Raw genomic sequence first — 1,153,433 nt, forward strand, 5'->3', positions numbered from 1 at the left:
AATCTTATCTTTGACATCCCTCTATAACTTCCTCCAATCACCTTAAAATCATCTAAACATTAAAATTGAAAGTATTGGCTATTTCTGCCCTGGAAAAAAGTCTCTGACAGTATATTGGAACTATGCCTTTTATCACCTTGTACACTCTCACGTCTCAACCTCCTTAGCTCCAAAGAGAAAAGCTCCAGCTTCCTCAATCTTTCCTCATAATTTAAGCTCTCCAATCCAAGTAATATCCTGTTAAATCTCCTCCACCCCCTCTCTAAAGGTTTCACATCCTTCCTATAATGAGGCGACCAGAACAAAACACAATATTCTAAGTGTGGATCTAACAGTGGTATTATAGAGCTGCAACATTACCTCGCATCATGGGTGCATCGTACCTTTGAAGTGGAGCCGAGAGTAAAAATTCACAGAATGAGAGCAAGTGTAGGTAAAAGGGATGATATGGACCGGTATTTGTTGGTAGTGATGAAAATCATGGTCCAAAGGAGCCTGCTTCTGTGCTGCATGATGAAATGATGTCATTGTTAGGGTGGGTTGGGGAAGCGCATGATAAATAGCAACGAATGTAAGGTGCAGATGTAAGTATAAGGAGAAGAGAATAGTTCCTGTAACGTTTGGTGCAGAGGTAAAGGAAAGCCTTGGAACTATTGAAGGGAAACTCATCTACAAAGTCATTCTAATCACAGAAATTTTGCATCAGACACAACAATAGCTGTTTTATATTGCAGAAGCTCTTCCATTCATACTTCAAGTGCATTGGGATTGTAATAACACCTTTGAGGGAGGGATAAGACCAAGCATCCTCAGAATGATATTACGTACAAATTTAGAAACCTAACTTGCCCAAGAAAATAGACAAAGGCGCTGCAAGATTCAGTATGTTCCTGAAATAAATCTAACAACTATTTAAGAACAACCAGTAGTAATATTTCTAATCGAGGTCAATATGAAATGTCTGAGATGGATGGTTCTATGACAGCGTCAATTGAATTTGCAAGTTCAATGTTTTATTACGTTAGAACCTCTATAAATATCACAGAGAATATGAAGATCTATTACTCAGTTTTGTAATACGTTAATTCAGTTTTAAAGTTTTTTTTAGCTTTATCTTCAAAAACAGGGAGAAGCAATGTAGTATGTAGGGTTGACATTTGCTATATTAAGGCTGTCACACCATTAAGAATTACTTCAGGTCGCAGGCTAAAACAGTGTGCACAGAAAGCTCAACTTGCAGTCCAGGAAGTTCCTTCAATAAAATACTTATACCTTCGCCTGATATTTATCAAGCTGTAGGCTGTGCAAAGGATTTTGTTAGCGGTTAACATACCACTGAACACACACATATTACACACACACTAAAACATCTGACTGGTGAGTGCAATCATGCAGACTGCTCTGTTCTCAGTTTAGGTGGCCCTTTGGGATGTGGGTGGGTTTCTCGGTTGTAACTAACCAGGGAAGGCAATCAGGAGACACAGACAAAAAAAAATCTTCTGAAAGAACTCCCTATGTCTGGAGGAAATGGACAGTCGAAGTTTCAGGCTGAGACCCTTCATCGGGACTGGAAAGGAAGGGGGAAGAAGCCAGAATAAAAAAGGTATGAAGAGAGGAAAGAGCCCAAGCTGACTGGAAATGAGTCTTGGTGAGGGGCACGATAGGTGAGTTGACGGGGAGTGGGTTTATGGGGTTGATGAAAGGGAATGATGTGAACATCTAGGTGTGATACGTGGAAGAGATAAGAGGCTGGAGAAGGAATCTGTTAAAGAGAGGACAGTAGACCAAGGAATAAAGGAAGGAAATGGTGAACCTAAGGCAGGGGATGTGCAGGGGAGGAGAAGAAAAGGAGTGAGAGGGCCATCGGAATGAAGGGAATCAAAGGTGTGGAGAGAAACAAGGATAACAGCGGGATGTGGTTACCGGAGTCAGAGAAATCAATGTTGATGCTGTCAAGACAGAATATGAAGTGCTGCTTCTCCAACCTACATATAGCCTTATCGTGGAGGTAGAGGAGGCCATAGACAGACATGTTAATGCGGGAATGTGAAGTAGAATTGAAACGGGTGGCCGTCAGGAAATCTTGATTGTTGCAGTGGAGGGCAAAGGTGCTCAATGATGCGGACCCCTAATCTGCAGCAGATCTCACTTATGTAAAGGAGACTGCTCTGCAGGCACCAGATGCAAGAAATGATACAGACAGACTCACACGTCAAGCACCACCTCACCTGGAGGGACTGTTGATGGTCCTCAATGGTGGTGATAGGGGAGGTTTTGGAGCAGGTGTCACCTCCCACTTCTTTCAGTTGGTTTGCCGTGGTCATGTGGTCAAATGAAAATAAGCAGTTTTCCACTGTGTCTTGGTATATGTGACAACAATAAACCCATTTACCAATTTTTGTTTGCCAAAAGAAATAGAGAAAGAGATCCAGTCTTGCTGGAACAACACTTCAACCACAAGTTCAAAACAGCAGGACAATAACTGGAAAAAAAATGTGCAAAAACAAGTTGGAAAACTCAAAAAGGCACACGGATTCACGGATTCGGAAAGTCATGGGATAGAATTATGTACGCAGTCATATTTGATGCTTTCCCGCCAAAAGCGAAAGTTGTAGATTATTAATGGAAATGTTTTATCCTTTTATTTATTCCTTTTTGGGAAGTGGCCATTGCTGGCATTTGTCATTAATTATCCTTAAGATAAATCTTTCAGAAGAGTTACCAGATTAGAACGAAAATGGAAGCAAATGGACTATCTAAACTGTCCCACATGCCTATATACAGTGATACCTTCTTCACCACAATGTATAGTCTCTAACATTGCCAAAAAATGTGTAATTTGTGGAAGAATATTGGAAAATTCTTTTTCAATTTCTTCCATTATTATCTTCCTTTATTACATAGAGTAGATTGATGTAGTACAAATTTTCCATGACAATAGCATTCACTCACTAGAAGCAACAGAACAAAATTCTACTTGTTTGAAAATGAAGTGTCTCTGCACATGTCCATGTTACTTTCTAACCTCACCCTCCCAAGTAGACACACTCATGATCGGTCTATTTTCTGATCTAGAACAACGCATGCCAATGCTAGGTACATTAAAATGGGCTCTCCCTACAATTAGGTACAAGTCTGACGTGCTGTTGAATTGATTGTAATTAGTATGCATGGAATAACTAAAGCCCCAGGACAGACTAATAAATCAAACCAATAGTTTCTTGTTATTCTTCACTAACAGGAGACCCAGCATTTTACATGTCACTTGTAACATTCCGAAGTTTAACGCGTGCTTTATCACTGGTTACACTGCCATTATGTAGAGTAATGTTTCCAAGCATTGAGAACAACATTTTGCTGCATAAATTTGTAACAACCAAAATTAAGCTTTCAAAGACCATTTTATAAAACTCCCTTCTGGGGAAAAAGTAACAGAATTTCTTAAAAAAATATCTAGTAAGCTATTGAAATCAATAGATTTCAGGAGCAATTAATTCTAATGACATTTGACCTGTGTTTAATGCACTAATGGGCAGTTTCTTTCTACTAACAGACCCAGAACTCTAAATTATATGAGGAAGCAGTGCTGCAGTCTCTTTTCTTCATATTATGGTCAGCATTAAAAAACATAAATCAAATTAGTGCTTAATCATGGGGAAACAGCTCATCAGTCTGACTACAGTCACTGGGTTAATTGGAATTCAACTCCCCTTGTAGCAGAATGGAAGCAGAGAAAAAGAACTCGGCCTGAAACGTCGACTGCACCTCTTCCTATAGATGCTGCTTGGTCTGCTGCGTTCACCGGCAACTTTGATGTGTGTTGCAAGAAACTATTATTGCAAGGTATCATAGCGGTAAAGATGTTTTGCTTTTCAAGGGTTTGTCTTAAAAATGAGCTGCTCGGTTTTTTTCACAGATTCCTCCAGCCAGACTGGATAAGGGCTTAATGGATACCAGGGGTAGGTCATTTCTGCATAGGTATGGCTGATAGTAAGACATTTTTCAATATGGCACAGGTGTTAACAACTTGAGACATAGGCTTATGATCAGAGGAAGGAGGTTATAAAGGGGGTCTATGGAAAGTTGGTTTCATCCAGAAAATGTATGGAAGTTGGGGTTGGTGGAGGGAGAATTTCCCGTGATACTTAAGTGTCTAGGTAAGCACTTGAATTGCCAAGGCATAGAAAGCTAATGCTGGCCAAGTCAGTTAAGAACTGGTAAATGGGATTAATATCAATGAGTACTTTATTGTCAGCATAAATATGGTGAGCTGAAGGACTGTCTGTGCAATAACACTCAATGAAATTACACACTTTTCATTTTTCTAAGGCCAAGTTAGTGTACTGATAAGTGATGTACACTACAGAGAAATGGGAAGGTAGAGTTTAGTTTAGATCAGACATAAATGGCACAGCAGTTCCAAAGCAACAATTGTATTACTCCTGACCCTAATTTGTATATTTGTGCAATCGGCAGAATTTATCACCCTACATTAAACTCCATAAAACTAAAAGACCATAAGATATAGGAGCAGAATTAGGCTATTTGGCCCTTTGAGTCCTCTTCACCATTCACTCATGGCCGATTTATTTTCCCTCTCAACCCCATTCTCCTGCTTTCTCCCTGTAATCTTCAGTTAAACAAGACCCTATTAATTTCAACTTTAAGTATATGATTTCCACAGATTCTCCACCCTCTGACGAAGGAGATTCTTCCCCCAGCTCTGGCTATTCCTACATTAATTATTCCCACAATATGCTCAACTCCACCCTAGATGCTACCACTCATCTGACCCTTAGGAACAATTTCCAGCACACACTTAACTTATCGATCCACACGCATTTGACATATGGAGTGAGATAGGAGCACGCAAAGCAAATACACGAGATCATAGTTGGAACATGTAATATTCACACAGATGGCACTCAAGGTCAGAGTTGAACCTGGGTCACTAGAGCTATCAATATTGAGCTACAAGGACATATTCTTTTTGTGGACTCATTTTAAATTTGCAAATTTTGGACAAGCAATTCATGAATGCTAGAATGTCAAATCATTAATATGCATCTCCCGGTTGATTATCCTTTATGGAAAGCAACTGTAGAATTTAGACTTCCTGGGGATGGTGAATAAAGATGTCAATTCAGAGATGAACTTGCCTTCATAAACACAGATTCTGCAGAGGCTGGAAATCCAGAGTAATACTCACAAAATGCTGGAAGAACTCAGCAGGTCAGGCAGCATCTATGGAAATGAATAAAGAGTCAATGTTTCGGGCCAAGGACAGTCTTCAGGTCTAGGAAGAAAGGTGGAAAATGCCAGAATAAAAAGGTGTGGGGAGGGCAAAGAGGACTAGCTAGAAGGTGATAGGTGTAGCCAGGGACTGGAGAAGAAGGAAGGTGTTAGAAGAGGAGAGTGGATTATGGAAGAAAATGAAGAAGGAAGGGCACTGGGAGATGATAGGCAGCTGAGCAGAAGAAGTAAAAGGTCATAGTGAGGAACAGAAGAAGAGGGAAGGGGGAAGGAAAAAAAAATTACTGGGAGGAGAAATCGATGTTCATGCCATCAGGTTGGAGGCTACCTGGACAGAATATGAGATGTTGCTCCTCCACCCTTAGTGCAGCCTCATTGTGGCAAAAGAGGAAGCTATGGACTGACATGTCAGAACAGGAATGGAGATGGGAATTAAAATAGTTGGTCACCGGGAGTTTCTGCTTTTGTTGGATGGAGTGGATGAGCTCGACAAGATGGTCTCCCAATTTACGCCGGGTCTCACCAGTGTAGAGGAGGTCACTTCAGGAGCATCAGATACAATAGACAACCCCAAAAGGTTCATAGGTGAAGTGTTGCCTCACCTGGAAAGACTGTTTCGGACCCAGAACGGAGGTTAGGGAGGAGATGAATGGGCAGATAAGGCACCTCTGTCACTTGTAAGGATGTTTGCCAGGAGGGAAGTTAGTGGGAAGGACAAATGGACAAAGGAATCTCAGAGGGAGCGATCCCTGCCCAGAGTGCGGGAGGGGCGTAAAGATGTGTTTGGTTGCGGGATCCCATTAAAAATGGAGGAAGTTGTGGAGAATGAAGTGTTATATGCGAAGGCTCATGGGGCTGGTAGGTGAGGACAAGAGTAACTCTATCCCTGGTAAGGCAGTGGGAGGGTGGGGTGAGTGTGGATACCCGGGAAATGGAGGAGATGCAGGTGAGGTCAGCTAACTTCACTTCATCCGTTTTGCACCATTAACGTTCAATCGTCTCTCCAATTCCTTTTCTGCCACCTGCTCACCTCCAGTTCAATGTGTTATATTTGAAAGTTATCCCATGCTGCAAGAGTAGTGACACAATCTAGTACTTACGTTCTGGTCCCGTTTGATTTTGAGCATTCATTGGTCTACTGGGGACTTGCTATATGAAAGTAGCAACTAGATAATCAAATTGAACACCACCTGAAATTTCCAATTCAAGCTTTCCAATAGTAATGAGAAGTCAGAAGGCTAAATCTTATCTGTTTTAATGAAGTCCTAAATTTAGTATTGATGAAACAGCTTCCTGATTTGCATAGCACTATTTACAACAGGGGTCCAGTCAACCATTTACATTACAATAATAGCATTCAGGAAAAACAAGAGCTGATTCTGCCTGTTTTCTTTCAGTTGAAAAGCTAGTAGAGAGCTCAACCATGTTTGAAACAAAATAAAAGCCAGTGCTGTACACCGAAGAATAAATCCCAGGTAGACTTTTCAGAATGACCTGTCATGCTGAATGCATTAATATGTTTCTGCATCTAGTCAATAAGCATTTGGGATTAACCAAGCAAATGTCAAAGTTAATGTAATGTTATGGGATTGGTACTAATTGCTTTCCCTGGAAATGGCAGTTCATATTTGAAGTCCCTTGCACTGAAGTTTGTGCAGACTTGCTGGTGCCCTTTTCTGCAGCTGGTTCATGTGAACTGAGGAGAAGCATTGCACCAATGTGTCAAAAGGAGGGGGTTTGAAGAAATGCACAAACCCAAAAGGTATGCCGATCTTTCTGTGCACTTGATGGCATAACATGAAATGATAGTTTTCCCACCCCTGTGAGCTGGTGAGAGAGTGCACAGACTCCAGGGAGTGAGAAACACTGCTGAGTCAATCACTGGTTCATCACTTCCTTCTTTCCAATCCATCTTCTCAGTGCATTATATCAAGAAGGCTGATAGAATTGTCAAGCATGTCTGCTATTCTGGCCATTCCTTTTTCTCTCTTCTACCTTCTAGCAGAAGATACAGGAACAGAGAGCACAGATGACCAAACTCAAGAAGACTGAACCATTACTTAGACTATAAGACCATAAGACATAGGAACTGAATTAGGCCATTCACCCCATCGAGTCTGCTCCGCCATTCCATCATGGCTGATCCCAGATCCCACTCGATCCCATACGCCTGCCTTCTCACCATATCCATTGATCCCCTGACCGATCAAGTATCAACTTCCACCTTAAATATACTCACAGACATGGCCCCCACTGCAGTCTATGGCAGAGTATTCCACAAATTCACTACTCACTGGCTAAAAAAAATTCCTCCTTAGCTCTGTTCTAAAAGGTCACCTTTCAATTTTGAGGCTGTGCCCTCTAGTTCTGGATACCCCCAACAGAGAAAACATCCTCTCGCATCCACCCTATCTAGACCTTTCAACAGTCAGTAGGTTTCAATGAGATTCCCCACACACCCATCCCCAGCATTCTTCTAAATTCTTCTTTCACTTGTCTCTCCTGGTGGTACTGCCCTGTCCTGTGAACTCTTATTCAATCCACTATTCCATTATTATCACTTCAATATTTCTTCTAGCGCAGGGGTTCCAAACATTTTCTATGCAATGGACCCCGAGGAGTCCGTCAACCCCAGGCTGGGAACCCCTGTTGTAGCACTACTATACCTGTCACCATTCTGTTATTGTGTTTATTGTTGTTTTTTTTTTATCACCATGTACACCGTTCAGCATGAGAGCTCCAGGCAAGCAAGTTATTTCATTGCACATTGATGTATACAAAAATAAGCTCGTTTGAATCTGAATCTGAGTGAGAAAGGTTCTGAGGTTAAAGGTACTGAAAGTGACAAGCATCAGCAAGTGATTTGTCACCCCAATGACACATAAGAACATACATAAGCACTGCTCTTGGGCTTTGGAGAGGAAAATAGCATTGTTTTAGGAGCTCAGTTGGATTAATTTAACAGGAGCTGGCCAAGTTGCACCAAACTCACTGGTGAAAATGGTAGCGAGGAGGTTTAAAAAGAGAGTAGGCAAAACAGTCAATAAGATACAGAGCACTGAGAGAGAAATCTCAGGAATGCTCATGGTATCTCCTTGATGATACTGTTTTTATAATGTCTTGATGTCATGAAAGCCATGATTTAAGTATTTTTCTTACTTATTTGTAACTGTACAGGCATACCTGGAAATGATAGATTAACACAGCAGGTTGCGCAGACAGCTACCAACAACCATGTGACAGGTCCTAGCTAAAGTCCAAGTTTAATTGTCTCTCAACTATACGTGAATATATAGGCATCCGTTAGTCTTGTGAGACCATGGATTTGCGCCTTGGAAGGTTTCCAGGGTGCAGGCCTGGGCAAGATTGTAAGGAAGACCGGCTGCGAGTCTCCCCTCTCCACGCCACCGATGTTGTCCAAGGGAAGGGCATTAGGACCCATACAGCTTGGAACCGGTATCATCGCAGAGCAATGTATGGTTAAGTGCCTTGCTCAAGGACACAACACGCTGCCTCAGCCAAGGCTCGATCTAGCGACCTTCAGGTCACTAGACGAATACCTTAACCACTTGGCCACGCATTTGTTTGAATACAGCCAAATGAAATGGTTCCTCTGGGGCCAAGGTTCAAAACATATTGCCAACATTGCACCCAGCGTGTAAAACATATAACACATTTTGTTACGACAGCAGAAAAACATAGGTACAAAAAAAGTAATATCCCAAGTCCCCGGATGGCAAGGCCTCCGGATTGATGGTGCAAGGGATGTTGTGCTGGTCCAGCATAGCCTCCACTTAGCAAACACTGAAGGGCAGCAGCAACAGGACGGCTGCCACCAACCCAGTATGCATTCCAGCTTGTCCACAGAAGCCGCTGCTCTCTCCCACTCCCACGACACCTCGGCATCTCCTCTCCAGGGCTGCTGCACCAGGTGGCATCTCGGCATGAGGGCCTGGTCCGTGCAATAACTGAGGCAATGTGGCTCCCCTGCCATCGGTGAACCAGACTTGCAGTATTCTACGTTACCAGTGTCCAGCTGAGTCTCGCAATCACGATAAAAACGTCCAAGACAATCGCGCGCACTGCTGGTTGGTCTGCACACCACCTCCGCACAACAACGGGACGCAACATATCCAGGCAAACAAGGTACGCAGTTTCACCGATAACGAGCAACTCACAGATGTTCTTGATACCCAGCAGAGCCTTGTAGTCAAAAAAAGGACATGAATGATGAACAATTACATCTTTGGTTAGATCCGGAGAGCCCACCACGTGTGCTGCCAGCTTACCAGAAGATCTTGCCATACATTGCCTCCTCCCATACTCCTGTCCTCTCCGTACCCGGTTCTTTGTACGTCACGATAGCATAGTGGTTAGTGTATTACTATTAAAATGCCAGTGACCAAGGTTCAATCCTGCTGTGTTCTGTAAGGAGTTTGAACGTACTACCCGTAACCTTGTGGGTTTACGCTGGTTTCTTTTCATGTTCCAAAGGTGTACGGGTTAGTGGGTTAATTGGATACACGGGTGTGACTGGGCCGCACAAGCATATTGGACAAGAGGACCCATTACTGTGCTGTAACTCTAAATAAAACAAAAATAAAACATATCATTCAGCCTTTGATTTCTAATTCCGCACAACACAAACATCCTGAAGCATTTCCTTGACAATCTGGTTACTGGAAGAAGTCCATTAGTTTAGAAGGCAGGTTTTCTTTCCAAGTGATGATTTGAGTTCATGGATTTGAATAATGTAATCATACGAACCTACAGCACTGAAAACCATTTATCTTTGAAAGAGCAGTTACAGTACGTCTAAACTCATCGATCCTCTCTCTAGTCTGTAAGTTTATATTTCTTGCCTGTACCTTTAAACTAGGAAGGTGACAAAGTCTCATGAAATGGACAGTACTCCTGGAACACAAGGTTCCTTTAGCTCTGGTCTTGAGTATTTAAGAATTATAATCAAAACACAACTCAATTTCATAGCATAAGAGATTAATCTGTGGCTTTGTCCACATTTTTAGCTGTAAGATAAAGAACCTACTGCTGTTTTTTTAAAGATCCAGGTTCTGGCAAACATTTCACATTTATCCATCATCCTTCAGAAGTGCTGTATTTCAGAACGCCGATTAGAATTTTTATTCAAAATGTTGCTTCCTTTCTTTGCTCACTCCTTCTCTCCCCTCACATTGTGAGTAAGAAACTGTTTATCTCACAGATCTAAAAAGGTCTGATACACATGTCAAGACTGCAGATCTGGTGTGTTCTGCCAGCATTGCTGATGGATCTGAATTGAAGCATTTGTATATCCAATTGGCAGAATGCATCCACTTGATCAGTTGAGTTTTCCAGTACATTCAGTACCTCAAGGATGTGGACTTAGCCCACTGCTCAATTCTCTCTACACCCAGGACTGTGTGACTAGTCACAGCTCAAATGCCATCTATAAATTTGCTGAGGACACAACTATTGCTGGCAGAATTTCAGATGGTGACAAGAAGGTGTACAGGAGCGAGATAGATCAGCTGGTTGAGTGGTCTTGCAGCAACAATCTTGCACTCAGTGTCGGTAAGACCAAGGAATTGATTGTGGACTTTAGAAAGGGTGAGATGAGGGCGCACACGCCAGACCTCTCAAAGGGATCAGAAGTGGAGAGAGCGAGCAGTTTCAAGTTCCCGAGTGTCAATATCTCTGAGGATCTAACCTGGGCCAAGCATATTAATGCTGTTACAAAGAAAGCACAACAGCAGGTATATTTCTTTTGGAGTTTGAGGATATTTGGCATGTCACCAAAAACACTCACAAATTTCTACTTATGGTCCATGGAGAGCATTCCAACTGGTCATATCACTGTCTTGTATAAGGGTGGGGGTGGGGGCTCTGCGCAGCATCAAAATAAGCTGCACAAGGTTATAAACTCAGCCAGCTCTATCATGGGCACTGGCCTCCTCAGCATCCAGGACATTTTCAAGGAGCGATGCCTCAAAAACATGACATCAATCATTTAGGATCCCATCGCCTAGAACAGGGGTCGGCAACCTTTTTGCCTCTGTGGGCCGGATTGCGTATTAATGAGCGGACGGTGGGCCAGATAAATGCCATAAAAAACTTGAAATACGGGAATTATCCATTTAAATACATCTAGTTATATTTTGCCTCAAATTAATGAGTAACGCAAGCTAGAAAATCACTTGTGCTTAACCAAGGATGCCAATTAGTAATCAAAGAACTCAGTTTTGTTGCAATTTATTTCAATCAAGGCATCTTTTTAATCTATTAAAAGGACACAAAGAATCTTTAAACATAAAATGTATGAACATGATGCATTGAATGGTGGTAAATTAACTATAATAAAAAAGAAAATTTTAATGCAAACAGTCGATAAATCAATGTGAATTTTTTTCTTCGATATTATTTCGAAACGCGAGTTATTCAATAAGTATCGTAGCACTTGTAAATATCTGGATATTTAACGTGACTTTCTTGTTAAAACACGGTGACGCTGTTTCTGTTTACAAATTTGAACGATCCCATCTGCAAACCTGCGCGTGCACGGAGAGTATCCAATACATATTAATAAGGCAGTCTGCCGTCCCATCAGTCGTATATACCGGTGTCTGGTTTGGAACAAAACGGAACCGGGGGCCAGTGTAACAAGACGACATGCATGTCCATCAGTGTGGTCGCCTGAAACACTCAGAAGAAGGAGAAATCGCTGACAGGTCGGATAAGCATAGTATCCCAATATTTGCTCGCGGGTTGGTCAAAAAAACTTCGCGGGCTGGATCTGGCCCGCGGGCCATAGATTGCCTACCCCTGCTTTAAACATGCCCTCTTTTCATTGCTACAATTAGGAAGGAGATTCAAAAGCTGAAGGCACACACTCAGCGATTCAGGAACAGCTGTATATATTTCTTACTGTAATACACAGTTTTATTATTATGTATTGCCAAATACTGCTGCCCGATAACAACAAATTTCACATGTCAGTGATATTAAACCTGATTCTGATTCTGACAATTCCATGTTCTCGCGGAGAAGGGAATTTCAGCCCAAGTCTATGCCAGTTCACAAGTCTATTCCATACGCCACAACTAACCCTGTAACCCTTTCTCCCCATATTCTTATGATCTCCCTCAGCTTCTACAATTCACTTAAACATTAGGAGCAATTTGAACTGGCCAATTAACCAACCAGCCTGACTGTCCTTTGGATACAGGAGGAAAATCAAAACATGCTGAAGAAACCCACGTGCAATCCCCTCAAAAAGAGCACCAGAGGTCAGGACTGAACCCTAGGCTCTGAAGTGTCAGGCAGCAGCTTTACTAGATACAGCACAGCGCCACTTCTGCAGAAGTGTCAGTGACCCAGGGTTCACTACCCGCTGCTGTCTGTAACGAGCTTGTATATTCTCCCCTGACCGTATGAGTTTCCTCTGGGTGCTCCAGAATCCTCCCCCATTCCAAAGACGTGTGGTTAATTGGTTACATGGGTGTAACTGGGTGGTAAGTGCTCATTAGACTAAAAGGGCCTTTTGCTGTACTGTATCTCTAATTAAAGATTAATAAAAATAAAATTTATAAGCATTTAACATAAATTCCAGCAAATTTTAAAATAAGCTCCTGCTATAGCACAATGTTAAAATAAGTAAGAAATAATAATCAAGTCAGGTAACACATAGATCAACTAAGTTTCTCTCTCCACAGATACAACCTGTCCTGCTGGCTATCTGCAGCGCTACCTGTTTTTATTTCAGACTTCCAGAAATTTGCATTTTATTACTCTCTCAGCAAATTAAAGTCAGTTCAAACCAATGCAGATTGATGTAGGTGATTTGAAGACAAAAGTTTGCCACGGAGTTTCCTGTTCTTGTGAGTCAGGAGGAAGGCCACGGATGAGGAGTGAGAGTGAATATCCATTGAGATGAGCCCTCATGATGGATCATTAATTTGAAGCTTTAACCTTCCTGTTCTCACTGCAAATACCGTCTGACTTAAGAACGATGTTAGCAAATTTTGATTTTATTTTAGATTTCCAGTATCTGCTGTTATTCTGCATTAGTATTTGTTTGAAAGCTTATTGACTTGAAATTCTCATTGTGTCCTTCTCCAGAGATATTGCTTGAATTGTTGTCATAAGCATTTAATACTTTTTCTTTATGATACTTTAGTTTTAAGTTTCAATTAATTGTTTCTGCCATAATACATTTATATATCTGCCCTGTGTTTAAAAGTTTGTGTAGCATTGTTTTACCTAATTTACTTCAAAGTTGCTGGTGAACGCAGCAGGCCAAGCAGCATATCTAGGAAGGGGTACAGTCGATGTTTCGGGCCGAAACCCTTCGTCAGGACTAACTGAAGGAAGAGTTAGTAAGAGATTTGAAAGTGGGAGGGGGAAGGGGAGATCCAAAATGATAGGAGAAGACAGGAGGGGGAGGGATGGAGCCGAGAGCTGGACAGGTGATTGGCAAAAGGGATATGAGAGGATCATGGGACTGGAGGTCCGGGGAGAAGGAAAAGGGGGGAGGAACCCAGAGGATGGGCAAGGGGTATAGTCAGAGGGACAGAGGGAGAAAAAGGAGAGTGAGAGAAAGAATGTGTGTAAATAAATAAATAACGGATGGGGTACGAGGGGGAGGTGGGGCATTAGCGGAAGTTAGAGAAGTCGATGTTCATGCCATCAGGTGGGGCGCCAATGCCCCACCTCCCCCTCGTACCCCATCTGTTATTTATTTATATACACACATTCTTTCTCTCACTCTCCTTTTTCTCCCTCTGTCCCTCTGACTATACCCCTTGCCCATCCTCTGGGTTCCTCCCCCCCCTTTGTCTTTCTCTCCGGACCCCCTGTCCCATGATCTTCTCATATCCCCTTTGCCAATCACCTGTCCAGCTCTTGGCTCCATCCCTCCCCCTCCTGTCTTCTCCTATCATTTTGGATCTCCCCCTCCCCCTCCCACTTTCAAATCTCTTACTCACTCTTCCTTCAGTTCGTCCTGACGAAGGGTCTCGGCCTGAAACGTCGACTGTACCTCTTCCTAGAGATGCTGCCTGGCCTGCTGCGTTCACCAGCAACTTTGATGTGTGTTCCTTGAATTTCCAGCATCTGCAGAATTCCTGTTGTTTACCTAATTTACTCGTTATTTATCATCCTATGACTTGTAGGAAAAGCCTTAGGTCTGGTCTACAGCAGGCTGGTGATTAAATTACTCTTCATTTTCTATCACATGGAACTAATGAATGACAAAAGACCAGTTTATCTTTTTCTATAATAACCTCCTTTCAGCTGAATTTCAGAGATCACAAAAATCTAAATGTAATGGTGAAGTTCTACACTCAAATTTCATTGGATGCTATTGCCAGTGGGCAGAATATAAGTAAGAAATAGTAGGCCAAAGAAAACGTGAGGTATTTAGGGAAATTAGGACATGATTAGGCCATTGACATGAAAATAGTTGGAAGGTCATCCAGTGGATGAATTAATTCTGTTTCTTTCTCCAATTTTGTTCCAATTATTGTTCTTTTTACATTTTCTGACTAGTAGCATGAGAAAAACTGAAGTAATGGATTTATTCATCCTTACCCTTCTAAAAACAGAAGTGTAAGTGTAACATTTGAAATCTCTTAATTTGTGGCATCATCCCCAAAACCAAGATACATGATGATTAGATTCTTGACAATTTCTGTACCGACCTTCTCCTGTCTGGATAGTAAAGGTATAGCATAGGCATTTTCACCTTCCCAGCAGATTGTTAAACATAACATAATATATACCCTTCCATTTCTCAAACTCTATATATATACATATATATACGCACACACACAGTGGCATGCAGAAGTTAGCGAGTAAAAGATGACCTGATTTCCAAAAGGCATAACGTTAAAGATGGCACATGTCTTTAATACTTTAAGCAAGATCATTTTTTTATTTCCATCTTTTACAGTTTCAAAATAACAAAAAAGGACAAGGGCCTGAAGCAAAAATTTGGACATCCTGCATGTTCAGTACTTAGTAACACCCCCTTTGGCAAGTATCATGGCTTGTAAATGCTTTCTGTAGCCAGCTAAGAGTCTTTCAATTCTCGTTTGGGGGATTTTCGCCCATTCTTCCTTGCAAAAGTCTTCTAGTTCTGTGAGATTCTTGGGCCATCTTGCATGCACTGCTCTTTTAAGGTCTATCCACAGATTTTCAATGATGTTTAGGTCAGGGGACTGTGAGGACCATGGCAAAACCTTCAGCTTGAGCCTCTTGAGGTAGTCCATTGTGGATTTTGAGATGTGTTTCGGATCATTATCCTGTTGTAGAAGCCGTCCTCTTTTCATCCTCAGCTCTTTTACAGATGGTGTGATGTTTGCTTCCAGAATTTGCTGGTATTTAATTGAATTCACTCTTCCCTCTACCAGTGAAATGTTCCCTGTGCCACTGGCTGCAACAAAAGCCCAAAGCATGATCGACCCACCCCCGTGCTTAACAGTTGGAGGGGTGTTCTTTTCATGAAATTCTGCACCCTTTTTTCTCCAAACATACCTTCGCTCATTGTGGCCAAAGCGTTCTAACTTAACTTCATCAGACCACAGGGCTTGTTTCCAAAATGCATCAGGCTTGTTTAGATGTTCCTTTGTAAACTTCTGACGCTGACATTTGTGGTGAGGACGCAGGAAAGGTTTTCTTTTGATGACTCTTCCATGAAGGTCGTATTTGTGCAGGTGTCACTGCACAGTAGAGCAGTGCACCACCACTAAATCTTCTTGAAAGTCTTTTGCAGTCAAGCGGGGGTTCTGATTTGCCTTTCTGGCAATCCTACGAGCACTTCTCTCAAAATGTTTTCTTGGTCTTCCAGACCTCAACTTGACCTCCACCATTCCTGTTAACTGCCATTTCCTAATTACATTACGAACTGAGGAAACAGCTATCTGAAAACACTTTGCTATCTTCTTATAGCCTTCTCCTGCTTTGTGGGCATCATTTATTTTAATTTTCAGAGTGCTAGGCAGCTACTTAGAGGAACCCATGGCTGCTGATTGCTGAGACAAGGTTCGAGGAGTCAGGGTATTTATAAAGCTTTGAAATTTGCATCACCTGGCCTTTCCTAACAATGACTGTGACCAAGCCATAGCCCTAACAGGCTAATTAAGGTCTGAGATCTTGGTAAAAGTTATCTGAGAGCTGAAATCTCTTGGGATTCCCAAACTTTTGCATGGTGCTCCTTTCCTTTTTTTCACTCTAAAATTGTACAAGACAAAAATAGTACATTAATCTTGCTTAAAATGTTGAAAAGAATGTCTCATCTCTAACTTTATGACTTTTGGAGATCAGTTCATCTTCTGCTCACTTAACTATTCACAATAACAGAAATTTTGACCAGGGGTGCCCAAACGTTTGCATGCCACTGTATATGTGTGTGTGTGTACATAAAACGAATATACACCATACATGGCATTATTTATGGAATTTGTTGCCACAGGTGGCAATGGAGGCCAAGTCACTGGGTTGAGAAGTTCTTGATTTGTCAGGGAATGAAGGTTTATAGGGAGAAGGCAGGAGAGAGGGCTGAGAGGAAAATTCAATCAACCATGATGAAATGGGCCAAATAGCCTAGCTCTCCTTCCTATACCTTAGGGTGCTATAACATATAACATATATACAGTACACTATATAACATATATGTATAAACTGTGTGTGTGTGTGTGTGTGTGTGTGTGTGTGTGTGTGTGTGTGTGTGTATTTCTATGTATTTCAATAGGAACATGCCTCAGTGAAATACTGCATTCTGAAATTCATTTTTAGCACAGCTAAATGCTATACTTGCTGAGATGATGGATCCAAGTACTGAAGAACAAGGGGTTTCATTTGTCTCAGAAATTGTTGAAATTACTATAAATTCCTAAACCGGATACATTTTCAAACCAGCACTCAATAAATCTACATCAAGTGTTCCTCAACCAAACCACCAAGTGGGAGTTGAGATTGGGTCAAGTCATGTTCTAGTTCAGAAGAGCATTTTTCCTCACAATTCATGAATGTGGTAATTTAATTACCTCCACCCCCCACCAGACGCCTCCAACTGAGATAATCCGGTGTGCCCATATGCTCACTTTAGAGGAGGCAGGATTGTAGTGGAAATTTTAGGAGCATTCACAGCCAGCAGTAAAATAGTTCTAAATCATTAAACTCATGTTTCATTTCTTTTGAAGATTACAATAAGAGAAAATTTGATTTTGATGCTTTTGTGAATGAATACTGGATTGTGGGATTATATTTCTAATGAAAGTAAATATAAATACAATTGCCTTTAATTAGTGGATTGGATTTGACTGCAGGATTGATTAATTCCATTTCCATTCTGTCATTTATAGCTTCCTTCCCATCATAAGTAAAGACGGCCTGAATCTGTCAGAAAGTCCAAATTGTGAAGGCACCAGAATTACATAGATTATGTTAATGTGAAAATGATTATGTTAATGTGAAAATGACTTATTTTTTAAGCCTCCAGCTGTATTTTGTATCTACCATGCAGGATTGTTTCAAAGGCTCATGTATCTATTAAATTGCTTTTGAGTGTAGATTATGGGGCTATAGGACATACTAGAAGCAGAAATAGGCCATTTGGCTCAACAAGTCTGATGCACCATTCCAGCATGTCTGATTTATTAGCCCTCCCCTTCTTCCTGTAACCTTTTACGAACTGACTAACAAAAAACCTATCAAACCCTGCTTTAGATATACTGTCGCACTCGAGGGGTGGGAGGGGGGGCATGTTCGACAGCTCTCCCCAGCACTCATAGTGGCCAGCATTATTCATTGTTCTTACTTTAAAATGTATCATGGGATTATGGTGAAATGTTCAAGTTCATTTATTATTACTGCTTAGCTTGGGTTATACAGTTGTGTATGTGTGTTTGAGGGTCATCCAGACTGTAACCGGGGTGTGTAATAATCACCCCCTCCCCCATCTGTATGTGACTGTGTGGGTTCTCTCCCAGGCTCATAGTGCCTGGTCTGTCTTTGTGTTTGTCACAATAAAGACATCAGTTGAGATAACAAGCTTTTCTTGTCTGTCATCATGGATCGAATGGTCACCACAATATCGAATGATTTGGCCTTCACAGCCATCTGTAACAATGAATCCCACAGGTGTTCTATAGGTGACAACTCTTATCGAGTGCCAGTATATATTTGTTATTCAAAATAAAAGTGTAGGCCTCTGAGCTCGTGTGGTGTCCCTCTCTTTCAACGATGAAGGAGGAAGTTACTGAAGTTCTGTGTTATAAATTGAACTATTGCTTCTCTGGACTGTGAATTTTTTTCAGACTTAGGGTTTTTATATTCTGAGCTTTTCACCCATTCCTTTCTATTTTGTTGAGGGGGGGAGGGGGTTTCATTGTTTTCATTGTTCTTGTTGCGTTCTTTTAGTTTTTTTGTGCAGGGGAGGGGCATTTGGGGATTGATGAACAGGATGATGCTCTTTGTTGTGCAGGGGAGGGGTTTGATCTTTCTCTCTGAATGATTTTCATATTCTTTCTTTGTTTTGTGACTATCTGGAGAAGACAAATCTCATAGTTGTATATGGATACATACTTTGATAATAAATACACCTTTGAACTTTGAACTTTGAAAAGACAGATACCCGAGGGAATTTTCAAAGTAAACAACTGGTTTAGTGAGTAAGTATTGATGAGGATATAACATCTTCTGTTATTGGACAATGTTGTGGAGAATTGATATCAGAATCCAACTAATCTGATTCTATTACATTCGCTTAACACATAACACATTTTTGTTTGTAAACTTTCAAGTTACTAAGATTCAACAACACTTGAGGGGAAGGGATTTGGAGATCACCCAGTGTTGTGGACATGCTATGCTGGCACTGGAAGTTTGGTGACACTTGCCCAGCCCAATTGTTACTGATTTGATTTGACACAAACCGGGCATTTCACTTTATGTTTTGAAGTTTTGATGTACATGTAACAAATGAAAGTAATCTTTAGTTTTTAATTTGAAACACACATCTCTGTTTTCTGGATTCCAACCACAGAAGAAATAATTTCTATTTACCTACCATGTAAATTCTTTACACAATTAAAAGGCAATTATGATTACTCAACTGAACACCAAGTTATATATCTAACTCATTGTAATAATCAATAAGCTCAGAACTATCTTGCTACAAGTTTTTCATTGCACATCATACTAGTACAAATAGCTCAACTTGATTTGATCCTGATGAATCTATGCTGCAGAAACTCAAAACCCTTTATATCCTTTCTGATACAAGATGCCCATAGCAAAGATATTCTAACCCAGATTTCAATACATTATGTGCCAATAACTATTATAAAGATTGTAGGGGTAATATCTAAGCAATGATCAGCTCAAGAAAGAAAATGAAGTAATGAATTGGATATTCTACAGACACCATTGATTGTAAAATGGAACCTGAGATAGAGAAATAAACTTAGTAATTACAGGTGTGACTGTTTACCTGAGAGTGCAGACTAGGAAACAAAAATATCAAGATTCAAGATTATTTGTCATATATATTACTGTGCAGAAGTCTCTGCCATATGGTTTCAGATGTAATAGCAAGCTGAGAGCCCTGACCTCAACATTATTGAGGCTGTCTGGGGTTACCCGGAGAGACAAAAGCAAGCAAGACAGCCAAAATCTGCAGAAAAACTGTGGCAAGTTCTCCAAGACGCTTGGAAGAACATACAAGCCGATTTTCTTACTAAACTGCAGGACAGTGTACGTAAAAGAATTGATGCAGGTTTAAAAGCAAAGGGTGGTCACACCAAATACTGATCTAATGTAGTTTTTTTTACTGTTTACTGTCTTTATAGTATGTTTTTTTGGATCATTAGGAACTCTTCATTTGATTATTTTTGATAGCATCTTCACTTTATAGAATCTTTTTACATGTGCCTAAGTTTATCCACAGTACTGTCCATCAAAACATACAGTTAAATGTCAAACAAGAGAAAATCTGCAGATGCTGGAAGTCCAACCAGCACACACAAAATGCTGGAGGAACTCAGCAGGCCAGGCAGCATCTATGGAAAAGAGTACAGTCGACGTTTCCGGGCCACGGCCCTTCATTAGAATTGTGTCAGCTGAGTTCCTCCAGCATTTTGCGTGTGTGCACAGTTTGTGTCAGCAACCCAGCACATCCGAGGGCGTGCTGGGGGCAGCCCACAAGCGTTGCCACACATTCCAGCTTGCCCGCAACAAACAACAAATAACAACAGCAAAAACAAGTTTCATTATTCACTCACATACTTTCCTTTAACCCTGGGGCAGGCCTCCGGCTCCAGCCTCCAGTGAACAGAGAATCTGGGTTTCAACCTCCTCCGTGGACTCACAGTGATTTATTGACTCAGCTTTCCTCAACAGGCCTCGACTTACGACTTTCTCGGGCTTCAATCGTTGGCACACTGATCACCAAACACCATTGTATGCTGACGTGGATTGTAGCATCCCTGGGTAATGACAGTGAAAAAGAAGAAGCGATGCATAAAGTACTGGAGGAATTCACAAACACAAGCAAGTTTTGGAGGACGAGGAGAAGATGGCGGCGCGACGCAGCGCGCACGCCCTCTCCGGTGAATGATATCTGTAATCTGTCAAGTAGGGTACCGTGCACAATTCTGATTTGATGGAGACAGATGTGAGAGTACAGAGGAACATCTGGAGAAACTTCTGAAATGCCAACTTCACTGCCGCTGCTACTGTGTGGTAACCGGAATCTCCGGAGCAGAAGGCCCCGAATCCTCCGCTTTGCTTGTTTTGGCGGCCGGGGCGAGGTTGAAGGCGCTCGGCAGAGGATGGCGTTCGGGAGGCTGTATTGGAGGGGCTGGTCGGAGGCTCAAAGTTTTCGGATGGACGGACTCAGTGTCGGCTGTGGTCGGTGCTTCCAATGCATCGGCAGTTGTCAGTGCCTGGAGGTTTATGGCAGAGAGTTTCTCCCTTTAGCAGCCTGCTATCGGGGACTTAGGAGTCGATCGGGACTTGAGACTATTTTTTACCATGCCCATGGTCTGTTCTTTATCAAATTATGGTATTGCTTTGCACTGCTGTAACTATATGTTATAATTATGTGGTTCTGTCAGTGTTAGTGTTTGGTTTGTCCTGTTTTTCTGTGATATCACTCCGGAGAAACATTGTATCATTTCTTAATGCATGTATGCATTTCTAAATGACAATAGACAAGGACTGAGTGTTCTCATAATCTAAAACAAAAGTTTGCAGATGCTGGAAATCCAAAGTAAGACACACAACTTGCTGGAAGAACTCAGCGGGCCAGGAAATGAATAAACACATGATGTTCCTAATTCTCAGCATCCGCAGTCTCTTTTGTCTACAAAATGGAAGAAACATTGTCACCATTTTCTGATGAGCTGGAGCCAGTAGATTTCATCATTAGTCCACAGTCAAAGAGTCATTTACCTGACTCACATCTTGCAACTGCATCTTGATTGATGAAAGTGCCAAGTTTCTTAGAGAAAAAAAACTGTCTGATGCAAGGCCTAAATATGTAAACAGGGTATCACATGACAAATCTTGGACCAAACCCACTCATGAAGCTATTGCAAAAAATACTTTGTCACTCAGTATTCCATAGGCCTGGTACAGTGGGTTGTTAAACCTGTCTAAAAGCTGTGGCTATTTTGGAATGTGTTTGACATTAAGAGACATTGAAAAACCTTCAAAAAATTCAAAGTAAGTTAAAATATTGTTCATTATTTATTTTTAAAAGAAGAATTATCAAAAGTTTAGAGACAAAATTACTTAAGATTATAGAAACGATTAAAGTGATTGAACTAAAATCAAACAAAAAATGTAATCCCCATAATGACAAAATTTAACTTTTTTTGTTATCCTCTTCTCTCAATGGAGTCGTCCCTGCTCCTGCTCCAATCTGGACCAGGTCTCTCAGACTAATGCCCTAACTTCACATTCAATGCAGAGTGCTAGCTGATTCCAGGTCATTAACAGGTTCCATTTTTATAGAACAAGTTCAGAAGTCTATTTTGTCCTTAAGTTGGAAAATACACAATAATCACTCAATATGGTATCTGTATCTCCACAGTATTGCAATGCATGGCATGAAAGAAAAATTACCGAATGTTGAAAGAGAGAGAAGAAACTACTTTCTATTGTTTGTTGGAATTAATATATGTAGGTATGATTGAATTTTGAATTTAATAAAATACAAGCTGGTTGCTTAGGCTGTTTGTTCATGAGTTGGAAATTCTGAAACCTAGGGGTGGCCTGTAAAAATCAAATCTAATTAAATCAAGTTTAATTATTGTTCAACCATACATGGATACAGCCGAGTGAGACTGGTTCCTCTGAGGCCATGATGTAAAGCAAACACGGCACATACAAAATAATGAGGCAAAAAAAAATCAGAGTCATGCAAGAAAATCCATATATAGTCCAGGACCCTGAATGACATGTCCCGCAAATTGACGGTACAGTTCCCAGCAATCCAGCCTGTCATTCCACCAATGAAACACTGGAGGGCAGCACCGATGGGAGAGGCCAGTCACCAGCTGAACATGGATGCCACGCTACACCACCTCCAGCATCTCCTCACCTGGGATGCAGCTGCACGCAAGCCCCCAACTTGAGGCCTAGTACTCACTACAACCGAGGCCACGCTGCTGCCTCGCTGTCTGTCGCATCACCAAACAAGGGAAACAGACCTGCGGCATCTTACGTTATCACTGCCCAACAGGGTCTTGCGACCGCAAGAGAACTGTCCAAGCAAATCATCCACGGTTACAATGCACGCCACCTTCGCAGACCAACCCCGATGCCTTCGAGTAGCAGGCAGCAACACATTCTGCACCCAGGTCAGCTCCTCCAAACTGCCACCCAGCTCCTCCTTCTCTGACCCACAGGCCAGCTCCTCCTTCTCCGACCTGCCAGCTGGCTCCTACAAAACCCTGGCTGGCTACCCAAACAAAGAACAGCTCACTGATGTCATAGAACTGGTGTACCCATAGTTTCTGTAGTCCAGTATGGTCTTACAATCACATAAGACACACTTAACAAAGAACACACTGGGTTCACCTCCTAGAGGCCGCTGCATCTGAACTTACCGCCACCTTATTGGAAGTAGTCAACCACTCCCCAAATGAAGTCGGTACCAATAGTTTAATAGTCCTGTTTAGTATCAGAGAATGTATACAATATACAACCTGAAATTCTTACTCTCCACAGACATCCTCAAAACAGAAAAGCCCCAAAGTAGGAATGACAGAAAAAACGTAAGAACCTCAAAGCCCTTTACCCCCCTTCCACATACAAGCAGTAGCAAAAGCATCAACCAGCGTTAATTCACTCCCCTTCCCCTCCCCTCCCCACTTATTCAAGCATTAAGTAACTGCATTCCTACCATCCACCATGCAAGCATCAGCAAAGCCCCCAAAGAGAGACCAGGGTCTAAAGTACATCAAAAGTTAACTGTTCACTCCAACATTTCGATATCCTACAGGATCTCTCTTTCACTAACAAGGGAGAGACAGATATTGCTCCTTCCGCAGTGATAGGGGAGACAAACCATCACTATTTCAATGTTACAGTCAGTCTGAAGCATTGCTTTTTATTTTACATTCCCCGACTCGAGAATTGGCAGCAAACTCTCTCTCACTGTCAGGAGATAGAGAGGAAGAGCCATCGATCCTGAGTGCAGAGCCCTCCGACAGCCACTCCCGCTGTCTTCAATGTTCCAGCTCTTGCTGGGCTTCAGTTCACTACGCCGGCGAGAATTTGTGTCCACACGATCGTGTAAGGTCCCAAAGGTGCCCGACTTCAGGCCACACCCAGACATATTGAATCCGATCGATCGGCGATCTCCAAAAATGGGAACGCGTCTCCATGTAGAACCAAAGTTTTTGAGTGCAGCTGTAGATCTAAGATCCTGATAGGACCCCAGCCACCCTGAAATGAAAATAGAGACATTAAAATAAGAAGAATTTAACCGCTTCACTGATGCGCTGTGAGAAGTTGCTTTCTGGCACCATATTTAGCTCCTCCCACATGAGCCAAATTCAGCATTTCAACAGTAGTGCATCCTTATGAGGTTTACTGAAACATATAGGCCCAAATGGAAGGATTATTATCGGTAAAACGTAACTCCTTATTAAATGATTACATTGTCTAGGCATAGAAAAATAATTTAGCATCCTTCCGTATCTGAAAAAACATTATAGGCTAAATGTGATAATTCCAGAATATGGGCACATTTAATCTGTGATTAATTCATAAATGTTACTTCAAATGCAGGCATGCACCAAGTTTATTCAAACTATTCACTGACATAATTACTGTTTACAGCCTACGTCACTTTTTTGTCCATTGGCCTGTCCCTCAGCCAGAGGTCCAACTCGTGTACCAATTCAAGTTAGTCGGCATCTCTTTTGTGTGTTGTGGCAGGTATTCTAGAACTCACTCCCACTTTAACAGCATTCTGGAATTCGCAGGCTCTGTATTTTTATACTGTAATGTTGCAAGCTTTTTCTTTGGTGCTGGAAAGTAAACTGAAAAGTTAAGGCCTGTTTAAGAGCTTCTGAAGCTCTTCAGGTTTTGCGTCATTCGAGGGGACCAGAAGGGTGACAATGGTACTCTGGACACAGAATGTACAAATCGCCATAAGACCAATCAAGATCCCATCAACCTCTGCTTGAAATATCCCCAATGGCTGGCCTCCACAGCTGTCTGTGGCAATTAATTCCACAAATTTATCACATTCTGGCTGAAGAAATCCCTCCTCATCATCTCTGTTCTAAATGGGTGTCCTTCTGTTCTGAGTCTGTGCCCTCTGGTCCCAGATTCCCCCACTATAGAAAAATTCCTCTCCAAATCCACTCTGTCTAGACCTTTCAATATGTGATAGGTTTCAATGAAATCCCTCCTCATTCTTCTGAACTCTGGTGAACACAGACCCAGAGCCATCAAATGCACCCCACCCCATACATTAACAGTTTCATTTCCAGAATTATTCTCATGTGGCTTCTCTGGACCTATTCCAATGACAGCATATGTTAATTTAGATAAGGGGCCCAAAGCTGCTCCCAATACCCCAAGTGCGATCTGACCCATGCCTTATAAACCCTCAACACTACATCCTTCGTTTTGTATTCTAGTCCTCTCGTATTGAATGTTAACATAACATTTGTCTTCCTTACCACCAACACAATCAGAAACTTAATGTTTAGGAAATCCTGCATGAGGCTCCCAAGTTTCTTTGCACCTCTAAGTTTTGAATTTTCTCTCCATTTAGATAATTTATTCTTTCTTCCAAAGTAATACACACAAAATGCTGAAAAACTCAGCAGGTTAGGCAGCATCTATGGAGAGGAATGAACAGTTGATATTTCAGGCTGACAACCTTCATCAGAGTTGTTTCCTTTACAACCACGTACTGTTAATAGCCATTCTTTATACATATATACATAAACAGATGGATAGATATACAGATAGATAGATATATTTTATATATATGCAGTCTGTGGCCACTTTATTAGACACACCTGTTCATTATTGCAAATATTTAATCAGCCAATTATGTCACCACAGCTAAATACATGAAAGCATGAAGCATGCAGACATGATCAAGAGGTTCAGTTGTTGTTCAAGCTAAGCATCAGAAAGGGGAAGAAATGTGATCTACGTGACTTTAGCTGTGGAAAGATCGTTGGTGCCAGATGGGGTGGCTTGATAATCTCAGTATCCACTGGTCTCCTGGTATTTTCACACACAACAGTTTACAGAGAAAGGTACAAAAAAATGAAAAAAAAACATGCAGTGAGTGACGGTCCTGTGGGTGAAAATGCCTTGTTAATGAAAGAAGTTGGAGTTAGAATATTCAAATTGGTTCAAGCTGACAGGAAGGTGATATTATCTCAAGTAACCATGCATTATAACAGTGGTGTGCAGATGACTGTCACTGAAGGAGGACATAAATAATCTTCCAGAAATAGTAAGGGACAGAGGGTCCAGTGAAATGGAGGAACTGAGGGAAATACATGTTAGTAGGGAAGTGGTGTTAGGTAAATTGAAGGGATTGAAGGCAGATAAATCCCCAGGGCCAGATGGTCTGCATCCCAGAGTGCTTAAGGAAGTGGCCCAAGAAATAGTGGATGCATTAGTGATAATTTTTCAAAACTCGTTAGATTCTGGACTAGTTCCTGAGGATTGGAGGGTGGCTAATGTAACCCCACTTTTTAAAAAAGGAGGGAGAGAGAAACCGGGGAATTATAGGCCGGTTAGCCTAACGTCGGTGGTGGGGAAACTGCTGGAGTCAGTTATCAAGGATGTGATAACAGCACATTTGGAAAGCGGTGAAATGATCGGACAAAGTCAGCATGGATTTGTGAAAGGAAAATCATGTCTGACGAATCTCATAGAATTTTTTGAGGATGTAACTAGTAGAGTGGATAGGGGAGAACCAGTGGATGTGGTATATTTGGATTTTCAAAAGGCTTTTTGACGAGGTCCCACATAGGAGATTAGTGTGCAAACTTAAAGCACACGGTATTGGGGGTAAGGTATTGGTGTGGGTGGAGAATTGGTTAGCAGACAGGAAGCAAAGAGTGGGAATAAACGGGACCTTTTCAGAATGGCAGGCGGTGACTAGTGGGGTACCGCAAGGCTCAGTGCTGGGACCCCAGTTGTTTACAATATATATTAATGACTTGGATGAGGGAATTAAATGCGGCATCTCCAAGTTTGCGGATGACACGAAGCTGGGTGGCAGTGTTAGCAGTGAGGAGGATGCTAAGAGGATGCAGGGTGACTTGGATAGGTTGGGTGAGTGGGCAAACTCATGGCAGATGCAATTTAATGTGGATAAATGTGAAGTTATCCACTTTGGTGGCAAAAATAGGAAAACAGATTATTATCTGAATGGTGGCCGATTAGGAAAAGGGGAGGTGCAACGAGACCTGGGTGTCATTATACACCAGTCATTGAAAGTGGGCATGCAGGTACAGCAGGCGGTGAAAAAGGCGAATGGTATGCTGGCATTTATAGCGAGAGGATTCGAGTACAGGAGCAGGGAGGTACTACTGCAGTTGTACAAGGCCTTGGTGAGACCACACCTGGAGTATTGTGTGCAGTTTTGGTCCCCTAATCTGAGGAAAGACATCTTTGCCATAGAGGGAGTACAAAGAAGGTTCACCAGATTGATTCCTGGGATGGCAGGTCTTTCATATGAAGAAAGACTGGATGAACTGGGCTTGTACTCGTTGGAATTTAGAAGATTGAGGGGGGATCTGATTGAAACGTATAAGATCCTAAAGGGATTGGACAGGCTAGATGCAGGAAGATTGTTCCCGATGTTGGGGAGGTCTAGAACGAGGGGTCACAGTTTGAGGATAGAGGGGAAGCCTTTTAGGACTGAGGTTAGGAAAAACTTCTTCACACAGAGAGTGGTGAATCTGTGGAATTCTCTGCCACAGCAAACTGTTGAGGCCAGTTCATTAGCTATGTTTAAAAGGAAGTTAGATATGGCCCTTGTGGCTACAGGGGTCAGGGGGTATGGAGGGAAGGCTGGGTTCTGAGTTGGATGATCAGCCATGATCATAATAAATGGCGGTGCAGGCTCGAAGGGCCGAATGGCCTACTCCTGCACCTATTTTCTATGTTTCTATGTTTCTATGAACGTATATGTCCAACCTTGAAGTGAATGGGTGATCTCGAGCAATGGAAGGCCACAAATATACACTCAGTGGCCACTTTATTGTGTACAGGATGTAACTATTAAGGCTGACTACTGAGTGCATGTTAATTACTCCCCTTGTTTCCTTGAATTTGGTCCTGTTAAAGATAATATTTTTTTTATGCCTCAACCTTTCCTGCCTCCCAGATCATGTTGTGTTCGTGAACTGCTTCTTCAAGCTGGCAGTGGTAAGACTGTAAGATCACCCGTGTATGGTGGAAGAAGCTGGGAGAGCACAGCATGGAGCTGATCCTGGGAAATGAAGGCGGTGGTGCCTGCGGAATCCCTGCCATCTCTAAATCATCACTTCAATGTTGTAAGCCTTTCATTTGCATGCCGTCTTTCACTGATGCCTTGTATCTCCAAGCTCTTTACCACTAATACTGTGCTGTTCAAGTGTAATCACTTCGGTAGTTGCAAGAAATGGAGTAGAGCCTGATGAGGCAAGCAGCTGGGCAGGAAAGTACTTCTTACAGCAAAAATCAGGGACAGTGCCCATCCTGCTCTTCTTGGAATAATACCCAAGGATCTTCTCCGGAAAGAAAAAAAGAAACAAGAGAGCTTAGGTTTGAGGTGAGAGGAAGGAGTTTAAAAGGGGATCTGAGGGTTAATGCTTTCACACAGAGAGTGGTTGATATCTGAAATGTGCTGCCAGAGGAGGTGATGGAATCAGATACAATCTCTGTATTTAGGAGATACATAGACAGATGCTTAAATGGGCAAGGAGTGGAAGTGCACAGTCCTAATACAAGTAAGTGGGATTAGTATCGGTGGGGAAAAAAGAGTCAGCATGGACATGCTGGGCAGAAGGGCCCTTTTCTCTGCTGTAAAACTCCATGGCTCTTTGACTGTCTGTCTTTCCCTGCGTGCCAACAGGCAGGCATCAGTTTAAGGACACTGTGTATTGCCCCAGAGTTATTCTGGATTATGTGTTTGTTTTTCATGGATTGGAGTAAAATTTTCAGCCCCACATTACGTGGGTACCTTCTGCTGAATCACAGTTCATATCTCCGTGTATCGCCCCAGAGTTATGCTGGATTATGTGTTTGTTCTTCATGGATTGGAGTAAAATTTTCAGCCCCACATTACGCGGGTACCTTCTGCTGAATCACAGTTCATATCTACTTCCATTCAGTACATAGCTAAGCCGACTAATTCGACTCTCAGTTCCACACTTCTATGCAGAAATCTACCAAACAGATAGCCTGACCGCTCCCAGAATGCACAGCTGTGAGTGACTATCAGTGTAAAGCCTTGAGACGACAGTATGCACCTCAGCTGACCCATTTATCCTGGGTCTTGGGCAAGGACTAATTGAGATGGCTTGTGGATTGGACTCTGTAGCTCATACTATGATGTTTTCCCGGTTTCTTGTCGCTCCTTTTTTTTGCTGCTATTTTGGGCGATTTTGAATCGGGGCGGTCTGCGGGTAACAAACACTGAGCTTTACTGAATCCACCTGGACTCCTCTAATTTTTGCGTGTTAAATTCTGTGTTTCTCGCTCTTGTTTTTTGTTCTCATTGCAGGGTTTTTCTTTGCATGTAGAGGTAGGGGTTTGGGATTGATGCTTTTTTTTTCTCTGAACAGGTTCCATGTTTTTCTTTCTTTTTGTTTCATGCCTGACTGTGGAGAAGACAAATCTCAGGGTTGTATACTGTACATACTTCAATAATAAAAGTACTTTGAATCTTTGAATCTTGAATCTTTGCTGCACTTGCCAGCTGGATTGATTGATGGCCCTTAGAGGACAAAGGATTGATCCCCCTTTCCTTGGCCCTGACTCCAGCCAGGGTTTCAGGTGGTACTGGTTTGAGGAAGTAGAACAAAAGCCATTAGGGACCCAAGGAGCTGGGAAGAATTTATCAATTGGCATCCTATGAAATTCTGTTTCCTCGGATGCTCAGAGTTTGCCTTGCAGTATTCCTCAGAGGTAGTTTCATGCTTCATCAGGCTTTCTGCAATTATTGCACACATTTAATGTCATGGTATGTTAACATGGAGAAATGTGCCTATTTATCTCGTACAACTGTTACTTATTAGTGTGCTAATTTAAGTTAAGCGTAGAGGAAGACTTGCTCTCAAATTGTGATTACTGGGTAGAGTTGGGAACTTTAACCTGCCCATTTCTATCGGTGTTCACCAACAGAACAAGGCATCAAGTAAGAATTCCAACCCCAAAAGGGCACAAGATTCAGCCAGAAACTGCTTATTCGTCACATTCAGAGATAGCAAACATAATATGCAAATGTAAGTGCTGTTCACTGCGAAAGGCTTGGATGGAGACAGTTTTGTTAAAGCCAAGCTTCGCCCAAGATGATAGATGCCAGAATGCTGAATCCACTTGACCTTTCTTGGGACTTCAATGGTGTCACTATTATAAACCATCATAACAGAACTGTTTACAACAGGCATTAAAGAAGGCAATAATTCAACATTGATTTTGTGCCTCCTCACAAGTATACAGTGCATTTGATAACTTGGAGATTATTGATCTTTAAAACAAATAAAAACAGTCGATAGAGAGTGGATAAAGAATATGTGACAGTGATGACTGAATTTGTCAGCTTAGAGGGCCAGGGGACTCAGCACTGGTTGAAATGAACTGATTTTTTCAGATGATGTTAGTTAATACATTGAAGCAATCAGCGGTTATCCATACAATTTACAGACATCAGTGGTAAAGATTGTTTAAAACTTGTGCTAACATTTTAGATTGAATGCTAAGCTGCGATCACACTGAAGCCCAAATCAGTCACCAATTGTCTCATTAATAAGGAATTGAGTAAGTCTCAACACTAAATGCTGCTGATATTTTTATATTCCTTCAGGGATCGGCTTTGTGTCCATGTTTTGACTTATATCCCAGAAGAGGGGAAAATGTTCCTCTGAAAACAGTGGACGCTGCCCAGTTCATCACCGGCAAAGCCCTCCAAATCACTAAGCACATTTACAGGGAATGCAGCCACAAGAAGGCAGCTTCCATCACCAAGGACCCCCATCATCCAGGCCATACCCTCTTTTGGCAACTACCACTGGGCAGGAGATACAGGAGTCTGAGGTCCCACACTATCAGGTTCAGGAGCAATCATTGCCTTACGACCAGCAAGCCCCTGAACCAGCATCGATAACCTTACTCACTTCAAGAATGAACAAATTCCACAGCCTGCTGACCAACTTTCAAGACTCTTCAACTTTCTGAGCGTTATTTATTTATTTATTTATTTATTTATTTATTATTTGCTTCATTCATCTTCTTTTGCATATTGGCTGTTCGTCTGCCTTTGTTTATGTATAGTTCTTCATGAGTTCTATCGCATTTCTTTATTTTCCTGTAAATGCCTGCAAGCAAATGAATCTAAAGATGACATACGAACTCTAATATTAACTTTATTTTGAGTTTGAATGTTTTACTTTTAACTTGATGGCCCAAGTATCTCATTAATGGAGTTTATCAACAATAATTTGTGGCATCAAATCATCTGTTTGGATCCTTGCTACTTGAACCCAGCCCGAGGAAAGCTGAATATAGTGGTAGTCTTCCATAGGTCAGTTTTGCCTATGGATGTGGCATTCTAGCTGTCTAGATACACAAGCCTGGGAAGTACAATATGGAGAGCAAGCTGTTGCCCTTATAGCAAGCTCCCCCTCTCCATGCCTCTGATGAACCCAAAGGAACAGCAGAGGCCAATATAGTTGACACCAGCAGCGTCACAGGAGTTACCAGTTAGTGTTGAACTCCACATAGGACTGCCTTAGGGATGCTAACTCTGGATTTTTCACTCCAGATTTACTCTTAAGACCTTCCCCATGAGTGGGTATACCCCATGAGTGGGAAGGCTCACCTCTGTCCCAGGATACTGACGGACTTTTACCGTTGTACCATTGAGAGCATACTCACCAACTGCATCTCAGTGTGGTATGGCAATTGTCCAGTATCGGACCGCAAATCACTCCACCATGTTGTGAAAACTGCCCAGCGGATTATCAGCAGCCAATTGCCCACCATTGAGAACATCTACCATAGACGCTGCCTGGGCAGGGCGAAAAGCATTATCAGGGATGCACCTCACCCTAACCATGGATTTTTTACTCTCCTCCCATCCGGTAGGCGCTACAGGAGCCTCCACTCCCACACCAGCAGGCACAGGAAGAGTTTCTTCCCTGAGGCTGTGACACTGCTGAACCTCTCATCACAGCGCTAAGCAGTATTGCATCTGTATTGTACTGTCTCAGTATTTATATATTTGTGTGCTGTAGCACTTTTTTTATTCGCAGTTATTTTGTAAATAACACCACTCTTTGCATTTCTGGTCAGATGCTAAATGCATTTCATTGGCTTTGTATCTGTACTCAGCACAATGACAAAAAGTTGAATCTAATCTAATAGTCATAGTCATAGTCATACTTTATTGATCCTGGGAGAAATTGGTTTTCGTTATAGTTGCACCATCAATAATTAAATAGTAATAAAACCATAAACAATTAAATAGTAATATGTAATAGTAAATATGAAGGGCCGAATGGCCTACTCCTGCACCTATTTTCTATGTTTCTATGTTTCTATGTAAATTATGCCAGGAAATAAGTCCAGGACCAGCCTATTGGCTCAGGGTGTCTGACCCTTCAAGGGAGGAGTTGTAAAGTTTGATGGCCACAAGCAGGAATGAGTTCCTATGATGCTCTGTGTTGCATCTTGGTGGAATGAGTCTCTGGCTGAATGTACTCCTGTGCCCAACCAGTACATTATGTAGTGGATGGGAGACATTGTCCAAGATGGCATGCAACTTGGACAGCATCCTCTTTTCAGACACCACCGTCAGAGAGTCCAGTTCCATCCCCACAGCATCACTGGCCTTACGAATGAGTTTGTTGATTCTGTTGGTGTCTGCTGCCCCAGCACACAACAGCAAACATGATCGCACTGGCCACCACAGACACATAGAACATCCTCAGCTTTGTCCAGCAGATGTTAAAGGACCTCAGTCTCCTCAGGAAATAGAGACGGCTCTGACCCTTCTTGTAGACAGCCTCAATGTTCTTTGACCAGTCCAGTTTATTGTCAATTCGTATCCCCAGGTATTTGTAATCCTCCACCATGTCCACTCTGACCGCCTGGATGGGAACATCTAATCAAATCTAATCTAGCCGCAAGGTAGCAGAGATTTGAGATCAGAGTTTTCCTTTTTCTAGAGGAGCTTCTGCCATGGCTGACAAGCACCATCTGCCCAAAATGATTGGTTTTAAGGCGCCAGTAACCCGCCTTTGCCCTGTTTTCTGTCAGTACATACGATTCTGTCAGGTTTAGATGCTAAGTCACGTGTGAAGGCCAAAAGCTGGGCTTGGTTGCCGGAAGCTATTTGAGGTGCATGCTATTGGGAACATTTATTAGGTAGTGGGAGTTTGTCCCCATTACCACCCCCAGCTATCTCAACCTTAAGGAGCCAAAGCTGAATACACGTGTCAGGTTTGAGTTGGTTTTCTAAAATGTTTTTAAGTTCTTATGCTTGGGTGTGGTTTGAATAGATGGTGTTTTTTTTCTCATATTTACCAAGGTACAGTGAGATATTTCTCTTGCATCCCTTCCATACAAATCACACCATTGCAACAGTGCTCTGAGGTAGTTCAAGGGATAACAGGGTGCAGAATATAGTGTTGTAGTAAGAGAAAGTGCAGTGTAAATCGACAATAAGTTGCAAGGTCACAAGAAGGTAAATTGTGAGGTCAAGAGTCCATCTTATTGTACTAGGGAACCATTTCATTGTCTTATAACAGGAGGATAGAAGCTGCCCATGAGCCTGTTGGTATGTGCTTTCAGGCCTTTGTATTCTCTGCCTGATGGGAGGGGGAAGAAGACAGATTTTCCTGAGTGAGTGGGTGCTTTACCAAAGCAATGAGAAGTGTAGGGAAGAGGCTTGTTTCCATGATGTGCTGAGCTGTGTCCACAACTCTCCACAGTTTGGTGTCACAGACAGGGCAGTCGCAATACCAAGCCGCGGTGCGTCCGATGATGCTTTCTATGGAGCATTGTTAAAAATTAGAGAGTGTCAAAAGAGACGTGCCAAATTTCTTTAACCTTCTGATGAAATAGAGACGTTGTTGTACTTCCTTGGCCATTGCACCCAGGGGATGGGACACAGACAGGCTATTGGAATTTAAAACTCAAATCCATTACAAATCATAACTTTATGATGTTATTTTCATGACACCATATCAGTCGAGTCTCTATCTCCTTCCTGTTCTCCAACTTATCATTATCTGAGATGAAAATAATAGTGACGAACCAAAGGTTATGGTCAAGTTGAATTTGGGTTGGACTTTAATTTTATGCACATGCGCATTTCTATATCAGATAGTTTAATAAAGTGATGGATAGAAAACTATCTCAAAAGACAGATACCACCACTGGCTATGAAAATAGCATGATTAAGTGGACTAGTTTTTTCTTATAATAAGAATACATTACATAAGAAAATAGTTTCCCAACTGCCTTTAACAGGCCTGGAAAGAAATTTGAGAAATCTAAATGGTGACCAGACACTCAGTAAAGAGGAGCAAAGTAACTACAGATGTTAGAAATCTGAAATAAATGTAATACTCTGGGAAAGGTTTCACCACTAATGTAATGGGTTTTCTGAAGCAGCAGTGTTTGGGTTATGACTAGAGATAACAGGGACTTTGGAATGTGCACCGTCCAATGAAGGGAGTTTTTTTTTCTTATTGTGTGCCTGAGAATGAGATGATCGGGGTCTTTTGTTCAGCAGAAGATGAAAAGAGTATATGCCTGAAAGGAATGGACTTGGATTGGGGCTGGGATTCGACAAAGCCCGGGGGAGTTTGATGGAGGACCACCAGAAGGGAAACCATGAGCTCCAACGTGCACATTAGACTGTTTCATAAAAATGAGCCATTTTCTTTTTGCTTTTCTTTACTAACCCTCTAGTTATATTAAGAATTATAAAGCTGCATCGCTTAATTGCATATGGTGTACTGTCCATTATTTCCTGGTATTGCTTTGTAATAGGGTAACACATAACACAGCATCCACACAAACACAAGGTTTTGCACCTCAGATTTCACACATGTGGTGGGGCCAGAGACTGTCTTCCCTAGACCAGTGGTCCCCAACCACCGCGCCGCGGTCCGGTACCGGGCCGCATAGTATGCGCTACCGGGCCGTGAGGAAACGATATGAGTCAGCAGCACCTTTCCTCAATCCCTGTCGCACACTGTTGAACTTGAACATATGGTTGCCAACTGTCCCGTATTAGCCAGGACATCCAGTATATTGGGCTAAATTGGTTTGTCCCGTACGGGACCACCCTTGTCCCATATTTCCCCTGCTAAGGTAGAGCGTTCCTATGAAACCTTTCGTGCCGAAATGGCGTGAAGCAAAGAAGCAACTACAATTAATTTATATGGGAAAAATTTTTGAGCGTTCCCAGACCCAAAAAATAACCTACCAAATCATACCAAAGAACAAATAAAACCGAAAATAACACTAACGAATAGTAAAAGCAGGAGTGATATGATAAATACACAGCCTATATAAAGTAGAAATGATGTATGTACAGTATAGTCAGGAAGATGAAGGCAAAACCAATTTGTAGGGGGGGGGATATCGGCACGTACACACATGCGCACATCACATGCGCACGTCACGCACACGCACACAGGTGCCCGCGCAAGGCTTCATGGTCATGGTAGTCTTTCCTGGGTTAAAGTGTCCCAGGATTTGACTGCTACTTTTGTCCCTTATTTGGGAGTGAGAAAGTTGGCAACCCTAACTGTAAAAGACATATTGAGGTGAGTTTAATCCTACTTGAACACCACCCCACCCCCTGGTTGACCGGTCCGCAAGAATATTGTCAATATTAAACCGGTCCACGGTGCAAAAAAGGTTGGGGACCTCTGCCCTAGACTAACGTCGAGGGCCAAACCCAAGGGTTACATAAAAATGTTCGAAGTAGTCAGCAGGTGCAAAATGAAGCAGTTAATATTTCAGGTTGAAGGTAGTTCATCAAATCTGCAAAAGGGACAAACAAATCGTGTTAAGCTGCAGAGAGTATGGGGAGAGGATGTAAAGGTGGTAGTGCAGAACTAAGGTGATAATAGGGATAAGGAATTTGGACTCCTTATATCAATAGGATTTTGAGGAGAATTTGTGAGTCACCAAAGACACCTGCAAATTTCGACATGTACCATGGAGAGCATTCTTACTGGTTGTATCACTCTCTGGTCTGCAGGAGCCACTACACAGGGTCAGAAAAAGCTGCAGAAAGTTGTAAACTCTGTCAACTCTGTCACAGGCACGAGCCTCCCCAGCATCCAAGACATCCTGAAAAAGGCAGCATCCATCATTAAAGACCATATTATCCAGAGCATGTTCTCTTCATATTGCTACCATTAAGGAGGAGGTACAGGAACCTGAAGACACACACTCAATGTTTCAAGATCAAACTTTTCTCCTCCATCTTCAGATTTCCAAATGAACAATGAAGCCATGAATACAACCTCAGTATTTTTTCCTCTGATTTAATTTAATTTAATTATTTATATGTACTTCTGATTGTAAAGTATACAGTACTATAGCTAGGATGACTAAGACTTTTCTACAATACTGTAGTAGTTTTATGCTGTACTGCTGCAAAAAAAAAACAAGATATATGTAAGGGATTATAAACCTGATTCTAATATGAGTCTCCATTGTGGACTGAGCATGGGAAGGGAGAGAAGAATCATGATTGGAAAAAGGGAGATGGGAGAGGGGAAGGAATGTGAAGCACCAGAGAAGCATAGCGTAATGATCAAAGAACCAATTGTTTGGATTCAAATGACATTGTCTGATGTCTCGGGGCTGGGTATGTCTGCACCTGTGCCAGCCCGCTGCCCGGCACTCCCTTTCTGCCACCTATCCCACAAACCTCTCTCAACGTGGCACTCCACCCTTGCCATTCCTAACATCCTTTACTCCTGCCAGATTTACAAACTCGCTCTTCATTCCACGTTGAGAAATAATGTACTATGCAAATGTTTCAGTCAACCCAGCTATATTCCTGTGCCTAAGATTTTTGCGCAGTACTATATTTTTTATTATTATGTATCGCAATATATTGCTGCAGCAAAACAACAAATTTCATGATGTATGGCAGTGATGTGTACCTGATTCTGACATGCTGTAAACAAGTTTATTTGATTAACAGGTGAATGGGAGCCGCACCCTCCTAAAACCGGTGGAGGATCTTTATTCTGAAACATTGTTTCTCTCCCTTCAGAGGCTGCCTGACCCATTGAATATTTCCAACAACTGCTGCTTTTATTCTAGATTTCCAACACTTGCTTTCTTTTTTGCTTTCTTGTTGAATTCACTGCTACTTCTCTTCTAGGCATGCCAAAACTGAAGTTCTACCCTGCTGTTCACTGAGCAGATAACTTTGTTTACAGTTTATTACACGGTCATCCTTGTTTTAACCCACCAGAGACATTATGACCAACAGCACTCCTTGCAGCTTAGCAGGCTTCTTCTGTCTCCTTTTCAGTTCTCATTAAGGGTCTTTGACCTGGAGTAGTAACTGTTTCTCTTCCCACCAATATAAACTGACCTACCGACTAACACAATTGAAGTATCCTTGCATGGGGAATAGAGACAAAAAATATCCCTTAGAACATTGAATGGTGGTGAGTGTCTATTGCTTAGAGTACTGCTATTAGCACATAAGGATTGGTAACATGATCAGTATCAGAAAGATTAGGCTAATGTTTTAGTGGCACCTTCATTTATATAATCAAATCAGATATCCATTCAAACTAAACGATACATTCTTAAACAGTTTCCCATGACATTAATACTTTAGTGAATGCTCCTCTAAATCCAATTTCTGCTTGAACTTTCTCTATGGATTTATGCTTACCTCTGAGTTTCTGTCACAAAGTCTTTTGAAGTTCTTTTATTTTCCTCTTCAAATTTTCCACATGTATCAGCAAAACTCTCAGCAGTTTGAGATAATTGGGGTATAATTGCATTTCACATGTAAAATATATAAGGGAGGACAAAGGAAGCACTTCATTCCTATGCAAGTACAGATTATACCAAATGCTAGCATTCCTAATTTTTATTTAATATGAGAATGTGTTTTGTTTGTTCAGTAACATTACTGTGAAGCACTTGAATCCATCTGCCTGGACTTGTAACATACATCAAAGTTGCTGGTGACCGCAGCAGGCCAGGCAGCATCTATAGGAAGAGGTGCAGTCGACGTTTCAGGCCGAGACCCTTCGCGGCCTGAAACGTCGACTGCACCTCTTCCTATAGATGCTGCCTGGCCTGCTGCGTTCACCAGCAACTTTGATGTATGTTGCTTGAATTTCCAGCATCTGCAGAATTCCTGTTGTTTGCCTGGACTTGTGCCCGATTTCTTTGCAAGATACTGCTTTTGCATATGATATTTGTGTCAAAAAATGGTTCACCTCACAATCTATGATCTTACACATCATTGTTTACCGGAAATATTCTTTGTCTGCAGCTACTATGCTTTATTCTGCATTCAGTTATTGTTCTTCCTCGATGTACTGTATAATGACTTGATCTGCATGAACAATATGAAAAACAGGTTTTCACCGTATTTTGGTACATGTGACAATAGTAAGCCCATTCCCACTCCAATTTCAAGTTGATTCACTTGAGGTACTTAAGCTCTAACCAATCAAAGAGAGTTAGTAGAAGAACGCAAGTACAGGAAATAGTAGTACAGGAGCAGATTGTTATGCACCAATGTGCTAACGCACATCCTTTTTCACCATCTCATTTGCATTCATTGAGTGCTTTCCGCATCTCCTCATTCACATCATAGCTCCACTAATTTCAGAGAGCACCTTCCAGCAGGTTTGGGTGTGCTCTTATGAATGGTGCTAAACTCGCTGATTTCAGCGTTGACAATGGTAGCTGTCTTCAGAAGGATATTACAGATTTGATAGATTCTGGAATAGCATTTAAGTGTCTTAATTTCATCAACAAGCACTTTTCATGTAATATTTCAATACCATCTTTATTGACGCTAATAGGCACAGGAACATTCTTATAAACTTAAACTAACAACAATGGTAATTTATTAAGCAAAAAGGTACCAGTGTCAGCTAACATTGCCGACTATCACTTCCTATAGGTGCGCAGTGCAGAGTATCCTGACTGGTTGCATCATGGCCTGGTATGGAAACACCAATGCCCAGGAACTGAAAAGTCTGCAAAAAAATGGTGGATACACCCCACGTCATCACAGACAAAGACCTTCCCACCACTGAGCACACCTACATGGACCGCTGCCTCAAGACTGCAGTATCCCATCAGGAAGGAGATGCAGGAGACTTAGGTCACACATCACCAGGTTCAGGAGCAGATGTTACCCTTCTTCGGACATCAGGCTCCGGGACCAGTGGGGATAACTTCACTCACTTCAACACTGAACTGATTTCACAACCTATGGACTCACTTTCAAGGACTTTACAACTCATATTCTCAGTATGATTTATCTATTTTTGGTTTGCACATTGGTTGTTTGTTAGTCTTTGTGTTTTTCAGATTTATAAAAAGTAAAAGTGAGGCAAGAGTGGACTCTAATTGAATATTGGTATTCAATTCTAGAGGAATAGTATATGAAAGAAAAGATATAATGCTGAAGCTCTTTAAGGCTTTGATCAGACCACATTTGGCCTGTTGTGAGTAGTTTGGGTCCAATATCTAAGAAAGGGTGTGTTAGCATTGGAGAGGATTGAGAGGAGTTTTACAAGAATGATCTCACAAGTGAAAAGGTTAACATATGAGGAGAGTTTAATGGCTCCTGTTATGTTTTGTAACTTCAAAATATTAAACTAATTCAGAAGAAGACGCAGGAGTCGGAAATGCAGGACTGTTTTTGAGTTTACTATAAGCGGACACTCACAGATCACGTGGTAGCGTGATGATGTGTGCAATTCACATATTTATACATATGTCCCACAATGAATTATTTCAATAAATAACATTGCTTAAGCAACCTACAAGATTACTCAAAATGTTAAATACACAACACTCCTCCCTGCTTAGCTATAAATTCCAACTCAACAGCAAATACATCTCCACTATATATACAGTATACTTCCCGATACAACTACTATATACAGACATCCACGGCATAGTTAACTCTAAATTATCCCTTCCAGGTCTAAGGATTTAATTGCTGTGGAGGCTTTCTTACTCTCATGGTAGAACAGCTTTCCTGACAAGGAGAATCACTCTGCCTGGCAGGAGAGACTTGTGGTTGTGAAACAATCTGCGGTTCTGGGGCCTCCTCCATGGTGATTGTAGGAGTTGACTTGGAGGCATCAGGAAGTGGTTCTGACAGCAGTAGCCATGTTTCGTCTTCCTTTTTCTTCCTCTAATTTGTGCATCTTGATCTTGAGAAGGTACATTTAGTTCACTACCATATTCTCTAATTAAACCTTCTGTTGCTCCCTTTATGATCCAATCTGTCTTCTTGGTTTCCTCATCATGTGACGAATCCTTGGTTTTCATATCTACATTGATGCCTGTATTTTTGGCCTTCCATTCATCCAGCTGGGCTTTGGTTTTTGCATCTACTGTTACAAGCAGCTTTTTGTCTCCCACTTGAAGTTCATGCAACAAACTCAATGCATGCAAAGTAAATTCTGCTTCTTTATTCTCACAAAAGCTGAATGCATGCAACTTTCTTGAAGCTCATTGAACTCTCTTCCATCTTAACACCAAGCCACATTTCACAAGAAACTGCTTGATTAACATAACAGAAGGTTTCTCGGATATGTTGCCTAAAAGAAGGGAGGAGAAGATGGCGGCGCAACGCAGCGCACGCGGCTGCTCCGAATTGATATCGTATTTGTTAAATAGGGGCTGTGCACAATCCTGATTTGATGGAGACAGCCGTGAGAAGCACAGAGGAACAGCTGGAGAAACTTCTGAAATGCCTGCTTTGCTGCCGCTGCTACTGTGCAATTGAGAATCTATGGAGGGGAAGGCCCCAAATCCTCGGCTTTGCCTATTGCCTGTTGCCGGGGCCAGGGTCGAAGCTCTCAGCAGAGATGGTGCTCGGTGCTCGATGTCGGAGGGCTGGTCAGAGTCTCGAAGTTTGCGGACGGACTCAAGAGTCGGCTGTCGTCGGGTGCTTCCAGGATGCTGCATCGACAACTTTGCGGCGCTGGAAGCTCAACGGCAGGGAGAATTTCTCCCTTCTACCTGGCCGCGTGAGATGACGGGACTTTCGAGAGACTTTGAGACTTTTTTTTACCATGCCCATGGTCTGTTCTTTATCAAATTACGGTATTGCTTTGCACCGTTGTAACTATATGTTATAATTATGTGGCTTTTGTCAGTTTTTTAAGTTTTGGTTTGTCTTGTGTTTTTGTGATATCATTCTGGAGGAACATTGTATCATTTCTTAATGCATGCATTACTAAATGACAATAAAAGAGGACTGCAAGTCCTCATAATCTAATCTAAAATCTAAAAGAAGAAAAGAACAGTTGTAGTAGGAACACTGGTTTCTTCACTTTCACAATTCCCCTGGGCAGCATGGTCCTTCCTTGGCCCAATGTGCTTTTCAAACAGAGGCACAGAGGTGAGCACCAGCAGCTGTTTGTCCTCTCTTGATTGATGCTTCATGATGTTCGGCATGGAGAGAGCTGTGGCATCATCCAGTACTTTTCTTGATTCACTTTCATTTGATTTTATTGGAGGTGGCGTGGCATACAAATGATGGATGGATCTCTGATCTAGTTGTAGTTGTCTCAGCCAATCACACCCCACAATGCTGGTCCTTCTGTTTTAACAATACACAAGCTCAATGTGGCTTGCTGGTTGTTGTATTTCACTGTTACAAAACTCTTTCCCACAGGAGTTACCTTTTCTCCAGTATAAGCTTTTAGTTGGATATCTGCAGGCTTCAGTTCAGTATCTTTGAAATGTTGATAACTTTGTGGAATGACTGAAAAGGCCGAACCAGTCCAATTCTATTTTAACTCATTTGCCGTTCACTTCTAATGCAAGCCCCTTTGCTTGTCTATTGCTAGTTTTCACATTGTAAATCTCAAGGGCAGCCAACCCTCTTTCATTCTCATCATTATCAGATATTTCATCAACGGTATGCAGATTAGTGCTCTTTTTTGAAACTCAGTTTGACTTTTTAGCTGTATCTTTTCTCTGTACAGTCCATTTATTTTTGTCTGTCTGACATGCTCTTTGAATGTGACCTTACTTTGTTGCATTTTCTGCAAGTTTTGCCCTTAAACCTGTATTGATCTAGTGTATGTGAGCACCTGCCCCAACAATAACACAATTTGTTTGGCAAGGCAGTCCTCCATCTAGATGGTGCAATTTTGTTCCCAAGTGCAACTCAGTTATGTCTCCGTCTGTATTTTCCATTGAAGTCTGTGTTGTCCATTGAAACAGCAATTTCAACTGCTCTTTTAAATATAAATTATGATTCAGTTGGGAACCGTTTTTGAATGCCTTTTTGTAAAATTCCACAAACTAAACAATCTCTCAGTGTATCATTAAGCCCTTTACTGAACTGACAATGCTCAGAAAAACTCTTCAATTCAGTCATGTACTTTGAAATGAACTCCCCTTCTTTTTGATTTGCTTATGAAACATAAAGCATTCTGCAGTCAACAATAGCTTCTGTTCAAAATGTTCCTGCATTACTTTGACAATATCAGCAAAGCTCATTTCTGCTGGTTTGGTTGGAGCAGTTTGAATTCAAAGCAAACTGTGTGCCTTTAAACCCTTTTTTATTTCAAAATGTTGTTCAATTAGTTCAGTATACATATTCCAGTTACCTCTTGTGGAATCAAATGCACCAAACTTTTCAATGTAGCCAGTTATTTCTGCTCTTTTTCTTAATGATAATTATCACCTGATTCTCAATCTTTATGAATCTATGAATTCCACTGTTTTCTAACTTCTTGTCAGGCTGTGATAGGCTGTGTTATTTACTCGACATTCTTTGCTGCTTTTTTTTTAGTTCTAATGTCTTGCTGTGCTTCTACAGGTTGATAGCCAACTTGGGGTCATTTTAAAAATACCTTGTTGCCAATGTTATGTTTTATAACTTCAAAACATTAAACTAATTCAAAGGAAGACACGTGAGTTCAAAATGCGGGTCTAACGTTGTGTTTATTTTAAGTGAGGTGTGCACATATCACCTGGTAGTGTGATGATGCATGCAATTCATGTATTTATATGTGACCTACAATGAATTATTTAAATGAACAAGAATGCTTAATCAACCTATATAACAGCCATGCTAAAATCTATGTAGACAACATCCACAACTCTGCCTTCACCAATCACCCTTGTCACCTCGTCAAAAAACTCAATCAAGTTGGTAAAACATGACTTGCTCCGAACTAAGCCATGTTGATTCTCCTTAATTAGGCCAAATGTTCATAAATCCTATCCCTAAAAATTCTCCGCAGTACCCTCCTTGTTACTAATAAGGAACTCACCAGTGTATATACTTTCCAAGATTTTCCCTGGCTTCTTTCTTGACCAATGGAACAATATTAACTATTCGCCAGTCCTCTGGGACCTTACCTGTGGCTAGAGAGGATATGAAGGTATTGGACAAAGCCCCATCAATAGCATCTGTTGCCTCTCTCAATAACCTGAGATATACCCCATCAGGGTCTGACTTATCCACCTTTGACAATGCTCAGTTTCTTCACTCCTGAACTGTAGTGTCTGCATGGATTTTCATCCTGACACATCTGGAGTGTGCCTTGATATCACAGCCTTCTTCTGCAGTCCAGACTGCTACCAATAAGGTCCCAGCTGAATGCACATTTCCCAGAAGCAGAAGTTTGCTCAAAATTAATCATAGTATTTAACTCTAGTTGGTTTGCTTTGACAACACACATTGAATTTTTATCTCCCGAGTTGTCTTGCAGAACCTCAGTTACTATGAAGCCAGAAAAGAGAGAATTACAATAACCTTGGAAATATTTTTCCTTTACTAACAGCATTTCAGACATGCCCTCTGTTCTACTCAGCTGTCATTACCCAACACTATGCTTTTGGTTATGTCTGTTATATCTCCTACAATTTTATTTATTTTATTTTTTATTTTATTTATTGACATACAGTGCAGGTAAGACCCTTACTGCCTTTTGAGCTGTGTTGCCCGGTAATCCCCCTATTTAATCCTACTCTAATCATGGGACAACTTACAATGACGATTTGGAATCTGGGAGGAAACCAGAGCACCTGGGGGGAAATCCATGCCATCATAGAGAGAACATACAAACTCCTCACAGGTAATGATGGGGATTGCACCCGCGTCTGTCATGGTCCGGATCAGAGTCCCTTTAAATTTAGCTTGTTTATGTTACGATCCGGACCTTTGATTCCTTGTTTTCCCGTGTCCCTCGACTTTGGTGATTAGAGGCAATTAACACTCGGCTGAACCGGTAGTTTATAGTCTCCGGCTTTCAGCCTTTCGGTGCGGGAGTGTTTGCAAAGTCACCAAGGTACGGCGTGCCAATGTCATCTGGCCGGAGGAATCCTAGTCTCCGCCCGAAGCGAGTGCCGGTAATTCGCCTTTCCTCACCGGAGCACTCCTGTCAAGTTAGCTCGCCAAAGCGAGCCTGCAAAGTTTCCTTATCGAGCTGGGTCCGTCAGGTAACCCGCCGGAGGGAATCAAGAACCGCTATCTACTGTTCCCGGGCTGAGTCGAGAGCTCGCCACTACCCAGAGGCTCCAAGTCAAGTCCTGGCCCTGGCAGTGTTCAAGTACCATGTCAAGTCCTGGCCCTGGCAGCGTTCAAGTACCATGTCAAGTCCTGGCCCTGGCGGCTTCCCAGTTCTGAGTCAAGTCCTGTCCCTGGCGGTCTGTGATTCCTGTCCTACCTCCTTGTCTGAATCCCTTCTCTGCCCCTCTCGCCTCTAGCCCTCATCTACAGCCCCCGCCTGCACTTCGGTCTAGTTCCATCACTGGAGCTAGATAGGTACTGTCTGGTGTTCATTTGTGTTGGTCTTGTCTTGTCTTGTCCTCGCCTCCGTGGGGTAAGTCAGGCCGTCTTGCCGTTGCCCCACGGGGGTCATGTCTTGTCTTGTCTTGTCCTCGCCTCCATGGGGTAAGTTAGGCCATCTTGCCGTTGTCCCGCGGAGGGTCATGAGTCCCGGCCCTATGTCCTGTACCCAAGGAAGGGTCCTGACTCTGTGTTCTGTGTATGTGTCCATGGTTCCATGTACCTGCTCCCCGAGACCGAGGCTTTGTGTTCCCATGTTCCTCCTCTCCCTAGCCCATGTCATGTCCATGCCTGGTTCTGGGGCCCGAGCCCAAGGCAAGACCCAGGTACTGGGTCCTTGCCCAGTCTCTGGCTCGGAGTCCATACCCTAGCCTCTTCATGTCTCCTGTAGTTCTGGGAGCCGATTCCGAGTCCAAGCCCAGACCCTTGGTCCCAGCCTAGTCGTAGTCCTCAGTCGTAGTCCTCAGTCCTTGTCCAGTTCGCTATTTCCTGCTCCTGCCCAGCTCTCCTGGTTTCGAACAATAAACTAAATGTAAGTAACTTCACAGATGTGTCTTGCATTTGGGTCCACCCTTGCTCTCTATGCCCCCGCCAATGTGACAGCATCGCAGGTACTGTAAAGCATCGTGTTAACCACTCTGCTACCATGCCACCCCACTTACTGTCCACCAGTTCAAACCATGATAGATTGTCTTTTGGACTTGACTTCCACACTTGCCAACCTCCAGTGAATTGTCCCTTGCAACTTCCAGCATTCATCTCAAACTTAATGCCACTATCAAATATTTCCTCCACTCTCTTTTGAGCATTCTAATAAGAACAAACCACAAGTTTACCATGAAATCATTTCCTTGGTCCACTCACTTTGCCAAGTCAGTTAACTATGTGACAACACACTAACCCTTCCCAAACGTCAAGTGCAAAATCATATAGCTATGTGTTGGCAACATATATTATTTTGAAGATATTTAATGTTTGATACAGCCGTCCTGAATATTGTACGTGCTTGAGACTGTTAGTTGCACAATACTCTTGATCTGTGGTATATTAGTATAGGTCCTGTGAGTACAGATTACTTTTGCTGATCTACCTTGGCATTCAGTTGTGGTAGCTGACATTTCAGGAATTACTTCATTACATGAAGCATAAGAAATATTCCAAAATAAAGAGTACAATGCATGCATTAAATGTTGTAACTTTACTGCTCAGAGCTCTTGGCTTATTGTTTGTGTAGATATATTGAAGTATTTGTTTTCTATTACATTGCATTCTCTTGCTTTATGTTTTTGTAAGTGTTGCAGCTTAGTGATACAGCTATTATAACCATTGCCTCACAGTCGTGCAACCAAGTTAAGTACTGACCTCAGGTGCCATCTGTATGAGGTCTGCACATTCACCAAGTTCACCATTTAGCGTTCTCCTGGGTGCCCTTGTTTCATCAGATCCCAAAGGTGAGCAGATGATAAGTTAATTAGTTAATGTAAATCACCTTTTATGTAGGTGAGTAATGAAATCTGTGTGCAGTGGAGATAATAGAATGGGATTAGTGTAGGATTTGTATAAAATGCTGTTCAGTGATTGCCACAAACTTGATGGATTAAATTCATCTATCTGTAACTACCCTTTTCTCATTGACTTTTTTGACTTCTCTGTTTTTTTTTCTTTTTCAAGGTCTCTCTCTCTGCTCCTCTCTCTCTCACTCTCTCTCTCTCTATCTATCCATCTATCTCTATCCCTCTCGTGAGTGAGAGGCTGCTGGCCCTTGACTTGGGGGAATTCAGATGACTGACATGGCAGACTGTAACATCAAAAAAGCGAGCTGTTGATTTCCTTTCTTACTGTGACAGGAGCAACATATCTCTCTCCCTTATTAGTGAGAGAGAGAGAGAGAGAGAGAGACTGTCTGAGATCTCGAGGTGTTGAGATGGCCAATAGTTTCTGATGGACTCTAGGGGGAGCTTTGCTATTGCTTGCATGAAGGATGGTGGGGGTTGATGTTTTTGTTGGAAAAGGTGGGGGAAGGGGGAGCTTTAGGGTTCTAACATTTTCTGTCATTCATTCTTTGGAGTGCTTTTTCTCTGTTTCGTGGACGTCTGCAAATAGTAAGAATTTCAGATTGTATTCTGTGTACATTCTCTGATATAAAGCTGAACCATTTAAAACAGCTTTGCTGCAGAAAAGGCATTTTACTTTGAGTCATGCTTCCCATTCCAACACCAATTCATTACAAGAGTTTTGTCATTAAGAACTCTTTCTTCTTTTATTCTAAACTCCAACATTCACAGTGTTTCACTATTGTAGATATCCTTCTCTAAATTGTCAGTACTTTATCATTTACCAGTATAATTATAAAGTCATTAAGGTATTCAATAAAAGCGGAAAACAGTTAAACAATAGGAGAATAATTAAAATTAGAGATAATGTGGTGCCCCAACAGTCAGTTCTGCTGCTGATTTCTTGAAGTAATGCATGTGACTGTGGCTGAGTTAACTATAGGTTTGAAATAATGCAAACTTTGCATTTGACTGTGGCTGAGTTGACTACATATTACAATTACAATATAAAATTATGGTTGAAGCTGAAATTTTGATTGATTTTTGAAAGGTAGAACTGGTCTATTGCTTTGTTCAGTATTGCAAATTACAATATTAATTTAAAACTTCAGGGTCCAGCAATATGTCTTTCACATTTGTACTATATTTTAAATCAATTTAACTGTAAGAATGTCCCAATCATTGCCAACAGAAATGTTCAAAGATGTATCCATAATTTTATGAGCACCTTTTTGTTGCTAGTTTTGCTACTGCATCAGGAAATACATTTGAAAATGCTCATCAGTGCATTCAAATATTTAGTCGACAAGTTATAGTGGTTTGGCGGTGGGAGGAGGGATGGTGATGGAGTGGTAGTGATCTACACGAAAAATTCAAACTGCCTACTTATTCGTCGTGGCTATCCCTCGAGGTTAAGGATGATGGTCTTCATTCTGAAGAAGTGGCCCACAGAGCGAAGACACCTGTGCGTGTATTTGTTTAACGTGTACTTGATGTTGCACTCCAAGAAGCACACGATACTTCACAAATCAACCAACTGATTCCAATGGCATGGAAACCACGACGATTGGAGCCGATGGATTTGTTGAAGCCTTCATCCACCTTCACAGCCGTTGAGTTCGAAGTAACTTCGTCCGCCTGTTCCACCATTGAGGACTTGGTTGGACTGTTCTTTGTCAGGGACCTCACCCTCGACCTTACCGCCATGGGTGACCCTACCAGGAGCATAGCTCCAGACTGCATCGCTCTCGGGATCACAAGACCACACAAGCTTCTCCACCGCGACAAGGTGACAATCCATGGAGAAGAACTTATTATCCTGTTACTCCATCTGTAGATTAGATCCATGGACAATGATTATCGACACAACTGACCTTCCTTATTAACGCTGACAAAATTAGCAGATGCACTTTGAGAACATCCACTTGGTTAGAAACCAGGGGCTAACAGGTACCTGATAGCCACAGCCCAGTAAAAGTCAGCAAGATCATAAAGATATTACCACTGGCAGAAAATTACATCTGTTTACCCCATGTCTGTCATTCCATCTGATTCCAGAGACATGGCTGAAGGAAAATGAACCTATCTCATTTAATCTTTGATGACCATATTAAGAAAGATGTATAATTGAAAAATTTGTGTGCCTAATAACAATTAAGATGGGAATACCATTGCTAGTTTAGTTATCAAAATGAATTTAATTTGTTTCACATTTTTTGACAACTACCACATAGCCCGATCAGAGGAAATAAGGTGATAATGTAGTGAGTGCAGAATTTTGTGATTAAACTGTAACACCCTGGGAAAGGTTTCACTGCTAATATAATGGTCTTTCTGTAGAAGCACTGCTAGTGTAATGATTTTTCTGTAGCAGCAGTGTTTGGGTTATGGCTTGAGAAAATGGGGGCTTTGGAATGTGCACTGTCCAATGAAGGGAGTGTTTTTTTCTTGTTGTGTGCCTGAGAACAAGGTGATCTGGGTCTTTTGCTCGGCGAAAGAGGGAGAGTGAAGATGCCAGAATGGAGAAGTCGTAGACAGCGGGACGGAGTGGACTTAGAGTGGGGCCGGGAGTTGACCAAGCCTGGGGAAATCGATGGAGGACCAACGGAAGGGAAACCTTCAGCTCCAACTTGTGCACATTAGACTATTTCATTAAATGGGCCCTTTCCTTTTTGTTTTTTTTTCCTTTACTAATCCTTGAGTCAGATTAAGAATTATGAAGCTAAATTGTTTCGGAGCATATGGTGTACTGTCTGTTATTTTGTGGTACTGATTTGTAACGGGGGAACAGATCACACAGCATCCACACAAACAAGCGGTTTTGCACCTCAGATTTCACACGTTCGGCAGGGCCAGAGACTGACTTCCCGAGACTAATGCCGCTGGCGTAAACTGAGGGTTACAAAACAATCAGACTAAGTCTCAGCTTATTCCTAAGTATCAGCTTATCCACAATTTAATTATAACACCATAAGATATAGGAGCAGAATTAGGCCAGTGTGGCCCATCGAGTCTACTCTGCCATTTCAACATGGCTGTTCTATTTCTCTCTCAGCCCTAATCTTCTCCCTTCTCCCCGTATCCCTTCATGCCATGACTAATCAAGAATCTACCAACCACTGCCTTAAATATACCCAATGACTTGGCTTCCATAGCCACCTGTGGCAATGAATTCCACAGCTTCACCACCTTTTCTGTAATGCAACATACCTGGGAAAGATTAATGGCCCAGAAATAACAGTCAGTGCAAATGCGGAGAAACTTTAGTAGAATATTTGGAGAGGAAGCAATGAGAATTATGCTGTTTAATAATCCACTGATATAAGCTCCACAAACTAATTCATCTACCTCTACATCTACCTCTCCAATGTAAAATTTTTTAAAAATCTGTTATTTAAATGTCATTAGCAAAGATTTTGTGAGGACATAAAATAAGATCTCTTCATTAAAAGTTTGTTAGTAATTGTTCACTCCTTACTTAATCAATCCTCATTTACAGCATTAAAGAAATAATCCACGTAATCTCTCAACTCATCCTATGAATTTTTGCATGAAAATATCAATAAAAATCACTGCAGATGTGTACACAGTACTCTACTAAAAACTGAGATTCATGAGTAAAAGAACTGCGTTCCACTGTGTTGTTTAAGTCCTCATATTCTTATTCAGAATGTTGACTTGGAATTGAAATGAGCCAAGTTGCTTAAGTCAATGCCTATTCCAGAGGAATCTCAGAGGAAAAGATATCTGGTTATACATTTTTAATGAGTTTGTGAGTAAATTGATTTGATGTTTCCTGAACAACAGCATTTGATTTTGCAATTGACCTTTAATATAGTAAAAATATCTGGGGGCAATCATCAGTGATGAAGGATCAAGACCAGAAGTCCTGGCAAGAACCACACAGACAATGACTGCACTATCCAAACTCAAGACAATATGGAGGGACTGCAACATCACCGTGGATCAGACTCCTGCGTGCACTGGTATTCTCCATCTTCCTGTACGCATGTGAGGCATGGACCCTCACAGCAGAACGACAGAGGAAGATACAGGCATTGGAAATGAGATGCTTTTGCAACATCTTGGGCATCTCATACTTGGACCACATCACAAACGAGCAGGTCCGCAAGACCATCCAGCACCACATTGGCCCCCATGAAGACCTTCTCATAACAATGAAGTAAAGAAAGCTGAGATGGTATGGCCACGTAACAAGATCCAATGGCCTTGCAAAAACCGTTCTACAGGGAACTGTGGAGGGGAAAAGAAGGAGAGGCAGACAGAGGAAAAGATGGATGGACAACATTAAAGAACGGACAGGGAAAACATTTGTGGTGACCCAGGCTCTGGCACACGACTGCGACAGATGGAGCAGACTGGTGCAAAGCTTGTTATGACAGCACCCCCACGACTTCACCAGGAGTTAAGGGTGCAAGGAAGGAAGGAAGGAAGGGTAGTAAAATACATTTGACAGATATGGCCAGGTAAGAGCTTAAAAAAAACTAAAGAAGAAGATGTGAAATCAGGTGGACCAAAACATGCTTTAAATCAGGGTTTCTCAACCTGGGGTTCATGGACCCCTCATTTAAAAGTAGGGGCCCACTACATAAAAAAAAGTTTGAAAGCTCTGCTTCAAATGGACAGATGAGGAGAGAATTAGAAAAGAAATTCCAGATCCTGAGGCAAAAGCAACTGAACAAACACTTTCCACGGTGGCCCAAAGGCACTAGAAGTGCAATACAGTGCACTAGAAGCCAAAATTTTTAATGCTTACAAAAATCTCATGCAGTTATAGGTCTGGCAGAAATTCCAGGAAAGGGGAGGGTCTAGACAGCAAAAGGACCTGGACACAGCAATGATTTGTAATCTGAGGTATTAGTGAATCAGGCATTAATATTCAGCAAAAACTCTCAGGGGGTTATAATGCTCCAGGATTGACCATAATGTACTTCATCTTTCTGGAATATGGAAAGCTGTGTACATACATCTACTGATGCCTCTGGACGCATCTTCAGTAATGTTCCTGGAATCATCGAGTGTTTCGGTCTTTCAACATTATACAACCTCCTCCAGGTGACCCAGCCGGGGCTGATCAGACCCCAGCTTGTGTCCAGATGGCTACCTACTTATGACTCCATGGCTCCCCTCTTTTGAGCCACAGCCATCTTGAGGCCCTCTCTGCCGCATCCGTGGTACTGCGGATGGCTCTCCTCTTCCTCTCTCCCTCAATGCCCAAATTGCTGAAGGCCTGTTTAGATGTAGACATCACTTGCATCAGCAAAGCTGCAGAGAGAAATTGCTCACAAGCATTTCATTGAATTCTTAAGCACATTTCTAAACAACAGTCTAGAATTTTGAATAACTAGTATCCAAATCTTTGCATTGCTGCTGCCCTCAATTATTTTAATACCGTGTTTCTATACATGCAATTAAAATGGTTTACTCCAGCTAGGAAGTAGATCTCAGTCCTCTCATTATTGTGGCATTGAACACCCTCTCACCATCCCACGTGTCTAAAGTGTGATCCTTTTGAGCCTTGGCCTATTCAAAATGGGCATTATTAGGTGCTTAACTCACAGGTAAATGTTAAGCTGTGTGCTATATTGTTCATCACCAGAAAGAAAGAAGAGCCTCCTGACATCTTGCAATACTGTTAGGAGACTTAAGAAAATGGCTTTTAGTAAACAGATTGTACAATTTGCTGACAGTATAAGAGAAATTATATGAATGTTATCAAAACACGAGTCTCTAAAGCCTGTTGATCCCCATGATAAAAGTTGTTTCCATGACTGATGTGCATATATCACCCTTTAAACAAAAGCTATTTTAAGTTTCTCTAATGACATGCTGAATTTTAATACATATGCAAAGTACAACAAATGCTCAAAATCTGAACAGTATGTCATGTTAATGTAAGAAAGCCTTTAAAGATTTCTAAACCACATTGCATTATAGCCAGATGATCAGGAAGATCATTATCTCTCAGTGGGATACATTTGGTAACCAATGCCAAATACTGTGGGTAGTTTTAAGGTAAGCCACCGATTGGCATTGATACATAATGTGTATTTTGAAAGAATTCCAATAAAGTTTGAACCAACCCTGTGCAACATTGACCATGATTCTAGCTGAAGGAACCAGCAATTTCTACGTGCCTGTCAGAATCACAAAAGAAGTATGGACAAAACAATAAACATCTCTATGCGTTTTCATTTGAATGGAACGTTCAGAGCAGAAACCTAAGCAAAGAAGAATTCCTTAGGTTCCTTAAATCAAGTTTGCAGATTTGGAGACAATAGACAATAGACAGTAGACAATAGGTGCAGGAGTAGGCCATTCGGCCCTTTGAGCCAGCACCGCCATTCACTGTGATCATGGCTGATCATCCACAATCAGTATCCAGTTCCTGCCTTATCCCCATAACCTTTGATTCCACTATCTTTAAGAGCTCTATCCATCTCTTTCTTGAAAGCATCCAGAGACTTGGCCTCCACAGCCTTCTGGGGCAGAGCATTCTATATATCCATCATTCTCTGGGTGAAAAAGTTTTTCCTCAACTCCGTTCTAAATGGCCTACCCCTTATTCTTAAACTGTGGCCTCTGGTTCTGGACTCGCCCATCAGCGGGAACATGCTTTCTGCCTCCAGCGTGTCCAATCCCTGAATAATCTTATATGTTTCAATAAGATCCCCTCTCGGCCTTCTAAATTTCAGAGTATAAAAGCCCAGTCGCTCCAATCTTTCGACATATGACAGTCCCGCCATCCCAGGAATTAACCTTGTGAACCTACGCTGCACTCCCTCAATAGCAAGAATGTCCTTCCTCAAATATGGAGACCAAAACTGCACACAGTACTCCAGGTGTGGTCTCACCAGGGCCCTGTACAGCTGCAGAAGGACTGCTTTGCTCTTATACTCAATTCCCCTTGTTATGAAGGCCAGCATGCCATTAGCTTTCTTCACTGCCTGCTGTACTTGCATGCTTGCTTTCAGTGACTGATGTACAAGAACACCTGGATCTCGTTGTGCTTCCCCTTTTCCTAACTTGACTCCACTTAGATAATAATCTGCCTTCCTGTTCTTACCACCAAAGTGGATAACCTCACATTTATCTACATTAAACTGCATCTGCCATGCATTTTCCCACTCACCCAGCCTGTCCAAGTCACCCTGCATTCTCATAACATCCTCCTCAAATTTCACACTGTCACTCAGCTTAGTGTCATGGGCAAATTTGCTATTGTTACTTTTAATTTCCTCATCCAAATCATTAATATATATTGTAAACAGCTGTGGTCCCAGCACTGAACCCTGTGGTACCCCACTGGTCACCGCCTGCCATTCCAAAAGGGACCTGTTAATCGCTACTCTTTGTTTTCTGTCAGCCAGCCAATTTTCAATCCATATCAGTACTCTGCCCCCAATACCATGTGCCCTAATTTTGCCCACTGATCTCCTATGTGGAACTTCATCAAAGGCTTTCTGAAAGTCCAGGTACACTACATCCACTGGCTCTCCCTTGTCCATTTTCATAGTTACATCCTCAAAAAATTCCAGAAAAATAGTCAAGCACAATTTCCCCTTCGTAAATCCATGCTGACTCGGACCAATCCTGATGTGTAGTAATTTCATCTTTCATAATTGACTCCAGCATCTTTCCCACCACCGACGTCAGAGCTAACTGACCATCTAGTAAATATTTGACAAAACATTCATGTTCCCCCAAGTTACACAAACTACAAATCTGAATATTCACCAAACAGGTTCATTGTCAAAAGTACACGTGGAGCATACCTTCCCGATGGCTTTGAGCAGCGTGATATAGCCAGAGTGCTATTTTATACCCAGGATATTTGAAACTGGACACAAGGCAGCCAACCAATCGGAAAAGCAGCTGCAGTTTCTAAACTAACCAATCATGACAGAAGCAAGATTGTCAAGCAGAATAAGCTATGCCCCCCATCATGGGACACCCCACCCCTGGAAAGTTCCGACACCATAACGATCCAACCCTCAAAGTAGTATGACCCTTGTGAAATCCCAACTAAGCTACATATAAAGCACAAAAACAACACCCAGTGCTGTAAACCCTGTAGTCACCCACCAGTGTACTACAGTAGTCCACCCGCCTCCCTGCACCCCAAAAGGCCACCAACCGCTCCACAGAGTGTAATAACCAATGAGCTGGTCCCACACTTAATCTTATGCACTAACTCTCAGATGTGATCGACCAGATGAATGATGTTTCCCAACCCACCAGGAGTGTCGGTGCAGCAGTCTTGACTAATAACAGTACAACTGCCACCTTCCTTTGTGAGCAGGTAATCTTAGGCCATCGAAATCACTTCCTGGGACAGTCTGGCTGTACCATGATGGGAAAAGGCTATCTTTCAGAACCTTTCTTCCTTAGTAATAACCCTTCATATACTGACTAGCATGGGCAAGGGGCTCAACCAGGGCACTGAGGTGGTATATGTATGGCACCATGTATCAACTGCACCACCCTGTGGTACCCACAGTTAGGCCTAGCGACGGCATCTCCAGTAAGTGCCGTTCAGCCTCCAACTAGTGTCCACCTTCGCAACACCACCGACACAGCCATCCCAGGATACTGTTGCTCCTTGCACTCACCTTCCACCTTGAACCTATGCTTATCATTCCAGCTACACCAACACTCTATGGCGCCCTGGGAAAGGTTTCACTGCTAACATCATGGTTCCTCAGTAGCTGCAGAGTCTAGAGATTTACGGGGGCTCTGGAATGTGCGCTGTCCGATGGGGGGGGGGTGCTTTTCTTTCTTGTGTGCCCAAGAGCGAGGGTGTTGCAGGCTTTTTGTCGGCGGAAGAAGGAGAGAGGAGATGCCAGAATGGAGAGGTCATAGACTGCAGGATGGAATGGACGTGGAATGGGATCAAGAGTTGACGACGCCTGGGGGAAATCGAGGGAGAACTAATGGATGGCAAAACCTTGAGCTCCAATGTGCACATTAGACTGTTTCATTAAAAAGGGCCCTTTTCTTTTTATTTTTCTTTACTAACTCACTAGTCAAATTGAGAATTATAAAGCTAAATCACTTAATTGCATATGGTGTACTGTTTGCTATTTCATGGTACTGATTTGTAACAGGGTAACACATCATACAGCATCTACACAAACCAGATTTCACAACTTTGACAGGGCCGGAGACTGTCTTCCCCTAGACTAATGCCACAAACTGATCCTGAGTTTTAACTCTGTCAGGTGGGTAAATCACTTCAAAAGTCAGGGCCTTCCAATTAAACAAAAGGTCCGCAGGGAAATAGCAGCCCTTAAAGCACTCACTCCACCAGGGCTATTAAGGCTCAGGCCCCTTAAAGCTGGATACACAACCTCTCCTAACTTCCCCAAAAACAGAATGCCAAAACTTGAGCAGCAAGATAATTTTCCCCAACAGACTTTTCCCTCCTCATCAAAAGGAATCTATATTGGTGATGTGGTAAGGAGTCCTCATACAAATTCAGCAATCTGACCTGTTGATCCGGTGTGCGAATTCAAACACAATCCCCAGGAATGTATCATAGGACCTCCCAGAACACGTCGACATCTACCACTTTATCATTCTGTAATGCAGGGAGTTACAAACACACTCACTCCGGATTAGTCGCTGGCCATTTCGAAAATAGCAAAAGATATGTCTAGACTTGCTGCCAAATGCTTATCTGAAATAAAGTAACCCAAATTTCTGCCCCATCAACTCAAATTTCACATAACCAGAGTGAAATGTGAGCTATCCCTGAAACCAATTGCATGGGAAACAAGTAGCAAAACACAAGAAACAAAGTAATAAATTAAGACACAATAAACACATAACACATTTATATAAAAAACAAGAAACAAAGTAACACACTGAAAAAAGCACAAGAAACAATGTCCAGGCTGTACTCCTCTTCTTTAAAAACTTTGTGTGGAACTACAAAACTTAAAACAGACAATTAATTTTCCACAGGGGTGTAATACATTTATCAGAGAATAGCTGAGAAGGAAAATGTAACTGAAGGGGCCCAACACATTCACAGTCTCTTAAAGAAAAAATCTTCACATGCACTCAAAAGCAAGGCTACGTCCACACTACGCCAGATAATTTTGAAAACGCCAGTTTTGAGTAAAAATGACAGGCGTACAGACTGAGCATTTTTCAAAATATCTCTGTCCACACTAACATGGATATTTGGGAGAATATCCTCTACTGGACATGCGCAGGACCCACAGAAGACAAGTGAAGAGGATACGGTATACTTAGTGCGCGTTTGTCCAGTTACAGAGTAGAAGAACTTAAAAGGAATTGCTCTTGGCTCTCACGCAGGAGGACTTAAAACTAAAAAAAAACAAATGCTGGAGTGTATGGAGGCAACCGACAGGGAGTTCACGGACAGTATGACCCGGCTGACGGCCAACATTGAAAAACTGACTAACTCTGTTGCATTAATAAAGCACCTTGTTAAATGTATAAAACATGTCTGCATCAGTGTTATCTTGTATTTCCATACAATGTTACATTAGGCTGTTACACATCTATTGTCAGAGAAGTACTTGCATAAATAGGTAAACCACCTTCATACAAGCAAGGACAGAAAACAAGGCAAAGTGAGTATACTAATTTATTCAGTAAGCTATGGGTCAAAGTATTTGGTGAGTACATTTCTAAGTCTTCTGGCTTCAGTCTCATTGCCGTCTGTTCTGAAATTGTTAGGTTGTTGTGGGGGGTTGCATTCAAGAAAACAACGAAATGCCGTGCTACGGCCATCTGTTCCGGCACGTCATGACAGCATTTTTAAATAGTCAAAAAAGCTCACTTTACAATTTAACTCTCACGCCGTTCACACCGGCTGCACGTTATAACAACCGTACAGCAGTGCTTGCGCAGTACCAAGCAGAGGCAGAAAGCAATTTTGTTTGTGGTTTTGTCATGACAGTGTTTTTAAATCTCTCTGTTTACCCCATACACACTACAACGGATATTAGGCATTTTCAGATTTATTCACTCTGGAGACTGTTTCTGAAAATCTCCATTTTCAGGGGATGAAAATGCCGCTTTAGTGTGGATGGAGGATCAAAACGAAGAGAAAAAGCTTCGTTTTCAAAATTATCCAGCGTCGTGTGGACGTAGCCCAAACTGATCAGTGTGGCCACACCTCATATGTTTCTCCACATTCAAATCAATCATACTTTATTTAAAGGGAAGGATGCAGGTTAAATTACCCCCTACAAGGATGAGGCATGAAGTTGCAAATCACCCCCTAATTCCTACTGCTGCTCATGCCTCTTTGCAATGCCTCCAGCGCGGGATGTAGAGAATCCTTTGTGGAATGCAAGGAATACAGTGGAGGACAAAAGGAACCTTTATCAGGAGAGGACTTGGAGAATGACCCTTCCCCCTTAACGGCCTCCATTTCTCACTCTCCTGGGCGGTACTCCCTTCATCTTGCATAGAGAGTGGGGGGTGGAAACCTCATTTATCTTCAGGACCCCAGCTTTGAGCAACACTAAAAACACTTCTTTATAATATATGCAGGATCCCCTACTCCTTTTCTGCTAATCCAACTTCCACACCTGGCTATGTACACCCTCTTCTAAATACTCCAAACCTTTTAATAATTGAACTGTTGCATTTACGAGATGACCAACAGCTGGTTATATTAAAGACAGCTCTACCCCTTTATTTTGTGAAGCCACAGCCATAACCACATGCCCCATCATTCCATAAGTTAATTCAACATTGTCTGTCGAGTTATCACTATTGTTGTGTAATTCTGTAATAACCGCCCACTGCTGTCAGATTTTAAAACCTTCCTCAACTGTGTGCTATTCCACTTTGGGTTTTAAATTCCATTCAGAGGGAAAAGGGTACCTGAATCGAACTAGTGCTACTATTTGATCATGTGTTGGGGCAATAGTCTCCCTAAAACACCCACCTCTCTGTTAGATAAGGTCACTCCGATAGCTACCTCATTCCATATCCGCAATAACAATGTGGCCAGAGACTTTCCAGGCTTCGGACTGTACCTATCCTCTAAGCTCATTAATTCCTTAGCGGAAAACTCTCTTATTTCTGTTGTCTTGCAAGGACCCATTGTACCATCCCCCTCATTTTCCAGATCTCCTCCCTCTCCTGAGATGAAGAAGCTGCAGGTCAGTGCACGCTATGGCAGGTGTGAGAGCGTGTGATCACTGGCCTGGCCTGTACTGTTTCAACTACACAGGGGAGAGGGCGATTATTTTGAAGGATAAACCAAGGAATCCATACCGGATGTTAAAAGGCCTGAACAGATTAGATATGGCGAAATTATTTCCCATGACAGGTGATTCTAGGACAAGAGGGCACAACTTCAGGATTGAAGGGCAGCCTCTTAGAACTGAGATGTGGAGAAATTACTTTGTTCAGAGGGTGGTAAATCTGTGGAATTTGTTGCCACGAGTGGCTGTGGAGGCTAAGTCATTGGTTGTATTTAAGGCAGAGATAGACGGGTTCTTGATCAGCCAGGGCATCAAAGGGTATGGGGTGAAAGCAGGGGAGTGGGGATGACTGGAAGAATTGGATCAACCCATGATTGAATGGCAGAGCAGACCCGATGGGCCGAATGGCCTATTTCTGCTCCTATATCTTATGGTCTTATGGTCCATGCTAACCTCTCACACTCATTTTCATCACCTAGCCAGATATCCCCTTCTCCCAGCCCCGAAGTAGGATCATCGTCCCACTGCACTAAAGCTTGAAACTTAATAAGGTTGAACTACCAACTAGCTCGGTGGGGTAGCTTCTAATTGCTGTACCTTCACTAGCTGACAAGCTCTCTCTATATTCTGATCTTCTAACTTTGCCACCCATTTCTGGGCGATCAGCAGCATTTCTGTCATAATGGAACAGCTCTGATTTAGTTCCTTCAACTCATTCTTAAGACCTGCAATCATTTCATGCAGATGTCATACAATAGGCGCAAACAGCCAGAAAGCATCCCGTCAGCTATCATTTCTTCTGGGAAAACCCAACATTTTAAGTATGGACACAATGTGGTGTCCCATTTCAATAGACAATAGACAATAGGTGCAGGAGTAGGCCATTCGGCCCTTCGAGCCAGCACTGCCATTCACTGTGATCATGGTTGATCATCCACAATCAGTACTCCGTTCCTGCCTTCTCCCCATATCCCTTGACTCCGCTATCTTTAAGAGCCCTATCTAACTCTCTCTTGAAAGTGTCCAGAGGATCGGCCTCCACTGCTTTCTGAGGCAGAGCATTCCACAGATCCACAACTCTCTGGGTGAAAAAGTTTTTCCTCAACTCCGTTCTAAAAGGCCTCCTCCTTATTCTTAAACTGTAGTCTCTGGTTCTGGACTCCCCCAACATCGGGAACGTGTTTCCTGCCTCTAGCGTGTCCAATCCCTTAATAATCTTTTATATTTCAATCAGATCCTCTCTCATCCTTCTAAATTCCAGTGTATACAAGCCCAGTCACTCCAATCTTTCAACATATGACAGCCCTGCCATCCCGGGAATTAACATTGTGAAGCTACGCTGTACTCCCTCAATAGCAAGAATGTCCTTCCTCAAATTTGGAGACCAAAACTGCACACAGTACTCCAGGTGAAATCCAACTGGTCTAACCAATCTATTGGCATTCTGTAAACAATCAGTAAGTTAGTGAGACTTCCAAAGCCCTCACTATTATTAGCCCTCTCTAGGACTTGGCAGCTCTCATACTGGGTCCTTTCTTTTAAATAAATGGATTTTCTGCTCAGACAACAAACCCAAAGCGCCAAAATGTAATATTGAATCAGTTTTGTGGGTTTGTTGAGTGAGACAGAAAGCACTGACTGCGAATAAGTATATTATTCATTTATTTACTAATAGTAAAACTTTGACCAAACATTCATGTTTCTCCAAGTTACACAAACTACAAAGCTGAATTGTCAACAAACAGGTGCTCAGTTAAAAGTGTGTGCAGAGCACACTTTCCCAATCATTTTGTGCAGCGTGCAAATTCCAGGATATTTGAAATTGGACACCAATGGGAAAAGTAGCTGCAGTTTCTAAACTAACCAATCACGACGGAAACAGCTTTCGACAAGTAGAATAAGCTATGCCCCCCACAGGACATTAAGTGATTATCATTTTCACTAACTGAGCACTTGAGGATTAAGTATACTCAAGTGTTGTGTATATTTGTTATTTAATTAAAGTATTGGTGTCAAAATGGTTGCTGTGGTGAATCTAATGTGATAGTGTAGTTGGTAGTGCTTGTCATTCTCACTTTTAGTTTCCACTGCTGCCAAGCATTCTTGCAAAAAGGAGAGCTGAGTGTGTATTTTTTTCACTGCCTGTACATAGCTTCTACAACATCAAGCCTCATGTTGTGCTTCCTCGCTGGAGACACACGAAAACTGAACTCCTTTCGGACCCAGGCTGAACTGCCGGGTACAGGGAGGATGTCTGGCACTGCACGTATAGCACGCAGGCCCAGAGTATGTGGACATGCCCTGGCGCTCGTGAACCAGATCCCCAGCCATTGGTAAATAGCCCCACTGCCTTATGGGCAGCCCTGGGAGAGACGAAAGTTGCAAGAGTAAATCCGAGTGGAGCCCCTAAGGCGGCTGGACATCATTGATCATCCTTCCAGCAGCTTCCACAACCAAGCTGGTGCCAGATGTATTGCTTTATGAGCTTTTCTTTGGACTACAATGGTGAGACCAAGAGGGGGATCTTGACAACTGGGCATCTCAGGGTCTACATACCTTCCACCCAGGCTTGTGATGATGATAATCATCACTCATTGTCTTTCGAGACGGAGGAATGCCAACCAGTTGAAGTATTAGTGGTTAGACATACTCTAGGTTTGTCCTGAAAAATATCTATGAATGGTGATGTTAAGAATATGATACAGAAAAATCAGTGAATTGTACTCTGCCTCAGAAATTCAATTCCAAAGGCAGAGTACAAGATGTTGAAATTACTATATATTGTATTTAGTGCATATTTAGTGCAATCAACAAGAGAGAAGTTCCTACACATTAAATATTGATGAAATATAACCTGCGTCTTTCTGACAAGGTGGATGCAACCTACCAATATTACTCTAATCCCAATATGTGAGGATGTGAGTGTCACTGATTTGTATGTATGGTGTGCAGGAAGATTCACTTCTTTCTATGATGATCTTCACAAAACTGAAAAACAGACTATGCTGAAGTAGGAGCAAACGCTTTTTCTTATCTCTTCTCTTTAAGCCCCATACATCTTATCTCAAGCTGACTTCCTCACACTGTCTCAAAAGACCTTAATATTTTAACGTTGGGAATCGAGAGAAAAACAACTTCATTCCTGATATTGCGCAGGTGGAAACATTTTCTAAAACAGAACAACTAAACTTCAAATTGTGATATCAAGTGCAACACATGAAATTAAATTACTTCATTAAAAATCATTCACATATGAATTTGCATTAATCAGTAGTTTCTCGCCATGGTTATTGTATTTATAAATTGATAGTTTTATCTTTATTACAAATATTCCCATGTTGGGTATGAATATTGTAGCATTTCAACACTTCAATATGAACTATGGCAGCAAGAGTACACCTATCAGGAAAGGTATCAACTATGATTCTGTGAGTACCGGCCATGGATCTGTGGTAGCACTTTTGCCTTACAGGGAGGACTTGGTTTCCAAAAACATAACCCTTATTGATGACTGAAGTTGAGTTTCTTCGAATAGCTCTTTTTTTTTTGCAAACATGTGGTTCACTTCAACAGTTCAAGAGAACTGAGAAATCAGCAACTGCTTCAATAAAACTGTCATCTTAATGAAAGACAAACAAGAGAAAATCTGCAGATGCTGGCGATCCAAGCAACACAAAGAAAATGCTGGAGGAACTCAGCAGGCCAGGTAGCATCTGTGGAAAAAAGTACGGTCGACGTTTCGGGCTGAGACCCTTTGAAGGGTCGACTGTACTTTCTTCTATAGATACAAAATAATCTGCAGATGCTGTTGATCAAAGCAACACTTTCAGTACACTGGATGAACTCAGCAGGTCGGGCAGCATCAGTTAGAAACGATGAGTCGACGTTTCGGGCCAGAACCCTTCGTCAGGACTGAAGAAGGAAAGATGGGGAAGGATTTGAAGAATGCTTGTAGCTTCAGTTGAAAGACCAGTAATTTGAAAGACAAAGGGGTGGGGGAGGGGAAGCATTGACGTCATAGCCCTGAAAACAATGGGTAGTAGAAGAAGGAGGTGGAACCATGAGGGAGCCGGGGCGGGGGTACAGTGAAATACGGATAGAGGAAGGGAGGGGGAGGGAATTACCAGAAGTTGGAGAATTCTATGTTCATACCAAGGGGCTGGAGACTACCTGGATGGTATATGAGGTGTTGTTCCTCCAACCTGAGTTTAGCCTCATCATGGCAGTAGAGGAGGCCATGTATGGACATATCTGAATGGGAATGGAAGCAGAGTTGAAGTGGGTGGCTACCGGGAGATCCTGTCTGTTGTGGGGGATGGAGTGGAGGTGCTCGACGAACCGGTCCCCCAATCTGCATCGGATTTTACCGATGTAGAGGATGCCGCACCAGGAGCACCGGATGCAATAGATGACCCCAACAGACTCACAAGTGAAGTGTTGTGTTGTCTCACCTGTTGTCTCACCAAACAGTCCTTCCAGGTGAGACAACACTTCATTGAAACTCATCGAATTTTGAAAGGCCAAGACAGAGTAGATGTGGAGAAGATGTTTCCTATGGTGGAAGAGTCTAGGACCAGAATGCACAGACTCAGTACAGAGGGACATCCCTTGAGAAGAGATGAGGAGGAATTTCTTTAGCCAGTGTGCAGTGGATCTATGAAATATATTACCACAGATGTCTGTGAAGGCCAAGTCTTTGGAGATATTTAAAGTGAAAGTTGATATATATCCTTGATTAGTCAGGCATCAAATGTTATGGGGAGGAGACAGGAGAATGCAGTTGAGAGGGATTACAATTCTACCATGATGGAATGGCTGGATGAGACTAGATGGACCAAATAGCCTTATTCTGCTCATGTTATAAGGTCTTAAGGTCTAGCTGAGGTAGGGTCTCTGAACTCTGTTTCATTCAACTTTCACTGCCCGACCTGCAGTACCTCCTGCATTTTCTGCATTAATTTTACGTTGAGAATCAATTCCTAATGCAGCAGTAAGTAAGCAGCACACATTTAGCAAATCCAGAGAGTTCCGACATTTCTTGAGAGAAGGAGAGATTTCCACTGAATTCCTGGGCCTTACTTTTAATATCAAAATAATATGTTTCACTCAGTTCAGCAAATAATCCGTTATTTCTCAGGTACCTCTCCACTGAACCAAAGAGCAAAACTATCACTTCACTGCAATGATCTGTCATTAGAGGAAGCAGCGAATGGATTATTTTATGCGAGTATATTTCCATTCCCATCCCTCTAGCATAGCTAAGTATGCACTTTTGATTTTCTTTAAGGTATAGTGCATTGCTTATGCTGAGTTACCAACCTATTTAGAAACTGAGAAAAGCTGTTCAGATGCTAAAATTTAGAAAACACAGGCATAGAAAAGCATAAAGTAAGAGAAAATAATTTTGAGTGGAACAGGTCCCAAATATTGTGAGGGTAATGATATATTGCAAAGGGAGGTTTATAATTAGACAGTAGAATACACTTTAATTTGTTTTCTGATACACCAGGGTGTTTGGTTCACAAATTAACAGATACTTTGCATGACATTTGATTAGGATTTTTTTACTAATTTGAACTGCCACATATAAATCTTAATTAAACAGCTCCATAGTTACAATCAGATTGATACCTATTTTCCAATACAGTTTTAGACTGAACAATTAATCCATAAATTTGTAACAGCTGTTTAAAGAACGATTATTTCTTACTTGTTGAGAACATATCAGTATTGAGGTTGCCACTTGGCCTTTGACAATTTTCGAACTTCAGATGTGAAATTATAGGTAATAAGTTCATTGGAAGTGATTCTGAAGACAACTAATGTTTCCACATTACAGAATGAAGATTATCTTTATATGTCACATATACATCGAAACATCAAAACATACAGTGAAATGCATCATTTGCTTTGTCACTTTGAAATGTGCTGGGGAAAGCCCACAGTTGCTGCCAAGCAACACACACAGAACACTGGAGAAACTCAGCAAGCCAGGCAGCATCTGTGGAAAAGAGTAAGTCAACGTTTCGGGCTGAGACCCTTCAACAGGACTGGAGAAAAAAGATGCAAATTCAGAGTAAGAAGGCGGGGGAGGGGCTGAAGAAATACAAAGGGGGTGACAGGTGAAACTGGGAACTGAATTGAATTAACTTTATTAATACATCCCTCATATACATGAGGTAAAAATCTTTATGTTATGTCTCCGTTCAAATGTGCAAAGTGCAATTATAGTAATTTATAATAAATATTATGTACAACAGGATGGTCAATACAACATAGAAATACAGTTGTGTCAGCATGAATTACACAGCCTAATGGGCTGGTGGAAGAAGCTGTCCCGGAACCTGTTGATCCTGGCTTTTATGCTGCGGTATTGTTTCCTGGATGGTAACACCTGGAATTGTTTGTGGTTGAGGTGACTCGGGTCTCCAATGATCCTTCGGGCCCTCTTTACACGTAAATGTCCTGAATAGTGGGAAGTTCTCACCTACCAATGAGCTGGGCTGCCCGCGCCACTCTCTGCAGAACCTTGCGATTGAGGGAAGTGCATTTCCCATACCAGGCAGTGATGAGAGGGGGAGAGGTGAAGTGAAAAGCTGGGAAATCGATTGGTGGAAGGGATAAAGGACTGGAGAAGGGGGAATCTGATAGGAGAGAAGAGAAGACCATGGAAGGAAGGGAAGGGGGAGGAGACCAGAGGGAGGTGAACACCTGCAAGAAAATCAATCTCGGGGATTTATATAGTGACATATATGTACTTTGATAATAATTTTATATTGAACTTTGAACTTTATTGCTGCTGCTTTAATTACGTATATGACTGCTTGCTTTGTAATAACAGTGCCAATATCATTTTACTGTCTTACAAAAACATGTACCTCACATTTAACCAGTTAATCTTCAGATCATGCCACTCTGGAAATTGTGCTAATTGATGTGACGGTGCTTTGCACCTTGGCTCCAGAAGAAGGTTATTTCATTTAGCTGTATACATGTGTATGGTTAAAGAGAATAAACTCAAACTTGAACTTGAAATGCTTTCTGTGGGTTCCGAAGGGTGCTCTCATGTCAGCCTCAGAAACCGAAATTTTTTCCCAGTAGAGGAATTAAGGGCGATGGGGAAAAGGCAGGTAGGTGGAGATGAGTCCATAGTCAGATCAGCCATGATCGTATTGAATGGCGGAGCAGGCTCAACAGGCCAGATGGCCTACTCCTGCTCCTACTTATGTTATTATGTTCTTAAATCACAGAGTCATTGGGAGCTGTGAGAGGTTCCTCCATATTTTGATGGTCAAAGTGAGCATAAAATTCAGTCCTCCTGGTGTATCGAGAAGTCCTCGGATCTTACCAATACATCCAGTGTGTCCAGAATGAGCCACGTTTCTGTGAAACACAGAGCAAAGCAATTCCTCATTTCCCTCCAATACAGAAATCTTGCCCTTAGGGCCACAATCTTGTTCTTCAGTGACTGTACATTTACTAACCAAGTGCCTGGTACAAGAAGTTTCATTCCTTGACATTTCAGTCTGGCTTGGAGTACTTCCCTCGTCCTCACTTTCAGTCATGATGACGTACCTTCATCTGCTTAGAGGTACCTTCCCTAAAGGTCCAGCATGCTTGTTCATTCACTAGTTCATTAAGATGGTTCAAAAGTACAAATACATAGGGGAATTACGGGCTGCAGATTACAGAGAGAGTAGTTCAGAAGAAGCATATTTAGAAGTATTGTAAGCTGCCTGCAACACATCGCCTTGGCTTACTAGCACCTTCTTGGCCAAGCAAAGAAAAGTGGTCAGTGAAGGAGGAGAGTGTGTCCATGAGTTGGGGATTAGGGGCTGGGGGTATGCTGTAGCAGGCCATAAAGACAAGGTGTGCTTGTGTATTGGGTGGCTGTAGGGTTTTAGGGAACCTAACAGCCTGGCGGGAAAAAAGTGTTACCCTGGCCTGACAGTTCTGGTTCTTATGCTGTGGTTCCTTCTGCCAGATGGCAGGAGGTCATGAAGATTGTGGGAAGGACAGGAGGGATCTTTGATAATGCTGGAAGCTCTGCGTATGCAGCCCCTCTGAAATATTGTCCGAATGGGGGGGCTGGGAGAAAGACCTTGATGATGTTTTCAGCTGTCCTCACTATGCTTTGCTGCGATCTGATGCATTGCAATTCCCATACCAGATGGTGATGCAGCTGGTCAGGACAATCTCGATGATGCTCTGGTGGAATGTGGTGAGAATGGAGGGGGTGGGGGTGTGAGTTCCACTTACCACAGTCTCCTCAGAATGTGGGAGCACTGCTGCACTTTCTCGGTTAGAGGTGGCCTTGTGGGATCAGGTGAGATCGTCAGTAATTTGCACACCAAGAAACTTGGTGCTTCTGACTCTCCCCACTGAGGTGCTTTTGAAGTGCAGAAGGGAGTGATCAGCCTGCATCTTCCTGAAGTCCACAATCATCTCTTTAGTCATAACAACATAGTTGTGTTTACTCTGCAGGTTTCTGCAAATAAAACAAAGTGAGTCGTTTCATGTTAAATGAACACACCTTACTGAACTCCCAGACCTCTACAACAAAAGAGCACTAAAAACCTTTTACGCAATAGTGTCATTATGCCAGACCAGCCTCCTAAAGCAAAACCCCAACTTGATGACAGAGGGCTTGGACGGATCAGGTCCTGTGTTCCATGGGTGAGGAACAGCAGGAGCCTTTGACTTCTCTAGAGGTGTGTTGACACACTCGTTCTCATACTGTGACACCAGTGACAGGACAGCGGAATACTTCAAACCTTGGTGGGCCTATTTAAGGCAATTCACCGAAATACGTGCAGGTTTACCCCTCTTATCTATGATAAAAGTCGTTTCTCTCCATTCCAAAATGCGGAACGGGCGATAGTAAGAGGGCACAAATGGATGTTGGTGTGCATCATGGTGGATGCAAACAAGTGAGACAGAATGTAGGTCAACAGGTACCCAAGAGTGCCTGGTCGGCTGCGATAATCAACCTCTATGTGTACGGCCTCACAGCTAGCTGTGAGAAGCAATCAGCCACCGCATTATTTTTCCCCTTGATATGTTGCATATCCGTTATGAACTCAGATATGTAGGTCAGGTGGCGTTGCTGCTGTGCAGACCAGGGTTCTGTTATTTTGGCCATTGCATACACAAGGGGCTTGAGGTCAACAAATGCTGTGACATGGCGACCCTCTAGAAGAAAATGAAAATGGCAGACAGCCAGATAGAAACAGAAAAGCTCACGGTTAAACGTGCTGTACCTCCTTTCAGTGGACAGAACTGCAGTGATAGAAATTCACCATGCCTTAAAACTCCCTTCATCTTTTGGTATTGCAGGGTGGTGGGAAATCCATAATAGTGGCTACCTTTGATGCGAGGGGTTTCACACCTTCTGCGGAGATGTGATGTCTGAAAAAGTCAATGCTTGAGAGCCCAAACGGGCATTTAGCAGGGTTAATAATCAAGTCACGTTGGCTTAAGCCCTCGAAATGTGTGCGGAGAGGGGATACATCGGATGACTGGTGACAAGTATGTCATCCAGGTAATCAAAAAGAAAATCTATGTCTTTTAATACTGAGTCCGTCAGCCGTTGGAAAGTCTGTGCTACATTTTTCAGTCCAAGCAGCATGTACAGAAACTCAAAAAGGCCAAACAAGGATATCACAGCTGTTTTGGGAATGTCCTCTGAGCACACAGGCACCTGGTGGTAACCCCCGACTAGATCGACTTTGGATAAAATTGACTTTCCGGCTAAACGTGCTAAGAGGTCTTGAATGTGTGGGACCAGGTAATGTTCAAGTTTAGTAACCTAGTTAAAACGTCGGTAATCTCCACATGGGTGGCAACCACTTAGGGACCATATGTAGGAGTGACGTCCGGGTCTATTTGACCAGCGTACAATTCCAAATCTTTCCATGTTGGCAAACTCAGCCTTCATGGTTGCCGGCTTTTCTGGATCCCATCTATGCACACGGCGTGGTCTGATGGGCCAGTTGTGGGATGTGGTGCTCGACACCAAGTTTTGTGACTGCAGTGGAGAACGTGGGCTTGTGGAGGTCTGGGACTTCGCCCAGTAGTCAAGTAAACTCACATGAGGTGGTGCATGTGCTGCACAGAGTCCTTGTGAGGAACTTACTGGGGGAGCAGGGTAACGACCCAAAGACCTTGACATCCACAAACCGGCAGTTCTTAAGGTCAACTAACGGCCCTTGAGCACACAGGAAATCTGCACCAAGCAGAGGCCTAGTCACTTTAGCCAGGCGAAGTCCCATGTAATGTTGCCCACTAAAGCGGAGCATAACCCATCATATCCCGTAAATCTGGATCCTGCTGCTGTTGGTGACCTCCAGCAAGGTTTCGTAGCTCTTTGTCTTCTCATCAGTAGGCACCTGTGTCACGCAGGAAACATCGCCCTGAAAGAGTGTCCATAATGAACAGTAGACAACATTGGCAGCTGGAACCCATGCTGTTTACAGACCTCTGATGTTTCGATGCGCTGGCGCTGTCGAAGCTGAAAGGCAGTCGGCGCTTTCTAGCGTACCTAGAAAGCAAGCATGTTAAAACACAGGCCCGGCGTCACCCTTGTTGGGGACCTTGCTGACAGGCTTATTGAAGTAGAGAAAGGTGGATGAATGATGCACCACTGACTAACTGAGTGTATAGACTATCAGCCATTTTAGCAAGCTCCCTATATCCCATCACGGGTGCATTAGCAAGGGCTAATCCCCAGTGAAGGGTGGCTTGGTAGCAGGTAGCACATCACTTTACAGAGCCAGATGCTCACCAACTAGGGTTCAACCCCCATACTCGCCGGTAAGGAGTTTGTAGATTTCCCCAACGATCACATGGGTTTCCTTTGGGTGCTCCACTTTCATCCCATATTCCAAGACATACGGTTAGGGTCAGTAAGTAGTGGGTTTGCTATATTGGCACTAGAGACGTGGTGACACCTACGATCTGCCCAGCACAATCCTCACTGATTTGATTTGAGGCAAAATGACACATTTCGCTGTATGGTTCAATAACATGCGACAAATAATGATAATACTTATCTCTTTAATTAAGGCAAACTCTAAAACATATTTGCACAGTTAATTAGGGTGAATTTTATATGGTTTGCTTTGAGTTAAAATACGTGTGACTAGAACTATTTTACAAAGTCAGTTTAATGTCCACCTTCAGTTTCAATATATTTCATGCCTTGAACAAAGCCATCAGTTGTGAGTGACATTTAAGACTACCAGTATTGCATAGTGACATTAATCTGCACATTACTCATCTTCCATAGTACACGACAAGCAGGAGTTCTTAAGAAGCCATTCCCAGTCTCAAAGTTTAACAAATATGCAGTAGGTCTCATGTGGCTCAATAGATTCATTCTTACATTAATATTTATACAATAAATATAGTTACCTCAACATCAAAAAGATCTTTTTACTTTCTGTTCATTTTTTCTAGTTCTTTTAACTGTGATCCTATTATCCTTACGTCACTTACGTACATCATATCATAGATTCCTTAGGAAGTCCTACGTGGCTGGAGGAGCATGTTTCAAATAAGATGTTAACCAGTGCTCAGTCCTTTAATAAATGCAACATTATAACAAAGGAGAATGGTAGAGACTTAAAGGAAAATGCAGGAGGACCTGTTGAGTTTTGTGTGTGTTGCAGAGAATAATCAGAGAGTTTATCCTTGTGCTTTGACGAATATTTTTCATTCAATTAATGTGTTAAAAATGAAGATCATGTTGGGCTTCCTGTTCTCAGGATGTGCTTGTCCTCCCCATACTGCAAGAAGGAATACGCTTCATGGAATAATTTATTGGCTGAACCCCCTGAAAGAGATGAGCAAGGTAGTTACACTATGTATAATATACTTTAATATTTTCTTCATTGTGCTGTTTATCCTCCTTAGCTGTTCTCAGGAAAGATTCAAGTGTTTCAAATACTCAGCAGGGTATAAATTAGCAGTGAGTCATTTCCAATATCAAACTCAAAAGCAGTAAGGAGGAAGGAAACAATTTAAAAATGTGCCATTAAGCTAGCCAAAGCTTTCGTAAGACTGCGTCCTTTAGGTAAAACAACGGCTGGATTAGCGGAGAATTATGGACTAATGACAGGGAGATATGTGTCGCTTCATTTCAATCTGTATGGGATATTAACTCAGTAGATTGCAACTCTGCCAAGTAGAACAAGCCGTTTCAGAGAATGTTTCTTCCATAAGTGCACATCCTGCTCTATGCAATTTATTATGCAAGGTCCTACAAAATGAATCTCTCTCCATTTACTATTTTCTAATAGAAATCAATGTCCCGGCAACAATCATATATTCCTGGATTCTGTGTGCCCATTTTACTAATGCCCTGAACAGTGGATATGAAACAGCCATTGAGATACAATGTTCCAATTGGGACTGGCCGAGAAAGGCATCATCAACCTGAATGCTTCTCTCTCACACATGGATCTTTTAGGTCTTATCTGTAGAATGCAGACTGAGTCTGCAAGAATAAAGGTTTCATGCAAGCAGGGAGGGAAATGCATTTTTTTTATTTATCTCTAATGGTATGTTTGTGATAATATAATCAAAAGCAAAGTAATACAAGTCTCTCCTGACAGTTTTGCATTTTCATTTTGCTGGAGCATTGAACATTTTACATTTAATTAGTCACATAATGAACACAGTTTGGTATTGAAATGTAGGCAGTGACCTAATTACATCAGCCTTTTAAAAACACATTTAATTAATGTACTCCCATTAGTTATGCATTGCCAAACTAATTGCAAATACTGTAGCATTGGGCTGTTGGTGACAAGAACAGCTGCTGATACAGTTGTAAGAAGCAGACAACCCAACAGGCAGGCTTTGCTGTCTTGAGAGTAGATAGCCAAGACTCCACTTGACATTTCATGAACAATATTGCATCTGACAGATGTGTTGCCCTGGCCTCACCTACCAATGGGAACATACCTTTTTTATGCAGATTTTTTTCTGCTTCTTTTTTATGCAGTAGACATATGGGTTGATTGGGATCTCCTGTCTTCTCTTGACTAAGCTGCAGATGCGGATAAGCATGATTCTCTGAAAAGGTACATCATTGTCATCAGATAGACCTTGCAGCATCAGAAAATTCCAACAAACTGTAGAGTCCAGATTTGACATAGGGGGTTTCTACACCTCTGCCAAAAGCAAGCTTCTTAAATATTTAAGGCCACTGTAAAGCCATATTTTGAAGTCTACTTATCCATGACAGCTTTCTATGCTTCAACTTTGGGCTAAGAATTTCAAAAGTTCAAAGATGTCACCACATATAGGCCTGAGATTCATTTTCCTGTGCGCACGCTCAGCAAATCTATAGAACAGTAACTATAACAGGATCAATGAAATAGAGTTTAAAGACAATAAACTGTGTAAATGCAAATATAAATAAATAGCAATAAATAACAAGAACATGAAATAACAAGATAAAGAGTCCTTAAAGTGATATCATTGATTGTGGGAATTTCTCAATGGTTGAGAAAATGAGTGTGGTTATCCTCTGTTGTTCAAAAGCCTGATGGTTGAGGGGTACAAACTATTCTTGAATCCTGAGCATCTTGTACCTTCTACCTATTGGCAGCAGCGAGAAAACAACATGGACTGGATGTTGAGGATCTCTGACGATACCCTATTTCCAACATTCAAACCATGCACATCAATCATTAAATTTAGGGATACAAAGGAGACTGAAGATGCTGGAATCTGCAATGTGGATCTTGGAGCATTTCTCCATAATTTACAATTCATTATTATTTTGCACCCACTAATGAATATTGCACTTTTCTCAAACTCTCCTGATGTTAACTCTTCACCTTGATCTTGATTCCACCTGCAATATTTACAGCTGGTTGATACACATTAGAAGGTACATTTCTCATATCATCTCACACACTCCTGCTTAAGGTGCAAAGCATAAACCACACTTTCACCCACGCAGAACTATTTCTCTCTGTGTGTTAAACAGGAAACAGATAAATTTGTCAGCAACATTGTGTATCAAAATGGGTGGCCAGTTGTTCCTCGAGCAATATTAACAGCATAACTGAAGGTCAGTTTTCGTTGAAGGATTTGACCTCTGAATTCAGAAGTGGTAGTCCAGAGGTCAGGGTTACTAGTCCAATAATTTAATAGATGTGCCATTAAAACTCTCTTAATTTTCATTCAATTGTGTAGTAAAGTCTTAGAGGATTTAAACAACGGCATTACTTTTTTCTCTTGTGTAAATCTTTGCAATCCACCCTTCATTCCTTCACTTGAATTTTTTTGTGTAGTACATTTACTTGGAATTCGTCCTTCACAATAAATGCTTTTTCTTTCTCAAACCCTTTCTTCCTCATTGGTTTGAGATAAAGTAAGATTCCAAAAGCCTATGGTTCACACTTACAGCAAAGCAAGCAAGAAGTTTAAACAGCATTCTCAGTCATCTGCTCAAAAATTTCCTTAAGTACATCTCTGTAATTTGCTTAGTAAACTTTGAGTGAAATGATACAGAGCTTTCTGTGGCATGAAAGTCAATACTCAAAATCGACAGATCCCAGACTTTGGACTCAGGTTGTGAAAGCAGTTCCCCTTTAAGAACAGGGAAACACAGAAGCCAAGCCGGTCTTCAAGTATGAAAGAAACACAGAGAGTTCAGACCCACACTCTTAACTATCCTGCTAGCAAATGTACTGCTTCTGGAAAATAAATTGAAGACCTCAGAGTCCTGGTGAATGGTTCCATTCCAAAGTATCACTTGTTTATTCTTTTCCATAGATGATGCCTGGCCTGCTGAGGTCTTCCAGCATTTTGAGAGTGTTACCACAGAACACAATTGCTGGACCAGCACAACATTAGAGACTGCTGTGTACTTTGCTTTACAGAAACATGGCTATTCCACGCCCACCCCACACTATTTCAGACACAGTGCTGAGCTTGATTATCTCTCCACTATCTGCAAAGGCAAAACCGCTCAGTATTTTAAAGGAAATGGAGATGGGTATGCATAATGATTAACTCATTCTAGTGCACAGATCTGGTGGTTCTGTCTTGGCATTGTTCACCAGAGCTGGAACATCTAGCGGTCAAATCTAATTGTTTTTATCTGCCGAAGGAGTTTTCTGCCATCATCCTGGTAGCAGTGTACATTCCACCTCAGGCCAATGTCAGGCAGGCACTGGAGGAGCTAAACTCTGCAATCAGCAGACACAAAAGAGCGTATCCTGATGTCCTCACTATCTCTTCTCATTTACCCATTACGCCACTGGTGTTCAGGGCAGCAATGTAGGTCTTCCATCTCTGGTGATGTTCTTTGTTTCATTCATTGTGTCAGTAGTTTCCTTTCCTTATGATTTTGGGGTATTTCAACCAGGCCACTTGAGTTTAGAGACAGAATTGTATATATGTTAGCTCTGGCAGGGCTTCCAGTCCACTTATTCCTTCAAAATAAATCCTAAAATCAAGAATATCTTTGATGCTTCACTCCCAGATGAGCTCAATACCATTTCTGCATGCTTTCAAAGAGAGAATAAATCTATACCTGTGCAAATCCATGTAGCACCTGGTGATCCTGTGATCTCTGTCCCAGAAGCCAACGTCACAAAATCTTTCAAGAAGGTGACCCATCACGAGGCATCGGGCCCTGATGGTGTACTTGGTCAGGATCTGAAAACCTGTGCCAAACAACTGGCAGGAGTGTTCAAGGACCTCTTCAGTCCGTCACTACTGTAGTTAGAGATTCCACCTGCATCAAATGGGCAACAGTCATTCTAGTACCTAAATAGAGCAGGGTGAGCTGCCTCAAAGACCATCACCTAGTGGCACTCACATCTACTGTGATGAAGTGCTTTGAGAGATTGGGTATGGATAGAATCAACTCCTGCCTCAGTAGGGACCTGGACCCTCTGCAGTTTGTCTATCGCCACAATAGGTCTGCAGTGGATGCAATGTTGCAGGCTCTCTACTCAGCCTTGGATCACCTGCACCTTCATCAGTTTGCTGTTAATTGATTACAGTTCAACATTCAACACAATCATACCTCTGCTCTGATTAACAAGCTCAAAAACCTGGGCCTCTGTATCTCCCTCCGCAAATGGATCCTTGACTTCCTCACTGGGAGACCACATCTACATGGAGCAGAAATAACATCTCCTCCTTGCTGACAATCAACACCCAAGACTGTATGGCTAGGCAAAGGACAAATATCATCGATGTATTTGCTGATGACACAACTACTGTTGGCAATTTCAGATGGTGACAAGCAGGTGGACAGGGTCAAGGTAGGTCAGCTGGTTGAGTGCTGTTGCAAAATCCCAACTATCTCACTCTCAACTTCAGTAAGACCAAGGAACTGATTGTGAACTTCAGGAAAGAGAAGTCAAGGAGACACATACCAGTCCTCATGGAGGGATCAGTATTGGAAAGGGTGAGTATTTCAAGTTCCTGTGCGTGAACATCTCCGAAGATCTATCCTAGGCCCAACAACTTGATGCAATTGCAAAGACACAACAATGACCATATTTCAAAAGGAGTTTGAGGAAACTTGGTATGTCACCAATAACACTCACAAATTTCTACAGATGTACAGTGGTGAGTATTCTATCTGGTTGCAGCACTGTCTAGTATTGAGGAGCCACTCCACAATATCTGGAAAAGCTGCAAAAAGTTGTACACTCAGCCAGCTCCATCATGGGTACTAGCCTCCCCAGTATTGAGGATATCTTCAAAAATCAATGCCCCAGAAAGGCAGCATACATCATTAAAGAGGGATATCATTAAGGACATGCCCTCTTCTCATTGCCACCATCAAGGAGGAGATGCAGGATTCTGTAGATACACATTCAATGTTCCCCTCCACCATCAGTTTGAATGGACAGTGAATACAAGAACACTACCTCACTATTTGCTGTCCTCTCCTTTTTTGCACTCAGATTTACAGTTAATATATTCTTGTTGTGTTGCAATTTACTGTTACAAAAAAAAAACAATTTTCACGGCATGTGCTGGTGACATTGAACCTGATTTTGAAGGAACAATTAGAACCAAAGCTGTTATTGAGTGCAGAATTCTTCAGGTTTCATAAGCAGAATCAAAAAACAGGGGAGTCCATTTCAACGTACGTCTGAACCGAAGAGCTTGTTTGAGCATTGTCAGTTTAGCAATGGTCTTAATGATACCCTAAGAAATTGCTTAGGTTGGAAATCTTAAAAGAAACATAATTCAAAAATGGATACAAACTAAAGCACAGCTTACATTCAAAAGAGCAGTGGAAATTGCTGTTTCCATGGAAACCACAGACATTGTCACAATTGAGATGCAGTCAGGAATGAAAATTGGTGTGAATAAAATTGCAGTGTCTAAACAGACATCAGCCTGGCCAAACAAATTGTGTTGCCTTTGCAACAGGCACCAAACAAATACAGATTTTAAGGCAAAACTTGTGGAAAATGAAACAAAGTAGGACACATACAAAGAGTATGTCAGACAGACAAAAGTAAATGGACTGCACAAGGAAGAGAAAAAGCTAAGAAGTCAAATTGCAGTTTCAAAAAGCACTATCTAGCAGACGGACCTCTACCTCACTGAGGCCAAACGGCGGATCTCTGATACCTCCTCTTACTTACTCCTGGAACAAGACCCCACCAGAAAACACCAAACCATTGTCTCCCACACCATCACTGCCCTTATCAAGTCCGGAGACCTTCCATCCTCAGCCATCAAACTCATTATTCCCACACCCCCTACCGCTCGGTTTTATCTCCTCCCAAAGATACACAAGCCTGACTGTTCCAGTAGACCCATAGTTTCTGCCTGCTCCTACCCCACCGAACTTGTATCTGCCTACCTGGACTCCATTTTGTCACCCATAGTTCAGTCCCTCCCCAACTACATCAGGGATACATCCCCTGCCCTCCACCACTTCAATACCTTCCAGTTCCCCGGTCCCGACTGCTTCATTTTCACTATGGATGTCCAATCCTTATAGGCTGGCCTCAAAGCCCTCCGCTACTTTTTGGACAATAGACCTCACCAGTTCCCCACCACCACTACCCTCCTCCGGTTGGTGGAACTGGTACTCGCACTTAATAACTTACCTTTTGGCTCTTCCCACTTTCTTCAGACCAAGTGTGTAGCTATGGGAACTCGCATGGGCCTCAGCTATGCCTGCCTCTTCGTTGGTTATGTGGAACAGACTATGCTCCAAACCTATAATGGTACTGCTCCCCAATGTTTCCTTTGCTACATTGACAACTACATTGGTGCTGCTTCCTGCACCCATGCTGAGCTCGTCAATTTCATCGACTTTACTTCAAACTTCTACCCAGCCCTCAAATTCACTTGGTCCATCTCGGACACTTCTCTCCCCTTTCTCGATCTCTCAGTCTCCATCTCTGGAGACAGACTGTCCACTGACATCTTTTATAAGCCCACTGACTCTGATAACTACCTCAACTATACCTCTTCCCACCCTGCAACATGCAAAAATGCCATTCCCTATTCCCAGTTCCTCTGTCTCCGCTGCATCTGCTCCCAGGGTGAGGCTTTCCATTCCAGGACATCTCAAATGTCCTCTTTCTTTAAGGATCCTAGTTTCCCTTCTGCCATCATCAATGATGCCCTCACCCGCATCTCCCCCACCCCATCCTCCCATCACCACAACAGGGACAGAGTTCCCCTTGTCCTCACCTACCACCCCACCAGCCTCCGGATCCAGCACATTATCCTCCACAACTTCTGCCACCTTCAACAGGACCCCACCACTAAGCACATCTTTCCCTCTCCACCCCTCTCCGCTTTTTGCAGGGATCGTTCCCTCCGCGACCCCCTGGTCCACACGTCCCTCTCCATGGATCTCCCACCCGGCACTTATCTCTGTAAGCGTAAGTCTGCACCTCCTCTCTTGCCACCATTCAGGGCCCCAAACAGTCCTTCCAGGTGAGACAACACTTCACTTCTGAGTCTGTTGGGGTCATCTATTGCATCCGGTGCTCCTGGTGTGGCCTCTTCTACATTGGTGAGACCTGACGCAGATTGGGGGACCACTTCGTCGAGCACCTCCGCTCCATCTGCCACAACAGACGGGATCTCCCGGTTGCCATCCACTTTAACTCTGCTTCACATTCCCATTCGGATATGTCCATCCACGGCCTCCTCTACTGCCATGATGAGGCTAAACTCAGGTTGGAGGAGCAACACCTCATATACCACCTGGGTAGTCTCCAGCCCCTTGGTATGAACACTGAATTCTCCAACTTCTGGTAATTCCTTCCCCCTCCCTTCCCCTATCCCTATTTCACTCTGCCCCCTCCCCCAGCTGCCTATCACCTCCCTTATGGTTCTGCTTCCTTCTACTACCCGTTGTGTTTTCCCCTATTCCTTCTTCACTTTTCCTGCCTATCCCCTCCCCCACCCCTTTATCTTTCCCCTTACTGGTTTTTCACCTGGCAACTACCAGTCTTCTCCTTCCCACCCTCGCCCCACCTTCTTTATAGGGCCTCTGCCCCTTCCCTCTTCAGTCCTGAACAAGGGTTCCGGCCTGAAACATTGACTGATCGTTTCCACGGGTGCTGCCTGACCTGCTGAGTTCCTCCAGCGTGTTGTGAGTGTTGCTGAAAAAGCACTAATCTGCACACTACTGATGAAAAGTATGATAAGCATGAAAGTGACACAAGACAGTGCAGCCTTGAGATTTACTATGTGAAAATTAGCAATGGACATGCAATATGGCTTATGCCAGGAGAGAACGCCAAATTAATGAAGATGGAGTTAAGCACTGGTTAAGATGTTTCTGTAATTCCACAATGTTTGAATGGTATTTCAAAGATACCTAATTGAAGCTTACAGATATTAAAACTTTCCTAGAGAAAAATAATCCCTCCAAGAATGATATCCATAACTATGTAATATAACAACCAACACCCTATTTACCCCCTTGGAAGTCTTCATGTGTTATTGTTTTACAACACAGAAGCACTGTGGATTTAATTTGACTTTTTTTAACATTCATCAACAGAAAAAGACTTTCATGTCAAAGTGAAAACAGATTTTTACAAAGTAATTGTGATTAATTACAAATATAAACACAAAATATTTAGTAGGTTCATCTTTGGCAGCAATCAGAGCCTTGAGTCTGTGTGGATAGGTCTTTATCAGCTTTGCACATCTGGACACCTCAATTTTTCCCCATCCTTCTTTTCAAAACTGCTCAAACTCTATCAGATTGCATGTGGATCATGAGTCAACAGCCCTTTACAAGTCCAGTCACAAATTCCCAATTGCATTGAGGGCTGGGCTCTGACTTGGCCACTCCAGGACATTAACAGTAGTGTTTTTAAGCCTTTCCTGTATAGCTTTGGCTTTATGCTTGGCATCTTTGTCTTGCTGGAAAACAAATCTTCTCCCAAGTTCCAGTTCTCTTGTATTAAGTTTCCCTCCAGGATTTCTCTGTAAGTTGCTGCATTCATTTCATTCTTTACCTTCATAAGCCTTCCGGGGCCTGCTGCAGTCAGGCATCTCCACAGCACGATGCAGCCACCACCATGCCTCATGTTAGGAATGGTGTGCTTTTGATGATGTGTGGGTTTGGCTTACACCAATCATAGCATTTAGTCTGATGGCCAAAAAGCTTAATTTTGGTTTCACCAGATCATAGAACATTCTTTCAGCTGACTTCAGTATCACACATGTCTTCTAGCAAACTCTAGCCATCTAGTCTCTCCCACCTCAGCCTCTGAAGCTGGTAACTCCTCCAGAGTTGTCATAGGTCTCTTGGTGGCCTCACTTACTAGTCCCTTTCTTGCACGGTCACTCAGTTTTTGAGAACACCCTTCTCTAGGTGGATTTGCACCTGTTCCACATTCTCCATTTCTTGAATATTGACCTAACTGTACTCCAAGGGATATTCAGTAACCTGGAAATTTTCTTGTATCCATCTCTTGACTTGTGTTTTTCAAAAACTTTTTTTGTGGAGTTGCTCAGAGTGTTCTTTTGTCTTCATGGTGTAGTTTTTGCCAGGATACTGATTCACCAGCAATTGGACTATCCTGATACTGTCATGGTCCGGTCCGTGAAGTCCGTATTCCGGTTCACGGTCCAGTCCATCGACCCTTGCTCCAGGTTTTCCTGTCTACCCTGTTTCTGTTCTTGTTGAGCTCTAATTGAGGCAGCTGATGCTCGTTGGGGCTAGCTACATAAATACCTTCAGAGACCAGGACGTGGCTGGTGGATTGTTCTTGTCCTTACTCCTTGTATCCCTTCCTCTGCCTTCTGTTCCCTCGCCTGAAGCTCTGCCTTGTCTTGCTGGTAACTCTTGCCTCGCCTGAAGTTCTCGTCTCACCTTGCTTTGCCAGAAGCCTTGCCTTGTCTTGCCGGTAACTCACGCCTCACCTGAAGTTCTCATCTCGCCTTGCATTGCCTGAAGCCTTGCCTTGTCTTGCTGGTAACTCTCGCCTCGCCTGAAGTTCTCGTCTCACCTTGCTTTGCCAGAAGCCTTGCCTTGTCCTGCCGGTAACTCTCGCCTCACCTGAAGTTCTCATCTCGCCTTGCATTGCCTGAAGCCTTGCCTTGTCTTGCTGGTAACTCTCGCCTCGTCTCACCTGCAATCTTGTCCTGGAGCCACCCTGTACCTAGCTCCCTTCTTGTCCCTTGCCTCCGCCCAGGTAAGCCAGGCTGTCTTGCCATTACCTGTGGTTGGTTCTGTCCATTCCTGTCCCTTGCCTCCGTCGGGTGGTGATCCGTGCCCTGCCCAGGAGTACCGCGCCCTGCTCAGGAGTAGCATCCAGTCTCTAACCAAGTCTCCAGCCTCCTGCCTAGTCTCTAACCAAGTCTCCAGCCTCCTGCCTAGTCTCGCCTGCAGTCTCCAGCCTCCTGCCTAGCCTCGAGCCTGAAGAACCCAGCCTCCTGCTTAGCCTCGAGCCTGAAGAACTCAGCCTCCTGCCTAGCCTCGAACCTGAAGACTCCATCCTCCTGCCTAGCCTCGAGCCTGAAGAGTCCATCCTCCTGCCTAGCCTCGAGCCTGAAGACTCCAGCCTCCTGCCTCCTGCCGAGCCTCACCTCGAGTCTCCAGCCTCCTGCCTCCTGCCAAGCCTCGCCTCGAGTCTCCAGCCTCCTACCTCCTGCCAGGCTATGCCTCGAGTCTCCAGCCTCCTGCTAAGCCTCGCCTCGCGTCTCCAGCCTCCTGCCAAGCCTTGCCTTGCATCTCCTGCCTCCTGCCAAGCCTTGCCTCGCATCTCCTGCCTCCTGCCAAGCCTTGCCTCGAGTCTCCTGCCTCCTGCCAAGCCTCGCCTCAAGTCTCCTGCCTCCTGCCAAGCCTCACCCTGCCTGCCAGCCAACACTCATCCTTGCTTAGAGTTCTGGGGTCTGAGTCAGAGGCAAGACCCGGGTATTGGGTCCTTGTCCAGTCTCTGGCTCGGAGTCCAAGCCCGGGCTCCTAGCTCTCTTGTCCAGTCCTGTTCTGGGTTCCCAGTTTTCGTGTCCATGTCCTTGCTGTCACCCTGTATCCTAGTCCTGTCCCTAGTACTTCAGTGTCTGTGTCTTGCACTTGGGTCCGTTCCCAGCCACCGCCTTATGACAGATACAGGTGTATTTTTACCACAATCAATTAAAACATCTTGATTGTACACAGTAATTTCCATTTAACTAATTATGTGATTTCTAAAACTAATTAGCTGCACCAGTGATGATTGGGTGTGTCATATTAAAGGTGGTAAATATTTATGCAGTCAATTATTTTGTGTTTTATATTTGTAACTAACTTAGATCACTTTGTAGAGATCTGTTTTCATTTTGACACGAAAGAGTCTTTTTCTGTTGATCAGTGTCAAAAAAGTCAAATTAAGTCCATTGTGATTCAATGTTGTAAAACAATAAAGCATGAAAACTTCTGGGGGGTTTGAATACTTTTTATAGGCACCGTAAGTGCAATTGCAAAGAAAACACAGCAAGGCCTCTTCTTCTTTAGGAGTCTACAGAGATTTGGCATGGCATCTAAAAGATTGACGTACTTCTACAGTGGAGAGTATATTGACTGGCTGCCTCACCCCTGATATGGAAGCACCATTGCCTTGGAATGGAAAATCCGACAAAAAGCTAATGGATTTGGTCCGGTATATCAGGGGTAAAGCCTTCCCAACTATTGAGCACGTCTATATGAAATGCTGTCGTAGGAAAGCAGTGTCCATCATATGAGATCCCCACCACCCAGGACAAGTTTTCTCCTCGTTGCTGCCATCAGATAGAAAGTACAGAGCCTCAGGACTCACACCACCAGATTCAAGAACAATTACTATCCCTCAACCATCAGTCTCTAGAATAGAAGGAGATAACTGCTTTCATTTGTCCCATCATTGAAATGTTCAATGATCTCACTTTAAGAACTCTTTATTTCATTATTTCATGTCTTATTATTTATTGCTGTTTATTTATATTTGCATTTGCACTGTTTGCTGTCTTCTGCACTCTGGTTGATCTTTCACTAATCCTGTTACAGTTACTATTCCATAGATTTGCTGAGTCTGCCCACAGGAAAATGTATTTCAGGGTTGTATATGGTGACATATATGTACTTTGATAATAAAATTTACTTTGAATTTACCGTGAACTTTGAAATCACCATCCCATCCAAAATGTGCTGATCATGTTTCTCTCATGTGCAAGTCTAGAGATTTGGTACATTCTCTTTAGCAAGCATTATTGACCTTCTTGTTGCGGTATATCAACTCATAGCAAATTAAAAAGTACAGTGTATAATGTTTAGTTCAACTCGGTCTTTATTAATACTAAAATCACTTAAAATTTTCAGTATCTCAATTATTTCTCATAACACTTATTGGCTATGTTCCACTCATTGTTCCGGCTTGTCACTTAATGTCATGCCTGCTCTGAATTCTGAACTTAGGGTCCTCTTTCTACAAATGTGGTTCAAGAGTTATTGCTTCTCACATACTCAATATTCCTTGGTTTGCAAGTTATTCCTGAGTTCATGGAATGTCTAAGACTCTCAAATCACAGTTAAGCCAATCAAGAGGTGAAGGCAAAGTAATTTCAATTTATGGAATTGTTTCGCCAGTTTACAGGGCTGGTTTCTCACCTTCCTCTTCATCTCAGAGTGGTTCATAGGGTCATTCTCATACAAACTCTTTTCATTCAAGAAGCAGACATGTCTTGTCTTTTTCATCCACATCCAGTGACCCAATTCCCTCACGCCAGGCCACCGAGCCCCCTAACTCCAAGAGCATTTCAAAAGGCTGGGTAAATGGAACAAATCTGCTCCAGCCTTCTCTTATACATCCTTAATGGAGCCATCTTTGTGACCACACAAACGCCAGGTGTCTGGTTCACTTTGTTCTCAATGGGTGCTTGGGTGAGGCTAGTTTATTTTCCCATCATGCTTTGTGGAGATATAACTGCTGACCACTTGGCTTCCGACATGTCCAGCCTTTCCTGATTCCATGCAGGAAAGCAGGTACACGCTAACAATTCTGACAAGTCACTCGGTAATACTACCAGCAGGTAAATGAGCCTGCAGGTATGTGGAAACTAGATTCAAAACTTGGATTACATTCACCTTCCTCCAGCTTCACAAAATAAGGTTCCAGTGAACTGTGAAAGGCAGGAACATAGGACTCCTGTGGCATCTGTCATGTTTTCTAAAGGTTCCTCATGAAGATGTCATAGAAATACAATTTTAAGGCAAATGTAGCGTAGAGGATGTAATAGTGGAGGATATAGCAAAGCAAACACTGAGGATCATGGGATAGATTCGCAGAGAAATAGCACCGAAACAGGCCCTCCAGCCAATTAGTCCATGGCAACCAAGCTTGTCCCATTTGAACATAACATTAGCCTTTCCCATCCACGTACCTGTCTAACTGTCTTTTAAAAGTTGTTCTCACACCAGCCTCAACCACTTCCTCTTGTAGTTCATACTGCATTTATTCCACTCAAGTTCGTATTAAATCTTTCCCCTTTCACCTTAAACCTTTGCCCCCTAGTTCTTGATTCCCGAGCTCTGGGAAAGAGACTGAGTTTATTCATGCAATCTATGCTCCTCAAGGTTTTATGCACCTCTAGAATATCACATCTCTGTCTCCTACACTTCGAGGAAAGAAACACTAGCCTGTCCTGCCTCCATCTGTACCTCAGTCCCTCAAACCCTGACAACATCTTTCTAAATCTTTTCTGTATTCTTTCCAGTTTATTAACACCTTTCCTGTTGGATGGTGACCAGAATTGAACACAGTACTCCCAGTGTAGCTTCACCAGTGTCCATTTCAACTGCACCCTGACCTCCCGACTTTTATTCTTAATCCCCTGACTGGTGAGGGCCAGGATGCCAAAACCTGTGATTCCACTTTCAGGAAATGATGTACTTGAACTCCAGAATCCCTCGATTCCACAACATTCCCCAGAGCCCTAATGTCCACTATGAAATCCCACGTTGCTTGGACCGTCTAAAATGTAGCACCTTGCACTCATCTGAACTAAGACTGGCCCACTTACTTAGCAGATCCAGTGTTTTTTTTTTAACAACCTTCTTTACTGTCAACGATACCACCACTGTTCCCTCTGGGCTGTGTGGGTGCATGGCCACGCAGTATCTAAGCTGCTCCCGTGCACATAGCCTTCGTTGCCACACGGCTGGAATTGGACACAGCTAAAGCGGCAGGGTAGCGTAGTTGTTAGCACAACACTTTATAGTACCAGTGAGCCAGGTTCTGTTCCTGCTACTGCCTGTAAGGACTTTGCACATTCTCCCTGTGACTGCATGGGTTCCCTTTGGGTACTCTGTGTTTCCTCCACAATCCAAAGTCATAACGATTGGAAGGTGAATTGATCATTGTAAATTGTCCCGTAATTAGTCTAGGGTTAAATCCGGGGTTGCTGGGCATTGTAGCTCGAAGGCCGTAAAACCCTATTCTTGGCTGTATCTCAATAAGTAAATAAGTAGAGTTTATGAATTGTACTGTATTTCATTATATCCTTCAAATAATAAATAAAATCAAATATATGTGATTTTTCTGTTTTTATACTAAACATTACCAAAAAAACTTTTAAAGTGTTGTGTAGTTTTTAGGTAATGTAAAAATATCTTGCTCAGAGCAATGGTTGGTCTGCACATCTGTAAAAAAATTAGAGGTAACCTTGTATACAGCTACTTTATTGTCATTTGCAAACCTACTAACCATGCCTTGTGCATTCTTATCCAAATTGTTGGTATGGTTGACAAAAGAACAATGGGCCTCACACCAACCCCTGAGATATTTCACAAGTTACTGGCTTCTAAGCTTAGAAACGATGTTCCACTATCAGTCCAGGACAACACAGCATCAGGCCCTTCAGCTCATCGTGTCTGTGTTCACCACAATACAAACCTAACTGATCCCATCTGCTTGCACATGGTCCATATCTCTCTGAACCCTGCCTACTCATATACCTGTCCAAATGCCTCTCAAATTAGATTAGATTAGATTCAACTTTATTGTCATTGTACTGATATAAAGCCAATGAAATGCAGTTAGCATCTGACCAGAAATGCAAAGAAAAGTGTTATTTACAAAATAACTGCGAATAAAAAATAAGTGCTACAGCACACAAATATCAAAGTACTGAGACAGTACAATACGGATGCAATACTGCTTAGCGCTGTGATGTGAGGTTCAGCAGGGTCATGGTCTCAGGGAAGAAGCTCTTCCTGTGCTTGCTGGTGCGGGAGCGGAGGTTCCTGTAGCACCTAACGGATGGGAGGAGAGTAAAGAGTCCATGGTTAGGGTGCGATGCATCCTTGATAATGCTTTTCACCCTGTCCAGGTAGCGTTTATGGTAGATGTTCTCAATGGTGGGCAATTGGGTGCTGATAATCTGCTGGGCAGTTTTCACCACACACTGGAGTGCTTTGCGGTCTGATACGGGACAAATGCCATACCACACTGAGATGCAGTTGGTAAGTATGCTCTCAAAGGTACAGCGGTAAAAGTCTGTCAGTATCCTGGGACAGAGGTGAGCTTTCTTGATGCTCCGCTGGAAATAAAGGTGCTGTTGCACCTTTTTGAAGTTCAGGAGTTCAGGGACTAGGTGACATCGTCAGAAATGTGGACATCAAGGAATTTGAAGCTTGATACATGCTCCACTACAACTCCATTGATGTAGATGGGAACGTGAATGTGGCTCCTAGCATGCCTGGAGTCCACAATGATCTCCTTGGTCTTCTGGCTGTTAAGGGCCAGATTGTTGTCGGCACACCATGCAACCAGGTGCTGGACCTCATCCCTGTAGGCCATCTCGTCATCCCCTCTGATCAGGCCAACCATCATGGTGTCATTTGTGAACTTGATTATGGAGTTACAGATGTTCCCCGCTTTTCGAACATTCGCTTTACAAAACCTCACTGTTATGAAAGACCTACATTAGTACCCTGTTTTCGCTTTCAGAAGGTGTTTTCACTCTTACGAAAAAAAAGCCCCGAGCAGCCGCTGTTCCCCAGATTTGGAACTGCATTCTAGCTGGCATTGCTTAAACACGTGCCTGTGAACACCCGTTTGCAAGATGGGTTCTATGGTATCGGAAAAGCCTAAAAGAGCTCGTAAGGGTGTTACACTTAGCGTAAAACGAAACATAATTAAGTGTTTCGATCGTGGTGAACGAAGTAAGGACAACGTGAGTTTGGCTTGTGGAAGCTGACGAAGATGGTGTTGAAGAGGTTTTGGCATCCCGTGACCAAGAACTGACAGATAAAGAGCTGATGCAATTGGAAGAAAAAAGGATAACAATCGAAACCGAATGAGTAATGATAAAGTACGACTTTAATTTTAAAAGGGTACGTCGGTTTAGCGGATATTTGCAGAATGGCTTGAGTCCTTACAAAGAACTGTGTGGTAGAAAAATGCACGAGGCTCAGCAGTCAAGCAAGACTTTCACATCAGCCACAGCAGACGACGAACCTCGCCCTTCGACATTGAGGCGGGCAGAGATAGAAGGTGACCTGCCTGCCCTAATGGAAACAGACGATGACGAGATGACACTTCAGTGGCCTACCACCCCAACCCCCAGGCCACGGACAGATACCGATTCACGGAGAATGCGGCAGTAGCCGGGAGGCACACAGCACATCTTTAAGAAAAAAACCAAAATAAACATGCTAATTAATTAGGTGCCGCCGACACGTAATTGTCGGCCTAGATCAGAGACGACGCAATCGGAAATCGGCACTGATCTGGGCCGACAATTACATGTCGGGCGGCACCTAATTAATTAGCATGTTTATTTCAGCTTCTTTCTTGAAGATGTGCTGTGTGCCTCCTGGCTACTGCTGCACCCCTGCATGCTTCGCGGCAATGTATTGCTCGGCGGCCTGGAGGGTGGGGGCCACTGCACCACCCAAACTCCGACTCAGCGTAACACATCACCATCAGTATGCTCGATGTCTTCCCAACTCCGGTAAGTGATACTACACTGTACATACATTATTTCTACTTTATATAGGCAGTGTATTTTTACATGTTATTTGGTATGATCTGGCAACTTCATAGCTTAAAGGTTACTGAAGAGCGCTTGCGCCGTGTTTTTGCCAAAAGCGCTTGCGTGAGATTTTCTGCCGACGGCGTTTGCGTGAGATTTTCGCTACGGAGATCTGTGCAGGCAATCGTTGTAGAGAAGTATTTCTACTTTATATAGGCTGTGTATTTATCATATCATTCCTGCTTTTACTATATGTTACTGTTACTTTAGGTTTTATGTGTTATTTGGCATGATTTGGTAGGTTATTTTTTGGGTCTGCGAACGCTCACAAAATTTTCCCATATAAATACATGGTAATTGCTTCTTCACTTTATGGCATTTGGGCTTACGAACCGTTTCATAGGAACGCTCTACCTTCGGATGGCGGGGGAAACCTGTGGAACCATGGACAGGAACACAGTCATAGGTGAAAAGGGAGTACAGAAGAGGGCTCAGCACACAGTCTTGAGGCACGCCGGTGTTCAGGGTGAGAGTGGAGGAGGAGGGGTTGCCTAACTTAACTGATTGGGGTCTGTTAGTCAGAAAGTACAAGGTCCAATTGCAGAGGAATGAGCTGATACCAAGCTGGCGAAGTTTGGCGATCAGCTTGGAGGGGATCACAGTATTGAATGCCGAACTAAAGTCAATGAACAGCATTCTGAAGTAAGAGTTGGGGCTGTCCAGGTGGGTCAGGGCAGAATGAAGTGCCATGGAGATGGCGTCCTCTGTTGACCTGTTGTTGCCGTATCTGAGTTGGGAAGCATCCAGTCCCAATTCCTTTGAGTCTGACTCCACGAGAATTGAACAAACCTGAAATCATGAATAAAATATTTTTGAAAGCAACTTACACATTTGCTTTGTTGCCCCTAATCCAATTTCTAACTTCAGTGTGTAAAGCATAAACCGTCTCGCATGTTAAAATAATGAACAAGTTACCATTATATTTGTAGCATAAGCTAACTTGCCAACATGTTCTCAATTTTTAAGGAAATCTCACCACCAGCCTCTGTTTCCAAATGAAGTATTATCACCCATGTACTCTGCTGCAGCAAAAAAACAACAAATTTCACATCATATAAGACAATGATAATAAACCTGATTCTGATTCTAATAATAACATCTGCTTGATCAATTTGATTCTGCATCCAAATGATAAGCAGTGATAGTGTTTTTGTGAAAAGCCATCATGAAGAAATTACTTTCAGAGAAGCATTAAAATTAAATGTTGCTTTGAAATAATGGACACACTTGGCCAAAGAATCGTGGGTCAAAAGGACACGATTTAGTATTCGAGAAGACTTCAGGGTATATTGCCTTCCTGTCAGGAAATAGAACTGTAAACTCAATGCATGGATAATCAGTTTAGCTGCTGGGAATGTCTATGTTGCAGAATTGCAACTTTACAATGAGAGATGGAAAATTGTTGATGGGAAAATAGTCAGCTCTCTGAGAGGTCATTAATGCACATGGGTCAGAAAAGAAGTATTTGTCACATAATCAAGAGAAGTCCACTGAAAGATTGCAACCAATGGCTGAAATAAGATTTAATGCTCACCTAATTAGACACTTTAATACTTTCTGGCATACCAATTGACTGCTGACACAGCAGATGGTTCAACTTAGCACTGCTCTTCCTCTCCAGAAACATCTGATAATTATTGCCAACATGATATTGTAAGCTTTCGGGGCTGATTTTGGCATGTTCAGTTAAAATCATTTTAAACTAAGCTGATGATCGAATCTATAGTTCTGCAGGTCATGCGGAAATATCATCTGTGTATATCTGGAGGGCGGTTCTTGTGAGTTACTTTGCGTTTTGCAAGAATTTGCAGTCTGCTTAGGGATCCATTTATTATATTGCCTCCATCTATCACATTAAAGGTGCCTGCTCTTGGGACGCTAAATATATATATTTTTTAAAAAAGCTAAATGTCATTGTACTCTTGAGATCTATCAATATACCAGGCTTCCACAATTAAACCTCATGTTGACAGCTGAATCTTGTGCAACGATCAGATGCACCTTCTTCTGATTAGCCATCAGATATACTGATGACCACTATTTCTTTTTTTGAACTTTTTCTTTATTTATAGGGTTTCTTTGTCTTTGCATTGTTCCTCTGTAAAGCAAACAAGTGTCATGTCGTACTTCATTGATAATAAATCTTATCCTGCATTATTTCAGCACTGATTTTGACAGCACTCTCCCTTCTATAACGATTGTTGCTTTTGATAACTCGTGAAATCAAGTGAACATAACATTTACTGAAGGAACAATGCATTCGTGTTCCATCATGGCAGTTGAGGAATTAATTTTTTTTGAAATTTTGATTTTTAATTTTTATGTAATGTGAGGGGATAGAACACAGAACATAGAACATTGAATAGTACAGCACAGTGCAGGCCCTTTGGCCCACAATGTTGTGCCGACCCTCAAACCCTGCCTCCCATATAACCCCCCGCCTTAAATTCCTCCATATACCTGTCCAGTAGACCCTTAAATTTCACTAGTGTATCTGCCTCCACCACTGACTCAGGCAGTGCATTCCACGCACCAACCACTCTCTGAGTAAAAAACCTTCCTCTAATATCCCCCTTGAACTTCCCACCCCTTATCTTAAAGCCATGTCCTCTTGTATTGAGCAGTGGTGCCCTGGGGAAGAGGCGCTGGCTATCCACTCTATCTATTCCTCTTATTATCTTGTATACCTCTATAATGTCTCCTCTCATCCTCCTTCTCTCCAAAGAGTAAAGCCCTAGCTCCTTTAATCTCTGATCATAATGCATATCTCTAAACCAGGCAGCATCTTGGTAAATCTCCTCTGTACCCTTTCCAATGCTTCCACATCCTTCCTATAGTGAGGTGACCGGAACTGGACACAGTACTCCAAGTGTGGCCTAACCAGAGTTTTATGGAGCTGCATTATTATATCACGACTCTTAAACTCTATCCCTCGACTTATGAAAGCTAACACCCCATAAGCTTTCTTAACTACCCTATCCAACTGTGAGGCAACTATCAGGGATCCATAGACATGTACCCTAGATCCCTCTGCTCCTCCACACTACCAAGTATCCTGCCATTTACTTGTCAGAGGTTGATTTTTTACACAGTGGTGAGTGCCTGGTACTCCCTGCAAGGGTGGTGGTAGCGTACATTAGGGAAATTTAAGAAATTCCTAGATAGGCACATGGATGATAGGAAAATAGAGGTCCATGAAAGGCTTCAATATCCAACAGGTTTCAATATCCAATGCCTCTGCAATCTGTGCCAAATCCAGAAGTAAAATAATAATATGCTGTCCATGCCAAGTGATCTCAGGCAAACACATAAAAATCATTTGCAATTTTCACTGAGCACTGCATCACAGAAACAGGCCCTATAGCACATTTAGCCAGCCAGCCTTGTCTTCTGTCTAATCCTATCTACCTGCTCTCAGGCTTTAGCCCTTCAATCCCCTCCTATCCAAACTTCTCTTAAATGTTACAATTGAACCTGCCTCTACCACTTCCACAGGCAGTTTGTTCCATACTCCTATCATCTTCTGAACTAAGAAATTCCCCCATCAGATTCTTCTTAAATATTTCACATTTCACTCTTAACCTATGACCTCTAGTTAAAGTTGCCCAACCAAGCAGATAAGGCCTGCATGCCTTCAACCTTTCCACAACCCTCTTAATTTTGCCGTACAAAAATAAATTCCCTCCTTATTTACCTGCACTCCAGCAACTAAGGTCCTAACCTATTCAATCTTTCCCTACAACTCAGATCTTCAATTTCCAGCAAGTGTCCAAAGGCCCCTGTGGGTTTCAAAACAGCCCCACAAACTAGGATTGTTGAGATTGGCACTAATCTGCTGCCTCTCTCAAGATGGCGACATTCTTGAAAGCAATATCCATCGTCAAGGACCAGCAAATTCCCGGCCATGCTCTCTTCTTGTTTCTACCATTGACCAGGATGTACAGGAGCCTTAGGTCCCACACCAACAACCATCTGGTTCCTGAACCAGTGTAGACAACTTCACTCAACTCAATGCTGAACTGATTCCACAACCTATTGGCAGTGATTTCCAAGGACTCTACAACTCATGTTCTCAGTATTATTTATTTACATTGTTATTATTTGCACAATCTGTCTTCTATTGATGCAGTTACAAAGAAGGCACAACAGCATTCATTAGGAGTTTGAGGAGATTTGGTATGTCACGAAAGATGCTCACAAGTTTCTATGGATGCTCCATAGAGAGCATTCTAACTGGCTGTATCACTGTCCGGTAAGAGGGTTGGGGGGTGGGGGAGGTGGGGCACTGCACAGGATCAAAGTAAGCTGCAGAAAGTTGTGAACTCAGTCAGCTCAGTCATGGGCATTAACCTCCGCAGCATGCCGGGCATATTCAAGGAGCGATGCATCCATCATTAAGGACCTCCATTACCCAGGACATACCATCTTCTCAGGAAGGAGGTACAGGAGCCTGAAGACACACACTCAGGGATTCAGAAACAGCTTCTTCTCCTCTGCTATCAGATTTCTGAAAGGCCATTGAACCCATGAACACTACCTTACTATATTGTTTTCTTTTTTTGCACTATTTATTTCAGTTAACTTTAAATATATATATATATATATATATACTGTAATTTACTGTTTATCATTATGTATTTCAATGTATTGCTGCCACATAACAACAAATTTCACGATATGTGCCAGTGATGATATTAAACCTGATTCTGATTCTTTTACACATTGGTTCTTTGTCAGTCTTTGTTATTTATAGTTTTTCATAAATTCTACTGTATTTCTATAGATTCCTGTAAATGCCTGCAAATCTGATCACCTGGCTGTACTTCTACCCCCTGAGTATAGGCAGAGACTGAAGACTGCAGCACCAGTAGTGAGGACCAAGAAGGTATGGACAAGGGAAGCACAGGAGCACCTACAGGACTGCTTTGAATCGGTGGAGTAGACAGTATTCAGGGATTCATCTTTGAATCTGGATGAGTATGCTGCAGTTGTTACCGACTTCATTAAAACCTGTGCGGATGAGTTTGTGCCTACAAAGACTTACTGTACATTCCCAAACCAAAAGCCGTGGATGAACAAGGAGGTATGTCGTCTGCTGAAGGCGAGATCTGTGGCATTCAAGTCTGGCGATCCAGGCCTGTACCGTAAAGCCAGGTATGATTTGTGGAGGGCTATTTCAAGGGTGAAGAGACAATTTTGAATGAGTTTGGAGATGACAACAGATGCACGGCAACTCTGGCAGGGTTTGCAAGACATTACTTCCTACAAATGAAAACCCAATAGCATAAATGGCAGTGATGCTTCACTACCAGATGAACTCAATGCCTTCTATGCCCGCTTTGGAAAAGAAATTACAACTACAGCTGTGAAGATCCCTGCTGCACCTGATGACCTGGTGATCTCTGTCTCAGAGGCCAATATTAGTCTTTAAAGAGAGTGAACCCTTGCAAGGCAGAAGGTCCCAATGGAGTACTTTGTAAGGTTCTGAAAACCTGTACCAACGAACTAGCAGGAGTATTCAAGGACATTTTCAACCTCTCATTGCTATGGGTAGAAGTTCCCACTTGCTTCAAAAAAGCAACAATTATACCAGTGACTAAGAAGAATACTGTGAGCTGCCTTAATGACTATCGCCTGGTAGCACTCACATCGACAGTAATGAAATGCTTTGAGAGGTTGGTCATGACTAGACTGAACTCCTGCCTCAGCAAGGACCTGCACCCATTGCAATTTGTCTATCGCCACAATAGGTCAATGGCAGACGTAACCTCAATGTTTCTGCACACGGCTTTAGACCACCTGGACAATACAAATACCTATGTCAGGATGCTGTTCATCGACTATAGCTCGGCATTTAATACCATCATTCCCACAACCCTGATTGAGAAGTTGCAGAACCTGGGCCTCTGTACCTCCCTCTGCAAATGGATCCTCAAACTTCCTAACTGGAAGACCACAATGTGTGTGGATTATTGATAACATATCCTCCTTGCTGACAATCAACACTGGCGCACCTCAGGGGTGTGTACGTAGTCTACTGCTCTACTCTCTATATACACATGACTGTGTAGCTAGACACAGCTCAAATACCATCTATAAATTTGCTGATATAACCATTGTTGGTAGAATCTCAAGTGGTGATGAGAGGGCACACAGGAGTGAGATATGTCAACTTGTGGAGTGGTGCCAGAGCAACAACCTGGCACTCAACGTCAGTAAGATGAAAGAGCTGATTGTGGACTTGCGGAAGGGTAAGACGAAGGAACACATACCAATCCTCATAGAGGGGTCAGAAGAGGAGAGAGTGAGCAAGTTCAAGTTCCTGGGTGTCAAGATCTCTGAGGATCTAACCTGGTCCCAACATATCGATGTAGTTCTAAAGAAGGCAAGTCAGGGTATACTTCATTAGGAGTTTGAAGAGATTTGGCATGTCAAGAAATACACTCAAAAACTTCTATAGATGTACCGTGGAGAGCATTCTGACAGGCTGCATCACTGTCTGGTATGGGGGGGGGGGGGGGTGGTGGCTACTGCACAGGACTGAAAGAAGCTCCAGAGGATTGTAAATCTGGTCAGCTCCATCTTGGGTACTAGCCTACAAAGTACCCAGGACATCCTCAGGGAGCGGTGTCTCAGAAAGGCAGCGTCCATTATTAAGGACCTCTAACACCCAGGGCATGCCCTTTCCTCACTGTTTCCATCAGGTAGGAGGTACAGAAGCCTGAAGGCACATACTCAGTGATTCAGGAACAGCTTCATTCCCTCTGCCATCCAATTCCTAAATGGACATTGAGTCTTAGGACACTACCTCACTTATTTTAATATAAAGTATTTCTGTTTTTTACACTTTTTAAAATCTAGTCAATATACGTATACTGTAATTCATTTACTTATTTATTATTATTTCTATTTTATATATTATTAATAATTCTTCTATATTATGTATGCATTGAACTGCTGATGCTAAGTTAAAAAATTTCATGTAACATGCTGGTGATAAAAAACTTGATTCTGAAAATAAATCTCACGGTAGTACAGAGTGACACATACAGTTGAAGTCAGAAGTTTACATACACCTTAGCCAAATACATTTAAACTCAGTTTTTCACAATTCCTGACATTTAATCCTAGAAAACTTCCCTGTCTTAGGTCAGTTAGGATCACTACTTCATTTTAAGAATGTGAAATGTCAGAATGATAGTGGAGGGAATGATTTATTTCAGCTTTTATTTCTTTCATCACTTTCCCAGTGGGTCAGAAGTTTACATACACTTTGTTAGTATTTGGTAGCATTGCCTTTAAATTGTTTAACTTGGGTCAAAATGTTTTGTGTAGCCTTCCACAAGCTTCTCACAGTAAGTCGTTGGAATTTTGTTCCATTCCTCCAGACAGAACTGGTGTAACTGAGTCAAGTTTGTAGGCCTCCTTGCTCGCACACGCTTTTTCAGTTCTGCCCACAAATTGTCTATCGGATTGAGGTCAGAAAATGATGTCAAGTCTGGTTCATCCTTGGGAGTAATTTCCAAACAACTGAAGGTACCACGTTCATCTGTACAAACAATAGTACACAAGTATAAACACCATGGGACCACGCAGCCATCATACCGTTCAGGAAGGAGACGCATTCTGTCTCCTAGAGATGAACTTACTTTGATGTGAAAAGTGCAAATCAATCCCAGAACAACAGCAAAGGACCTTGTGAAGATGCTGGAGGAAACAGGTAGACAAGTATCTATATCCACAGTAAAACGAGTCCTGTATTGACATAACCTGAAAGGCTGCTAGCAGGGAAGAAGCCACTGCTCCAAAACCACCATAAAAAAGCCAGACTACAGTTAGCAAGTGCACATGGGGACAAAGATCTTACTTTTTGGAGAAATGTCCTCTGGTCTGATGAAACAAAAATTGAACTGCTTGGCCATAATGACCGTCGTTATGTTTGGAGGAAAAAGGGTGAGGCTTGCAAGCCGAAGAACACCATCCCAACCGTGAAACATGGGGGTGGCAGCATCATGTTGTGGGGGTGCTTTGCTGCAGGAGGGACTGGTGCACTTCACAAAATAGATGGCATCATGAGGAAGGAAAATTATGTGGATATATTGAAGCAACATGGGTCTTCCAAATGGACAGTGACCCGAAGCATACCTCCAAAGTTGTGGCAAAATTGCTTAAGGACAACAAAATCACAAAGCAGTGGCCATCACAAAGCCCTGACCTCAATCCAGCTACCTCATGGTCCCAACATTTGCTTCCCAGTGCAACTTTCCTTCTAGGTTTTGGACCACCAGTGTCCAGGAAATTAATTTTTTACCCAAGGAAATTCCAGGGTAGTCCCACAAGATCCAGAAACTTAATGCAGATTGATAGCCTGTGAAGGGTGGGGTAGAGGGTGCCGGTTGAAGTTATTATATGAACTGTGAATTCATCATCAAATTTATTAATCAAAACCAACAGCCTTTCGTGGAAGTGATTGCTATTGAAGAGCCTCTTGCAGATATTGTGCAGTTCCTGCAAACCAGAGCGTTGTACAGGTTGTGGGCCAGATTTTACTTTGAGTTCTCAGCTTGACAATTTATCGAAAAATCTGTTACCAGCTTTAAGCTTTCGCAAACTGAAAAGAAATGCCTGTCTAGACTCCCAGACAAACACGTACAGTACATTTCCAACCTGGCCAGCCCTGTAATCTGCATTGTGGTATAAATGAACTATGAAGAACCAGTGAGACTAGTCTATGGTGTTTTCCAAAGAAGCACTTTGTTAAGTTCCTTTCCGCAGCACCCGTTGAGAAATTTCAGTAAAGACATTTGTAATTAGGATCCTTGCTTTCACAAACAGAAAGCAATTAACAAGAATGCTCCTGGTATACTAAAAATGGTTTGTTAATGAGAAAAATAGGCATTTGACAGGAGTGAAGGAAGGATTAAATAGACTTCAGTGAGTAAGTAAGATCTAATCAGCTTGATTAATTTTAAATCTATTGAAGGAATGATTAGATTGCTATTCAACAAACTCTAGTTAATCTCAGGAGATGACAAAAGAAGGCAACAGATTGATAAACCCCTCATTACAAATGAAGAAGCTCAGTTGAGTTTCTATCAGCTTTGGATAAATTAAATGGTCGTTCACTGAAAAAAATATTTTATCAAAATTTTGCTAGAAAAGTCTACAAGACAGAGTGCAGAGCGTAAAAGCAAAAAAAAAGTAGATGCTAAACCTTTAGAAATCACAGGTTAGGATTCAACTGGCATATGTTGCGTAGTTCTGTGAACACCATTGGAGAAGGTACAGAGACCTACAGAAGTACACTGAGGCTGCTTTTTTTCACAGCTCCACGGATCAAATTGAAAAGTTGGTATTGGTTATGTTTGAAAGGATTAAGAGCAGTTCTGAATTGTGAGTGGTTTTGATGCAGTATCTAGAGAGAAGCTCTTTCTGCTAACAAGAAAGTCAATAGAAAAGAGATAATTTTAACATAATTAACAATGTAATTAAAGGGGAAATGAAGGGCATGTTATTATCACAAAGGTTTGTTATGATTTAGAAACATAGAAACATAGAAAATAAGTGCAGGAGTAGGCCATTCGGCCCTTCGAGCCTGCACTGCTATTCTATATGATCATGGCTGATCATCCAACTCAGAGCCCTGTACCAGCCTTCCCTCCATACCCTCTGATCCCTATAGCCACAAGGGCCATATCTAACTCCCTCTTAAATATAGCCAATGATCTGGCCTCAACTGTTTCCTGTGGCAGAGAATTCCACAGGTTCACCACTCTCTGTGTGAAGAAGTTTTTCCTAATCTCGGTCCTAAAAGGCTTCCCCTTTAACCTCAAACTGTGACCCCTCGTTCTGGACTTCCCCAACATCGGGAACAATCTTCCTGCATCTAGCCTGTCCAATCCCTTTAGGATTTTATACGTTTCAATAAGATCCCCACTCAATCTTCTAAATTCCAACGAGCATAAGCCTAGTTCATCCAGCCTTTCATCATATGAAAGTCCTGCCATCCTAGGAATCAATCTGGTGAACCTTCTTTGTACTCCCTCTATGGCAAGGATGTCTTTCCTCAGATTAGGGGACCAAAACTGCACACAATACTCCAGGTGTGGTCTCACCAAGGCCTTGTACAACTGCAGTAGTACCTCCCTGCTCCTGTAATCGAATCCTCTTGCTATGAATGCCAGCATACCATTTGCCTTTTTCACTGCCTGCTGTACCTGCATGCCCACTTTCAATGACTGGTGCATAACGACACCCAGGTCTCATTACACCTCCCCTTTTCCTAATCGGCCACCATTCAGATAATAATCTGTTTTCCTGTTTTTGCCACCAAAGTAGATAACCTCACATTTATCCACATTAAATTGCATCTGTCATGAATTTGCCCACTCACCCAACCTATCCAAGTCACCCTGCATCCTCTTAGCATCCTCCTCACAGCTAACACTGCCGCCCAGCTTCGTGTCATCCGCAAACTTGGAGATGCTGCATTTAATTCCCTCATCTAAGTCATTCATATATATTGTAAACAACTGGGGTCCCATCACTGAGCCTTGCAGTACCCCACTAGTCACTGCCTGCCATTCTGAAAAGGTCTCGTTTATTCCCACTCTTTGTTTCCTGTCTGCCAACCAATTCTCTATCCACATCAATACCTTACCCCAATACCGTGTGCTTTAAATTTGCACACTAATCTCCTGTGTGGGACTGTTCAAAAGGATGATTCAAGTAGATTCAGTAATACCTTTAAAAAGAGAATTGAGTAAAATCATTTGCAGAGCTGCAACTAAAAGGGAATGAAAGACCAAATGAACTGCTCTTTCAACAAGCAGCTTATGCATGCAGGAACTGTCTCCTTCTACGCTCGAGCATTCTATTATGGAATGAAATAATTGATAATTCTGCATTCCAAAGAATCAGGACTCAACTATATAGGGGATTTAAATCGTGAAGTGAGGAAATGTAGAGTGACACTCAAAAACATTATCATTCAGCTTAATGATGATTAGTGAAGTTAAATGAAATCTCCATTGATAAACTACTTAATATTCAATTGTATGAAATAAATGCTCTTGTGATTTGCATGAACATGAAGTACAGGAAACAGAAGACCTAATGGAAGGTTTACCTTCAATATTGTTCAAGAGCAGAATGGAATGAAGATATCAGTATACACTTTCTCTCTGTATTGTATCATGTTCAAGCACCATTTAGGAGAACAGAGGAGAAAATCTGCCACAACCTATTATTCAGCCATACTCAAAACAATTAGACTCAAAAGAGTCTAAGTTCTCTTACATCTCTTTGGCATGGCCTCTGGAATGATTTTATATTCGGAACATAAAAGAACTTGTCAATGTTAAATATGATGACAATCGGTAACAAAGTTTGCAGAGTTGTGGTTGAAATAGTCACCTCCCAGGTATGAAAAAGAATGCTAAAGAATGCTCTCAGCTTCAGGTGACTTAATTCTGACCCAGTCATAAATATGATTTCATCCCAGTAATTTTGGGTGCCATGTCTATGGACAGTAATTTCTAGGTCATTTCTAAATTTGTTTGCTTCTGGAAGGAATATTTTTCAAGTAACTATCTCTTTAGTCTATGCATTCAGATGGTATGAATATACAAACGTTTGTATATATCTGTATGTGAGTAATGATAACTGAACTGAAAGTATGAAGTTCAAGGCTAAAAGGAGAACAGTTGGCTTCGCTGGTTTTATTTGGTAAACCACTCAGATCTCTTATGGGCTTCTTAAACAAGAAGCCAGACCATGGGACTGCCAATTCATTCTGATTTCTATCTATGTTCTTGAGTCCTATCCTTGACATTACTGAGTGGTTTGGTAACTATAGTGTCTCACAAGGTTCACTCATTTTCAGTATGACACAGTGGCTGCACTGAAAACTAATGTCAGGGTAGTGTTACGTACCCCGTAACTGGGTTGCCAAACCAGCAGAAATGGACCACTTAGTTGGAGTCTGGATTACTGGAACTAAGAAAGTTTTATTAAAGAAATAAGTAACACAGTACTCTAATCATAAGGATATAAATGCAACAGGTTAGCAATGATAAAACACACATGTACACAGGACAAGGATACTAGGAATCAATCAAGCTCTATCGCAGTCTAGGGGTAAAATGATCAGTCTCAAGTGACGCAGAGTTCAGTTCAGCTTAGTGCAGTTCACAGCAGTCGCTGTTGTGCCGTTGGAGAGAGAATATGCAGATCGGATTCAGACAGACCTTTGTTCTTCGCAGTTAGCTTTCGGCGCGAGCCCTTTTAATATCTTCTGAGGTCACCGACTGTGACCCCTCCGTTCCGGATACGATCGTTCTTCTGCGGTGAACCCAGCACCCAGGCAAGGGTGGACACACACACCATGTTCCCGCCGATCGTACCTCTTCACCCTGTGCGTCTATGGTTGGTCCCGCAATCAGACCTCCAAAACTCCCACCAGCTTGTGGGGGGCACACCGCACTTCTAGGGTCTTGTTATCTCGTGGTGTGTCTCTTGCCTTAGCGAACCTATTCCTTTTATCCCCCTGCTGAGGTATCGCCTGTCTATCAAACTTCAAACAGTTCAGGTTCAGAGCAACCGGTCTGACAATACTCGGAACTGTGTCTCTTTTTGTTAATCTCTCTCCTCTCTCTCATATTAGCATTTTGAATGTTTCCCCATCGTGTCTCTTATCTCTCTTATCGGCATCAATCTTCTGATAACTTGGTCTTTTGTCACAGTAGTTACACTGCTGTTTCATAGTTCCAATCCCGACCTCTTTGGCTTTTTGTGTAGATTTTGCATGTTCTGTCTGCGAACACGTGGATTTCCCCTAGGTTTTCTGATTTGTCCCATAAGCCAAACACGTTGGTAGTTGCAAGGTTAATTGGCTACTGTAAAGTATCCTTATGCTGCTGGGGTCTCGGAGGTCGAGGGGAATGTGGGAGGTTAAAGGAGAGTAGTACAGATGGATACATGATAGGTGATACAGATATGATGAGCCAGAGGACCAGTTTCCATTCTGTGTGGCTTTACAAACTCAAGGTGTGTACATGCAAAGTTTTAATAACGTGCACTCAGTACCTCCTGTACCTAATAGTGTATGTCCTGGCCTGGTGCTGTAGCCCATCCACTTCAAGGTTTGATATATTGCGTCTTCAGGGATGTTTTTCTCCACACCACTGTTGTAGTGCGTGGTTATATATAAGCCGCTATCACCTTCCTGTCAGCTTGAATGAGTCTGGCCATTCTCCTCTGACCTCTCTCATTGACAAAGCATTTTCACCCGCAGAGCTGCCACTCACTGGATACATTTTTTTTTGTCTATCATGCCATTCTCTGTAAACTCCAGGTAATGTTGTGCGTGAAAATCCCAGGAGATCAGCAGTTTCTGAGATTTTGCCAGGCCACCATGTCTGGCAACAAGAATCATTCCACGATCAAAGTCACTTTGATCACTGTTCTTCCCCATTCTGATGTTTGATCCAAACAACAATGGAACTTCTTGTCAATGTCTGCATTGAGTTGCTGCCACATGATTGGCTGATTAGATATTTGCATTAATGAGCAGGTGTACAGGTGTACCTAATAAAGTGACCACTGAGTCTATGCTTTCTAAGTACACGTAACTTCCTTTGCTTAATCTCTGCATGATTATAATTAATATACTGGATTCTATTATATCAAAATGTTCATTTATAGTGGAATAACATGTCACGTGGAAGATTTAAATATTACACTTTCATAAGCATAGAAGTTCTTGGAATTTGGAATTCCTCTCTCTCCATCTCTTCCACCCACCACTATTTGCCAATGATCATAACGCACAGCTCAATGAGCTACTAAGCGGAACAGAAGTATATGTTCAAGGTTTCATCTTTGGTTTCCGATCAATAAACTGCCTTACTGGAGGCAAACTGGACAGAATTCTCAGACTAATGAGAGAGTTGAGGAAAAAAAGAGCAAGAAGGCTGAGGCTGTATTCTTGGCCAAGAACTTAGACTGAGCACTGATTCTTATTAACATTTTCAAGCAGGCAGGAGCTTATGTTATAAGAATCTTAGAAAGATAGAAGTACTTCGACAGACTTCAAACCTTCCTCCTCTAGGTCCATTGCTTTTACAGAAGGATTATCTTTGGAGTAAAGAGAGGGTGGATCTAAGGAGAAAGTATCTTGGTTCCCTCTGCCTATGTCCATCAACTGACCACCACAAGTGTGAATGAAATTTAATCAAAGTTATGTTTATTATTGTGTGCAAAAGTACATGTATCCATGAATGCAAGGAAAATCTCACTGGGGGCAACATCACAAGCACAACCTATCTCGTTATGATCTTGAAACTTATTTTTACCTGCATTGTACTTTCTCTGAAGCTGTTACACTTTGTTCTATGTTCGGTTATTGGTTTACCTTGTTGTATCTCAGGGCACTATGGAATGATTTGACCTGGCTGAACAGTATGCAAGCCAAGCTTTGCACTGTATCTCGATGCATGAGAAAATAATAAACCAATTCCAATTCAATAAGCTGTGGGGTACTGTGCAGTGGTGTAACTCTTAAATACAGGTTGACCTTCACTAGTGGGACCTGAGGAGTGCCGGATTAGTGAAAATGCTGAATTACAGAAGGATCACATTAAGCATAATCAGTGCCGGATTTTTGAAGGAACCGGATTACAGGTAGTCGGATTAGTGAAGGTCAACCTGTAGCTGGTTCAGTGCCCTGTAGCCTGCAGTTTTAATCTGGAGTCATAAATCGTGCATTTGAAACCTACCATGGCATCAGAAGAATGTAAATACAACTAATTTAATGAATCAGGAATTAAAGAACCAGTAACAGTAACAGTGAGCACAAAGCTCATGTGATTCTCTAATCTCTTTCGGGTTATCTTTCCTAATCCCTTCTGCATATATGTGGCTCCAGATTTATCAATATAGTTGAACTCAGTTGCCCTCTAAAATGGATGAGCTCGCTATTCAGTTTAAAAGTAATTAGGAAGGGATAATAATTTTTAGCTATCCCAGTGACCTGCAAATCCTATGAATAATATATTTATAAATGAGATGCTATTCAAAAATACAAGTGATTCTACAAATGCTGATATCTTGAGCAACAGACAAGTGCTGAAGGAACTCAACTAGCCAGGCAGCGTCTATGGAGAGAAAGAACGGTTGATGTTTCAGGCCAAGACCCTTCATCAGAACTGGAAAGGACGCGGGGGAAGGCAGAATAACAAGTTTGGGAGAAAGAAAGGATTACAAGCTGGCAGGTGATAGGTGAGACCGGGTGAGAAAGAAGGTGGGGGGAGGGGGAGAATGAAGCATGAAGCTAGGAGGTGATAGGTGGAAGAGGTAAGGAGCTGAAGAAGAGGGAATTTGAAAGGTGCAGACAGTGGACCACGGAAGAAAAGGAAGGAGGAGTGAGGTGATGGGCAGGTGAGGAGAAGAGAAGGGGGGACAAAAATAAGGAATGGAAAAAGATGGGGGAGGTAGAAGAAATAACTGGACGTTAGATAAATTGATGTTAATGCCATTAACTTAGAGGCTACCCAGATGGAGTATGAGATGTTGCTCCTCCAACCTGAATGTGGCTTTGACGTTGCAGAAGAGGAGGCCATGGACCAACAGGTCAGAATGGGAATAGGAAGTCACCCTTTACCTCTTCCACCTATCACCCCCCAGCTTTTTGCTTTTTCACCCTTTGCACGGCCACCCACCTTCACCCTCACCTGGTTTCACTTCCCATCTGCCAGCTTGTGCTCTTTCCCCCTTCTAACACCATCTTACTCTGGCTTCTTCCCCCCGCCCCATGTTCAGTCCTGATAGAGAGTCTCACCTCAAAATGTTGACGAATTATTCCTCTCCGTCGCTGCTGTCTGACCTGCTGAGTTGCTCCAGCATTTTGTGTGTGTTGCAATATTATTCAGATTTGAATAACCAGGCAAAGGCCACTTGGGGTGATGCCTATTTTAATATCAAAAGAATATTCTGGGGATGAAAGGAGAAGAGACTTTCATCTGTGCATTTAATTCTTTATGGAATTAATTAGCATTATAGTATTTAAATTAAATGTTCCTGAATCAATATCTGCAAATGCTTGTCTGGCAGTTTACGGAGAGCTACACAAGAAATGTCTTAGCATTATTCTGCACGTAAACTTTACCACCATACCACAATCTATTTTTATTTTTAAGGGAATGATCTAGACTTGTGCGCAGTGACTTGTATTACCTGCTTAAGATATTTGTCTCTTTTATTTTATGCTCTCACACCCAGTGGCTACTTTATTAGGTACACCTGTACCCCTGCTTGTTAATGCAGATATCTAATCAGCCAATGGTGGGGCAGCAACTCAATGCCGAAAAGCACGTAGACGTGATCAAGAGGTTCGATAGTTGTCCAGACCAAGCATCAGTTGAGGAAAAAGTGTGATCTAAGTGTCTTTGACTGTGGAATGATTGTTGATGCCCAACTGGGTGGTCTGAGTATCTGTAGAGTTGCTGATGTTCTGGGAGTTTCATGCACAACGGTCTCGAGAAAAAAACGAGCAGCCATTCTGTGGGTGAAAGCACCTTGTTAATGAGAGAGGTCAGAAGAGAATGGCCAGACCGGTTCAAGCTGACAGGAAGATGGGAGGGAGACCATGAGAGGCCTGTGTCGGGCATTTTCATGCCTTAAAAGGCACAGATTGGAAGTTTGTGTGGGGCGCCACTCCTCAAACAGACACTAGAGCAATGTGTGATTAAGTGCCTTGCTCAAGGGCACAAACATGCTGTCACAGCTGAGGCTCGAACTAGTGACCTTGAGGTAACTAGACCAACGCCTTAACCACTTGGCCACATGCCCAACAGAAAGGTGACAGCAACTCAAATAACCACACTTAACAACAGTGGTGTGCAGAGGGGTGTCTCTGGATGCACAATAGGTCAAAGCTTGAAGTGGATGGGCTCAGCAGCAGACCATGAGCACACACTGAGTGGCCACTTTACTACATGTAGGAGGTATCTAATAAAGCGGGTGCTGAGTGCATTTCTTACGATCTTAATGAGGACATTTGGCCCATCCAATGTATGCCAGCTCTCAGAACAAATTAGTCCTATTCTCTTACAACACACACAGAATACTGGAGGAACTCAGCAGGTCAGGCAGCATCTATGGAAAAGAGTAAACGTTCGAAGTTTTAGGCCAAGTCTCGAAACGTCAACTGTTTATTCATTTTCATAGATGCTGCCTGACCTGCTAAGTTCCTCAGCATTCTGTGGGTGTTGATTTGGATCTGCAGACTCTCTCATGTTTGTGAGACTTATTCCCTTTCTCTCACACAAGCACATTCGCACCCACAATTATCCCACTATCCAATTACACAAGGGATAGTTACAGGACCCATTAATCTAACAACCTGAAAATATTTGAAGTGTGGAAGGAAACCCCCACAGTCATAGGACAGATATGCAAACTCCACACAGATAGTACTCATGGTCTGATTGAACATAGGCTGCTGAAGTACTTTGCAGTGGCTTAAATTCTCCCACATCATCATATTTCCAGTTCCTGGTTGCCAATATCTCTGAGGATCTAACCTGGTCCCAACATTTTGATGCAGCTGCAAAAAAGGCACGACAGTGGCTATATTTCATTAGGAGTTTGAGGAGATTTAGCATGTCACCAAAGACACTTACGAACTTCTACAAATATACCATGGAAAGCATTCTCACTGGCTGCATCACCGTCTGATATGGTGGGGGAGGGCACTGCACAGGATTGAAAGAAGCTGCAGAAAGTTGTGAACTCAGTCAGCTCCATCATGGGCACTGACTTCCCCAGCATCTAGGACATCTTCAAGGAGCGATGCTTCAGAAAGCAACATCCATGATTAAGGACCCCATCACCCACAGCATGTCCTCTTCTCATTACTACCATCAGGAAGGAGGTACAGAAGCCTGAAGGCACACACTCAGTGATTCAGGAACAGCTTCTTCCCCTCTGCCATCCGATTTCTGAATGGACATTGAACCCATGAACACTACCTCACTACTTTTTAAAAAATTTCTACCTAAAAAATACTTATTTATCTCTTTAATATCTATATACTTACAATAATTCACAGTTTTTTCTATTATTATGTATTGCATTGTACTGCTGCTACAAAGTTAATAAAATTCACTATATATGCTGATGATATTAAACCTGACTCTGATTATACCGTGGTATTACTGCACCTTAGCTCCTCTTATTAGTATCCACAATTTAGAACTCTCCGTCAATATTTTCGTTAAGCAACATGCTTATGTAAAGTCGCGATACGTGATGGTTCCAGGTCAAACCTGTTTTATTTTAGGAAGAAATTAGTTATTTCTGAAGAACACATTATTATTTGATTCATCACTACCAGCAATTTTCGGTACTTCTAAGCTAATTCTACCTATCAATGAGCTCATTTAATTTAGTTTCCTTTATTCTGAATGAACATTTGCTTTTTCCAACATTTACAAATTGCTACCTGCAATCCATTGCTTTGGCTATGTTCCTTTTTGGTAGCATTTGCTGCAGAATATGAATCAGACTCCCAAATTGAATTTTGATGAGGGAGATTCCAAATGAAGCCTTGGTTATTATCATGTCCATTGACCTAGCAATGTTAATTTCAAAAAGTCTCATCTCTGAGGGTCCTGCTTGTCACATAATTTCCCAGACCTGAGCTTCCCAAGCCCTCAATTAATGGTAGGGGTCCGTGACATACAAAAAGCTGAGAACCCTTGTCCTAGACCAATATACTCCGATACACAGAATAGTATGGTCAAGATCTGTATCACCTTGCAGAGTCATTTTTTTTTTTGAAATTTAGTTCTTTGTCTTGTTCCAATGTTGATGTGATGTTGTGCCGCTAGGTAGTTCCCAAATGTAAAGGTATAAATTTTATTTAGACAGTGCAAATTGGCACCCACTGTGATGCAATCTCTAGGTCTATGCACCATGGCACAAAATATGATTCTATTTGGTGTCCTGCAGTGCCTGCTCATTCGGAATTCAGATTTGTCTTTGCTGACTGAGGTAATGTTGTGGTCTAAAGGATAAAAAAGGCACTTTCGCCTCGGAATCTTCTATTGCGAGCCAGTAGAAGAATTATTTTTATTTTTAACAATGATGTTGTAGCATAATGTAAATCATTGCCGTTGATAATGCCCAGCAATAATACTCACAGCAGCTAGTGCACAGTTTGAGGAAAGAACAAAAGGAAGAATTCTGTCTGATGTGTTTTTTTTTATGTGCTCACTAAAAGTAGCTGGGCAAAGCATCGTCCCACGCGAGTAATCCCACCGGCACCTAGATGGGGAAGAGAACTTACTGGTTTTGAAAGGCAAGCTTTCTATGTGACTTCTACTTTAAATCTGATTCCTTATATTAGAATGGTTGAAAGACAGTGTAGGCTTCAGCTGTTTAAAGGACACAGCAGTAGAATTAGCAACAAGAATAGTAGACTGCCTAAAAGAATAAGCTGGCGAGAGAGAGTGAAAAATAAAAAGACCATTACCTTTATATCATAGCACACGCAGATTTATGCAAGGACAATGAACGATGGGTATGACTTTAAACTGGTCGCATGCTACTTGATAATTATATAAACCAGGACTGTAAAGTGTACAAGACCAGATACACCTCAAGGGGTTACTGCTTACTGGAACTGCCATCACTGGAAAGGGTTATTTAATTTGTTGGACAGAAATATATTCACTTTAGGACAAATATTCTGTACAGGACCACTAGCCATCTCCTCCTTGAAGGCAGTTCACCTTTGTTTTCCAGGCCTGTGTGTTAGGAACATGTGGAGTGAATATGTGGTACCAGGCATTTTTAAGAAGTAACTGACCTTCCTGAGAAAGGCAAGTACAGCTGAGTACAGGTTTATTAATTTTTCTTTATTTTATATTTCTAATTTATTTCTCATAATCAGACTATCTTAGCTGCATTTAATCTTTCACCATTTTTAATTACAAATCAATAGGAATTGTTTTTAATGTACGTTTGACTGTCAGAATGTTTCAAAATTTGTTAGACTGGGGAAACACAATGGCAGTGCCATGCTGGCATAACATTTGAGTATGGGGCTTAGGCCTTGTCCTCATCCATGGTCTACTCAACCTTTCAGGATCTCTGCAAAAGCCAGACTTCCTAGTCAATCAGGTCCAAGGAACTGTAAGTACTTTTATGGACGAGCATAATTCTCAGGGTTTTGACAACTTGGAAGCTTCAGCAGCGTTGAAGAGTCAAATATGTCCTATAAATTTTCTTCTTTCACGGTTGTTAAAGAAAAAAAAAACTGCACTTATAAGATGCCTGCACAAACAAGAGAAAATCTGCAGATGCTGGAAATCTGAGCCACACACACAAAATGCAGGGGTGGAATCCAGCATTTTGAGTATGGTGTTTATATGATGCCTATCCTAACTTCCTGATTTTATGAACCGCTTTACACAATAGCTGCTTTACAGCACCAGTCAGTGATCAACAATTGGGCTTCAATTCCTGCCTCTGCCTATAAGGAGTTCGTCTGTTCTCCCCACAACCATATGAGCTTCCCCTGTGTGCTCCAGCTTCTTCCCACTTTCCAAAGACACACAGTTAGTGTCGTAATATTGTAAATATATTGTTTGATCAAGCGTTCTTTATTGTTTATATAATTCATATGGGTACATGTAAAAATAAGATGCAAGTGTATTTATTATGAAGGAAATTATACAACCTTGTGATTTGCTTACTCACAGGTAGTCACAAAGCAAGAAACCTGAAAGAACCCATTTAAAGAGAATTAAAATAAAAATAAAAGACCAACACTCGATGCGCGAGAAAAAGAAAAAAAAAACATGCAAACAATTGAAGCGAACAACAGAATTCCGAACCAAAGTTGAGTCCTGAGATCCAAACCCCAGAGTAGCCTGGAGTAGGCCCAAAGCCTCACCTATCATTGTATCAGCAGGCACAGAGCACTGCAGCTGGGCAGTCTTTATAGTATCAGCACCATGGAGACGACCATCATGGAGAATGAGTGAAATCAGCTCTCATCCTGTCCCTGTATTTTCAGTCTATCTGGACAAGCATTTAAATTGACCAAAACAACGGAACAGTGAAAGGCACCGGTGCCCTGGAGAGAGGAGTGAAGTTCGTGGAGAGCGAGTGAAATTGGCTATCACCTCCAATCTGGGCTGGAATTTAAATTGTCTAAACAGCATGTTGTACCTTGCATTAGGACCCAGCTACTGCCAAAGGGTCCGGGCCTAGAAAAAGCCACCCAGCGACCTGCTCCAGGTCCAGATTCCATCGCCAACCCTAAAGCCACACTCAAGCTCTTCAAATCAGCTGGGCACCCAGAGCGATCCAATCTTCCACCCAGGGTATTTTTACAGGCACCAAATCTCCCCTGTCCAGGCCCTGGTTTCTCCTTTCAGTGCCCATAGCAATCCAACCTTGTACCCAGGACAGCTGTGCAGGCATCAGATCTCCATCTGCCATGATTCTGCAGCACACCATCTTGGCTCATCCCCCAAACTCGCCTCACCATTGTTCACCGCTTCACTATTTGTGGTGATAATTTAACACAATTTACCTCAGAAAAGGTATTTTTATTCGGACTTCTTTGCTTTTTGACTACCAGAAAGCTGTCGCACACTTCCGGTATCACCATCTTAACAAGAAGTGAGCTGCATACATCATCACGCTGCCATGTGATACGTGCATGCCTTGCTTAAGTTAAGAATGAAACTACATGACTTACCTCCTGATTCTGTTGTTTTCCTTTCAATTTGTTTTATGCCAAAAGCATGGTAACACTTGCAGTCTGTCCAGCACAATCCTCACTGATTTAACTTGATGCAAGCAACACATTTCTTTGCATGTTTTGACATACACACGGCAAATAAAGGTAATCTAATCTAATCAAATGAAGTGATATGCCTATTACAATGCAGCAAACATGGCAGAATGCTCTGACAGAACTTCTGCAGGAACTTCTTCAGCCATGTTGGGTGCAGTGTCCAAAAGCCTGGATTAGTGATCTGGCTGATGAAAGTGTATTATCCGAGGCACCAAAGACAATTAACTTTTTAAAATAGTCTGATGAGATCACGTTGTTTGTCATTGTTCGGTATTGTTCTAGGATACCATCTAGGTTACTTAATGCATCTCTCAAATACATGAAATAAATTTTGATTGGACATGAGGGAGAGTTGCTACAATTTAGTGAAGGGTTGCCATGAAAAGGGTTTGATTTTGGCCATAGAATATCAAAATTTGGAGCATTAGAGAAAATCTATGTAGGGCTGGAGAAAGTTGCAGATGTAATGCAAATATTTTATTTGACTTAAGTCAGCGGAGTAGAGGAACTCTGGAACTGTGTCTTCATTGTAGTAAACAATCACAGTTTTTGAGGGCAGAACATAATCTTCCAGTCGGCTGCTTTTGATACAGAGTATAATCAGGTACTGGTCAATTACATGGTGTTACGTACCCCGTAACTGGGTTGCCAAACCAGCAGAAATGGATCACTCAGTTGGAGTCTGGAGTACTAGAACTAAGAAAGTTTTATTACAGAAACAAGCAACACAGTAATCGAAAGGATAATAAATGCAACAGTTCAGTGATGATAAACACACATGTGCACAGAATTAAGATAACAGCATCAATCAAGCTCTATCGTTGTCTAGGGGTAAATGACCAATTTCAAAATGACTCAAAGTTCAGTCCAGTTTAGTAGTTCAGTTCGCAGTAATCGTTGCCATGGCGATGGACAACGTGGGGGAAGAGAGAGATAGAATAGGAACAACTCATCATTCAGAACGGCTTCACTCACAGACCAGCAAGATGGCTCACAAACAGCATTTGGGCGGGTCCTTGGTGATGTCACCTGAGGTCACCGACTGTGACCCCTCCTCCAGATGCGGTCGATCCTCTGCAGTGAACCCGGCACCCAGGCAAGGGCGGACACACACCGGGTTCCCGCTGATCGTACCTTTCCACCCTGTGCGTTGTCCGGTTCTTCTCACCACTCGTGAGAGGCGCACCGCTTCCAGGGTCTCGTTACCTCGGGTGGCGTGTGTCGTCTTAGCGAACCTGTCCCTTTTTATCCCCCTGCTGGGGTATCGCCTGTCCATCACTTCAAACAGTTCAAAGGGGGGAGCCGCTCCAGACAGCTCTTCCTCCCACATCCCCTCATTACACATCCCCAGACGCTGCTCCATTGTTCCTTATCTCTCCTTCCCCTGAGGGCAGGTGGCAGACCAACTGCTGATGCCACTGATGCTAGCCCAGGCCAGCAAACATCTTAATTTTATGTGTATTCTCGTAACAATGGTTTTAATGAAGGAAAAACAGTGTAATTACAATAAGAAATTGTTTGACGCAATCAAGATTAATTACATTTAAACTAAATAAGATTAATCATTTCTTTTCTAAACATGATTTGTTGAAATCTTCTGATTTAACTTAATATAAAACAGTCAATCAGATGACCTGATGACCCTAAATACTTCCACAAAACCAATCACAACTGTCTCTGCAATGTTTCAAGTAACAGTGCAAGGAACAGTTCCTTGCCTTCTAGCACCCTTATCAGCCGCCAAACAGCAGTGAACCCTTGGGAAGATAAGCCCCACAGCCTGCACCATGACGCATCAAGCTCCAACCAGCATTATAATAGCCTGCTTTATAACAGCAGAGCTCTGCAAATATTGTGTGATTATTCATGCTTGTTTGTTATAAGAGGAGAACATCCCAGAGTTCATCTATGATCAAATCCTCCCGCAGAGGAGCAGTATTTATGGGTGGGAGGGCAGTCTATTGTGATCATAACGTCCCTAATATTCAGGTTCAGAATCAGAATTATGTTTGTTATTACTGATATTTGATGTGAAATTTGTTTCGTGGCAGCAGTATAATGCAAATCATAAAGGATTACTAAAAATTACAATAAATTAATAAATAGATAAATAAATGAATAATAATGTGAAAGAGGGAAAACAAGATGGGTTTCATGAGCCATTCTAGTCATGTTTAGCAAATGGAGAAAATCACAGGTTATATATTCACTTGGAGGTCCCCTTCTTGTGTGTGTCTTTCCTGCAGATGCAACACACTCAAAATGCTGGAGGAACTCAGCAGGCCAGGCAGCATCTATGGAAAATGGTTGATGTTTCAGGCCAAGATTCTTCATCAGGACTGGAGAAAAAGAAGATGAGGGGCCAGAGTAAGAATGTGGGGGGGGGGGGAAGGGAGGAAGAAGCACAAGGTGGTAGGTGAAACCGAGAGTGGGGGCGAAGTAAAAAGCTGGGAAATTGACTGGTGAACGAGATACAGGGCTGGAGAAGTGGGAATCTAATAGGAGAGGACAGAAGGCCATGGAAGAAAGAAAAGGAGGAGGAGCACCAGAGGGAGTTGGTAGGCAGAGAAGGAGTTGAGCTGAGAGAGGCAAAAGAGAATGTGGAATGGTGAAGGAGGGTGAGGAAGTCCTGTAAGTTTGAGAAATCGATGTTCATGGCGTCAGGTTGGAGGCTACCTAGACGGAATATAAGGTTTTGCTTCTCCAACCTGAGTGTGGCCTCATTGTGACAGTACAGGAGGCCACGGACTGTCTTAAACATGTTTAGCCAGATACACGCTTCATAATACAGCAACTTTTATGATTTGCATTAATTATTAAATTTGTTTTGAAGCAATACAAGATTTTTAATTAAACAATCAGTAGTACAATTCACACTGCTCATATCCATCATGAGGTCAACCCCCTCCTTCACTACCTTCTGTATTTGGGTTCTTTTCAACTATTGTAAACCATGTGCTACCATTGAATGAAGCAAATCAAAGTAAAAAGTAAAGTAAAAAAAAAGTAAGAATAAATTTTATTATCAAAGTAATACATGTCATCATATACAACCCTGAGATTTATTTTCCTGTGGGCATACTTTACAAATCTACAGAACAATAGCTATAACAGAAATTATACATTCTTTGGTAATAAATGCACTTTGAATCTTTGAATCAATGATAGGTCAACCAGAGTGCAGAAGCCATCAAACTGTGCAAATACAAATATAAATAGTTAGTAATAAATAACGAGAACATGAGATAATGAGATAAAGAGTCCCTGAAGTGAGATGTAAACACGAGGAATTCTGCAGATACTGGAAATTCAAGCAACATACATCGAAGTTGCTGGTGAACGCAGCAGGCCAGGCAGCATCTCTAGGAAGAGGGACTGTACCTCTTCCTAGAGATGCTGCCTGGCCTTCTGCGTTCACCAGCAACTTTGATGCGTGTTGCCTGAAGTGAGATCATTGGTTGTGGGACATATCAATGATGGACAAGTGAATGTAGTTATCCCTTTTTATTCAAGATCCTGATGGTTGAGGTGTAGTAACTATTCTTGAACCTGGGTGCAAGTCCTGAAGCTCTTGTACCTTCTACCTGATGGCAACAATGAGAAGAGAGCATAACCTTGGTGGTGGGGATTTCTAATGATGGATGTTGCTTTCCAATAACAATTTTTAAAGTGGATCAGGTCAATTCCTTTGCTCTAACTATAGATAACTATGAAAGGGATGAAATCCTGAGATTACTGCTCATACAGTTGTTAACTCTTTTCTTTAGATGGATTAAAGAAATATTTTGAGCAGAGCATATTTAGATCTTTGCCCTTCACGAAAGCACTACACATCAGTTGTGTCTTCCGGAAAGAAGATGAGAAGAGAAGAAAACAACAGCTTGACTAACCACTTCCTGTTAATTAGCAACAAAATACAATGGATTCTGATTAATTGGGCCCTCGGTTAATTGGCACAGCCACTTTTAGAACAACTCTGAAAGAACAAATACAAATCGAGAAAGTAGTTGGGATTCCCTTTGTTTACTTGGACAGTGTGCCACTTAATTGGGGCAGCCCCATTGCAAGCATTTAGTGTCAGTCACGTGCACTACACTAGACCGTGCTTTGAGCAAACAGTTTGTAAGGAACATCATTTTGGTGTGTTTGTGTTTAAAGAACAATTATTTTTGTCACTGATAGTGGGCAAGAAATTCGGAAGTGACTTGCTCATTGAGGTTTCAAGCCTTCAGACTTGGAAATGTCAGAAAAGACCGGGACTGAAAATGAAACAATTTTATCATTTACCACTTCAACGAGTTAGGCACTACGAAGAACTTGAAGGTATCAGTCATCGTCTGGAATTTTACCTTTGGTGCCCACCAGAGTCTCAGCTCTCACCTGTGGCTCCAAGTAGCTGCTTGCATGCAACAGCAGCCACAGCCTGGTACTGGGCTTTGACAGGCGGTGCTAAACCATGTGAGGGTGGTCGGTGTGTCTCACAGCCTTGTAGGATAGGCGCATGCCTGTATCAGCATGCGATTTCAGCTCCTGCCGTATGGGCACGTGGCCAAGTGGTTAAGGCGTTCGTCTAGTGATATGGAGGTCGACAGTTCGAGCCTTAGCTGAGGCAGCGTGTTGAGTCCTCGAGCAAGGCACTTAACCGCACATTGCTCTATGTCTGTGTGAGGAGTGGCGCACCACACAGTCTTTCGTTCCGTGCCTTGTAAGGCATGAAAATGCCCACTGCTAGCCTCTTAGGCCTGAGTCCACAATCCCTCCCTCCTTCAGCTCCTGCAGTCTAGGCGGATGGTATTTACAGTGAGATCCAATGGCCATGAAGGCAGTTCTGCAAAGCTACATGGAGAGCAAAATGAGGCATAATGATGAGGCACAGGAGACGTCACGGTCATCCACGGCAGCCAGGGAAAACTCCAGTTGTGACATCTACTCGTCCCACTGGACCCAGACATAAGAGTTTGAGAGAGTGGAATTGCCCCAGTGCACTTTAATGACTCTCCTGCAGAGGCTTCCTGTCATTGATGGAGACAATGGACAACCACCACTAGTATTGGTAGTGTTCTAATTTAATCGGGTTTAATCGGGTCCTGGTGTGTCCCAATTAACCAGAATCCATTGTACTATTTATATTCACCACATATTGGTAAAAGTGACCAGTACTGAGCATCCGCCAGAACGAAGACAAATCAAGCAGCATTTTTTTCAGTCCTATTGGTACAGCACTAAACAAATTGCTCAAAGTGTTTTGTCTGAATGGTTTCAAAAATTAGAACAAATTAAAGTTACTGCAATGGTGCCCCATACCGATGAGGAAAGCAATCAGATTTTTGATATATTAAGAAGTTTAGCTAAAATAGCATTAATTACTTGAGGCTTCATAATTTTGGTCTCCATATGTTTTGTGGTTATTGCAGGGATACGAAAGAGAGAGAGCAGAATGATTAACAAGATGAAGCAATTATAAAGCAGCGATTATAGAAATTAAAGCCCGTCTCCCTTGTTTAAAAAAAGGAGGCTGGGTAAGTGTTATGTAAATACTGGCTGTAGCATCTTAATCAGAATACAATAAGGTGTTTAAGGCCATGCAAGTTTAAAACTTCTCTACGGAGAAAAAAATTAAATATTGTTAATTAAATTTAATTGAATGGTCAGTCCTTTAATGTATCAGTTTTCACAGAAAAACGGTGGAAGTGGTTTGTATAATTTCACTGATGTGAGAATTAGGTTGATATCTTCCTAAGAATAAGTTTCTGGGATGCCAAGTGTAGGTAATGTAAAACACAAAATGCAACAAATATACTATGCTTGGATAGAAAATTTGGATGTACTCTAGATAACTTGACCATGGAAATTATGCTTTGTCATACCTATCTCATTGTTGTATGATGTTCAATAAATCACTTAAAAGAAGTTTGAGCTATGGTTCCTAGAGTACTGGGTGGGTGTGTGTGTGTGTGTGTGTGTGTGTGTGTGTGCATCTGTGTGTTGTTTGTCTGGACTAACTGAGTGGATTGACCACTATGCTCAGTCTAAGATGCACCTAATGCATCCTGTGCCTACACAGACAGTCCCAGAACTGGCTGCATTATGGTCTTTCTTTGATTCTATATTTAAAGGTTACATTGCCTTTGAAGATGACAGATACACCTCTGTAGATCTTTGAAAGTAAAAAAACGTGTGCTTCAAAATTCATCTTCTGCATTTCCAATGAAACAATTTTAACAGACAATCAATAACTCCTAAAAAAAATCTGCTTATACCACTTTAATGGTCTCAGTTTTAAAGGGAATCAAATATGAAACAGTGAATTAATATTTAAATATAAAGAAACTGTTAAAGAGAATTGACCTATAAAGTGGTTTCCAGATGATTATGTAATATTTGAGAAAACTGTCACACTTTACCTATTTTATATTACAATATGTAGGGGCTCCCCGGGTTATAGAAGACCTGACTTACAGAAATTTGACAGGGATATTAGTTACAGAAATGAAAACATCTTCAGGAACAGGAGTAGCTGCTAGTTAGTTCAAAAGACAGGTAGTTTTCAAAATAAACCATTTACTCCATGCAGCAATCAAACATATACATTGTTTTTACAAATGCAGCTACCAGTTCACAGCAGCAGACGACTTAAGAGATGTACTTTGGAAACTGTCAAGGCAATGTGTTCCATTCACACTTGGAAATACCTCATATCAAACAATGGAATAATCATTGTTACTTTAAAGCTATCAAAGCTAGCTATTGGATGAGGGGCATTCTGATTTTGTACCACTATAATTATACAAGGGAAAACATTAAATAAATGCCCATGTCAATCAACCATCATACATTTCTGAGTTACAGAGAAAATAGTGTACAGACAGCCCTCAGAAACAGAACCATCTTGTTACCCAGGAACTACCTGTACCTGGTATTCTGGGAGTCACAAGAAAATACTTACTCACTAAATCTGGTGGCACATCAGTCTAGAATTGGACTTTGGCCTTTTGATGGGCTTATCATATTTTTTGCACATTTTTGGTTGGAAACTATCTAGGTTTGTAGATTTCACTGACACCAGCCCACATCCTGTAACCACAGCCTGCCATCAACCAAGTCCACAATCAGCTGATCTGGAGGTTGAGGACTGAAGCATTACTGACACAAATGATAATAGGACCTCCTGTATCACAAAGAATCTCTGCCCCTAAAATATCTCCAAAAGCTTCAACAGCTGCCAAAGTCACACCCTACTGTGCCATCAAGACATTCCTTTCAAAGCTATTAAGAACTGAAGTAAATGAGGGAAATGTTAAACAAAATCAACTTAAAACAGCTGAAACAAAGAAATAAGTCTAATACCATTTAAAAAAAGAAGTTCACCTTTGCTTTCTCCTCTGCTGCCCTACAATCTGTTCAAATCAGTGAGGCATAGCTCTTGCAGGATCCAAAAGAACCTGGGACCTCTGCTTAGCCACAGGGGAACGTCAGTAAGATGCGAAGACCAGCAGCCAAATGAACTCACAGATTTGGCATTTACAGTCTGTCAGTAAATTTGCAAGTTCCAAGTTTTACAATGCACTTGTAAATCCTGGCAACCGTTCCCTCTAAGTTGCACTGGTGCACAGCCACGCAGTAACTGAAATGTTCCTGTGCACATTGTCTTTGTTGCCACTAAGTTGGAATAAGGACTGATGAAAAAAAGATTATGAAATGTGAAAGATTTGCTTTGTTGTACTGTTTTTCATTATATCCTTCAAGTCATAAATAAAATCAAAAGTAAATGATTTTTTTCAATTTTCATTCTAAACTTTCATAGCATGCATATTACAAAAAAAATTAAAACAGCTGCCATATAAAAATTTCCAGCTCAAAGCAATGGTTGGTCCATGCAACTGTAAAAAAAGGAGGGAACATTGGTCCTGGCTGTTCCATTTAGGACCTTTGAAGTTCATCTCCTATTATTTTAGTCACGTTCAGCCAATTACTATAGTTGGGTTGGAAGAAGAAAGAGAAGGATGGAAATAGAGAGGACACAGGAAAAAAAACGAGTGGTGGAAGAGAAGTTAAAGAAAGAAGGCCTGAGAGAATAAAACACGAGGAGAAAGAGGGCAAAAAATTAAGAAAGATATAAGAACTTATAGCCCAGAGAAGATAATCAGTTTAACAGATAAATATGTCAGTGCTCAAAACACAAAAAATAGCTGTCAGACACAATACAGAATAAATTTAAGCTCCACATATGTTCAGTCTCAATGCCAAGAAAAAACTGTTTCATCTGCAAGTGACTTTACAAGTACATGATATAATATTCAGTTTCTTTCTCACAGATTTGTCCTGAATGCTCTGATTTATTCCTATCTTCTGATATTTTACACTTCACTGAGTCAATGAACCCTCACCTAAAAATAAATTTCTAACTGAGTCAATCACAGAGCAAGAGGTTAATATTCTTCCTTGTCATCAACTCAAAATATTCGTGTGCAGGTGAAAATGTGTTTTTCCGGTCAAAGGATTTCACAGTCCATGAACAATTGTAATGAGTCTGGCACTGTGCATAATTTGTCATTCTCACCATAAGAAAAGATAATGATTGCATCATGTAGGACCAAACCTGGAAGTTTAGTGTGTCAGCCATTTTGTTATACTGACTGGGAAAATCCCTTCTCTTCACTTAGAGAAAAAAAACTCTCCGATGAGACAAATGAGTTATGGTGAGAGGATCATTTTCACATCTGGAAGATGTTAAAAACGGGGTTCTACAGGGATCAGTTTTGGGGCCACTGCTGTTTTTAATTTACATTAATGATCTAAATAAGCACATAACAAATAAACTAGTAAAGTTTGCAGATGACACAAAATTAGAGGGATAGGCTGCTAACATTAAGGCAGCAGAATCAATGCAGCTAGATCCAAACAAAATCCAGATGTGGTCAGATAAATGACAGATGAAATTTAATGTAAGTAAATGTAAAATATTACATATAGGAGGTAGAAATATTAGATATAAGTATAGAGAGAGAGGTCTTGAGTTAGAAAGTGCACTGTATGAGAAGAATTTGGGCATCCAAGAAGACTCACGACTACCAACACCTAGACAATGCACACAACTGATCAGGAAGACTAATAGAATGTTGGGCTATATAATGCGCTCAGTGGAGTTCAAGTCTGGAGCTGTTCTCCTTAATCTGTATAAAGTGCTTGTGAGGCCACATCTTGAGTACTGTGTACAATTTTGGTCTCCATATTTAGTGAGGGATGTGAAAGGCATTGGAGAGAGTCTAGAGGAGGGTGACGAGACTCATTCCAGGTCTGCAGGGTATGAGCTATGAAGGAAGATTGAAAGAATTAAATCTTTTTAGCCCAAGTAGACATAGAATGAGAGGATACATGATAGAAGTGTTTAAAATCTTTAAGGGTATAAGTAAGGTGGATGCCAGCTTTAAAATTAATCCATCAATGGGCGCGCAGAACCATAGGAGGAGACTGGTTAAAGGGAGATTTCAGACTAACATCAGGAAGTATTTCCTTACACAGCAAGTTGTGGAAACATGGAAAAAACTACCTAGTTCTGTAGTTGAGGGTAGTACCTTAGAGACATTCAAATCTAAACTCCGTAGTTATTTTAATGGACTATGTGAATAGGAATTTGACAAGCTATGTTGGGCCAAATGGCCTGTTCTTGACAAAAACTTACTAATATTTTAATGTTCTAAATATTATGCATTATAAGTTGAATGATAAAACTGCAACATTTTCTTTTTTGCACAATTGTACTGTGTATGTCATAAAATTCACTACTTTGGGGTCAAACTCTACCTTCCTTACCCACTGCAGCACATCAAAAGCTAATCAATAGGTTGGGAATAAAAGGAATATTCAAGGATTAATCAGTATTAAACAACAGAGAATTAACGGTATGGCATTTTTCATCCTTTAATCTTTGTTGCAGCTTCCAGTGCCAATGTAAAATACTTAAAAATTAAATGCGCATTATATATTGCACTATGAATATATTAAGTGAATTATTTCACGCTGCTATCAATTTAATTTTCATAGAATTTTCATGGAATATATTCAATATCATTATTACATTAATTAAAAAGAAGACAACAAACTTACTCTTCCCTACACAGTTAAGGGGAAACCTGGCAGATGGAGGAGAGTAATATTTAGACGTTTGACTTTGATCCAACGTTTAATAAGAATATGAGCGATCTTTGAGTTACCCAACTCATTGCTTTTTGCATTTTCCTTAATTCCTTTTATTAACTGGAACTTATATACCTTGGATTAAAAATTACATTGCTCTATTTTTCATTGCCTGTGTGGAGTCATAAGCCACTTTACAGCCCATAAGTAGATCAACAGAACGAAGACCATCATCCTCGACCTCGAGGGATAGTCACGACGACGACGACGACGACGACGACGACAACAGAGTTCCAAGTTGCTACTCGCTGCTGCATATCGAAATATTTCCTGGCTTCACTCAAGATATTCGCTCCTTTAACTCCCAAATTGAAGAGAAATGAGGAGAGAAAGATTAGTCATGCTGGGGCTGTGAGATTCAAAACAGTGCAATAACTACTATAAAAAAAGAATGCTGGAAATATTCAGGATGCCAAGCAGTGTCTGTGGAGAGAAGAAAATTGAATCAATCTTATGTGCTAAGATCTTTCATTAGAACTAGCCAGTTCTGTAGAAAAAGGGAAAACAACTGCTTGAAATTCTTGAATTCAGTTTTCAGAACATAGAAAGAATAAAGTGGCCACTTTATTCGGAACAGTAGTGGAACTCAGTGTGGCCTTCTGTCTCTGTAGCCCATCGACTTCAAGTTTTGACATCTAGTGCATTCGAAGATCCTCTTCTGCACACCACAGTTGAATCAGTCTGACAACTCTCCTCTGACTTCTATCATTAACAATGTGTTTTTGCCCACAGAACTGCTGCTCAATGGATTTTGTTTTCTTTTTGTTTTTCACACCATTCTCTGTTAACTTTAGAAATTGCTTGCACAGAAATCCCAAGAGATCAGCAGATTTTCAGATACTCAAACCATCCTGTCTGGCACCAACAATCATTCCACAGTCAAAGTCACTTATATCACATTTCAAGATCATTTAATTCAAGACTCAACATTGTTTAATGTCATTTCCAGGACACAAGTGTACAGGAGATTGAAATAATGAAAACTCCAGCTCCAATACAGCACAAGAAAAAAACATAATAAGATAAAGAACACCATAATAATATTTAAAAAGCACGATAAATAGAAAAAATAAAATAGCTTATATACATAGATTAATAATATGTCAATAAAGTGACAACCCTTACAGAAAATGATAAAGTATTGGTGGCTGGGTGTGTGGAAGGGTGGGTTAGTGGGTGGAGATGTTGATCTGCCTCATTGCTTGGGGAAAACAACTGTTTTTGAGTCTGGTGGTCCTGGCATGGATGCTATGTAGCCTCTGCCCTGATGGGAGTTTGTGGGATCCCTCATCATGTTACTGTCCCTTTTCTGATGCTTTTCTGTGTATATGTACCTCCTTGATGGAGGGTAGGCTGGTGCCGTGGTTTATTGGGCAGTTTTGACAACTTGTTTTGGAATCTTCCTGTCTGCCACTGTGCAGTTGCTGTACCATGCAGAGATGCAGCTTGTAAGGATGCTCTCTACTGCTCATCTGTAGAGCGATGTGAGCACAGATGTGCTAAATCCAGCTCTCTTCAGCCTCTTCAGAAAGTAGAGGCATTGGTGATCTTTCCTGATTGCGTAGAATATTTTCTTGGACCATGAACGCCTCACCTTCAAACATAGCCCCTCTAACTTTACAAACATATCCTCTAGTATTTGACAGTCCTACCCTGGGATTATCTACCCTTAACACCCATTCAGTTTTGAGGGCTATGTTGTGCCTTGTCGGCATTCCTTTATTTTTCTTTGGAACAATGTAAGAAGCTTTGTTTTATTTTCAATGAAACTGAACCTCCATTAGTAAAATGTGCACAGGTAAACTTTACGATTCTAGTAAGAACTATGGATTCTGGCAAATTGTCATATACCACAATGCCAATGTGATCCTGGTCCTCGAGAATGGACACAATACTTCAGGTTTGTTGCATAACTTCTGCACACTTTTCTGCCTTGTACTCTTGCCTTTCTGATACAAAGCCTTGTATCTTTCTCATTTTCTGTACCTGTCCATATCATTGGTACTTGGGCAGCTCCATGCCATTCCAACCCAACCACTCACATTACCAAGTATATTAACTCTCCACTATTGCCTGCTTTTTTAGCATTTAAAAGGTTTGTTTTCTATCCTTTTTTTAAAGTCTAAAGTGGTTTATATCACAGTACTCACACTGAAACCCATTTTACTTTATACTTTATTGTTGCCGAACAATTGATACTAGAACGTGCAATCATCACAGCGATATTTGATTCTGCGCTTCCCGCTCCCTGGATTACAAATCGATAGTAAATATTAAACACCTAAATTATAAATCATAATTAGAAAATAGAAAAATGGAAAATAAGGTAGTGCAAAAAAAAAACCCAGAGGCAGGTCTGGATATTTGGAGGGTACGGCCCAGATCCGGGTCAGGATCCATTCAGCAGTCTTGTCACAGTTGGAAGGAAGCTGTTCCCAAATCTGGCCATATGAGTCTTCAAGCTCCTGAGCCTTCTCCTGGAGGGAAGAGGAACGAAAAGTGTGTTGGCTGGGTGGGTCGTGTCCTTGATTATCCTGGCAGCACCGCTCCGACAGCGTGCGGTGTAAAGTGAGTCCAAGGACGGAAGATTGGTTTGTGTGATGTGCTGCGCCGTGTTCACGATCTTCTGCAGCTTCTTTCGGTCTTGGACAGGACAACTTCCATACCAGGTTGTGATGCACCCAAGAAGAACGCTTTCTACTGTACATCTATAAAAATTAGTTAGGGTTTTAGGGGACAAGCCAAATTTCTTTAGTTTTCTCAGGAAGTAAAGGCGCTGGTGGGCCTTCTTGGCAGTGAACTCTGCTTGGTTGGACCAAGTCAGATCATTTGTGATATTGAACCCGAGGAACCTAAAGCTTTTGACCTGTTCCACTTGCGCACCCCCAATGTAAATTGGGTCGTGCGGTCCGCTACTCCTTCTGAAGTCAACAACCAATTCCTTCATCTTGCTAACGTTGAAGGATAGGCTATTGTATTCGCACCATGCCTCCAGGTTCTTAATTTGCCTATTTAATCTATACACCTTGTCTCGTGGAATCTCTTTGCAGACTCTATTATCTGCAAAAAGATTCGACAAGGGGCAGGAAATAATTCTATTCTGTTTAGGAGTACAAACCCCAGTTATGAATGCTTCCCTTTCCATTTTCTTCTCAAGTCCTATGACAATGATAGCACAGTTGGTAGAGCTACTGTCTCACAGTCAGGCGACCTGTCTTCAAAGCTGTCTGTGTTGAAACTGCACATACTCCTGTGACCACTTCCTGATGCCCTAATTTCCACCCACACCCCAAAGATGTGCAGGCTGGAAAATACATTGGTTTCTGTAAATCACCCCCACCCCCCAGATGAGTGGTTTAATCAGAGGAGAATTGATGGGAATGTGGGGGGAATAAAATGGGATGAGTGTAGGAACAGTGTAAGAGAGTGCTTGCAAGTTGTTGTGGTACATTTATCAGCTACTATAAATTGCCCCTCATGTTTGTCAATTGCAGAAATTCAAGGGGAGTTGATTACTATGCGTGAGAAAGTATGTTACAGAAAATAGGTTGGGAAATAGTAACAATGGGTGTTTTCTGAGACCAGCGCATGGACTTGGCGAGATTAATGGCCTCCTACTCCAACATAAGCAAATATGAGAATATAGAATACATGTTTTCCTATCTCATCAGCTACAGTACTGTGCAAATGTCTGAGGCACATATACCATACATTGCTGGGTGCCTAAGACTTTTGCACAGTACTCTAGTAATTTTATGTACTGCACTGTACTGCTGTGGCAAATAAAACAAATTTCATGACGTGTGAGTGATAATGAACCTGCTTCTGATATGGGTCTCTATTGTGGACTGAGGGCAGGAAGGGAGCAGGGAGAGGGGAGGAAGTGAAAAGCACCAAAGACATGATAATCAATGAACCAATTATTTGGAATCAAATGACCTTGCCTGGTGACTCAGGGCTGGGTGTGTCTACACCCAAGCCACACCCTACCCCTGTGGTGATATCACGTGCAATGATATTCCAGTACATGTTTGGACAAGCACTGAGCATGCGCAGGATTGCCAGAATGTTCCAGCACGTGGCTGGGTTAAGACGTGTTTGTTTATTACTGTAAATAAAAGGTCTCTAATTCTTCCAGAATATGATTCTTTACTGTTAACCCAAGGTACATTTAAACAGAAGTAACATAACACACCCCCCCCCCGTACTCATTCCCTGCCACCTGTCCCGCACTCTTCCCCCGGCTCTGCCCTCTTGCCATTCCCAACATTCTTTGCTCCCGTCAGATTTACAAACTCGCCCTCTGCTCCACGCTGACGAATACAGTACAGTGCAAAATTCTTAGGCACCCCAGATATATGTACTTCATGTGCCTAAGACCTTTGCACAGTACTGTAAGGTGTTTATAAATAGATATATCATTGAAACAACAACACCACTGGTCACATCTAGCCAACTTAAACACTTGCTGTTACTCCCATCTTCTGTTCCCTGAATGCAACCACCTTCATAACCAGGTCAATAACTTGAACATCAGCAGTTCTGAAAATACCTGGAAATAACATCAGCAGGTATTCTATCTGCATGGAGATGGTGCCGAAAAATACCTTGAAGCAGGAAGTATGACACTATTTGCTGGCATTTAAGAGCAAAATAGTGCCATACTTGCTGCTGCAAGGAAGACTTCCAAGTCTTACATACATGCACTTGTACATATGATAATATCTCAACTTGGATTTTAAATCCTCGTACTCCTCTACTACTGTTCATCTGATAACATATGGTAGTCCCCTACTGTTCAATATTGTCCCATCATAGATACTCTCTGCTGTGCAGTAATATTATAAGATAAAATTCCGCTCTAATAAATAAACAGTAGCGCCATCCCAATGTATGTATATTTCTATTCTGCTATTAAATATAATTTTGTTCTGATATATAATACTGCACAAAGCAATACTATATTATAGACTATTGAATATCAAATTACGGCAGAGATTTCATTAAATCTTCCTTCCAAGTTGATGGAACACAATACTACAACTATAAATAGATCTTACACTGATTTCAAAGTGGAAATCAGACAGCCACAAATTTACAATAGATAAAGTTAAAAGTGTGCAGTGCTCCGAAAATTCTAAATTATAAACATATGTGCTGAATACAAAGGAAGCAGATTGCAATTCTCTCTGTTGAAGGCTTCAATGAGAAGTACATGAAACTTGGCCACCAAAGGGTATCATTGGCTTGTCTGAGTTAATAAGGGAATTCTCCTGCTGTTAGCTTTGAAATGAAAACACTGTTGTTTAATCAACTACAGCAATTAAGATGACCTACGGGCACTGAGCTATGAAGGACAGCTGCTTGATATTATATTTTATGTGGCATAAGCTTGTAGTGTGACTTTTCTGTTAATGAAAAGGGGGATGAATAATCCATTCTTGGGAATAACTGTGAAGAAGCCAACACTGCTATCTACCATTTAATAAAGCAACAATTGAACACTGCATAAGAAGAGTGATAAATCAGTCACCACTTTATACTGGTTCTTCTATTGAATTTAATTAGCAGTCTCTATCTTAACAATTTTTACAGGATTCCTTAACTATTAATATCCTCATCTAAATAATTCTATCTTGTTTTGAGGTTTTCCTGGCCCACACAGTCTAGTTGGAGAAGTTCTCCCAACCTTCACGTGAAGAAGAGCTTCTTGACATTAATATTGAGTGGACTACCTCTAAGTTTAAGGTTATGTCCTCTTGAGTCTTATACCTCTCTCAAGGGAAACAAGCTATCTTTTCCCTGTACTTCCAACTCCTCTGGCCTTGTGCCTTTCAAGGAAGAGCTTTGATATATTTTCTAGAGCTGTGTGCATAATTACAAACTACACCATCACTCATTTCCAGCACTGTTTGAGTAGATAATAAAAAATTGTTGGAACCAAGTCAAATCCACCAGCAGCATAATATAAGACAAATAATAATGTTTTATAGAGATTTGAGAAAAATATAACAGGTTCTCAAAGATGGTTCGGTGCAAATCCATTTAATGCTTCATTGCTAGGAAGGGTCTATGCATATTGCGGAAGACAATCTTATTCACTCAACTAGTTCTGATGAATTAAATGAACATGAAATCAAGCAGAAATCAGTGATACTTTGCCCAAATTTGAAAATAGACTTCTGTTGGCTAGTTACCAGCTCTCGGATGATTATAAAGTGACATATTGTGAGCCCAACCTTGATTAAGCAAATACTATACCTTTGTAAAGTCACATCCAAGCTTTTCTGATTTGATTCATAAGTCCTGTCTGATCCCTTTCTGCTCACCCCTCTCAACCTTTATTGTATGCATGATTTTACAATAGTGTTGCTGGCCTTTTGGCTGCTTTGAATCCCACTCAAATGAAACAAGACAGAAAATGTCAGCAATTCTTCTTCTTCTCAGTGCTCGGTGGAATGTCTAAGAAATTAGCCTTTATTTACCCAAGCCACTGAGAGCCACGGTAGTGTAGCGATTAGCATGACACAATGACAGCTCAGGGCATTGGAGTGTGATGTTCAATTCCACCGTTGTCTTTAAAAAGTTTGTACATTCTTCCTATGAGTGCATTGGTTTTCTATGAGTGCTCTGGTTTCCTCCCACATTCCACATTGTCAGTTTGTAAATTAATTGGTCATTGAAGATCGTCCTGTGGTTAGGCTAGGGTTAAATAGGTGGGTTGCTGGGCAGTATGGCTCATGGGACCAGAAGGGTCACCAAATAAAATAAAAATAAAATAATATTTAAGACAGCGGTTGATAGGTTCTTGTTTTGTAAGGGTGTCAAAGATTATGGAGAGAAAGCAGGAGAGTGGAGTTGAGAGGGATAACAACTCAGCCATGAATGGCAGAGCAAACTCGATTGGCTGAATGACCTATTTCTGCTGCTATGTCTTATGGTCTTATGGTCTAATTCAGGAAAGCCACAAGACATTTGGTAAGGCTAGTAATCCTAAAAGCTACCAACCCATCTGTTGTAGCTTTTACAGTACATTGTCCATTCAGTGCCAAATTGATTTTAGGAGAATGTTCAAGAACCATGGCAGATTTGGCCAAATTGCTCCTGAAATAAGAAGCTGCTATTGGTGCTAAAGGATTGTTGCCTCCTTCTTATACTTGTTGCAACTTCTTATACATCAGCTTTGTCTTGACCTAGCAAGACATTTTACAGGAGAATATCAGGGTCGTTGTCCATCACCTGAAGCTTAATAGAGGCTGGATCATGCAACAAGACAATGATCCGATTGACAAGAGTAAGTCCACAACAGAATGGTTTAAAAAGCAGAAAATTCGTCTTTTGGAATGGCCAAGTCAAAGTCCTACAGAAATGCTGTGGACAGACCTGAAGCAAGCAGTTCATGTACGGAAGCACACCAACACCCTAGACTTGAAACAGTTTTGTAAGGAGGAATGGCCTGAAATTCCTCCAAGCCAATGTGCCGGACTGATCAACAGTTACTGGAATCGTTAGGTTAGAGTTATTGGTGTACAAGGGGGTCACACCAGTTACTGAAAGTAAAAGTTCACATATTTTTTCCAACAAATACATGTAATATTGGATCAATTTTCTCAATAAATAAATGAACAAGTATAATGTTTCTTTGTGTTATTTATTTAATTGAGTTCTCTTTATCTGGTTTTAGGATGCATGAAGATCTGATCACACTTTAGGGCATATTAATGCAGAAATAGAAATATTATACAGGGTTCACAACCTTCTAGCACCACTGTACGTTATGATGCAAAAGCTTCTGCAGGGCTGAACTGTCTTACAGAGTTCTAATTGTCGAAAGTATTTCATTACATCCACCTGATATTGTGGGCTCTGCTCATCCAATGGCATTACCTATGTGAATAGGGAAGTTCATCAGCATAGAAGATTCAACCTGTTTTCAGTCGTCAGCATTCAGGTCACTGTTCACCTTACAACCAAGTGTCATGATGTCTTCACTTGAAGAAACCTTTCTTCCCATTCCAATTATAATTTAGGAAGAAATGATACTGTTTGTCACTGGGCCACCTGTAATAGGTGCAACCAGCACTCATTGTGGGTATCTCAAGACTTGAGCTAAATAAAGATATAATGGCACATGTACAGCCAACTAAACCAAACATTCTACACTTGGCTGAAATGCTTGAAGAACTTGGAGAAATATAGGTTTGTTCCACATTTAAACTATAGTTGCACAGGCAGAAAATACCTGAAAATCTCAGCAGGTCAGTCTGCATCTGTGAAAAGAGGGACAGAGTTAATTTTTTCAAAGTAATACTTTACTACTAGAACTGATGCAAGGGTTTCTGACCTGAAACTTTGATTTTATTTCTCTCTCCACAAATGCTGCCTAACCTGCTGATCGTTTCCAGCATTTTCTCATAAATAGATATTAGTAATCTGTTTATAATGCATAAAACCACTTTGCAAAGAAGTATCATGACGAACCAAAAACATTCGGTTATGCTTGACTGTCATGCATGAAAATGCAAAACAAACAAGAATTATAGCTTTCATCTCAAATTGGTACATGGCCAATTTCCTTCTGACCATCTTTTGGAAGACTAAACAGACTTGATATTCTTGCTCCATGCTTTGTTAATGTTGTGGTAGTTGATCTTCCTTTGAGCCATCACCTCCAGCCAGATGTGAGGGTAACTAATCAGAGGACCACTCTTTCTCTTTCTTTATTATTTTCGAGATCCGTCAGACCCAGTTGAACCTGTTTACTTCAGGTTCAATGCAACCTATAATGGAGCTTTAACAGAGTGAAGTTTAACACTTTCAGGTTGTTTTGAGCAATGTTTGGAAATTTTCCTGGATGTTTCCAGATTTATGCTTGTGCATCTGATGTGATTTCAGCATCAGGCATACAATAAAAGTATGTACAATAAAAGTTACTTTTGTTCTAATGTAACATTTACAATAAGCTTCCCTGCTTCACCATGCTGTTAATGAGACACTAGAGCCTTTTGCAACTGGAAGTCAATTAGACAGGCTTTCTCCCAAAATAGTTATTTTAACAGAAAGCTTTAAATTTCACGTCCATTGGGAAGAATAGATTAGCTCCAGATAGATAATAAATAACTTCTTGTGAGGCTTCAAGGCCATCATCCAGAGGCTTCTGGTTTGCAAACAACAGGAGTGCAGGCAGAGTGGAGTTAACCAGTGAAGCTGATAGTTATATTAGGAAGCCAGCTTCAGCCCATGAGTTTCCCCCATGTTGGGCTGTGTCTGATATCTGCATGAATCAAACACTGACATGATATCCAGCTACAAGTTAGCAGCTGTGGGCAGAACACTCCCTGTATGTGTCCGGACTTTGGCGTAATACGTGAAAGTCGCTTGCAAAGCCCTTATACCAAGATGGAATTCCACAAACCTTTATCGAGAATGTGTCCACCCATCTCAGATTCACAACTCAAGAGTTTGTTGGCCATGCAGCATTAAATAAGAGGTGTTTGGTAACTCAGTTAAGTACCCCCACTCCTTGCATAAATTTCATTAATCCATATTTTTCTGGGCATTGGGATGATTAATCTTGAATTCCTTTACATTCTCTAGCTTGGGAGTTGTTCCATGCTGATTTTCATTAACTTGTATTCTACCTTGCAGTTAAACCATTCAGTAGCAATAATGGAGCACAGTTGGGGGCTAATTTACTGTGGTAGTTGAGTCAGCTTGCAATAGTTCAAATGAATTCAGAACATTTTGCATGTTAGATTGTGTGCAGTTTCCCCTTCATAGTAACTCAATTTAAATTAATATGGCTGGACTTTTCCTTATCCATGATTTCCCATTCTTTCACGTTGAGGAGTGCCAAAAGTTAAGTTGATGGGAAAGTTTATAAATTCAATCTTATGAAAGAAGATGGGCATAGGCATAGAAATAAAACTTACCAAGGAAACCAAAATGTTGAAGAGCCCTGTAGTCACATAGAAATGGTCAGTGCTTTTTTTAATCAAAAATATCTCTTTCCTCTTTATTCATTCCCTTCCTTCTCTTTATATTCTCAACATGTTGAGCCTGAAGGCCACAGACCCAGTAACCGAATTACTGTCAGCTGTCCTGGCAAGGGAGTTTTAGTAAATGGCAGAAAAATAAGGAATCCTTATTCTGCAGTGGATTATCGTTAATTGAGGTTGAGAGATTACAAAAACCTTAATGTAACAATTGAAACCAGGGGACCCTTCCCTTTCTCACTTTATTTAAAATTCTGATATTCCAGCACCCTCAGGATTGTACTGTTGCTGGACTTGCAGTTAAAATATTGCTCCTATCCTTCGTTACCAATGAGCTTGTCCTTCACATTTTGCTTTGTTACTTGTTGGAGCAAATTTTCCAGTGGACCAGGGAGCTTAAATGGAACAAAACCCATAGAGTTTGAAAGAAAGATGAGAAATGGAGCCCAATGGGATTGAAAATGTATGGAACCAAGGCTTATAAATAGACAATGTGGGACACTGTGGTTCATGGAGAATGAGAACCATTGAGAAAAGAAAACTATGAAATAATCGGTTTTGCATTAGTGGAATAAAGGATTACTCAAATTTAACTGTTTGGTACAATACAAGCCCCTCTTACACTCATTGTTGCATAAGGTGTAAATCTGCAGACAAGCCAATGAGACATTACTGCAGGTACCAAGCCTTCTCAAGCAGGAAATTGTTTGCTGAACAGCAATTGGATTTCAAAGCCGGAAATTCACCCACTTGGCATTACCATGATGTGTACGCCCACAGAACGTACACCCACATATATTCAGTGGGTGTGTAAACCATGGTAATTGGCAGGAATTTTTAGTATGCTTCAACATGAATCTGTATAAGTGCTGAATTTTCATTATCCCTGTGACATTTAATTCTTAAGGATGTTTTTAAATATTCTGGTCCCTTTGAAGCCAGGCTTCTGGTTCTTTGGAAGGAACAAATTGGATGTTTGATCTCTTACCATTTCATGAATTTTACGAAGAGAATAGATTAAAAGTAGGAGACCAGGTCAAATACAAGCTCACCAGATAAACAGTCTACATACAAATTCACCTCTACTCACCTGTGATATACATCATGTTGGATTGTGAACCTATGTGTTTCAATTCAATGCACTATGTGTCAATATCAATCAGTAATGGGGAAGTGCATTTTTAGGAATTTTTGATATCTTGCAGAAAAGCTTCAATGCATTCAGTGCTGACAAGGTACTGAGAATGGACATTAGTCAGTTTACGTGCAAAACACCAAAATAATCGCACTTTTATTCACTGTGTGCAGAGTTGCACAAAATTGGGCTTAAGGCCTATTCTTCTGGGAGAAGAGGTTTTGGCTGAACTTCATACTGAACTCATGGGGATAGTGAGTGTAAAATTAATTGCAAGAAGCTTTCTGTGTCAGCACTGTTTGAATTATGAGCTTGAATCTTGGGAAAACAAGTGAAGCATCTGTGAAACTTGTTGGAATCACCCACAGGAAATGTCAGTGTAGACAGAGTCAAATAACTCCTTAAGGAATGCTCACAGACCTTTTGGAAAATAGAATGATATTTTCCTGCTTCTAATTGACACAAAGTGAATTGACACCAATGCACAATAAATGATCTGAAATCAATCTGGACATGTTGTGGTTTCCCTCATCAGATCTTTCGTATCTTGCTCCTTCGGTCATTTGATTTCAGAAGGACTGACTGGCAAGTCACTCAGAAAAATTAAAGAAAAATTTGAGAATTGATTGTTGTCAGAATAATGAAAACTCAGCATGAAACATCACTCCAACAACTTCATGCTACACCATAGAACAACTTCTGCCCATTATAACTGCTGCACACTACACTTGAAAAACATATGACAAAGAAGATTAAGAATGTGCTTGACCCTATTTAACCAATTCCAATGTCAAACGGAAGCAGTTGAATCAAAAATATCACTTTGACATTATTCAGATAGAAGCAGATTAGAGAATAGCTGAGCTTTTGATCTTAGCTACCAAGCAAGTCAAGCTCACACAAGTATGAGTTTGGAACTGTAGGTTGAAATCACTAAATGCAGCTATGCTTTCAATAACTGACCTTAAAAACTTTTCAATGGAGTACTTCCTGGTTTGCAAGTTGAGCAGTAATTACTGGAAAATGTAAATTGATCATGTTAATTGTTCAAATTTCAATTTCACTTCATTGGATTTCTCATGCATGAACCAGACTACTGCAGCTATAAGACATTTCACTCAGAGTTTGTTTCACAATAGTAGGATTGGCCATCTATGTGTCTTTGATGCTGCTTTGGTAAGTACTGCTGAATTGGGTCCTAATGTTACAGGTAGTGGCTTATAATCTCTTAATACAAGGAATTGTAGAATTCTAGGCAGTGTACCTTGAAAAACTGTTGGATTTTCTTAATTTCAGACATTGTTTTGAGTGATTCCTTTTTGATTTGTGCTCATTCCTTATGAGCTTGTGATGAGAAAATAAATGTTTTCCCTTGTCCATCATCTAACCTAATACTTTAGCTACACCGAACTTGACATACCAGGTGCCAACTTAAAATTTCACACTTTATTGTAATGGACAATTAAAGCTTTGTGTGCATTCATTTTGTGCACTCTTATTGTGATATGCTGTACTTCTATTTCACATCCCTTTCAATGAGAGATGCAATAGTGTGAATAATGTTACTGGATCTGGGAGATCAAAACTGCACACAAAACTGCAATAGCAGTGAAGGCTGCATATTCTTGATATTCTTCTCTCATATAAATTTGCCCTAAGTAATCCTGTTCCTTCTTAACTGGGACTGATGTAGGCAGGCAAATTGCTCTGATGTGAATGTGAGCATTCCATCCTGTTATACCATTGTAGCTGCCTTTGAACATATCATCCAACCATTCTGACAATATGTCAAAGACCACCTTTGAAGCATCAATGCAAAAAGCCTTTGCATTTGCTGCACTTCGCATTTGCTTTAGTGCATCCCTCAGCACGTATTCCAGAATGCACCAGGTAACAGCATTTACTTAGAGACACCTTATTCATTTGGAAGATCAATGAGTTTTGGGCTGACCAAAATGTAGCTTTCACCTAGTTGATGATCTTCCAGCAGAACTTGATATTTGTCTTGAATGTGTGTCTCCGGGAGCAATGCGTGGACCAGAGGATCCACAGTCTACAACTGGCTGAACTTATCTCCCTATCAGCCTCTGAATCGATTTTGTAGCCTTGAATTTCTCTGGCGGGGAGGAGAAGATGGCGGCTCAACGCAGCTCATGCGGCCGCTCAGAATTGATATTGTATTTGTTAAATAGGATGCCGTGCACAATCCTGATTTGATGGAGACGGACGTGAGAAGCACAGAGGAACACCTGGAGAAACTGCTGAAATGCCTGCTTCGTTGCTGCTGCTACCATGCGATCGAGAATCTCCGAAGGGGAAGGCCCCAAATCCTCGGCTTTGCCTATTGCCTGTTGCTGGGGCCAGGGTCGAAGAGCTCAGCAGAGATGGTGCTCATTGCTCAGTGTCGGAGGGCTGGTCGGAGGCTCGAAGTTTTCGGATGGACTCAGAGTCGGACTGTGGTCGGGTGCTTCCAGGATGCTGCATCGGCAAGTTTGCGGTGCTGGAAGCTCATGGCAGGGAGAGTTTCTCCCTTCAACCATCTGCTTGAGATGATGGGACTTTCAAGAGACTTTGAGACTTTTTTTTACCATGCCCATGGTCTGTTCTTCATCAAATTACAGTATTGCTTTGCACTGTTGTAACTATATGTTATAATTATGTGTTTTTTCAATTTTTTTTAGTCTCAGTTTGTCTTGTGTTTCTGTGATATCATTCTGGAGGAAAAAATTGTATCATTTCTTAATGCATGTATTACGAAATGACAATAAAAGAGGACTGTGTGTCCTCATAATCTAATCTAATCTAAACTTTACTCCAGCTCTTTTACTGTAGAGTGCTATATCAGTAGGATTACATTTACTCAAGTTCTCAGATGCCATTATTATTAACCAAACAATTCAAATGCACATCTACAGGTCACATTTTACATACTCAACTTCGACCAAATCATTCCTTTATCAGACCATGCACAATTGCATTGAGCAAAACATGATCTGAAAAGTTACCAGCATTGTAATTCAAGAAAAAAATTACTTAATGAAACAATATGCTGACTAATCGTCTTTTCCTTCTGTTGGCTCCTTGTCCCAAATTTATAGCTGTTAGCTATTTCTACTGGCACAAGATTAAAGTAATCATCCAATTTCTGTACAACATTCTTAACATTATTTTTTACTCTGTTTGTGTAGAAAGAGATTTGCCAGTATGCCAAATGTTTCTGAATCTCTACTAGTAATATTAGTATCTCATGATCACATAAAACATTATTATGGGCAGTCACAGTGCTGTACTCTCCTTCAACTTTCACAATAATGTTAGCTTTGAAGAAGATGATACCAGCAAACATTGCGACCAGTGATGACATCCTCCAAACAGTTCAGGAATCTACTTCTTCCACTTCCTTTTCTTTTCCTTCATCTGGGAGACAGTGACCATCACTTCCTGGCCTTTAGTATTATCATGGAAAAGGATAGAATCAGAGACGACAGGAAAATTTTTAATTGGGAAAGGGCAAATTATGAGGCTACTAGGCTAGAACTTGCAGGTGAGAATTGGGATGATGTTTTTGCAGGAAAATGTACTATGGACATGTGGTCGATGTTTAGAGATCTCTTGCAGGATATTAGGGATAAATTTGTCCCGGTGAGGAAGATAAAGAACGTAAGGGTGAAGGAACCATGGGTGACAAGGGAAGTGGAGAATCTAGTCAGGTGGAAGAAGGCAGCATACATGAGGTTTAGGAAGCAAGGATCAGATAGGTCTATTGAGAGATATAGGGAAGCAAGAAGTGAGCTTAAGAAGGAGCTGAGAAGAGCAAGAAGGGGGCATGAGAAGGCCTTGGCGAGTAGGGTTAAGGAAAATCCCAAAACATTCTTCAATTATGTGAAGAACAAAAGGATGACAGGAGTGAAGTTAGGACCGATTAGAGATAAAGGTGGGAAGATATGCCTGGAGGCTGTGGAAGTGAGCGAGGTCCTCAAAGAATACTTCTCTTCAGTATTCACTAATGAGAGGGAACTTGATGATGGTGAGGACAATATGAGTGAGGTTGATGTTCTGGAGCATGTTGATATTAAGGGAGAGGAGGTGCTGGACTTGTTAAAATACATTAGGACGGTTATGTCCCCGGGGCCTGACAGAATATTCCCCAGGCTGCTCCACGAGGCGAGGGAAGAGGTTGCTGAGTCTCTGGCTAGGATCTTTATGTCCTTGTTGTCCACGGGAATGGTACCAGAGGATTGGAGGGAGGCGAATGTTGTCCCCTTGTTCAAAAAAGGTAGTAGGGATAGTCTGGGTAATTATAGACCAGTGAGCCTTACATCTGTGGTGGGAAAGCTGTTGGAAAAGATTCTTAGAGATAGGTTCCACATGGTAGGCTTATTCAGAAAGTCAGAAGGCATGGGATCCAGGGAAGTTTGGCCATGTGGATTCAGAATTGGCTTGCCTGCAGAAGGCAGAGGGTGGTGGTGGAGGCAGTACAGTCAGATTGGAGGATTGTGACTAGTGGTGTCCCACAAGGATCTGTTCTGGGACCTCTACTTTTCGTGATTTTTATTAACAACCTGGATGTGGGGGGTAGAAGGGTGCGATGGCAAGTTTGCAGACGACACAAAGGTTGGTGGTGTTGTAGATAGTGTAGAGGATTGTCAAAGATTGCAGAGAGACATTGATAGGATGCAGAAGTGGGCTGAGAAGTGGCAGATGGAGTTCAACCCGGAGAAGTGTGAGGTGGTACACTTTGGAAGGACAAACTCCAAGGCAGAGTACAAAGTAAATGGCAGGATATTTGGTAGTGTGGAGGAGCAGAGGGATCTGGGGGTACATGTCCACAGATCCCTGAAAGTTGCTTCAAAAGTGGATAGGGTAGTTAAGAAAGCTTATGGGGTGTTAGCTTTTATAAGTCAAGGGATAGAGTTTAAGAATCGCGATGTAATGATGCAGCTCTGTAAAACTCTGGTTAGGCCACATTTGGAGTACTGTGTCCAGTTCTGATCACCTCACTATAGGAAGGATGTGGAAGCATTGGAAAGAGTACAGAGGAGATTTACCAGGATGCTGCCTGGTTTAGAGAGTATGCATTATGATCAGAGATTAAGGGAGCTAGGACTTTACTCTTTGGAGAGAAGGAGGATGGGAGGAGACATGATAGAGGTGTACAAGATAATAAGAGGAATAGATAGAGTGGATAGCCAGCGCCTCTTCTCCAGGGCACCACTACTCAATACAAGAGGACATGGCTTTAAGGGAAGGGGTGAGAAGTTCAAGGGGGATATTAGAGGAAGGTTTTTTACTCAGGGAGTGGTTGGTGTGTGGAATGCACTGCCTGAGTCAGTGGTGGAGGCAGATACATTAGTGAAGTTTAAGAGACTACTAGACAGGTATATGGAGGAATTTAAAGTGGGTGCTTATATGGGAGGCAGTGTTTGAAGGTCGGCACAACATTGTGGGCTGAAGGGCCTGTAATGTGCTGTACTGTTCTATGTTCTAAATGTGGTTCTGCTGTTACTGGAGCCTGTGATCTACACTTGGGTGGTGTGTTTTCGCACCAATTCAGCAATCTGGAGCTTTTCTGTCTCTGAGGGTGATTCGTGAGGCATGTAGCCTCGAGGCCAAGAAGCCTGGATATAGGGCATTATCAACTGCATTTCTCGCCGATCTCGCCAATTAAAGCACCAAAGAAGAATGAAATCATCGAGGCGTGAGCAGAAGGCGAGCGAGTGTTTAACACTGTCTGCCAGCCTCTCTCTTGCTGCTGCTGAAGGAAGTTGTCTGTTTGTGATGATCTCTCAAACATGTTTCCAAAGGAAGGTCCCTGAATTCAGACGGTCTCTCTCTCCCACTTGGTGCTGTCAGAGGATTTGGGTCTTGTGCAAGGTTTAATTGGCAGTTCATGGATTGGACTATGTAGTTCACATTAATGGTGTGTTTCTGGTTTCTGGTCACTCCTTCTGTGGTGCCTGTTTTGGGCGATTTTGAATCAGGGTGGACTGCAGATAACAAACACTGAGCCAAAATGAATATGCCTGGAATCTTTTTATTTTGTGTTTTATATTCTGTTGTCAACTTCTTGTTACCATTGGTATGATATGTTTCCTTTTTGTGTGTGAGGGCGGTTTGATATTTTTCTTTGAATGAGTTCCATGGTTTCCTTTCGTTGTTGCTTGGCTGTCTGTGGGAAAGATGAATCTCAGGGTTGTATATCGCAGACATATTTTGAATACAAATTGAATCTTTAGGATATATGTTAACTTATAATATATGCATGGCTCTTTTCCCTGGTTAAATATGCCAGGGTTCCTGACATAGCCAGGATGGAAAGTTATGAGTACTTTTACTATTCAGTAATGACAGGGGAAAAGCGAGGTCTCATGATAATCTAGTAACATCTTCCTTACTGACCATGTTTTCCTGTTTATGTATTCTAATTGGTATGGAGGCAGTAAAGCAGGATATTGCAGGTGGTTATAGAAAAGTGTCACAAAAAGAAATATCAATTTTAATGTTGCAATCTCATTGAAACTTGCTAGTGAGGTCAAAAGAATATCTTCAACCACAGGAAAGAAAAAACAATTGGTAGCTTTATTCCCTCTGAAATGCTATCATTTATTATGTGTTTACAAGTGCATTCACCAGCTACTTACCTTAAAAGAGACAACTTCAAAGTCAAACACCATTGAGTTTATTGCCATATACACAACACACTGAAACACTTACTTGCGGCACCATCAGATAACATCATTTACAAGAGAAAAATAAATTAAGCATAAATTAGACACAATTTTTTTACAATAGAAACACATTGAGAAAAAAATAAACAAATTATTTCTTTGTGCAAGTGACCTCTAACTCAATGATAGCTGCGAGAAGATGGCGTGGCCTGGATGGTGGGGATCTTTGATGATGGATGTAAGCAGAAAACTTTGCCTTATTTATATACAGTATAAAAAACAAGATGGATGATCCTTCTGCAACACACATCAAAGTTGCTGGTGAACGCAGCAGGCCAGGCAGCATCTCTAGGAGGAGGTACAGTCGATGTTTCGGGCCGAGACCCTTCCTGACTTCCTAACGAAGGGTCTCGGCCCGAAACGTCGACTGTACCTCTTCCTAGAGATGCTGCCTGGCCTGCTGCGTTCACCAGCAACTTTGATGTGTGTTGCTTGAATTTCCAGCATCTGCAGAATTCCTCGTGTTTATGGATGATCTTTCTGCACTGTTACACTTTGCCAGGGATAATGTGACTGAATCATGGCTGAAGGATGGTTGTAGTTGGGAACTGAATGTCCAAGGTTACACGTTGTACTGGAGGGATAAGAGGGTAGGCAGGGGGGAGGCATGTCTCTGCTGGTAAAGAATGGTATCAAATCAGTAGAAAGATGTGACATTGTATCGGAAGATGTTGAATCCTTGTAGGTTGAGTAGAGAAACTGCAAGGGTTAAAGCACCCTAAAGGAAGTTATATACAGGCCTCCCAAAAGTAGCTGGGATGTAGACCACAGATTACAATGGGAAATAGAAAAGGCATATCAAAAGGGCAATGTTATGATAGTCATAGAGATTTTAACTTGCAGGTCGACTGGGAAAATCAGGTTGGTCATGGATCTCAAGAGAATGAGTTTGTTGAATGTCAACAAGATGTGTTTTAGAGCAGTTTGTCGTTGAGCCTACTGGATCAGCTATATTGGATTTGGTGTTACGTAATGAACCTGAGGTGATTCGGGATCTTAAGGTGAAAGAGGCCTTAGGAGGCAGTGATTCTAATATGATTGAATTCAACTTGAAATTTGATAGAGAGAAAGTAAAGTCTGATGTAGCAGTATTTCAGTAGAGTAAAGGAAATTACAGTGGCATGAGAGAGTAGTTGGCCAAAGTAAATTGGAAGGAGATGCTGACAGGGATGAGAGCAGAGCAGCAATGACGCGAGTTTCTGAGAAAAATGAGAAAGGTGCAGGATAGGTGTATCCCAAAAAACAAAGAAATACTCAAATAGCAAAATAGTACAACTGTGGCTGACAAGGGAAGTCAAAGCTAATGTAAAAGCAAAAGAAAGGGCATACAACAAAGTAAAAATTAGCAGGAAGATAGAGGATTGAGAAACCTACAGAGAGCAACTAAAAGAATCATTAGCAGGGAAAAATTAAATATGAAGTCAAGCAAGCAAACAATATCAAAGTGGATAGCAAAAGCTTTAAGTATATAAAATATAAAAGAGAGATGAGAGTGGATAAAGGAACGCTAGAAAATGAGACCAGAGAAATAATAACGGGGACAAGGAAATAGCTGATGAACTAAATGAGTATTTTGCATCTACCTTCACTGTGAAAGACACTAGCAGTGTGTTAGATGTTGAAGGGTGTGAGGGAAGAGAAGTGAGTGCAGTTGCCATTACAAGGGAGCTGGTGCTCAAAAAGATGAACCTGAAGGTATATAAGTCACCCAGACTAGATGAGCTGCACCATAGGGTTTTGAAAGTGGTAGTGGCAGAGATTATGGAGGCATTAGTAATGATCTTTCAAAAGTCCTTGGACTTGGACATGGTGCCAGAGGACTGGAACATTGCAAATGTTTCTCCACTCTTTAAACAAGGAGGAAGGCAGCAGAAAATAAATTATAGACCAGTTAGCCTGACCTCAGTGGTTAGGAAGATATTGGAGTCAATTGATAAGAATGAGGCTATGGAGTACTTGGTGACACAGGACAAGATAGGATAAAGTCAGTATGGTTTACTTAAGAGAAAATCTTGTCTGACAAACCTGTTTGAAATATACGAGATTTCAAGTAGGATATATAAAGGAGATGCAATGGATGTTGTATATTTGGACCTACAGCAGGCCTTTGACAAGGTGCCACACACGGGGCTGCTTACCAAGCTAAGAGCCTATGGTATTAAAGGAAAGTAAGTGGCTTGGTTAGAGCATTGGTTGATTGGTAGGAGGCAGCGAGTCAGAATAAAAGGGTCCTTTTCTGGTTGGCTGCCAGTGACTAGTGGTGTTCCGCAGGGGCTGGTGTTGGGACCGTTTCTTTTTATGCCATATACCAATGATTTAGATGATGGAATAGATAGCTCTAAGTTTGCAGATGTTATGGAGATTGGTGGAGGGGCAGGCAGTGTTGAGGAAACAGGTAGGCTGCAGAAAGACTTAGATTTAGAGAATAGGCAAGAGAGTGGCAAATGAAGTACAATGTTGGAAAATGCATGGCCATGTACTTTGGTAGTAGAAAGAAATGTGCAAACTATTTTCTAAACAGGGAGAATATCCAAAAATCTGAGATACAAAGGGACTTGGGAATCTTTGTGCAGAGCACCTGAAGGTTAACTTGCAGGTTGAGTCAGTGGTGAGGAAGGCAAATGCAATGCTAGCATTCATTTCAAGAGGTCGGGAATACAAGAGCAGGGATGTGACGCTGATGCTTTATAAGGCATTGGTGAGACCTCACCTTGAGTATAGTGAACAATTTTGGACTTCGCATCTAAGAAAAAATGTACTGACCTTAGAGAGGGTTCAGAGGAATTTCACAAGGAAGATTCCGCGATGGCTCTAAGTCTATACTGGTTGGAATTTACAAGGATAAGAGGGGATCTCATTGAAACCTTTCGAATGTTGAAATACCTAGACAGAGTAGATGTGGAAAGGATGTTTCCCATGGTGGGGGAGTCTAGGACAAGTGGGCACAGACTCTGGATCGAGGGACATCTATTTAAAACAGAGATGCGGAGAAATTTCTTTAGCCAGACAGTGGTGAATTTGTGGAATTTGTTGCTGCAGGTGGCTGTGGAGGCTAGGTTGTTGGACATATTTAAGGCAGAGCTTAATAGGTTCTTGACTGGACACGGCATCAAAGATTACAGGGAGAAGGCTGGGGAGTGGGGCGGAGGAGAGGGAAAAAGGATCAGCCATGATTGAAAGGCGGAGCACACTCGATGGGCCAAATGGACTAACTCTGCTTATGGAGTATTTCAAGGCTCCGTTATAAATTCCTGAGTTTCATTCAGTGCCATGGTTACAAACCAGGTGCATCATGTGACTCTTCTCTCCAATGGAAGTGAAGTATGCAAGCACATGTAATACGCAAGGAACACTATGTCCACGAATGTAGGATATATGTATATTTATATATTCTAAATTTATATATATGCATGCAAGTTTTTAGCCAATCGGATTCAGTTTATGCAGATCACGTTGACAGTGAACATGCACATACCATATTTAATATAGTCACTGCATCAAACAAAAATTAACATTGAACCAAGGTCATTAAAAATTTTGCCAGTGAGTTGGCTTAGAAGAAGAGAGTGAGTGGGTCTTGAACAAAGACCATAAGATATCGGAGAAGATTTAGGCCATTTGGCCCATCGAGTCAGCTCCGCCATTTCATCATGGCTGATCCAATTTTCCTCTTAGCCCCAGTCTCCTGCCTTAATACCCAGACCAATCTAGAATCTATCTACCTCTCTCTTAAATGTACATAAAGATTTTGTCTCCACAGCTGCCTGTGGCAAAGAATTCCACATATGCACCACTCTATGGCTAAAGAAATTCCTCCTAAAGGATGCCCCTGAGGCTATGTCCTCTGATTTTGGACTCTCCCACCATGGACCTCTCCACGTCCACTCTATCAAGGCCTTTCAGCATCCGATAGGTTTCAATGAGGTCACCTTCCCATTCTTCTGAATCCAGTGAATACAGGACCAGAGCCATCAATGTTCTTCATATGAAAAGCCATTCAATACTGGAATCATTTTCGTGAGCCTCCTGTGAACCCTGTCCAGTGTCAGCTCATTCTTTCTAAGATAGGGGGCCTAAACCTGCTTACAATACTCCAAGTGAGGACTCCCCAGTACTTTATAAAGTTTCAACATTACATCCTTGCAAAGAGAGGCTTAGGTAGAAATTCTGGAGTTTAAGTGGATGATTGGATGGATGAATGAGCCAATTACAGGACAAAGAGGAAAGTTCCCAGAGGGTTGTAGAAATGTTGGAGATTACAGAGAATGGGAGCGTAAAAACATATGGAAATAAGAGGAAGTGCAGGCAACGTGGCTCAATATCATTTCTTCTCCTCTGACAGACCCTCTTCGCCCTCAGTTCCCTGATGCTTCAGAAATTACCTACTTCCCCAATGTTCGAGCCTCATAGCCCTCGGCATTAGAATTCCAAAGATTCACCGCCATTTATGAGAAGTTCCTTTGCACCTTGATTCTAACTGACCATCCCCTAAATCATGAAGCTCATGACTCATGTCCCCTCTTATGAAACTTTCCCACTTGTGTGAACATCTGGATATGTACCTTATCATGCCTCTAGGGGGTTTGCTTCAAAAAGACCTTTCTCCATTCACCTTAGCTTCAAAAAAAAAATCAAACTTCCTCTACCCTGTTCCATCTGCCCATCTCTCATACCTTCCTTTTGTCTTTCTCCTCCTACACCATTCCCTTCTGCTCTCCCCATACCTCATATTCAAATCCAAGTTCCACCTTCCTCTCCTATCAGATTTCATCACCCACCATCCAATGTCACTCCCATCTTTAATCTCCCCAACTAATGTCACTATTTCCACTTTTTATCCCACTCCACCATCTGCCTATCACCACCCCTCCTCTGGATCCACCTATTATGTGCTATCTCTTGCTTCACCCCTTCTATTCATCTATTTATACTGGTTATGACCCCTCTGTCTTTCAGTCCTGATGAACAGTCATAACTGACTATTTCCATCCATTGACATTGTCTGGCCTGTTGAGTTTTTCCAGCATCCTGTCACTACTCCAGATTCTGCTTATCTCTCACATAACCAATGTAGATTTACTGAGATTAGATCAGGGAAAAAGCCAGAGTAAAACAACATGCAAAGAGCTCCCTCAACCCGACAAGGACCATGCAGACCACAGCATCCTACCTACAAGACCCAGTGGACTGCATACAGCCCATACCCTCCAAGCTCACCCCCCTCCCCACTTGATGTACCTCTTCAAATGCCTGTTAGATGTTGCAATTATGACTGAAAATTTTGAGTAGCAGGATGTGTTCTTAAAAAAAAACTGCTTGGGAGGAGCCAGAACACAGATAAATGTGTGAACATGAATCGGTGCCCAAAGGCACTGTGCAAAGAGTTAAATAACTGCAGGCAGGTTAAATAGATCTAAAGTGATGGAAGGATTAAAGGTATTTGCACAAGTAATACCACCCATAGTGTTCCGACACAGAGAATGTTTTGAGGTTTACCCCACCGGTAGTTTGATTCTCAGATTCTAGCATCCAATTCCATTTCAAAAGCTTGTAATGCCTCTGTCATTACATAATCTGGTAAACTACTTTAAGCTTTCATTACACTTGAAGCAAAGAAATTGTTATTAAATCGATTTAAAATCAATTAACCTATTCCTGCTCCTGATTTGTATATTTGCATAGTTTCTGAAATAAATCAGGATAATAGAACTAAAATTATTTCTATTTTGCTTTATTTCAGAATACATTCAAATCAGGAGCAGGGATAAACCTGCTAAACTAATGTGTCAGCTTTTATATTCAATAAGATAATTGACAATCATCTACTCTGCCTAAACAATAAATACACTATGCAGCTACTTTTTATGTACAAATATTTGTTCATGCAAGTATCTAATAAGCCAATCATGTGACAGCAACTTAATTCATAAAAGCATGAAGACATGGTGAAGAGACTCGATTGTTATTCAGACCAAACATCAGTATGGGGAAGAAATGTGATCTAAGTGACTGACTATGCAGTAGTTGTTGGTGTTGGATGGGGTGGACTGAGTATCTTAGAAACTGCTGATCTCCTGGGATTTTCACACTCAACAGTCTGCAACGTTCACAAATAATAGTGCGAAAAGCAAAAAAAAAAATCTAGTAAGAGGCAGTCCTGTGGACAAAAAACGCCTTATTAATGAAAGAGATCAGAGGGGAACAGCCAGGTTGGTTCAAGCTGACAGGAAGAGAACAGTAACGCAAGCTAACCAGACATTACAACAGTGCTGTACAGAAGAGCATCTCAGAAAGCACAACGTATTGAAGCTTGAAGTGGATGGGCTACAGCAGCATAAAGCCACTTTATTAGGTGCAAACGGTACTTAATAAAGTAGCCACTAAGTGTATTTGTCATACCTTAACAAAGCCCCCTCCTTCTCCAAACATTATATTTTATACTTCATACTTTATTGTCACCAAACAATTGATACTAGAATGTACAATCATCACAGCAATATTTGATTCTGCTCTTCCCGCTCCCTGAAGTACAAATATTAAACATTAAAAATATTAAAAACAGTAAAAATTAGTAAATATTAAAAATTTAAATTAATTTAAATTAAATTATAAATCATAAATAGAAAATAGAAAATATAAAGTAAGGTAGTGCAAAAAAAACGAGAGGCAGGTCTGGATATTTGGAGGGTACGGCCCAGATCTGGGTCAGGGTTCAGCAGTCTTTTCACAGTTGGAAAGAAGCTGTCACCAAATCTGGCCGTATGAGCCTTCCAGCTCCTGAGCCTTCTCCCGGAGGGAAGATGGATGAAAAGTGTCATGGCTGGGTGGGTCGTGTCCTTGATTATCCTGGTAGCACTGCTCCAACAGTGTGCGGTGTAAAGTGAGTCCAAGGATGGAAGATTGGTTTGTGTGATGTGCTGCGCCGTGTTCACGATCTTCTGCAGATTCTTCTGGTCTTGGACAGGACAACTTCCATACCAGGTTGTGATGTGCCCTAGAAGAATGCTTTCTACAGTGCATCTATAAAAATTAGTGAGGGTTTTTGGGGACAGGCTAAATTTCTTTAGTTTTTTCAGGAAGTAAAGGCGCTGGTGGGCCTTCTTGGCAGTGGATTCTGCTTGGTTGGTCTAAGTCAGGTCATTTGTGATATTGACCCCAAGGAACTTAAAGCTTTTGACCTGTTCCACTTGTGCACCACCGATGTAAATTGGGTCGTGCGGTCCACTACTCCTTCTGAAGTCAACAACCAATTCCTTCACCTTGCTGACATTGAGGAATAGGTTATTGTCTTTGCACAATGCCACCGAGTTCTTAATTTCCTCTCTGTACTCAAACTCATCATTACCCGAGATACGGCCTACAATAAGCAAACTTATACAGTGAGTTCGATGGAAACTTGGCTACGCAATCATGGGTGTACAGTGAGTAACTTCCCTTCATGAGGTGGGAGCACTTTTGTTGAATGTCTCTGCATTATATTTAACACAATCAACTCTTCTAAAGAATGTCTAGAAGGTCAATATTTGGAGTATTCATTAGATTCTGAAACTGTGATGTTGAGCCCTTCAAACTATTTCATCTGACTTTCTCTTATACTGGTGCTAAAAGTTTGATTCTCATATTTTCAGTGTACTGAGAACTATGGCACAAAATGGAAATCTCGTCAAGCTACCTTCCCTGTTAGAAATATCAGACAATGCAGTCACCCTTTCTTTCCAATTCACTACATAATCTAGACAGTGAATTTCAGATCTACTCTTCTTGAACGTGCTTAGGTTTCCCGATCTTAATTCTCCCTCATTTACATTGCACAGTTTTCCCAACAAGCTACATCTCACATTTTTCAGCATTAAAAATCACTTTCATTTATCTCTCCGATTGCACAGCTAACCTAAACCTTGCTGTAATTTATCTGTGTCAGCCATGGTCCACTTTTGTCTCTAAATCAAAAGACTGTGAGATCAAGTTCCTCTCCAGAGACATCGGTGTATGACTCAGGCTCAAATATGCATGGCGGACTGTGTGTCTCGCAAGATGATCCTGGTATTTCCTAACTGGAAACCTTGGATGAACTATGAGGTCAAGTCCCTTTTAAAGGCTGGAGCTGCGGCTTTTAGGTCTGGAGATACCAGTCGCTACACGGAATCCAGGCGTAAACTCCGGAAAGCCATTAAGGGCACCAAGAGGCAATATCAAGCCAAGTTGGAAGCCCAGGCTAACCAAAGGGATGCCAGTAGACTATGGCAGGGTCTAAATGAGATCACTGGACGCAAAGAAAAGGCTGGGAATATCAATAACTGTGGTGCTTCTCTTCTTGACGAACGTAACGTATTCTACGCAAGATTCGAACAGAAGAGGAACGCCCCACCCCCTCCAGATGAACCGGACCTGGTGGCATCGAGATTCATTGTCACATTAGAAGGGCTTTCCTGAAGATAAATCCAAGGAAGGCGACAGGCCCAGATGGCGTCCCAGGACGGGTTCTCTGGGCCTGTGCAAGCGAGCTAGCTGGAGTGTTTGCTGACATCTTCAACTGCTCCTTGCTTCAGTCTAAGATCCCCTCGTGTTTTAAGAAGGCAACGATAATCCCAGTGCCGAAGAAGAGAAAGGTGGCATACCTGAATGACTATTGACCTGTAGCTCTGATATCAATTGCTATGAAGTGCTTCGAGCGATTGGTTATAGCACACATCAACCACAGCCTACCGGTTAACCTCAACACTTTGCAATTCGCCTACCGGAGCAACATGTCAACGGCAGATGCCATCGCTCTGGCCCTACATTCCACCTTAGAACACCTGGAGAATAAAGACGCATGCATAAGGCTCCTTTTCATTGACTACAGCTCTGCCTTTAATACCATCATTCCAAATAAACTGATTCCTAAGCTCCGGAACCTGGGCCTTAGCACTCAGATCTGCAGCTGGATCTTCAACTTCCTCACAGACAGGACCCAGGCTGTAAAAATAGGGGACAAGCTCTCCTCTACAATCACTCTGAGCACCGGTGCCCCACAAGGCTGTGTACTCAGCCCCCTACTGTACTCACTGTGCACCCAAGATTGTGTAGCCAAGTTTCCATCAAACTCAATAGGTATAAGTTTGCTGATGACACAACAATTGTAGGCCGTATCTAGGGAAATGATGAGTTTGAGTACGGAGAGGAAATTAAGAAGCTGGTGGCATGATGCGAAGACAATAACCTATCCCTTAACGTCAGCAAGATGAAGGAATTAGTTGTTGACTTCAGAAGGAGTAGCGGACCGCACGACCCAATTTACATTGGGGGTGCACAAGTGGAACAGGTCAAAAGCTTTAAGTTCCTTGGGTTCAATATCACAAGTGACCCTGACTTGGTCCAACCAAGCAGAGTTCACTGCCAAGAAGGCCCACCAGCGCCTTTACTTCCTGAAAAAACTAAAGAAATTTGGCCTGTCCCCAAAAACCCTCACTAATTTTTATAGATGCACCGTAGAAAGCATTCTTCTAGGGCACATCACATCCTGGTATGGAAGTTGTCCTGTCCGAGACCGGAAGAATCTGCAGAAGATCGTGAACACGGCGCAGCACATCACACAAACCAATCTTCCATCCTTGGACTCACTTTACACCGCACGCTGTCGGAGCAGTGCTACCAGGATAATCAAGGACACGACCCACCCAGCCAACACACTTTTCATCCGTCTTCCCTCCGGAAGAAGGCTCAGGAGCTGGAGGGCTCATACGGCCAGATTTGGTGACAGCTTCTTTCCAACTGTGATAAGACTGCTGAACGGATCCTGACCCAGATCTGGGCGGTACCCTCCAAATATCAGGATCTGCCTTTCGTTTTTTTTGCACTACCTTACTTTATATTTTCTATTTTCTATTTATGATTTATAATTTAAATTTTTAATATTTACTAATTTTTACTGTTTTTAATATTTTTAATGTTTAATATTTGTACTCCAGGGAGCGGGAAGCGCAGAATCAAATATTGCTGCGATGATTGTACGGTCTAGTATCAATTGTTTGGTGACAATAAAATATAAAGTATATCAGCAGAATACTGAGAAAGGATTCCTATGGCAGAAGTATCGGCTTTCAGAAGAGGCATTAACCAAGGCCTCATTTAATCTCTCATGCAGTTTTAAGTGATTCACTTTTTGAAAATATTTCTCCACAGTGCCCTGAATATTTATTCCTCAAATGAAATCACATGTAATTGCCTTATTTTAATTAATATATATGGGACCACACTGTGCGCAAATTGATCCTTGTGTGAGGAAGAGTGATTTTAAGTTTTGCAGACAGCAGTAAGCCACCTGCTCTTGCCACTTTCTATGAGGAAACTTCACTTATCTTGTAGATAACCCCTGCCATCAACTTGCGCTCCCAAAGCTGTTTTCTCCTTATATAGGCTCTGATATGATCTTAATGTTGACCTGAAACTTAAATTGTGCTTTCCTCTCTCCATAGGCTGATCTGCTCCTTCCACTATATTTGTTTTTAGTTCAGTTTTCCAGTATCCGTGGTTCTTTTATTTAATGAGAGGAGCATTGTGGTTGTAAGACAGTACTGAATATCTGTAACAAGAGAAAATCTGCAAATGCTGGAAATCCAAGCAACTCGAAGGCCAGGGAGCACCTGTGGAAAAAAGTACCGTCGATGTTTTGAGCTAAGACCCTTCAGCAGGACTGTGTTAAGCACAGCATGAAAACCACCTTATGGTAGTCTTCTTCAACACTGACTTCTAATCTAAAAATCAGGATGCTTAATGCACTGATGAACAAGGAGGAGGAATTGGAGAGGTACGTAAATATATCTATAAACACAATAAAGTCTGCAGATGCTGGAAATCCAAAGCAACACACACAAAATGTTGGAGGAACTCAGCAGGTCAGACAGCAACTATGGAAACGAATAAAACAGTTGGCTTTTTGGGCCGAAATACTTCTTCAGGACTGGAAAGGAAGGGGAAGACACCAGAATAAAAAGATGAGGGAAGGGAAAGGAGGATAGCTGGAAGGTGATAGGTGAAGCCAGGTGGGTAGGAAAGGTAAAGTGCTGGAAAGGAAGGAATCTGATAGGAGAGGAGAGTGGACCATGGGAGAAAAGGAAGGAGGAGGGGACCCAGGAGGAGGTTATAGGCAGGCATTAAGAGTGGGGAATACAAGAAGAGGGGAGGGGGAGGGATTTTTTTCACTGGAAGGAGAAATCAGTATTCAAGCCATCAGGCTGAAGGCTACCCAACAGAATATAAAGTGTTGCTCCTCCACCCTGAGGTTGGCCTCAACTTGGCAAAAGAGGAGGCCATGGACCGACATGTTGGAACGGGAATGGGAATCGGAATTAAAAGGTTTAGCCACTGGGAAGTTCCGCTTTTACCAAATGGAGAGAAGGTGCTTAATGAAACAGTCCCCCAATTTACAATGGGTCTCACCAACTTAGAGGAGTCCAGATCAGGAGCACCGGACACAACAGACGACCCCAGCAGGTCCGCAAGTGAAGTGGTGCCTCACCTGGAAGGACTGTTTGAGGCCGTGAATGGAACTGAGGGAGGAAGTGAATGGGCAGGTTGGCTGTTTGCAGGGATAAGTGCCGGGAGGGAGATTAGTGGGGAGCGACAAATGGACAAAGGAATCACAGAAGGAGTGATCCCTCCGGAAACTGGAGGGCGGAGGGGTAGGTTAAAATATGTTTAGTGGTCGGACCACTTGGAGGTGGTAGAATTTGCAGGGTATGACGTCTTGTACCAGAAGGAGAAATCAGGATGGAAATATATCTAAAGTGGTTTCACATATTTAAAGTTTTTAAGTTAATGATCAACAGCAAAATGGTTAAAGACCATGTGCATAGTTCACTACTTAAAGTGAATCAATGGCCCATAGAACATTTTTGATATAAGTGGTTAACTAAGTCAACAACTTAATAATTGACCATAAACAGCTGGACAATGAGTAGTACAGAGTTTGTTTCTATGAAGCAATTATAGAACCATTAGCTTCCTTGGAACTGTTAAAGCAAAATCGCACTCTGCTATGTTAATATAAAACTTATCACAGTGGCTGGCCAAGGAAGTTGCTGTGAGTCTGGGAGATTGTCGCTTGCTCTCTTTATTCTCACAGAAGTGGCCCAGAATCACAGAGCAGATGGTTTACAAGATGCAAGGGAATTTTTTTTTTAAAAAGAAATCAAACACTTTGTTTACCGAGTCAAATACAAAATTGTTGTTTTTAAATTTTATCTCTGAGTTTGAGCGAAATCAGTTTATGGCACAATAAGGATCATATTATGAGAGCTATTCCAAACTGATCATTGTTCTTCTGTTTAATTTAAAGCCAAACATTTTAAATTTACCTCCTTTTTCATCTTAATGGGTTTCGAGCAGAAATGTCCCCATTTTATAGTACCTGATGCCAATTTAAAAAAACTGCAGTTTCCATTTACACTGAAGTTACTGTACATACAACAGGCTTAAAAAATCACAACAGTAAAATACATGGGATATTTAGTATAATGATAGTTTGGTTCTGTGCTCTTAAATCTTGGGGTCTTACAAGTTGAGTAGACTTCTTCCCAATTAAGCATGCCTTTGATCAACACAAATACATAGGGGTACACATGTAGTGAAGGGGGCATAGAGAATGAAATTGGTGTCTAGAAATTCATAGACATTCTTTTTCCAAAACCTAAAATCCCTAAGCTCTTTCCTTGAGCCGTAAGCTAATGGGGAAACAAAAACTTTCCTTAAGCTTCCTTTTCTAAATCTTCCATCAGTTTGTGCACTCCTGTTAAATCTCCTCTCAATTTATCTTGCTCTAAAGATAATAACCTCAGCTTCTCTGACTAATCTTGTATCTAAAGTTACTTATTCTTGGAACCATGGTGGTAATCTTCTCTGCCCTCTCTCCAGGACCTTTCTAAAATCTAATGACCAGATCTGGATGCGACTCCGTGAACAATCATAGATTTCATGAGTTTATGAGCTTCATAATTTGCTGGCTTTTGTGCTCAGTTTCACTTTCACTATGTAATATAAAAGCGGATTGAGTGACTTTTCATTGCTTTGACAAACATAGCAATGAAATGGAATGGGATCATTCATGGTTAAGAATAAATGAAAGTGACTATTTCTTTAACATCCCCCTGTAAATTCTATTTTCACTTTTTCATTGCTATTGTACTCTGTAGTTCATAATGTAAAAGAAAAGATGTTACTCACAATGGACAAGCTCAAACTAGGCTCAAAGCTAAATTTTAAATACACATACGTCTGAGATTCTCAGCAATGGGTAAAGGTACATGTCATAAATTAAGATGACTTCATTTCAACTGCTAAAGAAGAACAGCATTCTCAACGGAAAAGAATATTTACAGTGCATGGGTAACTCCTCTGACCTGTAACCAAATCCATATGCCAGAGATTCAAATCATAAACACAGGCAACTCTGCAGTTACTAGAACTCCAGAGCAACACACACAAAATCCTGGAAGAACTCAGCAAATCAGGCAGTATTTATGGAAATAAATAGTCGACGTATCAAGTCAAAGCTCTTCATCAGGACTGGAAATGAAGGGGAAAGGAACGAGTGTTGCCAGGGATGCAAGTCAATTCTTCAATATCTTACTGCGCCTCTAATATCAGAACAGCTGAGCAGACTTTCATTTTCAGGAAAGTAGTTACAAATCCCTTGCCATGTAGAGCCACAGAGAATGATAGGAGGCAAAACTTCTCACAGAAACTGTCCTGTGGGCTGAGCAGTATGGATCTTACCCAAAAACAAACAAAGAGAAAATCTGCAGATGCTGGAACTCCATGCAACATGCACAAAATGCAGGAAGAACTCAGCAGGCCAGGCAGTGCCTAGGGAACAAAAAGCACCAGTTGACATTTTGGGCTGACAACCTTCAGCAGGACTGGAGAAACAAAGGCTGAATAGATTTAAAATGTGGGAGGTAGGGGAGAGAGAAGGGGAAGGGTTGAAGTAAAGAGCTGAAAAATTGATTGGGGAAAGAGATACAGGGCTGGAGAAAGGGGAATTTAATAGTAGAGGACAGAAGACCATGGAAGAAAGATAAGTGGGGAGGAGCACCAGAGAGAGGCGATGGGCAGGCAAGAAGAAAAGGTGAGAGGGGGAAAAGGAATGCGGAATAGTGAATGGGAGAGGAGGGCATTACCAGAAGTTTGAGAAGTTAATGTTCACGCCATCAGGTTGGGGGCTACCCAGACGGAATATAAGGTGTTGTTCCTCCAACCTGAGTGTGGCTTCATCTTTACAGTAGAGGAGGCCGTCAATAGACATATCAGAATGGGAATGGGACGTGGAATTAAAATGTGTGACATATCAGAATGGGAATGGATTTTAATTCACACATTACGACAACTCAAGCACGGTTAAATGCTTTTATTAGTAAGAATATAATTTCCTTTTTAAAAGTATTTACAAATGGTTACTATGAATGTTGCTATAAACAATGCCAAGTCATTGAAAGGCACTTGATAAATTCTTCATTTCTTCAGTGAAGTTGCTCACAGTGTGTCCTTTCAGTCTTTAAATTTTGTTCTTCACAGAGGCATCTGGTAAAGCCTCTTCACCACTCTCGTCACCTTGACTCGATGCACATAACGTCGGAGAAGCTCACCAGCTGCTTCTTTTCAAAGTAAACACTCTCCAATGAATTGGGTAGTGGATTTTGATTGGAGTGGTACTGTTCAGTACCTGTACGATCATATCTCAGAACCTGCGATCCATCCTCAACACAGGTGTATGGGCTGCCATTCTCTATTCCAAAAATTTGATGAAGGTCTGGGAGAACACAGATTATCTTCTGCACCATCATGAACACCAACCAACCTGGAACTCTCATGGTGTTGATTTCCAGCACTCAGGAGTGATATTTCTGAGTCTGATTGCAGAAACTGGAGTTGTTGCTGCTATTTATAGGCGGAAGATAAATTGTGTGACATAGTTACACATCAACAATGGTTGACAACTAGATGAACCAAATGACTAAATATGGACAGATATAATGTGCATGTCCTAATATGTTGAAGCCATCATTACAGCGACCATATTTGAGCACGGTGTTTAATGGGGTCATTTTGTGTGTGTTTAGCTAATGCAAAGCAGCAATCCCTGAATTGGAAAGCAAAGAACAATATTTCAAACAACACACAAAAAAGTTGCTGGTGAACGCAGTAGGCCAGGTAGCATCTCTAGGAAGAGATACCGTCATCGTTTCAGGCTGAGACCCTTCATCAGGACTAACTGAAAGAAGACCTAGTAAAAGATTTGGAAGTGGGAGGGGGAGGGGGAGATATGAAATGATAGGAGAAGACAGGAGGGGGAGGGATGCAGCCAAGAGCTGGACAGTTGATTGGCAGAAGGGATATGAGAGGATCATGGGACAGGAGGCCGAGGGAGAAAGAAAAGGAGGAGGGGGGGAAAAAGCCCAGAGAATGGGCAAGGGGTATAGTGAGAGGGACAGAGGGGGAAAAATAAGAGAGAGAAAAAGAATGTGTGTATATAAATAAATTATGGATGGGGTACGAGGGGGTGGTGGGGCATTAGCGGAAGCTTGAGAAATCAATGTTCATGCCATCAGGTTGGAGGCTACCCCGACGGAATATAAGGTGTTGTTCCTCCTACCTGAATGCGGCCTCATCATGACAGCAGAGGATCCTGAGTATCAGTGAGACCTGATGTAGATTGGGAGACTGCTTCGCCAAACACCTATGCTCCATTCATCAGAAGAAGCAGGATCTCCCAGTGGCCACCCATATTATTTCCACTTCCCATTCCCATTCCAGTATGTCAATCCATGGCCATCTCTACTGTCACAGCTCTTTACATCACCCCTCCCGCTCTCCTAGTTTCACCTATCACCTCGAGTTTTTCTCTCCCGTCACCCAACCTTTTAAATCTACTCCTCATCTTTGTTACTTCAGTCCTGCTGAAGGGTTTCGGCTCAAAAGACTGTACTCTTTTCCATGGATGCTGCCTGGGCTGCTCAGTTCCCCTAGCATTTTGTGTGTGTTGCAAGGATCTTACCCACACTGCCTATGGGTTGTTGGTCCCACTCCCATCAGGAAAGAGGCTACACAGCATCCATACTTGTGCCACGAGACTCAAAAACAGTTACTTCTCCCAAACCATCAGGTTGGTCAACACCTCCACCCATTAAACTACCCAGCACCTCCACAACCAGTACATACACATCAGCCACACCTTTCCAAGGCACCTCAGCAGTCCACACCTCATGCCTACACTGACACAGTCACTGTCCAACTGTGTTTCCATATGCCCTGCAGCTACCTAGAAAAGTTACGCAACAGCGCCTTTATTTCCTGCGGAGCATGAAGGAAGCTCAACTCTGTCCCAGGATACTGACGAACTTTTACCGCTGTACCATTGACAGCATACTTACCAACTGCTTCTCAGTGTGGTATTGCAATTGTCCCATATCAGACTGTATAGCTTCCAGTGTGTGGTGAAAACTGCCCAGCAGATTATCGGCACCCAGTTGCCCACCATTGAGAACATCTACCATAAACGCTGCCTGGGCAGGGAGAAAAGCATTATCAGGGATGCATCTCACCCTAGTCATGGACTTTTTACTCTCCTCCCATCCGGTAGGCGCTACAGGAGCCTCCGCTCCCGCACCAGCAGGCACAGGAAGAGCTTCTTCCCTGAGGCTGTGACCCTGCTGAACCTCTCATCACAGCGCTAAGCAGTATTGCACCCATATTGTACTGTCTCAGTACATTTATATTTGTGTGCTGTAGCACTTTTTTTATTCGCAGTTATTTTGTAAATAGCACTATTCTTTGCATTTCTGGTCAGATGCTAAATGCATTTCATTGGCTTTGTATCTGTACTCGGCACAATGACAATAAAGTTGAATCTAATTTAATCTAATCTATTTAATGTCACTTTAAATACATACAACCAGTCTATGTATCTAAGCTAATCCAGTAAGATGGCGACGCATTCGATCACAGAGGCTTCTTCAGGGTCAACTAAGGGTGCTACCGCCCTTTTTAAACTTATTTCTTATGATTGCAAGATCCTGCTAGACATTACAAACTTAAAGTAGTGCAGGTCTACCTCATCAGCGAGTTGCTTGTTGGCAGAGAAACTGAAGGAGCTGGACTTGGTGTAGATGGTGTTGCTACCTGCATCAGAGAGGCTTCAGAGGATGCATGCAGTCTAATAGTAAGCAACCGTCTTAGTCGATTTTATTGTGATTGCAAGACCTTTTTGGATGTTATTAACGTGGAATGCTGTATGTCTGATTCACTGATTTATTGGGGGACAGCAGGGGAGCTGCGTGGCCTCAGTTGGTCAGCATTCATGGTCTCAGGGCCTCAAGCCACAGTGTTACCTGTTTACAGCCACTAGGAAAGATGTCAGAGCCAGTGCACTCCACTGGGACACTCATGGACTCACAGTCTGGACTTTTGTTTTTTGTGTGGCTGTATTTTACTGAAAACTTACACGTGCTTGCTATCTTGTATGTGCTATGTGTGCTTTGTGCTGTGTATGACTGTTGGTATTGTGTTTTGCAACCTGGCCCCAGAGTAAACATATCTCGTTTGGCTCTAATGGTGGGTATTCATGTATGGCTGAACGACAATTAAACTTGAATTGCACTGAATTATGTATATACAGTCACATTCAGTTTCTTGTACATTATGCTTTACAGGATTGTTTACATATTTATATTGTTTTGTCTTTTTATTGTGTTCTTTATGATAATACTGTATTGGATCCAGAGTAACAATCACTTCCAGAGCAAAAATCAATCTGGGGATATCCCGGATTGCACTACCCAGTGTGAGACGTGGGGACGATGTGTGAGACTCTCAGGGACGTTAGACCTGCGGTGAGAGATTTATTGGAAGAAATAAGGCTGGGTGGGACTACAACCAGAGGTCATGGCTTAAGGGTGAAAGGTGAGAAGTTAAAGGGCAACATGAGAGGAAATTTCTTCACTCAGAAGGTCATGAGAGTATGGAATGAGCTGCCAGTAAAAGGGGCCAATGTGAGCTTGATTTCAATGCCTAAGAGAAGTTTTGGATAGATACATAGGTAGTAGGGATATGGAGAGCTACGGTCCTACTGCAGGTTGATGGGAGTAGGCAGTTTAAATGCTTTCAGCATGGACTAGATGTGACAAAGGATCTGTTTCTGTGTTGTATTTCTCTATGACTCCATGGTGGAGGATTACAAATACCTGGGGATACGAATTGACAATAAACTGGACTGGTCAAAGAACACTGAGGCTGTCTACAAGAAGGGTCAGAGCCGTCTCTATTTCCTGAGGAGGCTGAGGTCCTTTAGCATCTGCCGGACGATGCTGAGGATGTTCTACGAGTCTGTGGTGGCCAGTGCTATCATGTTTGCTGTTGTGTGCTGGGGAAGCAGGCTGAGGGTAGCAGACACCAACAGAATCAACAAACTCATTCATAAGGCCAGTGATGTTGTGGGGATGGAACTGGACTCTCTCACGGTGGTGTCTGAAAAGAGGATGCTGTCTAAGTTGCATGCCATCTTGGTCAATGTCTCCCATCCACTACATAATGTACTGGTTGGGCACAGGAGTACATTCAGCCAGAGACTCATTCCACCGAGATACAACACAGAGCGTCATAGGAAGTCATTCCTGCCTGTGGCCATCAAACTTTACAACTCCTCCCTTGGAGGGTCAGACACCCTGAGCCAATAGGCTGGTCCTTGACTTATTTCATAGTTTACTGGCATAACTTACATATTACTATTTAACTATTTATGGTTCTATTACTATTTATTATTTATGGTACAACTGTAATGAAAACCAGTTTCCCCCGGGATTAATAAAGTATGACTATGACTATGACTATGACTAGTTTGTTCTCCATTACACTTGTGTCCTGAAGAAAACGAATAAACAATTTTCAATCTTGAGTTTTTAATTTGTGAAACATTTGAGAACGGTGAAGTTGTCAAAACCAAGTGCCAATTCAACTGGGAGAAATAATTTGTAATTACGTATTACATTTTCACATTTTAAGTTCCAAAGCTCTTTAATTGTTCATAGACGTTGTTGTTTTTGTAACTCACTGTGATTCTCAGATTGTCGTTTTCCCGTAAAACAGCAGTGCCTACACTCTGGTACCATAGGGCAGATCAGCATCCAATGTCTGTACAATGGCAACAATGGCAAACACAGACAACAATGTTCATGATGTAAGTTGATAAATTAACACTGCTCAAATCACAAAGATAAAATTTCTCTTTTCCTGGCATCATCTTTGGCTACTTGCACTCTCCTGAAGGACAGTACCTTGTAAAATACATCATCTGTGTTAGAATGTCAGTCATAATTATATGATGAAGTCATTGTGGTGAGAATTGAACACCCAGCCTTTTATTTCAGAGGTATCAGTGCTTCCAACTAAGATGCAGTGGACAAATATGGGCCTTGGGTTTCATAATAGATCATAGAATAGTAGAGCACAGTACAGGCCCTTTGACCCACAATGTTGTGCCTACCCTCAAACCCTGCCTCCCATATAACCCCCCACCTTAAATTCCTCCATATACCTGTCTAGTAGTCTCTTAAATTTCACTAGTGTATCTGCCTCCACCACTGACTCAGGTAGTGCATTCCACGCACCAACCACTCTCTGAGTAAAAAACCTTCCTCTAATATCCCCCTTGAACTTCCCACCCCTTTCTTAAAACCATGTCCTCTTGTATTGAGCAGTGGTGACCTGGGAAGAGGCGCTGGCTATCCACTCTATCTATTCCTCTTAATATCTTGTATACCTCTATCATGTCTCCTCTCATCCCCCTTCTCTCCAAGTAGTAAAGCCCGAGCTTCCTTAATCTCTGATCATAATCCATACTCTCTAAACCAGGCAGCATCCTGGTAAATCTCCTCTGTACCATTTCAAATGCTTCTACATCCTTCCTATAGTGAGTGGACCAGAAATGGACATAGTACTCCAAGTGTGGCCTAACCAGAGTCTTACAGAGCTGCATCATTATCTCACAACTTTTAAACTCTATCCCTCGACTTATGAAAGCTAACACCCTATAAGCATTCTTAACTACTCTATCTACCTGTGAGGGAACTTTCAGGGATCTGTGGACATGTACCCCCAGATCCCTCTGCTCCTCCACACTACCAAGTATCCTGCCATTTACTTTGCACTCTGCCTTGGAGTTTGTCCTTCCAAAGTGTACCACCTCACAGTTCTCCAGGTTGAACTCCATCTGCCACTTCTCAGCCCACTTCTGCATCCTATCAATGTCTCTCTTCAACCTTCAGCAATCATCTACACTATCCACAACACCACCAACCTCTGTGTCATGTGCAAACTTCGCAACCCACCCTTCTACTCCAACATCCAGGTCATTAATAAAAACCACGAAAAGTAGAAGTCCCAGAACCGATCCTTGTGGGACACCACTAGTCATATTCCTCCAATCTGAATGTACTCCCTCCACCACAACCCTCTGCTTTCTGCAGGCAAGCCAATTCTGAATCCACCTGGCTAAACTTCCCTGGATCCCATGCCTTCTGACTTTCTGAATAAACCTACCGTGTGGAACCTTGTCAAATGCCTTACTAAAATCCATATAGATCACATCCACTGCACTACCCTCATCTATATACCTGGTCACCTCCTCAAAGAACTCTATCAGGCTTGTTAGACACGATCTGCCCTTCACAAAGCCATGCTAGCTGTCCCTGATCAGACCATGATTCTCTAAATGCCTATAGATCCTATCTCTAAGAATCTTTTCCAACAGCTTTCCCACCACAGATGTAAGGCTCACTGGTCTATAATTACCCAGACTATCCCTACTACCTTTTTTGAACAAGGGGACAACATTCGCTTCCTTCTAATCCTCCAGTACTATTCCCGTGGACAATGTGGACATAAAAATCCTAGCCAGAGGCTCAGCAATCTCTTCCCTCGCCTCATGGAGCAGCCTGGGGAATATCCCGTCAGGCCCCGGGGACCTATCCATCCTAATGTATTCCAACACCTCCTCTCCCTTAATGTCAACATGCTCCAGAACATCAGCCTCACTCATATTGACCTCACCCTCATCAAGTTCCCTCTCATTGGTGAATACCAAAGAGAAGTATTCATTGAAGACCTTGCTCATTTCCACAGCCTCCAGGCACATCTTCCTACCTTTAATTCTAATCAATCCTACGTTCACTCCTGTCACCCTTTTGTTCTTCACATAATTGAAGAATGCCTTGGGGTTTTCCTTACCGTACTCGCCAAGGCCTTCTCATGCCCCCTTCTTGCTCTTCTCAGCCCCTGCTTAAGCTCCTTTCTTGTTACCCTATATTCTTCAATAGACCCATCTGATCCTTGCCTCCTAAACCTCATGTATGCTGCCTTCTTCCACCTGACTAGATTTTCCATCTCACTTTGTCACCCTTGGTTCCTTCACCCTACCATTCTTTATCTTCCTCACCAGGAAAAATTTATCCCTAACATCCTGCAAGAGATCCCTAAACATCGACCACATGTCCATAGTACATTTCCCTGCAAAAACATCATCCCAAATTACACCTGCAAGTCCTAGCCTTATAGCCTCATAATTTGCCCTTCCCCAATTAGAAATTTTCCTGTCCTCTCTGATTCTATCCTTTTCCATGATAGTGCTAAAGGCCAGGGAGCGGTGGTCACTGTCTCCCTGATGCTCACCCACTGAGAGATCTGTGACCTGACCTGGTTTGTTATCTAATACTAGACCTAGTATGGCATTCCCTCTAGTCGGCCTGTCCACATACTGTGACAGGAATCTGTCTTGGACACACTTAACAAACTCTGCCCTGTCTAAACCATTGGAACGAATCAGGTGCCAATCAATATTAGGGAAGTTAAAGTCACCCATGATAACAACCCTGTTATTTTTGCACCTTTCCAAAATCTGCCTCCCAATCTGCTCCTCGGTATCTCTACTGCTATCAGGGGCCTATAGAATACCCCCAGTAGAGTAACTGCTCCCTTCCTGTTCCTGACTTTTACCCATACTGATTCAAAAGAAGATCCTGTTACATTACCCACCCTTTCTGTATCCTGTAATAGTATCCCTGACCAGTAATGCCACCCCTCCTCCCCCGCCTTTCTATCCTTTTTAAAGCATTGAAATCCAGGAATATTGAGAATCTATTCCTGCCCTGGTGCCAGCCAAGTCTCTGTAATGGCCACTACATCATAATTCCATGTATGTATCCATGCTTTCAGTTCATCACCTTTGTTCCTGATGCTTAATGCAGTGAAGAACATAGCTTAAGGGAATTCTTCACATCAGAAATAAGATCAGGCTTAATTGAGCTTGACCTCCAAGAGGACCACAACCTTGTTGCTGTTTGGAGGCTTGCATGCCTCAGTGACCCAGAGAGAGATGTTGGCTGAGTCCGAGCTTTATGCATTGGCTCTTGGTAGAGTCAGACATGCCAAAACAGGTCAAAGGGTAGAGAACAGACTAAGAATGGTCCACCAGTCCTTCAGAGTTGCGGATTTAGCTCAAGGCTAAAAATTTTGACTGGTAAAGCAAAATTGTTACAAAGCATTAATGAATGCTATGGTATTCCTGAGTCTCCACCGGGACTGGCATGAATGACAGTAGTGAAGACCGAAAAGAAGTTACAGACAGGAGAAGGAAGTTCTGAACACAGCTAGAGATGGAGAATCATCATTGCTGCCCTAAATGCCAGTGGTTTAATGGGCAGGAAATCAGTAACTGAGCTTGTCATAACCTACATCTTGTTGCAGTATCTGAAAGGTACAAAGAGCACATGTGGAAAGAGACAATGTACATTTCTTCATGAGGGCTTAAGGGTTGCAGTTGACATTTACTTATATATAGTATATCATTGGCTGAGAGCCTTTGTAACACAGGATGTCAATATATATTAAAATCCGGTCCCACAAAAGCCTACAGAATATCATGCTTATAAACTAATATAAAATATTGAGTCTGCTGAAAATGAATCCTGATGTCCCTAATGTGGAGAGGACTGGGTCTTTGTTTATGCTTTAAGCTAGATGTCTCCTTGCATAGATTCTTTGATTCAAAATGGATCTTTCAACTTGGGAAAGTTGACTGCTTTCCGTAAACAATAATGTTTAAAAATTCCACAAGAAATACTTGATCTTGAAAATAAATATTGCATTTGCTGCATTTTATGCGAGGCTTTCTGCATACGACAATAAAAATTTACCGACGTTATTTACTCAAAAACGTGGGTCAAGTGTTTAAAAATAATCCGGAAGGGTGGAGTGTGTTCTGATAAGGGACCCCACCTGAAATGGAGTCCTTTCCCTTTCAGAGAATAAAAGACCAGTTCTGCATCTCTATGATGTGAAGCTTCTTTCTTCATTTCACCGCCCACCCATTTCTCAGTTCACTTTACTTACATGAATTTGGCCTTGTATCTTTCACTGACTTAATTAAATAGCGGGGTATCAATGTGAGCAATATGTACTCACAACAAGAATTTCCAGATAAAACAACAATACGCCAACCTGCAAAATGACACTCCATACATTCCTAAACCAATTCACAAAACCATACAGAAAAATTACTTGAATAGTCTTCACTGTACAATTCTATTACTATAATGACCAACTTTGTTTTAGGTGGGTAATGTCAGCTTTGTGATGTGGGAAACACATCAGTGCTGAACAAAATCAGTAGTGCCAACTGCAATCTCTTCTTAAAGTGCTTTGTGCAAGAACGTCTTTGAAACATTAACTGTCAAAGTATTTACCATTTATCTCTCCTAAATGTTTTTTTAATCAAGATTGTTCCACTGTTCATATTCAATTTATGGTGGTGGTGGTGGTGGTGATTGGCATCTGTGTATCTCGGAGGACAATGGGTGATGATCACCATCACAAGCCTGGGTGGAAGGTATGGAGATCCTGAGATGCTCAGTCGTCAAGATCCCCCTCTCGGCCTCACCAGTGTAGTCTAAGCTAAAGCTCAAGAAGCAATATGTTTGGCACCAGCTTGGCTGCTGGAGCTGCTGGAATGATGTTCAATGACCTCCAGCCACCTTAGGGACTCCAATCCAGATTTGCTGCCTGGGTTTACTCCCGTAGTCTTCGTCTCTCCTGAGGCTGCTCACAAGGCAGTGGGGCTATTTACATATAGCTGTGGATCTGGTTCAGAAGCATCAGGGCGTGTCTATACACCAGTGGGCCTGCATGCTGTGTGTGCAGGGACCAGACCTCCTCCCCATCCTCTGTAGTTCAGCCTGAGTCCAAAAGGAGTTCAGTTTCCATGTGTCACCAGCGAGGAGGCCCAACACGAGGCTTGCTGTTGGAGAGGCAGGGAGAGACTTACACATTCAGCTCTCCTTTTCGCAAAACTGCTAGCCAGCGCTGGAAGCTGAAAGTGAGAGTGACAAGCACTACCCACTACGCTACCACATTAGATGCATCACAAAACCATTTTGATACCTTTATGTTAGTTAATTAATAGGGCAATTCTCCTTCCCAGGCTCTCTTTAATCCGGGGGTTCCCAAACTGTGGTCCACTGGTCCCTTAGTTAATGGTGGGGGTCCATAGCATAGAAAGGTTGGGAACCCCTGCTCTAATCCTTCACATAAATATAAAACATAGCCATTTTAGGATTTGTAGCAAAGAAAAATTAAAAGGTTCAGCATCTAGATTGTACATTTGGAAATACTCTGTCAGTAGCTTAAGCAAAACCTACAGTTAATTTCTCACGTCAGTACCAGCACACAGCGTAGGAGGGACTGAAAGATTCGATGGAACATGGCAGGTCTCCTTTGAGATATGGTTTGGGTTCATCCCTGTGTAATCAGATCATAGACCCCTAGATAGACTTTCCAGATAACTTTAAGGGGCTTAAAATCAATTGCTGATGGGCTTTGGACTGCAAAGTAAGTGTGCCTGTTATTCAATAGAATGAATGTGCAATGGACTGCATCTTAAACATGATTTGATGTGGGAAATTGAGTGCTGTTCAGTCAACTGCCCTTACATTTCCAGTTACTCTTCAGAAATACTGTAAGGGTCAGCACACATGAGGGCAAAGCCTCAAAAAAGTGGCGTCTGTTATTAGGAAACCCCCAGGACCAAGTTCATACCTTGTTCTCATTGCTACCGTCAAAAAGGAGGTACAGAAGCCTGAAGGCACACACTCAATGATTCATGAACAACTTCTGCCCTTCTGCCATTCGATTTCTGCATGGACACTGAGCTCATGAACACTATCTCACTACTGTTTTAATTCTATTTTTGCATTACTATTTAATTTAACTATTATATATGTATTTTTACCGTAATTCAGAGTTTTTTCTCTTTATTATTATGAACTGCATTGTACTGTTGCCACAGAGTTAACGAATTTCACGACTTATGCCTACGATATTAAACTTGATTCTGATCCTGAATATTGCTGATGTAAAGACAATATGGTCTTGTCGATAGTGAATTTGATGCTAATCTGACATACCAAAAGATTTAAAGCATCTGGGAATCTTGAGTCCATGAGACAAGATTTTTCTTTGGGAAGGAAGCTGTCAATGCTGAAACTCAGATACTTAATATGAATCAGGTAATACAGGTCACCAAGCATTCGGACCATGATGTCAGACAGGAAGAGCTCATTTATCTCAACTGCCGGTTTTATTGTGATAAGCACGGTAACAGACTGAGCATCATCGCTTGGTGAGAACCGCTAAAGCCTGATTTATACCTCTGCGTTAACACGATGCCTTAAGTACTGTGTCGCCGCAAACACTACGCAGAGCTGACGCGGATCCCTACGCCAGAGCCAGACACGCACCTCTCCCAAAATGTAACTACGTGTCGCGGCAACGCAGAACGCAACAGCTGTGATTGGTCCGCTTGGTAGCATCGCATTTCCTCCTACGCTGCAATAGCTTCCCATTGGCCGACTGAAGGGCAGGGAAGGAACTCTGGCTGCAATGCTTTCCATAAAACTTTACAGACCTCCAAAATTATGGAGGACACACTTTGCTTTTACGAAAAAGACACTCGCTTTAAACTTGTTTACCCCGAGAAAGACTACCATGACCATGAAGCCTTGCACAAGTATAAATGCTCACAACTCGCGTAGGCCACTGGCGTAGGTTACGGTGTTGAGTTGACGCAGAAGTATAAATCAGCCTTAAGTCTCATCCAGGCTGGGGAGGTGATTATCACCACCCCGATTACAGTCAGGGAGAGTAACTGTAAAACCCAAGCTAAAATGTAACAATAAATGAACTTGAAGATTCACCCCCCCCCCCATAATCCCACATAAGCATTTTAAAACAAGAACAATAAGTAGCGCTGGACTGAACTCATGAACTGCTGTCCCGTAAGCCACAGTGCTAGGTGCCAGCCAATCGCGCTGGTGCCAGCTAACAAGGATGGCAAGTTGTGCAGCCAGAGTGTGGTTAAACCACTCCGCCAGCCCATCACTTTGTGGGTGAAGGGGATGGTCTGCGTTTCAGTGATTCTCAGCCGCCTGCAGACCTCACCGAACACCTGCAGCTCAGAGTTGTGCGCCTGGTCACTGTGGGAGTTGCTCAGGGGCAACAAAATGGCAGAAGAACTCCTCTATGAGTCTCTCAGCGGTGGTGGTGGTGCTCCGGTCCACTGGCTACTTTGTGAAGTCATCCATGGCCATGAGAATGTAACAGTTCCCAGCGTCATTTGGGGGGGAGGTGAGAATGGGCGCAGGACGTCCACCCCAATGCACTCCACTGGGGACCCCACCAGGTGCAGCTGCATTGTCACCCTACACTGGCGGCCCGACCCCCTTCTAGGACGTGCAAACTTCGCAGCAGTGCACGGACAGCTCCACATCCGGCCAATAGAAACGCTCACACAGCTGGAACAACGTCTTTGCATCCCCCAAGATGGCCAGCCCCCACCAGCCCATGCACCAACCGCAGAACCGTGGTGTAGAGTCTCCTGGGGTCCACCAGCTGCAGGAAACGTCTGTCGCCATCGGGAAGCTGCCACCACCGGAATGCCAACCCTTCGCGCACCTCCAGTATTCCCCACTGCGAGTATACGGCTTTGGTCTCCAGATCCAGGGTGGAGACCTCTGCCCACCATGCTCAGCCATCCCCTCAGCTGTGTCAGAGCGGGGTCACTCTCCGGCTCATTGCATGGCAGCTGGTCTATGGTGGGGAGGTCTACCAGCTGCCGCCTAAAATGCTGCCACCGTCGCTTGCCCCTGGTTTCGCTGTACAGGTTTCCCCCACCATCCGAATGGAGAGCGTTTCTATGAAAGCATTCGTAAGCCGAAATGGCATAAAGCGAAGAAGCAATTACCATTAATTTATGTGGGGAAAATTAACCTACCAAATCATACCCAATAGCACATAAAACCTAAAATAACGCTAACATATAGTAAAAGCAGGAATGATATGATAAATGCACAGCCTATATAAAATAGAAATAATGTATGTACAGTGTAGTTTCACTTAACAGAATCAGGAAGTTTGAGCCAAAATTGATTTGTCGAAAAAAATCGGCACGTACACGCATGTGCACATCACACATTCGCACATCACGCATGCGCACACACCTGCCCGCGCAAGGTTTCATGGTCATGGTAGTCTTTCTCGGGGTAAACACAAGAGTTCGAGTGTCTTTTTTCATAAGAGCGGAAATCCTCCTTCGGTTAACGAAAACAGGTACTAATGTAAAAGCGAAACATCGTAAAGAGAATGCTCGGAAAGCGGGAGACACCGGTATTGCATTGGACCACTGCAGGATGTGTTACACTGTAGCAGGCTGCTGTGAGATTAGTGGGCCAGTTCCTGGAGCTGCCCTGCTGGAGAGCCATGGCTTCAGCACCCAGATAGGGTGTTGCCCCAGCACATCCACACGGGCTCCACAGCGGGACAGTAGGTCCTGGTCAATGATGCAGGAATCCTGGATGTCGGCCGGCCACACCTGGTGCTCCACTTGGTTTTCCCCATTGCAACGTGCAACCATGTCTTCCCTTGCGTCACCACACAGTCACCGGTGACCGGAGGCAGCTGGACTGCCGTTGTTGTCCACCCAGGCGGGGATGGCTGGTCCGTGTTGGGGAGGACACCCAGACAGCTAATGTTGATGGCTGACCCCGTGTCCAGCAACGCAAGGCATCCGATGCCCTCCACCACGCAGTTCACATATAAGCCTTGCTCTTCACCCAAACGAGCCACTCAGAGGTGACAATGTAGGGATTCTGCTGGAGCGGTAGCTGTGGCTCTGCTCGTGGCATTGCCCATTCTCCCATGGCTGTGGAGTCTTGGGTTCCCCTGTGAGGGAGGTTCTCCACCAAGTGCTCGAGTTTGGGGAGGTTGGGAAGGCTTACCTCGTAAGGGTTCCCTGGGAAGACACGATGCTCAGTTCCCAGTTCTCCCTCTGGGTCAGCGTCCCATCTTCAGGAGCCAAGCCCGGGGACGGGAGAGGCGTACCGCTCGGTCCCTCGACTTATTCCGCCGATTCTAAGGTGCTCTATCCAACGTCGTAGGTCCTCAATCTCATTTATCTCAGCTGCCGGTTTTATTGTGACAAGCAGACAGAGCGCCATTGCTCGGTGAAGAATACTCAGTCTCATACAGATGAGGGAGGTGACTATCACACAGACCGGTTAGAGCCAGCGGGACCCACGAACGCACGGGCGAATAACTGCAGAGCCCAAGCTAAAATATAACAATAAATGAACTTGAACATCCCACCATGATCCTACAAGCGCATTTTAAAAAAGAACAATGAATAACGCTGGCCGCCAGAAGTGCTAGGGTGAGCTGTCGAACACTACCCACCACCCCTCCCTTCCCCCCCCGAGGGCCAGAATTTATTGTGGAACAGTCAGCAATAGCAAAGCTGAAAAGCACTTTGCGTGGTGCATGTACCTTCATTGCTCTCAACAGATCCGGCTTGATGCCTGGTGACGTGATTCTGTTGGACCTCCGGTAATCACAGTGCACCCCAGAACCCTGCCGTACACATTAATACATGGCTGCACTGCAGTGTTAAATTACTCAGATACAAGGAAATCTGCAGATGCTGGAAATTCAAGCAACACACATAAGAGTTGCTGGTGAACACAGCAGGCCAGGCAGCATCTATAGGAAGAGGTACAGTCGACGTTTCAGGCCGAGACCCTTCGTCAGGAAGTCAGGAAGGGTCTCAGCCCAAAACGTCGACTGTACCTCTTCCTATAGATGCTGCCTGGCCTGCTGCGTTCACCAGCACTTTTTGTGTGTGTCGCAAGTATTAAATTAGACTGATTGCATGTAATCTTAAAAGCCTAAAGCATAGCATTTTATTAATATTGTAATTTAATAGCTGTTACAGAGTTCAAGAAGATATAAAATTTAGCAGGAAATGGCAGGTTTCCTAACAGTTGAAATGAAGTTATTTATTCATAGTCCTTGAACCTGAAACATTTTAACCAATTCGCTGGTCCCTTATGTTTCATTTTAAGTGCAAGGAAAAAATATGCTGCAGATGCTAGAAATCCAAAGAAACACACTCAAAATGCTGGAGGAACTCAACCGGTCAGGCAGCATCAATAGAAATGAATAGAGCAGTTGATGTTTCAGGCCGAAACCCTTCTTCAACACTGGGAAGGAAGCAGGGAAGACTGGAATAAAAAGGTGGGGTGAGGGGGAAAGTGGTTAGTTAGAAGGTGGTAGATAATGCCAGCTGGGTAGGAAAGCTAAAAGGCCGGAGAGGAAGGAATCTGATAGGAGAGGAGAGCGAACCATAGGAGAAAGGAAAGGAGAACGGGACCCAGTTTGATAGGGAGGCGAGAAGAGGTAAGAGGCCAGAGTGGGAGGTGGGAGGTAAAGATATGTTTGGTGGTGGGATGGTGGAATTGCAGAGAATGACTTGATGGATGCAAAGTCTCATGGGGTGGTAAGTAAGTCAACAGGAATATCGCTATTAAGGTGGAAGGAAGACTGGGTGAGCACAGATGTTCTGGAAACGGAGGAGATGTGGGTGAGGTCAGCATCAGTGGGGGAGGAATGGAAACCCTATTCTTTGAAGAAAGAAAATATTATGGTTTATGGAGATAAGCAAAATAAAAAATAACAAAAACAGGAGAATGGAGACAAGACCCTGCAGATTGTAGAATTTGGAGCATAATAAAAAAACTGGAGGAACTCAACAGGTCAGATGACACCTATGGAGGGAAATGGACAGTCACTGCTTCAGGTTAGAACCCTTATCTAGACTGGAAAGAGAGGAAGTCTGTATAAAGATATGGAGGAAATGGATGCAACAAGAGGTAGCAGGTGGTAGGTAGATTCAGGTGAGGGGTTGATAGGCAAATGAGGGGGAGCAAAGAGTGAAAATAATGTCAGAAACCAGGTGGTGAGAGGTGGAAGTGACAAAGGGCCAATAATAATGAAAACTGATTGGTGATTTATTAGCTGTGTCGCCTTTCATTATTCTGTTATGGTCATTATTCTATAGATTTATTGAGTATTGGCGAGTGGCCAACAGGTTAAGGCATTCGTTTAGTGATCTGAAGGTCGCTAATTCGAGCCTTGGCTGAGGCAGTGTGTTGTGTCCTTGAGCAAGGCACTTAACCACACATTGCTCTGTGATGACACCGGTGCCAAGCTGTATGGGTCCTAATGCCCTTCACTTGAACAACATCAGTGGCGTGGAGAGGGGAGACTTGCAGCATGGGCAACTGCCAGTCTTCCATACAACCTTGCCCAGGCCTGCGCCCTGGAAACCTTCCAATGCGCAAATCCATGGCCTCACGAGACTAACAGATGCCTGTTGAGTATACCCACAAGAAAATGAATCCAGGGTTGTATATGGTGACATACATGTTCTTTGTTAAATTTCAAAGTTAAATTTACTTTGAACTTTGAGAACTTTGAGAAGAAGATGGAGAATAGAATAAAGTGAGAGAGGTGGGGAGGAAAAGTAGGTGGGCGGGAGCGTGTGGGTGATGGGAAGATGGAGAGGCAGAGGGTGATAAGGGTCAGTTGAATCAGGAGGAGAGAGAAAGAAAAATGCATGGGAAAGGGTTAGAGGGAAATGGGGCAGTGGTTACTAGAGGTTTGAGAATTTGATGTTCATGCCACCCGGGTGGAATATAAGGTGCTGTTCCCCTAATTTGCATTCAGTCTCAACCTGGTGAAGGAGGAGTAATGTATGTTAATGTAGAAATGGGAAATGGAATTGAAATATTTAGCCACTGACATGAGGATGGAACAAGGATGCTTGCCAAACTTAGGGAGGATTTATACAAAAGAGAATAGCCATGATCTTGAAGGTCGTGTCTTATCCTTATCCTGCAACAATCCAAAAATTGTAGTTTCCTTGGCACGAACCCCTAAACACCAGCATAGAGCAGAGGGCCAGCAGTGCATGTCTACAATCTCTTCACAGCAGGCTTGAGAACATAGGTTCCTTTTGGGAGCGGAGGGCGTGCGGTTCCAGTAGGAAATTCAGTGAAGCAAACCATAATAGCACTGCAGACATGGCAACCATCAGCAAAAAAAACTGAACTAATAAATAATGACTTAGTAAACATTGGGATAGTGATTTCATTGCCATTAGAATAAGTTTTATTGTCATTTTCTGCTACTTTACACATCAGTATAAATCAATACTCTGAAGCAATAGAAGAGATGGACCAATTCACAGGGGAACCATTAAGTAAACAATTGTGAAATTATTAGGTAAGTAGTAATCTTGTTACAAGAGAGAAATGCCACTTCTATCAACAGATGCCGGTACGAAGTTCTCATATTTTTCCAGACACATTTGCAAAAGCAGACACCCAAAGAAAGGCTCTCTGCGATGTGGTCATTTGGAAAACCTGATTGTTCCGCATTTGGCTTCCCAAGTGATTGATGAACTTCACACTCAGCTGGACTGCAGTTCTCCCGTTCCCTTGCATTTACCATGTCCCAGGTACACATACCCCCTTTCTACTCACTGAGACGTCAAGTTTCAGTGCTCCTCGATCACCCATTAGGGACCCCATTCCTAAGCTCCCCAACTATTTGCCTAGGACCCAATAATCACGCTAATTTTCAATTTACCTGTTACATTGCATCTCACCCTCATCCCTGTTTCACTGAGATATTATCATGAAAAATCACTCAAAACAGTGAATTAGCAAGGAACTGAAATATTAATGTAAAATAACACCCAGTAATCTAGAAATTATACTGGTCTGGCACAAAAATCCCAAATATGCCACATGGACAGCGTTTTACCGCAGTTATTTATAACTCTGCAGTTAAAAATAACAGTAAATGCTGGAGATCCTCATCAGGTTGGGTAACATCTGTTGAGAGAGTTACAGGTTCAACATTTCAAGTTAGTGATGCTTCATTGTCTGAAACATCAAGTTATTGTCACTACCGCATGAAAGCCTCACAGGCAATGAAGTCCTTTTGAAATATAACTTGTGTGTTACCTGCCAAGTGGTGTGACGTGGGTGATCGTGGTCTTTCCATTACCATGATTGTTCTTGGAAAATTTCTCTGCAGAAGTGGTTTTGCATTTCCTTCTTCTGGGCAACGTCTTTGTAAGACAGTGACCCCAGCCATGATCAATACTCTTCAGAGATTGTCCGCCTGGTGTCAGTGGTCGCATAACCAGGACTCGTGGTATGTACCAGTTGCTCGTATGACCATCCACCACCTGCTCTCATGGCTTCATGTGACTTTGGTCAGGAGACAAAGCAAGTGCTACTCCTTGCCCAAGGGTGACCTGCAGGCAGTGGAGGGAAGGAAAATAGAACATAGAATAGTACAGCACAGTACAGGCTTTTCGGCCCACAATGTTGTGCCGACCCTCAAACCCTGCCTCCCATATAACCCCCTCCTTAAATTCCTCCATATACTTGTCTAGTAGTCTCTTAAATTTCACTAGTGTATCTGCCTCCACCACCAACACCTTACACTTCTTCTGGTAAAGGCATAACTCCACCCCACCACCTAGTTTGAAATATAGACACTGCTTTAATGAAGGTAAATGTAGTCTGTTTATGTTCACCAAGGCAGAATAAATATCAATTATATACAGTGGCATGCAGAAGTTTGGGCACCACTGGTCAAAATTTATGTTACTGTGAATAGCTAAACGAGTAAAAGATTAAATGATTTACATAAGGCATAAAGTTAAAGATGACACATTTCTTTAATATGTTAAGCAAGAAAACTTTTTTTTATTTCCATCTTTTACAGTTTCAAAATAACAAAAAAGGATAAGGGCCCGAAGCAAAAGTTTGGGCACCCTGCATGGCAGTACCTAGTAACACCCCCTTTGGCAAGTATCACAGCTTGTAAATGCTTTCCGTAGCCAGCTAAGAGTCTTTCAATTCTTGTTTGGGGGAGTTTTGCCCATTCTTCCTTGCAAAAGGCTTCTAGTTCTGTGAGATTCTTGGGCCATCTTGCATGCACTGCTCTTTTGAGGTCTATCCACAGATTCTCGATGATGTTTGGATCAGGGGACTGTGAGGGCCATGGCAAAACCTTCAGCTTGCGCCTCTTGAGGTAGTCCATTGTGGATTCTGAGGTGTGTTTATGTTCATTATCCTGTTGTAGAAGCCTTCTTCTTTTTGCCTTCGGCTTTTTTACAGACGGTGTGATGTTTCCTTCCAAAATTTGCTGATATTTAATTGAAATCATTCTTCCCTCTATCAATAAATGTTTCCCTGTGCCACTGGCTGCAACACAAGCCCAAAGCATGATCGATCCACCCCTGTGCTCAACAGTTGGAGAGGTGTTCTTTTCATGAAATTCTGCACCCTTTTTTCTCCAAACATACCTTTGCTCATTGCGGCCAAAAAGTTCTATTTTAACTTCATCAGTCCACAGGACTTGTTTCCAAAATGCATCCGGCTTGTTTAGATGTTCCTTTGAACCTTTTGAATAGTCTCCATGCTACAGGAGTGTTTTGATGACATCAACTGAAATGTTTTTCATGATCTGGATGTCTTCGCATTCACGGAAGGGGTCACAAGCTTTATCAGGAAGTGGATCGAGGACGTTGTCCCCCAAAAATTGGTCAGGGTCTATCCAAACCAGAAACCTTGGATCAACAGCTCCGTGTGCACTGCACTTAACGCGTGATGCAGAGCTTTCACCACAGGAACTCAAGAAATGCAGCTACGATCTACGCAAAGTCATCAAGGCAGCAAAACGACAATACAGGGACAAGATCCAGATGCAGCTCTCCACCAACAACACAGGCAGCTTATGGCAAGGTCTGCACACTATCGCAGACTTCAAAGCTAAACGCAGTAGTGCTGCCAACATCACTGCCTCTCTCCCAGATGAGCTAAATCTTTTTAACACACAGTTTGATGACGCCAACACTGAGGCCCTGAGGAGAGCTGCCAATGCGACCTGCACCTTGGTCATCTCTGAGGCTGAAGTACACAGATGTTTCCAATGAGTGGCCAGCCGCAAGGCTGCAAGACCGAATGGCTTTCCATGGTGGGTACTAAGAGTGTGTGCAACACAGCTGGCTGGTGTGTTTGCAGACAATTTTAATCTCTCCCTTTCCCAGTGTAGAGTGCTCTCCTGCTTCAAAATATCCACTATTGTCCCTGTAACTAAAAAGACCAAGATAACATGTCTGAATGACTGGCGTCCTGTCGCACTCACCTCAATAATAAGCAAATGCTTTGAGAGGCGGGTCAAGGATTACATCCGCAGCTTGCTACCACCCAGACTGGACCCCCTACAACTTGTCTATCGACACAAAGATCAACAGATGATGTAATAGCCACAGCTCTACACATTGTCCTTATACATCTGGAGAAGAGGGATGCTTATGTGAGAATGTTGTTCATAGATTACAGTTCAGCAATCAACAGCATAATTCCTTCCAGGCTTGACAAGAAGCTCAGAGACCTCGGCCCTCACCCTGCCTTGTGCAGCTGACTTGCTGTCAGATCGCCGGCAGGTGGTAACAATGGGCTCCCTCATCTCGGCCTCTCTTACCCTCAACACAGGAGCTGGTTGTGGACTACAGGAGGAACAGAGACAGGCTCACCCCTATTGACATCAATGGATCTGTGGCTGAGAGGGTGAACAACTTCAAGTTCTTCGGTATACACATCACCGTGGACCCTAAGGACTTTTTACAGGGGCACCTTGAGAGCATCCTGACTGGCTGCATCACTACCTGGTATGGGAACTGTACTCTCCTCAATCACAGGACTCTGCGGAGAGTGATGCAGACAACCAAGCTGTAGATGTGAACTCCCCACTATTCAGAATATTTACAGCAATAGATGCGTTAAAAGGGCCCAAAGGATCATTGGGGACCCGAGTCACACCAACCACAAACTGTTCCAGCTGCAACCATTTGAGAAACCTAACCACAGCATTAAAGCCAGGATCAACAGGCTCCAAGACAGCTTCTCTCACCGGGCCTCCAGACTGATTAATTCACACTGACACAATTGTATATCTAAGCTATATTGACTGTTCTTTCATTTATCCTACTGTACATACTATTTGTTGCAAATCATAGTAATTTGCACATTGCACATTCAGACAGAGAACATAATGTAAATATTTTTACTCCTCAATTATGTGAAGGATGTAAGAAATAAAGTCAATTCCATTCAGTTTAGAATCAGAAGGAAAATCTTTAAATCAGGGCTGACTCCAACAAGAATGCATTACATTGACGCAGTGTGAAAGTGGGCTTTTTGGATTGATATTAGATGCACCTTCTAACTTACACAATCAGGAAATTACAAAGTTTCCCAAGTGACATCGCCACACAGTTTCACCTCCAATGGAGGTGCTGGGCGTTTGCTTTCATCTCTCCCCTACATAAGACATTTACTGTGATGATCTTTTTAAAGTGCCACCTACAACTCTAACGCACAGTGACCTGAAATCAGCTGTGCAATTCAACAATGCACCAGCAGCCACCAACACTAGCTGATGTGTCAGATGTGGTGAAAAGCTTTTCTTTGCATGCCATACGGAAGTGCATTAAGGAAGTGTATAGAGAAAAGAAAAACAGAATGCAGAATATAGTGTTACAGTTACAAAATAGACAAATGTGGGCCCCAGTGAGATAGAAAAGAATGTAAAGAAAGCTTTTGACACATTGGCCTTCATAATTCAAAGTACTGAGTACAGGAGATGGGATGTTGTGTTAAAGTTGGATAAGACATTGGTGAGGCATAATTTGGAGCATTTTGTGCAGTTTTGGTCACCTACCTACAGGAAACGTGTAATTAAGTTTGAAAAAATACAATGAAAATTTACAAGGCTCTGTTGCCGGGTCTGGAGGATTTGAGCTATAAGGAAAGATTGAATAGGTTAGAACCTTAATCCAAAAGATTGGAGAGACATTTTTAATATTATCTCAAAGGTATTGAATATAGATATTTCTCCTCATCCTATTACTGCTATCTTTGGATTACCTAAAATTTCCAGTAATCTTTCCCCTTCAGCCCATAGAATGATTGCATTTCTTACTTTAATGGCGAAAAGATGTATCTTACAACATTGGAAAGAGCCTAACGCTCCAACTACCTTTTTTTGGTTTTCCCAGACGATATTATGCTTAAATTTGGAGAAAATTAGAAGTAGTCTTTATGATTCCTCACTTAAGTTTGAACAGACCTGGAGATCTTTTATTCAATATTTTCATTTAATGTAATTTTTTTTCTCTTTTGTTCCATATTTATATTCCCTTTTTTTAACTGTTTTTAATGGAGGTTGGGTTTGAGTACGTGATTTTAAGTTCTTTAACTCCACCTGTTTCCAAGTTAGCCCATTGCTTTGCTTTGCTTTTAGTTTAGTTGCACGGTGCGTTTTTTTGGGGGGTCTTTTTTTGGGTTTTTTTTTCCTTTTCTCTATTGATATATATATATATAAATTAGTATACTATTACTTTACCATATTATTATTATTTTATGTTTAAATTGCACTGTTTGTATCAATTTTTTCTTCTGTATTAATATCTCCTGTAATTTCTAACAGTGTATTAGTGCCTCTATGGTTTACCCTTTGTATACTTATTCAATAAAAAGATTTAAAAAGAAAAGAAAGAACCTTAATCCAAAAACCATAGAAGATTGAGAGGAGGTTTGATAGAGATCTCGAACATTATGTGAGGTATAGACAGGGTAAATGCAAGCAGGCTTTTTTCCCATGGATGTTGGGTGGTACTACAACTAGTGGTCATGGGTTAAGGGTGAAAGGTGAAAAGTTTAAGCGGAACTTAACGGGAAACTTCTTCACTCAGAGGGCTGAGAGAGTGTGGAACAAAATGCCAGCGGAAGTGGTGCATACAAGCTTGATTTCCACATTTAAGAGAAGTTTGGGTATGTACATGGATGGTAGGGGTACAGAGGCTACGGTCTCGGTGCTGGTTGATGGGAGTAAGCAATTTAAATCATTTCAGCATGGACTAGATGGGCCAAAAGACCAGTTTAAGACCATATGACCATAAGATACAGGAGCAGAAATAGGCCATTCAGCCCATCGAGTCTGCTCTGCCATTCAATCATGGGCTGATCCAATTCTTCCAGTCGTTCCCACTCTCCTGCCTTCTCCCCATAACCTTTGATGCCCTGGCTGATCAAGAACCTATCTATCTCTGCCTTAAATGCACCCAATGACTTGGCCTCCACAGCTGCTCGTGGCAACAAATTCCACAGATTTACCACCCTCTGACTAAAGTAATTTCACCGCATCTCAGTTCTAAAAGGATGTCCTTCAATCCTGAAGCCATGCCCTCTTGTCCTAGACTCCCCTACCACGGGAATTAATTTTGCCATATCTAACCTATTCAAGCCTTTTAACATCCGGAATGTTTCTTTGAGATCCTCCCTCAATCTTCTTATTGTAGCCCAAGAGCTGCCAGATGTTCCTCATGCAACAACCCTTTCATTCCTGGAATCATTCTCGTGAATCTCTCTGAACCCGCTCCAATGTCAGTATATCCTTTCTGAAATAAGGAGTTCAAAACTACACACAATACTCCAAGTCTGGTCTCACGAGTGCCTTATGAAGCCTCAACATTCCTGATTCTATACATCTAGAAATGAATGCCAACATAACATTTGCCTTCTGCACCACCAACTCAACCTGGAAACTAACCTTTAGGGTATCCTGTGCAAGGACTCCCAAATCCCTTTGCATCTCTGCATTTTGAATTCTCTCTCCATTTACATAATAGTCTGCCTGTTTATTTCAGCCACCAAAGTGCATAACCATACACTTTCCAACATTGTATTTAATTTGCCACTTCTCTGCCCATTCCCCTAAGCTATCTAAGTCTCTCTGCAGGCTCCCTGTTTCCTCAACACTACCCACTTCTCCACCTATCATTCTATCATCAGCAAATTGAACCACAAATCCGTTAATCCCATTATCCAAATCATTGAGATACCTCGTAAAAAGCAGCGGTCCCAACACCGACCCCTGTGGAAATCCACTGGTAACCAGCAGCCATCAAGAATAGGATCCCTTTATTCCTACTCTCTGTTTTCTGCCCATCAGCCAGTGTTTCACCCATGCTAGTAACTTGCCTGTAATTCCATGGGCTCTTATCTTGCTAAGCAGCCTCATGTGCGGCACCTTGTCAAAGGCCTTCTGAAAATCCAAGTACACCACATCTACTGCATCTCCTTGGTCTACCCTACTTGTAATTTCCTCAAAAAATTGCAGTAGGTTAGTCAGGCAGGATTTTCCTTTCAGGAAACCATGCTGGCTTTGGCCTATCTTGTCATGTTGCCTCCAGGTGCTCCGTAATCTCATCCCTGACAATTGATTCCAACAACTTCCTAACTGCTGATGTCAGGTTAGCAGGTCTATAGTTTCCTTTCTGCTGCCTCCCACCCTTCTTAAATAGTGGAGTAACATTTGCAATTTTCCAATCATCCAGTACAATGCCAGAATCTATCAATTCTTGAAAGATCATTGTTAATGCCTCCGCAATCTCTCCAGCTACTTCCTACAGAACCCAAGGGTGCATTCCATCAGGTCTAGGAGATTTATCCACCCTCAGACCATTAAGCTTCCTGAGCACCTTCTCAGTCGTAATTTTCACTGCACATACTTCACTTCCCTGAGACTCTTGAATTTCCAGTATACTGCAGATGTCTTCCACTGTGAAGACTGATACAAAATACACATTCAGTTCCTCTGCCATCTCATTGCAATATCTCCAGCGTCATTTTCTATTGGTTTCTCTGCTGTTCTTTTCTATGACCCTGTGATTGAGAGATCAAAAATTAATCTTTGGCATATAGAAAGTCCATTAATGTGCCTTATAGAGGCAGTGTTTGAGCCTGGTAGTATGTGTTCTGAAACATTAGTGTATTCTGCCCAAAGGAAGAGGGAAGAAGGGGAGGCAACCTGAGGGCCAATTCTTCAGTCGGAGCATGGTGCAAGTTTAGAATAGATGTGGGTTTGATTTCACCATTTGAGAGAAGTTTGGCTAAGTACATGGATAACAGGAGTATGAAGAGCCATGTTCCAGGTTTAGATGGGCTGAAGGGCCTGTTTCTGTGTTGTAATGTTCTATAACTCTGAGAAAGTATGACCAAGGTGAAAGGGATCCTTGTGTTTGTATAGATGGTTGCACCATTGTTCCATGAAATGCCTACGGGACAATTGGGAGAGTACAGGAATAAATGAGAGCCCGTCGGTGCATATGTGGACTGCTTGGACTTTTCTTTTCTAACTGCATGAAATTTCTTGAAGATTTCCTGTGATTCAGACCAAAATGAGGTAATTAATGGGTGGAGAAAAGGCAATTGTTTTGCCTGAAAAATGCATGCATTTGTCATAAATTGTTGATAATCCCCCATTTGACAAATTAATATAATATGTATGGGCAACAAGTTTGTCAACCTTGTAGCATTTGTTGAATGAGCCAGTCATGATAAATATGCTATGAAACTGGGGAAAATTGTTATAACAAGTCATTTAAACCGTGTTAAGTATTAGCTTGTGAGGAACTCAATGCTGTGAACCATGAAACATCAAAAGAGATCAAACAGAAGGGATATAAAGCATACTGAAACTGCACTGGAGAAGTAACTTCTTTTCTGATAGATGTTGGGAAAGAGAGAATTGCTGCACCTGCATCACTCCATCCCTTAGTGTTTATAAGTGGAACTTCACTTAAGTAGTGAAAGAAGCACTGCCTGACCTTTGGGATCAGAAAGTTGCATAACCTTCTGGATCACAGTTTTCCAACCATAACTGAGCATACGCCTCTGACAGTTTATCCAATTCTCACATTAGATGGATGATGAAGGCAGAGATGAGTTTCAATTCTGTCAAAATACGGTGCCAAAGTTCAACAGATCTCTGCAGTACAGAGGCTATGTCAAGTTGACCAGCCCCAGTCTAAATTACTCCTGAGAAAGAGATATTTTACTGCTCATATTTGGGTGAGTTATCTGTCACTGCAGTTAAATTGGCAGGGCAAACAAATAAGATTCTGATGATCCAACAAAACAAAGCAATCCACTACTTTTGAGAGCCAAATATAATAAATTATCTACTGATAAAGTTGCAAAAAGTTTAATGAGGCTGAGGCAATCTTATTACGATCAAGGAGAAAAGGCTGGGAAACTTTTGGCATGGAGAATTAAAAAAAAATACAGTCTGATAGAGCAATTAACAGTATAACAACCTCTTCAGGAAGCCAAGAGTAGACCCATTGGAAATTAATAACAGTTTTAGAGTATTTTATGAACATTTATATAGATCAGAATGCCCCCAAGCCTCAGAAGAACGGGACGCATTTCTTGATCAGTTTCAATTCCAGACACTGACAGAAGATGCAAAAATGGAGTTAGATAGAAGTATAACGATTGAAGAGATATCACAGGTTATCCAAAATATTAACCATGGTAAAGCACCAGGGCCTGATGGCCTACCAATTGAATTCTACAAAACATTTCAAGAAAAATTACTAGTCTTAAATATGCATGGCGAATCTTATCGGATTGGAATTCTTCCACCCTCTTTAAGGCTGGCAATGATAACGCTGATCTTGAAACCAGTCAAAAGGCCTACAGAATGTTCCTCATAAGTCTAACTGGATCGGACACAAAAATACTTCATAAAGCCTTAGCAAGAAGATTAGATCCTTATATCCCACATCTAGTTCATAATGATCAGAATGGTTTTGTGCAAAAATGCCAAGGATTCCATAATATTAGAAGAGTTCTTAACATAATTCATGAAAAATTTGATGCTAAAGATACAGCAGTATTATCACCGGATGCTCGGCAGGCCTTTGATAGAATAGAAAGGCCATATTTATTTAATGTATTACCTAGATTTGGATTTGGAAAGAACTTTCTTAAATGGGTTCAGATTTTATATACAAATCCAATAGCCAGTGTCTTAACAAATGATATAGTTTCTAAACCAGTCATCTTGGAGTGATCTACTCGCCAGGGATGTCCTTTGTCACTGATGTTGTTTATACTGCCCATAGAACCCCTGGCTATGGCGATAAGAACGCAGACAGGCCTGTCGGGCATCCAGCTAGGAGAACAGGAACATAGAATATCCTTATATGCTGATGACGTGATTCTTTTTTTAACACATTTATCCATCAGTATTCCAAACTTAATGCAACAGATTGAATTGTTTGGGCAGTTCTCTGGTTATAATATTAACAACTCAAAATCATCAATACTGTTTTTGAACAAAGAAGAATGATTGAAACCAGTCATAAAAACTCCATTTATAAATGCAAAGGAAGGATTTACCTGCCTCGGTGTCAAAATTACCACTGAAATTAAAACGATTGTCCCAACAAACTATAAGCCACTCGTGGGCGAAGTGAAGGAGACGTTGGATCGATGGATAACAATGCCCATATTAATGACTGGCCGTATAAACATGATCAAAATGAATATATTACCAAAATTTCTGTACCATTTTCAATCACTTCCTTTCTCACTACCAAAATCATTTTTTGATAAGCTTAATAGAATTTTTAGTAAATCCATTTGGAATAATAAAAAATCTAGGCTGAGACTTAGGCTGCTATACCTGCCTTATGAAAGGAGAGGGCTACGGCTCCGGAACCTGAAATGGTAGTATTGGTCTGCTCAGTTAGGTTCTGCAATGTTTTATTTCTCAATGGAGGCCCTTCCAGCCTGGGTGAATATCGAACAGGCATCAGTACCAAACCTCCCATTAAAGTTCTATCTATACTCTACAGATCCAAGAAATTTGAAAAGAACAACCAAGAACGCTTTCCTCAAAAATACTATTAACATCTGGTATAAAGAACATCAGCATATTAAAGATAGTCCTCCCATTTCTCGCTTCTCCCCAATATGGGGCAATACATACTTCAGGGCAGGAAGAGTAGATGGTGGTTTCAGAATCTGGGTAGACAAAGGTGTGCAGAAAATAGAGGACCTTTATATAAATGGTAATCTTATTACATTTGATCAATTGTGTCTGACATACCATATTCCTAAAAAACATTTTTTTAAATATTTGCAACTCAAACATTTAATACTATCAAAATATAAGCATTTAATATCTGAAAAACCACTATCACATCTTGAAAATCTCATACTTCTAAACCTAAAGGGGAGGAGTCAGATTTCTTTATTCTATACAGCTTCGATGTCATATGATAAGGAGTCCATCATTGACAGGCTAGAGACATGGAGACTGGATGGTCAAGAGGACATACAAGAAACTGAGTGGGAAATGGCATACTTAAAAACCCAAAAACAATCAATTAACACGAGAATGAAGCTATTACAATGCAAATGGTTAATGAGAACTTACATTACCCTAGTCAAACTGAACTGTTGGTCCCCTGACATCCCGGACACTTGTGTTAAGTGGTTAGAAGAAAGGGGTACTCTGCTTCACTGTGTATGGGACTGTCCAAAATTTTTAAAAAATATTGGAAAACAATTGTTCAGACTATATCTGAGATTGTTGGAGCCAACCAAAAATTTGTGTACTAGGTATATATCCAAACAACTTTACTGTTAGTTCAAAATGGTCAATTTTAATTGACTTTGAACTCCAGCAGGCCAGGAAGATGATAGTTTTATCTTGGAGAAAATGGATATAACTTCGATATATGTATAGGTGAAGGAGATGACATCTTGCATTGTATTGCAGAGTCTGACTTACATAACCAGAGGAAGGACAGGAGAATTTGAAAATGCGCGGAAACCTTTACTGGAGTTTCTTGGACGTCAAGCTGCACAGTCATTTTGAAGTAGCTGTGTGTTGTTGAGTGCTTTGTCGGTTTTTTTCTGATGTGTTTTTATTTTATTTCTTTGTTAAATATCTGAAGTATGTGAAATGTTATATTTATTTTCCTTTGATGATTGTGAAAAACATGAGGACGTTTCACTATTTAGTTTAATTATCATTATTGTTTATTTGTATATGTGAAATATATGTAAAATACAATAATTTTTTTTAAAAGAATAAAAAAGAAGTAACTTATTTTCTGATAGATGTTGGGAAAGAGAGAATTGTTACACTTTATCACTCCATCCCTTAGTATTTATGAGTGGTACTTCACTGAAGTAGTGACAGAAGCACTGCCTGACCTTTGGGATCAGAAAGCTGCATAACCTTCTGGATCACGGTTTTCCAACCAAAACTGAGCATAAGCCTCTGAGAGTTTATCCAGAAATACTAATTCTCATAGTAGATGGCTGATGAAGGCAGAGATGAGTTTCAATTCTGTCAGAATACAGTGCCAAAGTTCAACAGATCTCTGCAGTACAGAGGCTATGTCAAGTTGACCAGCCCCAGTCTAAGTTACTCCTGAGAAAGAGATATTTTACTGCTCATATTTGGGTGAGTTATCGGTCACTACAGTTAAATTGGCAGGCAAACAAATAGAATTCTGTTTTAGCCCAGGAGTGTCAGAACACCTGCCATGGCTGGTCACCTCTCCAGTGTGATTCAGATGAAGATATTTTTTGATATTTTGTTCTCAAGTATGGAGCTGTGGGTTAACAAATAATGTATCATATAGTGAGCCAAAGAAGTAATTCTCAAGAAGCACAGGGATTAAAGATCAACACATTAGGATGTGTTTGACAAATGCTTTGCACAGAGCTATCTATATTATCTATATTATCATATTATCTATGGACATAGATTGATAGCAAGATGTGCACTAAGTTCAATAAACAAAAAACATCATTTCTCTTGCAGTCAGGAAAATGATCTAGTAGTGTGTAGTAAAGGCTACAAATAGGCATTACAGAGTTAGAAAGACAATTGTTCATTATGATGGGTAGCTATTCAAATTGCTTCCAAAGGATCAATAAATTATGAGAAAAAGTTTCACACATAAAATGCTGGAGGAACTCAGCAGACCAGGCAACATCTATGGAAAAGAGCACAGTTAACGTTTCCGGCTGAATCCTGACGAAGGGTCTTAGCCCAAAATGTCAACTGTTTACTCTTTTCCATAGATGCTGACTGACCTGCTGAGTTCCTCCAGCTTTTTGTGTGTGTTTCTTGGACTTCCAGCATCCGGAGATTTTCTCTTGTTTGTGATGAGCAAAAGTTTTTACATCTTGCAGAGTTTTTTTGCATCACCTGGGTTTCCAAATGAGATATGGGACCTCAGTTATGCTCGGTAGAATATGCACAACCCAGAAGGAGAATGGTATCAAATCACTCTGAAATTCCTTTCTATCATGCTGCCTCTAACAGGCCAGCTCAACATGTAGTGTTAACTATTAAGCACAGCCTTTTATAGAAAATACTAGCTCCAATTCAAAAAAATGTCATTTGTCATTGAATTACAAACTGCCAGCCTTATTGATAACTTGTCAAAATACTCAGTGGTAGACCAAGTGTGGTAGGTTCTGTGGAAAATGAGCAGTTCTCAAGCATGAGGAGGTTTTATTATTGAAGCCAAGAAAAAAGGAAACACAATGCCGAAGAGTAGAAGAGTTACAGTAAAGAATCTAAAATTGAAACCAGGTATTAGAATGAACTCCAGCTTAACAGTATAAACCAAAAGAGCCATGAAAGTACATGGTCTTCGTGCATATACTGTATGGTTAAAGGTGATTGTAAGTGGTATTGCTAGGGATTTGTGCATTGATCACACCATATATTCAGATTGAAGGACATGAATTCTGATATGAATCAAACTATTCTGGTGAGCTAGATAATCTGGTTACCGACAGAATATTGGTTGTTAACTCAAAACAGAGTGAAAACAGAGGTCAAACTATATATCTGAGTCAGGGTCAGATCAATGTGGCTAAAATTAACATACAGGGAAAAGTGAACCCTTGGTAGAGAAAATGTCTCAACACAGAATGAGTTAAACTTCTACCATTAATGCTCTGGGCAGAACGGTACTGCCTTAGAAAATAGTAGCAATTATTAATTTGTAATTATTCACAAGTTTTGTGAATTGTGCAGTTTTTCATTGATTGTATTACATTTTTTTTGTAGTTACTGTGAATGCCCACACAAAAAAGAATCTCATGGTAGTAAAGTATATGGTGACATATACAGCATATACTTCAATAATAAATTTACCTTGAACTTTGAAATCATGTAGTTTGTTGTGTTTAGTTGAGATGTTTTGCTGTCAAACACTGTATTAAAAAACCAAATGCTATTCCTGAAATGTAATGATGATTTAATTATATAAAGTAATTTGTAACATTTCATTAAAGAAACTGAAGTGTAAAGTTTCAGCTGTGTAAATAAACTACTATACCTATTGTCTTGTGCCTCGTAGGATTTTGTTCTGCTTGTGACATACAGCCTTGGAAAATATCGCATATGCAACTAAAGAACAAGCAGTTTTCTTATGCACAAATTACACCTCAGCTCAGAATGTATACTCTCAGTCAGTAAAAAATGGCCATCTTAAATATTAATCTTTGAAAAATTCCTTCAGGCTGTAGTGAACTGTATCCTTATTGAAACTGCTGTTAGATAGATTATATAAAAGATTTTCCCTTCAGTGATTTTGGAAATAAAGCCTGATTTTCTATATAAAATATTCTATTAAAATCATAACAATGAGGTTAGGCCTTTAGAAATTAAAATAAAGATTATTATATGATGTATATACTTGAATGTAGAATACACTGTAGCGACCATTTAAGCAGTTGAGGATAGTGAAATTTATGGATGTACAGGGTTTTAGTCCATAAGTGAAACTCCATTCAATGCAGTTATAAAGAAGGTAAGACAGCAGCTATACCTCATTAAGAGTTTGAAGAAGTTTGGTATGTCAACAAATACACGCAAAAACTTCTGTAGATGTACCGTGGGGAGCATTCTGACAGGCTGCGTCACTGTCTGGTATGGAGGGCTACTACACAGGACCAAAAGAAGCTGCAGAAGGTTGTAAATCTGGTCAGCTCCATCTTGGGTACTAGCCTACAATGTACCTAGGACATCTTCAGGGAGCGGTGTCTCAGAAAGGCAGCATCTATTATTAAGGACCTCCAGTACCCAGGCCATGCCCTTTTCTCACTGTTATTGCATTGAACTGCTGCTGCTAAGTTAACAGATCTCATGTCACATGTCGCTGATAATAAACCTGATTCAGATTCTGATTCCATTAAATGTAAGTGGGTAGTTAACTTTGATAGCAATAGGGAGGACTACAAATAATAAATGGATACTAATAAAAGTGAATAGCATACGGGAAATACACTGAATAAACTTCATTCATAAGCAGCATTGTAAAATATTACCAGTTTAAATGAATAGAAAGTACTCATGGTCTACCAGTAATGGGGATGGAGATGATAAACATTAGGGTCAAGTGATCTTGAAAATATTTAGTAAGGAATTGGAAGTGATTGGATTTGGACTTGCGCATTGACAAGCATCATGGCTGCTGGAATAATCTCACTTACCAGGATAATATTCCCAGTCTGACAGATGGAGTGAAGGAGATAGATAGATGGAAATTTGCTGAGGAAATAATAGGAACATAAATAAATAATAGGAAATAAAGAAGAATATAAATATGACATATTTAAAGTCCTTGGAAGGAGGAATAAAGAGGATGTGCACTATCTGACTATGCATTATGTTTCTATACCTCTGATCAGATGTACAGGTGCAAAATATGTGGAGAGGGCCCAGGGAATGGATGCACTCAATGTTCTCCATATTGTTCTACATGTACCTCTCTACTTACAATAATTGTATGACTGAGATTTCTACAAGTCACACCTTGAATCTTTGCCTCTGTCTACCCGCTCACTTTGTCTAGTGACGGAAATCAGAATAATGTGCCTGTTTCGTGAATTGCCCTTGAAAAGAAATAACACATGCTGTCGAATGGAACTGACTGTGAGTGTAACTAGGATTTCAATGCTCAAAGCATTCATTCATAAATATTTACTTCATATGGTTCATAATTATTTTTATAAAATGTATTACATGCCTGTACTGAATGCATGAGGAAGAACAAAATCTGATAGAGTGAATCAAAAGGTCAAGGGAGTGGAGAGCAGATGTGAAGATGGAAATGACATGTTTTCCAGAGTTTTGGAAGAGTTTCATTCTCACTCTACACCCACACCCATCTGCACACTTCACCATCTGCTACCCTCATCTCGGTGCCCCCTTAGAGTTCTTCAATTGCTCCGGTAATGAGCAAGACACAAGTTCACGGAAAACCCTGTGGCATCTCTCAGCTGTTGCATGCAATGGTGTCCATGTGTTGGGGTTTTGCTATGAATCACAAAAATGAGCCAAATCACTTTCATTCTGACCTGTTGCCCATGACAGTCCCAGCCTATGCTAGCCAAACAAACACGCTACTCACGGTCAGCTTGAATCCCAGGTTCTGCAACTATCTCATAAGTGGAATTGGCAGGGACTGGTCAGCAGGCTTGATGATGTGGCATCCTGAGCACCTATCCTGGCAGATGAAACAATTTCAAAAAATTTAACAGCTAGAAATTATTTTAAACAAAAATAAAAAAAACATTTTAAAATAATTTATTCTCAAATATGTTAAAGTACTGTTACATTTAAAACCATAAATAAAATCATCTTCTCCTTACAGGCCAGTGACTTTGCTGCAGCCAAGTAAAGGCTGAGGGGCCTGATAGAAAGTGTATCCAGCTCCTCAGTTCTGGAAATGGCATTGATGACTGAGACTGGCCTTTAGTACTGTCTGTATTTTCATCTTTGTAGTGCCCACAAACATAAATCTAGGAAATGCTGATGTACATACTATTCTTTTAAATTTATTGAGATACAGCACGAAGTAGGCCCTTCTGGGCCTTCAAGCTGCGCCACCCAGCAATCCCCTGATTTAATCCTAATCGCAGGACAATTTACAATGACCAATTAACCTACCAATTTGTACATCTTTGGACTGTGGGAGGAAACAAGAGCACCTGGAGGAAACTCACACAGTCATGGAGAGAACGTGCAAACTCCTTACTGACAGTGGTGGGAATTGAACTCATGTCACTGGTACTGTCAAGGTTGTGCTAAGCACTATGCTACCGTGGAGCCCCTCCAGGGAAGCCGGTGTATCTCCAGGGAACCACCAGGTGGCAATCAGTGCAAACCAGCACAATGTTTTATCATACTTGGTTAAGAGACACAGACTAAAGGAAGTTATTTTGAACCTTCACAAAATGTTGGCTTCAGCGCAGCAGGGGTATGTATTACATCCAGATCTGGTCACCACGTGAAGAACCTGGAGAGGATGCGGAAGTAATTTTTTTATAATTGCTTTAGAAAGAACAGGGAAAGAACAAAAATTTTGACGTTGTCCTCCTTGCAGCAGAAAAAGTTGAGGGTATGAGAAGGAATGTAATGAGGGGTCAAGATAGATGGGGTAAAGAAAAATGTGAAAAAGGGTATGGAGAAGAATACTCAGATCCAAGCCAATTGGCAAGGGAACTGAAGGAACGTAATTTTTTTTTAAGATATTTCAAAAAGGATTTGGTATCTGGAATGCACTGTCTGACAGGAAAGTAGAGGTAGCTTCAACCATGACATTAAAGTGATAATGGAATCAGTACCTGAAAATGAAAGGAAGGCAGGACCTTGCAGGAAGGATTGGGCTGTGAAATTCATTGCAAACTTCTTGCAGGGAACCAGCATGGATTTAAAAGATCAGTGGTCTCTCCTTGTAACAATCCCTTTGATTTATTCTAAAGACTAAAAGGAGAAGAATAATATTGCTAATGCCTCCTAATCTGCTTTTTAAGATGCAGAGGTAATTTACAAGCATGTTGCCAGGACTCGTGAAGAAGTTAGGAAGATTCAGACTTTATTCACTGGAGAGTGGGAGAATAGGGGGTGACATTTACAATCATGATAGGCATGGATAGGGGGAATGTACATTGTCTTTTTATTTCCAGTATTGGGGTATCAAGATGTAAAAGAACATAGGTTTAGGGTGGCGGGGAAAGATTTATTTGCAGCTCAAGGAATAAGAACAATTTAGAGGGATATGCGCCAAGTGCGGCAAATGGGGAATCTTGATCGGCAGGTATTTGTTGGGCAGAAGGGGCTAGCTCCATGCTGAATGACTCTATAAATAGTTTTCTTTTCTCCAATCCTTAGGACAGGGAACCAAATGTGATTAAGAGGGCAGTAAACAAGACCATCAGTATATTGAAACTTTTGGAGGTATGTAAAAGCTAAACAGCCTCCACTTCCTTCATTATGGTGTGGAGGCTCTGAGTTGTTCTTGTCACTGTCCTAAAGGTGAATCTTTAATTCACAGGCTTAATGGCACTGGAGATTATGTGAACATAACCATACAATTTTCCGTGCTTCTCTTTGCGCTCCCTCTTAATCATTGAATTCTGCTCATTCAATAAACTTGTTAAGTTGCCATGAAGTTGAAGAGTTACTGAGAGCATTAATATTCATTCATTAAATGCAGTCTTTTAACCTAATGAAGGTCCTTACTGGAAATCCAGCCTTCCTTTTGCTTTCTGAGAGATAAATTATTTTCTGAGCATTACCAGCATTTTGTTTCATTTTGTATCTTTAGCATTCAGAATCTATCCTTTAATTTTCACTTCTGCATTATTTTAAGAACATGTTAACATCCAATGGGCAGGCTTTAGTGAGAGGCAATTAATGCAGGTAACAGTCTTAGACTGAGGTAATAATAAGGGCAATGATTAACTTAGCTTCAATCTCTCTCTCTCTCTCTCTCTCTCTCTCTCTCTTTCACTAAGCTTACATTTGATCCCAAGGGTGCGCTATGTTAATACAGAGAAGGGAATAAGTCAGATACAACACGCCTCTTTAAAAAGAAATCTCTCAGGATATCATGCTAAGCACGTGTGAAAAATCATAACGAGAAGGAGCTGTCATGCTGATAATTCCCAGTGAATGACTTGACGAGGGTGGAGCAGGAAGAAAAATTACTGTATGTCTAAAATTTCACACCTTGAGACATTAAGTAGACTGGACAGTTAATATAAGTGATTTGATGTCTATAAATAAATCGTTATTGGTAATTATCTTGCCCTTGGAGTGATGAAGTACAGTATTCAGAAGAGGAAGCCTAAAAGTTAACTCACATATAATGTAGTTTGTGTTCAAACAGAGGTACTAGTGAGGACACTAATTAATTCAGCTTCATTCTGTGTTTCAGTAGCAGATGAACTGAAGAAATGATGACATCAAGTGATATCTCAGAGGTAGAAATAGATGGAATTGATAAAGAACAAATATACGCTCACTGCAGGGGTGCATTCCTCTGTATTTGTGGTCTTCTGCTGCTGTAGCCCATCCAATTCGTTTGGCGTTTTGTGCATTCAGAGATGCTCTCCTGCACACCATCGTTATAACAAATGGTAATTTGACTTACTATCATCTTCCTGTCAGCTTGAACCAGTCTGGCTATTCTCTTTGACCTCTCTCATTAACAAGGCATTTTCGTCCACAGAACTGCCACTCACTGGATGGCTTGTTGTTGGTTGTGCCATTGTCTGTAAACTCTAGAGACTGTTGTGCATAAAAATCCCAAGGATCAGCTTTTTTTGAAATACTAGAACTATTCCCTCTGCCACCAATAATAATTCCAGGGTCAAAATTATTTGGATCACATTTCTTCCCCATTCTGATGCTTAGTCTGAAGAACAAATGAACCTTTTGACCATGTCTGTATGATTTCATGCATTAAGTTGCTGCCACATGATTGGCTGATTTGATATTTGCATTAACGAGCAGGTGTACAGGTGTACAGGTGTACCTAAAAAGGTGGCCTGTGAGTGTATATACGGGTAATGTGCATTGTCTTTTCCTAGTTCGGGGAAATCAAGAACCGGAGGACATACTATAGGTTTCATGTGAGAGGAGAGATGTTTAGTAGGACCCTGAGAGTGTTTAGTATATGGAATAAGCTGCCAGAGAAAGTGGTTGAGTCTAGTACAATAACATAATTTAAAAGATACTTGGCACATGGATAGGAAAGGTTTAGAGCAGTGGTTCCCAAACCTTTTTGGCTTACTGTCATCTTTATTCCCAGACCACATCCCCAGTGCCTCCTCCCCCTTTCCTTTATGGCTATTGCATAAAATTTTTTTTAAAAATTTAACTTACAATGCACAGTGTAAGAAAACAGGAACTGCAGTTTCAAAGCAGTGACTCAAATCTCTTTAAAGCCACAGGTAAAATTATTTCTTTATTTAAATTCCAATAAAACAATTTTTGTGCATATGCTAGTAGTCCAGCTATTCACTACTTCATTGCTTATTCAACTTCCAGTGAGATGGACAGGCTTAGTACAGGGATATCAGGTTTTCAACATCAGGCTGAATGCCATTCAGAAGGTGCTTCAGATCCCCATGGTCAGTAATTTGCAGTCTGCTTTGAAAGAAATTGGGTGACTTCACTGAAACTGTGCTCTACTAGATATGATGTTGGAAAAATTCTAAGGAAAGCTGAGTTTATGGACAGATCATCCATGATCTTATTGAATGGTGGGGCAGGCTCGATGGGCCGGATGGCCTGCTCCTGCTCCTATTTCTTATATTCTTATGTTCTTGACCTTTTTCCATAGTGCAGGATAGTGTTTAGAAATTTCTTTCTGCAACACAGTCTTGATATCATGTTTCTTGAACCTTGGCTTCAGCTCAAAATCATTTTATAGGGAAATTAGTTCTTCCTCCTTCCTTCCCGATAATTCCTCATTAAAATTGTTCAGGCAAGGACTTGTTACCCAATATAGAATTTGGATTAAAAGGAGATCCTGAAATCTCTCTGACATGTCACCCAGGTGGGCACACTATACTTGAAGATCATCATCTGGTATTCTTTCTTTCTCTTCCAACTAAGAGAGGCTTGTACATTGGAAAATGTGATGGCCAATGTTGCAAATAAATTGGGTAAACTTGTACAGAAATGTTGGAGATGACTGATTTAACTTTGAACTCTAATTTCATTAATTTTTTAAATTAATTTTACATATAAAAATACAGAGTACAAGAAAAAAATATATATCAATACATTATACTAAGTCACATATAAAGACTCTTTACCCTATATTCATACAGATTAATTAATTCGTAACATTGAAAAAATCTAACCCACTACCAAGACCGAAGCTGATTAGTAAAGAAAAAAAAAATTTAGTCATCATCTGTGCTTTAACAGCAAATCAAAGGTTTTGAAAATAATTCAAAAAAGGGTCCCCACAATGTTTGAAAGTCTTGGCTAGGTTCAGAGATTTAACATCGAACCTTCTCTAAATTTAAACATGACATCACATCACGTAACCATTGAGTGTGAATAGGAAGGGTCGAATCTTTCCATTTAGGCAAGAGCGTCTTTCTGGCCATAAGAGACATAAAAGCCAAGATGTGCAAGTCAGATGACTTCAAAATAATATCCTTTCCTCCAACAATACCAAATAAAGCGAACAAAGGAATAGGCTTAAAGTTTACTTTGAAAAGTATCAAGAAAGTTTGAAATACTTTTTTCCAATATTTTCCAAGATTCGGACATGTTCAAAACATATGAATGAGTGAAGCTTCTCCATTACTACAATTACAACAATACAGAGATATATCTGTAAAATAGTCCCTAAAATAGAACCCAGTGAATACCCTTGTACAGATTTACATTCAAGTTTAACCCAATGTGGACTTGAAATTATGTCCAAGTCCCATGTCCAAAATTTAAAATATCTAACATTAATCTATTCTTTCAGAATATATATCCAATGGATATTTTGGAAAATATTTTAGATTTAAATCCTTTTCAGAAAGGTGCAATAGCAACCATTTATAATATAATTATGAAAATACATCCAGACTTATCTAATAAAATTAAGAATGATTGAGGTAGAGAACTAAAGCTTACTTTATTGAAAAATGGGACCAAATTTTTCAATTAGTCAATTCATCCTCTATATGTGCTAAACATGCGGTGATACAGTTTAAAGTAGTACATAGGGCTCATATGTCTAAGGATAATTTAGCTCGTTATTATTCTCATATAAATCCTGTATATGATAGACGTCACTCTGAGATAGCTTCTTTAACTCATATGTTTTGGTCATGTCCTTTTTTGAAAAAATATTGGAAAGATATCCTGGATATTCTATCAACTGTTTTGAGTATCGATTTACAATCTCACCCTGTTACGGCAATTTTTAGTTTACCAATGATAGAACTAATTCAACTAACCTCTTCAGCTCATTGAATGATTGCATTTGTTATATTAATGGCTAGAAGATCCATTTTGCTGAATTAGAAAGAGATTAATCCTCCCACTACATCTCATTGGTTCTCTTAAACTATGTTGAGTTTAAAATTAGAAAAAATTAGAAGTGTCATTTATGATCCTTCCATTAAATTCAAAAAGACTTGGAGGTCATTTATTCAACACTTCCATGTGATGTTATTTGACCTTTTCCAAACCTATTCTATTAATTTCAAATATATAGAGAGAGGAGGGGAGTTAATGGCACTAATAGTCCTATTTGACATAACATAACAGCCCGTGTCTTTTTTTTTATTAGTTTAGTTGTTTAGTATTGTTTAGTTTAGTTTTTCTGCGGGGGAGGGGATTTTGTTTTTTTCCTTTACTTTTTCTATGCTATTTTTACATTTTTTTAGTTATGCTATATCTGTATTCGTATTTTGCAAGACTTTGGGAGGTCTAACATCTGTGTGTTAACTGAGTTTATATTTTTATATGCTAATTATTAATAATGTAATCCCAATAGCTTTGTATTAATCTTATGTCATGTTTAACATTTTGATATCAATAAAAAGATTGGAAAAGAAAGAAATTGAAATCTGTAAATCTTGTTCCCAAAGATTTTTAATTTTATCTAAAGGAACACTTCTCTTTCCCAACAGCATATTATAAATATTAGATATAGATCCATTATAAAAAGGTTTCAAATTAAAAATTACATCTAGTAGATTCTTATCAGGACTTTTAGGAAATGTACTTATTTGAGACCATTAAAAAATCTCTTATTTGTAGGTATTGAAAAAATGAGATTTGGGTAAACTATATTTAGTTGACCGTTGTTCAAACGAAAAGAGACTTTCCTCTACAAACAAGTCCTGAAAGCATTTAATGCCTAATCTATCCCATTCTTTAAAAGCCACATCAGTCATAGAGGGTTTACAAAAAAATTAGAAAAAATGGGACTCGAAAGAGAAAATCTCAATAAGCCGAAGTATTTTCGGAATTGTATCCAAATTCTCATAGTGTGTTTAACTACCAGATTGTCAGTTAACTTTCTCAGAAACAAAGGAAGTGAGGATCCAAGAAGAGAAATAATAGAAAATTGGTCGCCGCTTTTGTTATCGCTGATTGGCTGAATTAATTCTATTAAAATGAATATATTGCTGAACTTTATATATCTTTTCCAGGCATTGCCTGTTTTTATTCATAAATCTTTCTTTGACTCTTGACTCTATTATATATTCTGATATATGGAAGAATAAGCATTCTAGATTAAATAAAATTCATCTTTAGAAAGATTAAAAAGAATAGAGGATTAGCCTTACCAAACTCTAGATTTTATTATTGGGCAGTTAATATAAGAAACCTTACATTTTGGTTATATTACATTAATCGTGAGGATTGCCCGATGTGGGTTTTTTCAGAAGCTAACGCTATTAAAAAAATTTCTATTATTTCTCTTCTTGTGAATAATTCTGACAAATAAGCAATGGCATGCCATATATTCTTTAGTGGATTACTGAAGGAAGCATTCTAATCTTAAAGAATCCAATCACACTTTCGAAAAGTGCATGAAAGCATCTCAATTTCCTTCTGAGAGTGATCTAACTTCTGTGTGCAACAGCAAATGTCCAAACTGTTCATCATTCTCAATACAAAGCACTTGAAGTAATTGAAAATTGATAGCAGGGGCATGGTTTAATTTAACAATGTGATAACAGTACTTAATGATTTGTGCAGCCTATCACTTAGGTTTTTTGTGACAAGATGTTATCTGTGAATTACACAGTGAATAGTAAATATGTTAAGTAGGTACAGCTTTTTTCAAGAAAGTGATAACCCTAAGGTGGCATCCTGTTATTGATGCTTGCCTATCTGTTGCACAAGAAAGAATGGTAATGAGTGAAATATCCTTCTCTTTGAAAAATTGCTCAACAACCCGAAATATTGACTACCCATTCATATCTATTTCTAGTCCCCTTGCAAATAACTACTCTTAAGCCATGTTTTCATCTTTTATGAAGCAAACACAACAAAGAAGCAAAGATTCATTGCCTGGCAAAGTTGAATCATCAAATATGGAGAAAAGTCTAAGCAACACACACAAAATGCTGGAGGAACTCAGCAAGTCAGTCAGCATTTATCAAAATGAATAAACAATCAACATTTCAGCCCAAGACCCTTCTTCAGGACTGGAAAGGTGCCAGAACAAAAATGTGGTGGAAGGGAAGGAAGATAACCAGAAGGTGATAGGTGAAGCCATGTGGCTAGGAAATTCTGTTGTCCTAAGTATATTGCATAATGTGCCTTCCAAATTCTCAGACATTTCATCTATTCATCTTTGAACAGAGTTCTCATTGAACAGAATTGCTTTAATTATTTGGTCTGGTAACTTAAGCAAAACTGTACTCAGAACCTCCTTTACTCCTGGCAGAATCAGTTCTTCTCCAATTGTATTGGGCTTTCCAGATTTGACAATGAGCAATGAAATGCTGTATAAAGCAGTCAAACCATCACTGTTTTGTTGTAAAGTACGAGCAAACCTGTTTTGAAGTGTTTTTCATTTCTGAACATTTTCATTAAGTGACTGAAAATACGCCAAATTCTTCCTTGCTTTATCAGAGTGTATCTTCTTCGAATGACCGAACAGCCTTCAAATGCAGACAAGTCAATCAAAAGGGTAGATTCTGTATTTTACCCCATTGAACGCCGTACCCTAATTCACAGGAATTTTTTCACTGTGTGATAAGAGTATGGGAATTGTATGAGCTCACACTATACTACAGTAGTGAATGGCAATAATGCATGGACCATGTCCGGAAATAACATAACTTCTTCCAACCAGATTTCTCATGATACGCCAAATACAGAAGTGTCACATTTCTTTTCAATGATTATAATGCACTTTAAGCAATGTGTAAGAGAATGATGGGTTAACAAGAGATGAGATGATTACGTGATTATTGTAATCAATTATGGGACACTGAGAGCCAAATGATTATAATAAGTAATTTATTTCTTAAATTAAGCCTGTAATCCCCCAGCTTCCCCCTTGCTGCTGTGCAACCCAACACCCTTCTTATCTCTATTGCACCTTCAGGAACTCCCACCGCCCTCGGGGAGGGGTGGGGGTGGGGGAAATATTTCCCAGTTTGGGAACAACTAGGGAGATATGGACCAAACGTGGGCAAATGAGACTAGTTTAGATGGGAATATTACTCAGGATGAACCAGTTAAGCTGAAGCAACATGCTGTATGGTTCTATGACTCTATGGTATGTTCAAGGGACAGCTCCTTATCGTCCATTGGGGCATGTTACATCATTTCAGATGCAACAGTTTCAAATTGCAAATAGTTACAACCATTCTTCTTTTTAATTTCAAGCTTCCTGCATTCTTTCCTCATTGATAATTACAGATAATTACTCAGTGTCTACAACTCACCTACACTTTTGTCTTCTTGGACTAACATCGTGCTTGCCACGTCATTGACATCTCCTTCCCTGTTTCTTAGGGAAAGAGATGAAGATGCCTCTTTTAAGTATATCGTTACAAAATGTTTCCAGTCTAACAATCAGACATTTTAACTCTGCTTCTCTCTCCTCAATTGCTAAATGACCTGTTGAATAATTCAGTTTTTCTTTTGCTGGTAAATCCGTGAAAATAATTGGAGCAGAACAGGGAGAAAATGAAAGCAGCAAATAATCTGCTGAAGGAACTCAGCAGCATCTGTGGGGGAGGTGTAGTTGGAGGGGAAAGGATTTGTTATCATTTTGAGCCGAATGCCTGCATCAGGAGTACAGGAATGCTGACATAAACTAAAAGATTCACAAAGGATCAGAGAAATTTTGAAAACTTTATCTCTTGTCTTCCCAAGTTGCTTAATCTTTTTATTCCACTCCTACGTCCTACAAATTCAGAAATCATGGGGTTTAAGTCAAGATCTCAAGACTTCATCAATGAACAGACAGCTGACTATTGGGTCTGCCCACAAGAAAATACCTAAAGCTAGACAAGCACATTTTTTTGAATTTTCCAAACTGGCCCAGAGTATCTGTCAAACTTGCACACAGATATGACAGACCATAAACTCACTGGGCATCCATTTCTCACGGCTCTCTGGCAAACATAGCATGTTGAGGCAATATAGGGATCACACTCTGTCTGGACTGTGACTGGTACTGCAATCCCTGATGAAGGCGTTAATGAAGATCATTAGTAATGGCATAGATAGTGTCTGACTCCTCTGTAAATAATGTAGTGCCTTGATTTTTTTTTTCATCTGGTGGCATCACTGAAGTGGGCATAAGCATATTTGTTAAATTGCTGAACTGGGTTTAGACCATGGACCATAAGACATAGAAGCAGAATTAGGCTATTTGGCCCATTGAGGCTGCTCCTCCATTTCATCATGGCTTATCTATTTTCCCTCTCAGCCCCAATCTCCTGCCTTCTCCCTATATCTCTTCATGCCCTGACCAATCAAAAATCTATCAACCTCTGCCTTAAATGTACACAAATATACCCTAAATATACACAATGGCTTGGACTCCACAGTTACCTGTGGCAAAGAATTCTACAGATTCACCACTCTCTGGCTAAAGAAATTCTTTCTCATCTCCATTCTAAAAGGATACCCCTCTATTCTGAGGCTGTGCCCTCTGGTCTTAGACTCTCTCACTATAGCATACAACATCTTCATATCCACTCTATCAAGGCCTTTCAATTTTTGATAGGCTTCAATGAAGTTACCCCTCACTCTTCTGAATTCCAATGAATACAGACCCAGAGCCGTCAAGCGCTTTTCATACGGTATGTCAAGCTATTCAAACCTGGAATCACTTTCATGAACCTCCTTTGAAGCCTCTCCAGTTTCAGCACATACTTTCTAAGATAGGGGGCCTAAAACTGTTCATAATACTCCAAAAAACAGGAATTCTGCAGATGCTGGAAATTCAAGCAACACACATAAAAGTTGCTGGTGAAGACAGCAGGCCAGGCAGCATCTCTAGGAAGAGGTGCAGTCGACGTTTCAGGCCGAGACCCTTCGTCAGGACTAACTGAAGGAAGAGTGAGTAAGGGATTTGAAAGTTGGAGGGGGAGGGGGAGATCCAAAATGATAGGAGAAGACAGGAGGGGGAGGGATGGAGCCAAGAGCTGGACAGGTGATAGGCAAAAGGGGATACGAGAGGATCATGGGACAGCAGGTCCGGGAAGAAAGACAAGGAGGGGGAGGGGGACCCAGAGGATGGGCAAGAGGTATATTCAGAGGGACAGAGGGACAAAAAGGAGAGTGAGAGAAAAAATGTGTGTATAAAAATAAGTAACAGATGGGGTACGAGGGGGAGGTGGGGCATTAGTGGAAGTTAGAGAAGTTGATGTTCATGCCATCAGGTTGGAGGCTACTCAGACGGAATATAAGGTGTTGTTCCTCCAACCTGAGTGTGGCTTCATCTTTATAGTAGAGGAGGCCGTGGATAGACATGTCAGAATGGGAATGGGATGTGGAATTAAAATGTGTGGCCACTGGGAGATCCTGCTTTCTCTGGCGGACAGAGCGTAGGTGTTCAGCAAAGCGGTCTCCCAGTCTGCGTCGGGTCTCGCCAATATATAAAAGGCCACATTGGGAGCACCGGACGCAGTATATCACCCCAGCCGACTCACAGGTGAAGTGTTGCCTCACCTGGAAGGACTGTTTGGGGCCCTGAATGGTGGTAAGGGAGGAAGTGTAAGGGCATGTGTAGCACTTGTTCCGCTTACACGGATAAGTGCCAGGAGGGAGATCAGTGGGAAGGGATGGGGGGGACGAATGGACAAGGGAGTTGCGTTGGGAGTGATCCCTGCGGAATGCAGAGAGAGGGGGGGAGGGAAAGATGTGCTTAGTGGTGGGATCCCGTTGGAGGTGGCGGAAGTTACGGAGAATAATATGTTGGGCCCGGAGGCTGGTGGGGTGGTAGGTGAGGACCAGGAAAACCCTATTCCTAGTGGGGTGGCGGGAGGATGGAGTGAGCTTTGATAAACATGATTTGTGGTTTTCTAATGTTGGCATTAGCCGATTGAAATAAAACTAATTGATTTCCTTTCCTATCATCTTGCATCCTCCTCATCTAAAAAAGCAAGATTTTTTTGTGTGAAGGAGTTTATTACTCTTAAAATTATTGAAGAATACTTTTGGTTGAGGGGGTATTGATTAAAAGGGGGTATTGGTTTAATGAATTCTGTTCCACATAAAGCATGTAAGAAGCATCATTCCTCGAAGAACCCTGGTGATAACTCTGAATTATGAATATTTTTAAGTTATTCCCCATCAAAAGGAGAAGACATTCACTGGCATAATCTGCAAAAGCATATTGGAATAAACAATTCTAGAACTGTAAATGAAAATGTCATCAAAAGCTTTGTTTTAACTGAACAAAATAAAGGTCATTATTTTTCACTGTAAGTATTGAAGTGGGCCATTAGATACTTCAATGCTCTGAGGAGACATCACAGATGTCTTGAGAAATGTAACACATTGCTGTAATGATGGATGTGATACATCATGCTGTTTTAGGGCTTGTTTTGGAAAGCCTATGGGGAATTTTGTTTTCATTTCCTCGCTACGTGTCACATTTTACTTGAAATTTCAGCTTTTGAAAGCGGCATGATAGAGCTGGTGAAAATGAACCGGCGTACCAAGTCAGTTAAAGTAAAACATCTTCATATTCATTCCACAAAATAAGTGTAAACCAAAAGTAACTGCAGATACTAAAAGTCAAATTAAAACTGAAAATGCTGGAAATACTCAGCAGGTGATACAAAATCTGCGGAGAGAAAAAAAAGTTACCATTTCAGGTTCAAGACACCTTGCCAACGACTTGTGAAGTTAATAATCTGAAATGTTAACTCTACTCCTCTCCACAGGTTGCCTGACCTGCTGAATACTTCCAGCATTTATTTTTGCTTTTGTTATGTTTTGTAAAATACTGTACTTTGCAACATCCTGACATCATGAAAGATGCTATAAAACTCAATTCTTTCTTTTTACATTCTAGTCCAAATGAGGCCAGGATATCTCAATCAGAATCAGGCTTATTATTACAAAATTAGATTATGTGAAATTTATTGTTTTGCAGCAGCAAAGATACAAGGCACAAGACTAACATAAATTACAAAGACATATAAATAGCGTAAAAATAATTAATGAGGTAATAAGAGAATAGAAAATTTGCTGTTGATTACTTTTTGTAATCCACAAGGCTCTATATTTTTTATTCTACTCTATTTTCTTCTTCTTGATGTACCCTATCTCAAAGAGAAAAATTGGGAAAGACATGTTAAAAAGAACTTCCATCAAGTATTGCTAAAGTTCCACAAAACTTTTCTCCTTCCTCAAGTAAAATTTTGGATTTTCTTGAATGTGCAGCCTTTAAAAACTTAATTTCACCATTTTGAGGAAAACATTGTTAAACGTGCATAGAAGTATTGTCATATTATCATTGGGAACACGCTCCTCAGTTTGGCTATTATTAACAGAAATAATTTCTAACAATCTAACAAGGGAAAATCAAAGGAAGATTCTACCAAGAGTGGAAGGCTGAATGTGCAGAGAAGCAGTTGATTAAAATGTGTTTGTAAAAAGCATTTTCAAATATGGAATTATAAATTATTTTTTTTTTAAATTTTATTTTTATTTGGATAAGGAGTTCACAATTATCATGTACTTTTTTCACACATATAACCTTTTCCATTTTTTTATATGTATAAAACTACAATTATTTATACATTCTTAAGTACACATTGAGATGTTATAAAAGCAAATTATATAGATTTATTGCTCAGCTATTTTCTTTCTTACTCCCTTGAAGCCTTGAATTCTAATGCTTGTTAACTTTCACTAACTTATCAAATCAAATGAACATTATTTGTTTTACCTGGAGTAACAGGCCATTCTGACCCAATGAGTCTGTGCTGCTCAATCACACTCATGTGACCAATTAACTCACCAACCCATACATCTTTAGAATGTGGGAGGAAACGAAAACACCCAGAAGATACCCACACTATAACAGGAAAAACATACAAATTTCCTACATGCAGCTGCAGAATTGAACCTGGGTCATTGGCGGTTTCCTAGTGTTACGCTGACTACTATGCAGCCGTGCCAAGCCAGCCGTCACTCACAGCTAAATCTTGATTATAAATCCTTGTACCTTTCGAAATTTTGAAGTGAGTTTTCACTGCTGGGATGAATAAAATGTCTAATTGGGTGCACGTCTGTTAAAAAAATGGTGAGCATCAGAAATTCGGGTCCTCCCTTAACAATTCTCATGTCCTGGGGACCATTGGGATGTGAGGAGGTTTAAACGAAATATGGATGAGAGGTTTAGGGAACCTAGTGGATGAAATTTAAGAGCAGGATGCAATCATCATTTTTGACCTCCATTTTCAGGCTTCTGAAGTCCACTTTCAAAAGCTGGTTGACTATTAGATACATAGAAATACATGTTAATAAGAGGACAAAACCAAGGTGTAGAAAAATGGACAAAGAGCTTATGGGTCAGGTGAATTATCTCTTATAAAGAATTTGTGGGTGATGGTCATTTTAATCACTTCCCAAAGTGATTGTGTTTGGTGATTGGAAATGCAGCACAACGTTGAAGTAGGCCATTACCTTCAGCATCTCTGCTAACAGCTTTCACCTCAGGACATTGCAATCCTTCTGGCAACGAGGAGTACAGGAGTGAGGTAGGTCAGCAGGTTGTGCAACCCTGTGACAGGAACCTCGCACTCAATGTCAGCAAGGCCAAGGAATTGATTGTGGACACACACCAGCCCTCAGTGAGGGGACAGCAGTGGAACGGGTGAGCAGCTTTAAGTTCCTGGGTGTCAACATATCGAAAGATCTGCCCTGGACGCGACAGACTAATATAAACGCAAAGAAGGCATGCAGGTGGCTCTACTTTATTGAGGAGATTTGGTAGGTCACCAAAGACTCTTGGGAATTCCTATAGAGATATGGTGGAGAGCATTCTGAATGATTGAATCATAGTTTGGTATGGAGGCTCTGGTGCATGGGATTGGAAGAGACTGCAGGGGGTTGTAGACTCTGACAGCTCCATTATAGAAACAACCCTCCCAATCCTCAGTGACATCTTCATGAGCTGATAACTCAAGAAAGTGGCATTAATCACGAAAGACCCTCAGCATTGAGGACATGCCCTCTTCTTGTTACTACCATTGGGGAGGAGGTACCAGAGCCTGAAGATCCACACTGAGTGACTCAGAAATAGCTTTCTCCCCACCGCCATTTTATTTCTGAATACTTCATGAAAACTACTTCATTATTCTCTTTTTTTGTGCTACATTTCTTTTGTAGTTTATAGTAATTTTATATGTTTGCACCGTACTGCTGCTGCAGAACAACAGCTTTCACATCATGTAAAACAACGATAATGAACTTCATCCTGACTCCGATCACTTTCAGCAGCTGAGTATAGCTACTTCAAGAACCTGAGTTGGGTAAGCATTGAATTTGTGGACCAGTCTGTGCAACAGCTCAAAAAATCAGTGAGTCACTCTGTTTATTGAACAACATCCTACATAATATAGATGTGTGAAAACCACTTTCCAAAGACCCCCTGTGAAGCTGTTTCTTATTCCGATGTACATATTTTTTTAAATCTAACGCTGAATTTCCAGCTGAGGACTTCTAAAGCAGCAAAGCTGCAGAAGGTGTGGATTTTCCTAGCTATCACGTTGCAGCACAGAGAATGGAGGTAGGGGCACAAACTTTCTTAGAACAGTTTACTTCTTTTTATTTAACATTTAATCCAGAGTATACTTAAGCATTTCAGCTCAGGGGAAAAAAGGTAAAGTTCCTCCCCACGCCTTGAGTGGCACATCAAGTGACAACCTTGCCATTTCCTTAGCATTTGTCTGTTTTCCGAGGCCGAGCTGCTAGCATGACACTCAACCCAGCATGGATGGAAGGCATGCAACAAACTGGACAGATTCAAACCCAGGACCACCCACCCCAAAGTCCAGTGTGGATGCCACTACACCACTGGAGCAGACACTTCAGCTAAAAGGAGATGGCAATCTGAATTCTCGATTATTGAACATGATATAGGAGTCAACAGAGAAAGGAGGAAGATTGATCAGGGGCATATTGGTGAGAGTCTGCATAACCTTCTGGGTGCATATAAAAAACAAAAAGAACCAGCAACCATCCTCTTAATGGTTCACTTAATGCAAATAAATCAGTGTTTAAGATCATTTTGACTAGGTCAGAGGCTACTTAGCACCTAAAGAAATTAATACAGTTAACTTCACTTGATAGATGGAGAGAAATCATTTTGTTACCCTAATTCAAGAGGTACTAGCAAATAACCATGAGCAACAACATAAATAATTATTTGACAGACAACTTTGTACCTCACTGTCATGTGCTGATCTTACCAATGCTGTGAGGGTCTGCTGTATGACAACATCTGCCGAGAAAGGGAATAAAAATGAACATTATATAGAGGAAGTCAGGCAACCTATGCTCTGGGCATGTCTCTTGGTACAGATGAAATCTCACTGGTATCTCATTTGGCCATGTGTGGTGTGTTAAGTCAAAATAAATTACCTGCAAGCTAGCTGCTTGTGTGCTGATAACGTGAATGAAGTATTCCCTGCTAAATTCAGAACTGCAGAGAACAATGAATGCTGCCTTATGTTTGACATTTACACCTAACATTTGTGCATTAACTCTAATTCTTTATTCTTGAAACCAATTCCTTGTTAACAAAAACATGAGAAATTTAAACTGGGAGAGACCATTCAGCTCCTTAAGTCTTCTCTGCGAGCCAACACACTCCTGGTTGATATTTTGCCTCTTCTTTGCATATTGTCCCTGTTTTCTATAACATCTAAATAAAATCAATGTTTTGAATGTATCCAGTAATTGAACATTCAGCAGGTTTTGAGTGGAGACTTCCAAAGATTCGTCACCCACCTGATGAGCAAACTTCACCTCTATTATGTATAGTCAACCCCGCAACTTAGAAGGCAGCTATAATTATCATTGCTAAAAACCTGGTGCTACCTTATCAATGCAAATATCTTAGCATATAGACAACCTCAATATACACTCGGTGGCCACTTTATTAGGTACCTCCTGTATCCAATAAAGTGTATGTTCGTGGTCTTCTGCTGCTTAGCCCATCCACTTCAAGGTTTGATGTGCTGTGCATTCAAGTTCTTCTGCACAGCATATGGTTATTTGAGTTACTGTCGTCTTCCTGTCAGCTTGAACCAGTCTGGCCATTCTCCTCTGACTGCTCTCATTGACAAGGCATTTTTACCCATAGAACTGCTGCTCACTGGATAATTTTTGTTCTTCACACCCATTTTCTGTAAAGTCAAGAGACTATTGTGCATGGAAATCCAAGATCAGCAGTTTCAGAGATACTCAAACCACCCTGTCTGGCACCAGCAATCATTCCATGCTCAAAGTCACTTAGATCAAATTTCTTGCCCATTCTGATGTTTAATTTGAACATCAACTGAATGTATTGAGCCAGTCTGCATGTTATATGCCTTTAGTGGCTGCCACATGATTGACTAATTAGATATTTGCATTAACAATGTACAGTGGTACCCAATAAATTGACCACTGAATGTAAGATTGGCTGAAACTTCCCACTTTCTTCAACCTAATGTTTAGTGATAACATTTATTAGTTTTTAATTAAAACAGGTCAAACCTGATCCTTAACAATAGTGAATCCATGATGCTCTTTAGATCGGGTATCATACAGGAAGATGTTAGGTAGGATTCACAGACCATGAGGTTAGGACTAATATATTAGAAGATTGAGAATTAGGTAATGGGCAGAAACAGGGTCTAGAAATTCATTTTATTCTGATTCGGGAATTTAGAACTGGTAGAGTGATGCAAATCTCAACTTTTCAAGTGTGGCTACTTACAATTTGAAACAATAGCAGTTGAAGACTAACAGTTTGGCACAAACTGGATGGGCAGAATGGCATGGTTCTGTGCTGCAGGATACTGTGCAAATATCTTAGGCACATATATATAGCTAGGGTAACATGTGAGCGATGATTCTGATATGCATCTCTATGTGGACTGAGAGTGGGAAGGGAGCAGGGAGAGGGGAATCATGGTTGAAAAAAAGGGAAGGAGAGGGGAGGGAGCAGGAAGCACCAGAGAGGCATTCTGTAGTGATCAATAAACCAGTTGGTCGGAATCAAATTATCTTTCCTGGTGTCTCAGGGCTGGGTGTGTCTGCACTGATGCCACCTACCACCCCTGACACTCCTTCTCTGCCACCTGTCCAAACACCACTCGCAATGCTCCACCCCTGAAAATCCCAACAACCTTTGCTCCTGCCAGAATTACAAACTCCCTCTGAGCTCCAAGTTGACAAATAGTCTTTGGTACACTAGCTATATATATATAAATGCTTAAGACTTCAGCACAGTACTTGGAGTACTCAATGACTCCATGATTTTGGGTTTTATCCAAAAGATTGACACAGTCCTGATGTAGGAGTTTGACCTGAAATGTAGACAGTTCCTTTCCTCAGCATCAAGCAGATGCTGCTTGACTCTCAGAATTTTTCCTGCAGATTGGTCGTTGCTGTAGTATTTGGAAGTAGTTGGTTCCACCACGTTGTCCTGAGGAACTTCCGAGTGATATCCGAGCACGGGAATGATTGATTTCCAACATGAAGTATTATCATTTCTGACTGAAATCTGTTTTGAATGTTTCAGCCTTGCTTTTAGCAGTCACATTCTGGGCCCAGTCTTCAGTAATGAAGAGTCGCGGCCCAAAATGTCAGTAGCTGACTTCCCCCAGTGGGTATTGCCTGACCAGCATTCTGTGTGTTTTGCTTAATGGCAGGACCGTAAGCTACTGACTGAATTATTTTATTGTAGTAACGACGGTGGCACGGCAGTTATTGTCACAATTCACAGTGGCTGTGATGAGAAAATTAGTGTTCAATTCCCACTTCACTATCAGTAAGGATTTTTTCACATTCTCCCCAAGACCACGCTGCTTTCATCCAGGTGCTCCAGTTTCCTCCCACATTCCAAAAGTGTACGGATTAAGGTTACTAAACTGTGGGGATGTTATACTGGTGCTACGTCCAACACTTATGGGCTACATCCAGAATGTATTCTGACAGAGTAGGCCATTGACTGAGATGACACAGTTCACTGTATATTTTGATATTTTGAAGAACGTGTAACAAATAAAGGTAATCTTTACCTTCAGAATGCTTGTCTCTGTAAATTCCATGTTATTTATGCTACCTGGAATACATAAGGTCCTGTTCTATAGATTCATTGACTTGGCATCTCACTCTTAGGTGTGCCCACATGTTCTTTAGCCGTTCTGATTAATCCAGTGCGTAGACAGAGTTTTGTTCCCACACGAACTGTGAGATGGCCACTCCTACCAATGTTGTCATGGATCAGCGTGGTTGCCACAGGTAGATCGGTGCGGAAAAGTCTGTTAGCTTTGTGTTAGCTTCATCACTACATGCTCAGAACTTCAGGACTCAGCCACACACTCACTAGTGACACGGCCAAGCTACTCTTGGTGATAAGCTACTAACCTGTCCACCTGAAGTACATATTGCTACTCAGATTGCTTCTTCTAAGAAAAAATCAATGATTGAATGGTTCAGTTTAGTACCAGATAATGCATACAGTATACAGCCTGAAGTCCAATTCTTGAGTCACAGAACTTGGGTAAAAAGTGACGCCACAGACATTTAACACTGTAAATTAACACCGGTCTGTTTTGTCTCCCCTCTTGCGGTGAAAAGGGACACCTCTTTTTCTCCTTATTAGGAAATGAGAGAGAGCCTGTGGCGTGTCGAATTATCGGGAAAATGATTAGTTTCTGTTGCACTGCAGGTCATGGTCTTTACATGGTCTTGTATTTTGGTGGGCGGAGGATGCTGATGCTTCTTTTGTAGAAGTGGGTGTGGGTGGAGAAGGGCCGTCGCTTTGCTGATGCTTGTGCGTGGGAGGGGGGAGTTGGGGGGGCTTTGGAGTTCTATCTTTTTAACTGTCATTCATTCTTTGGGGCACTCTTCGGTTTTTGCGGATGTTTGCGAAGAAAAGTAATTTCAGGATGCATGTCGTATACATTTCTCTGATATTAAGTGGAACTATTGAACTATTGAAATCCTTAACCTTTGCAGACATCCATCAAAAAGGGAGGAAGACAGCCCAAAGAATGAATGACAGGAAACATCAGAACCCCAAAGGCCCCCTCCCCCTGCCATGAACAAGCAGCAGCAAAAGAATCAACCCTCCCCCCTACACATTCCCCCCCACCTGATCCAGCAAAAGCATCAACCCCTCCCCCTACGCCTTCCCCCACCTGATCCAGCAAAAAAAAAGCATCAACCCTCACCCCTCCACCCACCAAGCAAGCAATAGCAAACCCCCCAGAGACTATGATCTAGGGACCATCAAAAAAGAACTACAGTCCATCGCAACACTTTGCCATCTCAGACAGGCTCTCCCTCTTACCAGCAAGGGAGATATCGCTCCAAATCGATTCACTTGTTGAGGGTGGTGATTATGTGGAAGTTTTGTTGGCTGAGTCTGACTGGTCATGACCTTGTTGAATGTCAGACCAGGCCTGAGGGTTAGTATGACCCACTTCTACTCCCACCTCTTATATTCTTCCTTGGCATTCTTTGATTTAAAAACTGTCTCTGTATTCCACGCAGTTATGGTTTCCTCATTAAAGGCAATGCCTTCTGGAGCTAGCGTATTTTTAGTAGGATATAAAAAATGATATGTGAGGTTTATTTTAATGCGTATGTTTTGTATGAAAATATCCCCAGATCACTGCAAAAGATGTTTTTGGGATTGTGGCTAGAATAATGGCAATCTTTTGTTTCTTTGAACATTGTTTGTAAGATTCAGAGCTGTCAATTAGTGCACCTGTGCTCACAAATTTAATTCTTGTTTTACGGTTAAAATACTGAATGAATTGAACACTTAAATAATTCTGACCAGAGTAATATTTTTACTTAAAATTAATTTTTCAGAATGCTGTCATATTTTAAACAATTAACCATCACATTTGGCTTTCAAGTAATATAAATGTATCAAATATTAAAATAAAAAATTTCCATTTAAGTACCAGTTCTATTCTAGTGGAGACAAGAAACTGCAGATGCTGGAATTCTGGAATAAAACACAAAGGAGTTGGAAGAATTCAGTGGCTCAAGGAGCATCAATGGAGAGAAATGGATTGGGATCCTTCATCAGGGTTGAAAGAAAGAGGCGACATGGCCTGTATAAAAATGTGGGAGACAGAGATGAAGCAAAAGCTGTCGGGCGATCAGAGTATCCAGGTGTGAGATAGGCAAGTGCATGAGGGAAGAGAGTGGGAACAAAGTGAAAAGCTGAGAGGTAATAGATTGATTGAAGAACATGGAACCTGATAGGAGAGGACAGTGGACCATGGGATAAAGGGAGGGCGTGGGAAGGGGAACTGGAAGAAGCGACTTGTGGGTGATGGGCAGATTGAGAAGGCAGTAGACTGGGGTAATGGGGTAAGCAAAAATAAAAAAAAGGATAGAGGGGAGTGGTTACTGGAAGTTAGAGAAATTGATATTCATGCCACCAGATTGGAGGTCATCAAAGCAGAGTATGAGATGCTAATCCTCTAATCTGCAGAGCCTCAGATCACTCCCCCACCCCACTTACCGTGTGTGATCTCTTACTCCACCTCTTCCTCACACCTTTTTTATACTAGTTTGTTCTTTCCAGTTCTGATGGTCTCAACTGAAAACTTTAACTGTCCAGTTTCCTTCATGGATGCTGCCTGACCCACTGAGTTGCTCCAGCTAATCTGTGTGCAATTCTTCGCAAAGACTTATTGTTTCATGGTGGAAAACAGGAAGACGTAGACATGTGTAAGTATACTGGAGCAAACTACTGCAGAGTAAGTTTGTCACATCATTGGTTCACCTGGATACTAGATAGGTGACTGCTAGGAAGGGCAGACCTTATTCCTTCATTATCAGGTAGTCCACTCTGGATACTGTTGGGGAGAGGGGTGTTTGCCTTCCAGAGGAAAGCAGCAACAGCCAAAAAGGAGACACCACAACTGGCTCTGTTGTATAGTAGGGAAGGATAAAGACTAGCTCAGCAGAAGGGACTCAGCAGTCAGTGGGAGTGAGGCGTGGATGGGGTTGGTGGGTCGGGTTTTCTGTGGCTGCCAATTAAACTCCAAGACGGTGTGTTGCCTCCTAGGTGCCACGGTCAGGGATGTCTCAATGCAAGTACACGACATTATGAAACAGGAGGGCAGGGTCGGGGTTTGTAGTCCATATTGGAAGATCATAGAACATGAACACTGCAGCACAGTACAGGCCATTCAGCCCATAACATTGTGTTGACCTTTTAATCTACTGTAAGATTAATCTAATAATCCCTTCCCTTCTTCATAGCCCTCTATTTTTCCATCATCTATGTACCCTTCTAAGACCTTGTTAAACATTCCTAATGTACAGGATATGCCTCTACCACCACTGCTGGCCGAGTGTTCCATGCAACGATCACTCTCTGTGTAAAAAAAAACACTTACCTCTGATATCCCCCCCATACATTCCTCCAATCACTTTAAAATTTGCTATCTCTTCCTTAGGGATAAGTCTCTAGCTATCCACTTATCATCTTTTACACCTCATTCAAATTGCCTCTCATCCTCCTTCGGTCCAAAGAGAAAGCCCTAACTCACTAAACCTACCTTTTAACCCAGCTGGCATCATGGTAAATCTCCTCTGCATTCTCTCCAAGGCTTCTATCCAGAGGATGGTATCATCTTGCAAATGGGATCTAGGACATTTGGTCAAAAGTTGCAAAGCTGGACCTCTAGAGTTATTATACTGAGATTACTTGGTGTGCCAAATGTTACTGAGTATAGCAATAGGAAAATAGAGAGACCTGGGGTGCCATTCCATCACTCACTGGAATTGGTGACTCAGATGAACAGGGTAGAGAAGAAGTATTTGATATGCATCATCATCATCAGCTGAGTCATTGAATATAAGAGTTAGGACAACCAGTTGATGCAATACAAAACACTGGTCAGACAGCTTTTGACTTCATTGTGTACTGTTCTCGTTATCACATCATGTGAAAGATGTGATAGCAACAGAGAGATCACAGAAGAGATTCCCAGAATGAAAGGCCGTAGGTATAAGAAGAGATCGGAAGGACTGAGTTTATTCTCATTGAGTGCTGGGGCTAAAGGATGAACTTGTAAGGGTTTGTAAAATTGTGAGTGGTGTTGATAGGATAGATAGAGTCCACAAAAGCAAGGAGATCTAGAACTGAAAGGTATAGGTTTGAGGTGAGAGGGGAGAAATGTAAAGATCTGAGGGGTATGTTTTTCACATATAGGGTGGAGATTATCTGCAAAAAGCTGTCAGAAAAGATAGAGGAAGATCCAAACATGTTTAAAAACATTTTGACAGGGATTTGTCTTGATACAATACAGTTGTCATGATATAATGCTGAATATTAAAGAAATAGCAATTTATCTCTCGCTCTCTCTCTCTCTCTCTTTCTCTCCTTCCTTCTTTCTTTCTCCATTGCGCATCTGTAAGTGACTTTTACAACTTGGTTTACTTTACTTTCTTGTCTTCAGCTGCTGGTTTTTAAGGTAATTATTATCTTGTAAACATTGGTCTGTGTCCTCTCACAGGCACTTCTCTCCAATCTCTCCCTTTTCTGCAGCTTAAAGCACATTTGCCTTCTTACATTTCCAGTCCCAATGAAGGGTCTGTGACCCAAAACGTCAACTTGCTTTCTCTCTCCACTGATTCTCCAGTTTATGTTGTTTTTGACATTTATCTCGGCTTCTGAGTTTCCTTTTGATTTATCTTACAGTGGAACTAATGGGCTGCTCCATCTTTGAACAACCGACTTCCACTTGGAGCAGCTGGTCCCTGTTATTAATGACCTAATTAGGATGTCGCCCCACGGCAGCATGGCAGAAACCGAGAGAACTTCAGCCTGTCTTTCAAACCTTGGTGCTTAGGATAGAGATGCATCCTGAGGCAAACACAATTCTGTGAGCATTTTTTTTTAATTGTCGCTTACCATCAAGCCAGCCAACACGCTCTTGCCTTGTGAGCGCTTATAATTTCGATGTGAGAAAAACACGCCTTTCTTGCTGACTATTCTCCCTTAAAATTGAACTGTGAAATCTAATCAAACGCAGCAAAGGTTCCAGCAATCGCACTTTCCTTTATATTCCATGGTATTGTAAGGATATTGTAATCTGTCACTTACCTGTTCAATTTCACTAAAATGAAGAACCAAGCAATATATGTGAAACACAGGCCTTTAAAATAACATTTCCAGATTTTGTAAGGGCCTGAATATAAATATTCCTCTTTATTCAAATTGTACTCGAAAACTGAGCCACATTCAGTCAATTCATTGGTCACAAAGTGAAATGTGCTTGGACTGGCAAGGCTATAAGTTATTGGTGTCATTCTGTCTGGCGTTTACTGAATTAGTAAATTACAGATTTCAGCAGCTCAAAAGCGTCATTTTAACCTAATTGGACAGATGGCGAACTCGTGAAATTGGGTGATGCATGCACTTTAAATTTTATTATTACTTCTTTTATTTTCTGCTTTCAGTCATGAGTAAAAGGTCACTGGGTGTAAAACCTGGCATTGCACCTAATCACATTTTCTTTCCTCTCAGCCAAGTTAAGTTAAAATTGCCCAGTAATTGAGTGGCATCTCTCCAGTGTTCTGTTGCTCCAAATTTTTGATTTCCACGGCATTGCTGTGGCTTTCCTATTGTCGGCTGCTTGGCAAGACCTGGAATTTATTGCTGCAATGCACAGGATTGCAAGAGGCAACAGAACGTTACTCAGCCAGGCCCATTATGGGCACAACAAAGATATCTTCAAGAGGGTGGCATCCATCACTAAGTACCCTCATTATCTGGGACATGCCCTCTTCTTGGTATTACCATGGAAGAGGAGGTGCAGGGGTCTGAAGACCCACACTCATTGATTCTGGAACAGCTTCTACCCCTCCACCATCAGATTTCTGATGGACCCGAAAACAGAACTTTATTATTCCTTTTTGGGCACTTATTTATTTTTTCTATTTTTTAGTCATTTTATGTCTTTGCTGCTGCATAAATGAAAAGCTGACATCACATTCATTGGTGCAAATATGTCTGATTGCGATTTTGTTTCGGATCTTAATAGCCCTGAAACAGCTGATAATTAAGTGTTAGTTTCAATAACTAATGTAAATACTGTCACAGTGCTTTTGAGAAGGGAGTTCCAGGATTTTAACATGATACAGAACAATAGAGTCACAGAGATGTAGAGTAAAGGACAAGACCTTTCAGCCTATCACGTCCTTGCCACTCATAATACTAATCCCATTACCCACATTAGGTCCATAGCATTGTACATATGCATACGGGAATTTTCTGCTTTGCTGGGGAAGCCGCTGGTGATAGAACAGAGATGAGGAGGAATTTCATTAGCCTGAGAGTGGTGAATCGGTGGAATTCGTTGCCACAGGCAACTGTGAAGGACAAGTCATTGTAGAGGTTGATAGATTCTTGATTAGTCAGGGCAAGAAGGGATATAGGGAGAAGGCAAGAAATTGGGGCAGAGAGAGAAAATGGATCAGCCATGATGAAATGGTGGCGCAGACTCTATGGGCCATATAGCCTAAATCTGCTCCTATATTTTATGATCTTATGGTCTTATAGTATTTTTATTTGCTTGTTGTGCTTATTATTTGAGGCGGTGGAGTTCAACTTGTTATCATTCCGCCTGGCTATTTTGCATTAGCTTCAGTTAGTTAGAGTAGGTGGTATTGACAATTGGTGTCTGCCTTTTCCTTGCATCAAATTAAACATGGAACAGTCCATTTTATGGTGACTGTAATATATAAAGAACATAAAGTAAAGCGTGATTGTGGTTCAGGGAAGGAACACGAGAAAGTGGATCTAATGGACAGATTTTATAACAATAGTAAAATCAGATTTACTTTTATTATTTTATATTACATTAAATCTGTTGTTTTACTGCAGCAGTACAATGCAAAGGCATAGAATATCAATTACAAAACAAATAGTAGTAAAATAAATGGAATATTAAGGAAGAATATTAAGGTTGCAGTCATGGACAGTCCAGAAATCTGGTAATGGAGGGGAAGAAGTTGTTGCTGAATCACTGAGTGTGAGCCCTCAGGTTCCTGTACCCTACCTCCTCTCTGGCAAGAGGACATGTCCTGGATAATGAGGGCCCTCCCTGATGAATGCTGCCTTCTTGAGGCACTACTTCTTGGCGATGTCCTCCATGGTGAGCAGCATAGTGCCCGTGATAGATCTGGCTACAGGCCCTCTGCAGACTCTGGCAACCTTGTGCATTGGAACTTGCAAAGCAGGCCATGATGTAACCAGACAGAAAGTTCTCCACGATTCACCGACAGAAGTTTGCAGCAGACTTAGGTCAGGGGTCCCCAACCTTTTTTGCACCGCGGACCAGTTTAATATTGACAATATTCTTGCGGACCGGTCAACCGGGGGAGGGGGCGTGTTCAAGTAGGGTTGCCAACTTTCTCTCTCCCAAATAAGGGACAAAAGTAGCAGTGAAATATGGGACACTTGTGTTTACCCCAAGAAAGACTACCATGACCATAAAGCCTTGCGCGAGCACCTGTGTGTGCATGCGTGTACGTGCCGATTTTTTTTCTACAAATCGGGTTTGGCTTAATCTTCCCGATTCTGTTAAGTGAAACGACACTGTACATACATTATTTCTACTTTACATATGCTGTGTATTTATCATATCATTCCTGCCTTTACTATATGTTAGTGTTATTTTAGGTTTTATGTGTTATTTATTATGATTTGGTAAGTTATTTCAAGTTCAACAGTACATGACAGGGAATAAGGAAAAGTGCAGCTGACTCATGTTGTTTCATATCGTCACATCATATCGTTTCCTCGCGGCCCGGTAGCACATGCTTTGTGGTCCGGTGGATGGGGACCACTGACTTAGGTGACAGACCAAATCTCCTCAAACTCCTAATGAAGTAGAGCCACTGTTGTGCCTTCTTTACAATTGTATCAATGCATTGGGCACAGGACAAATCCTCTGAGATGCTGACACCCAGGAACCTAAAGCTACTCACACTTTCCAACAGTGACCCCCTCAATGAGGGCTTCCTGAAGTCTACAATCAATTTCTTGGCTTTTCTAACAATGAGTATAAGGGTGATGTGACACCACTTAAGCAGCAAATTTATCTCATTCCTCATCACCATCTGAGATTCTACCAAAGCAATGGTATCATCTGTGAATTTATAGATGGCATTTGAGCTGTGCTTAGCCACACAGTCATCAGTGTAGAGAGAATAGAGCAGTGGGTATGTACTGATCCTTGAGGTGTGCCTAGACTGATTATCAGCGAGTTGGAGATGTTACTACTGATCCTCACTGACTGTGTTCTCCCAGTAGGGAGTAGAAGGTCCAGTAGGGAGTAGAAGGGAGAGAGGTACTGAGAACCAGGTTCAGAAGCTTGGTGATTAAAACTGAGGGGATGTTGGTATTGAACGCTGAGCTGTAACCGATAAACAGCAGCCTGACATATGTTTTGCTTTTGTCTGGGTGCTTCAAAGTTGAATAGAGAGCTAGTGAGATGATATCTGCTATATTCCTGTTGCAGTAGGCAAACTGCAGAAGGTTCAGGACCTTGCTCGGACAGGACTTAGTTCTAGCCATGTCCAACCTCTCATGACCAAACTGTCAGTCCATAGTCACTGAGGCAGCACACCCTGCTCCTCTTGGGCACTGCTGTGATTAATTCCCTTTAGCAGTAAGAGGGAACCTCAGACTGCAGCAGTGAGAGATTGAAGATGTCCCTGGACACTCCACCTAGTTAGTCGGCACAGTTTTCAGTACCCTGCCAGGAGCACAATCGGGAACTAATGTTTTTTGAGGGTTCACCTTCTTGAAGGATGTTCTGATATTGGCCTCCAAGACAAAGATCACAGATTCCCAGATGCTATAGAAATTTGCATGTGTGGTGTTATTCTCCCACTCAAAGTGTGCAGAAAAAGCACTGAGCTCATCAGAGAGTAAAGTATGACAGCCACTTATGCTTTTAGGCTTCACTTTATAGCAAGTGATGGCATGCAAACCCGGCCACAGTTATGGTGCGTCCAATTGTATCTCTGACTTCACACAGAATTGCCCTACTCTCTCTTGACGGTCTTCTGCAGGTCATACCTGGACTAAAAGCCAGAACAAATAGACTGAGGAACAGCTTCTATCCCAGAGCTCTGGCCTCCATCACAGCACTCCCACAGAACAATGACTGAAACTGTGAGCACACACATGCACACACAAGGACACAAATACTTGCACTAACGGCACTTTGTGCATTACTGTGATATTATGGTACTGCTGCAGCTTATTTTCTGCTACTTAGCTATTTAATACTGTTTTTCTATGACTGTCTTGTTTTTATCTACCGCTTTATTTAATTGCCTGAGAGGAAGCCAAACAGAGTTTCATTGTACCTCTGTATAATGACAATAAAGATCATTCATTTGAATTCAATTTTGGCAGGAATCTGGGTCATTGGTCTTGAACTAGATCTAGATCTAGGCCTCAGCGGATTATGAATCTCTTGGTTCATCCAGGGCTTCTGGTTTGGGAAGGCTTGGCATGTTCTAGAAGGCGCACACTCATCCACACACACCTGAGAATAAATCCCTGAATGCGGTCCAGTTCATTAATTCAAAACAGTCCTTTGATTGCTCCTCTACCTCTTTTGATTATATCTTGGCATTCTTCACCACTAGGGTTGCAGTATTTAGTATCTACCCAGACGCAGGGAGTAGAAATGCAGCAGGAGTTTGTACTTAGCTAAGTACAGGCACGGCATAACATGGTAAGCATTCTCTATTTTGTAACTTAGAAACTATTTTACCTCACAGCATTAACATTTTCAGACAGATCTGCCAACACAGCAAAGGCTTTCCTTTGGTTCTGTCAAGGCTCTGTAGTAGCAGAACTCTAGATGGGGGACTTGTAACACGATGAATAAACATATTTTCTTCCCAAGGCCAGAGTGATGAAATGAAATTCCGCTCCCTCTGCTGGCTCTATGAGCATAATTTTTGAAGTACTGTCAAATCAGTTCCTCGTGGGCTCAAATCCACAACAGCATCCTCCACAATTTAACACTAATGAGTATTAAAGTATCTGATTTACCTAGGGAGACAAAAGGAACTGGCGCAGGAAATTCAAATTAATTCTCATATTGCAAGCCAGACCTTGATTAATCTCATCCAAAGACAACAAGGAAGCCTAGGATTTAATATTATGAGCAAATATAGATACCAGTAGGACTTCTACGTGAAAATTGGATTTGTTTGAATGTTTAGAATATGGTAAGGCCATTTTAAACTGTAGGATTACTGTAATATGCTGCTGCCCTGACCTGAAACTCTATGTGAGTGAAGAAGTGATCTCCAGGTGAAAATTCCTCTGATTCCTCCTGGTCTCTTGAAGAAAACAGAAATAAATTTATCCTGAAATAAAACTCAGATATTGATGGAAAGAGTTAAGAGGTCTAACAGAGAAAGAAACAGGATTACAATGTTTGGATCTTTGAGAGAATTGTAGCAGGAAGAATGGAGGGAACAAAGAAAATGTGGGTCAGAGGGTGCAGACAAAGGAAAGATAGCCGATAAGAATTAGCATTAACTTGAAGAGGATGTTCACGACTTTTTAATGGCAGAGGATTGTAAGGTCCTAAGGAGGCTTGAAGGGTTGATGTTGAGATGTTTGAGATGTTTTTATTGGTTGTAAATCACTAACAAAGGGACATAGCTACAAAACAAGGGGCTAGTCATTTAAAACTAAGGTGTGTAGAAATTTCTTCTCTGGAATTCTTTACGGTAGAGGGCTGTGGAAGACAGATCGTTAGAAGTATCTAAAATGAAGCATGTAAATTTTTAGAAGATTGAAGAAATGAGGGCTTTTAGAAAGGGGCCAAAAGAGGATGAATTGAGGCCACTGCTAATCAGTCATGGTCATATTGAGTGGCAAGGGATGTTTGAGGAGACTGGTTGGCCCCCACTTGTTCTTATTTTCTTGTTTTGTTGCGTAAACACCCCATCAAAGACAGTGGGAAGGAAACTAAACTTCAGTAGTTTTCTAACCTTCCTTTCCTTTAGCTTCCTGAGCTAGAAGAGCAACTGAGTTCAGCGTTAAAATTATCCAGTGCTCTAGTCTAGTGGGATTATTGGAATCTGATCTACATTTTTGAATGTCGATGTCTTTACATCAGTGGCTTGTCCCCGTTTAGGAATTCTGTTTAAGTGATGGGATTAGGGAATGCCACCTAGCTGATTTTAATTGGCTGGTTTAATTTTGGCTCCTTTCCTGAATGTCTGACCCTTCTTGCTGCAGTCCTTTCAACTGGAGTGAAGAGGCACGAGTCTTCACAGATACCCTATCAATCATGCATAGGAAATTGCGAACATCATGCCAGCTGATATGATCCATTCTGTCCTTTCATGACAGACAGCAACAAACATGGCTCAGTACATCAGCACTGTTTAGTTTCAGATATCCCTGGGGTGGCTGTGAAGTTATAGATTGACAAGAGAACTGAAGAATGATACAGCATATAAGTTTCAGAGAAGCATGCTTGGGCCATTGAACTTTGTCATTGGGGTTGAAGCCCCATGTCTGTAGGCCTGAGTCCACATCCACGAGAAGCTGGAGCTAGAGACCTTTACTGGGGTTAAATGACCGTATATATGCTTTGGTGGGAGGGAGAAATGGGGCTTGTTTTTACCATTGATATATGTTGTGTTCTGTGTTGTTCTGCTGAGCATCGTGGGCATGCTATGCTGCCGAAGAAACCTGTGACGATTGATTTTTATTGGTCAGATTAAGTTTATATTCTCTCCTGAATACCTGAACATCGGACCCTTCTTGTTGCTCCCCAGCCTTCCCTAAGGAGTGTTGGATGTTAATGCAAATGACGCATTTCACTGTACGTTTTGATGTACCATATATGTAGCAAATAAACTTGAACCTTGAACATTTTTAGTCCTTTAACTTTCCCGATGTATAGCCTCAATGCTGTCTCGTTTTTATTGATTATTTCAAATAACTAATTCTCTTTGAATAGAAAGCTTTTTTCCCAGAATCTGATCTAATCTATATTAATTTATTTGACTTTATGCCTCTTGAATCTAATTCCTCGAGGCTCTTTAACAAACTGGGCTAACATATGTCTGTATAATTCTATATAGTGTCCACATTACCTTTTTGCTTAACTGTTAAGATTAGGCTTCTATAACATTTCCTCATTTCTCATTCACATTACACTTGGGATGAGCTTTGCTTCTGTCTGTATTCTACTGCATTTATATATTTTCTATGATATTAGGAAATAGAACAGAACTTAATGACAAACAAGAGAGAATCTGCAGATGCTGGAAATCCAAGCAACGCACACAAAATGCTGGAGGAACTCTGCAGGCCAAGCATCATCTATGGAAAGAAGTACAGTCAATGATTTAGGCAGACACCCTTCCGCAGGACCAGTAACTTTACCAAGTTTGATCAACCTGTTCACTACTTGACCTCTCTCTCCCTTCCATTATGCAGTTCCTACAATGTTCTGCTCATTACTTTTGGAAGATTATACCCCAAATATTTCCTGTAAGTATAATTTTTATTCATTCTCACTCTCTAAATGTAATCACCGATGATATTACCATGAGTCATACAGGTTCTTTCTGTAAGCTGGCATTCTGTTAATCTTTTCAACCATGTTGACATATTCTCCTTATGACCAGAGCCCCCAGATGCTGTAAGCTGGAAGAAAAAAGAAAAGAAGCTGATGGAGGAACTCAGCTGGTCAGGCAGCATCTGTGGAATTAAGAGATCGTCCACATTTTGAGTTGAGATCCTGCATCAAGTTTTATTATTCTTTTTCTTTGAAATATGTTCAATCGATATGAATGCCACTATCAGTGCTAACATTTATTGTGCACCCTTAAATCTTCCTGAGATGAGTAAGAAAGGAAGTCTCAACAGCACTGGGTCTGTCACTTTTTGGCCCGGATTAAACTAGCTTTATTGGTTATGTGTATATCGAAATAATGGGCGGCAAGATGGAGAACCGGCTCTACCAAAGAAGGTGTCAGGTGCTCCTTCCCTCTGCTAGCCTACAAGTTGCCCCTGGGAAAGGAGTAGCACCTGCTTAAACCCCCCCCCCCCACCCGATCCCGATCAGGATCAGATGAAGCCATGGGAGCAAGTGGTAGATCATCATATAAGCAGCTGGAGCATATCACAAGTCTTGGTTATGCGACCACTAACGCCAGCCAGACAATCTCTGAAGCCTATTGATAATGGCTGGGGTCATCCATCTTGTAGAGATACTGCCCAGAAGAAAGCAATGGCAAACCGCTTCTGTCGAACAATTTGCCAAGAACAATTATGGTCATGGAAAGACCATGATTGCCTGTGTCATGTGACACGGCATATAATGAAGATGATGATATCATGACATAGTGAAATGCATCATTTAAATCAAATCTGTGAGGACTTGATTTGAGTCACTTCAAGTGTTGCCATGGTTCCAGTGCTAGAGTAGCATTTCCATAACCCAAATCGATTCGTTTTTGGAACGCGGAAGGAAACTGGAGCACCCAGACCAGAGCAGTCACAGGGAGAATGTACAAACTCTTAAAGACAGCAGCAGGAATTGAACTCCAATCTTACAGCTGCCACTGTAATATCATTACACTAACTGTTATGCTACCGTGCAATAAGTGAAATAATGGAACATTTCCTCTCCTGAAAAGTGTACGTGACCAAACAAGTTTTTGCAATAATTGAGTAGTTTTGCAGTCACCATAGCTTTTTTTAAATTAAAACTTTCAGATTAGTTTAAATTCCCTGGCTGCCATGGTAGGTTCAAGGTCACATTTGGAATATATATCCATAACGCTAGCTGTTGAGTCCAGCAGCTTCAAATTAAGCTATCATGCTCCTGACAAGTCCAAGCTAATATTTAGCACATACTGCTCATAACTTTGCAATTGTAATGATCAGAGAGTAGATGGAAGGACAAACCAACGTAGAACATACAGGGTTAATGGTAAGGCACTGAGGAGTGCAGTGGAACAGAGGGATCTGGGAATACAGATACAAAATTCCCTAAAAGTGGCGTCACAGGTAGATAGGGTTGTAAAGAGAGCGTTTGGTACATTGGCCTTTATTAATCAAAGTATTGAGTATAAGAGCTGGAATGTTATGATGAGGTTGTATAAGGCATTGGTGAGGCTGAATCTGGAGTATTGTGTTCAGTTTTGGTCTCCAAATTACAGGAAGGATATAAGTAAGGTTGAAAGAGTGCAGAGAAGGTTGCCAGAACTTGAGAAACTCAGTTACAGAGAAAGGTTGAATAGGTTAGGACTTTATTCCCTGGAGCGTAGAAGAATGAGGGGAGATTTGATAGAGGTATATAAAATTATGATGGGTATAGATAGAGTGAATGCAAGCAGGCTTTTTCCACTGAGGCAAGGGGAGAAAAAAACCAGAGGACATGGGTTAAGGGTGAGGGGGGAAAAGTTTAAAGGGAACATTAGGGGGGGCTTCTTCACACAGAGAGTGGTGGGAGTATGGAATGAGCTGCCTGACGAGGTGGTAAATGCGGGTTCTTTTTTAACATTTAAGAATAAATTGGACAGATACATGGATGGGAGGTGTATGGAGGGATATGGTCCGTGTGCAAGTCAGTGGGACTAGGCAGAAAATGGTTCGGCACAGCCAAGAAGGGCCAAAGGGCCTGTTTCTGTGCTGTAGTTTCTATGGTTTCTATGGTTTTTAAGTTGTTGGCAGTCCACACCTGAAGGGAAAGAGGTGTCAAAATAATGCATTGGTTGGTCAAACTTGGCAATCTATTCACCAATCTTTATATACCTGCATGGAACAGTTAAGGTTTACATATTTCCCAGAGACCTATGCCTATATATCCTCGGGAAACACATTTGTCAGGGATGACCTGATAAATAATCGGCTGTTGTATCACACCAGAAGCAATTCAATGAGAAAACCAGGATTCCAATAATGAGGAGGGGCTGCGGAACACTCTTCCTAAACATGGCTCTGCACGGACAAACATCTCCACCTTGCATTTGCTCCATATATGAACCAGTCGACCTACAACAGAGCCAATTTCAGTGGAGCCGAAGTGTTATTGCATCAATAATTTTCTCAGTTTGTTTTTTCTCACCGCAACGTTGCACTTCACCTCCAATAAAGTTCCCATGGGTTCAGAGTAACGGGACTACTCTTCAGTCTGCAGTGGTTATGCAACCTAATCAAGGTCAATCAAACCTCATTAATCAAGGTCCAATGTGCAGACAACATTTACAAATGTGTGTACTCAAAGGCTGAGCTCCAAGCCATCGCTGACTCATTTACTGAAGCATGCAATGGGAAGTGCTTTACACTAAATATACCAGAGGCAAATGTCTTCTACCTATCTGTATATCAAGATGTGTGTGAGGAGGGCTGAGGTGGGGCGTTACAAGATTGTGAGACAAGGAGTGCAAGGTTTTTGCTGTACTTATCTGTCCCAGATTTCTGCCACAAGATTAAGTCCATAAAGATAGTGAAAGGATATCATCATGTGCAATTCTAGGCGGATATAAGTGGAGTCAAGATGTTGAGAGCAAGAAACCGTGGTAACCATAGTTAACCTGGTAACAAAGAGACACGGGGAAAGAAGGGCACATGATCAGAACCTGACCAGGATTAATGGGAGTAAGTTGAGTCATGCTGGCACAGTTCTGGGAGCTGGCTCTGGACAGAGAATAAGCAGACAGGAATGTTTTGGTAGTTGCCACACTGCAAAAGGAGCAACCTGATGAATTGCAAAGCACTAACAGTCACCCTTGCAATTAAAGAACTTTCTGGCCTGATAAGAAGAGACGTGCCTTCTTTACCCAATCCTGGAATGTCAATTGTAAAGGATGTACAAACTTGATGGTCTAAGTTAAAGACGGTAAAAGAGAAAGGAACCCAGATGTATGTTGTCCACACAGTCCTTAAATGAATGAAATCTTGAGTGAGTAGCTTTGACCTTTGAGAGTGCTGGGCAGAGGTGAGAACAATGATGGCCTTAAAAAAGATTGTTAGAGAAACCCTATAGAAGAAGGGTTGTCAAAGACATTGGGAGGGTCAAGACTGGGAACAACCATTGCAAAAGGAAGATACAAATTCAGAACTCAGAGAAAACTACAACCACAATTGGTGAGAGCCCGGCCAGTTCATCTCACACAGGTAGTGTTTGAGTTTGAGCTAATTTATCATAATAAGTGATAAGTTGGAGCAGTAAATCAAATGCGAAGTTATTGAAAGTTAATTGTACACTGATATATCTAAGTAGATTACTACTAATGACTAAGTTATACTAAATTTTTGGAGTTTTTTTTGTTCAACTCGTCAGATACGACCCAACATGGTCTATCTCAGTGGATAGTTTGCAGCAGGAAATGATCAAATTAACTTTCCAGCTGGGGTAGTAGACCAAAAATCAGGAACAAATGCAATTTACTCCAGGTTAAATCAATTTTCCACTGCATAGCATTGATAAGTACCATGTTATGTGATCCGATTTCTCAACATTACAAATAATTTATTGTATTTAAATTAACTCACTTATGTTCTTAATTGTCCCTTCATGTTGACTTAAATTCTATGACTGGTTTCTTAGAGTAAATGCCAGGAAGGGGCAGAGTTAGGCTTCTCCTCAAAACTTATTGTAGAGTTTATTGTGGGAATCTTCACACCTATGATTGTGTGGCTAAGAATTGCTGTATGTAAGCTTGCTGACAACAACACTGTTGTTGGCCGAATTAAAGGTGGTGGCACATAGTCATATAGGAGGGTGATTAAAAATATGGTTGAATGCTGCCACAACAACAACCTCTCACCCGACATCAGCAAAACCAAAGAGCAGATTATCGACCAGCTGAGGAAGAAACCGAATGCCCATGAGGCAGTCATCATTAGGGGACTGCAGATGGAGAAGGTCAGTAATTTAAAGTTCCTTGGTATTACCATTTCTGACTATCTGTCCTGGGACCAACACGCAAGTGCTATCACAAAGAAGGCACAAGTGTGTCTCTACTTTCCTCGAAGATTGCGTAAGTTCGGTATATCATCTAAAACTTTGAGACACTTCTATAGACACATAGTGGAGAATATCCTGACTGGTTGCATTTATGAAAATACCAATTGTCAAGAAGGGAAAAGTCTAAAAAAGTGGGAGATGCAGCCCAATCCATCACTGGAAGAGCCCTCCCCACCACTGACTACCAACAGTGCTGCTGCAAGAAAGCAATATTTATCATCCAGGGCCCCCAACATCCAGGCCATGTTCTCTTCTCACAATAACCACGGGAAAAGAGTTAGAGAAGTCTTAGGCCCCACAGCACCAGGATCAGGGACAGTTATTACCCAACAACCATTAGACTTCTGAATCAGAGTCGATAACTTCACTCACCACCACGCTGAAATGTGAAATGTTTCTACAACCTACAGACTCACTTTCAAGGACTCTTTACAGCTTAAGTTCTCAGTGTTATTTTTTGTATTTGCATAATTTGTCTTCTTTTGCTCATTGGTTGCCAGTCTTAGTTTATTCCGTTTTTCATAGATTTTATTTTATTTCTTCATTTTCGAGTAAAGGACTGCAAGAAATATCAAAACAGTATATGTTAACATAAGCATACCTTGAAAGTAAATTTTGCCTTGACTCTGCCTGGTCCGGTTGTGCTTGCATTTATGCAGACCCACATAGTGATCACGTTGGAGAATTTCAATGATGAAAATGCCATTAAGGAGTTAGCATCAAGAAAAGATTGAGAGATAAGCTCTCTATGACATTGATTTTGCCAATGCATTTTGTACTTGTCAAATTATCTGTCCGATCCTTGATATTGCCTGGTGTTTACTTTAAATTACCAGAGTTTTACTATGAATAGCCATGAGGTGGTTCATTATACATGGAACTAAAAAAAAACTGTTTATTGCAAACTGCAACTGTTCGATTCTAGATTAGATTAGATTAGATTCAACTTTATTGTCATTGTGCCGAGTACAGATACAAAGCCAATGAAATGCAGTTAGCATCTAACCAGAAATGCAAAGAATAGTGTTATTTACAAAATAACTGAGAATAAAAAGTAAGTGCTACATCACACAAATATAAAAGTACTGAGACAGTACAATATGGGTGCAATACTGCTTAGCGCTGTGATGTGAGGTTCAGCAGGGTCACAGCCTCAGGGAAGAAGCTCTTCCTGTGCCTGCTGGTGTGGGAGCGGAGGCTCCTGTAGCGTTTAATGGATGGGAGGAGAGTAAAAGATCCATTGTTAGGGTGAGATGCATCCTTGATAATGCTTTTCGCCCTGCCCAGGCAGCATTTATGGTAGATGTCCTCAATGGTGGGCAATTGGGTGCCGATAATCCGCTGGGCAGTTGTCACCACACGCTGGAGTGCTCTGCGGTCCGATACAGGACAATTGCCATACCACACTGAGATGCAGTTGGTGAATATGCTCTCAATGGTACAGCGGTAAAAGTCCATCAGTATCCTGGGACAGGGGTGAGCTTTCTTGATGCTCCGCAGGAAATAAAGGTGCTGTTGCACCTTTTTGATCAGGATGGAGGAGTTCAGGGACTAGGTGAGATCCTCGGAAATGTGGACACCAAGGAATTTTAAGCTTGATACATACTCCACTACAGCTCCGTTGATGTAGATGGGGACGTGAGTGTGGCTCCTAGCATGCCTGAAGTCCACAATGATCTCCTTGGTCTTCAGGGTGTTAAGGACCAGATTGTTGTCAGCTCACCACGTGGCCAGGTGCTGGACCTTGACCTTGTAGGCCGTCTTGTCATCCCCTCTGACCAGGCCAACTGCCGTGGTGTCATCTGTGAACTTGATTATGAAGTTTGAACCATGTACAGGAATGTAGTCATCGGTGAAAAGGGAGTACAGAAGAGGGCTCAGCACACAGTGTTAAGGCACGCTGGTGTTCAGGGTGAGAGTGGAGGAGGAGAGGTTGTCTAACTTAACTGATTAGGGTCTGTTAGTCAGAAAGTCCAAGGTCCAATTGCAGAGGGATGAGCTGATACCAAGCTGGCGTTTGCCAAACTTAGGTTTGCCATTACTTGGTAATCATTGAAAAACTAATCACAAGCAAATGCTTCTCTTTTCCTCAATTTTATCCATTGTCTATATTCACAGCAAGTACTTATTTCTGGCCTAACTTCAATTCCATAATTGCTAGTTGCCTTCTGACTCCTTGCCACATGCCCTTAATTCATTTGTAAGCCTGATAGTACGTGCCAGAAAATTATCCAGCACCAGGGAGATCAATTCTATACTTTGCCAATATCCATACATTTCTATCAGCACTCATTGTATTCAAGAAGCCTGCAAAATACTTCTCTTTGAGAATAGCATCCACAGCTATCCAGCACAAGTTCAAGTTTATTGTCGTCTGACTGTATGCATATTCAACCAAACAAAACAACGTTCTCCTGATCAAGTTAATGATCAAACTGGGAGCCTTTCTTTGCAGAAATATTCTGTGACTTATACTTCAGGAGCTTACCTTATCCCTAGGTCTGCTACAGTCATTGTGGTAAAAAGCCTAGAATCTGGCCCAAAATGCCCCTGCCATCCAAGGCATCTATCCACATTAGTCCCATCTCATTTCATTTGGTCCATATCTCTCTAAACCTTTTCGACCTCTCTACACCTCTTCTATCCCTGAACCTAAATGTTATTTACCACTATTACTAGTGAACACAGAGCATGTTTTCATTCACCAGTGGCATATTTTTTGACGTGTGTCTGATAGGTGCAGTATATTTTTCACATAGGATAGACAATTTATGTTATTTACCTAATGTTAAGATTAGTGTATTTTTTCTTCTTGCAAAAGACAATTTCAATAAAATAACACTTGAAATCAAAATAAAAAATGATAGAAACATACAGGGGGTTAGACAACTGTACTGAATGAGAAACAGAGTTACCATTTCAGGTTGAAGACATTTCCTGTACTGTTGTAACTTCAGATTTCCAGTGTTTGTAGTTCAATGATTTTCATTCAATGGAGTAGCATTGATTATCTCTGTAATTATACTGACAATGAGCTGGATCTTCCAAAGCAGGCAATAGATGCTAAAAGGAGGTCCTCTACTCTGTGAGTTTATAGACCAAAGTCCTTGCGAACCAATGCTTTTGTGAGGAACTGGACTCTATCCCAGCACCAGTTATGACTGTACAGGCTTAATTGAGGCATCAAGAGGATTTCTGAAGAGTGCTCACATGAATAAAAATCAAAGAGTCATAGAACACTACAGTACAGAAACAGGCCCTTTGGCCCATTTAGTCCATGCTAAAATATAAACCAGCCTTGTCCCATTGCTCTGTACCTGGAACATAACCCTCCATGTACCTATAAAAATCTATCTTAAATGTTGAAGTCAAATCTGCATCTACCACTTTCTCTGGCAGATCATTCCATACTCTCTCCACCTTCTGAGTGAAGAATTTCCCCTCATGTTCCCCTTAATCATTTCACCTTCCACCCTTAACCCATGAGGTCTAGTTCTAGTCTCTCGCAACCTCAGTGGAAAAAGCTTGCTCGCGTTTCACCTATCCCTACCCCTTGCAATTTTCTATACCTCTATCAAATCTCCCCTCATTCTTCTACACTGCCAGAAAAATGTATACAATGACATCCTGAAATCCTTTTACTTCACAAACATCCAAGAAAACAGAGGAGTGCCCCAAAGAATGAATGACAGTTAAAACATTAGAACCTGAAAGCTCCTCTCAGCTCACCACTCCCATGCACAACCAGCAGTCAGGTAATGAACCACTCCCCCAAGCCCACCAGCAAAAAAGCATCATTGCTCTCCACCGAGCATTACAGTGTGCAGCAAGCATCAATAAAGACATAGACTTGCAGTGCCGAAAAAAACTACTCATTCAATAATTGCTTAGGAAACAATGGCCACTCCTTTGCTTGCATCTTCAGAAACAGCTCTATTTCTATCTTTAGTATCTCTATTTTTCCCTTTCAGTGTTCCTTTGAAGACCCTGACCTGGAGTTACACGCCGACTTTGGTTCTTTGCGGGAATGGGACCCGCTCTCGGGGCCTCCTGACTGGCCGCTATTCAATATACCAAGGACGCGGCCTAGAAGATTAGCTCACCTTCGGAGTTTCGGGATTTCATGGCTCTGGAGGTTGGTGACTTTGCAGGAAATCGGTGTGTCGTGGGAGATGGAAGATCTCTGGCTGTGTGCCCAGAGACCCCAGAGTTCTTTAGTAACAGGGCTGGGAAAAAGTGATGCAAGAGACTTTTAACATTGTAAATCAGCATGTTGATTGTTATGTCTCCCCTCTCGCTGTGAAATGGGGACACCTCTTTTTCCCTTACTAGGGAAAGAGAAAGAGCCTGTGGTATGTCAAATTACCGGGTGAACGAGTAGTCTTTAGGTACTGCAAGTCTGTGTTTTTGCTGATGCTTTGCTGCATGCTTAAGTGCTCGGTGGGAGGGGGGGGATCATCGCTTTGCTGCTGCTTACGCATGGGAGTGGGAGCTGGGGGGAGGGGTTTGGGCTTCTAACATTTAACTGTCATTTATTCTTTGGGGCACTCCTCAGCTTTCGTGGAAGGTTGTGAAGAAAAAAGAATTTCAGGATGTATATTTTATACATTTCTCTGACATTAACTGTACCTTTGAAACCTTTGAAATATGCATACATATGTATATAAAGAATGATGTAGTTTCAAAGTCCTACACAAAATTCCCTTTTCATTATTTCCACTTCAACAAGTACCCATTCATTTCCTTAATATCCTCTTTTTTGTCCTGTTATTTTTTAAAAAACAGCCATTATTATAATACCAATAGATATATCATAATGCTGAATAGATTAGATTAGATTAGATTCAACTTTATTGTCATTGTGCCGAGTACAGATACAAAGCCAATGAAATGCATTTAGCATCTGACCAGAAATGCAAAGAATAGTGTTATTTACAAAATAACTGCGAATAAAAGAAGTGCTACAGCACACAAATATAAAAGTACTGAGACAGTACAATACGGATGCAATGTTGCTTAGCGCTGTGATGTGAGGTTCAGCAGGGTCACAGCCTCAGGGAAGAAGCTCTTCCTGTGCCTGTTGGTGTGAGAGCAGAGGCTCCTGTAGCTCCTACTGGATGGGAGGAGAGTAAAAAGTCCATGGTTAGGGTGAGATGCATCCCTGATTATGCTTTTCGCCCTGCCCAGGCTGCGTTTATGGTAGATGTTCTCAATGGTTGGCAATTGGATGTCGATAATCCACTGGGCAGTTTTCACCACACACTGGAGTGCTTTGAGGTCCGATACAGGACAATTGCCATACCACACTGAGATACAGTTTGTGAGTATGCTCTCAACGGTACAGTGGTAAAAGTCCGTCAGTATCCTGGGACAGAGGTGAGCTTTCTTCATGCTCCGCAGGATATAAAGGCACTGTTGCGCCTTGTGGACAACAAGGAATTTGAAGCTTGATACATACTCCACTACAGCTCCATTGACGTAGATGGGGACGTGAGTGTGACTCCTGGCATGCCTGAAGTCCACAATGATCTCCTTGGTCTTCTGAGTGTTAAGGGCCAGGTTGTTGTCGGCACACCACGCGGCCAGGTGCTGGACCTTGTCCCTGTAGGCTGTCTTGTCATCGCCTCTGATCAGACCAATAGTTGTCCATCATTCTGCCAGCACCCCAAATGGCCACCATCCACCTCTCAGTGTATAATAGTTGGGATACTACTCTCCTACTTTCTAAATTTCTTTGGTAGCTTCTCAGATGTGATGTGCAAAGCTTGTTATATTTTCTGACTCATCAGGCAGGTAAGTCGAGCATTCTTGCCCTATCAGCACACAAGTGCCTCCTTTATCTGATAGAATGAAATCCAAAGCCATTCTGTTCTGTAATGCTACCTTACAAACAGACGCCAGTCCTGCCGACAAATCGGTTAGTGCTCGTTGGGTTTGATCAACAGCATTAGCGGTTTCATTCGCAATTTTCTCCAAAGTCAATGCCACATTAACCAGTTCCTGGGATAGTCTAGCAGTTCCGTATCCTGGAAAGGCAATCATCCAGAATCTCTCAGCCTCTGTTACGGACATCTGGTGCCTCTGGACGGTGAGGTAGTGATGCCAAGTGTCACATGTGGGACGCTACCTGGGCCCTTCCAGAGCCATAGCTCTTTCCACTACCCTCATACTTGGGGCACATGCCCAGCAGCCAGGGGTAGGCCTAGTAACCACGTACCAAAGAAGTGCCGTCCAGCGGATGGGGAGGACTGAGGTTTATCAGTTCTGTATATGTACCTTTACTACTTCCCAGATAGGGGCCCTTGCCCTTTATGTGCAATGAGATGTTACCTAATCAACACTCGCTGCCACTGCGCCAGACAGTTTAATGTGGAGAATCTAGTCCCCACATTTCCTGTGGCTGTGCCAATCACGCTTAAAGGGTGAAACATGCCATCCATTAAGGCACTCGCAATGGCAAGCAGAGTCTGACGTGTAACTGTTCAGGGTTTTCGGTTCGACTCCACCCATCCCCAAACTATTCCTGAACCCCTGCGTGCCAAACCCCATTCGCTGGAATTAAAGGGAACCACACATAACGGGATCCCTCCTTCAGTATGGAATGGAATATGGGTACAAATCCAACATTCCAAAACATTCAATCCTTGGGCATATTCATAACTGAGCGAAAGGAAAGGGTCGTGAGTTTATGTACGCCGAGGTATCTGATTGTTCCAGCATTGCCAATACGAGCAGGACAATCGGTGCAGTGCTGAGGGGTCTCATGTTTTTATTGGCTTGGAAATCTTTTTACAGTGCGAGGCGTATACCCACAATGTATGCTGTATTAATCTCCAACAGTACCTGAAATGGTCCTTCAAACCAATTTTGCAAAAATTTTTCCTCTTAAATGTCCAGACAACCACGTAATCTCCAGGCTCTATGTCATGACAATTAGTGTTGCCCATCAGTTGTTGTGTTTCCTTCACGATGCTGATACTTGGTGATATTTTTTGACTATGACACACACACACACAGTAGGCCAATATCCTTTCATTCAAATTATGTATGTCCATTTGCTTAACTCCTAATAAGGTTCGTCCATCATCATCGATGAAGACCTCGACACCATTAGTACTTTTTACGAGGTCGGGTTGCTAGCTCGATGCTCAACCCAGCACGGATGGAAAGCGTGCAAGGGAGCCGGCCGGATTCGAACTCAGGACCTTTTGCCACGAAGTCCAGCGCTGATGCCGCTACGCCACTGGCCGGTTTCTTTTAGTGTCGAGACTAGCGCTTGATTTGGATTTAAGTGAGGGAGAGTTGCGCAGTGTCAGCCTCACTCTCTCTTCCCAATTCCCATCTGGACCCAGCGGCAAGACAAGAGTCGAGACGGCTGGAGATGGGACTAGGAGCAGTGGATGACCAGGACATCTTCTGTGTCTCGTCATGCTCTACGCGTTTCATGATGCTTGCAGAGGTCGCCTTCTTGACCGTTGGACCTTCCATTGGTCTCATCTGCTCAATCTGCCGGAGTCTGTGCTTAACTCCTAGTGATGCACTAAACAGCAGGTGCAATGGCCACCCCATTATGATTTCATTAGGGTCAATCCAGTAGTTCTAGTGGCTGTGGCCCTAATGGTCATAAGCACCTAAGGTAACACCTGATTCTTTCTTAATTTTAGTCCAATTAGCCTTCTTAGAAAAGCCAATATGCAATGCATCATATGTATTTGTATAAAAATCTTCATTTGGCATGGTGGCAGATCCTGGCCTGGCACTGTTGTAGTCTTCTTGAAAGCCCTGAAATGTTATCTCATAAAATTCAAATTTAGGGCTTAACCATGCTTTCATTAAGGTTTCCAAAACCATAACACAAGGTGAATGACACAAGATAATAGTTTTGAGTTTTTGGATAGCTTTTTCCAAGACTTTCTCTGGGTCAGGCAGTTCTACCATGGCCTGCAATTCCCCTGCTATCCAAGGTGGATATAAGAGCCAGTGATAGCTTTGATAATACAAACCACATATCTACTTCTTTATACACAAATGTTGTCTACCCATGCCAGTTCAAGAACAGGGTATATTCTGCTAGTCTGCTCAATTAGTGTACCTGGCATTCTTCCAGTAACTAAATCTGCTTGTCTTTCAGCAGTTTGTCGTATGCTCAAGGTCCATTGGCATAATGTTGCACAAACTGTATTAGCAAAGCTATGCACCTCTTTCTATTTCTTAACCAGGGCTGCAATATCCCTTAAAAACCAAAGTTCCTGAGGTTCTTTTTTATTCTGACAGGAACATAAAAACCCTGTATTCTCCCACCTACCAAGTACACTTTTGCCAGAAAACAACCTGCCCCAATTCAAACTTGCTACATCCTTTCTGATACAATCAAACTTGGCCTTTCTTCAACTACACCTATCCTTCTCCATAATTATCTTGAACCTAATGGCATTATGGCAATAGGAGACTTACTATCACACTGTCTCCAGTTGGGACCTCTCTGTTCTGATTAAGGGAACTTTCCTGAGCACATCTAGTCAAGTTACAGTATGGGAGTCCCAGTCAATGCCTGGAAAGTTAAGATAACCTACTATCACAACCTTTTGATCTCTCTACAAATTTGCTCCTCTAAATTTTGTGGATTTTTGGGTGGTCTATAATATAGAAAACGTAGAAAACCTACAGGACAATACAGGCCCTTTGGCCCACAAAGTTGTGCCTAACATGTCCCAACCTTAGAAATAACTAGGCTTACCCATAGCCCTCTACTTTTCTAAGCTCCATGAACTTATCCAAAAGTCTCTTAAAAGACGTTATTGTATCCACCTCCACCACCGTTGTTGGCAGCCCATTCTACGCACTCACCACTCTCTGCATAAAAAACTTACCCCTGACATCTCCTCTGTACCTACTCCCCAGCACCTAAACCTGTGTCCTCTTGTGGCAATCATTTCAGCCCTGGGACAAAGCCTCTGACTATCCACATGATCAATGCCTCTCATCATCTTATACAGCTCTATCAGGTCACCTCTCATCCTCCGTCACTCCAAGGAGAAAAGGCCGAGTCACTCAACCTGTTTTCATAAGGCATGCTCCCCAATCCAAGGAGCATCCTTGTAAATTTCCTCTGCATCCTTTCTACGGTTTCCACCGCCTTCCTGTAGTGAGGCGACCAGAAGTGAGCACAGTACTCTAAGTGAGGTCTGACCAGGGTCCTATATAGCTGCAACATTACCTCTCGGCTCTTAAACTCAATCCCATGATTGATGAAGGCCAATGCACCGTATGCCTTCTTAACCACAGAGTCAACCTGTGCAGCTGCTTTGAGCGTCCTATGGACTTGGACTCCAAGTTCCCTCTGATCCTCCACACTGCCAGGAGTCTTACTATTAATACTATATTTTGCCATCATATTTAACCTTCCAAAATGAACCACTTCACACTTACCTGGATTGAACTCCATCTGCCACTTCTCAGCCCAGTTTCGCATCCTATCAATGTCCCACTGTAACCTTTGACAGCCCTCCACACTATCCGCAACACCTCCAACCTTTGTGTCATCAGCAAACTTATGAACACATCCCTCCACTTCCTCATCCAGGTCATTTATAAAAATCACTAAGAGAAAGGGTCCCAGAACAGATCCCTGAGGTACACCACTGGTCACCAACCTCCATGCAGAATATGACCCGTCTACATCCACACTTTGCCTGCTGTGGGCAAGCTAGTTCTGGATCCACAAAGCAAAGCCCTCTTGAATCCCATGCCTCCCTACTTTCTCAATAAGCTTTGCATGGGGTACCTTATCAAATGCCTTGCTGAAATCCATATACACTACATCTACTGCTCTTCCTTCATCAATGTGTTTAGTCACATTCTCAAAACATTCAATCAGACTCATAAGGCATGACTTGCCCTTGACAAAGCTATGCTGACTATTCCTAATCATATTGTACCTCTCTAAATGTTCATAAATCTTGCCTCTCAGGATTTTCTCCATCAACTTACCAACCACTGAAGTAAGACTCACTGGTCTATAATTTCCTGGGCTATCTCTACTCCCTTTCTTGAATAAAGGAACAACATCCAAAACCTCTCCCGTCCCCATTGGTGATACAAAGATCATTGCCAAAGGCTCAGCAATCTCTTCCCTCACCTCCTACAGTAGCCTGGGGTACATCTCATCCGGTCCCAGCCACTTATCCAACTTGATGCTTTCCAAAAGCTCCAGCACATCCTCGTTCTTAATATCTACATGCTCAAGCTTTTCAGTCCACTGCAAGTCATCACTACAACCACCAAGATCCTTTTCTACAGTGAATACTGAAGTGAAGTATTCCTTAAGTACCTCTGCTACTTCCTTTGGTTCCATACACACTTTCCCACTGTCACACTTGATAGGTCCTATTTTTTCAAGTCTTATCCTCTTACTCTCACATACTTGTAGAATGCCTTGGGGTTTTCCTTAATCCTGCCTACCAAGGCCTTCTCATGCCCCCTTCTGGCTTTCCTAATTTCCTTCTTAAGTTCCTTCCTGTTAGCCATATAATCTTCTAGATCTCTAACATTATCTAGCTCTCTAAACCTTTTGCAAGCTTTTCTTTTCTTCTTGACTAGATTTATTACAGCCTTTGTACACCATGGTTCCTGTACCCTACTATAACTTCCCTGTCTCATTGGAACGTACTTCTGCAGAACTCCACACAAATATCCCCTGAATATTTGCCACAGTTCTTCTGTACTTTTCCCTGAGAACATCTGTTCCAATATCCTGCCTGATAGCCTCATAATTCCCCTTACTTCAATTAAACGCTTTTGTAACTTATCTGATCCTATCTCTCTCCAATGCTATTGTAAAGGAGATAGAATTATGATCACTATCTCCAAAATGCTTCTCCCACTGAGAGATCTGACACCTGACTAGGTTCATTTCCCAATACCAAATCAAATACAGCCTCTTCTCTTGTAGGCTTATCTACATATTGTGTCAAGAAACCTTCCTGAACACACCTAACAAACTCCGCCTCATCTAACCCCTTGCTCTAGGGAGAAGACAATCGATATTTGGGAAATTTAAATCTCCCATCACGACAACTCTGTTATTATTACACCTTTCCAGGATCTGTTACCTTATCTGCTCCTCGGTATCCCTGTTACTATTGGGCAGCCTATAAAAAACACCCAGTAAAGTTACTGACCCCTTCCTGTTCCTACCTTCCACCCACAGAGACCCTGTAGACAATCCCTCCATGACGTCCACCTTCTCTGCAGCCGTGACACTATCTCTGATCAACAATGCCAGGCCCCCATCTCTTTTGCCTCCCTCCCTGTCCTTTCTGAAACATCCAAAACCCAGCACTTGAAGTAACCATTCCTGTCCCTGAGCCATCTAAGTCTCTGTAACGGCCAGCACATCGTAGCTCCAAGTACTGATCTATACTCTAAGCTCATCCGCTTTGTTCACAATACTCCTTGCGTTAAAATAGACACATCTCAAACCATCGGTCTGAGCACATCCCTTCTCTATCACTTGCTTATTCTCACTCACACACTGTCTCCAAGCTTTCTCTATTTATGAGCCAATTACCTCTTCCCCAGTCTCTTCAATTCAGTTCCCACCCCCCATCAATTCTAGTTTAAACTCTCCCCAGTAGCCTTAGCAAACCTCCCCGCCAGGATATTGGTCCCCCTGGGATCCAAGTGCAACCCATCCTTTTTGTACAAGTCACTTCTGCCCCAAAAGAGGTCCCAATGATCCAGAAATGTGAATCCCTGCCCCCGCTCCAATCCCTCAGCCACGCATTTATCCTCCACCTCATTCTATTCCTATACTCACTGTCACGTGGCACAGGCAGTTATCCCGAGATCACGACCTTTGCAGTCCTGCTTCTCAACTTCCTTCCTAACTCCCTGTAGTCCGTTTTCAGGACCTCTTCCCTTTTCCTACCTAAGTTGTTGCTACCAATATGCACCACGACAGCTGGCTGTTCTCCCTCCCACTGCAGGATATCATGGATGCGATCTGAAACATGCCGGACCCTGGCATCTGGCAGGCAAACTATCATCTGTGTTTCTTTTCTGCGTCCACAGAATTACCTGTCTGATCCCATAACTATAGAGTCCCCTATCACCACTGCCTTTCTCTTCCTTTCCCTACACTTCTGAGCCATACGGCCGGACTCTGTGCCAGAGGCACAGCCACTGTTGCTTCCCCCAGGTAGGCTGACCCCTCAACAGTACTCAAACAGGAGTACTTATTGTCAAGTAGTACAGGCAAAGGGGTACTCTCTAGTACCTGACTCTCGCTCTTCCCTCACCTGACTGTTATCCACTTGTTTGTCTCCCGTGGCCCCGGTGTGACTACCTGCCTGTAACTCCTTTCTATCACCTCCTCGCTCTCCCTGACCAGACAAAGGTCATCGAGTTGCATCTCCGGTTCCCTAATGCGGTCCCTTAGGAGCTGAAGCTCGACACACCGGGTGCAGATATGACTGTCAAGGAGGCCGGGAGACTCCAGGGCTTCCCATATCTGACACCGAGCACAGAAAACCGGCCTCACACATATACTTCCTTTCCGCGATTAACACAGGTAGACCTACCTCGCCTCATTTCCGCCTAAGCCCGTTGAGCCAAAGCCCTATCACTCTGCCACCTCCTGGATATGACGGCCTTCTTTTTAAACTTTTCCCACTCTACTGGCTGATGTCACGTGCCTGCGCAGACTTGCCTCTCTTTACTAGGAGTAGTAAAAATGCCTTTGCTCCGGAAATCCTTAGCCGTTCACTCGCAGCCTTCTGTGATGATGTGGTGATCCCTATTTTATTTCAGAATTCCACTGATATAGCCTCAGTAGACAAGATGTCCAGCCAGTCCTGTCTGAGCACCACTGTGACATTTTCCCTGACTAGTAATAACATCCCTTCCCCTTTAATCCCTCCTGCTCTATCATGTCTAAAACAATGGAACCCTGGAACACTGAGCAACCAACCCTGCCCCTCCTGCAAATAAGTCTCATTAATGGCTACAATGTCATAATTCCACATGCTGATCCATACCCTAAGGTCATCCGCCTTTCCTACAAGACTCTTTGCATTGAAGTATGCACAACCAAGAACATTAGTTCCACTATGATCAAACTTCTGATTCCTGATTCAGTACATAGACCTAAAGGCCTGAACTCCCCACTCTAACAATGGCTCACTCATGCAATGGCCACTCCAGGTAAACCTAACTTCCAAATGCCTAATTATGCACACTCCAACATTTCCTTAGGAACTGTGGTGTGCAGAATAGCCCAACTGTCCTTGCTCACATCTTTTGGACTTCCTCTCACTCCACAATCCTATGTCCCCATCCTCAAGACCAGGGACTGGAAGGTCCATAAGACCATAAGACGTAGGAGTAGAATTAGGTGATTCAGCCCATCAAGTCTTCTCTGCCATTCCATCACGGCTGATCCCGGATCCCATTCAATGCCACAAACCAGCTTTCTCATCATAACCTATGATGCCCTGACCAATCAGGAAACCATCAAATATACACACAGACTTGGCCTCCAACACAGTCTGTGGAAGTTAATTCCAGAGATACACTACTCTGGCTAAAAAAAATTCCTCCTTTCTTCCATTCTAAAAGATCACCCCTCAATTTTGAGGCTGTGCCCTCTAGTTCTGGATCCTCTCCATATCCACCCAATCTAGTCCTTTCAACATTTGGTGGGCTTCAATGAGAATCCCCCCTGCATTATTCTAAATTTCAGTGAGTACAGGCCCAAAGCTGCCAAACACGCCTCATAAGTTAACCTCTTCATTCCCAGAACCCTTGTGAACCTCCTCTGGACTCCCTCCACTGACAGCATATCTTTTCTGAGATATGGGGCCCAAAACTGTTGACAATACTCAGAGTGCAGCCTGACTAGTGTAAAGGCTCACCATTATCTCCTTGCTTTTATACTCTATTCCCCTTGAAATAAGTGCCAGCATTGCATTTGTCTTCTTCACCACAGACTCAACCTGTAAATTAAAATTCTGGGGATCTTGCATGACTCCTAAGTCCTTCTGCACCTCTGATGTTTGAACCTTCTCCCCATTTAGATAATAGTCTGCACTATTGTTCTTTTTGACAAAGTGCATTTCCCAACACTGTATTCTATTTGCTATTTTTTCCCATTCTTCCAATTTGTCTCAGTTCTGTTGCTTCCTCAGCACTGCCTACCCCTCCACCTATCTTTGTATCATCCTCAAACTTTGCCATGGAGCCACGGATTCCATTATCAATATCACTGACGAACAATGTGACAAGTAGTGGTCTCAATATTGCCCCCTGAGGAACACCACTAGTCACTGGCAGCCAACTAGAAAAAGCCTCTTTTATTGTCACTCTCTGCCTCTTGCCTGTCAGCCGTTCCTCTCTCCATGCCAGTATCTTTCCTGTTACACCACAGCATTTTATCTTGTTAAGCAGCCTCGTGTGGGGCGTATTATCAAATGCCTTCTGAAAATCCAAATAAATAGCATTCACTGCCACACACATCAAAGTTGCTGGTGAAGGAACAGCAGGCCAGGCAGCATCTGTAGGAAGAGGTGCAGTCGACGTTTCAGGCCAAGACCCTTCGTAAGGACTAACTGAAGGAACAGTGAGTAAGGGATTTGAAAGTTGGAGCCTTTAAGCTGGAGCTTTAAGTTGGAGCTCCAACTTTCAAACCCCTTACTCACTGTTCCTTCAGTTAGTCCTGACGAAGGGTCTCGGCCTGAAACGTCGACTGCACCTCTTCCTACAGATGCTGCCTGGCCTGCTGCGTTCACCAGCAACTTTGATGTGTGTTGCTTGAATTTCCAGCATCTGCAGAATTCCTGTTGCTAGCATTCACTGCCTCTTCTTTGTCCACCCTGCTTGTTACTTCCTCGAAGAATTCTAACAAATTTGTCAAGCAACATTTTGCTTTACAGAAACCATGCTGACTTTGACTTATTTTATCATTAGTCTCCAAGCACTCAAAACCTCATCCTTAATAACTTCCTAACCAATTCCCAAACTCCCAATAATTTCCCAACCTCTGAAGTTAGGCTAACTGGCCTATAATATCCTTCCTTTTGCCTTTCTCCCTTTTCCAGTCCTCTAGAACCATGCCAGAATGAAGTGATTCTTGAAAGATCATGACCAATTCATCCATTATCTCTTCAGTAGCCTCTCTCAGAACTCTGGGATGTAGTCCATCTGATCCAGGTGACTCACCCACCTTAAGACCTTTGAGTTTGCCTAGAACTTTTACCTTTGTAAAAGCAATGGCACTCACTCCTGCTCCCTGACACTCGTGGACCTCCAGCACGCTGCTGGTGCCTTTCACAGTGAAGACTGAAGCAAAGTACTAATTAAGTTCATCTTCCATTTCTTTGTTCCCTATTACTACCTCACCAGCTTCATTTTCCAGTGATCTAATATCAACTCTCACCTCCCTTTTACTCTTTGTGTGAATGAAAAAAACTTTTGGTATCCTGCTTTATATTATTAGTTAGTTTGCCCTTATGTTAGTTGCCTTTTGTTGGATGTTAAAAGTTTCCTAATCATTTAACTTTTGCTGCATTATCTGCCCTTTCCTTAGCTTTTATGCAGTCCTTAACTTCCCTTGTCAGCCATTGCTGCCTACCGCAGCCATTTGAGAACTTCTTCTTCTGGGGATGTATCTATCCTGCACCTTGTGAACAATTTACAGAAACTTCAGCCATCTCTGCTTGGCCATCATCTCTCTGAGTATCCTTCTCTAATCCAACCGGGCAAGCTCCTCTCTCATGCCTCTGTAATGCCCTTTATTCCATTGTGATACTGATACACGTGACTTATGCTTCTCCCTCTCAAATTGCAGTATGGATTCAATCATATTATGATCATTGCCTCCTAAGAGTTCCTTTATATTAAGCTCTCTAACAAGATCTGGGTTATTGTACAACACTCAGTCTAAGATAGCATTTCCCCAAGTAGGCTCAAGCACAAACAGCTCTAAAAAAGCCGTTTCATAGGCACTCAACAAATTCCCTCTCTTGCAATCCAACACCAGCCTAATTTCTCAGTCCCCTTGCATATTGAAATCCCCCATTGCAACTGTATCATTACCTTTATTACATGCCTTTTCCAGCTGTCTTTGCAATCTCAGCCCCACATCTTTGCTACTATTTGGAGGCCTATATATAATTCCCATAACGGTTTTTTAACCCTTGCAGTTTCTTAACTCCACCCACAAAGATTCAACGTTCTCTGACCCTATGTCACCTCTTTCTAGAGATGTAATTCCATCTCTTACCAACAGAGCCACACCACTGCCTATACCATCCTGCCTGTCCTTTCAATACAAAGTATATCCTTTGATGTTAAGCTCCCAGCTTTGGCCTTCTTTCACCCATGGCTTAGCGATGTCCACAACATCATAATGACCAATCTCTATGCACCACGAGTTCATCCACCTTATTCTAAATGCTACATGCATTTAAATAGAGCACCTTTATTTCTGTATTGTTTGCCCTTTTGAATTTTGTCTCTGTGGTACAATCTAACTCTTTGCTCTGTCTGCTTGTCCTTCCTTACATTCATGTTACATCCATCATCTACTTGTAAACCTGCTGGCTTATCCTCAGCTCTATCATATTGGTTCTCTTCTCCCTGCTATATTAGTTTAAGCCACTCCCAACAGCTCTAATAAACCAGACCGCAGAGATATTGGTCCCCTCGGATTCAAGTATAACCTGTCCCTTTTGTACAGGTCCCATCTACCCCAGAAGAGCTCCCAGTTATCCAAAAATCTGAATTCCTGCCCCGGCCCCAATTCTTCAGCCACGCATTTACCTGCCACCTCATTCTATCCCTGTCCTCGCTATCGTGTGGCACAGCCAGCAATCCCGAGATTACTACGCTTGAGATCCTACTTCTCAGCTTCCTTCCTAACTCGCTGTATCCTGTTGCAGGAGCTCGTTCATCTTTCTACCCATGTTGTTGGTACCAACATGTACCACAACCTCTTCAGAACCATCATGGACTCTAGCACCTGGGAGGTAAACTGCCATCCGTGTTTCCTTTTTGCATCCACAGAATCACCTGTCTGTCCCCTTGACTATAGAGACCCCTATTACTACTGACACCCTGTTCAATTCCTTATCCTTCTGAGCCACAGGGCCAAATTCAGTGCCAGAGGCATGGCTGCTGTTGCTTCCCCCAGGTGGGTCACCCACCCCCCACAACCGTACTCAAAATGGAGTACTTATTGTTGAGGGGGATGACCACAGAGGTCCTCTCCACTATCTGATGTTCTCCCTCCCCTCTCCTGACAGTCACCCATTCATCTGTCTCCTGTAGCCTTGGAATGACTACCTCCCTGTAGCTCCTAATAATCATTGTTTCACATTCCCTAACAAGCCAAAGATCATCAAGCTGCAGCTCCAGTTCCCTAACACAGTCTCTAAGGAGTTGCATCTCAGTAACTGGTACAGATGTGGCCACCAGGGAGGCTGGTAGTCTTCTGGAAATCCCACATCTGGCACCCAAAACAGAACACTGGCTCTGTAGACATATTCTCTCAAGAGTTAGATAAGAAAAATGAAATGAGAAATAAGGATTGAACTCACGTACTTACCATGGCTCCACCCGTTCTCATCATAGCCCTGATGAGCCAAAGCCTTGCTACTCTGACTCAAGACTATTCCGACGATGACCACTCTGCTAGGCGGTACCTCACTTTTACAGCGATTGGGATTTTAAAGCTCTTTGCTAGACCTGCGTGGGAACATTTCTGTTGCACCTGCGCAGAACTCCAATCAGGTCCTGATCAAGTGAGCTTGGGTGGGATGTTTGCCTGACGATTATGGGTGGGGAGGGGTGGGTTGGGTGGAATTCAGTTGCTTGGTGGGTGTAGGTGTCCACTTGAGTGCCAAGTGTGTGGGCACTGAGTAACTATATTCTTGACTGGTAATCATTGGGATGTTTGGGAGATTAATGACAGGTGGAAATGGAGTTGGACCAGATTAAGTTTGTCACTCCTAGAGGAGGGGTGTGGTGCGGTAGAGAAAGCACATAAAGGAGATCTAGTAAATAAATAATTTAAAAGTATAGCTTTAGTTGTTACACCTATATTGAAACTTACAGCAAAATGCATTGTTTGCATCAAATCAAACCAAGAAGGATTGTTCGGGGTAGACTGGAAGTGTTGCCACTCTTCCAGTGCTAACATACCATGCCCACAACTCACTAACATTAAACATATCTCTTTAGAATGTGGTAGGGAACTGGAGCAGCTGGAGAAAACCCATACATGGTCAGGGGAAATCATACAAACTCCTTACTGACAGCGACGGGGATTGAATCCTGATCTTAGTTGGTGCTATAATAGTGTTACACTAACCGCTACACCACCAAGCCACCCAACTACAAAGTCTAAAAGAAGCCTACTTGAGAAATTTTGAGTACCAAATCGATCAAATATTTTTATTACAAATGCATCTTGCGAATCAACTTCCTCCCCTCCATAGAAATCTCTTCCATTTGCTGTTCCACGTCTTCCGCAAAGATATTCACAATGGCAATTTGGGTGTGAATGGGTCCATGAGTTGGTTCCTCACCAATTGTTTCCTAATCTTCTCCAGGCCTTCAAATTCTTAAAGAAGACCTTTCAATAGCCAAACTTAAAATTGAATTGAGGCACTGAAGACTGCAGATGCGGGAATCTGGAGCAACCAACAATCTGCTGGGAAAATTCAGCAGACTGAGCAATATCCATGGGGGGGAGGGAAAAATTGACAATATTTCGGGTCAAATTCTTTCATCAGCACAAGGTTGATGCAGGGTTCTGACCGAAAACATCGACAGATTCCTGAAAATTTAATTAATCTGTTTGAACACTTCAGAGTACACCAATTTAAAATACTTCACTTTGTCAAATATTTTAAAACTAATCTGTACTGAAATACTGTATTCCCTTTTCTAGTTTCAACCGCAGTAGAGTCTGAGTATTATTTTTCCCATCACTCACCTTCAAAATCCCATACAATCTAATAATGCTGTTCCAATGTACATCTAGAGTTACTTACCAAAGTTTCACTATTTCAGATACGCTAGTGCTATTTCACTTAATATCTGGGAGGGAATGTAATAATCTAAACTAGTGACAGGACCAGCTCTGAAAGAGAAAAGAACAGGTGTGATTTATTCAATTGTTATGACAATAAAATCACAAGTGGCATAGGAACAGCACATGTTTGGATTTATATGAGCTATCAGGTAGGTTTTAATGTGTGCTATTTGAATTTCAAACCAGTTATGCTTTCAGAATTTATGAAACACAGAGTTTAGATGTCTACCCTAGCATTGATTCCATTGTCACTCAGATCTGTAGCGAAGATGCTCCGCATGAAATCTTGCCCCGACTTCAAACAGCTGAGATTTTGCTTCCCTTCAGGGACTGTGCCTGGTGTCATGGACCCCAGCTGTCATTTCCTTCTGTGATGGTAATAAATGATTCATATTACAAACTGTATATGTAATACTCGGCCCCATGAAGCTCTACAGAGTTTGACCCAAGCCATTTCTATATACAGTTTATATATCATTAGCAATATTGCTTTTCCCAATGCGAACATACAGTGGGAATGATACCACAAGTATAGACTAAACCCAAACCAGAGTCAAAGTGCACTTTGCCCCTCAACAATCTTCATGGCAAGCACTGATCAGTACATTGTTCTTGATAAGCTGGTGTCTGACATGCTGAAGATGTTTCAGGAACTTTCTGCCACCTCCCTTTCAGCTCCTTACAAAGCTGTCATTGCTTAATTAAACCATGTTTTACTTTGTAACCACATCTGGCTGCTATCTTGCAAACACGCGTAATGGGACCATAAAATGTAAATTCAGGACAAAAACAAAAATGTGCTGGCAATTTTGTCCCGTAGATTTATGACTGCACATTAATAATGTTGTATGTGGTTGTAGCTCTTCTGTTAATAGACGTATTTCACCCAAGTGACAAACAGAGGAGAATAATCCTCGCGGAGCAGCAGGCCAAATCTGCCCATCACTCGCCTCCTACCCCAGCAACCCGACTGTTTCAATCTGGTCCAATGCTTAAATTGTCCAAACCTCGTGTTGTTCCTCACCCACTGGTTTGAGCTCTGCTGCCTTAACATGGCCAGAACCTGACCTTTCTAATTTGGCTCAGACCGTAAAGTCTCGGACCTCTCCACACCTCGCCTCGGCTCCGCTGCATCAAATTGCCTGCAAGTCCACTCCGGTAACTCCAGCCTGGACAGGCTGCGGCTATCATGCCCCAGAAGGACTCCAGCCTCACTGCGAAGATGCCAGATCGTACTGGCAATTCAGCTCAACCCGACCAGGAAGCCACAGGCCTCTGTTTGAAGTGATCATTTAGCGGAAGTGTGAATAACGAAGTATTTACTACTTTCTTTATTTCATTGGCCACCAGCAAGTTATAGCTTAAACCAGTAAGTAGCACTATCGTAAACCAAATATTCTAATTACAGAATATTCAGCAACTCAGGCAAATCCAGGGAGTTCCCAGCAAATATCTAGTGTGAGCAACACATTACAAGTGGCACCATACACAACTGGCTAACTTTGAAATTTTTTTATATTCCCTTAGGGTATGAATTCACTCCGCACAAGCGGAGCCGATCACTGCATTCTCTGATTAATTCTGTGCACTGGGAAATTTACAGTTGAAAGACCACAGAAAGAAATTCAACTTTGGACATTCACATGTGCGGGAGTGTCAGTCATCACGATTGCTCACCTCCATATATTTATATTCATTCATTTTTCACCTTGAGTATTTTCGCACGTTCTTGAAAAGATTTCTTATATTAGAAAGGACAATATCAGTAGAGCTATTAGGACTTGATGTTTCAATCCCTATGGTAAGTTGGCATTCTCGATGTTGGCAGTGGATTTGGAGTGGTGACAAGGAGGGAGAGTAGGTACATCATCAGGGTCACCAGGTGGGCACCCTCCTTCTTTGATGTTTTGTTGATAAGCCCACGATGTCTCCAGAGGGCTCAACGGTGCTACCTGGCGTCCTAGATACACCCCCACCCTCAGTTCCATACCCTCCTGTCTTCATCTTGCAGCCCAGTTGTTGTCTTTCCTTTTAATCCAAATCCGATTGCTGCTTTCTTCTGCTGCGTTTGACAAGGACTTGATTGCTTGTTGTTGTCAGAAACAGAATCAGGTTTAATATCACTGGTATACGTCGTGAAATTTATCAACCTAGCGGCAGCAGTACAATGCAATACATGATATTATAGAGAAAAAGTAAACCAATTACAGTAAGTATATATATGTATACGTGACCCTCAGGTCCAGCTGGCAGCATTAGTCTAGGGAAGACAGTCTCTGGCCCCACCAAACGTGTGAAATCTGAGGTGCTAAACCTCTTGTTTGTGTGGATGCTGTGTGATCTGATCCCCCGTTACAAATCAGGACCATGAAATAACAAACAGTACACCATATGCAATTAAACAATTTAGTTTTCTAATTCTTAATTTGACTCAAGGGTTAGTAAAGAAAAAAACAAAAAGAAAAGGGCCCATTTTAATGAAACAGTCTAATATGCACAAGTTGGAGCTCATGGTTTCCCTCCATCGATTTCCCCGGGCTTCATCGACTCCCGGCCCCACTCCAAGTCCACTGCATCCAGCTGCCTACGACCTCTCCTTTCTGGTGTCTTTTCTCTTCATCTCTCACCGAATAAAAAGACCCAGATCACCTCCTTCTCAGGCACACAACAAGAAGAAAGCACTCCCTTCATTGGACGGCACACATTCCATAGCTCCCATTATCTCCAGTCATAACCCAAACACTGCTGCTACAGAAAACCCATAATAAGAGCAGGAATACCCTTCCCAGTGTGTTACACTCTCCCCCCCACCCCCGCCACCAAATTTAGTCATGTCCTCATGACATTGAGATAATCTGCCAACCCTTCCTGCAAAGCACGAAGTCTAACCCAGGTGTAAAAGGCAGTGACATAGCTCCCCACAGCCGGTAGGGGCCACATTCTATCCCCCCCGGTGCTACATAGGCCAGCCTTTCTGGTGGTCTCTAGATTCTTTGAGACCTCCATACCCCCTTATCTGCCTCCTCATGTTCCGACACTCCTGGAGATACCTCTGGTCTGCCTGGCGAAGCGTCCCCTGGGCTACCACTCATGCCCTCCTGCAACACGGACCCCTCTGTCCTTTGGCTGAGCCCCACTTCATCCCTTGCAGGGTGCCGCTGAAACCCAGACTGTCCACAGATAGAACGCCCCCCCCCACCCCACCCCGATTTCACCTAACTCAGCGTGAGAAGGGTTGGGAATCTTCTCTTCTTAATCAGTCGGGAGTTAGCAAAAAGCAGCGTATACCCCATCCCCATCCCCTCATCCTCCGAATCAGCATCCCACTCATGGGCAGGGGCCAGTCTAATCTCTCCTGTTGTTGATCCTTCCGTCACCCCGCATTGCAGCAGAGTCCTTTTACTAGATGTAGGCTCCAGGACGGGCTCTGGGTCTGCCTGCACCTCTTGCCCCAGAGGCAGAAGGTGATTCCGATGGAGAATCTTGACAGGCCCTTTCCCATCCTCTAGTTTCACCCGGAATACGGATATGTTTGACACCTGACTCTCAACCACATAGGGTGTAGCCATCCAGCGATTAGCCACCTTATGTTTCCCAGGTAGCCCCAAATTCCTTATGAAGACTTGATCTCCTGGCATGTGTTGGGAGAAGCTAACCTTTTGATCATACCTCCTCTTATTTCCTTGATTCTGCTTGGCAGTCACGACCTCAGCTAATTCATAAGCCTTTTTCAGCTCCCTTCTCATATCAGACGTACACTTTTCCTCGCCAGCCCCAAAGCAAAGGTCAATGGACAATCTCACCTCGCGCTGATAATATGGTGAGTACCCGGTAGCTCCATTTCGTGTACAGTTGTAGCAGTGGACCAGATGTCCAATATGTTGACACCACTTGCTCTTCTTTCTGATCTCCAAGGTCCCGAGCATGTCTAGCAAGATCCAATTAAACCTCTCGGTCTGGGAATCACCCTACAGATGATAAGGAATAGTCCTCGACTTCTCAACTCCAAGTATGCTCAGTAACTCACAGATGAGCCTACTCTTGAAATCCTGTCCCTGATCACTATGTATCCGCTTGGGGAGGCCATAATGAATGAAATACTTCTCCCATAACACTTTGGCTATCGTGGACGCCCTCTGATCCTTGGTAGGGAAAGCTTGCACATATCTGGTGTAGTGATCCGTGATGACTAAGACATTCGCCGTGTTGCTGGCATCTGGCTCTATTGACAGGGAATCCATACACACCAAGTCTGGAGGCCCTGCACTCTGCAAGTGGGACAAGGGAGCTGCCCTCATAGGCAGTCTCTTCCTCCGTGTGCATCGAATGCACGACTTGCAGTATTCTTTGACCTCCGGTTTCATTCGGGGCCAGTAAAACTGATCTCTGAGCAATCCATAGGTCTTTTCAACCTCCAAATGTCCAGAATCATCATGAAGTGACTTCAACACAATCTTCCAATACTTCTCAGGCAGAACCAGCTGGCAGGCCTGAGGTCAGTCCGGAGGTGATGCGGCCCAGTATAGGATCTGGTTCCTCAACTCCATTCTAGGCCATTCTCTCAGTAATGGAGACACCGCAGTATGTTTTGTCTTCTCCACTTGGACCATGTCTCCCTTTTCAACCACTAACCAAACAGTACCCATGCCCAGGTCACCTCGCTGGGCAGCTGACACTTCCCCAGGACTCAATTCCAGTAACTGGTTTGTCTTCAGAGCAGTTAGGTGACGGTAAACTTGTGAAATGGCGTCATCAGAAGTTCCCAATTGATCTACCACTCGATCCTGCCTTTGACTTCCACATGTCTTCACTGTGATGGCAAACCAGCACATAGCTTTCACTCCTGGGGAAGGAATGCTCTCCCACTGTTCGCCTCTGTCCAGCCCTTCACACACACGTTAGGACAAAACATCAGCATTAATTTTCCTACTTCCCGGCAGGTACTGCAGGCTGAAATCATAGGCAGACAACACCGCCAACCACCGATGGCCTGTGGCATCCAATTTTGCCGAGGTCAGGATACAAGTTAAGGGATTATTGTCCGTCCTCACCTCAAGCTTGCCACCAAAAAGGGAGTCACTCAACTTATCCACCACAGCCCCTTCAACACCAGAAACTCCAACTTGAGCATGAGATAGTTTTCCCAGAGGGCAACAGACTCCGGCTGACAAATGCAACAGGTCTCAACCCGGCGTCCTGATCCTCATACAAGACACCCCCTGAGGCCTCTCTGCTGACATCCATATGCCGTACGTATGGCAATTGGGGATCTGCAAAAGACAGCATGGGCACCTGGGTCAGCAGCTCCTTCAGCGAATGAAAGGACTCCTCACATTTTACATCCCTCCTCAGTCCAAAAGGCTCCAAAGGGCTAAGATACTCTTTACCCTCCTCCCTTTCTTTCCCAAGGGAGGGTAACAACACGGAAACTGATTTAAAGGGTGACTCACTTTTGTGTAGACCTTCACGAACCTCCGATAGTAACCACAGAACCCAAGGAATAAGCACAAAGCGCTCACAGTCTAGGGCCTTAGCCATATGATCACCGCTTCTATCTTAGACAGATATGTAACTACTCCCCCGGTGAGACTATGTGCCCAACATAGCTAACAGAAGTCTTGCAGAACTGGTACTTGCTCAGGGAAAGTTTTAACCTTCCTCTTTCAGGCGGCCCAGCATCTTCAGTATCCTCGCTTCATGTCCCTCTAAGGTGGACCCAAACATTATGAGGTCATCCAGTTACACCAATACCTCAAGCAAGTTCATCTCCTTCACTGTTTTCTCCAGTGCATGCTGGAAGGTTACTGGGGCTCCCGATATGCCCTAGGGCATCCTTCTGAACTGGAAGAATCTCAGTGGACAAATAAATATCATCTTCTCTTTGTCAGCCTCACTCATGGGAATCTGGTAATATCCACTGCTCAAGTTCAGCACACCGAACCATTTGGCACCATTCAAATAGGCCAGCATGTCTTCGATCCTTGGGATTGTATACTGGTTAGGGACAGTACGCCTGCTTAGAGTCCTGTAGTCCACACACATCCGTACCTTCCCATTCTTCTTCCTAGCCACTTCTATTGGGGATGCATTGGGGCTTCTGGACTCAGTGATGATCCCAGCTTCATTCAACTTACACAAACGCTGCTGAATGTCTTCAACCTCTGCAGGGGTCAGTCGCCACGACCTTTCTCTGAATGGCATGTCCTCAGTCACCCGGATAGTGTAATGAGCGCTCTTGGAACAACCCACATCCAACTTGTCAGTGGAAAAGGCACCTTCCTGTTTATATAACCTGACTAATTTTACAACTTTCTATAGCTTCTTCCAGTCTTGTGCAGTAAGCTCCCCCACCCCCAGCATACCAGAGAATGATGCAGCCTGTCAGAATGATCTCCACAGCACATCTATAGAAGTTTTCAAGTGTTTTAGATGACAGACCAAATCTCCTCAAACTCCTAATTAAATATAGCCTCTGCTTTGCCTTCTTTATAGTTGCATCGATATTTTGGGACCGTGTTAGATCTTCAGAGATCTTGACACCCCAGAACCTGAAATTTGTTGCTCTCTCTTCTGACCTCTCAATGAGGATTGGTTTGTGTTCTCTCATCCAACACTTTCTGGAGTCTACAATCAGCTCTTTGGTCTTATTGACTTTGAGTGCAAGGTTGTTGCTGCGACACCACTCAGCTAGCAGGTATGTCTCACTCATCTATGCCCTCTCGTCCCCATCTGAGATTCTGCCAACAATGGTTGTATTATCAGCAAATTTATAGATGATATTTGAGCTACAACTAGCCGCAGAGTCATGGGTATGGAGAGGGTAGAGCGGTGTGGTAAGCACACTTCGCTGAGGTGCACCAGAGTACTTCAAGTACAGTTATCAACTGTAAAATGGTTTAACTGAGATTGCAACAGAAAATATATTAAATAACAATATTTAAAATCAATGAATTTTCTACATTGGTGTGTGCAAAACTGCCACGTTTTTAGTAAATCCCAATGTGGCTATCCCAAGTGTGTGTGGTATAGATGCCCAGCTAAACCAAAGATATTTGGGTAGATGACAAGTGACAATGAACCTAATTCAGTTGAGAGTAAGTAAGGTGGAGGTTAAACCAACCCATACTCAGGGATACAGAACCTGGATAAACAAGAGTTTTAATCAGACCTCTGTTAGAGGGTAGGCTTATTGTAATGCCTGGAGCAGACAACAGATTCTGTGGATGTGAAGGAGACACCCAGGTGGTATGTTGCCTTGCAGGGTAGGGGATATCTCAGATTGGGTCCTCAGTATTCTAAAAGGGAAGTGTGAACAGGCAGAAGTTGTGGTACATATTGGTACCAACAATGTAGATAGGGGTAGGGTAGGGGTCCTGAAGAGAGAACATAGTGAGTTAGATAAAAAGCTGAAAAGCAGTATGTCCAGGGATTGCTGCCCATGCCACGCGCCAGTGAGTGTAAGAATAGGATGATATGGAAGATGAATGCGTGGCTGGAGAATTAGCGAAGGGGGCAGGGTTTCAGATTTCTGGATCATCAGGATCTCTTCTGGGAGGATATGATCTATACAAAAAGGACAGGGTACTCCTGAATCTGAGAGGGACCAATAACTGCGGAAGGTACAATCAGCATGCCAGACATGTGAGAGTGCTGGGGGGCAGAAGCCAGTGTCGCTGCTACTACGAAGGAGACGGTGCTTGGGAAGCTGAAAAGTCTGAAGATATACAAGTCACCTGGATCAGATGGACCACACCCCAGGCTTCTGAAAGAGGTAACTGAAGAGAATATGGAGGCTTTTGTAATAATCTTTCAAGAATCAGTAGATTCTCAAATGGCTCCAGTGAACTGCGATATTGCACTCCACTCCTTAAGAAAGGGTGGGGGGAGGCAGAAAAATAGGCCAGTTATCCTGACTTCAGTGGTTGGAAAGATGTTGAAATTAAGGGCAAGGTTTCGAGGTACTTGGAGGCACATGATAAAATAGGCCACAGTCAGTATGATTTCCTTAAGGGGAAATCTTGCCTGACAAATCTATCAGAATTCTTTGTGGAAATAACAGGCAGGATAGACAAAGAAGAATCAGTGGATGTTGTTCATTTGGATTTTCAGAAGGCATTTGACAAGATGCAGTACATGAGGCTACTTAAAAATATAAGAGCCCACTTTATTACATGAAAGATACTAGCATGGATAGATAATTGGCTGACTGGCAGGAAACAAAGAGAAGGTATAAACAGGGACTATTCTGGCTGGCTGCTGGTCACTAGTCATGTACTGTATGGGTTGGTGTTGGTACCGTTCCATTTCAAGGTGTATAACAATGATTTGCATGAAAGAATTGATAGCTTTGTGGATGATATGAAGATAGATGGAGGGGCAAGTAAAGCTGAGGAAGCAGGGAGTCTGCAGAAGACTTGGATACATTGGGAGGATGGGCAAAGAAGAGGCAGGTGGAATATAGTGCAGAGAATTGGTAAAGCAGATAAATGCATGGACTATTTTCTAAGTGGGGAGAAAATTCAAAATTCAGAGGTGTAAAGGCACTTGGGACTCTTCATGCAGGATCCTCTAAATGTTAACTTGCGGGTTGTGTTGGTGGTAAGGAAGACAAATGCAATGTTATCATTCATTTCAAGAAGACGAGAATGCAAAGGGAAGGATACGATGATATAATGCAGAGGCTTTACATGGCATTGGTCAGACGGCACTTGGGTTACTGTCAGCAGTTTTAGGCTGCTTATCTCAGAAAAGGTGCTGGCATTGGGAAGGGTCCAGAGGAGGTTCGCAAGAGTAAACCCAGGAATGAAAGGGTAAACGTATGAGGAGCGTTTGATGGCTTTGGGCCTGGGGCCTGTACTTGCTGGAGTTTAGAAGAATAAGGAGGTATCTCTTTGAAGCCTGTTGAATAGTGAAAGGCCTAGATAGAGTGGATATGAAGAGGATGTTTCCTTTAGTAGAGAGACGAAGACCTGAGGGCACCACCTCAGAACAGAGGGACATCTATTTAGAACAGAAATGAGGACAAATTCTTTAGCCAAAGGCAGTGAATCTGTGGAACTCATTGACACAGACAACTCTACAGGCCAATTCATTGAGTATATTTAAGGAAGAGGTTGATAAGTTCTTGATTAATCAGAGCGTTGAAGGTTACAGGAAGGAGGCAGGAGAATGGGTCTCACATTCTCAATATGTATTGCTTATTTAGTTATTTATTATTAATATTTCATTTTTTCCCTTTGTATTTTCACAGTTTGTCTTTTGCACATTGGTTGTCCGCCCAGTTGGGCGCTGTCTTTCATTATTTTTTTTTAATTTACTGAGTTTGTCCACAAGAAAACAAATCTCAGGGTTGTATATGGCGACAAAACGTATATGCTTTGATTATAACATTTATTTTCAGCTTTGACAGGAACAGATAATAAATCAGCCATGATAAAATGACAGAGAAGACTCGATGGGCTGAATTGCCGAATTCTGCTCTAATGTCTTATGGTCTTATAGTCAATGCGTACTGTTTAAAATAAGTTTTGTGAGATCCAGTAAAGATAAAGACTGCAGAGAGATAATTAAGCAATCTTGGTTCAAAATGAGCTGGAATCAGATATGACCAAGATAGCAAAGTTTACCAGACCAATAGAGAAGAACACTAAATTCCCCTATTTCAGGTAACCTGCTCTCTCCTGTCTCTTTATCTCTTCTCCTGTTCTTCTCAGTTCCTCCTACACGTATGCATACACACCTCAGAACTCAACCACCCTATTTCTTTCCCATCCACCACCAACTCCATCAACCCATCACCCTACCTTCCTTATTTGGTTCCAAGCTCCGCCTTCCTTTCTTATCAGATTCCATTGTCTGCTGCTCTTGGTTGCCTCCGCCTATCATCTCCCAGGCTCTGTTGCTCTGTTCCCTCCTCCACCTGCCTATCATTTGGATCCACCTATCATCTGCCAGTACTAGCTCCACCCTTCCCTTACCCTTTTAGCCCAGACATCTCCTCTCAGTCTTCTCAGTCCAACTGATGGGCTTTGACCAAGAAAGGTAACTGTCCATTTCCCTGGATGGGTGCTGCCTGACCTGTTGAGTTCCTTCAGTCTTTTGTTAACAGAGAGTTTCTGTTTCTTTATGGAGAGCTGAAATGTGGATTAATTGAGCTGAATTTTTATTATATGGGTAATTATAGCCTGGTTGTTTGCTGCCCCAAACAGACCTTGTTAGTGGAATATTCGTGTGCTAATGTTTTAATTGTCATTCAGAATGTTAACCTTTCTTTTAAAACTATGATGCTTTATTTTTAACACACATTATCTTGGGATGGGATATCAATCCCTGGCACATTTAAGCAGATGGTACTGATTGTAAGAACACCACAAGCAAAGGGGCACCATCTGCTCAGACAAGTGTAATCATTTTCATGAGAAAGTTGAAAAGCAAGTGGGAATTGCAGTCGAGCTATCGCAGTGAACTGGCAACAGTAATAATATTAGCTTTATTCCTCACATGCACATCGTACGGTGAAATGGTCATTTGCATCAAATCAAATTAGCGAGGAATGTGCTGGGGGCAGCCTGCAAATGTTGCTACGTTTCTGGTGCCAACATAGCATACCCACGGTTCACAAACTTGAACACTGTACGACTTTGGAATGTGGGAGGAAACCAGAGCATGTGGAGGAAACCCACATAGTCAAGGGGAGAATGTACAAACTCCTTACAGGCAGCACTGGGAATTGAACCTTAAACTTACAGCTGGCTGTTGTAAAGCATTGCGCTGACCACTGCACAACCGCGGTGAGGCAGAATGTATCAAGAGATGGGGAGGCACTCGGATTTCTCATGCCCAACATTATCGGCACGGCAGCATAGTAGTTAGCATAATGTGTTACAGTGCCGGCGACTGAGCTTCGAATCGCGCTGCTGTCTGTACGGATTTGGTACGTTCTCCCCGTGACCATGTAAGTTCCTTCTGGGTGCAGAAAAGGTTATCAGGTTAGGGTTAGTGAGAGGTAGGCAGGTTATGTTGGTTGCAGAAGCATGGTGACCCTTGCCCAGCACAATCTTTAAGGTGGCACGGACGTGTAATAATGTAACACTCTTACAGCGCCAGCAACCCTGGTACTGCAATTAGTACCGCTATCTGGAAGAAGTTCGTACATCCTCCTCACATGGGATTTCTCCAAGTGCTCCAGCTTCCTCCCAGATTCTAAAAATGTGTGGGTTAATAGCTTTAATTCATAGCATATCTGTAATTAATTGCACGGGCTTGATGGGGTGCAAGGGCTAGTTACCATGCTGTATCTCTAAACAAACAAACAAATTGCAGAGCAATGAGGGACTATGGAACTACCACTGGCATGCAAGATTGTGCATTTACTTTGTAGAGTGAATTGCACTATGCACCAAATAGAGTATTTTTCAGTGGCGCATTATCAGAACATCAGGCAGTTCTGACACCTTGCATTTTAGCTCTGCAGTTTAATGCTTCCTCTTAACCTTACAGGAGGGAATATAAATTCTGCATCAGGTTGAATACCCCACCAGCTCTCCTTCCAGGTTAACTCTGATCCATGTCTTCTGGTGGTTGTTAACAACCTATGGATCTGTGGAGCTCTGAATGGTTCTGTCAGTTTGCAAATCACCCAGGAATGCAGGAAGAAGTGCTGAAGGACATTTTACTGACTTCAGAGCTCCTTCATAAACCTGTCAATAGCAGGCATGAGTGTACTATCAGGGAATAAGCTTGCAACCTGGACAATATTAAGCAGATAGGGCCTATATTTCATAAACTTTAGAAGAACGAGGGGTAAATTGAAATTCACAAACATCTTACAGGGTTTGACAGAGGACATGTGGGTGTAATGTTTCTCTATATAAGGTGTGTAAGAAAATCTTAAAATGGAGTTGGACATTCAGGTCAGAGATGTACATAAATTTATTCTCTCAATGCGTAACATATCTTAGTAGCTCTCTACACAAAATAACTGCAAAGGTTTCATTGTTGGGCATATTCTAGACAGTCACAAAAATAGGAATTGCTGGAAACATTCATCATTTCCTGCAGCACTGTAAAAATATTTATGTTTTCAGATTAAAGATGGTTCATCAGAAATTCCAACAATGTCTCTTTGACTTGAAACATTAACTCTGTTTCTCCTTCTTTCGATGCTGTCTGATCTGTGCAATGCAGTGTTAGATCTATATTTAATTTCTGATCCTTAGGGTTCTTTTGGGAGTCAGGAATGATAAGTACTCTTAATTCCAAGACTTCAGTTTAGTTTAGAGTACAAACAAACATACAAATATTAAGCAAAGTAAATAAAGAGCTGAAAAATGGTGCTAAGAGGGGAATTAACATTAAGAGGTGTAAAACAAAGGACAAGAAAATGGCCCTTCTCAAAAATCTATCATTTTTATAGATAAGATAAAGAAATTTGCTTAGATAGTGATAAATTAGTTAATAGGCTACTGTACATAATTAAAGCAAGTACATCATATGGGTAATCTGCTAATACTTAGCCAATGAAAAATGAGAAAGCTGATAAACTGCTAGTTTAGCAGCTATATTGCTTTCTGCCAGTGTGGGTAAAAAATACATGAGTTTGTTAACAAGTACAAATCTCATAAAGTATTATTTTTTTAAACTCAGTTGTTTCCATCAGCAGAGTTGTCTGATTTTGTTTCCTATTTCCAACTTCTGCAGGTTTGTTGGATTTTCATGTACAAAACAAATTTATAGACTTTTGGTATGAAGGGATTGTGACAAGAATCCTTGACAAGACTGGCTTGGACCCAAATGCTGGAGTATCTGAGGCTAGCATCGAGACCAGGTTTCACACTGGATCGAGAATCTAAGTACAAAGCAAACACGAGATGAAATCACAAATAGGCTTACAATTGAGTACCGAACCTCAGTTCAGGTGCTCCTTAAATGCTCAATCTTTGGCGCCCAAAACGTGATTCCCAACTCGTGGGACCATCCTGAATATTTAAAAGGGCCACTCCAGCTAGCCATTTTCCGGGATGCTAGAGCGTCTAAACCTCGGAAGCTGGTATGGATGGGTGCGTGTTGTAACAGAGATATGTGGTTAGTGCAAGAGAGTAGCTCTAAGGTAAAAGATTATTAATGATTGATGGTTTTATTGAATTTGGAGGAGGCAGGAAGGGTGCAAGGACCAGTTCTTGCTTCTATTTCTCAAGTTAATTTTGCACATCACAACAGAAGTCAGAGAATCACCACAGGGCATGCGGAACAAGAAATTTGTGCTGTGATAAAAAAAACAATAAAAGGATGATGTTAGCTGGTAAGACGTCCACTGATGTCTTAATCCAAGTGTCCAATGTACAGTTACATACAAGGAAAGCAAACCATGCTAGAAAAGAAACAGGCATTTAAATCAGCAAATGACCGTTCCATTCCATGCAGCACCCCTTGCTGAACTTATAAAGACTTGTCTTTTTTATCCCTTCTGCACAATCTCTGCATCATGAAGTAGGACAGTTAACTAATCACCATTGGGCCTTTGCTTGACTTTGCCTGATGACTGAGTGATGAAAGAATGCCGTCTCTCAGAGGAGGAGCTTATACATGGCTTTGGAAGTTGAACACAAGTAACTCAGAATCTATTATGTGCAGCTGCAGAGCAAAGCATCTGGCTTGGTTTGGTTGGCTGACCAAAAAGGCAGCAGCAAGGACACCAGTGGAATAGCAGGCGACCGGAACAGATGAACTCAATGCCTTCTATGCACGCTTTGAAAGGAAGAACACAACTACAGCTGTGAAGATCCCTGCTGCACCTGATGACCCTGCGATCTCTGTCTTAGAGGCCAATATTAGGCTGTCTTTAAAGGGAGTGAAACCTCTCAAGGTGGAAGGTCCCAATGGAGAACCTGGTAAAGCTCTGAAAACTTGTGCTAACCAACTAGCAGGAGTATTCAAGGAAATTTTCAACCTCTCACTGCTACGGGTAGAAGTTCCCACTTGCTTCAAAAAGGGAACAATTATACCAGTGCCTAAGAAGAATAATGTGGGCTGCCTTAATGACTATCACCCAGTAGCACTCACATCAACGGTGATGAAATGCTTTGAAAGGTTGGACTGGACTGAACTTCTGCCTCAGCAAGGACCTGGATCCATTGCAATTTAACTATCATCACTATAGGTCAATGGCAGATGCAATCTCAATGGCTCTCCTTACTGCTTTAGACCACCAGGACAACACAAACACCTAAGTCAGGATGCTGTTCATCGACTACAGCTCAGCATTTAATACCATCATTCCCACAATCCAGATTGAGAAGTTGCAGAATCTAGGCCTCTGTACCTCCCTCTGCTATTGCGTCCTCGACTTCCTAACCAGAAGACCACAATCTGTGTGGACTAGTGATAACATATCATCCTCGCTGGCGATCAACACTGGTGCACCTCAGGGGTGTGTGCTTAGCCCAATGCTCTACTTTGTATGTATACAAGACTGTGTGGCTAGGCACAGCTCAAATATCATCTATAAATTTGTTGACGATACTACTATTGATGGTAGGATCTCAAGTGATGACAAGAGGGTGTACAGGACAGAGATATGCCAACTAGTGGAGTGGTGTCATAGCAACAACCTGGTACTCAATGTTAGTAAGACGAAAGAGCTGATTGTGGATTTGTGGAAGGGTAAGATGAAGGAACACATATCAATCCTCATAGAGGTATCAGAAGTGGATACAGTGAGCAGTTTCAAGCTCCTGGGTGTCAAGCTCTTGGAGGATATAACCTAGTCCCAACATATTGATGTAGTTATAAAGAAGGAAAGGCAGCAGCTACACTTTATTAGGAGTTTGAAGAGATTTGGTATGTCAACAAATACACTCAAAAACTTCCATAGTTGTACTGTGGAGAGCATTCTGACAGGCTGCATCACTGTCTGGTATGGAGGGGCTACTGTACAGGACTGAAAGAAGCTGCAGAAGGTTGTAAATCTAGTCAGCTCCATTTTGGGTACTAGCCTACAAAGTACCCAGGAGATTTTCACAGAGCAGTATCTCAGAAAGGCAGCACCCATTATTAAGGACCTCCAGCACCCAGGGCATGCCCTTTTTTCACTGTTACCATCAGGTAGGAGATACAGAAGCCTAAAGGCATACACTCAGTGATTCAGAATAGCTTCTTCCCCTCTGCCATCTGATTCCTCAATGGACAATGAACCCTTGGACACTACCTCACTTTTCTTTGATATACAGAATTTCTGTTTTTGCACGTTTTTTTTTAAAATCTATTCAATATACGTAATTGATTTGCTTGTTTATTTTTTTTTCTCTGTTAGATTATGTATTGCATTGAACTGATGCTGCTAAGTTAACAAATTTCACGTCACGTACCGGTGATAATAAACCTGATTCTGATTATTGTCGAAGAGGCATCCTGGGAGAAGACACAATAGTTTTGAATGTGTTTGAGGATAGATTGCTGGACTGCCGACTGCTGGCACGTGCTGTACCCTATAGCCCACAGTCAGCTCAAACTCAAGTGAAAGGTGTGAAGGTGTGATGGGTGTGTGGGTAGCGGCTGTGGAAGCCGATACAATAGGGTCTTTTAAGAGCCTCTTAGATGGACACATGGAGCTTAGAAAAATAGAGGGCTATGTGCTAGGGAAATTCTAGGCAATGTCTAGAGTAGACTACATGGTCGGCACAACATTATGGTTTGAAGGGCCTGTAATATGCTGTAAGTTTCTATGTTCTACATTCTATATTCTATAACCAACAACATGCAAGTGGAATAGCCACAAATTCCATGATGGAAGGAATGGTTCTGAACTCTGCTCAATCCTGCACCTAAACACAGTCATTATACACCAGTCATTGAAAGTGGGCATGCAGGTACAGCAGGCGGTGAAAAAGGCGAATGGTATGCTGGCATTTATAGCGAGAGGATTCGAGTACAGGAGCAGGGAGGTACTACTGCAGTTGTACAAGGCCTTGGTGAGACCACACCTGGAGTATTGTGTGCAGTTTTGGTCCCCTAATCTGAGGAGAGACATCCTTGCCTTAGAGGGAGTACAAAGAAGGTTCACCAGATTGATTCCTGGGATGGCAGGACTTTCATATGAAGAAAGACTGGATGAACTAGGCTTGTACTCGTTGGAATTTAGAAGATTGAGGGGGGATCTGATTGAAACGTATAAGATCCTAAAGGGATTGGACAGGCTAGATGCAGGAAGATTGTTCCCGATGTTGGGGACGTCCAGAACGAGGGGCCACAGTTTGAGGATAGAGGGGAAGCCTTTTAGGACCGAGATTAGGAAAAACTTCTTCACACAGAGAGTGGTGAATCTGTGGAATTCTCTGCCACAGGAAACAGTTGAGGCCAGTTCATTGGTTATATTTAAGAGGGAGTTAGATATGGCCCTTGTGGCTACGGGGGTCAGGGGGTATGGAGGGAAGGCTGGGGCGGGGTTCTGAGTTGGATGATCAGCCATGATCATAATAAATGGCGGTGCAGGCTCGAAGGGCCGAATGGCCTACTCCTGCACCTATTTTCTATGTTTCTATGTTTCTATAACATCACTGAAAAAAAATCATTAAATATTTAACTATTGAGCTTCATCTATAACCTCTCACATCAAATTCCCATTGCAATCCTTCGTGGCGGAACTTTTGTGCAACAGGAAGCAGCACCCTGTCTATCCTTGCCCCAGGCCTCAGCTGTTGCTACTTTCTCATCCTGCCACAATGTTGCTCTTCAAATTCTGTCGTCTCCACGTGAGTGCCACCTACTGCAGTTATGGCAGTGACAGTACACCTTCATCATTGTTGTCTTCCTGCTGTTCTCCAACATCCTATTTTGATGCAAATTGTGAACATCTAAAGAGAGAAAGGCAAATGTTTAGGTATCTGGTACAATGGTGGGCAAATAAGAGTTCACACTTACATCATTTGCAATTTATAAATTAGTGGTTTCTGGAAAAAGAATTAAGAAGGATAGATTAGGAATGAGAAAACTTTTGCTTTTAAGAGCTTCCATGCACCAGTGACTATGACCCCCAAAATATTTCTTCCACAGAAATTAAAAAGTTAACAGAACAGTATTGAAATATCCTTTTTGATATTGTTTTTTATATTCAGTTTTTTAAAATTCTTTTTTGCTGCCACTTGGCACAATTTTTTTCTGTGGGGGAGTTGGGTTTGATGTTTTTCTTTGAATGGGTTGGCCCTGTGGTTTCTTTGTTTCGTGACTGTCTGCGTGGAAGACGGATTTCAGGGTTGTGTGCTACATACATACAGCACATGATAACATGTGCTTTGAACTTTGAACTTTGAGATATACAAGTGTTAGAATCATGGAGTCATACAGCATGGAAACAGCCTCTTAAATACGCTGAGTCCATGACAACCATTCAGAACGACCTGCACAAATCCTATTTTGCTTCCTCTTTATTCCCATCATGTGCACACGAAGGACAATTTACAGTGATCCATCAAACTCCCGACCACATGGCTTTTGGAAACCAGAGCACCCCGGTAAAACCCACATTGTTACAAGGAGAACTTACAAACTCCACAGGAGCAACAGAAGGTGACAGAAATGAACCTGGGTCACCAGAGCAGAGAGGCACAGTTCTGTTAGTTGTGCCATTGTGCCGTTGTCCCATTGTCCTGCTTTACTCCTACACTGCCAGTTGTGTGTCACTTTCTCCTGAAGGACAACATGAAGTATGTGCAAATTTTGGGATAATGTAACTGTTGAATTTGAATAGGTATTGGTATGTGCAGTAAATCAAATGTGGGCAGGATGCTCCCAGCTGTCCTAACTGTGAGGATAGAGTGGAGTTAATGAATGAGAGATGCACTTGCTACTTAACAGGACAGCCAGCAGTCTTTCATTCAGAGATAGTTATGGAGCCTGTGGGGATGAATGATGGGGGTCCAATATTAGATTAGGTGCACTTTAGCCTTTGAAGATACAACTGTAGAATTTGATCACTTTCATGAGATCACAGAATTTCTATCAAGACCACAATCATTCATTTGTGGTTTAACACTGGTTACAGATTGCCACAGTTTACAGTTCTCAATTCTTTCTGACTGGGGATTGGCATTGGATAGAACATAGGACAGAGAACAGTACAGCACAGGACCTTTGAACCTACTCTCAGATCAATCTATCCCTTCCCTCACACATAGCCTTCCATTTTCTATTATCCATGTACCTATCTAAGAATCTCTTAAATATCCTTATTGCTTCTATTTCTACCACCACCCTGGCAGTGCATTCCACACGCTCACCACATTCTGTGTTAAAAACCTACCTCTGACGTTCCCCTCCCATACTTTCCTCCAATCACCTTAACATTATACTCTCAAGAGTCGGCTGTGTTCGGCTGCTTCCAGGGTGCTGCATTGGCAAGTTTGCGGCGCTGGAGGTTCATGGCAGGAAGAGAGTTTCTCTTCCTTCTACTGTCTGCGTGAGATGATGGGACTTTCGAGAGACTTTGAGTCTTTTTTTTACTGTGCCTATGGTCTGTTCTTTATCAAATTACGGTATTACTTTGCACTGTTATAACTATGTGCTATAATTATGTGGTTTTTGTCAATTTTTTGGTCTTGGTTTCTGTGATATCATTCTGGAGGAACATTGTATCATTTCTTAATGCATGCATTACTAAATGACAATAAAAGAGGACTGCGTGTCCTCATAATCTAATCTAATCTAATCATATTAGCCATTTCCACCCCGGGAGCCAAATGCTGGCTGGTCATTCTATGAATGCCTCTTATCATCTTAAAAACCTCCATCAAGTCACCTCTCATCCTCCTTCATTCCAAAGAGAAAAGCCCGAGCTCGCTCAACCTTTCCTCATAAATCACGCTCTATAATCCATGCAGCATCCTGGTAAATCTCCTCTGAATCCTTTCTAAAAATTCAACATCCTTCTTATAATGAGGCGACAGGACGGGACATAATATTCCAACTAGAGTTTTAAGAGCAGCTCTTCAACTCACGCCCCTGATTAATGAAGGCTAACACACCATACACCTTCTTAACCACCCTAGCAGCACTGACAGATCTAGGGATGTGGACCATGAGATTACCGTTCCTCCACACTGCTCAGAATCTTGCCACCTGCCTTTAAGTTCAACCTGTGCATCAGAGCCATCACAAAGAAGACATCACCATGCTTCTGTTGCTTTAGAAGTTTTCTCAGATTCGGCATGTCTTTTAAAACTTTGACGATCTTCTATAGACGCACAGTGGAGAGTGTCCTGAATGGTTACAACGTGGCCTAGTATGGAAACACCGACATCTCTGAATGGAAAAGCCAACAAAAGTGATGAAAGCAGCCCAATTCATCAGAGACATAGCTCTCCCCACCAATAAGCACATCAACAAGGAGTGCTGGCACAAGAAAGCTGCATCCATCATCAAGGTTCCCACCTTCCAGGTTATGCACTCTCCTTGTTCCTGCACTCAGGAAGAAGGTACAGGACCTTCGGTTTAGGTCTGACACCACCAGTTTCAGGAATAGTTATCACCCTTCACCCAACAAGCTCCTAAACTAGCGTGGATAATTTCACCCATCTCAACTCTGAATGGATTCCACAACCTATGGACTTACTTTCAAATACTCCAACAACTCATGTTCTAGGTATTATTTATTTACTTATTTATATTTTTATTTGCACTGTTTGGTTGTTTGTTAATCTTTGTGTGTAGTTTCCACTGATTCTATTGTATTTCTCTGTTCAACTGTAGATGACTGCAAGAAAATAAAGCTCAAAGTAGTATATAGTGACATATCTGTACTTTGATAATAAATTTATTTTTAACATTGACCTTCTAAAATGGAAGACATCTCTCCTATTTTGTAATACCTTTTGGGTTTTAAAAGCGTGGGATCCACTTTTTCCCATATTGTTCAATTCCCTCTAAGTAGCCTAGTGCAGGGGTCCCCAACCTTTTTTGTACCGCGGACCAGTTTATTATTGACAATATTCTTGCGGACCGGCTGACCGGGGGTGGGGGGGGGGGTAGGGTTGCCAATGGACAAAAGTAGTAGTCAAATACGTTGTGTTTACCCCGAGAAAGACTACCATGACCATGAAGCCTTGCGCGGGCACCAGTGTGTGTATGCACGGCATGCGCATGCGTGTAAGTGCCGATTTTTTTCTACAAATTGTTTTTGGAGATTCTGTTCGGTGGGGGGGGGTGTTAATCATGACCAGAATATAGCTGATAAGCGGCTAATACACTCAATCTCGTTTCTAAAAGGGTTTATCTAATGAATTTAATATTAAACACGCAGCGCATATTTTCCTGCATGAATATAGTGATAAGTCAATTATCAAGGGAGGACAGGGGAGCTTGAAATAAATGCTGAATGAACTTCCAGGAGAAGTGGTAGAGGCAGGTTCGATGTTGTCATTTAAAGTTAAGTTGGATAGGTATATGGACAGGAAAGGAATGGAGGGTTATGGGCCGAGTGCAGGTTGGTGGGACTAGGAGAGAGTAGCGTTCCGCACGGACTAGGTGAGAGTAGCGTTCGGCAAGGACTAGAAGGGCAGAAATGGCCTGTTTCGTGCTGTAATTGTTATTTGGTTATATAAGTCACTTGTAAGTCAATAGCATCATAACATTTTAAGTAACGTTTGTTTATTAAACACACAGCACATATTTTCCCTGTATGAACATATAAAATTATTGCAACACACCAATACCGCTGAATCAGTGGGAGCCCTGGGCTTGTTTCCCTGCAACAAGACGGTCCCATCGAGGAGTGATGGGAGACAGTGATACTCGAAGGGGGTTTCTTATGTCCAGTCTATTCTGCAATTTTGTTTTCGTTGCATTCATTGCAGAGATATGTTGGAAATGGAAGCAACGTTTTCAGTGCTTTTGTGGCTATCTCAGGATATTTAGCCTTGACTTTGATCCAGAATGCCGGCAGGGGTGTTATGTCAAACATACTTTTCGGCCCGCCGTCATTTGCAAGCTCGAGGAGTTGTTCTCCTTCCCGAACTGGCATGGATGACGCGCGGGTAATGACCTCGCATGCGTAATGACCTTGCATGCGTTCAAGCTCAACAGTACGCGTGACAGGGAATGAGGAAAGGTGTAGCTGACTCCTATCGCCAAATCATATCATTTCCTCGCGGCCCAGTAGCACATGCTTTGTGGCCCAGTGGTTGGGGACCGCTGGCCTAGTGTACATAAAGCTAGCCTTTATATTATAAATTTGGGATGCCTTGTGGTTAGAATAATTCTTACCACCTCTTTCACAAGTGAAACTCAACTGTGAAAACTCAACTGTGAATCATTAAATAAGGGAACAATATGGAGAAAAGTGGGTCCCAAGCTTTGTAGACACACACACACACACACACACACACACACACACACACACACACACACACACACACACCAAATCACAAGATCACAAGACAAAGGAGCAGAAGTGGGCCATTCGGCCCATCGAGTCTGCTCCACAGCTCCCCCATGAGCTAAACTTATTCACCCATCTAGTTCCAATTTCTGGCTTTTTCCCCATATCCCTTGATACCCTGACTAATTAGATACCTGTCAATCTCCTCCTTAAACACCCTCAAATGGTTTTATTAAATCCTCAGCATGTTAGGCACCAGCTGTAGCTGTAGAGTCATAGAAAAGTGCAGCACAGCAACACAGCAACAGGTCCTTCAGCCGATCTCATTCAAGCCTAGCTATCTAAACTGCCTATTTCCATCAACCTGCACTGGGACCATAGCCCTCCATACCCCTACCATCCAGGTACCTATCTAAACTTCTCTCAAACGTTGAAATCGAGCTTGCATACACCACTTAAGCTGGGAGCTCATTCGACATTCTGACATCCCAGTTATACAATTTAGACATAACATCCTATCTCTTGTACTCAGTACTTTGATTTACAAACTTTTGTACAAAGGCCAATGTGCAAAAACCTTTCTTTACAACCATGTCTACTTGTACTTCTACTTTCAGTAGATTATGGAACTGTATTTTGAGATCCCTTTGTTCTACTGCACTCCTGCATGCCCTTCTGTTCTCTGTGTAAGACCTACCCTGGTTGGCCCCACCAAAATGCAAGATGTTGCACTTGTCTGAATGAAATCCTATCTGCCATTTTTCAGCCCATTTTTCCAGCTGGTCCAGATCCCACTTCAAGCTCTGATAGTCTCCCTCCTTGAACACTACACATACAATCTTGGTGTCATCCACAAATTTGCTGATCCAATTAAACAAATCATCCAGATTGTTGCTATTGACATCAACAACAATGGATCCAGCACTGACCCCTATGGCACCCCTATAGTCACAGGCCTCCAGTCAGAGGGACAAACATCTACTACCACTATCTGGCTTTTCCCACAAAGTCAATGTCTAATCAGATTTACTACCTCATCTTGAATGCCAAAAGACTCAAACTTCTTGATCAAGCTCCAACAAGGGACCTTGTCAAATACCTTGCTAAAGTCCATATAGGCAACATCCACTGCCTTGTTTTCATCTATTTTCTAGGTAACATCCTCAAAGAACTCTATAAGATTGGATAGAGATGACCTACCAAGCATAAGGCTATGCTGACAATCCTTAATCTGTTCATGTCTATCCAAATACTCATATATCCAGTCCCATAGAATAACTTTCCCACTGCTGATGTCAGTTTCACTGGCCTGAAGTTTCCTGGTTTATTTTTAGAGCCTTCCTTTTACAGCAGAACAACATTAGCTATCCTCCAATCCTCACCCGCCTCAGCTGCCTTTAAGGATTGTTTAAATATCTCTGTTAGAGCCCCTGCAATTTTTGCACTTGCCTCCCACAAGGTCTGAGGAACAGCTGTTGGGCACTGTAGATTATTCCACCCTAACTTAGCTCAAGACAGCAAACACCTCCTCCTCTGTAATCTGTGCAGCTCCATGGCCTCATTTGCTGCTTTGCTTCACTTTGATACATTCTCTGCCTATCTCCTGACTAAATACAGAGGCAAAAAAATCCATTTATGATCTCCCAATCTCTTTTGGCTCTACACTTGGATTACTGTTCTGGTCTTCCAGAGGACCAATTTTGTTCCTTGCCAATCCTTTTGCTCTGAACATATCTGTAGAATCCCTTCAACCTGTCTGCTAGGGCAACCTCATGTCTTCTTTCAGCCCTCCTGATTTCTTCCTTAAGTATTCCCTTGCATTTCCAGTATTCCATAAGTGCCTCATTTGTTCCTACCTGCTCATACCTGCTATTCACTTCATTTTTTTATATAACTAGGGCCTCAATATCTCTTTAAAAGTTCCTGTAATGTTTGTTCTTAATACAGACAAACTTGGTGTGAATTTACGTTAGAATATTTTATAACCAAACTGCTGCTCAAGCTTATGCACACAACCAGGTCACCACTGTACCTTCTAGTTCCACATGAACCCTTTGCATTGCCTGCTGGGAATTGAAGTTTTTTATTATGCACATATAATAATATGATAACACTTTTTCCCCCTTGAAAGAAAAGCAGACATGATACTATGTCCTTATAAGCCTGCAAAGAACAATAATCCTTTCTAACAAAGATATTTACATTCTATAGCAGGATACAGATCTGTAGCCTGCGACATGAAATGGCCTATCACTCTACTGTCCCCACAGAGGGCTGAGAGCACAAGCTGCATTGTGCAGAAGACCAGAGGCGGGCACAGGGCCATGAACGACTCGATTTCAAAACATCGAGAAAGATTGAAGCATCGAGGAGATTGCAGAGGAGGTCAGAGGTCACTCTCCATGGAGGTCATGGGTCAGTGGCATTCAGAAGGCCACAGGTCAGCGGCACAGCAGGTGCTCTTCAAGGAAGGACTGAGTTCAAGCAACCGCTCTCCTTGAATCTGATGCATAGATGTTTTCAAAATTCTAAGATTTATGTGATTATTGGAGCAGAATTTATATTGCTTTGTGCTTTCTTTCTTGCTTTCTTTGCTTTCTGTGCTTTCTTTCTTGTTGCTGACTGGCAGGTTGAGGTTCCAGGTGGGTAATATATTAGTTTTTATGCAAGGGAGGGGTTGGGGATTTGGGGTTTGATGTTCTTGTTGTTTTTTCTGTGAACTATTAGTTTTTTTTGTATGAGAGATGGGGTTGCGATTTGGTGCAATTGTTGCTGTTCTTTTTTGCAAGGGAGGGTGTTGGGCATTTGATGGGGGAGAGGTTGGGGGTTTGGGGATTTTGTTGTTCTAGCTGTTGTTTTCAGTATGTGTGAGAGAGAGTTTGGGGGGCTTTGGGATTTGATGTTTCAGTTGCCGTTTCTCTTGGAGGCAATGTTAGGTTTTTAGTGTGCGGGAGGAGTGGGAATTTTGCAGTTTGTGTGATTTGCTTCTTTTCCTTCTCATTCATGCATTTGGGTGGGTTGATGTCTTTTCTTTTAATGACTCCTGTGTTTCTTTTTCTGTATTTCAAGGCTATTTGGAGAAGAAGAATATAAGAGTTGTATTTTAGATGCATATTCTGACAATAAAGTGAACATTTGAACTGTTGAACCATTTCCAAGATTTCAATTTCAACTGTAATGAACAACTACAGCCTTTAATCCACTCATCAACTTGCAATCAGTCTCTGAGGTGGTTTGATGGTCTTTTTAGGTCTGCTATCTGTTTCAACAAGTGTATTGCTTGCATTTGCTATGTTATTATTTATATATTTCTGAGAACACTGATCAATAATGTCACTTTTTACATATGCTGGATGCTTTGATGTACTGACAGGTGATGCATCACAGCAGTGGGTTGGAGCTTGTATCGTAGATCTATGTGGTTCCTTCTCAGCGGTGTCCCTTGCTTAGTCTAGATCTGGTAGAAATATGGAGCTATTTCCTCTTACACATATCCTTGCATGGTCCACGTGCCAGAATCGTGATCTCAGATTCACACTTGATCTCCAGGCTTCAGCACTGTTAGGCATTTTGCAGTCTTGTCATGATACTGTTTCTGTTTTCCTTTTCCTTTCACTTGAGCCAATTTGACCTTATGTGCTCCCTTAGCTATCTGCAGGTTTTCATGCATTCAAAAGTTAATGCATATGTGTCAACCTTTCAGCATTTGGGTTAATGAAAGGCCATTCTGCAGTGGTATACTTTTGCAAATCATCAGACTTTTGTGGAAATCCTCTCATCCATCTTGCACTTTTTCATGAAGCCCTTCACTACCTTGTCTGAAGTCTCTGCTAGGCCAATAGATTTTGGGTGATGTGGGCTTGAAGTTATTTGTCGAAACCCCCAAACTTTGATAAAGGACTCAAATTCCCAGCTCGATAATTGTGGACTATTGTCTGATACCACCACATGGAACTCCATGCCTCACAATTCAGGAAGGTGATGACACTTTGCTGGATTTGATTGCAGTGTTGGTTGTAACTTGCGCAGTGTTGGTAATTGGAAAAGTAGTCTGTGACAACAATGTGACTCTTCCCATTACAATCAAATAAATCCATTCCATCTTTGAAGTATGGTTTGTCTGGTACAGAGTGTGGTATAAGCAGTTCTGTTTGCTGCTTTTGTCTGTAGGTAAGACATATTTCACATGAGGCAGTGGTCTGAATGATGTCTTAGTTCATTCTTGACCATGGCATCACTTCACGAATTCTACGGTTGCATTTTTCCTGGCCAATATGACCTTTGTGCATCTTCTGGAGCATTTCCTTGCATAGTGACGCTGGAATCATGAACCTGTGCCTTTTGAAGACCGTATCTTTCACTACTGACAATTCAGCTCTGCATATCCAATAATCCTTAATATACATTGGACTGTTATTCTTAGCTGCTGGCCATCTTTGCCCATTGTATCTTTGAGTTTTTTCATTGTTTCAGCTGCCCCTGCTGCCTTCCTCAGCTTCTCTGTTCTTTCAGGAGATACCGGAAGGGAGGTGATGATCGTGTCAACATAGGCCTGCATATCTGTGCTAACCTCTTGATTGCTCTTTTCTTTCTTGTTGACTGCTCAAGGGCATTGCATCAGCAGCAAATATACTTTATATTTTTCTGGTGTGTAGATCATCTTCACATCACATTTCTGCAGCCTTAGCAACATGCGCTGAATCCTCATGGGACGGTCATTCAGTGGTTTGGACATAGTTGAGACCAGTGGTTTATGATCTTACTTTACTTTACTTTACTTTATTACTTTATTGTCGCCAAACAATTGGTACTAGAACGTACAATCATCATAGCAATATTTGATTCTGTGCTTCCCCCTCCCTGGATTACAAATATTAAATATTAAAAATATTAAAATTGTAAAAATTAGTAAATATTAAAAATTTAAATTATAAATCATAATAGAAAATAGAAAAGGGAAGTAAGGTAGTGCAAAAAAAAAACCAAGAGGCAGGTCCGGGTATTTGGAGGGTATGACCCAGATCCGGGTCAGGATCCGTTCAGCAGTCTTATCACAGTTGGAAAGAAGCTGTTCACAAATCTGGCTGTACGAGTCTTCAAGCTCCTGCGCCTTCTCCTGGAGGGAAGAGGGACAAAAAATGTGTTGGCTGGGTGGGTCGTGTCCTTGATTATCCTGGCAGCACTGCTCCGACAGCATGCGGTGTTAAGTGAGTCCACGGACGGAAGATTGGTTTGTGTGATGTGCTGCGCCGTGTTCACGATCTTCTGCAGCTTCTTTCGGTCTTGGACAGGACAACTTCCATACCAGGTTGTGATGCACCCTAGAAGAATGCTTTCTATGGTGCATCTATAAAAATTAGTAAGGGTTTTAGGGGGCAGGCCAAATTTCTTTAGTTTTCTCAGGAAGTAAAGGCGCTGGTGGGCCTTCTTGGCAGTGAACTCTGCTTGGTTGGACCAAGTCATGTCATTTGTGATATTGACTCCAAGGAACTTAAAGCTTTTGACCTGTTCCACTTGCGCACCACCGATGTAAATTGGGTCGTGTGGTCTGCTACTCCTTCTGAAGTCAACAACCAATTCCTTCGTCTTGCTGACGTTGAGGGATAGGTTATAGATCTGTCTCCATTTGTCCATAGGTGTACTGATGGAACCTTTCACATGTATATGTGCTGCCAAGAAGCTCTTTCTCTATCTGTGCATAGTTGGCTTCTGTACTTGTTAAATCTCTTGATGCATAGGCCACAAGTTGCCATCTGTCATCATGCTGCTGCAGTAGTACTGCTCCAAGACCATACTGGGATGTATCAGTTGAGATCCTAGTACACCTTCCCTGATAAAACTCCAGTACAGGCTCTTCAGCTCTGATTCTTTTCAGCATCTGGAGACGCTCATGAGACTAATTCCACTCATTTTGCTGCTCAAGGAGTGACCTTAGTGATTCTGAAACAGTTGACCATTGAGGAATGAACTTAGCCAGGTAAGTCACCGTCCCCAAGAAATGTCTCACCTCCTCTTTGTTTTGAGATCTCTTCATGCTTTCAATGGCTGAAATGTTTCTTGGGTCAGGCTTCACTCCTACTTCAGATATGACATCTCTTACAAAGATGAGTGTCTTACAACTAAACTCACATTTCCTTTTATTTAATTTTAAATTGACATTCCGTGTCACATCAAACACTTGTCTCTGTTGTGCATCATGTTCAGCCTCGGTAGACCCCCAGTCGATGACATCATCCGCCATGGTTTTGACAACAGGTATGCTCTCAATGAACATGTGGTTGATTTTGTGGTAGACTTCTGGTGCTGATAAAATCCCATACGGCATCCGAAGAAAGTGATATCTTCCCTGTGGTGTGTTAAAAGTACAGAGTCTCGAACTTGCCTCATCAATCTTCATCTGCTAATACCCAGATGACATGTTGAGCTTGTTAAACCACTTGGCACCTGCAAATCGGAACATGATCTCCTCCCATGTTGGCAATTTAAAATGCTCTCTCTTAGTGGCTTTATTGAGATCTCTTGGGTCTAGTCATATCCGCAATGTTCCATTTTACTTTTGCACAATGACCAATGAGCTCACAATATCTGTAGGTTCTTCACATTTCTATATGCCGTTCATCTGTTCCGAGCATGCTGGTTCTTGTTTCAGCTTGTCTCCAAGTGGAAATTGAACTTCTCTGCATGCATGGACACCAGGAGCCACTGTCTCATCTACTTGAATTTTGTGTACACCAGGTAAGCATCTGAGCCCCCTCAAAGACATCTGCATACTCTTCCATGAGCATTGTGTGGTCACCTTTGGTCTTTGAAACCACTATGAAAACTCTTTTCACCAGGGTGATCTTTGTACATGTACTCAGACCTAATATTTGCTGTACTCTCTTATCTACATCTTGTAATTGTGCCTTTAGGTGTTGCCTCTTGTGCTTGACGGTCACTATACAGCCCCCTTTTTACTGGAACATTCTCTCCAGTGTAGGCTGTCACTTCTAACTTCACTGGGTAAATCTTGCTCTGTATTGTGAGATCCTCATAATCATCCATAGACAACAGATACACATGGGCTCCAAAGTCAAGCTTGAAGGGAGTTACAGTCTCAGTCACAGTCACTGGAATGGCCCATTCTGTTTTACCAGCACCAGCAGTCTGTAGAGAATCCACAAAGAATTCCTTCATTTCTTCATCAAATGAGTGCACTGTTCTCTTGATGGCCCTAGCTTTCCAACACTTTTCAAAATGTTTCTTCTTCCTACAATTATTGCAGGACTTTTCGTAAACAGGACACGTCTTTGGAATATGACTGCGTCTACATCTGTTGCATTTGTTGTTTGAGCCTTTCTCTTTGTTTTGGGAAATGCCTTGTGTGCTGCCCTTCTGTTTTCACAGCATGCACTGTTGTCTCTGCCTTTCTGCAGCTCCTTAGCTTTTGCTTGTGTGGTCTCTGCTGCCCTACACATACTCATAGCCTTTTCCAGCATCAAATCTTTTTCACGCAGCAGTCTTGCTCTGAGCCCATTATCTTGAATTCTGCTGTCACGTGACCGGCATCAATGAATATCAATTGAGTCAGGTTTTATAAAAACAAACATTTATTTAACTCTGCTCAGAAAGGGTGAACAATATTAAAAATGACTAATTTAACCGGAAGTTAACTGCTATACAGCAACTGTGGGACAGTTCTTAAAAGGGTAAATGTTAAAACAATTTTTAAAGTGGTAAATTCAAACACAGTTCTTAGAACGGTAAATTCGTAAGTCCAAGGGATTTATACAGTCAATTCACAGAGACTTCTCTGGAGAAGGATTTCTTCATAAAGCGACATTTCTGCTGGTTCTGTCTAAAGGATTCACGACGAAGGAAATAAACGGCTTAAAAGGAACTGAGCTTTTTATGGCGAGCAAACCCTGCACGAACTTCCTTGCTCTTTTGGCAGGAGTTATCTCCGATGCAGGTCATTACTTCTTGACCGAAGAATCAATAAGGTCGATCCTTTATTAAACTGCTGAACGACACCAACTTCTCAATCCTTCAGGTCCCATGCTTTGATAAAGTCTTCACTCTCCAAAACTACTGAAAAGGTAAGTCAAAGATATACCAACAAAGCTGGCAGCAGTTTGTGAAACTGCCGGCAATGTCTTTGCACCTTAAAATAGAAAGGAAAACTCCATTTTAAAATGAAACTGCATCATAAAACGAATACACAGCAATACGGAGTAACTGACGAACTAAACTTAAAATCCACTGGGAAAACTAACTGCATCACACCAGGGGTCTCTCCTTATATACCTGGTGAGAACAGGTCATCACGTGACCTCACATTTGTGGGAAAATTACATCATGTGACCTCCACAAAACCATTATATCATCCTCATAAGACAGTCACAAGATACCCATGAGGTATGTAAGACCTCCCTCCAAAAAAAATTTGGTCCTTTTAGGAGCAAACTTTTAACAATTAACTACTTACAAAAAAAAATACATATGTATAAAATTTACAACCTACATGATATACATAGTATTATCATACAGCATTTTTACAAACTAATATACAGTAGGAGTGTTACAAATGTTAAAACACCACTCCAAAAATTTTTACATTGTACATTTAACATCTAGATAGACAATCAGCAATCACATTATCTTTACTTTTAATATGAGTTATCAAAATATTATACTTCTGTAACATCAAACTCCAATTTAGTAATCTTCTGTTTTTGTTTTTCGTCTTACCCAAAAACACTAATGGATTATGATCGGTGTAAACTGTGAGTGGCTTCTGAGTATCACCAACATACACTTCAAAATGTTATGAAGCCAAAACAAGAGATAATAATTCATTTTCTAACATTGAATAATTTTTTTGATGGACATTAAATTTCTTAGAAAAGTTAGCTACCGGACAATCAACTTCATCACCCTCATCCCTTTGAGGGAACACTGCTCCTGCAGCTTCATTACTAGCATCTACAGCTAATGAAAATAATTTTTCAAAGTCAGGGGATTTGAGCACAGGTTGACTACATATTGTAGTTTTCAATTTATCAAAGGCCTCTTGACAAGGCTCTGTCCAAACAAACCTTTCATTTTTCTTCAAGAGGTTAGTTAATGGAAGAGCAACGTTCGCAAAATTCTTACAAAATTTTCGACAATATCCTACCATACCCAAGAATCTTCTGAGAGTTTTCTTACCAGTTGGAGTGGGTACTTCTAAAATTGCCTGAACTTTTGCTTGAACAGGAGTTAATTTTCCTTGTCCCACAACATAAGCAAGGTAGGTTACTGTGGCATGACCAAATTCACTTTTAGCTAAGTTAATAGTTAGGTTAGCTTTTGAAAGTCTCTCAAATAGTTTCTCCACCACAGTAATACATGCTTTCCAAGTATTATTTACGGTAACTATATCAGCAATATAGGCATCTGTATCTTTTTTACCCATGAATCACACTATTAATCATCCGCTGGAAAATACCTGGTGCATTCTTCATCCCGAATGGAAGAACATTATATTCATATAACCCAGCTGGGGTTACAAATGCAGAAATTTCTCTACCTCTATCCGTCAATGGAACACACCAATAACCTTTTAACAAATCAATCATTGTAAAGAACTTTGCTTGTCCAACTTTATCCACACACTCATCTACCCTAGGGATTGGATATGCATCAGTTTTTGTCACAGAATTCACCTTCCTGTAATCTGTACAAAACCGAATACTATTGTCTGGCCTAGGCACCATAACACACGGTGAACTCTAATTGGAATTAGAAGGTCTAACAATATTATTCTCTAACATATACTTAATTTCTTGTTCAGCAAGTTCACATTTTTCCCTGTTTAACTGATACAGATTTGTTTTATGGGTTTGGCATTTTCAACATCTACATCATGTGAAGCTACTGTGGTTCTTCTAGGAATGTCTGGAAATACATCCCTATATTTAAAAATTAATTGTTTCATCTGCTGTCTCTGCTCTGGCTGTAAATGAGCTAATTTCTCATCAATATTTTCCAGAATTGTTGAATTTGGTAACCTGGTAGAAATAATGTTTGGTTTAAAATGAGTTTCAGATGAATCACCCATTAAGTTTCTAGAAAGATCAAACTCATTATTGACCACAACAGTCATAGTAGCAGCCTGTTTCTCATATTATGGTTTTATCATATTTATATAACACAACTGTGTAGGCTATCTTCGATCTGGGGTTTTTTTTATCACGTAATCCATATCATTTACTTTAGATTTAATCTCATAAGGACCATAAAATTTTGCTTGTAATAGGTTCGCTTGCACGGGGAAAAGAACCAACTCCTTATCTCCAGGCTTAAATGACCTCCTTCTAGCTTCCTTATCATACCAAGTTTTCATTTTCTCCTGAGCTGATTTCAAAGTTTCCTTGGCTAAACTACGAGCTTTATGTAATCTTTCTTTGAATTTTAAAACATAATCCAACAAATTAGTGTGTACCTCTTTACTAATCCACTGTTCTTTCAACAATGCCAAAGGTCCTCGAACTCTATGCCCAAACACAAGTTCAAAAGGACTAAAACCTAATGATTCCTGTACTGCCTTCCGTACTGCAAAAAGTAGTAAATGTACACCTTCATCCCAGTCCTTTTCATTTTCTATACAATACGTCCTGATCATAGTTTTAGGGGTAGAATGGAATCTCTCCAAGGCTCCTTGCGATTCTGGATGATATGCAGATGAGGTAACCTGTTTTATTCCCAGTTTATAAATTATCTGCTGAAACAATCCAGACATAAAATTACTATCTTGATCTGATTGTATTTCCTTAGGCAACCGAAAATAAGTAAAGAATTTTATAAGAGCCTTGGTCACAGTTTTGGCTGTTATATTTCTAAGAGGTATTGCCTCTGAAAACCTAGATGCTGTGCACATAATGGTCAGCAAATATTGATGCCCAGTTTTAGTTTTTGGCAATGGGCCTACACAATCTATAATAATTTTGGAAAACGGCTCATCAAATGCTGGAATCGGTTGCAGTGGGTCCACTGGAGTTACTTGATTAGGTTTACCCACAATTTGACAAGTATGACACGTCCTGCAAAATGTCGCCAGACCTTTTCTTAAACTGGCCAGTAAAGATGTTTAAAAGCCTTGTTGATAGTTTTCTTTACACGTTGATGTCTACCCAAATGCATACTGTGAGCCAGAGTTAAAATCTCATTTCGATAAACTTTAGGAACTGCTACCTGGTGATTAACTTCCCATTCCTCACTAGCAGGAATTGTAGCTGATCTGCACTTCTTCATTAATACTCCCTTTTCAAAATAATATCCTACAGGCAGCTTCTCAATTTCACTATCTGGAAGAGCTTGTCTCAGGGTCTCATCTCTGCTCTGCTATCATCTCCTTCCGAGATAAAGACAAATTTTCATGGTCAGACTTACTACCAAAATCCTGATCAAATAATGAAGGTAAGAAAGTTCCTGACACATCCTCAAAATTTGAATCCCGAGTTAAACAGTCATGGGTAACAACCTCATCAAGTCATCAAACTTTCCCAAACTTATATAATGTTCTGCTGTTTTTCTCTGAATTACGGGCTCTGTTGTAACCTTCGTAATTCCTTTAAGATCCAATCTCCTAGTAATCTCCGATACAACAGTTTTTCTCGCCTTCGCTAATTCTTCCGGGTCAGGCGAATCCATAAAGTCGTCAATATTCATTGCTGCCGAATACCACCCACACACCAATCAAACAAAAGAATTGGGTATTACCCCTTTTCCAAATCAGGTTGATACTTAAGCAAGCACTTAAGCTCAAAATTAGAACAATCCTACGAACCCCCAAAATTATGTCACGTGACCAGCATCAATGAATATCAATTGAGTCAAGTTTTATAAAAACAAACATTTATTAAACTCTGCTCAAAAATAGCGAACAATATTCAAACGACTAATTTAACCGGAAGTTAACTACTATACGGCAATTCTGGAACCGTTCTTAAAAGGATAAATGCGAAAACAGTTCTTAAAGTGGTAAATTCGAACACATTTCTTAGAATGGTAAATTCAAAAGTCCAAGAGAATTATACAGTCAATTAGCAGAGACTTCTCTGGAGAAGGATTTCTTCATAGAAGTGACTTTTCTGCTGGTTCTGTCCAAAGGATTTACGACGAAGGAAATAAACGGCTTAAAAGGAACTGAGCTTTTTATGGTGAGCAAACCCTGCACGAACTTCCTTGCTCTTTTGGCAGGAGTTATCTCAGATGCAGGTCATTACTTCTTGACCGAAGACTCAATAAGGTCGATCCTTTATTAAACTGCTGAACGACACCAACTTCTCAATCCTTCAGGTCCCGTATTTTGATAAAGTCTTCACTCTCCAAAACTACTGAAAAGGTAAATCAAAGATATACCAACAAAGCTGGCTGCGATTTGTGAAACTGCCAGCAATATCTTTGCACCTTAAAATAGAAAGGAAAACTCCATTTTAAAATGAAACTGCGTCATAAAACAAATATGCAGCAATATGGAGTAACTGACGAACTAAACTTAAAACTCAACTGGGAAAACTAACTGCGTCACACCAGGGGTCTCTCCTTATATACCTGGTGAGAACAGGTCATCACGTGACCTCACATTGGCGGGAAAATTACATCATGTGACCTCCACAAAACCATTACATCATCCTCATAAGACAGTCACAAGATACCCATAAGGTATGTAACACTGCAAACTATTCTGTCTCTAACTAGTGAGTTTCTCAAATCTCGAAATTCACAGGACTTACTTGGGGTGTAAAGCTCAGCTAAGCATTGGCTAACACCTTGTTTTTTGGTCACAGGAGAAATACTTATATCTCTCAAATGTGATGTTTTCACTTGGGACAAAATACTTGTCAAATGTTGTTATCAGTATCCAACGTAAAAGCTGTCCTATCAGTTTGAAAGCTGTTACAGATACCCAAAGCATCTGGCAATCACATGCAGAAAAATAGACTCTTTCAAATTTTCCTCACTCTCTCCTGCTCTGCTAATGGCTAAATATATATTGAATTATTGTTTGAAGCATTTCCAGTGATCAGTTTGATTGCTGGTAAACTGCATAGGCATGGGAGGACCGAGCTTACCCATGATGGGAACTGTCAGTCTCTTACCTGAATCTCTCTTGGTGAATCCCGTGATTGCTGAACTTTGGTAACAAAGTGCTCCCTCGACTTGCTGGTCAGCTTCTCTCCATCGTAACTAGTGGCTGACCTCACTTGCTGCTAGTTCCTTTTGTACTCATGCAGTCTCTTTCTCAGTCACACATGGTATTTACTTACTGCCCATGTTTAGACCTCATGCTGTCTTCTGAAACCATGTTATGTTAGTTCTTAATAAAGACAAACTTGGCATGGGTTTACATTAGAACATTTATTACAGAACTGCTGCTCCACCCTGTGAGCACGCAACCAGGTCACCATTGTAGAGTCCAGTTCTGTGTGAACCCCGCGCGTTTGCCACTGGCAGCTGAATTTCTTTATTATGCGCACATAATAATTGCAGTTCTCTAAACCTGTTATCTGTACCTTTTATTATGACAGGTATATACAAGATTTGTACTCTCAGAACTGTCCCAATCCAATGTCAGATCCCATCAAAATAGGTCTTTCTCCAATTTAGAATTTCAACATAAGGACCACACCTATCCTACTCCACAGTTATTTTGGATCTAATGGCACTATATGTTCACTAGATGCAATGTATTCCCTTACATAATCTTCTGTCACATGCCCCATCTCATTCCCTAATAGGAGATCAAATATTGTGCACTCTGTCATTGGGACTTTGCTGTACTGAAAGAGATTTAATGTTTCGCACTGAAGACCTTGCCCACATTAATCCACCTACCCACCAGACTGTTTTTTAAGTATCTTATCATTATAGCAATCCTAGACCCCTCCCTATCAAACATACACCAATTGATCTATCCTTTCTCCTTCAACCATTCTGCAGTTTGAAGTTAGCACGTATTTCAAACTTCTCCAATTCTGAAGACGGGTTTTTGACCTGAAACGTTAACGTAGATGGTAACATAGAATAGTACAGCACAGTACAGGCCCTTCGGCCCACAATGTTGTGCTGACCCTCAAACTCTGTTCACTTCCTGCAGATGCTGCCTGACCTGCCGAGTGTTTCCTATATTTACTGATTTTTAACCTTCAAAGAAGTGACACAGTTAGTAGCTTACCTAGCTTGGAGTGGAGGAGTGAAAATTTCCTTCATGAAGATCAAGAAGAAAAGCAAAGAGATAGTTTTTCATGGTGCATGGCATGGTAGAGTAGCAGTTAGCATAACACTTCACAACACCGGAATTTGTGGTTCAGTTCTCAAACACCACAAGGAGATTGTGTATGCTCCCTGTCACCATGGGTACTATGCTTTCCTCCCACTTTCCAAAGACTCATGGATTAGTAAGGGTTACTAAATCATGGGCATGCTATATTAGATTATGAGGACACACAGTCCTCTTTTATTGTCATTTAGTAATGCATGCATTAAGAAATGATACAATGTTTTTCCAGAATGATATCACAGAAACACAAGACAAACTGACTGAAAAACGGACAAAAACCACATAATTATAACATATGGTTACAACAGTGCAAAGCAATACCGTGACTTGATGAAGAATAGACGATGGGCACAGTAAAAAAAAGTCTCAAAGTCTCTCGAAAGTCCCATAATCTCACGCAGACGGTAGAAAGAAGAAAAAAAAACTCTCCCTGCCATGAACCTCCAGCGCCGCAAACTTGCCGATGCAGCATCCTGGAAGCACCCAACCACAGCCGACTCTTGAGTCCGTCTGAAAGCTCCGAGCCTCCGACCAGCCCTCCGACACCGAGCACCGAGCACCATCCTCTGTCAAGCGCTTTGGTGGCACTAGAAGCATAGAGACACTTGTTGGCTGCCCCGACATATATTTGGGGCTGCGTTGGTTGCTAACACAAACAATGCATTTTTCTACGCCTGCTTCGATGTTTTGATGCGCATTTGACAAATGAATCTAATCTTTATCTTCATGTAGAATACTTTGCAGCAAGGGCCGTTGCTGCTTTCGAAGAAAAGGTACTGTAGATAAACATTTGAAGCAGATGTATTTACAGAGTTATGAAGATGGATTAGGTCAGTGGGATTGGTTTTAGATGACTGAAGCAAAATATCAGCTGAGAGGTGATTAGTCCAACTGCCCACTTTCCTTTAAATTTGAATGGTTCAATGTTATACATGGTTATAGAAAATAAATGAAAGGTCCAACACAATCCCGTGACACACATTGTTAGTCACTTTTAGTTATTTCAGGAAAAATTCTTCCGCTGCTAGTTTGTAGTTTTAGTGCTTTAACTTTGCCATTAATAGTCACGTAACTTTACCTTTAATAACATGACATTTAATCAGCCAAAGACTGTCTGTGACATTTTAAAACCCCCGATACATCACAATCAGAAAAACTACCATGTCAATACTCCCTGTAGATTTTAATTCTATTCATGAAATATAGCTTGTCCTTTTTGAATAAAGAGAACAGTGACCAGAACTGTGTAATATACTACTGTACTGTGCAACTAAGTGTCCTGGGTTACTTCCCCAGTGGTTAACAAAATACCAACAAGCTAGGGAAAGGAAAGCTGCTGAACTGACTACACATATATGGCCAAACTATATTATTAATCAGATTCCAGCTGAACTCTCTCAAGCAACGTGATATTTTATCTCTGTGTGAAAATGGTTAACTGTGCAGAAACTTCTAATCAAATAAAATCTCCCTGTGCATTGGTGACTTCAACCATTCAGAATATTAATAGGCCTTGCAGATTTAATGTTTAAAAAAAATCCTTATCAATAAGCTGCAAGTGCAGATAAACTGAATAGGCTCCTAGTTATCTATGGCGACAATTATAGCCATTCCTTCGAAGACCCCGATTAAAATCAATGAATGAACCGATCAGCTGACTGCAGTCAAAATGTGCAACCATCCATTCCTTGGATGTTGGTATAACAGCTGAATTTCCTTAAAGAATAATAGATGGTGGCATTGAAGAATATTAGGGTAGAGATTAACCTTAAAAACAATGTGAAAAGGGAATCAGCAAGTCAGCGGTCTTATAATGCTCAAGATTTTTAATATTCTTGTGTGATGAAAAACATCAGCCAGTTCACCGATTCCTATTGTATGCTCTTGCAGAATGTGCCCATCATCTTTCCAAAGATCACCAACCATCTTTCCATTTAAACACTGACACACAAAGCAACTTCCAAGTCTTTGTAAGAGATAAAAGTAAAGCTCTTTTCACAATTTTAACATTTTTTTTTGCTGCAAGCACAAGAGTACATTTAATCAGGCTTGAATGGAACTGTTATCATTGACATACTGTTGTGGCAAGCCCCGCTCAGAAGAATATTATTGTCAGATACCATTCATTGTACAATTAATCAACATAAAGGAAATAACACTGCCTTTGGGGCTTAGCCAACAGTTTCCTGTACTCATGAAGAAAGCATTGAAACACAAGCTGAATGAAACTCTGTTTTGACAATATGCTCATTACATTTCCAGAGATTAGCTTCATAATTAGAATTAAAGACACATGTGCCACACTATTGGAGTACTGTAATCTTTACATTCTTGACGTTTCTATTAAAACTTGCATTTAGTCTAAAGCAGTTTTGTTTGTAAAGGATTGCAATGATAAACAGTGAGTTTTTTTTCAAGTTATCTACCTGTGAATATCATGGCTATCCAAAAATATAAACCAGAAACTAAAAATGCCTGACTTGTTACTTCCCCAACATCTTTACAGTTTAAATATATTAAAAGAGATTCTACAAAATACATATTTGTCTGACACATTTGATTTGGATGGTGAATGAATCCTTCCCTTTTGAAAATGTAAATTTAGAGTTCAGTTTATCCTATTTTCTCTCTCCTCCTCCTCACGTCTCCATTTCCCACTGCGTAATGTATCTTGTTTGTATTCTGCTTCATGATTCAGCACACAAACATTGAGTAACCCAACTGAGGAAAAGGAGTTTGAGTGACAGCTAGTTATGACCTACTCATACAGCGTCTTTAGGTCAACTGAGTTTGATTGATGAGTAACACTGGAATGGATAGCAAGCCCATCTGTATGACCATTTGATATTGACATGTTACGTTCGGTCCCAGTCTCATAACTCAGCCAGGTCAGCAAGCTGATTGACAGCCAGTCCTGGGACGTAATTTCCTAAATTCACTAAGGAAAGCAGATTTCTGTGACAGGCTGTTTTTCTGACAAACCCCTGCAAGGAAATAGAGCAACCAAATAAATTGCTTTCATTTGTATTATTCTAATTAGTATAAAAGGGTGATCTTGCAGAAAGAAATAATCTCCGGTGAAACTGTGATGAGACAAGAGATGTGGAAACCTCCCATAAAAAGAGTTGGCATGACAGGACCCAAGAATAATAGGTCAACGTATCTGATTTCACCATTCATCAGTCCAAGCGTATTCAGCAGGATATGCGCCTCTGACCTGACCAGTCAAGGTACGAAAAAAAGAAAGATAGAGCGACTGGCAGAGATCAATTGACTTACGGCTTTCATTAAAGGGCAGCTCATGAGTTTAATAGCCTGGAATGGAATTAATCTATCAGAACATGGAGTAAAAGGTTGCGAACTATGCAAAGGTCATCTGAAATAGAAGGTAAGTATACATCAGAGTATAAAAGAATGCATTAGCCTTTTACCCACTATGGAAGAAAAGATGAATGAGTGACTGTGTGCAGATAATCAAGCTGCAAAGTAAAATTTTTTATTGTTGAATATATGATTGAAATTTATTTCAGGAATTGAATATTAATCATTGCATTTCTTACATAAATATCATATGTAGAATATTTATTTTTTATGATTGCTACTAGTGTCTGAAAAATATTTCAATAATTGAGCATGGACAGGTGCTTTACATTACAGCTTCTCAAAGTTATAATTTCACATTTATGGGAATGTATAAAAGGTTTTTTAAAAATTCTTGTTTTGTCACCAAATCAATTGCTTTCAAATGATTTTGATTGTCATAGATATGGGGAGGCAAACTTGGACTCAGTCTGGTACTATAGATTTCCAAAATGCCACTAAGCACATCGTGTGTGTGAAATCACACCCACTCACACACACCCACACAACCACACATATACAAATTAATGTACAAGTCAGGCCAGATATTAAATGTATATCATTTTGTATTCAAGATCTCCACGCTGTGAAAAAGCTTCTAGATACCTACTCTATCTATGCCTCTCATAATTGTATGAACTTCTGTCAGGTCTCTTGTAAGCTTTCAAAACTCAAGTAAATAAACCAACTTCTCCTTACGGTTCATGCTCTCTAACCTACACAGTATCTTAGTGAAATTCTTCTGCATTCTTTTCAAAACCTCCAAATCCTTCCTGTACTGAGGTGACCAGAATTGTGTGTGGCCTCACCAAAGTTTTATACAACTGCAAGTATGAGTTCCTGACTCACATATTCTATGGCCCTAGCAATGAAGACAAGCAAGCCATATGCCTTCTGTGTCACTCTATCTGCCTGTGTTGCCACTTTCAGAAAGCTCTGTACTTGGATCCAAGATCCCTCTGAACATCAGTGCTGTCACTGTATGTCTTGTGCCTTTAACTGTACAATTTTCCCTTACTCTTACCTCCCAAATGCAACACCTCATACCTGCAGCCCCACCTACCATTTTTCTGACTATAACTGGAAAAAGATCTATATTGTATGTATCTTTAGACGATCATCTTCACTGTCCACAACTTTGCTAATTTAAGTGTTATCTGAAAACGTTCTAAGTAACTAATCAACATTTCCATCCTAGTCATTTATATACTCAGTGGCCACTTTATTAGGTACCCCTGTACACCTGCTTATGTCATAGTCCGGTCCGTGAAGTCCATGTTCAGGTTCACAGTCCGGTCCATGGTTCCTTATTCCAGGGTTTCTGGTTTTCCCCGGTTTCTGTTTTGGGCACATGTTTCTCGTTTTGGGGCTGAGACATAAATACCTCTGCTAACCAGGGATTCCCTGCTGAACTGTCCTGTTCCCCTCCCTGTCCTTTCCCCCCTTGCCTGACTCTCTGCCTGCTTACCTAGCTTGGATACCTTGCCTGTATCACTGAAGTCTTACCGCTGGAGCAAGACTGGAGCCTTGTTAGGTCAAGATAAGGAACTGTTTTTCATTGTGTGGAACTGTTTCTCTGTGTCCACGCCTTCGCTAGGTATGCCTGGCTGTTTGCTGCTACCTAGTGTTGGGATCTGTCTCTGTGTCCACACCCTCGCTAGGTGAGTCAGGCTGTTTGCCGCCACCTAGTGTTGGGATCCATCTCTTCATGTTCAGTGTTATGTGTGTGAGTCCTGGCCCTACGTCCTGTTCCCAAGGAGGGGTCCCGGCTCGGTGTTTCATGCTCCTGTCTCTTCTAGTCCAAGGCTCTGTGCTCCTGAAGGCCCTCGTCCAGTCCGTGCTTAGTCCTGTCCATGTGCCTTTACATGTCCTTGTGACTTGCCCTACCCAGAAGTTCCACACCCAAGCCATGTCCAGTCCTGTAGCCTCGCCTTGTCCTTGCCTAGTTCTGGAGTCCGAGCCCGAGTCAAGTCCCAGGTTCTGGGTCCTTGCCCAGTCTCTGGCTCAGAGCCCATACCCAAACCTCAAAGTACCCCAGCCTCAAGACCAAGACGCCAGCCGGTAGCCAAGTTCAAGATGCCAGACCCCAACCAGCAGCCAAGCTCAAGATGCCAGACCCCAGCCGGCAGCCAAGCTCAAGATGCCGGACCTAAGCCGGCAGCCAAGCTCAAGATGCCAGACCCCAGCCGGCAGCCAAGCCTCAACCCTCGAGACCCCAGCCGGCAGCCAAGCCTCAACCCTCGAGACCCCAGCCGGCAGCCAAGCCTCAACCCTCAAGACCCCAGCCAGCAGCCAAGCTTCAACCATCAAGACCCCAGCCAGCAGCCAAGCCTCTAGCTTCAAGACCCCAGCCTCCAGTCCTGCAATCATGTCATGTCCATGCCTGGTTCTGGGGCCCGGGTCCGATGCAAGACCCAGGTTTGGGGTCCTTGTCCAGTCTCTGGTTCGGGGTCCAAGTCCTAGTCTATGTTCTTGTCCCTGCTCCTTGTCTGTATCCTGTCACATCCCTGCTCTAGTCAACTCCTATTCCTTGTACTTCAGTGTCTGTGTCTTGCATTTGGGTCTGTTCCCAGTGCCCCACTGTGACAGCTTATTAATGTAAATATCTAATCAGCCAATTATGTGGCAGAAAATCAATGCATAAAAGCATGGTCAAAAGGTTCAGTTGTTGTTCAGACCAATCATAATAATGGGGAAGAAATGCGATCTAAATGAAATGATTGTTGGTGCCAGATAGCGTGGCTTGAGTAACTCAGAAACTGCTGATCTCCTGGGATTTTCATGCACAAGTCTTTAGAGTTTATAGAGAATGGTGCAGAAAAAAGCTAGTCAGCAGTACTTCTGTAGGTGAAAATGATTTGTTAATGAAAGAGGTCAGAAGAGAATGGACAGATGGCGACAGTAACTCAAAGAAACATGCATTACAGCAGTGGTGTGCAGAAGAGCATCTCTGAAAACACAACATGTCGAGCCTTGAAGTAGACAAACTACAGCAACAGAAGACCACAGGCATATACTCAGTGGCCACTTTATTAGGTAAAGGAGTACCTAATAAAATGCCCATTGATAGTATCATCATCATTACATGCCGTGTCGTATGACTTGGGCGATCATGGTCTTATCCATGACCATAATTGTTCTTGCAAATTTTTCAACATAAGTGATTTGCCATTGCCTTCTTCTAGGCAGTGTCTTTACAAGATGGGTGACCCCAGCCATTGTCAATACTCTTCAATGATTGTCTTCCTGTCTTCAGTGGTCACATAACCAGGACTTGTGATGTGTGACCACCCATCACCTGCTCACATGGTTCCATGTGATGCTGATTGGGAGGCTAAGCAGGTGCTACATCTTGTCCAAGGGTAATCTGCAGGCCAGTGAAGGGAAGGAGTGCCTTACACCTCCTTTGAGAGAGACATATCTCTCCCCCTCGCCACCCCCCCCCACTGTGTGTGTGTGTGTGTGTGTGTGTATATATACCACTGGTCACAGACCTCTAGCCAAAATAACACCCTACTACAATAACCCTCTGCCTATGGGCAAGCCAGTTCTGAATCCAAACTATTAATTCATCTAGGTTTCTAAACTTCTTAACCTTTATGATCAACCTATAATGAAAGGCCTTGTTAAGCACCTTATTAACGTCCATGTACACAAAAAGCACTGTCCTATCTTTATTAAGCACCTTGGTTGCCTCCATACAAAAGTCAGTCAAGGTAGATGCTCCATGTACATGTTTGGTCTGTCTGAAGGAAATGCACTTCAAAGTTACTGGCAAACATGATCAACTGATTTTAGAAATCATTGGCAAAAAGCTTTTGTTCTTCTCAAAATAACAAGCTTCTCCATAGATTTGCCACCAAACCAATGGCACACATCTATATAAATTTCATCTTCCATGCCAGGGTGATACAATGCTCATCTGGACAATCCATTCAGATCTCCTACCCCTTATTAGAGGAATCTATTCCTCTATGGACTACGGGGTTTACGGATTATAAATCCTTGCTTAATGGTATTGGTCCATGGCATAAAAATGTTGGGAACCTCTGCTCTAAACTTATTGCTAATAAGCTCAGATATTTCTCTATCAGAATGTTTTTATTGTGCTAATAGTCAGACATTGGACAGAATGATATTTTCTAAATTGAGTCAGTTGATGATTTACCACAAAAGGAATGAAGATGATATAATCAAAGGACTGGCAGGGTTAGAGCATGAATCAAATCGTCACGGATATAATTTGTGCATCTTAAATTGAGGAAATTCAGCAAACTTTGCAATGCTGAAACTTCGACTCACAACTCATTTCTGTGCATATGGGAACACACTTGAAGCAAGTTATATTTGAAATCATAAGACTTAAAGAGAGAATGGTATTTAAACTTAAATGGCAGCCTGCAGGAGAACTCTGGAGTGGTCATTGTACAACAGGGGACAGATAACTTCACAGACTATGCTTAAATGTGTGTATAGTGATCCATGTGCAGAGGGCACAGTATCTTGTAGTATTTCACCTCATACAATATTCGGTAATTATTCAAAACAATTTACGTTATAGTACTGCCTGCTTGTTTTTATATTCCAGTGAAGCATGAAGGCGGAAAGAGGTGAAGGTGGGGGAAATGAGGCATGGCCAGATACAAGATTGAGCTTGCAGTGAAGGGTGAGGGTAAGTGTCACCAACCATACAAACATGGCCAATGTCATAAGCCAAGGTGAAATAACTTTGGCATTGCAAAGCGATTAAGAGCAGAATTTTTAAGAGTGCAGATGAGAAGAACCATTGAAATGCTTCCAGGGTATTAGGTCAGGTGTTGCTTGGCTTCCGTCAACCCTGCTCTACTTGTCTTCCCCACCCCGCATCTAGAATCGCTAGCTGCGGTCACTGCCCAGCCAGAGGTCACCTGGTCCAGATGTGGAAAGCCAAACTCGATGTGCAAAAACACCCAATGCTTGAGTGATATGATCTCAGTAGCAATAAAACCCCTGGCAGTGCCTACATGGGGAACACTCTTAAAAGCTTTGACAGCTGATAAAATCTGACCTCTAGCTTTGCCAGCTGTCAAATGTTTGAGAGATTGTCAAAGCGTTTTGTATCTCCCACACTTGGGACTTTAAAAATGATTAAAATAAATTATAACTACTTAATATTTTAAAAGAAAAGAGGCTAAATAAAACATATTAAAATTATAGAACAGTACTTTTTCCTTTTTCCTTCTAATACAACGTGCAGCAATCCCCTTTTAATTCAGTGGGATCTTGAATCCTACGCCAGGTCAGAATGAGAAGTAATTTCCAGCACAGTGTCAGTAAAGCTCAGGACTTCTGTATTTGACAACGCTGACACATAGGTCTGGTACTTTTTGATATTTATGTAATAAACCCTGACATTAGACAATGAAATTTAGTTAATTAAGTCAGTGCAGATAAAGAAAATATATTGATGCTGAATGAGGCACTTAGGCTATAAATACAGCATTAAATATATAACCATGCCTTTCCTTAGTGAATTTAGACAACACTAGGGCAATGGAAGTTTGGGATTTAAATTCTACAGTTCATGGTTGATTATAGATCGATTGTTAATACTATGCATGAGAAATCAATAAATTTCTGTGAAAGGTTTATGAGGACGTTCTCAGATCTAGAGGTTTGGAGTTATAGAGAGAGGTTAGTCAGGCTGGGTCTTCATTTACTGAAACGTAGAAGACTGAAAAGTTCCGAGAGCTGTGGATAGGATGGATGAGAACAGTTTTGATCCCCAGGGTAGGGGAGAGACCAAAGCTAGGGGGCATAGATTTAGGCTGTAAGGAGGAAGATTTAATTGGGATCTGAGGGGCAACAGAGAACGGTGAGTACACATATGAAATGAGATGCCAGAGGAGGTAGTTGAGACAGGATCAGTAGTATCAATTAAGAAGAGCTTGAATAGATGGCTGCTGTACATGGACGGAGAAACCCATGTGGCAAATTGAGGAAATTGAGACTATCTTGGTGGGCACATGATCAGCATAGGCTCATTGTGCTGAATGGCCTGTATCCACGGTGTGTTGTCCAGACTATGACTCTGATTATAAATGCGCAAGGAGAGACCAACAAAATACTGTAAGGTTTCGACAACACTTAGGACCTCATAGATCTTCAATGATTTACCTCTGCTTAAGCATGTATTCAGTGAAATGACTAAATTAAAATCAGTATCATTGTTGGGCACCAAGCAGGTGTTCCAGCTTCCATCTTAATTGAACATTCTAAGAATCCCACATCTGTGATTTGAAATTTTTACAGCAATATTGACTGGATATAAATATATGTGCTTAATTTGTCACCAATCGTCCAAAATCTTGCTCATTTGCATGTGAAGCAAATTAGTCAGTAAAATAAGATACAATGGCATGCAAAAGTTTGAGCACCCCAGCCAAAATTTCTGTTACTGTGAATAGTTAAGCAAATAAAAGATGAACTGATTTCCAAAAGTCATAAAGTTAAAGATGAAACATTCTTTTCAACGTTTTAAGCAAGATTAGTGTATTAATTTGTTTTGCACAATTTTAGAGTGAAAAAAAATGAGCACCATGCAAAAGTTTGGGCGCCCTAAGAGATCTGAGCTCTCAAATAACTTTTACGAAGGTCTCAGACCTTAATTAGCTTGTTGGGGCTATGGCTTGTTCACAGTCATCGTTAGAAAAGGCCAGGTGATGCAAATTTCAAAGCTTTATAAATACCCTGACTCCTCAAGCCATGACCCAACAATCTGCAGCCATGGACTCCTCTAAGCTGCTGCCTAGCACTCTGAAAATTAAAATAAATGATGCCCACAGAGCAGGAGAAGGCTATAAGAAGATAGCAAAGCGTTTTCAGGTAGCTGTTTTCTCAGTTCGTAATGTAATTAAGAAATGGCAGTTAACAGGAATGGTGGAGGTCAAGTTGAGGTCTGGAAGACCAAGAAGACTTTCCAAGAGAACTGCTCGTGGGATTGCTAGAAAGGCAAATCAAAACCCCCTTTTGACTGCAAAAGACCTTCAGGAAGATTTAACAGACTCTGAAGTGGTGGTGCACTGTTCTACTGTGCAGCGACACCTGCACAAATATGACCTTCATGGAAGAGTCATCAGAGGAAAACCTTTTCTGCGTCCTCACCACAAAATTCAGCGTCAGAAGTTTGCAAAGGAACATCTAAACAAGCCTGATGCATTTTGGAAACAAGTCCTGTGGACTGATGGAGTTAAAATAGAACTTTTTGGCCGCAATGAGCAAAGGTATGATTGGAGAAAAAAGAGTGCAGAATTTCATGAAAAGAACACCCCTCCAACTGTTAAGCACAGGGGTGGATCGATCATGCTTTGGGCTTGTGTTGCAGCCAGTGGCACGGGGAACATTTCACTGGTAGAGGGAAGAATGATTCAATTAAATACCAGCAAATTCTGGAAGCAAACATCAGACTATCTGTAAAAAATTGCTGAAGATGAAAAGAGGATGGCTCCTACAACAGGATAATGATCCTAAACACATTATCCACAATGGACTACCTCAACAGGCACAAGCTGAAGGTTTTGCCATGTCCCTCACTGTCCCCCAACCTAAACATCATCAAAAATCTGTGGATAGGCCTTAAAAGAGCAGTGCATGCAAAATGGCCCAAGTATCTCACAGAACTAGAAGCCTTTTGCGAGGAAGAATGGGTGAAAATCTCCCAGACAAGAATTGGAAGACTCTTAGCTGGCTACAGAAAGCATTTACAAGCTGTGATACTTGCCAAAGAGGGTGTTACTAAGTACTGACCTTGCAGGGTGCCCGAACTTCTGCTTCAAGCCCTTTTCCTTTTTTGTTATTTTGAAACTGTAAAAGATGGAAATACAAAAGTAGTCTTGCTTAAAATATTGAAGGAATGTGTCATCTTTAACTTCATGCCATTTGGAAATCAGGTCATCTTTTACTTGCTTAGCTGTTCACAGTAACAGAAATTTTGACCAGGGGTGCCCAGACTTTTGCATGCCACTGTATAATATGGAATTTATAGATCAAACTAATATTCTCTAATCCTTAGTTGCTTCTCCTTCTCCTTTCCCTTTATGTTGGGAAAATTCCAGAGCCTTTTCCTTTCAAAGCTATCCAAGAATTGAAAACCAATTGATTTGACAGTTTTACAAAATGAAATCCCAATTATTAAAGCAATTTTTCAAGCAATGGAATGTTTTTATCAAATTTGTGGTGTATTTATTTTTCAATCTTTATGCTACATTTATTATTTTGAAGAGAATACTTGTGATGATTGACATTAGGTAACAAATCGGGCCATCAGTTGAGTTAAGAAAATAGTGACAATGAGACTTTACATTTATATATATGTAATCCTGGGTAAATTTGAGGACAGCCTGAGAAAGAACAAAAATTCTACTTTGTGTCATTCACTAAATCCACTTTAATATCATGTTATTTGCATAACATAATTAGGCATAATCTTTGAGTTTTTTTGTAATCACGATATTTGTTTTTTAGAAAATACTTCAGTGTCTTTCAGTAATGTGTACCAGTCAGAATTTTTGAAAATTACAATACTCAGAAAAACAGATGTTGTGCTTTAAGAAAAGAGCTGAAAGGTGCAGTTAGCAGCTGCATGCACTCCAACATAACAAACAGTAAAGGAGATAGCCTGATCTTATTTAGGAAGGGGATTAATATTGTTACGTACCCCGTAACTGGGTTGCCAAACCAGCAGAAATGGATCACTCAGTTGGAGTCTGGAGTACTAGAACTAAGAAAGTTTTATTACAGAAACAAGCAACACAGTAATCGAAAGGATAATAAATGCAACAGTTCAGTGATGATAAACACACATGTGCACAGAATTAAGATAACAGCATCAATCAAGCTCTATCGTTGTCTAGGGGTAAATGACCAATTTCAAAATGACTCAAAGTTCAGTCCAGTTTAGTAGTTCAGTTCGCAGTAATCGTTGCCATGGCGGTGGACAATGTGGGGGAAGAGAGAGATAGAATAGGAACAACTCATCATTCAGAACGGCTTCACTCACAGACCAGCAAGATGGCTCACAGACCAGCGAGATGGCTCACAAACAGCTTTTGGGCGGGTCCTTGGTGATGTCACCTGAGGTCACCGACTGTGACCCCTCCTCCAGATGCGGTCGATCCTCTGCAGTGAACCCGGCACCCAGGCAAGGGCGGACACACACCGGGTTCCCGCTGATCGTACCTTTCCACCCTGTGCGTTGTCCGGTACTTCTCACCACTCGTGAGAGGCGCACCGCTTCCAGGGTCTCGTTACCTCGGGTGGCGTGTGTGTCTGTCTTAGCGAACCTGTCCCTTTTTATCCCCCTGCTGGGGTATCGCCTGTCCATCACTTCAAACAGTTCAGGGTTCAAAGGGGGGGAGCCGCTCCAGACAGCTCTTCCTCCCACATCCCTTCATTACACATCTCCAGACGCTGCTCCATTGTTCCTTATCTCTCCTTCCCCTGAGGGCAGGTGGCAGACCAACTGCTGATGCCACTGATGCTAGCCCAGGCCAGCAAACATCTTAATTTTATGTGTATTCTCGTAACAATATAAAAAACCTGCACGATTGTTTACACAGGGTCTCCTCTACCTGTGATACACCTTCTGTGACAGTATTGATTAACTCACTTCAAGCTCAGCATGAAGTTTATCTTCATCTAACTGGACATATATAGAACCAAACAAAAGTATGTTCCTCCAGAACACAATACACTCACAAAACATATACCACACACAGAACATAAAATAAAATATTACGACAAGTAAGTTAATAGGTGAGCAGTAAACAGGAAACTGTATAGTAGATCATCCATTATGTGCACACCAAGGAACTTTGTGCTGTTCACTCTCTCCATAGCAGAGCGGTTGATGAGCAATGTGGTTGACTTGCGTCTTCCTGAAGTCCACAATCATTAAGGGAACCCAGAGTAATGTAGCATTTAATGTGACGCTATTACAACTGGGGGTGACTGTGTTCGGAGTTCAATTCCAGCGCTATTTATAAGGACTTTGTTCGTCCTCCCTATGACCGTGTGGGTTTCCTCTGGGTGCTCCTGTTTCTTCCTACAGTTCAAACACAAACTGGTTAATAGGTTAATTAGTCATTATACATTGTCCTGTAATTAGGGTTAAATAGGTGGGTTGCTGATTAGTGTGGCCCATTGGGCAAGAAGGGCCTGTTCCACACTGTATCTCGAACAAATCAATAAATAAATAATCCCTTTTGTCTGGTCCACGTTGAGACTCAGGCTGTTGTTCTCACACCATTTGACAAGCCTCTCTACCACCTCTCGGAATGCCACCTCACAGTTTTTGCTGATGAGGCCAATCAGAGTTGCATCATCAGCAAGCTGTCGAGGTATTTTGAGCTGCACCTGGCAGCGCAATCGTGCGTTGGCAGCGTGAACAACAACCAGCTGAGTTGACGGCCCTGGGGCGCACCTGTGCTCAGTGCGATGGAGCTCGAGATGTTTCTGCCAACTCGGACTGACTGGGCTCTTTTTGTCAAAAAGTCCGAGATCCAGTTACAGAGAGGGGCATTGAGCCTCAACGAGCACAGTTTACCCACCAGCTTCTGAGGGATGATTGTGGTAAATGCTGAGCTGAAGTTGATGAACAATGAATTGGCGTATGAGGCACCATTTTCTAAGTGGCCCAGGGTGGAGTAGTGGGCCAAGGCTATGGCATCATCAGTGGGCTAGTTTGAGTGGTAGATGAACTGATAAGGCTCCAATGTTGAAGGAAGGTGGGATTTTATACAATGCGTTACCAGCTGCTCCAGGCACTCCATAAATTGTTGAGGTCAGTACCACTTGACGGTAATCCTTTAGAAACACAGAAAACCTACAGCACAATACAGGCCCACAAAGCTGTGCCGAACATGTCCTTACCTTAGAAATTACCTAGGGTTACCCATAGCCCTCTATTTTTCTAAGCTCCATGTACCTATCTAGGCATCTCTTAAAAGACCCTATTGTATCCACCTCCACCACCGTCACCAGCAGCTCATTCCACACACTCACCTGCATAAAAAAACTTACCCCTGACATCTCCTCTGTACCTTAGGCCAGTTACCGTCATTCTCTTGGGCGCCGGAGGTAACAATGGCTGCCTGAAGCCTGCGGGGACAGTGGACTGTTGCAAAGAAATATTACAGGCGTCCGTTAGGGCAGTGGTCCCCAACCACAGGGCCTCAAAGAATGTGCTACTGGGCCACAAGGAAACGACATGATTCGGCGATAGGAGTCAGCTGCATCTTTCCTCATTCCCTGTCACGCCCACTGTTGAGCTTGAACGCACGCGAGGTTATTACGCGCGTGTCATCCATGTCAGCGCGGGAAGGAGATCAACTCCTCGAGCTTGCAAATGAAGGCGGGCTGAAAAGTATGTTTGACATAACATCTCTGCCGGCATTCTGGATCAAAGTCAAGGCTAGGTATCGTGAGATAGCCACGAAAGCACTGAAAACGTTGCTTCCATTTCCAACATCATATCGCTGCGAAGCGGAGTTTTCTGCGATGAATGCAATGAAAACTAAATTGCGGAATAGACTGGACATAAGGAACCCCCAACGAGTATCGCTGTCTCCCATCACCCCTCGAAGGGACCGTCTTGTTGCAGGGAAACAAGTATTCAGCCCAGGGCTCCCACTGATTCAGCGATATTGGTGCGTTGCAATGATTTTATATGTTCATACGGGGAAAATATGTGCTGTGTGTTTAATATCCAAAAGTTACTTAAAATGTTATGATGCTATTGACTTATAAGTGACTAATATAACCATATAACAATTACAGCACGGAAACAGGCGATCGCGGCCCTCCTAGTCCGTGCCGAACGCTACTCTCACCTAGTCCCGCCGATCTGCATTCAGCCCATAATCCTCCGTTTCTTTGATATACCTATCCAATTTTTCTTTAAATGATAATATCGAACCTGCCTCTACCACTTCTACTGGAAGTTCGTTCAACACTTACTTCAAGCTCCCCTGATAATTGACTTATCACTATATTCATGGGAGGAAAATATGCGCTGTGTTTAATATTAAATTCGTTAGATAAACCCTTTTAGAAACGAAATTGAGTGTATTAGCCACTTATCACCTATATTCCGGTCGTGATTAACACCCACCCCCCCTAAACCGAACTTAATCGACTGCTACTCTTGTCCGTCGGCAACCGTACCTCCGCCCCACGCCCCCCCCCCAACGGGTCGGCCGGTCCGCAAGAAATATTGTCAATAAAAAACCGGTCCACGTTGCGAAAAAGGTTGGGGACCCCTGCGTTAGGGCCTCGGTTTACAGGGCTGGACAATCCCTCTGTACACAACCAGGTGCATTGTCCGGCCACGCAACACTGCGTTAAAACACAATTAATTCCCAAAAACTGAGGAGGTTGATCTTTGTCACACCCACTTACATTTTGTATAATAAGTGACTAATGGACTTCAGTTAATGAAACATTTGTCTCTTTTATAACTATTAAAGTTTTATATAAAAATGTATTTTCTTGATAAATGTACAATTGACTTATTTATAAAGTTATAAATGTTATGTTATTCTGAGCTATGAATACATTGTCCTATCGGATTCATTTACCATCTGTAAATCATGTGGTAGATTAAGACGAGCTGAGAATTAAGGTGTCAATATACAGTTTTGACCTTTTTTTAAGGAGGATGGTTCATTGAAACATGATCCGTGGAGTTTTTCTAGACTAATATTTGGAATGAGCGGGCTAGTTTATCAGAAATGGTTGAATAGGCAACAATTGTCTCTACTGGAGTTCAGAATAGTGAGGAGCAAACTTAGTTATATCAGATCCCAAGAGGCTTGACAAAGTGGTGTGACGAGCACTGAGTGCTCTTAAAGGGTTGCCTAAAACTAAGGGTCACCATCTAAAAATAAGGTGCAATCTACTTAAGAGAGAGTTAAAGTAATTTTATTTTCTCTCAGAAAGTTCGTGGAAATCTTCCTCAAAACACAGTGGGAGTAAATTCTTAGAGTATTTTTAAGGAAGAAGTAGTCAGATCATTGAAAAGCAAATGGAAAGGATGATTAACATGGGTATATAGGAATGTGAATTTGATGTTATTGTCAGATCATTCTTTATATTTCTGAATGGCTTAAGGTGCTGAAAAACCTCCTCTGGCTTATGATTCATATGTGTATATGATCATAATATGAATATTTCCCTCCCAATCCAGCTGACCATACAGTTCTAAGCTATTTGTATAAAATGACCACCACTTAACCTTTGAAACCTGCTGAAAATTTATGTTCTAAGATAATCAATAATTTTAAGCAGCACTTAATCCTGCTAGACATTTAGACAATAAACTAATTAAGACAATTATAATCAGAAGCAGTAATCTGAATATTTATAACTGTGTGGTTTAATACTTATGGCTTCATTGCTGTAGAAAGAAAATAAAGGGTGCATGCACTCAGACTAAATGTCAACTTTTGGTAGACAGGCACAATTGTCCTTCATGAATAGTAAGAGAATAAGGGCAGAATAAATCACTGGAAATTCTGGCTTAAGGTTTAAAAAGTCTAGAAACAGGCTATTCAATGCCATGAACCAGATTTCATACACCAGGCATAGTTAAATAAAAGGTTTATAATTTTGTGGTTCGAAGGTTTTTCTGTCATTCACCCTTTGGGAGTTTTCTTCTGTTTTGTGGCTGTCTGCGAAGAGTAAGAACTTCAAGTTGTATACTGTATACATTCTCTGATATTAAATGAAACCATTGAATCATTGATAAAACTTAGGCTTATTAACAATCACACAGACAAGGAGGATTTCTCCCACAATAGAGAATGATTTCTGAATATTTATGGCCATCCATATGGGCCATTGACAATCTGGTTAGAAATAACTTACCAAAGATTATAGTACATAGAACATACGCTGTCTCCTATGACCGCATGATGCTGTGGCTCCTGATCCTAGACTCGCCCACCAGACAATACATCCTCTCCACATCCACTCTATCAAGACCTTTCACTAGATCCTCTCACATCCCTTTTGCCAATCAACTTTCCAGCTCTTCGCACCATTTCTCCACGTCCTGTCTTCTCCTATCATTTTGGATCTCCCCCTCCCCCTCCCACTTTCGAATCTCTTACTATCTCTTCTTTCAGTTAGTCCTGATGAAGGGTCTCGGCCCGAAATGTCGACTGTACCTCTTCCTAGAGATGCTGCCTGGCCTGCTGCGTTCGCCAGCAATTTTTATGTATGTTAACTAAAAGGATACCCAGTTTCAGTTTAATGCTAACCTGCACTTCTTGAAGGAAAACATTGAAGATGACTCAGATGTTGATCTATTTCCCAACAAACGAGGTGCTAGAGAAACTCAATGGTCGGGCGGCTCCTGTGGAGGGAAACGCGTTTGGTTGAGAAACTTCATTTGCGTCTGCCATTTCGTTTGTTGCTATAGATTCCAACATCTGCAGTCTCTGGAGTGTCTTCTTTGCGAATACATGACTCCTCTGTAGAGAGAGTTAAGTGCACCAAGTTCCTGGGAGTTCACATCACGGATGGCCTCAGTGGTCCCTTAATATCACTTCCCCGAACAAGAAGGCACAGCAGTGTCTCCACTTCCTAAGATGATTGAGGCAAGCGTTACTCTTCACCCACCTCCCCCAACCCACCATCTTAGCTGAGTTTTATAGTAGCACCATTGTGAGCACCCTGACAAGTTGCCTCTCCGCCTGGTATGACAGCAGCCGAGCATCAGACCGGAAGTCCCTACAACGGACTGTGAGAGTGTCTGGGAGGATCATAGGGGTCTCCCTGCCATCTACCGGGGACATTTATCAAGAGTGCTGTGTAAACAGGACCTTTAGTATTATTAAGGATCCCACCCATCCATCCAGCATCCTCTTTGACTGTCTATCATCAGGCAGGAGACTCCAATGCATAAAAAACAAGAACAGTCAGGATGGAAACAATTTCCTCCCTCACACCATTAGGCTTCTGAACTCCTTGCTGCATCGCATTCAAAGTGTCATTGGTTAATCTGGTCTGTACCTTACATATTTAATTTATGCATTTCAGTTTACTTATTTATGCATGATCCATCTGTAGATTTTATTGTTACTTTCATAGGTTATTATGTGTTATGAGTACCACAATGCTTTACATCCTAATTTGGAGAAATGTTGCCTTGTTTGACGGTATATCTATATATAGTTAAATGACAGTAAATGACTTTACTTTGTGCCAACTCCATTCTCAATATTTTCTCAGGTGTTCAAAGTGCACTAAGTGTGGGGGTTCTTTGATAACGATCAGCAACTTACAGTCTACTTATATTAAATCAATAACAGTGACTTATTGCCTCGAGCACAGAAATCTGCTCAAAGAAACTGCTCATTGCAAGAACTTAGAAGTTAGATAGAACAGATGGATTCTTAAAAAAGTCAAAAGCATCAAGAGAATTAATTCCAGCTAGCAGACCAGAATCACAGGTAAATGGCATGGTGGGATATTTACTCATGGAATTGCTTGCAAAGGTGTTGTGGAATAAGAGTACGGATGGTAAATCGGTAGAAACCTGTGAGGCCACGAAAGAAAATTTGGATAATTGACACAAGCAGCCAGGCTACAGAGAAGTAGGCAATTTATGGAGGATAGAAGATGGGAGACTGGCAAAACACATTTAGGAATTATCAAGACTGGAAGTGACGATTGCATTTTGAAGTATTTTACAGGCAGGTGTTCAAGGGCGAGGAATGTTATGTTAAAGAACACTCACATTGCAAGTATATCAGCCAGAACATTAGGGAGCTGTAAACGGAAAGTGTTACCTAAACTTGAGACAATGCAGCTTAATTGAGCTTCTGATTTTATTGAAGTTACATGCAATTGTCGCGACACTTAATACTCCAAACCTGTCAGGAAACGTGATATTCTAAATGCCATAAATATTCACAGTCTATATCCTTTTCTCTTTCAGTGTACTTTTCTATGTCATAAGACCAGATAATGAGTTTGTTTATTTGAAATCGAAAGCCTCACTAATGACTAATTGTTTCTTTGTGTGACAAAGCAGAACAAAATGATGTTACTTAATACTATCTCAGTTAAAAGCACGATCGTCCTCGGCCATGATAAAACTTCAAGCTGTAATAAAGCACCGCTCTTCGTCACGGTGAGGATATGGTAGAAATGGAAAGGAATAAAAATCATAGCAAGTTAAATAAAATGATGCAAAAAATAAAAAAAAACAAGCTAACTGAAAGAGGAAAAGAATGGGAAGAGAGAAGTCAGGAAAGAACCAATGTCGCACATGAATTCCTGACTTGCCATGGTAGTGCAGTAGGCAGTGCTACACTCTCACTGCTCCCAGAACTTGAACCTTGTGTGTGAAGAAACAGAACAGTATATGCATGACTTTATGCATCTGTCCCTGGATGCTCCAGTTTCTTTGCGTACACTGATCGAGTGTTGGAGGGTTAATTAGCAACTCAAAATGACCCTTTACTGTAAGTCAATAGAAAGAAGAATCAAAAACATGGGGAGTTGATGGGCTTGTGTGAAAGAATATAAATTGCATGGATACAGAGAAACAAGAGACAGAGTGACATTAATGGGCCAAATGTCTCCTTCTGTGCTGTTATTAATATAAAAGTTGAAAGTATATTTATTAACAAAGTACATATATGTCACCATATACAAACGTACAACCTGAGATTCATTTTCTTACAGTAAATACAAGGAACACGATAGAAACAATAAAAGCCTGCCCCTAACAGGGCAGACAAACAATCAGTGTGCAAAAGACAACAAACTGTGAAAATACAAATAGAAAAAAAAGAATAAATAAGTAAGCAATAAATATGGAGCAGTAAAGATGAAGAGTCCTTGAAAATGAGTGCATAGTTTGTGGGAACAGTCCAGTGATGGGACAAGTGAAGTTCAGTGAAGTTATCCCCTCTAGTTCGAGAGGCTGATGGTTGAGGGGTAATAACTGTTCCTGACCTTGATGGATCCTGAGGCTCCTGTACCTTCTACCCAATGGCAGCAGCAAAAAGAAACCATGGCCTGGGTGGTGGGGGTCCTTGATGCTGGATGCTACTTTCCTGTAACAATACTCCATGTCGATGTGTTCAGTGGTTGGGAGGGTTTTACCTGTGATGGAATGGACTGCATCCACTATTGTTTGTAGGCTTTTTCATTCAAGGGCTTTGATATTTCCATACCAGGCAGTGATGCAACCAGTCAATTTACTCTGAAACACACATCTATAGAAGTTTGTCAAAGTTTTAGATCAAATACCGAACCTTCACAAAATTCTAAGGAAGTAGAAATGCTGGCGTGCTTCCTTTGTAATGGCATTTACATGCTGAACACAGGACAGAAGTTCTGAAGTGTTAACACAGAGGGAATTTAAAGTTGCTGACCCTCTCCACCTCTGATCCCCGATGGGAGTTGCTTCATGGACCTTCAGCTTCATCTTCTTGAAGTCAATAATCAGCTCCCCCTGCTGACATTGAGTGAGAGGTTGTTGTGGTACCAGATTTTCAATCTCCCTCCTATATGCTGATTCGTCACCACCTTTAATTTGGCTAATAACAGTGGTGTCATCAGCAAACAGACATATTGGAGCTGTGCTTAGTCTCAGAGTAATAATTATAAAGCTAGTAGAGCCTAGAACTAAGTACACACCTTGTGGGTGTACTTGTGCTGAGGGAGATTATGGTGGAGATGTTGATGCCAATCCAAACTGACTGGAGCCTGCAGGTGAGGAAATCGAAGATCCAGTTGCCCAAGGAGGTATTGAGGAACATAACTTGAAGCTTATTGATTAGTTTTGAGGGGATGATAGTATTGAATGCTGAGCTGCAGTCAATGGACAGGATCCTGAAGTATGCATCCTTGCTGTCCAGATGTTCCAGTGTTGAGTGAAGAGCCAATGAAGTGGCATCTGCTGTTGACCTATCGTGACGCAGGCAAATTGGAGCGGATCCAAGTCCCTTCTCTGGCAGAAATTGATATGTTTCATCACCATCCTCTCAAAGCACTTCTTCACAGTGGAGGTAAGTGCTACTGGACGATAGGCATTGAAGCATGTTACTATACTTTCTTAGGCACTGGTATAATAGACGTCGGCTTGAAGCAAATGGGTTCTGCTGAAGCAAAGGGTTGAAGATCTCAGTGTAGACTCTAGTCAGTTGATCAGCTTAGATCTCTAGTACTCATCTAGGTATCCCATCTGGACCAGATGTTTTCTGGGGGTTCACCCCTATGAAGCATGCTCTCAAGTTGGCCTCAAAGATTGAAACCACCAGTTTCATTGGGGGCTGTGGAACTTAGTGAAGGTAAGTGATAATGATGAATAGTAATGATAAATGGTAATGATGCAGATACAGGGACAGATGAGTTACACTTAAAGCAGGAGGTCTTGCTTTAGCAACTTGACTGAATTCCTTCAATCATGAAATTGGTGGACTGGCTGAAAATTTCCATCTTGGTTTCCAGGGAGCTTTTAATCCTAAAAACAACGAGCAAACTCAAAAAATCAGAATCTTGTGGAACTACTAGTACAGTCCAGGAAGTGTTGTGAGCAGTTGGCTTGTTTGTCAGAAGCCAGGAGTAGATGCTAAAGAAGGGAAGTTTTATTCAAGTGTATGAAAGAAGGAACAGATAATAAACCTTAGTGTATTAAAATAATGGGTCTATACTTGATAAATGACAATGTCACACAGTGAAGATAAATTCAATTTATGTTGACAGGGTCAATGTTAAACACATACACGCTTGTACCTTGAAAAAACCTTGGCTAGGTCTGTAAATTATTATCACATCCAGTTTCAGAACCCTGATAAGATCTGTATTTTACTACTGTATCCAGTTTTAACAGGCTGATTAGTCATGTACTTTTATGGTTACATCAGCATTAAAAATATTAAACTCTTGTTGGGTTTATATTTTAATTAGGCATCCAATTTTGGTCCAAATGTGATTGTAAGCCCAGATGAGAGCCTCCAGACTGATTATTGATAAGCTGAAAAAGCCTGGATTGAAAATATTTTTGCGAAGGTTAGAGTCAGTTCCATTACAGTTGTCAGTCCTTAACAAATTGAAAGGACTAGATCATCCAGCAACTGGCAACTCATTTCAATTAGATTAACTTGTTTCAACCCGTATCACCTCAAACAGTGTAGGTTATGTAGTGCTAAGGTGCTGGACTAGGATTCATTATTCAGGGTCACTGATCCAAGAAATTGTACTTAGATCCCAAAATGACCAATGGGAAATTTAAATTTAAGTAAATTTGGATTTTAAATTGTTCCCAATAAAATAACCAGAGAGTCGCTAGAATGCATTCACGTTCTTCAGGGAAGGAAATCTGTTACCCTTGCCTTGTTTGGGCCAGATGTGACTCCAGACCCAATGATTCTGTATGCCTCCTCAGTTCAGGGGCAATTTAAAAGAAAAATACATATCGTCACAGTCAGCAGTCATCCCATCTGGAGAACAATTTAATTTTTATAAAGATAGGTAAGAATTGATTAAGAGAGTCAAATATAAATGGTGACAAATCAATAATAACTTAGATGCTAAATGATTCCTCCTTTGCTCAAGAATAGCACAGACTTGGAACAAATTACTGACGTAGAGGTGAGCGGTAATTTACTGCATGCCTTCAAAGGGGAGATTTAACTCTTTCAGGCTGAAACGCATATTAAGTTATGTTCAGTGAGGTCACATGAATAAATTTCAAGGAGTAAGTAGGAAGTTTACAAATTATTTTATCCCACTTATCCTCATTATGCTCCCAAACAGCTAACGTTTTCATCCACCATCACCACAGATGAGGTAGTGTGCAGCCACTTTTGCACAGCCAAAGTCTGCGTATTAAGCTGCCTCACGTTTCCCAAGAATGTGACTGCATTCAGCTAAGAGATGGAGAGTACCCTCTATCTTTCTCACTTGGATGTTGTGACTGTCTGTGAGTTGTTCAATGAATGTGGAAGCCATCTCTCCTTGTTGAAAGAACATTTATTATCAATGTATACATTATACAGCTTTGAGATTTCACCTCCTTACAGTAGATAAGAAACCCAAAAGAACCCATTTAAAAAAGACCAACAACACTGAATGCTGGGAGGGAGGGAGGGAGGGAGTGGAGGAGGAGGAGGAAGGAGGGGGAGGGAGAGGGAGAGGCAAGCAAATAACTTTCAGAATGAAACTGAGTCCATGGAGGTGAAGCCCAGGGCAGCCAGAGCAGACCCATAGGTTCAGCTTCAGATCATCACACGGCGGAGCAAAACATCGAGGAGCTCACAGACATGAAGCCTGGAGCAGGCCCAGAGCCCCAGCCTCAGTGCAGCAAACAGCTGAGCAGAATAGCCCAACCCTTGCCTCCGGTCCCAATGACCTGCCTTATCAACCCATTTGGCTCAGTGTTTAAATTGTCCAAAGATCCGGTCATTCCTCACACAAAGACCTGGGTCCCACCACATCGACACGCTCCGTGCCTCCAGGGATCAGACTGAGACACGCCTACAATACTGCAAGGCAGACTTTATGACCTGCTCACTGTTTCATGGCATAACCCTACACTAGGACTAACAAACTAGTAAATTAATCCTCAATGAACACAAGGTGCAAGTAGGGATTGCATTGCTGGCAACAAGCTTAGCTCGCAGCAGTACTAATGCAATACCAAATTATGGCGAGTACTGAGCAATAGAATAGTTTAAAATTACTGAAAGCAGTGTGATCCTTTGCTATTTCGTTATCTCCCATCAACGACAAACATTCTACATTCATTTAGTTAATCTCTTACAAACTTACTAATTGCTATTTCATATCATAAAACAATTTAGTGTTGCTTTTCTTTAAAACACCATCGAAAGAAAATTGACTCATTTAAAAACATGCCCTCAGAAGGATTCAATAATTCTTACAAAGCCTTCCAACACAAAAGAGAGGAGCCCACAGGAAAAACCATTTGTAACCGTAGCCTTCAATTACAGCGTAAAATCTCCCTGCGAGATACAAGACATTATAGAAAGGCAATTATTTCCCCACTACATAGTCAAAGTGAGTGAAGGACTGGCATAATGAAGAGTAGCTATATCAAAATAGACAACCACAGTGAGCAAAAGATGTTAAAAAAAACTCACAGTGTATTATTTTCTAAATTGATGTGAACGTACTGTTTTTTTTGCCTTTGAATATATTTGAATTTAAATGAATTTTAATGACATGCATTCAAATATTGATAAATGTCTAAACTAGTTTATGTTGAAAAATGTTCTGTAAATTTATCTGGTACACGATCTCACCGCACTTCATTATTGAAGTATTAATATTGGAAGTCCCTCCTGATTGAAGCTTTTAAACCAGCCACTTTGTACAACTATGGAGTGCTGCACTGTCTTGATGTTATCCTAAACCCGTAACTATGTTAGAATTTTGTAATTTCTTCCCAGTCGCCTGTTACTCTTCAGCACGAGAAAATATTTCCTATATTCAGAAGGGTTTTCTGCTTCTCATGCCCACTCACCTTGTGGCACAACTCAGGCATGAAGAAGCCTGAATCAAATTTAGCTAATCAGCGGGATTGCACCTTGAGGTAGGACTGCCAATGCTGCTTGACCTGTTTCCTGGAGATTTGATCATATGATGCTTACTGCAGTATGAAAATTAAATTGCATTTACCTTACAAAGGTTGGATCCCCTGTGGGATTCTTAACTTCCCTTTACAATCTAGCAAACCAGTTTCAGAAATTGGCAGTTCTATTGATACTGCCCCCGACACATGCTTTTTGAATATTACCATTTTTTAAAAATTCCACAATCCACATTGGAGCACTGGTTTCTCATTTTAACTCATTGCGCAGAGATAAGCTTCCTGGATCTCTTTTCTTCTCTCTGTGGGGAAGACAAATCATAATTTTCATGAAGTAATGATGTATAATCATTATGAGCTGAGTCCTGAATGCAGACACATCAGTGCAGCTAACAGCAAACACCTCTGCAGCAATCTGTGCAGGTACCTAAAGCAGGATTGCATCAAAGCCATCAGAACAACAGAATGCACAATCTGTTCTTTTTTCTCTGCACATTAGGCATTTGACAGCTTTCTTTTTTTATAGGTCCTTTTGGGTTTCTTTGCTTTGTGGCTGCCTGTAAGGAGACAAATCTCAAGGTTGTGTAATGTATATATAATTTGATAATAAATTTACTTTGAACTTTGAATGATAATTTGGTGACTTCCAGCACATCTGGAAAGAGAAAAAAAGCTAATGTTTTTAAATATTCATCTTATTGATAAAAATTACACTGGTTCCCTTTTTAGTTGCTCTTCTTGCAATTCTCATTTATTTTTACACATACTGTATACTCCTTATCAAACCCCTTTTTTCCAGTTGTCTCCAGAGATAGGGCTTGTTGGCCCCTCGCTAACAGTCACTAGACTCCGCGGTGACAGAACCACCTTTCTCAAACTCCGTATGTTCAGGGTTGGTACCACTTGGGTCCTACCAAAACCGGGGAGATGGGATGTCTCACCCACCCAAACCCTGATCTGTGCGAATACGATGTAAGTACTGCCCCCGTCCAATGGGCAGTCGGCAAGAAATAATAGATCGTACAGTGTATATAATTATAAAGAAAGTATATTGACAAATCTGAGCTCTATCGAACAGTTAGTAGGAAAAAGAAAAGAAAAAAAAGTTAAAAGGGTCCATTACAGTTAACCCAGTCCAAATGTGCAAGAAGCTTGGAGATCGCGTGAAGTTGCCTTTAACTCACATGCTGGGCTCATGGCCTGCATGAAAGCACACACCATCTTCCGAATCTCGCTCGAAATCCACCTTGAACAAATGGACTTGCCCACGGGAGTATTGGTCTTTCCTCCTTGAAGCCATTCATCTGCACAAAGCACCTTGGACAACAGGGACGACATCCTCAGCCATCTTCCCTCCTGTGTTCTCCGAGTTCCCGCCAAAAAAAACTCGACCCACACCTGTGACTGTCACAAAAACCTCTCCACCCATTGTTCTCTAGAACCTTCTGCCAATTCCACCATCCTGATTGGCTGACACAACATTCCTAAGTTGGACAACATGGCTCCTTATCTTTAGCTCAACGCAAGTATACTAAAAGCGGAACAGACTGTTCTTACAGAAATGCTAAAATTAAATACCTACAGGACGGCAGTAAAAATCTTAACCAGGGCGTAACACACACATGTTGGGAGGTTAATTGATCCCATGTGTTTATTGGGCAGGGAGTGCTGCTTAGGCTGCAAGGATCCATTACTGTGCTGTCTCTCTAAATAAAAATAAATAATAACATTAGAGTTTAGATTTGCTACAATTGTACGGGGTGCTGGTGAGACTGCATCTGGAGTACTGTGTGCAGTTTTGATCCTCTTATTGAAGAAACAATATACTTGTATTGGAAGCTCTTCCAAAGAGATTCACCAGGCTAATTCCTGGGATAAGATGATAGTTCTTTCCCAAGCAGCTAAGGAAATTTTATCTATGTGCCTTGGAATTTAGAAGAATGAGCAGATAATATTCTGAACAATCATGACAGATGAAATGTCAAGATGTCTCCACTACTGAGAGCATTTGAAAAGGCAAGATATAGTTACATGGGCGAGGCGGTGGGGTACAGTCATTCATAACTGAGGTGTGTTGGAACTTCTGGCAGAGGTGACGAATGTCAGGAATTCTCTCCCCTGAAAGGTTGAGACAATTGTAAAGAGGACTTATGATTAATTTTTGAAAGGTCAGAGAATTGTGGACTATGGGGAACCGGCAATGAAGAAGTAACGAGACTAGGAGCAGATCACGGACGTTCACATTGAACCACAGGCTTAGCTTGAGGGGCCGAGTGGCCTATTCCTTTGTTTCTTTTCTTCAGCTTGATCTGCTAAATGTCTCCCGCATTTTCTGTTTCACCTTGGATGTTGAACAGTTTGCTTATTTTATCATTAAGACTGCAGCTTACATTTATTTCCTCTGTAGTGATTTAGCCTTAAACCTCCAGGTAGCTATGTCTAATATTTCCCCCTGTTTGTATCCAATCCATTGGCAACACAGATCAGTTACTAACCTTACATATCACAGGTTAATCAACGTTGTCAATGCGTCTCAGAGACAATTATTTTGCCATCAACATTGACATTCTTACACAAATCCATGAGAAACTGATCTTATCTACATGTTTATCAAATATTGAATTATAAATTCGATTATGCCCTAATACTGTGAAATACTCAGACATCCAACATCAGAAGTGAAAACGGACAGGTAAGCATTTCATATCATTTGGTTGGCTCCACGTGTTAGCTTTGGCTGAATCTATTGAATTACTCTATCTATCTTAATCAGAAAGTTATGATTCTAAGCCACATTTCAGGGATGTAGGTATAAGTCAGGTTGAGTGACTTATCACAAGCATTTAGATTCAGATAACACATACACATAACATAATTTATACATAGATTATAACAAATTTAGACAAGTTTTAAAAAACATGCAAAATAAGACATTAGTGCAAATAAACACAATCAGTGGCAAGTCTCTTTCACCTCAGATGGTTGAAGAAGTTTGGTATGGGTCCCCAGATCCCTAGGACTTTCTGCAGGGGCACAACTGAGAGCATCCCAACTGGCTGCATCACTGCCTGGTGTGGGAACTGTACGCCCCTGCTTATTTTGCACTGGGTTGTGTCCCCTGCTCTCTGAGGTCTCCTGCATTTGTATGCCATGTAATTGCCATTCCAGGCCATAATGCAGTCATTTAGGATACCTTATACAGAGCATCTGTAAGCTAGTTGTTACGAAGAAGCAGGCTCATAGGTTCGGCCAGTGAGACAGAAGGCACTGATTACGAGCAAGCATATTAATTATTTATTTACAAGCAGTAATACATTCGACCAAACATCTAAGCCACCCTAAGTTACGCAAACTACAAAACTAAGCATTCAACGAACAGATACTTGACTAAGAGTGCGCTTGGACCCTTCTAAGCCTGCAGCATACTTTCCCAATGGTCCTTCTGCACTGGTCACGACCTCAGTGTAAAAATGAGTACCCCAAAGTCAAAGGTGCCATGGCACACAAGGCAAACAATGGGAAGGAGCTGCTGCATCCTTCAAACAGGTCCATCGATGACCGACACAGTAGAAGCAGTTTTCGACCGACAAGTAAACTAATCCCCCACATGACACTAGTTAGAGTATTTGGAGACAATCTCCTTCAGTTTCTAATAAAGAAGAGGGGCTGGTGTTACTTCTTCATGATTATATGATTTATGGTCAGAATCATCATCATCATCATCAGGTGCCATGCCCAGTTTGAGCTTTGACTGCCATGGCCCACATAGTCCTGTTTCAGATCAGGTGGATCAATTCATTGGTATTCATTTCCAGTTCTCTGGCTGCTGTCTCCATCATCATTTGTCTTTGTCTTCCTCTTGCTTTCTTCCCTTCAATCTTTCCCATAATTACTGTGCATTCTAATTCCTCTTTCCTAATCACATGTCCAATGAAGTCACGTTGCCTTTTCATGATCTCATACATTATTTCTCTTTCTGTGTTTGCTCTGTTCATGACATCCTCGTTAGATATTTGCTTCATCCATAATATTCTTTGCACCCTCCTCAAAAAACACATCTCTGCTGCTACAATTTGTTTCCTCATGTTACTAGATATTGTCAAACATTTTGAGCTATATAACATAACTGGATAAACGTAACATTTCAGTACTCTGAGGCGTGTTGTCATGCCTAGTTTAGTATTGGTCAGTATACTCTTCATTCTCGTAAAGTTGTCTTTTGTCATCCCTGTTCTTCTTTTGATGTCCATGTCGTACCTGCCATCTGATGTCACCCAGCTTCCTAAGTAGTAAAAGTTCTGTACTTGTTTTATGTCTTCTCCGTTTATTCTCAGCCTGCAGATGGGATTCTCCTTCTTTTTGGATATCACCATACATTCTGTCTTTTTGCAATTGATAGATAAACCCATTTTTGCACTTTCTTCAACAATTATATCAAATAAGTTTTGTAGTTCTTCCTCCGTACTTGCAATTAACACTGTCGTCTGCATATCTGAAATTATTGATATTTTCACCACCAACTTTGATTCACAAGATGTCTCTTATTTTTTATAATATTGTTTCACTGTACAGATTAAATAAATCAGGGGAGTAAACACACCCTTGTCTAATGCCTCTCTAGATTTTCATAAACTGACTCATTTCTTCATCTATTCTTACAGCAGCAGTTTTTTCCCAGTACAGATTTCTGATTAGGCGGAGGTCTTTCGAATCTAGTAGAGTTTTCTGTAATATTTCAAATAACTTATTGTGTTTCACTTTATCAAACGCTTTTGTGTAGTCAATAAAACAAATAAACAAATCATTTTGCATTTGAATAGCTCATTCTGATAGTATCCTTAACATCAATATTGTGTTTCTTGTATCTTTGTCTTTCACAAAACCACATTGTTCTTTACCTATTTCAGCTTGTATCTTACTTTTGGCTCTTGTCATCAAAATTCTTAGAAATACCTTGGTGATATGACTGCTTAAACTTATGGTCCTATGTAATTCACATTCTATTGCTCCGGGTTTCTTAGGAAGAGTGATAAATACTGATTTTTTCATCTCTTCTGGTATTATTCCAGTCTCATAAATGTCATTGATTAAATCAGTAAGTTTTTCAATTCCATAATCTTCAAGGGTGATAATTTGTTCTAATACTAATTCATCGGGACCTGCTGCCTTTCCTTTCTTCATCTTATTTATTGCATTACGAACTTCAGATTTTAAAATACTTGGACTTTGAATGTTTTTCTTAATTTCTGGTTTTTCGCCTCGATCGTCTTCAAACAATTCCTGAATATACTCAGTGTATCTGTTCATAATTTCATCTTTTTCCATGATAATGGTACCGTCCTTTGCTTTCAAACATCCACCTGAAGAACAGAGGAGCTTTTTACCAGTGATATTCTTGAGTTGTTGATGTAATTGATGGTCACAATTCCCTTCTCAAATGCAGGAGTACTGCGAAGAATGATCAATTACTTATCTACTGATGTCTATACTGTGATAGCAGCTGAGATCCAGTCAAACATAGTTTAATTATTTTAGACAAACAAACTTTGACCTAATATATTAAAATTTGAAATGTTTTACCGCTTAACCACATTGTTTTCTTTTTAAATTAACTCTCTTAACACATTTCTAACTGAGTATCCTCCAAACTGGAATTATTTATGCATGACATATTTACAGCACCTCGTTGCACTGTTTGTTTTAATGGTCTGAACAGTCAGTGCAGATCTTAGGACTCAATTTGAAAAAATAACTTCTAGAATCTATAATAAGTAGAGTCTGTTTGTGGATTAGAGAAAGACAGAGAGACAGGTATACATCAGAATGTGCAGATTGAGAGCGAAATTTGCAAGAGATTTGTATTTTTTTTTATCTGATTTCTATATAAATCAAATAGAATTGGACAGGGAAGATCCAATGTCAGTGAAGAAACTGCATGCAAAATAAACCACGGCTCGTCAATATTTGATACCCAGAATAAATTGCCGCATTACATAAATGAGAACACCCCTGTGGCAAAGTAGATAAAAGTGCTAACACTGGTCTTATTTCTTTTTGACATAATTTGTCTAACAAATTGTCTAGAAGTGGAGGTGATCTCTGGATTAACAACACTCAGAGATAGGAAAGTTGAGGGAAAGAAACCTTTACTGCAAAAATCAATGCAATCGCTCTACTTGCAGTGAATAATGCAGCGCTGTTGAAGTGGAGTCTGTAGAGACTAAATTACCTTGGCTAGTACCAGATAGCTTTAATTGGACCTGCAAATTAAGAGTATAGTAACGATCATGGACAGGTTGTCTCCAATGCTATTTAATCTCCCTGACATACCTTCTTACCTCTTTTAGCATGATAGATACTCTTCTGAAAAAGTCATCTCCATATTTGCATTAGTTACAAGGCTGAAAAACATTGGCCTGAACCTTGCATAAGAAATGAACAAATGGTGCCATTTAGCACATAGCTAACAATTTACTGATATTTGAATGAATCTACCCTACCCTTTTCAGGCATGTTTCTGAACCGAGCACCACACGTTTATATTAGTCTACAATATAGACTGTAGAACAGTGCAAACGAGGAACAGCCCCTTCAGAGCACCATTTTTCCACCGACTATGATGCCAATCACACGAGTCCCTCATGTCTGTGCATGGTCCTTACCTTCTAGATTCTGATTGCTTGTGTATCTGCCTAAATGCCTCTTTCAGTGTTCCTTTTGCATAGTTCCACTCCAGGCACCTACCACACCCTGTGTAAAAGATATGCCTGGCAGATCATTACACTTCCTCCTTTTAACTCCGACATTTGACATATCCGCCCTGTGGATAAAGACACTAGCTACCCCAACCACACCTCTCAATTTTACATGCTACTATCAGGTCACTCTCAGTCTCGAACTCTCCAGAGAAAACAATTAAAATTTGCAAAACCTCCCCTTATAGATAAAACTCAGTTTCCCAGTCATGTACCAGCTTGGTTTGACCGATGAACATGGCAAAGTGTAAGTTTCCATTCCACTGCATGTGTCCACAGCCCTGCACTTGTTTACAGAATGATGGCTGGCAACCCACTGTGATTCTACCACAAAATCTGTGCTATTGCCATCAATGTGCTTTAACTACTTATTGGCAGGCAATTACCTTCTTTGACTTTAAAGCACTCTTAAATGTCTGTATTCTAATTTGTTGGAACACTGAAAACTACTGAAATATTTATTCACCTGGCCGCTCTTAGATGGACCTTTTATGTTAGGCAAAACTCTCTACTGGGAAACACGGTATGGCTAATTGACGATGTTCAAAATTAGCCGGGAGCTATTGATTTATTTTAAACACTGAATACCCAATAGCAAAATTATCTGAAGCTCAGTTCGCACAGCTTTCTGCTTTATGAGTGTCACTTTGGAAGGTCTATTCATGGATTGATCTTTGACTTCAACAGGAAGGATTCTCAGGGACTGAGTGAAATCAGCAGCCAATATCTGATACTTCAACAGAAATGGATCTTTTCCCCATATCCTCCAAAGGGCATTCATTGGAAGCAGCATAGCCATGCATCGATTTTATGCTTCACCCCAATCTGCTTCCACAGTTTCGTTGACCTGGGTTCGATGCTGTCTGCAAGGAATTTTCACCTTCACCTGCAATTACATGAGTTTCTCTTAGGTGTTCTGGTTTCCTCCCATATTCCAAAGAGGTGTCGTCAGGTTAATTGGCCCCTGTAAATAGTAGTAATAAAAGAGAACATATTAACTATAAAAAAATGTAGTGACACCAGAATCAGAAGGGAAGAGATGCACATTACAGAAACTAGGTTGCCGGGTTACAGAGAAATAATGGGACTGATGGGATTGCTCAGCGGGGAACTAAATGGCCACCTTCTGCTTCATAATAAGTAAATTAGTGCTCCAAATAGGATCATCTGTTCAAATGTTTATGTTGGTTTCTTCAGCAGCGATCTGACACTTAAGAACAATTTCTAATTAAAAGAAAAACTACCAAAATATATTTGTTTTATTGGCTGCTACTATTAGGGAGTGGATTGGAATAAAGAAACTAGAAGTTGTTTTCCAAAGTGTTTGGGACACGGCGCAGTGAAACATTCAAGTCCAATATGTTGCAGAGTGCAATGGTTAATGATGATGCAGGAACAAGTCATGGCTAGATTTGAGGAAGATAAGAGGGTTCAAAGGGGAATAGAAACCCCTCCCTTACAAATGTGGGTAGGACTTAAAGGTGAGGAAAAGAAAGCTGAGCCTCACCTCCATATGGTAATACCAGGAATCCGAGCTTCACAGCTGTGGGAGGAGGTAAACTTGCACATTTGTAACTATGTCATACAGATGGAGCAAAAGTGAATATTACAACAAACTTTTAATGTTATCAGATAAAACTATGGGAACACTTGAGGAGACAGCTGGCTGTGCACCTGATGAAAAAGGTGATGTTGCAGCTCTTGAAGTAACTGAAGAAGTAGTAGGAGGAACTCTGGCTTTTGAATTCACCAAATGTGTTGCTAGTTCATTTTCACAATTAAACAGGAGAAGTTTCGGCACATTTAACTTTGGATCTGAGTGTTAAACTTCTGCTTTAGTTCTTTGATTTTCCATACAACTTAGAATCACTTTTAAATTAGATACTTAACTTCTAATACTTTCATCCAGAGACAGTAGAAATATAATGAAGTTCCTGTCATATTCCCTGGCAAATGCCTCTGGCTGCATTTCCCCAATTAGTCAGTCTTCTAATATATAACTCATGTTTCCCATCATTAAACCAATTTACATTGTAAAATTCTACTTTTCAGAAGATGTCACTTTAATCACAATACTTTTGTGAGGGCACTTGCTTAGTTCCTCTAAAAGATAGGGAGGCCATTAACCAAAAATTGAAAAATTAAAAAATACAGTAGATGCTAAACTTATGAAACAAAAACAGAAAATGCTGGAAACGCGCAACAGATCAGGCAGCATCCAAGGTAAGAGAAAGAGAGTTAATGTTTATACTTGGAAACTTTTTATCAAGAGTCTTTTCATTGCATTTGCAGATGCCTCATTCCCTTCACAATGAACTAAAGTGATCCAACCTGCACATACAAGTTAAGCCAACTGTACACAGCTTAATGACTTGAGTTGAGGGATATCTATTAGCTACTGCATCGGGAACATTCTCTTAAATATCTTCCGTTTATGTCACAGGGTCCTTTACATTGCCTGACAAGGTAGAAATGAAACTCAGCACCTGCAACGGTCGAAACTCACCCAGTTCTACGACCCAGTGCCTGCTTAAATATCTGAAGTGGAACATAAACCAACTTTTGTCTCTGAGCATTAAGTATTATCAGCAGGCCAAAGTGGACAGCATCATTAATGAAGGGACAACAGTGGACCTGCTTGACAGATGCCAACTGCATCACTATCATCAAACACATATATACTTGGGAACATTTCTGCATGTTCAATTTTATATGTCTTCAACTGTTAACTAAGTCCTCTCCCAGCTATCCATTTGTCAATAAATATCCAGAAGTTTTGATTTTTGTACCTTCTTAAATATGTATTTTGTATTTGTAATTCTATGCCTGTATCTCTTTATATATATAAAAACATCTTCCATAAAGCTTACAGCAAAAGGGTCAATATGTTCTGAATCAATGCAACTTTTTATTGTAACTGAAAATCATCCACACTACACCCCATCTCAGAATAATGCATTTCAAAACATTCATCTTGAACTCAGATCAATGAAAGAGGACATTCAGACTATTGGTTTCCTGTCAGCTTGAATAGGAAGCGTTCTATTGATATCACAGACAAGAGAGAAGCTGCAGATGCTGGAAATCCAAGCAACACAGACAAAATGCTGGAGCAACTCAGCAGGCCAGGCAGCATCTATGGAAAAAAAATAACATATTCCTTCTCTCCTTATATTCCTGCATCCCTTTTACTTATTCTCCCTCACACATGCACATCAGCTCCCCTTTGATTTATTTTAACTATTAATCATCATCTCGGGGCAATTAACTCACCAATGGTTCTCTGGGGTCTTCAGAAGCAACTGGAATTCCTAGAATAAATCCACACAGTCACCGAGACAATGTGCAGTAACTACTATACCACAAAGCCACCCCATAACTTGATTCAGTCAGTTACACATTTGAGCTTTCTTAAGCAGCACCAACGTCTGTTATACTATACATTAATCTGCATGCATAAAGCAAATGACTTCATCAAATTCAGGACTGAAATTTTGAATAATATCTCTTCTTATTATTCCCTTAAGATAGACTCACTAATGCCCAGCCATTTCATTGGCTCACTTCTTGGTCAAGAGCACCCAGCTCTAGAAATTCTGATGATTATTGGTCACCTTGGGTATTTAACAGTGGCCAATGACAGCAACATCTTCATGTCCCAATGCGAGATTTCCCTGGAGCTGGAGGACGGCGCTGCACAACATCATAATCTCATACTCAGCGGCAAAGCACACGAGACCCAACCCAACAAACAATCCACGCTCATGTCAATCGCAGTCTTCACTGGACAATCAACTACTACATCCATGGGAGACCCATGATCTCACTCAAAGCCTCTGCCTCCACCTCAGGAATGAGGTGATCCAGTTGGATCTGATGCTGATGAGGGCTACACAATCGAGGTTGTCGTTATGGTGAACAGATGACTGCATGTACAGTGTCAGGATGAGGAAGCAGTAAATGGTCTAGGCTTTCATAGGCAGAAATTGTTCCCATGTAAGTAATGGGAAGGCACACTTGATGTCATAAGCTACTAGCTAAGTTAATAGAATATAGTATTTGAATTTTCTGAAGCTATTTTTGATCACAGCTGTGTAATCAATGAATATTTAATGTCACTGTATCAAGGTTCTTGGTGTTAGCTCCAGCCAATCACCTGCTGCGCTATCTCCACTCATGGCCTCCATGTGCATATCTGTAGTCCCCTAGTACCAATCAACAAGCTCCAAAATCTGGGCCTCCCTCTGCAAATGGATCTCCTTCAATCTCTCAAATCATCTTTTAAGGAAACTTACATTCCAAATACACCTCATCTTAAATCAATTTTTGTGGTTTTGACCTGGGAAATTACCACTATCTTCGATGACTTCTGCGGAAATGTCTTCCAGCCTGTTGGTGCTGGAGTAAGAGCCGCAGTTCAGTTTAATGTCACATCTGAAAGGGTAACTCCCCCTTACACCTGCACTGCAATTATCGCCAGGTTTGCATAGCCAAGTCATGGAGTAGATTTTGCAAATGTCTCTCTCACTCTCTTTCACACACACACACACACACACACACACACACACACACACACACACATATATACACAGGCACACATGTCTACTGAAGAGAGTTGTTAATCATTTTCATAAAAACTTTGGGCCCATTGGTACTACAGCAATGCTCTGAACTCAAATCGCAGCTATAAATGTTATGGTCATACAGTTTGATAGAAGGAATGAAGGCACAGACTATTTTTTTTAAATAGTGAGTGCATTCAGAGATCAGAAGTGCGAAGGAACTTGGGATTCCTAGTGCAGGATTCCCTAATGGTTAACTTGCTGATTGAGTTGGTAGTAAGGAAAGCAAATGGGTTGCTAGCATTAATTTCAAGAGGACTAGAATATAAAAGCAACAATGTAATGCTAAGGCTTTATGAGGCATTTGTCAGACTGGATTTGGACTATTGGGAGCAGTTTTGAATCCCTTATTGAAGAAAGAATGACATTGGAGAGGGTCCAGAGGAGATTCACGACAATCATCCCAAGAGTGAAAGTGTTAATGTATAAGGAGCATTTGATGGCTCTTGCCTATACTCACTGAAGTTTAGAAGAATGAGGGGGACATCAGTGAAACCTACTAAATATTGAAAGGCCTAAATAGAATGAGAAATTTCCAATTGAGGGAAATTCTAGGACCAGAGGGCACAGTCTCAGAATAGGTAGTTGGCTCTTTAAAACAGAGATGAGGAGGAATTTCTTTAGCCATAGAGTGGTTAATCTGTGGAATCATTACAACAGACAGTTGTGGAGACAAAATCACTGGGTATGTCTAAAGGGGAGGTTGATAGTTTCTTTAATAATAAGGGCGTCAAAGGTTATGGGGAGAAGGTAGGAGATTGGGCTTGAGAGGGAAAATAAATCAGCCATGATCGAATGGCAGAGTAGGTTCAGTGGGCTGAATACCCTAATTCTGCTATTATGGTCTTAGGATCTAATCAAAGATGCATGTAAAGTAGCTTGCACAGATAATGGAAGTGAGTCCAATCCAATAGGTATGCAAGTCTGAGACGGTCTGTGAGCAAAGCTGGCAAAAAGTGTTGTCTGCATTTAAACTATCTCTTTTGAGTTCTACTCTCCTGCAATCAAGAATCTCAAAGAACCTTCCTACTGTATAGTACTACTTCTTGATGTTGAACATTAATGCTAATATTGTTTGAAATGCAGCCTCTAGATAATTCTAGTCTGCAGATGTGGAATTGAGATTTGTTTTTGATTGTTTGAAATTTAAATTATTTACAAAGATATCAAATAAATCATATGAAGAGCCTTAATAAAAATCTGCTCTTCAAAACTGTCAGCATTTTCCACAAATCTCCTGAGCAAGATGGAGTTTGTAGGAGAGTATTTCAAACTCCTCGTACAAATATTTCCCAACTGCACTTCAAAAACTCTGCCTCTGATTTATAGTCTGCACAGTCTAGTCCCTGACTCTCGAAATTGCAGACATGGCTTTTCTCTATCTGTACACTGTGTCCCTGAAATAGATTGAAAACATTCATCAAATAACCTCAAAGGACCAGGAGATTGGTTGACGTCTTATTTTTAGCATAAAAATGCATTTTCTAGGTCACCCATACAAAAAGCTGGAGGAGCTCAACAGATCAGTCAGCCTCTATGGAGGAAGGTGGACAGTCGACGTTTTGGCTGAGACCCTTCATGGGGATTGGAAAGGAAGAGGGCAGAAGTCAGAATAAAAGGTGGTGGAAGGGGAAGGAGTAGAATGGCATTTATGAAATATGTATAAAGAATGAAAACTTTGAATATGAGGTTTGCAGATCATGGTTGGGTTTCCCTGAGCAACATCACACTGGCACTGAATTACTGATGTCAGTGTGGTGGTCCTTATCAATGTGTTACAAGTTCTTGAAGTTCTCAGCATGTTACACAGCAAGTGCAAATCTTTGCAGACAGCTTTTAAAGCGGCATACTGCAAAGCATCCCCCTTCGCCATTTGCAGGGGACAGTTGTTGATAAATAAATGGATATTACAGTGATGGGTGGGGCTGAGGGTCTCTAAGGGTTCAGAAGTCAATGGTTATAATACCAGTATTATGACTCTGTTGTTAAGGGCCGCATGGAGGATAAAAATGGATGCATGTGTACTGTCAAAGGGGCTGGGTGTGCAACAGAAACACTGCTGACATATGACCAGCCCTTGATGTACAGCATGCCTAGCCTATCAACAGAGCAGTTTTACAGTAGAGCTATAACTGTGATAGAAAGTGCTTTTGTTTTTCATCTAAGGGCCTGAACAGCTTGACAAAAAACAGTGGTTGCGTGTTCTTTGTGCTGGGAGATGGAAGAGGGCAATCAGAGAGGCCACAATCAGGGACTCTGGGATGTGTGGTCTGCCTTTGAAATTCTGCATGCTGGGGAAACCTGAAATGCCCTGATTATTGCCTGTCCAGAGGAAAGATCGTTGAGTGTGGTGTCTGGGTGTTCTCCCTGATGCAGCAGTGAGCAGCAAATCAAACACTACAGTAGGCCGCAACTTGGAATTGTCCTGATGCTCAGGAGCTGAGAGGATCCAAGACCCCAAGGACCAGGGGCAGAGCAGCTAAGGCACAAGCGTGAGGTTGGACCTGAGGTCATAAAAAGTTAGTGAACAAACGCAGCTGTCTCTTTAAACTGATTTCATTGGAAGTAATAAGGTAAGATAAAGGCATCGGTTAGTCTTGCGAGACCATGGATCTGCGCCTGGAAAGTCTTCACTCTCCAGGCCGCAGATCTGGGCAAAGTTGTATGGAAGACCAGCAGTTGCCCATGCGACAAGTCTCTCCTCACCACGACACCAACGTTGTCCAAGGGAAGGGCAAGGGCCGATACAACTTGGCACCAGAGTCATCACAGAACCCTGTGTGGTTAAGTACCTTGCTCAAGGACACAACACGCTGCCTCGGCTGGGGTTCGAACTCACGACCTTCAGATCACTAGTCGAATGCCTTAACCACTTGGCCACGTGCCCACATTGGAAGTAATGCAGGCAAATGAAAATCAGACAAACTACAGAAGCTACAATGTTGGAAGAACTTTCTGATTTTTCCCAGAAATTTCAGCTTTATTTGGTCTTGGTAAAAAGTGATTGTTCTCTGAGTAAAATCTCAATTATCAGGGCAGTGAGTTTGAAAATTTCACTAGAGGCCAACTTTGCATGCTGTACCACTGCTGGCATCATTGAGTCAGGTTAATGCCAGAAATAAAGAGCATTTGAGTAAATCAGCCAGGACAAAATTAAGGAGACAACTACCCAAACGGATAGTTAAACATAAAGAAATTTGCCCAGAATGGCTCCACTTTGATCTATTCCATTTTTATCAGTACCACAAAATTGCTTTTGTGACCAGATTTCTAGCTATCTGCCTAGAATTCGGATTTTACTCATTTTTGTGGCATTTTGTCCTCATGCCCAATCTGGATGTCATAAAAACTGTGAAACTGGTGAAATTTCAGTAGGGAGTCTGAAGCCCTACTTCCATTGCCAAGACACTGCCTTCACTTCACTGACAGCAGCTGTACGTAAAACTTCCAACTGCTAAGTCAGTCCCGTGCTTACTGATGGGAAGAGATTTAGAACCCTGAAGTGCCAGAACAGTGGTTTACTAATGCCAGGTTGCTATGCAAATGAAAAAAAAATGTGGAATGGGAAATTATCATGTGGAGAGGTCATATGAGTGTAGAGTATCCATACATTACTTACAACTTTCAAAGCCCCACCCAGAAGTTAGAATACAATAACAAGCAATAATCTCTGCAGTAAAAAGATTTTGCAAGTCCCCAGATACGCAGTGTTGCCCTGTGAAGCAAATCAGTTATCATTCCCACAAGCAGATAGAGGATTATCATCCATCTGTTCAAGTGGGGACTCCCTAATTCCTTTATGATTGGAGACTTGGTGTATGATTCGTTCTTTGTACAACAATCAAAATTGTAGACATCTGTCCATTTATTGCTAGCCCTCTTCTCGTTGCACTGACCATCTCCTCTCTGTCATTCAGAACAGATGAAGGGTCTGAAAATTCAGCTATCCAGTTTCAATGTTCAAAGTAAAGTTATCGAAGTACGTAGATGTCACCATGCATTAACTATATTGAAACTAATTTTCTTTCAAGTGTTAAATACAATAGAATCAATGAAAAAGTACACACAGAGACTGACAAACAGCCAATATGCAAATACAAATATTAATAATTAATAAATCAATAGATGAACAAATATATAAAAAATAAATAGAAAAATACATACATATTGAGAACTTGAGATGTAGAGTCCTTGAAAGAGACTCCAAAGACTGTGGAATCAGTTCGACAGATAATGCCTGACCCACTGAGTTCCTCCAGCAGTTAATTTTTGAGCAAATGATGTACAAGTTATTGTTGAGGAAATGAACACAGCACAGAATGATGGCATTGCCATGTACATGAACGGTAGCAAGCTATCAACACCTCCGCAACAGTGAATTTCTTCCAGGATTGAGCTTTTCAACTTTCCAGAGATTACCTGGACTGGAAAATATTATCTGTGAGAAAAGAATGGATAAGCTGCAACTGTTTTCTTTGAAACAGAGGAGGATGAAGGAAGACAACTGTGGCGAACAATATTATAAGGGGTATTAATAGAGTGGTTAGGAAGGACCCTTTTAACAGAGGGGTCAACACCAAGAAAATAGGTTTAAACAAAATAAATTCTGCAGATGCAGGAAATCCAGAGCAACACATATCGAATTCTGTAGGAACTGATCAACTCAGGCAGTGGAACGAACAGGTCGTTGAAAGGAATAGTCAATGTTTCAGACTGAGACCTTTCATCAGATTTACAGTTACTGGCAAATGGTTAGAGGAGCAATGAAGAAATAAGAATGGTCACCTAGAGGACAGAGAGGATTGAGAACTCTGTCTGAAGGAGTGCTAGTGGCAGAAAGTCTAATCATACGGGAACTCTTCATGGACATGAATTTAACGAGTATTGAGATACAGAGTTACAAGCTAGGGTGCTCCTCTTTGATTGGCAAGAGAGTGATGATAATTTGCAGTGAATTTATACAATACTGTGCCCTTAAGGGTTTTGGAGGTCAGATCATTAGATACATTGGCAATGGTATTGGCATTGATATTAGCTCAGTTTTATCACATACACTGAGATACAATGAAAAGCTTTTGTTATGCATGTCATCCTAACAGAATATGCCATACATAATTTAATTAAAGGTAATGGAACAGTACACTGTTTATGGCAAGACCCTAAGCACTGTTGGTGTACAGAGGGATCATAGGGACCAAGTCCATTGCTGCCTGAAAGAGGCTGTACAGGTTGATAGGGTGATAAAGGAGAATGACATACTTGCTCAAGAATGAAGAGGTTACGTTATTGCTTCATAAACCTCTAGTTAGGCTCCATCAGGAGTATTAGAGTCAATTCTGGACTTGCCATTTTAGGAAGGATGTGGAGGCTTTGTAGGGGGTGCTGAAGAGGCTTACCAAGCGAAGCAAAGTTAGGATGGCGCTAAACGACGACTCCTTTGCTTGCGGCTTTGGAAACAGCTCTATTTCTATCTTTGATATCTCTTTCTTTTCCTTTTCAAGGTTCTTTTGAGGACCCTGACCTGGAGTTACGCTGACTTTGGTTCTTTGCGGGAATGGGACCCACTCTCAGTGCTTCACAACTGGCCACTTTTTAATATCACAAGAACGCAGCCTGGAAGATTAGCGCGCCTTCAGGTTGCTGAATTTTCGTGGCTCTGGAGACGAGCTGATTCTAGGCCGGTGTCCCTGACTGAGGCAGCGCAGGAGAACACAGAACATCAGGAGGAGCTAGTTAGCTGCCGTGGGCTGTTTGTTCAGAGAGCTGCACCTTTCTGAGGTAGAGATCGGAAAAAGCGACGCAATAGACTTAACATTGTAAATCAGTAAGTTGTTTGTTAAGTCTCCCCTCTCACTGTGAAACGAGGACATCTATTTTTCCCTTAATGGAGAGAGAGAGTCTGTGGTATGTTGAATACAGGGTGAACGAGTAGCTTTTGGGGTACTGCAAGTCTGTGTCTTTGTTGATGCTTTGCTGTATGTTTGAGTGCTCGGTGGAGAGCGCTGATGCTTTTTTTGCTTGTGGGGGAGGGGTCGTAGCCATGCTGCTGCTTATGTGTGGGAGCAGGGAGCTGGGGGAGCTTTGGGGTTCTAATGTTTAACTGGCACTCATTCTTTGAGGCACTCCTCTGTTTTTGTGGATGTTTGCGGAAAAAAAAGAATTTCAGCATGTATATTGTATACATTTGTCTGACATTAAATGTACCTATTGAAACCAAGAGGCTGCCTGGATTAGAAGGCACTTGAGGGCACTGATTCAGAGGGCATGTGCTAAGAGGAGAGTTTGTGAAAACTTGGGTTGTTACTTGTGGAGTAGCAGAATCTGAGGTGAGAGCTGAAGGAAATTTATAAGATTATACAGGTAGAGTACACAGATGGTATCATTTTCCAAAGGTCAAGTGTTTAATACAAGAAGGCAAGGTGAGTGAGGGTCAGTTCAAAGGAGACGTTCCGGGGAAGTTCCTTTGCACAGAGTAGTGAGTGCCTGAAAATCACTGGCAAGGGCAGTAGTGAGTCAAATTAGTTAGACAAATAAATCAAGTCATGTCAAATCATGTCAAATTTATTTATAAAGCACATTAAAAAAAAACCCATGTTGACCAAAATGCTGTACAAACCATAACAGGTAGCTAAAATCACAAATACAGGAAACACAGATAGAAACAACAAGGCACACAGTTAACACACACAAAATACTGGTAGAACACAGCAGGCCAGGCAGCATCTCTAGGAAGAGGCACAGTCGACGTTTCGGGCCGAGACTCTTCATCAGGACTAACTGAAAGAACAGATAGTAAGAGTAAGAGATAGCAAGGCACACAGCTTACAGGCACAAAATAAACAACACATGAGCCAAAAATCAGACACATCAGGAAGATTCAAACTCTAGTGAACAAAAGTAAGCTTTGAGCCTGGACTTAAAAGAGTCGATGGAGGGGGCAGATCTGAGAGGGAGGGGAATGCTGTTCCACACTCTAGGGGCTGCAGCAGCAAAGGCACGGTCACCCCTGAACTTAAGTTTAGATCACGGGACAGCCAGGAGACCCAAGTCAGCCAACCTGAGGGACCTGGAAGTAGAATAAGGGTTTAGAAGGTCTGCGATATAGGAGGAGACCAGCCCATTTAGTGCTTTATAAACAAACAGGAGAACCTTAAAGTCAATCCTAAACCGTACTGGTAGCCAGTGGAGAGAGGCCAGGATAGAAGTAATATGGTCCCTCTTTTGGGCACTTGTCAGGAGTCTGGCTGTGGCATTCTGGGCCAGCTGCAGGCAGGACAGGGATGACTGACTAATCTCAGTATACAGGGAGTTGGAATAGTTCAAGCGGGAGGATATAAGAGCGTAGATGACTTTCTCGAGATCTTTGGAAGAGAGAAAGGACTTGATTTTGGCAATAGTACGAAGTTGGAAAAATCTGGCTTTTGAATGTGCAAAGAATGGAGGGATATAGACAATAAGTAGGAAAAGAGATAAGTTTATATAAACGTAACAAGTCTAATTAATGCAGCAAAGCATCATGGGCCAAATCACCTGTTTCTGTGTTGTACTGTTTTATTTTTTAAATATAGAACAAAGACAGAATGCAGAATATAATGTTGCAATTACAGAGTAAGTGTAATGCAGGCAGCAAAATAAAGTTCAAGGGCCACAAAGAGATAGATTGGAAGATGAAAAGTTCAAGGGTTCATCTTTTCTATGATAGGTCCATTCAGGACTCTGATAACAGCAGGTTAGAAGCTGTCCTTGAGTCTGGTAGTCAATGTTCTTAGACCTTAAGACAGAGGTTGATAAATATTTGAAGGGCTAGGGAATTGAGGGCTATGGGGACATAAGAGGAGTTGAAGACATCATTGATCATCTATGATCATATAGAATGTCAGGGAAAAATTCGAGAGGTCAAGTGGCCCTATTTTCTTGTTTTCTTGCAATGAGTCAGATGGCCTCTTTGTGTGGTAAATTTTCTGTAAGTATGAACCACAGGAGACTCCAGACTGCTTAATGGCCTGTGGAGTAGTTTTAGAAGTGTGGCCACCATTTCAATGTAGGAAACATTATTTGCCATTTTGCACACAAGCTCTCACACGATAAGGTGGAAATAACTGTGTCCACGGTGCTCATAGAGGGATGAATCTTGGCCAACTCATCAAAAATTACTCCTCTGAGCTTCTTCAAAATGATGCAGTAATAGGATCGTGTGAATGGGCAAACAAGGTATTGCTTTCTGTCTCAGTTAGCTTTGCCATCCAGTTCTTCCTTAGTCATGGACTAGGGAGTCACCCGTGGTTTATGTGCCAAGGATATGTGCTTAAACCTGTAACCATCTAATTCAGCTCAGTGAGGTAATGTGCAACTAAATGTGTCATGACTGAAAATTAACATGGTTAACAGCTGGCATTTTGTTTCTGGGATCTTTTGTCAGTTGCAATGAAGGATCTAGTTTGCAAAATTTTATCTGTTAAAATGTTTTGAGCATTTGCCTTTGTGTCACATTTTCAGCGGCTGCATTTGTTTGGTTGCCATTAAGCTGGCTAAGTCTGTGTAATCTCTGTTCACATTCTATCTGTTGGAGCCCGATTATTATTTTGATAAATCTGTGTTGCGTCAGTTTCTCCAAGCTCAATCCAGCCTCTCTGCTTCAGTTCGTCTACCCAGGGCTTTGTGGAGCTTCAGCATAACTCCCACTCCAATGCATTCACTATAATAGTTACATAATGTTAGTTTTCTAGGATAAGATTTGATTATTTCCTATACAATCTGATGATCTATTAATGCTTTTCTACACACGCTCTTAACTCTTGTTGGATCTATCTTCAGCCACCCTTTTACCATTTAGGTAGTACCCCACTCTGCATACGATAGACCTAAAGATATAGGTGCAGAATTAGGCCATTTGGCCCATTGAGAATGCTGTACTATTTCATCATTGCTGATGCTTTTTTCCTCTCAGCCCCAATTTCCTACCTTCTCCCCGTATCCCTTCATGCCCTGATCAATCAGGAATCTATCAAACTCTGCCTTTAATATACATAATGGCTTGGGCTCCACTGCTGGCTGTGGTAACAAATTTCATAGATTCACTATTCTCTGGATAAAGAAATTCCTCCTCATCTTAGTTTTAAAAGGACGCCCCTCTATTCTGAGGCTATGTCCTCTGTTCTTACACCCTCCCACCATCAGAAACATTCTGTCCACATCCACTCTATCAAGGCTTTTCAGAATTCAATAGGTTTCAATTAGGTCACCTCTCATTCTTCTGAAATCTAGCGAATACAGGCCCAGAGCCATCAAACTTTCTTCATATGACAAGCAGTTCAATCCCAGAATTATTTTCATGAACCTCCTTTGAACCCTCTCCAGTTTCAGCACATCCTTTCATAAATAAGGTCCCAAGACTGCTCACAATACTTTGTGAGGCCTCACCAGTGTTTTATAAAGCCTCAACATTACATCCTTGCTTTTATATTCTAGTCCTCTTGGAATGAATGCTAACATCAAATTTGCCTTCCTCACCACAGACTCAACCTGTGAATTAACCTTTAGGGAATCCTGCACATGAACTCCCAAGTCCCTTTTGTGTCTCAGATTTTGAATTTTCTCTCCATTCAGAAAATAATCTACATTTCTATTTCTTCTACCAAAGTGCATGACCATACACTTTCCAACACTGCATTCCATCTGCCCCTTCTCCTAATCTGTCTAAGTTCTTCTGTAACCCCTCTACTTCCTCAAAACTACCTGCCCTCCTCCTATCTTCATATCAGCTGCAAACTTTGCAACAAAGCCACCAATTGTGTCATCCAAATCATTGACATATAATGTAAAAAGAAGACTTAGCTCCAGATATAGCATTTACCTACATTGACAATGTGTGCTTGTTTTGGCCATTTTCTCAATCAACTAGTATCTTTGCCAGCATTGAGGATGAAAGAATATTGTTAACAAAACTATGTAGATTGAGTATTTCTTTTGATTTTCCTTTGTCCTGCACGGAAGTATTTACTCATTAACAATACAATTTGGAACCTATTGCATGAATTGTCAATTAAAAACAAAGTTTGTTATTGAGGTGTCCCACTGGGTTCATATCTTGCAGTTTCTAAGCATGTGGAGAAGAAAGAGAAGAATAAATCACTGATAAAACAAGGCTTAAGAATTTAACACAGGAATCATTCAGTCTTGGTGTTGTGATTTTTCTTTGGACTGAATTAAAATAAATCCCAAAGTTCCAATGCAGTAATCACTGCAGGGGAGGCAGAGAATTGAATGTGCCTTGAGCATTTACTGGAAGACTTCTGTTAATGTCTGCTTCATTTCAGAACACTTCATCGGACTATAAAAACTTTGTTTAACATTTTCCATCTGGTTACCCCATCTGTTATCAAGACCCTCAAGAACTAACATCAATGGAAAAGAAACTAATGCCTAGTGATGCTGCTAGTAAGCTAGAAATGTGAAGGTTAAGGCATGAGTTGCTTGACGATATTATAGATTAGTTTCTTTTTCCACTGGTTGAAAAGCCTGCAGCATATCATGAGAGCTAGCTTTTTCAAGAATGAAATTAGAAAATATTTCTAACTTAAAGGTTGTTAACTTTGGGACTAAAGTTAGTGGATGTTAGTTAATCAGATTTATTAAGTGTATGAAAACAAACACATACAGTTAGGTTACAAATCAGTCGGGATATCTTTGAATGGTGGGAAAGTCTCATGTGATAGGTGGGCTGCTCCTATTCTGGGATCTCTACATGACTAATTAATAGAGCTTTTAATTTGTCCAGATAAGTTGACCTTACCCTTTTCACCATAACCTTAATGAGCCGTTTCAAATTCTGATATTTGCAAGCTTCTCCACTGCTGTCAAGAGAATAATGACAATTCATGTTGAACAATACTGAAACAAAAATATCTGCATGGCAGTGCAATGAGGTAGAAAACTCCTGCTTGGCAAAACGACCAGGCTATAATTAATTGTGAATGCAAATGACATGTTCACTATATGTTTCCATGTACATATGGTAAATAAACCTGAATTTCCAATCTTGAGTCAACAGCACAGCAATGTACACTCTCTGAAGTCTGTCTTAGAAATCTGGTTCCATTGCATACAGCTGACTGAAACTTAGGAAGCAGAGTCTGATATACACCCAGTAACCACTTAACTGACTGTGAAAGCTTTTATAGGTATGTGAAAAGAAAAAATTGGTTAAGACAAACGTAGGTCCCCTACAGACAGAAACAGGTGAATTGATTGTGGGGAGCAAGGACATGGCAGAACAATTGAATAACTACCTTGGTTCTGTCTTCACTAAGGAGGACATAAATAATCTTCCGGAAATAGTAGGGGACAGAGGATCCAGTGAGATGGAGGAACTGAGGGAAATACATGTTAGTAGGGAAGTAGTGTTAGGGATTAAACACAGATAAATCCCCAGGGCCATACGGTCTGCATCCCAGAGTGCTTAAGGAAGTAGCCCAAGAAATAGTGGATGCATTAGTGATAATTTTTCAAAACTCTTTAGATTTTGGACTAGTTCCTGAGGATTGGAGGATGGCTAATGTAGCCCCGCTTTATAAAAAAGGAGGGAGAGAAAAACCGGGGAATTATAGACCGGTTAACCTGACATCAGTGGTGGGGAAACTGCTAGAGTCAGTTATCAAAGATGTGATAACAGCACATTTGGAAAGTGGTGAAATCATCGGACAAAGTCAGCATGGATTTGTGAAAGGAAAATCATGTCTGACGAATCTCATAGAAATTTTTGAGGATGTAACTAGTAGAGTGGATAGGGGAGAACCAGTGGATGTGGTACATTTGGATTTTCAAGAGGCTTTTGACAAGGTCCCACACAGGAGATTAGTGTGCAAACTTAAAGCACACGGTATTGAGGGTAAGGTATTGATGTGGATAGAGAATTGGTTGGCAGACAGGAAGCAAAGAGTGGGAATAAACGAGACTTTTTAGAATGGCAGGCAGTGACTAGTGGGGTACCGCAAGGCTCAGTGCTGGGACCCCAGTTGTATACAATATATATTAATGACTTAGATGAGGGAATTAAATGCAGCATCTCCAAGTTTGCAGATGACACGAAGCTGGGCGGCAGTGTTAGCTGTGAGGAGGATGCTAAGAGGATGCAGTGTGACTTGGATAGGTTGGGTGAGTGGGCAAATTCATGGCAGATGCAAGTTAATGTGGATAAATGTGAGGTTATCCACTTTGGTGGCAAAAACAGGAAAACAGATTATTATCTGAATCGTGGCCGATTAGGAAAAGGGGAGGTGCAACGAGACCTGGGTGTCATTATACACCAGTCATTGAAAGTGGGCATGCAGGTACAGCAGGCGGTGAAAAAGGCGAATGGTATGCTCACATTCATAGCAAGAGGATTCGAGTACAGGAGCAGGGAGGTACTACTGCAGTTGTACAAGGCCTTGGCGAGACCACACCTGGAGTATTATGTGCAGTTTTGGTCCCCTAATCTGAGGAAAGATATCCTTGCCATAGAGGGAGTACAAAGAAGGTTCACCAGATTGATTCCTGAGATGGCAGGACTTTCCTATGATGAAAGACTGGATCAACTAGGCTTATACTCTCTGGAATTTAGAAGATTGAGGGGGAATCTTATTGAAACGTATACAATCCTAAAGGGATTGGACAGGCTAGATGCAGGAAGATTTTTCCTGATGTTGGGTAAGTCCAGAACAAGGGGTCACAGTTTGAGGATATAGGGGAAGCCTTTTAGAACTGAGATTAGGAAAAACTTCTTCACACAGAGAGTGGTGAATCTGTGGAATTCTCTGCCACAGGGAACAGTTGAGGCCAGTTCATTGGCTTTATTTAAGAGGGAGTTAGATATGGCCCTTGTGGCTAAAGGGATCAGGGGGTATGGAGGGAAGGCTGGTACAGGGTTCTGAGTTGGATGATTAGCCATGATCATACTGAATGGTGGTGCAGGCTCGAAGGGCCGAATGGCCTACTCCTGAACCTGTTTTCTATGTTTCTACTTGGTGCCTCCTGTGGTTCGTGGTCTTCTGCTGTTGTAGCCCATCCAATTTAAGGTTCAATGTGCTGTGGATTCAGAGATGTTCTGCACACCACTGTTGTAATGTGTGATTATTTGAGTTACTGTCACCTTTTTGTCAGCTTGATCCAGTCTGGCCATTCTCCTCTGACCTCTCTCATTAACAAAGTGTTTTCATCTGCAGAACTACCAAACACTGAGTGTTCTTATGTTTGTTTTTCTCACCATTCTCTGTAAACTCTAGAGGCTGTTGTGCGTAAAAATCACAGGAGATCAAATAACCCCATCCATCAACGATTACTCTGCAGTCAACGTCACTTAGATCATATTTCTTCCCCAATCTGATGTTTAGTCTGGGCCTCTTGACCATGTCTCTACACCTTGACTCTTTGCTCTCCTGCTTCTTATGCTACTATGGAGAACATGTTCCTGATGGGTTTAAGTCCCATAATGAATAAGAATCATAATGCATCAGTAATTGGCACTAAATTAATAATCTCAATCTGAGGGGAAATAGGTTGACTAATTTGAGAACTGGGAATTAATCCTATGGTAAAAGGGGTTGCTGTTCTAACATTCTGCATTTAACATATTGTTTCAAACTGGATTTAACATTTTTTTCAAACTGCATTTATCGTATTGTTTTCCTTTCCCAAGCAGAATTTAGAATTATAACTTAACAATCATTAAAATATATCAGATACATTGTCTACAAGGATTTCCTCCCCTTGATGGACAGTAAAATAGTAAATAATATTTTTTAAAGATGACTGTCAATTAATCTTCCTTTACTTTTACCATTGATTCTAAACGTGAAATCTTTGAAATACTAATATGTTAAATTCTCATTAATTCTTAAACGGAAGAGGTACCGTCCATATTGGTGCCTGTAAGCCTTTGGTGACAGATGGTAAAGCTAACCAGGAGCTGGTGTCAACTGCTTCTAACAGGCAGGCATTTAAAGAGCATGAACATGTCTCAAGGCTAACAGCCTTCACTACTGCAAGTTTTGTAACATGTTTTGAATTTGTGCAATTCTCCCACAGTGACCAACATGCCATTAAAATACCTCAAGTAAAGGAACCTAGAAATTTTATCACTAAATATAATATCTTGTGTGATATACTGTATTGAAGAATTTCCTGCTTTCTTTCTTGATCTCTCATATGTGAAATGTGATACATATGAAGATGGAAAGGGATTTGCAGTGACCTCCAATTGGGTACAGCATTCACATGTTTCCAACACTTACTCTGTACACACCTGGGGATGGTGTCATCCTTGCTTTGGAGGATCCTAGCCTGCATCACTAAAGAGGGCTGATCTAACCACTGTAAATCACACATGACAAGTGCATAAATAGGATTGGGTGGATAAAGACAATATTGGGGATGGAAATGGAATTTTGATGTGGAGATGGGATGGTGAGGTGGTGATGATATGGCATTAGAGACTGTGTTTGGTGCAGAGTCAGGACAGGAGATTTGGGCGAGAGACCAGATGTATGGGGTAGAGACTGGGTTTGACCATAAGACAGTAAGGAGCATAATTAAGCCATTCAGCCCATCCAGTCTGCTCTGCCATTCAATCATTCATGATTTGTTTTCCCTCTCAAGCCTATTCTCCTGCCTGCTCCCTATAACTTTTGATGCCTTTACTAATCAAGAGCCTATCAACATCCACTTTAAATATACCCAATGATTTGGCCTCCAAAACCATCTGTGGTAATGAATTCCATAGATTCACCACCCACTGGCTAAAGAAATTCTTTTTCATCTCTATTCTGAGCTACACACATCAAAGTTGCTGGTGAACGCAGCAGGCCAGACAGCATCTGTAGGAAGAGGTGCAGTCGACGTTTCAGGCCGTCGACTGCACCTCTTCCTACAGATGCTGCCTGGCCTGCTGTGTTCACCAGCAACTTTGATGTGTGTTGCTTGAATTTCCAGCAACTGCAGAATTCCTGTTGTTTGCGTTCTATTCTGAGCTTGTGCCTTCTGGTCTAAGATTCCTCCGCTATTTGAGATATCCTCTCCACGTCCAGTCTCGCAACGCCTTTCAATATTTGATAGGTTTCAATGAGATTCCCCTTCACTCTTCTAAATTTCAATGTGTACAGGCTCAGAACCATCAAACACTCCTCATACGTTAACCCTTTCATTCCCACATTCCTTACATTCTTGCAAACATACTTTAAGCCAGAGTACTGGTATACTATAGTTCCCTCCAAGTCTAATGTTGATCCCCCACTTCAAATCCCAATACTAGTGCAGATTACCCCACTTTAGCACATCTTTTCCTGTCTGATACAAATTCAGTACAATCGATTAACTCTCACCAGATAATATGGCATTTGATAGGGATTGTCTGTTGATGTAAGACGTTAACAATGAATATTTTCCAAAATTTTATTATGCTTGGATAAAACAAGTACACTAATATTTAGATATTCTTCTGCTGAAATGAAAGACAATAATACAAGAATATGCAACACTACAGAGGAAAGAGAAATTTCACCTGAATTATAAAGTAGAACTCAATTACATTGTAAACACTCTCGGTTTAGTAACCTTTTCATGAACACAATTTAAATAATACTTCCGGGAAGCTGCAAGTCTCCTGCCAAAGCAGTATCTATGTTTCAAATATTCTGCTGGAGAATTTGCAAGGAACAATAACTTTTCTACCAAAGAAAAACAATGCACACCCTGTGCTAGGAATTCATTCTTCGCCAGACTTGTATCTGCACACTGCACAGAGCATTTGAAATCTGCTTCCATTAAAGTTAATGGAATCAAATCTCCAATGTGACATTCAGCACACATTGACTACACTTCGCACACTGAGAGCATGCAAGCTACGCCAGTATCTTATCATTTATATTTTCACTGGGTTATCAGAAAATGGATTGTAATTCCTGCAAAGTAAAAAGAACTCTCAAGTAATTTCTCCACTCATTATTCAGCACTATTCAGCCCAAAGGTTTCTCTTCACAGCACATTAATTAATGAGTGAAAGTTAACTGGGTCAGCTGAACAATTTTAAATGGAGATTGACAGATTTTTATTCAGCAAGGTTATTACAGTAATGAAGCCAAAAGTGGAGTAGTGCCTTTCAAAGACCCAAGACACTTACTATTTCTCTTTCACAGATACTGCCTGACCTGCTGAGCTTTTCCAGCTCTTCCTGAATTTGTTTCAGTTTCCAGTGTTTTTGATATTTTCAGTTTTAGAATCATACAGTTATATTGCCCAGAAACAGGCTCTTTGGCCAAGCTCATCCACGTCAACTAATTTGTCTATTTGAGATAGAATTATTTCTCCAGTTACATCATCAGCAACAATGAATATAGAATTGAGTCAGGTTTTAAAAAACAAACATAAACATTTATTAAACTCTGCTCAACAATACTGAGAAGTATTCAATCGACTAACTTAACCAGAAGTTAACTGCTATACGGCAACTCTGGAACAGTTCTTAAAGTGGTAAATTCGAACACAGTCTTAAAGTGGTAAATTCGAAAGTCCAAGTGATTTACACAGTCAATAAGGAGAGGCTTCTCTGGAAACGGATTTCTTCGAAGAGGTGATGTTACTGCTGATCCCATCCAAAGGATTCACAATGAAGGAAATAAAACGGCTTCAGGGAACTGACCTTTTCCTGGCGAATGAACATGGCAAAAACCTTCCTGATCTTACAGGGGTTAATCTCAGATGCAGGCCACTATTTCTGAATGAAGATTCAATAGGGTCGATCCTGTATTAAACCGCCGAATGACACCAACTTCACTCAATCCTTCAGGTCCCGTACTTCAGTAAGGTCTTCACTCTCCAATACTAGACTTACAATAGAAAGTAAAACTCCATTTTAAAACGAAATTGCGGCATGAGACGAATACGCAGCATAACAGAGTAACTGACGAATTAAACAATGAGTCAACTGTGTAACAACAGGGGTTTCCCATTATATACCTGTGGAGAATGTGTCATCATGTGACCTCACACTCGCGGGAAAATTACATCACCCCATCATCACAAGACCGTTACATCATGCTCACAAGATACTCAATTACATCATGGTCAGAAGACAGTCACAAGATACCCTCGAGGTATGTAAGACTCCATGTTTGGCCCATGTCTCTCCAATTCTCTCCTGTCTAAGTATCTTTTAAACATTGTGACTATAACTGTACCACTTCCTCTGGCAGCGTGTCATGTTTCAAGTATTTCCTAAGTGTTGCCTCTGCTAATAAAGAGGGATGAGTCACCTTTCTTGTCTCTAAGTCAGAGAATTGTCAAGTCAAGTTACATTCCAGAGAGGTGCTGAAGGAACAGTTCAGGATCAGAAGTTTCAGCTGGCTGCACCATATCTGAATATCTCTGACGGAACAGAGAAGGGGTGCTATCCCTGCTACTCAGTAAAATAATTAACCCTCAACCAACATCACCAAAACCATTCACCCAAGCCTCCCATTGTATTCATTTCAGCTACAATACAAATCAGCTGTGATTGAACCACTTGACAGGCATGAATATTTACCCACATGCTCAAGTATTTTACATCGTAATAATACAGTGGGAGTTAATAGGTTTGTGATTAGTAGGGGCATCAAAGAATAAGGGCAGAGGCAAGAGAATGGCATTGAGAGGGATAAAAAATTAGCAATGATGGAGTGGTGGGGCAGACTCGATGGGCCAAATGGCCTAATCCTGCTCTTGTGTATTATGGTCTTATGCCTTTATCCTGGGCAGAATGATACTGAAAAAAAAACAACATTGATATATTTGTTGTGAAATTCTGGTTGTTAATGTTTAGTTTTTAAGACTTGCAACAGCATCAAAGCTGAGAACTGTTTCTACCAACTACGGAGGTTTACAATACCAGAAATGTACGCAATATATCAATGAACCGGGAGGAACACATTATCCATTTGCCAAAATGAGCAGTAACTTATCACAGCAAATTGCGTGTTTCTAACTGAACCCACCTGACAAGTATTCTACTAGAGGGGTTCCCAACCTGGGGTCCAAAGACTCCTTGCTTAATGGTATTGGACCATGGCATAAGAAAAGGTTGGGGACCCTTGTTCTACTAGAATGAAACTGAGTTGAATTTTCTTTTCAGGCAATGCACCTCACCTTCAGATCAACTAAGGACATGGAGCTGATGTTTCCAATAGTTGGAGAGCCTCAGACCCGAGGGCACAAGCTTAGAATAGAAGGGCATCTGTTAGGAACTGTTACAAGAATCATCCCTTGTAATAATGATCAGGGAAACACAGAGAATCTCTAATTACTGACAAGTATCTTTATTGTCTCAACAGAAGAGCATGTGAACTTATACAACCAAGTACCTGTGTAAACACCAACTAAGTTTTCCTGGCCTTCCATGAACAGTCAAAGAATAAAAAGGATAACACCAGTTAAAAATAAGTTTCTGCTGGCCACACATTCCTCTTAGTTATATTCCGAATTTCCACGTCCGTGGGGCATCTCACATCCACGAAGTTGAATCTCCTACAGAGTCTTTGCAGCTAGCACACTCTAAGCATCTGCTTTTGTATTAATTTCTTACCAATTCAAATATTGCATTACAGTGTCATTGGCTGTAGGTCACCTGGTTGACCTTCAACCCCTTTTTCTTGGCTCTGCTCCAAGCCAGCATTTATTTATTGCCCTCTTTCCAGCAAGTGACAACTGGTAATTTATGGCTCTTTGTTCTCAATCAGCAACCAGTTCAAATCTCTCAGGGCAAGCACAGACCCTAACAATCACAAATCTGCATGTTATATAATATCAAAGAACACCTCACAAATAACTTCTCATTTGGAGATGATCAGCAGATTACCTGAAGCAACACTGATCAAGCCAGGCAACTTCATCTCATGAAATGGAGAAGACAGAGTATCTTCATAAATTGGCAGACCCCAGCTCCTTCCTCATGGCAAGAACAATGCCAATGGGTATGTCTGCTTCCACTGCCCTTGATTCCTGCAAATTCACTGATTTGTAGAATGTAGTTCGATCAGGCCAAGAGAACAGAGATGAGGAGGACCTTCGTTAGCCAGAGAGTGGTGAATCAGTGAAATTCATTACCACAGACAGCTGTGGAGGCAAAGTCTTTGCGTATATTAAAACCCGAGGGTAATAGGTTCCTGCTTAGTAAGGGCATCAAAGGTTACAGGGGAAGACAGGAGAATATGCTTGAGAGGGAAAATAGACCAGCCAGGATCAACAGTGAAGACTCAATGGGCCGAATGGCCTAATTTCACTCCTCTGTGTTATGGTCTTATGGTCTTAATCTGAAATCAAAATCCCCAAAAGGTAAAAATATAGCACGATTTGACCAGTTCATCCTTTTGATCTTCTATGTTCATGATTGTTATTTAACATCAGTGCCTTCCCCTTGAAATAACCCGAGCAGCTCCATTTTTCTTGATTCTCACAATATCTAAAAGTTTATTAATTTTGGCTTTGAACATATTCAGCAACTGAGCTTCCACGACCTATTTTGGGTGGAGAATTTCTCTACCCTATGGCTAAATAAATTTACTCTCATTTCATTTCAGACCTGAATGACTAATGCCATCTTTTGAGACAATACCCTGTGGTTCTAGACGCTCTACTATGAGAAGCATCATTCCTGCAATTACCATGTCAAGCCTCAAAAACTGGATTACATCTCAATCTTCCCAACTCAAGATAGTATGAGCCCAGACATCTCGGTATTCCCCTCCACGCTGTGAGGTGTTTCGAGCTGCAACTTTGCCGTTTCTTGAGCATTGAGGTCGATTTGCTACCTCAATGCTCAACTCAACATGGATGGAAAGCATACAAGGAGCTTGCCAGATTCGAACCCAAGACCACTTGCCTCGCAGTCTGGTGCTGATGCTACTACACCATTAGACAAACAGTCCAGTCATATTAATGCCCCCTTCCACAACTCCTTGTGAAATGAAGCCGAACATGCGATTTGCTTGTTCTAATTGTTTATATGAGATTTAGCAGCATTTATTGAAAGTACCATGAAGAATATTTGTCTCTCATTGAAAATAATTTTATTTCTGTTTATAAAATCTCATTGCAAGTATACTCCTGAGGGTCTAGAGAATATCACAGGCACTAGACAATGCCAAGTATAACCAACACACAAGTTTGTACCAAATGAAACAGTCTCATTTTCCAAATTCATTTAATGAGGTGATATTTCAAAAAAATAACACTGAAAGTGAAATATGGCTGTTAATGGATATTTGGAAAATATTCATTAGGTAGGCAGCACAACCAGAGGGAGAAAAACAGAGGTAACATTTCAGGTCAATGATCAGAACTCAGATTGCCTTTGAAGTTCATTTGTTTTGCAGTTTTAAGGTCCCAATTCAGTTTGCAGGAAAATATTTTATTTTGTGTTTACATGTTTACTATTAAAAATATCAATAGTGCCCAATCCTTTTGACCGGTCATTTGGTTGGATCGAGATAGTCAATGCAGGAGAATGCTCAGGAGTTAGGGTTAAAGGTCAAAGAAGTGGGAGAGTTAATGGGCCAGGGAATGGTCATTGATAAGTTGAACAGTGAGGGCCAAGTGTATTTGAAGGAATTTGCCCAGTTTAGTTGAAGAGTCAGGTCAGATAATTGGTAGTGTGAAGCTTTTTACAATGGTGAGGCACCTGGAAATCACAGGAAAGGGACATTTGACAGTTAGCTGTTGGGAAAAGGTAGATACATAGACTGTTATTAGTCTGGGTGGATGGTTAGGTCATCAGCTCAGTGGGTGACAAAGTCATTAAAGGAGAGTGGCAAAATAATGGTCCTTATCAGGTATAGATTGTGGTCAATGGGGGGGGGGGGTGCGGTAAAGAAGAGATGTAGGCCCAGAAGTTTGGAACAGATTGAGTACGGTGCTCTCTCCTAGCACCGCGTTTTGATAAAGGTGTTATTGATGCCCAGATTCTGTTGAGGAAACTTAGGAAAAGATTGTCAGCACTGAAAACTGAAAAATTGTTAAGGTCAGTTTTGGGTTTTGAAAAATGGGGCACAGACTAAAATAATTGGTAGATGCCCTCGGAGGGAGAGCATCGAACAAAACTTTGACCTTCGGGTTAAGAGAGGTCTGAGATTTAAAGAGCGGTCGAGGCAGGAATTTTCAATTCCATTTAAAAAGGACTTGACTGCCACTTGAAGAGCTGTGGCCTGATGGGCTTTGGGCCTACTACTGAGAGATGGGGTTGGAGTGAGTAGCTCTGTTCAGCTATAATTGGCACAACCTGCTAAATGTTATTAAATTTCTATGATGAAAATGCCAACCTCCAAAAAATTGAGATCACTTTAAGTGACCGAGATGTGGAAGGCAGCACATGAGTTTGGATGCATGCTCGGGAAGCTGTGTTTGGGCATAGTTTCCACTATGTTCATTGACACTCCAGATGTCCAGGATCCTCTGCACACTAGTCCACTCAACACTGCAGGACACAAAGAAAAATTACAGATCATTAAACTCCAAGTAAGTACACATTTTTCTTCACAACAGTTTACATAGCTTGCCAAACACGGCTCTGAATCCAGTTTTCCCCACCAGTACTTAAAAATGACATTTGTCATTTTAATTGGAATTAAACTATATTAATCTTCCTGAGAATTCACTGCATCCATGTGCATTCCCAAAACCAGCCTTGACTTAAACGGAGGACGTTCTGAGCCTGAAGGAAAAAAAAATTGTACATTAGTTTTATAGAGTAAGTGATTGCCAGTCAATTGGGAACTCCACTTGAAGCCTGTATTAGAAACTAAAGTAATCAATTGTCTTTGCACAAACATTTTTTTTATCTTTATGATCCCATAACAACCTGTGGTGTTACAACTATACAGTAAGACAGAAAACCATGAGGCAGCCATCAATTGTAACTGAGCAGCTTCAAGCCTCATGTTTGAATTTATCCTATGGGACAATCTCAGTTACATTATCAAAAGCACACAACTGGAAGTAAAATAAGTCCTCTCCCTTTTTGCTCTCCAGTAAATTTTATTTGACAGCCCTGAAGCAATCTTAATGAATTGTATCCTAAATGTTTAGGCAAAGGCAATGATTTTGTTGCCACAAAGTTTACTGGATTTACACATTTATGTTCTGAATTTAATTGAGCAGATTTGATTGAAAATTAGCAAGAGGAACAGAGTAAGTTCAAACCGAAAATCAGCAAGAGAATGAAAGATTATTTGACTGAATATAAAAATTCTTTAATATATTCCACGATTCTTGATTATTAAGGTTTATTTTGAGTGGAGGGTGGCTGGTAAATAAATAGTATCATCATGGAAATAAAGATTTCCTCTATTCTTCAGATTAATCCTACCTCTTCAATCAGCTCTTCACAGAGATAACACAGGAGTGCTTAGAACAAAACATTCTCAGGAAATGTGTGGCATGTACAAACAAAGAGTACTGTGGGTGCTGGAAATCTGAAATCGGAAGATATTAGAAATAGTTTGCAGTATGGGGAGAGGAAAAAAGTTAAGGTTTCAACTTTGTACTCACAGTCTTTGCAATAGTTCCTAGCTGTTGCAGAGAGGTTTTTGCAGTTTAAAAAGATGGAGTTGTCCTAATCTAATACGTAGTTGCTGAATATGTGAGTTGTTGAAAAATTTTGAAGGACACTTTAGTGATAATAGAGTTATACTGAGGTTAGCTCAGACATGGATTAGGAAATATAACATAAGAGCATACAGCACAGTCCAGGTAATTTGTCCCCTGATGTTGTGCCGATCCTTTGACCTACTCCAAGATAAATCTAACCCTTCCCTCCCACATAGCCCTCCATTTTTCATTCATCCATATGCTTATTTAAGAATCTTTTAGATGTCCCTAATGTATGTGTCTCTACTGCCACCCTAATCAGTACATTCCATGTACCTGGGTTCCTGATTTATTTCTCTAAATGGTGTTGCTGAAAGAGCTGGGTTAAAAATGACATGACCACTTACTGTCATCTGCATTGTGATATTCCCAGATGTATATATTTTAACTGAATTCAGATTCATTATTCGCAGCAGAGAAATTTGAACTCATGCTATAAAGTTATCATTGAAGCCATTTGGAATTTGAGCCCAGGAACATAAGCCACAACACTGCCATATGTTCAGTTAATGTCTGAAAGTATCAAGGGCGGAAACACTCAGAGAAGTCCAGCCTTTTTTTAATTGTGCATACACATGGTGTGATTGATAGCAGATGGTTGCATGTTTTGTCACTCGTTAGAATGGGGTATTGGCTGCCCAAAGTTATCATTCTCAGACATTAATCTCCATTTTCTATTGTAATGCATACACATTCTTACTTTTACAAGTCCACAATAATGTGCATTTTAAATATGGGTTCTCAAATGTCTCAAAATTAGTTTCCATGGTGACTTCAGCTCAAGGGCATTGAATGGCATTTTGCCTTGTGAAATAAGGGAAAATGTACAGAACATATCTTCCAAGACAGTACTAATAAGTACTCAATATTCTTAGAAAATCTTTCAAAACTAGTTTTGGTAAGGTAGAAGGCTAGGAATGAGGGTAAATGCACTGAGCATCAACAGAAGAGGAAGTATCTCAGAAACACTTTCAGAAACGAACTGGTGCATTCCCAAGAATGCAAACAGACCCATCCTGCTCATGCCAGATTAGCAAGTCTCCCTTGTTGCTGTATTGTTCTGATATTAGTTATCAATATGTTGAACCTTCTATTTTATGACTTGAGTTCAATGTAATTATACATTCTATCATTTATTATGTGAGTGTTGACCTGATAACAGAATAGATTATGGTATCTTCTGGACTAGCAACAAACAATGTAATCTTGAATTTTTAGTTTGTCTTACTTTTAAGTGAATTTTGATAATGAATCAGGAAACTTCTTTGGGTAAAATTTATTTTGGAGACATGTTTGACACCAGATTTCCATACCAAGATAGTTGAATGCAAATGCATTGGTCTTATTTTATTATGGATTGAGAAGGGTGTTAAGGAAGGAATTCTGCAGCATTAGCTTATACTAAGGTTGTGGAAGGGCAAGGAGGTGGGCTGGCCAATTTCCCTGGTGGGTTGGCTGTGAATTGCATTGGGACTTCATTGATGTCAGGATATATAAACTCAAACTCTATATACCTGTATGTCAACATTAAGAACTCTAAGAGCTCCTGCAATTGAACATTGACAGAAATGTATAGGAAACTCTGCAGTAAACTCATCAAAATCAATTCAGGAATAAAAAAAAAGTCACTTAAACATGCCGTCCCAAACAGCAATCTGAACATTGTAATCTACCAACATGAACATTCTGACTGGAGTTTACATACAGTGCCAATAAACGTATTTAAACTTTTAAAATGGTACAGCAACATCTTTGCACTTAACAGAAGAACATTTCATAATTCAAAGGTCACTTTAAAAAATAGCCACAGTTCAGTCTCAGTTCTTATATTGTACTTGTTGAAAGATGAGTAGCACAACTGAAAGTCCTGGGGTAGAAGGTAAGTTTGGAATATGGGTTTGCATTTGTCATTGAATGCAGCACCACTCAAAACAAAGTTTTGGTGCTATTTACAATCTCGTTGTAAAACAAATGCCTGTACCCATTCTCCGTCAATCATATTTGTACCAAATGGTGGACCATTAAAGATGGTGATTACATCTCAGTTATCAAAGTGAGAGGTCTTGCCGTGTATCTCAGAAGGATGTAAAAGATTCCACAAATATTTCAGAAAAGTGTATCTGCAATGTGCATTGAGTCAGTCTGAGATAATGACTGGTACTATATTATTTCTATTTTGCAGAATTAAGCAAACAATCATATTAATCGTTGACAGTTTTTTTCTCAAAAAACCATAGGTCAAACATACATCACCATCCCAATACCTGCTAGACTTTAAATGAATGAAGTTCAAGGATTCCATTTTATTGGTGGTAGAGTACATGACAGATTTTCTGTTTAGAATTGGAGTCTAGTCAAATCAGAGCCACATTAGTAACTATATTTTAAAAAATACACTAACCTTTACCTCAGAGAGTCTAATGCAATCACAGTTTGTCCTCCACTTGTAGCATAATAAGAATAATCCGGCATTGTAGCCGAGATGTGATTGAGAAATAATATTTTATCCTTGTGTACATGAACACTTGATTATCTTTTTCAATAACATCCGATTTATTCAGTTGCTTTGGTGTCTAAATTAAATCATACATTCCATAGGCACTAAATTATCTCAACCGATTGGATTCAAATCCATTGGAATTTGGGGATTTCATTTGGTGTTGAGTTCCAAAAGCCAATGTTGAAAAATAAGTATCATTCCTTCAAGTTCTTTGAATGGAGGACTACAAAACCAAGTGCCTCAAATAGAGAAAGGATGGAAGTGACAGTGCAAGGAACCAAAGGTGTATTAGGTATTCTGTATGAAGAAAACTCTTGAAAAAGTCAGGAGCTAAATGCATCTTACTACTGAAACAGTAATGACCTATTTGCACATAGTGTTTTTATTACAATAAAGCATAGCATGTTTTATCAAATAACATTGAAAGAATGCGAGAAGGCCATTCAGCCCACCATTGTGCCCACGATGATCATAATGAGCTTCCTACCTAATTCCATTCCATCCATACTTGCTCTGTACCCCAGCAAGTTGTGACGCTTCAAGTAAGCATCCAAGAGCTGTTTCTAAATATGGGGAGAGTTACTTTAGACAATGAATTCCAGGCACCTAATATCTGGGCAAAAACACTTCATCTTTGATCCCATTCATAACACAATATTGTTCTGTGGCCTTTAGATTTTGAACATTCGTCTGAGGGAAAAGGGCCCTTCCAATTTCCTCTTTCCAGGTCCCTCATAATTTTGTTAGCTCAATTAGATCTTCTGTCAACTCATTTATTCCAAAGAAAATGACCCAGCCTATCCAATCTTCCCTCATGGGCTAAGATTTTCCATTCTTGCAAAGCTTGCAAATTTCCCCTGGGTCCTTTCCAATAGAAATATATCATTCATGTGAAGCATTGGCAAAAAGGTGTATAATACTCAAACTGAGACCTAAAAACCACTGGAAACTATTCTACCATAACTTTTCCCACATTGTATTCAAAGCCACAGTTAATGCCTTGGGAAATGCCCTTGCAGCCTCTTTATTGACCAGTTCTGTTACCTTTAAGTATCCATGGATATACACTCCTCTCATCAATATTCTTCAATTTATTTCACATCCTGGTATCTTATTGTACCTCCCTCAATGCATTACCTCACGATTCTCTTTATTGAATTTAATGTATCAGTTTCTGCCCAACTGACTCACAATTAGGCAGAAAATTTGAACACTGAATTCAATTCAGAGAATTCTATAATTTCTTTCGTATCATCCATTGACTTCTCTATCACACTTCCCACTTTGAAATCTAAATCAATAACGTATAAAAGAAAAAACAGGAAGCCAAGCAGTGAACATTTCACTTTAGCCTTCCAATCACTAATTGTGAGTCAGTTGGGCAGAAACTGATACATTAAATTCAATAAAGAGAATTGTGAGATAATGCATTGAGGGAGGTGTCAATCACTACCCTTTGTTTCAAGCAACCTTGGGGCAGCAGGCTGAGGGTAGCAGACACCAACAGAATCAACAAACTCATTCATAAGGCCAGTGATGTTGTGGGGATGGAACTGGACTCTCTCACGGTGGTGTCTGAAAAGAGGATCCAAGTTGCATGCCATCTTGGTCAATGTCTCCCATCCACTACATAATGTACTGGGTGGCCACAGGAGTACATTCAGCCAGAGACTCATTCCATCGAGATGCAACACAGAGCGTCATAGGAAGTCAGTTCTGCCTGTGGCCATCAAACTTTACAACTCCTCCCTTGGAGGGTCAGACACCCTGAGCCAATAGGCTGGTCCTGGACTTATTTCCTGGCATAATTTACATATTACTATTTAATTATTTATGACGCAACTGTAACGAAAACCAATTGCCCTTGGGATCAATAAGTATGACTATGACTATGACTATGATGAAGTCAATTTTGGATCCAGTGTCCCTCTCCACGGGGCCCATGCCCCCTTGATTTTGTGCTTTACAGCATGTCAATGAATGAACATGGTTTACTGAGCCGAGTAGGTTATTTTAAGAAGCACTGCCAAAAACTTGGTTAATTTTGTAAATGAGTTATTAAAGGAGGATTGAGTTGTGGAGAAGTTTGTGTCAAGAATTCCATTACATTGGTCCCTAAATATAGATAAAAAGAGGGAAGGGGAATGAATAAATGAACAGATCAAAGGTACAGAATCTTGCAGTAAATTGTAGGATAAGAAGTATTGCAGATACAGTAAAGTATAGATATTTACCAAATACAGAGGTCTCTCATTGTTAATGAGAGACCTCAAACCACCTATTTCATTGGAATTTCACAATAAAAGTGATGAAGAAGTTACAGGGAAATGTTAACTTTTTTTCTGTTTAATGGAAGATATATTCTTCTAAGTATGAATGCTTAGTACAAATATAACTAGGGGAGCAAAAGTTTGGCATTTCTATTTGGTTCCTGAAACAAAGATAATATGACGCAAATAAAAATGGTTAATAAATGAATTCCATCATCCTGGCCTAAAATAAACAATAATTTGATACAATACGCAATCACTATGTTAGGACAGGCCATGTTTCCAGATGCTGGTTGCATTCATGTTATGATTGGTACTGATTATGATCCCTACAGTTTGAATGTACCTTTGGGAAGAAAACTTAGTCAACCTTTAAAGCAGAGTACGCCTTGACTAAATCTATTCATATGCTGTCTACTTTTGTGATCTGTTATAGCCCTGGAAGTACAGAGGTCTGATAAGCATTTTCAGAAACCTCAGAATTATTAGTGTCTTCTCTTGAATAAATAATAATTGAAATATAAATACACCATAATGACATTTTATTAAGATTATTTCTTTGTATTAAGACCAACTTCTGTGTTCAGACAATTTCCCCTCACCCCCTGCTTTATTTTCTAACTCTTTCTGACACTTAGATTCTAATCTATGTTTCTTGGTGTTAATCAGTTCTGTGAGATTTCAAATGCAGTTGAGAAGCTAAACTGAGTTTTATCATGAGAATGGAAACAGCATCACTGTGTTTGTTCCATTGTCATCTCCAGGAGTACCTGATGCAGTAAAGAGAAGTTGTCAAAGTTATCATCTTTGGGGAATGATTGGGGTGGATAGGATGAAATTATAGTGGTCATAACAAGAAAGCATCAAGACATGGAAATGACAAGAAAATGATAGGTATGAGAGAGTTCACTGAGATAAAACAGGAAAGAGAATATAATATAATATACAATATTCTTTATGCAACAACGTAAAGAAAAACTAATAAATAGTGTTCCTGAGACAAACAAAATGATTTTTTTGATTTATAGAGAGAACCAAATATCTAGTACATAGAAAGACATCACAGCTATTTTCTAAGATGATGCAGAAGGAAGTGAAATCATAGCTGAGATATATAACAAGGTAAGTTTTAGATCTGAGATGATCAGTTTATTCAGGTTTTCATTGAAGTTTCAGTCTGGTTTCTTCAGGTTCTCTGCGTCATTGTTTAAAATCAGAAAATAAGAAAAAAAATGAGGGAATCAAGCTTAGATCAAATACACGATGTTTCTGCTGGTTCTCACATCCCAATAAAAAAAAACTAAGTCGTAAGTCATCAAGCTGCAGATGCTGGAAATCTGCAATTAAAAAAAATGAAAACCCCGGAAATGCTCAGCTTATCAGGCAGTATCCTTGGAGCAAGAAACAGAGTTAATTATTTAGTTCCAAGGCGCTCATCAGGACTGGGCCTTCATCCATGCATTGTTTTTAGGTAATCTGAATACTAAAGATATTTATTTAGTTATTTAACAAATTGCTCTGCCCAGCAAACCCCAATTTAATTCTAGCTTAATCATGGGACAAATTGCAATGACCAATTAGCCTACTAACGATCATGCCATTGGATTGTGGGAGGAAACAGAACGACCCAGATAAAACCTACGCCTTCCATGGGGAGGACATACAAACTCCTTATAGAGGATGCCGGGATTGAACTCCAAACTTTGACGCCTTGAGCAGTAATAGCGTTGTGCTAACCGCTGCCTCCTTAAAGATTAGCATTATTTGTCACATGTACCTTGAAACTAACAGGGAGATGCATTACTTTGTGTCAGAATAGTTCAGTGAGCATTGCATTGCGCAGTCTTCAAATGTCATCACACTTCTTTCGCCAACATTTTTAACCCAAGCCATTTGTCTTTGAAATGCCGGAGGAAAACAGAATACCCGTTGGAAACCCACACAGTCACAGGGAGAACAGGGAGAATCTACAAATTCCTTAGAGATGCTGTCTGAAATTGAACCCTGATCAGTGATCTCTGGCACTGTGATACCATTATGTTCACTGCTACTCTATTGACTACTGGTTATTCTTTAGATACCGGCGTTTTCTCACATTCCTACTTTTACCTCAATAAACTTACCATTCACCATTCCTCTACTTAGTAATTTACTGAGACATATCAGGACTATTCACTATATGTGGGTTTCATTGACAAACCTGCTCCCATTGTTCATTACAAACCAATGGCATTAAGACTGTCAGTAAAAGGGTCTGTGAAATCAGTGAATGGACGCAAGTGAATATAAAGGAATACGATCTGGATTTGATCAGCTATTTAAAAAATATACAGTGCAGACAAAAATAAGATACCTACTTTCCATCTGTGTTTAAATCAGGGATTCCCAGCCATTTTCTGCCGTGGACCAATATCATTAAGCAAGGGATCCGTTGATTCAGATTGGGAAACCCTGGTTTATATATAGCAAGATTTCTGAAAGGAAGAGACCTATTTAAACATGAGCCTTTGAAACCAGAATTCAACAGAAAATCTTGGATTATTTTGTAGCTTTTCAAATTGGAGAGGCTTTTAAAGATCAGTGCAGAGCTGATTATGTATGGGTCATCTGTTAAAACATGGAAGCTACAAATATTTAATGAGACTCCAAAAGATTCTTCAATTGAAAACTGTTGTACATTGGAAAATATTATTGTTCGTACAATAAAAACAAATCATTTTTACTTCACTGAAAATGCAGGTTGGATTAGCTTAGAATCATTCAAAATCCAATTTCTAACACTGATTGTTAACATAAACCTATTTTGAAATTGAATTATTCAGATATTGGAATAAGATGGTGATAATGTGCATAAAATGAGTCAAAACAGCTTCAAAAGAAATTCAAGATGAAATCCCTTAACCAAAAAGAATTAAATTGCATTACGTGAGGTAATAGGTTTTTTGACTCAATGATCTTGCCATTTCCAAAGTGTTTCACTGCACCTACACAGATCAGCACAATGGCAGTCAGTGAATGAATTATTGAAGGAAGGCAGTTTCACTGCCTGTAATATGACTTTGAGCTCAATTTAATTGGATTTTAAGAAATGTCATGTAGAGTTTTACATCAACATCTCATACACATTGTATCCTTCTGAAACAGGAAGTTAGTAACTATGCCTTTTTAATGATTCTGTACAAAAAAAAATAAATGTCACCATGGTGCTCAATGGGATTGCTCTATTGGATCACATATTTTCATTACCCATATTCCAGAAAAAAAAGGCATCATATCTTCCCTTTAAAATTTGCATTTTAATTCAACTGCTTTTTAAATCTGCCATTAGTCTTGAGTATGAAATGCTAACACAGGTTGAATTTAAGAGATTATTCTTCTCTTGAAATACTTATTCATGGCTCCCAAAGCTATGATAAAACTTTAGGAAATAAATGCAAGATTAGGCCATGATCACCATAGAGCCACTTCTGCCATTCAATAATATTTAACCCACCTAATCTTTCTTTCTTGCTTTCTTGTTGTCTTTAATCCCTGCTCTACCATAAAAGTAAAAAGCTGTTTCTACTTTGATTATGTTCAGTGATTAACTTTCCACTGGACTGGGTGGATGAGTTCAACAGTGAGACCTAAAGTCCAGGAAGGCAGTTCTGCAAAGCTTCATGGAGGGTGAAGGGCCTGACAAGGCATAGAAGAAGTCATGGTCATCCTTTGCAATCAAGGAAGACCTCAGTTGTGAAGACTGCCCGTACAACTAGACCTGGACTTCTAAGGTCAAGAGAGTGGAAATTTAGAAACTGCCCTGCTGGAGTTTCAAACTGTGGCTGACGGATACGATGGACAACCAAACTTAATCATAATGAATCAATGTTTTCTGGAACATACAATAACAGCTTGTGCGGATATGGCCCAAGTGCCCAGAGATACTAAGGCAGGTCAACAGTTCACTAACTTTAATGAGAACTGTGCAGAATGAAGAGATAAAAAAAACAATAAATGTTAGGTCAGCAGGTCCATTAATTGAAGCTTGCAGACTGAAAGTTAATGCAAACTGTGAGTGTAAGCAATAACAAAATACTAAATAAATACTACTCCTATACAACGTCAGTCGAAATGGTAGCCCTCTTTCCTAGAAAAGGACAACAGAAAGCAGGAAGCAAAGATATAGTTGTGCTTTTTGTCAAGTCTCAACAAGAGTAAAATAGAACCAGAATGAGACACTATTATAGTTGGAATATGCAAACTCATGAGCATGATTGTTGAACTTGTTCTGTAGGCCATCTTTGAGGGTGCAAAGACCCCCATGAGTGAGTCTGTAGTTATGACGTTGAATTCCAAAGATTCAGAGGTCTCCAAGAGAAGAAATTTCTTCCTGTTGTGTACTTAACATTCCAGTAATATTACAGGTTACATGTAAAAATACATGAATTGCATATGTCATGACACCACCATGTTATATGTGTGCACCATGCTTAAAAACACACATTATGGACTCTCTGTGTTTTCCTTTCAATTAGTTTTATGTCTCGGTGTTACAAAACATAACAGACGTGACAAGGAAGTTTTAAACAACGCAAAATTGACTACTTACTTGTTGAAGCTCAACGAGAAGTTCAAGTTAAAAAAAAAAGCACAGCAAGAAATCATAGTCTAAAAAAATTGCAGCATGTGTTCTTTGGAAGGGAGAATTGTAGAGTTTTTAAAAAAACCAGAAAATGGAAGAACTCACAAGTTCATAACCAGTGAGTATGGGGTGGCCTGGTAACATAATGGTTAGCACAATGCTTTACAGAACCAGTGACCTGGGTTCATTCAGGCTGCTGTCTGTAGGGAGCTGTGCATTCCTCCTGTGATTACATGGATTTTCTCTGGGTGCTCTGGTTTTCTCCCACAGTCCAAACACGTACAGGTTGTTAGGTTAATTGGTTTTGTAAATTGTCCTGTGATTACACTGGGATTAAGTAGGGAGTGACAGGGTGTCGTGGCTCAAAGGGCCTACTCTATGTTGTATCTTAATAAATAAAAATAAGTAAATAATCATAAATAAAGAAAAGCAGAAATGGCTCGCTATAGCAGAAAGATAGACATGTTCAATTGCACAACAGATAACCGGCTCATGTATACTGAGCGAATTGAGCAGTATTTCAAAGCAAATGGAATAGCCAATGAGAAATATGTACCAGTTTTGCGGAGTGTAATAGGTAGGAAAGCATACAGTTTGCTAGGAATTTTGAATGCTCCAACGAAACCAGCCGAAACCAGCTTTGCTGCTATCATGAAATTACTGGAGGAACATTTAGAACCGAAACCATTGTGAATTGCAGAATGCTTTAGGTTTCATAAGTAGAATCAAAAGGAGTACATTTTCGCACATGTGGCTGAATTGAAGTGGTTGTCTGAGCATTGTCAATCCGGTTATGAGCTTAATGATACGCTGAGGAATCGTTTAGTTTATGGAGTCTTACAAGTTAGCATTCAAAAATGGCTCCTAACAGAAGCACAACTTACATTTAAAAAAGCAATTGAAATAGCTGTATCAATGGACACAGCAAAGATGCAACTGAGTTGCAGTCAAGGATGAACGTGAACTTGAACAGAATCGCAATCTCTTAACAGAAATGGGCCTGGCTGAAGCAGTTGTGGTACCGTTGTGGCAGGTGTTCACATACACCAGACAATTCAGTTTTAAAGGAGAAACTTGCAGAAAATGTAACAAAGTGGGGCACATGCAAAGTGTATGTCAGGCAGACAAACATAAATGAACAGAAAATAACAGAAAAAAAACTAAAAAGTCAAGTTGAAGTTAAAAAATCACTAAACTGCACGTTGTTGCTGAAAAATCTGATAATGATGAGAGTGACACAGGACTGAATATCCTTGAGATTTACAGTGTGAGAATTAACAAAAGACTAACAAAATGGCTTACACCAGAAGATAACGGCAAATTAACTTAAATTGAATTAGACGCTGGCTAAGCTGTTTCAGTCATTCCACAAAATGAGGTTGAATGGCATTTCAAAGATACTGAACTGAAGCCTGCAGATATCCAACTAAGAAATTATGCTGGAGAAAAGATAATTCCTGTGGAAATGACATTAGTAACAATGCCATATTGAGCTTGTATGTGGTAAAAACAGGAGGGCCAGTACGATCGGGCCATGATTGGCTGAGACAACTACAACTTGATTACAGATCCATCCATCATTTGCATGCCACATCCCTTGTAATAGAAAGGTGAACTAGGAAAGGTCCTGGATGACAGTTGTGTTCAGGAATGCTACTGGAAAATTCAGACATATTGAGGGTAAAATAATATGAAATGAAAATGTCACACCCAAGTTTTACAAAGCCCATCCGGTTCCTTATACCATTTGTGATAAAGTAACCAGTGAACTAGATTGCCTGGAGGCTGAGGGACTTCTTTTTAAGGTTGAGTGGGCAATGCTCGTGGTTCTAGCAGCCAGGAAGTATGGTCTGCCAGGATCTGTAGTGATGTTAAGATCACCATGAACCCAGTACTGAAAGTAGATCAGTATCCTCTGCTCAGGATAGAGGGTATCTTTGTAAATATTTCTGGAGGAAAACACTTCAGTGGAGGACCTAGCTGAGGCCTACCTACAGATAGAAATGGAAGAAGAGTCCAAAGTGTTCCTCATCATCAACATTCACAAAGGGAGTTATCACTATTACAGGCTTCTTTTTGGAGTATCACCTCCACCTCCAATCTTGTAGAAAGCTACGGAACACTTGCTGCAAGGTGATCTAGGTACTGGAGATTACCTGGATGACATCACTGTTACCAGTTAAGATGACAAAGAACATGTCCAAAATCTCAAGTCAATGTGAACAAGATAAGAAGATTGTGGGCTCAGAGCATGATGCGACAAGTTTGGATTCTTAAAATCAAGAACCACTTACTGTGGTCACACCATTGACGCACAAGAATTATACAAGTGTGCTGAGAAAATTCAAGCAGTGGTGGATTCCCCAAGGACATGTCACAGTTGCAGTCCTTTTTTAGCATTTGTCAATTACTATAACATATTTTTGGCAAACCAATGCTCCACCCCTTGAACTCATTACCGCAGATCAGTAAGGAATGGTAATGGACAAAGCAGTGTGAGATGGCTTTCAAAAAGGTAAAGGAAATGGTGGTGTCGGGCATTGTACTGACACATTGTGATTCACATTGCCCAATGAAGCTTGCTATATACACTGTTCTGGATGCTGACACACCCAGAAGTAAGTGTTCAGAGCAGTCACAACCGCATCAAGCAGTCTTAGGGTAAGCTCCTATAACCATGACAGAGGAGGCATCAGAACCTGAAATTGTTTCATTGCCACAAGTCTCATCTGCCAAGCAGAGTGAAAGCCCCCACCCCTTGTCACGAAAGATGTTATCCTACAAGAGTAAGAGATCTTCCACAGTGATTAAATATGTAGTAGTTGTATTATATAGTATACTGTGTATATGTGTGTGTGTATACACTACCTATAAATATTATTTACCCCCCCGCAGAACTTTTCATGTTTTATTGTTTTCATTGAATCACAGTGGGGTTAATTTGGCTTTTTTGACACTGATCAACAGAAAAAGACATTTTCATGTCAAAGTGAAAACAGGTCTCTACAAAGTGATGTAAGTTAATAACAATATAAAATACAAAATAATTGATTGCATAAGTATTTGTTCCTTTCAAGTCATTATTTGGTAGATGCACCTTTCACAGTAATTACAGCCTTGAGTCTATGTGGCTAGGTCTCCATCAGCTTTGACCATGTGGACACTGCATTTTTTCCCCATTCTTCTTTACAAAACTGCTCAAGTTCCATCAGATTGCATGGGGATCTTGAGCGAATAGCTCTTTTCAAGTCCAGCCACAAATTCTCAATTGGATTGTGGCCTGGGCTCTGACTTGGCCGTGTCAGGACATAAAACTTCATTGTTTTAAGCCATTCCTATGTAGCTTTGGCTTTATGCTTGGGGTCATTGTCTTGCTGGAAAACAAATCTTCCCCCAAGTTGCAGTTCTCTTGCAGACGGCATCAGGTTTTCCTCCAGGATTTCCCTGGATTTTGCTGCATTCACTTTACCATCTACCTTTAAAAGCCTTCCAGGGTCTGCTGCAGTAAAGCATCCTCAGAGCATAAGGCAGCCACCACCCTGCTTCAAGGTAAGGATAATGTGTTTTTATGAGGCATTTAGTCTGATGGCCAAAACGCTCAACTTTGATTTCATCAGATCATGGAACCTTCTTCCCGCTGATTAAAGAGTCTCCCATATGCCTTCTGGCAAAATCTACCTGAGATTTTATATGTGAATTTTTTTTCAACAGTGGCTTTCTCTTTGCCATTCTCCCACAGATCTGTGACTCGTGAAGCACCCGGGCAACAGTTGCTGTATGCGCAGTCTCTCCCATCTCAGTCAATGAAGACTGTAGCTCCTCCTGAGTTGTCATAGGTCTCTTGGTAGTCTCCCTCACTAGTTTCCATCTTGCACAGTCACTCAAATTTTGAGGATGGCCTGCCATAGGCAGATTTACTACTCTGACATATTATTTACATTTCTTGATGATTAACTTAACTGTACTCCAAGGGATATGCAGTGACTTGGAAATTTTCTCGTATCCGTCTCCTGACTTGTGTTTTTCAATAAATTTCTTGCGGAATTACTTGGAGTGTTCTTTTGTCTTCACGATGTAGTTTTTGCCAGGATACTGACCTTCCAGATACAGGTGTATTTTTACTATAATCAGTTGAAACACTTTGACCGCACTTGGTGATCCCCATTTAACTAATTATGTAACTTCTAAAACCATTGGCTGTACCAGTGATGATTTGGTGTGTCATATCAAAGGGGATGAATACTTATGTAATCAATTATTTTGTTTTATATTTGTAATTAATTTAGATCATTTTGTAGAGATCTGTTGTCACTTTGACATGAAAGAGTCTTTTTCTGTTGATCAGTGTCAAAAAAAGCCAAATTAATTCCACAGTGATTCAATGTTGTAAAACAGTACAACATGAATACTTCCAAAGGGGGTAAATACTTCTAGAGGCACTGTATATGTGTGTGTACGTGGGGGGGCGGAATGGTATGGTATGTATATATTTATGTGTACATACATGTAAACATTATATTATTGAGATTAAGTTATCCATTTAGTTGAGATGTATTCTTTATAGAGTTAGAGTTTATAGCTGAAGTAAGTATACAGTGTTGCGTCTTTAATATTCCAGTAATATTTGACTAATATTGTAAATATATTGTTTGAGTAATCATTCTTTTTTTAAAATAATTGATTATGTGTTATATGTAAAAATACATGAATTGCACACATCATGATGCTACCACATCATATGTACGTGCTTCGCTTAAACGAAAATTTAAGTTAGACACGCATTATTGATCCTCGGTGTTTTCCTGTCAATTAGTTTTATGCTTTAGAATTATAAAACATAACACTTCCCTTCTCTCTTTTAAATGGCTGACAGCCAATACTGAAATTCTGCTGTCCTGATGAAGGGTCTCAGCCTGAAATAATGATGTTACCTGGCCTGCTGAGTTCCTCCAGCATTTTGTGTGCATTGCTTTGGATTTACAGCATCTACAGATTTTCTCATGTTACTGAAACTCTGCTGCCTGGTTCTAGAATTACACAAGTTAGGAAACATTTTCTTCAGCACCTCGTTTGAGCTCTCTTAGAACCTTTACTGTACATTTCAATAATAGATAATTATATTCAATAATACATTTCTTACTATTCCAAACTGCAAAGAGTATGGAAAGCAACAAAGGGTCTTCTGGAGAAACTTAGCAGGCTAAGACTATTCTAAGGGAGGAAAGCAATTATCATCTTTTTGGGTCAAGCCCTGCATCGGAATTGGTGTGATTGTGCAAACACCACAGAGACAGCACCCGAGCGCAGGAATGAACTGAGGTCTCTGGTGCTGTAAAGCAGTGGCTCCATGAGGTGCACCACTGCTTGAACAGTAATACGTTTTTTTTAAAAAGAGGTGCCCGCATATATATCAGACCTGCTGTGCTACCTGTAAGACTTCAAATGTGAAAACCACACTGAAACCAACTATGTCAGTTTCACCATCATTTTACATAAGGAAGTTATGTCCTGTGCACATTTCAGAAGGTTGATTCTTTTCATATGACCTTTATAAGCAGCATTAGAGAGACCTAAACAAAAAGGGTGTGAAGAAATTTCTAGAGCACACTGTAGAATACAATAGTTTACTGATATCATCAAAACGCCTCCTTCCCAAATTGTTTGTCTGGGACGTATCATGGTGACAGCTTTATGACAACTGACAAATGGATAGCAACACACATCAAAGTTGCTGGTGAACGCAGCAGGCCAGGCAGCATCCCTAGGAAGAGGTACAGTCGACGTTTCGGGCCGAGACCCTTCGTCAGGACTAACTGAAGGTAGAGCTAGTAAGAGATTTGAAAGTGGGAGGGGGAAGGGGGAGATCCAAAATGATAGAAGACAGGAGGGGGAGGGATGGAGCCAAGGGCTGGACAGGTGATTGGTAAAAGAGATATGAGAGGATCATGGGACAGGAGGCCTAGGGAGAAAGAAAAGGGGGAGGGAGGAAAACCCAGAGGATGGGCAAGGGGTATAGTGAGAGGGACAGAGGGAGAAAAAGGAGAGAGAGCAAAAGAATATGTGTATATAAATAAATAATGGATGGGGTATGAGGGGAGGTGGGGCGTTAACAGAAGTTTGAGAAGACAATGTTCATGCCATTAGGTTGGAGGCTACCCAGACAGAATATAAGATGTTGTTCCTCCAACCTGAGTGTGGCTTCATCTTTACAGTAGAAGAGGCCGTGGATAGACATGTCAGGATGGGAATGGGATGTGGAATTAAAATGTGTGGCCATTGGGAGATCCTGCTTTCTCTGGTGGACAGAGCATAGGTGTTCAGCGAAATGATCTCCCAGTCTGCGTCGGGTCTCGCCAATATGTAAAAGGCCACATCGGGAGCACAGGGCGCAGTATATCACCCCAGCCGACTCACAGGTGAAGTGTCGCCTCACCTGGAGGACTGTCTGGGGCCCTGAATGGTGGTAAGGGAGGAAGTGTAAGGACATGTGTAGCACTTGTTCCGCTTACAAGGATAAGTGCCAGGATGGAGATTGGTGGGGAGGGATGAGGGGGACGAATGGACAAGGGAGTCGCGTAGGGAGCGATCCCTGCGGAAAGCAGAGAGGGGGGGTGAGGGAAAGATGTGCTTAGTGGTGGGATCCCGTTGGAGGTGGTGGAAGTTGCGGAGAATAATATGTTGGACCTGGAGGCTGGTGGGGTGGTAGGTGAGGACAAGGGGAACTCTACTCCTAGTGGGGTGGCGGGAGGATGGAGTGAGTGCAGATGTACGTGAAATGGGGGAGATGCGTTTGAGAGCAGAGTTGATAGTGGAGGAAGGGAAGCCCCTTTCTTTAAAAAAGGAGGACATCGTTCTCGTCCTGGAATGAAAAGCCTCATCCTGAGAGTAGATGCGGCAGAGACGGAGGAATTGCGAGAAGGGGATGGCATTTTTCAAAAGACAGGGTGAGAAGAGGAATAGTCCAGATAGCTGTGAGAGTCAGTAGGCTTATAGGAAGCTTCCACAGTCTGCTTTGATTATGATCAACCACTCTTTGCTGCTCTCTGCGAATGGCGCATGCATAAATATCTGTCCTTGCTAATTGCTGCCAATTGGTGGAGTACATCTTTGGAATCGAGTTAAGCTTTAAACATGAAGCAGTCAGATGTAAAGCACTTTCCCCCTTTCAGAGTTAATTGCAAAATCCATCCAATAAAACTTCAATCACATTAATCCTGAAGTATTTGCTGTAAGTAAAACAAACCCAAGAGCTTTGGGGTATACAGACATGGCCAATTTTCAAATGGACAATTGTTTTGTGACAGAGCAGGTGTGCCACAAGTAATTTCTTCTTCCTCCCCCCACCCCAGTAGCCTGTAATTCTCATTACCATGTCTGCCTGTCTGGCAGTGCTGGTGTTATGCTTATCAGGCACACAAGCTAGGCTAACACATAACATGGACCCTCCGTCTGAATGTGCAATGTGCAATCATAGGAATTTACAATAATTTATAATAAATAGAACATTCAATGTAACATAGAAATACACTCAAATCAGCGTGAGTTAATCAGTCTGATGGTCAGATGGAAGAAGCTTTCCCGGAGCCTGTTGGTCCTGTCTTTTACGCTGCGGTACTGTTTCCTGGATGGTAGCAGCTGGAATAGATTGTGGTTGGGGTGACTCGGGTCCCCAAAGATCTTTCAGGACCTTTTTCCCGCTTGTCCTTTTAAATGTCCTGAACGGTGGGAAGTTCATAACTACAGATGCGCTGGGCTGTCTGCACGACTCTCTGCAGAATCCTGCGATTAAAGGAGATACAGTTCCCATACCAGGCAGTGATGCAGCCAGTCAGGATGCACTCAATTGAACCCCTGTAGAAAGTTCTTAGGATTTGGGGGCCCATACCAAACTTCCTCAACTGTCTGGGGTGAAAGAGGCGCTGTTGTGCCTTTTTCACCACACAGCTGGTGTGTACATACCAGGTGAGATCCTCAGTGATGTGGATGCCGAGGAACTTAAAGCTGTTTACCCTCTCAACCCCAAATCCATTGCTGTCAATAGGGGTTAGCCCATCTCCATTCCTCCTGTAATCCACAACCAGCTCCTTTGTTTTGTGACATAGAGGAAGAGGTCATTTTCTTGACGCCACTGTGTCAGAGAGATGACTTCTTCCCTGTAGGCCATCTCATTATTGTTTGAGATAAGGCCAATCAATGTAGTGTCATCAGCAAATTTAATTAGCAGATTAGAGCTGTGGGTGGCGATATAGTCATGGGTATACAGGGAATAAAGTAGGGGACTTAGTACACAGGCCTGAGGGGTCATGTGTTGAGAGTCAGAGGGGTGAAGATGAGGGAGCCCACATTTACCACTTGCCGGCGATCTGACAGGAAGTCCAGGATCCAGATGCACAAGGCAGGAACAAGGCCAAGGTCTCTGAGCTTCCTGTCGAGCCTGGATGGAATTACAATGTTGAATGCTGAACTGTCGTCCAAGAACAGCGTTCTCACATAAGTATCCTTCTTCTCCAGATGTGTAAGGACGGTGTGTAGAGCAGTGGCTATTGCATCTTCTGTTGATCGGTTGTGTTGGTAGGTGAATTGTAGGAAGTCCATTTTGGGTGGTAGTAAGCTGCAAATGTAATCCTTAACCAGACTCTCAAAGCATTTGCTTATTATTGAGCTGAATGTCACAGCACAATCATTCAGGCATGTTACCTTGGTCTTTTTTGGTACAGGGACAATGGTGGATAATTTGAAGCAGGAGGGCACTCTACACAGGGAGGGGGAGAGATTAAAAATGTTTGTAAACACACCTGCCAGTTGTGCTGTGCACATCCTGAGTACTCGCCCTGGGAGGCTGTCCGGTCCCGCAGCCTTGCGATTGTCCACTCGTTGGAAACATCTGTGTACCTCAGCCTCAGAGATGATCAGGTTGCAGGTTGTAGCGGAGGCTTTCCTCGGAGGCTCAGAGTTAGCGACATTGAACCGAGCGTAAAAGCGATTGCGCTCATCTGGGAGCGAGGCCACGATGTTGGCGGCACCACTATGTTTGGCTTTGAAGCCTATGATAGTATGCAGCCCTTGCCACAAGTGTGCTATTTGTTGTGAATCTTGACTCAATCTTGTCCCTGTATTGTTGTTTCACAGCCTTGATAGCTTTGCGCAGATTGTAGCTGCTTTCCTTGAGCTCCTGCTGATTGCCGACAATGTAAGCTGTATGTCGCAAGGTAAGTGCTGCTCGCGTGGAGCTATTGATCCAGGGTTTGACCGACTTCTGGGGGACAACAGGGAAGGGTCCTGACTGACAGGTGTGGTGTCTCAAAAAGTGCCTGTTTGTGGTGGCTAATGCTCAGTGCTGGTTCAGTGGAAGAGTTCATCTTGAGAGATGGAGAAGAGCGCTGGCTCCTGGACAGATTGTGGAGCAGAAGGGTTGCAAGGCTAGATACAATCTGGTAATGTGAGCATTTTGATCCTTCATGATGTGGATCCAGGTCAAGGTCTGTCTATGCAATTACCTCCTTGGCTGGGAGTTCATTTTGGAGACAGACCACTGTGCCTTGACCTGTATGCACACCATTATGGATCAAAATGTTCGCATTACCAGATGGCATCTAGCCTTGCAACCCCTCCACTTCACAATCTGTGGTACCCCAGATGGGTTTGAAGAACAATTTTTTTTTCTGTGTGTGTGTGTGTGTGTGTGTGTGTGTGTGTGTGTTTTCATTTCTCTGCCTGTCCTTTTACAGTCAGTAAAACATGTGCACTTTATAAACAAATCTGGTTCAGATCATGGTGGAATTCCAGTCCAGATATCTGATGTTGACTTGGTGCAATTTATGACTTAGTTATGGATGGAAATGTTAGGGGACTGTCTACACCAGAATTTGGCCAGTAATTCTGCAGTTGCGACGTGTGCTTCAGTATGTTTCTGGATGGCCAGTCTATGCATTGTAGTGCAGAATTAGAGGCCAAAGGCCTAGGCACTTTATGTCTGTCACTTCAGCTTTTGAAAGCTTTCAGAGTTACTGACCATCATTTACAAGGTGCACGCAGATATAAGCTTTGCATTACATTTTATTTTAAATTAATATTAATGTCCTTAATTCATTTAAGGATAATAAGACCATAAGACTTAAGAGCAGAACAAAGCCCATTGAGTCGGCTTTGCCATTCGAACATGGCTGATATTTTTATCCCTCTCAACACTATTCTCCTGCATTCTCCCTGTAACCTTTGATGCACTTTCTAATCAAGAACATATCAACCTCCACTTTAAATATACCCAATGATTTGTCCTCCACAGCCTTCTGTGGTAATGAATTCCATAGATTCACCATACTCTGGCTAAAGAAATTCCCTCTCATCTCCATTCTAAAGGGACATCCTTCTGTTCTGAGCCAGTGTCCTCTGGTCTGAGGCTCCTCCACTATTTGAAACATCGTCTTCATGTCCAGTCCAGCTAGGCCTTTCAATATTCAGTTCCAATGGGATCCTCCCTTATTCTTCTAAACTCCAGCAAGTGCAGGCCCAAAGCAATCAAACACGTTCCAACATTAACCCTTTCATTCCCAGGATCATTCTTGTATCCCTCCTCTGGACCCCTCATGGAACCACATCCTATAGGAGGAAAATGCTTGGCACCAGGCATGCCAGGAAACTAAGACCCAATAAGTGAAAGAAACAGTAATGAACTCAGTAATGAGAACAGCCATATAATTTAGTGGATGAGCATTTGATTCTTCATGCAATTCGAGTGGATGAGCATTTGAATCTTCATGCAATTCGATTTACAGGCAGAATAGTTAAAACATTGCATTTGGCTGCAAAAATTGCAACTTTAAAGCAGCCATGATATAATTCTTTAATTATATGGAAAGGCTGACAGATACTAAGTAGCACTTTTATAGAAAAGAATTGACTAAGTGATGAAAAAGGATCTAGTGCTTTATAACATGAATAAACTCTTCTCAAACTTCCATGCGGGTGCGGGGGTCAATTTTAACCGACGTTTTGATGACAGACTCTGCCATCTTAATCAGGGATGATGCCTGGGCATGTCTAATCCAGTGAGCTGATGGAAAAACCAGGAAAACTAACAATGAGGAGGAACCTGTTGCTATTGCCTGTCTTCCCTATATTTCCAGAGTTTCTGGACGGATCGGCAAGATCCTGAAGAAATACCAGATCAATACCATCCACAAACCCGTAAGGAAGCTCAAATCAGTTTATGTGGGTCAGATATGACCTGGGACTCAGGACTGCTGGTGTTTACTGGACTCTCTGTGAATGCGGAGCAGCCTATACTAGCCAGATGGGACCTCCAATGGAAACCCGCAGCAAGGCGCACAGGAGGTGCAACCGTTTGGGTTACCCGGATAAATTGCCGGGAGCAGAACGTTGCGCTTTTGGGAACCCATTGATATAAAACTAGAGGAAAAGAATTTTAACAGACACGAAGGTTTCAGTCTAAGGAAGAACTGGAATTCAAATGTAAACAAGGTGGGACAGCAGAAAACGATTGGATGAGGACTGACCAATTAGGAGGGACGGACGATGGGATTATAAATACCACTAGACTAGACATGCCCAGGCATCATCCTTGATGAAGATAACAGAGCCTGTCATCAAAACTTTGGTTAAAATCGGTATTTGTACCTGGCTGGAAGCCCAGGAACAGATTATTGTCTAATTACTGTTATATCCTGAGCAGGACCACATGAATTGTGGAGAAAGTCAATAACATGGAGAGTTTAATTTTGAAGTAAGACCACAGAGTGGTCAGCAACAACATTTTAAGCATGGTAATATGAAAGAAAGTGAACATATGGATTAAAAAACAGAAGTAATACAAGTATAGAACATAGAATAGTACAGCACAGTACAGGCCCTTCAGCCCACAATGTTGTGCCGACCCTCAAAACCTGCCTCCCATATAACCCCCTAACTTAAATTCCTCCATATACCCGTCTAGTAGTCTCTTAAACGTCACTAGTGTATCTGCCTCCACCACTGACTCAGGCAGTGCATTCAACACACCAACCACTCTCTGACTAGAAAACTTTCCTCTAAAATCCTCCTTGAACTTTCCACCCCTTACCTTAAAGCCATGTCCTCTTGTATTGAGCAGTGGTGCCCTGGGGAAGAGGCACTGACTGTCCACTCTATCTATTCCTCTTATTATCTTGTACACCTCTGTCATGTCTCCTCTCACCCTCCTTCTCTCCAAAGAGTAAAGCCCTAGCTCCCTTAATCTCAGATCATAATCCACACACTCTAAACCAGGCAGCATCCTGGTAAATCTCCTCTGTTCTCTTTCCAATGCTTCTACATCCTTCCTCTAGTGAGGCGACCAGAACTGGACACAGTACTCCAAGTGTGGCCTAACCAGAGTTTTATAGAGTTGCATCATTACCTTGCGACTCTTAAACTCTATGCCTCGACTTATGAAAGCCAACACCCTATAAGCTTTCTTAATTACCCTATCTATGAGGCAACTTTCAGGGATCTGTGGACATATACCCCAGATCCCTCTGCTCCTCCACACTACCAAATATCTTGCCATTTACTTTGTACTCTGCCTTGGAGTTTGTTGTCCGAAGTGTACCCCTTCACACTTTTCTGGGTTGAACTCCATCTGCCACTTCTCAGCCCAGTTCTGCATTCTATCAATATCCCTCTGAAATCTTCAACAATCTTCTACACTTTCTACAACACCACCAACCTTTGTGTCATGCGCAAACTTGCCAACCCACCCTTCTACCCCCACAGCCAGGTCGTTAATAAAAATCACGAAAAGTAGAGGTCCCAGAACCGATCCTTGTGGGACAACACTAGTTACAACCTTCCACCACGACCCTCTGCCTTCTTCAGGCATGCCAATACTGAATCCACCTAGCCAAACTTCCCTGGATCCCATGCCTTCTGACTTTCTGAATAAGCCTACCGTGTGGAACCTTGTCAAATGCCTTACTAAAATCCATATAGATCACATCCACTGCACTACCCTCATCTATATGCCTGGTCACCTCCTCAAAGAACTCTATCAGGCTTGTTAGACACGATCTGCCCTTCACAAAGCCATGCTGACTGTCCCTGATCAGACCATGATTCTCTAAATACCCATAGATCCTATCGCTAAGAAACATTTCTAACAGCTTTCCCGCCACAGACATAAGGCTCACTGGTCTATAATTACCCGGACTATCCCTACTACCTTTTTTGAATAAGGGGACAACATTCGCCTCCCTCCAATCCTCCGGTACCATTCCCGTAGACAATGAGGACATAAAGATCCTAGCCAGAGGCTCAGCAATCTCTTCCCTCGCCTCGTGGAGCAGTCTGGGGAATATTCTATCAGGCCCCGGGGACTTAACCGTCCTAATGTATTTTAACAACTCCAACACGTCCTCTCCAGTAATATCAACATGCTCCAGAGCATCACCCTCACTCATATTGTCTTCACCGTCATCAAGTTCCCTCTTATTGGTGAATACTGAAGAGAAGTATTCATTGAGGACCTTGCTACTTCTACAGTCTCCAGGCACATCTTCCCACCTTTATCCCTAATCAGTCCTACCTTCACTCCTGTCATCCTTTTGTTCTTCACATAACTGAAGAATGCCTTGGGGTTTTCCTTTACCCTACCCGCCAAGGCCTTCTCATGCCCCCTTCTTGCTCTTCTCAGCCCCTTCTTAAGCTCCTTTCTTGCTTCCCTATATTCCTCAATAGACCCATCTGATCCTTGCTTCCTAAACCTCAAGTATGCTGCCTTCTTCCACCTGACTAGATTTTCCACCTCACTTGTCACCCATGGTTCCTTCACCCTACCATTCTTTATCTTCCTCGCCGGGACAAATTTATCCCTAACATCCTGCAAGAGATCCCTAAACATCGACCACACGTCCATAGTACATTTCCCTGCAAAAACATCATCCCAATTCACACCCACAAGTTCTAGCCTTATAGCCTCACAATTTGCCCTTCCCCAATTAAAAATTTTCCTTGTCCTCTTCGATTCTATCCTTTTCCATGATAATGCTAAAGGCCAGGGAGTGGTGGTCACTGTCCCCCAGATGCTCACCCACTGAGAGATCTGTGACCTGACCCAGTTCGTTACTAAATACTAGATCTAGTATGGCATTCCCCCTAGTCGGTCTGTCAACATACTGTAACAGGAATCCGTCGTGGACATACTTAGCAAACCCTGCCCCGTCCAAACCCTTTTAACTAATCAGGTCAGGTGTCAATCAATATTAGGGAAATTAAAGTCACCCATGATAACAACCCTGTTATTTTTGCACCTTCCAAAATCTGCCTCCCAATCTGCTCCTCGGTATCTCTGCTACTACCAGGGGGCCTATAGAATACTTCCAATAGAGTAACTGCTCCCTTCCTGCTCCTGACTTCCACTCATACTGACTCAAAAGAGGATCCTGCTACATTACCCACCCTTTCTGTAGCTGTAATAGTACCCCTGACCAGTAATGCCACATCTCCTCCCCTTTTCCCCCTCTCTATCCCTTTTAAAGCACTGAAATCCAGGAATATTGAGAATCCATTCCTGCCCTGGTGCCAGCCAAGTCTCTGTAATGGCCACTACATTATAATTCCATGTATGTATCCAAGCTCTCAGTTCATCACCTTAGTGCCTGATGTTTCTTGCATTGAAGTACGCGCACTTTAGCCCTTCTACCTTACTGTCTTTACACCCTTTATTCTGCTTCTCTTTCCTCAAAGCCTCTCTGTATGTCAGATTTGACTTTACTCCATGCACTTCTTTCACTGCTCTATCGCTCTGTGTCCCATCCCCCTTGCAGATTAGTTTAAACCCTCTCCAATCATGCTAGCAAACCTACCTGCAAGGACATTGCTCCCCCTCGTGTTCAGGTGCAACCCATCCAATCTGTACAGGTCCCACCTTCCCCAGAAGAGATCCCAATGATCTAAAAATCTAAAACCCTGCTCCCTGCACCAACTCCTCAGCCACGCATTCAACTGCCAATTCCTCCAATTCTTACCATCACTATCACGTAGCACTGGCAGCAATCCTAAGAATGCCACCCTTGAGGTCCTGTTCTTCAGCCTTCTGCCTAGTTCCCGAAACTCACACTTCAGGACCTCATCCCTCTTCCTGCCTATGTCGTTGGTGCCAATATGTATCATGACTTCTGGTTGCTTTCCCTCTCGTACCAGGATGTCGTGCACCCGGTCAGAGACATCCCGGATCCTGGCACCCGGGAGGCAATAAACCATGCGGGTGTCCTTCTCACATCCACAAAATCTCCTGTCTGCTCCCCTGACTATAGAGTCTCCAATGACGACAGCTCTCCTCTTCTCCGTCCCACCCTTCTGCACCACAGGGTCAGACTCAGTGCCAGAGGCCCTGCCACCGTGGCTCACACCTGGTCGGTCATCCCCACCAACAGTATCCAGGATGGTAAACTTATTATTCAGGGGAATGGCTGCAGGGTGTTCTGCACTACCTGTCTGCTCACCTTCGCTTTCCCCCCTCTGACTGTCATCCAACGACCTGCTTCCGGCAGCCTAGGTGTGACTACCTCCCTGTAGCTCTCATCTATGACTGTCTCAAAGTAAGTTAAGAGTACAGAAGTATTTGGTGGTCAGAATCAGAATCAGAACCGGAATCCGGTTTATTATCTCCGGCATGAGTCGTGAAATTTGTTAACTTAGCAGCAGCAGCAGTTCAATGCAATACATAATATGGAAGAAGAAGAAAATAATAATAATAAAAATAATAATGAATAAATAAGTGAGTAAATCAATTACAGTATATGTATATTGAATAGATTAAAGATCATTAAAAAACAGAAATAATATATATTTTTATAATGAGGTAGTGTTCGTGGGTTCAATGTCCATTTAGGAATCAGATGGCAGAGTGTGAGTTCAGGCTCCTATACCTCTTACCTGATGTTAACAGTGAGAAAAGGGCATGCCCTGGGCGCTGGAAGTCCCCAATAATGGACGCTGTTTTTCTGACTCACCACTGCTTGAAGATGTCCTGGGTACTTTGTAGGCTACTACCCAAGATTGAGCTGACTAAATTGGGTCCACACAAAGGTAATCTAAAAGCTTTAATAAATCTTTCAAAAATAGCAAAGCTAGAACCATTAAACTTATATTAATTATTAAAAATCTGGTGGAGGTAAGTATTTAACTTCAATATCATTGCGAGTACTGCAGGTGCAGGTGTATGGGGTGTTAGAGAGGGGTAGCACCTCTGGTGGGGGAACATGTCGCCTCCTTTTCAGGGCGGTTAGTCCACCTTTGGTCCCCACCTGGCACTCAGCTCTCACTTGTGGCTCCCCATAGCTGTTTGCATGCGACAGCGGCCACACCCCGGGCAACGGCTTCGACAAGCCGGCTAAACCAGGTGAGGGTAGCTGCTGGGTCTCAAACCCTCGGTGAGATAGGGAGTTGTCTATCCCAGCATGTGAAGACAGACTCCGGTGGATTGAGCAGACGAGATCAATAGAAGATCCAACGGTCAAGAAGGCGGTCTCTGCAAGCGTCGTGGAACGTGTAGAGCAGGACTAGACACAGAAGACATCCTGGTCATCCACTGCGCCTAGTCCCATCTCCAGCCGTCTCGACTCTGTCTTGCCACTGGATCCAGATGGGAATTGGGAAGAGAGAGTGAGGCTGACGCTGCGCAACTCTCCCTCACTTAAATCCAAATCACGCGCTAGTCTCGACACCATCATAATGGTGTCGAGGTCCTCATCGACGTCAACGATGGACGAACAACAACAAGGTGCAGGTAGCAGTGGGGATAATGACTACTACTACAATATAACCAGAATTCTGAATAGGAAACTATTCACAGAAGTTAAAGCTCATCAAGTATCAAGTCTGATGTGGCAACATTTAGGAAATAATAGTAATACCAACATTCCTTCAAATTCTGCACAAATTGACATTCTAGTGAGCACCTGACTTTATGTCTTTCAAGGGGTTTAACTATTTGAAAATCACAGACCATCTATACTTAGAAGTAAGCAAAAAATAAATTGCTGACATTCTGAAATAAAAAACTTAAAATTCTGGGTATATGCAGCTGCTGGGGCTGCTTCTATGAAGAGGCAGATTTAATGTTTCAGTGACATGAAATATTAACTCTGTTCTCTTTCCGCAGGTGTTAGATGAGATGCAGCTTGTTTCCAGTACCTTCTGTTTTATTTCAGATGGTAACTTGTACAGTAAGAAAGAGAGAGAGAGAGAGTATGTGAGAAAGGAGAAAAGATAGTGAGGAGTGCTTTGGCATGTATTATTAACATTGGGGCTTTAACCTCAATTTAAGAGCACTCAACCATGACGATACTATAGTCAAAGAAATGAACGACCTGTTTAGTTACTAGATTTTGTGCCTCAGTGGACACATGCTGGAGCACATGCTCATTAGGTAGACTGGGGGCAGGGGTAGAGATGCAAGTTATACCAGTGCTGTATTGGTTACATCTAATGAAAGACCATTCGCCTGAAATTTCTGCCTCATGTCCTATGACTAAAAGCTGGCTCTCCAATTCTGTTCAGCTCAGCTTGCAGCAGTAAAAGAGATGTCACAGCTACTCCTGGCTCCGTCAGGGAGGATCTGGTCTCCTTCTCGTTGAGCAGAGTGCATCACTGAGAGTCGGCCATGAGGATTTCCCCATTTGCTGGTATCCAGGGAGACGTGGGCTGCATGTCGTGCGTCAGTTTCCATCAAGGAACATCACTGATCATTATCGATTTATGTCCTTCATGTCAAAGCTCAAAGTTCAAAGTAAATTTATTATCAAAGTATGTTACAATCTACTACATTAAGATTCATTTTCTTGCAGGAAAATAATTACAATGGAATTTATAACAAAAAAAAAACAAAGACTGACAAACCACCAACATGCAAAAGAAGACAAACTGTGCAAGTAAAAAAAAGTACGTGAGTTTAGTAATGAGACAAACAAAACTGTATGAATGTATCTCCTCTGGTTCAAGAATTTGATGGTTGAGGGGTAATAATTGTTTCTTAAACTGATGGTGTGAGTTTCGAGGCTCCTGTAACTTCTTCCTGATGGCAGCAGTGAGAGGAGAGCATGACCTAGGTGGTGGAAGTCACTGATGATGCTGCTTTCATGCAACAATGTTCCGTGTAGATATACTTAATGGTGTGGCGGGCTTTACCTGTGATGAACTAGGCCATAGCCACTATTCTTTGTAGGATTTTCAGTTCAAGGGCATTACTGTTTCCATACCAGGCCATGATACAGCCAATCAATACACTTCCCACCACACATCTATAGAAGTTTGTCAAAGTTTTAGATGTTGTGCTGAACCTTCACAAAATTCTAAGGAAGTAGAGGCTGTGCTTTCTTCATAATTGCATTCATGTGCTGGATTAGGAGGGGACCTCCGAAAAGGAATTTAAAGTTGCTGACTATTTTCTCCTCTGGTCCGTTGATGAATACTAGTTCATAGACCTTCAGTTTCCTCACCTGAAGACAAAAATCAGCTGCTTGTCCTTGCTGACATTGAGTAAGAGGTTGGTGTTGTGGCACCAGTCAGCCAGATTTTCAATCTCCCTCTTATATGCTGATTCGTCACCACTTTGATTTGGTCAACAAAGGTGGTGTCATAGCAAGCTTAAATATGGCATTGGAGCTGGGCTTGGCCTCACAGTCATAAGAGTAAAGTGAGTTGAGGAAAGAGCAAAGCACAGAGCTATGTGGTGTACCTGTGCTGATGAAAATTGTGAAGGAGATGTTACTGCCTATGTGAGCTGACTGGAGTCTATAAGTGAGGAAATTGAGGATCTAATTGCACAAGGGGCAGTTAAGGTTACAGTCTTGAAGCTTATTGGTTAGTTTTGAGGAGAATAAGGTTGAAAGAGTACAAAGGAAATTTACAAAGATGTTGCTAGGACTGGAGGACCTGAGTTATAAGGAAAGATTGAATAGGTTAGGACTTTTAAGGTCAGATTTGATAAAGGTATACAAAACTATGAGGGGTATAGATAATGTCAATACAAGCAGGCCTTTTTCCACTGAGGTTGGGTGGGACTACAACTAGAGAGCATGGGTTAAGGATGAAAGGTGAAAAGCTGAATGGGAACACGAGGGCAAACTTCTTCACTGAGAAGGTTGGGAGAGTGTGGAACAAACTGCAAGCACAAGGAGTGCATGCCACATTTAAGAGAAGTTTGGATAGGTAAATGGATGGCAAAGGGATGGAGGACTGTGGTCCTGGTGCAGGTCGATGGGAGTAGGGAGTTTAAATAGTTTGCTACAGATGAGATCCAGCAAAGGGCCTGTTTCTGTCCTGTACTTTTCTTTCTTTGTATGACTGTAAGGGATGATTCCACTGAATGTCAAGCTGTAGTTGATAAAGAGCATCCTGAATTCCTGAGTGTATCTTTGCTATCCAAATGTTCCAGGGTTGAATGAAGAGCCCATGAAATTGGAGCAGATCCAGCTGCTTCTCTATGATATGCTTCACCACCAACTTTTCAAAACACTTCATCACCGTGGATGTAAGTGCTTCTGTACGATAGTCACTTAGGCAGGTTACCACATACTACTTAAGCACCGATATAATTAAAACCTGATTGAACTAAATGAGTGTCTCAGACCATCGAAACAAAAGGTCCACGATTTTAGTGAACACTCCACCTAGATGATTAGCTGTTACCACAACCTGTGGACTCACTTCAAGGATTCTTCATCTCATGTTCTTGATATCCATTGCTTATTTATTTATTATTATTTTTCTTTCTGTATTTGTATGCTTTGTTGTTGTTTGCAGACTGGATGTCCTGTTGGGTGCAGTCTGTCATTGATTCTTTCATGGTTATTGTATTTTCTGAGTATGCCCGCTAGAAAATGAATATCAGAGTTGTATACGGTGACTTTGAACTTCAAACTCTACGGAGTCCGTGATAGTGGGGTTTGTCAGTTGTAGAATCAGTTCAGGGTTGTGATGAGAAAAATTCTTCATGCTGGTTCAGGAGCCTGATGGTTGTGGGATAATACCTGTTTCTGGTGGTGTGGGATTTAAGGCTTCTGTACCTTCTGCCCAATGGTAGTAGCGAGAAGAAAGCATGGATTGGATGGTGAGGTCTTTGTTGATGGATGTTGCTTTCTCGTGGCAATGCCCCACGCAAATATGCTCAGTGGTGGAAAGGGCGCTGCCTGTAATGGACTAGGCTGTAACCCCCTCTTTGTAGTTTTTTCCTTTCCTAAGCATGTGTGATTCCATGGCAAATGGCTAAAATACTCTCCATTGTGCATCTATATAAGTTTGGCAAAGTTTTTGTTGACACGCTGAACCTTAGCAAACTTCTCAGAAAGTAGTGGCACTTTCATTCCTTCTTTGTCGTGGCACCGAACGTGCTGGTCCTGGGATAGACCCTCAAATATGACTACACTAAGGAATTCATATATCAGCCACCACATCAGACTCTCACAACATTTGAGAATTATCTAGACAAGGTATAGAAGACCAGAGACGAAGTGTTGGCCAATTGAATTACTGTAGACTGGTATTTAATGGTCAGCATGAACACTGTGGTCCAAGGAGCTTGTATCACTCTATGACTAAGTTTGTACTGAGCACCTCCATACACCTAGTAATACAACACAGACTTCCAGACAGACTAAACTTCACCCCTGAATCTCTACATGAAAGTCATCAGCCTTTGTACCATTTTACTCTCCATCTGAGACAGTCGGAACAGAACTATAGCATCCTCCATGGATTTGCTACGTGAACTTGCACCTAGTCTTGATGCAGTTTGTCTGTGCTGGATGATTCAGATGATCCTGTTAATGTCTACAATGTACCAGATACTAAACTGGGGGGTTGCACGTGTTGGACGGAATAGCTCGGTGTTACCTTTTACCCTTTCTCCTTTGCTTGTATAGATTCATCAGTCAGACCCACTACTGCTGTTTCCTGTATTTCTGACATGAGAAAGATAAAAAAAAAAATGTTCTGATAGAAGGGGCAAGTGAAAGGGGCACAGTTCACCAACCAAAACCTTTGAAGGCAAAGAAGATAACGGAATCGTTAGCAAAAAGGGATGTGAAAATTATTATAGATGATGGCATGCATTCCAATCTTCCACTGTGCAGTGGCACTCCAAACACTAAGTTCAAGATCCCAAGCACGTAGATCTTCTGATAATTCAGTCTGTTGACTGAACAGCTGCCAACCTGCTGCAATGGGTGACAGTGTATGGAACTTCCTTCGCAAAATAGTGGCGCCATCTGTTAGTGTATATGTCGCAGTGTTAGCCAAGGTTTGCATCTGCAATTTTTGCGTATGTGTGTGTGAGTCAGAGTAACAGCAAATGGATGACTTTTGTGGTTGACTTGTTGGTGCTTTTTCCTGTTGACCTTGACCGGCAAGTAAGCCCATTACTTTTTCCCCTAATAGGATAAAATCACTCAGGTTTCCTCCTCCCGTGAAAGTTTCATTGATGTGCTTCACAGTTTCCTGATCACCTTTGCGTACCAGATGCTTATTTTTTTTTCTCTCTGTTAACCATCACGTTGACGAACATGTCAACGTTAACAAATTGAAAAGGTTGCCTCCTCCTCAGTCACTGCTGCCATCTTTCGTTGTGGTGGGCATAAATGGAGAAAGCACCTCAGCTGGCAAGTTTAAAGCACTAAAACCTTCGCACAAATTGTGCAATGGAAACAGTTGGAAGGTAACAACACTGCATGCCCCTCACGGGTTATTTCAGCAGATGTTTTTATGCACAAATGAATTTCTAGGTCATATTGTTCAAAGTGAAACAGTTGCAAAAGCATTGAACTGTAAGAAAGACAGAAAGGAACTACTTTGCCACTGGTGCCATTGCTGAAACACAATGATGCTAATTTGGCCTTTTGAGTACTAAGTGATTTTAGGAACTTTAAATGTTTTAAGTTACAAAATGATATCATAGATATTTAAATTTAAGATTCGCACATCGAAGTATATTAATGTAATGTAGGAAGTTTACTTCACAATTATTTGAATATAAAATGCTTTACTAGAGTGACAATTACAGGAAACTTGATCAAGCCACTTTGAATGAAAAGTAAGATGAGGCAACAGAATAAAACTATATGATTGTTAGGTCTAATTTTAAAGTAAATGTATTATCAAAGTACGTAGATGTGACCATTTACTACCCTGAGATTTATTTTCTTGCGGGCACTCACAGTACAAATACAATAGAAATAATGAAAAGCTACACACAAAGACTGACAAAACATCGAAGTAGCAAACAAGTGTAACGTCCTGGTTCATATTTTTTTACCATTATGTTGTTCTGTATTTGACTTTTGTGCTGTTCTCTGCAAGCTGCTTGTTTGGGTTGCTATTGAAGATAAGAGATCGGAGAATTGCGTGCCATTCAATTAGGATGGCCAGATTAAGGGGAGGTTTCTCTGGTGAGGGACTCTAAGGTTGGGCTCGGGGCTATTGTTGAGGGGATGAAGAGAGAAGATGCCAGAGAGAAGAGGTCGTAGGATTTGACACGGAGTGGGGCTGTGATTCAACAAAGCTCGGAGTGAGATAGAAGGAGGATTGCCGAAGGGCAAACAGTGAACTCCAACTTGTGCACATTAGACTGTTCCATTAAAATGGGCCCTTTTTTTGTTCTTTCTTTACTAACCCTTTAGTCAAATTAATAACTATAAAGCTAAATCTTTTAATTGTATGTGGTGTACTGCCTTTTATTTTGAGGCACTTATTTGTAACGGGGTAATATGCACACAAACAGAGGTCTCGGGGTGGGCTCACACCTCAATCTCACACGATTGGCGGGGCCAGAGATTGTCTTCCCTAGACTTACGCAGCCGACGGAACTGGAGTGTTTCACAAGTAAGAGAGGACAAACTGTGCAAATAAAGATTATTATTATTATGATTATGATTATAAGGACACACAGTCCCCTTTTATTGTCATTTAGTAATGCATGCATTAAGAAATAATAAAAATGTTTTTCCAGCATGATATCATGAAAACACATGACAAACTGACTTAAAAACTAACAAAAACCACATAATTGTAACATATAGTAACAACAGTGTAAAGCAATACCGCAATTTGATAAGAAAAGACCATGGCAGGGTAAAAGTCTTAGGGCCTCTCGAATGTCCCATCATCTCACGCAGACAGTAAACCTCCAGCGCCGCCAACTTGCCGATGCAACATCCCAGAAGCATCCAACCACAGTCCGACTCCGAGTCTGTCCGAAAAACTCCGAGCCTCCGACCACCTATTCGACACCAAGCACCGAGCACCATCTCTGCCAAGTGTTTCGACCCCGGCCCCGGCAACAGGCAATACGCAAAGCCGAGGATTTGGAGCCTTCATCTCTGGAGATTCTCGATCTCACAGTAGCAGCGGCAGCAAAGCTGACATTTCAGAAGTTTCTCCAGATGTTCCTCTGCGCTTCACGGCTTTCCCCATCAAATCTGGATTGTGCACGGCCCCTAGTTACACATATCGATATTCATTCCGAATGGCCGCGCGTGCTGGGTCGCACCGCCATCTTCTCCGTACAGTGGAAAGTTAGATTGATAGATAAATAATACTGAGAATATAAGTTGTAGAACCATTGATAGTACGTTCATAGGTCGTGGAATCAGTTCAAATTGAGTTATCTACATTGGTTCATGAGCCTGATGGTTGAAGGGTAATAACTGTACCAGCACCTGGCGGTGTGGGGCCAAACTTCCTTCCTGATGACTCTGATTGTAGTGAGCATTAGTGCAATGGTCTAAGATATACCTTGTTACTCTGTATCTCCCAGAATGGACATTCTTCATTTGTAATGTGAAACAGAGATTTCTGATGCTCATTTCAGCACAGGCTGCTCATTCACTTCTGGTACTTGGGCAAGAGTTCACCTGGAAAGTCTAGCACACCCTGGAGATGCATTGGATGTGTATAGCAATGGCCGCAGCTGAAACCTCCTGTTGTGCCTGAAGCATAGAGCCTTGGGTGCAGCTGACTTGGTGGATGAGGTTTCACATTGAAGCTGTACCGCTTGTTACTCCTTTTCAAGAACGGGGTCAGGGGTCTGAGAACGATGAGGAATATGCATGGAACCTGGGCCTCATGGGATTGGATAGTGAGAACAAGGGGGCTGCAAAGCCTGACATTTTGAAGGAAGGTAAGCTGGTATCTCTGCAGTGCTGAGAGGGGAAGGTGACTGGATTTGGATGAGAATGGAGGTTGCATTTGGAGGGGGAGGTTTAGTATGGGGACTGAGAACATGCATGTTGGAGTGGTGGGGGCAGAGATTACAACCAGGGCGGTGACTGGGATGGACAGGATCAATGAGAGGGTGCAATGAGTGGGCAGCAGGTGACGAACAGGGATTGGAGATAGGGGAAAGGTGGTGGTGGGAGGGGTGGGGATTAGGGGAACAGAGCATCACCAAAATGAAGGCAAATAATAAAATTACCTGGCAGTCACCTTATTCTAACCATGTCGCACTGCAACCTAATTTTCACTGGAGTCCTCCAAGTTGGATGCCCCAGACAATATGGTCGAAGTCCCTCTGTACTGTAAAAAAGAGAGCCCAACATGGGAAATGATAGTTCCAGAAGTAGAAACCACCTTGGGGAGAGTGATGATTCCTCATGTCCAGAAGTGTACACTCAAATTTTCCAATGTGAAACAACCCAGAAATAAATGTCATGTAGTTTTATTCCAAAGCTGAGATCAAACTCAGACGAGCATTTTTTTTTTGGCCGCTGCAAGAACTGCTTCCTGGAGAATTTGTTAAAGTATTCCTATCGAAAAACCACAGACCACTAAATACTTAAGCTAACGTAACATTAATTTAAGAGTCAAACGGTTCACTGAAAAAAAAACACCATGGTCATTTCAATGAGTCCAGAGCTCATTTCTCTGGTTCTTTATTTGCTAGAAGCAGAGTTACAGAGGTATATGTAATTATTTGAATACAGAAGTCCTTCGCTTATATCCAGTCATCGGTAGTAGTTCAAATCATGAGGTGCAGAATGCTGTCCTTGGTCACATGATTTGACTGCACAACATAGTTCCATTTGCTGGTGTCTCATCCCATTAGTGCAGGCAACTGAAGAAGCGGTGAAAGAGTAGCAAAATTAATATTTTAAAAGGTCTGAAACATACGAATAAGATTAAAATCTAGGCTTTTACTATCTAAGAAGCACTTTCCAGATTGTAGACTAATCACCTTAGGTTCTTGTCTTCTTGATCCATTGCATGAGACTACATGGGGAGGGCAGAGTGGACAACTTTGTGGATTCTGAGTGAGCCAAGTAGTTCATTGCTCCACTGCTATTTTTCTAGGCTTTTAATTCATGGAACAACCTCAACTGATGTTATAGCCTTAAAATGTTATATCTCAAGAATATGAATATCTTATGGATAGGTACTTTCTCTAAAGTGCATGCTCAGGTCATGTTACGTGTACATCCCTCTAACCAGTGTTTGAGATTTGAAAGTACAGTGGATCTGGTTAACTGGGACAAATCATGTTCAGTACATTTGGGCCCAATTAGCCGAAATTTCATAGAAGTCATTAAAAAGATGTAAAATAGACAAAGTACCATTTAACTGAATTAGAAATTAAGTATTTAAATGAAACACAGAACAAATTAGAACACTACCAATACTATTACAGTACTATAAAACTGAGAGTTAGTTCCTAATTGTTATCGATGGAGGAATTCATCCAGTGTACGCTGCTGTCTTTTGATTGTCTGTAAATGAACAAAATCAGTGCAGATACCAAGTGCAGATAATGGACTGCCTCCAAACAATGCTTTCGATGATTGCATCCACAAAATCTTTATTTTCATTGTAACATTCAATATGATTGGCAATACCTTCAAGTTCTCCATAATTCCTAACTTGTTGAAGTAGTGGAATCGTTTAGTTTTCATTCCCAGCCATTTCTGGCATCTCCAAGCCTGAATGCGTGAAACTGCACTGAGCAGAACAGTTCAGAATTGTCATACTGCTTATTTCTTTCCAACCAACAGTGACACAAATCACTGCTATTTGAAGTCAAATACATGCAACTGACACTATTTAAAAATTGTTTGCTCTAACCACGGTTTAGTATCTGACACACAAGTGCACGTGACTGACGGTAGGTAGAATCTGTTCGGCAATAGTCTCCTGACCCAATTAAGTGGTATTGTGTCCCAAATAAACAAAGTGAGTTTTCTTGATTTTGTTCTTTAAGAGTTGTCCTAAATAAGTGGCTGCCCCTTTTTCACCAATGGGTCAATAAACCGGAATCCACTGCAAATGCTTTATACACAATTTCCTTTCATCCTCATAGCTTTCTCGGCAATCCAAATATTTATTTGCTTTCCTGCAGCCAATCCATGATTCTAAACAACAGATTTGATCGCAATTTTACACTGCCCATTAATGATTCTTCAGTCTGATTGGTTAAGGAGACTCCCTGGCTTGTTCCATTGACATAATGTCACATGCGAGAAGTGTGTAGCCAAGTGTAAGATTAACAGAAAGTTAATGGTGTTCGATTGCTGCTCACAATACTGCAAAATCTCCTGTACGGAAGACTTATGCAATTGATTTAAGAAATAAACATTATGAAACAGATCATAGCATGCTGATAGGGCTTCACATACCTCTCAATTATTCTTTCCTACATAAAAAGGAATTTGTATTAAAATCCCTTGAAGATCAAGCCAATGAACTCATTGAAAATCATTATATTTTATACCAGACTAGGATCATTTAATGACAATAATGGGATTAATTTTAATGCAAAGGGGGTCTAAAGGATGAATGATTTTATCTACCAGATGATCTTCTTGCTGGGAACTATCCTGTATGAAAGTCATGCTTTGTATGCAGCCTCTCCTGAATGTAATCAAGCAGCACTTTGACTGATTAAAATGAAGTAAAAATGGAAGGATTATCTGTATTAAGCAACACCTATGGCATGCAGACTTGTTTAGAAATTAAATTCTTCCTCAAAAAGTGGCAACACTGTACATGGAGTTTCTTTTAATGGCAGAAAAATTTAGAGTGGAGAACTGATTTATGTCTGTTGGTGCTCTGCAAAGACATATTAGTGCATCTTGTTATATATCAAAGACCAGTGCATATAAATTTTAACTGTCATTATTGGTATTCCTTGGAAAACTATGCACAGGTAGAATTATAAAATGATCGAATTATTATTACACAGGGGATGGTCATTTGACCGACCATAATGTCTCCACTTTCAGCAATCTCTTTCTCTTTTTTCATTGCCCTACAGCTTATTTTCTCAATTACCCATCAAATTTATTTTGACTCTCCTTCAACCTCCCCCTTCCCATTACAGGTAATACATTCACAATCATAAACATGCTCAACATAAAAAGGACACAACTTCCTTCACATCTTTCATGTATCTCACCCTTTTGTCCCTGAACCGTCCACTAGCAGGAAAACCTTCTCACTGATTGCTGTACCTGTTAAGATCTTAAAGACCCCCCTCCAACCTGTTCTCAACTATCTATGCTTGTGCAGTCATAGCTGAATTCTCCATTTTCGATTTTAATCTTCCTTGCTCTGAATCCAGGAAGTTCCAAGAAACTGTAGTGGTAGAATTGGACTTAATACTCTAGTTGTGGTTCAAGTACTTAAAAATTCAACGTGACCCTGCATTTGTACTCTTATGGAAAAACAGTTTGGTTACTCTGGTGTAGCATTTAAAAAAATTAACACATTAGGTTTAACTCAGGTTGGAGGAAAACAGCTCATATTTCATCTGGGTAGCCTCCAACCTGATGAATATTGATTTCTCGAACTGCCAGTAATTGCCTCTCCTCACGTCACTCCTTCACCACGCACCATTCCTGTTTCTCTCACTCACTTTATTTCCTTACCTGTCCATCACCTCCTTCTAGTGCTTCTCCCCCCTCCCTTTCTTCCATGGTTTTCTGTCCTCTCCTATCAGACACCTCTTCTCCAGCCTTTTTTCTCTTTCAGCAGTCAACTTCCCGGCTCTTTACTTCACCCTTCCCCCTCTCCCGTTTTCACCTGTCACCTGCCAGCTGGTACTTCTTCTACACATCCCCCCACCTTCTTTCTCTGACTTCTCCCTTGATGAAGGGTCTCGGTCCGAAATGTCAACTGTTTACTATTTTCTGTAGATGCTGCCTGGCCTGCTGAGTTTCTCCAGCATTTTGTGTGTGTAACACATACTGTATGTGACTTGAAGGGAGATAAAATTGTGTCTCACCAGATTTTATATCTGGAATAAATTAAATATTGGTACAAGCTCATCATTTTACAAAATAAAATTTGGGTAATAAAGCAAAATTACCCTCAGCATCCAGTGGAGAGTGAAAAGTTAAGACCATTGGAGTGGGTATCAGGCCCAATCCTAATACTTTATACTTTATTGTCACCAAACAATTGGTACTAGAAAGTACAATCATCACAGCGATATTTGATTCTGCGGTTTCCGCTCCCTGGATTGCAAATATTAAATATTAAAACATTAATAATAGTAAAAATTAGTAAATATTAAATTTTTAAATTATAAATCATAAATAGAAAATAGAAAAATGGAAAGTAAGGTTAGTGCAAAACAAACCGAGAGGCCGGTCCGGATATTTGGAGGGTACGACCCAGATCCTGGTCAGGATCCATTCAGCAGTCTTATCACAGTTGGAAAGAAGCTGTTCCCAAATCTGGCCGTACGAGTCTTCAAGCTCCTGAGCCTTCTCCCAGAGGGAAGAGGGATGAAAAGTGTGTTGGCTGGGTGGGTCGTGTCCTTGATTATCCTGGCTGCACTGCTCCGACAGCGTGCGGTGTAAAGTGAGTCCAAGGACGGAAGATTGGTTTGTGTGATGTGCTGCGCCATGTTCACGATCTTTGTAGGTATTTGTAGTTTCATTCGAAAAATACTTGGATACAAATGATAACTGTATGTGAGCAGATACTTGCGACCTCAAATGCAAGGCTTTATGAGATGTTCACCAGTGGAAATTCTGCAGATGGTGGAAATCCAAATCAACATTCACAAAATGCTGGAGGAACTCAGCAGGTCAGGCAGCATCTATGGAAATGAATAAACAGGTAACGTTTCAAGCCGAGACCCTTTCTCAGGATTGGGAAGGATGGTGGGAGACATGAACAAAATGGTGGAGGAAGGGGTGGGAGGTTAGCTAGAAAGTGATAGGTGAAACTATGTGGACAGGAAAGGTAAAGGGCTGGAGAGAAAGGAAATGGATAGGAATCTGATAGAAGATAGTGGACTATGGGAAAAAGGGAAGAAGGAGGGGCAACAGGGAGGAGGTGAAGGCATGTGAGAAGAGGTAAGAGGCCAGAGTGAAAAATAGAAAAGGAGGGAAGGGGGAGGGATTTTTTTACTAGAAGGAAAAATCAATGTTCATGCCATCTTGTTGGAGGCTAGCCAGATGTAATTTGAGGTGTGCTCCAACCTGATGGCATGAACATTGATTTTTTCCTTCCTGTTAAAAAAAGATTCCTCTTCTTCTATTTATCACTCTGGCAGCTTATTTCTTACTTGCCTTTACCTCCCCCTGCTGTCCCACATTATTCCCTTTCTCCCAAGATCCACCCTTCTCTGCTATCAGATTTCTTCCTCTCCACCCTTGATTTTTTCTCTTGGCTTCACCCATCACCTTCTAGTTATCCTCCTTTCCCTACTCCCATCTTTTTGTTCTGGCATCTTCCCCCATCCCTTTCCAGTCCCGAGGAAGAGTTTTGGCCTGAATCATCGTCTGTTTATTCATTTCCATAGATGCTGCCTGATCTGCTGAGTTCCTCCAACATTTTGTGTGTGTGTGTGTGTGTGTGTGTGTGTGTGTGTGTGTGTGCGTGCGTTGCTTTATGAGATGTTAATGTGAGCTTCTTTTATTGATTTTAGCTTGGCTCTAAGCTTACCAAGCAGCACAAGTCTCCCAGAGCTCAAAGATCTAACAAGGGAAATGGAGATGTGTTTGAGCAGCAGCTTGTCTGGGAACTTTTCCAATCTGAATACAATCACAAATTGCTGCTGGAGCCTTAGTTTCTTTTGGCAAATGTTTGACAGGGTATGTTTTTTTGAACCTCTTGAAGATTTCAAACTGATGTGATCAGGAGGATAGCTGCCTTGGTGTGATGGCCCTTCAAAAGAGGATGACCATGATCCTAGAAATAAAACGGTTAATGTATAAGGAGCATTTGATGTTCTGGGTTGGTACACATTGAGCTTTAGAAGAATAAGGTGGGATTTCACTGAAACTTATCGAATATTGAAAGGCCTAGATATAGTGGATGTGGAGAGGATAGTTCCAATAGTGAGAGTCTGGGACCAATGAGCACAGCCTCTGAGTAGAAGGACATCTCTGTAGAATAGAAAAGAGGATGAATTTCTTTAGTAGCTAGAAAGAGGTGAAGCTTTGGAATTCATTTCCACAGATAGCTGTGGACACACTGAGTAAATTTAAAACAGGGGTTGATAGGATCTTGATTAGTAAAGGCATCAAAGGTTACAGGGAAAAGGCAGGAAAATAGGGTTGAGAGGAAAGCAGAAATTAGGAGATGGGTACCAAGGAATCCTAGCTGTGTCAATATAGAAGCTTGCTCTTTGAAGGTAGAGGGTGGTAGTAGATGTAGAGTATTCTGCCTGGAAGTCAGTGACCAGTGGTGTTCTGCAGGAATCGGTTCTGGGACCGGTGCTATTTGTGATTTTTCTGGGTCCCCTGCTATTTGTGATGTTTCTAAATGACTTGGATGAGGAAGTGAAAGGTGAGTTAGTAAGTTTTTAGATGACACAAAGGTTGGTGGAGTAGTGGATAGTGTAGAGGGATGTTGTAGGTTTTAACGAGACATTCACCAGGTGTAGAACTGGGCCTAGAAGTGTTGGATGGAATTCAACCCAGAAAAGTATGAAGTGATTCATCTTGGAAGGTTGGATTTGAAGGCAAAATACAGGGGTAATGGTAGGATCCTTGGCAATGTGGAGGAGCAGAGGGATCTTGTGGTCCACATCCATAGATTCCTCGAAGTTGCTGCACAAGTTGAGCGGATTGTTAAGAAAGCCTATGGTATGTTGGGCTTTATTAGTTGAGTTCAAGAGCCATAAGGTAATGTTGCAGCTCTACAAAACACTGATTAGACCATGCATGGAATAATGATTTCAGATCTGGTCGCTTCGTTATAAGAAGGATGTGGGGCTTTCGAGAGGTGCAAGAGAAGATTTACCACAAAATTGCCTGGACTAGAGGGCATGACTTATGAAGATAGTTTGAACGAGCCAGGGCTGTTCTCTTTAGAGCAAAGGAAGATGGCAGGTGACCTGATTGAGGTGTACAAATGATAAGAGGCAAAGATAGTGTGGGTAAACAACAGACTTTTACCCAGGGCATAAAGGCTTGATACAAAAGGAGCATCATTTTAAAATTATTGGAGGAAAGCATAGAAGATGTTAAAAGTAAGATCTTTGCACTGAGAGCAGTGGGTACATGGAACACCTGGCCAGGGGTGGTGGGAGAGGCAGATACATTGGGGGCTTTTATTACCTCAGCCTGTGATATACAGTTTGATGGTGTATTTTCAGGATGATTGAGTGATCTGGCGCTTTGCTGTCTCCAAGAAGATTCTGGAAGGCTAGTGGCCTTGAGGCCAAAGATCTTAGAGACGGGCCATGAGCCAATGATGACTCCATTTTTTGCTGATCTTCCTGATTAAAGCATCTAGGGAGACTGAAAACATCAAGGTGAGTGGGTGTTCAGCGCTGTTTACCAGTCTCTCACTCACTTCTGCCAAAGGAAGGTGTCTGTGTGTGATGGTCTCTCTCTCTCTCTCTCTCTCAGTCTTGCTTTCCAGTCCTGAGAGAAGGTCCCTACATTTATATGATCTCTCTCTCCCTTGATGCTGTCAGAGGTTGCTATTGAAGTTCTGGGTCTGCGGATTGGACAGTAGTTCCCGGTCACTCCTTATTCTGTTGCTATTTTCAGTGACTTAGAATCAGGGCAGCCTGCAGATAACTGAACTGAATATGAACTCTTTTAGTTTTGTGTTTTATATTCTGTGTTTTTGCTACTTCTTTCATGTTGCCCTTTGCATGATTTGTTTTCTTGCATATGGGGGGGGGGGGGGTTGATGTTTTTCCTTGATTGGGTTCCATAGTTTTCTTTGTTTCATGGCTGTCTGTGGAGAAGACAAATCTCGGGGTTGTATATTGTATACACACTTTGGATTTTTTGATGATAGAAAATGGAGGGTTTGGAGGGTTATGTAGGAAGGAAGCATTAGATTAATCTTAGAGTAGGTTAAAAGGTCTGCAGAACATCACGGGCTGAAGGCTCTGTACTGTGTGTCTTCAAGCTCCTGTACCTCATTTCTGATGGCAGCACTAAGAAAAGAGTATGTCCTGGGTAACGGGAGTCCTTAATGATGGACGCTGCCTTTTTGAGTTATGGCCTTTTGGAGATGTCCTCGATGCACGTAGATTAGAAAAATCACGGCAGATGTTCAGTCAATCAAATTAATCAGATCTGTATGAGTGCAGAAGCTCATAAAGATCTGCATCTGGAGATCTACATGATCATAGGATGTAGCTGAATGAAATGATGAACTCAATGGTCCTGAGTGTGTCAGGTCACTGACTGGTTTCTCACATTGAATCCAAGTTTTCGCACAGGGGAAAGCTAAGCTACTCTAGGCCCTGATTGCATGCATTGGTAATTTCAGAAAGGTATTGTTAAATCTACCCTAGCTCTTTGTCCTTTATTAATCTTCAACATTGGGATAAGAATCCTATTCTTCCACTGGCTAGGTCCATAAAGTAAGTGCCTTTAGCAACAAAGAGCACCAGGAGCCAAGAACATCAATTTTACCCGCTCTGCAATTGGACTCCTGCAATTAGGGGACTGCTCCATATATCCCCATGATTCTCCATTCCCAACTGCATGACACTCAAGTTTTCCAGTTCAATTTCATTCTCAGTTAAATTATTTCATGGTGTACCTGCTTCTGGTTTGCTTTCCAGCCATTTGACCCTGAAATGATTTCCTTCTGCTGTTGATGCACAATCTTGTCAAACCTTTAGCACAACACTTATTGAAGCTTCCACTATATTTGATTTCGCTTCATTACATTTGTTTGCAAACTAATAGGGCCTATTAGATGTAATTTGAAATGGGAATGGTTGAAAGAGAAACATTCGATGCAGAACCACTAGCAATAATTAACATGTCCATCGACCTGATTGTCACTGGGTATATGGATCACCGGCAGCATAGAGATTTAATTCAAAATTCTGATTTAACATAGAATTGGGCTATGTTAGCGCACATAAATAACAACTGAAAAGAGATAAATGTAATGTGTATCTGAAGAAGGGGTGGATTTGAAGGAAAAACCAGAATTACAATAAAATCACAGTTGAGGACTGGCAGTAGAGAATTAGATACAAAAGTAATTGAAGGGCAGTACAGAGAATATATCTATACATAGATGGTCAAATATTTTGAACAGAGTTTCAGTGGGAGAACACGAGTGGCATGTAAAGCCAATAAAGACTGAGTTACATTTGGGGGAGGGGCTAACGATGGCGCCAGGGGGTGACTTCAAGTTAATCTGCGAAACAGTTAAAATTCTTTCTCTTAATGTCTCTTCTTTCCTTTTCAAGGTGGCTGGGGTCATGTTGGAGTCCGTGATCTACAGCTGCACTCAAACTGCGGTTCTTCACGGTGGTGGGCTTCCACGCTTGGAACTTGGTAGGCAGGCTAGCGTTTTTGCTGTCTCTAGGAGAGGCCTGGAAATCATGCGCCTTCAGGGTGCGGCCCAGCAGCCCTGTGGATGACCTGATTCTACACCGGTGTCGCTGACTGAGGCACCACGGGAGATTGTAACATCAAGGCAGCAGTGTACGTTGCTGTCAACCAAGTGACGCTTCAGATTGTAACACTGAAACAGTGAGGTGTTGTTCTCCCTCTCACTGTGGCAGGAGCAATACCCCTCTCTCCCTTGTTAGTGAGAGAAAGAGCCTGTGGCATGTTAAGGTAATGGAATGAACGATGGTTTTTTTGTGTACTTTAGATCATTTTTTGGGGGGGCTTTGCTTGGCAGGCGGTGGGTGCTGATACTGTTTTCTGAGGCAGGTGGGGGAGAGGGTTGATGCTTGTGCATGGGAGGGGGAGGGGGCTTTGAGGTTCAAATGGTTCTGTTTATTATCAGAGAATGTATACAGCATACAACCTGAAATACTTGTCTTTGCAGACATCCACGAAGAACAGAGAACCCCAAAAGCACAAAGGAAAAATGTTCGAACCCCAAAACACCCTCTCCCCTCCCTAGTGCAAGCACCAGCATCAACCTTTTCCTTTCCCCCTGCCCGTTCCAGCAAAAAGAGTCAGCGCCCACCGACCCACCTAGCGACAGCGAAGAACCCCAAGAGAGACCGTGATCTGCAGTCAACAAAAACTATCGTTTAGCTGACAGTTCGGCTTGCCATAGGCTCTCCCTCTCGCTATCAAGGGACAGAGAGAGATCACCTATTTCACAGTGGAAGGGGAGACTGACAGTTACTCGTATGATATTACGGTCCGCCGCATCGCTTTTTATTCTGAGATTCTCCCCACCAGCGAGAGAAAGAGAGGGAGACAGTGCGATCACTCGACTACAGAGAACTCCATCCGTACATCCGCTGCAGCGAAACCTTATGTTCCTTCTCTCGCGATGCCTCAGTTGGCAAACTAGCTTGGAATCGGCCATCCATGGGACCGTACCCCGGAGGTGCCATCTTCCAAGCTGCTCCTGGAGAAAGTCATAAAACAGTGCTGGAACAGGAATTCATTCACCGTAAAAAAATACACAGTTTGAGTGCCTTGCAGATCAGGACCTTGATAGAACCCCAACCATCCTGAAAATAAAATAAAAGAGACATTAAAGAGAGGAATTTAAGCCGCTTCCACAGATGAGCACGAAGAGGCATCCACTTGGTTACATTTTAACTCCACCCCCATGACATTTTTCGATATTCATTCTTTGGGGCTTTTCTTCTGTTTTGTGGATGTCTGCAAAGAGTAAGAATTTCAGGTTGTACACTGTACACAATCTCTGATATTAAATGGAACCATTTAAACCACTGAACATTGTGTGATAAAATGCATTATTAATACTGCTGTCACAAATCAAAAAAAAAGTTCAGATGTTGGAAAATCATTAGATGCTGCAAACACTCAGCAGACCAGACAGTGCATGTGGAAAGGGGGAATCAGTTAATGTTTCATGTTGCAGGGACTATCTATTCTGAAATTAAGTATTTTTTGTACCTGTTTGCTGTTGCTATTATGAATGTCTCCAGGCTCTTGGAGAAATGCAGTGTTGTTTCCTCTTAAAAGACCTAGCCTCAGTAGTTCACCTTTCTTATTAAGTATCAAAATAATTTGCTTGAAAGAATTCCATCTTTCAAATGCTTATGCTTGGGAAGTAATCATATCGGATTCCTAGCCTGGTTATGGCAATGCCATTCGTGAAGAGTTTTGCAACATAAGAATTATATCATGTCACGTAGTTTAATTTCAGACAGGGCATATTTTGAACTAATTGGATCATACTTTACATTTACCTGCTGCTATCAGTAATCTATGTCATATCACTGCAATGAGCCCACTCTATTTCTGAACTGCCTGCAATCTATAGAGCTGAGACAGTTACATTAGGAATAGGGTTCGACATTCAGCTACATAATGAAAAAAAAAGTTGGAAATGGTAGTTTGCATTATTACTTTGCTGCAAAGCACTTGATCTGCTGCAGTTGTAAGAAGAAAATATTTTTAAAAAGTGATTATTTTTATTGCAAAGGAATGGGAACATATTTTAGCAAATCATATTCTATCATCATGGAAGATGGTATCTGTTTTAATATTTTGTGTGGGATGGGTTCATCATTGCTTTCCATTTCATTTTATTGTTCTGCAATGATTAGCATAGAAAAGTGTCAATTTGCATTTCAGCTTTTGATATGCCACATTGTCATAATTTACACCTAACCTCAATATACAAAACAGCTATATATGACATTTCCATCTCAAAAGAATTAGACGTTACTGCAATTGGGAAGAGAATTCTGAATCCACTTGGTGCAATAAGTGAAAAGTAGCTCAAAGATAATTAAATTCAAACCTGCCTTCAATCCAGAAACAACACGCACAAAATGGTGGAGGAACTCAGCAGGCCAGGCAACATCTATGGAGAAAAGCACAGTCAACATTTCGGGCCGAAACACTTCTGCAGGACCTATGCTTTTTTCCATAGATGCTGCTTGGCCTGCTGAGTTCCTCCAGCATTTTGTGTGTGTTGTTCGGATTTCCAGCATCTGCAGATTTTTCTGTTGTTTGTGAGTCAATCCTGAAATCAATGCTGTGACGCACCATAGTTCAAAGCAATGCCTTGTCACTGAGGTAATTTCTGCTGATTTGAATATTGCAAACTCACAAAAGCAACAACAGTGAACTAATTACCTGTAATTTTTAGTGACATGGAAACATCAAATTGCTCTTGAATGGAAAATCATACAAAAAGTAATGGATACGGCCCAGTCCATCAAGGTAAAGTCCTCCCCACTGTTGAGCACATCTACACGGAACATTGTTGCAGGAAAGTAGCATCCGTCACCAGGGACCCCCACCACCCAGGTCACGCTCTCTTCTCTCTGCTGCCATCAGGAAGAAGGTGCCGGACCCTCAGTACTCACGCTACCAGTTTCAGAAACAGCTATTACCCCTCAGCCATGAGGCTCTTGAAACAAGGGTAACTTCACTTGCCCCCATCACTGAACTGTTCCCACAACCTATCGCTTTCAAGGTCTCTTCATCTCATGTTCTTGATATTTATTGTCGGTTTGTTTGTTTATTTATTTGTCTTCTTTCTTTGTGTACTTGTGTAGTTTGCTGGCTTTTGCATGCTGGTTACATGCCCAGTTGGTGCGGTCTTTCATTGATTCTATTACGGTTATTGGGTTTTATTGTGTATGCTGGCAAGGAAAAGGGCACCATGGTAGCACAGCACTATTACAGCTCATGGCATCCTGGAGTTTGGAATTTGGAATTCCAGCACCATTCTGTAAGGAGTCTCTGTAAGTACTCCCCGTAGAACGCATGGGTTTCCTCCGGGTCATCTGGTTTCCACCCACATTCCAAAGGTGTACTGGGTAAGTTATCTGCTCTCAGTAAATCATCCCGTGAATAGGTAAGGGATAATCGAGTTTGTCGGGAGTTGTTGAGATGGTTTGGCTCGAAGGTCCTACTTTACACTGAATCACTAATAAATAAAACAAAGTTCAGGGTTGTATATTGTGATAAAAATGCAGCTTGATAATGAATTTACTTTGAACTTTGAATGTTAAATTCTTGTCAGGACAATGGGGATAATGTTGCTCCTCTTCAAAACAGTGCAATAATACTCTTTGGAAAGGATAGACATCGCTTGGTTTGATACCTCATTTGATAGTCAACACCTCAAACAAAACATTGGTACTTAAGATTTGGAACAACTGACTTTGAGATTTGAGCTACCAGTCAAACGAGTACTCATAAACATATCTCTGTCCTTAATTGTATACATCACAGTCTCTCAGAATCTTTGGGAACTGCCAGGGGGAGGTACCAGAAGCAGATACAAAAGCTTTCAGATAGGCATATGAAAATGCGGGGAATGGAGGGATTTGGATTATGTTCAAGCAGCAGGGATTAGTTTAATTTGGCATCATGCTTGGCCAAAGGGCCTATTTCTGTGCTGTACTGTTCTATATTCCTGAGCTCAGTGGCGGACTGTTCTACAGCACAACAGTTGCTTCACCTGTATTAATGGAGCATTAATCTCTTATTTTGATCCCAAGGTAACTTGAAGGAAAAAAAAATCAAGGATAGAAATGACAATTCACAGTCAGGAAACCAAGAGGAGAAAAGATGAAACACACAGAGGAACAATGAACACAGCAATATTTAAGAAGCACTGATGACTGAAATCAAGAAATATGAGCAAGAGGAATATTGTTTTTATTTGTTTTTACATTTTCTGCCCAGATCAACCATTGCAAATGGTTCCAGGTCCCGTAGTTGCCTGAAAGTTGTCAGTGCCAAACTGACATTCTTTTCGTTCCCACATTTTTTAGGAGCTATTGAAGATAAGTGGATAACAGGTATTTTCTCATAAACAAAGGAAAGACCTGAAGGAAGATATTCGTACTGGATGCTGCAAACACAACAGATTGTGAACATTTTGGATAGATGCAGACTTACCTGAGACTGACCCAAGCTGCAAACTGGAAGGATTTCATTACCATATAAACAAAGATACAGTCCTTCTACAAAATAGTTCAACAAGCACACAAACTTTGCCAGAAAAATGATTTTTTTTATTTTTAAAAAAGACTTTTAAAATTAGAGATTCAGATGGCAAACTTACTAAAATCGTGAATTTCAACATTGGAACCTACACATCTCCTTTTATAGTGAACAGCAGCTAATACTTTGCACCCAAGTTAACTATGGAGTAAATATTGTACAAAACTTATACAACAACTTGCCTGCATGTCCACAGAAAGAAACCTGACTGGCACATAGACTGTCACAGAGAAATGTGTTCAGCAAATGTGCAAAAGGAAAAGGTATTTTACAAAGAAAAACCTCATGCTGTGATTGTCAGAAAGAACTTTCATTAAACAAAATACTTTTTATAGATCCAGTAAGTGAAACAAGGATCATAAATTTTAACACAAATTCACAGTCCTTCCCTCCATCAGAGTACCATTCTGTCTCTTGAATATATTCATGATATTTTGCCTTCATGTGAAGATGTGAATTCTGACAACTTGCCTTTTATCATCTGGTTCCTAAGTCTCTTTGCCTTCTTGCTCAGCTTTAAATTAAAATAATGCGCAGGATTTTTATTTCATAGGTCTTGTGTACTTTTCTAGGGGTCCCTTTCATTAACTTCAAAAGAATTAACACATCAGAAGTATTTTTTCTTTATTCATTAAATACATTTGCAAACTAATTAATTGTTATATGCTTTGTAGGAGTTCTTACCTCCCTCTGCCCGACTTTACACTATGCATTATTCAAAATGCTGGCTGGAGATTTCTCTCTGACTTCTGCTCTTATAACTGATAATCAGAAAATGTTCAAGAGTGCCATCAATCGGTCATATTTGATTTCTAGATTTTCCTGGTCTCCACTGGAAACCTTTCTGTATGAGTGTAACTCAGCTTTGTGTATGGATGTGAAGAGAGCAATTGATGTAAAACATTTGATCTCTCCAGCAAAGATTTGTGTTCTATTTCAGGTAAGCCTATATTGGACACAGAAAGGAATGTGTCAGTGCAATAAGTTATACCCTCTTCTATTCTTTGTGAATGCAGTGGCATTGACCTGGTTAGTAAACATGTTAAATATCAATGCAGCATCAGTCTCCAACATAACCATTAATCAATACGGTACATCTGATCTCTAGCTGAAATTCAACTGACAATTCTTCAATTAATGATTAATCAACAAGCTCTGGTATTTATTCTGGTGCATTCGCTCCCATCCCTTTTCCCGATCTATAGAGAGACAACCTTTTCATTATAAATGAGTTAAGACTTCATTACATATAAAATTAAATATTAAAATCCTTAGAGAGCATTGCATGGAATTAAAAGGAATTTTCCCCCATCCCTCTCATTACATACTTGAGATTTTGCTTTCCCTTGTAAGATATGTAGCTTTTTTTCTGAAATCTGATTTTCTCTTTTCCAGGGGAAAAATTGTAAAATAGGATTTTCGCGTCTCAGATTAGTTAAAGTAGAAAGTAATGAATAAGTTAGGCAAGAGCCTTGTTCTTACCATTTATTTCCCTCGTAAATGCTACACTCTAAGGTATCCTTGAAGAGCAATGGAGTTATATATCAGTATTGACATACACTGTGTCACAAAATGAAAGAGACTGATCTGATTCAAATGGATGTTGAAAGCCCCATCTGAATATTACTAGTATAGTGAGAAAAATAATATCTTAGTTTTGCTTCAGTAATGTTAACTCATTAAAAGTACTGAAGACTTCTGGGTGTAGTGGGCCCACAGTTTGAGATTCTACACACTTGAATGATAATTGGTTTTATGCATTTTTTATTAATTAAGATACAGCACGGAATAGGCCCTTCTGGCCATGCTGCCCAGCAAACCCCAATTTAACCCGTGCCTGATCACTGGACAATTTACAATGACCAATTAACCTCCCATCTGGTATGTCTTTGGACTGTGGGAGGAAAAGGGAGCACCCGAGGGAAGCCCACATAGTTACGGGAAGGACGTACAAACTCCAAACAGTTTGCGGTAGTGGGAGTTGTACCCCGGTTGCCTGTACTGTAAAGTGTTGTGTTAACCACTAGGTTACTGTACTGCCCCACATGACCTTCAATCGAAAGGCTACAAGGAAAGCTGGCCTGAAAAATGTAAACACTGCACCAATGCAGCAGGAGTTCCTCTGAGTGAGATTCAGCCAAAGGAAAGGAAGATTTATTGTGCACTGCCATATTATCCATGACTTGCGACTGGTGAAATTTAAACTAATATTTGCTGGTGTGGTGGGTACCGAGGGAAAAACTCAATCCTTTATCTGTACCAATACCCTTCATTGTGAAAATCATCGAGGTCACATATACTTCTCTCCTCTGAAAACAAATACTTGTGAGAGACTTCTGGTTGTTGGGGGCACCGGTAGGAAATTAATCTGTTCAAATGAACATTAGTTGAATTTTGGTCTTGAAAAGTGATTGTAAATGAGATTTGATGTCACCATTAATATCTAACTGCTACATTACAGTAAATGGGAATGGCTTTGTGTGGATAATATTCTTAATCTAAATTATAGTGTTGCATGTAATTGTACAATGTGTGGCATTCAGTTTAAGCACTAATTTTAAGGACATGGCTTTTTAATAGCAATTCAGTGTTTTGTTTTACTGCACTCTGAGATTAAGTGCACTTTGGAGCACAGAATAAACAGAAAGAATAAAATGGATGAAAAGGAACCAAAAAGTATTTATGGAGTGTCAGAAAAATGAGTGGTTACATTTGGTTTCTTTTGACTGGAGGGTGCAATTGTTCAAGTGGCTGACAAATAAATATTTCTGTTTTAAAATCAATCATTCTTTTCAAAGCGTTGTAGTTGCTTTATAATTATTCTTGAACAATGCTGACTGTGACATTAAAAGCCAGTCTAGAAGTTGCACCATTATTTTATAATTAAGTTTATCATATTAGGGTTTATGTTTTGTTTGGCACAATCCAATCATTGAGTGACATTCAATAATCAGATTGTGTCAGATGTTAGATCATCCCTGCAGATATGACTCAGGTTGCAGTTGTAATCCAGATACCGATTTGACAACAGTATTAAGTTTCCTTTTTCACACTGCCATAGTCAGGCAAACGAAAGTTTAAAGAATTTGTTTAGTTTAATCTATACAGAAATCTATTCACAAACTTCCCAAGTGCTAGTGGAATCTTCCGAGTCACATCACTATTCTAACCTATTGCTAAAATCTTCCATGTGATGTTTGAGGAGTCTTAACCTAAATTTAATTTTCAAAACTGACAGATCAAACTTTCCCTTAATTTGTTTATTTCAGTCAAAGAGCAACAGATTTGCTAAGGTGAGAATGAGAGAGATTTCACTGGCAGACAATCACAGAAATGTGGCTGGGTTTGGAGCAAAAGGTATTTTGTGTCAGAGAAGAGGGAGGGAAGTCTTTTTTGCATCTAATTATACTGGACGCTGTCGTTACTTGGCAGTTTATTAAGTACTTGAGATGGAAAGTGTTACGCTCCTTAGAAATAATGTTCTGGCAGTGGAGAGGGTTCAGAGCAGGTTCTCAAGGATGACTCCAGGAGCGAAAGGGTTATCATACAATGAACGTTTGATGGCTCTGGGTCTGTACTTGCTGGAATTCAGAAGGATTGGGTGGGATCTCATTGAAACCTTTTGAATGCTGAAAGGCCTAGACAGAGTTGATGTGGAAAGGATGTTTCTCATGGTGGGAGAGCCTAGGACAGGAGGGCACAGCCTCAGGATAGAGGGGCACCCATTCAAAACAGAGATGTGGAGAAATTTCTTTAGCCAAAGGGTGGTGATCTTGTGGAATTTATTGCCACGTGCAGCTGTGGAGGCCAGGTGGTTGGATGCATTTAAGGTGGAAATTGATAGATTCTTGAATGGACATGGTATCAAAGGTTATGGGAAGAAGGCCGGGAACTGGGGTTGAGGAGGAGAAAAAAAAAGGATCAGCCATGATTGAATGGCGGAGCAGACTCGATGGGCCAGATGGCCTAATTCTGCTCCTATGTCTTATGATCTTATGGTTTTAGCACTTACACATCTCACACTGATAAGCATAAATTTTCAGTAAAACAATATTTGGCACTGATGATGGCAAATGCCAGAAGTATAAGCAGTAATGTATGTTCCTTAACTGTGAGCTTAGTAGTCTGCCAAGGCTTGTCTTAGCCACCACGGGCAAAAGTCTCTGCCTCAAAGTTCAAAGTAAATTTTTTATCAAAGTACATAGATCTCACCATATACAACCCTGAGATTCATGTACCTGTGGGCATTCTCAACAAATCCATAATGGAATAATAATAGAATCAATGTAAGATAGAACCAACTTGGGCGTTAAGCATGTGGAACGTGCCGTCTTCTCATTGTTGCTATTTGGGAGGAGGTGGAGCAGCCTGCAGACACACACAAAATCTTATGAAGCTTCTTCCCCTCATGGTTAGATTTGTCTATGGTTCATGAACACTTTTTGCTAATGTTCTTTTGCATTATCTATCTATTGATTGCAACTTATAGTAATTTTATGTCTTACACTAAACAAAAACAAATAATTAGCTATGTTAGTGATAACAAAACTGATTATGATTTTGTCAACACCCAATAATGCATAAAGTTACATTCTCTCGTTTGTGCAGATAAATAGACGTAGTGTATTTACTGGCTGAGCAATGAAGTGTCTGCATGTTAATACTTTTTTTTCTAGATTTCTGGGACCCACACTTATGATAATGTTATTAAATTTAATGTAGACAAGGTACAACTCTGGCCTATACCAATCCCATTGAACAATGACTGCAAACAGACTTTTCATCCAGGCATGTAAAGCCAGTAAGAATTTCCTGCCTGTTACTACAGTGACAAAATCTAATCATTTGACACATCTGCAGTCTTTTGATTGATTTCACTGAAATTCGCATAGCTGTAAATTACATTATAATTCTAAATGGATTTCAAGTTCAGGGAATATTCAAGGTCTTTTTTGGGTGACACAGATAGATTATTTGACACAACTGAAAAAGGAAACTTCTCACTTTCGGATGATTGTGTTCAGTGAATGTATTCTTCAAAATATATACCAACCATATCTCAGAGAAAGATTTATTTTAATAGAAATAGTGGACCCAGACTGACAGCTCATCTTTCAACTCAGACAGCCGGTATCAAAAACTCTTAACACACACAAAATGATGGAGAAACTCAGCAGGTCAGGCAGCATCTATGAAGGGTCTTGATGATGGTTCTCAGCCCAAAATGTCAACTGTTTATTCTTCTCCATAGATGCTGCCTGACCTGTTGAGTTCCTCCAGCATTTCATCTGTGTTGGTTTTGATTTCTATCACCTGCAGAAGCTTCTGCGCTCAAAAAATTCTTAACCTGGTAAGGTTGTGTTTAAAACTTCTGCATCCAAGTTACTTGTGCAAAAAAAAAAGCAGACACTCTCTTTCCTAAAGAATCTTCCTTCCAGATTCTGTGAGAAGAAAGAGGAATTTTGTTATGTTATGGAATTCATGGTGAGATTTTGCTCTGGGCACAATTGCCAGTTGAAAGAAACTAAGCACATTTCACACAACATGCTGTGAATATTGAACCACGTGGTCCCAATGAGCACATTGTCCAGGCTCTAGTGAGGAATGGCCAGGGTAGAAATTGCCAATTTTTGTGTCGTTTAAGCAGTTTTGTGTAGGCTCTCAGATGAGAGCCAGACAAATTATGTTAGAAAATGTGTTATTTGATTGTCTAAATAAAGGCAGAAGGATGCTGAAGGCATGTATATTAATTTATTCTCATATTTTACTTCTCATAATAAAGACTTGTATCATTAATTGTTTCAGTGTTCTAAGTGCTGACTTACTTCCATTTTTTTACGTGAACCACAGGCACATCCATTGCATGACCCATGTAGCCAGCAATGCTGATTAAACCATGACAGCATAAGAGCAGAATCTGGCCCATTGAGTCTGCTCCACCATTCCATCATGGCTGATCTATTATCGCCCTTAACCCTATTCTGCTGCCTTCTTCCTCTGATGTCCTTACTAATCAAGAAACAATCAACCTCTGCTTTAAATATACCCAATGAGTTGACTTCCACAGTTGTTTGTGGAGATACTGCTCCTTATTTCTGTTCTAAAAGGATATCCTCGTATTCTGAGGCTGTGCCGTCTGGTCCAAGTCTCCCGTACTACACGAAACATCCTCTCCACATTGACTCTATCTATTAGCTCAGTGGTGTGTGCATCATTCTCACACACTAGACCATAAGACATAGGAGCAGAATTAGGCCATTTGGCCCATCGAGTCTGCTCTGCCATTCAATCATAGCTGACCTTTCTTTCACTTCCTTAACCCCATTTCCCGGCCTTCTCCCCGTAACCTTTGATGCCATGTCCAATCAAGAATCTATCAATCTCTGCCTTAAATACACCCAACGACCTGGCCTCCACAGCTGCATGTGGCAATAAATTCTACAAATTCACCACCATTCGTCTAAAGAAATTTTTCTGCATCTCTGTTTTGGAAGGGCACCCCTCTATCCTGAGGCTGTGCCCTCTTATCCTAGACTCTCCCACCATGGGAAACATCCTTTTCACATCTACTCTGTCTAGACCTTTCAACATTCAAAAGGTTTCAATGAGATCCACCCTCATCCTTCTGAATTCCAGCGTGTACGGACTCAAAGCCATGAAACGTTCCTCGTATGATAACCCTTTCATTCCTGGAATTATCCTTGTGTACCTCGTCTGGACCGTCTCCAACGCTAGCCCATCTTTTCTAAGATGAAGAGCTTGAAACTGTTCACAATACTCAAGGTGAAGCCTCACCAGTGTCTTGTAAAGCCTCAGCATCACATCCTTGCTCTCGTATTCAGACCTCTTGAAATTAATACTAACATGGCATTTGCCTTCTTCATAACCAACTCAACCTGCAAGTTAACCTTCAAGGTGTTCTGCACCAGGACTCCCAAGTCCATTTGCATCTCAGCTTTTTGGATTTCCCCCCGTTTAGAAAATAATCCGCAGATTTATTTGTACTACCAAAGTGCATGACCATGCATTTTCCAACATTGTATTTCATTTTCCACTTCCTTGCCCATTTTCCTAATCTATCTAAGTCCTTCTGCATCCTACCTGTTTCCTCAACACTATCTGCCCCTCCACTAGGAAAATATGGAGTGAACAGAGTGTGGTAGCAATCTTTTTTTTGTAATTCAAACTTAAGACCAGTGATGATCCAGCTAAAACTCTACATCCTCATGTGGAGAACACAGTGACTATCAGAAGGAAGAAACCTTGCCCTTTCACCAAAGTAATCACTGAAGACTCTGGAAACTGGATGGGAGGAGAGTTGGATGTGCATATTCTTGGTACTTCATTGCTGTGTAGAGTTGAATTTCAGAGGTCATTAGAGAGTGCTGTGATTTTAAGGTAGAATTTTATGCTAATACAATCAAGTTCCAGTCAGGTATGGGGCTTTGGTAACTGTACATCGGAGTCTTCAATATAACACGACAGAGCAGGGAAGCGGTCACAGAGCTTGATGATGGAGAAGTGGACGAACGACTGTGTTTGCAGATTCACTGTCCACACAGATTTACAGGCAGCATTTTCACATTAATTTGACAGTGGAGTAGTTATTTAGGAGATGTTCTCACAGGGATATGCCACATACTTCATATATACAGCAGGGTCCAAATCACCTTGAAATTGAATGTCAGATAGAACTTAAAATCCTTCGCCCCTCTCCCTGCTTTTCCAACCACTCACCTTGTGCTGTGTGCTGTCACCATAGTCACATGGTCACTTCTCAAGCAGACTCCTCCTTTGGGAGACAGCACAAAGCATTTTTAATCTGAGATATACCTTTCATGGGGTTCTCACTGGCGCAGATGTCCACTGTGTTGAGGGCCTCTTTATTGCCCTGAGGATACTGCCCTATAACCTGTGAGGAAAGTATCATACTGAGTGCCCAGCACATCAGTGACAGTGGCTACCAGATAATGATGGTGAACTCCCTACAACTGTGGGGCAGCAATGGCTGCCAAGTCAAACTGAGTATTGCTCCCCTGATGAAAGGGGATCCATTCAACCTCCAACTCCTCATAACTGTCTAAAGACTGCGTGCGAGAGAGTAATGTCCCAAACTATTAAATGCCATAAAGTAATAATCACATTCTTTAAGCAATGCTTCCAATGGCTGAACTGAATGGATCTCCCAGCCACTATGCTGACATTATGGAGGCTCGGCTCATCTGTCGCTGAAGAGAGGGCGAAGTGGGAGCAGTAGAAGATGGAGAAGTAATTTAAGAAGCCTACTTCTTGTAGTAAATTCAGGGAAAGAAATGTAGCGTTGTGTTGTCATCAGAAATAGCCCAAAACGAAACCACTGAAGCAGATCTATTTGTAGCAAAACCATACGGTAGACATCAACAACGTTGAGGCAAATGGCTGGTAGGTGACAACAACAATACCAGAAAAGCATCAAATGAATATGAGGCTTGACCACTTTCAATAAAACAGATTGTAACATTCCCCTTAACATTCTAAAGAACAACTTCTTCTTACCCTCTATCTTTAAGATCATTATCGACATAAAAGTAGCCAGCAGACTTCTATATTCAATGAGAACACTTAGGAGCTGAATTCACTTGTGCCACCACCATTTGGTGTGCTGGCTCCTGTACTACTCGTTACCCACACCTCACCACAAGAGACCCAGCCAGCTTCAACACGGGCATAAGCCCCCCACACCCCCATTGAGGGCATCTTCAAAAGGCAGTTCTTCAAGAAGGCAGCATTCGTCATCAATGGTTATCGGGAAATGACAAAAGAATGGGGAGGAGAGGGAATAATAAATTAGCCATGACTGCAATCTCTATAGATGAATGGCCTCATTCTACTCCAGCTTCTGATGGTCTTCTTAAGGACCCTCTCCATCGAAGACATGACCTCTTCTCATTATTACCATCAGGGAGGTGGTAAAAGAGCTTCAAGGTCCACACTCAACTTTTTAGGAACAGCTTCGTCCACTCTGCTATCAGATTTCTGCAGGGTGTCGAACCGAAGAGCACCAGCTCACTGTTCTTCTTCTGCACTATTTATTACAATTTAAAAACAGGTACAGTTCAGAACTGTACTGCTGCCAGAAAAAAAACAACAAATTTCATGACATATACTGTATCAGAGATAATACTCTGATTCTTAACCTGGTTACATAAGAACATAAGAAATAGGAGCAGGAGTAGGCCATCTGGCCCATCAAGCCTGCCCCGCCATGGACTCATCTCCACCTACCTGCCTTTTCCCCATTACCCTTAATTCCCCTTCTATGCAGAAACCTATCCAACCTTGTCTTCAATATATTCACTGAGTTAGCCTCCGCTGCTTGTGCACCTACAGTACCAGCATCTGAGGTGTTAACCTGGAGTGCTAGCTCGTGTGATATTGACCTTCTTCATTATTGTCTTGATGCTCGATTGCCACCGGATGACCAGAGAGGAGCCTTGGCTCGCTGAAAGAAGAAAGATACAGGGGAAGGGACTTGGCAAGGGGTTGAGGACAAATTAGGCATGTTTGCTTACAATGTTTCCTGTTTGTAAATGACTGTGCAATGATGAGGGAGTGGAAGGTGAGTGTCTTCTATAAGCTACAGTGATCTCCACATCATATTCTTTGTCTCTCTGACAGCTGGCCTTATATCAGCCAAGATTCTGTCTTTAAAGATGGAAGCTGCAGGAGCCATGCACATTACTGAGGCTGGTAATGACTATGCATACTCTTCACTTGCAAGAAAAAATGGAGTGTGTTAATGGGATCTTTGTGGATGATTTTGCTGCTGTGGTTGAACAACCAGCTGTATATACATGCTATGTTTTGTATATGAGAACATTGTGAAAGTTTGCAAGTGTTTGGTTGGGAGGTGGGGTGATGCCATTGTTGGGGTTTGGGCCATGGTGGTTGTGGCTATGACTACAGAGTCAGTTTGGAGTTAGTGCAACATTTTCCTTAGTATGTAACATGCAACAAACTAAGAAGGCACATTCTTGTTAGACTCATTTACTAACATTAAATACTAACTCAAGGTAAAATAATACCACACATCTTTAAATGTAGAGAACAATTTTCATGAATTGGTTTCATGTCTAAAATGCCTCTGCTGTATCTCCCATTCAGATTAGCTTTCCTTTCTATACTGTCTGCAAACATCAAATGGAGAAATGAGTTGAGAGATTTCTGGTTCATTTGCTCCTGGAGCTATCTACTGGACTCTGAATGTTGTCTGGCATTATCTCCAGCAAGGTTTGAACCTTAAAGTACACGAGAGTATTTATGTTTTAAACCTGGATGTTCAGATTGGGGTAACCGAAGAGCCTCTGAAAAGGTACTGGGACTGAGTGGTTTGGCAGGAATAAGGAACTCAGTAATCTTAGATTATGACCAGTATTTTCTTTATATTTTAGTTATCAGTGCAACTTTCTTGATACATTGGTACTTTTTTAAACTCCCTGTAACTACCACTTGAAAATATGACTTATTCTGAGACTGATAGAATTGCTTGCCAAGGGTAACCTACCCGGTGGGAGGAGAAGATGGCAGCGCGCCGCGCGTGCACAGCTCTCCGGTGAAAATTATATTGTATCTGTTAAATAGGGGCCGTAGACAATTCTGATTTGATGGAGAATGGACGTGAAACCACAGAGGAACATCTGGAGAAATTTCTGAATCGCCCGTTTGCTGCTGTCGTTACTGTGTGGTTGGGAACCTTTTGGAGGGTAGGCCTCAAAATCCCCGGCCTTGCCCGCTTTTGGCGACCGAGAAAGAGGTCGAATCGCTCAGACAGAGATGGCGCTCAGTACTCGGTGTTGGAGAGCTGATCAGAGCTCAAAGTTTTCGGATGACTCAGTCGGATTGTGGTCGGCATGGCAGGGAGAGCTTTTCTTCCCTCTCCCGTCTGCGTGAGATGTGGGACATTTGAGAAACTTTGAACTTTCCTGTGCTCACGGACTTTCTTCATCAAGTGATGGTATTGTGCACTGTTGTAACTATATGTATAATTATGCGGTTCTGTCAGTTTTTTTCAGTCTTGGTTTGTCCTGTGTTTTTGTGATATTACACCGGAGGAAATAATGTATCATTTCTTAATGCATTCATTACTAAATGACAATAAAGGGGGACTACGTGTCTTCATAATTTAACCCCTTGTATATTAGGAAGAAGAGACCATAAATGAGAACACAGAACTTGGGATCACTGCAGTGCTTCACAATCAATATGAATAGGATTCAAATATAATTTGCAGAAAATGCAAACAAGGAAATTTGAAAGGGGTAAAAAGGAAGATGTGATTTATTTTGTTTTTGTCATAGCCAAATGATTGATTTGATAGGCTGAAAGATCCACTGATACCATCAATGATTTCTTATTGGAATTAAATGGATGTCCTGAGAGTCTGTGGATATAGACATGCACATGCATGAGAGAGAGAATATGCGCTGAATGGCAGGGGAACTTGTACAAGCTGCACATCAATCAGAGAAGCCATTTAAAATACTTGCAGGAGATGTATTACATTCCAACTTTAACAACCTTCAAGCTGTGAATGAATACTAATAATCAACTCCATGCGCACAGTCCTGCCGTAGTGTATAAGAGATCCTTTAGAAATTAATGGACCCATCCTTTACTCACCAGTCTAATGGGATATGCACACCCATTACAGCCCAATTTGGCCTTCAAATCAAATTACAAAAAAAGTGTTCTGATCAAGAGAATCACAACATCCTCACAGAGCTTCAGAATCAGGATGAGAATCAGGTTCAGTACCATGAACAAATATGTTGAAATTTGTTGTTTTACAGCAGCAATACAGTGCAATACATAAAAACTATAAATCATAATAAGTAATATATATAAAATATTAAATTAATTAAGTAGTGCAAAAGGAGAGCTAAAGAAGTAATGCTCATGTATTTTTTCACTGCCTATTCAGAAATCTGATAGAGGAGGGGAAGAAGCTCCCGTCCAGAATGTGTGTCTTCAAATTCATCGCCGGCCAACGTCAGACAGGCACTGGTATTACTGAGCACCCTGATGGCAGTTAAAGTTAACTGAACCCACTTTCCTCTTTTGATTGAGGGAAAATAACACGGGGATCTGCTTTGGGATGATCCTGCCCAGAATCGTCTGTCAGTTTAGGTTTCAGTCATTATTTTTTTTAAATGTTGCATTTTGAATGAGGCAGTGAACTAAAGATGTTGCTCATTTGCTAACATATCTGAGCTCTCCGTCACTATTTCTGAAAGGCACAGGTTCAACCAACGGCCAGCTAACTACTGCAGTGCACCGAACTGCCTTGACCTTCTGCCCAAACCCATCTAATCTGTGGCAAACCAGTGGTATCTCCAATGTGCCTCAGATAACAAGCATTCAAGAAAGTAAGTCTGGGCTTTGTGGTTTCCTCAAACAATCATGGAATGAGTATATTCATGGCTGAGATCAACAGATATTTAAACATTATGTGAATCAAAGAAACGAGGGTTGTTGTGAAAAAGTGTAGAGAAGAAAGATCAGCCAGCAAACAATCTGCTGGGGAAACTCAATGGGTTGAACAGCATCTGCGAGGGAGTGAGGGATCAGCAATGTTTCAGAATGATCGCAACTGAAAAGTCAAAAATTCCCTTCCCTCTTCAGTTGTTGCTGTGTTTCTCCAGCATTTTGATGTCCCACATTCCAGCATTTGCAGTGTCTGTGTCTCCATAATTTTATTGAATGATGGAGAATGAAGGAGAGACCATTTGGCCTCCTCCTGGCTTTCATTTCTCATCTTTGGGAGAAGTGAATGAAGCCTGATTTCTTAATATTGCATCAGATTTGTTACCATGGCATAGACCATAGGTACACTGTTCAGCTTCCATTAACTTGTCCAGTTCACTTTCTTAATTATTACTACTAAAGCAAGTTCAAAGAAATGCTTCATTATAGGCCTCTTCATGAAATTATCAATATATAACAAGATTCACAGAGTTCTCTACAGTTTTAAAAGTACACTGGGTCAACACTGATACACAGCAGGAAATACCTGGGAGTCTCTTAGTTTTACAGCTTGTGTCAAGGGGAACCAAATGCCAAAGGACTGTCAGCAACTATTAAAATGAAACGTAAAAATAGACTCAATTTGTATAAGTTCATGAGATCTTTAAAGATGAATATTATTAATAATAAATCAGAGCAGGCGTTAAGGGGATTAAGATTTTAATAATATCAACTCTCATGGCAACTAACTCAACTTGTCTCAAACGTAAAGCATTAGAAAGGCTTCTCATCTCAATAGTCTACCTCAGTGCTTGTCTTCCTCTCTTTTACGCCTTTGCTTCAAAGAAGATTGAAAAGATTACGATTGTGTACTCTGTGTTTCTAGTAATGTTGAATTTAAAGTGGTATCATTTACAAATGTCAAAATTTTCAAAATCTGGAATGAGGGGTGTTACAGCATTTTCTATTTAACACTGAGAATAAAAAGATAGGAGGGGCAAAAAGCATCTTTTAAATGAACATTTGCTGACCTGTTGTGGCCCAGTAGAAGGCAAGCCAGAACCTAACTACAGAAGACGTGCTTTCTGTGGCTCCAGTGGTATCACATAGGGGATTGTTTTATTCAGTTACACCTCTGTCCTAAGGGTGCATGCTTTCGATAGGTCAGTCTCCAGCCAGCCATCTACTGGGATGCCCCGAGATATTGACACCTACAAAAAGCCAGAAGCCGCCTGTGGTTTAGTAGTCAGAAACTCCAAAAGTTCAGATTTTATATATATAAAGCCTAAACACTCTTTTAAAAAAAAAGCAACAGATATTCCACAGACTACCTCTAGTAAGCAGATAGTTCTTTGGTAACTTCTACTGAATTGAAATTTTGTTCACACCTCAAATCCCTTCAAAACCTTCATTTGATAAAATGACCGTCATGTGTTCTTTCTGTTAATCAAGCACAAATTAAACAATTGGATAAAAATCTGGACACAAAATATGAAAACAACTACAATTTTTATACGCTGCTTGTCACTGTGATATCTGTTTAGTCCATTCCATTGTGATTTTTTTTTGTTTTCCCCTCCCTCCCCATTTCTCACAGTTTTCTGGAGGCAACATTCACTTCCAGCTCTGTCTGTTAGTCTCATTCAATGGCAAAAAGGAAGCACAGCACTGAGGTAATAGGTAAAGGAGTAACAGCTGCCGAGACACGACAGCAACTTTCCATGCTGTGAGTTAAATGGTTATCTGCACCCTTGAATGAGCATATTATGTGCAGCACATTTGAAATCAATATCCACAGATGCCTCCTGTCCGAGTCAATACCTATACCCAAAAGAATGGATGCTGTTATTGCCGAGCTGAAGGTTTCCATCAAGGTATAATTGCATTGTTGCAATTCTTGGGTCCATTCCTTCCAACAGGTCAGCACTGAATTCCCCACACATTTACCATTTGGACTTTGATGTCCCCTTTCATCCTGGTCCAAGTTTCAGAAACACTACCTGCAGCCTTGTGATGTGTTCTTTTGATTTGTCCATGCATTGCGTATCGCATTGTTCATGCTCTGTGTGATTTTGCCACTTTCGAAACACTTTCAATGTCCGGCAGGCCCTGCCTCTGAAACAAAGCTCCAGCCTCTGTCCTCGTCCAGTGCCAGAGCGCGCCAATTCTGCTCCCAGCACAGGCTTCCACGTCTCCTAGGGGAACACCGGAGTCAGCCCGGTGTTGCAGGTCATGTTGTCTTTGCCGGGCAGTCGTCGGTCATTGAACGTGTGCATGTTGATTACTGCCTCGGTCTTTACCATGACTGGTGCCTGAGGTTTGTGTTTCACCCTCCGCTGGCACGTGAGAGATAACCGTAGCTCCTGGACCATGGCACTGCACAAGGACCTCTGGGGAAATAATAGTCACATATTTGGTAATACCACTTCTACTGTGTACATTATTTTTTCACTAGGATAAAGCCATGAACAGGCCATTTTGAACAAGCAAGTCATGATACAATGTTCATTCTGAAATATGCATGCTTGCCACGAGAGACTTAAATAAAAGAGAAGCAATAAATAATATTCCTACAGCACAGTAACACAACCTGTTTCAATCGCTTTACTCTTTTCTGGGTGAAGTTCCTGCTCTCACTGCATGGGTTTCCTCCAGCTATGCTTGTTTCCTCTCACATCCCAAGACCTGTGTTGGTTGGTTAATTAGGGAAAGTTAATGGCGATGGGGGACGATGCCGATCTGTGAGCTGGCATAGGCTTTATGGGCTGAATGGCTTCATTTATCAAGTAGGAAAATATGTGGTAATGTGGTAATCAATTAGTATCCTTCAACACTGCTGGGTCATGTTACTGTGTCTCATTACATGGCACTGCCTTCTAAATACCTTCACTACATGGACACAATGGTTCAAGATGATGGCCCACATCAAGGACAGAGGGCAATGCTGACTTTACGAGAGGCTTCTTGTGAATGCTGCCTATCTGATGCTAAGTGCCTGTGAAGCTGCTGTAGGTAAGTTTTCCATCACATCTGTGCATAGGGGGACAACTGCTGTCACAATGGGATGCAGATATACTCAAAGTATATCTTGCGGTTCCAAGCAGTGACTGACACTCACCCTCTTTTCACCTTTCCGGGGGTAGGAGGCATGAAAGGTGACGTGGGAGAGAACAGAGGGGCACAGCAGGCATGCTGGAAATACCGTCTGTGCTGGGTTGGTGGCTGGCCCCTCCGTCGGTGCAGCTCTCCAGTGTTGGTTCCCTGGAAAACAAGCTGGATCTCCTGTGGCTGACCAGCACGAGATGAGGAATTGCTGTGTATTGTTCTTGCAGAGACATGGCTCCAGGACAACATACCATGCAATACACTCAGGGACTTGTCCTAATAATCTCTAGGAAGAGGTACAGTCGATGTTTCAGGCCAAGACCCTTCGTCAGTTGCGTTCACTAGCAACTTTGATGTGTGTTGCTTGAATTTCCAGCATCTGCAGAATTCCTGTTGTTTGTCCTAATAATATCTCTTTGTGACTGTATGTACAAACATAATATCGTAAGTATATTTATTTATTTATTGAGATATATTCGGCCCTTCGAGTGGCACCGCCCAGCAACCCCTGATTTAACCCTAGCCTAATCACGGAATAAATTACAATGACCAATTAACCTGCTAACTGGTACGTCTGTGGGATGAAACTGAGGCACTCGGAGAAAACCCACACATTCCACAGGTAGGATGTACAGACTCCTTTCAGAGAACACCAGAATTGACCTCTGAACTCTGATACCGCTGCGCTACCCTGTGTGTGCCGTGCTGGGTATGACTGTATGTCCTATGTTTTGCACCTTGGCCCCGGAGGGACGCTGTATGCGTGTGTACGGCAGAATGACAAGTAAACTTGAACAAGTGAAACATATCGGCCCAGAACTTGTTGGGAAAATAACAGAAAGCTGATGTTTGCTTCAGCTAGTCAGCCCTATTGCTTTTAAACTCTGCACCATATGCTGCAAATTACAGTGAAAATCTATAGTACTGACAAAGGGCATTCAGAGTGTGCTCCACAGCTGCTTCTAAAACTCTCGAAAATTCCCATCTCCTTTCCTGATACCTCTTGTCTCAAAGTCATACAGTACAGCACCTCAAAATCTGCAGCGACCATCAAATACCCATTTAGACTAATTCTGCACCAATTCATTTTGCCATATAGAACCATAGAAACTACAGCACAGAAACAGGCCTTTTGGCCCTTCTTGGCTGTACCGAACCATTTTCTGCCTAGTCCCACTGACCTGCACGTGGACCATATCCCTCCATACACCTCCCATCCATGTATCTGTCCAATTTATTCTTAAATGTTAAAAAAGAACCTGCATTTACCACTTCATCTGGCAGCTCATTCCATACTCCCACCACTCTCTGTGTGAAGAAGCCCCCCCTAATGTCCCCTTTAAACTTTTCCCCCCTCACCCTTAACCCATGTCCTCTGGTTTTTCTCTCCCCTTGCCTCAGTGGAAAACACCTACTTGCATTCACTCTATCTATACCCATCATAATTTTATATACCTCTGTCAAATCTCCCCTCATTCTTCTACGCTCCAGGGAATAAAGTCCTAACCTATTCAACCTTTCTCTGTAACTGAGTTTCTCAAGTCCTGGCAACATCCTTGTAAACCTTCTCTGCACTCTTTCAACCTTATTTATATCCTTCCTGTAATTTGGTGACCAAAACTGAACACAATACTCCAGATTCGGCCTCACCAATGCCTTATACAACCTCATAACATTCCAGCTCTTATACTCAATACTTTGATTAATAAAGGCCAATGTACCAAAAGCTCTCTTTATGACCCTATGTACCAGTGACGCCACTTTTAGGGAATTTTGTATCTGTATTCCCAGATCCCTCTGTTCTACTGCACTCCTCAGTGCCTTACCATTAACCCTGTATGTTCTACCTTGGTTTATCTTTCCAACTTGCAATACCTCACACTTGTCTGTATTAAACTCCATCTGCCATTTTTCAGCCCATTTTTCTAGCTGGTCCAAGTCCCTCTGCAGGCTCTGAAAACCTTCCTCACTGTCTACTACACCTCCAATCTTTGTATCATCAGCAAATTTGCTGATCCAATTTACCACATTATCATCCAGATCATTGATATAGATGACAAATAACAATGGACCCAGCACTGATCCCTGTGGCACACCACTAGTCACAGGCCTCCACTCGGAGAAGCAATTCTCTACTACCACTCTTTGGCTTCTTCCATTGAGCCAATGTCTAATCCAATTTACCACCTCTCCATGTATACCTAGCGACTGAATTTTCCTAACTAACCTCCCATGCGGGACCTTGTCAAAGGCCTTACTGAAATCTATGTAGACAATATCCACTGCCTTCCCTTCATCCACTTTCCTGGTAACCTCCTCGAAAAACTCCAATAGATTGGTCAAACATGACCTACCACGCACAAAGCCATGTTGACTCTCCCTAATAAGTCCCAGTCTATCCAAATGCTTGTAGATTCTGTCTCTTAGTACTCCCTCCAATATCTTACCTACTACCGACATTAAACTTAGCGGCCTATAATTTCCCGGATTACTTTTCGATCCTTTTTTAAACAACGGAACAACATGAGCCACTCTCCAATCCTCCGGCATCTCACCCGTAGACAGCGACATTTTAAATATTACTGCCAGGGCCCCCGCAATTTCAACACTAGTCTCCTTCAAGGGCCGAGGGAACACCCTGTCAGGTCCCGGAGATTTATCCACTTTAATTTTCCTCAAGGCAGCAAGCACCTCCTCCTTTTCAATCTGTACAGTTTCCATGATCTCACTACTTGATTCCCTTAATTCCATAGACTTCATGCCAGTTTCCTTAGTAAATACAGACGCAAAAAACCTATTTAAAATCTGCTCCATTTAGGTTTTCCTAAATGTCATAGAAAGAGGTCAGTTTGACCAATCAAATCAATGTCAGCTCACACAGCAATCAGATTCCCACTAAAGTGTTCCAGCCTCAGTCACTCACCTACAGACGATGGGAAATTCACACTGACAATCGAACTAACAGCCCACGCATTGTGTGGATAATGAGAGTAATTGAGAAAGACTCAGGCAGTCACAGGGAAATGCACACACCCCACACAGACGACACTCATTTTATTCTTTCACATTCCCATCAATTTCATGTACTGGGGGAAAATACAGCAGCAAGAATCTTAAACACATGAGATTCTGCAGATGCTACAAATGCCAACACACAGAATGGTGGAGGAACTCAACCGGTCAGGCAGCATCTATGGAGGTGAATAAATAGTCGACATTTTGGCTGAGACAGAAAAATAGTAGCCAATTGTCTTACTATCCCTGAAGTTACCTTTTCTAGTATTTCTCCAATTCCCTTTTCAAATACATTTTATCTATATTGGAATCTGTGCTGCAAAGGTTTCGTGTCAGATCAACCAGCTTATTCGATTTCTGCTGAAGGATAGATCCAAACTGGCAATTCATTCAAAGCACCAATAATATTGTGGGTAATATTTTAACACCGAGTTAGGGGCAGATGATTTAATGCATTCAAGTTAAATCTGAGCATGGCCTAAACAACTTTCTTTCAGTTTGACAAACCTATCACAGGACAGTGATTAGAAATAGGAGCCACGGCTAAATTATTTTTTTCCTCTTGCTTGTTTTCTCCTCTGCTAGAGGGCATCAATGTTGTCAGGAGCAGTCTCAATATCACTGTAGTCGATAATTAATAACAAAAATACTGGAAACAGTCAGCTAGTCAGGCAGCATTCGAGGAAAGTGAAAAAGTGAAAGACTGTACAGATGAAAGGTCTCCAATCTGAAATCTTCACTCCTTTTCCTTTTCCACAGATACTATACAGCCTGTTGAGTTCGTTCAGTACTATTCGTCTTCATTTCAACTTTCCAATTTCTGTAGTGTTTTGATTTTCATCAATATACACTGAACATGTTGCTCTCCTCGTTCGTTATTACTGCGGATGTACAGCTTCATTCATTATTCAGGTAGGAGTCTCAAACAGAAAACAAAATTAGCACATGGACACGCAGTTAGAAACCTTGTGTCAGCGTGGACAGATCTGAGCTACTTTCAGATCACATGCTCCTCCAAACTTTTGAAACAGGGGTGAAAGCTCCAGATCAGATACCTGCACGTGAACCTAATAAATCAGTCATGTTGCCAAGAGCAAGCAAAAGATAAAGCATAAAGGGAAAGACAACATCAAAAGTGTCCTGTTTCCAGGGACACCTTGAAAACCAATTTTCAGGAATAACAATCTATATATTTCTCCTTGCTGTAAATAGGTGAGAGCATTTGATTTTTATTTCTCTCTTACCTGTTCACGTTCTGCAGTTTTTCGGAGTTTATAAATAAACTCTCCTATTGCCACAAACACGGACAACACCAGCCCGGCTGCCAACACAATGAAGATGCCCCCGATGTTTTGGATCCCAAGAGCGCTGGCCTCCTTGCTCTCTTCCTCAGGACAGCCGTTGCCGCGCCACCATTTCTCTTTGATCATGTGCAGCTTGCCATCCTCCTGAAGCTGTAGGACTGCAATGGTTATCTTTTCTTTATATGGAGAGCCTGCAGCGTGAGGGAAGAGGAAGTACGTAGATCATGACACGTTAAAGAACAATACAGTTAATGCAAACTTCTGTCCATTCATATCTTAGCATTCATTTCGAGAGTACTTGAATATAAATGAGGTGTTATAGGACATTGGTCAGATCACATTTGGAGTACTATGAGCAGCATTGAGCCCCTTATCTGAGAAAGGATGTACTGGCATTGGAGAGGGTCCAGAGGAGGTTCACAAAAATGATCCAGGGAATGAAAAGGCTAACACATGGTAACTCTGGGCCTGTAGTCACCGAGTTTAGAAAATTGAGGAAGGATCTCATTGAAACCTATCAAATACTGAAAGGCCGACTGTTGATAGAGTGGATGTGGAGAGTTATTTTCCAATAATGGGGAGGCCCAGCTCAGAATACAAGAACACCTCTTTAGAACAGAGATGAGGAGGAATTTCTTTAGCCAGAAGGTGGAGAACCTGTGGAATCCATTGCCACATATGGCTGTGGAGGACAAACCATTGGGTATATTTAAAGTAGAGGTGGATCAAACATTACAGGGAGAAGGAGAATGAGGTTGAGAGAGATAAAAATCCAGCCATGTCTGAATGGTAGAGCAGGCTCTATGGGCCAAATGGCCTAATTATTCTCCGCTGTCTAATGGTCTTATGGATTTAATGGTCAATTAAAAGAATATAAATGTAGTCTAGTTATTCTGGGTAAACTGGAGCCACTTCAAAGTGGCAATGTTGGCGTGTACGAGCTCTGTATCATGGTCAGTTATGTACATTAAATATTAAGGGTCATAATAATTCAGTGGGACATTTGGTTGATAGCCAGGACTGAAGTGAAGTGATAGCAAGCAAAGTTTGCAGACTGCCGACATCTAGTCACTCTCAGTTAAGTTGGCTTTGCACTAGCTGTCATTATGCTAACAACCAGCGTAAAGCCACGGCAGTGAAAGATATTTTCATGGCATTTTCCCAAATTCAATTTGGACGTTCAATTTAAACTAGCAGCAGAAAACCCGAATACAGATATATAATGATTCATAACAATCTGCTTGGCAAACCTGTTAAATTGTTCTAAATTGAATTGTATCTGTCATGAAACATTATCTACTTAAATTTTAATTAGAAATACTTGCAATAAATAAATCAAAGGATAAAATGAACTTTTTAACCAGCTGGTAACAGAGTCCACTCCAGTCTGCATTAAAAGCTACTGTGATAACTTTTTTTTTAAGAACTGATTTTCTCATACCTAGGGGAGTTCCGATACCGTAGCCTTTCGAGTCAATGTGACCTCCTATCTGGGTCAGATTGCAGTTCCTCTGGGTGATGTATTCAATGGTAGTAGATTCCATTAGAAAGGCATAATTGGCAGCAAGAACTCGCTGGATTCCTTCTTCATTGGACTTAACGAGGGCCGTTTGCTGTCTGCTGCTCATGAAAGCCCACATCTTTTCAAAAGTGGAAATCTTTGATTTCTGTTACAAAATGAGTAAAGGATTTTGTTAACATTTTGTGCGAAACTATTTAATCCTTTACTGATGTCATTATGTGGGACATAATGACGTAGGTTCTGGCCTAGATGCTTTGGACCTCAAAGTATTTCTATTTTTCCATTTAGTGCTACATATTTTATCACATGCCATGAAGGAATCAAATTTAACTCTTTCCATACACACTACACAAATTAAGCAATTGATGCCACAGAATTTAGTATGAGAATATACTTTATACTTTATTGTCGCCAAACATTTGATACTAGAGCGTACAATCATCACATTTGATTCTGCTCTTCGTGCTCCCTGGAGTACAAATTGATAGTAAATATTAAAAATTCAAATGATAAATCATAAATAGATAATAGAAAAGGGAAAGTAAAGTAGTGCAAAAAAGCCGACAGACAGGTCTGGATATTTGGAGGGTACGGCCCAGATCTGGGTCAGGATCCGTTCAGCAATCTTATCACAGTTGGAAAGAAGCTGTTCCCAAATCTTTGCTCCATTTACAGCAGGTAGCTCCTATTAATGCTCAGGGACAGGAAGTCATTCAGGTCTTAAGTCACCATTACTAAACTACAGAAATATGTCTTCCTTTTTCAGTTTTCTAACGTTTTTTCATAAATTCTTTTGTTACTTTCTTGTACTTTATGTTTTATTTTCCCCTGCTTCTCTTACTGGTATGTCTCGAGCATCAATGCACGGAACACCAGAAACAGAGGAGCACAGCGATCTCCGAGACTTGTGTTACTCCAGGGTGATTGTTGAGAAGGAGAAGTTTAAAGAAATAAGTTAGAACTTGTTAAAACTAGGACAATGCTGGATGCCAGTGTTGAAGTTTTGGATGTATGGGACAGTACAAGCTGAAGTACAGGAAGCAGAGTTTTGGATAAGCAATGTAGAAGCCATGTGTTCGTGTTGACCATTTATTATGTGCATTACGGTAACTAGAGGTGTGGGCACGTGGCCAAGTGGTTAAGGCATTGGACTAATGACCTGAAGGTCGTGAGTTCGAGCCCCAGCTGAGGGAACGTGTTGTGTCCTTGAGCAAGGCACTTAAGCACACATTGCTCTGCGACGACACTGGTGTGTATGGGTCCTAATGCCCTTCCCTTGGACAACATCGGTGTCGTGGAGAGGGGAGACTTGCAGCACGGGCAACTGCTGGTCTTCCATACAACCTTGCCCAGGCCTGCGCCCTGGAGAGTGAAGACCATCCAGGCGCAGATCCATAGTCTCGCAAGACTAACAGATGCCTTTACGGTAACTAGTCACATTAGTGGGGGCGTGGTAAAAGTGAAAGGAATAAGTTATGTCTTCTTGCCTATTCTTGTAGTTTGGTACCAGCGGAGGTCATATCTTCGCTGACCACTTAATATCACTTAATATTGGATCAAGATTGTATGTTTGCTAATTACCAATAAAGGATTTAAACCTTTGGAACAGTCACTTCATTGGAGCTGAGGGTGCGTCATGCAAATGTAACAACTCCATCTGGGGTCACAGGCTGGCGACAATTTTTTTTTTGATTCTGGATCAATTTTTTTGGTCGCTATAAGTACCTTTATACAAAAGGAAGCTCGGATGCATTGGACTCTTTCTACCCTTCTCACACCTCGAAAACCAACCTATTCAAAGACCCCCTCCCATCGCAGACCTTCGCTCCTCTGCTTACTCCCTTTCATCAGGCAGAAGACACAAAAGCTTGAAAGCACACACCACCACTTTCAAGGACAGCTTCTATCCCACTGTTATCAAACTCTTAAATGGACTTTTTGTACATTAAGAATGAACTGTTGACTTCACAACCTGCTTGGTCAAGGCTCGTACACCTTATTGTCTACCTGCATTGCACTTTCTCATTAACTCTAAGCATAAATCTATATCCTGAATTCTGTTATTGCTTTTTCGTTGTACGATTTCAAAGTATTTAGGTTTTGAAATGATCTGTATAGGTAGCTTGAAAAACTAAAGTTTCCCACTGTATCTCGTAACATGCGGCAGAAGCAACCCAATACCGATACCAAGAACAGTTTGAGTGGCATTAAAATAAAGCTCTTGGGACAGATGAAAATTCAGCAGCAGATGCGCTGAGGGAGAGCCACAGTCTTATATGGAGGTGGAAGCAGGTCATCTTTTTGACAGAAAAGAGATGAAATTTGAAAGCTTCTATCAGGGTCAAATGCAGCACCAAGAGTGTAAATGGTCTGCCTCCGCTTCACAGAACTTCGATAAATTACCATACTGAAAGGGAAAATTCTGTCAATCATATCACACATATAAAATGCATTGCTGGTTACTCAATCAGTGAGACTGGAAAATAAAACTCTTTATGTACTTGTAGGCATTGCTTTCTCGGTCACACTGATAATGAGGCCGTGTTGTACATATGAACTGCATTAGGTACAGTGCAGGAGGGCATGCACTTGATTTCTACCCTGAACTGGCAAATGCAGTAACTCACAACACTCGTCTGCCGGTGAGTATACATCCCTCCCAGGCCAGCAAGCATATAGACTTACTGAACACTTTTATGAAAACAAATCATAGATATTTACTGCAAAATTCCTGTTAAGAAATATAGAACTTATTTCCAAATCTTCTTTGAAAACTGTGATATGCATCAGTCCTTAAGTATGGTGTTTACAGAATCACATTTGGAAAGATTGATTACATGCCGACCAATTATTCATCCAGCATTGGGAGGCAACAGTCGCACCCTAAATTCAAATCCATGTAATTAAAATTAGATTATTTAAAAATATATATTGCTGTTAAGAGAAATGTCTTACAAAAAAAAACTTCATTGCGAAGAACACATACATAAAGCTGAAGGAACTCAATAGAGCAAAGAGCGTATATAGATGGATGTACACTGTCAACATTTTGAATGGAAACCCTTCAATAGGATTTAGTGTTTCAAATTTTAGCCCACAGTGACAGAGCCTTTTGGCTCAGTGAGCCTACAGCACCCAATTAGACACATGATTAATTAACCTTCTCGTCTGTATGGCTTTAGAACGTGGGAGCACCCGTAAGAAACTCACATGGTCATGGACAGAAGGTACTGTACATACTCCTTACATTCAGCAGAGCAATTGAACCCAGGTTGCTGGTGAGGTAACAGTGTTATGCTAACCGCTACCCTATAGAGCCACCCCACTACACTGCCATGCCACTCATAGTCTGGAAAGGAAGAAGACAGAAGCCAGAATAAAAAAGTAAGCAGGAAAGAGGGAGCATGTTGGCAGGAAATATCTGAACCAAGTGAGGGAGAAGACAGGAGGGTGGGGGGGAGGGGAAAAAAGGAAATGAAGTGAGAAGCTGGGAGATGATAGGTGGAAGAGGCAAATGGCTGGAGAAGAAGGAATCCAATAGGGGAGGACAGATGACAATGGGTGGGGAAATCAGAGTGAGGAAAGTGAAGATAATGGACAGTGGGGGAGGGGAAAGAGAAGGGGTAAAGGGACCATGGGATGAGCTATAATAAGGATGGGAGGGGGAAGAGAACAGAATGGTCTGGCTTCAAAATGGCGATAGAGGAGGCCATGAACAGATATGTCAGTGTGGGAATGGAAAGTGGAATTAAAACGGCTGGACACCAGGAGATCCTGGCTCTTGCAGTGAACACAGTGAAGATGCTTAGTGAAACAAATCCCCCATTCTGTGTCAGGTCCCACTGATGTAGAGGCGGCCTCACCCGGTGCTCAGAGTGCAATGGGTTCACGTTTGAGGACCCTAACTGGTGGTGAGAAAGGAGGTGTGGGGGCAGGTTTAACAGTTAGCAGAAACAAAAGCCTGGAGGGGCAACAGTGGGGGAAGGATGAGTGGACAAGGGAACTGCAGAAAGAGGAATCCCTGCAGAACGTGGTGAGGGGAAGAGAGAGGAAGTTGTGCTTAGTGCTGGGATCTCACGGAAGATAGCGTAAGTTGCAGTGAATAATGTGTTGGATGCAGAAACTTGTGAGATGGTAACTGTATCTATCCTTCTTATGTCATGGGGGGGTTGTGGGATTGGGTGAGGGCAGACATTCAAGGAAATAGAAGAGATACGGGTGATGACTGAGGACAGGAAAGCTCATTTTCCAAAAAAGAAAGAGAACATCTCAAAAGCCTCATCATTAGAACTGATGCAGTGGGTATGAAGAATGGAAGAGAAGGGAAAAGCACCCTTGCAAGTGACAAGTGGGAAGAGGTGTAGTCAAGTTAACAGAGGGAGTCAGCGGATTTGCAAAAGATGCCAGTTGATAACTATAACTTGTCTCCAGAGATGGAGACAGAGAGATCAAGAAAGGGAAGAGAGATGTTGGAGATTAAGTAATTGAACTTAAGGGTGGGGTGGAAATTGGAAGCAAAGTTTACGAAATTGATGACATTTTCACGTGCAAAAGGAGCAGCAATACAGTCATCAATGTAGGAGAAGAGTTGGGGAGCATTATCGGGGTTGGCTACATGGAACATGAACATATGCTCCACTTCGCCGACAACAAAAGCCAACAGAGCTGGGCCCAGGGCTGCGATTGGTATCTGGAGGAAGTGGGAGGAGCCAAAAGAGAAGTTCTTAAGGATGAGGTCCAGTTCTGCCAGATGGAGGCAGGTGTTGGTGGAGGGGAATTGGCTGAGTCTGTTGTCAAGGAAGAAACGGAGAGCATTGAGGCTTTCCTGAAGGGACATGGAAGTGTGGAGGGACTGGATGTCCACAGCGAAAGGGCAGTCAGGACCAGAGAACCAAAAGTTGTTGAAATGGTGGAGAGCATGTGAAGCTTCACAGATGTTGGTGGGAAGGGACTGAACTAAGGGGGACAAAATGGAGTTGAGATACGAGGACAGGAGTACAGTGAGACAAGAGCAAGTGGAAACAGTAGACCTACTGGGGTAGTTAGGTTTGCAGATTTTGGATAGGAGGTGGAAATGTGCAGTTCGGGGTAGGGAACTATGAGATTGGAGTCTGTAGATGGGAGATTGCCAGAGGTGATGAGGTCAATGATGGTGAGCGAGACAGTAGCTTGATGCTTCTGAGCAGGGTCCTGGTTCAGTAGTTAGAGGAAGTGTCCAAGAGCTGCTGTCTGGTTTCAGCAAGTTAGAGGCCAATCTTCCAGGCGACAACACAGTTTGTCTGTGGGTTTGAAAGTGAGGTTGGGATTAGTGTGGAGAGAGTGGTGAGCAGTGTGATCAGAGGGGATAAGGTTAGAATAGGTGAGAAGAGTGGCAAAGTTGAGTTGGGTAATGTCCCCTCCGGCAGTTAGAGATTAAAAGGTCCAGAGTGGGTAGAAAGACAGAGCAGAACATTCAAGGAGAGAAGAGGGTTGAAGATGGGAGAAGGGATAATTAATGGGTGTTCGGAAATCCTTGCCAAAGAAGTAAGCTCGGAGACAGAGATGATGGAAGAAGAGCTCAATGTCATGGCAGTCACAGAACTCATGGTAAAGCCCTTGCCGAGGAGTGAATATTCTGCCTCAGAGAGGGGAAGGTCGGAGGGGATGGCGAAGATATGGTAGGGGCTAGAGCAGTGTGAGGAAAGGGCAGAGGGCTGGAGAGGTCAGGGAAGATGGGGTGGGAGTAAGGGGAGGTTCAGAGGAGAGAAGGTTTGATGTGGGGCGGAGGAAGCCTGGGCAACCAGAGATGGGTAGGGAGTGGTGCTGGAAGAAGAAGAACAGGAGCACACAGCAGTGACATGAAAAGTCAAGGTGGTTGTGGCTGGGATTGGAACTGGAGGTGGTGGGAACCATGGCCTGGGGAATAAATGCTATAATTATTATGGCTTCTTGAAGAAACTATAGGCACTGAAAAACTGGACATCTATCCCCCAACCTCTCAATTTCTAACCAGTCAACTACCTTTCATTTGCAACAGACTGAATTTATTTTCCAGTTATTTCTCCAACAGTGGCTTATGTCAGAACTTGGAGAAATGTTCTCTTTTTGTCCAACAAAGTATATCTTTTAGTTTCCAGATCAAGCAGATGGATGAAAAAATGAGAGAAATCATTTCAAGGGAAGTGAACATGGTATCTAAATTTGAGGTTTGCAGGTTCCATTGTAAAGTTATTTACTTAACCTTCCTTCCCTTGCAGCACTCTATTCATGTCATTCTGTTGTCCTACAGCCTCACTTCTGTGATTTATTAGGAGGTCGGTAATAGATTTAGAATTAAAATGGTTTGGCTTAGTAATTGGTCCATTTATATCTCAAAGGTGAAATTCCATTTGTCATATTTGGGTCTTGATTTCCAATTGCTGAGATCTGATAAATAAAGACATCACCATTTCAATTCTTCACTCAGATGTAAGCGCAATATCACCTTCACCAATAAGTTTCAAGATTGAATTCTCCAACTTTCAATAACTTCTTTTCTTTGATGATGATAGAACTGGCCATTTTTGCTGCAAGTCAGCCATCTGTGATATTGGTTCAGTATGCTTTCTCTCTTTCTGTCAACAACTTCAACCTGTGACTTGCTATATATCACACAGAAGCTTTCCCTCTCACAGCCTCACTTACAACTGATATCCACTGTAAGCCTGGCCTCACTCTATCACATGTATTCTGTTTATTCTAGCCATCCCGCTCCTCCCTCAAACTTAATGGAAACTTAATATTAATGTTTTTTTCTCTCTCTTTCCCTGGTTTGATGAAGGGTCTTCTGATGCTGCTTGGCCTATACAGCATCTCTAGAATTCTCTGCTTTCAGATTCCCACGACCTGCAGTATATTTTTTGGATGTTCAAGATTCATTGATCACTTTCAGGAAATCTTTATGATATCTTGTTGATAGGAAATTTCCCTGGCTGGTGTTATGTCTCTCAAGCATAAACTAAACCATTTTAATTCAGTTAATTACTTTGTTTCAACAATGGACCACGGACCATCCTAAATAAAGGAAAGGAAATGTATGTCGCATCCGTTGTTTCTCTGGTTAGCGATTTCCCTCCACGCCTCTCTGACGTAGTGGGGAATTGCATACGAGGCAGGTTAAAGCAGTGGTTTGCCATTGCCTTCTGCTGGGAGAGTTTCCAAAGAGATGACCAGCTCGTAACCCAACACGGATGGAAATCGTGCAGGGGAGCTGGCTGGCTGGATTCGAACCTGGGACCTTTTGTCCTGAAGACCGACGCTGATATCACTACGCCACCAGCTGGTTCCTAAATAATATTGGACAATAAAACAACTCATATATATTCATATTGCTTGTCTTTTTGATGAAATAGATAGGGCGATGATGAAAAGCCGTCAGTCTGAAATGCTACCTTTCTCTGTCTGATGCTGCCTCACTGAACGAGTGAAAGCTCTTCTGTCTATTTTTTTTTAGAATTTGAATTCCAAGTAACTGCAGCATTTTGTTCTTCAATGTTTCTGTTTGTTCTCACTTTGAAGGATAGTTGAAAGCACACTTCCATTATCAAATGATAGTTGATAAGCCCAGGCCAAACTTCAATGTGGATTCACAATACAAGCCCAAACACATAAACCAGAATGGCAAGATCAGAATCACAATCAGGTTTAATATGTCATGGGGGCACATGTCATGAAATTCATTAACTTTAAGGCAGCAGCACAATGAAATATATGATAAATAAATATAGAGAAAAATACTGAATTACAGCAAATATATATATATATGAAATAGTTAAGTTCAAGATAAGTAGTGCAAAATAAATCAGAAGTTAAAAAAAGTAGTGTGTAGCGTAGTCATGGGTTCAATGTCCATTTACAAATCGGATGGCAGAGGGGAGGAAGCTGTTCCTGAATCGCTGACTGTGTGCCTTCAGGCTTCTGTACCTCCTTCCCATTGCTAGCAGTAATAAGAGGGCATGTTCTGGGTGGTGGGGTCTTTAATAATGGATACTGCCCTCCTAAGGCACCGCTCCTTGAAGATGTCTTGGATACAATGGAGGCTAGCACCATGATGGAGCTGACTAATTTTACAACTTTCTGCAATGTGGTTCAATCTTGTGCAGTAGACCAGCGCCCTCCCCCCATACCAGACGGTGATGCAGTCAGTTAGAATACTCTCCACAGCACATTTGTAGAAGTTTTCAAGTGTCTTACCCAAATCTCCTCAAACTCCGAATAAAATATAGCAGTTGAAATGCCTTCTTTGTAGCTGCATCAATATGTTGTGTCCAGATTAGCACCTCAGAGAAATTGACGCACAGGAACTTAAAATTGCTCACTTCTGATCCTCTATGAGGATTGGTTTGTGTTCCCTCGTCTTACCCTTTCTGAAGTCCACAATCAGCTCCTTGGTCTTGCTGACATCCAGTGCACATTGCCTGCATTTGATGATGCACCATCCTTTTGGTTCAACCCCTCAAACTGAAGGGTGAAAAATATTTAAGCTGATTTTGCTTTCCATAGTAGCAGATGCCATATAAAAAAAAACTGAATCATGTTCCAGAAATGGTCTGTATACAGTGATTATGGAAGTAGTACCGATACTGAAATGATGAGCAACTGCTGAGAATTTATAATCATCAAATCACAGGGGAATTACAGACATATTGGAGCAGAATAAATTGGTGATAGTATTTTCCACTATGTATATTGCTTATGTCAATCATCATTAACAGATACCAAAAAAATGATTTATCATGTTAATCCAATACCCCCACAGGAAACATTTAATTTTAAAGAGTATTTTAAAAAAACATAGATGATGAATCTGCTCCAGACGCTTATATGAATTTTACTGCTCAGTGGCTATGTTGGAAAAGACTATATAAGACCATAAAGGCATAAAATATTGGAGCAGAATTAGTCTATTTGGTCCATCGAGTCTGCTTCACCATTTCATTGTGGTTGATCCAATTTTCCTCAGAGCCCCAGTCTCCTGCTTTTCACCCTGTATTGCTTTATGGCCTCATCAATCACGGATCTATCAACCTCTGCCTTTAATATACATCAAGATTTGGCCTCCACAACTACCTGTGGCAAAGAATGCCACAGATTCACCACTCTCTGGCTAAAGAAATTCCTCATCTCTGTTCTAAAATGTTGCCCCTCTATTCTGAAGCCGTATCCTCTGTTAAGGCTTTTCACCATTTGATAGGTTTCCATGAGGTCACCGCTCATTCTTCTGAATTCCAGTGAATACAGCCCCGGAGCTATCAAACACTCTTCATATGACAAGCCATTCAATCCTAGAATCATTTTTTTGAACCACCTTTGAACCCTCTCCAATTTCAGCTCATTCCTTCTAAGATAAGGGGCCCAAACCTGTTCACAATATTCCAACTGAGGCCTCACCAGTACTTCATAAAATTTCAGCATTACATGTTTGCTTTTATATTGTAGTCCTCTTGAAATGGATGCGAACATTTAATTTACCTTCCAGCTTTGCAACAAAGCCATCAATTCCATCATCCAAATCATTGACATATAACGTAAAAAGAATCAGCCCCAACACAGACCCCTCTGAAACACCACTAGGAACTGGTAGCCAGCCATAAAAGGCACCCTTTATTCAACTTCTTTGCTTCCTGCCAACCAACCACTGCTTTATTCATGCTGGAATCTTTCCTGTAACACTATGGGCTTGAAGCTTGTTAAGCAACCTCACGTGTGGCACCTTGTGAAACGCCTTCTGAAAATCCAAGTACAGAACATCAACCAATTCTCCTTTGTCTAACCTGCTTCTTACTTCTTCAAAGAATTCCAACAGATTTCTCCAGCAAGATTTTCCCTTGCGGAAACCATGCTGACTACAGCCTATTTTATCATGTGCTTCCAAGCATGCTGAGACCTCATCCTTAATAATTGACTCCAACTTCTTCTCAACCACTAAGGCCAGACTAACTGGCCTATAGTTTCCTTTCTTCTGCCTCTCTCCCTTCTTCAAGAGTGGAGTGAGATTTGCAATTTTCCAGACTTCCAGAACCACTCCAGAATCTAGTGATTCTTTAAAGATCATTACTAATACCTCCACGATCTCTTTAGATCTTTCAGATCTCGATGGTGTACATTGTTGTGTCTGTGGAACTACAAATCAATTAAATAAAAGCACGCGTGCAGGAGATTGCTTTAATTGGTGTATTCATTTTGGGGGGGCAGAGGGAGAGGGAAAGAGAGAGAGAGAGGAAAGAGAGAGGTAGAGAGGTGGGGTTGGAAGGGGTGTAAGGGGGGATAGAGAAAGAGAGACAGGGAAGGAGAGGGAGAGGGAGAGAAATACACATGCATGGACACTGGAGAACAATACACGTGTAGACAACAGTCTAAATGTAGTGCTGGGGAGCTATTGCTCTAAAACAAATAGATCAATATGTTATACTTCCTCCCTCTTTAGATTAATGTAACATAAACCTGTGTATGTACAAAACATTCAATTCTGATCAAAAAGGTGAAACAGCACCTTTATTTCCTGCGGAGCATCAAGAAAGCTTACCTCTGTCCCAGGATACTGATGGACTTTTACCGCTGTACCATTGAGAGCATACTCACCAACTGCATCTCAGTGTGGTATGGCAATTGTCCCGTATTGGACTGCAAAGCACTCCAGTGTGTGGTGAAAACTGCCCAGCAGATTATCGGCACCCAATTGCCCACCATTGAGAACATCTACCATAAACGCTGCCTGGGCAGGGAGAAAAGCATTATCAACGATGCATTTCACCCTAACCATGGACTTTTTACTCTCCTCCCATCCGGCAGGCGCTACAGGAGCCTCCGCTCCCGCACCAGCAGGCATAGGAGGAGCTTCTTTCCTGAGGCTGTAACCCGCCTGAACCTCACATCACAGCGCTAAGCAGCATTGCATCCATATTGTACTGTCTCAGTACTTTTATATTTGTGTGCTGTAGCACTTACTTTTTCTTCACAGTTATTTTGTAAATAACACTATTCTTTGCACTTCTGGTTAGATGCTAACTGCATTTCATTGGCTTTGTATCCGTAGTCGGCACAATGACAATAAAGCTGAATCTAATCTAATCTAATCTAATACTACCCTTTTACAAAAACATATTCAAATAAACATGCTTTCACAACAACAGTTCAAAACTAACTGAATACTAAAGATTCAGCCCTTTGGATGGCACTCTGTTTCTTTCAGGATAGTGCCTCTGACTTGTGGAGGTCAGGTCTGGCAGTGCTGGATCTTGGATGCAGGTGTCACGTTGCTGTCAGTAACATGATCATCACTGAGTGATAAGTCCAGTGACTGTAATGTGTTCATCTTGTTGAATGCATTCGACACAGGTATGTTCTTTGGTTGAGCATCCAGTATCTGGTCCACATGACATCTCCATGTATGATCTCCAAAATCCACTGTGTAAATCAGTAGTCCAGTTCTTGTCGATATCCTACCAGGTGTCCGCTTGTCTTCACAGTAACCATGCGTTACGACTTCCTGTCCGATCTCGAAGACCCTTGCTGATTCACTTGCCAACTGGTCGAACTGTTTATTCTGCACTTCCCTGCCTAAACCTGGTTTCAGGAGGTCTATGCAAGATCTCAGATTCCTGCTCATGAACAGCATTGCAGGTGTTTGATTTGTCATCGTCATCACATGAACAGAGTTCTGATACACAAAAAGAGATTGTCCACCTCATGCTGAAGAGAAATGTCCTCTTTGTCCATAGCTTTAATGGACTTCTTGAAGGTTTGGATAAACCTTTCAGCTAACCCATTCATTGCTGTGTAGTGAGAAGCTGACTTGAAATATCTGATGCCATTTTTCTTCTTAAATAGTCTGAACTCTTCTGATGTGTATAGTGGTCCATTGTCACTCACAATTTGTTCAGTTAAGCCATTTCGGGCCAAGATAGTCCTCAGAATGGAAACAGTCTTTTTTGAGGTGGTTGACTTCATTGTCTGATCTCTGGGCTACTTCAAATTAACATCCACAGCAATCAAAAACATGGAGTCCACAAATGGCCCAGCAAAGTCAATATGAAAACAGTGAAGATAGCTACTCTCATGGGTGTAACAGTGCCTGTGGAGGTGCTGAATGTTTTGGCATCCCAAACAGCTTTTGGCCAAGATCCACATATCAGCCTTCTTTGACATTCCAGAGTCTCACTGAGAACTCTGGAAACATAGGGTTACCATGAGCTGGCCATCCTTGCATGCTGATGTCTTAGACATTCGACAATGCCGGGTCATTCCTTCTTTCTCTTTGTAATTCAGAATTTGTCACCAGAAACTGGTCCCCCAATGCTGTATGGAACACTTCTGCTGGGTCTCAGTATGAAAACTTTTCTTCCTCAGTTGACAACAGTGGAGGCAGTGACAAGCTGCCACTGTTGCTTTGTTGTTTGGTACCCTTGAACTCTATTTCTTAAGAGTGGGCTCCGAGGAACAGTGCCCAATGTTGTAACCAGGTAGCAGACATCACTGGAGATCCCTTTCTGGGATTGAGAATGGACACAAGGGGCTGGTGGTCTGTCACTAGAGTAAACTTTTGTCCAGAGAGGTAGTGGTGGGACTTCTTTATTCCCCATACCAGACTAAGGGCCTCTCGGTCGATCCGTGTGTAGTTGCGTTCTGCGCTCATCAGTGATCTTGAAGCAAATGCAATCAGGCGTTCAGATCCATCTTTCACAACAAATGACAAAATGGCTCCAATGCCATAAGGGGACGTATCACACACCAGTCTGATGGGCAGGGATGGGTAATGCATGGCCTGGATTAATTGTGGAAGCAGATTCAATAATAATTTAACACACTTCCTTGTTACCTTTGGCTGTTCCACCTTCTCCTTCCTTTAAATAGCATTGACATGATGCTCATGTCTGCCGTTCACGTCTGCTTTCTTGTGAATGGACCACAATGTAAGAACCTTGCGTATGGTGAGTCAGTCTCACAGGGGAAGGGCACGTTGGACTTTGAACGAGAGCTGACATTGCACTGTGTGCTTCATGCATGTCTGCAATTTGTACACTGGACCTCGTCATTGAGATCTGGCCAATTACTCCAGCAAAGTGTGGTGTTGTTGATTGAACTACCAAGCAGCATGAACTTACTACTAACCTACTCTCTAAAGTCTAGCTCTGGCATTGCCAGATCAGTTATTCCATTCTTCATCACGATCTTAGATGATATATGGAGCAAAGAACATAATTCTATTTGTGTAACAGCACTTGACTGTGGGCTCAAGGAGACTTGACAAAACTGAAGACAATGGGTATCAGAGGGAAAGTACACCAAAGATACAATGATTGTCGTCAGGTCTCACATGTAACTTATGTGGTTGGACCAGTTGAGTCTCTGTTCACTGGTGATCCCCAAGATATTGATGATGAGGAACTTGACAAAAACAATCAGAACTTGACTCTGCTTGTCCAAAGCGGATGGCTCCATCCCAGGAAAGGGCATTAGTTCCTCAGGGCAGTCTAAGGATTCAATAATATTCAGCTGCTTTGTCAATGCTCCTCCTTCCATGATAAGTTCAGAAGGAGGATATTCACTGGTGTTCCATTCCATTGGAAACTCTTCGGTAAACAAAGCAGTCTAAGTGTGCATGCACAAAGACCTGGACAATTTCTTCGGGATACACTGGTAAGTGGCAAGTAACAACTGCACCATTAAAGTGTCTGGTATTGACCATCTCCAACATGAATACGTATGACAACATGCCCTTTACAGGCAATTTTTGTCCAGTTCCTCATCATCAATATCCTGGGGATCACCAGGGAACAGAAACTCAACTGGACCAACCATGAAAGTTACATTGTTGCAGGAGCAGATTGGAGGCAGGGAACCCCGTGGTGAGGAACATATCTCCTGATACTCCAAGGACTTTCCGCCATCTACAAGGCACATTTCAGCAGGATGATGACCACTTAACTTGCTTGCTTAAATGAGTCTAGATCTATCAGATGTCGACTTTCCAGAAGGGGGCCCATGGAGTGAGCTGTAATTTGGCATTGCTCCATACCCTTTACTTTTTTATACGTAACCACTCTTGTTTAATTTACCTATACCTACACTGAACGAATTATACTACAAATATATCATTGAACTTCGACTTTTACTTACTGAAAATGCACACCAGAGGACGAGAAGTTAAATATGGAAAGGGTCCCGGCGGGAACGGAAAAAAGATGGTGATCCTGGAACAGCGAAGGAAGCTCCGATAAATATGGAACTATTGAAGAAATTTCTAGAAGATACAGTTAATCAATTGAAGGAATGTTGAAGATGATGCAAGATGATTCAAAATCATTCAGACGTGAAATCGATTAACAACAAGCTAGAATCTCGGAACTAGATGAAGATGGCCGCAAAAGGGATCGAAAAATTGAAGCTCTTGAAAAAAGTTTATCGTTGGTAACTCAACAGCTGGAACATTATCAAGCTAAGGCTATTGATCTTGAAAATCGTTCTCGACGAAAGAATTTGCGAATAATCAGTTTTCCTGAAGATGTTGAGACGGGAGATCCTACCAAATATTTTTCCAAATTGTTAAAGATCTATCAGATGTCAAGAATTTCAACGATATCCAAACAAAGCAGCCCACTTGATTTTACACCATACACACTGATTTCTTTTGCTATCAGTGCACAACGTCTGTAGTGTGTACCATCTAAAGCATGCACTACCCTTACGCAGTCAGCTTACCCTGATAGCATCTCACAAACCCACAATTCGTACCCCTAAGTTGGACACAGTTAGCTAGCACATGTGAACACCACAAGATTGCAGGTTTCTGTTCAAATCATACACCACCCTGATTTGTTGATGTATTACCATTCCACTATCAACATTGGACCGCAAACCTGGAACTCCTTCCCCAACAAAAATGTGGGCATACCTTCACCAGAAGAACTAAACGACAGCTTACCACCACCTTCTCACAGGACAATAATGATAAACAATATACCTAGGCATCGTCAATGACACCCTGCTCCCAAAAACTTAGTCTACATAAAAAACGCCATTTTTAAACTAATTGAGCAAAGGATAATATGGCAGCATCAAACTGATTGTGACCAAACAAGTCAGCTCATCCATTTAGAATGAAACATACTTATGATCAGCTACCCATATGTTTCAGTGGATTTGTGATCTGCCTCTTTTTAAAATTATATATCTCACTCCTGATGTTTATTACTTCTGGATGAAGGCCATATAAATTCATCATGTCAATTTTACTGCCGTTTGACAGTTAGTACACTGACAAAAACACTTCACACCTGGAATAATCAAAGCCCCAAAAAGTGCTTTAAATTTTAAAATTTAGTGATATGACTTGCAATGATTTTTCTTGACTTTTTTCAGGTTTTCTTTTTTAACCATCGCTTTCCCAAGCTCTTCAACACAAAAACTGAAAGAAAAAGCTTTCACCTTTTCCAGAATCAAGGGAAGTTTTGTCTGAATTTCTGTTGCTGGGAAGCTCGTGCTTGTGTACGCTGTTAAACAAATCTCGTGAAACAAAAGGAGTAAAATCTCTCACACTGGGACAAATGGAAGAATATGCGAAGAGTCAGAGAGTGCCAAGGAAATTAGGAAATGCAGGAGGAAGGGTTGTGTTTGTGATGGGAAATGAATGGGACTGAAATATGTTGCTTACTAATTAAGTGTGTCAAGACAATCGATTACTCAAGAGGTCGATGAGGATGGATAGGAGACTCGGCTTCTGGGATTCTACAATGATGATTGGCTGTTTGACTTGTATTGATAGAGCCAATTGGCAGAGAAAGCCAATAGCATATTGTATGGGGCGAAGGAAAACTGAGATTGGTAGTAGAAGGATTGGATCAATGAACAGGAGGAAGGGATCTGTAGTCAGGAAATCAGTGATTGGGAGGTATTAGGATCTGATTAGAAGCTGGTAGGAATGAAAGTGGAGTTTACAAATGGGGAAGAGATCGCCACCATAAAGTGAGGGAGACGTGGTGAAGGCAAGGGAGACCTGAGGAAGTGTTGGAAGTAATGGACAATAATATTGCCCATTAATGAGGACAATAATGTCATCATAAATTATTGATGAGGACCTATTGAGAGGGACTGCCATTGCTGAGCTAGGACCTATTCTGGCAATTCCTCTAAGTTAAGGTGAAGCAGAGATCCACAAGCAGTGTGAGGACTTAAGTGCACGTGAGTGGCAAATAGAATGTCATTGGGCCTCTTCATCCTCTAGCATATCAAATGCATGCACGCAGGCTGGAACAGTAGGAGGCACGTTGGTAGGTGCCAACAGCTGGAAAGAAAATTGCAGAGCTTATGCAACTTGCTAAAATTTCAGTTGCTTTGCTGTATTTAGGTTTTAGCTGAAACTGAATAAAATGTGGCACTAAATTGCTCGACATAATTTTTTCTTTGTTGAAATATTGATCCACGACCCGCACCTTCTTCAAATCATGAGTTTCTTTCTTATATAATTGACCATGAGATCTTCACATTCACTGATCATCCTCATGGGACATGAGAAATTAATCAGTTGTCAAGATCAAAGCCAAAAGTTAAAGTCTAGTTTATTGTCATACGCACAAGTATATGTATACACAGGTATAACTTGCAGAAGCATCACAGGCACAAAGCATCATGTACGCAGTATTCATAAAAATATAAATTAGTCTTAAATCACACACGTTTGTTTACAATAAAGAACACAAATGGAACAAAAAGCAAAGCCAATTCTCGTACAAAATGATCAAAGTGATCATTGTGCTGCTAAATTGTAGTGGATTGCACAGGATTATTCGAGAACCATATGGTTTAGCTGTTCTTGAACTTAACGGAGCCGAGGTGGCAGTGGAAAAATTGAGCACCTCAAATGTGAGTTTTGCCCAGTTACTACCTTTCTGATAGACATCCCGGCCTATAACTAGCAGTACACTCTTCTGCCAGGATTTCCTTCCTTAATTTAGAAGGCCAAGAAGAAAATTTTAAATAACCATTGACTAAAATCAAACTTGGGATTCTTTTGTGGTATGACTCATCCATTCAACTAAGCCAGCAGGATAGGCTGAATTAAATTATTTGTTGGATTAAGTTCAGATCACGCACAAATGAATCTACCAATTCAACATCCATTGCTGCTAAAATTTGATACCATAGATTGCCATCCTTTAAGAATTTTGCAAAGATGCTCTATCTTCACTAAGAAATTTTGATGCTGTTATTTTTAAATTTATCTATTGAGTAACAATGTGGAGTAGGCCCCTATTGGCCCCTTACGCCATGCTGCCCATGAATCACCCCCCCCCCAATTTAATCTCAGCATTATCATAGGACAATTTACAATGTTCAATTAATCTACTATCGGTACATCTTTGGACTGTACGACGAATCGAGACCACCTGGAAGAAGCCCATACATTCACGGACAGAACATACAAACTCCTTACAGGCAGTGGTGGGAATTGAACCCCAGTCGCCTGTAATGTAAAACATTTTTTGAATAACATATTTGTTCAGACTGTTTATTTCTTTTAATTCTATTGCTGATGTTAGCCACAAAACTCTTATTATAGAATGAAGAATCACAATCAGAATAGAAACAAAAAAACACCAGTCCTGGCCCTAAATGTTAATTATAATTAAAAAAACTCAAACTCCAAATCCTCACAGAGCAATGTTTGATGATATGAAAGATCATTCTGCCTTAAGATATTTAAGTTGCAAGATTTTTGTTTACTTAATAAATTTCTAATTAACTGAATGTTTTATGGTTCTTTCCAACGTTATCTAATGCAATGGGAGACTATTGGATTTTGTGCAGAGTATGGATATTCTTTGAAATTATTTTCATCAATCACTATCAACTGAAGTCGTAATTTGTAGCCCAATTCCTGATGAATGTCAGTCTTTAAGCGACAGAGGGGATTGAAGGAATTGGCTCTCATGTAAAATTGGCCATAAACATTACTCAAAATTGGCAAAGCTACTCTGCATGAAAAAGATAGCTGGTGTGGACAATGAAAGGTATCCGAGTTAGACGCACTGCATGCTTTTCTGAGATTAGGAAAGAATTTGAATAAAAGGAATCCTTATTCTGCATTTAACTGTGACATATCTTTATGTGAAATGCAAAGCAATCCAACCCTAATGCTCCTTAAATCACTGAGCAAAAATAAGAAAGATTGGTAAATATTTGCTGCAGTCTCAGCTATAACCAGCTGTGGAACCACTCCATGTTCTTTACCCCCCCCCCCCACCCCACCCCCGCATTATCTCTTACTTACACACCGGAGTACTTTGACTGGAAATAGAACTTCCCAGTGACCGAGCATTTTATTTCCAATTCCTATTTCCATTGGTCCATGGTCTCTTCTTGTGCTATGAGGAAGTGACACTCAGGATGGAGAAGCAACACCCTATATTACGTCTGGGTAGCCTCCAATATGATGGCATGAATATCAATTTCTCTTTCTGATAAAAATAAAATTCCATCTTCCTCCCCTATTCTTCTATTCTCCACTCTAGCCTCTTAGCTCTTCTCATCTGCCTATTACCTCCCCTTGGATCCCCTCCTCCTACCCTTTCTCCTATGGCCCACTCCCCGCTCCTATCAGACACTACTCTCTCCAGCCCTTTATCTTTATCTTCAGAAGGCAGTGGAGGCCAATTCTCTGGATGCTTTCAAGAAAGAGTTAGGTAGAGCTCTTAATGATAGCGGAGTCAAGGGCTATGGGGAGAAGGCAGGAACAGGGTACTGATTGTAGATGATCAGCCATGATCACAGTGAATGGTGGTGCTGGCTCGAAGGGCTGAATGGCCTACTCCTGCAGCAATTGTCTATTGTCTATTGTATCCACCTGGCTTCACCTGTCACTTTCTACCTATCTTCTTACCCCTCCCCCCCATCTTTTTCTTCTGGTGTCTTCCTCCTTCATTTCCAGTCCTGAAGAAGGGTCTCAGCCCAAAACGCCAACTGTTAATTAATTTTCAGGGATGCTGCCTGACCTGCTGAGTCCCTCTAGCATTTTGTATGTGTTGCTATGGATTTCCAGCATCTGCAGACTTTCTTGTGTTCATGTTAAACTATACACAGATCCTGCTTCATCAAAACAATGCTTTTCCTTATTGCTGGTATCCTGTGAAATGCTAAAAATCTTGTATTCCTAAGCAGTACCTCAACTAGAGCACCTCATATTTTCTAAACATTGTTGACAGGAGAGAAGGAAAGAAAGGTTGTTGGTGGTTTACGTCCCTTGAAGTTTCTGCAGTTGTTGCAGAAAGATGAGTGGATAAAACAGTCAGGGGGCTAATTCTCTAATACAATAAGCTTATGAAAAGACATGTCTTTTTGCAGATTAGATATCATACACTCAGTGGCCATATTATTATGTAGCTCCTCTACCTAACAAAGTGGCTTCTGCTGCTGTAGCCTATTCACTTCAAGATTGACGTGTTGTACATTTAGAGATACTCTTCTGCACTCCTTCTTGTTGGTCATGTGGCCAAGTGGTTAAGGCATTCGTCTAGTGATCTGAAGATCGCTAGTTTGAGCCTCAGCTGTGGCAGCGTGTTTGTGTCCTTGAGCAAGGCACTTAACCACACATTGCTCTCGTGTCTGTGCGAGGAGTGGCTTCCCACACAGACTTCCAATCTGTGCCTTGTAAGGCATGAAAATGCCCGACGCAGGCCTCTCATGGTCTGAGTCGACGTTCCCCTCCCCTCCCCACCCTTCTGCACACCACTGTTTTTAATGTGTGGTACTGTCACCTCAATGTCTGACCATATTCCTCGACCGCTCCCATTAGCAAGGCACTTTTTCCCACAGAACAGCTGCTCACTGGCTGTTTCTTTTTGTTCTTATCACACCATTCTCTGTAAATTCTAGAGACTGTTGTGCGTGAAAATCCCAAGAGATCAGCTGTTTCTGAGATACTCAAACCACACTACCTGGCACCAACTATCATTCCACAGTTACAGTCACTCGAATCACATTTCTTGGCCATCCTGATGTTTGGTCTGAACAACAACTGAACCTCTTGACCAAGTCTGCATGCTTTATACATTGACTTGCTGCCAAATGGTTGGTTAGTTAGATGTTTGCATTAACGAGGTGCCTAATAAAGTGGCCACTAAGAGCATTCTACAGTAACAGTGAGTCACATTAATAATTCTTTTTTTCCAATAAAGTGCAAGGATTAGTTAGTAATGTAGAATAATTGAGTGTGTTTTTTTAACCAACTACATTACATTTTGAAAATCAAGTAGCCAGGCAACTGTCTCATCTAAGCAGTAAAAGCTAAACAGTAACTATCATTTCCCTCTAAGCTCAGTCATTTCTAAGATGATTTAGACTTGTCTCTCAGCTTCCTTTAGACAGCACTAGATTGGTTCATCTTTAGCAGCTGACGGAGGTGTATTGTTCAACATTCCTTAGTTGGGAACACCACCGGACAAGTTTTGAGAGCCTGAACAATCAATACTCATCCTAAGCAATTCTAACGCTTTCAGTTACAAATGTAGTGTGACACTCTGGCGGGGGGGGGGGCGGGGTGGTGTGTGGTCGACAACCCATCCCTGCATTTCTAAAGAACAGCACTGTTAATTGATCTTGTGTTGAAATGCTTTTGTGGGATGATGGTGGGAAGTTCCAGTTCATTTATTGTTACATTTTAGCTTGGGTTATACAGTTACCGTATTCAGTTGTGTATTTGTGGGTCACCCTGACCGTGGTGTGTGATGGTCACCTCCCTTGTCTGTTTGAGACTGGTTGGGTTCACTCTCTGCGTCATGGAGCCCGGTCTGTTTTGTGTTTATCACAATAAAATGGTTGTTGAGTTAATGAGCTTCCTCATCTATCATTATGGACCAAATGCTTGCTACAATATCTTACCCTTTCGGTTCCTTTATACAACTGGCAACCAAAATGAGAATGCCCTCTCGCCATTATGCTTGTATATAGCTTTATAGCTTTTTAAGTCTCTATCCTCTCTTGTTCTGCTTCTTATAAAGTCTTTGTATTTTTTTTCAATCAATGTAATTACAGCACTTTTTCCAGTGGATCACAAATGTGCTTTTCTTTTTTTTTTCTTATTGTTACATGCATTGAAAAGACCTGCTTTGTTCATACGAACCATTTAACACAACAACTCAATAGTACTTGCACTGCATGTGCCATCTTTTCACTCAATACAGTCAATAAGAAAGTTTATCTCTCAAGAATAAAACCTCAGAGCTTCAAATACTTAGCAATCATTGTCACAGAACCTGTTTTTTGATTCATTGACAACAGTAAGCTAACTAAATTCAGCAGAGTGCATCATAGAATTATCGAAACATGCAGCACAGAAATGGGCCCTTTGGTCAGCTGAGACCATGATATCAAGCTTCTCTTTGAGCTGATCCTATTTTAGCCTCCCACCCTTTCCATCGGCTCCTCCTTCCAAGAGACTTGGGGCAACTTATACTGGCCAATTAACCTACCAACCCTCACATCTATGGGATATGGAACTACAATGGAGCATGCAGAAAAAATGCGTGCAGTCAAATGTACGGTGTCCCTAATGCTGGCAATTAGGATCAAATCTGAGTCACTCCAGCTAAGGGGCAGCTGCAGCACTGTGTCACCAGAAACTACTGCCTTAACACCATGCTTAAACTGGGACAGAGCTGAAATTTACATAGAACTCCCAATTTCCATATTTATACAGAAGTCTCAATTTCCACACAGTTCAACAGGCCTCCCAATTGAAGAGCTGAAGTTTCTTACTGACTTGCATTGGGTTATGCCATTCACAAACACCACAATCCCCATCAGTTTCTGGGAGATAGTGTACTAGAGGTATCAATTATTAAAAATTTTCTATGTCTTAAACTGATTTTTCATGTGTGGTGATAGTACTTATAATGCTTATAATTTAAAATTAATATTTTAAATTTTTTTAACAACTGGGATCTCAGGTGTTACTAAATGTTTGTGAATGCAGGGACTTTAATTCATTGTTGAAGGCAGGCTGTGAGAGCAGCAGACTGCCTGGTCTGAGGCAGGACCTCTATGTGCTGGGAGCAAAGAAAATGATTCTGGAGGAATCCAGCAGGTCAGGCAGCATTCATGATGGAATATTTTACGGTCAACATTGTGGGTCTCGACCTAGAATTTCGATTGTCCATTTGCATCCACAGATGCTGCGGTCTAACTCATTGAGAATCTGAAACATTTCGTTTGTTGATCGAGGTTCCAGCTTCTGCAGGCACTTGTGTCTTTAAAGTGCAAGAAGTGAGAGCCCCAACAGGTGACTGTATCTGGTGTAATGTGGGACAGACAGAAGGCAATTCTGAGAGAGGGAAGATCTGCCCATTGCACCTGAAGTCTCTAAAGCTAACTATAAATGATATGGTACCATGCTAATCATTCAGTCACAACAAGGTACAATGAACTGATGATGTCTCCTATACCCTCAAGTCTGTGTATTTTGATATGTTTACATCTATGCTCCAACCAGTATTTCTTTCTCTTCCCAAGTCAATTGTTAGATTGATTGATTCCTGACTGGAATCATGGTCTTTGGGCCAAATATTGCAGGTATTGGCAAAAGAATAGTGTTCCCCATTGATTGTCTTGCCCACAAGCGGTGGTGGATTTCTGTGCATCAATATATAGCCATTGGAAGCCTAATCCAGCATTTCCTATTTCTATGTTACGTAGGAGGAGTCATTTTCGACCATTAAGTCTATGCCAGCTCACAGACTAATTCTGGTCCCCACTAATTTCCCCTGTAACCCATTTCCCCCACTCTAGAGACTATGACTCATCTGCAATAGGGTGAAATGCTAATGATCCTACCAAGCTGCATGTGTTTGGGATGTGGAAGGAAAATGGAACGCTCAGGAGGAAGCATGTAGTCACATGGAACACGTCAGAATTGAAAGCAGATCAATGGAGCTATGAGACAGCTACCTCTACTAATTGTCCCACAGTGCAACAACTTTCTCAGGGCACTGAGGGTGTGGCTGGATAAGCAAAGCCAGGTCTCCTGCACTGACAGGCTTGAAGAATCCTCTATGAAGTATGCAGGAACTGTAAATTAAAATATTTCATTGACTAAAGGTAGACACTGAAATAAAGGGAAAGAAATGAAGAAAAAAGACAGGAAGAGAAAAGTTTAAGAAGTTATATTTTTGCAGTTTGAAATATTCTTAACAGTAATTGAAATCTGAAGAAATGAGTGCACTTATTAAAGTAGATTTTCAGAATCAGAGAAGTTGTCTGGCATTTTTTACATTTCCATTAAGAATTTGTTCATACTTGAATGAACATAATAAAACCTTAAGATATAGCAGCAAATGTACGTAGCTCATTCTCCACCTCATGTCAACTCAACTTCTCTGCTCTACTTTCCTGCCTATTTTTCGATAACCATAGATCCCCCTATAATCTAAACATCTATGTTTCAGACTTAAATGTACAAAATGAGTAACCATCCACAATTTTCTGGGGCAGAAAACTACAAAACTTCAGAGATCCTGAGAAAAGAAATTCCAATTCATTGTTGTCTCAAGTGGGTGTCCCTTAATCGGATTACACATCATCTAGTTCTAGAATCGCTCACTAGGGGAAGTATTCTTTCAGCAATGACTGTGTAAGAATCTTAAATATCTGAATAAAATTAGCTCTTTTTTTTTTAACTCCAGAGAATACAGACTTAATCTATTTGACCCTTTTTCATTTGGCAGCCCCTTCAGCCTCGAAGTATGTATTTTGTTAAATAGAGACCAAAACTTGTACCCGGTGAACTAGACATAGTTTCACTAAAGCCTTGTGCATTGTAGCAATACTTGTCCACTTTTATAGCCCACCTTCATGGCAAATATTCCATATGGCTTCCAAATTACTTGCTGGATCTGGATGCTAATTGCATTATGAGATAACTCAGATCTTTGTGAAACTACTATTCATTGGTCTTCAACCATTTAAATCTATTCTGATTCTCTATTCATCCTACCAAGTTCAAGATCAAAGTTTATAATCTCACATTTACTCATACTAGAACCCAAGTGTTATCCTTTTGTCCGGTCGATCTTTGAATAGATCTGTCTATAGACAGGCTGAGCAGGTTCTTCTGATCATCTTGCAACTTACTTTATATCAACAAACTTAGATGTAAATGCCTTGAATCAATCATCCAACTAATAATTATAAGCTGTAATGAGTAAAGCAAAGTTCCATTATTGATTTTTGAGATCTTCCATTAAAACTTGCCAAACTTAAAACCATGCACTTACCCCTACTCACTATTTTCAGTTAATTAACCAATCCACAATCCACATTTACCTTATTGCTCTCAATACCACAATCTTATATCTTGGAACTGACCTTTTATGTAATGTGTAATTGAACACTGGTTGAAAATCAAAAAATAAATTGTAATGTACTTTTTAACAATTGGGATTGGAATTAGTTTATTATTTGCGCATGTACCCAGGTACAGTGAAAAGCTTGTCTTGCACACTGCTCATGCAGATCAGGTTATTGAGGTAGAACAAGGTAAAACAATAACAGAATGCAAAATGAAGTATAACAGCTGCAGAGAAAGTGCAGTGCAGCTAAACAATATGGTGCAGACCATAATCTGCAACAAGGTTGATTGTGAGATCAGAAGTCCAATTTATCACATTAGGGAAATATTTAATAGTCTTATAGCAGTGGGATAAAGGCTGCCCTTGAGTCTTGTGCTACGTGCTTTCAGGTTTTTTTTCATCTTCTGCCAAATGGAAGAGAGGAAAAAGAGGGAATATTCAGGGTGGGCAGGGGTTTCTCCAAATGCTGGCTGTTTTATTGATGCCGCAAGAAGTATAGACAGAGTCCATGTAGGGGAGGCTGGTTTCCATGATATGCTGAGTTGTGTCTACAACTCCCTGCAGATTCTTACAGCCCCTTGCAGAACAATTCCCATTCCAAGCCATCTATGCATCCAGATAGAACATATTCAGAGCTCTAATAAAGTTGTTAAAATTGTGTTGTTTTGAATGGAAGTAGCTCCTGCCATTTTCCCAAAAATATATGTAAAGCCAACTGCTCAATTATTGATTTTGTTCCTATATTACAATTGTGGATATTTCAAGACACAGGAAACTTTCCAGAATCTAGCTGTTTAGAAATCTGGAAATAGTGAATCATCTCATTAACCATTTCTTCTTGATACTTATGTCAAAACCATCAGGTCCAGAGAGTTTTAGTTTCATTAGTGTATTTGGCTACTTTTTGTTTGCATTAGTCCCTTTAAATTATGAAGAAAAATGACAAATATTTGTTCAATGCTTCTGCCATTTTCATTGTTGAACAAAAGAGCTGATTATTAACCACAAAGGGAAAGCAGAATGAATGTGCACTGGTCTACATTGGGGGGATCATTGATGGAGAGGGTCAGCAGCTTTAAAATTCTGGACATTAACATATTGGATGACCTGTCCTGGGCCAAATGCATAGATACAGTCACAAGGAAGATGCACCAATATCTTTTTTTTATTAGAAGGTTAAAGTGGTTTGGCATATCACCAAGCACTAACAATTTCCTGCAAAATGTACTGTTGAAAGTATCCTGATTTTGGTTTGGTACAGAAATTTAAATATGCGGTAATGTAAAAAACTAAGGATATCAGTGGAATCTGCCCATAAATCACGGGCATAGCCCTGCCCACCATTGACAGTACCTACATAAGGCTCTATGAAGATCCCCACTATTCAGGCTATGCCACATCTCACATTACGCAGGATGTACCGAACCCTGAAGCCCCACACCATCAGTTTCAGAAACAGCTTCTTCCTTTCAAGCTTTTCCTTTTTGAACCAACCTGCAGAACCCTAATTACTACCTCTGTTTAGCAACACTATGACCACTTCGACCATTCTGCATACAATGAGCCTTGATTTTTTTGTACTGATTGTGTTCTTTCTTCTACAATTTTGTATAATTTATATTTAATTTATGTTTTTTTTGTGAATGCTGCTTGTCTGATGCTACATGCCTGTGATACTACTATAAGTAAGTTTTTTTTTATTGCACCTTTGCACACATGGTAGCAGTTTAAATGGCTCAGCATGGATTAGACAGGCCACTGGGCCTGTTTCAGTGCTGCACTTTTTCGATGACTCTATGTACTTATGTGTTTAACAATGAACTTGACTTTGACTTTGACTCCCCTGCCTCAGCTTCATAGCAAGCAACACTGACTTGTGTTTCACCCTGGCACTGCTCTCATCGTACTGAATTTTCTGCTGACTTGCCTGATTTACAGAAGGCCAGGAGGGGTAGGGTGACAACGTGCTGCTTTCCATGTGTATCTGCAGAGATGCCAATGCAGGAAGTTGCTCTCTGACAGACCTTGTATTAACAGTGAGTGCTAAGTCATTATTCCTACCTCAGAGTCTGGGTTATTGTGTTTAGGCACAGGGTAGGGTTTGAATATGGGGAGGATAACAGCGATATCCTAGAACTTGTACCACATTCCACTGCACAATGGATGTGCTCTTCCTCGCTTTCACAGTTTTTGTTTAGTTTTGGAATGTTTTATGATGATGATTATTATTGATTCTATTATGGTTATTATCCTATTATGGATTTACTGAGTATGCCTGCAAGAAAATGTATCATAGGGTTGACATATATGTACTTTGATGACAAATTTTCTTTGAACCTTTTTTCCAATGCTCTTTCATACATTCATCATTTTTGAGCATTACAGCAACCAAAAATACATACAAAATGCACAGTACAAACAAATTAACTAAAAGAAGATTAAAGTTTTAATGTTAACGCAGCCCATTTCAAGTCCCATTCAGAATGTACTAAATTATTTTACAAGCAATAACTCAAAATCAGTATCAACAAGGCAGTGGACAGATTCACTTCAAATTTTCCCAAACATCAGTGTGATTATGTTCAGATAAAGGGTCATTCATCAAACTCATGACACGTGATTATAGAAGCTGGTACTACTTTGTAAATGCGGAAGATGGTTGGATTAGTGCTGTGTTCTGTGGGTCTCCATACTGCCAGTAGTGCAGTAGACTGTTCACCAGAAACCTATCATGCTGCTAAGAACTGAATATCTAGACCTATCTGTGTGGTTTCTCTTACTCTGGCATGGAGACTTGTGGTTGAGTTTGCAGAGGGCATGTGTGTGTGTGAGGGGTGGAGGAATGTAGTGGTTGTAGAAAGCCTTTAGTAATAAATATTAATAATAACCCAAAGATGTTTCAGTTTGATGATATTTCTCCTGCAGTGTTGTGACATGACAGAATGGGCTTGAAATGTTTTCCGTCTATGGATATTGCCTGCATTTTCTGTTTTCTATTATTTTGACCCTGATTTTTTTTTTAACATTTTCTTAAACTAGTGATGGAAATGCAAAAACAAAATGCAGGCACTGGAAATCTGAAACAACCATTACAGGTCAGTAGGTCAATTGTTGTAAATTGGCTCCGTGCTCCGTATGCGGGCAAAATGGAGATTTTGGAGGGAGTGGATGAGAATGTGGGGAGAATGAAAACAAGTGTTAATGGAGGATTGGAGACTCAATAGGCTTAAGGGTCTTTCCCATGTGGTATTTTCCTATGAAGTATTGCGCAGGTCAGACAGCATCAAGTCAGTGACCTGAAACATTTACACTATTTTGCTTTCCACAGGTGCACCCTGACCTACTAAGTACTTCCTGCAGTTTCTGGTCTTATATCGTAATGCAGTCAGTTTCTGTTCATTGTAGGACTGACTTTGCAACTGTGCGATCAGCCTCAAATAAAAATGATGCAGAGTTTACATTAAAAAAATGTTTGCATAGCCTAGTGGATGTGATGATCCTTAGAAAAGTCAGCATTACATAGAATTCTCACTGCTGTTGGCATCCCAGTTCAAAAAGATTCCTTTCCCAACATGTTGGCAATCCTTAAATTTCTTTGTCACATTAAGCTCCTGAGGATTTATTATATACTCAATATATTGACAAACTTACATTATTGAAAATTACTTCTATTACATCTATCACATTCTGCTCTCTGCAGGCATCGCTCCCTACGTGACTCCCTTGTCCACTTGTCCCTCCCCACTGATCACCCTCCTGGTACTTATCCTAGCATGAAGAACAAGTGCCATATCCACCCCTGCACCTTCTCCCTCACGGCCATTCCATTCAGGGCTCCATACAGCCCTTCCAGATGAGGCGACACTTCACCTGTGAGTCGGTTGGGGTCACCTACTATATCTGGTGCCCCCGGTGTGGTCCGCTTGTATATGGGTGAGATTGGGAGACCTCTTTGCTCAGCACATATGTTCCATCCACCAGAAAAAGTGGGGTTTCCCAGTGGCCACCCATTTCAATCCCTTTTCCTATTTGCATACTGTCATGTCAGTCCATGGCCTCCTCTACTGTCACGATGAGGCTACACTCAGGCTGCTGGAGCAACACCTTATATTCCTAAGACTTCAACCTGATGGCATGAACATTGATTTCTTGAACATCCAGTAATTGTCCCCCTCCTCCTTCACCATTCTCCAATTCTCGTTTCTCTCACCTTATCTCCTTACCTGCCTATCAGCTCCCTCTGGTGCTCTTTCCTTTCCCTTTCTTCCATGGTCTTCTACTTCTCCTGTCAGATTCCCCCTTCTCCAGCCCTTTATCTCTTTCACCAGTCAACTTCCCAGCTCTTTACTTCACTCGCCCCCCTCTCCTGGTTTCACCTATCACCTACCCCTTGTACTTCTTCCTCCTCTCCTCCCACCTTCTTGCTCTGACTTCTCATCTTCTTTTCCAGTCCTGATGAAGGGTCTCGACCCAAAACATTGACTGTTTACTCTTTTCCATAGATGCTACCTGGCCAGCTGAGTTCCTCCAGCATTTTGTGTGTGTTGGTTTCTTACAGAAAATTAACAACTTACGGTTGTGGTGTTTGATCTTTAATGGAATTTTCACATAGGTTGAATATTGCACAAATGTTACCTCTGTAGAATTTGGCATTTTTACAATTTTCACACTTTTTCCCCACAGAGCTCCAGCTATATTTTTAAATATAAATGGCTTCTGATATTGCTATAGGCATACGTTATGACTGGTGAATTTTGATGTCCTTACTGAGATATTCTGTCTGTTCTGTGATGTAGGTCTGCAGACTGGTTGATTTAGTATTGGATATTTTAATTTGCTTGAATCAAATTTTTCCACTGATACAGGACTTCATTTTTTAAAGACTAAATTGAACCAAAATTATCTTTGTATCTTTTAATTATGTTGCTTAATATAAAAAATAGAGTCAAATATTGGACTAGCATCATGTATTGCCTGAATTAATTCTGGTTTTGCGATTATAAACAAATTATGATTAAAGGACCTGGGTTGTGTTTCCACAAGTTGCTCAATTTCATTTCTAATTTGTGTCCCATATGTCAATGACTAAAAGTGTGATGATTTATGCTAAGCTAATTTCCTGCAGGGGAGTCAGCAGCACTTAATTATGCTTCATCCAAGGTATTTCTTTCTACTTTCCATTTCCCTATTGCATTAAGAAAAGTGTGTCAGAATTCAGGTACAGTTTGTTGCTGGAGATGAAATTCAAAAGCCACTTTATTTTTGGGGGGCTGGGGTGGTGTTGTGGTTTTTAGACTGGGAACATCAATACACGCGGGGGTCATTACGCGACTTCCCAATTGAACCGTATCAGATTGATTGTGAGAATGTGGCAGATCTATGTGCAGAATACCCTGTCCTGGACCCAGCATGTAAACGTAATTGCAAGGAAAGCACAACAGCACCTCTACTTTCAGAGGAGTCTGTAGAGATTTGGCATGTCAACAGTAACTCCGACAAACTTCTATAGATGTGTAGTGGAGAGTATACTGACTGGCTGTATGGAAACACCAATGCCTTTGAATGGAAAGCCCTACAAAATATAATGGATTTGGCCCTGTACATCACAGGTAAAGCCCTCCCAACCATTGAGCACATCCAAATGAAACAAGCAGCATCCATCATCAGAGAACCCCAACCCCCAGACCATGTTCTTTTCTCATTTCTCGGAAACAGTTACTACCCCTCAACCATCAGACTCTTGAATAAAAGGGGTTAACTACACCCACTTGCCCATCCACTGAGATGTTCCCACAACCAATGATCTCATTTTAAGGACTCGTTACCTTGTTATTTCATGTTTTTGTTATTCATTGCTATTTATTTACATTTGCATTTGCACAGATGGTTGTCTTCTGGTTGATCTTTCATTGATCCTGTTCTAGTCACTGTTCTATAGATTTGCTGGGTATGCCCGCAGAGAAATGAATCGCAAGGCTGTATATGGTGACATACAGTATATGTACTCTGATAATGAAATTTACTTTGAACGTTAAACTTTTGTGGGCTTTAAAGTGAGCGTGATTTTGTCTCATCAGGCCTGGTTCATCACACCTGCACTGTACATTGGTAGCATGGCTAACATGACTTCATAAAAGCATCTAATCATACCAATCTGTTGTTGCTCTTGCTGACATATACGTAACACCGATATGTTGATGAAACAATGGTGCATAGAGAGACTGCAGCACTGTTTTGCAAGTCCAGGAGGATCGCTCTGGTGACTAGGCAACATTGCTGGATTTGCTCTAAGTTAGTAAGCTGTCTAATGAAGTTCTGGGCCAAAATGTTCTTTATACATGTTTCCTGAGGGCGAAGTATTAGCCAAAGCACCAGGATGATGCCCCCTCCTTGTCTTTGAAATGACAGCACCTCCAGTTGTACAGCCCTCCCTTGGCACTGCATGCAGTGTTAGTCCAGATTCTATTCATCAAAGATTCAAAGATTCAAAAAACTTTATTGTCATTCTAACCATACATCAGCTCTGCAGGGCAGAATGAGACAGCGTTTCTCAGGGGCAGTGCAATTCATAACATAACAAACGCAACACTAAATAATAAACATAACAATAAATAGTAAAACAAGTATAGGAGTGAGCATTCGTCAGACAACCTGATCAGAAACAAGGATTCAACCAAATGAGCCTCACGATAATTGGCCATTATATTGTAGCACTCATGGATTCCTTCATTTGAAAAGTATATTTTTTATTGAAAATTTAGAGAAATTTTACTATGCAACTCTCTGTAGTGCCCTATCCCAATGCTTTATGACATGTTGTTAGGTATCAGCACAGTTATATTGCTATGTTAATATATATCAACAATGTGTCTGCTTAGAAATATTGGTTAGAGGAGCAAATAGTAGATAACATTTTCCATTTTGAGAAAGGGAGATAAGGAGAAGGCCAAACTGAATCTGTTACACACTTGCAAGGAAAGCAAAGTAATTTACCATAGTTATAATGAGGGTAATATTGGCTCACACTGTTAGGTTGATTATGACCCATTGGAGGTAGATTATGACCCATGTTGTTGAGCACCTTCACTCCGTCTGCAACAAGCGGGATTTCCCAGTGGCTACACATTTGAATTGCTATCACCATTCCAGCATGTCGGTCCATGGTGTTCTCTACTGCCAAGATGAGGCCACACTCAGGTCAGAGGAACAGCAGCTCATATTCCATCTGGGTGGCTAGCCTCCAAACTGACGGCATGAGCATTAACTTCTGGTCATTTCTTCCCCCCCCCCCCCACCTTCTCCCTTTTCCATTCCCCATTCTGGTGGCCCGTTACCCTTTTCCCCCTTTCTCTTCTCTTCACCTGCTTATCACCTCCATCTGGTGACCCACCTCCTTCCCTTTCTCCCACTGTCCTCTTCTAACAGGTTCCTTCTCCATCAGACCTTTACCTTTTCCACCCGTCACCTCCCAGCTTCTCCCCCACCCACCTACTTTCCCCCTCACCTGGCTTCACCTATTACTTTCCAACTTGTACTCGTCCCCTCCCACCATCTTCTTATTCTGGCTTCTTTCCCCCTTCCTTTCCAGTCAGATGAGGGTCTCAGCCCAAAATGTCAACTCTATATTCCTCTTCATTTTTGCTGTCTGACCTGCTGAGTTTGTTCAGCGAGTGTTACTCTGGATTTCTAGCATCTCCAGAATCTCTTGGGTTTTTGACAATGACTCAACTGTCACTGCCCCCACTTCTGCCCACCTCCCTTTATCTACCATTTGCAAATTCTTTCACAGATTTGATGGATTTTCAGTAACTCAACCACTATACATTGTTTAATGTGAACTTCAGCATTACATAATAGCAGGGCATTAGATTTTACAGATGTTAGCACCATTTCAACACACACACTCTCCAAGAAGTACAAGGAAACACAACTATGAGTTCTGATTTTATCCATAGTTCCATAATGGACATGCGCCTCGATAATTTTTTGCAATATTTCAATTGGCAAATAGTTTAAAACCAGTTACAAATGAAATAGAGAGGACCGGGGTGAACATTTCTCTACCTTAAAAATAATGCCCAGTTATTACCCTTGTGGATTAATTGCTCATTTAAAATCCAGTGTAGAGCTTTTAGCAAGAGAGATGAGTGAAATTATGGAATATAGTACCAAGAATGAATGTAAAAATAACCTGGTGCAAAATGTTAAAGACTAAAAGTAGATAAATGGGAGAAATTAAATATATTAAATGAGAGTGGCTATGGCAAAAACTTAAACCAAATGTCATTGGCTCAGAATTTCTACACAAGAGGTTGCAGCTGTGTGAAGTCTGGGACTCAACTTCAGGTGTGTATGAACGCAGATGACATTATATTCTACACACCCAGTCTCCACTGTCAAGACTGCTAAGGTCCGATGGTTGATTCCTTGTGGAATCCAGCTGTAGAACACAACCTTTTGTACTTTCCCAGCAGTTGTACAAGGTTATCTGCCCACTGAATCTACTTTGGATTTGATCTGACGCAGCGACACTGACTCCACTCATTTCTATAGTGACAAATGCTGTGCGACACCACAGAAGTTTCAGAATTGAGTTAATTTTAATGGATGCTAATTGGCTTTAAGTCTTTAAATGTTTAAGCAATTTAGTCAGTAGATGACAAGCAAGAACAGACAATGAACTGCTTGGATAAAATTCCAAGACTTATCATCTTCAGCTCTTAGATAAGAAAGAAGGAATGCCCCAAAGATGTCTTTTCCTTTACAACTTTTCGAAGAATTGTTTTAATTTTAAAGTATTTGCCCAATCTCGTGTGAAGTATGTAGTAATGCAGTTTTCTACTACCTGGTGTAAAATTGCTTGATTTTTAAATATCTTTATTTTGAATAACTGTGAATGTTATCCTGTTAACCTTGATATATTGATCTTATTTAATTTGAAAAAGTGGATATAGGTTGCTGCTGTTGCATCTCCAAGCATAGCTTCTTAGATTAAAACTGCATTGATCAACTGATATCATGAAATGGTGTGAAATAAATTTATCCTTGGGCAGGGGTTCCCAATCTGGGGTTCACAGATCCCTTGCTTAATGGTATTGGTCCGTGCCATAAAAAAGGCTGGGCACACCTGGCTTAGGGCAACACAGAGGTTTTCAGGTAAAATGTTTTCTATAAGTGAAGTCCTAACTTTTTACTCTAACATTCACATGAAAGTCTATGCAGAGGAAACTTGAATATCAGCAGTTTTTAAGATTATATGAGATCCCACTTTGTTTACAACGTCTTATCAATGTTGATTTGCACGATGTTGTCATTCAAATGTATTCAGTACTCTTTCCAGTCACTGTCTCTTCTTAAGTAGTGGGGGCTTGTTATTGTATTCTTCTTAAGCTATTTAGTACTTTTCTAATATTGTTGATTAATTTTCTGGATGTTTTATCTCAATATCTGACTGTTCCAAGTTATAGGCTCATAAAGTCAGTCATACAACAAAGGAAAAGGCCCTTTGGCCTATCATGCCAATGCTGACCATCAAGTGCCTACATACTCTGCCTGTAAGGAGTTTATACGTTTTCCCTCATGTTTTCTTCTGGGTGCTCTGGTTTCTTCCCACATCCCAAAGATGTCCAGTTAAAGTTAGTAAGTTGTGGGCATGCCACATTGGTCCCAGAAGCATAGCAACACTTACTGGCAGCTCGGCACAATCCTTGATGATTTGATTTAACACCAAAAACGCATTTCACTGTATGTTTTGATGTACATGTGACATTAAAAGTTAATCTTTATGTACCAGTACTTCATTCATAGCCTTCTCTGCCTTGCAATTCAGTGCACATCCAGATACTCTTAAATGCTGTGATGGTACCTGCCTTTACCTCCCCGTTAAGTGTGTGTTTCTGGTGCATGAAAATTTTCTTCCTCAGATCTCCACAGCCCTAAGACTTCCATCATCAGACATCCCCACCACCCAGGCCATGCTCCCTTCTCGCTGCTACATTCAGGTAGAAGATACAAGAGCCTCAGAACTCACACCAACAGGTTCAAGAACAGTTACTAACCCTCAACCTTGATCAAAAGGGGATAATTTCACTCAACTTCACTTGCCCCCATTATTGAAATGTTCTCACAGCCAATGAACTCACTTTCAAGGACTCTTCATCTCATGTTCTCACTATTTATTGCTATTTATTTATATTTGCATTTGTATAGTTTGTTGTCTTCTGCACCCTGGTTGATCTTTCATTGATCCTGTTATTAGATTAGATTATGAGGACACTCAGTCCTCGTTTATTGTCATTTAGTAATGCATGCATTAAGAAATGATACAATGTTCCTCCAGTATGATATCACAGAGACACAAGACAGACCAAGACTAAAACTGACAAAAAACACATAATTATATCATATAGTTACAACAGTGCAAAGCAATACTGTAATCTGATAAAGAACAGACCATGGGCACGGTAAAAAAAAGTCTCAAAGTCCCGATAGCCCTATCATCTCACGCAGACGGTAGAAGGAAGAAAAACTCTCCCTGCCATGAACCTCCAGCGCCGCAAACTTGCCGATGCAGTGCCCTGGAAGCACCCGACCACAGTCGACTCTGAGTCCATCCAAAAACTTCGAGCCTCCGACCAGCCCTCCGACACTGAGCACTGAGCACCATCTCTGCCGAGCGCTTCGACTCCGTCCCCGCCACCAAGCAACAGGCAAAGCCAAGGATTCGGGGCCTTCCCCTCCGGAGATTCTGGATCTCACAGTAGCAGCGGCAGCGAATCAGGCATTTCAAAAGTTTCTCCAGATGTTCCTCTGTGCTTCTCACGTCCATCTCCATCAAATCAGGATTGTGCACGGCATCTTACTTGACAGATTACAGATATTCCTTCCGGAGCGGCCGCTATACTATAAATTTGTTGAGTATGCCCACAAGAAAATGAATCTCAGGATTGTACATGATGACATATATGTACTTTGATAATGAAATTTACTTTGAACTTTGAGCAATGGCTCCTAGTTATAGATATAGATACTATTGCTGAAGGCAGATGTTTCCAAGAACTTACTCTACCAATGTTCTTCATAATTTTACATACCACTGTCAAAATTTGCCTCAGTTTCCTCTGCTTCAAAACCCAGCCTATGTGTTCTCTCCTCATGTTCATGCATGCAACATCCAGAAAAATGTCCTCTCCAGTGAGATCACACCATTTGCACAAAACTAAAATCAACTGATAGAAGCTCAAAACCTAAAATATAAACAACAAAAGCTGGAAATATTCAGCACATCAGGTTGCATGTCCTATCTATAGTGTCTCCAACTGTGGATGAACCAATGTCTTATAAAGTTATTCGATATTGAGATTCATTTATAGTCAGAAAAATATCAATGACTGGGAAGAGGTTGCATAAGGAATCACAATGTCATCGCAATCAGAGTAGTTGCCATACCAAGCCATTATGCATCCTTACCTACCAACCCATGAGCCTCCGCATCCAACACATCATCCTCCATAACCTCTGTCATCTCCAAAGGGATCCCACCACCAAACATATCTTTACCTCCCTCAGCTCTCCACTCTCTGCAGGGATTGCTCCCTCTGTGATTCCCTTGTCCATTCATCCCTCCCCACTAATCTGCCTCCCCGCACTTTACCCTGCAAGTCGCCAAATGCTACACCTGCCCATTCACATCCTCCCTCACCTCCATTCAGGGCCCCAAGCAATCCATCCAGGTCAGGCAACACTTCACCCCTGCAGAGCTGCTGGGTTCGTCTATTGTGCTCAGTGCTCCCGATGTGGCCTCTTCTGCATTGATGACACCTGTCGTAAATTGGAGGACTGCTTCATTGAGCACCTCCGCTCCAACCGCCAAAAGTTGAACTTCCTGGTAGCCAAACATTTTAATTCCAATTCCCACATCATGTGCCAAGATGAGGTCATCCTCGGGGTGGAGGAGCAACACCTTTTATTCCACTGGGTAGCCTCCAACCTGATGGCATGAATATTGTTTCCTCCTTCCAGAACAAAACTGTTCCCTCCCTCTCTCCTTTTCTATTCCCCACTATGGCCTCCTACCTCTTCTCACCTGTCTATCACCTCCTTCTGGATCCGCTCTTCCTTCCCTTTCTCTTATAGTCACTCTCGTCTCCTATCAGATCCCTTCCTCTCCAGCCCTTTACCATTCCCACCCACCCAGCTTCACCTCTCACCTTCCCCTCCTCGCACCATTTTATTCTAGCATTTTTCCCCTTCCTTTCCAGTTCTGAAAAGAGTGTCTCAGCCCAAAACGTAGGCTGCTTATTCATTTCCATAGATGCTGCCTGACTTGCCGAGTTTCTCCAGTATTTTTTGTGTGTGTGTGTTGCTTTGAACTACCGGCATCTGCAGACTTTCTTGTGTTTACACTATGCATCCAGATAGCAAGTTTTTATGGGCATCAATAAAAATTGCAGGGGGTTAATGGGGACATGCTGAATTTCTTTAGCCTCCTAAGCAAGTAGAGGTGGTGCCAAGCTTTCTTGGCCATGGAAATCTATGTGACTGGATGAGGACAAGCTATTGGTAATGTTAACTCTGAAAGAACTTGAAGCCATCAATCTTCTCAACATCAACACCATTGAAGTAAACAAGAGCATGTGCGCTGCCCCTCTTCCTAAAGTCAGTGACCAGCAATTTTGTTTTGCCGACATTGTTGGAACAGTTGTTTTCATGATATCATGATGTTAAGCTCTCAGTCTCCTTCCTGTACTCTGACTCATTGTTATTTGAGATACAGTGCTCTAGAAACTGCAGAAAGTTGTGGGTATTGCTCAGAACATCATGGACACCAATCTTCCTTTTTTCCCTGCCTCAGTAAAGCAGCCAGCATAATCAAAGACCCAACCCAACCTGAACATTCTCTCTTCTCCCCTCTTCCATTGGACAGAAGGTACAAAAACACTAGGCTCAAGGATGTCTTCTACAACACTGTTACAAGTATTGAATGGTTCCCTGTATGATAAGATAGATGCTTGTCCCCACAATCTACCTCAATATATTCTTGCACTTTATTATTTACATGTACTGCACTTTCTCTGTCGCTGTTACTCTATATTCTGCATTGTTATTGTTTTACCTTGTTCTCCCTCAATCTGATCTGTATGAATAAGTGTGCAAGACAAGCTTTTTACTGCATCTTAGTGTATGTAACAATAACAAACCAATTCCGATTACAAAGGCTGGATAGTGTATCCATAACAATACTCTGCAAAATGTTTATCCTGATTTTCACATCAGGTGAATGTGGAATTAACAATTTTAAGTCTGTAAAACTAAATCATGACTCAATATCGATAACTTTTGTCTGTGGATCCACTCTCAATTCATTCATTTTCCTGCAACTAAAACAAAAAAATATGACATCTTCACTTGCTTCACCCCCATCCTCAATGTCTATGAAAGACTGACATGCACAATGGAACAATTAGCCTGCACAGAGAATAAATATACACCAAGGAACCTGGATACTCCCAACCAGTCCTAAGATATTAAATGTTTCTTGAAATGCAGGTCTGTTGTAATATCATTATGGCACTGTAATTAGCTCATATGAGCTGAATCAACAAAAGTAAACACAATTATATAAATCAAATGGGAGCATTATTTTCTTCACCTATTTGACACTGCATTGTAGCAGTAAAATTGGATAGAATTCAGTAGCTCAAGTGCATCTTGTACACTATTGAGTACATTGAATAATTGGTTTTAACGCATCTTACAGCAGCATTTTTCTTATAGGCCACTCCGGATGATAACTGAATGGAGGTTCTGCCTTGTCCATATTGCAGACTGCTAAATCAAACTACAAGGCCTTTTAGTTGAAGTTACTGCAGATTTTTGGTTGGAGTTTGCTTCTGATGCAAAATCCAAAAACCAAATAGGTAAACCGGGGTGGGAGTCAAAACCTAGGGGATAGACCCATGTCATCTCCTTTGCCTGGTATGGTGGTAGAAGCAAATACATTAGAGGCTTTTATGAGATGTTTCGATAGGCACATGGATGTAAGGAAGATGGAAGGATACTGACATGGAGTAGGCAGTAGGGATTAGTGTTTGGGTGTTTTTTGACTAACTTTATAGCTGGTTTGGCACAACACTGTGAGCCAAATGGCCTCCTCCTGTGCTGTATTGTTCGATGATCTATGTTATATGGGAATTGACATTCTGGTGGCCACAATCCATTGTACGGGGCTATCAACCTGTTTCAGTAATTTTACAGAAGTGATTGCCTCTACTATGAGATAATATGTCCCACTAGACTTTTAGTCATTAAGAAATAATAAATAGTATAATTTTGAAGTGCCATGGAGATTAGATATTGGGGTTTTTGTGCTGATCAGTTGAAAATAAAACTTCAGATGTTTTGAAAAAGGCTGTGTGCTTAGCCCCCTGCTCTACTCACTTTATACTTATGACTGTTAGGCTCATCACAGCTCCAATGCCATATTTAAGTTTGCTGATGACACCACTGCTGTCGGCTGAATCAAAGGTGATGATGAATTAGCATATAGGAGGGAGATTGAAAGTCACTACTTGTACACCAAGTGCCCCATCCTCTGTCCCCTCAATCCAGTTCTCATCCTCAAGCCAAATTAGTTTAAATCCTCCCCAACACTGCTAGCAAACCTGTCCGCAAGTGAATTATTTGACCCCCTTGGGGTTCAGGTGTAACCTGTCCTTTTAGTACAGGTCATACCTTCTCCAGAAGAGATCTTGATCATCCAGAAATCTGAAACCCTGCTCCCTTCACTAGTTCCTCAGCCAGGCATTTCCCTGCCAAATCATCCTATTCTTCACCTCCTGGCACGTGAGATTACTCCCTTCGAGGTCTTGCTTTTCAGCTTTCTACCTAACTCCCAATATTCTCTCTTTCGTAAGTAAAGGCATCCGTTAGTCTTGCGAGACCATGGATCTGCACCTGGAAAGTCTTCACTCTCCAGGGTGCAGGCCTGGGCAAGGTTGTATGGAAGACCAGCAGTTGCCCATGCTGCAAGTGTCCAAGGGAAGGGCATTAGGACCCATACGGTTTGGCACCCGTGTCGTTGCAGAGCAACGTGTGATTAAGTGCCTTGCTCAAGGACACAACACATGTTGCCTCGGCTGGGGCTCGAACTCACGACCTTCAGGTCGCTAGTCCAATGCCACTTGGCCACATGCCCACACTTTAGTACCTCCTTCCTTTTCCTACCTGTAAAGATATGTACCATTACATCTGGCTGCTGCCCCTTCCCCTTTAGAATGATGTGGACCCGATCTGAGTCATCCCTGATGCTGGCATTTAGGTGCAGCATACCATCCGGGAGTCTTTTTCGTGTCCACAGAATTTCCAGTCTGCTCCTTGAACTATGGGATCTTCCTTTCACTTCCACACTCCTCTTCTCCCCTATTCCCTTCACAGCCTCAGGACCAGAGACATGGTTGCAGCTTTCCTCCCCCCAGTAGATCACCCACCCCTCCAACTTGGTTTGAAGTGAAAAATTTTCCCTTAGTAACAATTTTCTAGATTTTTTTTTTCTCTCACACTTTCTTGGCTGAAAGAAGTGCCTGGAGCTGTATGGTAGTGACAATCTTTGAGGACATCTCCCAAAATGACCATTCACTTCAAATAGACCTGAATGGTGAATCTAATCAGGCCATGAGAATGTGATGTGATTTGCAGCATCCATGCGCCGTTTACTTCCAGCAAAGCTTATCAAAAAACCATTCTGAGCAGTAATTGTGACTGATTTCTCTCCTCTTTCCACACAAGCCTCTCTTCAACTCTGGCCCGGTGATGAACTGATGCAACTAGCTCACTGCAAAATGACAATTTGATCTGTCTACATGACTGTCACAGTGGTAGGAATTTTCTATTGTATATAATCCAGGCAAAAAAATGGTGTTTAAGAGTATTTATAATGTTATTAAGGTGTGCACTTCTTATACATAGAAACCTTACTTAATTTATCACAACTTTCCTGTAGGAATTGATTTGTCAAAATTGGTTTGCTATCTCTTCAGTATTAATTTTCTTTGTCGCCTTGTTTGAAGCCATCATCAACTCAGAACTGAGGAGGCTCAAATTAACGTGAACTGGTAACAACCAACAGAAAAACCTACCAATAAAATAGAGTGGAAATCAAAATAAGTAATCTAAGTCAATCTAGTGGGGCATATGAACATCTAAATATCTGCCTGCCACACTAGTTACATCTTTGCCAGAAATTGTCCAGTAATACACAAAACCCCGAGTTAATCATTTTAATTTACATTTAATCATGTAAATACCTTATGTTAATACAAATTTCCACATATTGTTAACTAGATCACTTTCCCAGTGTCGCAGGGCATGGTAATGTTATTAATATCCAGTAGGTTTAATAACGTGCCTTCCGTATGACAAAAGACACTGGGGTATCGACATATCTTCAGGTGACACCAAAGTGAACAATATATTTTGTACATATCATCCAAAGGGCATTGGGCAGGTCGGTATGCTCTTTGAATCAATTTGAAAATTTCAGAGGACAAGAACAAATGAGTAATTCTGAAGTTCACATGAAGCCCAAAAATGAATTTCTCTGTATCAGAAGAGTATTGGGAAAACCAGGTGCAGGGGTCTGCAGAGGAGGACTGGCCAACCAGAGATAGAGCAGGGAGTTAGAAAAGTGCTTCAGTATGAGGTTGGGATGGAGACGGGGGTAGGGAGAGATAAGGAAGATGGTGATTGGGGAGCTGGAAGTCAGCCTACAGTCATGGGGTGCTCTGGAGCTGCAATGAGTAACATGTAACTGGTGAGGAGATTGGAACTAAAAGTAGAGGATGGTGTACAGTTAGGTTGGGAACATGGTGAAAGGGCATGGTTGTCCAAAGGAGAGGAGACAAGTAAAGCAACTTTCCTGATGGGTTCCCAACTCTGAGCTGAGACGTTGGAGTACGGGCTCTGAGCTGATACCTTTCATACAACATTGTGTTTCTGGAGCACACTGTGTAACAAGGTCATCTAATTCCCTTAGGAACACCTACAGCAGCATTGTACGAGGTGAATCTCCTTCCATATGAAGCTGACATGAAATCTCCATCATTGTCTCAGTGTTTTGAGATAGGGTGTCCTGTAGCATTTGCCAGAGTGTTATGAATCATCCCAGAAACTATTATAATGTTTTCCTCTCCAGAAATAGCCAAATTAGTATGGAATAAAACAGGGCTGGGCTTACAAATTATTTTCAGTGTTTTACTTGAATTCCTTACAGGGCGAGTGAGAGATGACAAGGATGAGAGATGAAGTGAGACACTACAACTACCAGGATTAGGCATGGCAGTAGAATTCAATTTACCCATAGAAGTGGGGAAGAGAAGGTAGGACAAACCTGCCGTAAAAGGTTGGAGGGGTAGAATCGATATGTACCTGAAACCCCGCTGGTTTCCTGGACTGCGTAAATCTACGGAAAACACTTTCTGGTCCTGCCAAACTTGTGAGATTGAGATGGCTCTCCCATCCCAAACCCTGGTTTGTGTGGATGCTGTGTAATTTGCTACCCATTCACAACTCAGTGCCAGGTTTTTAACAAACAGCATACTGCATAAGAGTAATGGAATTATATTGATGAATCTTAGCTAAAGGGTTAGTAAAGAAAAGAAAGGAAATAACAAAAGGGGCCCATTATAATTAAACAGTCAAATTGGAGCTCAACTTTTCCCAAAATTCATATTCAGTAAATCCTCAGTCAATCTCGGCACCTGGCTCCATCGATTTACGGTGCCCCACTGGGTCGAACCCTACAATCCGTTCTCTCTAGCATCTTCGCTCTTCATCTCCCGTTGAATAAAGGACCTAGCCCACATTCCAAAGCACCCATTATTTCTAACCATAACTCAAACTCTGGTTCTACAGAAAGGCCATTACGATAGCAGTGAAACCTCTACCAGGGTGTTACATAGATTAGATTAGATTAGATTATGAGGACACGCAGTCCTCTTTTATTGTCATTTAGTAATGCATGCATTAAGAAATGATACAAGGTTCCTCCAGTATGATATCACAGAAACACAAGACAGACCAATACTGAAAAACTGACAAAAACCACATAATTATAACATAGAGTTACAACAGTGCAAGCAATACCGTAATTTGATGAAGAACAGACCATGGGCATGATAAAAAAAAGTCTCAAAGTCTCTCGAAAGTCCCATCACCTCACGCAGCTGGTAGAAGAAAGAAAACTCTCCCTGCCATGAGCTTCCAGTGCCGCAAACTTGCCGATGCAGCATCCTGGAAGCTCCCGACCACAGACCGACTCTGATTCCGTCCAAAAACTTCGAGCCTCCTACCAGCCCTCCGACACCGAGCACTGAGCATCATCTCTGCCGAGCGCTTTGACCCCTGCCCCGGCCGCCAAGCAATAGGCAAAGCCGAGGATTTGGGGCCTTCCCCTCTGGAGATTCTCGATCGCACAGTAGCAACAGCAGCGAACCGGGCATTTGAGACGTTTCTCCAGATGTTCCCCCGTGCTTCTCACATCTGTCTCCATCAAATCAGAATTGTGCACGGCATCCTACTTACATATCTCGATATTATTCACCGGAGAGGCCGCGCGCGGATAATTACTTGAAATGGAAAAAAAAAGATGCAGAGCTATGGGTGAAGTTTTAGGATCTGGGCTCATTTAGACAACATTGTCAAAATGTGGTAGAGTATAGATATAGTTGACACTGCTCTACAATTCTCGCACCTCAGGTGTCTATGGCATTTAGTATTTTTCAGAGAACACTGAGACTTGCTTCAAGATATGAGAATACACATTTACTGTATACTAATCTGGGAATAAGATCACAAGGCAAAATCAACCAAATGCAAAATTAAGGTCTTAAATGAATGATTGCTTGCAATGCATTAAGTGTAATAAGCCGCAAAATGCTAATAAGCTGTCATGAGTCAACGGTAACATTTGTTTACTTAGCTGTAATAGCTGCCCAGGCCTAACATTCCCACATTAAGCAGAAGCTGAGATGGATCAGATTTATAGTAGAAGTAAATCAATAAGTGACTAAATAAGCGTTGACACTACAAGTGATATTAATACCATGGAAGGAAAATATGTGCCAATGTTTCTGGACTGCCACTTACCATGACTTATGGCTGCTATTTCAATCTGTTTCAAAACCTCTCTGATCTCACTGTGTTTGGTACATTAGTGAGGAAGTGCAATATTATCCTTGGATACAAAAATTATGCTTCCTCCTTGACCTAAGACAATAATTCATTGAATTAACTTTGGAGCCAGCATCCACAGCTTTTGTTACAAGCCAAAGCACCCCAATAAATTGATTCATAGGCTGACGGAAGCTGAAATATGTGGCTTTGTGCCAAGCCGTCTATGTCCTCTTCATCACACTGGTTTGTGAGAAACAGTGTGCTTAGTTATAATACTTTCAATGCTGGCTTCAAGAAGTACTGTAAATCTAAATTGATTCCACCATTCAGAATGAACTAGTTTCTTTTCTGGGTCAGTGCATTTTGCACCATGATTGGAAAGCCGTATAATGGTCTAATCTTTAAATGAGCTGTGAATTTATATACACGAATAATATGTTCTGACATTACAGTCCACTATGAAGGCTGAATTACATGAGTATGGTATATGTCATTCCTATAACACTTGCCACAGAATAAAATCAAAAGTATTTAAAATCTCACCACTGTACTGAAATAGAGATGAAAATGCGGGAAAAATGTTCAAAATTATAGTTGTTTTAATTGGCAAATTTTTGACCAAGAAATTAAGAATTGATCAATGGAAGTTACCTTGCAGAAATGCGATGAGAATAGATCATTTCTAAAATGGGAAACTTTATTTATGCAGTTCTTAGAGCTCACCGATCGGCTATGTTTGCGCACGTCCAGGTTTGGCCTGAAGTCGGGCTCCGTCGGAGCTTGTGCGGTCCTGTGGACATGAGTTCTCACCAGTGTCGCGTAGTGAAGCTTAGCGGGAGCCAGAACACCGAAGACAGCGAGAGTGGCTGTCGGAGGGCTCTGCACTCGGTAATCGACTTGCCGATTCTCGAGCGGGGGAACTCGAATTAACAAAAATGTAACATTTCAGACTGACTGTAACATTGAAATAGCGACAGTTGTCTCCCTTGTTGCTGTGGAAGGAGCAGTATCTGTCTCTCCCTTGTTAGTGAGAGAGAGAGCCTGTGGGATATCGAAATGCTGGAGTGAACGATTAGTTTTTGACGGCCAGTAGACCACAATCTCTCTTTGGGGGCTTTGCTTTCGCCTACGTGGTGGGAATACTGATGTTTTATGCGAGAATAAGTAGGGGGAGGATTGATGCTGCTTGCTACAGTTTGTGCATGGGAGAGGGCAGGGGTCTTTGGGGCTCTTATGTTTATTCTGTCATTCATTCTTTGGGTTTTTTTTTCCTTCTGTTTCGAGGATATCTGCAGAGAGTAAGAATTTCAGGGTGTATATTGTAAACATTCTCTGAAATTAAATGGAACTATTGAACTATTGATAAGATCTACCATTGCATTGTGATACTGCTCCTGCCAAAGGACCTTTCAGTCTTGCTGAAGGGTTTCGGCCCAAAAAGTCGGCTGTACTTTTTTTCCATAGATGGTGCCTGGTCTGCTGAGTTCCTCCAGCATTTTGTGTGTATTGCTCAGATTTCCAGCATCTGCAGATTTTCTCTTGCTTGTTACCCTGTGATGCTGCTCAGTTTTGGTTGACATATATGCTTCATAAATTATGAACACTCCTGTTGGTATTGAAGGTTCACCTGTTTAGTCAAGTGAATGACAGGTTAAGCACATCCCGAAAATGAGGTAGGGAAAATTGCCTGACCTGCTTCATTCCGAAAACTCATAGAACTGGTTCAAGAATGACATAAGAGTTTGCAGGGAAAATAACAGTGAATTTAATGTACTCATCAGCTATTTGTATGTAAATAACCTAGCAATTTGAGGTAAAAAGAAGTACAATGTAAGTTGCAAATTGTCATAAATTGCTGTGCGATTTGTATCACTTACCTCATAAAAACAGATACTGAACGACCACCTCCTTGTGAGTTTCAAAAGATTGCTGCATTTGTACTGTTAATGTCAATAAAACTCTCCACAGAAAGCAAAGGCTGGTGTACTGTCATGTTAAAAGACCCTCTTAGTGAGGAGATTTACACTCCTGGACTACTACTGACACTACTATATCTGGAGGAAATGAAAATTTAAAAAAATAATAAAAATCAGAATCTGGAAGTATGAAACAAAAATGTAATAAAAACTCAGCAGGATCTGTGGAAACAAAGTGTCACATCAAACCCTCAGCTCACTTCTCTTTCCACAGATGCTGCCTGATCTGCTGAATATCTGCACTTTATGTAACTTTCTTGTAACTTCCCTATCGTAATAAATTTTTCTATTATCCCTCTTTCATTGTCTTTCTGTGATTAACTTAGCTTCATTCTTTTCCATCATTTGTCTCTTTCTTTTCTATTTGATGTAGACTTCTACGGAACAAGTGCCATACAAAACTTTGTGATACACTATCTAACCAAGCACTTATAATACACGTCACATTCTCCAAAGCAAATTCTCACAACAACGTAACACACACAAAATGTTGGAGGATCTCCACAAGTAAGGCAGCATCTACGAAGAAGAATAAATGTTGTCTATTGCAGCCTTTCCTATGCATTCTATATTAAAGACATCACTGCATAACATTATTCAATTTAAACTCCTCTGAAAAATAGAAGATTCAACACACATTCCCAAGGAACAATTTCCATCAGATCATGCCCGTCCATATTCAATCAGTCCAATGCTTCCATTATGTTTTTTATTGTTGAGTCATCCTCATTTCCACTTGATAAATTCCACATTCATTTTTAGATAACTTTTGTAATTTACTTAGTTTCATTCACTTTTTTTTTACAAATGATAAGTTTAAAAATTTAGCTTTAATTTTGATTTTTCTTAGGCTTCCTTAACTTGAAACATCTCCGCTTCTTTAGATAATACATTGATGCTCTGTGACTTCGATTATAGGTTTTAGGTCCCATTTAACATGTACAAAAAAAACACCAGAATTTTCTTCTTCCCATTAACTGATCCACAAATGCCACATCCTGACATCCTAAATCTCCAATAACCTGTCTTTAACTCTCCCTATTGGTCCTAATACCATTCCACCAACCTCCCCTTCCCTAGGGCCTGGTTGATTCTCTGATTGTCCAAGGTTACAATACATATTTAATAACTATTCTTCCCCCCAAATCAGCTCAGACTTCCAATGCAATCTGATGGAGGCCTTAATACCATCCATCATTAAACTCACTCAACCAGCCTCAGGTTGTCCCTCACGATTTCACACTCTTATTCCCCTAGCATCTTGAACTCACTAATCATTTACTCAGCTATTGATAGAGCTCAATGACCGAATGCCAGGGACTGACCATCAGTCAATGGTCGCCTAACTTTTCTTGCTCCAGAAACCTTAGGCCAGGGTTTCCCAACCTGGAGTCCACAGACCCCTTGCTTAATGGTGTTGGTCCATGGCATAAAAAAGGTTGGGAAACACTGGCTTAGGTCAAGTTTGGTCCTAAGTGGCACATTCTCAATTACATAAGTGGTAATCACTTCAGAAAATTTCAGTGAGAAGAGTGCCTAAAGCCAAATTTATCATTATTTTCTTCCTTCAGTGATGATGTAACAGACCCAAAAAAATCTGTGCAGCTGTTTTTCTTTTGAAAACTCATTGTTTTTCCATTTCTGAAAGAGATGTTTACACACTACAAAATCCACATAGCATACATCAGGTGTGGGCTGCCACTACTTTTGTAATTTTGGGGAACCGTGCATGGCAAAGACTATAAACCCATGACGGGAATGGTTTTCACCATAATTTTGACATCTTGTAGTACTACATTTAGGCTTTACTATTACCGAAAAAAAGTTATTCTACATACTGTAACTGTATTCCACAATTTGGGTCACAAAAAAAGCATTGTTCAAATTCCCAATTATGGAAAGCTGAAGCTTAAATCTAGGGAAGAGAAAAAGTAGATCTCCTTAACCATAAACTGTGGACTAGTCTCTGTTTCCTTCCTTCATTTCACACTGCAACTAAACAGGATAATTTGATTAAAACTATCTTAATAAGGAAGGCAAATCAGTTCATTCTATTGACATTCATACTTCTAGTAACTGTGAATGATTTACAAGTCTGATTTTGCTTTCAACATCCCACAATAGATAAATGAACAGCAGGCCCTGGCAAATCTACAAATGAGGGGAGATAGAACTGAACTATACAAGTTGATGAAAATCTATATGTTAATTTTATGCAAAAATAAATAAAAACTGGAAAAAAATAAATTGCTCTGTCCGCTACTACAACTCACATATATATTATTCTAAATCCAGTGAGATTAATTTATACTTTGTTCATATACAAAACTGAGTCAGTCTGAGCTAATGTCATACTCATATGCTGAGGCAGCAGTAGGCAGTCCTGCTGGGATTCAGGTAACATTTTAGCACTCTAAGCAATATAGTCAAACAATGTTTTCTCTAAGCTACAGAGCAGTGAAGGAAGTGCATGGAGTAAAGCCAGATCCAACAAATAGAGAGGCTTTGAGGAAAGAGAAACAGAATAAAGGATGTAAAGGTAGGAAGGTAGAAGGGCTAAAGTGTGTGTACTTCAATGCAAGATACAACAGAAACAAAGGTGATGAACTGACAGCTTGGATACCTACATGGAATTATGATGTAGTGGCCATTACAGAGACTTGTCTGGCACCAGGGCAGGAATGGATTCTCAATATTCCTGGATTTCAGTGCTTTAAAAGGGATGGGGGGGAAGGGGGAGGGGTGGCATTACTGGTCAGGGATACTATAACAGCTACAGAAAGGGTGGGTAATGTAGCAGGATCTTCTTTTGAGTCAGTATGGGTGGAAGGTAGGAACAGGAAAGGAGCAGTTACTCTATTGGGAGTATTCTATAGACCCCTGGTAGCAGCAGAGCTACCAAGGAGCAGATTGGGAGGCAGATTTTGGAAAGGTGCAAAAATAACAGGGTTGCTACCATGGGTGACTTTAACTTCCCTAATATTGATTGGCACCTGATTAGTTCCAAGGGTTTAGATGGGGCAGGGTTTGTCAAGTGTGTCCAGGATGGATTCCTGTCACAGTATGTTGACAGGCCGACTAGGGGGAATGCCATACTAGATCTAGTATTAGGTAACGAACCAGGTCAGGGCACAGATCTCTCAGTGGGTGAGCATCTGGGGGACAGTGACCACCGCTCCCTGGACTTTAGCATTATCATGGAAAAGGATAGAATCAGAGAGGACAGGAAAATTTTTAATTGGGGAAGGGCAAATTATGAGGCTATAGGGCTAGAACTTGCGGGTGTGAATTGGGATGATGTTTTTGCAGGGAAATGTACTATGGACATGTGGTCAACGTTTAGAGATCTCTTGCAGGATGTTAGGGGTAAATTTGTCTCAGTGAGGAAGATAAAGAATGGGAGGGTGGAAAATCTAGTCAGGTGGAAGAAAGCAGCATACATGAGGCTTAGGGAGCAAGGATCAGATGGGTCTATTGAGGAATATAGGGTAGCAAGAAAGGAGCTTAAGAAGGGGCTGGAAAGAGCAAGAAGGGGGCGTGAGAAGGTCTTGGCGAGTAGGGTAAAGGAAAACCCCAAGGCATTCTTCACTTATGTGAAGAACAAAAGGATGACAGGAGTGAAGGTAGGACCAATTAGAGATAAAGGTGGGAAGATGTGCCTGGAGGCTGTGGAAGTGAGCGAGGTCCTCAATGAATACTTCGCTTCGGTATTCACCAATGAGAGAGAACTTGATGAAGATGAGGACAATATGAGTGAGGTTGATGTTCTGGAGCATGTTGATATTAAGGGAGAGGAGGTGTTGGAATTATTAAAATACATTGGCACGGATAATTCCCCGGAGCCTGACAGAATATTCCCCAGGCTGCTCCATGAGGTGAGGGAAGAGATTGCTGAGCCTCTGGCTAGGATCTTTATGTTCTCGTTGTCTACAGGAATGGTACCGGAGGACTGGAGGGATGCGAATGTTGTCCCCTTGTTCAAAAAAGTTAGTAGGGATAGACCGGGTAATTATAGACCAGTGAGCCTTACGTCTGTGGTGGGAAAGCTGTTGGAAAAGATTCTTAGAGATAGGATCTCTGGGCATTTAGAGAATCACGGTATGATCAGGGACAGTTAGCATGGCTTTGTGAAGGGCAGATCATGTCTAACAAGCCTGATAGAGTTCTCTGAGGAGGTGACCAGGCATTATAGATGAGGGTAGTGCAGCGGATGTGATCTATATGGATTTTAGTAAGGCATTTGACAAGTTTCCACATGGTAGGCTTATTCAGAAAGTCAGAAGGCATGGGATCCAGGGAAGTTTGGCCAGGTGGATTCAGAATTGGCTTGCCTGCAGAAGGCAGAGGGTCGTGGTGGAGGGAGTACATTCAGCATTCAGATTGGAGGATTGTGACTAGTGGTGTCTCACAAGGATTTGTTCCTGGACCTCTACTTTTTGTGATTTTTATTAAAGACCTGGATGTTGAGATAGAAGGGTGGGTTGGTAAGTTTGCAGATGACACAAAGGTTGGTGGTGTTTGAGATAGTGTCGAGGATTGTCAAAGATTGCAGGGAGACATTGATAGGTTGCAGAAGTGGGCTGAGAAGTGGCAGATGGAGTTCAACCAGAGAAGTGTGAGGTGGTACACTTTGGAAGGACAAGACAGAGTACAAAGTAAATGGCAGGATACTTGGTAGTGTGGAGGAGCAGAGGGATCTGGGGGTACATGTCCACAGATCCCTGAAAGTTGCCTCACAGGTAGATAGGGTAGTTAAGAAAGCTTACGGGGTGTTAGCTTTCGTAAGTCGAGGGATAGAGTTTAAGAGTCGAGAGGTAATGATGCAGCTCTATAAAACTCTGGTGTGGCCACACTTGGAGTACTGTGTCCCGTTCTGGTCGCCTCACTATAGGAAGGATGTGGAAGCATTGGAAAGGGTACAGAGGAGATTTACCAGGATGCTGCCTGGTTTAGAAAGTATGCATTATGATCAGAGATTAAGGGAGCTCGGGCTTTACTCTTTGGAGAGAAGGAGGATGAGAGGAGACATGATAGAGGTATACAAGATATTAATAGGAATAGAAAGAGTGGATAGCCAGCGCCTCTTCCCCAGGGCACCACTGCTCAATACAAGGGGACATGGCTTTAAGGTAAGGGGTGGGAAGTTCAAGGGGGATATTAGAGGAAGGTTTTTTACTCAGAGAGTGGTTGGTGTGTGAAATACACTGCCTGAGTCAGTGGTGGAGGCAGATACACTAGTGAAGTTTAAGAGACTACTAGACAGGTATATGGAGGAATTTAAGGTGGGGCGTTATATGGGAGGCAGGGTTTGAGGGTCGGCACAACAAGGGCCTGTACTGTGCTGTGCTATTCTATGTTCTATGTAATAGAGTAACCATATTTTGGGTTTTTATTTTACAGTGAACCATGATGGAGGGCAATACCTGAAAATGGTCTATGGTTTATATTGTCAAACAATACCTACATTGATTTTAAAACTCGATAAAATGGGCAATACTTCAAACAATCTTCATTTGATTTTTTTTATTGAAGTGCACCCCATATCAAAACACAGAATGGCATATCTTATAGCATGAGGGTCACATTGTCCATTTCTTGCACCAAATGTAGGGGAAGCCAATTTGGGTTGTATTTGGGATGGTTTTATTATTTGGGAGGACAATAAAACAATGGATCCCTTCAGTTATGAAAGGGAATTCCATCAGACTATTGTCCTGCACTGGGCCTTTGGTCAACAGCATGCAAAGAGCATGAAATAGCTCTGTACCACTCTAAATTTTCTCATCCCTCATCAAGGATTCAAGATAGTTTAAATTCATTTCAGGTACACAAGTGTGAAGATCGAAATAATTATTACTTTGGAATGCAGCACAAAACAACACACAAAAAGTTTTTAAAAAGCCATAATAAATATAAATACATAAGATAGCATATATACATAGATTGATCGTATGTCCATCAAATAACACAAGGTACAGGAATGTCTGAACGTAAGGTGAATCTGGCAGGAAATGACAAAGTAGTAGTGGTAGGGTAGGTTAGTGGATGGAGACGGTGATCAGTCTCACTGCTTGGGGAAAATAATTGATTTTGGGAATGGGGATCCATGCATGGATGTGATGTAGCCTCCTCCCTGATGGAGTGTGACAAGCAGTCCGTGAGCAGGGTGAGTTGGATCCTTTATGACTTTGCTGGCCTTTTTCCAGCATCTTTCTATAAATATATATCTTTGGATATCAAAACAAATATAAATATATAAGATAGTATTGTTTCCGTACCTCCTGTCCATAATTTATGAACACTGTTTGGGACAGCACTCTGGACTCCGCAATATTGCAAAATTATTTGGTTGTTACTTCACCTGATGGTCACAATGAAGATTCCTGTGACCATCAGCTGAAGTAATAACCAATGTTTTACTTTCTAGTCTGAGCAATTCTGGAGTAGACGCCAGAAAACATTTGTCCAGACATTTTACTTTTACTGTCAACCAAAGGAATCCAAACTCAAACTTAACTCAAATTAAACAGAAGAGTAAATCAGTTGCTAGGATCAATCAAAACTGCTGGATTTTTTTTATGATCGTGGGTCCATCAATTTAGAGTAACTGGCAGAAAGGCTAGAGAAGAGATGAAGAGAAGATTTTTCATCCAGAGGATGACAAGTCACTGTCATAAGAAAAGAGAATGGATTGAATAGATCATATTCTCAAGAGTAGTAAAAATCATAAATGATTTCACTGAAGATTACAAAATTCTGATAGGGCTATAAAAATTGGATGCAGGGAGGGTACTTTTCTGAGTTCAGGGGTGGAAGGAGTCTAGAACGAGGAATCAAAGGTTCAGGATACAGGGTAAAATTCTAGGATTGAGATGTGGAGAAATCTCTTCACTCAGAGGATGGAAAGCAAGTGGAATTCTTTTGTGGCAGAATTTCTACCACAGAAGTAACGGATGGCAAGTCATTAAATATACCAAACAAAAGACCGAGGGACTTTAGGATACAAGAACCATTGAGACAGGAGATCAGCAAGTGAACGAAGAGCAGAAGCAAATGGCTTTATGTATCACTCCTGTTCATGTTTCCTTTTTTATCCCTAGAGTAAAGCAGTATTTCTAATCGTCTTCGCTGGATTAATGCAAATTGTAATCTTGTAACTTTCGCTGATCAGTTTCTGGAGGGCAAGATATTTATATGTGCTGAGTGCACAGCACTGAATGCATTGTTGCTTTTCTGCTCCCTTCTCTGCCTGTGCTGGACTAGCAATTCTAATTTTGATGGTACAAATCCGGCCTTGGCAAGAAATCAGTACAATAAATTTTTGGGCTAGTGCTGTGATAATATGGCTGAAAGTTGTGGGGTTGTCATAAAATTGCTATTGGCTTGATAACACCTTTTCCAGAAAGAAACCTGACAGCTCATTGAAACTTATTGAATCTTGAAAGGCCTCGATAGAGATGACATAGAGAGGATGTTTACTGTAGTGGGGGAGTCTAGAACCAGAGGGTACAGCCTCAGAACAGAAGGATACCTCGGTAAAACAGAGATGAGGAGGAATTTCTTAGCCAGAGTGTGGTGAATCTATGGAAATCTTTGCCGTAGACGACTGCAGAGGCCAAGTAATTTGGTATATTTAAAGTGGAGGTTAATAGGTTCTTGATTAGTAAGGGCATCAAAGGTTATGGGGGAGAGGTTGAGAAGGAATAATAAATCAGCCATGATGGAATGGCAGAATAGACTCAATAGGCAGGATAGCCTAATTCTTCTCCAGTGTCTTATGGTCTAGCTGGCCTGCATGAGAGTCTACCCCACATCTTAATGCATAGTTGTAAAAAGGAAGAAGGTTTAACCACTCTGTGGCTAACCAAGAATGGACAGGACAGCATTCTTTTCAGGTAATAAAGACAAATTGAGCTGTTGGTCACGGACACAGTTCAGACATCTGCATCAAAAGCCATGAATAATGAATGAGATGAAATTCCAGCCTTATTTATTCAAGTAGGAGACATCACAGAGGCATGGAAATCATAGCAAATGGCTGAAAGGCATATACTTGGCAATTGAGAAAGATGATGTGGACTGTGTTAACGGCGAGAGCTTATTTTCCATTTTATTTTTAATGTGATTGCACTCAGCTAGTGGCGCCAGTGTGCAAGTCACCGAATCGTGAGGGCAGGGACGAGGGGTCAGACGACAGAAGTGGTTCAGGGGTTAGGAAGATAGGATGTTGTGAATCACAAAGCAAGGAAGAAAATGAAAGGGGAAACATCACAGACACTGCAGAGCATGGAAATAAGGAACAGAGATCAAACAAAGAATAGAAAGAAAAAGTAAATGCACATCTTACAATGCAGTTCACTTAATTTTAATGTGTTGAGAGACTGAAAGGCTGATGCTGACTTCCTAGCCTACTAGTCTAATCCACTCTAAAATCAAGCAAGCCTCTGTGGCTGAAGCACAACTCCAAAACTGTACCCGGTACTGGAAATATTGTATAAATAGACAAAGAGAGAACGAAAGCAAGCACATGAAATACAGCACACACAGAGAAGATAGAGCAGAAATCATTTATGTGACTCAAAAAGTATGTATTAATGCATTCAGAATCAATGACCAAAATAAATGGAGTTTGGATTTAACGACCATTGTATCTTGGAGCCTGAAAATGCGCTGAGCCCGAGCTCAGTGTTGATAAACCCGGGGTAATAGCAGAGAAGGAAAAGAGGAGAGCTAGGTTCTGTGGACTTTGGAGAGGGGAAGACCGAATGCTTTACTAAGAGGCAATTGAGGTGATGTGGGGAAAGAGTCATACCCTGTGAGGAATGGCAAACAGATCAGCAGACGGAGATGGATGTGGAGGTTATGGACAGGTTTTGGTGAGTAAAGAGTGGCAGAATGCTATAAAAAGGGAGCAGTATCTTTAAGAAAGAGGAGATGCAGTTGCAAAGAGGAGAGGAGAAACAGCCCGTTCTTTTGAGGTGCACAAATAAAAGAGAAAAATATAGACTGAGGCTGGCCTTCACATGAGCTCTCGTGTAAGACTGACTTGTTATCTATTTTGTATGTGTCGACCAAGATAAGACAATCACATATAGTTACATAAATATAATCTGCTCTGCAGAGAACTAACATGCTTACATCTGGTATATATTATATGAACACAACAAAACAATGCATATTTTTCACATTTCATTGATGGCTATCACATATTCCAATTACTATAACTGTTGTTTCCATTGCATAGCAATTAACACTTGCAGAAAGTAAAGTGCAAAGGAAAAAATGAAGAATTATCTCCAGTTATTTTAAAAAAATATTAACTTTAACAGGATTACTTTTTGCATGGCTATTTTCAAAATAGAAACATCAAGTAAAATCAATATGAAGATGTTCAGGTGCTTTCTACATCAAGGGGCATATGTATGATAGTGTGTGTTTATGATCAGTAAATGAGATAAAACACTTAAATAGTATTCCTGAATATTATAGAGTTAAGAACCTCCAGCGTGCATCAGGAATGTTTTAACCTATTTGTCCTGAAAATGGATCATGTATCAGTGTATTTTTGCACCATGTGATTCAGTTGTAAAGAAAAATAAATTGCATATAAAAATGAATATTCTTCCTCGGTTATTATATCTTTTCTGTACTTTACCAGTGGAGGTGGATGATAATCAATTCAGGGAATGGGACAAATGGATTTCCCGCTTCATTTGGCAAGGAAGGAAACCTAGAATTCGATATAACACCTTACAGTTAGGGAAGGAAAGAGGAGGTATGGTTCTTCCTTGCCTGAGAAATTATTTTTATGCCTCACAGATAACCCCTCTGTTATATTGGTGTAATAGGGAATATAAGGCTAGATGGAAGGAAATAGAATTTGGATTGGTTGACAGTTTTCCTCTTCAGGCCTCAATAGCTGACAAAGGATTGATGGCCCAGTTGGAAAAATTTAATAATGCTTGGATAAATCTTACATTAAAAGTATGGCAGAAGGTGGTTAATTCATGTGGAATTAATAACATGCTAAAACTCTTTAGATGGTGTGCATATGATACCGAATTCCTTCCCAACAGAGGAGATAAAAGATTTGAGCTATGGATAAAGAAAGGTCTTACAACCTACCTCTCATTTATAGATAAAAGAGTATTACAAAGTTTCCAAATCCTGCAGGACAAACATGGCCTAGAACATAATGACTTTTTTAGGTACCTTCAAATACGAAACTATGTTAACCAGAGTTGTAGATATACAGACCTATCAACAGTAGAATTAGAATTTTTCAAGATTCTGAATTCGGCTTGCAGTTCAATACCTAGTAAATCAGTTTCTCGCCTATATAATGCACTCTCCCATGCTAAAAATGTAAATACACTGTATACTAAAGAGAAGTGGGAGAAAGAAGCGGGGTTGGTACTTTCAGAGGAGGCTTGGGGGAAAATCTGCAGCTTTCAATGGTCCTCGACTAATTCTTTGACTTGGAGAGAACATTGTTGGAAAAACATTATAAGATACTTCAAGACCCCATATCAGGAAAAATATAAAGATACAAATGTGATGTGTTGGAGAAGGTGCGGCTCCAAGGAGGCAAATCATTTTCATATTTTCTGGGATTGCCCTAAATCAAGTCTATTTTGGGAAGGTATTCATAGAATATTAGTTAAGGTACTTAGGTCCCAGATACCTCTGAACTTTGAGACGCTCTATTTGGGGCATGTATTGTTCCTTGAACAGAAGGAAGATATAAAGTTGCTGCAGGCCCTCTTAGCGGCAAGTAAGAAATCAATCACTAGAAAATGGCTAAATCCAATACCACCTACATTAGAAGATTGGTACGAAATTATCTTGGAAATATTTAAAATGGAAAAGTTGACCTACTCCCTGAGAACTCAAAAAGAAACATTTTATCAAATCTGGAATAAATGGATTGAATATATAACCCCAATGCGAGCAGACTTTAGATGACTCTCCTAATGATTTATATTGCTCTTCTCATCAACACAGTAATATTGCTAACGTAAGCACCCCTAGTCTAAATGTTTGTTGTTTTTTTTTGGAAAATAGAGAATTAACACAAGTAAAGGGAAAGATTTGGGAAAGGGATTAAAAAAATGAAAAAATTAAGTAAATAAGTACATAGGGATTGGATAATTATGTCTGCGGGCAGGAACAAGCACGAACAAATTGGGATAGAAACACCTACAATGGTTGGTATATAGGCTTGTATGCAACATTTTGGACCAGTGGAAATGGTCCAGAAGGGTTGTATGGAAACTATTATTACCATTTTTCTTAACAACTAATTTCATTACTTAGCCTAATAGGTTAGATTTACCACAGTACATAATTATCTATTTAAATGTTTAGTTTGCTTTTATATCATCTCAATGTGTACTTAGGAATGTATAAATAATTGTAGTTTTATACATATAAAAAAATGGAAAAGGTTATATGTGTGAAAAAAGTACATGGTAATTGTGAACTCCTTATCCAAATAAAAATAAAATTAAAAAAAAAGAAAAATAAATTGCAAGGGAAAATTGCAGAATCTTCAGAATATTTAATTTTCCTACCAGTTCCTATGTGATGCTGACTGTTAATGAATGATCAGGGTATGTGGTCTAGTGTTGAATAGCATACAATCCATGCAAGGTACAGCTTTTGGGATTTCTGATTATACATGAGTTCCCAAGGACCAGTGTAGGCTGTATTTGCAAAAGCAATTCTTCAGAACACTGTCAGGCTTGTGTCAGATTTGCTTAAAGGGGATTTTGATATGTGCTGTGTTGCATGACATGGGTGATCATGGTCTTTCCATGACCGTGATTTATCTTGGCCAATTTTTCTAAAGAAGTGGTTTGCCATTGCCTTCTGGGCAGTATCCTTCCGAGATGGGTGACCCCAGACATTATCAATACTCTTCAGAGATTGACCACCTGGCACGAATGATCACATAACCAGGATGTAATATGCAGCAGCTGCTCATACAACCATCCACCTCTTGCTCCCATGGCTTCGTGTGACCCTGATCAGGGGACTAAGCAGGTGCTACACATTGCCCAACGGTGACCTTCAGGCTATTCCTATTTAAACAATAGGAGTAGGATTTGCTACTTGACCCCTCAAACCTGTTCTGTTCTACAATGCAACAAGAATATGGCTTATCTTCTACCTCAAACACCACTTTCCTGCCCTGTACCCACATTCAATCCTTTGCTGAATATCAAGGAAGCTACTGATCACTTTTTTTCCCTAAATGCAATTAATGAGTGATCCTCCGTAGAACTCTAGGATAGAGAATTTCAAAAATTCACCATCATCCAGGTGAATAAGTTTCTTTTCAAATGAGTTTTATATGGGCTACCTTAGTTTGAGATCGTGGCCTCTCTTTCGAGAATCTATAGTCAAGTCAACATTATCCCATATCAATACTTCCAAGCTCTCCAACATGTTAAATGTTTCAATAGGGTTACTTCTCATTCTTCTAAACTTCCAGCAGTGGATGTACCTGGTGCAGTAGTGAATTCCTCTATGGAAAGGACCTTGAACAGACAGTAGTGTAGTGGTTTGCATAACACTGTTACAGCTCATGCAACTCGGGGTCAATTCCTGCTGAAGCTTGTCCATTCTCCCTGTGGGTGCTCTGGTTTCCTCCCAAATTCCAAAGACGTAAAGGTAACTATGTTAATTGATCACATATAGTTGGGTGGTGCAGGCCTATGAGGGTGAAGGCTGTATCTCTATATAAAAGGTAAAAATACTGTTCAATTTCCAGATGTCTGTATCACAATGTGGCGGTCTCTCTATTAACAGGACTTCACATACATTGGATGTGATATCACTGGGAAACCTAGCTTTCAGAGTTGCAACATTCCAACATACAGAGTAATGCAGTGGTGAACGTGCTGATCATTTTGACCACTGCAGCTTGCTGAAATATTCATCCTGGAATAGCACAGATTACACGGGCATTCTACTGATACAGTGCTTCTTCAATCACTTTGCCACTTACCCAATGTGACAGCCCCCACTGCACTTCCCTCTCTCTCACTTAGGACCGCATGTTCAGCCTTTAAATCTGATCTCATATACTCCACCTACTCCAACTGGATTCCGGCTTCCATTTACTCAATTTTCCCCTTTACTTTCCTACTCATTAGAAACAGGAATAATCAGTTTGGAGTGATTACCAGTTTCAGTCACGACGCCGCAGCACCATTCCACTAGTATTAATAAAACCCCAATAATCTGGCAGTCTTTGGACGTTTCCTTTTCCAAAGGTGGTTTACTCAGTGATTCATAGGATGTAATTTATCCAATATTGCAGTACTTCATGATACTTATTATTTATTCAGGTGACGCACACAAAATGCTGGAGGAACTCTGCAAGCCAGGCATCACCTATGGAGAAGAGAACAGTCGAAGTTTTGGGCCGAGCCCTGTTGTCCAGCACACTCAATTCCCCATTGCATCCACCTTTCCCGGAAATCCCTCACTCTGTCCGTGAATACTGTCTGCTTTTTCTCCAGGGACACACAGGCAGGGACATAATCCCAGATGAGGGGCAGGCAATTAGATTGGGCAGAACTTTCAAATGCCTGCCTGGGAAAGTCCACCATGGTAGTTTTGGGACTTTGGCAATGGCAAATTTCACACCAGCAGATTCTCTGGTCTGTTGCATATTGCTGCCGTTAATAACCCCACACATTTTTAATTCAGAGTCAGATTATGATTTGTCACTGATTTATATCACATGAAATTTGTTGTTCTTCAGCAGCAGTACAATGCAAAGACATAAACATAGCTAAAGATTACTAAAATAAATAAATAATGCAAAGGGAATGATGAAGTAGTGCTGCGGACTGTTCAGGAATCTGATAGGAGAGTAGGAGAGAGGAAAAAGTTGCTTCTGGATCATTGTATGCTGGTCTTCCTATCTAGATCCCTCTCTCTGATGGTAGTAACAAGAAGATGTTATGTCCCAAATGGTGAAGGTCCTTAATAATCAAAACCACCTTTATGAGTCATTGCTTCTTGAAGATATTCTTATTTTTTAGTTTTTGTATAATCATACAGTGAATATGGAACATAGAACATAGAATAGTTATAGCATAGTACAGGCCCTTCAGGCCCTAAACCCTGCCTCCCATATATCCCCCTACCTTAAATTCCTCCATGTAAACACTCACAACACGCTGGAGGAACTCAGCAGGTCGGGCAGCATCCGTGGAAAAGATCGGTCGATATTTCAGGCCGGAAAACTTATTCCTCCATATACCTGTCTAGTAGTCTCTTAAATTTCACTAGTGTATTTGCCTCCACCACTGACTCAGGCAGTGCATTCCACGCACCAACCACTCTGAGTAAAAAACCTTCCTCTAACATCCCCCTTGAACTTCCCACCCCTTACCTTAAAGCCATGTCCTCTTGTATTGAGCAGTGGTGCCCTAGGAAAGAGGCGCTGGCTGTCCACTCTATCTATTCCTCTTAATATCTTGTATACCTCTATCATGTCTCCTCTCATCCTCCTTCTTTCCAAAGAGTAAAGCCCTAGCTCCTTTAATCTCTGATCATAATGCATACTCTCTAAACCAGGCAGCATCCTGGTAAATCTCCTAATATACAGTGAGTTTAAAGGGAGCAGGGAAAGTTAGGCTCTGTCAGCTTAGAGGGAAATATTTAAAACTTTAAAATCACATTTTTGTGAACAAAAATCAAGACGGAGCCAGGGTCAGTGAAAAGAAGGTGAGGAAGGGGAGCTGGTGGCTACACGCCTGATCTGAGCTTGGGGTAGAGTCAGCAATCAGGCAAGAAGCCGTAAAGGCAAAGCCTAAATTGATTGGTAGGAGGTTGAGGGGTAGGAAGTTAAGTAGAGCAGTGTCTGGAGAATGAGGATCAGTAAAACATGAAGAATAAAAGAGCAAATCTGGAACTTTTAGTCCTGGATTGGGCTATGAAGATGTTGCTGCCCTTGGAGTGCTGTGATGCTCACTGCTGGGCTAATCCCCTAGAATTCCCCAAAAGGAGAAGTGCATGGAGAAAAATAAATAAATTCATGCAAAGTTGACACAGAATAATCAAAGGACATGGCAAATATTAATGTCAATGTTACTCAGGCCAGGATATAATTAAGCAAGCAGTACTGTGCCATCAGAACTCGAGTGCTGCATTCATCTAAACAATATACGTGAATATGCAGTAGATCCATATAACTGTTCATATAAACAGTTTCATATTGTTATACAAGATGGGAATAGCATTCCACCTCCTCCATGCCAAGCAAGATGTCTAACGATGTCAATGCCATAGGCCCTCTAAGTCTTTCCTATCTACGGAACTGTGCAAGAGTCTCATATATATGTAGATAGCTAGGGTGCCTGAGACTTTTGCACTGTAATATATTGGTCAACGTGAAGTGGAGAGCAAGTTTGTAAATCTGGAGTGAGCAAAGAATGTAGGGAGTGTTGAGGGTGGGGTGCTGTGGGAGGGGCGTGGAGCGGGTGGCAGAGAGGTGTGCTACGGGTGAGGGGTGGTGCGGGTGCAGACACACCCAGGCAATGTTATTTGGTTCCAAACAATTGGATTATAGATCATTACAGAATGTTTCTCTGGTGCTTCCATCTCCCTGCCCATTTTCCCCAACCATGATTCCCCTCTCCCTGCCCCCTTCCCATGCTCAGTCCAAAATAGAGACCCATATCAGAGTCAGGTTTATCACTCACGTATGTCATGAAATATGTTTGTTTTTTGCGGCAGTAGTACAGTGCAATAAATAAAATCATCACAGTACTGTGCAACCTAGCTATATATATGTGCCTATGGGTTTTGCACAGTACTGTATATAGCTGTCCAAACATATTTTAAGTGTTCAGATGATAGGTATATCAACCAACTTCTCAGAGTGAAAAACATGCTTATTAGTTCCCCTCTAAAATACTTGCCTCAAACCTACACCTGCCTAGTTTTAGATTCTCCTATGCTGACAAAAAGACTGATACTAGCTATTGAAGCACCATCATATTTCGCTTTCTAGTGCTCAGTATCAGACACCATGTCTGGATAGCACAATCCAGGCCTCGGGACTGCGAACAGACTTGCTGCGCAGTGGACTGCCTGGAAGTGAATAGGAACACTCTTCAAAGCGATGCATAGAGCTCACTCCCGCAAAGCAATTACATGTCTTACCATTTCTCAGAATGTGAGTACATTAATTGAGACTTGATTTGCACAGAATCAATAGGAATCAACAAGGAACAAAGAAGAGCGGCAGTTTCTTCCGACTCATTTTGTTACCCATTTTTCTCAAATTCTTTCATTTTAAACTCTGCTGAAAGGATTCAGTAACTGGACCACAGGAAACATTGTATGTGTTTGTTTAGCTTCATTATAGGAAGAAACAGCCATGGTCAATGTCAGGATACCCTGTTAGGACAGAACTCAAGAATCAAGTTGTCTGACCTTAACCACGGTTGTCCTACGAACTGTTATAATCTTTGTCACAACCTTTATGGGTTTGAGTTCAGTGATACGAGATGCCTACAGTGCTTGCTTCTTGTCGCAGCAACCACTTCTAACAGATTTAGTTTGTACAAAATGGGGCAGATTAAATATTATCTTTAATAAACAGAGTGAGTGCAATGAATTTTGCCGCTATTACGTTTGTAAGATTGGTATTATTGCATTGTATTCAGCTATGTGCATAGATTCTTCTTCAATCAATAAAGAAATATGGTCCTAATTTATTGCCAATACTGTCCAAAAGGCAGTATTTCCATTCTCCAAACTCTTGAAAGTGACTTCAGTAAGCCATATTTTATTATCATAGATTAGATTAGCTTTTATATGTCACATGTGCATTGGAACATACAGTGAAATGTGCAATTTGCGTCAAATCAAACTAGCGAGGGTTGTACTGAGCACCCAGCAGGTGTCACCACACTTCCGGCACCAACATAGCACACCCACAACTCACCAACCATAAACCCGCGCATCTTTGGAACGTGGGAGGAAATGGAAGCACTCAAAGAGACCCATGCTGTGATCAGAAAAATGGACAGGCTCCTTACAGTCAGTGGCAGGAATTGAACCCGAATCTTACAGCTGGCGCTGTAAAGTCTAATGCTGACTGCTACACTACTGCGCCTTAATGTGTCACAATCATTGTGCTCAGGGAGTTGTTGCACTGAGAATGGAGAATGAGAGAAAGGCATCCAAGGCAGCCAAAATCGGGACTTGCAGGGTGTATTTTTGTAAAAAGCATTGACAATGCTACATCAAAACTTGCCAATTTCTTGAAAATAATATCAGCTGATGATTCCCATACCCTGGTGGTTCAACTGGGCAGCAGGGAGAGATTGGAAAATCTGGGAATGTTTTCCTTACAGCAGAAGAAACTTAGCGAAGATTTAACCAGGGTGTTAAACATAGAAACATAGAAACATAGAAACATAGAAAATAGGTGCAGGAGTAGGCCATTCGGCCCTTCGAGCCTGCACCGCCATTTATTATGATCATGGCTGATCATCCAACTCAGAACCCAGCCTTCCCTCCATACCCCCTGACCCCTGTAGCCACAAGGGCCATATCTAACTCCCTCTTAAACATAGCCAATGAACTGGCCTCAACAGTTTGCTGTGGCAGAGAATTCCACAGATTCACCACCCTCTGTGTGAAGAAGTTTTTCCTAATCTCGGTCCTAAAAGGCTTCCCCTCTATCCTCAAACTGTGACCCCTCGTTCTGGACCTCCCCAACATCGGGAACAATCTTCCCGCATCTAGCCTGTCCAATCCCTTTAGGATCTTATACGTTTCAATCAGATCCCCCCTCAATCTTCTAAATTCCAACGAGTACAAGCCCAGTTCATCCAGTCTTTCTTCATATGAAAGACCTGCCATCCCAGGAATCAATCTGGTGAACCTTCTTTGTACTCCCTCTATGGCAAAGATGTCTTTCCTCAGATTAGGGGACCAAAACTGCACACAATACTCCAAGTGTGGTCTCACCAAGGCCTTGTACAACTGCAGTAGTACCTCCCTGCTCCTGTACTCGAATCCTCTCGCTATAAATGCCAGCATACCGTTCGCCTTTTTCACCGCCTGCTGTACCTGCATGCCCACTTTCAATGACTGGTGTATAATGACACCCAGGTCCCGTTGCACCTCCCCTTTTCCTAATCGGCCACCATTCAGATAATAATCTGTTTTCCTATTTTTGCCACCAAAGTGGATAACTTCACATTTATCCACAGTAAATTGCATCTGCCATGTTCAAAAATATTAAGTGTTTTGTTCCATTATTGAGAGAAAACTTTTTCCTCTTTGCAGGATGTTCTGTGGTTAGATGGCTGAAATTTAAGATAATACTTTAAAACACTACATTAAGATTAAATTTAACCATAAATCCAGAGGAGAATGGAAAGGAAATGTTTGTAATGCAATAAACTGTATTAACTGAAATGAGCTGTCAAAAAGGATGTAGGAAGTAGATTCTATAGCAACTTTCAAATAAAGAATAGGGTTTAAACTTGAAATATGTTCGTAATAGTGAGAGTGAGAGTCAGAATGTGAGTTTCCGGTGAGAGTGCAGGGGGTCACGGTGAGTGTACGCTGCCAGATCCAGCCCAAACCGCAGCATCAAATTCACTGGTGATACCACAGTGGTTGGCCTTATCGGCAACAATAACGACTTGGCATACAGAGAGAAGATAGAGAGGCTTGTCAAATTGTATGAGAATAACAACCTGAATTCAATGTGGACAAGGTAAAAGATAAAAGCTATGGAGTTCAGGAAGGCGCAGGTCAACCACTCTCCGTTGCACATCAATGGCCCTGCCGCGGAGAGAGTGAAGAGCACAAACTTCCTTGCTGTGCACGTGACAGACGATCTAACCCGCACTCACAACACCTCCTCATGAGTAAAGAAGGCCTACAAGGCCTAAAGAAGGCCAGTGGCTACATATTCTGAGGAGTTTGAGGTGCGCAACCCTCCCCAGCCCATTCTAACAACTTTCCACAGGAGCATCATCAAAAGTTTCCTGTCTGGCTACATCATTGTGTGCCATGGAAGCTGCAAGGAATTAGACCACAACAGCCTACAGGGAATATTAAAACTACTGAGAGGAACACCAGGGTCTCCCTCCTCCCTCATTGAGACATTCAGCAGGAACATTGTAATTGAAGGACCCGAAGCATTGTTGAGGATCATTATCACTTATTCCACAAACTCGTTGACCCACTACCATCAAGAAGGAGATACAGGAGCATCAGGACTAGGTCTTCCAGACTAGGTAACAACTTCTTCTCCCAGGCTGCGAGACTAATGAATACCCTGTCACCACTGACATCTTTTAACTATGCCAGTGAGCTGTTTACTGTACTACCTGTGCTGTGCTCTTCACATGCACTTTGAATTATATTTTATTAATTTATTTGTGGTAATATTTTGTTTTATGTGCAATGCATAATATATCTTTTATAGGTGTACCAAGGTCCAAAGGTATGTTGTTTTGTTTGGTTGAATATATGTACAGTTGACATGTATGTTTGACATTGGTGTCAAAATGGTTGTTGTGACGCTTCTAGTGTGGTAGTGTAGTGGGTAGTGCTTGTTGCACTTACTTTTAGCTTCCACCGCTGACTAGCAGTCTTGTGAAAAGGAGAGAAGAATGTGTAAGTCTCTCCCTGCCAGTACATATTCTCTCCAGCAGCAAGCCTCATGTCGTCGCTGGTGACACATGGAAACAACTCCTTTCAGACTCAGGCTGAACTACCAAGCACGGGGAGGAGGTCTGGCCCCTTCACACATAGCACACGAGCCCACCATTGTACGGACACACCCTGGTGCTCGTGAACCAGATCCCCAGCTGTGGATAAACAGCCCCACTGCCTTGTGGGCAACCTCGGGAGAGATGAAGGCTACGGGAGTAAACCTAGACAGCAAATCCGGAGTGGAGCCCCTAAGGCAGCTGGATGTCATTGAACATCCTTCCAGCAGCTCCTGCAGCCAAGCTGGTGCCAAACATATTGCTTCATGAGCTTCCACTTAGACTACACTGGTGAGGCTGAGAGGGAGGATCTTGATGACTGGGCATCTCAGGATCTCCATAACTTCCACTCAGGCTTGTGATGGTGATCATCACCCATTGTCCTTCAAGACAGATGGATGCCAACCACATATATACACAGTCAGATGACAATAAGTTTCAACTTGAACTTGTATGGATATACGGTGAGTGTGCAGGCATATTGTACTAATTGGAGAGTCTACCACATCTCAAGCACTGGGCTGACAGGCCTCTTGTTGTTTCCATGTTTTCAAGGAACTGTAAATTCAGTAATGCTGCTGATGACCTGTGCCAGAATTAAAATTTAAATCCACACATTTGACACTGTTTCCACAAACACACAACTAACCTGATAAGAAATTATGCCATGTGTGCTTTTCAAAGCAATTGCATTATTTTTGCATCAAAAAAAGTAATCCAGGAATTATTTTTTCTCTAATCATTTAATAATCAAATGACCACTTCACTCTTCCTTTGTTATGGAGGATTATAGTCTCTCAGCCATAAAGAGAATTCTTCCAATCTTCTTTCAGTGTGATTTGAAGTTACATGCATTGCACAAACCTCTGAATCATTAGAGCAATAAACTTCTCTAAATTGAAACCGTAAACAAAGTTCTAATAGGTATAACCATGACTTTAACTCTGCAGGGAGATGGGTATTTAAGGGATAAAATGATTTAGAAACTCTAGTTTACAACTCTTGCAGAAACAGACAGCCAATTTAACCCGTCAGTCCTCGTTAACCGAAAAAACAGTGAAGATTTAGAATTTTCTAGTATTAATTGTGCTCGGTATTTATCCACTGCATCCAGACCATGTGTTTGTGTGGCTTCACAATGATGAATGAGATCCTGCTAATGGCCAAGCTGCAGTGCTGTGTGTTACGGTCCCAGTGTTCTATCACTGGTTTGTGCTGAGTCAATTGATCACAGCAGATGGGAACCAGAATGCCAGAACAGATAGTGGAGTGGTTGTGGAGAAAGATGTTGCTGAGCCTACAGACAAGTCAGGAATCAAGTGGTCGAGTATGCTGGGACCAATGTTCTGAGCTGCCTCTATTTCAATGCAAGGGGTACTTTAGGAAAGGTGGATGAACTCAGGGCATGGATAAGCATGTGGAATTATGGGATTGTAGTCATTAGCAAGAGTTGGTCGCAGGAGGGGCAGGACTGGCAGCTCAATGTTCTGGGCTTTCGTTGTTTTAGACATGATAGAGCGGGACGGATAAAAGGTGGAAGAGTGGCATTACTAGTCAGGGACGATGTCAGGGCAGTGCTCAATCAGGGCAGACTGGAGAGCTTGTCTAGTGAGGCTTTATAGGGAGGTCTGAGGAATAAGAAAGGTATGACCATGTTAATGGGACTAAATAATAGACCACCTAACAGTCCGTGGGATTTAGAGAAGCAAATTTGTAATGAGCTTGCAGAATGTTGCAAGAAACATAAGGCTGTAATAGGTGGTGATTTTAACTTTCCACATATTGACTGGGGCTCCCATACTATAAAAGGGCTGGATGGGAAAGAGATTGTCAAATGTGTTCGGGAAAGTTTCCTTAATCGGTACATAGAAGTCCCAGCTGGAGAGAGTACCATACTAGATTTCCTATTCGGGAATGAGACAGAGAGGTGACATAAGTTTCTGTAGGGGAACACTTTGCATCCAGTGATCGTAACGCCATTAGTTTCAAAGTAATAATGGAAAGGGTCAGTTCTAGTCCTTGGGTTGAGATTCTAAATTGAATAAAGGTCAATTTTGATGGTATCAGAAAGGATCTGGCAAGTGTGGATTGGGCCAGGTTGTTTTCTAACAAAGGTATATTTCATAAGTGGGAGGCTTTCAAAAGTGCATAAAAATGCTGCCACATGATTGGCTGATTAGATATTTGCATTGATGAGCAGATGTACAGGTGTACCTAATAAAGCAGGTAGTGAGTGTATGTTTCAAGACTCAAGAGGTACCAATAAAATGAGCAAGTAAGAAATAGGAGCAGGGCTCATTTGTCTGACTCTTCAAACCTGCTATAACATTCATCAAGATCATGGCTGATCTATTCAATGCCATTTTCATGAATTATCCTCATATTCCTTTACTCAAATGTTTAGATATCTGTCAAACTCTGATTGAATGAATTCAGCAACTGAATCCACATAGCTCTCTGGGGAAGAGAATTCCTGGGCTTTAACATACTCTGAATGAAGAAATTTCACCTCATCACAGTTCTGAACATTCCACCTCTTATTCTGAGACTGAGACTCCTCATTTTAGACCCTGCAGTCAGGCAAATCACCCTCTCTGCATCCAGCTTCCTCAAACCTGTAAAAGTTTTATACAGTTTTGTGAAATCACGCCTTATTCCTTTAAACTTGGGAGTAAGTATACCTATCCTAATCAATTTCTCTATTTATATAAATTAACCATTCTTGAAATCATAAAACAGGTAAGCTTCACTATAATTTCACACAAGTCCCTCAAAGTCTGTCCCTGTCAAGTGCTCTGTATTATGGAAACATGGCTGAGACCTGCTTCTCTCGACTGCACCATACAAACTGAAGGCTTCTCAACTTACTGGATGCAACTATGGAATCTGCAGGCAAAGGAACAGGCAGAGGGATTGCTTTCTAATCAGCTTCCTGTGGCATTCACATGACTATCTTTCTAAGTTCCTGTTCCTCAGACTGGGAATATCTAATGGTGAAATTCCATCCATGTTACAGGAATTCACTTTGGCTACTCTTTGATAGTCTATGTCTAACCCCAGGCCTATGTGAAGCTTGCACTTGGGGAACTACATTTCTATCAATAACTTTGAAATTGTGTAATCTCAGGCCTCGTTCATCATTGAATTTATTTATGTCTTACATCCATCCACAACGTGAGGGAGTAAAAATCTTTGTATTACGACTCCATCACAATGGCTGCTGGCGGTGGAGGCAGATATGATAGGGTCTTTTAAGAGATTCCTGGATAGGTACATTGAGCTTAGAAAATAGAGGGCTTTGGTTAACCCTTAAGTAATTTCTAAAGTAAGTACATGTTCAGCACAGCATTGTGGGCCAAAGGGCCTGTATTGTGCTGTAGTTTTTCTATGCTTCTATGTGGATTTATAAGTCTGATGGCTTGTAGAAAGAACCTATCCCGTAGCTTGTTGGTCCTGGCTTTAATGCTGTGGTACCTTTTGCCAGATGGAAGCAGCTGAAACAGTTTATGGTTGTGGTGACTGATGTCCTCGATGATCTTCCAGGCCTTCTTTATGCACCTGCTGCTGTAAATGTCCTCAGTGGGGGGAAGTTCACATCCACAGATGCACTGGGCTGTCTGTCCCACTCTCTGCAGTGCTCAGTGATCAAGGTTGGTGCAGTTCTTGTACCAGGTGGTAATACAGCCAGTCAGCATGCTCTCAATAGTGCCCCTTAGAAAGTCTTGAGGATTTGGGGGCTCATGCTGAACTTCTTCAGTCGCCTGAGGTGGAAGAGATGCCATTGTGCTTCTTCTGCCACACAGCCGGCGTGTACAGTCCAGGTGAGATCTTTGGTGCTGTGTTTATCGAGGAACTTGAAACTATCCACCCTCTCAGCTGCAGTCCAATTGATGTTGAACCTGTTTCCGTTCCTGCTGTAATCCATGATCAGCTCTTTTGTTTTTTTGGATATTGAGGGTGAGGTTGTTGTTTTGGCACCACTGTGTCAGGGTGTTAAACTCCCCTCTGTTGGCTGTCTCATCACCACTAGAAATAAGGTTGTGTCATCTGCAATTCTGATCAGCAGATTGGAGCTGTGTGTGGCAGGACAGTCATGGGTGTAAAGGGAGTAGAGGAGGGGACTCAGGACATGATGCCTGGGGGGGCACCTGCGTTGAGGGTCAGGGGGGTTGAGGTGAAGGAACTCATCCTCACCAATTGTCAGTGATCTGATAGAAAGTCTAGGATCCAGTTGCACAAGGGGCGGGGTGGAGGCCAAGGTCTCTGAGCTTCCTGTCGAATTTGGAGGGAATTATGGTGTTGAATGCTGAACTGTAATCCAGGAACAGCATTCTAACGTTGGCATCCCTCTCCTCCAGGTGAGTGAGAAGCTGAGGACTTCAACCAGACCAATTTCAAGAGTACATTATCAAGATATCACCACATCTCCTGTCACACCGGAGGCTCAAACATCCTCAACAACCACCAAGATGGTTACTGCTCCATCCCATGTTTGCATACTGGAAAATCAGACTACCAGGCTGTGCTCCTTCTTCCTGTATACAAAGTGAAACATGAGAATCTGGTATAGAAAGTCATATAGTAACTGGTCTGAGGAAATAAATGAGCTTTTTCGATTGCTTTGTCTCCAGGTACTTATTTCCAATCACCTATTTTCCCCCTTCAATGTCCCCCCACCTTCTTATCCTGGCTTTTTCCTCCCTTCCTCTCCAATCCTGATGAATGACTGAAACACCGACTCTTCATCCCTTTCCATTGATGCCGCCTGGCCTGCTGAGTTCCTCTAGCATTTTGTGCGTTACTCCATATAAAAGGGCTCAGTGTCCAGCTTAATTGTTGTGACAGACTGCATCAGTAAGCGTACAGTGGACAGCATGCCCAAGAGGTCAATCCAGGTGTGTTCCCCAACCAGAAACCATGGATGAACCGAGAATGCAGTTCAAGTCAGGTACAACCAGGTACAAGCTTCGCAATGCTATCATGGATGTCAATAGATGAGCTCAGGTCCCAGGTCAGCCATTGATTATCGCAAGGGTTTCATGCAATAATGGGCTAAAAGCAAAGTTCAGTAGAATCGCTGGCAAAATGTATTCCTCCTTCTTGATGAGCTCAGGGAGTAATGTTCATTTTGAACACAAGAATTTATGACATCCTCCCTGACACCCTCTGATGTATCTATAATACAGTTATCACAGATCGACCTACTGGAGAGTGAATCCATGAAAAAAAGAGATCGACCCCGATGGCGATACAGGCCATAGCTTCAGATCCTGCGTAGATTGCAGCAAAATTAAGGAGCAGGTTACTCACTTCAGCAAGTGGGGTGGAATACATTCTCCTGTCTGTATCAATGGACAATCTGCCCTGGTCTAGCCAGGTGGACCTGCAACCAAGAAAGCTTAGCTTGTCTCAATTTCTTCAGGAGCCGAAGAAAATTTGGCACATTGCCAATGACTTTCATCAAATTTTTACAGATGCACCACAGAAAGTCAAAGTGTCTAATCCATTCGCATCACAGCTTGGCATGGCGATTGTTTTGCCTAGTTGCACAGAGTTATAAATGCAGTCCAGTCAATCAACAAAACCACTGAAGCTGTCTATACTTCCTGCTGCCTTGGGAAAACAGGCATTTGATCAAGGAATTCTTCCATCCCAGTCATTCTCTCTTATCCCCCATTTGTCCTACCTTTGTCCAAGGCTATGCTAAAGATCAGGGAGTTGTGATAATTGTCTCCAAAATGCTCGCCTACTGAGCAATTTATCAACTGACCAGGTTCATTACCTCATACTAGATTCAGTGTGGCCCCTCCTCTTGTTGGCTTGTCCACATCTTGTGCAGGATTCCATCCTGGACCCACCTAACAGGTTCTGCCCCACCTAAGCCTTTTGCACTAAGGAGGCTAATTAATATCAGGGATATTGAAGTTGTGCTGGGCATGTGGCCAAGCGGTTAAGGCGTTCGTCTAGTGATCTGAAGGTCGCTAGTTCGAGCCTCAGCTGTGGCAGCGTGTTTGTGTCCTTGAGCAAGGCACTTAATCACACATTACTCTAGTGTCTGTGCGAGGAGTGGTACCTCACACAGACTTCCAATCTGCACCTTGTAAGGCATGAAAATGCCCAATGCAGGCCTCTCATGGTCTGAGTCGATGTTCCCCTGAAGTCACCCATGACAACAATACTATTTTTGCACTATTCCAAAATTAGCATACTGATCTGCTCCTCAATGTCTCTGTTACTACACAAGGCCACTAGAATACTCCCAGTAAAGTGATTGTTCCTTCCTACTTCTGACTTTCACCAACACCCTCTCAGTAAACTATCCCTCCACAAAATCCTCCCTGTCGACAGCTGTGATACTATGTCTGATTAGGAATGCCACTCCCCCAACTCTCTTATTTCCCTTTCTGTGCCTTATGAATTATCTAAAACACAGACTATCAAGCAGCCATTCCTGCCCCTGTGGCAGCCGAGTCCCTATAATGGCTGCAACATTATAGTTCCAAGTACCGAACTATGCTTCAGGTTCATCACTCTTGATCCAGATACGTCTTGCATTAAAGTCAATACATTTCAGCCCAACAGCTGACTGTAATTTTGCCCTATCAACTCCCTATCTTCCTCACAGTCTCTCTACATGCTATATCTACCTGTACACAAATTGCCCCATCCTCTGATCATTCACTCTGGTTCTGTTTCCTAGACCCTTCCAACCTAGTTGAAACTCACCCAAACAGCTCTAGCAAGCCTGCCTACAAGGATATTGGTCCATCTCGATTTCAGCCATGACGTGTTTGTTTTGCACAGGTCATGCCTTCCTCAGAAGAGATGCCAATGATCCACAAATATGAAACTCTGCAAATTGCACCCTTCCTCAGTCATGCATTCATCCCATTTGTACCCTCATTAGCATGTGGCACAGACAGCAAAGCTGAGATTACTACTATTGAAGTCCTGCTTTTTAGCTTCCTTCCCTATATTTGCTCCAGGACTTCATCACTTTTCCTAACTAAGCTGTTGGTACCAATATGTACCATGACCTCTGGCTGCTCACCCTCCCCTGTAGAATGCTGTGGATCCTCTCTGAGATGGCTCTGAGCCTGGCAGCTGGGAGGCAACAGACTCTTTCATGTCCACAGAATCTCCTGTCTGTTCCCCTAATTATTTTTCCCCTATCATGATCATTCTCCTCTTCTTCCTGCTTCCCACATGGGCGAGAAAGCCAGACCCAGTGCCAGACTGGAGCTTTATCATGCTAGGTTGCCCCTCACCCTTACAGTATTGAAAGAAGTATATTGGTTATTCAGAAAAACAACAACAGGGGATGCCTATTCCCTTTCTATCTCCTGACAGTCACCCAGGTGCCTGCCTTCCGAAGCATATGTTAGGTATAACTGCCACCCTGTTGCTCTGATCTGTCAATAACCTTGTTCTCCAAATCATCCGTAGGTCATTGAGCTCAAGCTCCAGTTCTCTAATGCGGTCTCCAAGGAGCTACAGGCAGATGCAGTCTCACAGATAGATTCACCAGCGACACTGAAAGTCAACCTGACGGGGAGCACACCCTACCCTGGGCTCCATTCTTGCTACTCTAACTATGAAAAAATAAAGAAAGAGAACTCTACCAGAAACTCCACTTAGCCTCCGCCATTTCTCGCCAAAGCCACTCGAGGCAATGCTTCAGCTCCCCCACTTTAACCCTGTCCATTTCCACAATGGCTGCTCCTCTTAAACTTAACTCTGTTTCATTGGTCCTGGCGAAACTCAAGAGCAACAAGACTTGTTCTTTCCAATGTTTCCCACTCTCGCTCTCAAATCACAAACCTCCAAAGTGAGACTCACATGCAATATGACTTGTGCCTCTCACCACTCCCACTCACTCCTGCAAAGTGAAAGCCATTTGCTTGAATATATGACTATTAACTTGACTTTGACTCTAATTCCTTACTTGGCAACAGCTACCACCATTTGCCTCATCCACATGCCTGAGATGGACTATGCCACATCACAAAGGACTCCAAGTCTGTGTCTTTGACTTTGCCATCTCTTGTGTTACTCTCTTTACCTCGATCATGGACCTTGCCTGATCATTCCCTTGGTTCACTCTCTGTTAACATAATCGGACTCTCACTGCAAACTTTGATGACCAAGTTGTTATTAAAATGGCTGGTCTCTCTCACCCTGCCTATTTTCAGTGGTACAGACAACACTCTCTCGAAGCAACCTTGACTTGAATGGATATAACAGATGACAAGTTTAGTCATTCTGGTCATAACATATAAAGTACTAAGGTCAACCTCTAGGTTGTCAAAACTATTCAGTATTCCAATTCATACTAAAGCGCAATGACCATTCTGGCTTTCTTCCCTTGCGGCAATCTGTCTTGTCAACCTTCATCTCCACAAAAATGTGCAAGGACTTGCTATTAACATTGAGAACATCTTATCAACTTTTGCAGCTGCTTTCCTCTTTATCTTGGCCCAGCAGCTCAAATATTCGCTAACAATACCTGCCACTCCCAATCTCACATTTTCCTTGTCCTGAATTTGTGTCATTCTCTAATTTCTCACCTGACTCCGCTCAAGTCATCCTTAAATTCAGCTGTGTGTGTGACATATACCCTGGGAACTCAAGCCTACTCCTACCTGTAATGACCTCTTTCATTTCCATACTGTTACTTTGGTTCATTCCAAGCCTTCTCCGTTTGATATCTAGGTGCTAGCAATGTTATCTGAAAACATAATACTTGTTTCCACTGAACCAGCAGTTCCGTTTCCTTTTTACTTGCCATTGTTGCTAAAACATTAGGTAACTTGCCGAACAATCAGGGTTAACAAAAATTCCCTTCAACAAGTTCATAAAGTCTTCTTTTCTCAACACATTATCTCAGTGGTCCCTCCAAAATCTGGGCAGTTCTCCCAGGGAATCGTCTTTGGCTAATCTTCTCAAATGATGGTGTCATTTTTTGATCCAGGGATAATCACTGTGGTGGAACTATTCCCCCTTCATAACATTTCCTCAAACTAAACGAATAGGGGCAGCATAGTAACATAGTGCATGACTTTGCAGTGTCAACAGTCACCCATTAGGTTCAATTTTCATCACTGTCTCTAAGGAGTTTGTACATTTTCTCCAAGACCACATGGGTTTCCTCCAGTTTCCTCTGACATTCCAAAGACACACAGGCTAAGGTTACTGAGTTGAGGGCATGCTATGTAGACCCTTGAAGTGCGGTAACACTGGCAGGCTGCCCAGCATAATTCTCGTTGATTTTAATTGATGCAAATGACATATTTCACTATACGTTCTAATATTTTGATATGTGACAAATAAATCTAACCTTTAATCATTAACTGTCTTTCCCATAGCCTAACTGTTGCTGAAACTTTTATCCATGCCTCGTTAATTTGACTCATCTCCAGTGTGCTCTTGAATCGATAATCTCCTTCTTCTGATCATGAACTCAAAGTCTTCTAAACTTCAGCCTCCCATTCTAAGCCGTACCATCGCATTCAGCCGTAACACTGCACTAGTGATTAACTCTGGCAACGTAACATTGATTTTAAAACTCTCATTTCTGTTTTCTCATTCATGTATGTTCTTTCCTCTCAACTACTTGTTACCCTCTACTCCAGTGGTCCCCAACCACCGGGCTGTGGACTGGTACCCGGCCGCAAAGCATGTGCTACCGGGCCGCGAGGAAACGATATGATTTGGCGATATGAAAAGATGTGAGTCAGCTGCACCTTTCCTCATTCCCTGTCACGGCCACTGTTGAACTTGAACACACGTGAGGTCATTACGCATGCGAGGCCACTACCCATGCGAGGTCATCAGTCAGTCATGAATCTACAATTACTCGATGAGTAAAAAAACAAACGTCGCTTGAGAGTTTATTTGGAAGAGGTAGTAGAGGACATAAAAGGCCTAATGATGATGATAACATGGACACAGCTGAGGCCGAGACTGCGAAAAAAAAGAAAGTTTCCTTCGACAGAAAATACGACGAGTCATATGGCTTTATTGCAACGGGAGACTTCCACGCCCCAAGCCTCCTGTGGGTGATATGTGGAGACAAGCTGTCTAATGAGGCAATGAATCCCTCAAAACTGCCTTGGCACCTTGAGTCCAAGCACCCCACACTTAAAAATAAACTCGTTGAGTTTTCTGAGAGGGAAAAACGTGAGCAAGCGGGACAGAAGCAAGTGCTGAGAGCCACCACCTCCACAAATGCTGCTGCTCTGAGAGAGTCGTACTTCATGGCTAGCCGTATTGCCAAAGCGAAGAAGCCTTTCACCGTTGGTGAAGAATTGATTCTGCCTACTCAACAATAGAACCTACTCCACAAGACAGTTTGACTCCTAATCTGGGATGTTTAGCATTTTGGATTTGAATTGTTCCATCCTTGGTTAGCTGTGTATTCAGTTGTCATGGTTCCAATCCTAGACTTGCCCCTTTAAACTCAGTTGACCTACTTCATGCTGCCAACACAATGTTGCTGGCTGGTGGCGTAGTGGCAACAGCATTGGACTTTGAGCCGAATGGTCCCAAGTTCAAATCTGGTTGGCTCCTTCCATCCATGCAGGGTTGAGCATTGAGCTAGCACTCAGCCTTGTAAGAAAACAGTTAAATGCTGACCAATGCGCCACAAGGCATGAAAAGGAACAAATAACAAGATAATATACTTCAGGTACTACCTCGCTACACTATGTTCTCATTCATTCTACTCGCTCTATTAAATGCATTTAACCTCCTTTCAGCAATCACAGGGAGATTAGTGTCATAAAGATTTTTACTCCAAAATTTGCAAAGTGTTCTAAACATCTCTCCAGTATACACATATACTCAAACATACCCTGATAGGTTAACAAATTACAAATACTGCAAAAGGAACAAAAGCTGGAGATACTTGGTCAGCGTTTCAGGTCCATGATCTTTCTTCAGAATTGATGCACTCACAACACTGATTGCTTCTCCATCCACAGGTACTGCCTGATCTGCTGAGAATTTCCAGCATTTTCTGTTTTTATCTCTACTATTATCAATTCATATTCAAACAGTAATATTTCAGGAGCTGATTTTTCACACTTTACATTGCAGAATTACTTTCATGATCCTATAAAATCTAATTAGTATATGTGTATGTATATATATATACTGGAAGCTGGCTCCTTGTTGCTGGGCTCATGGAATTTGACTTTAATGTAGTTCGCATTATACAAAATAGTATATATTATTCATTTCTCAAGCATTTGCATTCCAAAGTTGACACTTCCAAGCCTTAGCATCACAGGATCTAAATAGAATTTGATCATAAATTCACTTCTTTTTCTGCATCCTTCCAACCTATGGCCTTCTTGAACCAGATAGTCATTATTTTAGAGTCATCATTTCAAAGTTAGCATTTCAATCGATCAAACATTTTTTGATGGAAGTCATTTCTACCTATTTACTACTCAGTGGGGTGAAGGGAAGTCTTCTGATCTCTTGCTGAAGAGTTATGTTTTTGTGCTCAAGTCCTGCTGTTCTGCAAGCATAATTTGGAGATAAAATAATATTTCCTGGTGACAAGGCTGTGGGAGGGGGTGATGGAAAATGACTTTCTTTCAGAATGTGGTCCTGAGTAATAGACATTCTGAGATTAAAATTTGAAAACATAACAAATGGATGTGTGACCCCACGGCTATAACAGTGTAACGTACAGAACTTAGAGAACTTAAAAATGTTAATAAATCATCCATATTTACAACATAAATCTCACCAGCTCAAATAAATCTTCCTTTCAAACAAAGATTTAGATAATCTATTATGCATGCTTAAACACTTGTCTACATGGTATTAAAACCTGGCTAAAATGATATTAAAACCAGGCGTAATGGTAAGCAAAGTGTCAAGTAAGTGTGATTTTTTTTACCTTGAAGAAAGTCATGGTGGCTCCATCTTTGACTGCCCCATATTCTATTTTTGTTTGTTTTGCTAGGTCATCGGCTGACTCTATGGGGGATTCCATTCGCTCAACGGTTAAGAATGCAGCCAGGTTTGCGGTGTATGATGAGATGATGATGAGGGTGAAAAACCACCATATTCCACCAATAATCCTGGTAGAAAGGGCTTTTGGCATCAGTTCAGATCCTGGACCAAACAAAGCAAAAACCATAAAATTATCTTCTTTAGTTAGCAACAAATTATACAGTAAAATTATGCATCATTTTCAAAAATAAATGAAAGCTTATTTCTCATTTTATTTCATGAAATTAGTCTGGTTCAATAATGGAAAGTGATATGAATGATCTATTTTAAGATTCATAATCAGGAAGGTGTGAATTGAGAACCAAACACGGCACATATCCTTAATCTATTAGTGTTTTTTACTGATACATTTATAACAACTGTTATTATGTGCAATTCTAATTGCCCATTACAGGAAGGACGAGGAGGCCTTGGAAAGGCCACGGGCGATGTTTAACTGGATGCTGCCTTGGTTACAGGGTAGGGCTATAAATAGAGATTGGACAGTACAAACATGGGTTGTTTTCTCTGGATTATCAGAGGCTAAGGGGAGAACTATTAGAAAATAATAACATTGTGAGAAACATAGATAGGGTACAGTCAAAGTCATTTCCCCAGAGTAAGATATCAAGACATGCATTTAAGGGGAAGGAGGCAAGCTTCTTTTGTTATGCAGAAAATATAAAGGATGGTATCTGCCTTGAACAGGTGGCCAGGGGTAAGGAGGAAGCAGATATGATCAGGGCATACAAGACTCTATTAGACACATGCATTTGCAGGGACTGGGGGGACATGGATCATGTGCAGGCAGAAGAAATTTGGTTTGATTTGACATTATGTTCTGCACAGATATGGTGGGATGAAGGGCCAGTTCCAGTGTTGTACTGTTCTATGCTCTATTCTAATCAGTCTGGATTTTTAGCAACTCAAAGTCAGAGTCAAATGAATCTTTCATTCCACTCCTCGCCTTGCGGCGCATCAGGCAGCAACCTTGCAGTTCTTTTAACATTTGTCTGTTTTTTTTTACAGAGGCCAAGCTGCCAGCTCGATCCTCAAACCAGCATGGATGGAAAGCCGGCTGAATTCGAACCCAGGACCACTTGCCTGTAAGTCCAGTGTGTATGCCACCGGCCGGCTACTCTTTGCAGGCTTGCATGTGCATATTGCATGGAAGAAACTGACGGTCATCCATGTGTTTTTCTGTTCGTAACTTGCATTGTCAAAGAGGAAACAACAGAATATTTTCAGAAGAGTTTCTGAAAAAATGGAATAATTTCCAGACTAGCCCTGACGTTAACGGGAGGGATAAAGGAAGTGGAAAAGAATGGTCTACACTCAGAACATCAGAGGAGATGGCAGCAGAGTGGGCATATCCTGTAGAGCTGCTATATCACAGTGGCATCCACTCATGTTCAGCTCTAACTTCCAGTGAATTTTATATGAAGATTGAAAGTGAATTTGTTCAATCTGGAATGAGGATTGTAAATGTGGATAAATCAAATTGCAAATGCATGAGACATCATTTGGCTAAATTACATGGGGAAGCTATGTTAAAAGACATGACAGTTAAAACAATGTTAAATGTAAAGAATTAATATATGGTTTACGAGCAAATATGTTCTGTTAACTAAAAAAAGTCATGCTTATCAACAACGAATAGCAAGAGAAATTACAAATAGATTTAAGACAAAGGAAAAGCTAATGATGATTCTAACTAAAAGAAAAAGCTGGAGAATTGAGACATTTTAAAATTCTGCAAAGGAAGACCAAGGCATTGATAGCATTGGTAGCGAGAGAAAGGAGTTTATAGGAGCAGTTCAGCAGAAAACATAAGATGAAACTAGTAACATTTATTAATGGGTAAAAAGAAAAAAAATAAAACTGGCTAAAGTTAATGAGGGTCAGTTACTGAATTATCAGGGGAAATGACTTTGGAAATACGGAAATGACCAAGAAACAAATTTCATGTATCTGTCTTCATAAGGCACAGAAAAACTCTCAGAAAAGGTAAAAGCATGAGGAACTGTTAGCAGGGCACTGGGAAGATACCAGCTTTGGACTGTGTGAACATAGAGTTTTGATGGTGAATTCATGTTTGACAAATCTGTTAGTCTCCTTGAATTGCTGCCAGCAAAGTATTTAAGAGTGAACCAATTAAAATGGTGTATCTGAATTTTCAGGTCTTTGATGAAGTTCTAATCAAGACCTTATTAAGCTAGATCAGCATGCATGTTATTATAGTTAATACACTTGTCAGAGCATAAAGATTTATTAACAAGTAGAAAATAGAAAGTGGGACAAAATGGGAAATTATGATTATGGAATGCTGTAGGTATTAGTACTAGGAACTCAACAATTCATCATTCATATCAGACATTCAGATGAGGGCGAAGTTTAAAATGCAAAGATACTTTTGATAAAGCTGCTTTTTTTTAAGAGTAGGCAGGTTGAAGATGTCTGATAAGTATCATCAACTGGTTTATGCATAGTCAAGATACAACCATAGTTACAATCAAACAGTGATCATCTACTGACTGTGACCATCTTGACAACCGCTGGTGAAATCTGTTGTTTATTTCAGAAACCACAAAGGTTCTTTTTTATATTTTTCAGCAGTAAAGCCAGGACCAACAGGCTCCAGGACAGTTTCTTCCACCAGGCCATCAGACTGATTAACTCACGCTGATAAAATTGTATTTCTATGCTACCTTGACTGTCTTGTTGTACAAACTATTTATTACAAATTACTATAAATTGCACATTGCACATTCAGACGGTGAAGTAACATAAAGATTTTCACTCCTCATGTATGTGAAGGATGTAAGAAGTAAAGTCAACTCAGTTCAATTCATTATAACCAAGCTATTTTAAATACAAGAGATTCTGCAGATGCTGGAAATCCAGACACACACAAAATGCTGGAGGATATCAGCAGGTCAGGCAGTATCATGGAAATGAATAAACAGTCAACATTTCCAGCTGAGATCCCGCATTGGGACTAGAAAGAAAGGAGGAAGAAGCCAGAATAAGAAAATAGGGGCATGGGGGGTGGGGAGAAAGCAAAGGAGTACAAGCAGGCTACCCAGTCTACCCAGACGGAACATGAGGTGTTGCGCTTCCAGTCTGAGGTTGGCCTCATCGTAACCGTGGAGGCAACCATGGACCAACATATCAGAATAGGAAGTAGAATTAAAATGAGGGGCTGCTGGTGAACCCTACCTGTTGTAGTGGATGGAGTGATGGAGTGAAATTATTTTAAATATATATTTTTAAAAAGATGCCAAAGGCACACTGGACTATATGTTATCTGATTTGTTCCATTTAATTACATTATTTTGAATTAAAAGCCAATACACTTAGCTCAATCCGAATCTGTCTTTAATCAAAAAAGTGCATATAAAAGCTGATGTACAGTATTTATTTAAACTGGAGAGATTCCCATTCATCTGTGATGTGTTCCATTTTAAATACTCCCGTTTTCTAAAAATCATCAATTTTGGCAAAATAAAGGTTCCACACAAAACATGAATGCATCCACTTTCTCCAGAGAATGTGCCTGAAATATCCAATGCATCCAGGATTTTCTGCTCCTGATTCAGATTTTCCAGCACCTGCAGTTCATTTTCCACCCACTTAAACAAACATACACACACACACACACACACACACACACACACACGAATAAGTAGAATTATCCCAAAAATTCAACACAGAGATCACAACATGCAGTTAAGCTCTAACTGTTGCTTCCAGTACTGGTGGCATTTAAAATAAATGCTTCCTGCTCATTATATGGACTTCAGCAGCATTAACTGAGCTGTGAGTTGGCGTACTGCCTAAGCGGGGCTAGATTCTGTGAAAGAGCAACACAAATGAAAGCAAGCCAACTCTGTGAACTTGCCTGCTCTTCTCAGTGTGTGCACTGTAATGGCAGCAGCCCAATGATCTACAACTGAAGATAAAACGGGAAACTTGCAAGGATGGGATGTGAGAGACAGCGAGCTGGTCTGGTGCAGCGGAAGAGAGAAGCGCCTAGGAGAATCATAAGACCATAAGATATAGGAGCAGATGTAGGTCATTCAGCTCGTCAAGTCTGCTCCTCCATTCAATCATGGCCTGATCCAATTCTTCCAGTCATGCCCACTCCCCTGCCTTCTCCCCATACCCTTTGGTGCTGGGGCTGATCAAGAACCTATCTATCTTTGCCTTAAGTACACCCAGTGACTCGGCCACAGCCGCTCGTGGCAACAAATTCCACAGATTTACCACCCTCTGACTAAAGTGATTTCTCCGCATCTCTTTCTAAATTGGCGTCCTTCAATCCTGAAGTTGTGCCCTCTTGTCTAGGCCCTGCCATGGAGAATAAATTTGCCATATCTCAACTGTTCAGGCCTTTTAACATTCAGATTTATGACACAGGGGTTTATGGCACAGAATTAAAGCGGGACCATTTAGGACCAGAGGCATCAAATAGATGGTTAAGGGCACTGGTGTCTCACTGTACCGATGAATCTAAAAAGGCACTGGAAATGTTTGATCCTTCTGAATCCACACATACTGAGGCATGGATACTGAGGAAAATGTGTAGAGAATCAGTGAATTCCTTTGAAATGCTTTATTTGACCAAGAGCAAGAACCTTACACACCGCACAATGTACAAAGCTTCAGTGCTCTCATCAGTTAGCACCTGGACTTGAAATCCCTATGCTCCTCCGCTATCTAAAACCCTCAAAGCCTATGCACCCTATTAGCACCCATGACAGCAACATCATCCAAATATAACACTAGAAACAGTTGTTGGCTACAGGGTTCAGATGGAACTACGTCACTAAATCGTCTTGGAGAAAACAGAGTCACCATCACTAAAGTACTTACTCCTGAATCCTTTGCCAGCAAAGAGGCAGAAAATATTTAAAGATAATATTATCCCCATATTCACTTGATCCAACAAGCTTTCTCACCAGGACACAATCTCCTCCAACTTACTGAAAACAGAGAAGTTTTCCTATGCTTGTCCCTTTCTCTTCTCAGATCAACAGGATGCATCAACTGGCCAAGAGGTGTAGAAGAGTGAATATCACTCTGGTCGACAACTCAGGGCAAAAGTTATGCGCTAACAGAACCAGGACCTATACGTTTCAGTCATTAGGCATGTTTAGCCTGCAGTCAGATCAGGGGGAGAGGGCGGGCAGCACATGTTCTTTTTTATTTAAGGGTGAGCCCAGAAATGAGTTCTGATGCAGGAGACTCAGCGGGATGCTTCAGCAGGACAACTGCTGGATGTGAATTATGAAATGTTTTATGGGTTTACAGACCTGCCAGAAGCCCTACTGGCAATGTCAAGTGATCCAGCAATAATCGTACATGAGATTTTGTGCAAAGTTTGAAGTCCATGCCTTCCAGCACACAAAAGGTGGGTGACTCCATTCACACACTTGGGGTCCCAGTTGTAATGTGGAGAGAATACGAAGTATAATTTCTCATCTTCCACTGTAGCACAAACAGAACCCATCTATCATCTGGATTCTACAATAAAACTTTATCATTCAAGTTCAACTTACTGTCATTCCCAAAAGATTATAAAGATTTATGTGGTAATATCCCAGAGGAATGGCAGCAATGTGTAGGTACTGAAGAACTGGGTATATGTGTGCAGTAATCCTTATTCAGGCACGATGGGAAAATGGTGAGTACAATGGCCACATCATTCAACTTAGGGTCTGGGATTCATAAACTGGAGAAAAAAATAAAACAAATTTTGTTTCTGAACCTGTACATAATCCTGGTTAGGCCATAAATGTGGAGTCCTGTTTATCGCAGTTTTGAAAAATATTAGCGTCCTAGAGTTGGTACGATTTCTAGAGCTTGAGAGATTTCAGCTACAAGGAAAGAATGGTAAAACTAATTCAGACAAGGTCGAGAGCAGAAGAAAATTAGATCTGAAACTGTGACTGTTCTTCTTTGCATAGATGCTGCCTGACCTTTTGAATGCTTCCACTATGAATGTGGGAACACCTGGTTATAGCAGTAGTGGGAGCAAGTGTGAGAATTGCTTTTCGGAATCAAACCTGACACTTCAATTCCAAACAGAATGGCTGAGCATCTTCTGCCAGTTTCCAGGGGAAAGAAACATAGTGAAGAAATGTAGAATTTGGAAAGAAAGTAAAGACTGTAACTTTGTTTTTCCAAAAGATGAATAACTCAAAATAAGTTGTTTTTGTTAATTGTTTTCTCCAACCTGAATCCTTTGCACTTCTTGCTCTAAAAGATGATTTATTTTCCATCATACTCATATCTGCCATGGCACTTTGCATCAAACAATAAATGTTTTTGCTGGGTGAACTCAATTCCCGGATATGTTTCCTGAATTTAAAATGTTCAAGCAGAGTTAAGGGAAAGTGACAACAAAGATGGATTCTGCATTGATAAAGCTTATAATTAATTAAAACATACAGTTGCCGAGGAACTCATCAACTCATTTTCAAACATGTCAGGCAAGGCTTCTCTCCCTGGAGAACTTTGAAGCTCAGCCTTTTCCTTCAAGACCATTATTTCTTTTACTGTTTTACTTTTTTTACTATGTTTTACTTTATGAAGCATAATCACAAATCTGCACTTATTGTAAATCCTTCTACATTCTCACGAGTACCAGAATGATGACCCTTCAATCAGTTCAGTCCCGACTACGGACGTTGCCTGAGTGGAGTTACTCCACCGACCCCCACCCCCACTGGTTGATACAAAGGCAGTAAGTTAGACTGGGAGTAGGATGGGGAATTCTACATTAATTGTCTATCCCACTCCCACTCTGACCTCTCCGTCTTTTGCCTTCTGTATTGTTACTTCGGAGTCCAGTGCAAGCTTGAGGGAGAACAGCACATCAACTATTCTGGCATGTCACGGCCAACTGGATGCAATGTCACATTCTTTACCTTTAGGTAGCTCTGCCGTTCATTTTGTCAGTGTCAGAACTGACCATTGCAACCCATCATTTGGCTTTGATTTTGGTTCAGTTTTTCTCTGCATTGGTACAGCCTGACCTGGGCATGTCCCATAATGCTGCTATGAGTAACACATAAAACAATGAAGCACAATTTGATTCCAATTGCCAAATTAACTTATTTGATCACACCATACTCAAGATATTCTCCTTGTTTCCTGACACCTGTTCAGTGATTGAAAACTAATCTGTATGTCGCCCTCCTGTCCTACTCTAATGGTGTCAGAAACTGGAAGCATCAGCTCTGATTCTCATTCTTAGTTCCACCCGATTGGCTGAGTGGACTTGCATTATTCAAAGATGTTAGTAAATCTGCTAGTACCTGGGAGGGTGACGTTTCAGGAAAACAGTCAACATCTCGAAGAAGATTTAATTCCACGATGTCGGAAATTTACAAACGAAGCAAGTTAGGGATATGCATTCCAGAGAAAAGAATTAATAAAATAATGATCAAGCTCAAGACATGGGTAAAAAGTTTCACTTTTGAAACCATTTTTCGATTAGAGATTGCAAGATTGCATAGTGTGCAGACCAATGCAGGAAACAACTCAGAAATAAAACAAAACAAAGAAAATGACAAACACAAAGGGACTGCTCTGTGTTGTACTTTTCTATGGCTCAATGAGAAATTCTGCAGATGCTGGAAATACAAAGCAACACAGAAAAAAATGTTGGAAGAACTCCGCAGACAGCATCTATGGAAACGAATAAACTGTCAACGTTTCGGGCTCAGAGCATCCTTCAGGATGGGAAAGGAAAGAGGAAGATGTCAGAATACAAAGGTGGTGAGAGGGGAAGGAGGCTAGCTAGAAGGTCATAGGTGAAGCCAGGTGGATGGGGAAGGTAAAGGGCTGGAGACAGAGGAATCTGATTGGAGATGAAAATGGATCATAGGAGAAGGGGAAGGAGAAGGAGCACCGGGGGAGGTGATTGGCAGGTAAAAAGAGCAAGGAATCAGAGTGGGGAATAGAACATGAGGGGAGGGGGAGAGATTTTTCTTTAACCGGAAGGAGAAATTGATGCTCATGCCATCTGATTGGGATCCACGCAGATGGATTAAAGGATATTGCTCCTTCACCTTGAGGGTAGCCTCTTCATGGCACAAGAAGTTCCACTTTTGGTGGATGGAGCGGAGGTGCTCGACGAAGCGGAACCCAATTTATGAAGGGTTTCATTGTGGGGGAAACTGCATCGGGAGCACTATACACAATAGATGATCCCAGCAGATTCCCAGATGAAAGCAGAGAGAGAAAGGATAAGTAAATGTGTGTTTTGTGGTAGGGTCCCTTTGGAGGTAGCAGATGCTGTGGAGAATGATGTGTTGGATGCAGAGGCTCATGGGGTGGTAGGGAAGGACGAGAGGATCTCTATCACTGTTAAGGTGGCGGGAAGATGGGGTGAGTGTGAATGCTCGGGAAATGCAGGAGATGCAAGTGAGGGCAACGTCAAAGATGGAGGAATGGAAATTCTGCTATTTGAAAGAGGGCATTTCTTATATTACGGAAAGGAAAGCCTCATCCTGGGAACTGAACTGGCAGAGACAAAAGAACCGAGGAAAGTGAACAGCATTTTTACAGGAGACAGGGTGGGAAGAGGTATCGTCAAGATAGCTGTTGGAACCTGTGGGTTTATAAAAAATGTCAGTGACAGTTTGTCTCCAGAGATCAAGACAGAGAGATCGAGAAAGGAGAGGGAGGTATCAGAAATGGACCAAGTAAATTTAAAAGCTGGAAGGCTGGGTGGAAGTTAGAGGCGAAGTTGATAAAAGTGACAAGCTCAACATGGGTGGATGCGGCAGCACCGGTGCTCTCATCAATGTGGCGGAGGAAGAACTGGGGAGCATTACCAGGGAAAGCTTGGAACATGGACTCTTCTACTTAGCCAACAAAAAGGTAGGTATAGCTGTCTACTCCTCGAGTCTGGAAAAAGTGGGAGGAGGTAAAGGAAATATTGTTGAGGGTGAGCACCAGTTCTTCGAGATGGAGGACGGTGGTGGTGGTGGAAGGGAGCTGGCTGGCTCATTTATTGATTTTTTAATCTTATTTAAATACGTAATCATATATACATATATATATATTATATAAAGAAAATGACAACAGGTTAGATTCTTCTCGGTCGAAAAATGTTAATCATTTTTTCTTTCATAGATGGTCCCTGACATGCTGAGTGTTTCTACATTTTTCAGTTTTTAATGCATTGAAGTAGTTCCTATGACTATTCAGCAAAGCTAATAGCTCCTAATTATTCTTCCAACAGAGGCCATGCACAAGAAGCAATATTATAAAGTATGCATTTGACATCACATGCATGCAAATATAATTTGCTGGGTAATTTCCTAATGGGTACAGTTTAACAAAGAAACAATCATTTGATCTGACCCAGTTAAAGGAATTTTTTAATGAGAAACTTGATTATTAAAAAAGCTTGCTAATTTCCAGCCTACTATCTCTTAAAGCAATTTTTCCTTAACCCTTGTTCTGTATCTGATTTAATCCTAATTCATCCTGTTCCTCCTGCATTGCTTCTATCATCCTGTCCGCCACCAAAGTTCCTAGCGGCCTATTAAAACTGCTGTGATTCACATCATGTGCGTCTCTCACCATCTGATCATCAGTGGTACCTCTTGTATCACGCATGGCAATTCTTCTTTCAAGCAGCACATTGATGCAAAGTTTGATGCCATTCAAATTCAGGGCCATGTAGCCTTTACAAATCATTTTTCAGTAATTATTATTATCCCCACATAATATTAAGGAACAACTAAAAGTAAGAAAAGTAGCACTCTTGTACTAAATGCAAATCAACTTGATACTTAAATTTTGGGTTCATTTCAATAATGCTTATGTGCTGCACCTAAAGTGGCAATTTCATAACTTTATTCAGTCATATTAATTGATGTGGGAACGTAGTCATCTAATAGTCATTCTGGGCAAGGATGGAAGGGGTTTAATGAACATCTGGGTTTATCCAACAATCTGGCAGTATCACAGTTACTTTGTTGCTATCAGTTCCCTTTTACTTCCAAAATTTTAAAGCAGAATTTCATCAAACTCTCAGGATGCTGGTCTAATTTGCAAACATTTGTTACTTATCCTTGGTTGGTTTTGAGCTGAGTGTCTTGCTGGACTATTTCACAGTACAGCAAAGAATCAGCAATGTTGCCTTGGGTCTAGATTAAATGGGTAAGGACATTTTTCTCTGTACATTAGTGAACCAAATGAGTTTTTAATGACAATCTAGTAATTCCTTGTGTACCATTATGGGAGCCAACTTTTGTTCCTGTTTTATATAATTATCCCATTTAAAAATACCCAATTGAATTGAATTTGAAACTCTAGTTCATTGGGAAAAGTAGTTGACTGGATTATTGGCCAATTTTGCTGGCAAATTCAACCACGTTCCATAATGTTCCAATCACCATGAAAACCAGTGAAGTGAGAGAAACAAAAATATCCCAATTCACCAGGACATCACTAATTCTCCTCTATCAGAAACTATTCTTTTTTTTAGGATAAATGGTACGGCTTTCACTGTTCACCTTAACTGCCCTTGAACAACTGACAGGAAGCCATCACTTTGAATTGTTGTAATGTTTCTGCTAGAAGTACCTCCATTGAAGGTTCAAGGATTTAGTCTCAGTGTGGGTGCAGTAATGGTGATATATTTCTGAAGTAGGGTAATATGATATTTAAAGAGAAATCTGTACATGGTGATGTTTCCACCAGTTGCTTCCTCATCCTTCCTGGTGGATTTGGGGAGTGCTTTTGCGATAGATATTCATGTTCCAGGGCCCAAGAGGATTGCTGCTGACAGCCGCATGACCAAGGGTCAGAGCTGCTTGTGACAAAGTTAAACTTCTAACAACCACTCTTTGCTCCGCATCTTGTTTTAAACAAGTAAATAATGATGTATTGTAGTTGCAGGTTTAATCAACATAAAACAATGGGATTATATTAATTGGCCTGCATCAAACCAGACAACACTGGCTGAGTTATTTGCACATTGCGATTACGTTCAAGGAAACTTGCAGACCAGACTGGTTTCAGAGTTTGAAGTAAATTTATTATCAAAGTACATATATGTCCTCTTGGTCCCCTAATCCGAGGAAAGACATTCTTGCCATAGAGGGAATACAAAGAAGGTTCACCAGATTGATTCCTGGGATGGCAGGACTTTCATATGATGAGAGACTGGATCGACTAGGCTTATACTCTCTGGATATAGAAGATTGAGGGGGGATCTTATTGAAACATATAAAATTCTAAAGGGATTGGACAGGCTAGATGTAGGAAGAATGTTCCAGATGTTGGAGAAGTCCAGGAGGAGGGGTCACAGTTTGAGGATAAAGGGGAAGCCTTTTAGGACCGAGATGAGGAAAAACTTCTTCACTCAGAGAGTGGTGAATCTGTGGAATTCTCTGCCACAGGAAACAGTTGGGGCCAGTTCATTGGCTATATTTAAGAGGGCATTAGATATGGTCCTTGTGGCTAAAGGGATCAGGGGTATGGAGAGAAGGCAGGTACAGGGTTCTGAGTTGGATGATCAGCCATGATCATACTGAATGGCGGTGCAGGCTCAAAGGGCCGAATGGCCTACTCCTGCACCTATTTTCTATGTTTCTATGTCACCATAAACTACACCCCTGAGATTCATTTAATATTGTCACTTAGCACATCAAACATGGCCACAGAAAAGATTGATCAATCAATAGTTGGGATATTTTTGCGCTCAGAGAGTCAGCCCTCACAGTTTTAAATTTGGGTGTTTGGCTGGGGTGTTTGTCCCCAGATATTTTTAGACCATCTGTGTGAATTTATTTGCCCCAGCAATGTATCTGAAAAGCATTACATGCAGATAGTTTCAACTCTGAGCAAACAGTATAAATGTTTGAAAGCATTTGGAATTGTTAGGAATGACAGAGAGAATGACAGAAAGATGGGATGACAAAACATAGAATTTATTCCTCGACCTTCAGTTTCTGCAACAGACAAAGCATTCATCTGCCACTCATTGGTATGCTCTTTCAGTTCCCAAGAATTCTATCAACATTTTGAAATCCTTTGTGGTTTATAAATTTTGTAATTCAGAAGTATGTTATAAATCAGAAATCTCCTGAGTGTTAAATGTGTGTTAAAAACTACTTGTCTAAATTTAAACGTGCATCATTACAAATAAAATAAACTTTGTTTAAACTATTGTGTTAGCTGGAAGTACCTCATCCTTGGTAGGGAAGGGAGAATATTGGCAGCTAGTCCTCAGAAAGAGATGCAGAAACTAGACAGGAAAGTAAGCTAGTCACTTGAGGGTAGGTTGATGCAGTATAATCTCACTATAGTGAGAATACCTGTAGATACCCATATCGGATAGGGCTTAAAATCTCCCTTTGAGCTTATGGCTTTATGGACAGAGAACCAAAACCATCACACCTTCAGGGCCTGAGTCAGTAACTTTCAAGATAGAACATACTGCAGCAACTGTTCAACACCTGTATATGAAAAGATTATTCAGCTTGATGTACAGAGTAACTAATCAAGTAGGCTGCTCTATATTAAGGCATCTTCAGTGTTCTTGGAGTTCCACTCATATGGGCAAGTGAAACGTAAACCCAACTTCTAATGGCGAATAGAAGGTAAATTTCTCCCCCTGTGGAGAATATTTAGCATCTAACATACCCTTGAAGTCACAGAATTTATGTAGCTGCCACAGAGTTTTTGGTCAATGGGATCTAGATAGCAGAGAACAAGGAGATGACAGTGGGACTGAATGTCAAGGTTGGGTGTTTAGACTCTCTTGTTGGAGGTGGTCATCTTAGTTTCGTGAAGATTACTTGATATTTATCACCTAATGACTGGATGTTGGTTATGTTCTGCTGATGGAGGGAAGGAGTGCTTATTTCCTTAACATTTAGGAATTACGAATAGAATTGAACATCATGTATTCATTGGCTAACATCCTCACTTGTGACCTTGGGAAGTCTTTCGTAGTCTTCTGTATGTTCTAAAACTCAGATCAGGCTATATCAGCGCCGATGAAGCTTGCAGAGCTGAATAGAACTCACAGGGGTCAGCAAAAATGTACCTCATGAAAGATCCAACACATGGAGGACTGGCTTTCTTCTGCAAGGTAGGTTGTGGCCATCTTTAAACTACATTCCCACAACCTTGGGCGCATATGACAATTGATTAGACTATCAAGGTTAAGAAATACCTTCTAACTGTGTCGACCAGAAACACAAGAAAACAATGTGCAACCCAGAAAATGAAGCAGATATCACAATAATCATCAGATTCATTAGCTCAGTGTAAAGTAATACTTACTGTTCTACAGTTATACCAAATAGTAATACAGAAGAGGCAATCTGGTTTACTAGTTTAGGGACATAATCATTACTTTATACTACCTTAATATTCTAGCATACACTACTATATGTCTAATTTACAATATAAATGACTTGGGTGGACTTGATATTCTCAAAGGACAGCATTCCTCACCTCAAAGAATGCAGGAATTCAGTAGCATCGTCAAAGGGGACAAAGCTGTGTCCTTCATTGTTCTACTTCAAGTTGCTGTTTTGTGTACCTCTTTGGATTTACCTTCTCCATTAGGGAGGACTTCTATTTTGTCAGCATTGTTAGTCTTTCATAATTAATGACCATCTCCAGAATTATTCCCAGCGGTCCTATATCAATGTCATTGCAACTGTCAGAACAAGGTTCCTTATTATCAGTTCCAGACACACGCTGTTACAGATTTCCATTTAAAAAGACACCGACATGTTCCTTTTTAAGGCAGTTCTGTCCATTAATATGGCTCCCTAGTGACACTGAATCCTTAGAGAACATGGGGGCCTGATGGTTGATAAGGACCCATTGAGCTGAAGCGCCTATTTCCATTCTGCATATTCCTCTGCTTCTTTGACTTTAAAATTTATACTATGAAAATCATGATGTAGAGGAAGAGGAGTAGACCACTCAGCCCCTCTATTCTGTTCTGCCATTCTAGAAAATCATGAAGAGTGGGGTCTACTTTCTCAATCCCACTCTGCTGTCATTTCTCCATAACTCTCAATTTCCCTATTGATTACAAGTCAATGCATGGCTATGGAGACACAAGATACTGGGGGAACTCAGAGGGTTGAGCAACATCTGTGGGGTGGGAAGAAATGATGCAGAGTTTCGACATGACACATCAACTATTTCTTTACCCGCTTCCCCCCCAAAAATACCCATCTTAGACCTAAAAGTACACAAGGATGCTGGCTCCACAGTTTTCTGTAGCATGGAATTGAGAGAAGAAAATCTTCCTCTTCTCAATCTTTTTTGAACATTCTGCCATTGGCAGTAATGTCCTCAGCTCCGCATGAGGAAAAAGTATCATCTTAGATTCATCCTCTCTAGCCTCTATGAATCTTAGATGTTTCACCGAGGTCACATCTCAATGTACTGACATCCAGTGGGTAGATTCCCAACCTTGGGGTCAAACAGCACAGACAAAGTTCCTTCCACCCACCATGTCTGACCTATACTGATCCTATTTTCCATGACTTGGTCCATTGCCTAACATCCCTTGGCTATCCAGATAATTCTTAAAACTTGTTCACTATTTCCTTGCAGTACTATTCTTCCATACTGAAGAAGCTAATGAACTATCTCTGAACTGCATCCAGTGAAATAATAGATTTCTTTAAATAGGAGGACCTTTACTTCCATATTCTGAAAAAATAAGGTGTATCATTGGATAATAAGAACATAAGAAATAGGAGCAGGAGCAGGCCATCTGGCCCATCGAGTCTGCTCTGCCATTCAATAAGATCATGGCTGATCTGGCCACGGACTCATTTCCATCTACCTGCCTTTTCCACATAACCTTTAATTCGCTTGCTATGCAAAAATCTATCCAACCTTGTCTTATATATATATTTACTCAAGTAGCCTCCACTGCTTCATTGGGCAGAGAATTCCACAGATTCACCACTCTCTGGAAAAAGGAGTTCCTTCTCATCTCCGTCCTAAATCTACTCCCCCGAATCTTAGTTTATGTCTCCTAGTTCTAGTGTTTATTAGTTCCAGTTCTAAAAAATAAACCAATATGATTACAGCTGCCTTCAGAGTCATGGAGTTATAGAAAAGTACAACACAGAAAATGCCATTTGGCTCATCTCATCCATGCCAAGACAATTGAACTGCCTACTCCTATCAGCTTGCACCAGGCCGATACCCCTACCATCTACATACTCATCCAAGTGTATTTTAAATGTTAAAATTGAACTTCTGTGGAAAAATAATGTAAGTGTCATCATTATATTCCTCATGTGTTTCTTATGTATGAAATAGAGTTTTATAATATTGCACTAGCCTCTATTTACCTCCATGATTTCTCCACTCCTGTTTTCAAAGAAGTGAGATCCAGTTTTCCTGACATTATCTCACCCAAATGAAACATCAGAGCTCAAAGAATAAGTACACCAAGCTATTTTATACAAAAAGGTTTCAAGAGTAAATGAGAATGATTAAGTCTCTGACAAGTAACCCCAAAGTAACATATTTTTGAGTAAAGAGTCAATTATCAAAAGTTCAAAGTAAATTTATTATCAAACTACTGTATATCACCATATGCACATCTGAGATTAATTTTCTTGTTGGTATTCACAGTAAATATAAGAAACACAATAGAATCAATAGAAGACCACACCTAGAAACTGTGCAAATACAAAAATAAAAGAAAAATAATAAATAAATAAACAATTAATATTGACAGAATGAGATGAGGAGTTCTTAAATATGAGTCCACAGATTGTGGGAACAGTACAGTACTTGGCTGGCTCCCTGACCGGACTTAGTCTGGTGAGGAGGGTGTGAGGACACCCAGCAGGACTAAAAAGAAACAAAACCTGACAAAGGGCGGATGAGCTCCTTGTGAGCCAACGGCCATCTTCCGTGGAAGAGATTAAAGCCTCACTGCGTATCTATGAATCGTATGCTATGCACCTAGTTAGAAGAGACATGATGAACTTGGGCGTTGCACCATGTGCCTGGACCCGCCCAAGGCCTCCGCCTAAGGAAAGGCTGAGCTCGAAGAAGCGGCCGCGGCTGGAGGCCGACACGGCCTCGGGCTCGAGTTCGGCGGGTGCAGTGGCAGGCGGCCAGCGAGAACAAACTGGAGGAGAGGCTGTACTCAGTGCTGTCGCAAGATGGAAGAAGACGGAGGTGCATAGTCACCAACCCTGGATTTGGGACGGCACCAACTGACTGACTGACTGACAGTGAGGGGGGGGGAGGCAAGTGAAGTTGAGTGAAGTTATCGCCTCTGGAGCAAGAGCCTGATGGTTGAAAGTAATAACTGTTCCTGAATCTGGTCTGTGGTTCCTGATGGCAGTAGTGAGAAGAGAGCATGGTTTGGATCGTCAAGTCCTCGTTAATGGATGCTGCTTTCCTGTGACAGCGTTCTTTTTAAGTGTGCTCAATGGTGAGGAGGACATAAGGCATCGGTGTTTCCATACCAATTCGTGATGCAAACAGTTAGTATACAATTGAGAAGTTTGTCATAGTTTTCTATGACGTGCTGAATCTTCGCAAACTTCTAAAAAAGCTGAGGCACTGGTGTGCTTTCTTCATAGTGGCACTTTACATGCTGGATTCAGGACAGATCCTCTGAAATGATAACAATTATGAATTTAAAGTTGCTGACCCTCTCCACCTTTGATCCCCCAATGAGGAATGGCTCAGGGACCTCTGGTTTCCTCTTCCTGAATTCAATAATCTGCTCCTTGGTGTTGCTGACGTTGAGTTAGAGACACAATTCAGCCAGATTTTTAATCTCCCTCCTACTGTATATTATGATCAGTCACCACCTTTGATTTGGCCAGTGGCAGCAAACTTAAGAAGGGCACTGGAACTGTGTTTAGCCTCACTGTCATAAGAATAAAGCGAGGAGAGCTGTGGGCAAAGCGTACAGCCGTGTGGTGCAGCTATGCTGATGGAGATCGCTTAGGAGATTAACAGTAATGACCAGGAATTCCACTGCAATTTTACTTTATTCTGGTCAGATATATGAAGGGAGGAGGTATTTATTTCACAGCCACAACTGAGGCAGTTTAATCCACCTCCTTGGTTGAGGTGATTAACACAGAAAAGCACAGCGAATGAATATGGCACAGAAGACAGAATGGTCCAACAGAAAAACATGTTTTTAGTGTCGCTACGTCTGTGCCAACCACACTGAATTGAATTAAATCGAATTGAATTTAATTGACTTTATTACTTACATCCTTCATATACATGAGGAGTAAAAATCTTTACATTACGTCTCCGTTCAAATGTGAAATGTGCAATTAGAGTAATTTATAATAAATATTATGTACAACAGGATAGCCAATATAACATAGAAAGAAGGTTGCATCAGTATGAATTAAGCAGTCTGATGGCCTGGTGGAAGAAGCTGTCCTGGACCCTGTTGGTCATGGCTTTTATGCTGTGGTATTGTTTCCCGGATCATAACAGCTAGAACAATTTGTGGTTGGGGTGACTCGGGTCCCCAATGATCCTTTGGGCCCCTTTACACACCTGTTTTTGTAAATGTCCTGAATAGTGGGAAGCTCACATCTACAGATGCGCTGGCTTGTCCGCACCACTCTCTGCAGAGTCCTGTGATTGAGGGAAGTACCAGGCAGTGACCCCAGTACAAAGTAATCTCTTCTGCATGCATATGGTCTATATACCTCCATTCCCTGCCTGCTCATGTGCCTGTCTAAATGGCTGTCAATTGTTGCTATTGCATCTGCCTCCAACACTACACCTGGCAGCATATTCCAGCCACCCACCGCTTTCTGTATGTAAATACAAATCTTGCCTCGTAAGCCTCTTTTCAATTCTTCCCCACTCGGTGTAAAGCCGTGCCCGTTGATATTTGTTATTTCCACTCTGAAAAAAGATTCTAACTATCTACAGTATGTCTTTCATAAATTTATCTCCTTCTATCAGGCTGTCCTTCACCCTCTGACACACTCTTGTTCTTCCACTGACCAGGTCAGTAAGTGATGCAGTAGGGAGCCATGGGGTAGAGCTGCTAGGACTTGATGTTTCAATCCCTATGGTAAGTCGGCACTCTCGATGTTGGCACTGGGCTTGGAGTGGTGACAAGGAGGGAGGGTAGGTACATCATTGGGGTCATCAGGTGGGCACCCTCCTTCTTTGACGTTTCGTTGATAAATCCACGACGTCTCCAGGGGGCTCAATGGTGCTACCTGGTGACCACATACACCCCCTTCCTGTCTTCATCTTGCAGCCCAGTTGTTGTCTTTCCTTTTAATCCAGATCCCATTGCTGCTTTCTTCTGCTGCATTTGACAAGGACTTGATTGCTTGTTGGAGGGAGTGACCCCTCACCCCCATCTTCTTCAATAGACTGATCGTAGATGTAGCAACGAATCCCCTGCATCCCACTTCTACAGGGAAAATCTTGGTCTTCCAGCCATTCTGGGTAGCTTCAGTTGGCAACATTATCTCTTCAATTACATTGATCTACTTACTTTGGTTGAGTTTTGCAGTTCTCCTTTATCTGTACTTGATCTCATCACCTTCACTAATTTACGAAGTATTTTTAATAGTTCCCTCAGCAGCATATCCCTTTTTATACGTGACCTACCAGCCTTTCATTTTTAAGTATTGACCAGTAATAGCATTTCAAGAATAGAACTCTGTTGAGAATTAACAAAAGTTTTACAGCTACAAATTTTTAGAGATGTACTGTGGTAAGCATTCTAACTGCTTGCATCGCCGTCTGATGTGGAGGAATCATTGCACAGGATTGGAAAGTGAAGCAGAGGCTTGCAAACACCCAGCTGCATTACGGGCACTAGCCTCCCCAGAACTGAGGACATCCTCAAAAGGCAATGCCTCAGAAAGGTGGTATCCATCATTAAGGACTCCCACCACCGAGGATGTGCCCTCTTCTCATCACTACCATCAAGGAGGTTGTACAGGATGTTTAAGGAACAGCTTCTTCCCCATCCGCCATCAGATTTTGAATGGATAAAGAACCCATGAACATTAACTAACTATTTTTGCTCTCTTTTTGTACTCCTTTATTTAACTTAATTTTAAATACTGTATATGCTATGTATTTCTTATTGTAATTTATACTTTCTGTATGCTTTGCACTATACAGCTGCTGCACAAAAACAAATTTTACGGCATATGTCAGTGATATTCAGTTACAAAATCCTGGGATTACTAGCTGAGCTCCCCCACTGATTTCCCAGTTGTAGTCAGCACTAACCTGGGGTTTCCTAGAGTGTTTCTCCTGGGTTATTCCCAGTGCAGGATCTGGGAGCCCATTTATGGAACTTTAATGGCCGTAAGGAAGAAGTGCAAGAAAAACATTTATTTTAAAATAATCTTACCAGGCACAGATACTTAATGATTTGAAAGCATTTTAAGTGTTTGTGTGCTTTCAGTTATTTATGAGCTTTGTATGATTCCAAAAGTCAGGGACATTTAGAAGCCTTGAGAAAGTGTCAAGATTGAGGGCTAGCAAACCCATCTGGGAAAGCTATTTTAAGCTGTTTCTTTAGGCAAGGGTTACTTTGCGTAAAGCCTGCTTTGCTCCAGGGCCTGGTCAAACAAGATGGGAATGTTCTTGACTAATAAGCTCACTGCCAAGGACATGGGGAAGGTGAGTGTGGGATGACTGCATGTCTTCACAGTCAATGCTGGAGGTGAGGCAGACACTGCGGGCTAATAAAACCATGCAAGGCCAGGACAAAACTGGCTATCTGCATGCTTAATCAATGCCAAATGACAGATACCTGTGTCGTCTGAGTACCTGACTTCTGAGTCTTCAACTGATTGGGAAGCAGCAAGAAGATGACGTTTGGCTTCCAGCCAATGAAAAGTAAATATAGCTTTATGTTAGCGGAGATAGGATCAATCAGGCATAACACTACCCTGGTAGTAATATAAAACACCCACTGTTGTGTCCTCTAAGTCTATTCCTCACATCTGATTGTCTTTATTCATAAGATAGTGATACTGCTGTCAATGAGGATATTACTCACCACTGGAATGAGTGTTTTAGAACTGAGACCCTTTGAAAGGGTTTGATGAAGAGTCTCAGGCCCAAGACACTGGCTGTTTCTCTTTCCACATGTGCTGCCCTACCAGTTGAGGTTTCCATTGTTATTGGTTTTTGTTTCATATTTCACATTCTGCTGTTTAAAATTAAAAAACACAGATTGCTCACATTAAAGCCTTTGAGAAGGCGGCAAGGTGGCTTTGTGAATCACTGCAGTGCTAAAGAGAAAGGAGTCACATGATTTTGAATCAGTGACACTGAAGGATGCCAGTATACTTCCGTGTCTGGGGGGAATTACAACACGGAAGAGAACTTGTTTCCCCGTGTCTGCAGTCCTGTACCTGGTGCCTATCCGAATTCCCAGGACTGGGAGATGCTATTCAACAGTCTATGGTTATTTGTTGAGCGTAACCTGAAAACAAGGAGAGAGGGTCAATTGCTTTGCCCAGCTTGTACCTGAAGCTTTGGATCCATCTCATAAAATATCTGGGGTGAAGACCATTGCATGTATTAAGACGAAAATCGAAGGTATTTGAAAATAAGATGATGCTAGGGCTTTTCAGAAGGTCAGTAGACATGAGGACAGCATTTTAATTACTGCAGCAAGTATTTAATGCAGATGTTTTTCCTCAGTCTTCATTGTGCTGGCTTTCGGAGCAAGATAGAGCTAGAGTTGCAAAATTTCATTTCCCTGCTGATTATTTGATGAGGTTCCCTGCCTACTTATTAGCCTGATTCACAAGTTGTCAAGTTCGGCTCCTGTTAGAGGAAGATAATTTAGGCGATAACATGGCAAAGAGTGTGTGTGTGTGTGTGTGTGTGTGTTAGAGAAGCAGAAATTGAGAGACACAGAGAGAGGCAGGCTGAGCAAGGGATAATTAGAGAGAGAGAGAAGGAGAGGGAGAGAGAGAGGACGGGAGAAAGGGGAAGGAACAGAGTGGGAGAGAGAGAGAGGGGAGAGGGAGAGGAAGGGGGAGGGGAGGTGGTAGGAGAGAGAGACTTGCAGAGACAGAAAGTGAGGGAGGGAGGCAGAGTTTGAGAGAGAACAGGGAGAGGGAGAAGGGGCAAAGAAAGGGAGAGAGCCAGGAGAGGGGGACAGAGAGAGGCAGAATGAGAGAAAGGCAGAAGGAGAGAGGGGCAGAGACAGAGTAAGAAAGGGAGGCAGAGAAAAAGAGAGGGAGAGGAAGGAAGAAATGTGTTTCATGGTAGGGGTTTGAATCATTGTGAGGAGGAGCGAAGGATGGAGAACTTTTCAGCAATCTCACTCTCATTGCAAGGGAGGACACACCAATGCTTGAGTGAGATTTGTGGTGGAATCTCCAACTCTTATCACAGATTTGGAATAAATCTGGAGGCATGTCTGGTCCGGTCATCTTGGGACTATTTGGTATGGTGTTTGGGTGCATTTGAAGAGAAGGAGTCAGGTTAGCTTTGTGTATTTGGGAGAGGGTTAGGGATAGATAATGTAGTGACATTTCTTGCTCACAGGCAATGTTGAAAAATTACTTCTTCCCTTCAGCAAGTGGGATTCCAGAAATCCTGCAGTCAGTATCAAAGCTAAACAGGTAATGAAGTCCCAAGTGCATGCCTCATTACAATGTTGAAACAGTAGCCCTCCCACCTGGATTCTCTGGAATGATGACTGGACTCCCCACTCCTCATCCCCATCCCACATCCATTGAAATGTGGGACGAACACAGTAAAGGTAGGCTTAGGTACAGCTTGAGATGTATCTGTATCTTAAATCAGTGCTGGTGGGATGGATTCTGGAAATCCAGCAGTTGAAACATAAAAATTAGATTATAGCTGTGCTAGGCTTTTACGATATCTAAATAAGTCCGGAAGGAAATGGAGAAATTGCGTCAAAATAATGACTGCCCAGTAACTGCATTTGAACTTGTATGTCTGTTTCATTTCTCTCAGACAAAATACATTTGATCCGAAAATGCAAGTGTACACGAGGCAGAGCTAGGAGAGCTGCAATTAATCTGCAAGGAGAACCTGCATCAGTAGCTCTTTCTGATACGTGATTAGTATGGCTGGTTGTGTTTCATTATTCACTTATGCATGATCCATTTTCATTGCCATGATTACACTTTTCAGATTAGCATGTAAATCTGATCTTTTCAATTCAAAATGCCTCCTTGAACTACTTTTGCTTTCTGTTTGATAATTAAAATTGGGCAACTCCATAGAGTGCAAATACCACTGGAATATAGAAATCTCTGGATCAAAAATTTTTAAAAAGAGAAATACAAATCTAGATTTTTGTCTAAGTGATAACATGATAATTCTGTTGTTGACTAATGAATCTATTAAACTCTATCAATCAATCGAAAACATGGTATTCCCTAAAACATTATGAATGTAAGGAAGCTAATGTCATGCCAATTTTTCTAAATTGCACTACAGGTCACAGTGAATACTTTTACTGGGTCTGTAGAATAAGTAAATGAGAAAAGTGCAAATATGGATCTGCACTTAAAAAGGAAGGAATTCAGCCCAATTGATTCCTTCTACTTGAAATGAAATGGCTGAAGTCACGGGATACAACAGCCTTATTACTGACACATGTAGCTGAAAGATCTCTGAAGAAGCTTGACACCAACTAGAACTAACAGTCCACTTGATTAGTATCCTATCCATCATTCCATCAAAAGGTTCATTCCCTGAATCATTGACACAGATGGAGCAGTCTGTATCATTACAGAATAAGTACCTTGTTGATTGCTTGGGCTTCTAAACCAGTGACTGTGGGTGTAGAGGAACAAAGGCAGGTAGATTGGAGGGCGATACTGGCAGTGATGATGGCAGAACAGAGCTGGCTGAAGTTTCTGGGGATAGTTCACAAGGCACAGGATAGATATGTCCCACAGAGAAGTTGTGCTCAAATGGCAGGGCTAAGCAACCGTCGCTAACAAGGGAAGTAAAGACTGCATAACAACCAAGAAAAGGCCATATAACGTGACAAAATTGAGTGGAAAGCTGGATGATTGGGAGCTTTTAAAATCCAACAAAAGGCAACTAAAAAAGCTATAAGAAGGGAAAAGATTAAATATGAGGGCAAACTAGCCAATAATATAAAGCAGGATACTACGTTTTTACAGCTATATAAAGAATAAAAGGGAGATCAGAGTTGATTTTGGACCACTGGAAAATTATGCTGGTGAGGTAGTAATGGGGGAACAAAGAAATAGCAGATGAACATAATAAGTACTCTGCTTCAGTCTTTACGGTGGAAGACACTAGTTGTATGCGGGAGGTCCGTGAGTGTCAGGAGGCAGGAGTGAGTACCATTGCTTTTACAAAGTGTTAAGGCAAAAGTGCTAAGTCTTGAGCTGGATAAGTCACCTAGACCAGATGGACTGCATCCCAGAGTCCTGAAAAAGGTTGCTGAAGATATAACAGATGCATTGGTCATGATCTTTCAAGAATCACTTGACTCTGTCATGGTCCCAGAGCACTGGAAAATTGCAAGTGTCTCTCTATTCCTTAAGAAGGGAGGAAGACAAAAGAGAGGAAATTATAGGCCAGTTAGCCTGACCTCAGTGGTTGGGAAAGTGTTGGAGTCCATTATTAAGGATGAGGTTTCGGGATACTTGGGAGACCAATGATAAAATAAGCCAAAGTCAGCATGGTTTCTGTAAAGGGAACTCTTGCCTGACAAATAAGTTAGAATTCTTTGAGGAAGTAACAAGCAGGATGGAGAAAGGAGAGGCAATGATAGGTAAGAAAGTATCTCACATGAGACTGCTTAACAAGATAAAATCCTATTGAGTGACAGGAATTATACTGGCATGGATAGAGGAATAGCTGACAGGCAGGAGGCAGTGAGTGGGAATAAAGGGGGCCTTTTCTGTTTGGCTGCCAGTGACTAGTAGTGTTCCTCAGGGGTCAGTATTGGGACCACTACTTTCACATTGTTTTGTCAGTAATTTAGATAGTGGAATTGGTGGCTTTGTGGGAACATTTGCCGATGATATGGAGATAGGTGGAAGGGTAGGTAGCACTGAGGAAGCAATGTGATTGCAGCAGGACTTAGACAAATTGGAAGAATGGGCAAAAAAGTGGCAGATGGAACACGGTGTTGGGTAATGTGTGATAATGCATTTTGGTAAAAGGAACAAAAATGCAGACTATTATGGAGAGAAAATTCAAACATCAGAGTTGCAAAGGACTGAGGAACCCTCCTGCAAGACTCCCAGAAGCTTAATTCACAGGTTGAGCCTGTGGTAAAGAAGGCAAATGCAATGTTGGCATTTATTTCAAGGGGAACAGAATATAAAAGCTTTATAAGTCACTAGTCAGGCCACACTTGTAGTGTTGCCCCATATCTCAGAAAGGATGCTTTGTCACTGGAGAAAGTCCAGAGGACATTCACGTGGATGATTCCAGGAATGAAAAGGTTAACATATAAGGAGCATTTGGCAGCTTTGAGCTTGTACTCACTGGAATTTAGAAGAATATGTTGTGATCTCATTGAAACCTATCGAATGCTGCAAGGACCAGATAAGGTAGATGTGGAGAGGATATTTCCTCTGGTGGGGGTATCCAGAACTAGAAGGCACAGCCTCAAAATGAAGGGGCAACCTTTTAGAACAGAAGTAGGGAAGAAGCATTTTTAGCCAAAGAGTGGTGAATCTGTGGAATGCTCTGCCACAGACTAAGGTGGATGCAAAGTCCATGGGTATATTTAAAGCGGAAGTTGATAGATTCCTGAATGGTCAGAGCATCAAGGATATGATGAGAGGACAGGTGTGTGGGGTTGAATGGGATCTGGGATCAGCCATGATGAAATGGCGGAGCAGACTCAATTGGCTGAAATGGCCTATTTCTGCACCTATGTCTTATGGTCTAAGGGTAGAAAGTGCACAGAAATACCATCATCTAGGAGGAAAACCATCTATAGTTCTCCTCCAAGTCACACACCAGCCTGACTTGGAAATATACTACCATTCCTTCACTTGTTGCTGAATTATGAATTCTGGAATAGACTATTAACAGTACTATAGGAATACATTCACCAGTTCAAGAAAGCAGCTCCTCAAGGGCAAGTGGGTCTGGGTTATAAATACTGGGCTTGCCAGAAATGGACAGATTCTGAATAAATGAATAAATATACTGTATACATTTTTAGAAACTCCCAACAGAACTCAGTTTCCTTACAGTTCCAAAATGAATAATTTCACTAGGATAGAGCTGCTCAAAAGAAAGTAACTGGTTGAACAACCTGTCGAGCAGCAGAAAAATCAAGAGCTAGTAATAAATGTAAAGGACAATGGGATGCATGAGAAAGTGTTTGACAAATTCAACAATTCTGCATGACATCAAATTATTGTTTATACATAGCATTTACATTGCCTTAAGTTGCAGCTCATTATTCAACCTCACCCCAATGATAGGTAAGAAAGGACATGGAGCAGGGTGGTGAAGAGAGTCAGCCGTTCTCAATAAAGCATTTCAACAGTTCATTGCCAAATTAGGTACTGCACATGTGATTTGAACCAATACACTCTCTGCACCCTTCTCAGCTCTTGATCAAGTTCACTGTGACAGACATTTACATCTCTCCCATCAATCAGAATTGTCAGCTGTTTGAGCTATTAGTTAATCCCAATTTTGATAATTTTGTTCTTCAAAGTTAAGAAAATGGAGTCAGGATACCACTAACTCACTTCACTCAACGCTGTCAAATTCTTTGATTAAGGAGAATTTTCAGACGATGGCTCGTCAAAGCCTTTAATTAAGGAGGACTTTTGGAGTATTACTCTGACACGGATGTGAGACCCTGGAGATGAATGGGTAATGCTCATCACATATTTAGTTGTACATAGTTTCTTGTTATACATCAAATCACTCTGGTTTAGATATGTAAAGTACATTGTTATGAGTGGAAGAGATTATGTGCTTCCTCTAACAAGCCAGTAATTGGTACACAATGAACAATTCGATTATACAGTATTTGTCAGTAGCCTCTATTGAGTATATTGTGGTGTGCTGACTGAGCTAATTGACAGTGGGCCGCCAGTTCATGGTTAAGAGTGAAAGACGTCCACAGCATCAACGAGCATCACAAGTACAACAGCATGTCAATGTTCTCTTGATAACTTTATTGGCCTGTGCCACCACTTTTAAGCAATTATAGATGTATTCCTTCTATATTCCTAGAATCACTGTCATAGCCAAGGTAGGTAGTGGGGATAAGCACCCACTACCTATTAAATGCTTCAAAGGCAAGCATCTCAAACAGCCTCTTAGAAACCAGTTGCTTTGGGCAGATGGGGGTTGTCAGCTGTACTTGGCAGTTCATCTAGGAGAAGGGAAGCTCTGATCTCAAACCCCCACTGCATTGCTGCTGTACCCACTCATAGGGAAGGCTATGAGAATGAACTCTGAGGGGAAAGTCCGGAGCTGGAGTCCATAAGGCAGTCCTACATTGAGTTCAAAGCTGACTGGCATAGTCTTTTTCAACCAGAAGCCCTGGGTGAACCATGAGTTCTGCAATCTACTGAGGACCAGGACAGTGGTGTGGAGGTCTAGTGACCAAATAAAATACAAGAGATACAGGTCCAACCCCCAGAAAGCCATCTCACATACAAAGTGACAATATCAGACCAAACTCGAATCACTGAAGAAAGCTCAACACCTGTGGCAGAGCTTGAATGCTAACACCTTCCACAAAGTGAAACCAAGTAAGACAGATGACAATAAGGTTTCACTCCCAGGTAAGTTCAATGCCTGCCTTTTATGTTCACTTTGACCATCAAAATGGGGAGGCACTTTACAAACTCCCAAGGCCCCCAGTGACCCTGTGATTTCAGTCTCTGAGGCCAACAAGAGAGCATCCTTCGGGAGGGTGAACCCACGGAAAGCATCTGACCCGGATGGGGTAGCTGGCTGAGTTTTAAAGGCCTGTGCTGATCAGCTGGCCGGAGTGTTCACCGATTACTTTAACCTCTCACTTCGGCAGTCTGAGGTACCCACCAGCTTCAAGCAGGCTTCAGTTATACCGCTATCTAAAAAGGACATGGTAACCTGCATCAATGAGTATTGTCCAGTAGCACTTACACCTACTATGATGAAGTGCTCTGAGAGGTCGGTGATGAAACATTTCTCCTTCTGCCTGAGAAGTGACTTGGGTCCGCTCCAATTTGCCTACCACAACAGATCAATACTAGATACCATTTCATTGACTCTTCACTCAGCCCTGGAACACCCTGACAGTCAGATACATACATTAAGATGCACTTCATTGACTACAGTTTGCCATTCAACACTATCACCCCCTCAAAACTGATCAATAAGCTCTAAAATTTGGCTTCAATACCTCCTTTGTGCAATTGATTTCCTCACTTGAAAATCCCAGACAGTTTGGATTGGCAGCAACATTTCCACAATCACCATCAGCAAGCGTACCTCAAAGCTATGTGCTTAGCCTCCAGCTCTCCTTGTTTCATACTTAAGACTTTGTGGTTAAGCAATGCCATATTTAAGTTTGCTGATGACACCACTGTTGTTAGCCTAATCAAAGGTGGTGATGAATCAGCTTATAGGAGGGAGAATAAAAATCTGGCTGAGTGGTGACACAACAACAACCTCTCACTCAATGTCAGCAAAATGAAAGGTCTGATTATTGACTTTAGAAGGAAATCAGAAGCCCATGAGCCTCATCAGAGGATCAGCAACTTGAAATTCAACAGATTTATCATTTCAGAGGACCTTTCCATTACATTACAAAGAAAACACAGCAGTGCCTCTATTTCCTTAGGAGCTTGCGAATATTCCGTATGTCATCTAAAACTTTGACCAGCTTCCACAGATGTGCAATGTAGAGCATATTGACCGGCTGATCACAGCCGGAATGGAAATAACAACGTCCTTGTATGGAAAAGCCTAAAAAAAGTAGTGGATTCAACCAACCCAACAAGGGTAAGGCCCTCCCCACCATTTAACAGATCTCCATAGAGCGCGGTTGCACGAAGCAGCATCCATCATCAAGGCCATGCTCACTTCTCACTGCTGCTATTAGGAAAAAGGTACAGGAGCCTCTGGATCCACACCACCGCATTCAGGAACATTTATTACCCATCAACCATCAGGTTCTTGAACAAGAGGGGTTAACTTCACTAAACTTCACTCACCCCATTACTGAAGTGTTCCCACAACTGATGGACTCACTTTTAAGGAGTTTTCATCTCATGCTTTCAATATTTATTGCCTATTACTATCATTATTATTTTTTTTTTCTTTTTGGTTTTGCACTGTTTGTTGTTTTTTGCACATTGTTTGCATGTCCGTCCTGTTGGGTACAGTCTTTCATTGATTCTGTTGTGTTTTTTGTACTTACTATGAATGTCTACAAGAAAATGAATCTTAAAGTTGTATTTGGTGACATACATGTACTTTGACAATAAATTTACTTTGACTTTGAACTTGAATTAATGCCATTAAAATTGGTCTTTCTCCAATTTAGAATCTTAGTCCAAGGATCCATCCTATCCTTCTCCATAATTATCATTAAGTAAATACAATTATTTGCACTATAACTAGTGCGTTCCTCTACACACACTTAAGTCACATGTCCTGACTCAGTCCCGCTCTCTCTGGCTGTTTACATACTGATGAAGGAAACATTCTGGAACATATTTAAGAAATTCTATTCCACACAGTCCTTTTACAATATGGGAGTCAAAATGAATATGCAAGACATTAAAAACACCTACTATCACAAACTTATATTTCCTGCAATTCTCTACTCTATCTCTCCAAACTTTCTAGATCCCACTGACTACACTGGACAATATTTTTTTTTGAAATTGTTGCTTCCTCAGAGGTTGTTTGTGGCTATGATAGACAGCTTGAAGCTGAACACAAACATACTTTCAGAAATATAATTGGAGAAACAAGAAATTATCTTTTATTGAATATAATGTGTTTAATTGCATAACGGTGCTGATGCTTTGCAAAAGTTCAACTAAGCTAAAAATGATTTGTTGATAATTTTCATTTGTACTCAGTGTCTCTGCAGCTTCTTGCTTAAGTGCCCAACAATAATAAACCAGCATTGATGGATTCCAAATGCTCTGACACCATTTGCCCATGACCGCATTGTCCTGGTGAAACCTTTCACCTTGCTCATCGCTAACAGTGCCAAGACCTGCAGGGAAGTTGAACTGGGAATGCAGAAAATGAATCGGTGACATATTACACTTCATGGTTTTGGATGCTTGAAGCATGGTACCAACCAGCTGCACGTAGTTTAGTGCTCTGTAGTTGCCAAAAAAATTTCAATAACATCCTTGAATGTCTTCCACATGATTTCCTCCAGTCCCACTATAAATTCTTCAGATTGTCTGTCAATGATGACCTGTTTGATTTGTGGACCGGCAAAAATACCTTCCTTAATCTTGGCATCAGTTATTCTGCGAAACATCTTTCTTAAATATCGAAATCCTTCAAAGAAATTCTTGTGCCTAGAAAAGCATCCTTGCAGTCTTGAACCCAGCAATTCAGCTTTTGCCTTTAACAAACCCAAGTCTCTGACCAGGTCATTTAACTTAGATTGAGTTATCAGGTGAAGCTCACTCGATATAAAGTGTTCAAAAATCTGTTAAGAGTGTCAGTGTCATTTTTGATTCTGGGCTCGTGCATTTCAGCATCTTTATCAGCCTCTTCTAGACTTCATGTGGCTTCTGTACTGGAAGACTATCGCTATGTAGCACATGGCTGAATGCAGATCGGGGTACTCATTGGATTTCTTGTTTCTAGTGGAGAAACCATGCACACTGGTCAGACAGAAGTAGCAGTCTGTCACATGATCCCTCGGGACAGCGAATGGCATTGACTTCCGAGTACTTCTGAATCAAGCTCTAAGATTGAGAGCGCATGTTCCACAACAAATGTGAGGAGCCCATGCTTTGGCTTGTTCATCAATTTTACTCCCAAAGTAGAGCGCATAGACTTTCTTACTAAGAGGAGTCATGCCCCATCTTCAAGATTTAAGCTTATAGTCGCCACAAATATAACAGGAAGTATTGCAGCTCTTGCAACATTGGCAAGACACTTTGCAATCGCAATTACTTTATTATAATGAGTACTCACAAAATACTATGCGTGTAGAGCATGTGCATCAACATGACTGCAAACCAATATACATGTAAAAGTATGTAGGTAAACAACAGGAATTCTGCAGATGCTGGAAATTCAAGCAACACACATCAAAGTTGCTGGTGAACGCAGCAGGCCAAGCAGCATCTGTAGGAAGAGGTGTAGGTGATGCCTTTAAAGCTTTTGTAAAACCTGTCCTGCCATGCAGCATCTACCCTGCCTAAGCATGCCCAGGTATGCCAGGGCAAGATAGAAAAAATTTTAGCTTACATTATGGGCAACATTTTAATTGACTTGAATTATGAATTGAAACAACAAATACAGGCGATTTCAATAAAAAATGGTGTGTGATAGAAAAATTGCATGGTAACTTTCATGATCAGCAGCCCAAAATGCATTGGGTACACCCAAAAGTATTCAGAAAGCTAAATCTTTGTTGTCCCGTGCTATTATAGTATAATATATACTATACCATAATGTGGTCATCCTTTTTTATTCCTCAGTTCCATCAAATTTCCCTTAGTAGACAAGCCCCCCAGTTTGCCCCTTCGGAACACTGTGCTGATATTTTCACTGACGAGTAATGACATCCCTCCCCCTTTAGTACCTCCCGCTCTATTATGTCGAAAATAATGAAATCCCAGAACACAGAGCTACATGTGTTACCCCTCCTGCAACCAGGAATATGAAAGGCACTGTGTAAATGTATGTCTTTTCTATAACCTGAGAAAAAATAAGGTAGAGCCTCTACGATCAGTAAGGCCATTTCACTCACAGTCACTGTTCCCAGTTTTTGAACGTAATATAATAAATTGTGATGTTAATCACTTGCTATCAATATATTCTGACTGGATTTGCATGCACAGTTGTTTTACCCCTGATATGATGCTCAGGATTCAGCCAACTTTCTAAAAATTTCAGATTTCCCAATACCAGTTGAGAGTGCTAGACTATCTGCGAACAGTCAGATGTCACACTATATTACTGCACTTAATGTGACACCTCCACTTGTTCTTACCTTGGAATAACAGTCCATTATCACATTCAGGTAGGTACTTATTACATGACTGAAAATCATTAATGGATGATTACTCACTGGGACTGCATTGCACAAGGTCACATGATAACCCCAAGTCTCCAAAGGTTAATAAGTGAATAAGTGATGCTGGTTCTCAGCAAGAATTCTCAATCAACAAAGTGGAGAAAAGGGAAACAGACATTTCAAAACAACATACTTATACTGGGAAATGTCTTACCCATATTGTTGACAATAAGTAGACTCATGCTTATGAATAAAAACTGAAAATATTGGAAATACTCAGCAGGTCAGGTATCTACTATCGAAGTAAAATTAGATATACCTGTTCCAGAGAATGCTAACAAGATTGCTTCCTTGTCTTAAAAGTAAATATTAAGCTTTCATAAATTTAGAGTATGTAATTTTATTGAAACATTCAAGATCCTGATGGAACACAGGAATCACTCAGCAGGTCAGGCATTATCTGTAGAAACAGAATCCTTCTATGATCCAAGATCCACTCTGCTTTAGTGAATGGTCACACACCTGAAACATTCGACTATTCCTCTTTCCACAGATGCTGCCCGACTTGCTGTGTTTTCCCAGCATTTTCTGGTTTTAATTCAGGTTTCCGGCATCTGCAATTTGAAAATAAAACATACAGGATCCCAGGAGAGCTTGGCAATATGGATACTAAAGGAATGATTCTCCTGTGGTCAACCTAGAGCCAAAACCCAAATAATGGGTTAGGAATCACCCTTGAAAAAGTTTATTTTATTCCATTGTTGGAACATTTATCTCTGGAACTCTGTGCCACAGAGAGGTGTCGTGACTCAGTTAATTGTGTACATTAAAAAACTGAGATAAGTAATTCTTTAGACGTCTGAGATTGATGTCAAGATCAGAAGAGCCACAATCTTTTGAACTGTGGAGCAGGCTTAAGGGAAAGAGTGGCCTAATCCGTCTTCTAATTCTTTTGATGTTTTTTTCCTGTTAGCTATTGCACAATAAGTGTGTTTGTTTTGTTAGTCTCAATCATATAATTTCCACATTCCGTTTTTTTTGGCGTGTGTGTGCATCTGTGTGTGCGTCCGTGCGTGCGTGCGTGTGCGATGTTGGCGGGGCGATGTCTTTTTCATGCCTTTACAAGGCGCAGAGCGAGAGAGAGACTGTGTGGCACGCCACTCCTCACAGAGACTTTTCGCAGTATTTTTCCCTTTATTTTACGAGGTCGAGTTGCAATCTCGACACTCAACCTGGCACGGATGGAAAGCGTACTCGGGAGCAGCCCCGACTGGGTTTGAACCCGGAAGCCTTCGTTCCGGAGTCCGGCGCTGATGTCATTGCGCCACCAGCCAGCCCATAATAATAATTTCCACATTTCAATATTTAATTATGGAAGGAGGTCATTCCGGGCCATTGACTTTATGCTGGAGCACAGAACAATTCTATTATCCCACTAAATTTCCCTTTAACTTGCTTTGTTCAGGTTCTCAGCTTTGAGTAAAATTGTGTGGGTTCCATCCACACTGTAGAGAAAGGGGATTAACGTTTCTCCTCACTGCCTAAGTCCACATCAAGTAGGACAACCCAATTTAAAACTGGGGAGGTGATTTGTGTCATGTGTCATTAAGAACTTCTTTTATTCAGGAACATTTTTCATTTTAAAGGGAAAAAAATGCAGATGTTGGAAATCTGAAATAAAAGCAAAACGTGTAGAAAGCACCATCTGGTTAGATATGAGTTTAGTGAGGGGAAGTAGTTCTGAGATAAGGGATCACCAATGATCTTATTCAATATTCTAGCAGCCACTAGGGACTGAATGGCCTCTTCCTGCATCTACATCTCACACTATTCTGGCTGATACTGTGCCTCATCTACCTATCAGGTTTTTTTGCATAGTAGGGGAATTAAGGGAAAAAGGTGGGTAGGTGGAAATGAGTCCATGGCCAAATCTTATTGAATGATGGATCAGGCTCAACAGGCCAGTTGGTCTACTCCTGCTCCTATTTCTTATGTTATGTTCTTATGTTGTGCATAGGTACTGTTCTCCAACATCCAAAAACCTGCTCGTCTTTGCTTTGAACATACTCAGTGACTAGGCATCAAAAACATCCAGAGGTAGAGACTTCTGGAGATTTACGACCATCAGAAAGGAATTGCTCCTCAGCTTAGCCTTAAGTTGTTAACCCCTTACATTGAGCCTGTTTCCCTGGTTTTAAACACCATAGATGACAGAAGTAGCCTTTGGCACTAAGTTGTGAAAGCCATTTTCAATTTTGCATGCTTCAATGAAAGCATCTCTTCTCCTTCTGAATTCCAATGAATGAAGGCCAATCTTAACATAGAACATCGAACATTACAGCATAGTAGAGGCCATGTTGTGCCAAACTTTTAACCTACTCTAAGTTCAATTTGACCCTTCCTTCCCATATAGCCCCTCTTTTTCTTTCACTTATCTAAGTGTCCCTTAAATATCTCTAATAAATCTGCCTCTACCAGCACCCCTCCCTAGTAGTAAACTACACAGCATCTTACTCAATATCTGTTCATAAGGCTGCCCCTCATTCCAGGCATCAATCAAATGAATCTGTAGTGTGCTGAATTTCGCTGAATCACTCTTGGAAGAAGTGCTCAGGGGTTTTCTGGTCAAGACATCTCCCAGCCAATATTACTAAAGCAGGCCATATGATAATTTTTCTTGTAGACAAAATAATTTGCAGATGCTGGTAATATGGAGTAACACATAAAGGTGCTTTAGTAACTCAGTGGATCAGGCAGCATCCGTGGAGGTAAATGGACAGTCAATGTTTCAGGTAGAGACCCTTCATATTCGTCCACTGTCATTGCGTTGGGGAGTTATTGTGCTGCTGTCAAGAGACTGCCTGGAGTGTTTCCCTACATTGAAATAATAAACTGCAACACACTGATGACTAAAGGATGAGTCTGTGGAGAACTGCAGGCAAATTGGATGCTCATAACTTCCTGCTCTGCCCCTGAACTCATCAATGGGTCTGGAGACATGGTACAGGTGACTGAACCAAATGGCTGGACATACCTCACACCCGACCCCTCAATTTTACTCCATCCTCAGCCAGCATTTTCAGTATGGCTGTTCATTTACACGGGACTGGTTAACAGTTAACAGGCATATTTAGGTATTTGTTTTTGTGTTTGTTCATTTCAACATTCGTTCACATTTTTAATTAATTAATCATAGACCAGTGATCACCATCAACACTGATTAGGTGGTGGTGTTGGGTTGAGAAGTAAACAGACAAATAATTAATGTCTCATATTCCACTTCCTGATGTTATGAGGCTATAAAAAGGAAAATGCTAGTTCAAGGAGAGGAGCGAGAAAAGATGGCACCAGGGTTTTTTGTAGACCCAGGCAACTTCTTCCAGTTTGTCCACGAAACAGCTTATTCCTCTTTTCTCATGCCTTTCTTTTCTTTTCAAGGTGGCAGGGGTCCCGTCAGAGTTGGTGATATACAGCTACAACTCAAACTATGGTTCTCCACGGCTGGTGAGTTCTCATTCTCAGACTCACCGTGTGGACTGGCGTTTCGATATCTCCGAGAACGGCCTGAAAGAAGTGCGCCTTCGGCGTGTGGCCCTGTAGATGCCCACATTGACGTTGCTGACTGAAGCATTGTGGGAGACTGAAACATCAAGACAGCAGGCAGCTTGTACTGCTGTCGGAAGAACTCCCCTGGACTCGAGCAATACTCTCACTTTTTGATGAGTGAGAGCCTGTCGGTCCTCGAGTCAGGGGACTAAGCGAAGCTACGCAGAAGATTGTAACATTGGAGCAGCCAGCTGCTGGTCCCCCACTCTTGTTACAGGAGCGATCTCTCTCTCCCTCGCTAATGACAGATAGTCTGAGATACTAAAGTATTGGGCTTTTTGATGAACTGTACTTTTTGATAGACTTTAGATCAAGGTTCCTTTGGGGGCTTTTGCTATTACTTGCATAGTGGTGGGGTGATTCGGTGATTTTGCTGGTGCAAGTGGGGAGAGGGTCAGTGCTTTTGCTTTTGCTTGTGCTTGGGGGGATTTTTTGGGTTCTGATGTTTCTGTCATTCATTCTTTGGGTTTTTTTTTGTTTCGTGGATGTCAGCAAGGAGTAAGAATTTCAGGTGGTATACTATACATTCTCTGATATTAAATATAACCATTTGAACAATCTTATTTTCCTAGGTTAAACACACTGTTTCATCATTTGCGGAGACGTACTGTATTTACCTTCTCAGTCTACTGACTATGACACACCATCTATTTCCGCACTAAATAAACATTTACCTGTGCTCTGATAAGACAACTAATGCCTTTCAATAACCTTCTAATTAGAATTTGAGGGAAGTCACGTCTTTGACACAGCGCTGTATTCTTGTGTGTGAAGAGTACACAGTTGCAAAGGTTAACCTCTGTATATCATAAAAGCACATTCAGCTTCCATCCAGTACCATGAATTCAGGCTTGATGATACTGAGTAATCCCATACTTATTCTCATAGATTTAATAGGGAACAGCATTAGACAGGCTCACTGACCACAAAGCTAATGTATGTGTCTGAAAATATTTTAATTCTCTCGCTGAGAAAAATCAATCAGAATTGACAGCTACGTTGAAATGTTATGCTTATTACCACATGAAGGCAGATCATATTAAGTGACTATTCTGAAAGGAGTCTAAAGCTCCCTTCCAATTTACCTGAACAGTACTATGACATTTTAAGTGTGAGTTTTCCATTGCAGCTTACATCAGTGAACTATCTTTCAATAACTTTGCAAAACAGGTTACCAAATTGAAATACTAAATATCAACAGAGAAATTACTGTTTGATGTGCAATACACGATAATTGTTTTTGTTTCACTGGGTTAAGTTTTTTACCCCCGCCTCTTCAAAAATAACTCGATACTTTTTAAACTTTTTGGGGTCATACACTTCACACAAAACCCTTGCTCTTTAGGTATCATAAGAGCAGTAAAAATTTGCTGTAGGTAGGGGGACAAAGTGGTTCCCTACGCTGACAGTTCCATATTAGACTTCTGCCATCGCTTCACCAATAGTCAACTGATATTAAAAAAAATACTGCTGATGCCAGAAACCTGAAGTAAGCACTGAAATGCTTAGCTTCTGGGGAAAGGGAAACAAGTTAGCATTTCAGGTTGGAGAACCCTTCGCCACGACTGGGAGACCGAGATAAATATGTGGTGTCAGGGCAAGGAGTGCTATACTGTTGGAAAAACTATCAGCTCCAACAGCTTGGTGTACTCTGGAATTTCAGCAGGACAATTTTTTTTTATTGCTGCGTTAACCTTGACGCTTCTTACTTAGGAAGCGAGGTCATTCAGAGCAGATAAACAATTCTGATTTGAAGACCAAGAAAATTTGAATTTTACGCTTAAAAAGAGAATGCTATCATTCTAATCCCAACTCCACCGGAGCAAACCAGCTACAACATCACTATGACTTCACAACATGTTCCACGCATTAACTGATTTAACTTCCCTGGATAATATGAAGGGACATGAACAATGGTTTCTGGATCAATGGTTTAAATCTTGGAATACAAGTCAAGCGATATATTTTGCTCCCAAACTCATGAATCTTCCAGTGAAACAGACCAAAATAAAACCAGCAATAGTAAACAAAAAATGCTTTAGGGATTTGCACAGTAGTTCTTATTGCAGCAAATGACACTCACTTCTGTTTTTCTCATTGTTAATTCAACACAGGTAAACTCATCCTAAATATTCATTTATTCATATTCCCTTTCACACACACACACACACACACACACACACACACACACACACATACACACACTCGTCCTTTTATTAGGTACACCTGTACTGCCACGTGTTAATGCAAATATCTAATCAGCCAATCACGTGGCAACAACTCAATGCAAAAATGCACAAGGACAAGGTCAGGAGGTTCAGTTGTTGCTCAGACCAAACCTCAGAATGGGAAAGAAATGTGATCTAAGTGACTTTGATCACGGAATGATTATTGGTGCCAGATGGGGTGATCTGATTTTCATAGAAACTGCTTAACTCCTGGGACTTTCGTGCACAATAGTCTCCAGAGTTTACAGAGAATGGGATGTGAAAAACAAAAACAAAATCCAGTAAGCGGCAGTTCTGTTGGCAATCACTCCTTGTTAATGGGAGAGGTCATAGAGGAATTGCCAGTCTGGTTCAAGCTGACAGGAAGGCAACAGCAACTCAAATAACCACACGTTACAACAGTGGTGTGCAGAAGAGCATTTCTGAGCACAGAAAACATTGAACCTCGAAGTTGATGGGTTGCAGCAGCAGAAAACCACAAATATACACTCAGTGGCCACTTAATATTAAGTTTGGGAGGTACCTAATGAAGTGGCCACTGAGTGTATTTGTATTAAGGGGCAGGGCTCTGCCCTCAACTTGCACGCTGATTGCACTTTCTTATTTAATTTTAAAATGGTTCAATAATCATCTTCCAACCCATGTTGAACTGATGTGTGAAATCATCCAGTGTTACGCTGCTGTCAGATATTGCCTTTTCTTTTGAAATGAGGCTAACAGCAAATTTCTGGCACAAAAATGTGAAAGCTGCAGATCTGAATATTATTTTGGAAATCCGGCGATAACTTTTCAAAAATAGTAGATATTTAATCTCATCAGAAACCTTTAATCTCATCAAAAAGTGCCAAGATAATTCATAGACATGCAAGTAAACAAAATTTCAATAATGGAGCAAAAAATGTTCTACTTCTATGGATAATGGAGTATTTCATAGACTTGATTCTTAGAAAAAGACATTCTTCAGTCTATCTCAGTTACAGCTTTTTTATTAATTTATATAGCACGGTGACAAGTCCTTCTGGCCTAATGAGCCCATGCTGTCCAATTATTCATGTGATGAAGTAACCTACAGAATGTGGGTGAAAACTAGTGCACCCAGAGGAAATCCATGCAGCCACAGGCAGAACTCCTTACAGACAGCGACAGAATTGAACCCAGGCCACTGGTGCTGTAATAGCCTTATGGTAGTCGCTAAGCTACTGCCCTCCCCCCACCCCAGCTCTCAGAAGTTATTTTCTCAGGTTTTCCTCTTTGAAGCGGAAGGAGGTAGGAGAGATGAGAGAGGTCTAAGGCAGGTGGAGTGGGTCAAGTCCTACGAGGATTGGGGTTAGTACCGACTAGTAAGGAGAAGGATTGCTGGAGAGTCTGTAGAACGTTTGGAACTAGAGACAACTATTAGATTCAGTTTGGAGAAGGCAGATCATTGGTCAGAAAGAGTTGGGGATTGAGTTGGAAGGGGGATCTGTACTCAAATCAGAGGATGGTAAAATGGTCTGCAAAGGATGTCAGGCAAAATTTGCAAAACCATGGGAGCAATTTAGTCTTAGGAAGGTGGGACTGGGAAGAGAAAAGTGTAGCTGTGTCCTCAAGGAGAGCCAAGTAAAAACATTTTCAAAATTGCATCCAAAAGATACTTCTGTATGGACTCTACCAGCTGGGGTCACTCTCCACAAGACACTCACGTTTGCACAGCTCGGAAATGTCCCTGGAGCTTTGAAGCCTGTACCAACATGAGTGCTCCATAAATGAAAATGAAAATAGGCATGCCACTGGAAACTACTGTACATCTTCAGGCATCTACAAGTAAAATGCATGGAAGGAAAACCACTCAACTGAGACAAATAAGAACCTCATTTTAATTGCATATTTTTTCCATTAAAATTGTACTGTGTTGTGTATAAAAATGATGCGATCCAGTTTCCTGGTACATATTTTCTCATAGTCATCTACTTCCTTCCCTGATGTAGAGATTTACTTGAGTTGGTCCATGTGCACTGACACGGGAGCTGTTGGTGGGAGTATTCAGGACCACTGATTTGTACAATGTCATGGAACCTGGTTTACTACAGCAGCTGTTAGGATCTTCATGTGCTTGAGTCATCAGTTGAAAAAAATCAGATATTGATTACTTAAAAGTTTTGGAGCAGTCTCTACTTATCTTTGAGTAGCTCTGCTTGAAACTCTGGCTCTGAAGGAGCACAATACAGTTAATGAGCCAATGGGAATGCCTCGCCTTTCAGAGGACAGGGAGGAGGGAGAGAAGGGCAACCAATGAAACACATCTCACCTTGTTGCATGAGAGCTCCGACACCAAACCAGAAGCTGTTCAACAGGGTGAAGTTGTTTTCCACAATATCAGATCCAGGGTTGCATGGATGGGCGTCATACCACTCATAGGGGCTGAACCTGTAACAGGAAGGAGAACGAGAAAATCAGTGGACAGAAAGCTCAAAGTATTAAAGCCTGAGAAGAATCAGACAAAGTTAACTATTCTGACGAAACCCGATTATTACTTGAAAGAAAAAAATAGATTAATATTCTGTATAGAAAAATGCTTATCAGCAATTGTGCCCGTGAGAAGAAACTGGCAAAATTCAAATCAAAGTTTCAGTCTACGCTGATGTTTATTCTCCACATTTATTTCCTAGCTAGTGTGTATGGTTCTCTTACTACTCTCTCTCACAGACTTATTTGGCACATAGACCTTTCTAGGCGATTCATTATGGTTATTTCCAGTGGTAATTCTGTACATTCTAATTTGTCTCCAGTGTGACAGAAAGTGCAGTGAAGGATAAGACATAGAAAACAGAAATATAGAAAGCCTACAGCACAATGCAGGCACCTCAGCCCACAAAGCTGTGCCAAACATGTCCTTACCTGAGAAATTATTTTTCTAAGCCCCATGTACCTATCCAGGAATCTCTTTAAAGACCCTATCGTTTCCGACTCTACCACCATTGCCGGCAGCTCATTCCACGCACTCACCACTCTCTGTGTAAAAAACTTACCCCTGACATCTCCTCTGTACCTACTTCCAAGCACCTTAAAACTGTGCCCTCTTGTGCTAGCCATTTCAGCCCTGGAAAAAAAGCCTCTGGCCATCCACACGATCGATGCCCCTCATCATTTTTAACAAGTCAGGCAACATATTGTTAAAAGTTTCTGTTGAGCTTTGCCTTCACTGAGTGGGAGGTACATTGCTTTATTAAAAAGAATTACTTCATGTAATGCAGAATGAAATATCAAAACCTCTGCCTTGCACCGAGCAAGTAAACGAAATTGCATTTGAACAACCTGTCATTCCTTTGTGTTTTCAAAAACAAAGTTCATGCCACTGTGAACATTTTAATTTCTTTCAACAAGTAATTATGATTAGCTTTTTTTGCCTCAGAATTCAATTCAGGATACTGAAGAACATTGTTTAAGTTTGAGTACACTGTGGGGGAGATTCAGCAGCGTGGTAAAAATGAAGAGATTTCTTTTAGTTGTAATTTATGGCACATGGGCATTTCTGACAAGGTCAGCATTTATCACCCAGATTTAATGTCCCATCTATAGAATAGCTTGTCAGGTCATTCCACAGGCTGTCTGAGAGTGAACTACATCACTAAGAGTCGGGGGACACATGCAGTCCTGACGAAGTAATGACTACACGTTTCAAGATGAGAGATAAGAGAAGCAGAGAGGAGGAACAGATAGCCCAGGCATTATTCAATGATTTCAGAAGCAGGAATTAAATGCAAGAAAGAGTTCCCAAAACAATAAAAGACAGTAGTATATTCTGACAGATTTAGAATAACTTGGGTACAGTAGGCTCAGGGAGGAGACACTCTACGTTCTACAAACTGTGGTGATATGAAGTCAGATTCGTTCCCAGTGTGGTCACAAAGTGTGTAACTTATTTTAAAGAACTAATTACAAAATTGTTTTGTGATGATACTTGTAACAAGTGAAACATATTTTGCATTCCGTGGTCAAAATGCAGTGCTTGTGATATTCCTCACTGTTTCTTTCTGAAAACCCTGCTTTGAAATGATGCCAAGGTGTGTACCAAATTATATTCAATGGGTCAGCAAGATTACTTTAAAATATGATTAGCGACATGGGCAACAATTTCTCAGCGTTGCAGTAAGTGTTTTAACTTACCTGCTCATCGAAAGCGATGCCTCCATGGGAGGCGGGGACCGGCCCATGTAAGGAGCGAGCATTGCAGCCCCTCCCACTAGCTTCCGTATAGCGGATGATGTCACGGCGCTGGTAGGGTTTAAATCTTGTGCGCGGTAACCATGCGGTTTCTTTTCCCCTCTGGTCACCGTAGGCTGGGTAGACAAGGTTACCGCAGATACGGTAGATGGGAGGTTACCACGGATACGGTAGATGGGAGGTTACCACGGATACGGTAGATGGAGGGGGGGGTGGTGCTGCATTGCAGATGACCCAGCGCACACTTTAGATAAGTATTTGCCACTTCAGTGTCCGCTTTGTCCTGCCACTTCGGGTGCAGCACCCATAGGGGTCACCAGAGCATAGGGAGATTGTGGCGTGAGTTCAGAGTGCAATGCGATGGGGTGGCGTTACCGGGGGAACGGGGGAAAGCCTGTCTAAATACCCAATGACTAACCAGGAGGGAGTGAGTCTGTGTCTCTCTACATTGCAGAATGACAAAGTGGTGGATGCAATGGCGATGACGGTGATTGGTGTGAGATCCTCTAACACATTGTTACGGATGGCGTATGAGTAGGTGAACCGCACCAATGCTCTGGACTGTTGGATTTGTACGGGGGCCCCATTACACGCTGCAAAAGGGGCGCTGCTGATACAGATCCCCTTTAATAATGAAGAACAGGACCGTTGGAGGAACTTGTCCAGCTTCTCAGGTCCTGGAATTCTGTTTTGGAAGAAACCGAAAGGGATTGGTCCATTCCAGCCAACCTCACCCCATAGTATGGGAATAGCCTTAAAGAACTTGTGCCTCAGGTAACCCCCATCAGAGTAAGTGTTTTTAAAGGCTGGTACTTCCCTATGTACGATTTGCCTAATCCCAAGGTCCCGACTCAGAGGGTACGCACTCTGCCAACAGGGTAGGGGAAGGGGTGTTGATACAGGCAGTACAATGAGCACACGTCTAACCAGTCAGTGGGCAGAGCGAGCACGAAAGGGAGCATTATCCTGAGATGCCATGAAAGTGGGCACGCCCTGGATGCTAAGCGGTACATACTGGATATCCAGCGCCTGGGCCTATCCGTAGCTTCTGAATGGAAGGTCCGGATGCTGCTATTCAGGGTATGTGGTAACGTACATACCAATAGCATGAATGAGCACCTGCCCATGAGGGTGGGCCCAGTATGAGGGCTATCATGGAGGCAGAAATGCTCTGGATGATAGCCGTTCCCCTGTATGGTACGGCCAGGCTGCTCCAGGAACTGATACCATGTGCTCGCAGAGGAAGATGGCACCTGTGCTGTTAATGGTCAGGAGTGCTGCACCTGCATCTCCAACAAGTCTGGGAAATCTATTCACCCAGCAGTCAATAAATGAGATCAGGAAAGCAGGGGGCCAGCTACATAACTACTACACCCTGAGGGGAATCTGGTGGTCTTTTGGGACATTAGGAGTCTGGTGGACTGTGTGGTAACTGGTGGGATGATAATTCTGGGTATTATTGCATTCTGTTTATGTGTAGTGTAGTGGGGCATCCGCGGGGGTTATACTAGCCAGCGGGGCTGAGTATCACAGTATTGTGGCTTCTGAGGGATGAAATGATGCAGCAAGTGTCTTAACTTATTTGCTTATGGAAATCCTGCCCCCCACCCCCATGGGAGACAAGAACTGGCCCATGTAAGGAGCAACACAGCCCCTCTCACTAGCTTCTGTTTAGCTGTTGACGTCACAGCACCGGAAGTTTAAGTCTAACATGCGGTAATCTCTTCTCCTCTCTCCCGGTCGCCACGGATAGACGGTATCATGGAAACAGTGCCGCAGCAAAGGTGGCCAGGGTGTGCACTTTAGATAAGCATTTCCCACTGTACGCATCTTTAGTGTCTGCTTTGTACTGCTACTTTGGGTATTTGTAACTGAGTTTAACTTGAAGGGTATAATGAAAGTTCAGTGTCTGTCTTGTCTTGTAAATAGTTGCTCTACCTATGACCCCTCTCACAGAACCTGATTTCCCACAATACTCAGAAAATGGAAAATATGTCAATTTTGAACCATGTTTTCTTTATAAATACAGGATTAGAAATTAAATCTTTACAAATACCAAATTGATCAAAAAACAATGTAGAGATCTGAATTCGGTGGCTAACTGCATGGTGGTTATGAAGAACTGTGTGAGGTGTTTCATGAAAGTGGGAGAGTGGGAGCACGTGGGAAGAGCAGCAAGAATGGGCGACCCCAAAGATGCAACAAAAGAAAAATGCTATTTTGTCCTGATCAGACTCTTCATCATACACATTTTACAACTGAGAAACAAGCCACTCGTCCATTGCTGATGCTTTGCCTGTATAAGCCCACTATACCAAAGTTACTTTATCATTCTGAACCTTCCTCACTCCTCTGCATATGCTTCTGTCTGAATGCATCAATACTACTTAACTTCAAACTCTCAAAAGTGATTCTGAGTTTCACATTCCAGTTCACTTCAAATGTAGCCACTCTTAACTTTTCTGCAAAAGCACTTTCACGTTTCCTGTGCAACGCTCGTAGTTTGTGACTGCACAGCAATAATGTCCCTTTTATGTAGATCATGTAACTTTAAACTGAAACATTAAAGGCAAATAAAGGGGAGATGATTCAAAGAACCCCGTGTCTCGATTACTTTCACCACAGAACATGAATGCAGTCACAAGTTGGAATCTTACCAAATTTTTGAATTATTTATCTATTTCTGATTTGGAACATTAAAACATGCTCTCTGGGCTAACATATGTTGCAAGATTGCTGTGGGAGACATAGAAGGCCTACCAATCCATTCAGTGCTCACATTTAGACTGACAGGACTGAATGGGAGTGTTGTTAATGCATAGTAACAATGGTGCAATAGAGATGGCAATTTGTAATCCCCTCCTTTCTGTTTCAATCTAGGCTGGTGCAACAGAAGTCTATTAGAGCTCCTCGATTTCAGTGATCTCGAACAGAAGAAAGGAGTAAAGCTTTACAGTTTTTTAATTTTGTTTTCTTCTCTGCTTCTGCAACGTTGTCTAGATATTGGATTGGTTGGAACTCATGTTTTATGCACGAATCAAGAATGAAAAACAATTTAACCCAGATGAGGTTTTACTGGTGATAATTTCTCAATGAAGCTGTGCCCACCAGGAAACTAGGACCACATAGTGCACATGTGCCGGTCGTGCATGCAGCCTGTTACAGTCATTCCGATCGGATTCTTACCTTTTTCTTCTTACTTTTAACTTACGTTATTTTTTGTATTTTTTTTCACGGTAACATGTCGAAGCTGCACCCTCTCTAACATGCTGGTAGAGAGAGTTTTATTTGGGTCTTTAGCATTGGAAATAGTTACATCCCGACACGCGCGGGGCAGAAGCATGGTCTCATTGTTTATTCCAGGGACCAGCTGTTTGCGCTAATGCCGGCCGGTTTAGCGAGCAGAGCGGCGGACACCCCTGCTGAAATCCGGAGGAAAACACACAGAGGATGCAGAGGGGGATCACAAAGTCGAGGAAAGAGGACCGGGTCGAGACAATAGAGACTTATGGAGAAGAGGAGTTTGGTGGGTAATAAAATGGACGAGTTCACGGCGCTAGCCAGGAGTCAGAGAACATTTCGGGAGTGCAGTGTGATGTGTTTCACTGGAACGGGGCTGCGATCAAAACTTCTCCATGGACAGCTTCCAGACCGTTCCGGCTGACCGTGCACTGAGAGCGGTAAGCGTAAAGGAGTTGGGTGCTTACTGTTCTGGTTAACAACAGATGGTGCAACCCGGGTCATATTACGATCGAGGAACGTGTTTGTAGACCGGATATTGAACTTTTTACTGTGGGACTTCGGCCACATTCCACCGAGATTCAACACTGGGCGGCACGGGAGGTCATTCCTGCCTGTGGCCATCAAACTTGCAGCTCCTCCCGTGCAGGGTCAGACACCCTGAGCCAATAGACTGGTCCTGGACTTTTTTCCATCTGGCATAGTTTGCATTTTGTTGTTTGATTGTTTGTGGTTTTTGTATTGCTATATTTATGCTCTATTCTTGGTTGGTGCGGCTGTAAGGAAACCTAATTTCCCTCGGGATCAATAAAGTATATCTATCTATCTATCTATAGCCCTGAGTGATATTTTTGTTGGCCAGTTTGCTATTTTTAGGCATCAGATGAACACCTACTGTCATTATTTCATCAGGATAAATCAGAACTTTTTGCAAGATGTTCCAAGATACTGGCATGTCATATCTTGCATAGCTTGCAAATATGTTGGACTATTCTCAGCACAGTTAAGAATATGCAGTGATACTTTCTTGCATTTATTATTGTAAGGCAGTGGCTCCCAAATAATGGTCCATGGATCTCTTGGATAATGGTAAGACTCCATGGCACAAAAAAGGGTTGGTGACCCCCGTTATAAGGGAATGCTGTCACTTGAAATACTGTACATCACAAAGTTCACACAATATGCTTAAAGAAGCAGGGTACTGTCTCCAGGATCAAGCTCCTGATATGTTTTTTCAATGACTGCTTTGGCAGAGTCACCGTCACAGTTGACAGCAATCTCTTACCTAAGGTGTCACTGTAACATGAGGGGTGGACCAGCAATCTCAGGAGGCAGGAGGTAAAGACATGCCCATTTGTAAAAAAAGAACATTGTTGCAGCATTTTCAGAGATGCTGCATTCAACATGGATCTCTTTGAGAAGCAACATATTTGAAAGAAACTCAGTGGGTCAGTCAGTATCTACGGATTGAAACGGACAGTAATGCTTTGGGTTGAGTCCATCCAATTAATACAGATAAAAGGTTTACACCTGAGATGTTGCCTGTCAGTTCTTGTCTAAAGATACTGTCTGACTCACTGAGTTCCTACAGCATGTTTTGTGTTACCCCAGAATCCAGCATCTACATAGTCAGAAGATCACATTGTCCAGGGCAGAAATCACAGAGATATGTGAAATACTGCAAGGAGATCACTTTGCAGATAAACAGGTCTCTTCACGGTGATTAAAGTTAGAGTGCTTCCCAACTTCCTCGCTACAGGAACATTTCCAACTAACCACAGCAGATTTCAGCCACATGCCATAATTTACTGCTCATTACAGCATCAGAGGGGCATTTGTGAAGGCTCCAATAGGGGACCCAGACCTCTTCCACAGTAGGAAAGACCCTCACTCATTCACTGTTATGAATTATGGAAAGAAATTCTTAATTTCAAGCAGGAAAAATATTGCCAGATATGTTTTCTGAACTATCTGCTAGGAGGGTAGGACCCTGTGCAACAAGAACAACTTCTTTTTAATTCTATATACAGAATATATACATATATTGCAATCACTCTCACAATGAGATTTCTGAGCCTACATTAGTCCAGGATTCCCTGCAGTGAAATTGGAGGAACTCAATGGGTGAGACAGCATTCATGTAGGCAAAGGAATAGTTGCCATTTTGGGTCAATACCCTGCATCATGACAGGCAGCACCAAATGAAAAAGAAAATATGAATAAAAAGACTCCAACAATAAAAATTGCTATCAAAGATGGCAAATATTTAACGTGCATTTTATTGAGAAATCCAAATGTTAAAAAGGGAGAGGAGGTTCAGAGAGGATTTAGAAAATAATTTCTCCCCCACCAAGAATGGTTCAAATCTGAATGCTTGCCTGTGAGGGTGGTGGTGACAGAGCTTCTCACAGTTAAGAACTGCCTGCATAACCATTAAAGCTTCCAAGATAAACAACTGGGCTAATTTCTGGAAAATTGGATTAATACAGATGAGTACCTGGTGATAGATATGGCAGCTGAAGAGTGTGTTTCAGTGCTGTCCAGTTCTACAACTGCATTCAAGGAACAAAAAATTCACTCATTAGCATGTGTTCTTTTCACACACTTTATTTAGCTCTTCTGAACCTATTGATTGGGTTAACACCTAGTTCTTCACTAACCAACGTCAGTTCATCACTGTATAACACATCAACTCTGTGAGCTAAAAGCAGGCATGCCAAGGTACTAGGGTCACCTTATCGACTCCGTCACTGCAAAATGCTCAAGATCCATCAGAAGGATAAGCAGATCAATGCCAGTGTCCTCTCCCAAAACAACATCCTGATCACTGAAGCCCAATTTACACTCAGTCACTATGCCTGGTAGTCTTATGCCATTCCCATGTCCATAACCAGACTCGCAAAACTACTGAGTCCATTCTGAGTTCTGTTATTGGATGATCATACCAGGTAGAAAAGCAAAAAAAAAAATGTCCAACGATGCGCTCCCTTGAAGAAATGCAACACCTCCACTCACTCCTGGGAACCACTGACACAGAACCACTCCATATGGAAAGACAGCATTCATGAAAGCCTGTCATTAAAAACACAGAGAAGTCCTGATTAAGCAGCAGGAGCCCTCAGTCATCCCCTGCACCATCTGCAGAAGTGTTTACACTTTCAACATCAGCCTCAACAGTCATGTCAGACCTCGGAAGCAAGGTATCCTCAATCCTAAGGGACTGACAAAGGGGGAGGGGAAAAGAGAGGAGGGAGAAGAAGGTGGAAGGGGGAAAGGGGAAGGGGAAGGGGAGGGGAAGTGGGGAGGAGGAGGGAGGGGAAGGGGAGGGGAAGACAAGGATGGAGGACAGGACTAGGGTGGAAGGGAGTGGGATGGGTGGGAGGGAGAGGGGAAGTGGGGAGGAGGAAAGAGGGTGTGGGGGGAAGGGGAGGGGAGGGAGAAGAGTGTGAAACAGATTCAGTTTTCAGAATGAAGATTCTTTATCAACAGGATTTGAAACCTGAAGAATTAATTCTGTTTCTCTTTCTACATTTAGAATGAGTCCTGGAATATGCCTAGTATTCCACCCTACTGTCGGGGCGACAGACATACTCAGCAATGCTGCTGCTTGGGCCATCGTGTGAACTGTCCGGCAAAGGCATCTTTTTGTTTCAACTGATCCTCTGCAATGCCGATTAAAGTTGCGCCCTGCAATAGATGACCAAACTTTTCTGACACCTAATTTAAGACTGCACTGTAAAGGAAATCACCCTGCATCATGCACACTATCAGTTCCCCTCAGCATCTTCTATCACCTCTTGTCAGAAGCGTACAGAAAGGAGAGTGGAATTTGGAAAGTGAGACCAGTATGTCTGTACACATAGCTTGACTGGCATTTCAAGATGGTTGTACTGGTTACTTAGGAGAGGTATTGTGAACTATGATCAAGTAAAAGCATTATCAATAATCTTTGGGATTAGAAATTTGTGTAAGTAGCTATCATAATTGAAAATGGGGTCCTGACAGCTATTCTAGATTTAAAATTGCCAGTTCTCAAAATAGATGCAGCATGAATGGAGAGGTGAGCATTGATTTGGTTTGTTTACAGTGCAGAAGATCAGCAGATGCTATGTCAAGGTGACTGTCCCCATCACGGGTTACTCCAAACAAAGAAGATGTATTTTGCTCCCCATATAAGGAGGAGTTACCTGCCATTGCAAATGATATTGGCATGGTAACCAAATATGATTCTGTTTCAGTCAAGAAGAAATTGACATTGCCAATGGTTAGTCACAAAAATAATAAGAGTAGGCCACCAGGCCTCTGTAGTGTTCCTTATTATTTGTATATAGGTACAAATATATAAATATAGTTGATTCCAGTTAATTGAGACACATTGGGACCAGTATATTTCAGCCCAATTAAGCAGCTGCCCCAATAAGCCAAAGTTGTATAGAAATAATTAAAAGGTGAAAAAGGATCTAGTGCTTTCCCGGCATATAGGATGAATAAGCTCTTCTTGGGCTTCCAGCCGGGTACAGTAATCACTTATAACCAATGTTTCAATGACAACTCTGCCATCGTCATTAAGGATCATCCTCACTGATGAAGGTGGCAGAGTTTGTCATTGAAACGTCGAATATAATTGATACCTGTACCCGGTTGGAAGCCCGAGAAGAATTTATTCATTAGCTAAAAGGTATAAAAAAGACAAACTACCATTTAATTGAATAACAAATCTTGTATTTATATGAAATACAAATCAAATTAGAACACTATCAATACTACTACAGTACTATAAAACTGTATATTTGTCTCTAATAGCTATTGATGGATATGCTGCCATGTTCTTTTGATTGACTGTAAATGAACAAAATTAGCGCAGATACCTAGTGCAAGTAATGGACTCACAACACGCTAGAGGAACTCAGCAGGTCAGGCAGCATCCGTGGAAAGATCAGTCGACGTTTCGGGCTGGAACTCTTCGTCAGGACTGTAGAGGGAAGAGTATTGCTTTGCAAGTAATGGACTGCCTTCATATAATGCTTTTGATGACTGCATTCTCCAAATCTTCATTTTCATTGTAATATTAAAGATGATTGCTGATGCCTTCAAATTCTTTGCAGTTACTAACTCATTAGTGTGGGCACGTGGCCAAGTGGTTAAGGCATTGGACTAACGACCTGAAGGTCGTGAGTTCAAGCCCCAGCCGAGGCAACATGTGTTATGTCTTTGAGCAAGGCACTTAATCACACAGTGCTCTGCGACGACACTGGTGCCAAGCTGTATGGGTCCTAGTGCCCTTCCCTTGGACAACATTGGTGTCGTGGAGAGGGGAGACTTGCAGCATGGGCAACTGCTGGTCTTCCATACAACCTTGACCAGGCCTGCGCCCTGGAGAGTGAAGACTTTCCAGGCGCAGCTCCATGGTCCCGCAAGATTAACGGATGCCTTTACTTTATTTACTAACTCATTGAAGTAGTGAAACCATTTCATTTTCCCTCCCGGCCATTTGTCACATTTCCACATCAGAATGCTTGAAGCTACAGTGAATTGCCTTACTGCTGTTTCTCACTAACTATCAGTGACAAAACACTCTGCTTTTGGAGCACAAACACACACGACTAATGCTATTTAAAAACTGTTCTCTCTAAGCACATGTGGTGTCTAACGGCTTCACAAATGCACAGAACTGATTCTAGTTGGAAACTGTTAGGCAACAGTGTCCTGCCCCAAATAAGAGGCAAAGTGTCCCAAATAAAGAAAGGGATTCCCAACTATTTTCTTGATTAGTTTTTGTTCTTTAAGAGTTGCCCCAAATAAGCAGTTTCCCCGGTTAACCACTGGCCCAATGAACCAGAATCCACTGAAATTGAAAGATAAATATTTGAATCTCAAAAGTTGCCAGGGGTAGAGAACCCATGAAATTCACTCTCCTCTGAGAGATTTGGCTGAAAAGTTATTGATACTTTGTCCACAAGAAAAGGCTGTTAGTTGATCTATGATGTGTCAGAGTATTGATTCCAAAGGAATATAATTCTTAGTTATTTTTATGATTTTCATTCTTTTATATAGAAATACAGCACAGTGATGGGTCCTCCTGGTCCAATAAGCATGTGCCATCCAATTAAGCACCTGTGACCAATTAACCTACTAATCCATACATTTTTTCAATGTGGGAGGAAACCAGAGCACCTGGAGGAAACCCACATGGTCGCGGAGAGAAGATGCAAACTTCAGCCAGTGACTGGAATTGAACCCAGCTCACTAGAGCTATATAACAACATTACATTAACCACTATGCTGCCATGCCACCCAAAGTTGTTGAAAGATTTTCAAGCCAAACACTTTAAGATGTGTCTGACAAAGAGTTTGGCATAGTAGCCCAAGTTAATACATTGATATACTTATACTTCATTGTCGCCAAACAATTGTTACTAGTACGTACAATCATCACAGCGATATTTGATTCTGCGCTTCCCGCTCCCTGGATTACAAATCGGTAGTAAATATGAAAAATTTAAATTATAAATCATAAATAGAAAATAGAAAAATGGAAAATAAGGAAGTGCAAAAAAACCGAGAGGCAGGTCCGGATATTTGGAGGGTACGGCCCAGATCCGGGTCAGGATCCATTCAGCAGTCTTATCACAGTTGGAAAGAAGCTGTTCCCAAACAAATAGCGAATATATTCACCATAAGACAGCGAAGAAAAAGCTGAGTCAGTTCCTTTGTACCCATGGAAGTGGCCTAATACTGCTTGGTAATGACTCTGTAGATCTTGTAGTTAGAAGTGCAATAATTGTTCATTGGACTAGGTCATTACTAGAGTGAACAAATATAATGGTGATTAACAACAATGCACATTAGATCTTTTGTGGTTTGTTTATATCACGCGGGTTTCCAGAAAACAAAATCTCCCTTGATGAGGCAGATTTTTGTTCAGAAGAATCCGCACAATCTGTAAAACACACAAGAGTTCCACTGCTTCATACTGCCTTAAAGGGGCAGCTGGACACAGAATGAAACATACCCTAGGTCCAAAATAAATCAAATATCATTTACTATTGGATTACAAATTGGTAAACATGATGTTACCTTACTAAAATACTCCTTCAACATGAGCTAAACTGATTCTCAAAAGGGATACGTAAGCAAAGCTCTCACTACTAAGCTAAATTCAAACAATCAATAGAAAAAAGACTAAATGTAAATGTAATAGGAGAGGCAGAGTGACAGAAATGTCTGAAATTGAACCAGAAGGTTGGAGTGACACAACTAACACAATTGCTCAATGATCACTTGGAAAAATAACTGAGAATGTGTGGTACTTCATATACTTAATCAAAGGATTTAGTAGTGGCAAGGTTAAATTTCTATATTTTGAATCAATATTATCTATTGAGATTGAAAGAGACTGTAGGTGGGAAGAAGACTTAGGTACTCTGGTTGTAGGTTTAACCAAACACAAGTTGCCCCTGAAATCAATCCAAGAGATGGTTAAAATGTTCATACCTTAATGCAGATCACTTCCAAGATGACCACAATCTTGTCGTAGGGCTTGGAGGCCTGCATGCCTCAACTACGTGGAGAGCTATGTTGGCTGGAGTCAGAGCTTTGGCTCGTGGTAGGTTCGCCCATGCCAAACAGATCAAAGGATAGAGGACAGACTGAGAGTGGTCCACCTGTCCTCCTGGTTCGAGGGTTCAGCCTCACCATCAGGCTCTTGATTGAGAGGGGAGAACTTCACTCTACTTCTCTTGCCCCATCACTGAACTGTTTCCACAACTTATGGATTCACTTTCAAGGACACCTTATCTCATGTTCTCAATATTTATTGCTTGCTTGTTTGTTTGTTTGTTTATTTATTTATCTATTTATTATTTTCTTCTTGTATTTGCACAGTTTGTTGCCCCTTACACACTGATTGTCCAACACATTGCTGCGGTCTTTCACTGATTCTGTTATGGATATTGGATTTATTCAGCATGTCATCAAAAAATGAATCTTGGGGTTGTATATGTTGACATATGTGTACTTTGAACCTTTCACCCATTGATTCCCAAATTAATGATCATGATTTCTCCAATAACCCAGCACTCCCATTACCCATTGATCAGCAGTCAGAACACACACACACACGAAAGCCTTTGCCACTATCTCTCAAAATCACCATGGAAGTACAGCTGACCCTTACCCATTCCCTTCTTCTGATCAAAGAACCTCCATGCTTTGAAGAAATACCAAGCACGATACACAAAGGAGAGGGTTCAATGGAAGTTCGCAAGACTGATTCCAGGTTTAAATGGCTTGTCATATGATGGCTATGGGCCTGTATTCATCAGAATTTAGAAGAATGAGGGATGACCTCATTGAAACCTCTCAAAAGTGAAAGGCCTTGATAGAATTGATGTGGAGAGGATGTTTCCTATGGTGGGAAAGTCTAAGACCAGAGGACACAGCCTCAGAATAGAGGGACGTCCTTTTAGAATGGAGATGAGGAGGAATATCTTTAGCCAGAGAGTGGTGAATCTGTAGAATTCATTGCTGCAGGCAGCTGTGGAGGCCAAGTCCACATGAACATTTAAGGCAGAGGTTGATAGATTCTTGGTTGATCAGGAATGAAGGGATGTGGGGAGAAGGTAGGAGATTGGGGCTGAGAGGAACATTGGATCAGCCATGATGAAATAGCAGAGCAAACTTGATGGACCAAATAGCCTAATTCTGCTCCTATATCTTACGGTCTTATGCTCCACTATGTCTTCCAAAGCCACTTCCATTCCCAATTTCACATACAAACAAGATCACTTCACATGCCTCTGTGATCCTCAAAGAATTTCTAGGCCCACAAAGGTCTTATGGTTATGCATACAGTCACATAACGTTCCTCATTATTAGTCAACCTTTTTGATGGAGCTAAAAACTGAATCATGAGTTGTACAAAATGGAAGGCTACACATTTAGGCAACTCGTAAGATGGAGCCTTCCAAGATATCACTCTGAGTACAAGAAGCAGATTTAAGTCTACCAACAGTAGAAAAACAAGCTCATATTTTTACCTTGTTTAAACTGTAAATCTGGATTAAGTAAAAATAAATGGAAAACTTTAGCACTCCTAATTAACAAGATGTCCATTATTTTTATTCTGTTCACACATTCTATGCTTTGTCGGCTGTGTGAGCTTAAACAGATATAAGCTGACTAGCAATCAACAGGATAATGACTTTCAGTCAATTGGTGCTTCTTGCAAAATCAATCCTTTCCTGTAAAGAATGGACATTTGACCAGCTACTGGAGATAGTGGCAAGAAAAGGAGCATTCAATACAGCTGTTCATTAGAAGTCATTCACTGCTTGCAAGGTACATACGATGGGCGGCCCAAGAAATTAAAAACTACTGCGGATGTCTAAATTTTCTTTCGTTATCAAAGAAGTGGTTGACATTTTTATTGTTTTGAGTAACTGTTCTGATTTCATAAATCAAAGCATTAAAATAACATTTAGAAAAGTTGTTGAGAAACCATTTATAATCAGTCTGCTGGTATCTAACTGCTGGTGGCAACACTGAAGTATAGTTAAAATTTCATGATTGCAAATTAAGTAGTCATGATTATTAGGATTGATAGATGAAAAAGACACGGGTTCATCATCTTCACCTAAAATCATATTGCAACAGTGATGGTGTTACCAACTAATTACAGCAATCAACGTCTATCAATTAGTCTAAAGTGGCCTTGGAAAGAAAAGAAAGAAATCTCTACCAGTGGTGAGAGCTGCAAACCACTGTCACAAAATCTTCTGATTCTCTAAAGATGTTACCCTTGTTAAAAGTAATTTTATTCCTTATTTTTCATGGCTCTAAGTTTAAGACACTTTAAGGTCCCTTAAAAGATGAAAGTCAAAGTTGATTAACCTTTTTTTACTTCTTCTCACCAGGCTATTATTTCCCCTTGGGATCCCCTCCGCCTTCCCTATTTCCTATTGCCCATTCTCCCCTCCTATCATATTCTTTCTTCTCTAGCCTTGACTTTTCCCACCCACCTGGCTTCATCTATCACATTCCAGCTAGCCTCTTTTCCCTGCTCCCCACCATTTCGTTCAGACATCTTGCTCCTTCCCTCTCAGTCTTGAAGAAGGATCTCGGCCTGAATGAAAGGGCTTAGCCGAAAATGTTTACTCTTTTTCCAGAGATGCTCCCTGAACTGCTGAGTTCCTCCAGCATTCAGTGTCTGTTCCTTCGATTTTGAGCATCTGCAGATTTTACAAACGATTTATAATGGTTGTGAAAAATTGCTATCTGTTTTCTGAGTAGAAAAGTTAAAACTGAATGGCATCAGAAACAGAAGAGAACATTTTTGATTCCTTTTTCGCAAACAATTTCATCATTTCCTAGCTCTTGTCACAATTTAGATCTGATTTTTCCCTTTGTCTCAAACAAGAGAGAATGTGCAGATGCTGGAAATCCAAGCCACACACACAAAATGCTGGAGGAACTCAGCAGGCCAGGCAGTATCAATAGTAAAAAAGCACAGTCGATGTTTCAGGCCAAGACCCTTCGGCAGGACCTTTGTCATCCCATTTCTCCATCTGATTTTGGACTTGGTAGCTAGCGGCTGACAAACATAAAAGTAGAGTTGAAAGTGCTCTGACTTATCCAGGCAAAAGGCTCTGGTATTTGTGCTGCTGGAACGAGAGTAAAGCAGGTGAAAGTCCAGATGAAAGGTCTCACTGCATTTCTCCAGAACTTTGATTTTCTGCTCCAGAGTCTAGAACCTACAGTTTCTTGTGCCGCCCACCAGATGGGCTAGACTATGCTTGCAGCTCCATCTCCATTAATACTATAGATGGCTGACCTTTTAAAATCATGCTTAGTAGAAACATTAGCAAATCTGAAGATATTTTTAAACGAGGGCATCTGAAAAATTGAGAGCTGAGTAAAGGATTTTACCTTTTCCAGTTACCTAATATCAGCAAAAAATATTCAGTCCATACTCTGAGGTTTACACAGGATTCATCAGCTTCACTCACATTACTCCTGAATCTAGAATATCAAACTCATCTTGATATTTGGAACCAAGCAGAATGAATAACCAAGAGGTATTCTGCTGGTTTTTAGCCAGGAAATTTCCCATTTAGAGATTTTCACAAATATATATAAGTAAAGCAGGGAATATGTAAGCAAAGTGAGGTAATGATGAAAGATAACATCCTATGTCCAATTTATATCACTACTATGTAGAAATGGTAGATATAAGAGATTTTTTTTGGATTGTAGTTGTAACCTAATATTGAGGAAGAATATTAGAACTGAGATTTTCATCAAAATTATTAAATGTACTTGACAACCAATGATTTATCAAGGTCAATGATTGTTTGGACAGGTCGAAAATCCAAGTATACATGTCTAATTTTGGTTATTAACAGCGAGCATGATTAGATTCCAAAGCATATATATTAATCCATTTACATTCATAGGGAACAGAGAACTGCTTTTTTTCTAAATATAAATTATAGTAATAATAGAAATCAATCTAAAAGTAAATGTCAAAATCAGACATCGTATCTGCATAGAAGCAATAAAAGTTACTGAACTTTTTAATTTCCTCTGACACAACTGCGATCTTATTAATTCACCATTTGTACTGAGTACTGATGTGAAATGTCTGATGTATTCTTGCTGAACTGAGTTTAAGTTTCACAATACAAGCAAACACAATGAAAGAGCCTAATCAATCTTTTAAATGGTTTTCCTTTGATTTCTGTGATGCTGCTGAAGAATAGGAATGGCTCTTTTGAAAAGTTCTATCAAGACATATCCATTATTTTTTCAGAAGCATTACAAGGATGCTGCTGCAGAAGAAATTTTAAAAAAATATTTGTTATGGTTTCTTCAAGTAATTACTCCCTTTAACCTTTGTTTTTATCTTTGGCTTGAAAACACCAACCCTTATACGTGAAAACTTGACATTACTCTATTTTATGTGGTTATTGGCTGATCGACTTCAGCTGTATCTCAATAAATTGCACTCCCACTTCAAGTCAGAACTTTGTGGGTCCAATCACACTTCAAAGATTTGCACTAACACTCTGGTACTGATGAAGTGTTGTAAGTAAAGTAAAGGCATCCTTTAGTCTTGCGAGACCATGGATCTGCGCCTGGAAAGTCTTCACTCTCCAGGGCGCAGGCCTGGGCAAGGTTGTATGGAAGACCAGCAGTTGCCCATGCTGCAAGTCTCCCCTCTCCACGACACCAATGTTATCCAAGAGAAGGGCATTAGGACCCATACAGCTTGGCACCAGTGTCGTCGCAGAGCAATGTGTGATTAAGTGCCTTGCTCAAGGACACAACACGTTCCCTCAGCTGGGGCTCGAACTCACGACCTTCAGGTCGCTAGTCCAATGCCTTAACCACTTGGCCACGTGCCCACATGAAGTGTTGTACACTCAAAGATACCACCTTTCAATTGACAGATTAAGTTGAGGCACCTTGGTAGATGAGCCGTTAGCATGACGCTATTTCATCTTGGGGCATCGGAGTTCAGAGCTCAATCGCACTGTCCTCCGTAAGGAGTTTGTATGTCCTCCCTGTGCAATATGTGGGCTTTCTCCAGGTGCATTGTTGCCTCCCACAGTCCAAAGATGTATTGGTTACTAGGTTAATTAGTCATTGTAAATTGTCTTGTGATTCATCATCATCATCAGGTGTCATGCCCAGTTTGAGCTTTGACTGCCATGGCCCACATACTCCTGTTTCGGGTCAAGTGTATCAATTCATTGGTGTTCATTTGCAGTTCTCTGGCTTCTGTCTCCATCATCATTTGTCTTTGTCTTCCTCTTGCTTTCTTCCCTTCAATCTTTCCCATAGTTACCGTGCATTCTAACTCCTCTTTCCTAATCACATGTCCAATGAAGTTACACACACAAACAACACGAATTCTGCAGATGCTGGAAATTCAAGCAACACACATCAAAGTTGCTCTAATGAAGTTACGTTGCCTTTTCATGATCTCATACATTATTTCTCTTTTTGTGTTTAAGCTAGTGTTAAACCAGAGATTGCTGGGCAGCACAGCTCGAAGGGCTGTAAGGGCCAATTCTGTACTGTATCTCTAAATAAAAAGTGATAAATAAAATAATCTATCCTCCATTGCCATGACAGCAATAGTTGTCACCTCATCACACATTTCCTATTTAATTACATCTGCCTAGAATGGAAGTGGGGTATTCTAGAAGTAACAAGGGTTGTTGAAGAACATAGAACATAAAACAGTACAGCGCAGGAACAGGCCACTTGACCTACAATGTTGTGCCCACCCAGCTAAAAAGCAAATGAAAAACACTCAAACACTAATCCCTCCTACCTACACCATGTCCTTATCCCTCCATCTCTTAAAAGCCTCTAATGTATTTGTCTCTATCACCATACCAGGCAGCACATTCGAAACACCCACCACACTCTGAGTAAAAAACTTAACCCTCATGTCCCCGCCCCCCCCCGTGGTAAACCATGTATATATGTTGTAACTCGGTTACCTGTCTGGACACACCCCTCTGCTGACTGCCCCTGTGGCTCCTCCCACAGAGTCCTGTATAAAGGTGTTCGCCTTGCCCCTCCCCCTCATTCCGGGGGCAGACACTCACTGTGGAGGTCGTATTGTACAGCGAATAAAAGCCTTTCAGTATTTTACCAAACCTCAGTCTTTTGGAGTAATTGAAGGTGCTTCAATTTTATTCGCTGTACAATACGACCTCCACAGTGAGTGTCTGCCCCCGGACTGAGGGGGAGGGGCAAGGCAAACACCTTTATACAGGACTCTGTGGGAGGAGCCACAGGGGCAGTCAGCAAAGGGGTGTGTCCAAACAGGTAACCGAGTTACAACATATATACATGGTTTACCACACCCCCCTGAACCTACCCCCTCTAATCTTCAATGCAGGCACTATGGTATTAGACATTTCAACCCTGGAAAACAGATATTCCCTGTCTACTCTACCTATGTTATCAGATTCAAGAGAATCCCTGACTATTATTGAAAATCTTTGGCTGAGGGTAACATTATCAACCAAGGTAGAGGGAAAATACATGCATTTATAAGGATACTAAATGGAACTAGGAATATCTCCACTCAAAGAATAAACCAAATTACATGGTTACTTAGAAAGTGGCTAAGTCCAATGACTTTGTTCCTTTGAGAAGTTCAAACTATTTTTTCAACTCCATCCTCATTACCAGTACGGTACATCTGATTTCTTGTGCAGTGTTCAGCCTATTACACTGGAAAAGCAGAGTACAGGAGAGGAGTCCAGTTTATAGACACAAAATTAAACTTTAAATAAAAATACCACAATCCTCTGGCCCGATTTTTGTGACTAGTGTAGACGGTTACAACAGGACAGTGATATGATGCAGAGCTGAGCTGAGAGGTGGCAGATGGAAGTTAATCCAAAAGGGTGCGAAGTCATTCACTTTGGAAGGTCACACTTGAAGACAGAAGTTCAGGGCTAATAGCAGGATTCATAGCAGTGTGGAAGAACAGAGGGATCTTTTCTCTTTGGAGAAAAGGAGGATGAGAAATTAATTAACAGAGGTTTACAAGATGATTACAGGTGTAGAAAAAAGGGACAGCCAGGGGCTTTTTCCCAGTGCAGAAATAACTAATACAATAAGTCATAATTCTAAGGCCACTGAAGGAAAGTAAGGGGGGATTTCACAAAAGTAGGGTTGTGTAGAGTACAGAGTTAGCAGTGAAGATAGAGACAGGTAGATGAGGGACTCTTAGATAGGCGCGTGGCTGAAAGAAAACACGGAGATCTATGTGGGAGAGAAGGTTTAGATTGATCTTGGAAAACGTTAAGAGGTTGGCACAACACTGTGAGCTGGAAGGCCTGTACTGAGCTGTACTGTTCTATGTTTATTCATCCTCATTATGAGTCAATCCTCTTGAGAGGCTGTAGGGGCACTTGTTCTTCATTCTCGGATAATTTGCAAAAAAGGAAGGGGAATCAAACAAGATACAAAAAAGGGGAAATAAGAGGAAATAAGACCAAGAAATCGAAGCAACACACACAAAATGCTGAAGGAACTCAGCAGGCCAGGCAGCTTCTATGGAAAAGAGTAAATTGTCGACATTTCGGGCCGAGAATCTTCATCAGGACTGGAAATCTATATTTCATGTTCTGAGCTGCATTCATGTAGGATATTCAGGCTTTTCTCCTGGAAATACAGGCTGTCAGAAAATTCAGAGAGAAAATGCTAAAAGTGGTCAGATAAAAGTTGCCTAAATTTGGAAAGGTGCAACAATTCCATTCAATTGTAAAACTGCTAACATTGAATTATTTACTAGGTACTAGTCAATTTGTCATTAGCTATCATGAGGAGATGCCACCAACAATCTAGCAACATAACTAATAAGAAATCTAATTAAAACATGATTTTAAAAAGCATTAAATTAGTTAATGGACATTTTGAACACTGAAGCTAATTAAGGTGCTTTGTTTTAATGTTATTTTGACATTCCAAAAGCACTGAAGAGAGAACAGTCTTGATATTATTAAACATTTATATCTCCCCAGTGTGGGGTACCCTGGGCTGTTTGTTCCAATCACTGGTCCAGCAAATAAGAAAGATGAGATATGAAATGACATGTTTGCTACAGCTTGCAGAATTTGCGGATAAAGGAGAGGAAAACCCTTATGCCTCAAAGTATTTTAAGTAATAAAAGCAGAAACTGTTGGAAATACACAACAGATTGGGCAACAACTGTTGAGAGTGTTAACATCAGCAGTCGCTGATCTTTCTTAGAAACCAAAAATAGATCAATTATCTGAAATGATGGTTTAGTGTTTCTTCAGAGGCTTTCCACAGATGCTGCCTGACATGTTGGGTATTTCCAATATCTCCCGCATTTAATTTCGATTTCCAGCATCTGAATGGTTCTAAGTAATCTGATGTAGGATTTATATAATGAATGGTCAGGCGCTGGGAAGTGAAATGGAACAGAGGGACATAGGAGTGAAGTACAGGTCCACCTTCACTAATCCGGCACCATTGGGACCTGAGGAGTGCCGGATTAGTGAAAATGCCGAATTACAGAAGGATCACAGTAAGCATAATCAGTGCCGGATTATCGAAGGAACCGGATTACAGGTAGTCGGATTAGTGAAGGTTGACTTGTATAGCATTTGTTAAAAGTGGCATTAGAGATAGACAGGGTGATGTAAAAGGTGGCTTTCATTAGTCAGGGCACTGAGTATAGTAATTGGGACATTATGATGTAGTTCTGTAAGTGGTTGGTGAAGCTGCACCAGCAGCACTTGTACAGTTTTGGTCACCCTGTTATATGAAAGCTGTGGTTAAAGTGGAAAGAGTGCAGAAAAGATTTGCAAGGATGTTGCCAGGCCAAGTACTTATTCCTTGGGATGTAGGAGAATGAAAGGCGAACTTAATGAAATGTTTAAAAATATGAGAAGCTTGGATAAGGTTCATGCTAAGTCTTTTCCCAAGAGTAGGGGAGTCCAAACTTTACAGTAAGAAGGGAAAGGCTTACAAGTGACCTGAAGGGCAACGTTTTCATACAGAGCATTGTGAGTATATGGAAATAGCTGCCAGAGGAAGTGAGTAACATACACAAAATGCTGGAGGAATTGACAGCATCTATAGAGGGGATTAATCAATTATCATTTTGGGCCAGGAAGTTGCTGTCTGACCTGCTGAGTTCCTCCTGCATTTGGTGTGTGTTGCTCAAGATTTCCAGCATATGCAGTATCTCTTGCATGCCAGACGAATTGATTGAGACAGGTACAGTCATATCATTCAAGACGCAATTGGATAGGTACAAGGAAGCGAGGGGGCTGGAGGGATATGGGCAGGATACAGGAAATAGGGACTGGTTACATGGACAATGCCGCCAGTTTGGACTAATTGGGCCAAAGGACATGTAAGGGCTGTAATTTTCTATGACTCTTTGTTATTGTTTGTCTATTAAAATATTTAATGGTTATTTTATTGACTCAAGAGTTCAGCAGTACTTAGAAATATGGGAGAATACTTCTACTTTGGCTGTTATCAGAGACACATGCGTATTCCACCCAAAACTGCCCTCATTTTACTAGTGGAGAGAATAGCTGGGATTAGTGCAAATGGGTGTTTAATGTCATGAACTCAGAGGGACAAATGGCCCATTTCAACACTATAGGTTTCACTGACTGTGATTTTGCCATAAAATACAGGACTTCCAATTCAGAACAGCCCTATGGCAGCCACACTGATGATCACCTGAAGGATTCTCAATGCATATTGGTTGTTACTAATAATCTTGACTAAATGCAGATCTCTTAAGACTTTATAATATTATTGCAGTTGCCTTATCTTTCACTGGTACTAAATTCTTAAAACATTTAAAAAAATTGGATACCAATTTCCAATCTACCAAAATGTAGCTATGAACTCAACCTTGTGTTTTGTTGCCTTGAGGTAACTTGTATAGTAACATAACCACACTTCCCTTCGTACTGCTCAGCCACCTTTCTCACCCCATGCCCACCAAATGCTGATGGTCCATTTGAGGCAAGTTCTCAATAATCTTGTTAGTATTCCATTTCCATCCACATTGAAGCCACCGCCAACCCTATCTCCATTCTTGTGCCCCCTCTTGTTTTTTTCTCGTATCAGCTATTGGCATTGAGTGTTGGTGCGTGGCCAAGTGGTTAAGGCATCGGTCTAGTGATCTGAAGGTTGCTAGTTTGAGCCTCAGCTGAGGCAGCGTGTTGTGTCCGTAAGCAAGGCACTTAACCACACATTGCTCTGCGACGACAATGGTGCCAAGCTGTATCGGCCCTAGTGCCTTTCCCTTGGACAACATCGGTGGTGTGGAGAAGGGAGACTTGCAGCATGGGAAACCGCTGGTCTTCCATACAACCTTGCCGAGGCCTACACCCTGGAAACCTTCCAAGGTGCAAATCCATGGTCTCACGAGACTAATGGATACCTATTTATTATTGGCATTGAATGGATGCTAATTATTGACTAAATGTCAACAGTTTTAATTTTGACAGGACAATTCAGGATGGATCATGCTTTACCGGGCCTATAACTTGTCCTTGCCTCACATGGCATCCCTGTAGCCAAATGAATGCAGCCATCTGAAAAACTCTTAGAAAGCAGATTTAAAAAAATCCAGAGGTCTGTAGATGATCTGACGAAGAGCATTTCCACCCAGAGGGTGGTTGGATTCTGGAACACAATGTGGGGATGTTGGTGGCAGAGACTCTCACGGCATTCAAGAAATGTCTAGATAAGCAGTATCCTAAACCTGTGCGAACCCATGATCAACTCCATTGCTCGACCATTAAAATGTCGAGGAGGATTGAAACCATCGAGGCAAGAGCAGGTGTCCAGCGCCATCTACCAGCCACTTACTCGCTGTTGCCAGAGGAAGATGTCTGCGTGTGATGGTCTCTCTCTCTCTCCCGCTGTGGTGGTGGTGCAGGAGTCCTGTGTCCTGGGCAGGGTTAAATCAACACGGTTTGTGGATTGGATTCTGTAGTTCACGTTATCATGTGTTTCCCATCGCTCCTTCTTTGTTGCTATCTTGTGCGAAATTGATTAGGGTGGACTGGCTTTGTGGCATGAAGTTAATGAACGACACAGAGCTAGAATGAAATGAACTGAGTTGAACTGAATATGCCCAGATTGATTTAATGATTTGTGCTTTGATTTTTTATATTCTGTGTTTTTCCACTCATTTTTTTTTGTCTTCTGCCCGATTTATTCCTTTTTTGTGCACTGGGGTTTGATGTTCTTCTTTGAACGGGTTCCATGGTTAACTTCCTTTATTTCCTGGCTGTCTGTGGGAGATGAATCTCAGGGATGTATACTGCATACATATTTTGATAACAAGTGCACTTTGATATCTCTTGAACCTTCGACAAAAAGCAAACACGCCAGATTCGAAGGGCAGGAATCACTGCTGCCTGATCTGAAGTGTGATCTTCAAATACAACTTCTGTCAAGCAATGAAGAGCTGAGATTGATGGCGGGACTCAACATTGACGTTTGTCTTCGCAAAAGCTGGCTACTGGAATATGGGTCATCATGCTGCTTCCAAGAATGACAAAGGAAATTCTTTCCCAGTGAGGCAGAATGACCAGAACGAGCCACTCCCACAACGCATCCCTTTGTTTTCTGAGGTGCAATGTTAGAAACCATAATGCGCAAATAAGCAAAATTAACAGAAGCATGGTTCCCTACATTGAAATGTAATGTCTCTGAGTGTAGGAGTCAGATATCTAGACATGGCACCTATTCCACTATACATGTATGTTAATTCTGATTTAATATTTCTCAATATCTTCCCCTGGAGATAATAAAAGGGATTCCCCCTCACATAGAAAGAGTTGGATTTTAAATAACTGGACAGTTTTTGCTTATTACAGCCACAGATTGTCTGGATTCTCCCGGCCGTGGACAAAGATTCTTACTTTGATAATGGTAGTAAATGTGGGGTTGGAAAGTTAAGTGGGCAATTCGAGCAAGGCAAAAGTGCACATCTTGCTCACTCCTTGGATCACTGGAGGCTGAAGGGGAGAGCTGGCAGTGGTGCACACAATAATGCAAGGATATAGAAAGGATAGATGTTAGATCTTTCTTTTCTGTAGCAGAGCTATTTCCAACTTGAGGGCACAGGTTTAGGGCAAGGCCTAAGAAGCTTGCAGAGGATCAGAGGTAGGTTGTTTTCATCTAGAGGAGTGATGGAATCTGGAATACTCTGCCTAAGGCAATGTTAGAGACCAACGCTCACAATATTTAAACTGTAAATAGATGGTCACTTGAAATGCCAAGGAACATGAGGCAACAAGACAAATGCTAGTAAATAGGGTTAATATAGATAGGTACCTATTGGCCATCGTGGACCTGGAAAGCCAATGAGTCAATTTCTGTAATGTAAACCTCTATTGCTCTATGGCAAAAGAAGGTTAAACAAACTGTCCTGAAAACTCTATGAACAACAGCCAGAACAAGTTAAACAGCCTGGTGGCCAAACATTTTCATTCCGATTCCCATTCCTGGTCCAACATGTCATTCCATGTCCTCCTCTTACACCAAGATGAGGCCACCCTCAGGATGGAGCAGCAATTCCTTATACTCCGTCTGGGTAGCCTCCAACCTGATGGCATGACTATCTATTTCTCCTTCGGGTAAACAATTTTATCCCCTCTTCCTCTTCCTCTGTTCCCAACTCTGACCTTTTACCTCTTCTCACCTATCTATTACGTCCTCCAGGTCCTCTCTTCCTTCCCTTTCTCCTATGGCCCACTCCCCTCTCTTATCAGATTGCTTCTTTTCCAGTCCTTGACTTTTTCCACCCACCTGGCTTCTTCACCTATCACCTTTCAGCGAAGAGCTTGGGCTTGAAATGTCAACTATTTATTCATTTCCTTAGATGCTGCCTGACCTGCTGAGTTCCTTCAGCACTTTGTGTGTGTTGCAGTTAATTAGCCTGAAGCTTAATAAACAAAGGGGATCTGAGTGTGGGTTCAAAGAAACATGCACGTTTACAAACACAGAAAACAGAAACAATCAAAAGAATGTAACAATGCATATTTAAGTAGGTGAGGTCATGTGACTGAAGGGACCTCCTTAAGGAGTCTCAATATATGATCTGTCATTATGTCTGACTGAGTTACAGAATCCAATATAAAACCTGCCTGATCCCTTGATTAGAGTACAAGGTACAGCGACTCTTGAGTATTAATAATTTGACACAAGAAGAATTTCACCTTGATTAGATCATAATCATTCCTGGATCTCAATTACCCTGTAAACAAACAGTTAGAGCTTCAGCTCGATAATACCCTATAATTAATCCCAGAGGTATATATTTTTCACTAATGAATAACCATTGATTGTGGTCTGATACATTCTCAATTACTAAACACTCAATCATGACCTTTATCAGTTGTATGTTACAAAGTATGTGACATTAGTTATGATTCCTTTGCCAATTTTGTATGACTCACGTACAAGCCATTTCATTCCACTAACATGCCAATTTAAATATTACAATTATCAGGCTACCAAGTCCTGATTTATAATGTTTTATGCAAGATTGAAATTTCACAGATCATTTCACTGGAAATGCCAGGGCATGCAAAGTGCAGACTTTGGTGTCCAAGGTCAGTGTACTGACAGAATTTCCCAACAAACACCACTGAGTCTCTGGCTCGTGATTAGTGTCCATGGCCCTTTAATGATATAATGTAACTGTTTTGAGAAGTGTATTATTTATTTATACAAGTAGTAGCTGTGGATGGATATTCAAATTCTTTAGTCAGAAAAATGACCAATTTAAAACATACTTTCTGTCATTCGGTTTTATTTCAACCTCCAGTTCGAGCCTATTAAACATTAATGAGGTTTTTTTTAGAATCAACTCAGAGCAAATAATTATCATTCAATAATAATACCCTTTCATTTCTCGGAATTGCTATAAATCTTTACTACAAACCTCCTAGTATAATGTGTTGTTTAATTCGGAATATTTATATTCAATTTTTAGAAGGACTTTTGGATAATGTGGTATCTGTATGAAATTGCCTATCACTAATATGAATGGGGAAAAGTTGAGGTAAAAAGGATGTTATTTTCAAAGATTTACAGTACATCTCTTAAATGTGATGTAACGTAATCAGGAGAGAAGACCAGGAGAACATAATAAGCAGGCAGTGTGAAGCAGCTAAATGAGCATTGGTAGACAGTGATTACCCTTAGGGTAATTCAGTAACTGTGGCATTTCAACATTTACTAAATTCAGAACCATCTCATTATTGGGCTTTATTTTCTCCAGCTCAATTTCTTGGCTAACCTAATCGCTATCCACTGCTTAAAGAAAAAGTAGATGGGTGTGAAAGTCATCACAATAAATCAACGTTTTAAAAAATGCATTGAAACACTCTACTTAACATTAAGTATATTCTTTTCTGTACTAAAGGTCACTCCCGCTAAAGCACTACCCAATTAATACATTGTTCAACGAAAGAAATGGCAAGAATCATGAAGCTAATCATGTGATCTTTGGCTCCCTCCTCCCTTCCCCAATAATTTAGCCAATAGTTGCAAGACAGATCCATCATCAAGTCTATCACCCCATTGTGCTTCTTGTATTTACTGTGATTATCCATGAGAAACGTATTCTCACAGTTGTCTATGATGACATATATCTACTTCGATAATAAATTTACTTTCTACTTTGTTATGATAAGCATGCCAATTGGAAAGTCAACAGACCTTTCACTTCCTACTTGAATGAATCTTGACTGTCATGCAGTCAATAATACTTCATAATTAACATGATTAATCAAAAAGAAACATACTTTTAAAACTGATCTAATATTGTTTATTGTACAATGCTTCCTAAAGTGTCCAATAGAGTAAGACTTAATTTCTGATGACTAAAGCATAGGTGGAGTTCTGACAGCACCGGACTACAGGTTGTCAATGTCCTCAAGATATTTGGTCTTAAAGGGGTATCACAACTGAAACCAAACAGTCCTTATTTGACTGTTAAATGTAACTATTAACACTAACTGTTTCTCCTTCCACATATGATGTCTAACCTTCAGGTGTCTCCAGTATTTTTTCAGATTTTAAGCATCTGGAGGTATTTTAAATTTTCATTTGATAGTCATATCTAATATAACCTTGTGAATGTCTCACATGAATTACTAACTGACAATTAAGAGTGGAAAGCTTGATTAAAACTGAGATATGTAGCAAAACAGCACAGAATGGCAAAGGAAAAATATACGGCATTCTTGCCTCTGGATTTAGCCATTCCAACATATACCTGAACAATCTTCCATTTTCCACCTTCTATAATGAAGGACATCCAAACCTCTGTTGCTCTTACTGAAAATGGAGGCCATGAGTTTATGAGAGAGTGAATAGACTGAGACTGCAGCAAGGAAGACTTTACGTTGAACTAACAGAGATACAATGCAGTGGATTCTGGTTAATTGGGCCATTGGTTAATCAGGGCTGTTGCTTATTTGGGACAATTCTTAAAAAAACAGAAACTAAATGAGAATGTAGCCAAGATTTATTCATTTATTTGGGACACTATGCCGGTTAATTGGGACAGGAGACTGAAGCTGAAAAGTTTTTAACTAGCTTCAGTCGTGTGCACTTGTGTGACTGTTAGACATGACACCATGTTTAGAGCGAACAGTTTTTAAGTAGTGTCAGTTGCATGTGTTTGTGTTCAAAGAGCAGTGATTTTTGTCACTGATTGGTGACAAATTAGCAGTAAAACAATTTGGAAAAGTTTTGCTCACTATTGTTTCAAGCATTCAGGCTTGGAGATGCGAGAAATGGCCAGGAGTGAAAATGAAATGATTTCACTCCTTCAACAAAATAGAAGCTATGAAGAATTGGAACATATCGGCAATCATCTTGAATGCTTCAAAGAACATGAAGATTTGGAGGATGAAATCCTCAAAAACATTATACGAAGGCAGTCCATGATCTGCATTAGGTATCTGCTCTGATTTTGTTCATTTACAGTCAATCAGAACATAGAACAACATAGAATAGTACAGCACAGTACAAGCCCTTCGGCCCACAATGTTGTGCCGACCCTCAAACCCTGCCTCCCACATAACTCCCCACCTTAAATTCCTCCATATACCTGTCTAGTAATCTCTCAAACTTCACTAGTGTATCTGCCTCCACCACTGACTCAGGCAGTGCATTCCACACACCAACCACTCTCTGAGTAAAAAACCTTCCTCTAATATGCCCCTTGAACTTCCTACCCCTTACCTTAAAGCCATATCCTCTTGTATTGAGCGGTGGTGCCCTGGGGAAGAGGCGCTGGCTGTCCACTCTATCTATTCCTCTTATTATCTTGTACACCTCTATCATGTCCCCTCTCATCCTCCTTCTCTCCAAAGAGTAAAGCCCTAGCTCCCTTAATCTCTGATCATAATGCATACTCTCTAAACCAGGCAGCATCCTGGTAAATCTACTCTGTACCCTTTCCAATGCTTCCACATCCTTCCTATAGTGAGGCGACCAGAACTGGACACAGTACTCCAAGTGTGGCCTAACCAGAGTTTTATAGAGCTGCATCATTACATCGCGACTCTTAAACTCTATCCCTCGACTTATGAAAGCTAACACCCCATAAGCTTTCTTAACAACACTATCCACCTGTGAGGCAACTTTCAGGGATCTGTGGACATGTAACCCCAGATCCCTCTGCTCCTCCACACTACCAAGTATCCTGCCATTTACTTTGTACTCTGCCTTGGAGTTTGTCCTTCCAAAGTGTACCACCTCACACTTCTCCGGGTTGAACTCCATCTGCCACTTCTCAGCCCACTTCTGCATCCTATCAATGTCTCTCTGCAATCTTTGACAATCCTCTACACTATCTACAACACCACCAACCTTTGTGTTGTCTGCAAACTTGCCAACCCACCTTTCTACCCCACATCCAGGTCGTTAATAAAAATCATGAAAAGTAGAGGTCCTAGAACACGGTAGCATACACTGGATGAATTCCTCTGAAGAAAACTGTAAAAAACTAATACACAGTTTTTAAGGTACTGTAGTGGTATTGGTAGTTTCCTAATTTGTTCTGTATTTCACTTAAATACATAATTCGCTACTCAGTTAAACAGTAGTTTATCTTTTTAAATTAATTCCAGGCAACTTTGGTTAATTGAGGCAGCTATTTAGTTAGACAAAAATATATTGGTCCCAATGTGTACCAATTAACTGGAATCTATTGTGTATGAAATACAAGGGTTATTGATACGATGAATGATCACAGTCCTTTTCTCAGTGTAGGGGAGTAGAAGACATGGGTTTTAGGTAAGGGGGGGGTGAATTAAATGGGAGCGAGGGGACAAATATTTCAGCCAGGTATATGGAACAAGCTGTTTGAGAAAATGGTACATGCAAGTACAATTGCATTTTAAAGACACATACACGAACAGGAAAGCCTTAGGGAAATGTAGGCCAAAGGCAGGCAAATGAGATTGACCCAGGTGGGCACTTTAGTGAGCATAGGCCTGTGGGGCCCAAGGACTTGTTTGTGCATTGTATGACTTGCTTTGTCGACTCTCCTTGAATCCTGGTGAAGAAATACCTTGATTCCACAGTTCTCATCACTTTTTCCAATCTCCCCATGTTTCCATTTGTCATAGAATGAAGATATCCACCCACTGGGTGCATGACAACTCACAGGGCAAGCCCAGTTCTCCACCAACCTTCTGATTCTCCCACATCCTTAACAATCCTACAACCCATCCACATTAGGGGTAACTTACACTGATTAATTAACCTATGAACTTGCATATCTTTGGGGTGTAGAAGAAAACCAGAGCACCTGGATGAAACACGTACAGGGAGAATGTGCAAATTCCGCAAAGGTTGCACTTGATGCTGGAACAAACCCGATTCGCTGGAGCTATAAGATAGTAGCTCTACCAGCTGCATCACCCATTGGCTTCTACCACTCATGGCTTCATCCTTTTTTCTCTCCCCAGTCCAAACTCTAGCTGCTTAATCACTCTCTAATCTCTCTCTCATTACAGGTTGTGCTGAAGACCCCAAGTCATGATCTAGAACTCACTCTTAAAACCTTCTGCCTCTCTAGCTCCTTTACAATACTCTTCAAAATCTATTTCTATGGCCAAGCTTTTGATCATCTGCTGCAGTATTTACCTAAATCAGAAGGAAAATCTTTGAATTGTATCAATAATGTTTTTCTTTCCACAGAGGCTACCTGACCTGCTGGGTAATTCCAACATTTTTTGCTTTATTTAAGATTACAAGCATCTACATTTTTTTTCTTTTGTCTTTGTTTTGCTTTCTAAACCCTGGCACAATGGTGCTAAGGCAAATGCGAAGTATCTTTGGGCATTTCATCACGTTTAGGATGCTCTGCAGATGCAAGATGTTGTTAATGTTGTCATTGCAGTAGCTTTCAACAAGTCCCTGGTAGTTTCTATTTTGAAGGCTGACATTTCCAGTCAGGCTCTAATGAGTTACCTAATTGTAGCATTAAATCCGTAATTACAGGTGGCGAGGGAATGCTCATACGCAAACCATTTCATCCTTACATTGACTAAGTATTATTGGCATCCAGGGAAAGCCTCTTAATTATGAAATCACTGGCCTTTTCTCCCTGGAGCCTGTTTGCTTCCAGCCACGTGACTGGTGCACCAAAGTAAAGTACTGTGGATATTCAAAATCTGAAATGAAAGCATAAAACGCCGGAAATAGTCAGAAGATGAGGTTGAGTGCGTGGAGAAAGAAACTAAACTGTTCAGGTTGATGAACTTTCACCATAACAGTCAAATGGTTATAATTCCATTTTTTCTGATTTGACTGAGAAAAGAACTCTGATCTAAATTAAATCAATGTTTATTGATCCTGTATATAAACTGGATATAATATTGTTTGAAAAAATGTTCGAGAAGGCTGTGTGATATTTTAATGAAATGAGGAATATTAATCTGAAATTGAGCTAAAATTAGATTATTGGGTCAGACTAAAGCAGTGAGTCAAAGAGATTAAATATAAAGATTAGCTTTACTTGTCACATGTACGCCAAAATATCAAAACATGCAGTGAAATGCATCATCAGCATCAAATCAAATCAGCAAGAATTGTGCTGGCCAGCCTGCAAGCATTGCCAGCATAGCATGTCCAATGCCCACGGCTCATTATCCCTAATATTTGGAATGTAGGAGGAAACCAAATCACCTAGTGGAAAGCTACACAGTCATGGGGAGAATGTACAAACTCCCCACAGGCAGTGGCTGGAATTGAACTTCAATCAGTTATCACTGGTGCTGTAAAGCGATGCTCCTAACACTACACTACTGTGTCCTCCCAATGCTTTCTGTACAAAAGGAGACACAGGAGAGTGCAGATACTGGAACCTGGAGCACAACAGAATCTGCTGGAAGGATTCAGTGGGTCAGGCAGCATCTGTGGAGGAAAATGTAGAACTGATGTTTTGAATTGAGACCCTTTATTGTGCCTGAAGGATAGAGGGGACGGCCAGTATAGAAATATGAGGTGAAGGTTGGCGTAATAGTTGGCAGGCAGTAGGTGGATCCCAGTAAGGAGAGGTAATTGACTGATAGAGGAGAGAAGAGCAGAAATCATGGACAGAGTGGACAGGTGCTGGGAAGGGTAGGTTAGGTGGAGGCAATGAAAGACTGCAGGGGATTGCAATTGAAAGGAAAGGAAGGTGGAACATAGAGCCAAATGAGGGAAGTGGGCAGATAGGAACAGTAGGGGCAAGAGGACTCAGTGGAAGAAATGTGCAGGTCGTGGGCAGCCAGAGAAGGCCAAGTGGGGGCCTGAAGTGTGTGCAGGAAGAACTGGATAGATAAGGGGGAGTGAGAAAAGGGACTGAGGCGGAGCAGGCTACCTAGAATTAGAGAATTCAATGTTCATGCTATTGGAAAATGGTGCAGATTCTGTCGAACAAAGAGGAATGTCTTCAATAGAATGGGTCAAAATGGTGGTAGGAAGAGTCATTGATTCCATGAATAGGATGCATTCCCTTGTCACCAATATACAGTACTTGGTCAATACAAGGATGAAATGGTTTGCCTATGAATGAATGTCACACTTGTAAAACACCATGAATAAACAACATCATTCACTGTCCATTTCTAAAGGAAAAGACCCAGAAATTTCAGCTGAGGTAGCTTGCACACTAAGTAATTTTTAAGTCTATTTTTACATTGTTCTGCACTCTCTAACTACATTGTCCTAATATTATTGAAACCTCATGGACTCTCTGTAAACAGGAGTGGAGGTTCACATAGCCCAGGCTAGAATCACTTGGTTTTTGAAAACTTAATATTGAAATTACTTGACTGAGCAATATATCAATATATGGAATGCTCCACATCGCTTTTCTATTAATGATCTTGAAAGTGATCAGTAGCATTAGAGGTGCTAATGGTTGAAGTGTGACTGATCAACAACTGTCTTGGATAGGTCCTCTGCTAAATATTCACGTTTGCCTGACACCCAAATGTTACAATACTACAGTAAAAGCTCATTGTGGCCATTGCTTTAAACTGTGCTCAATGCACAAAGGAAAATAGTGAGACTGGGATTGGATCCCTATTCCTAAAATGGGACCTGAGAGAGGAGGGATATATCTGGATTTCAGAGAGGTGGCGTGGGACTCTCAAGGCTTTTCCTAAAATTGAGGTTTGATATTCTGGTGATGCTGCTGTAAGTAAATTTTTCACTGTGCCTGTGCATTCCTATACTTGCTCATATGACACAAAGCTCAACTTTGACTTTGAGGTGCAGTGTGGCTGATGGGATCAGGACCATGGAGGGATTTTGGAGTGGCAAGAGATAGAAATTCAGTCATGTATTAGAGGTTTAAGGTGGTTGGAGGTTTTCACAATGGAGAGGGGTAAAAGGAAAGGTCTGGGGAGAGCTGTTCAGTTAGAAAAATCTATAGGTGTCTTCCTGAGCCGAGGTCTGCCCTGCTCAGTGAGGTCTTAGGAACCAACAACAATATGATAACACACACAAAATGCTGGAGGAACTCAGCAAGCCGGGCAGCATCTGATGACGGGTTGCCATTTCAGACTGAGATCCTTCATCGGGAATATGGTCCCATCACCTTACCAATGACAACCTATTACACAGATCAAAGAGCCTAATGTGCTGGTAACTGCAATCATTAAGCCACTTTATAATGTAACACTATTTCATCTGGCTGCATTCATGGGTATTCATGCATGGTTGAATGACAATTGAACTTGAACTATGAAGGGTCTTGGCCTGAAACGTTGACCGTTTACTCTTTTCTGTAGATGCCTCCTGGCCTGCTGAGTTCCTCCAGCATTTTGTGTTTGTTGCTTGGATTTCCAGCATCTGCAGATTTTCTCTTGTTTGTGATTTGAACTATGAACTATTTTGATTCATTCTATCACATCTGCTCCCTTTGTTCTACATATCCCTCCCCACCTTCTCCCCTAATGAAACCAACTTGCCCCTCTCTCTTTCCCAGTTTTCCCCACACTCCTATAATTTTGACTATCCATGCATAGATGCTTCACAGTACAGTTATAACTAAAGGCTCCATCACTGCCTTAGCCTTCTGGCATTTGATAGCTGGAAGGTGTTTGCTGAACTCAGGTCACAGTTTCATATTCTTTGAGATATAGCAGCATTCGGGGTTATGGACAAATTTGGGTCATTAATTAGTGCTACTTTGTAATTTCACCTGATGTAATTTGTAAATGTTCATTCTTGCCCCATTCCACAAGTGAATACTATGCAACTGTATAAAACTTCTAAGAAGCACATACCTGTATTTATTTATAGTCAATGTCATACAGTACAGAAACAGACTGCACTAGGCAGCAAGCACCCATTCTCATTCATTCTACACTGAGCCTTGTTTTATTATGCCCACCTTCATATCAGCTCTCTGTAGATTTACCACTCACCCACAGTGGCAAAGTAATTTACCAACCTGCAGATCATTGGGTGATGGGAGAAACAGCAGCACCCCGGGGAAACTCACATGATCACGGTGAGACAATGCACATTCCACCCTGATAACCTCACTTTTGATTCTCAGTTTCCTCAACTACAGACCTCAGTCTGTTCAGATCGGGAAAAACACCTTCACAATTACCATCTGGACAGGTGCACCACAAGGCAGTGCGTGTAGCCCCACTTTACACCTGTGACTGTGAGGCTAACTACAGCTCCAATGCCAGTAGAGCTACTAGGACCTGATGTTTCAATCCCTATGGTAAGTCGGCATTCTCGACGTTGGCAGTGGGTTTGCAGTGGTGACAAGGAGGGAGGGTAGGTACGTCTTCGGGGTCATCAGGTGGGCACCCTCCTTCTTTGACGTTTCGTTGATAAGCCCACAACATCTCCAGAGGGCTCAACGGTGCTACCTGGCATCCCAGATACACCCCCACCCTCAGTTCCATACCCTCCTGTCTTCATCTTGTAGCCCAGTTGTTGTCTTTCCTTTTAATCCAAATCCAATTGCTGCTTTCTTCTGCTGCGTTTGACAAGGACTTGACTGCTTGTTGGAGGGAGTGACCCCTCACCCCCATCTTCTTCAATAGACTGGTCGTAGATGTAGCAACGAATCCCCTGCATCCCACTTCTACAGGGAAAATCTTGGTCTTCCAGCCATTCTGGGCAGCTTCAGTTGCCAGTTCAGAGTACTTGGTCTTTTTCCTCTCATAAGCTTCTTCGACACCATCTCCCCATGGTACTGTCAATTCCACAACATATGCCAGCTTGGCTGTTCATATCTAAGTTTGCTGATGACACCTCTGTTAATTTTTTAAAAATATTTTCATATTCATTGTTTGTCAGTCTTTGTTGTTTTTCATTGATTCTATTGTATTTGTACTGCGAATGCCCACAGCAAATCTTAGGATAGCATATGTACTTTGATAATAAATATATTTTGAACTTAGAGGTCAATATAAAATCCAGTTCACTGAAGCTGTGGAACAGCATTCTAATAGCTGCTCCACTGCACTGTCTCTAATTAAGGGAATGGTAAATATTAGACCATATGACCACAAAATATAAGAGCAGAAGTAGGCCATTCGGCCCATCGAGTCTGCTCCGCCATTCAATCATGGCTGATCCAATTCTTCCAGTCATACCCACTCCCCTGCCTTCTCTCCATACCCTTAGATGCCCTGGCTCATCAAGAACCTATCTATCTCTGTCCTAAATGCACCCAGAGACTTGGCCTCCACAGCCGCTCGTAGCAACAAATTCCACAGATTTACCACCCTCTGACTAAAGTAATTTCTCTATATCTCTGTTCTAGATGGACATCCTTCAATTCTGAAGTTCTGACCTTTGCCATACCTAATCTGTTCAGGCCTTTTACCATTCAGAATGTTTCTATGAGATCTCCTCTCATTCTCCTGAACTCCAGGGAATACAGACCAAGAGCTGCCAGATGTTCCTCATATGGTAACCCTTTCATTCCTGGAATCATTCTTGTGAATCTACTCTGAACCTTCTCCAATGTCAGTATATCCTTTCTAAGATAAGGAGCCCAAAATTGCACACAATACCCCAAGTGTGGTCTCACGATTGCCTTATAGAGCCTCAACATCACATCCCTACTCTTATATTCTATACCTCTAGAAATGAGTGCCAACATTGCATTCACCTTCTTCACCACCGACTCAACCTGGAGGTTAACCTTTAGGGTATCCTACACAAGGACTCCCAAGTCCCTTTGCATCTCTGCATTTTGAATTCTCTCCCTATCTAAATAATAGTCTGCCTGTTTATTTCTTCTACCAAAGTGCATGACCACACACTTTTCAACATTGCATTTCATTTGCCACCTCTTTGCCCATTCCCCTAAGCTATCTAAGTCTCTCTGCAGGCTCTCTGTTTCCTCAACATTACCTACTCCTCCACCTATCATTGTATCATCGGCAAATTTAGCCACAAATCCATTTATAATCCAAATTATTGACATACATCGTAAAAAGCAGCATCCCAACACCGACCCCTGTGGAACTCCACTGGTAACCGGCAGTCAGCCAGAATAGGATCCCTTTATTCCCACTCTGTTTTCTGCCATTCAACCAATGCTTCACCCATGCTAGTAACTGTAATTCCATGGGTTCTCATCTTGCTAAGCAGCCTCATGTGTGACACTTTGTCAAGGGCCTCCTGATTACCCAAGTACACCACATCCACTGCATTTCCTTTGTCTACCCTGCTTGTAATTTCCTCAAAAAATAGCAGCAGGTTAGTCAGGCAAGATTTTCTTTTCAGGGAATCATGCTGGCTGTGGCCTATCTTGTCATGTGCCTCCAGATACTCCGTAATCACATCCCTAACAATCGATTCCAACAACTGCCCAACCACTGATGTCAGGTTAACAGGTCTATAGTTTCCTTTCTGCTGCCTCCCACCCTTCTTAAATAGCGGAGTAACATTTGCAATTTTCCAGTCATCCGGTACAATGCCAGAATCTATTGATTCTTGAAAGATCATTGTTAATGCCTCCACAATTTCTCCAGCTACTTCCTTCAGAACCTGCGGGTGCATTCCATCAGGTCCAGGAGATTTATCAAACCTCAAAACATTAAGCTTTCCGAGCATCTTCTCAGTCGTAATTTTCACCCTTATTAGTTATACAGTATTCACAACTATTACTGGAAGAGTTACATGCTTCATGGTGCAGATTTCAGATAGGTTTCTCCTACAGAAATTCATACTGAAAAGCTTTTACTGGAGATCTGCTGATACTTTATATTACTGAAGTTTTCCGGTATCATAGAAAGAGAACTAAGGAGATACTGAGGCACTTCCTGCTCTGGAGCTGGAATTTCCAATTGCATTTAATTTATTATTGTCACATATACCAAGATACAGAGAAAAGCTTGCCTTGCACACTGTTCAAACAGATCAGATCGTTACACATTGTATTGAAGTAGAACAAGGTAAAACAATTATAGAGTGCAGAATAAACTGTAGAAGCTCCGGAGAAAGTGCAGTACATGTAAACAGTAATGTGCCAGTTCATAAGATAGATTGTGAGGTCAAGATTCCATCTTATAGTATCAGGGAACTATTTAGTCATAGTCATAGTCATACTTTATTGATCCCGGGGGAAACTGGTTTTCGTTACAGTTAACACCATAAATAGTTAAATAGTAATATGTTAATTATGCCAGGAAATAAGTCAAGGACCAGCCTATTGGCTCAGGGTGTCTGACCCTCCAAGGGAGGAGTTGTAAAGTTTGATGGCCACAGGCAGGAATGACTTCCTATGACGCTCTGTGTTGCAACTCGGTGGAATGAGTCTCTGGCTGAATGTACTCCTGTGCCCACCCAGTACATTATGTAGTGGATGGGAGACATTGTCCCAGATGGCATGCAACTTGGACAGCATCCTCTTTTCAGACACCACCGTCAGAGAGTCCAGTTCTATCCCCACAACATCATTGGCCTTACGAATGAGTTTGTTGATTCTGTTGGTGTCTGCTACCCTCAGCCTGCTGCCCCAGCACACAACAGCAAACATGATAGCACTGGCCACCACAGACTCATAGAACATCCTCAGCATCGTCCGGCAGATGCTAAAGGACCTCAGTCTCCTCAGGAAATAGAGCCGGCTCTGACCCTTCTTGTAGACAGCCTCAGTGTTCTTTGACCAGTCCAGTTTATTGTCAATTCGTATCCCCAGGTATTTGTAATCCTCCACCATATCCACCCTGACCCCCTGGATGGAAACAGGGGTCACCAGTACCTTAGCTCTCCTCAGGTCTACCACCGGCTCCTTAGTCTTTTTCACATTAAGCTGCAGATAATTCTGCTCACACCATGTGACAAAGTTTCCTACCGTAGCCCTGTACTCAGCCTTATCTCCCTTGCTGAGGCATCCAACTATGGCAGAGTCATCAGAAAACTTCTGAAGATGACAAGACTCTGTGCAGTAGTTGAAGTCTGAGGTGTAAATGGTGAAGAGAAAGGGAGACAAGACAGTCCCTTAATAGTCTTATGACAGGAGGGTAGAAGCTGTCCTAAAGACTGGTGGTATGTGCTTTCAGGTTTTTATATCTTCTGCCCGATGGAAGAGAGGAAAAGAGAGAATGTCCAGGATCAGGTCCTTGATCATGCTGGCTGCTTTACTAAGGCAAGGGTATGAGTGGTGTTTGTGCTGTGCTAAGCTGTGTCCCTAGGCCTCTGCAGTTTCTTGTGGTCACATGCAGAGCAGATGCCATACCAAGCTGTTATGCATCTAGAAATGATGTGCTGTAAAGCATCAGTAAAAATTGGTAAGGGTCGATGGAGCGTGACAAATTTCTTTCACGTGCTGAGGGATAGAGGACCTGATGAGCCCTCTTGTACGTGGTCGGACGAAGTCAGCCTATTGGTGATTTTCCTTTGATTCTTTCTCAATCCTTCAATCCAATTGATTGGGAAGATGGTGTGCAATTGCCATTCTACACTGTGGTCCAGATATGGGCTCCTTACTAAGTTTTAATCAACTTGCACATCAAATTGTGGTGCAAAATAAATACATATATTCATATTTAGTCCACATGATGCATTAGACCTAGAGCTTTCTACAATGGACTCCCAGTTATTTTGCACGATTTACTAAAACTTATTTATCTGCTTGTTTTATTACACCAAAAGGAACGACTGTGCCTTAACTAATTATAAGATTCCAAGTTTGATATCAGTTTTTACTGACTTCAGAGAAAAAAAAATCACTTTTAGATATTAATATTCTGAAGTATATATAAAGAAAAAGTTTGCTAATAACTGCTGCAGGGATTGATTAGCTGTTTCCTGATAACTTCTTGTGCCACATATGTCGTATGTATTCTATTCAAACATAATCACTTTACTAATCCCATCTGCTTTAGTTATTTTTAGTATAATTAAAACACCAGGAACAGAGGATGTTCGAAATGCAAACTCCTAAAATAACACTTATCATTTAAAGGACTATTGTTTTGCAAATCACGTGTACTTTTGCATATTAAAAACTTACCCTGGCCATTTTATGACTATCATTTTAATTATGTTCGCCCTTAAAAATCACATCCATAAGGAACAAGCCAACAGCCAAAAGACAATGAAGATTCACGGCAGAATTACTGGTAATGGCATGGTACTTTGAATACAGTTTCTCAGCTCGATCTCATTCATAGCTGATTTACATTCAAAGACGAGAAAATGAAGTTCTTAATTCTACAGGAAAAATTCAGTGACCTTGAAGACATGCTGAATGCTGAACTGCAGAAGGAAAATGTGATTAATTATGTCTGCTAGAAAATGATAATTAAATCATTTTCCTAATGATGAAAATGGAACACTGGCTGGCATGCAGCAACCATATCAGTCTATCAGAGACTACTTTATACCTCATGGGTACCACAAGGGTGCCTTGTCAGCATCAACCCCATCATTCAACATGTCATGAATACCTTCAATTGCCAAACAGAAAATAATATATTAAGTGGTCTATCAATACGTATTTGTGCAAAGAATGTGTATAAGCCACACTCTGGTACGATTCTTTAATCGAGTCATTGAAAAAATAGAGTTTTTCTAAGCAACATTATTTATCATAGCATTTCAGCATAGTACTGTCTCCGTCTGAGAGTGAAAAAACATAAATTATATTCAAGGCTCTGGTCACATCTCCACATGCTTGCACAATGCACGTTCAGAAGCTGAACTCTAAATCATCATTGACTGGGTCACTGTGTTTGAGTGGAACTTGCACAAAATATCCATCAAGAAATTTCCTATACCAATCAACCCTTGCTTTAGAACACCAACACCAAAGGCCTACTTCATAGACTGGTGATTGTTGCTTAATCTCCATGCACCTCGTAATGATGGCAGAAATTGATGACGATATTCATTATCGCTTCCAGTGCACAGAATCTAACTGTCAGAACAAAAACAGCCCAAGCACCTCAGCACCTCTTCAAGTACATTCTGCCCCACATGTGGAAGAGGTTGCAGCTCCCATTGTAGCCTCATTAGCCACATTAGCAATGAGAGAATCGCAGTGGCAGCAAGTCAGTTTGGACTCCAAGGGGCAGCTTCAGTAGAAAAAGATATCCAACTCTACTCTCTGCGAAACAGCTTGAAGATGGATCGGTCAGGCTGCTGAACTTCGGTCAGGTTGAGTCCCTGAGACCATAAGATATAGGAGTAGAATTAGGCCATTTGGCCCATTGATACTGCTCCACCATTTCCTTATGACTGATCCAATTTTCACCTAAGCCCCAGTCTTCTGCCTTCTCCTCATATCCCTTGATGCCCTGACCAGTCAAGAATCTATCAACCTCTTCCTTAAATAAACATAAAGACTTGGCCTCCACATCTGCTTGTAGCAAAGAACTCCACAGATTCACCACTCTCTGGCGAAACAAATTCCTCCTCATCTCTTTTATAAAAGGATGCCCATCTATTCTGAGGCTCTGTCCTCTGGTCTTAGACTTTCCCACCATAGGAAACATCTTCGCCACATCCACTCTATCAAGGCCTTTTACCGTTCGATAAGTTACCCCTCATTCTTCTGAATTCCAGTGAATACAAGCCTAGAGCCATGAAACACTCTTCATATGACAAGACATTCAATCCTGGGAAAAAAAATTGTGAATGTCCTTTGAACCCTCTCCAGTTGCAGCACATCCTTTCTGAGATAAGGCGCCCAAAACTGCTCACAATACCCCAAGTGAGGCCTCACCAGTGCTTTATAAAGTCTCAACATTAAATCCTTGCTTTTATATTCTAGTCCTCTTGAAATTAATGCTAACATTGCATTTGCTTTCTTCATCACAGACTCAACCTGCAAATTAATCTTTATGGAATCCTGCAAGACAACTCCCAAGTTCCTTTGCACCTCAGTTGTTTGTATTTTCTCTCCATTTAGAAAATAGTCATTTCTGCTACCAAAGTAAATGACCATACACTTCCCGACAACACACATCAAAGTTGCTGGTGAACGCAGCAGGCCAGGCAGCATCTCTAGGAAGAGGTACAGTCGACGTTTCAGGCCGAGACGTTGACTGTATCTCTTCCTAGAGATGCTGCCTGGCCTGTTGCGTTCACCAGCAACTTTGATGTGTGTTGCTTGAATTTCCAGCATCTGCAGAATTCCTCGTGTATACACTTCCTGACACCGTATTCCATCTGCCACTTCTTTGCCCAATCTCCTAATCTGTGTAAGTCATTCTGTAGCCTCTCCAGTTTCTCAAAACTATCCGCCCCCCCCCCACCTACCTTCATATCATCTGCAAACTTTGCAACAAAGCCATCAATTCCACCATCCAAATCATTAATATATAACATAAAAAGAATCGGTCCCAACACAGACTCCTGTGGAACGCCACTAGTTGCCAGCAGCCAGCCAGAAAAGGCTCCCTTTATTCCCACACTTTGCCTCCCGCCAATCAGGTACTGTTTTATCCACGCTAGATTTTTCCTGTAATACCATGGACTCGTTGCTTGTTAGGCAGTCTCATGTGTGGCACCCTGTCAAAGGCTTTCTGAAAATCCAAGTAGAAAACTTCAACTGATTCTCCATTGCTTATTATTGCTTCAAAGAATTCCAACAGATTTGTCGGGCAACATTTTCCCGTGAGGAAACCATGCTGACTACGGCCTATTTTATTATGTGCCTCCAAGTATCCTGAGACCTCATCCTTAATAATCTACTCTTCCCAACCACTGAGGTCAGACTAACTGGCCTATAGTTTCCTTTCTTCTACCTCTCTCCCTTTTTGAAGAATAAAATGACATTTGCAGTTTTCCAGTCTTCTGGAACTATTCCAGGATCTAGTGATTCTTGAAAGATCATTACTAATGCCTCCATGATCTCTTCAGCCAACTCTTTCAGAACTCTGGGATGTACACAATCTGGTACAAGTGGCTTATTTGCCTTCAGACATTTCAGTTTCCCAAGAATCTTCTCTTTAGTTATGGTAACTTCACACACTTCATGACCCCTGACACCTGGAACTTCACCCTACTGCTAACATCTTCCACCATGAAGAGTGATGCAAAACAATTACTAAGTTCGTCTACCATTTCACTGCCCCATTACTACCTTGCTAACATTATTTTCTAAAAGTCCGATATCCACTCTCACCTCTCTTTTGCACTTTATATATCTGAAGAAACTTTTGGTATCCTCTAATACTATTGTCTATTTTCGTATCTTCTTTCATTACCTTCTTAATGACTTTTTTTAGTTGCCTTCTGTTGGTTTTCAAAAGCTTCCCAATCCTCTAACTTCCCACTATTTTTTGCTTTATTATATACCCTCTGTTTAGTTTTTATGTTGGCTTTGTCTTCTCTTGTTAGCCATGAATCATACCTTATGTCTGAGATATAAAGTGGGCTGAGTAAACTCTTTATTTTTGATTCATAAAACTGATAAAACTCTAGTTCTTTATTATTAAGAGTATCGAGCCATTTGGACATTACTCATTTCAGGTCTTTCAAACAATACTGTACAAAAAGTCAACCTGGAGCAGAGAGCAAGTTTGTAAATCTGGCAGCAGCAAGCTTGCTGAGTTGAAGTTCTGCTCTGCCTATTGATGTTTACTGATGAATATGAATCAAACAACAGACCGTGTTAACATTATTTTCGATCATGGATTCCCAAGCTGGGGTCCACAGACTCCACGGCTAATGGTAGGGGTCCATGGCATAAAAAAGGTTGGAAACCTTTGCTTTAAAAGGAATTTTCGGCTTATTATCTCAAATCCAGCAGATAAAAAAAAATCACTCTTCTTTTCAGATGCCAGAGGTGAAGGGCTCTAATGCACAGCATCACCCAATCAAAGATCTCAACTTGAAAGCCACTGAACAAATTCTACAAAAGTAGACTACTGGAAACCAGATTATTGAAATTAATTCATACTTCTAATTAATTTTGAGCTGGATATTTTTTCTTATCTATTAGTTTTTTTGTACTCTTATCTTTGATTGTAGGAGAGGCACTGCCACAATCCAATTACATTGGATGTCATACATCAGTTTTGTCATCTGCCTTATTACACCTATCGATGTGTAGGTATTAAATTACATTCAGATAAACCTCTGTCATATCCCAACAGAGAGAGTCAAGGATGAGAGTGGGAGGAGGAAATCGATGTGAGCTCGTGACTATTTCTTTGTCTAATATTTTGATTTTCGCAAAACTGAAATAATATACTTATGATAAACTGTTTAAAAGCAATGAATCACAGCCTGCACAGACTCTTCTCCATTACATTTGGGTTAATGTTGATAATACTCAGTTAGAATCAAGCATCAGTCAATGCAGCCAAAATTTTGCCAACTATAGATCATGAGAAGAACGAGAGGCAGCAGTAGATTGCACAAAGTGAAGTGCCAAACACAAGAGATTCTGCAGAAGTTGGAAATCTTGACGAACACACACAAAATTCTGGAGGAACTCAGCAAGTCCGGAGAGGAATAACAGTTGACTTTTAGCAACTCAGCAACTCAGCCATGGAGAGTAATAAACAGTTGACGTTTCGAGCTCAGACCCTTCATTGGAGCAAGATAAATTATTTTCAGCACCATGTTTAAAATTAAATCACGAGATAATTGGTTCTAGTTCAGCCATGTGGCAAGTAAATTCACTGTCCAATGCAGACCTGGAAAGTTATGCAAGTCCCATGGCCTGTGCTGTATCTGTTGCCTTATATCAGCTTCAGGATATATAAGTAAATTGATGAAGAGGATAAATAGAGAAATTGGTGACTTTCTGTGTCCTGAGGTTAAGCATATTTGTCACCCTCAATTTTAGCCCTGCTAGAAAAAAAAATGTTTGTTTTGATTTTTTTTTGCAGGATAGAAAAAGAGAAGCAGGACTATCTTATTCTGCCCTTCAAACCTGTTCCATCATTCAAACGGATCCTGGTTGATCATTAATCTCAGTGTTAAGAGTATTTTGGGGTTTAGCACATTTTGCAAATAACTTCAATCTGAATGTAGATTGTAGAATTAATTTAAAAGGCAGCTTTGAACAATAGGTTCCTAAAAGTCTTGAATCACCGACTAGACAATGCTAATTAAAATTCATTTAGATGTCTCAGGAGGTATGAAATTTGTGTGTAGTTTCAAAGAAAGCATCTCGGATGCATTGCAAATATAGAATTGTCTTTTGAAGTTCAGCACATAAAACAAATGGTTGCATTGGGCCAGCCAGACCTTTTTTCAACCGAGTAGTTCTCCATATGGCATCTTTTGTATCTTGTTTAGTCGAATAAAGAAGTTGCTTCACAGCTAGCAGTACTTTTCCTCAGTGACTTCATTCACGCATCAACATTTGGTGTTTGGAGTGGGATACCTTCATGTAATCCATAGTGTGGCCAGCAATCTTAGCAGTCTAATTGGCTGAGTATATTTAAAAATAGCTCTCACACTTGGATCTGCTCAAGTCAGTGGTACATGGGAATGCGAGTTATCACAAACATCAGTTGTGAAGGGTAGTTATTGAAGGATTGTAACGGCAGTGTATACTCACTCTGGGAGCTACAATTTAGCATAAATGTTTTGTGAGTGTGATGCAAAGAAACACAGCAAGCATCATGAGATCAGGTGAACAAAAGTGACAGATTGTGGCTTTAAGTATGAGCTGTTTAACTGGTACTTGTCATTTATATTTTGTGTATTGTGGGAATTAGTGTGGAGATATTTCATGGAGTGTGTTACCCAGATATATCTGTCAGGATGGCACCTATTGAGGTCAGGCAAAATCAGGTTGAGAACTCTGACGATCTGAGCCAGCCTTTGACCCTGATTACAACAATTCATAAGCCCTTCACCTCCAGGTAGAAATAAAGCATTTTGTCTGAGTTGCTCTTTCTTAAAGTTGCATGTGGGAGCTCAAAATTCCAGCGCAAGCTCAAGGAAATGGCTAAAAGATATACATGTGTTGGTAAAAACTAAGTGCCCAGAGAGTATGTGGAGCAGTATGACCCAGGAGGCTCGGGATGGTATATTGGCAACTACCAGCAACGCCAGCAATGAAGCAAGATTTCACTCTTTGAAAAGGGGAAGGGAGGCAGCGACTGAGGGGAGGTGAGAGTAACCGGTGAATGACAGTGGGGATGATTTAAAGAGCTGATGAGACAGCTATGGATTATGCAGAACATAAATATCGGGCATATGATGATTCTTCAGGGTTAGATAATCCAGGGAGGGACACCCCACTCTTCCTGAAAATGATGAAGGAAGGCCTGAGCTCAGCCTACCACCAAGTTTTATATTTAGAGATAGTGGTGGGGTCGACCTACTCTGTGATAGTTTCATGGGCCAGTGAGATAGACCAAAGGAAGTGCAAGAGAAATCGTAAAGTGGCTACAGTGGATGCAGCTGCTGTGACATCACAGAGGGTTTGCTTTGTGTGCTGGCAGCTGGGGCACGTAGCAAGGAACTGCTAGAGGATAAGTGGATACAGGGGCACTGGTATTGATAACTGACCTTTCCTTGCCAACAACCAGACAGGCTATTCATATTACGGGTGTAGGAGGAAAAACAGTAAAAGCAGAAAGAAGTGAGTTGCAAATGCCCAAAATCAACGGAGTGCAGCTTCCAATATATTTCTGGCCCTGTCCAAATAATGAGGGTATTATTCTTGGACTAGACATCCTAAAGGAAGCAGGGCCCATTACAGATTCAGGAAAGGTACAATTAATATGGACAAGCCAGGGGCAGTGAACACATACAACCAACAGAGAACACACCATAGCCAGCGTACGCACTGACAGCTGTTTGCAAGTCAGTGAACAATAGTTATGGACACTGGAATGAATTGCACGGGCACCATCCTAACAGACGGGGAGGCAAGTGAGTACCAAAAGGAAACAGAGTGGGGAGAAGATAGCAGAGTGAAGGAAACACCTCTGGAAAGGGAAGAAGAGGAAATATTTATACATGAGTCTTGGAGGTACATAAACAGGAAACCACAGACTGGGTGGGCCGTTTTGAAGGAAACAGGTGAAAATTTAGCTTCAGCACTACGGGGGGTTGCTCAAGGCAGGTGGTGGAACTGGTGGCCCTGATGGAAGCACTGTGCTACCTTAAAGGCAGACAAGCAAATATATATATATATATACAGGCAGCAGGTACGCCTTTGGGGTGGTAAATGATTATCTGATGGCATGGGCACGATGAGGATTTGTAACCTCAGGAGGGGCAGGTATTCAGCTCGGGTTCCTAATACAAGAACTGCTGGAAGCAGTGAGTCTGCCAGCAGAGGTGGCAGTGATTAAAGTAAGGGCTATCAGGGAGAGTCAGGAGCAGAAAGGAAATAAGTGGGCAGACATCACTGCAAAGAAGGCAGCAGAGGAACAAGGGGCAATTGAAATTGCAAGTGCGGTGAAGAAATAACTGAAGCCAGTTGAGTAAAATTAGAGGTGAGACAGAAGAGGGAGAAACAAAGGAGAAAGTGAGCAAAGGCGGGACCAGATGGGAGCTGGACGTATGGGGAAGATGGATACACAATAGCCCCACCATGCTTTAGGTCAGGGGTCCCCAACCTTTTTTGCACTGTGGACACGTTTAATATTTAATACACTCAATTTTGTTTCTAAAGGGGTTTATCTAACGAATTTAATATTAAACACACAGTGCACATTTTCCTTGCATGAATATAGTGATAAGTCAATTAGTCACTTAGAAGTCAATAGCATCATAACATTTTAAGTAATGTCTGGATATTAAACACACAGCGCATATTTTGCTCGTATGAACATATAAAATCATTGCAACACACCAATATCGCTGAATCAGTGGGAGCCCTGGGCCTGTTTTCCTGCAACAAGACGGTCCTATCGAGGGGTGATGGGAGACAGCGATACTTGAAGGGGGTTCTTTATGTCCAGTCTATTGCGCAGTTTAGTTTTCATTGCATTCATTGCAGTAAACTCCGCTTCGCAGCGATATGATGTTGGAAATGGAAGCAACGTTTTCAGTGCTTTCGTGGCTATCTCAGGATATTCAGCCTTGACTCTGATCCAGGATGCCGGCAGAGATGTTATGTCAAACATACTTTTCAACCCAGTCATTTGCAAACTCGAGGAGTTGATCTTTTTCCCGTGCTGACATGGATGATTCACCGGGGACATTCACAAATGGGTCACGGACCCATTCCTTTGCACGTCTTGGGTCACTGATGACCTCGTGTGTGTTAAAGTTCAACAGTGGGCGTGACACGGAATGAGGAAAGGTGCACTTGACTCATATCCTTTCATATCGCCAAATCATATCATTTCCTCGCGGCCCGGTGGTTGGGGACCACTGCATTAGGTAGATACTGCTGAAGTTATATATGGGTTAATGCATCAGGGGAGATAGAGCATGATCACAACACTCTGGCAGGACTGTTGGTGGCCATGGATGGGCCGAGATTTTGAGACATTTTGCCACCATTGTATCATTTGTGCCCAGTATAACTCCAGTAAGGGCACAAAGCTACAGCTGGCAAACCAGCCATGGCCCAGGGGACCCTGGGAAAATATCAAGATGGACTTCAAGGGACCCCTGCCAAAAAAGCAGGAGGTAAAGCGACTGTCTAGTAATTATGGTTCATTTCACCCGATAGGTAGAGGCTTTCCCAACAAGAGACTGCACCGCCAGCATAGCTGCACAGATTCTAATTCAGGAAATCCTCCGAAGTTGGGGAACCCCGGTCCAGGTGGACTTGAATCAGGGAGCACATTTTACTGGGAAAGTGATGAAGGAAATTTTGCTTCACGACTTTTTCACAATTCACAATCCCATCAAGTTTTACATTTTGTTTCCTCATCCAGATCCTTACTATGAGGTGCGGAGCTCCACCCCTTACCCCCACAGCACCCCATGCAATCCTGCTCTTTATTTCCAGTGCTTAGATTGTACTACAATAATTCGGCTCACAAACAAACACAGACATTCGACTGATATTCAATAATGTCAGGCCAGCACAGGCAACAACACCCAGCCCCGTCTCCACCCAGCTAACAGGAGTTTCCTGCTACTCGCTTTTAACTCAGCACCTGTAGCTTATTTCAATCCAGCTCTCAGTCACAATTCTTGTTCAGTCATTTGAACCAGCCAGACTCAATCAGTTGTTCTTAGCCTTCAGCTACCTTGCTGCCTATTGTTCTCTCTTGTTTTGAGGCCCCTCACAGCTTGTTATTTTGCATTCTGTTATTGAAGCTATCGGTCATCGCTGAATTGTCTCTGCTGCTCTGCTTTCGGGTCAAGCCTCCTCTGCAATTCCCGACAGGACGAGTGAACCATCGACTGACCCAGCAGAGCTTGCTCGCCTAAAGAAATTTGTCTGCCAACATGAGCACACAATCCTGAAGCAGCAGGAAACCATTAACCATCCGCTCGCTACTCTCTCCCAAATCCTCCATCTTGATACAGCAACCCTATGCTCATCATCCTCTTCTCTGCAAGTCTGGATTCTGGTGCCCGAACACCTTGACGGATCCCCAACCCAATGATAGAACTTCCCGTCTCAGTGTACCTTAGACTTCGAGCTCCAACTTTCTTTGTATTGCTTTTGTCACGTATCGCTTTACTGGATGAACTCAAGCCTGGGCCACTGCTGACTGGGACAATAAAACCACTATTTATAATCAAAAATAATAACTTCACTGCTGAGATGTGCAGGTTTTTGACCATCCAGGAAGTGGAATGGAGGCAATGAATTGGATACTTTTCCAGTGTCTAGGCTCACGCCGAGATTATGCTGCGGAATTCAGGACTCTCACGGCAGAGTGCTGGTCCATTACCATCACAGGCTGTCGGAGTGCTTCAAAGATGAGATGTCTACCTGAGAGATGCCCGTCAACCTTGAAAATCTCATCACTCTGGCCCTCTGTATTGACAAGCATCTTATGGAATGAGCCTCCAGATTATCAGCTCCATTCCCAGATCATCAGTTCTAGCACCAAAGCCCAACTCACTCTGTGTCTTTCTTCACACCCCGATGCTCTACACACGCAGGAGGCATGGAGGATTCCGGCGCAGCAGGCAACTTTCTGGACTGGACTCTATGTATGCAGCTTGGATTCCTTACTGATTCCTATCTGTCACCCTTCTACCTCATTGCCATTCATTAATGTCCCTTGGGGTCTGGGATGGTCAAAGCACGCACACAGCCTGTGCACATGAACGTCAGAGAGGCTCCCACAGGAATACCATGACTTAGCCATCACCTTCAGTAAAAGGGAGGGCGGCACCTTGCCGCCACAGAGATGACACAACTGCATGATCAATCTCCTCCTGGGCAGCACACCTCCCGAGTCTGCCTGTTCACCCTCTCACCTGAGAGCAAGGGTATGAATTACTACATCACCAAAGCACTATAGCATAGCTTCATTCAACTATCTCAGTCCCCAGACAGTGAAGGATTCTTCTTTGTCAAAAAGGAAGATGGGGGTCTTTGTCCCTGCTTCGACAACTGTAAACTCAACAAAATCACCATTAAGAACCGCTACCCACTCCCCTTGACGGATGGCACATTCAAAGCACTCCCTGCGACCCAGACCATCAGAAAACTGGATCTACGGAGCGCATGCAATATGATCTACATCCCAAGGGGAAGAGTGGAAGATGGCTTTCAGAACACCCACTGGCTACCATGACTACTTAGTGATGCCTTTTGGACTTTCCAACAGCCCAACTGTTTTCCAAGCCTTCATTAGCAAGATCCTGTGAGACGTACTACACGGATATGTGCCTGTCTACCGCAACAACAATCTCATCTTCTCCAAGGTCCCCCAACACCACGTCTGTCACATCCACTCAGACCATCAACATCTTCTCAAAAACCAACTGTACTGCAAGTTAGAAAAATGACGGTTTCATGGCCCCGTTATTTCCTTCCTGGGTTATGTCCTTGCACCCCAAGACATAATGATAATCCCAGAGAGAGTGTGCACCGTTGAATCGCCCCAACCATGTACCCTCAAACAGCTACAGTGCTTCTCGAGCTACTCCAACTTCCACCACTGTTTCATCAGAAGCTACAGCCAAATTGCTGTCATTCTCACCTCCCTCACCAAATCAATTACCTCACGGATAATCTAGTCTGCTGTTGCGGACTATGCTTTCGAGGAGCTCAAGAGATGTTTACCACAGCGCCCATTCTCTGACATCCGAACCTCTTCTGATCTTTTATGGTAGAGATGGATGTATCTGACATGGATGCCAGGCCATCCTCTCCCACCAAGGACTGGACAGGAAGACACACCCTTGTGCCTTCCTCTCACACAAGTTCAACTCTGCTCAACACTGTCATGGAGATGGAGTTACCAGCCGACAAAGGGTCTTGTAGGAACGGAAGTCTTGGTTGATCAGAAGGACTAAGACCTTCCTGATATGGACTGACTACCAGAACCTCATATCCATACAGCAGACCCACCAACTCAGCTAATGGCAGGCTCTCTAGACCTTCTTCTTTGAACAATTCAACGCCACCACTTCCTCTATGCTGGTTCCAAGAACACTAAGACAGATTCCCTGTCATAACAGTTTGACCCAGCTGAAATGGAGATCGACCTTCGTCAATCATCCCATCCTCACAGAGGCTTGCCTTGATTGACTGGGGCATTGAGTACCAGATCTGGCAGGACGAGCCTGTTCTGGCTGACACACCTGACAATTGCATATACATGCTGGCAGCCATGTGCTCTGAAGACCTTTAGTGTGCCCACTCTTCACCCCCCTCTAGCCATCCAAGTGCACAACAGACTCTGTTTTCTTGCAAAACCTGCTTTGGTAGCCCACTTTGATTGCAGATGTACATCAGTTCGTCGCCGACTGCCCTCAATGTGCCAGGTCCAATTCCTCCAACCGGCAGCTGTCTGAGCTCCTGTGGTCTGCACCAGTCACTTGGCGCCTGTGGTCCCACATCACCATTGATTATATCACTGACTTTCCATTTTCTGATGGGGCCACCATGACCATGACTGTGGTGGATGGGTTCACCACTCTGTTGCCCTCCCCAAATTTTTGTCAGCTGCTAAGACTTCGGACTTCGTTCTCCAATATGTAGTTTTCCTCCATGGCTTCCCTCAGGACACTGTGTTGGACTGGGGCCCACAATTCAGCTCCTGCTACTGGCGAGCCTTCTTCTCCCTTCTATGACCCTCAGTGAGTCTGTCCTCTGGCCATCATCTGCAGACCAACAGTCAGTCAAAAAGAGCCAATCAGCAAAGTGGAGAAGTTTTGTTGCCTCTAACCCTTCACATGGAAGAAGTAGCAGCTCTGCGCCGAGCTGTTCCACAATCTACACACCTCCTCTGCCACAAGTGTTGTATGTCACACATTGAGGTGCTTCCTGGCTACCATCACCGTTGTTTCCCATGGAGGAGCGAATGGTGGAGATCCTGTTCGCCTGGGTCTGGGTTCACTCGTGCCAGAGTGCTTAGAAGCTGGCATGGCGGGCTATCCCAGTTACTAACTATGCCTACTACTGCCAAGTCAACCACGGGTGACACTCAGCCTGAGAACTCCACCCTTCATTAACAAGATCCTCTGAGACATGCTACACAGGTATGTGTTTGCCTACCTTGACAACATCCTCATCTTCTCCAAGGACCCCCAAGCCCACACCGATCACATCGACTCAGTCCTCCAGTGTCTCCTTGAGAATTAACTGCACTGCAAGTTAGAAAAATGCCAGTTCCACCACCCAGCCATTTCCTGATATCCACCTGAGACCTATCCCTACATACCGGCTCTCACAAGCTCTCGCCTGATTTATTGATCTCTTCAAGATCACACATCGCATCAATCCTGTCACTTACCATCTCCAGCTGCGACCGTCCCTCAGGACCACACCTACCTTCCCCGTGCCCTGCCTCAACCCTGCTACCCATGGACCACTCAACCCAACTGAGGCTGCATTTCTGGAACCAAGGATGGTGGAGAACGGTCCCGTGTGTACGGTTCACCAGCTGATTGATTCACTTTGTCATGGACAGAGCGTGCAGTACCTGGTCGATCAAGGGTACAGCCCAGAGCAGAGGTCTTGAGTGCCATCCAGTTTCAACTTGCATCCATGGCTCATCGAGAAGTTCTACCAAACCCATCCAGATTGCCCTGGGCCATCGGGGGCCATCATTCCTGTTAGTCCTGCACAGGCAGGCACCCCTCAGTCTCAACCCAGCTGAAAGGAGTCATCTGCCACTCATATCTAGCTCATCACCTGCCGCCTATTTAAACCCAGCTCTTAATCACAATCCGTGTTTGCTGATTGGACCAACCGGACTCGACCAGTTGCTCCTAACCTCTAGTTATCCTGTTGCCTGTTGTGTTTAGTATCTGTTCTCTCATTTTGCAGACCCTCGTAGCTTTGTATTTTGCAGTCTGTTAATAAAGTTAACACTGACCTCTAACTTGTCTCTGCTGCTCTGTTTTTGGATCAAGCCTCCTCTAGAATTCCTGATAAATAGGGCACCTGATACACCTGCGAAATACAGAAGTGTAATTCAGCCTCACAAATTGTGAGGGGGAAATCTAATTTAAACCCCACTCTTCTGTGTAAACCATGCAATTGCGTTTCGGATGTCTACAATGGTGTCATTTTGAGGCCTGAGGCAAACATGCATCTAGTACAACGTATATCTCTTAAAGTATGTTTAATAAAATAGGTCAGTACCTAACTATTGTCATTGCCAGTTCCCCAGTGACTCAATTCTCCCACACACCATGTTAATCACTATGATATTTCTTCTGACGGTATCCACTGAATATATCTCAAAGAAAATGTGTACACTCTTTGCAAACAGAACTCTTTATTGTAGTAAAGATCTCTGCTTTGAAAAAAAATTCTGAGATTATTTGAAGGAATATTTAGAAACAAGGTGAACAATGATCAGTCATTGTGTATAAAACAAATCAATTCCCATGATACAGGTGGCCTATAGCAAGAGGACAAAACAACAGACATTAATGAATTGGAATAGAGGTCTTTATTTCACACAGCTAATTGTGTGGGTGTGTGTTGTTTAACAGGTTAATATTTGATCAGAAACAACTTCTAGTTATAATAAGCCAAATAGATAGAATATATAAAACAAATCTAAGAACAGCCAGGGCAAAATACACATTAACTGCTGCTTGAGTGGGTAGTAACTACCAACATGTGTTAGCTGGATGAAGCCCTGGAATTCACTGATTAAAATAACATTGTTATCAATGGTGCAATTAATATTTAAAGTAGCATACAAAATTTGGAGAACCAACTAGTCAATTGTATCTCCTTTGAAATGAATTCAGTGGCCCCTACACATTTTTACATACCTCTCAGTTTACCTGCAATATGAGTCAGTTAAAAATATCTAACTAATGTTTTTAAAAAGGGTGGCACGGTAGCGTAATGGTTAGCAGCGCGCTTTACGGTACCAGTGACCCAGGTTCAATTCCCACTACTGCCTGTAATAAGTTTGTACATTCTCTCCGTGACTGCATGGGTTTCCTCCCACAAACCAAAGATGTGCCAGTTGTTAAGTTAATTTGTCTTTGTAAATTGTCCTGTTATTAGGCTAGGATTAAATCAGGGGAATGCTGGGCAGTGAAACTTGAAGAAGCCAGAAGGGCCTATTCTGCACTGTATCTCAATAAATAAATAAATCTAAAACTCATCACTGATTTATTTCCTTAGTAGATTCTAGTGAGAAGAATATAGTTCTTGTGAAGAAAGGTCATGAATCTGAAGCATTAATATTTCCAGCATTTGCTATTTTATTCCAAATTTCCAGCATCTGCAGTATTTTCTCTTATACAGAAAAAATGTCAACACTCGATGAGAAGAAATTTTCAATTCATTGCATTCCCTCAGCCTGACACATAGCTATCACGTCAAGCTTTCTTGAACAATAGTCAATGAGTTCATTTTGTTACAAGTATGAAATGCTTGGAATCAAAGAATTGAGATTTTTTTTAGAAATAGCTTTACAAGGCATGCCAGATGTTCACTTAGCTGAGGGCCTATTGTTACTATGAGAAGAGGTGACTGATTATTCTTACTCCATTCAGACCACAGAGCCATTTGTTTGATAAACAAATATTGAAAACAATGCTTTTTTTATGAAGAAAGATTGAGTGGAACCTTGTAGGGAAATAAAAGACATATAAGATCAAACGACCTGTCACTGTACTGTAAATTGACGTAACTAATCAAATGCTTCAACAGCTCTCTGAAATGAAGAAGTCTCCAAGGAAAACCTAAGGAGTGTCCTTTGACACTGTAACATCCTTCTATATCCATCCCCCTACTTCATGAATTGTTTCTTTTATCCAGGCTGCCTCAGGGAATGAATGGGTTTTGTTTTACAGACAATCCTTCAATAAGTCAATGCTGTCCAAAAGTCAGACAGTACACAAATATCACTCATTTTGTTAACCACAACTTGTAATGGATGACATCAAAAATCCACAACACTGATAAGAGAAAAAAATATTAAAAGTGGAGGGAGAAAGCAAACTACTTCTATGTTTTCAAGAAAAAGCATATGTAGGTAGATAGTACTTCTGAATTTAGTAGTATTATGGGAGCTCAGTCCTATATAGGAAGTGTCCACAATCTGGGGGCTCTTAACTCAGGTATGGATTGTAGTGAAATTGAGGAATAAAATTTATATAGAGTAAATATTTTGGAAAAGTCAATAGAAGATATAGACAGATGACTGAACAGCCACAAAGTCATGAGATTAACATCAACCATATCTTACCTGGCTATGACAAACAGCACACAACTGACACCAAGGTATGCCAGTAAGATGTACATCCAAATATCAGGCGAGAGGGGATTGAGGAAGGAGAAGACACCCGCGTTTGTTCCATTTGATTTTCGGTACAAAATACTGATCCCCAGCGTCATGAAAGGCTTAGAAAAATCGATGACCTTCTCCCGGGCATAGGTGATGGTGAGTGGAGCAACAGCAAGGTCAGCTTTCTGTTGAGAGAAGTATGCTCTTTAAATAGAAGTTTTATCAATCATATTTTTAAATTCTTGTGCATTTCCATTGAGAGTAAGTGGATGAATTGAAATGCTAAGTACCATCATTAAATAACCACAAATCACACATTTGCATTTGTCAGAATACCACTCTGTTCCCTGAAATGAAAAGTTTATATTGTCTGTCAGCTTGATTGGCAGTAATATATGTACGTTGTGGAACTACACCAACAACAATATAACAGAAGGATGAACGTGAAAATAAATCAGTGGTCCAGCACAATGTGCTGACATGATGCCACTAATCCGTAGCTCGGAGGTGATCCTACTAGATGCTGCAGACTGACAGAACAGGAGCAATTTCTACCCTTCTGAGAGAGAGATCCCAAGACACCAAAAATTTTTATTCTCCAGTTTAAAGTAAAAGCAGAGTGTGGGTCATATTTAACAATATCCACCACTATTGATACAACTTCTTGTCCAGGTTCAGAACCATTGGACCATCAGTGATTACGAAATTTCTGGCCTAACCCCCCCACTCCTCCCCTTCTCAGTCCTGGTCTCAGCCTGAAACATTGACAATCTATTGACTTCCATACATGCTGCCTGACCTGCTGATGTTCCTTCAGCATTTTTGTGTGTGTTGCTTTGTATATCTAGCATCTGTAGACTTTCTCGTGTTTATGAAATAACTAGTTGATTTCTTATGGCAGTGTTCGACAGGTATGCAAGACTCTTCCTAAGTATTATGCCTAACGTCTCACAGAAACAGTTGGTGCAATAGAATTTATAATTCCATTACTTTTCTATATAATTATCTTTTATCGTCCTTCTCACTCCAGCTACTTCTGTTACTCGCTCTGTATTTATTTATCAAGATTTCCCTTTTTGCTAATTTTAATGCAAACTTATTTTTCTCCCTGATACAACCAGCTACTCAGTAGTTCAGTTATCTAGTCAGCCTTCTCATTGTTTCAATGGAATCTATTCATATTCCTCCATAACACCAATATTTTATTTTCAATATTAATCATCAGTCATCATTGCATTTTAATCCTGGAAAAACAAATTAACACATTTAAACCAGACTGGCAAAACTCAAAGGAGATCTCTGAGATGTCTGATTGCTTTTGGGGATTCTTCATAGCTTAAGAATCACTTTGAATTATTTTGATACTAATATTGTTCATAATGAAATTGCAAAACAACAATTGGTTTAAGCAACATTATTATTAAATGTCATTCATTATTCAGGAAATCTGCTTCCTAGCTTAAGCCAAACTATTTACATGAAACTGATGCCACACTAAAATAATTCTTTATACTTTCCTGTTCTTTCAACTTGTAGTCTTCAATTACTTTTCTGTCAGTTGTTTTGTTCTGCCTGGTGTGCTTTACATTTTTTTTCATTTTATTCATCTTTATTACACAAAAGGAATACACTTGAGAAATCTTGGATGGGTATTTTATGAAGGTTACTTTTGGGAATGTATTTTGTACTTAATCAATTTATTCCCAGTTTTATTTTCAACATGATTTGCTACATGCAATTTATTTCCTGCTATTGTTTCTGTTGCACAGAAATCAGCTGCATTCTCTCTTTTTTTTTCTGTACCCTATAGATTTTTTGTTGTGATGTTGCTATTAATTAGCTTTGTCACTTTTATTGGTTGCCAGCTGTGCGACTTTGTATAAGTGCCATGAAAGACACTATCACCTTACTCTCAATAGATCAGCTCCCTGGGACTCAAAATGTTATGCTCCCTTCTCTCAGCAAATCATTCAGGATAGTAAGTTATTTGTTCTCTTTCTTTTTGCAGTTTCCGTATTACGTCTCTCTTCATTAATGTTCTCCTCTTCCTCTCTTTTCAAACTCTTTCTTTTCTCTTTGACTTTGGTTCTCACATCTCTTCTTCTCTGTTCCTTATGTTCCTGTCTTCTTTTCCCTCTTTTGTTTTCATATCTTCTCTTCCCTTATTTCCTCCTCTGCCTTCCTTACACTTACTTTCAGCTTTTCCAGTCCCTCCTCATAACTGAAATGCTCCATCCCAGGCAACATCATAATGAATCTTCTCTGCACCCTCTCCAGCATCAGCACATCCTTCTCATAGTGTGGTGAATACAACTGCATTCAATACTCCAGCTGAAGTCTACTCAACATTTTATAAAGTTGGAGCATAATCTTTGTGCTCTTATATTCGATGTCCCAACTGATGAATACCAATATCCATGTTATCAACCTGCACTGCTGGCTTTGAGGATCTTTGAACTTGTATGCCAAGATCCCTTTGTTCTTCAATACAACACATCAGTATCACCACATAGCCCAAGGCTACCTTCCATACTGTCAACAGCTCCACCAACCTTCATCTCTGTGGAGAGCTTACTAATCATGTCTTCTACATTCACATCCAAATCATTCATGTATACTATAAACAGAAAGATCCCCAGCACAGATCGCTGTGGAGCACTACTAGCCACAGGCATCAATCACAAAAACAGCCCTCTGTCATTACCCTCTTTCTCCTATTGCCAAGCAAATTTTGAATCCATTTTGGTAACTTGCCCTATTGGATCACATGGGTCCTAACTTTTTGAACATGCCTTCCACAGAGATTTTGCTGAACATAGAACTGCACAGGAAATCAGTCCTCTTGCTCACAATGTTTCAGCTAAATGTAAATCAAATAAAACTAATCCATATACCTGAACATGGTCTACATAGTTCCAGTCCCTGCCTCTCCATGTATCTGCCTAAATATCTCCTAAATGTTGCTATATTTGCTTCCAACACATCTCTAAAAGCATGTTCCAAAAAGCCATCATTCTCTTCATTAAAAAAACATTGCCTCATATCTCCTTTAGACTTTCCCGTCTCACTTTAAAGCTCAGATCTCTTGTATGACATTTCCGACTCGGGAAAAAGACTCTGTCTATCTACCCTTCCTATTCTTTTCATAATTTTATACACTTTATCATGTCGCCTGTCAGTCTCCAATGTTACAGAGAAAATAATTCAAGTTTTGTCTAAATCCATGTAATTGAGTCTAAATCCCAATGAAACTCTTCTGTGCTCTTTCTAAAGCCTCAACACATTCCTCCTGTAATGTGGCAACTTGTAATGCACACAGTACTCCAAATGTGGCTCAACCAAAATTTTATACAGCTGTAACATACTTCCATACTTTTATATTTTCATTGCCCCAACCAATGATGGTAAGCATGTCATACACCCCCTTTACCACCCTGTTTAGCTGCGTTGCACACTTTTAAACAGCTGAGGTTTTGCAACCAAATACCCTCTGCAAATCGATGCTTCTGCTATGTACTGTACACTTTCCTCTTTCATTTGACTCCCTTCCCAAAGTAAATCACCCAATACTTGTCTGGATTAAACTTCAGCTGCTATTTCTCCATCTATATTTCTGAATGAACTATATTCTACTGATTTGTTTGGCAATCTTCCTCACTATTCACAATGGCACCGATTTTCGTGTTGTCTCCTTACCTGCAAACTGACTGATCAACATATATCCCATATCACAAATAACACATGATCCCAGCAGAACACCAGTGGCCAGAAACCTCCATTTAGAATTTCACCTTTCTACTGCAACCCCCTGCCTCCTATGTCCAAGACAATTTTGTATCCAGTCTACCAGTCTTCATGGATTCCGTTGCCTTAATGTACCATGAAGGATATTGTCAAATGCTTTATCATAGTCCATGTCAACAACTTCCACTGCCTTAAACTTCATCAATCACCTTTGTCACCTCCTCAAAAAACTCAATCCAGTTCTTAAGCCATGACTACCTTCATACAGACATGCTGACTATCTGTATTAAGTCCATGGTTTTCCAAACGCGAGTAAATCCTACTCCCAAGATTCTTCTCCAGTCGCTGACCTACAATTTATTGGGTTATTTCTTTTTGTTCTTCTTACACAAAGAAAAACATAGGCTTCTCTCCAGTGGTCCGTGGCCTCACTTGTGACTAAAAAGGATATGAAGATCTCTGCCAAAGCCCCAACAATCTCTTCTCTGACCTCTCCCAATAATGTAGCATAGAACTCTTCAGGTCCTGGGAACTTAGCCACCTTAATAGTCCTCAAGAGACCTAACACCTCCACCCGCTTCATACCACACATGCTGTATAATATCAATATATCACTCCCTGATCTCACTGTACCCCTTGCCCTTCTCTTTGGTGAATACCAATACGGAGAATACCAATACGAGGTACTCACTTAGTAACTTGCCTAACTCCCCTGGCTTCAGGCACAAATTCCCACTTTTGTCTTTGAGCGGATGTACCCTTTCTATTGCTACCTACTTGTTTCTAATTTATGTCTAAAATACCTTGGGATTTTCCTTAGTCCCATTTCATCCCCCCAATTCCCTATTTAAATTCTCTCCTGCTTCCTTTATATTCCTCAAGGTCCCTGGCTGGCTTCAATCTTCCATATGCTTCATATGCTTCCTGTTTTATCTTTACCCAGTGCTCCGGTCATCCAAATTACCTGTACTTTGCCATCCTTATCTGTATTCCTTGCAGCAACATGATGATCTTGAATTCTGACTAGCTGTCAATTAAAAGACTTCTATATGTCAGATGCAGACTTACCCAATAACAGCCATTTCTAATCTACCTTCCTGGTTCCTGCCTAATACCGTTAGCAGAGAATAATAGTCATGGAGTACTGTGGCACAGAAAAGAGCCTTTCGACCCATCTAGTCTATGTTGAAATGTTATTCTGCCTAGTACCTTTGACCCATACCTGCAGCATAGGCCTACATACTCCTCCCAGCTACACTCAGTGGCCACTTTATTAGGTACACCTGTACACCTGCTCCTTAATGCAAATATCTAATCAGCAAATCATGTGGCAGCAACTCAATGCCAACATAGTCAAGAGGTTCACTTGTTGTTCAAACCAAACATCAAAATGTGATCCAAGTGACTTTGACAGTGGAATGATTGTTGGGGCTGGATGGGGGATCTCAGAAACTGCTAACCTCTTGGGATCTTCATGCATAAAAATCTCTAGTGTTAACAGAGAGTAGTGCAAAAAACAAAAACAAAATGTGAACAGCGGTTCTGTGGGCGAAAATGCCTTCTTAACGAGAAAGGTCAGAAGAGAACGCCAGACTGGTTCAAGCGTAACTCAAATAACTACATGTTACAATAGACAAACAAGAGAAAATCCACAGATGCTACAAATCCAAGCAACACACACAAAATGCTGGAGGAACTCAGCAGGCCAGGCAGCATCTATGGGAAAAAAACACAGTTGATGTTTCGGGCAGAAACCCTTCGGCAGGACTGGAGAACTTTGCACATGTTACAATAGTGATGTAGAGAAGAGCTTCTCTGAATGCACAACATGTTGAACTTTGAAGTGGATGGGGTACAGCAGCAGAAAATCATGAACATACACTCATTTTGACAGTTTATAAGGTACAGAGGTATCTAATAAAGTGGCCACCTAGTGTATGTATCTATCCAAACCTCTTAAGAAGTCATGAGTCCTCTTTTGAATTAGCACTTTTCCCTGAGGTCCAAACTAATCATTATCCATAACTAGTGAAGAAGTTATGGAGTTAGCATCACTGTGCACAAAATACTCTCCCACTAAAGCACCAATCACCTGACCAGGATCATTTCCAAATTTAAGATCTAGCATAACCCCTTCACTGATTGGACTACCTACATACTAAAACCCTCCTGGATAAATTGTGCCTCATCTGAGCTTCTGGCATGAAGGAAATCCCAGACAATATTGGGGAAGTTAAACTCACCCACTACAACAACCCTCTTGTTTTTACATTGTTTCATGATCTGTCTATATATCTGTTCCTCTATCTTCCACTGGTTATTCAGAAGCCTGTATTATAAGCCCATCACAGTGATTGCATTTTTCTTATCTTTCAGCTCCAACTACATTGTTGAATTCAATGAACCTCCAAGCTGTCCTCCCTAAGTGTAGCTGTGACATTTTCCCTGATTGACAATACAAATCCCCTATCTCCTTTACATCCTACTCTATTGCCTCTAAGACACGAAAGCGCTAGAAGCCCATACAAACAATATCTAATGCACTGGCCTTATCAATACTCTCTGTTATCTCCTCAAAAAATTAATTTAGGTTTGTCATGCCAGGTCTGTGCTAATAAAGCCAAACTAGCCATCTCTGATTAGTCCCTGCCTTTCCAAGTGATCATTCATCCTTTCCCTCAGAATCTTTTTCTCATAATTTCCCTACCTCTAACTTTCGGCTCACTGGTACATAATTGCCAGGATTTTCCTTGCTGCACTTCTGGAAAAGGAGGACCACATCTAACATCCTCTAATCATCTGGTATCTCACTTGTGGCTAGGGAAGATTCCAAAATATCTGTAAGAGCCACAATAATCTCTTTCCTTGCCTTCCATTATAGTCTGGGATAAATCCCATCTTGTCCTGGGAACATATTCACTTTTAAGTCCACTAGGGCATCAGGTGCCTCCTCATATGGTGTATTGTCCTTCTCTGAATTCTCCAAATGTAAAGTTTGTTTCCTTTGTGAATCCTGATCGAGAAATTCATTTAGATCTTCACCTATATCTTATGTCTCTACACACAGATTGACTCAACTGTCCCCAGTAAGGTATTCACTGATGGGAGCAACACACACAAAATACTGGAGGAATTCAGCAGGCCAGGCAGCATCTATGGAAAAGAGTAAACAGTCGATATTTGGGCCAAGACCCTTCATCAGGAATGGGGAAAGAAAAGACCAGAGGTTTAGAGCTAGAAGGTGGGGTGGGGTGGGGGTTGGCAGGGGAGAAAGAAATACAGGGTGGTAGGTGATAGGTGAAACCAGGAGAGGGGAGGGGGTGAAAGGAAGAGCTGGGAAGCTGACTGGTGAAAGAGATAACAGGCTGGAGAAGGGGGAATCTGATAGGAGAGGGTACAAGACCATGGAAGAAAGGGAATGATGAGGAGCACCAGAGGAAGGTGATGAGCAGCTGAGGAGATAAAGTGAGAGGAGGAAAACAGAAATGGGAATGGGTAAGGAGGGGCTATTTGCCACTTTTGTCCCATTGGAAAATTTCACTGGATATTCTTTTGTCTTTAATATACTTACAAAACACCTTCAGATTTACATCAATCCTGGTAACAGTGATACTTTGTGACTGTACTTTGACCACTCAAAGTGGAGAAGAAGCATGAACAATGGCACTGAGAACCTTTATGCATCAAAAGCACATAAAATCCCAGCAAAACAACAGAATGAGAACAACACTATCTCAACTTCCCACCCATCTGCTCCACCAAGAACTTCCAACCCTAATCATGATAGGAGCTGCAGGTCCCACATTGGCTTCATCAGCCATCTAAGAACCTAGAGAACCTGAGTGAAAGCAAGTCATCTCTACTCCTAACGGACGGCCAAAGAAGAGAGACTAAATCAGCAGCATTATGTATGTATTCTTTCGAGATTCAGATTTGTGTAGGAATCTGAGCCACAGCTCACGTTCCAACAGCTGCAAAGCATAAACTATCATTTTGGAATTTAATTTTGAATTTTGCAGAATGGTCTAAAATGATGATTATTTTGCAATGCTCAGAACTGAAGTTGATCAATAGCATACTTTAAGCATTTTGCACACTGAGGTTTTTCTTTGGGACATACAGTTATCTTGAGAAGACACTGCGCATATATCAAATGTTCCATTTTGTAGAAATCTAGATGACCAGACTGGTAGGAGACCAATTTGTTCATGAGCAGACAAGATATAATTTCTCTCATGTCTTCTTTGATGATTAATGAATTTGACCAATATATGTATGAAGTATATTTCTCTTCAGAGACATTTAGATAATTACAGCATCGATCCCACTGCATGTTTTTGTTTCACAATTAATTGAGGTCAATGCGAACTAACTTGGCCTTCTCAACTGATGACAGCTTTACTTTTCTGGAATACTGGGAGTTTTGATGATTCTTTAAAATCCCAACATGCTTATCACAAGAAGTAGAGTGCCACAGGTATCAGTCTTTGAATTAACCTGCATACAAATTTCAACGTTTTGTTCTTGGTTAGCAAATGGAATCATGTGTGGTGCCCTGGTATGTCATGAGCTCTTAGCCACGTTTCACTGAGAGGTTAGTTGGATATTTATTTATCCGGGTATCGACTTTTTTATTCAGAACTACAGAGTGGAACAGACATTTTTGGCCCAGAGAGCGGCACCACCCAACAACTCGCCTGTTTTAACACTAGCTTAATCAGCGGATAATTTACAATGACCAATTAATCTACTAACTGGCATGTCTTTGGACTGTAGGAGCAAACCAGAGCATCTGGAGGAAAACCATAAGATTCATGGAGAAAATGTACAAACTCCTTACAGATGGCACTGCAACTGAATGCTGAAGTCCTATGTCCCTGTAGCAGCATCGTGCTGACTGCTATTCTACTGTTGTACTCCAATAAGGTAAAATGCACTGGCATCCTCCAAAGTCCTTCCCACTTTCACTTGAATTGCTATTGCTTTAGGCAGCGAAGTGTGCCTGGCAAGTGTTTTTACTCTGTCATGTGCCAGGAAGAAATATGTACTCGCAGGGATCTCAAGTTACTGAATTCTCGAACAGCAGAGCTTTCACCCTTTGTCAGCTGCTCTTTTAACTATTCGTTAGCCTCCCGGGTGAAAGCCACAAATTTAAGAAGAATCATTTGATTGTACACAGCGCGGTTTGGACTAGCTATGACATGGCCAGCAGGCCTTATTGTTATGGCCTGCTTCCCAATGATGTCGGCACAACAATTAGGCAGTGAAATTATGTCTGTGACTTAATGCAAGGGGCCAGTTGTGACATTGCTTCACTTCGACTCAAAATATAATAACTCCCCATTCCCTCTTTTCACAATATATTCAGCATAACAATACATTAAGAAAATGCTTTGACATTCAATATTTCTGAAAGAAATAATTGGTTATTTTTTGTTATATCAGTTGCTGATTTAGTGAAAAGCTATTTACCACCACTTAGTAGCTTTCTGATTTATTTCCAATTTTCCCAGTCACTTCCATAAAGTGCTTTTCCAAATATGGAATGGTGTTCACACAATTGATGCCTGCAGAGTAGACTATGTACTCGACAGCAATAAATGGACTGGGCTCTCTTGTTATCTTGAATCTGTTTCTTTCATTCTGTGTCTGCAGCAGTTAAAGCCAAGGCAGAAATGGAAATTGATTTTATTTGGCTGGACTTATAACTGCTGCACACATAGAAATGAGGGCTGATTCAGAAAAAAATATGTTGCTGCAAATTCCTGATATGGTCTGTACACTGATCCCTGCTCATCGATTTATCTAAATAAGATTTAATGAGGCTTTATACCATGGAATTGTTTAAAAAGCATTTCTGTCCTCCATTTGTTCCAATTCAAGTGTTTTCATAGAATGGTCACTCTTACCATGCTGAGAAAAAATGGTCAAACAAAGTGAGGTGGCATTTGTTGAAGTCCAATACATTCACAAATTCTTGCAGGCAATAGTACTGGTTTGGTTATAACCTGGTATTGTGGATGCTTCCATGATGCAGGTACAGCTAGCAATTAGAAACACAAACAGTGATTTGGCCTTCATTAAAAAGGTTTGGAGAGCAGTATCCGGGAAGAATGATCACAATTATGCCAAACCTCAGGAAGGCCGTTCCTGAACTAGTACGTTTAAATCTGGTCTTCTGATGAAGGGAAATAATTGAATTTGCAACAGATTAATGCCCAAGACAATATGGTACAGAAATTGAACTAACTGGGTCTTCAAGACTGCATCTCTACAATCTCAATTACTGATATAACTGAAGACTGAAACTGATAGTTTTGAAAACTAAAGCAATCATGTAACAGGGGATGAACAGGAGATGAAGCATAAGTATAACATCAGCTCTAATGTTATTGACTTTGGAGCAGTTTTGTGGGCCCAAATAGTCTAAAACTACTCCTATATCTTTATGATTCAAATTTCTTAGAGTTAAAATATGTATAAAAACTTCATTCAAAACAGATATTTATTTCTCTAAAAAAATCCCATGGTTATGTAAACTCCTTTACTTAAGAGGAAGTTGCATGTATATATGTGATAGAGAGGAGACCTTCACCTTTATAGTAGGAGCTATATTATGTTGATATAAACCTGTACTGATTAAAGCACCAATATTGGACGCGATGGCTAATATTACATGTGGGTATCCAAAACATAAAAAATGAAAATATTTTCACACAGAGCAATATTTTTATGTGCAAAGGACTTAAATCAAAATCTCCATTGCTAATTCTGATTCTTAGCTGCTATCTTGTTCCATCTCTTCTGAATGTACAACACGCTAGATACCCAAGGAGTTAAGGACAGGGAAAATCAACAAAACAGTGTAGGCCATTTGGTCTCTTGCCCATGATCTACTATTTGGTAAGATATTGGATGATCTTTTAGCTTAGCTCCATCTTCCTGCATTGATTCCTTGCCCTGTCCCCATGGCAAATTCACTCCTTTCAGATAATTATGCAGTTCATTTTCAAGATACACTTGACTTTGTCTCCACCACTGACCCTTGAAGTACATCCAGTACTAACCTGTCACTGCACAAACAATTCATTGTTGGTTCATTTGCTAGTCACCTTTATTTAACATCCATGAGTTCCTGACCAATGGGACCAGATTCCACACAATCTACTGCCATCATGATTTTAAGCACTTTGCATTTTCCTTCGGTACAACATTGGCAGATGGTCCTTCATACAGCTCAGATGTATGAGGATGAGAGAGACAGCTCTTACTGCTACGGGCAGAAGTTCCCACTTGCTTCAAAAAGGCAACAATTATACCAGTGCCTAAGAAGAATAATGTTAGCTGCCTTAATGACTGTTGCCCGGTAGCACTCACATCGACAGTGAAGAAACGCTTTGAGAGGTTGGCCATCACTAGACTGTACTCCTGCCTCAGCAAGGACCTGGACCCATTGCAATCTGCCTACCGCCACAATAGGTCAATGGCAGATACAATCTCAATGGCTCTTCACGTGGCTTTAAACCACCTCGACAACACAAACACCTACGTCAGGATGCTGGTCATCAACTATAGCTCCGCCTTTAATACCATCATTCCCACAATCCTGATTGAGAAGTTGCAGAACCTGGGCCTCTATACCTCCCTCTGCAATTGGATCCTCGACTTCCTAACCAGAAGACCTCAGTCTGTACAGATTGGTGATAACATATCCTCCTTGCTGACGATTTACACTGGCACGACTCGGGGGGTGTGTACTTAGCCCACTGCTCTACTTTCTGTATACCCATGACTGTGTGGCTAGGCATAGCTCAAATACTATCTATAAATTTGCTGACGATACAACCATTGTTGGTAGAATCTCAGGTGCCTACGAGAGGGTGTACAAGAGTGAGATATGCCAACTAGTGGAGTGGTGCTGCAGCAACAACCTGGCACTCAACGTCAGTAAGATGAAAGAGCTGATTGTGGACTTCAGGACGGGTAAGTCGAAGGAGCACATCCCAATCCTCACAGAGGGATCAGAAGTGGAGAGAGTGAGCAGCTTCAAGTTCCTGGGTGTGAAGATCTCTGAGGATCTAACCTGGTCCCAATATATCTATGTAGTTATAAAGAAGGCAAGATAGCAGTTATACTTTATTAGGAGTTTGAAAAGATTTGGCATGTCAACAAATACACTCAAAAACTTGTATATTTGTATTGTGGAGAGCATTCTGACAGGCTGCATCACTGTCTGGTATAGAGGGGCTACTGCACAGGACCGAAAAAAGCTGCAGCCGGTTATAAATCTAGTCAGTTCCATCCTGGGGAGTAACCTACAAAGTACCCAGGACACCTTTAGAGAGCAGTGTCTCAGAAAGGCAGCGTCCATTATTAAGGACCTCCAGCACTCAGGGCATGCCCTTTTCTCACTGTTACCATCAGGTAGGAGGTACAGAAGCCTGAAGGCACACACTCAGAGATTCAGGAACAGCTTCTTCCCCTCTGCCACCTGATTCCTAAATGGACATTGAAGCTTTGGACACTACCTCATTATTTTTAAAATACAGTATTCCTGTTTTTGCACATTTTTAAAAATCTATTTAATATGCATAATTGATTTACTTGTTTATTTACTATTATGTTTTATTTTATTTGTTATTATGTTTTCTCTCTCTCTCTCCGCTAGATTATGAACTGCATTGAACTGCTGTTGCTAAGTTAAGAAATTTCACATCAATTACCGGTGATAATAAACCTGATTCTGATTCCGAGTGTTTGAAAGTGGTGCAAAAGTCAATGATCAACCAGGATCTTATTGAATAGTGGGACAGGATCAAGAAGGCATGGGGCCACAAGAGATGGCTGATTCAGGAATCTAGAGCAACAAATAAAGCCGCAGGGTTTTGACCTGAAACATTGACAATTCTTTTTCTCCCTCAGAAGCTGCTCGACCCACTGAGTCCCCCAGCGGATTGTTTGTTGAGAAGCTATGGCTGAGGTTGCTTCTATTTCTTTTGTTTTCAGCCACTCCTAAAATCTAGCTGCTTTAGAAAAAAATAGTGAAATAAATTCCTAAAAATCAATTTTTTTAAATCACTACATTTCGAAGAGCTACATGTTAATGTTTGGGTCGTGTTAATACTAATGAAGGAGTCATTAGCACAGTTAATTTAATAGCCTATGGTTGATCTGAAAACAATGTGACGGGGGGAGTTTACGGCATGTAGTTTAAATTACAGTGCAACTTTTTTGTTCCCACTCCTTTAGTGAGACAGAAAGAGATGTTTTGCAACACATTGATACTAACATGGGAAGGAGATTCATTGAGGAAGGACTACAGTCTAATGCAATACATGCAAAATGCTGGAGGAATTCAGCAGGTCAGGCAGCATCTTGTCACTGGATACTGTGAGGCTGAGTCCTGTGTAACAGCCTCTCAAGCACTTGATGGGTGTATTGTTCAAAGAAGCCACAACAGTGGCAGTGGTGATTCGTAAATAAAATCCATCAACTTGATGACAGCTTTTGAATGTACTGACTTGATGACACTGCAAACGTAAGGAACAACATGTACTGCTTGAGATCTATTTCCTGCATAGATTTATTTTAAGTTTATTTTTGAAATAACATTTATGAAGACCACTCATCACAGGATTCAAAATGAGCCCTGGTTTAGTCAGCTGCAGCTGAAATATGCAGTGTCTTTGCATTAAGCAACAAATCGTTTCCCGAGGAAAAGCAAATAACACGTAAACAAATGACAAAAAAAAGCTGCTGAGCCCGTCCTATATTCCAATCCAATCCTCTGCCTACAGGAAAGATGTAATCATAGTTGAAGGAGTACAGAGAAAAATTTTCAAGGATGTTGCTGGGACTGAAGGACGAGACACAAGGAAAAATTGAATAGGTTAGGACTTTTTTCACTGAAACGTAGAAGATTGAGAGGAAATTTGATAGGGGTATACAATACTGTGAGGGCTATAGATAGGGTAAATGCTTCTTCCACTGAGGTTTGGTGGAACTACAACTTGAGTTTATAGGTTAAGGGTAAAAGGTGAACATGAGGGGAAACTTCTTCATTCTGAGGGTCGTGATAGCATAGAACAAGCTGCTAGCACAAGTGGTGCATGCAAGTTCAATTGTAAGGTTTAAGAGAAGGTTGGATAAGTACATGGATGGTAGGGGTATGGAGGGCAATGGTCCTCATGCAGGCTGATTGGAGTAGGCATTTTAAATAGTTTTCGGCATGAGCTCGATGGGCTTGTTTCTCTGCTGTACTTTTCTATGACTCTAAGACATTTCGACTGTCAGTTGTACTTTTTCTGCCTTTTGGGGAAATAAAACAATCTCTCACTGTTACAAATATCTGACTCCCTGAATTCAGAACTGAGTATGAGACCATCATTCTGACAGGGTGCTGTTCTACAGTCTAAGCATGTGACCAAATCTCCTGCTATTTCATTTCAGTAGCAATATGTAAAAAGATGCAGAGTCAAAGCAAATTCTTTTGTTTGCCCCCTTTTTAAATTCCTTTTCCTCTTTTGCTTTTTTTCCCCTTTGCATGGAACACATTGAGGCAGATTCAGAGCTTTATTCCATAATGAACTGGAAGGCTTGTCCCTGAGGTGACAAACGCTAGATGCTCAGGCTGGGTACTTCTGATGAATTATGTTCTATAACACTGTTTCTCCTCACTCAGAGATCTAAAGGCAAGACAAGTGATCACAACTACAGAACAGTCTGTTACAGGATCAAACGCCCAGGCAGTCTGTGTTATGATTCCTTTGAAATGAATAAATGGGGAGAAAACCTACTTTAAATGTTTCATGTGACAGGGACTACTATCAGTCAGATGGCAAAAAGTTCAAAATTCATTCTGACAGAATAGACACATGTAACTATGACTCTATACTTGTGCCTGATTAACTCAAGCTAACCACAGCCTGAATTCAAACTGGTTCTCTGCAGTCTTTTCTCTGTCCTTTTGAAGTCCAGTGAAGATGTTCATACTAGTGAAAATGTCAGCAGCTGTGAGTACAGCAACAATAGCAGGCTCCTTTCATTGACTACAGCTCTGCCTTTAATACCATCATTCCAAATAAACTGATTCCTAAGCTCTGGAACCTGGGCCTTAGCACTCAGATCTGCAGCTGGATCTTCAACTTCCTCACAGACAGGATCCAGGCTGTAAAAATAGGGGACAAGCTCTCCTCTACAATCACTCTGAGCACTGGTGCCCCACAAGGCTATGTACTCAGCCCCCTGCTATACTCACTGTACACACATGATTGTGTAGCCAAGTTTCCATCAAACTCAATATATAAGTTTGCTGATGACACAACAATTGCAGGCCGTATCTCGGGTAATGATGAGTTTGAGTACAGAGAGGAAATTAAGAACCTGGTGGCATGGTGCGAAGGCAATAACCTATCCCTCAATGTCAGCAAGACGAAGGAATTGGTTGTTGACTTCAGAAGGAGTAGCGAATCACACGACCCAATTTACATCGGTGGTACGCAAGTGGAACAGGTCAAAAGCTTTAAGTTCCTCGGGGTCAATATCACAAATGACCTGACTTGGTCCAACCAAGCAGAGTTCACTGCCAAGAAGGCCCACCAGTGCCTTTACTTCCTGAAAAAACTAAAGAAATTTGGCCTGTCCCCTAAAACCCTCACTAATTTTTATAGAGGCACTGTAGAAAGCATTCTTCTAGGGTGCATCACAACCTGGTATGGAAGTTGTCCTTTCCAAGACCGAAAGAAGCTGCAGAAGATTGTGAACACTGTGCAGCACATCAAACAAACCAATCTTCCATCCTTGGACTCACCTTATAGAGCACGCTGTCGGAGCAGTGCTGCCAGGATAATCAAGGACACGACCCACACAGCCAACACACTTTTTGTCCCTCTTCCCTCTGGGAGAAGGCTCAGGAGCTTCAAGACTCGTACGGCCAGATTTGGGAACAGCTTCTTTCCAACTGTGATAAGACTGCTGAACGGATCCTGACCCGGATCTGGGCCGTACCCTCCAAATATCCTGACTTGCCTCTCGGTTTTTTTGCACTACCTTACTTTCCATTTTTCTATTTTCTATTTATGATTTATAATTTAAATTTTTATAATTTTTACTATTTTTAATATTTTTAATATTTAATATTTGTAATCTAGGGAGCGGGAAGCGCAGAATCAAGTATCGCTGTGATGATTGTACATTCTAGTATCAATTGTTTGGCGCCAATAAAGTATAAAGTAATAGGTGGACCCTGTTTTATTGTTGGCAGTACAGCTGGATTACAGATTGGCAATGTAGTTCAAACACTTCAAGTCTTATAGTTACTGCATGGAAAAAGCCCAAATCTGCAAAAAACGTCAACCACCCATTTGCGCAAATCTTTCATCAACATTCCTATTAGCTTCCACAACAGATTGTAACTCTCGCTTATGTTCTACACCTTCAAGAGAACCACAACCTTGTTAGAGGGTTTGGAGGCTCATGTGCTTCAATGACTCAGAGAGCTATGTTGGCTGGAGTCAGAACCAGAATCAGGTTTATTATCATCGGCATGTGACGTGAAATTTGTTAACTTAGCAGCAGCAGTTCAATGAAATACATAATCTAGCAGAAAAGAATAAACAGAATGAAACATAACAATAAATAAACAAGTAAATCAATTGTTTATTTATTACTTAATAGATTTTTTAAAAATGTGCAAAAACACAAATACTGTATATTTTTTAAAAAATGAGGTAGTGTCCAAAGCTTCACTGTCCATTTAGGAATCGATGGCAGAGGGGAAGAAGCTGTTCCTGAATCGCTGAGTGTGTGCCTTCAAGCTTCTGTATCTCCTACCTGATGGCAACAGTGAAAAAAGGGCATGCCCTGGGTGCTGGAGGTCCTTAATAATGGACGCTGCCTTTCTGAGACACCACTCTCTAAAGATGTCCTGGGTACTTTGGAGGCTAGTGCCCAAGATGGAGCTGACTAGATTTACAACCTTCTGCAGCTTCTTTCAGTCCTCTGCGGTAGCCCCTCCATACCAGACAGTGATGCAGCCTGATAGAATGCTCTCCAAGGTACAACTATAGATGTTTTTGAGTGTATTTGTTGACATGCCATATCTCTTCAAACTCCTAATAAAGCTTAGCTGCTGTCTTGCCTTCTTTATGACTACATCGATGTGTTGGGACCAGGTTAGATCCTCAGAGATCTTGCCACTGAGGAACTTGAAGCTGCTCACTCTCTCTACTTCTGATCCGTCTATGAGGATTGTGTTATGCTCCTTCATCTCACCCTTCCTGAAGTCCACAATCAGCTCTTTTGTCTTACTGACGTTGAGTGCTAGGCTTTGTGCTTTGGCTCTTGGTAGGGTCACCCATGTCAAACAGGTCAAAGGGTAGAGGCCAGACTAAGAGAGGTCCACCAGACCTCCAGGTTTGAGGGTTCAGCTCAGGACTCTGCTCAGTCTTGGCTGGTAAAATAAATTTGTTACAGAAACAGCAATGAAGGATCCTTCCATATCTGAGTGTGATGGTATTCTTGAGTCTCCACCCAGAACTTTCACTTCTGACAGTAGTGAAAACCGAGCTACTGACATGATGAAGGAAGCCCTGAACATCGCCAGAGATGGAGGACCTTCATTGTTGCCCTAAACAGCAGTAGCGTTAAGGGGTCAAGTAAGTAAATATATACTACAGGCTACTTACTGTACCTGAGTAATGCATTGACCCTTATGATGTGAGAAAAAGCTGTAGTAACATGAGAAAACACATTCTATTAAAGATAGAGCATGAAAACTCCAGACAGACTGCACCAGGGGCCAAAACTTATCCTGGGTTATAGAGAGCTGAGAGAACACTAGGACTTAATGTCTAATGGTTAATCTTCCACTTGGATTTCCAACCCAAGAAAATACATGGAACAGGATAGGAGAGGTTGGCATGGTAATGTAGTGGCTAGCACAGCACTTTACAGTGACAGTAATCGCCAATTAGGCTTCAATTCACACTGTTGTCTATAAGGAGTTTGTATGTTTTGCCCATGACCACATAGGTGTCCTCTGGGTGTTCCTGTTTCCTCCCACATTCCAGAGATGTATGGCTAGTGTTAGTGAATTGTGGGCCAGTCGGAAGTGTGGTGGCCCGCGGCACATCCTCACTGATTTGATTTGACGCAAACAAATAATTTCACTCTATGTTTCGATGTTTTCATGTACATTTGACAAATAATTTTAAATCTTTAATCTTTGAATTATCATGAGTTCCAGCGTTCAAGCGGACACTCCCAAAATTACAAAAACAATGGTGACGGATGTAAAATGCTTGTGAAAATTCTTGAAAATAATATGTTAGTAAATTGAAGACTCCAGAGAATGACAGTGGACAGCAGGAAATATGTGGGAAGTTAATTGGTGTAGAAACTTTGGCAACTAATTTTTAACTGCTCCAAAATGTTAGATGCAGGCAACACACACTTTTCAAATTGATGAGTGCATTAGTGTAAATGAAATCTGGTAGAAGTTTGCAAGATCACAGCAGTTATCAGTATGCTTTGAGATGCCAGCACTGCCATTTCAATGTACAATGCTCCAACTAATGCCTTTCTAATCCCTATACACTGACTACGTTCACCAGAAGTAAGAACCATCCACCAATCCTATTTCAATGGACCAACTGCCTGCAGTTTTGGTAACTGATTGATTTATTTCACTTGTTGCAGTGATTGACAAGACCATAAGATATAGGAGCAGTACTAAGCAATTCAGCTCATCGATTCTGCTCTATGATTCAATTATGGATGATATAATATCCCTCAACCTCATTCTCCTGCCTTGTCCTATAACCTTTGATGCCCTTATTAGTTCAAAATCAATCAACCTCTCCTTTAAATATACCCTTCACTCGGCCTCCACAGCTGCCTGTCACAATGAATTCCACAGGTTTACCTCCCTCTAGCTGAAGAAATTCCTCCTTATCTCTGTTCTAAAGGGGCATCCTTCTGCTCTGAGACAGTTCCCTCTGGCCCTAGAATCTCCCACTGTTGGAAACATCCTCTCCGCTTCCGCTTTACCTAGGACTAGCAATATTCAGTAGGTTTCAATGTAATCCACCATCATGCTTCTAAATTCCAGAGAGTACAGGCACAGAGACATCAAATGCTCCTCCTTTCATTCCCAGGATTATCCATGTAAACCTTCTCTGGAGCTTCTCCAACGCCAGCACGTCCTTTCTTAGATATGACACCCAAACCTGCTCACAGCACTCCAAATGTGTTCTGACCAATACTTTATAAAGATCAACATTACATCCTTGCTTTTATATTCCAGTCCTTTTGAAATGAATGCTACCATTGTATTTTCATCGAGCGTTTGGTATTTTACAGAATTCCTTCATATTAGTAAGGCAGTGGCGTGGGCAAGTGCTGAAGGACTCCTTGCTGGCTTCAATATTTAGCACAATCCAGATGCTCCCAGTATGAGCCAATTAAACACCATTTCATTTGCAAAAGAGCAATCAGCAGTGCAGAAACATTGGAGATATAGCAGGTGCTGTACACCTGGAGGAACTCAGCAGGTCAGGCAGCATCTATGGTGGGGAATGAACAGTCAGTGTTTTGGCCCAAGACACTTCATCATTAATTCAACAAGCAATGCAGGTCAAGATCATGAATGAACAAAGAAATGAAGAGATGGCAAAGAGCTCTCCACTGGAGGACCCATTTGTTCACGCCGTCTGGGGACCAGTTTCATTTCCTGGTTCTCAGCAAGATATTTCTGTTGAAGTATCAGTTCAGTAAGACCGACCTCATTTAACCTCACAATCTGTTCCAGTTATTACAACCTCAGAGCTGGTCACAATGGCACCAACCATGAAAGTGACCATGATAATGAATGTTAAGTGCCTTCAGATATTTGCAACGCATCGCAAGCATTTTGCCATCAATATTTTCACTGCTTTCTACAGAAGTCACAGAGAACTTGCTAGTTGCCTTATTGTGGAGTTGTGGTGCAATTTTACTCTGCAGGTGCTGCCTGTTAATTCCTATTCGAACTAAGAGGGGACTCTGCACCCCAGTGAACACAGACCAAAGACCACGAATCAGGCAGGTTTTCACTGGTATCGTTGAATCACACAGCCTTAAACTGCAATTCTGTTTCTTACTCACAGATGCTTCCTGACCTGCCATATACTTCTTGCGATGTTGACTTTTGATTTATAAGACAAAGGAGCAGAAGTAGGCTACTTGACCCCTCGGTCTGCTCCAACATTTCATCATGTCTGATCCATTTTTTCTTCTCAGCCCCACTCTCCTGCCTTCCCCCTATATCCCTCATGCCCTGACCAATCAAGAATCTATCAATCTCTGCCTTAAATATACATAAAGACTTGGCCTCCGCAGCTGCTCGTGGCAATACATTCCACATATTCACCACTTTATAATGGAAGAATGACATTACTCAACAGAGGAAAGTTTTTATCACGGTATTTTGCTACCCCTTAAGCTGGAGGTTTAGATCAGAAGCTTGTTGAATGTAATCTGAGTCACATAGCACAGAACAGGGTCCTTTGTTCTCTGAAGGTTGATTTATACTTGTGCGTCCAATGTACACCGTAGGGTGACGTGCGCCTCCCCAAAAATGTAACTCACGCATCGCGGTGACGCAGGCCGCAACAACTGTGATTGGTCCGCTTGGTAGCATCGCATTTCCTCCTACGCATTTCCAGTTGCTTTTCTCCTCCATGTCTGCATACTGATGCGAAATAAATGGTTGGAGACGATGAACCAAATCGTCAAATCTATCTGCCGACATCCGAAAATATTTGAAATGCGTTTCCTCGTCCATGTCTCTCACGAAGAAAGTCAACACAGTGGCATAGAAACCCCACCGCCTACTAGCGTTTTGGCGGTGAATTGTAGAGCGACGCAGACACAACTACACATGCTCGCTACGGCGTAGGGCTACGCAAATGTATAAATCAGGCCTACGGCATAGCCCGTATGCACAAGTATAAATCAGCCTTGAGTCTGCACCACCCATGAAGCATCCATTTACACGAATACTACACCAAGCCCATTTCATTCCCCTACATTCCCATTAATTCCTCCCAGATTTGACCACATACTCGGGCCAATGCAGAATAGCGTACTAAAGCTACACAGAAAATGGAGTGCGGGTAGACAATAATGTGCAAAACCATACAAGATTGATTGTGAAGTCAAGAGTCCATCTTCTTTCTACTGTACATTCTACTGTACACTCTACAGTCTTTAACAGTGGGATAGAAGCGGCCCTTGAGTTGGTGGTACTTGCTTTCAGGCTTTTTTTCAAACTTTCTGACCATTGGGAGAGAGGAGATGAAGGAATGTCCAGGGCGGGGGGAGACTTTGATGATGTTGGCTGCTTTAGTAAGGCAGCAAAAAAATGTAGACTGTGTCCATGAAGAGGAGGATGGTTTCTATGATGTTCTGAGCTATGTTCACAACTCTGCAGTTTCTCACAGTCCTGGGCAGCGCAGGTGCCATGTAGAACACATTGCATCCAGATAGGACAATCTCTGTGTATTAATAAAACTTGGTAAGAGGACAAGCCAAATTCATTGAGTTTCCGGGAGTCGAGGTACTGGTACTGGCTGTGATGTCAAGGTTCTTGGACTAGGTCAAGCTATTGTGATGTTTTCACCTAGGAATCTGAAGTTCTCACCCCTTTCCACCTCAACATTTTTGATGGTAAACAGGAGTATGTGCATCACCACTCTTCCTGATGTCGTTGACCAGCTCTTTTGTTTTACGGCCATTGAGGGAGAGGTTGTCATCATACTAGATCACCAGGCTCCCTGTCTTCTTCCTGTTTCCAGTCTTTTTGTTATTTACGATTCTCCCCACAGCAGCAAAGCTGTCTGCAAACATAGAAGTGCTGAGGAAGCAATGCGATTGCATCAGGACTTATGACAAATTGGAAGAATGGGCAAAAAGGAAGGAATACAGTGTTGGGAAATGCATGATAAGGCATTTTGGTAAAATAAACAATGCTGCAGACCGTTATCTAAATGGGGAGAAGATTCAAACATCAGAGGGATTTGGGAGCATGCAAGACTCCCAGAACGTTTATTTACAGGTTGAACCTGTGACAAAGAAGGTAAATGCAATGTTGGCATTTATTTCAAGGGGAATAGAATATAAAAGCAAGGAGACAATGCTGAGGCTTTATAAGACACTAGTCAGGCTGCACTTGGAGTATTGTCAACAGTTTTGGACCCCATATCTCAGAAAGGATGTGTTGGCATTGGAGAGAGCCCTGAGGAGATTCACGAGGATGATTCTGGGAATGCAAGGGTTAACATATGAGGAGCGTTTGGCAGCTTTGGGCTTGTACTCACTGGAATTTAGAAGAATGCAGGGTTCTCTTTGAAGTCTACTGAGTGCTGAAAGGGCTAGACAGTGTGGATGTGGAAAAGATGTTCCCTATGATGGATATACAGAACTAGAAGGCACAGCCTCTAAATCAAGGTGTAAGGAGTTTTTTTTTGAGCTAGGGAGTGGCGAATTGGTGGAATGCTCCGCCTCAGACTGAGGTGGCGGCAAAGTCTGTTGGTATATTCAAGCTGGAAGTGGATAGTTTCCTGATTGTTCACGGCATCCAAGGATATGGTGAGAAGGCAAGTGTATGAGGTTGAGTGGGATCCGGGATCAGCCTTGATGAAATGGCGGAGAAGACTCGATGGGCTGAATGGTCTAATTCTGCTCCTATGTCTTATGGTCTATGTATATGGAATAAAAGAAGAATCAACCACACAGTTGTAAATTTAGAGGAAGTAGAAGCTGAAGATGCAGCCTTGTGGGACACCAGTGTTGAGGGTAATCGTGGTGGAAGTCTTACCTTATCCTTATAGACTGTAATCTCTTGGTAGGAGATCAAGGATCCAGCTGAGACGGGAGGTATTAAGTCTTTGGTATTTAAGTTTGGAGATGAGTTTGTTTGGATTAACATGATTGAAAATGGAGCTTTTGTTAATAATGTAAAATAGGAATCTTTACTGTTCAGATGCTCCAAAGATGAATACAGGGTCAGAGAAGGAATTAATTGGGAATACATTTCCTATTTTTAATATTTTACCCATTCCCATGTTAAGTAGTAGATCAAAAATTCTGAACGCCTGACTTTACTGTGTGATAATCAAACCAATCACTCACCCTGTGTCAAGAGCTAACAATATCCTGGGTACTGTGTTAAAGTGAGGGAAGTGTGGTCAAGATATCATGGAGTACCTGGACTGATCAAAGGTGGGGAGGCTACTGCTGAGTGAAACACAGAGAAAGGTATTGGGTCTCCGGCTCAGTCTGGGACAGAAATGGGGGTTGGGTGGAAGTGCAGCACATCCAGTGGGAGGAGGGAAGGAGATTTATTTCTGTGTGCATCGGAACAGCATTTCTCCCAAAAGATAAATTTTGAGAAGCTAAGAAAGGAAAAACTCCATTTTGGCTTTTAATTCCCAGTGTATAATCTCCTATTCATTCCTGTGTTACAAACAGTACGGACTACTGGTTATAATGAAACTAAATTTTAGAAAAAATTACAACTCTCACCAGCAGAAAGCCTAAAATAATTTTTGCTGGGTTTTCCATTGTAAGAGGACATTTGAATTTCAAAACACTATTGCAGATCAGTCAACCAAAAGGGTATTTCTTATGTTTCAGAGAACATTTAAATAGGCTAATAAATTATACCAATGCTAAGTTCATTTTGGTGTTCCAAGATGGCAAAAAGCCGTGCATGGTTAATGGTATAGTAACAAAAATATCAACAATATTGTTTGGAAATTACTCCAGGTACATTAATATGGAGACATAGTGCATTAGCAATGGCAAAGACCATGTTTGAACTATTCAATGTAGTAATATTCTATGATCTCATCAATGTGCTAACATTATAAAATGTATATTTGGTTCAATAATCAGAAACAAAAGACTCTGCTAAATATGGTTCTATGAACTGGAAAGTAATGATATGTTTCAATAAAGCAAAACAAAATAAGAACATTATTTTGAGATACAGAAAATGTGATCAAGATGCAATGAATTATAAATCATAACATTATGGATCTCTAAAATAAAATAACTGCTGAAACTTTAAACTCATATGTTCCTCTGCATTCTCAATCAGCTTTAATTAATTTTGGCAGATAATATTCTTGTACTTTTCAATAAATGCAAAATTATTTTTTTTCAGTATTTCACATATTCATGTCAACATCAGGATATTTGTTAATACAAATGGTTGCAGATGTTGGAATCTGGAGCAACAGAAAAAAAAACAAGATGCTGGAGGAATTTAGCAGATCAGCCAGCAACTGTGGAGGGATATTGACAGCTGATGTTTTGAGTCAAGACTCTTCATCAGGACTTAGTCAACCTGAAATGTAGACTGTCCAGTTCCTTCCAGAAATGCCGCCTGACCAATTGAGCTCCTCCAGAATCTTGTTTTTCCTTAAATAAGGATATGTGTTGATATGCAGGGTGGAGATATGTCTCTACCATAGGAGGTGTATTGCCCCTGTTATCCTGCAGGTCATCCCTGGGCAAGGATTTACATTTGCTTAGCACCCCCCCACCACCCCGATCTGGGTTACGTGAAGCCATGGGAGCAGGTGGTGGATGGTTGCATGAACAGCTGGTGCATGTCACAAGTCCCTGTTATGCAACCACTGATGCCAAGCAGACAATCTTTGAAGAGTATTGATAATAGCTGGGGTCACCCGTCCTGTAAAGAAACTAACCAGAAGAAGGCAATGGCAAACCACTTCTGCAGAAAAAATTGTCAAGAACAATGTTGGTCGTGAAAAGACCCTGATTGTTGGCGCATGGCCAAGTGGTTAAGGCGTTGGACCAGTGATCTGAAAATGGCGAGTTCGAGCCTCAGCTGAGGCAGCGTGTTGTGTCCTTGAGCAAGGCACTTAACCACACATTGCTCCTGCACGTTTATAGCCCAGAGGCGACAGTTGGTGCAGTATGGACAAGACAAGACAAGATTGCCACATCATACGACATGGCACATAATGAAAGCACCAAGTGGTAATGTTCTGTACTTACCCTTCCTCATCTTGATCATAAGTTATATTTATTATATTTTGCTGATTTATGAATCTAAAATGCAAAGCTTTTATAACTGAGAATAAACACTGCATTTCATGTCCGTGCCAGAAACTTTCAAGTAAAATGTAGAACTAATCAAAAAACAGATAACAGTCTCTCTATCCATCATCTCACTGTATTTGTATCAGAGCAACCATGTGTATGGTGGGCTCATGTATAAAGGCACAGAATCAAAATGAATCAAACACTTCAATCCAGCATAGAGGACAAGGTTTCTATCATCTTACCATATAACCTGATTTAAATGCAGTAATTCAGTTTTAGTATGTGCTAACCTAGTGCTCACCAATGGCAGCAACTTGAAATAATTATGCATCTCCAGCAAATGTATCACCTTGTGAGTATACCGGAGTTAACAACTATCTCTGCAATCCAGGGTATGTCATTTAATTTTCCTGTCCTCACCCTTACTTAATTTCAAAAAGATCTGCTGTTGGAAACTTTATGAAAGACATTTCTGCTCCATGCTTAAATGGTTGTTTTTATTCTAGTTCTTAGATACAGATCAAAAGAAAGAGAGGAATTACATTTCTTTGTTGGAAGAACCGGGTTGTGTCTTTATAGCATCTATTTCAATTTGAACTCTCAATTGAAACCTAAACTGGATTGAAGGTGATTTTATAGAGCACCTTAACCTAAAGCTACGTCTACTTGCACATGTGAAAAATATCATTAATTTGTGTTTTTAGCATGTGAGAATAAAAGATAGATTTACTAACTGATGTGGTTCTCCTCCAGCAGAACAACTGAGAGTTACATTTTCCGTGTGCATGAAGGTTGGCTGCATAGCTGTCACTGCATCCCAGTGTAATCTGTACTGTGCAGAAACTGCCAGCCTAGCGGACTGCCAAACTCTACCAGGCGCAAGTTGGTTCAACTTCTAGCCAACAAAATCCTACAATACGGTCATTTAGACTGTGAAGCAAATACACAATTAGGCTCATTTCCCTGTTCTCCTTTACACATGTTTTTATTTTACAGTTATGAAATCCTGTCGATTAGTTTATTCTGGATCAAAACAAACTTTAGCATTAAAAATGTCTCCTGCCCTCACCTGAACTTTTTTGCAAATTACACTCAGTGGCTGCTTTATTGGGTACCTCCTGCACCTAATAAAGTGGCCACTGAGTGTATGTTGATGGCCTCCTGCCAGAGGAGCCTATCCACTTCAAGGCTCGACGTGTTATGCATTCAGTGATGTTCTTCTACACAGCACTGTTGTATCACATGGTTATTTGATTTGCCATTGCCTTCCCGTCAGCTTGAATTAGTCTAGATATCCCAACGTGACTACCGTCTCCTTGCACTCACATCCATCATCATGAAGTGCTTCGAGAGGCTCGTCATGAGGCACATCCAGACCCTGCTGCCTCCCTCACTGGACGCCCTGCAGTTTGCGTATCATCCCAACCGCTCAACAGACGACGCCATCGCCAGCACCCTCCACCTGGCCCTCACCCACCTGGACAAAAAAGACACGTATGTTCCAATGCTGTTCATAGACTTCAGTTCAGCATTCAACACAATCATTCCTCACCACATGATTGGAAAGCTGAAACTGCTGGGCCTGAACACCTCCCTCTGCAACTGGATCCTAGACTTCCTGACTGGGAGACCTCAGTCAGTCTGGATCGGGAGCAGCAACTCCAACACCATCACACTGAGCACGGGGGCCCCCCAGGGCTGTGTGCTCAGTCCACTGCTGTTCACTCTGCTGACCCACGACTGTGCAGCAATACACTGCTTGAATCACGTCATCAAGTTCGCCGATGACACGACCGTGGTGGGTCTCATCAGCAAGAACAATGAGTCAGCATACAGAGAGGAGGTGCAGCAGCTAACGGACCGGTGCAGAGCCAACAACCTTCTCTGAATGTGAACAAAACAAAAGAGATGGTTGTTGACTTCAGGAGAGCACGGAGCGACCACTCTCCACTGAACATTGATGGCTCCTCCGTTGAGATCGTTAAGAGCACCAAATTTCTTGGTGTTCACTTGGCAGAGAATCTCACCTGGTCCCTCAACACCAGCTCCATAGCCAAGAGAGCCCAGCAGCATCTCTACTTTCTGCGAAGGCTGAGAAAAGTCCATCTCCCACCCCACCCCCCCATCCTCACCACATTCTACAGAGGTTGTATTGAGAGCATCCTGAGCAGCTGCATCACGGCCTGTTTCAGAAATTGCACCATCTCGGATCGCAAGACCCTACAGCAGATAGTGAGGTCAGCTGAGAAGATCATCAGGGTCTCTCTTCCCGCCATTACAGACACTTACACTACATGCTGCACCCGTAAAGCCAACAGCTTTGTGAAGGACCCCATGCACCCCTCATGCAAACTCTTCTCCCTCCTGCCATCTGGCAAAAGGTACCAAAGCATTCGGGCTCTCACGACCAGACTGTGCAACAGTTTCTTCCCCCAAGCCATCAGACTCCTTAATACCCAGAGTCTAGACTGACATCTACATCATTTATTATTATATTGTAATTTGTTCTCTACTGTGCCCATTGTCTTGTTTATTATTTTTTCTACTGCCCTGTCCTGTTTTGTGCACTTTATGTAGTCCTGTGCAGGTGTGTAGTCTAGTGCAGTTTTTATGTTGTTTTACGTAGTCTAGTGTAGCCTTGTGTTGTCTCACTTAGTCTACTGTAGTTTTGTGTTGTTTCATGTAGCACCATGGTCCTGGAGGAACGCTGTTTCGTTTTTACTGCGTACTGTACCAGCAGCTTATGGTCGAAATGACAATAAAAAGCGACTTGACTTGACTTGATGCTGCCAGGATGTCAGACGATCACATCCCCAAGCAGTTGTTCTTCGGGGAACCGTCCACAGGGAAGTGCTCTCGTTGCGGTCAGAGAAAACGATTCAAGGACACGTTCAAGACTTCGCTCAAGGCCCTTGTGATCACTCACACTTCTCAGAAACGTGCAGCCTTGAATCACTCAGCCTGGCACAGCCTTCTCAATAAAGTTGCCACCAAAGCTGAAAAGAATCACAACACTGAAGCAAAACAGAAATGACAACAGCGGAAAGAACGAGTAGCAGTACCTCAACTACAGGGCCCTCACACACTTGCCCCACGTGTGGGAGTTAACTTCCTAGCCTGTATTGGACTCATCAGTCACCTCCAGACACACAAATAACAAACACACCCATCCAAGGATGTCAGTGATCCTCATCGCGTACGATGGATGCACACGCATACATTCTCCTCTGACCTCTCTCATTAACAATACATTTTTGCCCACAAACCTGCTACTCACTGGATGTGTTTTTTTCCCTCTAACCTCTAGAGACTGTTGAACATAAGATTCCTGGGAGATCCGCAGTTTCTGAGGGACTCAAGCCACCTCATCTGGCAACCATTTCATGTTCAAAGTCACTTGGATCATAATTCTTCCCCATTCTGCTGTTTGGTCTGAACAACTGAACTTCTTGATCATGTCTGCATACTTTTATGCATTGAGTTTCTGCCAGATGATTGACTGGTAAGATATTTGCATTTACGAGCAGGTGTATAGGTGAACCTAATTAAGTGGCCACTGAGTGAAGCTCCAACTTAACAGCTTTGTCCATGGCAATTCCTTCCTGTTGATAAGGGAAGGGTGTCCAGAGACAAATGCTTCTTTTTCACTATCAGAGGAGATATGTAAAGTGTGTAAAAAAAAAAGTGTATATTCATGGACTCCAGTTTAACTTCAATATATAAATGGAAATTACAAACCCATTCACTTCAGTTGATTACTGCTTTTTAATAATCCATTATATGCAATGATTATATTATTTCCCAGTGACACAAATGGTGACAGACTTTCATTAACTTTCAACAATTAAATTATATATGGCATTTCTGTTTATTACACAGTCAACACAAGGCACTGTGAGTTCTATGGAGCTGCTGTAAATTACATTAGTGTTTGGACGAAAGACAGAGCTTACAATGGAATAACAGGATTTCTAAAAAATATCTGTAAGCATAATAGATGGGTACATCAAGACTGTCTACCGTCTCGACTATTTGATGATTGGTTTTGTAGTTTCACAGTCATCCTAGCTGTGAAACAATATGACTTATCATCTGGTACAGGAATATATAGTTGATGCTGTTTAATCTTGCAATAACTTGTCATGACTATAGTGGCTCTTGAATTTCAAATAGTGGATTTCTAACAATCGATTTTGCAGCCCAGACTAATCTTGGCCTTGAACAATGTTTGCAAACATACACTTTCTATCAATTATCTTGAGCTGTATCTTCAGATAATATTTTCTCTCAAAGTCCATAAGTCAACAATTTTGGGTCTGTTGGTGTCCTGACTCTCATTGCCTAAGTTACTTCAATGGAAAGGTCAAAGTCTGTGAACAAATGGCAATGAACAGAGATTTTCAGTTTTCAGTCTTGGACAGCAGTTTTACTACTGAATAAGGTGATTGATTGTACGCAGTGATTTGACCACATAATCCATGCTAGTGCAGCTCTGAGAAACAATTTCATGGCATCATTTGTCAAGAGAAAAACTGAGTTCTTCTCTTGCTTACCACTTATTCTTCAACCTGTGTCACGGTGTCGGATCAGTTGTCTCTTTCCTTTGTAGCACCAGTGTGTGAACTGCCTTCCATGATGCGGCACAGTACAATAAATAACCATACTTCAAAAATAGTTTAATGATAATGAAGCACTTTGGGAAGCCCAAAATTGTGAAGGGTACAATAGAGCATGCATTACATTATTGGAAGAGATTAGTGTAAGGTCATTCTAAAGTTAGTTTAAGGTTTATTATTGTTATAGAGAGAAATCTAAAAAGTGATCAAGAAGAAACAATTTAAAAGGGATTGTGGTTATGGAAACATTTTTCACCAACGGGAGTTGCTTTGCAAAGCAATTTCTCAAACTGAACACATGAACCAATGTTTTAATTTTGCAAGCCAATTTAATTGTTCAACTTTTGGTTTATTGCAAGAATATATGTCAGTAGGAAATCATTGGCTTCAAACGTATAGGAGGACTGCAAAAGATTTCACCAAGAGTCTGCTGATATGAGTGACAGTGCAGAGAGTTTCACCAGGTTGATTCCAGAGATAAAAGGACCATTTCATGAATATGTTGAGCAGGTTGATCCTGTCATCAACAGAGTTTAGAAGAATGAGAGGACATCTTATTGAAACATATATTCCATGGATCCTTGACTGAGTAAAGGCTATGAAGAAGTTTCTGTTTGTGAGGTAACTCAGAACTGAGGACATAGAGTCATAATAAGTGTTGAACATGTAAAGCAGAGATAGGGGGAAATTTCTTCGCTCAGACAGCTCATCAAAATTTGCTTCTGTAGATAATCCAATTTTCAAAAGCATCTAGAAGGGTTAGAATCACTCCTGGCTATTAAGGAACTTTCTGCTCATGAGGTGATCCAGAACTGAAGACATGGTTTCATAATATGTGGTTATGCATATAAGATAGAGACAAGGAGAAATTTCACCTCTTAGACAACATTGATTTTCTGGACCACTCAACTGCACAGATCGATGGTGGATGAATTTAAGGCCAAAATAAAGAGATTTTCCATTTCCAAGTATACCAAGGGTTAAAGGAAATAGATAGGGAAATGAGGTTGGGACTAGGAATAGATCAGCCATCATTATATTGAAAGACAGCCCAGTTATGAGAGCTTATTTCTGTTTTTGTTACTAATATTTTTATTAAATATTATAGTTTAATCTCACACTATCCATCAGCCATTGATGGTGAAATTTCATCATCCTGACGCTATCTCATGGAGTATAAAAAAAGAGAAAAAACAGCTCATTAGTGCAATTTATCTAAATTAGACGACAAACTGCCTCACTAATAACTGTGTGTGTTACATTAACAACTCATTGGCCTCAATCTCAGTCAGGAGGACAGTGTGACTTGACAAGAATAGGAAAGTGATAGAAAAAATATCCCAGCAAATGAACAATGAAAACTGAGAAAAAGTGTATTGTTAACACGACCATGATTGCACAAAGTTTAAGTGTGACCATTTACCAATGTGTGATTTTTATATATATATTCATTTATGGGATGTGGGCATCGCCAGCTAAGCCAGCATTTATTGACCATCCCTAGTTTCCCTTGAGAAGGTGATGATGAGCTGCCTTTTTGTTCCACTGCAGTCCCTGAGGTGTAGGTACACCCACAGTGCTGTTAGGAAGGGAATTCCATGATCTTACCTAGCGACAATGAAGGAAAGGTGATATGTTTCCAAGTCAGGATGGTGAGTGAGTTGGAGGGGGTTTTCCAAGTGGTGTTCCCAGGTATCTGCTGTTCTCATCTTTCTGGATGGTAGTGGTTGTGGGTCTGGAAGGTGCTGCCTTAGGAACTTTGGTGTGTTGCTTCAGTGCATCTTGGATAGTATAAACTGCTGCAACTGCTCGTGGATGGTGGAAGGATGGAATGCTTGTGGAATGGGTACAATCAAGTTGGCTGCCATGTACTGGATGGTGTCAAGTTTCTTGAGGGTTGATGGAACTGCACTCATCCAGGTGAGTGGCGAGGATTCCATTACACTCCTGACCTGAGCCTTGTCGATGGTGGACAGGCTTTGGGGAGTCAGGAGGTGAATTACGTACCTCAGCATTCCTAGCCTTTGACCTGCTCTGGTAGCCATGGTGTTTATATGTCTAGACCAGTTCAGTTTCCTGCCAATGCTAACCCCCAGGATGTTGATAGGAGGGGATTCAGTGATGGTGATGACACTGAATGTCAAAAGACGATGGTTAGAGACTCTCTTGTTGGAGATTGTCATTGTCTGGCACTTGCATGGCTCGAATGTTACTTGTCACTTGTCAGCCCAAGCCTGAATATTGTCGAAGCCATGTTGAAAGCCTCATTATCAAAAATGCTGCATGCTGCACCATGGATTGTAGTGGCAAGGGTCACACTTCTGAAGACGTCTGGTGATCTTTGTAATTCAAATGTATCACTCCCAGCACTGTGTCTGCATATAAGAATGTATGTGAAACAATAGATTTTATTTGCACCAATTTATTTTGCTGATGTGCCCTATCTTCTGATAATATTTTGATTATTTTTATTTAACTGAGGACATTCTAGTGATAGCTCAGAGAAAGGAAGGCTATGAATGTAAACAAGGGAATAGATTATATTGTAGCAAATTGCTGGAAGACTCAATTTGGAATCTTGATCCAAAATGTCGACTCGTTTGGTTACTGCTCCATCGTACATGGTGCTGTCTCTTGTGCCTTCATTTTAAATCAAAGGTCTGTTTGGAACGAAAGATAAGGAAGGGAATAGAAATGATCCTAAGTGGGGTTCTCTCTATTTAAACTCAAAATGTATCAATACTTGTTCACATTAAGAAGTTTAAGCATGTGAAAAATGTCCAAGAGGACCACAACCTTATTGTAGGGTTTGGAGGCTTGCTTGCCTCAGTGACCCAGACAGCTATGTAGCCTGGAGTCAGGGCTTCATGTTTTACCTCTTGGTACGGTCACCCATGCCAAATAGGTCAAAAGGTGGAGGCCAGACTAGGAGTGGTCCACCAGTCCTCCTTGTTTGGGGGTTCAGCTCAGGGCTAAAAACCCTGACTGGAAAAACAAAATTGTTACAGACACAGCAATATCTCTGTCTGTGTGCAATGGTATGGACAGAAAGAGATGAAGGACGTTCATTGCTGCCCTAAATGCCAGCTGCAAAATGGACAGTAAGTTAAGTTTAAATACATGAAAAAAGTTATTGTATTATACAAGGAAAAGGTACAGAGGAACCTTGTGTTAAGAATAATCTGATGTACAGAAATCCAGTTAAACACAAATGCTTCCAAACATTATTAAAGCATTTATCAAGCTAATAATATGTTTCAGATATTCATTATTGATTGAATACATTATATATTCCAGTCGTTTAATTGTGAGCGGTGCTAGAGTGATTATTTAATGAAATGAACAAGCCACAGCAAGTGTACATAGAACGATAGGATATGGTTACTTTCAAAAACTGATGCTTCAGAGAAAGTGGCTTGTGGACAGCTCTTGGGAATGGAATCCTCATGTAACCCTGGGACTGGCTGTATTATTTACATTGAATTATGAAATATTGAATTGATTAGTAATTTTACTGGGTGTAGGTAATGTAAACTGAATGCTGAGACACTTCATTGTTAATTCTTGTTTCTGAATATGTAAACAAATGTCAGAATTATACAGATGAATCACTGAGGCAGGAAAAGAAAATTTTCCAATTTGATGGCTGGTTTATATCAAAGCAGCAAATCAAAAAAAAAATCAGCATTATTAATACAATGCAACTAGTGGGAAACATCAGAACTACACTACAATATAGAGTAGAAAATTCAACTGTCAGAGAAAAAAGATTTCATTATGGCCACAGGACATCTAATACTGCTTCATTTTAAAATTTGAAATCTCTGCTTGAGGTTAAATGTGAACTGTTTGCAGATATAAATGGGGGAATTATGCTAATATTCTGGCTGCAAGATTAAATCCAAGACTGAGCTTCTTTCACTGCGTCTCTCACCTCCCGGCTGCTCAAAGTCATTCTCCCATATACAAGTCACGAGTGTGATGTAATACTTTTTACTTTCCTGGATGAGTGCAACTCCAGCAACACATCGGAAGCTCATGAAACATTTAACAATGATATGATATGATAAAAGAGCAGAATTAGGCCATACAGTCCATTGAATCTACTGTATTCTGACTCTATTCTCCCACCTTTTTCCTCCATACCAATCAAGAACCTTTAAGTACACCCTCTGACTTGGCCTTTACTGCCCTCTGTGCAACAGTTTGCACAGATTCACCACCCTCTGGCTGAAGAAATTTCTCCTCATTTCCATTCTAAAGGGATGCCCTCTTATTCTGAGGTTGTGCCCTCAGATCCTTGACTCTCCTATTAACTTGTAGATGATCTGGAGACTGGTTGTGTCGTGAATAGCATCGATGACGAGCAGAGAACATAATGGGATATAGACCAGTTGCCAACATGGGCAGAGAAATGGCAGATCCAGCCAAATGTGAAGTGTTGCACTCTGGTATGTCAAACATGAAGTGACAATACACCGTTACTGGCAAGACCCTTGACAGTGTTGATGACCAGAGGGATCTTGGGGTCCAAGTTCATCGCTCCCTGAAAGAGGCTACGCAGGTTGATAGGGCGGTTAAGAAGGCATGTGGCATGCTTGTCTTTATTAGTTGAGGCACTGAGTTTCAAAGTCAGGAAGTGATGTTGCAGCTTCATAAAATTATAGTTCGGCCACATCTGGGAGCATTGCATACAGTTCTGGTCACCCCATTATGTGAAGGATGACGAGGCTTTGGAGAGGGTGCAGAAGAGGTTACCAAAATGCTGTCTGGTTTTAAGGGTACGTGCTATAATGAGGGGAAATCTGATAGATGTTTATAAGACGATGAGAGGCATAGATAGAGTAGACAGGCAATACCTTTTCCCAGAGTCGAAATGTCTAATACCAGAGGGCATGCATTGAAGATGAGAGATGGCAATTTTAGAGCAGATGTGAGGGGCAAGTTGCTTTTACACAGAGAGCAGAGGGTGCCTGGAATGCATTGCCTGGGGAGCTGGCAGAGGCAGATACAGTACATTAGGGACATTTAAGGGAAGTTTAGATAGGCACAAGAATTTGAGGAAAATGGAAGGATATGGACATTATGTAGGCATCAGGATTAGTTTACAACCATTTGATTACTAATTTATTTTGCTTGGCATAACACTGAGGCCTGTTCTTGTGCTCTATGAAACGTCCTGTCTACGTCCATTCTGTCCAGGCCTTTGAGTCTCTGATAGGTTTCAGTGAGATCTCTCCACTTCTTTCAGAACTCTGTAGAGTATAGGCCTAGAGACATCAAAGTATCTTCATATGTTGAGCCACTTATTCCTGGCCTCAACTTTCTGAAACTCTTCTAGACATTCTCCAGAGTTAGCACATCCTTCCTTAGATATGGGGTCCAAAACTGCTCACCATGCTCCAAATGCGGCCTGACCAATACCTGAAAAGCCACATCTTGAGAACCTGAAGCAACACCTCACATTCTGCCCAGGCCGCCTACAATACAGCAGCATGAACATGAAATTCTCCAACTTCCAGGAAACAGCTTCCCCCGATCTACACAGCCTCCGTTACCTCAACCATTTCTCCTTCACCATCCATCCGCCCATCCTCTCATGGTCTCCTCTCCCCTCCCCACTTCTCCCAGCTGCCCTCCCCACCTTCCTCTCTTGATTCCAAACTTTACCTTCATCTCATATCAGATTCCATCATCTTTAGCTCTTTGTCACTTGCACCTATCACCTCCCAGCTTCTAGCACTATTCCCACTCTCCACGCCCTATCCACCCCTCACCTTGTTCCATCCAGTTTTTCATACAGGCTAACTCTCTTCAGTCCTGATGAAGAGTTCTGACCCAAAACATCAACTATACATTTTCCTTTATAGACACTGCCTGATGTGTTGAGTTCCTCTAATTTCTTGTGTGGTTCACTGGATTAGCACTATTCACCATGTTAGATAATCAATCCTTCACCATCAGAATGCCTAAGCAGCAGTGATTGTTTTCTACAAAATACTAACATTGGCTAACCCAACAATAGCTACCACAAGCATTCCCTCTACCAACCACCAAGAAATCAAGCATCAGATACTTTGAAAAGGCACCACCTGCAGGCTCCCCAACAAGTCATTGTCATGATGTGCGCTGACAATGTGGGAACTCAAGGGAAGAGGAAAGACAGACTACAACATAGACATGGTGACCAAAATTTATCCACAAGAATTCCCACAGAACATCAGGGGCACGGCTGAGCAACACGGTGAAATATAACATTCTCAAAAAGCTAATCCCTGTGATTAGCGCTAATTGGGCGTCCACTTCAATAAGACAAGTAACACAGAATCCCCAAGCCTATCAAAAATAAACTTGTTAAGTTTAAACAAAAAGCACCTGGAGACTTCATACAAAGAGCGAGCTGCTTGAGAAAAACACAAGAAACTCTAAATAATTAATGACTCTCATTAAACAACAACTAACCAATTCAGGTGCTCTTAGAAACCTTGGAGCCTAATGCTTTCTGGCTTCCTGCACAAGCCCGAAGAGCTCATTACAGTCGTGCACCATTCTGACTTGAAAATACATTAGCTTTCATCTGGGATTGCTGGATCAAAATCCTCAAACTTTGTGCTGTCTTCAACAGTTTCTTCAAAGAGATCAGTCCATCACCACTATCTTGTGTGGATTAGTCATGAGCTAATAAATGCTGTTCTTCAAGCACAGATATGTTACACCTCACAGATGTATAATGGACTATGTCTGTGTATATGTAGGCAGGCAGGAAGGGTGGGAGAAGAATGGTGGATTGCAGAGATGAGGGGAATAATGGTTAGATGTCGGACTTGAGACATATGTATTACTGAAACCTCCGCCAGATCTATGATCCTCTGTTGAGTCACCAACTTGCAATGAACTAGGCTCCACAATTCCTCCCTAGCTATCACTTACCTCACTACACCATTCTTCCCTTCTGTTGTTCTTTGCCTCTCAACACAGCTTAACAACAGGTCAATGTTGAGAGTGTCTGATTATGAATCTGTGAAATGCCCTTGGACAGTTTTCAATTTTATAGATGCTACATGAATGCAAGTTGTTGTTGGTATTAGTGTCATTAATGCTCTGTTATTTAATGCCAGCTTCTGACTTATAGACTTGCCGATATGAGTCCAATTCAGGATACATGATACATGAACACATTTGCAGTGCCAGGCTGTTAGCAGTTTTGGGGAGGTTGTCTTTTGCCTCCTTCAAAGATCCCTTGGAAATACTGAACGGTCCTCAAAATATTCCCTCAGTCAGCAACAACAAAGTATACTGTTCAATCCTGCTGCTGCTTGTAAGGAGTTTGCATGTTCTTCCTGTGAATCCGTGGGATTCTACTAGGTGCTCTGGATTCCTCAGACATTCCAAAGACGTATGGGTTAGTTAGTAAACTGTAGGTGCTATATTGCTGCCAGAAGCACCGCAACCCATAGCATATCCTCGGACTTGTTGGCCTTTGATGTAAATGATGAATTTCACTGTATGTTTTGATGCAGAGGTGACAAATAAAGCTAATCTTTCAATCATCATCATTTTGTAGGTGTTCGCAGTGTGTATTTTGCCTGCCCTATTTCTAACAGTGTAATTTCTAATTGCCTTTTAATGGACTATAGTATGCTTTGTGATAATCTGATGCTGCAAAAGATGTAAATACTTCTCTCTTTGATGTTGTTAGAAGGGAGTACAATATCATCTCAGTTGTATCTCGCAACTAAATGAAGATTTAATTTAAATAAATGGAAACTTCTAAGAACTCTTTTCTTTTCTCTGAATGCCTGAATTCAGGTTGTTTATTTTTGTACCTTTCCTTAAACATAAGCAGTGCTTGATTTTCTTTTTGATTTCAAATTTTGGTCTAGTTCTGAAGTGCTTTTCTAATTTTTTTTAAGAACGTTTGGCTGCATTTCAGAAACTGAAACAGCTTGAACTGGGAAAAGCCATTGCTTCAGCATAATTGTTTTGTATAACTACTTGGTTATTAAAATAGTCAAGGTATGAACTTTAGTTCTCAATAAAGCACAACTAAATCAAACTTGGTAAAATTATGTGTGTATAATAAAGCAATTGAGTCTTTTTAGCTAATAAAATCTGCTGCCCCCTACAAGGTCAACACTGACCAAGGCAACCCATAAACACATGGGATTAGTCATTAACACAAGAAAGTCTGCAGATGCTGGAAATCCAGAGTAACACACACACACACACTCACACACAAAATGCTGGAGGAACTCAGCAGGTCAGGCAGTATCTAAGGAAAAGAGTAAACAGTTCATATTTCGGGAGACCCAAAATGTTGCCTGTTTACTCTTTTCCATAGATGCTGCCTGTTCTGTTGAGTTCCTCTGCCGTTTTGTGGATTAGTCAGTGGCCTCTTTCAGCGTTTTGCGAGCCAATTGAACATTAGCATGAAAATGTAAATCTTACATCATTAACGGCGATATAATGAAATGGAATTTTAAAGGCAGCATTGAGATAACATCTGGCTGAATTTTAGGAAGGCCTTCATTCAAATATGACAAAGCATGCTCTATACAGCTTTAAGGCAGTGGCTTCATAATTAGCTTGAAAAAAGAAAAGGAGAATAACAATAAGTTAAAGGTGATTTAACCTCCTCTCCCTTTTCCTTGGTACAGTTCCAAAGGGATTCCATTGTATCTCACGGCGTGAACATTGCAGAAGTTTCAGGATATAAAATGAGTTTCACTCTTGAAGTATTTCAGTAAACTGACTGCCTTTGATTTCTTTTTTTTCCCCTACCAGATTGATCCCCGTTGTCCCAGAGCCATTGATACTGTGTTAGGCAAAGTTCTGCAGCCATTAGAAACAGTACCCCTTTTGGTTAAGTGAGCAGCACAGTCTGCCTCAACAACTGATCGGTTCAGGCTTCTCAACCACAGAATGCAGTGCACAGCTCAGCCCGATTCTGCTCTTTCCAACACCCACACACCTACTAGGGCAGCTGAGTAACAAATGGAGGAGAAACTCTTACTGATTTTCCACCCTGACGCACGTGGACTAATGATCATATCCTAGCTTCTGCCCAGATGTGATCAATAAATACCGCAAATGAATAATTCAACCCAAGAGACCGTCATGCTCCAACTCTAAGTTTGTCACTGTGAAGACTTTCCAAGGTGTCATAGAAATTTCATGAACTTTTTGAATAAACAACCTTGCATCTGAACAACTTTTATGAGTCTGTATGTGATTGATTTCACTGTGAGTCACCCAATTGAAGTGACTCGAAACTGGAGAAAGGTTGTAGTGCTCAAGTGAAGCTGGAGAGCAGATGAGGTGTCGCACTGAGTAACATACCGATGGTGCCGTACGACTGCCGCAAATCTCTCAACCCCTTTTAAAACTTTGGAATGTAAATCACATTTAATGCCAGTTCAATACTAGCTGTAGGATTATTCATGATCAAAAACCCAGAAGGAAAAGGGAAAACTGTCAAGTGTCCTTTTGAGGTGCATAATCAAACAGATTAAATATCTTGTGCACCTAGCCTGACATCCTCTAAACCAGGAGTTCTCAACCTGGGATCTACGGACCCCTCGGTAAAAAAGGCGCCATGGGATAAAAATGGTTTGGAACCCCTACTCTAAATGGTGAAGGCATTATCAAGTTCTTTCCAAGTGCATTCCTGCTCAGTAATAACTAGTCCACAATTGTCCTGGCAAAGAGCATGTTATGTCTTCATATTTTCACTAGAAAAGATTTGGTGACATAATTTAACAAGTATGAACCATTGGCAATGTATTTCTTCCCTCACTCTTTCCAGCTTCAAAAATGGAGAATAAGAGTTTAAGCTTGCGTGTTTGTGTAAGAAAAGTGAATCAGCTACCTATACATTATTTCTTCTGATTCTTTTCCCTATTGATATTACCTGTAATTCATTGACCAGTGAACTAAATTGTCTCTTGTTTAGCAAAAACCCCAATCCAAAATGCATTAATTTCCTCTTGCTTCTGACCATCCCTAACCCAGCAAAGTATAACTTCTCTCACTGAACACCAGTACTGGGCATTTTGATGATTCTGACCTTTTATGAAATGCAGCTCTCATGTACACAACATCAATGGGGCTTCTATGACTGTTTTGATTGAAGTCCTACTTTATAAAAAAATTCTCTCCTTCGTTCTTTCAGACCTTCCTCAATACCCATCACTTTGAAAAGTTTTATCCTCTCAAGTGCATCCTTCCCTATCAGTGTCTATTTTCTGGCCTCATTGTGTTTATGTCAAAGCATCTGGACATCTTTCCAGACATCCCACCTCTCCCGGAAGTTCTGGGAGTCTCCCGCATATTAATAGTGGCTCCCTGATGCCCGCAAGTTATATACAATATCAGGGAAATCAATTTTTTTGAGAGCGAGCGTGAGAGCGAGAGAGAGAAAGCAAGAGAGAGCGCGAGAGAGAGAGAGAGCGCACGAGTGACCATGAGAGAGAGAGAGTGCGAGAAAGAGCGAGAGAGAGTGCGTGCGCGAGCGACCCCAAGAGAGGGAGAGAGGGAGAGAGGGGGAGAGGGGGGAGAGGGGGAAGAGGGAAAGTGTTCCAAAAAAAGAAAATATAAAACATATCTCACCCCAGACTACACTAAAGTGTACCCCTGCCTAATAGGGGTCAAAAATAATGACAGTGTTGCTCGCTGCACTGTTTGCAACAGTGACTTTTCTATTGCCCGTGGTGGGTTAAGACTGTAAAAGACATGTTGAGGTGAGTTTAACAGGTGTCATGCATTCATTAGCATAGCTAACGTTATTTAAACTAGCTGGCTAGCTGCTCAGGAGCTACTCTATTGCAGACATCCCACCTCTCCTGGAATTTCCGAGAGTCTCCCACAAATTGAGGGTTCTACCTCCCTGAAATGAGTTTTTGCAGGGTGGAATGTCTGTCTTTCTCTACATTCAACGTATTACATAAATGTTAGCTACTGTTCAGCCTTTAACTTAAGTTCTTTATCATTAATCTTTTCTTTAAGAAATAAATCAATAGTTCAAAATAATAACATGTCAAGTAAAGAGCAAAGTGGTGACATCATTACATCCCAAGTATCATGTTAGCATTCTCTCTACATCAAAATGATGAGGTCCCTTGAGAGACATTTGACAAATTGCAGCAACAGTCAGCTGAAAGTCTCTGGAAGAGACTATGGTTAGGACTATGCCACTAAGTAATGGAATTCCCACAAAAACAGTTGGTGCCTTTATTCCCTTCTGATGGATTTTGAAAGGAGTAGTTGTTACTAAAGCTAAAAACACACCATTTCCAATTTAACAGCTATTGATATTCACTGAACAATATGTCCAGGAAAATCATTTCCCACAAATCTACAAAACAAATAATCTATTAATCAAAGCATTTGCTTTTATCTGACCTTTTTAACAGCTGCTGTTGTGCATTTGTGACATGATGCGACCTATCAATCGTATTCAGCAAGTCTTGGACTGCATTGTCCCTGGTATCTTGATAACAGCACACAAAAATTCTATCTGTATTAAGATGGATGACTGTAGAAAGTGGTTGTTAACATATGCTGCAGATCTTTTTTTGTTCAGAAGTACTGATCTCCTAAGATTTTGTAATTAGAAGCCTTGCTTCACAGTGGACAAGCACTGTATTGTGATCGACAGGAAAATTTCACAAAGAAATGAAAGCTTAAAAGGTACAATCAATGATCAGGCAATGCTGATTGCACCGGACAGCACTTAAATATCTGCAGTGCTTTGATTCTGCTGTAACTAAGAGGCTTCGATAATAATTGAAGCTTGTGCAGGATTAACAATCTTCGTTTTTGTGCCTTTGTCTGACGATATACAAAGGAGAAAAGGCACTTTGTCATTAAGAATGATGCCATTAGAAGCCTCGCCATTATGGCTGGCTCACTTAAAGAGACAGCATCCAGTTTGTCGATCAGTGTAGAATGCAATTACATTCTGCCAGAAATCAAACTCAAAGTTTAATGAACAATTACTGTGTAATGCAAAGTGAGAGACATACTGTCACATAAGGTTTGAGTACTATCCTCCAGACATTAAGCCCATTAATTTGTATTAATCTTTAAATGGCTATCAAGTTCATGGAAACTTCTGCCTTCTTAATGCTCAAATTTCTGAAATTATACGCACTTTAACAATTGAGAAAGTCAGAGCTACTACAAGTGCACAGATACCGACAAAATATAAATCCTACAGAGTAGAGTTTGCATGTGAAAACAGGTATTTTAGCGTCACAGGGTCGGGGAGCTGCACCAATTGGTACAAGGGTGCTGGGAATCACCACTCTGATACACAAAATGTGCAGTGTTGAATGTATAGGATTGTGACATCTGAGGCAAGATAAAAAAAAGTTAGCTTTATTTGTCACATGTACTGTACAGTGAAACATCAAAACCTACAGTAAAATGCATCATTTGCATCAAATTAAATCAGCAAGGGTTTTTAGATTTAGATTATGAGAACACTCAGTCCTCTTTTATTGTCATTTAGAAATGCATACATGCATTAGGGAATGACACAATGTTTCTCCGGCGTGATATCACAGAAAACAAGACAGACCAAAGACTAACACTGACAAAACTACATAATTATAACATATAGTTACAGCAGTGCAAAGCAATACCATAATTTGATGAAGAACAGTCCATTGGCACAGTAAATAAAATAGTCTCAAAGTCCCGAGTCGATCGACTCCCGAGTCCCCGATAGCAGCGGCAAAAGGGAGAAACTCCCTGCCATAAACCTCCAGGCGCCATCAACTTGCCGATACCTTGGAAGTAGCCGACCACAGCCGACACTGAGTCCGTCCCTCCAAAAACTTCAAGCTTCTGAGCAGCCTCTCCGATACAGCCTCCCAGACGCCATCCTCTGCCTGGCGCCTTCGACCTCTCCCCGGACGCTGAAACACGCAAAGCCAAAGATTTCGAGGCCTTCAGCTCCAGAGATTCCGGTTACCACACAGTAGCAGTGGTAGCAAAGCAGACATTTCAGAAGTTTTCCAGATGTTCCGCTGTGCTCTCCTGTCTGTGTCCATCAAATCAGGATTGTGCACGGTCCCCTACTTGACAGATAACAGATATTTATCACCGGAGAGGCCGCGCGCGCTGTCATCGTGCCGCCATCTTCTCCCCTTTTGCAGGAGACAGCCCACAATTGTCATCATGCTTCTGCTGCCAACATTGTACGTACGCAAGTTACAAACACTAACCCTAACCATACTTTTTATTTGGGAAATTAGGAGGAAACCAGAGCACACGGAGGAAACCCACATGGTTAATGGGAAAATGCTTCGAGACAGTGGTGGGTATCGAACCCCAACTGGTGATTAAACATGTGTGAAGTAGACATTGGAGGCAAAGCTCAAACTCTGATACATGTACTCACTCATGACTAATAGACTTACCCAATGGCACCCGCCAATAAAACTATCCATGCAACTAGTTTTCATAAAGATATTAGGCTAGCCATTTTGTCCGTGATGATGTCTTTTTTTCATGGCTTTTTTTACAAGGCACGGAGCGAGAGAGAGAGACTGTGTGGCGCGCCACTCCTCACCAGATATTTTTCGCAATATTTTCCCTTTGTTTTACGAGGTCGAGTTGCAATCTTGACACTCAACCCGGCACGGATGGAAAGCATACTCGGGGATGGACCCGACTAGATTCGAACCCGGGAACCTCCGCCACCAATGTCGCTGCGCCACCAGCCAGCCTAATGAATCTTATAATTATTAACCCACTGATCTATGTGAATTTAAATAGAGTGCAAGAACAGGAGGAGTGGGAGTGTTCTTGCACTAATTTTTCAAGGTTGTAGGTCATTAAGAAGTTATAAAGCATCCATTATAATTGATTCATTAAGAAGTCATAAAGCATCCACTATAATTGATTTTGTACGTGCATTGAGTACAAGTAGCAAAAAAACTAATACTAAACCAAATAATCAGCAATAGTCAAGGTATTGATTTCTACTAATGCTATCAGACATTACAAGGATGGAGTAAAGAGATTTATGAGAATGGATCCACGGATAAAACTGAAAAAGCTAAGGCTTTTTCCTTAGAGTGGAGAAAGCTACAAAGAGATTTATTGAAATATTTAAAATTAAGATGGCTTTAAGTTGAATAAAGACAAAACATTGTTCTGGCTTAAATTTCAATGACCTGTGAACCCAGAACTGTCAACAGAGCCAAGGCAATGTGAGGGGAAATATTTTTACATAATGGATTTGCAATGCAGTGCTTGATAGTTCGTTGGAGCCGGACTCTTCTAAAGAAGAATTGAATAATTTATTGAAACAAATAACAAGTTGCAGGACATCAAGGTCTGGTACTTGGGGTGAATGGATCAGTTTCCAAAAACAGAAGGACACATGGGCTAAAGAGCCTGTTTCCGCATTATATTTGTACCTGGAAAATCACTGACTTTCAGTAATAACCAATAAAATATTTAAGGTAGTTTGTACAAGAAAGATAATTCAAAAAATATCTAGTTGTCAAATTGTGCAAGGTTTTAGATTATGAAGACACGTCGTCCTTTTATTGTCATTTAGTAATGCATGCATTAAGAAATGATACATTATTTCCTCCGGTGTGATATCACAAAAACACAGGACAAACCAAGACTGTAAAAACTGACAAAACCACATAATTATACAGATAGTTACAACAGTGCACAATACAATAACTTGATGAAGAAAGCCCGTGAGCACAGTAAAGTTCAAAGTTTCTCAAATGTCCAACGTCTCACGCAGACGGGAGAAGGAAGAAAAACTCTCCTTGCCATGCCGACAACAATCCGACTCTGAGTCATCCGAAAACTTCGAGCTCTGATCAGCTCTCCGACACCGAGTACTGAGCGCCATCTCTGTCCGAGCGATTCGTCCTCTTTCTCGGTCGCCAAAAGCAGGCAAGGCCGGGGATTTTGAGGCCTACCTTCCGAAAGATTCCCGACCACACAGTAACGACAGCAGCGGACGGGCGTTTCAGAAATTCAGAAATTCCAAATGTTCCTCTGTGCTTTCATGTCTACCTCCATCAAATCAGAAATTGTCCACGGCCCCTATTTAACAGATACAACACCATTTTTCACCGGAGAGCTGCGCACGCGCGGTGCGCTGCCATCTTCTCCTCCCGCCTTAGGTTTAGAGGTATATAGAAGGTGATGTACACAAATCACAAGTATTAGCAGACAGGTTCAGCAAGTGATTAGAAAGGCAAATATTGCAAGAGGATTGAAATAAGGAGGCATCATTATAATTGTACCAAACGCTGGTGAAACCCCACTTGACATACTGTATACAATTTTAGCCCCCTTACTTAAGGATGGGTATACTAGCACTGAAGGAAGTCCAAAAGAGATGCACTCAGCTAACTCCTAGGAAGAGAGGTTTGTTGTATCATGAACAGCTAAAGGAATTAGATCCATATTCACTGGAGTTTTGAGAAATTAAGAGCATTCTAAATGAAACATACAGGATCCTCAGGGGTAATAAAGAAGTAACTACTAACATGCATCCAAGTCAATCTTGGCAAGCAATTAAAGTTCCCTGACTTCATTGCATCATCATACCTGAGACCTGACATGGTCGCTCTGTCCAAAACATTGATGCAGGCGATCATGGCAGAACTGACGATTGCTTGACAAGACTGGGTTGAGGAGGCTTTTGAGCATAAGAAGGCCAAGCACCAGGAGCAGGTAGAGCAATGCCAGAGGCAGGGGTGGAGAGCATGATGCGAGCATCTAAAAGTGGGGTGTAAAGGTTTCGCTGGCTGCTCGCTCTGCAGAACCTACTATCCCGTGGAATTACAAGGGCTGCAAAGAAAAGAGCCATCAGGACCACCACCGATGGTTCTGGATCAAGAGGCGTGACGTGGAGACCGATGATGCTGGGACACTAGCCAGGGCCTGCGCGAGGGAGTCTGAAGTTGAAAGATCCGAAAGGCCTCATGACCCCAGGTTACGTCACTGATGATGCACCCCAGTGTACCCTAGAATGTAGCTCAGCACCACTTGTGGAAGAATCTCAAAGAAGGGATATAGTTACAAGATTCAAGGGTGATTATTTCAGTCTGAGGTGTGGAAGTACTTGTAAACTGTGGCATCTCTAAAAAGATTGCAGAAGAGTATTCACCAGGATATTGCCTAGAACGGAGGACTGTAATTACATTTCCTCAGTATTCAGCTTTTGGTTCAGTATTGCTATTGCTTCCGATATGTGCAATCTGAATATTTGTACAAAACAATTATCCTGCATGCTTTTTAACCTTTATGTTTACTGTCCTATAACCTTCAGAGATTAGTGCAAGAAAACTCCACTGTATCAGATGGATTCCTTGGCAGTAAGTGGTGAATCTCTGGAGGGTTGTGGAGGCAAGATTGTTGTGGCTATTTAAAACAGAAGGAGGTAATTGTCTGAAAGATCAGGGGATTGAGAAATGGCACAAGAATGGAGATGAGGCCTGGGGCAGAACATTCATGGTCATGTTGAATGGTGGTACATGTTTCAGGAGCTGACCACTCTCTTTACTGCTCGGTTTTACGTTCTCGTGATTGAAGGATGATTTTTATGGGGCTGTACACAGGAAAAAAATGTGAACTTAAACTATCATAAGGTGTTCAACAGCAGGAAAGTAAAAAAGCACATTTCAAGTGAGTGTTTTGCTTGGATATATACTGATATTAGGAATATGTTTCAGTTGAAGGAATTGAAACCTAGCTTGTTGAAAATCAAGTGTGAGCCACAAAAATGGTTTGAGATGTAAAGAGGAGGACATGGAAACCAATCTCTCAGAGAATAAAGTATAAACTACTGAACACTCCTCAGCATGACACAGACAACATACCGAACACAAGGAAGCCAATTGGATCGTATGTCATAGAAATGTAGAGCGCAAAAAGAGGCGGTTTAACCCAACTCATCCATGCTGACTGATACATCTATCAATTTTAATCCCAGCTTCCTGCATTTAGCATAAATCCCTCTATCCCTTTCTTGGTCTATGTACCTGTCCAGATATATTTTCAATGCTGCAGTCATACCTGCTTCTACCATCTATGCATATACCCACCACCTTCTGTGCGAAAAGTTCAGAACTCCTTTACATACTTCCCATCATATCTTAAGCCCATATCTCCAGTTTTAGATTCCTACCCTTGACAAAATGCCTGTGACTGTCTAACAAATCGATACACCTGATAATTTTATAAAGCTCTGTAAGGTCACCTCTGAGCCTCCTGCAATCCACTTAGAACAACCCCAGCCGATCCAATCTCTCCAATGTACTTAAAGCCTCCATTCCCAGTTACGTTCTGTTAAATCTCTTCTGCGCTCTTTCTAGTAGTACCACATTCTTTCTGTTGTACAGTGACCAGAAATATTTAGGATATTCACAAGTCTGGCCTAACTAATGCCCTGTACCGGTTCCACATAATGTCCGAACGTTTATACTCAATACTTCTACTTAAGGAAGCAAGGAAACCAATTGCCTTTCTTCAGTATCCCATCCACCTGAGTTGTCATTTTCAGTGAGCAATGAATTAAGGTCCTCTGTCCATCAATACTTCTAGGATCCCTGCTGTTTCCTGCATATTTCCAGCCATTATTAGGTAACCCAAAGTGCATTAACTAATACTTGACTGGATTAAGTTCCATCTGCCACTGCTCTGCCCAATTTTCCAGCTGACCTACATCTCTGTAATCTTAGGCAAACATTTCAAAACTCCATCAATGTTCGTGTTGTCAGCAAACTTACCCACCAGAAAAGACATTCTCATTGAAGTCATATACTGTACACCCGATGGCAACTTTGTTAGGTATATCTATACACATGTGCATTAATGCAAATATCAATCGTGAAGATAGATAGATACTTTATTGTTCCCAAAAGAAATTACAGTGTCACAGTAGCATTACAAGTGCACAGATATACAAATATACAAACATTAGAAGTAAGAAAGAATAAGAAATAAGTTACCTCAAACAGTTTAACAGGAGGGAGTCATTACTATCCCGGCTATAGGTTGACCATTATACAGCCTAATGACCAAGGGTGAGAATGACTTCATATAACGCTCATTAGAGCAGCACAATTGTCTTACTCTATTACTAAAAGTGCTCGTCTGTTCAGCCAAGGTGGCGTGCAGAGGGTTAGAAACATTATCCAGAATTCCCAGGATTTTCCATAGGTTCCTTTGTTCTACCACTGCCTCCAGTGTGTCCACTTTGACTCCTATAACAGAGCCAGCCATTCTATTAAGTTTATCAAGCCTGCTGGCATCACCTACATTGATGCCATTGCCCCAGCACACCACTGCATAGAAGATGGTACTGGTGACAACAGACTGGTAGAACATGTGAAGCAGAGGGCTGCATACTCCAAAGGACCTCAGTTTCCTTCAGAAGTAGAGGCAATTGTAGCCCTTCTTGTACACAGCCTCGGTGATGGTGCTCCACTCAAGACTGTCATCCAGGTGCACCCCCAGGTACTTGTAGATCCTCACCACATGCACATCCTCACCATCAATAGTAAGAGGGGCAATGCAGGCTTAATCTTCCTGAAGTCCATCACCATCTCCTCTGTCTTACTGATGTTGAGCTGCAGATGATTCAGCTTGTACCATTTGACAATGTCATCCACGAGGGCCCTGTATTCATCCTCCTGTCTTCCCTTTATACACTCAACTATTGCGGAGTCATGACAGAATTTCTGAAGATAACATTATTCACTGCTATAAAGTTCAAGGTATATAGGGTAATTAGGAAGAGAGCCAATACAGTCCCCTGTGGGGCCCCAGTGCTCCTTATAACCATGTCTGACACACAGCTCTAAAGCTGCACGAACTGTGGCCACAACTCAATGCATAAAAGCCTGCAGGCATGGGTAAGAGGTTCAGTTGTTGTTCAAACTAAACATCAGAATGGGGAAGGAATGTGATCTAAGTGAGTTCAACCGTGCCAGACAGGTTGGTTTATTTCAGAAAATGTTGATCTCCTCGGATTTTCCTGTACAACAGTCTCTAGAGTATACTGAATCTGGTGTGAAAAGCAAAAAAAAAAGACATCCAATGAGCAATAGTTCTGTGGGAGAAAATGCCTTGTTGATGAGAGAGGTCAGAGGAGAATGGCCAGTGGCTCAAGCTGACAGGAAGGTGACAGTAAATCAAATAACCACATGTTACAACAGTGGTGTGCAGAGGAGCACTCTGACAGCACAATACTTCAAACCTTGAAATGGTTGGACTACAGTAGCAGAAGACCTTGAACTTTATTAGATACAGGAGGAACCTAATTGTATGGTGACTGGGTGTATGCATGTCACAAACAACGAAGGTCCCAGCAATGATCCCCGTGGTACACCACTGGTTATAGACTTCTGATCAGAAAAGCAATACTTCACCACCAACCTCCATCTCCTATCCGCAGGCCAATTTTGGACCCGTTTTGCTAAAAAATCTTTGGACCCCAAGTTTTCTAACTTTCTGGACCAGCCTACAATGCAGGACTTTGTCAAAAGCCTTGCTAAAGCCCATGCATGTATACCATATCTATTGACTTCTTTTCATCCATTTCCTTCGTAACCTCCACAGAAAACTCAGTCAGATTTGTGAGACAGAATTCCCTGTGCCCCAAGTTATGTGAATTCCCCTAATCAACCTTACTGTGCATGGTATACAGTATGTGGAGTATCCTGAAAAAAAATGTTTCATGTCAGTATCTTTCCAGATTATTATACGTTCTATTGCTAAGAATATATTTTTTCCAAGAGTTACCCTACCTATAATGTTCAGCTCACTGGCCTGTATGCTCTTGGCTTATCCTCACCACCCCTATGAATATGGGAACAACACTAGCTAGCCTCCAGTCTTCTCGTACCTACCATGGCTAAAGATGATGTGAAGATCTTCATAGGAGCCTTAGCAATCTTCTTCCTTGCTTCCCATAACACCCTGACTCTGTGGGTCTGCCCACCTTAATGGGAGTCAATATTTCTAGCACCTCCAATCTCCAGTCTGCCAATATATGCATTCCCTAACTCTCCATCTTCCCAATCGTTCTCACTGGTGAATACTGACATGAAGCATTCACCGAGGACACTACACATACAGTGTACACTGACTTCCCTTTTTATGCCTGAGAGGATCTACTTTATCTCTAACCTCCATCTTCCTTCCAAGATATTTATAAAAAGGATTTGGAATTTTCTTCAATTCTGCCATTTCATGCCCTCTTTTTGCCCATTGTCTTCTCCCATTTTTTCTCCAGAGACCAACAATTTTTTTGTACTGTATCCATCCCCCTGTGAAAGTAACTACTCCATCTGCTTCCTCCACTCATTTAGACACAGTTTTCCAGGTCACATGCAGATCTTCTTACTTCTCTCTTGGCTCTTTTGTAATGAAATCTAAATCTGTGTCCTCCAGCCAATGACCCTTCTGTCACTATAAGCTATTTCTGCCTATCTGCTCTTATCAAATATACATTTTACCACCTCCATTAAGACCTCCCTTTCCTTCTTCGCTCTAAAAAAGATCATCAGCCTACTTTTTATCCTTCCTCTGTCTTTTTTTCTAACCTATTTCACAAAAGCATCATTAAATAAATTGTATTGAAAAATCACTGCTTAATCACTTCATTGTGCAAAAAATAGGGATTTCTCTCCACGCCAAAAGGAATTGTTGCCAAACACTTTTCTTCAATTACTAAATCTCCCACAAAGGTAAAAATGACTGTTTTTTAATTCTATTGCAGCAGAATGGTTTTGATATAACCACATATTCTTGGCCTCTCAGTCACTACTACCAAAAAAAAGCTGCAATAACATATTGCTACTTACTTAACCATCTCGCAAGCACGAGGAAATCTGCAGATGCAGGAAATTCAAGCAACACACACAAAATGCTGGTGGAATGCAGCATTTTGTGTGTGTTACTTATCTATCTATGGACTTAAGTCAAAACAAATCCAGTAAAAAACAAGAGGTCCCCAAAAATCTCATGTATTACCTCAAGACTCTCTGCAGATTTGCAAAATAGTTTGAGCGTGAGGCATGCTTGCGTTAACTATAAATCTGTATGCTGTGGTTAGATTGTACAGATTGTGTAACCGTGTGCTGAGGAGATTTGGAAAGAACAACTCTACAGCTCCATCAACAGTGCCTGACAATGGCATCAAGTGACTGACAAAAATAAAAGTGAAGAGCATTCAGCCTTTTTATGTGAATGTGGTCCACGTGGAGCATCACTGATAGCAATGACGTTCAATTAAGTTTGCTCCTTACTTGCCCAGGAGACTCTCGACTCTGGGTCACCTATTCCAAAGACACCATCTCTGTCGAAACTTAACCAGTTGTGGTGATTATCAGATTCAGTGAAAGGAATTTTCTTCCTGCGCTGGAGAGTCCTGCTGAAGATTACATCTTTATTCCCTCTTCACTTCCCTCCTCTCATCTCAAGCAGAGGGATTGAGAGCAACAGCACAGCTCCCTCCCAAATGTACTGTAAAATATTCCAAGAAATTAGCACTGACAGAATATCTCAGCCTTTCTGGTGTTGAGGCAAGACTGTATGACAATCCAGAAATGCTTTCATTGTGAAGTATTATAATAAAATCTTCAAAATGTCCGTGGCTGGAACTTTACCAATACTTTACAAAATAAATGCTTGTGAATTATTAGATAATTCATATATCTGTATAACTAAAGACATATAAGGTTTTATTCTTTGGCTGTTATGTATTAGATTAGAAACAAGAGTAAGTCTGCAGATGCTGGAAATCTTGATGAAGGGTCTCGGACTTAAATGTTGACTATAGAATCTGCTTGGGGTACTGATTTCCTCGTGCATTTTGTGCGTATTAGATTAGATTAGCTCTGTCACATTACATTGAAACATACACCAAAGGGCTTTATTTTGTGCCAAATCATATTGGTGGGTATTGGCAGCTCACAAGTGTCATCACACTTTCAACACTTCCAGCACCAACACAGCATGCCCACAGCCCACTAACCCTAACCCACACATCTTTGGAAACCAGAACATCCTCACAGTCATGAGGAGAACATGCAAGCTTCAAACATACAGCGGCAGGAAATGACCATTGATCATACACTGGTGCTGTAACAGCATTATACTAACCATTATGCTACTGTGCCACCGTCACAATGCATCCACACCTTGGTGTTTATTTCAAACATCAACTCCACTGCCCCTCAATAAACTCTGCTGATGTACCTAATTTTTATCAAGGCTGCATCTAATCTTTCACTATCCATGTATAACTAACAAATCAATGATTATTCAATGTGCAATAATCTTATGATTAAATTGCCATTTTAATTTAGATTATGAGGACACTCAGTCCTCGTTTGTTGTCATTTAGAAATGCATGCATTAGAAAATGATACAATGTTCCTCCAGAATGATATCACAAGAAACACAAGACAAACCAAGAGTAAAACTGACAAATGGACATTGCAACTGGTAAATCCAAATCAACACGTGAGATGGGATGAATTTCTGAGGCAACACGAACAAAATTGCTGGAGGAACTCAGCAGGTCAGGCAGCATCTGTGGAAATGAACCAACTGTCGATATTTCAGGCCGGGACACTTCTTCAGGACTGGAAAGGAAGGGGGAAGAATGCTACAATAAAAAGGGGAGGGGGCAAGGGAAGGAGGATAACAATAGACAATAGATGCAGGAGTAGGCCATTTGGAACTTCGAGTCAGCACCGCCGTTCACTGTGATCATGGCTGATCATCCACTATCAGTATCCAGTTCCTGCCTTATCCCCATAACCTTTGATTCTGCTATCTTTAAGAGCTCTATCGATCTCTTTCTTGAAAGCATCCAGAGACTTGGCCTCCACAGCCTTCTGGGGCAGAGCATTCCATATATCCACCACTCTCTGGGTGAAAGACTAGAAGGTGATAGGTGAAGACAAGTGGGTAGAAAAGGTTAAGGGCTGGAAAGGAAGGAAACTGATAGGAGAGGAGAGTAGACCATAGGAGAATGGGAAGGAGGAGTGGATCCAAGTGGAGGTAATAGGCTGGTGAGAAGGGGTAAGAGGCCAGAGTGGGGAATAGAAGAGTGGTGGGGGAAGGTTTTTTTATACTGGAAGGAGATATCAATATTCATGCCATCAGGTTGGATGCTACCCAGATGGAATATAAGGTGTTTTTCCTCCACCCTGAGTGTTGTCTCATTGTGGCAAAACAAAACATTTCTGAGGCTGTTTTTAACATTGTGAAGGCAAGGTTGAAATCGGCTGTGACACTTTCCCAATCTCAGGGTGGTGAAGTAATCTGGCAGATAACATAAGGCTAACAGCAGTCTATTCAGCTCAGTACATCAATACCAGAGTTTACATGTCACTGACCACCTTACATTGGCATCTAGTAGTGTAACCCCCTAGTTCCATCTCCCGTATAAGCTTGCCACCTTCCTCCTGACTACTCATTTCAAACTATGGTAGAGAGTTCCACATAGTCTCTGCTCTTTGGATAAACTCTTCTGCATTGATAAGGTATTTCTTAAAAAGATAACAGACGATTACAACACAGGAGGGCATTCGGTCTACCAGAACCCATAAGCTCCACACACCAGCCCTTTTCTCATAAGATTGTACTTTTCACTTGTTATCTAATATATCTATCAAAATCCCTCAAGGCCAAAAATGGAATCTGCCTCTACCAATGCACAGTCAAGATTCCAACTACACATTGAGAAAACATTTTTTTTTATTTCACTCTTTGTTTATTTTGACCTGTGATCTTTATCATCAAACTTCCAATAATAGGAGCAACTTAGTGATAAATTCAGAAAAACTAAATTAGATTGAAAGAGCTCAGAGAAAACTTACTAGGATTTTGTCAGCACTTGACGACCTGGGTTAAAGGGAAAGGTTGAACAGATTAGAACTTCATTCCGTGGAGCGTAGGAGAATGAGAGGCAATTTGATAGAGGTATACAAAATTATGAGGGGTATAGACAGGGTAAATTCAAGCAGGCTTTTTCCACTGAGGTTGGGTGAGTCAAGAACTAGAGGTCACAGGTTAAGGGTGAAAGGTAAAATAGTTAAGGGGAACCTGAGGGAGAGAATCTTCACTCAGAGAGTGGTGCAAGTGTGGAACAAGCTGCCAAAAGAAATGATGGATGCAGGTTTGATTATAACATTAAAGAGAGTTTGCATAAATGCATGGATATAAGGGGTACGAAGGGCTATGATCTAAGTGCTAGCCAGGGGTTCACAACCTGGGGTCCACGGACTCTTCGTTTAATTGTAAGACTCGTTGGTATTAAGAAAGTTTGGGACCCCCTGGACTAGGCTGAAAAACATTCCTGCCAGAACTAGATGGGTCAAAGGGCTTTTTCTGTGTCATAATGCTCTTTCACTCTATGACTCTAACAATGGCTTCTAGTTATACAGTAATTTGAGATTTTTAACAAACTGGCCTTATAACTTTTTAAGGGTAGGTCTTTCACAATTAGTGTGTTAGCAAGTAATACGTACATAACTTGTGATAGTTGAATTACTGAATCAAACAATTAAATCAACATTTGAAGCATAAATTGTAAAAATTTAATGTAAACTGCATGTTATAGACAAAAAGTTCACATAACCATATTGTACAGAATGAATTTCATAAGCTGAGTACAACACATCGAAGCTAGTGGACATTATGTCAGGGACATTTAAGGCACTGTATTGGGAAAACATTTCATTCATTAGAGTCATAGAAAAGCACAGCACAGAAACAGACTCTTCAGCCCATCTAGTCCATACCGAATTATTTAAACTGCCTTCTCCCATCAACCTGCACCGGGACCATAGCCCTCCATACTCCTCCTATCCATGCACCTATCTAAACTTTTCTCCAATATTGAAACCGAGCTTACACGCACGTCTTGCACTGCCAGCTCATTCCACAATCTCACGACCCTCTGAATGAAGAAGCTTCCCCTCATATTCGCCTTAAACTTCTCACCTTTCACCCATGACTTCTAGTTGCAGTCCTACCCAACCTCAGTGGAAAAGACATACTTGCATTTACCCTACATGTACCCCTCATAGTGGGCACGTGGCCAAGTGGTTAAGGCATTGGACTAGCGACCTGAAGGTCATGAGTTTGAGCCCCAGCCCTTGCTTAAGTTGTGTCCTTGAGCAAGGCACTTAATCACACATTGCTCTGCGACAACACTGGTGCCAAGCTGTATGGGTCCTAATGCCCTTCCCTTGAACAACATCGGTGTCGTGGAGAGGGGAGACTTGTAGCATGGGCAACTGCTGGTCTTCCATACAACCTTGCCCAGGCCTGCGCCCTGGAGAGTGAAGACTTTCCAGGCGCAGATCCATGGTCTCGCAAGGCTAACGGATGCCTACCTACCCCTCATAATTTTGAATACATCGATCAATTCTCCCCTCATTCTTTAGTAGTACTCTTTTAGTTGGGGATGGCAACAACCCCATTTGGTCTTCTGAATAAATACATTGCTTGGACATTAAATAAAATAAACCATTCAATCATTATGACAACTACCAATAAAAATCATTAATTGTTCACCCCATGAAAGGAGAAGTTCACCTTCAATTATGCTGAATATCACAGTTGAATTTCTAAACTAGAGAACAATGCACAGTGCTTACAATATGTATGCATTTGCTGCATGCTGCCAAGTACAAATGTCTACGCCCAGGACCCTAATATACATGCTGCAGCTTTTAATCAATTAAGTCATTACCATGGAAAGCAAGGGTGAAGTTGGGAGTCAAAATGACTACTTTCAATTTGTGCTGAAATAAATCTCTAATTGTTTGAACTGATTTTAAGATTCCATTATAACATTTATTTCAGGAAACATTCTATTATGTTTTGAACTTGTGGGAGCTAACTTACCAGTTTAAAAGCTATGGTCACTACCAGTTACCATTCTGCCTACCAACCAACCTACGCTGCATTAGTTCTTAAAGAAACATAATTCCAAACCCCTCTTTACAACAAATAAGAGCAATGCTATAAATCTTTGAATAATTTATTTACACATCTATCTTATTGTTCAGAACACCCTTTATGAAACAGACTGACATCAATTCCTGTTCCGACTGAAAAGTCAGAGACAAAGGTGCTTTGCTCTGACTCTTCAGGTGTTAATGTTTCAATGTTGAATTCAGGCATCATAATATCCGAAATTCCATTTCAGTCAGAAAAATTGCACCTCAGTGCCAGCATCCACTGCATTGTGCAGAGAGAGATTTGCCGATTTCCTGCAACACTAACCAAAAACAGAAAATACTGGAAACTCTCACTTGGTAAGGCTGCATCCACAGTAACACCAACCTTACTGTAAGGTACGGTGAAGGTAGCATCATGCTATAGGAACACACATAAAAGTTGCTGGTGAACGCAGCAGGCCAGGCAGCATCTCGAGGAAGAGGTGCAGTCGACGTTTCAGGCCAAGACCCTTCGTCAGGACTAACTGAAGGAAGAATGAGTAAGGGATTTGAAAGTTGGAGGGGGAGGGGGAGATCCAAAATGATAGGAGAAGACAGGAGGGGGAGGGATAGAGCCAAGAGCTGGACAGGTGATTGGCAAAAGGGATACGAGAGGATCATGGGACAGGAGGTCCGGGAAGAAAGACGGGGGGGGGGACCCAGAGGATGGGCAAGGGGTATATACAGAGGGACAGAGGGAGAAAAAGGAGAGTGAGAGAAAGAATGTGTGTATAAAAATAAATAAATAAATAAATAATGGATGGGGTACGAAGGGGAGGTGGGGCATTAGCAGAAGTTAGAGAAGTCGATGTTCATGCCATCAGGTGGGAGGCTACCTAGACGGAATATAAGGTGTTGTTCCTCCAACCTGAGTGTGGCTTCATGTTTACAGTAGAGGAGGCCGTGGATAGACAAGTCAGGATGGGAATGGGATGTGGAATTAAAATGTGTGGCCACTGGGAGATCCTGCTTTCTCTGGCGGACAGAGCATAGGTGTTCAGCAAAGCGGTTTCCCAGTCTGCGTCGGGTCTCGCCAATATATAAAAGGCCACATCGGGAGCACCGGACACAGTATATCACCCCAGCCGACTCACAGCTGAAGTGTTGCCTCACCTGGAAGGACTGTTTGGAGCCCTGAATGGTGGTAAGGGAGGAAGTGTAAGGGCATGTGTAGCACTTGTTCCATTTACAAGGATAAGTGGATAAGTGCCAGGAGGGAGATCAGTGGGGAGGGATGGGGGGGGGGGGAACGAATGGACAAGGGAGTTGCGTAGGGAACGATCCCTGTGGAATGCAGAAAGACGGGGGGGGGGAGGGAAAGATGTGCTTAGTGGTGGGATCCCGTTGGAGGTGGTGGAAGTTACAGAGAATAATATGTTGGACCCGGAGGCTGGTGGGGTGGTAGGTGAGGACCAGGGGAACCCTATTCCTAGTGGGGTGGCGGGAGGATGGAGTGAGAGCAGATGTACGTGAAATGGGGGAGATGCGTTTAAGAGCAGAGTTGATAGTGGAGGAAGGGAAGCCCATTTCTTTAAAAAAGGAAGACATCTCCCTCGTCCTAGAATGAAAAGCCTCATCCTGAGAGCAGGTACGGCGGAGACGGAGGAATTGTGAGAAGGGGATGGCGTTTTTGCAAGAGACAGGGTGAGAAGAGGAATAGTCCAGATAGCTGTGAGAGTCAGTAGGCTTATAGTAGACATCAGTGGATAAGCTGTCTCCAGAGACAGAGACAGAAAGATCTAGAAAGGGGAGTGAGGTGTCGGAAATGGACCAGGTAAACTTGAGGGCAAGGTGAAAGTTGGAGGCAAAGTTAATAAAGTCAATGAGCTCTGCATGCGTGCAGGAAGCAGCGCCAATGCAGTCGTCGATGTAGCGAAGGAAAAGTGGGGGACAGATACCAGAATAGGCACGGAACGTAGATTGTTCCACAAACCCAACAAAAAGGCAGGCATAGCTAGGACCCATACGGGTGCTCATAGCTACACCTTTAGTTTGGAGGAAGTGGGAGGAACCAAAGGAGAAATTATTAAGTGTAAGGACTAATTCCGCTAGACGGAGCAGAGTGATGGTAGTGGGGAACTGATTAGGTCTGGAATCCAAAAAGAAGCGTAGAGCTTTGAGACCCTCCTGATGGGGGATGGAAGTATATAGGGACTGGACATCCATGGTGAAAATAAAGCGGTGGGGGCCAGGGAACTTAAAATCATCGAAAAGTTTAAGAGTGTGAGCAGTGTCACGAACATAGGTAGGAAGGGATTGAACAAGGGGGGATAAAACCGTGTCGAGGTATGCAGAAACGAGTTCGATGGGGCAGGAGCAAGCTGAGACAATAGGTCGGCCAGGACAGGCAGGTTTGTGTGTTTGTGTTCACCAGCAACTTTTATGTGTGTTGCTTGAATTTCCAGCATCTGCAGAATTCCTGTCGATCATGCTATAGGGATGCTTTACCAGCAACAGGGACTGGAAATCTGGTCAGGATTGATTGACGGGAAGATCAATGCTGCTGACTATGGAGAGATCCTGGATAAAAGCTCTGCCAGAAAGCTTAAACTGGGGAGGAAGTTCATCTTACAGCAGGACAACGACCCAAAGCACATTGCCAGAGCAACAATGGAGTTGCTTCAAATGAAGAAAATTGATGCCTGTGAGTGGCCCAGTCAGAGTTCTGACCTTAACCCATTCGAACTTCTCTGGCAGGACCTCAAGATTGCTGTCCACTGCTGCTTCCCAACTAACCTGGCAAAGTTGGAGCAATTTTGCAAAGAGGAATGGGCAAATCTTGCTTCATCATGTTGTGCAAAGCTAAAAGAGACTTATCCCAAAAGACTACAGGCTGTAGTAACTGTGAGAGGTGGTTCAACTAAGTACTGAGCAAGGGGGGATGAATACTTTTGAACTGCTGACATTTCAGTTTTCGAATTTTTATTTTTTCATGCTTTACAATTTTTACTGTTTTGAAAAAAGAACATGTGGTTCACTAATAAATATTCTCAGTTAAGCAGGTTGTAAAACTCATTTATGCGAATAAGGGGTTGGGGGATGAATACTTTTACGAGTCACTGCAGATATCAGTTCAGAATATGGCAGTGCTGCATATGGAGGTTTAAATGTGACAGGACCAGTAAGGGAACTATGGAGCACAAAGATGCTACCAATATTGAAGGTAATTGTTGTAAAATGAATTGGAACTAGCAAGACATAGAGTTTGATGCTTGGACAAGACTTCGGGGTAATTGGGATTTGAGATAATGTATTTTTCAGATGATGACAGTTCAAGTGACTGACTTAGGAGTTATTTCACCTTGAGACAGCTGTTTTATCTATGCATTATTTTTAAGGTCTCATGCATATCCTGCAAAAGGCACTCTCATGTTAGCCAGGATATGCAGTGAAATCCTTGACTATTTTCTGAGTGGAATTTCGCAGTGAAAAACTCTGGGATTTAAAGGGACAACAATGGAACTTTTTTCTGTGGCATCCTCAGTTTGGCTGCCATGTTCTCAAGGAACTTAGGTGTGGCAGGAGTGCATGTAAGGATACAAGATGGCATCTTCAGGAAGAAACGATTCTGCTGCACTAAATCACATTCCTATTTCATTTAGACATAATAGTTATGCACTTTAACAACACTAGTGTCCTTTGTTGAGATAGTTAAGTCTGTGTCAGAACGTATAACTGTGTCAGCTGCATTTTATAACCTTCCTTGACTGCAGAAATTGCTTTTACTTGCCTATTGGCATGAATACTGATTTAAGAGATTTATAGCTTACAACACCATGCAGTGCTATTAAACACTCTGTAAAGAAAAAAGATAGCCATTTGGTTCATACGAGTAATGTGACACAGTGGGTTCTTGCCTCTAGGTGAGGGATCATATAATCCTCTTCACTGTAATACCAGAAGAAACTGCACCATTGGAAAAATCATGCTTTAGTTTAGACAGAAGAAAAACAAAATTCCTCCTAATCTCCCAGCTGATCCTATGAGAGGACCGTTACTCTTCTTATTTGAAGAGATTCCCCAGAATCCTTCAGATTCATAACAGAAGCATAGTTACAGATTGTTCATTTCATTTATGTTTGTTGGATCTTTCAAGGTGTGATTTTTTTTCTTAGAATCCAAAACAGTAATGCTGCTAAAGTATTTCATCAGCTATACTCAATTCAGGAATAAAGCAAAAAAAGGTAGTTATTATAGTTTATGTTACGTTCAGGATAAAATTTCTCACTATGTAATATCACAGAATGAAAATCTTACTTGAATAGCTGCAAGGTTTCTGCTTCACATGTGCAGGAAGCAAAGTATATTTAGTTCTCTTTAAAGAGAACACCAATGTGTTCTTTTATGCAACAATGAATCACAAGACATTAACTAAAGTTTGACTTCAACCTAACAGGCGTCAGAACGTATGCCTACACATTCAACTCAGGTTATCTCTGCTGGTGGTGTTGAATAATAGTGGTATCAACGAATTCTTTTTGATCATTTTTGAACAGTTATAAAATTATACTAATAAGGTATTAAACAATCAGCTGGGGGATCTCAGTGGGTCAAGCAACATCTGTGGAAGGAAAATCTTCATCAAGACTATTCCTCATGCCACTCCTCCCATCACAGATGCTATTCAACCTGTTGAGTTCTTCCAATAGATCATTTGTTGCTCCAATTCCAGCATTTGCAGTCTCACATGTCTCTATCATAAAGAATTATGGAAAGGTTGCTAAATCATTCTAGAATTAAAGAATGCATATCTAATATGTTAAACATACAAGTACAGGTGCTCTAGATAACTGCACAAAGGGCCTTCAGTTTTGTAATTACACGTGGAGATATAAGATGCTACAGAGCTGAGAAAAAAAACAATGTAAATCTCTCTTCCAGGTATTATTTTAAGCAATATAGACTGGTACAATTGGCAACGTGCTATTAACAGCTTGTCATGACAACTGCTCTTCATGTGACTGCAAGAAACTGCAGAGAGCAGTGGACACAGCTCGGCAGATCACAGGAACCAGCCTCCACTCTATGGTCTCTGTCTATACTTCTCGCTGCCTCAGTAAAAACAGCCAGTGTAATCAAAGACCCCACCCACCCCAGACGTTCTCTCTTCTCCCCTCTCCCACCTAGCAGAAGATACAAAAGCCTGAAAGCATATACCACCAGGCTTAAGGACAGCCTCTATCTTACTGCTATCAGACTTTTGAATGGGCCTATTGTATGATAAGATGGACTCTTGGCCTCACAATCTACCTTGTTCAGATCTTATACTTTAACATTCAACTGCACTGGACTCTTTCAGTAACTGTTACACTTTATTCTACATTGTGGTTGTTTACCTTATTCTAGCTCAATGGACTATGTCATGATTTGATCTGTATAAACAGTAGCAAGACAAGCTTTTCCCTGTATCTTGGTGCATGTGACAATAATAAACTAATACCGCCGCTACCTAATAAAATGGCCGCTGAATGTATGTCATGGTCTCCTGCTGCTGTAGCCTATCCACTTCAAGGATGGACATGTAGTGCATTCAGAGATGCTCTTTTGCACTCCACTGTTGTAACATATGGTTACTTAAGTTTCTTTCACCATCCTGTTGGCATGAATCTGTCTAACCATCCACCTTTGACCTCTCTCACTGCAAGGCATTTTTACCAACAGTACTGCTACTCACTGGGCATTTAGTTTTTTTTTCACACCATTCTCTGTAAACTCTAGAGATTGTTGTAAGTAAAAATCTCCAGACAACAGCAGTTCCTCAGACACCCAAACCACCCTGTCTTGCACCAATAATCATTCCACCATTAAAGTCACTTGGATCAGATTTTTTTCCCATAGTAACATTTGGTCTGAGCAACAACTGAACCTCTTGACCACATCTGCATGCTTTGACACACTGAGTTTCTGCCACATGATTGACTGAATAGATATTTGCATTAATGAGCAGGTGTACAGGTGTACCTAATAAAGTGTCCACTGGATGTAGATAAACATGTCAAACAGGGATTCCCCAACCTAAGGTCCTCAGTCTCCCTGGTTAATGGTAGGGGTCTATGCCATAAAAAGGGTTGGTAACCCTTGATGTGGAAGGAAAGTTCAAACAAGTTGAAGTACCAAGTGGGAAGCCAAGATAGGAGATCAGACTGAACATGATGTCATGAATATCCAAGGGGCTCCAGTAGGTGAAGGGCTGAGAGCTTCTTGTACACTGCCACCTGCTATTAAGTGTAGAGTTTAGTACTTAATAATCGCTCAATGTTTTAAAATCAAACTATTCCTGCTGCCCATGTTATCTTGTCTAGGCACCACCCCATTGGTTTCATATAAATATGTCATTCCAAGATCATATGGGAATTTTTAGAAATAAGGCAGATTCTTCAGCTGCAACTTTGGAGCACTATTTCTCCTCTTGACCAGTGATGAACTTTTGGATGAACCTAAGGTTTTTTTTTTGTCATTAGCTCCCAAAAATGGGGTCTTAACTTTTTCTAAGGCTGCAGGTGTGACAGCAGCAATAGCACTTTTCAATGAGGACTATGGCACCGTTCCTCGCTTATGACGGCATAGGGCGCTACCGTGACACACTAGTAGCAGATGCTTCGTCACAGCTTGATTGACCTGAATCCAATCATGACCAGCTGTGTGGAGTTTGCATATCCTTCCTGTGAGCCACTGAATTCCCCTTGGGTCCTCCAGTTCTATCCCTCATGCTAAGGGCATTCAGGTCGGTTGGTTAATTCAGTGGTGCCCAACCTCCGGGGCCGCGGACCGATACATTGCCGTGAAGAACACAGCGGTGCAGCACCTAATTAATTAGCTTGTTTATTTCGGCTTTTTTCTCAGAGATGTGCTGGGTGCGTTCCGACTACCGCTGCACCGCTGCATTCTTCGCGGCAATGTATCGGTCTGCGGCCCGGAGGTCGGGGACCACTGGGTGAACTGAGGGCTGTGAAGTGCTCCCAGTGTAAGTGGGTAGTGGAATCTGGGGAAGTTGATGGGAATGTGAGGTAGAATAAAATGGAATTAGTGTAGGATTAATAGAAACGTGTGACTGATGATCAGCGTGGAATGATTGGCTGAAGGCTCTGTATTGTATGTTTACATGTGTGACTACATATTCTGGATATTCATGTTGTCCTATATTAAGGGTTTTACTGTTTTTCCATCTGCCTCCGTCAGTGCATCCTGCCCTGGGTGTCTACTGTTCTTTATCTAAACAAGGCAAGTGACTTGATAAAGTTCCCATGTCTGGGAGTGATTGACGTGCAGAAATTCAATCAATGACACCAGTTATACTGGTTAAAAGTAATGGAACATGCTGCCAGAGAAGGTTTTTGAGACAGGTACTGTAGTATCATTTTTGAAGCAGAGTTGGAGCTTAGAGAGATATGGGCCGAATGCAGGAACTTGGAAGTTGATGGTAAGCCCCAATAGCTGGCATCGACTTGATGGGGCACAGGACCTGTACAGGGCTGTACAGTATCAGGGATAGTGTGAGGGGGTGGGGGGGGGTGGGGGCAACATGGGAGCATAGCAGTTAGTGAGCTAGTGTAATGTCATTACAGTGCCAGCGACCCGGGTTCATTTCCTGTCATAGTCTGTAAGGAGATTGTACATTTTCCCTGTGACCACAAGGGATTCCTCTATGTGCTTCGGATTCCTCTATGTGCTTCAGTTTCCTCTCATATTCCAAAGACATACGGTTAGGGTTAGTAAGTTGTGGGCATGCTACGTTAGAACAGCAGCATGTGCTGGAAATCCAAGCAAGACACACAAAATGCTGGAAGAAATCAGCAAGCTAGGCAGCATTTATAGAAAAGAGCACAGTCAACGTTTCCGGCCGAGACCCTTCAGTATGACTTCAGGACGTCGACTGTACCCTTTTCCACAGATGCTGCCTGGCCTGCTGAGTTCCTCCAGCATTTTGTGTAGACGTGTTTCACTGTATGTTTTGATGTACAATGACAAATAAAGCTAAACATTAATCTGTACCCATTTTGTATTGTTCTAGGACTTTATGATAACTCTAATTTACATGACAAAAACATCCTTCTTTCATGATTGGTTGGGTTACCATTATAAAGGTGCAAATAATTAATGCCTTTCAGCATGTCAGTATTGGAAATAAGGCACAAACTGGATGGTTGTCTAATGTAAATAAATAGCTCGGTGGTCATCCAACACATTGAGAACTGCACTTACAATTGGGCAGCTCTGATATCAGGTCAACATTCAGGAGGGCCCTAACTTTGTCATTAGCCATTAGTAAACTACTTTCTGTGCCTGCTTCAATTTAGCACAAGCCAAAATATAGCAGTGAATGGGTTAGGTCCATTATAGTAAAATTAAACCAGTTAAAGCAAACTTATTAAACCTTAAAAGGCAAATTGAACAAGCTTGTTGAAGTGCACTTATTGAAGCTGCTATGCTTAATTTATATACTATACACATTATTGAGAGGAAAAATACACTAATGTGGCAACATTTGTTACAGCAAATTTTTAAAATATGATGGAAGCACATTAATGGCAAGGTCACAAAGTCATGGCCATTACAGCAATTGCAAAGTTCATTATTGGGAAAATACGAAACTGCTATAATGAGTTCAATTAGTCTATTTTCGGTTACATCTGACAGCATAAGGAAAGTGACATAAAGTACATGAAATGGGAGATGGATTTAATGTGGTATTGAATAACATTCAGAAACTCAATTGTTCTTGGTAGAGTTTATGAAAGCAATTCAACTGGCCTTAAGCTATCCCTTTCAGTAATTGTATTGAAAATGAAGCTTACTTGGGTTGAAAACAATATGAATACGATTTTGACACTGAGTAGGAAAAGCTAGTTCACTAACCCATCAACGTAGTCATACGGGATCATTCAGTACTGAAAATGATTTCATTCTTTTGGCATGATTATGTGAAGTACTGTAATTTATTTTACAATGCTACTGAATAGATCGAGAGGAGATTTTATGGAGAACATGGATTTGGCACTAGGACACACAAATGTGCCCCTTGTTTGTAGATGGTTCATACTTAGTACTACTTGGAAAACATTAAGGACACACTCCACCTCCATGTAATTGTTAACTTGTAATGAACTGACAAACAGTATGACAGGCTAGCTAAATGTTGATATTATCTGGTATGATCGGCCAAGAGAAAAATTACTTGCTATGCTTAATTATTAGAAAGTGAGCTTTGAAGGTTTCCCAAGCATAGATTGCCACTTCAATGCATCTCCTGTAGGGACCATGTCTTTCCGTTCATTCAGTCCTCAGATTCATGCATATTTTTTCTCTGAATACAGCTCCCACCTCCAAATATCCATTTAGCTGTATTCAACTCACTCGCTGGAGATAAACTAGGAGATTGTGACAAGCCATTCAGGCGTTGTGTTCTTCTGAAAGAAATTTTCTCATGAGACAAGTAAGTGACAAGCTGTCAGGAGAGGAGCCCTTGACATTGAACTTTCAACACAACAAAAAGAGGAGGCACAAATTCTGAAGGACAAACTGAAGGACCAAGCTGATCCTGATGGGGAACTGGAAGAAGGTACATTCACTCTCAGCTGACATAGAATAATACAGCACGGAAACAGGCTCTTCAGTCTAACTTATCCATGCCGAGCATGGTGCCCACGTAGACTAGTGCCATTTTGCTGCATTTGTCCCATATCCCTCTACCTTTCCTCTCCATGCACCTGTTCAAATGTCTTTCAAGTGGAGTTATTATTCCTGCCTCAACCACTTCCCCAGTCAGCTTGTTCCACATACGTACCACCTTCTTGGTGAAGAAGTCGCCCCTCAGGTCGCCTCTCACTTTAAAAGATTTGAAAGAAAATTGATGAATTTTGAACTAGCAGGGTGAGCAATTACAATCCATCCCTAACTGTCTCTTGGCTCAGTGGCTTGCTCGATCACACCATAGTGCAGTTGTCAAGTCAGGACTCATAGAAAGGAAAGAATAACAGGTTTTCTTCCCTGAAGGAAACTGATGAAGGAATTTTATGACAATCCAGTGGCGACAAGGTTGCCATCTAATCCAACTATTTTTTAAAAATTTTTTTATTCAGGTGAAGCTTCACAGTGATACAGCTATAAAAGATGGTGTACATCTTTCCGGCAACACACATAAAAGTTGCTGGTGAATGCAGCAGGCCAGGCAGTATCTCTAGGAAGAGGTACAGTCGACGTTTCGGGCCGAGACCCTTCGTCAGGACTAACTGAAAGAAGAGCTAGTAAGAGATTTGAAAGTGGGAGGGGGAGGGGGAGATCCAAAATGATAGAAGACAGGAGGGGGAGGGATGGAGCCAAGAGCTGACAGGTGATTGGCAAAAGGGATACGAGAGGATCATGGGACAGGTGGCCCAGGGAGAAAGAAAAGGGGGAGGGGGGAAGCCCAGAGGATGGGCAAGGGGTATAGTGAGAGGGACAGAGGGAGAAAAAGGAGAGAGAGAAAAAGAATGTGTGTATATAAATAAATAACGGATGGGGTACGAGGGGGAGGTGGGGCATTAGCAGAAGTTTGAGAAGTCAATGTTCATGCTATCATGTTGGAGGCTACCCAGACGGAATATAAGGTGTTGTTCCTCCAACCTGAGTGTGGCTTCATCTTGACAGTAGAGGAGGTCGTGGATAGACATGTCAGAATGTACATTCCTCATGTACATCTTTCCTGACCTGGTTTCCATTCTAATACCATAATGCCATTAGATATAGTAGAATTAGGCCATTCAGCTCATCGAGTCTGTTCTGCCATTCAGTAATATTCAGATCTATTCCCCCTCTCAACCTTATTCTCCCGTCTTCTCCCCAAAACCTTGATGCCCTTACTAGTTAAGAACTTACAAAACTCTGCTCTAAATATACCTAATGACTTGGTCTCCACAGCTGTCTGTGCCAGTGAATTCTACCTCATCTTTGTTCTAAAGGGACATCTTTGCATTCGCAGTCTGTGTGCTCAGGTCCTACATTCACTCACTATAGGAAACATTTTCTCCACGTGCACGCTATCTAGGCCTTCTAATATTCAATAGGTTTCAGTGAGATCTCCCCTCCCTTCTAGACTCCAGTGAGTACAAGCCTAGAGTTATCAAATGCTCCTCATACATTAACCCTTTCTTTCCTGGGATCATTCTTGTGAACTTGCTCTGGGCCTTTTCTAATGTCAGCACTTCGCTTCTTAAATAAGGGGCCCAACCTGCTCATAATACTCCAAGTGCGGTTCGACCAATGCCTTATAAAAGCTCAGCTCAAGATCTCAAGCACTACCTGTGTCGAGTTTACACCTTCCCTGTATAACGGCTTGGATTTCCATGGGTGCTCTGGATTCATCCCACATTCCAAAGGCTTGCTGTTAGGTTCATTAGCCAATGCAAATTACCCCAAGTGGCAGAAGAATTGGAGAGATTCAATAGTGGGTGAAAGCAAGCTGCAGGGAGTTAAGTGGAGAAACGGGACTGATGACCAGCTCTGAGAACCGAATAGATTTGATTGTTTGAATTTTCTACTTCAGTGTCCTGAGGAAATATGAAATACGAAGGTGAAAATTCTCCATGCTGCTATGAGGGGAATTGAAATTATATGATGTGATTAGAAGCTGAGGCCTCAGTTATTGAAGCTGTAACTCATGCTGATAAGAATCATTTCTCCTCGAATCAATGAAGCCCAAAATTGTTAAGAGCTGAAGAGGTGATATCAGATCACCCAATATATAGACCAGTTACAGAGGTTCATCCACCATGTCCAAACCATCAGTCTAGGTGCACTGCCTATAATAATCTATATCTAGATGAAGAAGAGTCATTGGGTCGGGTAATACCATGAAATGAAGACTACTTGTGGAGCGAGGTACATCATGCATTTCTCACCAGATGTAAAACAGCTGGATATTGTGGTCTTAAGTTAAAATGTCATCTTCCAGTGGGCAGTTTCTATGCAGTGCTAATTGGACAGAGTGATTCCTTGGTGGCACAGTAACATAGTGGTCAGCCTAATGCTATTACAGTGTCAGCAACCTGAGTACAATTGCCGTCGCTGTCTGCGTGACTGTATGGGTTTCCCTGGGTGCTCTAGCTTCCTCCCACATTCTAAAGATGTATGGGTTAGTAGGGCTGGCTGGAGGCGTAGTGGCATCAGCGCCAGACTTCGGTGCAAAGGCTCCTGAATTCGAATCCAGCCGGCTCCCTTGCACGCTTTACATTCGTGCTGGGTTGAGCTCGTAAAAATAAGAAAGCCTGGGATGAGTGTTTAAAGAGTATACATGATTGTTCGGTCAACGTCAGACACAGACTTATACAGTTTAAAACAATACATAGACTCCATTATTCCAAAGAAAAGTTGCAGAGTTTCTACCCTGATGTTTCACCAGTTTGTAATGGATGTAAATCTGTGACAAGTAAATTCATTCTGGTCATGTTGTAAGCTTTATCCATACTGGAAAAGTATTTTTCACTGTTTCTCTGAGGCTTATGGGAAGCGGTGGGGACCAGACCTGCTCATCTTTGGAGCAGCAAGCTCCCTATCTTCAGCCAATATGTATGAAAAAAAGGCTGTATTGTTTGGTATGGTGACTGCTAAGAAGTTAATCCTGCAAATGTGGAAAATGGATTCTGTGCCTACATACGATCTGTGGCTGAGAGAACTGGCAAATACTTTACATTTGGACAGACTGAGACGATGTAATGAGGACAGAGGGGACATCTTTGAAAGGTTATGGGGCCCGGTATTGGACTTTCTTACGGGGTGAGGACTGAGGTTTTTTGGTGCAGTGAACCTCTGCTGTGTATGTTTACTTTTGCCTTTATATTTTTCTCCCTTTTGCTGCTCAATATTTAATTTGACTTTGTTAAGGTTGTGGTTTTTGTAGATGTGCTTTCCTTTGTTTTTTTGTTTGTAATAAAAAAAAGAATATGAAAAAAAAATAAGAAAGCCTCCGAGTGGAGGCTTCCCGATGACTCCACTCGGAGTTAAGGGCTTTCTTCATGGGTTAGTAGATTAATGAATCACGGGCTCATGGGCTGGAGGGGTCTGTTACAGTGTGGTAGCACATGCATAGATCCTTCTTAGAAATGAAGGCTCTATACATTGAAGTATTGACTATTGGGTCTTGGATGACATTATTGAAAGTACACTGGCTCCAGATTTTCATTCATCCTGCAGTGAAATGCCAGAGGGTTTGGAAGGAACCACTACACATGGTTAACTCTGAAGGAAAAGCTGTGCTGAGAACCTATGACATCTGCACAGTACTGTATTTGTCAACTGGACTTGCAGAGCGAGTTTGTAAATCTGGTGGGAGCAAAGCAGGTTGGGAATGGCAAGGGTGGAGTTCTGAGGGAGATACAGAGAAGGAGTACCGGGCCGGGGGGGGGGGGAGGGGTGGGGGGGGTGCGCAGGTGCAGATACCCCCAGCCCTGAGATACCAGGCAAGGTCACTCGATTCAAAACAATTGTTTTATTGATCACTATAGAATGTCTCCCTGATGCTTCCCACTCCCTCGTCTTCCCCATGATTCTGCTCTCTCTGCCCACTTCCCACTCTCAGACCACAATCAAGACCCACATCAGAATCAGGTTTACAATCAGTCTTTTTTTTTGCAACAGTACAGTGCAATACACAAAATTACGACAGAACGGTGCAAAAGTCTAAGGCACCTATCTATATACAGTATATATGTGTCTAAGACTTTTTGCAGAGTACTGTACGTGGAGAACAGCACTGGTTCCAATATTCAGCGGCTAAGAATAAATCTGCTTTCACTTAGAACAGATCTGTAATTACCCCAAAGTCCTCAGAAACTGATGGAACAAAACAGGCCCTGGCCTTGGTGTTCAAATACGTGCACTTTGGGAACTGACAGCTGTGAAAGTAAGTCCAGATTTAGCCCAAGCAGGTTTTGGTATTTTTCACATATTTCTCCCAGGTCCTTGACTCTGGTAACCTTCAGCTTTCGTGTGTTACTTCCTGGCTTGTTCAGTGTATTCCTCTCAACTTTGCCATGAATGTAAAACTTTGGAGAATAAAATTGGCCAGCACAATTTTACACATTATGAGGGAAGCCCCACAAGGGAGCATTTCTACAGCTCGCCCTGTTTCTTTTGCATCTGACTCCCCTAGTATACGTTACTCTGTGCAGTGTTCTCATCTGCTTTGGTACAGCCAGAATCCATTCTCCTTAAGGATACTCACAAGCAGGAGTAAGCAATACAGTGTCTCCTTGCTATTCAGCAAGGTTGCAAGTGAACATTCATATCAATAGTGCTGAACGAGAGAGGAGTGTAAAGGGAAAATCACATGTCCTGCATTTGATATGTATAAATTGTGCAGCCTGGAATGAATTTTTGGGCTCACTGTGTGTATGTTCCTATGAGCTGTATTCGTAAAGTAGTCTGTCTCGGGGGGTGACAAAGAGGGGCCTGTGAGCAAAATCACACTGAAGTAGCAGCTCCATAGCCAAATGCTCTGTAGCTAAAATGTGCACGTCAGGTCATTCCAGATATCCCTGCTAGTACTTTGAGTACAGAGGCTGAAAACATATTGAAAACCGAAAACACACTGGACATGACTAACGCATGGGCATCCCTGACCTGTCACTCTACTCTGGACTTTACCACTGTGTCTAGCAGCCATCCACAAGTTACAGTACTGAAGGGCAAGGTGGCATTCAGACCTGGCCTCTTATCACAACTAGTGGTTTGCACAATCATTTTATAGGGCCAGTGATCACTGATCGGGGTTCGATTCCCACTGCTGTCTGTAAGGATTTAGTATGTTCTTCCCATGATCTGCCATTTTTATGCTCAAATCTGGATTCTGTCTAGATCTCAAACAAGAGGATATCTGCAGATGCTGGAAATCCAAGCAACACACGCAAAGTACTGGAGGAATTCAGCAGGCCAGGCAGCATCTATGGAAAAAAAAGTACAGTCCACGTTTTGGGCAAGACCCTCCAAAAGTCTTGGCCTGAAACGTGGACTGTACTTTCTTCCTGCCTGGCCTGCTGAGTTCTTCCAGCATTTTGTGTGTGTTGTTTTGTTTAGATCTAACTGTATTGATTCTGCTGCCTAAAGGTTATCAGCCCGTCCCCCTAATTTTGTGTTATCTGCAAACTTTGCTAGTTTAATTGTTAGGTGCTTATCCAAATCATTGATGTAAATTAAAAACAGCAGCGGCCCCAAAACTGATCCCTGCAGAACTCCACTTTTAATATCTTCTAGGTGTGAAAATTATTCTCTCACCATAACTCATTGCTTTCGGTTTTTGAGCCAATTCTGCACCCATTTGTACCCCTTACTCTGAATTCCTACCTCACGTAATTTGATTATTAACCTCTCGTAGGGTACCTTGTCAAAAGCCTTCTGAAAGTCCAAGTAAATGATATCAACCGCTCTATTGTTATCAAAAATTTTATTTGCCTTGTCATAGAACTCCAATAAATTATTAAAACATGATTTCCCCTTTCTGAACCAATGCTGGCTTTCTGCTAATAATCGTCAACTAAATGAAGCATATACCTACCCAGTACATTAGCACCCCTCCCATTCAGGTGCAACCTATCCCAGCCATACAGGTTCCACCTGCCCCAAAAAGCACCTCAATGTCCCATAAACCTATGCCCTCTAACCTACACCTTCATTTGAGCCAGACATTTAATCTTCTAATTTCCTCCACCTTAACTGGACTGGCATGTAGTACAGGCAGAACTTCTGAGACCATCTTGACAGTTCTGTCCCAAAGCTTCCCACTTAACTCTTTAAATCTGTCTCGTAGAACTGGCAGCTTGCCCTTACCTATGTCATTTGTTCTGATGTGCACAATAACTACTGGATCCACCCCAGCTCTGGCCAGGAGCTTATCTACTCGTCCAGGGACATCTCCTACCTGTGCTCCTGGTAGGCAACACACCATACGAGACTCCTTGTCAGTACACACCTGATTCTCAACACTACCCCCACCCCCACATTCACTCCCCAATAATTGAGTCCCCTACTATCACTAGCTCCTTTTTGGGGGTTTAGGTTTAGGATTAGAGAGGGTCCTGGGGGGCTCCTCCATCCTGCCTACCACCTGAGAGGTTTCATGGTTACCGTCAAGCATTATTAGATGTTCAAAATAGTTGGACACTCCATCTCTAGGGTTGATGATGCTGGACAGTGTGCAACTCTTACCCCGCACTCTCTTCCCACAGTAACCCTTCTGTCTCTTTCTGGTCTGGAGTCTCAACCCGTGGCTCTCTTGGGGTGCACACTATTTCCCTAAAGGGCATCTGGAGAAGATCTGACATCGGAAATGATACTCCTGATAAGGGTAAATACAACCACATGGCTAGTGAAGAGGGAAAGGGTGATATGCGGATAACAGCAACAAGGCACAGTCTAGATCCAGTTCACATAGAAACAGTAGACTCAATGAGTCTGGGAGAATGTGGAGTTTATACATAGCTTGCAGTATTAAAATGCTGACAGCACAACAGTATTTGGAGATAGTGAGTCATGGACTCATTTTGCACTTGCTATGGACCAAGTTTTCAAACTCAGACAGCAGCCAGAGGGCTCAGATAGGGAGAGGTCAAGTACCTCCAAACAGAGTATCGGGCAATTTGTCTGATGGCTCTGGCAATATTTTCTTCAGACAGAAATAAAGTAAAAATTGCTGGGAACACCTTGCAGGCCAGGTAGCATTTGCAGAAAGAGAGACAGGATTAGAATGTCCAAACTGAATTACTTCAAGCTTTAAATGTTAAATTTGTCTCACTCTTCAACTCTGTGAAATTTCCTGCTGAATATTTCCATAATATTTCTGTCTTGTTTTAGATTTCTAGCATCTGCAGTATTCTGTTTTTGGACTGTAGTTTTGGTCACAACTCATCTCAGGTCTGGCCTTCTTATCACTGTCAGAAGGCTCAGGCTCCAATTCCTGTCCAACGTGTTCAGCAAAAAAAGAATTCAGTCTGACACCTTGGTGCAGTACTGAGGAAATGCTGCATTATCGGAGATGCTGGCATCAGAATTAAACTCTAAACCAGCTGCTCCCTCATTTAAAAAGAAGATGCCAAACCACTAATATATATATATATAGAACAGCAGGAGATCTCTCATGGCTTTCTTTCCTGGCCAATGCTTATTCCTCAGATATACCTTGAAACAAAATTAGCTGATCATTATCATATTGCTGCTTATCAGTGCAGCCTAAGTGCAAATTAGATTCTGTTTCCACTTCTACGTCAAGAATTTTATTTCAGGTGTACTTCATTAGCTGCAAAGCATTTAGAAAAATCTAAAAGGATTATATAACCTGTTATGGAAAGACAAAGATTCAAAGCATATTTATTATGAACATATGTTTTAATTTTATTTTATGAAAAGATACAGCATGGAATAGACCCTTCCAGCGCTTTGAGCCACACCACTGGAGCAATCCCCTGATTTAATCCTAACTTAATCATAGGACAATTTACAATGATCAATTAACCTTTGTTGCTTGCCGCCATTTGCACAGGGGAGGGGGGAGCTGGGGGGGGGTGGCTTCAGGGTTTCCACATTTAAATGTGGTTCTTTCTTTGGGCACTTCTCTGTTTTCCTGGATGTTTTGCGAAGAAAAAGCATTTCAGGATGTACATTGTATACATTTCTCTGACATTAAATTGAACCTTTGAACCAACTGATATGTCATTGGAGTGTACGAGAAAACCAGAGCGCCCAGAGGAAACCTGCACAGTCACAGGGGGAACATACCAACTCCTTACAGGCAGAGGCAGGAATTGAACTTGGAGTTGCTGGTACTGTAAAGCGTTGTGCTAACCACTATGCTACTGTGCTGGCCAACTGTGCCGCAGTGTTCAACCCTGAAATTCGCCTTCCCACGGACAGACAAGAAAAAAAAATGAAAACCATGGAACCCGTTCAAAGAAAAACATCAAACCCGCAATGCGCAAAAAGAACAAATCACACAAAAATATCAAGAAAAATGCAGAATCGAAGTACTTCTATTGAAAATAAGGACCAAGGTCATTATCCACTTGACGACTTTCCAGGTTACGCATGTATAGAATAGGAGCAGGAATCTGCCACTCTGTCCCTCAAACCTGGTCTGCCATTTATTAACGCTTTTTGGTTAAAGGAGAGCAGTCCTTAAATCAATGTTAAGTATATCCCTACTGCTAGGTTAATGTTCATACCAGTTACAGTTGACAAACATTAGGCTATATTGACGGCTCTAATTCCATTCTTAATCTTGTCCGTCTTCTCCTGGGACAGGAAGTGAAAGGTAGAAGGAAGAATCTGGCCACTGAGAGACAAAGAAATATTACAGACAAAATCTTGTCCGTCTTCTCCTGGGACAGGAAGTGAAAGGTAGAAGGAAGAATTTGGCCACTGAGAGACAAAGAAATATTACAGACAAAGTCATCCTATGATTATGTGAGTCTAAAGCAGGAGGGCTATTGAAGCTATGGTAGACCCTAATGTTGCCCGATGTATCTCTCAGGTTGGCTATGAGCCTTGGACAACACAAGAATCAAAACATTCTCCCATTCCTGAATAGCCTTCCCATCCACTCCCATTCTAAGAGCCAGAAGCTAACTAAAGAGGGTGAACATGTTTGCTTTGAAATTCCTGACCTCTTCTCAAGGAAAAAGGGCTAGAAATGAATAATTAAAATCATGAGCCATCAGATTTGACCTTGATAATTTGTGAAATCTAATGTGTTTGGAGTAAAGTATAAGGGGGACGTCAGAGGTAGAGTTCCAGCAGAGAGTGCTGGGTTCATGGAAAGCCCTGCCAGAGATGGCGCTGGAGGCTGGTACAGAGGGGATATTTAAGAAACTCTTGGATATGCACATGAATGGTAGAAAAATGTAAGAGGGAAAGATTAGATTGACCTTAAGTAGGTTAAAAGGTTGGCACCACATCGTGAGCCATTGGGCCTGTTTTGTGCTGTAATATTCTATGTTCCAAGTGTAAGGGGGTTTCTTTTTTTTATATCACTGCATAGTCTAATTAAAATGGCTTCTTTGTTATGTTATAATTGAAAGGGCTTCTTTGTTATGTTAACTGCTGAGAAAGTCCTCCCGCTAGCAGTTTGTTTGGATCACGTTACTGATAAGAAGATGTTATGAAACAATGGGGATAGTTGTTATGCTTTTGGTGTGTCTGTAAGATATTGTATGTGCGGGGTTTGGGGGGAGAAGGCGGGAGAAGGCGGGACAGAGAGACAGAGAAGGGACCAGGTGCTGTGAGTCCACTAACGGGGTCGGACCCCAAGCAGGGAGTTCAGCGAGGAGAGGAGACGGAGACGGACTCATGTGGAGGGCCTGGTCGACCACCGTTGTTGGTCCCAGGAGGCCGGTCGAGGTGGTCCTAGGGGTCGCAGGGTGAAGAAGAAGGGTCCTGAGCTCCAACTGTTTGTGCACGAAGAGTGTGGCGCCTTTTATTTTCCTGTTATATTTTATTCTCTATTAATTATATAGTTCCAGTAATAGTGGGGTACATTACACAGCATCCACACAAACTGATTACCCAGTCTGGCGGGGCCGAAGGCTGTTTCCCTCGACGACAGCGAGCCGAGCGACCCTGAGGCTGGCCAGGGGGACTACACAACTACCATGGATACGGGGACTCATTTGCCCTAGTTGCCCCCACACTGTCCTTTCCCAGCCCCTCCTCTGCCAAAGGCAATGCATACACACTCAATATCCAAGCTAATCACATTTGCAGCTCCCAGCCTCAAAAAAATACTGTGGTCAATCCAACGCATGCAACCTGATAGAGATTGTGGTCAGTCCAGCACAAGTCTTCAGGAGTCTTTCTTCCTCAACCGTCATTAAAGCAAAAGATTTATCTCCTTATCATTTGTAGGATTTCACTGTGCATACATTCACGTTTGTCTGCTTTGTAACGTTTTGATACGACTTAGTTAGGGAGAAAGTAATTAGAGTCACCGAGACTGCAAAAGTGCATTCAAATTAAGTCCTTTTCTTGAATTGCAGTGAATCTACACAGTCAAGAGTATAACAGGTCAGATGATGGCGCAGGAATATACAGTGTTAAAATGGATATTTAAGGAAATACAAAAGGAATTGCCCATGTAAGTGTATACAAAGATTAAATCAAACCCACTTGCTGCTAGATGGTACAAAGCAGACGGTTTTCACAACCACCCCAAAACATAATGTTTTTCTAATCTTTTCAAAGGAATCATTTCCTTTCTCAACCTTCAGACTGCTATTGGATCAATTACTGAAAAACACTGAACAGCAAATAGTCTGATCCAATAATAGGTGATTTGTCAGCCACTGCTTCACCTAGCAACAAGATGCAAAGTCTCCAATTACCTTGGAAACCTTAAGGTAGTGTCTCTGCTGCCATCTATTTCATTGAAACATGCTTAAGCCACCTTCAGTACCAAGGTGCTGTCAAATTCTATGGAGATTAAGGGATTTCATTCCACAGCAAAAACAGATTTGTGCTTTGATTTCGGAAGTAATTTAAAGTAAACTGAAATTGGTAGGAGCTTATTTCATGTAGCAAATGTAAAGAAACTCGACACATACTCAACTGTGTTTATTTATAAGTGCACCACATACTCTGCAGTTCAAAGTTCAGAAAATGTGTGCAGAATCCATTAATACACAAATCTTTCTTTTTCAAAATGTTTTGTTATTTATTTGGCTCCAGTAAAATGACAGTTATCATACTTGCCACCTATTTAATTGCAGTATTGCCAACTATTTACTTAAAATATAATAAATTTAAATGAGGCATTCTATTAAAGGGATTCAATTAGAAAACACATAAATCCGTACTGTTTCTCCATATTTGAAATAGGAAGCCAATTATTTCACTAAGTACTAATAACCACAGTACATTTACAAAATTGTCCATTTTAAAATTGCTCCTAATAATCAGAGAGAATTTTAGCTTTGGTCTCCAGCACGAGATGTAGGAAAAATATCATCCTGGCAAACTGCACTCTCCCATATACAATCCTATCCAAAGAGCTCTGTAAACTTAGTGCTGAAGATGAGTATAAGAGGCAGTTGATATTCATACAAGCATTTAAATCTGGTGTCCAAATACAAATCTCTTGCTTATTATTGCACCAATTACTTTGGGCAGAAACGTCTGTACTTGTTCGCCAGTTTACAGCTGGTTAAAATGAACTGAAAGCAGCAAAAAAAGAGCTTAGTGAATAATGAATAAAAATAGGAAATAGAACAGTACTGGATAGGCCATTTGACTCATGATGTGCTAGTATCGATGCCAATTTATATTAAATGTCCTCCTCCTGTGCATCATCCATATCCCTTCATATTCATGAATTCCCTCTCATGAAATCTTTGACATGGCATTTATATAACTCTACTCTTCCAACCTCTTTTCAGAAGAGGGGGAGGGGGGAGTTACATTTCACACTGAGCATTAGTGAAGTTTAAATAAATCTCCGATACTATGGAGCTGGAAAATACTCAGCAAAAAGACACTACTTTGAAGAAATATTGGAATAAATTTTACACCCCAACATCAGTTCTTTTGCCATTTTCCAGCACCTGAACAAAACAGTGACATCTTCTACTCTAACACCAATGAGCCTCTCATTGAGCTGAAAGAGTCAGTATGAATTCCACAGAAGGTTCTGCAATTCACAAAAGGAATTGTAGTGTATTTAACATTTCAGTAGTATTTTGGTAATACTGTAAAGCTATTGTTTGTTTATATAAGAAGTACATGAATGACACATGCCATTACACTGCCACATCACATTAGTACTAGTCCTTAGTCCAGGCACGTGGCCAAGTGGTGAAGGCGTTCGCCTAGTGATCTCAAGGCTGCTAGTTCGAGCCTCAGCTGTGGCAGCATGTTTGTGCCCTTGAACAAGGCCCTTAATCACACATTACTCCAGTCTGTGCAAGGAGTGGCGTCCCACACAGACTTCCAATCTGTGCATTGTAAGGCATGAAAATGCCCGACGCAGGCCTCTCATGGTCTGAGTCGATGTTCCCTCCCCTTAGTCCAGGAATGCAGGGACAAAGGATAGCAGACCCGGCTTTTCCCTGTGGAGATTGGCTATAGAGGGTTCCCGGAAAGGTCAGTACGGAGGTTGCTGTCTACGCTGGGCCTTGATGAAAAGAGCAAGAACCAAGCAGCATGCAGGATGGGGAAGGGAGCAAATAGAGCCACTTGCTGGATATAGAGCAGGCGGGAAGAGTTGAGCCGGAAGTCAGGAACAGATGGGCAGTTACTTGGCCATCACTGCTGACCCGCCAGCTGGAGAGTATAGTCGTTAAGGGTCAAAACACTCTGTAAATGTTGGGTGCCACCTGATGACATCTGCTCCTGACCAAAGGCTACAGTTACCTCATCAGGTAACTGGAGACATCACCACAGGGTATGATGCAAGTATGCCTCACTAAAAGTAAAACCAAGTGGACACAGTATCCTGGGCTCCCGTGTTTTCCTTTTGATTAGTTTTTGGAGTTACAAAATATACCAGAAATAATCTTATTTAAAAATAGAAAATTCGCATTAGGCCTGATAGAGAAGTTGTGGAGTTGATGTTTTCCTCTGCTTGCGTGTTGACTAAAAGGGGTTATAATCTTAAAATATTGGGTTGGCCTTTCAGGACTGAGAGAAGAAGAAACTTATTACCAAGAGGAAAGTGAAGACTTGGAACTTTCTGTGGAAGAGGACTATAGGTGTTCTGTCATAGCAGATCAGAATCAGCTTTATTATCATGGATGTATGTCATACATCTGTGGTTTTGTGCAAGACTTGGAAATTACTTTGGAAATCACCCTCCCCCCATCTTCTTTATAGGGCCCCTGCCCCCTCCCTCTTCAGTCCTGACGAAGGGTTCCGGCCTGAAACATTGACTGTTCTTTTCCACGAATGCTGCCTGACCTGCTGCATTCCTCCAGCGTGTTGTGAGTGTTGGAAATTACTTAAAGTTATAAAAATAAAAGTAAAATAACGAGGTTGCCGTCATAGGTTCATGGACCAATCAACAATCTGATGGCAGAGCAGAAGAAGCTCATCTTAAGACAGGGAGTTTAATAGGTTTTCAACACCAACATTTACTTAACTGTCATTAGTATTCGGTATGAACTTTAAGCCTTTTTGCAAAATGAACTTTATAGAAATGAAGAAATACATAAAAAGCACAGCAAGAGCTGGACAGGAACAAGGTGTTACTTGTCTTTATTTGTTCTGTAGTTGGTGTACTTTCATAATATTCAAACTAGTGAGAAAACATGCTAAGCATGAGGTTGGTGCAGGAAGGTGTTATCATGGTGAAATAATCTTATTGAATGGTACAGCAGGCACAATGAGTTGGTTCGACAATTCCTGCTTCTACTTAATGTTCTCTCAGACTGGTAGGCATTTACCACTAAGTCCATTCCAGGATAAACTGAATTGCCCATATAAATAACCGGGAGATAATGACAGGTGTGGAAACAATTTTTTTATATTTAAATTTATTTCATGGAAATTTTATGAGATTCAAAAGAAAATTTTGCCTGCTTTATATATAAGATTCAAGTTAAATTTGCATCTCTTAGAGCCTTTGCTCCGTTTATAGTGAAAATCCTGTCAATCAAGAAATTAGACTGGGCACTTTTGGTTGCATTTTACCTGAAGTGGATGTCATTTCCTCACCAAAGTTAGTGCACAAGATCACATCATCACCAGAACATTTTTGACTTCCTGATGAAAAAGCGTATATATATATCTCACTCACTCACTCAACTTCCACCCTCATCTCATGGAAAACTGTACTACTGTCATACTCACTTTAACTCAGCTGACTTTCCTCCCAGCAGTCAGCCTGAGAAAGAGATTCCTGCGAGAAGCTGTGAGCACACAAGTTTTGTTTTCCTGGTTGTAAAAGGGAGGAAATTCTGATGGAGTTTTCATAAAACAAGGATGTCCCTATTCTGTGTCTAATTTTGGTGACCTCTATTTGGTGTCAGAATATCTGTAGTGTATGTCAAAAGTGAGTGAAAGTTAATTAAAATCAAAATGTGAAAATAAATCCTGAACACTTAAGAGACAGGCTGATGAAGCGTCTTCATTCTGACACATTAACTCTTTTCCTTTCCACAAGTACTTCAGCACGATATTGTAGGCCAAATGGCCTATTCCTGTGCTGTACTGGTGTATATTCCATGCTGTGGGATTTGGAAGTGGGGGGAGAAGGTGCACCATGTAACATGAATGACGAAAGTCTGAAAATAAGAGGTAGGTAACAATCATCTGAAATTGTTGACCGGAATGTTGACACTGGAATGTGTAAGGTTTATATTTGGAAGGTAAGGTATCTATTTTGACATTAAGCTGAGCTTCTTCAAAAGTATGTAGGTGGTAAAGGTCAAAGAAATCAAACTTGGAATTGACAGAGATAAAGTGATAGTCAATTGAGAATTTCGAGCTATACTTGTGGCCTGAGCAGAGATTCAGTTTATTTCGAGAAAGAGAAAGTTCAACCTAAACCCTGGTTAACTGATTTATAACATTCCTACCACAACCGATCATCTCTTCCGCTGTATCACATTATCTTCATCCAATGTTCCAACATACTCCAATCCCTCAATTATAACGTAAGTTTCAAGAAGTAACCAACATTAGTAAACAAAGGAAGTGAAAAGAATTTAATTTCCACTGCATTCTTTATGATTTTCAGATGTTGCAAATCATTTTGCAATCAACAAAAGGAAGGCAGGCACCATAACAACCAAATTCCAAGCCCTTACACATAGCTATTAGTGTAAACATGAGGAATCTGCAGATGCTGGAATTTTAAGCAACACACATAAAAGTTGCTGGTGAACGCAGCATCTATAGGAAGAGGTACAGTTGACGTTTTGGGCCGAGACCCTTCGTCAGGACTAACTGAAAGAAGAGCTAGCAAGAGATTTGAAAGTGCGAGAGGGAGGGGGAGATCCAAAATGATAGGAGAAAATAGGAGGGGGAAGGATGGAGCCAGGAGCTGGACAGTTGACTAAATGTGTGCATTTTAGTTTACTTGGTAGTATTTCCTCCACAATTTACAGCAGTGAAGCATTAATTAACCGATAAAGGTTTATCAGACACCTGGTTCTCTCTCAAGTACTATTACATCCACTCTTTAATCTCTTCTGTGAAACAGTGAACCTCTGAGATTCCTGTAGTCTTCTGGTATTGTTCTAATCTTACCAATCAGTTGATCCTCTTATTTCTCAAATGGCTATAAAGATTGACTCTTATGTAAAGATAACAGTAAATGATAGGACTTCGGTGTGTTGTAAACTCTTCTTGAAATATTGCTTTTTTTTATGGAAACAAGAGATTTAAAGATAATCAGGTAATTACCTAGAAGTAAGTATAAAACAAATGTTATAAATGAGAACCAATAAACCTAAAACCTAAAAAGTATTATTTCATAGTGTTTTTACTCCCATCCTCCATAGCCAATCTCCACTGGAGACATTAGAACACTGCTGATTTCTGAATATTAACACCTGCCCTCAGAAATAGGATGGGCAAATTGCTTGTGCTACTGAAACTTAGGAAACAGCAAAATAGAGACAGAAAATACTGGAACAATCAGCCAAATAGTAGTACCTGTGAAAAGAGAAACAGGGTTAACATTTCAGAAGTTCTGTATGGTTAAGGGGTTTCAGACTGGAAACATTAACTCTTGTTTCTCTTTCCAAAGATGTTGCCTGACATTATGTCCTTCCAGCAGTTTCTGGTTTTGTTTCAAGTTTTCAGCATCTGCTGTTTTTTTCTATTAAACTTTTATTAACTGCAAAATATTTTAAGCAATAGTGCCACAAGCAATCAACGTACATTCAAACCAGCGCAGAGAAAATCCAGTAATCAAAATTTCAGATATAACTTCAAAGGTGAATTTATTTTTATATACAGAGGTGAGGTAGTTTACATATCATTACCTGTTGTGTTGTATGACGCAGGCAATCATAGTCTTCCCATGACCATGATTGTTCTTGGTGAATTTTTCTACATAAGTACTTTGTCATTGCCTTCTTCTGGGCAGTGTCTTTACAAGACGGGTGACCCCAGCCATTATCAATACTCTTCAGAGATTGCCTGCCTGGCGTCAATAGTCGCATAACCAGGACCTGTGACATGCAATAGCTGCTCATACGACCATCCACCACCTGCTCCCATGGCTTCATCTGACCCTGATAGGGCTTGGGGGACGGGGAAGAGGGCTTGCCCAAGGGCAACCTGAAGGCTAACAGAGTGAAGGAGCACCTTACATCTCCTTTGGTAGAAAAATATCTTCACCCCACTATATATATTTCATATTGTAATTTATAGTTTTTAAATTATGTATTGCAATGTTCTGCTGCTGCAAAACGACATATTTCATGGCATACACATGCCAGTGATATTAAACCTGATTTTGACTCCGATTCAGAGCATCATCATTTAGGATCACCTAAACAATTCTTTGGAACATTATCATACTCAAGCAACGTAGCTTGAAATCATCACCAGTTATTTCCACATAAGAGGATGAGTCAACTGTAGTTACGTGAATTATTTTCTTTTGTGGTAGCATCTAAGTAAATTTTTATGGTTTACTTGATCTATTTTAGAAAAAAAATATATATCTGTCCCAAGATTTATATGAAATAACTTGAACTTTTTTTTTGGGCAGGATATATCCAGCTAGATTGTGATTAGTCAATTGACTCATCTCCCAAGCACAGGTTGGGCACATGGCCAAGTGCTTAAGGCATTGGACTAGTGACCTGAAGGTCATGAGTTCGAGCCCCAGCCGAGGGAGCGTGTTGTGTCCTTGTATGGGTCCTAATGCCCTTCCCCTTGAACAACATTGGTGTTGTGGAGAGGGGAGACTTGCAGCATGGGCAACTGCTGGTCTTCCATACAACCTTGCCTAGGCCTGCGCCCTGGAGAGTGAAGACTTTCCAGGCGCAGATCCATGGTCTCGCAAGACTAACGGATGCCTTTAAGCACAGGTTTATTCATTTAGAGATATAGTACAGTAACAGGTCCTTCTGGACCAACAAGCCACACCACTCAATTACATCCATCGGACCTTTAATCTACTAATCCGTATATCTTTCTGAAATGGGAGGAAGGTGGAGCACCCGGAGGAACCCAGTGGGCATGGAGAGAGTGTACTGTCTCCTTACAGACAGAGGCAGGAATCGAACCTTGGTCACTGGCTCCGTAATAGCGCTACGCTACCGCGCCACGTTTAATCAATCCTAAGGTCCATCTCAGATGGTGGAGTAGATTGTCTGAAGCAATTAAGCTTTGGCGTTTGGATCCTGAGGCACAACTGCCTGGACAACTCTGACAGACCACTGCTGTCAAATGTCATCAAGCCGATTTTGAGCGTTTCTAACGATCAAGGACATTTTAAACCTGCTTAAATAGAAGTATTTTTTAAAAACAAAATTATTAATCTACTTAAAACACACTGCTAGAAATTAATTAAAATGATATGATTAAGCAAAATTTAAAAAAGACATTTTCATGTTATAATATAAAATCTAAGGTGTTGCTCCTCCACCATCCATCAAAAGTGGAACTTCCTTGTGGCCCAATATTTTAATTCCCATTCCCATTCCAACATGTTGGTCCATGTGCCACATTAAGACCACCCTCAGGGTGGAGGAGCAATACCTTATGTTCCATGTGGGTAGCCTCCAACCTGATGGCATGAATATTGATTTCTCCTTCTGGGGAAAAAAAAATTCCCTCCCCCTTTCCCTGTTCTTCTATTCTCTTTACCTCATCTCAGCTGCCTATCACCTCCTCCCGGGTCCCTTCCTCCTTCTCCTTCTCCTGTGGTCCACTTTCCTCTCCTATCAGATCCCTTCCCCCCCAGCCCTTTGCCGTTCCTACCCACCTGGCTTCACCTATCACCATCTAGCTATCCTCCTTCCTCTCCCCCCACCTTTTAATTCAGGCATCTCCCCCTCTCCCTTTCCAATCTTGAGGAAGGGTCCCGGCCTGAAGGCTCGACTGCTTGTCCATAGATGGCTGCCTGACCTGCTGAGTTCCTATAGCACTCTGTGTGTGTTGCTCTGGATTTCCAGCATCTGCAGATTTTCTCGAGTTTATGCTTTTCATTTTCCACCAGGAACTATGGTCTTTATCACCCTGACATGTAACTGTGGACATCTGTGCTTTACCTCTGGGCTTGGCACTTGTTGTGTTCCACAGGCCCGAAAGTCAGACGTGAGCTGAACTGCAGGCAACTGTTAACTGGCAATTCTCTACATTCCAGACTGAATGAAGTGAAGCTCAGATTAATGTGTCCAAGTGGTGTCCTTTAAGAGGTGTCAGAAAAGGGAAGCTCAAGCTTATATGTCCCTTCGTGTCAGAAACAGACTGCCATGATATTACACTTCCACTTATCACATCAGCAACCTATGAAAAAGAGTCCCACATGGCGTTAAATTAAAAACAGATTCACCTGTGGGATTTGTGCCTACCAAGAAACTGAGACATGCTGGGGCAACACAAATGGACAGCCAAACAACAAACAGTTTTACATTGTGCTCTCTAAATGCCCTATTTGCTTCCGAAAACAATTCTGTGTACTTTGTGGAATCTGAAACCACAATGTTTCAGGTGGAAGACGCGTTATCATAATTGCAGAAGGGAGAAAGCAGAGGTGGTGGAACAAAGTGAATGTCTATAATAGGTTGAACTAATAGATAGTCACTGAATGCATAGTTGCCTGTATAATCTGTTGCTTATTATGTGAAGTCTAGCTAAAGTCACATAGTTTGGCCTACTGCTGAGCTTTTCCCAGCATTTTCTGTTTTTGTAACAGAGCTGTTTATTTCTCTGTAATGTTATAGATTAAAATTTGGTTGCCTGGCAGTTTGATCATATAGGGTTATTTTCTTCATCATTTTGTGCATTAGTATTGATTTTTTTCCAGAAAGGAACTGGAATATGATGGTTTCTGACATGAAATTTAACAAACCAGTTCTGCTCGTGAAGTGGACTCTCGCTGGTGGATAAGCAGAAAATGGTGCCATTCCCTGTGTAAGAAAAATTTAGTGAATGTCATTCCAAAGGATTGTATGTGGGCATACTCTAACAATAAGGTCATTACAGTCCCTATCCCAAAGTGATGTAAAAACTTCCCTCTCCCTAAGCAGATCACACCAGTGTTGAAATCTATTTCAAAGAGGTTTCCTTTAATTTATTTCCAAATCTGTTTACCTAAGGCCCATTGCAATGCCATTTTCTATGACATTAACTTTCATAACCCATTCCCAGAAATACAACCCTTGCCCCTTTACAACACCTTTGAATCTTTTGACCCCAAGCCCTTGATCTCATGACTGGCCTGGGCTTGCATCCCTTAACTTCAGCCATCCAGCCCACAGTCTGTCAAACCCTCTATTTGTTGATGCCTGGGCCCTGAACTCTCAATCTTTAGGACCCAATTTCCCAAAGCCAATACCCAAGCACTGATCGCCCTGGGCAGCAAAGTTGCATAAATCAGGAAGCTCTTCATTGACTACAGCTCAGCATTCAATACCATCATCCTCTCAAAACTAATCTATAAGCTTCAAGACCTTGGCCTCCATTCCTCAATTTCCTCACTTGTAGACCCCAGTCAGTTTGGATTGGCAACAATATCTCCTCCGTGATCTCCATCGGCACAGGTGCACCATAAAGCTGTGTGCTCAATCCCCCTGCTCTACTCGCTCTACACTCACGACTGTGTGGCTAAGCACAGCTTCAGGGCTGTGTGTCAGACATGGCTATAAGCAGCACTGGAGCCCCACAGAGGTCTGCATTGGCTCTCTTCCTGTTTCTGTATACCCCAGACTTCAGATACAACACTGAGTCATGTCACCCCCAGAAATTCTTGGATGTTCAGTCATAGCTGGGTGTATAAAGGAGGAGAGGGGATGAATACAGGGCCGTGGTGAGGGTCAAATGATGCCAACTGAATTATCTGCAGCTCAATATTAGTAAGACAAAGGAGATGGTGATGGACTTTAGGAAGACTAAGCCTGCATTGCTCCCTGTTATTATTGATGGTGAGGACATGGATGTGATGAGACGCTACAATACCCGGGGGTGCACCTGGATGACAGACTTGAGTGGAGCACCAACACTGAGGCTGTGTACAAGAAGGGCCAGAGTCCTCACTGCTTCCTGAGCAGACTAAGGTCCATTGGAGTATATAGGCCTCTCCTTTATATGTTCTACCACTCTGTTGTTGCCAGTACAATCTTCTCTGTCGTGGTGTGCTGGGGCAACGGCATCAACAAGGGTGATGCCAACAGGTTCAATAAACCAATTAGAAAGGCTGGCTCTGTTATAAGAGTCAAACGGGACACATTGGAGGCTCTGGTAGAACAAAGGACCCTAAAGAATATCCTGGAAATTCTGGACAATGTTTCTCATTCTCTGCATGCCACCTTGACTGAACAAAGGAGCACTTTTAGTAACAGGCCGTGATAACTGTGCTGCTCCAAGGAGAGGTACATGAGGTCATTCTTACCATTGGCCATAATGAGACAACCTACATCCGGGGAAGGATGACCCTCTCCTGTTAGACAGTTTGAGGTAACTTATTTTTTATTCTTTCCTAATTATCTGATAATATTTGTATATCTGTGCACTTGTAATGCTACTGTGACACTGTAATTTCCTTTCGGAGCAATAAAGTATCTATCTATATACCTTTAACTCAGCACCTAACTCCCTATGCAGAGCCTTGACATTGGTCTTACCCATGTCATTGTTAACTAGATGGACCACGACATCTGGCTGTTAACACTCCCACTTAAGAATGGCAAGGACCTGATCTGAGGTATCCTGGACCCTGGCATCCGGGAGGCAACATACTATCTGGGAATCTTGTTCTTGCCCACAGTACCTCTTGTCTGTTCCCCTAACTAATGAATCCCCTGTCACCACAGTGTGCCTCTTCTCCCCGTTCCCTTCTGAGTCACAGAGACAGAATCAGTGCCAGAGACCCGACCACTGCGACTTTCCTCTGTTAGGTCAGAAGGCCCCCCCCGCCCCGCCCCCCCCCCAGGGGATGACCACAGGGGTACTCTGCACTGGTCCCTTAACCCATTTCCCCTTCCTGACTGTCACCCAGTTTCCTGTGTTCTATATAGAGTAACTACCTCTATACATGTCCTATCTATCACCCCTTCAACTTCCCGAGTGATCTGGAGTTCATCCGGTTCCAGCTCTAACTCCTTAACGCAGCTTGTTAGAAGCTGCAGTGCGATGCACTTCTCGCAGTTGTAGTGGTCAGGGACACTGGAGGTCTCCCTGCCTTCCCGCATCCTGCACGAGGAGCATTGCGCTATCCTGCCTGGCTGAGCAAATATAAATAAAAGAAGGAAACGACTTGAGCTTTTCTTTCCTATGCTTGCTCTGAGTGAAGCCTCTCTTCGCTGAAGCCTTGAAGAGCTAGGGCCTTAAAACCACTGCTCTGATTCTGTCCACTCAGACGATGGCCACTGCGCTTGCCCCTGCCTTCCTTTAATTTGCTCTTACTAATTAATCCCAAATACTGATTGGGGACTAGTCAAAGCTCCATTGAGGTCTCATGGAAATGAATAGAGATGCTGGAAGTCTGACTTAATCATCTTGGTTCCAATAATCTTACAATGCAAGGTTGACACGTTAGTGTAATGGTAAGAGTAACACTATTACAGTGCCAACTGTAATACTGGGGCTTGATTCCCACTACTGTTTGTAAGGAGTTTTCATGTTCCCCCTGTGCCTGCATGGGTTTATTCCAGTTTACTACCACACTCCAAAGACATATGGATTACGGTTAGTGAGTTGTGGGCATGCGACTTTGGCACAAAAAGTGTGACAATACTTGCAGGCTGCCTGGCACAATTCTCGATGATTTTATTTGATGGAAATGGTGCATTTCACTGTATGTTTCAATGTACATTTGAGAAATAAAGCTGATCTTTAATATCTTTAATCTTTATTGCGTTGCACCTTGCCACTGAAGCCAAGGTACTGGCTGCGTCTTCAAGAGGATCACAGCTTTCTCATTGGGCTTAGAGGCTTGCATGCCGCAATGACCCAGAGAACTATGTCAGCTGGAGTCAGGGCTTTATGATTTGGCTCTTGGCAGGGTCACCCATGCCAAACAGGTCAAAGGGTAGAGGCTAGACTAAGAGTGATCCAACAGTCCTCTAGCTTTGGGGGTTTAGCTCAAGGCTAACAACTCTTAGCTCTGTAACAAAATTGTTATAGAAACAGCAATGAAGAATCCTTCTACATCTGAGTGCAACGGTATTCCTGAGTCTCCACCCAGGACTTACGTGACTGACTGGCATCATCTGCACCATTTTCTGAGGGTTAAGTCAATCCTCCACTGACTTCAGTGGAGGAACAATTTATTGAGGGGTAACTGTTATTGTAACTGCTGTCATTCCTTGTCAAGAAGGATTCCGGAAGGGAATTGAGAATCTCGAGTGTATGCCACAGGAACAAACAGAAACCCTGCATAAATGTTTAAAAACAACCCACCCATCTGCTTCATTGGCATCTCCTGCCCTGTCTGTGGAAAAACCTGTGGATCCCACTTTACCCTCAGCACTCACCTCAGAACCTCCAGAACCAGAGTAGAAGCAAGTCAGTGTGAGTCTGGAGGGACTGTTTGTGAAGAAGGAGAAGATGATGAACAGGAAATTGCATATTTGTGGGACAGAAGCCAGTCATTTCAATCCCAACTATACAACTGTACAACTGTCCAGTTTAATATCCTATGCCACAGAAACAAAAACAATCTGGCATTGACTATTAGCTCTGAATGATTTTCAAAGATTACACCGGACAACAAAGATTTTGCTTTCTGAACACTGTTAGGTGTATTCTATGGATTTTGGGCTGCTGATGATGAAAATCACCATGAAATTCCCTTCCACACACATCAAAGTTGCTGGTGAACGCAGCAGGCCAGGCAGTTTCTATGGGAAGAGATACAGTTGACGTTTCGGGCCAAGACCCTTCGTCAGGTCTAACTGAAGGAAGAGCTAGTAAGAGATTTGAAAGTGGGAGGGGGAGGGGGAGATCCAAAAGGATAGGAGAAGACAGGAGGGGGAGGGATGGAGCCAAGAGCTGGACAGGTGATTGGCAAAAGGGATATGAGAGGATCATGGGAAAGAGGCCCAGGGAGAAAGAAAAGGGGGAGGGGAGAGAAAAACCCAGAGGATGGGCAAGAGGTATAGTGAGAGGGACAGAGGGAGAAAAAGGCGAGAGAGAAAAAGAATGTGTGTATATAAATAAATAACGGATGGGGTACGAGGGGGAGGTGGGGCATTAGCGGAAGTTTGAGAAGTCAATGTTCATGCCATCAGGTTGGAGGCTACCCAGATGGAATATAAGGTGTTGTACCTCCAACCTGAGTGTGGCTTCATCTTTACAGTAGAGGAGGCCGTGGATAGACATATCAGAATGGGACATGGAATTAAAACGTGTGGCCACTGGGAGATCCTGCTTTCTCTGGCTTATCACACACCATTTTTTTAAAAAATCACCAATGCTGTTATTTCAATTCGTAATTCAAGTCAATTAAAATTTTGCTCACAATGTAAGCTGTAAGGTTTTCTATCTTGTCCAGGCATGCCTGGGTATGCTCAGGTAGAGTGGCTGCTGCACGGCAGGACTGGTTTCAGTCTGGAATGGAAAACAACACTGCCACCATTACAGATTTCCAACCCCTCACGTTGAGTGAGCCTCATCTGATAACTCAGTATAAGTAAAATTATCTGGTCAGAGACTTGGATTTGTTAAAGGCAAAAGCAGAATTACTGGGCTCAAAACTGCAAGGATGGAATCTGCTGTCACCAGCACAAAAAATTCTGTGAACGATTTTGATACTTGAGACAGATGTTTCCCAGAATAACTGATGCCAAGATAAAGGAAGTTATTTTTGTTGGTCCACATATCAAACAGGTCATCAATGACAGGCAATTGGAAGGACTTCTGGTGGAACTGAAGAAAAACACATGAAAGGCATTCAAGGATGGTGTTTTAAATTTTGTTGACAATTACTGCTCACCAAACTATGCATCAAGCATACAAAACTATGAAGTGAAACATGTCACTAAAGATTCATTTCTCTGCACTCCCATTTCAACATTTTCCCTGCAAATCTTGGTGCTGTCAGTGACGAGCATGGTGAGAGGTTTCACCGGGACATAGCGGTCATGGAGAAACAGTATCAGGGCAAATGGAGTCCATCAATGCTGGCTGATTGTTGTTGGTCACTTAAGCAAGAAGCCTCAGACACTGAGTACAAATGAAAATCATCAACAGAACATCTTCAGCAGTTGAACTAATGCAAAGCGTAAGCACTGTTGTGCAATTAAATGTGTTATATTCAATAAAAGTTAATACCTTGTTTCCCCAAATTCCTGCTTGTTACAAGCGGTCTGAAATTATATTTGTGTTCAGCTTCAAGTGATCTATCATAAACAAAAGAAATTTCTGAGGAAGCAACACTTCCAAAAAAAATTGTTGACCAGTGTTATTGATCCTTTTCTAAACATTGATTCCTGGTTTTATCTAACCAAGGAGTAATTTTGACTCCAATGGACTAGAATTTGTGGTCAGCAGTGCACACTCTACTAACACTCACCACTGACTGACTTCGGAAAAAACATTTGACCTCTGCCTAAGTGTTTAGACAGCTGCAATGTGCAGAGAGGAGTCTGACTAGTGAGCTGGAGACAGCCAGTGTTGCTTTCGCCACCCTACTCCACTCCACTCTGGTGCTGAATAGCAGAAGTATAGTCTGTTCCATTAACCTTATTGGAACATGTTTAAAATGTTTCTTTTTTGTTATTTCATAAAACATAAACAGAATTAAGTCCATAGACCATAGACATAGGAGCAGAATTAGGCTATTCGGCCCATCAAGTCTGCTCTGCCATTCGATCGTGGTTGATGTATTATCCCTCTTAACCCCCTGATTAATCAAGAACCTATCAACCTCCGCTTTAAATATACCCAATCTTTTGACTTCCACATTCTTCTGTGGCAATTAATTCCATCAATGTCACCACCCTGAAGCTAAAAAAATTCCTCCTAATCTCTGTTCTAAATGGCCATCCTTGTATTCTGAGGCAGTGCCCTCTGCACCTAGACTCTCCCACTACTGGAAACGTCTTCTCAAAGTCCACTCTATCTAGGCCTTTCAATATTCATTGAGACCTTCCCCTACTCTTATACACTCCCCTGAGTACAGCACTAGAGACACCAAATGTTATCCTTTCATTCCTGGGACTTCATGACCTTGCTCTGGATCCTCTCCAATGCCAGTACAACCTTTCTTAGATAAGGGGCCCAAAACTGCTCACAATATTCCAAGTGCAGTCTGCTCAATGCCTAAAAAAACCTAAAACAATGAAAAATATTCAAGCAATTTAATGATACTTAATAAGCATGCAGTCCCCTGTAGCTGTTGGAGACACAAAGAGGCTGCAGCTGCTGAGAAATGGAGCAAAACCAAACTGCTGGAGGATCTTGTGGGTCATGCAGCATCTGTGGAGCGAAAGGGACTATTAATGTTTGGGCTGTGATCATGCGTTAGGTCATTATGCAGGGTCACAATCTGAAATGTTGACCATTCCTTCACCTTGCACACATTATACTCACCCCATTGAGTTCCTCCAGTTGTTTGTTGTAGTCTTTTGTAGCTTTTCCCCACTTTTCAAATGAGTGAAACTGCACTCCTTGTACTTGACCCAATCAAGCAGAAGATATTCACACAAAGTTTTTTCATCACAATTTCATTGATACTTCTATTGAATAAATTTCCACAAATTCCAGGCACAAGGTCCTGTGATTAATCCTGATGCATTTTAAATATTAAAATTCATTAGCATTTATGTAACTTTGTATTCATTCCCAGCTCCATTATGAATCAAGCAGAAATCTCACAAGCTCATTTATCGAAGGGTGGTTATTTCTGAGGTTTCTTCAATAGATTGTATCCTGCCAGTTAACATACAAGTGAAGGTGAGAAATAATGTATCAGAAATGCCTTCAAATTTACTGCTAGAAAGCCCTTAGGTGCAGATTCAAAATGCTTGAGCTACTCACATGGTCAATGAGATCTTTCACCATGCCATTCCACTGCCCCTTCTCATCTGGAGTTCCATATTTTCCATCTTGTGTCAGCTGAATATCATAAACAAAGCCCAGGATATTGGATAATTCCTTCAGCAGATCAATGCAGTATCCTTCAAACCGGTCATTACCAGAGAGTGGTTTGTCAGACTTCTTAAACATGACATATGGTTCCTCCTGTGAACAAGTCAAATTAGTAACAGTTAATTGTCAAGGTCATTCTCAGTACTGAAAACATTCAGTCTGGATACATGCCCTGCCTAGGTGAATGACAATAATGAATTGCTAAGACTGAGTATAAGAGCTTTATTAAGTTCTAAAATTAGCTTGAAGCCAATTAGATAGTAGTTTCCTCTCTTTTAAGTGTCTCATGCACATTATGTGTGCCAAGCCTCATTTAATCAGATTTGCAAACACTCTGGGTGAAGTTCAAATGTTGCTGTGGAGTTTCGTGCTTTAAGTGGCCTTGCTGGCAGAACAGAGCTTCGGTACCTCACTGCCATTCAAAGTCTAGTAGTCTTTTTGAGATATATCCTATTCTGATTATGTCATTCATAAAAGGATAATTTGCAGAAAAGGGAAAGTGGTCTTCCATTTGTAAAACATCCATCGGATATAACTTTAGTTTGCCAAAATGGCATCAACTAATTTAAACACACATTTCCTTTCATTGTCCCCAGGTCATCTTCAAGGAGCTGTGCCTCAGAAAGGTGACCTCCACTACCCAGGACATGTCCTCTTCACAGTGCTACCATCAGGAAGGAGGCACAGAAGCCTGAAGGTACACACTCAGCGATTCAGGAACAGCTTCTTCCCCTCTGCCATCTGATTTCTGAATAGACATTGAACTTATGAACACCACCTCACTACTTTTTCTTAAATTTCCTATTTTTTCCACTACTTATTTAAATTTAACTATTTAATATACATTTACTTCCTGTAGTTCACTTCCTTTTTCTCTCTATTATCATGTATTGCATTGCAGTCTGCTACAAAGTTAACAAGTTTCACGACATGTGCTGGTGATATTAAACCTGATTCTGGTTCTGGTCATTGAAGTAATCAGCTCGTTACTTTTTGAGGTGAATAGGCAGCATCCTTAACAAAAAGTGCTGCATAGGCTTGATCCTGGCATCGCTCAGCAGCTGGTGCTTGTGAAACAAGCTGTCTGCTGATGAATGGGGAGATAGTGTGTTGTTTTCAGGAAACAATTTAATGGGATCCTCTGGGATGCTCTTAAACACTGTTCCCACAAACATCAGAAACAAATGATACTGATGAAATGTTTCACAAATAAGTCAATAGATTAAGGATACATGGTCCATGGAAGACTGCTGATTTCACCTGCCTATTTACATTTACAAGAAGACAAAAGGGTACCAGGTCATCTGGCCCCTCAAGTTTGTCCTGTCATTCAATACAACTTAGTTCTCCTTCAATTATTTGATCTTTCACAGAAGTATCTACTTCCAACTGAAGTACTTCTACTGCATCTTCCTTCAACTGAGGTATTTCTAATTTATCTCCTGCCAAAAGAAGTATTTCTCTGCACTAGTGTGTGCTGCTGAGGTACATCATTCTCTCTCTACTGCTTGTTATACTGCTGGTGTTTCCGGCAGCAATGAAGGTCCTTCATCTCTGGTGCTTTTTGGGCCTTCCTTCCTTGTGTCAGTAGCTCAGTTTTCACTACTATCAGTCGTACAAATTCCAGGTGGAGACTCAATAAAACCTTTGCAGTCTGCTGAAGGAGGATTCTTCATTGCTATTTCCGTGACAATTTCATTTCATCAGTCACAGTTGTTAGCCCCGAGCTGAACCATCAAACCTGGAGAAACAGTAGACCACTATTAGTCTGGCCTCAACCTTTGACCTGTTTGGTATGGCTCACTCTACCAAAAGCCAAAGGATCCAGCCAACATAGCTTTCTGGGTCATTGAGGTATGCAAGCTTCCAAACCCTACAACAAGGCTGTGGTCCTCTTCGAGGTACAACATTTTAGCACAAAGAATTCCAGTGATTCATATCCTCTGCAAAAATAATTTTCTATATACCTCAGTTTAAAGGACAGTTTTTTTTACTTTGAAACTATGTCCCCTCATTTGAGACTTCACCATTAATGAAAACACTTCAACATCTATTCTGTTATGTCCCTTCAAATATATCTCATTAACATCACCCGTGTTCTTCTAAGCTCCAAAGAACACAGACTCAACCTGTTTCGCCTCTCTTGATGTAACAATACTCCCATCTCTAGTGAATCTCCTCTGGATTGCTTCCAATTCTACCATATCTTCCCTTTGGAAAGGGGACCAAATAGTGCATAGCATTCAAGGTGTGGATTCACTGGTCCTCTGTAAAATTGTAATGAAATTCCCGATTTCTAAGCTCCAATCCTTTGCAATAAAGGCCAATGTAACATTTGGTCTTTTAACTACTTGCTACAGCAGCTTATTAGTTAATTAAGTGCCTTCTGAAGATCTTTAGCAAATAGCAAAATAAACAGAATTTCTGATTCTTTGCTGACGTACCTTTATTTGATGGGTTTATTTCCAACAATGACTAGACAGCCTACAGAGAAGAAGTCAACACCTTGACACAGTGGTGCCAAGAAAACAACTTCTTTTTCAATGTCGGAAAAACGAAGGAGTTGATCATGGATTACAGGAGGAACGGAGACGGGCTAACCTCCATTGACATCAATGGGACTGTAGTTGAGAGGGTGAGTAGTTTCAAGTTCCTCGGTATACACATCACTGAGGACCTCACCCAGGCTGTACCTACTGGCTGTGTGTTGAAAAAAGCACAACAGTGCCTCTTTCACCTCAGCCAGCCAAAGAAGTTCGGCATGAGTCCCCAAATCCTTAGGAATTTCTACAGGGGCACCATTGAAAGCATCCTGACTGGCTAAGTCATCGTTGGTACAGGAACTGCACTGCCCTCAATCACAAGGCACTGCAGAGAGTGGTGCGGACAGCCCAGCACAACTGTGGATGTGAACTTTCCGGCAAACAGTACCGTAGCAGCAAGGCCAAGACTAACAGGCTCCGGGACAGCTTCTTGCACCAGGCCATCAGATTTATCAATACCCATTGATCTGATTGCATATCTGACTGTACATTGTATCTGACAGTACGCACATGTATGCAAAACAATTATGTATACAATCATAATGTCTGGGCAATATCCTCCCACATTTCCCCTCTTTATTGCTTGTACATTGTGACGGAGATGCAACATAAAGAATTTTGCTCCCTTGGACGTAAGAAATAAAGTAAATACAAATACTTGAGGTTGAGCTTTTCCAGTATCCTGATAACTTCCCTTTCTCTCTATGAATACTTATAACAGGCCAGGCCAAGCCTTCAACTATTTGAAGAGAGAGAGTTTATAGTGGCTATTCATGGAGTTCATTTCCTTTCTGAGTGTAAGGTCATATTTCAAAAGCATAGCTCTGTCACAGACAATAAAATCTGCAGCCTCCACTTTAACAGTCAGTTTTGTTCTCCCTACTCCTCTGGACTGAGTAAACAGGACTCCAGCTCTCCTCTCCTTTATTGTCTAGTAAATTCAAATTGGTAAATTGGTTTATTGTTGTCACATCACTGAGATATTGCAGAAAAAACGTTGGAAAATAACAACCGAGAGCAGAAAAGTGTGTTACAGTTACAGGGTAAGAGCAGTGCAGGCAGATAATAAGGTGTAAGGCCATAACAAGGTAAATTGTAAGGTCACGAGTCCATCTTATCATACAAGAGGTCTGTTGAATAGTCTTATAAGAACATGATAGAAGCTGTACTTGAGCCTGGAGGTACACGTTTCAATTGTTTGAATTTTTTGCCCGATGGGAGAGGGGAGAAGAGAGAATATTCAGGGTGGGTAGGGTTTTTGATTATGCTGGCTGTTTTACTGAGGGAGCAAGAAGTGTAGACGGATTCCATGGAGGGGAGGCTGGTTTCTGTGACATGCTGAGTTGTAGCTTCACATCAGCTGCTTGATACAATTATTAGTATTGTAAAGTCACAATTTCAGTAATTACAGCTGGGCACCCTAAACTTCAATAAGATTTCAGGGATGAAGCCAGTTTAAGGGAATAACACATTTACAATTGGATACACTTTAGGTGAGGAAATAAAACCTTAGAAACTACCCAGCACTTGAACCCCGTCGTCACCAACCTAACCACATCATGTACAAACAGGCAACTCCCACATATCAGTGTTCCTGAACATTTCTTAGAGCTTAAGGACTCTCTATTCTATATTATAATGATTACCTCTGTAGGTCTTGGAATAATTAAAAGCCACTTGTCAGAAGAACACAAGAACATCAGAAAATAGGAACAGCAGTAGTCCCCCAAGCCTCTCAAGCCTTGCCCATCATTTAATATGATCATGGCTGTACTTCCCTGACCTTAATTTGTCTTTAGTAGTTCCATTTCACCCTCAATTCAACAATCTCTCAAATATTTACCTATTACCACCATTAATTTATCTTAATGATATGGCCTCCACCACCTTCAGGGGCAAAGAATTCCAAAGATTCACCACCTTTCTCAGAGAAGGAATTTCCAAAAACTTCTTTTTTAAGTGACCAGTCCTGTATTTTGCAGCTAGGTCTTCTTGATCATGAATCTCCCACATTTCAACATCTACCCTGTCAAGTCTACATAGAAATTTGAAATAAGGTCACCACTGTTGCTCTGATCTGCATACCTCTCTCCCTCTTTTTTTCCCCCAAAGTTTGTATGTTCCTATAGTATTTTGTTTTTGCACACTGTGGACACTGTGGAATATGACTCTTGGCTACTTTCTAGAATTATCTTCCTTGCTCTACAGCTGCCTACACAGCCACTTAGCCACATTAATGCAGATAGGGTTAAACATTTCACCTGCGGATATTGAGGCACCCATCAATGTAATGGATTGTACTCCACAGAGATGTGGAATCAAATGGCAATATTTATCTATCTAAGGTGCATGAATAAAGAAGGAGAATTCTTAATAATATTTCTGTGAACTCTAAAGTTCATCAAGGAAATTCCAAAGTATGCATGTCTTATCTAATTATTTTATTCCTTACAAATGGAACCCATAACAACAACCCAATGGCTACAACAAACAGGAACTACCATATTTTAATCATTTACTATAATTATTTTTCTCCAGTACCTATATTTTTTATGCTAGGCTCAGCCCATTTGAAAAAACTACAACAGTTAGAATATATCCATCATTATTTTTATTTAAGCAATTATGTTTATGGGCAATGTATTAAAAGATTAAAAGAGTTTTACATTATGGTAAGATAGTAAGGTTGGAGGTGATTCCTTCCATTGAGAGGATAATAATAGAATAGCAGATTAGACATCATTTCAGATTTAATCCAGAGGACAGCATAAATTTCTTCACACAGAATGTTATGAGGCTATGGAAATGACTTTCAAATTTAATCATTCAAGATGAAATAATGATAACTAAATAATGAGTTGTGTATGCAGATGCAAAAACTGAATGTTGAAATAGGATGTACAGAGATTCAAAGGTTTGATACAAATCATTAAGCTGCTTTATTCCATAGTGTGGTGAACATTCAGAACAATAGTTCTGATTAGATTCAATCAGTGCAAATAGGCTCCCATGCAAAGATGCAAAGAAGCACCTCACCTTGCTAACCGAGATCAAAGTCAAACATGAAAGTCTTGCATTGGAATCCGAAACCTATGAATATAAAGATCTTTAAGGGAAGATGATTTTATAAAACTTTCACAATTTAGCTTTGTTTGGAAAACAACCAGAAATGTCAGGTCAGACTGCATCTACGGTGAGGAATTAGCAGTAGACATTTCAAGCTGAGGTGCTTCATAAACTACTTCCTCTCCATAGATGTTTCCTGACCTGATAAGTTCCTTCAACACTTTGCGAGTATTTCCAGCATCAGTACAATCTCTAATGTTTATGGAAGTGTCATGTGCAGTTTTATCAGAGGAGGTCACCCCAGGGTCTTTTTGGATGTAATGGCTGAGAGAGTTGAGTGCGTGGACACTGGTAGGAGAAAGCTGCCAGAACAATTAGGAACTCTGAGCCAGAATGGTGAGGAAAGACTGTTCCTTTATGCAAAGATTCAGACAGGACTTCACAGTTGTTAAAGAGAAATCAGTTGCTTTAAAGTCTGAGACACGAAATAGAAAGTCAAGGGCGAATTGCTAGTTAACTCCCAGCCAACAGTATCAACGGGTAGGAAACTGCAAACAACACATCTGTCATTTTCTAATAAATGAGTTTCATTTGATTCTCTGTGGCTGGTATGGGGCTGCCGAGGGTGCTGTTCTCAGGTTGGGTGAGAGCAGTATTTTGTTACCCATATGTTCAGAGAAAATGAGAGTGCAGGCTCACTGTCCATCAGTTTTGAGTAAGCTCAAACATTTCTGAAAGGGGTAACATGACCGGCTTTAGTCTTCAATAACACTTAAGGAGATCATATGATTTAGCTCATAAACATTTAAGACATTATGTTATGTTATTTAATCCAGCATTTTACTTTTGTAATCGATTCAAGGAAACAGATTTAAAGTAAGTAAGAAAGAATGTTTTGGTGCAGAGAGCTGTTAATCCGGATTTCGCTGCCTACAGGCACGTCAGGAGCAGAGTGGACCAAGGTTTTCAAGGTTCGCCCATTCATTCCCTCTTAGGGAGACAGAGAAAGAACAATGATGGGAAAATAAGATGTACAAAAATTCATCTGCAATTCTTTTACAAAGATGGGAAACCATTTTTGAGTGCCCTAGAATGAGTTGGCATAGATTATGATTATGAGGACACGCAGTCCTCTTTTATTGTCATTTAGTAATGCATGCATTAAGAAATGATAAAATGTTTTTCCAGAATGATATCACGAAAAACACATGACAAACCGACTTAAAAACTGACAAAAACCACATAATTATAACATATAGTTACAACAGTGCAAAGCAATACCGTAATTTGATAAGAACAGACCATGGCACAGTAAAAGTCTCAAAGTCTCTCGAAAGTCCCATCATCTCACGCAGATGGTAAACCTCCAGCACCGCCAACTTGCCGGTGCAGCATCCAACCACAGTCCGACTCCGAGTCCGTCCGAAAAACTCCGAGCCCCCGACCACCTATTCGACACCGAGCACCGAGCACTATCTCTGCCGAGCGCTTCGACCCCGGCCCTGGCAACAGGTGATACGCAAAGCCGACGATTTGGGGCCTTTGTCTCCGGAGATTCTCGATCGCACAGTAGCAGCGGCAGCGAAGCAGGCATTTCAGAAGTTACTCCAGATGTTCCTCTGCGCTTCTCACGGCTGCCTCCATCAAATCCGGATTGTGCACGGCCCCCTAGTTACACATACGATATCATTCGGAACGGCCGCGCGCGCTGCGTCACGCCGCCATCTTCTCCTCCCTCCTCTGTGCAGATTCAGTGCATAATCCACGATTCTATCTTTGAATTCAATTCATCAGAGCCAGTTTTATTTTTTTAAACCAAGTTGGCCCAGTGGTGCAGGGAGTATAGCCATTGTCTCACAGCTTCACAGACCGGGGTTCAGTTTTGACCTTGGCTGCTTTCTGTGTGAGATCTGCTTGGCCTCCCTGTGACCACATGGGTTTCCTCATGGTGATCCGGTTTCCCCACACGTCACAAAGAAGAGGAGGTGGATGAAAGAAATTTAAAAGGAATTTGAGTACGTATGTGGGTGGAAGGGTTCTGGAGAGCTTTGGTCCAGGTGCAGGCCAATGGGACTCGGCAGCATTACAGTTTGGCATGGACTAAAAGGGCCAAACGAAGTTTCTATGCTACAACTCTAAGAGCCGGTTGGTAAATTAATTGGCCAGCCACTGTGAACTGCCCCTACTGTGTAGATGAATGGTAGAATCTGGGGACAGTTAATGAGAAACTGAGGAGAATAAAATTACATGATTTACGCCAAACAACGTGTGTTGGTAGCTGATGGTTGGTGTGGACTCAGTGTGAAGTAGGGCCTAACTATATCTTTTTCTTTTATTGAGATACAGCACGGAAAAGGCCCTTCCAGCCCTTCGAGCTGTTCCGCCCAGCAATTCCCCCAATTTAACCCTAGCCTAATCACGGAACAATTTACAATGACCAATTAACCTACCAACTAGTACGTCTTTGGACTGTGGGAGGAAACTGGAGCAGCCAAAGGAAACTCATGCAGTCGCGGGCAGAATGTGCAAATTCCTTACAGGCAGTGGCGGGAATCGAACCAGGATCACCTGTACTGTAAACGTTGTGCTTACCACTACACTGCATACCATACCAGGATTCTATGACTATATTTAATGATTCTATCACCAAACAATGATTCAATGAAAGCAGCAAGCCTGCCTTTGCTAATTTAAACTTGTTAATGTCTGTTACCTGAAGCTGTCCTTGAGGGTCGCTCTTTAAAGGTCACTGAGCTGCCCTCGTCCTTCCTTTGTATTTGAAGGATCATTGACTTCCGTGGCAGTGAAGCCCATGTAAGGATAAAGTAAAAGTGATAGCCACTGCCTAGCTTATCAGGGCCAGAGTTGCTGGAGGAGACTTGGAGGCAACTCAATGTGGCACAGCCAAGGTGAGGTGAAGCCAAGGAAAGATCTAAGAGCCAAACCAAATTGGAAAGGTCGGGTACTGGCCGAATCGAAGCAGCCGTGCCTGAGCTCAAGGGCGTATCGGAGTGGCAGAGAGTGAGAAACTCCCCAGGATTTGGATGATTTAAGAACTGGGCCACATTGAAATGGTCAGGGTTTCGGGGTCAGAGGTGAGGGATGATCCAGTTCAGCTCAGTGCTCCACTGGGTTTGCTCGTCTCTGTGCTGGACTGAGGCGGTGACTTGCAGCTAGCCGACTTCTGGATCGGCTGCAGTGATGCCTGGCTTTGTGAACTTCAGTTCTGAATGATGTTTCCTTGCTTTTACTGTTTGCTTTTCTTTCTCTCTGCACACTGGGTGTTTCATGATCTTCTTTTGTATCTAGTGGATTCTTTTGTGTTTCTTTGTTTTGTGGCTGCCTGCAAGAAGACAAATCTCAAGGTTGTATACGTTGATAATACATGTACTTGGAACTTTGAACTTTGAGGTCTAACTTGCATTCCCAGAAACTCCAAATCTGAATAATTGCATATCACAACTGTGGATCTCTCAGTAGCAGTGAAATTCCCATCTTTGTCCAAACAGTTGCAATGAATTTGTGTTCACTGTTATATAGATAACGCAAGAATGGACTTCAGCTTCACAATTTGGTACTATATTATAATAGTTCCTCAACACTTCTATCATCAACCTTGCTGTTGAAGCCACCATTCTCTGTGAGAGGTTTTCATTGCTCAAGTTTTAATTCAGAGCTTTTTTAAAACAATCCTCGCAAGAATGCATTAGATTCATCGATAAAGCAACCCACCAACTGGAAGAACACCTCTCATTCTATCAGATAAATCAGTGCACGAATTGTATTCGTGTCAAACTCTATTGAGGTTGCTAACCTGCTTATTATTACCTTGCCTTCCTATTGCTGCATTACATTTCACTAAGACAGAGATTAATCGTGGCTCTTTGCAGCAGAATTGTGTTTTACCAAATTACTGGAATTGATGTTTTCTCCGTAACCTCTACCACACTCACCATGATGACTATAATCAATATACTTTTCTCTGAAGGTGTCCCTATTTTATTTGATGAGATCTGTTAACTGCAAATTCACATTGTAATAGAAAATTTGATACTGAAAATAAATAGGGCATCCTATTCAGGCAACTCTTCAGAAAAATAATAGATTCCACACCAGCATTTTCCACTGAGGGTGCTCTCAATTTCAAAGGCTTATGGCCTGTAGATTACTTCAGGGATATGTGAAATATTTTCTTCACTCTGTTAAAACTACACTTCCAACTGAGCAGAAGGTTTAATAATCTACATCATATATCTTAGAAATACTGCGTTGACAAACTAGAAACTGTATTTACAATATCTTCTAAAATGTAATTTTTAGACCATTTTGAAGAATTTCAGCTATTTCTCTCTGCTGATATATCTATGCCATGTGTATAAAGAAGTACAAAAAGCATTATCTTTCAAACACTCACTGCAATATTCACCAGAAAAATAAATGATTGTGTTTTCATTCTTTTTTTTAAGTGGCATAATTTTGAATTTGGACACATCAGCCACTGGTTTACACCCAGATCCAATTTACAAGATTCCTCTGGTTGCCCTAGTTCAGGAAAGTTGTTCCAGTTGTTCTCAATATTTTAGCCATTGGATACTGAAAGACAACATTTGAAAGGTATCTACAGTATATATCAACACCTATGAAATTGAAAATCCTGTATTAATTAAACAACTAGATGATTCAACATAATATTTCCAAGGATTTTAAATCACTCACAGTTTTTCACACTGCTCCCTGAATACACCATCAATCACAAACAATACGTACAACTCACATCTCCACTTTCCCATTTGTATGTTTATAATACCCTCACACTTACCACCATTTGAAGCCTACCACGTGTGACTTACACCGCCAACTCTTGCGGCAGTGATTTCATCCTGATGCATTGCAAAACTTCCATTAACTAACTTCTTTCTTGCTTGGTGACGAAGAAGGACATATAATCTGCACTGAAACATTGGAAAGCCCCACCCATTGGCACATTGCCCTCAAAATGAGAATGGTGAAAATTATGGGTGTTGCCATCAAGGAGTACATGTCCATCGGTACTCAGGTGACAACATAGTCATTTGAATTGAACTTTTCCTTCAACACTGCATCAAACTGTTAACCAGGCTCTGGCTTACTTGTCAAACTGTAAAAGGGTAGTAGAGGGACGCTTTTGAAGTTAAGTTGAGTTTTGCGTCTACTGGCAAGAATTAACAGAGATATGTAAAATCTACTATACACAAACACAACATGAAGTCTGGAGACTCTTTTACCCAGATGAAATCTCCACATACAGGCTGTCATTGTCTTTCTAGATGGTAGATTTTTTTTTACTCCCAAAATATATTTTATTCATTACATATACAGTAAATACAATCAAGACCTCATTCATTGCATCAATCAATTCAATATGTTAATTCAGAGTAGATTAACATCACCAACATCACATCACTAAGGAGTCTGAGGGTCTGTTACACTTGTTCCATGCCCTCAGTGATGACAAGTGACTAGACTGTGTCCTTTTCCAGTTGAGGCTTTGTGCAGCTACACTGAGCTTCAGTGATTAATAAAGATTCAACTCACCCTGGACACTCCCCTCTCCCACCAGGCAGAAGATACAAAAGCCTAAAAACGTGTGCCACCAGGCACAAGATGAGCTTTTATTCCACTGTTGTAAGACTATTGAATGGTTCCTAGTATAAGCTAGATTCTTGTCCTCACAATCTACCTTGTACTAGCTCAATGCACGATTAAAATTAATTGGTCTGTATAACTAGTATACAACACTGTATGTTGTTTCATGTGGCATTAAAAACCCAGCTTACATATTCCTGCACCACTGGCTTGCAGACACCTCCTTATACTGAGTGACTAACGAGTTTAGGGCAAAACAAAGGCAATCATGCAGCAGCAGTCAATATTTGAGTCAGTTTGTATCTCTCAAAACAGCCCACACGCACAGAGTCCTCTGCTAAGCAGATACCTGGATGAGCATTGACAAGGACCACTGCACTCCTTCCAGCGTCTTGGACTGAAAGGTGTGGAATAAATCATATTGAAATATTTGTAGATTGTGTTCTTTGGTGCCATGATACACCAGCAGTGTAGATAGAGTAGATTTTCAGGAGGGTAAGTTTTTTTTTAACGCAAAGATTGGTATGCGTCTGGAATAAGTTAGCGGGGTATTAGAATCCAGAAGTCTAGTGGAGTTTAACAGGCATCTAGACGTACACATGAATGTGAAAGAATTGTGAGGTGTGGATGATACACAGCAAGAAGATACTTTGTGTAAAACATCATCAAATTTGGCACAACATCATGGGCTGAATTGCCTGTCCAGTGCTGTACTATTATATGATGTTGGACAATGGTTGTGATTTCCACACACCAGCAGGTAATTTTTAAATGGTGTTAAATCAAGTGAGCCAGCCTCTGACCTCATTTGTTTTAACCATATCAATTATGTGGCTATTCCAAATTAAGTTATGAGTCAATGGTGGGATCCAAAGTGTTGATGGTGTGTTATTCAGTGAAGGTTGTGTTCTGCCCTTTAATGTCATGTGCCAGATTTTCTAAGTGTTGCCTTTCTGTGGGGTGAATGTTAATTATGTGTTATCAGCCCCCTATGAACGTGCTTATGGCCTATCAGTATGGAGTGCTTCATTCTCTGAGAGCCAGATATTCTATTCAAATTTCCCATCACTCGAACATTAAAGCTCAATCTATACTTGACAATAAAAACAGTGAAGGGATCTTAATGATGCCTCCTCCCTTGTTTTCTACCTAAGAATTACTGAGAATTGTTTGATGACAATTGGCAGCATGGCTTTGGGGGTCAGTTTGTAGGGAGTGAGATAATTAACCCACTTGTGTCTGTTGATCCCCATAATGGTGATTTATAAAACATAGAACAATACAGCACAGGAACAGGCCATTTGGCCCACAATGTTGTGCCAATCCAACTAAAATGCAAATCAAGAACACCGAAACACTAATCTCTCCTACCTACACTATGTCCATATCCCTCCAACTTCTTTACATCGAAACATCTCTTAAAAGCCTTTAATGTATTTGCCTCTACCACCATACCAGGCATCCATGACTCTCTGAGAAAAACTTACCTCTCACATCCCCTTTGAACCTACCCTCTCTCACCTTCAATGCATGCCCTCTGGTATTTGACATTTCAACCATGGGATACAGATACACTCTGTCCATTCTATCGATGGCTCTCATAATCTTGTAAACCTCTATGGGATCTCCCCTCAACCTCTGGCGCTCCAGAGAAAACAACCCAAGTTTGTCCAGCCTCTCGTGAGCTCTAAGCTAGGCACCATCCTGGTAAACCTCTTCTGTATCCTCCCTATAGCCTCAACATCCTTCCTACAAAATCTGTATGCAATACTCCAGATGTGGCCTAAGCAGAGTTTTATAAAGCCTCATGAGAAACTGCCACCTTAATATAGCCCATGTATCCATTATCCTACTCCATTTTCTTTTATCTCATATTCACCGGAACATTAAAAAAAACTAAATATGCACCTGGGCATAAAGAAACAGTACCAAATATGTATGGTTGGGAAAATGAACTATGATTGGCTTCTGCAAGATAGACAATTTTGTAGACAAGTTTGATGTTGGGGAATTATAAAGAATTACACTAAGGAGGGTGGAAAGGAGACAACTTACACATATATTAGTAAAACATAAAGAGCAAGAAAAAACAATGGTGAGTTGGGAGCTGCAGTCATAATATTGTACATGTTTTGTGCATCTTACTTTTAAAGTAGGTGAATTCCATAAAGGGAGTAAGGGAGTATGAAGGAGATTCATTATGATTATAAAAGGAACAAAGGATTATATTATGAAGAGAGATGGTAGGACTGGAGTCTCTTCCTTGGAATAAAAATCTAAGAGTATTACGTGCTCAAGGTGCTCAAAATGATGGGTGACTTTCATAAAATAAATCGAGAAAATGTTCCTGTTGGTAGCTGAATTGGTAACCAGAACATGCAAAATAAAATTAAATTTTAAAGAACAAGCGATAAGCAAGAGAAATTAGATAGAGTCTGGTATGTTCTACCAGGGCTCGTGACAAAAGCAAGCAGGTAAATAATTGAAAATGATATTGCAGGATATGAGGCAAGGACAGAGGAAAGATTTAAATGAGTATTTCAGAGTACCAGCTCATACCATCTTGTAATATCCATGTAAAAAAGGCTAAAATGTGAATCTTGTCATTAAGAAAAAAAGTCTTTCATCAAGCATGTACAGCATTCTACTGGAAATGGTATTCTGCAGATCTATAAAAGAGGCAGAATTCCTATCCAGACTAACTATTACAAATTATATTGAATGGGGATGACACTCCAATCACACATATATAGTGATTTGTACTTCTCTCTTCAATCTTCATCTCAGCATGGTTCGCTCTGTTCTACTAAGGGAGACCAAAGTGATTATGTGGAAATTATATGAGCCTGTGAAATGAATACTGAACTAAATGATTTATTGCGGAACAATTCAGCTTCCATTGATTCCAAAGTTAAAGGGAAATTTATTATCAAAGTACATATATGTCACCATATACGACCCTGAGATTCATTTTCTTGTGGGCATACTCAGTGATTTCATAATGGAATAATAACCATAATAGAACCAATGAAGGTCAATGTTTAACCAGTGTGCAAATACAAAAAGAAAGAAATAATAATAATAATAGTAAAGAATAAGTAATAAATATTCAGAACATGAGATGAAGAGTCCTTGAAAGTTAGTCCATATATTGTACGAACACTTCAATGATGGGGCAAATGAAGTTGAGTGAAGTTAACCCCTCTGATTTGAGAGCCTGATGGTTGAGAGGTAATAACTGTTCCTGAACCTGGTGGTGTGAGTCCTGAGACTCCTGTACCTTCCTCCTGATGGCAGCAGCAAGAACAGAGCATGAGCTGGGTGGTAGAGTCCCTAATGAAAGATGCTGCTTTCCTGTAACAATGCTTTGAGTACACGTGCTCAATGATGGGGAGGACTTTACCCAGGACAGACTGGGCTGTATCCACTACTTTTAGTAGGATTTTCTGTTCAAGGGCATTAGTGTTTCCATACCAAGCTGTGAAGCACCCAGTCAGTAGACATTTATAAAAGTTTGTCAAAGTTTTAGATGTCATATTGAATAATGATCTAGTGCTTTCGTGGCATATATGACAAATAACCTCTTCTCAGGCTTCCAGCCAGGTACAGGTATCGATTATAGTTGATGTTTCGATTATAAACTAGTCACCTTCATCAAGGACGATGCCTGGGCATGTCTAGTCTGGTGGTCCCTCCTGACTGGTTAGACCTCATCCACTCTCCCACCATGTTTACAATCAAATTCCAATTCTTACTCAGAGTGAGATCTTTGTCTTTGTTAAAATTATTTTCCTCTAGTTTTATTTCCTTAGCTTTCTATACCAGGTGGCCCCGAAAGCCATTGGCGTGGCACACTAGTTCTGTGCAGTCGAAGTCAATCCTATGGCCAAAGTGAATGCAATGTTCTGCTCCCGCTGATTCCTCTGGGTAACTCAAGCAGATACACCTCCTGTGCTTCTTGATGCTGGCTTCGTACATCAAGCGGAAACCGGATTGGATGAGGACTAATCAATCAGGAGGGACGGAGCACGGGGGTATAAATACCACCGGACTAGACATGCCCAGGTTTCATCCCTGATGAAGACAGCAGAGTTTGTCATCGAAACAAAGGTTATATGTTTCCATATACCAGTACTTGGCTGGAAGCCCAAGAAGAGTTTATTCGTCATGCTGTACATTTGTGAATTCCTAAAGAAGTAGAGGCGCTGCCATACTTTCTTAGTAATTGCACTTACGTTCTGAGCCCAGGGCAGATCCTCCCAAATGATAACAGCCAAGAATTTAAAGTTGCTGACCCTCTCCACCTCTGATCCTCTGATAAGGACCAGCTCATGGACCTCTGGTTTCCTTCTTCTGAAGTCTTGCTGACATTGAGTAAGAGGTTGTTGCTGTGGCACCACTCAGCCAGAATATTAATCTCCCTCCAAAATGCTAATTCACCGCCACCTTTGAATTGGCCAATGACAGAGGAAATCATCAAATAACTTAAATATGAATTTGGAACTGTGTTTAACCGTCATAAGTACAAAGCGAGTAGAGCAGGGGGCTATGTACACTCGCTTGAGGTGCACCTATGCTAATGGAGATTGTTGTTGCATATCTGAACTGACTGCGGTCTGCAAGTGAGGAAATCGAGGATCCAATTGCACAAAGAGTTATTGAGGCCAAGGTCTTGAATCTTATTGATTAGTTTTAATTGGTGACGGTACTGAATGTATGCATCTTTGCTGTCCAGATGTTCCAGATTATGTGAAGAGCCAATGAGTTGGCACCTACTGTGGACCTTTTGTTTCAGTAGGCAAATTGGACTGGATCCAAGTCTCTTCTCAGGCAGGAGTTGATACTTATCATCATCAGCCTCCCAAAATGCTTCATTACTATTGTTTCATATCCTGTGAGCATGATGTAATGGTCTTGTGATAATGGGGTGATGTGATGTCACGTGATGGTGTGGTATAAAAGAAAAAGCCCGTCACGGTGACGCAGTTCTCATTTCTTATTTTAAATGTAACGTTGTGGCCGGCAGTTTCGCCAATTGCTGCCAGTTTTTGTTTGTTGCGCCTTTGCTTTACCTTTACAGTCTAGTATTGGAGAGTGAAGACATTACCAGAGTTATCTGAGCAAAGGATGGGGTAACGTTAATGTCGCTCAGCTTCTTGGGGATGATCGACCTTTTTAATCTTCGGTCGGGAATTGTGGCATGCACGTTTGAGTAAAACCCCTGCCAGGGCGGGAAGGTTTCTGTAGTGACCACCCTCCAGTCAAAAGGTCAGTTCCTCTATTTCTTCGTGATTCCTTTGGACAAGGCATCTCTCAGCTGAGATCGACAGATTCGTCATTGCTTCGAAGAAATCGTTGTTTTGGGGCAGTCTCTCCTTAATGATTGTATACATCACATGGACTTTTGAATTAACCACTTTAAGTCTGTGCTTGGATCAGAATTCATTAAGAACAGTTTATAAGTTTGACTGTTTGTTCGATATAGACGCCTAACTGTTAACTTCCGGTTAAGTTAGTCATTCGTTTACTTTTCGATGTTCTGAGCAGAGGTTAATAAATATCGTTGTTTGTTTATATAACCTGACTCAATTTCATATTCGTTGTTGCTAGACACGTGACACTATGGATGTAAGTATTACTGGATGATAGGCATTGAGACACGTTACCACATTTTCCTTAGGCACCGGTATAATTGAAACCTGCTTAACGCAGCTGGGTACCTCAGACTGCCAAAGTGAAAATTTAAAGATCTCAGAGAACACCCCAGCAAGCTGATCAGCACAGGTCTCTAGTACTTGGCCAAGCAACCTGTCTGAGCCAGAATAATTTTGTAAGCTCACCTCCACCCTCCCACACCTCCCCCCCGCCCCCCCCCCCCACAAAAGGCTACTCATACATTGGCCTCGGAGACTGAAATCACAGGATCATCAGGGGCTGTGGGAGTTTGTGATAGTTCCTCCATGTTTTGATGGTCAAAGTGAGCATAGAAAGCACTGAGCTCATCTGGAAGCAAAGCCCTGTTGTTGTCTGTATATAATTGCGATTTCCTCATGGGGCGGGTTTCCAGACATCATACCTGGACCCCTTGTAACTTTTTTGATCACCAGGCTTCAACACCTCTGCTCTGCCCGCAGCAGATTGTGGATCTCATCGTTCATCCAGGGCTTCTGCTTGGAGAAGATGCAGAAGGATTTTGTGGTGACGCACTCTTCTACAACTGTTTTTAAAGTCCATGATAACCATGGTGTAGTCACCCAGATCCACAGATGAGTCCTTGAATATGGACTCAAAGCAATCCCATAGACACTCCACTGCCTCTGCCTCCCACGACCTCCTATTTGTTGTCCTAATGTCTGTAGCTTTGCTCTTTAGTCTCTGCCTGTATGCAGATAGGAGAAGGGCAGCCAAGTGATCAGCTTTCCCAAAAATGCGGTCTGGGCATGGAACTATAGGCATTCCTTATCTTAGTACAACAATATAATAGTGGTCTAGTGTGTTGGGACCTCTGGTGCTACAGGTTATACGCTGATGGTAATCGGGCAGAGTTTTCTTCAAACAAGCCTGGTTGAATCAATGACTATGATTTGAAATGCTTCAGGGTAACCTGTTGGCAACACACATAGAAGTTGCTGGTAAACGCAGCAGGCCAAGCAGCATCTATAGGAAGAGGTACAGTCCCTCTTGACTGTACCTCTTCCTAGAGATGCTGCCTGGCCTGCTGCGTTCACCAGCAACTTTTATGTGTGTTGCTTGAAATTCCAGCATCTGCAGATTTTCACGTATTTGCGAGAACAAACTGTTTCTTGTTTGGAAACAATATCATGCAGTGTTTCAAGTGCTTGATCATAATTGGCAGATGATGGCATGTAAACTGTGGTCAGGATTGTGGCGGAGAACTCCCGAGGTAAATAGGATGCATGGCATTTGACCATTTGGTGTTCAAGGTTGGGGGAACATGAGGTCAACAAAACCACCACATCAGAGTACCATTGGGAGTTTACCATGAAACGCCCAGCTCCTCCATTTGCCTTCTCTGAATTAATAGTTCAGTTCATCCTTTGAATCGAGAAACATTCGGGTCTGATCGCCGTATCTGGTGTGCTGGGAGTAAGTCACGTCTCAACTACACATAGAACACAACAATCTCATTTCCCTCCGATTCAGTATTCTTGCCCTCTGGTAAGATTTTGTTCTCAATTTTGCTCTCTAGAGACTGCAAATTTGCTAACAAGATGCTGGGTAAAGAAGGGTCTTATTCCTTTGTGTTTCAGCTTGGTTTGGAGACACCCCACCCCCCCCCCCACCCCGACTCCTCCTGCCTCACTTCCAACCATGGCAATGAACCTGCATCTGCTTAAAAGTGCCATACCTGCTTGCTTGAGAGTTAAGTCTGTTAAGTCAGAAGATTCTGGAAGATGCAGTTCATTAAGTCGATTTAAAAGTACATGATGCAGTTTGCAGAGAGAGTAATTCTAGTGGTAGTGATTTCTACTTGCTTACCATAGGACAATTTATTAAGTATCAGTGTAAACTTTGTATGGTTATTGAATCATTTTCATAATATTTTATTATTTCAAATGTCATTGAAATTGACAAGATTCTTGAATGATGGACTGAATGATCACTATTTAAAGCTGATCGAGGAAAATATTAATCACATATTTGGAAGCGTTAGAGTTTAAAAAGCCTACAATTAAATGAAGATTCGTATCCTGCCAGTGGGATTTTAAAACCCATTTTCGATTCCAGTTTGGTAGTGAAGGCCAGCAGTGTGAAACTCTGCTTCAAATTCCAGCCAGTCAGGTGAAAGAGGAGATCTGCAACAGTGTCACCTACCAGGATTGTTGTCACAATCAGTGAGCGGTTGGTCAGTGAGTCAGTTATGTTAGATCCTCTGCTTCTGGATACCTCGGTGATGTTTAAGCCGTTGACTGGGTCCCAGGTTCCCACCTGCATAAAAGACGACAACAGAGATTTACTGAGATAGGCCAGGGAAGGAGTTTAGGGTGTAGTGTTGAACAAAAATCTGCAAGTTGTGGGAATCCATCTTCCTTACACCCCAAAAGAGAGTCCGTCTAAGAGCCAAGGAAGAAAGCATTTCAGAAGATTGGGAAGGATGGTGGACGTGTGGCTATTCTGGGATTAATGCCTGGTAGAGGAAGTTGAGGCACAGGGAGCTAGGTAAAAGAACCCTTGCTCTTCCTGGCCACAATTAGCACAGTGATCCCATTTACCTTCGGCTACAGACAGTGGCCACCTTGCTGTATCTGATGGATTCCCCCACACCTGGGAAACACAAAAACCCTCAGGGGTCCCAGCCTCAGTAGTTGAGTAAAATGGCCACTCGCCATTTCAAACTACTATCTGTAAATCCTAAAAGTCTTACCATGCCAAAGTTCCCAATCATGAACATATAACAGAACACACTCAGACTTTACATATTGGTGCATTTTCCACTGATTTTTCTTTTCATTTATAGGTACAGGATGGTAACAGGCCCTTCCAGTCTAACAAGCCCTCACTACCCAATTACACCCATACCAACAAATAACCTACTAACCCGTACGTCCTTAGTCTAAGGGAAGAAACTGGAGCACCTAGAGGAAACCTACGCAGTCACAGGAAGCACATATAAACTCCTAACAGCCAGCAGCAGAACTGAACCAGCGTCACTAGAGCTGTAATAGCATTACACCAACAACTATGTTGCCATGCCTCCCATTATACATTCCGTTCTTGACCTAGCAGTGTGACAGTTCATGTGGTTAATGATTCCAAAAAGGGATTCTTCAAACACCTATTTTGCTCTTTATGAAGAAAATGTGGATAATAAAAACTTGGAATGCAGTTGGATTCCAAGGAATTAATTGCAAAAGTCTGCATTAAATGATACAGCCATTAAAGAAAGGTTAGATTAAGGCACCTGGTTCTAAGTCTCTGATGGGCATGCAATGCAACCTAGATAGGTACATTTCAATCTTTTCTTACCTTCATTTACAACTACCCAATCTCTATGTCAATAATAGGAACCTAGGATGCCACGGTATACTCTAAGCTATTTACACACATAGTCTCAATAATCTAGTCAGTGTATCAATCAGCTATTTTCCACAAATTCTCAGTTCCATGCACAAAGACGCGTACACTCAATATTCTCTGAGGCATCATAATTTGTGCATATCCTATCAACTACATAACATGCATTCTCATTAACTCCCTTTGTCTGTCTCCTTTTTAATTGGGAACGTGTTTCTGAAAAATTATCTGCCTAACATCAATAGAATTCATATAGGAGTCTGATTAATCTTTTGTCAGGCAGATGTAGATGCCTGTTGACAATGATATGAAAAGCAGTAGTTTCACAGTCTGTTTGTTCCTGCAGACTTTGAGCTGAACACATCTCAAGAATTTCATATTCCTTGTGATCTTTTTCTTTTCTCTCTCTGGTGATTAAATAGTACATTATATCTGTTGCTTCTAGACAGCTTAAAACAATGAATCACTTTATTAGAGAAATCACGGTGAATCCATGAAAACACAGTGAAGGGACAAAATAAAAACACAAGGAAGAGCATACACAGTACTGCGCAAAAATCTTAGAATCTGGCAGGAGCAAAGGATTTGGGAATGGTGAGGATGAGGTGCTGTGGGAAGGGTGTGGGACAGGTGGCGGAGGAATACCAGGGGCTGGGGATGGCACAGGTGACACCAGAGACACCAGGCAAGGTCCTTTGATTCCAAACTTTTGGTTTATTGATCATTACAGAATGCCTTTCTGGTGCTTCCCACTCTCTCCCCTCTCCCTGCCCCCTTCCCACTCCCAGTCCACAATAGAGACCCATATCAGAATCAGGTTTATCATCACTCACATATGTGACATATATCATCACTCACTGTGGCAGCAGTACAGTGCAATACATAAAATTGCTACAGGATTGTGCAAAAGTCCTAGGAACCCTAACTATTTATATATGTGTGAGACTTTTGTACAGTACTGTAAGTCATCATCAGAGTTAAAAAAATACACGTGGACTAAGATGTTAACTGTCCTGTGCTATCACCAGGGATCATCATAAGATACTCACTAAGAAATATAAAATCAAGAAACATATACTCAGTGCAGTGAGAATGTGGAGCCTACCTTAACAAAGAGTGAATGAAAGGAATAGTGCAAACACATCCATGGAAAACTAGATTGGAAAGAGGCAAAATAGGAACTGGGGCTTATTTGTTAGAGGACTAACGACAAGAGCTTGATGGGATGAATGTGTTAGATATTCAGTACAATTCTTCATAAAGTGTACAGCAGATGTTTATCTGACTGATACCAGCTATGAGATGCCAGGGCTGGATGAACTAAATGTTTTTAAATGAAGAATTTTGATGGATCTCTTCAACTGGAAAATTAGACTTCGGGGTTTATCAATTTTAAATCATCACAAAGTGGTAAAAATGGATAAAAATAGCAAGAGAATTGATGAAGATTAAAATAGTTTTCTATGTTTTGTTAGATGGAAGTTTTGTGATGCTGGTACTGTTTTGAATTGCTTTATGAAGAATGCCACATACACTTGATGGACAAAATCACTATGTTCTGGGGTGTAATTGGGATTCTGTCATTGTTTGTAAGAAGTCACAGGGAGTGTGCCAATATTTAAAGAAAGGACACTTTGGATATTCTCCTGATATTGCTCTGTAGCTTAAAGCAAACAGTACTTTCCCCACAGGAAGGCAAGACAAATCACATCCAGTTTTGCTCCATAGTTACGGTAGTAAAATTTTGACCTACAAACATGCATAGAACTGGTTATGATGGTGTTCATGCTCTGTACAACTGTCCTCCAACTCCTTTTACTAAATGTTTGTCAAAATATCTCTGTTACAGAGCCACAGAGCAATTGAGCACAGATATATAAATTTCAGTTTAACCAGTCCATGCCCACACATCTGGTCCCAGTTCCTGTTTGGCCCATGTCCTCCTGAACCCCAACCATCCAATTACCCTCCAACCTCACTCTATCCCCTACCCAAATGTACCTGCCTCAAACACTTCCTCTGTCAGCTCATTCCATATACTCATCACCCTTTCTGTGAAAAACTTGTCCCTTGGAACCCTTTTACATATTTCTCCTCTCATGTTAAACCTATGCCCACTAGCTTTGGACTTCCCTACCCTGGAAAACAGACTGCTACCATCTATCTGATTTATGCCTGTCATACAGTAAGTTTTAAACTCTTCTACAATATCACCCCTCTTTCTTCTTTGTTCCAAAGAATAAAGACCTGGTCTGACCAACCTCTCCTTACAACTCAGGACTTCTAGTCCTGGCAACATCCTCATAAATCTTTTCTGCACTTTTTCCAGTTTAACCGCATCTTTCCGATAACAGGGTGACCAAAACTGTACACAGCACTTCAAGCATGGCTTCACCAATGACTTGTGAATCTGCAACAAAACTTCTGAACTCGTTTACTCAATGATGTTGGCCAGCTTGTTAAATGCCTTTTTCGCCATTTTTCAATGAACACTGCTGTGACACTACTTTCAAAGAACTATATATATACTCCTAGGCCCCTCTGTTCCATGACACTCCCCAATCTTCTACTATTCATAGCATATGGTGAGACTTTCCAAAATGCATTGCCTCCCACTTAGCTAGATTGAAATTTATTTGCTATTGTTCCTTTCACATTTTGCACTTGCTGAGCCATACCAGTTTTAAGTGAACACAAGAAAATCTGCAGATGCTGGAAATCCAAAGGAATACACACAAAATGCTGGAGGATCTCAGCAGGCCAGACAGCATCTATGGAAAAGAGTAAACAGCTAATATTTTTGGCCGAGACCTTGTTACAGGACTGATTATTTCCCGCTTTCGTCCTGAATACCTTACCATCTTAAAAAAGGTAGTTTGGATTTTTTTTTTCTTTTGCAATTCTTTTATTGGTTTTAGGTTTGAGGTTGATGGATTTTATTAGCCAGATTTAATGAAGGATCAGGGGCAAAACTTGATCAACTATGACCTCAGCAATTTAGCTCAATAACTTAACCCTGTTGATAGTTTTCTATTTGTGTACAGTGTGCATGAATGAGTGACCCTGAATGAGAAGTTTGCGAAATCAAAATGAACAGATTTCAAATTATCCAATAGATAGAGTCAAACTATCCTCATAAATATTTGGGCCTAATTTTTGACTTCTTCACCACCTCTTTCTTAATTGTTAAGCAGCCTCTTGGGATTGAGGACAATCTGCTTGGGCCCTGGTTCTATTGGTCCTCAGGGTTCTGGTGAAGTTAATGTCAGATCAGAGGACTCAATTACAGATGGAGTAGAGGAAGCCTGATAGGAAGGATAGATGACAGTTCATAACGTATGTGCTTCTTCCACCTTTTATGTAAGGTTTTGTTCATTCCCAAAGAACTCTGATTTTTTTCCCTCTGTTATCTTGATAAACTCTTACTGTGGCAGAGGTCAGGGCAGAGTGTCTGTCATGGGATTCTCATGCCAGGCATATAAGCGACACAAAACAAAAGACCAGTCTTCCTCTTGATAGTTGAATTGATCGTCAGACCTCATGCCATCACTGTCAAAACTAGGAGCAATTGGCTTGGAGGTAGGTTATGGTAGTTATTAGGATTTTTGATATGTACTAAAACTTTTCATTGTTGAAGTTACAAATTTATTTTCTTTCCAGTTGTTCTTACTGGTAAGAATGACAGAACTTACTCATCAATTTTTTAGTTAATTCACATGCCCAATCATTAAATCTATTGTTGTCCTCTCAATCCTTCATCTTCCCTTTGTTCTTCTTCTTCAACTAACTTTCTCTTTCTTAACTGTATTTTGCATTCTGAACTCACTGAAATACTGGTGCAGTGTGTTGAACAGGAAAGCAATCCCAGGTCTGTAGCAGGAATATCAGTGTACTCCATTCGAATGTAAGAACCAAGCCAGAGAAGGCAATTCAGTCTTTGATATTTGTTCTCGCGTTCAGCAACACCATGGTTGGTCTATTATTTCATCACTAATCTTGTATATCTCTTGATAGCCATTATGTCCAAAAACCTTTGATTTCTTCCTTGAGTTTATTCAGCTACTGAAACTCAACAACCCTCTTAAGAGGACAATTGCAAAGATACCTCACCCTTTGGAATGAAGTAATTTTATCCCATCTTGACCCCTGGTTCAAGACATCCCAAATTGGGGATACAGTCCATGTAAGAATTGTACTTTAATAACATACTGTCTCTTTCTTGTAAACCATAGTGTAAAAGCTTGGCCTGTTCTTTCTCAATAAAAATCAGCCATCACCCTAATCATCGATTTGGTGAACCATCATTGTCCTCTCTCTACCCATTTTTTAGGTAGGGTAACTGAACAAACCTGCAGATAATATTCCAGAAGCGGCCTTTCACCAGTGTCAATGTGATTACAATAAGGCAGTTCTAATCTCTAATCTTGTACTGAACTGTACACAATAAATGCCAGCATATTATTTTCATTCTGAACAGTCTGCATTCAAAAAAATGAGCTCAAGTACGAATCAAGGGGTTAACTTTTTTTTTGATTTAGATAAACAGGCACATCTGGTCTAATGAGCCACATTGCCCATCAACCCCTCTACCTAGCACTAGTTTAATCACATGACAATGTCTAATCATAGGGAAATTTATGATGACCAATTAACCTACAAACCAGGCAGCACACACAAAATGCTGAAGGACCTCAGCAGGGCAGGGAAGAGTGTAGTCAATGTTTCTATGGAAAAGAGTATAGTCGACATTTCAGGCCAAGACCCTTCAGCAGGTAATTGAATCATGTCTCAGCAGGTCAATGTATGAAAGTAGTTAACTTTATCACTTTAGCCCTATTTCCAAAGATCGTTTGGGCAGAATTTCATTTTTGGTTTGAGTTAAATATGCAATGAGGGAGGTGTGCAGAATAAATGCCACCAGATTTCAAAGTGGAGTACAATGTATATTATCTTCTCTATAGCGTGTTTGTTGTGTGGCCAAGTGGTTAAGGCATTGGACTAGCAACCTGAAGGTCGTGAGTTCGAGCCCCAGCTGATGGAACATGTTGTGTCCTTGAGCAAGGCACTTAATCACACATTGCTCTGGGATGGCACCAGTGCCAAGCTGTATGGGTCCTAATGCCCTTCCCTTGGACAACATTGATGTCGTGGAGAGGGGAGACTTGCAACTTTGGCAACTGCTGGTATTCCATACAACCTTGCCCAGGCCTGCGCCCTGGAGAGTGAAGACTTTCCAGGCGCAGATCCATGGTCTCGCAAGACTAACGGATGCCTTAAAATAAAATAGCGTATTTAAAGCTAGCAACTGAGAAGAGATTTCTAACCCCCTTATGTTCTCATTTGAAGAAATACTTCAAGTTTATAATCAAATAACAAGACACCTCCAGAATCCAGACAATGAAATAATTTACTTAAATGATGTTCCGAATTAGTTCTGTTCCTTAAGACAACCTAACAAACAAGGTAATTATATTTAAATTACTCATACACACCATTGCCTGTAGTTTAATCTCCTGTGCTTTAACATTTAGCAGACAAATGTTCTTGTTCTTGGCTCAGGACAAAAACAAATATAAGGTGATCATGAATAATGACTGCTTCAGTGTGATTCGAGAAATGATGGCATGGAACCCTCGCCAGGCATGTAAAGGCTGAAGTGCATTACAAAGAAAACACATTGGTCCGAATGTAACATGTAATGAATGAGAGCCTTCAAAGCAAAACATTAAATCTATTTCTTCTCCAAGGAGTCTCCCTGATCTGCTGAGTGTTTCCAGCATCTTCTTATTTATGCCCTTTTAAAATCTGATGTAATTTTATAGAGAGCTCTAAGTCCTCTTAGTTCTTCATGATATGGAGGGGAGCCATTCCGCCCATCAATTTTATGCACACCTTCAGAAAAATCTCATTTCCCTACTTCTTTCCCTCTAACCTTTTCTCTTATCATGACCTTTACCCCTGCCCTGATTCTCCTCCTATCCACTATGCACAAATTGTAATTTATACTGGCCAATTAACCTACCAACCAGCATGACTTGGGGAGGAAAGCCACACAGTTGCCAGAAGAACAATGGCACTGGAGGTCAGGATTGAGGCCGAGTTTCTGGAGCAGTGAGCAGCTAGTGCTACCTGTTCATGCATTCTAATAATTATAGAACCCCCTAGTTACTATGTAATTTGCTAAACCCAATTTAGAATCAGGATTTAACTTAATAGAGAAGGTATAAACTTGATTACTTAATATATACTCCAGGATATATTAAAGATCTTAAAGAAAGCCTTCCTGTAGTATTTGTTTCACAATATGTAACTTTTATTCCTTGTGTGGAATAACTCAGGAAACACATAATTCCCTGAGTTTTTTCCCAGGGAATAAGGGACCTGGAGTATTTTTTTATTGCCCACGATTGCCCACGGTTGGCATTCTGAGTTCTAACGTAAAAGTGCTTTAATCTGTTGCCTCTGTGACGAAGACAAATGCTTTATGTACACAATTTTCTGCTGTAACCCTTTATTAATGTTAACCATCTGTTAATAAATAAATTTGTTCTGCAGCTCTTCTTATTTTAGACATTTGGAAGCATTTTATGAAAAAGCAAGACTGCACAAAAAATAACCAGTTTATTCTCTAAGGATGCACTAAGTCACATAAATTGCAGATTGTTAAATGACCATTTGATCTCATGACAGGACTGCAGTAAAGCTGTCAGCTGCACTTCAAGGCAGAAATGAAGAACAATTTGTGCTGTAGCTCCAGCAAAGTGCAGATTGATAAATATTTGGTTGGATTAAGGGAACATGTTTCTCAGAAGAGGTACTGGCTCACGATATTCCACCGACAGAAAAAGCCATCAATGTAGACTGACGCCATTGTCACTCAACAGTATGAGCAAATCACGAGCCAGTGCTCCAGTAAAATGGTGTATAATACAATGGAAACACTCAGCAGATCTAGTAGCATCTGTGGATAGGGAAAGAAATTTAACCCTTCCACGTAAATTGGCTAATATAAAAGAGTACAAAGGCAGATCTAATTAAACTGATAACATAAATATTTTGATGTGCTAAACAAGAACTATCATACTATTTTTTAGCACAACCCCATTTTAATGATGGAGATTTTTAACAACTCCAAAGATCAGTCAAAGCAAAACAGCAAAAAAAAACATTAACTCGCACAGAGTATAATTCAACCATGGCAATGATGAGCAGACGATCTACTATGGTGCTATCGAGCAGAGCAAGGAGAGAAGCCCTCATTCAATCCCACCTCCCCTTCTCCCTGTCCCTCCCCTTCTTTCTCTCACCCCAGATTACCTTCCCCTCTTCCCTGTTTCCCTCTCTCCCAGGGGACCCTTGCATCCCAAACCAAATGGTGAGTCAGCCTTCAGGCCACACACCCTCCTATACTGCTTCTTTTTCCATTCCTTCTTTGTCCTTCCCCCAGAGTCTCTATCATCTTCCTTTTCCATTTCTCCTCTTTCTATGCACTTCCCCTAGACTATCCTGCTTGTTCTTAACTCCTCCTCTGACAGCACCATTTCTGACTTTCTTTCACCCCCCCTAGAGTTCTTGCTACTGAACAGGACATTGATGGCCAACGTTGATGGCAAATCGGTGCAGTAGTGTTCTGCAGAATAGGTCTTTGTTACAAGACCTTACAACTAATGTGGGCCACTCAGGCAATGGAAGTAGATCAGGGTTTCTAACAACATTAAAATTATGAATATACTCACATAGCAAAAAATGTGCAAGACCGCAGTATTATAGGGAAACTTTATGGTCAATTATTAGAAACAGAGCAGCAACTGTCGGGGTATGGGTAACGTTTCTGAGTGAAAGCACGTAATATTGATATTCTATAAAACACTTGTGTAGTCATATTCACGATGGCAGTTAGTTACATCACTCTTCTGAAAATACAATTTGAAAACTACAAGGACAGTATTGAGAAAAACAAGCAGTTGGGAAGAAGCAGCTTATTAGGTTTTCAGTTCTCATAGGGAATCAGTGTAATTACTAGGCTGAAGAAATCTTTAGCTGTCTATAACTCAGAGAGAAACTACTTCATGCATCATAAAATCAAAGCATGTTAGAGTGCAGAAAACAAGCTTTGGCTAAGACTGGGCCACTCTTTTTCTGTTTATACTGTCTACTCTAGTTTTATTCTTCTCATTCCCCACCGCCTTCAATATAACATCTTTTTTTAAAAAGATTATCTGCTTGCGGATGCAGCGTTGTGACAGAGATCAAACCACCCTCACTGATTCTCATCAAAGCTACAGGCCCTTCGTTCCAACTTATCCACGCCAGCTAAGATATCTACCTGAGCTAGTCTTATTTGCACGTGTTCAGCCAATGTCGCTCTAAACTTTTCCTATCCATGTCCCTGTCTAAGTACCTTTTAAAATCACAATTTTAACTACTTCTCGTTTCCTCTGACAACTCGTTCCACATACCTGCAGCCATCAGTGTGAAAAAGTTGCCCCTCTTACCCATTTTAAAATCATTCCCTTCTCACTTTAAAGTTAAGCCCTCTATTTTAGACTCCTCCATCTTAGGAAAAAGACTGTAACCATTCACTTCATGATTTTGTAAACCGCTATTATGGTTCACCCCTCAGTATCCTACACTTCAGGGAAAAAAATGCTCCAGCCTATCCAGTCTTTTATCATAACTAAAGCCATCCAGTCCTTGTGTACTTCTATGCATGCTTTTCTGGCTTAATGACATCCTTCCCATAACCAGGTGACCAGAAACAGCACACAATACTGGAAGTACAATCTCACCAATGTATTGTACAGTTGCAATGTGACAACCTAACTTCTGTACTTAGTACTCTGACCAATAAAGACAGGCACCTTCTCACCACTGCATCCACCTATGTTGCGACATTCAGGGAATCATGTACTTATAAACTTACACCTTCTGTTCTCTAACACTCTCCGGGGCTCTGCCATTTTCTGTGGTTAAATTTACATTTGTTGGAGTTAAATTCCAACTGCCCTTGCTTGGCCAACTTTTCCGGCTGATCTAGATCCTTTTGTAACCTTAATCCTCCATTGTCTACTACACTGCCTGTTTTGGCTTCATCTGCAGACTGACTAATCATGCCAATTACATTCTCACGTATGTTGTTAATATAGATGATGAACAGCAGTGAATCCAGCATTGATTGCTGCAGCACATCACTAGTCACAGCCTCCAACCTGAAAAACAATCTACCACTAACATCCTCCGCCTCGTTCTAACAAGCCAATTTTGCATCCAAATGGCTAGCTCACCCTGGAGCCCAAGCAAATTTTTTTGACTCTTTCCAATGGCACCAACAATTCTCGAACTTCTGGTAATTGCCCTTCACCCTTCACCCTTCACCATTCCCATTTCCCTCTCTCACCTTATCGCCTGATCTGCCCATCGCCTCTCTCTGATGCTCCTCCCCCCTCCCTTTTTCCATTGTCTTCTATTCTCTCCCATCAGATCCCCCCTTCTCCAGCCATTTATCGGTTCCACCAGTCGATTTCCCAGCTCTTTACTTCACCCCTCCACCGCTCCCAGTTTCACCTAACACCTACTCCCTTGTACTTCTTCCTCCCCTTCCCCCACCTTCTTGCACTGACTTCTCATCTTTTTTCCAGTCCTCATGAAGAGTCTTGGCCTGAAATGTTGACTGTTACACTTTTCCATAGATGCTGCCTGGCCTGCTGAGTTCCTCCAGCAATTTGTGTGTGTATTACAATGATAGATATTTATTAGAATACTTGCTGATTAGATTTGACACTTAGATTTCGATGTCCATGCAACAAATTAAGATAATCTTTATATAGAGTTTTCAATCAAGTGACAAAAAAGTGAAATGGCACAGTAAGTGTGAACTTTAACTGAGAAAAAGTAGGAGATAGATATTAAATATTGTTGACTGAGATAATATAACTACTTTCATGTTCCTAAATTTCTCTGTACTTTTTGTTTTAAATAAGGACTTTGGGTAGTATTTATTAGATGTGTTAAGGCATGTAATTTGAAAAGTCACAGAAAGATTAAGAGTACGTGCATTCATAAATCACATGGAAATACTAATGGATTGACAACATGAATAGAATTGAAGAGCTAAACTGTCATTTGATGAAACTGCCTTCATCTACTTCAAAATGAGCTGATGCTATCCTAATAGGTTTTGGCTCCATTAATTGAAGGGAGAAGAATGATTACATACACAACTCATGATCATCAGAAGATTTTCCTTGGCAGAAATATCACTCACAAAGTTTCCGCATTAGCCGGAATAGACAATTACAGTTACAATGAAAAGCCAAGTAATAACAGCGGAAAATGTGAATGACAATTCATTAAAACAATATGTAAAGCAGCTTCAAGGCAAAAGAGTATCATGCAGCAAGACACCTAATCACAAATCAAGATGAATTCTCAAGGCTTGTGACAGTAACAACATCGGGATAAATTTTAGGTAGTACATCAACTTTTGCATAGGTTTGTCAGTATTAAGAACACTTGACAAAGAAAGTCAATTGTAAGTTTGCACACAAGTTACTGTACCCTTGATCAGGCCGACTGATTGTTTTATAAGAATACTCAGCTCTTTGATTTATTTGGAATATGGTCATGCACACTGTGTATTGGCATTAGTTTACCATTTTGGCAGTGAAATCAGAACCCATGGAGACCACAGGTTGTTTTCTAGCGGTATTAATGGTATTGATCCACATCGCTACACACATTTCTACCACATTCCATATCAAATGTCATATTACTGAAGAATTAGTTGCTTCTTTTCTAATAGTCAATCATGCTAATGAACTTTGCAGCAGACTAAATCACATTTAAAACACCGAGCTAAATGGGGACACTTCCGTTAGAATAAGAATTATTCCCTAATTTACAAAAAGTGTTTTTCATTCCTCATGCTAACACATTTGTCATGTGCTCAAGTTAATTTGGCTTCTATATAGCACTCCCAGTGATTGATTTCTTTTACTGTGCCATTGGAAACAATAGTCCAATTCATTTTTCTAAACTATCCAAATATATTCTACCACTACACTATACATCCATCATGGGTAAAGCCCTCCCAACCATTGAGCACATCTACATGAAACACTGTCAAGGAAAGAAGCATCCATCATTAGAGACTCCCACCACCCAAAACATGCTCTCTTCTCACTGCTGCCATCAGGAAGAAGGTACAAGAGCTTTAGGACTTGCACTACCAGGCTTAGGAACAGTTTCTACCACTCAGCCATCAGGCTCTTGAACATCACTCATCTTCACTTGCCCCATCACTGAAGTGTTCCCACATCTAACGGACTCACCTTCAAGGACTCTTCATCTCATGTTCTTGATATTTACATAGACAGATACTTTATTGATCCCAAAGGAAATTACAGTATCACAGTAACATTACCAGTGAACAGATATACAAATATTAGAAGAGAAGTAAGAAAGAATTTAAAAATTATTTACTGATTTATTTATTTATACTATTGCTTCTTCTTTTTGCATTTTCACAGTTTATTATCCTCTGCACTCTGGTTGAAAGCCCTAGCTTGGTGGTCGTTCACTGATTCTGTTACAGTTACTAGTCCATAGTTGAGTATGCCCACAAGAAAATGAATGTCAGCATTGTATATAGTGACATATATGTACTTCGATAATAAAACTTACTTTGTACTAGGACAGAAAAATAATGCATTTTTGTTCACTCTTTATTCATCATAAGTGCCATGCAAACTGTCAATTTATATTGGATGTCTAAAAGGTCTCTCTCTATTCTGATATCTTAGCAGTCTCTCCTCAGTTCAGTTCCACACTCTGTTCTTCCTCCAGCATTTTGTCCGATCAAGAATAACCTCATTGTAGTAGAGCATCCTATCATGCATAAAGTCTTTGAATGTTAATCCAAAGACAGTCATTCTCTTGCAGGTCTCTGAGTGGTGAGAACCATGCAAGATTTATCTGAGATGATTTACACTATATTTTTCCTCCGTACTGAGTTGGTGGAACACCTTAGCTGTACCTTTCTGTGAACTTCATGCATGTGAACTGTTCAGAAAGGCTGCTGGAATCTAAACTGCAGAAAGAATTATGAATGAGCTGTTTCTCCCTCTCACATCCTCGTGGAATTATGGCTGAGATAAATTCACACAGAGGGACACAAAAGCAAATTTGGGAGCCTCCTGATTGGCTTATCTTGAATACTCTTTAATTTTATCTCAATTAATTTTGAGCTCAGGTCTGTATTCTATTCACCGTATGTTTTTTCAAGAAACATCACAAGGGCACTGGTGACTTTATAAACTAGGTTTAAGAAACTGGTGCAACATGCAAGACATTGGAGAAACTCAACATGTCAAGAGCATCTATGGAAGAAAATGGACACAAATACTTTGGGTTGAGACCCACTTCATCTTGTCCATTACCTTTCAAGGATGCTGCCTGGTGCACTGAGTTCCTCCAGTACCTTGTGTGTTGCTCTAGATATCTGCATCTATAAACTCTTACATCTCAATTAACAAACCTGGAAATGGAATGCTCATACAAACACAGCCACTGTTTTGAGCTTGTTTCTATGTGGTAAGTACCAAAGCATTACATTGTATAAAACTGAATCCATAACAAGCATATTATCACTTAAAGCATCTCGTTATAAATTTCCTGGATATTCTCTGACATCTGATATTCACATATTCTTTCTAATAGCTGAATTTCACAAAATTGTAAATACTTAAACAGATTGACAATACTCACACTGAGCCAACTGTTTGCAACTACCACATTCAATTGATGTATCTTGTAATTATGATGCTTACACACATTCCAATCTCTCTTCCAGAAGTGGTTGCCATAAACATGCTCACTTTCTGAAATTGTAAACCTCCGCGCCAGATTGTACCACTCACCTGGACACTGGGGACAACTATCATTGTCACAGGAGAAAATGTTAAAATTCCACAAAAACATTGGAGGAGAAGCAAATTGAACCTGGATCACCGGAGTTTTCGGGCAGTAGTTCTACTAGCTGTATCACTGTGACACCCAAATAAATTATTGATATTCATAATATTGAAAATCTTATAAAAAACATCACAATTATTTATTTTTATTTTTTAACCTATTCAGTTATGGCGCTGAATTAGCTCTTCCAGCTTTTCAAACCACACTGCCCAGCAACCTCCCAATTTAATCATAGCCTAATCACTGGACAATTTACAGGGACCAATTATCCTACCAACTGGTAGATCTTTGGACTGTGGCAGGAAACTGGAGCACCCAGAGGAAACCCACGTGGTTCTGGCAAGAGTGTCCAGGCAGCAACGGGAATTGAACCTGGCACGCTGGTAATGTAAAGCGTCATGCTATCTACTACACTACCTTGCTGCCCCAATTATGAAGCATGATTTCCTCTATTATTCGTAAAGACTTGAGTTGGACGTATTTATTAATCTTTTCATGGAGGCCGTGCTTTAAAAATGAAGGGAAGAGTGAGAAAGGTGAGGAAAAGGTTCACTAAAGATAGGAAATGAATGGACATTAAGCCACGTTATCCTTATCCAACTCACAGCCTGTACCCGCACATCAGCTCTAATTTCTAGGATCTACATGGCTTCCAGCAACCCCCATTCCTTAGATGCTGGGACATTTATGAGCAGAGAAAGTCATGACTGGTGACCAGATTTCTAGATGATGCCTGTTCCCAGCATCAATATAAATGTCTTTGACAATTTGTATTGTGAAAAGTTTGTTTCGATGTTTTTATTAATGTCCCTGGTGGACATTCAACAAATGCTGAGACTGGATTTAAATAATCAAAAGAAATAAGTATTATTAAGAAAACAAAAAAAAAAACTACTGTTAATTAGTTAACAACCTAAATAGAGAAAGACGGAAAAATAGGTAAAAACGTATCTTTTTAAATCAAGCGAATGGGGCCACAATAATAGACGGCACAAAGCTGGGAGCTCTGATAAGAAGTGCACAAAGCACAAAAAGTAAATTTATTATCAAAGTGCACACTGTGTATGTCATCCTGTACAACCCTGAGATTTATTTCATTGTGGGCATACTCAGAAAATTAAAGACACATAATAGAATCAATGAAAGACTGCACTCAACAAGACGGACAATGTGCAAAAGACAATGAACTGTGCAAATGCAAAAGGAAAAATAAGAAATAATAAGCAATAAACATTAGGGACATGAAATGAAGGGTCCTTGAAAGTGGGCCCATAAGGCTGTGGGAACAGTTCAATTATGGGCGAGTGAAGTTGAGAGAAGTTATCCCCCACTGGTTCAAAGTGTATCTGGGTTCTCAGCTAAGTAAGGTATGAGATGCCTCAGGAGTCAGTGCTGAATTTAAGGGTAGAGTGAGAGGGCGGATTCTCTCACCTCAGTCCTCCACTACACCCTGTACATTGCAGTCAGCTGGTACGCAAGTACAGCAGGTGATGGTATCAGCTTTGTGGCTGCTTGGCACTTCTCTATGAAGCCACCAATTAACTCAAAGTCAATGTCGTTCCACACAGCTATGAGAAATGTGGTTGAAAAGATGGATTTTGATATTGGATTTAGACCATAAGACCATAAGACAAAGGAGCAGAAGTCGGCCATTTGGCCATCGACTCTGCTCTGCCATTTTATCATGAGCTGATCCATTCTCCCATTTAGTCCCACTCCCCTGCCTTCTCACCATAACCTTTGATGCCCTGGCCACTCAGATACCTATCAATCTCTGCCTTAAATACACCCAATGACTTGGCCTCCACTGCCGCCCGTGGCAACAAATTCCACAGATTCACCACCCTCTGGCTAAAAAAATTCCTTCGCATTTCTGTTCTGAATGGGCGCCCTTCAATCCTTAAGTCATGCCCTCTCATACTAGACTCCACCGTCATGGGAAACAACTTTGCCACAACCACTCTGTCCATTTGGGAAAGAAACATTTATATAGCCCTTTCCATAATGGCAGCACTTTACAGCCAAAGAACCACAGCAGTAATATCAGACAAAAATATCAAATATCTGCACACTCCAACAAATAGCAATATACAAATAAGCAGGAGACTTGTTTCATTAATGCTAATTGGGATATAAATGTTTCCATAGAGACAATCAAAATAACAACAGGTCCTTTCTACATTAACCTGAGAAGGCCTCAGTTTAATAGCTCATCTGAAAGAATAGTTAAGTTAAATACTTGCAAATCCGTAAAATATTGCAATGTTGCTGTTGTTAACAAACTGGAGCACAGATCAGGTAAAAAATCATGCAATAATGCAGCGAGAACATCAAAACACAGTAACAGAAAATAAAGGAGCAGGATTAGGCCAATCGTTGGACATGCTCAGTCATTCTACAAGATCAAGACTGAACCACCCTTGGCCTCAAATCCACTCTGTACTCCCTTCCCAAACTCCTCACTTGTAAATTAAATGGCTATCAATCTTTGCCTAGAATATATTCAATGAATCCACTATAACAGCTCTCAGGGGGAGAGAACTTCTGGAAACATATCCTCTGAAAGAAAAGAAAACACCCTCATCAGCTCTGTTTTAACTGTGTATCCCCTAATTCTAAACCTATTCACCCCTTGTTCTACAAACCCCCAATAGAGGAATCGTCCACTATATCAATCCCCTTCAAAAGTTAAAATGTCTCAGTTAATCTCTCTTTATTCTAAACTCCATTAAGTCCAGACTGTTCAATCTTCTTTTTAGTATAACAACTTCTCTACTCCAAGAATTAACCTAAACAAACTTCTGTGCCTGTCTCAATGTAAGCAAATACTCCTCAGATACGGAGCATGCAGTATTCCAGATCCAGCTTCAGCAATATCCTAGAAAAGCTGCATTTGAACCTCCAACATGTACACACCATATTTCTTGAAATAAAGACCGTTATTCCCTTCAGACTTCTTAATTACTTGTTGGACCAGCCGCTTTTTTAAATATTTTATATACCAGGACTTCCATATCCCTCCATAGTGCAACATTTTGTTCTCACTCTGTTTAAGTAATAATGTGTTTTTTCATTGTCTTTCAATGTAGACAACTGTACTTTTCACTTCTATGAAATATATCATTAATTACGGGTTGCTTATGCTTGAATTTGTTCATTATCATGTAATTGAGTTCTGCTGGCATTCATTAGATTAAATGGGAAGTCTTCTACTTGAAGCATTAACTCTGTTGCTCTTTCCACAGATATTAGCTGATCTGCTGAGTATTTCCAGAGGTTTCAGTCATTATTTTGTGGGATCAGATTTTTGAGGGTGTGAGTGCATGTACTTGCTTTTTCATGTATTTGCTACAAAGTGAAGGTGAGTGAACATTTAAGCCCCAATTATGAGAGAGAATATATGAGAGATTTAAAAGTTTGTACGCACTGTTACAATATATTGCATTTTAACTTCAAACAACTAAAATAATTATAAATGCATGGAAACATACAAACCTTTTCTAGGCCATCTTCCTTAAGGCTGACAATGTCCAGATCAAAATCAGTTCGCAGTCCAGTGGTTTTGTTAAATGTGATTCGGCCTGTTAATCCTTCCCATTGAGCCTCAACAGAAAAATGCATGGTGGTAATTACACAGCAACAAAAATCATTACTCTAGCAGTAAATTTTAATTACAACCTCAGAAGGAAATGATCCTAATTCCCCCTCCTTGTGGAAAATGATTAATTAATCATTGCTGTTCTTCATCCACTGGCTACAACTCACTCTACGATTCCCATTTGGCTCTGTGCACTGATTTATAGGCAAGGCTATTGTGAAAGTCATGTACCTTGTTTCAGACATTAATAAGATTATGTGTATCACTGTAGCTCAGATGTCAATTGGAAGAGAAAAGAAAGAGTGTTGCTCTCATCTTGCCAGCTCCCTCTGCAAGCTCTTATCTTAGAACCTTTGCGACTATATGTGTATCTGTCATCAGTCGAGCAAGTCAGTACTAGTTGGAAAACCGTGGAACTTCTTATTAGCAATCTCATTAACCTTCATAACCCATAGTGACTGCAAATTTGCTAGTATGTGTTGAATTATAAACTTGGGTTCATGCTGGACTCTATCTGTTAGTGCACCTGCTGACTTGTGTCAGCAGTTGTGTGGGAATGATGAATGAATGCACAGGGTCACCTCCCGGGAATTACACTGGAACAAATCTAATGCTCCATTGGACTGCCGAACAGTGGAGTTAGTGTTGTTCACAATCTACCTTGTTTCTAACGCTGTGGAGCAGCGTGGTAACAATGATATAAGGTGCACATCCATGACTGGAATTACGAGCTTCCGTATGATCCGGTGTGGTCTTGTGGAACACATTGGAATGTTTGTATGGAACAATAACACGCATGAGTAAATTCTGACCAAGTTAACACGCAAGAGGGATAACGTATCCGTCAATGCTAGGTGCTGATGGTGCTTCATTCAGGCTGGGTCTTTTGGAAACTTGAGGTAGACTTCTGACATGTCAATATTATGGCCGAATTTAAGGCCAGCACTATTGAAAATGCAATAAAATGCAACTGCCTCTGCCCCCCCCCTTATAGTGTACCAGTGTTACAACCTGTTATAGCAATGTGACTGATACAAAAGGCATATTAAGAATCACCTCCTTAATGGTTTTCAGAAGACCAATTAGAAGAACATCCCTCTATAAAATTTGCTGAATGTGTCTTCTGTTCGTCCCCTTGTTAAAAATGTTGATTAATAGAGTGTTTTTCTATGTGATACAATATTTACCCACAAGTCACTGCTGGTGGTTAAGGCAATCTGGATAGAAATGTCACAGTCTCTTGTCCATTTGAAGCCCATGTTGGCACTCAACAACTTGAAATGTGACTCCATTAAAATCTGAAAGGATTTTTAGCCAAATCTCCTAAAACTCCTCAAACTCCAAATGCAGTACTGAAATGTACCTGTTGTAACTGACCATGGGGCAGAAGGCTACTCTTCCTGAAGGTATGTGTGTGCTGAACAGAGGCGTATTAGTTTATAAGCAGAGTCACCCTAAGGCACCATTTAACATTTGTGAAGGGTACTGAGTACACCTGGTATAAAATGGAAGGTCTCAACAGCCCTTCTCTTTCAAAACAGCCTGGTCAAAACCAATTGATGAGGTGAGATGAAACAAGTTCAGTTTTTGCTCTTGACAAGACTTTTCTCATTCTCTTTTGCACTGAACCTGCTTCGGGGGTGGGGGGGGCGGGGGGAGGGTCTCATGTTTTCAACCCACTGTGTTTGTTAAAATCTGCATTGAGAATGCCCAAGATGCCAACTGATTAATCACTTTTACAAGTCTTTTCTGCTGGACTTTGCATTGGTACTGCTTACACACAAACAAGGAAGCTATATTTAATGGGAAGTAAAACTGTTTTCAGTATGAGCTTTATTCATTACATGTACACAGGGAAATGCATCAGTTTATGTCAAAGACCGACGCAGTCTGAGCGTGGTATGTTCCCTCCTCTCAGATTCCATTTTCATCAGCCCTTTGGTCTTTTCCAGCTTTTTACGTCGCTCCAACTCTCCTCCTTCCCCCATCTCATATCAACCTCCCTTCGCCTGGACATATCTATCACCTGCCTGCTATTGTTCCATCCCTCCCCACTCTTTTTTATATAAGGTATCTTCCCTCTTTCTTTCCAGTCCAGACGAAGGGTCCAACTCAAAAAGTTGACTGTATCTTTCCCTGAATAGATGCTGTTTGGCCTGCTGAGCTCCTGCAGGAGTCTTATTTTTTGCACCAGACTCCAGCATCTGAAGACTCTTGTGACACATCTGATCTCTATTCTTGTAAAGAATCTATCACTTCAATGAACCAGGCTCATCCAGCTGCAGAGGCACTGAGGATGACCATGCCCTCGGTCACATTGGACAATGGACCTTCATGAAGCCATAGTTCTACATAGCAGAAGGTTTTTAACTGCTCCGCACCCACCCCACACTACTGAAAAATCAACGTCAATAGCCAATGCAACTGGATTTTCAACAGAGCCCTGCAAATTTCACCCCTCCATGTAATTCCAATTTTAAATTATAACAGATTTTTAAGAAGTAAAACCTTCTCCTATTGTCTCGTTCCTTTTTCAATCACTTCAAAACAATACCTTCAGCTTACCAGTTCTAGTACAGTGGGAACTACTTCTCCTTATTTACTTTATCATTCTGATTCTCTCAAATAATCTCTTACCTGCCTCATCTCTAATGAGAATGACTGCACTTATTTTTAGGTCTTCCGTGTATATTTTGTCCTTGATATAATTGTGTTAAATCTCCTGTTATATCAACATTTTGCACTTTGCCATTTGGAACTGGGTTACAGTGAATACATGACATTGGTTAGCTCCCCTCGAACTGATAGCCTTCTGTTGCTCTTCATATTGCAATTCTAAAACAAGCACTAAATCCTGGTACAACAAGGAAGTTCTTAGAAAGCTAGCATACCAACAAGGATTGGCTCTGAGAAGATAGACTATGTTAGTTGCAAAGCGACACACACGAAATGCTAGAGGAACTCAGCAGGTCAGACAGCATCTATGGAGATGAATAAACAGTCGCCATTTTAGGCCGAGACCCTTCTTCAGGACTGAGAAGGAAGGGGGAAGACACCAGAATAAAAAGGTGGGGGAGGGGAAGGAGGCTAGCTGGAAGGTGATAGGTGATAGGTGAAGCCAGGTGGGTGGGAAAGGTCAAGAGCTGGCGAAGGTGGAATCTGATAAGAGTGATTTACAAGATAAGAGTTCCTAATCTGTTAGTTACAAGGTAGAGTTCCTAAAGACCCAATAAACTCTTGGAATGTGTGTGGATTGAGTGCAGGCATCCAACATTGGATAAATTCATGAGTATGATATATTTTCTTACAAAGAGAAAGTTCTGAGTTCCTGTAAACATGCCACCCCAAAGCTTTCAAGAGATGGCAGAGTATTTTTTATTATTATTATTATTCCTCTCCCAGTTTGAATGGACAGGTGGGGAGGATGTAATTGTATAAAGATGAGTATGACAGTTAGAAGGTTACACTGTGTGGGATCAAGACAGACTTAAAGGCTTAACTTCCCCAGAGATGTCTTCATATGTTTAACCTCTCCATCCAGATTTATAAAATACTGGCAAAGTATTCAAGAGAATCCATTTATTTTCTATCGTGCCCAAATCTCCAATGGAGCATGCAGGGCAATCAACATTGTAATTTACACCTTCCTCACAACAAATACCCCATCATTCAGGTGAGAAAATGACAGAGGAAGTCCTGTTAATAGATCTCATAACAAATATTGCTGCAGTGTTGAAATGTTCACAATTATTTTGTGTGGTTAGGGATTATAATGTAAATTTGATTTCACATCATTCCAAGAGCCAAGAAATGAGCACCACATATTGATGTACACACACATTCTCAAAATTGGTTGTTACCTCTTTTATGAAGTTCATGAAACGGTTTCCAAATCGCCAGGGCTTGTGCCTATGGCACTGCAAAGAGTTAACGGTCATCTGAGGCGATCGTTGATAGGACATTGATACAATATGAACTGCATCGTATGTCAGAGCAGCATCTGTCTGAAATAAATGTGAAAACTGTTTAAGTTGATTTCTCAAAATGTCTTTGCTTTCTGCAGATACATTAGCTCTGAACAGGTACCTTGCCTTTGACAGCTAACCTTTATATTATAGCGTGATCCAGATATTACACTGCACTGTAACATTACTTACACCGTAAATTAACCTGTCAGCGTTATGCTTTTTTTTTACTTTGAGCAGTCCTATTCAAAATATTATATAACTTATAGAGATTGCTTTTATAAAATTTATCCAACGGTATGGTGACAAACTGCCATCTATTCTTCTGTTCACAGTATTTAAATCTAAATCTAAATGATGCAGATGAATTTATAAAAAAAAAGCATCTTGCTAGTGAATGAGCTTCCTTTTTGCCGCACCATCACAGCTTACTGAAGGCTTAGATCTCAGCACCGGCTACAAGGCAGCTGGGGTAAAGGTGGGATCCATTGTGGTTCCAAAACCAGTATCTAATTTGTTTGCAGCCTCAGACAGGAGTGAAATGGAGAAGGGATTATTATTCTAGGAGTACAAACTTGCTTGAGCACAGTGAGTTATTTAGTTAGACTGTGGTACCTCAGGAAAATATTTACCTGTGAAGATTTCTAGCTCAGGAGCTTTTTTATTCTTTCATGAGAATAATCTTTGAGAGATATCATCCCTTAAATAATATATTTCATGTGAACTAGAAAGTGACCTGTTTGAATGATTTACCACATTGATTTTATAGAGCTTATCATCTTCCAGAGATGCTTGAATTTGAATAATATACAGTATGTTACTCAAAGTAGATACTTGATTGTACTAAATCTAACAGGCATTTATGCAAGGAAAAGCAAGTTTACTCCTTCCAAGCGGCTACTGTCAAGAGTCGACATTAGTGATTTGTATTTACACAGGACCTCAAATACAGATAAGCAAATCAAGAAATGTCAGAGTTGAATGCCAAGAAATATTGCTTCAGTCATCCAGGGCACAGGCTCCTCCTTGGACTCCTCACCAATAGACACTGATTTATACCGCATGTGGAAGGTGGACTGAATGGATCATGCAGATGCAACAGGAGCTGAGTGAGCCAGGGTTGACTGAGTAAGGAGCAGACCTCATCCATCACATTGCTCAGTCCAGTGTCCAAGACTCTTTGACAGCTCGCTGGCTGTCAAAGACATTATACCTAACTTTAATTAGTCCCGAGACGTTCAAAGTTGAATCTAACAATGTCTCAAGTTAACAAACGTTTTAGCAAACTTTATCAAAAACATTAAAGTACACATGGTAATTAAGAATATTTAAATAAATTAAGTTGAACATGTAGCTTTTCCCAAGTGGTCATCGACTCCATTCACATGAATGGGTCATGTTTTATCTGCTGGCCTTCCCTAGAGTAAAGACGAGGAGTGCATCTAAACCCTCTCATCAGCATCTCAGATGATGGAATTGATAGCTCGGTGGCCAAGTTTGCAGACAATACACAGATAGGTGGAGGGATAGGTAGTGTTGAGGAAGCAGGGAGACTACAGAAGGACTTGGACAGATTGTGAGAATTGTCAAAGAAGTGGCAGATGCAATATAGTGTAGGGAAGAGTACAATCATGCACTTTGGTAGAAGAAAGAAAGTATAGACTATTTTCTAAACAGGGAGAAAAATCAGAAATCAGAGGTGCAAAAGGACTTGGAAGTCCTTGTGCAGGATTCACTGAAAGTTAACTTGCAGGTTGAGTCAATGGTTGTGAAGGCAAATGAAATGTTAGCATTCATTTTGAGAGGACTAGAACATAAGAACAAGGATATGATGTTGAGGCTTCCTAAGGCTTTTGTCAGACCACACTTGGAGCATTCTGAGCAGTTTTGGGCCCCTTATCTATGAAAATATGTGCTAGCATTGGAGAGGATCCAGAGGAGGGTCGCAAAAATGATTCCGGGAATGAAAGGGTTAACATTTGAGGAGTGGTTGATGGCTCTGGGCCTGTACTCACTGGAGTTTAGAGGAATGAGGAGGGAAAGCTATCAAATATTAAAAGGTCTAACAGAATGGATTTGGAAAGGAAGTTTCCTATAGTGGGTGAGTCTCGGAACAGAGGGCAGAGCTTCAGAATAGAGGGATATCCATTTAGAACAGAGATGGGAAGGAATTTCTTAGCCAGATCATCGCATATCTGTGGAATTCTTTGCCATGGATGTCTGTAGATGCCAAGTCATTGAGACATATTTAAAGAAAAGATTGAGAGATTCTTGGTTAGTTGGGGCATCAGTGGTTACGGGGAGAAGACAAGAGAATGGGTTTGAGAGGGGTAATAAATCAGAAATGATGGAATGGATCAGCAGACTTGATGTCTTATGGACTTATATTAGTGTTCGGCCACTGGTCCCAATGGAGATGACAAACAGATGTGCCGACATCTCAACTACAGCTTGTCTTGTACTACTCGCTTTGCAGGAGTCCGAGACAAGTTAATCCATGAATAATTAATAGCCGAATCTTCTCTTTGGGACTGCCAGTCATCAGTCAGCATGATTAGCTCCACTGAGGAAGTGATTAAAGTGAAGATTTTGAGTAGTCAATTCATGGCAGGAAGGTCCGTGAATTTCCAGGGAGGGAGCCTAGATGTAAAGGCATGACTGCTAATAGTGTGACTTAGTGAGACTGGAGCCGAAGGGACAACACCAAAGGCAGAAAGACTGGTGGACAGCACAGAGGACCTGCAAGAGGTCCTATGATAACCAACGTAGGTGGGTGGTCTTTTGCAAAACAAGCAAAATCAACCTACTCAATTAACAATCCGGTTAGGAAGAGTCAAAACAAAGTACAGCAACATTGCCATAAAAGCAGAATAATTTCTCCAGAGAAACACAGTGATTGATAGATATTTAAATGATGTGCATAAAATCAATTTCTGTCACAAAAGTGCTGTGTGCCACCAAGTTTTATTGACAAGAGAATTATCTCATCCTCTTCATTCTGGCTGGCTTGAGTTGCCACTAAGTACAACCTTGTCTAGCAGTTATCATTTTGCAGTCGTGGAACCGTATTGCACACAAAATACTTAGCAGCTCATTACAGGTAAACATATCTAGTGAATGTGCTTCATTAATTGTAAAATGCTTTGAGAGATACTGAGTATGTGAAAAACAGAATATTATGAGAGTTTCATTTCTATGAATAATATGTGAACAAATCATTGATTTATGTTAACTGAACTAATCAAATGTTGTGCTTTATAGGCTTTTTTTTCTTTCTTCTCTTGTTCCTTGACACAAGCAAGATACAAGAGTGCTCAAAACTTTATGTGAATGCTTTCCTCCACAATCTGGGACAGCAGTTCAGATCGGCTATTGCTTTTCTGAATTCAAGGTAAATTTATTGTCATTCAACGGTATACATGTATAGTGCCAAACTAAAGAACATTCCTCGAGACTCAGGTGCACAACACAGTACATATAACTCACACACAACAGATAAATGAACATTACCTCAAATAAATTAACAAATAATAAAGTATATCCAGAAGACTGACATTTAGCAGAAGGTGCACTTAGGATACCAGTTAAGAACTAAGCAGAATAATGCTACAGGATGTGTATACGTGATGAGACCTGGGTGGCGACGGAGAGGTCAGTGTCTCATGGCCTGGGGGAAGAAGGTATTTCCCATCCCAAGTCCTTGTCAGAATGGTATGGTACCTCCTACCTGATAGTAGGGAGCAGGGTGGGGTCAAACAGGTTATAGAACAGATGAGAAGGATCTATTACAATGCTAAGGGCCCTGCGTTTGCAGCGTTCCTGATAAATATCTTGGATAGGTGGGACAGCGACCCTGATGATCCTCTCCGCAGTCCTTGCAATCCTCTGTAGGGTCTTGCAGTCAGATTCCATGCAATTTCTGTGCCAGACAGTGACGCAGTGGGTCAGGACACTCTCAATGGTAAATTAAAAAGTAATTTGAGAAACCTCCAACCCCAGGCACGTGGTCTCAGACAATGTATGGGGAATGAAGGCCAGCAAGTCTGAAAATCCTCAAATTGTATTGTTCAGCAACATCGCTCCAACACTTCACTATTTTTTCCAGAAACAAACTTAAAAGGAAGCAGCAACAACAGCCAATAAGAGCAGGAAAGATTCTTCAGAAAATTAAATAAACACAGGATTTTCACCTATAAATGATAGGTCTGAAATCAATGCCATGTATGAAAGATGGCTTGACTGACAGAGGAATTATCCAATCAACTCAGCCTATGTGACATGCATTAACACCAGGTACAGCTTGCAAAAACTATTACGATACCTTGTATTTTCCCCTAATATTCAAGGGATCAACTTTCATGATAATATTAACTTCTAGGAAAACAGTTGGGTACTATAGGAAGGATTACCCTTGGGCCCACAATGTTGTACCGACCCTTAAACCCTGCTCCCATATAACCCCCCATCTTAAGTTCCTCCAAATACCTGTCTAGTAGTCTCTTAAATTTCACCAGTGTACCTGCCTCCATCACTGACTCAAGCCCATGCACCAACCACCATCTGAGTAAAAAACCTTCCTCTAATATCCCCCTTGAATTTCCCACCCCCTTACCTTAAAGCCATGCCCTCTTGTATTGAGCAGTGGTGCCATGGGGAAGAGGCGCTGGCTGTCCACTCTATCTATTCCTCTTAATATCTTGTATGCTTCTATCATGTACCTAGCTCCCTTAATCCCTGATCATAATGCATAGTCTCTAAACCAGGCAGCATCCTGGTAAATCTCCTCTGTACCCTTTCCAATGCTTCCACATCCTTCCTATAGTGAGGCGACCAGAACTGGACACAGTACTCCAAGTGTGGCCTAACCAGAGTTTTATAGAGCTGCATCATTACCCCACAACTCTTAAACTCTATCCCTCGACTTATCAAAGCTAACACTCCATAAGCTTTCTTAACTACCCTATCTACCTGTGAGGCAACTTTCAGGGATCTGTGGACATGTACCCCCAGATCCCTCTGCTCTTCCACACTTCCAAGTATCCTGTCATTTACTTTGTACTCTGCCTTGGAGTTTGTCCTTCCAAAGTGTACCACCTCACACTTCTCTGGGATGAACTCCATCTGCCACTTCTCAGCCCACTTCTGCATCCTATCAATGTCTCTCTGTAATCTTCGACAATCCACTACACTATCCACAACACCACCAACCTTTGTGTCATCGCAAACTTGCCAACCCACCCTTCTACCCCCACATCCATGACTTTAATAAAAATTATGAAAAGTAGAGGTCCCAGAACCAATCCTTGTGGGACACCACTAGTCACAACCCTCCAATCCGAACGTACTCCCTCCACCACAACCCTCTGCTTTCTGCAGGCAAGCCAATTCTGAATCCACCTGGCCAAACCTCCCTGGATCCCATGTCTTCTGACTTTCTGAATAAGCCTACCATGTGGAACCTTGTCAAATGCCTTACTAAAATCCATATAGATCACATCCACTGCACTACCCTCATCTATATGCCTGGTCACCTCCTCAAAGAACTCTATCAGGCTTGTTAGACACGATCTGCCCTTCACAAAGCCATGCTGACTGTCCCTGATCAGACCATGATTCTCTAAATGCCCGTAGCTCCTATCTCTAAGGATCTTTTCCAGCAGCTTTGCCACCACAGACGTAAGGTTTACTGGTCTATAACTACCTGGACTATCCCTACTACCTTTTTTGAACAAAGGGACAACATTCGCCTCCCTCCAATCCTCTGGTACCATTCCCATGGACAACGAGGACATAAAGATCCCAGCCAGAGGCTCAGCAATCTCTTCCCTCGCCTCGTGGAGCAGCCTGGGGAATATTTTGTCAGGCCCCAGGGACTTATCCGGCCTAATGTATTTTAACAACTCCAACACCTCCTCTCTCTTAATATCAACATGCTCCAGAACATCAACCACACTCATATTGTCCTCATCATCATCAAGTTCCCTCTCATTGGTGAATACCGAAGAGAAGTATTCATTGAGGACCTCGCTCACTTCCACAACCTCCAGGCACATCTTTATCTCTAATCGGTCCTATCTTCACTCCTGTCATCCTTTTGTTCTTCACATAATTGAACAATGCCTTGGGATTTTCCTTTACCCTACTTGCCAAGGCCTTCTCATGCTCCCTTCTTGCTCTTCTCAGCTCCTTCTTAAGCTTCTTTCTTGCTACCCTATATTCCTCAATAGGCCCATCTGATCCTTGCTTCCTAAATCTCATGTATGCTGCCTTCTTCCACGTGACTAGAGTCTCCACCTCACTTGTCACCCATGGTTCCTTCACCCTACCATTTTTTATCTTCCTCACCAGGACAAATTTATCCCTAACATCCTGCAAGAGATCCCTAAACATCGACCACATGTCCATAGTATATTTCCCTGTAAAAATATCATCCCAATTCACACCCGCAAGTTCTAGCCTTATAGCCTCATAATTTGCCCTTGCTCAATTAAAAAATGTTCCTATCCTCTCTGATTCTATCCTTTTCCATGATAATGGTAAAGGCCAGGGAGTGGGGGTCACTGTCCCCCAGATGCTCACCGACTGAGAGATCTGTGACCTGACCTGGTTCGTTACCTAATACTAGATCCAGTATGGCATTCCCCCTAGTCAGCCTGTCAACATACTGTGACAGGAATCCGTCCCGGACACACTTAAGAAACTCTGCCTCCTCTAAACCATTGGAACTAATCAGGTACCAATCAATATTAAGGAAGTTAAAGTCACCCATGATAACAACCCTGTTATTTTTGCACCTTTCCAAAATCTGCCTTCCAATCTGCTCCTCGGTATCTCTGCTGCTACCAGGGGGCCTATAGAAAACTCCCAATAGAGTAGAAAGGGTGTGGAAGCTTTAGAAATAGTGAGGAAGCAATCTACCAGGATGCTGACAGGATTAGAGAGCATGTCTGATGAGGCAAGGTTGAGTGAGTTTGGACATTTCTCTTTGGAGCGGAGGAGGAGGAGAGGTAAATTGATACAGGTGTATAACATGATAAGAAGCACAAATATATGGTGGCTGGCCATTGCCTTTTTCTAAGAGTGGCAATGGCTAATATGAGGGGAAGTAATTTTGTGGTGATTGGAGGAAAGTATAAGGGGGTTGTCAGAGACAGGTTTTTTCTTTACACAAAGGTGGTATATGCATGGAATGTACTGCCAGGGCTGGCGATAGAGGCAAATACATTAGAGATATTTAGGAGACTCTTAGATATGGGACATGGATGAAAGAAAAATAGAGGGCAATGTGAGAGGGAAGGATTAGGTTGAACTTGGAGTAGCTTAAAAATATTGGCCAAATATCATGGGCTGAAGGGCCTGTACTGTGCTTTAACTATTCTATGTTCTATGAACTGTTTTAACAGTTTATCTGGACTTTGAGATCCAGCATGAATTTAAAAGACTGGTGGATGACTGTGAAATGTGTGGGGAGGAAGGTTTATAATACAATACTGACGGACATGGAATATTTCTGCACTTTGTAAATGGAAGTAATATTGATTTTGCTTGTTCTTTAAACCTAAGTACATTACTAAAGAATGCAGATTAGAGAACAATAGGATAAAATTAGCCTTAAGAACATTTATCCAATTAAACATGCCCATGTGATGCTATAAACAAATGCTGAGTGAGGGTAAAGACAGAAACTATTTTAGAAAACTTGAGCACTAAATTTAGATGTAAAGGATGACTCCACCTCTTCCCAATCTGCCAATTAAACAGTTGCATTATACCAGCTTGTGAGAATGAATTAGCAGAACTAGCACAAAAATAGGTCGAGGAGAGGAAAACCATTTAAGAAATCAAAGGGATGGAATAGTATTTTCTATATATCAACTAGGGCACAGTTAATGGAGTCACAATGTCACAGCACCAGAGTGTTGGTTCAACCCTGTGATCACTTCATGCTGTCAAAGTTTGCAACAAGCTTTTCTTTCAGCACTATCTGTTTTCCTCCCACATCCCGAAAATCTGAGAATTGGTAGGTTAATTAGCCAATGTAAAGTGCCCTCAGCAACTTGGTGAGAGTTAGAACCTCAGGGCTTGCTGAAGAGAAAAGAGGGAGAATAAAAATGGGATTAGTATAGAACGTCTAGTCAGTGAAAAGTCCTTTGCATTGTCAAGGTCCACTCCCATCCGTCCCACGATCTCCTTGACCTCCTACCATCAGGCAGAAGGTACCACAGTCCAAAAACAAGGACTATTAGGCTGAGTAACAGCTTCTTCCCCTAGACTGTGTGACTTCTGGACACCCTGCTACCACTCAGAAGACATTATTTATGACAGCACCAGTAGCATTACACAGTTGTAAATTTAACTATATGTAGTATAGGCACTTTATGTCAACTTGTACATCTACACAATTTAAAAAATATTATTGCTAATATTACTTAAGGTGCTGTATGTGATAAATGTACTGTGTTTTGCACCTTGGTCACACAGGAACATTGTTTCATTCAGCTGTATACATGTCTACAGTTGCACAACAATAAACTTGAACTTGAAGGACCCAATAGGAAAAGGGCTTATTTCTGTGCCGTATCTCTCAATGACTCTACAACATAATATTCTTCCCAGCTCTTTAGCTTTTAGCATTATTACACAGGAGGGCATTTGTCCCACCAAGCCTCATCAGCTCTCACAGCAATCCACTCCTCCTCTTATCTCCCTGTGACCCATTCTCTCTCAGATGCCCATCCACTACCCCGACCCACCCACCCCACCCATCCCTCAATTCTTCTGCGACCCTCCTACACTGGGAATAATTCAGAGCGGCCAATCAACTTAACAACTAGCACATCTATGGGATATGGGAGGAAGCTAGGGAAAACAAAGGGAGAATTTGCAAACTCCATTTAAACATATCAGGATCATGCCCAGCTCACTGGAGATGTGAGGCAGCAGTACTAATCATTGTGCCAGTAATAAGTTTTTGCCCCACATTAATCTTCCCTTGCTCATCATTGTTCCTTTTTACCCTCTATATTCTTTACTTCTAGGGAAGAGATCTTTCTCCTTTATTGCTTTGTTGATTTTTTTTCTGTCTGGATCTGCCCTTTGCATTATTTCCTCTCAGCTGCCTCCATTGAACTGTTGGGAAAATCTTTGAAATCTTCGACATGAGGTTAGAAAATAATGCAGTCACACAATTGACATTGTGGACAATGAAACAGGAAAGCCCTTGTGATGTTACAAATTTGTAGCATCATAAGGGCACTGACTCGTTCAGGAAGCCATAGAAACTACAGCAGCCCAACAACAACCCTGGCAATAGCAGGAGGCTCTTCCAATAGATTTCTCCAGCAAATAACCAACAGAATAAAGGGGGAGGTATTATTTAGCCTGAAGGTTGAATGGACAGGAAGTTAATTTATTTCCATGAAATTTCTTTTCATGGGAACAAATAAAAGATTGATCAAAGGAATTTGAGGAATTATTCCCTGTAGAAATTTTGGTATTTTTTTTGTGAACATTTGCCGACTTTTTACACACGTAGCTCTGTACTTTAGACGTACATTGATCTCACTCCAGACAGAAGACCTTTAACCTTATGTTGGATCGTTAAATTATTTTCAGTCATACGAAACATTTGTTCTACAGTGAGGAGAAGTTAAGTATCAGGAAACCAAAAGAAGCAACTAGGTCATTATTCTGGAAGAGTCTGTTGGCAAAAAAATATATATCTGTATCTATCTATCTATATAAAATCAGGTTTTATTATTATAAAGAAAGCATGTAAGGGTTCCCTGTCCATGAATTTTTAAAAAGGGCATGCCTCGTGATTTGGAAGTCTATCGTACCGTCATAATTCCATCCAGTAAGCCAGAATCTGCACTGGGAGGTGCCTGGAGCCGTTCCATAGACCACTTTTCAATGATTGAAGCAACATGCAGGTTTTCTGTGTTTAAAATTCGAAATCCTGTCATGTTTACCCCACAGTAGCGATAGGAATCTAAGTCGAGGGCGAAAAGATCCTGTGAAAGAGAGAGGAAGTTCCATGTTAAGACATTTCACACGCTGCATGTTATGAATAGCCACACTGTCTCTTTTGTTCCCAGTGCAGCCGCCTTCAATCAAAGGCACACTCAAGTGCTTTGCTGTTCGACATTCTTTCAGCTGCAATGATCAATATTGTCCACTGTTTAAGACCCTCCAGAGCTAAACCCCAACCACTGTAAGAATCTGCTAGGCACTGTGACATCTCAGTTGTAAAAACAAATAGGTTTGAATTGGGTTATAATTAATTACAAGAATTCTGAACTTCAATTGTGTCTATTAATAAAACTGCCATGGTAACAGAGGACTTGACATTTGCATAGTCAAAGTGCTTTGCCAAGAGCTGAGAAGTTTCTTTCATAAGTTGCTTAATTTGCTTTCAATCTCTGCTGCCTTTGATGCGAGTTCCATGAACACAAAACAAATTATGTAGAAGTGTCTGACTGTAAACTCTACCAGAAAATAAAGACCCAAGAGACAGTAGAAGCAGGCCAGTTGGCTCTTCCAGGAATGCTGCACCACTGACTAACGTCACAAATGATCTTTTGCTTCAGTGTCACTTTCCTGCACAATGTCAATAATTCCTTTATTTGCTTTATATCCGAATATCTATCGACCTCTGTCAGAATGAACTCTCAAAAGAATTAATTCTGGTCTCACTTTTTTTTTCTAAACTCTAGACACTAATTACAACCTGCTTAATGTCCCCTCTATAGGCAAACTCCCTCATCACGGAAATGAAGAGCAAAAGAACTTCAGATGCTGCAAATCTGAAATAAAACAAAAAACGCTGAAAATACTCAACTGGTTGGGAATTGTTTAGAGAGGGAACAACAGAAGTAAATGTTTGAGGCTGATGACCTTACAGCTTTCTAATGAAAGATCACCAATCTGATTTGTTTTCACTGGCATACTCTCTCCACAGATGCAATGTCACTTGCTGAGTATTTCCATCATTTGGTCTTTATATCAGTTTGGTGAAGCATTATTCCACAGCCTATATTGCATGTGTATCCTCCGTTAGATATGGAGATTAAATCTGTGCACATTATTCCTGCTGCGGGTTCAACCAGGGAACACACATCAGAATCAGTTTAATATCACTGGCATATGCCGTGAAATATGTTAACTTTATGGCAGCAGTCCAATGGAATACATGATAAATATGTATAGAGAAAAAACTGAGTTACATTAATTGTATAATGTAAATAGTTAAGTTCAAATAATTAGTACAAGAAAACATAAATAAAAGAAGTAGTGAGATAGTGTTTATGGCTTCAATGTCCATTTAGAAATCAGATTGCAGAGGTGAAGAAGTTGTTCCTGAATGGCTCTGCCACATCTCCTCCGACCCCACATATGGTACACTTCTATACTTTCTCCCTACACACTTACCCATGGATCCCAAACTGTTGCCACAACACAGACCACTTCACATGGCAAAACCCCACTCCATCCAATGTAGACCTAACCTATAACATGTACTTGCAGGCTTCAAGTTAACGTGAATGTACAAAGATATTTAAGTTTTTCTGAACACAAGCACTTCTCAATTTTTCATCATTCAAAAAAAATTCTGCTTTTTCATTTTTTGTTTGCCATAGTGGATAACCTGGTAATTTTCCATGTGTTTCTCCATCTGTCGTTTAGCCAGTCTATATTCCCACAAACACAAGAAAATCTGCAGATACTGGAAATTCAAAGCCATACACATGAAATACTGGAGGAACTCAGCAGGCCTGGCAGCATCTATGGAAACGAGTAAACAGTCAATGTTTCAGGCCGAGACCCTTCATTGCGACTCACTTCTCCATAGATTCTGCCTGTCCTGTTGAGTTCCTCCAGCATTTTGTGCATATTGCTTTGAATTTCCAGTATACTCGCAGAAGTCTCTCCACATCAGTCCACACTGACACCCCACAGTGCACCATCAGCAAACCTGGATGCCTTTCAATTGACAGACAAGAGAATCTGCAGATGCTGGAAATCCGAGCAACACACACAATATGCTGGAGGAACTCAATAGGCCATGCAGCATCCATCACCACTTTTCAATTAGTCAGTTCCTGTTTTAATAAACCATTGAAGACCAGCAGGTATCAGAAGACCATCAGAGTTTTGCGGATCAACAAGTTGGAGATTTGAGCTCCTAAAATAGGCATTTAAGTCTTAGAGGGCTGGCATATGTTTGGGAAAGTAGCAAGTTGATGGCAATTTCCAAAGCACTAGAATAACTGGGAACCTGAAATAAAAGCTTAATTTCTTTGTATACATGAGTATGCAAAATGAAAGAATGGTAAAGAAGCAAAAGAAAACTCATGGGACACATAATGTCCTTTTTCCTGTTATAAATTATCAGTATTAGTTTTTCCTTTATCCAACAATTTTTCTTTTTCTTCCTTTTATTCTGAAGATGATCGTACTTACCATGATACAACTACGTAAATACTTGTCACACTTTTGGATTACATCAGTGCTCCCTTAGAATGAGGCCAAGTTGTCAGCCATTAATTTAGCAAATTCCTATTAATATTTCCTGAAGACATAGAGGGAGGCCATTTGGTCTATCAAATATATAACAGCACTCTATGCAGTCTTGTCAATCCCATTCCTCCCCTTATTTCCCTATAATGCATAAAACATGGGAACTAACACCCCCTGATCTTCCTACTGAATCTAAGGGAAATTTACAGCGACCAATTAACAACATTTTGGGGATGTCGGAAGAAACCAGACAGCCTAGAGGAAACCCGCAGAACATGCAAGCTCCACACAGACAGCACAGGGGTTTGGAATTCAACTCAAGTTGCTGCAGTCGAGATTCACTGCACTACAAGGCATGATCGCCTTACTTTCCACAGTGAAGAAAATCTACAGTCATTATCTGATTGCCTGACATTGATGTAATTCAGTGATGAATCTCTAAGTATTCAACAACCGGTTGAATGCTTAAGCCCTGTTTTAAGCATTGCCTTCGGATCAAGGATGGCTTGCCTCTACTCCGATTCTGGGGGGGTTCTATGGGAACCACAGCCTTTTCTGCAGATGGGTCAGGAGGTTTCTGATAGACTAGTTGGTTGGTACCTTGTGAGCTGGTGTGCTGCTTGTGTGGGGTTTTTCTGTGCTCATGTAGCACAGACTCTCAGTTTCACCCCAAATGTTCCTACTCAACACTGAGCGGTTATGGACCCGGAATTCCCAAGAGTGAATGGGGATGTTGCATTTTTTTCACGTTCAAGTTTAAATATCGTTCAACCGTACATGAAAACTCACAAATACAGCCAAGCAAAACAGCGTTCCTCTGTGGTCAAGGTACAAAACACAGTACCAACAGTCATACACAGCATGAGGCACATATATTATATATACGATAGCAAATAAACATACAGTCAGGTAAAAAATGTAGCCTTGAATGACAAGTCCTGTATATTGATGGTGTATGGGTGTTTTCAGCAAGAACAAGCACTTCTCAGCAGTCCGTAGACGAACGTATGCATGCGTGCAATCCAGTTTGTCATTCCACTGATCGAACACTGGATGGCAGCACTGACAGGAGGGCCGGCCCCCAGCTCAGCATGGACACTGCACTGCAATGTCTCTGGACTCCGTCAACAGGCAAGCCCATGGCTTGAGGCCTAGTCCTCGCTACAAATGAGGCCACGCAACTCACCTGCCTTCTATCTCACCAATAAACATGGGAAGTGGACTTGCAGCATTTTACATTACCAACGCGGTCTTGCAATCACCAAGAGAAATGTCAAGGCAATCACCAGCTGTTGGACTGCACACCGACTGCAATGCCCTCCTGTAGCAGGCAGTAACACGGTTCTCACCAAGTTCAGCTCCTCCGCCAACGAGCAACTCTCTAATGGGGTAGTCCTGTAGTACTTGAACTTCTTAATTTCCTGGATTGTTTTGCAATTGTGCAAAAAAAAATTATTTTAAAAAAGACAAAAGCACCTTTGGTTGGCTCCTGAGAGGCCATTGTGCTCAAACGCAATGCTACCTTACCCAAAGTTTCGAAGGAGACTTGAAGCATATCCTTGAAACTTTTCCACCATTATCTCTTCCTGCGACAGAGATTGGAAGAACATTTCAGGCATATGAAAAACATAGCCTGTCCAATGGAGATACTGGAGTCCAATTAAAGCCCCAGAGCTGGGTATGTTAACCTTACTGAGTACACTGACATTGCTCCAAGAAGACTTAGAGAATTTTCCAAATTCGGTATTTTTGATATTTTTACAGTGCCTTGAGATGCTTGCTAATAATAGTTAAGGTCTCCGTAGCATATTGAAGGACAGGAATTATGGCTCCCTGGCAGACCTCTAGTTTTTTTGCCACTTCCGTGTCTTCATCTTCAATCTACCCTTTTCCTCAATTGACTAAATTCTGTACTGAAGCGCAATATGTGATGGTGAATTTCAAAATTGACTTTTGCTTTCTTCAGGAGTGGTTTCCAAGATGCAGTAATTGGTCCAAATTTTTCTGTTCATTTCATGAACACTTGTGTCAGAAAGCAGTAAGGACAACTGACAAGAGAACCTCTGTTTTGCAGATGCTAAGTGTAAGTCCTTCGTCTGCAGACTGTTGGCCAGACATGCTAAGGATGACTTGGAGCTCAGCTGCTGAATGCACACAAACACAGGTATCATCTGTACCCTATAGTTGCACGTACTGCGCTTTGGGTAACTCTAGAGTGTGTCACTTGTATTCGCAGGCCACTTAGTACATGGAGATCAAGAATGACCGTTAAATCTTGGAACCAAACCAAGAGTTACTACAGGGAGGAAGCCTATAATGTCTATGCTGGTTGATAAAGAGCTGCACAAACTAATCCCAACTTTCAGCAGCAGGTTAATACCCTGCAGGTCACATCTCTTCAGAATCATCTCAAAATAGGATTCAATGTTGATCTATAGAATAATGCTCATTTATAATAACTAAGAAGAACAAAATCTAGATGTTGTACGTGCATATGCACTGCCAACAGAAGTTCAGGACTATTCCTGATAATCTACCACTCAGGCGGGGGCCACACAGTTCCACAAACACCAGTGTTCAAAGTTGGCAATCTTCTTGTTTGACCGGCTATCTCATACTTAATTAGTTGACATATTATTGGTGTGATCACTTACTACTAAATTCTCCACAATCTGTTCCAACTAAATTCCTCTGCCTCAGTGCTCAAAAAATAGAGTTAATTTGTAGAGACAGGCTAAGAAGCAGATGTGAAATCACCAAATTCTGCCAAATCACAAGCTATGGTGGTGTTTTCTTTATTCTTTAACCATTCTTCATTGACAAATTTCATTCTCTGCCTATCTTGCTCTTAAAACATAAGACCATAAGTCATAGCAGCAGAATTAGGCCACTTGGCCTATTGAGTCTCCTCCACCATTCCATCATGGCTGATATATTATCCCCCGCAATACCATTCTCCTGCCTTCTTCCTGTAACCTTTGACATCCTGACTAATCAAGAACCTGTTAATCTCTGCTTTAAATCTGCCCAATGACTTAGCCTCCACAACCATTCGTGGCAATGAATTCCACAGATTCACCACACTCTGGCTAAGGAAATTCCCCCCATCTCGTTTCTAAATGGATATCCCTCAATTCTGAAGCTGCGCCCTCTCGTCCAAGACTCCCTCATTTTAGGAAACATCCTCTCCACATCTACTCTATCTGGGCCTTTCAATGTTCGATAGATTTCAATAAGATTCCCTTCCCCATTCTTCAAAAATCCAGCCAATACAGGCCCAGGGCCATCAAACATAACCTTATACATTAACCCTTTCATTCCTAGAATCATTCGTGTGAACCTTCTCCAGACTCTCCAATGCCAGCCTATCCTTCCTTAAATAAGAGGCCCAAGATTGCTCATAATACTCCAAGTGCAGTCTGACCAATGCTTTATAAAACTTCAACATTACCTCCTTGCTTTTATATTCTAGTCCTCTCAAAATGAATGCTGACATTGCATTTGCCTTTCTTGCCACCAACCCAACCTGCAACTTAAGCTTTCGGGAATCCTGCATAAGAACTTGCAACAAATCTTAAAGAGCACTTGAAGAAGATGATGACCTTTGTCATTAATGTGGGACCGTGAGATAGAAAAATTAATTGCTGGCATTATATAAGTTAAGATGTAAGACTATTATTGGCTTGTAAGTCAACTTCTGTATCAACAATCTCTGTTTCTCCTTGCCCCATTTAAACTAGTATGATGAAATAAAACATACCATCCTTCCTTAATGTTGAGGATAACTTGTAAATCACTGGACAACACCTTTTTTTAAAGAAAGTCAGCAACTATGCAAATCTCTAATATTATGCTTTACTGTATCACAATAAATAAGATTAAAGTAATAATAGCAGAAAAACATTTTAAAATACTGCATGAATATTCAGATCTTACATACCAAGCAACTTAAAATTTGCTGTAGCTCACTAATTTAAATTTATTTTCTTTCATTTTCTTCCCTTACTTTCATCACTAACAAACTTTTTCTACTCTTGAACTTAGACCCCCTGTATTGATTTTAATGGTGCCTTGTAATTAAATGACATGTCACGAAATGTGCAGGAAAGTGATTGGGAAATGTGGTATGGTTCCACCCACTGTGACTTTCATCCACCTGAATAAGCGTATGGAATTGAGTGGATCACAAAACTTATGCAGCGTGCTTGTTCAAACCCTCTCCAATCCAGGTTACCATGTGTTGTTCATTTAATGAATGATTTATCTGATGCTGTAAACACAAACAAATGGCAGAACAGTTAAGCTTTAATAAAACACATAAGAGTTTTTCTTTTGTAATTAAGTACCCCTCCAAGGCTGCCATGTTTTCAGACATGATCCTGCGTGCTTCATTCTAGTAGTTTACCGTATAATGAACTATCGGATTATCACGCCTATCTTTCAATTTTACGATGTACTGCATCCTTTTTATGTACTAGTGTTCTTATTGAAAACTATCATAACATTCTTACAGCTGTTGTATATTAGAACAGATGTGTTTCTTTTACTTCACGATGTAACAGATCCCCAATTGGGTTGTTCACCGGGATGATTTTACATAAAGGCAATAAACAGCACCACATGCTGTTGCAAAATGTACAAAATGGGTATATGTGTCATCGGTAGCCCTGTGGAAATATTATTTCTTATCCTTTTGGATACTCAGTGGTGCAGTTAAAAACAGCTCAGCTGAAGCAGGAACTGGACAGCCATGCATAATTCTCTCAAATGAAAAGAGACCTCAGATCATTTTAAACAATATAAAAACAACCTTGGCTTGCAAATGCAGACATTATCAATGGCTCAAAGTGTTAATCATTTAATGAAGTGCAACACCATGGTTCACATTTTTACTGCTATGCTGCAGGCATTTCATTTTAGCAGTTCTGTAAGAGCAGTGCGTTCTGCTTTCAGCCTGTTCGGGTTATTGTTGAAGATAAGGGATGCTGAGGTATGTGTGTCATCCAATTAGGATGGTGGAACTGAGAGGTTTTGTGAGGGACACCAAGGTTGGTCTTGTTTTTTTTGGTTCGGTGGGAGACAAAGAGAGAAGATGCTGGAGAGAATTGGTTGTAGGATTTGACCCGGTGGGTGACCGTGATTCGATGGAGCAAGGTCCCGGGATCTGCTCAGGATCGGTGGATATGTGGGAGGAGAAGATGGCAGCGCGACGCAGCTCGCAGCGGCCACTCCGGTGGTGATGTCTGTTATTTGTCAAGTAGGGTGCCGTGCACAATCCTGATTTGATGGAGATGGACGTGAGACCACGGGGGAACATCTGCTGAAACTTCTGGAATGCCTGCTTCGCTGCTGCTGCTACTGTGTGGTCCAGAATCTCCGGAGGGGAAGGCCCTGAGACCTCAGCTGTGCCTGCTGCTCAGCTGCCGGGGCAGGGTCGAAGTGCTCGGCAGAGGATGGTGCTCGCAGAGGCTGTGACGGAGTCTCAAAGTTTTCGGAAGGACTCAAGAGTCGGCTGCGGTCGGGTGCTTCCAATGGTGCTGCATCGGCAAATTGGCGGCGCTTGGAGGTTCATGGCTGGGAGAGTTTCTCCCTTCTGCCACCTGCGTGAGATGATGAGTCTATCAGGACTTTGAGACTTTTTTTTACCGTGCCCATGGTCTGCTCTTTACCAAATTATGGTATTGCTTTGCACTGTTGTAACTATATGTTATAATTATGTGGTTTTGTCAGTTTCAGTTTTGGTTTGTCCTGTGTTTTCTTGTGATATCATTCTAGAGGAACGTTGTATCATATTTTAATGCATGCATTTCTAAATGACAATAAACGAGGACTGAGTGTCCTCATAATCTAATCTAATCTAATGTGTGACTTTTGGAAGATTTGAGCTCCAATTTGTGCACATTTGACTGTTTAATTATAATAGGCTCTTTAGTTCTTTCTTTCTTTCTTTTCTTTACTAACCCTTTAGATAAGATTCATAAATATGATTTATTAGTCGTATGCAGTGTGCTGTGTGTTATTTCTTGGCACAGTGTTGTAACAGGGTAGCAAATGATACAGCATCCACACAAACCGGAGTTTGGGATGGGAGAGCCACCTCAATTTCACTGGTTTGGCGGGACCATAATGTGTATTCCCTAGACTTCCACAGCCAAGGAAACCAGTGGGGTTTCACAAGCTTGCACTTATTTACTCCATCAATATTTGAAATGCAATATGGTTAAAAACACATTTCCCATATATTCGCAAACATGAGGAATTCTGCAGATGCTGGAAATTCAAGCAACACACATCAAAGTTGCTGGTGAACGCAGCAGGCCAGGCAGCATCTCTAGGAAGAGATACAGTCGACGTTTCGGGCCGAAACCCTTCGTCAGGACTAACTGAAGGAAGAGCTAGTAAGAGATTTGAAAGTGGGAGGGGGAAGGGGAGATCCAAAATGATAGGAGAAGACAGGAGCAGGTAGGATGGAGCCAAGAGCTGGACAGGTGATTGGCAAAAGGGATACGAGAGGATCATGGGACAGGAGGCCCAGGGAGAAGGAAAAGGGGGAGGGGGGAAAAGCCCAGAGGATGGGCAAGGGGTATAGTCAGAGGGACAGAGGGAGAAAAAGGAGAGAGAGAGAGAAAGAATGTGTGTATATAAATAAATAATGGATGGGGTACAAGGGGGAGGTAGGGCATTAACGGAAGTTAGAGAAGTCAATGTTCATGCCATCAGGTTGGAGGTTACCCAGACGGAATATAAGGTGTTATTCCTCCAACCTGCTCAAATATGGTCGTTGTAATGATGGCTTCATCCTATTAGGACATTAACATTATATCTGCCCATATTTAGTCATTTGGTTCATCTAGTTGTCAACAATTGTTGATGTGTAACTATGTCACACAGTTTATCTTCCCCCAATAAATAGCAGCAACAACTCCAGTTTCTGCAGTCAGACTCAGCAATATCACTGCTGAGTGCTAGAAATCAACACCATGAGAGTTCCAGGTTGGTTGGTGTTCATGATGGTGTAGAAGATAATCTGTGTTCTCCCAGACCTTCATCAAATTTTTGGAATAGAGAATGGCAGCCCATACACCTGTGTCGAGGATGGATTGCCAGTTCTGAGATATGATCGTACAGGTACTGAACAGTACCACTCCACTCAAAATCCACTACCCAATTCATTGGAGAGTGTTTACTTTGAAAAGAAGCAGCTGGTAAGCTTCTCCGACGTTATGTGCATCGAGTCAAGGTGACGAGAGTGGTGAAGAGGCTTTACCAGATGCCTCTGTGAAGAACAAAATTTAAAGACTGAAAGGACACACTGTGAGCAACATCAGTGAAGAAATGAAGAATTTATCAAGTGCCTTTCAATGACTTGGCATAGGTTATATTAACATTCATAGTAACCATTTGTAAATACTTTTAAAAAGGAAATTATATTCTTACTAATAAAAGCATTTAACCGTGCTTGAGTTGTCGTAACGTGTGAATTCAAATCCATTCCCATTCTGATATGTCACACATTTTAATTCCACATCCCATTCCCATTCTGATATGTCTATCCACGGCCTCTTCTACTGTCAAGATGAAGCCACACTCAGGTTGGGGAACAACACCTTATATTCCAACTGGGTAACCTCCAACCTGATGGCATGAACACTGACTTCTCAAACTTCCGCTAATTCCCTGCCTCCCCCCATACCCCATCCGTTATTTATTTATATACACACATTCTTTTTCTCTCTCTCCATTTTGTCCCTCTGTCCCTCTCACTATACCCCTTGCCCATCCTCTGGGCTTCCCCCGCTTTTCTTTCTCCCTAGGCCTCCTGTCCCATGATCCTCTCATATTCCTTTTGCCAATCAACTGTCCAGCTCTTGGCTCCATCCCTCCCCCTCCTGTCTTCTCCTATCGTTTCGGATCTCCCCCTCCCCCTCCCACTTTCAAATCTCTTACTAGCGATTCCTTCAGTTAGTCCTGACGAAGGGTCTCAGCCTGAAACGTCGACTGTACCTCTTCCTTGAGATGCTGCCTGGCCTGCAGCGTTCACCAGCAACTTTGATGTGTGTTTCCCATATATTGATGTATTCCCATTAAGTGAAAATGGACCTGAAGGTATTTGTTTTGTTAAAAAACATGCATTTTAATAGTAATGATGGAAATGAGATAACCAAGATACAAGAGGAAAATATGAAAACTTTCTTCATTTGAACTAACAGTAGAGAGCAATAATTTTGACATCAATAATCTGAGTTTAAATCCCTGCTCTGTAAATGTGCAGACTGATGAATGAAGGTGTAAAGATTAGAGCAGATGCCTGAGCTTCTGTGTAATCATGGGAGGCTTCATCCAAAGGATAGGAAAGCAGAAGGGAAGAATGATGAATGTCAAATGTTGGCAATAAATGCACAAATAGGAAGGCAATAGCAAGGCTAATATCCCATTTCAGGATTTTCAAAGTCATCGAGTTTTACTTGTGATTTCTCCTAAACCAAGTGACTTTATTGGAATAATTCCTTGCAATTGCTCCCAGGCATTTGATCATCAAGTAGGAGCCCATTGACCCCCAAGCTAGAACATAACAAAGAATCATTCTGCACATCTATAGTATTGTGCTTACGTTATCTCAGAAGCCTACACTTCACCAAGCAACTAACTCTGTCTTTCAAAATCATTACTTTATACTCCCTATTTAAAAAAACCTCCCAAACAGCAAGTAAAAAAGAACACATATTTCTCCCTTAGAATTGCTTCTTTTGTTTTCTAATAATTTCTAAATCCATGATATACAATTCCAGAACTGCACAGACATCTGACAAAACGAGCTCTATAAGGGTTAAGGTGCCATTTAAAATCCACCTGCCATGCTTCCTTTTCAAAGGGGAGTATTCAGAGGTGCCAGCTGGCATGAGCTTCTGAATCAGCGCCAATCGTCTGAACACAATGCTTTGACTATCAGCGTGGGATCACTCTAAAATGTTCAGTTTAATATAAAAGTCCAATTCATTTCGACCCATGAGCCTGGTTCTGTGGAACCACATTAACTAAAACACGCAAGTAGAGGAAGCTTCATCCGCCCTACGGCAAAAAGTGTAAAGCAACAACCTTGGTGCCATAGATATATTGTTTATGAGCTGTGACAGACTGTGAGGTAATTTGCATTGAAGTTGAACAAAATATTCAGAATTAGAATCAGTTTTAATATCACCGGCATATGTCGCGAAGTTTGTTGTCTTTGCTGCAGCAGTATAATGCAACACATAAGAATAGAGAAGAAAACATTGATTACAGTAAGTGTGAAATGTTTTTGTGTGTATATATATATATATATATGTATATATACATATATATGTATATATACAAACGTTTTTGTGTATATATATATATATATATATATATAAGATTAAATATGTAGTACAAAAATAAAAATTAAAAGTAGTGAGGTAGTGTTCACGGGTTCAATGTCCATTCAGAAATTGATGGCAGAGGGGAAGAAGTTGTTCCTGAATCATTGAGTGTGTGCCTTCCGGCTTCTGTACCTCCTTCCTGAAGGTCGCAGTGAGAAGAGGTGTCCTGGGTGGTGGGGGTCCTCAATGATGGATGCCTCCTTTTTGAGACATTGCTCCTTGGAGATGTTCCACATACGTGAAAATATTCCACGTATTCAACTAAGGAGAAGATCTTCCCATCATGAGGAAAGCATTGCTCACATCCCTCACAGAGGATTACTGTTAGTAACTTACATTATTTTGTACTTATACTTTTATCTTAATGTGTTATCTAAAAGGAAATATTTGTGATAATTTGACCCAAGGGAATATTTGGGTGGAATTAATGCAGGGTGCATAAACACACACACACACACACACACACACACACACACACACACACACACACACAAACACACACACACACTCACTCACTCAATATTATTTAACAACTCAAGAGCAAATACCAAATCGAGTTCTTTAGAGCAGGAAAATTTAGTGCAAAAGATTAATAAAGTCAATCAGTGTTGTGACGTGCAAAAGAATAATGTTAGAGAGACAAGAATGACTATCATGTTATCAATGATTTAGCATATATTTACTTTCTTAAACTGAGGAATTGGAGCCTATGAGTCTGCTCCTCCAACTCTTTCACCAAATCACAGAATATGATTCTTAAACTACAGTGTGAGTTCAATCAGTGTAATTGCTGAATACAAGGATACCCTGGGTTCCTTGTTCTAGAACAAAGGTGACATCTCATCTGATAACGAGCGTGATGCTGATGAATCCTAAATAAGATTATCCTAAATTTAGATCATCACTGACTGTCCCTTGAACTGTAATGACACAAGTGGATTTTCCCCAAAGGCATTCCTATTACTCTCTGTGCTGCTCCTGATTCCCAAGACAATTCACTCCGTATCACATATTCTAAGTGGTGCTGGTTAAAGCCAATTTCAACAGATCCTGACATCTACCATAGACCACACCCAGATCATTAATTAAATTGCAGGCAATGAACCATGCTCATGCATTTACTTATTTAATCCTACACCCTCCTAAGTGGGTTGAAACTGGGTTGTATAACATTCTCCGATGAAACTGTGAGCATGAATCAGGTTGCCTTCATGATCATAGTATTTCCGCTGTATTTCAAGTGATTTTTGATCTCAACAATATATTGAGCTGAACCTAATTATAATATACTCTATATATACACCTACATTAAATCAGCATCGTAAGACTCATTGAAATAGGGATTACCCTCAATGTCTGATATACTTCAAGAATGAGAAAGGTCTCGATGGGCTAATGTGGCAGCATGCACATACTAACTTTAACATTAAGTTTGGGTGTCAGCTTTCACCTGGATACAACATTTAAACAGTCCTTTGCTCCGTTGCCTATAAGAAGGAGGGATAGTTTGCACTATTGCTTAGATACACCTAGTAAATTAGCAAACAGGCGATCTTGCTGATTACGAGTATTTTATCTACATATTTCCAGACTATTATCTCTTTCTATCTTATTTGTGTTTAATCCCTACAGTGTTTGAAATTGGATTGCCTGAAATTCTCTACTTACCATTTTAAGCACCAAATGAATAAATAATGAGTAAGCAACATTGCTTTGCAGTGTTAAGCAGCACTCGAAACACTGAATGTCGCAATTAGCAAACACAAAATAGCCTACCCTGACACCTTTCAAATAACTGTCAGGGACTTCAATCAGGCTTATTTGAAGAAAACTCTGCCTAATTATCATTAACATATTGCCTGCAGCACCAGGGGTCCCAACACACTCTACCATTATTACACTATGATTAGAAATGCCTGGATGGCATTTCAGGAAATCTGATCACTTAACTGTCCTCCTCCTGCCGGCATACAGGCATAGGCTAAAGAGCAAGGGTCCAGAGATGAGGACAACAAAGAAGTAGTCGCAGGAGGCTGAGGAGTGGCTATGGGATTGCTTTGAGTTGGTAGACTGGGCCATGTTCAAGAACTCTTCAGAGAATCTGGACGAATAAACTCCGGTTGCACAGACTTTATAAAAACAGCCATAGACGAACAGGTCCTCACAAAATCATTCAGTGTCTTCCCTAACAGTAGTCCTGGACAAGACATGAGATCGGAAAACTGCTGAGAACCAGGTCAATAGCATTCAGGTCTGGCGATCAAGCTGAATACAAGAGGTTCAGGTACAATCTCCAAAAAGTCAATTCACACGCAAAGTGCCAATTCCAACCAAACTTGAATCACTGATGGATGTTCGATAGCTCAGGCATGGCTTGAATGCTATCATCTCCTACAAAGTGAAACCAAGTGACATCAAGGCTTCACTCCCAAATAAGCTTTCTATGCTCACTTTGACCATCAAAACATGAAGACACCTTCACAAACTCTCACAGCCCCCGATGACCCTGTGATTTTAGTCACTGAGGCCGACGAGACAGCATCCTTCACAAGGGTGAAGCCCTGGAAGGAATCTGGCCCAGACGAAACATGTCAAGTCCTGTCTGATGAGCAACTGGGATCTGCTTCAATTTGCCTACCGTCATTTTAATGACTGTTCACTCGACTCTGGCCAGTGAAGGTACATACATCAGGATGCTCTTCATTAACTACAGCCCGGCATTCAATACAGTCATCCCCTCAAAACTAATCAATCACCTCCAATTCCTTGGCCTCAAATACATCCTTCTGCAATTGGATCCTTGATTTCCTCACTTGCAGTTCAGATTGGTGATATCTCTGCCGCAATCTCCCTCAGCACAGGTACACCATAAGTCTATATACTTAGCCCCCTTCTCCACTTGCCTTTCGCCGATGATTGTGAGGCTATACAGAGCTCCAATGGCATATTTAAGTTTGCCGATGACACCACTGTCATTGGCCGAATTGAAGATGTTGACGAATCAGCATATAGGAGGGAGATTGAAAATCTGGCTGAGTGGTGTCACAATAACATCTTCTCACTCAATGTCAGCGAGACCAAGGAGCTGATTATTGACTTCAAAAAGAAGAAATCAAAGGTTCATGAAGGGATCAGAGGTAGAAAGTGTCAGCAACTTTAAATTCCTAGTGTTATCATTGCAGAGAAACTGTCCTGGGTCCAGCATTTAAGTGCTATTATGAAGAAAACACAACAGCACCTCTACTTTTTACGAAATTTGTGAAGATTTGGCATGTTATCTAAAACTTTGATGAACTTCTATAAACGTGTGATGGAGAGAAAATTGGTTGACTGCATCACAGCCTTGTATGGAAACACAAATGACTTTGTAGGGAAATGCCTGTAAAAAGTAGTGGATACAGCTCAGTCATCACTGGTAAAGCCCTCCCTACCATTCAGCACATCTACATGGAGCACTGTCACAGGAAAGCAGCAACCATCATTAAGGACCTCCACAATTCAGGCCACGCTCTCTTTTCAGTACTGCCATCAGGAAGAAGGCACAGTCTCAGGCCCATGCTGACCAAGACTCCCGTGTAAGGAACAAAGCAGACTGCTGGCCTGTGTTTGGTCTTCCATCCCTCTAAACTGTTCCTATTCATGTATCTGTACAAGTCTCTATTAAGTATCATTTGTGTACCAGCCTGAATCACTTCCCATGGCAGTTCAATCCTTATACTGACCACCCTGCAGATGAAAAGGTTGCCCCTCCAGTTCCTGTTAAATTCTTCCCCGGAACCTAACTGTTCTTTAAATGCATCTCTGTCATTTACCTCAAGTACATCATGAAGCATAAAATTCCACTATCTCCCAGCGCCCTTCTGAAGTCAGGATTAAACTTAATTAGTGATAATCAGTGAAGCAAACTGCATAACCCAAATTATTAACTCTGTCTAGCAACACTATGACCAATCTGAGCACATTGTTTATGTTTAATGTTTTTATGTTTAACATGTGTTTTTCTTTATGAATGTTACGAATCTCTGATTTTATGTGGCTGTGATATTACTATAAGTACATTTTTCAATACACCTGTGCTTATGGATATGAAAACAAATTCAAATTTCACTTTGAATATTGTGATGGATTTTGTACCCCGAATTACACACAAAACCCACCACTCCCACATTTAGCATCTCTTCACCATAAACAAATAATTAAGGGCATCATTTTTACATTGTATTCATTTCCATGGATGCTGCCTTCCCTGCTGAGTTTCTCCAGCATCTTGCGTGTGTTGCTTTGGATTTCCAAAACAGTATCAGCAAAATTTCTCCTATTTATCATTTTTATATACTTTTTTTCAAAAACCCTTCATATATTTCAAACTTTCTAACACATCGCACTGTAGCTAATAATAGTTGCTTACATAGAGTAAACAGACAATTAACTAGAAGTAGATAATTAGAAACCTAGAGTTTTCCAGTTATTGGATCACATGCAGTTATCAAGTTGAGGGACAGGAACAGCTTCCTCAAACAAAAACGATTTATGTTTAGTTTCTGAATTTCAAGACTGGTTTAGTGATTCAATCACACTGGGAGGGCAGATAATTTTCTTCAGTGTCTTCAAAAATATTAAACTAAAATGTGAAATATATACTGTTTGTATTTGTGAGAACATTTTTTGTAAAATAGGAATCAACAGAATCTGTCATATGAGGAGACACACATGAATGGTGTCTGCCATGGCTTGTACAATGATTGGAATTGAACTTTCAGAAAATGATTTTTTCTCCCATTGTTGGCAAACTCAGACATGGAGTATGTGCCTTGTTACACAAGATGGGTTTCAGATGGTTGTTTGTTATTTTCTGGAAGAAAACAATCATCTTCTTCGGCAGGTGGAGAAAGTGCAGCTTGACGGCACTTTGTGATCAAAGCACAGTTAATCAGATCACCTCTGGCAAATAAACATAGAACATTTTCTTGGTTTGCTTTCACAGAATTCATGCCATCAAGTTGTTTGGCCTGAATTTCTAGTCTTGGAGATGCAGCACATAATAAAAACCTGTGATACTCTTGCTTCACTTTCAATATAGAGCAGATGGTGGATTGTTTTTAAAAAAGTTAATTTTGCAGTCGATACTCTGTTAGAAACTATGTCCAGCCATTTCAAAGATGTAATTCATCATGAACGGAGAGTGAGACTGATTTCCTCACATTTAATCATAGTCAAAGAGAGAAAAAAATGTTTAAACTAATCACAAACACAAAGGTACTATCAAATTGGTCTCCCCTTTTTTTTAATCACTGATTGGACGTATCAATTAAAATGAATATTTTGCCTAAATTTTTATATTTATTTCAAGCCCTACCTGTTTTTATTCCTAAATCCTTTTTTGACTCTTTAGACTCAATTATATCTTCTTACTTATGAAAGAATAAAACCCCCCGATTAAACAAAGTTCATCTTCAGGAAACTAAAGAAGATGTGGGATTAGCCTTACCCAATTTTAGATTATACTACTGGGCAGTCAACATACACTACCTTACGTTTTGGTTATATTATATTAATCGTGAAGATTGTCCGGTTTGGGTTTCTTCAGAAGTTATTTCTGTTAATAAATTTTTCTATTATTTCTCTTCTTGGTTCTTCAATTCCTCTATCCTTAAGTAATTTAACTGATAATTATGTAGTTAAACATTCTTTGAGGATTTGGTTACAATTTAGAAAATTCTTTGGGTTATTTGGTTTTTCACTCCCTAGTCCCATATTTTCTAATTTTTTTTAATCCTTCTTTGACTGATGTAGTTTTTAAAGAGTGGAATAGACTAGGTATTAAATGTTTTCAGGATCTGTTTGTTGGAGATATTCTTTCCTTATTTGATCAACTATCTATTAAATATAATCTTCATAAAGCTCACTTTTTTAGATTTTTACAAATTAGAGACTTCCTGCATTCTCAACTTCATACATGTCCAGATAAGAATTTAATTGATACAATTTTTACTCTGAATCCTTTTCATAATGGATCTATTTCTAATATTTATAATATGTTGTTGGCAATAAGAAACATTCCGTTAGACAAAATTAAAAACCTCTGGGAACAAGACCTACAGATTTCAATTGATCAGGATACTTGAAATGAAATTTTTAAACTTGTTCACACCTCTTCCTTACGTGCGCGTCACTCTCGTTTACAATTTAAAGTGGTTCATAGAGTCTACATGACTAAAGATAAGCTCTCTCATTTTTACTCAGATTTTTCTCCATACTGTAATAGGTGTAATGGTAATAGGTGTAATGTTGAAGAGGCCTCTCTAATTATATGTTTTGGTCCTGCCCATGGCTTGATAAATTTTGGAAAGAAGTATTTCAAACTTTCTCAGAGCTTTTTAAAGAAAACTTTAAACCCAACCCTCTGACTGCCTTGTTTGGCGTTGTTGGAGGAAATGATTTTACTCTTAAGCTGAATGATTTGCATATTTTGGCTGTTATTTCTCTTTTAGCTAAAAGGGTTTTGTTGCTTAAATGGAAAGATGCCCTTCTGCCTAGACATGCCCATTGGTTGATTGATGTTATGTCATGTTTAAATCTAGAGAAGATTAGGTGTTCTACTTCTATACCTAGACAAGATTTTTTCACATTATGGGGACCTTTTTGGAACTACTTTCACAATCTTCAACTTGTTCAGCAATAATGATGGCTATTATATGTTTGAATTTACGACTATATGTCCAAGATTTTTTTTTCTTTTCTTTTAACCAAACAGCTGTTTTTTTTCACTTTTTTTTGTTATGGGGTTTTGATTTTGCTTTAGATTAGAATAAAATATACCTTTACAATATTGTGGTTAATTTACAAAACATAGATATGGGGCATTTCAACCTTGTTCTTGTTTCCATAATATCATAATGTATTTTGTATTCATCTATGCAAAGAATTAATAAAAATATTGAAATGAAAGAAACTAATCACAAACACAATGAACTGCAAATAAAATGTAAAATCTAAACTAAATGTCAGTAATTCACTTCAGAGAAATAAAACTGTACCTTTTAAGTACTGAATATATTTGTAATTCACTTGTGCTTAACTTTCAAACGTTATAGACTCAGAGTAAAATATTGTGGCGAGTATTTGGTAGATAAAGTCAGATGAGGAAGCTTGTTAAACTTAACATCCATTTTACTGTGATAAACACAAAACAGACCAGGCACCATGACCTGGAGAGTGAACCCAACTGGTCTCATACCAGACAGGGGAGGTGACCATCAAACACTTTTTATATACTTTATACTTTATTGTCGCTAAACAATTGATACTAGAGCGTACAATCATCACAGCGATATTTGATTCTGTGCTTCGCGCTCCCTGGAGTACAAATTGATAGTAAATAGTAAAAATTTAAATTATAAATCATAAATAGAAAATAGAAAAGGGAAAGTAAGGTAGTGCAAAAAAAACCGAGAGGCAGGCCCGGATATTTGGAGGGTACGGCCCAGATCCGGGTCAGGATCCATTCAGCAGTTGGAAAGAAGCTGTTCCCAAATCTGGCCGTATGAGTCTTCAAGCTCCTGAGCCTTCTCCCGGAGGGAAAAGGGATGAAAACTGTGTTGGCTGGGTGGGTCGTGTCCTTGATTATCCTGGCAGCACTGTTCCGACAGTGTACGGTGTAAAGTGAGTACCAGGACGGAAGATTGGTTTGTGTGATGTGCTGCGCCGTGTTCACGAACTTCTGCAGCTTCTTCCGGTCTTGGACAGGACAACTTCCATACCAGGTTATGATGCACCCTAGAAGAATGCTTTCTACGGTGCATCTATAAAAATTAGTGAGGGTTTTAGGGGACAGGCCAAATTTCTTTAGCTTTCTCAGGAAGTAAAGGCACTGGTGGGCCTTCTTGGCAGTGGACTCTGCTTGGCTGGACCAAGTCAGGTCATTTGTGATATTGACCCCAAGGAACTTAAAGCTTTTGACCTGTTCCACTTGCGCACCACCGATGTAAATTGGGTCGTGCGGTCCGTTACTCCTTCTGAAGTCAACAATCAATTCCTTCACCTTGCTGACGTTGAAGGATAGGTTATTGTCTTCGCACCATGCCACCAGGTTCTTAATTTCTTCTCTGTACTCAAACTCATCATTACCCGAGATATGGCCTACAATTGTGGTGTCCCCGGTTACAGTTAGGGTGACCCACAAAGACACAAGTGAATAACTGTATAACCCAAGCTAAAATGTAACAATGAATGAACTAGAACTTCCCACCTTAATCCCACAAAAGCATTTTAACACATAAATAGTGCAGGTCATCCAAAATGCAGAGGCGGGCTGACAACCACACCCCCCACCCCCACCCCTGGAGCGTCATAATATCAAGAAATCATGCTGTTCAGCTCAACTCATCCATGCCAACCAAGATGCCAACATAAATTAGTCCTAGTCCACATGTCTTGAAACTTTTCCATGTACCTGCCCAAATGTCTTTGAAAAATTGTAATGGTACCCATCTCCTCTGGCAGTTCATTGTATAAACACAACACTGTGTGAAACACTTGCCTCTTTAAATCGTTTGCTTCTCACCTTAAACCAGTGCCCTCCAGTGCTAGACTTCCCAACCATGAGAAAAAGAGAGAAAATCCAGCTTATTTACACCCTTCAGGAATTTGTAACCTCTATAAAACCATCTCTCAGCCTCCTTTACTCCATGGAGAACAGCCCCAGCCTAAGTCTCTCCCCATAACTCAAGTCCTTCAGTCATGGCACCATCCCTGTGAATCTTTTCTGCACCCTTACCGGCTTAATCACATCCGTCCGAAAGTATGTTGACCAGACTGCATGAAGTATTCCAGATGTGGTCTCAGTAGTGTCTTGTATAGTTGTGGCATGATATGCCAACCTTTGTACTCCATGCCACAACCAATGAAGGCAGGCACAAAAATGCATCCTTTCATTCTACTTCAAGTTAAACACCATCTGCCATCTCTAAGCATATTTTACAGTTGATCTAGATCCTTAAACACAATTACTTACTGTCCATGACATTATCAATTCTGGTGTCATCTGCAGTTTTACTAATCTTGGCATCCATATTCTGATCTATACTGTTTATACACATATAAAGCAAACAGCAGTGGACGCATCACCGATACCTACAACACACCAATGGTCACAGGACTCAAATCTTTAAAACAACCCTCCACCACCATTTGTCTTCATCCATCATGTCATTTTTTCACCAATTGCAACCTAGATCCCATGTGATCTAACCTTGCTGACTAGCCTACCATATGGGACTATCTAAAGCCTTACTGAAGTCCACGTCGACAATGTCTACGACCCTGCCCTCATCAATCTTCTTGGTAACTTCTTTAAAAACACTCAATCTAATTCATCACACATGATTTTCCATGTATAAAGTCATGCTGACTATCCAAAATCAATCCTTGCCTTTTCAAATGAAGACAGATTCTATCCCTCAAAATCCCCTCCAGTAACTTTATTAGTATCATAGATGTTGTTATTGAATCTGCTTCCACCACTTCACCTGATGATGCACTCTAGACATCTACTACTAACTGTGTAAAAAAGGAAAATTTTCTCTATACATTTTCATTAAATTGTCTTCCTCTCATCTCAAGTTATGCGCTCTGGTATTTGACTTTTCCACTCCTGCAATATGACTCTGATGATCTACACTATTGATGCATCCCAGAAGTTTATAAACTTCTGTCAGGTTGCTCCTGAACTTCTGATACTACAGAGAAAACAATCAAATTTTGTCCAACCTCTCCTCATCAGCTAATACTCACTGGTCCAGGCAACATCCTGGTTAAACTTTTATACACCCCTCTGTCCTTCCCCTGAAGAGCAGCAAGAAAAACTGCAAACATTACTACTTCTGTGGCCAAACCAAAATTTTATACAGATGCAATATGACTTCCTGACTTTTATATTCAATGCCCAACCAATAATGGCTAATATGTCACATACCTTCTCTATCACCTTGGTGACTCGTGTTGCTACTTTCACACAGCTATGTATTTATAACTCAAGATTCCTCTGTACCTCAATGGTTTTCAAGGGTTTTGCTATTTACTCTAAATTTTCCTCCTATGTTTGACGTCCCAATGTACATAAACTCACACTTGCCAAGACTAAATTCTAAATTACATTTCTCCATCTATATTTCCATCTGATCTATATTTCAATGTACACTTTGACAATACTCCTCATTATCCACAACTCCAATATTTTTTGTGTCCAAGTTTACTAATCAGCCCACCTAATTTTTGTTGAATTCTTAAGTATTTCCTCCAGCCAGAATAAAAGCCCTTCACTGTCATAATGTTCTCTAGCCAATAATTTCCTTCTTGATTTATACTGTCTTTCTGAAACAAATGAAAAATATTGACCATATGCTAGTCCTCTGGGACCTCAACTATGGCTTAAGAGGTTACAGTGATCACTGTTAATTCCCAAGCAATCTCCTCCTTGGTCTGGGATGAGCCCCTCAGACCCTGGGGAAGTATATACCTTAAAGTTCTTCAGCAAACCCAATACCTCCTCCTTCTTGATATCAACATGCCCCTAAGTATTCACATATTCCTTCCTGATCCCACTACTCTCCAAATCACCTTTGGAGAATAGCAATGCGAAGTACTCATTTTAAATCCTGCACAGTTCTTCTGGCTCCAGACATAAATTCCCTTCTTTACCATTGACAGGTTCCATCCTCTCCTTAGCTAATCTCTTGCTTTGAATGTATGTATAAAACATCTTGGGGTTCTACTTAATCAAACACACCATGGACATCTGATAGCTTGTCTTAGTCCATCTGATTTCCTGTTTATGTTCTTTCCTGCTTCATTTCTAACCCTCAAGTATCCTACCCAACTTCAGCTTCCTAAACTTTTTGCTTCCTTTTCCTTTTGACTGAAATTTATGTCACTTTTCATCCAATGTTCTCAAACCTTGCCGTACTTGTCTCTCTCAATCGCAGGGACGTGTTGGTTCTGAATTTGAACCAGCTGGCCCATCAATGACTTCTACATCTGACGTGGACTCATCCAGCTGTTCTGCAGCTTTTGTCTAACACTGCTGAAATTACCATTCTCTGAATTTACGCTTTCCTCTGTGTTCCAGTCTTATCCTTAACCATCAAAGAATTTGCAGAATTCTGAAACTGTTTCCAAATTCACCTCCTACTCAAACTTTGCATCATCTGATCCAGGTTTATTTCCCAAACTAAGTTCTAGAAAGACCCCTTCCTGATTTGGACTATCTAGCTTTCAGCAGTACCAGACAGCTAGAAGGTATGAGTGAATATATTGTATAAGTTAAATGATTAAGATTTGTTTGATAGAGGAAACAAATAGAATACAATTTTCATAACCAGTGGTTACAATCAGATAAAACAGCAAAATGTATTACCAAAGTTGTAAAAATGTAGTGGTAATATTCGGTCATCATCCCCATTGCCATTGCCTGAAAAGAAGAGAAAACAGTTTTAGAGAGTAAGCGTTTCTCCTTAAGTCCCAGAGAGACGCATGCAGAAGGTTTCAAATATTTTTATTCTCCATGCCCGTGTAAGGTTTCAACTCTGTATGCTAAGTAGGCATTAGATGTAATCTCAGACAAGTGTGGAAAGATTACTGGGCTGTGTGTGCACACAAATAACTGGTGAATGGTCAAGACAATTAAGTCTTAATTATCTCATCCCTTCCAAGCCCGAAGGCACAAAGACTAATTGCAGCAATCTTATTCCCTCAGTTGTGATACCTGATTCAATGTTTGTGTGGGGTATGAAAAATTTTTTAAATCCATATGAATTGCAAGAGGCACCTCAAGCCATTCCACTCTAGTGTGCCAATTCTTCACTCTGATGCCATTTGCCTGTGCTCACTGCCCTTTCAAAAAAAATTCCTTACCAATTTCCTATTAAGGATTCTAAAAGTTATCTGTGGAAGTACATTTCAACCTGAACTTCTGCTCATCTTTTATTTATTTCACACAACAATGGTGGAATTAGTAAAATCAGTGGCAGAACTTTCAGTATGCAACCGTTTGTACTGCAATGAGTTTCCATAATCACTCATACTAGCTTGAAAAAAGCCTAGAAGGCAAAAAAACTTGGCTTGGCCCAGATAGATGAACCACTGCTGTGAGTTTCAGCTAACTTAGAATATTGCTGACTCTAAATGCAAACACTCAAGTATTAGTTTGCAAAGACACCAACCTTGCAAAAGGTTTTGAAAAATTTAAAATTAACTGAGAAAGTTAATTTTAGTGATTTAAATTCATTTTTATCTCAATTATGACACTGATTAAAATGTTTAGTGAAAGACAAGAGATTTATACAATCCAAAGAGAAACCAGAGTTTATTGCTTTCTTGATTAACCCACTTTGAGGCCACTGGAAACTGACCAGTAATTGCTGCTATTACACTTGTGCAAGGATCCTCTATTCAACAAAGTAAACAAAAGCTTCCAGCATAAGAAAATAAATATAACTTTGAAAAAGTTTTTGAAAATCCTGCAGGAAAAATGTCTTTATTATTGCAAGTCTGAAACTCTCGAGCCCCTAACACCATTGACTCATTTCCCATCTTGCAATGAGAGATTTCTTAGGAAAATGTCTGACATGGAACTGAAATTTCAGACGTACCCACAGAGATCTACACGCTTCTATCCCTCTTGAGACCCTGTAATTCAAGATTTCCAGTCAACTAGCTTTGTGAATTTGATCCTTAAAGCAAAAGTCTAAGGTCACACAGTATTGCTCCAGTTTCTTATTGGTAAGGCAGAGATGAAAGTTGAGTCATGAGGACAACTGATGTCAGAGAAGTACCAGCCATGCTAGGATGAATAGAAACTGGAAGTATCCACCAGTGGGTAGGACCTCTGCCTGAAATGGTTCCTATCATGCTGAAATGTGCGCTAAAACAGCGTTGATATACAACCTGCTCAGAACAAACACAAGTTTCAAAGTTACAGAATGCAGCTAACAACAGTGAAAGTAAACACAATTAACAGAGCAAACACAAAATTACACATCCCAAAACAAGACTCCACTGCTGATTTTGTTGACACAGCATTCAGCATCCAGCATATTATGCCCTGCAGAGTGTTAATATAAACATCAGTACAAAGGCACAGCTACCGTGAATGGAACTTACTTGTTTGAGGATCTGAGCAGCCATCGTGTAGCTGCAGTCGAATATAATGCGGAACTCCCTGCCTCGCTTCATCTCCTTTAAGAGAGGCCTGGCATCGCTTGAGTCAATGGGAAGCTGGCGAATCTTTAGCCGGATATTGTACCTGGAGGGAGCTGTTATCAACTCTTGCAAACGTATGAGACCTTCAATGATAAAGCAGAAAAGCTATTTCTGATGTGCAGTATGTCCCAGCAAATTGAGTTTACAATTTGCCTCGTCCTCTCCTCTGCTCCCTCATTATTTTATATAACAGTATCAGAATCATCTGTTTTACATGAATCTTATATTACAATCTAAGTTAGATTAGTTATAGAACACAGAAATAGGCTTTTTTGCCCATTGTGTTCACATTGACCATCAGGTACCCGTTCATATTTGTCCCATTTAACATCACCTTTCTACGTTTTCATGATTCAAGCATTCATCTAGATACCGTGTGAATGCTTCCAACTCTCACTCAGACTTTATGTTCCAGATTCTAATTACCCTTTGGGTGACCAAGTTCAAAAGTGTGCTCCATTTGCTGTCATTTAATTTAAAAAGGAAGTTACTTCCTCAGCGTTTACAAAATCCAATGCACTGTCAGTTGTAGATTTGGAATAAAAAGACAACTACATTTTGGCACATAATTCACCTCACTGGAGCATTGTGTTCAGTATAGTCATGTTTTCTATATGCAGCACATATAGGAAACACAACTAATATTGAAGACAAGACTCCAAGAATGGTTTCACCAAGATCCTATGTTAGGTGTTGTAAAGTAAACATGACAACGTTCATTTATTACGTCCCATGCTGTTCCAGAGATGTTTGCCAGGATGCACCCAGCAAGTGGACAACGAGAGACTTTATCCCAGGGTGGAAACAGCTAATGTCCACAGATCCCTGAAAGTTGCCTCATAGGTGGATAGGGTAGTTAAGAAAGCTTATGGGGTGTTAGCTTTCATAAGTCGAGGGATAGAGTTTAAGAGTCGCGATGTAATGATGCAGCTCTATAAAACTCTGGTTAGGCCATAGTTGGAGTACTGTGTCCAGTTCTGGTCGCCTCACTATAGGAAGGATGTGGAAGCATTGGAAAGGGTACAGAGGAGATTTACCAGGATGCTGCCTGGTTTTGAAAGTACGCATTATGACCAGAGATGAAGGAAGATAGGGCTTTACTCTTCGAAGAGAAGGAGGATGAGAGGAGACATGATAGAGGTGTACAAGATAATAAGAGGAATAGATAGAGTGGATAGCCAGCGCCTCTTCCCCAGGGCACCACTGCTCAATACAAGAGGACATGGCTTTAAGGTAAGGGGTGGGAAGTTCAAGGGGGATATTAGAGAAAGGTTTTTTACTCAGAGAGTGGTTGGTGCATGGAATACATTGCCTGAGTCAGTGGTGGAGGCAGATACACTAGTGAAGTTTAAGAGATTACTAGACAGGTATATGGAGGAATTTAAGGTGGGAGGTTATATGGGAGGCAGGGTCTGAGGGTCAGCACAACATTGTGGGCCGAAGGGCCTGTACTGTGCTGTACTACTCTATGTTCTATGTAATATCAGGGAGCATAATTTTAAGGTGATTGGAGGAAAGTATGGGGGGAGGTGGTGTTAGGGGTAATTTTTTTTTAACACAGAGCATAGTAAGCGTGTGGAACACCCTGCCAAGGTGGTAGTAGAGACAGATACACTAGGGGCATTCAAGAAACTCTTAAATAGGCACATGAAAAATAGAACAAATTGGAGGACTATGTAGGAGAGAAGAGTTAGAGTGATCTTAGATCGGCACAGCATCATGGGCCAAAGGTCCAGTACTGTGCTTTACTGTTCTGTGTCTTCTAAAGCAAGAACAGAGAGAGGAATGCTGTAGAGTTTCGCTTATTCATATTTGAAGTGCCTCACCAATGCCAGCGGATGAATGAACATTCTTGGAAAAATCTGCATTCCAATGTTATCAAACTAGAATAAATAAAAATATATGCCGAGACCCTCCAGAGAGTATGTCACAAGGTGGAAATACAAGAGAGAACCTTAGAAGTAACAACATTTTCAATCAACTCCTGGATTGTATGCTGGTAAGAATAGGAAATAAAAGAAAAGACATGTTTAACAAAGAAACATAGAAAATAGGTGCAGGAGTAGGCTATTCGGCCCTTCGAGCCTGCACTGCCATTCAGTATGATCATGGCTGATCATCCAACTCAGAACCCTGCACCAGCCTTCCCTCCATACCCCCTGATCCCTTTAGCCACAAGGGCCAGATCTAACTCCCTCTTAAATATAGCCAATTAACTGGCCTCAACTGTTTTCTGTGGCAGAGAATTCCACAGGTTCACCACTCTCTGTGTGAAGAAGTTTTTCCTAATCTTGGTCCTAAAAGGCTTCCCCTTTATCCTCAAATTGTGACCCCTCATTCTGGACTTCCCCAACATCGGGAACAATCTTCCTGCATCTAGCCCGTCCAATCCCTTTAGGATTTTATATGTTTCAAAAAGATTCCCCCTCAATCTTCTAAATTCCAATGAGTATAAGCCTAGTCGATCCAGTCTTTCATCATATGAAAGTCCTGCCATCCCAGGAATCAATCTGGTGAACCTTATTTGTACTCCCTCTATGGCAAGGATGTGTTTCCTCAGATTAGGGGACCAAAACTGCACACAATACTCCAGGTGTGGTCTCACCAAGGCCTTGTACAACTGCAGTAGTACCTCCTTGCTCCTGTACTCGAATCCTCTCGCTATAAATGCCAGCATACCATTCGCCTTTTTCACCACCTGCTGTATCTGCATGCCCACATTCAATGACTGGTGTACAATGACACCCAGGTCTCGTTGCACCTCCCCTTTTCCTAATCGGCCACCATTCAGATAATAATCTGTTTTCCTGTTTTTGCCACCAAAGTGGATAACCTCACATTTATCCACATTAAATTTCATCTGCCATGAATTTGCCCACTCACCTAACCTATCCAAGTCACCCTGCATCCTCCTCACAGCTAACACTGCCGCCCAGCTTCGTGTCATCCGCAAACTTGGAGATGCTGCATTTAATTCCCTCATCTAAGTCATTAATATATATTGTAAACAACTGGGGTCCCAGCACTGAGCCTTGCGGTACCTCACTAGTCACTGCCTGAAATTCTGAAAAGGTCCCGATTATTCCCACTCTTTGCTTCCTGTCTGCCAACCAATTCCCTATCCACATCAATACCTTACCCCCAATACCGTGTGCTTTAAGTTTGCACACTAATCTCCTGTGTGGGACCTTGTCAAAAGCCTTTTGAAAATCCAAATACACCACATCCACTGGTTCTCCCCTATCCACTCTACTAGTTACATCCTCAAAAAATTCTATGAGATTCGTCAGACATGATTTTTTTCACAAATCCATGCTGACTTTGTCCGATGATTTCACCGTTTTCCAAATGTGCTGTTATCACATCTCTGATAACTGACTCTAGCAGTTTCCCCACCACCGATGTTAGGCTAACTGGTCTATAATTCCCTGGTTTCTCTTTCCCTCCTTTTTTATACAAGGCTGGAGAAACAGTGCGGAAGTTTCAGGTCCACAGGGCACTGAGACAGGCAATGGGACAGTAGTTTTTCCATCTCAATCCATCAGAAGGTAATGGGACCATTATCTTCAATGGCGAAGGATTAGAACAGGGATTCCCAACATTATATATGTTATGGACCCTTACCATTAACCAAAGGGTCTGTGAACCCCAAGTTGGGGGCCTTTGGATTAGAATAACTTATCAGTGGGAAAACACCAGAATGAAACGAGTTACATTGAGAAAGTGATAACATTAGAATACAGACCACTTTATAAGGGGAGGGGGTACGTCGACTCAGACCATGAGAGGCCTGCGTCGGGCATTTTCATGCCTTACAAGGCGCAGATTGGAAGTCTGTGTGGAGCGCCACTCCTCGCACAGACTAGAGCAATGTGTGATTAAGTGCCTTGCTCAAGGGCACAAACACACTGCCACAGCTGAGGCTCGAACTAGCGACCTTGAGGTAACTACACGAATGCCTTAACCACTTGGTCACGTGCCCAACACAAATAATACGTATAAGATTCATATATATATATATATAATCCATTATATAAAAATAAGGAAAAATCAGAGACTAGGTAAGAAAGAAATGTGGGATTGAGTAAAATTAGTTTAAAGTGCATGCAAACAAGCATACAGAGCCTGCTAAACTGGATTGTTGTGTTACGGACTCACAATTATGAGAGAATCACAAAAGAGCTCAAAATGGGAACCTGGCTAAGATAAGTGCAGGAATTAACATTGAATATAATGTATTCAGGAAAAGCCAAAATTCGGGGAAAAAACACAGTAGGACGAACAAGTCAATTAATTAAGGATACTGTTAGAGAGGCGGCATAAGAATGATAGTGACGGGCATGCAACACAGAATCTATCTGGCAGGCGTTGAAGGACTGAAGAGAAGCATTGAGCGATGGGAAAATCAAATAGTGGGAAGGAGGCAGAGAAGGAAGTTTGTGGGAAGTTACAAAATAATACAAATTATTTAGGGTGATGCTCATGGTGACTTCGATTTATGAGTAGACACTAGGAAGATAGCAGTATAAAGAGAAAAGAGAAGATAGTATTCCTGAAATATGTGAATAGGTTAAGGATTGGCACTGGATTCAGTCTTATTCCATTTGGCTAAAGTTGATAGAAGTATTGATTCATCTTGTTTTGTGAAATGAAGCAATACAATTATGGCATTTGGAGATGATACCAATGTAAAATATTGATTTAATATCATTGCATTTACTGAAATGAAAGAATGAAATCAAGTGTAAATGTAAATGAGGAAGAGCTTAAACACTGAGGAAGGGATTTAGCAGAAGTGGATTTTAATCAAATTAAATGATTAAAATAGGATACCTACAATAGGAGTCCTTCAAAGAGTTCATGGTTTGGGAACAGAGTATAATTCAACAAGAATGAAAGGGTATTAACTGCTTCAGTTTCCAGGATGACTAAATACCTGAGATTTAAATAATGGAGGAAGGATAACTCAGGATAAGGATCAGGCTCTGTTACAGTAAAAGTCCAAGCTCAAGGCAAATAATAGATTGGAAAAAAAGCTACATGAGAAGCAAAGGCTTCCTTCTGAGGAGTTATATAAACAAAGAACTGAACTTCAAATGGAACACAGTTTATTACTTTCGTCCTTGATTGTAAACCAATTAAAGAAAACAAGAAGTGAATTTTATGTACACAGTGACAAAATTGGCAAACTGTTGGCGAACCAATTGAAGTCTAACTATGCTAAATCTCAAATTAATCAGATTTATAATCAAAATGATCGACTGATACTTGATCATGCGGGGATTAATCAAACCTTCTTTGATTTTTATTCTTCCTTATATCAATCAGAGTCTCTTCGAGACTCTAAATATATGAATGATTTTTTAGATAACCTAGACTTCCCTGAGATTTCACAGGATATGTCTTCTATGCTAGATACTCCCATTACCACTGATGAGATTAAGAATGTTATTTCCTCTATGAACCTGGGGAAAGCTCCTGGCCCTGATGGGTTTACCGCAGAATTTTATAAATATTTTGCACCTTCATTAATCCCTTGGTTCTGTAGGGTTTTCGAGGCTTCATTAAAACTTGGTAAACTTCCCGAATCTTTCAATAGAGCGTCAATCTCTCTAATATTAAAGAAGGATAAAGATCCTGCTCAATGTGCATCTTATAGACCAATATCTTTATTAAATGTTGATTCTAAAATTTTTTCTAAGTTATTAGCAAACAGATTAGAAAAAGTACTTCCTTTTATTATTTCGGAAGACCAAACGGGTTTTATTAAAGGTCGTTACACTTTTTATAACATTCGCACACTGTTAAATATTGTTTATACCCCCTCACAAAATGTTCCTGAGTGTGTTATCTCTTTAGATGCTGAGAAAGCTTTTGATAGAGTAGAATGGCCTTACTTATTTAAGGTGCTTGAAATGTTTAATTTTAGCTCGAAATTTATATCCTGGATCAAATTGTTATATCATTCTCCTGTGGCCTCGGTCCGTACTAACTCTTTGAGCTCACCTTTTTTCCCTCTTTTTCGAGGTACTCGACAAGGTTGTCCTCTTAGTCCTTTATTATTTGATATTGCATTAGAACCTCTTGCAATTGCCATTCGAGAATCTCCAAATATTACTGGGATAACTCGGGGCTTAAAGTCCCATAAAATATCACTCTATGCTGATGACTTACTTTTATATATTTCTAATCCTTAAAAATCCATCCCTGCTGTTTTAGAGTTATTAGCACAATTTGGTCTTTTTTCAGGTTATAAATTAAATCTTAGTAAGAGTGAACTTTTCCCGATTAATAAACAACTTCCCTTATATCATAACTTTCCGTTTAAATTGATTAATAATTATTTTTCATATCTTGGGATTAAAATTACTTGTAAACACAAAGATTTATTTAAGATTAACTTTTTACCCTTAATTGACCATATTATTCAACTTTCATCTAAATGGTTTCCTTTATATTTAACTTTGATTGGTCGTATTAATGCAGTTAAGATGTTTTTTCTGCCAAAATTTTTATATATATTTCAGGCATTACCGATTTTTGTTCCAAAATCTTTTTTTGATAAAGTTGACTCAAAAATTTCTTCATTTATTTGGCAAAATAAAAACCCGAGACTGGGTAAAATACATTTACAGAAAGCTAAGAGAGATGGAGGTTTAGCATTACCTAACTTTAGATTCTATTATTGGGCAATTAATATTCGACATATGAAATTTTGGTTACTTGACCAGGATATACTATCCATTCCCAAATGGGTAGCATTGGAATTACAATCTGTTCAGGGCTATACACTTGGCTCTATTTTAGGTTTCTCTCTTCCTTTTGATTTGAAACGCCTCAAACAGGTATCTAACCCGATAGTTAAATATACCTTATGTATTTGGTTTCAAATCAGAAAATTTTTTGATCTTAACCAATTTGGGCTAGCGATTCCTATTTTAGGTAACATATTTTTTCCTCCCTCTTTTACGGATCGTGCTTTTCAAATTTGGAAGACTAAGGGTATTTCACGGTTTTTGGATTTATTTTTAGATGGTTCCCTTATGTCTTTTGAACAATTATCTAATAAATATAATTTATCAAGAATACATTTTTTTAGATATCTACAAGTTAGAAATTTCCTAAGTACTATACTTTCTTCCTTTCCAATGCTTCCTCCTACATACATTTTAGATACTATAATTAACCTTAATCCATGTCAGAAAGGTGCATCGGCTATGATTTATAATATTATTATGAAACTTAGGAAAGTTCCATTTGATAAGATTAGGGTAGATTGGGAACAGGAATTGGGTTCTATCATTTCCGTGGATGACTGGGGGCAGATTTTACAATTAGTCAATACTTCCTCTATCTGTGCTAAACATTCCCTAATTCAATTTAAAGTTGTCCATAGAGCACATATGTCCAAAGATAAATTAGCTCGTTTTTATTCTCATATTAATCCTTTTTGTGATAGATGTCCGGGGCAGATAACCTCTTTAACTCATATGTTTTGGTCTTGTCCTACTCTGGAAACTTTTTGGAGAGACATTTTTAATATTATCTCAAAGGTATTGAATATAGATATCTCTCCTCACCCTATTACTGCTATCTTTGGACTACCTAAAATTTCCAGTAATCTTTCTCCTTCAGCCCGTAGAATGATTGCATTTCTTACTTTAATGGCGAAAAGATGTATCTTACAACATTGGAAAGAGCTTAATGCTCCAACCACCTTTTTTTGGTTTTCTCAGACGATATTATGCTTGAATTTAGAGAAAAATAGAAGTAATCTTTATGATTCCTCACTTAAATTTGAACAGACCTGGAAATCTTTTATTCAATATTTTCATTTAATGTAATTTTTTTTCTTCTCTTTTTTGCTCCATATTTATATACTCTACTTGTTTTTTTTACTGTTTTTTATGGAGGTCGGGTTTGAGGACGTGATTTTAAGTTCGTTAACTCTACTTGGTTCCAAGTTAGCCCTTTGCTTTGCTTTGCTTTTAGTTTAGTTGCACGGTGGGTTTTTTTTTGGTGGGCAACACACATCAAAGTTGCTGGTGAAATTTGTTTTTGTTTTTTTTTCCTTTTCTCTATTGAGATATATATAAATTAGTATACTATTATGTTACCTTAGTATGTTATGTTTAAATTACATTGTTTGTATCACTTTTTTTTCTGTATTAATATCTCCCGTAATTTTATTATATTCTAACAGTGTATTAGTGCCTATATGGCTTACCTTTTTGTATACTTATTCAATAAAAGGATTTAAAAAGAAAGAGAAGCAAAGGCAGCATTCAATTACAGCTAATATGAAAGAGAAATCTAAAGTTCATAGCTGTCTTTTGAGGACAGGTTGGACAGGTTAGGGTTGTATCTGTTAGACTTTAGCACAGTGAGAGAGGATTTAAGTGAAACATAGAGGATCCTGAGAAGACATGGAGAGGATGTGAGAGAGTATCTAGGAACCGTGGTCATTCTTTAAACACAGGGAGAGAAATTATGCACTTTTTTTCTTAAGATGGACATGAATCTTTGGTATGCTTTTCAAGGGGCTCTGGAAAGTTGACTTTGAATACGTCTATGACAAAAGCAGAGGTAATTGGGAATAGGTAGGTGAAAAATAAGCAGGGGTGAACAGGAATTCAGAGCTGAGTTTGCAAGAAGAATAAAGAATCTCATTTTACAGTGGAGAACGCTTGAGGGAGGACGCTGAGTGTCCCGAACTTTCCCTTGACTTAAAAATTTGTATGTTTGGTATACAAGCTTTCAAAATATGTGTGGGCTGGTTAGGCCTTGATGACAAAGGTAGTCCAACTAATTTGTACATAGACCTTCTGAAAACATTTTATAAGGTAGCCCATACTGGTAAAATTGAACCTCATGAAATTAAGGACAATGGATGAATGCATAAGGGACTGAAAATGGAAGGTAATGGTAAACACTTTCTTTACAGCTGGCATAATGTGAACTCTGGTGTTCAGTATCAGGACGATTGCTCTCTTTGATCTATTAGCGACATGTTCTTGGGAATATAGTGCCTGCACAAAACTCAGGAACATGAGTCCTGAGTGAGAAGGATAGCAATGGAGTGCTGGATGACAATGGCAGACTGGAGAATTGGTCAGCCACAGAGCGGGTGAGCATAATGTGGAGAAGTCCAAAATTATTCATTGTGGTAGAAGAACAAGGAGAGGAAATGGAGAGATTTGGATTGAGAGACTTGGACATGGACGTGCACATCCTTACTAACATCAGGTTGAAATATCTATTAAAAAGATCTGGAATTCTTTTAGCAGTTCCAATGTAGGTATTTTTTTTATATAAAGGCAAGACGTAGAGCTATAAATTAAAGAAAAACATATGTAAATCCATATCTGGAGTATTGTGGCCAATTATCAAAAGTATGCTTAGCTGTTCATTGATTCTATTGTACTTCTTTCTTAAACTGTGAATGTCCACAAGAAAATGAATCACTGGGTGGTATATAGTGACATTAAGGTACTTTGATAATAAATTTATTTTGAACTTTAAATTATGTTTTGAGAAGGATTGAAAGGGGCAAAGTAAATTGTTGAAATGGGTGAGAATGAAAGAATTCAGCTAAGCCAAGAGACTCAAGATAGCCAATCCTTGGGGCAGCACGGCTAAGGGTTGATTGAAACAGTGGTGATAAAAACACATGATAAATTTTGACTGGATTGGCAAATAGCTTCTGGCAGTAGAAGGGCAGTAATTAGGGACATGGTGCATTGTTATGATCTGAAATAATGGAAGCAGTTTCAATAATAACTTTTCAAAGGAAATAAATATCTGAAGAGCGATAAAGTAAATATGAGGCTGGTAAAGTAATTTGTTCTATTTCAAAGACCCAACAAAGTCATGATGAGTAGAGGTGCCATGTTGCTTTATAATTGCATTCTCTGATTTCCATCCACTCTCTATTTCATACACATCCCTCTCCATTTCGTCACGAGCCCAGATCTTGACTTACCAGTGCTATCGTCATAAACTACTGTTGCTGTCCGCCATTTTAGAAACTGCACCAGGTCCAGAATGGCATAGCTCAGCGAGGAATAGTCAGGATAAAAGTTGGTGTAGAAGGAGTCCCTGTTGTCCATGGGATGATGCTTCCATCGGATCTGGATGTGAGGTACTTCCAGTGCATTGCAGATAGATTGAACAGCATTGGATGAGGAACTATGAGAAGGCCCGAATATTGCCACCACTCCCAAGGACAGCTGATCACAGGCTGAATCAAAAAATCAGAACCATCAACTGTGACAAGCACGTGTTGATATAGTGACACTACGAATAAATCTTTCATTGTATAATTTGCAAAGAAATTTCATTTTATCAGACTATGTCTGTTGACTTTAGCATCAAGAGAATTACCTTGGAGAAGGCCGTGACTGTGAGGAGGAAGATAATTTCAGATACATTTGCTTATTTATGTTAAAATAAATGCAATTTTCTCTCACTGACTTATTCCCTGAGTAAATATTTTCCACGACTGTGAATGTTGGCAGACTGAGAATGGTTGTGGCTTTACCTAACTTTGTAAAGGGACTGAGAAGATCCCCTCTAGTTTTAAGCGTGTTTCTAAATATCCATGACCTTTACCCACCAATCCCAAACTCTAACCTACCACCCAAATGGAAGGTTGAGTAGATAGTAATTGAGTATTAATATTAATGATTTCTTAATATCCCGCGGACACTAATTAAACTTCACAAAACTGAAGTGTTTTCTTTAATCAACAACTGTATTAGCATACACAAGAAGTCATGCTTTTTGAAGGTGCATTTTGCCCTCCATCTGGAAATCCACTGATTTAGCTCTTTAATGGTATGACAAATGACAAAACCGACGTTTAATGGAATATCATCTTCTCAAAGTTGGTTGATCCAGAGCTGGAAGGTGGCAAAATGTAGCATTTCCTACGTTCCTCTATATTGACGGTGCCTGGAGGTTTATGGCAGGGAGTTTCTCCCTTTTGCGCCTGCTATCGGGGACTCGGGAGTTGATCGACTCAGGGACTTTTGAGACTTTTTTTACTGTGCCCATGGCCTGTTCTTTATCAAATTATGGTATTGCTTTGCACTGCTGTAACTATATGTTATAATTATGTGGTTCTGTCAGTGTTAGTCTTTGGTTTGTCCTGTTTTCTGTGATATCACTCCGGAGAAACATTGTATCATTTCTTAATGCATTTATGTATTTCTAAATGACAATAAAAGAGGACTGAGTGTTCTCATAATCTAATCTAATCTAATTTACATTTTATTTTGCACCAACTGTAACTTGTTTTGCTTTGCTAGGTGGTATCAATAGTCTCAGGTTCTCTCAGTGTTACTCCTCTCCAATTTCCTATATAAATGTGACTGTCCATTGGAAAAGGTAAGGCCTTTGAAGGCAGTTCAAGGATGTGGTGAGGCAGCCTTGGCCTCGAATTTTAGTGCTCAGTGGTGACATCTGCTGGATTGCAATGTACATGTGAAGCCACTGCTGCCATTTTGTAGCGGAGAATAGTGTGGAGTGTACCCAGGAAAGAAAGTTTAAGGCAAGGAATGAGTCCCAACAGTGCACTATTTAAAGGATTTCCACCAAATCCTGCATCTTTCTTGAGATGCCTGTCAAAGAAATCAAGATTCGAAACACAGCAATGAAACAGATTTTAGGTAAAGCCATCAATAAAGATTTGGAGAGATCAATGTCCTTTAATCTTCTCTACCATCCCCAATTCAAAGTTACTATCAAAGAGGTGAGATATCTGCAAATAATTCTCTCCAGTCTTACAAAATGTTCATGCCATACTGTCCAATAACTTGCAACAATTCAGTGTAGGAAGTTGGAGCTCCAGACGTTGTGGCCAGAAAACCAAAGTCAGTTAGTGAAGTGCATTTAACTCCCAAGATTACTCGCAATCAATGTTCAAAAATCTTACAAACCAAATTCCAGAGCAAGCTAAAGCCTGTAGCTAAATTTCTCAAAATCCAAGTGTGCACTTAAGACAGACCAACAAAGAAGTCAAGGTTCAGAGAGGAACGCCAGTGAACACAGAGTGCAGTACAGCACAGGAAAAGGGCCTTTGGTGCCCTTTGGTGCAATGACAACAATGCCAGTTCAAACTAAATCCTATGGGTTTGCATGTGGTCCATATTCCTCCATCCCCTTCCCATTCAGGTATCTGTCTGAATGCAACTTACACACCATTTTCACCACATCCCCAGCAGCATGTTCCAAACACCTATCATTCCCTGCGTGAATAAAAAATCCTTCCTTGCAAATCTTCTTAAACCTTCCTCCTCTCACCTTCACTTTTGACATTTACACCCTGGGGGGAAAAAAAGACTCTGACTGCCTATCCTATCTTCGCCTCAAAATAGTTCAACCCACAGCTTCCAAAATTCCAGAGCAAGTAAGACATTCCAAAGTTTGTCCAAACTTTCCTTACAGCCAATACTCTCTCATCGAGGCAGCATTCTGGTGGACCTATTTTACACTCTTTCCAAATCTTCCCTATCTGCCCTGTAATGTGACACCACCCAGTACCACACACAGTGTTCAAAATGAAGCCTATCCAAAGCATATTCACCTACAATGTGGCTTCCCAATTTTTTATTGCATGCCCAGGCAAATGCACCATAGACTTTCTTTACCTCCATATTTAATTGTTTTACCACTGGATAAAATGAATTGTTTAAAAAAGTCCACAAGCACACAGTTCCAGGTGATCTAAGCAAAAAATTAAAATGTATTTGTATCAGTTAGCTGCCAAACCTAAGGCAGTAACTTCTTCTGAAACAGGGACGTACCTTTTCGAGATGCCTCAAAACTGTCGTAGATGTTTATTCTTTGAATGTCGTATGTCAGAGTTGTGTTGGGGAGCAAGGTCCTGTTCCTGTTGATGTTATTAACGGCAAACTTGAAGGCCAGCTCTTCTGCTCCCACAGAGCCACCTTCCACTAACTCAAAGATCCCACCTGCAACAGAAAGACAGAGGGTCACCAAATGCACAGGAACGTTTTCCTGTGCAGAGATGGGGGAGGCTGGTTAGATCATCTCTGGTCATAGATACATGGTACATCCCTGGCAATAAGATACATGCTACACTGGAGCATTTCTGCTGACTATTATTTCAAAGTGTCCTTGACATTACTAGAATTAGTGGACAGAGATTACATTTTCATCATTTCCACACAAACAATTCATGGGGGTGTGAGTGGAGGTGGGAGCAGTGTACAGATCTCTTCTACTCTCTGATTAATTCATGATGAGAAATTGGGCCTACTTGAGTATATTTGTCTTCACATGCAACATGTACATAAAAACTGTTTTGCACACATTAGATCCCATTAATAACCATCACCGTGGATCAATCAGTAACAACTGGGAGACTGTCCCAGTTATTCCATTTTTGGAGTTACCAACAAAAATTTATTGTTGGATGCATAAACTATCATATGTGTTTTTCTACTCATAGAAAACTTAGAAACCCCTACACTGATTACTGAGTTTTCTATGCTCCATTTCCCCCCCCACCAGTATCACTGATAAAGACAGTGGCTACATCTACTTGCGTGCCTTAGTGAAAGAAAGGTTGCAATCAGTCCCTTTGATATGCTGTACCTCAAAGTGTCTCGAGCCTCCTGTAGCCCAGGAGATTGTTCAGGTCAAATCAGGTGGGAGGTGCCCAGGTCGGCACTGGGCACCACTTTCTACACTTGCCCTCACACTAATGCCAGCCTTTTATGCTGTTGTACTGCACCTTCTTGGTCAGATTTTTTAACAGCCTAATCACTTCCTCTCACAGCAGGGAAGTGGTGAGCTAACTGCAAGTTCAGAAGGTAGTTTCTAAGGGGAAACTTGCAGATAAAGCCTTAGACATGATTCACTATTAAACCATTCCAATGAATATTTAATTGAAACTTTCACTAATTCCCACTCTTTTTGTGGGTGACCTGACTGGGTGCTAATACGATGCAGAGAATCTGTTTAGCATTACATTACTGAGTTAAACTCCAATTTCTAGGCAAGAGAATTCAATGACCCTTTAAAGTGAGTCACTTTCATTTGGTGTTGTGTTTTTTTTAACTTGCCAACATAACGCAAACTTGGATCCCACTTCCAACTCTAATAATGAAGCAAAAGGTGGTTTACACAATAGATTACATGGACAGATTAGTTATTCTATTCCTCAATAGTTTCCTTTTCCTGTCCAAAGACCATGGTTCCTGCCCTTGGAAAGCCTGTCAAGTTGAAGTGAGGTGCATTGAAACAACTGCTTTAGGTTAGATGCCTATACACTGCTGGTTGTAGACTAACCCTAAATGTCAACAAGCAGCAACAAAATGCCACCAATTGGGGCAGCATGGTAGTGTGGTGGTTAGCTCAACATTTTACAGTGCAGGTGATCCGGGTTTAATTCCTGCCGCTGCCTACAAGGAGTTTGTACGTTCTCCCTGTGACCACATGTGTTTCCTCTGGGTGCTCTGGTTTCCTCCCACAATTCAAAGACCTACCAGTTGGTAGATTAGGCTCAGATTAAATCAGGGAATAGTTAGGTAGGTAGTTAGTTAGTAAAGTAAAAGCATCCGTTAGTCTTGCGAGACCGTGGATCTGTGCCTGGAAAGTCTTCACTCTCCAGGGCGCAGGCCTGGGCAAGGTTGCATGGAAGACCAGCAGTTGCCCATGCTGCAAGTCTCCCCTCTCCACGACACCAATGTTGTCCAAGGGAAGGGCATTAGGACCCACACAGCTTGGCACCAGTGTCGTCGCAGAACAATATGTGATTAAGTGCCTTGCTCAAGGACACAACACAAGTTGCCTCGGCTGGGGCTCGAACTCACGACCTTCAGTCCAATGCCTTAACCACTTGGCCACGTGCCCAAACAGTTAGTTAGTAAGTAAATAAACAAATACATAAAATCTGCTCCCTGCTCTACACCTTCCACATTGACCCTTATGTCCTACCACAGCTTCCGCACAATTAGACTCCCACAATCCAAATCCTAGCTCCCAACCATTTTCTAAACCCTCAATTCAAAATCTAAAAGCCCCAATCTCTTTTTGATGATTCCAGAAATAAACTTTGTGATCTGTTCCCAACCCTCACTCAGTACAAAACCTGAAGATCTCAATCTCTAACCAGCTCACAGTCCAAACCACGAAGAGGCCGATCCTCCCTCATAGATTCTTCCTGTCTCACAGTCACTGTCTGAGCATCTTATAACAGAGTAGGTAGAAATACATCCTTTTGTCACAGCACATTTTCTTTGAAAATTCTATCCGGTAAATCTCACTCTTTCCCCTGAGCCCTACCAATGTTTCTGCTTTAAGTATATATTCAATTTCCTTTTGAAATCTATTGCCAATAATTCTACTCCCTACTGAAAGCTTTTCTCATGACACTCATATGTTGCGTGACAGAAATCTATCGCTGTATATATAAAAAAATACAAAGCCTTTATATTTCAACACAGTAGGCATTTGGACATAGGTGGAAACAAATCTGAACCACATGCTCAGAAACCAATTATCCTTTCCCAAAGCCTTATTCCCCATCCACTCTATGACAATAACATAATAATTGCCGAATGGAGTGCTGCATAATAGTTTAATCGAGTAATGGGTGACAAAGTGATGAGACCAAGAACAACTGTGATAATTTAAAAATAAACATAATTAAACAGTTCATTAAAACCTCAGGAAATTAATGCTTGGATTGATTTCAAAGATAACAAAGCAGAGAGTGAAGGGGTTACGTAATAAATGAATAACCTTTTACAAAGTGACCAAGCTCTTATAAAAATGGCCAAAATTTCCCATTTAAGTGATATTTTTTATTTCATTATGTGGTAATCAATCAAACTGCTGTCACAAGTTAAAAGTATCACCATAACTCATCATAAAAAGCACTTTCTCATTAAGAATGGAGCAATAGAAAAGAGTACAAAACACACAGATGAATGTAATGAATAATATCAGAGGAACTGAACACTTTTTTAATTGGATCTGTCTTTGCAACTACTTCATTGATCACAAAAGGTGATAGATTTATGTTGGCTAGTGTAGTTTAGCACCAACTGGTGGGTGTACAGCTTCTGCAAACTTTCCTGGATAGACCCTTTCTAAGTTCACAATGAAGGCAGACCATAGCATCTTCTCCACGAGGAGAATGGAAAGGTGGCAAGGAAACACCAATTCCTTTGAGCGGAGAATCCTACAAAAGATAGATGATTCAGCCCAGTACATCACAGGTAAAGCTTTCCCAATCACTGAGCACATCTACATGAAATGCTTGTTGTAGGAAATCAGCATCCATCATCAGGGACCCCCACCACCCAGGCCATGTTCTTTTCTCATGGCTGCTATGAAGGTACAAGAGCCTAGGGACTCGCACCACCAGGTTGAAGAACAGTTACTACCCCTCAACCATCAGGCTCTTGAAAGAAAGGGGACAAGAACACTCACTTGCCCATCCACTGAGATGTTCCCACAATCAATGATCTCACTTTAAGTACTCTTTCACTTGTTATCTCATGTTCTCATTATTTATTACTATTTACATATATTTGTATTCACACAGTTTTGTTGACTTCTGCACCTGGTTGATCTTTCATTTATCTTGTTGTAGTTACTATTCTGTAGATTTGCTGAGTCTGCCCACAGGAAAATGTATCTCAGGGTTGTATATGGTGACATATATGTATTTTGATAATAAAATTTACTTTGAACTTTGTTTAGTGGCCCTTTAGGAGGTTAAACCTATTTGAAGAGACCTGGATGCATTAACTCAGGATTAGAGTCAGAGAGATATAGTGCCCAAACAGGCACAATAATTCGCTGAGTCAATGTTGCCTAGCAACTACTCATTTACACTAATCCTACATTACTCCCATTTTTATTTGCTCCACATTCTCAATTACTCCCCCTAGACTCCACCACTCACCCACACATGAGGAGTAATTTACAGTGGCCAAATGACCCGCCTACCCACATGTCTTTGGGATATGGATGAAACCGGAGCACCGAGAAGACATCAATGTGGTTACCAGGAGAACTATGACAAATGCCGGAAAGTGAAGCATATGATTAAAGAGAATGGGAATTTAGAACTGGGATGCAAGAAAGAATGGACATCAACAAAATCAATTAGTATAAGAAGCATGGCCTTTGCGGAAAGCATGATCTTGGAATCAGTCTGCCCAACTTCATCAAATGTTAGCAAGTGGGGTACCAAATATCAAACGACAGCCAATTTTGTTTTTATTGTGTGTGTGAAGCAAGAAATTTCAAGCATTTAACCCAGAAATGTATCCAAAAAGAGCAGCTTTGGTGGCATATTTCAAAAGTGCGCTGGGACTTAAATTCTCTGAAAACATTGGGGTTGTCACATGAGTGGATTGACAGCAGAAGAGGGGATAGAACTGGAGCTTCAAAAATGGCAGAATGCATTCAAATATCTCAGTAAGATGCAAACCATGCTAAGATGCAATAGTATTTTGTGATATTTATATCAACATTCATTCATTCAAACTGTAATTAAATATAAATGCTGCAATTAAACTAGAACATCTAGATAAACCACTGCTCTTCTGGGAGTGGATTAAGGCAACATTCAGATCTTAATCATAATGAGAGTGATTAAGAGAAAATTGACTACAATTACTGCAATGGGTCAGCCAGCCTCCCAATGCCTCCCCCCCCCCCCCCGCCATACAGGGCTCACACACTCTGATTAAATTAAGCACAAAAATTTAAGAGCCCGGTGATCGCCAAACACAAAAATGACTCACATTATGATGGCTTGGAGAATCAGTACCATCTTTTTGGAAATTTAACTGACCCAGAAAAATCAAATTGTTCTGTCCTTCAGGCAATCGATCTATGTTTTTACTATGTGATTAAGCACATTCAGCTTTTATTTTGAAATGAGCAGTTTCAGATCTGATTTTGGTCACTTCCTGTGTAGTCAGAAAGAGTAGTAGGAAAGCACATTAGCTGGCAGAATGCCAGAGGTTTATGTTAGGAGCTAAAGAAGTTTCTACCTAAAGCCATCCTGTCATTTTCCCAGCAGAAGCATTGCTTTTTCTCTCCTTATTCACTATGTCATACCATTGAGTGTACAATAAACCAAAGGAGCGAGAACACTACATCCTGACTCCCAAGTAATTTTTGAATGGAGATTGGCTCACTGTCTAGTTGATGTCACACCACCTCAGCGAGGGCTGTACACAAATATTTAGGGGATCAAAATAAGTAGCCAGGTAAAGATAAATTGTCATTGGCATTGATGGCTGTTTGCTCTGGATCTGTAAAACTGATACAGTTATTCAACATGCAATTAAGATATACTCTATGTTACTTATGCGTTCACTACATGAACAATTATTTTTCCTGTTACTGGTCCTTTTTCACCATTTTTTTAAATATTAAAGAAATATGCAGTTAGAAGTGCAAAGTTCTAATTATTTTCTGGCGGGAATGGATCAACATAATATCAAAGTTGCTCTTTTTCTCATTGCCTTTCTCAAAAGCCAATCCAGTCTTATTTATGCATGTAATTAATGTAGTGCACACTCTCAAAATGGGGTCCAAAGCACTGTGCAATGCTGACCTGCGTATTGTAATCAGCGGGAAATATAGTGCTCTACTTAAACGACACTAAGCACATGTGCTATTAATTTGACCTCATTCTTAGAAACTACTGACCTGGCTCTTATCCATTAATTTCCTGGAAGAGGAAGTTGACATTTGGTGTAAAGATGTACCAGATACATCACCGATGTTTGGTGACATGAATGAAACAATGGGACAGCCCTGCAGATCTTCAGTTTAAAAAGCGGAAAGAAATAACGAAAGCCATGTTAAGAAAGGTGAATTTGAGGGAATGATTTCAAAGTCGAATCATGTGCATACATTAATAAGGAGAAGCGAAAGACTGGGCTTAGAGTGAAAGGGAAGCAAATGTAAGAAAATGTTAAGATTTTGACTTTAACATTTTAAAGTTTTCCTAATGTAGTGAAAACCTTGAGCAGGAGACGTATCACAGTTGGTTTGCCACCAGAAAGGTAGTTTGCCAGTGATTATTAATTATCATATCATTAACCTTATGTTCTGAGTTGTAATGGCCGGGCTTATTTTTCCGAGTGATATTGCTTCATTATTAAGCAAGTATAACAATACCCCCTGACAAACAGATGGACTGAGAGCTGGATGCGGTTTTCATAAGGATAAATTGAACAACTCAGATTTTGATTTTAAATACTCACATTTAAATGCATTCGTCTAACTTGGCATTTTTTCTGAGCAATTTATTCATAAGTAACATGGAATAACTTGTCATTTTGCTGTCATTATTTTGTCAACCCCTGACTGTCTACATTCAAAGCGTAAGCCACAGATAACACTTTCCAAGAGTGAATATTTCAATATTTTGAAGGGCACTTCAGAAATTTGCAAATATTTGTCAGAGACACAAAGCCAGAAAAGTACATGAAAACACAATTTTGATGGAACGCTACTTGAGAAGCTACAGATGACATATGGCGTGAATTTTATTTATTTTAAAAATATTTATTTATTTATTCCAGCCCTTCAAGCTACACCACCCAGCATCAGATTTAATCCGAGCCTACCTAATTTACTGTAAGGGGGTTTCATCTCTTATGTTACTGCGTAGGCTAATTAAAATGGCTTCTTTGTTATGTTAAGTGCTGAGAAAGTCCTCCCGCTAGCAGTTTGTTGAATCACGTTACTGATAAGAAGATGTTATGAACCAATTGGGATAGTTGTTAAGTTTTTGGTGTATTTGGGGTTTTGGGGGAGAAGGCGGGAGAGAGAGACAGAGGATTGTCCAGGTGCTGTGAGGTCCGCTAATGGGGTCAGACCCCGAGCAGGGCGTTCAGCGAGGAGAGGAGACGGAGACGGACTCGTGTGGAGCGTCTGGTCGACCACCGCTGTTGGTCCCAGGTGGCCGGTCGAGGTGGTCCGAGGGGTCGCAGGGTGAAGAAGAAGGGTCCTGAGGTCCAAATGTTTGTGCACGAAGAGATTGAACTTTGATAAGTGTGGTGCCTTTTATTTTCCTTTTATATTTTATTCTCTATTAATTATATATTTCCAGTAATATCTATAAACTGTAAATCATTTAATTGTATCTGGTGTATTGTCTGTTATTTGGGTGGGGTGGGGTACATCACACAGCATCCACACAAACTAATTACCCAGTTTGCCGGGGCCGAGGGCTGTTTCCCTAGACGACAGCGAGCCGAGCGACCCTGAGGCTGGCCAGGGGGGCTACATTATGTTACGAGAATACACATAAAATTAAGATGTTTGCTGGCCTGGGCTAGCATCAGTGGCATCAGCAGTTGGTCTGCCACCTGCCCTCAGGGGAAGGAGAGATAAGGAACAATGGAGCAGCGTCTGGAGATGTGTAATGGAGGGACGTGGGAGAGGGAGCTGTCTGGAGCGGCTCCCCCTTTGAACCCTGAACTGTTTGAAGTGATGGACAGGCGATACCCCAGCAGGGGGATAAAAAGGGACAGGTTCGCTAAGACAGACACACGCCACCCGAGGTAACGAGACCCTGGAAGCGGTGCGCCTCTCATGAGTGGTGAGAAGTACCGGACAACGCACAGGGTGGAAAGGTACGATCAGCGGGAGCCCGGTGTGTGTCCGCCCTTGCCTGGGTGCCGGGTTCACTGCAGAGGATCGACCGCATCTGGAGGAGGGGTCACAGTCGGTGACCTCAGGTGACATCACCAAGGACCCGCCCAAAAGTTGCTCGTGAGCAATCTCGCTGGTCTGTGAGTGAAGCTGTGCTGAATGATGAGTTGTTCTCTCTGTCTCTCTTCCCCCACCTTGTCCATCGCCATGGCAACGATTACTGCGAACTGAACTTTGAGTCATTTTGAAATTGGTCATTTACCCCTAGACAACGATAGTGCTTGATTGATGCTGTTATCTTAATTCTGTGCACATGTGTGGTTATCATTGTTGAATTGTTGCATTTATTATCCTTTCGATTACTGTGTTGCTTGTTTCTTTAATAAAACTTTCTTAGTTCTAGTACTCCAGACTCCAACTGAGTGATCCATTTCTGCTGGTTTGGCAACCCAGTTACGGGGTACGTAACAATTACAATAACTAATTAACCTACCAACCAGTTCATTTTTGGACTGTGGGAGGAATCCAGAACACCCAGAGGAAACCAATGCAGTCATGGGGAGAACATACAACTTCTTACAGGCAGCAGTGAGAATTGAACCCAGGTCGCCTCTTTTGTTAAGCATTGTGCGACTGTGCTGCCTGTTGTATCTAATTAAAATTTTCACTGTGAAGTTGAAGATAACACATGACTGAGTTTTTAATTATTTTAATCTACTTTATGGCCTGTAACATTGCCATCTGAGCTGACCGTATCTAACACGGATTACAATTATTCTGCTAATTAACGCAGCAGAGCTGGTGTTGTTATTTCTTGGTTGAAAATTTACAAGCTGATCCTTGTTTTAAAGTTACAAATCCTATTTATTTGAACTACGACAATAAAACTGAAGAAAACTGTCCCATGAAATTCAAAGCTAAAATTTCCATGGAACTGTTTCAGAGACGTGGGCTTTTGCGATCTCCTGGGGGATTTGTCAAGGATGAGTGCGGGTACAGGGAGCGAGGCAGCTATTGCTGGGGTTGGACGCTGCATCAGTTCTTAATGGCAGAACATGAACCTATGGTTGTTTCCATTACTCCATGCTGATCAAAGCATCGAGCAAGAATAAAATCATCGATTTTGAGAGTGAAAAATGAACAACTGTTCTGCAGTGTCTAGCTGTGTTTGACTGGTCGTCCTCTTTTCCCACTTCTACCGCCGGGCGGGAGGTGCAGGAATCTTGGATCCCACACTGCCAGGTCAGCCATCAGACTCCTGGACCAGCTTCACTTCCCTCTGCACCAAACGGGCTCCATAGCTGTGGACTCACTTTCGGGGACACTGCAGTTTATGTTCCATGTGTTTTTGTTCACTATTTTTCTATTATTTCTGAGATTTGACCAAGGCACTTCAGCATGGATCTCACTCTGCAGCTTTGGTCTGCAACCATCAGCACTCACCCCAGTGTGGAACCTTCTCTATGGATGCTGCCTGCAGCCATCAGCCTCCTGAACCGGCTTCACTCACTGAACTGGCTCTGTGGCTGTGTTTCGGGGACTCTGTGGTTAACGTTCTGTGTGTTATTTGCTTTTTTTATTGTTTGTATAATTTATTCTTTTTTTCTCCACACACTGGGTGCTTGATTGTGTGGGTTTTTATTAATGGGGTCTTTTGTCCTTCTTGGTTTTGTGACTGCCTGCAAGAAGTCCAATCTCAAGCTGTATACAGTATACATACTTTGATAATAAATGTACTTTTAACTTTCTAGAAGTTGAGGAGAGAGTGAAACCATATTTCAGTTCTGATGAATTACCACTGACCTGCGTCATTCATTCAGGATTTCTCTCTCTGGGTACTGCCTGAACTGCTATATATTTCCAGAATTTACGGTCATTTCAAATTGCTAACATTCAATATATGTATTTCATTTCTTTGTACATTGCTGGTATCACTTAGGCTGTGGTTAAAGCAACAACCATTATTTCTCAGACTTGAGGTTTCATTTTATACCTACAGTAGACAGGACAATGTCTCAGACAGGGTGGAGCACAACTGTTTCTAAGACCATAAGACGTAGGAGCTGAGTTAGGCTATTCAGCCCATTGAGTCTGCTCCACCATTCACTCATGGCTGATTTATTTTTCATGTCAACCATATTCTCATGCCTTCTCCCCAAAATCTTTGATACCCTTACTAATTAAGAACGTATTAACCTCCATTTTAAATATACCCAATGACTTGGCCTCCACAGCCTTCTGTGGCAATTCATTCCACATATTCATCACACTCTTGGCAAAGGAATTCTGCCTCTTCTCTGTTCTAAATGGAAGTCCGTATATTCAGAGGCTGAGCCCTATAGTCCTAGAAACTCCCACTATTGGAAACATCCTCTCAAAATCCACTCTCTGTGCCCTTTTCAAAATTCATTAGGTTTGATTGAGAATTTCCCCCCCACCCCTCTCCCTTTCTTCTAAATTTCAGGCACAGAGCCATCAAACATTTCTCAAACACAAATCCTTTAATTCCCTAGATCATTCTTGTAAACCTCCTCTGGACTCCCTCTGATGCCAGAATATCCTTTCTTAGATCTGGAGCCCCAAACTGCTCACAACACTTTGAATGTAATTGATTAGTACCTTATAAAGCCTCAACATTATATCTTTGGTTTTATATTCTAGTTCTCTTAAAATGAATGCTGACAGTCCAATTGTCTTCCTTACTATTAACTCAACCTGCAAGTTAACCTTTAGGGAATCCTCCACGAGGACTCCCAGGCCCCTTTGCACCTCTAATTTCTGAATTTGTTCCCTGTTTAGAAAATAGTCTATTTTTTCCTAGCAAAGTGCTTGACATATACTTCCCTACAATGTATTCCACCTGCCACTTCCTTTTCCATTCTCCAAGTCTGCCCAAGTGCTTCTGTAGACTCCCTGCTTCCTGAACACTACCCGCTCCTCCACCTATCTTTGAAATATGTTTTTACTCCACCCGACTTTAGAGATGAATCTGTTTCCCTTTCTTGGATTTAAGATTTATGCCGAGTAAACACCATGCAGTCTTGAATCAGTTCATTGTTGCTGACTACCATACAATAGCAGCAGTGAAAGGCTTTTTGGGAAGTGTGTTAAGCAATGAGCAGGGAGCAACAAAACATGTTATACGTCTCTGATAGCTTGCAGCGAAAATCAATAAGAGAAGGGCTGGTAATTGTGAACTTTACGAAAAGAGGCACGAAGCTTTAAAGCAGGGAAGCCATGCTGAATCTTTATAAAACACTGTGACACAAGAGACTGTATATGCTAGAATCTGGAGCGACATCCAACCTGCTGGATGAACCCAATGGGCCAGGCATCACCAATGGAGAAAAAATGACCACTCAACATTTTGGGTCCAGATCCTTCAGCTGGATTGAAGGGATATAGCCAGTATAAAAACAGCAGCAGAGATCATATGGGGGAGCAGTGAGAATGGTAGTTCTGTGAGAACCATCGAAGAGATGAGGAAAATCTTCTTCAAAGTCAGCATACCTCAAAGAGCCTTTGCAATGGAACAGCATTGCGGACATACAAGAGAATGCAGATGTTGGAATCTGGATCAACAGAAAAAGCTGACATTGTATACCTGAGTCTTAATGTATTCATGATAGTTCTACAGTATCAAAATGTCCTAAGTGAATAAAAACTATGGGAGGTGGAAATTGCTTTATTCTTTTTTGGAAACATTAAAACAGCTCTATGGTTCTCTTTGGGAATTGTTAAAGCAGCAATCCTCATTTGTAAGATTTGAGGTAACACTTTATACCTACATTAGAAAGAGCACAGATAGGGTAGAACACGGTCATTCATTTATAAGATTTATATTTATTACACCCAACTTTAGGAATGAATTGCTTTTCCTTTCTTGGATTTAAGCGATCAATGCCAAGCAAACATGATGCAATCTTGAACCAGTTCATAACTACTGAGTACCTTGAGCTTTACAAAGAAGAGTTTGCTCTTCTTTGACCTCAGCTCCCCATCATACACAAAACTTTCCCTCACTCTTAACAGTTGCTTCCCCCAATGTGACTCCACACTTCCCAAAGCCCTCTTTTCTGCCATCCCGTTGCTGAGTGACTAATGGAGATTGTTATTGTGGGGCTCTGGCTACGGCCTCCAATTGCAAAAATCCCACTCTACCCGGTTATAGATGATGGAACTTTCTTTGAGTGTGACTTCAAGATAATTTCATGGAGGCTAACCAAGTCTCCACATGACTGGATATGCGGTATCAACCCAAAATGTTGATTGTTCATTCATTTCCATAGATGCTGCCTGACCTGCTGAGTTCCTCCAGCATTTTGTGTGTATTGCTTTGGACTTCTAGCATCTGCAGACTTTCTTGGGTTTCTGACTGGATTTATGTCAGATTGGGGTAAAAGGTGTATGTTCCCCACAGTGATGAAGTGTTTTAACACCACAATTTCAGACAATGAACCAACCAATTCTATCTTAGCTTGAAGATTAAAAAAGAACTGCATCAACTGGAATATCTACCAGCAACAGTGATGTCACTGCTGAATTTATAAATGTTGTTTAAGCTGTGCTTACCCACATAGTCATGAGAGTAGAGAGTAGTGAGGAATAAATATATTCATGATTAGATTTTTAATATCTTGCTTATTTGTTTTTTTTTGGTAGTTTTCAGCCAGTAACATGCATGGGTATTAATCACTAATTAAGTTACTTTTCATCACATGCAGCCCTCTATTTATTATGCATTATCAGCAAATTCCTCAGGTTTAGTTGGCAATATAATCAGGCTATGGGCCTAAATGCTTCATCACTTCTCTTTAAAGTTACAAACCACACTAATTAATCTCTCGGGAGTGACATTCAATAGATGAAGATGCATTAATTATCATTCCCTTCTGCTCTGTTTGTCATAGATATTATCGCAGTGGGCTTCTTGGCATTAAACTGTTCAGCAATCACCACAGCAGTTGGCTGCAAAAATCATGCAAAAACTTTCACTTTATAGCTGCATATTTCAGCTTTGTAGCACCTCTTGTTTAAACATCAAGGGCTTGGAATCATTTGCAAAATGGTGACAAATCTGTAAACAGCTCAGTACAGGTCCTTTGGCCCACAATGTTGTGCTGACCTTTTAACCTACACTAAAATCAATCTACCTTTTCCTTCAACACAGCACTCTATATTTCTATCATACAGGTGCCTATCTGAGAGTTTCTTAAATGCTTCTACCATCACACCTGACAGGGCGTCCCACCACTGTCCATGTAAAAAAAATCTTACTTCTTACATCTCTCCCTTATACTTTCCTCCAGTTTTATCAAGGAGAAAAGTTCTATCGCTCAACCTACCCTCAGAAAACACGGTCTGTAGTCCAGGCACTAGCTTGGTAAATTCCTCTGCACTGTCCCTAAAGCTTCCACATCCTTCCTATAATAAACCAACCAGAATTGAAAGCAATATCTCAAGTGTGGTCTAACCAGAGCTTTATAGAGATGCAAAATATTTGTGGTGCAATCCACACTTACCATCATGTAGCAAGCACATTTGGCAATAATACATCCTGAATAATGCTTTACAAGGCACGTCAAGGCATTAATCAGGGACAAGCATTGAGTTAGTAGTACTCTTGAACCATAGTTCAGTAATCCAGCCAATGACTTCTCTTAACATCACATAATTGCACCAGTGATGATCAGCAAGGACTCCAACTGATAAATGGAGTTTAAAAGAATTTGCATTCTCTTGCAGGAGAGTTACTGATTCATTTTGCTGACTTGTTCTTTAAAGTTGCTAAGTTCCACTGAAAGTGATTTAATAAGTGTTGGTTCCTTAAGGTTATCATAGCCAGGGGAGGTAGTGAGGAAAAGCTCTCACAACCTATTAAACGCTCCCAAAAGCGTACCACTCAGATAGACTCTGACAACTAAGCCCAGCTCCTGGCTTTCACATGTGGCATCTACCGACAGGAGAATGTGCAAAGGTGGGTTTGTGGTACCTTAGAACCAGCTGCTTTGGGAAGATGTGGCTCACCGGCCATAGTTGGCATCTCATGTAGGAGAAGGAAAACTGATCTCAAACCTCTGCTGTCATGTGGCTATACCCACTTATGGGGAAGACTTCAGAAGTAAACCCCCGAGGAAACATCCATAATTGGAGTCCTAAGACAGTCCTATGCTGAGTCCAACTCCGAAGGAAAACTCCTCCAGCACCTCTGGTGTCAGAGTATTGGTCTCTGTCATTCCTTCGAACGCATCAGCTGGGTGGAGTGGGGGAACCTGATGCATGGGAAACAGCATACTGCCCTGACTTCCATACTGTCTTGAGTTTCATGTAGGGAGCTAGGATGCACTATCCATTGATAGCCCTGATCAATGGAGGGGCTCAAGTGCTGAAGACTTGGCCTTGACTCAATGTAGTCAACGTGACCACAATGCATGATCCCAGATGTGGTACATTGGAAGGCACTCCCCACAAAGGAATCTGTATCAGAATCATGACATACGATGTGAAATTTGTTGTTTTGTGACAGCAGTGTAATAAAATACATAAAATTGCTATACATTACAAAACAAGGAGTGTAAAAATAGGAATGAGATCATCTCCATGGGTTCATGGACCATTCATAAATCCGTTGACAGAGGGAAGAAGATGTTTCTGAATTGTTAAATGTGCTTTTTTCAGGCTCCTGTACTTCCTCCCTGATGGTATTAATGAGAAGAGAACATGCCCCAGACAGTGAGGGCCCTTATTGATGGATGCTGCCTTGAAGAACCACCATTTAAAGATGTCGTCAGTGATGGAGAGGGCCGTATCTGCGATTGAGCTGGCTGAGTATCCTCCTGAAATCCTGTGGTTTAGAATCTCCATACCAGGCAGTGATGAAACTAATTGCAATGGTTTCCACTATACATCTATAGATCTATCACATCTCCTCAAATTCCTAAAGAAATAGAGCTCTTGGTATATCTTCTTCATGATTCCGTCAATATGCTGGGCCCATGATACATCTTCCAAGATACTGATGACCAGAAACATAAAACTACAGACCCATTCCGGAGCAGAACCCTCAATGTCCATTGGCGCATGTTCCACCAACTTCCCTTCCATATTCGACTCCTTTGTCTTCCTGACATTGAGCGTGTGATTTCTGTGACACCAATCAACCAGCGAAACTAACTCTGTACGCTTCTTCGTCAATATTCGTATGCTTTATGTCTTATGACTATTGCCCAGTAGCATTCGCATCTACTGTGAGGAAGTACATTGAAAAGTAAGTCATGGCTAAAATTAACCCATGCATGGACCCACTGCAATTTGCCTAATGCCACAACAGGTCTGTAGCAGATGCAATCTCACTGGCTCTCCACTCTGCTTTGGAATACCGAGAATCCAGAGGGTTCCCATCTCTTTTTATGCCACTGAGCTTTACCATTAACCAAGGGGTCCATGGACCCCTGGTTGAGAGTCCCTGATCCTGGACAACTGAAAGACACATGTTGAGCTACTGTTTATCGATTACAGCTCAGTGTTCAATACCATCATCCTAATAACCAATCATCAGAATCTGGGCCTCTCGACCTCCCCTTGCAAATGGATCCTTATCTTCTTATTGGGAGACCAAAGTTAGTACAAAATGATGATAACGTCTCCTCCTCACTAGCTATCAACACATGCAATTCAAGGATGTGTGCTCAGTCCTCTGCTCTCTACTCTCATGACTATGTGGGTAAGCACAGCTTAAACAACATCTATAAATTCAGCAATGACATCACTATTGCTGGTAGGATCTCAGATGGCGATGAGGAGACTCACAGGAGTGAGAAAAATCAGCCGGTTGAGTGGTGTCACACTAACAGCCGTGCACTCAACATCAGCAAGACCAAGGAATTAATTGTGAACTTCAGGAAGGGGAAGTTATATGATTTGTTTTCACCACAAAATAACAAATTTCTTGTCATACAATTAAGGCATCCGTTAGTCTTGCGAGACCATGGATCTGTGCCTGAAAAGTCTTCACTCTCCAGGGCGCAGGCCTCGGCAAGGTTGTATGGAAGACAGGCAGTTGCCCATGCTGCAAGTCTCCCTTCTCCACGACACCGATGTTGTCCAAGGGAAGGGCAAGGGCCGATACAGCTTGGTACCAGTGTCGTCGCAGACCACTGTGTGGTTAAGCGCCTTGCTCAAGGACACAACACACTGGTGTTCAAACTCACGACCTTCAGATCGCTAGTCAAATGCCTTAACCACTTGGCCACGTGCCCATATAAGGCAGCAATAACAAACCTGGATTCTGAAGTGGGGAGTTTGAGTATAGAGAATTGCCTGCAAGACAAGGGAAAAGTTAAAAAAGCCCACAGCTTCCCAATCTAAACCTCAGTGAAGAGCAACATGAGTCATGGATGCTTCAGTAAATTCATCATCGCTGATATTTTTGATCTGATCCAAACCAGATCCCTTAGAGAAGGGTGAGGGCTGCCTTTAAGGTGACTGCAGCAGTGAACTTATTTTAGGTTTAGGCTATAAAGGTACATGAGGAAAAGAAGACACAATTGACTTCAGGTACAGATTAGCTGTGATCTAATTACACTGTGTAAGTCATATCCCTGTGTCCTGTCATCTCCATTTGGAGATACATATATGCCTGCATCACTGGTTTCATTTTTTATTCCCTCATGTTCTTACATATTGCTTCGTTGTTCCTTCAGCCGTAAATGTTTTGAAGTCATTGTACTCATCTTTCTGCCATAAAGTTTAATGATTTACACTGAAGTATCCAGAGGTCATAAGGAGGTTTACAGATAATGTACACATCATCCCTGCAGTCAACAAGAGGCTGTAAACTCAAGAGGGCTGGGTGTTATGCTCAAATTGCTCACAATTGTAAGACCAAAGTTTGAGAATGGCACATATTCTGGTCTCCACAATACCGTGCAGGTATGATTTAATTGGAATGGACCAAGAAACTCCCTATTGCACATCAACGGCTTCTCCATGGAGAGCGTCAAGAGCACCATATTTATTGGTGTGCACATCGCTGATGATCTCATCTGGTCCCTCAACATCTCCTCTTTAGTGAAGGGAGCACAGCAGCACCTCCACTTCCTGAAGAGACTAAAGCAAGTGAAGCTCCCCACCCTGTCATTCTACCAACGCACTATCGAAAGTGTCCTGACAAACTGCATCACTGCCTGGTATGGGAATTGCAATGCATCAGATCGCAAGGCCTTGCAGTGGATAGTGAGGGCTACTAAAAACATCACTGGGTTCTCTCCATCCACACCCCCCATTCAGGGCATAGCCAGTGCCTCCAACATCGTCAACGACCCCTCCCATCCTTTCCACAAACTCTTTGACCTCCAGCCACCAGGCAGAAGTTATCACAGCACAAGAAACAAAACCATCAGGCTGGGTAACAGCTTCTGTCCCCAGGCTGTTAAACTTCTTAACACTCTGGCTGTCAGCCAGCACACATATACACCCTGTCTGAATGCCTCACTCACCAACTCACAGATATAGTCTCATTGGCACTGGTCACATTCCATCTTTTATTACTGCTGTTATACAGGTCTGCTGCTTGCTTCATTATAATAGTGTCAATAACATTATACCATGATAAATATGCACATCACATTTTATGTCAGCCTGTCATATTCAGGCCAGGCCACTCAGGAACTACGCTACTATTATTTTGTGCTGGATCATAAATATATACTTTATACTTTATTGTCGCTAAACAATTGACACTAGAATATACAATCATCATAGCGATATTTGATTCTGTGCTTCCCGCTCCCTGGATTACAATTATTAAATATTAAACATATTAAAAATAGTAAGAATAGTAAATATTAAAAATTTAAATTATAAATCGTAAATAGAAAATAGAAAAATGGAAAGTAAGGTTGTGCAAAAAAAAAACCGAGAGGCAGGTCCGGATACTTGGAGGGTACGGCCCAGATCCGGGTCAGGATCCGTTCAGCAGTCTTATCACAGTTGGAAAGAAGCTGTTCCCAAATCTGGCCGTACGAGTCTTCAAGCTCCTGAGCCTTCTCCCAGAGGGAAGAGGGACGAAAAGTGTGTTGGCTGGATGGGTCGTGTCCTTGATTATCCTGGTAGCACTGCTCCGACAGCGTGCGGTGTAAAGTGAGTCCAAGGACGGAAGATTGGTTTGTGTGATGTACTGCGCTGTGTTCACGATATTCTGCAGCTTCTTTTGGTCTTGGACAGGACAACTTCCATACCACGTTGTGATGCACCCTAGAAGAATGCTTTCTACGGTGCACCTATAAAAATAAGTGAGGGTTTTAGCAGACAGGCCAAATTTCTTTAGTTTTCTCAGGAAGTAAAGGCGCTGGTGGGCATTCTTGGCAGTGAACTCTGCTTGTTTGGACCAAGTCAGGTCATTTGTGATATTGACCCCAAGGAACTTAAAGCTTTTGACCTGTTCCACCTGCGTACCACCGATGTATATTGGATCGTGCGGTCCGCTACTCCTTCTGAAGTCAACAACCAATTCCTTTGTCTTGCTGACATTGAGGGATAGGTTATTGTCTTCGCACCATGCCACCGGGTTCTTAATTTCCTCTCTGTACTCAAACTCATCATTACCCAAAATACGGCTTACAATTGTTGTGTCATCAGCAAACTTATATATTGAGTTTGATGGAAACTTGGCTGCACAATCATGGGTATACACTGAGTACAGCAGGGGGCTGAGTACATAGCCTTGTGGGGCACCGGTGCTCAGAGTGATTGTAGAGGAGAGCTTGTCCCCTATTTTTACAGCCTGGGTCCTGTCTGTGAGGAAGTTGAAGATCCAGCTGCAGATCTGAGTGCTAAGGCCCAGGTTCTGGAGCTTAGGAATCTGTTTATTTGGAATGATGGTATTAAAGGCAGAGCTGTAGTCAATGAAAAGGAGCCTTACACATGCGTCATTATTCTCCAGGTATTCTAAGGAGGAATGTAGGGCCAGAGAGATGGCATCTGCCGTTGACCTGTTGCTCCGGTAGGTGAATTGCAAAGCATCAAGGTTGACCGGTAGGCTGTGATTGATGTGTGCCATAACCAATCTCTCGAAGCACTTCATAGCAATTGATGTCAGAGCTACAGGTCGATAGTCATTCAGGTATGCCACCTTGCTCTTCTTCGGCACTGAGATTATTGTTGCCTTCTTAAAACATGTGGGGAATCTTAGACTGAAGCAAGGAGCAGTTGAAGATGTCAGCAAACACTCCAGCTAGCTCGCTTGCACAGTCCCGGAGAACCCCTCCTGGGACGCCATCTGGGCCCGTCGCCTTCCTTGGATTTATCTTCAGGAAGACCCTTCTAACATCCTCCTCGGTGACAATGAATCTCGATGCCACCAGGTCCGGTTCATCCAGAGGGAGTGGGACGCTCCTCTTCTGTTCGAATCTTGCGTAGAATATGTTAAATTCGTCAGGAAGAGAAGCACCACAGTTATTGATATTCCCAGCCTTTTCTTTGCACCCAGTGATCTCATTTAGACCCTGCCATAGTCTACTGGCATCCCTCTGGTTAGCCTGGGCTTCCAACTTGGCTTGATATTGCCTCTTCGTGCCCCTAATGGCTTTCCGGAGCTCATGACTGGATTCCGTGTAGTGACTGGTATCCCCAGACCTAAAAGCCGCAGCTCTAGCCTTTAAAAGGGACTTAACCTCATAATTCATCCAAGGTTTCCGGTTAGGTGTTATATGTGACTATATCTACTGTGTTGTGCATCTTGTTCCCAAAGGAATGACGTTTTGTTTAGCTGTACACATGTGTATGGTTGAATGACAATAAACTTGAACTTGAAATGTTGGCATTTAAAAAAAAATCTGATTGATATAGCTCTGAGCTAGAGATAAATAAGGACTCAGTTGAACCTTAGCCAGAAAAATTTCAAGATATCAAGAACAGACAATCCATGCTCCAACACTGATAGTCCTCTGGTAAATTTGCCAATTTTCTATAAATCTATTAACAGCAACATATCCAGAAGCCAAAATTACATTCACATGCTGACAAGGTAGTGACCTCATGCCTAATCTAATGCCAATCAACATGGAATTTAGTTATCCTCAGCCCTGTCTGACCGCGACAAACTTTGCTAGTTTGTAGGGATGACAGAATTTAGAATCACAGTTGACATAACAAAAAAAAAATCCCTCTTACTCAATTGTGGTGAAAAATTACAGGATATTTTTTAAGCTTTGTCACCTTCAATTGGTGACAATGTACGAGTACAATTTGTATTGGCTGTACACCAAACTCCAAAGTGTATGAGACAATTCTGTTCCATGAAGCTAAAGAAATAATTGATCAATATTGTAGTTGCCTGAGACAAAATAGCATAAAATGTGAATTTTCTGACTTAAGTGAGAGATGAAAACACAGATTCTAGAGGGAACTTCAAAGGAAAGTCAGTGAAAAGAATATCAAGATATCCAAGCTGTTTGAGCGTGAGCAAGATCACTGTCACTTTCAAATCAGCTGATGTGGGAAGATCAAAAGATATCGCTATGCACAGATTCAGAGGTGCAGACAGACACCGGGGCGGACCTGCTCATCTGAAACCATCGATGCAGAACATTTGTCAGCACTGTTGAGATAAGCAGAGCAAAAAGCCACACTATTATTTTGCTACAAACAACAGGAATTCTGCAGATGCTGGAAATTCAAGCAACACACATCAAAGTTGCTGGTGAACGCAGCAGGCCAGGCAGCATCTATAGGAAGAGGCGCAGTCGACGTTTCAGGCCGAGACCCTTCGTCAGGACTATTATTTTGCTGGCATCTACCCACACAAGGCGGGAAGGATTGCCAAGGAGGACAATGTTGAGTCATTCAGCGAACCCAGGGTCAGAACTCATCAAAGCACGCAGTAATTGTTGAAGCTGAAGCAGAGATCAGCAGCAATTTTCATTACAGGTATGCAACTCACCACACACTTCCAAACTCAGCCATGAACACTAGTACTCATTGGAGTACTGGTTAGTCCATCCACCAATGTTATGAGAAATCTTTTAACACTCTTTGTTGTTGTCTTATTCAGCTCAGCAGGAAAAGGCCAAGGTAGCATGTCAGCTTCTCAGTTGAACAACCTTCAGTTGTGTGTGTGTGTGCGTGCGTGCGTGCGCGCGCGCACCCTCAACTCATCCGGGGCGCCGTCATGACAAGCTTTTTTCTTGGTATGCTCATTGTATGGCGTGTCTTGGGCATCTGAAACCTGATGAAGACCATCCCTCTCCATGTTTTATTTTTACGAGGTTGAGTTGTTAGCTCGACACTCAACCCAGGCACGGATGGAGAGCATGCAAGGGAGCCGGCCGGATTCGAACTCAGGACCTCTCGCCCTGAAGTCTAGCGCTGATGCCACTACGCCACCAGCCGGCAAGCCTTCAGTTACCTTCCTCAATAAAGGCCAAGGGTAACTATAGTGTGTTCAAGATTTTGATGGTTTATGGTGAATTAGAGAGTAACTGTTCTCATTTGCCATTTAACAGTTAACAGATTTACCAAAAAAAATTAGAAGATTTCTAATTTGTATTAAAGTTGCTATAATTTGAGATTACTAAGAAATCTTTAAAAAATTAAATAATCAGAAACAAAACTAACAAAAAATTTTTGGCTAATTGACAAAAAATAATTAACCGGAGTTCAAAGTACATTTATTATCAAAGTATGTATACATTATACAACCTTGAGATTCGTCTCCTTAATAGGCAGCCGCAAAACAAAGAAACCCAATAGAACCCATTAAAACAAAAGAAGATCATCGAACACCCAATGTGCAGGGGAAAAGAAGCAAATTGTGCAAACAATAAATGTTAGCAAATCGTATTCAGAATTGAGGTTCACGGAAGTGAGTCGCGGACACAAAGCCAGGCATTACTGCAGCCGATTCAGAAGTCCGTTAGATGCAGGCCACAGCCACAGTCAGCAAAGAGACGAGTATTTACTTAACATTAATTAACCAATTAATTAACATATATTAAATTAATTAACTGGAATAATGAACTAACAACCCCCTTCCTTTTACCTAATTCATTTTTCAGTAATCCCTATTTAAATCAATATGGTGTGAGTCAGCTCCTACAACAGGTCCTAACCTAATGTACATTCCTAGAAGTTGTTCAAGAGTGCAAGGCTGAGAAGGCCCTCCAAATTTGAGGTGTGCTGCTGAGGACACAGACAAGCAGCGATGAAGCAACCTGGCAGATCTGACTGCAAACTGTCAGTAAACTGGGCCTCGTACTTAACTTCATGAGGTTCCACACGAACTGACGATTAAGCAGTTGAAACCCGGCTTATTATTACCTCCCCTCATGAGAAGAAGATTCAATAAACTACCCACAGGTAATTACTCATCAGTAACTGTATATACCAGCATATTTTGCATGAATGTCTGTTTCTAACTACTTGGTATCAGTGTAAGATTTAATTGATTTAAGATTAGTTAATCTCTGAACACAATTCCCAAAACAAAGGAAAACAAGAACTGCTCTTTATTTTCTTGATTTGATTCATTCACTTTGCGATCCGTGTACATTAACTAAATATTTTGACAGGAAAATATTATTCTTTGTTCCCACTGTTTGTCATCTATTCAATAGACATTCTTTAGTACTGCATTAGGATTGCAGTGAAAGCTATAAGATAAAAAACTCTCCCAACAATTCCTGTCATAACAAGAATTAAGATAAATTCATTATCTAAAAGAGCACATTATTAACATTCAAAAACATTTCAAAGTACACTATAAATATTATCCAATGTATTACTGCCTTTGGCAATAGAGTATGTTATGTGTATGCAATATTATTTGGGATCAATACTATAAGAGGACCATGACCTTGTCACAGGGTTTGGAGGCCTGCATGACCTGGAGAGCTATGTTGGTTGAAGTCAGGGCTCTATGCTTTGGCTCTTGATAGGTTCACCCATGCCAAACAGGTCAAAGGGTAGAGGCCAGACTAAGAGTAATCCACCGGTCCTCCAGATTCAGGGGTTCAGCCCAAGGCTGACAGCTCTGCCTGGTAAAACAAAAGACTTACGGAAACGGCAATGAAGAACCCTTCTACATCTGAATGCAACAGTAGTCCTCAGTCACCAGCTGGGACTTGCATGACTGCCCATAGTGAAAACCGAGAGGAAGCTACTGACATGGTGAAGGAAGCCCTGAACACCGCCAGAGATGGAGGACTTCCGGTGGCGTAATGGGCAGTAAGAAAGTAAGTAAGTAATACTTTAAGTCAACTAACTCTTCAAGGATTGTGTCACTATTCCCTGTGCCACATCAATGAATTGTTGTACGTTCTGTGAAGAGCCTTTGGTTAAACAGCTCATTTGAACTCTTACTGTTGCATGCATAATTTTTAGTCTTGTGCTTATTTTGCAATAAACGTTGTTAACGATTAAAAACCTGAGCATTAATAATTTATACACACAAACTGCTGGAGAGACTCAGTATGAGGCCCAGTCCCAATACAACAGACACCTCCCCTGACACACGAGTGCAAGGATACTTCCATTAGGATGATACTGTTCTCAGGGACCATCACAACCAGCAGTGCATTATGCACTCATCACTCTCTGTATAAAATCCCGCCCCATACTTTCCTCCAATCACCTGATTGTATTAGCCATTGCTGCCCTGGAAAAAAAAGGAGCTGGTTGTCCATTCTATCTACACCTCTTATCACCTGATACTCCTCTATCAAGTCACCTCTCATCCTCCTTCGCTCCAAAGTGAAAAGCCCTAACTCGCTCCAACTTTCTACATAAGACATACTCTCTAAGCCAGGCAGCATCCTGGTAAATCTCCTCTGCAGCCTCTCTAAAGTTTTCACATTCTTCCTATAATTTCCTAATTATATTATTCATAATCAACTTAAATAATGATTGGGATGAACAGTGGATTCTGGTCAATTGGGCCATTAGTTAATCAGGGAAGCTGATTTCTTGGGATAACTATTAAAGAACAAAAACTAATCAAGAAAATAGGTAGGATTCCCTTTGTTTATTTGAGACACTATGCCATTTAATTGGGGCAGGAGTTTACTGCAGAGCAGTTGCTAACTAGTGTCAGAAATGCACTTGTGTGGCCGTTAGACATTACACTATGCTTAGAGTGAACAGTTGCTTGAGTTTGTATTCAAAAAGCAGTGATTTTTGCACTGACAGTTGGTGAGAAATAAGCAGTAAGACAATTCACAACTGTTTTGCTTGGAGGAAGAATTCAAGGTAACAAGAGCCAGAGAAGTGCTACAGTATAGGGACTCAAGTGACCCGAAGGTGGCTAGAGCAGGAATCCAAGTAAGTACTGGCAGGAAGTGGAGGGCAGAGGAAGCTGTTCAGGAGGCAGAGGTGAGGCTGCGTCACAGGAGGCTGGTGGGAGTGGTCACACAAGGCCGAGTTGGGCTAGGATCCTTTCCAACTCCCCAAATGGACACCAGAGGGAAGGAAAGGCATCGTCTAGTTCAGGAGGAGGTGAGAGCAGTAGTGGAGGAAATGAGAGCCTGCAAGGCAGTGGGAATGAAGCAACAGGGAGCTTAGACAAGATGGGAGAATGCGCTTGAGAGGAAAGTGACCTGGGCTGATCTTTGGAAAGCCGAACCACACCGCATCCAATTTCTCATCCAGGCAGTGTACGATGAGCTTCCAAGCCCATCAAACCTGCACACATGGGGCAAGACAGAGTCATCTGCGTGCCCACTGTGCTCCAAGCGAGGAACTCTGGAGCACATTCTCAGTGGCTGTGCAAGGGCACTTGGTGAGGGACGGTACAGGTGGAGGCATGATCAGGTCCTGAAGACCATCGCTGAAGCCGTCAGCGCAGGAGTTGAGTGGGCGAAGCGGTCCCGACCCTCCAAGCAGACCATTGCCTTTGTCAGAGCTGGGGAGCAGCCAATACCTGCCAAAAGAAGATCTGCAGGCATTCTGACCTCTGCAAGGGACTGGCAGCTGTTGGTGGACCTCGAAGGGCAGCTGAAGTTCCCCAACCATATCGCAGCCACCACCCTGCGACCAGACATTGTCCTAGTGTCTGAGTCTACTGAGCAAGTGGTGCTGCTGGAGCTGACAGTCCCATGGGAAGATAGCTTGGAGGAGGCCTTTGAAAGGAAGCTCTCCAAGTACGCAGGACTGGTCAGCAACTGTCAGCAGGCTGGTCAGCAACTGTCAGCAGGCTGGATGGAGAGCAAGGTGTCTCCCAGTGGAGGTTGGTTGTAGGGGATTCATAGCCCGTTCTTTAGTTAGGGCCTTCAGCATTTTGGGCATCGAGGGAGAGAGGAAGAGGAGAGCCATCCGCAGTACCACTGATGCGGCAGAGAGGGCCTCAAGATGGCTGTGGCTCAAAAGAGGAGCCATGGAGTCATAAGTAGCTAGCCATCTGGACACAAGCTGGGGTCTGATCAGCCCCGGCTGGGTCACCTGGAGGAGGTTGTATGATGTTGAAAGACCCGAAACACCCGATGATTCCAGGAACATCACTGAAGATGTGTCCAGAAGCATCAGTAGATGTATGTACACAGCTCACTGTGGTTTAAAGCATTCAAGCTTGGAGATACCTGAAATAGCTGGGAGTGAAAATAGAACAATTTCACTATTTCAACAAGTTCGGACCTAAGAAAAATTTGAATGTATCAACAAACATCTTAAATGTTACAATGAAAATGAAGATTTGGAAGATGCAATCATCGAAAATTGTATGAAGGCAGTCTATTATCTACGCTAGGTGTCTGTATTGATTTTGTTCATTTACAATCAATCAAAAGAACATGGCAGCATGTACACTGGATGAAATCCTCCGTCCATAACTATTAGGAACTAATACACAGTTTTATACAGGTCCACAATCCACGGACATTTGGCGTTTTCTGCATCCTCAGGAAAAAGATTTTTCCTTTTTTTCACATGTTCATCATTCCTATTCAAGAATTGATTATTTTTTTATTGATTCTCGTCTCATTCCTTCAGTGATTAAATGTGATTATGATTCTATAACCATTTCGGATCATGCTCCACTTAAGCTTTCTATTAAAATTATGGCCAATATACCAAACAATAGACAATGGCGTTTTAATTCGCTGTTGCTTCAGGACTCGGACTTTGTTAATTTTATGAATGAACAGATTGAGCTTTTTTTTACAATTAACCATACAGAAGATATTTCGGTTAACACTCTTTGGGACACTTTTAAAGCCTATATTCGGGGTCAGATTATTTCGTATTCCGTTGCTTTGAGGAAGAAACAGAAGCAGGAGGAGATGGCAATTGTGGACAAGATTAAAGAAATTGATAAGAAATATGTTATGGCTCCTTCTGAGGAGCTATACAAACAAAGAACTGAACTTCAAATGGAACACAGTTTACTACTCTCGTCCTCGATTGTAAACCAATTAAAGAAAACAAGAAGTGATTTTTATGTTCACAGTGATAAAATTGGCAAGCTGCTGGCTAATCAATTGAAATCTAATTATGTTAAATCTCAAATCAATCAGATTTATAACCAAAATGATCGATTGATATTGGATCATGTGGGGATTAATCAAACCTTTTGTGATTTTTATTCTTCTTTATATCAATCAGAGTCTCCTCGAGATTCTAAATATATGAATGATTTTTTAGATAAGTTAGACTTCCCTCAGATTTCACAGGATATGTCTTCTTTATTAGATACTTCCATTACAATGGATGAGATTAAGAATGTTATTTTTTCTATGAATCTGGGGAAAGCTCCTGGCCCTGATGGGTTTACCGTTGAATTTTATAAATGTTTTGCTTCTTTATTGATTCCTTGGCTCTATAAGGTTTTTGAGGCTTCTTTGAAACTTGGTAAACTTCCAGAATCTTTTAATAGAGCATCAATTTCTTTAATACTAAAGAAGGATAAAGACCCTGCTCAATGTGCATCTTATAGACCAATATCTTTATTAAATGTTGATTCTAAAGTTTTTTCTAAGTTATTAGCAAATAGACTAGAAAAAGTACTTCCTTCTATTATTTCGGAAGACCAAACGGGTTTTATTAAAGGTCGTTACTCTTTTTATAATATTCGTACATTGTTAAATATCGTTTATACTCCCTCACAAAATGTTCCTGAGTGTGTTATTTCTTTAGATGCCGAGAAAGCTTTTGATAGAGTAGAATGGCCTTATTTATTTAAGGTGCTTGAAATGGTTAATTTTAGCTTGAAATTTATATCCTGGATTAAACTGTTATATGACTCCCCTGTAGCCTCGGTTCGTACTAACTCTTTAAACTCACCTTTTTTTCCTCTCTTTCGTGGTACTCGACAAGGCTGTCCTCTTAGTCCCCTATTATTTGATATTGCATTAGAACCTCTTGCAATTGCTATTCGAGAATCTTCAAATATTACTGGGATAACTCGGGGATTAAAGTCCCATAAATTATCACTCTATGCTGATGATTTACTTTTATATATTTCTAATCCTGAGAGATCTATTCCTGCTGTTTTAGAGTTATTAGCACAATTTGGTCTTTTCTCAGGTTATAAATTAAATCTTAGTAAGAGTGAACTTTTTCCGATTAATAAACATCTTCCCTTATATTATAAATTTCCATTTAAATTGATTAATAATTACCTTTCATATCTTGGGATTAAAATTACTTGTAAACATAAAGATTTATTTAAGACTAACTTTTTACCATTAATAGACCATATTACTCAACTTTCATCTAAATGGTTTCCCTTATATTTAACTTTGATTGGTCGTATTAATGCAGTTAAGATGTTTTTTTTGCCAAAATTTTTATATATGTTTCAGGCATTACCAATTTTCGTTCCTAAATCTTTTTTTGATAAAGTCGACTCTAAAATTTCTTCATTTATTTGGCAGAATAAGAATCCGAGACTGGGTAAAATACATTTACAGAAAGCTAAGAGAGATGGAGGTTTAGCATTACCTAACTTTAGATTTTATTATTGGGCTATTAATATTCGACATATGAAATTTTGGTTACTTGACCGGGACATACTATCTATTCCTAAATGGGTAGCATTGGAATTACAATCTGTTCAGGGTTATACACTTGGTTCTATTTTAGGTTCATCTCTTCCTTTTGATTCGAAACGCCTTAAGCAGGTCTCTAACCCGATCGTTAAATATGCTTTGCGTATTTGGTTTCAATTCAGAAAATTTTTTGATCTTAATCAATTCGGGTTAGCGATTCCTATTTTAGGTAACATATTTTTTCCTCCCTCTTTTACGGATCGCGCTTTTCAAACTTGGAAGACTAAGGGTATTTTATGGTTTTTGGATTTATTTTTAGATGGTTCCCTTATGTCTTTTGAACAATTATCTAATAAATATAACTTATCAAGAATACATTTTTTTAGATATTTACAAGTTAGAAATTTCCTAAGTACTATACTTTCTTCCTTTCCAATGCTTCCTCCTATATATATTTTAGATTCGATAATTAACCTTAATCCATGTCAGAAAGGTGCATCGGCTATGATTTATAATATTATTATGAAACTTTGGAAAGCTCCATTTGATAAGATTAGGGTAGATTGGGAACAGGAATTGGGGCTTACCATTTCTGTGGATGATTGGGGGCAGATTTTACAATTAGTTAATACTTCCTCTATTTGTGCTAAACATTCCCTAATTCAATTTAAAGTGGTTCATAGAGCACATATGTCCAAAGATAAGTTAGCGCGTTTTTACTCGCATATTAATCCTTTCTGTGATAGATGTTCGGGGCAGATAGCCTCTTTAACTCATATGTTTTGGTCTTGCCCTACTTTGGAAACTTTTTGGAGAGATATTTTCAATATTATTTCTAAGGTATTAAATATAGATATCTCTCCTCACCCTATTACTGCTATCTTTGGACTACCTAAAATTTCTAGTAATCTTTCCCCTTCAGCCCGTAGAATGATTGCATTTCTTACTTTAATGGCGAAAAGATGTATTTTACAACATTGGAAAGAGCTTAATGCTCCAACTACCTTTTTTTGGTTTTCTCAGACGATTTTATGTTTGAATCTGGAGAAAATTAGAAGTAACCTTTATGATTCTTCACTTAAATTTGAACAGATTTGGGGACCTTTTATTCGATATTTTCATTTAATGTAATATTTACCCTTCTTGTTTTTTTTTCACTGTTTTAATGGAGGTCGGGATTGAGGACGTGATTTTAAGTTTAACTCTGTTTGGTTTCAAGTTAGCCCATTGCTTTGCTTTGCTTTTAGTTAGTTGCACGGTGTGTTTTTTTTGGGGTTTTTTTTTTCTTTTTTTCCATTGATATATATAAAATCTAGTATACTATTATGTTATCTTGGCTTCTTATGCTTAAATTACATTGTTTGTAGTATTTTCTTTTTGGTATTGTTATCTTTTGGAATTTTATTATACTTTAACATTGTATTAATGTTTATATGGCTTACCTTTTTTGTATACTTACTCAATAAAAAGATTTAAAAAGAAAGAACACAATCCCTTATCTGAAATCCTTGGGGCCAGTTGCATTTTGGAATTCAGAATTTTTCAGATTTCAGAAAATTGAGAATTATATTGATAAAATTAACCTGTCTCAGTGTGGGTGGACTTTAGGACCTGTGGGAGCTCTGGACCTACGCACATTCTCCCGTATACTTTAAATTATCTCTAGATTACTTATAATACCTAATACAATGTAAATGCTATGTAAATAGTTGTTATACTGTATTGTTTGGGGAATAACGACAAGAAAAAAAGTCTATACATGCTCAAACAAGGAGAGCTGTAGAGAGAACTTCCGGGTTTTCCCGATCCGCGCTGTTTTTGACTTATTGGAATAAATGTAGAACATAAATACTCTAGGACATATACAGGTTCAAACTAAGCTAAATACTCTACAGGTACCTGATGGGCCGGGAACAGGATTCTCAAGGTATGAAGCAGCACTACGATAGACAGCATTTTTAAAGACTTCTTCAAGTGTCATCTGTCTCACTAACATAGGTTTATGTCTAAGCAATCTCCCTTTAACTGAGTAAACTGCCATAATCTCATTGTTACCCATAGGGGTATCTGCAGCTCTTTTGACATTTTCACAGTGAAATTCACAAAGTCAACAGCGAACACAAGATATCAGCAAACAGCAAATGCACGTGTAACCAGTACGAGCGCTGAGCCACAACTGACGTCTGGCAGTCTCTGCTAGTGCTGCCACGTCACATCTGAGTGACGTCAGCTGTTGGCGTGCCACACACTCCACGCACCATGAAAAAAATGTCGGTTTTCGGAGCTTTTTGGATTTCAGAATTTCAGATAAGGGATTGTGGACCTGTAGTACTGTAGTAATATTGATAGTGTTCTAATTTGTTCTGTATTCCAGTTAATTACATAATTGGTTACTTAGTTAAATGGTAGTTTGTTTTTTTTTAATATATCTTTTTAAATACTTCCATGAAACTTCGGCTAATTGAGACAACTACTTAATTGGGCCAAAATGTACTGGTCCCAATACATCCCAATTAACCAGAGTCCACTGTAGAATCATTGCCAGCACATCTGACTTCTACATCTTGCTGTAGAAGTCAGATTTCCTGAAAATGATTGTACTTCTTAATATAATCATTATCCAGTAATCTGACTTCTACAGCAATATATCATTATATGCATGAGTCCACTACAATTACTAGAATTAAATGAACATGCTGTAGGCTGCCATTGGTAGCATTAATTTCTCTGTGATGCCAGAGCCCACAAATTAACCTAGGTAACACCATGTACTCTTCTCATGACAAGAGTCCCTTAGATTCACTTCATATCATTTCTGTTAAGACTAGAACTGAAAACAATACTCCAGTCTTCGACATTAATACCATAATGTATATAGAGGCAATTTGCTGTACAATGTCTATAAGGAAAGCAGATAGAAATAAACTTATGACAGATGACAATGTCACCACTGGCCCCACATCTCTTTCAGCCCAATGTTACCAAGGTTTGAATGCACCCACCATTTTGTAAAATGGTAAGTTGTTTTATTATTGTCAGAGATAGCAAGGTGCAGTGAAAAACTTTGTTCTGCATGCTATCCATACGATTTTTTTTATCACATCAGGGCATTGAGACAGTAGAAAGGAAAATAACGATAGAATGCAGAATTAACTGTTTGAAGTCATTCATGATCTATTAAAACATCAAAAAAAAAGAAAATTACTCAATATTCATGAAAAAAAACAAGAAGTACAATACTAAACACCTTTGGAAAAGTAAAAGAAAACTTTTTACAATATAGTATTTAATTAGTTCAAGCAAGGTATTTATTTAAAACTTAGCTTGGCCACCCTCAGCCATTTTCCTACACTCATAGGACTGGAAGCTCCATTTGGGAGCTGGAGTTGTCATGGAGAATGACTGCAACTTTATGCTGAGCTCCTGGTCTCCAGTGTTTGAGCACAGTCCAGAAAAGGCTGGAGAAAACATGCAGCAAGTTCACAAATTCTGTTAGTGTGAACATTCTGAATGATGCTTCTCATGCAGGAAAGTGTTTTTTTCCCCTCTTACGTACTTTATAACAGATGGTACTTCCCTATAGAATCCAGAGCAAGAGTTCTAGATTACCCTCATGAGTTGGATTGAAATCAAATCTTATAAATTTAATAATTTTCCATCCTCTATGATATCCAGTGAACTTTAAGCTGTTTTAACAATTTCCATTTCAGAAGCCACACTTCAGTTGTTTGAAAAATGTGTTGATTATTGATTTGTGATGAATCAGTGCCACATTGAAATTGATGAATTGCACCATGCTTGCTCTACTTTCATTTTGGAGCTGTTCTTAATTATTGTCTTAATCTGGCAAACTAAGCAATGTCTTTTGGGCACTTGCTATCGATGAATCAACATGCAAGGCCCTTGCCACTGTTCATGGAGTGGGATATTACTGTGAGAAGGCACTGAATCTAATCAATCAGAGAGCATCATTACTTCAATATTAACGTTATATTTCTCAGCAACTTAATATTCTCCTTCACATTTTTCCCCACATATTAATGTGGCAAGCAGTGCCAGCTATTGGGTTCTTACATTCTCCCAACAAGGGATAGGATTGGATTCCTCTATTCCCCACTCTAATATTTTACTTCTTCTCATCTGCTTACTTCCCCCTGCACCCCCTCCTCCTTCCACGTCCCATGTGGTCCACTCTCTTCTTCGATCTTTATTCTTTTTTTCTCCCGCTCCTGACCTTGTCCACCCACCTGGCTTCACTTATCACCTTCCAGCTAGCCTATTTTCCTTCCCCCGCCCCCGCCAACCTTTTTTATTTGAGCATCTTCCCCCTTCATACTCAGTCCTGAGGAAGGATCTGTGAAGAACACGCCAACTGCTTATTAATTTCCATAGATGCTGACTGACTTGCCGAGTTCCTCTAGAATTTTGTGTGTGTTGCTTTGGATCTCCAACATCTACATTCTTGCTCGGTTTCTGGTCCATGTGATATCCTAAAGGTCGGATCATGAAGCTAGAAACACTATTAGCCAACTTTGCCTTTCATAATCCATTTTAAAAGATGCAAAAACATTCCTTCTCTTAAATGTCCCCCCGCATGTCTAAATTATTTCAGTTCAGTTTCTACAATACCCTTCTGACCTGCTTGATGCCATGGGCAGACCATCTTTCCAGAAACACAACTAGCCATTGTGATACTGTCTCCAGAACTATCATTTTATTTCCCTCCTCCTAGTTGACATAATTTTTGTTTCCTCTTGAACTTTCCTGCTCCTGTCAAGGGAGATTGACACTTGAATCACAATGAGTGCGTAATCAAAGGTACAATTCAATGTACAGCCGTAAAAAGCGAAGAACGTCACAGCAAATAGGGTTACATTTTCCAAGATTCAAACATTCAAAGTACATTTATTATCTAAATATATATGCAGTATACAACCCTGAGATCCATCTGCCATGAAACAAAGAAATTGATGGAACCTGTTCAAAGAAAAACAGCAAACCCCCAAATCACAAAAAAAAACAAATTGCACAAACGGCAATAAAAGATAAGAACACAGAATATCAAATATCAAACCACAAATTCAACAAAACACTCCAGGAATGTTCCATTTCAGCTCAGATCAGTTCAGTCTAACATTGTTCGTTGACTGCAGAGCCAGTCCACTCTGATCAAAAACTCATAAAATAGCAACAGAAGAAGGAGGAACTTGAAACCAGAAACACATCATTGCATGAACTACAGTCCAGTCCACAAATCGCATTATTCACTGGCGCCGTCATTCCACCACGAAATGTTAAGGTTTAAGGCCAGCTTCATGCGGCTTGCATGAGAAACGATGCAGTGACACCAGTGTCAACTAGGTGTCAACCTCTTGTTTAGGTGTTGGTGAAACAAGCATCTCTTGCAATTGCCTTCAGCAATTGTTCTAGTTAAAAAATATTTTTTTGCAATGGTCTTTGTTCGGGTCCATAGTACTCACCATTACAAAATTATAGAGTCACAGAGCAACACAGCACGCATGCAGGCCCTTTGACCTAACCAGTCGATGTTAACCACAGTGCTCATCCATGTAGTCCCAATTCCCTGTGTTCAACACACATCCCTCAAAGCTGCACCCCCTCCATGTACCTGTCCAAGTGCTTCTTAAACCACACTTGCCTCTGGCAGCTCGTTCCGTACACTCACCATGCCCTAAACATGAACAAACTGTCCCTCAGGTCCTCTTCAATCTTTCCCCTCTTACCCTAAATCTATACCCCCTGTTACCCAAAATGTGACAAGCCAAAATGATAGCTTATTATACAAAAAAAATGTACTTGTGTGCTTGAAGGTGAGTTAAGTCAGGAAGTGTTCCTTTTTGTTCCAGGGTCAAAAGGCAGATGGAAAAGAAGAGGGAAATGCCCTTTGCTATAAGCAGTATGTAGAATTTACTGAAGAGCTGACTATAAAATAAAACTGAAAAAATGAAATTGAATATTGAATGTTCATCAAATGAAGTGCTTGTTTCTCGGTGGAATATTGAAGGGAGTGAATGATCATGTTCTCTGTAATTAATCATGATCAATCACCTACAATGTAAAGTAGAAACTTAATAAGTAAAAATTTAATAAGTAGATTAACACAACTACACAACAGCAGGCTAAGCTTGTCGTGCTGTTTCACTTTCTTTGTTAATTATAAATTACTGTATTATTTTATATTATTTTATCCATGTCCTGTCCTTCACCATAAAAAAAATTATAGCACTTTTGTCTGAATAAAACATTGAGAACTCATGTTCTTATTGTTACTTATGACTTATTTATTTTTTTATTATTATTTTGTTTTTCTGACTATTTGCACAATTTGCTGTCTTTTGCTCACTGGTTGTTTGTCCATCTTTGTGTGTAGTTTTTCATCATCTCCCATTGTGTTTCTTTGTTCTTCTGTGAATGGCCACAAGAAAATTTAATTTCAAAAGTGGTATTACTTACTTACCCACTGCCCATTAAGCCACTGATGTCTAGGGCAGCAATGAAGGTCCTCCATTTCTGGCAGTGCTCGGAGCTTCCTTCATCGTGACAGTAGCTTCCTCTCGGTTTTCATCACTGTCAGTCATACATTCACTACTGTTGCTCATTCCTGGATGGATTCTCAAGAATACCATCATACTCAGATGTAGAAGGATTCCTCATTGCTGTTTCCATAACAGTTTTGCTTTGCCACTCAGGGTTGTTAGCCCTGAGCTGAACCCTCAAACCCAGAGGGACTGGTGGACCACTCTTCATCTGGCCTTAACCCTTTGAGCTATTCGGCAGGAATGAACCCACCGAGAGCCAAAGTGTAGTATATGATGACAAAAATTTACTTTATATACATATGTACTTTATATTTATAATAAATTTACTTTGACTTTGAAAAATCGCATTGAATAAATATATATATTCAAAGGGTGTCATTTTCCTGTAATGTATGCACTGACATTACAGACACACAATAACACATATCCTTTTGTTGTGCATATATATTCCATCATTTTGAAGTAATACACATATCAAACTTAGTTATTTTGTGAATGGTATATGGAGAATCCATGATTCAAAATCCATTACTCAGTAATATTCATTTAAAAAATCAGCTATTTTTCAAAGATTTTCATGACCAGGTTCAGCATTTTCTAAAATTAGACATCTGATATCTTCCCACTGTATGCGTATCACATATTTTTAGCAGGTTTTTAAGGTCCCTGCTGATCTATTAGTTAAGAGTGAGCAGATAAAAATCATACTGTTCATTTTGTTTCAGCCTGTCTCTAATATATTCTCTAAACAAATAAATCTCATTCATCCATTTGCTATTTATAAAACTGTGCATGCAGGTTAATTATCAGACTGGATTAGTTTTTTTTTCCCCTAAACATGATGGAATCTCAATTATTTCTCCTCTCATCATTTACAATTCCATTCACAGAATTAAAATATAACTTTGCATAAATTAGACGAGATTCAATTTGGCCTTTTAATTAAATTTTCAAAGGCTGAATGTTTTGATGTAATGATAAAAAAAAGTGTTTTCTTTTAATGTAGTCATGTATAGGGATTTGGGCAGCACAAGAAAAGCTGACCTTTGTTGTGCATTCTTAATTGCCCTGGAGGAGATGAGCTGTTTTCTACATCCAGAGTAGTCCTTTGGCTGAAGGTATTTAAACAACGTGACTCGGTATGGAGTTCCAAGATTTAGATCAAATGACGATGAAAAAGCAATGATACAATTCCAAGCCAGAATGGCGTACACCCTGAAGGGAATATTGCCATGTTCAAAGTTAGTGCCTAGACCCAAGATGGCTGGTCCATTCGGTTTGTTCTAACATTAAAATCTTGAAACAAGGCTATTAGAAGACATTTAAGAGACTGCTGTGTGTCTATAGTCACACAAACAAGGACAGCAAAGGATGGCAGATTTTCTTTCCACAAGGACATCTATGAAGAAGTCAAGTTTAAAAGACAAGACATCAATTTTGTGATCAATGTCACAAAGACTGATTTTTTTTTTCCCAAAAGCAACAAGAATCAGGAACATATTTTATAAGGCTGTTGAAATGTGATAAAGATCCGTTTAGTTCACTGATGTTTGTCATGGAGGGAAACATACCATCCCCACTTGGTCAATGGTGTGATACCCTTGTGAATGATACCCAGATCCTTGAAAGCTGAGTACTTATGAAGCTTATTAAAATCTCTGAGCCCATTAAAAAAATCAGTTAAAGGCCTCAATTACATTTCATCTAATTTATGCAAACCTATACTTCAATTCTGTGAATAAAATAGCAGATAATGCATGCAAATAATTGATATTATATTGTGCTTTGGAAGTAACTCAGCAGACAAACCAGACCACTGTTCAACATGTGCATGTGTGGCAAATATAAAAAGGGGGAATGATATATGCTTGGTTAAGTATATTCCAGAAATGACCCAACAGACGAAACAGGCCACTTTAACCTGGACACAATGCTGGCAATGGCAAATAGATGAATGAGATATGCTGGGCTAGGCTGCTATAAGATTTGCCTTCTGATTTAATCTGACTATCCATAACATATAGGTCCAAAGAGACTTTGTACAATCTGCTAAAAGGGACAAATATTTTATGAGCGTGCACAGGGATAAATGTAAATTTTTAGACAGATATCAGAGGTCTTTGGTTACATGTTTTGAGAAGATAGCAGAATTTCAACCATGGGAAATATTTTAGCTCAGAATATGGATTTTGTCAGAAAGAAACTGCAGTGCTGTATAATGGACAAGTGGGAAATGGCATAAGATATAAAGATAACACCAGGTAGTACATGTATTCGTGAATGTACATTTATGTGTCTATACATATGCCACTGGAGTAGAGTAGACACTATGTGTCATTATGGTTAAACTATAGAAATAATCACCAGCGAACATCAGGGAAGCAATAGACCCCAATGTGAGACTTATTGATAAACACTTAAAAAATTAAATGCAAAAATGTTTTTCTCAGGAAATGCAGCAAATAGATTTAGTAACAAGTGATGACAAGTACCGGCAGGGACAGCATAAGGCATCTAATAATAATCATTTTAATTCAGTCATTAATATCTTAGCTTATTGACAAAGTTTCCCATAGAGAAAGGACACATATTGAGCTTCATTTAGACAAGTGTAATTAAACCACAGAGCATAACGACTATTGATTCTCACTTCTGGTGACTTTCATCAACATAAATAAAAAAAACTATTTGAGTGATATTAAGAATCTGAAAATAAGCCAACTAATCTGTCAAAGAAACAATATGATAAAGTTGTCTACGATGCGAACTTTCTACTTGCATGCCCTCATTAGTCATTACTTGGCTTGCATTCAGTGCACAAAGATACTTAAAATCTTGCATTATTATGTGTATAGTGACTGTATTAGCCTGCTTTGGAAATCAATGCTCCTTTGCAGCATGATGTACTGCAGACACGTAGCAATAACATAATCTGCAGCTTGCTTCCTATTGTTAGTACTTCCAATCATATTCATCATCATCATCATCCTGACTTAAAACTGCAGCAAGTATTAGGCCTCCGTCATCAAACAAAGAAGTTCAGAAGTCTTGCTGCAATTCCCCAGTACTATGCTAAGTAATCATTTTTCAGTTCCTGTGTAAGGTCTGACCAGGCATTGACTTAATTGGGAATTTTACAGTAAAGATTTATTAGACAATAAACAAGTTTTATTACATTGGCTTTAATAAAAATCAAAGGTTGCATCATTTTAATTACTTTCTTTGTTCATTTCAAAATTCATTTCAAGAAGTCTGGAATACAAGAGCAAGGATGTATTGCTGAGGCTTTATGAGGCACTGGTGAGGCGTCACCTTGAGTATTGTGCACAGTTTTGGGCCCATCACCTTAGAAAAGATGTGCTGGCATTGGAGAGGGTCCAGAGGAGGTTCACATGGATGATTCCAGGAATGAAAGGGTTATCATACGAGGAACGTTTGATGGCACTGGGTCTGTACTCGTTGGAATTCAGAAGAATGACAGGGGATCTCATTGAAACCTTTCGAATGTTGAAAGGCCTAGACAGAGTAGATATGGAAAGGATATTTCCCATGGTGGGAGAGTCTAGGACAAAAGGGCATCGCCTCAGGATAGAGGGGCACCCTTTCAAAACAGAGATGCAGCAAAATTTCTTTAGCCAAAGGGTGGTGACCTTGTGGAATTTGTCGCCACATGCAGCTGTGGAGGATGGGTCATTGGGTGTATTTAAGGCAGAGATTGATAGGTTCTTGATTGGACATGGCATCAAAGGTTATGGGAAGAGGCCCAGAACTGGGGTTGAAGAAGAGACAGAAAAAAAAGAATCAGTCATGATTGAATGGCCTAATTCTGCTCCGATGTCTTATGGTCTTTTTTCCAGTTTACATTAATCTTATAATATTTAGTAACTCGAAAAGAATGGTAAGGTAAATGTCAAATTCTACTGAAACCAGTTACAGCTTTTGATTTCCATCCTCCTGGTCATCATGATGGAGGGGTTAAGGGGTGAGCTGGAATAGGCAATGGAAAAAGAGAGAAGGGAGCAGGGGAGAAATTACAGGACATTAGAGAAATGGAAGTCCATGCCATCAAGTTGGACGCTATCCAGATGGAATATGAGGTATTGCTCTAGCAACCTGAGAGTGGTCTCACCAGAGCAGTAGAGGAAGCCACAAGACTGACATTTTAGAATAGGAATGGTAAGTCAAACTGAAATGGATCTTCATTATTGGGAAGTGGGTGGTGGTACTCCACAGCAGAGAATGTTTGGTAGAAGGCCTTTATCATATGGAAGGTCCATTTTCTTGCATGCTTTGTTGCAGGATTCAGCTATGGCTGGGCGATCAGGCTGCCATATCCACACATAAAAAAATGCATCATTCAATTCTTTGGCTGAAGCTGGGTTGTCTCAGTTCTGGAATGGATGCATTGGAGGGTGAATAGTTTCTCATTCATCCTGCGATAAGCTCTAATCTAATGGGAGGCTTTGTGAAGGTGATGTGTACTGCGAAAGACTGGAGTGATGAAACAGATTTGGTTGAGGAACTCTACATGATATGAAGGCTTTCGCTTCCATTTTAGTCACTTCATGTATGCCGGTGGGGGGGGGGGGGCATTAGCCAGCCAGTAGAGTAGTGGCATCCACACCAGGCTTCGAGACGAGTGGTCCCAGTTTCAAATCTGACTGGCTCCTTGCACGCTTTCCATCTGAGACAAAGATGCTCTAGAAACGGCAGGGCTGCTGCCTGATGCACAATAAGGTGCGGAATGGAACAGCAATATGTTGGGGAAACTGATGGTCTTGTTTGTAGTGGCTGCATGTTCTAAATTTATTCCAGGTTTCCTGAATAATACCAAACATAAGGTGACCAGAATATTTTATCTGTACCTCACAATATTAGCGTCATTATTAGGTCTTGGGCAAGAAACCAGTAGTTCATATTTTATGCTCCCTTCCATTCAAATTCCTTTCTTGTGAAAATGGAAAACTTGACTGGTTGCTTAATAGATTAGTCATTTGCTCTGTCATTTACTCCTCATAAGCTAAAGGTAAGAAAACCTCCACTTACACTCGTGTCTTTCGATTTTAGAATCAGGTCATTTTTGAAGTGTAGGGAGAGAGCGAGTTTGGTACAAAGAAGCATTTTCATTTGGGCCATCACTAAAGTTAGGAAATTCTAGAGACTCAGAAATTCCCCTCTTCTGATTTCAGCACCAGGAAAAAGTCTCAACTGAAGAAAAGAAGGCCATTCCATGTTTTGCGTTTCACTTCCAAATTCCACAATACACTGTCCCCTAGGTATGAAAATGGAGGGCAGCCATTCTGCTACTTTGAGGGGTGGATGACATCAGTGGTTAACCACAGTTATGAAGCTGGTCAATTATTATTCTATGGCACTGATTAGTTAAGGAAGAGGTTTTTAGATTGCAGGGAAATCATGGGAAATGAGGGTCAGGCAGAAAAAATGGAAGCCAAAGACTTCAGTCATGATTTTGTTTGGTGATCACCTCCTCCAAATCCAAGTCAAAGTCCAAGTCAAGTTTCTTGTCATATGCACAAGTACACAAATGCACATTCGCGCTGAAAAAAAATTACTTGCGTCAGCATCACAGACACGTAGCATCATATCAGTAACATTCGCCATTATACAGCATAAATTAAAAAATAATTTTTACAAGAAACAACACAATTAGAACAATAAAAAAGCAAAGTCCATTTTAGTCTGAATTGATCAAAGTCATTGTAATGTTGTTAAAACGCAGTAATTAAGATCTTGCCAGTTAGCTCAAGAAAAAAAATTGGTGAAGGGTATTAGTTGTTCTTCAACCTGGTGGTGTGGGACTAAAGGCTCCTGTACTCACACAAAGTGCTGGAGGAACTCAGCAGGCCAGGCAGCATCTAGGAAAATAGTACAATTGACGTTTCAGGCCAAAACCCTTCAGCAGGACTTGTGCATATGACGATCCTTCCTGTTGAAGTGTTTCAGCCCGAAGGGTTGACTGTACTCTCTTCCAAGGTGCTGCCTGGCCTGCTGAGTTCCTCCAGCATTTTGTGTGTGTTGCTCGGATTTCCAGCATCTGCAGACCTTCTCCTGTGTGTGATAGGCTTCTGTGCCTCTTGCCTGATGGTAACTGTGAAAAGATAGCGTGGCCTACATGGTGGGAGTTTTGTTTCATTACATTCAGTAACTTCTTAAGTTACTGAGGATACAAGTTTTTATGTTCAAATAAAAATAGGGCATGAGGGCAAAATATACCAACATTTTTCTGAAGTGGAATGCAGCAAAATAGTTTGAAAATTTCTGCTTTGACCTAACCTAATCATTGTGGAATTCTGCTCTCCTACTGATGGTAGTTGGCATGACACAATCCAATTGCTACTTGGTGCAGACACAATCCACACATGACTTCCTCTTTTCTGCGATTAGATCTTATCTCACATTCACAGGCATGCAAGAAAAAAAATCTATTTTTATTTCAAATTGAACTATTAAAAATGGCTCCAGCCTTTAGTGAGGGAAATGAATGATTTCAAATAGCGTTCAAATTGAGAAAGCCATTCCATCCAACAAGATTCAGGCTAAGCTGTCATGTCAGAGCATTATGATATCTGGAGAAAAATTATTGGATGAATCTGCATTCAAAGATTCTCTTAAAAACCAATGGACAGGCCTAAAAATGTAAAACTGAACTTACTGAATTAATAAAAAGCTAAAGATGATGGGCACCTGCACCTGTTTCTGCTGATATGTAATATCCGTTAAATGAAATGCAATGATTTTCGAAGTACTGATTTTTTTAAAATGAAGTTGAGGTAAATAGTTCAGGAAAACATCATGAAATTGTAATGCACAGAAAACGGTCATTTAGTCTAGTTAAGCTTACTGCAGGAATAGTGCCAGTCAATGCATCCATTCTTTCCCTGTACTCCTGTACATTATCTTCCTGTTGACATTTAAAAGGACTTAAGCAGGGCAAACTTACATACATATTGCGTTACCTAATTACAAATTTTAATTACATAACTGATGGACGTGTAAATAAAATAACTCTATTTTTAAAAGAAAATGGTTGCCTCAAGTTTTGACTAAATTCTTTTTCCATCCAGCACTATCAAAAAATTGTGTTGGTTATTTAGCTTACCTCCTATTTTTGTCACTTTTGTTCCTGACTTTGTTGCACAGGATATGTACAAATTTGGGATGTTACAATGAGATGACCCAGCAACAGTAAGATCTTTTTCAATTTCTTTTCAAATTTTTTTTATATGTTTTTTCCTCTCTTTTCTCCTTTCCTCCTTTGAAGTGTTTTTAACTTAAGGATAGCCAGCTGGACTTTGAAAGGGCACTTCCTGGCATTCCATCATGGATAATTTTAGAAACTGTATATAAAGGCACATAAACTCTTCTCCGGCTTCCAGCCAGGTACAGGTATGAACACCTAGATTTTTTTCAACAGCGGCTTTCTCTTTGCCATTTTCCCATAAAACTGTGACTGGTGAAGCACCTGGGCAACAGTTGTATGTACAGCCTCTCTCACCTCAGCCAATGAAGCTTGTAACTCCTCCAGGGTTGTTATAGGTCCCTTGGAGGCCTCCCTCACTGGTCCCCTTCTTGCACAGTCCCTCAGTTTTTGAGGACATGGAAATTTACACCTGTGCCATATTCTTTCCTTTTCTTGATGATTGATTTAACTGCACTCCAAGAGATAGACAGTGACTTTGAATTTTACTTGTATCCATCTTTGAATTTTACTCATATTTACCAAAACTCTCTAGACTCTGGGCAGGTCCCGGCGGATTGGAAGACAGCAAATGCAATGCCACTTTTTTAAAAAGGATGTAGGCAAAAGACGGGCAACTATAGGCCAGTTAGCTTAACATCTGAAGTTGGGAAGATGCTTGAAGCTGTTATTAAGGAAGAAATAGCGAAATATTTAGAAAGGAGGAGTTCCATTAGACAGACGCAGCATGGATTCAGAAAGGGCGGGTCCTGTTTGACAAACTTACTGGAGTTCTTTGAGGACATAATGGGTGCAGTGGATAGAGGGGAACAGGTGGATGTCGTATACTTGGATTTCCAGAAGGCGTTCGATAAGGTGCCACACAAGAGACTTATAAATAAGATACGGATGCATGGAGTTGGAGGAAGTGCATTGGCATGGATAGTGGATTGGTTAACCAATAGAAGGCAGAGATTTGGCATAAATAGGTGTTTCTCTGGTTGGCAGTCGCTGGTGAACACGGCAGGCCAGGCAGCATCTCTAGGAAGAGGTACAGTTGACGTTTCGGGCCAAGGCACTTTGTCAGGACTAACTGGACTAACTCCATTTAACTAATTATGTGACTTCTAAAATCAATTGGCTGCACCAGTGATGACTTGGTGTGTCATATTAAAGGTGGTGAATACTTGTGCAATCGATTATTTTGTGTTTTATATTTGTAATAAACTTAGATCACTTAGTAGAAATCTATTTTCACTTTGACGTGAGTCTTTTTCTGTTGATCAACATCAAAAAGAACCAAATTAAACCCACTGTGATTCAATGTTGTAAAACAATAAAACATGAAAACTTCCAAGGGGAGGGGAAGTGAATACTTTCTATTGGCACTGTAAATCTTCTAACATTTACTCATCAAATATATTTCACTAAGTTTTGGGGAACTAATTATTATTAGTACAGGGCAGTGGACAATCTCCACATCACTTGCATCAATTGTTGTGTGCCATCTGAAAAGGTACCAGTTGATGTTAACACAGTTTCAGCTTGTGCTTTCAAAACCAGTTAATGCTGCAGAAATTTCAATGAAAGTAATTAAATATTTTAGTGAGTTTATTAACATGCATTAAGGTTTTAGGACAAAGGGGCATATTTATTTTAATTAGTTAGTCAATGTATTGGCATAGAGGAGAAGATCATGGTAGTAGCCTTGTGTTTCTTTATCTGCTGAAGGCAATGTCCCTATCCCTCACAGATAGCAAGGACTTAGTTATCACAAAGTGTTAGCTATCACAAGTTAGTGCTTGGTGAAAACCTGGTGTGGGTGCTGGTAAAGACAGGTGTTGAAGGCAGAGTGGGGTGAAGTATCCCATACACCCTGTAGAAAGCAAATACAGAATGTCCTTCACAAACAATGAGAAATTCTGCAGATGCTGGAAATCCAAGCAACACACACAAAATGCTAGAGGAACTCAGCAGGTCAGGCAGCATCTATGGGAAAGAGTAAACAGTTGATGTTTCAGGCCGAAACCCTTCATCAGGACTCCTGAGTTCCTCCAGCATTTTGTGTGTGTTGCACAGAATGTCCTTGCAATACTTTCAGTCGGAGTAGCAGGAATTGGTGGTAGGTGAGGGCATCGTTGAACTTGACTGATCACAGAATGTACAGGGGGGTTAGTTCATTGGGTCTGGAGGAAACACTGGAGTAGCTCTTTAGCTTACAGAACCCACTATTCATGCTGTTCTTGCCTCCTTCTACAGCTGGTAAACAAAGCCTCTGTGGAAAAAGAATCAAAGCTGCTAAAACAGAAGTTGCAGTCTAATTAATAATCAACATCTCTCCTAACCTTCCAAACACCACTCAAGAGAAAGGACTGTTTACTAACTGGCTGGGTGTGAAATTGTTTATTTTTTATTATCTCATCTGTCTACCATCAAACTATTCTTGAGAATCATACTGCCTCCTAACTCCCTGCAAAATTCAAGCTTGTAGTACCATTTCAAACCACTTAATCTTTCATATTTTTGAACATCACCATTAAATCTTCTCTGAACCTCCCCTAAAACATTCTTTTTTTTTCTTCTCTATGTAACTAAGGAGCTCCCCCTCCCCACTCCAGTACGAATCTATTAAATCATCTCGGCATCCTGTTTGAGACAAGTAAACCTCTTCCTAAGAGTGTGTCAATAACTGGATGGAACACAGAGCAAAATAAAAACTAATCAGTAATTTGTCATCTTTAGGATATCCTCCTTGCAGCTGAACTTTTATGATGCCAGGACCCCAAACCACCTCTACTGAAGCTGCCCTACCACCTTTAATGATCTGTGCACATGTTCCAGACCTAGGTCTCTTTGTTGCAAAAAACCTTTAAAATTGTAGTCCTTAGCAACTTGTTTATTTCCTTTGTTAAGGATAATTAGATCCATGTATAATTAATTAGAAAGCAACTACTGCAATTAACTTTAGCATTTGTTAATAAGTCTATTCCATGGCTTGCCTATTTATTGCTTTCTGTGTTTATTCTGCTTACTCTATGAATGTTTTATTTCCCAATAGATTTTTCATAAATTCATTGGTGAACTTCACCTTGGACCAATACAGTCATTAGACGGCTTGTTAAAGTGTTGAGCTGGCATAACATTCTACAAATCTTGGCAACCTATTTTCTATTTCTATTTATCAATCAATCCCCATTGCAATTAACTCAGTTAAAGGTTACTGGATGTTTATCTTTTTCACTCAAGCCTTTAGAATGAACTGTATTATCCTGCTATTCAATATGCATCAGCAAGAAATGAACCATATTTTTGGTGTCCCTTTTCAAATGTCCCTGTGGTAGTCAAGCCCGCATGAAGACTGTATTTAATTCAAACCGGAAGAGTCAGCTATCTCTACTGTAAAGGCAGTTGTGATCATCATAAATAAAACCAACCAAGCTTCATAACCTCGCATGCTAAAAAGAACCAAGGAGCTTTATATTGAACTTCTAAAACAGGCTGTGGGATGAACAGACAAGGCACAGTAGATGACTGATGGAGCAGTGCGCCAGGGCCAGAAGGCTGCAGGTTGAAGACCAAAGTCAGCGAGTTCCCAAGACTCAAGAGAATCCCAAGGGCCAGTGACCTCACTGGTCACTGGGGTTGGATGTCCATATGAGTTTGGAAGGGTAGCCCCGAAGATCAAACCAGTTGTCAGCAAGTCCTGGGGTCAATATCCAGACGTCAGCAGAGACCTGAAGTCTGAGAGTCCAGGGCCAAGGACTGAAGGCCCAGAGTGGGTGGGAAAGGGGCTTGTTTGCTGTTGTTGTTTTGTTGTTATAATTGTTGCTCCTTGTGGTGTTCTGCTGAATATTGTGGGCATAATATGCTGCCGCTGGAACGTATGGTGACACTTGTGCATAGCCCCTAGCACATCACCTTTCACCCTTAATTTGTGATCTCTAGTTCTAGTCTGATCCAACCTAAGGGAAACATGCCTGGAAGAAATCATCCTTTCTATACCCCTCATAATTTTGAATACTTCTACAGGATCTTGTACTCTCAGGAAGATCTGCAGTCAGTGTGTAAATTCATGGAGAAAGGATAACTAGGAGAATCTACAGAGGCATGAAACACCAGCAGAGTTTAGCCTAAAACAACACCTCTCAGTTGCAAAGACACAGTAGCTGGGATAGCAGGTATCAGTCAAAAAATGAGCGCCATCATTAGATCACATGACCGTAACTTCAGGAAAAGTATATTGCAACTTTAAGAAGAGTACATTGGCCATTAAGTTAAATTATTGCAATCTCATAGTTTAAGTGAAGAGGAAGACACTTCTCTTTCTTGCAATTTATTAATTCCTTGGGACAGCAGTAGCTTGATTCTTGTCCTGTGTAAACAGATACGTCTAGTGGGGATAGAGTCCTAAAATATCAACTTTCATCATTCGTCTCCGAGTGATGTATAAAATCACCGATTCCTTCCACCATCAGATTTCTGTCATCAGATTCCTAAACTGTTCATGAACCCATTAACACGAGGAAATCTGCAGATGCTGGAAATTCAAGCCACACACATCAAAGTTGCTGCCTGGCCTGCTGCGTTCACCAGCAACTTTGATGTATGAACCCATTAATATAACTTTTACTACTGTTTACAGTATTTTAATTTTTTTTATTGTGCCTTAATGTATTGCACTGTGCCACAGCCATAAAACAACAAATTTTATGACGTCCGACAGTAATAATGAACTGGATTCTGATTGTGAAGCTTATGGGAAGATGACTTGCATTAACTATGTAGAAGACTAAATTATCAACATGGCCCTGCCATTAGATGCTGCACCTTGATCTACAATAAGATCTTGACAAATTGAGGATTAATTTCCACATCTCAGAAACCACTGCTCATCAAAGTCAGATTTTGATGGTAAAATCCACCACAGACTCCAGCATGCCAGCACAATCTCGAGTGGACTGAGGAGAAAAGGACTACTGAAATAGTACCAAACTCCTAGTGTACCAGGCAGTATTGATACCCACCCTCCTGTATGTCTCAGGCCTATATTTTAAAAAAAACAGGAACCTCCGCCCCATCCACCAAAAGCAGAAATTTCCACTGGCCAAATATTTTAATCCCAATTCACATTCCCATTTTGACATTTTGATCATTATATTCTGGCTGGGTAGCCTCCAACCTGATGGCATGAATATCAAATTTTCCTTCCAATAAAAAAGAAGTACTCTCCCTCTCCTATCTAGTCTATTCCCCACTCTGGCCTCTTACCAATTCTCACCTACCTATCACCTCTCCCAAGTACTTTCTTCCTTCCCTTTCTCCTATGGTCCACTCTCCTCTCCTATCAGATTCCTTCTTCTCCAGTTCTTGACCATTCCCACCCACCTGGCTTCACCTATCACCTTCTAGCCATCCCCCTTCCCCTCGCCCTACTTTTTCATTCTGGTGTCTTTCCAGTCCTGAAGAAGGGTCTCAGCCCGAAACATTAATTGGTTATACATTTCTATAGATGATCTCTATCCTGCTGAGTTCCTCCAGCATTTTGTGTGTGTGGCTTAAAAGGAGGCCTATGGTTCAGGCTGTCCCCAGGTAACAAGATTCTGTTCCTCAGAACTGTTCGCAACTTGGACTAGCTGTAACTCAAAAACAGTGAACAGGAGAAGGTCAAACCTAAAAGCAGCCAAGACAGGAGAATCAACAAGGATGCGTAGAGTGGCTGCCAGCCAATTTCACTGACTCATTTATGGAGCCTGCTCAGAGATCTCAGCTCTGCTTGGCTCACCCCATTCCTCAACCTTGGCAGCTGCATGCTGTCCAGGTTCTTGAGTATTGTTGAAGCTCCATTTAGCTGGGCAAGTGGTGAGTACTCCATCACACTCCTGACTTGGACCTTGTAGACGGGGAAGGGGCTTTGGGGACTTGGGGGATGAGGTGGGGTGGCGCAGTAGCATCATTGTTAGCCCAACGATTTACAGTACTAGTCACTGGGGTTCAATTCTAGCTGTTGCTTCAGGGAGTTTGTACGTTCTCCCCATGACCGCATGGGTTTCCTCTGGGCACTCTGGTTTCCTCCCACAGTCCAAAGACCTACCAGTCGATAGGTTAATTGATCAGTGAAAATTGTCCTGTGATTAGGCTAGGGTTAAATCATGGGTTGCTAGGCAGCATGGCTCGAAGGGCCAGAAGGGCCAACTCTTCCTCAATCAATCGATTAATTAACCGCCACAGATTTCCTAGCCTTTGATTTGTTGATCGTAGCTACCTTAGGTAACGGTACTCAAGTTCTATTTCTGTCAGATGGTAATTATCCCCCAAGGTGCTGATAGTGGGATTTTCACTGATGGTAACGGTAATGACATCAACCTTCAAGAGGGCCACAATCTTGGTTTGGATGCTTGCATATCTCAATGACCCAGGGAACTACGATGCCTGGTGTCAGGGCTTTATGCTTTGGCTCTTGGTAGAATCAGCCATGCCACACAGGTCAAAGGGTAGAGGCCAAACTAAGAGTGGTCCACCGGTCCTCTAGGTTCGGCGGGGTTCAGTTCAGGACTAACAACCTTGTCTGGTAAAATAAAATTGCTATGGAAACAGCAATGAAGAATCTGAGTGCAATGGTGTTCCTGAATCTCCACTGGGACTTACGTGACTGACAGTTGTGAGATCTGAGCAAAAGCTGTTGACACAATGAAGGAAGCCCTGAGCATGGCCAGAAATGGAGGACTTCTATTCCTGCCCTAAAAGCCAGTGGCGTAATGGAAAGTGAGAAAGTAAATAATGCCATCAAATATCAGGGGGTGGGAGCTGGATTTCCTTTTGTTGGATATCATCATTGACTGGATTTATTTGGCATGAATAGCACAATGGAATCTAGAACTTTCTGTACTGATCAGTTACTGTTCATTTCTTCTACTTTCTAATGATCATATTCAGTTCTTTGTAATTTGATTAAAGAGAAAGAAAGCTATCCTTCTCCAACAAGACCCAAGACTCGTTCTACAGATAAGTAGCAGGTCAGTAGACATAGCAATTTTTGGCGGGGAGGTAGGGGGGCAAGTGTGAACTTAGTGTTTACTCCAAACATCTTTCTTTACTCATAATCTCTCAAGTTCAAGCCTTTATCACTAATGACAGTTTTAGTAAGTCAAAAGCAGACCTCTTCAAGACTATTAGCTAGCTTTGTATGCAATGAGAACAGCAAATTCTGGATATTTTATGAAAACATAACTGACAAAACATCATTTTTATACTGCGACCCCTCAAGACCTTAATATTCTTTCTGTGGAACAGTAACTAGTATTCCTACAGTAGTTTAAATGGGACCTAATCATTTTCTTAAACAGCATCGCCTCTTCTGATATGTTAATATTATTATAAACACCTTATATTCCGTCAGGGTAGCCTTCTTCCTGATGACTTGAACACTGATTTCTCGAATGCCTGGTAAATGACCCCACATCCCTTCATCATTCCCCATTTCCTCTCTCATCTTTATCTTCTGATCTGCCCATCACCACCCACTGGTGCTCTTCCCCTTTCCCTTTCTTCCATGGCCTTCTGTCCTCTCATATCAGATTCCCCCTCCTCCAGCCCTTTATCTCTTTCACCAATCAACTTCCCAGCTCCTTACTTCACACCCCCCCCCAGTTTCACCTGTCACCTACCACCTTGTACTTCCTACTCTCTGATTTATTGTAACTTCTCCCCTTCCTTTCCAGTCCTGATGAAGGGTCTTGAAATGAAACGTCAATTATTTACTCTTTTCCATAGATGCTGCCTGGCCTGCTGAGTTCCTCCAGCATTTTGTGTTGCGTTGCTATTAATATTATGTGTGTTTACACTATGAATGCAGTTAACAGCTTTATCGTTTTTTTATATTTTCTTTTTGCCACCATTCAATGGCCCAACAATTGCTAAATCTATTTGCCGATCAGTCCAAGACTGTTCTATTCAACACACATTTCTTATTTTAGTTCTTTGCTTCTGTGGTAATTATTTTGCATAATCCACTCCGTGACCCAGGTTCAAAAGGAAGCATGAAAATAATTTCAAAACTGAATTACAAATGTGCCCTAAGATAAGACAGCGTTGTCTGAGCCTACTATGTAATTACAAATTTCATTGCTATCATGGATTTAGAATATTCCTATTATACCAACATTAAAGTTTTATGTAAATTACCAAATTTAGAATTTGGAGAGACTGCTGGTGAAATGTCTGTAACCAATGTATTAGCCCCTGTTGGCTTGCTTAAGATGACTCACATTAACTGCCTCTTGGAAGGAGTGTGTGTACATACAAAAAAATTCATACTAGAAGCAGGAAATGCTCAAAAAGCACAGCGGCTCAGGCAACATCTATGTGATAAACAATTACTGTTTCTTCTCATTGACCTCTCTATAATAATTATTAGCCCGAAACATTAACATAAAGAATACATACATATGTATTCTTGTATGAGCTTCAGCTAACCTGTCTCTATGAATCTGTAGGTGTTTGCATCCATCATCCTCACCACTCAGGCCATTCTCTCTTCCCGCTGCTGCCATCAGGTCAACGGTACAAGTGCCCGCATGACTTGCACCACCAGGTTCAAGAACAGTTACCATCCCTCTACCCGCAGGCTCGTGAACAAAAGGGGATAACTACACTCATTCTATTTCTGGTGTCCCACAATCGATGGGTCTCACGTTAAGGGCCCTTTATCCTGTTACTTCATACTTGTTATTTTTGCTGTTTATTTATATCGGCATCTGCACAGTTTGTTGTTCATTGATCCTGTTTACAGTTACTATTCTATAGATTTGCTCACAGGAAAATAAATCTCAGGGTTGTACGTGGTGACATGTATGTACTCTGATGATAAATTTTACTTTGAACTTTGTCTGCTTGTGTGTGTCTGCTTCAAAGTCTTTCTTCATCGGAGTAATGACTACATATTCTATCTGTGTCTTATTTGCAACTCTAGTTACAGAAAGAACGAGTGCTCTGCATAAGGTCTTCCAAGCAAAAGACTTCTGTCAGAATGTGCTGCATGCACACACTGCAAGCCAAATCCTGTTGACTAATACCTTGCCTTGCAAATGGAACTGCCAGTACTTATTTGCTCTGCACTGGGCTCCAGATTCGACCTGCCACCGGAAGATCACTCAGAATCCAAGGTCTGATTTGTTTCGGATGTGGTTGAGAGATTTAAGGGGAAAGATGAGTTACTTATTGAAAGTGTTTTGCATTGGTTTTATGCTTTAAACATTTATAATGTTTTAGTATTTTTTACTTAATTTAAAAATATGTATATTTATAGATTAGACACAATAAAATGTTAAAAATAACTCATGGTTATTATAGCTAGCAAATTTGTGTAACTGCCTGAATATGTGCTGCTGCTAAGATCAGAATCAAAATCAGAATCAAGTTTAATATCACTGGCATTTGTCATGAAATTTGTTAACTTTGTGGCAGCGGTACAACGCAATACGTAATAACAGAAGAAAAATTTGAATTACAGTAAATATATATATTAAATAAGAAGTGCAAAAAGAGAAAAAAAAAGTAGTGGGTTCAATGTCCATTCAGAAATCGTATGGCGGAGGGGAAGAAACTGCTCCTGAATCACTGGCTGTGTGCCTTCAGGCTTCTGTACCTCCTTCCTGATGGTAGCAATGAGAAGAGAGCATGTCCTGGGTAACAGGAGTCCTTAATGATGGATGCCACCTTCTTGGGGCACAGCTCCTTGAAGATATCCTGGAAACTACACTGCCGTGCTTCTGGCAATAGACTCTCCCTATCTCGATTGTGGACTGCAAGATCTGACAGTAAATGCAGAAACTGGACACAGGAAGCAACACACTTGAATCAATTGACCTTTTGTACTCATGTTTTCTTTTCCATCCCAGCATTAGATTCCATGGACTTGGAATCCAACCTGCTCTCCATTCTATACATCCCACTCTCATCACTTCTTTGGAGTACTGAGGATGTAAGAGTGTGATATTTAATAAGTAAAGCCGCAAGAAGATAAACTTCAGGTGCGAGAGGGCAAAGGGTTGATGAGAATGTTTTGTGCTTTGCATTCTGGGTCACCAAAATCCTCATGACTGGCTCTTAATTTTATACCGGGCTCCTTTCCCACAGAAAGAGCTCCCCGCCAGACTGTCCAAACTACGTCTAATCATATGCTAGCTTTTTTCTCACCATTTTTATATGTTTCATCACACCAAAATGCAAGTAACCCATCTGCCCCCGCCAAAACCTTCATCTGCCTCAATTCCAGTTCCAGCCATCCTTTACCAAGAACTTGCTTGTGATATACCAGTATTTGTCATAGTGAATGATCCACATTTCTGGAACATTACTCATGGAACATTCAAGTCAGTATCAGTCCAATTTGGCCAAAACTTTCCCTTCCGAATACTGGAGTCAAAAATTTCCTCACCTTTTGTTTTACTTGTCTAATCAGTCCTCTTTCTCACTGACCATACTCTGCCAATAAACACAGGATCTCTGCAATGTAATATATGCATCATCCATTTTGTTTTTTTTCCTAACTCCCTTTGAGTCCATAATAATACATTCCAGTCAGTAAGCCATTACCGTACAAGACTGCAACTTTACAAGAGAGCAGCTCTTTACTGGATTCCAGCCTACAAATCATGTGTGGAACGTACAACCAAAAGAAAATACTGCTATATTGTTGATGTTCTTTGTAGCTCAAGGTCTTGAATAGGGTTCTACAGAATCATGTGGTTTAGAACATACCCAGAATGATTAATATTGATTCAGTCCTGTGAAAAGCAATTAATGTAACTTGCTACAATACTCGACCACCATATTGCTTAATTAGAACAATTGTTCCTTTTAAAATATTACACTGTGAGTCATGGGCACAATCAATGGAAAGGAAGGTTACGAGGCTGAATACAAGGAATTTTGGTTTAGGAGCAGTTCATGTTCTTTGTATAGGAAGTTGCTCCCATTGCTATTGTCAGATTTGAAAAAAAAAGCCAAAAATCTGTGGGCATAACTGCAATGATGTGGTGCAGTATTAAATAACAGACATTTTGATTAAAAGATTTACAGATAATTAGCATAAGTAGTCTAGAATAGATGTCCACATAACAATATACATCAATCTCTGTTAGGGTATTGATTTTGTTTTTAAGCTTCATTATTACAATTGCTTTTCCTCTGGTATCGCAGCTAGGTTGAAGTCCAATTAACCTGCTGCCCAGATTTTATTTTACATCCCAGGAGCCGCAGGAAAAGTGCAAATAAAATGGGCTGAGATGATCATTGCTAAATAAAAATAAAGATTGTGCTTGTGATTTTGCATACATTTTAAATATCAGATTTGTCCCACTATCTTGATTGCAAAGGATAGCTATGAACTGGAATTTATGAAGTTGAGGGTATTGGCAAAGATAGAGCTACAAACAGGAATAGATTATTTGCATTTATCATAAAGTCAATGGTGTGATGAAGCATATAAAAAGTGTATTGAAAAGGTCCAACAAAGCTAACTGATTGGGCTCTTGCAAAATCTGAACTCTCTTTAATCTAATAAGGATTTCAAGGTTCAATTTAAGCTTAAGGCCATCAAGATGAACATATATCTGCAGCAAGAGAAGATGTACGTTCACATGCTAATGATTTTTAGTTAAATCCTAAGCAAAAGAGAAAGGTTGAGTAAGGATCAGGATGGCAACTGATCTAATGTTCTGGCCAACACTTCCTGAGAGGAAATTAGGCCTTTCTACCAATGTGACAGGGTGTTCCCCAGTAGTAGAAATACAGCACCAATCCGATCCTCACTGAAACTCCTGTTCTCAATAACGAAGCCTCCTGGAAAATATTTCTTTATTCTCATTCCATGATAAAATGAGGAGTTATGATCAGGGTTGAAGTTGGGTATTGTACAGAGTGGGACTGAGGTGTGAGAAAAATGTGGCCAGGCTAGTTCTCTGTATGGCGGACAAGTCTGAAATTAGGCTTAAATCAACTCAAGGTTATCTTCTCTCATCAATGGAAACTTGGGGCTATATGGGAAAATAGCACCTCAAAGTGATATGCATGTGATTAGTGTTGTGTTCTGAGTTAATAAAAGTGAAGCTAAATTGTATTAGATGAAAGTTGCTTCACATTTCATGTACTTCCAGTCTGCTGTCACCATTTTGGTAACACAAGTCACACCACCAACTCTCGGACCTACCAATAGGTACACTGTAGCTTCACGCACTCCACGAGCTACAGAGTGCAATATTGATGTCTGCAGTACATGTAATCCATGAACTCCATCTCCACCATGGTTCAGCCATCCCAACTCCAATGGATGGGACAAGTCATTCGGATGACTAACTCGCGTCTTCCCCAAACAGATCCTTTACTCCCAGTTGAAGGAAATGCTTTGAAGATGACATCAAAATCGGCTTTACCTCTGAAAACTGGGAATGCATTGCAGTCAACAGGTGCACCAGGAGGAAATCTGTTCAAGTCGGAGCTGTGCTACATGAGAAAGACCTCCGCCGCACCGCAGAGAACAAGTGGCAGCCGTGAAAGGAGAAAATGAACAACTAACCACAGCCACCACTTATTCCTGCTCACACTGCACCAGAATATGTGGATTCCGGATTGGCCTCTACAGCCTACTGAGACTCACTAATAGACAACCCCTTAGGAGAACATCATACTTGACTTGACTGACTGCACCACTATAACTAATGCACTGGAAGAAAATTCCTCAACTCAAAAAGAAAGAATTCTTTAATTCTACATGCCTGCAGCCAAACAAGTTTAAGGACAGTAAAATATGATTATCTTTGCTCTTGTTGTTATTTTCTAATGCAAACAATTCGCACTTCGCAGCTATCTTCACACCCCTGCCCTCTATCATACTTAGTGCAGGATTAAATTATAGATGTCACGCTGAGGTGCAAGAACCGTAACGTAGAAGTGCTGTCAAATTGTGATGGTAGAATGACCAGAGAAACAGCAGGCAGCTGTGCAACAGCTGGCACAGTTAATACACAGCTCTGGGCCAAATGCCCAGTTACCTCCTCATCACAAATCCGCGCACTCACCACTTTCTGTAGCTGTGAGCACGATAATTAATTTACTGATCTCAGAAGGGAATTTTGACATGACTGGGATCTGAAGCTAATTCACTCACTCAGAAAGATTTGATTATTTTACATTGTTAACAGAGATTGGGTCGTTCCCCAAACTATGTTGACTTTTCTTTTAGATTAGTAACTATCCATTTCTCTTGCGTAGTCTCAAAGGGTTTACAGTTACATAAATCTTCTTCTGTTGTCATATTAATTAACCTCAAGAGGGAAGTAACAACTAACAACATAAGAGGAGTGGAAATAAAAAGCCACTAGACACAGATGTATTTACAGTTTGCACTTCACATGCATAAGAAACTTAGAAATAATGGAATATATGAATCTTTGATCTCAGTGCCCTTTTCTTGCAATAGTTCTATATCAATTGAATCTGCCATCTTCCCTGTGCAGAAGGAACACAAGGCCAAATCTCAGAAGAGAACTTTCCAGAATGGGTACGTTGATGATCACCAAGAGAAAAATAAAACAGGGAAAAGTGCACGAACATTGTAAATTTCATGTATCTGGGACATCCATTGATTTCTATTCCATTTGCAAATGGATTGGCCAGTCTCAACAACCCAGCTTGGTAAGTGCACCACCAGCTCTGTGAATAATTTTTCTTAAGTGCTGATTGATAAAAATTTATTGACTAAATGGATGCATTAATATACTGAGGACTTTAAGGCTCCTCTTATGTTGGAATCTTATGTTAAATTGTGTCCTATAATATTCTCAATCCACTTACGAGGGAATGGGAATTTATACTTAGACAATTGGATCCACATTTTTAGCATGTTTTAACATGATAGATGCGCTTTTGAACCACAGTTGTAATCCAATTGAATAGGCAGACAGTATCAAACAGAAGAAATTCTGCAGACGCTGGAAATCCAAAGCAACACACATAAAATGCTGGAGGAACACAATGGGCCAGGCATGGAATGGAGTATACAGTCGAAGTTTTGGGCCAAAACCCTTCTTCAGGAAGGGGAAAAGTCAGGTTAAGAGGGCGGGGGGAAGGGGAAGAAGAAAAAATACAAGGTGACAGATGAAACTGGGAGAAGGGAAGGAGGGTGAAGTAAAGAGATGGGATGTTGAATGGTGAAAGAGATAATGGGCTGTGGGGGTGGGGGGTGGGGAGAGCTCATCGGAGAGGATAGGAGACCATGGCAGAAAGGGAAGGGGGAAGAGCAACAGGAGGTGATGGGCAAGTAAAAAATAAGGTGGGATTGGGGAATGGTGAAGGAGGGACGCAATTACCAGAAGTCTGAGAAGTCGATTCTCATGCCATCAGATTGGAGTAAGACAATATCTTGGTTTAATAACTCTTCTAAAAGATAGTAGGGTACAGGATACATCTTCAGTTACTTTTACTAAAATCCTTTTGTATATAAAATGGAAGTATTTAACTCCAATTCCAAGATTCAGTTTCATCAGAGTGAAGAGGAAACCTATGAGGTTCCCATTGCAGCCACCTAATGGCAGAATGATGTTTTGCTTCCAGCACAATTACAGTGCGTGGGCCAGTGGAAAAGATACTCTCAATACACTGCAAGAATATATATTAGTTTCATCTGCACACTGTGTACACTGGTGGGGTGACATTTGCAATTCCTTTTCATATTCTCCCCGACTCTTATTGCCAATTCAACTGAATTTGAACCAATTGTGTAATTCCCAGTGGTTGTTTTCCAAAAAGATATTTGTAAAAAAGAGACAAACCAGCTTTGCAAATAAAGCTGTAAAAACTTTGTAAAAATAAAGATTCATATTATATGTCTAATCTGTAAAGTCAGTCTTCACTCAACTCACATTACAATATTTGAATGCTGAACCATTATGCATAATCTTCTGTGTTGAGATCCCTTAATATTAAAATACATGAACAACTACTAGTGTACACTCCCTAATGCAATTTTTATCTTAACATAATCACGGTCTTTTCAAGAAGAAATACAGTTCCTATTTTTTTGTATTATGTTTACACTCAATCATGTTTCCATTATTCCCAAATGATAACATTTTCTCAATCTAGAATCTGTTTTATGTGCTGTAGATTGTGGATTTGATTTTCCAGATATAAATTCTCATATACTATTAACAGGATTGAGAATTTCCACAGGTTAATACAACAGGAGACATTACTGCTTTTGCAAATTAATCTTGCATTTGGGGAAAATACATTCATCTTGCCCCAAAGTGGTTTGGCCAGTACATTGACTAAAAAGGGAGTTTATAACTGTAAACTATTTTTTTTTAATTGATAAGCCTGTTAGCTAACAACATTTTAAAAATCATTAGGAATCAAAGAGAGTCTCTTTCACACTTCTTTGTCATTAGTATAGCAAAGTGGGAATAAAGTTCAAAGTTCAAGGTAAATTTATTATCAAAGTACATATGTGTCACCATATACAAGCCTGAGATTTATTTTCTTGTGGGTTTACTCAATAAATCCCTATTAAAAATTTAAAAAGTTAATAGAATCATTGAAAGACCACAACAACTTGGGCATTCAACCAGTGTGTAAAAAACAAGTAACTGTGCAAACACAAAAAGAAAGAAATAATGGTAATGAATAAATAAGCAATAAATATTTTGCGGAAATGGGACTCGTTCTCCGGGCCTCACAACCGGCCGCTTTTCGATATACCAAAGTGGCGGCCTGGAAGACTAGCACACCTTCAGGGTGCCAGATTTTTGTGGCTCTGGAGGCAAGCGGATTCTAGGCTGGTACCCGCCGCCTGATGCGTCGTGGGAGACGGAAGATCATATGCAGTGAGCTGGCTGCTGGCTGTGTGCCCAGAGACCCGAGTTCTTGATCTTGGAAAAAGTGACGCAACAGACTTTTAACACCATAAGTCAGTGAGTTGCTTTGGTATGTCTCCCCTTTCGCTGTGAAATGGGGACATCTCTTTTTCCGTTATTAGGGAGGGAGAACCTGTGGTATGTTGAATTACCACGCAAATGAGTAGTCTTTGGGGTACTGCAAGTCTGTGTCTTTATTGATGCTTTGCTGCATGCTTGAGTGTTCATTGGGGAGTGCCATTGCTTTTTTGCTCGAGGGGGAGGGGTTGTTGTTGCTTTGCTGCTGGTTATGCGTGGAAGGGGGAAGTTGAGGGGGCTTTGGGGTTCTAACATTTACTGTCATTCATTGTTTGGGGAACTCCTCTGTTTTTGTGGATGTTTGCAAAGAAAAATAATTTCAGGATGTATATTGTATACATTTCTCTGACATTAAATGTACCTATTGAACCTATTGAAATATTAAGAACATAAGATGAAGAGTCCTTGAAAGTGAGTCCTTAGGTTGTGGGCACATTTCAATGATAGGGTAAATGAAGTTGAGTGAAGTTATCCCTTCTGAGTCAAGAGCCTGATGGTTAAGGGTTAGTAATTGTACCTGAACCTGGTGGTGTGAATCCTGAGGCTGTTATACTTTGTTCCTGATAGCAGCAGTGAGATGAAAGTATGACCTGGGTGGTGGGGGTCACTGATGTTAGATGTTGCTTTCCTATGACAATGCTTCACGTAGTTAGGGTGAATGGTTGGAGAGGTGTTACCCGTGATGAACTGGGTCGTACCCACTACTTTTTATCAGATTATCCATTCAAGGGCCTTGACGTTTCCATACCAGGCTGTAACGCAGACAGTCAATATACTCTCCACCATATATTTATAGAGGTTAGCTAAAGTTTTAGATGTCATGCTAAATCTTTACAAACTCCTAAGGAAGTAGAGATGCTATTGTGCCTTTATTCATAATTACACTTACATGCTGGGCCCAGGAAAGGTCCTCCGAAATGATAACACCAAGGAATTTAAAGTTGCTGACACTCTCCACCTCTGATCCCCCAATGAAAACTGGCTCATGGACCTCTGGTTTCCTTCTCCTGAGGTCAATAATCACCTCCTTGCTCACATTGTTGCTGTGGCACCACTCAGCCAGATTTTCAATCTATTTACTGATTCATCACCACATTTGATTCACCTTATGACAGTGGCGTCGTCAGTGAACTTGAATATGGCATTGAAGCTGTGCTTAGCCAGTAAAGCAAGTAGAGCAGGGGGGCTAAGCACACAGCCTGGTGATGCACCAGTGCCGATGGAGATTGTGAAGGAGATGTTGTTGCAAATCTAAACTGACTGGGGACTGCAAGCAAGAAAATCGAGGATCCAATTGCACAAGGAGATATTGAGGCCAAGGTCTTGAAGCTTAATAATTAGTTTTGAGGGGATGATGGTATTGCATGCCAAGTTGTAGTCAATAAAGAGCATTCTGATGACTTTAGTGTCCAGATGTTCCAGGTTTGAGAGAAGAGCCAATGAGATGGCATCTGCTATGGACAAATTGGAGTGGATCCAAGCCGCTCCTCAGGCAGTTGATATTTTTCATCACCAGCTCCTTAAAATACTTCATCACTGTGGATGTAAGTGCAACTGGATGAAAGTCATTGAGGCAGACCACCATGTTCTTAGGCACTTGTATGTATAACTGAAGCCTGCTTGAAGCAGACGGATACCTCAGCCTATCGAAGCAAGAAATTAAAGATCTCAGTGAACTCCAGCCAGTTGATCAGCACAAGTATCTAGTGCTTGGCCAGCTACACTGTCTGGGCCGGATGCTTTCTGTGGTTCACCCACCCGAAGGCTGCTCGTACATTGGCTTCACAATACTTCATCCATGTTTTGATGGTCAAAGTGAGCACAGCGGGCATTGAGCTCATTTGGAAGTGAAGCCCTGTTGTCACCGCAATGTCGGGATAAGGATTGGCTTGAAATACTGGGTCAGTCGGGCTGGGGTGCAAACTGGGGCTGGTGAAGGTGCTTCCTCCCCTCCACCCACGAAGCTGGAGAATATGCTAGAAGTCTTTTGTATTGGGGCATAGTAGCATGCAGTTTATCACAATGCTTTACAGTGCCAGCTGTAAGATGGGGCTTGAGTCCCACTGTGTCTGTAAGAAGTTTGTATGTTCTCCCCATGACCACATGGGTTCCTGTTTCCTCCCACCTTTAAGATTCTAAATTGTTTAATGTCATTTCCCATACACAAGTGTAAAGGAGAATAAAATGATTGTTACTCCAGCTCCAATGCAGCACAGAAAAAAAAAGAATACGTTAAAAAATAGAACAATTTAAAGAAACCACAGTAAGTATAAATACATAAAATAGTTTTATATTTTTTATAGGCATCCGTTAGTCTCATGACACCGTGGATTTGCGCCTTGGAAAGTTTCCAGGTTGTATGGAAGACCGGCAGTTGCCCATACTGCAAGTCTCCCCTCTCCACGCCTCCGATGTTGTCCAAGGGAAGGGCATTAAGACCCATACAGCTTGGCACCGGTGTCATCGCAGAGCAATGCGTGGTTAAGTGCCTTGCTCAAGGACACAACACGCTGCCTCAGCCAAGAATTGAACTAGCGACCTTCAGATCACTAGACGAATGTCTTAACCACTTGGCCACGTGCCAACACAGTTTTATATATAGTGTGTCCACAAAGTGACATTTGGCGCAGGAGTTTTTGTACATCAGGTAACTCTAACAGGAATTGATAAAGTACTAGTGGTATGGGGTGTGCAGTTAGTGAGTGGAGATGTTGATCAGTCTGACTGCTTGGGGAAAGTAACTGTTGAGTATGGTGGTCCTGGTCTCCTCCCTAATAGGAGAGTGACCTACAGTCCATGAGTAGGTTGGGTGGGGTGATGTTACTGACCCTTTTCCGGCACCTTTATATATATGTGTCCTTGATGGTGGGCAGGCTGGTGCTGGAGATACATTGGACTGTTTTGACAGTCCATCTTAGAGCCTTTCTGTCTGCTACAGAGAAGCTTCCATACCATGCAGCAATGCAACATGTTAGGATGCTCTCTACTGCACGTCTGTAAGACAAAACGAGTATAGATGTACATAGTCCAGTTCTCTTCAACCTCCACAGAAAGTAGAGACATTGATAAGCTTTCCTGCTTATGAAGCACGTGTTCTAGGGCACTGGTCCCCAACCACCGGGCCGCAAAGCATGTGCTACCGGGCCGCAAGGACATGATATGAGTCAACTGCACCTTTCCTCATTCCCTGTCACGCACTGTTGAACTTGAACGCACACGAGGTCATTACCCACATGAGGACATCAGTCGGTCATTAACCTACAACTACTCGATGAGTAAAAAACAAACATTGCTTGAGAGTTTCTTTGGAAGAGATGGTAGGCGACATAAAAGGCCTAACAATGATGTCAACAGAAAATACGACGAGTCGTACATAAAATATGGCTTTATTACGACCAGTGACTCGCACGCTCCAAGCCCCCTGTGTGTGATATGAGGAGACAAGCTGTCTAATGAGGCAATGAAGCCCTCAAATCTGATTCCAAGCCCCCTGCACTAAAGACAAACCAGTTGAGTTTTTTGAGCGGAAAAAACGTGAGCAAGCGGGACAGAAGCAAGTGCTGAGAGCCACCGCCTCCACAAACGCTGCTGCTCTGAGAGCGTCGTACTTAGTGGCTAGCCGTATTGCTAAGGCTAGGAAGCCTTTCACTGTTGGTGAAGAATTGATTCTGGCTGCTGCCAAGGACTTGTGCCGTGAACTGTTGGGAGAAGCTACAGCTAACACGATGGCACAGGTTTCTCTTTCAGCTACCACAGTTTCAAGGAGAATCGATGACGTAGCAGAGGACATCGAAGCACAGCTGTTGGAACAGCTTTAACGAGTCTGGTTTCACTACCCGAGTCAAAGAGTTTGCTCCTGAATGCCAGTCTACACACTGTGTCACACACAGGGAAATGCTGGCTAGCCGAAAAATGTCACCTGATCATAACAGCGTATTGAGTGACATTGTTGAAGTTATCAATCACATCAAAGCAAAAGCCCTTAACTCACATCTGTTTGAGCAACTTTGCGAGGAAATGGATGCAGAGCACAAATGCCTTCTCTTACACACTGTAGTCAGATGGCTATCAAGGGGGAGAGCCCTGGCCATGGGTTTTGAGTTAAGAGAGCTGCTACAGAGATTTCTTTCAGGAAACAAGTCACCACTGGCAGCACACTTCAGTGACAAGGAATGGATAGCAAAACTCGGTTTTCTGTGTGACATCTTCAACCTGCTCAATGAACTCAACTTGTCACTTCAGGGAAAAATGACAACTGTTTTCAAGTTGGCAAATAAAGTGTCTACTTTCACAGCCAAATTGGAACTGTGGGGTCAGTGAGTGGACAGGGGCATATTTGACATGTTCCCAACATGAGCTGGGAATTTGGGAGAGACTGAGGCTCACAGCTGGTGCACGAGCACCTATCTTCACTGTCGACAGAATTTGTGCGTTACTTCCCAACCGCAAATGACCCAAGATGTGCAAAGGAATGGGTCCATGACCCATTTGTGAATGTCCCCAGTGAATCATCCATGTCAGCGCGGGAAGAAGATCAACTCCTCGAGCTTGCAAATGATGGTGGGCTGAAAAGTATGTTTGACATAACACCTCTGCCGGTATTCTGGATCAAAGTCAAGGCTGAATATCCTGAGATAGCCACAAAAGCACTGAAAACGTTACTTCCAATTCCAAAAACATACCTCTGCAAAGCGGAGTTTACTGCAATGAATGCAACGAAAACTAAATTGCGGAATAGACTGGACAAAAGGAACCCCCTTATGACTTATAATTGACTTATCACTATATTCATGCAAGGAAGATATGAGCTGTGTGTTTAATATTAAGAGTGTTAGAATACCCTTTTAGAAACAAAATTGAGTGTATTAGCCACTGATAAGCTGATAAGTGACTTATAGTTGACTTATCACCTATATTCCGGTCGTGATTCACACCTCCCCACCCCCCAGTTGGCCGGTCCGCAAGAATATTGTCAATATTAAACCGGTTTGCAGTGCACAACAGGTTGGGGACCTCTGTTCTAGGACCATGAGAGTGTGTGCAAGCTATGCACTACCAGGGGTTTGAAACTGCTCACCATTTCCTCTGCTGTGCCGCTGATGTAAAGGGGGGATCGGTGTGAGTGATGAAAGTTCTCTTGAAGTCTTGTTGACATTAAGGGTCAGATTATTTGCCTGGTACTAGGCCTCAAGCTCTTTCACCTCCTCTCTGTAGGCTGTCTCATTGTTGGTGATGAGCCCCACCACATTTGTCTCATCAGTGAACTTGACAATGTGATTACTCAGGTGTTTATCGATTACCCGTGTGGTTGTGCATCCTGACTAAGCATGCAGCAGTGTCCTTAAAAAGTAACCTCATAGGATATCCTCAATCATTTTATAATTTCCTGAGGGAATTTGTACTCTACCGAATTGTCATGTTCATGGATCATGGAGAAATGGTGGTATGTTTAATTGTTGTCTATCTTCCATCCTTCGCAAAATCTATTCTTGAGTCATATTAGTGGTTTGAGAATTTTGCACAAGTCCTCAGCTTAGTTACAAAGTCAAGGCCTGGACCAGAATGGCCACCTTGACAACTATTAAAAGTTCCTTATAGTTGAATTGGAATTGGAATTTGTAAATTATTGTCACGTAAATTCAGTGGCTACTTTATTTGCTACAGCCTGTACCTAATAAAGTGGTCACTGAGTGTATGTTTATGGTCGTCAGCTGGTATAGTCCATCCACTACAAGGTTCAATGTGTTGTGCATTCAGAGATGCTCTTCTTCACACCACTGTTGTAACATACGTTATTTGAACTACTATCGCCTTCCCGTCAGTTTGAACCAGACTGACCAATATCTTCTGACCTCTCTCATTAACAAGATGTTTTCATCCCCAAGTACTTTGAGGATTTCCCTTCAGAAAGAGTCAGGGTTACTTCTCCTGAACAGACACTCTTACAAGTGTCCAGCTGAAAGAATGCCTAGACACAAACATAAGAAAATAGGAGGAGGAGTGCACATTCCCTGAGTACTCGGTCTGGGATGTTGTCTGGACTGATCGCCTTACTGTGGTTGACTCTCTGCAGAGTCCTCACATCTGCTGCTGTTACAGCCAGTGGCTGCTCACCTGGGAGAGGGGGATAGCTTTCACGGCTGGCATTGTGTCGCACGCCTGGAAGCAAGTGTGAAAGGAGCTTCAGGGAGGGAGATGTCACTGGTATAGTCAACACTGTTTTCCCTTACATAGTCAGTAATGACGCTATTTTAACTTGCGTAGTCTCAACGTACAGTTAAGGTTGGTGAGTTGTGAGCACATTATGCATGGTGACACTTGCCCAGCGTAACTTAACGTAAACGTTGCATTTCACTGTACGCTCCGATGTATGGCAAATAAATCTAATCTTTAATCTTTCACCGTATTTTTGATTAAAATTAAGTAGTTTAATTAACTTGTTTCTGAATTTTATACATTGAATTGTCAGAATAATAGTTGTAAACTCAGAATTTTACTCTTTCCCCAGAGAGTCAGAAATATCCCCAGGCTCACACTGTACAGTCAATGGGAGGAGGTAGCAGTGGAGATCAGCACCAGGAACCAAGCCACCAACGCTGGAAGTGGTGCCACACAAAGACAAATGACCTCACGCAGGTTGACAAGGTTCATGAATGTATGTTCAACTGAAATATTACTCTATCCCAGCAACGGCACCACTAGTCCCAGACACCAATCAATGCATTGAATACTTACTACTTTCCTACCAACAATCTTTATTAATCAAAGCTCTTAGCAAACATTCATGCGCCCTACCACATCCTCATACACCTCTTACTCCTGAAAGCATGCCACAATTTGCACAATGCCTGCCCTCATAACATATTATCCCAGACACATTCAGAGCACCCACCAAAGCACCTCATTCACCTAGGTTAAAGCTTTAAACTCTCACAGCATACTTGCCTGTAATGACAAACAGTCGGCCCACTTCAGACTAAGTACAACATACCCATACGTAAAGATTTCTACAACTCTCCCACAGTATAAGGCGCCATGCGAATACAGGCAGAAACGACTAAATATGGTGGTAGAGTAGCTCAGTGGTAAGCACAGTACAGGAACACCAGGGTTCAATTCCCGCTGCTGCCTGTAAGGACGCTCTCCCCGTGAACCCGTGGGCTCTTTTCTAGGTGTTCCGGCTTCCTCCCACGGTCCAAAGACGTACCGGTTGGAAGGGGAATTGGTTATTGTAAATTGTCCTGTGATTCGGCTGGGATTAAAATCAGGGGATCACTCGGCAGTGTGGCTTGAAGTAATGGAAGTTCCAAACTGTATACTGGGGGATAAGGATGGCTAGAGGTAATGTATCAGTTGGTAACGTCACACTGTCTCATGGAAGAAAGTGTTTTTCATTAATGATAATAGTCAGTAATAGAACTCAAAATAGATTTCTTTGGTACCCATGATTAATTCCCCACCCTCATCCTCAAAGGGTCCTCCTCCTCAAATCCTCATTTATTTCTTTCCCTCTTTATCTATGTGTGGAAGCTTTTAGTATCTTCTTTTAGTGTTATTTATTGGTTTGCTTTAATTCTCCATCTTCTCTCTTTATAATTCGTTTAGTGATCCTTTACTTATTTCTAAAAAAAATCCCACTCTCCTAGCTTACCACTCAACACACTACAAGCATTTTCTTCCCATTCGAGACTGCCTGTAACTTCCTTCATTGGTTGCAAATGGTGCGCCCTTCTCATAGACCCTTACTTTCACACCTGGGTTTACAGCAGGAGAATTGCTCCCTGAACAAAGAATCTCAGACTGAGATTCTGCACCTTCTGTTATTCTCTGCCTGCTCTTTTCCAAGGAGAATACTTATATAATGCATGTACATTTGGGACCAACTGGTTTGTTCAATGTCAAAGACAAGGCCCTTCAGCTCTGAATACATCAATCAACTGCAGACTTCTGACATTTTAAAGAACCCCAGAAAGCACCAATTCCTTACAGAATTGTAACCGCAGCCAGCAGATATCAATCAGCAACTGACCTGCCAGCAAACTGGTGACCCCTTAAACAGCCCTGGCAAGGTGCCTGCTGCCCAGTGTATGCCAAGCTGTGCAAGGTTAATAGAAGGAGATGGCTGGAGCATTAAGATTTAGTGTACAAAAGCAGGCAGTGCATCCTGACTGATATTATGGTCATGCATAGCTAACATTTGCTGGATGTTAGTTATGCATGACCTATCACTCTTAATAATATGGTGGTTAATGTGACATTCACATCTCCATCATAGGGAAAATATTGGAAGCTACTGATAAAAGTGAAATAACGGACTGTTTAGAATTCAAAGTACATTTATTATCAAAGTATGGGTACATTATACAACTTTGAGATTCATCTCTTAACAGGCAGCCATGAAGCAAAGAAACCCAAAAAAATGGAAGTCTGTCAAAACACCCAACATGCAAGTGAGAAGAAAAACACATCATGCAAACAATAACCACAAACAAATAGCCTTTGGAACTGAAGTCCACAGAGAGGTTCAGCATAGAGCCAAGTCCCGGAGCAGCGATCTGAACCGACCAATTCAAGGTAATTAGGCGCAGTCAACAGACTGTTGGGAAAGGGAAATCATGTTTGACCACTTTTTTGGAGTTGTTTCAAAAAGTCAGATGCAGGAATAAAAGGGGACCAGCAAACGAACTACACAAGTCCACCCAGCTTATGAACACTCGATTTACGTACAGTCCATGCATATTAATGAGCTTTTGGAAGCTGGCTGGACTGGTCGGTCGACTGTTGCAGGAATGCATGCATCTTCTGTCAAGTGGGAACTCAACTTGTGAACGACTTGGTTTATGAATGATTCACAGGAATGAAACCCTGCCATAACCTGCAGAAGACTTTGACCTAGATTTTCAAAAAGCATTTGGTAGGGTGCGGCATCAACATTCTTTGTAGAAAATGAAAGTTCATTGGAAAGGAGGTAATATTGGGCCGGCTGGTGGCGCAATGACATCGGTGCTGGACCCGGGAGCGGAGGTTCACGGGTTCGAAACCAGTCGGGTCCACTCCTGAGTATGCTTTCCATCCGTGTTGGGTTGAGTGTCGAGATCGCAACTTGACCTCGTAAAATAAAGGGAAGAATATTGCGAAATGTTTGTGTGAGGAGTGGCGTGCCACATAGTGTCAGTGTCAGTCTCTCTCTCTCTCTCTCTCTCTGCACCTAAGCCATGAAAAAAAAATAATCATCACGGACGCACGCACACGCAGACACATACGCACAGGCTCGCACGCGCGCAGGCACACGCCAAAAGAAAAGGAAAGGAGGTAACATGTAAGGTTGAGTGATGGAAGTCATAGAGAAGTACAACATAGAAACAGCCCCTTTGCCCATCTAGTCCATGCCAAACCATATTATACTGCCTACTCCCATCGACCTGCTCTGGGACCATAGCCCTCCACACCTCTACCATCCACGTATCTTTCCAAACTTCCCTTAAACATTGAAATCGAGCTCGCCGTCATTCCACACTCTCATGACCCTTTGAGAGGCTGGATGAGGGAAAGTCTTGCTAACCGGAAACAGAGAGTCTGCGTCACTGGCATTCTTTCCATCTAGGCCTAACTATCAGGCAGGAGGTACACACACACTCCATCTTGCAGGAACCACTTCTTCTCCTCCGCCACCATCAGATTTACAAATGGTCCACGATACATGAAGACTACCTCACATTTTGCTCTCATTTTGCACTTCTTTCTGTATTGCCTATTTTATGCTTTGTGCTATATTGCTGCCGCAGAAGAACAAATTCCATAGCATATGTCGGTGATAACAAGCCTGATTCTGATTCTGATCTTCTAAGTGGCAAGATGTGATTAAGTGGTATACTACAGGATCGGTGCTAAGGCCTCTACTTTAACCATTTAAATAAATAAATTGGATGCAACACACACAAAATGCTGGAGGAACTCTGCAGGTCAGGCAGCATCTATGGAAAAGAGCAAACAGTGTACATTTCAGGCCAAGAACATTCTTCACTACCGAGAAGGGAGGAGAGACCAGAATAAAAAGGTGGGTGGAGGGGAAAGAGGCTAGCTGGAAGGTGATAGGTGAAGCCAGGAGGGTGGGAACGGTGAAGGGCTGGAGAAGAAAGAATCTGATAGGAGAGGAGAGTGGACAATAGGAGAAAAGGAAGGAGGGGACCCAGGGGGAAGTAATAGGCAGGTGAGAAGAAGTGAAAGATCAAAAGGGGAATGGGGGGGCAGGGGGAATCTGTTCAACGGAAGGAGAAATCGACATTCATATGATCAGGCTGACGGGCACCCAGAGGAATACAAGATGCTGCTCCTCCACCCTGAGAGTGGCCTCATCTTGGCACAAGAGGGGGCTATGGATCATTCTGGTATTTTTGCCCTTCCTTCTCAGTTTCGGCCTGAAACGTCAACCGTTTACTCTTTTCCATAGATGCTGCCTGACCTACTGAGTTCCTCCAGCGTTTTGTGTGTGTTGCTTTGGAATTCCAGCATCTGCAGACTTTTTCATACGAGTGAATTAGATGAAGCCACTAAAGTAACTCATGCTTGCTGAACTTACTAATGATGCAAAGCTATGTAAGACTGTAAAGCACCTGTAAGGAGACCACTGCTGGATGTACTGTACAGAGGTTGTGGCTGGGCAAATTTCTGACAAATAACATATAATGAGGGAAAGAGTAAAATTGTCCATTTTGACAAGATAAATAAAAAAGTGCATTACCTAAATGGTGAGAAGTTACATAATCTTGGGATACAGAGAGACCTGTGTCCTAATGTGGGGTTTGCAAAAGGCTAGTATGTAAGAAGTTAAATCATTATATTTCATTGGTAGGAGAATTGGATATGAAAACAGGGAGGTTATGCTTTTGTTATTTATGGCACTGATAAGATTAAATGTGGAATACTATGTACAGATCTCTTCATTTAAGAATGTTAATGTGTTGGAAGCAGTCCAGATACGGTTTATTAGACTAATGCCTGGAATGGCAGGTTGTCTGTCAGAGGAATGCTGCATCCATCATCAGAGATCCCCGCAACCCAGGTCATGTTCTCTTCTCACTGCTGCCATCAGGTAGTAGGTACAAGAGCCTTAGGACTTGTACCACCAGGTTCAAGAACAGTTACTATCTCTCAACCATCAAGGTTTGAATAAAAGGGGATAACTATATTCACTTGCCCTGTTATTGATATGTTCCCAGAACCAATGACCTCACTTCAAGTACCCTTTAACGCATTACCGTGGGCACGTGGCCAAGTGGTTAAGTCATTCAACTAGCAACCTGAAGGTTGTGAGTTCGAGTCCCAGCCGAGGTAGCATGTTGTGTCCTTGAGCAAGGCAGTTAACCACACAGTGCTCTGCGACGACACTGGTGCCAAGCTGTATGGGTCCTAATGCCCTTCCCTTGGACAACGTCGGTGGCGTGGAGAGGGGAGACTTGCAGCATGGGCAACTGCTGGTCTTCCATACAACCTTGCCCAGGCCTGCGCCCTGGAGAGTGAAGACTTTTCAGGCACAGATCCATGGTCTCGCAAGACTAACGGATGCCTTTATTATCTCAGTATATCATGTTCTTGTTATTTATTGCTACTTACTTGTATTTGCATTTGCACAATTTTTTGTCTTCTACACTCTGGTTGATCTTTCATGGATCCTGTTATAATTACTATTCTATAGATTTGCTGGGTATACCCACAGGAAAGTGAAGCTCAGGGTTGTGTATGGAGATCTCTATGTACTTAGATAATAAAATTTACTTTGAACTTTATGAAACTTTGAATGGACTATAATGTGAGAACAGACTTGACTGAAACATATATAAAAAAAATACTAAAACTGTCTTGGCAGGGCAGACATGGAAAGATAATTTCATCCTGTAAGAAAATCTGGAACCAACATTCATCATTTAAGAAATGACCCTTTAAAGCCAAGATGATATATTCCTAATTGAAAACCAAGTGGAATTATAAAATAAATAATGAAACAAGAGTGGGATGGGAAAGAGTTTTCCAATTTATTTTTCTGTGATAGTGGAGAATTTTTCTATTATTCATAGAGCAGTGGAGAGTGCCATCAAAAATCACAGAAGGTACCCATGGTTAAATTTCTGAATTTATAACTGAAAGCTCTAAACAGAATTAAAGTGTATCTAACCAATTCATAGGCCCACTTACGTACTATTGAAATGAGATAGAATTTTAAATTTCCAAGTGAAAAAACTGAAAGATCTTTGCACCTCACCTAGAAGCAAATGCTTTCAATAAACAACAGCTTTTCTGACCAAGTTCATTTGATAAATTGTGTTTGTAAAAGGTTTCCCTATAATAATTTTTAGCATTTACGCGTGTTGGTTTGTGTACTGATATTGATACATTGCAGGATGTATGTAAAAAATTGATTTTGTAGTAGTTACAATTATGCTTTCTATTCTCAAATTTCCTTAGAACATTGAAAAAGCCATGCCAGTTCTCAGACACTACACCATTACTCCCATTTCCCACACATTTCCTGTGACCTATTCTCTCTCACATACTCAACTCCACACCAACTCTGCTACCAGCAACTGCACCAGGGTCAACCTACTCTCAGTAGCCAATTAGCCTTTGGGACATCAGAGGCAAGCCGAGCTCCTGGGGGAATATATATAGTCACAGGGGGAACATGCGAACTCCACTTAAGTAGCACTGAAGGTCAGGATTGAACCCATGTTGGTGAATTTATGCTGTGAAGAATCCTGTGCACGACTCCAAATGGAGACAAACAAGAACAGAGAAGTCATGATTAACCTCAAAGACATTTGCTTAGCCGCATAAAGTTTTAAGTGCATTGCTGAGCACCATACCTTTGGAAAGCTATGAAAACTGTGGAGAAGAATTGGCTGTGATTGTTCTCTTCGGGACAGAGAAGAGAGATAGAGATATTTACAACTATGAAGTGTCTGGGCAGAGCAGGAGAGGGAGTACTCTCATTGGTAAAATCAAAACCTGAGAACACGGAAGTAAGATGATTGCCAAAGAAGCTAGAACATTTTTCATGCAACAAGTCATTAGGCTCTGAAAAGCACTGCCAGGGCTGTGCAGATTGAAGCATGCCATTCGAAGGGAACTGATTAAGTACTTGAGAGGAAAGAACTTCCAGGTCTAAAGGGAGATGATGGCGAAGAGAAACTACCGAGATTGCTCCTGCATTGAATCAGTACAGATGGGCCAAATGGCACCCAACTGCATTGTAACCTTTCTGTTCTTCTGTATATTAACTTGGAGGCAAAACAAGATGGCATTAAAACCTGGAAATAACCAGATGCATCTGTGAGACTTACTCCCTGGAACCATTCAGTGGCCAATACATACATATGCATTCCCAACTGCTGAAGTAGCCGTTTCCATTATATTTCTGAAACAAAAGCAAGTAAGTATTAAGATTGTATGGTTCCAACGAGATGGGCATCTTTTGTGTGGCTGTGAAGGAGGATTCAGTGATTTTTTTAAAAAAATGGGTTTTCAGTTCACTGGCATTGCTGGTTCCTATACTGAAAGTTGTGTGTTGTAGACCTTAATCAGCTTCCAGGGTTTTATTTCTGTATTGGACACAAATGTTGCCTGTGATAAATTTGTGCTGCTGTATCCTCTTTGTGAGCAAAGTTTCCGTTTGCTATTAAAGGAAAATTAGGGACCAGTGACAGCCCAAGGAAATGTGTGCATGCCTCCTTTAAATCTCCGGATGATGGAACTTCTATAAGAAAATGTCATCAATGCCAGATTGTCCATTGCACCAAGCAGTATCAGAAGATTAAAAAATGGCAATGGTCAACCTAGATGTTTTGCTGTTTGCATCTATTCTGGCAGAAATATCTCTGCATTGCTAAGGGCACTGTGTTTCTCAGCATGAACTAATTACCCTATTACGAATGATTTCATAGAAGTATTTTTGTCCCTTTCAAAGACAATAAATGCAGTGCTTGCATGGAAACAAACTGGATTGCTTGTTTTTGGCAACAAAGAAGCTACTTGATCAGTTATAGTGGGAGATGGAATTACTTTTGTTAATTATAGAGGCTGTATTGGCAAGAAGAGAGCAAGTCATTCAAAAAACTTGGCGCATGCCACTTTTTCCACTGAAGGGGCTTGACTGCGCAGATGAGGATTGGGTGCTTCCCATGGCTGTGGTGGTCATAGTCTAACAATAAGGAGTCCGCCATTCAGCATAGAGATGCAAAAAATTGCCTCAAAATGAGATCGCTGAATCTTTGGAAGCTGAGTTATGAGTCTACACTCAGTAACCACTTTATTTGGTACACCTGTTCATTAATGCATCTATATAATTAGACAATCATGTGGCAGCAACTCAATGTATAAGAACACGCAGACGTGGTCAAGAGGTTCAGTTGTTGTTCAGAGCAAACATTAGAATGGGAAAGAAATGGGATCTAAGTGACTTAGACTGTGTAATGGAGCCAGACGAGGTGGTGATTTTAGTATTTTAAAAAACTGCTCATCTCCTGGGATTTTCACAAGTCTCTAGAGTTTACAGAGAATGGTGCGCAAAATGAAAAAAATAACATCCAGTGAGCAGCCGTTCTGTGGGTGAAAACGCCTTGTTAATGAGAGAGGTCAAAGGAGAATGGCCAGACTGGTTCAAGCTGTAAGAAAGAGACAGTAACTCTAATTAACCACGTGTTACAACAGTGGTCCGTATAAAAGCATCTCTGGATGCACAACATGTTGAACCTTGAGGTGAATGGGTGATTGTGTTTTTCTTTACATGGTTAGGGAATCAAGGAATAAATGGTCTTTGCTTCAAAGTGGCACTGAGGTAAAAGGTCAGGCAAGATGTCATTAAAATGTGGAGAAGGCACAAGAGACAGAGTAGCTTACTTCCCCCCCCCACCCAAAACCCTCTCCCCCAAGATGGCACTGAGCTGTGGTCTTCACAGATCTCGTGGCTCAGACTTGAGCTATCTTTGTAGGGTATTTTTATATTTGTAAGATGGCATCACTTATGGGCTGCTCCCAGAACATCCATAAGAGTTATGAATGCAAATTATATATTTCTCTGCACATTTTGATGCATTATACACAAGATAAATAATTTTGAATCTGAAAAAAAAACCTGAAAATTTTGGACTTAATGTTGAATTCAACAACGTCATTTGACCTGCATTTCTGTTATTCTGGTCATCTGAACAAATGTAAATCTAAATCAGAAATCTTGTTCGACTCACATTCTTATCTGTTAAGATTATGAAACCGATATGGCATTTGAAGACAGACGCATAAGACATTCCAGATGGAGTAACAAACAAATCTGCTGGAGGAACCTAATGCAAAACATTGACAATTCCTTTGTCTCATAGATGCTGCTTGACCTGCTGAGTTCCTTCCGCAGATTGTTTGTTGCTGGCTGTTCAGGACGATTCTTCTGGTAATTCTTTAGCAGGATTGATCAAAGCCTGCTCTCATTCTTCCATCCCAAACACCATGTTATTGCAATTTCAACTGTATCTAACAATCTTAACTCATGGTCAAAGCAGCATATCCTACTGACAGATGAATAGTTGAGGCTAGAGCTCCAAATCAAATTTATTTAAAGGAGCAATAAATTTATACAGAAGCATGCAAAGTCAGAAAATAAACAGCATAATAATTATAAAATATTTTCAGCTATATTTCTAAAGCAAATATAAATCATTTTGGATTTTTTTGGCAGTCCTTTAAATGAGTATTAGGTAAATGTAATTGCTACAGGAAATATAATTGCGGAGTAAGCTCAAGAAACAAAGGCAGCTTACTGTTTTTATTGGCAATTATTAACTTTTTCCTTTCCATTTGAAATAAAGGTTGAAGTTGTTGCAAAGTGATCCACGTCACAACCATCCCTTCCCCCCCTTCCCCTCACCCAAGCTACCCTCCCCAGCCCTTCCTCTCACCACTCTCCAAACTCACCCACAACCATCCACTCATTAACTTCAGGCCTCTCCGATAACAACTTGACAGAGCTACTCTTAGTAAGAAGGCAGAAGGAGCACTTCTCTTTCCCCTCATGCTCTCTGAAATACTTTGCCTTATTGAGAGGCAGCGTGGAAAAGGCCCTTCCAGTCCTTTGAGCCACACTGCCCAGCAACTCCATATGTAATCCTAGACCAACCTTGGAACAATTTGCCGACCCACTGGTATGCCTTTGGACTGTAGGAAGAAACCAGAGCACCCGGAGGAAAGCCCTGTGGTCATGCGGAGAAGGTACAAACTCCTTACAGGCAGTGGCAGGAATTGAACCGAGGTCAACTGCTCTGTAAAGCATTGTGCTAACCACTACACTACCGTGCCCCCATATATCAAAATACGGATGGCACGGTAGCATAGATATGAGATTTATCTCACATTGAAGAGTACAGCCCAGCAACAGGCCCTCTGGCCCATGATGTCTGTGCCGAACTAAATTGAATCTCTTCTGCCTGCATGTGATCCATATAATATGCTCCAGTTTATTATCGGAGAATGTATACAGCTTGCAACCTGAAATACTTGGTCTTTGCAGACATTCACAAAAAAAACAGAAGACCCCCAGAAGAATGAACGACAGAAAAAAAAGAACCCCAAAGACCCCCTCCCCTTCTCCTCCACACCCATTTCAGCAAAAAGTGTCAGCACCCAGCACCCACCAAGCAATAGCAAAGCAGCCAAAGAGAATAGCAAAGCACTCAACAAAAACTATTGTTTACCCGACAGTTCGACATGCCACAGTCTTTCTGTCTGTCTGTCTCTCTCTCTTGCTATTACAGTCTGTCACGTTGCTTTTTATTCTGAAAGTCTCCAAGTCAAGAGTCAGCAGCAAACTCTGCCCATCATTGAGGGAAAGTGAGAGAGAGAGAGCGAGAGCATGGTTGTTTGACTGCAGAGACCTCGACTGCATAGACATCGACTGCATATCCGCTGAAGCAAAATCCTGATGGTCCTTCGCTCGCGATGCCTCAGTCAGCAAAACCATATAAATATATCCTCCCCCCCCGACATTTCCTGCATATCTATACATCTAACAGACTATAAACACCATTATTGTACCTGCTTCTATCCCTGCAGTCCATTCCCGGCATCTATCACTGTAAAAAAAAAACCTGCCTCACAATGCTTCTTTAAACTTTCCCATATGACCTTAAATACTGGTCCTCCAATATTTGACGTTTCAACCCTGGAAAAGAAGATTCTGACTGGCTACCTTGTATATGCTTCTCAAAAATATAAAATTTATCAGGTCTTCCCCCAATGCTCTCAAAAGTGAACGGGTAAGTTTGTTGAACTTCTCCTTATAACTCCTTATAGTCTGCCTCCTGGTAAACCTCTTCTGCACCTTCTCCACAGCCTCCTCATCTTTCCTGTACTGGGATGACCAGAACTGCCCCCATTACTCCAAGTGCAGCTTAAACTATGCTTTGTATAGCTGCAACATGACTTCCCTACTCTTGTACTCATTGCCCTGACAAACAAAGGCAAGCACGTCATAGGCCTTCTTTACCACCTTGTCTACTTGTGTGACCATTTTCAGGGAGCTATAAGTTTGGACTCCAAGATCCTTCTGTACGTCAATCTCAGATTTCTCATCTACTGAACCCTATCATAAAATAACCAGGGCACCCTGAGCACTTTGGCCTTCAACAAAGCCACAAAATGGTTCACTGACAGAATGATCAAACACAGACAAATTTATTAAAAAAAAACCTCTGTATTTGCCCAGTTGTAACTTCAGATGAACAGATCCATTAAAGAAATATTCTATGACATGAACTGCTACTTATATTAGTTACAGCAACTAACCTGGGTCCACAGAAATCGACACTTTGCATACAGATAAATGGAAGGAGGAGGAATATGGCTACCAGCCAAATAATCTTATCTTAGTCCCTTTGAGTATATTGATTGCTCTGATGCTATTTTGCCATCATTAACTCAACTATTACAGACCAAATCTTACTTATTCAATTTTGTTCCCATAAATCTAATTTAATTTATTTTTAAAAATCATGAAAAGTAAGTTTCAGTTAATTAATGTCCCTTCTGATGAGAATAATTTTGAATTAAACAGTGTTCTGGCAGCCTCCATTGCCAAAAGGTTTTTATAAAAATACTTCATTCATCAAAATTAGTTGAAATGCTTCTGTAAGGTAATTTTGTTCCATGGCATGGATTAATAGATTCATTATTTGTTCTGTAACTACGATTTCAACATAATCTGCCTCAATATAAATTTTATTTGTTAAATTTTGCATATGGTGGGTCTTTTCCATTCAACACTACTCTGAAAGACCGAGGGCTATAACTGGCCAATCCTAACATGAAGCCAAGCACAGAGTCATGATTATGTTTTCCCCCTCCCTCTCCCCCCTTATTCTAAGGTCAGAGTTAAGGCATATTTGCCAAAAATAACAGAATCTTTGCTCGCCATTTAAATGGGATGTATAGACTAGTTATTGGAAAAGGATACAAAATTTAGAAATGCATTCCAATTCCCTCTCTGGCTTTGACAGTATGTATTGAGAACTTAGGATTCTCGGTACTGTTGTGACACTGATGCTATTGATTAAGAATGGCAAATTGATCAATATAGAAAGAATGAAGAAGTTTTAAAGAGAGTGAACAGGAGATTTACTAGGATGCTGCCTGGATTAAAGAGCATGTCGTATGAGGATAGCTTGAGTGAGCTAGGGCTTTTCCCTTTGGAGTAAAGGGGAATCAGAGACTTGTACAATATGATAAGAGGCACAGATCGAGTGGATAGCCAGAGACTTATTCCCAGGGCAGAAATGGCAGAAATACCAGGGAGCATAATTTGAAGGTGATGGAGGAAGGTATAGGGAGATGTCAGAGGTGGGTGTGTGGAATGCCTTGCCAGAGTAGTGGGGGAGGCAGATACATCATGGACATTTAATAAACTCTTAGATAGGCACAATAATGATACAAACATGGAAGGTTATGTAGGAGGGAAGGGTTAGATTGATCTTGGAATAGGTTAAAAGGTTGGCACAGCATCATCGGCCGAAGGGCCCGTACTGTGCTGTAGTGTTCTATGCTCTGTTAGATGCCAAATCATAGCTGTGTAATGAATTGAAAGGCATTTGTAAACCTCAGCATTTAGTGAATGTGAAAATCAAAAAGAAACTCCAGATACTGGAAATCTGAAATAAAAAGTGATAATGCAAGGAAATCTCAGGTCAGCCATCGTTTGTGGAAAGAGAAACAGTAAATTTTCAGGATCAGAACCATCTATCAGAGCTAGGAAAGGAAGTAGTTTTTTTAAAAATTTTGATGAAGGATCTCAGTCCTGAAACATTCATTGTTTCTCATATCATGGATGCCACTGAGTTTAACCAGCATTTTTTTCTTTTTATCTAGCTGTTAGTGAGTAAGCTCATTTAAGATCCATCTCTGCTATGAAATCACGCAAAACCTCTACATAACACTTTGTCTAAATTCTCAATACCAGGTTAGAGACTGAGCTGGCGGACAAAATGGTCTTGTGCTATATTGTACTGTAAGAGAACAACAAGATCAACTACTCCCGACCCAAAATAATAATGAGGTCTGTCCTTGGAATTTCCATGACAGGACACTGGGCTCACAGTAGAGACTTTATTAAAGCTTTGCTCAAAATATGTACCAAAGAGTTGGATTCCAGAGGCGAGGTCAGAGTGGTTGCCCTTGACATTGAGCAGCCCTGCTAAAACACTAGGCATCAAAAGAACAACAATGCAATGGTTGGAGTCATCTTTTGCACAAACTTAGAAGATTGCTGGACAGCAATTGGTCCCACCATAGGTTATGACATTAGAGTTACATGAAAGCAGCATTCTTCAGCTGCTTACAATCAGGGATGTGTGCTGATGATTATCAGGCCATATGAAGCTTTATAGAAGAATGAGGAAGGACCGCAATGAAACCTATGGAACATTGAAAGGCCTAGATAGAATAGATGTAGAGAGCATGTTGTCTATAGTGGAGAAGTCTAGGATGAGAGGAGTGCTTGATTTACTGAGGAGATACAAATGAAATTAAATACCTTGCGGTCCATGAGACCATAAGACATAGGAGCAGAATTAAGTCATCCAGCTTAAGAGTCTGCTCCACCATTCTATCTTGGTTGACTTAATTGTCATCTCAACATCATTTTCCTATCTTCTCCCTGTAACCTTTGACATCGTGACTAGTAAGGCACCTGTCAACCTCCACTTTAAACATACCCAATGACTTGGCTTCCACAGCCATCTATGGCAATAAATTCCACTGAATCACCATCCTCTATCTAAAGAAATTCCTCCTCATCACTGTTCTAAAGGGACTTCCTTCTATTCTGAGGCTGTGCTATCTAGTTCTAGACTCTCCCACCATTGGAAACATCCTCTCCACATCCACTCCATCTAAGCCTTTCAATATTTGATGGATTTCAATGAGATCCTCTTTCATTTTTCTAAACTCAAGTGATTACACGCTCAGAGCCATCAAACATTCCTCACATGTTAACCTTTCATTCCTGGGATCTTTCTCGTAAACCTCCTGTGGTGTTATCACGTGCAGTGATGTGCCAGTACATGATTGGACAGAGCACTGAGCATGAGCGGGATTGCCAGAATGTTCCAGCATGTGGCTGGGTTAAGACATGTTTGTTTACTACTGTAAATAAAAGTTCTCTAATTCTTCCAGAGTATGATTCTTTACTGTTATCCCGTGATACGTTTAAACAGAAGTAACATAACATGGTGTCAGAAGTGGTTCTGGAAGAATAATACGGGAAAATTGAGAATCGAAGATAATCGAAAAAAAGAGAAGAAAAAAGTTTGAACTGTAAACGGTAAAATGGAAGGTTTACAACCCCCACCAAAGTTGCAGCTGACTAGCAATGTAGCTGAGAATTGGAAGATATTCAAGCAACAGTTTGAACTGTACTTATCAGCGATCGATTATGAAGAAAAATCAGAAAAAAACAAACTTCGCTTTTGCTCCATGTAATCAGGAATGACGCAGTAGAGGTATAAAATAATTTTGCCTTTGAAGATGGAGGTAATTTCAATTTAAAGTCGATAATGGACAGATTTGAAGTAGTTTGTATACCTAAGCGTAATTTAATGTATGAGCCATATAAATTCTTCACGTGTGTGCAGACAGCCGCTGAAACAATTGATCAGTATGTTACTGAGTTAAGAAAGGGTAGTAGAACATGCGAGTTTGGATTGCTCACAGACTCTCTCATTAAAGATACACTTGTTTGTGGTATTCGAGATAATGCTCTGAGAGAAAGGCTGTTGAGAGAGCAAGATTGAAATTTTGAAAAAGCTTTGGCGCTTTGCAAAGCTTCTGAGACCATGACGTTGCAGGCTGAAGAGCTTTTTGTCAAAAACTGCAATGTAAACGCTGTAAAAAAGCATGAATACATCAAGAAATATAATAATACATCAATGAAACCGACAGAGAACAAGACAGCATTTGAGAAAAAAAAGTCATGTGATCGCTGTGCGCGGGAACATCCTCCAAATCAGTGTCCCGCATATGGCAAAATTTGCAATGGCTGCGATAAGATTAATCATTTTTCACACTGTTGTAAAAGCAGAAAGAAGGAAAATAAAATGAAGTAAGTAAATGCTGTGCTTGAAGATGAACGTGAGGGATTTTATATAGATATGCTTTGTGAAAATAAACTAAGTAAGAATGACTGGACTGTTCTGTTGCAAGTGAGTCAAAACAATATTCTGTTTAAACTTGATACTGGAGCGCAAGTAAATGTTCTTGCAGAATCTGAGTTTAATGCTTTAAAGCCAAGACCGAAGTTACATCAGACAAATATAAGAGTGACTGAGTATTCAGGTGCAGACATTCCAATTAAAGGAACATGAATAGCAAAGGTATCACACAAAAATATTGTGCACATGCTTTCATTTGTGGTCGTGCCAAATAATGTACAGTCAATTCTGGGTTTATCTGCCTGTGAAAGACTTAATTTGGTGAAAAGAATTTTTGTGTTGGACAGTGACACAGAGCTGAAAGCAACAGAATGTTGCATTACAGTCGGCAGAAGGTGATGTAACTCGACTGCAGATCCAGCTCATGGAGGCAAATGCTGACATGGAGAATATACAAGTGTCTGAGACGACCAAACAGAAGGCAATTGATGATGTGAAAAAGTGATGGCAGGAGGAGGTTACTTCAATGCAAGCGATAATGAAAGAGACACTGAGAGAATATGAGATTCAATTTCATCACTATCTAGAGCAAGAACGCTCACAGTGGGCACAGTATAAGGAAGAAGTGTAAGCACAAGTGAAGCAATTGAGAAGTATTATTGAAATGATGAAGTCTCAGCATAAAAAAAATTACACAGTTAATGAATTAGATGAAGAAAGGAAGATTTGTATATCATTACAAATGGTAGTGGAACGTGGATTGACTGATCTAAGGAAATGTTTGTCTGAAGGACAAGGAAACGAAGTGAGGATACAAGATAAAAAGGACACATGGACAGAGACCAGATCATACATCGTCCAAACAGAGGAGGGAGTGGTGTTAAGAAAGAATCGCAAGGGGTTTAAGGAAGAGCCAACTTCAGAGTTTCAGCTATCTGATATACATGTGTTTTGATTAACATTGTTAATTGTTTTTTCTTTTTAAGGAAAGGAAGATGTGGTGATATCAGGTGCAATGATGTGCCAGTATATGAATTGACAGAGCACTGAGCATGCGCTGGATTGCTAGAATGTTCCGGCATGTGGCTGGGTGAAGATGTGTTTGTTTATTACTGTAAATAAAAGTTCTCTAAATCTTCCAGAATATGATTCTTTACTGTTAACCCACGGTACGTTTAAACAGAAGTAACATAACACCTCCTCTGGAACGTTTCCAATGCCTGCATATCCTTTCTTAGATACAGTTCCAAAATGGGTCTCAATACTCCAAAAGTGGTTTGACTAATGCCTTGTAATATTAAGGCTTTATACCTTGCTTTGATATTCTAGTCCTCTTGAAATAAATGCTAACATTGCATTTGTTTTCCTTGCTACCTGCTCAACCTGCAAATTTATCTTTAGGGAGTCCTGCACTAGGACTCCAAAGTCCTTTTGCAGCTTTGAATTCTAAATTTCTGTTAAATAGAGGCTGTGGACAATTTCTGATTTGATGGAGATAGATGTGAAAGCACAGAGGAACATCTGGAGAAATTTCTGAATCACCCATCTGTTGCTGTCGTTACTGTGTGGTCGGGAATCCTTCGGAGGGTAGGCCTCAAAATCCCCGGCCTTGCCTGCTTTTGGCGACCGAGAAAGAGGTCGAATCGCTCAGACAGAGATGGCGCTCAGTACTCAGTGTCGGAGAGCTGATCAGAGCTCAAAGTTTTCGGATGACTCAGAGTCGGATTGTGGTCAGCATGGCAGGGAGAGTTTTTGTTCCCTCTCCCGTCTGCGTGAGATGTGGGACATTTGAGAAACTTTGAACTTTACTGTGCTCACAGACTTCTTCATCAAGTTATGGTATTGTGCACTGTTGTAACTATATGTATAATTATGTGGTTTTGTCAGTTTTTTCAGTCTTGGTTTGTCCTGTGTTTTGTGATATCACACCGGAGGAAATAATGATGTATCATTACTAAATGACAATAAAAGGGGACTACGTGTCTTTATAATCTAAATTTACACCCTGTTTAGCAAATAGTCTATGCCTTTGCTTCTTCTACCAAAGTGTAAGGCAATAAACTTCCCTAGACTGCATTTCAACTGCCACTTACTCACCCATTCCTCTCTCCTGTCTAAGTCCATTCGAAAAGCCCCGATTTCCTCAACACAACCTGATCCTCCACCAAATTTTGCAGAACAACCAGGATCTTAACTGGAGCTGCCAAATAAATAGTTTATCTACAACAGTAGCTCAGAGGCTTGGTCTTCCTTAACAAGTGACTCACCTAGTTATCAGCACTGCGTGATTGGCATCACCAGGACTATAGCAGATGCAATACAAGTTTAAACCACTTTTCCGTTCCCCTCCTCCTCTCCCTCTCGTACTCTTCACTTAGTCTTCATAGTTCCTGAGCATGACCTTCTGACACAGCTGGTGTTTATGGTTAACCTTCACTGACGTTGAATCAGCTACCAGCCAGCATTGTTCAGCTGCCCTTGCTCTCTTCCACCTTTCCTGCCATGGATGCTGCTCTTCCTCAACTCATCTGCTCTTTTCATTCCTTCTCTCAACTAATGGGGCACCACAAATCACATCCAAAGAAAAAAAGAATTTCCTTTCTGCTGGTAAAACCCTATTAAAAAAATCATAGAGTCATGAAGTCGCACAGCATAAAAATTAGGCCCCTTGGCTCAGCATGCCCGTGCTAACCATTGTGTTTATCCATTAGTTGCACCTAACTGAATTTGCTCTATAATAATCTTCTATGACTTGAAGATTCAATTACTTGTCCACTTACTTCATAAATCACAAGATCACAAGACAAAGGAGCAGAAGTAGGCCATTTGGCCCATCGAGTCTGCTCCACAGCTCCCCCATGAGCTAAACTATTCACCCATCTAGTTCCAATTTCCGGCTTTTTCCCCATATCCCTTGATACCCTAACTAATTAGATACTAATTAGATAAATGTGAGAGTATCTGTCCTCACACTTCCTCGGGCACTACATTCGATATTTTATCACTCTCTGAAATCCCCCTCTGATCCTCCTTTAACCTACAATCTCTCACCTTACACCTACGTCTCCTGTTTTAGAGAAGCCTACAAAGATTAAAAAACAGATTCCATCCTCTCTATACCTATTAGAACTTTGTGTAAGTAGGGTGTATTTTTGGTACACATGCTTAGCATTTTATCCAAAACCTTCAGAGAATTTTGGTGTAAATGTTGACAGAGGCTTGGTAAGCCCGAAGTATATTAAAATCTCTCCCCAATAGCTGACCTCAAAAAGTAAGTGAAACTTGAACAATGAACTTGGCTTTAAATAATACTTGCAACCAATGTTCCCTTTAAGTTGTGCACACGCACACATCTTTTTGCTACTTGCGTACTAAAGGTTGTCACCCTCTACCACGTTGGCATGTTAAGTCTATTTCACGATCGTACACAATCACTCTTCCTTTTCTGGTTTCTGATGTGGAAAGTCTTGAGAATGTGGAGTTTGTGATGATGTGTCTGCAGATTTTAGAACTGGCTCATTTATACTGCTTTTATTGAAAAAATGATTCAGTGCGTACATGTTGTCACTGGGCAAAACACTGCACAGCACAAGATTTTTGCACACACTGGCCATTTCCAAATTAGAGAGAACACTGCAATGACCAGCTTGATTCTCAACTCACTGCAATTACACAAGCTTGCCAAACAACTCAATGGGCCAAATGGCCGAATTCTGCTCTTGAGTCTTGTATTATGCCTAAGACAAGACAACGAACTATCAAATAGCCTTTTCAACAATCATTTAATACTTAGGTTAAATAGTAATCAGATGCACAGATTGCCTCGGGGGCTATACTGGTAACTACTCAAACTGCAAAATGACACCCTGAGCAAACACTGAAGAACTGGAGATTACAATTCAAGGCCATATCTAACCAATTCAGAGAATGTTCAGCTCCAATTGCAAGTGTTGCCAAAGCAACAATAATAATCAGTTCCATTTTCTGACTGAAAATACCATACTCTAGAATTTCACTTTAGTTCTACCAATTTTTGGGGGGCATATAAATAAAGATCATCATATCATTGCGGGATTTTAAATGCAATGGCCACAATTTGAGTTCTTGCAAATATCTGCACATTTTTAAAAAGCACCATTCTAATTCAGATCCTGGCCACTCTCCCAGGTGAAATAATCATTACAGCTTTCCACCAGTAGCGTGTTTTGTAGGCCTTTAAAATTAAGTTATTTCAATTTTGGATGTATGGCATTGAACAGTGAATTTTAGTAATTTAAATTTATAGTTAGATCAATATTGCCAATGATATTGGTTTATTATTGTCATATGTACCAAAATACAGTGAAAAATGTTTGCATCCCATCCAGACTGATCATTCCATAAGTATGTTGGGATAGTAAGAAGGAAAACAGAATGCAGAACAGTGTTAGAGTTATAGAGAAACTTGTGGGCTGAATAGCCCATTTCTGTGCTGTACTTTTCTATATTTAATAATTGCAGGGCAGGTAGACAAATGAAGTGCAAGGTAGATATGGAGATCAAGAGTTCACCGTATTACATATCAGAGGTCCATTCAAGAAAACTGCTCGACAGTAGATGACCTTGAGCATTGTGGTATATGCTCTCAAACTTGCGTATCTCCCTCCTGATAAAGAGGCAATTGAATTACAGCTATTGTAATAACTTAGGAAGGAGAATAAAGTGGTGTATGTGATTGTTTTGTGAAAAGAGGAGAGTTTCAAAGTGAACTGTTCTAGCTGATTTCTTGGAAGAATGATCGCGGGAACAGAGGTCCTTGATTATGTTGGCTACTCTCCTGACGCAGCAGGGAAGTGTAGATGGATTCAACCCAAGATGGCACCTAAGTGTGATAATTCTTTGCGAGTGGCTCTTAGCAGATCTATTCAGTTGAAGTGATTTTTGTGGTGGTAAAAAGAATAATTTAAGCCAGCCAGTGGTGTAGTGGTATCAGCATTGGACTTCGAGGTGCGTGGTCCCAGGTTCGAATCTGGCTGGCTCCTTGCACACTTTCCATCCATGCTGCGTTGAGTGTTGATCTGGCAACTCAGCCTAGTAAAAACAAACAGACAAAATGCTAAAGAAACTGCAAGGCTGCTGCCCAATGTGCCATAAGGCAAGGAGAGAATAACAAAAAAATAAGATCAGTAGTTTTAAATAGTGGCAGTATGAGCACCAATTTCGAGGTTCAGACTCACAACATAATGTCAGATATTATTTTACAAGAAAGCGGACCCAGCCACTAAATCTGTTGAAAAACTTCATGAAGTTAACATTTAGCAACTTGAATTACCTTCTCTGTGAGTTCTGCTTTGGAAATGACTACCCTTGCTGCCAATGACTTCTCAGACAGGTTGTTAGGGCTGTCAGAAGAATCAGCAGGAAACTGGGGTCCTAGTCCAATTCAATACATTCAATACAGTGCTGCAATACATTACTTTGCTGCACAACCACATGCAAAAGGATTAATTTATCTCTGCAGGTGAGCTGATTACTCAGGAACATGGACTACTGATTGAAGAACAGTGTCATGCATACATCACAACGTTCAGATTGACCTGGACTTGTTCTTTTCAAAATCCTGCCAGTTAACTCCTTTAAAAAACATTTTGTGGCCTGTGAGCGATTACACCAATTGGACTTATTCTCCATGGGAATTGAATTACAGCTATTATAATGACTTAAGAAGGAGAATAAAATGGTACATGCGATTGTTTTGTGAAAAAAGGAGAGTTTCAAAGTGAACTGTTCTAGCTGATTTCTGAGAAGAAAAAAGAACTAATGACTCCCCCACAGTGAACACTAATAGTTGTAATAGCCCATATTCAGGTGACAAAATGTCACAAAGTGGGCAGCCAGTGAAAGGAGACACATTGCAAACTAAATAAAGGCTAAGAAGTAAATTAGAGATTTATTCTTGAAAGCATTGATGCATCAAAAATGTGAATGCAGTTTAATTCCCATTCCACCATTTTCTTCACATTAGCAACACCGAGAGACGGTAACAGAAAAGAAACATTCTTTTCAGAACCACACTCCATTAAGAGACCTAATGTGATGTATGCCATTTTGGCAAAATTACATAATTTAGTCAGAATTAAAATTGCCATTAACAAAATTGAGAATGTAAAATATTGGGAATCTTATTTCAAATATTCAGTGTTCTGGTAGTTAACTACCATGTCCCTCTTTGAGCAGAGACATATGTGCATTTCTCTTTCTGGTTGTCTAGCTGTTTTCAATTGGTGACTATGTAGAATATACATATTACTAACAACGCACGCAAAATGCTAGAGGAACTCAACAGGTCAGGCAGCATCTATGGAAGTGAATAAACAGTTGAGATTTCATGCCGAGACCCTTCATCAAGACTGGATATTACTGTTCACATTACTGTTCAGATTAGTGATAAGATATATCCCTAGGAATTGAAAACAGAGTGAATTCAATTGATTTTATAACAACAACCCAAATTTCTATTGATGTAGACATTGCAAGGCATTAAAGATGAACACTGACAGAAAAAACTGTCAAATTATACACCAATCTACAGAACAGCAAATGTTGGTCTGGAAGGCAGGTTCCAAGGACTAACCTAAAGGATTTAAAAGGATTTCTGAAGGGAACTTCAGAGTTTAAGGCTCACTAAAAACTTAAGAGCACAGCACAGAACAGGCCCTCAACCCAGAAGGTTGTGCCAACAATCAGCCCTTCCCTTCTCCCGAGCCCATAACCTGTCATTTTACTTCCATCCATTTGCCTACCTAGAGTCCTCTCTAAGAGTCTTTAATGCCTTTAAATACCCTTAATATATCAGCCTCTGCCACCACCCCGGCAGTGCACTTACCACTCTTATGTAAAAAAAAACTACCTCTGACATCTCCGCTAAACTTTCCTCCACTCATCTTAAAAGGATGTCCTCGGGATTAGCATATAGAAATCTTTTGAGGTGAATTTTTGGTCATAAGCTTGGGGGAGCTGAGATGTAAAGAGGCTTTGGCTAAAGGATAGGAGATGGTCCCAAATCTCAATCTGCTGATTCAAGATCACAACGCAACACCAAAAAAACCTTATAGTGTTGTGCTGGCTTTATTTCTCGCTTACTGAGCAAGCGACTTTATGCCTCACAACCTCTGAGTGAACCTCACAAAGTCACAATTTAAAAAGGTCCCATCTTTAATTATCTTCTTTGTGAACTGTTCCTTGGAAACTTCTTGTGACTGGTCTCTCCCTAGATACACTGTCAGAGATTGGGAGCAGACATTCAGCACAATCACATGGAAACTAGAGTCCAACAGAGCTCTGTCTAGCCAGTCTCCTGGAGTCACAGATGACTTGCTTCCCCTCCAGTTCTGAGGACTGAAAGATGAATTTGCATGAATTATTTTAAGTTGAGCTGAATGTTCCACATAAGCTGCCATATTATGGTGTCTCAGTAGTGTAGTGTTTAGCGTAATGCTATTACAGTGCCTCTGTCTCTAAGAGGTTTCTACGTTCTCCCCGGGAACACATGGGTTTCGTCTGGGTGCTCCTGGAAGCTAATGCAGACAAGTCTGAGGTGATACACTTTCAGACAGCCAGCCAAGGTCGTTTTTACACTGTGAGTGGTAGGGCTCTGAGGAGTGCGATAGAACAAAGGGATCTGAGAATACAGGTCCATAATTCACTGAAAGTGCCATCACAGGTAGATAGGGACATAAAGAAAGCTTTTGGCCCATTGGCTTTCATAGATGAAAGTACTGAGGAGAGGAGTTGGGGTGTTATGTTGAAGTTGTATAAGATGCTGGTGAAGTCAAGTATTGTGGGTCCTCGAAGCAGACTCATCAGGCTGGAATGGTTTATTGCCAAGCTGTATCTCCAAATACAAAAAAAGTTTAAAAAAATACCAATTTGATAACAATAATTCAATAACAAGAAGGTCAAGATGACTGGAGACCAGGCTCTCCTGCATAAACTTACTAACACACACACACACACACACACACACACACACACACACACACAACACACTCAGCCCTGACTATAACTCAGTGAAAACTCATTTTAGCAGACAACGCCAGGAGAATCCAAAAGGCTTCTACAGATACGTTAAGAGCAAAAGGATTACAAGGGACAAAATAGCTCCTCTGGCAGATCAGAATGGTAATCTATGTGTGGAGTCAAAAGAGATGGGGAAAATCTTAAATTGATTTTCTTTGCATCTGTATTTGCTCAGGAAACAGACAGAATCTATAAAAGTGAGACAAAGCAATAGCGATGTCATGGACCCTATACATATTACACAGGAGGCGGTTCTTGCTGCCTTGAGGAAAATTAGGATGGACAGATCCCCAAGGTGTGACAAGGTGTTCCCTCAGACCCTGTGGGACGCAAGTGCAGAAACTGCAGGGACTCTAGGAGAGAGAGTCAAGTTATCCTTAACAACAGATGAGATTTGGAGAATAGCTAAAGTTGTTCCATTGTTTCAAAAAGGCTGTAAGAATAAACTAGGAAATTATAGGCTGGTGAGCCTGACATCAGTTTTGGAGAAGTTAACGGAAGATAGAGATGATTGCCTCTCTGGCTGGAGGCCTGTGATTAGTGGAGCTCCACAGGGGTGAGTGCTGAGTCCATTGTTGTTTGGCACCTATATCGATGCAATCTGGATGCTAATTTGGTTAAATGCATCAGCAAATTTGCAGATGACACCAAGATTTGGGGTGATGTGGACAATGAGGAAGACTATCAGAGCTTGCAGCAGGATCTGGACCAACTAGAAAAGGGGGCTGAAAAATGGCAGATCAAATTTACACTTTGGGCGGACCAACCAGCACAGTCTTACACTGTGAGTGGTAGGCTCTGAGGAATGCTGTAAAACAAATGGATCTGGGAATACAGGTCCATAATTCATTGAAAGTGGCATCACCGGTAGATAAGGTCATAAAGAAAGCTTTTGGAACATTGGCCTTCATAGATCAAAGTATTGAGGATACAAGTTGGGATGTTATGTTGAAGTTGTGTAAGACTTTGGTGAGGCCTAATTTGGAATATTGTGTGCAGCTTTGGTTACCTACCTATTGGAGCACCACACAGTCACAAGGGAGAACGTACAAACAGACTGTAGTGGAATTGAACCTGGGTCTCTGGCACTGTAATAGTGTTGCACTTGCAGCTATGGTACCGTGCCACCCTTAAGCATGGTTATGATTTTATTCAGTTACATCTCTTCATGGTCAAAGAGTTTGTTACATAATAATTGTTGGTGAGTCTGACATTTAAAACACTCTTGACACCATCCTGCAATACCTAATTATTTAAGGTTATTTAAAAGGTAATTTGTGAAAACCTAAGAGTTTTGTCAGTTCACTGCTTTCCCCTCAGTTATAGTTACAGCAGACATCACACTTCCCCCAAGAGGATCACAATCTTGTTGTGGTTTGCAGGTTTGCACGCCTCAATGACATGGAGAGCTATGTTGGCTGGAGTCAGGTCTTTGTTTTGGCTCTTTGTGGGTAAATCATGCCAAATAAGTGAAAGGGTAGAGGCCAGACTACGACTGGTCCACCAGCCCTCCAGATTGAGGAGTTTAGCTCAGGGCTAACAACTCTGACTGGTAAGATAAAATTGGTATGGAAACAGCAATGAAGAATCCTATTTCTGAGTGACCAAGGACAGACAGAGATGGAGGACCTTCATTGCTGCCCTAACCTTCGAAAGGTATAACAGGCAGTTAGGTAACAACACCATACTTATAGTGAAAGAGTACTTTAACTTGATAACTTTTCCATCATGGATATATACATGAAAAGGACTGTCCATCAGCAATTGGATAGAACACATTTGGATGGTAAGAATTAGGTTAGAATTAGGGTGAAGAGAGTAATGTTAGTATTTATTACTGTATTGGGGGTGGATAAAGTGCTCGACTCGGGATGTGTTTGCACAGGTTTGGTAGGGGGAGAGGACCCAACAAGGAGGGTTTGAATCTGAACATGGAACTACTTAAAGAGTGTTCCCGTTCTCACTGCTTGTGGCCTGGGGATGTAAGCAGGGCAAAAGATACCATCACAGATCCCGAGCAGAACCGGTATACGTGGATGAGAATAGGTCCGGCAATGTTATGGATGGTCCCAGCAATGCTCAAAGTTCAAATTACAAATTATGTATACATTACACAACCCTAAGGTTCATTTCCTTACAGGCAACTACAAAACAGAGAAACCCAAAAGAACCCATTAAAGAAAAGAAGACTGTCAATGTTATGGACAGAACTGTGCAAGTATGAGCAGCTCCATAAGTTTGTTTGTCAGATTCACAAAGGTCCCAGTTCATGAACTTTGCAATCCACATGCAGAGCTGCTGATTTTCTTTATCAAACATTTTTATTGAAATTTGATCTTGCACTGCACATAAGCAATGCACCGTGTGATAGGTATTTCTATGTCACTACGTTTCTTACTGGCATGAAATGAAGCTATATTTGCCTTCCAGAGAAAATTGTTAAAAAAAAAGAATAGAAATTCACTGCAACTTTTTTCTTCTGAATGGAGCATAATAATAGCATAATAAAACCTTTCACTATCTGCCGAAAAACTCTCGCTCTTTCTACATCAAAACAGCTTCCTCAATGAAGACATGGCTACATTTTATTTTTCTCTGATATTGACTGCATTGGGAATTAGGTAGAATCCATTGTTTATGGACAGGGCACTGTGAACCATCAGATTCGATTGTCTTCTAAGATGAAGATGTGTGCTTGAAAGTCTAGCATTAAATTAGTAATACTAATCTTTTATTGAACCATTTGATTCATAAATCCACCGCAGAACAGTTGAGCAAGCTTTCAAACATTTATACTGGTTAACTGGCTCATTAGCTGCTTTAGAACAATTATTACAACAGATGAATTACAAATTGGCTCCAATTTCTTGAGCTTGGTAGCAAAATTGTATTCTCAGGAAGTGCATATTTCAAAACTGTGAAATAGGATTTGATTGCCGAGAAAGAGAGATCAGAAAGCAAATAGACTGTCTTCTGTCTTTCTGAAGACTACATTTGTGCCATCTTCTGCCTCTCTTAACTTTGACCAGTTTGGTTACAAGGCAGACTTTGACTTTCTGCCACAGTGTAAAACTAAAGAGAAAGAAATGGGAACTTGTATTGCAACTCTCCCGATATTTACTTAAATTTCTTTCAAAACTGAAGGGCTTCCCATTCACTGTTGTTCACACTGCACCAAAGTCACTTGCCCCCAAATATGAAAATTCAGAAATGCATGAGTGTTTAGCTATACTTCTTGGAGATCCCATACTGTTGCTTGCTCTCAGTTTAGATAACAGGAAGTGAGAAATTTTGTTTGGATGAACAACAGCATCAGATGTGGGAAAGAGGATTAAGGGTCAACTATTATGTTTGGTGTTCTAGTATCCTTTCTTTAAAAGCAGAGGTTCCTAATCTAGGGTCCACAGACTCCTTGCTTAATAGTATTGGTCCATGGCATAAAAAAAGTTGGGAACCCCTGTTTGAAAGGATTCTTGAAAAAATGGCAGATTAATAACGTCCCAACTAAACTAATGGTTACTTAGTCTAATAGCAACATTGTTTTCCAGAAAGTGATTATTTGGTAGGATTTAGAGCTCCTACCGATTGCAGAATAGGGGGACAGGATGGTGGAAAAATGGGGGATGAATGGGATAGGAGAGGGGTAGTGGCGAGTGGGTCTGCAGATGGATATGTGTTCTGAGTTGGTTGACGGGGAGTGGGGTACAGGTGTGGCATATAAATGTGCATCGCAAATGGATTGGTAGTAGGGATGTGCGGGGAGGATTGGGGTTGGGGTCTAGATTGGGATTGGGAGTACATGGGAAATGGAGTGTAGTTTGGGGTTTGAGAAGGGATGGGGATGAGGCATTGGTGATAATGAAGAGTGGATGTAGAATGGGATTCAGTGGAGGCTGGTTGGTAGATTGGGGAATGGCTAGCTCTGGGATGGATGGGAATTAGTGAGTATTAGACCGGAGGCTGGGAGTGAATTGTGGGTTGCAGAATTGCCTGGAGTTGGAGAGCAGTTTAAGGATTAGAGAGAATGGGTAGATAATGACTGAAAGAGGGTGTGTTCATTGAACTCAGTGATTACCTTACTGTATCTTTGTGAGATGCTTTCAACAGAACTTTACAGCAGTATAAATGAAACATGTCTTAGAGAACCTTAAATGATGAACCAAAGATTTGATTCTTGAGCAAAGTTTCAAAGGATCATTAAGGTGCATACAGAGAAGGGTATCCAGAAAAGAACCAGAGAACAGGGTTAGAAGCAGAAAGCCACAAGTTAAATAATACAAGCTTTAGCTTCTTGAAACTTCAGTTTGTTGAATTGTGAAAAATACTGCCCGTAACTGGCATAAATGCTAGCTGTGTGGAAGCACGAACATTAGATTGATTTACATTCTTGTTAGAGCAAACAGGAGTAGGAAAACTAATTGAGCAAGTGTTGGAAGGAGTGCAAACAATGAAGCTGACCAAGGTTTTCTTGTGGCTTTGTCAAAGCTGAACAAGTTTCCTCATGTAACTGGGTAAAGTTTGGATTTGAAAATATCTGCTGAAGTAACATGCTTGTGAAATGCGCTGCTCTTGGAGTTTATTACATTACAGTCAACAGACAAGGCTAATTGATGCACTATCAATTACTCCAAAAGACTGGAAGTAGAGTAAATACTGAAAGGCTTTTATTACCAGTAAATGGCCCAACGTCCATGCTGAGTATCTGCCCCGGACTGTGGGAGGAGCAGTGGCACAATTGCCTTTATTCAGGTGTCTGTGCGAGGAGCCACAGGAGCAGTCAGCAGAGGGGCGTGCCCAGGCATGTCCAGACAGGTAACCCAGTTACAACATATATATATGGTTTACCACACCAATTGTGACTACCAACAACAAATACACTTCAATGAACAAGCTTTCGCCACATTGAACAAGCTATCTGACAGTTTGAATAACTAATCTCACTATGTCTTTCAATCCACAAATTGATTTCTCACTAGCATATCACCACAAAGGATGAGTAAGTGTGAAAATAGTTATTAATTACCAACAGATTCAATCTGCATTTCAATGGATCAGTTAAGATCTTATATTTTATCAGTTCAATATTGGAAAGTAGATGTTAAAGTTTCCGCCAAGAGGACCATGGACTCATCGTGGTTTGGAGGCTTGCATGTCTGAATGTCCCAGACAGCTACATTGGCTGGAACCAGGGCTTTATGCTTTGGCTCTTGGTAGGGTCAAATAGGTGACTAAGAGTGGTTCACTGGTCCTCCAGGTTCAGAGGCTCAGTTCAGGCCTAATAGGTTAGTATCTTCCCAACCAAGCAATCTTTGGATTATAGATTAATGAGGAGAAATTGAATAGATATGAAATGAAATAGCGTAAAGTAGGTTAATGAGTATTAAACATATATATGTTATGAGGTAGGGGGTTGTCTATTAATGAGGATTAAGCACATATATGTATATCAGATGTAAGGATTTAATAATCAAAATGTTAATCTTAAAACAAAATTGTTACAGAAATAGCAATGAAGAATCCTTCTACACCAGAGTGTGACAGTATCCCTGAGTCTCCACCTGGGAATTGCATGACTGACAGAAGTGAAAACCGTGAGGAAGCTACTGACATGATGAAGGAAGCCCTGAACATCTCCAGAGATGGAGGACCTTCATTGCTGTCCCAAAGGCCAGCAGTGTGATGGGCAGTAAGACCAAAACAAGATTGAAGGATGTAAATTACAATTCACTAATACATGTTGCTTCAGTATAAACGATTGCAACTGGGTGTAACAATTAACTCTGATGCTTGGAGTAGAAGGTTACTGTAAAATGACCCTGAGGAACAAAATAAAATTATGGGTGCTGGAAATCAAAAATATAGGTAGAATCTACTGGAAATTCTCATCAAGTTGGATGACATCTGTGGAGAGAGAAACAGACCTATTGTTTCAGGTCAATGATCCTTTATCTGTAGATTAGCTTGCAGAGTAAATAGATGCCACCAAGGCTGATGGAGCCATACTGATGAAGCTGAGTGAAAGAAGTATCATAATATTTTGAGTAGTTCATCCTTGTGCTCATCTGTGAGCTTCGACAGCGTTTCTTGATAGAATATTTAATAGGAGACCTTATTGCTGATCCAGATCTTATGTCACTCCATCTGTTGACCTGTTTCTGTGATCCATGGAATACTGGCATTGTTCACAGGAGTTACTAGAGATGATTGGGAACCACCATGTTAATTCAATGTACAACTTCCCTCTGAAGCAGGGGTTCCCAAACTGGGGTCCACGGTCCCCTCAGTTAATGGTAGGAGTCCAGGGCATTAACAAAAGGTGGTAACCCCTGCTCTGAAGTAACCAGATGAAGCACGTGGAGAAGCAAGTGCACAACAATTCTGAAACTAAGTATTACATCTATAATTCCTCTTCCAAAAGAGGAATAATTATACGATATTGAAAATATTAGATTAGATTATGAGAATACTCAGTCCTCTTTTATTGTCATTTAGAAATGCATACATGCATTAAGAAATGATACAGTGTTTCTCCGGAGTGATATCACAGAAAAACAGGACAAACCAAAGACTAACGCCGACAAAACCACATAATTATAACATATAGTTCCAGCAGTGCAAAGCAATACCATAATTTGATAAAGAACAGACCATGGGCACAGTAAAAAAAAAGTCTTGAGTCCCAATCAACTTCTGAGTCCCTGATAGCAGGCAGCAAAAGGGAGAAACTCCCTGCCATAAACCTCCAGGCACCGACAACTTGCCGATGCATTGGAAGCAGCCGACCACAACCGACAGTGAGTCTGTCCATCCAAAAACTTCGAGCCTCCGGCCAGTCCCTCCGATACAGCCTCCCAAGCACCATCCTCTGCCGAGCACCTTCGACCTCACCCCGGCCGCTGAAACAAGCAAAGCCAAGGATTCGGGGCCTTCTGCTCCGGAGATTCCAGTTACCACACAGTGGCAGCGGCAGCAAAGCGGGCATTCCAGAAGTTTCTCCAGATATTCCTCCGTTCTCTCATGTCTGTCTCCATCAAATCAGAATGGTGCACAGTCCCCTACTTGACAGATTACAGATAGCATTCACTGGAGAGGCTGCGCGCACTGCGTCGCACCGCCATCTTCTCCTCCTCCTCCTAAATATTCATCGTTTGTTTATGATAATTTTACAAGGTTGCAACACACAGGGATAGGATGACCATTCTCCTAAGTAATTTTTATAAACATAATCGAATCTTCACTAAGTCTAATTAGGACTATGTGCCTGACTATGTACAGCACACTCAAAGCGATCTTTTATTAAATGCCTAATCACAACATGGAATGATAATATGATTTCATGGAGCTAAGAAACAAGAAATGACATTAGTGGATTTTACTTACAGACCAATTTTACACAAAGTATATATCAGCAAATTCAGTATGCATTAACAGGCTAACACCGAAATCATCTCAATGGGTATGTCAAGTTAGTGGTAATAAGGTGGAAGACAAGTTCATGCAGCATGTACCAGATGATTCCATATATTAATGTGCTGAGGAACAAACTAGGCAAAAATGCAGTTAGATCTAAAGTTGTGCAATGAGAAAGATTATCTTTCAATTTCAATATTACTTTCAAATTTAGACCCTAATTTCAGATTAAACTACACTGCTCTGAAGTAATATTTAAAATTAAACAAGCAATACTATGAAGGTATGTGGAATGTGCTGGTTGTATTTGATTACCTGTCTATTGTCGTACTTTTCCAGTTCTAAAGATACAACACATGATTTGCAAAAATTAGAAGCTAGAAGCACTGAAACAGGTCCTTAACCTGCCTAACCCACATTGCCCATTAAATACCCATCTGCACTTTAGAAGAAACAGGGTTGACCGAATTGAAACCTATCGAATGTTGAAAAACCTCATTAGAGTGGATGTGGAGAGGATGTTTCCTATGGTGGGAGAGTCTAGGACCAAAGGACACAGCCTAAGAATAGAGGGGCATCCCTTTAGAATGGAGATGAGGAGGAATTTCTTCTGGCAGAGAATGGTGAATCTTTACGTATATTTAAGGCAGAGGTTGATAGATTCTTGATTGGCCAGGGCATGAAGAGATATGTGGAGAAGGCAGGAGATTGGGACTGAGAGGGAAAATGGATCAGCCATGATTGAATGATGGAGCAGACTCAATGGGCCAAATGGCCTAATTCTGCTCCTATATCTTATGGTCTCATGGTCTACACTAATCCTATACAACAGACACAAAATGCTAGAGGAATTTAGAAGGACTGATAATGTGTCTCCGCCCAAAATATTGACTGTTTATTCATTTCCATAAATATTGCCTGACCTGCTACGTTCTGCCAGCTTTGGACTTCCAGCATTTCAGGATCTCTTGTGTTTACATTAATCCTATGCTGATTCCCTTTTATTCTCCTTATATTCCATCACTCATCTAAACACCAAGATCAAATATAGTGGCTCATTAACTTTCCAATCCACAATCTTGGCAATATGGGAGGAGACTGGAGGACCTGGAGATCCCATGGTAACATGGTGACCATAGTCAGAAACTCAGTCTAACAAGTCAACCATTCAGGACCAGGAGAGAAAGAAACTTCTCCACATGGGGGGAGTGGATCACTTGAATTTACAACCCAAGAGGGTTGTGAAAGAGCTATCATTGGAAGCTACAGAGTTTTGAATGTTAGTGGATTCGAGGTGATATGGAATCACCACGGAACATTTTTAAAACGTCCTTTTTGAATGGCAAAACAGAAGCAGAGCATCAAATGTCATATTCCTACTTTTATTTCTTATATTCAGCCAGTTCAACAACACTGCATACAAGTCAGAATGGGGTTGGGTAAGATTTTTCCTCCTCTTACATAAATGATTAAGTTTTTTTTCCCCGTAGTCTACTCTCCTCTACTATCAGATTCCTTCTTCTTCAGGCTTTTATCTTTCCTACCCACCTGGCATCACCTATCATCTTCTATCTAGTCCTTCTTCTCCTCCTTTTAATTCTGATGTCATCCTCCTTCCTTCCCAGTCCCGAAGAAGGGTCTTGGCCCAAAACATAGTCTGTTCATTTATTTCCATAGCTTCTGCCTGACCTGTTGAGTTCCTCCAGCATTTTGTGTACGTTGCTCTGGATTTCCAACATCTGCAGAATCTGTTGTGTTTATGTTTGTGCTTTTTGTTCATGGGTTACAAGGTATAACATCAGCATTTTATGAATCAAAGTTCTTAATTTCAACTTCTAAGAGAAATTTGAATAAGTACATGGATGGGAGGGGTATGGAGGGCTATGGTCCAGGTGCAGATTGATAGGACTTAGCAGAGTAATAGTTCAGCATGGACTAGATGGGCTGAAGGGCCTGTTTCCTGTGCTGTAATGTTCTATGAATCTATTACTAATTTTCTCATCATTCCAGTGGGTATATGACTACTGATTGGGTCCACCTTCTTATCAGCAAGTGCAAATAAAGACTGGTGGTTAGGCTACAGGTGGCGGTGTGTGGGAGTTTGGCAAGCAGCAACAAAAGGATCTGAAACCTCAAGTTGAACCAGTAAGTAACAAATTACAACATTCCTACCCTGGTTGAGATCCTGTCCCAAGCTGGGAACTACTCTGTGCTGCTGGATGCCAAGAACACAATTAGAATCTGTTTATCTTAGATTAAAACGACCAAACATCCACAGCAATATTCTCGAACACTGACGTTCAACAATTACTTAGCTGGATCATTGAATATATAGGAGACAATGCACTCTTGATATCTGCTCCTGATTAGGTATTTGCAATAATGGAGCTATCATCATTTGTAACTAAAGATGCCTACTTGAAGCTCCAATGAGGTTCATTCAACCGATTTTAATGTGACTTTGCTTTATTTATATATTGACTGATTGATTGGTTGATTGATTGAGATACAGCACAGAATTGGCCCTTCGGGCACTTTGAGCTGCGCCAACCAGTAATCTCCCAATTTAACAACGACCAATTAACCTACCAACCAATACGTCTTGGGACTGTGGAAGGAAACCGAAGCACCCGGAAGAGACCCATGTGACAACGGGGAGAACATTGATACTCCTTACAGACAGCAGCAGGAATTCAATCTGGGTCGCCTGTACTGTAAAGCGTTGTGTTGACCTCTACGCTATCGTGCCACCCCATTGATACATAATTATCTTCTCCGTGGATTGTCACCTTGTCGTGCTGGTGAAGTTTGCGTGGTCCTGTGATCCCGAGAGCAACACCATCTGGAGCTATGCTCCTGGTAGGGTCACCCATGGTGGTAAGGTCAAGGGTGAAGTCCCTGACAAGGAACAATCCAACCAAGACCTCAACGGTGGAACAGGCAGATGAAGTTACTTCGAACTCAATGGCTGTGAAGGCGGATGAAGGCTGCAACAAATTCATCAGCTCCAATCGTCGTGGTTTCCATGCCATTGGAATCAGTTGGTTGAGTTGTGAAGTATCGTGTGCTTCTTGGAGTGCAACATCAAGTACACGTTAAACAAATACACGCACAGGCGTCTTCACTCTGTGGGCCACTTCTTCAGAATGAAGACCATCATCCTTGACCTCGAGGGATGGCCACGACATATCTATCTTCTTATTCATGATTAAATACTTATCATTGAATTATAGAATTTGGCCCATTGTGCCTATGCTGGCTTTCTACAGAGTATCTCTCTAGTTCAAATCAGTAGGTTCTTCTCTACAATATATATATTTATCCCATTCCCTCTTGGCAAGCCACACTAGAATCCATCTCCACCATATTTTGTATAACAGATTCCAACTATGTGTTACATTAAAAAAATCCCCATGTCACTCTTTATTCTCAACCCATTTAGCTTATTCCTATAGCCTCTGATCCACAAATCCTCCAACAAACTGAACTCGGAGTAAATCACACAAACTCCAGGTATACATAGGAGATGCAGTATTTACAGATAACATTAACAAAGAAGTAAATAATAGAGGGGATACTATGAAATGTAAATTCTAAAGATGCAGATGCAAGTTAGAATATATCAATCAAATATTATGCATAGAAAACAAAACTAATGATAACGTAGTAAAAAGATACTGGGAAAGAATGAGATACAAGAAAATGAAAAGTTTGTTTTTAATTTTGATTTAAAAATAAATAATATTCATATTTTTCAAAGTAAAATTTCAGTGCTTGATTGGATCAAGTACCTGTAAATGGATCTCAATGCTGCATTTCGTAGAAACACACCAGGGTAGCACAGCCTGTGGAACAGAGCAGGGCAGCTTGATCCTTCCCAATTTCCAATTTGAACAGGTCTCCAGTAATTACTGCCTGATTTATACCTTAATCACAGGAAGTGCCAATTCCCGTATTATTAGGCTTAGTCCATTATCATCTATTGGTCCCTTCATCGTTGAGCTTGCTGAGAGTTTCCTTTTGAACTGCCAGCTATCAGCTGCTCTTACTTCAGGACACCTCCAATTCTGTGCATATGCAAATGAATATGGAAATTTGAGACATAATGACAATGGCCAAGTGGCCAAGTGGTTAAGGCGTTCGACTAGCGATCTGAAGGTCGTGAGTTCGAGCTCCAGCTGAGGCAGCATGTTGTATCCTTGAGCAAGGCACTTAATCACACAGTGCTCTGTGACGACGCTGGTGCCAAGCTGTATGGGTCCTAATGCCCTTCCCTTGGACAACATCGGTGTCGTGGAGAGGAGAGACTTACAGCATGGGCAACTGCCGGTCTTCCATACAACCTTGCCCAGGCCTGTGCCCTGGGGAGTGAAGACTTTCCAGGTGCAGATCCATGGTCTTGCAAGACTAACGGATGCCATTAGTGACAATCAAATGCTGATCTGCTCCATTGCTGGATTTACCATTCAACCCATTGCCAAATGGGAGACTCAGTGAAGAAATGCATAGGCTGGAGAGGGCTGGCAAAGCAATAAATGGGATTTACTATCCATTAGGGGTGGTGGGCTCACGTAGTAGTTACAAATTACAGTACGAGTGACACAGGTTCACTTCCCAGCGTTGTCAGTCTTCCCATGACTGTGTGAGTTTACTCCAACAGTCCAAACACATACCAGTCGGTAGGTTAATTGGTCATCATACGTTGTGCCATGATTAGGCTAGGGTCAAATCAGGGCATTGTGGCTCGAAGGGCCAAGAGGGCCTATTGTTATATCTTTACTTTAATAATTTAAAGACTTATTAGTGCTTTAAATTGCTTCTTTATTACGACAAGGAGGCAATTCAGCTCATTGTGACAAGGCCATCTCGTAGCCGAGCAATTCCACCAGACCTACTCCCCTGTTGTTTTTCGCCCTCACAACCCCTTCAATTGATGCTATTGCCGGTTACCTTCACGAGGGGGTAATTCACGGCAGATTATTAACCTACCAGTGCTGATTTGCGATGTGGAAGCAGAAACTCACAGGATCACAGAGAAAATGGAGAAGCTCCCTGCGGATTGCAGCCCAGGTCGGGACTGAACTGGCATCCCTGGAAACGGCAGACAACAGGACTAACTGCTGCTCCGCCTTGCAGCCTTTTTTAAAAATATGTCTGACTTGCTGGAGGACTCTAAGGTCGGGGTGAAATTAGCTTATCGAGCACTCTGTATTCAGAATGAAGGTGACAGTAGCCTGCGTCTATAATGATCCAGCCTAGGAATTGCTATGCTTATATTGTATCAATTATTTGACTTCATTTGCATAACATCAATGTAAAAAAATAGATAAATGTTGAATGCATTACATTAAATATGCACAATATTTAACTTGTTATATCAATTACAGAAAAAGACTTTCTATTTTAGAGTTGCAGAAGTGTGTTCATTTTCCAAGAATCTGTAGGTATAGTTAATCTTCATTCTCTTGGCTGACACAAATGAAACAAATTCTGTAATTTGAGTAATTACATTAATCACTAGAATATGCATTCACATTTATATACCTTTCTTTACCCAAATGTAGAGAAGCAAGTAAAACAAAGAGGTAAATTATGATAATTATGCCCAATTTAAATACTGAAAGTCATTTATTTTCCTAACTGAATATGCAAAGAACTGAGATGTTTACTGAATATAAGATAAAAGGTGTATTAATTTATTATGTGCCACACAGTCTGTTGGCAGTGAGGATCGGATTCGTAGTCCAAACCAGAGGGCCACATGGCAGTCTTCTCACAGACCCCCCTCACTCACCCTTCATTCCCTACTCCCTGCCCCTCAGTAACTTGTCGTTCCCCATTCACTACACGTCACTGTTTCCTCATCGCATACACTCACCTCTCCCACTCATTCCTCTCTCACTCTCACACTGACTGCTCATCACGTTGCCTTGCCAATGACCTCAATTTTCTGCAAGTCAGAAATTTCTGGAAATATGCTCTTGTGCTACTTTTAAAGCACCTGTGCCCCAATACCCACCCCAACCTCCGCCCCCCCCACCAGCTTAAAGGAGAATAGAGTCCAATCTAATATCAAGTGTCACTAAATGACAAGAGTGCCTGGAACAGTTCAGACATAAACCCTAAAGGTAACACACCTGGCAAGCCAGGAAAATACACCTATTTAAAGCTAACTATTCACACTTTCTTCTCAAAGGAAAAAGATTCCCAGTCCCCCTCGGTCAAGAAAATGGACATTTTTGCTTCTTCAAAACTCTCAATAACTATCAAACTTTGCATTAACTTCACTGGGGGAATTGCATTCCATGCCTGATCTTCCTCAAGAATATATTCTGGAAAGACAAGGGACTACAGATGCTGTAGTTCATCCAACAGCTCATTTTGTTTTTTTTTTACAGTGACAGGGTTTTAAAGAAGTCTCATAGTTAACTGTGCCTGTAACAGCTACTTAACACGGCTCTCCAAGCTGTAGCTAGAGCCCCAGTAGATACTGTACCCCTCACACCACGCTGGAGGAACACAGCAAGTCGGGCAGCATCCGTGGAAACGATCAGTCAACGTTTCGGGCCAGGACCCTTTGTCAGGACTGAAGGGGGAAGGGGCACAGGCCCTATAAAGGAGGTGGGGGGAGGGTGGGAAGGAGAAGGCTGCTAGGTGCCAGGTGAAAAACCAGTAAGGGGAAAAATCAAGGGGTGGGGGAGGGGAAGCAGGGAGGGGATAGGCAGGAAAGGTGAAGAAGGAATAGGGGAAAGCACAATGGGTAGTAGAAGGAGGCAGAACCATGAGGGAGGTGATACGCAGCTGGAGGAGGGGGCAGAGTGGAACTGAGATGTGGGAAGGGAGAGGGAGGGAATTACCGGAAGTCGGAGAATTCATTGTTCATGCCAAGGGGCTGGAGACTACCCAGACGGTATATGAGGTGTTGCTCCTCCAACCTGAGTTTGGCCTCATCATGGCAGTAGAGGAGGCCATGTATGGACATATCCGGATGGGAATGTGAAGCAGAATTGAAGTGGGTGGCAACTGGGAGATCCTGTCTGTTGTGGCGGACGGAGTGGAGGTGCTCGACGAAGCGATCCCCCAATCTGCGTCGGGTCTCACCGATGTAGAGGAGGCCACACCGGGAGCACCGGATGCAATAGATGACCCCAACAGACTCACAAATGAAGTGTTCCCTCACCTGGAAGGACTGTTTGGGGCCCTGAATGGTGGCAAGAGAGGAGGTGTAGGGACAGGTGTAGCACTTACGCTTACAGGGATAAGTGCTGGGTGGGAGATGCATGGGGAGGGACATGTCCGCTCTGTCCGCCACAACAGACAGGATCTCCTGGTTGCCACCCACTTCAACTCTGCTTCATTTCCCATTCGGATATGTCCATACATGGCCTCCTCTACTGCCATGATCAGGCTAAACTCAGGTGGAGGAGCAACACCTTATATAACGTCTGGGTAGTCTCCAGCCCTTGGCATGAACATTGAATTCTCCAACTTCCAATAATTCCCTCCCCCTCCCTTCCCCATCCCAGTTTCACTCTGCCCCCTCCTCCAGCTGCCTATCACCTCCCTCACGGTTCCACCTCCTTCTACTACCCATTGTGCTTTCCCCTATTCCTTCTTCAACTTTCCTGCCTATCCCCTCCCTGCTTCCCCTCCCCCACCCCTTTACCTTTCCCCTTACTGGTTTTTCACGTGGCACCAACCAGCCTTCTCCTTCCCACCCTCCTCCCACCTTCTTTATAGGGCCTCTGCCCCTTCCCTCTTCAGTCCTGACGAAGGGTTCCGGCCCAAAATGTCGACTGATCGTTTCCACGGATGCTGCCCGACCTGTTGAGTTCCTCCAGCGTGTTGTGAGTGTTGCTTTGACCCCAGCATCTGCAGATTATTTTGTGTTTAGATTCTGTACCCCAGTAGATACAATGTCAGTTGTATCCAGTTCTGTGGTAACCCATGTTATACGCAGTGACAGACCCACTGCAATTGACATTTTATCCAAACTTATACAGTAAAAAAAACAGTACCCGAATACTGTACAGCAGCATATCTGTACTCCAGTGTCGCATAGTGGCAGACCTCTACCCACTGGTACTGAACACCAGAGGGACACACCGTCAGAACAAGATCAGAATCTGTCTTAATAGCAGACCTGTGCACATCGTGCAGTACCCCAAGGACATAGAGTGACAGCTGCACCCTCCAATACTGTTCCTAATTTTGTATAGTAAAACCCATGCCCACCAATAAAATAAACCCCTAACTAGAGCCTTTTGTGAAATGGATCTGATCATGGGCTCTACATGGTCCCCATGTCTTCAATCCCTGTCTCACCACCCAGGTCTCGTCACATATGAAGCACCAGAGGCGTTAAAATGTTTACTTTTTAACTTGTATATTAAATGCACCTTATTATTTGTTACTTTATTTGTGGTAATATTACTTTATGTGCTGTGTATGTGAGTTATACTGTATGTACTGTGTTGTGCACCTTGGTCCTGAGGAACTTTGGCAGCAAACACATAGAGTTGAATGACAATAAACTGAACTTGAACTTGATTCTTAGGTTCCACTCTTGGCAGAGGGAGAGCATTGAGGACTCAGATGACAAGAAGAAGAAGGTTAGATTTATTTGACACATGCATCAAAACATATAGTGAAACGTGCCATTCGCGTTAACAATCCGAGGATCGTGCTGAGGGCATCCTGCAAGTAAGGAAGTATGTGAGGTTATGCAACAGGTAAAGAAATGCACTTTCACAAGAAAACCAGCAAATTAACAATCAACGTGTCTAGCCTTTCCATTTACAATGAGAAATCATTTTTGATTCCAACTGAAAACTGAGTCCAGACAACTGAGAATGTTGCACAGGCAGCTACAGGAATATGAGATAGATGAAACTTCAATTTACTAGTTACAAACTCACCGAAATTGCTTCAAGAAATTTCCTGCAATATAATTTTATGCTAGTACAACATTTAATTGCATTCAGAAAGAGCAAATTAAGTTCAACTTGCAAACTAAATTTATTATCAAATTATATATACTGTATGCTACCATATACTACATTGAGATTGTATTATAGGTATTGACAGGAAGAAAACAGAATTCCTGGAAAGCTATATAGTGCCTTGTAAGATTATTCAGCCCCCAACCCTTTGTTCACAAAATGAGTACTACAATCGGGGATTTTGGTCAATTTAACTGAGAATTTTTACTTATGAATCACGTACTCCTTTTTTTTCCCACAGTAGAACACAAAAAACAGGGAAAATTTTAGAGCATGAAAAATGAAAAATTGAAGACCTGAAATGACAGCAGTTTAAAAGCATTCATCCCTCTTCACTCAGTACTGAGTTGAACCACCTCTCGCAGCTATTACAGCCAGCAGTCTTTTTGGATAAGTCCCTATCAGCTTTGCACAATGTGACGGAATAAGGTTTGCTCACCCTTCCTTGCTCAAGATATGCCAGGTTAGTTAGGTTCCAGGCAGTGGACAACAATCTCGAGGTCTTGTCGCAGATGTCCAATTGGATTAAGTTCAGGACTCTGGACCACTCAAGGGCATCAACTTTCTTCATCGGAAGCCACTCCATGGTTGCTCTGGCAATGTGCTTAGAGGTTGTTTGCCCTGCTGAAAGACGAACTTCCTCCCCAGTTTAAACTTTCTGGCACAAGCTAGGAGGTTTTAATCCAGGATCTCTCTCTGATTAGTAGCGATCATTTCCCATCAATCCTGACCAGATTTCCTATCCCTGCTGCTGAAAAGCATCCCCATAGCATGATTCTACCTCTATCATACTCTACCGTAGGGATGATGTTACTTGCCTGATGCTCAGTATTAGATTTATGTCACACATACAGCTTATTGTTGAGCCCAAAATGTTCCACTTTAATCTCTTCGAACCACAAGACCTTTTTCTACAGCTGTACAGTATCTTCTAAGTGACACTTTGCAATGTCTTTATGGGCAAGAAAATGTTTTTTTTTAATTGAGCCTTTTTTGTGCAAGGCCTTAGATTGTGGAACCATGTATTTCATCTCCAGTTGCAGCTTCTAACTTCTGCAGCTCACTTGTAAGAGGCTGCTGTTGGCGTCACAATAGCCTCTCTTAGAAGTGCCATCCTTCTCCTGCCACTAAGTGCAAAGGGGTGGCCTGACCTAGGCAGCATGGATGTGATTACATTTTTTTTCCCACTCTTTCACTATGGACTGGGAGTATGTTCAATGCCTTTAAAATGGTCTTGTACCCTTCCCCAAGTTTATGCTTCTCTATTATAATTTCCCTGAAGTGTCTTCAATGCTCTTCTGTTTTCATTTTGATTTGGTCTATTGAAAATCTACCATGCTGTTGGACCTTATAGGGAGAGGGGGTATTCACTCTTAAGATTTCATTGAAACCAGGTAATCCTCCAATATTCTACATCAACAAACCGGGTGAGTTGGTAACGTAATGCAGTATGTTGCACGTGAGAAAATTCAGCACAGTAATTACAAAGGGGATGAATACATTTTCAGCCTCACAATTTTGTTTTTTTTTAATTGCAGTGAATTGTTGAAGGTTTTGGAATCTTACATATGCTGCACATTCTTGTAGATTAGCTCAAAAAATCGTACTTCAGTATATTTTGAATTTAGGAAATGAAACAGTAAAAGGTAAAACTAGCTGTGGGGGCTGAATACTTTTTCAAGGCACTGTATAAACTAAGATCGGCAAGCAGCCAATGTGCAAAAGACATACAGAGAAATAAAAAAAATTATAATGAGAAATAAAAGAGTCGTAAAGAGTCCTTGAATGTGAACTTGCAGGTCATAGAATCAGTTCAGAGTAGTGGTGATTGAAGCTATTCATGCTGGTTCAGGAGCCTGATAGCTGTCGGGTAATAACTGTTTCTAGTTCTGTTGGTGGTGGGACCTAAGGCTCCTGTACCGCCTGCCCGATGATAGTGAGAAGAGCGTATGCCTCGGAGAGGGGAGGGTTCTTTGATGATGGCTGGTGCTTTCTTTTGGCAGCACTTTATGTTAATGTGCTCAATAGTGGAGAGGACTTAGCCTGTGATGGACAGGCTGTATACACTTCTTTCTGTAGTATTCTCCATTCCTGAGCATTGCTGCTTTCGTACCAGGCAGTGATGCAGCTGGTTAGGATACTCTCTTCTGGGTCAACGAGAAGTATCACGACCTTGCCACCGACTGTGGTTATTAATATTCTTAACTGACTGGTTTTTACTGTTACATAGGAAGGCATGAAATTTGACTGCCAGTGAAATAAGGAAGCTGCGCTTTTGGTAGAATTTCATTATGTGTTTCATTCAAAATATAGTGATGCAGTTGCATTTTCATAACCTGCTATCCGATTATTTGGAAACCCTGATGGTTCAGCATCTAGCTCACTGGATGATATTTTGCTTACCTTATTTATAACCAGTGGCCACATTTACTGCACTTCCATGAAACTTATTCATGCCCCATGTTCTGTGCTTGCTTGAATTTCACCACATCTCCGTGTCCCAAATTTCCTTGAAATTCACTTTGTTCTTTTTCCTGCACCTCATTTAAACTTGTAGGGTTCACTGAAAATTTTACCATACTGGTTTAATATATCAAAAAAAACATGCAATATGTCTGAAAAATATGCCAGTCTGACACCAAAGTCTTAAGTGTGCTAGATTCATAGAACATTCAAGTAAGCATACAGGTAAGCAGGCAGTGAAGAAAGCTAATGGCATGTCAGACTTCATAACAAGGGGAGTTGAGTATAGGAGCAAAGAGGTCCTTCTGCAGTTGTACAGGGCCCTGGTGAGACCACATCTGGAGTATTGTGTGCAGCTTTGGTCTCCAAATTTGAGGAAGGACATTCTTGCTATTAAGGGAGTGCAGCGGAGGTTCACGAGGTTAATTCTCGGGATGGCGGGACTGCCCGGGATGGCGGGACTGTCATATGTTGAATGATTGGAGCGAATGGGCTTGTGTACACTGGAATTTAGAAGGATGAGAGGGGATCTGATTGAAACATATAAGATTATTAACGGATTGGACAGGCTAAAGGCAGGAAACATGTTCCCGATGTAGGGGGAGTCCAGAACCAGAGGCCACAATTTGAGAATAGGGGGTAGGCCATTTAGAACAGAGTTGAGGAAAAACTTTTTCACGCAGAGGGTTGTGGATCTGTGGAATGCTCTGCCTCAGAAGGTAGTAGAGGCCAATTCTCTGGATGCTTTCAAGAAAGAGTTAGATAGGGCTCTTAATGATAGCGGAGTCAAGGGATATGGGGAGAAGGCAGGAACGGGGTACTGATTGTGGATGATCAGCCATGATCACAGAGAATGGTGGTGCTGGCTCAAAGGGCCGAATGGCCTACTCCTGCACCTATTGTCTATTGTCTATAACATTAAGATTTAGAAGTTACATTGATTTAAAAGTAGGCTAAAATGGGGACACAACCTCGTGGGCTGAATGACCTGTACTGTTCTCTGTTTTTAATGTACCTAGAGATGTGTCATCAGTGCTAATTACTAGATAAAGTGTCTTTGAATACCATGACATGCACAGGGGTGCTTTAGATAGGAGTTGCAACAGAATCCAATGGTTGGTTGAAGCACAACCAAAGCATTGCTCATTGATTTAGGTGGTAAGTTTTAAAAATCTTTAGCCAAAGATGAGGTCCCAGGGAAGTAGCGAATAGCTTGTATTGTTCCTATGTTTAAGAAGGGAAATACTGATAATCCAAGAAATTATGGGTCAGTGAGACTTAAATCAGTGGTAGGAAATGTATTGGTAAAGATTCTTTAAGATAGAATCACTCACATCTGGAAGAGTATACAGTTATTAGAGGTAGTTAGCAAGGTCTTGTGTGCGGGAGGTCATGTCTTAATATAATTTAATATTTTGAAGAGGCGACAAAGATGATAGATAAGAGTATGATAGTAGATGTTGTGTACAATATAGATTTTCAACATGGTCCCTCATGGTAGGCTAATCCAGATGATGGATATAGGATCCAGAAGACTTAATAATTTGGATTCAAGATTGGCTTGGCAGAGGGTGGTGGTAGAGGGGTGTTATTCGCTTGAATTTCCGTGACATTTGGAGGGAAAGTGTGGTTTGTTCTCCAAAAAAAGGATGCAAGGTAGGGGATAAGTGGGAGAGAGATTTCAAACTGTTTCAGTGATAGTAATGTGATAAGTGATGGGTCAGAGTTGAATTAGAAGTTGGAGAAGGAAGTCTTCACTGGGGGTCTCACACTAGATCTAAGTTCAGTAGGATTGCGGGCAATGTAGTGCAGATTAAGGTGCATGCCAAAAGGATGAAAGGAAAGCTGAAGACATATCTTCAGGAGTATCCATTCACTTCAAAGACAACATGAAATGAGCTGGAAATGATTATTATCACATTTCATTCCTGGAAAAAAAATTGTCCCACCAAATAACACTTCAAAACTGGCATTATGTGTTTCAATCTTGAGACATGTTTTAAAAATTAATTTGCAACATCATTAGTCACAATTTGCCATGAGGTTCTGTTTCTTATTTTGATGTTCTTTAGTGTTGGACATTTTGCCCAACAATTTGATAGGCAGATCACTAAATTAGCTTGAAATTTGATGCAGCTAATACAAATGACTTTAATTATAACATGCTTCATGGTGGTGCCCAAAAGTTTGTGGATGTAAATAAATCAATTGAACCTTTTTTGGAATGAGAACTCAGGAGAAATTGCACATCTCTGGAAATAAAGTGAAATAACTTGAGGGACTTGGAGGAGTTTCAGGGTCTCAGTAATTTAGAAATTCACCTTCATGCTCTGGAATAATATTTTCATTACCTCTTTCTTATATTTTTGCATCTTAATGATCGTTTGGTTTGACTCTCCGACTCCACTCAAATTTATGAACAGGCTTATTGTTCATGAAAGTCAACTTAGTAGAAATAAAATTATTACAATGGGTATATCCATTAATTTAGAATTTAATAAACTGGGAATTAATTGAAAACCTAGAGCATTTCTTGTTTTAATGAATATTCCCACTAACCATCTTTTAATTAATTATAACCACTTTGTCTTTTATCAAGTGAGGTTTAATGTGCGAGATAACTGATACCCATTATTACCAAGGGATATAATTGTATTTCAGTTAATTCTCACTGAATGCATGTACTGTTTCTTTCATTTCTCTAGACTAGGAAGTTGTGGAGTCTTGTTTCACCTTTGGGAAACTACAACAGAGCTTTCTTATCTAAAACGAACAGCTGTATAACTCAATGTACAGAAAAATCAACAAGGTATTAAAATGAAATGGGATCTCTTTGATGGATGCTGCTAATATTGTGGTAATAAATACTAAATGAACTCTGGTACCATAATAAAAACTATTCTCTCTTCAAGATAATAACATCAGAAATGATAGGGTCATTCTCCCATTCTCTGAGAATATAGATGTAGGATATATAGGCTGAATGCTCCTTTGAGTCCCTCCTGCTGTTTGTTGAGATCTCAAGTGATCTACCTCATCGTTATTCTTATCTCAACTTTCCTGTCTGCACGCCATAACTCTTCATTCTCCTAAAGTTGAAAGGTCTGCCCAACTCATCAATAAATATGCAGTTCGTCTTAACAGTAAAGATTGAACTAGCCAGAAGCTTAGAAGAAAGGGAGATAAATGAAACATAAAATGCTAAGGGATCATGATATAGAGTACGTTTCCACCTGTGAAGGGACCTAGAACTGGGGGTCACCGTACAAAAATATGGCATTGGCGATTCGAGTTTAAGATTTCTTTTCATTCAGGAAATTTAGTGTTTTTGCAAGTCTTTTCCTCTTCCTCAAAGTGCAGTAGAAGAATGAGGTGTTTTTTTTAATACAGATGGGTAAAAGATTACAGCAATTAGGCGAGAAAACAGAGTTAGGTCTACAATCTGATCAGCCATGATCTTAACAGGTGGAGCAGGCTTGAGGTATAAAGTAGCTTGCTCCAGCTCTTAAATTGTACGTTCACAACTCAGCCTCCAAATCACTCTGGAAAAGTGTGTTTTGGAGAAAATGCACAAAGTCTTGGGAGAGAAAAAATGAGCTTCATCTCTCATACTTCTTGCCCAAATATTACTGCCTAATTCTTGATTTTTCCATTCGTGGAGTCATCCTCTCAGGATCTATCTTGTCAAGCCCCTTTGAAACATTTTAATGTTTCAATAAAATTACATTTGATCATGTTTTATTGTAAACCATGCTATGAATTGGACATATTTTCCTTACTTCAGACTACTGTTCTGTTTAAAACACAGATTTTTCACTGTATTTTGTCTACCTTTTGGACTCGAGCAAACTGAACAAAATTAAAATACTGATCAGTATCATTTAAGATTTCACCCTGAAGATGTACTAGAAAGGTTACTAAAGGGCAGTGGTATGAAGGAATATCCAATCTGCTTCAGTGAACTCATGTACATAATGCATTTCAGCAAATTTATTAGAATTTGAGAAGACGGAATGTTTCCAATACACGCAGAAAGTAAAGGAACTTTTACACTCCATTTAATTTTAATAAGTATCATCAGTCAGAATGAATGCAAATGTAAATCTTAATTATTTTGCAATGGAAAAGTACATTCAAGCATCAAAATGCAACAGCAATAATTAGATAGGAACATACAATTTTGGCTACATAATTTGCGATGCATTGTCACACAAGAGCCACTTCTGAGTGTGCCTTTTTATGAGGAGGTGGGAATCCAATTATTTATGTTTGGAAGGCTTGCCACTATGACAGAGGGCATGTCACTGTCTGAAATGTTATTGAACATGCTAGTTTAGGTATGAAATGACTGAAGAAAAACTATTCAAAATGATTTTTAAAACTGGAATTCCTGGAGTATATTTTATGTGCCTTCTGCATTGTAGAATATTATTATTTGATTTGTTTTTAACCTTGAGGTTGACCTAGGAGTTTTGTTTTAACAAAATCAGTAGCCCATGATACAGCTTACAATGTCAGATCATAGTCCTTTTTGATGAATCAGTTGTCAGTTTAAAGCACCAAGTTACTCTCTTAAAGAAACTGACTTAAGTAGCATATCCAAAGATCAAATGCTGGTTATAGAATCCTGTAATATAAATAGAGGCCATTTGGCTCTTTTTGTCAATTGAAAAGAACTGTTTCATCCCATTGGAGCCAGATTCTTTCAATAAAAACGCATGGTGACTGAACAGTTGAATAAAACTGTCTTCCATTTCTATCTCAAGCTATTGCAGAGAGTTCACAGATAGCACTAATTTTTTTAAAAGAAGCTGACAGTTTTTAATGCTTCCTTTCAAGCCTTCAGTAATATCAGGTAATGTTACTTGTTGATTATTTGTAATGTTGATATTTCTATTATTTTAATCACATTTGAAAGGGTTCCAAGTTGTGCTGTTCTGTGAAACTGAAATGTTTCTCCCAAGTTCAAGCCAAACTCAAGAATAACTGTAGAAGAAACTAGCTACATCCTAACCCAGCTTCCTACCCATAACCTTGAAAATCAGTTAATGTCAAGTGCACATCAAATTGTTGTTTGTATGTTGCTACTACTGAACCCAGACCTTCTCATCTTCACAAACACGAGGAAATCTGCAGATGCTGGAATTTCAAGCAACACACATCAAAGTTGCTAGTGAACGCAGCAGGCCAGGCAGCATCTCTAGGAAGAGGTACAGTCAACGTTTCAGGCCGAGAACCTTCGTCACAACCAACTGAAAGAAGAGCTAGTAAGAGATTTGAAAGTGGGAGGGGGAGGGGGAGATCCGAAATGATAGGAGAAGACAGGAGGGGGAGGGATGGAGCCAAGAGCCGGACGGGTGATTGACAAAAGGGATATGAGAGGATCTTGGGACAGGAGGCCTAGGGAGAAAGAAAAGGGGGAGGGGGGAAGCCCAGAGGATAGGCAAGGGGTACAGTGAGAGAGACAGAGGGAGAAAAAAGGAGGGAGAAAAAGAAAGTGTGTATATAAATAAATAAATAACGGATGGGGTACCAGAGGGAGCTGCGGCATTAGCGGAAGTTTGAGAAGTCAATGTTCATGCCATCAGTAGCTATATGTAGCCAAACGGTTTAGAAAAAGCTTGTACCTAGCCTTAAGATGAAGGCAGGTTGACAAGGAAATACAGCAGAGAGTAACTGATGTTCTGTTCTACCTGTTTTTGACACAGCAAAGTGTAATATTTGAGGTTTTTATTTATACACTTGCAGATCATGTCTTTGAAGATTTCCCAGCTCTTGTCGTAGACAAGATGCATTACCAAATCAAACTCACCTCTATTTGATTTCCTCATTGTTGTTTGTTCCCATTTAAATAAAACTGATGTGAAGAAAAGCTACACACAGTGAGTTGTAGGTCTAGAGAATGGCTGAAAACTATCACTGCAGCTAAGTGATCATTTCACTCAAGTCTTTCACTTTCACAGACAAGAGGAACTACCACTATCACTTAGCAAGCATCTCAAGACTACTGCATTTCCCCTGGGAAATCCACATGAAACCAGAAGCTTGCCTTTCCTAACCTGAATGAACAATGTTCTATGTTTTTGATGCCCAGATTTGTACAAGTGTTGCAGCAGTTATAAGTCAGAGCTTCTGTTGCTGACATCAAATGTAAATTGCAGTCAATACACGTAACAAAACACAGAGATTCACAACACCTCCAAAAAAAGGTAATTTAGTTCCCAGAAAAAAATAAATTTTGCTCTATTTTCCAACACTATTATTAACACGTTTGAGAGGATCACATTTATGGTCTCACCCTTTCAACCCCCCCCCCCCCACCCCTGCCATCATCTGCACCAGAGTCAATGGATACCCATGAGTTCTGGAAGCCTTCAGTTTTGCCTACTTGTCCATCAACCACTTCCTTTGTCATTTGATTGTGGAATTTGTTGCCACAAGCGGCTGTGGAGGCCAAGTCATTGGGTGTATTTAAGGCAGAGTTAGATGGGTTCTTGATTAGCCAGGGCATCAAAGGGTATGGGGTGAAAACAGGGGAGTAGGGATGACTGGAAGAATTGGGTCAGCCCATGATTGAATGGTGGAGCAGACTCGATGGGCCAAATGGCCTACTTCTGCTCCTATATATTATGGTCTCACAGTAGGGGTGCCAACTGTCCCATATTAGCTGGGACATCCCGTATATTGGGCTAAATTGGTTTGTCCCAGACGGGACCGCCCTTGTCCCGTATTTCCCCCGCTAAGATAGAGTGCTCCTATGAAACCGTTCGTAAACCAAAATGGTGTAAAGCCAAGAAGCGATTACCATCAATTTATATGTGAAAAATTTTTGAGTGTTCCCAGACCCAAAATATCCTACCAAATCATACCAAATAACACATAAAACCTAAAATAACACCAACATATAGTAAAAGCAGAATCGGGAAGATTAAGCCAAAACCAATATGTAGAAAAAAATCAGCACATACACACATGCACGTATCACGCAGGCGCACATAGGTGTCTGTGCAAGGCTTCATGGTCATGGTACTCTTTCTCGGGATAAACCCAAATGTCCCATATTTGACTGCTACTTTTGTCCCTTATTTGGGAGTGAGAAAGTTGGTAACCCTATCTCACGGTCTTATGATTAAGGATCCATGCCTACAGCTACTTGGACCATATGCTCTGTAGATTTGTCTTGAAACTCTGTGCTGTCCTTTGCTCCTTTAGGACCCAATTTAAAATCTTTTCAGAAAAATCCTCAACTATGCATCTTCATATCACCTGATAGATGAGCACCTGACTTTAGCCTGATGTTTCAGTGTCAGGGCCAACAATTATTGGTGGTCTGCAGGTATCCATAGAAAAGATTTAATGAGCTATCTTCTTGATTGCAATACTGACAGAGATGGCTCTCCTGGCACTGCTGCAGAGAAAGTCATTGCAAAGCTTCTCCCCAAATCACTTCTTTCCCGGAGTCAAATAGCTACATCCTGAGATATTGTCAGGAACTCTGTCTTTTTGTGTGTTTCCCCCTAGCTGTCAGTCTGTGGTTTTGTATTGCCACGTGCTCCTGTCCCCGCTCCTGCTCTACTCTGGCCCCTGTATTACTGAGTACTCTGTCTCTCATCTGCTTCTCATTATTACCTGTTTTGCTGCCACCTGTGTCTCAGTGTGCTCCACCTATCATCTGCCTCTCTGTTTATTGCTCAGTGTATTTCAGTCCTGTGTTTTCACCTATTTGTTGCCAGATTGATCTAGTGAGTTTTCCTGAGCCTTTCTAGCATTCGTATCTGAACTCTGTCCGTCCAAATATCGACTCTGCCTATTTCCCAATTCTGGTTTTTGGATTTCTCTGGAATTTTTCATCTCCGCCTGAACTTTAATGCTGACTCTGTTGCCCCTCTGGATTTGCTACTTGGTAAATATTGCAGTGCGCACAGTACTTGGTGCGCGATTGGGTCCCTGCTCCAGTGCCCTGACGGATATAGTGTGGATTACAGCAGGGGTCCCCAAACTTTTTTTGCACTGCTGCGGACCGGTTTAATATTGACAATATTCTTGCGGACCGGCTGACGGGGGGGGCGGAGGGGGGAGGTAGGGTTGCCAACGGACAAGAGTAGCAGTTAAATACAGTGTGTTTACCCTGAGAAAGACTACCATGACCGTGAAGCCTTGCACGGGCACATATGTGCACATGCGTGACATGCGCATGCGCGTACGTGCCCATTTTTTTGCTACTAATCGTTTTTGGCAATTCTGTTCAGTGAAACTACACTGTACATACATTATTTCTACTTTATATCAGCTGTGTATTTATCATATCATTCCTGCTTTTAATATATGTTAGTGTTATTTCAGGTTTTGTGTAACACAGCACATGAATATAGTGATAAGTCAATTATAAGTCACTTATAACTCAATAGCATTATAACATTTTAAGTAACGTTTGGATATTAAACACACAGCACCATATTTCCCTGTATGAACATATAAAATCATTGCAACACACCAATATCACTGAATCAGTGGGAGCCTTGGGCTTGTTTCCCTGCAACGGGACGGTGCCATCGAGGGGTGATGGGAGACAACGATACTCGAAGGGGGTTCCTTATGTCCAGTCTATTCCGCAATTTGGTTTTCGTTGCATTCATTGCAGAGAAATGTTGGAAATGGAAGCAATGTTTTCAGTGCTTTCATGGCTATCTCAGGATATTTAGCCTTGACTTTGATCCAGAATGCTGGCAGAGATGTTATGTCAAACATACTTTTCAGCCCGCCTTCATTTGCAAGCTCGAGGAGTTGATCTTCCAGCGGTGACATGGATGACGCGTGTGTAATGACCTCACGTGTGTTCAAGTTCAACAGTGGGCATGACAGGGAACGAGGAAAGGTGCAGCTGACTCATATCACCAAATCATATCGTTTCCTCGCGGCCCAGTAGCACATGCTTTGCGGCCCGGTACCGGTCCGCGGCCCGGTGGTTGGGGACCGCTGGATTACAGTACTTCTATCATGGGGAGGAAAAGCATGTTTCTTTCCCCTGCATGACAACTCCAAGTAAAATGTTAAACTTACAACAATTTTAATTCTCAACCAAGAAGAATAAAGAAGCTTTCTCAAGTTTGTTATCTCAGAAATACGTCCCTAATCTATGCCTGCAATGTGATAGGATTTAACTGTTATTCCAAATGAAGGGTTCAGTTCCCAACAGAGTAGAGTCACTTCAGCAACAAGATCCCCCATACTTTATCATCAAACTGCTGAACATACAGTAGAACACTTGCAAATATACACTCTGAAACATCAAGATCAAGATACCATTTACATAAAAGAGACTACAGATAATTATTGCGGAGGAATAAACAGTCAATGCTTCAGGAGGAGATTCTTCATCAGGACTGGAAAGGAAGGGAGGGAAAGCCAGAATAAAAAGGTGCAGGGAGATGAATGAGTATAAACTGGCAGATGATGGGTGATGCCAGGCGAGATTGGGTAGCTCCAACCTAAATTATCTTCTGGTCACTTATCTCCCTCCCCTTTCCCTCCTTTTCCATTCCCAATTCTGGCTCCACTCTTACCGCTTTTCTCATCTCCTCACCAGGCTATCACCTCCCTCTGGGGCCCCTGCCCCTTCCTTTATCCCATGGTTCACTCCCCTTCTTCTTCAGCCCTTTACCACCTATCAGATCCTAGCTTCTTAATTCATACCTTCCCCCACCCACCCACCTTCCCCCTCACCCGTCTTCACCCATTACCTGCCAGCTTATACTTATTCCTTTCTCATCTTATTCTGGCTTCTTTTCAGTTCTGATGAAGAGTCACAGCCCGAAACGGCTGTTTATTCTGCTCCATAGATGCTGCCTGACCTGCTGAGTTCATCCAGCATTTTGTGTTTGTTGCTCTGGATTTCCAGCATTCGAAGAATCTTGTGTGTTTTGGTTAAAATATTGCGATCACCATTCAGCATGTGCTCCATCCCACCAGTTCAGAGGTCATCCATCAAGCCAGTGGCCATTATGTGTTCCTTCCCCAAGGTCCCCCAAGCACGGACCTTACAGTAAATTTCAGTAAGACCAAGATCTTCGAGCAACTTGCTACTTTTGCATAAAGATTCTCTTGCAAAGGGTACTTTTTGAAAGGGTATTTTTGCAAACTCCCTCCAGACCTGATCCTGACAACAAAACGTTCACACCAACGTCCTGGAAAATTTCTACAGGTAGACTATGGAGAGCATTCTAACTGGCTGCATCAACATCTGGTATGGAGGGGCCACTGCACAGGATTGGAGAAAGCTTCAGAAAGTTGAAAGTATTATCCAAGTACATATCTGTCACCACATACAACCATAAAATTTATTTTCTTGGAGGCCTACTCAACAAATCCAATAACCATAATAGAATCGATGAAAGACCAGAGCAACAGGGAGGACAGCCAGTGTGCAAAAGACAACAAACTGTGTAAATATAAAAAGAAAGGAAACACCAATAAATAAATAAGCAATAAATATAAAGAGTCCTTGAAAGTGAGTCCACAGGTCAAGGGAACAGTTCAGTGATAGGGCAAGTGAAGTTGAGCGAGGTTATCCCTTCTGATTCAAGAGCATGATGGTTGAGGGCTAATAGCTGTTCCTGAACATGGTGGTGAGACACCTGTACCTTCTTCCTGATGGCAGCTACTAGAAGAGAGCATGACCCAGATGGAGAGAATCTGTGATGATGAATGCTGCTTTCCTGCGACAACACTTCATATAAATGTGCTCAATAGTGAGGAAGGCTTTATCCATGATGGACTCGGCTGTATCCACTGCTTTTCTGTAGGATTTTCCTTTCAAGGATATTGGTGTTTCCATACCTGTCCTGGGCCCAGCATGCAAGTGCAACTAGGAAGGAAGCACGACGGTCCTTCGACTTCCCTAGAAGATGCAAACACAGCTGGCTCCATCATGGGCACTAGCCTCCCCAGCACAGCTACCAGGACACCTTCAAAGGCAATGCCTTAAACAGCAACATCCATCATTAAGGGCCCCCATCACCCAGGACATGCATTCTTCTCATTGCTGCCATCAAGGAGGTGGTACAGGACTCTGAAGGCACAAACTCAACATTTCAGGAACAGCTTCTTCCCCTCTGCCATCAGATATCTGAATGGACAATGAACCCATGAACACTACCTCAGTATTTTTTCCTCTCCTTCTGCACTACTTACTTTAAGCAAAACAGATTTCATGACATATTCCAATGATAGGAAAACTGATTCTGAAAAAACGTGGACCACTTTCCAAATCTCAGAAACAAATCTTAAGGGAAAACAGACACATTGATGATCAGATTCACCACTTCAGCTACTGCAGTATCCTTCACATGTCTGAGGAAGAGTGCGGTCAGAGTCCAAGACCACAAACCTTGGATTAAGTTTATGATCTTCTGGGCAATGTTGATCCCAGCCTTCCTATATGCCTTGGGGAACAACAGCACGATTCTCAGCGTTAACTCTGCAATACTCTTCAAACCTATTGGCAGGTCAAGCATCAGATTCCTCCCATAGACCAACAATCCTGCATGTAAACTATTGATCACCTCTGGTGGACATACCAATCATCCACCTGCCTGTGATAAGTCTCCAAAACAAAAGGGGCACTCCTATTGTCATTCCTTCATGAGAAAAGATTTACCTGCAGGATGCAGTAAATGTCTCAAGGATGTTCACTGTAACAAAACATTACTTTCTCACCAGTTGCTGGGAATCTGCAGGCTGTGAATGCTGAAAGAAAAATAGTGGGACAGCACATAAAAAAAACACCCCTCCGCCCTATTGGCAACAGGCAGAAAAGCAGTAAAGGTTATAGGAGTACACCGGCTCCCATGCGAGAAACATGCCTGCCCCAATAAGCACTCATGGCTCTGCTTATGATAGAGTCTGCAGTCCCACACTGACCACGTTAATTATTAATTTCCTTAGAACTCACTCAGAGATGTCGACTGGAAGCAGGTCATCCTTAAGCACAAGGGTCTCTCATTGGTGAAGTGAATGTGGCTGGATGGAGAGTTCCAGGATTTAGACTAAGAATGACTGAAGGAATAGTGATACAATGCCAAGACACAATATGTGCATTAGAGGATGAACTGCCAGTGGTGGCGTTGCTATGCGTCTGTTGCATTGTGAGGTACTACTGGATTGTAGCGATTGAATATCCTGCAGCCATAATACAATGCACTGAGTGAATGGCTGCCAACAAAATGAACTGAATAGGTGGCTTGCTCAGTACTGAAACTTCTAACAGTTGCTGGAACTACATTCACCTTGCCAAGTTGAGAGCATTGCATTATGTATCTCTTGTGTTTTGCAGATGGTGAAAAGCCTTTGGAACATCAGGAGGTCAATTCCATCATTTGCCTCTATTTCTTGCAGTGACGGAATTTGCATATCTGGACCAGTTTCAGTAGCCAGTGGTGAGCCCAAGGATGTACAGTACTCGGCAAAAGCCCTATGCACACATATATAGAGCTAGGGTGCCTCAGACTATTGCACAGTCTGGCATTTATGAAAATGGAGCGAAGAGCGAGTTTGTAAATCTAGCAGGAGCAAACGATGTTGGGAATGGCGAGGGTGGAGTGCCACGGGAGGGGTGTGGGACAGATAGCAGAGAAGGAGTGCAAGAGATGGTGGGGGGGGGAGGGGTGGCATGGGTGCGGACACACCCAGTCCTGAAACACCAGGCAAGGTCTTTGGATTCTAAACAATTGAATAATTATTACAGAATGTCTCTCTCCCTTCTCCCTGCCCTCTTTCCACTCTCAGTCCAGAATAGAGACCCATATCAGAATCAGGTTTATCCTCACTCACATATGTTATTCTCCCTGGCGTACATAAATTTTCTACAGTATTGTGCAAAAGTCTTGGACATAGAACTATATCTATATAGATCAATCTCTCTCTCTATGATACATATACACACACACACACACATACACTGTAGCTGACGTGTTTGTGGTAAGCCAGGCAGAGGGTGAAATTATAAACGCAGGTGATTCTGCGGATGTTGAAAAGCCAAGGCAACACACAAAAAGATGGAGAAACTCAGCAGGTCAGACAGCATTTATGGAGGAGAATAAACAGTTGATGTTTTAGTCCTGATGAAGGCTCTTAGCTGAAAAGCTTGACTCTTTATTCCCTCCCATGGATGCTGCCTGACCTGCTGAACTCACCCAGCAGAGAGTGAAATCAGTCAGGGTAATGCTGCTGAATATCGAGGAGAAGCAGCTCGACTCTTGTTGGAGATTGTCATGGAATGAATGTGTGTGGTACGAATCTTATTTGCCTCTGATTAATGGAGCAGGTGCCCTGGGAACTGCCCTCTGACATGGTGAATCACTGAAACATGCAGTGGAGGTAGCTGAAGTAGTCGAAAAATGATGGGAAGCACAAGAGCAGCTTTAACCAAGTTGACCTTAATCATCTTTAATCAGCCACATTTCATCACACTGAGCTGCCTGATTTAAACGTGAGTGCAGCATTTAACAGCTGAATTCTATTTCTTTTCTCTACTGATTCTTTGAAAATATTCTGTGCTTTGAAAGAAGAAGATTACAGGCCATTTCATAATCATCATCATCATCGTAGCTTGTCACACCAGACAGCTAGCCACTCTAGTGTTGTTTGGTTGACATTGAACTGGTCAGTGTCAGCTAAATCAGGTGAGAGTGGGCAGTTGCTCAGAATGTGTTCAAAGTTCTGCACCCTTTCGCCACACTCACAGGATTCACTGGTCTTTTAACCCCAACTCACCATATTGTCTCCCGTCCTACAAACTCCCGCTCTCGCTCTGTTGAGAGTGGACCACTTCCATCTGTCAAAAGCAGTGCCCCGTCTGGCAACATTTCTGTGGGGTCTTGCACTGTATTGTTCGGTGGGGCTCTGGCTTCTGTTTGTTGCCAGAAGTCAATCCTGTATGTTTCGGGGGGATGTTCCGTGCGGTAGTTCCTCCACTGTAGCAAAGCTTTTCCTCGATTTTAGGCTGTTGGAAACTGGCACATGATGGTTTAGTGGGTGCCGTGGATCCGAGTTCTGTTTACCTTTTTCAATTTTTGTTGTAGTGTGTCTTCAGATCTCTGGGGGAGCAATGCCTGCAAGTCTGTAAATGATGTTAGTGGGTGTGGGGCGCAGTGTGGCCGTGATTATTCGGCAGGCTTCGTTAAGCAATGGGTCTATTTTCTTCACGTGGGCTGATCTGCCCCACACAGGTGCACAGTATTCTGCAGGTGCATAGCAGAGTGCTAGGGCAGTTGATCTAAATGCATGAGCGTTAGCTCCCCATTTCGTGCCTGCTAATTGTTTCAAGAGAGAATTGCGAGAGCCAACTTTCCCTCGGACTTTTTGGATGTGAGTAGCAAATGACAGCGTCCTATCCAGTGTCACCCCCAGGTAAACTGGAGTCAGATTGCGTTCAAGCTCCTTCCCACACCAGAAGATCTTGAGTTTCCGAGCTGCTTCTCGATTCCTCAGGTAGAATGCACATACTTGAGTTTTTGATGGATTTGGGTTCAGAGACCATTTTTCATAATACTGCTTCATTGCTTCAAGGACTGCTGTAAGTCGTACTTCAACTTCTTGGAAGGAGTAAGTTTGTGTTGCTATGCATAGGTCGCCTGTATAGATAAACCTGCGTGTGTTAGGAAAGGCTGGTTGGTCGTTTGTGTAAACATTAAATAGTAGAGGTGCCAGGACTGATCCCTGTGGTGGTCCGTTCTTTTGTGGACGCCACCTACTCTTAATTCCATTCATTTCTACATAAAATTTGCAATTTTCTAGGATGCTTCTTATTACTTTGACTGTGGTTTGGTTCTTTAACATTTTAGATAATTTCTGTAGAAGGCCTCTGTGATTCACAGTGTTGTATGCTGCTGTTAAGTCAAGGAATACTACACCTGTAACTTGTCGCATTTCAAAGCCATCCTCAATATACTGGGTTAAGTTCAGGAATTGACCACAGCAAGAGCGGCCTGGCCTGAACCTAGCTTGGTCTGGTGTTAGAAGATCTTCGACTAAGGGGGATATTCTTTTCAGTATGAGTCTCTCGTAGAGTTTATAGAGGGTGCAGAGCAAGGACATCGGTCTGTAATTTTTAGGAATGCTGAGGTCTTTATTGGGTTTTAGGAGAGCAACAACTTTGGCTCTTCTCCACTTTTTAGGTATTTTTAATGATCTTAGGCAACAGTTAAAAAGGGACAGAAGCCAATGGAGTGCTTTAGGTCCAAAATGTTTAAGGAATTCATTAAGAATTCCCATCTATGCCAGCAGCTTTGTTGGATTTTAGCTGCGATACTTCATCCTTTAATTCTTCTAGGGTGAGAGGTGGGAAGGTGTTATTGCTGTTTGAGAGAGCTGACTCCATCTCCTGATGTTGTTTTTTTCTTTTGCCTCCGTTCCTTGTTATTTGGTTGACCATTTAGTATTAGTTGGTGGGCAACCTGATTGGGTGTTACGGCAGCAATTCTCTATGGTGGTCTATTGTCTAAGTTGAGTTTCCGAACAGTTGTCCATGCCTTCTTACTATTCTTGGTCATGTCTGTGTTTTCTATCAGTTCCTGCCAACGCTGTTATCTTTCTTGGCTCAGTAGGGACAGAACTAACTCTCCCATTTCAATTGTGGCTTAACCAGAGGGGTCTTGGCCATATAAGTTGACGTACTCATCATAACTTTGCTCGATAACATTAGTCAATCCCTGAATATATTTGGTTCTGTAGCCTCTAGGTATGTTCTGCTGTGCTACTTTCCAGATTAGTCGGACAAATTCATCATAATGATCAGGTTCTGGTGGTATGGCATCAATAAGTTGATCAAGGGATTCTGCGAAAGATGTCCAATTCACTTTTCTCAGGTTAAATCTTGATAGGTACTTTGATGGTACAGGTCTTAGAACTGGAAGGGATTCTATCTGGACTGGACGGTGTTGGGATTTGGGTATATGTTGCAGGACTGTTCGTGTGAAGAGGTTGGAACTTGCCGAGGTTACAAAGGCAAGGTCTGGGTTGTATCCTTTTCTCCATCTGGCACTTGTGAAGGTCCTTTGACATGTATAGTAGCTCAAGGCTGTTGTTTAGAGCCCATGATACAACTTCTTTTCCATTTGCTTCGTCATCTTCGTATCCCCAGTTGGTGCTATGGCTATTAAAGTCACCAATAACGAGGCACATTTTGTCCTGGAGATCTAGATTAGGTGGCCACATGAATGGCTCATTAGGGGGTTTGTAGACCAAGATGATATTTATGTGTTTTGTTTCAACTTTCAGAAGTTCCATTGAGTCAGCTTGGATGTTTGCTGTGCTCATTACTATAGATCTATTTCTAACAAAGATTGCCCTTACCTAAGTTTGGCTAGGGGTGTCAATAGCCAAGTGCATTCCTGGCACATAGGGTTGGTTGTACAGCCTATGAGTTTCTTGTATACAGAAGATGTCCGGTTTTAAGTTTGCCAGGATTTCTGCTTTACTGTGGCTGAAGCCTTCGACGTTGTGGCTAACGATTTTCATGATTTCCAGGTGGCTGAGGGTTTATTCTTTTACCACCCACTTGGTCTGGCGCGTAATGTCAGGATTGGTCACCTTTCGGATTAACAGGGTCACGGCATGAACGTTCCTGACTCATAATTGGACTGGTAATCAAAGGGCTTATTATCACAGACCACAATCTGTGCCAATTGGTGATAATATCTCCTCCTCACTGATGATCAACACTGGTGCACCTCAAGGGTATGTGCTTAGCCCTCTGTTCTACTTCCTCTTTCCCATCACTGTGGGGCTATGTATAGCTCAAATACCATCTATACATTTCTGATGATATACTCATTGTTGGTAGAAACTCAGATAGAGACAAGAAGGCATACAGGAGTAAGATATATCAGCTAGTTGAAGGGTGTCACAGCAACAAACTTGCATTAACTCTAAGACAAAAGAGCTGATTGTGGACTTCAGGAAGGGTAAGACAAAGGAACACGTACCCGTCCTCAGAGGGATAGAAGTGGAGAGAGTGAGCAGTTTCAAGCTCCTGGATGTCTAGCTCTCTGAGGATCTACCCTGGTCCCAATATATCAATGTAGTTATAAAGAAAGTAAAACAGCAACTATATTTCATTAGGAGTTTGAAGAGATTTGATATATCATCGAAAAAAACTTGAAAACTTCTATAGATGTTTCGCGGAGAGCATTCTGACAGGTTGCAACACTGTCTGGTATGGGTGGGGTGGGGCTACTACACAAGACTGAAAGAAGCTACAGAAAATTGTAAAATTATTCAGTTCCATCTTGGGTAATAGCGCCCGTAGCATCCAAGGCATCTTCAAGAAACGGTGCCTCAGAAACGGCGACATCAGTAATTACGGACCCCATTCACCCAGGGCCTACCCACTTCTCATTGTTACCATCAGGAAGGAGGTACAGAAGCCTGAAGGCAGAGACTCAGTGATTCAGGAACAGCTTCTTACCCTCTGCCATCCAATTCCTAAATGGACATTGAACCCATGAACATGACCTCACTTTAAATAAAAATATACACACACACACACACACACACACACGTATATATATGTATGTGTGTGTGTGTGTGTGTGTGTGTGTGTGTGTGTGTGTGTGTGTGTGTGTATATATTACTTACTTTTCTTTATATATTATCATGTATTACATTGTACTGCTGCTGCTAAGTTAACACATTTCACAACACATGCCAGTGACACATACCCATTTCTGATTATTCCATTTTATTTACTGCCCTTTTTGTTCTAAAATTAATACTCTGCATCTCCAAATTGTAGTAACATATAAATGACCCGGACTGTTTAGTTCAGCTTACCCAATTTGTCATAAAAGGCCTTTTGAAAAGGATGAATCCTTAATTAAGAATTATTACATTTCTAAATAAATACATTTTTTTTAAAAAAGGAAATGAGAATCACACAATCTACTTGCCAACAATCAACAAGCCTGAAAACTGGGCGATGGGGTTAATATCAAGAGATCCTACTGGTCAGTGTGGACTTGTTGGGCCAAAAATGGCCTCTTTCCATGCCGTACAATTCCATGACAAGCAGTTTCCTGGATCTCATACCCTTCATAATCCAACTCCTCTACAGGTCTCAGAGACCAATGATAAGACATATACAAAAATTATATGGTGACATATACAGTATGTAGTATATGGTGACATGTACTTCGATAATAAATTTTTACTTTGAATGTTGATATCCTTCCTGAAGCCCTTTCTTACCAAGACCTCTGCATGTTTAACAAGTGCCCCTTGTTTCCATTGTTACCATTGCAGATATGCTGTTTGATTATAACAATTCAATATGACCTTGTGTAACCAGATTCTGAAGAAAATATACACTGACTTTGATTGCTCCCTCATGCCACATTTATTTGGATTGAGAAGTTAGGAATTCCAAGTCTGACAGCATGGTAGAGAGAGGAAGAGAAGTTCCTTCTCTCTGAGAGAAACAACTCTTTGGGATTCTCTAGCCAGAGGGGTAAAGTCACCAAGTACTTCAAGATGGAAATTGACAAGCATTTGAACAAAGGCTATGGGGAGAAAACAAGAATGGTGTTGAAACCAAGATTGAATTAGTTATGATCTCACAGAATTGTGGAGCGGGCTAGGGGAGAGACCAGCCTTTTTCACTCCTATAACTAATAGCGACAGTTCAAGTACGCTGATTCATTGAACGACGCGTCAAACTGTCCACCAGTGCAGGGGAAATAATGCCCCATGAACGGTCATATTAAAAATATCATCTAAATCATCCCCATTTCCCATTAACAGGGACCGCACTCTCACATATCTTTCAACAAGGTTCTCATTATCGTCTATAGAGCACTCTATGCTGCAGCTCACTAAAGAGCACTAATACCAGGCGGATAATGGAAGCCTGCTTTCCTATTAGCCCAACTTTACTGTACCATTCCTTTTTAACAAGTGTACTGTTTCCAGATAGCCCTAGCCAATCACAGGCAAGGATAGAAAAGAGTCCTCTGAATCACTGAGTTTTGCACAGACCATCTTTGCTGCCAAATAAGACCATAAGATATAGGAGCTGAATTGGACCATTTGGCCCATCGAGTCTGCTTTGCCATTTCATCGTAGTTGATCCATTTTCCCTGAGCCCCAATTTCCTGCCTTCTTCCTGTATACATTCAGAGTGAACCCAAACTACAATGAAAACCAAACATACCTAAAGGCATAACACTGTTTCATTGAAGAGTGCTATAAATGAAACTCAACACTGTTCATTTTTCTAACAAATTAGATTTGAAATTAGCCATGGACAAGCCACTACCAAACCCTTTTCCTGCCTGTTTGCATTCTGCAGATGCCAGTGCACCGAATAAATTTTTTAAAATGGTTTCTAAACTAGATGCAGATTTACTTCCTCATTAATGTGATTCAAAATGGAGTTTATTTTGAATGTAAATCCACATTCAGGATGTGGCGTTGAAATATAAAAGTTTTCACCTACTTCTGAGGCTTTGCCCTCTGGTCCTAGATCCTACACTACATCCTCTCTACATCCACTCTGTCTGGGCCTTAAAATATTCAATAGGTTTCAATGAGATGCCCCCTCATTCTTTTAAACTCCAGTGAATAAAGGCCCAGAGCCATCAAACACTCTTCATACATTAACCCCGCCATTCACAGATTAATTCTCATGAACCTCCGCTGGACCCTCTTCAATGCCAGCGCATCCTTTCTTAGATAAGGAGCCCAAAATTGCTCATAATACTCCAAGTGCAATTCCTTAAGGTTGTCCTAGCTGGGGGGGGGGGGGAGTAGTGGGAATAAGCTCCCACTACCTAGTAAATGCTCCCAATGATATACATCTCAAATAGCCTCTGACAACCAAGTCCAGCTCCTGGCCTTCATGTGTGGGAGACCTTCTAAGCCCAGCAGAACCATTTCTCCTGATAGGAGAATTGGCAAACACGGGTTATTGGCATCATAAAACCAGTCCCTTCAGGCAGATGGGGATTGTCAGCCGTAGTTGGCAGCTCATCTGGGAGAACCCTAACCCTAACCTCCACTGCCTTGTGGCTATACCCACTCATGGGGGTAAACCCAGAGGGAAAATCCAGAGCTGGAGTCCCCAGTCCTGTTGTACATTGAATTCAACACTGATTGGCCACTACTGTCAGTTGCTGATGTAATTCTCTCACCTTATCCCTCTTACATGCAACACAGTTCTGAGAATGTGTTTGGATGTATAAAGTAATAATAAAATAAGTAGGTTTATATAATTTTATTTAGGATGTGGCAGAGCACTTCATAACAGAGGAATTATGTTGGACATACACTAAAAGCTCCAATAAGCACTAATGTAACATTGTTTGTAAGGTATAAATAAAAAAATGTCAGTAAACAGGGATAATATTCTTGCTATTCACAAAATAATACAGATAATCTTGAGAGTGAAAGCAGGGCTTCAGACTTAATATCTCATCTGAGATGCAACTCTTGCAAAAGTGAAGCATTCTGACTGGACTGAATATTTTATGCTATTCTCTCCTTTGAAAATGAAGTCTTCTGATTTCCTCTGTCCCAAAGCTGAGGAAATATTTACTCATAACTCTTCAGTTCTAACTAGCATCCCTTCCGATTGCGGCTAAATAATCAGACTACAGTTACAAGTTTAGCTGACTTGATTAATATTCTTCAGAACATAAACATAACAGTTATTCATTCTTCACTCTCAGATCGGCATGCCTGTCAGCACGACTTCAACTGGCTGCAAAAGCTTTGGTAAGTGATGCATTTGCCCAATGATACCATTTGCATTCAGTTCTGTGAGCTGAAATACAATTAGGCAGAGTTTGAAACTTAAAATCCATAACATGAAGGTAAACATTAAACTGAGCTTTCTCCATTTTCTGTATATCTTTATACATGTGATATATCAAATAATTTTTAAAGTCAGTTTATAATAAAACAGTAAAATTTTTAATAAACATAATTTTTCCACCTATAACCTCTCTGACTGATGGTTCACACTCAATTTTTTTTTTCTCTACTATACGGAGAAAATGTCCTCATACAAATAGGACTATTTGGAACTACAGCAAAATAAAAAGTGGAGAAAAAATCTATCATTTCAAAGTTCAAAGTAAATTTACTATCGAAGTACATGTGTATATGATGATGAGATCCATTTTCTCGCAGACAGTCACAGTAAATACAAAGAAACAGTAGAATCAACAAAAAACTTCATACAAAGGCAGACAGACAACCAATGTGCCAAGAAACAAATCGTGCGAAAACAAAAAAAAAGGAAAAAAAACCCTAAAATTAAATAAATAAATGATTAGAACAGGAATTGTAGAGTCCTTGAAAGTGAATCCATGGTTGTGGAATCAGTTCAGTGATGGAGTGAATGAAGTTATCCTCTCTGGTTCAAGAGCACGATAGTTGAGAGGTAATAACTGTTTCTGAACCTGGTAGTGTGGGACCCAAGATTTCTGTCTGTACCTCACTCCTGATGGCAACAGGAAGAAGAGAGCCTGGATGGATGGGGGGGTGGGGGCAGGGTTTCTTTGATGATGCACGCTGTGGGGAGGGCTTTATCTGCGATAGACAGGGCTGTTCCATTACTTTTTGTAGCCTCTTCTGTACAAGGCCATTGGTGTTTCCATACAAGGATGCATCATTTTGCGCAACATTACAGTAATAGTGATTATCAAAAATATCATTTCACACGCATGTCCCACAAAGTGGTTTTTCATAATATTTCTAAGACAAATTCCTTGATTTTCTTAACATGACCTTAAAAACACACCAAAGTACAATATATTCTTTATGGTCTCTTTAATCAAGCCAAGTGTCCGGTCGATTGGTACAGCAGTCTAAAGAATCAACTTTGATAAATTGCAAATACTCATTCCAATATCTCCAATAGAACCAAGGTTTTGACAAATGTATTTTGATGATAAATCTTTAATCCTGCACACATAATTCTGCACACAGAAACACGATTCCATACAAACTGTGCTTTAAACGCAAAATGTTCAGGAACTTCATGAACATTGAAGCACAACATGATAAATAATTTTTTTTAAAAAAGAAAGAAAATGTTGAAAATGGCAGCCAAAAAAAATCAAAGTGAAGTTTTAAAGGATATCTTGAAGGTAAATTTCAGATGGTAAACACGAGAAACATTAGCTCATGATAAAATGGCAGAGCAGACTCGATGGGCCGAATGGCCGACTTCTGCTCCTTTGTCTTATGGTCTTATAATACCATTTGTAAAATAATTGTAAAACTCCAAAATTAGAACAGAGATGAGGAATTTCTTTAGACAGAGAATAGTGAATCTGTGGAATTCACTGTCACAGAAAGATATTTAAATTGGAGGTTGCTAAGCTCTTGATTAGTAGGGGTGTCAAATGTTACAGCCAGAAGAATGAGGTTGAGAAGGATAATAAATCAGCCATGATGAAATCGTGGAGCATACTTGATGTATTGACTGGCTGCATTATGGCCTGGTATGGGAACACCAATGCCTTTGAGTGGAAAATTCTGCAGAAGGTAGTGGATTCAGCCCAGTATATCACAGGTAAAGCCCTCCCAACCATTGGGCACATCTACATGAAACATTGTCTTAGAAAAGCCGCATCCATCATCAAATATCCTCATCACCATGCTCTTTTCTCACTGCTGCCATCAGGTAGAAGGTACAAATGTCTCAGGACTCGCACCACCAGGTTCAACAACAGTTACCACCCTTCAACCATCAGGCATTTGAACAAAAAAGGATAACTGTACTCGTTCCATTTCTGGTGTTCCCACAACCAATAATTTCACTTCAAGGACTCTTTATCTTGTTATTTCATGCTCTCAATTATTAATTGCTATTTATTTATATTTGCATTTGCACAGTTTCTTGTTCAATTATCCTGTTTACGGTTACTGTTCTATAGATTTGCCGAGTATACCCGCAGGAGAAAGAATCTCAGGGTTGTATATGGTGACATGTAGGCACTCTGATAATAAATTTTACTTTGAACTTTCATCTGAGCTGATAGGAACAGAATTGAACCAATTTCTTAAGGTCTGATGGTCTTATACATCAACAATCAGGCAAGTTCCATTTTCCTGTTCAATCTAAATGCCAATGCATCCAATTACTAAATGGCAGGACGCTTGAAATAATAAGTTTAAATTCATAATGAATTTAAGCAGTAACAAAATAATGTAAAATAGATTTTTTTATGAGATTAGTACTTAGAGAAATCAAACAATTTCAAAGCATCACATACTCTTCAATATTTAGACAGAGCTGAATCATCAAACTTCCAGAAAGGTAGTTTATCAACCATATTGCCAAGTTGCAGTTTACTTCATCAGTGATAGAAAAATCTACACTCACATCAGCAAAATACAGTTCTCAATTACTTCCTCAAAAAAAGTATTATCTGGTCAATGGTTTTCCTTTTAATTTTAATAGGCAGTTTCCTTTTTAATTTCAACTTCCTGAATATTCATATTTTCCCTACTAAATGATGAATGATTTTGAATCAACAGGTATAACTATTCAACTGAGCATGGATTAATTTTGGGTTCTGCAACTGAAAATGTTGCAAGGCACCAAGGTATATACCTGAATTTCTTTTCAGCAAAAAATCCCTGCAGAAGGTCTCTATATCCTTATATTGAATAAAACTGAACAGCAACTGAACTTTATAAAACTTTTACAACTTTCCATTGCCTGGAGTGTTCTGTTTGAACTCCTTGAAATCTCTTTCTCTCATGAACAGATATTATATATGTGCATTTGTGATGGAGAGCGCTCAGTATGCACTCTCCCCACACACACACACACACACACACACACACACACACACTTGTCATTCTGCATTCTACTGTCATTGCACTTAGTGTACACACTTCAGTGTTTTCCGCAGTATGTTCCAAGGGGAGGAGAAGATAGCGGCGCGATGCAGCGCGAGCAGCTGCTCCAAATTGATATCCTATTTGTGAAGTAGGGGCTGTGCACAATCCTGATTTGACAGAGAGAGCCGTGTGAAGCATGGAGGAACATCTGGAGAAACTTCTGAAATGCCTGCTTCGCTGCCGCTGCTACTGTGCGATCGAGAATCTCCGGAGGGGAAGGTCCCAAATCCTCAGCTTTGCCTATTGCTGGGGTCGGGGTCGAAGCGCTCAGCAGAGATGGTGCTCGGTGCTTGGTGTCAGAGAGCTGGTCGGAGGCTCGAAGTTTTCGGACAGACTCGGAGTCGAACTGTGGTCGGGTGCTTCCAGGATGCTGCATTGGCAAGTTTGCGGTGCTGGAAGCTCATGGCAGGAAGCGTTTTCTTCCTTCAACCATCTGCGTGAGATGATGGGACTTGCGAGAGACTTTAAGACTTTTTACCATGCCCATGGTCTGTTCTTCTATAAAATTACAGTATTGCTTGCACTGTTGTAACTATATGTTATAATTACGTGGTTTTTGTCAGTTTTTTAGTCTTGGTTTGTCTTGTCTTTCCGTGATATCATTCTGGAGGAACAAATTGTATCATTTCTTAATGCATGCATTACTAAATGACAATAAAAGAGGACTGTGTGTCCTCACAATCTAATCTAATCCAGTAATGGGTCCATAATAGAGCTGATGCGCTCAGATTGGCTTTACAGTGGTGCCTTCCCCACCGTACACTGTAGAATCTTCCATTTTTTAGTGATAGGGATGTGTACTTGCCAATGTGTTGTTTGTATACTGTTTTTAAAGTAGGTACTTCTGTTTATTTTGTTATATGATCATAACTACATTGTAGGATGCATCATATTCTAATTCATGTGTCGTCTTAAGTTAACGTTGTGAGTAATTAAAGATGATATGTCCTGGTGCCTAATAAATAGGGCTTATCCGGGGGTGAGAAGGGGTGAGAGAGAGATATCAGGGCTGCCAGGAGTTCACACTGGACAAAATATAGTGCTGTTATAATGTTTTCTAATGGATTACCTTTTTCTGAATATTGTCAGTTTTCTTTTCACCATTTCCAATAATTTTTGTAAGTTTGTTTTTTGACGCACCTAATAAACACCTGTGTACGGAAGTGTAAAGTGACTCCAGCCATTTGTTTCTTTTTGTCATAACCTATGTCTGTAACATCTCTGAACTCCTTGAAATGTCCTTCTCTCATCAACAGAAATTATACATGTACATTCATAACACTCAGAAAATTCACCTTCTTACAAATTGACTAACACTTAAAGAGTTGAATAAAAAAATGTGCATTTTCTTTTAGTTTTTGGGGATAAAGTTGGACATGATCTTTCTTGAGTACTTGTGTACTTCCAGCAGTGCTCAGTAAATTGTTCACTGTAGGTCCCATTGCTGCAGTTCATGTATTATGTCAATGATTGCTTGTTTATCATAAACCAAGGTACTTTTAAAATGGATGCCAAAAGGCTCTTTTGAGCCAAGACTTAAATGCAAGTTATACATACTAAATCGGAAGGCTCAGACAATTCAGGAGATCTCAGCTGCATCAGTCTTTCCCCAACCCTCCTTTTCATTCCTTCCTTCCTTAGAATCCTGCTGTATGAAAATAATTCCTCCTTCAGCATGCTGTTGAAAGTGTCTGTCGAGATGTGTGGGTTTTAATAACCTGCTCGTTGGGGTAAGCTGAGTACAATCAATCCTAATTTGATTTCTGACACTCATTGAGAGCCTTGTTCAGCCAAGTAATCCACAATCAACTCATGGCACGTACATGATTGTGTTGACAAAACCTTAAGTGAAAGCGGAGGGCATTACAGTACCAGTTCTCCAGAGGGCGCGGCATGGTGGTGCAATTAGTGAGAGCTGCTATCTCACAGTACCCGGGATCTGGACCCAATCCCGAATTTTGCTGCAGCGTAGAATGTTTATGTTATCCCCGTGGTTGCCAGTTTCCCCTAGGCTGCTATGATTTCCTCCTACATTATAGCATACTCATTGGTAGGTTCACTGGTCCTTTGGACATTATGTGAATGATAGAATGTGTTGGGGGGGGGTTGATGGTGAAATGAGAATAAAATGGGGTTAGTTTAGTATCATAAGCTGATTCCAGGTAATGAAAAGGTTCCGATTTTAAGACATCCACAATTTTAAAAAAAATCACTCAATATGCCAACAATACCACCATAGTACTAAATGGCATCACAAGTACAGAAGACTATTAAGAAAGAACAATTACTGAAAGCAGAGAGAGAGGAATCAGGTTCTGCTGTCCAAAGGAATCAAATTATGTACACAAGTGAACTTCTAAATTTAATAATAGCTTAGGAGCTCATTCATGTTCAAGTTTAATTGCTATTTAATCGTATACCTGTATACCACTAAATGAAACAATATTCCATCAGGGCCAAGGTGCAAAACACAGTACAGCCTGTCACACACAGCACATATATAGTGCCTACAAAAAGTATTCAACCCCCTTGGAAGTTTTCATGTTTTACTATTTTACAACATTGAATCACAGTGGATTCAATTTGGCTTTTTTGACACTGATCAACAGAAAAAGACTCTTTTGTGTCAAAGCAAAAACAGCTCTCTAAAAAGTGATCTAAAGTAATTACAAATATAAAACACAAATTAATTGATTGCATAAGTATTCACTCCCCCCCCCCTTTAATATGACACACCAAATCACCACTGGTGCAGTCAATGGGTTTTAGAAGTCATAGAATTAGTCAAATGGAGATCTGTTTTTGGAGACCTGTGTACAGTCAAGGTGTTTCAATTGATTGTGGTAAAAATACACCTGTATCTGGAAGGCCCAAATGCTGGTGAGTCAGTATCCTGCAAAAACTACACCATGAAGACAAAAGAATATTCCAAGCAACTCCACGAAAAGGTTATTGAAAAGCACAAGTCAGTAGATGGATACAAGTAATTTTCCATGACACCAATTATCCCTTGGAGTACAGTTAAGTCAATCATTAAGAAATGGCAAGAATACGGCATGGCTATAAATCTGCTGAGAGCAGGCAATTCTCAAAAAAAGAGTGACGACACAAGAAGGGAAGTAGTGATGGAGGCCACCAAGTGACCAATGACAACTCTGGAGGAGTTACAAGCTTCAGTGGCTGATGGGATAGTGGCAAAGAGAAAACCAGTGTTGAAAAAATACTCAGATGAAATCTCAGCTAGAGTTTGTAGAAGGCATGTGGGAGACTCTGAAGTTAGCTGAAAGAAGGTTCTGTGGTCTGATGAAATCAACATTGAGCTTTTTGACCATCACATAAAGCATAACCCAAACACCTCACATCATCAAAAACACACCATCCCTACCATGAAGCGCAGTGGTGGCTGCATTATGCTGTGGGGATGCTTCACAGCAGCAGGCTCTGGAAGGCTTGTGAAGGTAGAGGGAAATCCTGGAGGAAAACCTGATGCAGTCTGCAAGAGAACTCTGACTTTGGAGAAGATTTGTTTTCCAGCAAGACAATGACCCAAGCATAAAGCCAAAGGTATACAGGAATGGCTTAAAAACAGCTAAGTAATTGATGTCTTGGAGTGGCCAAGTCAGAGCCCAGACCAAAATCCAGTTCAGGATTTGTGGCTGGACTTGAAAAGAGCTGTTTTCTCATGATCCCCATGCAATCTGACAGAATTCGAGCAGTTTTGTAAAGAAGAATGGGGAAAAAATGCAGTGTCCACATGTGCAAAGCTGATAGAGACCTATCCCCACAGACTCAAGGCCATAATTGCTGCGAAAAATGCATCTACAAATACTGACTTGAAAGGAGCGAATACTTATGCAATCAATTATTTTGTGATTTATATTTGTAATGAACTTAGATCAATTTGCAGAGATCTGTTTTCACTTTGACATGAAAGAGTCTTTTTCTGTTGATCAGTGTCAAAAAAGCCAAATTAAATCTACTGTGATTCAATGTTGTAAAACAATAAAACATGAAAACTTCCAAGGGGGCTGAATACTTTTTAAAGGCACTGTAGATACAATAGCACATGCAATCACAAAATAATATTAGCACAAGTCCCAGAGTGGCATGGGTTGAAGATTGATAATGTAAGGTGTGTTGTCCTGGAACCACATTTCCGCGAGAATAAGCATACGGCGGTTCCTCATCTAGCACTGGGTCAGCTGCAGATGAAGGCAATACAGCTCATCTCACTCTGGATCAGGCAATGCTGCTTGTTTTCCAGGCATCGATCACTGGGGAGCAGCCCGATGGGTGAGCAAGCCTGCAGAGCCAGCCCCCAACCCAGAACAAATTCCAATGCATCTGCCACACCTCTATACTTGCCCACACAGCCTCTGGTGCCTCCTCCCCTGGGTGGCTGTAACAGACGACACTGCAGCACGAGGGCCTAGTCTACGCAACAACTGAGACCACACTGCTCCCTCACGGTTGGTCTCACCAACTAAGCCAATGAACCGGACTTGTAATATGTTGTATTACCAATGTCCAGGAGGGTTGATCTTGCAATCAGAAAAACAATGTTTAAGCCAAACATTTGCACCATTTGTGGAGAGGCTACAACAACCAAGCATGCTGCCTTCTTTCCGGAAACTGTAGGGGTGTCCTTAACCAGAGAAAATCTGTACCGTAAAAGGGTGCTTGACCTGTACTTGTTGGATCAAAGTGCCCGCTTCCATTTTGTTTGTCTCCACGAATCAATCATATGAGAACAGAATACCTGTGTGACATAGTGCCACTATAGGTGGAACCTGTGAGCAATAGGATGCTATATTCCCAGCAATAGTTTGCAGAGGATGAATCAAATGTAACATGGCCTTTCCTCACAGTTCAGGAAAACACCATCAAGTTAGACAGGCCTAATCTGTGCCATTTTAAATAAAAATGACCTCTGGACATAGGGTTCACCGTACTACTAATTAGAATCAAGAAAGTTCAAAGACCTCATTACACAGCCTGCACCCTCTGCTATTCTTAACTCTGCTGCCTGCTTTACATTCTATGTCTGTCTTGAACTTCTTCAAACAAACTTTCACCTGGAGTCAAATACTCCGCTTATAACTCGACACTACCTGTCTAGAAGGAATCAGTAGCTGGAGACTGTTCATAAAATCCAATGGTGCCTGGAGATAAGGGGACAATGCTGTGAAACTGGAAACTTGTTCATGTCCGCAATACATGTTTAATGTGCTGCTATTTATATTTTCGAAAAGCAGCGCAAGTTTAAAGCTTTACTTAATAAACTGGTGCTGCTCTAAGAAGCTTTCAGAAACGCTGAGGTCCAGCATAGAGGTTGACACAATGTAACACAAACTCAAGTGGTATCTCTTAACTTTGCTACATCATTGATGTTAGCTAATTGTCAGTCAGCTTAGACTTGTCCCATTTCAATTTACTTTAATTCAATCTCAAGACAAAATAAATTTGTAGAATCTACAATATGCAGACTCCTCGGAGAATCACAAGCCATATTCTTCAGAGTCATATCCTTTACAAAACACTTGCCCAATTTAACCTTGAATAGAATAAGCAATTGCTCCTATCATCTTCTCCTCTGGAACTACCTCCCCCTCTTAATGACCGTGCACTTTCCTAACCTTATTGGAACCTCTTGTCCCTTTTGCTCTCCTGGACCAAATCAAACATAATGACTTTACACCCAGATCCTGAATAATATAAAGACATCGCTCTGTTTGACAAGAAAGGCAACTTTTATTGTTGTCTAGTTCCATGATCATTCAAAGTTCTGACTAATACTAAGCATGACTTTTAAAAGCTTTTTTGATCAAAAAAGACTGTTGCAATGTATTCAAGCAGATATAGAATGGAGCAGCCATGGTAATATGTTCAATGCTGTGAGTTCCCATTACCAGAGGAGGTGAAAGCACAGAACAGACTAAGAAGCTCATCATCAAGGATGAAAACCACAATCATTTAAGCAACACACACACACACACACACACACACACACACACACACACACACACACACTTACTTTAAGGGTTCATTCAAGTTCAAGTTTAATTGTTATTCAACCATACACATGTATACAGCTAAAAGTAACAGTATTCCAAGGTGCAAAACACTATATATATTTAATCTGAGGGTCATTTGAATTATTTTAGAACAGCATTCCAGAATAGCGAATCCAAAGGATCCACAACACTCTATTGAAGAAATATGTCATCATTTCAGTCCTAAATAGCTTATCAATTATTTTGTCTGACTTCTACTTCTAGGTTCCTCAGTTAGGGTAATAGTCTCCCCATGTGTAACCAGTTGAACCCTCTATACATGGTATACATTATCATCTGTCATTCTTCAATACAAGTCCAGCTGACATAATCTACAGTCACACAGTATTATAAAGATACTACCCAAGAAAAATGGGTTAGTCAACATTCAGCACAGTCTCTCTCAAGAAAATACATCCATTACTTGATAAAATGATCAAACTATGCATAACACTGTGTGCTCTCACCAAGGCCTTATTTAATTATAAGACTTTTTTTTCTAATACTCACAGACCCAAGTTAGTTAAAGATGAATTTGCCACAAGTACTTTGATCATGGTTTTCCCTTTTCATACTATTAAAAAGTCAACGTTTCCATTTATTTTTCTACAATGTGAATCTCCTCTGTATTGCTACATTGTACTCCACCTGTTCATGTTGTTCCCATTCACTTAGATTGCCTTTTCCTCTTAAAGCCCCTTTCCATCCCCAGCACTACTTATGTTCCAACTTCGATCCAAGTCATCAGTAAACTAGGAATGTTACACATGACCCCACCCGACTCCCTCCCCCAGCCAAACCATCCGTATCGATAGGGTCCCAATCGAGCCCAATCTCCTCACTAGAAATAGCCTGCCATTCCAAGGAGTATTTGTGTATTACTCATTGTTTTTTATCTGTTCATCAACCCTCAATCCATGTTAGTATAATACACAGAATTTCAAGTGGCCCAACTTTATCAATAATCTCCTCTGTGGGAAGGGATCAAATAGGTTTTCAAAAATTTTGAGCTATATCAAACAGGCTTTCTCATTATTGATCATTCAAGTAGATCAGTCAAACCTGACTTTCATTTCATAAATCTATATTGATTCTACTCCATCATTCTTTGTTTTTAAAAAAGAATCTTGATTATGGATTCCAACATTTTCTCAACTACCACTGTCAGGCTGAAAGGTCGGTAATTTCTTGTTATCCCTCTTAGTTCTTTCTTAAATAGTGTAGCCATGATTGCTAGACACCAACTTGCAGGAAGAATTCCAGATGATAACCAGAGCAAACAATACCTGAACTTTACAGAATCAAAATGTGAAAAATATTTTAACATATTTTGCAGAGTTACAGAACATCATAATACCCAGCCAGCTAACAGAGATAAGTAACAAAAGATTTTGTGATTAACGATAAAGTTTGATTGTAAGGTGAAGACCTTCATCCCAGCTATCTTCGGCCCTATAGCTGCTGTGAGACTCTTTATAAAATTGTGAAAATTAATTAAAATGAATTAACTATTTATGAGTTAAAATTATCTAGTGTGATTATAGTGCAATTATACTATACAACAGAACTATTAAATGATCCAGTACAGTTTCACTGTTGCTATTGCAGTGAAGTAGTCATTCCCAGAATACAGTGCACCAAACATTATCGATTAGGCTTGGTCTTTTGTTCGTAGCAAAGGGACATCACTCAACATTCAACTCACTGACCAATGTCTACAATATTTTGAAGGCTTTCAAATAGAAACTGCTAATAAGTCCAAGATGGGATTTCTGCTGATGCACGATGTCTCTGAACAATGCAAGCAACATTTAAGCTCTTCAACCAAACAGACTGAATAATCCTCTCAGAGCCCCACACAGTCTAACCCAGAGAGTAAAAGCTGTCAGTATAAATTCAATTTATATATCATGTTGAAATAATAAATATTAGGTAAAAGATATAGGGTCATGGAGAAAAGGTTTTATTTTGAATTTTTATCATCACTTCTAAAGGTGATGAAATTAATTTTGAATGTACTGTTCCTAAATATTTAAGGCATTGTTACTGTGGAACTACTGGACATGTTCCTTTGCTCTGCTTTCAGTGGGTAGACTGCTTCTATGTTCTCCAGTGAGGAACATGGTACAGGGGTATCAATTTAAACTGGAGAAAGCATCAGGCATGCAACCATTTCAGCTAGCTCCCCCTCTGCATAAGCTCATAGCTGATACAGTAATGCCAAAGGATAAATAAACTACAATGGTTTATGCTTGAAATCGCTGCAACTTTCTTGATATGCAAAGCTGAAATGAATTAAGAATTTCTCATTTTCTTATGATGAAGAATGCTAAGCATTTTATCTAATAATGAAACAACTAGGACCTTAACTCCAAAGTTTCACTGTTTTATAACTCCCTTTAAATTCAGTAATGCATATGATACACTTGGAACAAAGGAGCCAGATTATAGATAGATATATAGATAGATAGACAGACAGACATACTTTATTGATCCTGAGGGAAATTGGGTTTCATTACAGTTGCACCAACCAAGAATAGAGTATAAATATAGCAATATAAAACCATAAATAATTAAATAATAATATGTAAATTATGCCAGATGGAAATAAGTCCAGGACCAGCCTGTTGGTTCAGGGTGTCTGACCCTCCAAGGGAGGAGTTGTAAGGTTTGATGGCCACAGGCAGGAATGACTTCCTATGACGCTCAGTGTTGAATCTCGGTGGAATGAGTCTCTGGCTGAATGTACTCCTGTGCCCAACCAGTACATTATGTAGTGGATGGGAGACATTGTCCAAGATGGCATGCAACTTGGACAGCATCCTCTTTTCAGACACCACCGTCAGAGAGTCCAGTTCTACCCCAGCACTACCCAAGCATTTAAATATATTGTCTCTAATGTAAATGTTCAAATATGTTCATGGTTTAATAATTGGCATCAAACAATTGAGGTAAAATGATGATGGACATTACATTAACAAAGATTTTCAATAAAATGATGAACAATGAGAATCACATTGAAATTTGGACCATGCTGTGCTGTCCATGGTGCTGATTATTTGGAGGAAAGTTTACAGAGACACTGCTACCCTTCTTATGGGTGTCAACTAATCGAAAGGCATAGTTGCAATGATGAGCATGGGAATATTCTTCAATGCCTTTTCCAATGTGGAATCCAAACAATATCATTCAACAAATCATCCAGAGTTATGTGGGGTGCTGTTGATGTCTGGATTTCCTATAGCTACAGTGAGTAACCACCTTTTAAAAGTTATTACTTTGCTGCGCTTACTTTTAGGATGCCCTAAGTTAAAGAAAAGCACTATACAAATCTGAAAAATTTCATTTCTTCCCTTAAACTAGCAAAGTTCCAGTTATGTCAGTACTAGATTATATATATAAAAAAGAACTATATTGTAATATTTAATGTTACAATCAGTAAAGTGGATCACTGAACATTCAGCCTCAAAGACAGAAAAAGTGGCTACCTCAGGTGACATTTTAGATTTTTACATCACTGGAAGTCAGGCAGCACCATGCAGCCTAAGCCTTTGATGTACCTGAGCTGTATCAATAGGCTGTGGTGTTGGTAGTCAAACACAAATGTTCCCAATGTATTGAAGCATTCCATCTAGTGGCTTGCCAACAATTATTTCCATGACTGCTGACACCTAGGCTTTCTCTGATTGGAAAATGTGGGTAGGCCACCTTTTTACCTTTCTACTAATGACAGATCACTCAGTTCAGTGGAACCTCTGCTGTGACATTAAGCCTACCACAGAGTGCAGTATCATTATAGAATGATAGATTGTCAGATAAGGTCATACAGTCATAGAAAGCTACTACACAGATAAAGGCCATTCAGCCTAGCTAGAACGTGCCGAACCATTATTCAGTTTAATCCCATTGACCGTCACCTGAACCATAGCCATTCATACTATTCCCAACCATGTACTTAAATTAAACGCAGAAATCAAACTCATATTCAACACATTTGCTGGCAGCTTGACCCATAGTCACACCACTCTCTGGTTGAAGAAGTTCCCCTTAAACTCTTCAGCTGATGCCCAGCACCAGTGAAACAGACAGTGCTGAGATGAGTCAGCACTGCTAATTGGCAGAAGACACACAGAATCACCTCGAGGCTTGAATCAACTCAAACCATTTCAAGCACAGTGCTGATTGCAGCAGAAGTTTGCTCATCCAACTAGAAAGATAATTCAAATCATTATGTTGCATCAGTGAAAATCATAACAATGATTAGTTTTATCTTATTCCAAGGAGAGGAAAACAATCTTGCCTACAGTGTTGAGTACCCAAAGGCTCTTTATCTCATACCTTGTTAGGACAGCAAGCAACAACCCACAATAAACCTCATTATCAAATTTGCGACAATGACCTGAGCCATTCTATATACTACCTCCCACACCTCATCCAGGAGTCGTATTGTTTATCCAATGAGTACTTCACTGGCAATGATCAGAGAAAAATTGGCAAGGTAAGAACTGGAGGAGGTCTCAATGGTTGTTCGGCTGGAGAAGTTTTCAGGAAAGCCCGTAAGAATTCATCCTTGAGGAGTTCGGAAATTCCAACAAATAGATAAAAGCCTACTGGATTTTGCTGGGGTTGGGATAAATCTACCATATACCATCCTACAATTAGTTATTTCTACTTCTAGGTTCTATTAAGTTTGTCACTGTGCATATGCCCTTTGTACTAGCCAGACACAGATTTGGACATTGTAAGGAGCAAATTAACAGCTTATTAGAAAACAGGTCACGTAGTTTTGGCAAGATCAGACTGTAATTAAAATATTGCAAAGAAATAATATCTTTATATTTTTTCTAATAGTGTTGGCATCTTAAAAGTGAATTATCAAACACATTACCCCATATTTCCCAGAAATCAACTTAAAAGCTGGTTGTTTCAATCCAAGATGAAAAAAAAAACTCTTCCAATGCAAAAACATAATATTATTTTAGTTCATTATGTTCACGGATGGAAGCAAGCACAAAATGAACAAAGGCACCAGACGCCTTATTTGCAATTACACTGAATGTTCAAGTCATAGAATTCTGCTGATAAAATTGTAATAATATTACTTTATAAAAGGCAAATTCATTATTTCCATCAAATAAAATTACCCTTCAGCAACATGAATATAAACAATGATGGAGAAAACTTTTGATTCTATTTGGCCCTATGTACACTATGATGATCCACTGTCTCTCACAAAGTAATTCATTCTCAAATGGTAGCACTAAATGCACTGTTATATTAGGTCTGCTTCTAACACAAGAGGCCACTTGGCACAGAATCTATTTCCATTCCAAAGCAATCCCATCCATCCTATTCTTCCCTTCACGTGCCCTTTAACTCATCTCAATTCTTCAATCAGTCACCTAAACTAAGAGCAATGTACAGTGATCAGTCATCCTACCAAAAGCTGTTTAGGACATTGGAGGAAATTCAGAGAGTGGAATGGAAATCAACTGAACCTGTGTTACCTCAAGTAACGCAAGAATATCACTTGCTGCCCCAATGTGTGGGCATTAGGCAGAATGGAGGATCCAAGTGTTACCATATTTTACTAATGTAGAATCTCAGGGGCTGTCGAGAGGGTGTACAGGAGTGAGATATGCCAAATAGTGGAATGGTGCCGCAGCAACAACTTGGCACTCAACGTCAGTAAGACGAAAGAGCTGATTGTGGACTTCAGGAAGGGCAAGACAAAGGAACACATACCAATGTTCATAGAGGGATCAGAAGTACAGAGAGTGAGCAGTTTCAAGTACCTGGGTGTCAAGATCTCTGAGGATCTAACCTGGTCCCAAAATATTGATATAGTTATAAAGAAAGTAAGACAGTGGCTAAACTTTATTAGAAGTTTGAAAACGTCAATAGATATACTGTGGAGAGCATTCTGACAGGCTGCATCACTGTCTGGTATGGAGGGGCTACCTCACAGGACCAAAAGAAGCTGCAGAGGGTTGTAAATCTAGTCAGCTCCATCTTGTGGACTAGCCTACAAAGTATTCAGGATATCTTCAGGGAGCAGTCTCTCAGAAAGGCAGCGCCCGTTATTGAGGACCTCCAGCACCCAGGGCATGCCCTTTTCTCACTGTTACCATCAAGCAGGAGGTACAGAAGCCCGAAGGTACAGCTTCTTCCCCTTGGCCATCCGATTCCAAATGGACATTGAACTCTTACTTTTTTTTTTAAGTATACAGTATTTCAGATTTTTGCACATTTTTAATCTAGTCAATATATGTATTCTGTAATTGATTTACTTATTTATTTATTATTTTCATTTTATTTATTTTTTTCTCTTCTATATTATGTATCCCATTGAACTGCTGCTGCTAAGTTAACAAATTTTGCGTCACATGCTGGTGATAATAATGATTCTGATAATAACTGAAGAAGAACATCATGTTAACAAACCTTTCTTCTGCCAGAAATTCCATAATCTTCTTTTGAGGAAAACAAAATATAAAATCCAGGTTAATTTGAGGGTAGGTGGAAGGAACCGAGAAATTCACTCAGTTTCCCAGTTGAAATGAATTAATTTACATTGGTCATTCTTACCTTGCCTGTTTTAAGGGAAGACATTCTACCATGTCAGACGTTTCTAAATCAATCTAAATGTTTCATTGATTATACTTTCCTCATTGCATGCATTTTCCAGCAACCCCCATCTTAACGCAGGCCTAATCACAAAACAATTTACAATGACCAATTAACCTACCAACCGGCAGGCCTTTGGACTGTGGGAGGAAACCAAAGAACCCGGAGGAAATCCATGTGATCATGGGGAGACCATACAAACTCCTTACAGGCATAATTTAGATGGAGAAGCATCTCCAAATTCTTCTTCTTCTTCTTGAGCCCTTCACTCCCAGTAGAACACAGGCCATTGTTGATCTCCTGTCTCCATCATCCTCTGTTCTAAGCTAGTTCCTCAAGGGTGGAACAGGAGTACTCCCAAGATGCAATATTACCCTTCACGTCTCTCCCCCACGTGTTCTTTGGATGGCCCTTTTTCCTCTTTCCTTGTGGATTCCATTTTAATGCCTACCTGGTGGTGATATTGTTAGTTGGCTTCCTCAGGATGTGGCCAATCCATTTCCATTTATGTATTTGTATCTCCATGGATTCCCATGCGATTATGGGGAAAACGTACAAACTCCTTACATGCATAATTTAGATGGAGAAGTATCTCCAAAATATCCCTCTTCTTCTTGGGCCCTTAACTCCCACTGGAGCATAGACCATTGATGACCTCCTGTCTCCATCATCCTCTGGTCTAAGCCAGTTTCTCAAGGGTGGACCAGGTGTTTTCCCCACAGTGTCCAGTCAGTTACTTTGCCAGCCCATCTGATGTTTAGGATCCTTCTCAGGCACTGGTTGATGAAAGCCTGCAGTTTTTCTAGTGTCTTGTCTTCAATGTTGTTTTCCAGGTTTCAGAGCCATATAGGAGCACTGCTTTAAGAGTTGAAGATTCTGATTTTGGTTTTCATTGATACGACTCTGGATGTCCAAACTTTCAAGATGTTGAAAACTACTCTGGCCTTGTTTTCATCTTGGCTTTGATGTCCTCGTTCATCCCATCATATACACTCAGAATGCTTCCAAGATAGACAAAGGAAGTCACTTCTTCCAGGGTTGTATCTCTCACCCCTATGGATCTATTGTTGGTGTGGTTATCTTTATCACTTCTGTTTTATCCACATTTGGTCTTAGACCCAGCGTGGAGGAATTAGTGGTCAAGAGTGTTGATTTCTCTTGCAGCTGTTGGTCATTGATAGACAGTGGGGCGATGTCATCTGCAAACTCTAGGTCATCAAGTTGCTGCCACATAGTCCACTGGCTTCCATTTCATTTTTCACTTGCTATCTGTTTCATAATCCAGTCACTTCGCCAACAGGAACAGGAAAGGGGCCAAACATCCCCGCTTCACTCCAGTGTTGACATTGAAGCTTTCCGACTTTGCATGACGTTGTTGTAGATATTGATAAATTTCTGCAGTATTCCATAGTGTTTCCATAGAGGGTTTCTGTTTGAACTATCAACGACTTTCTTATAGTCGATGGAGATGATGTAGAGATGATGTAGAGAGAAGTATTCCAGTTGATTGACTGTTTGATGATTATTCGGTCTGTGTAGGAGCAATCTTTCCTAAAGCCTGCTTGCTCGTCTCTTAATGATAATGTCAACAGTTTGTTGAAGGCATTGCAAAATAATTCTATTGAGCACCTTTATGACCACAGACATTAAGGCAAAATATCCTTAAGGGTAATATAATAATCTGCAACAGATTCATCACAGTGGTGTCCATACAGTTGTATTAGAATTAACATTTGCCTCCTGTTATATTTTTGGAATTGACACCCATCGAGAGTGCACCTTTCACTGTGATACAACACTGAATAAAATAGTTTCCAATAAAAGAACCACTGACCAACAAAAGTAGATTGAGGATGAAGCGAACGAGTAATGCAGAGAATAACTTTATATTTCCAGTATCAGGAAGTTTGCACAGCTTTAAGAATCAAAGGAGAACTAATACTAAGTTGGTGTGCTGTATCTAGGTCCCTATAATATTTGGGGCCCTAGATAACTCAACTGGCTCATTAAGAAAGATCATGTTGTACACCTGCCCAGAGACCTGAAATTGATACTTCTGAACTATTCATAGAAAAAAAAGAGGAACATTTGTAAGAATGCCTTCAAACCTTCCTTGAGAAGATTTGCAATATCGCTGACTCTTTGGAATCCCATTCACACAACCTCTGTTTGAGGAGAAAGAACTCAGGATGTCAAGTTCAGACTTCAGCAGCACGCAAGAAGCCCTGCATAAATGGTGGAAGGTTTTTCTGGAGCAGGGAACTTTAGTCCCTAATTCTTTTGTTTATGCCAGCATCATCTCCAAGACAATTATCCAGAAACCTACACCATCAGGCATACTCAGTCCCAGCTGTGGATGAGCCTACGGTTCCCATATCAGCCTCAGTCACCTCGAAACTATAAAACTCCAATGGAAACATATCACCAGTGATCCCAAGGGACTGCTCCAGAAGAAGGCAATCTTTGCTGAGTGTCTGGCATTCTACAGACATGTGTGCGATATTCTCATTTGTGGTATACAAATGGAATGGTGCTACATCCGACTTCAAAGAGATGATCTGGTTACCATCACTGGGTGTTCATGGCACTTGCTGTTGCGTTCTTTATCTTTATACCTACCATGGGTTAACAATAAAGAATCATATTTTGGAAGAATTAGAATTTTATTTACAGCAACAAAATAAAACCATGTTTTTACCAAGCCATGTTCCAGATCATTCTATCATTTCCGCGCATGCTCAGAACTCTCTCCAATCATGTTCTGACACGTCATATCACATCTTCCTTTCCTTAAAAAGAAAAACAACTAGCAACATTAACCAGAACAAATGCATAATTTAACATGTCTCTATCAGTCTCTCTGGGGGAGAGGTTATGAACTTCCATGTTTTGTCTGGTCTGCATCAGTTAACTGAAACTCTGAAGTTGGCTCTTTCTTAATGTCTTTGCAATTTCTTCTTAACACTGCTCCTTCTTCTGTTTGGACCATGTATGATCTGGGTTGTACTTCTTCAAGTACTGTAGCTTTTTTAATCCCTTCCACTTCCATTTGTAATGAAATACGAATCTTCTTTTCTTCATCTAATTCATTCATTAACTGTATAATCTCTTTTTAATGCTGAGATTTCACAATTTCAATAAAACTTCTTAATTCCTTCACTTGTGCTTTCACTTCTTCAATTGGATCCTGATTCTTGTCACTCTTTGGCTTCAGATCAGTATTGTACTGTACCAGCAAGTTTGGCCTCTGTCCTCCTGCAGAGGTGAGATCGTGATGGAATTCATGGCCCATCGTTGCATGCACTTTATTTCCAGAGGGCAAAATTGCAACTCCCGGTTTTGGTGACAATGCTTTGTCAGATGCTGGTAACAAAGGGATGGGTCTGGGAGCCTTCTTTATGACTTCATACTCTTTCATCAACTCACTGTATTCTGACTCTGTGTCACTGTCCAGGACTAATACTCTTTTCACCAAATTCAGTCTCTCACAGGCAGATAAACCCATTTACATTCCTTGGCACCACCACAAATGAAAGCGTGTGCACAATATTTTGTGTCATACTTTTGCCACTCATGTTCCTTTAACTGGAATGTCTGCACCTGAATACCCTGTCACTTTTATATTTGTCTTATGTAACTTTGGCCTTGGCTTTAATGCATTAAGCTCAGATTCTGCAAGAACATTTACTTGTGCTCCAGTATCAAGTTTAAACAGAATACTGTTTTGGTTCACTTGGAATAGTCCAGTCATTCTTACTTTGTTTCTTTTCACAAATCATATCTATATAAAACTCCTCACGTTCATTTTCAAGCACTACATTTACTTGTTTCATTTTCTTTCTACTTCTGCAACAGCATGAAAAATGATTACTCTTACAGCAGTTGTTGCACATTTTCCCATACGCTGGACACTGTTTTGGTCGATGCTGCCGCCCACTGTGATCACACATCTTTTTCATCTCAGATGGCATCTTGCTCCCTGTTGGTTTTGTTGTCGTTTTGTTATTATTCCTAATATGTTCGCACTTTTTTACAGAGTCTACATGGCAGCTCTCAGTGAAAAGTTCTTTAGCTTGCAACGTCACTGTTTCTGAAGCTTTACAAAGCATCAAAGCTTTTTCCAACTCCAAATCTTGTTCTCTTAACAGCCTTTCTCTCAGACTATTATCCAGAATGCCACAAACAATTCTGTCTTTAATGACAGAGTCTGTCAGTTCTGCAAACTCACATGCTTTACTCCGGTGTCTCAATTCAGTAACATATTGATCAATTGTTTCACCAGCTCTTTGCACACGTGTAAAAAATTTATGCCTTTCATACATCAAATTACGCTTCGGTATACAAGATGCCTCAAATTTGTCCATTATCGATTCCAATTTTAAATTATCACCATCTTCAAAAATAATGTGATTATATACCTCAACTGCATCATCACCTATTATGTGGAGTAGAAGTGCAGCTTTGGTTTTTTTCCAGTTTTCTATCAGCTCCGATCGCCGATAAATATATTTCAAAATGCTGCTTGAATTTTCTCCATTTCTCAGCTACGATCCCAATCAGCTGAAGTGTTGGTGCAGGTTGCAAACCTTTCATTTTTAAAACTGTTAGCAAACACCGAAACAGTTCAAACTCTTTTTTCTTCGATTATCTTTGCTTCTCCCATGTTAGCAAATTAAGTTCTGACACATCATATCATCACACTTGCTATACTCATGTATTACTGACATAATATAGTTGATTGGTCCTTCAGCACTTGAAGGCACCCCAAGGTCAATAAAGACACTTCAGAAATGGGTGCTCTTTCTTCATGCATCCTTTCAACCATCACTCCTCTATAAGCTGACAATAGATTGAGTCCTGGTTAAGCAATCTCTCAAATTGAAAAGATCCACCCTTTCATTGATTTCAAACCCAACTACATATACTAACAACATTCTTTAGCTCTGTAATATCCTTTAGCTCTATCATCTACTGCAGCTCTAATTCTGGTCTCTTGCAAATCTCGAGATTTAATTATCATGCAGTTGGCCGGCTTGTGGCGCAGTGAGATCAGCGCCGGACTCCAGAGCGAAGGTTCCCGAGTTCAAATCCAGGTCGGGCCACCCCCGAGCACGGTTTCCATCCGTGCCAGGTTGAGCATCAAGCTAGCCACTCGGCTAGGTAAAAAATACAAGGGTCGAGTCAGGATCGTTCATAACGTGACCCAGTTAATCCTGACACCACAAGAACGGCTGAACATATGGTACGACACGCTTAAAAAAAATTATTATACCAATAACAGCCATGTTTTCAGTTTCCAAGCCCCAGTGTTAGGTTTTGTAACTTCAAACATTACACTAATTTAAAAGGAAGACACGGGAGTCCAAAATACGGGTCTAACTTGGTGTTTTACTTTAAGTGAGGCACACACATACCTATATACATAGATGCAAGATTACTCAAGTATTACTTAAATATTAAACAGAGAACACCCAGGCTATGGATTTTCCTCCCCAGTCATTTGCCTCTCTATTTCTCTTCCCATGTTTAAGGCATTCCTTAAAAAAAAATCTCATTGGCCAAGCTTTTTGGAATCCATCGGCATTTCACTTTACATTAATAAACACCTTTTAACATTGCCACTCGGAAGCCACCGGGTATTTTTGAGGCATTAAAGACGACAAAATGAAGGCTGTTGTTCTTTCATTCCAACATATCAGCTTAATTGAACGTAGGTTTATGAAAATTTCAGTGACCATTATCCTCCTCTGTGATTGATTAGAAATGTTTCCTTTTTAATCACGAGCCAGGTCTATAAACTACACAATAGCGTTCAGATAAATGAATGATCTTCCACAGAAACTTATTGAGCACTGCTGCTTGTATTTGAAATAAAACACAGACACTATTTTACTGCAAATAGCTTTTTAAATAATTGCTCCAATTAATAAAATCATAAAGGCCTCCAGCAATTTCTTCAGATATTAAATACCAGGCTATGACATTACCACCCTAAACTCATTATAATAAAAATGAACAGGTCCATTCTGCGATATTAGAAATAGTCAAAATGCGGGATCTGTAACTAGGAAATTTAGAAGCAGCAAGGATAACAGAATTTACATACCAAATAAGCTGCCCCAGAAAAAAAAATCAAGTGGATAAGGCAGAATGTGAAGAAAAATCTCAATCTGCTATACCTTCATTAAGAAATCCTGATCATTTGGCATATAACGTAAAAGAACCCACTCCATTCCAACTCACTAGTTTTTTTTTTACAAAATATACATATATTCAAAAATAAAATTATGTACAATAAACCATTCAATGACTGTCAAATCTTTGCAGATGTTTCCATTACGGTCCATACATTTCCACACTTTTAGCCACACATTCGAACTCACTAGTGCCCCATGTCCCACACTCCTACTCAAGTCATTAGGACCCAGTTTTTCACACTCTCTTTATACAGACCAGGGTCTCACTTCCTAAACTCCTTTTAATCATAACAGGCTCACTGTAAAATTCAAAATAATAAACCATAAGACATAGGTGCAGAATTAGACCATTTGGCCCTTTCAGTCTACGCCACCGTTGCATCATGGCTGATTTATTATTTACGCATTTTAATTATTTTTAAAAAATCATTGCCAGTTTGTGGATTGGCCTTTGTAGTTCACATTATTATGTGTTTCTGGTCGCTCCATTTTTTTGCTACTAAGTTGTGTGACTTTGATCGGGGAGTCGAGCACTGTGGCCTGAAGTTAACATAAGACACAATGCTAAATTCAGACTTTTCGTCCCTCTTCCCTCCGGGAGAAGGCTCAGGAGCTTGAAGACGCGCACGGCCAGATTTGGGAACAGATTCATTTCAACTGTGATAATACTGCTGAACAGATTCTGACCCAGATCTGGGCCGCACCCCCCAAATATCCGGACCTGTCTCTCGGTTTTTGTGCACTACCTTACTTTCCATTTTCTATTTATGATTTATAATTTAAATTTTTAATATTTACTATCGATTTGTACTCCAGGGAGCAGGATCGCAGAATCAAATATCGCTGTGATGATTGCACGTTCTAGTATCAATTGTTTGGCAACAATAAAGTATAAAGTGTAAGATTGAACTAAACTGAGCTAACCTGAACATGCCTAGACTCTTTTGATGAGTTTGTGAGTTAGTGTTTTATATTATGGTTTTTGCTTTTTTTTTGCGCATTGGGATTTGATATTTTTCTCTGAACAGGTTCCATGGTTTTCTTTGTTTGTGGCTACCTCTGAGAAGACAAATCCCAGGGCTGTTACAGCATACACACTTTTAATCTTTGAATTATCAAAGACTTTTAAAAACTTCAAAAAAAAAACAGCCCCAAAAATTTTGGCAGAGTTAAATCCCCAACTCAAGCTTTGCTTTCTGTCAGAGGCTTCCCAAGGTGGCTCCAGGACTATATACCATTTAGCTTTTGCCATATCTCACAGGACATTTCCTGGGTACAGAAATGCAGCATCTAGTGCAGTTGTGGACAAGAATGGAGTTTGAATTGTGGGCAGCTCACACTACAAAGAATGCTCTCTTTAAGTTTGTGCATTTTCCAATCTCTTCCCATTTTAACCTCAGCCAATCTTCCTGTCTTGATTTTAGGATCAGCCTCAGGTTCTTGTTCTTATCTCACACAACGTGATATTTGTTATTTTGTAGCAGCAGCAGTACAGTGTAAAGACATAAAATTACTAAAAATTAGAAAGTATAGTGCAAGAAAAAGGAGTAAAAAGGTAGCAGGCATAGACCATCTCATGATGCCATATCCAACTCAGAATGAACCCTTAAGTACAAAATTTCTCAAATCATCCTTCTGTGATTCAAATGCTGTTAGTTTGCCTCCAATATACACAATTTCTGTCCAACAATTAAAGTAAACTACGTTGGCTCCCCATCACCAATCTCCAATAGGTTAGTTAAAATATCAACATCCTTGTCTTTAGGTGCCTCCACAGCCATGTCCCTCTACAAGTTTCTGCAGTCCACAGTGTTCCGAAACCTCTATTTTCTCCCAATTCTAGCCTGTGGTGTAACCACTGGTGGCTGTACCTTCACGTCTCTGGAACACTATGTCCCTCAATCATCCTTAAAAATCTATTGCTCTGACCAATATCTCCCGACAGGGCAAATTATATGACTGTGACTGTAGCCTTAAGGACTGAGTGCACCTTGTAATAAGCCTTTGAGACATTATCATTTCCAGGCTTTGCTGTTGTTAGTGAATCTTAGAACACTGTGTTAGCTCTGTCTAGTCTGAATGATGTGTTAATGTACGTTTCTATACCTGTGCTGCTCAAGAGTCAATTTTTTTACTTGGGACATTGCACAATGTTATAAACACTTGATTTACACAGTATTATGCAATACTGTAGTGTTTTATTACCCTCACGATATTGTGTAGTCAGTGATGTTCTGAATTTTATTTTTAAAAAACTATCACCATTCTCCCCCACCCCCCGCCACCGATGATATGAAATCTTGGATTTTTTCCATTCACAAACATCAAGCAGTAGGAATCCTTTTTGTAAATTTTAGCTTAAATAAAATAGGCAGCTGTTAGTCTCGTGAGACCATGGATTTGCGCCTTGGAAGTTTTCCAGGATGCAGGCCTGGGCAAGGTTGTATGGAAAACTGGCAGTTTCCTTTGCTGCAAGTCCCCCTTCTCTACGCCACCGAAAGGGAAGGGCACTAGGGCTGATACAGCTTGGCACCAGTGTCGTCACAGAGCAATGTGTGGTTCAGTGCCTTGCTCAAGGACACATGTTGCCTCGGCTGAGGCTCGAACTAGCAACCTTCAGATCACTAGACCGATGCCTTAACCACTTGGCCAGCTTAGCTTAATACATAAAAATATACAAAACACATCACAGCTTATGCTAATATGTCATCAGTTTCCAAAGTGCCACCATGTCTGAATAATGCAATAATAAAAAATAAGACATTAGATGCAGGAAATCTGAAAGAAAAAATAGAAAATACTGGTAAAATTCAGCAGTTCAGGCAATGTTAAGAGAAGGGCTTAATGTATTGGAAACGTTGATGAAGGCTTCTGGATCTGAAATATTACTCACTTCTATTTCCACAGATGCTGACCAATTTGCTAATCTTTCTAGCGTGTTCTGTTTATTATCCCCACAGAGTCAAACAAATGAACTTGGCATCCAGGGGTTTCTTTGGTGTTGCTAAAAGCACACCAAAAGTAGTATACATGAAAGCACCATTCAGACTAGATTGAGTTAACAATAGAATATAACTGTTTTTGAGCCTGGTGGTCCTAGTGTGGAAACTCTCTGATGGGAGTGGCATAAACAGTGCATGAGCAGGGTGGGTGGGATCCTTCATGATGTTATTGGACCTTTTCTGACACCTTTCTGTATATGACCTTGATGGTGGGTAGACTGGTGCTAGTGATGCATTGGGTAGTTTTAACTACGCGTTGTAGAGCCTTCCTGTCTGCTACAGTGCAGTTTCCATACCATGCAGTGATGCAGCATGTTAGAGTGCTCTCTAATGCCCATCTGTAGAAGGCTGTGAGTATAGATGTGAATAGTCCAGCTCTCTACTTTCTGAGGAGGCTGAAGAGGCAGTGGTGAGCTTTCTTGATTGTGTAGAATGTGTTCTGGGACCAAGAGAGGTGTGTAATCCCAGGAGGATAAAACAGCTCACAGTTTCCACTGCTGTGCCACTAACATACGATGGGTGTGAGTGGCGAGAGTTCTCTTGAAATCTATAACCATGTCCTGTGTCTTGTTGGCCCTGAGAAAGAGGTTATTTGTCTGCAACCAGGCCTCGAGCTCTTCAATCACCTCTCTGTAAGCCATGTAATCATTGTTGGCGATGAGCCCCACCACTGTTGCGTTATTGGCAAGCTTGACAATGTGATTAATCAGCTGTTTGGCTGTGCAGACATGTGGGAGCAGAGTGTACAGCAATGGGCTCACAGACAGTCCTGGGGGGCACCCATGTTGAGGATGAGGGGGAGTTCTTTGGTACAGGGAAGGAATTCTAGGGTTAAGGTCTCAGGCAACTGGGCCACTGTCCTTAATTGTGAAAAGAACATATAGTAACTAGTCATGGGAGGAGGACAAGAGGGTTGCTGGTGCTGTTTAATAGGACAGAATTATCTCTGGGTCATATCAAAAGCGTTTACATTGTCACATCTTCCCCAATCCCAAAATCAACTTCAGACTATTGTACTCTCCATAGTTTTCCAACCTAACATGATCATACCCATCTTCTTTTGCCTCTTTGGTTACACTGAGGTGTTTACCTCTATTAAGTACCTATCATTCTACATGCAGACTTTAAACCCCTCCAACTGCAAACTGACCACTGTGTTTCATTTTTACTAGATGCCATACTTCATATGCCTCCAAGAAAATCATAAGAAGGACTTCTGTTGTTGCCAATGAGTGAAAATCATTCAGTAGATGGACAAGATGCAGAGTAGATGGAAAAACTAAATGGGCAAGGAGACAACCTTTCCCATCAATGAGAAAAACCGCATCAGATTTGAATTCTATCTCAACTTCTGGTTTGAGAATGTCTTCCTCCTGTTACTCAATGCTCAGGATAGTAACGAATGACCCCATTTTTTTCTGTGCACAATGTCCATGATGTTCATTATTCACCAGTTTATCAAGCTGGTCACATTTGGAAGCTACAGAGACAACGACAAAATAGGAATCAGTTTTCAAACCTGTGGAGACAGAGCAAAGCAGACTTGACAGTATGAATGGGCTAATTCTGCTCCACTGTCTGATGGTCTTATTAGCACTGGACCAAACTGTGCTGGCTTTGGAACTGTTCAGCCTTCTTCAGGTGAGCAATTCCCAGACCTGCATGGAGTTGCTCCACATCTGGGATGATCCAGCTGGATAGACCCCAACTCATCAGGTTCCAATCCAGCTTTAGTCAGTTGTACACCTGCAGTGGCTCCCCGCCCACTCCACAGCTGTACGTTTCCAAGTTATCATCAACAGCCTGCTTTTCGGCAATGTCGTCCAAAAACACAGATTCATACACATGTTGCAAAACTCATCTCAACTCATTGTTTCAGTGCATTCATTATTGACAAAATATTGACTGCTTGCTTGATATCCAGTGGAGGAACAGAAATTTTCTCTAACCATACAATGGGAAGGGCGACTATCTTTAATCCGTACCTCACAATGTCCTCTCACCACCAGCTATGCCACACAACTTGGCAATGCTTGTGACTGAAAGACTTATCAGTCTTGGTGACATCTATTATCCATCAGTTGAGATCTGGACTATCACCAGCTGTCACATTACAAAACCTCCCCATTTGCATTTTTGTAACATTGACCCTCATCCCTGACTTAGCTCATCAACAATTGGAAATCTCATTAAAAAACAATAGGTTCAACAGTTTCAATGTATTTCTGGCCTGTTTCTCTCAGCCTACACAGAAAACAAAGCCATTCAAAGCTCTGCTGTCCATATCCTAACGTAGTGAGTAATCGCCTGTTCTGCTCCATTACAATGGTTCTGCCTCAATTTTCAAGTTTCATCATTTTTCCACCTCTTTCCTGGGCTTGAGCCATCCCTACTTATGCAATTTTCTCTAAGCCTGCAATTTAAGATACCTGTGCAGCTCTACACTCCCAAGTATCTCCAAGTGTAATTTTTCAATATACTCTTTCGAGTGTCTTCTTTTGACGAAAAATTTGGTTAACTGCCCAACATTTCTTTTTAGACCATAAGACATATATGCAAAATTTAAACCATTCAACCATTTGATCATGGTCACCTTATTTTCCCTCTCAACTCATTTCTCCTGCCTTTTCCCCCCTCACCCTTACTAATCAAAATCCTGTCAACCTCGACCTGAAATATCCCGATGACTTGGCCTCCACAGCCTTCTGTGGCAATGAATGCCACAAATTCTCTACAACCTGGCTGAAGAAATTCATTCTCATTTCTTTTCTAAGATGACATCCATGCTGTCCTCGCTAGTCCTGAACTAAATACAGGCCCAGAGCCGAACACTCACGTTACGTTAACCCTTTCATTCTCAAGATCATTCTCATAAACATTCTCTCAATTCTCTCCAGTGGCAGGACATCCTTTTTTAGATATGGGACCCAAATCTGCTCACAATACTCTAATACCTTACAAAGCCTCAGTATTACATTCTTGCTTTTATTTTCTAGTTCTCTGAAAATGAATGCCAACATTGCATTTGACTTCCAAATTACTAATACAAACTAAAAGTTAACCTTTAGGGAATCCTACACCAGGACTCCCAAGTTGCTTTTCACCTCAGATTTTTGAATTTTCTCTCCATTTAGAAAATAACCTATGCCTTTATTCTTTCCACTAAAGCACATCATCATTTCCTACATTATATGGCATCGTTGACCAATCCAAGAAATTCTGCATCTTGGGATATCTCTCCTAAAAATGCTTAATAATTGCAAGTTGCAATTATTGAAATATCAAATGGACACAAGTTATAGAAAGGGTCAAAATTGCAAATGCATTCTGCAGAATTTGGATTATTAAACACCATCTATTGAAAACTCAAAACAAAGCTCAGCAGTATTTTCTTTCAAATCGAAATGCGAACATTGAAGAATGCAGATAACTACTCCATTTTAGCTTTATTTTTACCCCCATCAATCAATCATCTTAATGACAATTTTTTTTAATTCACCTGTCATACACTCCAGTAATGTTGCCGTTGAGGTTCAACAGCTTTTAATATAGCCAGTCCCAGACCATTGGCCTGGTAAAATGAATTTTATCCAGTCAAATCACAAAATATACACTATCAGGATAGAACTCGGCACTTTATTCCCTCAATACCTATATTTAATAAACGTTCACCAGCTCTGTGGCAATTTTAAGAGTCTGCTTCACGACTGAAAGACCGGAAATAAAATTAAAAACTGTACGATAAGACGACCTATTTTAAGAGTCGCTTATCAAGATTTAAAGAGTAAACGGGCATTAAAATAGTCAGAAAAATCAAAGTATATTATAAATTTACTAAGAATTGCATTATAAAATGACACTATACTGTAATATCAAAACTTTGCTTAGCAAGTGCAAATTAACTTCCTTGTAAAATGTGAAGCACCAAAATTATGAAGAACCACAACACACCAATTCTCTGTCTACAGACTAAATAACACAGGATGTAGTTTTAAAATTCATTAGCTGCGTGTTATTTTATCACGACAATAAAATTGATAGAAACTATGTCAGATCCTATTGTGAGTGATGGACGATGGATGATGTGCTGGCTCATTTCACTTGCCTTTCACCCCTGGGGCCTTTGGATTCCAATCTATTCAAGTTGAGAGGAAAGCTTCAACTCTCTCCCTGTGGCCAGGAGCCCTCAGCATAAACTGTCCACAGTCAGGTACTAATTGGTTTTACACTGGTATTTTCACACTGGGAGTTCACATGAATGACTGCTGTGGCAAATAGAAATGACATCCCAACACAGTAAGCCAGGTTGTGAGGCAGGATTGGACACATTTTACGGGTTAATTTACTCAACATTTCATGAAAATACATCAAGTTACCATCAAATGCTGAATTAGCTCCATTAATTTTCAAGGATTTTTGATCACGTGTCAAAAGCCAGACTAAAAATTTGATGTGTTTCAGAATCAGATTTAATAACACAAACATATGTTGTGAAATTTTAACTTAGCGGCAGTACAGTGAAATACACAATAATATAGAGAAAAAAATAAAATTACAGTAAATATATAATATATAGTGAAATTTAAAAATACTGCAAAAACAGAAATAAAAATAGTGTTTGTGGGTTCAATGTCCATTTAGAAATCAGGTGGCAGAGAGGAAGAGGTTGTTCCTGAACTATTCAGTGTGTGGCTTCAGGCTTCTGTACCTCCTTCCTGATGGTGATAACGAGAAGAGGGCATGTCCTGGGTGACAGGGGTCCTTAATAAGGATGCCACCTTTCTGAGGCACCACTCCTTGAAGATATGTCTGATACACCCATGATGGAGCCGACTAATTTTACAACTTTCTGCAACTTACTTCAATCCTATGCAGTAACCCTAACCCCCCACCATATCAGAAGGTGATTCAGCCAGTCAAAATGCTCCACATAGTACACCTATAGAAGTTAAAGCATTTTATGTGACAAACCAAACCTCCTCGAACTCCTAAAGAAATAGAGCTACATCAATAAGTTGGGACCAGGTTAGATCCGCAGAGATATTGACACCCAGGAACTTGAAATTGCTCACTCTTTCCACTTCTGATCCCTCCATGAGGATTGGTTCATGTTCCCTCGTCTTACCCTTTCTTACTTTTTCCATATTTTTATTAGTTCCTGCATATAAGAATACAGAGTACAAGAAGGTATAGACTATAGATTAAAAAAAAGATAAAATAATACCAAAAACATTATGTTAGAATCACACTTGCAATTACATTACCCTATATTCATGTAAATTAAATTAAATCATAATACCCTTTCTGAAGTCCACAGTCAGCTCTTTGGCCTTACTGACAACAAGTGCAAGGTTGTTGCTGCGACACCACTCAACTAGCTGGTCTATCTTGCTCTTCTACGCCCTTGTCTCCATCTGAGATTCTGCCAACAATGTTAGTCCGCATACATAGTGTGACAAGAATACACATAGATTGAGATGTAGCTGGCCTGGGCTGGCACCAGTGGAATCAGCAGTTGGTCTGCCACTTGTCTTCAGGAGAGAGAGAGAGATAAGGAAAACAATGGAGTAGCATTTGGAGATGTTAATGAAGGAAGGAGAGCTGTCAAGATCGGCTCCCCCTTTGAACCCTGAACTGTTTGAAGTGATGGACAGGCGATACCCCAGCAGGGGGATAAAAAGGGACAGGTTCGCTAAGGCGACACACACACGACACCCGAGGTAACAAGACCCTGGAAGCGGTGTGTCTCTCACAAGTCGGTGGGAAGTATTGGGCCATAGACGCACAGGGTGGAAAGGCACGATCGGCGGGAACCTGGTGTGTGTCCACCCTTGCCTGGGTGCCAGGTTCACCGCAGGGAAACAATCGTATCTAGAAATGGAGGGGTCACGGTCGGTGACCTCAGATGACATCACAAAGGACTCGCCCGAAAGCTGACTGCGAAGGTCTGTGTGGAAGCCTTGAATATTCATTTGTTTTGCTCTCTCTCTCCTTCCCCCCCCACTGTCCATCGCCACGGCAGCAATTACTGCGAACTGAACTGAACTAAATTGAACTGAACTTTGCGTCACTTTGAAACTGGTCATTTACCCCTAGACAACGATAGAGCTTGATTGATCCTGTTATCTTAATTCTGTGTACGTGTGTGTTTATCATTGCTGAACTGTTGCATTTATTATCCTTTTGATTAGAGTACTGTGTTGCTTGTTTCTTTAATAAAACTTTCTTAGTTCTAGTAATCCAGACTCCAACTGAGTGATCCATTTCTGCTGGTTTGGCAACCCAGTTACGGGGTACGTAACAATAGTTAGTCAGCCTCACAAATGCTTAGACCTTCGATAGTCCTTCATGTGTTGTTGCATTGGTTAGTTGGCAAATAATCAAACACTACATATTGTGCAGTGAGCAATTGCAACAGACAGCAACAGTGATGATGAATGAGTAAGTAAATAATCTTGGCAATAGCCATCTTGAGGTTCTGATGACTCTTAACAACTGCCTGCTTTCGCACACCCAGTCACCCAACATTCTGTACCAAATGTATTTTAATGGTACATGGCAAGCAGTCCAAATCCCTCACCTCTGAGTCCACAGTCCTCTCATGTATGGTGTTCATTAAAAGGATCATGCTGCCTTGTACAGAAAATCCTTTATAAAGTTGTGCAGTTCATGTTTGAGAACCAGAGACACCCACTGTGAGCACTCTAGCCTCAATGCATTATTTATGCACCTTGCACACCACCAACAATTTATACCTGTCATATTTATCAAAAGCACGGGAGAAATTCACCAGAATGTTGCCTGGATTGGCCAGCTTTTGTTATATAGATTGGACAGGCTAGGCAAGTGTTCCTCGGAGAAAAGGCAGTTCAAGGCTGACCTGAAAGAGGAATATAAAATTATGAGGGGCAAAGAACAGGCAGATGGTCAGAATTTTCTCCTCTTGATTGGGGTATCAAAAACATAAGAACATAGGTATAAAGATGGAGGTATGAGTTTTAAGGGGAGCCAGGAGGGATGGTTTTGTTTTTAAAATGAAACACACCCAATGAGTAGTTGATATCTGAAATCTGCTGCCAAATGAGGTGGTGTTATCAGATACATGATCACATTTTAAGATGCATTTGGGCATAAAGCCTACAGGCCTAATGTGAACAAAAGGGATTAGTGGAGATAGGCTAAAAGGTCAGTTTAGATGTGGTGGGTCAAAAGACGAGTTTCTGTGCTGTATATTTCAGATTGAGACACATTTCTCACACGTTCATGAAAACATGCAGTGAAATACGTCACTTGCGTCAGATGTTCTGGGAGCAGCCTTCAATAGTCACCCCTCTTTCCAGAGACAACATGGCATGCCAAAAGTGCTTGACAGAACAACACAGAACACAACAAGCAACAAGACAACAATGCAAATCATGTCCCTTTCCTCCATACCACTCACCCACTCCCACAAATAGCCCTACAACTCCAGGTCAATCCTCTGGTCTCCAGCAACTAGGTCTCAAGCATTGGGTTTCAACTTTCAGACTCCTGATTGACCTTGTGGCTTCCATCATTGGTATCGAGCCCCAGAATGAGGCCACAAAACACAGGCATGAACTCCAGTCATGTACACTGATCAGCCCTCATGCTGGCAAGGACATCCAACCCTGGTCACATCAATCTGGTACTGCTCAATATCCATGGATGTTCTGCGTCACCTGTCCACGTCACCGGCCTTCGAGCGCAAAGTGGCGGCCTGACTTCCAACTCCATGCTGGGTGCTTCACCTTGCGTAGAACACGGTCTGATAGATCCACAGAACTGGCTTTATGAGAAGGGAATGATTTTAACTTTGTAAATGAGGAATCTAAAATGAGGACTACATGCAGTCGATCATTCTACAGCATCGTCAAAGTTAACCACTGACTGTCATTTTTGATCAACGCTACTTGTAATTTCTTTCCTTGTATGTTATGTTAAAATATCTTCCTGCTCTGGTACACAGATCTCTCTTACTGGTTCTGCCCAAATAGCAGCAGTCAGAGCCAAAGTGGCCCGCATTCATTATCCATTGTCAGCCCCCTCCCATCCCCCCACTACCTTCCCCATTGCGTAGCATGAGCTTCCTCACAATGGTTGAGTCAGGATCTCAGCATTGGTGGAAGTCAAGGCAGAACTGTGTCCTCAAACAGCAGGAATTCTGCAGATGCTGGAAATTCAAGCAACACACATAAAATTTGCTGGTGAACGCAGCAGGCCAGGCAGCATCTCCAAGAAGAGGTGCAGTCGACGTTTCAGGCCGAGACCCTTCGTCAGGACTAACTGAAGGAAGAGTGAGTAAGGGATTTGAAAGTTGGAGGGGGAGGGGGAGATCCAGAATGATAGGAGAAGACAGGAGGGGGAGGGATGGAGCCAAGAGCTGGACAGGTGATTGGCAAAAGGGATACAAGAGGATCATGGGACAGGAGGTCCGGAAAGAAAGACAAGGGCCGGGGGGAACCCAGAGGATGGGCAAGAGGTATATTCAGAGGGACAGAGGGAGAAAAAGGAGAGTGTGAGAAAGAATGTGTACATAAAAATAAGTAACAGATGGGGTACGAGGGGGAGGTGGGGCATTAGCGGAAGTTAGAGGTCAATGTTCATGCCATCAGGTTGGAGGCTACCCAGACGGAATATAAGGTGTTGTTCCTCCAACCTGAGTGTGGCTTTATCTTTACAGTAGAGGAGGCCGTGGATAGACATGTCAGAATGGGAATGGGCTGTGTCCTCTGCTGATTGTGTCAACAGCATTACACAACCAAGGGAGGCTTCCCATTTTAATTATCATTTTTAAAAAATGTATTGCTTTAACATTATTTCAAACATTTACCTCTGCAACAAAAATGTCCACTACATTTTGGATGGTAATCTCCTGCATTTCACCAATATCATTTTAATAATGCCGGTTACCAAACTGAACACTTTTGGTGTCTCTGATGCACTTTTTTCTACAAGTCAGTCATTCAAAAGGGAAGTTTTTCAGCAATAAATTAGGCTTAAGGACATATTGAAATTGCCCCTTCAATTTTCATTGAGACATTGATACACTGGCCATGCACTTGTTTGGGATAAATGCTTTACAACTTTAAAATGACCAAAATCTGGATTAGCCCATGTCACCCCAGATACCAACTCCCATTTGGTCTTCTTAGAGATTACAGGGCTGTAAACTTGCAGATCAAGTGCAGCAATGCAGGAAATTCCACAAACCTTGTGAAATAAAATCAGGCAGTCACCCTTACCTGGTGTCACCCATCACCTGCCGGCTTGTACACCTTCCTCTCCCCTCACCTTACTCTGGCTTCTTCCCCCTTTCTTTCCAATCCTGATGAAAATTCAACTGCTTATTCCCCTTCACAGATGCTGCCTGACATGCTGAGTTTCACTAGCATTTTGTGTTGCTAAATCTCTTATGTTTAAACCTTCCCCCTTATTTTTATACCTTCACATTACAGTAACACAGAGAATGAAGCTACAGTAACTTATAGTTAACTAATAAAATTCACAACAATACTTGTCGTGTAGCTGAAAGATTTTAGTTACAAACATAAATAATGTTAAATGTCTTCCAATTTCAAAAGGACCAAACAATGTTTATGTAACATAGAAGGCTGCCAGGTCCTTGAAAGTAATTTCAAACTAATGAATTGCTTTTCAAAGTGAAAGAAAGTGCATTTTTTAGTCTGATGCCAAATCAACATTTTACTGATTCTTCTTCTTAAGCTCATAACCCCTACCAACAGCAGCTCGCGGAGTCCTCTGTCCTGATCGATCAGGCATGCTTCTGCCCACACGACTTCATGCGTCTCCTTGGCAAAGATCATTCCTCTTCCAGGGATTAGCCCTTTGGAGCTTCTATTGGAGTCTCTGGAGCTCTGGGTTTTTACAGGATGGGGTTGCTTGTCCCATGCCCAACCTGCCTCCTTTCACAGCTGTGCTTGCGACCATTCATGGCAGAGTTACTTGACTGATGATGGCAATGAAATCACACGTAAAAACTGAAGTTGTGTCTGACACAATGGAAGACAGTAGAAGTTGCCGGCAGTCCATCAACCCACAACCTGCCACAAGAGTTTGTCAGGGAATTGCAATTATGCTTCAGTGAGGTTCTTTCTACTACACAGTCAGAAGTGGGAAGTTCAATGATAAATGCACAATTTTCAATTCCATTCACAACTCATCAGAATATTAAGCAGAACTACCACCAGCTCCTTAGTCTTTTTCACATTAAGCTGCAGATAATTCTGCTCACACCATGTGACAAAGTTTCCTACCGTAGCCCTGTACTCAGCCTCATCTCCCTTGCTGATGCATCCAACTATGGCAGAGTCATCAGAAAACTTCTGAAGATGACAAGACTCTGTGTAGTAGTTGAAGTCCGAGGTGTAAATGGTGAAGAGAAAGGGAGACAAGACAGTCCCCTGTGGAGGCCCAGTGCTGCTGATCACTCTGTCGGACACATGTGATAGGTGAAACCAGGAGAGGGGGAGGGGTGAAGTGAAGAGCTAAGTAGCTGATAGATGAAAGAGATAAAGGGCTGGAGAAGGGGAAAAACTGACAGAAGAGGGTAAAAGACCATGGAAGAAAGGGAGGGGCAGGAGCACCAGAGGGAGGTGATGGGCAGGTAAGGAGATGAGGTGAGAGAAGGAAACGAGAATGCGAATGGTGAGAGGGGGGGAATTACCAGAAGTTTGAGGAACCGATGTTTATACCACCAAATTGGAGGCCACCCAAACGGAATACAAGGCGTCGCTCCTCCAGCCTGTGTGTGGGCTCATCACGACAGCCAGAGGCACCCATGGACTGATATGACAAAATGGGAGTGGGAAGTAGAATTGAAATGGATGGCCACTTTTCCTGGCAGGTGCTCAGCGAAGCGGTCCCCCAATCTAGGTCAGGTCTCCACAGGAGGCCACACCGGAAACACTGGATACAGTAGATGACCCTAAACAACTCAAAGCTAAAGTGTCGCCTCACCTGACAGGATCATTTAGGGCCCTGAATGTTAGTGAGGGAAGATGTGAAGGGGCAGGTATGGCACTTATCCCACTTGCAAGGATATCCAGTGATCCTGTGCGAAATATTCAATATGCACATGTACCACTATTAAAATTAATTCCCTCTACCACCATGATACAGGAGCTGAGGTGTGTACCATCTACAAAATCCAAAGCATTACTCAAAGCTGATTCATTAGCGCCTCCCAGACCAATAATCTCTATCACCAGATGTACATTTCAATGCTAGCAGAAAGAGGCGCCAATCCAAATCATACATTATGCTGACCAGAATATATCACCGTACCTTTATTCTCACTGCATCTAAATCCTGGTGCTTCCGGCACAATAGAATTGTAGGAATATCTTCACATAGAATGCTGTTGTTCATGAAGTTGGCTCCATCACTTTTGCAAGGGACAAGTAGTACTGGGCAATTAAATCCAGCCCAGCCAGCAACGTCCACACCCCTCTCCTTGAAATTTAAAAACTATTTCTGTTGAATGTTATAAAAGCAAGGAACTTTTGTTGAGAAATTCCAATAATGCAATAACTTCTAGAAAAGGAGATCACATTGCCTACTTTATTGAAAGATACAATCAGGTGGAAATGTATTACTGGTAATTGTAATAAATCTTTGCCAGTTTGGGTACAGTAAGACACAGGCTCCACCATAGCATAGTGGTTAACACAATGATATTACAAATTGGGGCATCAGAGTGCAATTCCATCGCGGGTCTGTAATAAAAAGAGTTTCTGTACATCGTCCTCGTGGAATTTATGCCTTTTTTGGGGGGTTCTCTGGTTTCCTCCCGTAGTCCGAAGACATATTGGGTATGTTAACTGGTCATTGTAAATTGTTTCATATTGGGTTAGTGTTAATTGCATTTGTCGGGGGTTGCAGGGCTTGAAGAGCCAGAAGGCCCTCCTCCACACTGTAGTGCTAAATAAATAAAGTACTAAGATGATACCATTGAATCTCCAATAGGGGACAACAGAGATTTTTATGTCTATAGGTACATACATTCCTCAAATAGGGACTTGGGTTCTTTAACATCCACTTAAATGAAAAGAAGCAACTTAACTTCTCTCCCCAAGAGGAATCTCCTTCAAATCTTCTGCAGCTCATAATACACAAGGTGCTAATCATTAAATAGCTACAAGAACAATTACAGCTCTATTTACATCGTTTTAGGGATATCTTGGCTAAAGACATCAGCTAGACTTTCTTTTTACTTTGATTTGAATAGTTCATTGCATCAAAAATAAAAATCTCTTCCTAACAACTGTGTGACCAATTTTTAATCTTCATCTCAAGCGCTTTAATTTTCCAAATCCGTGTTTTCCATTCAATACAAAAATCTCATTAGAATTCCTGGATGACAGCTTCCTATTTATTCAGGATTTGTTTTCACACATTTCATTAAAACCTAATCAATCCTCCAATGTCATGCCCACTCTGTGTACACTGAACCAATTTAACGTTCCTGTGGAAGAGTTGGCAGATGCGGAAAATACGCAAATGAACAATGTGCTTAACGAAGAGCTATTCTGCCTCTGATGAGTAACCAATTACAGCCATAATTCATGCAAGGTCAATACTAGTTTAGGCTGTTTCCTACTGTCACAGCAAGCAATGAGAATCTCAAGTAATATGTAATAACTTAACTCAAATTCCACACATTAGTCAATGTAATCTACCTGCTAGTTGACCACCAATGGGAAATGTTATTAAACAATATAATTGGACACTGCTAGAGATCATTTTTGAAAACACCCAAAGCAATTTTTTACCCCATTATTTAATGTAAAGGTTTAAAAATTGTTTAAACCCCAAAGCATCTATCAACAGCCCAAGAAACTAATTAGGTGTATAACTTCATCTTGGAAATTTAATGTACAGTATGGTCCCAGAATTTATAATTAGAATAATATGATCCCTTAGCAATAACATTTTTCTAATTGCTTCTCCGCACATGTCTTCTAAGTGCCTGTCCAAGAGTGTGGGTTTTAACAAAGAAATTTATGACAGAAAGATGGTAGAGGATTTGCTGGCTTATCGCTGTGTGGAACCTACATTCTTCTTGACATTACCAGGCTGCAAAGAAACATCAGGGCCATCACAGAGGCTGCTGAGTGAGCTGTCTATCAGGAGGTGTGATCCCTTGATCAACGCTGATTCAACACAAGCCAGGGCCTGAATAGCCCTGGCTGGGTCACCTGGGCGAGAGCGTCTGACGTTGAAAGACCCAAGGCACCCAGTGATTGCAGGTTACATCACTGATGTGTCCCAGCACATCCTCAGATGTAGCTCAGCTTCGCTGGTCATTCACCTTATTCTCTCCATGCTAGCCCAAAATAATTTTAAAATTAATTCCACGTCTCAGCTCTTGGTTCGTAAACACAAGACGTTCTGCAGATGCTGGTAATCTTCAACAACGCACACAAAACTCCACATGGACCAGTTCAGATCCTCTTGCCCCTTAGTCTTACAGCTTTTGCTTCTTCAATTAATTTTTAATAGCGTACCAGTCTTCAAACCACTTTCAGTCTTAAAGTTTGCGATTTCCAACAAATGCTGAGTCAATGACATTTTCCTCAAGTCCCATCTAATCGTTTTCCCTCCTAACATTCTCTCTGGTTATTAACCGGGTCTAGACAAGAAGAAAACTGCAGAAGGTAAATTTTTGCACTATTAAAAGAGATTAGGATGGAGTTTAACATAGTGAGGTCCTGATACAGCAGTGATTGCAAGGACACATTTGGAATGTCCAACATACTGTTATCCCTATACACGACAAAGGAATATAGTAGCCCTGGAGACAGCACAAAGGAGTTTCATCAGATTAATTCCTGGTTTGAGAAAGTTATTCTATCAAGAGAGGCTATGCTATCTGAGTCTGTATTCCTTAAAGAGTTCAGAAGTATGAGGGCTGAACTTATTCAAACATGCAAGATTCTAGGGGGTCTTGATAAGGTGCATGTTGAAGGATTTTCACTAATGGGAGAGTTATAGAAAGAAAGGAGAGAATAACAAAATAAGAGCTAGTGTTTTAAAACTGAAATGCAGGGAAATTTCTCTCAGAGGACAGAGAACCTCCAGAGTTCTCTGCCCAAGGCTGGTGATGGGTAGATCATTGGATATACTTAAGAAGAGGCATGGTAGCAAAGCACTTCATGCAATCACTTCACCGTGCCAGTAATCACCAATCAGGGATCAACACCCACCGCTGCCTGCGAGGAGTTTGGGCGTTCCCTCCTGGACCACATGGGCTTCCTCCCACATTCCGAAGCTGTATGGTTGCAGCAAGTAAACTGCTGGCTGGCCTCAGCACAATCACCAAACTTTGTTGGTCACTGATGCATTTTGTTGTATATTTCAATGTACCCAATAAGTAAAGCCGGAGACAGATAAATATTTGAATCATTAGAACTGTGACTTGGAAGAGAAATTGAGGTCAGCATGGATCAGTCATGATTGTATTGAATAACAGGACAAGCTTTAGAGCTTGGTGACCTACTCCTCCTCCTGTGTTCTTGTGTATTTGCTTTTTAGCCTTTACTGCATTTGGAAGTATTCCTCCACTAACTCTCGGCTGTGTTACTGAGCTGAAGTCCCAATAGTTACATTAACCTGAGGAAACTAGCAGTGATGACTAAACCATACTGGTTTCAAAATCATTCTCGTTTAGGAGACAAACAGTAACAGGAAGATCAGTAATTATTTCTGACAGCAAAGTATCACACACAGACATGAAGCACATTATCGTGCAAGTCACATTATCTAAGCTAATAATGATTCTCTTTAAAACAACACACTTTCCAAGCCGGGAGGTGGTTAACACCAGTGGACCCGCTGTTATTTCAAGGAACAACTGTCATGAGGGGGTTATAACCAGCGCCACAGTTATTAGACACACTATAACTGCTGTTGATCAGCCTCAGCAAGGGATTGGGCTCTGCGATCACAAAATTAGAGCTGAGAATTCAGTTGGTGAGCACACTTGTATCCAAGGATCCAATCCTCTGAGTGGATTGCAGCAGCTGAAAGATCCAGAGCTCTGGGAACAACTGATCCACCACAAAGAATCCAGTGTTAAAATGAAAGATCCATCTTATTGATTCATGAATCCCACATGGTCCGAAATCTGAGGCTCACAGCCTTCATCTGTCCAAACATGAGCAAAATTGCTGAGATCTATGGGAGAGCTGAGAGAGGTTGCCTTGAACTCAAAGCAGTTTGAATTACAGGTCATGCATGACCTGCCTTTTAATTTCCTTTACCTTCAGCTACTTTATCAATGAATTTTACCCTTTGTAAGGTCAGAAATGTGAATGATTGTACAATCTTCAGCTCTCTTCCAGCTCCTTAAAGAAAGAAACATCTGTTTGGTTTTGCCCACATGCAGCAAACCTGAAGCAGCAATGAAGTCTAAACTGGTGGCAAACATCATTCATTACAGCAGATGAGACTTTCTAACGGTACAAACTCGAACAGCATTACATTCATTGAATCCCCTACAGACAATATCCCAGGTATCATTAATATCTGGAAACGTAACTGGTTCAGATAAGAATCAAACTACAATAGTATTCTGCAGTGAGGGAATCGCCTCCTAATTCCCAAAGCTCTTTCATCATTTATCTATCCCTTGGGATGCCACAATTGAAAAGACAACTCCAAGAACAGGCAATCCAATTACAAACAAGAGAAAACATGCAGGTGCTGGAAATCCAAGCAACAGGCAAGCTCGGCACAATCAGAGATTCCTGTGGCCGGCATTTCATCCACTAATTTCTCCTCACCACTGGCACTACTTGACAAGAGTGTGCACCAAAACAGAAAGCCTTCCAACAATTCCGCCAAGATTTTTTCTAACACTAGTCAAGCCCCAGTCCTCCATCAATCAAGAAAACTCATAGCAGCTGTATGAAAATATTAGCATTTGTATGTTCCCCTCCCAGTCGCGCACCAACTTGACTTGGAAATATATTCATACTGGGTTAAAAAGCCCCAAACAGGCCGCATTGCAAGACATGCACCAAAACAATTCAAGAAACCTACTCACATTTTCTTGTTAAAAGCTCGTAGGGTTAAGTAATAATATTTGACCTTGTTAGCAAAGCTCGCATTCCTCAATGGAAACAAAACAATGTTTATGGTGCAGGCCTCCAGCAAGTCTCCAGCAATGGCACTCCAAATATATCAGACGCACGCGGGAAACCATTTCACTGATGTCCGTCTTACACTCCTTGAATACGCTCATTATGGGTATTTTTCCCCTTTCTTTTGCCGACTGAGCAACCCCCAAGGGAATCTGTTGACAGTTGGCGCTACAATAAGACACTATCGATTAACTCAGCAAAATTTGCCCCACTCAGAGTTAAAGGGATATTTCCTGGTTTATTGACAAGGCACACCAGGAAGGTCTCCCCATGTTGGAATTAAACAGAGAGACTAACCCCTTCCCTGTGCTTGACACGTGTTCTGGTGGCCAACTAGATATAAACACCCATCCAATGTACCGCCAACTTTGTCACCTTCTAAGCAAACTACAAGTTTCACACACAAAATGCTGGAGGAACTCAGCAAGCCAGGTAGCATGAAGAAGGGTCTCAGCCCAAAACGTCGACTGTGCTCTTCTCCATAGACGCTGCCTGGCCTGTTGAGTTCCTCCAGCATTTTACGTGTGTTGCTTCGGATTTCCAGCATCTTCAGACTTTCACGTGTTTTCAGAAATTCCACATTTGGTTAGAGAGCATTGTATGACACGCAAAATATAAAGTTTTCTGGCACTTTTATTACATATTCTGTGTTTTTGGAGTGAAAGGATCGGGGACCCAAATGTATATTATCTTCTTCAAAATGCATTTATTTTGCCCACTGCCGAGTAGTGTTTGAGACCCTCTACATATCTCTGCTTCCGCTCACGACATTAGACTTGGGAAAAAATTCAGTACAGTAAATTTTAGACAACCCCTCCACCAGCAGCATTGACAATGTCCTCACATGCTCGGGTTGATACAAATTCACTGGGAACTGCGGTGGACATCTATAAACATTGCTCCCTTAACGCTAACGGTGCAGTTCTTTTCTTATGCTAATCCTTCAAACTCCAAACTCACCCGCTTTGCTAAAAATGAAACCGTCCTTTCACCGCCACAGCGAAATAGCTTTTATCTGCCTTTAACCTTTGCGGAGCCAAGTGCAAACTCAATCAGCAAAGCGTTCGAATTCAAAGGAAGAGCAATTATTATGCTAATGATTTACAATAGCCTTGCTGTCTAAAACAGTCCTTTAAAGTTGCCAAAAAAAAACTGCAGCTGGCGGTGTCGGCTTCAGTTTGCACAAGGCTAAGGACATTTGTAACTGATGTGCAAATTGTCCTTCCATTTCCCAAATTACTTTACGGCACTGTTTTTATCAAAACGGTACGAATATTTACCATAATGTAACGCTTGAGATTCAAGTCTATTTTGAAAGAAACGGTATCTGCCTCAGTTACACCCACCTCCCGAAATTTGAAGGGGATAATGTAAAGTAAAACAGAGAGAGAATCACACACACCAAAAACAAAATTCAGAATGGTTACAACGACCATTCGGTCAGTCCAGCCCCAACCGCTCTAAGTGAGTGTAATCCAGTAATTCCATTCTTGTCCCCGTGGCTCTACAAATGATTTCATATTAGATATTTCAAATTTAATTTGAACGTTACAGCTGAAGACCCTTTGGGCACTACAACTGAGTCTACTTCCATTTCTATCCTTGCCCATGCATTCCAGGATCAAATTTCTTCCAGTGTAAAATAAAATCCTTTCACTTTTTATTATCTTGACAGTCACTCTAATTCTCTGCCTCCTAGCTCTTGACCACCCAGCCAACAGGGCAACTATTCAGGAACAGATTTCTGAATGGATATTGAACACACAAACCGCACCTCTCTATTTTTTGTACTATTTAATTTAATTTAACCATTATATATGAGTGTGTGTGTATATACATATAATATAGACACACACACTTACTGTAATTCACAGTTTTTTATTATCATTGTACTGCTGCTGCAAAAACAACAAATTTCCGACATATGCTGGTTATATTAAACCTGTTTCTGATTTTGAATTTATGTCTATCAGGTCCATCCATTGTCTTAATTTTTTTATTATATGTATTTATTAAATCAGTTCATTTTCCCGTTGACATCACCTGACTTGCCTGACTTATTTATTAATTATTATTATTATTATTAGTTTTTGTGTATTTGCACAGTTTGTCTTGTTTGCACATTGGTTGTTTTTCATTGTGTGTAGTTGTTCGTTGCTGTTATCGTATTTCTTCATTCTACTGTGAATGTCTGTAAAGAAATGAATTTCAGAGTAGTATATAGTAACATATAGGTACTTTGATAATAAATTTACTTTCAACTTTTGTCGTTTTAATTACCTCTGTCAGACCCTACCATGCTCTGACACATTTAGTTGACTTAGAAACAGACCCATTTCTTTTTTGACACAGCCAGGTCAGAAGTTGTCATAGCAACCAAATATCTGAGGGAGAGGCAGCTGCCATTATATCAGAAGTTTCAAAATAATAATGCTCTACTTTTCAAAACTAAGGTCAAGAGGTCAAATAAGATGTGGACAATGGCATACTGTGCATAATTGTAAAAGAAAATGTTGGAAACACTCAGCAGCTCAGGTGGTATCTATGGGAAAAGAAACAAATTTTGCATTTCAGAATGATGGTTCTTCTTCATCAATGTCAAAAAGTGGTCATTGTTTCATTACCTGCCGGATGTTTAATCTGTTTGTTGTTTTCCTTCATATTCACAGCATCTTCAGTTATTTTGATTTTCAATGTGCTGAATGAGTTGCGTTCCATAGAGATTGCTGGATTTTCTATTACATTGACATGGATGAGGGGAGTGTTCCATGTGAATGGCAGGAGAGACGCCACCAGTTTTGTGCTGCTGTCTATCACACAGCTTGCTTAGTGGAGCGTAAGTAGTGTCCCTTCAGAAGCTTCCAATTATTTATTTTTACATAATAAGGATGGAGAAGGAGAGAGTAAATGCCAGCAGGGTGAGGACAGGCATCACTGATAATCATCAATTAGCCAAGCATTTGTGGGGACCGTGATCAAATGAATGTAACAAAAAACAGATGTAGGAGTTGGCCTTTCGGGGCCTTGTGCCTATTCTGCTTTTCAATGTCATGATATTTTTACCTCAGTACTAACCCTCTATTTCTTAAATCTATTTTTTTTGCCAATATGACTTAATGTCTGAAAGTCTATTGATCTTTGCTTTGAATTTATTTAGTCTCCACATTCCCTTGGGGTAGAAAGTTCAAAAGTTTGTTGGAGGAAGAAATTTCCCCTCGTTCTGATGAACATTGACAACCCTTTATTTTCAGACTTCAGTCTCGGGTTCTAGAATGTCCTGCCAGGGAAAACAACAGCTAGCTATAAAATTTGCAATGACTAGATAATTGGATTCTTCCTGAGATCAACAGAGTTTTAAACAATTCACCTCACAACCTGTATCTATTGTACTCAATCACAAGAGAAACACCCTTCAAGATGAAAAGTTGCAAAGTTATCTTCCAGAATCAATAGCAATATATTTAAGACATTAAATATTGCATTATACCCTCTGTAAAAATAGAGTGGCAGTTGTACAGTACCGTGCAAAAGTCTTTGGCATAGACTGTATATGTAGCAAGGGTGCCTAAGACTTTTGCTCAGTATTGTATTTGTCAACGTGGAGCAGAGAGCGAGTTTGTAAATCTGGCAGGGGCAAAGGCTGTTAGGAATGGTGAGGGTGGACATGCAAGATGGGTGTCGGGCAGGTGGCAGAGAAGGAGTGTTAGGTCAGGGGAAGGGTGGTGGCGTGGCTGCAGACACACCTAGCCCGCAGACACCAGGCAAGATGATCTGATTCCAAATAATTGGTTTATTGATCATCACAGAATGCCTCTCTGGTGCTCCCTGCTCCCTCCCCTCTCCCTACCCATTTTCCCAACCATGATTCTGCTCTGCCTCGCCCCTTCCCACTCTCAGTCCACAATGTAAACCCATATCACCATATTTGAATCAGGTTTATCATCACTCACATAGGTCATGAAATGCGCTTCTTTTTTGCAGAAACTGTACAGTGTAAAACATAAAATTACTGCAGTGCAGAGCAAAAGTCTTAGGCACCCTAGCTATATATCTGTGCCTAAGACTTCTGTTCGGCACAGCTATGTGGGCCGAAGGGCCTGTATTGTGCTATAGGTTTTCTATGTTTCTAAAACTATATTTTGTTAGGAAGAATAAGAAGAAATAAGACAACCAAATTGCAGTATTTTAAGGACAAGTTATAAACTAACAGCTATGGTATTGCAGGACAACAAACAGTTAATAAAATGTTTGGCGTCCTCATATTGGAAGCTGAAGTCCAAGAGGTAGGAAGTTGTACTAATGGTTAAAGTCACTATTTATGGTCCAACTGCAGTATTGTGTTAAATTTTGGGGCAACGCACTCTGGAAAAGATACAAATACCTTAAAGAGGATATAAAGATCTTCACTCTGCTAATTTCAGGACAAGAAGGTAATGTTCACAGCATAGAGCCACTGTTGTTCAGCTCAGTAGAAAGAATGAAGGAAATTTGAAGGAAGTGCATAATATTAAAAACAGAATAAATAAAGAGAAATTAGTTCCACTGGTTGAAGAACAGAAATTCAAAGAGCTCCAGTTTTTGGTGATCAATACAGGAAATGGGGAAAGCTGGAGACGAAATGTTTTTGTAAAGTGGTGGTTTGGGTTTGGAATGGACCACATAAAATAACGGATCCAGATTCTTCAAAAAGGAACAGAAAAAAAATGAGAGGTGTTTTTTTTCTGAGAGGTAGGGGAAATAAAGGAGGATTGTTAAAAATACAATTGCTGCTTGAAAGTGCCATTGCAAATTCTAATAGATTAAATGGCTTCCTTTTCTTTTACACTATTCTATAATTCATCTCCCTCTGGAGTCAGTGAGCAGTCAGATTCTGATCCCAAAGCCTGATATTGCAAAGGTGGGGAATCAAATAGTAAAGGTTAATCATAGTAATGGGATGGTAAGTTCATTAGAAACTAGGGCATTCCAATATGAACTGCTAATGGCATGAAGATGAGTATGAGATTAAAAGCAAAATATTCCTAGTCTATTCAATGGGTGGATATATCATAATCAGCAGAATTATCTCATTTTCCATTCCTAGTCCTACAATGATACACCTACTGGCATGCTCTGACTAATTTCAACACATGTGGGTAAAGGATAGGAAAAAAGCCTAACACTGATATGTTCATAATCTTAAATTTATACATGGGCACTTTCAGCGATGGGAAGTGATGGGTGTGGCTAGGAGAATATTTGAATATAATGGTCACATGATAAAAAGGATATGTCAAACCTCAATCAAATTTGGCCAACAGAGACATTCACAATGGGAAGTAGTGAACCATTGGTTTAATTTACATTCTGCTAGATTTTCAAAAGACATTAGGAGAAGAGTGATTAGAGTGCAAACTAAAGGTTACTAATTTACTTCGGATAAACCAAAAGTTGTATCCAGTTACCAATTTCATGCATTGGACTTTTGACAAAATACAGAAAAGAATCATATGCACAAAACCAATGGTAATAAAGGATCAGCAATTTAATAGGGTGGAGGAGACAATGAATAAAGAAAAGAAGATGGTTTCTTATCTTCAGGATCGATAGTAGTTCAGAGTCATCTTCAGGGAAGAGATAGAAGATATGAAAAGGTTATTTCACATGAAGCAACAACTCTTTCATACTTATTTTTTAAAATATTTTAGTTTTATATTTTGTTTTATATTCAATGAATTGTCAAACTCTCATTATTTATTGCTAATTATCTATATTTGCATTTGCAGTTTGTTGTCTTCTGCACTCTGGTTGATATTTCATTGATACTGTTATAGATACTATTCTATAGATTTGCTGACTATGCCAGCAGGAAAATGAATCTCAGGGTTGTATATGGTAACATATATGTACTTATAATACATACATGTATAATATATGTACTTTATAATAATAAAACGTACATTGATCCTTGTGTTTCCATGAAGATAGTCAGAATAATTCCAAGGTCATTTAGAGACCAGAAAGATTTCCTTATTGAGGCAGACGCTATGGAAGAGCAGATGTACACTTTGCATCATTTACATTAAAGAAGAAGATGGCATTCAGTGCCACAGAAAAGTTACAGATTAATTTGATAGTGGAAGCAATAAAAAGAATTGTCTGTAATCAAACTAGAAATATCATCCTCATTCAGATGGGATGTATCCAAGGTTGCTAAGAAATTAAGGAGAAAAATTGCAGAGCCACTAACCTCAATCTTCCAATCTCCTTTGAATGTGGTAGAGATGTCAGCGGTTTAGAGGATGTAAATTTATAATTTTCTTCAATAAATTGGGAATATTTTAGTTCTACATTTGTAGGCCAGATAGTCTAATGTCCTGAAAAGCATTAGTCTGGGCCAAAATGAAATGATGTTAAGAGCAACAAGAATTTGTGAAAAGCACGTTGTGACGCTTGTTGAGAGGAGTGCAGCTGTTCTGTGCATTTAGACTTTCAAAAGAATTTTCATAACAGACCACAGAATAGTCAAGCCAGGAAAATTAAAGCTCATGGATCAAGGGCGGAGGCTAAATGAATATAAAATTCACTTCGCCATTCACAGCCAAATTTCATGATGAATGTCTGATTCACAAAAGTTAGAAGGATAATAACAAATCTTAGAAAGAAATCAAAAGACTAGCAAAATTTACCATTGTATAGCAGATAAAATTTAGAAAGGAAAATTGTGGTGATTTATATCTATCATGAGAAGAATAAGAAGAAGCAACAAAACTACAAGGTATAGTTTTAAGGAGCTAACAGAAATAGGGGATGGGATCTATGGATTTGCACATGTCTTTGAATCAATAGGACAGGTTGAGAAATAGTTATAAATATAATCCTTTGTTTTGGCATTGGTATTAAGTACAGAAGCAAGCCTAAATGGGGTAGCAGAAAATAAATCTTTAGTGACATGTTGCACTTCACGGATTTGTATGCTTGAGGTATGTTGTCAAGCAACTGCACATAGTTTGGTGCTCTGTAGTTGCCAAGAAAATTTTCAACAACATCCTTGAATGCCTTCCATGTGATTTTCTCCGGTCCCACTAGAAGTTCTTCAAATTGTCAGTGAAAACGATTCATTGTTGACCTGTTTGATTTGAGGAGCAAAAAAAAATGCCTTACTTGGCATCTTGGCATCAGTTATTATGACTCAAATTATGAACTGAAATGACAAATACAGGTGATTTCAAAAAATCGGGTGTGTGATAGGGAAATTTCATGACGACTTTCACGATCAGTTGCTCAAAATCCATAAGATACACCCAAAAGTATTCAGGAAGCAAAATATTTGTTGTCTAGTGTTAACTTATCTAAGAAGTTGCATCTCAGCAAAGACGGACATCAGTGATTAAATTCATCATGTTTTAATCTGCCAACGTAGCCTTTGGTTTATTAAGCTAAATTATGCTTGAAGATCAAGACTTCAAATCCATGTCAATCAGAGGGCAGTGATCTCTGTCCTTAAGCTTCTGATATCTCAAGCAACTGGAAAAAAAACCAGAAAAGTTGCCTCTATAAAACTGTGCAAAATCAATGAATGAATCAGCAAACCAACATCAGTGACCTCTCTAACATCTCCAGCATTGAGGGCCTAGATGCACTCAGTCAATTCTTTTGAGAAGGTCAGATTGTTCCCGTGCATAAGCAAGATCATGGAATCAGATACTCTACTGTGAGCTCAGTCATAGGAAGTGCTGACCAAAGAAACAGTGAAAACGATTCAAAGATGATCTCAAGTCCTATCCCCACTGATTCCTGAGACCTTCTGGCCCAAAGTGCTCAAAGTGAAGAAGGAACATTCTGAAAGTTACTGAAAATCATAAATCCATACAACAGGATCACACAGGTGTCATGCATAAATAGCAGAAGGAGGACACACACCTCACCAACTACCCACCGACCTGCTCCACCTGTGAAAGAGTCAATGGTTCTTGCATTGGCGTCATCAATAACTTCAGAACCCACAAACTAGAATGAAAACAAAGGACTGCCTAAGATGAAGAAATAATCCTAGAGACAGTTTTGATAATTTTGCTCATGCAAACAAATTCTCTTGCAATTAAGGCCAATGTACCACTTATCTTCTTAACTGCCTGTTAAGTTTCATTAAGTTTGGTAAAAGGACTCCAAATCCTCTAATCACCAGAACCTTTTCAATGATGCATTCCTTAAATATTACAGTACCTATTTTCTATTGCCATGCCCTTGCCATTTCCTTAGTCTATCTATTTCCCCTTGATACCTCTCAGCATCCTCCTCACACTCACACCTCAACTTTGCTTATGTCATTACACTGTAATATATTGAAATGGTTCCTCAACAGATTGTCAACATAGGTTGTGAATTGCTCAGACCCTCAAAACGATCCTTGTTACACCCCACTAGCCAGGGCTTTCCAATCCCAAAAAGTAAACATTAATTCCATAACTCTGTTTCTGTCCATTAGGTTACAGTCCACACACACACACACACACACGCATATATATTACCCAATCCCATCTGTTATAATTTTAATAACTGAAGGGGATATCTTATTGAAAGCTTTCTGAACAATATAGACACAGTAGCCACCTTATTAAGTACAGTTGCACACCTGAGTGTTAATGAAAGCATCAGCCAATCAAATGGCAGCAACGTGATGCATGAAAACATGTCGTTATCATCAAGAGATTCAGATGTTGTTAAGATCAGTCATCAGAATGGGAAAGAAATGTGATCTAAGTAACTTGAGCCGTGAAATGTTTGTTGGTGCGAGATGGTGTGGTTTGAGTATCTGGGAAACTGCTCATCTCCAAGGGTTTTCACCCACAACAGTCTCTAGAGTTTACAGAGGATGGTGCAAAAAACAAAAAAGACATCCAGTGAGTAGCAAAAATGCTCAGTTAATGAGCGAGGTCAGGGAGAATGTCCAGACTGGTTCAGACTCACAGGAAGGCCACAGGAACACATATAACCTCGCATCACAAGATGTTGAACCATGAAGTGGATGGACTACAGCAGCAGAAGACTACAAGCATACACTCAATGGTCACTTTATTAGGTACAGGAGATATCAATTAAAGTGGTCACTGAGGATATCACACCCACTCACTTCCCAGGTACTTTAATCAATTCTACTCTAGTTACACCAAGAAAAATCACAGATTTGTCAAAGGTGATTTCTGTTTTGTTCATCCATGCTGATTGTCTCCAAACCCATTATCATTTCCAAGTGTTCTGTTACCACTTCCTTAAGATAGTAGATAGGTACTTTATTGATTCCAAAGGATTTTGCAGTGTCACAGCAGCATAACAAGTCACTTCCCCAGCTATAAGTTGACTCATTACAGAGACTAATGGCCAAGGGAAAGAATGACCTCATACAGCACTCTTTGGAGTAGCGCAGTTGTCTCAGTCTATTGCTGAAACAATAAATTCCAGCATTTAATTTATCAGATATTGAGCTAATCGGTCTTTAGTTCCCCACTTATTTTCTTTAAGTAGTGGTAATATCTTACAATCTGTAGAAAACATTCTAGAAATTATGCAGACTGATTAGACTCTACCAGAATCGTATGAATGTTGAAAGACCTATGATGGAAATTTGGGATTGTTATCCTTAGAACTGTAAAAGTCAGGAAAATTGAAAGAAATACTCAAAATCATGAACTTTCCACATGGAGCAAATAAGAAGAAAATGTTTCCCATTGAAAAAGTGTTGGTATTAAGAGTTCATAGATTTAAGGTTATTGTCAAAAACTAATCAAGACATGAGGGGAAAACATGCAGTGAGATAAAATCAAAAAAATACATTGATGCTGCGGCAGAAGGAGATTCTATATGAAATGAAATTAAAGTGAGGGACAGAGAAGTATGATTAATTGAGTTATCCAACAAGTCATCAAAGGTACAAAATGAACCTGAAGTTCTCCTTCAACCCTTCCATGCTAGCTGTGATTTTTGCTTCAGGAAACTAAGTGAAGTCATAAACATATTCATGTGGACTGGCCTTGTATGTATATAAGCGATCGCCTAATTCAGTTAAAGGGACTCTTCTGCCAAGTCCAGAATCTAAATTTAATAAAACAACTTTATTACTCTTAATAAGCACTTCAAATATTTTCTGCTAACATTTTTATATAGTCGTAACTCAATCTCTTAGTTACTAATTATCAGGAGAACTAATTACTCTGAGGCTAAATTGTCTAGTAGGCTGAAAATCCCTTTGGGTTTTTGAGATTTCATTGCTAATTAAATACGAGATGGATGAAAGGTCATTTTTTCAGCAGTTCGCCTTTTCATTAACTAGAAGTCCTCTGCAACTTTTCTTCACAAAAGGATGTCTGTGCTTGAAGTACTTCTGGTGGTGGCCTGAAGATATAGCATTGAAATATTTCCCCTTGTGTCACTTTTCTTACATTCAAAAGTAAATGTCATCTTCTACTATGTGGATGCACACCCTTTCCATCATCCTTGTGCTCACTCTTAATGGCTCCGTCAACCTAGATTTGCAATCTCTGTTCACTTTAGCAGCTCTGTAACAAGTTAATGCCCACTAGGTGGTGCAGCCCACAGTCTCGTCACACTCTGGTGTCACACAATTACACGCATTTATTACATGCGACATCCCTCCTGCAAGTTTTTGGGTGACAATTAGGCATTACTACATGCTCTTTTACTAATTAAACTGCTCGTGTGCATCACTCTTCTTTAACCTTCCGGGTGCCCTGCACCATTTGCTTTACCCCTTCTTCACCTTATCTAAAAATAATTATACTACACTTATTAACATAAATCGCAATTTCATGACATGCACACCCCAAAATTATCAGGGGCTATCATGCTTCTCAGAGTCAACTCTTTGCGTAGCATTCTTTCAGTGTTCCATGCAATTCTGTGTATAACCTTTTCAATTTCTAACTGTTCTGTTCCTATCTTCAGAAATAAGTGGTTACTGTACACCTCATTACACACTCCACTTGCCAATAAATCATGGGAATATTCCAAACTATTCATTTTCTATTTGGAATTGACAGCTACACAAGAGCAACTGGGCGAGTGGGGCCATACCTTTCCCCTTTCCAACTCTGCATCAAATGATCTGATTGACACAACACCATCAATCAAGTGATGAGCCATTTAAATCTAGAAGCAGAGCTTGAACCAGTCAAATAACAGGGATTGGGTTGTGAAAAGTAGATCATATATGTTTTTCGTGACAACCAGTACAATTGTTATAGAAACAGACTGCACTTTCGCTCAGTGACCACTTTATTAGGTACACCTGTACACATCTGTGTTAATGCAAATATCTAATCAGCTAGTCATGTAGCAGCAATTCAATGCATAAAAGCATGCAAACGTCATCAAGAGGTTCAGTTGATGTTCAGATCAAACATCATACTGGAGAAGAAATGTGATCTAAGGAACTTTAACCATGAAGTGATTGTTGGCGCCAGATGGGGTGGTTTGAGCATCTCAGAAACTGCTGATCTCCTGAGATGTTCATGTACAACAGTCTATGGATTTCTGGGGAATGATGTGCAAAACGAAAAAAAAAATCATTGAATGAGCAGCAGTTTTGTGGCTGAAAACACCTGGTTAATGAAAGGTCAGAAGAGAATGTCCAAGCAACACACATCAAAGTTGCTGGTGAACGCAGCAGGCCAGGCAACATCTCTAGGAAGAGGTACAGTCGACGTTTCAGGCCGAGACCCTTCGTCAGGACTAAGGGTCTTGGCCCGAAGGGTCGCAGCCCGAAATGTCAACTGTACCTCTTCCTGGAGATGCTGCCTGGTCTGCTGCGTTCACCAGCAACTTTGATGTGTGTTGCTTGAATTTCCAGCATCTGCAGAATTCCTCATGTTTAAGAGAATGTCCAGACTGGTTCAACCTGACAGGAAGGTGACAGTAACTCAAATAATCATGCATTACAATAGCAGTGTGCAGAAGAGCATCTCTAAACACACAACTTGTCAAGCTCACTAATCCCAGAAGATGACCAATGGCGACATCTTGCTGACAGCTTACAAAACTACTGGATACTCTTCTTCTTCTAAATATACTTCTTCTGACATGCAGTCAATTGCAGTGTGTACTTTCATTTTTAAGAATGCATTTTTCAACAGACTGAATGATCTGGTGCTTCTATGAGCTCCTAGGGGATTTGACCTGGAGTGCAGCCTTGGCCATCACTGGGGGTGTATGCTGCATAAATTCCTAATTGTGGAACATGAATCCATGGACCGCTCCATTGCTCTATGCTGATTATAGCATCGAGTAAGATTACAATTAACGAGAGCAGAAAGCAAATGGGTATTCAGTGCTGTTTGCCTGTGTTTGTCCGGTCTCCCTTGTGCTGCTGCCAGCAAAAAATGCAGAAGTCTTGGCTCCAATGCCACAAGGTTCGATCACGTCTGTGGTTTGCAGCACATGGCTTGTTGCTATGGACTCACTTTTGGCTGTGGTTTGAGGTTTAATGTCCTCAGTGCAGAACATGCTTTACTATTTGTGCGATTTAGTCAAGGAGCTTTGGCGTGGAACTGAATTGTGACTGTGGCCTGCGGACATCATCACAGTGCTGAACTGACTGACTCAGTGGCTGTGGTCACAGCATTTGGCTCCTGGACTGACTTCACTTGCCTTGGCAAATTATGTCTGTGGACTCACTTTTAGGGGCGCTGCCGTTTGATGTTCATTGTTCTCTGTGTTACATGTTTGCTTTTTGTTATTTGCATGATCTGCTCTTTTTTTCACATGGGTAGATGTTCTTGTTGTGTGGGGTTTTTCTTTAAACGGGTTCTACCGTGTTTCTTTGTTTTGTGGCTGCCTGCAACAAGACAAATCTCAAGGTTGTATACTATATACATACTTTTATCATGTACTTTGAACATTGTATTGGATAGGCTACAGCAGTAAAAGAATCAGAATCTGGTTTAATATCAATGGCATATTTCATGAAATTTGCTGTTATTTTGCAGCAGTACAATGCAATACCAATAATAACTATAAATTACATTGAGTATATGTATAAAAATAAAGAAATGGTGCGAAAAGGGAGTGTTCATGGATTCATCATCGATTCAGAAACCCGATGGCAGAAAGGAAGGAGCTGTTCTAAAAACAAGGAGCATGTGTCTTGAAGCTCCTGTACTTCATTGATGCTAGCAATGAGAAGAAGGCATGTCTTGGGTGATGGGAGTGGGGGAGGCTATTAATGAAGGATGCTGCCTTTTTGAGGCACTGTGATTTGACGGTGGCCTGGATGCTGGGGAGGCTAGTGCCCATATTCTGCAGCTTCTTCTGATCCTGTGCAGTGGCCCCTCGATGCAAAGAGTGAGAATCCTTGCCTCTGTGTATCTGTACAAATTTGACAGCGTCTTTGGTGACATACAAATTCTCCTCAATCTGATAATAAAATATAGCTGTTGTTGTGCCTTCTGAGTAATTGCACCGATATGTTGGGTCCAGGATAGATCGTCAGAGATGTTGGCACCCAGGAATTTGAAACTGCTGATCCCTGAATAAGGACTGCTGTGTGTTCCCTCGACTTCTTCCTGAATCCATAGTGAATTCCTTTATCACTGGGTACAGGAGTGGACCACACCGAGTTCAACTCCTGTACCCTATAAAGCGCCCACTCATCGTAGATTAGTTTAGAACTGTGCTGGAGGATATCGGACTGGAGGTGTGCAGTTCTACTTGCATTTACTCAGATATAAATTCCTGTGGTAGAGCTTTCAAGTGAAATCGATAGACATGTATCCTACCCTCGTTGTATGCTCACAGGTCCGACGCGGGGATAAGGCACAGAAAGGTTTTATCTTATATGTTCACGTGTTTGCACATTCCCTCGCGAGTCCATCACCGTTAGAAGATACGACAAAGCAGCCAGTTAATAGAACACTAGCAACTAATGGGCCACCAGCCATCGAATCAATGGAAGAGTACTAACTTTATATGAAAACATTTGCCTTGTGGAAGTTAACAGCGGGAGTACTAGGGAAGTCATTTGTCATTGAATAAGTGCCGGATAATCCATTAGAAGTCACTCCACTCGTTTACGAAATAGAGAGCTTTGGTACAATTCCATCACTTAATATTCTGGTTGAACTCCAACTAACCGGCGCAACTTTGAATATATTTAACTGTTGCATTATTGCAATGGAATTGACGTAATCTTGTCGATTTGGATACTTTTGATCCAGTAATGCGCCGAAGGCCCCCCTCTGCATACTCACATCCAGTTTCACGCCAGATGACGAGAGATGACGGGTAGCTGTCCGACTGGGGCTAGTTCTACTCTCCAAGCGGCTTTTTCCACCCTCCTCTTCTCGGTCCCTCACTTCCCACCTGTGACTCAATGCTGAATTAATTTTGGCCCCGGGTTTCCAACTGAGATAAAATGCGGAAAATACTAGCAAAACGCAGTAAACGGGGCGATGATCATGGTCAACAAAGGGGGAAAAAATCGAAACACTGGACAAAACTGTATGAACCAATTTAGTTTTGCGAATTTTTTTTTTACAAGTTTCCCAGTTCAATGTTAATTTTTGTTTCCTGACAACACAAGGAATATGTTTCGGGTGTCTGTGGACGTGATGGATGAGGATCCGCACGTGATCCTCATCCATCTCCCAACAGATCCAGCATTTTGGAATTAACTACAGCGTGCGTAAGTTGATCGGAAACGGAATCGTCGGTACGCCATCAGGCACACACGGGGCTGCTCAGGAATATACGGTGCAAATAACTAGCCTGCTGTAGGCGGAGGGACATTAAATAAAGGTCCGAGTGTTGCTAGCGCGTGTTTTAATTGCCATCAAAAGCATGGAGACCTACAATTTAATGAGGCACTGGAGTCGCGAAACAGAACAAAAACCCTTGTTTGAAAACTTCAATGCCAGAACGTTCTGTGCTTCGATAATTACCTTTCAGTGTGCGTGAATAGACTGGCGTGGAGGGAGGATTAATCTGCATCTCTCCAACAGTGGCTACAAATACGGCAAAACCAATTGATTCTTTCTCCTCTAAATATTTGTCAACTTTCCTTGGTATAGCCACACGCCTCCTTTCTCCCATGTTATCAAGAGGCGACGTTTCGGGTCAAAAGTCCAGACCTAAGTTAAGGGGCTCGACCCGAAAAGTTGACTATTTCCTCCTACAGAAACTGCCCGACATACTGAGCGTCTGCAGCAGTTTGCCTGTGTTTTGCTGCAGAGTCCAGCATCGCGTGTCTCCTGTGTCCCCGCCTTCAACAAATACTGCGAACTGAATAACTCCAATTTTGAAGTATTGAACTGAAACCTATGAATACTAATAAACAAATTCAACCGAGGCGAAGAATGCAACCAATACATTTTTTTTACAATTTTCTTTTGCACTGGCAAAAAGCGGAATGGCCACGGGATGCTTCTGAGCTGGGAGTCCCCAAACTCCAGGAGCCAAAGCCAAACTGGTCATGATTCAATTATTAATATTGGCATTGATTCTGATTGGCGGTAATCCCTTTCGTAAACTATCAGACTCTGATCGGCAACAACCCGACCTTTTCCTACAACATTCACTTCCCTGAATACCAATTGGGAAGAGAATCCGGTTATTCCCCCCCCCCCACACACACACACACAACACCCGCCCCGACCGACGAGATGTAGCTTCCCGAATCCCTTAATCTGCGGCCCGACACTGACTGGAAAGACGGTTTGCACATGCTGCCCCTCACAAATGTTTCTGAAACAGAAAGAGATCGGTGGCGTTTGAAAGTCGAGGAGAGAATGAGCCGAGCTGAAGGCAATGAACAGAACAGTGGAGACGGGCCGAGCAGGACCGTCCATTGTGGGGGGCGGGGGGGGGGGATGTGAGAGGCGGAGATGGATAAACATAAACAAACGCAGATTTATCTTTCTGTAATCAATAATACTTTAAGATGGATATGAACCATCCATCTGCCTCCGTAGCGGACTGAGTATTTAAAACCAATTTCTTTGCAAATATGTAAAACGTGGGAATGTGTAATTAAAAGTGTGATTTTAAGAATCGAACAGTTTTTGCAGTATCTTGAGGGGAAAGGCTGGAAACAGAACTGAAATCGCCCTGCGAGTATTTGTTTGGGGTTTGGGAATACTATTTGCATTATCTTGGCATCTATACAACAGTCTGCGCCAGTTCAACACCAGACTCCATACTCTGGAGAAGAGTGACTGTGAGGATTAACACTCACGATGTGGGATGGGACGTGGGCGGGGATTTTGGCCTTTAGACCAAATTCATTTTGGCTCCCACTGATCCGATCGATTTCCACAGCTAATCATCCACCCAAGACTTTCTTCCTCTAATGTGTTAATAGTTTGCTCTGGGCTACTAGCCAAGGTAATGGCGGGGACATCGTTTGGGATTCGCTATGTCTACGTGAACTGAGCGGGGCGATGATATATTACTTAACCAACAGATCGATTAGACCCAGGTGGACGCGTGGCTAATTGATTGCTCAATAAATCATTGTCCAACCTTGACTTGCTCAATTGAAAAGTTAGATATCGTAAATCTGCCCCGAGCCTGAACGAAACCGCTTACAGAATGGAATTCCCTGATGTGTACGGCTGGGGGAGATACAATACACTGGCGTTCTGTCGCATGTTCCTTGGCCAGAATACGCGCTGCATACTGCTCCTGTTGAATTCGCAACTACAATAAAAAAGCGCAAGGCAAGCAAGATCGAGGAGTCCACTTCTGTTTTTATCCATAGATTTTGAAGGATTAGTCCTGTAACCTGGCACAAGTTCTGCTTTTGAGCTATCAGAAGGGATAACTCCTCCGAACTCATCCATGCTACTTTAGATCCAGCATTAAAAGTGCTATTCCCCCTGCCCCTTGAAATAAAGTTGACTCCCACATTGAATAGAAAACCAGCCAGCCCTGCCGTATTCACGCTGTACAGTGAGGTTATTCCGTCTACGGTTGTCTACCTCTGAAAACCGTTTAAGTTCTCCAAGTGTTTTTTTTTCCCCCAAGTTGCTCGGGTAATTCCAATATGTGAACTTCTCCAGAAGATTGTGAACGGCGCAGATAGGCAGGTTAGAGGAAAAGTTTCCGCCTTGAGGTGCCTATAATCAGAAGGCAGAGTTCTAAAGTAGACAACTTAAAGGGGATTTGAGGAAGATTTTTTTTTGTTTACACCTAAACTGTATTCAATCTGGAATCCCTTCCTGGGGGTGGATGGGGAGTGGGAAGCGGGTACTCACAGTAAGTATGCAGATGAACACCTGGAATACCATGGGATGTAGGCCGAGTGCTTAAACAATGGGTAAATTCAGATAGGTGCCTGACGGCTGGAACGGATATCGGCTATAAGGAAACGTTCTTCAAAAGTTGTAACCCCGAAAATAACCGTCAATGTTTCCTTTAACTGGACATAGTTAGTTAAAACTCCTTTCCTCGAGGCAGGCACCACTCTTCCATTCAGTTTTATTTTATAGCTTCAGTGGGACCAAATGCTCTCTGTTGTGCGAGGAACATGAGTGGAAGAGGGAAGTGCCAATGAAGGGTCTCGGCCGGAAACATCGACTGTTCATTCATTTCCAGGGAATGATGCTGCCTGACCTGCTGAGTTCCTCAAGCGTTTCGAGTGTGTTGCACAAGAGGAAAATGCCCGTTGAGGAATGACGTTCATGTATCTTCGGCCTTAATAAGATGATATTGCCGAAATCTCTCTGGATAGGCTAAGGTGCGAGCTGGAGTGAATGGAAAGTACGTGGCTTGAGCTTCCCTCTCCCCTTCATGTTGTCAGGACTGTGGGCGGCATAAACGTGGTATAGCCACACTGAAGAATTCGCAGCCAATGTTCTTCACTGTGCCTGCACTCTGTCTTACAATGAAGTGAATTTTTTAAAATTCGCCAGAATGATCGAACTGTGAACTATTTAGAGTTATTCACCCTGTATGTGGTACTGAGTTACACGTTAACTATTATATATTGGTTGGCTTACATTTTAGATTGTGGATGAGGTCCAATTGGGCCGAGGCAACTCATTCACTCCCGATTTATGAGAATAAATATGAGAATCATGTTTATTATCACTGACACACGTCTCGTGAAATTTGTTGTTTTGATGCAATATATTTAAATTACTATAAGTTACAATAATATAAAAATCAATCGGTGGTGCAAAAAGAGAGAGCAAGATAGTACGGTAATGTCCATGCGTTCAAGGACCGTTTAGGATTCAGATGGCGGAGGGGAAGAAGCTGTCCCCGAAATGTTGAGTGACTAGGTTCTTGTACTTCTTTCCTGATGCTAGTAATGAGAAGAGGACATGTCCTGGTCCTGCATACAGCAGTGCAAAATACACCTAAGTGAAAATTGAAACAACAATCACTTTTACTACAGACTGATTGCTTGTGTTTTGGAAGGTGGTTGTATTTCAGTCAACCCGATGACCTTAAAGACTGCACCTCTAGTCTTCCTTTCATCGAGGATGGCTAGATTGTGCGCCACCGCCTTCATTTCTTAAATCTTATTACAGGCACCCTAAGAATGAAAAGGAATCCGTGAAACGTAGCATATATTTCAGCGACCTGTCACGCCACAAGTTCCTGCATTTAGAATTGCTCCTTCCGTCCCGCTGTTCACAACAGCTCCCTTGATGTCTTGGTCTTATTGATTGTAGACAACTGCTCGGAACGACGGTTTAAACTATGAAACGGAGTTCTTCCAGGTATGTGTACATACAGCTGTCATCAAGTGCGCATGATTTAATCTGTGGGCTATGAATGGAATAGTCTTAATTGAACAGCAAAGGCAATACTACTGGCTGTCCCCACTTATGAAGAGCTGTACAATTCCAGTGTGAATGTTGAGTGGTTTAGAGCTTTCTGCTTATCTGCTTGGCGGTCCAAGATAATGGTAAACCACTTGTCTGAAGCTGTTTGCCAACAGTCAGAAACGTATTGATTTGCACTGAGTTGTCTGATAGAGCGGAACAAAGTTCGGATCGCCTCTTCACTCTCAGATAGACAGTTCCCTCTTCACCGGTCCTCTTCCTTTCCGATAAAGCTCGAGCGTAAGCCGCCACGAACAGATGATGCGAATTTGAGGGACATCAGCCAACAAGTCACCGTGAGAGATAGCAGCACAGGAATACAGCAAGAGACGGGACCAGCATTGTGGTGACATATTCACCACCCTGTCATGCTCTCGGTGCAAGTGTCTGTCTAAGCTTGACACACACGAAACCTAGATAGATAGCACTGCTTTCTCCATTCTACTGCTCCCTGTCTATCTATCATCTTGTCCGTCTCTGTATTTTAGGCTTTATCTTCTGGTTACTCCCATTTCTAATCCCGGCGCCGGTGTTTCTAGAATTTACTGTATCATTAGAACTATTAATATAAATGTTCCCTGTTCATATCCCCCATATCGCTTGAAAAGCAGTCTCTGTTTCTCCTATTAACTTGCATATGTACAATTTACATTCACTAATTTGCAGTTGGGGGGGGGGAGGATGTCTTTTAATTTGCTGCCTAAATCAGAGTTCTTGTCCCTTGGGTCATTATTGGTATACATACACTACGCGATAACCTGGTTATTTTAGGGGTAAATCATATCGAACAACTTTAAACGCCGTCACTTCTACTTAGCAATTAAATCCTTATATAACACATTATAATGGAGCCCGCCGTATGGCTGTTACCATAATTGGACCCAGAGTTCAGCTCAGAAGCTAAAAAAGCGAGGTATCGCCTTCATCTGTTGACTAACTCAGCGTTGACACTAAACTTCTTTACAGAATGATTCGTTTCCATGCCGTTTAAAATCATCCATTTACCTTAGCTAAATATAATTACATCGACTATGATCCATCTTCAAATATTTGTCTTTAGCTCTGTGTATTTGAAGATAGTGCGGAACAACCAAACAACCAAAGGCGGATAGATCGAGTCCATTCCTAACAGTTAACAATTTTGTTAAGTTGACGTATGCATTAACTTGCCAAATGCTAGCCCCCCCTTCCCATTGCCACCACACCCCTTACTATCACCCCTGTTCATTCACTGCTCCCCAGGCTAAATGTTAACGGCAAAAATGACCCTTAAGAGATCTCCTCCCAATTTCACTCAACCCGACCCAGGAATATAACAGTAACTCAAAATAAAACAGAATTTAAATGTCGAAAGAGATCCTTACCAATTCGAATAACATGAGGCATCCCATGAGAATATCGTATCCAAAACAAGTAAAAAATAAGTCCCGTCCTGTATTCCAAAATCATACTCAAAAGGAGACCGCCAGCGATTTCTCGTGGTCACAAGTCTGATGGAGTGTGTTCAACGCAAGATTCCACCGGACGAAGGTTTTGTTCGCCGCTCCCACTGTCCAGCCACACGGCGCAAGCTGGATTTTGGGGTTAAAACTCTTTAGTGTCTGGAGTGAGCGGAGGCTTCCCGGAGCAGCGCAGAAATCTCAACATGATCTTCACGTCTCACATCGACTTACTCCAATAAAGCGGAGAGGAGGAGAGACACAACTCTGCAAGGGATCGTGGGAGCTGAGCGTTCAGACAGAAAGTATCTAGCTCCAAACCAATCCAAACAACAATTCACTTCAAAATGAGCAGCGGACACACAGACAGGTGGGGAGGGGTTGGAAACGGCTGCAAGGCTAAGTTAAAAAGCAAACAGGGAGGATATACAGCGAGGGCAAAACAATCTGCTAGGAAACGCGACTGGTGATTATAACATTGACCGTGAGACAAGTGGGTTAAGTATGTGCCTTATTAGCTGTTCCTTCTACCTATCGTCACTGTGCATTTAATACCGTGCTTTCAAATGTCACTGCTATTTTTTTCTTCCTCCCGGAGGCTTCTCGCTTCTGAGCGTTTTGTCCTTTTATGTTTCCCGAAACTTCTACGACCCGAACCCGGCCGTAATCAGAATATCTTCCTCTCCATCTCCGTTATGAACTTGTCTGTTTGTCGTGGCGCTTCACCTGGAATTATTCATGAGCCTCACAACTTGTGCCCGGGAAAAGAATGTTACCGAAACAGTCCAAGCGATCTTTATTACCCCGCCCATCGACCAAACCATCTCCACGCCCCCCACCCCACCCACACTAACAAGGGCAGGTTTGAAAATAAACATTTGATCGGATGCGCTGGTAATGCAGACAGAATTAAAATGCTATATTTTTTTATTTGAATTCCCGCTCAGGATACGTGTGTCTGCTTTAGTGATTTAGAGTGCATGGCACCTGAGTCAAAGCAGCCGCCAGATCCCAGCGCTCTGTGTTTCAGATGACAGGGTGTTTGGAAAACCTTTCGGATTTTTTTTTGGCGCTTCACTGGTGAGCTTCGGCTGTGTGCTGTCAACTTCTGAGCTGCCCCGGGCTGAGCCGTGCCCATGCACAGAGAGGTAACGACTCAAGAAGGCGGCCGACCATACAGGAGAAAAGGCAGTAGAAGTCATCACAAAATGAATCGGCGTTCACTGGGCGGCCATATAATTATTTAACTTCTCACTCTCCACACCGCCGCCCCCTCCCCCCGCGTCTAATCAGACGGTTTCTCTGGTTTCGTGACTCTTCCATAGCCTTGAATTCCACTTCTCAGCTCCCCGCCCCTTTTAATTTTGTTTTCATCCCTCACTGACTGCAAACTCCAGGTCATTTCTTACCCCAGTGAGCTAACTGACCAATGCTTTTATCACCATTAATGCTCCTGGCTCGCTGTCACGTCGAGTGGAAATAACCTTCAGTATAACAGCCATTCTTCCGCTCCTCCCTAATAACTCTCTTAACTATTGACGTGGCGAAGAAAGACAATGTCTACATTTTCTAAACTAAGATATTTAATTCGTTTCATTTGTGGCTGCTCCATATTCATGCCATGTGCTTGGATTTATAGACCCACTGCGCAATATAAAGAGTATCAGTGTGAAATATGAAGCCCCAGAGCTCACATTAGGGAGATTCATGGATTTCAGTTCACGGGAGCTCCAGAGCGAATCTCGCCTACACGTATTCTTGTTTCAGAGCGCCCTCTCTTGAATAAATTGGAGAGCAAGCAACGCGAAAACCACAGCAAGTCAGGAAAATCTGTTTATCCACTGTCAAACTACCCGCATCAAGCTGGTCAGGCCGACAAAGGACAGGGAATCAGAGTCAACGTTTCAGACCATCAACTCTTCCTTAAAACACATAAACAAAATGAACTCCCGGGACAGCAGCTCAAATCTAAGGCAATACAAGAAGCTGATCCCAGAGTCTGAAGCAACAAACAAAATGCTGGAGGAACTCAGCCGGCCAGGCAGCATCTATGGAGGGAAATCAACAGCCGAGATTTCAGGTCGAGGCCTTTTTTTTGGGCCGGACGAGAGACATCAACTGGCCATTTCCTATCAGAGATATTGCCAAACTAGCCGAGTTCCTCCACAAACAAGAGAAAATCTGCAGATGCTGGAAATCCAAAGCAACACACACAAAATGCTGGAGGAACTCAGAAGGCCAGGCAGCATCTATGGAAAAAAAAGTACGGAAAACGTTTCGGGCTCAGACCCTTCGCCTGGAGGGTCCTGTTTAAGGGTCTCAGCCAGAAACGTCGTTTGTACTCTTTTCCACAGATGCTGCCTGGCCTGCTGAGTAGCTCCTCAAACATTTTGTGTGTGTTGCTTTGAGTTCCTCTACGCTGCTCCATCTTCTAATTAAGCACATTAGATATGTTCCAATTCAATGCCAAGTTTAACAACTCCCAGCATTTGTACTTGAGAATATTTATTATCGAAGCAGAGTTAATCAGTTGGAGGCGAGATGAGGTGGCAGTCTGTTATACAATAGTCATTTTACCAGTGCTGATGAAGGTTCTCACCCTGAAACTTCAACTGTTTATTTCACTCCATAGTGGTTGCCAAGTTCCTCCAGCATTGTGTGTGTGTGTGTGTGTGTGTGTGTGTGTAACATTATTGTCAGTTGATGTTGGAGCTCACATAACCATCATTAACTTATTCTGATTTTAGGAATGGACTCGGTTTTCCTCAATACCAGTTCTTCTCATGTAATTGCCTTAGTAGTCTGTATCACTCTTATTGCTCATGCCTGGTACGCCAAACAAGCCCTCCCACATTCACACTGTAAACCTGGTTACGTTTCAAGAATATGATTGCAGCTATCAAGGAGCACCAGTTGTAAGTGTTAAGAACTATTTAAGACACTGTCAGCTTAAAAAAAGCTACACAATATATATATTATCAGTTCTATATATTCTTAGTACCATACTATATATTCTTATATAATGAAACAGACCTTTTGGAGAATATTGAATTGTCTAATCAAATTAATGATTAAAAATAGATTTTGTATCAACTGCTTTTAGGGTAATGTTCGGAATTTAGGAAGTATAACAAGAATAACTAGGAAAATATTGACCATCCAGCAAATTAATTCAAATCAATATAGGGAATCTTTGATCTACGAAATATGAAGGATTATCAGCATGGGATTAGCATGCTAGCAGAAGTAAGCAACTCATCTTTTGCCCCAGCTATCATTAAATAACATGCCATGAAATTCTCTTACCATAGTTCTATTGCAGAGCCATTTCAAATTAACATCACATTTGTGAGCACGTTGTTAATCACTTGATAAATTTAAATGAATACATTGATAATTATTGAATAATTAATTAATTTGTTCAAAATTGAATCGGCAAAAGGAATGAGGAAAATCTAATTTTCTTTGAATCTTTGTATCACCATCTATCAGTTTATTATATATTTTGAAACGAGATATGTCCAGGTACTTTTGACATCATATCATGTGTAATTATGAGATATTTTATTCAGGGTAACTTTCCTGCAGCTTTCCAACTTTGTCAGTCTTTCTTTTAAAAAAAAAGTAACAGAATGTGTATAGAATCTTTTCACAGATACAACATAGCTTATTAATAAAACAGAGATATCTGTAGGCTATGAATTGCATAAAGAAAAATCTTTTAATCATACTTTGAAAAGCTGGATATTTCATCCCATGTCCCACTCCTCCTCAGTACAAATGAAATCAGACTGACCTAAACCCAGTTACAACTGTTATGCAGAATAATTGCATTCTTATTGATTGAAGTGCTATTATATTTTGTCTTAAAGCAGCACAGATCTATACGAGCATGTAAAAATTATATTCTGTATATTTGAGTTAATAAATTTTTCTTAACAATGGGGTGCACTTTTTACTTTATCATGAGCCTCACCACAGATCTATATCTCAGTTTTGTGCAGCTGTTGTGCTGATGTTAATATATAGCAATATACATAATCTAAGTTATATATAAGCACATTATACATAAATATACATATCACCTGTACAATTCTATACTCAGCATCTGGTACCCATTGAGCACTTTGCTAAATGCTGTGTATATTTTTCTAATTAAAACAAATGTTGACATTCAAAAACAAGTTCTAATCTGTAGAGTTCTTTAATCAAACAGCAATTATGCTTTTGCATCAGACCAGTCGATGTCCTAATACAGATTAGAAAAAAAAACAGCTTTCTATAAGAAATTTCTTGCCGAAGGTTGCATTTAGCCAACCTTTTAAGCTTATAAGATGAACTACTGTGCCTGATTTATGAGCATCTGGCTGTAGCTTTCTAGCTTAAGGAAGCTCAGAATCTGATGAGAAAATGGTCTGGAGTGCTCATGGTAAGGCATTGCAATCTTTGTCCATTCCCTGCAGGGAACTTCCTATCCGGTTAACCGAAGGAAAATACTATGGTAGCTAAAATAAATAGAGGAAGTGATGGTTAGGGAGCACCCGTAGGAAGTAGAGCAGAGGTCATACTTCATGTTTATGAACTTTTGTCAGAACTGCATGATGGTGGAACCCATAGATTTTTAATAATTTGACAATGACACTGCAAGTAGAGGAAATGTGGAACAAGCAATTATGGCTCATGATGGTAGGATGGAGAAGTGATCAAATAACAGAAGAAACTATGGTACAAAGCAAAGTGGCTATATAAGAGGATCAGTGTTCCTCTAATTCAGATTCAGATCTATTTATCAGATGTATATTAAAACATATTGTGAATTGTGTTGTTTACATTAACAATCAGCACACCTAAAGATGTGCTGGAGCAACTTATAAGTGTTGCTACACATTTCAGCATCAACATATCATGCTAATGATGTCCATCAAACAACACAAGCAACAACAAAAGCACAACTAAACGAAACAACAGCAAAGCAAGCCCCCTTATCATCCACCCTCCCACCAACACACACACACACACACACACACAGGCCTCCATCCCCAGGTCAGACCACCTCTCATACTCTCAGATTCACTGATATTGGACCTCCAACTTAGGACTTTGCTAACTTCTGGGTACCGACCACAGGACCTGCCAATCATGGGCCCAGACTGCAGGACTCACCAATCACAGGTTTGACTTTGGGCCTCAACTTCTGGACTCAAATTGTCAGTTGCAGAACCTTTACCAACATCTACTGCCCATAAACATGTAATCTGTTTTACAAAGAACTGGGATTAAATGCTTCTTATTTCCTGCTCCATTGATTTTCTTTCTGAGTTACTTACAGCATTTCCCAGTAAACTTCATTTCCTTGGCACCCCAGGGCAATATTGGACAGAAAACCTAGTGACCCTATCCTGAATATATGTGAATTGCGTGATGAGATTCTGAAACATTATCCTTGAGGTGTTAGAAGTTTTTATCTTCCTTTTGTTTTTGCTTGACATCAGAAAAGAAGAATCACTTCTAAAGTAGCTAAGTGCTGTAGGAACTTTCTGTTCCTTCTCACTGCACTCCCAGCCAGCCATTTGGACACATGGTGAGCTAACTGCTGAATGCAAGATCCCTACATATTCAACTTTTGATAATAGGACTTACTGCAGCTTTGTCAACTGAATAATTTTGAAATGGCTTTAAAGCTTGGTTAAAAGCAATCAGTGCTTCATTTACTGAACTTCTTTGTAATTGATCCACTCTGATTATATCTTAATTCTGTTACTGAATGATACTAACTTCTCCTTTACATCACAGATCATAAACCAATGTAAACTTGATTTAGCTTTCTTTGTGTACGCAAGAGATCATGGAATGAGCCATCATTGAGTAAATCCTCACATCAGCCATTACTGTCTTGCTTGGTGCAGCATCCTCTCACAACAGATGAAAACTGCTGTGAACTGTCAGGCCAGCAGGAAAGGTCATTAGCTGCAGTCTACCATCACTGCAGGACTTGTACATGTCCAGGACAATGAAGCAGGCAGGAAAAATTACTGTGGACACTACTTAAGCAGCAAGCTACCTTTCCCCAAAGCTCCCTTCTGGAAAGCAGTACAGGGGTATTAAAACACAAACATTTAATGTCAGTTTAAAAGTTTGTTTCCCGCAACCAGTTAACTTGATTAATCATTCTTGTTGCCCCCCCCCCACCCCCGGCTATCAATTGCCCCATCACTGCACTGTACTGTAATCACTTTAAACCACTTTTTATAATGCTGTTAACATTAGATTAGATTATGAGTTCACTCAGTCCTCGTTTATTGTCATTTAGAAATGCATGCATTAAAAAATGATACAATGTTCCTCCAGAAAGATATCACAGAGACACAGGACAAACCAAGACTAAAACTGACAAAACCACATAATTATAACATATAGTTACAACAGTGCAAAGCAATACCGTAATTTGATAAAGAACAGACCATGGGCACGGTAAAAAAAGTCTCAAGTCCCGATAGCCCCATCATCTCATGCAGACGGTAGAAGGGAGAAACTCTCTCTGCCATGAACCCCCAAGCGCCACATAATTAGGCTGTATTGGAAGCACCCGAGCACAGCCAACTCTGAATCCGTCCGAAAACTTAGAGCCTCCGACCAGCCTTCTGACACCGAGCGCCGAGCACCATCTCTGCCGAGCGCTTCAACCCTGCCCCAGCCGCTGAACACCAAGCAAAGCCGAGGACCTGGGGCCTTTCCCTCCGGAGATTCTGGATCACACAGTAGCAGCAGCAGTGAAACAGGCATTTCAGAGGTTTCACCAGATGTTCCTCCGTGCTCTCACATCTGCGTCCATCAAATCAGGATTGTGCACGGCACCCAACTTCACAGATAACAGATATCATTCACCAGAGTGGCCACTGCAAGCTGTGTCATGCCAGCATCTTCTCCTCCCTCCTCCCTACATGCTGGTTTCTATGAATATTTTACTCCATATCCATAGTTTAATCTCTAACTTAATTTTTTCATATAGTTCTTTGGAATTGTTGAATATTGTTGTTTTCTGTTTCATGTTGCTCTCTGACTAACACACCACAACATATTCCTAATAGATGTAAATGGTGGTAAAGTTGATCCTTGATCGTTAAAGGAATGGCAATATATTTCTTAGTCAAGATGGTGTGTGACTTAGAGAGGAGCCTGTAATAGGGCTAAAGAAACAGAAGCCAATAGAATTCAAAGGTCAACTGCAGAGGTCGCCAATCAGGACTGAGGCAAATGAATGGGGGCCTAAATAAATGTGAGAACTCCCAGAGAGAAATACTTACAACTATGCACTGAGGATGTCACCTCGACAGGTGATGAAGCAACTGCATGCTAATTGTCAAGCTCGGTGTACACCTCCACATTAAAATGCTGTGCCTGTCAAATGAATCATCGAGACAAATGGAGGCTATTTCAAGAGGGTCCTAGTAGATGGTTTGTTCCTTGTAGGTGACTTCAGGTGGTGAAGTAACTTACTCCAATATCTGTCCTATTTCTGTAGCCACATTATTTGCACGACTGGTCAAGCTGAGCTACTGGTAAATGCTGACCATCAGGATGTTGATGGTTGGTAACTTGGCAATACCTTTGAATATGAAGGATGGGTAGTTAAGGTCTCCCTTTTGAGAGGTGCTGATTGTCTGGTACCGATGTGCTGCAGATACTATTTACCTGTGCTCAAATGTTGTCTTGGTCTTGCCATATAGCCATGGGCTTGTGCATTTGTTGAGGAGCTTTAAATATAGTTAAATCTTGTATAATTGTCAGTGAACTTCCCTACTTCTGATCTTATGATGGAAGGAAGGTAATTGATGAAGTAGCTGAAAGTAGCGGGGCCAACGAAACTTTTCGGAGAAACTCCTCCAAAAATGTTCTGAAGTTGGAATGTTTTGCCTCGAACAGTCATTAAGGTTTTCACATGTGTGGTGTCTGATTCTGCTCATTGGAGTATTACAAAGGTGCTTGATAAAACAACTTCCTCTAAGAGGACTACAAACGTATCCTGATTTGGAGGCTTGTGTTCCTCAATGACCTAGAGAGCTATGCTTGCTTTATACTTTGGCTCTCGGTAGGGTCACCCATGCCAAACAGGTCAGAGGGTAGAGGCCAGACTAAGGGTGGTCCATCAATACTCCAGGTTCAGGGGTTCAGCTCAGGGCTAACAACCCTAACTGGTAAAACAGAGTTGTCATGGAAACGGTAATGAAGAATCTTTCTATATTTGAGTGCAAGGGGGGTGTTATCCCTGGGTTCCTCCTCGGACTTGCATGACTGACAGCTACAGACAGGATGAACACTGCCACTGATGGAGGACCTTCATTGCTGCCCTCAATGCCAATGGCGTATTGGGCAGTAAGTCAGTCATACAACAACTCAGGTAAATAATGCCTTAATATAAAGCATAGTCATTCTCAAATTATCTGTGAAATTCAGCTCTTTGGTTCACGTTTGGTTGTAATGGTAAAAATCATAATTGTCATCAAGGAACAGGTTATGATGAGTAAGTTTCAATTATTATCATTATGGGTAAATCCTATCATCACTTTTCATATAGGCGAGAGTTGACTGATGGGTGATATTCTCACATATTAGGTGTAGATATTGTAATATCCCACTGATACATAGTACAATGCCTGCTGAAACCTAATCTCACCAATCCTCCTTTTGCATGCTCAATGTTACAGTTTCTGTAAATGGCAACCTCAGCCTCTTCGGATACTACAGCACCGTTTTAGCAGATGAATCACAATCATCTTCCTTTGTGTGAGATTTAACTTCAATATTACGGTGTCTTACCAGGGCACCAAGATGACATAGTCAGTCAAATGCTACCTTGATGTCACTCTCACTTCACCTCTGGAATTCTGCTCATTGATTCCTTTTATGACCTACGCTGTTGGAATGTCTGGATATTAGCTCACCTGGAAAAACACGATAAGCATTATTGAGCATTTTATAGGAGAAAGGGTGCCTCTTGCTTGCCCTGTCAATTACGTTGTCCCTCACTTTGATGATGACTGAACGAAGGATGATTTGACTAGAATTAGACAAGTTGAAATCATTCTGGTTTTTGCTTTAGGTCAACAAGACATACTCGGGCAACTTCACATTGCTGACAGGAGGCCAGTGTTGTAATTGTACTGGAACAGCTTGGATTCAGGAACGGCTATTTGTACAGCACAGTACCTCAATGTCAGGGCAAGGATTTTGCCATGTCCCATTACCTAGTGCTTGCAAGTGTTTCTTAATGGCATGTTGAGTGAATAAAACTGGGCAAAGACTCACTTCTGTCTTGGGATCTCAGGATTAAGGTGAGATGCTTCAACCCCATGCAACATCCAGCTGACATAAACGTGAACTCTTTAGCCTTGTCTGGACACAACTGTTGTTGAGGATGAGAATCTTCTTGGAATTCTGTGCTGCCTATAGTTTGGAAACAGTCCATCATAGTTCATAATCAGAAGTGGTATGATTTGAGAGTTAATAACCTTCTCAGAAATCCAAAGTCCTCCCTTCTGTATTATTTCTACAGCAGCATAATTCTTTCCATTATCATTCTTACTTCTGTATTTACTGGCGTGTGAACCTGTTATAATTAGGAGAATGTTTTCTTTTGTTCTGCTTTTCAGTTGTTTCCCAGCTCACTATGATCTGCCCACTGGGTTTTGTCTTTCTACGCATGTCCTTTGTGCCAAATCTTCTGGTTGTATGCCCTCTTTCACTTCATCTCATTCTCCCTCAGAGATTTTTGAGCCTGGCACTAGGATCACATCCACCCTTGACTTGTAACAGTGGTCGCAGGAATGCCTGACTGGCATCACTCACCATGCCCCAGCAACAGCCCAGTGACTGCAGATCTCCTGCAATTCCCTGCACACCCCCCTCAGCTGAGTTATCCATGCTGCCTTGAACTTGTTTCTGACTGTAATACCCTGAGGAACTATTGCCTTCTTCAGTGCTCAGAAGTGACTATCTGAAAGTCTGGGACATTTAAGAGTACGTGGTATAGCCTCGGTCTATCCAGCAGTAACATTTGCTTCCTCCTTGAGATGCTTCAGTTATAAGGCATCCACCTTCTATAACTTACACCCACATAACATGAGCCTCACGGATGCTCTCTAACGACATCAACAGCTGCTCATAGACTGAAAGCCAAATCATATAATCTTGCAGTTGACAGCATTTCCATGGAGTGATTGTCCAGAAAAGGAAAAGCATTTAGCATTTTATTTCTTCTACAAATGGACTGAAGACAGTTACCATGTTTAAATTTAGTAGTGTAGCCCCCTGGTAAGCCTCAGGCTCGCTCAGCTCGCTTCTAGGGGGAGCAACCTTAGGCCCTGCCAAACTGGGTAATCAAGTTCGTGTAGATGCTGTGTGATGTACCCCACCACGCCAAATAACAGACAGTACACCATATGCGATTAAATGATTGCACATTATAACTCTTACTTTGACTATGTAGATAGTAAAGGAACAAAATAAAAACTGTTTAACTGTTAAAAAAAAAAGAAAAAGGTGACATTATTGTTAACCAGTTTGTGCACACATCATTGGAGCTCTTACAGAACTGGGTCCCCCTTCCTCCAGTCGCTGTCCACCGAACTCCACCTACCTATGAATGGGATCACCCTAGGTGATCGACCAAACGCTGTACTTGAGTCTGTCCTCCTCTCCTCTCCTCGCCGAAGACCCTGGGCCTCGGACTCCTGCTCAGGGTCCGTTCCGTCGCCCAGCTTACAGCATCCCGTCTCTTTTCTCTGTCCCCATCGCGCCTTCTCCCCAAAGCCCGTGAAAACAACAGCTTACAGACACACGAGAAAGAATAACATCTATCCCAATTAGTTAGCAAATGAATACAATTCTCGTTATCATTAATTATAACCCAAACATGCTACTATAGAGAACCACTGTCTCAGCAGTTAACAGTACAGAGAAGGCATTTTATTATAACATAACAAAGAAGCCATTTTATTAGCCTTAGCAGTAACATAAAAGAAGAAACCCCTTTACAGTAGAAGTAAAGCCAAATGACCAATAATGTTTAGGTCAAAACTTATCTCTTTGGATGATGGTTAATTGACTTAGTTATTTAATTTTTTTAATACTAAGCAATCTGCTTTCAATTTTTAATCAAAATTTCATGATTAAAAATCATATATTTTTCTTTTGTGCATTAGGTCCTACACTCACATGGGCCCCAGTTATGCCTGTCTTTTTGTTGGTTGCATGGAGTATTCCTTGTCCCAAGTGTCTACAGACACACACCCCAAATCTTTATTTTCTTGATACAATGATATCTCTGTTGGTTGGTTTGTTCAGAACTTGTTAATTTTTTCACTTTTGCCATCAGCTTCACCTGGTGTTTTGATTACATCGCCCTTCCTTTCCTGGACTTCTCTGTTTCTTCCTAGGAGACAAACTATCCAACAATATCCACTACAAACCCAGAGGGTCCCACAGCAACCTCAACTAAACCTACTCCCATCTAGCCTCCTGTAAGGACACCATCCCTTTCCCTCAGTTTCACTGTCTCTGCTCTATTGTTTTCAAGATAAGGCTTTATCTTTTAGCACTTTTGAAATCTCCTTCTCCTTCAGGAAATTTGGCTGTAGTTGATAGAGCCCTAACTAACAAGTTACACCATTTCTGCCTCACCCCTTCAACCTTGCAACAGAACGGAGATATCTCCCTTGGTCCTCACCTCTTATTTCACTGGCCTCCACAAACAGCACATCGTCCTTTGTCATTTAAAGATTAAAAAAAAAAGTTAAAAAGGTTAGGTTTATTTGTCACATTTACATGGAAACAAACAATGAAATGCGTCATTTGAGTCAAATCAAATCAGCAAGGATTATGCTGGACAGCCTGCAAATGTCGCCATGCTTCTGGTACCAGCATTGTGTGCCCATAATTCACTAGCACTATCCTGTACGTCTTTGGAATGTAGGAGGAAACCTGAGCACTTGGAAGAAACTTAGACAATCTTGGGAAGAATGTACAATCTCCTTATAGACAGCGATGCAAATGTAATCCCAATCTTACAGCTGATGCTGTATTAACGTATTACTAACTGCTGGGCTACTGTGCTTCTCCATACCATTTCCATGAGTTCCAACAGGATCTGACTGCCAGTCGTACCTTCTCCTCTCCTACCATCCTCCCCCTCTAGCCCATATTGCTTTCTGGAGGGATAACTCTCTCTGTGACACTCTGATGCACTCATCCCTCCCCTTCCATCTCTTGCCACTTTCCCTGCGACTGTTGGAGGTGAAACACTTGTCACCCCTCAACTATTCCCTCACCGCACCGCCCCCCCCGCCAGACATTCCTCCCTGATGAAGCACATTTCCACTGCATCTTCCATAACCTGGTTGTTTGTATTTGGTCGTCCTGATGCAGCCTCCCCTACATCAGCAAGACCAGGCATCACTAGGTGACTATTTTGCAGAGCCATTGTGCTCTGTCCTCACTAATCATCATGAGCTTACAGCTGTATATTATTTCAACTCCCCTTCCTATTCCCACATCAGGCTACTTGTCCTTAGCCCTCTCAACCTTCATGGTGAGGATAAATGCAAACCAGAAGAATTATGCCTTATGTTCCACTTGGGAAGCCCACAATTCAATGGTATAAGTCCAATTTCAGGTAACCCATTCCCCTGTGTTACTTCCCAGTATCACCATTCCGCCATATATGCTCTCTTTTTTTTCATTTCTTTCCTTCAATTTCTTATTTCTACAGCTCCTTAGTGTTGACTAAGACTAAACTAATGCCAAATTAATGATCTGTCTACAGAACACTACTTAAGAATGTAATAACACTTTCACCTACATATTTCCATGTTTATCAAAATCCTAACTTCTCAGCTGATTTTGTGACCCCTTGAAAAACTGAATCCTTGTAAGATCAATGTTTGAGATTCACAGTTCATTATCAAAGCATTTTGGAAGACTATCTTGATTACTTACAGCAATTTTAATGCATTTGTGCAGCCCTTACATTTTATTTTGAAGTACTCTTTATCCTTTCTAAATAATGTATCACAGGTTGGAGCTCTTTTCTTTTCATTTTTATTTATTCATACAACATGTTGATATTTCCTGTACCTCCTTAACAACACTAAGACTATCCAAATTGATCTGCAAAATTATCTTGTCTGTGATTGGAACAGAATTCTTATTCTATGCGTATGCTCAGCCTTAGTAGTTTGTCAGTGTGAATTCTCTATGGTTCAGTGCATTTACTTTGTTTTTTTATCGGAGAATTAGACATATTGTAATTGCATAACATATTTTTGCTCCTAGAAGAATCATGGTAAAGCCAAGAATGCAAGGTAACATATGACTGTAGGCTTCACGTGTTCAAGCCAGGTGCTGAGGCCCTTTTGACTTCAAATAGTTTAGTTATTCTCTCAATTACCATTTCCAACCAGAAAGAAGAGAACTTTCCTGCTAAAAGTAACATTTTAAAACATTTCTTTCACATGACAATGAATGGATAATTTGTAGAAGTCCTGATTGAATCAAACAATTTCTATTAATTAAGCAAATATTCCAATTGATTCTGTGACATGTGATATTTTGATTTTCGCATGAGAATTACCTTCTGAAGAGCAGGGAGGGATGGATAAAGATGAATTACATCATCTCTTTCAAGGGCAATATTAAGGTGGTGTGATCAGTATGTTGACAATGTGATTGCATGGACAAAGCTGATGACAGGAAGCAATTCATCATTGCAAATTCATTGTAATATTTTGCATCAGCGGTCAGTAACTCTCCATGAACTGGAGTAGAAATTTTTGTATAGGAAATCTTATGATATATGAATGGTGACAAATCTTTGTTGAATTCATATAAAGGACAATCTTTACTTAATTCAATAGGGGCACCTGGTATATTAGTAATAAAAAAGGCCTGCTAAGTATTAGTGGATTGTAATAATAGATTTAAGACAGAGCTACAGGTTGTTGATATAAGTGCAGATGATAAAAACTTTTGAATGATATTGGCCAAAGATTTCAACATACAAAAAAAACTGCAATGTTTAGAATTTAGGACATATTTTGCAATGCAATCCATATACAGTATCTAGTGTTAACAAATAAGACATTGAACTTTTGATTCAAGGAGATTTGAACCTCTTACTGCCTTGTCCCCATTGAAAGGTAAATAAAAAAAGTATAATTTTAAGTTTTGGAAAATTTTCTCTTATTTTAAACGAACAGAAATTAATTTCTGAATCCTGGTTCTAAACACTTTGATAACATGTGATTTTTGCTGGCAGTTAATCTCAATGTGTAAAGATACATAGAAAATTCTCGAGTGTAAGGTGTCAATAAAATTTAAAGTAGAACAAATTATTATATAGCAAATTTAGGGTGAACACTTAAGTTTACATTGGAAGTGACTGAGTTGGAGACATAAATACTACATGGTTCATCATTTTTGTATTGAATTAAGTAGTTGACATGAAAGTGTGTTGCTCAATCATTTGAGAGGATTGTTTAGCACAACTTCTCATTTCAGTAAGTGATGCTTTAGAAAAAAACACACTCAACAAGTTAGTCAAAGCTCAAGACAGTGCTGAAATGTCTCGTGTGTGGTCCTTCATCATAATAGGGGAGAAAAAAAGAGGCAAATAGACCAAAGGACCTTAAAGCCATAAAACATACGAGCAGAATTAGGCCATTTGGCCCATCGAGTCTGATCCACCATTCAATCATGGCTGACGTGTTATCACTTTCAACCCCATTTTCCTGCCGTTTACCCATAACCTTTGATATCCTTACTATGCATGTTAAAAAGATCAAAACAAAGGGAAGACACTGTTGGGAAAGGAAAATATGAACATGCAACCAAGGGAAAGTAACTGGAAAAACTTGAGGAAAACACCCAAGCTTAAACGGAAGAGGGAAATGACAAGGAAAAAGATAAAAATGAATCAGACTAGGCACACAGCAGCAACTGCTGTTTGAATTCATAAAATCAGGTCAATCTGAGTGACGGCACAAAATCCATGGTTACAGTGAGAAGGCAGGAGAATGGGGTTGCGAAAGTATATCAGTCATGAATAAATGATGGAGCAGACTCGATGAGCTGAATGATCTAATTCTACTTTTATGTGTTACGGACATTTCAGTGCAATAGTGAAGGAGCGTACTGCTATTCGAGGTATCATGTCTCAGGTGTATTTTCAAGCAAGATCACCTTACACTTTCTAAAAAAAATGGCTTAAACAATCCCTTGGGATTATTTTGAAGACTGGTGGCATTATCCCTAGTGACGGGTTGATATTTATCTCTTGGTGAGCAGCTTAAACAATTATTTATATGAAACTCTATGATCATGCAGAAATCAAATCTGCTGCTCCATTTTCCTGCTTACAGAAGGATGCCATTGGCCATCAAGTCCATACTGAGTAGTATCATCGGTACAATCTTTTGAAGAATCAAGGATAAACTTTATTCACCACATACATTTACATGTATTAGGAATTTGCTATGGAGTGTTGGCACAACATGCAACAAAAAACAGCATTCAACAGTTAGAAGAATGTAGAATTATGCATTATACAAAAATATAAATTTAGAAGTTGAAGTACAGATATGGAATAAAATACAGGTCGACCTTCACTTATCCAACTACCTGTAATCCAGTTCCTTCGATAATCCGGCACTGATTATGCTTAATGAGATCCTTCTGTAATTCGGCATTTTCACTAATCCGGCTGTCCTCAGGTCCCAATGGTGCCAGATTAGGGAAGGTTAGCCATTGCTTAATGTGATCCTTCTGTAATTCGGCATTTTCCCTAATCCAGCTCTCCTCAGGTCCTAATGGTGCCGGATTAGTGAAGGTCAACCTGTATACATAAATAGATAAATACTGGCATGTATTAACAATGTAAACAGCATTATAAGAAGTGGTTTAACGTGTTTCCAAAAAGTGGTTTAAAGTGTTTTATTTCAGTTGTGGCCCTGGAATTTATTAATTTTCTCTGAAGAGTAATTTACAGAAGCCAATTTTTACATTACAAACAGTAAGATTTCATGACTACAATCTTGGGGCAAATCTGCCAAGCTCTGTTGCCACTCACTAACTTATCTTCAAAATATTAGGTTAACATTAGTAAGTGTGGGCATGCAACGTTGGCACTGGAAGTCTGGTGACCCTTGGGAGCTGCCCAGCACAAATCCTTGATTTGTTGCAAATGATGCACTTCACTGTATGTTTCAATGTTTTGATGTACATGTGACAAATAAAGCTAACCTTTAATCTTTATTCCCCCTCATTTAACCTTAGATACATTATCTTTAGCCATGTGACAAACAGGTAAGGATAGGTTATTGGATGAGTCATCATCTTCTTAAACGGAGTGTAAAAGAGGTTATGAGAAAGTTTGATAATAAGTCTGAGGAATGCTAGCATGATTAGCATCAACATTTTAGTTCTGCAAGTGCTCTTAGTGACCCAAAATGGCATGAAGACTGCATTTACTTACAGTATTTCAGAGTCAATCACATTAGTGAGTATGCTGTTAAAATTTGCATGACAAATCATGAGATTCATCATTCCATTTGCTGCCCTCTCTTAGCCTTGCAAAACTGCACATCTGTTTTCCTTTTGAAAATCCCTCAACCATGTGATTACAGACATCATCCACTACTTACAGGTAAATTTCTGATTAATTTCATGTGACCTTCTGCGACGATTCCTGAAATGTTTGGTGCTTCCTGTGGTTGTTTGGGTTACAAGGGTTTACACAAAGTGATGTAGGCTTAAAGCTTTAAAGCTTCTGCCAAATCCAGTACTCCTCAATATGGGTGCATTAAGTGAACTTTCTCGTTGCTTGATGAGTTCATTTCCATCAAATCTAAAGAAACATAATGTCCTGGAGAAAGCAAACCTATCAATCTGTATTCCATCCAACCATTTAAATGTTCCTTCCCTCCATATCTGCAGTAAAATGGTAGCAGTGCGTGCCATCTACTAATTATTGTGCCAACAGAATAAGTCCCTCCCAAACCAGCTAAGTGTACCAACAAGAAAGGCAAAGAAAACAGGTGCATGAGAATACCACAGCCATCAATTCCCCTGAAGATACAGAACATACTAATGTAGAAATAAACTGCTTTACTTATTTTAATCCTATGTCACACTCTGTTCAGGAAGACAACATTTTTCATATCTCCTTCGGACATAGAAGGAAGTTATTCTTTGCAGATTGTCAAAGCATTCCTGTCCATCTCAATCTCTCAGTTTTCCTCAGAAACCCTTTCTTTACTACATGGCAGTCAGTTATCCTAAATTTTCTCGCTACCTACCTGCACCAGGGCTAATTTACTGTAGCCATTCAAAACATGAGCATGTTGTTGGGGTGGGGAAGGAAACTACAGCTCCTGAGGAACACCAGCATGGTCAAGGGAGAGCCTGCAAGCTTCACGCAGAAGATACCCCGTGTAAGGATTGAAGCCAAGTCCCTGCAGCCGCGTGGCAGCAGAACTCATTTCAACATACACATCGCTTCGTTCACCATCTTCTCCATCATCTTCTCAAGGGTTATTATGTATGGGTAATAAGATCATAAGACATAAGAGCAGAAACAGGCCATTCAGCCTATCAAGTCTGCTCCAACATTTTATCATGGCTGATTTATTATCCCTCTTAACCCCATTCTCTTGTTTTCTCCTCGTAACCTTTGATGCCCTGACTAATCAACTTCCATCTTAAATATACCCAATTACTTGGCCTGCACAGCTGTCAGTGGCAATGAATTCAACAGATTCACCATCCTCTGGCTAAAGAAATTTGTTCTCATCTCTGTTCTACATGGACAACCCTCTTTTCTGAGGCTATACTCTCTATTCCTAGATACCCGCACTATAAGAAACATCCTCTCTACATCCACTCTATCAAGGCCTTTCAATATTTGAAAAGTTTCAATGGGATCTTCCGCCATTCTTCCAAACCGCAATGAGTACAGACCCAGAGCCAATAAATGCTCCTCATGTGTTAACCCTTTTATTCCTGGGATCATTCTCGTGAACCTCCTTTGGAGTCTCCAATGCCAGAACATCCTTTCTTAGATAAGAAGCCCAAACTGCTCACTATATTCTAAATGCAATCTGACCAATGCTTTATAAAACCCCAGCATGACATCTTTGCTTTTGTATTCTAGTCCTGTCAAAGTGAATGCTAGCATTGCATCTGCATTCCTTACCACCTAATCAGCTGGCAAGTTAAACTTTGGGGAATCCTGCACGAGGACTCTCAAGTCCTTTTGCACCTCTGATTTTTGAATTTTCTCCTCGTTGACTTTATTCCTTCTAAAGTGCACGACCATGCACTCCCTGTACTATATTTCCTCTGCCACTTCTTTACCAATTCTCCCAATCTCTCTAAGTCCTTCTGCAGGCAGCCTGCTTCCTCAACACTACCTACCTCTCCACCTATCTTTGTATCATCCGCAAACTTAGCCACAAAACCATCAATTCCTTTATCCAAATCACTGACATATAATGTGAAAAGAAACTGTCCCATCACTGACACTTGCAGCACACCACTAGTCACTGGCAGCCAACCAGAAAAGACCCCCTTTGTTCCCTCTTTTACCTACTGCCAGTCAGCCAATCTTCTATCCATACTAGTACCATGGGCCCTTATCTTGTTAAGCATCCTCATGTGTGGAATTTTGTCAAAGGCCTTCTGAAAATCCAAATAAACAATATCCATTGACGCTCCTGCCTGTTATTCCACAAAGAATTCCATCAGATTTTTCAGGCAGGATTTCTCCGTTAGAATGCCATGCTGATTTTTGCCTATTTTATCATGTGCCTTTCAAGCACCGCAAATCCACATGCTTAGTAATAGACTCCAATATCTTTCCAACCACGGAAGTCAGGCTAACTAGCGTATAATTTTCTTTCTTCTGCCTCCCTTCCTTCTTAAAGACTAGAGTGACATTTGGAATTTTCCAGTCCTCCAGAACCATTCCAGAATCTGGTGATTCTTGAAAGATCATTGTTAATGCCTCCACAATCTCTTCAGCTACCACTTTCAGAACCCTGGAGTGTAGTCCAACTTGCCCAGGAGACTTTTCAGTTTCCCACACACCTTCTCCTTAGTAATAGTAACTGCACTCACATCTGCATGCTGATACTCTCACATTTTTGGCACACTGCTAGTGTCTTCCACAGTGAAGACTGATGCAAAATGCTTAGTAAGTTTGTCTTCCATTTCTTTGTCCCCATTACTACCTCTCCAGTGTCATTTTCTAGGGTCTGATATCCACCCTTGTAGTGTTCTTGATATGTACCGTGGGTTACTAAGAACAAACCATATTCTGGAAGAATTAAAACTAGAACCTTTATTTACTACAGCAAACAGCAACAATGTTTTCACCATACAAGTTTCTCGAACATTCTCACTTTTCTACATATGATCCGAACTCTGTCCAATCACGTTCTGACACATAATATCACCCCATCTTCCTTTCCTTAAAAAGAAAAACAATTAGCAACATTAAACAAACAAATGCATAATTTAACATGTCTCTATCAGTCTCCCTGGGGGTTTACAAACACGAGTAGACCTTCTAAGTGGTTCACACAGTTCTTGTGTTTCGTTGTTATTTTTATGTTTTATCTGGTCTGCATTAGCTAACTGAAACTCTGAAGTTGGCTCTTTCTTGAGATCTTTGTGATTTCTTCTTAACACTGCTCCTTCTTCTGTTTGGACCATGTATGATCTGGGTTGTACTTCTTCAAGTACTGTACCTTTCCGTGTCCATATGTTCATTTTGTCTTGTATCCTCGCTTCATCTCCTTGATGCAGTTCAGGTAATGGATAAGAACATCTATCAAAGTATATTTTCTGCTTTGCTTTGTGTTCAACTTTCCATCTTTTCACTTGTTCACCTTCCACTGTTCTCAGAAGGCACTCATCTATTGGCAGATTGGATCTCAAACAGCGTCCCATCAAGAGCTGAGCAGATGAAAGTTCACGTTCAAGTGGAGTTCTACGATAGGCTAACAAAGCTTTATTAAAATCACCTCCACTATCTTTTGCTTTGGGCACCAGTTTCTTGATAATTCCTACCGACTTCTCAACCAATCCATTGGACTGAGGGAAAAATGGACTAGATGTTGTATGACCAAAGCCTCATTCATGAGCAAAATGTCTCATACATTCACCATTGAACTGTGGACCATTGTCTGTGAAAACTTCATCAGGTACACCATGTCTTGAAAAAACTGATTTCATGCATGTAATTATGTTCTCTGCTGTTGTTCTGCTCAAAACACACACTTCAGGATACAAAAGCAGTAATGTATTATTAATAGATAATCTTTGTTGTCAGTTACAAAAAGATCAATGCCTACCTTCTGGTAAGGTCTATGAGGACTAGGATGTGGATGCAGTGGCTCCTTAGGGTTGCTAGGTTGGTATTTAAAACATATTTGACAAGAAGTCACCAATTCTGCAATTTCTTGATTCATCCTGGGCCTAAATATAACCTCCCGCGCCCTTCTCTTACACTTTTCAATGCCTAGGTGGCCTTCATGAATTTTCCCAAGCATTTCTTTTCGGAGACTTCTAGGTATCAAAATTCTACTACCTTTGTACAATATCCCATCCACAACAGACAGTTCTGATCTGTGGTTCCAATACTTTTGTACTACTGATGTACAGTCATGCTTATTATCTGGCCATCCATCCATCACCACTTGTATTACCTGACTGAGAATTTTATACTTCTCTGTCTCAAGACGCAGCAGTTCCAACTTTTTGAGAGTAATGAGTAGGTACAGTCTCTATGATCATATCAACAAATGCCTGAACATCAATAACGTCCCTGTGACTGTCTTTTGTTGTTGGATCCACAGCTCTGGAAAGTGTGTCAGCCGTGTACATGAATTTTCCAGGTGTGTATGACATATTCAATGCATATCTTTGCAATTTGATCATTATTCGCTGAATTCACAAAGGGCAATCGCTTAAAAGTTTGTGAAACAATGAAATCAGAGGCTTATGATCGATTTCAACATCAATAGATTGCCCTGACACAAACTGATGAAATCTCTCACAAGCAAACATAATGCTGAGCAAGTCTTTTCCAATTTGGGCATACCTTGTTTCTGGATCGGATAATGCACGAGATGCATATGCTACTGGTAGCTATTCCTGATCATGTTTCTGGAGTAATACTGCCTGCTTGAGATGCATCACATGAGATTTTGATAGTATCATAGAATTTCAACGCAGTTTCTTTAGCGAGCACTTTCTTGAGATTTTTCCATGCCGTCTCCTGTTCATGATTCCAGCTCCATTGCTTTTCTGTTAGCTGCCTCAATGGAGGAAGCTGTTCCGAAAGAATTTTCCCATGTAGTTGACCATTCCCATGAACCTTTGAACATCCTTTTTACATTGCGGTCTTGGCATGTTCTCGATAGCAGAAACCTTCAATGGATCAGGACTCGCACCCTCTTTGCTGATGATATCACCCACGAAGGTAAGTTCAATCACTTCTATCTGACATTTGATTCAACTTCGGGTTTGCCTTGTGTGTTGCCTCTAAGACTTGTCTAAGTCTGGCATCATGGTCTTGTTCAGATGATGCTCAAACGATAATATCATCCATGGAAGAATCTACGCCCTCAATATGCTAATATAGCGTGTGAATGATTTTATGGTACACTTCAGGAGCTGATGCAATTCCAACAGAAGCCTAAGAAAATGGTATCTGGCAAAAGGAGTGTTAAGGGTACACAACTTTGAACTCGGTTCAGCTAGTTTAAGTTGCCAGAATCCAGAGGATGCATCTAATTTACTAAAGTACTTTGCATTAGCAAACTGTGACATAATTTCTTCACAAGTAGGCAATTTGAAATGCTCTCTTTTAATGGCTTGATTCAAGGATCTAAGCAAATCCTCAGTTTTCCACTTTTCTTATCAACAATGACAAGTGAATTGACCCATTCAGTCAGTTCATCAAATTTTTTATGACTCCTAGCCGTTCAATTCTGTCAAGTTCTGTTTTCAGTTGATCACATAATGCAAAAGGCACTTTTCTACTATGGGTGGCACTGTGTTGTCAATTTTAATCATGTGCTCTCCTGGAAGACAACCAAGCCCTTTGAACAAGTCTTCATACTCTTTCATGAAATCACTGTATTCTGACTCTGTGTCACTATCCAGGACTAAGATACTTTTCACTAAATTCAGTCTCTCACAGGCAGATAAACCAAGTACTGACTGTACATTATTTGGCACGACCACAAATGAAAGCATGTGCACAATATTTTTGTGTGATACTTTTGCCACGCATGTTCCTTTAATTGGAATGTTTGCACCTGAATACCCAGTCACTTTTATATTTGTCTGATTTAACTTTGGTCTTGGTTTTAATGCATTAAATTCAGATTCTGCAAGAACATTTACCTGTGCTCCGGTATCAAGTTTAAACAGAATATTGTTTTCGTTCATTTGCAATGGAATAGTCCAGTCATTCTTACTTTGTTTGTTTTCACAGAGCATATCCGTATAAAACTCCTCATGTTCATTTTCAGGCGCTGTATTTACATGTTTTATTTCCTTTCTACTTCTGCAACAGCATGAAAAATGATTACTCTTACCGCAGTTGTTGCACATTTTTCGAAACACTGGACAATTTTTTGGTCGGTGCTGCTGCCCACAGCATTCACAAAGTTCTTTTTACTTTCAGATGATGTCTTGCTTTCTGTCAGCTTTGTTGTCGCTTCATTATTTTTTCTAATATGTTTGCGCTTTACAGCATCTACGCAGCTCTCAATAAAAAGCTCTTTTGCCTAGAAAATCACAGTTTCTGAGGCTTTGCAGAGCCTCAAAGCTTTTTTCCAGGTCGATGTCTTGTTCTCTTAACAGTCCTTCTCTCAGACCTTTATCCAAAATGCCACAAACGATTCCATCTTTAATGAGAGAGTCTGTGAGTTCTGCAAACTCATGCTTTACTGCAGTTTCTCAACTCCGTAACAAATTGACCAATTGTTTGACCATGCCTCTGCTGACATTTTAAAAATTTGTACTGTTCATACATCACATTGCACTTCGGTATACAAAATGCATCAAATTTGTCCATTATCGCTTTGAAATTTAAATTTTCTCCATTTTCAAAAGTGAAATGGCTATATACCTCAATTGTGTTGTCCCCTATTATGTGGAGTAGAATTGCAGCTTTCGTTTCTTCAGATTTTTCATCTGCTCCAATTGCCGAGAAATACATTTCAAAATGCTGTTTAAATCTTCTCCAGTTATCAGCTATGTTTGCAGTCAGCTGAAGTGTCGATGGGAGTTGTAAAACTTCCATTTTAAAAACTGTTAGCACACCAAAACAAATTGCGCTTTTTTTTCTGATTATCTTCGCTTCTCCCATGTTAACGAAACATATTATTCTTCCAGACCAACTTCTGAAACCATGTTGATACGTACCGAGGGTGACTAAGAACAAACCATATTCCAGAAGATTTAAAACTAGATCTTTTATTTACAATAGGAAGCAGCAACCACGTTTTCACCATACAAGTTTCTCGATCATTCTCACATTTCTGCGCATGCTCCGAACTCTGTCCAATCATGTTCTGACACGTGATAGCACCATAACTCCCTCCCTTTTTAGTCTTTATATATCTGAAAAAAAAATTGTGTCCTCTTTTATATTATTGGCTAGTTTACTTTCATATTTCATCTTTTCTCTTTTTATGGCTTGGTAGTTGTCTGCTATTATTTTTTAAAAGCTTCTGAATCCTCGATCTTCCCACTGATTTTTTGTTATGTTATATTCCCTCTCTTTTGCTTTTATACTGTCTTTGACTTCCCTTGTCAGCCATGGTTGCCTTTTTCTCCACTTAGAATACTTCTTCATCTTTGGGATGTAACCATATTGTTCTGCCATCATTCCTGCTAGTGTCCCCTTCCAATCAATGTTGGCCAGCTCTTGTCTCATGCCTCTTATTCCCTTTACTGCATTGTAGTACTGATACATTCAATTTTAGCTTCTTCTTCTCAAATGCAGGGTGAATTCTATCATATTGTTATAATTGCCTCCAAAGGGTTTCTTTATCTTGAGTTCCTTCATCAAATCTGGGTCATTACAAAAAACCCAATCCAGAATTGTCTTTCTCTTAGTGGGCTCAATCGCAAGCTGCTCTAAAAAGGAATCTCATAGGTATTCTACAAATTCCCTTTTTTGGGATCTTGCACCAATCTGATTTTCCCAACCTACCTGCATATTGAAATCCCCCATGATTATCGCAACATTGTCCTTTTTATATGGTTTTTCTATCTCCCATTCTAATTTGTAGTCCACGTCCTGGCCACTGTTTGGAGGCCTGTATATAAGCGCAGTCAGGATCTTTTTACCTCTTGTAGTTTCTTAACTTTTCCCACAAGAATTCTACATCTTCCAGTCCTATGCCACCCTTTTCTAAGGATTTAATTTCTTTTTTTTAACCACAGAGCCACCCTGTCCCTCTGCCTGTCCTTTCAATACAATGTGTATCCTTGGATGTTAAGCTCCCAGCTACAATCTTCTTTCAGCCATGACACAGAGATGTCCACAACCTTGAGCCGGTACTGAATTTAAACGAGACCCAGCGGTGGTACGGCCTGGGGAAAGTAGCTGAGGGTGAGACCCTCTTAGTAGATGCTCCAAGCTACCACAAGTGAGGGGAGTTGACTGCTGAAGACACCTCAGTGAGAGAGAGGTCGCGGCAACTGGACCATGGCGCTGTGGAAAAAGTAGGCAGCGTGTGTGTGGATTATGCAATGTGGTTTAATGTGCTGGATCTGAGGAGTGGATGTTGCCAGATCCCGAGGAGTGTGGCTGTCGAGCTGAAGATAGCTATTATTAGTTCCCTAGGATTATTCTGATACGAAAAGATGCCCAAGGGCATATCCGGAGCCCCTGCATCCTTCCTGCGGGGCATGAGGAAGACCATGGGGGATGTGAAGGTGTGTGTAGTTTTGGCGTATGTGGATGACCACATAGAGCTTGGATTCGCCTGGGGGGACTATGAGGCGAGGCGTGTGGCTGAGCCCGGGCGACTGAAGCAAAGTGTCAAATGTGGAGGAGTTTTTGGCTGGACGAGTTTGGTGCAATGTGAGAAAAATGACCGGACATACCAGTTGAACTTCCTGGTGTTGGAACAGACGGTGGTGGACCTGGGGATGGAAACCCAGGTCGTCAATTTGAATGAGACACAGGGGAGAGAGGGAATTTGCACCGTTGAACTGAGTGCTCAGAAATGCCGGCCGGAGACTGAGTGCCGCACTTGTGGGACGACCATTGCAGACTTGGAATTCATGCTCGTCAACATGGAGAAGGAGCAACAGAATTCCGAGCCGACACTACGGTCATGTACTGATGAATTAATCCAGCAAGAAGAAACAATGACCCACCTTCGAAGGGATCAGCAGAAACTCAAGACATTGATTCAGAAAAGATTGGAAGACTTGCAAGTTGGGGAAGATCAAGGAAGTGTTCTGACTAAGGCCAACAGAAAACTGAGAGCCCAAGGAGGGGAGTTTGACCACACTCCTGAGGAGGTGAAGAAATGGAGGACAAATCTCGGAAAAGAGAGGCGGACGCTTGAAAGGAACCTGAAGATGGCTATCGACAGTTTAAATGAAGTGGAAAAACTGAAAGTTGACCTGGAAGAACCTGGTGGGGTAACTGCGTCCCAGACTGAGATGGCCAAGAACCATGAGTCAGAACTACTGAGGCTGTGGCGAGAGTTGAAGGAGTCCCCGAAAAAGCTGACGTCTCGACTGCAGGAGGCGGAAGGGGTAGCCCCGACTAAATGTTTCATTGTGGAGAAACTCAAACAGCAGCTACCGATCGAGGGAATGAGGAAGAATACGGATTCGAAAGATGATGTGCTGGACATGTGGTACATGCTGCCTTTCGCTAACTTCCCTGTGATTGAGGAAGAGACTTTTAGCCTTTCTCCCACTGAGTCACGTGTAGTGGGGAGGGCTAGCGGTGGGCAGTCTGAGTTATGGCAGGACCAGGAAGGAAAAGAAGCGGGGCCCCGGACACGGGACAGGGGGCTTCAAGTTGGAATGGTGACCTGAGTGAGAGAGGAGATGGCAAGCAGGCCCAAGGTATCCCTAGTAGTGTCTGAGCCTTTAGGGTTTAGGTGAGGGGATACGGAGGTCTCGGAGGATTAGGAAGCTCTCAGATGGGTTGGCCTATGCAGCGCCCGTGGACGGGCGGAAGATCCACTGTTTGGGCAGCAATGTCACTATGTGTATCTGGATGGGTTTCTGTGTCTGTAGGACTGGTTGGCGAGTTATTTAGAAGTCATGAGGACATGACTTTATTTGGTGGGGGGAGAGTGTAAGGGGTTTCTTTTTTTTTGTCACTGCGTAGTCTAATTAAAATGGCTTCTTTGTTACGTTAACTGGTGAGAAAGCTCTTCCCGCTAGCAGTTTGTTTGGATCATGTTACTGATAAGAAAGGTGTTATGAACCAATTGCGATAGTGTTATGTTTTTGGTGTATCTGTAAGATATTGTATGCGCGGGGTTTTGGGGCAGAAGGCGGGATAGAGAGACAGAGGATGGACCAAGTGCTGTGAGTCCGCTAACGGGTCGGACCCTGAGCGGGGCGTTCGGCGAGGAGAGGAGACAGAGACGGGCTCGTGTGGAGCATCTGGTCGACCACCGTTGTTGGTCCCAGGCGGCCGGTCGAGGTGGTCCGAGGGGTCGCAGGGTGAAGAATACGGGTCCTGAGCTCCAACCGTTTGTGAACAAAGAGATTGAACTTTGATAAGTGTGGCGCCTTTTATTTTCCTTTTATATTTTGTTCTCTATAAATTATATAGTTCCAGTAATATCTATAAACTGTAAATCATTTAATCGTAGCTGGTGTATTGTCTGTTATTTGGGCGGAGTGGGGTACATCACACCGCATCCACACAAACTAATTACCCAGTTTGCCAGGGCTGAGGGCTGTTTCCCTAGACAACTGTGAGCCGAACGACCCTGAGGCTGGCCGGGAGGGCTACGTACTAATCTCTAATTGCGCAACAAGTTCATCCACGTTATTCTGAATACTGCATCTATTCAAATATAACACATTTAGTCCTGTATTCATTATCCTTTTTGATTTTGGCCTCCAGTTACATTTTAATTCATCCCACTGACTGCAATTTTTCCCTTTCATCTGCCTGTTCTTCCTCATATTCTCACTACCCACTGTATCTACTTGTATACGAACTGCTCCATCTTCAGCCCTATCACTCAGGTTCCCAGTCCCTTCCCAAATTAGTTTAAGCCTTTCCCCACAGCTCTAACAAACCTGTCTATCTACAAGAATATTGGTCCTCCCCTTACTGGCATATGGCACAGTCAGCAATCCACTACACTGTAAGTGCTACTTTTCAGTTTTCTGCCTAACTCCCTATATTCTTTCTTCAGGACCTCCTCCCTTTTCCATCTATGTCATTGGTAGCAACATGTACCACAACTTCCAGTTGTTCATCCTCCGCCTTTAGAATGCTGTGGACCCAATCTGAGTTATCCTTGACCCTGGCACCTAGGAGGAAACATCTGGGTATCTCTTTCACATCCACAAAATCTGCTTTATACTCCTCTAATTATGGAATCCCTTATCACTGCTGTACCCTTCTTCTCCCCCCTTCCCCTCTGAGACACACTGCCAGACTCTGTGCCAGAGACTCAGTCACAATAGCTTCCCCCTGGTGTGTCATCCTTCCCAACAGTATCAAAACCGGTGTACTTATTATTGAGGGGAATGGCCACAGAGGTTTTTTCCATTGGCTGCCTATAAATAACAGCCTAGCCAGAAACATTCTCAGAATCAAATAAGACATTTTAGTTTCAACTCAAGTATAGAAAAAAAATAACAATTGGATTAAGATACCAATAAAAATATGCAAGCCAAAGAAAATGATTAGAAATTAGACATTTTGAAAAAAGATCAATAATAACTAAAAATTGAAGGAATGGCATATCACATTTAAATTGCTAATATACAAATGTGGATTGCTATTCACATTTATAACTCAACTATCTTGGTGGCTTGGCATTATTGAGGCTTATTGTTTACATTCAGTGGGGAAGTTGAACATTTTGTTATAGCTTAGTTCATATCTATGATGCCAGTACAGGAAACTAATTGCATTTAATGCATTGGAGTGGGGAGCCAAAAGGCAGACAGTCATGCTTGTATAATATATGAAAGTGCAATGTAGACATCACCTTCCATTTATTTATGTTCAGTTGTGCAGAGCTGCTCTCTAAATGTACATAAATAAGAGTGAGTGGCAATAACTCCACCATTATTTTCTTAAAATATTGTGTCTCTTTGGTAATTCACTGAATAACACTCTCTGAATCCATTGTATGTATCAGTACTAAATAAACCAATGGTTCACTTAGGGCATTGTGTACAAGCCTTGATAACAAGTGAAGTGTCTGTTTATAGTAAATGGCTGTTTGGCTCTTCGAAGCAGAATTTTCCACAGAGTGTCTGTGTGCATATGTCAGGAGAGAATGAAAATTGTAATATTGTAATTAACTGGAGAATCTTTTACATCAAAAATATTAGTTTTATGGCATGAAGGGACAAAAAAAAATCAATAGAAGGGGCCAGTCCTGGAAAGAAGGTGAACAATAAACAAAGCTATCAACTATTCTGTTAATTATACTTTTTCTGGATAACGATAACTGCAATCCAGAGCCTGTAATTTCCATTTGCATGTTGTGCTTTGAAATTATCTGTATAATCTACCATTTTTCAGTATCCTAAAGGATTCAGAAAACTAGACTCTCGATTATGCAGGTACGGTTGTGGCGGCCATTGCTGGAGCGGATTAGGGGCCAGTTTGAAACTTTGGACCAGATTGAAGTGGCGGGGCCTGGGCCTGAGAGTGGAAAATGAACTGATGTTTAGCTGAGGCAGGTTTAAAAGATCAAGGCATCAAGGCTGAGGGCAGAGGATGAACTGGTATTCCGCTCACTACTCTAAGAGGCCTTGACTTGCCTCAGCACTGAACTGGATCTGAGGCTGTAGCCTGCAGCCATCGGGCTCTTGGACCGCCTGCAGCGCTGAACCGGTTCCATGGCTGTGGACTCACTTTCAGGGACCCTGCAGTTCATGCTTTGTGTGTTATTTGTTTACTTCCTATTGTTTGCACGGTTTGTTCCTTTTCGCACATTGGGTGCTTGGTTGTCTTAGTTGTGCAGGCTTTTTTGCTGGGTTCTATTGTGTTTCTTCAATTTCTGACTGCCTGCAAAAATTTGAATCTCAAGGTTGTATACAGCATTCATACAATCTTTGATGATAAATGTACTTTGAACTTTGAAAAATCAATCTTAAAATCATTACATTGTGCATCACGCCATCTGTCTGAAACATAGTATAATGATACATTGCATAAATATGTTTGTTAGCAATGTAGGCAAAAACCTTCCATGGTGAAAAGCTAAAATTCATCTCCTTTGTAAAATATTTATAATTTATTATTGTTCTTTAAGATTTTCCAATTCAGAGCAATGGATTTAAAAATGCAAGGTTCTATGGCTTCATATTGGGTAAGAGCTGTACCACGGACTGTCTGTGTGTATGTGTGTGCATGTGTGTGATGTTTTTTTAAATATGTATCTTCCCTAAAACTTTGAATATTTGTTTATTTATTTATTGAGGTATAGTGCCAAGTAGGCCATTCTGACCCTTCCTGCCATACCGCGCAGCAATTCCCCAATTTAATCCGGGCTTAATCATGGGACAATTTACAATGACCAAGTAACCTACCAACTGGTACGTGTTTGGACAGTGGGAGAATACTGGAATACTTGGTGGAAACGATCGTGGTCAGGGGGCAAACGTACAAACTCCTTACAGGCAGTGGCGGGAATTGGTGCCGGTGTTGTGAAGCTTTGTGCTAACTAGTCTGCTACTGTGCTACCTGCCACAACACTGAAATTCCGACTGTCATAGTCAAAGAGCACAGTAACTACACAATGACTGTGCTGACCACCAAGCACCTAGAAAACTACTTGAAATTTATTCTTCAAAGTTGCTGGTGAACGCAGCAGGCCAGGCAGCATCTCTAGGAAGAGGTACAGTCGACGTTTCGAGCCGAGACCCTTGGTCCGAAACGTCAACTGTACCTCTTCCTAGAGATGCTGCCTGGCCTGCTGCGTTCACCAGCAATTTTGATGTGTGTTGCTTGAATTTCCAGCATCTGCAGAATTTCTCGTGTTGAAATTTATTCTTATTCTCTTTACTGTACAATCAAGATTTGTAGATTGTTCCTACTCATATTTTCTTTTGTGGTTGTAGTTAAACTCTACTATCCTATATTTCAAAAGCACAATGGTTTAGTATTTAGCTATCAGATCCCTCTTCCCAGGCACATTTCAAAGACAGTGAGGCTCCAGTCCTGCTCACACTCACTTTAATCTCACCTGGTGCACTGAAAACACAAGAGACTGCAGATGCTGGAATCTGGGCACAAAATCCAATGGGCTCTTCAGCAATTTTCCTTCACTGCAGATTTTATTGTATACTGTGTACTATTTAAAAAGTACAGATTAAACCATGTTGATATATTAACAGAAGTAATATCGAGCAGTTTGAAAACTCTCCCACTTCAGCACCACCAAAGTTACAAAGATGTTAGGCTATCAGAGTTTTACAGCATATCTATAATTGATGGGTGTGGCCCGTGGCCAAGTGGTTAGGGCGTTGGGCTTACGATCTGAAGGTCGTGGGTTCGAGTCTCGGCAAAGGCAGTGTGTTGTGTCCTTGAGCAAGGCACTTAACCACACACTGCTCCAGTCCACCCAGCTGTGAATGGGTACGGGCAAATGCTGGGAGTTAACCTCACGATAGACTAGCGTCCTATCTGGAGGGGAGTCTTGTACTCTCAGTCACTTCACACCACAGAAACTGGCATAAGCACCAGCCTGATGGGCCACAAGGCTCAGGACAGACTTTAAATTTAAAATAATTGATGGGAATTTTGGTAACTAATGAGTACCCCTTATATTTGGTCTCTTGGATATAGCTTTTGCACAAAATGAAAAAGTGTTTGACTTTCACCTCCCGTGATTGTTATTAGTTGCAGCTGGTACTTCAACTGGAGAACAGCTGATCCATCCCTTGCTGGTAATGTGACCCTTGTAGGAACATTCAGAATGTTGATCACTTTCACTTCCAATGTACATTGTAACTAATTGTTCATGTTCAGCACCACATTGCGGGCTGAAGGGCCTGTTTCTGTGCTGTACTGGTCTATGCTCTATTTGGCTGGTATATTTGTATTTGCATTGATCTCTGTTGTAATCTTCTGGTCAGTTCATTTATTTCTGGTTCAATGGCTCCACTTAATATCAGGGAATGTGTAGAAAGTACAACCTGAAATTCTTACTCTCCACAGACGTCCTCAAAACAGAAGAAAAACGACAAAGAACAAATGACAGAAAGAAAAACATAAGAGCCCCAAAGCTCACTGCCCTTCCCTTTCACAAGCAGTAGGAAGCAGCATCAACTCTCCCCTCCTTCCCCCTCCCCAACTTATTCTAGCAGAAAGCATCAGCGTTCCCACCACCCACCATGCAAGCAACAGCAAAGCGCCAAAGAGAGACTATTGTCTACAGTCCATCAAAAACTACAGTTCATCCCAATATTTCGACAACCCTCAGGCTTTCTGTCTCACTAACAAGGGAGAGAGAGAGAGAGAGAGACATCACTCCTTCCACAGTGGGGGGAGGGATACAAAATAGCTTGAGGTTTCAATGTTACAGTCTGTTACAGTTTGTAGCGTAGCTTTAGTTTTGAGTTTCCCCAACTCGAGAATTGTCAGCATACTCTCACTCACTAGTGAGAGAGAGAGAGAGAGCAATCGCTGGAGTGTAGAGGTCTCCAACAGCCACGCTCGCTGTCTCGATGTTCCAATTCCCTGTGACAGTTCAGCTTGTGACACGGACGAGTATCTGTGTCCACAGGGTGGCTCGAGGCCGCACCCTGAAGGCGCCTGTCTTCAGGCCGCTCCTGGAGATATCGAAAATGCTGCCAATCGGCCAGCTCCAAGAACGGGAACACGCCACTGTGCAGGACCGCAGTTTGAGTGCAGCTGCAGATCACAGACTCCGACAGGACCCCAGCCACCTTGAAAAGGAAAATTAAGACATTAGAAGACGAAGAATTTAAGCTGATGGGTTGCGAGAAGTCACCTTTAATTTTAAAATGTGCATTTAAAACACGTGTATCGACACGTACAGTGAACTGTACTTTGCATTAACAACCAAGACAACATCAGGACATGCTGGGGGCCACCTGGAACTACCAGTTACTCTTGCCCACACCACACCAGAATATATGGATCCTGGTTGTCTTTACAACCACGTGAGGACCCACCAATAGACAGCCCCTTCGGAGAACATCCTACTCGACTCAAGTCATCACACTACTAGCAAGTATATATTCTGTGTTAGCATCTTTTCAGATTTTACCACCAGTCTTCCATTTTGGTTTGATTGGTTCTTGAAAGCATGTCCCTCTGCCTCTTTCACCTCCATTTTTAGCAGCTGAAATCACAATGTCCTACAACAGTTTAAGCACTACTAACTATAGCCTGTTGGGCATTGTGGGCATACTATGTGGGCACCAGCATGTGTGGCGACACTTGTAGGCTACGCTCAGTACATCCTTAGCTTGTGGTGGTTGTTAATGCAAATGATATATCTCACTACATGCTTTGATGTACATATGATAAATAAATCTGAATTGGTGGCTTTGTTATATGAACTGAGCAGAAGATTACAACAGGCATCAATGTAAACATGCTTGTCGTTTTCTTTGCTTCCCCAAATTAGCCTCATTTAATTGGTTCAAAAAGGACTTGCTCACCTTGTAGTTTTCCTGTTTGGCAAAGGATCAAAACATAAATCTGATTTCTCTTCTCCATGAAGCGAAAGAATTGCATTTTGTCTGTATTTTCCCAAGAAAGAGGGCAGTGCATGAGTGTAAATATCTGTGAGTGCTGTAAATTTTGCCCAGGTTCTCAACTGTACAGGGATTGACTGAGTTGGCATCTCTTGGAAAATGATTTGAGAACCGTTTTTGATTGCTGTGACACCGATTTCAAGCCTATTTAAACCTACTGAACCCTGACTGATTTCCTTGTAAGAGTGAGATAACCCAAAATGAACAATTGCTCAAAATGAGTGACACTTAATGAATCTGAAAAACCCACGAATAATCTTGCAAGACTAATAAGCACATCTGACAGTGAACTTTGTGGTAACTGAGAGATGAAAAGATAAAAAAAATGTTTATAGTTTCAGCACTAATGGCAGAATAGGGACAAAAAATATAATGATGATGAGGAAAGCTTATTGTATGCTTGCTCTCATTGGTCAAGAGATTGGTATGTTATGTTGTAAATTTACAAAACACTAGTTAGACTACACTTGGGATATAATGTTCAGATTTGATTGCCATACCATAGGACGGATGTGGTTACACTGAAGTGCGGTCAGAGGAGAATGACTAAGGTGGTGTCTGGATTTTAAGCTTTAGTTCTGTGGAAAGATTAGCTAGGCTTGTTTTCCCTCAGGTAAGGCTGAATTTAGAGTATCGTGTGCAGTTTTGGTCACCAAATTACAGTAAGGATATTAATAAGGTTGAAAGAGTGCAGAGAAGGTTTACAAGGATGCTGCCGGGACTTGAGAAACTCAGTTACAGAGGAAGGTTGAATAGGTTAGGACTTCATTCCCTGGAGCGTAGAAAAATGAGGGGAAATTTGATGAAGGTACATAAAATTATGATGGCTATAGATCGAGTGAATGCAAGCAGGCTTTTTCCACTGAGGCTAGGGGAGAAAAAAACCAGAGGACGTGGGTTAAGGGTGAAGGGGGAAGAGTTTAAAGGGAACATGGGGGGGGGGTGCTTCTTCACACAGAGAGTGTGGAATGAGCTGCTAGATGAAGTGGTAAATGCGGGCTCACTTTTAACATTTAAGAAAAACTTGGACAGGTACATGGATGAGAGGTGTATGGAAGGATATGGTCCAGGTGCAGGTCTGTGGGACTAGGCAGAAAAATGGTTCGGCACAGCCAAGAAGGGCCAAAAGGCCTGTTTCTGTGCTGTAATGTTCTTATGGTTCTATGGTTCTAAAGGGGCTGAGGTGGATAGGGACATGCCAGTCCTAGCATATGAAGTCAGCTCTGGCAGACTGGGCAGGTGAGACCCACAGTGAGATCCAATGGCTTGGAAGGTGGTACTGCAATGCTCCATAAAGCAAAGGGCATGTCAAGGCACAGAAGATGTCATGGTCTTCTTCTGCAATCAAGGACATCCCTAGTTTGTGATACTTGTTCACACCAATGAACCCGGACCTCAGAGGTTGAGAGAATGGAACTGCCCCGGTGAAATGGCTTTTCCACTTTAAAAGCTCTGCCACACAGGTTTCCTGTCATCGTCGGACATGATGGACAACCAACACCGGCAGATTGTCAAAATCTTTTTCCAGTGATTGACATATTAAAAGCACAAGGGTAGAGTTTTAAAGTGAAAGTCTTAAGATCCATTCAGATAGAAAGTAACATAATTTTCGGAAAGATTTAGATAGATACTTACATAGGCATAGCATAGGAAAATGTGGAGCTAAAGAGGGCAAATGGGATTATTGTATATGGATAGCAAGGTCAGCATGAAGGGCCTGTTTCTGTGCTTTATGACTCGAAAACTCTATGATGGTAAATCTGGATAGTGCTATGTGAATGTTGCACCATTTGTTGTGCTATCTTTTGGATAAGATCTTCAACTGTAGCCCAGCTTGCTTTCAGTGGAAATGTAAAAGTTCACTTAGCTCTAGTTGAATGAACCCAAAGAAATTCCATATCTTAAAATCTTTATTAAGAGATTGAAAGGCAATGTGAAAAGTGCTTTAAATTACCTTATTGTAATTGCATACATTAAGGATATCAACAAAAGTCATTTTATTGATCTGCTTGGCAATGGCGCTGTTATTTTCAACATGTATCTCCTTAGCCAGTACTTATCCTCTAACCAACATTGCTGAAATATATTAACTGGTCATTAACTTCTTGATGCAACTGGAAGTTTGTAGTATGCAAATTTAGAGCTATACTTCTTGTGTTACAAGAGCGGTGACTTCATTGGCTGTTAAGCATCTTGGAACACACTGATCTCTGGAAAGACATTTTATACATGCTATGGTGTCTGTTCCTTCTTTTAATGTTTATAATTACGTAACAAGGTGATTGTTGCTGGACATACCACTGTCCAGAATTGAAGTTTTCAGGAACAGTTATTACTTTTCAATTATTAAGCTCCTGAACTCCCATGGATAAATTCACTTACCTACTGTCAAGGACTCTACAGCTCATATTCTCAATATTATTTATTTACTTACAGTATTTATTTATTTTTTATTTGCACGTTGGTGTTTGCCAGTCTTTGTGTGTAGTTTTTCATTGATTCTACTGCAAATGCCTGAAAGAAATGAACCTCAAGATGAAATGGATATTCACTGTCAAGGGCCAGGGGGCCCTATCCTTTTTGCCAAACTCAGCTTTCTAACCAGCAGCTGAGAACTCCCAGATACCAAAAGGTTGTTTCTGAGTAATTTAAACTTCCAACTAATATTCTTTGTTTAGCTTCTTGTCTCAAACAGGAGGTAGTCCTCAGTTCTTAATGTAAATTGCAAGAAAAAGTCACTATGAAGTTAAAAGAACAGCTTTGCAAACTAATAGCATTGGATGTTGTCTGAGCTGACTGCTCAACGGTTGCAGTATAAGACAACAGGGTTATTTATTTGGGCTTGTTTCAAACCAGACAACACACGCTAAGTTATTTAGTTCAAGAAACTTGCAGACTAGATTGATACTATCACTAAACACATCAAATAGCTGATCTATTAATAGTTGGAAGGTTTGTGTTCTCTGGAAATCTTTGTCCCCAGAAGCTTTTGGACCACCTGTGTGAAAAGATATCTGAAGAAACATCACATGTGTCTGAAGTCACTGAAGAGGCAAAAGAACATCATAAATGAAGCAAACAGTTTGGCATATTAGAAATGGCCAAAGAGCACTAAGAAGAATAACAGAAAGACAGGGGACTAAAATCCATTCCTCTGCATTTGATTTCTTTGATGGGCAATTTGTTCATCTGCAACTCATAAGTATGTGCTTTTTAGCTTATAGAAAGCACACTTGAGTTTTAGAAATAGTTTATAATTTGGAAATCTTTTATACATTGGAATCCTCTATGAGTTTTAAAAGTGTTTTAACAATATTGTCTGGATTTAACCTGTATCACCAAAAATAAATGAACTGTGTTACAACCACTTTGTTAGCTGGTAGGAAGAGGAGGCCCAGCACTTAAATAGTGAGTATTGGCTATGGAAGATAAGAAGACAAGCAAACTAGTTTTTGAAGAGTAGGTAGCTGTGGTGTACTCTCCCTTTAGTGCGGGTAGTATAGCTATCTATATCGGACCGGGCTTAACATCTTTGTTTGAATTTAGATCTTTGTGGTCAGTAACCCAATACCATCACAAAGGTAGTATTTGGTTGCATAAATGTACTTTGATAATAAATTTACTTTTGAACTTTGAACTGAGAAATCAGATACCTTTCTTATCTGGCCCCATAGTTTTACACCAGCCACAGCTGTTACATCAGGTGCAGCACATTCAATTAAACAGGAACAGTGACCCTTACTAAACGTTTCTCTAGTTATTTTCTTCATTTTTCAATAATTTTATTTCACCTTATACTTATGTTTTAATTAATTTACTGTAGATTAATACTTTTTGTTTGGCGTGTGCGTCCAAGCGTGTGCAATTTTTGCGGGCGATGTCTTTTTCATGCCTTTACAAGGCGTGGAGCGAGCGAGAGAAACTGTGTGGTGCGCCATTCCTCACACAGACATTTCGCAGTATTTCCCCGTTTTTTATTTTACAAGGTCGAGTTGCGATCTTGACACTCAACCCAGCATGGATGGAAAGCGTGCTCGGGAGCAGACCCAGCTGGGTTCGAACCCGGGAACCTCTGTTCCAGAGTCCGGCGCTGATGTCATTGCCCCACCAGCTAGCCCAGATTAATGCATTTTAATGAAAGATAACTTTCAAATTTTAAAATTTAGATGTCTTTTTTTATTTAAGTATTTCAACTGTGTCAAAATTTCAGTCATTAGAGTCAGGTCACAGAGTTGAAGAGGCCTTTGTCAGCATCTGCAGTCAAAGGGTTAACAGAGCATTTTAAAGTGGGACATCAGATTCCCTCCCCTGAGGCTGAATTACTGCTGTGCTATCCCCTCTCCCATCAGGCAGAAAATACACAAGCTTGCAAGCATGAACCAGTCAGCTCAAGGGCAGCTCCTATCCAAGTTCAAGTTCAAATTTGATTATATAATTCAAACATACAGCTGAACGAAACAGTATTCCCCTGGGGCCAAGGTGCAAACATACACAGCACATTCACGATCAATGTTCCCTCTCAGGTGTGCGCACACACACACACACATTTTTTGCTACTAGCGCACAAAGGAATTTAAACTGTGCACAAAAGGTTGTCACCCTCTACCTCGCTGGCATTTTAAGAATATTTCACGATCGTACACAATTGCATTCCCTTTTCCAGCTTCTCATGCGAATGGCCTTGACAACTTGGTGTTTGCAATGATTTGCCTGCAGATTTTAGGACTGGCTTATTTATACTGTTTTTATTGAAGGAATCATTCAGTGCACACATGTTGTTGTCCCTGGGCAAATATTTGCACAGCACAAGAGTTTTGCGCACGCTAGTTTACAAATTCGAGGGAACATTGTTCAAGATAGCAAGCAAACATAAAGTTATGCAAAAAATAGAGAAAAAAGCACACACATATATATATATATAAAGATAAATCCCTCTCCTATCAGTCTCTTGCAAGGTCTCCTGTGTGCTAAAATTGAACATTTGATTTCTCAGTTTACCTTGTCTTGGCCCTTGCACTTTACTTGTTTACAGTGCTACAACTTCTACTGAACTTCTGCATCTTGCTTTTCCCTATTGTATCTCATTAATGTACGCTCAGTTATCTGCTCCATCTAATTAAATGGCAACTGAGTGTATGTTCATGGTCTTCTGCTGTTATAGCCCATGCAGTTCAAGGTTCAATGAGTCATGCATTCAAAGATGCTCTTCTGTGCAACATTTCTGTAAGGCGTGGTTATTACCATTCTCCTCTGACCTCTCTCTAGGAGTTTTTGCCCACATAAGTGAAGTGAACTGGATGACTTTTGTTTTTTTTGGGTTTTTTTTACACCATTCTCTCTAAACTCAAGAGCACTGGTTACCTACCTGGTGTCCAGAGATCTCTTGATTAATGGTAGCGGTCCATGGCGTTAAAAGGATTGGGACTCCCTGTTCCAGAGGCTTTTGTGTGTGAAGATCCTAGGAGATCAGCAGTTTATGAGATTTTCAAGCAACACACATCAAAGTTGCAGGTGAATGCAGCAGGCCAGGCAGCATCTCTAGGAAGAGGTACAATCGACGTTTCAGGCCGAGACTCTTTGTCAGGACTAACTGAAGAAAGAGCTAGTAAGAGATTTAAAAGTGGGAGGGGGAGGGGGAGGGGGAGATCCAAAATGATAGGAGAAAACAGGAGGGGGAGGGATGGAGCCAAGAGCTGGACAGGTGATTGGCAAAAGGGATATGAGAGGATCATGGGACAGGAGGCCCAGGGAGAAGGAAAAGGCGGGGAGGGGGAACCCAGAGGATGGGCAAGGGGTATAGTCAGAGGGAAAGAGAGAGAAAAAGGAGAGAGAGAGAGAAAGATTGTGTGTATATAAATAACGGATGGGGTATGAGGGGGAGGTGGGGCATTAGCGGAAGCTGGAGAAGTCAATGTTCATGCCATCAGGTTGGAGGCTACCCAGACGGAATATAAGGTGTTGTTCCTCCAACCTGAGTGTGGCTTCATCTTTACAGTAGAGGAGGCCGGGGATAGACATGTCAGATTGGGAATGGGATGTGGAATTAAAATGTGTGGCCACTGGGAGATCCTGCTTTCTCTGGCGGACAGAGCGTAGGTGTTCAGCAAAACGATCTTCCAGTCTGCGTTGGGTCTCGCCAATATATAAAAGGCCATATTGGGAGCACCGGACGCAGTATATCGCCCCAGCCGACTCACAGGTGAAGTGTCGCCTCACCTGGAAGGACTGTCTGGGGCCTTGAATAGTGGTAAGGGAGGAGGTGTAAGGGCATGTGTAGCACTTGTTCCCCTTACAAGGATAAGTGCCAGGAGGGAGATCAGTGGGGAGGGAAAGGGGGGACGAATGGACAAGGGAGTTGCGTAGGGAGCGATCCTTGCGGAAAGCAGAGAGAGCGGGGGAAGCGAAAGATGTGCTTAGTGGTGGGATCCCGTTGGAGGTGGCGGAAGTTGCGGAGAATAATATGTTGGACCCGGAGGCTGGTAGGGTGGTAGGTGAGGACAAGGGGAACCCTATTCCTAGTGGGGTGGCGGGAGGATGGAGTGAGAGCAGATGTGCGTGAAATGGGGGAGATGCGTTTGAGAGCAGAGTTGATGGTGGATGAAAGGAAGCCCCTTTCTTTAAAAAAGGAGGACATCTCCCTCGTCCTGGAATGAAAAGCCTCATCCTGAGAGCAGATGCAGCGGAGATGGAGGAATTGCGAGAAGGGGATGGCATTTTTGCAAGAGACAGGGTGAGAAGAGGAATAGTCCAGATAGCTGTGAGAGTCAGTAGGCTTATAGTAGACATCAGTAGATAAGCTGTCTCCAGAGACAGAGACAGAAAGATCTAGAAAGGGGAGGGAGGTGTCGGAAATGGACCAGGTAAGCTTGAGGGCAGGGTGAAAGTTGGAGGCAAAGTTAATGAAGTCAACGTGCTCAGCATGCGTGCAGGAAGCAGCGCCAATGCAGTGGTCGATGTAGCGAAGGAAAAATGGGGGACAGATACCAGAATAGGTTCGGAACATAGATTGTTCCACAAAGGCAACAAAAAGGCAGGCATAGCTCGGACCCATGCGGGTGCCCATAGCTACACCTTTAGTTTGGAGGAAGTGGGAGGAGCCAAAGGAGAAATTATTAAGAGTAATGAATAATTCCGCTAGACAGAGCAGAGTGGTGGTAGAGGGGAACTGATTAGGTCTGGAATCCAAAAAGAAGCGTAGAGCTTTGAGACCTTCCTGATGGGGGATGGAAGTATATAGGGACTGGACATCCATGGTGAAAATAAAGCGGTGGGGGCCAGGGAATTTAAAATCGTCGAAAAGTTTAAGAGCTTGAGAAGTGTCACGAACATAGGTAGGAAGGGATTGAACAAGGGGGGATAAAACGGTGTCGAGGTATGCAGAAACGAGTTCGGTGGGGCAGGAACAAGCTGAGACAATAGGTCTGCCAGGACAGGCAGGTTTGTGGATCTTGGGTAGGAGGTAGAAATGGGAAGTGCGGGGTGTGGGAACTATAAGGTTGGTGGCAGTGGATGGGAGATCCCCTGAGCGGATAAAGTCGGTGATGGTGTGGGAGACAATGGCCTGGTGCTCCTTAGTGGAGTCACGATCGAGGGGTAAATAAGAGGAGGTATCCGTGAGTAGTGGCTGTGCCTCGGCAAGGTAGAGGTCAGTACACCAGATGACAACAGAACCCCACTTATCGGCGGGTTTTATCGTAAGGTTAGGATTGGTGCGGAGGGAGTGGAGAGCAGAGCGTTCCGAAGGAGTGAGGTTAGAATGGGAACAAGGTGCGGTGAAGTCGAGATGGTTATGTCCCCTCAGCAGTTAGCAATTAAGAGATCCAGAGCAGGCAGAAGACCAGAGCGAGGTGTCCATGAAGAGGAGGAGGGTTGAAGACGGGAGAAGGGGTCATCAGTGGGGGTGGAAGAGTCCTTGCCGAAGAAGTAGGCTCGGAGACGGAGACGGCGGAAGAACAGTCATGGAGAACACGGAACTCGCTGAGGTGTGGGCGAAGGGGGACTAAGGTGAGGCCCTTACTGAGGACAGAGCGCTCTGCCTCCGACAGTTGAGGGTCGGAGGGGATGGTAAGGACCCGGCACGGATGAGAGCTGGGATCAGAGGGGGTGTCAGCGGAGAGGGGAGGTTTGGGGTGAGAGGAAGATGGAGCCTCTGAGGGCCCAGGAGCTGAGGGTGGGATCTGAGGGAGACGGGATTGCAGAGTATTGGTGGGGGAAGGGGAGACGGAAGTCACAATAGCAGCACATAAAGACCCGGCCTGGAGTTCAAGGCTGGAGTCGCAGTTGGTGGTTGCACTATCGCTTTGAAGGTGTCCATGGTCGTTGCTGGAGTCCGGGTTTTGAATATGCCCTGAGGTGTTGGAGCCGGCGAGATCAATGGCAGGGGCTGCAATTTTCAATCCATTTTGTATGGTACCCACAATCATTCCACAGTCAAAGTCAATTAGATCACATTTCATCCCCATGCTGAATTTTGGTTTGAACAATTGAACTTTTGACCATGTCTGCATGCCTTTTTTTGCTCTGAGCTGCTGCCCCATGATTTACTGATTAGATATTTGCATTATCAGCAGGTGTAAAGGTGTACCTAATGAAGTGGACACTAAGGGTACTCGTGTATGGACTGATCTGTCCAGATGGAATGCAAGTGAAAGCTTTTCACTGTACCTTAGTACATGTGACAGTAATAACCAATTTGTGTAATGGGCTGGCAAGAAGAATTTTGGAATATTCGGAGGCCATACAGTTGCAAGACATAAATACGACCAGAATATTAGTACTGGGACAGGTATTTCGGATATGGGACATTCTGTACAGTGCCTCGACACCTGCCCGATCAAAGTTACCTATTGTAGTTCCAGTGTTTTGTATGTTTACCATTAGCATTGGCAAAACATTTGCATTAATAGCCACTTCATTTATCAAAATGCATTCCTGATATTACAAAATACATTGCCCGATATTCTGCTTTGTCAGGGAAAAAAATTAAAATAGGCTTCACAGGTGTTATGAAAAAAACATAAAAACTCAGAAAAACAGAAAAATTGTATGCTCTCCAGAGCTGAAATGATTTGAAATTATAGTGTTTACTGTCTCTGCATTATATTACTGTTCCTTAAAGTCTATATGATCTTTGGTTAAATTGGTACCCTCTCCTTTTTGATATATTAATATTCCATTATTTCTTGTGTTCCCTGACTCTTTGCCGATATGATCGGTCAAATCTGTGATGCTCTTTTTATAGAGTTGCACATCCACCATCTTGCTGGAAAAGGCTAAATTATAAAGGTCTTGCCATCCATGGGAGTTTGTTAATTGACATTATTGGATTAATTTCCTCTTCCCGGACAACCTTATTTTGTATTTCTCCCTCTTTCATGGCAGTTTTTTGGTTTGGATTTTGTGTAGACTTTACCCCAGCTGGAGGAAAGGCAATGTTGTGCCAAAATTGGAGGAAAGATGAGCTCAACAGTTATAAGCCAGTTGTTTTAACATCACTGATGATGGGAAAGCAATTAGAAAATTGATCCAGAACAGGATTAATCACCACCCATTTGAAAAGAAGCCAGCAAGGATTGTTCAGTGTTAATTATGTTTAACCAGTTTGATAAAATTTTCATTGAGGTAATATGGTTGATGAGGGTGATGCAGTAGATGCAGAGAATATAGTTTTCCCGTGGACATTTGATAAGTTGCCTCACTGCAGATTTATCAGCAGAGTTGAAGCACATAGCATAGAGGCAGAACTGATAGCATGGATAGAAAGCTGGATCAGCAACAGTTCATGGTGAACTGTTGAACTCAGACTGGAGGTATGTGAAGAGTAACATTTCTCAGGGTGACTTGCTGTAAATATATATGAGTGACATACACCTGGAAACACACGCCACTATTTACAATTTTGAAGATTTTGCTCAAGCTGCTGAAGTCCCCCCAGGTCTTTGACTGTAGACACACTGCTGTTCCTTGTGTAACTGGTATTTTTACCTTCAAGTATTCAGATAAGCTGAACCTTTCTAAGATATTTTCGAAGCGTCATCTAGTGTATTCTGTTAAATTCTGGTTGCTACAGTACAGTTAACATATGAGCACAGTAGACAAGGTCTAGAAACAGATTATGGGAATGAATTCTGGATTGAAGAGCTGCAATGATATGGATAGATATGACAAGCTGGCACTGTTTTCTCCAGAGAAAAGAATGTCATAGAATATAGTTTAGTATAGCACTGGACAGGCCAATCAGCTCACAATGTTGTGCTGATCTTGATGCCAATTGATAGTAAATTACTTCTTTATGTGTATCATCCATACCCCTCAATTCCCATAGTATTCATACTGAAGTTCATCTGAAACCCTCTGAAACTCCACCAGACTGTCTGCTTCCACTATTTCCCTTGGCACCTACCATTCTGCATAAAACATACTTGCCCTTCACAGTACCTTTAAACTTCCCCTCTCTATAGCATATCCTCTAGTTTTGACATTTCTTCACTGGGGAAAAGATTCAGACTGCCTGCACTATCTATGTCTCTTATGATTTAAAAAGTCTCTATCATTACTTTTCTCAGCTCCTCCTAATTTCCATATCGAACATACTCACTAATCCAGGCAGCACTCTGGTAAACTACATCTGTACCCTTTCCAAGGTCTCCTATAATGGGATCATTAAATTTGCACACAATACTCCAAGTATGGTCTGACTAAAGTTTTGTATAGCTGCAGCGTTATTTCCTTACTCTTGTATTCAACACCACTACCAATGACAGAAACCAGGTCATACACACCTTCTTTACCATTTTATACACTTGTGTAGCCGCTTCCAGTGAGTGATGCATTTGTACCGCAAGATCCCTCTGCACATCAATGTTATTCAGGGGCCAATGGTAAACTGTCTTCTTTCTCTCTTCACTTCACTCCTCCAAGTACCACACCTCACACTTGCACAGATTAAACTCTACCTCAGAATCAGAAGCTAATCGACCATCTTCTGTTGTATCATTTGATAGTCCTTTATACTGTCTACAACTCCACCAATCATGGTGTCATCTACAAACCTACTAATATATCTGTCTACATTTACATCCCTATTTCATTGGTATATAATCACAAACAACAGTGGTCCCAGTACCAATCCCCGTGGAACACCACTAGTCATGGACCTCCAGTCAGAATAACAGCCTTCTCTGTCTTATGTGGGTAAACCAGTTCTGAATCAAAACTTGCAATTCACACAGGATCCCATGCATCTTTATCTTCTGGATCAACTTGCCACAAAGGACCCTATGAAATGCATTACTGAAGTCCACGTAGATAATGTCTGTTGCTTTACCTGCATCACTACCTTTGCCATCTCCTCAACTTAATTAAGTTTGTAAGAAAACTGAGGGAATATTTGATGTAAGTCCATAAATTGATGGGAGATCTGGGATAGAGTGGGTAGTAAAGGGGGAAAACTAGACAATAAATGCATGTAATGCATGTAGTAGTTGAAGCATTAATTTGTTTTCTACTTAACTAATATGCCCTATTATGGCCTGCTTACATTCAACATAATCTACATGATGTGTCTGTCTTCATATAGGATTCAGTTTGCTGCAGATGTTGAGGACTATTAGGTGCAAAACAAAATACAGGCATGAGGAAAAATCTTTTTTTTATACAGCATGTGGTGAATGTGGAAGTCACTGCTGGCAGACCTTGTGATGACAGGTTCAATTGTAGCTTCCGTGCAAGAATTAGATAAATATTTAGTTAGTAAAAAATCTCCAAGGCTGATTTAGTAAAACAAATGAGCTGCATTGGTAGAAAACTGGTGGGTACATGATAACCAAATTGTCTCCTCTTATGCTGTAATTGTTCTGTGGTGCAATGAGTTTAAAATCTCTATCAACACAGGAGTTGACATGAAATAATTGCATAAAGGAGGAAATTGTAAAGGAGGAAAACTAGATAACAAATGCATGTAATGAATGTAGTAGTTGAGGCATTAATTTGTTTTCTAATTAACTGATATGCCCTATTATGGCCTGCTTACGTTCAACATAACCCACGCGATGGGTCTGTATTCATATAGGACGCAGGTTTTGTCTGCTTCATTTAGAGTTCTTATAATGCATTAAAATTGAAATAAGTACAGTTAATGTTTTAATATATCATACAGTGGATTCTAATGAATTGGTCCATCAGACAATCAGGATAGCCGTTTATTTGGGACAACTCCTGCTGTGCACATACATCTATTGATGCTCCTGGACACATCTTCAGTGATGTTCCTGGAATCATCGAGCGTTTTGGGTCTTTCAACATCATACAACCTCCTCCAGGTGACCCAGCCGGGGCTGATCAGACCCCAGCTTGTGTCCAGATGGCTAGCTACTAATGACTCCATGGCTCCCCTCTATTGATCCACAGCCATTTTGAGGCCCTCTCTGCTGCATCGTTGGTACTGCGGATGGCTCTCCTCTTCCTCTCTCCCTCGATGCCCAAAATGCCAAAGGTTCTCGCTAAAGAACGGGCTATGAATCCCCTACAACCATCCTCCACTGGGAGACACCTCGCTCTCCATCCAGCCTGCTGACAGTTGCTGACCAGTCCTGTGAACTTGGACAGCTTCCTTTCAAAGGCCTCTTCCACTCCCCAAATAACTCACAAAGAACAAAAAACAAATCAGGAAAATAGATAACAAAGATAAGATTTTAAAGAACACTTTTATTTTGCAATAATTGACAACATTGGGAGGTTATTCCAAAAGCTGCCCATCACATCAAGTTTAAATTTTCTCTACTCACCATCATCTTTCTTGCACTGTGCAGAATCCTTCATCTACGTTGATAGGCTCTCGAGCAGTCAGGGCATCAAAGGTTATGAGGAGAAGGCAGGAGAATAGGTTGAGAGCGAAAATAAATCAGCCATGATTTATGGAGAAGACTTGATAGGCCAAATATCTGAACTCTGCTCCTATACTTTATGGTTTTAAGGTCAATGAATTTTTTGTGTATTGTGTCTAAGTATATATTTCGTTATCTCAGAATTAATTTGAAAAAAAAAGTTTAAAATGAAATTAGCCCTCACGTCTTAAACATTTCACATACACAGGTGTCCCCTGCTTTTCGAACGTTCGCTTTACAACACCTCGCTGTTATGAAAAACCTGCATTAGTTACCTGTTTTCCCTAACAGAAGATGTTTTCACTGTTACGAAAAAAGGCAGCGTGCGCCCCGAGCAGCCAAGCTTCTCCCCCGGAACTGAATTTTAGCCGGCATTGCTTATGCCTGTGAGCATCTGTGCATTATGTTGATTTATTTTGAGCATCCGTTTGCAAGCTGAGTTCTAACGTATCAGAAGAGCCTAGAAGAGCTCGTAAGGGTGTTACACTTAGTGTAAAACTAGACATAATTAAGCCACCCGGCATGTAAATGTCGGCCCAGATCAGAGACGACACAATCGTCAATCGCCTCTGATCTGGGCTGATATTTACGTGCCGGGCGGCACCTAATTAATTAGCTTGTTTATTTTGGCTTTTTTCTTAAAGATATGCTGGGTGCGTCCCGGCTACCGCTACACCACTGCATGCTTCACGGATCAGTATCGGTCCGCAGCCCAGAGGTTGGGACCACCGCACCACCCCAGCCTTCGACGACTCAGCCTAACACACCATCATCAGTGTGCTCGCTGTCTTCCCGATTCCGGTAAGTGATACTACACTGTATATATGTTATTTCTACTTTATATAGGCTGTGTATTTTTATGTGTTATTTGGTATGATTTGGCAGCTTCATAGCTTAAAGGTTACTGGAGAGAGTGTTTCTGCCGAGAGCACTTGCGCCATGTTTCTGCCAAGAGCGCTTGCGTGAGATTTTCGCTGTGGTGGACAGTGCGGCAATGATTGTAGAAAAGTATTTCTACTTTTTATAGGCTGTGTATTTATCATATCATTCCTGCTTTTACTGTATGTTACTGTTATTTTAGGTTTTATGTGTTATTTGGCATGACTTGGTAGGTTATTTTTTGGGTCTGCGAATGCTCACAAGTATTTCCCATATAAATAAATGGTAATTGCTTCTTCGCTTTACGACATTTCGGCTTACGAACTGTTTCATAGGAACGCTCTACCTTCGGATGGAGGGGGAAACCTGTAATTGGTTGTTGGTACATCTGTCAAAATGACCCAGAGAAATGGCAAACTTGTGTAGGAACCTTCTTGTAGTTATTTTAATAAGACCAAAAAACATAAGAGAAGAATTACACCATTTGGCCCATTAAATCTGCTCCACTATTTCATTGTGGCTGATCCATTTTCCCTCTCAATCCCATTCTCCTGCTTTCTCCCCATAACCTTTCACGTCCTGTCTAACCAAGACCAGTTCAACTTCCATCATAAATACACGCAATGACTTGGCCTCCTCAGCCACCTGTGACAATGAATTCCACAGATTCACCACCTTCTGGCTAAAGAAATTCCTCCTCATCTCTGTTCTAAATTGTTATCCCTCTATTTTGAGTCTATCCTCTCTGGTCCTAGACTCCCCCACTACAGGAAATCCACTATCTCGGCCTTTCAACATTTGATAGATTCCAATGAGATGGTCTTTTATTCTTCTAAAATTCCAGCAAGTACAGGACCAGAGCCATCAAAAGCTCCTCATATGATTGCCCTTTCATTACTAGAATCATTCTCGTTAAACTCCTCTGAACCTTCTACAACGTCAGCACATCCTTTCTCAGATAAGGGGCCTAAAAGTTCTCACAGTAGGGCCTCACCAGTGCCTTAGAAAGCCTTGGCATTACATCCTTACTTTTTTATTCTAGTCCTCTTGAAATGAATGCTAACATTGCATTTGCCTTCTTTACCACCAACTCAACCCGCAAGTTAACATTTGGGGAATCCTGCACGAGAACACCCACGTCCATTTGCACCTTGGATTTTGGAAACTTTTCTCCTGTTTAGAGAACAACCTTTGCTTTTATAGCCTCTACCAAAATGCATGGCCATATACTTCCCGACACTGTATTCTATCTGCCTCTTCTTTGCCCATTCTCCTGAGCTGAGTAAGTCTTGCTTCATCAACACTAACTGCCCCTCCACCTATCTTTGTATCATTCACAAACTTGACCACAAAGCCATCTATTCTGTCATCCAAATCATTGACATATAACATAAAAAGAAGCAGTACCAAAACCAACTCCTGAAGAAGACCATTAGTCACCTGTAGGCAACCAGAAGAGGCCCCTTTTATTTCCAATCTTTGCCTCCCACCAACCAGCCAATCCTCTATCCATGCCAGTATCTTTCCTCTAATACCATAGACTCTTATCTTGTTAAGCAGCCTCATCTATGGCACATTGTCAAAGGCCTTCTGGAAATCCAAGTACACAGCATCAACTGATTCTCCTTTCTCTATCCTGCTTGTTAATTCCTCAAAGAATTCCAAAAGGTTTGTCAGGCAAGATTTTCCCTTAAAGAAACCACGCCGACTTTGGCATATTTTATCATGTTCCTCTAACTATTCTGAGACCTAATCATTAACAATCAACTCCAATACCTTCCCAGCCTCTGAAGTCAGGCTAACTGGCCTATAATTTCCTTTCTTCTGCCTCCCTGCTTGAAGAGTGGGGTGACAATATCAATTTTCCAGTTCTCCAGAACCATGGTAGCCCAATGATTCTTGAAAGATCATTACTAATGCCTCCATGATCTCTCCAGCCACCTCTTTCAGAACTTTGAGGTGTAGTCCATCTGATCCAGGTGACATATCTATCTTCACACCATTCAGCTTCCTAAGCACCTTCTCCTTAGTAATAGCTCCTGCACTCAGTTCTGTTCCCAGACAATCTCAGACTTCTCGCATATTACTAGCGACTTCCACAATGAAGACTAATGCAAAATACCTTTTCAGTTCGTCCACCATTTCCTCATTACTACCTCTCCAGTGTCATTTTCCAGTGGTCCAATATCTACATTCGCCTCCTGTTTACACTTTATATGTCTGAAAAAAAAGCTTTTGGTATCTTCTTTTATATTATTGCCGAGATTACCTTTGTATTTCATCTCTTCCCTCCTTATAGCTTTTTTAGTTGCCATCTGTTGGTTTTTAAAAGCTTCCGAATCCTTTAATTTCCCACTAATTTTTGTTCTATTATATGGCCTCCCCTTTGCTTTTATGTTATTTTTGACTTCCCTTGTCATCTTGTCATTAAAACGCGTCTTCTTTGCTATGTATCTATCCTGCGCCTTCCAAGTTGTTCCTAGAAATTCCATCCATTGCTGCTCTGCATCCCTTCTTGTGTCCCCTTCCAATCAACTTTGGCCAGTTCGTCTTGTATGTCTCTATAATTCTCTTTACTCCACTGTAATACTGATACATCTGACTTTATCTTCTCTCTCTCAAATTGCGGTGTGAATTCTATTACATTATGATCACTGCCTCCTAAGTATCCTTTACCTTAAACTCCCTAATCATGATTGGAGTAAATGAGGTGCTCGAGGAATATAAAGAATGTAAAAAGAATCTTAAGAAAGAAATTAGAAAAGCTAAAAGAAGATACGAGGCCCCTTTAGCAAGTAAGGGGAAAATAAATCCAAAGAGTTTCTACAGTTATATAAATAGCAAAAGGATAGTGAGGGATAAAATTGGTCCCTTAGAGAATCAGAGTGGACGGCTATGTGCGGAGCCAAAAGTGATGGGGGAGATTTTGAACAACTTCTTTTCTTCGGTATTCACTAAGGAAAAGGATATTGAATTGTGTAAGGTAAAAGAAACAAGAAGGGTAGTTATGGAAAGTATGACAATTAAAGAAGAGGAAGTACTGGCACTTTTAAGGAATATAAAAGTGGATAAGTCTCCAGGTCCGGACAAGGTATTCCCTAGGACCTTGAGGGAAGTTAGTGTGGAAATAGCTAGGGGCTCTGACAGAAATATTTCAAATGTCATTAGAAATGGTGATGGTGCCGGAGGATTGGCGTATTGCTCATATGGTTCCATTGTTTAAAAAAAAAGAAAGGGTTTTCAGAGTAAACCTAGCAATTATCGGCCTGTGAGTTTGACGTCAGTGGTGGGTAAATTGATGGAAAGTATTCTTAGAGATGGTATATATAACTTATCTGGATAGGCAGGGTCTGATTAGGAACAGTCAACATGGATTTGTGCGTGGAAGGTCATGTTTGACAAACCTTATTGAATTTTTTGATGAGGTTACTAGGAAAGTTGATGAGGGTAAAGCGGTGGATGTTGTCTATATGGACTTCAGTCAGGCCTTTGACAAGGTTCCACACGGAAGGTTAGTTAGGAAGGTTCAATCGTTAGGCATTAATATCGAAGTAGTAAAATGGATGCAGCAGTGGCTGGATGGGAGACGCCAGAGAGTAGTGGTGGATAACTGTGTGTCAGATTGGAGGACGGTGTGTAGCAGTGTGCCTCAGGGATCCGTACTGGGTCCAATGTTGTTTGTCATATATATTAATGATCTGGATGATGGGGTGGTAAATTGGATTAGTAAGTATGCAGATGATACTAAGTTAGGTGGCGTTGTGGATAATGAAGTAGTTTTTCAAAGCTTACAGAGATATTTAGGCCAGTTAGAAGAGTGGGCTGGAAGATGGCCGATGGAGTTTAATGCTGAAAAATGTGAGGTGCTACCTTTTGGTAGGACTAATCAAAATAGGACATACATGGTAAATGGTAGGGCATTGAAGAATGCAGTAGAACAGAGGGATCTAGGAATAATGGTGCATAGTTCCCTAAAGGTGGAACCTCATGTGGATAGGGTGGTGAAGAAAGCTTTTAGTATGCTGGCCTTTATTAATCAGAGCATTGAGTATAGGAGTTGGGATGTAATGTTGAAATTGTATAAGGCATTGGTAAGGCCAAATTTGGTCACGGAATTATAGGAAAGACGTCAATAAAATTGAGAGAGTACAGAGGAGATTTACTAAGATGTTGCCTGGGTTTCATCTCCTAAGTTACAGAGAAATGTTGAACAAGTTAGGTCTTCATTCTTTGGCGCGTAGAAGGTTGAGAGGGGACTTGATAGAAGTGTTTAAAATTATGAGGGGGATTGATAAGGTTGATGTGGATAGGCTTTTTCCATTGAGAGTGGGGGAGATTGAAACAAGAGTTCATGAGTTGGGAGTTAAAGGGCAAAAATTTAGGGGTAACATGAGGGGGAACTTTTTTACTCAGAGAGTGGCAGTTGTGTGGAACGAGCTTCCAGTTGAAGTGGTTGAGGCGGGTTCGATGTTGTCGTTTAAAGTTAAATTAGATAGATATATGGATAGGAAGGGAATGGAGGGTTATGGACTAAGTGCAGGTCGATGGAACTTGGTGAGAGTAAGAGTTCGGCACGGATTAGAAGGGCTGAGATGAGCTGTTTCCGTGCTGTAATTGTTATATGGTTATACGGTTCAATCCTGAACAAGACTAACTTTGTACTGGAGACCAATCATCCCTAGGATTCCTCAGTACAGGGTAGTAGTCCAGTCATCTTTATCTTCTTCATTCATGATCTTCCTTCAACAAGCAGTGGAATATACATATTTGTTTATGTCTGTAGCCATATCTGCATGCAGCAAGATCCAGACAATATTCAGGCATAGGTTGATAAGGTTTACATCAATAAGTTAGCAGACAATGAGCATCTCTTACATTGGATTGTCTTATTATCTATCTCTGTTATTCAGTTATATTGTCGCCACCAGGTATGTCAACATCAGTACCCTGAGGATCACTATTGACTGGAAATTCAACAGGATCATTCATGAGAGCACATCAGAAAGCTGGGTATTCTGTGATGAATAACTCACCACTTGATGCCTCCAAGTCTTTCCAATATCTCCAAGGAAAAAATGAGGGGATGGATGGAATAGTCCATATTTTTCCAGATTAGTGCAGCTCAGATAACTCCCAAGAAAGCTGACAGCATCCAGGACAAAGCAGGCCACATGATTAGTCTGTTACCACTATACCTTTGAGCAGCAGTTCACGATAGGCATAGTGTGTGTCACTCACAAAAGTACACTGCAGTATACTCCAGCAGTACCCCACTCATTCTCAATCTTTGCCATTTGGGTCTAAATCCCGAATCTCCCTCCATGCTGTTAGGTGAACCTTCTCCAGAACAGCTATAGTGCTTCCAGATGGTGGCTTACTGCTATCTTAAGTGTGATTAAGGATGGGCAATTAATGCTGGCATGACCAAATCCTGAAAAATGTGTGAATATAAATAAAAAAATACACTTTTCATATTTTTGTGATAATTATGGCCAGTGAGAGTGGGAATGCAATGAGGTGGAGGATAAATGCGTGGCTGAAGGATTGGAGCAGGGGGCAGGGATTCAAGTTTTTGGATCATTGGGACCTGTTTTGGCGCAGGCGTGACCTGTACAAAAAGGACAGGTTACACTTGAATCCTAGGGGGACCAATATCCTGGCAGGGAGATTAGCGAGGGCTACTGAGGTGACTTTAAACTAGAATGGTTGGGGGGTGGGAATCAAATTAAAGAGGCTAGGCAAGAGGAGGTTAGTTCACAACAAGGGGTTGGGAACCTGTGCAGAGAGATAGAGGGGTGTAAAATGAGGGTAGAAGCAAAAAGTAGTAAGGTGAAAAGTAAAAGTGGCAGGCCGACAAATCCAGGGCAAAAATCAAAAAGGGCCACTTTTCAACATAATTGTATAAGGGCTAAGAGAGTTGTAAAAGCGCGTCTGAAGGCTTTGTGTGTCAATGCAAGGAGCATTCGTAACAAGGTGGATGAATTGAAAGTGCAGATTGTTATTAATGATTATGATATAGTTGGGATCACAGAGACATGGCTCCAGGGTGACCAAGAATGGGAGATCAACATTCAGGGATATTCAATATTCAGGAGGGATAGACATGAAAGAAAAGGAGGTGGGGTGGCATTGCTGGTTAGAGAGGAGATTAACGCGATAAAAAGGAAGGACTTAAGCCGGGAAGATGTGGAATCGATATGGGTAGAGCTGCATAACACTAAGGGGCAGAAAACGCTGGTGGGAGTTGTGTACAGGCCACCTAACAGTAGTAGTGAGGTTGGGGATGGTATTAAACAGGAAATTAGAAATGTATACAATAAAGAACAGCAGTTATAATGGGTGACTTCAATCTACATGTAGATTGGGTGAACCAAATTGGTAAGGGTGCTGAGGAAGAGGATTTCTTGGAATATATGCGGGATGGTTTTTTGAACCAACATGTCGAGGAACCAACTAGAGAGCAGGCTATTCTAGACTGGGTATTGAGCAATGAGGAAGGGTTAATTAGCAATCTTGTCGTGAGAGGCCCCTTGGGTAAGAGTGACCATAATATGGTGGAATTCTTCATTAAGATGGAGAGTGACATAGTTAATTCAGAAACAAAGGTTCTGAACTTAAAGAAGGGTAACTTGGAAGATATGAGATGTGAATTAGCTAAGATAGACTGGCAAATGACACTTAAAGGATTGACAGTGGATATGCAATGGCAAGCATTTAAAGATTGCATGGATGAACTACAACAATTGTTCATCCCAGTTTGGCAAAAGAATAAATCAAGGAAGGTAGTGCACCCGTGACTGACAAGGGAAATTAAGGATAGTATCAATTCCAAAGAGGAAGCATACAAATTAGCCAGGAAAAGTGGCTCACCTGAGGACTGGGAGAAATTCAGAGTTCAGCAGAGGAGGACAAAGGGCTTAATTAGGAAGGGGAGAAAAGATTATGAGAGAAAACTGGCAGGGAACATAAAAACTGACTGTAAAAGCTTTTATAGATATGTGAAAAGAAAAAGATTGGTTAAGACAAATGTAGGTCCCCTACAGACAGAAACAGGTGAATTGATTATGGGGAGCAAGCACATGGCAGACCAATTGAATAATTACTTTGGTTTTGTCTTCACTAAGGAGGACATAAATAATCTTCCGGAAATAGTAGGGGACAGAGGGTCCAGTGAGATGGAGGAATTGAGCGAAATACATGTTAGTAGGGAAGTGGTGTTAGGTAAATTGAAGGGATTAAAGGCAGATAAATCCCCAGGGCCAGATGGTCTGCATCCCAGAGTGCTTAAGGAGGTAGCCCAAGAAATAGTGGATGCATTAGTGATAATTTTTCAAAACTCTTTTGACTCTGGACTGGTTCCTGAGGATTGGAGGGTGACTAATGTAACCCCACTTTTTAAAAAAGGAGGGAGAGAGAAACCAGGGAATTATAGACCGGTTAGCCTAACATCGCTGGTGGGGAAACTGCTAGAGTCAGTTATCAAAGATGTGATAACTGCACATTTGGAAAGCAGTGAAATCATTGGACAAAGTCAGCATGGACTTGTGAAAGGAAAATCATGTCTGACGAATCTCATAGAATTTTTTGAGGATGTAACTAGTAGAGTGGTTAGGGGAGAACCAGTGGATGTGGTATATTTGGATTTTCAAAAGGCTTTTGACAGGGTCCCACACAGGAGATTAGTGTGCAAACTTAAAGCACATGGTATTGGGGGTAAGGTATTGGTGTGGGTGGAGAATTGGTTAGCAGACAGGAGGCAAAGAGTGGGAATAAACGAGACCTTTTCAGAATGGCAGGCAGTGACTAGTGGGGTACCGCAAGGCTCAGAGCTGGGACCCCAGTTGTTTACAATATATATTAATGACTTGGATGAGGGAATTAAATGCAGCATCTCCAAGTTTGCGGATGACACGAAGCTGGGCGGCAGTGTTAGCTGTGAGGAGGATGCTAAGAGGATGCAGGGTGACTTGGATAGGTTAGGTGAGTGGGCAAACTCATGGCAGATGAAATTTAATGTGGATAGATGTGAAGTTATCCACTTTGGTGGCAAAAACAGGAAAACAGATTATTATCTGAATGGTGGCCGATTAGGAAAAGGGGAGTTGCAACGAGGCCTGGGTGTCATTATACACCAGTCATTAAAAGTGGGCATGCAGGTACAGCAGGCGAATGGTATGCTGGCATTTATAGCAAGAGGATTCGAGTACAGGAACAGGGAGGTACTACTGCAGTTGTACAAGGCCTTGGTGAGACCACACCTGGAGTATTGTGTGCAGTTCTGGTCCCCTAATCTGAGGAAAGACATCCTTGCCATAGAGGGAGTACAAAGAAGGTTCACCAGATTGATTCCTGGGATGGCAGGACTTTCATATGATGAAACAGTGGATGAACCAAGCTTATACTCGTAGGAATTTAGAAGATTGAGGGGGGATCTGATTGAAATGTATAAAATCCTAAAGAGATTGGACAGGCTAGATGCAGGAAGATTGTTCCCGATGTTGGGGAAGTCCAGAACGAGGGGTCACAGTTTGAGGATAAAGGGGAAGCCTTTTAGAACCGAGATTAGGAAAAACTTCTTCACACAGAGAGTGGTGAATCTGTGGAATTCTCTGCCACAGGAAACAGTTGAGGCCAGTTCATTGGCTATATTTAAGAGGGAGGTAGATATGGTCCTGGTGGCTAAAGGGATCAGGGGGTATGGAGGGAAGGCTGGTGCAGGGTTGTGAGTTGGATGATCAGCCATGATCATACTGAATGGCGGTGCAGGCTCAAAAGGCCGAATGGCCTACCCCTGCACCTATTTTCTATGTTTCTATGTTTCTGTGGAAGAGTTTGTGGAAATAAAAGTGGGTATTTCCAGAATATTCCTTTCAGACACAGCTTGGCTTACAGATTAGCAATTATCAAGGAAAGGAAGAGCCAACAGGATTTTGCAATATGATTGCTGTTTGCAAATCAGCAACTTTTCATTATCATATCCAAATAAATGAGATTTAAACGAATTAGGATGTTTTTCACATATTGGTTATTTGATTGATAGCAGTTAATGCTCGATACAATAAGGTGTACTTACACTAAATATTGCAGCTTAATTATATTGATAAAGATAACATTTACTTCAGTGAAACAAGATTTACACAAAAAGCTGTGCCCTGGAGTGCTATATCGTACTGCAGAATAGAAGACTGCAGGTTCATATTTGTGCTGAGAATTTTCCGGTTTTCAATAACCATTGAATGAGAAAAACATAAGGTAAGTTAGAAGAATCAAAAGAAAAAAATTCAATCAAATTACAGTGGATTCCGGTTAATTGGGATACGTTGGGACCAATGCAGTTTGTCCAATTAAGCGGCTTCCCCATTTAGCTGATGTTCCCTGGAAGTTGTTAAAAAGTATAAAAAAGACAAACCGTCATTTAACTGAGTAACAAATTATGTATTGAAATGAAATGCAGAACTAATTAGAACACAACCAGTATTACTGGTGGTTGTCCATCACATCCAACGATGCCAGGAAACCGGTGTGGGAGAGTTTTTAAGGTGGAAAAGCCACTTCACTGCAGCAGTTCCACTTTCTTGACTTCAGAGGTCTGGGTTAAGTGAGAGGAGTAGATATCAGAACCAAGGTTTCCCCGGTTGCTGTGGATGACCATGCATTCATCTGTGCCCTTTGCTCTCTCTATGTAGCGTTGTAGAACCACTTTCTTGGACATCAGAATATCATTGTAGATCTCACTTGCACTTTACTGGAGCTCACTTTACACTTTACCACAGACATGTCCCTTCCTCACTGGGGTATGAGACCTGCCAGCTAGCCTCACCTGGATTAGCCCACTTGTCGAAGCAGAGTACAGGGGCGTGGCCACTGCTGCATGCAAACAGCTGTTTGAAGCCACAAGTGCTGATTGTCTGGTGGGGACCAAAGGTAATATTCAAGATTATTGTTGATATCTTCGAAGTTTTCATAGTTCGTAACTTGTTGAAGTAGTGAAACAGTTTCATTTTCAATGTTGTGCCGACCCTCAAACCCTGCCTCCTATATAAGCCCCACCTTAAATTCCTCCATATACCTGTCTAGTAGTCTCTTAAACTTCACTAGTGTATCTGCCTCCACCACTGACTCAGGCAGTGCATTCCACGCACCAACCACTGTCTGAGTAAAAAACCTTGCTCTAATATCCCCCTTGAACTTCCCACCCCTTAACTTAAAGCCATGTCCTCTTGTATTGAGCAGTGGTGCCCTGGGGAGGAGGCGCTGGCTATCCACTCTATCTATTCCTCTTATTATCTTGTACACCTCCATCATGTCTCCTCTCATCCTCCTTCTCTCCAAAGAGTAAAGCCCTAGCTCCCTTAATCTCTGATCATAGAACATTAGAAACATCATAAAACATTAGAAAATGTTTGCCAACAGTCTCCTGCCCCAGTTAAGTGACATATTGTCCCAAATAAACTAAGGGAGTCCTGGCTATTTTCTCGATTTCTGTTTGTTCTTTTAGAGTTGTCACAATTAAGTGGCTGACCAAACTAACAAATGGATCAACTGACCAAAATCCACTGTATATTAAGTATAAAGTAGAATTTGAGATCTGGTGTCAAAAGCTGTTCTGAATTCGAGAAGACCTCAGCTGAGAGGTCTGCACAAGCAGGACTTCCCGGTGGCCAGCCATTTTAATTCCAATCCCCATTTTGCATTCCTACATTTCAGTCCGTGGCCTCCTCTACTGACATGGTGAGCCCACTCTCAGGATGGAGGAGTAACACCTCATATTTGTTCTTGGAAGCCTTCTACCTGACAGCAAGAACATTGATTTCTCTATCTTCCAGATATTTTTCTCCCTTCCCCCTTCTCTCTTTTTCCATTCCCCATCTGACTCCACTGTTACACCTTCTCTTCTCCTCATCCCTCCCTTTCTCACATGGTCCATTTTCTTCTCCTATCAGATTCCTCCTTCTTTAGTCCTTTATTTTTCCACCTGTCACCTCCCAGCTTCTCAATTCACCCCACTTCCCCACCCACCGACCTCCCCCTCACATGGCTTCACCTATCACCTTCTAGGTTGTACTCCTTCCCATCCCCCCACTTTCTTATTCCAACTTCTTCCTCCTTCCTTTCCAGTCCTGATGTGATGGCCCGGAAGTTCTTCAGCATCTGCAGAATTGCTTGCGTTTATCTTAAAATGAATGTGTCTTCGACTTTCAGTTAAAATTTTCCTAAAAAGTGTGGCATTCTCTTACATGCTGACAGGCATCTATGTAACTCTCAGGGGTCTTATTATAGAATGAATGAAACTTTGTATTGCTTTTGCAATTGTAAAATAACATAACATTACTCCTGCTATGAATTAATATGACACCGGAGATGAGAGATGCTGTTTGCATGTAATTCTCAATCTTGTCTCATTGGTGTTCTTTGACTGAAGTACATGATTCACCTGACCAGTTGTAGCTGTGAGTTACAATTGATGGATCACCTATTACCTAACAATGACAGATGTCAAACAGTCCATTAAAAAGAATAGCGGCTTGTCCATTATTGGATAGAACAGCGTGACAGTCAATGGAATACAAGTGGAGTATGTCTTGTATTGTGGATTTTTGCAAATAAAAGAAAGTGAGGAATTCTATGTTTTATTGAACTCCAAAACCTAAACAAGAAGTGCACATCAAACCTTTTTCGTAAATGCGTCATCACGTCAAACCAGCCTCTCAAAGCGAAACCCAAATTCAATGTCTGCGGTTGTGAATTATGTACATTTCTCCCAGTTTCGTTACCCTACACAGCCTTTCCCCCACAATTCGCTAAATCCGTCACTGTGAGCCTGTCTGGAGCTCGGAAGAGCCGCCAGACTCTGGTCCTTTGTTCCGTGGCGGGACGAACCGCAGGAGCCTCTGGCTCGTTTAGAGGTGCTCACGGCCATGTGGTGGCGTCAGGGGCATGGCAGCAGGATACTCCAATTCTTGGTGGGCCAGTTTAAGGTGACTCACCGAAATACGTTCAGGTTTATCCCTCTTATCGATGAAAAAAGTCTTTTCTCCCTGTTTCAAAGTGCGGAATGGGCCATCGTAAGGGGGTCTAAGGGAATGTTGGTGTGCGTCACGGTGGACGAAAACAAACAAGGTGGAACGTAGGTCAACAGGAACCCAAGGGTGCTGTACGCCATGATGGGAAATAAGAACAAGTTACAATTTTACAAGACAGCGCTGGCATACATTTGTACTCTCTGCGAGCTGCAGGAAGTTATACCAGTTTTCCTCTTCAATATACTCCTTTTGAACTACTTTCGCTGCAACCTGCAGCATATAAATTTCCTCTTAGCCGTCAACTGCGAAACTACATCAATGATCTTTCGATCTCACATTCGGTGGTTAAATGCAGGGTGGTTAAGCATGGCATCTTTAAGGGTGAATGCCATGGCTGAAAGTGTGGCAGGAGAGGTGGGATTCAAACCAGGCTGAAGAGCAGGGGGATGAGGCCTCCTCTGCCCAGCATTTTGTTGGCGAACGTACAGTCACTTGAAAATAATATTGACGATCTCAGGGCAGGGCTGCTGTATCAGAGGCAGATGAGGCAGATCTCAATTATTGTTGTATTGAGACTTGGCTACCAGCGAACATGCCGGATGCAGCTAACCAACCAGAAGGCTTTACGATTTTCAGAATGGATAGAACCTCAAATTCTGGTAAGGAAAAACATGGCGGCATATGCTTTTTAGTCAATTCTCATTGGTGAAAGGATGTTGCGGTTATGACAACTGCTTGTTCCCCTGACTTAGATTAGCTAACGATTAAATGTACACCATTCTGCTTGCCCCAGGAGTTCTCATCCGTGATCCTGACCACAGGTCTGGAAGGTATACCTGGCTGAGTACTAAAGACCTGTGCTAACCAATTGGCTGGTGTATTCACAGATATCTTTAACCTCTTAGTCCAGCAATGTGTGGTATCTATCTGCCTTAAACAGGCTTCAATCATACCGGTGCCCAAAAAGAATGTGGTAACCTGTCTAAACAATTATCGTCTAGTGGCATTTTCATCCATAGTGATGAAGTGTTCTGAGAGGCTAGTGCTGAAACATATCAGCTCCTGTCTGAATGGTGACTTTGATCTTCTCCAATTCACCAAGTGAAGCAACAGTTCTACAGCAGATGCTATCTCGTTGGCTGTTCACACAACCCTGGAGCAACAAAGATGCATACATCTTTATCGATTACAGTTCAGCATTTAACATCATCATTCCCTCAAAACTAACCCATAAACTCCAAGACCTGGTCCTCAATACCCCCTTGTGCAATTAGATCCTGGATTTCCTCACTTGCAGACCCCAGTCAGTTCGGATTGGCAACAAAATCTCCTCCACAATCTCCATAAGCACAGGAACACCACAGGGATGTGTACTTAGCCCCCTGCTCGACTCGTTTTACACTTGTGACTCTGTGGCTAAGCACAGCTCCAGCACCAGATACAAGTTTGGTGATGACACCACTATTATGGGCTGTATCAAAGACGGTGATGAATCGGATTACAGGAGGGAGATTGAAAACTTGACTGAGTGGTGTAACAACAACAACCTCTCATTCAATGTCAATAAGATCAAGGAACTGATTGTAGATGTCAGGAGAGGAAAACCTGAGGTCCATGAGACAGTAATCATCAGGTGACCAGAGGTGCAGAAGATCAGTAACTTTAAATTCCTGGTGTCACTACCTCAGAGGACCTGTCCTGAACACATCACAAAAATATTATTGCAAAGAAAGCACGGCAGTGCCTCTACTTCCTCAGGAGTCTCAGAGGTTTGGCATTCATTGTAAACCTTGGCCGACATCTGTAGATGTGTGATGGAAGGTGTGCTGACTGGCTGCATTATGGCTTTTGAGCGGAAAATTCTACAAGAGGTAATGGATTCGGTCCAGTACATCACGGGTGAAACCCTCCCAATCATTAAGCGTATCTATGTGATTTGTTGCCATAGAAAAGCAGTATCCATCATCAAAGATCCTCACCACCCAGGCTAGTCTCTTCTCTCTCTGCTGCCATCAGGCAGAAGGTAGAAGTGCCTCAGGACTCCTCAACCATCAGGCTCTTGAACAAAAGGGGACAGATCCACTAACTTAAGGACTGTAATATATTGTTATTTCATGCTCATTATTTATTTATATCTGCATTTGCGCAGCTTGTTTACAGTTAACAGTTCCTGATGTTTTACAGTTACTGTTCTATAGATTTGCTAAGCATACCTATTGAAAAAGAATCTCAGGGTTTTATGTGATGACATGAATGTAATCTGCTAATAAATTTTACTTTGAAATTTGAACTTTCAATAGCATCATGCATCAAGCAAGTTGGATATTTATGATTATCTTCTTAGGGCAGACGCTGCTGGTGGCGTAGTGGCATCAGTGCCGGACTTCGGGACGAAAGGTCCCGAGTTCGAATCCAGCCGGCTCCCCTGCATGCTTTCCATCCGAGCTGGTGATCTCTTTGGAAACTCACCCGTCAGAAGGCAATGGCAAACCACTGCTGTAACTTGCCTCATACGCAGTTCTCCACTACGTCAGAGAGGCATGGAGGGAAATCGTCCGCTAACTGGAGTAACTCCGGATGCAATGTTCCTCTCCTTTCTCTCTTAGGGCAAGGCAGTTTGACCAATGGCACCCCAACTTCAAGAATGAACTTCGAAGTGTCAGTCCTGACTGATAGTTATCTTCCAGGTTTGAATAACATTTTATCTCGGTATCATAAAGTTTCACCAGCACTGTGATTAGTTATGCAGATAAAAGTTGATGAACTTGTGGTCTGGATTTCAATATTCCCTTTTTCCCTGCTGTATGTGGTAGCCTACCTTCCTCACTCTTTGCAACCTCAGTTACATCAGCAAAGGCCAACAGATTTGTAGCTAAAGGAAAGCCTCTTGAATTCCTGTCAGACCAGAAAGGATTTAAATAAAGCAATTTGTATCTAACCAATTGCAAATTATTAATTTTGCCCTCAAAGATTATTGATCGCTTAAGTATTTCAAATGTGGCACCCTGGAGGAAAGATCAAACTACCTTCAACTATAAGTATAGATTTCTTGGGATGGGGAAAAAAATACACTATTCCGAAAGAGTAATGTAAAAGGTCTGCAAATTTCTTACCTTTAACTGAATCAGGAAATTGGGTGTATCAGAGCACAAGAATTAGTTTTTCAAAGAACTTCAGTTTCATGGGACCAGTTTGATAAAACACTGAGAAAAAAATTGTATTTCTTTGGCCTAACAATACAATAGGGTCTTTTAAAAGACTCCTGGATAGGTACATGGAGCTTAGAAAAATAGAGGGCTGTGGGTAACCCTGGGTAATTTCTAAAGTAAGTACATGTTCGGCACAGCATTGTGGGTCGAGGGGCCTGTATTGAGCTGTAGGTTTTCTCTATTTCTATGTTTCTAACTGATTTTTATGTGAGCCTTGTTATGAGTTACGCGCACCATGTCATAATATTCCCTTTACAGGCGACAACCCGCACTTCCACCTGCCCCATTTGTTTAACAGCAATTCACCCTTATGGTATTCACAATTCACTATCCAAACCATTGAAAAATGGAATAAAATTTGTTCTCATTCAAAGTTATGTGAAATCAATATAAAATTAATTGTTTAACTCCTATTTCACGACACATGCACAGGAGATACAATTTTACATTATGGAAAATGTGATGCGAACTGTTTTATAGGAATGCAACCCACACTCACCCTCATAACACAGCAATTACTTATAACATATAAGTATGAATCATATTTTTCCAATGTTGAATCTCATTAAGGATAGTTATTAGGAGAATTTACTGGCTAGTTGCTTGCACCAGTAGAAACAAAGTTGAGGATTTTTTTTTTTGCCATACTGTATATACAACAGGTGGCGGGGTGGAGATACGTCACTACCAAGGAAGGCGTAAGGTGTTCTTTCCCTCCGCTAGCCTGTAGGTTACCCTTGGGCAAAGTGTAGCGCCTGCTTAGCCACCCCCCCCTCCACCCATGATCTCGTGAAGCCATGGGAGCAGGTGGTGGATGGTCCTATGAGCAACTGATATATGTCACAAGTTTTGTCATAAGATATGATAAGGTAAAACTTTATTTATCCTGAAGGAAATTATTGTTGCAAGGTTATTCAGTCAGTAATATATACTTTAAAATGCAAAATGTAAACATTGAGTTATGAAAAATACAAAGTGTGCATTAAAACAGTAATAGTGCACAATACAGATACACAATGAAACCACATACTTAAGGAGGAGGAATTGTGGATTCTTATAGACACAGGGAGAAAGGATCTCCTGTGGCGTTCAGTGGTACACCTCAGCGGAATCAGTCTGTTACTAAAGGTGTTCCTCTGTTTGTCCAGTATGTCATGGAGGGGGTGAGAGGGATTGTCCATAATGCTCCGTATCTTCTGCAGCATCCTTCTCTCAGACACAATCACTGGGGAATCCAGTTCTATTCTGATGACAGAACCAGCCTTCCTGACGAGCTTATGTGGCCACTGATGCCAGGCAGACAATCTCTGAAGAGTATTGATAATGCCTGGGGTCACCCATCTTGTAAAGACACTGCCCAGAAGAAAGCAATGGCAAACCATTTGTAGAAGAAAATGCCACAAACAATTACAGTCTTGAGACCATGATCTCCTATGATACATAATGATGATGATAATTGCATATACAAACACACATATGCACAGGCAGGTAAGATCATATAAGCAGCCTTCAGAAGAAAAACACAAATTAAACATTAATTATACACTGTTTTTAAAAGGAAGAACATAATTAGAAGAAAGAAAAGTTAACTTCAGTGCAAAGTTTTCACAATGCTGTTAAAATATGCTGATTATTGTTTTGCCAGTTGGTTCAAGAACTGAATGGCTGAAGGGAAGGAGCTGTTTTTGAACCCGGAAGTTTGGGACTTCAGGCTTCTGTATCCCTTGCCTGGTCGTTGCTACGAGAAGATGGCATAGTCCAAATGTTGGGGACCTTTGATGATGGAATTGCCTTCTTGAGGCAGCACCTTCTGTAGATACTACTGATGCTGGTAGAGACATGTCTGTGATGTACTGTGATGTATTGTGCAGAGTTCACTGCTCTGCAGCTTCTTATATTCCTGCACACTGGAATTGCTGCAAGTAATAATTTATAGCAAGCTTCAGAAAACATTTCTCAGAGTGAGAGATGTTATTTCTTATGTGTATTTATTACCAAAAATATTTGAAGGAAATCACTATAAATAAACATATTCTCATTGAACTGATATAGAAATACAGAATTATATAGAATTTTCTTGTCATTTGAGATCCATGGGGACAAACTGATACATCTCGACGATGCGGAGAATGAGATTCATTTGTTCCTTATCACAAACAAGAGAAAATCTGCAGAGGCTGGAGATCCAAGCGACACGCACAAAATGCTGGAGGAACTCAGCAGACCAGGCAGCATCCATGAAAAAGAGAACAGTCGACTTTTTGGGTCGAGACCCTTCAGGCATCCTGCTGAAGGGTCGCGGCCCGAAATTTCGACTGTACACTTTCCCGTAGCTGTTGCCGGACTTGCTGAGTTTCTCACACATTTTGTGTGAATTTGATCCTCATGTCAGTCTGTTTTAGAGTGCTGTTAAGAGCCTGTTAAGATCAATCAAACTGTGCCCAGTTAGGAGCACAAAAGAATTTAGAACTCACTTTATCTCAATGAATGTGTTTCCTTTCTATTTTCATCTCATCACTCAGTGGGCATGATTTATATCATATTTTGAAACCAGAAATATATGAATATATGAAATATACATGAAAGAAATAATTCTCATGGCAATCCTTTTTTTTTTGAAAATGGCTCTTCTTTACCTTTGGCAAATTTGAATGGGGCATATTGCACAAATATAATGTAAACTAAATTTATGCCAAGCACCCCTTTTCAATGTTCATATTAAAGCATGCATATACTCCAGTACTTACGACACAAATTATAACGATGAATTCAGGCTAGTGAACCCAGGCGTTTGATAACTGGAGACTCTGGTATGAAACACTGATGAGGGTTTCCACACAGATGAATTCACAAAGAAACACAGATCACTAGGAATGAATGTTGCTATGGAATGGCTAGTTCAACACTGAGTGGTGAGTGCTCCACGTGTAACTTAAATAGTACAAGGTTGCATGAGAACCTTTCCGTTACCAATGAATGGCACGGAAAGTTTCCAGGAAGCAATTATCAGGTTGTACAAGCCAAAATTATGTAACTTAATGATATTCAGGTGAAGTAGAGCGCCAAGGTCTGGAGCCCCCAGGGACCCCGCCCCCTTTGATCCAAAGGGTTCATGACGGAAATGCGCACTACTGGCCAAACTTGTGGAGTGATAATCCTCAGTATCACTGCATTTGCTTTTACATGATCACTCTTCAGTTTTTTACGTGTTGTTAGTCCATGAATGTGCATAAATGGGATGTAGCCTTGCTGAAAGGGCTTAACAATTGCGTGGAAGACATTAATCTTAAGTTTTTCCATATGACTGATTTTTCAAGACATGGGACATTTAATAAATGCTATATATATTGCCAGCAGGAACAAGGCTTTCTATCCACAATTTGCAGGAAGTACATCCATGTTCAAATGAGAAACAATATATAATACACTTGAAAAATCTCTGCACCGTTGCAACAAGCAGTAGATCTGCTTTGGGTGATTTTTGTTCGTGGGTCATGTTTCCTGCATTAGAGAGTTGTGAGGTTTTGCAATCACTGACAGTTGGAACATCTCTCACTTACATCATTCCCACCGTCTCCCAAAAGGCTCCGGTTGCAGAGAGAAGACTTGCCACCTGTGCTTCATCTGATTTTCACTAAATCGAGGGTAAGAATCTCTACCACCTGGCAGTCAGTTCTTCAAGAGTCACATCATCAGAAACAGAATAATTTTGAACAATCCTTATGCGAGTAGTTCAGCTTATATATAACTTTCTGAGTACAAGAACAAGTAAAACTGTCCTTTTTTGATACTGCTCAACCCATTAATAAATGCATTTCCCGATTTTCCTTTGAAGCTGCTTATAGTGGGCTGTTCGTTTTCTGCTCCACTAACCCTCACTGTACTGATAACAGTCTACTTTGCAATCAATCTGTTAATGTCCCCTGTGAATTAACCTTTGAGATGCTTCAGGAGTACATCAAAGGTTCCCTGACATTGTTTGCTGTGCCCTATTTCAGTGGGAATTTTTTGACCCCACTTGTTAATTATAAACATTGAATAAAAGCTATTCACATTAATGATTGTGCTCCCCTTCTAATATAACCAAGTTCCCCTGGGTTGATGGGGTGGTGAGGGTAGGGGCCTTCTACTGTCATAAAAATGTGAAGAATGCACAGGCTTAGAGTCCAAGGAAAGGACGCATTCAAATGCTTACAATATTTGTATTTATTCTTCTTCTTTGTGATGAGATAAATCACTTCCCTTTTCTCCAATCTCCTTCAGTTAGCCACAGAAATATTATTTATAGCCATGTGACCAACAAGTAAGAATAGGTCAGAGTTGAGCCAGTATTTTCTTAGCCTGAGAGTAACAGAGGTTACGGGAAAGATGGGATAATAAGTCTGAGAAATACTGGGATGATTAGCATCAACATTTAGGTGCTGCAAGTGCTCTTAGTGACCCAAAGAGGCAGTAAAACTGCATTTACATATTTCAGGGTCAATCACATTAGTGGATATGCTGTTAAATTTTGCATGACAAATCACAAGATCCATCAATCCAATTGCTGCCTTGCAAAACCGCACATCTGTTATCCTGTTGAAAATCCTTCCACCATGCTATTACAGACAGCATCAACTACTTACAGGTAAGTTTCTGATCAATTTCATGTGACGTACTGCGACAATTCCATAAACGCTTTGTGCTTCCTCTGGTGATTTGGGTTACAAGGGTATATACAAAATGATGAAACTTAGGCTTTAAAGCTTCTGCAAAATACATTGGTCCTCAGTGCATTAAGTGAGCTTTCTCCTTGTTTTGTTTTTTTTTATTTAGAAATGCAGAGTGGAACAGGCTGTACTGGCCAGCAACCCATTAATAGTTTAATCACAGGGCAATTTACAAGACCAATTAGCCTACTAACTGATACATCTTTGACTGTGAGAAGAAACTGAAGCACCTGGAGGAAACCCACATGGTCGTAGGAAGAGCATACAAACTCCTTACAGATGACACAGGAATTGAACTCTGAACCCTGGAACACCCAAGCTGTAATAGTTCTGCGCAAACCGCCATTCTACCACGAGTGGCATGACTGAAAGAATGGTCAGAGTTCCTCAATTGCTTTGGAAGTTGACCTTCTTTCTTGACCTGCTGCTCATGAACAGAACAACCCCAGGAAGACTGTTGGTCATCAGTGGATGGGAATGAGTAGATAAGGGTGGAAGAGACCTCTGCAACTCATGTTGTCCGTATTATTTACTAGTTTATTATTGTTTGTTTATGTATTTGCACTGTTTATTTTCTTTTTCACATTAGGGTTGCTTGTCAGTCGTGTGGTTTTTCACTGATTCTATTGTATTTCCTTGTTCTACCGTGAATGCTTGAGAAAATGGATCTCAGGATAGGATTAGGGACATGAATGTACTTAGATAATAAATTTAATTTGAAGTTTGAACTTCGAGTTTGAACTTTGGAAGATTACCTCATGTACGCAGGGACCAGCAAACTGAACACCAGCTGCAAAAGAACTCTCAGAGTGGCGTTGAGAGGAGGAAGGAAGCTTCTATCCAGTAAAGTAAAACTGATTTGCACTCAGTAGATCTATGTTTTTTGTCTCTAGCACAGGACTTCACTAATCCTGGCAACTTGGAGCAGCAGATTGTTGGATCACTGTGAAAGCCTGTGAGCACCATTTCACTCTGTCCAGCAAAATGATGAGTTCAGTTACCCAGCAAGGTTTTGTCGATGCGGTTTGTAGATTTGTTCTCTAATTCAGTTTTTATGACGTGCTCTATTTCTAGTTCTAGTTTTCGTTGCTCCTTTCTCATTACTACTATTGGTCAAGTTTTGAATCTGGCAGCCTGCAGATAATGAACACTGAACTGTCCAGCATCTGCAGATTTCCTCGTGTTTGCCTGAAATATGCCTGCTGTGTTTTACATTTTGTGTTTTCAGTAGTTTTTTTTTGTTGCCATTTGTGCTATTTTTGCACAAGGGGTGAGGGAGGGGGGTTGATGTTGAATGTTTTTCTTTTAGCAGATTGGCTCCATGGTTCTTCCTTGTTTCGTGAAGACGAACTTTGGGCTTGTTTACTACGTACATAATTTGATAATAAATGTAGTTTGAATCTCATTTGTTTCAGATTCTGATTAATTTATTTATCATTGAAGTACACAGTGAAATGCATCATAGGCGTTAACAATTGGCACATCCTAAAGATGTGCCGGGGGCAGCCCGCAAGTGTTAGCACACATTCCGGCGCCAACACGGCATGCCAACAGATCAACACAGAGGACAACAAGCAACGAGACAAAAGCACATTGCCCTCTTTTGCTTCATTCTCAGCTTCCACTCCAGGACGTACGTGGCTGCTGACTGTGCTTCAGGAGAGGAGTGATATCACCCGTCAATCACTGCATGATGACCGGGTACTCAAGTGCTCGTGAAGAGCTGACGACCATTTTCAAGTTGAAATGGATGATCTGTGTACAGAGCCATGTGGCAGATTGCCAATGGACTATTTTTTTTATGTAGAGGCACAACATGGTAACAAACCCTTCCAGCTAAACAAGCCTACAGCACTTAATTACACTAACTGACCAATTAACCTATAACCCATACCTTTTGGGAATACCCAGAGGAAACCCACACGGTCACAGGGAGAACGTGCAAACTGCTTACAGACAGTGGTGGAATTGAAGCCAGGTCACTGGTACTGCTACCATGCTGCCCATTGTTTCTCTTCACATTACGTACAAGGTTTCTGACAAGTTTTATCATAGCAGCAGTAATATCACTGTGTCCAAATATTTGCCTTTATCTATGCACAACAATCAAATTGAGCCCCCTGCTGAAGAGCCTGCGTGTGACCTTTAGCCTCTCAGGAGCTGACAATTGCAATGCCCTTTCTCCTACACTGACTTAGTGTCTCACTGCTTGCAAACTCACCCTTGACACCGATCTCTAAATGGTGCAGACTGAGAATGTCTAAGCTGGTTGCTAAGAGTGTAAGAACAACTGTCTTGTGGTTGTCTTGCTTCCCTCTGTTTACCATCTTTGGCATCTGAAGGAAATTACCATAAGTTTATGTTGTAGTGAGATGGGGCATTGTGAAGGAGCACATTTACAGCATCTGTAACAACATATCAGAGGAGAGTAAGGGGGCTGAATGGGTGATGGGCTTTGGGAAAGAGGATTCACCTTTTTTAATGCCATTGGTCACAGCTTGAGCTATGGCTGCCCACTATTGGTCACAGGCTTTGCTGAGGCTGCCCACTATTGGTCACAACTCCAGCTGGGGCTATCCACTATTGGTCACAGCTTCAGCTATGGGTATCCTATATTTGTCACAGCTTCAGCTGTGGCTAACCACTATTGGTCACAGCTTCAGCTGTGGCTAACCACTATTGGTCACAGCTTCAGCTGTGGCTAACCACTATTGGTCACAGCTTCAGCTGTGGCTAACCACTATTGGTCACAGCTTCAGCTGTGGCTAACCACTATTGGTCACAGCTTCAGCAGTGGCTACCCACCATTGGTCACAGCTTCATCTATGGCTATCCACTATTGGTCACGGGCTCAGCTGTGGCTAGTCACTATTGGTCACAGCTTCATCTATGGCTATTCACTATTGGTCACTCCACCTCTTGCATGGTGAAGACTGGTAAGTCGGGAGTCTCCGTTAGCTTCGGCTGACTCTAGGAAATTTCTTTGCCCTACAGGAAGGTGGGAATTCTGCTACTGAGTGATGAAAATTGTGTTATGGCTTTCATAGCTGAATAGCTGGAAGTGTAAGCGATCTGTGAGGTGTGGGTGTCATCATAAAATATGAAGTTGGGTTGTAGCATGTGAATATTGGTATGAACCCTAGTTAAGAATGAATGAATGAATGAATGAATGAAATTTATTTCGGTTAGTACAAACAAAACAAAAAGCATCATTTTCAATGACGATTTCATGAGACAAAATTACAGCAAAAAAACACAGATATTCTTTAAAGCAGACCGAAAGAATGTAAGTTGAAGCTACAGCTTATTACGCCTACCCCTCTTACTTATACAACAACATTTTTGGTGTCAGTCATCACATCAAAACAAAAAATTTCATAATCTTTTAACACAAAATCCAATTCCAAGTATCATTTATTTACATTACTCCCATTCATTTTAAATCATGTATTTTATATTTGCTCATTAAATTATTTTGAAATAATTTTTTAAACTTGTTAAGCGTGGTGCATGTTTTTAAATTCTCACTACAACTGTTTCATAGATACACCCCTCTGACTGAAATACAAGGATTTTTTACATTTGTTCTTATCCTTTGTTTTTGAAATATACATGTTCCTCTCTAAGACCGAAAATAATGACAGTAATCATTTTGCATCTCCCCCTCCCCCTCCAGCTTTCAAATCCCTTACTCACTCTTCCTTCAGTTAGTCCTGACGAAGGGTCTCGGCCTGAAACGTCGACTGCGCCTCTTCCTATAGATGCTGCTTGGCCTGCTGCGTTCACCAGCAACTTTGATGTATGTTGCTTGAATTTCCAGCATCTGCAGAATTCCTGTTGTTTATAGTGACAGTAATGTTGTAATGCCGGAGATTTATGGTGTACTGGGTATTTAGAGAGTCAGTCCTGACCTTAACCACTCCTGTGTAGTTAGTTCAACTTCTTGAATCACTGTATCGAGGACCTTGACTGACTATTTGTCCCCATTGCCTCCTAGGTGTGTTTCTGGGCTCCAGTGGATTTTAGTACCCTCCATCTCCTCCATCAGAGTCCTGGTATACCATCAGAAACATGGGTAGAACCCCCAGTTTCATTCAATGTACTATTTTGGGATGTTCTCTTTGGATTCAAGAGTGCTGCCCAGCCAAAAGTTATCTTTCCTTTAATAGGCTGAGACAATCTCACTTCCCTTAACTGGGAATAGTCAAAATAATATCTCTGAAGATGCATTCATCTGCACATCATGGTTATGGCTACTATCCAGTGAAATCTAAATTTATTGAAACCAGCATGAAGTCTGCTTCCATCAACTGAGCACATGAATACATTTTTCACAAATATATGGGCATGGGTATGAATTGGGAAATTAAATTTGCTGTGATGTCCCTTTATGTCATATTTTTAATCTCCTTTGAATGGGACAGAAGAATACATTAAGCCCTTTGAAACCATGCCCGTTCCTTGTAGAGTACTCTCAAATCCCCTATGCGTTCTTTCTCATAAGCCAATTATCTTTCTGTTTGATTCTGCTTACCCATTGCCTGATTAAAGGAGAATTTACACCAGCCACTTAATCGATCATCACACCTTTGGGATAAGGGAGGGACTGCACAGTCAGAGGGAGAAGGTACACCTCCGCACAGCAAGCACCAGAAGTCAGCCTGGAACTGCGTTCCTGCAGCTGTGAGGCATCCGTATTGATTGGTCCACTACTCAGACCACTTCTCAGCCTCTTGTTGTGACATCAGAAAACTGTTATCAGGAAGCAGAAGAGTATCAGAAAGTTTAATTCCCTGTAGATTCATCCCGATTGTGGCAAAGGTGTGTGGTTGTGGCCCAAGGGCAAAGGGAAGGGCACTAAAGCAGATGAACAGTTCACAAACTTTTAATCAGAACTGTGCAGGTGTAATGAAAAAAAAAACAACGTACGCTAGGCCAACAGGGCCATTAACCAAAAGTCTCAACCTGAGAGCTAACACCAACGCCAATGGCCCGGAAGCAGTGACGTACACTAAATAAATTTCACTCCTTTACAGCGTCGATCTAGACAGCAGCCGTCTTTCCTGGAACAGGGACAGCGGGAACCAGGGAGCGTTGATGTTGCTGTGATTTTGGTCAAGATTCAACAGGACTGGAACGAGAAGAAGGGGGTTAAATACCACCACCCTGAAACACTAATTGGCTGGAACGTCCATGCTCACAAGCTTGATTGCTGACCCTGTTCGGCAGGGTATGTGGTTGTGGTAGGGCCTCCCTCCCTAGGTGCAGCTCCTGAGGCGCCAGAGGCCTATTCCCGCAGGAAGTTCCAGATGAGGGACTTGTCCAGATGTCTTGGGCTGTAACCCAGGAACGTTCCTCAGGACCGTACCCCTACCAATTCGTGAGACAATGGGCCCTGCCCAGCACCTGGCAAGATGTCAGGAGGTGCTACACAAAACAAACCAGGGACCCATCGACCTAGCGGAGGTGGTGGGGAGAGGGAATGTGGGGTTACTGGATCAAGGGGCAAGGTAGTCACTGGCTTGAGCTGGAAAGCATGGAACACTGGGTGACTATTCATTGATGATGGTAGACACAATCTATATAAGACCTTGTTGATAGCCTTTTTCACTCCGAACGGCCCATCGTAGCATGGGACCAAATTGCGGCTCTCAATTTTCAAAGGAAAATATCTAGACACCAGCCAGACATCCTCCTCTGGCTTGACTGGCTTCACCTGTTGGCGGAGTCAATCAGTCTGCCGTGCATGTTGTTTCTAAGCGCATGACAGAGAAACCTTGTCTCCACATGCTCATGTAGCACTGGACCAACTGTTCAGCGGTAGAAACATTCACATCAATCTCTTGGTCAGGTGAGAGTGGTGGCTGGAATCCTTTCTGGCACTTAAAGAGGGACATGCTAGTGGAGAGCAACTGGAGGTCATTGTGGGAAATCTCAGCCTAAACCAGTTGGGAGCTCCAGGTTGTGGGGTTGGAAGAGACAAGGTAGTAAAGGGTTGTCTCCAACTACTAATTCACTCTCTCAGTCTGGCCGTTCGATTGGAAGTGAAGTGGAAACAAGATGAGAGTCTGGCTGTGGATCCCAAAAGAGAACAGAAAGCCTTTTAAAATCAAGGTGTGAACTGTGGTCCTCAATCAGACACTATGTCCTGAGGGAAACCGTGCAGCCTGAACACGTGTTGGACCACGAGGGTGGCAGTCTCCTGAGCCGACGGGCGCTTGAGGAAACCAATGAAGTGATCAACTTTGGAGAACCGGTCCACAACAACCTGAGCGGTAGTGTTTTCATCTGTTGGTGGCAGACCAGTGATGCACAGGCAGTAGGAAGAGCAGACTCATTGGGTGCTGATGTGATGTCTTGTTCTGGGCACAAGTGGGACTGACAGAGACAAAGTCGTGGGCATTCTGAGAAATAAGTGTCCACCAAAAGTTATCTGTTTATAAATTCCAGGGTCTGTTAAATTCCCAGTTGGCCAACCAGATGGGAAGAGTAACCCCACTCCAACACTCTGGGCAGGGACGAACAACCAGTTGGGAGATCCTCTACCTGGGCATGGATGCATCTTCACCTCTGCCTCAGTTCCCCTAATCACTGGAGCAGCAATGCACAAGTGAGGAAGGATGGGCTCTGGATTGGCAATGTCCTCAGAGACGTCAAACTGGTGGATGAGAGCATCGGCCTTGATATTCTTGCTGCCAGGATGGGAGGTGAGGGGGAAATTAAACCAGGTGAAGAAGAGAGCCCAATGGGTTTGATGTGAGTCGAGTCTCTTTGCATCCCAAATGTAAGAGAGGTTCTTGTGATCCGTCCAAACCAAAAAAGTATCTGTTGCACTGCATGAGTCACTTCTGCCAATGCAGTCTCCACTGACTGTAACTTTTCTCCTATCTGACCAACAAATGTCAGGGCTATGTTCAACTATTCTCCCTCATCTGGGCCCATTTTCTTTCTCTTGAGTTCTGCTGACAAGGCTGTGCAGTTATGGTCCAAGTGCAGAGGGAGAGACGCTGAATCAGATGATCAGTTCACTGAATTTTAATAACAGCTGTGTAGAATTAAAGGAAAAACAATAAATGCTAAGCCAACAGGGCTGTTAACTAAAGCTCTGAAACTGAAAGCTAATGCCAGCTCTGTAGCTTGGAAGCAATAACTTACACTAAATAAATACTGCTCTTTTAATCTTAACAGTAGTCTTCTTTCCCAGAACAAGGACAATGGTAAGCAGAGAGCATTGATATTTCTGTGCTTTTGGTCAAGACTCAACAAGATTGAAACGAGAGGAAGAGAGTTAAATACCAACACAATGAAACACTAATTGACTGTAACATGCATACTCACAAACATGATTGTCAACCCCATTCCGTAAGTCTCTTTACAAGGGAGACCAGACCCCACAGCAAAGTCCTTGGTTGTGACAGATTGTCCCACAATGTGGAACTGCACTTTACTTCTCCAAATTCTGTCAACTTGTACGCAGTATTAAAGTACTTCTTTAGAAATGATATTGTGTGCATTTCAATTAGGAAAAAGATTTCTATAAATATTATGCATATACTTATAGAACATAGAACAGAACAGCACAATGTAAGCTCTTGGGCCCATAATGTTGTACTGACCTTTTAACATACTCCAAAATGAATCTAATAGTTCCCTCCTGTATAGTCCTCCATTTTTCAATCAGCCTTGTGTCTGTCTAAAAGCCTTTTAAAAGTCCTGAATGTATCTGCCTCTACCACCACTGCCAGCAGCACATTCCATGCACCCTCTACTGTCTGTGTTGAAAAAAAATTACCTCTGACATCCCCCTATTCTTTCCTTAAATCACCTTAAAATGATGCCTTTTTATATTAGATGTTTCCTTCCTGGGAAAAAGGTGGTGGCTGTCTACTCAATCCACACATATTTATGGATGGTCTACTGGACAGCAACATTTGGAAATCCCAGCAACAGACATAAAATGCTGTTGGAACACAGCAGGCCAGGCAGTATCTATAGGAAGAGGTACAGTCGACGTTTCGGGCCAAGGCCTGATGAAGGGTCTCAGCCCGAAACGTCTACTGTACCTCTTCCTATAGATGCTGCCTGGCCTGCTGCGTTCCACCAGCGTTTTGTGCGTGTTGCTTGAATTTCCAGCATCTGTAGATTTCCTCGTGTTTGCGTTTGGAAATCCCAATGGCTCAGCATGCTTACCAAACTCCCTCTCAACCCATTGTAGCCCAAGTCCTGCATCCCTTATCCACTCACCAGAGACCAAGTTTCACACTGTCATCCCATTCACCAGGGTTTCTGATTCTCCTGCTACTTATAACTCACTGGAGTCTTTTTTTCTGCAGTCCCTTACAACCGTTCAGGCTTTGGCTTCCATTTCCCCTTTCAACTTTCCTCATTCACTTGATAATTTATTATTATGTTACTAACATCTAAAAATAAATGAATTCAACAAAATGTTCTGGGTTTGACAGAAGTATAATTACCATATTAGTCCATTACCACAACACGCAAAACCTTGGCTGTGCCAAATTTTTGAAGTATTAATACAAATAGAAACTACCAGAAAAAACCCAGCAGGTCTTTATTCTTTGGAGCATAGAAGGTTGAGGGGGGACTTGATAGAGGTGTTTAAAATTATGAGGGGGATAGATAGAGTTGACATGGATTGGCTTTTTCCATTGAGAGTGGGGGAGATTCAAACAAGAGGACATGAGTTGAGAGTTAAAGGGCAAAAGTTTAGGGGTATCATTAGGGGGAACTTCTTTACTCAGAGAGCGGTGGTTGTGTGGAACGAGTTTCCCCAGAACTGGTTGAGGCAATTTCGATGTTGTCATTTAAAGTTAATTTGGATAGATATATGGATAGGAAGAGAATGGAGGGTTATGGACCAAGTGCAGGTCGGTGGGACTAGGTGAGAGTAGGAGTTCAGCACAGACTAGAAGGGCCGAGATGGCCTGTTTCTGTGCTGTAATTGTTATATGTTATATATGTTAGTTCAGGAAGAATTTTTGGGGACAGAAACCGTAATAATGTTTCAAGTTGATAAATCCTTCCTTGATGAGATTCCATCTGAAACACCAACTCTGCTTTTGTCTCTGCAAATGTTGCCAGAACTACATCATATTTACACTAGAACGGTGAATCATAAACACAGGAAATTCTGTGGATGCTGGAAATCCAGAATAACTCACAGGAACTCAGCAGGTCAGGCTCATGTATGGAAAGAATTAAGAGTTGACGTATCGGACTAAGTGTCTTCATCAGGCTTATAGCATTTTTTGATAAACATGACTATGCCTGTACTATCTCAAAGAAAGTGTTTCTGATGATGAGCCATTTATATGACTATATCTGATGTGTTACTCAGTGACTTCAATGGATATACAGTAATAGATATTAAATGCATTTGTAAGATTCATGGACTGATTAATTCATGCTGACACAACTGTATTTCTATGTTATATTGTTGTACATACTATTTATTATAAATTACTATAAACTGAACATTGCACACCTGGACAGAGACATAACATAAAGGTTTTTACTCATCATGCGTATGAAGTCATAAATTCAATTCAATTCAATTTTGCTGTGCTGCAAAATGATTACCACTCTGTGTAACACCTTAGATTAAAATCAAGTTTCTCCACTTCAAAATAAAAATCAACAAAGGAAGATATATGTACAATACAGTCTCTAGCTTATCACAACATGGATCAAATAGATCTTAGCAGGGAAAATTGCTATTGAAGCTGTCAGAACAATTTTATTTCCTTTTACAATATATAAAACAGACTCTTCAAAAACATTGCTGATAATTTGGTTACATTTAAACAACCGTTATAACATTCTGACAGTCATTACACATAATTTCTTTGCATTTAATTAAGAATATTGTGTGTGTGTCGGTTATCAACTTGGCTTTCGCTTCAATTCCCTGAGCTGGATTTTCAACATAATTATTATTGTAGTGTTACATTCTCTTTACAAGACGTTAATAAGGATATGCAAATAGCTCCGCATGGGAATGGCAAGGGCAGCAGAGAGTACTGCGGTTGAATGATTGGATTATGTGGTATTGATAATATTCTATCATGTTTAATGTCAATGAGATTATAAAAGAATAGATAGCAAGAGTACAAGGCAAAACACAAATAAAGAACATCACTCTGAGACAGAGCTGGAGAACAAAAATATAAAGACTTAAAATTCTTGATATAGTACCACACATCAAAGTTGCTGGTGAACGCAGCAGGCCAGGCAGCATCTCTAGGAAGAGGTACAGTCGACGTTTTGGGTCGAGACCCTTTGTCAGGACTAACTGAAGGAAGAGATAGTAAGAGATTTGAAAGTGGGAGGGGGAGGGGGAGATCCAAAATGATAGGAGAAGACAGAAGGCGGAGGGATGGAGCCAAGAGCTGGACAGCTGATTGGCAGAAGGGATATGAGAGGATCATGGGACAGGAGGCCGAGGGAGAAAGAAAAGGGGGAGGGGGGAAAAGCCCAGAGGATGGGCAAGGGGTATAGTGAGAGGGACAGAGGGAGAAAAAGGAGAGAGAGAAAAAGAATGTGTGTATATAAATAAATAACGGATGGGGTACGAGGGGAATGTGGGCCATTAGCGGAAGTTAGAGAAGTCAATGTTCATGCCATCAGGTTTGACGTTACCCAGAAAGAATATAAGGTGTTGTTCCTCCAACCTGAGTGTGGCTTCATCTTGATAGTAGAGGAGGCCGTGGATAGACATATCAGAATGGGAATGGGACGTGGAATTAAAATGTGTGACATATCAGAATGGGAATGGATTTTAATTCACACATTACAACAATTCAGGCACGGTTAAATGCTTTTATTAGTAAGAATATAATTTCCTTTTTAAAAGTATTTACAAATGGTTACTATGAATGTTAATATAAACTATGCCAAGTCATTGAAAGGCACTTGATAAATTCTTCATTTCTTCACTGATGTTGTTCATAGTGTGTCCTTTCAGTCTTTAAATTTTGTTCTTCACAGAGGCATCTGGTAAAGCCTCTTCACCACTCTCGTCACCTTGACTCGATGCACATAACGACGGAGAAGCTCACCAGCTGCTGCTTTTCAAAGTAAACACTCTCCAATGAATTGGATAGTGGATTTTGATTGGAGTGGTACTGTTCAGTACCCGTACGATCATATCTCAGAACCTGCGATCCATCCTCGACACAGGTGTATGGGCTGCCATTCTCCATTCCAAAAATTTGATGAAGGTCTGGGAGAACACAGATTATCTTCTGCACCATCGTGAACACCAACCAACCTGGAACTCTCATGGTGTTGATTTCTAGCACTCAGGAGTGATATTGCTGAGTCTGACTGCAGAAACTGGAGATGTTGCTGCTATTTATTGGGGGAAGATAAATTGTGTGACATAGTTACACATCAACAATGGTTGACAACTAGATGAACCAAATGACTAAATATGGGCAGATATAATGTTCATGTCCTAATATGCTGAAGCCATCATTACAACGACCATATTTGAGCAGGTTGGAGGAACAACACCTTATATTCCGTCTGGGTAACCTCAAACCTGATGGCATGAACATAGACTTCTCTAACTTCCACTAATGGCCCACCTCCCCCGCGTACCCCATCCGTTATTTATTTATATACACACATCCTTTCTCTCTCTCTCCTTTTTCTCCCTCTGTCCTCTGACTATACCCCTTGCCCATCCTCTGAGTTTTTTCCCCCCTCCCCCTTTTCCTTCTCCCTGGGCCTCCTGTCCCATGATCCTCTCATATCCCTTTTGCCAATCACCTGTCCAGCTCTTGGCTCCATCCCTCCCCCTCCTGTCTTCTCCTATCATTTTGGATCTCCCCCTCCCCGTCCCACATTCAAATCTCTTACTAGCTCTTCCTTCAATTAGTCCTGACGAAGGGTCTCGGCCCGAAATGTCGACTGTACCTCTTCTTAGAGATGCTGCCTGGCCTACTGCGTTCACCAGCAACTTTGATGTGTGTTGCTTGAATTTCCAGCATCTGCAGAATTCCTCATGTTTACTCGTTTTAGTACTTTGCTCTGGTGATGCCTCCATAAAAAAACAATTTCCTTTAGAACGGATATGATTGAAATGGTTTCTCAAATAAGTTGTGCCAATCCTGAACTTCTTCAAGCTTGTTCTGCTGCAAATCACACCTGCAGAAATTACATACTTCCAAATGAGATGCACAAAACCTGATCACATTCCCCATACCGCAGTCCTATAGAGTATTGTGTGGGAAGTGTATTTGTCTTGCTCTGAGCTGTACTTGCCATTGGATGTCCTCTGAACAAATACTCTATATTTGAAGAGTACTTTTGCAATTCTACTCAGTAGGTTCCCTGACTTGTCTCCAGGCATGACCTCCACCCTTCAACCTCTGCTAATCTCCGTTTCATCCATCTCATCAGTAGGGTCGTATAATGCTCCCACTCTGGAGTTCAATGCCCAACGCTGTTTGTAAGGAGTTTGTACATTCCCCCTATGACTACATGGCTTTCCTCTGGGTGCTCTGGTTTCCTCCCACATTCCAAAGACACACAGTTTGGGTTAATGAGTTGTGGAGATTGGAAGTAAGGCAATATTTGCAGGTTACCCAGCACAATCCTCACTGATTTGATTTGATGCAAAACAACACATTTCAATGTATGTTGCAATGTAAAAATAAAGATAATTTTTCACTTTCTGTCACCTTTCCCCGTCTCTGTGCCTGAAACTAAATAACCACTCCCGTCTGTGCACCATCTTCCCAATCAGAACCATAACTGGTCCCTAGATAATACAATAATCAAAGACATGCCATTTCTGGCATCCTCAAAGAAATCCTACCCCACTTGAGATTATTTCTTGTCTCAGATATGCCCCAGGCGGTCCTGTATATGTGTCCATTGAAGAATACAAAGGAAAAAATTGAAGAGCAATTGTATTAGCCCTGGGGCTGCTGAATTTTAAAATGGTGGCCCCTTGACAAAATAGCCATTGACATGTCTTCAAAATAATCTTTCATCATATTCCTTGCAACCAATGAATTTGCAGACCAAAGAGTTTCATGAAGATGAATATTTGAACAATTTTATTGGAATAATGGAGCAAGGTTAACGTACAACATGAGTTAACTTAACTAATATAGCGTCTGATCAAAATAGAAGTATTTCTATCCAATACGCCAGAGGTCTGCACAAGAATAGTCTCCCTTAGAACTGATTAAAAATATATAATTGCATGAGAAAGCCAAATTCCAAAGTCATTCCAATTGAGAATACAAACATTACGAGTGGTTGTCAGTGCAAGTCAGCAAATATAAATTTTAAATAGAAAGCCAGAGCCATCTTGGTATAGAGGACAAACAAGATATAGAATGACATAGGAATTCTCACTTCTTCTTATCGTGTCCACGGACAGCCTATACATGGCCCAGCCAGAAATGGACACATTTTTGCGCCTTGTTATTGAATTCGGCAAGATCTGCAACAGTACAGGGTTCCTCTAGTGATGGGCATTGCAGGAGATGTTGCATAGTTTGTGGCTCAGTTCCACATTCACAAGTTGTCGGACTGGTTGTATATCCCCATTTGCTTCGTGACAACTTTGAACGACCTACACCAGTCCTAAGTCTGTTAAGGCACTTCCAGGTTGCCCAGTTGCAATTAGCTCCTGGGGGAAGGCTTTCATTGGGTGGAATTTCCATCACTGGGGGTTGTTTGAGACAATTCTGACAAAGTGGAAGAGATGATGCATTTAAGGAATAGTGCTACAGTTGGTATAGCAAAATTGTGAGGGTTCCATCAACCACGGTAGAAGTGAAGTCACATTGCCTGAAAAAGGAGGACATTTGAGATGTGCTGGACTGGAAGGCCTGATCTTCAGGGCAGGTATAATGGATACTGAGAAACCAGGAGAAAGGGATTGTCAGGGTGAGAGGAGGTTTAGTCTCGGTAGCTGTAGGAGTCAGCAAATATGGGATAAATGTCAGTGGACAGTTTGTCTCTTGAAATAGAGACAGATAGATCCAGCAAACAGCAAGAAGTGTCAGAAATACAGTAATGTGCAAACGTCTTAGGCACATATATGTAGCTAGGGTGTCTAAGTTTTCTACACAGTACTGTATTTGTCAACATAAAGCAAAGAGCAAGTTTGTAAATCTGGCATGAGCAAAGGATGTTGGGAATGGTGAGGTTGTAGAGCCATGGGAGGGGTGTGGGACAGGGGTGGGGGTGGTGCGAGTGCAGTCACACTCAACTGTAAAACACCAGTCAAGGTAATTTGATTCCAAAACAATTAGTTTATTGATCATTACAGAATGTCTCTCTGGTGCTTCCCTCTCCCTTCCCCATTTCCCAACCACGATTCCCCTCTCCCTGCCTCCCTTCCCACTCTCAGTATACAATAGAGACCCACATCAGAATCAGGGTTTATCATCACTCACATATGTCTGAAATTTGAAATTTGCTTTTTTTTTGCTGCAGTTCTACAGTGTAATACATTAAAAACTCTAGTTATATACATGTCCCTAAGACTTTTGCACAGTAAGTTTGAGAGCGGTGTGGAAATTAATAGTGAAGGTGATAAAATTGATGAATTCCACCAAAATACAAGGAGTGGTCCCAATGCAGTTGTTGTTGTCGCTGGAGAAACAATCCGCAAATTCCATCAGAAAAGAACTAATCCATTTAATGAACAAAAAGACAAGGGAGTTATGGTTGATGTGAGTGTCACTGCTACACCTTTCAGACCTGTTTGTCAAATGAAACGCATCAAGGATAACATCAAAATCAACCTGAAGAAATTCAACATTACATCTAAAACTGGGAAGACTGCACTCAACAGGTGCACCTGGAGGAAATCTGTTGAATTGAATTGACATTATTACTTACAGCCTTCATATACATGAGGAGTAAAAATCTTTATTCCTCTGTCTCGGTCTAAATGTACAATGTGCAATTTATAGTAATTTATAATAAATATTATGTACAACAGGATAACATAGAAATACAGTTGAGTCAGCATGAATTAAGCAGTCTGATGTCCTGGTGGAAGAAGCTGTCCTGGAGGCTATTGATCCTGGCTTTTATGCTGTGGTATTGTTTCCCGGATGGTAGCAGCTGGAATTGTTTGTGGTTGGGGTGGCTCGGGTCCCCAGTGATCCTTCAGGTCCTTTTAACACACCTGTCTTTGTAATTGTCCTGAATAGTCGGAAGTTCACACCTGCAGATGCGCTGGGCTGTCCACACCACTCTCTGCAGAGTCCTGCGATTGAGGGAGGTACAGTTCCCATGCCAGGCAGTGAAGCAGCCAGTCAGGATGCTCTCAATTGTGCCCCTATCGAAATTTCTTAGAATTTGGGGGCCCACACCAAACTTCTTCAACCGTCTGAGGTGAAAGAGGCGCTGTTGTGCCTTTTTCACCACACAGCCGGTATGTACAGACCACGTGAGATCTTCGGTGACGTTTATGCTGAGTAACTTAAAGCTGTTCACCCTTTCAACCAGCGATCCATTGATGGCAATAGGGGCTAGCCTGTCTCCATTCCTCCTGTAGTCAACAACCAGCTCCTTTGTTTTTGCAACATTGGGAGAGAGGTTGTTTTCTTGACATCTCTGTGTCAGGGTGATGACTTCTTCCCTGTAGGCTGCCTCATTATTATTTGAGATTAGGCCAATCAGTGTAGTGTCGTCAGCAAACTTAATTAGCAGATTGGAGCTGTGGGTGGCGACACAGTCATGAGTATACAGAGAGTAAAGAAGGGGGCTTAGTACAGAGGGAGCTGTGCTACATGAGAACCACCTCCACTGTGCTGCAGAGAACAAGTGGTAACTGTGAAAGGAAAGAATAAACAACTAAAAGACCAACTACTAACCATGCCTACAATGCACCAGAATAAGTGGATCCCAGATGGGCCTCTACAGCTACCTGAAGCCCACCAATAGACAATCCCTTCGGAGAATATCATACTTGACTTGAGTGATCACTCTAATACTACCACACCTTTGAATTGTAGGAAGTGAAAGGAGTCCTGAGTTCTTCTAGCAGATTACTTTTTGTTCCAGATATCAACATCTACAGTTTCTGATGTCTCCATTTTCAACATTTTGTTTTGGAGGCAATGAAAAGCAAAAATTCTTGGCAAGCCGCAGATCGCTAGTTATTTCAGAGAAGGAGTTTTCTGAGTTCCCACCCTTCCCAAACAATGGGCTTCATTGCTTTTGGCTGGCAATTTGTTGTATCCATTAAATAATATACAAAGTTCAAAAAAGTGGGCTTCAAGCTATCAACAATAGATGGGTAGTAAATCTGCTTGACTCTTTCCGATTGGTAATTTTGCAGTGCAGGTTAAAATTTTCCGTACTCTGTTAAAATATAGTATAGACACAGAATGTTTAAATCTGCAATATAATGAATGAGAATATTAATGGTGTGAAATATGCTAACAGAAGTATTTTATAAAATAATAATATTGTGACAAATTTTGATATTAATTTGTTGGAGGAAGTTACAATGTAGTGAGGTAAGTTGTAATACAGTCTGAATTAATTGATGAAATAAGCACAGCACAATGTTAAAATATAAACAGTACATTATATACAAGAGCAGTTCATGAATATACTAAATAATTAATCTGAGAATCATACATATTCCATTCAAATCTACATGTGCTATTTTCTCTGTTACTTTTCAGCTTAATTTCCTTCGTTCCTTTCTGGTACATAACCCCAGCTTTGCTCTCTCCCGGTTAACAAACCAATTTACTCCCAGTCCTCAACTTCTCTCCCTCGATGACTGAAACCACCAAGATGAGAAAACATGCACAATCGGAAGTTCATGCCAACAGAGCCTCCCGGGCATCGGATGGCCAACCAATTCACCGTGAGGATAATCGTCAGCAGACACGCTTGCCTCATCTTCGCAATCATTCCGATACGGATCAGTGAGCATGCCGATAGCTCCTGTCTCTGAACTACACAGCAACTGCAATTTCATTGTATTTTGCAACTTGGGTCAGAGGCATTAGAAAAGATGAAACTTATGAAAGGGAAGTATGTAGGACTGGAGATATTGGTACAGTCAAATCGAAGGGCTCAGAAATGAAAAGAGAAAGTTGAAAGTCATGGGGAGAATAGCAGAGGACCTCTCCTGGGACCTACACATTGATGGAATCAGGAAGAGGCATGCCATTGGTTCTACTTGTTTCAGAATTTAAGGAGATTCGCTGGGTCACCAAAGACTCTTCTAAATATCTTAGATGTATGGTGGCGAGCACTCTGACTGGTTGCACCACCGTCTGGTATGGAAGCTCCAGTGCACAGGGTCACAAGAGGGTGCAGAATCATTCAGCTCCATCAAGGGCACAACCTCTCCCTCCATCGAAGACGTCTTCAAGAGGTTGTGCTCCAGAAGATGACATCCATCTTTAAGAACCTTCACCATCCAGAACATGCGTTCTTCTCATTACTCGTACAGGAGCCTGAAGACCCACACTCAAGAACAACTTCTTCCCCCTGCCAAAAGATCTATAAACCCATGAACACTACATCATTATTCATATTTTTCCCACTCATTTTTTTATAACTTACAGTAAATTTATACGTTTGCACTGTACTGCTGCAACGAAAGAAAAACAACAAACTTCACCATCTCAGTGAATGATGATAATGAATCTGAGAAGCAGGAAGGAGGTAAAGCAAGTTAAACAGGAGTGAGAAGGAGTGGTGGAAGATAGGAATGGAAAAGAACAAATGAAAATAAGACAAAACTGGAGGACAGAAATTGTTGGTGCATATGAAATGAATACACAGAGAGCTGCAAGGGAGAGCTATTAACATTTTGATGCTAAGCAACATTAATTAATTTCTCTTCAAGTTCTTTTTATGACACAAATTTATCAGATATTGTCATTTAAAAATTTGAATTTGTTTTGTTTGTGTGGGGCAAATTTGACATGGAACTGGGCAAGATTTCCTTCATTGACAGCATAATTGTGTTTTCCAATATAAATTCAATAAGAAAACCAGTGTTCGATTTCTTTATCTGTAGGAAGAGGTGCAGTCGACGTTTCAGGCCAAGACCCTTCCTCAGGGTCTTCGAAGGGTCTCGGCCTGAAATGGGCGACTGCACCTCTTCCTACAGATGCTGCCCGGCCTGCTGCGTTCACCAACAACTTTGATGTGTGTTGCTTGAATTTCCAGCATCTGCAGAATTCCTGTTGTTTTCGATTTCTTTATAATGGTATTCTCCCTGACAATGAGGATCATTTTAGTAAGCACTGGGATTAGAGTGTAATTGGTTCTCAATAAGGGAAAGCACATTTCAGATTTCACTTCATACAGAACCCATACTGGGGAGCATAAACCTGAGAGGTTTTGTAATGGCTGTGTGATTTCAGTTGTCGTTTGGCTCAGTCCAATGCCTCATTCTTTCTCTCTTGGCAGTGAGATTATCAACAAAGCAAAAAGCCTCTCTTTTATAAAAGCTATAATTTATATTTTTGGTTTTAATCTTTAAATAAAAAGTTTTGTGTTCTGATCTTAAAAGCACGATGCAGAAAAGTGGTGCGAATCTCACATGTATTTGGTCACGATCCAACATTACCATGTTAATGTCTGTGGGTGATGCTGAGTGAAAATTAGCTACTGTGTGTCCCATATTACAACAGTGTCTGCTGTTGGGAGGCAATTAATTGACTCTGTGGTGTGTTGGATCTTCTTTATTGTTAAAGCTACATAATAAATGCGAACCTCTCTCTTTAGCAAAGCATGGGCTCATTCACTTCTGCGGTACAGCATTAGAAACATTTTCTTCTGAAATGTTACTTGATATTTACAGAACCCTTGTTTTATTTTCTCAGTCCTCAGTCCAAAACATCGACTGTCTATTCATTCCCATAGATACCGCCTGACCTGCTGAGTTCCTCCAGCATTTGTGTGTGTTGCTTGGATTTCCAGCATCTGCAGGTTTTCTGTTGTATTTTATTTTCTCAGCTGTTTTCTAAAGCTAATTTTTGTACTGTGCGCAGTACACCTTCTCTTGAAATATATTTATTCTATCTTGGCTACCCTGAAGCTTTATCCCATCTGTCTATGAGTCATCTGTTCACACTCATCCCTCACTTATTTCATCGTCTCTAGAAGCGATTACATTCCTAGAAACGGTTCCCTGCACTTCCTTTCATAACCACTGCAGTACACAGTCAGGGGACTGGCTGGGTAGGTGAGCTTGGTCAGTCACCCCATAAAGGGATCAAGAGAGTGAGGTACTTGTAGTATTCAAGTCACACTTGAACTTTTTTTTAGGCATCCTTGTGACTTCATGGCGGAAATTTTGTGCGTGTCCTGTGTCCACACAGTCAACGTTGGTTCCACCATTTGTGATCTATAGACAGCCCTTCCCTTTGTGTATAAAGCTCAGAAAGGAACAATGTTCCAGACATTGGAAAGCAAATGAAATTGCAGATGCTGAAAATCAGAATTAGAAAATGCTGTAAATATTCACCAGGCCAGGCAGCTTCTGAAGAGAAAGGTAAAGAGGAGTCTCACGCTCGTGGTGATCTCTGCTACTCTCTGACTCTTTGCTATATGCTTATTCAGACTCACTCCACAGTCCTTCTCTTCTTCCATCTATCAGCTCCCAGCTTCTCACTTCATTCTTTGCACTGCTTTGTATTGCTTTGCACTGTTGTAACTGTATGTTATAATTATGCGTTTTTTGTTAGTTTTTAAGTCGGTTTGTCATGCGTTTTCCTGATATCATTCTGGAAAAACATTTCTATCATTTCTTAATGCATGCATTACTAAATGACGATAAGAGGGGACTGCGTGTCCTCATAATCATCATTATTCTCCCCTACCTCACCTATCCACCTGTTTTCACCTATTAATTGCCAGTTTGTATTCCCGTCCACCCGCACCTTTGTATTTTGGATTCTTCCCCCTTTCTGTCCAATCCCGATGACGGCTCTCAGCCCAAAGCACTGACTGCTTATTCCTTTCCATAGGTAATCTGTGACTTGCTAAGTTCCTTCAGCATTCTGTGTGTGTCCCTCTGGATTTCCAACATCTGCAGGATCTCTTGTGTTTCTGAAATTCGAAAGTCTGTTGCTTGTACTTTTGATGAGAATATATTCACTGCCTTTGTAACAGGCAGTGAGAGGGTCATCCACTCAATACCAACACATGTATTCCAAACACTGCCAAGCTACAAATGCTAAACACTGTTTCACATGCCCACTGATTGGCAGAGAAGTGAACAGTGGAAAAAATGAGGCTGTTGAAGTAAGAAAGACATTTACAAAATCTAAATGTCCTGACGAAGTGTCTCGGCCCGAAACGTCGACTGTACCTCTTCCTAGAGATGCTGCCTGGCCTGCTGCGTTCACCAGCAACTTTGTTGTGTGTTGCTTGAATTTCCAGCATCTGCAGAATTCCTGTTGTTTATAAAATCTAATTCCAAGCTAAGTGAGGCAACTATTTCTCATTATACACAATACTACCATAAGCTATTTGGCTATTAATCATGCATCAATAGAGGAAATTCCAATTCCCTCGTGGGCCACGGTTCTTGTTTAATCATGAATTTTCCATTGTTTCTCTAGCTGTATATTAAGAGCAAACTCTTCTACAGTTTGCTAATCTGCAGTACTTGAGCAGTTTTAAGAGATTTGTTTTCATTTCGAACAATACCAACCAGCACAGGTTCTTTTAGAGCCATTTTTATTGCAGCTTAGTGCTATATTTTATGCCTTCAATATGGTTGCCATGCTTACAATTCATTCTGTCTTGCTTGTTAAATTGAACATTGATATAATATGAGTTTTATTTGGGTCGATGATCTTTGCTGCACAGAACATTACTCTTCATGTGTTCTGCCACCATCTCTCATAACCCTCTGACAGTGACTCACCTTTCTCATCTCTGAAAGTGCTTTGTTTTCCTCATAACTGCGTGCCAGAATTATTTTCAGCCCAGGCCTGCATCTTAAACGATCCTGTGAATATTCTGCAAAGAACCAGATCTGATACTGAGCTCTCCTTCAGTCCTCACAGGCTACTTCTGCAGCAACAGTATGCAGTTAGTATGGTGGAATTTAGAGCATGACTTGCCTTGCCTTCAAATCTCCGTTGATTAAAACTATGTTCAAAGCTTGTCTCATGTCAGAAGGAGAGATGACAAGGTACTTTGTGGCTTTGATAAACTAAACAGCAAAGCAACTCATCATGCTCTAGCTGTCACCATCCATCTGAAACTCTTCAATACGTGTAATGTTACGGTTCTGATGCCTTTGGTCTTTTTATGTTATGCTGCTGCAACATTTCTATCGCACTTCTCGATTCCACGGCTAAACCAAACGTGTATTTCAATCATTTTATTCTTCAGCATATTTGTTTCATGATTAAAATTTAAGTAAGTTTCTTTTTTCACCCACAGAAAAAACTGAGTTTCTCACTGTTCTTCCTGGTAATCGTCAGAGATTTTGCATAATAACCTAGAATCTTTAGTTAGTATAGCATGATGGTGAACATATATTCTCATGCAGTGCCATTCCCACAGATGCCCTTCGCTTCACTGGGGCTATCACAACCAAGACAGTTACTCACATACTTGATTCTGTTGGGTAAGCCAGGCTGTCTTTGCTGTTACCCTGAGGCTGGACTGCTCTCTTCCCTTCACTTCGGAAGCCTTGCCCTACAACCTGTGTCTGGAGTCTTGCCCTGCAACCTTGTCAAGTTCAACCACCGGAGCGAGACCAGAGCCTTGCTGTGTCAAGATAAGGAATAGTCTTTTGTTGAGTTGGAATTGTCTCTGTATCCATGCCTTCGCTAGGTAGGTCCGGCTGTTTGCCGCTACCCGTGTTAGGAACTGTCTCTCTGTCCACACCTTCACTAGGTAGGTCCGGCTGTTTGCCGCTACCCGGTGTTAGGAACTGTCTCTGTGTCCACGCCTTCTCTAGGTAGGTCCGGCTGTTTGCTGCTACCTGGTGTTGGGAACCATCTCATCTTAATAATCTGCCTTCCTGTTCTTATCAGCAAAGTGGATAACCTCACAGTTATCCACATTAAACTGCATCTGCCATGCATCCGCCCACTCACCCAGCCTGTCCAAATCACCCTGCATTCTCATAACATCCTCCTCACATTTCACACTGCCACCCAGCTTTGTGTCATCTGCAAATTTGCTAATGTTACTTTTAATCCCTTCATCTAAATCATTAATGTATATCATAAACAGCTGCGGTCCCAGCACCGAACCCAGTGGTACCCCACTGGTCATCGCTTGCCATTCCGAAAGGGACCTGTTAATCGCTACTCTTTGTTTCCTGTCAGCCAGCCAATTTTCAATCCATGTCAGTACTCTGCCCCCAATACCATGTGCCCTAATTTTGCCCACTAATCTCCTATGTGGGACTTTATCAAAGGCTTTCTGAAAGTCCAGGTACACTACATCCACTGGCTCTCCCTTGTCTATTTTCATAGTTGCATCCTTAAAAAATTCTAGAAGATTAGTCAAGCACGATTTCCCTTTCGTAAATCCATGCTGACTCGGATCTATCCTGTTACTGCCATCCAAATGTGTCATTATTTCATCTTTTATAATTGACTCCAGCATCTTTCCCACCACTGACGTCAGGCTAACTGGTCTATAATTCCCTGTTTTCTCTCTCCCTCCCTTCTTGAAAAGTGGGACAACATTAGACACCCTCCAATCTGCAGGAACTGATCCTGAATCTATAGAACATTGGAAAATGACTACCAATGCATCCATGATTTCTAAAGCCACCTCCTTAAGTACCCTGGAATGCAGACCATCAGGTCCCAGGGACTTTTCAGTCTTCAGACCCAACAGTCTATCCAACACTATTTCCTGCCTAATATAAATTTCCTTCAGTTTATCCATTACCCTAGGTCCTTTGCCCACTATTATATCTGGGAGATTGATGTGTCTTCCCTAGTGAAGACAGATCCAAATTACCTGTTCAACTCATCTGCCATTTCCTTGTTCCCCATAATAAATTCACCCTTTTCTGTCTTCAAGGGCCTAATTTTGGTCTTAACTATTTTTTTTCCTTTTCACATACCTAAAGAAGCTTTTACTATCCTCCTTTATATTCTTGGCTAGTTTACCTTCGTACCTCATTTTTGCTCCACGTATTACCTTTTTAGTTATCTTCTGTTGCTCTTTAAAAGTTTTCCAATCCTCCGGCTTCCCACTCATCTTTGCTATGTTATACTTCCTCTCTTTTATCTTTACACTGTCCTTTACTTTGCTTGTCAGCCACGGCCTCTCCTTACTTCCCTTGGGATCTTTCTTCCTCTTTGGGATGACCAAGACAGTTACTCTCTCAGAGTAAGCTTATATTACACCTGCTATTGAAGCTCTGAAAAGTACTGACACTCAATTAAAGTAAAACTTGCATGTACCCTAAATGAGATTCTAACCCATGGGAGGTTGCATATGATATGGCATAAAAATAGGCCATTCAGCCCAAATAATTCATTCTGGTGATCTACTTGAGCTTCCTTAAGTCAGTCCTCATCCAGATCTGTTGCTGCCCATTAGACACTGCCATTCAGGGCAGCAATGAAGATCCTCCATCTCTGACTTCAGGGCTTCCTTCATCATGTCAGTAGTTTCCTCTCAGTGTTCACTACTGTCAGTCATGCAACTCCCAGGTGGAGACTCAGGAATACCATGGCACTCAGGTGTAGAAGGATTTTTCATTGCTGTTTCCATAACAATTTTGTTTTACCAGTCAGGGTTGCTAGCACTGAGCTGAAGCCCCAAACCTGGAGGACTGGTAGACCACTCTTAGTCTGTTCTCTACCCTTTGACCTGATTGGCATGGTTGAACCTACCAAGAGCTAAAGCATGAAGCCCTGACTCCTATATATTGGCGAAACCCGACGCAGGCTGGGAGACCGTTTCGTTGAACACCTACGCTCTGTCTGCCAGAGAAAGCAGGATCTCCCAGTGGCCACACATTTTAATTCCACATCCCATTCCCATTCTGATATGTCTATCCACAGCCTCCTCTACTGCCAGGATGAAGCCACACTCAGGTTGGAGGAACAACACCTTATATTCCATCTGGGTAGCCTCCAACCTGATGGCATGAACATTGACTTCTCCAACTTCTGTTAATGCTGCACCTCTCCTTTGTAACCCATCCTTATCTATTTATTTATTCATTCATTCATTCTCTCTCTCTCTCTTTTCTCCCTCTGTCCCTCTCATTAGAACTCCTTGCCATCTTCTGGGTTCCCCTCTCCCTTTCTTTCTCCCTAGGCCTCCCGTTCCATGATCCTCTCCCTTCTCCAGCCTCGTATCCCTTTTGCCAATCAACTTTCCAGCTCTAAGCTCCATCCCTCCCCCTCCTGACTTCTCCTATCATTTCAGATCTTCCCCTTTCCCTCCCACTTTCAAATCTCTTACTGTCTCTTATTTCAGTTAGTCCTGACGAAGGGTCTCGGCCCAAAACATCGATTGTACCTCTTCCTATAGATGCTGCCTGGCTGCTGCATTCACCAGCATTTTTAGTGTGTGTTGCTTGAATTTCCAGCATCTACAGATTACCTCGTGTTTGCGTTTTCTAAATTTGTGTTGGATTTCTTGATGTCACTTTTGTATTTTTGGTCTGTTCTCCACAGGGTGAAATATTTTCTCTCTATATTCTATATATTTAAATATTGAACTCTTCTTTCAAATTACCAATCGATCTTAGCTCCTCTGAACTAAATAATCACTGACTTTCTAATCCTAACTTCTATTTGCTCTGTAAAATGAATAATGCCAGGAAGGCAGTAAAACAGACATCTGATCAAATTTTATAGCATTGCCCTTTGTTTAAACTAGCTAAAATCAGGGCCATGTTGCTGGTTCTCAAAATTTTATATGTGTATTGTGGGTTAGTTATTGCCTGGGAACAGAAATTTTGTTCCTCTGAAGTGCTGAATGGGAGAAGAGCTTTGTGTATACAGGGCTCTTAACGATCCCACACATCCATCCAGCTATCTCTTTGACATTCTACCATCAGGCAGGCGATTCCGATGCGCAAAAACAAGAACTGTTCCTCTGGCCATTAGGCTTCTGAACTCTCTGTTGCATCACATTCAAAGTGTCGCCGGTTAATTTATGCACTTTACCTTGTTTATTTATGTGTAATTCATCTGTAGATTTTATCCTTACTTTCCTAAGTTATTGAGTGTTATGTGTATTGCTGTGCTTTACACCCTGCATGGGAGAAATGTGTCTTGCTTGATGGTATGGTATACATGTATATAGTTAAATGACAATAAACTTGACTTGACTTGACATGGAGTATTCTCTGTTCTGAAATTGTGCGTTTGAACTTTATGATCATTGCTGACAAGATTCCTGACAACAGGTGTATCCACTGCTTCTCCTGAAGTAAAATATACCAAAAGAGGAAGATGAAGTGTTGCAAATATCTGGGCTTCTGGTTTTCAGGGTTGCTTTAGGTGCATCAATGTTCCTTTTAAATTGCATGATAGTAGGGTTAAACTGGATAGATGTAATATATATGATTATTCACTGAATTAGATCAGACATTTTGATTTTGTTAAATGGATGATTATATTAAAGTTCTCAACACATTGCTTATAAAATTTTGAAACAGAACAAATAGGTTATAACACACTTTAAGATGTTTTTTTGATCAGAGATGTTGCATAGTAGATGCACTTTGTTATTCATGTTTACTTGTAAAATGCACTGTCAAATTAATAAGGTTGTTGTTCTCACATTTGTTTCATAACATTTAAGGAACTGACCAGTATTGGTTGTTTTTCAACTGTGGCCTTTGAGAATCAATCTATGGTACAGTTAGGGTGGGTAGTGCATTAGAATATAATTCTGCTTTTGTATCCAAGACAGAGGAATCAAAGATTTTCATTATATATTTTGTAGGTCTCAAAGCAGCAGGTATTAATGGCCAATGCATTCAATTATCTGAATTGATTGCCTTCATGAATGCATGCAATTTTGAAATAATCATTGCAGAGTAAAGCCAAAGACAATGCCTGAAAAAAGCTTTTTCTCCCCCACAATACTTGTATGTTAGTGTATGTGTCAAACTTAAAACTGTAAAATGTGCGTTATACCTCATATTGTCAGCAAAATTGCACAAGTAGAATTGAACTGAAAAAAAAACAAAATTTTCAATTGATTTTTCGTCTTCCTTAAAGAGAAAAACATATTGTTTAGAATAGAAGCCCGGCCGTAATTACCTCTCATTCCATGGGGATAATCTGTTGAATGTTACTACTTCTGATTTTCATGATGCAAAGCCACAAGTATTTGTCAGAATAGCAAAACCATGGGTTATAATGCAAGAATTAAAATACCTGTTATGACAGACATTTTCGGCATCAGAGTCACTATCTCGACTTTCTTCTCTCAGTCTATGAATTGTTTTATTTCATCTACACTCAGTGGTCATTTTATTAGGCATCCCTGTACACTTGCTCATTAATGCAAATATTTAATCAACCAATCATGTGGCAGCAACTCAATGCATAAGAGCATGCAGACATGGTCAAGAGATTCAGTTTTTGTTCAGACCAAATATCAGAATGGGGAAAAATATGACCTAAGTGATTTTGACCTGTGCAAAGATTATTGGCACCAGATGGGGTGGTTTGGGTTTCACACAAACTGCTGATCTCCTTGGATTTTCACACACAGCAGCCTCTAGATTTTATAGAGAGTGGTGTGAAAAACAAAAAAAGAAATCCAGCGAGCGGCAATTCTGTGTGCAAAAGTGCCTTGTTAATGAAAGAAGTCAGAGTAGAATGGCCAGACAGGTTCAAGCTCATAGGAAGGTGACAGTAACTCAAATAACCGCTGCAGAGTGCAGAAGAATGCATCTTGAAGAATATAGCTACAGCAACAGAAGACCACAGATATACACACAGTGGCCAGCATATTAGGTATCTCCTGTACCTAATAAAGCCCATGAGCGTTAGTGAATTCTGCAACTCAGTTGTGCTGTAGACTTTCTGAAATCTAGTCTACAACTTTCATGGAAGACAAAGTTCCAACTAATTATGTCTTATGTTACTATTATTTCTCTAGACATCTTAATCAACTTTTTCATGTAAACTTTGGCCTGTTATTAATTGCCTGGTTGAAACTGAAAGGAAGATATAGTTTATAGTTTTGAGGAGTTTGAAAGAGCAGGTTAGATCAAAAAGTTTGCATTGACAGAAGGGTCCATAACTAGAGGGCACCATCTTAAATTAACTGTGAACGGGCTAACAGTAAATGAAGCAGTTGTAAGTTGACTTAGCTTTATTCTGCAATTTGCAAAGATCTGAATTAAGGTATGTGAAAGACAGCTTGGTAACAGAGTCAGAAATAATATTCAAAAAGGAATTAGACAAATACATGAAACGATAGGAACAATTGGTTGACGTGTTCTCTGTGTTTCTACGTATAATGACGATCTGAAATTTATTTGTTGAAATGATAGTACAATTTGGACTCAAATTAATGACAACTGTTAACTGCATAAAGCCTATCTCTATCTAATTTCTATCAGTGCATTATAAACAATTTTTCATTTATTATTTAGCTCTATTCTAAATTAAAGAGAACTGAAGCACCAGCGCGGATTAATAAGGAACTGATTTAAAGAAGAGTGAAAACTTGAAATATATTTTAGTCTTTACAAATTCAAACATTGTGAAATCTAGCTCAACAAATGCTTCTGCCTTAACCCTTAAACATTATTGTAATGTTTCTTTCCCATTTTAGTTCATGGGTATTTTTAAGTAATTGCGACTTTTATCCGGTTGAATTCAAACAGGTTTGTACAGAGTTTTTTCTTTGGATTTACCCTGACATCAGATGTAAGCATGAGTTTATTTTTTTTATAATTCTGGGAATTTTTTTCCCTGGGAAGGATGGATATTTTACAAAAAGATTTGCAAGTGAAGAAAGAAATACTTAACCCACATATAACAATTTGTGTGGTGTTTGCACCTGTGAACACTTGTTTCCTCCAAGTGCTCCAGCTTCCTCCTACAAAGGTTCAAAGGGGAGGGAACGTTTACTCAGACCACGAGAGGCCTGCGTCGGGCATTTTCGTACCTTACAAGGCGTAGATTGGAAGTCTGTGTGGGGCACCACTCCTCGCACAGACTGGAGCAATGTGAGAATAAGCGCCTTGCTCAAGGGCACAAACACACTGCCATAGCTGAGGCTCGAACTAGCGACCTTGAGGTAACTAGATGAACGCCTTAACCACTTGGCCACGTGCTCAACACAATGGTTCATTCATTATCGAAGTATGTATCCATATACAACTCGGAAACAGTCCAATCCATAAAAGCAGAACATCGAAAGAGAGGGACACCATGTGAGGCAGAGAGGCCTACACGTCTGCCACAGTGAGCCACACAGCAACAGGCTGCTCATAGACTCCTTCTCCGGCAGTAATCTAAGGACAGGCAGTCGCCGGCGAAACTCTCACTCACCTAATGCATTTACCTCGGTGTCTCAGTCCTCCTCAACGTTTTAATCAGTGATTAATCTACTCTTTAAGTGGTGAAATGGTGTCGAACATCGGCTTGCGCCCTGTCTCAAAGTTTCCTTGTATCGAGGCTGACTGAGTACGTGCTCGCATCCCGGAATCTTCTCAGAGCCAGTAAAGCGCTGGTACACTCACATTTAAGGTGAAAAACAGATGTGAAAGAAGTATAAAATCTACTTTCATTTGCTATCTGGAAGATGGCGACCGAGGGAGTGTTGTACGCTGGCGCCATTTTGATCAGAAGACTGCACATCCCAATACTGCGTAGGTTAAGCTAAGTGCCCATTGTAAATTTCCCCCAGATGGGTAGTAGAATCTGGAGACAAGGGGAAGGTGGGAGATTTAAGTTCCTCGGGGTCAATATCGCAAATGACCTGACTTGTTCCAACCAAGCAGAGTTCACTGCCAAGAAGGCCCAACAGTGCCTTTACTTCCTGAGAAAACTAAAGAAATTTGGTCTGTCCTCTAAAAACCTCACTAATTTTTATAGATGCACTGTAGAAAGCATTCTTCTAGGGTGCATCACAACCTGGTATGGAAGTTGTCCTGTCCAAGACCAAAAGAAGCTGCAGAAGATTGTGAACACTGTGCAGCACATCAAACAAACCAATCTTCCGTCCGTGGACTCACTTTACACTGCACGCTGTCGGAGCAGTGCTGTCAGGATAATCAAGGACACGACCCACCCAGCCAACACACTTTTCATCCCTCTTCCCTCCGGGAGAAGATTCAGGAGCTTGAAGACTCATACGGCCAGATTTGGGAATAGCTTCTTTCCAACTGTGATAAGACTGCTGAACGGATCCTGACCCAGATCTGGGCCGTTCCCTCCAAATATCCGGACCTGCCTCTCGGTTTTTTTTTTGCATTACCTTACTTTCCATTTTCTATTTCCTATTTATGATTTATAATTTAAATTTTTAATATTTACTAATTTTAACTATTTTTAATATTTAACATTTGTAATCCAGGGAGTGTGAAGCGCAGAATCAAATATCGCTGTGATGATTGTACATTCTGGTACCAATTGTTTGGCGACAATAAAGTATAAAGTAAAATGAGTTAAGATAGAATTAGTCAGTGGGCCAAAGGCGCTCATTCCTTGCTATATCTCTTTCTGACTCTTCACTTTGATTGATCCTAGATGAAAGAAACCACAGTTACAATTTTAATGCCATACTTTCCTGCAGGCATCCAGCTGTTTATATAGAACATGGAAAAGTACAGCACTGGAACAGGCCTTTGGGTTCCTAGTGTTCTGCGGAACCAGCTAAAAAGCAAATGAAAACCACCCAAACACTAATCCCTCCTACCTACACAACGTCCATATCCCTCAATGTTTCTTACGTCTATATGCCTAAACAAATGTCTCTTAAAAGCCTCTAATGTAGGGGGTTCCTAACCTTGGGTCCACGGACCCCTTGGTTAATGGAGGGACACCGTAGCATGTAGAAGGTTGGGAACCTCTGCTCCAATGTATTTGCCTCCACTACCAGACCCAGAGGCACATTCCAGACACCCTCGACTTTCTGAGTAAAAGATTTACCCCTCGCATCCCCCTTGAATCTACTCCCTCTCACCTTCTCTGATATTAGACTTTTCAACCCTGGGAAACAGATACTCTCTGACCACTCTGTGAATGCTTCTCAGAATGTTGTAAACCCCCGTCAAATGTCCCTTCAGCCTCCGGTGCTCCAGAGAAAAGAACCCAAGTTTATCCAACCTGTCACGATAGCACATGCCCTCTAAACCAGGCAGCATCCTGGTTTTTCACAGAGCCTTACACCACACGTATCATGCGTGTGTTAGTCCTTGAAAATGCTCTTTTTTCGTAATTCCTACATTTATTTTTCTTTTGCAAGAGCTTGTACAATTTTCTTTTGTGTGTTGCTTTTTGACATGCCTCCAGTATCTGTTCAGCCGATGCTTTCCTGATTACAGCAATGATGAAACAATAGACAATAGACAATAGGTGCAGAAGTAAACCATTCGGCCCTTCGAGCCTGCACCACCATTCTGAGATCATGGCTGATCATCTTCTATCAATACCCAATTCCTGCCTTGTCCCCATAACCCTTGATTCCCCTATCCATAAGATACCTATCTAGCTCCTTCTTGAAAGCATCCAGAGAATTGGCCTCCACTGCCTTCTGAGGCAGCGCATTCCACACCTCCACAACTCTCTGGGAGAAGTTCCTCCTCAACTCTTTCCTAAATGACCTACCCCTTATTCTTAAACCATGCCCTCTGGTACTGGACTCTCCCAGCATCTGGAACATATTTCCTGCCTCTATCTTGTCCAATCCCTTAATAATCTTATATGTCTCAATCAGATCCCCCCTCAATCTCCTTAATTCCAGCGTGTACAAGCCCAGTCTCTCTAACCTCTCTGCGTAAGACAGTCCGGACATCCCAGGAATTAACCTAGTGAACCTACGCTGCACCTCCTTCACAGCCAGGATGTCCTTCCTTAACCCTGGAGAACAAAACTGCACACAATATTCCAGGTGTGGTCTCACCAGGGCCCTGTACGAATGCAAAAGGATTTCCTTGCTCTTGTACTCAATTCCCTTTGTAATAAAGGCCAACATTCCATTAGCCTTCTTCACTGCCTGCTGCACTTGCTCATTCACCTTCAGAGACTGATGAACAAGTACTCCTAGATCTCTTTGTATTTCTCCCTTACCTAACTCCACACCATTCAGATAATAATCTCCCTTCCTGTTCTTGCTCCCAAAGTGAATAACCTCACACTTATTCACATTAAACGCCATCTGCCAAGTGTCTGCCCACTCACCCAGCCTATCCAAGTCACCTTGAATTCTCCTAACATCCTCATCACATGTCACACTGCCACCCAGCTTAGTATCATCAGCAAACTTGCTGATGTTATTCACAATGCCTTCCTCTAAATCAATGACGTAAATCGTAAACAGCTGTGGTCCCAATACCGAGCCCTGTGGCACCCCACTAGTCACCACCTGCCATTCCGAGAAACACCCATTCACTGCTACCCTTTGCTTTCTATCTGCCAACCAGTTTTCTATCCATGTCAATATCCTCCCCCCAATGCCATGAGCTCTGATTTTACCCACCAATCTCCTATGTGGTACCTTATCAAATGCCTTCTGAAAGTCAAGGTACACCACATCCACTGGATCTCCCGTGTCTATCTTCCTGGTTACATCCTCAAAAAACTCCAATAAATTAGTCAAGCATGATTTGCCCTTGGTAAATCCATGCTGGTTCGGCCCAATCTTATCACTGCTATGCCGCTATTTCATCTTTAATAATGGACTCTAGCATCTTCCCCACTACTAATGTTAGGCTAACAGGGCGATAGTTCTCTGTTTTCTCCCTCCCTCCTTTCTTAAAAAGTGGGATAACATTAGCCATTCGCCAATTCTCAGGAACTGATCCTGAATCTAAGGAACATTGGAAAATGATCACCAATGCATCTGCAATTTCCAGAGCCACCTCCTTTAGTACCCTAGGATGCAGACCATGTGGACCTGGGGATTTGTTAGCCTTCAGTCCCATCAGTCTACTCATCACCGTTTCCTTCCTAATGTCAATCTGTTTCAGTTCCTCTGTTACCCTATGTCCTTGGCCCATCCATACATCTGGGAGATTGCTTGTATCTTCCCTAGTGAAGACAGATCCAAAGTACTTATTAAATTCGTCTGCCATTTCTCTGTTTCCCATAACAATTTCTCCTAATTCATTCTTCAAGGGCCCAACATTGTTCTTAACTATCTTCCTTCTCTTCACATACCTAAAAAAACTTTTGCTATCTTCCTTTATATTCCTAGCTAGCTTGCGTTCATACCTCATTTTTTCTCCCCGTATTGCCTTTTTAGTTAAGTTCTGTTGCTCCTTAAAAATTTCCCAATCATCTGTCTTCCCACTCACCTTAGCTCTGTTATACTTCTTCTTTTTTAATGCTATGCTATCTCTGACTTCCTTTGTCAACCACTGTGGCCACTCTCCCCCCTTTGAATCCTTCCTTCTCCGGGGGATGAACTGATTTTGCACCTTGTGCATTATTCCCAAGAATACCTGCCATTGCTGTTCCACTGTCTTTTCTGCAAGGATATCCGACCAGTCAACTTTGGCCAGCTCCTCCCTCATGGCTCCACAGTCTCCTTTGTTCAACTGCAATACTGACACTTCTGATCTGCCCTTATCCCTCTCAACTTGCAGATAAAAACTTATCATATTATGGTCACTACCTCCTAACGGCTCCTTTACTTCAAGATCACTTATCAAATCCTGTTCATTGCACAACACTAAATCCAGAATAGCCTTATCTCTGGTCGGTTCTTGTACAAGCTGCTCCAAAAATGCATCCTGTAGGCACTCTACAAACTCCCTATCCTGGGGTCCAGTACTAACCTGATTTTCCCAGTTCACCTGCATGTTGAAATCCCCCATAACTACTGCGACATTTCCTTTGCCACATGCCATTGTTAACTCCCTATTCAACTTGCACCCAATATCCATGCTACTGTTTGGGGGCCTGTAGGTAACGCCTATTAGGGTCTTTTTGCCCTTACTGTTCCTCAGTTCTATCCACACTGACTCTACTTCTCCTGATTCTATGTCCCCCCTTGCAAGGGACTCAACAGGGCCACCCCACCCCCTCTGCCCACCTTTCTGTCCCTTTGATAGCACGTATACCCTTGTACATTCAATTCCCAGGTCTGATCCCCCTGCAGCCATGTCTCCGTTATCCTAACAACATCATAGTTACCCATTCGCACCTGAGCTTCAAGCTCATCCGCCTTATTTCTGACACTTCGTGCATTCAGATATAGAATTTTTAACCCATTTCTCCTCTCTCTGTTTAAATCGCTGCCTATTGTGCATAACCCAGCTCCTCCAACTCTCATCGGGCTATACGCCCCTTGAATTTTGTTGTCCTTCTTAAATTTACTTACTCTTTCTGCACATTTAACTCCATGCTCTGTCAGACCATCCCTCTGCACAAGTATCCTCCTTATCACTCGTTCCGCCTCACCTTTCTCTACTTCACACTTAATAGTTTGGAACCGCTATCCTCTCTCACATTCTGGATCCCTGCCCCCTGCAAATTTAGTTTAAACTCCCCCAAACAGCACTAGCAAACTTTCCTGCAAGAATGTTAGTACCCCTCCAGTTCAGGTGTAAACCGTCCCGTCGGAACAGATCCCACCTTCCCTGGAACAAAGCCCAATTATCTAAAAACCTGAAGCCCTCCCTCCTGCACCATCCTCTCAGCCATGTATTGATCTGTATAATCCTTCTGTTCCTCACCTCACTCGCACGTGGCACAGGCAGCAATCCTGAGATTGTTACTCTGGAGGTCCTGCCCTTCAGTTTTGCACCTAACTCCCTGAACTCACTACACAGGACCCCCTCACTCTTCCTACCCTATATGGACCACAACATCTGGATTCTTGCCCTCCCTCTCGAGAATAACCTGCACCCGATCTGAGATGTCCCAGACCCCGGCACCAGGGAGGCAACATACCATCCGAGACTCCCGATCTCCCCCACAAAATCTTCTATCTGCCCCTCTGACTATAGAATCCCCTATCACTACCGCTGTCCTCTCTTCCCTCCTCCCCTTTTGAGTCGAGGGTCCAACCTCAGTGCCAGAGACAGGACCACTGCAACTTGTTCCTGGTAGGTCATCCCCACCAACAGTATCCAAAACGGTATACTTATTGTTGATGGGAATGGCCACGGGGTGCTCTGCTCTCTCTGCCTGCTCCCCCTCCATCTCCTGACAATCACCCAGTTGCCTACCTCCCGTCTTTTCGGTGTGACTACCTCCCGATAACTCTTATCTATCTCTGTCTCTTCCAGCCGAATGATCCGTAGTTCATCCAGCTCCAGCTCCAATTCCCTAACTCGCTCTGATAGGAGCTGCAGCTGGATGCACCTTCTGCAGGTGTGGTCATCAGGGACAACTGCGTTGACCCTGACCTCCCACATACTGCATACGGAGCACACCACTGCTCTAACTATCTCCCCCATTACCTGATCCCAGATTAATCAGCATAAATGAAAAAGTACCTACCAACCTTACCTTTTTTCCTCAGCAAGCACGTACTCAGGCTCACTGATTACCTCTCACCGAAGCCCCCCTTATGCCGAAGCCCACTGAGCCAAAGCCCAGCACTCTGCTCCCGCGCACTCCACTGCCCGCACCTGAAAGTGGGCCTCTTTTTAAACTCCGTGCTCACCGCTGACGTCACCCGCGCCTGTGCAGTTTTACCTTCTTCCTCAGGTAATGCCTAGGTAGTCCCGATCTTCCTCGGCCTACCTACAACGGCTGATCCTCGGATCCTCCGATCTCCAGTTGTCCGTCGACCTCGGGCACTCCTTGCTCCCGCACCGACACTAGCACTCCTTGCTCCTGCACCGACACCTTGTTATGTCTAATCACATTTGGTAGGTCACTGAACTACGTCCCAAAGTCTGGCATATAATGGGTAATTGTTCTGCATTAAGTCCGAAGCAACCATTAAATGTAGTCTTACAACTGATAATTGGCAGTACCTTAACAAAGGTCAGACAGTGCAAGTGGAATAAGACAATTATGTTCTTAATGTGCTGGTGATTCACCATGGCCTGGATTGATCTGGGTTTTGCTTTTGGCCAGCACCTGTCTGAGCCAGACAGGGACTACCAAGTAAGCTGACCCACTGTATCCAGGAGATGACCAGTGAGCTTTAACGAGGCCTTAGCAGTGAGTGAGCCTCAGCTTTGTCCCCAAGGAACTTCACAGCCTTTGACAAGAAGCAGGGAGAGCGGTAAATGTTATCTCCCGGCAAAGCTGAGAGACTTTTAGCAATAGCTTTGAAACGTCTCTGTTACTCAGACATCTAAAATCTACAAAAATTGAAATTGAAAAGCTAATTAGGACACTAAGAAATAATTGTAACCTTAAAGCAAGTTATAAATAACTTGCAAACAAGAGAAATTTTGCTGATGCTGGAAATGCAAACAACACGCACAGAATGCTGGAGGAACTCAGGAGTGATAAAGGACCTGGGCCCGAAAAGTCGACTGCCTACTCTTCTCCATAGATACTGCCTGGCCTGCTGAGTTCCTCCAGCATTTTGTGTGTGTTACTATAATGGTGGTGGCATCTGTTAGTCTTGCGAGACCATGGATCTGCGCCTGGAAGATCTTGCTTCAGTCTGTGTTACAGCAGTGTCTGTTGTGGCTGTAGAGGCCCACACGGGAGTGACAGTCTCGGCTGCAGCGACTGCACTTGAAGGCACTGTCCTTCAATGTTGTCTTGGTGCTGTTTTTCCGACGAGTGCGCTTTTCTTCAGCAGCAAGCCTCAGCTTCTCTTTTCCTCTTTTTAGACCTCTGCGTTGTTCCAGCCTTCAGTGAGAGCGATCGCTTGCGATGTCCTCCCACCTCTCGATGTTCATTTTCAGTGACTTCGTGTCTCTCTTGCAAACGTTGTTATAAAACTTAGGTGGGGAATTTTAGCCGGGAGGGGGGAGAAGATGGCAGCACGACGGCAGTGCGTGCGGCCACTTCGGTGATGATATCTGTTATCTGTCAAGTAGGGGACCGTGCACAATTCTGATTTGATGGAGACAGACGTGAGAGCACGGAGGAACATTTGGAAAACTTCTGAAATGCCCGCTTCGCTGCCGCTGCTACTGTGTGGTAACCAGAATCTCCGGAGCTGAAGGCCCCGAAATACTCGGCTTTGCCTGTTTCAGCAGCCGGGGCGAGGTCGAAGGCGCTCGGCAGAGGATGGCGCTTGGGAGGCTGTATCGGAGAGGCTGGTCAGAAGCTCGGAGTTTTCGGACGGATGGACTCAGTGTCGGCTGTGGTCGGTTGCTTCCAAGGTATCGGCAAGTTAACGGTGCTTGGAGGTTTATGGCAGGGAGTTTCTCCCTTTTGCCACCTGCTATCGGGGACTCGGGAGTCGATTGACTTGGGGACTTTGAGACTCTTTACTGTGCCCATGGTCTGGTCTTCATCAAATTATTGTATTGCTTTGCACTGCTGTAACTATATGTTATAATTATGTGGTTCTGTCAGTGTTAGTCTTTGGTTTGTCCTGTTTTCTGTGATCACTCCAGAGAAAGATTGTATCATTTCTTAATGCATGTTGCATTAAGAAATGACAATAAAAGAGGACTGAGTGTTCTCATAATCTAAAAAAAATCTAAAAATTTCATTTTAATTACTGGGTCCCAGTTCTTCCCTAGGGTTGAGTTATACAAGATAAGACTGGGGGGTGGGTAGGGAGGAATCTCCCAGCATAATTAAAACTGAAAATCTGCAAGTGCTCAGCATGTCAGGCAGCAGCAGTAGAGGGGAAACAGGTCTACTATTTACTGTGTTTTCTTTAGAACTGGAAGCGGTAACAAATGAAACAATCTTCAAGATGTAGAGTATATGGGCAAGGACGGGGAAATTAAACTGTGTTTTGATTTGGAGTTTTCACACCATCTGCTACTCAGCACGTCCCAGAATTACAATGGGCTTCCATAAATCTGTGATAAGCTTAACTGCGACTGGCTGAATTCTGGTGTTTCCATTGGAATCGCTGGCCCAGTGTTCAGTAGCTTGCAGACATACTTCCTTCCCAAGGCTAAAACATAACTTTAAGTATCAGTCAATCATGTTGCATCTGCTATTTTGAGAGAAAAGAACAATATTACTTAATCTGACTGCCCATGCTGAAACCCTGCCATGTCTCACGATAATAAGACAATAGGAACTGGTAGCAGGAATTGACGAAACAACTCCTGGAGTCTGTTCTGCATCCTAAAGGACTACAGCTAATCCTCTATCTCAATTTCATTTTTCTTCCCTACTTTTATAACTCCTGATTCCCTCAGTGTCCAGAAATGTATTGATTTCACTTTCAATGTGCTTTATTAACCTCAAATAAAAATAAAAAATACTGGAACCCTTCAGCAAGTCAAGAGGCACCTGCAGAGAAAGAAGAAGAATTTATGTTTTACATCAATAACCTTTAACTGGAGAGCCTTTTCTTAATCAAATTTTTCATCCTCCATCTGAAAGTGTTAAAACATTGTTTCCGGTTCACGGTCCGGTCCATGGACTTCAGACTCCGGGTCGTCTGGCTTTCCTTTGTTTCAGTTGTGCTTAATCATAGGCACCTGATGCTCGTCTTGGAGCTGGGTTCGAGTGTGGTTGCTGGTTTTGTCTCGTCAGTATCCTGTCCTCGCCCCTGTTGGGTAAGTCAGGCTGTCTTTGCTGTTACCCTGCGGTTGGATCTGTCCCTTCCTGTCCTTGCCTCCTTTGGGTAAGCCAGGCCATCTTTGCTGTTACCCTGAGGCTGGACTGTTCCCTTCCCTTCGGGAGCCTTGCCCTGCAACCTTGTCAAGTTCAACTACCAGAGCGAGACTGGAGCCTTGCTGTGTCAAGATAAGGAACTGTCTATCATTGAGTTGGAACTGTCTCTGTGTCCACGCCTTCACTAGGTAGGTCTGGCTGTTTGCCGCTACCTAGTGTTGGGAACCATCTCGTCATGTTCTGTGTAGAGCCCTGATCCCAAGGAGGGGTCCTGGCTCTGTGTTCCGTGGAAGGACAAACCAACGTAGAACATACAGGGTTAATGGTAAGGCACTGAGGAGTGCAGTGGAACAGAAGGATCTGGGAATACAGATACAAAATTCCCTAAAAGTGTCGTCACAGGTAGATAGGGTCATAAAGAGAGCTTTTGGTACATTGGCCTTTATTAATCGAAGTATTGAGTATAAGAGCTGGAATGTTATGATGAGGTTGTATAAGGCATTGGTGAGGCCGAATCTGGAGTATTGTGTTCAGTTTTGGTCACCAAATTACAGGAAGGATATAAATAAGGTTGAAAGAGTGCAGAGAAGGTTTACAAGGATGTTGCCGGGACTTGAGAAACTCAGTTACAGAGAAAAGTTGAATAGGTTAGGACTTTATTCCCTGGAGCGTAGAAGAATGAGGGGAGATTTGATAGAGGTATATAAAATTATGATGGGTATAGATAGAATGAATGCAAGCAGGCTTTTTCCACTGAGGCAAGGGGAGAAAAAAAACAGAGGACATGGGTTAAGGGTGAGGGGGGAAAAGTTTAAAGGGAACATTAGGTGGGGCTTCTTCACACAAAGAGTGGTGAGAGTATGGAATGAGCTGCCAGACGAGGTGGTAAATGTGGATTCTTTTTTAACATTTAAGAATAAATTGGATGATACATGGATGGGAGGTGTATGGAGGGATATGGTCCATGTGCAGGTCAGTGGGACTAGGCAGAAAATGGTTCGGTACAGCCAAGAAGGGCCAAAGGGCCTGTTTCTGTGCTGTAGTTTCTATGGTTCTATGGTATGAGTCCCAGCCCTAAGTCCTGTTCCTAAGGAGGGGTCCCAGCTCTGTGTTCCATGTCCCTGTGTTCCTGTCTCTCTAGACCAAGGCTCCATGTTCCCGTGCTCTGGACCAAGGCTCTGTGTTCCTGTCCTCCCCAAGACTAAGGTCTTGTGTTCTGCGTTCCTGTCGTCCTGAGTCCAAGGTTCTGTGGTTGCTGTCATCCCAAGTCCAAGGCTGGGTTATTCCTGAGTACCAAGTCAAGGCTTCATGTTCTCATCCTGTCTATGTGCCCCCTCGTCCTGTACTGGTGTTTTCTCATCCTGTCTATGTGCCCACTCATCCTGTACTGGTGTTCTCTCGTCCTGTCTATGTGCCCACTCGTCCTGTACTGGAGTTCTCTCTTCCTGTCCTGTAGCCTCACCTAGTCCTGTCTCCCACGCCCATGTCATGTCATCACCTAGTTCTGGAGTCCGAGCCTGAGTCAAGACCCAGGTTCTAGGTCCTTGTCCAGTCTCAGGCTCGGAGACCAAGCCCGGGCTCCTTGTTCCTAGTTCCTTGTCCTGGTCCTGCTTGCCTAGCCAATGTCCTAGCCCAAGTCTGTGTTCTTGTCCCCGCTCTCTAGTCAAGTCCGGTTCCTAGTACTTCAGTGTCTGTGTCCTGCATTTGGGTCCGCTCCCAACGCCTCCTTTATGACAAACCTGGCAATGAAAGATCTTAAGAGATTTGCCCAGCTAGGCATTTATCTGAGACATTGGCATGAAAGGCACTATTGATCACAGCAAGATAATATTGAACATTTGGGATAAGAGTAGAAGCAGGTAGTGGCCAAAATTAAGCTTGGTTCTGGGCACATGATCATCCCAATCAAAGAACTGGATTAGAAGTGGGAATGGAACCAGAGAAAGGGTAAGTTGGAGGGATAGCCGTTCAGTCCATTCTGTCCATGACAAACTAAAATGGAACTATTTCGATCCCAGTTCCCAGCTCTTATCCTGTAACTATCCTTCACTTGCTCATTTGCATATCTTTTGAATGGCTCATCCTCTCCTTGAAAAAAATAACTTTAGCACATATTTGGTATTAAAAATTATTTTCTCAGCCTCTTTGTCAAGAGTTATACTCTTTCTAGGCATCTCATAATTTTGTGAACAATGCACAACACTCTGAGTGATTCCAAACTAGTATTTCATACAATTCTAGCTTGACAGCTAATTCCTACATTCTGTGCCTTGACCAATAAAGAAAACTATCTGTCCCTCTGTCCCAGATACACTTCAAGATCTCTCTGATGCTTTACATCTCTGGATACCCTCAAGTTTAACTTGCATTTCCTTTCATTTTAGTCACAGTCATAGTCATAGTCATACTTTATTGATCCCGGGGGAAATTGGTTTTCGTTACAGTTGCATGATAAATAATAAATAGTAATAGAACCATAAATAGTTAAATAGTAATATGTAAATTATGCCAGGAAATTATGAAATAAGTCCAGGACCAGCCTATTGTCTCAGGGTGTCTGACCCGCCAAGGGAGGAGTTGTAAAGTTTGATGGCCACAGGCAGGAATGACTTCCTATGACGCTCTGTGTTGCATCTCAGTGGAATGAGTCTCTGGCTGAATGTACTCCTGTGCCCACCCAGTACATTATGTAGTGGATGGGAGACATTGACCAAGATGGCATGCAACTTAGACAGCATCCTCTTTTCAGACACCACTGTGAGAGAGTCCAGTTCCATCCCCACAACAACGTCACTGGCCTTACGAATGAGTTTGTTGATTCTATTGGTGTCTGCTACCCTCAGCCTGCTGCCCCAGCACACAACAGCAAACGTGATAGCACTGGCCACCACAGACTCATAGAACATCCCCAGCATCATCCGGCAGATGTTAAAGGACCTCAGTCTCCTCAGGAAATAGAGACGACTCTGACCCTTCTTGTAGACAGCCTCAGTGTTCTTTGACCAGTCCAGTTTATTGTCAATTCGTATCCCCAGGTATTTGCAATCCTCCATCATGTCCACACTGACCCCCTGGATGGAAACAGGGGTCACCGGTACCTTAGCTCTCCTCAGGTCGAAAACCAGCTCCTCAGTCTTTTTCACATTAAACTGCAGATAATTCTGCTCACACTCTGTGACAAAGTTTCCTACCGTAGCCCTGTACTCAGCATCATCTCCCTTGCTGATGCATCCAACTATGGCAGAGTCATCCGAAAACTTCTGAAGATGACAAGACTCTGTGCAGTAGTTGAAGTCCGAGATGTAAACGGTGAAGAGAAATGGAGACATGACAGTCCCCTGTGGAGCCCCAGTGCTGCTGATCACTCTGTCAGACACACAGTGTTACAAGCACACGTACTGTGGTCTGCCAGTCAGGTAATCAAGAATCCATGATACCAGGGAAGCATCCACCTGCATCGCTGTCAGCTTCTCCCTCAGCAGGGCTGGGCGGATGGTATTGAACGCACTGGAGAAGTCAAAAAGCATGACACTCACAGTGCTCGTTGGCTTGTCCAGGTGGGCATAGACACGGTTCAGCAGGTAGACGATGGCATCCTCAACTGCTAGTCAGGGCTGGTAGGCGAACTGGAGGGGATCTAAGTGTGATGCGTCGCCGGTTTTTTTCTGAACCAAATTCTATTTGTTTACCTGAATTGATCTATTCCTTAATGACAGTTTACACCATTATTAACTTACCTTACTAATTTTGTTACTGTCACAAAACATCTTTATTAACCCAATGTTTGGATCACGATTTAAGTGCTGGGCCGATTTAGAAAGGTTCGGTGCAGCTCGAATCAAGGCAGCAAGGTCTAGACCCCAGACCTCAGAAGTGACAGAACCTAATGTTTGTATGATGATTTAAGAGCTGGACCCAGTTAGAAAAAGTCAGGGTGTCGAGGCTGGAGGTGATGGAAGGGCCGGTTCAACTCGCTGCTCCACGACGTTTACTCGGCTCGGCGCTGAGCTGAGGCTGTGGCTTCATGTCTGTGGACTTCCGCGGGCTACAGTTCTGAAAGTTATTTGCTTGCTTTTATTGTTTGCATGATTTGTTTTTTTTTCTCTGCACATTGGAGCTTGGCAGTCTTTTTTAATGGGTTCTTTTCGATTTCTTTATTTTGTGGCTGTCTATAAGGAGATAAATATTAAGGTTGTATAATGTATACATACTTTGATAATAAATGCACTTTGAACTGTATTACAAACCTTTCATGTTGGTTCAAATCATTAATTATATCACAAAAAGCAATACATTTGAAGTAATGTACTGAAGAACTCCACTGTGTATGACTCATCAATGACCAGAGTAACACATACAAAATGCCAGAGGAACTCAGTAGTTCAGGCTGCATCTATGCAAATTAATAAACAGTTTTGATATTTTGGGCTGAGACTCTTCATCAGAACTGGAAATAAAGGGGGAAGAAGCCAGAATAAGAAGGTGGTGGAGAGGAAGGAGAACAAGCTGGAAGGTGAGAGGTGAAGGCAGGTGAAGAGGAGAGCAAATCTCTCATTGACTAATATATTTTGCATTCCTGCAATGAACCAATCTTTAATCCTTCATGATAATACCACAAAAACAAGAATTCTTGTATAATGTCCTGAAGAACTCCACAGTGTGCAACTATTCAAAGACTAAAACTCTCATTGACTGATCTCCTTTGCACCAACCCACTGAACCAATGCTAAATCCAAATTATCACTTTCCATTGCAACCCCTGGGCTTACATTTTCCTGAATCATTTGCCATGTGGGACTTCATCAAACGCTGAGCTAAAATCCATACAGACAATCTAATTACTCCACTCTATTCAATTTTCCTTGTTATGTTCTCAAGGTAATTGAATCAGATCCAATCACTGATGAAAGATTTATTAACAATTGATTACTAATCAGTTGATAGCAGACGGATAGTTGGTGGGGATGTTAACTGGCTAGAGATCTGACTGCAACGGTAGCATGGAACAGAACGGATTTGAAATCATAATGAAAGAATGCCACGAGCATGTAGTGTGTTTCAAAGAACTGTTAACCTACTGCTGGAGCATCATCTGCACTTGCCTATTGATTGATGCTTTCACTGCTAAAGCTGAACAATAAACCACTCATCCCTGTCAGCGCCTCTGCAAACTAACAAGAGAATGTAGCAACTACTTGGTATTGGACTTAAATGAAAGCACATTCAACATTCTAAATAGAATTCAATTCAGAAATGGATGAACCGACATGGAGATTAAATATTCTTGTCTTGATGAAGTCAGACAATGGGTTGAAAGTGAAAGCTTCCATCTAACTGGGTGATTGATTTTCGCGATTATAAGACATTGGGAAAAGAGCACCACCCTTTACATTGTCTGTGGGTTCTATTTTGACAAATGGAGAATTGGTAAATGTGCATGAAAGCAAATCGCCATGTAAAATGTAAAAATGAATATGACAAACCTAATAATCAACTTTTGGAAGTGAAAGTCAATAATTCCTTCTATGCATAAAAATCAAAGATAAAAAAAAAGTAGAGATAGATAGATAGGTAGATTAATCCCAAAGGAAATTAGTATCACATTCGCATTACAAGAGCACAGATATAAATATTAGAACAGAAGTAGAAAGAATTAAAAAAAAGTTACCATAAACATTCTAACAGGCGGGGTCATCACTTCCCCAGCTTTAAAGCCTAATGGCCAAGGGTAAGAATGACCTTATACAGCACTCTTTGGAACAGCATAATTGTCTTAGTCTATAACTAAATGTGCTCCTCTGTTCAGCCAAGGTGACACGCAGAAGGTGATTAACATTGTCCAGAATTGCCAGGATTTTCTGTAGAGTCTTTTGTTCTTCCACAGCCTCTAGTGTGTTAAGTTTGACACCTATAACAGAGCCAACCTTTCTAATCAGCATGGAAGCATTGCTCTGACTTCCTGCGGAAGCAATCCAATAGATATGTATTCCCAACTTATGGAGGATAGGTTAATACTGATGCACAAAATGATTTAAGAATCAAAAGGAAAAATGGAGCCAATAGATGATGTAAAAAATCATCAGTTGAGACAATTCCTTGACATTTCAACCAATGTTTCCACCCAGACCATCAGAAGGCAGACTAAATGAGGTCACTTTAAGATCCTTTAAATTACTATCCATTTATACCAGTGAGGATGTACATAATCAGGGATTATCTAATAATGTTGCAAAATGTAGACTTTTTGCATAAGTTGAACCATTCATAATACTTTCAGAGGCTAGCCTCTATATTTGTCACAATGGGGGGCATTGGGAACAGACCCAAATGCAAGACACAGACATGGAAGTACAAGGAGCAGGACTTGATACAGAATACAGACAAGGAGCAGGGACAAGAATGCAGACTTGGGCTAGGACCCCAAGCCAGAGACTGGACAAGGACCCAGAACCTGCGTCTTGCCTTGAGCTCGGGCCCCAGAACCAGGCAAGGACATGACATGACTGCAGGATGGGAGGCTGGGGTCTTGAGGATTGAGGCTTGGAGACAGGCTTGGTGTCTTGAGGCTTGAGGCTTGGAGACAGGCTTGGGGTCTTGAGGCTAGGATACTTCGACGCTTGGCTATGGACTCCGGACCAGAGACTGGGCAAGGACCCAGAACCTAGGACTTGACTCAGGCTCAGACTCCAGAACTAGGCGGGGACAAGATGAGGCTACAGGACTGGACATGGTTTGGGTGAGGAACTTCCCTTGTAGGGCAAGACACACAGACAGGTAAAGGCACATGGACAGGACTCGGATAGGACTGGACTAGGCATGGACTGGACGAGCACCTTCAGGAGCACGGAGCCTTGGACTAGAAGAGACTGGAGCATGGAACACAGAGCCAGGACCCCTCCTTGGGAACAGGACATAGGGCTGGGACTCATACACAGAACGCTGAACATGAAGAGACTGATCCCAACACAAGGCAGTAGCAAACAGCCAGACCCACCTAGCGAAGGCGAGAACACAGAGACAGTTCCCAACACTAGGTAGCAGCAAATGGCCAGACCTACCTAGCGAAGGCATGTTCACAGAGAGACAATTCCATACAACAAAAGACAGTTCCTTATCTTGACTTAACAAGGCTCCGGTCTTACTCCGGCGGTAAAACTTCAGCGATACAGGCAGGGTATCCAGGTTAAGTGAGTAGGTAGAGAGTCAGGCAAGGAGTGGGGGAAAGACAAGGACAGTCCAGCAGGAAATCCCTGGTTTGCAGAAGTATTTATGTCTCAGCCCCACAATGAGAATCATGTGCCTACAACAGAAACTGGGGAAAACCAGAAACCCTGGAATAAAGAGCTATGGACCGGACTGTGAACCGGAATACAGATGGGGAGTGATTACTGGAAGTTTGGGAATTCAGTATTCATGCTGTCAAGTTGGGGACCGCCTAGGTGGAGAATGAGATGCGGTTCCTCTGATTTGCATTTGCCCTTGACTTAGCCCAGATGAGGCCAAGGATAGACCTGATAGTGTGGGAATGGGAAAAAAGGATTAAAACGGCTAGTAACTGGAGGTCCAAGCAGTCACAGCAGGCAGAACAGAGATCTTGATATCAGTTTATAAATGAGAGATGTGTGAATATTATCACTATCAGTCTTCCTTGACAGATTTATTGACTTTATCTGTGTTGACTGCCCGCTGTCCAGTTCCATTTGTGACTGCTTGCAGTGATGCACTTTCCACTCATCTCTTAGATCAGAAGTTATCCGGTCTGCAGGAAACCTCTCTTTTAAAGAATAAATAACATTCTTGATGACATTCATCAGTTCACTAATGAAGGGAAAGCAGCTTGGCCATTGCTTGTGGAGGAGTTGTAAACTATATTGAACTATTGTGAAATTCTATGCTTTACTTGATACACGATTTCAGTCAGAAGCTGGATGTGATCTGAAAATTTGAAGAAGGAACCATAACATTATGACAAGAACTAATATTAATGGTAATGTTCTTTAGTTCCTGTGGGACCTGATTTGCATGGCTTAATAATATCCTACCAAATCTTTTTGCAGGTTCTGCGGACAAATACACATGAAACACAAGGATCTCAAAACAAGATGTGCCCTTATTATTCAAGATTCCTTAGACTGTTCTCTCTCAGAATGACTTTCCAGAGTTATTGTTGCAACTGAAAGAGCAAATAATCCAATGACACTACCCTTAAAGAAATAATGACCACAATACAAACACATCTTGTTCATAATCAATATCACACATACCACAACCAGGTAAAACAATTTACTTTCCAGATGTATAGAGTACATGGTTATTGTTCCCTTTCAGTGATATTGAAAATTGATCAATTTTCAAAAAGACTGAGTAATAGCATAGCGTTTGTGATACATCAATCTCATCATGAGAATCGATCAGCCAAAATAAACTATTAAAGTTTCCACATGAGTATTTGAATTCATGGAAGTTTAGTCTAGGTTTGTATCAAGTAACAGACAATAGAATGATATTCGAAAGTGGATCAGTCTGCAACAAGGAATTTGTGGAGAGTAGCGACACAAGAGACTGCAGATGCTGGAAATCTGAAGCTATACACAAAGGAGCTTAGAAACTCAACAGGCCAGGCTGTTTCTATAGAGCAGGGGTTTGCAACTAGGAGTCCAAGGACCCCTTGCTTACTAGTATTGGTTTCTGGCATAAAAAAAGTCAGGAACCTGTGCTATAAAGGGAAATAGACTGTCGATGTCTTGGGTCCAGATCCTTCATCAAGACCAGAAAGAAAGAGTACGAAGAGGTGGGGGATGGCACAGAGCAAGAGGTGGCAGGTAATAGGTGGAACCAGTTGAGAGGGGTGAAAGGCAGGTGAAGGAGGTCAGAGAATAGGAATGATGTTAGAAGCTGGGAGGAGATAGGTGGAAGTGAGAAAGGACTGAAGATATTGGAATCCGACAGGCGAGGAAGGTGAAAGATTAAATAAAAAGGGGAAGGGACAGAGGGGAGTAATTACCAAAAGTTAGAGAATTTGATATTCATGTCATCAAGTTGGAGACTACCAAGGTGAAATATGAGGAGAACTTCCTCTATGTTGATCCTTGGCCCAACAGCGGAGAAGGCCACAGACAGATATATCCATGTGGGAATAGGATGTGGATATAAAAAGGCCAGCCATTGGGAGATCCTGACTGGAACAGCTGAAGGAGAGTGTGCTTGAGTACAATTACATATCATGGATAACAGTAATTACTACTTCTATATCTGGTTAACTAATGAAGAATCCTAAAACAATATAAACTTTAATTTACATAGCACCTTATCATGTCTAGAAGTTGCCCCACCAACATTCACTCAAGCTGATAGATGCAATGCTGTCATAGCATTTACTAACCACAACCAGAAGATACAGACATCATCACAACATAGCACTGCAATCATATTAGAAAATCATTGTTAATGAAGTTAGCTCTGAAAAAGCTAACTAATAATTTCCATGGAGTTTCTAAATGGATGCTCTTATTCAAGCAGGAGAGTCCCAGACCATGTGGTTTATCTAGGATTGTTTTTTATAAAGTTATGGTGCCCAACATGTAAATGTTGAAGGAAATTCATATTTCTGTATGACATACAGGGAAGTTGTGAGGCTAGTGAAGTCTGTACCAACTCACAGAGCAATCCTAGACCCTCATTATTATTCCTGTAATTTCCCCTGCACACCAGGGGCAGTTTAGAGTGACTAACCCTGCACCCACCCGCCACAGACACACACATCTTTGAAATGCAAGAGGAAATCAGAAGACCCAGAGAAAACACAATCAGGTGAAGAGAAAGTGTGCAAACTGCACAAAGACAGCATTCGGTTGAACCCGGGCTGCTGGGACTGGGAGATAACGGCTCGAATAACTGCTTCACTGTGCAGCCATAATATTTATGACAGTAATATCATATTAGTAGAAATTATAAAAATTTTATCATAGGACAAATGAATGACGATGATTTGTTTTTAACTTAAGATCAAATGGAAAGTTTGATGTAGAATTGGCAGTTAGAATTTGGGATGGATACTCACTGTCTAGGGCTGAGGGAGGGGCTTCTTGACAAGTTCAGCTTTCTAACACAGCAGCTGGCACTTCCAGAGATCAACAAGTTGTTCTTGGGTAGGTTAAACTTCCAAACAAAATTCCCTGCTCAGCTTCCTGTCATAAACAAGAGCCAGTCTTCATTTCTTAATCTAAATAGCAAACAATAATCTGTCTGTAGTTAAAAGAACAGTTTTGTAAACTAACTACACTGTCTATAGAGCACAGGCTATATGGCCACAGCATAGGACTGGTTGCTCAAGAGGTGGGGTTGTGTTAATTGCACCTGCATCAAAACAGACAGCACTGGCTAAGTTATTTAGTTCAAGAATCTTGCAATCCAAACTGATACTGTCACTTAGCACATCAAGTAGCTGATCTATCAGTCGTTTGGGAGATTTGTGTACTTCACATTTGTCAGCCTTCACAGCATTAATTTTGTGTGTCTGGAATCTCTGTCCCCAGATCTTTTAGACTATTTGTGTGAAAAAGTATCTGACAAGATATCACATGCACATGAAGACACCAAGTGCAAAAAAAAAATGTAAGAGAGCAGTCAGGCTTGTTAGGATTGGTCAAGGAATGATAAGAAGAATGACAGAAAAATGGGGTGACTAGAATCAATTCTTCTGCATTAGATTTCGCAATGGGTGACTTATTCATGTGTAACTCGCTGGTATATTTTTAGCTTATAGGAATTATAAGTACATTGTGGAAATCCTTTGTGTTTTTGAAATTGTTTGTAATTTGGAAATCTTCTATAAAATAGAAATCCATTGTGAATTTTAAATGAGTTTGAAGAAATTCATCAAAATTGAAATGTATAGTGCTAAAAATAAATGAACTCTGTTTAAGCAACACACATCAAAGTTGCTGGTGAACGCAGCAGGCCAGGCAGCATCTATAGGAAGAGGCGCAGTCGACGTTTCAGGCCGAGACCCTTCGTCAGGACTAACTGAAGGAAGAGTGAGTAAGGGATTTGAAAGCTGGAGGGGGAGGGGGAGATCCAAAATGATAGGAGAAGACAGGAGGGGGAGGGATGGAGCCGAGAGCTGGACAGGTGATAGGCAGAAGGGGATACGAGAGGATCATGGGACAGGAGGTCCGAATTTAGCATGTTTCCCTTCATAGGATAAGGCGTCGAACACAAGAGTTGGGCATTATGTTGTAACTCTGCAAATGATTAGCTAGGCTTCAGTCAGAGTACTTTGTGCCTTTCTAATCAGTAACACTGTAGGAAGGATTTAATTGTGTTGAAAAGAGTGCAAAGGAAATTCACCAAGATTGGAGATTGGTGTTAGAAACAGATACAGTAGAGTAGGGGTTCCCAACTTTTTTTGTACCTTTGACCATACTATAAAGTAAAGGGTATGTGGACCACCGCCTGAGAGACAAACAGTATAATGGATTCTTAGATTGGCACATGGATGAAAGAAAAATGGAGAGTTAGAAGCATTAGATTGATCTTGGACTAAGTTAAAAGGTTGGCACAACATTGTCAGCTTAACAGCCTGTACTGTTCTATGTTCTAATACTTTAGTTATGGGTAGAGATTGGATAGGCTGGGCTTGTTTTTGTCATAGCAGAGGACATTGAGGAGTGATCTGATGGAAGCCTGTGAGATTATGGGAGGCATGTATAAGTAAGATAGTCAAAATGTTTTTCCCGTTTTAAGAGTATCAAATTGAAGAGGGAATATAGGATAAAAGGGAGATAAAGGAGTTTTAAAAGGATCCAGAGGCGTAAGTTCATTTTTACACAGAGTGATTGATATGTGGTTCCTTAAGAGTGTTTTCACGGGGGGTGGTAATGGGGATAAGCTGCTACTTCCTATTAAGTGCTCCCAATGGCATGTGCCTGAAATAGCCTCTGACTACCAAGCAAACTCCTGGCTTTCATGTGTGCCTTAGCTACTAAGCTCAGTAGAACTGTTTCTACTGGCAGGAAAAGGGGCAAAGGAAGTGTTCCTGTGCCTCAAAACCATTCCCTTAGGGCAGATGGGGCTCATCAGCTAAGTTGGCAGTTCATCTATGAGAAGGAAAACTCTGATTTCAAACCTCCACTGTCTTGAGGCTAATGCCACTCATGGGAGAGACTTTGGGAGTACACCACGAGAGAGGAATCCAGAGCTGGAGTCCCTAAAACAGTCCTACATTGAGTTCAACACTGAATGGCAACTTCTGCAATGCTGCTGCTACCAAACTGTATTGGTCTCTACCATTCCCTCAGATTCATCAGATGCATGGAGAGGGGGAGCTTGCTACATGGGCAATAGCTTGCTCTCCATATTGTGCTTTTGCGTATCTAGACTGCTAGGACGCAACGTTCATGGTCAACCCTGATCGACGGAGTCCACAGAATGATATATTGAATGTGTTGCAGAGGCGATAATAGAATCAAATGTAATTACTACATGTAAGAGACTTTTGCACAGGCACTTAAATAGGCAAAGCATAGAAGAATACCCATCTGTCAGATTAATGTGGATGGCCGAATCAAAAGTGGTGAAAAATCGGCATATAGGAATGAGAATGAAAGTCTGGGTGAAGGGTGCTGTGCATGTGCTGAGCTGAAGAGCCCATTTATGAGCCGTCTGTTTTTGTTCCTCTATAAATGCTCTTGCTATTACATTTAAAGGAGAGTAGTAAAGCTACCTCTGTAAATAAAGTATTGGTACTGAATTTTTATTTACTTTTTAAGTTTACTTTTACTTTTTGTTGGGCACATGGCCAAGTGGTTAAGGCGTTCGTCTAGTGATCTGAAGGTCGCTAGTTCGAGCCTCAGCTGTGGCAGCATGTTTGCGTCCTTGAGCAAGGCACTTAATCACACCTTGCTCTAATGTCTGTGTGTGGAGTGGCGCCCCACACGGACTTCCAATCTGCGCCTTGTAAGGCATGAAAATGCCCGACGCAGGCCTCTCATGGTCTGAGTCGATGTTCCCTCCCTCCCTTTTAAGTTTAATGTTAAATTATTTTATTAATTTTTTAATACTGCATCTGTTCAATTTTATACATATTATTTTTAAAATCATAGAAAACCAAATTATAATATAATCTTTTCCTTTCCACTGGAACGATTTCAAGGATTCTTACTTCAACCACAGAGTCTCGCTCTATTTTACCTAGGCTTAAAGAAAGATAAAACATTTTTTTTGCAGGCACTGCAAATTCTTCTAATATGCTGGTGAATGCAAAAAATAATATGTTACACAAAATCACAAAGAATATAATTAAAGGTTTGTCTCACTATGTAGATACCGATATGACATAGCTCATTCACCATCAACTTACATTTTATTAAAATCCTCTGGGAAAATATATGAAGCAAATCCTTCTGCAAAGTACTTTATTTTAGTAGCCAATTTAATCCCGTTGTAACAGATGTTAAATTGTTCTGCATTTCCTTCTGTTGAACTAAGTAAATTGTACTTCCATTTTTTTTTGTGAAATAAAATAAGTATGAATAATCTTTGCAACACACATCAAAGTTGCTAGTGAACGCAGCAGGCCAAGCAGCATCTGTAGGAAGAGGTGCAGTCGACGTTTCAGGCCGAGACCCTTCGTCAGGACTAACTGAAGGAAGAGTGAGTAAGGGATTTGAAAGTTGGAGGGGGAGGGGGAGATCCAAAATGATAGGAGAAGACAGGAGGAGGAGGGATGGAGCCAAGAGCTGGACAGGTGATAGGTAAAAGGGGATACGAGAGGATCATGGGACAGGGGGTCCGGGAAGAAAGACGGGGGGGGGGACCCAGAGGATGGGCAAGAGGTATATTCAGAGGGACAGAGGGAGAAAAAGGAGAGTGAGAGAAAGAATGTGTGCATAAAAATGAGTAACAGATGGGGTACGAGGGGGAGGTAGGGCCTTAGCGGAAATTAGAGAAGTCGATGTTCATGCCATCAGGTTGGAGGCTACCCAGACGGAATATAAGGTGTTGTTCCTCCAACCTGAGTGTGGCTTCATCTTTACAGTAGAGGAGGCCGTGGATAGACATGTCAGAATGGGAATGGGATGTGGAATTAAAATGTGTGGCCACTGGGAGATCCTGCTTTCTCTGGTGGACAGAGGGTAGATGTTCAGCAAAGCGGTCTCCCAGTCTGCATCGGGTCTCGCCAATATATAAAAGGCCACATCGGGAGCACCGGACACAGTATATCACCCCAGTCAACTCACAGGTGAAGTGTTGCCTCACCTGGAAAGACTGCTTTGATGTGTGTTGCTTGAATTTCCAGCCGTTCACCAGCAACTTTGATGTGTGTTGCTTGAATTTCCAGCATCTGCAGAATTCCTGTTGTTTATGAATAATCTTTGTTGATCTCCATTTTTATAATGAGAGGAAAATGGAATCAAAATTTTATACAGAAGGTTTAACTTGTTTATACTCACAAATTATCTTGCTGCATTGTGCATTCACCCTTACTTAGAAAACTAGAAGAGCATCCAGGTTATTTTCTGAAGTGCTCTAATCTTCCAGAGGCTTGCTAATCATGTTCTTTCAACACAGATATTACAGATATTAATGGAATAAGCAATAAAGTTCAAAGTAAATTTATTATCAAAGAATGTATATATGTGTGTGTGTGACCATGTACAACCAAGAGCTTCATTTTCTTATGAGCATTCACAGTAAATACAAGAAACACAATAAAATCAATGAAAGACCACCTCCCAAGGGGAGGAAAAACAATTAATACCCAAATGTGTAATTACAAAATGAGAAATGAAAACAAAATAATAATAATAAATAAATAAATGGGCAATAAATATCAAGAAAATGTGTTACAGAGTCATTGAAAGTGAATCCATAGGTTGTGGGAACAGTTCAGTTACGAGGCAAGTGATATGTGAAGTTATCCGCAAACACGAGGAAATCTGCAGATGCTGGAATTTCAAGCAACACACCTCAAAGTTGCTGGTGAACACAGCAGGCCAGGCAGCATCTATAGGAAGAGGTACAGTCGACGTTTCGGGCCGAGACCCTTCGTCAGGGCTAACTGAAAGAAGAGCTAGTAAGAAGTTATCCTTCTGATTCAAGAGCCTGATGGTTGTGGGGTAATAATTGTTCCTGAACCTAGTGGTGTGGGACCTGAGGCTCCTGTACCTTCTTCCTGATGGCAGCCATGAGAAGAAAGTATGACTTAGGTGGTGGATGTCCTTGATGATGTATGATGCTTTCCTGCAACAGCACTCTATGTAGATGTGCTCGGTGGTAGGGAGGTCTTTAACCATAATAGACTGGGCTAAATACTTTTTACAGGCTTTTCTTTTCAAGGGTATTGGTGTTTCCATACAAGGCCCTGATGCAACCAATCAATACACTGTCCACCACACATCTATAAAAGTTTGTCAAAGTTTCAAATGACATGTCAAATCTTCACAAACTTCTAAGGAAGTAGAGGTGCTGACATACTTCCTTTGTAACAGCACTAACATGCTGGACCCAGGACAGATCTTCTGAAACGATGACACAGAGGAACTTAAAGTTGTTGACCGTCTCCACCTCCGATTTCCCCTGATGAGGACTGACTCACGGACTTCCAGCTTCCTCCTCCTGAAGTCAGTAATCCGCTCCTTGGCCTTGCTGACATTGAGTGAGAGGTTGTTATTGTGGGCACCATTCACCCAAACTTTCATTCTCACTCCTATATGCCGATTTGTCACCACTTTTGATTTGGCCAACTACAGTGGTGTTGTCAGCAAATTTAAATATGGCATTGGAGCTGTGCCTAGCCTCACTGTCATAAGTATAAAGCAAGTAGAGCAGGGGCTAAGCACAGAGTCTTGTGGTGCACGTGTGCTGATGTAGATTGTGGAAGGGGTGCTGTTGCCAATCTGAACTGGCTGGGGTCTGCTAGTGAGGAAACTGTGGATCCAGTTGTACAAGGAAGTATTGAGGCCTGGGTTTTGAAGCTTATTGATTTGTTTTGAGGAGACTGAATGCCGAGGTATGCTCAATGAAAAGCATAATGATGTATTCATCTTCGCTGACTAGATGATCTAGGGCTGAGTGAAGAGCCAAGCAAATGGCACCTGCTGTTGACCTGGTAGACAAATTGGAGCAGATCCAAGTCACTTCTCGGGCTGAAGCTAATATATTTCACCACCAACCTCTCAAAGCTCTTCATCTCAGTGGATATAAGTGCTAATGGATGATAGTTATTGAGCCAAGTTATCACATTCTTCAAAGGCACCAGTATAATTGAAGTCTGCTTGAAGCAGATGGTAGCTCAGACTACCAAAGTGAGAGGATAAAGACATTGGTGGACACTCCAGCCAGGTAATTAGCCCAGGTCTTTATTACTTGGTCAGGCGTCCCGTCCATGCCGGCTACTTTCCTTAGGTTTAATCACTTGAAGGCTGCTAGTATGTTGGCCTCAGAGATTAAATCATTGGGGGCTGCGGGAGTTGATGAAGGTGCTTCTATGTTTTGACAGTCAAAGTGAGCATAAAAGGCATTGAACTCATCTGGGAGCCAAACCTTGTTATCACCCAGGTTGATAACAAGGAGATAATAGCATTCACGCCCTTCCACAGATGTTGAGCACCCTCAGTGATTCAGATTTCATCCAGAATTGCCACTACACACATGAGATGGCTTTCTGGAGTTCGTACCTGGACCTCTTGCATTTTGCTTAATCACCATACCTAAAGGGCACTGATCTGCCCCTCAGTAGATTTCAGATCTCATGGTTCACCCAGGGCTTCTGCTTTGGGAAGACTCTGAATGTTCTTGTGGGGATACACTTATCTACGACAGTTTTCATAAAATCTCTGACAATTGGTGTATTCATTCAGATCCTCTGATGAATCCCTGAGCACGGCCCATTCCACCACCTAGAAGTAATCCCATAGTCACTCCTCTGCCTCCTGCGACCACCTCTTCTTTGTCCTTACTTCTGGAGCTTTGCACTTTAGCCTCTGCCTGTATACAGGTAGCAGGAGGACAGCCAGGTGATCAGATTTACAGAAACGCAGTCTAGGAATGGAATGGTAAGAATTCCTCATCATTGTATAGCAGTGGTCGAGTGTGTCGGGACCCTTTGTGCCACAGGTGATATGCTGATGATTATTGGGTAGAGAGATCTTCAAACAAGCCTGACTGAGGCTACGTCCACACTACGCCAGATAATTTTGAAAACAAAGCTTTTTCTTTTCGTTTTGACCCTCCGTCCACACTAAAGCGGCGTCTTCATCCCCCGAAAACGGGGAATTTCAGAAACGGTCTCCAGAGTGAATAAAGCTGAAAACGCTTAATATCCATTGTAGTGTGTACAGGGTAAATGGAGAGATTTTAAAACGCTGTCATGACAACACCACAACGACAATGCTTTTCTGCTTCTGCTTGGTACTGCGCAAGCACTGCCGTACGGCGCAGTCTGTGTGAACGGCGTGAGAGTTAAATTGTAAAGTGAGCTTTTTTGACTATTTAAAAACGCTGTCATGACGTGCCGGAACAGAGGACAGCAGCGCGGCATTTCTTTGTTTTCTTGATCGCAACCCCTAACACAACTTAATAATTTCAAAACAGATGGCAACGAGACTGAAGCCAAAACAGTTAGAAATGTACTCACTAAATACTTTGACCTATAGCTTACTGAATAAATAAGTATACTCACTTTGCCCTGTTTTCTGTCCTTGCTTGTATGAAGGTGGTTCACCTATTTATGCAAGTACTTCTCTGACAATAGATGTGTAACAGCCTAATGTAACATTGTATGGAAATACAAGATAACACTGATGCAGACATGTTTTATATGTTTAACCAGGTGCTATATTAATGTAACAAAGTTAGTCAGTTTTTCCAATGTTCGCTGTCAGCCGGGTCATACTGTCCATGAACTCCCTGTCGGTTGCCTCCATACGCTCCAGTATTCGTTTTTTTTTTAGTTTTAAGTCCTCCTGCACGAGAGCCAAGAGCAATTCCTTTGAAGTTTTTCTACTCTGTAACTGGACAAACGCGCACTAAGTATAACGTTTCCTCTTCGCTTGTTTTCTGTGTATCCTGTGCGTGCCAGTAGAGGAGATTCGCCCAAATATCCGTGTTAGTGTGGACAGAGATATTTTGAAAAATGCTTAGTGTGCACGCCTGTCGTTTTTACTCAAAACCGGCGTTTTCAAAATTATCTGGCGTAGCGTGAACGTAGCTTGAATTCCCCAACAATGATTTGAAAGGCTGTGGGGTAGGCTGTTTCTCGTTTGCTGAAGGTGTCACTCAATACCTAGAGCCTGCTTAACATTAGCCTTTGGCGGTACATAAACAGCTATCAGGATCAAGGAGTAGAGATCTCTTAAGTAGAATGATTGGCACTTAATCATTAGATGTTCCAGGTTGCGGGAACAAGTGTGCAACTAGACTGCTACGTCTCAGAACCACTAAGAATTTATCATGAAGTCATAAAGAGGAAATTTAAGAAAAATAGTGAAGATAGAAGATCAGTAATAATCCTACTGAATGGTGGAACAGACTTGAAGGACTGGAGGGCTTCCTATTGCTTTTAATTTATCACATATCTCAGTGCAGGAGGTGAAGAGAACAAATATATCTTATCCACAATGAATGAAGACAGGAATCTTCTGGTATGTAGTACAGTAATGCTGCTTGCTATATTTATCAGCACGGCTATTAAGGAATAATTATTTATTTTTAAAACAGCTGTTTTGCACTCAGTGGCCACGTTATTAGGTACAACCATATACCTGCTTGTTAATGCAAATACCTAATTAGAGAACCATTTGGCAGCAACTAAATGCATAAAAGCATGCTCACATGGTCAGTTATTGCTCAGATCAAACATCAGAATGGCGAAGGGATGTGATCGAGGTGACTCTGATCGTGAAATGATTGTTGGTGGAAGACTGGGTGGTTTGAGTCTCTCAGAAACTGATGACCTTCTGGGATGTTCACACTCAATAGTCTCTAGAGTTAACAGAGAATGGCGTGAAAAACAAAAAAAAAGAACATTCAGTGAGCAAGAGTTCTTTGGATGAAAATGCCTTGTTAATGAGAGAGGTCAGAAGAAAATGGCTAGACTGACTCAAGCTGACAAGAAGGCAACAATAACTCAAATAGCCATGTGTTACAACAGCGGTGTGCAAAAGGCATCTCAGAATGCTCTCGAATCTTGAAGTGGATGGGCTACCACAGCAAAAGACCACAAACATGCATTTAGTGGCCACTTAATTAAGTATAGGAGGTATATTCTTAAAATAATTGTAAAAATCACATACCTCAGTGTTAGCACGGATATTTTTTCTCAAATGTTCACTCACTCAACTGAATGTCCTTATCTCTTTAACATCCAATGCAATTAATACTTAACCACTTAGATAAAATGGTACTTTAAGGTACTTGATGGTAGCATTGCTGTGGAATTTAAGCATGCAATTCATAACTGAATGTTTCTGTGAAGCTGACGTTCCCAGCAGCTGAGACCTTTGCATTCTCTGCAAAAATAGTCATTCAGCAAAGCAGTTATACTCGAAAGAGCTTCCATTTTCAGCTAAACTGAATGACTGCCGAGAATACAACAACCAGGACCTCATCAGAATCACATAATGAAATGTCAACTCTATTCATTGTTACTATGTGAGGCAAGAGATAATAATACATTCAATAAGATATTAAACATGAAAAGTGCAGTAATGAAGTGTTGCCAGTTCTAACTTGCTACAGTTGCTGAACAGAAACATTATGTAAGGTGACATCTGATGAGCTGCATAACTCCCTATAATTTGACCTCTAGTTTGTTTGAAATTGAATTATAAAAGTTAACCAAAGCACATTCTGAATTGTTCTACTAGCATTCTGCCTTTTTTTCACTGGAAAACTGTAATGTGCTTCATCACCTTTGTCGAGTAACAATAATTATTTATTTAAGCTCATTCAAAAGCTGCATTGTATTCCAAGTGTCACCAGTTAATTTCTTCTGAACCTTATAGTATTTAATTGATGCACTTTACTGTGTTTATTAATGTGCAATTCAACTATAGATTTTATCCTTACTGTCATAAGTTATTTGTGTGTTATGTGTGGGTGATATATACTACTGTGCTTGACACCCTGGTTCAGAGAAATGTTGTCTCGTTTGACAGCATACATGTATGTAATTAAATGATAGTAAACTTGACTTGAAATACTCTGAATTTATAAGGCTGTATTTTCTATAAACTTTGTTTAACCCCGATATAAATACAGAACACCTTTAAAGCATGAACACATGTGTTTTTGAATGAACACAAAATATTGGAAATATCAGGTCAGGACACATCTCTGGGGAAGCTAATGGATGCAATATTTCAGACTGAAGGAATGTCATTGGAATGAGTTATCAATCCCATGAGGTTACACGTTATACTTCCTTTAATGCTGTATGTCGTATTGAAGTGTTGCTTGGTGAACTCTGGTTTAGATTGGATGGACATTAAATTCCTTTCTTTGGAAGAGGTAGGGAGATGTTTTGCATTAGATTTACACTTTCCTTTCAGATGTTAACTGGTGTATATTACTGCTCACAGTCCCTACATTGGGCTGAAATGCAATATTTTCCCTGTTAACTTTGGAGGATAGTGCACCAACTATGCTTTTTAAAGATATAAAATATGAATCATGTAGGATGGGTTGGTGGATGTTTGGGAGAATCCATAGTCCATAAGAAGATGGAACTGTGGTGAGGGTAGGGGAGACAGATTGGGCATGTATAGAAGTAGTTACACCCAAGATGCAGAACAGAGGAAGCTGGATGAGAGTCAAGAAAGGGGAAATGAGTTAAAGAGTCAGTGCAAAATACCCCTGTGGCCATCCCCTCAACAACAGGTATACCACTTTGGACACTGTTGGGAGGGATGAGCTAACAGAGGAAAATCACAGCAGACAAGTCTCTAGCACTGAGTCTGGCTCTGTGACTCAGAAGGGAAGGGGAGAGAAGAGGCGAGCTACAGTGATAGGGGATTCATTAGTTAGAAGACAGAAAGGATGTGATCAAGATTTCTGGATGGTGTGTTGTCTCCTGGGTGCCAGGGTCTAGATACCTCGGAGTGAGTTGTCAGGATTCTTAAGGTGGAGAGGGAGTAATCAAAGGTTGTAGTCCATGGAGGTACCAATGACATAGGTAGGAAGAGTGATGAGGTTCTGCAAAATGAATTCAGGGATTTAGGTGCTAAGTTAAAGGGATGGAGCTCCAGAGTTGTGATTTTAGGATTGTTGCCCATGCAATGAGCTGCTGAAGCTAGAAACTGGAACATTACACAGTTTAACGTGTGGCTAATGAGTTGGTGTAAGAGAGAGAGCATAAGATTTTTGGGTCATTAGGCTTCTTCCAGGGAAGGTGGGACCTGTACAGAAGAGATGGTTTCTGCCTGAACTGGAAGGGGACTAATATCCTAGAGAGAAGGTTTGTTAATGCTGCGTGGTGGTATTTAAACTAGAGTTGTAGGGGAATGGGAACCAGAGTGCCAGAAAAGTTAGTGGAGAGGTTGTGGAGATAGATATTGTTAACGCTTCAGACAAAGTCAGGAATCAAAAGATTGGACATGGCATCACTGGTGTCATGAGCTGCATATATTTCAACGTAAGATGTATTGTAGGAATGGCAGATGAGCTCAGGGCATGAATCAACACCTGCAATTATGATATTGTAGCCATTAGTGAGATTTGGTTGCAGGAAGGGCAGAACTAGCAGCTCAATGTTTTGTGGTTCTGTTGTTTCAGACGCAACAGAGTGGGACGGATTAAAGGAGGAGGGGTGGTGTTGTTAGGGAAAACGTTACAGCACTGCTCAGTCAGGACAGACTGGAGAGCTTGTCTAATGAAGTGTTACAGCTGGAGCCGAGTAATAGAAAGGTATGACCACACTAATGGCACTATATTACAGAACACGCCAACAATCTGAGGGATTTAGAGGAAGAACTTTATAAGACTGTTGCAAGAAACGTAAGGTTGTTATAGTAGGTAATTTTAACTTTTCACATATTGACTGGGATTCCCATACTGCATAAGGACTGAATGGGATAGAGTTTGTGTTCAGTAAAGTTTTCTTAATCAATACTTAGATGTCCCAACAAGAGAGTGTACGATACTTGATTTGCTATTAGGGAATGAGACAGGGTAAGTGACAGAAGTTTTTTATTGGTGAACACTTTGCATCTAAGTGATCACAGTGCCATCAAGAAGTCTATATGGAAAAAGATTGGTCTGGTCCATGGGTTGAGGTTCTAAATTGGAGAAAGGCCAATTTTGTTGGTATCAGAAAAGATCAGCAAGTGTGGATTGGGACAGGCTGTTTTCTGGAAAAGGTGTACTTGGTAAGAGGGAACCTTCAAAAGTGAAACCCACATGCACACAGGAAGAATGTACAAAGTTTCTTAAAGAGGATGCTGGAATTGAACTCCAACCTCTGATGCCCGTGAGCTATATAAGCATTGCGCTAACCACAATGCTACCATGTTACCCAAGTGTTTTATATAATTGATTTAATATTACTGTGATTTTTTTTATTGTGTTTTTTGTGTTTTTATGCTGCATCAGATCCAGAGGAACAATCATTTTTTTTTGCCTCCTTTACGCTTCTGTACTTAAAAATTGGAGTAAACAATCTTGAATCTATGAACCCCTTTGTTTGAGCACACCACTATGTGCAGCAGAGAGGTGGGCAGAATTTGGACCTCAGAGAAAGCAAATGAATAAATGAACGCTGATTCCTCAAGGAACTTGATCCCTGGTTTTTCAGTCAAAAATTCTCCATCTGTAATGGATACATGGTAATGGAGTAAGGAATTAAACTAACAAGGGCCTTTATCAGGATGCAGTTAAGATAATGAGAATTGACCTAGCAGAATTAATTTGAGATTGAAGATCAATGAATACTTACTATAATGCCATTTTCTTAATAATGTTATTTCTAATAAATAGCTGATGATTGGATTCTTTTTATTGGACAAACAAAACCGACTTCTACTATGCTGGGTATCTATGAAAGCAGTAAGCTTTGCGTGGTCTTTAGGTATTATCAGTGTGGATGCAGACAGATTTAATTATTGACAATGATGAGTTAATCCCTTCAGTGCAATTAAAATTCAATGCTGCCAAACTTATGACAAATGTATGATCAGGCTAACCAGGGGGATACAAACATCGAAACCTAATTAGAAAGAAATCGAAGAGAATAGAGAAATGTGTAATACTGAAATCAATTATAATTGCGAGAGAGAGAGTGCTCTGAAAAGAATTTCTTCTAGAAGTAATACAGTGGAATTGATTTCTGACATTAGCTTTTACACATTTAGAAACTAGTATGCTTACCCCATGAAAAGTTGCTTTCTTCCCCTTTGCAATTTAACCTCTTCGTCTATCTGTGGAAAATGCAGCTGAGAATCTTTCCAAGAATGTTGGGTAGGATCAGCGTTCCTTCTCATTTTTTTTACCACTGTGCGGACCAACTATTCCTCTGAGCAGGAAATTTTTACATGGCCTGAAAAATGCGTGGCACTTTACTAAAACATTATATAAATGATAATTCCAGCTGTGTGACAATAAAGGCTATGTGCATGGGAGTATTTCCCACACGCAAGCACAGCTTTGAGGGATCAGTGTGTAGGATGGAGAAAACTTTGAGAGTGTTTGTGGGACAAAGTGTGAATTTGAAGCTGGTTTCGTTGTGCTCAGATTTTGTGTACTTCTAGGGTGGGTATGGACTGCTACAAAGTTGATATAAAGCTACAGATTTTTAAACATAATTTGACAATGTAGAGTATAAGCATTTCATATTGAGTTAGCAACTCCGTCGAGTTTCCTATTCCAGTTATTAAAAAGAGAAGCAGAATAATGCAATCAGGCTCTTCACTTCTGCTGGCCCATTTCTCACACTGGTGACCAAATTTACATAGTTTGTGTTTTTTTCTTGTGCATTGTGTTCTGTGCCATGTATGGCAACAATTGTTTGAAGGAAGCAATATGCAATGCATATGTACATATATAAAGGGAACAACCACACAAGTGCCAAGAAGAATCATCCCCAGCAATGGAGATTGCATCCACCCCACCTTGATATCTAATGGCATTGATAGAGGTGTTTAAAATTATGAGGGGGATTGATAGAGTTGACGTGGTTAGACTTTTTCCATTGAGAGTGGGAAAGATTCAAACAAGAGGACATGGGTTGAGAGTTAGAGGACAAAAGTTTAGGGGTAACATAAGGGGGAACTTCTTTACTCAGAGAGTGGTAGCTGTGTGGAATGAGCTTCCAGCAGAAGTGGTTGAGGCAGGTTCGATGTTGTCATTTAAAGTTATATTGGATAGATATATGGACAAGAAAGGAATGGAGGGCTATGGGCTGAGTGCAGGTCGGTGGGATAGGGTAAGAGTTTGGCACGGACTAGAAGGGCCGAGATGGCCTGTTTCCGTGCTGTAATTGTTATATGGTTATATGGTTATATGGCATTATCTCATTGCTTTCCACATCCTGAGGTAGACTGCTTTGAACAGCCACTGAAGTATATAGACCATGATCAAAAGTGAACCTGGATATCTTGGCACTTCCAGTCACTCCAAATTCTCCCTATCATCTACAAGTAAAGAGTCAAAACTTCTTGCTCACCATCATTAAAACTAAAGAACTGATCGTCGACTTCAGGAAGGGGAAGGAGAATGAATACGTACTGGTCCATATTGGAGGGTCAGTGATGAAGAGGATCAGGAGTTTTAAATTCTAGGGCATTAACATATCAAATGATCTATCCTGGGCCTAGCATAGAAGGTTAAGGAGGTACAGCATGTTACCAAAGATTATATCAAACTCCTACGAGTGTGTTGTTGAAAGTATAGTCATAGTCATACTTTATTGATCCCGGGGGAAATTGGTTTTCGTTCTGAGTGGTTGAATCATGGTCTGCTATGTCAATCAAGTATTCAGGAATAGAGTACTACCCATAAGGAGAGGTCAGACACACTTGGATTTTCTCTGGACTGTCAGGGTCTGGAAGGAGAACTAAATGAAGTATATAAAATCATGACAGGCATAGATAGGTTAAAGCAACACTCACAACACGCTGGAGGAACTCAGCAGGTCAGGCAGCATCCTTGGAAATGATCAGTCAACGTTTCCACGGATGCTGCCTGACCTGCTGAGTTCCTCCAGTGTGTTGTGAGTGTTGCTTTGATCCCAGCATCTGCAGATTATTTTGTGTTTATAGGTAGGTTAAATAGTCAGACTCTTTTTCTCAGGGTGAAAAAAGATACAGTAGAAACATTAAAGAAGAATTTGGACAGCACATAAAGAGGCAGGAAATGGAAAGATATTGACCATGTGCAGGCAGATGGGATCAGTTTGGATTGGGATTATTGTGGGTCAAAGGTCCTATTCTTATGTTGTGGTCCTCTTTGTTCTATGTTAATCAAGGGAAATGAAGGATGGGCAGTAACACTGCTTGGCCAGATAGCAACATCTGCAAAAAGAATTAAAAACCTATTGAAATAAAAATTAAGTATTAATTGCACGTGCTTAGCAAACCTTCACCAGGTTAATGAAGCATTGCTATCCCCTTGAATGCATATTGATTGCTTTAAGGTGCACTGTGCTTTTCTGCTCAGTCTCCCACTGGATCTCTTGACATTGTTTGAAAGATTCTCCTTGAAGCTGCAGTCAATTGAAAATTTATAATTTATTTAGCAATGAAGTTATAATGCCTGTGTTCCTCAGGCCAGGAGCAGGGTTTCTGCGGATAGGATGACATGTTTTTATCATGAAGTTATTTTAAGCTGTAGTTTTATTCCTTAATTCCTAAATGTTGTGAAGGTTCCTGGGACTTTTGAGGAAGAACAGGAGAGTTCTCCAATACACCCAACACTTCTTCATTAATCAACATTTTAAATAATTGATGGTGAAAAAAACAAAAATCTTATGGTTATATTAGAATTTCTAGCACCAACAGTTTTTATGCATCGTTAAAGCAATTGTCGGCCATTATCACCTTGTTGTATGCGAGAATGTCCCATGTATAAATTATCTTTCATATTTCCTGGCACTGTAAGATTTATAATTGCACGTAATATAAAGTAATCTGAATTCTATCATAGACAGTCCCAACTCCGGTTGTGGAAGGAGGAAGGTTGGCCACTCCATCCCCTAAAAACCCAGACCTGCAGAAACTCCAACAGAAGCTTCAAAGATCTCATCCCTGTTAGAGAAACAATCTTTGAAGATGAGCTGCACCTGGCGACAACTTGAAAAAATGTCCCAGGACAGAGGACTTTGGTGAGCTGCCATTGATGGCCTGTGCCCCAGTAGGGGAGATGGGCTTAAAGAAGTAAGTTAAATGGAATTTCTAAGATAGTTAAGGTGCAGTGTGAATCCAAGGCATTTCTTAAAATTGACTCCTAATTCCGTTTTGCCAATTTAAAGCGTTGCATGCTGTTTAATCTATTTTTATTGCTATCTGCCTGCTGATTCAACAAATGCCTTCTCTTGCTAAATGTGTTTATGACAACGTTGTGAACCAGTTTACATCAGCAGCAGGACACAATAATGCCATACAAATCCCAGTTATACGATATTGGTCAATTGCAACTTGGCTCCAAAAGTTCTAATTTGAAAGGCCGCATTCGCCAGTAGCTATTTCTCCAGGAGTACTTTATTGCTTTATTGTTGAGTTTCCTGCTAGATCCATGCAATAATCCAATTCAGATTTAATTGAAAATTGCAACACTTTGCACATTTTAAGTTCTCAAATTTTAAATGCAAATGACACAAAATTGTATTATATTGAGAAAGTCAATAGAAGTCTAGTTTAATTAAACAAACTACACACCCTCCAGTCACAAATGTTTAATGCAAATAACTGGCACAAAATGCAAAGTTGTAATTCTGTTTACAAACACTGAGCTGCTCTTCTGAAGTTCATGAACATCCATAAGATTGAATGTGTTGCTTTGAAATCATTGCTACCTGCTCCTTTCCCAAAACGAAATAGTGGAACTGATTGACATGATTACAGTTTAATCAAACGGTACTATACAGAGAAAAGCAAGATTCAATGATGTGTTCCCAATGTGCATGCACTTATTGGACACAGTATGTTATTGAATGAAATAAGTTAATTTGGAAAATTGTTGCTGCCTTTTCTTTGATATAGTTAGCGTGTGCAAATTGCTGAACATTCCAGAGGGAAGATGCATGTGATAGGCCACAGGCATCATTGAGTTGAATCATCTCACGTCAGTGCATACTACTCAAATGGGAAAAGACAGTTTCTCACCTCATCTTTAAACTAGATGCAAATTGGTTTGATTTCCACATAGCAATTTGCTCACCCAACTTTCTAACCTGTCCCACTTCCATTTAAGGGTTATTGACTAGAAATGTGAAGACTCCCCACAGGTGCTGCCTGACCTGCTGAGTATTTCTTTTCAATCTCTGTTATGATTGTGATCATTTGTTAATACACACCCATTGACTACCCTTTTCATTCCTAAGTTATTTTATTACTGTTTTATTTATCCACCCATCTAATGTACTACTGAATGTTAGCATGTTTTCAACCTTTTTTATGCCATGTACCCTTACCATTAACCGAGGGGTCCTTGGACTCCATATCGGGAACACCTTGCCCAAAGCAGTGACTGTAGAAGCATCAACCTTGCAGATCTCTGTGGAAAAACTATGTCCAGTCCTCTATTCAATATCTTTGATTTAAACATATTACTGAACACTTATTGCAGACTCCCAAACATCTAAAACATTCTGCTTTTATCAACAAGTTCTTAACCTTAAATATTGAAAAATACTATAATTTAAAAAAAATAATTCTTAAGTTTTTTAGATTTTAATGAAAAAAAAACCAAGATCAAATTTTAACATTTGAACAATTCACATCAGTCAGTATCTTATCGAACCTGTATTGTGTTCTACTCCAGAACTTTAAAATCCTGACCACATGTGTTGCCGTGTGTTAAATTTTGTAAGAATATTAGATGAAAGTCTGAACAATTCCAAGTGACGCTTCAGCTCTTTGTGAGCTCACAGTATGTAAGGTGTCTATATAAGTAGAAACTGTAGACTAGTTAAATGTTTGTTAGTAGCCTCTGGATTCTTTCTTAGCCTCAGGCACAGGCAGGAGGAGAAGATGGCGGCGTGCCGCGTGTGCGCAGCCCTCCGGTGGAAAAAACTGATATCGTATCTGTTAAATAGGGGCTGTGGACAATTCTGATTTGATGGAGGTAGACGTGAAAGCACAGAGGAGCATCTGGAGAAATTTCTGAAATGCCCGTTTGCTGCTGTCGTTATTGCACGGTCGGAAATCTTTCAGAGGGTAGGCCTCAAAATCCCTGGCCTTGCCTGCTTTTGGCGACCGAGAAGGAGGTCGAATCGTTCGGACAGAGATGGCGCTCAGTACTCGATGTCGGAGAGCTGATCAGAGCTCGAAGTTTTCGGATGACTCAGAGTCGGATTGTGGTCGGCATGGCAGGGAGAGTCTCCCGTCTGTGTGAGATGTGGGACATTTGGGAGACTTTGAACTCTACTGTGCTCATGGACTTCTTCATCAAGTTATGGTATTGTTACACTGTTTGTAACTATATGTTATAATTATGTCGTTTTGTCAGTTGTTTCAGTCTTGGTTTGTCCTGAGTTTTGTGATATCACACCGGAGGAAATAATGTATCATTTCTTAATGCATGTATTACTAAATGACAATACAAGAGGACTACGTGTCTTCATAATCATAGTGGCATAAGAACAAAAGACTAAAGAATTTATCTGTCTCTGCACGTCTCTCAAGGTTGCGGATTGAAACCCTATTATTTAGGTATTTCTCACTCAATCCTTGGGACTTCATATGGACCAAGGATCGCGATTGATGGATGTCCAGGATGGATCCTGAGTGATTTCACAAGTCGGAAATTGGGGTTCTCCCAACAACGCTGAGAAGCGTGTACCCTGAAATCTTTGTGGAGATCTTTGTAACTTACAATGTAGTATCTAGTGCAGTTTATTTGTGCTTACCGTTTTTAGATAATAAGTTAGGGTTAAGTTACTTAGTTGTGCTTGCATGCTTCTAACTATATTTTCTGCACACACAGATTGGTTTGGGTCTCTTGGGTCTGAACAACCCAGCCTACTGCAGACATCCCACCTCTCCTGGAAGTTCCATGAGTCTCCCGCATATTGATAGTGGCTCCCTGATGCCCGCAAATTAGATACAATAGTTCAGAAATCGATTTTGTTTGAGAGTGAGCGAGAGAGACAGCACGTGGGTGAGAACGAGAGAGAGAGCGAGAGAGAGAGAGTGAGAGAGAGAGAGCGAAAGAGGGCGTGCGAGAGGGTGCGGGAGAGAGCGTGAGAGTGAGAGAGAGAGAAAGATAGAGAGAGAACCATGGCAGAGTGTTCCAAAAAAAGAAAATATAAAACGTACTTCACCCCAGACTACACTAAAGTGTACCACTACCTAATAGGGGTCAAAAATAATGACGATGTTGCTCGCTGCACTGTTTGCAACAGTGACTTTTCTATTGCCCATGGTGGGTTAAGACTGTAAAAGACATGTTGAGGTGAGTTTAACAGATGCCATTCATTCATTAGCATAGCTAATGTTATTTAAACTAGCTGGCTAGCTGCTAAGGAGCTACTCTATTGCAAACATCCCACCTCTCCCGAAAGTTTCTGGAGTCCCCTGCAAATTGATGGTGTTACCTCCCTGAAATGAGTTTTTGCAGGGTGGGATGTCTGCTATTGTACCTCAGAATGGAGAAAATAAACTATTGCGGGCTTGTACTTGCAGAAACATGGCTCCAGGACAATGTCAGGAGGGGAGGGGATGAACTGGAAATATAAGAATGGAGTTAAAGAGTAATTCTGTTGTCTTTCTTAACTTTTCTTATTCTCTCATTCTTTTTAATTCTCAGAAAGATCAGGAAGGGATTGGAGAGTATGGGCAAATGCAATAGGAATCGATGTGAAAGCTGAGGGGAGTAAAAGTGTTACTTTAAAAGGATTAGAACTATTATATATGAATGCACGGAGTTTAAGAAATAAAGTGGATGAGCTTGAGGTTCAGTTGGAAATTGGCAAGTATGATGTTATGTGAATAACAGAGACATGGCTGCAAGAGGACCAGGGCTGGGAAATGAATATTCAGGGATATACATCCTATCGAAAGGACAGACAGGTTAGCAGAGGGGGTGGGGTGGCTCTGTTGGTGAGGAAACAAATTCAATCACTTGCGAGGGGGGACATAGAATCAGGAGATGTAGAGTTAGTATGGATAGAACTGAGAAACTGTAAGGGCAAAAAGACCCTGATGGGAGTTATCTACAGGCCCCCAAACAGTAGCCTGGATATAGTGTGCAAGTTAAATCAAGAGTTACAATTGACATGTCGCAAAGGTAGTTCCACGGTTGTTATGGGGGATTTTAACATGCAGGTAGACTGGGAAAATCAGGTTGGTACTGGACCCCAAGAAAGGGAGTTTGTGGAATACCTCAGAGATGGATTCTTAGAGCAGCTTGTATTAGAGCCTACCAGGGAGAAGGCAATCTGGATTTAGTGTTGTGTAATGAGCGAGATTTGATAAGGGAACTCGAGGTAAAGGAGCCGTTAGGAGGTAGTGGCCATAATATGATAAGTTTTAATCTACAATTTGAGAGGGAGAAAGGAAGATCGGAAGTGTCAGTATTATAGTTGAACAAAGGGGACTATGGACACATGAGGGAGGAGCTGGCAAAAGTTGGCTGGAAAGATACCCTAGCAGGGATGGCAGTGGAACAACAATGGCAGGTATTTCAGGAATAATACAGAAGGTGCAGGATCAGTTCATTCCAAAGAGGAAGAAAGGTTCTAAGGGGAGGAAGGGGCGACCGTGGATGACAAGGGAAGTCAAGGACAGTATAAAAATAAAAAAGAGGAAGTATAACATAGCAAGGATGAGTGGGAAGCCAGAAGATTGGGAGACATTTAAAGAGCAACAGAGGATAACCAAAAAGGCATCTATAGGCATCCGTTAGTCTCTTGAGACTATGGATTTGTGCCTTGGAAGGTTCCAGGGCACAGGCCTGGGCAAGGTTGTATGGAAGACCAGCAGTTGCCCTTACTGGAAGTCTTTCCTCTCCACACCACCGTTGTTGTCCAAGGGAAGGGCATTAGGACCCATACAGCTTGTCACTGGTGTCGTCGCAGAGCAATGTGTGGTTAAATGCCTTGCTCAAGGACATACACGCTGCCTCAGCCAAGGCTCGAACTAGTGACCTTCAGATCACTAGATGAACGCCTTAACCACTTGGCCACACGGAGCAATAAGGGGGAAAAAGATGAGGTATGAGGGTAAGCTCGCCAAAAATATAAAGGAGGATAGTAAAAGCTTCTTTAGGTATGTGAAGAGGAAAAAATTAGTTAAGATCAAAGTTGGGCCCTTGAAGACAGAAACGGGTGAAATTATTATGGGGAACAAGGAAATGGCAAATGAGCTGAACAGGTACTTTGGATCTATCTTCACGAGGGAAGACACAAACAATCTCCCAGATGTAATACTGGCTAGAAGACCTAGGGTAACAGAGGAACTGAAGGAAATTCGCATCAGGCACAAAATGGTGTTGAGTAAACTGATTGGACTGAAGGTTGATAAATCCCCAGGGCCTGATGGTCTGCATCCCAGGGTACTTAAGGAGGTGGCTCTAGAAATCGTGGATGCATTGGTAATCATTTTCCAATGTTCTATAGATTCAGGATCAGTTCCTGCTGATTGGAGGGTAGCTAATGTTATCCCACTTTTTAAGAAAGGAAGGAGAGAGAAAACAGACAATTATAGAAACATAGAAACATAGAAAATAGGTGCAGGAGTAGGCCATTCGGCCCTTCGAGCCTGCACCGCCATTTATTATGATCATGGCTGATCATCCAACTCAGAACCCAGCCTTCCCTCCATACCCCCTGACCCCTGTAGCCACAAGGGCCATATCTAACTTCCTTTTAAACATAGCTAATGAACTGGCCTCAACAGTTTGCTGTGGCAGAGAATTCCACAGATTCACCACTCTCTGTGTGAAGAAGTTTTTCCTAACCTCGGTCCTAAAAGGCTTCCCCTCTATCCTCAAACTGTGACCCCTCGTTCTAGACCTCCCCAACATCGGGAACAATCTTCCTGCATCTAGCCTGTCCAATCCCTTTAGGATCTTATACGTTTCAATCAGATCCCCCCTCAATCTTCTAAATTCCAACGAGTACAAGCCCAGTTCATCCAGTCTTTCTTCATATGAAAGACCTGCCATCCCAGGAATCAATCTGGTGAACCTTCTTTGTACTCCCTCTATGGCAAAGATGTCTTTCCTCAGATTAGGGGACCAAAACTGCACACAATACTCCAGGTGTGGTCTCACCAAGGCCTTGTACAACTGCAGTAGTACCTCCCTGCTCCTGTACTCGAATCCTCTCGCTATAAATGCCAGCATACCGTTCGCCTTTTTCACCGCCTGCTGTACCTGCATGCCCACTTTCAATGACTGGTGTATAATGACACCCAGGTCTCGTTGCACCTCCCCTTTTCCTAATCGGCCACCATTCAGATAATAATCTGTTTTCCTATTTTTGCCACCAAAGTGGATAACTTCACATTTATCCACATTAAATTGCATCTGCCATGAGTTTGCCCACTCACCCAACCTATCCAAGTCACCCTGCATCCTCTTAGCATCCTCCTCACTGCTAACACTGCCACCCAGCTTCGTGTCATCCGCAAACTTGGAGATGCTGCATTTAATTCCCTCATCCAAGTCATTAATATATATTGTAAACAACTGGGGTCCCAGCACTGAGCCTTGCGGTACCCCACTAGTCACCGCCTGCCATTCTGAAAAGGTCCCGTTTATTCCCACTCTTTGCTTCCTGTCTGCTAACCAATTCTCCACCCACACCAATACCTTACCCCCAATACCGTGTGCTTTAAGTTAATTATAGACCAGTTAGTCTGACATCAGTGGTGGGGAAGATGCGGAGAAGAATCAATTATAAAAGATGTAATAGTGGCATATTTGGATAGCAGTAGCAGGATAGGTCTGAGTCAGCATGGATTTATGAAGGGGAAATCATGCTTGACTAATCTTCTGGAATTTTTTGAGAATGTGACTATGAAAATGGACATGGGAAAGCCAGTGGATGTAGTGTACCTGGACTTCCAGAAAGCCTTTGATAAGGTCCCACATAGGAGGTTAGTGTGCAAAATTAGAGCAAATGGTATTGGGGGTAGGGTACTGACATGGATAGAAAATTGGTTGGAAGACAGGAAACAAAGAGTAGGGATTAATGAGTCCTTTTCAGAATGGCAGGCAGTGACTAGTGGGATACTGCAAGGCTCGGTGCTGGGACCGCAGCTATTTACAATATACATTAATGATTTAGATGAAGGGATTAAAAGTAACATTTACAAATTTGCAGATGACACAAAGCTGGGTGGCTGTGAGGAGGATGTTATGAGAACGCAGGGTGACTTGGACAGATTGGGTGAGTGGGTAGATGCATGGCAGATGCAGTTTAATGTGGATAAATGTGAGGTTATCCACCTTAGTGGCAAGAACAGGAAGGCAGATTACTATCTGAATGGTGTCAAGTTAGGAAAAGGGGAAGTACAACGAGATCTAGGTGTCCTTGTTCATCAGTCACTGAAAGTAAGCATACAGATACAGCAGGCAGTGAAGAAAGCTAATGGCATGCTGGCCTTCATAACAAGGGGAATTAAATAAAGGAGCAAGAGATCCTTCTGCAGTTGTACCTACAGATCTGGTGAGACCACACCTGGAATATTGTGTACAGTTTTGGTCTTCAAATTTGAGAAAGGACATTCTAGTTATTGAGGGAGTGCAGCGTAGGTTCACGAGGTTAATTCCTGGGATGGCGGGACAGTCATATGTTGAAAGATTGGAGGGACTGGGTTGTATACACTGGAATTTAGAAGGATGAGAGGGAATCTGATTGAAACATATAAGATTATTAAGGGATTGGACATGCTGGAGGCAGGAAACTTGTTCCCGATGTTGAGGGAGTCCAGAACCAGAGGCTGCAGTTTAAGAATAAGGGATAGACCATTTAGAACAGATTTGAGGAAAAACTTTTTCACACAGAGGGTTGTGGGTCAGTGGAATTCTCTGCCTCAGAAGGCAGTGGAGGCCAGTTCTCTGGATTCTTTCAAGAAAGAGTTAGAGCTCTTAAAGATAGCGGAGTGAAGGGATATGGGTAGAAGGCAGGAAAAGGGTATTGATTGTGGATGATCAGCCATGATCACAGTGAATGGTAGTGCTGGCTTGAAGGGCTGAATGGCCTACTCCTGCACCTATTGTCTATTGTCCCATGCACTATCATTTTACAGGCTATGACCCTCAGGGATATATCATTACTTTTTGTTACTCTGTGTTTTTTCATTATCGTAGTTATACGAGCTTTATGTACCCTGTGCTGTGCGTGACTGTTGACACTATGTTTTGTACCTTGGTCCCGGAGGAACTCTGTTTCGTTTGTCTGTATTCATGTGTATGGTTGAATGACAATTAAACTTGAACTTGGAATTTGACCAATCTTAGAATATGGTGAGAAGTCTTGGGCCCCACATCTAAGAAGGGATGCGCTGACAATGAAGATGGTCCAGAGGAAGTTGAGGAGCATGATCCTAGGAGTGACAGGGCTGCTTGAGGGCTCTGACTCCCTACTCCTTAATCCCCAGATTTCAGAAGAATGAGTGGGGGTGGATCTTACTGAAGCTTATCAAATATTGAAAGAGCTGGATAGAGTGGACATGGAGTCCGTGTTTCCTACAGTGGGGGACTCTAGGACCAGAGCACACCTGAGGAGAATTTTCTTGTCAGAGGACAGTGAACTTGCCATGTATGGATGTGGAAGCCAAGTCACTGGTTATATTTAAAGCAGAGGTGGATAGGTTCTTGATTAATAAAGGGTGTCAAAGGTTTCGGGGAGAAGGCATAAGAATGGGGTGAGTGGACTACTAAACCAGCCATGATGGAATGGCGGAGCGGACTCAATGGGTCAAATGGCCTAATTGTGCTCCTATGACGTATGATCATATAGTCTTATCTGCTCTTTGCTAATAATGCCTTGTTCATCTATAATTTACCAGATGAATTTCAGATAATGAGAATCCATTTCCCCAGTGCATGCACCAAATATGTCACACCGACAAATACCAAAACTACCATTGTTGTGTCACCCCAGGCATCGTCATTCCACTTAAAATCTGCATTTGTCAATGAAGTTTTTGACAACATGGATTGCTTTCACTATCTGATCCACTGTTTTAGAGTCTGACACGCAAACTGCTGGAGGAACTCAGCAAGTCAGGCAGCATTTACAGAGCGGAAAAAGTAGTCGCCGTTTCAGGCTGATTCCCTTCGTCTGGACTGGAAAGGAAGGGGGCAGAAGCCAGAGTTTGCTGAGCTGAGGTCACTCAGCATTTTGATGTGTGTTGATCATGTTTTCCGGCATCTGCAGAACCTCTTGTATTTAAGGTTTAGCAGGCCACTTAGCTTTGATAAAAAAAAATGTTTCAAAAATTGGCAAAGTACCTGTCATCTTTGGCATATTTACCTCACTAGTCTAGAACAAACTGCGAGACGCCCTCTGTATCTCCTGTAACAATTACGTGACATATTGACACAGGTTTTCCTTAAGTCTGTGTGTACTGCAGTTGCTGTAGTTCAGCAGTTAGCGTGACACTATTAGAGCTCAGGGCATGTTGACTCTTCAAAAGTTCTGAGGACTTTCTGGTACTATTGGGTTTTCAATACCATTCTATCTCTGTCCTTTTCTTCTTTATCCAATCCATCATAATTTTGTCCTCAAATTGAAGCTCTAAAATGGTTCTTACCACTGATTTTGATCTAATTGACCTATATTACCTGAGTTAGCTCGGTTTCTCTGTTCAGAAAAAGGCAAAAAATAGTTGTCCACAGTGGCAAAAATCCACAATCAATAGACCTTGTAATATAATTTCTAGGACCTCAGCAATTTCTTTCTCAGGATCCAGGATCTATTCTGAAAAAGCCCCAATATTTTGTCTTCTTTAGTCTTCCTGCCTCATCTGAACTTTTCCTTTCACCCATTATTATCTCATTCATCTTACTCTTCAATGATTCAAGCTTCACATCCTCTTCAATGTGATGTCCATACAACCCAATCATTTCCTCACGCTGTTCTGAGACTTCTGCTTTGGAGTTTAATTGTATTTTTAAAGTAATTATATAGTGGATTTAGGCCAGTGATCTGACTGTTAGTACGTAAATGTCTTGCTTAATCAGTAGTAATCATGTACTCCTGCTGGTACATATTACTGATTATTTTCATTTGATAAATATAAACACAAGCTAGCCAGTCTAAATGGTACCATTTTATTGTGTTTTTGAATACGGTATTTAGCTATACCTTTGTTGTATATGTAAGTTGTATATCTGTACAGGAACATATATCCCTTTATAGGTGTACATGCCCATCTCAATTTGGGTAACTGGTACTTCAGTGTCTTAACTTGTAATTCACTGTGTGCTTGCCTCAACCACTACCTCCAACAGCCTGTGTATGTGTCCATTTATACTTACTGCCCATCATGCCACTGGCATTTAGGTCAGCAATGAAGATCCACCATCACTGAGCTGATCTGAAGAACTTTGGGCTGAGTGATGGAATCTGGGCCCGGCACTAGTCACTGGAAGCCATGGTCTAGACCCAGTGCCTGGATCCTACTGCGAGGTACTGTTTAGATAACTTAAACGCCGGACCAGATCCAAGGCGTGGGCCGATTTCGCTCGCTCTCCGCGATCTTCACCCCTCTCTCCAGGGTGCCGGAGCCTTTCACTGTTCTGTTGTTGGGTCAATTCAAACGCTGGCCCAGGTAGACTGAAAGGACAGGGTGTTGATCAGGACGAGAGCCAAATTCGCTTGTTCTCCTTGATGGTCACTCTTTTCTCCCTGGCACCGAGACTATGAAGCTGCTCCTGCTGTTGTGCTCTGTGCTCACTAATATGACAACTGATAAATGAAGCTTTGGGCCTACTCTGGGCTGCTCAGGGGTTTGGAGCTGAGGACTCAATTTTGGTTCGCAATCCTGTTATTGCAATGAGCGACTGAGGCAAACCCAAGTGTAGGACACAGGCATGGAGATTAAGGTAGGATGCTTACGCAGATCTGAAAGTTCGACAGCAAACAGGAGAGACCTCGACATGGAGCCTTGACATGGAGATATGGGGTTTCATAGGTAAACCCTGAAACTGGAGCAAAACTTAGAACACAGGGTCCTAAGCAGACGGGAAACAATAATCACCACATAGGCAAAACTAATGATCTGGCAACTAGGTTTTGTAACGCTGGGGTTCTTTTACTGCAGGTCCTGAAGGAAACCAGGTGAGCAGTCATCAAAGAAAATTAGAAGCAATTTGGAAATTAACAGTCAGAACTGTGGCACAATCAAAGGAAATTCGAGGAAACTAGGGAATAAGCGATTAGGACCGTGACACCTGTTGTTGTTAGCTTCAATAGTTTGCATGATTTCTATTTTTTTTCTTTCTCTTGCACATCAAGTGTTGGTCTTTTATTTTTTTCTTCTTTTTCTTTAATTGGGTTATTTAGGGTTTCTTGCTTTGTGGCTACTTGTGAGCAAGCAAATCTCAAGGATGTATAACTTATACATCCTTTGATGATAAATGTACTTGAGTCTTGAATCTCTGCTGCTGTTCAGGGACTCCTTCATCAGGTCAATAGCATCCACTTGGCTTTCAATACTGTCAGTCATGCAAGCCCCGGGTAGAAACTCAGGAATACCATCACACTCAGATGTAGATGGATGCTGCATTGCTGTTTCTGCAGCAATTTCTTTTTACCAGTCAGGGTTGTTAGCCCTGAGATGAACCTCTGTTGCAATGAGCAACTCAGGCGAAGCCAAGTGCAGGACACAGGCATGGAGATTAAGGTAGGGTGCTTACGCAGACCTGAACGTTCGACAGCAAACAGGAGGGATCTTGACACGGAGCCTTGACACGGAGACGTGGGGTTTCATAGGTAAACCTTGAAAGTGGAGCTAAACTTAGAACAAACAGTTCTAATCGGTCAGGAAACGTTAGTTGTCACACAGGAAAAAAGACCGACAATCTGGAAATTAGGTTTTGTAACGCAGGGGTTCTTATGCTGCAGGTCCTGATGGAAACCAGGTGAGCCGTCATCAAAGAAAATTAGAAGCAATTGGGAAATTAACGGTCAGAACTGTGGCACAATCAAAGGAAATTAGAGGAAACTGGGGAATACACAATCAGGACTGTGACAGTATCTCCCCTCGTGGGGGTCTCCAGGCGAACCACCAGGCTTGTCTGGATTGTCACAATGGAAATCACTAATGAGGGAAGGGTCCAGAATGAAGGAGTGGGGAATTCAGGTGCGTTCCTCCGGGCCGTAGACCTCCCAATTGACCAGGTACTGGAGGCCTCTGCCTCCGCGGTGTACATCCAGTATTCGCTGGAAGGTATATGCTGGGTGGCCGTCAATGATCCGGGCAGGTGAAGGGGGTTCGGCAGGAGGGCACAAAGAACTGACAGATACTGGTTTCAATTGGGAGATGTGGAATATAGGATGAATCTGCATAGACCTTGGCAGTTTGAGTCTGACCGCCGAGGGGTTGATTATACTGTCAATCTCGAATGGTCCCAGGTAGCGAGGGGTGAGTTCCCTGGGTTCATTCTTGAGGGGAATGTCTTTAGAAGAGAGCCAAACCTTCTGCCCAGGCCGATAATCAGGTGCAGGGATCCGATGGCGATCAGCAATCCTCCGGTTGCGGTCCGTTGAGCGGAGCAGGGTCGTGCGTGTGTCTTTCCAGATCTTGCAGCACCAGCGGAGATGGGCCTGAACAGAAAGCACAGCAATGTCGTCTTCATGGGCGGGAAACAGAGGGGGTTGATAACCGAGGGAGCATTTGAAGGGAGACATTCCGGTGGCGGTGCTGACCAGGGAGTTGTGGGTGTACTCTACCCAAGTGAGATGGGTTCTCCAGGAAGACGGGTTGTTGGCGGTTATGCAGCGTAATGCTGCTTCCAAATCCTGGTTTGCCCGTTCTGTTTGACCGTTCGTCTGCAGATGGAAGCCGGACAACAGACTTACTGAGGCTCCAAGGGCTTGACAAAAAGATCTCCAGACTTGAGAGACGAATTGGAGACCCCGGTCAGAAATAATATCCGAGGGAATCCCATGAAGGCAGAGGACGTGATGGACGAGATGGTCGGCTGTTTCACGGGCTGTACAGAGTTTGGGAAGGACTATGAAGTGCACAGCTTTAGAGAAGTGGTCCACCATGGTGAGAACGACAGTGTTCCTATGTGAAGGGCATAGTCCTGTAGCGAAATCCGGTGCAATATGCAACCAAGGGCGGCTAGGGACAGGTAGGGGATGAAGCAATCGAGCAGGTGGTCGGTGGGAGGCTTTTCCGCAGGCATAAACAGAACATGAAGAGACAAAGGAACAGGTGTCAGCATCCATGGAGGGCCGCCAGAAATGTCTCTTCAGAAGGGACAGAGTCCAATTGATTTTGGGATGGCAGGCGAAATGAGGTGTGCCTCCACTGGAGAACCTGCGACCGAACAGAATCGGGCACGAAGAGGCGATTGGAGGGTCTGTTGCCTGGATCAGGTTGAGTCCATTGGGCCTCTTTGACTATGGACTTGATCTCTCAGGTGAAGGCAGCCACTACACAGGATGGTGGAAGGATGGTCTCGGGGTTGGGAAGATCCTCCTTGGAAAGGTATTGACGGGAAAGACCCATTTTTGGACCCCGGGCGATAGGTGAGTGTGAACCTGAACCAGCCAAAAAATAATGCCCAACGGGCTTGCTGGGAAATCAGGATTTGGTGGTTTGGATGTATGTGAGGTCTTGTGATCAGTCCAGATGACAAACAGATGTTATGCTCCCTCCTGCCAGTGCCTCCACTCCTCCAAAACCAGTTTGACGGCCAGTAACTCCCGGTTCCCTACATTGTAATTTCACTCGGTGGGGGCCAGCCGGCGAGAAAAGAAGGCGCAGGGATGAAGTTTTTGGTCAGGGCCGGAACGTTGGGAGAGGACAGCTCCCACCCCAGAGTCAGAGGCATTGACCTCCACAATGAATTGATAAGAGGGGTCTGGTTGGACCAGGATGGGAGCGAAGGTGAAACGCCTCTTCAGCTCCGAGACTACTGAATCAGCTTCGGGATCCCAGTGAAAAGGGGTCGTAGGTGAGGTGAGTTGAGTAAGGGGCACTGCCACCCGGCTGTAATCCCTGTTGAAACGATGATAGAGGTTTGCAAACTTCAGAAATTGCTGCAGTTGCTTGCGTGTCGAGGGTTTTGGCCACTCTGCCACCGCCCGTATCTTTGCGGGATCCGCTCTCAATCGCCTGCGCCCGATGATGTACCCTAAGAAGCTGACTGAGGGGACAGGAAACACATACTTCTCAGCATTAACAACTATTTTGTTTTCCCATAGCCTCTATAGATCCTGACGGACATTGTGGGTGTGTTCCTGAAGACTGCTGGAGAAGATTAAGATGTCATCCAAATAAATGTAAGGGGGTTTCATCTTTTATGTTACTGCGGAGGCTAATTAAAATGGCTTCTTTGTTATGTTATACTTAGGAATACTTCTTTGTTATGTTAAACGCTGAGAAAGTCCTTCCCGCTAGCAGTTGTTTTGTATTATCTATTGATATGAGGATGAATGAACCAATTGGGATAGTTGTTATGTTTTTGGTGTATTTGAAGATACTGTATGCGCGGGGTTTTGGGGCAGAAGGCGGGAAAGAGGGACAGAGGATGAATCAGGTGTTGTGATGTCCGCCAACGGGGTCAGACCCCGAGGAGGGCATTCGGTGAGGAGGCGAGGAGGGGAGATGGGGACGGACTCATGTGGAGCGTCTGGTCGACCACCATTGTTGGTCCCAGACGGCCGGTCGAGATGGTCTGAGGGGTCGCAGGGTGAAGAAGAAGGGTCCTGAGCTCCAACTGTTTGTGCATGAAGAGATTGAACTTTGATAAGTGTGGCGCCTTTTATTTTCCTTTTATATTTTATTCTCTATTAATTATATAGTTCCAGTAATATCTATAAACTGTAAATCATTTAATCGTATCTGGTGTATTGTCTGTTATTTGGGGCGGGGTGGGGTACATCACACAGCATCCACACAAACTGATTACCCAGCTTGTAGGGGCCGAGGGCTGTTTCCCTAGACAACAGCGAGCCGAGTGACCCTGAGGGTGGCAAGGGGGGGGCTACATAAACAAATATAAAATGGTTAATAAAATCTCTAATTTTATTTATCATTTATCAGAGCTGGGAAGACGGCGGGGGCATTGGTGAGGCCGAATGGCATGACCAGGTATTCAAAGTGACCAAGAGGGGTGTTAAATGCTGTTTTCCACTCATCTCCCTCCCTTATTCTGACCAGGTGGTAGGCACTTCGTAGATCCAACTTGGAGAAGATGGTGGCTCAGTGAAGTGGTTCAAAAGCAGAGTTGATAAGAGGCAGTGGATACTTGTTTTTTATGGTTATGCTATTTAGGCCTCGGTACTCAATTCAGGGGCGCAGTGAGCCGTCTTTCTTCCCCACAAAGAAGAAACCTGCGCCAACAGGGGAGGATGAGCGACGGATAATGCCAGTTGCGAGAGAGTCATTTAAGTAAGCCTCCATTGCTTCCCTTTCTGGCCAGGACGTTATACAGCCGACTGATGGGTAGAGGGGCTCCGGGGAGAAGGTCAATAGCACAATCGTAAGGGCGGTTTGGAGGCAGGGAAAAGGCCTGTTGTTTACTGAACACTTGCCCCAGGTCGTGATAACCTGCTGGAACCTTGGATAAGTCAGGGGTTTCAGAGGCAGACGAGGTCACGGTGACTCTCACAGGGGAAAGGGCCGACTGAATACAAGTGGAATGACAGAACAGACTCCAGCTGCCCATTCTCCCGGTGGACCAATCAATGTGGGGATTATGGCAGCTTAATCAGGAGTACCCAAGAACTATAGGAGCTTGAGGAGAGGAAACTAGGTTAAATTGTACCTGTTCCTCATGGTTCCCAGACAGAATAAGAGACAGGGATGGTGAGCAGTGAGTACACTCAGGCCTGAAGTCTAACATCCAGTGCCCAGGCTTCCAGAGGGGTACTCAATGGCTCCCGGGGAATTCCGGCCCAGGAAGCTATGTCTTCATCCAACAGGTTTCCCTCAGCGCCAGAGTCCACTAGAGCGGACAGAGGCAGGGACTGTTGCTTGTAACTTAAAGTAGCTTGGATCTGCATCTGGGTTCAGGGGACAGAAGGGAATGTTGTCTGGCTCACCAGCATCCCCCTCTCTACTGGTGAGCCCTCCCTTTTGGCCGAAGGGAACAGGTAGCATGGACGTGGCCTGACTGGCCGCAGTAGAAACAATCCCCTGCTCTGGCTCTGTGGGAGAAAGACGGCTCCGTCCCAGCTGCATCGGTTCCTCTCCCGGGGCGGTGGAAACGGCCGGGCTGGGAGCTATTCTAGGAGCAGGAGGAGATGAGAGGTTTGTGCTTGTGGGAGATGGTAAAGAGTGCCAGGGAGTGGCCAAAAGTGGTGAACAACCAGTTCTCTTCCTATGGCATTCTCGAAGTCCAACCTGGTGGCTAGAGAGATCAATGAATCTGGAACTCCACAGAATAATCGGCAACGCTGCGTGAGCCCTGATGGAGAGTGAGTAGACGCTTAGCGACATCGTTACCACGGATGGGGTGGTCAAAGATCTTTCTCATTTCTGTAATAAAGGTGAGGAAAGAAGAGCAGATATCTGGTTGATTCTCCCAAACAGCTGTAGCCCATGCTAAGGCACTTCCCCGCAATAACCCCATGATATAAGTTATCTTCGACTTACCCGTGGAGTACATGGATGACTGTTGTTCGAACACCAAGGAGCATTGCAGACGGAAGGCCCGGCACTTCCACAAATCCCCAGCATAGTGTTCTGGTTCAGGTAAGTGTGGCTCTCTTGGTTGGGGTGTTGCTGCCATGTAGGGGGTTGCCACTACAGGCTGTCTGGGCTGGTTAGACAGAGTACCTGGAGTGGATGGGTCAGATGAGTGGATACACGGTCCACCTGGTCACCAATCTTCGTTACATTAGCAGACAGGGAACGGATGTTCTCCATGGCATCCCAGAGAAACTGATCGTGCAGACCCAGTAGGGATCCCCGGATGGCGAGGGCTTGTTGCAGGGTATTCTTGTCCGCTGGGTTCATAGTGGCCAGATCGTTCTGTTGCAATGAGCGACTGAGGCGAACCCAGGTGCAGGACACAGGCACGGAGATTAAGGTAGGATGCTTACGTGGACCTGAACGTTCGACAGCAAACAGGAGGGACCTTGACACGGAACCTTGACATGGAGACGCAGGGTTTCATGGGTAAACCTTGAAACTGGAGCTAAACTTAGAACAAATGGTTCTAAGCAGTCAGGAAATGTTAGTTATCACACAGGAAAAAAAAAACAACAATCTGGCAACTAGGTTTTGTAACGCCGGGATTCTTACACTGCAGGTCCTGATGGAAACCAGGTGTGCTGTCATCAAAGAAAATTAGAAGCAACTGGGAAATTAACAGTCGGAACAGTGGCGCAATCAAAGGAAATTAGAGGAAACTAGGGAATAAACGACCAGGACCGTGACAACTCCAGTAACTGGAGGGACTGGTGGACCACTCTCTGACTGGCCTCTACCCTTTGACCTGTTTGACATGGGCGACCCAGCCAAGAGCCAAAACATAAAGCCCTGACTTCTGCCAGCATAGCTCCCCGGGTCATTGAGGCACCAAACTTCAAACCACGACAGGGTTGCACCCTCTTGGAGGATCTATCTGTTATGCTCTGTATTTATTTATGTTCACAGCTGGTGTGCCTGGCCTCAAGGCTATGAGCTTAGCCCTATTTTTCTCTCTCTGCCTCAGCTTGTCTTTCTGTATTGTCGGTCTTTGCACCTTTTTGTCTTCCAAGTTATGGTCCCCAATAATTCCAAAACGTCTGCTATTTTGAAAGGTGCATTGTAATCAGAAGAAACTCTCTCTCTTGAGAAGAATGTACACTAGAGAGCCAGGGAAAGGCACCAGAAAACACCTAAGGCACATTTTGCATGTCATTCTCTGCATCTGAAAAATCCAGAGAACTCAGGATTGATGTGCCTTTCTGTCAAATGGAGGTACTGCCTCAGCAACGACCATTTATGCTCAGCAAGTGTGTTGCTACTTCATTTTGAAAAGTACAGTAACCACCTAAAGTGGCAACCTCAAAGTTAGCATATTTAAAATAAATCCCTGGGGTGGTATAATTGCTGATACACATAGCATTTCCCCATTCTAACAGGAGCACCATTGACAGTGTCCTGAATGACTGCATTATTTTGTGATATGAAGCTTCAAGGCATCAGATGACAAGATCATCTAGAGAATAGTAAAACCCACCAGGAAGATCAATGGGATCTCTCTTCCCTGTACTTGCGACATTTAATGGGAGCGTTGTAGACAAAGGGCCCAAAACATTTTTGAGGATTCCCACTACTCATGCCTCAATCTCTTTGACCCATTGCCATCAGGAAGAAGGTACAGAAGAATCAGGACTAGGTCTTCCAGACGTGTAACAGCTTCTTCCCTCAGACTGAGACTAATGATACCCTGCCACCACCGAGGTCTTGTCACTGGGTCATTGAGCTGTATACTATACGTTGTACTGGTCACTATTTACCTGTGCTGCGTGCATTTTGAATTATATTTTATCAACTTATTTATGGCAATATTTTGGTTTATGTGCAGTTTTGTGGGTGGACTGTAGTTTGGAGGAGCATTGTTTTGTTTGGTTGTATATATGTACAGTCAGATAACCACAACCTTGAACTTGAGCTCAGCTGTGAGTTAAATCAAGACACTTAGTAGATTGTAAAGTCATTTAATCCTTGTGCGAATGATGGGGCTGTGAAGAAACTCTTAAGAGATCTTCTGTTCAACATTTTGTTTTCCTCCTTCTTTCCTGAAGGTGGAGACTTTTGTTGAGAAATGTGCCCATTAGTTCAGTCCTTTGTATTGGAGCTATATGGGAAATCACTCAGCCATTTGTAAGTGGAGGACATTGTGGATAAAGTTCTCATTCTCTTCCCATTCCATACGTGCGCTTCATAGTGGTAGCTGTTCTGTTGTTCCCAGTTACAGGTTTTTCATTTAAAGTTAATTGCAGTGCTCAAGTATTAAATTAGGCTAAGGTTACCAAAGGAGATCAGTCTCTCATTGGATCCCTACACAGCCATAGTTCAAAATTCATATTAAATTTGTTATCACACTATGTATATATCACCATAGACTACTCTGAAATTCATTTTCCTGCAAGCATTTACAGTAGAACAAAGAAATACAATAGAATCAATGAAAAAACTACACACACACACACACACACACACACACACACAGTTGCACAGTCATGGCATCACAGTTAAAATCGAATTAGAAGGCCTCAAGTGATTTTGATTAAAAAGTTGTACAGTAATACAGTATGGAATAAGGTCCTTCGGGCCTACTGGTTCATGCCAGCCAAAATGCCCATCTAAGTTAGTCCCACTTGCCCCCGTTTGGAGCATGCCCCTCCAAGCTTTTTCTACTTGTATACATGTCCAAATCGCTCTTAAACATTGTAACTGCACTTGCCTCCACATTATTCTCTATTATTTCCTCTATTATTTCATTCCATATACGCACCACATTCTGTGTGAAGAAGTTCCCCTTCATAAGCCTTTTAAATCATCCCATTCTTGTCTTAAGATTCAAGATTCAAAAATTCAAAAAACTTTGTTGTCATTCTAACCAGACATCAGCTCTGCAGGGCAGAATGAGACAGCGCTTCTCAGGAGCAGTGCAATCATAACATAACAAACGCAACACTAAATAATAAACATAACAATAAATAGTAAAACACAACAGCCACATGTCAGTTAAAATCATGTTATAAGTGTCCAGTGCAAGTTAAAAGTGTCCAAAGCAGAGTCAGGTAGAGCAGCTGTTTAGCTGTCTGACTGCCTGTGGGAGGAAGCTGTTTAGTAGTCTTGTGGTTTTAGTTTTGATGCTCCTGTAACATTTGCCTGATGGCAGAAGAACAAACAGTTCATGGAGAAGGTGTGACAGGTCTTTAATGATGTACCGTGTCTTCTGGAGGCATCTAGCTTTGGTTCCCTTTCTCTGAGAAAGAGACTGTGCATTCACCCTATCTGTACCCCTCATGAATTTATACACTTGCATAAAGTGTATAAAAGAGGGATCTCCACACTAGGAAGGGGAAATCATTCTATGATTCCAAAACTTGATTACCAGGAAATATATTTTGTCATGGGAAGATGACAAAGAAGACATAATGATGTTACAAAGAAGGCAAGACAGCGACTATACTTCATTAGAAGTTTGAAGAGATTTGGCATGTCAGCAAATACACTCAAAAACTTCTATAGATGTACCGTAGAGAGCATTCTGACAGCCTGCATCACTGTCTGGTTTGGGAGGGGGCAGCTACTGCACAGGACCAAAAGAAGCTGCAAAGGGTTGTAAATCTAGTCAGCTCCATCTTGGGTACTAGTCTACAAAGTACCCAGGCCATCTTCAAGGAGCGTTGTCTCAGAAAGGCAGCGCCCATTATTGAGGACCTCCAGCACCCAGGGCATGCCCTTTTCTCACTGTTACCATCAGGTAGGAGATACAGAAGCCTGAAGGCACACACTCAGCGATTCAGGAACGGCTTCTTCCCCTCTGCCATCCGATTCCTAAATGGACATTGAACCCTTGGCTACTACCTCACTTCTTTAATACATATTATTTCTGGTTTTTTTGGACAATTTTAAAACTATTCAATTTATGTATACTGTAATTGATTGATTTATTTATTATTATTATTATTTTCTTCTTCTATATTATGTATTGCATTGAACTGCTGCTGCTGAGTTAACAAATTTCTTGACACATGCCGGTGATAATAAACCTAATTCTGATTCTGAATGCAAGTGCACATCCATGTACATTTGTGTGTGAACAAATGAGCATCAGGCAAGATCTTCTTTCCCTAGCCACCATACCATCATTGCGCCAATCCTCGTGAACACGGTCAAAACACCAAGACCCACCTTAGGCAGGTGTCAGAGACAGTGTCAGAATCATACATCATGCAAACAAGCTCAGACTCCAGGAAAAGCGTGCAAACTCTATACAGACAGTGACAGGCATCAGGATTGAATGCAGAAACCTGGAGCTCTGAGCTAGCAACTCTACCTGTTGTGATATTGTGCCAGAACTCCCACATGACCTGAATGGTTGTCAGTCTCCAAGGGATTAGATGACCTTGTTGAGAAGTGAAAAGGGCAAAGATAAAGAAATCACATCATACACCCTTATTCCATACTTTGCGCTGAATAGCAGAAAGCCACAGACCTCTTATTCATGGAATAATTCAGCTCCACATTTCAGAGTGAGTATGGTATATTGCAGGGGTTAAGTCAGTTTCTGATGTCTGTGATAATTTTTCACAGAAATGTAAGCACAGTGTGTGCCTGCGTTACAAGTTATTTTGCTTTTCCTTTCAGTACAAAGAGCATTTCATGTGAGGCATGGCAGTGGCTACTCCTTCAGGACTGTAGAAAGCATGAATAAGTCATGGTGAGGGCCTACTCGTGACCAACGGGATGTTTGAAATGCGGCAAGGCTGTACAAGTTTCTGCAAAACTCCAACAGAAGACGGTACATTTGTAGAATTGCCATGGAGTTACAAATGCCTAAAAATTTAAGTCTTTAAGTACTCTTGAATGAATGCCAGCTGCATATTGTGCTCCACTTTGAAATTTGGTTTCATTGAAGGGAATAGAACTGAATTTCAAAAGCAGAGTGTATTAGCCATCTGTTATCACATTGGGTTGTAAGTACACACATTTCAAAATGATTTTTTTTCCCCATAATATATTGAATCTGGTCCATTAATATGTTGTTAAGATCCTTGCCCAGGCCCTTGTCAGCTCTATATTTGACCATTACACATGGCTATCCATGCCAACTTTTCTTATTCCTCTCTGCATGAGCATGAAGTTATGGTCATTGTTATTGCCTGAGTTTTGATACACACCAGGTTCCAGCTGGCTCCAGTCCAGTGCTCTTCCACTGTGCATCAATGGTCTTCCACCAGCAAATGGAATAATATTACACAGGAGCACCAGCAAACAAAAGCTCGGAGAGAAGCAGGTACCAACGTGATCTGCAATGGCAACTAGTTCGTGTTTAATGCATTTTGAATTACATTTATGTATTTAGTTTGGAATAACTTGGCTTTATTTCTGCATAGAGTCATAGAGGAGTACAGCACAAAAACAGGCCCTTTGGTCCATCTAGTCCATGCTGAAACCATTTAAACTGCCTACTCCCATCGACCTGCACTAGGACCGTAGCCCCCCATATCCTTACTGCCCACGTACCTATCCAAACTTCTCTTAAACGTTGAAATCGAGATTGCATGGATCACTTGAGCTGGCAGCTCATTCCACGCTCTCATGTCCTTCTGAGTAAAGAAGTTTCCCCTTATAGCAAACATAGAAAACATAGAAAATAGGTGCAGGAGTAGGCCATTCGGCCCTTCGAGCCTGCACCGCCATTTATTATGATCATGGCTGATCATCCAACTCAGAACCCCACCCCAGCTTTCCCTCCATACCCCCTGATCCCTGTAGCCACAAGGGCCATATCTAACTCCCTCTTAAACATAGCCAATGAACTAGCCTCAACAGTTTGCTGTGGCAGAGAATTCCACAGATTCACCACTCTCTGTGTGAAGAAGTTTTTCCTAATCTCGGTCCTAAAAGGCTTCCCCTCTATCCTCAAACTGTGACCCCTCGTTCTGGACTTCCCCAACATCGGGAACAATCTTCCTGCATCTAGCCTGTCCAATCCCTTTAGGATCTTATACGTTTCAATCAGATCCCCCCTCAATCTCCTAAATTCCAACGAGTACAAGCCCAGTTCATCCAGTTTTTCTTCATATGAAAGTCCTGCCATCCCAGGAATCAATCTGGTGAACCTTCTTTGTACTCCCTCCATGGCAAAGATGTCTTTCCTCAGATTAGGGGACCAAAACTGCACATAATACTCCAGGTGTGGTCTCACCAAGGCCTTGTACAACTGCAGTAGTACCTCCCTGCTCCTGTACTCGAATCCTCTCGCTATAAATGCCAGCATACCATTCGCCTTTTTCACCGCCTGCTGTACCTGCATGCCCACTTTCAATGACTGGTGTATAATGACACCCAGGTCTTGTTGCACCTCCCCTTTTCCTAATCGGCCACCATTCAGATAATAATCTGTTTTCCTGTTTTTGCCACCAAAGTGGATAACTTCACATTTATCCACATTAAATTGCATCTGCCATGAGTTTGCCCACTCACCCAACCTATCCAAGTCACCCTGCATCCTCTTAGCATCCTCCTCACTGCTAACACTGCCACCCAGCTTCGTGTCATCCGCAAACTTGGAGATGCTGCATTTAATTCCCTCATCCAAGTCATTAATATATATTGTAAACAACTGGGGTCCCAGCACTGAGCCTTGCAGTACCCCACTAGTCACCGCCTGCCATTCTGAAAAGGTCCCGTTTATTCCCACTCTTTGCTTCCTGTCTGCTAACCAATTCTCCACCCACACCGATACCTTACCCCCAATACCGTGTGCTTTACGCTTGCACACTAATCTCCTGTGTGGGACCTTGTCAAAAGCCTTTTGAAAATCCAAATATACCACATCCACTGGTTCTCCCCTATCCACTCTACTAGTTACATCCTCAAAAAATTCTATGAGATTCGTCAGACATGATTTTCCTTTCACAAATCCATGCTGACTTTGTCCGATCATTTCACCGCTTTCCAAATGTGCTGTTATCACATCCTTGATAACTGACTCCAGCAGTTTCCCCACCACCGACGTTAGGCTAACCGGTCTATAATTTCCCGGTTTCTCTCTCCCTCCTTTTTTAAAAAGTGAGGTTACATTAGCCACCCTCCAATCCTCAGGAACTAGTCTAGAATCTAACGAGTTTTGAAAAATTATCACTAATGCATCCACTATTTCTTGGGCTACTTCCTTAAGCACTCTGGGATGCAGACCATCTGGCCCTGGGGATTTATCTGCCTTCAATCCCTTCAATTTACCTAACACCACTTCCCTACTAACATGTATTTCACTCAGTTCCTCCATCTCACTGGACCCTCTGTCCCTTACTATTTCTGGAAGATTATTTATGTCCTCCTTAGTGAAGACAGAACCAAAGTAATTATTCAATTGGTCTGCCATGTCCTTGCTCCCCATAATCAATTCACCTGTTTCTATCTGCAGGGGACCTACATTTGTCTTTAACAGTCTTTTCTTTTTCACATATCTATAAAAGCTTATGTTCCTCTTAAACTTCTCACCTTTCAGCCTTAACCCATTACCACTGGTTGTAGTCCCACCCAACCTCAGAGAAAAAAAGCCTATTTGCATTTACCCTATCTATACCCCTGCATTATGGTCAAATGGAAGGCGTGATGGTCATTTACCAAGGAAGGTATAGTGTTGGAACTTCCATGAATGGAAATAGTGATTGCTATTTCTCTGATTGCATTCAAAGTAATTTTACACGGTCAACAGAAGCAGAGTGAAGTGTTTCTCTTGCCACCCCCATGCAGCTCCTTCTCCTGTTCGCTTTTTTCCTCCTGTTTCTCTTCCCCCTTTTCCAGTTTCTCCTCAGTTGCTCTCTTGCACAGGTTTGACCCCTCATGATGGGAAGTTGTGCAGCCTATAACTAACAATGATCTTCTGTCCAGAGTACAGGTCCTTCAGAAAAGAGTGCATGGCCTGATGAAGGATCTCGGTCTGAAATGTCGACTGTTTATACCTCTCCATAGATGCTGCCTGACTTGCCGGGTTCTTCCAGAATTTTGTGTGTGTTACACTGGATTTCCAGCATCTGCAGAATCTCTTGTGCTTCAAAGTAGAGAGAAAGATTAGCTCTATTTGTCACATGTATATCAAAGCATACAGTAAAATGTGTTGTTTTATGTCATATCAAATCACCAAAGATTGTGTTGGGCAGCTTGCAGATGTTACATACTTCTGGTGGTGACATAGCCTTGTCGGCATTTAAGAGCTGGCCTCTCCTGTCAGTGCTGCCCTCCAGTGTTCGACTGATGGAGTGACAGGCTGGAATGCCAGGAACTGTACCATCAATTTGTGGGACATGTCGCTCAGGGTTTTGGACTATATATGTATTTTCTTGCAAGGCAATGTGCTTTTTTCATGCTATTTTGAATACTCTGTGTATGTTTTGCTTGTAGAGGAACAGCTGTTTGGCTGTATCCATGTATGGTTGACTGATAATTAAACTTGATTTGATTTGATGCCCACAACTCACTAACCCTAACCAAACATATCTGGAACGTGGGAGAAACCAGAGCACCCATAGGACATCGATATGGTCATGAGGTGAACGTCCAAATTCCTTACACGTAGCAGTAGGAATTGAAACCTGGTTGGTGATTACTAGGACTGTAACAGCGTTACGCTAACTGCTACACTACTGTGCCTCCTTGGATTCGGAATGGTTCAGGAGTGATTCCAGCATGGCATTCATCATATCTGATCTTGCAGCATGGTTCTTCCTGAACGAGGATTTTGTCCCGACTATCTAAAAACTACTCTTGCCAGCCAGCAGCCCGCTTTAGTTTGTTGTGATGGATGGAATGATTCAGTAGTCTGGTCCTTGAGTAAGTCCAGAAGGAGAGATTACAACTGCTTCTTCTGACTTCATAAGAACTTTTTTTTAAACATCCTGGCTAACAATGTTTTCTGATGCATCATGATTGCAGTAGTCCCAAAATAATTAATAAAGGAACTGTCACAAGCGTTGGAAACAATTGGTGTTGGATTGGCACGGACTTTGCACTGATACTTTGGACTGCTTTGATAATGTTTTGAAAGTAAGGAACTGGTCTAACTTTCAATTTCCATCTCCCTTTCTTTGCACAATGCAATACCTATACAAAAATAATGATGAGACGAGGGTTGTGCCCACCGAAGCAGCTACAGGTGGGCAAGGTTGATAGGACAGTTAGATGAGTTACCTGATGTGCACTCTTTCCACTGGACTTCTCTATGCTCCTGATGAATGGACTCACAATTCTTAATGCTATCCCAAATATCTTTGATCTTTGACCTTTCCCGCATATTAAATTTTTCATGAACATTTTTGAGTATCCTTAGTTTTTTTTGCTTTGACCCCCTAGGAAATACCTTACTGTGACAGAGTAAAGAATAGAACTGTAGAATGGAGATGAAGTAGGTGGAACAGTTTCTCATTTGTGCTGCAGATTATCTCCACTGCATTGGGAAATGAATTGAAGATAAAATGCACAATGAGATGTGAAAGGTTGAGAGGAGTACTGAGATGAATGCACACCCTTGCTTAACCACCAGTGTGTTCTGAGATTGGATCCATTGTAGATCTGTTGATTAGGATGACTACTTACATGCTTTTGTGATTTGCTAACTTACTGCCCTTTATGCTGCTGGAATTTAGGGCAGCAATAAAGGTCCTTCATCTCTGGTAGTGTTCAGGGCTTCCTTCATCATGTCAGTAGGTTCCTCTCAGTTTTCACTACTGTCAGTCATGCAAGTCCTGAATGGAGAGCCAGGTATACCATTGCCCTCAGGTGCAAAAGATTCTTCATTGCTGTTTCCTTAACAATTTTGTTTTATGGTTGTTAGAACTGAGCTGAATCTCTGGAACTTGAAGGACCGGTGGACCACTTTCAGTCTGGCCTTTACCCTTTGACCTGTTTGGCTTGGATGACCCTACTAAAGCCAAAGCTTAAAGCCCTGACTCCAGCCAACATAGCTCTCCAGATCATTGAGGCAAGCAAGCCTCCAAACCATGGCAAGGGGTTGTGGTCCTCTTGGCGGTCTACCATTGTGAAGCAGGCTTAAAATGGAGATGAGTTTCTGCAGGTATCCAAATCTGGGAGAAATAATCTATAATCTTTCTCAATTGGATCAGTCAAAGACTTTGTATGGTTAAAAAAAAAATCGCATGTACTGTATGCTTATTCATTTACACATATAATTGTAATCCCTGGAACAGATCCTGCAAAAGCCTGTAAAATATTCACTAAATGGAGCATGAATATTTTAAGATGGAAAGAAAATGTCTGAAAGGATAAAATACTTCAATGCTAAATTTAATTGCAATAAGAATTTTACTCCCGAATGAATTTTTCATTCTATCTAATTTTGTTCCAACTGTTATACACCATTTATATGATGGACCTATTAAAATTCTAAGTATAAAAATAGCTATTGTTTTCACTCACAGCTAAGGAAAGAATAGCTGTGACATCTATTCATTAAAGTGTAATGATAAAAAAAAGTCTATTATTTTTACAACTGATTGTGAAATTGATTTACTGAGATAGAAATGATAGTATTTTAGTTGAACAACAGTATTGAAAGTCTTTTTTCATATGGCAGTAGTGAGGCAAATCCAATGTTAATGTGCATGTTAACTGTCTAGACCAGAACATCCATTGTAAGTGTAAGGATATCCTGTAGCATGCCCAGATTGTCTCCAGAGGTGGTATTGTATGACTTGCTCAAATAAGATTAGAAGCTCCATGGTTACTGCTGAGGCAATTCCCTTTCTGCTTATAGACAAAGTGGTTATGCCTACTGTGAATGAATCTAAGTTGTTGATGTTCTCCACTGTTTGTGAGCAATGTTTAATTCTTCAAGCTGTATGCGTGGTTCTCCAGAATGAAATTATTTATTATTTGGAAATCCTCCCAAGTACAGTATGTTGGCAATTTTCATGAAAGTTGAGGGAAATTTTGAGGAAGGGTAAATTTTGCTAATGATTCAAAATGGCCTGCTTGATTGGAGGCAGTTGAACATTTGATTGTTTAAATCCACAAAGGATAGAATGTCATTGATAATATAAAGATATATTCCCTGGAAAGTTTATATTTACAACATAGCTATGGCTGGGCAAGCACAAACAATCAAACTAATGGTGTTGGCAAAAGCTTGCCAGTGATATTCCTACATAAGTAAATCTGAATCGTGACAGATTAGACCCACTGATTTGATGGTCATGTGTGAGAGTACACGCTAAACCGTGGGGCCATATCGTGGGCGTAGGCATCCCCAAGAGAATCCGTTGAAGTTCTGCAATATTTCAGTGCTTCTCCTTTATTTAAAGTGGAAATTAACGGTTAGTTTTCAAAGTACTGCTTATAGTTTTTATGAGTTTCTAATGAATGAATCTTATTTTTAAAATTGTTTCATGATTAAATTGATTCATGAATTATCTAGTGTCTCTAAGCTTGGTTATGAAAGAGTAAGTTGGTTTCTCATATTCACACATTTCATTAAATAATTTCTAAATGGCTTAACCATCTGACTGATGTATCTCAGAGGAAGTGAGTCATAAGACAGGTGCAGGTGAGGAACATAATCCTTGGTGTAATGGCATGTTAATTGAATAAATACAGGCTTCAGTCTTTCTAGCAATCTTATCCTGAGTAATAATATCTATTTCCAAAGAAATACAAGTTTCTCAGTGACTAAGGCATCTATTTCAATGTGGTACTTTCCTCAGTCTTCTCGCTATATATTCTTTATATTGAGAAAACAGCTTTGATCATAAAGGATGAAATTCCAATGAAAGACCAGACCTTTGATTCTATTGTCCCTCTCTTCAGATACTGTCAGGGCATCTAAGTATTCTGACAGTATTTTTAATGTTTTATACTAGTTTGCTATTGCAGCATCATTTGTGAAGTACCCTTACTGCAGTCGCCTACTTTGTCCTAATGTGCATTGCTTACAATGGTAGTTTAATGAAGAACAGGTTCATTAAGGAAAATACCTGAGTGGCTGTATGGTAAGTAGAACATTAGTGGTACTGCCTCTCTATTGCTAAGAGAGTAAGGCAGGTTGTAATGGCAGCCAGTCTGCCTTCAGTCTGCTTTATCCTCTTGCCAGAGGATGTTGCTAATGTCATTAAATCTGGATAGGAAATAAAGCAAAAGGCCATTTAGGGGTGTTACCTTTCACTAATCAATCTTTAACAAGTTATGCACAAATAAATAGATTGGAAGGAAAAAGATGTTTAGATATTTGAAGCTTCCATTTTTGGTTCATCCATAACTATGATCTTCAGGTATAAAGAATGTGAAACTAGGATCAGAAGAAAGTCATCTAATTCTCTAATACTGCTCTGTTATTCAATTTCAACATTATTTTTCCAGCCTGACCACCCCATCTCCCTTGATTCCCTTTATGTCTCTTTCTCTATCAACCTCTGCAGTATGTGTGCTCCCCAATTCAGACTCCATTTCCACTTGCAGTAATGATTTCCAAAGTGAAAAGAAATGTCTGCTTGTCTTGTTACTGAAGTGCCTGCTCTACACCTTAGTCTGAAACTGTGCTCCCTTCCCCAGTGCTGCTCAATCCAGTGAACCATCTTTCCTACATCTAGCCCCTTTCAGAACTCGCATGTTTATGTGAGAATTTTGCTAGTTTTGACAAACCAGAATTAAGTCTGGTATCACAGGCAAGCATTTTCATTTGCTTTGTATGCTTTAACCCCACAATGGAATTTGTGTTGTCACATGCATGACGCCTTCTGATTTCTAATTTTAAAACTTTTGGGTGTAAAAAAATTGAAGAGCGATGACTCTTGTGTAGATATAAATATATATATATTTATGGGATTGAGAACATTAAGCTCTTTGATGTACAGTAATTAAAGGAATGGAGTTACAAAGATGTAACCTCATTACATCTTTAAGTGGATTTAAAGATGTAATGGGGTTACATCTTGTAATTCTTTAAAATATATTTTTATAATTTGGGTCATGCAGACCAAGCCTAAACCCTTTGAGTTCTCACTGGGGACTTCTTGAATATAACCTGAACTAGTAGTATAGCAGTTAGTGTAATGCTTTATGGTGCTAGTTCTAAGATCAGGTTTGATTCCCACTGCTATCTGTTCGTACATTCTCCCTTTGACTGCATGGGTTTCCTCTGGGTGCTCTAGTTTCCTCCCACATTCGAAGGACATACAAGTCAGGGTTAGTAAGTTGTTGGCACACTATTTTGGCACCAGAAGCATAGCTTACTGACTGCCCCCAGAACATCATTGGACTGCATTGGTTGTTAGCGCAAACATCACATTTCACTGAATGTTTTGACGTGATTTATTTGACAAATAAAGCGAATCTTTATCAGATCTTTAAATCTTGGTGATGAGATTTGCTTGAAATACTGCAGCACTGATGCTTATGATCAGAGAGGAGATTCTAGATTATCATCATATGACCTTAAAGGAATGTTACTAAATGCGTCAGAGGTGAATCTGGGAGGTTATGGGCATGATAATGCTTCTACTGCCATTGCCCATTAGATGGTGCAAGTCAAGTCCCCCTGTGGTGTAACCTGGAGACACTATACACCAGCGGTCCCCAACCACTGGGCCATGGACCAGTACCGGGCCGCAAAGCATGCGCTACCGGGCCGCGAGGAAACGATATGATTTGGCGATAGGAGTCAGCTGCACCTTTTCTCATTCCCTGTCACGCCCACTGTTGAGATTGAATGCACGTGAGGTCATTAAGCACTTGTCATCCATGTCAGCGCAGGAAGGAGATCAACTCCTCGAGCTTGCAAATGACGGCGAGCTGAAAAGCACATTTGACATAACATTTCTGCCGGCATTCTGGATCAAAGTCAAGGCCAAGTATCCTGAGATAGCCACGAAAGCACTGAAAACGTTGCTTCCATTTTCAACATATCTCTGCAATGAATGCAACAAAAACTAAATTGCGGAATAGACTGGACATAAGGAACTTCCTTCGAGTATCGCTGTCTCCCATCACCCCTCGATAGGATCATCTTGTTGCAGGGAAACAAGCCCAGGGTTCCCACTGATTCAGTGATATTGGTGCGTTGCAATGATTTTATATGTTCATATGGGGAAAATATGTGCTGTGTGTTTAATATCCAAATGTTAGTTAAAATGTTACGTTGCTATTGACTTATATAACCATATAACAATTACAGCACGGAAACAGGCCATCTCTCCCCTTCTAGTCCGTACCGAACGCTACTCTCACCTAGTCCCACCGACCTGCACTCAGCCCTTAACCCTCCATTCCTTTCCTGTCCATATACCTATCCAATTTTTCTTTAAATGGTAATATCGAACCTGCCTCTACTACTTCTACTGGAAGTTCATTCAGCACTTACTACAATCTCCCCTGATAAATGACTTATCGCTATATTCATGCGAGGAAAATATGTGCTGTGTGTTTAATATTAAATTCATTAGATAAACCCTTTTAGAAACGAAATTGAGTGTATTAGCCACTTATCACCTATATTGCGTTCGTGATTAACAGCCCCCCCCCACAAATCGCCAAAATCGAATTGTAGAAAAAAATCGGCACGTACACGCATGCACACTGGTGCCCGCGCAAGGCTTCATGGTCATTGTAGTCTTTCTTGGGGTAAACCCAACGTATTTGACTGCCACTCTTGTTCGTTGGCAACCCTACCACCCCACCCCGCCCCCCTGGTTGGCTGGTCCGCAACGATATTGTTAATATGAAACCGGTCCGCAGTGCGAAAAAGTTTGGGGACCCCTGTTATACACTGCAAACAAGGAGCCCTGCTGTGTCAACTGTAAATGTTTATGTTATGTTACTTCTGTTTAACCATACCGTGGGTTAACAGTAAAGGATCATATTCTGGAAGAATTAGAGAACTTTTATTTACAGTAATAAACAAACACGTCTTAACCCAGCCACGTGCTGGAACATTCTGGCAATCCCGCGCATGCTCAGTACTCTGTCGAATCATGTACTAGCACATCACCACAGTTTAAACTGATAGATTATATTCCAGGCTAATGAGCTGCTTTGTTGTGGATAAGGCAAGTCTTGTAAACTGTGTGCAGCTATCATTGTGTAACATAGCGCTTCACAGTACTGGCAACCTGGGTTCAATTCCCGCCACTGCCTGTTAGGAATTTTTACGTTCTCCCTGTGACTGTGTGGGCTTCCTCCTGTTACTCCATTTTCCTCCTACAGTCCAAAGACTGGTTGGCAGGTTAATCGGTCGTTGTAAATTGTCCCTCGATTGGGCTCGGATTAAGTTGGAGGATTGCTGGGCAGCTTGGCTCAAAGGGCTGGAAGGGCCTATTTCATGCTGTATCTCGATTAATAATAAGTGAGAGTCTTAGATTCCATTGTACTCCTAACTTATATCTTATAGACAATTAATTAACCATGGTGTCAGGACATAAGGAATTTACATTGCTTGTTGTCATTGTTGGTGTCAACAGTATTTATTTGCCTGTTCAAGCTGAATTTCTAGTCAAGTGTGTCATTCAGAAGGTTAATGGCAAGGAGCCTGACAATGTCTGTGATTCTGAATGACACAGAGGGATGGCTGTGTACATCTTGCTTATAAACATAGTCATTCAACACAGAAACAACCCTTAACTGAGTCTCCACTGCCGTTGAGCACGTGTCTACACAAATCCTATTTCGTTCTCCCCACATTCTAATCAATGCCTCGCAGACGTTAACATGCACTGACACGGCAGGAGCAATTCGCACTGGCTTGGTAACTTACCACCTTGCACTACTTTGACACCCTGAAGAATGCCATCAGTTCACCGGGAGAATATGCAAACTGCGTATAGGCAGGATTGAACCCAGCTTACTTGCATTGTAGGCAGCAGTACCAATAGCTTGCTCCACTCTGTGGCCTTCTCTATGATAGCCAAGCCCTAGCATATGTGAATTAATGATTTCTTGACCTGCTGTAGCCAAAGCTGGGATAATTTCCAGGATATTCCGAATACAGGCACAGGGTACTTGCATTCTTCAATCAACTCTGAGGGGTGTCCCTTTAAGAATGGAGATGAGGAGGAATTTGTTTACTCACAGAGTGATGAATCTGTGGATTTCGTTGCCACAGATGGCTGTGGAGGCCAGGTCATTGGATATATTTAAGGCAGAGGTTGAAAGGTTCTTGATTTGCCATCGTGGCTATCCCTCGAGGTCGAGGATGATGATCTTCATTCTGAAGATGTGGCCCACAGAGCGAAGACGCCTGTGCGTGTATTTGTTTAACGTGTACTTGATGTTGTGCTCCAAGAAGCACACGATACTTCACAAATCAACCAACTGATTCCAATGGCATGGAAACCACGACGATTGGAGCTGATGGATTTGTTGCAGCCTTCATCCGCCTTCACAGCCGTTGGGTTCGAAGTAACTTTGTCTGCCTGTTCCACCGTTGAGGTCTTGGTTGGATTGTTCTTTGTCAGGAACTTCACCCTCGACCTTATCGCCATGGGTGACCCTACCAGGAGCATAGCTCCAGACGGCATCGCTCTCGGGATCACAGGACCACACAAGCTTCTCCACCGCGACAAGGTGACAATCCACGGAGGAGAGGTTCTTGATTAGTCAGGGCATGAAGGGATACGGAGCTAAGGCAGGAGATTGGGGATGAGAAGGAAAATGGAGCAGCCATGATGACATACAGCAGCAGATTCGATGGGCCAAATGGTCTAGTGCTACTCCTATATGTTATGGTCTTAAGAGGCAACTTACTTACGGTGAGAACTTTCAATGGAAGGTTCATAGGAGGTCAGAACTTTAGGTTAATGCATTTACATTATTGATGGGGGAAGTTGATGAATAAATAGCCTCAATGCTCAGGGGTTAGATTCTTCTCAGCTTGGCCAGATCACATTAAACCAATTGTGCTCATCAGCAATCTGATAACAGGGAAGTTTTTTATTAACAAGCAGATATTACAGGGTTCCACAAGATGCAGCAGACTTAAATGTTGTTTACATAATCCTCCAATGTACCATGACAAATTGTTAATCTAGCAGAAGCATTTTGATGAATGTTTCCGGCAATTAATGAACACTTGGGATTAAATGAAATTAACTATGAAATCTTGAAAATAAATTTGCAGTAAATATGCTTAATATTGCAGTATCTTGATTTTGTTTCTCAAAACATACTCTGAGAATGGGTGCTGATGTTAACACTGGAGCTTGGGGGAGATGCTGAGCCTGCAGTATGAGGAAGGGAGTTAGGTTAAAACTCCCATGGTTGTAATATAGATATTACTGAAGTACATTAGGTTAATGATTGTATTTGTTATTGCTAATCAGCATCCCCACATTACCAGACTCACTTATTCATCCCAGACAGTTTTATCAGTGATATTATTAGCTTGACAATGGACTGTGAGGATGGCTGAGAGGATCTCAGGGGCCTCCCTACCATCCATTGGGGACGTTTATCAGGAATGCTGCGTACGCAGTACCCCTTAGTATTATTAAGGATCCCACCATCCAACCTGCATCCTCTTTGACTTTCTACCATTAGGCAGGAAACTCCGATGTATAAAGACAAGAATGGCTGGGATGGGAAACGGTTTTCTCCTTCAGCCCATTAGGCTTCTGAACTCCCTGCCACATCGTACCCGAAGTGTCACTGGGTAATCTGTTCTGTACTGTACAGTATTTAATTTATGCACTTCAGTTCATTATTTATGAGTGACTCATCTGCAGATTTTATCCTTACCTTCATAAGTTATTGTGTGTTATGTGTACTACTGTGCTTTACACCTTGGTTCGGAAAAATGTTGTCTCATTTCTATATACATTATATGATTATATATACTATAAACACAAAATAACCTGCAGATGCTGGGATCAAAGCAACACTCACAGCACCCTTTGTCTTTCAAATTACTGGTCTTTCAACTGAACCTACAAGCATTCTTCGAATCCTTCCCCCTCTTTCTTTGTTCAGTCCTGACGAAGGGTTCCGGACCGAAACGTCGACTCATCGTTCCCACTGATGCTGCCCGACCTGCTGAGTTCCTCCAGCGTGCTGTGATTTTATGTATTATACATATATATATGTTTAAATGACAATAAACTTGACTTGCTCTGCTTAAACAAAGGGAAGACTACTTTAAATAGAGAGAAAGGGAGAGCAGTAGAGTGGACTGATCTTGATAAAGTTAATGAAAATTATGTATGTAAAGCTTATTTCAATTCATTCACGTGATGTGGATGCCGCTGGCAAGGTCGGCATTTAACGTTCATTCCGAAGGTTGTGGTGAGCTGCTCTCCCATGGTTAAAACACTCCTGCTGCTAGGAAGGGAAATCCTGGATTATGACCCAGAAGTGACTGGTCATATACCTCACACTCGAAGTGACAACACAAGTTGGGAAATGTTGGGTATGGAACTGAGGAGATAAACTGTCTTTGCTCATAAACCCCTGCTGCATTGTCGTCGGAATTTGTAATTGCAGGAAAAGTGACAGAAACCCTGGTGATTTGCAGCCATATACGTTGTACAGGTGGTGCAAACCAGATACATTCTGGTGGAGTGTTTTTTATATATAGGATAGTGGATAGAAGATATGCAAGCAGCCATCTTTGTTACACACACAAAATGCTGGAGGAACTCAGCAGGGCAGGCAGCATCTATGAAGAGGAATAATCATTCAATGTTTCGGGCTATGACCTTTCATCAGGACTGGAGAGGAAGGTGGAAGAAGCCAGAATAAGAACTTGGGGGGGGGGGTGAGGGAAACGAGTACAAACTGGCAGGTGATAGGTGAAGCCAAGTGAGGGGGAAGTAGGTGCATGGGGTAGGGTGGGTAAATTGAGAAGTGTGGAGGTGACAGGCGCAAAATATAAAGGGCTGACAATGAAGGAATCTGAAGGGAGATGGAGGTGGACCATGGGAACAGGGAAGCAGGAGGGACACCAGAGGGAGGTGATAGGCAGGGGAGGAAAAGAGATGGGATAAGAGGGGTCAGAATCTATGAGTCTGTGGTGGCCAGTGCTATCATGTTTGCTGTTGTGTGCTGGGGCAGCAGGCTGAGGGTAGCAGACACCAACAGAATCAACAAACTCATTCGTAAGGCCAGTGATGTTGTGGGGATGGAACTAGTCTCTCTGATGGTGGTGTCTGAAAAGAGGATGCTGTCCAAGTTGCATGCCATCTTGGACAATGTCTCCCATCCACTACATAATGTACTGGGTGGGCACAGGAGTACATTCAGCCAGAGACTCATTCCACCGAGATGCAACACAGAGCGTCATAGGAAGTCAGTCTTGCCTGTGGCCATCAAACTTTACAACTCCTCCCTTGGAGGGTCAGACACCCTGAGCCAATAGGCTGGTCCTGGACTTATTTACTGGTATAATTTACATATTACTATTTAACTATTTATGGTTTTATTACTATCTATTATTTTTGGTGCAACTGTAACGAAAACCAATTTCCCCCGGGATGAATAAAGTATGACTATGACTATGACTATGACTGGAATGGGAAGTGGAAAAAGAGAAAGGAAAGGGGAGGAGGAATTATCAGTAGTTGGAGAAGTCTCCACTCATACCATCAGTTTGGAGGTTATCCAGTTGGAATATGAGGTGTTGCTCCTCTCACTTGAGTGTGGTCTCATCATGAAATTTGAGGAGGCCATGGACCGACATGTTAGAATGGGAATGAGGAGTGGAACAAAAATGGTTGGCCACCGGGAATTCCTTTATGTTGTAGATGGAATGAGAGTGCTCGACAAAGCTGCCAGAACTCAGTCTACGTCGGGTTTCACATCGGGAAAACAGGACACAGTTGCTAATCCCGACAAGCCTGCAGGTGAAGTGTTGCCTCACTTAGAAGGACTTTTTGGGCTCCTGAATGGTGATGAGAAAGGAGGTGAATGGGCAGGAGTAGCACTTGTTCCACTTGCAGGGATAAGTACCAGGAGGGAGATCACATGGGGGGAATGAATGGACAAGGGAATCATAGTGAGAGCAATCCCGGTTGAAAGTGCAGAGTGAGGGTGGGTGGAAAAGATGTGTTAACTCTTTATCTGTCTCTATAGATGTTGCCTCCAGCATTTTGTGTGTTTTTATTTGCTCTGCCTTTCCAGTATCAGCAGAATGTGTTGTGTTTAAGCTTCGTTCCTGGATGGTATCATGGATTTTGGAACTTCTTCCGATCACAGCATTGAAGACTATTCTGTTGACCTCTTCAGCTGAGCCTGGCTCAATCAGACTGTGGCATGCTCTTGTACCGATGTAGTTGTGTGGCCGACCTATTTATATTTTTGGTCAATGATGACCTCGCTGGAGATCGGCAGTTGGGAAATGAGCAATGGTTTTACTGTTGAATGGTAGCCAGGGGTGGTTAGTCTCTTGTTAGAGATATCACTGCTTAGTCTTTTGTGAAGGAATGCTTGAAGGATCTCTGGACTGACCAAGTACCTATGCTGATGAAATTATTCAACTCACCAACACAAGACAGATTCAATTTCTGGCCTTATGATAGAGAAAGATTATTGAGAAAGTTGTTGTGGATGGTTAGGTCTACAAAAGACGCAGTTTTAAGGAATATTCTGGGATGGTGATGATTGAACTTCAATAATGATAACCATCTTCATTAGTGTGAGGTATGACCCAAGTCTGTGAAAAATGTTTTTATTCTTTGCTGTTGATTTCAATTTTACTAGATAGCAGTATTAAAAAAGTTACTGTGAGATAGGGCAGCACCATTCTAGTGACCTGTGTTCAGTGCTGAACTCTGGAGCTGCCTGTACATTTTTCTTGTAGGCTAGAGATTCCTCTTTCTCCGTAGCTGCTCTGCCCTGCAACCCATCTTTTTAACTCGAGCCTAATCACGAGACAACCTACAATGACCAATTAGCCTCCTAACCGGTGCGTCTTTTGACTGTGGGAAGAAACCAGAGCACCTGGAAGAAACCCAGCTGGTCACAGGGAGAACGTGCAAATCCTTACAGATGGCAGCAGAATTGAACTCCAAACTCCGATACTCCAAGGTGTAATGGCATCTTGCTGACCGTGACACTTTCCAGTTCTTCTTGGTACTCTCGTTTCCTTGCATATCCAAAAGGCATGCAGCTTGGTACATTATTTGGCCACTGTAAATTCCCCCTGATGAGTGGTAGAATCCAAGGGGAGTTGATGAGAAGTATAGCATTTGAGGCAGTCCAAAAGAGATTCTCAAATCCAATTCCTAAACTGAGAGAGAGAGGCTTGTCCTTTCAAGAGAGGTTAGACAGTTTCAGATTGTACTCCCTGGAATTTAGAAGAATGTGGGGTGACCTCACTCAGGGATATTATATTCAAAGAGGGCTTCCATCATCAGGGGCCCCCACCACACAGGTCATGCTCTCTTCTCGGTGCTGCCATCAGGAAGAAGGTAAAGGAGCCTCAAGACTCACCCCACCAGGTTGAGGAACAGGTACTACTCCTCATCCATCAGGCTCTTGAAGCAAAGGAGATAACTTCACTCATCCCATCTTTGAAATGTTCCCATAATCAATGGACTCATTTTCAAAGACTCTTCATCTCTTGTTCTTGATATCTATTGCTTATTTATTTATGATCATTATTGCTTCTTTTTGTATTTGCACAATTTGTTGTCTTCTGCACACTGTTTGGAAACCCTAATTGGGTTGTCTTCCATTGATTCTGTGATGGTTATTATTCTATAGATTTATTGAGTATGCCCATGATAAAATGAATCTCAGGGTTGTATATTATGAATTATATTACTTTGATAATAAAATTTATTTTGCACTTTAAACATTAGATGTTGAGATGTTTTCATTTGCGGGAGGGTCGCAAACAAGCGGACAAAGCTAAAGGATAACTAGCCAGTTATTTAACACCGAGGTGGACAGAAATTTATTTTCTCAATATATAGTGAATCCTTGGAATACTGTGCCCCTGAAGGTGCTCAAGGCCTGAATTAATGTGGAAATAAAAGTAAATATTTGAAAGATCAAAGATTATGAACTGGCATGAAAATTGAACTTACTCCGTTTTTCTTGCTTGTGTTTTCCTCTATTTGTGAGGTTTTGTATTTCTTGTATAATGAGTACTTACGTTTGGCACAGACTCTGCGAGTGGTGAGGCCTGCTTTCATGCTCCATTACTCTATGAAAAGTAGGAGCACTGTGGGTAATGGAATGGATTTTAACTTTTAAAACTCCGGTTTGAATCTAGCTTGGATGAAATGCAAGTGGGTTTGCACTGATGTCCAACAGATGGGCCAGATTGCCCTGGCACTGGCCTGCTGTCTATGCCTTCCATAAGTGGCCCCTGGCCATCTGCACAAATGTAATGGTTCAGCTTGTCCCTTACACCACTATTCCCCTTCATCCCTGCCCCCACACCCGGCACTCAGAAGATGCCCAGTAATGCAAAGCAGGCCTCAAACACTGAATATCTTCACAAATCTCTAATAAGAGGGCACAGGCTTAAAGAGAGGGGGAAAGATTTAAAGCAGACATATAGGACACACAGAGTTGCAGGTATATGCAACAAGCTGCCGGAGGAAGTGATAGCAGCAGGTACAATTAAAACATTTAAGTTACGGTTAGTATGTAGTTTGTTGTTGTTCCTTTCATCAGGGGGAGCGGGGCAACCTTGTCATTTCTTTTGCATTTGTCTGGTTTTTACGGGGCCGAGTTGCTCAGCTCCGCGCGGATGGGAAGCGGGCAAGGAGCCAGCCAGATTCGAACCTGGGGCCACTCACCTCGATGCCCAGTGCGGATGCCACTACACCACTGGCTGGCTAGTATGTAGGTAGGAAAGGTTTAAAGGGATGTGAGCCAAGCACACACTAATCAGGAAGGCTTTATGACTCTTTGGCTCTATAACATAATGAAGGGTGCAGACCCAACAACTCCTGCTCACCTGCTGTGAAAAGATTCTTAGCTGTTTATAGACATTATGACAGTGAGAATTTTTTTTTAAATTGTACATTTTTGAGCACTATTGACTTCCTTCAAATGCATCAGCTTTGAGGTATGTCCTGATCCTCTCTTCAGCACATCCCGTCATATGTCTGGAATGAACATCTGTCCTTTCACCATGCATAATAAACTGAATCCTGAACAGCTCTCAATCTGGTGGAACCCCATGGATCGCTGCCCATCAGTTCACATCATTCAGCCCACTGTGAATTCCAAATGGTCTCCTGTCAGTTTCTCATGTGTGCGAGGCAACAAAATGCACCTGCTAACAGTCTAATACTTCAAAGCGCTTCTCAGAACAATTAACAAACATAATCTCCATAAATTCAAGCTCAAAGTTTATTGTCATATGACTGTACAGCAGATGTATACAACCAAATGAAACAACGTTCACACACAGCACATAAATCAAAATATTAATGCTCAGTGGTTCCTTTTAATATCAGAGGATGTATCCAATATACAGCCTGAAATTCTCACTCTCCACGGACATCCACAAAAACAGAAGAGAATCCAAAGAGTGAATGACAGTGGTGTTATAATCCCAAAGCCCCTCTCCCCCTCCCCTGCACAAGCAGCTGTAAAGCATCAATTCTGCCCCACTTATTTCAGCAGAAAGCATCAGCACCCACCCCTCACCAAGCAAGTAAAAGCAAAGCCCTTAAAGAGAGTCCATGATCTGCAGTCCAACAAAAACAAATTGTTCACCCGACAATTCCACATGCCACAGGCTCTCTCCCCCTAATAAAGGGCCAGAGGGGTGTTGCTCCTTTTCCACAGTGAGAAGGGAGACCAATGAAACATTTTATTTTAGTTAATAAAATATAATTCAAAATGCATGTAGTGTGTAGCACAGGTAAACAGAAAACTTGCCATGCTAGTGACAAGACCTCAGTGATGGCAGGGTATTCATTAGTCTCACAGTCTGATGGAAGAAGCTGTTAGCCAGTCTGGCCATCCTAGTCCTGATGCTCCTGTACCTCTTTCCTGGTGGTAGTGGGTCAAAGAGATTGTGCGATGGGTGGTAGGGATTCTCAGCAATGCCTCAAGCATTTCGCCTGTAACACTGCTGGTAAATGTCACAAACAGGGGGCAAGGAAAACCTCAGTGATTCTTTTGGCAGCTTTTACTATCCTCTGCAGGGTCTTGCAGTCCAATGCCTTGCATTTCCATAGCACACAATGATACAGGCAATAGGACACTCTCAATGGTGCCTCTGTAGGAAGTTGTTGGAATGAGGCCGGGAAGCCTTGCAAACCTTCTTGGCTAGTGATGAGGTGTTGTGGGCCCAGGTTAGATCATCCATTAAGTGTACATCAGGAAACTTCATTCACTGTCAGAGTCATTGATGGACAATGGAAAGTGGTTAACACACACCTTCCTGAAGTTCACAATCAGCTCTTTTGTCTTGTCCACATTGGGACTCAGGTTGTTCTTCTCACATCATTTGACAAGCCTCTCTACCTCCCCCCTGTATGTCGACTCATCATTGTTGCTGATGAGGCCAACCACTGCAGTATCATCAGCGAGCTTGATGAAGAGGTTTGAGCTGGATTTGGCAGTGCAGTCATAAGTCAGCGGCAAGAACAACGGCGGACTGTGCACTCCTAGCTGGGAGGCACCAGCGCTCAGCATGATGGAGCTTGAGTTGTCGCTACCCGCTTGGACTGACTCGGATCTTTCCATCAAGACGTCCAAGATCCAGTTGTAGAGAGGGGTGTTGAGGCCCAACAAGGACGGCCTCTGAGGGATTATCTTGTTAAACACAGAAGCCAATGGAGTATAAGGCATAACTTTCCAGGTGGGACAGGGTGGAGTTGGGAGCTGAAGCTGAAGCATCATTAGTGGACTGGTTTGAGTGGTAGGTGAACTGGAAAGGGTCCAATGTAGCTGAAAGGAGGAACTTTATACAACCTATTACCAGCTGCTCAAAGCACTTCATGTTGTTTAAGCCAGTGCCACTGGGCGGTAATCATGGTGGCCAGTTATCGTCACTCTCTTGAGCACCGGAATGATGGTGGCTGCCTTGAAGCCTGCACGGACAGTGGGTTGTTTCAAAGAGATATCATAGATGTCCATTAAGAATTCTGTTAGTTGGGCCACACAGTCCCTTAGCACCTCACCAGGTATGTTGTCTGGCCCCGTAGCTTTGCATGAGTTTACCCTGGCTAGGATCCTCCTCACCTCGACTGTGTACTGCGTACGGTGCTGGTTCCTCAGGCAGAGAGGGCGGCTTTCCTTGATGCCACATCATTCAATGCATCAAATTGTGCATAGAAGGCATTCAGCCTACCAGGAAGGGAAGTGTCACCGTCATTGAAGCACAAGGAGAACTTGTAGACAGTCATGGTCTGTATACCTTGCCACATGCGCCGCATATACTTGCTGTCACAAAGTTATCTGTGAATTTTCTGTGCAAACTCACGCTTGGCCACCCTGATGGCATAGAAGAGCAGGACTATTGCAAACCTTGCAGTCATTATGACCCCCGGTCAGAAAGAAAAGTCCTTTGGCGGTGCATGAACCTTGGCATTCAGTCATGGTTTCTGGTTTGCTCTGACGGTGTAGTGTTAATGTCCTCAAAGCATTTTCCCAAGCAGACTGTCACCAATCCCATGTATTCGTCAATGTTGATGTGATGATCACTAGTAGTTGCTTCCCTAAATATGCTCCCTTCTGTGCTTTCAAAGCAGCCATGCAACAATGAGGTGACCCTATGGTCAGGTCCCGATCTCCCTATTAATTAGTGTGACTCATTTAACCTAAACACAAGAGGTCCTGTAGATGTTGGAAATCCAGAGCAACACACACATAATGTTGGAGGAACTCAGCAGGTCAGGCAGCATCTATGGAAATGAATAAATAGTTGACTTTTTGGGCTGAGACCCTTCATCAGGGCTGGAAAGGAAGGGGGAAGATGCTGGAATAAGAAAGTGGGTGGTATAGGGGAAGGAGGACAAGCTAGAAGCCAAGTGTGTGGGGTCGGGGGGATGAAGTAAGATGCTGGGAGGTGATGTGAAAAAAGGCAAACGGCTGGAGAAGAAGGAATGTGATAGGAGAGGAGAGTGGATCATGGGCGAATGGGAAGGAGGGCACCAGGGAGAGGTGATAGGCAGAAGAGGTATGAGGTCAGAGTGAGAAAATGAAGAAGTGGGAAGGGGAAGGGGAAAATATACCAGAAGCTGAAAAACTGATATCGGAAAACATGCCATCAAGTTGCAGGCTACCTTGACGAAATATTAGGTGTTGCTCTTCATTCCTGTAGATTTCTGACTGACCTGCTGAGTTCCTCCTGCGTTTTGTGTGTGTGACGTGTTTAAGCAGTGGTCTGTATGCAGGATTTAGCAAACTGTATATGTGGTCTGAGCAGCCAAGGTGATGGCGGGGCCAGCCTTGTTGGCTCCATGAGCGTTGGTGTAAACCAGGTCTATTGTATTCTCTGCTCTAGTTGTGAAGTTGACATCCTGATAGAACTTTGGCAGTACTGTTTTTAAGTTGGCGTGATTGAAGTCACCAGCAACAGTGAAGACACCCTCTTCATTTGAACTTGGAGTCCACAGCTCATTCAAAGAGGGAAGATTTGAAGAAAAACTTCATGAGAGAGAGGGAGTGTGTTGGTGTAGCTGAGGGGTTTAGAGAAGTTTAGATCTTATGACCAAGGTGGCTGAAAAAAAGATTGACAAATATAACTTTCAATGGAGCAACATGTTGGAATGGAAGGAGCCTAAAGCCATTTTTGACTTGAGATGCATGCAACAAAAGGGAAGGGGGAGGCATGAAGAGAACTGAATCAAGGATAAGAATTTTACATTAGAATCTGCAGCATAATGTTGAATCCATTTCAGCTATGATTAATATTAAAAGCAATTTTACTTGGGGAAGTCAGAAAATACCTGTTGTGGGTTGGGGAAGACAGAATAATACGACCTTATTTTGACTCAATTTGAGGCTCCATGTTAAACAATGTTAATTGCTTTCCACATTTAATGGTGCTTACCTAACCTGGAAATATTTTATCTTTATTCTCAATGGATATTAGAAATGTTTTACAGCATAACATCACTCATTGAAGTCCAAATAATCCTCTTGATATGTTGCTAAAATAATTATTTCCTAAAGCTATTAGCACAAATAGAAAACTTACTGTTTATGTTTCTAGATTTCTGCAATCTATTTATCTACATTCTGATCTTGATCAAATATTGGTAGGATTCCAATGGGATTTCATCTGGGATATGTATTTCAAATTTTTATGTTGAAATATTTTAAAAACATGTAATTTAACAAATATCACTCCTGCTTGTGTCAGTTTCATTGCAGAATAGAAATGGTAAATAAGTTATATATGCATTTATTACTTCTGGAATCTGATGGGTTTGAAAGAAAATAACAGCTATAGTAAATCAATACAGATATAAAACTTATTCTGATAGGCTGTGAAGGGTTGCAATCCCATTCTCAATCATTATTCCAGAGGAGATGAAATAATGAATATTTCAGCGTAACAAAAAGTAAGCCAGATCTGTCTCAATAGAAGGAGAGGAAGTTGTATAGCAAGGTGATAATTTTCTTTCAATGACTCAACCTTTGAATGAAGCTGAATATAAATCTCTATTGATCTCAGTGTAACACAATTATGTTGAATGGTTTTGAAATTTTTATTGAAAGAAAAGAAAGCCTCTTTGCTCACTGTATAACCAGCTCTTTATGAAGCAGGTTAAACACACGTTCATTAATTAGAGGATACATAATAATGAAAATTAACAGCATATTGAATTGTATTAATTGCAAACTCATTTTAGTAACCAAATGTATGTCACATGGGCTAGGAACTCTTGTGTGAAGTATCCTTTCTTTTGCTGCTGTGCAAATTAAATTGGGGATTTCCAAGTGGAAGGTAAATGCAATCATTTCCTGCTTGAATTACTCCATACTGGAAACTCATTTCCATGAGCCATGAGCAACTCAACATCTTGAACACTTCAATAATCCAGGCAAATTAGCCACCATTATCCAGGTACCACAGAAACTAAACGGCTACCACCTGTGGCACTGACACCAATCATCATGATGTGCTTGGAGCAACTGATAATGGCGCGCATTAAAAACTCTATTCCTGCCACACTGGATACTCACCAATACACCTACTGATACAACTGCTCTACGACAGATGCCACAGAGTCTGCCATGCACCTGGCCCTGACATACCTAGAAATCAAGGACGTTTATGTCAGAATGTTGTTTCTGGATTTTAGTTCGGCATTCAACACCATTGTCTCACAGACCTTGGTGAATAAACTCCCACTCCTCAGTCCACTCCAAATACACCACTGTGCAACTGGGTGTTGGACTTCCTAACCAACAGATTTCAGTCAGTCAGGATGCACAACTGGTCCAACCTCCCCATCATCTTCAACGTGGGGGCCCCCCCGGACTGCTGTAAATTCTGCTCACATGTGACTGCACAGCCAAACTCCAAGCAGTCACATTGTGAAGTCTGCTGACGACACGACAGTGGTGGGGATCATCACCAGCAATGATGAGGTGGCCTACAGAGAGGAGGTGGAAGAGCTCGAGGCCTAGTGCCAGGCAAGTAACGTCTTCCTCAATGTCAACAAGACAAAGGAGAAGGTTAATGACTTCAAGCAAACCTGCAACAATCACGCCCCTTTTCACATTGACAGCACAGCAGTGGAAACTGCAAGTGGTTTTAAACTCTTGGGAGGGCACACCTCACACAACCTTTCGTGGTCTCAGAACACTTCTCCACATTCAAGAAAGCTCACCAATACATATACTTCCTGTCAAGATGGCGGTTGTGTACAACGCTCCTTCGGTCGGCTTCTTCTGGATAGATCATGAAACCATATATTTCACTTCCTTTGTGTCTTTTACATTTGTTTTTAATCTTGAATGTGATTCTGGAACTGCTGGAGTCTGTGATTTGCAGTTTGGAGATTGTTTGGGTGTTTCAGTGCTCTGCTGTCTCCCAAAGGATTCTGGGAGGCAGGGGCAGCAGGCGTGAACCTCGTGGCAAGAAGGTTGCAGGGTGCAAGCTGATGTTCGACTCCATTTCTCCGATTAAAGCTTCCATTGCTGATTAAAGCGACGAGGGAGATTGAAACATTGAGGTGAGTGCAGATTGACTGCCTTTTAATTGCTGGTGGTTGATCACTCTGCTACAGAGAAGGGAGACTGCTTTTTGATCGCTGGTGGGGTCACTCTGCTACCGGAGAGGGGAACTGCCTTTTGATCGCTATGCTGCTGTACAGTGAAAGGCCTGATGCTGTACTCGGAGAATGTTACCCAGGCTTTCTGTGTTTTGGATATGGATTACAGAAGTATTTTTTTTATATTCTGTGAATTTTCACCGCTCTTTCTCATTTTTTTTTGTGGGGGAGGGGTATTTGGGGGTTCAATGTGCTTGTTCCTCGTTTTCGTGCAGGGAGGAAGGATTCAAGAGCTGACAATCATGCTGCCGTTTATTTTCTTTCGTGGTTTCATGGCTGTCTGGAGAAGAAGAATTTCAGAGTTGTATACTTTGATAATAAATGAACCTTTGAACTTTGGAACTTTCTGAGAGAGCTGGTCTATAAACACCGATACTCATGACCTTCCACAGGTGTGCAGTGGAGAATATCCTAAAACGCTGCATCGGTGTGTAGCACAGAAACTGCACTAAGGCATTTAGTGTGGCTCTTCATCGGGTAGTTAAGACTTCCTAATGCATCACTGGCACCAGCCTACCCACCATCAGGGATATATAGAGAGAAAAGCATAGGAAAAATGTCAGCAATGTCATGAAGCATCCCTCCCAATCTGCTCATGGACTGTTTGACCCTCTCCCACACCAGGACCACTAGACTCAAAAACAGGTACTGTACTTCCCCGAAGCTGCCAAGCTGATCAACACCTTCACCCATTAACCCACCCCTCACAATTACATATGCATCATATTGCTTCACTTTATGTACATACAATCAGTCTATGTATATAATTGATACCTGCACATTGCAGTTTATAGGATTGCTTTCATGTTTATATTTATTGTGTATTTAAATTTTCTTTATTGTGTTCTTTATGCTTATTGTGTTTTCTTATGCTGTGTTGGATCTAGAGCAACAATCAGTTTGTTCTCCTTTACACTTGCGTACAGAAGGATGATAATAAGCAATCTTAAACCCTGAAAAAGCTGGGCAGCAGTTCAGACAGCATCTACGGTGGGAAAGGGACTGTTGAAGTTTCAGTTTGAGGCACTTTCAGCTAGACTCTGGGTCAGTGCAGGTGAAGAGTTTCAGCCTGAAATGCCAACTGTATGTCCTCCCAGACGTAGCCCCAATCCAGCAGTGAATCAAGTCCCCATATCTGCAAAAATTGCCAGTGGAGCCACCTCCAGCCTTACCCCCATACACTGTGATAACTTCCAACCCTCAAGAGCATGACCCTTTGCTGAACTGTCTACTATAATCCTCCTCCTAGGTCACATTCTGTGATTGAGGTTATTACCTATGCTCTGACTCACGGCCTCTGCCAGCAGTCGCAGGTAGCCTTTCTGTCAACTCATTGCACATTGATCCACTCCACTCATTGATTCAATCCACTCCACCTGTTTCAGACTCCAGCAGTTTTGTGCTGCTGCTGAAATTTTCTGCAAAATCCAGCGTCATAATTCTCTTGGTTTTGGTATTTTCCAAAATTTATATTGCCCAAAACTGGATATAAGATACAGTATAGATTATAAGTTTAATATTATTTCTCCCTCTCTTTGCTGTGTTCCAATTCATAAAACTTGAAGTTATAAAGTTTAGTTGACTGATTTGTCAATTGATGCACCCAGTTTTAAAGGCTAGTACTGATGTTCCTCTACACTTTCTAAAGCTTTGTAATTTACTTTATATTTCCTTGACTTATTCTTGCTCCGAAAATGTATTATCTGCTGTTCCTTGCAATGAATTTCATTTTATATTGATCTATCCAATTAACTACCAACTCGATCTGCTCCTGGAGTCACTTTTAGTTCTCATCATGGTTAATCATACTTCCAATTTTTGTATTGTCTGCACATTCTGATATTTTACCCTCTGACCATATTCTGGGTGATCGAAATAGACTGAGGAGAACACTGATCTTCAATCTGATGAAAAATTATTAGCTACTGCTGCTTGTTTTTCACTCTTTAATCACCCTTAGATCACACATTTTTCTTCATTCCTTCTAATGTCTTCCATTTCAACATTATGTGGAGCAACTCTCAAACATCCTAAGAAAATCCATTAGTGCACCCATCAACAAACACTCATTAATTACTTACATACTTACTGCCCGTTATGATGCTGGAATTTAGGGCAGGAGTGAAGGTCCTTCACCTCTGGTGTTCAGGTCATCCACTTCCACTCGGTTTTCACTACTGTCAGTCATGCAAGGAGCGAGCGGAGACTCCGGAAATCCATCACACTCAGATGTAGAAGTTGCTGTCTCCATAACAACTTTGTTTTACCAGTCAGAGTTGCTAGCCCTCATCTGAACGCCCAAACCTGGAAGATCAGTGGACCACTCTTAGTCTGGCCTCTACCCTTTGACCTGTTTGGCATGGGTGACCCTCTCAAGAGCCCAGACTCCAGCCAACATCGCTCTCTGGGTCATTGAAGAATACAAGCCTACAAACCATAACAAGGTTGTGGTCATCTTGGAGGGTTCATTAATTAATCTAATAATATTTCCTGAACAAACTGCATTGCTATTGCGTCTAAGCATTTGGAGCAGTTTTAGACAAGGATGTCAGCTATTGATAGACTCATAGAATCAGAGTGTATCCAGCATATGTCATGAAATTTGATGTCTATGCAACAGTATTACAATGCAATACATTACAACAGAGAAAAATGCTGTGCATTACGTCAAGCGTGTATATGTGTATACTGTTGTGTGTGTGTGTGTGTGTGTGTGTGTGTGTGTGAGTATATATATATATGTTAGTTACATTAAACAAGTAGAGTAAAAATAAAAATTTAAAAATACCGGTGAGGTAGTGTTCATGAGTTCAATGTCCATTCAGAAAATGGATGACAGAGGGGAAGAAGCTGTTCCCGAGTCATTGAGTGTGTGCCTTCAGGCTCCTGTACCTCCTTCCTGATGATAGCAATGAGAACAGGACACGTCCTGGGTGATTGGGGTCCTTAATGATGGATGCCGCCTTCTTGAGGCATTGCTCTTTGAAGATGTCCTGGATACTACGAAGACTAGTACCCATGATGGAGCTGACTAAGTTTACAAATCTGTAGCTTATTTTGATCCTGCGCAGTAGCCCAAATCCCCATAGCCGGTCAGAACGCTCTCCATGGTATATATGTAGAAATTTGCGAGTGTCTTTGATGTCATACCAAATCTCCTCAAACTCCAAATAAAATACAGCCGCCGTTGTGCCTTCTTTGTAGCTGCATTGATACGTTGGGCCTAGGAGAGATCCTTAGAGATGTTGACACACAGAAACATGAAATTGCTCACTCTTTTCCACTTTGCATCCATACAACATGCAAATAGGCCCTTCAGCCCACACAGCTGATTCTGACCATAAACAAACCATCTGTACCATTCATATACTGATCTTGTTCTCTCCAATAACATCACTCCCACATATTAGAGAGAACTTATATTGGCCAAATAACCTACTAACCTGTCTTTGAGACATGGCAGGAAACCAGGGCAGCTGAAGGAAACCCACACAGTTGAAGGAAGAATGCGCAAACTCCAAACAGACAACACTGAAGATCAAGATAGAACGTAAGCCACTGAAGCTGTGAATGCAAGGATACGGCATGCATGGTTGTCACACTGCTGTTTGGGACATTGTTGTAAATAAATGGCCTTTAGTTTTTCTTTTTTTTGTCATGTTCTGGTACCTGGGACTACTGCAATGTTCTGTTCCTTGTAATTAGATCATAAGACCATGAGATATAGGAGCAGAATTAGGCCTTTGGCCTATTGAGTTTGCACCACCATTTCATCATGGCTGATCCATTTGCTCTCTCAGCGCCAATCTCCTGCTTTTTACCGGTATCTCTTCATGTCCTGACCAATCAAGAATCTATCAATCTCTGCCTTAAACATATGTACAGGTGTGGCCTCCACAGCCGTCTGTGGCAACAAATTCAACAGATTCAACACTCTCCAGCTGAAGAAATTCTTCCTCATCTCCTAAAAGGACACACTTCTATTCTGAGGCTGTGTCCGCTGGTCCTTGACAATCCCACCATAGGACACATTCTCTCCACATCCACTCTATCGAGGCATTCGATAGGTTTCAATTATGTCTCCCCTCATTCTTCTGAAATCCAGTAAATACAGGCCCTCAGCCATCAAGCACTCTTCATATGACAAGCTATTTATTTCTGGAACCAATTTTATGGACCTCCTTTGAACCCTCTCCAGTGTTAGCACATCCTTTCTAAGATAAGGGGCACAAAACTGCTCACCATATTCCGAGTGAGGCCTCACCAGTGCTGTAGAAAGCCTGAACATTGCATCCTTATTTTTATATTCTAGTTCTCTTGAAATGAATGCTAACTTCCTCACCACCGACTCAACCTGAACCTTTAGGGAATCTTGCACAAGGACTCCCAAGTCCCTTTGCGCTTCAGATTTTTAAATTTTCTCTCCATTTAGAAATAGTCTAACACAGGTGAACTGTGTATTGGGGAAACCTCCTGTCCAATCTGATTAAAGATTCTTTAATTGAAGAACAGGGGTTGATTTTTAACATTCTGATATCATTGGAGTTGTGTAGCTGGAATAGAATGCTGTGCAGAAAATCATCTTCAGCGGAGTCTATCAATGGCTTTTTAAATCCAACAACTTATTATTTTTGGAGAGCAGGTATAATGCTGATCAGCTGCATTATTAAAAGGATCATTGCAACTGGGTCATTTCATGAAAATTCTGCCGGCGGCTGCACAGTAAATGGCACATAAAAACAAAATGAGCTGAAGCAAGATGAGGCTGCTTCCAAATTCAGCTGGAAATTATGCTGAATCTCCACAGAGCAGAAGGATGTTATATTGCTGATGGGCTAAATTATATTGTCAACAAAATCAAGGTAACATGCTTTATGTGGAAGCAGTTCCAGTGGGGTACAACAGTTGCATGTTACTCAGGCCTGTGAACAGTTGGCAGAGGGCACTGAATAGTGGACTTTGGACATGGTTATCTATGATTACAGCAGGGTCTTGATCAACTGGGCCAGAGGGTTGAGAAAAGTGGACCGAGTTCCATTTAGATAAAACTGAGCTGTTGCATTTTGGCAAGACAAGCCAGGGCAGAACTTAGACAATTAATGATCGCGTCCTGGAGAGTGTAGTGGAACAGAGAGAATTCAGGGTGCAGGCACATACTTCCTTAAAAGTGGCAACCAGGGTGGTTGAGAAGGCATATGGCACACTTGCCTTCCTCAATCATAATATAGAGTATTGGAGTTAGAACGTTAACTAACAGCTCTACAGGATGTTGGTAAGGCCATATTTGGAGTACTATGTGGAGTTCCATTCATCCTCATATAGGAAGGATGTTATTAAAGTCCTGAGGGTGCAAAAGCAATTTATGAGAGTTTACCTAGACTGGAGGGCTTGGTTTACAACAGAATAATTTGGCCCTTTGATCCACTATGTTGTATTAATCTATATGTATACATCTACTCTGTGATCAATCTAACCCTTACCTCCTTCACAGACCACAGCCCTCCATTTTTCATAAATCTGTGTGTCTATCCAACAGTCTTTTGAATGCCTCTATTGTGTCAGCATCTACCATCAAGCCTGGCAGTACATTCCAAGGACCTACCATTCTCCATGTGAAAAACACTTACCACTGACATCTCCCTTAAACTTTCTTCCACTCACCTGAAACAGATGTCCTCTTGTATTTGTCATTGCCACACTGGGAAAAAGGTGCTGGTTGTCTAGTTTGTCCATGCCTTTCATAATCTTAGACATCTCTGTCATCACCCTTCATTCCTTATCACTCCAAAGAGAAAAGCCCTAGCTCGCTCACCCTTTCCTCATAAGCAGCAAAATTCAGAATGCTGGAGGACCTCAGAAAGCCAGGAAACACCTATGAAAAAGAGTAAACAGTTGGCACATCAGGCTGAGACCCAAGAGACCTGCCCTGGACCCAGCATGTAAGTGCAATTGTGAGGAATGCACGGCAGTGCCTCTACTTTCTCAGGAGTTTGTGGGGATTCAGCATGACACCTAAAATTTTGACAAACTTCTAGAGGTATGTAGTGGAGAGTATATTGACTGGCTGCATCACAGCCTGGTATGGAAATGTCAAAGACATTTAATGGAAAGTCCCACAAGGAGCAGTGAATTTTTGCCCAGTACATCATGGGTAAAGCCTTCCCAACCACTGAGCACATCTCCATGAAACACTGTCGTAGGAAAGCAGCATCCAGCATTAAAGATCCTTGCCACCTAGCTCATGATGTTTTCCACTGCTGTCATCAGGTAGAAGGTACAGTTAGTTAAGGCATCCGTTAATCTTGCGAGACCATGGATCTGCACCTGGAAAGTCTTCACTCTCCAGGGCGCAGGGCTGGGCAAGGTTGTATGGAAGACCGGCAGTTGCCCATGCTGCAAGTCTTCCCTCTCTGCGACACTGATGTTGTCCAAGGGAAGGGCAAGGGCCGATACAGCTTGGCACCAATGTCGTCGCAGAGCACTGTGTGGTTAAGTGCCTTGCTCAAGGACACAACATGCTGCTTTGGCTGGGGCTTGAACTCATGACCTTCAGATTGCTAGTCAAATGCCTTAACCACTTGACCATGTGTAGAAGGTACAAGAGCCTCAGGATTCACACTACCAAGTTCAAGAACAGTTATTATCCCTCAACCATCAGGCTTTTGAATAAAAGGGGATAACTACACTCAACTCTCACTTGTCTATTATTGGAATGTTCCCACAATCAATGATCTCACTTTCAAGGTCTCCTTATCTCATTATTTCATGTTCTCATTACTTATTGCTATTTATTTATATTTGCATTTGCACCGTTCAGTTTTCTGCACCATGGTTGATCTTTCATTGATCCTGTTATGGTTACTACTCTATAGATTTGCTGAGTATGCCCACAAGGAAATAAATCTCAGAGTTGTATATGGTGGCATATACATCCTTTGATAATAACATTTACTTTGAACTTTGAAATTAGAATATTGCTAAGAATACTGCCATTAACTTGTACTCCGCCTTCAGGTTTAGATGAATTCAGATAAAAGCATCCCAAAATTAATTAGTAATTAAGGCGATAAAGGATGGGAGGGAGGAACTTAAAGAAAACAATAAGCGAGAGTACTAGTTGAGCCAATATGACCAGACTCTGACAAGCTCCCCCAGGCCTGCATTTTAGGGTTGTAAACCAAGTGGTTGCAGAGACAGACAACATATTAGTTGTAACCTACTGAAAATCCATGTGTTCTGGAGATGTTTGTGTACAGGTTCAGCAAGTAATTATGAAAGTATTGAAGGTAGTCCAGAGAAGGGTTGCAAGATTGATTCCTGAGTTGAATGACTTGACATTTAAAGAATGGTTGAGCTCGTTGACCTTACACGCATTAAGTTTCAAAAACGTAAGTGACATTCTTCTTGACTCATCACATTGTGAAGGGGATTGACAAGGTGAATACTGAGAGGATAACTCCCCGTATGAAAATTTTGAGGGTATACAGTAGTTTCAGAATAACAGTTCATCCATTTAAGAGATGACGTGGGATTTCTTCCCTGCAAAGGATTCTGTCTCATTGGAATTCTGTGCCCCAGAGAGCTGTGGTTCTAACATCACTGATATATATTCAGAATCAGATTTAATATCACTGGCATATGTTGTGAAATTTGTTAACGCTATGGCAGCAGTACAATGCAATACATGATAAATAAATATAGAGTAAAAAAAGTGAGTTACATTAAGTATATATATATGTCCATTAAATAGTTATGTTAAAACATGTAGTGCAAATTAACAGAAATAAAAGAAGAAGTGAGGTAGTGTTCGTGGGTTCTATGTCCATTTAGAAAATGGATGGTAGAGGGGAAGAAGCTGTTCCTGAATCCCTGAGTGTATGCCGTCAGGCTTCTGTACCTCCTTCCCGATCGTAACAATATGAAGAGGGCATGTCCTGGTGGTGAGGATCTCAATGTTGGACACTGCCTTCCTACGGTACTGGTCCTTGAAGATGTCTTGGATACTGTGGAGGCTGGTACCCTTGATAGAGCTGAGTAATTTTACAAGTTTCTGCAACTTATTTCAATCTTGTGCAGTAGCACCAACTACCCACCCCGCCATACCAGATGGTGATGCAGCCAGTCAGAATGCTCCCACGGTACATTTGTAGAAATTTGAGTGCTTTATTTGACAAACCAAATCTCCTCAAAGTCCTAATGAAATATAGCCGCTGTCTTGTCTTCTTTATAGCTGGATCAATATATCGTGTCCAGGTTGGGTCCTCAGAGATTTTGACAACCCTGGAACTTGGAAGTGCTCACTTTCTCCACTTCTGATCCCTCTCTGAGGATTGGTTTGTGGTCCCTCGTCCTACCCTTCCTGAAGTCCACAATCAAATCCTTGGTTTTGCTGATGTTGAGTGCAAGGTTGCTGCTGTGACACCACTCAGCTAACTGGCATACCTCACTCCTGCATACCTGTTCGTCACCATCTGATATTCTGCCAAACAATAGTTGTATTATCAGCAAATTCATAGATACCATTTGAGCTATGCTAGCCACACAGTCATGGGTGTAGAGAGATAGTAGAGCAGTGAGCTAAGCATACATACCTGTGGAGCGCCAGTGTTAATTGTCAGTGAGGTGGAGATTTTATTTCCAATCCGCACAGATTGTGGTCTTCCGGTTAGGATGTCGAGGATCCAGTTGCAGAAGGAGGTACAGAGGCCTAGGTTCTGCAGCGTTTTGATCAGGACTGCAGGAATGGTGGTGTTACATGCTGAGCTATAGTCAATAAACAGCTCCCTGAGATAGGACTTTGCATTGTCCAGGTGATCCAAGGCTGCATCATTGACATCGTGTCTGCTGTAGACCTTCTGTGATGATAGGCAAATTGCGGTGGGTCCAGGTCCTTCCTGAGACAGGTGTTGGTTCTAGCCATGACCAACTTCTCAAAGTGAAGAAGAAGATTAACAGGGATGTCGAGGGATATAGGGAAAGCATAAGCATAGTTTAAAGTCAGAGTGAAATGACTTAAAAAAAAATAACGAAGGGGCAACTTGTTCATACATACGGTGGTGAGTATGTGGAACAAATTGCCAGAGAAAATGGTGAGACACATATAATGTTTATAGAGATTTAGAGGCATATGGGCCAAATGCTAGAAAATGGGATTAGTTAGGTAGCCAACTTAGTCAGCATAGACAAGTTTTATGCTGTCTAACCCTATGACTCTAGGTTGCAGTTTAATCTTCCATCCACAGTACTTACCCCAACTGTTACAATGCCTGTTGTGGCATTTGAGTACTTCTCTACCTCATCAATAGTTTTCTTTCGGTTGCCTGAGATTTTTCCCAACTCACTCATTGCTCGATCTCCACTCAGTTCTATTTCATTTCCCCTTTTATTTCCCATTCTCTTCTTGATTATATCCCAGCACTGGAAGTTCTCAGTCGCTTCCTGTGCATCTTTGCTGTACTTCCCAACTCCTCTGACTTCCTCCCTAGCTGCTCGAATCTTCCCTCTGAATACCTCCTCCCAATAACATTGCCTCGCAACTTGCTCCTCACCCCCTGACATTAATCTCCAATCTCTAGCTAGCAACTGGCTCTTCTTTCATTCACTGTTCTCCCCCATCTTGCCACATGTGTTCGCCTCTGCATACTCGCACCTACCCAGTCTTTAGCACAAAACATCTTACTCTTCCTGTAATCTGCCTCTTACTACTGAGCATTCGATTTATCCGCCCTCACTTGTGGAGAGCCTTAATGTGCTAACCCATGTTCAAGACCAGTTCTACAAGGCACGTTGCTTTTGGCATTATTTTAGATTATCTGTGTCTTCACCTCAAACTAAGCGTCTTGTACACCCTGCCCCCAACTCCATGGCTGGTGAAAGTTTTCTGACTCAGTTTCTTCCATACCCTGCCACATCTTTTTCTCTGTCATTTGTAAAGTAGCACTGAACAGGCCGAAAGGCCTAATTTATGTCTTATGGTCCTAACAGATGTACTCATGGGAAGAATCAGTCACCTGCTGAAATTTCATAACCTGCAATCCTCACATGTTTAAAATTGCACCCCTTCCTCCCAGTGCCTTGGCTCTGATAGACACACTGTGCTTAGTAGCTTGTCAGGAGCATGTTTTCCATTGAAAGTGGCAGTACAGTGGCTTATCAAAGCAAAGGTTGCGAATTTAAATCCCGGTACTGGAAATTGTGAAATTGAACTCACTGCTGGTTATCTGCAGGCTGCTGACAGGAACCGAGAACATGAAAGCTGCCAGATTGTCATAAAAACCCAAATGTCTCATTGTCTAGATTAGGAAACCTGCCATCCTCACTATGTCTGGCAAGACTCACACCATATCGATATCCCTTTATGCCTGCTGAGCTGGTGTTGCAAGCAACCTGGATGTCAATTATCACTAAGCTCACTGCTATATTTTCTAGGTTTGGAAGCAGAGGTAATAATCGCACGCTTACCAACATTCCCTGCAAGCTCCACACCAGTGAATACTCAGACATGCAGTGTCACATTTGGTTGTCTGTAGCCTCATAGTTTCACATTTATGTAAGGCAGAATTAAATCCAAAAGTTTTCACATCCTTGAATAAATTAAGACTGCTGCTTGTTGATACTGCAGCAAAGATTCAATATTCAATATTGCTTAATGTACGTAATTTCCAATGCACAAGAGGAAAGGAGAACAAAATAATAGTTACTCTGGCTTCAATGCAGCACAAAAAAAAATCTGAAGTAAGATAATGTACACAATAATAGAAAAGAACAATAAATATAAATGCATAAGATAGTTATAGCGCGTACAAAGGTTGATTGTATATTCATAAGATCATAATAAGACCATAAGACATAGGAGCAAAATTAGGCCATTTGGCCTATCAAGTTTGCTCCATCGTTCCATCATAGTTGATTTTATTATCCCTTTCAATCTCATTCTCCTGACTTCTCCCCATAACCTTTGATGCCTATCAACCTCTGCTTTAAATATACTCAATGACGTGGCCTCCACAGCTGTCTGTGGCAATGAATTCCACAGATTCACTACCCTCAGGTTAAATATTTTTTCTTCATCTCTTTTATAAATAGATATGCCTCTAATCTGAGCCTTCACCTCCTTGTCTTAGACTCTCCTGCTATAGGAAAAAAATCCTCCCCACCTCCACTCTATCTGGCAATATTCAATAGGTTTCAATGAGATCACCCCCTCATTCTATTAAACTCCAGTGAGTACAAGCTCAGAGCCATCAAATGATAAGTCTTTCATTCCTGGATTATGCTCGTGAACCTCCTCTAGAACCCCTCCAATGCCAGCACATCTTTTCTTAGATAAGTGGCACAAAACTGCTCACAGTACTGTAAGTACGATCTGACCAATGACTTATAAAGCCTCAGAATTACATCCTTGCTTCAGTATTCAAGTCCACCCAAAATGAATGCTAACGTTGCATTTGCCTTCCTTACCACCAACTCAGCCTGCAAATTGACCTTTAGGAATTTTGCACAAGGACTCCCAAGTCCCTATGCACCTCTGACCTTTGAATTTTCTCCTTGATTAGAAAATAGTCTACACCTTTGTTTCTTCTACTAAAGTACATGATCATACACTTCCTTACACTATATTTGATCTGTCACTTGTTTGCCCCATTCTCCCAATCTGTCTAAGCCCTTCTGCAGACTCCCTGCATCTTCAACACTATCTGCCCCTCCACCTATCTTTGCACCGCCCACAAACTTGACCATAAAACCATCAATTTAGTCATCAAAATCACTGACATATGTCAAGAAAAGTAGTGGTCCCAACACCAACCCCTGTGGAACACAACTTGTTACCAGCAGCCAACCAGAAAAGGCCATTCAACCAATCTTCTCTCCATGCTAGTATGTTTCCTGTAATACCATGGGCTCAAATCATGTTAAGCAGCCTCAGATTTGTCTGGCAGGATTTCCCTTAAGGAAATCATGCTGACATCTTATATTGAAATTCCCTATCACTATCGTAACTTGCCCTTTTTACATGCCTTTTCTATATCCTATTGTAATTTTTACTCATATCCTGGTTATTCCCTTTTCCTCTCCTGGCAGTCATGGAGGTCCCTGTCTCATGCAACTTAGCGGTGACTACCTCCCTATAGCTCCTATCTATCAACTCCTCACTCTCCCATCTCACCCCAAATCACTAAGCTGCAGCTCCAGTTCCATAACATGGTCACTAAGGAGCTGCCGATCGATGGACTTCACGTAGTTAATAGGGGGACTGGATATCTGCCAGAGTTCCCACATCTCATACAAAGACCAAGGATATACTAGCTTTAGAGGCAATGCAGAGGAGGTTCATCAGGTTGATTCCAGGGATGAAAGGGTTAACCCATGAAAAGAGATTGAGTTGCTTGGGACTATACTCTCTGGAGCTTAGAAGAATGAGAGGGGATGTTATAGAAACATACAAAATTTTGAAAGGGGTAGATAAGATAGAAGTAAGAAAGTTGTTTCCATTGGTAGGTGAGACTAGAACGAGGGGACATTGCCTCAAGATTCAGCAGAGAAGATTTAAGACGGAGATGAGGAGAAACTGTTTCTCCTAGAGAGTGGTGAATCTATGGAATTCTCTGCCCAGGGAAGCAGTTGAGGTTTCCTCACTAAATATATTTAAGAAACAGTTAGATAGGTTTTTAAATAGAAAGGGAATTAGGGGTTATGGGGAAAAGGCAGGTAGATGGAGCTGAGTTTACGGACAGATCAGCCATGATCTTATTGAATGGCGGGGCAGGCTCGATGGGACTGATGGCCGACTCCTGGTCCAATTTCTTATGTTTTTATGTTCTTATACCACTAAACCTGGACCTAATCTCAGTGCACTAGCTATGAACTAATAGACAATTCCAAATAGTCATAGTCATAGTCATACTTCATTGATCCCGGGGGAAATTGGTTTTCGTTACAGATGCACCATAAATAATAAATAGTAATAGAACCATAAATAGTTAAATAGTAATGTGTAAATTATGCCATTAAATTATGAAATAAGTCCAGGACCAGCCTATTGGCTCAGGGTGTCTGACCCTCCAAGGGAAGAGATGTAAAGTTTGATGGTCACAGGCAGGAATGACTTCCTATGACGCTCTGTGCTGCATCTCGGTGGAATGAGTCTCTGGCTGAATGTACTCCTGTGCCCACCCAGTACATTATGTAGTGGATGGGAGACATTGTCCAAGATGGCATGCAACTTAGACAGCATCCTCTTTTCAGACACCACCGTCAGAGAGTCCAGTTCCATCCCCGCAACATCTCTGGCCTTAAGAATGAGTTTGTTGATTCTGTTGGTGTCTGCTACCCTCAGCCTGCTGCCCCAGCACACAACAGCAAACATGATAGCACTGGCCACCACAGACTCGTAGAACATCCTCAGCATCATCCGGCAGATGTTAAAGGACCTCAGTTTCCTCAAGAAATAGAGACGGCTCTGACCCTTCTTGTAGACAGCCTCAGTGTTCTTTGACCAGTCCAGTTTATTATCAATTCGTATCCCCAGGTATTTGTAATCCTCCACCATGTCCACACTGACCCCCTGGATGGAAACAGGGGTCACCAGTACCTTAGCTCTCCTCAGGTCTACCACCAGCTCCTTAGTCTTTTTCACATTAAGCTGCAGATAATTCTGCTCACACCATGTGACAAAGTTTCCTACCAAAGCCCTGTACTCAGCCTCATCTCCCTTGCTGATAAGGTGATGCTTGGCAGAGCAGTGTCTGTGCATAAGGTGACTAACAGGAGATGGTAAAGTAGTGGTGGTTGGGGTTGTGGAGGGGTGGGTTAGTGGGTGCATGTGTTTACCAGCCTTACTGATGGAAAAAGTAACTGTTTCTTGAATCTGCTGGCCCTAGTGTGGATGCTACGTAGCCTCCTTCTGATGGGAGTGGACATACAGTCCATGAGCAGAGTGGGTGGGTTCCTTTATGACGTTACTGGTCTTTTCTGGCACCTTTCTGTATTTATGTCCTTAATGGCGGGTAGGCTGCTGCCGGTGATGTGTTGGGCATTTTGACTACAAGTTGTGGAGCCTTCCTGTCCTTCCAGTGATGCAGCTTATTAGGATATGATCTACTGCACATCTGTAGAAGGACAGGAGTATAGATGCACACATTCTAACTCTCTTCAGTCTCCTCAGAAAGTAGAACCCGTTGATGAGTTTTCCTGATTGTGCAGAATGAGAGATTGTGCAAGATGTGCATTCCCAGGATTCTGAAGCTGCTTGCAGTTTCCACAGCTTTGCCGCTGACGTAAAGAGGGGTGTGATTAATGCGAGTTCTTCTGAAGATGATAGCCATCTCCTTTGTCTTGTTGACATTGAGGAAGAGGTTATTTGCCTGGCATCTGGTCTCAAACTCTTCTATCAACTCTCTGTAGGCTGTCTCTTTGTTGTTGGTGATGAGCCCCACCACATTTGACTCATCAGTGAACTTGACAATGTGATTACTCAGGTGTTTATCGATTACGCGTGTGGTTGTGCATCCTGACTAAGCATGCAGCAGTGTCCTTAAAAAATAACCTGGTAGGATATCATCAATCGTTTTCTGATTTCTTGATGGAATTTGTACTATACCAAATTGTCATATTCATAGATCATGGAGAATTGGGTGGTATGTTTAATTGTTACCTAACTTCCATTCATGGTAAGATCTATTCTTGAGTTGCACAGGTGGTTTTAGTTGCATTGTGCACAAGTCTTCAAGTTGGTAACAAAGTCAAGGCCTGGACCAGAATGGCCATCTTGATAACTGTTAAAAGTTCCTTACATCTGAATTGGAATTGGAATTGGAATTGGTAAATTATTGTCACATACACTCAGTAGCTACTTTATTTGCTACATCCTGTACCTGATAAAGTGGTCACTGAGTGTATGTTTATGGTCTTCTGCTGGCATAGCCCATCCACTTCAAGGTTCAATGTACTGTGCATTCAGAGATGCTCTTCTACACACCACTGTTAGAACACATGGTTATTTCAGTTTAATGAGAGTCATAATCATGCTTGTGTTTCTCTTGAGCGACTCGTTCTTTGCAATGCGGTCTCCTAGTACTTTCTATTTAAGCTTTCTAAGTTTATTTTTATTTATGCAGACTCCTGGTTAACGCCAATTACGAAGTTGTAGTTTTGAGAATGTTGTCATGTGCTGTCACTCAGTTGAGCCACCAATGTTCTGTTGGAATTCTTTTGAATACACTTTGCTTGCCAACTCTACATCAGAGTCTGTCTTTCCTCCGCACTTGGGTTCCAACATTACCAGTACACATATGACAATTAATACTCTATTAACCAGCAAAGACTCAATGGACTGAACATCCTCTTTCAAAGTCACATGACAATATGTTTAAATCCCAAGTGTGATCTGTTCTTTGAATAGAAATAATATTATTTCAGAGAGAACAAAATAATCTCACAAAAACATAAATTTAAGCAACATGTTCTTAGTTTACACAATTGTTGTTGCTTAGGTAAATCATATGGCTTATTGACCATCCATGGGCAAACAACTTTCTTATTTCGGAAAAGTTTGCTAAGACTCTATTTATAATCCCTATCTTGACAAAATGCCTTTAGTATGGAGATTTAAGATTGAAGGTCAGGAAAATTTAGCTAGGCAGAAGCTTCATAATGAAGGCAAATGAGATTGTGGTATCAACAGCTTGGGAAATAAAGTAAAATAGAAGGTGAAAATAGAAATTCAGAACACAATTAAATATATTCTGGGGGAAATGAACAAGAATTATTTGTATTTTATTTTATTGGGATAAGGAGCTGAGTTGGCCTTTTGAGCCACACTGCCCAGCAACCCCCAATTTAACCTGAGCTAATCGCAGGACAATTTACAGTGATCAATTAATCTATCAACCAGTATGTCTTTGCACTGTGGGAGGAAACTAAGGTGGTCACAGGGAAAATGTATGAACTCCTTACAGACAGCAGGTGGGAATTGAACCTGCATCGCTGGTACTGTAAAGCACTGTGCTAATGATTACTCTAATGTGCCGCCTCGGTAGCAAGGTCAGTAGACTAGAATGATACGTGTTTGTTTTCTTTAATGATTCTATCATACAAGTTTGCAGTGCCGACTGAAACGAAGTTTATAATGTTGCATGGGATTAAATCAGTTTCAATTAAACTGATAACCAGGAAAACCTCTGCAGAACCTATATTATTAAAATATTGAAAATCTTATAGTTGTCAAATCATTGACCTAACCTCTTAAAATGACTTAAATAGTATTTACATCTCAGAGATAAAACCAACTGGTATATGCCAGTATTATGTTCCACATAAGTCTCTTCCCACCTTAGTTCATCTAACTTTATCAGTATATTCTTTTAGTTCCTTTCTTTCTCGTGCACTTCAATAATTTGGCTTGGTGCATCAATGATAGCATTTTTCCCAAAAAAATATTTTATTCTTAAAATATGTGCATATTTAGTACAGTACAGATAGATCATAGAACTTTCTGGTAAGATTCACATTATATCAGCATAATACAATTCATATTTTACATAATTTCCATATCTAAAGCAGTCTAAGGGGTTTTTATATGGATTTTACCCCTTAGTGGCAAGATGAGCATTAACTATGGCTATCTACTTGTTTATGACAATTCCCAGCAGCCCTTGAGTAACAAAACTTTTTTTTATGTTCATAAATACAAGTAGATACTGGACATCCAGAAGAACACACACAATGCTGGAGGAACTCAGCAAGGGTATTTGTCCAAAACGTTGGCTGTATCTCCACCTCTACAGATGCTGCCTGATCTGCTGAGATCCTCCAGCATTTTATGTTTATTTTATATTCATTCAAGGGGTATGGTCTCTGCCCATCCTTTCTTAACCTTGAGAAGGTGGTGGTGAGCTGCCTTCTTGAACCACTGCAGTCCTTGAGGTGTGGGTACACTGACAAGGCAGCTCCAGAATATTGAACCAGTGATGGTGAAGGAACGGCCAGGGTAGTGTGTGTTTTGAAGGGCAATTTCTTAGGTGTTTCCATGCTTTTCCTGCTCTTTATCTTCTAGCAAATAGAGCTAATCGGTTTGGAAGGTGTTTGCCAAAGCAGTCTTTGCGATTTGCTGAAATGCATCCCTGAAGATGCTACAAACTATTACTATATGTTGATGGTGGATGGTGTGGAAATATATTCAAAACTTAGAGACTCATTGTGCATTTAATCTTGTAATGTGACACAATGGAACCTGTATAAACCCAGAATGTCTTTCTATAAGCTAAGTGTTGTACGTGTCAAGTGACATGCAATGTCCTGATCATTGTTCATTGTGTAAGCAATACTCTGTGGCCTTCAGTACTGCAGCAGTACAGCAGTGAAGGAGCTGACCTCCAAGACAGATATCAACCAAAGAATACTCTGAAAATGTTTGTAAAAACAAACTTTGTAAGCTGTAAATCAAAAGTAGCCTGCCATCTACGAGGAGTGGAAGTGCTTCTCCTTGCAAGTAATAAGCATGTATTTGAACAGATCCACTCTGTGCTTTTTGCTTTTTTTGTTATTTGACCTAGTGAAAGGTACAAAACAATGGGATACCAATTCAAGTGGCCTACTATGTTCTGTATGGTGTCAAGCTGCATAACTGCTGTTGAAGCTGCACACATCTGCCCAAGTATGGGACGAGGCAGAATAATAGTTTGGCATGGATTAGATGGGCTGAATGGCCTGCTTTGGTGCTGTAGTATCCTATGGCTCTGAGGTACATTGCTAACAAAGTTATACTAAGCTAATGTACATGCCAGTAAGATAAGCAGAGCTTAAACAGGATGTAAATTTGTGAGTTTTTTGCAATCTGAAAAACCTTTGCTTTTTTTCACAAATTGCTACGTCATCACACATATTTTCAGGCAGCTCAACATTTCACCAGCATAGCACTGTAGAGCAGGACACTGCTGCAAGTATACTGAGGTGCAATTATTCCAGGAAGCTTCACAGACTGTAAACTATTTAACTTTACATTGAGATTGAGAAATTGCACCAGGTAGGATGGCAGTACCTGTACTTACACACATTCCCATTACTTCCTCACAGTTTTCATATTAGTTAGGTATTGTGAGAGCACTGTGCAAGAAGGAAACAGCTGGAGAAATATTAGGATTAATATTTATTTATTTATTCATTTGTTTATTGAGATACAGTATGGAATAGGCCTTTCCAGCTGCACCACACAGCTATTCCCTATTTAACTCTATTCTTGTCACAGGACAATTTACAAGACCAATTAACCTTCCAACCAGTTTGTCTTTCGAAACCAGAGGACACAGAAGAAATATATGTGCTCAAGGGGAGAATGTATAAGCTCCTTACAGACAGCGTCGGGAATTGAACCTGGGTTGCTGGTACTGTAAAGCGTTGTGCTAACCATTAGACTACCATGCCATCCCCTCAAAATTTTCCCTCAGAATCCTAGTTTGTTGCAGTGAAACTACATCTGTCGATGTATTGCAATAACGCTAGTGATATGCAAACAAAAGATAGATATTCCGGTGCTGGAGGAATTGAGCACTGTCGGGCAGCTTCTATGGAGAGGAATAAACAGTTGACATTTCAGGCGGAGACCCTTCATCAGTGTTTTTTCCTCTCCATAGATGGTGCTAGATCTGCCGAGTTTATACAGTACTTTGTGAGTGTTGTTTAAACGTTACCAGCACCTCTTATGTTTGATATATCCAGGTGCTATGGTAGACTTGAAATAGGGTGCACTAAAACTTGGGCATGTTATATAACCATATAACCATATAACAATTACAGCATGGAAACAGGCCATCTCGTGCCGAACTCTTACTCTCACCTAGTCCCACCGACCTGCACTCAGCCCATAACCCTCCATTCCTTTCCTGTCCATATAGCCGTCCAATTTAACTTTAACTGACAACATCGAACCTGCCTCAACCACTTCTGCTGGAAGCTCGTTCCACACAGCTACCAGTCTCTGAGTAAAGAAGTTCCCCCTCATGTTACCCCTAAACTTTTGCCCTTTAACTCTCAACTCAAGTCCTCTTGTTTGAATCTCACCCAATCTCAATGGAAAAAGCCTATCCACGTCAACTCTATCTATCCCCCTCATAATTTTAAATACCTCCATCAAGTCCCCCCTCAATCTTCTACGTTCCAAAGAATAAAGACCCAACTTGTTCAACCTTCCTCTGTAACTTAGGTGATGAAACCCAGGTAACCGTCTAGTAAATCTTCTCTGTACCCTCTCTATTTTGTTGACATCTTTCCTATAATTCGGTGACCAAAACTGTACACAATACTCCAAATTTGGCCTCACCAATGCCTTGTACAATTTCAACATTACATCCCAACTCCTATACTCAATGCTCTGATTTATAAAGGCCAGCATACCAAAAGCTGTCTTCACCACCCTATCCACATGAGATTTCACCTTCAGGGAACTATGCACCATTATTCCTAGATCCCTCTGCTCTACTGCATTCTTCAATGCCCTACCATTTACCGTGTGCGTCCTATTTTGATTAGTCCTACCAAAATGTTGCACCTCACATTTATCAGCATTAAACTCATTCGGCCATCTTTCATCCCACTCTTCTAACTGGCCTAAATCTCTCTGCAAGCTTTGAAAACCTACTTCATTATCTACAACTCCATCTATCTTAATATTATCTGCATACTTACTCATCCAGTTTACCATCCCATCATCCAGATCATTAATGTATATGACAAATAACATTGGACCCAGTACAGATCCCTGAGGCACACCACTAGTCACCAGCCTCCAATCTGACAAACAGTTATCCATCACTACTCTCTGGTGTCTCCAATCTAGCCACTGCTGATCCATTTTACTACTTCAATATTAATAGCTAATGATTGAACCTTCCTAACTAATCTTCCACGTGGCACTTTGTCAAAGGCCTTACTGAAGTCCATATAGACAATATTCACTGCTTTACCCTTGTCAACTTTCCTAGTAACCTCTTCAAAAAATTCAATAAGATTTGTCAAACATGACCTTCCACGCACAGATCCATGTTGACTGTTCCTAATCAGTCCCTGTCTATCCAGATAACTCTATATACCATCTCTAAGAATACTTTCCATCAATTTACCCACCACTGACATCAAACTCACAGGCCGATAATTGCTAGGTTTACTCTTAGAACCCTTTTTAAACAATGGAACAACGTGAGCAATACGCCAATTCTCCGGCACCATCCCTGTTTCTAATGGCATTTGAAATATTGCTGTCAGAGCCCCTGCTATTTCCACACTAGCTTCCCTCAAGGTCCTAGGGAATATCCTGTCAGGACCCAGAGACTTATCCACTTTTATATTCCTTGAGAGCTCCAGTACTTCCTCTTCATTAATCATCATAGTTTCCATAACTTCCCTACCTGTTTCCCTTATCTTACACAATTCAATATCCTTCTCCTTAGTGAATACCAAAGAAAAGAAATTGTTCAGAATTTCCCCCATCTCTTTTGGCTCCACACATAGCTGTCCATTCTGTCTTCATATTTACTAATGGTTTCCAAAGATTAATTCAATGATATATTAGGGAAAAAAAGCAAACAGTACAATGCATTCACATTGCTCTTAATAAAACGCTGGGCCAAGTTGGAAAGGTCAGGTACAGGTTGAATCGAGGCTGCAGGGTCCAGGCCCAAGAGAATATTAAAGCAGCTAAACCTGATGTTTGGATGACGATTTAGCTGCTGGGCCAGAATGAAAAGGTTAGGGTGTCAGGGCCTGAGGAGAGGTTCGAAACAGTTCATCTCACCACTCGACTCTGCGTCAAACAGTTAGCAGATAGACTTTCTTTGTGAACTTCAGTTCAGAACGCTATTTGCTTACATTTATTGTTTGCATGATTTGTTTTTTTTTTCTCCCTGCACATTGGATGTTTGACGGTCTTTTTTAAATGGGTTCTTTTGGGCTTCCTTGTTATGTGGCTTCCTGTTAGGAGAAAAATCTCAATGTTATATGAAGTATACATGCTTTGATAATAAATGTACTTTGAATTTTGAATACTTGCTCACCTGTCATAGGAATATCCAGGTGCTATTTTTCAAAGGTAAGTGAGCCATCTTTCATAGCTGCATACAATTGGTGTGAGATACAGATCATGAGATAGATCTATAGCTTCCCAAGTATTAGTGAGTTAATGCCAGAACAAATGACTACCCCACCAGCACTACTTTATCATTTCCTGTCAGTCACCTTCTAAACAGACACTCATGTGCCAAGCATCACTTTATGAATTTATGCATAAAAGCTATTTATATTAATTGTGTTTTTATTAGTATTATTGAGTTCTTTATTTTATTGTATTTTTTGTGCTGGATTGGATCCATAGTAACAACTATTTTATTCTTTGCACTTGTATACAGGAAGCGACATTTAACAATCTTGAATCTTGAAATGATAGAGCATTTCTCAGCCATAGGAAATCCCACAATGCATTACAGCCACTGAAATCATGGGGAATTATAATTATTTTCTTCATATAAGTTAACACTGCGACCAATTGTCGTTGCACATTTAAAAAAATCTACTATAATATTCCTAATGACTTTTTGCTAAGACTGTTGGGACTTCCCTTTGCCGTTTCATCACCTGTAAAGACTGCAAGCTCCAACTTTGCTGAATCGTAGGAACATTGCTGAAGGTTATGTAGTTAACGTTCTAGAATAAAATTTGATGGACAAGCAAAGTATGACACAAAGGCAAGAGCTGCTGTGAGAGAAACTATCCTGAACAGTGGGTGTCCCTCACCTAGAGGTGGCAGAAGAGTACCACATGAAGAATTGGAAACCCACTGAGGGCGCTGTGACTGGAATATTCCATACGATTCCGAAAATCTTGAAACACCGTTGCCTTTCAATTTATTGACCTCAAGGCTTGCCAGCTATCACGCTTGCCTCTGAGCCTTACAGTTGTTCAAATTTCACTCAGGAATATTGAGAACAAAAATCATTGCTACAATCCAATGTCGAGGTGACATTTTATCATCTTGTTAGAGGTGGATGAGACAATTGGATGAGACTTCCAATGGATACGTGCACTTAACTGTTCTAACGTACTTGTAAAGTAACACACTGTTATTTTGAAGAGTAGGAGAGGTTTGCCTGGGCAGTGCTATCCCTCCATTAACATCACCAAAAATACAACTCAACTGGTTTCTCTCACGTTGTTGCTTGTGGTTGCAGCGGCTCCTAGTCTGGAAGTGACGGGAGTATAAAGACAGATCAGCTGTAAGGACCTTAGCTGAGATTGCAAAGGACACAATGAAATCTTAGATATATCCAAAGATATCATGTTAGCAATCAATTAGTTTGTTTGATTATTGGATAGCGAAGGCTTTTGCGTTATTGACAGCATAAAGACAGCAAAAGCAAAATACCATTTGAATACTATTTGTGACTAGTCCTGAAGAAAGGTCTTGGCCTGAACTGCCAAGTATTTATTCATTTTCATAGATGATGCCTGATCTGATTTCCTCCAGCATTTGTATGTGTTGACCCAATTCTGCTGCTGTCTGTTTCCTCTGGTTTCCTCCCAAATTCGAAAGATGTATGGGCTGTATGGGTTGGTAAGTTAATAGGTCATATGGGTGTAATTGGGCAGTTCAGGCTCATTTAGCCAGAGAGCCTATTACTGTGCTGTAACTCTAACTAAAAAAAACTTAAAAAGTATATATCTTTACTTTGCCCTTCAGCAATTTTAGAATATGTGATTTCCATGCCTCTTGTGTTCATACATGTTATTTAGGTACATGTATAACTGCAGAGAGCTCTCCAATCTGAAGGCATTACCTTGTTAAATAATTGATTTTCCAACCAGCAAGTTATAATGGGCAGCAGAAAGCCTGAAGAATCTATTAATAACTCATTCAATGTTTTTTTAGGTCTTGGAGAATCTATCTTATTTTTAATTTTGGTTCAACACTTTCACATCCAGCACTAGCACGCTGAAGAAAGGACCTTATAGTATTTGATAATGTTGGTGGCTCATAAAGCTGCTTCCTCAAAATGCCAGTGATACGAGTTTAATCCTGACTATGACTGCTTTCCCTGTGGAGTTTGCATGATCTCCCTGTGACCAGGTGTTTTTCCTCCAGGTATTCTGGTTTCAAGAATAAACATCCCACAATGTGTGATCAAGTTTGGAAATACAAACATCAAACAGGTCAACAAATTCAAATATCTTGGCAGCTTAATAACAAGTAATGGCAGGTGTGACACAGATATCAAATACAGAATAGCAATGGCGAAAGAAGCTTTCCAAAAAATGAAGACCATATTAACAGACAGAAAAATGAGCACATACACTAAAAACAGAATACTGCAGTGCTACATTTATTCTATCCTGACTTATGGAAGTGAATGCTAGACCATTTCTCCAGCAATGGAAAAGAGACTAGAAGCAGCTGAATTATGGTTCTACAGGAGAATGTTAAAAATATCATTGACCACAAACACATCAAATGAAGAAGTTCTCGGAAGAGCCCAAGCAGTTCGATCACTCATACCAACAATAAGAGAAAGACAACTCAGATTCCTAGGACACATCATGCGGAAAGATGAACTAGAAAAACTCATACTCTCTGGAAAGATTGAGGGGAGTAAACCTAGAGGAAGACCTCGGCTTACGTACATCAAAAGCATAGCCAGGTGGCTACACATCGAGGAAATGGAAGTCATCCAAAATACGAAGGATAGGTCTACATGGAAAACCATGGTCACCAAAGTCTGCATCAGAAATGGTACCTAGACAGACATTCTGGTTTCCTTCCACATCCTGAAGACATGCAGCCTAGTCAGCCAATTTGGTCATTGTTAATTGCCCCGAGTGTGCAAGTGAGTGGTGGGACCTGGGGAAGTTGATGAGGATAGAAAACTTTATTAGTGTAGATTTAGCTATTTAGCTGTAGGTTTAGCTACTTATATCAAACCTACCAATGGGGTTAGTAGTTTTAGTTTAAATAGTTGGCTGATGATCAGCACAGACCTGGTGGGCTGAAGGATCTTCTTGTGTATTGTTGATGCAATGACTCTATTACTGCTCAATCATAGAACAGCTCGCATATGTGCGGTTTTATCGTCTCCCAATTATAATTGAAAACCAACTTCTACCAAAGGAACGCACACGCAATGCCGAAGGAACTCAGCAGGTCAGGCAGCATCTACGGAAAAGAGTACAATTGACGCTTTGGGCTGAGACCCTTCATTAGGACTGGAGAGAGAAAGATGAGGAGTCAGAGTAAGAAGGTGAGGGAAGTACAGGAAGAAACACAAGGTGATAGATGAAACCAAAGGGGTCGTGGTGAAGTAAAGAGCTGTGAAGTCGATTGGTGAAAGAGATAAATGGCTGGAGCAGGGGAGAGGACAGAAGGCCATGGAAGAAAGGAAAGTGGGGATGAACACCAGAGGAAGGTGATGGATAGGTAAGGAGATAAGGTGAGAGAGGGAAATGGGAATGAGGAATGCTGAAGACGGGTGGGGGGGAGGGGTCATTACCGGAAATTTGAGAAACCGATGTTCATGCTATCAGTTTGGAGGCTACCGACGGAATATAAGGTGTTGTTCCTCCAACCTGAGTGTGGCCTCGTTGTGACAGAAGAGGAGGCTGTGGACTGACATGTCGGAATGGGAATGGGATGTGGAATTAAAATGGGTGGCCACAGGAAGATCCCGCTTTTTCTGGCAGATGGATCATAGGTGCTCGGTGAAGCAGTCTCCCAATCTACGTCTCATTGATATACAGGAAGCCATACCAGGAGCACCGGATACAGTAGATGACTCCAAAAGACTCACAAGTGAAGTGTCGCCTCACCTGGAAGGACTGTTTGGGGCCCTGAATGGTAGTGAGGGAGGAAGTGTAAGGGCAGGTGTAGCACTTGTTCCGCTTGTAAGAATGAGTGTAAGGAGGAAGATCAGTGGGGATGGATGAATGGACAAGTGAGTCATTAGCGAGTGACCTCTGCGGAAAACAGAAAGTGAGGAGGAGGTTTGGTAGTGGGACTCCGGTGAAGATGGCAGATGTTACGGAGAATTATGTGATGGACACGGAGATTGGTGGGTTTGTAGGTGAGGACGAGGAACCCTGTTCCTGGTGGAGTGGCAGAAGGATGGGGTGAGGACAGATGTGCATGAAATGGAAGAAATGCGTTTTAGGGCAGCGTTGATGGTGGAGGAAGAGAAGCCCCTTTCTTTGAAGGAGGAGGATACCTCCTTAGTTCTGGAATGAAAAGCCTCATCCTGAGAGCAAATGCAGAGCAATTGAGAGAAGGGGAAGATGTTTTTACAAGTAACGGGGTGGGAAGAAGTATACTCCAGGTAACACAGTGGGTTTATAATAGACATCAGTAGATAAGCTCTCCCCAGAGACAGAGAGTTTATAATAAATATTAGTAGATATGCTGTCTCCAGAGAACTGATGAAGGGTCTTGGCCCAAAACATCGACTGTACTCTTTTCCATCGATGCTGCCTGTCCTGCTGAGATCCTCCAGCATTGTGTGAATATGTTGTTTGGGATTTCCAGCGTCTGCTGATTTTCTTTTGTCTGTGATTTTACCAAAGGAAGCTGTTTAATTTAATAGGTAGGGGATTGAATCCCAATGTCTCTGTAACGTTATTTGTAGAAGATTTTACTCCTGTGCTGACTAGAACAGATAAATTCGAGGTGCTCCATCTTGCTTTCTATTTTAGAATCTGACTTGACATTAAATAAGCAGTCCTTGTATTCATTTCTCAGTTCTTAGTGATATTGTCTGGAGATGGCCTCCTTCCAGCTCTGTACCTTTATGAACAGATGCTGTTACCTGCCCTGTTCTGAAGAAGTCTGGACCACTGTGCTTTCCTGTAAGAGAAGTGCTTTGATACTGTATATAATGATGGAAAATTAGCTCATGGGGAAGTTTTATTTGGTTCTGTTCATATATCACTGACATAACTTCATTGGAAGATATTAGAAAATATTGGAAGATATCCCATGCACTAAAACCAAAGGTCGGATGACACTGTCAATATCTCCATGGAAATTCTTTCCCTCTGTTCATAAGATCTGCAAGGTAATAATCTGAGTGGGCAACTCAAGATCTAGTTTGAAAATGTTCCCACAACCAATGATCTTACTTTTAAGGACATGTTATCTCATTATCTCATATTCTATTTATTTATATTTGTATTTGCACAGTTTGTTGTCTTCTGCATTGATTGATCTTGTTATAGTGACTATTCTATAGATATGCTGAGTATGCCCACAAGAAAATGAATCTCAGTGTTGTATATGGTGACATATATGTACTTTCATAACAAAATTTACTTTGAACTTTCATTTGCCATGACAGCCAATCATCATACACTGTTGTACACTGACAGGAACAGGAAATTTTTGAACAGCATAGCTTTCACGATCAGTCTTAAATTTTACCACATAAATTAATTATTATTAAAAGATGAAGTGAACATTAATATTTTAAAATTATACTGATAGTCATTCACTATAGGTTAAAGCGTTTTGTTTGTTATTTACCTAATAAGTTAAATTTAATAATAGCACTTATGAAATGAAAATTATGAAAGAAATTTAAAAAAGAAAGCCATTTGATCAAACCATCGAGTGGGTCTTAGATTAAACATGTAGGAATTGACATATGGGCATCAACTGGAAATCTTAACTCTGTCTTGTCACAATTGTATTTTATCCTGACATTTAAATTTGGAATCAGGAAACAGTTGACAATGCCAGCATTAATTGACAAGAAGCTTACTCACCACAGGTTTGAAGTTCCAATGTCATTCTGGTGGAGGGTTCTCCCACAGTGCAGAGAATTCCATCTAGCAAGGACCAGCAATTAGTCAAGATGGTGCGTGACTTGGAACCCAGCTGTAGTTCTCATTGTTCATCATAGATATGGCTTTGGGACACGTTATTGAAATGAGTTGGAAAGGAACTGCAATGCATTTTATATATGGTGTGTACTGCAACCATTAAACACCACAAGTGGAGGGAATGAATGTTTAAGGTGATAAATGTGTTACCAACTAAGTAATTTGCTCTGTCCTGGAAGGGGCTACATACACAGAGTGTTTCCACCAGTTTCTGTGTTTGCTTCATATTTCCAGCATCTGCAATTTTTATTTGCATTTCTATCTCCAAGGTCGCAATCCACAAAGTATAAAAGAGAGGTGAGAGTGGATATTAGACCATTGGAAGACAGTGTTGGAGAGGTAGTAATGGGGGACAAGGAAATGACGGTCAAACTGAATAAGTATTTAGCATCATTCTTTACGGTGAAAGACACTAGCAGTTTGCTGGAAGTTCCAGGTGTCAGGGATCGTGAAGTGGAGAGACGTTACTATTACTGGAGAGAAGGATCTTGGGAAACTGAAAGGTCTGAAGGTAGATAAGTCACCTGGACCAAATGGTGTACATCCCAGGGTTCTGAAGGAGGTGGCTCAAAAGATTGTGGAGGCATTTGTAATGATCTTTCAAGAATCACTAGATTCTGGAATAGTTCTGGAAGACAGGGAAATTGCAGATAACACTCTACTCTTCAAGAAGGGAAAGAGGCAAAAGAAAGGAAATTATAGGCCAGCTAGTCTGACCTCAGTGGTTGGTAAGATGTTGGAGTCAACTGTTAAGGATGTGGTTTCGGAGAACTTGGAGGCACATGATAAAATAGGCTTTAGTCAGCATGGTTACCTCAAAGGAAAATCTTGCCTGCTAATCTGTTGGAATTATTTGAAGAAATAACAAGTAGTATAGATAAAGGAGAATCAGTTGAAGTTCTGTACTTGGATTCTCATAAGGCCTTTGACAAGGTGCCATAAAGCTGTTTAACAATTATGAGCCCAAGATATTACCGGAAAGATTTTATCATGTATAAAGCAGTAGCTGATTAGGAGGAGGCAAAGAGTGGGGATAAAGGGAGCCTTTTCTGACTAGTGATGTTCCACAGGGATCTGTGTTGGGACAGATTCTTTTTTATGTTATATGTTAATGATTTTGATAATAGAATTGATGATTTTGTTGCAAAGCTTACAGATGACACAAAGATAGGTTTAGGGGCTGGTAGTATTGAGGAATACAGAAGCTACAGAAGGACTTAGATGAGAAAAATGGGCAAAGAAGTGGCAGATGGAATATAGTGTCGGGAAGTGCATTGTCATGTACATTGGTAGAAGAAATGAAAAAGAGTTGACTATGTTCTAAATGGAGAGAAATACAAAAAACTGAGGCCTTTGGAGTCCTTGTGCAGGATTTCCCAAAGTTTAATTTGCAGATTGAGTCAGTGTTGAGGAAGACAAATGCAATGTTAGCATTCATTTCAAGAGGACTTAAATATAAGAGCAAGGATGTAATGTTGAGACTTTATAAAACACTGGTGAGGTCCCACTTGGAGTATTGTCAGCAGTTTTGGGCCCGTTATCTTAGAAAGAATGTGTTGAAATTGGAGGTGGTTCAAAGGAAGTTCATAACAATGATTCCAAAGTTCAGTAGCTTGTTATATGAAGAGTGTCTGATGGTTCTAGGCCTGTATTCACTAGAATTCAGAAGAATGAGGGATGACATCATTGAAACCTATTAAAAATGGTGAAAGACCTTGATAGAGTGGATGTGGACAGGGTGTATCCTATGGTGGGAAAGTCTAAGAACAGAGGACACAGCCTAGCCTCAAAATAGGGGGGGGGGGAGTGCATCCTTTTAGAATGGAGATGAAGAGGAATTTTTTTAGCCAGAATGTGGTGAATCTGTGCAATTCGTTGCCACCGGCAGCTGTGGAGGCCTCATCTTTATCCCCATATTTAGGGCAGAGGTTGATAGTATATTGATTGGTCATGGCATGAAGGGATATGGGAAGAAGGCAGAAGATTGGGGTTGAGAGGGAAAATGGATCAGCCATAATGAATTGGTGGAGCAGACTCAATGGATCATATGGTCTAATTCTGCTCCATTGTCTTATGGTCCCACGATACCATTATTGTGATGCATAATAGTATTCACAATTTGGCTCTGTTTGAGTCATGGATAAATTCCTCATCTAGAACTGAAGCGCTGCAAAATGTACACTTACTACGTCTGCTTGGGATTCACATCAGTTTTGCTCAGAGCTCATAGAGCAATTTCTGTAAACACACTGGACAGGTGATATTGCTTACAAGTATTTAACTTAGAGCCCCAATTTCCTGCCTGATTCATGTACTCGGGTGGAGTCTGATGGCAGATTTTTGCTTGGGGGAGGGCAGGTTAAATGTATCCATGGGCATCTGCATGTACATCTCCAAGGGTTTGGTACTCTGAAAGGTGGACGTCTGATACAAAGCGATGTTGAATCTTCCATCCCCAAAGCATGTATCAGGACTTGACTGTTCCCTTTAGCACTAGTAATACACATGTACTACATGCTGATTGGCAACTTTGCTGTGCAACAAACAGCCCCCATTTGGTGGGTGGGGGGTGGGGGGGTGTGGGTTGTGCATACTTTTCACTGCTTTACAAGTGGACACAGAAAACTCGAACAAATACAGCAATCAATTGCCAGCAACACATACAAAATGTTGGAGGAACTCAGCAGGCCAGGCAGCACCTATAGAAAAAAAAAGCACAGTCGATGCTTCGGACCGAAACCCTTCAGCAAGACTGGAGAACAAAAGTTGAAGAGTAGATTTAAAAGGTTGGGGGGAGGAGAGGAGAGAGAACCACCAGGAGATAGGTGAAACCCGGAGGGGGCGGGATGAAATAAAGAGCTGGGAAGTTGATGGGTGAGATGAGGTGAGAAAGGGAAAAGGGGATGGGAAATGGAGAAGGGGGGGTGGTGGTTTGAGTGGTGTTACTGGAAGTTTGAGAAATTGATATTCTTGCCATCAGGTTGGAGGCTACCCAAATGGAATTTAAGGTGTTGTTCCTCCAATCCAAGTGTGGCCTCATCATGACAATGGAGGAGGCCATGGATGGACATATCCGAATAGGAATAGGAAGTGGAATTAAAATGGATGGCCACTAGGAGATCCCATTTGTCCTGGTGGATGGAGCATAGATATTCAGTGAAGTGGTTTCCCAATCTACGTTGGGTCTCACCAATGTACAGGAGGCCACACCAGGAGCACCAAACACAGTGAGTGACCCCAACAGACTCACAGGTGAAGTGTTGCCTCATTTGGAAGGACTGTTTAGGACCTGGATGGTAGTGAGGGAGGAAGTGTAGGGGCAGTTATAGCACTTGTTCCACTTGCAAGGATAAGTGCCAGGAGGGAGGTCAGTGGGGAGGGATGAATGGACAAGGGAAATGCACAAGGACTGATCCCTACAGAAAGCTGAAAGTGAGGGTGGAGGGAAAGATATGTTTACTGTCCTTGTAAATCCACTTTTTTTTTCCAGTCCTGCTGAAGGGTTTTGGCCCAAAACATCAACTGTACCTTTTTCCGTGGATGCTGCCTGGCCTGCTGAGTTCCTCCAACATTTTGTGTGTGCTGCTAGGATTTCCTGCATCCGCAGATTTTCTCTTGTTCGTGAATCATTTGCCAGCTTTAAGTTTGGAGTGCACAATATCATTCTTGTTGCATTCCTATACCTTCCTTCTTTTTAGTTGTAACTTGGTTGGTCATTAATTTATCTTAGCATTGAACTCCCTAAGGTTCGAGCTTTATTTGCATGTGGTATCCCCTATTCACCCTTCAGGGTGGAGGAGCAACACCTGATATTCTGTCTGGATAGCCTCCAACCTGATGGCATGAATATCGATTTCTCCTTCCAGCATTTTTCCCTTCCCCCTCCCCTTCCTCTCTTTCTCACTCTGGCCTTTTACCTGTTCTCACCTGCCTATCACTTCCCCTTGGGTAACCTCCTCCTTCCCTTTCTCTGATGGTCTACTCTCTTCTCCAATCAAATTCCTTCTTCTCCAGCCCTTTACATTTCCCACCCACTTGATTTCACCTATTATCTTCCAGCTAGCCTCCTTCTCCTCCCCTCACCTTTTTATTCTGTTGTCTTCACCCTTCCTTTTCAGTCCTGATGAAGGGACTTGATCTGAAACATCGACTGTTTATTTATCTCCACAGATGTTACCTGATTTGCTGTGTTCCTCCAGTATTTTGTGTTCGTTGCTTGGATTTCCAGTACCTGCAGACTTGCTCGTGTTTATGATTTGCTGATCCCCATCTATGTATTCCTTTTGCTTACAGCATTTTCCACAGAGCTGCCGTCCTTCAAAGTTGAAATACTCTCGGATCTTCTCTCTCTGCTTAGTACTTCGACCAGTAATGGTAATGTGATCACTCGAGTCGAGTCTGAAGTTCTCTAAAGGTGTTGTGTGTTCTCTTTATGGAGAATGCCTGTGCATGAATTTGTTTAACACAGGATGGCTGATGCATGGGCAGCCACCACAAGGTCCTCGACAGATCGGAACCAGGAGTACTGGGGACCCTTCATTGCTGTAGCCTTCCTCTGCCTTGACTGCCATTGTGATATGTCATCACCTTCTGCCAACTCCACTGACCAGTACTTTCAAAGTGATGGGTATGTGGAATAAT

General features: G+C 41.3%; 1 protein-coding gene across 3 annotated transcripts; it reads right to left on the minus strand.

Moving 5' to 3' along the window:
• Positions 1-382,348: 382,348 nt before the first annotated feature.
• LOC134338239 (glutamate receptor ionotropic, kainate 3-like) lies at positions 382,349-945,828 on the minus strand. Of its 3 annotated transcripts, XM_063033942.1 has the most exons (16): positions 945,028-945,828; positions 756,682-756,849; positions 753,858-754,115; positions 743,777-743,958; positions 742,032-742,085; positions 718,541-718,714; positions 708,597-708,740; positions 704,634-704,741; positions 686,967-687,080; positions 667,786-667,989; positions 576,153-576,376; positions 520,727-520,845; positions 481,292-481,509; positions 404,035-404,260; positions 402,534-402,784; positions 382,349-397,559 (listed from the first exon to the last, which is right to left on the minus strand). In XM_063033942.1, exons 1-16 carry the CDS (start codon positions 945,110-945,112, stop codon positions 397,365-397,367), a joined length of 2,724 nt encoding a protein of 907 aa, XP_062890012.1. In that variant the 5' UTR covers positions 945,113-945,828; the 3' UTR covers positions 382,349-397,364. The 3 variants fall into 3 exon arrangements, with proteins under 3 accessions (XP_062890012.1, XP_062890013.1, XP_062890014.1); XM_063033943.1 differs by lacking the exons at positions 756,682-756,849; positions 945,028-945,828 and having other exon boundaries at positions 743,777-743,980; positions 753,858-753,935; XM_063033944.1 differs by lacking the exons at positions 382,349-397,559; positions 402,534-402,784; positions 404,035-404,260; ... (1 more) ...; positions 520,727-520,845; positions 576,153-576,376 and adding an exon at positions 667,499-667,677.
• Between the last annotated feature and the right edge of the window lie 207,605 nt (positions 945,829-1,153,433).

Source organism: Mobula hypostoma, chromosome 26 (genome assembly GCF_963921235.1).
Source record: "Mobula hypostoma chromosome 26, sMobHyp1.1, whole genome shotgun sequence".
Taxonomy (NCBI): Eukaryota; Metazoa; Chordata; class Chondrichthyes; order Myliobatiformes; family Myliobatidae; genus Mobula; species Mobula hypostoma.

Excerpts from the sequence above, each read along its gene's own strand:
- LOC134338239 (XM_063033942.1), bottom strand. The coding sequence starts at position 945,112 with ATGATTTTGGAATACAGGACGGGACTTATTTTTTACTTGTTTTGGATA. Across the intron at positions 743,959-753,857 it reads AGTTTATGACGATAGCACTG|GTCTCATACGTTTGCAAGAG; the intron begins GTAAGTCAAGAT and ends TTATCATTGAAG. Across the intron at positions 708,741-718,540 it reads TACTGGATGGAATTATGACG|ACAGATGCTGCTCTGACATA; the intron begins GTACGATAGACT and ends CATTTATTTCAG.